The 1,086,633-nt window shown below is 40.8% G+C and overlaps 4 protein-coding genes across 10 annotated transcripts; 1 reads left to right on the top strand and 3 right to left on the bottom strand.

Moving 5' to 3' along the window:
• Positions 1-96,995: 96,995 nt before the first annotated feature.
• gpr63 (G protein-coupled receptor 63) lies at positions 96,996-255,573 on the bottom strand. Of its 6 annotated transcripts, none has more exons than XM_072554947.1 (5): positions 255,370-255,573; positions 252,722-252,790; positions 218,143-218,281; positions 128,938-129,014; positions 96,996-110,094 (listed from the first exon to the last, which is right to left on the bottom strand). In XM_072554947.1, the coding sequence occupies exon 5, from the start codon at positions 109,928-109,930 to the stop codon at positions 108,683-108,685; it is 1,248 nt and encodes a 415-aa protein (XP_072411048.1). In that variant the 5' UTR covers positions 109,931-110,094; positions 128,938-129,014; positions 218,143-218,281; positions 252,722-252,790; positions 255,370-255,573; the 3' UTR covers positions 96,996-108,682. The 6 variants fall into 6 exon arrangements, with proteins under 6 accessions (XP_072411048.1, XP_072411043.1, XP_072411035.1 ...); XM_072554942.1 differs by lacking the exon at positions 252,722-252,790 and adding an exon at positions 216,190-216,230; XM_072554934.1 differs by lacking the exon at positions 252,722-252,790.
• Positions 255,574-281,240: 25,667 nt separating this feature from the next.
• Positions 281,241-291,810, bottom strand: ndufaf4 (NADH:ubiquinone oxidoreductase complex assembly factor 4). The gene is made up of 3 exons (XM_072554921.1): positions 291,542-291,810; positions 284,102-284,196; positions 281,241-282,153 (listed from the first exon to the last, which is right to left on the bottom strand). The coding sequence occupies exons 1-3, from the start codon at positions 291,675-291,677 to the stop codon at positions 281,854-281,856; spliced, it is 531 nt and encodes a 176-aa protein (XP_072411022.1). The 5' UTR covers positions 291,678-291,810; the 3' UTR covers positions 281,241-281,853.
• A 16,738-nt stretch (positions 291,811-308,548) lies between these two features.
• Positions 308,549-616,136, top strand: klhl32 (kelch-like family member 32). Of its 2 annotated transcripts, XM_072554905.1 has the most exons (11): positions 308,549-308,763; positions 352,980-353,116; positions 354,485-354,665; positions 406,435-406,542; positions 438,958-439,056; positions 478,484-478,699; positions 564,474-565,200; positions 584,570-584,628; positions 599,217-599,409; positions 605,605-605,699; positions 606,136-616,136. In XM_072554905.1, the coding sequence occupies exons 1-11, from the start codon at positions 308,725-308,727 to the stop codon at positions 606,295-606,297; spliced, it is 2,016 nt and encodes a 671-aa protein (XP_072411006.1). In that variant the 5' UTR covers positions 308,549-308,724; the 3' UTR covers positions 606,298-616,136. The 2 variants fall into 2 exon arrangements, with proteins under 2 accessions (XP_072411006.1, XP_072411010.1); XM_072554909.1 differs by lacking the exons at positions 308,549-308,763; positions 352,980-353,116; positions 354,485-354,665; ... (1 more) ...; positions 438,958-439,056; positions 478,484-478,699 and adding an exon at positions 543,652-543,704.
• A 16,102-nt stretch (positions 616,137-632,238) lies between these two features.
• Positions 632,239-797,501, bottom strand: mms22l (MMS22-like, DNA repair protein). Its single transcript, XM_072554897.1, has 25 exons — positions 797,406-797,501; positions 791,919-792,098; positions 787,951-788,076; positions 785,557-785,609; positions 782,624-782,711; positions 780,472-780,649; positions 776,128-776,221; positions 770,028-770,158; positions 767,414-767,527; positions 759,378-759,557; positions 748,514-748,576; positions 741,283-741,402; positions 737,745-737,971; positions 733,279-733,788; positions 700,334-700,524; positions 686,632-686,782; positions 681,911-682,053; positions 678,787-678,929; positions 676,507-676,666; positions 662,629-662,798; positions 645,459-645,670; positions 643,530-643,699; positions 638,323-638,419; positions 635,021-635,188; positions 632,239-632,673 (listed from the first exon to the last, which is right to left on the bottom strand). The coding sequence occupies exons 2-25, from the start codon at positions 792,092-792,094 to the stop codon at positions 632,586-632,588; spliced, it is 3,753 nt and encodes a 1,250-aa protein (XP_072410998.1). The 5' UTR covers positions 792,095-792,098; positions 797,406-797,501; the 3' UTR covers positions 632,239-632,585.
• Positions 797,502-1,086,633: the final 289,132 nt, after the last annotated feature.

The following is a 1,086,633-nucleotide window of genomic DNA, read 5'->3' as shown; positions in this document are numbered from 1 at the left end:
ATATGATTGGCTGATAGCTCTACAGTCCACTGCTGGAACAACAACAGTCCCATCAGTCTCAGTCCTGGAGATCCCAGAATCCAATAAGTCTGTGGTTTCATGGAGGGGATGGACAAGAGGTGCTTAGGGTCATTGCGGCAAGGTCAGCTGGGGAAGAATTACCCAGCGGCACAGACCTTGGGGAGGGGGTGGTGATCAAGTTTGGAAAGGAAGCATTCCCTACACTCTACCTTCACCACCCACTGTCCTTCTGAAGGCAATTTAGTTAACACTTGGAGATCTTCCCTCCTTTACTCCTTTAATCATTTCTTCAAAGACCTAAACTTTGTAAATCCATGTCAGCTCTCTCGGATCAACTATAAACTTTCAGCACTTCAGGCACTGCAAGCGAAGAGAGCTGGCCTTCAGATGTTACTGTTCTGCTATTGTAAATGAGCAATTAGCTCAGAAGGGGAAGCTGGCACTCTGTTTTATTGCCATGGACCTGGCGGTGGGGTAACTGAAAGAAGGACGGTATTGTTTCTTCAGACCACCAAAGGAGACTGCCAGCCTGGAGAGACTGAGTGTCCCAGCTCAGCGTGGCCTTCAGGGTCAAGTGCAATGCACAACAGTGCTGAAAGCAGGTCAATGACCTTTGGCATTCTGCATGGGTAAGTGCCACCATCTTCGCTCTGCTACCTCCCCTCGCAAGGTCACCACTCACTCTAACTCTGCCACTGCAAGTTAATCTCATCAAGGCTCATCAACTGCAACTCCCTATTATATACATGACAGCATCTAAATTGTTAATATCTATGGTGAATAACAAAATGGCCGCTCATTGGCTCTCATCTCCCTCATCCTCTCAAACGACTAATCCTTGCTGCCCTCTGTGCTTCTTATTTATTTACCAGGGACACCTCACCAAATTTCTGTCCCTGCATTATGACTAACTCCTCTCCGCCCATTCACGTTCATGACACTCATTTGTTGTTTTAGAAATGCCTCCAGTCGGCCAAGAGAATGAAGACTGGTGGAAGGGTGATGGATGTGAGGATCCTCACCCTATGTCAGGAAGAAGTGCTTCAGTTGGGTGGAGAAGAGGGTGTCCATTCTTATGGTGTGCCCAGACCGCCATGAGCAACCAACCCAGTGAACTTCAATCTGCTGTGCTGCTCTCCCATTAACACCAGTGTTACCTCATTCTTATCCTGAACAAGATTTTACACTTTTCACAACTATCTCCTTCTCTTCCCTTCTGGAGGTACTTGTGCACTTAGTGTCAGTTTAAACTAGTCTGGTGGGGGAAGGGGGACACAGAATATCGAGACATACCATGCTACAGCAAAGGAAGCAAGTCACAGTGGGTTCAGCTATATTCAGTGAGAAGAGAGTAAGGCAAGGCTGAATGGTCTTTACTTTAATGTTGGGAATGTAATAGGTAAGACTGGTGAGTTAATGCCATGGATTGACACATGGAAGTATGGTAATGTTGCCATTATAGATATATGGTTAGGGGAAGGGCTGGACTGGCAACTCAACATTCCTTACTGTCCTGTTTTGACACCATCACCCTGATAATTTGTTATGATCTCTCTAACTTAATTCGCACAGTTTTGGATTACTTATTACTTGGTCAGACCCTCAGCATGAGACCGTTGGACCTATCATGTTATTCCAGTCATTTGTTTTGTCTCTAGCACCACCTTATTTTAATTTTTTTTGTAATTATCTCTCTGCCCTATTTAATCAGATTATAGGTCATCCCTTCAGCTGTTGACACTTTACTCACACCATCTGACACTTTTGATCACCTGCAGAGACTTATTATAAGACACACCGTTCACACTATTTGTATGGTATTTTGATCTCTCTATCCTTGATCTCTCTGCCAATAAATTCTGCATCAGTGTGCTTCTTTCTCACTTCACTTGACAAAGGAGCAACGCTCTAAAACCTTCTGATTTCAAATAAATCTGCTGAACTATAACCTCGTGTCATGTGACTTCTACCTTTGTCTACCCCAGTCCAACACCAGCATCTCCACATTAAAATTATGAGGGGGATAGATTAGGTAGACAGGAAGAAAGTTTTACCTTGATGGAGGGATTAATGACTAGGGCATAGATTTAAGGTAAAGAACTAGAGGGGATGTGAGGAAAATATTTTTCAAACAGAGGATGGTGGAAATTTGGAACTCATTGCCGGTAGGAGTAGTAGAGGAGAAACCTCTACTATTAAGACGTATAAATTTAAGACGTTTTTAGATGCGCATTTACAATGTGAAGGCCATGAGGCAAAAGTGAGGACTGCAGATGCTAGAAATTAGAGCCAAGAGTGTGGTGCTGGAAAAGCCCAGCAGGTCAGGCAGCAGCTGGGGAGCAGGAAACTTGACGTTTCAGGCAAAAGCTCTTCATCGGGAATGAGGAACAAGGATATGAGTAAAGTGGAAAATGAGATTGGAAAGTTAGGTAGTTGCTTTTGACAAGTGCAGACTTGATGGGCTGAAGGGCCTTTTTGTGTGGTTTTAGATCTCTATAACTCTATACTTCTATGGAGTTGGATGAAGGCACTGAGAAGCAATGAGTTTTTGGTGCTCAGAAGCTGCTGTCTCCCATGTCAGGAATTGGCGCCATCTAGTGGCTTTGGGAAGAATGGGAGAGTTGGGAGCCACATGAAAATGGTGAGATGAACTAATAATGAGATGCATATATAGTACATATATAGTATGATTAATCACTTATAATCCCCTAACTTCTCTCCCTTTCTCTCACACCTTTCTTAATTTGCAATGTACATTAACAAATTTCCAATCGAAAGGAAGGATCACAGACTCAAGAAAGTTTGCATAAATCTTATAGTTAGGGCATCTGCATTGTTTTTACTTGTACAGTTTAAAATTCTAGGGTGGGAAAAAGTCTCATCCTCAGAACTTGTATCACTTTAATAAGAGTATTTCATTCATTATTGTTCCATGTGGCTTCTAATTTGTTGACATTTAATTTGCATCAGACTCCACAACTATTTCTCTGATCCAGAATCCCAGGCTGAGGGTTGGAAAAAAAATCTACAAAATATTTGAGGGATGGCCATTTACATTCAATACACAAACAATGCAGGACCAAAATACACAAATCTATTAACATGTCCATCTAACTAGCTGAAACAATGGATTACAGTCAAATAACATTCGCATCGTACAAGAATCCAGCAATGAACAATTCAAAGAGAAGAGGATATAACCATTTGATCTTGCCATTCAGTTTGTCCACTATCTACAAGCCATATGTCAGGAGTATGATGGAATACTCTATACTTGCCTGGGTTGGTGCAGCTCAAACAATGCTCAAGAAACTTGACACTGTCCAGGTTAAAGTATCCTGCTTGACTTATACCACATCCACTTCTCCATCACTGACATAAAGTAGTAGCCATGTGTACTATCTACAAGATGCACTGCAAAAATTCACTAAAAATCCTTAGACAGACCTAAGCTGTTCATCCAGAAAAACAAAAGCAGCAGATATATGGGAACACCATCACATGTAGATTTCCCTCCAAGCTACTCACCATCCTGACTTGGTAATATGTCGCCATTCCTTCACTGTCACTGGGTTAAAATCCTGGAATTCCCTTCCTAATGTCTCACAAGTGAATGAGAGACAAGCTTCACCAACACCCACCTCCATTTCCATCTTGGGTGTTTTGGCAAGTGGCGGTTTCTACCTAATGGTAGTATCCCTGACTGAAAATTAAATGGGAGGGCTCTACCATGGGACAGCCATGGGACAACTTAAACAGAAGAATAGCTGAACATTTTAAAACAATCATTGCACACAATAATTCTCTCCCTTAGCCAGCACAGTAGTTCGAGAGGGATTGAAAAAATTCCCAATCTCAATATCTGTCGCCTGAGAAAAAATATAGCTCTTTGACCCACTTTCTTGCCTCCATCCAGACATGCTGAAACTTGTTCCAATGTACTTTTGGGATCAGAAGCGGCAGTGGTCATATTTTGATGAAGTACTGTGGTGTAAGCACCTAAAACTGCAGACAGAAGTCTCATGATTTCGTTGTTACTAGCCAGTACCTGTAGTACGACACTGACCCCATAATTTAGAAAGTCAATTGCACTTCTGACGGGTCGATTGCTGTTTATTCACATAAAATAGAGTCTAAGTTAAACAAGCCTTGAATGAACGATTGGGCCCCACAAATGCCATTCAGCAGGTCCCTCCATCTCACTGATCTAGGCATACACCATGCTCCCTAAGATGGAACCTGTATAGGGTCAGAACTCTATGACAGCCTGATCTCTCGCTGTACCTTTGGTAGCAGGTCAATGGAATAATCAAAGAAAATGTATATTTGGGTGTTTACACAATATCTTGAGGGTTCACCCCTGTCTTCCAGAGTTACAGCGTAAGATTAGGATAACCTCTTCAGAAATCATTGACTCTTGTTCTCAGTGCTTATGAATTCAGTTGAATGAGCTGATTCTGAAGAAGGGTCACTGGACCCGAAACATTAAGTCTGCTTTTTCTCCACAGATGCTGTCAGACCTGCTGAGTTTTTTTCTGCCACTTTTGTTTTTGCTTCTGATTTGTAGCATCTGCAGGTCTTTAGTTCTTGTTTTGAATAGTCAGCCAGCTTTGGAATATACAGGTTGCTGTGCCGAAAAGCTTTTGTATTAACCTGACCTGTTCTTCCTACTTTCGTTTCTTGCAGCCATGGGACAACTTAAAAAAAAACAGCTGAACATTTTAAAACAATCATTGCACACGATATTTCTCTCCCTTCGCCCTTCTATGTTTTTGGATATTATCTTGCAATAATTATCAGCCCCACTTAAAGGTTATTAAAATTTTCTATAATACTTGTTAAGAATGTTTTATTCATGATGCTCCCTCTGAAAACAAACCACCAGTAGAGGGATCCAATGTTCTCAAAATAAAATACATCTCTTTTATTGTATTATGGCTTACCTCCTGAAGGAATTTTATATGTCAAAAATGAAAAGATGCGTTAAAGTAGGGTACTAAATAGACTTGCTGTCCTCTTAAAGGTTCATTGCACTTAAACATTGCTAACATTTGCCACAACTTGTGAGATGAAATTCTTCTCAAGTCTGCTTTATTTACTCATTTCATTTCATATTTTTCTCTTCTTTTTGCTCTTTCCTGGTGCAGGTGGAACAATCTCCAAGGTTAAAGGATCCTGCAAATAGCACTACAATTTAAAGAGTGTCAGATGATAGTGAATGAAACGACCATTCCAAACCAACAAGTCTCACTCAAGTAAAGGGTCAAAGAATTATATCAGCACAGGAAGTTCTTTCAGATGGAAGATCCTAAGTTGTTCACAGGATCAGGCATTAAACTCAACACTGAACGTACTGTCAAGTTAAGGACAGATGCCAAGCCACTGTCTTTATACTCTAAGGAAGGGTGCACATCCTTTCACAAATGAAATTCAGAAACAACTTCAGGAAAGTCAATATCATTTCTTTGGTGACTGACAAAATCACCATGGTTACTGTACCCAAACCCAATGTGTACCATCAGAAAATGTGTAGATGCAACACAGTCAACACAGTAGAAGCTACAGAAAAGTGTCCCTTGTCTCGTGATTACATGAGCTCAGACAAATTGTCTAAAAGTGGATTTTTTTTAATCCAATTGATTAAACAGTTAATTTTGGCAGGTCCTATTAGATGAATAATTAAGACTGCCTATTGCATTTATCATGTCGATTTGGAGACATTGTTTGAACAGATGGTCGTTTTTAAATTTATTTTTATTCACTTGTGGGATGTGGGCATTGCTGGCTTGCCCTTGAGAATGTAATGGTAAGCTGCATTCTTGAACCACTGCAGTCAATTTGCTGTAAGTAGATCACAATGCCTTTACAGAGGGAATTCCACGATTTTGGCCCAGTGGTAGTGAAGAAACAGTGATGTACTTCCAAGTCAGGATAGTGAGTGTCTTGGAGGGGATCTAGCAAGTAGTGATATTCCCATGTGCCTGCTGCTCTTGTCCTTCTAGATGGAAATGTTTGTGGGTTTGGAAGGTTCTGACTGAGGATCTTTGTTGAATTTCTGCAGATCATCATGTAGATAGTACACACTGAGCGTTGGTGATGGAGGGAGTAGATGTTTGTGAATGTCCTGGATAATGTCAAGCTGCTTGAGTGTTATTGGAGCTGTACTCATCCAGGCAAGCGGGATTATTCCATCCCACTCCAGACCTGTGCCTGTGAGCTGGTGCTTGAGGATCACCTTTGTGCAGAAATCTTCCAGTATACTGTTATATACTATATAACAGTATATTCATTGCACTGTTTTAATTGGGTCATCTGCTGCATGAATACCATATTGTTACACAAGAAGACATTAGAAGAATATGATCAGATAGTTCATGCAGAGTCAAAATGCTGACAGGCTGTAGGGCTCTTTCTCAATGAGAAGTGTGAATATTCCAAGGATTCAACATGCCTTTTGTGAAATTTTATTTTCAAGAAAGAATTTAAGGCTGGATCCACTGAATTTAATGGCTGTTAAAGAGCCAATCAAACTGAGTTCATGACACAATATCCTTGCCCACAATCACACATCCCTTCTAACTATTATAGCTGAGGACCTTTTAGTTCCAGGCATACGAGTAGTGACCTTTCAGAAGAACCAGATGGGGTCAGAAAATGGATTATTATGCTCCTAAGGCAAATATGGAGCCACTGAGTGCCATAATAGAGAAAGAGATCCTCTCAGTCACATGGGCATAACAGAAATTTTCAGACTACATCCTTGGCCTGAAAGTTCTCATTCAAATAGAATATAAACCATTAATCATCCGGTTAGATGAGAAAGAGTTAGCAAGGATCCATTCGCAAAACAAAGGTTGCATATCTGTTTAATGAGATTTGTCTATAAAAACAAATATGTGCAGAGGAAACTGTAAAACAATGTTGGATGTCTTCTCCAGAGCAAATGTCCATAACCTTACAATGTTTGATAAGGAATAAGTTGGTGGACTTGAACCATATATTACAATGATCCAGTGACTGACAACCCAAAATAGAACAAAATCAAAACTGACAGGAACAAAAGAGAGACTGGGAATGTGTTGCCATTTATGGCAATTGGGTCATAGCTGGCCATTCCAATGGCCCAGTTGATCACAAACAATTATTTTAAACAGCACTTCACCATTATACCTGACTTATTGATACTTAATGACAGTCTGTCATTCTAACTCTATTCAAATTGTACCAGTGATTTGAAATTTTGTGGGTGGCACAGTGGTTAACGCTGCTGCCTCACAGCACCAGGGACCCAGGTTTGAGTCCAGCCTTGGGCAACTCTCTGTGTGAAGTTCGCACATTCTCCCCGTGTCTGCGTGAGTTTCCTCACACAGTCCAAAAATGTACAGGTTAGGTGAATTGGCCATGCTAAATTGCCCACACAGGGATGTGTAGGTTAGGTGCATAAGTCAGGGGAAATGTAGAATAATAGGGTAGGGGAATAGCTCCGACTGGAATACTCTTCGGAGCGTTGGTATGGACTTGTTGGGCCAGACAGCCTGTTTCCACACTGTAGGAATTCTACGAATGAATGTCTATGAATTACCAAGTGCAAAGCCAGGTTCAGACAGCTGTGTCATGGGCAGGGGTCCCAAAAGAGATTAAGATTTCCATGGCTGACTGTAAAACTTGTGCTGTTCACAAGTCTGAACACAGAGAACCACTGATTCCCATTACTTTCCCCACCAGACAATAGGAACCAGTAGGAATTGACCAATTTATTGATATTCATAATTTTTCAAGGCGGAATTCAACGTGAATTTCCAAGGATTGAAGAGGTCAAGGAAATGCCTTGAACAATCAAAGTTGATCTGCCTGATATAAATTTATACACAGCTCAGCATTTAACTGTCAGTCATCAACTAACTGCTGCATTTTCCATGAGACTGTCTTCACCAGAGCTCACATAGCAACCAATCAGCACCTCTTCTCTGCATTATAAAATTTTTTCACATTTACTATAGAGTCCTTGTGAATTGTCCCCATGAGTACAAGATAAAAGCTTCACAGAGCAACATAGAAAGAATTTAGCCTTACCAAAATATGCTTAACCAAGTGCCAGCAAAAATAGATTTCCTTCAGTCAATTCATTTCTTGTTTTTGTTTAGAATTAGAATCCCTAGAGTGTGGAAACAGGCCTTTCAGCCCAACAAGTCCACACCGACCTTCTGACATGTAACCCACCAGACCCATTCCCCTGCCCTGTATTTACTCCTGACGAATGCACATAACCTATACATCCCTGGACACTATGGGCTATTTAGCACGGCCAATTCACCTAACCTGCACATCTTTGGACTGTGGGAGGAAACCGGAGCACCCAGAGAGAACACACGCAGACACGGGGAGAATGTGCAAGCTCCACACAGAGAGTCGCTCGAGACTAGAATCAAACCTGGGTCCCTGTCTCTGTGAGGCAGCAGTGCTAACCACTGAGCTACCGTGCCATGCTAAAACAAGATGTATATTTGTTCAGCTAGAGGTACCGAGTGTTTGATGTCATTGTTATGTTTTCTCACAAGACAATAGTCACTGCCTTTCAAAAGTACTTTCAGATTTGTTCATAAAGTAATAATAAACGATATAGAAGAAAGCACTTTGTTCATATTTCACAGATTAAGTACAGAAATACAAAAAAACAGGAATTATTACACACTGTTAACTGGGTCCCACTATCACTGCTGTTCCTTCACTTTTCAAACTGACATTCATTGTTGTTTACAGAGCCATGAATCCACATTAATATTCTTCCTTAGATTCTCTCTCACCTATCCACCCACTGGAGTCTTGCTGTCATCAGTCACTTTGACATCTGCTAGCTCTAATTTGACAGCTAATTAGTACTCACTTTCTTTGTATTTGTCTGACCTACCGTTCACATAACCAAACTTTAGCATGTATTGTGTTGTGGTGAAGGTCACCCATATTGACATACAAGAATGTGTACAAGTTGCAACAGATGGTTTCATTGTTGCAAGCAATCCTTATGGAGCATTGTGTGACATCGGGTAAGGTCAGAAAAATCTACATCAAACCATATTAGTGTGCAAAAATAAATACTTTGATTCCTCATTCATAAGCTTCAAAATGTTGCATGGGAAAATCTAGAAACTGGGAATGGACAAGGACAGCTTTGAAGGGAACGAAAGAGAGAAGTATAAGCAGTTGTACTTTTTTTTCATGTTTCAATCATAAGGCAAACTAGCGAGGCCTCTAACAAGAGATTATTCACCAAAACCTTAATTGACACGAAAGCAGAGACAAGTGAAAATAAATCATTATAAATCCATTGCATCAAATTATAATTTGTTATTGGTGTTCTCAGCAGATTGATCCAAGCCAAGCTTCAAAATGTCCTGATATGTCAAAGCACAGACACAATTCTTGTCTCAATCAATGGTATATATTCACATAAGGCACTTCCTTAGCTTTAGGGACACCTTTGGTCTCACCGTCACAATGACAAAAATAATTATCAAAAGTATCAGATAAAACTTTAAGTGTAGACTCCTCACTCTGCAAGGAACATCCTGGGTTTAGTACCCAGTCTCATATATGGAAATATAACAATAACTAAAATTGGTTGCCACCACCAAGAAAAGTTATCCAGTTCCATTCTTGGGTGTCTCAGCAGTGAAGGAGGTGTATGGACCAGGTAGAAGTCAGGGACAGGGAGTAGAGTCTGCTAATTTAGAGTTGCAGGAGTGATCTAGCCTAGCCAACTTGTAGCCAATCCCATACAATGTGGTCAACTCTTAATGCTCTCAAGTCAGTAAGGAGGGGCCAATAAATACTCAGTTGCCTATATTGAAACACATTCTGAAAGACATAAGAGTTAGCTGAAGTCATAAATGTATCTGAACTAAAACAATTGCTTCATTTGAAGCTATAATATTTGAACATCTTTTCATACTGCAGTACTGTTACAATGAGGTAACTTTTCTTGTTATTATCCCCTGTCCATAAGTAGTATGAAATTTGGCATTCATGATTATTTATAAATATCACCATCATTCTCTTTGTGGTGCTATGGTCCAGATACTCATATTCTGGCATTCCATACTCTTCTATTTTCAGACTCCATGAGCACTGTAGAAATAACAGCATACTTATCTCTAGAGCCCACTTATCTCCATCACTCAAGGGTATTAGTCACAGCAGGATTCAGTGTGGGTGCAAAACATTTTATATTCATGTTGCCATAGCCACCTTGTAGTCTAAGACACCAAGTCAATTTCCAAGTAATATCCAAAGCAAGTACTTCACATAATCAGCCAAATATGCTTCATATATTTTCATTATGATAATTGCCTTGACTTCACCTTCATTCAGGAATAAAGGTCACAGTTCAGATCTCTTTAACGTGCTGCAGAGCCTTCAAAAGTCAGAATCCTAATTACAAACAGTACTAAGCAAGAAATGAAAGAACTTGAAATCAGAATTTGAATTCTGAGGTGACGGATGATTGAGAAACACAGACACAACTGCTTTTAAATTTACATCTTCTTCAGATTTTGGTTGGGATTAGGAGGATGGAAGCCTAATTATCTATGAGGGAACATAACATTCACCATCTTTCAATTCATAAATGATTAAATTTCTAGGCTATTGGATATTTAGAGGATTATAACAGTGAAATGCCCTGAAAATAGTATTGCTGCCTTTTATTATAAACCAAAAGCACAGCAGGGCAGGACAGGGGTTGAGGACACAGTCAAGAGAAAATATTTTCCTTCACAACTGTATTAATTAAAACAGATTAGTTCAACTGTTCTGTGGCCTCAAAATTTAGTTGGTACAGTAGTTATATTCTTTCAGTCCCAGTGGTGCAGTATTTTCTGGTGCTTTTCTCAATTTCACCAATTTATTGACTTGTAGCAGGTGTACACGCATTTTGTCACGGGTTTGTGTTCCTGCATAATAACTCTTCCATCCAATATTGTCTTAATTTTACACAGCTTTTATATTTGTTTCTATGGATGTTTGTATTCAACTATTGGCACTCAATTCATGAGAACAGCATTCCCCTTCAACCTTCTGTCTTTTAGAATTGATGAAAGGCCATCAACCTGATATGTTGGGTGGAATTTTAACCTGGCAAAGGGATGGGAAAGGGGGAGGCCTGTTAATGTATAGGGAAGCCAGACATTTCTGCTGCTTCACAGTAGCTTTTAACTACAATAGCAGTGGATATCCAGGTTTCCCAAGCAATTGGCACGTATGGGCCTGATAATCACCGGATGAGTTTATAACAGTTGGACAACATAAAGGGACACACTGTGACGATCGCTGCTGCAGGATAGTCCAATCGGGTTAAAAAGGAAGAAACCGAGTGATAGATCCCCAACATGGCAAGACTGGACCTTGCTACATAGATATCTTCTTCAGTCTGATGCTGTGGTCTGTATGGGCCCATAAGGAGATTGTCTTCACTGTTGATCATGGAAACCTACAGCGTGGAGGCAGGCCATTCAGCCCATTGAGTCCACACTGACCCTCTGAAGAGGTTCCCACCCACCCACTACCATATCCTTGTAACCCTACATTTCTCATGGTTAATCCACCTAGCCTGCACAACCCTGAGCACCATGGGTAATTTAGCCTGGCCAATCCACCTAACTCACGCATCTTTGGACTGTGGGAGGGAACTGGAGCATCTGGAGGAAACCCATGCAGAGACAGGGAGAATGTGCAAACTTCACACAGACAGTAACCCGGGGGTGGAATCAAACTCAGGTCCCTGGTGTTGTGAGGCAGCACTGCTAACCACTGAGCCACCATGCTACCCTTTTTTCTAGCAACAGGAAATTTTGAAACACTGTGTTGAGTCCAGCTGAGTTTCTAGTAAGTGGTAACCCCAGGATGTTGATAATGGAGAATTCAGTGATGGCAACACCATTGCCTATCTAGGGACAATAGTTAGTTTTTTTTCTTATTGGAGGTAGTCATTGCCTGCTGCAAATGTTACTTACCCACTTTCTAAGCAAAGCCCAGATATTGTCTTGTTACATTTGAACATGAACTGCTTCAGCAGCTAAGGAGCCGTGGACAGTGCTGAACATTGTGCAATCACTGGCCAACATCCTTATAATGGAGGAAGAGTCATTGATGAAGCAGCTGAAGATAGTTGGGCTCAGGACACTACGCTGAGGAACTCTTGCAGAAATGTCCTGCAGCTGAGATGACTGACCTCCAACAACCAGAACCATCTCCTGAAGTGCCAGGCATGACTTTAACCAGCAGAGAGTTTTCCCCTGATTCCCATTCAGTTTTGTTTGTGCTTCTTGATGGCTCACTCAAATATAACCTCGATGTCAAGGGCTGTCTTTCTCCCTCACCTCTGGAATTCAATGCCTTTGTCCATGTTTTAACCAAGCCTGTAGTGAGGTGAAGAGCTGCGTGGCCCTGACAAAACCTAAATTAGGTGTCGGTAAGCAGGTACTTGAAGATAACTTACATCACTTTATTAATGGTTGAGAATAGACTTTGGAGCAGTAATTGGCTGGGTTGGATTTGTCCTGATTTTTGTGTACAGTTCATACCTGAACAATTTTCCACATTGCCAGGTAGATTGTGATATACATCTAACTCTAAATTCCTGGTACCTTGCTTTCTCAAACCTAATTCTGTACATCATCCTCACACCAACTTCCAAAGAACAGTACAACATAGGAAAAGGCCCTTAAGAAAATGATGGATAGTCACTGAAAGCACTACAGTCCATGAATTATAGGTACATTCACAATGATGTTAGAAACAGAGTTCCAGATTTTGATACAGCAAGAATGAAGGAATAACGATACAGTTCCATGTCAGGATAGTGTGCAGCTTTGAGGGGAACTGGCAGGTGCTTCCATGCAGCTGATACCTTTGTCATTCTCAGTCGTAGATATTGTGGATTTGGATGGTGCTGTCATTGGAGCCTTGTTAAGTTGCTGCAGTGCGCCGTGTTGTTAGTAGATAAAGGGAGGAAACATTAAAGGTGGTGGATCAGGTTGCAATCAAGTGGGCAGTTTTGACCTGGACAGTTTTGAGCATTTTCAGTGTTATTGGGGCTGCTAGATTGGGTATATTCCATCACATTCCTGACATGTGTTTTGTATATGTTGTACGTGATCAGCCATGATCCTGTTGAATAGTAGAGCAGGCTCAAGGAGAGAAATTGTCCAATCCTAGTTCTTATGGTCTTAGCTGGATCTGGCCAGGGCCCATTATATTTGTTGTATCCAATGCGGTCAGCATTTTAATGTGGAATTAATTCAATTTGTTAATTTGATGGTGGCGACTTCAGGAGGAGTCCGAGATGAATCTGTCACTTGGTATTTGTGGCTGAAGATTTTGCACATACTTTAGCCTTGCCTTTTATTCTGAAGTTCTGAGCTCACCTATAATTGAGAAATGGGATACTTGTGAAGCATTCTGCTTCTCAATTACCATTCACAATTGGATGTGGCAGGATTGCAAATTGTGGGATTATGTGGTCAAAATTAGGCACAACTGATGCTGTTTAATCATTATTACAATGAGGAGCAAGAATCATCATAGACACTGCTTTGCTGACAGACCTAAGTAATTTATTCTAAAACTATGAACTATTTTCCAAGATTAAAGCTGTGCCCTGCTTTTCTCTTCAACCAATGGTGTGTCAACATTTGCTTATCCTATGTGTCATGCCCGTTCACAGCTTAAGAATGACTGTGTCATAGAGTCTTACAGCACAAAAACAGACTCTTTGGTCCAACTCATCTGTGTCGATCAGAAATCCCATCTAACCTAGATCCATTTGCCAACATTTGGCCTTTATCCCCGTAAACCCTTCCTATTCATACACCCATCCAGATGGCTTTTAAATATTATAATTGTACCCACCTTCACTACTTTCTGTGACAGCCCATTCCAAGCATACACCACCCTCTGCATGAAAAGGATACCCTTCAGATGCTTTTTAAATCTTCATCTCTTCACCTTAAACCTATGTTCACTAATTTTGGACTCCCCCACCCTAGGAAAAAAGACCTTGGCTATTCACCCTATTCATTCCCCTCATGAAACCTCTGTAAGGTCACCACTCTGTTTCCACTGCTCCAGGGAACAAAGCCCCAGACTATTCAGCCTTTCTCTGTAGCTCAACTCTTCAATCCTAGCAACATCCTTGTAATTTTTTTCTGCACCCTCTCAAATTTAACAACATCCTTCCTATAGAATGGTGACCAGAATTGTAGGCAGTCTTCCAAAAGTGGCCAAATCAATGTCCTGTACAGCCACAACATGACAGCCCAACGCCTATACTCAATGCACTGATCAATGAAAGTAAGCATACCAAATGCCTTCTTCACTACCCTGTCTACCTGCAACTCCACTTTCAAGGAACTATGCACTTACTCCCCAGGTGTCCTTGTTCATCAAACTCCACAGGGCACTGCCATTAACTATGTAAATCCTGCCCTGGTTTGCCTTATTGAAACACAATACCTCACATTTATCTAAATTAAAGTCCATTTGCCACTCCTTGGCACATCTGATCAAGATTTTGTTGGACTCTGAGATAATGTTCTTCATTACACCATCTATTTCGGTGTCATCTGCAAATTTATTTACCATACCTCCTATAATCTCATCCAAATTATTTATGTAAATGATGAAAAGCAGCCATTGTTTTCCATATAGCAAATAATTACTTACTCCGTTGTTCAAAAATAGATCCTAGTCAAACATGAAGTTGTGTAGTTACTGTTAACCTTGGAAAAGAAGAAAATTGTTTATTATTCAAGTGGATGTGATTCAGTTCCTTACAATTGGCTCAACTGGTGTTTTGTCTACTGGCAAAAATAGTCTAATGATAAATTCAACCTCTGACATAAAATATAACTTTCCATTTTCAAAATATGGTCTCAATTTTAAGCAAAATGTGACATTTTCCATATGACACCAATCTAGGCCTCCTATGTTGTCAGGTTTCACTTAGCTCTATCTTCCATCAAAGTAGGCAGTGTATTTGACATTTTCATTAGCTCTAACATTATTCTTGCAGCACCCACCACAATCTGAGGAAATAGCACATCATAATGTTAGGAAGTGATTGCAATTACAAGAACAAAAAACTGAGAAGTAGAGGGACATGAAAAAGAAACAGAAGAAAAGGAAGTTAAATGAATAGGGATAATGATTCTTTCCATGCAGTGATCTTATAAGTACTTCTTTTATAATTTGACACGGTGTATACAAATACTTCATCTGCCTTTGTTTGGTAATGATGAATCACAGCTGTGCAACATTAAAGAATGTTCTAGGAGAAAGTGAGGACTGCAGATGCTGAAGATCAGAGCTGAAAAATGTGTTGCTGGAAAAGCGCAGCAGATCAGGCAGCATCCAAGGAGCAGGAGAATCGACGTTTCGGAAAAAGGGCTCATGCCTGAAACGTCGATTCTCCTGCTCCTTGGATGTTGCCTGACCTGCTGCGCTTTTCCAGCAACACATTTTCAACATTAAAGAATGGGCAACATCATAACACTAAACATTGCATCATCATCCAACATTATCATGATTATAATTATATTTAAATATTTCAACCTTTTCTAAATGTGTTTTTACTCTGAAATGGTACAGGATTTAATACAATTAAATATTCAAGTGTGGTGAGAAACAGACTAGAATAATAAGTCAGATTTTAATATCAATTCAGGTGAAAGAGGTCAATATTGATCAGAAGTGTTAACTTTTCTTATCCTTAGCTTCTTCCTTTTCACTAAAGCTAATGAGATATGATAGATATGCCCACATACCTCTGACTCATCACTCACATCACTGTGCTTCACATTAGCCCAGAAAATAGGTTTTACATTGGCTAACTCCCAGAATTGGATGCTGAGATCATAAAGATCAGTTAGTCCCTGCCCCTTTGGTGTAATGCAGGCACGACATCAATTTATGTTACATACTCACTTGAATGAAGCTGCATGCAGTCTGTGATAACTGTGCTGTTCTTACACTTCACATACAATATTAGGAGCTGGTCTAAAATATTAGTTTCTAGCACCACTCATAAGCGGTCTGGTGGGACTGAATGCATGCATTTGTTGGATAAGAAAATCTGAATCATTAGTTTGTACAAAACAATAATTTAGTTTATTTTAGTTTATTGTTGGCATTAAACTTAAGGCTAGAGTCTAAATTCTATTGTTGCTGGCCTGAAGCAGATCCTAAGTGACTTAGGTAGATGCTTTGTGTTGGAAACATATATACATTGCCAACTTGGTGTGATTTAGAGCAAATTATGATAAACTGCTGGAGTTGAGCACCTCAAAGAGTAAAGCAGAGGAATGAAGGAGCTGTTTGGTTATGTTTGCCTAACCAAGCAGCTGATTGGTGAGTAGTATTCTTGAGTATTTCCAGTCTTTAAAGTAAAAGTAAGTAATTTTGTTTATGTTCAGCTGTTTAGTCTTTTTTTCTCTTTCTTTCTTAGAAATAGCTTGTTAAGTAGAAGGTGGTGTAAAAACTAATAACGATGAAGTGTAAAGAACAGGGTGATAAAGAGTAATAAGCGTTACCTGGAGGTTTTGCTCCAGGAAATGGTCACACCCCTGAGATTAAGTCATTTAAATGTAGTCTGTGATTGGGGACCCAAGGTGTAGCTATCAGTAAAGTTTGGAAGACAGGAAAATTGGTCGGAGCGCAGTTGGATGGTTTGTGATACAGAGTGAAGCTATTAGTGTAGATTCTATTCCTGTATTGGCTGAAGTTACCATGAAGGATTCTCCTTCTCAGTTTCTCACCTTGCCTGAGGTGTGATGATCCTCAGATTAAACCATGGCCTATGTCTCTCTCTAATGAGAGAGCAGCCTTATGGTCTGTTACCTTCCGTCTCTGCCATTTTTTTTGGTGTGCATCAGAGCTGCCCGTAGAGTCATCGAGATGTACAGCACAGCCACAGATCTTCCAGTTCAACTCATCTGTGCTGACCAGATATCCTAAATTAATCCAGTCCCATTTGTCAGCATTTAGCCCATAGCCCTCTAAATCCTTCCAATTCATGTACCCATCTAGATGCCTTTTAAATGTTGTAAATTGTACTAGCATCTATGACTTCCTCTGGCAGCTCATTCCATATACCCACCACCCTCTGTGTGAAAAAGTTGACCCTTTGGTCCCTTTTAAATCTTTCCATCTCACCTTAAACCTACGTCCTCTAATTTTGGATTCCTTCACTCTGGGGAAAAAAGATTTTGGCTATTCATCCTATCCATGCCCTACATGATTTTATAAACCTCAGCTTCTGATGCTCTAGGAGAAAATAAGCCCCAGCCTATTCAGCTTTGCTCTATAGCTCAAACAGTCCAACCCCAGTAACATCCTCATAAATGGATGCATCATGGACCTGGCTTTAGCTGCTATCCCAAATGAAGTAACCTCCCCCAACAGTTGCTAAAACAGCACATCTCTGATAGTGAGCAAGATTGACAAAGGGACTTCCAAACTAACTGCCTTCCTCTACTCTGCCTGATGGTCAGCCTGATGGTTTCTGCTTGTTCAGTTTTTACCTGTGAATACCTCACTGAACATGCTGCTCATGATAATCTCAGTATCAAGGGTGGGTCCACAGTGGGTCTTCCTGCTGCTCCAGCTTCACAATGTGATTGCAGTAACTGCAGCTAGTTACACCTGCACACGTGAGTGCCTGGGACATAGACTTTCCACATAGCACAGGAGAAGCACATCACAGCAGTGAGGTCCACTTAGGGACCTCTTGTGATGCAGTGGTAGTATCCTATCCTGGACCAGATGATCTGGTTTCAAGTCCCACCTTCTCCAGAGGTGTGTAATAATAGGTTGATTAGAAAAATAGGTTAATCAAAAAAGAAACACTGCCATGACTTGGCTTAAATTAACCTTGCTAGTTACTCTCTCTAGAGAATATTAATGACGTTAGGCACCTTGTTTTACTCCAAACATTCCTGCTGTACAAATTCCTTGCCTTAACTCTTTGAAGAATTTATTTTAAGTCTGAACTTTACTTGCCTTACCTATATTTACCCATTCTTTTGGCTCAAGCTTTCTCAGTTAACACGAAGTGCAGTTATTATTTTTTTTAAAAATGCTCTAATTTATAGCACTTTTTAGACAATCTCTCCCCAGATAACCTTCTAAAACTTCAATATTTCTACCAACAAACTCATGGATTTTTTTTTGTTTGATGTCACTCTTGTTGTTTTCTCAAGAATAACTGACCACAGGGCACTCTTCCCAGACTGCTTCACTCTGAGGCTAAAAAGTGGAAGGTTGCTTCCCCTTGTGAGATTCCAGCACCAAATGGTATATCTGAGAATAAGGGACCACCCATTTCAGACAGAAAAAAGGAGCAATTTCTTCTCCGAGATGGTAGTAAATCTGTGGAATACTTTACCTCAGAGGGCTGTAGAGGCTGGAATATTAAGCATATTCCAGGCTCAGTTGGATAGATTTGAATCATTGTCAGGATTTATGGAGAAAAGGCAGGAAGGCGGATTTGATTCTCAGAGCAGCCATGATCTCATTGAATAGCAAAGCAAACTTGGGAGGTACAATTGCCCACTTCTACACCTACATGTCTCTGTACTGGATAAAGTTAGCATTAAAGGTGAGATGACTAGAACACATACTGACAGTATTCCAGATACATTGAAGAATTGCAAAACTTGGAAGAAGATGATATCCCAGGGTTTTTTTTTTGCGTCATACACTTCAATTATTTTATTCAGTCGTGGCATGAGAGGATCACCTGCAAGACCAGCAACTTTTGTTCATCCTAATTGCCCTTGGGATGTTGGTAGTGGGTTGCCATCTTGAACCATTATGTGCACGAAAGTTTAGAAGCCTCATAGAAACCTATTATATTCTCACAGGACTAGACAGGCTAAACACAGGAAGGATGTTCCTGATGATCAGAGAGTGCAAGGGTCACAATCTAGGGATATGGGGTTGACCATTTAGGACTGAGATAAGGAGAAATTACTTCACCCAGAGAGTGGTGAGCCTGTCTGCAATAGAAAGCAGTTGAAGCCAAAATGTTGAATTTTTCAAGAAGGAGTTAGATATAGTTCTTCTGACTAAAGGGATCAAAAGGGTATGGGAAGAAAGAAGGAACTAGATTCTGAGTTGGATGACCAGCCATGACACCACATTGAATGGCAGAGTATGCTTGAAGGGTTTAATGTCCAACTCCTGTTCCCATGTTCTAAGTAACTATGCAAATGTACATCTAGAGTAGTGCTGTTAAAAAGGCAAGGTAATTTATAGAGGAGGTGGAAAGCAGGACAGATAACTGATATTCCTTTATCTTTTCTCCAGACAAGCATGTATAAGGCAAGTAGAAAGGTAGAAGCTAGCCATGGAGATCAATTCCAGAAGATAAGTCCCAAGGAGCTGAATGCAATGTTGCAAGTGCCTGACAGAATAATCATTAAGACATAATTTCCATTTGATTACACACTTGCAACCATCAGCAAAGATTTTGGCACTATGCAAATCTTAGTAAATAGATGAGTGGCAACACCTACATTTAGTGTAACACAAGGCATGAGGACAGGATTCAAGAATTGTGCAGGGCTGGTTTGCTAAAAGGAAAGATTGCACATGGATTCTACTGCAGATATCTTGCTTGAGTGCTTTGTTGGGGAAGCCTACACAGGAATGCTTATGATTATTGATAACAAAATGGTTGGTGAGAAACATGCCAGTCAATGGCATGGAGCTATAGTGGTATATAATAAGTTGGTTGGTTGGAGTTTTCACACTTCATGACAATTCATTCTCGGTATGCTCCAAACTCAACGTGCTTTACAACTATGTCACACAGCTACCGTCTCAAATCATTATTACATTAATCCCCATTTTTTTGTGTTAAACAATCCCCTAAGCTTGATTGATGTCTTTATTTTCACTGACAAAAGAAACACAAGGAGAGGAAGAACATAATAGGGGTTTTGAGGTATTAAGCATTAACTTGGTACAAGGTATTACACTGGGCTTGCAGCGTTGCCTCACAACGTGGAAATGTTGACTACTTCTTTTTACAATGAAGACATGATCATGGCATAACATTGAATAGCTGATATCTCAGCTCCCACTATCATTCAACACCCAAGAGTCAGTAATCCAGACATCTGTCCTTCAACTTAAACACAATGATTGTGAAGGGACCACTTGCAGTAGGACCAGTGTGTATATGGAATGTGAAGTCAGTGTCCTCTCTTGAACAGACTGCATCCTCTTTAACACTTTAGGAGAAGGTGGCTTTCTGTTGAGTTCTCCTGCCCTTCTCATACATAGTCAATACCACCCCCTGGTGTCAGCAGATACTGCCTTCAATAATAGAAACTGAGGCTCTGGAGGAGACCAGAAGACTGGACAAGACCTTGATGCTCAGCTAAAGCAGTGCTGAACATTTTGTGGCACACCATTTAAAAACCATTGGCCAAGACACTCAAACCCCTAAAATCAAATCCCATGCTCTCCAGAGGATCACAATGTGGCGATGCTGTGACATTAAGAAGTTATTTTGTCTTGGTTACTTTTGAAGAGAGATTATTAGGCAGAGGTGTCGAACGATATACCAGTAATCACTAGAGTAAACAGCTTGGAAAGCGTTGGGTTTTTTTTATTAAACATTCTGAATAGATGTGGTCAGCTCTAACAGGTCAGAAGTTCTGTTTTTTTTAGGTTTAGCTTTAAGCAGAAGTAATTGTGATCTCAACAGAGTTGAAAGCTTTAGTAAATGCCTCTTGGCTGCTACTCCCTCTGAAATTTCTTTTCATGTCTTTTTGTCCCTCCTGGATGGGAGAATCTGTGTTTGAATTTTCCTTTTTGCCAAGGGGTATGTTTATGGGATGTTACTATATTGCAACAGTTCATTAATAATAATTATTGCATCTATTATTCTGTTAAGTTTTCCAATAGAGTTTGTTATTATAAATTCCTCTTTCTTTGGTTGCATTTTAACCACAGTGTTTAAATAAATTGTATTTTGTCTAATATCGAGTAGTTTGACCAGTCACATCACATCAGGGACACAGCACCTCACATTTACCTTTAAAATAAGGAAACATTAGGGTCGAGGATACCTTCCTAAAATATTTTGAGGGAGTCTGGTCTGGTCCACAACATAATACACATCACAGACTGTTGTCGCTTTGGATCTTGGAAGATTCTGCCTATTATTTACTCACTTGTCTCTGTTTGTAATAACCTGTGGTGCACAAGTTGGTTGTCACATTTGCCTATATTCCAATTTTAAAAAGACTTTAATGGCTCTGAGGTTCTCTGGCATGCCCTGAGATTGTGAAAGGTAATTACTTTATCTATGATATATTGAACCATAATTTGGAAAATGGTACATGCTATTAGTTAGACTCACCCACTTACATTTAATTTTAGTTTTATTTTTTTGTATGACAATTTGCTGAAATTGTGAGCTGATTATGGCCAGAGCCTTCAAAAAGCAGCTATCACCAGCAGAGTGCTGTTTCAGCACCTACAGGACATTTTTCCAGAGTATATTGCTGCAATGATCATCATCCAATCCAAAGATTTATTATCACTGTCTGGGCAAGTAGGCATCTGGGATATGAGTAAACAAGGATAGCAACTGTGTATCTCTTTAATCAACATGATTGAAGGACTGTGAAAATAACAGAGCAAGGACTGAGACAGAAATGCAAATTAGAATAAGCGCAAATCAAATACAAAATACATGTAGAGAAAGAAAAATTATTTAAAAAAATAAAAAAAGGGAAAAATAATAATATTAGGAAATTTAACTTTACATTTTTAAAATGTCCAACACTCCCTCTATACAGAAGTGACATAGACCATGACAATTTTTAGTGATAGCGCAATTGACTAGCAGTAATGGAGATATACATATCTTTAAAGGGATAGCATTACTGAAATGAACAGGATTTAACTTTCTATAGCAAATTTAGAGTCAACATATGTGCAAACAAGATAACTTCTTGACATGGATTGTACTTCAAAGGTGACTTATAGAGTGAGATAATATTTCACATGCATCTGCATGTGTCTAAAAGTTTTGTAGCATTTGCACATAAACAACAGCAATAGTTTTGCCCAGCCAACATTTTGATCACAGGTATAGGCCAATATATTGATAAGACATCATGCTGATCAGGTGAACTTTCATTTCAATAGTTAGATATTTTTTGATGATTTAATTCCCATAAGAACTAATCTCTCCTTAATGACTAGAATTCAATGGTGTTGATTGATTAAATGTAACATAAGATTGCAGAGCAAATTGTTCCCATTGGGAACAAACTCAGTTAACCAAAAATGTAATCATTAGACTGCTTCTGCTCTTAGCAGGCTTGGGAATGACTAATGAGGAATGGGCTGTCCCTTAAGTGACAGAGTTCCAAAAGAGCAAAAATACAGATAAATATACAATTTGCAAAAAATATCTACAGTCTCAGAAACACAATGAACAGTGTAGGATTTAATTTATCCATGAATATGAAAACCTGTCTTTTTCTTTGAAAGTTAAGCATCAAGAAAAATTATCTTTTGTATAAGTAAAGAATTATAATGCTCTCTCCAGGTCAGAAATCAAATACTATTGTACTGTAGAATCATTCAAGTTAAATGTTATTCAATGTTATTCATGTTAATTGGTTAACATTAATAGGATCAGCTTTTCTGCCAAGTATGGTCCTGCAGCAGTCTCAGTGGAGTGCATCAAACTGGATGCTTTTACTTTCTACAAGAATACAACACTTGAGCATGCACTGTATAGGTTCCATTAGAAAAATAAGTCTCGGCTTTGCTTCTGGGCCTTGAGAGGGCAAAACAATTGAACAGTCTCCACAAAGAACTTAAAAAACATTGCATTTGGCAGGTAGTTTAGAAAATAATTTTCTAAAGATTCTGATAAGTTTTGATTTGGAGATGCTGGTTTTGGACTAGGGTGTATAAAGTTAAAAACAATCACATGACACCGGTTTATCGTCCAACAGGTTTATTTGGAAGCACTAGCTTCTGGAGCACTGCTCCTTTATCAATGATGATGGAGAGGCACTCTGTAAGCTAATGCTTTCAAATAAATCTGTAGGGCTATAACCTGGTGTTGTGTGATTTTTAACCTGATAAGTTTTGAAATTTTAAAATTTACTTATACCCATCAGAACCTTCAACAGCGCACATTGACAGACATCAAACTTATTTAAGTGCTACTCCCTTTGAACACGTTTGTGGTTCAATGTCACGTCTATATTGACATCAGTGTCCCAAAAGCAATCTTTATCTCCCTGAAGTCGAGAGAGGACTGGCAAAGGTGCAGCATTGTGATACCAAGCAATAGGTAAAAAAAACAAGGAAAGCACATATAGGTTTGCAAACTGATACAAACATAGCACAAGAATGTTGATCCAACTTTAACTTTTGCCCTTTTATTCCAAGAAGAATTGTATTGTAATGGAGATTAATAATCGTAAGTGGCAGCTGCAGGATTCAAGGGCACTTGTGATTGTTTCTCTTCAGCATAAGTCTTATTGCAAAGGGGATTGGGAGGTGACACAGGAGAAAACCAAAAAGTGAACAGCATTTTACACATTCACATATGCAATCAACAAGCCAACAACAATTCACCCCACTCAACTGCCCTGTAAAGTACATCACATTCCCAACAATTATTAATGATACTGACTTCACTTTGTGCCGTTTCGCCCCTGATATTACCCCAGTGCCAGTACAAGGTATTCGGGTGCTGAGCTACCTGACATTTTTTGCATCTAATTTATATTGCTGTCACTTTATGAAGGAGCAACCACCAGAAAAGCCATCAATCAGTGGCATTGTTATTCATGTGCAGAATGGGGAAACAAGATTTTTACTCAATTTTTCCATTTAAACTTCAATTTTCAGGTGCTCTTTCTGTATTTCACCTTAAAAAATCCACCCAAGCATCTGTCCGTGCAGTGTTTTTCAAGGCTGAAAATTAAAGAATTTCTGTCTGAACTCAATATCAACATCCCACATTATCGCAGATTTTACTTAATCTTCAGTTTAAGCTTTTAATTCATTACTTCCAGTTTATTGCTCAGTTAATTACACAGGAGTCAGTTTTCTTTTATCCATATACGTGAGATCAAAAACTGAATATCACTACGATAAAAGATTGAAATTGTGCATTTCTACCCTGAGAGGAAGCATGAGATAATAAGATGGGAGCTAACTTCAGACAATCTGTGGTACTATTCTACTTTGGATGGTTTAATCAAGTCAAACAAAGCTGAATCAAAGCCTTTTCATACTAATGTCCAAATCTTATGAAATTGCACTTAAAATATTGCTTATTAGACAATATGGAGGTTACATTGAAATCTGTGGCACTGTGAGGACTGATTTTGAAATTCTCCTGCAAAATTATCATAATTAAATCTATTGAAACCAGGCTGTCAGGCTGTAGTAAATTACAGGCCAAAGGTCTGCTACTACAGAATACAACTGAAATATTCCAACATTAGAATGAAGGCGTAATGCTTAGAAGCATCAACATATTGCAGCAAGAAGTGGTAGGCTACAACTTCTCTTAAACAGTCATTCTTCTTGTTATTAAAAGAGAAGGGAGTATAGAACAGAGGTTTGGAATGAAGAAGGACACAAGGATAAGTGAACTCCAGGCCATCTAATAAGCCCTCCTCGGTAGCTGGGTTCAGAGCAGAATGGCTTTAGAACAGGTGTAAAAGAAAAAAAGACAATAATTTTAATAGTCAATTGAGCTTAAAAACTGCACCAGCATTATTTTGCTTTGAGCAAGTGTCATATCTGGATTACTGGGTGATACAGAAAATTTGAGCATTGACCTTTTGATTCTGAGGTCAAGATTGAAATTCAAACCGATCTGAAGGAAAATCTCTTCCCTCATCATCTATCAGACGAGTGATTGTGTATCCAAAGTATAAATTACAAATCGACTCAGAATGAACTGGCACTTAAATTGCCATTCACATTTAAAAGGGCTGTATCTAATACTGATAATTAGAACTAATCCAAAAACCCCAATTGTAAGGTCAGAAAATATGCTCACTACAGTCTCCAGAAGAGTCAGCCTCATTGAAGAACTTCAGAGATTTCTGTGCAAATAACTCTATTCCCTCTCACATAGAGTAGACTATTTTGTTTCTTAATCAGAATTTCAGTGTGGAGCATGTTGTGTGTCAACATCAACATGCTAAATGGGATACACTTCAAACAAATTTAGCAACCCAAGTTTGGGCATCTAAGAGTTGTTGTGGGCAATCAGCTACTGTAGAATTGTACTTGAACACAAAATGTAATCTCATGGCTAGTCATATCCCCCACTGTACCATAATCATCAAATCAGGGGATCAACACTGGTTCAATGAATAGTGCATGAGAGCACACCAGGAGGAGAAGCAAAGTGTAATAAGCTACCATGTGGAATTACTTTAGAGCCAATAGCATAAATAGTAAGTGATAGGCTGAATGAAGCAATTCTTTACAATCTGCTGCATCCAATTGTGAATGGTGGTAGGCAACCAAGCAACTCACTGGAGCAAGAGGCTCCACAAATATCTCCATCCTCAATGATGGAGGAGCTCAGTGTATCAGTACAAAAGATAAGGCCAAAGTATTTGCAACAATCTTCAGCCAGAAGTACTGTGTGGATATCCATTATGGCCTCCTCTATAGGTCTGCAGCATGCCAGTCTTCAAAGAATTTGCGTAACTCACTTGATATCAAGAAACAATTGGAAGTACTAAATATTGCAAAGGCTATGGAGCCCAGTAACATTTCAGAAATGTCCCTGAAGATCTGTGCTACAAAATATGCTCCACTCCTAGTCAAACTGCTCCAATACAGCTACAACACAGGTATCTATGTGACAATGCGGAAAATTGTCCAAATATGTCCAGTACACAAAGCAGGACAAATCCAACCTGGCCAATTATCACCCCATCAGTGTACTCTCAATCATCAATAAAGTGATGTAAGTGTCATCAACAGTGCTATCAAGCAACACGTGCTTAGCAAGAACCTGTTCACTAATGTTCATTTTTGAGTTCTGTCAGGGCCAGTCACCTCCAGTCCTCATTGCAGCTTTAGCTCAAAGATGAACAAAAGAGCTGAATTCTAGAGATGAAGTGAGAATGATTGCCCTTCACATCAAGGATCTCAAGCAAAACTGAGTCAATAGAGTCATAGTATAGCACAGGAACAAACACTTCAGTCCAAGTTGTCCAACACCAGATATCCTAAAAAATCATTTGCCAGCACTTGGCCCATATCCCTCTAATTCCTTCCTAGTGATATACCCATCCAGATGCCTTTTAAATGTTGTAATTGTACCAGCCTCCATCACTTCCTCTGACAGTTGATTCCATGCACACACTACCCTCTGCATGAAAAAGTTGCCCCTTAGGTCCCTTTTAAATCTTTCCTCTCTTACCCTAAACCTATGCCCTGTAGTTCTGAACTCCCCCAACCCTTGTCTATTTACCCTGCCCATGACCCTCATGATTTAATAAACCTCCATAAGGTCACCCCCTCAGCCTCTGACACCCCAGCCTATTCAGCCGCTTCTTATAGCTCAAACCCTCCAACCCTGGCAACATCCTTGTAAATCTTTTCTGAACTCTTTTAAGTTTCACAATGTCCTTCCTATAGGAGAGAGACGAGAATTGCACACAATATTCCAAAAGTGGCCTAGCCAATGTCCTGTATAGCCTCAACATAACCTCCCAACTCCTATACTCAATGCTCTGGCCAATAAAAATCAGGGGAAAACTCTTTACTGGTTGCAGGCATATGAAGAACAAAAGAAGATGACTGTTGAAGATCAGTCATCTCAGCTCCAATGTAGCACTGCAGAAGTTGCTCAGGGTAATGGCTTAGCCCCAATCATCTTCAGCTGCTTTGTTATTGACCTTCCCTCCATTATTAGGACAGAAATGGGAATGTTTGCTAATGATTGCTCAATATTCAGCACTATTTTCAACTTTAAGATACAGAAGCAGTCCATATCCAAATGCAGCAAGACATGGACAATATCCAGATTGAGCTGACAAGTGACAAGTAATATTTGCACTGAGCAAGTGCCAGGCAATGAACATCTCAAACAAGAGAGAATTTAACCATTGCCTCTTGACATTCAATGATGGCATTACCATCATTGAGACTGCACTGTCAACATGCTGAGGATTACCAGTGACCAGAAACAACTGGATGAGCCAAATAGATACAGTGGCTATAAGAACAGTTGGCAGGCTAGGAATACTGCATTGGTAACTCACTTACTGACTTCCCAAAACCTGTCCACTATCTACAAGGCTCAGGAGAGTGATGGAATATTCCCCAATTACTTGGATAACTGCACCTCCAACAGTCAAGAAGTTTTACAGTATCCAGGATGAAATTGCACACTTGTTTGGCAACATATCATTCATATCACAAACATTCACTCCCTCTACCACCAATGCTCAGCAGAAGCAATGCATACCATTTACAAGATGTACTGTAGAAACTCACTGAGGTTCCCTAGACAGCACCTTTTAAACCCTCAACCACTACCATCTAGAAGGACATGGGCAGCAGATACATAGGAAATACCACAATCTGCAAGCTGCTTTCTAAGTTGCTCCTCATCCTGACTTGGAAATATATCATCCATTCAGTGTTGTTGGATCAAAATGCTGAAATTCTTCCCTAATGGCATTGTGGGTCTTCCTAAACCAAATCAAACTGTCGCAGTTCACAAAGACAGCTCACCAACATCTTCTCAAGGACAAGTTGGAATAGGCAATAAATGCTGGCTCACATCCCATAGATAATTTTTTAAAAGGGTTTCAGTCTCAGATGAAGTATAGTAGAACAATGTTATGAAAACTTTAGAAAAATAAAGTTTAATGGTGGTGGAGTATGACACTTTCTCCAGTTAATTGGATAACCTTATGCAAAAACATCAAAGGTTTTCAAGTTCTCAAAGACTGCACCAATTCAGCTGCAATTGGACACAATAATTGTCTTAAGGTCATCGCTAATAAGAACATTTCCATGACACTTGCAATTGCTGGTCTGCTGCTAACTTGTACTGACATCTTGGTTGGAATTAGGCAAGTGGACTTAATTAGCCTGGATCTGAAATTTCAGCTTCCTGATGGCAGGTTACGTTTTGGAGATGACACTAGTGGCATTTCAGTCACGGGTCAGGCCTCACGTCATGTCGGGATGAGTACCTCTTTTCCAAACATTTGCAGACAATGAATTTAACTTTATCAAATGAAGTTCTACAATTAAAATTATGTTAGCAGCAACTGGAAAACTCATGTCGCCTGTTTACAGCTGCTTAAATGTGACATGCACAAGGCTAGGTTGTCCATTTGGATCTGAGGTGAACAATTGTTGGAGAGCAAAGGGGAGAAGATGAGGAGGATGCTCATGGACCGATAGAATTGGTAGCAGCTAGAAGAAAATGGAAGGGAATGGGGATGATGGGGATGTTGTAGTTAGGACTGAGACAGGTAAGCATGCAGCAGTGGGGATTCCAAGGGAAGCAGGTGGGGCCAGATCATTGAACTTCACAACAGGACTGCCATGGCATGTTATGATCATTGGGGTAGATAGTGGGGAAAGTTTCAATGGAACAATCATCCAGTCATTAGAGCAGGGTCCATCTTGTCCATTTTTGGGTCCTGTATGTCTAATTTGTAGCACAAAGGGAAGGAAAAGTCCACATTCAGAGAAAAGCTTACGAAGCTTGTTGAAGGCCACATACAGGTTGAGGAAGGGCAGGTTAGCAATGCGCAACATAAGCAATGCGCAACAAGTGATTCCAAGGACAGATCCAGAATGATGGAGCAAGGTGCCATGATGAAAGGAGATATTTTGAGAGGGAGGGCAGTAAGATCAAGATAGAGAGATGGATGATTATAACAGTCACTGTCACTGTGTCAAGAATTGTGCTAAGAGGTTCCAGGATTGAGGAAAGGCACAGGGAGATAGTAGAAGAGTTAAATGCAATAGGAGAAAGTTCAAAGGTGCAATAACAAGATTGGAAGACAATGGATAGCAACCTTACATCCTTAGATATCCCCTTCAAAAACCAAAACCACTTCCATCTTGAAGGACAAGGCCAGAAGGAAAATGGAACACCAGCCCCTTAGACTGCAGAGTGTCTGCCAGAGTATTGCAATGCCCTCCTCAAAGGATATCCAGATCGTCATCTGCCATGCATCCCACAATGTGACTTTGCAACATGCCAAGGATTGTCTTGTAAAGACATGAAAGAGCTCACTCTAATTCACAGAGGTGAATGGTAGTGAGGATTCTGTGGAAGAGGCCAGGAATTTTGTAGCATCTTTCCAAGGTGTAGGGTTCAGAAAAGGATGCTCAAGGGACAACTTGATTTTAAATAAGTTTGCACAGAAAATGAAGCATCTAATGGCCGGCACCCATCACTTGCAAACTACTGCTCAGGATATTTGCCATCTCTGCAGTCTTGCCATGGAGCAAGCTTAAAACCTACATCCTCTACCAGCTTAAAAAGCAAGGAGTGTGGAGTTATCAGATTGATGACTGTTCCCAAGGGTAACTGCTGTGCACACAGACATATGTTTTGAGATGACTACAGGTGTACTAAAGACTTTTGACCCTGGTGCATTGTGACAGGGCTATGAACATTCATACAGGAGTTCAGTTGCCTCAATTGTAACTAAAACCTCAGTCATTCTCTTTGCCATCAAAGAAGGCTTATTTGAACAATCTTAACCCTGACCATGATCACTCTTGCCACATGCATGAATATCCAAGAAAGACTGATTGCAAACTCATAACAACATTGTTGTCTACACAGGAACAGGGGCATCCTTCAATTTGCAGCAGCCATCTTCAATTCTCTTGACGTGTGACATGATTTACATTGTCCTCTCCGACTGGATATCCTTGTGCATGAATCCTTGTGGGCGGCACGGTGGCACAGTGGCACAGTGGTTAGCACTGCGGCCTCACAGCGCCTGAAACCCGGGTTCAATTCCCACCTCAGGCGACTGACTGTGTGGAGTTTGCACATTCTCCCTGTGTCTGCGTGGGTTTCCTCTGGGTGCTCTGGTTTCCTCCCACAGTCCAAAGATGTGCAGGTCAGGTGAATTGGCCATGCTAAATTGCCCATAGTGTTAGGTAAGGGGTAGATGTAGGGGTATGGGTGGGTTGCGCTTTGGCGGGTCGGTGTGGACTTGTTGGGCTGAAGGGCCTGTTTCCACACTGTAATGTAATGAATCAAAGAAGGTTGGCCTGCAGACGCAACAGGTAATTAAGAGGCAAGTGGAACTTTGCCCTTTACTGCTAAAAGGATTGCGTTTAGAAGCATGGAGGTTATATTGCAACTGTATATGATGCTGGTGAGGTCACACCTGGAGTACTGCATGTGGTTTTGGTCTCCTTACTTGAGAAAGGATGTACTGGCCTTAGAAGCGATGCAGAGGATGTTCATTAGATTGATTCCAGAGTTGAGAGGATTGGCTTATGAGGAGAGACTGAGTAGACTGGAATTATATTCATTGGTGTTTAGAAAAATGAGGGGGGAGTCTTATAGAAACATATAAAATTTTGGAGGGAAAAATAAGATAGAAGCAGGGAGAATGTTTCTACTGGTGAGTGAAACAAAGGCAAGAGGCATAACCTCAAAATTAGGGGGAGCAGATCTAGGACTGAATTGAGAAGGAACGTATTCATCCCAATGGTTGTGAATCTATGAAATTTCCTGCCCAATGAAATAGTTGAGATTTCCTCAGTAAATGCTTTTAAAGCTAAGATAGATAATTTTTTGAACAGTAAAAGAATTCAGGGTTGTAGAGAGAGGGCAGGTAAGTGGAACTGAGGCCACCAAAAGATCAGTCATGATCTTATTGGCCTACTCCTGCACCTAGTTCATATGCTCTTATGTTCTTATGTAAATGACTTCCAATAAGTGACCAGAATATATACGCAAATCAAGTGAATGAATTAAAATGTGAATAAGTATAAAGTGATTGAACACCTGTGTCACAGTTCTATCCTCATAAAGTCTTAAGTTGTCTTTTCCTCCCGTTATATCTCGGCACAGCTCTGACATCAGAATCTATGGTTGAGGCAGGCCTTACCTGGTTTTCTGTGATAACTTTGGCATCTATCCTCTATAATCCGAGACCTTGAGGGCTCCAGCCTACAGTGGGTATTCACCTTCACATGTTCAGGTGACACCCTCTGATGCTTTGTGTGCTGGAAATACTGAGGTAACCAAGGAAGTGGATGAGGAGTGACCACTCACCCTGGAAATTCAACAAGCGGAGACTCTGAAGTAGCTGGCTGGTGCACTGCCATTGTATCAATCCAGATTGACCACTTCCTGTTCCCTGTAAAGGAAGGGGCACGTGAAGGCAAGGCTACAGATCTCACCTCCCTTTCACCTAGCCACTATTCACTGGAGACTGCTGGAATGCAAGTCTGACTGCATATGAGTGATACGCAGTTACCATGTAGTCCTCTGAACGGCTGGGACCTTCATTGTCACAGCAAATGAGAGGATATATGCCTGTGACATGGTCACCAGGATGTAGCCCTAAATTAATAGGCAACCCCTCTGTGACACAAGTAGGTGGCACAGTGGCTCCGTGGTTAGCACTGCTGTCTCACAGGTTCAGAAACCTAAGTTCAATTCAAGCCTTGGGCAACTTTCTGTTGGGGTTTGTGCATTCTCCCTGTGTCTACGTGGGTTTCCATCACGTGCTCCAATTTTCTCCCATTGGCCAAAGATGTACAGGTTAGATGGATTGCCCATGATAAATTGTCCTGTGCTGTCCAGGGGATATGTGGGCTAGATGGATTAGCCATGGTAAATGCGGCAGTACGGTTGGGATCTGGGTGGGATGCTCTACAGAGGGTTAGTGCAGATTTGATGGGTTGAATGGCCTCTTTCTCTATTGTAGAGATTCTATGGTTTTCATAACAAAAATTGAAAGTGCTCAAGAAACTCAGCACGCCTGCACAATCTATGAAACAAAGACTTCTTCAGAACACTCATACAAACATAAATATATCAAAATGATACAAATTACTAGTGCCTCAATTTCTAGCAAGATAACTTGGGATGTCACTATTACCACCTTTCTTGGTTCTTCTCCAATGCTTTTCTGTGCCTTTTCCAGGTTGTCCAAGTTGCTGAAGCATATTGGATTTTGGGGAATCACTGCTGCCTGGTTAGTTATAACCTTAGTCTCAAGTTTAAGACTCTAATCTGCAAATATTCTTTTCATCACTCAGCTAAACACTGAGCTGGCACTTTTGAGGTGATAAAGAATTTTGCACTCAATGTCTCCTGTCATCAAGAGCTTATCTTGCAAGGTATGGAAAATGATTCATCTTGTCCAGGATCTCTCTATTTCTCTTTATTAATAGTGGAAGGTCTTTTGCTCTAAGAGTTGGTTGGAAGAGGACCTTATTTTTCCAGATGTTTAGTGAAAAGCCTATTTTCAGACGTACTTCAGAGGAGTTGATAATGACCTGGAGCTAATTGAGAGCATTATCTGCATAAATTTGAATTTAGAAGCTGGAGTATTGTGGTATGAAATTGAAGATGACGTAAGCGGAACATTTTACTGGCTGATGTGTAGATTATCTCCACACTAGTAGATAATGTCCTGGATGTGAGGTGCAGCAATGCTGTGAAATAAAATGGAGAAGAGCCATGTTTGTGATTACACAGTCTTTTGATGGTTCCGTGAAGATCATGGTGTAGGCAAAGGATATGACAGTTGAGGATATTCATGAGATTGAAAAAGCCGATGTATGATGGTTAAGTTTACACTTTACTTGAAGTAACACTTTACTTGAAGTTATCACAAAGTGAAGATTTACCAGCGGTGTCTCAATGGGAACAAACTCTTTAGCCAAAGGAAATAAACAATTGAGAAGGACCTTTGCAAAACTCTTTACCACACCATACAGGATAATCACTTATTCCCCCACCTTTACTATAGTCACAACCAGAATGTCTCTGATCTCCGCAGTCATGACCCCTTCTGACCCCTTCAGCCACACAAGGATTATATCTCCACTGAGTTTCAGAAACCAGCACCTCATAAAAATCAAATGGGAGTTAGAGGAAGTGGAACAATGCATATTTTTTCATGTTAGTAACTGAGTCAGATGGCAATAAAAGTGCCCACAATGATTTTCACAGCCCACATAACTTCAAAGTATACATCAATCACAAAATTTTAATTCACTGTGTAGGTGGTCTGCAATATATAACAACTGGTTTTACACAGTACCCAATGTCAACACAAGACTTTTTTTCACACATAGTCATCTCTGTACCATTTGCAACAATGAATCATTGCAAAGCTGGGTACATAAACTCTATACAATGACATTGAATTTACAACATATAAAAGGACAATTTCACCCAACTGGCCTATGTCAATGTTGACATTCCTCACAATGCTTCTCCAATTCCTCTTCATCCAAACCCATCAATTGGCATGGGATTGATTAATGAATATTGTCCTAAACCATAACATCATGCCCTTCCTCCACCTCAACCACCACCACTGATCTGTATGACATCTATAGATCAATGTAGACAGATCATCCTAGGGAACAAAATCTGTAATCATTACCCATCCAGGCCTACATGTGACTCCTGGTCCCAAGTAATATGGTTTGATTCTTAACTGCTCTCTGAAATGGCCCACCAAGCCATTCAGTTCAATGGCAATTAAGGATCGGAAAGAAATGTTGGCATCATTAGCAATGTCCACATTCCTATGAATGAATAAAGAAAATTTAAATATAGAACATAGAACAGTACTGCACAGGAACAGGCCTTTGGCCCAAAAGGACAGACTGACTACGGTGCTATTCTAAACTAATCCCATCGGTCTGTACATGGTCCATATCCCATATCCATCTCTGCCTGTTCATATGTCTGTCAAAATGCCTCTTAAACTTTGCTATTGAATCTGCTTCTACCACCTCTCTTGGTAGTGCATTTCAGATACCTACTACCATCTGTGTAAAAAGCTAGCCTCGCATAACTTTTAACCGTTTCCTGCTTACCTGAAGCCTATGCCCCTAGTATTTGACATTCCCACCTTAAGAAAGAGACCCTGAGTATCCACCCTTCCCATGTTCTTCATAATTTTACATACTTCTATCAGGTCATCCCTCAGTCTCCAAGGAGCTAGCGAAAATAAGCCAAGTTTGTCCAACCTTTCCTTGTAGTCAACACAGTCCAATCCAGGAAACATCCTGGTAAATGTGCACCCTCTCCAAAGCCTTCACATCATTCCGATAGTGCAGCAACCAGAACTATGCACAATTCTCCAAATGTCAACTGAAGAATTGACATCAATAATCTTAGTTATTTCCTCAATAAACTCAATCAAGTTTGTGAGACAAGACCTCCCCTGCATAAAGCCATGCTGACTATTCCTACTAAGCCCATTCTTCTCCAAATGCAAACAAATTCTGTCCCTAAAACCTTCTCCAATAATTTTGCTACTACTGATGTCAGGTTCACCAGCCTGTAATTTCCTGGACTATCCTTGTTGCCCTTCTCAAACAATGAAACGACACTGGTTATTCTCCAGTCTTCTGGGACCTCACCTGTGGCAAAAGAGGATGAAAAGAGATCTATCAAGCCTCAGTGACCCCCTCCCTTACCTCCTTCAGTATACAGTACTAGGGGATGGATCCCATCAGGACCTGGGGACTTATCTACCTTAATGTTTTTCAAGAAGCCCAATAGCTCCTTCCTCTTAATATTGACATGCTTTAGAGTATTAACCTTTCTCTAAACTTACCACGTCATTGTCTTTCTCCATGTTGAAGACCAATGCTAAATACTTAATAAAGACCTCACTGACTTCCTTTGGCTTCACACATAAATTCCCCCCCCCCTTATCCTCGAGTGACTATCTTTTTACTGGTTATCCTCTTGCTCCAAATACACATATAAAATCCTTCAGGATTCTCATCATTCCTACCTGTCAAGGACAATTCATGGCCATTTCTGGCCCCTCCTAATTTCTTAAGTTCTTTCTGCTTTTCTTATACTTCTCTAGGGCCTTGTTTCATTTCTGTTTCCTAAACCTTACATACGCTTCCTTTCTCTTTTTAACTAAACTTGCCATAACTCTCATCATTCCAAGATTCCTGAACCTTGCCATCCTTATCATTCATCCTCACAGGAACATGCTGATCCTGAACTTTGATCAATTTGCTTTTAAAAGACTCCAGCATGTCAGAAGTTGATTTACCTTCAAACAGCTGCCTAGTTCCTGCCTAATGCTGTTGTAATTGGTCTTCTGCCAGTTTAGCACTTTCACCCGAGGATCAATCTTATCCTTCTCTATAACTATCTGAGATCTTATGGAATTATGAACACCTGTTCCCAAAATGCACCTCAACTGAAACTTCAATCATCTGGCCAGGCTCATTCTCCAATACAAAGTTTAATATGATCTCTTCCCTAGTTTGATTATCTACATATTGTTTCAATAATCCCTCTGGATGCATCTGAAAAATTCTGTCCCATCTTAGCGCCTGGCACTAAGGAAGTCCTAATAAATATTGTTGAAATTAAAATCACCCACTACAACAACAACCTTGTTGCTTTTATACCTTTTTTAACATCTTTCCATGATTTGTCTACTCATGTTTTCTTCGAACACCCACTGGTTATTGGGGGGCCTATAGTACATCGTGACTGCACCTTGCTTATTCCTGCATTCTACCCATATGGCCAATTGTATGAATCCTTCAAGATGTTCTGTATTAGTACAGCTGTGACATTCTCCTTAATCAGTACTGCTACTCCCATGTCCCTATTACATCCCTCCCTATCACGCCCAAAATTTCTAAACTCTAGAGGATGGAGCTACCAGTCCCACCCTTCTGTCAACCAGGTTTCTATAATGGTTACAAACATCATAGTCTCATGTACTTATCCAGGCTCTAAGCCCATCTGCCTTATTTGTTTTCCTCCTTACATTAAAATAAATACACTCCAGAGTTTCAGTTATGAAGAGAGATGGGAGAGACTGGGACTGTCTTCCTTCAAGCAGAGGAGGTTGACAGGGGACATGATTGAGACACATAAAATTATAACAGCTATAAATAGGAGAGTTGGGATGAAACATTTCCCCCTGGTGGAGGTATCAATGACAAGGGGTATAGATTTAAAGTAAAAAGCAGGAGATTTAGAAAGATGTGAGGAAAAACCTTTTTCACCCAGAGGGTGGTGTGAATCTGAAACGCACTACCTGTAAGGGTGTTGAGGCAAAATCCCTCATAGCATTTAAAAATATTTAGATATACACTTGCAATTGCAAGGCATACAAGGATGAGGGCTTGGTGCTGGAAATTGGGATTAGAATAGGCAGGTAGCTGTTTTTGACTTGATAGGCCCAAGAGCCTATTTCGGTGCTGTAGACATATCCTATGCACTCTCTTCTGGGCAGTCTTGTTATTTGTATTGTCATCTTGCAACACAACACCAGCATTTCATAATAGCAATTCCTGTCTGCTCCTCAACTCTGGTGGTCTTTTTAATGGGTAGGAGGACATCTTTGGACCCAATCAACGAATGGGTTTGGACTGCTCCTCAGAATTGCCCTGAATCACATCCATGTATTCCCCTCTTCATTTGGGCCTGCCTAGTGTGCCTGGTCTAAAGCCAAGTTTTATTTGGACCTCCAAAAATCAAAGTGTTTGTTATTGAGGATGCTAACCATTAGCTTATCTTGAATAAGGTCATCCTTCAATATGCCATAACCTTGGAAAATGTCCAATCTATATAAACCATTAATAAAAGACTCTGCTGGTTCCTCAAAGTTCTGAGACTGCAGGCTGTACTGAGCACTTTCAAAATAACAAGGTTCTTCTTGGAGCTAAAATAGCTGTTGAAAGCTGCTAAAACTGACTGAAAATCAGCTGAGGTCTCGCTGTCTGAAATAGGATCTACTAGATATCAGAATGTACTGCCTGGCTCTGTTGCTACTTTGAATTGGAGGCCTGAGACCTGTGGACGTTTGCCTTTCACGGCCTGATGAAAGATTCTGACTTGAAACGTCGACTCCCCTGCTCCTCTGATGCTGCTTGACCTGCTGTGCTTTTTCCAGCTCCACACTTTTTTGGCTCTTACATGAAGTCCATCCAAGGTCCTGCCTTGGTTCTTTGATGGCAGACAGCGACAGAAGGATCAGCGACTACGTGGTTGATTGGTTTTATTTGTTGATTGGAGTCGCAGGTAGGTAGGATAGTGAAGAAGGCGTTTGGTATGCTTTCCTTCATCAGTCAGAGTATTGAGTACAGGAGTTGGGAGGTCAGGTTGCGGCTGTACAGGACATTGGTTAGACCATTGTTGGAATATAGCATGCAATTCTGGTCTCCTTCCTATTGGAAAAATGTTGTGAAACTTGAAAGGGTTCAGAAAAGATTTACAAGGATGATCCTCAAGGTTTAGAGGATTTGAGCTACAGGGAGAGGCTGAACAGGCTGGGGCTGTTTTCCCTGGAGCGTCAGAGGCTGAGGGGTGAGCTTATAGAGGTTTACAAAATTATGAGGGGCATGGATATGATAAATAGACAAAGTCTTTTCCCTGGGGTTGGGGAGTCCAGAACTAGAGGGCATAGGTTTAGGGTGAGAGGGAAAAGGTATAAAAGACACCTAAGGGGCAACTTTTTCACACAGAGGGTGGTACATGTATGGAATGAACTGCCAGAGGAAGTCGTGGAGGCTGGTACAATTGCAACATTTAAGAGACATTTGGATGGGTATATGAATAGGAAGGGTTTAGAAGGATATGGGCCAAGTGCTGCCAGGTGGGACTAGATGGGGTTGGGATATCTGGTCAGCATGGATGGGTTGGACCGAAGGGTCTATTTCCAAGCTGTACAGCTCTATGACTCTATGACTATGACTGCCATGCAGCTACTATCTCTGTGCAAACAGTTGAAGTCTGTAAAGCAAACCTAGACAGCAACTCATATAATGTTGAGAATATATTTTCCACAAGCATATCTATTCAAGCATTAATTTCTCTTAGAACACAAATTTCACTAATGCGTGTCCCACATAAGGCATCTTTAAATAACAAGACGAATGTTCATCCCCTTACAAATGCAAATCTGTTATTTGTCCATCTAAGTAGGTCATTTTAACGCCTCGTTATTCTCTAATTATTAGTGGAGTAGAAATGTCATATCTATTTGACTATCATCAAATTACACTTAGCTGTACATTACCAGCAGCAGATGTGCGGCAATGTAAATTACAAACAGCCAGTTGCAATATGAGCCAAACCTGCATCAATTCTGTTCAGTCACCAGAAAATATAATGGTATGTGAGACCATCAAGGTTACCAATGACTACACAAAAAAGTGAATTTTGTACTAGCTGGTGTGGAGCAAAATCAAATACAAGATCTTGTAAGCATATTGCAACAGAACTAGGAACAGTGAATTGTAAATGAATGTGCCCTTCATCAACTCATGGAGAAATGTTCATTCCAAAAATACCTTTCAAATTTCTACTTCGCACTCTATCTTGACAGCCTATATTTATCGTCACTTGAGCATTGATACTTCTTATCAAGGAACATTTGCTTCTTCTAACCCTGTATAAAATATATCTAAAAAAAGTAAAGTAAATTAGTGCATTATTATGCATGAGAATTATCTAGAAAAATAACTCTACCTGAAAATGGTGATAAAAAGTAGATTGCAGCTTGTCAAGAGTATTCAATTAAACTAAGTTTCCTTTGACACACTTTAGCACATCACAAAAAAAAGCTAGAAGAATCAAACGCGTGAGACAACAGTCAATGATTATTTTTTTCAGACTGGATAAAGGCCTGTAGCAGAGTTTTCTAGGTATCAGGTTTACGTTTCCAGGTCTTCTTCATATACATCAAACGACTGACACTTTGGTTTCCAGGGCACAGTTTCAAAACTTACAGAGGATACAAAACGTGAAAGCATTGTGAATTGTGACAAGATAATATTGAACTTTAAAAGACATGGAAAAGTTGGTGGAATGGGTGGACAAGAGGCAAATGAAATGCAAAGCAGAAAAATGTGAAATTAACCATTTTGGTAGAAACGACTTCAGAAGATAATAGGAAATAAAGAGTACAATTCTATAGGGAGTACAAGAGCATAAGCCATTGAAAGTGGCAGGAAAGGTTATGAAAGCAGTTAATAAAGCATCGTTTCACAGTCTTTATTAATAGCACACAGTTGGATCTTACAAATTTGGTTGTAGGTGGAGGTGGATGACCTCCTTTGCTCTGCCAGGGTAAGTGCCATTGTTTTCTCTCTGATACCTCGCACTCACAGTAACTCTGCTATTACACACACTTCCCACCAAATGTCATGTTCTACCACCTTCATTACTCCAAATAATATCATTTCCCTCACTCGTTTGACACAACAAAAAACATCAAACATTACTTATCCTGCATGTCCTCTTCACTGCCTGCTCACTCACACAGGACATGTCACCACCTCTCCCCCACTTGTAACATCAGTGTGGTACCACTTCAATGTCACTCAATTCCTTTCTGACCCTCATTGTAGGAGAAAAAGGAGAAAAATACACTTGAAAGGGCCAGGACAAATTGTTGAGTACCCGACATCGGTTTCTCATTTTCTATGAGGAGAGGATCTTGGTTTTGGACAGTAAGGAATGGGACTGACTCCTGTGGGGACACGAAACCTCTACGGCCCAGCAAACCAAGTAAGTTACATAGTTCATTGTTGTGCTGTTCTCCCATTACCCCCATGTGGGATATAGGTAAAGTAGTGTTACTTCTGCAATCATAATTACTTATGCAAGGTAAATGAACTCACACCAGTGTATAATTGTTTCAACGAAGAGCTGAGTCAACAAGAATGAAAACTATGTGAAGGAAATATATAATTGTTTTTGTATGAGCTAAAATGCGCATACAAGAATGAAACGTGCCTGCAAACAATGGTAGATGTTACAGACAAATAGATAAGGTGCTGTGAGGATGTATGTTAAGCCAGATATGCTTGTACAAACAGTAGTTAGAAGCATCTGTTTCCCACTTCTGCAAAAACAAAAAACAAACCCCAATTAAGAGGTGATAAGGTTCAATATGGTTGAGGAGTGGGAGGAAATGTCACAAGTAGGGGAAATAGATGGCAGTGAAGCAGGATATCACCTAACAATGGGCCACAGCAGGATGTGGTGAAATGGCCAAGTAAAACTTACACTTTGTTATGCACAAGGCCGGATAAGGCAGGAGACAAACAATAGTAATGGGCACCGGGTTTGGAGTAGTGAATCCTATATAAGATATGTACTTGCTAAACTCTGCGTGTCTATTTTAGGCACCACGCTCGCAAGCTTATAATAAACATACTGATTGCTTCAGATCTTGTCTCGGACTGAAATTATTAAAGCTTCCTTCCGAAACACCCGACTATTTAACTTTAACATGTCACAACTGCTACTCCTTGGTTCGTTACATTGGTTTTATGTCTCCTCCAAGTACCACGTCCCATAATCTGTAAGACCACGGCTGATCTCCAGCAGGCCTCAGCTTTTCCTTATGTGGCAGTTCCTCAGAGTCCTCAGCTCCTTGGTATTTCTAAAGACTGCCCATGCTGACACCAAGGAACATGTGCATTAGCAGCAATATTTCGTATAAAGATAATTACAAATAGTTACAGATATCTGCAAATAACATTATCTTAATGATCCAGTCTATGAGGTCACTGCAATAAATGGCTAAACAAAGTAGAACTTTCAATTTTCAGAATTATATTAACATTGTGCACATGCGTTTGCACAGATACAGTCAGCAATCATCAGTGGTATGCTAGATACAAGCACCAACAATTTGTAACTTAATAAACCAGTGTATTGTGATGTTGTTTTTTTTGGCAGTGATCACATAAATAATCTGTTAAACATGGTCCAATTTTCTCATCACAACATAGCCTCCCATTTATTTTTGTATCATTAGCCAATGTGGGTACATTACATTCTGCCCTGCCCTCTAAGTCACTAATATATGTAGTAAATAATTGAGGCCTTAAGATTGATCCTTGTGGCACTCCAATAGTTACATCTTTATACTCTGAAAAAATCCATTAATCCCTAACTCTCTTCTGTGAGTTAACCAATCCTCAGTCCATACTAATACATTGTTTCCAAAGCTGCGAGCTCCTATCTTGTACAGTAACTTTATTGAATGCCTTCTGGAAATCCAAAGACGCCAATTTGTACGTGACTCAGGTAGTAAAATAAAGATTACCTTTGTGGTTCTGTTTTATAATTTAGCTGCTTCTAATCCCTCAGGAGAACATTTTCCTAGTCCTTCTAGGCCATTGGTATGTACATGGACCAGAATAACTTGATCCTTCCTCGCTCACTCCAAGAACCCTTCCAGCCCAAAAGCGGTATCATTAACCATTGCACCAGGTAGGCACAGACTTCAGGACACCCTGTCTTTGCTGCAGAGAATAGTATCTATTTCCCTATCTATGCAATTCCCTAACTCTTCTAAGTCTTCTTTTTTCCTCCTCCAATTGAATGGTGCGCTGAACATTTTACTGATCTTCCCAGCTGTCTGCACCCTCATCCATACTGGAAGCAAGAATTTCAAACTAATGGATAAGTCACTGGTTAAGACTCCTACAAAGCTCAATTCTGAATCTCAATATCTTCCTCTCTCACAGTCTCATGATCATTGAACAAATCTGATGCAATTAACATAAGGTGTTGTGATTGCCTCTTGAAAGACAGTGTCCGGGTACTCTCTGCATGTGGTGCCACAATGCCCTCAGTTCTAACTGCAGCTTATCAATTCCGAGTTGATCAATTCTTCAAGCAGCCACACTTACTGCAGACAGTTCATAGTGGATCCCACTGACTGCTTCACATTCCTCAGAGTCTGTTTCACAATGACACTGACTTACTGCACACTCTTCCCAGTCTGCTTCACAGTAACAGTGACTCGCTGCACATTCTGCCCAGTCTCAGCAGTCTACAATGTCCCTTGTCAAGAATCCCACCCCCATGTCACATGCCCTGCTGTATTTGTGAAGACAGCATGCACCCCTCAGAGAAAACATCAGTAAGGCTGTCTCTTGCACACCCCACCAGCTCAGATAATGACACATTGGTGTTTATTTTCTACATTTGAATTGAGACGCCTACTGGTGAACACTACCATATCTCCACAACTGGCTGAGGAAGAAACAGCTCAGGTCTCTGGCAGGTGGCAGAGACGAACTGCTGGAGACCACAAATATACAGCCCAGGAAGGAGAGGACGTTGTGCTGTGGGAATTTGAGACTTCATATACACACTCAAACAGACACTGGAAAAGGCTGGGGAAATGGCCACCACACTGAAACAGCTGCAAGATTTCAGCAAAACAATGGGAGTCCTACTGCCTCAGGTATGTTATCATGTGGCTGACGCAAACAAGTCTTCTAAAGAAAGCAAACACAAAAATTAACCTGCCCTCCACTGCTCTAGTCACCAGGCCCAGAACCAACAGCAAGGCAAAAGGGCCAGGGGATCATAACCTCACTCTAATTGTCCCTACCTCACTAGGACACAGGCTGGTGCCAGGCACCCTGGAAATCTCTTCTGATGACACCCCAGAGGTGACTCAGTCTGCCACCTCTGGCTGCCCTGTGGGAGTTCCACCTGAGAAGGGTATACCTGCCTCTGTGCCCGCTCAACACAGCACACCAGAGTCACCTGACCAAAACTCCCAGACCAACGGGATCCTGGGAATGCCCTGAAATGTAGAGAGAGAGAGAAGTCAAAAGGAAAATCTTTTGATGACAAGCTAGTGGCATGGTTAACATCTGTCTGAAGATAGGTTATCACTTTTGCAAATAAATGCTGGCATTTTCACTATAACCTGTTGGTGGGAGTCTCTGTGCAGCTGAAATGGCAACCATGAAGTGACTGAGCCCATCCTTATCCATTAAGGATGTTCCAGTGGCCAGAGGATGAAATGGGCAGCTACCACACCATGTTCAGGCAATGGGTAAATCTCAGGTGACTGTGAACCTCAGCAACCAGGCTCCATACATCCAAGGGCATAGACATTGTTATTGTATCACAGGCATTAGTTAGGGGTCAGTCATTATCCATTATGAAATGATCAGGGCAGCTTGGAGTAAGCAGTCAGACCACACACAGGGGGTTAATGGCTAAGGTTCACAAAGAAGGGTCAAGAACAAGGGGACATAATTCTAACGTGAAAGGAAGGAGATTTAGAGGGAATTTGAGAAAAATCTTTTTCACGCAGAATGTGATGGAAATCTGGAATGCACTGCCTGGGAGGGTAGTTGACACAGGCGACCTCAGAATCTTTAAGTAGTACTTGGATGAGCACTTCAAATGTGACAACTTTCAAGGCTCTGGGCCAAGTGCTGGAAAGTGGGATGAGTGTAGGTTCTAGGTACAAATTGTTGGTGTGACTGGAAGGGCCAAAGAGCTTCTTCTGCACTGTATGACTCTATGATTCCATGAATGCTGAGCTCAGAGGCATGTTTCACCTTCACTGTATGAGGGGTCTATCCTTTGAAGGGCCCTAAGTAGCTGTTACCTGAAGCTCACTCCCTCACAGAATGAAGCACTTACTCCACCTATTCTAGCTGAGGGTACAGTCATTTTCCTTTCCATTGCATACTTATGATTTACAGGACAATGGAAGGCAACATCAGTCTGTCTTTAGACAGAGATCTAGGCTACACTTCACTGTGCACGTGAAACCCCAAGCAGCAATGTCACTTCCTGGTAGCCCTCCTGGTCAACCTCAGAGGCATCACACTTCCTCAAGTTTCCACTCAACATGCCTGAGTCTGTAACTGCCTACCTATCTCAAGGTGGCTCAGTGGTTAGCACTGCTGCCTCAGGCTCGAAGGGCTGAATGGCCTACTCCTGCATCTATTGTCTATTGTCTATAGTGCTAGGGTCCCAGGTTTGATTCCAGCCTTGGGCGACTGTCTGTGTGGAGTTTGCACATTCTCCCTGTCTGCGTGGACTTCCTCCGGGTTACTCCGGTTTCCTCCCACAATCAAAGATGTGCAGGTGAGGTGAATTGGCCATGCTAAATTGTCCATAGTGTTAGGGGCATTAATCAGAGTGGGGTGGGTTACTCTTCGGAGGGTCAGTGTGGACTTGTTGGGCCGAAGGGCCTGTTTCCACACTGTAGGGAGTCTAATCTAATCTCCCCCAGCCTTACATATACAAGATGAACGTGTTATGCTTCCCCTAGAACTTCAGGTTCTGCTCACCATTATTGACTTCTCCTTCAGAATGAAACTTTATCATCCTTTATTTTATCTTACTCCCTCTACCCTTATATATTGAGACCCAAACCCTTCACTATGATAATCCACTGTGCATCAAAACATTCTGCACCCAATCCCCACCCAGTTTCTCTCCGGCAGCATAGATACCGCCTCACCGCTTGAGGTTTTGTGGATAAATGTCCAGGCACTCTGTGGCCAAGACCTTGAGCAAATTAGCCAGATGGCTCCCAAACAATGAGTGAACAGACCATTGATTGACATTTGTATAGTTCCTCAAATGTGTTCCCACGGCTGCCAAGACTGGGGAGTGCAGAAAAGATTCACGAGGATGGTTCCAGAGGTGAGGAATTTCAGTTGTGCAGATAGATTGGAGAATAAAATGTTGAGAGGAGGTTTGATAGAAGTATTCAAAATCAAGTGGTGTCCAGCAAGAGTAGATAGACTAAAAATCTGTTCCAAATGGTGGACTAATTGTGAACAACAAGGTACAGCTAGAGTTAAGATAATAAGCAAAAAGTTAATGGAGAGATGAGAAAAACAATTTTATACAACAGGTGATTAAGGTCTGGAATAAATTCTTCAGGACTCAACTTTGAGTATTTACAAATTAGAATACTGCAATAAAATTAAACCTGAACCACATTCAAAGCAAGCTCCACATATTAAATAAAAATGTTAAGTAAGGGACCATGGTTTAAAAAAATACAGATCCTTTGTTTTCCTGATGGAAAGTAGTCAAGTTGCAACAAATATTTTATATTATATATATTTATATATATGTAAAAATGCAATATCAGAAACTATATTTGGCACTGCACTGAAAGGAGCAGCTGCAGGAAGTGCTTTGTTCAGGTTAGGATGTGTAATTATTTTGGAAGACAAGAAGTAGGACAATGAATAAATTCTCACAGAAGGAAGCCTCACAAAAATTGAACTGAACTTTTATTAGGTTGTTTCAAATGTACCATCATTTATTTTAGTTGTACCACAGTTGCCACAATCCCGTTAACTCCAACTCTCCAAATACTGCCATGACATTGTGGCACGAAGGTACGTTCAGTCCATATCTATTCCATTTATGGTACATATATGTCACAATCGTGTAGCTAATGTATATTATAAACAAGGCTACAAAAGGCTCCTAGAAGTTATAGGATTGTCCAGCCAGAAAAGCAGGTTATTTCAACACCAGTCACAAAGGGAACTATTTAGAATTTGCTTAAACCTTGGATTATACAATGGAAGGATACCAAGAAGTTACCTTCATTATCAGGATTAATTTCTGTCCACCTATATAGCTCAAGGCTGTATATATGCTGACAGACTTAAAATACACTTGACCTAAAGATTGCAAAATCCACTGAAAAAAATGTGGTTATTAGAGACAAATGAGTAGGTTCAGTAATAGAACTATCATAGACAAATCAGCTAATGAAAACAAGGGAAAGTTCTTTTTAATTATGAAACGCATATTAACATGCAAAAAAAATTTAACATTTCATTTACATGAAGCTCCCCCAGCATAGTTAAACACATTGTTCATCACGACTTACATCAGGCATATTTGCAGTGAACTATGAATTCACACAGCACAGAAGTGAGTAACACAGGTCAATATGCACTTTGGAGTTTCTTGGCTTCCAAAAGAGACACATCATGTGAAAAGTAGGTAAAAATTTGAAGTTTCTTATTCGTTAAAACCAATCCATAACACAGACCACATATACGCCAGATTGTAAGCCTTTACTCAATAGCTTCCTTCAAAAATGTTCTTGTTAACTTTTAACTTCATCAATGAACTGAATTCTGCCAGGAAAGTACACTTTACTTGTACAACCCATCACTATGTAATGGCAAAAATTCACTTCTGTTTAAGGAAGTCCCTATAAATATTAGGATATTCTGGAGGAACGCATTTGTAGATTCAATAAAATCTTTTTTGGAACAGTAAGCATTTACCTTGGAGAGTGTGGTTCAGAATCAAAGACGTGAAGAAAAGGACTTCTTGACTTATATTAAAGTCCATGATCGGGAGAAAATAAAATGTAAAACAAAACACCAGCTGCTTGGTTTTATGCTCTAACATGTAGAAGACCCCAGGGAAATAAAATCCCAGTTATAATTATTCAATTGAGTCCTAGATGTTTGATCCATTTACTGAAATGAAGCTGGGTAACTGTCACTCAATGTGCTCCAAATGCCAACAATTATGAAACACAGTGGCAGAAATAGGATGGATATAATACCAAATTTTCTCTATTTTCATTGAATAATGGTCTGGTTCGAATGTAGTTTGATGTTTTAGATTCTGACAACTACATTTAACAGACATTCACCGAAACGGTTAGCTCCCCTTTTATCTTTCTTTGTTTAAATTTAAAAATAGCCAGTGGAAAAGTCTTAATTTCAAACAAGATCAAAGGTTAGTTATATATTGCTGCAAATTATTTGAAAAACTTTAAACAGTTATTAGATAATATTCAAATGCAAGCTGGTACACTTAAAAGGACAGGTATAAAAGATGAGAAGATCCATTTGTTCTTGTTGTCGGCTTGTTACTTGTTTGAAAAACCCAGTCAGAATTTAACAGTGGTGTTGGATTCTGGATTTGTGTATCTCCCACCGGTGAATTGAACAGAATGGATTCTAAAAGGAAAGGAAAGCTCTTTTAATTTTCTCTTTTATAGTGCTGTAGGCCATAGCTCTTGGTAGTTCAGAGTTAAAGTTAGTCTTTTTGGTCCTTTACTGGATTGTCTTTTTCTCAAGAACCCTCTTTCTAATGGTGTTGTTTGGATACTTCTTGGTATCCTTCCATTGTATAATCCAAGGTTTAAGCAAATTCTAAATAGTTCCCTTTGTGACTGGGGTTGAAATAACCTGCTTCTCTGGCTGGACAATCCTATAACTTCTAGGAGCCTTCTGTAGCCTAGTTTATAATATACATTAGCTGCACGATTGTGACATATATATACCATAAATGGAATAGATATGAACTGTTAGTTTTAAAGTCCAGAAACAAATCTAGAAGCAATGGTTTGTATTTAATGTTGACCTAAGATTATGATATGGTAAGCAAATTTGTATCATTTCATTTTAATGTTTCCAGTTTGTGTGCACTCTGCAGATGGATAAAAAAACTGTGCTCAGTACCATTGTCTGTAGGTCCATTTTCATTATTTGCACTGGAGCTGTTCCTTAATAGTTGTATTTGCGTCCCATTTATTCCCAGCAAACCTTAGCCTGTACAAAATTAGCTGCGATGGGAGATGAAAGAAGTTGGCATTACTTTGCCATTCCTTATGATGATTTAGTTGTTTCTTACCTCTAGGTTGGATTATTCAAGTACACTCTAGCCCATATCTTCCGTAAGTCTTAACGTTATCCAATATTCAGCTCTCTGTGTTGCCACTTTCACCAAGTATTGTTCACCTCTCACTCAGAACTACATATGCATCACCAATTAATTATATGGGCATTCTTGATGTATCATCTGTGTTATGCATGTTCTGGCATTGCGTAAATTGACCTGGGTACGCAGTCTGGTGAGACATTACCATCATGTGGCTGCATTCAGTCAAGGAAGGAGGTCTGGTTGGCCTTTTACAGGAAGGATGTTGTTAAACGTGAGTCCATCTTCTGTAGTTATGCCAGCACCATCCCCCACCTTTTTCTCTGTAACATTGATGACTGTATCGGCGCCAACTCATGCTCTATGAGGAGGTTGAACAGTTCACCAACTTCACGAACATCTTCCATCCTGACTTCAAGTTCACCTGGACCATCTCAGATACCTCCCTCTCCTTCCAGACCTCTCCATCTCCATTTCTGGTAATCGTCTCAAAACAGACATCTACGTCAAACCCACAGACTCCAACTATCTGGAGTACAATTCCTCCCTCTCCTCCCCTCCTGTAAAAATGCTATCCCTTACTCAAAATTCCTCTGCCTCCGCTGTATCTGCTCCCAAGAGGAAACAATTCCACTACAGGACATCCCAGAAGGCCTCCTACTTCAAGGACTGCAATTTCCCCTCCCACGTGGCCAACAATGCCCACCAGCACATCTCCTCTACTTCCCGCACCTTCTCCCTTGAACCCCATCACATCAATCACAACAAGGATAGAATTCCCCCAGTCCTCACCGATCACCTCACCAACCTCCAGATGCAACGTATCATCCTCCACCATTTCCGCCACTTACAGTCAGACCCCACCACCAGAGATATATTTCCCTCCCCTCCCCTTTCAGCATTTTGCATAGACCATTCCATCCACAACTCCTTCACTAGGTCTACGCTCCCCACCAACCCACCCTTCACTCTCGGCACCTTCCATTGCAACCGCAAGAGGTGTAAACCCTGTGCCCACACCTCCCCCCTCACCTCTATCCAAGGCCCCAAAAGATCCTTCCACATCTGGCAGAAATTTTCCTGCACATCCAAACACCTCATCTCCTGCATCCGTTGCTCTCGACGTGGTCCCCTCTACATTGTGGAGACAGGATGCCAACTTGCAGAACATTTCAGAGAACATCTCTGGGACACAAGCACCAAACAACCCCACCGCCCTGTGGCTGACCACTTCAACTCCCCTCCCACTCCACCAAGGGGACATTCAAGTCCTTGGTCTCCGCCACTGCCAAATCCTAGCTACCAACATGTGGAGGAAGAACACCTCATTTTCCACCCTAGGACCCTCCAACCACACAGAATCAATGTCGATTTCACCAGTTTCCTCATCTCTCCTCTCCCCACCTTATCCCAGATCCAATCCTCCAACTTTGCACCGCCCTCTTGAACTGTCCTAGCTGACCATCTTCCTTCCCACCTATCCGCTCCACCCTATACTCCAACCTGTCACCATCATCCCCCACCTTCATCTGCCTATTGCATTCCTATCTACCTTACCCCAGCCCCACACACAGTACCATTTATCTCCCAGCCCCTTGGGCCCTCCCACATTCCTGATGAAGTGCTTATGTCCGAAACATCGACTCTCCTGCTCCTCGATGCTGCCTGACCATCTGTGCGTTTCCAGCACTACACTTTTTGACATATATACCAGAAGGCCTTCTGTGAAATGAACTGCCTGGCAGTTGTTGACCTCCTGGATATCCACATCTCCACCACAGGACACATGGAAATGATATAGGAAGCTGGCAGATGTTGATATAACAACTGGGTAATCATCGTTGATGGTCATGACGCCTGGAGGCCGACCATTTGGAAGACCCTTGGAAGAAGGAATCAGAAACAAAAAGCTGCACTGCCAGAAAACATGGCCTCTATAAAACAGAAGCCAATAAAGCATTAAGGGAAAGCAATGGCGTAGTGGTATTATTGCTGGACTGTTAATCCAGAGACCAGAGAACTCTCTGGAGTACCTAGGTTCAAATCCCATCACAGTAGATGGTGGAAGTTTAATTCAATATTCAAAAAAGTAGAATTAAGAGTCTACTGATGATGAAATTATTGGTGACTGTCAGAAAAAAAACCCCATCTGACTCATTGGTGTCCTTAAGATAGGAAATCGGCCATCCTCACCCTGTCTGGCCTACATGTGACTCCAGAACCATAGATATCTGGTAGACTCTCAACTGTCAACTGAGCAGTTAGGAATGGGCCATAAATGCTGACCTACAGCCCATTAATGAATTAAATTATAACCTTCCCAGCCCAATGTCTTTCTTTGCAAAAGAAAATGAGGCAGAATGGGCCTCCAAAGCCTCACTAGTGCACAGAACTGAACATCACAGCACAAAAGATCATCTCATAGCACTACCATGGCTTGTGATGGAAACTTATCTCCAGGAACGGAAAAGATGTGCAAAAAACAAATTAAGCTAATAACATACCAAATTTCACATTGAAACTGTGGAGAAATGTTGTGGAACTTTAGTCATAAAACCACCCTCCTAAATTATCACACGCACAGATTCGGCCATGGAGAGATCCCAAAACCTTGACTATCTTCAAATTTACAGTAGGCTACGTCCAAAGGCTTGTTACTGCTACTTACTCAACAGCAAGCTGTCAGGTACTTTCATCTAGTCATGCACTAAGGAGAATGAACGTATGTCAGTTCATTAGTAGCACACAAGCTGATGCTAAAATTTTATACTGCAACAGTTTATCTCTTCTTGTCTCCCCAATATGTGCTGTGCAACTTATTGTTGCAGAATTAGCACATTTGATGTACTAGAGGTAAAGAAACAGAATTGAGTATGACTATCATAGTGCACATTCATCACTGGCATTGTGCAAGACATGAATTCTGTCACTTGCTCAATCTTCATCCACATTTTGTCTTATCCCTGACCTTAAGACATCCATAATGCCATGCTTTAAGAAGGTAAGTAGGACTAGTTTCAATGTACTGATCCTTCTGCACTTTTTACAGCATTAAACCTCTATTGTTCAGAATGTAATTTCTGTTATTAATTCTGAACTTTGGATAAAAAGTCTGATAATTCAGCAAGAGCATGAGAACCAAGGGAAAAGATGATTTAGTAGAACTGAGTGGTGTCACCATGTGAAATTAATGCTGTGCTCTCAAGCAATTTTACCACTTGAGAAATAGAAGGGGCCAAAGATACATCCATGTGTGTCACCAGAGATATTGGTGTAGAGACAGAGAGAAAACATTGCAAGTGACATTTTAATCCTAAGTGTCGAAGAGTGTGGTGCTGGAAAAGCTGATGTGGCAGCATCCAAGGACCAGGAGAGTTGATGTTTGGGGCATAATAAGGTAAGAATGGAATCAGGTGAGAACAGACCCAACCAGTTAGATGACAGTGGAAAGGCATTGAAAGAGGATGGTGTGGTCAATAATGTCAAAGGCCGCTGACTGGTTAAGATGAATGAGAAGGGATAGAAACATAATCTACCTTTGTCCCTGTCACATTGCGTGTCATTTGTGACTTTGAAAAGGACAATTTCAATATTGTAGCAGCAATGGAAACTTTAATAGGAGAAAAATATCAGGAGACAAGGATTATATGTAGCATTAATGTTTACAAAGAACAGATAAATACTGCTGTTAGACTAGATATTAAAAAGAAAGGGCAATTTAATCACTAGAGAAATTGTAGTGCATCAAGAGACAGGCATGGGCAATGTAGCAATAACTTATTCTTAGCCAGTATAAGATTGTGCAGTATATATTTTTTTCTTTTTTATGTGTTTTGTTAATATGTAGCCATTCAATTATTGAACAACAAGTGCAATATTAAGATAACCAAGAATAATATAACTGCTTGATGTACAGAATTACATCATTGCTGAAAAGAGATATAAAGCTGAAGATATTCACCTTGTACTTATCAGGACTAAAACGCAAAAAAAAACCAAATTCAGAAAGGGAGCAACAAATTATGCAGCATGCGAAAAGATTGCTGATAGGTTGGACTTTGTGCAGCATGGAGATGCAACAGGAACTGTTAACAGTCAATTTTGGTTCATTAATTAAATTCAAAGTAGGAAGTCAACTTTGATTGGCCAAGGTGTTGCCACGGGGTTGCCAGAGGAATTTTCTGTCTCCATAATCCTATCCTCATTGAAATAAGTACAATATGTAGACATTTTACCTTTCCTACAAAGAACAGGTCTCTTGAATGCATGTAAGTTCTGCCATATGCAAATGGTTCAAACCGCAGGTTCAAATAATAATCCTAAACTGGTTTCCAATACAACTCTTAATGCAGTTATATTTATTTATATACAATTAGGCTACACGTTTCTGGCATTTAAATTTTGTATATCCAGATAGTAATTTTGTTCCATGTTGAAGGTTTTATTTTGCAAATTCACATGAATGACAAGATTACTATTCACAACTCATACTAAATTCCTATTTTAAGAAAAAGAAAAACAAATATGCTTTCAAGCTGAAGTGATGTGCTAATTTGCTCTAACATAATTAAATTCCAAATGCAGTTTTGCAAACAAAAGTGTATTATATTCTATTACTATGATGTTCTATTTATTGTTGTCTGTTTTAATTTAATTGTTGAAGCAAAAGATATAATTTTGCACAGTGACAGCTTTGCTTTGGGCAGCATTCAGATATTTCCAAATGACTGCATACTTAAATATTTTGTATTTTGACTTCACGTTAACCTTTATTACAAGTGGAAGAAACAGCTATATTCATAGAATTCAAATCATTATAAAAGATCACTGTATTGCAGAAACAGATTGGCACACTTCCGATTCAATTTCAGGTGCGTATTATTCAGTCAATCACACTTGAATTAGGCTTCTTGCTCCTGATTAAGAGTGAGTCGGGGACCAAACAGGAAAAAAAATAGCTATGGAATCTGCTTCCAATTCTTCTCCAGTGACCCTAGATGTTGACTGCCAGGAAAACATCTAACATTAGGATCCTTGGCAGAAAATGAGCAATAGCTGAATGGGAAATTTTAGGGAGTAACCTTTATATTTAATTATTTTCAGTAAAACACTCAAACTCTGCATACCCATACACACATTTAAATTAAGCTTTGAGAATTATATGCACAAATATGTAATTTCATGAAAATAAGTTATGCTAGAAACAAGGAGTCTTTTCTTTAAAAGCCCAACTGACAATGATGCTGATTCCGATTTATCATGACATTTACTCAATTTCCTTTCACTTATGGATTCTGTGCTAGTGTTCAATCTCCAGATTGCCAGATATCCATTTGCCCCAACGCTACTTTTCACTTTCATCCTTCCAGTATTCCAAGAAGCTGTGATTTTTTTAATATATTAATAGGCTCCATCATTCTGCTTTATTTATGTCTGGGACAAGTGAATTGGCACAATGTGGCATTGCAAAACAAATCCTGATGAGAGTAAACCGGTTGAAGATGAGAGTAAACTGGTTGATGTGGTGTATATGGATTTCAGCAAGGCGTTTGATAAGGTTCCCCACAGTAGGCTATTATACAAAATGCGGAGGAATGGGATTGTGGGAGACATAGCAGTTTGGATCAGTAATTGGCTTGCTGAAAGAAAACAGAGGGTTGTAGTTGATGGAACATGTTCATCTTGGAGTCCAGTTACTAGCAGCGTACCACAAGATCGGTGTTGAGTCCAATGCTGTTCATCATTTTTATGAATGATCTGGATGAGGGCTTAGAAGGGTGGGTTAGTAAATTTGCAGATGACACTAAGGTTGGTGGAGTTGTGGATAGTGACGAAGGATGTAATAGGTTGCAGAGAGACATAGATAGGATGCAGAGCTGGGCTGAGAGGTGGCAAATGAAGTTTAATGTGGACAAGTGTGAGGTGATACACTTTGGATGGAGTAATCGGAATGCAAAGTATTGGATTAATAGTAAGATTCTTGGGAGCGCAGATGAGCAGAGAGATCTCGGTGTCCATGTACACAGATCCCTGAAAGTTGCCACCCAGATTGACAGGGTTGTTAAGAAGGCATACATTGTTTTGGCCTTTATTAATAGAGGGATTGAGTTCCGGAACCAGGAGGTTATGCTGCAGCTGTACAAAGCTCTGGTACGGCCACACTTGAAGTATTGTGTAAATTCTGGTCACCGCATTATAAGAAGGATGTGGAAGCTTTGGAAAGAGTGCAGAGGAGATTTACTAGGTTGTTGCCTGGTATTGAAGGAATGTCTTATGAAGAAAGGGTGAGGGCCTTGAGGCTGTTCTCGTTAGAGAGAGGAAGGTTGAGAGGTGACTTAATAGAGACATACAAGATAACCAGAGGGTTAGACAGGGTGGATAGGGAGAGCCTTTTTCCAAGTATAGGGATGGCAAACACGAGGGGACACAACTTTAAAGTGAGGGGAGATAGGTATAAGACAGATGTCAGAGGTAGTTTCTTTACTCAGAGAGTAGTAAGGGTATGGAATGCTTTGCCTGCATCGGTAGTAGATTCACCAAGTTTAAGTGCATTTAAGTCGTCATTGGACAGGCAAATGGACGTATATAGAATAGTGTAGGTGGGATGGGCTTCAGATTAGTATGACAACGTGGTGCAACATCGAGGGCCTAAGAGCCTGTACTGCGCTGTAATGTTCTATGTTCTATGTTCTGTAGGTTTCTACAATCAACACATCTTTGTTGCTTGAGCACAGTATGTTTGCAGAAACTGCCCTGGAGGCAGTGGGAAATATCAATTTTCTAAGTTTATGATGATAGTGTGTATAACATACATGCCACCAGAAAAATGAATATCCTGATAAAATATATGATTGCAAGAGTTGTACCTGATGAAATCTTCTTAAAGGAGAGCAAGAATCTCACAAAATAAAACATACTTAACTGGTGCATTCGCATATTTAACTGAGCTTGCAAGCTACACTGAAATGCTTACTTGAAGTGCCAGGTTACCAATTTCAGGTTCATTGTATAAATTTGAAAATATTATGTAAGACCAATATTTACTGCCTAATATTAGCTGCAGTGGTGTAATAATTTGATAATCATACATTGCCAATTTATTTTAGTTTTGATTGTATAATGTTCAAGCACCAAAAACAAGGTAGAAATTGTTTAGCAGGTGGCACCTTCTAAAATGGCAAAGTTGAGCATAAATGCAGGGATGAAGGAAAATGAACAGAGTAAAGCAAAGGAACTATGGAAGAAGCAAGTAATTAACATAAATATAGCAATGCAGTGGTAAACGCAGAAAGCTGAGGAAGTGTGAACATCTCATGTAAATTGCTTGTCATTAATAATAAATAGCAACTTGTCTTTAGCATAAACATCCAAGGGCACTTCACAGGAACATTACTAGATCAAATTTGATAATAAATAAGAGGTCTATTTGGAGATGTGACCAAAACATTCGATCAAAGAGATAGGATTTCAGGAACAACCTAAAGGAGAAGGGAGAGATAGAGAAGATGACCTCGGGTTGAAAAATGTGGTACTGGGAAAACCATTTTTCAACTCTGGTACTCCAGCATCTGCAGTCCTTACTTTCTCCAAGATGACCTCGGGACCTACTGAAGATACAGACTTAGGGGAATTAAAGGCAGAGACACCAATGGACTGATAGAAGCTGGGTTTGTGCAATAGGCCAGATTTAGAAAGGCATAGTGATCTTGACAGGTTTTTGGGCTGAGAAAGGTTACAGGGGAATAGAATCACCAAAAATCAATTTTAAAACAATCTAATTAAGTGATTAAATACTAAATATTGGTGGAAGCAGTATGCCTACATAGGGAAATTAAAAACAGGGACCAAGCAAATTCATTAAAAAAAACTTGTGTTGTTAAAGACTACAGAAAAATTAGAAGGGAAATAAAACAAGATCATCAAAACTGAAGTGGCTTACTCAGACATCAGATCAGAGTTCAGCACAGAGATAGGGTTTGTAACCATTGGGAGAAAATGAGGACTGCAGATGCTGGAGACCAAGGTTGAAGAATGTGGTGCTGGAAAAACACAGCAGGCCAGGCAGCATCCAAGGAGCAGGAGAATCAACATTTCGGGCATTCCTGAAGAAGGGCTTATGCCCAAAACGTCGATTCTCCTGCTCCTCAGATGCTGCCTGGCCTGCTGTGTTTTTGTAGCCATTGGCTATAGATGTTGTAAGATGAATCCTCAATTCACTGCTGATCGTGGTGTAAGAGACTTACTATCCTCCTTTTTACAGGATAAGAATTTAGAGGATCTGCTTGGTCTAGTGCAATGGAGTAAAACCATTGGTGGTCTAATGAGAAGAAACTCGTGTTTTAAACAAGATGCAGATGACTGCATGATAGCAACTATGTACAAGTTACGTTAGTATAACAGCCATTGTTACAGAGACTATGTGGAAAGCACAAAAAATCTCATTCCTTCAAGATCATAAACTATTCTCCCACCAAATTTGTATGCGCCACCATTATAGTGGATGGTATTCAACACCACCATCAGTATTAACACTCCTTACAGAAAAATAGACAGCAAATTTCCTTCTCTGACATTTGTGAAACATGTCGCTTTTTTATGATAGTCCAGTAATTTATGGTCACTGTTATTAATACTAGATTTCTTAATCAAGATCTCATTTAATTTGTTGGTCTCTGCTATGATTGTGGGGTGTGAACTCATGTCTGCAGAACAGAAGGCCTTTAGATTCTAATCCAAGCCATGATAGATGAGTGGGAGTTAGTGCTCTTGTATGTAGCCTAACAATATTGACATGTTACAGAACGTCCACGTTGTGTCTCTTATGGCATCATTATGTTTTAACACCATTAAGTTCTGAGGACCATAAATCTTCCCGAGCATCATGAGGTTCATTTCAATGTTTCTTATTTGTTTACCATACCTAACCAGTTGGCATTATTTTGGGACAGTTTCTCCCTCTTCTGTTCTGTGGCCTTTCCCTGTGCTGCACTATCTGAAGTCTTCACCAGGGTGCCCACATCCTCTGGGCCCCAAACTGCACATAGCAGCTGCTGCTTGATTCTGGACACTCAGTAGCCACCAGCCACTAACACCTCCGCAAGATGCTACATTGGCCACCAGGTGTCTTCATGCCCAAAGACGATGAAGGCACTCTTCCCAGCTCAGTAGGGAGCTGACCAATCGGAATTCAACAGTGCTGACCTTCAGGATGCTGGCCAGTTCTGAGCTCATCACCACCACTTCCCATCCTCCCTCCTATGTCACAAGGTGGCAACCTTAACAGTGGGTCCCCCAAAGCAGTCTGCAGCCTACAGCCAATGGACCAACGCAGAACAGCCGCTGAACTTCTTCTGAAGTACAGAGGAATAATGTTGTTTTCTGCTAAGAAAGACCAAAGGAACTTAGCTTCACTTTTAATATTGTTGCCTATGGAAATCAACGTTTTGGCACTGAAATTTGTGACTTTCAGAAACACAAACCCAATGTTAAGTGAGGGTGCCCTGTATTTTCTTAGCTCAGAATCATAACGGAATATTGTTGGATTTGATGCTAGCAAATGTGGGAAACGAAGTGGGAATACTTCATTACGAGCAATCATCGTGTCATACGGTTTACTTTAGCAGCGAAGAAGTGAAGGAAACAATCTAGAATAGAAGCAAAAACACACACATTGCTGGAAAAGTTCAGTGGGCGGCACGGTGGCACAGTGGTTAGCACTGCTGCCTCACAGCGCCTGAGACCCGGGTTCAATTCCCGCCTCAGGCGACTGACTGTGTGGAGTTTGCACGTTCTCCCCGTGTCTGCGTGGGTTTCCTCCGGGTGCTCCGGTTTCCTCCCACAGTCCAAAGATGTGCAGGCCAGGTGAATTGGCCATGCTAAATTGCCCATAGTGTTAGGTAAGGGGTAAATGAATATGTAGATGTAGGGGTATGGGTGGGTTACGCTTCGGCGGGGCGGTGTGGACTTGTTGGGCCGAAGGGCCTGTTTCCACACTGTAAGTAATCTAATCTAATCTAATCTAATCTAATCTAATCTGGCAGCATTTGAGGAAAGAAATCAGAGTTAATGTTTTGGGTACAGTCCAGAACTGAGGAAGGGTCACTGGACCCGAAACGTTAACTCTGATTTCACTTCACGGATGCTGCCCGACCTGCTGAGCTTTTCCAGCAATTTCTGTTTTTGTTTCTGATTTCCAGTATCTGCAGTTCTTCCAGTTTTTTAAAATCTAAAGTAGAACTTTTAGGCTGTCAAAGTGCTAACTTCAATGAGATGTGAAGGTACCTAACAAGGGTAAAAGGACCCAAAGAATGATAGGTAAAACTGGAAAGGAACAGTGGGTGACTTTTAGATATATTTTAACAAAGGTGGAAGGTAAGAGAGTCAAAGGCAGAGATCTTTGGGCAATGAGGGATGTAGATAGTATGACGAAACAAAAGAAAAGTGAGCATGTGAGGCATGCCAGATGAATTCTTCTCCCAAACTTAAACAAGCAAAGGGAGATTATAATAACCAATTGGCAGTCAATACAATAGAAAATACTAATACGTTGTACTAACATGTCAATAGCAAACAGGTACTGATAACTGACTGAAATACATAATAAATACGTCACAAAAATGTTTACCAAATAAGAGGAATTTGTCAAAATACTGGAGGATGCAGAGTTCTGAGTGGTAATGGATAGTGTGAAAATTGATAGAAAGTTCTTACTGGAAAGGCTGACTATTCTTAGTGTGGGTAAGTCACCTGGTCCAAATGGCTTGCATCCCAGTTTGATAAAGGAAGGAGAAGTGACAATGAAGTTTGGCTAATCATGATATTCCAACTTTCCTTAGATGCAGGGGAGATCGGAGAGAGACAATATGATTTACAAAAAGATGAAAAGGCATTGTTAGTAACCAAAGGCCATCAGTATAACATCAGTTGTGAGTACAGTTTTAGGTGAATAATCAAAGGAAAAATAGTCAGGAAGAGATTTGAGTTAGGTTAGTCAGTATGAATTTCTGAAATGTAGGTTGTGCTTGACTTATCTCATTTTTTTCATGAGATAACATATAAAATTGTTGAAGGGAAAGTGAAGGATGTTGCAAATGTAGATTTTAGGAAGTCTTAAAGTACTACAAAAATACCAGTTACCAAAATTGAATAGAAAGGTCATTTTCACCTAGATAAAATATTAACAGAAGGACACAAAGCAGAAGGGTGTTGAAGAGTGGTATTTGTTAAGGATTTGCTTATTTAGATATTGGAATGTAGAGTAGGACTTCAAAGTTTGCAAGTGATATCTAAACTTGGAAATATGGCAGATAGAAAGGATGAGACCAAGCAATTACAAAGAAGACAGAAAGGCTGGCAAAATATTGACAAGAAACATGAAATCAAATAAAAGGGAGTTGAAACTTTTTTGACAAACGGGACAGGGAGGGGCATTATAAATTACATTCATAACTCTGAACTGCATGCAGGGATAGAGAGATCTGGGATTCGTGTGGAACAAGGCAGAAAACAAGATAGCACTGATAAATCAAACTGCATTTATTTCAATGCAAAAGGCCTATCAGGTAAGACAACTGGACTCAGGACATGGCTAGAAACATAGGACTGGGTTATCTTAGCAATTAGAGACATGGCTCAGGGATGGACAGATCTGGCAACTTCATGTTCCAGAGTATAGATGTTATAGGAAGGACAAAAAGGGTGGCAAGAGAGGAGGGGGGGGGTGTTGTTTTTGATTAGGGACAACATTACAGCTGCACTGAGAGAGGATGTTCCTGGAAATACATCGACCGAAGTTATTTGGGTGGAACTGAGAAATAAGAAAGGGCTGATCATCTTATTGGGATTGTCTTATAAACCACCCCAATAGTCAGCAAGAAATTGAGAAACCAATTTGTAAGGAAATCTCAGTTACCTGTAAGAGAAATAGGGTGGTCATAATAGGAAATTTTAACTTTCCAAACACAGACTGGGACTGCCATTGTGTTAAGGGCTTGGATGGAGAGGAATTTGTTAAGTATGCACAAGAAAATTTTCTGATTCAGTATGTGAGTGTACCACTAGAGAAGGGACAAAACCTGACCTACACTTAGGAAATAAAACAGGGTAGGTGACTGAGGTGTCAGTGGGGGAGCATTTTTGGGGCCAATGACCATAATTCTATTAATTTTAAAATAGTGACTGGATCGAACAGTTAAAGTTCTAAATTGGAGGATGGCCAATTTTGACAATATTATGCAAGAACTTTTGAAAAATTATTGAGGACAGATGTTTGCATGTAAAGAGATGGCTGAAAATGGGAAGCCTTCAAAAATGAAATTTTCAAAGTCCAAAGACTGTATGTTCCTGTTAGGGTGAAGGGCAAGGCTGTTTACTGTGGAGAAGGACATGGAAGATACAGAACATGAGAAAATAAACAATGATATCTTGAAAAATGAAGAAAATGAGGACTGCAGATACTGGAGATCAGAGTCAAGAGTGTGGTGCTGAAAAAGCACAGCAAGCCAGGCAGCATCCAAGGAGCATAAAAATCAACATTTCGGGCATAAACCCTGATGAAGGGCTTATGACTGAAATGTCAATTCTCCTGCTCCTTGGATAATATCTTGAAAAATGTTCATATCACAGAGAAGTGGTGCTGGATGGCTTAAAATGCATATAAGTGGATAAATCCCCAGGACCTGATCAGATGTACCTAGAACTCTGTGGGAAGCCAGGGAAGTGATTGGTGGGCCTCTTGCTGAGATATTGTATCATCAATAGTCACAGGTGAGATGCCAGAAGACTGGAAGTTGGCTAACGTGGTGCCACTGTTTAAGAAGGGTGGTAAGGAAAAGCCAGGGAACTATAGACCAGAGAGCCTGACGCCGGTGGTGGTTATTATTGGAGGGAATCCTGAGGTAGAGGATTTACACGTATTTGGATGGCATTGACTGATTAGGGATAGTCAACATGGCTTTGTGCAAGGAAGTCATGCTTCACTCACTTAATTGAGTTTTTTGAAGAAGTAACAAAGAGGATTGATGAGGGCAGAGCAGTGGACGTGAGCTATATGGACTTCATTGGAAATTACACAACACCAGGTTATAGTCCAACAAGTTTATTTGAAAGCACTAGCTTTCAGAGTGCTGCTCCTTCATCAGGTGGTTATGGAGTACACCACACATACTCCATACAACATACTCCACAACCACCTGATGAAGGAGCAGCGCTCCGAAAGTTAGTACTTCCAAATAAACCTGTTGGACTATAACCTGGTTTTGCGTGATTTTAATTTTGTACACCCCAGTCCAACACCGGCACCTCCATGTCATATACAGATTTCAGTAAGGCATTCAATAAGGTTTATCATTGTAGACTGGTTTGCAAGGTTAGCTCACATGGAATATAGAGAAAGCAAGCTATTTAGATACAGAACTGGCTTGAAGGTAGAAGACAGAGGGTAGTGGTGGAGGATTATTTTCAGAATGGAGGCCTATGACCAGCGGTGTGCCACAAGGTTTGGTGTTGGGTTCACTGCTTTTCATCATTTACATAGATGATTTGGATGCGAACATAAGAGGTATACATACTAAGTTTACAGATGACACCAAAATTCGAGGTGTAGTGATCAGTGAAGAAGGTTACCTCAGAGTACAATGGGATCTTGATCAAAAGGGCCAATGGGCCAAGGAGTGGCAGATAGAGTTTAATTTAGACAAATGTGAGGTGCTGTATTTTGAAAAGGCAGATCAGGGCAGGACTTATACACTTAATGGTAAGGTCCTGGGGAGTGTTGCTGAACAAAGAGACCTTGGAGCGCAGGTTCATAGTTCCTTGAAAATGGAGTCACCAGTAGATAGGATAATAAAGGTAGCATTTTGTTACGCTTGCCTTTATTGATCAGAACATTGAGTAAAGGACTTGGGAGGTCATGTTGCGGCATTGGTTAGGCCACTTTTGGAATACTGCGTGCAATTCTGGTTGCCCTGTACTAGAAAGGATGTTGTGAAACTTGAAAGGGTTCAGAAAAGATTTACAAAGATGTTGCCAGGGTTGGAGGGTTTGAGCTATAGGGTGAGGCTGAATAGGCTGGGGCTACTTTCCCTAGAGCGCTGGAGGCTGAAGGGGTGACCTTATAGAGATTTATAACATCATGAGGGGCATGGATGGGGTAAATAGACAAGATCTTTTCCTGGGGTGAGGGAGTCCAAAACTGGAGGGCATAGGTTTAAGTTTATAAAGGAAGATTTAAAAGGAATCTAAGGGACAACATTTTCATGCAAAATGTGGTGTGTGTATGGGATGGGCTGCCACAGGGAGTGGTGGAGGCTGGTACAATTGCAACATTTAAAAGGCAGCTGGATGGGTATATGACTAAGAAGGTTTTAGAGGGAAATGGGCCAAATGCTGACAAATGGGACTAGATTTATTCAGGATATCTGTCTGGCATGGAAGAGCTGAACTGAAGGATCAGTCTCCATGCTGTACATCTCTATGACTCTATGTGCTTAGAAAGTAGCAAAATATATGACGACAATGATCAGCAAAGAACAAACACAATGAGCAAAATAATCTCTGTCTATCCTTTTCTGACTCTCAGGTCTCTATGAATGCATTTTTATCAAATTCAAAACTGGTGCCTCATTTAGTGCCTCATATCTATAAGTTTCTCAAAAACATTACTGATCTGTAATTGACAAAAGAGGGTGGAAAATTATCCTTAGTCAGCCAGTAGACTTAGCATACACCAGCTATGAGATAATTGGTTCAAACTGATTGCAGAATAATAATTGATCTTTGCACTTTCAGCTACTACTAAACAATTGAATGTAATCTGTGGTTACAACTCTCAGAATTGCTGTATTAAATTATTCTTCTATTTCAAACAAATTTAGTACCCAACACAGTCAAATTTCTGATTTGACTGAAACAGCTGCAAAGCTCATTTACTGTCTATCTCTCCAAGGTACTCACATTTCACAAATGATATATATCTTGGGTATTAATCAGAATATACACAGAACATATGCCTTAATGTTTATTCATCTCAGTACCCAGGGGTTCAGTGACTGACAACTTTAGCACAAACACATTTCTTCAGGGTCAGACTGAAATGAGGCAGCAGACGCTGCTTGTTCACAAATGTCTTAAATAAACTACTTATGCTCCCTGCAATTCAATTGCTTGCTAAGGCTCAGCATCTAAACTAATGCATGAAGAAATTGAATACAAGGCTGTAACCAGTACTCATAAAACTCTACTTAGAAAAAATTCAACACATGCAGCAAACCAAAAGGGCAAACCAATTGTTATCAGCCCTTGGGCTAATGAATAGGATAGGTTCACGATGCATATAAAGCAAAGAAAAAGCTTGTTCAGCCAACGAGTTCATGTTGGTGTTTATATTACACTTGACCTAGTCCCCATTTTCTCCATCTAAATATACCATTGCAATCCCCTATTCTCTTCTTATTCATTTGCTTAAATAAAATCAGAAAATGCTGGACAAACTCAGCAGATAGAGAAAGGAACAGACTAATATGACTCTTCTTTGGATCAGACCTGTTGAGTTTCTCTAGCACCTATTGTTTAAATTTCAGCTCTCTAGCATCTTCGATCCTTTGGTTTGCACTCATGTGCATCACTAGCTTCTTCTTAAATGTACTCAACTACTCACTAAGGAAGTAAGTTGCATATTCTAAATATCCTTCAGGTAAAGAAGGTTATTTTGAATTCTGGATTCGATTTCTAGATGACTATGTTATATTAGTGGTCTTGAGCTATGCTTTTCCCATCACAAGAAACATTTTTTTCTGCATTCACTCCATCAAAACCTTTAGAAATTTAAAAACTTTTAGTAGATCTCTCAGTTTTTTTTCAAGACAAAAAATCCAAATATCTCAGTTACTAGAGGATTCTTAAGGGACTTGACAGGGGAAATACTGTGAAGATGTTGCTCCTCATGGGAAAATCTAGGATCAGTGGTGCCTCAGAATAATGGGGCACCAATTTAAGATGAGATAAAAAGGAAGTTCTTCACTCAGAAGATTGAGAGACTTAAGAACTGCTCGCTGCACAGAGATGTGGCAGCCGAGTCCTTGTGTATATTTAAAGCTGAGATGGATAGTTTTTTTCATAAATTTGGGAATCAAGAGTTTCAGGAAAAATGCAGCAAAGTGGATATGAGGAATGTTGAATCAGCTACGATCCTATTGAATGACAGAGCAGGTTCGAGGGGCCAAACAGCATACTCCTGTACCTATTTCTGGTCTATGAATTTTGGTTTGGAGCTGTGAACTGGGAATTGGGAGCTGAAAATGGCTTGTGGACTTTCTGAAACAGCTTGTGGTAAAAAGAAAGAAGCAGATCAAATAGGCTTCTGTTTGTTTGTGAGGACAGGCCTAGAGGCGAATTACAGGCAGATTCTTGATTAAAATTGCTTCTGTAGCCACAGTGACCCTAGGAAAAGCATTGTAATTCAATATGTAGATGTTGGCTTGGAACAAGGTCAGTACCTGGAAATTGGTTCCAACAATTCTGAGAGAGACCCTATGTTCAAGCAGATGGCAGATCTCGAATGGCAATTGAGACTTTGGGAAAATACCTTCAGTGTATCAGGGCAGAACAGGAACTGGAGTTTGTGTTTTCTGGAACAGAAGAGCTTGACTGCTAACAACACGGCATGAATACTTGACAGCTCCATGTTTGTTAGTCCACACTGTCTTCTGGAAGCACAAAGAGCTGAATTGGAACTAATACTGCCTCTGCCTGGGTGAACTGAGAAGGTAACCCTGATTGGCAGTTCCAAGTGTCCACACCTATGTTTGTGAGACACCACATTGTGAAAGCCATTTATGTAATCTTTATTACTTTCTTGCATTTATCACTTAACTGTGTTTTTCTGTCTTTTGTATGAATGGGGGCTGAAAACAAACGTTTCTGGTTTCAATTATAGACTTTGATCAGATTAGCTTGTTGTTCAATTTTCTTCATTAAAGTTATTGTGTATTTAATAAATTGTTAAATCCTTTGTTTGAGATATAAAACCTATGTCTGGAATTAGTTATTCATACAGTCTGAAATTGGTACTCAAATATCTGGTCAAAAATTATTGGAGTTACATTTGAGGGTCTTCGATGGTTTAATTGTACTGCATTGCAACTACCGAGACAGAAAAGCTGATTTGGTTTGGTTGTCAGTCTCCGTGACATTACTCCTGATAATTTCATATACTAGTTTGTTTTTTGCCTTTTAAATATCTAACTGAATACAATGAAATGGATCATTTTTATATTCGGTGTGCTATAGTATCCTGAGGATGCAACATTAAGATCACTAAGAAGATAATTCCTTGCTTCTTCTCTGCTGTTCCAGTTAGAGTTTGTACTTTGACCATGTAAGATGGTACACTGTACATTTTTAATTATCCTAATTAAACTCCCATTTGTGATTCACACACTAATTTTTATTTTAAATAATTACGTTTCATTTCATTGCTGTTCATTTATTGTGATTTAGTTATTTCTTTTTCTTTGTTTTTCTGTATGGTTTCCATTGTTTCTATCTTGCCTATAGTTCGAATCTTCCCTTACTCTAATAAATTTCTCCTTTGTCATCTCAAATGATCCTTGTTGTACAACACACTGTTTGTTGTACATTGGAAGTCATCCTTGCAGAAAATGTCTGTTCTACATTTTTTAGATTTTATCACGGTTCAATTTTAGTATTTCCTTTTTTGAAAGCAATGCTACAGTATCCTATTATGTAGTTTTGAATTTGACAAATTATTAACACCTTTTAGAATAGATATGACATTAAAAATTCAATGACTTCTTAGGCAGTTTACTTGATCCGTATGCATTCTAAATGTTAATAACATTGGGGTGCCATATCTGCCCTCACTTATGTTCAAGTAACATTATCATCTTCATACAATCTTTCACTGCTACATTTATACTTAATGAAAATATTCATGTTATTCTTCTTAGAATCTTTGCACTATATATGTTTTTTTGTTCTACAGGGATTAGCAATCAGGATCACAAGATAGCTAAGGATGAGGTAAGCCATTCATTCAATCTTAATTCATCTACAACAAATGTCCCTACAATGATGGCTATTGCATTAATTAATTGATTCTTACATAATGTCCAGTTTTCATTCAATGATAATTTTTGCAGGATACTGTGAGAAAACAAGGCATAATTCATTCTTAATGTGAAAAACATTTCCCAATATCACACTTACGTCTTCTCAGAATTTACTTTAATCACATACTTACGCAACTTGAAAGAAATACTGAGAATGGAAAGGGCATAGAATGTACCCTGGGTAGGGACTTCAAAATTCATCACTGCTAATTGAGCTGGTCGAATCTGAAATGATGTAGCTGTTAGTCTAGGTTTGTTGCATGTGGTAAGGGAAACAACAAGAGGGAAATTCTACTTGAACCGTTCCTCACTAATCTCCTTGTGGCTGATGTGTCCTTGCATGGCATTATTGGTAGGAGTGACCACAGTGCAGTCAGCCACAGTGGAGACAAAATCCTGCCTTCCCATTAAGGATATACACCAATATATTGTATGACCATCATGCAAAATGGGACATATTTCAAACTAGACATCCATGAGGCACTGTGGGGTATCATCAGCAACATAAAAATTGTGTGTCCAAAGAACTTGTGTCATCATGGCCGAGCAAATCACCCACTTGGCCATCACCAAACTGTGAGATCAACCCTGATTCAATGAAGAGTATGAGAAGTAGCAGCACCAAGCATATAGAAAAATGAGATGTCAACTTTGTGAAGCTACAAAACATGATACCACATGGCAAACAGCAGAAGTAGATGCAATAGACAGGGATAAGTGATCACACAACTTAGGAACATTAGAACAGAAGTAGGAAATTTGACCTGTCAGGCTGTTCTGAAATTTAATATGATCATGGCTGATTGGACACTTTTATCCACACTAGTCCATAACCTTGTATACTATTGGTTCTCAGTTTTTAATCTCTACTTTAAATATACTTAGTGACTGAGCTTCCACTGTCCTCTGGGGTAGAGACTTCCAAAGATTCACAATCATTATAGTGAAAAAAACCCTCCTTATCATGGTCATAAACCCAAACCAACTCCAATCTGGACAATTAACACACTGTTGGTCTACTCTCGGTAAAGCAATGGAATGTGTTATCAACAGAGCTATTATAGCTGCACTTGCTCAGCAATAATCTGCTCACTGATGATTACTTTTGGTTTTACCAGGGACACTCAGCTCCTGACCTCATTACAGCCTTACCTCAAACATGTACAAAAGAGCTGAATACCAGAGATGAGGTGAAACTGACTGTGCATGATATGCAGGCTGCATTTGACCAATGTGACATCAGGAAATCCTAGTAAACGTGGAATCAATGAGAATCAGGGGGAAAACTCATTGTTGTTTGGAGTCATACCTGGCACATAGGAAAATGGTTGAGTTTGTTGGAGGTCAGTCATCTCCTCTCTAAGACAATTCTATAGGAGTGCCTCAGGGTAGAGTCTGAGTCCAACCCATCTTCAGTTGCTTCATCAATGATCTTCCTTTCATTATAAGATCGGAAGTGGGGATGTTCACTGATGTTACACAATGTTCAGCACCATTCACTTTTCAATACCCAGATACAGAAGCAGTTCATCACCAAGAACTGGATAATAAGCAGGTTTGGGCTGGAAAGTGAAAAGTAATATTCACGCCACACAAATCCTAATCAATGACCATCTTCAACTGATGATAATCTAACCATTGACATCCATTAGTATTACTATCAATGAATCCCACAATCTCAACATCCTGGGGGTTACCGTTGACCAGAAACTGAACTCGGTAAGCCATATAGATACTGTAGTCATAAGAACAGGTCAGAGGCCAAAGATCCTAAAGTGAGTAACTCACCTTCTGGCTCCCCTAGGTCTGTCCACCATCCACAAAGCACAAATCAGGAATTTTGATGGAATATGTTCCACTTGCCTGGATGAGTGCAGTTCCAACAACATGCAAAACGTTTGACACCATCCAGGACATAACAGCCCACCACATCCACAACTATTCACTCCCTCCACCGCTGACACTCAATAGCAGCAATGTGTACCATCTACAAAGTACACTGCAGAAATTAACCAAAGATCTTTTGACAACACCTTCCAAGCCCATGACAACTAACATCTAGAAGGACAGTAGCAGCAGATATATGGCCCACTCCAATCAGCTGGGTGTGTGTGGCAATGTCCATGAAGCCTGCCTGAGATCATGTGCCTATAAGACATAAGAGCAGAAGTGGACCATTCAGCCTAATGAATCTGCTCTGCTATTCAATGAGATCATGGCAGATCTTATAATCTTCAAGTACACTTTCCTGTCTTTTCCCCAATAACCTTTCATTCCCTTACTACCTATTTCAGCCAAGTATATACTTAATGACCCAACCTCAGAAGTAAAGAATTCCACAGATTCACAATCCTCTGAAAGAAGAAGTTCCTCCTGATCTCTGTTTTAATCATGTGACCACTTTTTCTGAGATTATACCCTCTGGTCCTAGACAGTTCCATAAAGGGAATCAACCTTTCTGCATTTACCCTGTCAAGTCCTCTAAGAAGCTTATATGTTTCAACAAGGTTTCCTCTCATTCTACAATTTTCCAATGAGAACAGGTCCAATCTCCTCATAAGACCATACCTCCATACCTGGTAACAGAATAGTAAACCCCCTTTTGATTGCCTCCACTCCCTTCCCTAAGATAAGGGCCAAAAACTGTAGGACAATTGCAGGGGCCCAGGCTCCTCAAGTTTGACTCACTGGGTCCTCATACATGCCTCATCTGCAGTCACACCCTCCTATCCCTGATCATATCCCTAATATGAAGGGTGCGACTGCCCTCTGCAGCAAAGTATGCAGATAAGTTTCCACTTTCTTGATGTGGCACAATATCTGCACCTCAGGATCAATCTCAACTCAGATCCAAACTTACTCAAGTCATAAATATTCACTACAGATGTGTTTGCTCTGAGTCACGTTGGTGTTAAGCATATGCTTACTTTATTGCAAAAATATACTTTATTAATTAAAAATCTTTAGCTACAAATACAGGTACGAAAGCAATACTATCCAGTGTTTGCATATCAAAAGAAAAACAAACATTGGAATTTGATATTTCCAACAGTTGTAAAAACCAAAGTCATTTTCCAACTCATGCAGGACACTATTTGCATACACTTGGGCAAAGAGAGAGTCTGAAAACTGAACAGACTCTCATTATACTTTGGCAGAAAGACCTCAGTCAGTGGACTTTCCCTACTATGACTTGGTGGCAGCTATCCCAAGCTTTAGCCCATAGTCCTGAACCTTAGAATGTACCACTCTGCTACACTCAGAAGTCAACTGTTTACACTGGAGACCAACAAGTTTTGGGCAGATCTAAGAGCATCTTTCACTGCATTAGTGTTCCTCCGATGTTTGTCCCAGTGTGGGTCCCAGAGAACAGATGTTATAGCACCGAAAACTGCATCATGTCGCTGCTCAGGATAAACCTCAACAAAAGCCATTGCATCTTTCTCCTGACTTTCTTTGCAAAGGCACACTCCAGAAGGAGATGTGTCACAGTCCACACACACACTTGACCCTCCCATCACAGCTGCTTCGAGGGCAGCGTGTGGTGGGCAGAGAGACTGGGCGTACATGGAGTGCTCTTTGCACCACCAGCCAAGTGATGAATTGGTGCTTGTTGGAAAGGTCTGGTGATGTAGCATTCTGCCAAATGACTTTGGCAGTCTGCTGAGGGAACCACTTGATAGGGTTCACCCACTCCTTTTCCCAAAGGGTCTCTCGGATGATATGTGCTGACCACTTCCTGATGTAATTATGGTCAAAGGTGTTAGTCTTTATAAATTTTTCCACAAGGGGCTGGTGATACAGATCAGTCCACCTACTTGGAATGCTTCATGGCAACGAAGCCAGTCCGATCCTTCACAACACTGGGGACAGGTAGAATCTCAGTATTTAATTACACTTGGTGTTTGTGTACTGAGGGTCGAAGCACAGCTTGATGCAGTCGTACACAAAGATTGCCATCAGAAATAGGGCAGCACTGGAGATGTTCTTCCCTGTTTATCCAGGTCTTTGTAGTGGTGTCCCTGCAGACAAGGTCCATCTTAGACCTCAAAATGAATTGGAAGATGGCCCGGGTGACTGCAGTGGCACAGTTACAGAGAATGGGCCAGACCTGCACCACATACAATTGAGAGTACTTCACACCTGATGACCAGGTTTTTAACCCACAATGGAGAGGGAGTGGTGCTCCCATCTGCCCAATTTCTGCCTCACTTTGGCAACATGCTCCTCCCAAGTTTCTGCACATACCTCTGCTTCTCTGAACCACATTCCCAGCACTTTCAGGTGATCTAACCTGATGGTGAAGGGGATAAAGGATCTGTTGACCCAGTTCCCAAAGAACATAGCCCCACCCTTGCCTTGATTTACCTTGGCTCCCAAAACTAGGTTGAACTGATCGTAGATGCTCATGAGCCTATGCACTGTCAGTGGATCGGAGCAGAAAATGGTGGCAACATCACATACAGGGAGGCTTTGACCAGCTGGCCTCCACAACTGGGAAGTTACCCCTCTCATTCTGACATCCTTGGTGGGCTTGGCAAAAAGGATCTACACAACAGACACATATGACAGGAGGAAGAGTGGGCAACCCTGCCTGCGTCCAAACTGCTCAGGAAGCTTTCTGATTCCCACCTGTTCATTGAGATTGCAGAGTGATGTTGTTGTAGAGTAGTCAGATCCAATTCTGGATTCCCTCCCCAAAGCCCATTTTGAACAGCATGTTTCACATATGGGTGTGTGATATCCTGTCAAGGGCCTTCTCCTGGCTCAGGCTGACAACACAAGCATCTACACCCCTGTCCTACACATAGGCATTTGTATCTCTGAGGAACAAGAGGGTCTCAGAAATCTTCCTGCTCCATACAGCACAGGTTTGTCCAGGGTAAAGCACTGATCTCAGGGTGGACCCAACCCAGTTGGCAATGACCTTAGACAAGATTTTGTAATTCACATTCAACAGTGAAAATAGTCACCAATTTCTAAATTTCCTCCCTCTCTCCCTTCTGCTTGTACATGAGGGTGATGATACCTTTCCTCATGGATTCACACAAGCTACCTACCAGAAGCATACTGTCATACATCTCCAGCAGGTCCTGGCCAATCATGTCCCACAGAGCCGAATACTAACTCAGCCAGTAAGCTATTTTTTCCTGGAGTTTTATTCTTTTCAAAGGATTTGAAGACCTTGGTTAGCTCATTCAGAGTAACAGCTGGTTCAGCCTCTCCCGTGTGTTGTCGCCTATGACCTCCAGGATAGAGGACAGGACCAACTGGGAGCCTGCACTGTCAGAGATTGGCATAGAAAGTCACATAATACAACTAATTTGATGCATTCCACTCTTTTCTGCTTAGGATCTTATTTCACTGAATGGAGACAAAAACCTTAACATCAAAGTTCTTACAAAGTGCTGCAACCTGATGTTAAAAGAGCTCATCCTCACTGAGTCTGTCTTGTGGTTCATATTCTGCAGTACCATTGAGCAAGGTGATCCACACCATACAATAGCCCAAACTTAGATACAAAGCATTCTGAGAACCAATCTCAGAACCTGTAAATTGGACCTCATTACATGGGAAAGGCAACTCTGACAGACCAAATCTGAGATGTTTCTGACATCTTTCTGACTTAAGAAGAACAAAGTTAGGTCTCCACATTACAGACGAGAATATCACAAAAGCCAGTACCTCCAACAGTGACTTGCAACTGAACCCACAAATCCAGATTTGGTTTCACATCACATATCATGTTATATTAAGGTTGTACAGGATGTTGGTGAGGCCTCTTCTGGGATACCATGTCTCGTTTTGGTCTCCACTGTCATCAGAAGGATACTATTAATCTAGAGAGGGTTCAGAAGAGATTTACCAGGATGCTGCCGGGAATGGAGGGTTTGAGTTATATGGAGAGACTGGATAGGCTGGGACTTTTTTTCATGGGAACATGGGAGATTAAGAGGTGACCTTACAGAGGTTTGTAAAATCCTGAGGGGCATATATAAGGTGAATGGCAGGTGTCCTTTCCCTAGGGTGGGAGATTTCAAGACTAGGAGGCGTCATTTAAGGTGAGAGGAGAAAGATTTTAAAAAGATATGAGGGGCAATTGTTTTTTACACAGTGAAAGGTTTGAGAATTCTGGGTAATCAACAATGCAGGACAGGAAAAAGTGGCTGTAAAAGCTGTTCCTTTTTGAGGTAGTTTCAGTGATGGAGCTGATTTCCTCAAGTTTTAAAAGCAGTAATTACTGTTCTTTAAGCTGTTGCATTATTTTTGAATAAAAAAGACCAAAACAATGGCACTTTAAAAGGAATGAAGAGAGACAAAGGAAGTGACCATGTGGGAAGTGAAACAAATGAAGAAGCAAACCTGCACTGATATCTGACCCAGCAGTGAACCTGCACAGCTGACTACCTATGCTGTTTTGTTCTAAGGTATCCCTGGACATCGGGGTTTGTCTAAGAAAAATAAACAAACAGCAAAGTTCACAGCTCATCTTGGAGAAACCTGTATGTGGGAGCTCACAGCACAGGAGCAACTAAGTGGCTAGTTTTAAAGTATGACCCCTTACTGTTTTTTGTAAATCTACAATTATGCGTAGAGTGGGTTCTTTTTTGATCATATGTTTTCACTGAGATCTGCCTGTTTATTAAACTTTAAAAATATAAAACATCGGTATTAAATTAGCCCAGAGCAGTGTTTTTAGAGCAGTAAGACTGTGCTACTTTTAGGGTCTGTAGATTGTTAAAGTACAAAGATGGCCTTAAGTAGAGTGAGGTGCTCTTCCTGTCAGATATGGGAGATCAGAGAGAATTTCCACGTTACTGATGATTAGGTCTGCAGGAGGTGTGCTTGCTGGCGAATCCCTTCGGATCGCATGGATTGGTTGGAGCTGCAGTTACAGGTAATAAGGAATTTACAGGAGCTAGGGAGTGTGATGGATGGCTGTTATAGGAAGGGAAAAAAAAACTGCAGATACAGTCAGGTGGATGGGTGACCTCCAGGAAAGGTAGGGGAGGGAGACAGGTAGTGTAAGAGTCTCCTGTGGTATCCCCATCTCAAACAAGTATGATGTTTTGGAAAATGTAGGGAGTGATGGATTCACATGGGAATGTAGCACTGACAGCCAGGTTTCTGGTACTGAGACTGGCTCTAATGTAATGAGGAAAACATCAGGTTCCAAGCAATTGATTGTGATTGGAACTTGCTAGTCAGAGGCACAGACAGACGTTTCTGCGGCTGACAGCAAGATATCAGAATGGTGCGTCGCTTCCCTGATATCAGGATCAAGGATATCTTGGATTCTGCTCTGTGGGACTTGATTGGCTAGGACCTGCTGGAGGTGTATGTCAGTATACTTCTGGCAGGTACCATGAGTGAATCCATGAGGAAAGGCATCATGACCCTCATCTGCAAGTGGAAGGGGGAGAGGGAGGAAATCAGAAATTGGAGACTAGTCTCACTATTGAATGCAGATTACAAAATCTTGGCAAAGGTCATCGCCAACTGGGTGAGGTCTGCTCTGGGGTCGGTGATTCACCCTGACCAAACCTGTGCTGTGCCGGGCAGGAAGATCGCTGAGAGTCTCGCATTCCTCAGGGATACGATTGCCCACGTGCAGGACAGAGGGTTGGACACCTGCCTCATCAGCCTGGACCAGGAGAAAGCCTTTGACAGGATATCACATACGTACATGAGAGATGTTCTCTCCAAAATGGGCTTTGGGGAGGGAATCTGCAATTGGATCAGACTGCTCTATACCAACATTGTCAGTGCAGTCTCCATCAATGGGTGGGAATCAGATAGCTTCCCAGTCAGATCTGGAGTCAGGCAGGGCTGCCCTCTGTCTCCTGCCTTGTTTGTGTGCTGCATAGAGTCATTTGCCAAGTCCATCAGGAAGGATGCGAGCCTGAGAGGGGTGACTATTCCTGGCAGTGGGGGCCTGCAGGTTAAGGCCTCCCTGTACATGGATGACGTCGCCGTTTTCTGCTCGGATCCACTGTCCGTGCGCAGACTCATGTGCATATGTGACCAGTTCGAATGGGCCTCGGGGGCCAAGGTAAACCGAGGTAAGAGCGAGGCCATGCTCTTCGGGAACTGGGCCGACCAATCCTTGATCCCCTTCACCGTCAGGGCTGACCACCTGAAGGTGCTCGGTATTTGGTTCGGGGGGGCTGGGGCATGCGTCAAGTCTTGGGAGGCAGAAACTGGGCAGATGGAAGCTATGGTCCCTCTCCATCGTGGGTAAAAACCTGGTCATTAGGTGTGAGGCACTGTCAGTACTGTTATATGTGGCACAGGTCTTGCCTATTCCCAGAACCTGTGCCACTGCAGTCACCCGGGCCATCTTCCAGTTTATATGGAGATCAAAGATGGACTGGGTCCGAAGGGACTCGATGTATAAAGATCTGGACAACGGGGGAAAAAACACACCCAATGCCACCATCACCCTGATGGCCACCTTTGTGTGTGGCTGCATCAAGCTGTGCGTGGATCCCTGGTATGCAAACACCAAGTGTCACTACGTACTGAGGTTCTACCTGTCCCCGGTATTGCGAAGGATGGGCCTGGCCTCGCTGCCGCGGAATGCTCCAAGTAGTTGGACCATTCCGTATCACCTGTCCTTCGTGGAGAAGTTTATGAAGAAAAACACCTTTGACCACAAGTCCATCAGGAAGTGGTCAGCACGTAGTGTCCTTGAGACCCTTCGGGAAAAGGAGAGGGCGGATCCTATCGAGCAGTTCCCTGAGCAGACTGTCAAAGCCATTTGGCAGAATGCCTCATCGCCAGAACTTTCCAACAAGCACCAAGACATGGCTTGGCTGGTGGTGAGAAGGGCTCTGCCTGTGAGATCCTTTATTCACGCCCGGACTCTCAGCTGCACCGCACGCTGCCCTCGAAGCGGCTGCGGGGGGGAACGAGACTGTCACACACCTCCTTCTGGAATGTGCCTACGCTGAAGAAGTCTGGAGAGGAATGCAGTGGTGTTTGTTGAGGTTCGTCCCAAGCAGTGCCGTGATGCGGGACTCCGTGCTCTATGGTCTGTTCCCCGGGATGCACACCGAGATGAACATCAACTGTGCCTGGAGGATCATCAACTCAGTGAAGGACGCTCTCTGGGTGGTCCAAAACCTGTTGATCTTCCAGCTGAAGGAGTTGACCCCAACTGAGTGTTGCAGATTGGCACATTCCAAGGTCCAGGCTGAAGCTTGGGGCAGCTGCCGCCAAGGCGCGGTGGGGAAAGACCACCGTGTAACATCTGCCTGCCTAAGCAGAACAAGGGGCCCACCCACTCATTTGGGCTCTGCTGACGCCTCAGCAGAAAACTGGATAGTAAATGTACAGACTTGTATATAGGAAAAATTAATTTTGATGTCTGTATGTAAAGCAATGTAATGTGTGCACAAGAATGGCATGACCAATTGTATAGAGATCCAAATAATTTTATGAATAAAGTATATTTTTGAAATTTTAAAAAAATCCCAAAGGGGAGAGGGACCAACAGGTTGTTGTACACATTGGAACTAATGACAAAGGAAGAAAAAAAGATGAGATTCTGAGGAGAGAATATAGGAAGCTAGGTGGGAATTTAAAAAGGAGGTCCTCGAGGATAGTAATATTTAGATTATTCTCAGCGCCTTGAGCTGGTGAGGGTAGGAATAGGAGGATAGAGCAGGTGAATGCATGGCTGAGGAGCTGGTGCAGGGGAGAAAGATTCATATTTTTGGATCTTTGGAATCTCTTCTAGGTAAAAGTGACCTGTATAAGAAGGATAGATTGTACCTGAATTGGAAAGGGACTAATATACTGGCAGGGAGACTTGCTAGAGCTGCTTGGGAGGATTTAAACTAGAAATGGAGGGGAAAGCAGGACCCAGGGAGATCGTGAGGAAAGAGATCAGTCCGAGACTGGTGTAGTTGGGAAAAGGCGCAAGTCAAACAGTCAAGGAGGCAGGAACAAAGCAGAGAACAAGTGATAAATTAAACTGCATTTATTTCAATGCAAGAGGCCTAACAGGGAAGGCAAATGAACTCAGGACATGGTTGGGAACATGGCTCAGGGATGGACAGGACTGGCAACTTAATATTGCAGGATATATATGCTATTGGAAGGAGATGGGATGGGGTGGAATAGTGTGAAGAGATGAGTGGGAGTGGCACTATTGATTAGGGAATAACATTACTTAGGGAGGATATTCCTGGAAATATGTCCAGGGAAGTTATTTGGGTAGAACTGAGAAATAAGAAAGTACTGATTACATTATTGGGATTGTACTATGGACCCGCCAATAGTCAGCAGGAAATTGAGAAACAAATTTGTAAGGGGATCTCAGTTATCTGTAAGAATAATAGAGTGGTTATGGTTGGAGATTTTAACTTTCCAGACATTGACTGGGACTGCCATAATGTTAAGGGTTTAGATAGAGAGGAAGTTTTGAAGTGTACACAAGAAAATTTTCTGATTCAGTATTGGGATGTACCTACTAAAGAAGGGGCAAAACTCTTACTCTTTGGAAATAAGGCAGGGCCGGTGACAGGTGTCAGTGGGGGAGCACTTGGGGGACAGTGACCATAATACTATTTGTTTTGATGGAAAAGGATGGACCGGATCAAAAAGTTAAAGTTCTAAATTGAAGTAAAGCCAATTTTGATGGTGTTAGGCAAGAACTTTCAAAAAGTGATCAGGAAGGGGGCAGATGTTCGTAATTAAAGGGACAGCTGGAAAATGGGAAGCCTTCAGAAATGAGATAACAAGAGTCCAGAGACAGTATATTCCTGTCAGGGTGGAGGGCAAGGCTGGTGGGTGTAGAGAATGCTAATGACTAGAGAAATTGAGGTATTGATCAAGAAAAAGAAGGAAGTATATGTCATGTATCAAGGGATCAAGTAAATCTCTAGAAGAATCCCTATAAAGGCAATAAGAGCATACTTAAGAGGGGAATCAGGAGGGCAAAAAGGAGACATGTGATAGCTTTGGCAAATAGGGATAAGGAGAATCCAAAAGGATTCTATAAATGCATTAAGGAAAAAAGAGCAATTTGGGAGAGGTTAGGGCCCCTTAAACAACAGCAAGGCCACTTATGTGGGGAACTGCAGGAACTCGGTTATTTTGCATCAGTGTTCATTGTGGTAAAAGCTATGGAAGCTAGAGAATGTGGGGAAATAAATAGTGACATCTTGAAAAATATCTAAACTATAGAGGAGGTAATTCTGGATGTTTTAAAATGCATAAAGATTGATATATCCCCAGGACATAATCAAGTGTTTCCTATAACTCTATGGGAAGCTAGGGAAGTGATTGCTGGGCCCTTTGCTGAGATATTTGTATCATTGATAGTCACAGGTGAGGAGCCAGAAGACTGGTTGTTGGCTAATGTACTGCCACGCTTTCAGAAAGGTGGTAAGGAAAATCCAGGGAACTATAGACCAGTGAGTCTGACATCGGTGATGGACAAGTTGTTGAAAGGAATCCTGAGGGATAGGATTCACATGCATTGGGAAAGGCAAGGACTGATTAGGAATAGTCAACAGGGCTTTGTGTGTAGGAAGTCATGTCTCACTAACGTATTTGAGTTTTTTGAAGATGTAAAGAGGAGAATTGATGAGGGTAGAGCAGTGGACTTCAGTAGGGCGATCGACAAGTTCCTCATGGGAGACTGGTTAACGAGGTTAGACAACATGGAATATAGGGGAAACAAACCATTTGGATAGAGAATTGGCTCGAAGATAGAAGACAGAGGTGGTGGTGGAAGGATCTTTTCAGACTGGAGGCCAGTGACCAGTCGTGTGCCACAATGTTCAGTGCTGGGTCCACTGCTTTTAATCATTTACATAAGTGATTTGGGTGTGAACATGGGACGTATGGTGAGTACATTTGCAGATGACACCAAAATTGGATGTTTAGTGAATAGTGACAGAGGTTACCTCAGAGTAAAACTGGATGTTGATCAGTTGGGCAAATGGGCCGAGGAGTGATAGATGGAGTTTAGTTTAAATAAATGTGAGATGCTGCATTTTAGAAAGCCAAATTAGGGCAGGACTTGTACACATATGGCAAGGTCTTGGGGAATGTTGCTGAAAAAAAAAGACCTTCAAGTGCACATGCGTAGTTCCTTGAAAGTGAAGTCGCAGGTAGATGGGATAGTGGAAGAAGGTGTTTGATATGCTAACCTTTATTAGTCAGTGCATTGAGAACAGGAGTTGGGAGGTCATGTTGCATCTGTCCAGGACATTGTTTCAGCCACTTTTGGAACACTGCATGTAATTCTGGTCTCCCTGCTATCGGAAGGACTTTGTGAAACTTGAAAAGGTTCAGAAAAGATTTACAAGCATGTTGCCAGGGTTGGAGGGATTGAGCTATTGGGAGATGCTGAAAAGGCTAGGGTTATTTTCCCTGGAGCATCGGAGATTGAGGGGTGACCTTACAGATATTTACAAACTCATGAGGTACATGAATAGGGTAAATAGAAAAGGTTGCTTTCTCCAAGGTGGGAGAATTCAAAACTAGAGGGCAGATACTTAAGGTGAGTGGGGTCACTGGACCCGAAATGTTAACTTTGATTTCTCTTTACAGATGCTGCCAGACCGGCTGAGCTTTTTGAGCAACTGCTGTTTTTGTTTAAGATTTAAAAGGGGCCTAAGGGGCAACCTTTTCATACAGAGACTGGTGCATGTCTGGAATAAGCTACCAGACAAAGTGGTGGAGTCTGGTACAGTTACAACGTTGAAAACATATCTGGATGAATAGGAAGGGTTTAGAGGCCAAATACTAGCAAATGGGATTAGATATATTCAGGATATTTTGTCGCCATTGACAAGTTGGACTGAAGGGTTTGTTTCCATTCTGTACGACTCTATGAATCTGTGTGTGTGGAATGAACCTTCAGAAGAAGTGATGGATGCAAGCACAGTTACAAAGTTTAAATAACATTTGAATAAGTACGTGAATCAGAAATGTTTGGAGTGATATGGGCCAAGTGCAGGCAGGAAAAATGAGCTTAATTTAGGATTATGGTCAGCATGGACTGGTTGAATCGAAGGGTCTGTTTCCATACTGTATAACTGTATGACTCTACAAGATTACACCAATTTTAATAGTGAAATATTTGGTCTCCCTGTTGAATATATAACCCCTCAATGCAATCTGAAAATCAATCAAAGCTATTTATATTCAACTTCTATGTTAACATGTTTCTGACTCCAAGGTGATATGACACTTTATCGTGCAATGATTTCTATACTCCAGGTGTGTTCTGATTTCCTGCATCTTTCTTACTTCATTTACAAATAATGTAGCTGTTTTTATTTCTTTGACTCACTGATTATTTTATTATATCTCTGGTTCTGAAACTGTTGATGTTTCAAGTTAATATCTGATACCTTAATTATCCCATTAAAACAACTTGCCCTTCCCATATAGACTTCTAATCTTTTGTGAGAGTAATCCTTCTTCCTAATATTGAATTGAAAGTCTCCAGTGTACCTCTAATACTAGAATGGAATTAATTTGCATCAGATCATCTACTGAGAGTAATTATTTTCTAGTGTGGAAGATTGAGTGAATCTGAAACAAGGAAGAAGGTGTTATTATATGGTAATATTCTGCCTGACAAGCAAATATAAGGAGCACCAGAATTAAATATAACTAAAACAGCATGAATGCGTCTTTAAAAATACCTCTTATGCACAAAATTTTATTTCCTGTAACTTTTTGATGTTAATATTTATAATGGAAATTGTCCATATAAACATCGAATCTATCATATACAAACAGTGGTCTGCCCTGAATTACTTCAGCCTTTTTTCTCACAGTTACAGATTTGGCTTGGATTAGACACCATTTCATTTTGAATCATTTCCAGCTCTTCCTCGTGTTTTTCTGAAATATATTTTCAATAAACAAATTTTTTAAAAAAATGAAAATTGTGAGAATCATCCCATCTGTCAGCTCTTTTGAAAATATGGCTTTCAGCCCCTGATGTTGAAATATCAATTAAATTTGAGTTGGCTGCTCCACTCTGTCTGTTCTCACATTCCCAGTCTCCACACGTACAGTTCATATTTGGGCCTTGTACCTTCTAGCTTTTATGTTGGACTAACCAGGATATAGGGCGTAGAAATGGGCCAATCAGCTCAATCAATATAGTCTGGAGTTTATGATTAGATGTAAATCAGTTCTCCCATATAAAGAGGTTTGTTCAGAGCAGTTAAGAAAATAAGCTATCTCAGTGAAAAGACTGAGACAAAACTGGTTAAAAACCTGCATTTAAATTTAACACTAGAAAATAATTACTCTCAGTAGATGCTCTGATGCAAATTAATTCCATTCTAGTATTAGAGGTACACTGGAGACTTTCAATTCAGTATTAGGAAGAAGGATTACTCTCACAAGAGATTAGAAGGCTATATGGGAAGGGCAAGTTATTTTAATGGGATAATTAATGTTTCAGATATTAACTGTGTGAGAATGAAGGAAACATCTTCACAGCTAACAGGACAGAATCTGAGAAAAAAAATAGTTACATCAAACTACAGATTGGACAGAGAAAGAAAATCTTTTTTACTTTTGAGCATCTGTAAAGTGATGGTGTGGGGAATAAATAGGATTTTGTTTTTCTAGAGTTTCAAAATATTCCCAACTGTGTTTTATCCAGATATCTTCACTTGTTCGATTTATTTTTCTTCCTTGCGTGTAAAAAATTTTTTTTTGTTGAAACAAACTCTACAGCCTTGTGTGCTCACATTTCAGTGAAAGACGAGATTTTAAATTCGAGAAACTGTGTAAAGCATAAAGCCAGACTTCATTCTCGGATCAAACTTTCCAGTGGGAACTTCAGCTGGAATTACTGATGGGGGAGATGTAAGTACTGGTTCGTGAGACATCAGCATGAGTACTGTGGAAAGTGGATGCTGCCCCATTGGGGCAATTTACACCTTAACCACACTGCGCCCAGTGTTTGTGCGGACTGCATAACAAAGGAGGTAGAGAGGGCTTTTAAATCAGCAGCAATCACTAACTAATGTGTATAATTGTCCACCTAGGAAGTTCCATGTGATTGATCATGGGTTCTTTGGGTCTTTGCTTGGCTAATGAACCTGATCCTAGAGCTACATTTCTGACAACACATTTGGCAGGTGTTCCTGAGAGGTGGAAGTGATCCTTGGTCTTAAGGTCTTTCCCATTTCTTTCACCAGTTCCTTTTCCATATTTTCGCTTGTCAGCAGTTCTCAAAGAATTATGTCTCTTCATACAGGAGTTTCCTCCAAGTATTTTGTTCTTTTCAACGAGGGTCTACTACACATTGACATCTGTATCGCGTTTCTTAAGGGAAGCCTTCAAAGAATCTTTGAAGTGCTTCCTTTGTCTTCCTCTTGTTTGAATGCCTTCCTTGAGCTGGGCAGAGACATTTTGCTTTGGTAGTCAGAACTCAGGCATCATAAGCACATGACCAGCCCAATGGTGTTGGGTTTGGATGGTCATAGCCTAGACACTGCTGCTATTGGCTGCTTCAAAGATGTTGATGTTTGCAAACTTGTCCTCCCAGCTGAAGTAAAGAATCTGTCTCAAATGGTGTTGGCAGGAGCTCAGGTGGTGTCTATACATAGTCCACATTTTGGAGCCAGGCAGAAGAGTAAGAAGGGTGACTGCTTTATATGTAGGATTTTGGTATCAGCACAGATGGCATGGTCATTTAAGATTTTCATCCTTAGGCAGCGCAGATTGAGTGTGATGATGTATCTCCGCATCAATGTCTGCCATAGATGAGAAGTGACTCCCTGGATAAGGAAAATGTTCCATGTTTGGGAAGGTTTTTCCATTGATCTTAATGGAGGGATGGACTAGAATTTGACCCATGACAGGTTTGTAAAGGACCCTTCTTGATGTTGGGGAAAAGGGATCAAAAATAGAGAGATGTAATTAATCAAGGAGTAGAGACAAGGTTATGGAGAAAAGTTGTAATGTGGGAAATAGGGGTCAGAGAATGGCATGGAGACATGGAGAGAGAAAGACAATTAGGAATCAATAAATAATCAAAGCTACATTTCACAAAGATAATAAAAAGGTTGCTAAGGTCTTTGCATCTGAATGTGCTTGGCAATCATAGCAATGTCAACAAATTGATAGTGCCCACTGAAGTAAATAAAATTATCATATTACAGAAATGTGATTGCAGGATGGCAAGGATTGGTCCTAAATATTGAGGGATACCTGACATTCAAAAAGAACAGAAGTCTAAAGGTGGATGAGTGGCACTGTTAACCAAGAATGAAATTTGCAAAATAGTTAAATAAAATTGGGAAGCAGAATCTGTTGCAGTAGTATTGAGGAATAGTAGGGCAAAGAAGTCACTGTCGGGAGTGCTCTGTAGGCCATACTGTAGTACAAAGTGTGCAAGAAGAAATATTTGGTGTTCTTACTAAAGGGATGGCAATAATTATGGGTGACGTTAATCTATACATAAACATGATTTTAAAAATTGGCAGTATTAGCATGGATTAGGAGCTCATAGAATGCTTTTAGATAACTTCTTTGAGCAGCACATTCTGAATTCAACCAGAGAGCAGGTTCTATTGGACTTAGAATTGTAAAATGTGACCGAATTAATTCACAACCTCTGAGTTAAGTGCACCCCAGGTAGCAGAGAGCACAGTAAAATTGAATTTTCCATCAGTTTGAAAGGGAGAAGATTGGACCTAAGGCAAATATTTTAAGCTTAAATAACAGCACTGTGTAGATGTGAAAATTGAACTAGCTGAAGTAACCTGAAAAAATATGTTCAGAAATAGACAATTAGAGAAACAGGGCTGAATCTTATTTTTCATTGACTAAGTCGAGTTATGTGGAGAAAGTGAGGACTGCAGATGCTGGAGATCAGAGCTGAAAATGTGTTCCTGGAAAAGCGCAGCAGGTCAGGCAGCATCCAAGGAACAGGAGAATTGACGTTTCGGGCATAAGCCCTTCTTCAGGAATGAGGAAAGTGTGTCCAGCAGGCTAAGATAAAAGATAGGGAGGAGGGACTTGGGGGAGGGGCGTTAGAAATGCGTTAGGTGGAAGGAGGTCAAGGTGAGGGTGATAGGCCGGAGTGAGGTGGGGGCGGACAGGTCAGGAAGAAGATTGCAGGTTAGGGATTTGACTGAGTTCGAGGGATTTGACTGAGACAAGATGGGGGAGGGGAAATGAGGAAACTGGAGAAATCTGAGTTCATCCCTTTTGGTTAGAGGGTTCCTAGGCGGAAGATGAGGCGCTCTTCCTCCAACCGTCGTGTTGCCATGGTCTGGCGATGGAGGGGTCCAAGGACCTGCATGTCCTTGGTGGAGTGGGAGGGGGAGTTGAAGTGTTGAGCTACGGGGTGGTTGGGTTGGTTGGTCCGGGTGTCCCAGAGGTGTTCTCTCTCAGATTTCTCCAGTTTCCTCATTTCCCCTCCCCCCACCTTGTCTCAGTCAAATCCCTCAAACTCAGCACCGCCTTCCTAGCCTGTAATCTTCTTCCTGACCTCTCCGCCCCCACCCCCACTCTGGCCTATCACCCTCACCTTGACCTCCTTCCACCTATCGCATTTCCAATGCCCGTCCCCCAAGTCCCTCCTCCATACCTTTTATCTTAGCCTGCTGGACACACTTTCCTCATTCCTGAAGAAGGGCTTATGCCCGAAACGTCGATTCTCCTGTTCCTTGGATGCTGCCTGACCTGCTGTGCTTTTCTAACAACACATTTTCAGCTAAGTCGAGTTATGTAGTGGTTTTTGTAGTGATTTACCCCATAGGGCCTCAAGTTCTCTTGCTGTAACTGACAAACTTGTCACATGATTTACCCACCCCCTCCCAACAGTATCTCTGCTGAAAAATTTCTGCCCTACGCACCTTTCCCAGAACAACCTGCCCCCTACTGGATATCCACTGAACCACTGGCATGCATTGTGACTGCGTTACTCATGGAATTATATCCCAGACTCCACTATCACCATCCTTGGATACGTCCTGTCCCACATCCTTTCTGTTGTGTGGTGACCAGACCTGCACAAAATATTCCAAATGTAGCCTATTAAAGTTTGCAATATGACTTGTCGACTTTTATACTCACTGCCCTGATCATTAAAGGTAGGCGTGTCATATACCTTCTTTATGACCTTATCCACTTGAGTTGCCCCTTTCAGGGAGCTATGGACTTGCATCCCAAGACCTCTCTGTATTTCAATGCTCCTAAGGTTCCTACAATTTCTTGTATACTTTTCTCTTGTATTTGACCTCCCAATGGATCATCTCACACTTCTCCATACAACTTTGCACATGATCTATATCCTGCTGTAACCTGATAATCTTTCTCACTATCCACAACTCCACTGATTTTTTTTTGTCACCTGAAAACATACAAATCAGATCACTTATATTTTAATCCAAATCATTTGTACATATATATTAACAAAAGAAGTCCAAGCACTGATCCTTGTGGAACATCACTGGTTACAGACCTCCAGCCAGAAAAACAACTCTCCAAAACCACCCTCTGTTTTCTATGACCAAGCCAATTTTGTACCCAAGTTACCAACAACAATAGTCGAATCTACCTGTTTCACATTGTTACTACACAGTCACAGGACAAGTATTGTTTGCCACCTATAGAAAGTTACGATCAAGTCAAAAAGACGCTATACCTATTACACAGATGAGTATTGTGGTTCAGGAATTTCAATGCCAGTGTGATGTCACATATGTAGTCCGCATGTCCCATGGTGGATTGTATCAAATAGCAAATCCTTTCACCTGTTCATTATACTAAAGTTACTGACCACTTGCAAAATTCGCACCACAGTCCAATCTTCTGTGTGACTCGATAATTAGTCAGCATTTGCTGATTGTCTAAAGACAACACTGGCAATTAGGATTAGGAATTTAAGATCATTATCAGTCAGCCTTGCATCACAGTGTACTTGCCTGTACTGGAAGCTACATATATTAATATATAGGGCTTTTCTTTGTAGACAGACAGAACATGCATACGTACTGTGACTGTTTCCACTCAACAAAATCGTTGACAGCCTTGCACTGGTTTACCTTTGAGAGCAGTGCACTCACCAATCAGAGTCAAACTGTTTGGTTTGAAATCTAAACAGAGCCTAGCAGTTAAAGGTTAATTATCCTTAATTGCTGCTTTCTCCATAGCCATGCTAGATGAAAAATTTCAACAAAATGCATGTTTTTCTCAGTAAGCTCATGTTTTCTGAATTTATTTAATTCTCAATCCTGACTTTTCTGTAGCCACAGCTCAAAAGTCCTCGCTATTTCTGATTTTTCCCAATGCATGAATACTGCCAATGTTCCTGTTCTCTAATGGATCCTGTGTGTATTGCTGATCAAATATGTTAACTCATTTTTAATAGGGTTTCCTCTCATTTTGTGTTTAATGGTTTTTTTAGACTTCAATTCCATAATTCTGCATATTGCCTTGCCATTAGCAACCTCCCTTATTGTTTTGTATGTTCTCTAGGCCTGTTCTTAATGCATAAAAGATTCGTATAAACAGTAAGTTTATAAGGAGATCTATACCCTGACTTGTTAACTAATTTAAACCATTGACCACCTTCCTATTTACCATATCCACCAGGATCCAATGTCATTTTAATTACAGTGGAGTCCACTCCAACAGTCCAGTTGCTGGCTGTCTCAGAAGTTTTCATTCCTTGAAGAGGAATGTCATATTTCCACACCACCCTTTGAGGCAGACATTAATGCTGCATTAATGTTTGCTCACATGTCAATTTGCATGTAGTTTAGGCAATAATCCAGAAACTATTTTAACCTCAAAATCATGTTTTTTTTCCTTGCCCTACCCTATAGTTTTCTGCTGGTGGAATACAGGGGAAAAGGCAAGCCCCTGGTTCAATATCTTTTGCACTCTGTAGTCCTTTGCAAAATATTTTCACTTATTTCAGAAATATTAGCAGTTAAGGCTCAAATTCTTCCAGCAACCCAACAGTAAGTAAAGAAGTAGCCTTTTAAAGTCATGACAAAAATGACAATCAAGCAGGCAATGAAGATATGTGATTTTATAAATAAGATCATTGGGTATTAAAAAGCAAAGATATTACGTAGAACTTATACAACATGTCACTGTGGGCAACCCAGGGAAGGATATCAATGGGGAAAGTTCATTAAATCTAGTATCACAGTAGAAAAGACTTTTTAATTTGACTATCCATTTTGAGTCGACAATATTTTCATAATGAAGATTATGGAGTAGTCATAGAATTCCACTACAGACCTCAGCAAACATTAATGATGGAGTGATTGATATGGAACTGGCATGGACTTGGAAAAATGAATCTGCCAATTGGCATCACCTGACCTTTAGGAGAGAGTGAGGACTGCAGATGCTGGAGATCAGTTGCTGGAAAAGCGCAGCAGGACAGGCAGCATCCAAGGAGCAGGAGAATCAACGTTTCGGACATAAGCCCTTCTTCACTTGACTTTTAGTTGATTAGTCTTTCTGATCAATAGGGAGACATCCTTTTTAAAAGCTCATACTAAAAACCAAATAAATTTTGGCATCTAATATTTTAAGCAGACAGTTATAGCTGATTTGCTCAGTTTACTGTTTAGAAGCTATAAAGTGACAACTACCAGATATAGTTCTTGTTAAAAACCATAGCATCTCTGAGTCACCCAGTATCAGCCTGTAGAGGTCTCTTAGTAACATTGACATACTCCTCCGCAACTTCTTGGCGTGACTTACATTCTTTGCTGGTTTCCCAATTTTGGAACTTACCCAGGACACATTTTGGGTTTATAGAATCACAGAATTGTTACAGCGCAGGAAGAGGTAATTCAATCCCATCATGCCTGCATTGTTTTTATTACCTAGTGCCAATACTTTGCTTTTCCCCGGAAATCTCTGCATACCATTTCTATTCAAATAATCATGCAATCACAAATGCAGAAGTTGAACCTGCCTCCACCAAGACTCCAGAAAGTGCATTCCATACCCTAACAACTCACTCAGTGCTTCATAGGCACATCACATTTAATCTATGCCCTCATTCTTGTTCCTTTTACAAGCAGGAATAGCTTTTCTCTACTTACTCTGTCCAAACTGCTCATGATTTTGAAAACCTCGAGCAAATATCCTCTCAGTTTCTGCTCACTGAGGATCATACTCCCAATTTCTTCACCCTATCCTCATAACTGAAATTTGTCATTCCTGGAACCATTCTTGTGAATTGCTTTGGGATTCTCTCCAATGCATTCACATCCTTCCTGTAATTTGGTGCTAACACCCATTAGCAATTTTCCACCTGAGGTCGAACAAATGTGTTGTACAAGCTCAACATCAGCTTCCTGCTTTGTACTCTGTGCCTCTAAAGCCAAGAACACAATATACTGTATTGATTACTCTCGCCATCTGTTCTGCCATCGTCAATGATCTGTACATATACATATCCAGCACCTGCATCCCCTTTAGAATTGTACTTTCTATTTTAAGTTATATTTCAATGTTAAAACTTCCTCAAGCGCATAATCTCATACCATTGAATTTCATCTTCTGCTTTTGAAGTTCCATGCTCTCTTCCTTGCAGTTTACAATTCTTCCAAGTCTCATGCCGTCTGCAAAATGTGAAGTTGTCCCTGTACCGAGATCTAGATCATTAATATGTAGCAGAAAAAGCAAGGTTCCCAATATTGACTGCTAGGGAACTACAAACATTCCCCCACTCTGGAAATTATGCACTGATCATCACTTTCTGTATTCTATCAGTCAACCCATTTTGTATCTGTGTATCTATTGACCTTTTTCTCCCATGACCTGCAACCTTCCTTACAAGTCTGTTGTATGGCAAAATTCCAGCAAGTTAGTTAAACAGAAATTCTCTGTTAACATCTGTGTTGACTGTCCCTAATCAACCCACCTTTTCCTATGTGGTTATTATCCTAATCCAAATGCTTGTTTTGAGAAGTTTCCTCACCACTGAAGTTGAACTAACTAATCTGTACTTGTTGGGATTGCCTTTACAACCTTTCTTGAACAAGGCTGCACTGTTTGCAAATCTCTCGTCTTCTGGCCCCTCCACAAGTTCAGGTAAGACTTAATTAGTATGGCCAGTGCCTCCACAATTTCTACCCCACTTTGTTCAAAATCCTTGGATGTTTCTCATCAGCCCTGGTGCCTTGTCATCTTTAAGTGTTAACAATCTATCTAAACCATGTTCCTTACTGGTTTTGAACTCTTTTAGTGACAGAGTTTCTTCCTCTGTCAGCATGGCCTGAGCACCATCCTCCTCTTTTGTAAATACAAATGCAAAGTATTCATTTAACACCTCAACGATGCCCCATCTCTACGTGTAAATACCATTTTTTTTGTCTCTGATCACCCTTACAATTACAACATTTGAAAGGTATCCGAATGAGTATATGCATAGGAAGGGTTTAGACAGATGTAGGCCAAATGCTATGTCAGATTAGGGTGTCTGGTCGGTACAAGCGAGTTGGACCGAAGGGTCTGTTTCCATGCCGCATGGCTCTATGAATCTCTATAAGGACCTAACTTCCAATGAGTAGGTTCAATAATGAACCCTTCCTTATTGGAGTGGATACATAGTGTTTTAGGAATCACTCCTGCCCCTCACACTACAAGTTTTTTAAAATAAAATTCATTCATGGGATGAGGGTAACGCTGACTAGGCTAACATCTATTGGCCACTCCTAATTATCCAGAGGGCAGAGAAGAGTCAACCACATTACTATGGTCATGGAGTTGCATGTAGGCCAGACCAAGTAAGTTTGGCAGTTTCCTTCTCTAAAGGACACTAGTGAGCCAGTTGGCCTTTTCTGACAATTGACAATGAATTCATGGTAATCAGTAGGTTCTTAATTCCAGATATTTATTGAATTCAAATTCCAGTATTTGCTATGGCGGGATTCAAACCCAGGTCCCCAGGACATTACCTGAGTCTCTGGATTAACAGTTCAGTGATAATACCACTATATCATTACCTTCCCAAATTTGGCCCAGTATCCCAGTCGATATTTGAGTTATTAAAGTCACTCATTATAACTGCTCCATAATGCTGGCATTTCTGTGAAATTTCCCTGCAGATTTGTTCCTCTATATCCTTTCCACTAATCAGTAGTCTCTAGGTTACACCGAGCAATGTAACTGCATTCTTTTCATTCTGTAGCTCCAACCAAATTGACTTTGCCCTTGAACCCTGAGACATCTTCCTTCTCCAGCAGTGCAATGTTCTTCTTAACCAATACTATGATCTCTTCCACTTTCCTTCCTTTTCAATCTTGCCCGAACAACCAATACCCAGGAATATTGAACACCCAGTCTTGCCCATCCTTGAGCCAGATCTGTTATCACCACAATATCATAATTCCAAACTGCAATCTGCTTTTATTACTAAGAAATGGGATTTATGGCCCATAATTGCTGGAAAGCCTGGCTTTGGAACAGATCTGTATTTCTGACTACCTCATAAACCACGAAAAGCAAATCGGTGATCATGTTCCAAAGACTTCGATCCAGTTTGACTTCAATCCATACTGAAGATCTTTCACTAGTGTATGTCTGTCAGTAAATAGATTTCAACAAAATAATATGGCGGACTGAGAAGGCGTCAAAATCTACCTTTGTTCATCAGCCCTTTGCTAACAAGAGCATTTTTCTTTTCTGTTGTTTTGTTGAAAAATATTCTTCCTGCAGATACTGTTGTAACTTGGGAGATCAAAGTGGAGATAATTCTAATTCCAGTGTTTAGAATTAGGTTTTATTGGCACCGTGTGGGAACATGGTGAAAAGGGTACAAAGTTGTCAGTGCCAGCTTAGTTACAAAAAACAAATTGTGTAAAAAAGACTAGATGCAAAAAATCAAAACAACTACCTAAGATACAAAACCAGAATTTAAAGAAAAGCAGGGATACAAAAAAATTGCATAGCCAAGAAGGGGGAAGTGTCCAAATTTAAAAGTCTGAGCACCAGAAATCAAGTGGGGATCTCCTTCCCCAAAGCCTGGAGTCTCAGTGCTGCCATAGGCCCTCGGAAATTGCTCCTCAAGTCCATTGCAGCCACAGCTGAATCCTGGAAAACGCTGCGCCTGAGTCATAGAGATGTACAGCATGGAAACAGACCCTTCGGTCCAACCCATCCATGCTGACCAGATATCCCAACGCAATCTAGTCCCACCTGCCAGCACCTGGCCCATATCCCTCCAAACCCTTCTTATTCATATACCCATCCAAATGCCTCTTAAATGATACAATTGTACCAACCTCCACCACATCCTCTGGCAGCTCATTCCATACACGTACCACCCTCTGTTTGAAAAAGTTACCCCTTAGGTCTCTTTTATATCTTTCCCCTCTCACCCTAAACCTATGCCCTCTAGTTCTGGACTCCACAACCCCAGGGAAAAGACTTTGCCTATTTATCCTATCCATGCCCCTCATAATTTTGTAAACCTCTATAAGGTCACCCCTCAGCCTCCAACACTTCAGGGAAAACAGCCCCAGCCTGTTCAGCCTCTCCCTGTAGCTCAGATCATCCAATCCTGGCAACATCCTTGTCAATCTTTTCTGAACCCTTTCAAGTTTCACAACATCTTTCCGATAGGAAGGAGACCAGAATTGCACGCAATATTCCAACAGTGGCCTAACCAATGTCCTGTACAGCTGCAACATGACCTCCCAACTCCTGTACTCGATACTCTGATCAATAAAGGAAAGCATACCAAATGCCTTCTTCACTATCCTGTCTACCCGCGACTCCACTTTCAAGGAGCTATGAACCGGCACTCCAAGGTCTCTTTGTTCAGCAACACTCCCTAGGACCTTACCATTAAGTGTATAAGTCCTGCTAAGATTTGCTTTCCCAAAATGCAGCACCTCACATTTATCTGAATTAAACTCCATCTGCCAATTCTCAGCCCATTGGCCCATCTGGTCAAGATCCTGTTGTAATCTGAGGTAACCGTCTTTGCTGTCCACTACACCTCCAATTTTGGTGTCATCTGCAAACTTACTAACTGTACCTCTTATGCTCCATTGCTGTCATGCTGCTCTCACTCTCCCTAATGCCCTGCCAAGGAAGCCACAGAACGCAAAGGGAAAAGAGAAAGAGCAAAAGTAAAAGTAAAAGGAAAAATACATGAAAATTTTGCCACTTGGTTTAAGAATATGTTTTGTGTTATAATAAACTGTTTATTTTGAGTTTATTAAAGAAGCATGGTGAAATTCTCTTCTATTCTTGCTGGCAGTACAAAAAGAGGAGAAATCAGCCATTTTAGTGAATGAACCAACACAGACATGTGTTGATTCATTCACAAATAGTGAGACTGATGGAATAGTGGGAATTAATTATCAGTTTATTCCTCTCTTCAGTCATAACTATTAATTATACTTCACAAATTTGAAGTATACTCTCTCAACATTTTTTCAAATAATCCTCTGACAACATTTGAAAAACATTATTGTGAAGCAGCAAACCCAAATGAGCATCCCCAATCAAGAAAAAACGTTTATTGTACTTTCATGTTGATTGACAGTAGATGGTTATTCTTCGTCAACCTACAGCAAAAACTGATTGCTTTGTTTTCAAGTGTAAAGAGCAGCTCCTTCCAGTCGATGGTATTGTAATTTGTAGTTGTCAAGTGCTAAATTCCACCCAGCTATAAAGATATTCCTAGACGCCCATTCATTTGTTTTCACATAAACTTTGCACTAGCTGTTCCTAAGATAACTCAAATAGTCGACTGAGAAAATGTTAAATTCAGAACATGGAACAAGAATAGATATGAAAAAGTATTTATATAAAAGCACTCAAGATGCTGGAGATCTGAAATAAAATTGGAAATCACTGTAGAATCTCAGTAGGTCCGGCAGCATCTGTGGAGAGACAACTAGAGTTAATGTTTTGAGTCCAATATAACTGTTCTTCAGAACTGGAAGGGGCTGAAACATTATGTCTGCATTGTTGTTGATAAAGGAAAAAAAGGAGCAAGTGGAACAGAAAGTCAGAGCAAAAGGCAAGGGGAATGTTAATGGTAGTAGAGAAGGCAACATCATGATATATATGAATGGTTAATGTTAATAACAACAAATAGATCAACTCAACTGAAAACAGACCCATGCCAACCCATGCCGTGGGGGTGGGGGGGGGGGGGCGTGGAGAAGAGAGACAGTGTGAGAGAGAGAATGAGACAGTGTGTGTGTGTGAGAGAGAGAGTGATTGTGACAGAAAGAGACAGTCGTGGTAGACAGTGCTCATGGTCTAAAGGTGCTGAACTCACTATTGAGCCCTGAAGGCTGTATAGTGCCTAATCGGAAAGTAAAATGCTGTTCCTCCAACTTGTGTTGGCCTTCAATAGAGCAATGTAATAGATCTATGACAGAAATGTCATAATAACGGCAAAATGGGGTGTTGAAATGGCAAGCAACTGCAAAGTTAGTGTCATTCCTATATAGTGGAGGTAGTCCGCAAAGTTGTCACTTAGTCTACGCTTGGTCTTGCCAATAGAGGCGGCCACAATGTAAGAGGTGAGTACAATCAACCAGTTGAAAGAAATACAAGAAAACAGCTGCTTCACCTTGAAGGTGTGTTTGGGTCTTGGATAGTGAGGAGGGAAGAGATAAAAAGACAAGTGTTATACTTCATGTGATTGCATAGGAAGGTACCTTGAGAATTTGAGGAAGGGTTATGAGTGATGGAGGAATGGACTAGGGTGATGAAGAGGGTACAGTCCCTGAAGAATGCTGCCAAGAGAGGAGAGGGAAAGATGTGTTTTATTGTGTCGACCTGCTAGAGATGATGCACTTGGCTGAAGATGATCCTTTGAATGCATAAATTTAGGATGAGGGGAATCTATCATTATTCTGTGATGATTTGGAGATGCCTGTGTTGGACTGGGGTGTACAAGGTTAAAAGTCACACAACACCAGGTTATAGTCCAATAGGTTTAATTGGAAGCACTAGCTTTCAGAGCGCTATTCCTTCATCAGGTGGTTGAAGGAGCAGCGCTTCAAAAACTAGTGCTTCCAATTAACCCTGTTGGACTATAACCTGGTGTTGTGTGATTTTTAACATTGCTTTGTGAGGAAGGGAAGGGTAAATGCAAAACTGTGGTAATTGGTCAGAACTGAGGGCATTGTCAACCACTGTGTGTCTGTGAGAGGTGGTGGGGGTGGGGAGGGATCCTGAACTTAGTCAAAATGAAAACGTGTCAAAATGAAAGTACCCCTATAGAAGTACCCCTACATCAACAGAACACATACAATGGAGAAACTTCAGAATGGAATGATCTCCTTATCAAAAAATAGGGTGTGAGGGTGTATCCTACTAAATATGCGAATCAGTGTGTTTGTTTAGTCTACTGCATTCACTGCTCACAATGCAATCTCCATTAAATTGGCAAGATCAAATACACATTGGTGAGTGCTTTGTGACCAATATCACAAAACAAATCATTTTCAGCCCCCTTTCAGTTCTGAAGATGAGCTTTACTGGATTTGAAACATTAACTCTGTTTGTCTCTCCACAGATGCTGCGAGATTTGCTAAATTTCTCCAGGATGTTTTGTTTTTATTACAAGATTGTATGTATGTATGTACGCTTGTATGTATGTTATATAACTGCAGTAAGTTCCCAAGCATTAAATAACTTGCCTTCCATGCTTTTTTCCCTAAAGGACATTAGTGACAGTGTTAGATATTAAATTATAGTCTGACAGTTTTATGATCACCGGTACTGATACTCTCTCCTAATTCCACCTAATTTCCCAGTTTTTGCAGTAAGATTTGAACTAAAAGTTCTGGAGTAGTGATACAGACCTCTGGATCACAAATCCAGTGATAATACCATAATTTCTCCAGACCCAAATGTACATAAAATGAGGGGACAGTATTTCAACTCTTCCAATATTTTGGATTAGATATTTTAAATTAGCAGCTTGGAAAAGAAAATATCTTGCTCAAATGTAGCGTGCTATTTCAAAAATATTTAATGGCATTGTTTTAAAATGGACTTCAGAATAGTGTGTAATTTGTACTTTTCTGATTTGTATATGCAAAGCTTCACAAATATCTATCACAATTATTACGTATCTGAGGCAAACGTAGAATTAAAATTTTACATTAGTTCAGTGAAGTGAATCAGCTATATAACTAAGAAATATCCAAAGTACGTTGTGCAAATTATGGTCAGAAGCAAATCATCAGTTGAATGAATCTTGTATCCTTTAAGTTAAAAATCACACAACACCAGGTTAGTCCAACAGGTTTAATTGGAAGCACTAGCCTTCAGAGCTTCAATCTCTAGTTTTCATGTACTGTTTTAAGCAAGCAGTAATGAGGTCTTTTAAAAATATATTTATTAATATAAGCAATGGGCATAAGTTTGGCACCAACACAAAAGAGTCAGAGTTTTCAGGTACTGAAGGGGAACCTTTGGTGCATTCTGTCCATGTTGAGACATCCTTACAGTCCTTACTCTGCCTTGTCAGGCAGCCGATTAGGATAATGCCACTGAGAAGATTGTGCTGTTGGGCGCACATCAGTAAGTACAGGCCCCAGGGTCTCATTTGGTTCTGATATCTTTCGCGGTTGTCAACTATAATGTCACCAGTGAGAAGATTCTCTACAACTGGAAAGTGTTATCTTGACAGGATTCAAACAATCTACCACATACACCAAGTCAAAGAAAACGTAAATGACACGAACAAAATCATGCGTTTGCAATAAATGGCATGCCTCCATTATGAACAACAGCTGTTAATGTAAAAGGGTAATTAGTGTATAGAAATTATAAGTGTCAATTTTAAGTGCTGTCATCCAGAATTTATTGTAGCACACAAATATTTCCTCTAATAACAAAGATCAGCTCAAGGTCAAAATTTGGAAGATTTCTAGGTTATACATTCAAATTAACCATGTGATAATTTCTTACATATTGAATAATTTCTTTACAACTGGCAGATGGAGAGTCAGATTAACATAATCCTATAAATTGTTATAAAAAGAGTTAGAAAAGGTAGTTGCAGAGTTCTGCATACAAGATACTAGTTAAACTCAATACAATGGAAAACTAAACAAAATTGACTGAGAAATCATATCAAAGTATTTAGTGGGGATCTTCAAATATCAACATTAAAAATCTTATTGTTTTAAATTTATATGAATGATTTGGATTTAGGAACTTAAAGCAAATGTACAGATCATACCAAATTATTGAATCTGAAAAATAGCTACCTAAGGAGCTAAAAATTATCACAGGAGTAAGACATTTAGCTCATCGAGAATCCATACAGTGTGGAAACAGGCCCTTTGGCCCAACAAGTCCACACCTACCCTCTGAAGACGAACCCACCCAGATCCATTCACCTACCCTTGACCAATGCACCTAACCTACATATCCCTGAATACTATGGGCAATTTAGCATGGCCAATTCACCAGACCTACACATCTCTGGTTTGTGGGAGGAAACCCACACAGATGCAGGGAGAATGTGCAAACTCCACACAGAAAGTCGCCCAAGGCTGGAATCACACCCAGGTCCCTGGCATTGTGAGGCAGCAGTGCTAACCACTGAGCCATTCCGAATATGTTTTTAGCAATGGATAAATATTTAAGTAGCCAGACAACTAGCTAATAAATCTTTATGTATACAAATGCAAAGTCATACACATAAGAATAAAAAAAATGACAAGGTAAGGATGTTGCTAAAGTAACCAAGGAAACTGGTGAAACGCACATGCAGTATAGTAAAAACAAAATTAAAAATTGTTGTGAAGGGTCATTTGACCCAAAATGTTAACTCTGCTTTCTCTCCACAGGCGCTGCCAGACCGGCTGATGTTTTCAGCAATTTCTGTTTTTTTTTCTGATTTCCACCATCTGCAGTACTTTTGGGTTTTTTTTTGTTTAGGGTAGACTCTCATTCTTGAGTGTCTAATTACTGTAGTGTATCAATCAATGTCAGAATGCTTGAGTGTAAAGAAGTGATCCTTCAGCTCCATTGTGCTCAAGTCAGCTCAAACATAGGGCTCAACGTACATCTCCCTTCACTCAGTGTCGAGAGTGTGGTGCATGAAAAGCACTGCAGGTCAGGCAGAATCCAAGAAGCAGGGGAATCAACGTTTTGGGTATAAGCCTTTCATCAGAAGGGCCTCCTGATGAAGGGCTTATGCCCAAAATGTCAACTCTCCTGCTCCTCAGATGCTGCCTGACCTGCTATGCTTTTCCAGCCCTACAGTCTCGACTCTGATCTCTAGCATCTGCAGTCCTCACTTTTTCTTCACCCAAAGGCAAGTATGGAGACAGGGTGGCATTTTCAGGCAGGAGGCCTTACAGTGAATACCCTATTACCCATCTGCTTCTATCTTGGATGGGGAAGTCAGGTGTGGCATCGGGTAGTGATGTCCCTTGTTCAAAAGCACTCAGTGCCTGGTTGAGTGTTATGTCATCAGGACAAGTGAACACTTCAGAACTTGCAAGGGCCTGCTCAGTCATCTCAATGCCCTTTTCTGCATCCCCCTTCAGCCTCTGAATTCAGTGATCCCAGGTACTCCCATCTCACCCTTACAATCCTGTTTCCTGGGTCCTCAGAAATCCTTGGCTCACAGCAAGTGCACTATCTGCAGCTGCCACTGCTCCTGGTTACATTTCCAATAATGTGAGCTGCTGCCCATCTGATTTGCTGGCAATTCTCAGGGGTCAGGATTTCTTCCCTCTACTGCTCCCCTTCCCACTTGCAATTGATCCCTCTGGCCTTTAACAGAGGGACATGGGGCTTTCTTCAATTTTCTAACCACCAAGCCTCAAGGAAGACTTTGAAGACACAAACTATAGTTCAGAAAAGAGAACCAGACCCACCTTAGCATCACAGGACTTAAGGATGAGCTTATAAAGCAGAAGAACTTCAGCTTTACATCTTTGGAATTAATAGATCATACAAAAAAGGATGGTCCACAAAATTATTTCAAATTAAAATAACAAAGTAGAACAAGTAAACAAAGATTCAAATAGGTCAAAGGGAACCATAGAACTGATATCACAGAGGTCATCACAAATGATCAAAACAAAGGGCTTTCTATGAGCTATGGAGGCAAAACGAAGTAGATATGCCAATAGAAATATAACCCCTCTTATCTGTCTCCATTTGTGGTTATATAAATAGTGATTAAGAAATGCAAACAGTAAAATTTGCAGAATATCACATTTGTTTTATTGTAAGTCACAGAAACAAACAATTCATCAAGATGAGGTAACCCATGCAATTTAGTCATTTTTGTTCGTAACATCTAAATGAATTATTGAGTAAACTACAAGATTCTACACTGCACCGATACAATATATTTCAATTCAAAGGAAAGAATGGCATACCTACATCATTTAGTATTCACAATAAAGGTTGGGGTCTCTCAGGGAACTAAGAGATGAAACAAAAATAGTTCGAAGTTTTGAAGCAATCAGCCTTTACATCAAATTGTGACATCTTTCCAAAGTAGTTCTGCAGTAAAAATGTATTTTTTGCACATTCAGCTGCTATTCAACGAATACAAAAAGCACCCTGGTAAGTTCATGTGAATTGCATTCTGACCAAACTTTACTCATTCTTGGGTCTAAAACTAAAAATCTGCACATGATACAGGTACAAAACATTTGAAAATCCAGTACCATTCCCTATGCATTTGATACATCAAATAGAGATATTTCCCAAGAATGGTTTAAAGTGCATGCGTAGTAGCTTCTGCAAGTTAAATAACTTGGCTATTTTGGGATGCAGAGTGCTACCATTCATAGTAATCTTTCTTCATTACATCATCTGTTAAATATAGCCACAATATACCATATTAAACAAAAACATTAAGTGTCATATGAAATGTTTGCTGTATTATTACATCAACATTCACATTATATGATGTCACACTAGAATTGCAAAGTAAATCATGAATGGTCTCTGTTTCCATAGAGCAAACTACCTTAATGCAACAACTTAACTTCTCAGTAGCAAAGCTTAGAGAATTATCTATTTTTTTAGTTAAGGCACATAACTGGTGCAGTGTACAGGCAGATTTACTTGCCATGTGTAATATGTAATGTAAGAACATGAGTAAGACATATTAAATATTGCTGCATCACCAGGTTATACTAGATGAATAAAACAAATGCTCCTGTTTCCTGTCAGGGTTATTGTACTATCTTATGACATAACAAAAGTGAAGTATTTGTGCCCTTGATGGATTTTCTCATTTAGTACTTCCTGTTCAAAGTACACACTCAAAATCAGGTTGAGAAAATTGATCATGATGGGTTATTCATACATTAATACGAGACAGAAGTAAAAGGTCAGATTTTGCTGTCAAGTTATTGGAGAGGCTACTGACTTATCCATAAATAGTACAACTACTTCAGACAAGAGCCAGAGGCAAAGTTAAATGTGAATATCCAGAAGTTGCTGTCTAAATTGCACCATTAACTTTGTGAAACTGTACTTTGTTGATGCCACACTATTAGTATGCTCTGAAGTCATGATGTTGCTGCATTTGCACAGTAGGTACAAAGTAAACACTCACAGATATTTATGCCTAGTAATTACAGGTGTAATTAGTTATTGAGGATAAGCACCGATTTACCATTTAAAATAGTTCTCTTGTACCAAAGAACTTAAATGCCATGCCACACTACTACAGGTTGTTATATATTTCACAAATGTAAAATTAATAATTGTTCAAAAGTTTTCTTTTCTTGATTTTTTTTGTTAAACATCCTTCTTTCCCTCCCTTTCTGTACCTGACTTTTTTAAAAAAAGTTAATTCACGAGAATTGGGTGTCACTAGCCCAGTCAGTATTTATTATCCTGCCTACCTGTCCTTGGGAAAATGGTAGTGAACTGTCTTGACCTGCTGCAAACCATTTAACATTCAATTTGTGTCTCTACTAATTAATATCCCTACTTCAATTTCTCAGTCCTCTTCTGCTCATTTCACAATCTTCAAATGAATTAGTTAAGGAGATACCTTCTTGCTCAAGTTTTAGTAAATAGCAGTAGAGGAAAAGTTATCTGAACAAAATGCACATTTTGCAACATAGTGGGAAGAGTTGTTTTCAACTGAAGGGTAATTTTAATCAACTTGTACAAACATGTTATGACACATACTTGCAGTAAGTGACAATTGAACCTCAACTTTCTGGCTCAAGAGTACAGAGTTAGATTTAACTGACAGCAGACATTGTTGGATAGTTTGCTCAGCAAAACCTGGCAGTGTGTGTAAGTCAGTAAAAATGGATTAGCACATTTCCATCATATAATTCTTATTAACAGTCTGTATTTGTTAAGCATTGTGTTTTCATTTAAGATTTGTAACATTTCAGTTTCTTTTCCTTTTTAATAGGGTAATTGTAGCTTGCTCATGTTATTTATTGGAAACAGCTGCTGTTTTTGCAGATATCTTGGGGAGATTAACCTGTATGACAGTAAGGGGATCAATCCAGTAAATTTAAAAGCAAATAATTTAAAGTACATTTGTTTTGGAGTTCCTACTGACTTTAGGAATAGATTTTTTGACTAACCTTTTACGTGATACATCTAACATATGCCCAATCATTAGTCATGCTGAAGATGATAAATTAATAGGTCAGATGAAGTGATCTGTGGTACAAACAACTACACAATGCTCATTCAGGATTATGGTTCAAGGTTCAGATTTGTGCTGCTACTCAGGAAAAAAAACATTGTTTTTAAATATTCCTAGTTACTGCAAATCCATTTTTGTATTTAAAACCATACAGTTAACTCTGTACTATTCCATAAAACAGATCTAGCCATTTATAGTTCAAATCACAACTTGGTATAGCATTCATTCTTTGAGCTACATTTGTTAAAAAACATCAGTCTGGGTCATGTGGTTTATTCAGTCATATGGAAAAAGACAGACAATAAATGTTGTACAACTGTATAGATATTGTACAGATAAAAGTCACATTCTAATTACAGTGCAAGGATTAATTTACAACAATAAATCTACAAAAATGTCATGTGCAAAAACTCAAAGTTTACCAATGTGCAAAGATGCATAGATATTACATTGTACATGTAGAACTTCAAACTGTGAGGAAGCGAGATTTAGTACAGCCTGGCTATTGACTATGTCCCACTGCATGATGAACCTAACTCCAGCAATTAAGTACGAATGGTGGTTCCTACATGAAACACAGCAGAGATCCATCGTGATATCCAATAGACTGTTCAGTCATCTCCAGATATTGTAGTGGCATCAACATACTATTATACATTCAGGGAAGAAGACGGTGTTTAATTTGAAAAGGACTAAACTAAAATCTTTTTCCAAGTTGTGAAGCAATTTGTTTTTACAACATTATTCATCTTGTGCTCAAAGCCCTATTCAAATCCTCTTTTTGCTACAGTAACAATTTTATGCTACAAATAATACAGATCTATGAATGTATTATAAACTCAAAAAATACATTTTGCAGCAAATATCAATTTTAAAGGTTCACATGGCTTCCTGACAGCCTTGTTTCAGGGTCAACAGTCACTTCTCATTTTATTTCATTTCTATTTTTGTGATGTCTTTTGGATAAAATCAATTGTAAAACCTCCTTCAATTCAGCTTTCGACTGTGATGCAAACTGATTTTCATAAGCCATTACTAATGATCCTGGGCTCAAGCCCATACTGGAAATTTAAGTATATAGATAAAAGATTGACACTTCAGTACATTACTAAGGAAGTTTCTAAGAGAAGAAAGATGAAAATTAGCTCATGAAGGAAAATGGAGGAAATTCTCCCAGAGTCCCCGACAGTATTTATTACTTAACTAATGACCAAAGCAGATAACCTAACGATGTGGTTTATTATTACTTATGGGACCTTACTGTGCACACATTGTCTGGTGTGTTTTTTGCATCACAACAGTAAATAAACTTCAATAGTACTTTATTAGGTATAAAGCACTGTGGATGATCCTGTGATCATGATGGACACTATAACAATGCTGATTCTTTTTTTTAAACAGGTAGCTCGATGCTGTGTATCTCTTGCCTTCGCAGCTAGAATGACAATGGCAAGAGTAGCCAAGGACTCCAAAATTAAAAGAAAGAAAAGGGAATCTGGAAATGAACTGTTTGCATCTGATACACTAGTTTCTTTAAAGAGATTTCAACTTCACAACAGATTTACAATTTTGTCAAATTAATATTGGCAGTCCTCTTCAATTTTTCATAGTTTTGTGGACATTGCTTTTCCAAATATCCCATTGCAATATAACCTAGTTGTTGCAAAAATGAAAACTGGATCAAATACTAAAAGTAATCACTTTTCCATTAGTGAAGTATATTATTTATTTTAGATACTTTTAGACAATGGCTGTGTTGAAACTATTTGTAGACCGAATTTTCATAGCTTATTCTTGTTCACATCTTTCATGAAATGTCTCAATTTCTCAGTGCAATGTACTCATCACTTTGATTACTGCTTGATTATATATTGTTGAGAGACAGGTAAAATGCAGTCATCAACTTTTACAAATTCTTGCAGATTGAATTTATTTACTTTTGCTAGCCTGTTAGTCAGGATACTGGGATGATTTTCCTGTTCCTGATTTCTGATAATGCCACAGGAACCAGGAAGGTGGACAAGACCGCACCAGAGAGATGGAATATTTGGCATTGCAGTACCTCAATTTATGATAACCTAGGTCAGAGCTTGAATGCATGACCTTCAAATTCAGGCAAAGAGGATTACCAGAGAGTTAAAGTAGTACTCCTTATGCCTTGGTCGTACTCCCCTTATGGGTCACTTTTTTTTTAACTTCCTGATTGCATTTCAAACCAAGTGTACATAGTTATACTGACTGAAGTCTACAGTTTAAACCAGAGAAACAACTTGTGATTAAGACCTTGAAATATCCCAAAGCAGTTTGCAGCCAATTAAATACTTATTGTAATATCGAAGTCTTGTTCATGCCTTCAGCTGATTCCTAAAAGCCTTAAAACAAGCTTTTCAAAAACTTAATTGTAAAACCATCAGCCACAATCTTATTGGCTGGAGGAGCAGGCTTCAAGGATCAAATGTTACTGAGGTCAATCATCCTTTCCTTTGCAATAAGCCAAAATATTATTTAAAACTTTGCCCGTTAATATACAGTAGGAAAGTCAATACTGTTTACTCCTTATTCATTTTTTGGACAGTTTGAATCATGTCATAGTTCAGCATTACATCCAGCAATTTTTCTTCTTAGATCCTTCAATGTCCACATTCTTACTTTTTAGGAAGTTGATGGTGAGAATTTGGTTGAATATTTCAGTGGCTATCAATCTTCCAAAGTAGCCAAGAGGGTGTCTCAAGATGGAAGAGTTTGGATTGAATTTACTGCAAGATCCTATTATGGTCAAAGACCTGGAATACTTGCTATGAAGAGCTTTTGAGAAGACAATTACATTGCCTGTTGGTGCTCATTAAAGATGTTGAATGCCATTTTACTGGTAATGCATAATCCCTTTCTCTCTACCTAGAGGTGCTTTCACACACCTCTGAATGATTTCTTTTTTAAAATCCCACCCTAAAATCAGTGGTGTTGAACACATAATAGTAACTAGCTGAAAAGGAGTAAAGCAGTCGTTGCAGAAGATTGCTGTCTTCTGTCATTATGTTTGTGCCTAGGTGTCCTTGCAGAAAGAGCATGTGATGTCCATCAATGCTCTCGAAGCCTTTAGAGAGAGGGAGGAACTACAGGATACAGTGCTTTATTTTCCCCTCCAACTCCATTTTGATTTCATCCCTTCCCCTCACTTTTGATAGTTTGCGCTGCCTTTAATGGGTTTTATATGTAAATATTGAATTAGTGACATGGGTGTTCTTACTAGTGGTGGTTGGTAGTATTCAAAAAGCACAGAAGATTGCTGAAAGCCACTCTTGCCTTTCACTGTTCCCTTACTGATTGGCATTCTCTCATAAGATGTGGGCATCAGAGAGATGGTTAAAAAAGCACCAGCCTTGTCTAATTGCCCTTGAACTGTGTAGCTTTGTAGGGCCATGTAGTTTGGGACCAACCACATTGCTAAAGATCTGGAGTTATGCATAGGCCAAACAAGGTTAAGGATGGCAAATTTCCTTCCCTACATGGCATGAGTGAATCAAATGGATTTTATGACAATCAACAATAGTTTAATGTGCATCATCACCAAAACTAGCTTTATATTGTGCATTTCTTAACTGAAATCAAAGTCCACTAGCTGCTATGGTGGGAAATAATCCCATGCCCCCAGAGCCATAGCCTGGACCTCTAGTTTACTAATCTAGTGACATCACAATTGTATCACCATCTTCTCACCAATTGACTATATTCCATTTCAGATGGGTTTTTTTTGAGACAGACCAAAAGACTTTCTCGGAGACTTTGTCAATACTTCAACCACTATCTATGTTTATCCTAGATATTACGTCAAGATTTCAGCCAAGATGAATGACTGCTGGTCACTACCATACTGGACACCTTATTACTGTCAGCAGGGGAAAAGGACTGTTGAGTCATAAATATCTCCTTGGAACTGCCCACACACTGCATGAGGAGTAGTGGGGGAGTAGATGAAGGAGAATTAGGAAGTCATATTAAAGTTGTTGGTGAGGCCTCTTCGGGAGTACTCTGTCCAGTTCTGGTTGCCCTGTTATAGGAAGGATATTATTAAGCTTGAGAGGGTTCAGAAGAGATTTACCAAGGTTATGCCAGGTATGGAAGCCTTGAGTTATAAAGAAAGGCTAAATAGGCTGGGTTTTTGTTTACTCATGCATACGAGGCTGAGAGGTGACCTTATAGAGGTTTATAAAATCATGAGTGGTATAAATGGGATTAATGGCAGGTGTGTTTTCCCTAGGGTGGGGGATTTCAAGACTAGTGGGCATAATGTTAAGATGAGAGAGATTCAAAAAAGACATGAGGTGCAAATTTGTTTTTACACAGAGGGTGATTCATGCGTGGAATGAACTTGTTCAGAAAGTGGTGGATGTGGGCACAGTTACAAGATTTCAAAGACACATTGTTAAGTATATGAATAGGAAAGATTTGGAGGGATATGGGTCCAGGAGCAAGCAATGGGATTGATATAGCTTGGGATTATGTTCGGCATGGACTGGTTGGACTGAAGGGTCTGTTTCTGTGCTGTATGACACAAAGACCCAGACATTGCAGCACATCCAATACTGCAAAGCCTACTGCAGTCAAGATCACAACAGCACTTAATTTTTGTGTGACTGAAATCACACGGGCTGCCAAACGTCACATATTGCAATCAAATAATGGTGGCATCGACCCAGCAATGTGTAACACTTTCCAGGTATGTCCTATCCAATTCAGTCAATGCCTACTCTCAATCATCAGGAAAGGCATCTTTGACAATGTTATCAAACTGCAATTACTCAGCAACAATCTGTTCAACAAAGCTCTGGTTATTTATTTTTTGCCAGGGCTGTTTTGGCTCCTGACTTTATTAGTGTCTTGGTCCATTTTTTTGATATTAGTTTATAGGATGTTGGTATCTCTGGCAAAGCTCGCATGCTTTCCCCATGCTTAATTACCCTTGAATTGAATGGCTTGCTCAACCATTCTGGAAGGCATTCAAGTTAGCTGTGTGGATCTGGAGTCACATGTAGCTCACAGCTTGCATGGATGGCATATTTCATTGTGTGAAGGACGTTAGTGAACCAGAATTTTTTTTGACTATCAATAGTTGTCATAGTTGCCATTGCTGTATCTAGCTTTATATATCAAATTTATTCAATGATTTTAAATTCCGCAATACGTCTATCGGGGGAATTGAACCCATGCCCCTGTAGCATTATCTTGGATCTCTGGATTATGAGGCCAGTGGCACGACCACTAAAATAGACTACCATCTCCTCCAGAAACATGGTCATAAGAATTGAACTCAAGAGGTAAGTTTGATGTAAATGACTCAAGGCAGCACTTGATTGAGTATGCCATTAAGAAACCCTGGCAAAACTAAATTCAATGACAATAGAATGACAATCACTCCAACTAGAGATTGAGACAAGTTGAACACAAATTTTGGTTGTTGGAAAGTCAACCATCACAGTCCCAGGGCATCATCTGCAGGAATTCCTGAGGGTAGTGACCAAGGCCCAACCATTTTCAGCTAAGCTCCATTGTAAGGTCACCAATGCGGCTATTCACTAACAACCGAACAATGTTCAACTCCAGGTGGGACTCCTCAGATACTGATGCAGTGGATTCTGGATTAGTGGTGCTGGAAGAACACAGCAGTTCAGGCAGCATCCGAGGAGCAGTACTGATGCAGTCCCTATTCAAATGCTGCAAAACCTGGACTGCATTCAAGCTTGGGGGTGATAATTGGCAAGTAACATTCATGCCACAAAAGGCCAGGCAATGACCATTTCCAACAAGAAAGAATCTAATGATTTCTCCTCAAATTTCAATCACATTGCTATTGTTGACTTCCACACCTTGGACATTCTGTGGCTATCAAAGCTGATCAGAGTTTGGAAATGCTGCTCCTGGCACTCCAAAGCATGTCGCAATCTACAAGTCAGGAATGGAATTCTCTCAACGTATCTCGATGTGACTGGTCATAGAGTAATAGAGATGTACAGCATGGAAACAGACCCTTTGGTCCAACCCATTCATGCCGACCAGGCATCCCAACCCAATCTAATCCCACCTGCCAGCATCTGGCCCATATCCCTCCAAACCCTTTCTATTCATATACCCATTCAAATGCCTTTTAAATGTTGCAATTATACCAGCCTCCACCACTTCTTCTAGCAGCTCATTCCATACACTTACCACCCTCAGTGTGAAAATGTTGCCCCGTAGGTCTCTTTTATATCTAGGTGTTCAATGCCATTTAAGCCAAAACCACTGACATGATCTGAACTCTATCCACCAATTTAAACATTCAGTCTCCAACATCAATTCACAGAAGTGGGTACCATCTACAAAATGCACTGCAGCAGTTCACCAAGTACCTTCAACACCACCTACCAAACCCACAAGCTCCATCACCTAGATGGAACAGAGCAACAGATGCATGGGAACACCACTGCCTGCAAGCCCCACTCCAAGTCACACACCATCCTCACTTGGAACAATGTCACTATGCCAATATCCTGGAAGTCTCTCCTTACTAGCACTGTGGAAATATTTTAACTTCACCAACCACAGTCACTCAAGGCGGCAGCTTACTATCACTTTTTCAAAAAGTTACCAGGGATAGGTAACAAACACTGGCCTTGCTCACATCCAATGAAAGAATCAAAATAAAGCTTTTTGTTTAAAATAAGATTTCAAGGTAGTCTTCTGTATGAGGGCATTAACAATTTATTTCCAGGCCCAGCAACTAACGTACCTGGGAGTCTTCAGCCACTTACTGGTTTCTTCAATAGGGTTGAGGATGGGTAGAAGTTAACATCCCACACTGTTCTCCCAGCCATATAAAGAACTACTCAAAAAAACTAGACCCCCAGCTGACTGAGATAACTGGTTCCAGCAAGAGATTAGAAACAAGAGTTTTATGGAAGATGTGTCATAGCAATACCACTATTATTTTCATGACTTTGTGTCTCAATTTACAGCTTCCATAGCATTGGGGATTAATGCAAAGTACTGACTGGGATTCATATAATAACCTCTCTGGAGCAGAATGCTCACAGGTTGATTCTTAGATTTGTCCAATAGCCTAAGGCTTAGCCAGAGTCAAACTTCTAACTTGGTTAATATTCTGACTTTTTTGAACATTCCTTTACAATGCGTGAATAATTAGAATGACTTATATTTGTGACACTTTCCACATTGGTGCAAGTGGCAACTATGGTTCAGTGCTGTATATTCAACTCTGGTCAGACTGTTGTGCATGCAAGTTCCACTCTACAGTGGGGCACAATATTTTGGCTGATATTTTTGTACAGATTGAGGGATTCCTGCATTGTTGGAGACACTATCTTTCTGACAGGAAATAAAACTAAGATTGTGTTTGTTGTCCCATGATCCCATGCTACCATTTACAGAAATGCAGGGCAGTTCTCCCATCAGCCTGGCCCACATGTGCTTCTCAATTAACTTCAATGAAACCGATTCTCTGGTTATTACCACATTGCTGATGTGGGACATTGCTGCGTGTAAATTAGATGCTGAAGTTTCTACAATAATGGCTATATTTAAAAGTACTTAAACAAAAACAGAAATTGCTGGAGAAACTCAACAGAATTTCTGAACTGAATTCTGAAAAACAGTCACAGAACCCAAAACATTGACTCTGCTTTCTCTTCACAGATGCGGTCAGATCTGTTGAGTTTCTCAAGCAATTTCTGTTTTTGTTTCATATAATCTAATTTCCAGCATCCACAGTTTTTCACTTTTTGTTTAACAGTATTTAATTGGTTGTAAATACTTTTGGAGGTCCTGAGGCAATGACAAGTGCCATATGAATGCAATTCTTTATTTTCCTTTCTTTCTTTAATGTCTGCTATTTGTTCAGGAACGTAATATTGCAGAGTTGATTGGTCCCTGCTAAGCAAGTGATCACAGCACAAAGTATCTAGTAAGGACCATCCAGAAATTAGCTTCAAACATTAAGTTTGTATGTGCATGCAATTACAAAACAATTATATAAATCGATCTATTGAAAACTCACAAAGAAATATGGATCACACAGAAATGAAACTAATTAATATTTTAAAAATTGATTACATTCTGTACTTGGAATTTACAAGCAAGGTTACCAAAGTTCTGCCCTCACTTTTAATCAAAAGACAATCATTCCTAACTGTACAGGCCAACTTGTGCTGCTTAAGAGAAAGCACAAATATAACTTGCCATTATTATTAATAACGGTGTTTTCAGCATAATCTTGGAAACCAAATATGTAAATTACTACAGATATTAAAACACTATCCAATACAATATAGACTAAGAAAGCTCTTCTTTGCTCTGAATAAAGAAACATTTTAAACCACAATTCTCTTTTACATATTTCCAGAGTATATGTATCTTTAAGTTATTACTGATATTTACGCAAATATACAGAACCACATGATTTTTAAGCAAAATCAACCCACACCAGAACTGAAAATTGGATAATTCTTCATAATAAATTCATTATTCCCTGAGTGTACTGCATGGACCAAGTTGGCAATAAAACACTCATTCAAGCAGTTCTATGTAAAAATAAAGTTATTCTTATGCGTTACAGTGAAACAAGCTAACTACACGTATTACGTTGTGTTAAATATCAATTCTCAATTGCACAGCAGCAGACCAAATGATCTCTAGTTCTTAAAATAATTTCATAAACCAAGCATTTTTTGTTTCTTCCAGGGAAAATCAGAAATAAAGTAGTTAACATATAGTGCTCATTTTTGTCTTTATATAGCCTGAGAGGTCAATTGTGCTTAATTAATATTAATAATAAAGGTCAGTCCATTTAGTGGTCAGAACACAAGACACTGAATTGCACATTCTCACTAAAGTTAGCAGCATCAAACCAATGAACAACAATTCACAAGCTTTGAAGCAGAGCTTGACTGAATTTTACAAAGTATCCAAAAAGTATACAAATTGCACGGGCATTATTTTCAAATTTACACAGTAAAAACATTCATTCACTATTTTAAAGAAATGTTTGCAACTACAGAGAATGTAGCTCCATCTATATTTAAAATCTTGGGTTTTTAAGAAGGAGGAAATCTTGGGGAAATTAATTGGCAAGTTGTGTGATGGCAGTAAAGAAGATATTTAAAACAAAATATCAGGTCTTCTATCTTAAACCACAGACCGATGCTCTCCACAAACGTAAATGGCACTTGGACGAATTCGCCTTCTAGTACGTCCTGGCAGCTGTGGCAAGAACGTAAAGGTTTTTGGCATCAGCTCTAAGCAAGCATCACGGAATTTTTTAATCCTCCAATAGTAAATTAATGGGTTGAGTGCAGATTTGAGGTAGGTTAACCAAAGGAGCCACGTGCTTATCTCAAAAAAGTTACCTTTATGATAAAAACTACTGCTGAAAGTAGAAACAAGGCTGTATGTGGTGAATGGCGCTGAGCAGAAGGTGAAGACAATGAAGAGGATCAGGATGGTAGTGAAGGCACGTGTTTTGAAGCTCATGTCAATGCTTAGTTGGCAGGGTCTCTGCAGGCTCATGAGTCCAAGCTTACTGGCTTGGCCCAAACAAATGCTATCTGAGCTGCTATGGATCCGAATGGCATTATGCCGGACCGTGTTGAGGATACCCATGAAAGAGTACAACATCAGCATGAATGGGATGAAGAAGAACATAATTATTATTAACAAAACATAAGCCCGATAACCAGAATCTGTAGAATATCCAAATACGCACTGTGGAGCGCGAGGTGGCACTGGCAGATGTGGACTACCAACGGCAAGGGGAAAGGCCATACAAAAAGCCATACCCCATGAGATGGCAATGAGCAGCTTAGCACGATAGGGGTTCAATTTGTCTTGACGTTGAACTATGATGAGAAAGCGATCAATGCTAATTATAAGCAAGATAACAACTCCCTCTATCACAAAAAGCCAAAAAAACATGGCAGACACTCTGCAAAAAATATCACCAAAGACCCAGTGTGTAGTATTAACAGTGATGAGGGCAAAGGGCATATTCATTACAGCAAGCATCATGTCTGCAAAGGCTAAACTTGCCAGAAGGATATTAATAGCTGATCGCATGGCTGCTTTCTGATAGACCATGAGACAGACAATAAAGTTTCCCAGGAAAGAAATTAAAGCTATTACCACTAGAACGGCAGAAAGGAAGATCTGCACAGGAAGGCCTATCCCCCCATAGACTGACTGAGTGGGAATTGCTGTGCTGTTTTCCATGGAATTACTTTCTGCAGTTTTGTAAGTGGCAGATCCTTCAGCAACAGAGAGTTCCATCTCATTGTGAATTACAGCATGTGCTGAAGAGTTGAAATAGGTATGTTCAGAATTGACAACTGTGCTATTTGAGGTCCCTGCATGTGCAGTCAAAAGTGGAGAATAAACCATTATACTAGGACCAATGGCCAAACTGTAAAGACGTCATCTTGCACCACCAATCAAGGACAAATAGTGACTGTTACATGTTGGTCAGAATGGCAGGTTCTTCAAGAAGCTGTACAGTTACCAACTGTCACTGATTAGAGTATTACTGGTTTCCAAAGTTTCAGAATCTGGAAAAGAAAAAGGAAGACACATCAATGCAATGACTAGTATTCTTCTTTCATACTTTGTTACCACATAGCAAACTCACATTCTCAATCAAGTTTAAATCCAAAACATTTGGATAAGTACATAAGTGAAAAAGGTTTAGAGGGCGATGGGCCAAATGCAGGGACGTAAGACTAATTTAGTTTGGGAACATGGTTGGATCAAAGGGTCTGTTTCCATGCTGCATGACTATTTCTTAGCACAAGATGCCATTTTATTACTTGTAACCTGACAAATTCTGAAGCACGAGAACAGCATTGCCATTAGGAGCCTAGACAAGAAACGCTACACTGTAGAAAGATGTATTCCATTCCCTTCCTCAGATGGTGATGAGGGTTAGGCCTATTTACAGGCCAAAATCCATCTTGCATTGGTATACTTAACTATCACCATCAGTTTTACTGAAAGTACTGATTATTGCCATTTTTGAAAAAATAAATCATGCACAGATATAAATCATGTAAACAAAACTGGATAATTGTTACTTTTTCCATTTTCTAGGAAAAAGCAAGTTGGACCAGAAAATCATCGCTAATGTTCTAGGGGGAATCCCCACTCCATAAGAGCCAATCAGAAATTCTACTCATAGATTTCACATTTACTTTGAGACTCATCATACAATGGGTTTCTACACGTTTTAAACCAGCCACATTATTAAAAAAACTTTCAAGAGCCAAAAGAATGGGAATCATCAAGAGTGCATGGAGCATTACTTTAACCTATTATTATAAGTCATTGTACTGAAGCCATTTCAACTTCATGGGAACCCACTTGACTGTTCTCTTTGTTATGATTAGACATTCAACAACTGGACAAACACAGGTACCATTAGTTGGAACTGTACACTATCAATTGTAACAAACATCCTTCTGCAACTGTAAATTTACCAAAACATTGTAAAATTGTGAAAACACAAGTTGAGTGAAAATAAAAGTTGAACCTTTTAAAACATTAGCATTATACTACACTATGCATTAATTAAATACATTTATAATCTGTCTAATGGACAAAGCTTTTGGAGTTTCTTTAATTATTTCTCAACCATTGTTTCAAAACTGGTGTTGGATTTGACAGCACTGAGCCATCTATTGATCTCTGAAAGGAGCAAGTGTAATAAAAGCCTCACTATAAAAACTAAGCTGTTCACTGCAATTACACACAGATTTATAAAACATACCTTTGTTTGCATCATAAAATCTGGTTGTGTATTTGAAGATTGTTAAAATTAACCTCATAGTTTAAGCCTGTACCAAAGTGGTTGAAAGATCACAAGAAAAATAATGGTATTACACAGTATCTTTAATGTAATAAAAAATCACATGGCACTTCATAAGTGTTAACAAATAACATTGAAACTAAACCTCATAAACGATATTACAGCAATTGAGGTAGATTTCAAGAAGCTTCTCAAAAGGAGGAAATAGAGGTGCATTGGGCAGGAAGAGGTTTGCAAAGTTTACATGCACACTGTTAACACTTTACTTCTCACCTGGGAAAAATACTTATTAAAAATCAAAAGGAGGAAGTCAGGCAAAATAAATAAATCTCACAAGGTTTGGGACCACCACATTTGACATCAAATCCAAAATGTTGTCGGACTTCATATAGTAAGTATTTTTATTCCAAGCAAAATTAGAATGAAAACTTTTAGAAAAAATACTATATGCTTAATATTCATTATCAGCACTTAAGAAAAATGTCCTGTAAATTACTTTAATTGCATTCTCAAAATATAACATTAAAAATGGTCATACAATTAGATATTCACTAAAATTAAAGAAGGACTAGCATAACTAATAATTAATTAAACAAACATCTTCAGATCTAAAAATTGAAGTTCTAAATTGGAGAAGGGCCAATTTTGATGGTATTAGGCAAGAACGTTCAAAAGCTGATTGGAGGCAGATGTTGGCAGGTAAAGGAACGGCTGGAAAATGGGAAGCCTTCAGAAATGAGATAACAAGAATCCAGAGAAAATATATTCCTGGCAGGGTGAAAGGGAAGGCTGGTAGGTATAGGGATGGCTGGGATGACTAAAGAAATTGAGGGTTTGGTTCAGAAAAAGAAGGAAGCATACGTCAGGATAGATCGAGTGAATCCTTAGAAGAGTATAAAGAAAGTAGGAGTATACTTAAGAGGGAAATCAGGAGGGCAAAACGGGGACATGAGATAGCTTTGGCAAATAGAATTAAGGAGAATCCAAAGGTTTTTACAAATATATCAAGGACAAAAGGGTAACTAGGGAGAGAATAGGACCCTTCAAAGATCAGCAAGGCAGCTTTTGTATTGAGTCACAGAAAATGGGGGAGATACTAAATGAATATTTTGCATCAGTATTTACTGTGATAAAGGATATGGAAGATATAGACTGTAGGGAAATAGATGGTGACATCTTGCAAAATGTCCAGATTACAGAGGAGGAAGTGCTGGATGTCTTGAAACGGTTAAAGGTAGATAAATCCCCAGGACCTGATCAGGTGTACCCGAGAACTCTGTGGGAAGCTAGGGAAGTGATTGCTGGGCTTCTTGCGGAGATATTTGTATCATTGATAGTCACAGGTGAGGTGCCGGAAGACTGGAGGTTGGCAAACGTGGTGCCACTGTTTAAGAAGGGTGGTAAGGACAAGCCAGGGAACTATAGACCAGTGAGCCTGACCTCGGTGGTGGGCAAGTTGTTGGAGGGAATCCTGAGGGACAGGATGTACATGTATTTGGAAATGCAAGGACTGATTAGCGATAGTCAACATGGCTTTGTGCGTGGGAAATCATGTCTCACAAACTTGATTGAATTTTTTGAAGAAGTAACAAAGAAGATTGATTAGGGCAGAGCAGTAGATGTGATCTATATGGACTTCAGTAAGGCGTTCGACAAAGTTCCCCATGGGAGACTGATTAGTAAGGTTAGATCTCATGGAATATAGGGAGAACTAGCCATTTGGATACAGAACTGGCTCAAAGGTAGAAGACAGAGGATGGTGGTGGAGGGTTGTTTTTCAGACTGGAGGCCTGCGACCAATGGAGTTTCACAAGGATCGGCGCTGGGCCCTCTACTTTTTGTCATTTACATAAATGATTTGGATGCGAGCATAAGAGGTACAGTTAGTAAGTTTGCAGATGACACCAAAATTGGAGGTGTAGTAGACAGCGAAGAGGGTTACCTCAGATTACAACAGGATCTGGACCAGATGGGCCAATGGGCTGAGAAGTGGCAGATGGAGTTTAATTCAGATAAATGCGAGGTGCTGCATTTTGGGAAAGCAAATCTTAGCAGGACTTATACACTTAATGGTAAGGACCTGGGGAGTGTTGCTGAACAAAGAGACCTTGGAGTACAGGTTCATAGCTCCTTAAAAGTGGAGTCTCAGGTAGACAGGATAGTGAAGAAGGCGTTTGGTATGCTTTCCTTTATTGGTCAGAGTATCGAGTACAGGAATTGGGAGGTCATGTAACATCTGTACTGGACATTGGTTAAGCCACTGTTGGAATATTGTGTGCAATTCTGGTCTCCTTCCTATCGGAAAGATGTTGTGAAACTTGAAAGGGTTCAGAAAAGATTTACAAGGATGTGCCAGGGTTGGAGGATCTGAGCCACAGGGAGAGGCTGAACAGGCTGGGGCTGTTTTCCCTGAAGCGTCGGAGGCAGAGGGGTGACCTTATAGAGGTTTATAAAATTATGAGGGGCGTGTATAGGATAAATAGACAAAGTCTTTTCCCTGGGGTCAGGGAGTCCAGAACTAGAGGGCATAGGTTTAGGGCGAGAGGGGAAAGTTATAAAAGAGACCTAAGGGGCAACTTTTTCACGCAGAGGGTGGTACGTATATGGAAGAGCTGCCAGAGGATGTGGAGGAGGCTGGTACAATTCCAACATTTAAGAGGCATTTCAATGGGTATATGAATAGGAAGGGTTTGGAGGGATATGGGCCGGGTGCTGGCAGGTGGGACTAGATTGGATTGGGATATCTGGTTGGCATGGACGGGTTGGACCGAAAAGTCTGTTTCCATGCTGTACATCTCTATGACTATGTATTTACAGGCCTTTTCTTCCCAGTGTTAAGACAGCTATTATTGAAACTAGAGTCCAATGAGCAGTAATACATCACTGCTTTAACTGGTCCGTTGCAGAATCCTTTATTAAAATGAAGGATATATGCTTAAGAAAGTCTGTGTTTGATTAATAGTGGTACCTTCAAGAACCATTAAGTGAAAAGTGAACCTTTCAGACATGTAGCACACACATACACAAACTTTACTGACCGGGACTTTTGGTGAATATATTATGCATTACATAAGGTGCGTAACAGACCTTCAGAATGTCTCTCAAATTTGCTGGATACTTTATCTCTGCCAGATGTGGTTTCGTCAATGTTGCACAATTCTCTTGATTACCTTCTGCAGCAAGTTTTCTCATAGATGCAAAATGAGTAATTTTACAAGTACAATATATTTCTAAGACAGAGAGAAGAAATCAAAGCATGTGATATCATGTCCAGAGATAAAATCAAAATACTGATGCTGAAAATCTGAAACAAACACTGAAAAACTCAGTAGGTCTGGCAGCAACTGTGAAGAGAAAACAGTTAACATTTCAGTAAAAACAATGACTGCAGATGCTGGAAATCAGATTTTGGATTAGTGGTGCTGGAAGAGCACAGCAGTTCAGGCAGCATCCAAGTAGCTTCAAAATCAACGTTTCGGGCAAAAGCCTTTCCTGATGAAGGGCTTTTGCCCGAAACGTCAATTTCGAAGCTACTTGGATGCTGCCTGAACTGCTGTGCTCTTCCAGCACCACTAATCCAGTTAACATTTCAGGTCAAGTGACCCTCCCTCAGAACCGATGGTATCTAGGAAAATATGGTTTTTATGCAGAAAATAGAGTGGGAGGGAGGGTAAAGTATGAATAATAGGTGAGGAAACAGCCCTTAGAGAGACAGAAGAACAGCTGGACAGACAAAGGAGTGGATAGTGTTCAGGCTCGGAGGGTAAATAGCCGTTAATGGAGGCTGTTAGTAGCTGCCGATGGGTTGTATGTAATAGCAGACTCTGTGATCATCAGGCCTAGTGTGTGGGGGATGGGGGGCTGAGACACAGGAAAGTTCAAGCCTGAAAGATATTGAACTTGATATTAAGTCCAGAGGGCTGCAGAACACTCTTCAACACACCACAGTGTTCCCTGGCCAACATCTCGGTCTCACGCTTGCTGCAATGCTCCAGCAAAGCTCAGCATAAGCTTCCACTTGGGGACCCTGCAGATCTCCAGAGTCAATATCGAGTTCAATAACTTGAGGGCTTGAACTCTCCTGTGCCCCACACACCACGCCTTGTGATCACACAGTCTGCTATTACATTGTCAGCCACTAACAGTCTCCATTAACAGCTTTTCACCCTCTTAGCTAGATCGTAATCCATTCTTTTGTCTGTCAAAACTGTTCTTCTCCCTTTTTGGACTCCATCACCACCTCTCATTTGCTCCTTACTCCAAATGCCCACCCTATGTCCTGCATAAAAATCGTCATTTTCCTGGCTACCATCAGTTCTGAGGAAGGGTCACTTGGCTTGAAACGTTAACTGACTCCTCTTCACAGATGTTGCCAGACCTGCTGAGCTTTTCCAGAAATTTCTGTTGTTGTTTCTGAAATGTTAACTCTGTTTCTCTCTTTGAAGATGGTGCTCAAACTGCAGTAAACATAGAACACAGAACATTACACCATAGTACAGGCCTCTCGGCCCTTGATATTGTGCTGATCTGTGAAACCAATCTGAAACCCATCTAACCTAGAGTATTCCATTTTCATCCATATGTCTATCCAATGACCATTTAAATGCTCTTAAAGTTGGAGAGTCTACTACTGTTGCAGGCAGGCCGTTCCACCCCCCCTACTATGCTGAGTAAAGAAACTACCTCTGACATTTGTCCTACATCCATCACCCCTTAATTTAAAGCTATGTCTCCTGGTGCTAGCAATCACCAACTGAGGAAAACGGCTCTCACTGTCCACCTATCTAACCCACTGATTATCTTATGTGTCTCAATTAAACCTTGTCTCGAACGAAAACAGCCTCAAGTCCCTCAACCTTTCCTCGTAAGACCTTCCCTCCATACCAGGCAACATCTTCGTAAGTCTCCTCTGAAACCTTTTCAAAGCTTCCACATCCTTCCAGTAATGCGGTGACCAGAACTGGACACAATACTCCAAGTATGGCTGAACCAGTGTTTTGTACAGCTGCAGCATGAGCTCATGGCTCTGAAACTCAATTCCTCTACTAATAAAAACTAACACATTGTATGCCTTCTTAACAACCTGGGGTGGCAACTTTCAGGGATCTAGGTACAGGGACACCAGAGATCTCTCTGTTCATCTACACTACCAAGAATCTTACCATTAGCCCGGTACTCTGCATTCCTGTTACTCCTTCCAAAGTAAATCCCCTCACACTCTTCCACATTAAACTTCATTTGCCACCTCTCAGCCCAGCTCTGCAGCTTATCTATGCCCCTCTGTAACCTATAACATCCTTCAGCACTATCCAGAACTCTACCGACCTTAATGTCATCCGCAAATTTACTAACCCATCCTTCTACACCCTCATCCAAGTCTTTTATAAAAGTGCAAACAGCAGTGACAGCAAAACAGATCCTTGTAATACTGTACCAGTTACTGAACTCCAGAATGAACATTTCCCAACAACCACCACCCTCTGTCTTCTTTCAGCTAGCCAATTTCGGATCCAAACCACTAAATCACCCTCAATCCCATGCCTATGCATTTTGTGCAATAGCCTACCATGGGGAACCTTATCAAATGCCTTACTGAAATCCATATCCACCACATTAACCAATTTACTCTCATCGACCTGTTTGGTCACCTTTTCAAAGAACTCAATAAGGTTTGTGAGGCACGGCCTACCCTTCACAAAACCATGTTGACTATCCCTAATCAACTTATTCTTTTCTAAATGATTATAAATTCTATCTTTTATAACCTTTTCCAACACTCTACCCACAACAAAAGTAAGGCTCACTTGTTTATAATTACCACGGTTGTCTCTACTCCCCTTCTTGAACAAGGGAACAACATTTGCTATCCTCCAGTCTTCTGACATTATTCATGTAGACAATGACGACAAAGATCAAACCAAATGTTCTGTAATCTCCTCCCTGACTTCTTAGAGAATCCTAGGATAAATCCCATCTAGCCTGGGGGACTTATCTATTTTCATACTTTCCAGGATTGCTAACACCTCCTCGTGAACCTCAATCCCATCTAGTCTAGTAGCCTGTATCTCAGTATTCTCTTCTACAGCATTGTCTTTTTCCAGTGTGAATACTTATGAAAAATATTCATTTAGCGCTTCCCCTATTTCCTCTGACTCCATGCACAACCTCCCCCTACTATCCTTGATTGGCCCCAATCTTACTCTAGTCATTCTATTATTCCTGACATACCTACAGAAAGCCTTCAGAATTTTCTGTGTTGCTTCAGATATCTAACAATAACTTTGGCATTTACAAGTGTTAGAGATCAGTGATGATAACTTTAAGATAGAAGATACAAGATACTTGTGCACAAGATGGAGTCAGCTGGAACCAAGGACCCCAAGTGAAATGACTACCTATTCCTGAAAGGGGTAATTAACTTAACAATCCTAAAGCTAAACCTCCTATTCTAAACTGTCAACCCAACCAAACTGTGCAAAAGGATGTGGCCGCATAAATTCTGGAAACCTTACTGTTAAACTGAGTTAAAACTGGTTACTACTTGATTTCATCCATCTAATTATTGTGGTTCCAGACATTGACCTCCATTGCGATTTGCTAATCCATCATACAGTTGCACATGTACAACAAGGAAAAGGAATACTCCACTCAGCCCTTTGTGCCTTTTTTGCCATTCAATAAGATCATGGCTGATCTGATTTTAATATTGACTCTATGTTCCTGCATACAACAATAATCTTTCAACCCCTTGGTAATCATGAATCTAGCTACCCCTATTTAAAGATTTTGCATCTACGGCCACACACAACCTTCACAGAAATAACGTTTCCTCATCTCCATTTGAAGTCATTGTTTAATTGCCCTTATAATTTCAATTATGAATTAAGTCTTACTGTTATTAAAATTACTTTGCAACTCAATCTGTTACAGTTTATATCCAAAAGTTGTTGTATGATTTGTGTTTAGCTTAAAGAAATGATATTGCAGTTTTGAATTCAGTAAATAGTTTTACTGCACATCATGTTTTCCTACATTGTATGGTATGTTTTGACAACATTATTTAGTTCCCTAGAGATTAGAGGATTATATGGCAAACTTCAAACTGAGTGATGAAAGGTAGTTCAGCAAAGTGGCCTAGCTAATAGCACTATCTCGATGTGAGCTAGACACTCAAGGTGAAGAAGTTGCTTGCTGGAATTGAAGTGAAGGATTAATTATTATCAATCCAACGTTCATGCACAATCTTACTATTATTTCAGAATAACATTATAAAAGACTTTTGGATAACTCTTCTCTCTGGCATGACCGTTGAACTGCTAATGGCCATCTATTAAATGTTCTCCTTCCTCAACGGCCAAGATCAAGGTTGCTGTGGGCTTACAGCTTGCCCTATTGGTGAAAACAGTTCTCCCTCAAGGTTTATTTCTTCCCACTGCATGTCACAAACTATTTTTCACTCCACATTCTGAAAATCATGTTACAGCAAAAAGAAAAGCAATTTCCAATTTAATTTTCCCACCAAAATGGCTTCTCACCATCTCCTATAAATGAACGCAAAAAAATGTTTTCACCATAAATTGAGCTTTAAAAATTCCTATTTCTTTCAGGAACACAATGCAACCTGCAAAATTTTTAAACATCCTAAACATTTCTCAATAAGATCATCTTTCATTCTTCTAATCTCTCATAGATGCCAGTCCAGTGTGCCCAACTTTTCTACACAAGGTAACTGCCAAACCCACGCCCACTACCAGCCTAGCTGTCAGTTGAATAATCTTTCACTGAACTGCTTCTGATGTAGTTATAGTCATTTGGCGGTACAGAACTCGAGTATCACTGAAAATCCACATTTTTTTCATCTTACACTCATCATCAATTCACAAGAAATACCAAAGTAAAAGGGATACAACATATATACACTGTAGTGACAGAATACTAAGTCTTGGGGAACATTGCTGGACAAAAAGATCTTGGAGTGCAGGTTCATTGCTCCTTGACAGTGGAGTTGCAGATAGACAGGATAGTGAAGTAGGCAATTACAATACTTGCCTTTATTGGCCAGAACACTGAGCACAGGAATTGAGCAGCCGTACAGGACATTGGTTAGGCCATTTTTTGAATACTGCATTCAATTTTGGTCTCCCTGCTATATGAAAGACACTGGAAAACTTGAAAGGGTTCAGATAAGATTTGAAGGATGTTGCCAGGATTAGAGGGTTTGAGCTATAGGGAGAGACCGATTAGGCTGGGGCTATTTTCCCTGGAGCACCGAGGGCTGACTTTATAGAGGTTTATAAGATCATGAGGGACATGAATAGGGTGAATAACCAAGGTCTTTTCCCCAGGGTAGGGGAGTTCAAAACTAGAGGACATATGTTTAAGGTGAGAGGGGAAAGATTTAAAAGGGACCCAAGGGGTAACTTTTTCATGCAAAGAGTGGTGCGTGTATGGAATGGGCTGCCAGAGGGAGTGGTGGAGGTTGGTACAATTACAACACTTAAAAGACATCCAGACAGGGGTATGAATAGGAAGAGTTTATGTGCCAAATGCTGACAAATGGGACTCAATTAATTTAGGATATCTGGTCTGCATGGACGAGTTGGACTGAAGGGTCTATTTCTGTGCTGTATGGCTCTATTACTAATTGGTTGGACTCTAGTTGGTTGAGGTATTTCTGTGGAAGATAGACCAGTTAATGATCACTGACAATTCTCCATCAAGCTTTAAATTTTAAAACAACACAGCTTGAATCTGATAGATCAAGGATTGCTCTGAAAGATAAACCAAAGAATGGTTAACACCCTGGTATTCACCCAGGCAGTTAATACAGAGACGTTAAAACGCAATTAATGCCTCATCCCTGACATGACGACCAGTCCCAGGAACAAATTGCCTGGATTGGGAGCAGGCAATGCATGTCAAATCTGTCATATTCTCTTCCCTCTTGCCTTGTTTTATGAATGGTGTGGTGAAGAAACAAAAATACATGAGACCTGAATAGGAATATTGTAGCATCATAAACAAAATTATGTGGTAAAAAATCAGGTTGTTGCATAACTGTGCAGAGAAGTAGTAAAAACTCCCCAGAGAAAAATGAAAAGCTAATGAGCCCCTGGAGAAAGAATAGAAAGAGCAAGTAAACTTAAAGAAAACTCCACTTTATGTTTTCAGTGCAGTCAAAACAAAGATCTACTAATTATTGTAAAATCTATTTGACTCTCAACTATTAAGTTTACAATTACATTTCAAAAAAGAAAAAACCCAAACAATCTAAAAATCATAGAGTTATAATTAAACAGATAAGTAATTAAACTTGTGAATGAGACATTTATAAAATTTGATATATAAAAGTCACAAACACAACTGCAAGATCTTCCAGCTGTCTCGATGCTTTACAGACCTCAAGACTAATCCTTAGTGTCAAAGTTATGAGTAAAAATTGGACCTACTGAGACATTTACCCTCAAAAGATGGGTCTGAAAGATAGTCTTACAAAGAAAACAACAAATTGCATGGAAAGGTAAACTCTCAAAATGACTCTAACCTGAACTGCAACAGTTTTGAGCTGGTAAAAGCCAAAGTTCAGATGAATATTGGAACATATTTATTTTCACAAAGTGCAATTGAAAAAAATAAAGCGGACTTCCACAAAGCAGCAGTAAAAACCTGGGTATAATTTAATAATTACATACTACAACGCTTGAGGAATTAGGCCTATTTTTAGCAACATGGACAGAATGAATTTCCTTTATCATAATAATCTTGCAATCAAACATATGGTTGCAAATTGTGCATAACCCAGCACACAAAGTAAATACATCAGTTTTTCTTGACTTGACATTTCTATTTATAACAAAAGATTTTTGGTTACGGTCTTTCCTGAAAGGCAAGATTTTAGTACTTGCTTTCATACTGAAGAATTTAGCTTTTGAATACATCTTCCATCATAGCTGTGACACTTGGTTGGTGAACAGTTAAAGAATACCATACAAGTAACATTCACAGACTGAAATATGCAATATGATATTTTCAGACTAATTGATTTGTTGCAATGCAGTGTTAATGAATTCATCTGACATTTTAAGTGTGCAACAAGCAGAATGCAATAGAAATGAAATTTCTTACATTTAAAAAATGTCAGAAAAAGTCTGAACTTTGTGCATTACATTTAGTGATATCATCATCATTACAGACGTGGCACCGTGGAGCAGATCCATACCCATTCTAGAATTGATTAAGATAGAAAGCAAGACAGTTTTGACAAATGAATAACTAAAGAACCAAAAGGTCAGAACTGTACTTTTAAAATGCTACTTACACTTTGCACTAAGTAGTTCAGATATGTTTTGATACACTATTACAGAAAATATGCAGAAATAATTGTGAGTTTTTTATTTTATCATAATCCCAACTCCAAAGCTGCAATATACATATTTAATACACACAGCTCATTTCCAAGGGAAAAGCTCTCCACAGACAATTCTTACAGGGCTTCACCTTCTCTCCTTGTGCGCTGATGGCCGGTACTGACAATTCAGGGTTTCTTCTGACCTTATCCTCCTTTTTTGGTCAGCCCAAAAGGATACGACCTATACTTTCAGCATTGTAATATGCCTGCTTATCTGTAAGCCATTCCACCAATGTCTTTGCTGACTCCAGACTACCAGCAGTTCAAACTGAAATGCTGCAATCTGCACAAAGCCCTCTAGATTCAGGGCTTTCTGATATCTTTTTCAAGCTCATCTGCAAAATCATTATTGCAGACTCTGCAATCCTCCATTTCTCATGTTGCAGCCACAGGTAACTCCAATCAATAGTGAGCAGGAGTCATGAGCTGAATCTGGAAGGGATATCTCTTGTTAAGTAATCACCCTGCATCCCGTTGAACTACTGGATTATAACACTAATTAAGGATGGAAACAAGTTTCCCTTTTAGGAAGTTGTACCCTTCTCTACTGAGCAAGAAGACAAGCTTGATGCAATGCTTGTACAGTTAATGAGATTAATAATAAATCCATACATGGCCACATAAATGGAATCTATATACTTTACATTTTGATGATATTCAGTAAAATTGCAGCACAGTGTATCCATGCTCAGCCACATGAGTCATGTTATTGATGCTTTTAGGAGCAACCTCGGTAATCAAAGAGCAAAGATTTAATGGAATGCTGACCTTCCAGGTTATCTGACAAAACATAAATGGTGGTGTTTCTTGTGAAGCATACCCAATTACAACCACAGATTGACTGGACTTAGAAGTGTCTGTATATTCTGGTGACAGGTGCTGGAGGCTGGACTTCAAGCCTGATGACCTTGGCCTTTCTCCAACTCTTCAGGCTAAAAATACACGGATACACTAAGCTGGGGTTTTGGGCTGAGGAAAGAGCAGGCATACCATCCTGTGTGCTTGTTTCCCCACCCCTTTCCCAGTGCTGGCCATTTTTACCAAAAGCAGCCTGTTTTGGCATGTGGGTAGCTAATTAGGCTCATTAAAAGCATTGTCAAGCACACATTGGAAGCCAACTGGAATCTTAAAGTTGGCCTCCAGTTTCCTACTTTTGGGGGAGGGGGGTGTGGGAGGCAATCAGAGGGGAGAGGCTGCTCTGTAGGCCTAAAAAGGCTGCCCTTTGGAGGGATTCTACAGCATACCCACCTTTCTCAGGGTGATCCAGCTTCTAGTTTTTTTTTAAATCAATTTTTTTTACATTGAAGGGACCTCAATGAAACATCCCTTCAGTTACTTATGCTCCATTGCAGCCTGCAGTTCTCACAAGTCAGATCTCAACCTCAAGTTGAGAACCCATCCACACCTCTAATTGGCTAGGCGTCCTGTCTCTAAAACAATTAAGGGAACACCTCTGTGAAAATCCCAGGTCACTAACCATGTACTCATGTGGACAGGTTTGGATTTTGATGCAGTCCCAACTCTGGTTTTCTACCTTGATGTGAAAATCCAATATATTCTCAATGGCAAAAATCTGCAAATCCCCCCCATTCAACCAGAGGTGAAGAAGGAATAGAATCTCCAGAATACAAGGCAAAAAAAATGAAATTTGTTTTTTTAAATGGGTGCGGGAAGATGAGAAGAACAACTAATGCACCTGTTAAGATCAGTGACATAGGATACCTGTGTTATGCTCAAGGCTGGACCTTGTTATTTCTTGATCCAGTTGCAACGTGGGAGATTGATATGAACATTTTGAAGCATCTCACATTTCCAAAGTGGGACACTCAAATATATGTTCCCAGATTTTTGAATCCCTGCCAACTCTCTCTGTCATCAGCTAAATCTTGAGGCCACTGAATCAGCAGCAAACAAAATAAAATATTAAAATGCTTCAGATTTCTAACTTCCTTCTGAAGTCTTCCATTTCGTGTTTGCACCTGCAGTGGTGCCGAAAACATGAAGCCTGTTTTAAATAGACTCAGGGTGGATCCAGCACTCCTGAGGTAGGGAAGATGGACAGTGATTTGTATGATATTACCATACAACTACTCCGTGAAACAGACCTGCCTGTATTTGTGTGGATGCTTCTGAAGTTATGTGACACCCAAGTTTTGTTATTTTTAAAAACTAGTTTGGGTGCATTATCCCTGCTGAAATTTAGAGGCTGTACCTCTCTTAGTTCAAGTAATTTGTTTAATCTCAATGGTTTGGCCCCGTTCCCAAATTTCCACTAACCTACTTAACATCTGACTTCTTCATACACATACTTGGCTATGCCCTCTGATATACATTAACCTCCAAACATTCACATAAAAATCTGTGGCATAGCTCAATAAATTATATAATTAACCTGCATAATCTGAAAATGACTTTCTCTCTACTGGTCACCAATGAACTATCATATTTTTCTCCCTCACTTTAGATGTTGAACCTAATTCTTGGGAATGGAAAAATATCATGCATCTCAAATAGAATCATAGAATCCCTACAGTGTACAAGCAGGCCATCTGGCCCATTGAGTCTGCACCAACTGTCTGAACATTGTCTCCGGAATCAACCTCCCCACCCCTCCACTGTCTCCCTGTAACCTTGCATTTCCCATGGCTAACCCACCTAACCTACACATTCCTGTACAGCATGGCCAGTCAACCCAACCTTCATATCTTTGGACTGTGGGAGAAAACCCACGCAGACACAGAAAGAACGTGTAAACTCCACACAGTCAATCACTTGAGGGTGGAGTTAAATTGGGTCCCTGGCACTGTAAGGCAGCAGTGCTAAACACTGAGCCACCATGCCGCCCATGATCATAATAGCATGATCTCAATAATTTCACAGTCATTGAAGTCAATAACTCTTCTTTCTGCCTTGAATTCCTCAAGCTTCAACTTTAGATAACAATTGTTTATGCCTTCTGGAAGACTATATAAATAAATCCATGCCCAATATATTGGTCACCTCTTCAAAAGGTTTAATCAGGTCTGTTAGTCATCACCATTCCTTTGCATAAATCAATTTCAGACAGACTTGTACAGAAATTTCAAAGCATGTGAATTTTATCTCATGTTCAACAAATGTAATTACCTTAATGGAATGTAATTTGCATCATAAATATTTACATTGAATTTGTTATTGATATCCTTTTATTTTGTGGCCCTCTTAATCATTGCGATGTTATGCCTAAGAGGTCTGCGGCTGCACTGACAACTACAGCAAATACAGAAATAAACAATTGAATTAAACTATCTAGCATTTAAATTTAGCTAAATTATGGTCTTCTAAACACACAGGTATGAATTGATAATCTCTGCAGAAGTCACAAATTACTCATACAATAGTGTACATGCTAAGAAAGTAAATAAGAAAAGCTTTGCTTTTGAAGATAACCATTACGGTCTTTATGAGATGCAGTCCTTTTTGGTCTATTGTACACTCCAGCGGTACCAGCCTTCAAAGTAAGATCCGATAATCTCAACCTCTCATCTGTTGTATATCAGTAAATCATAGCTTCATTTTTTTGCATTTTACCCCTAAACAAGTAAAGAAAGCCAGACAAACAGTATGGGAATAAGCTTTCACAGTTTCTATGACGTTATTGAAAGTCCGTTATTCAAACTGTAAGCGCAGAGATGGAACAGAAAGGAAGGGGAACAAAGAAGTAGGTAAGTAACTGAAAGTGAAGAATGTAATGTTATCTTTGTGCCAGAGAGCAAAGTATACAATATTGACCATTCAGTGCATCCTATGCCTGTTTATGATATTTTAAGATTTAGGAAGAACAAAGCACGATTTGTTGTGTGTCAAATTAACATCATCACAGAGTCAAATTACTTGTTTTAATCTTATGATTCCTATGCAATCTGTATTTTTAAACTGATTGACACAATTATCCAGCTAATCAGTTTAGAAAATGCCTTCAAGACTGACAATATTCAAATCAAAATTTGTTCTGAAATCTGTTTTCTTAACTTGCACATTCAAATGGCATGGAATTGTTTAATCTGCGCGTCTCCCTATCTCTTGAAGTTATAATTTAGCAGAAGTTCAGTTCCTTATGTCAATTGTCATTCAGAACTGTGTCTAAATGTCTTTTTCTTCCCTTGTAATCCAAAATTATCTCAGCAAACTACTCAATTATAGCTAGTAGGATATCTAAGTCCTGGCTTCAATGGATATGCACATACCTCTCAGCAGGGGACACTGGATAGTAAACGTTCCAGAACACAGGAGCACTGAGACAGCCTATTGCACCCAGTGGTTGACACAAACTAGCTAAAGATCAATTCATAAACTTAATGCAGGACTTCTTCTTTCAGCAGTCTAATAATGTACAGTAGTCTAACCGTCAAGCTCTAATTAAAAATCTCAAAACACCAGGTTATAGTCCAACAGGTTTATGTGAAATCACTAGCTTTCAGAGCACTGCTCCTTTATCAGGTGGTTGTGATGAAGACACAACCACCTGATGAAGGAGTGGCACACCGGTAGCTAGTGCTTACAAATAAACCTGTTGGACTATAGTCTGGTTGTGAGATTGTTAACTTTGTCCACCCCAGTCCAACACCGACACCTCCAAGTCATGGCTTCAAATTCTAAATATTGAGAGAGCTGTTAAATATTTATCTGTAAAGAGCCTAATTGAGGTGATAATCTTTACTAACTAGATTCTGATATGCTAATCTAATTTATTACTCCAAGTCATGTAAGACAAAGAACTGCAGAAATTATATTTATGTGACAACTACAGCCAGTTAATATAACAGGCTTTCACGTTCACAAGTCAGATTATCATTTCACAACTACCATATAAAAGATCTTCTTCCTATTACTAACTGTTAATTGGCAGGCACCTAATTCCCTTTATTTAAGTTAACCACTAATTTGGAACATCTATAGAGATGGCAGATTAAATTTGTCCTTTATGTTGGTTACAATAACAGCTTTGCACACAGAGATTGAATGCATAGCAGGATGCAAAATGTTTTTTTAAAGAGCTTCTCAAGATTTCTCAAGGGTTATTTCTTGATTTTTGGGCTTACTTCTAGGTCAGGGGGTCCCTTTTGAAGTCTAAATAGCTCTTCATGAGGTAGTGCATCCATTTTGAAACATACAATTTGTACTTGTATGTTGATATATATTGTCTTTAGATTTACAAAGCAGAATTGGAAGAATTCATCAACATCCTCTACAATTTATCACCACAATTAAACTTGAAGCCACAACAAATAAGGAAACATTAATTTCCCAGGCATGGCAGCACTTAAAATGACATAGGACTGCAGGCACAAGTTAGTAACAAATACATCTGTTTAAAAAGCTGATAAATATTTCTATTTACAAGTCACTCCTTATTAATTTGCTCAGAATTTACTACCTGTTTTCCTATTCCCAGTTCACCGAGTATTCACTTGTTGCAAAGTTTAAGCCTTTTTCTCCCTTTTTCAGCTTCTCTCCCATTTGAAATTCCCTTCACCCTTTGCGGCCTTCTCTCCTCAACCTTGTAGATCCACTCTGCAGACACTCATCTCACCCTCCACTTTGTAGCATTCCTTCTATTTTTAGACACCCTCCATTCCTCTACTTTGCAGTCCTCCCCTCCAATTCGCAGACCTCCCTCCACTTCACAAGCCCTCACCCATCCTTTCCCCCCACCCCACAGCTGCTCTAAGCCCCTACCAGTCAGCAACCTCCTCTTCCCTCCGTTTGTAGACCCTCTCTTCTCCAATTTTGCTGCCTCACTTTGCCTCCAGAACCCCAACCTACCTTCTCTAGGCCCTAGCTCCAAGTCCTGGTTCCACAGGTCATTGGGCCCCACCCGTCCTCCCAAGTTTTGCTCCTCAGCCTGGCAATCTGAGTTCCTGTTCTTTTGTCCCCCGACATCCCAGCCCTTATGCCTGTGTCAGCAGCACCTTTTTGCTCCACCACAGACTGTCTCTCACCCATACTTGCTGCAGACAAGTTGAACCTATCAGCAGGAAGCATGAGACAGAGCCAGCCTGTAATTGGACAAACAGCTGCTCACTAAAAGACGGCACGGTGATTCAGTGGTTAGCACCGCTGCCTCACAGCTCCAGAAACCCAGGTTTGATTCCAGCCGTGGGCGACTGACTGTGTAGAGTTTGCACATTCTCTCAGTGTCTGTGTGGGTTTCCTCCGGGTGCTTCAGTTTCCTTCCACAGTTCAAAGATGTGCAGGTTAGGCGAACTGGCCATGCTGAATTGCCTGTAGTGTTTAGGGATATGGAGGTTAGGTACATTAGTCAGGAGTAAATGTTGAGTAATGGAAATTGGCTTTGAGTGGGATACGCTTTGGAGGGTTGGTGTGGACTTCTTGGGCCAAAGGGCCTGTTTCCACACCAGAGGGATTCTAAGACTATTCCTATCCATTCAATTTACCGGGGCAACCTTTATTTCATTGGTCATGGTTATGATTGAGTTTGATGGGTGGCTTAGGGATTTTGGTGGCAAATAGGAACACCATAACCTGCAAGTTCCCCTCTAAGCTGCTCACCATCCTGACTTGGAAATATATGGCCATTCATTCAATGCTGCTACATCAAAATCCTGGAATTTCTTCTTTAACTGTATTGTAACTTTACCTAAAACACATGAACTGCACCAGATCAAGACGATAACTCACCCATCACATTTCAAAGGCAACTACCAATGGGCAATAAATGACAGCCTAACCAGCGACACACACATTCCACATATGAATAGAGAAAAAAATTCATCCACTGTCCCTGCGCAATTTGAGCTCTGATGTGCAGAGCAATTAATTGTGCGAATTAGTTAATTAAAACATTGCATAATTGGGAATAGTTTTGGTTTAATGTCTATTTTCCAACATTAGACAGGAATTCCAATTTAGCCTTCCTAGGATTTAAAGATCTGTTACGTTCTGTTATTATTAATCACACAATTATGAAGTGGAATCAACATAATAGCAGCAAGTCTTCTAATACAATGCTCAGTGTGTTGTGCAGTACTTTCATTCCATTTTCAGAACACAGAATCCCAGTTTGCAACTACAGCACCTGAATCTTTAAAATTACAGCATCTATTTCTACCAATTGCTGTTTGCAAAACTTCATGGTCAATCTGTGTTTATTTCTTGTGCCTTTTTAAAATCTATGCTTACCCTTGTCCTCCATTTCTCAGGAATGTCTGCATTTCATCGAGCTGCAAAGTTTAATGATGATACAAGAACAATTCCATCTGAAAGAAAAGGGGGATAAATGATAATCAGCAGTGAGTTATGGAATGGATATAGAAAACAAATGCAAATGAAGATTAAATGTCATGAAAAACAATATTTAAGAAGTGAAATCAAATCCTGTGAAGGTATCTTCTTTTCTTACATTTAAACACATCCTGTATTCATGATACAATTTTTTAGTATGGTCCTATATTCGGAAATGGAGACAAACAGTGGCTAACATGGCTACTTCCACAATTTCTGACCAGACTGCCTTAAGTTTCTGGAAAATTCCTAATTAATCTTGCAAACATTTCGTCCCCTGTCTAGGTGACATCCTCAGTTCTTGGGAGCCTCCTGTGAAGTGCTTCTGTGCTGTTTCCTCCGGCATTTATAGTGGCCTGTCTCTGCCGCTTCCGGTTGTCAGTTCGAGCTGTCCGCTGTAGTGGCCGGTATATTGGGTCCAGGTCGATGTGTTTGTTGATAGAGTCTGTGGATGAGTGCCATGCCTCTAGGAATTCCCTGGCTGTTCTCTGTTTGGCTTGCCCTATAATGGTAGTGTTGAAACAGTCGAATTCATGTTGCTTGTCATCTGTGTGTGTGGCTTCTAAGGATAGCTGGTCGTGTCGTTTTGTGGCTAGTTGGTGTTCATGAATACGGATCGTTAGCTGTCTTCCTGTTTGTCCTATGTAGTGTTTTGTGCAGTCCTTGCATGGGATTTTGTACACTACATTGGTTTTGCTCATGCTGGGTATCGGGTCCTTCGTTCGGGTGAGTTGTTGTCTGAGAGTGGCTGTTGGTTTGTGTGCTGTTATGAGTCCTAGTGGTCGCGGTAATCTGGCTATCAGTTTGGAAATGCTCCTGATGTATGGTAGTGTGGCTAGTCCTTTGGGTTGCGGCATGTCCTCGTTCCGTTGTCTTTCCCTTAGGCATCTGTTGATGAAATTGTGAGGGTATCCGTTTTTGGCGAATACCTTGTATAGGTGTTCCTCTTCCTCTTTTTGCAGTTCTGGTGTGATGCAGTGTGTTGTGGCCCTTTTGAATAGTGTCTTGATGCAACTTTGTTTGTGTGTGTTGGGGTGGTTGCTTTCATAGTTTAGGACTTGGTCTGTGTGTGTGGCTTTCCTGTAAAAAGAAAGCCACACACACAGACCAAGTCCTAAACTATGAAAGCAACCACCCCAACACACACAAACAAAGTTGCATCAAGACACTATTCAAAAGGGCCACAACACACTGCAGCACACCAGAACTGCAAAAAGAGGAAGAGGAACACCTATACAAGGTATTCGCCAAAAACGGATACCCTCACAATTTCATCAACAGATGCCTAAGGGAAAGACAACGGAACGAGGACATGCCGCAACCCAAAGGACTAGCCACACTACCATACATCAGGAGCATTTCCAAACTGATAGCCAGATTACCGCGACCACTAGGACTCATAACAGCACACAAACCAACAGCCACTCTCAGACAACAACTCACCCGAACGAAGGACCCGATACCCAGCATGAGCAAAACCAATGTAGTGTACAAAATCACATGCAAGGACTGCACAAAACACTACATAGGACAAACAGGAAGACAGCTAACGATCCGTATGCATGAACACCAACTAGCCACAAAACGACACGACCAGCTATCCTTAGAAGCCACACACACAGATGACAAGCAACATGAATTCGACTGTTTCAACACTACCATTATAGGGCAAGCCAAACAGAGAACAGCCAGGGAATTCCTAGAGGCATGGCACTCATCCACAGACTCTATCAACAAACACATCGACCTGGACCCAATATACCGGCCACTACAGCGGACAGCTCGAACTGACAACCGGAAGCGGCAGAGACAGGCCACTATAAATGCCGGAGGAAACAGCACAGAAGCGCTTCACAGGAGGCTCCCAAGAACTGAGGATGTCACCTAGACAGGGGACGAAACATTTGTAAGACAAATACCCAGCTCGGCGATCAGAACCACAACAATGAGCACCCGAGCTACAAATCTTCTCCCAAACTTTGAATTCCTAATTAAATATCCTTGGGTGGGAGTCTTCCCTCGGATGGGCATGTTGAGACAGAACTATCTGCAGAATTTACACCTGCTATTACTTGTGGTTTAGCCAAAACTCAAATGCAACTGGACTTGCAGAATTTCTGGGTTAAAACTTACATTTCTTTTGGTTCAGTTGAAGTTGTGACAAATTTTCCGAAGGGCTTTTCACTGCAAGATCTCGTGAATTGTCTCACTGCATCAAACCAACTTTTGTTCATTAACTATCTATTCCATATCTACAGCAACTGCTACATCCAATTCTGATCTCATCTTACCACAAAGCATTCCCAGAACAGCTCGTCACTCAGTGGATATCCTGGAATTCACTGCAATCCTTTGCACTGGCGTCATCTTTAAAAACTTACTGCGTACCTGGAGCTGCCCTGCACAGCTCCTGGCTGTTGCTGACAGAGGGAAATTGGTACGTCTCTACAAAATCAGAAACCTGGTGTTCCTGCTGGTTGGGGTGGTGCAAAGGTGGGACACACTCTTTCCCCAGGATCACCAGTATGGTCAAGACACCAGACCATGCCAGCCTGGTCCAAGATTGGCACCTAACTTACTGCAGTCTCAGTTGTCTGAAGGAATGCATAGCACTGTGTGAATAAGGTCAGTAACCTTCACTACTCTGCCAGTGTAAGTGTCATCATCTTCTCTCTGATACCTAATACTCACTCTATCTCTGCTGCTGTACCCACCACCCACCAAGACTCATGTTCTACCACTCTCACTATTGCCTGCAACATCTTCCCTCACTCACTGTCACGTACCTGAACCCCTGGCAGCAATACCCTGCATTGCTTCTGCACTGCCAACACACTTACTTGGGATACCTCCCCACCTGCACCAAAAGTAACAGTAGAGCCACCCACTTTCAAGAGAAGTGGTGGACTGACCAACCTCTTATGTGGAAACCAACCTGACTTTGACTACCCCAAGTGGCTGACTGACCATTTCCTAGCCTCCGACTTATATTGGAGGCTGCCCTTGACTTACTGGGCTGAGGTTCCCAGACTGAAGGCTAACCTCCTTGCCTTGACTGAAATCTGCTGATAACCATGACCAGCTTCCTGGCTCAGTATCAGCAGGAAATGAAAAGGCAAGACAGTGGTTTTGTGAATCTGGTATCTGTGGTTTAGGGTGCAAAGAAAATGGTAAAGCAAGCCATTAAACTCCATCTGCCACTTCTCAGCCCATTGGCCCATCTGATCAAGATCCCACTGAGGTAAGTCTCTTCTCTGTCACTACACCTCCAATTTTGGTGTCATCTGCAAACTTACTAACTACACCTCTCATGCTGACATCCAAATCATTTATATAAATGAAGAAAAGTAGAGGGCCCAGCAGCGATCCTTGTGGCACTCCACTGGTCACAGGCCTCCAGTCTGAAAAACAACCCTCCCCTAAAGGGTGAGCAAATGTCATGACAGGGAACAAATATCCCAGAGACTCAGCCTGGTGTAGTCCATGAGCTGGGTGTGTCCCCCTGAGCACAGTGTCCGTGCTACAGCATTACAATAGTAGCTGCTGGTGCAATCCAAGTTGTAATACTGAAGTGCAGATTCACCCTGTAAGTGGTACACATGGCTGATGGCCATGGAACATGCCTTGAAATATTGTTGTCCATTTTCCAACTTGAAGGTCCTTCGGAGTAAGCGACAAACTGAATTGCCCAGATATCTGCTCTGAGTTCCATCTCATAGTTTCTTGACATCCAGTTTAATTGGTAAACTTGATTAGGCAGAAGACTAAATATTAATAAGATAAGCTCGGCCATTAACAAGGTGTTTAACAAATGATGCCTTTAATTGGAAACTCCCATTGCCTAGTGAAAAACTCACCATGTCACATGTGGAAAGCATAGAAGATGCAGCGAGATGTTCTTTCTGAAATTCTCATCTGATTTTGATGTAAATCTTGCCTTAGCCCAGATTCCTCAGACCCTATCAGATTTGGCCCCATCTCTCTAAGTTTGATACGTAAAAGAAAGCTGAAGAAGTCCCTTTACAAGAAGTGGATGTGAACAGGAGCCCTCCCCCATCCGTTCTCCATTGTGTAGAAAAGGCTTCTAACTTTAAAACCATTCAAGCGGAATAGTAGCTGATCATGTGACACAAAGATTTTACTGAAGTCCATATAGATGTGATCTATATGGACTTCAGTAAGGCGTTCAACAAGGTTCCCCATGGGAGACTGGTGAGCAAGGTTAGATCTCATGGAATATAGGGAGAACTCGCCATTTGGATACAGAACTGGCTCAAAGGTAGAAGACAGAGGGTGGTGGTGGAGGGTTGTTTTTCAGACTGGAGGCCTGTGACCAGTGGAGTGCCACAAGGATCAGTGCTGGGTCCATTACTTTTCATCATTTACATAAATGATTTGGATGTGAGCATAAGAGGTACAGTTAGCAAGTTTGCAGATGACACCAAAATTGGAGGTGAAGTGGACAGCGAAGAGTGTTACCTCAGAGTACAACTAGATCTTGATAAGATGGGCCAATGGTCTGAGAAGTGGCAGATGGAATTTAATTTCGATAAATGCGAGGTGCTGCATTTTGGAAAAGCAAATCTCAGCAGAACTTATACACTTAATGGTAAGGTCCTAGGGAGTGTTGCTGAACAAGTTGACCTTGGAATGCAGGTTCACAGCTCCTTGAAAGTGGAGTTGCAGGTAGATAGGATAGTGAAGAAGGCGTTTGGTATGCTTTCCTTTATTGGTCAGAGTATTGAGTGCAGACGTTGGGAGGTCATGTTGCGGCTGTACAGGACATTGGTTAGGCCACTGTTGAAATTTTGCATGCAATTCTGGTCTCTTTGTGAAACCTGAAAGGGTTCAGGAAAGATTTATAAGGATGTTGCCAGGATTGGAGGATTTGAGTTGTAGGGAGAGGTAGTATAGGCTAGGGCTGTTTTATCTGGAGCATTGGAGGCTGAGGGGTGACCAAATACAGGTTTACAAAATTATGAGGGGCATAAATAGGATAAATAGACAAGTCTTTTCCCTGGGGTGGGGGAGTCCAGAACTAGACACCATAGGTTTAGGGTGAGGGGGAAAAAAGATATAAAAGAGACCTACGAGACAACTTTTTCATGCAGAAGGAGGTACATGTATGGAATGAGCTGCCAGACGAAGTGGTGGAGGCTGGTACAATTGCAACATTTAAATGACATCTGGATGGGTATATGAAAAGGAAGGGTTTGGAGGGATATGGGCCAGGTACCGATAGATGGGACTAAATTGGGTTGGGATATCCTGTCGGCATGGATAGGTTGGACCGAAGGATATGTTTCTGTGCTGTACACCTCTATTACTCTATTTTATGTCCTATTGAAGTTTACTTCTTTCAATAATAATGCTATGACCGCAGTTATTGAAACCATATATAACCACCTTTGAAGATTGGAATCACTTTATTCAAAAGATCGAAAATGACTGTTTTTCTTTCACCAATCCCAAAACAAGAATTATGCAGTATTATTTTCTTTATAGGTTGCACTTTCCTGGTTAACTAATTTTTCAGGTGTCTGCACAAGTGCGTGTGCGCAAGACTGACAAAGCATTCGAAGTTAAGGGTGAAAGTGTGAACAAATAATCCTTTTTTAAACCTATGGGAGTTATTTTCTGGACCTTGTAGCTCAATGGTATTGTCCCTACATCTGAGCAAGGAGGTCTGGGTTCAAGTCCAATCTGCTCCAGAGATGTTAAAAAAAACTGAACAGGTTAATTGGAAAAATATCATGAAAATTACTTGTTAGTTACTCAAAAATTAACGGAGACCGAAACACAAACTGACTTGCTTTTCCAAAAAAACATTGATTATGGACTCTGAGAAAAAGTGTACAAAAGTGTCTATTCTCTCCTGTCACTGTTTCTGACAAATGAGATTAAGATAGACATTTGGAGACAATCTTATTCTGAATAGTGCGGGAAATAGAGCATAACCTTTGTTTGCAGATAGATATATTCCAGCAATCAGAAAGGATGGGAGTGGGAAAGATAGTGAGAAAACAGAGGCAGCCAATCCTGCACCTGGAGCAGAAAAATTGTTGATTCCATTGTTCAGCACGCTGAAACTCAGGCTGGAGAACAGCTTTTGACTGTAAGATACAGAGAATATTATAACTGCTGTTTGGAATTGTCGATCAAGTGAAAAATGGTGAATTATCAGTCACAAAATAATCTAGCATCCTAAATTCAGGAGGTAATAGGGAAAGCAAATGGACTGTTGGCTTTTATTAGGAGAAAGTGAGGACTGCAGATGCTGGAGATCAGAGCTTAAAAATGTGTTGCTGGAAAAGCGCAGCAGGTCAGGCAGCATCAAAGGAACAGGAGAATCGACGTTTCGGGCATAAGCCCTTCCTGATGCTGCCTGACCTGCTGCGCTTTTCCAGCAACACATTTTTAAGCTGTTGGCTTTTTTTTAAACAAGAGAATAAAGTATAAAAATGGAGATGATTTGCTAAAATGATAGAGAAGACACTAGTCAGATCAAAGCTGGAATACTGCGAACTGTTTTGGGACCCTTATCAAAGGAAAGATATCCTGACATTGGAGACTTTCCAGAGAAAGTTCACGAGGTCAGTTCTAGTGGATTAGATTAGATTAGATTACTTAGTGTGGAGTGATTTTCTTATGGGGAAAGAGGCTAAGTACGTTGGGCTTGGACTTGTGGATTTTAGAAGAATGAGAGGAGACCTCGTTGAAATATATAAAGTTGTTTGGGGGCTTGACAGGGGATGTGGAGAAACGTTTCACTTTATGGGGAAGGCTAGGACCAAGGACATGACCTCAGAGTAAGGGGGTCACAAGACACAGGCAAGGAGGACTTCCTTTTCTCAGAGGTTGTGAACTTGTGAAATGCTTTACCACAGAAGGCTGTCGAGGGCTGAATCATTAATTACATTCACACCTGAGATGGACAATTTTTTGATCAGTACAGGAATTAAAGGATATAGGGAAAAGCCAACAAAGTGGAGTTGAGGATTATCAGGCCAACTGTGATCTCCACAGCCAAATGCCTACTTCTGCTCCTACATCTTGGAGTCTTATGCTCTAATCATATGATGAAATATTTCTCCAATTTAGAACACAAATTGCCTAAAACATGAAATTTTGTTGCAAGAGCCTTTTCAGTCAGTCACTAGAATTAAGTGGCTTTTTAAGGTTATTACTTCTTACAGGGATTGTAATATCCTCTAGCCCACAATGGTCCAATATATCTGTGTTTCTCTAATCCCAGTTTCTTATGCAATCCAATTTTAAATTGCTTCCCTGTGTTTCTAGTCAACCAGACCCTAGCTCAAGAATCCCCTCCCTATTTCTCTCCACTCACTCTCCTTCCTTCAGATACTCTTTAAAATAACTTGACTGAAGATCTCTTGCCATGGGGCAATCTCATTCTTTGATTTATGGGGGAAGACAACATTATTAATATACAAGTCATTACGAAACATTAAAATAAGCAAAAATCATTGAAGGAAACAGTAAAGGTGGAGTAAAAGATTAAGAACACATGCAGTATCCTTGGCTTTATTAATAGGGGCATAGAACAAAGCAGTTGTGTTCGTGATTTGGCCTCAGTTGGAGTGATGGATCCAGTTCAGGTACCCACACTTTAAGAATCATATGAAGCTATGAGAAAGGGTGCATAAAAGATTCCTAAAAATGATTCAAGGCATGCAGGATTTCAGTTATGATGACAGATTTGAGAAGTTAGGACTGTTTCCTCAATAAATAAAGGCTACAAGATGATCCAACAGTTATTCAAAATAATGAAGGGTTTGAACAGAATGGATATGGAGAAATTGTCCCCACTCATGAAAACACTAAGAGTAAGGGGGTACAGACTTACAGAACTAGTAAATGCAGCAAAAGTGATCAGGGGGAAAAAAGTCATGAAGCGAGTGGTTAGGATATAGAATGCACTGCCTGAGTGTCTGGTAGAAGCAGAGTATATTGAGACTTTCAAAAAGGGGAACTCAACCACCATCCATAAAAGAATAATATATAGGGAATAAGACAGACTTGGGAGTGGCATTTCCATGAATATTGTTCAGCTAAACAGCAGCTATAGACACAATGGGTTGAATGTCCCCCTTCAGTACTGTAAGGTTTCTGTGGCTTTGCCACTGTATAGTATTCCAAATGCCCAGAAATCATCCAGTTGATGTCTGGACCTAACTATATATTTTTTTTAAATAGAGCAACAAGAACGCATTTAAAAAACAAAACCAAATGCCCCAGACTTCTTGAAGCACCAGTCAGTAAAATCTTAAATAATAGAAAGACTGCAGGCTGATCCATTCTGCTTAAAAATGACAGTCAGGACTTTTTAATGAGTTAGGAGAATAATTTACAACCATTCTTGCTACTTGCATGATTTAAAAATAGAAATGAACAAACTCTTACTGTTTGGCAGAAGCCTCATTAGAAGACATTGAACTGACTGACAATTTGTGATACACAGCAATAGGTAATAACCTGTATTTATAATGTTATATAGGTTAAATGATGGTGTAATCAGCTCATTTATTTAACAAGGTATTTTCTACTAATTAGTATTGTATAAATAACTTGTAAAACTGTCGCCTGGGAGTACATGCTGTAAACAAGCCAGCACCTGTGACCTGATGGAAACTTGAGCATACTCTGTATCATATGATGCTGCTATAACAATTCTATCAAATGCAAGTAACATTATGAGTGAAAATGAACATATTTGAAACATTACTTCACAAAAACTGTCATTATATAGGGTATCGATTTTTTCTCATGAGTTGCACCAAATTCTTTAAAATTAAAGTAAGTGTCTTCCACTGTGATGAAACAAAATTAAAATGCCCAATGCCCTTTTTTTGTTAAAATCAGGTTGGACTTTATTTATTGAAGGAATGTGTTTCAGAATTTCCTGCTGCTTCTCTTGCAATTGAAATGCCTTGTAAAATGGATTCTGCAATGGTTTTCCCAACATCACTCTTCTAGACAAATGGAATGAAAGCTATGTGTTATAAAGTGAATCATTAAAAACAATGTGCCAAGAAAGAAGAGAAAAAACAAAGCATTTTTAGGTGGTGATTTTGACAACGTGGAATTTTTACTTGCTGTCTAATAAGCAGCAACTAAGAGGGACCTTCAAAACCCCAGCATAATTGCTAAGTCTTGAAATGGAACATCAGATCAAACAAACCAAATCTAAGCTTTCAATATTAGTAAGCAAAACTATGTTTCTTAAACAGCGACGTCATCAGTGTGTCAACAAGCCATTTATTTTTCACCAAGTGTTCAAATAATGAAAACTTAAATACCTTGCCAATGCATTAATTAGTTGCACTAATAATGCAAGGAGACATTAGCTTGAGACACCAGGTAAAGCAACCTTCAAGATACTGTTCTGCGAACCTTTACATTCACTGAACAAGGTAGCTTGTATTTTTTTTTAAACATCTCATTTGAAAGCCAGCATCTCCAGCAGTGCAGCACTCTACCAAACCCGAATTGTTTTATTTGATCTCTCAACCATCTGACTCCGAAGCAAAAATGGTGGCAAGTGAGCCACAGTTGACAGCATCATCCTTGAACTAAATTACAGTGCTGATGGTAAATATGGAAAATGAAAACTTTAAAATTAATAAAGGGGGAAGCAGAGGAGATGAGTGAGTTACTGCATTAGTGCACTGCATCTGTTTTCACACAAAACTATGATAACGTTCCAGTGGAAGGAGGAGGGAGTAGAGGCATTTAATAGCATAAAAAACAGAAACAAACAAGATACTAAATAGGTTGACATAATTCAAAGACAATAAACTATCAGATGAATGTAAGGCATCCTAGGTTGCTGAGGGAAACCTTGGATCAAGGTTATTTGTTAAGATTTTGGACTGAAAAAGGTGCACTTCAGCTTGCACTGAGTGACAGTGAACATGAGAAAATACTGAGCACTGAACATTCCAAAACTGAGACACATATAATTCAGGTGAGGTCTTATCTACCTTGGATTCTTGATGGATCACTTTCACACTACTTTGGCTCAATGGTGCACAAAGAGATGGCAAGCTGAATGATACGGTCCCTGACATGACTTTGTCAGCTTCAAACATTTTATTTCATTCTCTTGCACATTGACAGAATAAAACCCTTTTCCATTGATGAACTTAGCTGCAAAATGGTCTGGTCCACTTTCAGCATAATAGCTTCTTGAATTAAAATTCTTCATCTGTTTCCAGGGTAAAGCAAATTAAAACATAATTAGAACTGTCACTCATGTTTTGCTTCAGTGACACTGAAGTAATGCACAGCGAGGGCTTGTGCAACTGTTGCTGTGATGCAATGATGGCTCAGAGAAATGGAGGTGGAGCAGACCTACCAACAAATCCAGGACCAGCAGCAACTTTCTGCAACTGCAGAGCAGCCTTCACATCTGGATTCGAGGAGGCAAAGTGTCTTTCATTTGCAATGCCATTTCCTCCAGATGAGCAAGGTATAATATTGGCGAGACTGAGGATGTCTCAGGGTACTGCCACTGAACTATGCCAGGTGCTCTAGCAGCACTTATGACCTGAAGGAATGGGTGGCTATCCTATCCCAGTGGCCTTCAAGGTAATGGTCACAGTTTTTGCAACTGGCTCCTTCTAAGTAGTGACAAGGACTTTCAATCATTCATCCACAAGTACATCAAGACTATGACGATTTGGGCCAAATCACACCACTTCCTCTATTTCACCGTGACAAGGTCAGTGCTGCAGTTTTAAGTCATAATTAGCTTCTCCCTGGAGCAGAGTGCTACAGCCTGTACACTCATCACATTGAGAGGACCAATTTCATCAATAGAAAAGGGTTCTATTTCATCAATGCACAACTGAGCTGTAACAATTGTTTTTACTGCTTAGGAGTTTGTGCCTGGCATTCTCGAAGCTGCTACAATGCCTAAATATTAGTAAACTCGTGTTCCAGCGATATTTGAGGGTCCAGTTGCCTTACAAAGATGGTCACCTGTAAGGCCATCTGAGTCTGTTATATAATACCTCGACTGAGAGAGAGCATAGAAAATGTAGTCCATTTTTTGATCAAGCCCATGAGGAGCAAACAATAGGCTTGCAGAAGATGAGGTTAAGTCTGGTAGGACCTTGAGGTCCAGGCTAGATGGAGCGTGCCACATAATCCTAGCAAGCTGTGCTCTGCACAACTGGAAACGATGGGATAAATGCTAACAAACCAGAGAGCAGACAGGAGGCTACTTAGAAGGTAAATGAGGATATTGAGCAGAAGGAACATCACCTTCTGAATGATAAAGCACAGCAGTGTTGTTACAGCTACAACTCAGACTGGATTTAATTGACACCTGGTTCCAGCAGATAACAGCCGAGTGCCATGATCATTCATTTACTGTAAAATTGCTGGTGCATGACATGTAAATAACTTATTTCTGTTCAAGAGGCAAATGCTGCTCCTGTTTGTTTTCTTTTCACATTTGGTGTTTGTAAATAAAAGATCACTTTTTTGAGGCAACTAAAGACTTTGCCATATGGGATGGTTGCTCATTGAACAATTATAAGTTGTTGGGTCATAGTTAGAATTGGGGAGAAAGTAGCAGTGACTTAGAGATGGTTATAAAATGGGACTTGGCTTAGTGAAGGAAAGCTGAATGGCCTGATGCTCAAACAGAAAGCAGTGTTAGAATGTACAAGGAAGTGTCAGAACACACAGCTCTGTGCAGTGAGGTGGTTTTGTTTGTGGCTGGTGTACCATTAGATTGACGTGTAGGGCAATTCCAGAATATCAACTCTTCACTGGCTGTACAGCTATGGTTCCAATGATAACAACACCCAGCATGTTGGTATACCCCAGCAGTGGAGAGTTTGTCCAGCAATAGCGAGTAGGCAAATTGGGAATAGCATTGGCTGAGACGAATAGTGTAGTAATGCAGTAGACAGAAAGTGAGTTTGTGACAAGAGCACAAGAAAATTTCATTTACCTTGTGGAGAAAATCCCTCCATGAAGCAATGAAAATTACACCATCAAAATATGGTTATATTTGGTAATCAGGTCAATGACCTTTCATTTGAACAGACAATTGCTAAAGCAACACTTTACCATTAATATGAAAATAGATTAAAAGGCATTCAGCACTTTTGGACACTTTTATATTAAAGATAATATGTGAAGTATAAATCGTCACTTAATATATCAAAATTAGCATCATATGAGCCATAGGTTGACACATCCTGTGTCAACTAGACTTCCTCATAACGCCATTTCTATCCAAACTTCTACCACGATTTCTAGTTTAATTCAGACTCAAAACTGGCAGAAACACCAATTTGATGTGATCAGCTAAATCTTTAAAAATAGCTATAACTGCATGTATGAATAATAAAATGACATGAACTTCACGATTCAACTGAGGCTAAAACTCTATTCATGACAATGCTCATTCACATAAACAGAACACAAAAGAAGTAGAGTACTAACTACAAGAAATGATTAAAAACATTTCAGTAGAGGTATTTACAGAAATGGAAACAATAAGTGTGGGTGAACGCCAGCACATCTGGCAGTATTAGAGGACAGAGAGAAAAAAAAGAGTCAACTTCTAGGTCTTAAGAACGGGACTTGAAAAATTAAATGTTCTCTCTCCACAGTTAATGACTGACTTGATGCGTTTCTCCAGCATTTCCTGTTTTTATTTCAGATCTCCAGCATTCACAGCATTTTATGTTTGTACGGACAGAAGTTTTGAATCTTTTTTTTAAAATGTGGATTGTGCAATAGTGACAAATTAAAATGATTTCAAGAGCGATTTCCACAGTAGGCATGCTCAGTGGCAAAGTTTCCTCATGGGTGCAAAGTGGAGGTAAGGGTACATCATGTTGGAACACTGGAAATTACTTTGGAGGTAGGGTGTAGTAAGCTTTAATAGCTTTAGAATGTAGAAACGTAGGTGGCAGAGGTGGTGACAGGGAGAAAGAAACAGTAGAGATTTCTATCACTATTTAGTATTCAGTATCTTTAGCTGAAAAAGGAGCCAGTGTTGAGTTTAGGTAAAAGCAAGAGCCAGATCATCTGTGATACCTCATGCTGTTGAATTGCCTATTGAGCCCAGCACACACCAAAGCTACAGTCATTGAGAAGGGTACCAGAAGTTGGCTGGCACTAATAGAGGAATATAGAGAGAACTAGCCACTTTGATATAGAACTGGCTCAAAAGGTAGAAGACAGAGGATGGTGGTGGAGGGGTGTTTTCAGGGTGGAGGGGTGTTTTTCAGACTGGAGGCCTGTGACCAGTGGAGTGCCACAAGGATCGGTGTTGGGTCCTCTACTTTTTGTCATTTACATAAATGATTTGGATGTGAGCATAAGAGGTACAGTTAGTAAATTTGCAGATGACACCAAAATTGGAGGTGCAGTGGACAGCGAAGGAGGTTATCACAGATTACAATGAGATCTTGATCAGACGGGCCAATGGGCTGAGAAGTGGCAGATGGAGTTTAATTCAGATAAATGCGAGGTGCTGCATTTTGGGAAAGCAAATCTTAGCAGGACTTTTACACTTAATGGTAAGGTCCTAGGGAGTGTTGCTAAACAAAGAGACCTTGGAGTGCAGATTCATAGCTCCTTGAAAGTGAAGTCTCAGGTAGATAGTATAGTGAAGGCAGCGTTTGGTATGCTTTCCTTTATTGGTCAGAGTATTGAGTACAGGAGTTGGGAGGTCATGTTGCAGCGGTACAGGACATTGGTTAGGCCACTGTTGGAATATTGTGTGCAATTCTGGTCTCCTTCCTATCGGAAAGATGTTGTGAAATTTGAAAGGGTTCAGAAAAGATTGACGAGGATGTGGCCAGGGTTGGATGATTTGAGCTACAGGGAGAGGTTGAACAGGCTGGGGCTGTTTTTCCTGGAGCGTCGGAGGCTGAGGGGTGACCTTATAAAGGTTTCAAAAATTATGAGGGGCATGGATAGGGTAAATAGACAAAGTCTGTTCCCTGGGGTCGGGAGTCCAGAACTAGAGGGTATAGGTTTTGGGTGAGAGGGGAAAGATATAAAAGGGGCAACTTTTTCACCCAGAGGGTGGTACGTGTATGGAATGAGCTGCCAGAGGAAGTGGTGGAGGCTGATACAATTGCAACATTTAAGAGGAATTTGAATGGGTATATGAATAGGTAGGGTTTGGAGGGATATGGGCTAGGTGCTGTCAGGTGGGACTAGATTGGGTTAGGATATCTGGTCAGCATGGATGGGTTGGACCGAAGGGTCTGTTTCCATGTTGTACATCTCTACGACTGGGGTAAGGGAAAGGAAAACATACATTAAAAAACATTAGATCTCTCAAGCTCATAATGAATATGAAGAAATACTGTGTGATACTGCTAAATGTCTTCAAATAGAATATTTAACTTTAATTTAAATAATTTGTGAAGCTAACAGAAATAGCAGCAAAGAGCAGCCATAATTTATTTTTCAGAATGTCACAGAGTGGCTAAAATGCAAATAGATCTTACACAGCAGGAGGGCAGCAAGAAGCTTTGCAAAGGAACTGTGTCCTCATTGATATCATTTAACTATAATTTGTAGCAGGAATCCAATACTATGCTTAGACCATCTGGGTTATCCTAAATCAGTGGAGACTATTCTGAGCAGAAGAACAACTTCCAGAGTAATTAAAGTGGAACTGAAGTAGCTAATATAATTTTTTTTAAATGATTACACTGCTGGGAGTTATAAAGCAGAGCTATATTCACATTTCCTCCTCTGAAGTTCATATATTCTGATTAGCAAAAATATTACATCTCTTGCCCTGGTTATTTCACATGCACAGGCTCACAAATAATTAGCCACAAAATTTGGTTGTATAATGTCTGTATTTCTGATGTTATGGCACTATTTTGGTTCCACGTTCAGCTCATGTACCTTGAGTAGCGTGTGACCACCAAGACCGGGAGCATTGCCTGGAAGTATCTGGAGGGCACTGTACATTGTGAGCTGAATAAGGTGCCAGCTATTGAAAGAACCATCCATTATTTCAAGAGATTATTGTTTACTTTCACCTTAGATGCTAATACTATTTTCTTTCCTGAGTTTTTAGGCAAAACCAAGGGCACCGGAGGAGTGGTGATAGATTAATGTTAATATTCTGAGAGTGGACAACAGGTTGGTGTTCAATAGTGCCCGGTCTCACTGCACTGGCATAGGACAACACTTCAACAAAACTAGCTATCTGTTGGAAGGCTGATTGCTACAAAACCTGTCAGCCCCATCTGAACACTGGTGTCTACAGCCATGACAAAAGCACTAACAGCCCAAGGGCAAAAAAGCTTATGTGACTTCGATCTGAGCTTCCAATACAGCAGCCAAATGTTGTGAGGTTGCTGATGGGGATAAGTAGAAACGGATACCAGCTGCTAGCTGATGCTGCTTCATGAAAAGTTCAAACATTCTCACTGAAAGACTCCAGGCTGTGCTCAAAGCCTGATACCAAGCTAATGCTGGATTCCATGATGTTCAATAGTGCCCGGTCTCACTGCACTGGCATTGATATTGATATTGGCCGCAGATTTTTGGGCTGGCATTTCACCATGGATATTATTAACTGACTTCTGTAGGTAGCCCAGGTGACATCATCAGGAGTCAACTGCAGCAAAACCTTGGTGTGTTACTTCACTCCCTGATAATCTGGTCCCTGTATTACCCACAGCACTAGCCTGGCTACTGTCTGTTCGAGCCAGTGTGTCACCACAGGTAGGTTTTGCCTCTAAGCTGTCTTCCACTTTAACAGTTGGTGTCCAAAAACATGAGACAGAAAAATGGTGTTTCTCCCCTATCACTGTTTTCCTAATGTTCCGATTCGGTTCTGCCGGGTCTTGGCCAGGCCGCAGCTTTTCAGGGATCTGAGGAGTGAGAATATGCTTATACCATCTAAACCTTGCAAATCAAAAAAAAATTTCAGATTGTGGATGAAATGGAATGCCTTGAGGATGGTGACTTGCATGTGTGCTTTGATAGGCTTGACCCTGCTTGTTGGTCTCTTTAATAACTGTGAGCATAGTCTTCTCTACTGGGTGACATGAAGCAATGCCTGGTTAGTCCTCCTCCCCAAGAGTTATGTGAAACCTGTGTCCTGAAGAGAAGCAGAAGAATTAGGAGCATTTGGATGATGTGGCTGCCTTGGCAGTCTGTGTAAGGTGTGAAACGAGGGTGTGAGATTTACAGCAATGCTATATGTGATAGAAGGTCAGATGAAGCATACTCAAGTGTGTTAAGGTCAGAAGAAGCAATGATTTTAAGATGTGTCCGCACTGACACACAATTGTTGGTAGGTGAGATAAGCTCAGCAGTCTGAGCTAGCAGTTCAGTTGATTGGATATGATTTTTAAAGAGCCATCAAAAGACCTTGACTACTCAAAGTCACAAAATTTCTTCCTACACAGCATCTGAGTCTTTGGAACGAGACTGCTGTCATTATCACTTGAAATAACAGACTTTCTGCAGTTAAGCAGACAGCTTAGTAACCTGCTTCAACTGGTACTAATAACCATTCTTAACTTTGTCACTCATCAGGAAAAGCAGTTAAGAGAAAGTGCACATAATGGTGAATCTGTCCCTTCCCTTCTTCTCTTTTGTAAAGTGCCTGCCTTCCTCTCTGCATCTCCCTCTGATTGATTTGAGAAACTGTTAACTTTAAAACCAGACTCTCATCACTAACCTCATGTCATCCCACCTCTTCCCTTCCCAAAAAACTCTCATCATCACTTACGCCAAACCTCAAACAATTAGCAAGCTTCACCTGACCTTGCATATTTAGCTCTGCTGTGAATCTTACACCTACATCTCACAGCCAGTACAAACACAATGAGCCAAGTCACTTCCTTCTGTGCTATTAAAATTCTGTGATTCAATCTGGTAGAATCATGTTACAAATTAAACTGACTCAGTTATTAAACATGACAATTTCTGACAGCCACGTGAAAATATACTTCATTGAAATGAAAATTATGACTTCAAATTTTTAAAACATTCTCTTTATTGAATACAATCTCCATGATTTCATGGTGTTTGAATTGCATGAGTTAGTCTGGCACCATATAATCCAATTCTCTATGAGCTACAGTCTTGTTGTTGTTTATTGGCCAAAATAAAAAAAAATGGAGATAGCTCAAGAGTAAAACAGGTTATTCATATTGTTAAATATATAAGCAAAAGTTGCTGTTTATATAAACACAAAGTATACTTGATAATCTATACTATTGTAGAATATGAGTTAATTGTAGAAATTATCAAGTAAAGAAAGATGCTCAGAGCATTTCCAATGCATTCAAAGCCACTGCACAGTCCTTGTTATATGTTGTTGTCATGACAACAGATCATAGCCCCAAATTAATTAGATGTAATGAACTTTTAAGGTGGGTTTTTTAATTAAATTATTTTAACAATGACACACAAGCCAAAGACGGCACAGAATGTAAATTCTGAGAATGTGTTGAGTCTACTTAGTCCTGAGAATGACCGTGAAATATCACATCTGGAGAGTGTAAAGGAACCTCAAACAGAGACACTTTAAAGGAAAAGATGCAATGCACAAACTGAAACCTACTCTCATGTGGTTCACAGATAACTCAGGCTAATCAATACCTCTGAACCTGCAAATAATATTCCAGTCTGCGTACGTGGTGGAAGATAAAAGAACATACAATGTAGAAAGGTACAGCACAGAACAGGCCCTTCAGCCCACGATGTTGTGCCGAGGATTATTCCTAATCTAAAATAAAATAACCTAACCTACGCCTCAATTCACTGCTGTCCATGTGCATGTCCAGTAGTCGCTTAAATGTCCCTAATGACACTGCTTCCACCACCACCATGACTGACAAAGCATTCCATGCATTCACAACTCTCTGCATAAAGAACCTACCTCTGACATCTCCTCTACAGCTTCCACCTAATATCTTAAAACTGAGACCCCCTCATGCCAGTCAGTCCTGACCTGGGGAAAGGTCTCTGGCTATTGACTCTATCCATGCCTCTCATTACCTTGTATACCTCGATCAAGTCACCTCTCTTCCTCCTTATCTCCAGAGAGAAAATTCCAAGCTTAGTCAACCTCTCCTCATAAGGCAAGCCCTCCAGTCCAGGTAGCATCCTGGTAAACCTTTTTTGCAATCTCTCCAAAGCCTCTGCATCTTTCCTACAATAGGGCAACCAGAACTGGACACAATATTCCAAGTGTGGTCTCACCAGGGACTTGTAGAACTATAGGAAAACCTCGCAGCTCTTAAACTTGATCCCCCTGTTAGTGAAAGCCAAAACACCAAATATTTTCTTAACAACCCTATCCACTTGGGTGGCAACTTTGAGGGATCTATGTACTTGAACACCAACATCCTCCGCACTGCCAAGAATCCTGTCTTTAATCCTATATTCAGCATTCAAGTTTGACCTTCTAAAATACATCACTTCGCATTTATCCAGGTTGAACCCCATCTGCGATTTCTCAGCCCAGCTCTGCATCCTGTGTCTTTGTCGCGCTTCAGCCTGCAATAGCTCTCGATACTATCAACGGCGCCTCCAACCTTTGTGTCATCTGCAGATTTACTAACTCAACACCCAACCTCCTCATCCAAGTCATTTATAAAAACTAAAAAGAGCAGAGGCCCAAGAACAGAGCCCTGCAGGGCACCACTCAACACAGACCTCCAGGTAGAATACTTTCCATGTACAACCACTCTCTGCCTTCTGTCAGCCAACCAATTCTGAATCCAGATAGCCAAATCTCCCTGTATCCCATACCTCCTGACTTTATGAAAGAGCCTACTATGGGGAACCTTATCAAATGCCTTGCTGAAGTCCATATACACCACATCCACTGCTCGACCTTCGTTGACCTGTCTTGTCACCACCTCAAAGAACTCAATAAGATTAGTTATGCATGACCCGCCCCTTACAAAGCCAAGCTGACTGCCTTTAATCATGCTATGCTTTTCCAAATAGTCATAAATCCTATCCCTCAGAATTGTTTCCAAGAATAAAGCAGTTTTGTAGAAAAGACAGGTTTGTGATATCCACAAAAGAAGAGGTATTTAAAAAAAAAATGCAACTTAAAGTGTTAGTGTGCTAGCCTGGTATTCTGGTTGTGTGTGGATGGTGTATATTATGATGGTCACAGATGGAGAACATCCACTGACACATAAATGTAATGTCTCTCTCTCTAACTGATAACTCCTTTCAGCTTACTTGCAATACCAAGAAACTCCAGACCAACAGCTTAATTGCTGAGGTCAGTGCTTCTTGTACCACCTAACTGAATGAATGCAATGTTTTGGAACCTACTCCTCATGGTCAAGCCAAACACTGAATTGTATAACCTTCCCCTTTTCACTCCTAATCTCTTTGTACGTCTGTTGCATTTTATTGTTTTTTCTTGCATTTTAGTGACTAATAAACTCTTTCTTTCCATCACTCAAGGAAACCTGGTTAAATTGGAGATGCTGGTGTTGGACTGGGGTGTACAAAGTTAAAAACCACTCAATGCCAGGTTATAGTCCAACAGGTTTAATTGGAAGCATTAACTTTTGGTGCGCTCCTCCTTCTTCAGGTGGTTGTGGAGTACACAATTGCCAGACACAGAATTTATAGCAAAAGTTTACAGTGTGACGTAACTGAAATTATACATTGAAAAATACCTTGATTGTTTGTTAAGTCTCTTATCTGTTAGAATGACCATGTTAGTTTCACTTCTTTCATATATAAATGAAAACTTTTTTAAAAAAAGATACATTCTCAAGTGAACTTTAACAATTAGTGTTAGCCCAGATAACGTATTGAAGGTGTTAGCCCCTGTGTGCCGCTGTCTGTGCCATAATGTTTAGACTGATTCTAATCTAAAAAAATGAATTATCAGAATCTTACATGGATTCATGCAGTTTTTAAGCAAAGTACAATGTAACTCTGCAAGTACAAATTCACCCCACAAATGTATGTATGCGTGCATGTGGGTTTGGGTTTGGCTTATTTTAAAATATAAGTACAGAAACTGGGAAAAAAGGTATCCACAGGAATGGAATCCCTTGTGTTAAGTTAATCTGATTGCAACCAACTCCAACACGTGAGGCAACTGGCTTGTTTAAGGAAGGGGAACAGATCCTTCTCCCTCACACGGAATATAACCATATGGGGATATCCATCCAGAATAATAAACAATTCACGACCTTGTCAGGTGTCCATTGGTAACACTTTATTCAATAGCATGACTAGATCAGAATTCCTTTCGAGTATAAAGCAGTGAAAATTTGGCAACTCAGTTGGCCAAGACTGATCCAACATGAATCACAGAATAATAGAGCACAGGAGAAAGTTAAATGGTGCATTGAATTTATGCCAACTCTTGAAATTATTCTCACTCCTAGCTCTTTCGCCATGTCCCTGGAACTTTCTCTTGTTCAAGCTGTTGGGTTATGCATGGATTTCCAAAAAGCACTTGATAGCATGCCATATAATGCATCTGCCAGCAAAGTAAATGTGCATAGAATAAAGAGGACAGTAGCACTGTGAAATCTGGCTGAATGACAGAAAACTGTAAAGGTCAACAATTGTTTATCATTCTGCAGGAAGGCACAAAGTTTGGTTACCCAGAGGTTGGAATTAGGATCAATAACCTTCTTGATTTATAGTAATAATCCAAACATTAGAGTAGAGTGCCCAATATCAAAATTTGAAGATTTTATTTCTTATTACTGCATCTCATGTGGTGTTGCTGGTTGGGCCAATGTTTATTGCCCATCGTGACTTTGTCTTGAGAAGGTGGTGGTGAGCAGCTTTCTTGAACAGCTGTAACCTATTTGGTGTAGGTAGACCCACACTGCCATTAGGAGAAAGACCCAGAAATATGACCCAACAATATTGAAGTAATGGCAATATAAGCTAGGATGGTGAGTAGCCTGTTGTGGAACTTGCTTGCTGTGGTTTTACCATGAATTTGCCACCTTCTCCTTCTGGATGGTGGTGGTCACCTGTTTTGTGTAAATATTACTTGCCACTTGTCAGTCCACTTAGATATTGTCCAGGTCACATTGAGGAATCATCAGTGAATATCCTTATTTCTGACCTTATGTGGAGGGAAGGTCATTAATTAAGGAATTTAACATGTTTGAGCTAAGGTCACTACCCTTAAGAACTCTTGCAGCTGAGATGTCTGACCTCCAACAAACACAACCATCTTCCTTCGCATGAGGTATGATTCTAATCAGCAGGTAATTCCTAGTTCCCACTGATTCCAGTTTTGCTAGGGTTCCTTAATTTCACACGTGCTCCAAATGAGGCCTTGATGTCAAGGACTGGCACAACCACTCATTTCTGGAATCCAGTTTTTTTTTGTGTTTGAAGCAATGTTAGAATGAGGTTAGGAGCTGAGTGGCTCTGTCAGAATCCAAAAGGAGTATTAGTAGCAGGTTATTGAGAAGCAAATGCTGCTGGATAGCACTATTGATGACACATTTTATCACTTTTACTGATAATTAAGAATAGATTGATGGGATGGTAATTGGCCAGGTTGGATTTGTTTTGTACAGGACATACTTGGGCAATTTGTGTGCCCTGGAATAGGTCTGCTGGGATATGTCTTTTTAAGGAGATCATATCTTTCACTTTATTTTGGGAATGTTGCCAGGGCTCAAAACCTTTGATGTACATAACCTTTGGCTATTTCTTGATATCATGTATTGAGAAGGTGGAGATGGATCACCCATTTGGGAATTCTGGTTTATGATTGTTGTAAATGCTTCAGCCTTATCTTTTGTACTGATATCTGCCCTCATTGAGGATGGGTATATTTATAGAGCCTCCAATGAGTTGTTTAATTGTCCATCACCATTCACGATTGGATGTGGCAGCACTGCAAAGCTTAGATCTGATTCTTCAGTTGCGGTTTTATTTAGCTTTGCCCACAACTTGCTGCTTGTGCTGTTTGATACACAAGTATTCCTGTTTTGAATCTTCATCAGGTTAACACTTCATCTTTAGGTATGGCTGGAGCTACTCCTAGTATGCTCATCTTAAACGGGGCTGATCGCCTGGCTTGATGATAACAGTAGAGTGGTGGATATGCCGGACCATGAGGTTCCAGGTTTTTGATGAATGCAATTCTGTTGCTGCTAATGGCCCATGGTTTGTCATGTATGCCCAATTTTCAGTTACTGGATACGTACGAAGTCCCATTTAACATGGTGATAGTGCCACACAATATAATGGAGCGCATACTCAACAGGACCTCAGATCCAGGAGAGCAATACAATGGCCATTAGTACCAAAGCTACCATAGAAAGATGCATCTGCAGCAGACAGATTGGTGAGGATGAGGTCAAGTATGTTTCACTTTTTGTTAGTTCCCTCACCACCTGCTACAGACCCAGTCTAGTTGCCAAGTCTTTAGGACACAACCAGCTCGATCAGTAATAGTGTTGCTGAGCCACTTTAGGTGTTTGACTTAGTCCTCCCATTCTGAACATTCTAATCCTTGTCATTCTCAAGGCTTCCTCCAGGCGGTGTTCAACCATGGAGGAGTACTGATACATTGGCTGAGGGGGACTTCTTGAAATTAGCCTGACTGACATTTTCTCCACTCTGTATATTGCCAACTGGAAGGAGGACAGTAATGGACTGGAAAAGGACATGGACAGACTGATTGACCAGACAGACACCTGGCAGATGAAATTTACTGTGTAGAAGTATGAACTAATACATTTTGGACAGAATAATAAGGAGAGATGATACAACACATTGTGTGCAATTCTAAACAGTGCTGGAAAAGGAGTGTACACATGTGCAAGTCACTGAAGGCAGAGGGCACAAAGAGATAGTACTTAAAAACACAATTCTGGGTTTTATAGTTGGAGACACAGAGGACAAAACCAAAGATGTCGTGGAGAACTTTTACAAAACATTGGTGTGATACCATCACAAAACATATTTTCCCGTTCGCTCTACTATCAGCATTTTGCAGGGACCACTCCTTCTGTGACACTCTGCTTCATTCCTCCATCATTGCTAACATTTCCTCACTCCCCCAGGACACCATCCCCTGCAATTGTAGGATGAGTAAGATTTGTCCATTCACCTCCCCTCTCCTCAAATGCACTTTCATGTAACGTCGCAATTTATTCTTACTTCTTTCAAACCAGTCCACTGTATTCATTGCTCACAATGCAGTCTCACTTACATTTGCAAGACCTAACACAGATTGGGTGACCGCTTAGCAGAACACTTCCACTCTGTGCGTAGCAATGACTCCAACTTTCCAGTTACTTGGATTTCAATAAACTTCCTTGCCTTCATGCTAATGTTTCTACCCTTGACCTTCTGCAATATTCTAATGAAGCACAGGCAGATCACCTCACTTTCTGCTTGGGCACGTTATAGTCTCTAGAATTCAATATTGAATTCCACAATCCCACAGACTGGTGGCGCACAAACTGTTCTCCATTTTACGTATATTCCACACCAATCCCCCTGCCCGCACCCTGAACACAAAGCTTTGTCTTGTTTACTTTGCTCTCAGTTGAAAGGACAAATCTTTCCCTTTCACACCTTAACCTTTTCATCTCAATTATTTTGGTGCAGAAGAAGCATCATGCATGCACCAGTTCTGTTACCTCCTGCCAGTCTCCTACCTTTTCCCATATCCCTGCACAACATTACCATTTAAATAAAAAACATCCAGCCCCCTCTAAATTGCTTCAGCTGAACCTGCCTCCACAACATTTCCAGGCAGTGCAGTCTATACCTTAGCTGTGTGAAAGTTTTTTTTCACACATTAACTTTACTTCATTTGCATGTCACTAAGCTTAGCCTTCTCGTTCTTGTTTCTTTTACAGCTTCTCCCGACCTACTCCAGCCTGCTCATGATTTTGAAAAACTCAGATCTCCCCTCTTTTTCCTTCCAGGTAGAATTGTCGCAACATCTTCAATCTCTCCTCATAGTCACCATTCTCATAAATCACTTCTGCATTCTCTCCAACACACTTCGATTTTTTCTATGACAATGGCATCCAGAACAGCACACAATATTCCAGCTGCAGTCAACAAGTGTCATGTTCAAGTTCAACATCACCTCCTTGCTCTTGTATTCTGTGGCCCAAATAAAGATGTGCGCACTGTATGTTTTACTTACTACTCTCTCTCTGTCTGTGTGCCAGCATCAATTATCTGTGCACACATACCTCTAATTTCCATCTACTTTTGCACCCTCTTTAAAATTACACCTTCAACATTATATTGTCATTCAGTATCCTTGTGCATCTTTTCTGCATTAAATTTCACCTGCTATCCATCCACTCATTGGTTCAACTTATCAATATGCTTCTGGAGTTCCACGCCATCCTCCTCACAATTTTACTATTCTTCCAAGTGAGAATGTGTACGGGGTACGAGCAGGTCGGGAAAGAGTTAAATTTTGAGTTTCTGTGAAACAAAAAGGTTCAACAAGCGTGACTCAGATCAGATAAGAACTTGCAGTGAACAATGAGGTGCTGGAGGCAAAGGTAGTGGGTTAACAAGGTGAAAAAGCATTCATTATGTACGGACATTTAACAAGATGAAGAAGCATTCCATACATAAAACCAGTTAATAAGGTGAAAAGTATTCATTTTTGAAGCTAGTTATTCATTGTGTAATGCCAGATAGCTTAATCTCTATTAGTGGTACTCACTGATTGTAACAGGCACCCAATCAATATGTATGATGCCTTATCTGGATGCTCCTCCCTGTAATTGACTACATAATTCATTAAGAAACTGCTGTTCGAAAGAAGACCGAGAACTCATGTCCCTGTGCACATGGGTGATCATTCTCTCTCCCTTCAGGGTTGTTACAATCCATATGTACAACCCCTATGTTCCAGCAGCTGATGTGCTGACCTTCCTGGGAAGGTACGTCCAAGTTGAGGGAGAAGCCACTGATGTGATCGACCCCTTTGGGATCTGGACCAGCAAGCGGCAGGTCAGGGTAACTCTGAGGGCCGATGACAGTGGGAACATCCTCCACCCACCCTCGAGCTTCGCAATCGGAGGGAGCAGAGGCTACCTGACATATGCAGGGCAGCCGAAAGTGTGCTGAACCTGTGGGAAGTCGGGACACGTGGCAGCGGATTGCAAAGTGACCATCTGCAGGAACTGCAAACAGGAGGGTCACTTGACTAAGGACTGCCAGGAAGAAAAGAGCTGCAACCTGTGCGGAGAGGCGGGCCACATGTATAAGACCTGCCCAAGACGTGGGGGCCCCACTTAAGCACAGATGGCTGGAGGTGGCAATGTGAGCCATGGACCCCCAAAGACCAGTAAGGTCCACCCGGACAGCAGGGAAACGGAGTCTGGTGGCACCCAGAAAGAAGAACAGGCTGGAGTGGAGGAGGCGGCAGCCAGCGGAGAGACACAGCAGCTGATCCTAGCTCTAGCCGGGCAGATGGAAGAAATGGAGGAGGAGGAGGTAATCAAGCAGGCAGAGGAGTGGATACCTGTTAAAAACAGGAAGAGGAAATCTTGCCAGGCTCCCAAAGCCCCCCAGCAAAAGGGGAAAAGACAGCTGCACGAGGGAGGGACGGCCAGCTCTTCGGAGGGGGAAGATGGACGCAAAGAAGGCCATCACCACCAGAAGAAGAGACAGAGCGCCGTTGGTAAAGAGGAGGGCATTTCCTCCCAACCAGGAAACAACGGACCCCCCGAAGTCCACCCTCCACCCAGTGAGAACCAAGAGGTACCCACTGGCCCACAACTACAGGCAACCGAGATCTGTGATCCTCTGACAGTCCCACTGTCAGACACAGAACTGGACAGGGAGGACCCTTGCCTTGGCTCAATGACACCAGAGCGGGCAAATGACCCCAGTGAGGAGCTGGATAGCTACCTCAGCCCAGCGAAGGTCCAGCAGTTCGTGCTTACCATGGGGATGTAGACAGCCACCCCAGAGACAGGACAGTCAAATGGACAATGGTAACCCGATAAACTGGGGGTTAAAGAAGTTTAAATTTGCTTTCATATAACAGGGCACCCAATCTTCAGGGTTCCGCTGAAGCCACAGCCAAACACCAAGAGACTGGATAGTTAATAAATGTAACTGTTAATAGGATAACTGTGAATTTGATTAATTCAATTTGTTCTTTGTAATGTTAAGACATGCAATGTATATAACTATGAACAACATGGAAAAATTGTACAAGTACCAGAGATTTATTTATATGAATAAAGTATATTTTGAAATAAAAAAAATCATTCTCTCTCCCTTCAGGGCCCGGAATAAAGATGAAGGAGGTAAAGCCCAAACTGTGTCTCTTAAGCGTTTTGCTTCGACTGAGGCAGGAACGGGACAACAACATTGGCATAATTGGCAAGATCCAAACGGATAGTTACGATTGGACGGTGTCAGCAGCTGCCCAAAGTATTGGTCTCTCGAGATGGATGGGCCTGCAAGGTAAGATTTTAAACCTTGGTCCCTCTCAATATTCCTGTGTGCCGGGGATGGTCCCCTTGCTCAATTGCTGTCTGTTCTACGGATTCCTTGAATGGTAATTAGTTCAGTCGAGAGACATGGTTTCACAAGCGTGTTGACAAACAGAGATTTGGATCCTCTGGGCTGTATTGGGGGAGTTTAATTTGAGGTTTGAGTCCTCTGCGCTATATTGGGAATTAGAGTCCCCTGGGTGGGTTAATTTGAGGGTCGAGTCCTCTGTGCTGTATTGGGGTTTCAGAGCTCCGCACAGTATTGGGGTTCGAGTCTTTGTTTAAGTGGGATTAGAGTTCTCTCTGTTTAATTGAAAATTCGAGTCTTCTGTGTTTAATTCGGTTCAAGCCCCCATGAGGAGTAAAGTAAGGAAGGGGTTAAAGCCCCCTAATGGCAAAATTTTAGGTTTTGAGTGTCTTTGTTCTGGGGAAGAGAGTGGCTTGGATTGTGGGCACCATGTGGTCCATTGTGAGGGATCTGTTGTTATAAGTGTATTTCCAGTGAGAGGATGCAAGAAAACATAAAAGCAAGAAAAGCTGAAATTAACGTTGTACTTTTGTTGAAAAAGAAAAGTTTTAATGTAAATTGCGTTTTGCTGTGAGTGTTCGATGCTTAAAAATGTTGGTTTGTTAAAATACTGGTTTGGAAAATCCTTTTAATAACTGATTTTCCTTGTTTGAATTAGAATCTCAATTCAATGTGTGTTCTAGGTGATGTAATGGGGAAGATTTTGTTTTTACATTGAAATTGTACAACATTATGTCCTTTTTAAAATTATTAAAACTAACTGATTGTGTGCCTAGAGCCCCTGATTTGTTTCAAATTCTACAATGCCTGTTTTAAAAAAAACACAGTTGGGTCAATCGTCATGCTTTAGCCTGATGAAAATCAAACAACACCAGGTTATGGTTCAACAGGTTTAATTGGAAGCACTAGCTTTTGGAGCGCTGCTCAACCACCTGATGAAGGAGTGGCACTCTGAAAATGAGTGCTTCCAATTAAACGTGTTGGACTATAACCTGGTGTTATGTAATTTTTAACTTTGTACACCCCAGTCCAACACCGGCATCTCCAAATCTTAGCCAGATGAAAGTATTGTATTAAAATATCTTTGCTGCTGCTGTGTTTTTAATGCAGAGTGTTCACAAAAAGGAGAGTGCATTTTGAGTTTGATGTTTTGTTAAGATTATAGAGAATATCAGAACTTGAAGCTGAGCTGTTTCAGTTCTGTTAATCATTGTTAAGACTTCATTGGCCTCCTTCATATTACAAATTCAAAGATCTCTACCAAAGTTGCCACTGTATTTCTGACTGTTTTATTTGGAAAGTTTTGTTTGGAGAACATATTTTAATATATTCTGCATTTGTTTCCTGTGAATATTTGAGATTTAAATCTGAACTGAAACTGCTTCTTCAATGGCTAGAGCATAGGAAACATTTTGTTGGTTTCTTGTTGTTCCAGAGTTTTGAAATACTTTTCCTGACTGCTTTCACATTAGCCAAGTATCAATTTGTTAAAGAAAAATAATTTTTGAATAACCTGAATAAGGTCCTCCAAGGGTTTGATTTTAGGACCACTGATTGTCAGTTATAATTAACTGAATTGTTTAGGCAGTACAATTTAGAGGTTTATGGATGGTATAAAAATTGACAATTTCATAAATAGTGAACAGAGTAACAGACTTAAAGAATTGAAAAAATGTTGAAATAGGCAGACAGAATTTAGTGCAGTTAAATATGTGACTGTCTTCATACAGATACCCACCTTGGCAAGGAAGGAATGAGAGAGGAAATGCAAAGATACTTTCAGCAACTAACAGTTCCTCTATTCACAGGTAAAGTATGCCTTTGAACCACCGCCCACCCTCCACAACCTGATCAAACGGAATCAATCAGCTCCTCAGTCATGAGCATGAAAAGTGAAGAAGCTAACAACAGTGTAGAGGAGGTCTGTACACGTTTTGTCAGTGGACTTCCTACAGACATTAAGCCACGTGTGCTTTACCTTGTATTATGATCATTTAAGGGATATGCTGGTTCACTGACCAAGCTAACATCACCACAGCCCGTTGGCTGTTGGCTTTGTTACATTTAACAGCAGAGTGGGAGCAGATGCAGCAACGAATGCTGCATTCACCTAGCCTGCTGCTGCAGCTACAGTTGCAGCATGCTCAGATACACTGGTATCCTCCATCTGAAGCATTTCTGCAAGGGCGAAAGTCTCATCAGTTTTGCAAAATATTTAACTGCCCTTACCCAAGAATTCAGGTTTCTCCGTGGAGTGATACAGAAGGACAGACTGAATTTTGTTTTCAGGTTGGACTTTACTGAAGGAGAGTTTGGAGAACTGGCTCATTTCCACTCGAATTGGAGGGGGTGGAGTGGTCACTAAGGACTGTGGATTTAAGAACTTTACTGGTGAATCTTTTCCACATGGGAGGATTCTTCAAATACTATTTACTGTAACAGACTAGTAATCTTTGTTGTTATAATCATTGTATGCTGTGTATCAATAACTTGCTTAAATACTGGCTGTCAGAGTCTTATGAAAGCTGATAATACCATCTCGGTGGTTATCATGAAATGATAAAAGGAGGGAATGAGAATGTGTACACAGTTTAAGCAGGTAGGGAAAGAGTTAATTTTTGAGTTTTTTGTGAAACAGAAGGTTCAAGTGGCATGACTCAGATCAGATAAGAACTTGCAATGAACAATGAGGTGCTAGAGGCAAAGGTAGTGGGTTAACAAGGTGGAAAAGCAATCATTATGTAGAGATATTTAACAAGATGATGAAGTATTCTATATGTAAAGTCAGTTAACAAGGTGAAAAGTATTCATTTTGTGAAGTATTCATTCTGTGTATAATGCCAGATGGCATAATCTCTACTATTGGTACTCGCTAATTGTAACAGTCACCCAATCAATATGTATGTTGCCTTATCTGGATGCTCCTCCCTATAAGTGACTATATAATTCATTACAAAACTGCTGTTCGAGAGAAGATTGCGAACTCATGTCCCTGTGCATACGGGTGATCGTTTTCTCTCCCTCCAGGGCCCAAAACAAAGATAAAAGCGAATAAAGCCATACTGTGTCTCTGAACGTTTTGCTTCAACTGATATGGGGATAGGGAAACGGGATAACAAGTTTATGGTCATCTCCAAACGTTTGAATTGTCACTGCACACCAACATCCAGAACATTAATGTATACCAGGAAAAGAAAGGTTTCAAATTGCAACTCCGGAGGAACTCCACTATACAACTTTCGCAAGCCTGTAAAATATCCACTGACCATTACTCATATGTTTTCTATCACTCAGCCAATTTTGTATCCATGTTGCCACTGTCCCTTTTATACTATGATCTACAACGTTTGTCACAAGTCTGATGTGAGGCAGTGTATCAAATGCCTTCTGGTAATCCATGCATATCACAACAAACATATTATGCTCATCAACTCTTTCCATGACTTCTTCAAAAAAAGCCTTCATCCAGTTAAGTAACGCTCCCCTTTAGAAATCCATTTTCTAAACAACCCACTTTTTTCCAAAGTGGCTACTGATTCTATTCCAAAATATTTTTGCCTAACAATTTACCCACTATCGAAATGAACCTAACTGTCTGTAACTGGTGCCTTTAAACATGTCTTGTTTTCTCTTTCACCACAATTTACATCCCTTTTGTCTTTTGCACTGGGCCTCTATACCATCTATCATTTCCGTCTGTTTTGGAAAATCTTCAACTCCTTTCAGTTCTGAAGAATCATCTTGGATTCAAAATGTTAACACTGTTTTTCCTTCACAGATGCAGCCAGACCTTTTGGATTTCTCTAGCATTCTCTGGGTTTGTTTCAGATTTCTAGCATCTGCTGTATACTGCTTTTATTTGAATGAAAACCTTCACAACATCATCTAAAAATCAGTCCCTGACATTCACTGGTCTCACAATTACTGAGATCTTATTATCAACATCCTTACAATTAAAACTACCCAGAAAACAAATTGGACTACCCATAGTAATACTGTGGTTACAAGGGAAAATTAGAGGTTAGGAATTCTGCAATGAATAGCTCATCGCCTGACACCCCGAAGCCTGTCTACCATCTACAAGACACATTTCAGGTGTGTGATGGAATACTCCACATTTGCCTGGATGAATGCAGCTCAAGAAAGTTTACACCATCCAGCACAAAGCAGCCTGTTTGATTGGCACTACTTCCATAAACACTCACTTTCTCATCCACTGACACACAGTAACAATAGTATGTACTGTTTTTAAGATGCACTACAGAAATCCATCAATCATTTCTTGGATGCCACTGGCTCAAAGTCCTGAGGTTTGTTAAAAATCACACAACACCAGGTTATAGTCCAGCAGGTTTAATTGGAAGCACACTAGCTTTCGGAAGCTAGTGTGCTTCCAATTAAACCTGTTGGACTATAACCTGGTGTTGTGTGATTTTTAATTTTGTACACCACAGTCCAACACCGGCATCTCCAAATCCTGAACTTTGTCAATAGTTTACAGGCTTTGGGGAATCAAGAGATGAGTTACTCACTGTATCACTCCTAGCCCCTGTCCCAATCTCAAAGCAATAGTATTTAAATGGTTAGTCCAGTGAGCTGCAGACACCCTCCACCATCTGGCTAAAAACGTTGCTCCTCATGTTTCCTCTAATCCTTGTACAAGTCACCCTAAATCTGTGCCCTGTAGCAATCAACCTCTCTCCAGAGGAAACAGGTCTTCCTGTTCACTCTATCCAAGCCCCTCAATTAAGTTATCCCCTCAGCCACCTCTGTTCTAAGGAAAACATTCCTAGCCTTTCTAATGTTTGCTCATAGGTGCAATTTTTAAGCCCTAGCAACATTTTTGTAAATCTATTCGGTCTTATCTAGAGCAATTATGTCCTTCCTGTAACGTAATTACCAGAGCTGTACAAAAAATCAGAGCAGTGGCCTTATTGGTGTCTTATGTAGCTCCAGCTTTACATCCTTGCTTTTCCATTCATAACATTGCCAAACTAAGAAAAAACTCCAATTTTTCTAATTAACTTGTCAATATTTTTGGAGAATATTTGTCAAAGAGGTGGTAGTGTCCCGGAGTGTTCGGAAACATTTATTCAGGGAAAGTGTTACAATTGGAAAGAGTACATTTTCAAAGGCATTGGGTTCCTTTTGGCTTAGAAGAACAATAATTGATTTATTGCTTCGGAAAATCCCATAGACAGCTTTTCAGGCAGTTCACATAAATTTTGACTGCAGTCAGATGTACAAACAATTTCTCCTGGAGCAAGCAGCTAATTCAGAATGCACACAGTGTAAGGTTTTCAGTTTGAAACCTCCACAATAGAAAAGTACAGCTGAGGAACAGGCCCTTTGGCCCATCATATCTGTGCTGACCATGATACCATGTTATACTAATGCTATCTGTAAGAACATCGTCCATATCCCTCCATTCCATGCCCATGTTCCAAGTACGCACCAGTCTGCGTAAATACTTTCCTTGTTCATTTCCTTTAAATATTCCCTTTCTCAGCTTAAACCTAATGTTTCTTAGTATTTCACAGGATCGTGCCTCAGCCTCCAACACACTAACAAAAAATATTCAACTTTGTCCAACCTCTCCTTGAAGCTAATACACTCCAATCCAGGCAATATCCTGGTAAAACTCTTTTTGGATCTTCTCCAAAGCCTCCAATTAAGCTTTGTGAACTGAGACCTCCACAAAGTAATGCTGACTAGCCCGAATCAATCAGACTCTCGCTACAAAAGGGAAATTTCTATTATTTGAGTACTGCAAAATGGTGGTGTTGGGATAGATGGGTTTTTATTCTGCTGCTGTTTCAAAATCCTTCGAACTGTGTCATAGATAAATAACTTCGTTTGTACCTTTTTTTCATTTCTTTTGTGTAATAAGCTGATTTTATTGTTAAATCCAAATCTGAAACATTACATGATGTTTCAGTGCTAGACCAATGTTTTAAATAAAAAAAAACAAAACAATATATGACCTGCCAAGCCAAGCTTCATTCTGGGATTTGAATTGCTCAGCATTAACGTCAGCTGGGATCATAGCACTGTGTAGTTTACTGCTTTGTTTGTCTTCCCAAATGCATAACCTCAATTTTCCAGAATTAATGTTATTTGTCATTTCTCCGCCCACACAACCAATCCATTGACATCATTTTGCAGTTGACTGCCACCCACTTCACTATCAACCACCCAACCAACTTTTGTTGCACCTGCAAATTTCCAAATCATGCCTACTACATTCAAGTCTAAATCATTAACATTTACCACAAAGAGCGAGCGATCCAACATCAAGCCCTAGATTATAGCACACCATGCTATCCATTTGTAAAAATAGCCATCAACCTTGATTTTTTGTTTCCTACACTGAGCTCATTTGTGAACCAACTAACCACATTTCTTTGCATCCCATGGGCTTCATATAGAGTCATGGAGATATATAGCACAGAAATCTTTGGTCCAACTTGTCCATGCCGACCAGATATTCTAACCCAATCTAGTCCCATTTGCCAGCATTTGGTCCATATCCCTCTAAACCCTTCCTACTCATATACCCATCCAGAAGCCTTTTCAATGCTGTAATTATATCAGCCTCCACCACTTCCTCTGGCAGCTCATTCTATACACACATTACCCTCTAACCCTGAACCTATGCCCTCTACTTCTGGTCTTCCCCACCCCAGGGAAAAGACCTTGTCTATTTATCCTATCCATGCCCCTCATGATTTTATAAACCTCTATAAGGTTACCCCTCTTCCTCCGACACTCCAGGGAAAACAGCCCAAGCCTATTTAGCCTCTCCCTATAGCTCAAATCCTCAAAACCTAGCAATAAAGAATAATTTTTTAGCTTTAAAGGCATTAAAAAATTGTGAGCGCTGAACAGGTGTTTAACATTAACTCTTCTAGCATTGTTTTGCTTTAACGACTGTTACAAGAAAGGTCAATAATGATTCATAGTAACATTTGTTTATTGCAGTTCCTTACCTAACCTGCTTGGTACCAATCAGGCATGACCCTTAACTCTCTCCTCATGCCACACTGCTGATTCTGATCTGCACCGAGCCCCTAGACAGCAGAGAGCAGAATACCTGCTGCAGCCACCACCCTCTAACACTCCCCCATTTGCCCTTGGACCTGACCAGACACAATGGAGCCAGCAATCTTGGCCTTCAGGGAACAAAGCACTTCCAAACTCAGCAGCCCAAAGCATCTGCTGAAACAGTGAGGTCCCTCACAGCAGACTGTAACCCACAAACATTGGAACAACTCAGAAAAGCTGCTGAACTCCATCTGGACCAGAACACTATTACCTTTCACCATCAGCCCCACCAACATCCCCCTACCCACCCCCATTCTGGCAATCAAAACGCACAGCTCCCCTGCACTTCCTCAAAAGCCAAGGCTATGATCTACAAAGTCTTGAGTAGGAAACTCCTGGTTGTATGCTGTAAGCAAGATGATGCACTTTTTCCTTTATATGTTTCCAGTCATTTTACTTTAAAGATCAATAATTCACCTGGATCTAACAGGATACATGTTGAGATATTAAAGAAAGTAGCTACAGAGATAGTGGGTGCACTGGCAGTAATCTTCCATTAATCCTTATATTCAAAGTGCAAGAGGATCAGAAAACTGCCAATGTAACACTTTTACTGAGACAGAGAAGGATGTATTTTAAAAAAACACTAACAATAAGCCAGGTAACTTAATGTCTGTTATTGTGAAACTGTTAGAGTATATCATGAAGGATGTGATAACAGAGTATTTACATAATATTATGAAGCAGAGTCAACCATCTCCTGAAGGAGGAATCATGCCTGACATATTTATTAGAAGTCTTTTCAGATAATGAGCAGAATAGACAAAGGGGAACCAGTAGATGTATCATAATAGACAAATAACAGCCAGTGTTAGACAAAGGAGAGCCAGTGGATGCAATCTATTTTAATTTCCAGAAGGGCTTTGACAAGGTGCCACACAGGAGTCTGCTAAATCAGATAAGAACCCATGCTGTTGGGGGCAAGGTACTGGCACAGACACAGGATTGGCTGTCTGGCAGAAGGCAGAGAAGAAGGATAGAGGGGTCTTTTTCAGGATTGTAGCCAGTGACTAGTAGAATTCCACAGGGGTCAGTGTTGGGACCACAACGATTCATGTTATATATTAATATCTGGACAAAGGAAATGAGGACATTGTTGCTAAGTTTGCAGATGACACAAAGATAGGTGGAGGGACAGGAAGTGTTGAGGAAATGGGGAAGCTGCATAAGGACTTGGACAGATTAGGAGAGTGAGCAAAGAAGGGGAAGATAGAATATAATGTGGGAAAGCATGGGTCATGCACATTGGCAGGAAGAATAGACAAAAAGACTATTTTCTGAATGGGAAAGGCTTTGGAAATGTGAAGCACAAAGGGACTTTGGAGTCCTAGTTTAGGATTCTCTTAAGGCTAACTTGCCATGCAACTTCAGTTGGCAGTTAGGAAGGCAAATGCAACATTAGTATTAATTTCAAGAGGGCTAGAATAAAGTTATAGAGATGTACTGCTGAGTCTGCGTAAGGCTCTAGCCAGGCTGCACTTGGAACATTATGAGCACTCTGGGCTCTGGATCTATGGAAGAACATACTAGCATTGTTGATGAGGGGCGTGGGGGCACAGAGGAGGTTTAAAGGAATGGTCACAAGGATGAAGGGCTTGTTATATGAGGAATACTTGAGGTCTCTGGGTCTGTACTTGGAGTTTAAAAGGATGACGGGGAAGTCCGATTGAAACTTACTAAATATTGAGGGTCTTGGACAGAGTAAACATGGAGAATATGGTTCCACTATAGGAGAGACTAGGAACTGAGGGCCCTTACAACCTTAGACAGAACAGAAGATCCTTTAGATCAGAGATGAGGAGGAACCCTTTAGAGAGCAGAATGTAGGCAGCTAGATGGTTCAGTAGTTCGCACTGCTGTCTCACAGCCCCAGGGATACAGGTTTGATCGACTGTCTGGTGTCGAGTTTGCATCTTCTCCCAGTATCTGCACTAGCTTCCTCCGGGTGTTCTGGTTTCTTCCCAACGTCCAAAGATGTGCAGGTTCGGTAGATTGGCCAGTCTAAATTGCCCCATAGTATCCAGGGATATGTAGGCTTAGCAGATTAGCCATGGAAATGCAGAGTTATAGGGGTAGGTCTGGGTAGGATGCTCTTCTGATGGTCAGTGGACACTCATTGGGACGAATGGCCTGCTTCTACACTGTAGGGATTCTATGAGGTGGTTCATCGGTGAAACGCATTGCCACAGTGGCTGTGGAAGCCAAGTCATTAAGTGTATTTAAGACAGATAGAAAAAAAAATCTTGATAAGAAAGCAGGAGAATAGGGTTGAGAAGCATACTGACCACGACCAAGTGGACAAAACTGGATGGGCTGAATGGCATAATTTTGTTTCTCCATGTTATGAAACACTGATTTCCAGACAGTGTCTCACATGGAAGGTACCACATGTTAGGCTATAATTAGAGAAGAGCTCATGGTGTTGGAGGTAATATGTCAGCGTGTGAACAGGACTGGCTAACTAATACACAAGACTGTTGGGAAAAAGTGGGTATTTTCAGGAATGGCAGCCTGTAAATAGTGGAGTGCCACAGGGATCAGTATCGGAGTTACAATTATTTACACTGTATATGGCCTGAATGAGGAAAGTGAATCAACTATTGTAAAGTTTGCAGATGATACAAAAAGAGATGGGAAGGCAGGTGGTGAGGACTCAAGGGTGCCTCGGGGTATATACAGGTCAAATGAGTGGGCAAAAACTTGGCAGATGAAATATAATGTGGGGAAGTCTGCGGTCATGCTCCTTGGCTGGAAGAGAAGAGGAGCTGATTATTATATAAATGGGCAATGACTGCAGAAAGTTACAGAACAAACAGATCTGCATAAATCACTAACAAGCTGGCACATAAGTTCAGTAGCGAATAGGAAAATGGAATGTTGGACTTTATTTCAAAGGGAATGGGACAAAGTAAGGAAGTCTTGCTAAAACTGTACAAGTGTTAGTTAGATCACAGCTGAAAAACTGGACAGTTTTGGTCCCTTTATCTAGGGAAAGGTATATTGGCATGAGAGGCAGATTTTTCAACCCAATCTAGTCCCACCTGCCAGCACCCGGCCCATATCCCTCCAAAACCTTTCTATTTATATACCCATCCAAATGTCTTTTAAATGTTGCAATTGTACCAGCCTCCACCACTTCCTCTGGTAGCTCATTCCATACATACCACCCTCTGCGTGAAAAAGTTGCCCCTTAGGTCTCTTTTATATCTTTCCCCTCTCACCCTAAACCTATGCCCTCTAGTTCTCCCCGACCCCCTATTTACCCTATCCATGCCCCTCATAATTTTGTAAACCTCCATAGGGGTCACCCCTCAGCCTCCGACGCTCCAGGGAAAACAGCCCCAGCCTGTTCAGCCTCTTCCTACAGCGCAAATCCTCCATCCCTGACAACATCCTTGTAAATATTTTCTGAACCCTTTCAAGTTTCACAACATCTTTCCGATAGGAGTAGGTCAAACCTATGCCCTTTGTAGTTTTGAAGAATGAGAGGCGACCTTATTGAAATGTATAAAATTCTTCAGAAACTTGACAAGATAGAAATGGAAAGGTTGTTTGCCTTTATGGGATGGTCTAGAACCAAGTGCATAATCTCAGAATAAGGCTTTGCCCAGTAAAGACAGAAATGAGGAGGAATGATTATGAATCTGTGGAATTGTTTACTTCAGAGGCAGTAGAGAACAGGTTATAAAGGCTGAGATAGATTTTTAATCAGTGGAGAATTAAGGATTATTGGGGGGAAAAAAATGAGGAAATTGGTCTGGAGGATCAACCATGATCTCACTGAATGGTGGTGTAGAGCAATGAATTGAATGCCGTACTTCTGTTGCTAAGTTCTATTGTCTTATGATTTGAAAAGACCACCACTGATGAGCAGATCCAACATTGATCCAGTATAGCAGCTCAACCTTCAACAAATTACACCAGCAATTATTTAACAACAAATAGCTCCGTCAGCCAACACAAGTTCTACTGTACAGAAGAATTGTTGTCTCCACACTCCTGCGCTTCAGAGGCCTAAACTGAATATCAGTATCATGCAAGAGTGCTGGAGAAAGACCATCAGCAAATGCCTCTGCCACATTAAGAAGAATACTAACATTTGCACAAAGACAACTTTTCAAGCATTCAGGCAAACCTTCAGTAAAACTAATCTTCAGATTGCTGAAAAGCATTGCCCTGCCAGGTACTGTGAAAGACAAAGGAAATGTTATAAAGACACTCTGAGGCTTTCCTTGACATGCAACTGTATTGACATTAATGGAAGGAGCTTGCTACAAGTCACTCAAAGGGGAAACAATTTGCTCATTAAAATGTATCAGGTTTTGAGTCAAAATAAAGTCATACAGACACAGAGACACGCAGCATAGAAACAGACCCTTCAGTCCAACTATCCAAATATCTTAAATTAATCGAGTCCCATTTGCCAGCAGTTAGCCCATATCCCTCTAATCCCTTTCTATTCATATACTTTTTAAATCCTGTAATTGTACCAGCCTGCACCACTTCCTCTGGCAGCTCATTCCATACACACATCACCCTCTGCATGAACACGTTGCCCCTTAGGCCCCTTTTAAATCTTCCTAGGATGGAGACCAGAATTGCACACAATATTCCAAAAGTCGCCTAACTAACACTCCCATATGGCCACAACATGACCTCCCAACTTCTATACTCAATGCACTGACCAATAAGCAATGAGGGAGAGTGATAGCAGAGGAGGGATGATAAGGAAGCAAATCCAGCAGGTAAACCCAGATGTTCCACAAGGTTATGGGTTCCTAAAGATCTCTGGAACACAACTGGCCTACTCAGTCACATGAAAATCAATAGCGGGATCTTACAAACCGGTTATCCTCAAATTGAGAAACAGCCAATGATGGAGAAAACAAAAATTGGTAACATATGTACTGTCAGCCTTTTGGTGTTCAAACTGTTCAGCAGAAGACTACTTACATGACAGACAGGGCTAAGCGATCCAACAATCAATGGATCAAATCCCAGCTCTTTAATCATGGCACTTCCAGTTGGGATTAGTGGAACACAATGAAACAACCAATCAGATTTAGAGGCACCATGAGTATCCCCAACCTCAGTGACAAGGGGAGCTGCAGATATCAGTACATAGTACATGGCTGAAACAATGGCATCAATCTGAAGAGCCAAGTGAATGATCCATCTCAACCACAAGGTTCCCATCATCATAGATTTTCAGACAGCTTTCAGAATATTCAATTCACCACACAATACCAAGAATCACCGAACAGCATTGGACACAGTAGAGGTCATGAGCCCTGACAACATTCCAGCAAAAGTACTAAGGCCTATGCTCCAGAACTAGCAATGCCCCTAAGCAAACTGTTTCAACACAACTGTAATACTGGCAACTGCCCAACAATGTGGAAAATTGCCTAGGTATGTCTGTACACAAAAAGTGGAAAAAAAACAACCCTATCAATTATTGTACCATCAGTTCACTCTTGATCATCAGTAAAGTGATTGAAGGATGGTCAACAGAACTAAAACACGGCACTTCCTCAGTAATAAGCTGCTCACTGACGCTTAGTTCATTTTCCACGAGAGTCACTCTGCTCCAGATCTCTTTACAGTCTTGCTTCAAACATCGACAAAAGAAGTGAATTCCAAAGGGGAGGTGAAAGTGACTGCCCTTCATACCAAGCGCCGCATTAAGGAATCAATGTGTATCAGGAACAGGGGAGGAAATACAGCTTTTTGACAAAAATGTGGTTTTGGAGGTCAAAAATCTAAACTCATGGCATCACCACAGATGGAGTTCTATAGCCAACCATGTTTAGTTATTGCATCATTAGTTATTTCCTGCATTAGGTCAGTGGCAGGATGTTTGCTGAGGAGGTTCAGCACCATTCACAACTCCTCAGATAGTGGGGAAGAATCAGTCCTATCTAAATCCAACAAGACCGTAACAAGATCTGAAGTTGAGCAACCAATTTTAGTGTTGCATGTCCCAGGCAATGACCATTTCCAAAAAGAGAGAATCTAATTTTCTCCCCTTGGCATTCAATGGCACTAGATTTAGATTAGATTATTTAGATTAGATTACAGTGTGGAAACAGGCCCTTCGGCCCAACAAGTCCACACCGCCCCGCCGAAGCGCAACCCACCCATACCCCTACATCTACCCCTTACCTAACACTACGGGCGATTTATCATGGCCAATTCACCTGACCTGCACATCTTTGGACTGTGGGAGGAAACCGGAGCACCCGGAGGAAACCCACGCCGACACGGGAGAACGTGCAAACTCCACACAGTCAGTCGCCTGAGGCAGGAATTGAACCCAGGTCTCTGGCGCTGTGAGGCAGCAGTGCTAACCACTGTGCCACCGTGCTGCCCACCACTACCTTCACAAATCTACAAGGCACAAGTCAGGATGTGATTGAACACTCCACTTACCGAGGTGAGTGCAGGTCCAACACTACTCAATAGGCTTTCCACCATTCAGAACCAAACAGCCCACTTGATTGGCACTCAATCCACGACCTTAACCATTCATCCACTCCAACACTGAGGCACAATGACAACAGTTTGTACCATCTACATGATGCACTGCAAAAACTCAACAAGGATCCTTTGATAGCATCTTCTAAACATCACAACAAATAGAATGGAACAATGCCACCAGCATGGTCCTACACACCAACCAGATTTGAAACTTCATCACTGCTCTTTAATGTCATTATAACCAGGTCAAAACCCTAGAGCACCCTTCCTAACATCACTGTGTACCCATGGGCTGCGGTCATTTAAGAAGCCAGCTCCCCTCTACCTATTCATGGCAAGGGTAGGATGAGCAATAAATGTTAGTCTGGTCAGCAATGTGCACATCTCATGAATGAATAAAAACAAAACTGGTATCTGGGCACTGCCTGAATTGGTTGGCCTTTGCGATGTTAAGCTGGCACCAAATCATTGTGTTCATCAGGAGGCACAACTGCATGCACCCATGTCCTCACAGAATGCTGCACAACCATGCAGATAACAACCCCAAACCAGCAGCATTCATTTTAATTTCACACTGTATGTTTTAGCCACATAGCATGGACTACAGTTTAATTCTGACTTGGAAGTGATGAAACTGAAGGCACAGAAACACAATGGTAACAGTCTTTGCAGAGCAATTCTGAGAAATTATCTTAAATTCGTAGCAAGAAATAGTCATTGCAATCACTTTTAACAAAACTATAGCAGTCAATTTGATTTAAGAGATATATACCCAGTACACAACAAAAGATGCTATACAAATTGCCAGGTAAAAACAGAGGGCTGTACCTTTCATGTAACCATAGAAAATAGCTGCCAATGATGCTTAGTTTCCACAAATTTTTAATAATCTTTTACAGAGATGAATAGGAATCAATTTGACGATAAGGAGTTTAAAACTTGAAGCAATAATAGCTTATAGCAGAAGTTTACATCACCACTTATCTTCAGAATTATTTAGAACTGTATTTGAAATGTACACAAAGCACGAGATGTTATTGTAAGTGATCAGTCATAGCTGTAGATTTCTATATTCTGTTATGATCAAGTTACGAGGGTTAAACTCGTAACTATTGTTTGCACTATCTGTAAGAAAGCTTAACTTTAAAAAGCAAGATGATAGTTATTGTATATTGGATCATGTGTGTCTCGGGTATTAGGTACAAGTCGGTTCTGTCCTTTAGGTAACAAGTAAAAAAGTTGTTTGTTGCAGACAAAACACACAGAACCTAAGATCATTAATAAATAAATTCAATTGTGCAAAAGTTTAAAACTACCCTTCGTGAAATATAACCTGAAATACTTCAACACAATTCCAAGGCTGAGGAAAAATAAAGAAAAATCTGAGTGTAATTTTAAAAATACCTTTGCCACATAATAGTTAAATTAAGGAAAACTAATTATTTAGATTGTCCAGATGTTTTCTGTAGCCAAAATCACTTTGCGTATTATCTCCTGATACTGGGGTATCTTCTTGGATCAGTTATGACTGGCTTGGCTTTTCTGGAGACAGTGGTGTAAAACTTAAATTAATTAAGAAGCCTCCACTTACAATTATGATGCCTTCCAATGGGTTATGAACTCTTACACTTTGAGTGAGATTTCAGAGAAAACAGAGAGACTGCAAAGGCTGTTCCTTCAAGCAAGTTGTTTCACTAACAGTCCATGTTCTGATTTGGAGATGCCGGTGTTGGCCTGGGGTGTACAAAGTTAAAAATCACACACAACTCCTGATGAAGGAGCGGCACTCCGAAAGCTAGTGTGCTTCCAATTAAACCTGTTGGACTATAACCTGGTGTTGTGTGATTTTTAAGTCTATGTTCTATTTCAATAGATTTGTTGCAGTCTCAAACTTGACCATGTAACCCATCTCTGCAAGCATTGATTCTAATTAAGCAGATTGTATTCTTTTAAAAGTGAACACTTTTTTTTCCCTACTGCAGTCTTCTTTGTTCTACAAAGCATTATACATAAAATAAGCACAAAGGTTAACCATTTGATTAGATTTCCTACAGAATGGAAACAGGCCCTTCGGCCGAACAAGTCCACACCGACCCCCCAGACCCATTTCCCTCTGACTAATGTACCTAACACTATGGGCAACTTAGCATGGCCAATTCACCTGATCTGGATATCTTTGGACTGTGGGAGGAAACTGGAGCACCCAAAGGAAACCCACGCAGACACCAGGAGAATGTGCAAACTCCACACAAGCAGTCGCCCAAGGCTGGAATCGAACCTGAGACCCTGGTGCTGTGCGGCAGCAGTGCTTACCGCTGACCCACCGTGACACCCCACAAGCCTGGTCTGCTGGTAAATAAGATGACAGATCTGTTTGTGCTTATTCTACAATTTCACATTCCCACATTCTAACGACCCTTGATTCCTTTGCCTAACAAAAATCTACCCACCTCTGTTTTTAAAAAATGACAATGATCCTACTGCCACCATCTTCTGAGACAGAGAATTCGAAAGTTTCACAACCCTCTTAATGCTCTTTGAGAGTAAAGAAACTTCTCCTTGTCCCTGCTCTAAAAGGGTGAACTTTTTTATAAAGAAAAAAAACAGTGCCTCCTAATTCTGGATTGACCCCCCAAAATAGAAAATATCCTATTCACATCCATCTTGTCAAGACCATTCAAGATCTTAATCACGTTATCCTTCATTCATCTGAACCCCTGTGTAATCAAGCTCAGTCTGCCTATTCTTTCATGAGATAACCCACTCTTTCCAGCATTAATGTAATAAATCTCCTCTGAACTGCCTCTGATGGATTTACATCCCTCCTTAAATAAGGAGACAAAAACTGCACACAGTATTTGAGATATGGTCTCACCAATGCCCTATATAACTGAAGTGTACCATTCATTATTTTCATGTTCAATTCCTCTCATAATAAAGGACAGCACCCCATTATATGTCTTGATTACATACTGTAAATGCATATTAACTTCGAAGAGTGTGCTACTCAAAAAGCACAGCAGGTCAGGCAGCATCGGAGGAGCAGGAGAATTGATGTTTTGAGCATAAGACCTTCCCAATGAAGGTCTAATGTGCGAAACATTGATTCTCCTGCTCCTCGGACACTGCCTGACCTGCTGTGCTTTTCCAGCAAAACACTCTTTGACTCTGATCTCCAGCATCAGCAGTCACCACTTTCTCTTATGCATATTAATGTGTCATGACTCATGTATCATCATAGCTAAATCCTGCTGCATCTTGGAATTCTGTAGTCATTCTCTGTTCAAGTAATACTCTGCTTTCTTTAAAGTGAAAGTGAACAACTTCCCATTTTCCTGCACTGCACTCTCCCTTCCAGGTGTTCCTCATTCACTCACTCAATCTATCTAAATTCCTTTGCAACTTCCTTATACCTTCTTCATAATATACTTTCCTACCTGTCTTCGTGTCATTTGCCACCAAGTTTCGGCTCCCATCTAAATCACATACGAATATTCTTTCAAAAAGGTCCAAGATACAGATATATGTCTAGTCAATGATATTCTGGAGAAGTATTTCAGATAACACACCATTCCCTGCAATTTTGTGAAAAACATATTGTTTTGTATATCATGCATTCCTACTATTGTAAATAGATTATGAGCATATCATTTACACATGTTAAAAAAAAGTGCGCTTCACATAATTACAAGCCCGAGATCCTTCAGTGAGCCTTAAAGCCAAAGATGACAAAATTTGTAACCTTGAAAATTCCAGTGGCATAGACATGGTGGGCTGAAAGGCCTGTTTTTATGCTGTAAGATTCTTTATGGCTCAGTTGTTTTATAGACAATACAACGGACAGAAGCTGAGTGGCTTCCTCACAATGAGGGGGCCAAACACTGGATGCCACCATTATTGAGTACTAACATTCACCCAGTTTTGAAAGATTCTGGAAACAAGTGCACAGCTGTATAAACCCACAAAAAAAAACTGAAGAACTACAATGAAAGGAGAAATTGTGTTTTTTTTAAATACATGCACATATTTCCTGTAAACTTCACTGAAGTATTTGTGAAATTCATTCTAAGATAAATATGGACCAGAATTTGCTGAAAATAAACAACAGAATTAACAGTACTCACAGGATGCAAAGTTCTGGAGACATTACTGAGCAACAGTCACATTTGTTAAACAGTCACATCATATCAATGACGCAAATACACATTTTGAAATAAACTATTTCACTGCCTTGAATTTCAATAAACATGGAAAAATTGTTTTTCAGTTTTTTTTTCTCTGCAAAAATACTAATAAAGTAAAGTGAGTGACTCAAAATATTAGGATATGGAACTAAAACAATGATATTTGATGTTTTGGTTCATATCAGTCAGTCCCATTGATATTTAAACAATAACACCTATAATAGTGAAAATGATAAAAAATACATCTTTTATAATCAGTATGATTTCAACTAAAACACAACAGTAATTTTGTCTTTTCCTGCCAAATGATATAAATGGATAAAACATAGACAAAATGGTAGGCTCAAATGCTAACTGATCTCGACTAAATATTTATTTTTGCAATAGTCCAGCATCTACTGTGCCAACAGAGAACTTCCTTCCCTAGATTGAAGCCCACTTTCGATTGGTTCACATTCCTTACCCTGACAGTGTTGACTCTCATGCACAAAGCAAACACTATTGGCTCTGACATCATTCCACCTGTGGTACAAAACTCTTGTGATGTACAAGCAACTGCACTCCTCCAATGAAAGAAAAGTTCATCTCAGCAACAACGAATCCAAAACCATTGTAGATTTTTCTGTAAATCTGGCCTATGCATGACTCCAGATTCACAGCAACGTGGTGGGCCCTTTAATGCCCTCTGAACTTGCCTAGCAAATCTCTCAGATGGACAAAACTGCTCTAAAACCTAAAAAGAGAACTGCACAAACCACCCACCATCGATTCAGACATTGGAAACAACAATGGCAAAGCCAACCCTGTCGACCCTTCAAGGTCATCCTCATCATCATCTGGGGGTTGGTCCTTAAATTGACGGTGCTGACCCACAGACTAGTCAAGAAACAACTGGACAGTCTTAATCACCAAATTCTCCTTCACACAATATCCCAGAACACTCAACATCATTCCTGCACATGTCCTGTCCCATTGACATTACTAATATTATTTGAGTGCCAGGAAATGGGAGCAGCGTGAAACAGGCAGCACTAAGTGATATACAATCAATGGTGAGATCTAATTTCTGCAGTCCTGCTACACAAAATCATGAAGGGTGATGGACAAATAAATAACTCACTGGAGGAGGCGGCTCTAACAATATCCCCATCTTTAATGATAGGGAAGGTCTGCAAACCAATGCCAAAGAAAGGACTGAAGTGTTGCAGCAATGTTCAGCCACATTTATTCTTGACCAGATTATCCATCTTAGTCTCTGCCTGAGATCCCCAGCACCATTGATACCAGTTTTCACTGAATTCAATTCAATCCATATCATAACAAATACCTGAATGCACAGGATACTGCAAAGACTGTTGGCCTTGCCAATGCTCCAGGACTTTGAACCAAATTAAGGTGCTAAGCGACTTGGAGAGAGACTTGTAGGTTGCGTTTGTGTTCCTATTCATCAAGGTGGAAGGGGTTAAGGGTTTGTGAGTTCATGTTGAAGAGCCTTGGGAAATTGCTGCAGTATACTTTGCAGATGGTACAGGCTGCTGCCATTGCTGTGTTCCCACCAAACATGCATTTCAGAACTGGATATGGCCCTAACCAAGTTGTTTCAACACTGGCATCTACCCAACAAATGTGGAGAATTGCCTAAAATGTCCTAAAAAGCAGGACAAATCCAACCCATACTTATCAAACCATTAGTTATCCTCTGAATTATCAAAGTGATGGAAGGATTGTTGACCATGCTATCACATAGCAATTACTCGACAATAATTGATACAAAAATAGAAATTGCTGTTAAAACATAATGGATCTGGTGGCATCTATGGAGAGAGCGCAGAGTTAACACTTCAGTTCGAGTGACACTGCTGCAGAGTTAAACTTTCGGTCTGAAGGGTCTCTGAAGCCAAAAAGTTATGCCTTCTCTCCACAGATGCTGCCAGACCAGTGTTTTCCGAGGAATTTCAGTATTATTTCTGATTTCCAGCATCCGCAGTGCTTTGGGGGTTTTTTTTAACCTGCTCACCAATTCTTAGTTTGTAATTCTGTCAGGGCCACTCAGCCTCATTATAGTTTTGGTCTAAACATTGGGGGGGGTGTGTTAGCTGTGCCATAGTGGTAATGTCACTGAACTAATTATCCAGAACCCCAGGCTAACATTCTCGCGAAAACCCCACCATGGCAGATGATGAACATGGAATAAAAATCCAGAATTTAAAAAAAAACACTCACCTTTGGCAACCATGTCAACTCTCATTAAAAAAAAACGCAGTAATGTCCTTTAGGGAAGGAAACTGCTGTTCTTACCTGGCCTGGCCTACATGTGACACCTGACTCATAACAATGTGGTTGGACTCTTAATTTCCTGCAGGACAATTTAGGATGGGCAAAAAGAGCTGGCCTGTTCAGCAACCAGGCCACAATAATAACAAGAGCTAAAACCAAAAACATGAGGAGAGGCTGACTGCACTTGACTGTTAAGCAGCTTTTGACCAGGTTTAGTGTCAAGAAAATGTGGCAAAAATGAAGTCAATGTGGATTGAGAACAATCTCTGTGCTGGTTTAGTCATACCTCGCACAAAGGAAGGTGGTCGTGGTTATTGAAGGTTAATCATCTCAGTTGCAGGACATTATTGCAGCAGTATCCCAGCTCCATCACCAATGAACTTGCCTCCATCATAAGGTCAGAAGTCAGGATGTTCGGTGACACCTCCTTCAAGTTCACCACCATTCACAACCCCGCAGACACTCAAGCTGTCAATGTCTGGGACAGCATTCAGACTTGGGCGCAGAAGTAATGGGAAATGTCTGTTTCCAAAAAAAGAGACACACAGCAGGGCTATCAGCACTGAAAACATTACTATTACTGTCCACGTGGCCAACATTAACCAGGGTCTTATCTGGATCAGCTGTATAAATACTGTGGTTATAAGATTAAGTCACAGGCTGAGAAATCTGCAATAAGGAACTCATTTCATTAACACACAACTGTTGACTTCCAAATCCTGTTCTCTATCGAAAAGGTGCAGGTCATGAGTGTGGTGGAATACTCTCCATACCTCTGGAGAAGTACAGATTCAACATTTAAGATATTTGATACTATCAAAGAGAATACAGCTTGTTTGGTGGGCACACAGCAATGGCAACAGCCTGTACCATCTGCAAAGTGTACTGCAGCAATTTCCCAAGGCTCTTCAACATGAACTCACAAACCCTTAACCTCTTCCACCTTGATGAATAAGAACACAACGCAACCTGCAAATCTCTCTCCAAGTCGCTTAGCACCTTAATTTGGTTCAAAATCCTGGAATTTCCTTCAAAATTGTACTGTAGGGATACCTGTACCATATTAATTCTAACAGTTTATGAGGTTGGCTCACTACCACTAGGAGTACAACGTAGGAATAGCATTGGTAATCTGCCATCTACCTGGTCTGGCTGAAATTTGACTCCAGCCCCATAGCAATATGATCAAAAGTCAAGTACTGATTAGGGATAGTCAGCATAGCTTTATGCGTGGGAAATCATGTCTCATGAATTTGATTAAGTTTTTTTGAAGAAGTAACAAAGAGGATTGATGAGGGCAGAGTGGTGGACGTGATCTACATGGACTTCAGTAAGGCATTCGACAAGGTTTCCCATGGGAGACTGGTTAGCAAAGTTAGATCTCACGGAATACAGGGAGAACTAGCCATTTGGATACAGAACTGGTTCGAAGTAAGAAGTGATGTGGAAGAGCCGTCGTTGGACTGGAGTCAACAAAATTAAAAGTCACACAACACCAAGTTTGTTTGGAAGCACTAATTTTTGAAGCGCTGCTCTTTCATCAGGTAGTTATGGAGTATAGGATCATTAGACACAGAATTTATAGCAAAAGATGACAATGTCATGCAACTGAAATGATATATTGAACAAACCTGGATTGTTGTTATATCTTTCATCTTTTAAAATGGGTTGCAGGTTTAGGTTCATTAATATGTAAATCCCAGAACTTCTTTTAAGTCACCTTCTCGAGATAACAAGATTTTAAAACAAAAAGTGACATCTCAACTCAGACAATGCATTAAACGTGGGAGGTCAGAGTCTGTCAGTATCCCAATCCTCAGTCAAACTGGTCCTATTTCCAAAGTGCAATTTACAAAATATTCCATGTATTGACTGCCTGTCGATTGTGCATTTTTGGAGCAAAATAGAATGTATCTGCAAATATAATTCTGCAAATACAAATTTACCCATAGACTTGTGCGTGTGCATGCATAAGTCAGAGTCATAGATATGTACAGCACAGAAACAAACTCTTCGGTCCAACACATCCATGGAAATCAGATATCCGAACCCAATCTAGTCCTATCTGCCAGCACTTGGCCCATATCCCCCCAAACCCCTCCTATTCATATACCCATCCAGATGCCTCTTAAACGTTGCAATTGTACGAGCTTCCACCACTTCCTCTGGCAGCTCATTCCATACACGCACCATCTTCTGCGTAAAAAGGTTGCCACTTTTATATCTTTCCACTCTCACCGCAGCCCTATGCCCTCTAGTTCTGGACTCCCACATCCCAGGGAAAAGACTTTTGTCTATTTATCCTATCCATGCCCCTCACAATTTTGTAAACCTCTATATGGTCACCCCTCAGCCTCTGACGCTCCAGGGAAAACAGCCCCAGCCTATTCAACCCCTCCCTAGAGCGCAAATCCTCCAACGCTGGCAACATCCTTGTAAATTTTTTCTCAACTCTTTCAGTGTCACAACACCTTTCCAACAGTAAGGAGACCAGAATTGCACGCAATATTCCAACAGCAGCTTAACCAATGTCCTGTACAGCCACAACATGACCTCCCAACTCCTGTACTCAATACTCTGACCAATAAAGGAAAGCATACCAAACCGTCGCCTTCACTAACCCATCTACCTGCAACTCCACTTTCCGGGAACTATGAACCTGCATTCTAAGGTCTCTTTGTTCAGCAACACTCCCTAGGACCTTGCCATTAAGCGTATCAGTCTTGCTGAGATTTGCTTTTCCAAAATGCAGCACCTCACATTTATCTAAATTCAACTCCATCTGCCACTTCTCAGCCCATTGGCCCATCTGATCAAGATCCCATTGTAATCCAAGGTAACCTTCTTCATTGTCCACTACACCTTCAATTTTGATGTAATCTGCAAACTTACTAACTATACCTCTTATGCTTGCATCCAAATCATTTATATAATTGAAGAAAAGTAGTGGACCCAGCACCGATCCTTGTGGCACGCCACTGGCCACAGGCCTCCATTCTGAAAAACAATCCTCCACCACCACCCTCTGTCTTCTACCTTTGAGCCAGTTCTGTATCTAAATTGCCAGTTCTCCCTGTATTCCATGAGATCTAACTTTGTAACCAGTCCCCCATGGGGAACTTTGTCAAATGTCTTACTGAAATCCATATAGATCACATCTCTCACTCTGCCCTCATCTATCCTCTTTGTTACTTCTTCAAAAAACTCAATCAAGTTTGCCTTTCCAAATACATGTACATCCTGTCCCTCAGGATTCCCTCCAACAACTTGCCCAATACCGATGTCAGGCTCAGGGGTCTACAGTTCCCTGACTTGTCCTTACCACTTTTCTTAAACAGTGGCACAATGTTAGCTAACCTCCAGTCTTCTGGCACATCACCTATGACTATCAATGATGCAAATATCTCAGCAGGAGACCCAGCAATCACTTCTCTAGCTTCCCACAGAGTTCGAGGGTACACCTGATCAGGTCCTGGGGATTTATCCACTTTTGTGCATTTCAAGGCATCCAGCACTTCCTCCTCTGTAATATGGACATTTTTCAAGATGTCACCATCTATTTCCCTACAATCTATATCATCCATGACCTTTTCCACAGTAAAGACTGGTGCAAGTACTCATTTAATATCTCCCCCCCCCTCGCCTTCTACGGTTCCACACAAAGGCCAACTTGCTGATCTTTGAGGGGCCGTATTCTCTCCCGAGTTACCCTTTTGTCCTTAATGTATTTGTAAAAACCCTTTGGATTCTCCTTAACTCTATTTGCCAAAGCAATCTCATGTCCCCTTTTTGCCTTCCTGGGGTGAATTTGTTTTTGCAGATACATTCTATTTTGCTCAAAAAATGCACACAGTCTGCAGGCAGTCAATGCATGGAATATGTTGTAAGTTCCACTTTGGAAATAGAATCAGTCAGACTCAACCTCAGGATACAGACAGACTCTGACGTCAAACCTTTAATGCATTGTCTGAGCTGAGATAGAGTCATAGAATCATAGAGATGTACAGCATGGAAACAGACTCTTCGGTCCAACCTGTCCACACCGACCAGATATCCCAACCCAATCTAGTCCCACCTGCCAACACCCGGCCCATATCCCTCCAAACCTGTCACCTTTTGTTTTAAAACCTTAAGTTATCTTGAGAAGGTGACATAAAAGTAGTTCTGAGATTTACATATTAATGTACTGAAACCTGCAACCCATTCTAAACAATGAAAGACTTAACAACAATCCAGGTTTCTTCAATATATCATTTCATTTGCATGACGTCTTCTATAAACTCTGTCTTATGATCCTATACTCCACAACCACCTGATGAAGGAGCAGTGCTCCCAAATGAACATGTTGGACTATAACCTGTTGTGTGATTCTTACCTTTGTCAAGGGTAGAAGACAGAGGGTGGTGGTGGAGGGTTGCTTTTCAGACTGGAGGATTTTGACCAATGGAGTGCCACAAGGATCTGTGCTGGGTCCACTACTTTTCATCACTTACATAAATTGAGTTGGATCTGAACATAAAAAGTATGGTTAGTAAGTTTGCCGATGACACCAAAATTGGAGGTGTAGTGGACAGCGAAGAGGGTTACCTTGGAATACAACAGGATCTTGATCAGATGGGCCAATGGGCTGAGGAGTGGCAGATGGAGTTGAATTTAGATAAATGCGAGGTGTTGCATTTTGGAAAAGCAAATCTTAGCATGACTTATACACTTAATGGTAAGGTCCTAGAATGTGTTGCTAAACAAAGAGACCTTGGAGTGCAGGTTCATAGCTCCTTAAAAGTGGAGTGGCAGGGAGATAGGATAGTGAAGGCAGCATTTGGTATGCTTTCCTCTATTGGTCAGATCATTGAGCATAGGAGTTGGGATGTCATGTTGTGGCTGTACAGGACATTGGTTAGGCCACTGTTGGAATATTGAGTTCAATTCTGGTCTCCTTCCTATTGGAAGGATATTGTCAAACTTGAAAGGGTTCAGAAAAGATTTACAAGGAGTTGCCAGGGTTGGAGGATTTGAGCTAAAGTGAGCAGCTGAAAAGGCTGGGGCTGTTTTCACTGGAGGGTCCAAGGCTGAGGGGTGATGTTATAGAGATTTATAAAATCATGATGGGCATGGATAGGATAAATAGACAAAGTCTTTTCCCTGGGGTGAGCGAGTCCAGAACTAGAGGGCATAGGTTTAGAGTGAGAGGCGAAAGATATAAAAGGGGCTGAAGGGGCAACTTTTTCATGCAGAGGGTGATATGTGAATGGAATAGGAAAAAGTTAGAGGGATATGGGTCAAGTGCTGGCAAATGGGACTAGGTTAGGTTAGGATATCTGGTTGGCATGGTTGAGTTGGACTGAAGCATCTGTTTCCGTGCGGTACATCTCTATGACTCTTCATTGCTGGTTTAGCCAACAACACTGATATCCCAAGAATGAGTTTTTAAAAAAAGTGATTGACGAATGCTGACCTTGAAAGCCATGCTCACATCCCCCCAAAAAAATGATACTTCTCCTACTTCAATATCATCCTCTCCTCAGGGCAAGACACTCCTATATCCCAAATATTTGCATTTTCCATACAGTTCCATCCTCTTCCACACTTTGCACTGGAGCATCTTCCAAGCAAAGATTTAAACTACTGACACATGCACTCTCCTTTTGATTTGTTCTAATTCCCTCTCCTCATTCATTCTCCAACCTCATACCGCTCCCCCCTGTCTTTTCCATTCTTATGTTTTTCCGAGCTCCCTCATTCCTTACCTTCTCTCCAACTTTCTTCCTTCATCCCTGCCAGTCTGTCACTCATCTCCTCTTCTCTGTTTTCTCCCTTACTGCGTTTCATTCTTTGAGCTTGCAGACAAAGTTAATTTAAATGAAATCAAGAATGTGCACCTCTAGCTCAGGGAAGGCATGAGCGCAACTGGCACAGTATTAATTGGGATTAAATCTTAATGAGCTGCACAACACTCTGGTGTGCCTTTGCTAAATAAACATAATTTATTCCCATTGTTCAGTGAGTTAGTAATCATTGGTCAAAGATCACCCCACCAAAAAGGGAAATATATTCTTTTTAAAAAACTATAGAAAGATGGTCAGCCATGAAACAGACTGCCAAAAAGTATCTATTCCTGTTCTTAAAAAGAAAGTAGACCATTATTTGAAAAGTAAATAATCAAAATCAGCCAGATGAAACAAAGTAAATGCAGAACGTCAATTATCCGAATTTTGAATTATCCAAACAAGATCTCAAGATACCGTAAAAAATGTTATCTGAACAAAATACTCCGCACTCGTCTCATTCAGATAATTGAGGCTGTTCTGTCGTCTGTTCAGCAAACTGATACAGGTGCAATTTCCTGAGTAGCACCCATTGGCACAATGAAATGTGTATATTCTCAACAGACGTTTCTATAAATATTTCAGTATTATAGCAGCATAGCCAAGTTTAAACAATTTCAGATAAATACTTGAGAAAAAACGTTAATACACCAAAGAATAATTTTAACAAATTATCTCAATATGTTCATAGACATATTCTAATCAATGGTGATCAAGCCCCCTGGAACAATACAGTAAAATACTAACCCACCAATGACACTCTTAATAAAGCAAATAGTTTTGGCAACATATGCAATTTCATTTTCTGAAAAAAAAAGATTTCATGGCACTTGCCTGAACCTACGTAAAGTAGAAATGCTGGAGTGAAACAAGGCAAGGTAAAGGCTTATGGGCATTTTACAAAATATTTGGATCAAATTGTAAAATTTCACAGGAATGTTGTGACCATTGAAGAATTTGAACTAAAATCGAGAAGAGATCCCTGAAGCAAGCATCAGTAACTATACCCATCAGTAAATATGTGTTCATTTAAATCAAATTCTGCAACATAATTATAATAATTTCCAATTTTTTATCGTAATCAAAAGAAAATCAATCAGTATAAATCGAGGAAAAACAGTAACTTCATGGGTATTCAGTTCTCAGTCCAGCGTCACCCTAATGATAAAGTAATTTCTCCACGAGATTTCATCTTAATATTTTAAGTTAAATGCAATAGATAATTCAGATCCTTAACCTTACATTCAAAACATTGAATTATCAGGCAAATGTCACTTTCCAGCCTTTAGCATTAACTAATTAGTTCAATTAAGAAACTGCTATTAATAGCATTCTAAGAAATTTCATTATGAAATTCAGGTGCCACAATTTCAGTTGCATGAGTTTTATTGCAGACTTCTTCTAAAAAATGTTATTTTTCTCTAAATCAGTCATAATACAAATTGTTCACATAGTTTTTGTGGTTTCAGCGTTTACTAACAGTGAGGTTGCAAGTTTCAAATGATTACTGTAAAAGGTTTGCATTTGTTTTGCTTAAGTCATCACAGTACTGAACAAAGAAGAAAATGCTGAACATGAGGGAAAATAAACACAAGGATGCAGACGTCACATTATATAGAGGCGAATAGTGACAAAACACTTCGGAGTTGAAAAATAAACAGTTGATTCAGAACCTCAAATATATTGAACTTAAATATCGCCAAAAAGAGACACATGATGGAAAGCTTTCCTTTTCCCCCTTGCGTTAATCAGGACAAATACATGAATGCCAAATTTCAAACGACCACAACATAGGAACAGGAGTAGGCCATTCAAGCCCTCAAACCTTTTCCACCAATGGAATCATGGCTGATCTGTGGTTTAATTCCTAAGACCTTAATACATTTGCTTATCAAAAAATGTATCTGAGAATTAAAATTAATTGATCTAGCATCTGTGGAAGAGTTCCAAATACTCATCAGTGGAGCAAATATTAAAGAGTGAAGATAGGAGTGATATATAACTGGGGTTGTGTCTATAAATGTTATAAACAAACAGAAATGATTTTTCCTTTGATGTTTATGACAAGATCAATATTGAATTTTTCCTGTTTTTATTAACTTATGTCTTTTTGCTAAAGCACATTGGTGGCCAAAAGTGATTATGTTCAGTGACTAACCATCATGGTAAACAAATTGCAAAACTAAAATTTATGTGCTATCAAATTAGGTTTTACGCCAGGATCTTATTCAGTATTACCATCAATTGATATTTTGTACTCAATGATCATGTGTAAAATCTAAGATTCAGATCATTTCTTATGATTTGTGTATTTTAACCCTGTTGTATTTTACCAATACATTGTACATTTGACATATTTTAAAAGCAAGAAATGATGCTAGCTTCCAAAGTGTGCAACAATAAAACATCTCTATGATCACAAAACAGCCACACCCATGTTTATCCCAACCATGACTTCCAGCTGTTTCTATATTGTCTGTTTACTGAATTATTAGACTAACAAAATAGAACAATTTAATACTACGAACCAGTTTTTGTTCCTCCACTCTTTTTCAAGTCTTAATGGTTGGCATAAACAACCTCTAATTGTTTCTTTCAAAAATGAGCTGTCCTTTGTGTACAGAAATGCTTCCTAAGATCTCTCCTGAACAGTCTGGCCCTAATTCTCAGTCTATGCCCTCTACTTCTACAAACTCCAACCAGTGGAAATAGTTTTTCCCTATCTACAAAGTCTTCGCCTGTTAATACCTTGAAGACTGCAATCCGATCTTCCCTTAATCTTCTAAATTTCAGAAAAAAAACAGTCCTAATTTGTACAATCTTGCTTCATAACCCCTGAACAAAATATATTACAGAAAAAAAACAGGCAGATTTGCCAACAAAAGAACTCGTTTGTGAGGTAAAACGCTTCAGTTACATCTCTCCCTCTATCGAAATATTGAATATCTATACTACCTTGCCACTCTTAAAGTAAATTTATAAACATTTAAGCATATTTTCTAATGCACTAAAGTTTTTGTTAAACACAACTCATTCACACGATAATTCTCTTAAGGGGCGGCACGGTGGCACAGTGGTTAGCACTGCTGCCTCACAGCGCCAGAGACCCGGGTTCAATTCCCGCCTCAGGCGACTGACTGTGTGGAGTTTGCACATTCTCCCAGTGTCTGCGTGGGTTTCCTCCGGGTGCTCCGGTTTCCTCCCACAATCCAAAAATGTGCAGGTTAAGTGAATTGACCATGCTAAATTGTCCGTAGTGTTAGGTGAAGGGGTAAATGTAGGAGTCTGGGTCTGAACGGTATACGCTTCGGCGGGCCGGTGTGGACTTGTTGGGCTGAAGGGCCTGTTTCCACACTGTAAGTAATCTAATCTAATCTAATCTAATCTTTTATGAAGTATGGAGTTACAGGCTCGCGAATTGGATACTTTTCTCCAACAGACTATACCATTTGGCCTAGAATCTAAATACTCAATCCAATTGAACAGCATGTTCTGATTTGGAGATAATTAGGTCTCAATTAGAAACAGCTAAAACCTACACATCTAACTATATCAGGCCACTGCAAGGGTCTGGTAATGCAGTGGTAGTGTCCCTACCTCTGAGCCAGGAGGCCTGGGTTCAAGTTCTACCTACTTTCAGGTGTGTCCATAACATCACTGAACAGGTTGATGTAAACAAAAAACTGGCCTCTGCACCCAGAAGTTGGAATCTTACAGGGCTCTGACCAATGGTGAAATGGGTGGTAGAATCAGGTGATCAGTGGGATGAAGCCCCTCTCGCTCCACCTTTTATGCTTTTCACATGTGGTGTGGCAAGATTCTTGCGTCCTGTTAACACCACAACCTGCCACATTAATATTCACACTTTCACCTTATCAAACCTGTCAAAAAAGCCCAATGTTGGGAAAACCCAAGATGGAAACCAGAGCAGGTATGGGGCGGATTCAGCAAGCTGCTTATTCAGAGCAGCCTACATGTTGGAAACTAGCACGAACATCTCAGGGCATGCTCCATACAGACACTGAGGGAGTGGAAAATGACATTAACTTTATTCCTACACTGCTGGACACTCCTGAAGACAGCTGAAACTGCTTTAACCTGAAGCTGTAACCTCAGGATAAGCTGACATGGTCTGGTGTCATGGCCTCCACTGCTGCTCCTGGGGAAGAGGACAGCTCATAACAGAACCACCCTATCCAGCAGGATCTCCATGGCCCTGCTCGAAAAGCAAACATGAAGGATGCTGGTATTTCAACCAATATCTGCTGAGTGGCGAGTTGTCTTGAGAACAGCGGATGGTAAGACCAGGGGAAAAAATTAGATGTGGTGCATAGTTAATGAGGTGAGTTTGGTAAGATAGGGCAAGAAAACACGCGATGGAAAACCCACCAAAAAACCTGGAGTAACTCTGACTCAGCCAAAAAAAAAATCTTAAGACATAGCTCATAAAATCCAGGCCTAGGTATTTTTTGAAAGTGGTGACACTTCACTTATATTGTAGTGAAACACAGTGTATGCTCTCTGGTCAACAAAGAAGCTTGAATAATTTAGCTTATTCCTTTAGATCTCTGCTTAATCAAAAAACTACAAATTGCAGATTTTGCAAATCAAAGAATATGAGGCGTGGACCTTTGAAATGTTAACTGACTGTTCTCTCCACTGATTCTAAATAACATACTGAGTGCTTTTTGTTTTGCTTTCTTAAATATTCCTATTTTGAGTAAAACAAAATATCAGTTTATTTTAAACATAACAAAAGTCTCTCACATGCATCTTCTACTAGGTCTTGGCATCCTTCTTGACTTAAAGCAGGTAAATGTGGACCCAAAATTTTAACAGCAGCATGACTCACATAGACTTGACATTGTCTCACTGCCTTTTCTCATGAAGGCTTACTTGATAGTATTTCGAAAGTTCCCAGAGTTAAATAGGCATTTTGTTTAGCTTCTCTTAAGGGTCAGAAATTCATTTTTTTAAAAGCAGTGGGTCAAAACAGGATTTCCAAGAAATTATGAGAATTGAGCTAAGTGACTAAACAAGCTACCTGGTGAGATAATTGATGAAGTGTTTGCTAATTTAAAATGTACAACCCAGAGGGAAACAGGTGGAGGAGAGTTATAAGCAGGTCGAGTTCAGAAGAAAACATCAATTACAGCCAAAGGAGAGTGTAGTTTCTGCAGTTTCCAGGCTACCACAGCTTGAAAGCAATCTCAAATTGTTTTAATAGTCCAAGTAGACAGAGCTGAAAAAAAATCTGAGCTTTTCTTAAAGATCAGCAAGAAAAGTCATTCATTCAGTGATGGGAGAGATAGACAGAATCACATCAGGTGAATATGTAAAATGTCACTGAAAGGAAATGCTGTGAATTCATCAGTTGAGTAAAAAATCAACGAGTGAAGAAAGGAGTGATACAATGCTAGGATTGTGTAACTGTAGAACATATTATAAAACAAAGAGGTGATTTTTTTAATGTTTATGATCAGATCTGTATTTGATTTTTCATTTTTTTTTAATAAACTCATGCCTTTTTGTTAAGTACATTGGTGGCCTCATGTGAAAATGTTCAGTGACTGAGCACCATGGTAACCAAATTGCAAAAATAAAATGTGTGGACTATCAAATCCGGCTTTAGTCCAGGAAAGGCCATGTTCAGTATTAACATCACCTGAGATCATAACATTTTGTACTCAATGGTCATGTGTAAAATCCAAGACCAGATCATTTCTCATGATTTGTACCAGTGCATTGTACATTTGACAGAACTCAGAAGCAACTCGGAGATGATGCAAGCTTCTAAGTGTGCAACAGGTTTGTTTATAATACATTAAAGCATCTCTACAATCACTAAATATCTTTACCCATGTTTATGCCAATCATGGCTTTCAACGGTTTCTGTAGTATCTGCTTATATTAGCTCTGAATCAACATCTTTACTTAAAGAATCAAGCTAACATAAATCAGTTATTAGACTAACAAAATAGAACTCAGAATAATTTAATGCTACAAACTAGTGTATTTGCTCCACTATTCTTTCTTTAAGACTTAACATTTGGCATAAATAACTTCTAATTCTGTCCTCTAATTTGAGGTGATGCAATTTGTAAAAATATTAACAGCACCGACAGAAGAATTGTGTGTTTTGCAAAATTATAAAGCAAATAAGAATTAACTGTTTCCAACAGGACGTCATGTCGAATTTTTTTTTTAAAAGTTGCAGTTTATGGAGAGACAGGATAGGAAACAGTAAGCAGCAGCAACAGCATAAGAACAGTCATAAAGCAAATGTTTTAGAGGATTTTCAAAGTGGAGAAGGTGACGTTCAGCATAAAGTCACAGAAATGGTAGTAATGAGGTGGTCACATCCAGCATTCTCTATATCCACCAGCCTTTCCTTTCATCCGAACAGGAATATACTGTCTCTGGACTCTCATTATCTCATTTCTGGAAAAGGGGAAGCCTTCAGAAATGAGATAATGAGAGTCCAGAGTCAGTATATTCCCGTTTGAGTGAAAGGAAAGGCTGGTAGGTGCAGAGAATGCTGGATAACTAAACAATTCGAGGGTTTGGTTAAGAAAAAGGATGCATATGTCAGGTATAGACAGGATAGATCAATGAATCCTTAGAAGAGAATGCTCCTACTGCCTTTATACTAAAGAGGGAAATCAGGAAGGTAAAAAGGGGACATGAGATAGCTTTAGCAAATCGAGTTAAGAAGAATTCAAAGGGTTTTTTCAAACACATTATGGACAGAAGGGTAACTAGGGAGACAATAGGGCCCCTCAAAGATCAGGAAGGCAGCTTTTGTATGGAGCCGGAGATGAGGCAGATATTTTGCATCAGTATTTACTGTGGAAAAGGACAAGGAAGATATAGAATGTGGGGAAATAGATGGTGACATCTTGAAAAATGTCCATACTACAGAGGAGGAAGTGCTGCTGGATGTCTTGAAACACATGAAAGTGGATAATCCCCAGGGCCTGATCAGGTGTACCTGAGAACTCTGTGGGAAGCTAGGGATGTGATTGCTGGACCTCTTACTGAGATATTTGTATCATCGATAGTCACACGTGAGGTGTCAGAAGACTGGAGGTTGACTAACGTGGTGCCAGTGTTTAAGAAAGGAGATAAGGACAAGCCAATGAACTATAGACCAGTGAGCCTGATATCGATGGTGGGCAAGTTGTTGGAGGGAATCCTGAGGGGCAGGATGTACATGTATTTGGAAAGGCAAGGACTGATTAGGGATAGTCAACATGGCTTTGTGCATGGGAAATCATGTTTCACTAACTTGATTGAGTTTTTTGAAAAAGTAACAAAGAGGATTGATGAGGGCAGACTGGTAACCGTGATCTATATGGACTTCAGAAAGGCATACGACAAGGTTCCACACGGGAGGCTGGTTAGCAAGGTTAGATCTCATGGAACACAGTGAGAACTAACCAATTGGATACAGAACTGGCTCAAAGGCAGAAGACAGAGGGTGGTGGTGGAGAGTTGTTTTTCAGGCTGGAGGCCTGCAACCAGTGGAGTGCCATAAGGATCGGTGCTGATTCCACTACTTTTTGTCACACACATAAATGAGTTGGATGTGAGCTATATCCATAGGTATCGTAAGTAAGCTTGCAGATAACACCAAAATTGGAGGCGTCATGGATAGCGAAGGAGGTTACCTCGGATTACAATGGGATCTTGATCACATGAGCCAATGGGCTAAGGTGTGGAAGATGGAGTTTAATTGAGATAAATGCAAGGTGCTGCATTTTGGGAAAGCAAATCTTAGCAGAACTTATACACTTTATTGTAAGGTCTTGGGGAGTGTTGCTGAACAACGAGACCTTGGAGTGCAAGTTCATAGCTCCTTGAAAGTGAAGTCGCAGGTAGATGGGGTAATGAAGAAAGAGGAGAAAGTGAGGACTGCAGATGCGGGAGATCAGAGCTGAAAATGTGTTGCTGGAAAAGCGCAGCAGGTTAGGCAGCATCCAAGGAACAGGAGAATCGACGTTTCGGGCATAAGCCCTTCTTCAGGAATGAGGAAAGTGTGTCCAGCAGGCTAAGATAAAAGGTAGGGAGGAGGGACTTGGGGGAGGGACGTTGGGAATGCGATAAGTGGAGGGAGGTCAAGGTGAGGGTGATAGGCTGGAGTGGGGTGGGGGCGGAGAGGTCAGGAAGAAGATTGCAGGTTAGGAAGGCGGTGCTGAGTTCGAGGGATTTGACTGAGACAAGGTGAGGGGGGAGGGGAAAGGAGAAAACTGGAGAAATTGGAGTTCATCCCTTGTGGTTGGAGGGTTCCTAGGCAGAAGATGAGGCGCTCTTCCTCCAACCGTCGTGTTGCCATGGTCTGGCAATGGAGGAGTCCAAGGACCTGCATGTCCTTGGTGGAGTGGGAGGGGGAGTTGAAGTGTTGGGCTACGGGGTGGTTGGTCCAGGTGTCCCAGAGGTGTTCTCTGAAACGTTCCGCAAGTAGGCGGCCTTTCTCCCCAATATCGAGGAGGCCACATCGGGTGCAGCGGATGCAATCGATGATGTGTGTGGAGGTGCAGGTGAATTTGTGGCCGATATGGAAGTGTCCCTTGGGGCCTTGGAGGGAAGTAAAGGGGGAAGTGTGGGCGCAAGTTTTGCATTTCTTGCGGTTGCAGGGGAAGGTGCCGGGAGTGGAGGTTGGGTTGGTGGGGGGTGTGGACCTGACGAGGGAGTCACGGAGGGAGTGGTCTTTTCGGAACGCTGATAGGGGAGGGGAGGGAAATATGTCCCTGGTGGTGGGGTCCGTTTGGAGGTGGCAGAAATGACGGTGGATGATACGCTGGACATGGAGGTTGGTGGGGTGGTGGTGAGGACCAGTGGGGTTCTGTCCTGGTGGCAGTTGGAGGGGCGGGGCTCAATGGCAGAGGAGCGGGAAGTGGAAGAGGGGCGGTGGAGGGTATCGTCGACTACGTCTAGGGGGAAATTGCGGTCCTTGAAGAAGGAGGCCATCTGGGTTGTACGGTTTTGGAACTGGTTCTCCTGGGAGCAGATGCGGCGGAGACGAAGGAATTGGGAATATGGGATGGCGTTTTTACAGGGGGCAGGGCGGGAGGTGGTGTAATCTAGGTAGCTGTGGGAGTCGGTCGGTTTATAGTAAATGTCCGTGTTGATTCGGTCACCCGAGATAGAAATGGAAAGGTCTAGGAAGGGGAGGGAGGAGTCTGAGACGGTCCAGGTGAATTCGAGGTCAGGGTGGAAAGTGTTGGTAAAGTGGGTGATCTGTTCAACCTCCTTGTGGGAACACGAGGCAGCGCCGATACAGTCATCGATGTAGCAGAGGAAAAGGTGGGGGGTGGGGCCAGTGTAGCTGCGGAAGATGGACTGTTCCACATATCCTACGAAGAGGCAGGCATAGCTGGGGCCCATGCAGGTGCCCATGGCTACTCCTTTGGTTTGGAGGAAGTGGGAGGATTGGAAAGAGAAGTTGTTCAGAGTGAGGATCAGTTCAGTCAGTCGAAGGAGGGTGTCGGTGGAAGGGTACTGGTTGGTACGGCGGGAAAGGAAGAAGCGGAGGGCTTGGAGTCCTTCGTGATGGGGGATGGAGGTGTACAGGGACTGGATGTCCATGGTGAAGATAAGGCGTTGGGGACCGGGGAAGCGAAAATCATGGAGGTGGTGGAGGGCGTGGGGGGTGTCCCGAACGTAGGTGGGGAGTTCTTGGACTAAGGGGGACAGGACCATGTCAAGGTATGCAGAGATGAGTTTGGTGGGGCAGGAGCAGGCTGAGACAATGAGTCGGCCGGGGCAGTCAGGTTTGTGGATTTTGGGCAGGAGGTAGAAACGGGTGGTGCGGGGTTGTGGGACTGAGGTTGGAGGCGGTGGATGGGAGATCCCCTGAGGTGATGAGGTTCTAGATGGTCTGGGAGATGATGGTTTGGTGATGGGAGGTGGGGTCATGGTCAAGGGAGCAGTAGGAGGTGGTGTCTGAGAGCTGGCGTTTAGCCTCAGCGGTGTAAAGGTCGGTGCGCCGAACTACTACCGCGCCTCTCGTCTGCTGGTTTGATAGTGAGGTTGGGGTTGGAACGGAGGGAGTGGAGGGCTGCACGTTCTGAGGGTGAGAGGTTGGAGTGGGTGAGAGGGGTGGAGAAGTTGAGGCGGTTAATGTCGCGGCGGCAGTTGGCTATGAAGAGATCGAGGGTGGGTAAGAGGCCAGCACGGGGTGTCCAGGTGGATGGGGTGTGTTGGAGACGGGAGAAAGGGTCGTCAGAGGGTGGGCGAGAACATTGGTTGGAGAAGTAGGCGTGGAGGTGAAGGCGGCGGAAGAATTGTTCGATCTCATGTCGCATGTTGAACTCGTTAATCCGAGAGGGTAGGGGAATGAAGGTGAGGCCTCTGCTGAGGACTGATCTTTCATCCTCAGAGAGGGGCAGGTCTGGAGGGATGGTGAAAACACGGTAGGGCTGGGAGCTAGGACCTGGTGTGGGGCTGGAGCTGGGAGTGGGGGCGGGGTTGGGCGTGGGGTAATGAAGAAAGAGTTTGGTATGCTTTCCTCTATTGGTCAGAGTATTGAGTATAGGAGTTGGGAGGTCATGTTGCAGCTGTACAGGACATTGGTTAGGCCACTTTTGGAATATTGCATGCAATACTGGTCTCCTTCCTAACACAAAGATGTTGTGAAACCCGAAAGGGTCCAGAAAAGATTTACAAGGACATTGCCAGGGTTGGGGGACTTGAGTTATAGGGAGAGGCTGAACAGGCTGAGGCGGTTTTTCCTGGAGCATCAGAGGCTGAGGAGTGACCTTATAGAGGTTTAGAAAATCATGAGAGGCATGGATAGGGCAAATAGGAAAAGTCTTTTCCCTGGGGTCAGGTATCCAGAACTAGAGGGCATAGGTTTTGGGTGAGAGGGGAAAGATATAAAAGAGACCTACGGGGCAACATTTTCACTCAGAGGGTGGTGCGTGTATGGAATGGGCTGCCAGTGAAAGTAGTGGAGGCTGGTACAAATGTAACATTTAAAAGGCATCTGGATGGGTGGCACGGTGGCACAGTGGTTAGCACTGTTGCCTCACAGTGCCAGAGATCCGGGTTCAATTCCCGCCTCAAGCGACTAACTGTGTGGAGTTTGCACGTTCTCCCCGTGTCTGCGTGGGTTTCCTCCGGGTACTCCGGTTTCATCCCACAGTCCAAAGATGTGCAGGTCAGGTGAATTGGCCATGCTAAATTGCCCGTAGTGTTAGGTAAGGGGTAAATGTAGGGGTATGGGTGGGTTGCGCTTCGGCGGGGCGGTGTGGACTTGTTGGGCCGAAGGGCCTGTTTCCACACTGTAAGTAAACTAATCTAAATTAGGAAGGGTTAGAAGGTTAGGCGGGGTCCTGGCAGGTGGGACTAGATTAGGTTGGGATACCTGGTTGACATGGATGAGTTGGACCAAAGGTTCTGTTTCAGAACTGTACATCTCTATGACTCTCTGATCTTATAGCTCAGCTGAAGCCAAATAGAATTTCAAAGTTATTTTCAGTCCTAGGAGAATGTGGCAGAAGAACAACATTCAAACAGAGACAAGGGAACAGGTTTTCGCCAAAAATCACACGACACTGGGTTATCGTAGCTAGTGAGACAGAATACACTGAACAAAGATCAACGGGTCATACAACTGATGCGAATGTATTGAACAAACCGAGATGGCTGTTAAATCTTTAATCGGTTAGAATGGAGATGCAGGTTTCGATTGATTGACATGTAAAGCCCAGAATTTCTTTCACTGCCCCGAGATAACTTAAGGTTTTGTCAATTTGAAAGAGGTGACATCTCAGGCCAGACAATGCATTTTAGGTGTGAGGCCATGTTTCAAATCGGTGTGTTAACCTGGAATTAGACCAGTTTTATTTCCAAAGCAGGAACTTATAAAATGCCACATTTGATTGATTTTCTACAGATTGTGTATTTTTTGATCAATATGGAATATATCTGCAAATACAAATCCCCAACTGCAAATTCACCCCATAGATATATATGTATGTGTGTGAGTGAGTGAGTGAGTGAGTGAGTAAACATTTGTGTGTGTGTCACAGAGCGCGAATGAGTGTGTGTGCATGTGTGCTTGAGTGTGTAAGAGTGTGAGACAATATAAAAGTGTGAGGGAGTATATGCCTGTGATAGTGTGTGCAACTGACAGTGTGTGTGTATGTGTGCGCGTGAGAGAGAGTGTATAGTGTAGTGCAGTCACATGCTGTGTGACATGAACCCAAGATTCCAGTTGAGGCCATCCTCAAGGGTACCGAACGTGGTTATTGGCCTCTGCGTTGTTGTGTATCCTGAAGTCTGTCTTGGAGGACAGTCACCTGGAGATCCAAGGCTGAATCTCCCTGATAGCAGAAACATTCCCCAACTGGGAGGGATTATCCCTCCCAGGCGATTGTTGTGTGGTGACCATTCATCCGTTGTCATAGCATTTGTGTGGTTTTGCCAATATACCATGCCTTGAGGCATTATTGCCTACAGCACACAAGACAATTGAGTATCTGCTGTGCATGCGGTGGTGGTGTCCCCAGGTGTAATGATGATATCCATGTCGATGCTCTGACAAGTCTTGCAGTGGTTGCCATGACAAGGTTGTATGGTATTGTGGTCGATGTTGTCCTGAAGGCTGAGTAGTTTGTTGTGAACAATGGTTGGTGTAAGGTCTGGCAATTGTTGAAGGCGAGAATTGGAAGGGTAGGGAAGGTCTTGGTGAAGTGCTCATAACCCAGTGTCGTCATGTGATTTTTGATTTTGTCCTCCCCAGTCCAAGATCAGAACCTGCACATAACAGATTTTAGGTAGAAGCCAAAGACAATTTCTTTGGTCTTCCTGACAGTGATTGTATCATCTAGCATTGCAAAGCACAATTTGGTCTCTATTAGCTTGAGGAAGATTTGTTCAAAGGTGGGTGTGGCTGAAGCTTTCGGTTTTGCATTTTAACTCTGATGAGTAAAGGTGAAAAGCTACAACTTGATCTCTCTTTTTAGCCATGTTAAAGATTTATTCAAAGTTACACATTTAAAAATTCTAGATATGTAGGTATTGCCAATAAGGCCAGCAATAGTTGCCCAAACTTAGTCACCCTGAAGATATGACAGCGGGTCACCTCTTAAAACATTGGTGCTCTGCACTTGGCTGCTCTGAGAGGAGGAGCATGGGCAATCTGGCAGCATAATAGTGGCCCTTAGGGATCAATGATCTCTGTATATCAAATTTTATTTTGTTAAGTTTCTATTCACCATTTAATTTTCATTATCATCACAGGGGCTGTCTAACTGGTTTAATGTTTATTAAAACGTCGGTAGTGATTTGACTAAACTGTGAAGCTTGCTGTGACACTTCAAAGCATAGGTCAATAGTCAATCATGTTGTGTGGGAGTATAGTGACACATAAGCCTGAAGGGGTAAGAAAGAATTTTACTGAACAATTTGCATTTTCACTGCAGTGTGACAGTCTCGTTTATTTTTAATGATGCCAGTGTTTTTTTTAATTCAAATTTTTAAGCTGCTATCATGGGCTTCAAACACATGGAGCAGAATTAGCGTAGTTGAGGCAAGTTCAGACCAGTGGAAAACAGGTGGAAAAATCTGCTTCATTTCTCCAATTGGATCTGATCTTCTGTAAGTAGTATGAGATATTGAACTATGGTTCTCTTTACTAACTCACTCAAGGGCTATGTTTCCTATACTGCATTTCCATTCACTCATTCATATAAACACATTTTTACAGTACAAGTTACTCTTACAAGTTAAACTAAACTAAACATCACTTTCACCCAATTACACCTTTCAATTCTTGTCAGTGTTTAGATCTGCATGTGTATCGAAGGTTATCCCTGAATAAGTGTTAATACCATAACCTACTCAGAACAATGACTACTCCATTATTGTGTCTGCAAAACTCTTGAAACCATAGGAAGGTTATAATAACTGTCTCTCGGGACCTGGATAGGTTGCAGAACAAATAGTTTCCTCTACTAGTATGTACTTTTTAGATACATATTAAATAGGCTGCTATCCCTTTCAAGAAACTTACTATTAAAACAGCACTTCCATGAAACTGCATGAATGAATGTATAAGAACTGTCAAAACCAACAATAGGAAATGAAATCTCATGACCCTGTGGGAGATCAGTTTAATATCCTCTATACTTTTATATAGTATAATTTTTCACTTATGGAGATCATATAAGTTTGGTATTTTTACTAACTTTAAAGTCAAAAGGACTAACACCTCTTAATTAGATTAGATTACTTACAGTGTGGAAACAGGCCCTTCGGCCCAACAAGTCCACACCGACCAGCTGAAGCGCAACCCACCCAGACCCATTTCCCTACATTTACCCCTTCACCTAACACTACGGGCAATTTTGCATGGCTAATTCACCTAACCTGCACATTTTTGGACTGTGGGAGGAAACAGGAGCACCCGGTGGAAACCCACACAGACACAGGGAGAATGTGCAAACTCCACACAGACAGTCGCCTGAGGCGGGAATTGAACCCGGGTCTCTGGTGCTGTGAGGCAGCAGTGCTAACCACTGTGCCACCGTGCCACCCACAATTATGCGAGCTCAGACCAGATAGACATTCTAATCTCATCAGGACTAACAGCCAGCGTTTAGCAAGTGCTTAAACTATCTCCTGCTTCCCCAGGACAGATGTCACACATTCTTCATAGAATCACAGAACTACTACAGTGTTGAAACAGGCCATTCAGCCCAACAAGTCCACACCAACCTTCTGAGGAGTAATCCACCAAGATCCATCCCCTTACCTTATTAGAGCAGTCTGGACAATTTAGCTTGGCTAATTCACCTAATCTGCACATCTTTGGATTGAGGGAGGAAACCAGAGCATAGTGCTAACCACTGAGCCACCATGCCGCCATGTACAATAAACGCAACTATGTGACACCATAATTCTAAAACTTTAATGTACAGTCTGTTCTGATATAACGCGATAGTTCCATTCCCTTCAATCCCACGTTATTAGAAGATTGCATAATAACAGTACCAGTTAAACCAATTGGACCAGAATTGCATAATAGCCAATACAGAAAGAAGGTTTGAGTTCTACAAATAATGGTCTAAATTGTTCAATTGCATTATAGCTAATTCGTGTTGAAGAAACACGCATTATAGCAGAACCAACTGTATGTACAAACTTTGTAAAAAAAAAAGAGGCTACTGTGAAGCTGTACTTTGGATTCCATCGTTGCTTCGAACTGTGACACTGCAGATGCTCAATAAGTAGGCTATCTTGGTCATTACTGAACACGATCCCACAGTTGTTAGGCACATAAGTGGTCTCCTACAGAACTAAAGACCCCACAGTAAGGTAGAAATCCCATCCGAGATTTGATGGTTAATCAGAGATCAGTAGCCTAGGAGGACACTTCAGGACAATAGCCCAGGAGGAATAAGCTGCTGCCATTTATGCTGTGAAGCCTTCACCAGGAATCATGGCTGGCTCCCTGCACAGCCACAATGTCTTACTCAGTCAAAGCACTGAGTACAGCAAGCGTGCCAAACCCCTTCTTCATTGCCCTATCTAGCTGTAATGCCATTTTCAAGAAACTATGTACCTCCACCCCAAGGTCTCTCCATTTGACATCACTCTAAGTCCGGTCCCAGCTTGTCTTACCAAAATACAATACCTCGCATTAATCTAAATTAAACTCCAATTGCTATTGCTCGGCCCCCTGGCCCTGTTGATTAAGGTCCCATCGTACACTTACATTACCTTCTTCACTGTCCGCTATCCCACCACTTTTGGTGTTACCCACAAACCGACTAACCAGACCTCTTATGTTCTCATCCAAATTGTTTACGTAAATGAAAGTACAGTGATCCAACAATGATCATAGACAACTGCAAGTCTGGGAAAATCTCGGAGTTAAATCTAAGCTGGCTCAGAGATTATAGGCTTCAAATAGATCATTTTTCAGCCTATTTTGCCAAGGTTTGCCTTGTTTCCACTGCTGACTAAATAGAGTATCAGCTTTCCAAGAAGGGAAATGAGCCACACTGCCCTTCCTCTGCTTCTGATAACCTGCCCACCCAGCAGGTTCCATTTAATCTAGCTACATTCACCAGATTAGGTTTGATGCCTGAATGGAACATAGTAACATAACCACTACCACACCACCTTGTTGTTCAGAAAATTTCAGATAACCTAAAAATTAATTTTGTTAATAAGAAAATTTCTCACTCCAGATTGATGGCGATTTATATTTTGTTGGTTTATAGAATCCAATTGAGTTGTTTAGCGTTGCATTCTTGTCAATCACATATGATACAAAAACAGACTTTAAGAATCTTTAAAACTGCTGCACGGTTTGAACTTAATTTAGTAGCAGAACAGTTTCCATGGTGATAGCATGACTCTGATGAGCTCACATCATCACAACACCGGTCTCCTGAACACACTCAAAATGAGGCACTGCTTCTAAGTGAAACAAAGGATTGGAGATTTTGTTTTAAATACCAATCCTATTTTTAATGTTTTCTTTAAAGTCAAATAGAAATATGTTAGACACTAATATTCATTACCATGCTGTGCATTCCTGTTAAAGCAGAGTCTATTTTTCAACATTAAATGGGAATTGGAACATTTGACTGATAGATGTGGCTTGATATCAATTAAGTTTTGGCAACATTCAAGGGTATGTTAAGGTTTTACTGTTCAGAATTGAATTACTTGAGAGGGGCTTGCAAATCTGGTGCAAATTGTACAACATTATCTGTAAACAGTAGATCGTGTACCTCTGGATTCAATGGGAAAACCTTGAAACAAACACCAGTGACCCTCGTGAAACCAGATCTATAGTGTTGATCTTTGATGGACTAACCATTGCCTCTAATCAATTGAAAACTATTTCCCCTGCCAGATGCTGTACTTCCAACCAGTCAGCATTCCAGGGGAAGAGAAAGAAAATACTTCCAAGATGCTCGAGAGCTCTCCTTGATGCAAGCCAAGATAACTTCAGTGACTGGGTACAGCTTGCAAATAGCTCTCACAAAAGGTGACAACCTGTCAATCAAGGGTCCCAGAGGTGACAACCTGTCAATCAAGGATCCCAAAGCCTGAATAATGAAAGAGTAATAAATAGGAACATAGAAGCCAAAATAGGTCCCTCAAGCCTGCTTCACCATTCCGGATGACAGCTAATCATCTACTTCAAAATCATTTTTCCTACACCATCTTTCTGTTTTCATGTCATTGTTATCTAGAAATCTATCAATCTGTATCTTGGATATACTTAATGACTGAGCTTATACCAGAGTCTATGGTAGAGAAATCTAAGCATCCACTACTCTCCAAGTGAAGAAATTTCAATTTTAAATTGAATACTAAATGGCTTGTCCCTTATTCTGAGACTGTCCTCTGTTTCTATTCACACTAGCAAAGAAAAAAAATCCTTTCTGAGCCCACCCTGACCAGCCCTTTAAGAATTTTGTAAGTGTCAATATCTTCTCTACTTTTCTGGAATTTGGTTTCCTCAATCGTTCTTCATAGTTGCTGTCGACAAAGGGGAATGGGAGTGAATTAAAATTATGATTGCTCATCCCTCTTAAGCTTGAGTTAGCAAGGCATCACTCAGTTTATTATTTTTTCCATCTCACTCAGCCTGAGCAAATCTCCTTGAAGCCTCTTTGCAACAGCATTACAACACCCATTCCCACTTTGTTTTTTATAGCATGATCTCACGATCACGTGGGAGGTCCTTTTCCATATGCTCAATGATCTACCAGTCGAGAATTGGCCAGGTCAGCCACATGAAAATTCCCAGCAGAATCTCATGATCCTGAGTAAACATCATTCTCGAATTGAGAGCGCGCCAACAATGACAATTACTTCTGATTAGATAACTTCCATTTTTAACCACACGTCAGATGAGAATGGTGTGATGAATTGATTAAATTCATGATAATCAGGTACTGAGCTTTACACCTCACTCCTGTCTCACACAATCCTAGCAAGCATATTCTGGATATCTATTGTGTTGCAAAACTTGGGATCTAACAACATCAAGCAGACCCAATGTTAGATTAAATGTGCGTGATTTGTATAAATTGCTGAATGACCAAGCAATCTAGTACAGGAAGGCTTGTGGGCAAGGAAAAGGCCTCGATAAATAAGAAAACTGATTACAATTTGCATTTATAAAGTATTCTTTACTTTATAATGTGATAAAACATTCAAAGCTGGTTAACAGGAAAGTCAAAAAAAACCTTAGTGAGACATTTACAGTGGTAATAATTCAGATGACCAGTGGTTTGGAAAAACAGCTATGGTTTAAGGAGTGTCTTATAGCAAGAACGTAGGGAGAGGAGCAGGAGGATTTAGGGTGTGAATTCTCAAACTTTGGCTTCAGTAACTTGTTCAGCAATTAATGCAAGAATGCATCAGAGACCAGAGCTGGAGGAAGGCCAATATCTTGGACCATTGCATGAACACAGCAGAGTTTTGGATGATCTTCAGTTTATGAAGTGAAGGTGCTGGTGTTGGACTGGGGTGGACAAAGTTAAAAATCACACAACGCCAGGTTATAGTTCAACGGATTTATTTGGAAATACTGGCTTTCGGAGCACTGCTCTTTCATCCAACAGCGACATGATGAAGGAGCAGCACTCCGAAAGCTAGTATTTCCAAATAAATCTGTTGGGACCATAAACTGAAAAATCACAAAATGCCAGGTTAAGAAGCGTGAGGCAAGGCAGTCCAAAAAGGAGGGTAAATTAGATGTCAAATTGTTTGAAAGCTTCCTGGTGAGCCAAATGGAGCAAGGATAGTCCTCCTGGTCAAATAGGAAATCCCTCTCCCCTCCCAAGCACCAACTTTTCTCTTCCCCATCCCACAATGTTCAGGTAATTCTGCCAGGATCAGATTGGAATGGGAATAAAGAAATGAAGCCACATGTTAATCCATTGGCCCAATACTGTATGTTTGGACCAAGATTATTAATAACAGGGTTTGAAAAAGAGGAATTTCTTGGTAATTGATCATTCTCACAGCAATATCAATACAGAAGTAAAATCTAACTTGTTGCCTGGGCAACAACAAGCAACATGGATTGTCCTTCAATTATTTGCACAGGAATTGAAATTTAAACAGGTTTTAAAACAGGTGGCTAATCTGCAATGCCCCTTTTAAAACCAGGATCACAAATTTAAAATACGACCCATAAATATTGAAAAGAGCAAAGTTATTCCTTAAAAGCAAGCATGCTTTATGATTGAATGTTTTGAAATTAATGTAGTAATAACAAATTGTCACTATGCATAGTAATAGAAAGTAGAATTACAGTCGTTTTAAGAAAACAGAAGTGGTTCATGAAGTGGCAGATATTGCATCTGGAATAATTGACTATAGTGACCATAAATTAGAATTTAACTGCAGTGTTCCAGTTACTGTTCCATCCCTTTAAACTGGGAAGAAAATGTTTTTAAAGTTGCATCCACAATTTATGCAAAAAAGTGAAGAAATCAGCAGAGGAATATATTCTATTGGCCCAGGTTTAAATCAGGACATTCCAACAATGAACAGACATAATCAGAATTGCAGCAGCGCACACAAATCCTAAGCCAATAAAAGTGACATAACAACCCACACTGTCAAAAGACAATGCAAGACTTAAAACTCTTTCTTCACACTGCAAGTAGTGAGAAATGATGGAATTGGTTTCAACTTGCCTAAAACACAAGTTCATTGTATTCCTGCAACAAAAGTTGGACAACCATATTTTACTAGACTTTATTTCTAGACATTGCATTTCGCCCCAGAATACATTTATACGTAATAAATAAGAACACAACTACTTAACATCAACCATTGCTGGCATGACGCCCAAATGAATATTTAGCACTAACAATTTGTAAAAGAGAAAAAAATGCTGTAAAACTATACAAGATGTAACATGTTTACTGTACAATGATGCTGCTAATAACAGTCCCACTGTGGACAGCTGTTGTGTACAAATTTATGCACTTGAATCAAACTGTGTACTCAATTATTTCTTCAAAAAAAAAAGAAATAAATTGCCCTTGCATTTAAAGAATGTCAAGGTGGTTTCATTTTGGTAGACAGCCAAAAGAGCATGCATGTTTTTACAGAATGACTTCAGAGGTGCAAACTCACATGACTAAAGTCAATTCGCAAAAATTACACCAAGGTAATATAACAATCCACAGTTATCTTAAAAAAAGTGGAAAAATAAATAATGACATAGTGGAAGCTAATGTGTTTCCTGGATTTAAAAAGAACGATAGAATAATTCTAAGGAACCATGAACTCATTCTCTTGATCTTAGTGGGTAAGATAATAAAATCCTTACTTGATGATCATTTCAAATTACAATTACAACTAGAAGCTAAAAATAAAGTAAGGAGTACTGATCATAGTTTCCAAAAGGGGTCATGTTTGACCAAACATCCTCAACTATTTGAAGCAGTGACAGAAAAGACAGGTAAGAGTTAACAATAGAGACAATGACCCAGATTTTGTGGTTACTCTGACAGTTGAAGTGTCACCATTTACTATACGTATTCTGCAAAAGGGATAGCAGCTTTGGGCATACAAACTTATACAGCTAAAGTGGAAACACAAAAGCTGCTGGTACTAAATCCCTACATTTTCGTTTGGGTTCATTCTTCATGGCTTTGCAAATGGAAACCAGAAAAAACAAAAGAAAATGACTGAGCTTTGGTATGATCTTGCACTTGTTGTTATCCTCTATGTGCAAACTCTTAAAAGATGCTGCAAATTATTGAATGAGATGTAACTGGATATTTAAATGGCATGCAAATTCATGATTACTCCTGAAAAACAACTCTCTGGTCCTAAAAACAAATACTATATTTGAGGAATGTCAAAGATTGCCATTCCATGGCAAAAAAAACCAAGGAGCACACCATACAATTTACTTGTACTTAGCTACATTCCATGTAAACATCTTCTCTACGTCACTGCTACTCTGACTCAATGCCCACTGGATACTTTCATCTCGTTACTTTCCAGTAAAGGCAAGCAATTGGACAATTCCAAACCTGACCGTTTAATGACAGCCAACTGAACAAAACTAGTAGAGGCTGCAGTTCACCTCTACAATGCAAAGTAAATGCTGGCATCTTGACCAACTACTATTTTACATTCACAATTGTCTGCTACATCGAGCCTCTATCTATTGGAAGGGGTCAATCTGGTCTGGTCTGGCTTTTAACATCCAATGCAGCTCAGCTCTGTAAATGACAAGAAGAGCTTCCTCCTCCAGAGTCCCTGTCCTCCTCATTGGATGACTACTCACATTCCCGGAGTTCCTCAGCATCTCACTGCCTGCTCCAATTGTGAAGAGCACAGCATGCCAGGATGATGTTGCTCATGCTGTCTGGGCTACACTGTAGGACTCCCCCATGCCCCCCCCCCCCCCCCCCCACCCCCTCCAAAACAGTCCATGTAGTTGACTGCATCAACAGCAGCCCCACGGTCTGCTCCACCGTGGCCCTGGCCTAAACATGGGCAGCACTGTACCAGCGCTCCACATCAGTCAGGGAGTTACACAATGATGTCATCAGTCATGGTCGCAGTGGGTGGGTAGGATTGTAAGGCATGTGATGCTCTCAGATACATGAGAGGGTTCCAAGATGTAGTACTCAGCACAGTTGCCAGGGTCGTGGGCAGACACCACCAAGTAGTAACCGTGAGTAGCTTGACATTAATGGAATTGAACTCTTTCCTAGTGATGAACTCCAGTGTTATAATATGGCTCTGTCAGCACGATGTGTATACAGTTGATGGGTCGACTGTCTGGGCTGCAGGTCTGTCCTCATCATCGGGGAAACAATGAACTGGTGTGAACTTAGACAGAGGTCTTCGGTTATTATCTTGATATACTTGTGGTGCACAACTGAGAGATACTACACAGGTCACCTGTCACTCCCTAGAAGGGGCCACTCACACAGAAGTCCAAAGCAGCTGTCACCTTCACAGTCGCTGAGAAAGGATGATCTCTCAGTCCTGCAATCCTCAGCTCCCACTTTAGCAACATGTATAGCTCTATCACAGAGTCCCAGGGCACAAGGAGCATGCATCAACAGTGTACCTCACTCATATAAGCTGGGGTCAAAACACACCAGTCTTCTTGCAGACTCTAGGTATCTCAAAGTGTGCTGCAGTTGTTTCCCCTTCCTCAGGCTGGGCTCCTCATCCCCTGAGGCATTCTGGTATTGCTCCTTGGTTTGTGAACTGCCCTGGCCCTCCTGCAGCCACCCCTCTCTGCTTAGAAAGACAGCCACAGAGACCAATATCCCACCAGCAGTTAGGTGCAAAACTCTTTGTGGAAATGACTTATGTTGGGAACATAAACAGGAACATTTGATCTTGGGCCTCAGAAGAGTGATTGGTGGCACATTCCTCCACACGTGACATGCAGTACTGCAACAACAAAGGATGCAAATCCATCATTCTTTCAGCTTCAGCCTCAGCTTGTGCAGCAACTGAGTCAACGTATACAACCAGCACATTACATCAAAAGGGAACAGCTTCCCATTCCAGAGCTAGATCAACCAGGAAATATTACTGCATTAAGGATGGATCATCGTTAACCTTGCATGACAGCTGATAAATCAATCCTTTGAGCCTCCCACAGCACTAATTGAAGTTGCACAAGCATAGAGGACATTTACCCAGCACTGGCTTCTTTTTAAGTCATTGCTGCAAACTTCCCCATTATTGAGATGATCATGTTCAATTTGGAAGCACCAATATCATGGTGCAAATCACCTTTGACCAGCATTTAAACCCTAAGCATACACTGCAAATGGATAACTAAATTACTGCAAATGACACCCGGTGTTTGTTCCTTTAATATCCTAATATCTACTTCCACCGTCTTAAAAATCCGTAATGACTTGCCTGCACCGCACTTGAGGAGATAAAGGTTCCAGACATTTATGATCCTCTTGGAGAGAGGGGAAAAAAAGTGCAACTATAGCCTGTACCCCATGTATTGGGCAATAATCAGAAGTGTAGATTAGAGTGGTACTCGAAAAGCACAACAGGTCAGGCAGCATCTGAGGAGCAGGAAAATTGATGTTTCAGGCAAAAGCTCTTCATCAGGAATGAAGGCAGGGAGCCTCCAGGGTGGAGAGATAATTGGGAGTGGGGTGGGGCTGAGGAGAACGTAGCAAAGAGTACAATAGGTGGATGAGGGTGGGGATGAAAGTGATAGGTCAGAGAGGAGGGTGGAGTGGATAGGTGGGAAGGAAGATTGGCAGGTAGGACAGGTCATGAGGATGGTGCTGAGCTGGAAGTTTGTAACTGAGATAAGGGGGGGGGAATGAGGAAACTGGTGAAATTCACATTGATGCCCTGGGGTTGAAGTATTCCGAGGCAGAAGATGAGGCGTTCTTCCTCCAGGCGTCGGGTGGTAAGGGAGTGGCAGTGAAAGAGGCCCAGGACCTGTATGTCCTCGGCAGAGTGGGAGGGGGAGTTGAAATGTTGGGCCACGGGTCGATGGGGTTGATTGGTGCGGGTGTCCCAGGGAGGTTCCCTCAAGTGCTCTGCAAGAAGGCGTCCAGTCTTCCCAATGTAGAGGAGACTGGGAGCAACGGATACAATAAATTACATTGGTGGATGTGCAGGTGAAACCTTGATGAACGTGGAAGGCTCCTTTGGGGCCTTGGATGGAGGTGAGGGCACAGGTTTTGCAATTCTGGTGGTGGCAGGGGAAGGTGCCCGGAGAGGAGGGTGGGTTGTAGGGGGTCGTGGACCTGACCAGGTAGTCATGGAGGGAACGGTCTTTGCAGAAAGCAGAAAAGAGGTGGGGAGGGAAATATATTCCTGGTGGTGGGATCCGTTTGGAGGTGGCGGAAATGTCAACAGATGACGCAGTTTATGCAAAGGTTGCAGGGTGGAAGGTGAGCACCAGGGGGGTTCTGTCCTTGTTACAGTTGGAGGGGTAGGGTTTGAGGGCGTGATGTGGATGAGATGCATTGGAGGGCATCTTCAACCACTTGGAAAGGGAAATTGGAGTCTTTAAAGGAGGAGGCCAACTGATGTGTTCTGTGGTGGAACTGGTCCTCCTGGAAGCACGTACGGCGGAGGCAGAGGAATTGGGAATACAGGATGGCATTTTGCAGGAGCCAGGGTGGGAAGAGGTGTAATCCAGGCAGCTGTGACAGTCGGTGGGTTTGTAAAAAATGTCAGTGTCAAGTCAGTCATCATTGATGGAAATGGAGAGGTCCAGGAAGGGGAGGGAGGCATCAGAATGGTCCAGGTGAATTTAAGGTCGGGGTGGAACGTGTTGGTGAAGGTGATCAGGAGTATGATGGAATATCTTCAATTTCCCTAGATGAGGAAAACTTCAAAAATACAAGGATCTTAAAATCATCCATTTTAAAGCTTGGCACTTGATCTGTTGGTATAATCTGGAAAGGTACAAAAGGATGCATGACACCTAATGTAACTAGGAAGCGTGTCATGGATATGTACCAATTACATTTTAGTTAGGTGAAAACTAGGTGCTTAAATATGTGGGTGGGGGGCAAGTAATCAGCGTTGATGGAGTTTCTGATGAGTGATTTGGAAATAAAACTAACTAGATAATTATCTGACTTGATTCTGCAAATAAACATTTTAAACTTTTGGTGCTTAATACAGACATTTGGGTCCTCCGCCAGAGGTGTACAGTGCAGCAACATGGACCATCTGCAAGGTACATTATAGCAACGGACAGTGATGCTAGCAAAGGTAATAAGTATGATGAAACCAAGTTAATAGGTTGTAGAAAAGTTGAGTTTGAGGGGCTGAGAATAGAACTTCGGTAAGTGACATGATCAAACAATGATTGATGGTAAGAATTTTCATCTGAAAAGAAAGAACAAGATGAATTAAGGATGAATCAGGGAACAATTGAGGGTTAAGAAAGAGGAATACATTAAAAGTACACACAAGATTCGCATATAATAAGTAAGAATACAAAGATTAGAAGAGAAGTAAAAAGATCAGAAAGACAAAGGTGAACAATGAAATGAAATTATCAAAGGACAGAAAACAAAAATACTAAAATCTTTTAGGGTACATTGATAAAAATGGATGTGACGGAAATAAAACCATGAAGGGACAGACAATACCACAGGTAACAATAGAAAGATGGCAAAAATATTTCATAGCATTTTACTTGAGTAATTATAAGGGAATGAAAAAGGTAGACATATAGTTAATGATACAAGCAAAAGATAAGTGATTTACTATTTTAAAAAGGAATGCATTGAACAAACTAAGTAAACTCAGAACAAAGCCGCTTTGGATCACACCCACGTATTTTAAAACAATCAAGGGAAGAGGAAGCAGAGACAATGCTATTCAAATGGAATAATTTGTTATAAAAGGGTATATATCAGAAGGTGGCAGATAGCTACTTGCTATCTTTAGATAGGGGAACATAACATGCCCAGAGAATTCTGGAGAAAAGAAAAATACCTATAATCCAAAAATATTATCATGAGTAGTTAACATGGATTTCAAAAAGGAAAATCTTGCTTGAAATCAGTTAACAGAAAAGGCAATGGTAAGGTAGAGAAAAAAAAAATTACCTGGAGTTTCAAAGGCCCTTGACAAGATGTCCCATAGTAAACAACTGAATACAGGTCAAAGAATGTGTGCCAGGGGACCAGTAGCATCAGGAATTATAAAATGGCTTCAAAGCAGACACACATAGGATGCTTCGAATGTTGTGTTCCACAACTTGCATTAACAAAATGGATTTTGAATACCATTGAAACAAAAAGGCCACAATTTGCTGACGTTTTGGTCTTGCACTTCGTCGTAGAGTCATAGAGATGTACAGCATGGAAAAGACCTTTCGCTCCAATTCGTCCATGCCGACCAGATATCCCAACCCAATCTAGTCCCACCTGCCAGCACCCGGCCCATATCCCTCCAAACCCTTCCTATTCATATACCCATCCAAATGTCTTTTAAATGTTGCAATTGTACCAGCTTCCCTCACTTCCTCTGGCAGCTCATTCTATATATGTAGCATCCTATGCCCGTTAAGTCTCTTTTACATCCTTCCCCTCTCACCCTAAACCTTTGCCTCCAGTTCTTAACTCCACTACCTCAGGGAAAACACTTTGCCGATTTACTCTATCCACGCTGCTCAAAATTTTGTAAACCTCTATAAGGTCACCCCTCAGCCTCTGATGCTCCAGGGAAAACAGCCCTAGCCTGTTCAGCCTCTCTCTATAGCTCAAATCCTCCTTGTGAATCTTTTCCAAACCCTTTCAAGTTTCACAACACCCTTCCGATAGGAAGGCCAGAATTGCATGCAATATTCCAAAAGTGGCCTAACCAATGTCCTGTACAGTCGCAACATGACCTCCCAACTCCTGTACTCAATACTCTGACCAATAAAGGAAAGCATATCAAACACCACCTTCACTATCCTATCTACCTGTGACTCCACTTTCAAGGAGCTATGAACCTGTGCTCCAATATCTCTTTGTTCAGCAACACTCCCTAGGACCTTATCATTAAGTGTATAAGTCCTGCAAAGATATACTTTCCCAAAATTCAGCACCTCGCATTTATCTAAATTAAACTTCATCTGTCACTTCTCAGCCAATTGGCCCATCTGATCAAGATCCTGTTGTACTTTGAGGTAACCTTCTTCGCTGTCCACTACACCTCCAATATTGGTGTCAGTTGCAAACTTACTAACTATATGTCTTATACTCACATCCAAATCATTTATATAAATGACAAAAAGAAGTGGACGCAGCACCTACCCTTGTGGCACTCCACTGATCACAGGCCTCCAGTCTGAAAAACAGCTCTCCACCACCACCATCTGTCTTCTGCCATCGAGCCAGTTCTGTATCCAAATTGCCATTTCTCTCTATATTCCAGGGGATCTTACCTCGCTAACCAGTCTCCCATGGGGAACCTTGTAGAATGCCTGACTGAAGTCCACATAGATCACATCCACCAACCTGCCCTCATCAATTCTCTTTGATACTTCTTCAAAAAAAGCTCAATCAATTTTGTAAGGTATGATTTTCCATGCACAAATCCATGTTGACTATCCCTAATGAACGCTTGCCTTTCCAAATACATGTACATCCTGCTCCTCAGGATTTCCTCCAACAACTTGCCCACCACCGACATCAGGCTCACTGGTCTATAGTTCCCTGGCTTGTCCTTACCACCCTTCTTCAACAGTGGCACCACATTAGCCAATGTCCAGTCTTCCAGCGCCTTACCGGTGACGATCGATGATACAAATATCTCAGCAAGAGGCCCAGCAATCACTTCCCTAGCTTCCCACAGAGTTCTAGGGTACACCTGATCAGGTCCTGAGGATTTATCCACTTTCATGTGTTTCAAGACATCCAGCACTTCCTCCTCTATAATATGGATATTTTTCAAGATGTCACCATCTACTTCCCTACATTCTAGATCTTCCATGTCCTTCTCCATAATAAACACTGATTCAAAATATTCATTTAGTATCTATTCCATCTCCTGCGGCTCCACACAAAGGCTGCCTTGCTGATCTTTGAGGGGCCCTCTTCTCTCCCTAGTTGCCCTTTTGTCCTTAATGTATTTGTAAAAAACCCTTTGAATTCTCCTTAACTCGATTTGCCAAAGCTATCTCGTCCCTTTTTTGCCCTCCTGATTTCCCTCTTAAGTACACTCCTACTGCCTTTATACTCTTCGAAGGATTCACTTGATCTATCCTGTCTATACCTGACGTATGTTTCCTTCTTTTTCTTAACCAAACCTTCAATTTAATTGGCTATCCAGCATTCCCTATACCTACATGCCTTTCCTTTCACCCTAACAGGAATATACTGTCTCTTGGACTCTTGTTATCTCATTTCTGAAGGCTTCCCATTTTCCAGCCATCCCTTTACCTGTGAACATCTGGTCCCAGTCAGCTTTTGAAAGTTCTTGCCTAATACCATCAAAATTAGCCTTTATCCAATTTAGAACTTCAACTTTTAGATCTGGTCTATCCTTTTCCATCACTATTTTAAAACTAATAGAATATGCTCACTGGCCCCAAAGTGCTCCCCCACTGACACCTCAGTCACCTGCCCTGCCTTACTTCCCAAGAGTAGGTCATGTTTTGCACCTTCCCTAGTAGGTACATCCACACATTGAATCAGAAAATTTTCTTGTACACATTTAACAAATTCCCTTTACACTATGGCAGACCCAGTTTATGTTTGGAAAGTTAAAATCCCTTACCATAACCACCCTATTATTCTTACAGATAACTGAGATCTCCTTGTAAATTTGTTTCCCAATTTCCCCCTAACTATTAGGAGGTCTATAATACAATCCCAACAAGGTGAGCATCCCTTTCTTATTTCTCAGTTCAACTTCCCCTGGATGAATTTCCAAGAATATCCTCCCTCAGTACAGCTGTAATGTTACCCCTTATCAAAACACCGCTCCCCCTCCTCTCTTGCCTCCCTTGTAGCATTTGTATCCTCGAACATTAAGCTGCCAGTCCTGTCCATCCCTGAACCACATTTCTGTGATTGCTATGATATCCCAGTCCCATGTTCTTAACTATGCCCTGAGTTCATCTGCCTTCCCTGTTAGGTCCCTTGCATTGAAATAAATGCAGTTTAATTTATTAGTCCTACCCTGTTGTCTGCTTTGCCCCTGCCTGCCCGACTTGCTTCTATTCTCAACTGTATCAGTCTCAGATTGATCTCTTTCCTCACTATCTCTCTGGGTCCCAGCCCCCATGTTAATATTTAAATCCTCCTGAGCGACTCCAGCAAATCTCCCTGCCAATATATTAGCCCCCTTCCAATTTAGGTGCAATCTGTCCTTCTTGTACAGGTCACTTCTACCCTAGAAAAGATTACAATGATCCAAAAATGTGAATCCTTTTCCCATTCACCAGCTCCTCAGCCATGCATTCATCTACTTTGTCCTCCTATTCCTGCCCTCATTAGCTCATAGCATTAGGAGTAATCCAGATACTAATACTCTTGAGGATCTCCTTTTTAAATTCCTGCCTAATTCTATTCTCCCTTTACCATCTCATCCTTTTCCCTTCCTTTGTCATTGGTTCCAATGTCTACCATGACCTCTTGCTGGCCCCTCTCCCCCTTGAGAACATTCTGCACCCTCTCTGATATATCCTTGATCCTGACACCAGGAGGCAACACACCATTCTGATTTTTCGTGGCTGGCCACAGAAATGTCTGTTTGTGCCTTGGACTAGAGTCCCCTAACACTATCAATCTCTTGGCATTCAAGCCAGTCTCGGTACCAGAAACTTGGCTGTTCATGCTACATTCCTCTGAGAATCCATCACCCCCTACATTTTCCAAAACAGCATACTTGTTTGCAATGGGGACAGCCACAGAAGACTCCTGCATCACCTGCCTATGTCTCTTACCTTTCCTAGAGTTAACACATCTACGTGACTGTATCTGCAACTTTACCCCCTTCCTGTAACTGCCATCCATCACACCCCCTTGCTCTTATAAATTCCTCATTGCCTCTAACCGTCTCTCCAGCTGATCCATTCAATCTGATGGGATTTGCAACCAACAGCATTTATTGCAGATATAATCCTCAATAACACGTAAACTCTCCCTAAACTCCCACATCGAACAAGAAGAGCATATCACTCTACTAAAGGCCATTTTTGCTTCTTTCAATCTTAGACCCAGAAAATAGCACTGTCTTATTCCTCTACAAAACACTGCTCCAGGCTAATTTAATACTAATGGCTTATATTTTTAAGTTTAATCATGAGACATAAGTCAATAAAACATAAAATCAAGAAAGAACCAACTCTGCTCACGACTGCAGACTTACTGTAAGGCCACACTTAAAGATATTCAATTTCTGCGCTGTGACCTTGCCCAAATAGGTTCATAGAACATAGAAAAATACAGCGCAGTACAGGCCCTTTGACCCTCGATGTTGCGCCGATCCAAGCCCACCTAACCTACACTAGCCCACTATCCTCCATATGCCTATCCAATGCCCGTTTAAATGCCCATAAAGAGGGAGAGTCCACCACTGCTACTGGCAGGGCATTCCATGAACTCACAACTCGCTGAGTAAAGAATCTACCCCTAGCATCTGTCCTATACCTACCGCCCCTTAAGATCAGTTAAGAATTTCAAAGATTAGTTAAGAATTTCACTGTTAGTTAATTTTCCCAGACACACTCCGATGTCCAGCGATACATGAATTAAAACAGCAAAGGCAGTAACTGCGCAGGTTCACTGCTGTGTCTCTTAGCAGTGTGGGTTTCTATCTCTCTCTCTCTCTCTCTCTCTCTCTCTCTTCCTGCCCCCCCCAAACCTGACACTAACCTCACCACATGCTGTCTTAGTCTGTTTCTCACCTTTTTAAAAGTGCTGTTGTTTTGATTTTTTTCCTTGAAAGTTCCAAAACAATGCAACAGCATATAAACCAGTAATTGCTGCTCCTGGAATTCGAGGGACTCTCCTCCAACACCGAAAATACCTCAAAAGAGGTGCAGCCTGTTACAGCCAGAAATTTTTCCTGTCCTCCATCCTGGATTACCCACAAAAATATCAATTAAAGGGGAAACCAGCATTTTACTGTGAGAGGAGACTACTAAATAGTTGGCGAGTGGACTTTGACTGGTAACAGCATTGCAACACGTAATGATGATTGACAGTTAACAGACAACTATATTACATTTTAAATCAGACAAGTTGATTATGATTGATCAGGATATTGACCTGAGAAATGAACCAATGAATGGCTGTCATTTATTTTGTTGAGTTAAATGCAAGGTAGGTAAATAATTAGGGAAATTAATTTCAACAGAAACAAAGGACAATTTGGTAGGAAGAATAAGGAGGTCACTTGTTCCTTGGAAGGTTCAAGTCTAGGTGGGGTAGAGGAACAAAGGGCTATCAGAGTGCAAATATATCAATCACAAAGTTGAGCCACAGTTCACTGAATCCATAAAAAAAGCAAATCAAGCACAAGGCTTTATTTCTAAAGGGTTGGAATTGAAGAGCACTGCTACATTGTTTTTCAGTGGTTGGTTAAACTATAGAGTACCGTACACAGTTCTACTTGCCATATTTTAAAGAGGATAGAGAGACAACAGCAATAGTACAAACAATATTTATAAGATTGATATTAAAATGTCTTGACATAGATATCAGGAAAGGATCATTAGGATGGGTTCCTTTTCTCTTGCTAAATGGCAGCTAAGGAGTGACTTTGTGGAGGTCTTTAAAATTTTGCAAAGTTTTGATAAATAAAAATCTTTACTTTTAGATAAAGAGCAACCCAGAGACCATCAATAGAAGATACTCACCAATGACTTAAGTTGAGAATTCAGAGGAAATACCTTAACTCAAAAAGAACACTCAGATTATAGAAATCACTGTCATAGGAATTTGTTGAAGCACCTAGTCCAGATCCATTTAAGGAGAAACTGGACAAGCATTTGAGGAAGCAGAGAATAAGGGTTATGGTGGTAAATTCAGATGAGAAAAGATGGGAGGAGACTTAAATGGAACATAAACACAACATGCACTTGTTGGGCCAAATGGCCTCTTTCTGTGCTGTATATTCTGCGTAACCATTTGGAGCTCACCAAGTTTCCTTCGACATCACCTTCCAAACGAGGAAGCTCTACCAAAGTGAAGATCAAGAGTAGCAGATATTTGGTAACTTCACCACTTGCAAAATGCTTTTCAAGTCATACACCATCCTGATTTGAAAATATATCTCCCCACCTCCACTGTCACTGTCAACTTTGTGGAACTTGCACCATTTAAATGGCAGCAGTTCAATAAAGCAGCTGATTATGACCATCTTGATGCCAACAGGGATGAACAGTAAATACAGGCACTGTCAATGATGCTCACATTCCACGAACGAAAAAAGCCCTTGCAAATTATAGTGCACAACATTTGAAGCTAATGTGTTTGACAAAGAAAGCGAGGTTACAGAGCTCTTCAAACTGATAATGGAACAATGCAACAAAACAAGGTCATTCCTTTCTTTCATTCATTAAAAATTCAATTCATGAAATATCAAAGTGTCATCTGAATTCTTCAGGCAAGGACACCCATAGTCCTCTAAATCAAGCTTTCCAAACCCAAGTTGTACTGTTTTTGCTCTCAAAGAGGATAGGAACATTGCAGAGAGATGTAGTCATGGTTTCTCTCATATCACTTAGCAATCACTGACACAGCAGACGGCAAAAGTAAAGGTATAAGTAAATCAGGAAATTGGCAAGAGAAAGTTTAAATAAAATAAATACCCTATAATTCAGAGCATCATGGAAAGATTTCTCCATCAATCCGAAGCAAAAACCTGCTTTTCTTGTCCTTCATTTGTTGTTTGTGGAACTTCACTGTGGTTTCCTACAAAGCTATTTATAACTTAGCTGCTTGCTTGTAAAGGGCTTTAAAGGCATAAGCCATGCCAAGGCATAATGGCCTGTCTCTGTTTAACTCATCAAAAGCTTCTCAAAGCATTTCACAACTGGTGAATTTGGGGAACCTGGGAGTTTTGAAAGCATCATCTATCAAGTGAGAGTTCTTATTTCTGTTTTAGGCGAAGATAGATTCTTCATCTGTCGGGGAATCAAGGATTATGGGCAAAACAAAAGGAAATTAGAGGAAAGGCGTGTCAGACCAGCCATGGCCTTATTGAAGGGCAAAGCAGGCACCACAGGGCATACTCTAGTTTCTATTTCTAATGGTCTTAATTAAATGACTCTCAAAGACCCCAGACACATGCAATCATTAGGTTCTATATGACATTCCTCCCTTTACCAATGCCAACAAAAGCATTATGTGGTCACTTATTTATTGCTCGAGTGGCCTTGTTTATACAAAATGCAAAAAAGGTAACTTCTCTTCAAAAGGTATTTCTTTGGCTGTAAAGCACTCCAGAACTGTTGTGCACATTGGATAAAGTACCTTAAATCAGCAGATTAGATTTCAATCTCAAATCTACTCTTTGGCTTTTTGGTTTGTGCAAACTTGCAGCTGTTGGTGTTTCAACATACCTGTTTCCCTTGTTCTTCAAAGCGCAGGAGGTTGCACTTCGTCATGTCTAAGGAACTCTGAAGAATTGCTGCAGTGTATCCTGCATATGGTAAAGATTAGTGTGCATTGGTGGCAGAGCGAGTGAACATTTATGACAATGAATTGGATTCCAATCAAACATTCTGATTTGTCATGTCTAGTGCAGAGCTGGAGCTACACTCATCCAGGCAAGTAGAGAGTATTCTATTCTATTCTTGACTTGTAAATAGTGGACAGACTTTGAAGAGTCAGGAGACAAGTTACTCAATGAAGATTTCAAAACCTCTGACTTGCTCTTGTAGCCATCATTTTATATACCTAGTCCAATTCAGTTTCTGGTCAATGAAAATCACCAGGATATTGGTAGTTGAAGGCATTAGTAGTGGTCACGCCATGGAATGTCCTGTAGAGATGTGGTTCACTGTTGGACATGATTATCACTTGAGTGACATTCATGCCACACATCAGTCTAAGCCTTAATGGTTTATTTATTTTCAGTTTTAAATTGTTCATTGGATCTGGGCATCACTGGTTAGAGTAGCAATTTTCTCCCCATTGCCAGTTGCCCAGAGGCTGGTTAAGAGTCAACCACATTGCTGTGGGTCTAGATTCACATGCAAGCCCAATCAGGATGGGCTGACAGATTTTGTTCCCTGTTGTTCAGGTCTTGCCATAATTGACTTCTTCTACTGTTCCTTATTAATATCATATTCCTTCACATGCTCTCAATGTCATTTCTATGGTCTCCTATCACATCACTGTCTTGTGATATTCTTAATTCTAATGTAACTGCAGAGCTATAGAGGTGAATAAGCTTGAAATGTGAACAATTACTGCAGAAACTGCCTCAACTTCAACCCACAACTCCTTTGTCAGAGAGAAGGTTGAGAGGTGACTTAACTGAGACATAAAAGATCATCAGAGGGTTAGATAGGGTGGACAGCGAGAGCCTTTTTCCTTGGATGGCAATGGCTAGCACGATTGGACGTAGCTTTAACTTGAGGGTTGATAGATATAGGACAGATGTCAGAGGTAGTTTCTTTACTCAGAGTAGTAGGGGTGTGGAATGCACGGCCTGCAACAATAGTAGACTTGCCAACTTTAAGGGCATTTAAATGGTCATTGGATAGGCATATGGACGAGAATGGAATAGTGTAGGTTAGATGGACTTCAGGTTGGTTCCACAGGTCGGTGGAACATCGAGGGCCGAAGGTCCTGCATTGCACGGTAATGTTCTATGTAACTTCCTCTGACTGACCATGGAGAACGTGTACCTGAGTGGGACAGTGGGAATGCTGGTGATTGAAAGCTCTAGAACCTACAGAGCTATAAGAGGTGAATTAGCTTGAAATGTGAACAATTACTGCAGAAACTGCATCAACTTCAGCCCACAACTCCTTCATGAATGCATTCCTGTGCCCAAATTGCAGAAGAAAGAATCATTTGCACTGAACAGAAAATGTTTTGCATGTATTCTCCCTTCCTTGTGAAGACTTTCCTCACTATGGAGGAAGTGATCCTCTGAAAAATATCAACCAACCCCTTAAATCTGCCCACAATGTCATTCCAGACAAGTGCAGCTACAACAACACTCAAGAAGCTCAAAACTATCCAGGACAAAGCAACTGCTTGATTGATTCACACTCCCGACATCATCAATGGGCAGTGGCAGCAGTGTGAACCAAACACAAAAACAAAAGCAAAACTCACCAAGCCTTGACAACACATTCCAATTTCTCACTTTCTAGCACCTGGAAAGACAAGGGCATCAGATGATTGGTAATATCACTGCTTGCTAGTTTCCCAACAAGCCAGCTTAACATGAAACTATAATTATTGCTCCTTCACAGCTGAGAGATTAGAAGTCTAGAACTCCAATCCCAACAGCAATTTGGATGCATCTACTCCATTATGGACAGAGGAAGTTCAAGAAGGCAGCTAACTGTAACCTTTTCTCGGCAACTGGGGATGAGCAATAGATGCTGTCCTAGCCAGAGACTCGCATATAAGGTGAAGAATTCTTTTTTTAAAGTCACCATTCACCTCAATCTTTACTATTGCCCATCTATCCTTTGTTTTTCCTCTGCACACTTCATCCCTGACTGTTTTTCCCATTTTCCCAATCTTGCATCTTTCTCATGCTTTATCCTTTACACATTCCCCAGCTCACTCCTTACTCTTTCCTCCACTCTATTTTGATTCAGTCCCAATCCTTCCTCACATTCCCTACTCTGTTTCCTTAATCCCACCTCCAACAAAACAGTTCCAGTGCAGGTAAATTCAAATAAAATTAGCATGACTCATCCAGTTACTGAAAATTTTGAATATAAAATGCTCTGTGTGACTGTTCTCAATAAGATCATTATTATATAAAAAAAGCCCTAGGGCACTCCAAAGCTGCTTTCAGGAACATTGGGGATTTTAAATATAGAGCCAAATAATTGATAGTTAGTCATTACCAGAGATAAATAAAATACAAATTAAGGTCAAATGAGGTCAGTTTTTCTACTGAATGTCTCCAAGTTCAAAATGCATACAATTTCAACTGTTAAGTGGTTTTTGCTGTTCTCTTGCCTCACATGTACAATGTGCATGACCAGTTTATCTAAGCAGCAGCTTGTGTAGGAGGAATGTGACAATATCTAAATTTCAACTAGTAACTGAGTCACACAATCTCACTGGCACCAAAAGCCCAAACACATGGAAGTTAAGCTTTTGGAACAGGAGCACAAGAAATATTTTAAGAAATAAACAAATTGTACAATGATTTTTGCAGTTTTACAGATGTGACCTGTAATCTGACTCAAATCAAGCAGTAAACTGCAAACTCACTACATTATAATGCACATAAATGCAATATTCAGCTGCCCTTCTCACTATAATAACTAAGACTCGAAAGGCAGTAAAGTGGTGGCAAAATTCTCCCCCCACTGTTTTTCTTGTTATTTAATATTACTCTCAAAATGTCTTTGCATCACACATTGTTTTGGTACAGGATCAAAATGCTACTCCTTGAGTTAATCACACTAAAATAAAGACAACCCCACTCCATTCCATTCCCTTCCCTTCCCTACTAGACATTGCTCACTTGTCTGGAAGTTTTTTTTACATGCAAGGTCCACCCTAAAGGTTAGAGCCCATAATGTAGCTTTCTTCTCCAGTGTACAGTTAGTGGTGCCACCTTTAGGATGTAAAGGTAAACCAATGCCCCATCATTTCTCTGGTTATACACGATTGAAAGGTTCAATGAGATAGGGAGACAGCCCAATTTTTCTGTTCAAATAGACTTCAATCAGCATCAGTAAAATTAAAAAAAAATATGGTTTCCTACATACATGAACACACAAGAGGCATTGCATGACATCAAATTGGGACCACATTTAATTTTTAATGTACTAATTAATTTGGCTCAACACATTTCTCAAAAGTATCCATCAGAAGTTTTCCCTGCATGTTCAACAATAAACATGGAGGGTGAGGTTCAAAGTTTATTTCTACTTCAAAACACCACCAGCATCCATATCCCCCACCACTCTCACTCCTCTTCCTCCCTGCACCACACCCCATGCCCACCCCGCAAACACATAGAAACAACACCATGATTAGCTTAATCTCTAAACAGGTCAGCGGTTTCAGATTTGGAGTTAAAAACAGAATGACTACCTGTTATCTGATCATCAGGCTGTCCATAGTGTAGTTATGGCACCATAAAATTTTGTTTATCACACCCTGGCCTCCCAGGTCCATGGCACAAATCCGCAATGAATAGCTGTTCCCACGACTGGAAAAGTTACTAGAATACCTGTGAAATATTCAAAGAGAATTGCATCAACAATTCAGTTTCCCTTTGTTTCACTGACAAATTTATTTTGAAACCCCTTCTTGGATTAATTTAAGTGAAGAACAATATAATCACTCTGTTGAAAGCAGCAATCTAACTAGATACTCTTGTTTACAATCCAATTTTGAAGGACTTTGAAGATAGAAGGATGGGTTGTTTCATGAAATCACTGCAAAAGCTTTACAGCGTTTTATAAACTGGGAGATCCTGGAAAATTACTGCAATCTGGAAGCAGGGGATCGAAAAGAAAACATGTTTAAATTAAAAATAACACACACAAGGGGAAATCTGCTAATAATTCAATCTGTTGCTGCATAAAAAATTGGCAAAGAACAATTGAAATTAATTCAATTGTGCCTTGGATTTTCTTTTGAAGATTAACACACAAATGCAATCTCAATGTGCTAGAGCATAGTTTTGGAAATGGGAGGAGACAATTTGTCATGCAGGATTATGAGCTGAAATTTCAAGGTGACAAGATCTGAGGCTGCAGTGGTGGGACCCGCTCCTCCCACTTTCATAGGATGTCCTTCCTACCCACTCTCCATTCTTATTAATGGGTTGTGACAACTTAAAAGCTTTTAAGCAGTCCACAGAAGGGAAGGTTTAGGAAGGACTGAATTAGAGCAATCTGTGTACATAATATTTAGATTTAAGTTTTACCTGTGTCAATTTTGAAAACATTTAAAATTTGCATTATTTTATTCAAAATGTTGGCTTTTGCATCTCACTCAGAAGTTAATTTGGAAGGATTAATAAGTCAATATTAATTTAAGCCAAAGACTGGCTTAAATTTAAATAAAACTTTCATCAAAATGAACAGAAATAACTTATTTTCTGTCTTTTGGTTTGTGTAACAAATATATTTGGTCTATTTTCTACGTGTCTGCTTTTTAGAACTAGCCATGTTGGTCATGTCTTCAATATACATTTATCATTAAAAAGAATTCTGATTTGACATAACAATTCCAATTTAATATAGCAAATCATCCCAAGGCACTACATGTACACAAGAGGACATCAAAAATAATTTCATATCAAGCCACAAAAGGAGATTTTAGAACAGATGGCCAAAGCCTTGACAGAAAATACCTAAAAGTAGGTGGCATGGTAGCTCAGTGGTTAGCACTGCTGCCTCACACCTCCAGGGACCCAGGTTCAATTCCAGCCTTGGTGACTGCCTGGGTGGAGTCGGCACATTCTCCTTGTGTCTGTGTGGGTTTCCTCCGGGTGCTCTGGTTTCCTCCCACAATCCAAAAGTGTGCAGGTTAGGTGAATTGGCCATGCTAAATGTCCGTAGTGTTCAGGGATGTGTAAATTAGGTGCATTAGTCTAAGGTAAAATGTAGAGTAGTCGGGGAAGGGATCGGAGTGGATTACTCTTCGGAGGGTTGGTATGGACCTGCTAGGCTGAAGGGCCTGTTTCTATACAGTAGGGAATCTATGATTCGAGAAAAAGACAGGTGCAAATCATCGGAAGGGGTTTACCGAACTTTGGTGACCAGCCAGATGAAGATACAGGTAACAGTGATTAAGGTTTGGAATATTAATTTCAAAATGTCTGTGCATCACACATTGTTTTGGTACAGCATCAAAAATGGTTTTACTCAAAACATTGACTTTGCCACCTCCTGATGCTGCCTGGCCTGTAGTGTCCTTCTAGCTTCCTGCTTGTTTTCTTCAGATTCCAGTATCTGCAACTATTTTCTCTAAACAATTTTAAAGGCGTCAAATAGAAGTGGAGGAACCTAGATGCATATTTGCATGTTTGGGTGGCAGGTCATGTTGAGAGAGTAGTTAATAGAGTTTATAGTAACCAAGGCTGTACTAGTGGGGCACAGAGTACAGAAACAAGGAAGCTTGTTGAAGCTGTACAAGGACATAAGAAATGGGAGTTGGAATAGGCCAATCAGCCTTTTAAATCTGCTTTGCCATCCAACAAGATCCATAGCTGATCCAACAATGGACTTAACTATATTTTGCTACCTGCCGTTCAGTCACGCTCAGTGCTCGTTAATCAAAAATCTGTCAAACTCAACATTGATTATATTCAATGACCCACTTTCTCTGTGGAATAAAAAACATTGAAGGACTAATTATCTTATTAGAAAAGATTCACTTCATTTACTTTTTGTACTTAAAATACATCAGGTAAGTCCACATTATTTAATGTCAATGCAACCTTTCTATGTCTGCTCTGACTCAATACCCACTGAATACCTTCACCTTGTCACTGTCCAAAGGTGATACATCACACATACATTTTCTTAAATTTTCAGAAATTTTTCATCTTGCCAGATCCTATATGTATTCCCAAATTAAACAGCCTGAGAGGCCTGTCCACACTAATCTATTAAGATTGGACAAATGCAAGGAGGAGAACTACTTATCAACACTAACAAACGCTGGCTAAACAAGTTCTGCTTAGCTATAATTTTGTGCCAGGTTCTTGGCACTGTACTCAAGAAAAGATGCAAAACCATTGCAAAAGCGCAGAAAACATTCACAGGAACAGTACGGAGGTTAAGGAAGTTCAGTTAAGTAGATTGTTTGGAGCAGTTGAAATGGTTATCCTTGGGGCAGAGAAAGAGACAGAAGATCAGCCAGAAGATTCAAAATCATGAAGGGTCTGAACAGAGTACAATGGAAACACTGGTCTTACTCTTCACAAGGATTGACAGTGAGGGCACATTTCAAATTTAAGGCGTCAAAAAGAAAAAAAAAACACAAGCAAAAGTGACATGAGGAAAAACGTTTCTACATTGCAAGTGGGCAGGATAGTTGAGACATTCAAAAGGGAACTGGGTTGTTCTTTTTTTTAAAAAGGAAGAATGTTCATGATTATGGGAGAAAAATAGAGGAATGACACAAGACAAATTGCTCACTTGAAGATTCACTGCAAAATGGCTAACATCATGATTTGGTGGATGGATTTTTTTTTGGGATAGTTTGTTGCTCCAAGACCTTGCAAGACTCTCTTATCAAACTTGCTTCATTAACTACCTAGTCTGCCCCTCTTGCCTGATTCCAGTCCTATCCTATTACTCATCACTATATTTGGAACAACTTGGAACTAGCAACTTTTGATATTCACCAAAAGACCAGCAATCCTTGATGCCCCAATATTGTTTCAAAAACTGCAGTACACTGACAAATGTTCGCAAACCAGCCTAGCCTCTCACCAGCAGGGTGATGACACATCAGTCACAAAGCCATGCTGTGTGTGGCACATTCACTTCCTCACACACACAACCCCTTTCTCTCACCCTCAATGCTGTTTAACTATTACACACAGCGCACACACACACACACACACACACACCTTACTTGTGCATGGTTACATCCATCTAAACAACCTCTCTCTGTCTACTCTGACTCAATGCCCACTGGATACCTTCATCTTGTCACTGTCCAATTGGGGTACATCACACACAGGCAAGCAATTGGACAATTCCAAATATTAACTTTTAATGACAGTCAACTGAACAAAAACAAGAGGTTGTAGTTCACCCCCATAATGCAATAAAGTGCCCTTGCAACAGCTTTCCAAAGACAGTTACCACTGTGATATGCAATGCAGTTCTATGCTTCGAAAGTCAAGAGTGTGTTGCTGGAAAAGCACAGGAGGTCAGGCAGCATCCAAGCAGCAGGAGAATCAACATTTCAGGCATAAGCCCTTCATCAGGATGATGTACACTCTGTCTGAACTGTACTGCAAGGGTGCACACCATCCCCTATACTCACACCCTGGACTGAGTCAAATATTGGGTATCATCATCAGCAGACCAAACGGGTGTTCTACAATGGGCCTGGTTGAAGAATGGGTAGCGTCGAGAGGGTGGAAAGATATAGCTTGTCAGGCGGCGTCCGAGGAGCCGGATAATTGACGTTTCGGGCTTAAGCCTTTCATATCCTCATTCCTGATGAAGGGCTTATGCCAGAGGCGTCGATTCTCCTGCTCCTTGGATGCTACCTGACCTGCTGTGCTTTTCCAGTAACACACACCTGACTCTGATCTCCAGCATCTGCAGTTCTCACTTTCTCCAATGCTTCTAAAGTGTCCAAAAGTGGACTGGAGAGGTGTTGTGAGGATAATAAGGGGTTAGCAATGTCCATAGCAGAGAAGTTTGCATTGTTGGTGCCCATGGATCATGCCCTGAGATCATGTTGCTTGGTGAACAACATGAAGATTCTTTATAGCCAGCAGCAAGCTGAAATTGTCAGGTACCCACTCTAGCTTCCATATCAAGAACTTTCAGTATCCAGTTTACTCTCAGTGGTGGTAGGATTGGAAGCTGCAATATTAATAAGGCAATATTTGCAGTTAATAAGGACATTAACAGGCATTAATCCACCTTTACAGGCAACTCACTTCATCCTATAGAGAATTTCAACTCAACACCCAAAATCTCCTGACATTGCAATAGGCATTAATTCTCACCACAGCCTACGTCATTCAAACCCCTGTAAGATTACACCTTATGATACCAATCTATTTAAACCATTTAATATTAGTTGGCAAGTAGAAAATATATAAATCTTAAAACTCTATTAACCATTTAAAAGAGAAACTTCACACGATCCTCCCAAACATACAATTAACTTACTTATATTTGTAACATTTATGAGGTCAGTGCCTACTCACAAAAAGAAGTATGCTGACTTTAGTAGCTCAGGCACTCTGGTTGTACTTACGGCACAGGGACTGGTTGAAGATGATGGTCCTCCATCTTCTCAAGAATGTAGAATGGACAATAGATGTAGTGTGAGCAAGCAATGTCCATGACTTGTGAAATGATTTGAATAAAACAAAACATTAAGTCAAGATAGGATCAAGTTAGTCTTGTAGCAAGATTCTATACATGCCAGAAATCCAGAAGGAAAGTGATAAAAATAGGATTTCACACTTCACTACTCTATGTGTGCTAGAGATAGAACAAGAGCTATAATGATCAATCTTTGGACAGGATGTCAAATACACTGCAATTCTGGATATACATATCATCCATTTTCCCTGAGGAAATCCAGTGATAGTTAACTGGTTTGGAATATTATCAGAGACCATGAGAGAAGCAATCATGTCAACATGTAATCAGATCTATTATCTAATAATCACAGGTTGATGGACCTTAGAGGTTTGAGTATGAATACAACTACTTTCCAGTCAACAATTATATTATTACGCCTCTCAACAACAAATAAAGTGGGAAGAGAGAATGTAGAAGAACTCTGACTAATACTCCACAGAGAACTGAATAAGATAATGACGAGAGAAAATTTTGAGGTGATAATTGCAGAACTGACTCCAACTACCAGACTCTGCACATACGCAATTAAACATGAAAATCCACAAGTATTTATCCATAATTCTGCACCTCTTTACTGGGTCCCCACAGTCAATTAATTAAAGACATTGCAAATCTGAGAACCTGCCATTTTCTGCCATTGATCTCACTAGAAAACACTCAGAAATGTTACATTAATGATTGAGCTACATCTTGAGTCCTTAAATGATGTATTAGGTTCATATAATAATGAATGAACTACCTCTCCAGCTCGGAAATGCTAATTATCTCTCTGAAATGTTAGGTTTCTCTATAATGGCAATAAATCAGCTAATGCTTTAAGATTCATTTTCTACCATTGTCACATTTGCATTTTCCAGTTTTTATGTGGCTCCTATAAAATGATATAAAGAAAGTACATATTACTTTCTGGTTTGTTGGTTGTGAGAATACTTCAATGTTATAAACCACTTCCTTTATGTGGAGGTTGACACTTTACTCACACCACCTGACACTTCTGATCACCTGCAGAGACTTATTAGTCAACCTGACAACACTCCACTCACACCATTTATATGATCTTTTGATCTCTCTGCTATAAATTCTGTGCCTATGTGCCTCTCTACACTTAACCTAACAAAGGGGTAGTGCTCCAAAAGCTTGTGATTTCAAATAAACATATTGGACTTTGACCTAGTTGTGTGCGACTTCTGACCTTGTCATTTCCTTCATGACACCCCCGTTGTTGGAAACCTGAAAATCTCAACTTGGCAAACATTGAAAAGAGAAACTTCATGCCACAAATATCATGTTGATAGCTTTCTTCGTGGTCGGAGATTGAAGAGATTCATGTTTAATCTGGTTCCGTTAATTGAAAGCCTGCTAAGAACCAGCTGTGTTAAAGGGAAGCCTGCTGAGAACAAATGGAATTGCAGGAAATGTTGTTATGAACAAGGTACCGAGCTGACCTTTCCCAATTCTGAAATGAAAATTTTCACCAGTTCAGGGTGAAACATTTGTCCTTTTGATTGAAAGACCATCTCAAGATCATGTTTCCTGCTCAAGGCTGTGTCTGCAAGACTTCAGAGACAACAATGTTTGATTAATGGCTTGAATGCTTTAGTCAGAGCAATAGGACAACAGACTCAGGTACATTCTTTACTTCATCCATTTGCCTTCAAGAATAATTCATTGCCCAAAATGCAATTTTTTCAGAAAGCTCATCACTTCAGATAATTTATTTTTCTCTTTTCTGAAGACTGTCCCCCGCCTCTTGGGAATATTTATAGGAGTAAATATTTATAAATCTACATTATCAACAGCAAATATTGCAGCTTTATGGAATAAGTTTTGTTTTTATAATAAATCCATAATTTACTACAAAACCTGGTGGAGAAATAGGATTAAAAACATTGAGGGGACTTAATTGGTCAACTTGGTAACTGGAACAATTTTAGACATAAGCCCTTCATCAAGAATGAGGCTTGTGAGGCAGGGGGCTGAGAGATAAATGGGAGGGGGAGATGGGGTTGGGGGGGTACAGGGAAGGTTGCTCAGAATGCGATGAAGGTAGGGGAGAAGGTAATAGGTCAGAGAGGAGGGTGGTGTGGATAGATGGAAGAGATGATGGACAGGTCAAGAGGGCAGTACCGAGTTAGAGGCTTGGAACTGGGATAATGTGGGGGAGGGAGGGGAAATGAGGAAACTGTTGAAATCCACATTGATCCTGTATGGTTGCAGGGTCCCAAGGTGGAATATGAGGTGTACTACTTCCAGGCGTTGGGTGGTAAGGGCTTGCTGGTGGAGGAGGCCTAAGACCGGCATGTCCATTACAGAGTGGGAGAGGAATTTGAAGTGTTCAGCCATGGGGTGGTGGAGCTGGTTGGTGAGGGTGTCCCAGAGATGTTCTCTGAAATGATGAGCAAGTTGGCGTCCTGTCTCCCCGATGTAGAGGAGACCACATTGGGTGCAACGGATGACATTGGTGGGGGCACAGGTAAATTTCTGTTGGATGTATAAAGATCCTTTGGGGCCTTGGATGGATGTGGGGGGGGGGAGGCAGGCGGCGGTGGAGTTTTGTGCTTTCTATGGTAGCAGGGGAAGGTGCCGGGAATGGGGTGTGGGCTGGTGGAGGCAGGGATCTGACAAGGGAATCGCAGAAGGAATGGTTTCTCTGGAACGCTGATAGGGGTGGGGAGGGAAATATTGCCCACACACCAACCCACATACCCCTCCGGGCACCTTCCCCTGCCACCGTAGGAAGCACAAAACCTGCCTCCCTCACCTCTGTCCAAGGCCCCAAAGGATCCTTCCACATTTGACAGAAATTTACCTGTACCTCCACCAGTGTCATCTACTGTACCCGTTGCACCCGATGTGGTCTCCTCTACATTCGGGAGGCAGGATGCCAAGTTGCGGATCATTTCAAAGAGCATCTCTGAGACACCCGCACCAACCAACCTGGCCACCCAGTGGCTGAACACTTCAACTCCCCCTTCCACTCTGCCAAGGACATGCAGATCCTGAGCCTCCTCCATTGCCGAACCCTTGCCACCCAGTGCCTGGCGGAAGAACGCCTCATTTTTGACCTTGGGACCCTTCCAACACACAGGATCAATGCAGATTTCACCGGTTTCTTCAAGTCCACCCCCTCCCCTCACATTATCCAAGTCTCAAGCCTCCAACTCTGTTCCGCCCTCTTGACCTGAACATTGTCTTTCCCATCTATCTGCTCCACCCTCCTCTCTGACCTTCAGCTACCTATCACATTCTGAGCTACCCTACCCTCCCCAAACCCCACCACCCCTCCCATTTATCTCTCAGTCCCCCCAGCCCACAAGCCTCATTCCTGATGAAGGGTTTTATGCCTGAAATGTTGATTCTCCTGCTCCTCGGATGCTGCCAGACCTGCTGTGCTTTTCCAGCACCACACTCTCGACTCTGATCTCCAGCATCTGCAGTCCTCACTTTGTTCTAACTGGAAAAATCTGTTTTATACCACGAACTGCATTGACAAAAGAAACAGTGTTTGCATTCAGCCTCATTCATAAAAATCACAGACCATTTCTGAACAGAAATTAGGGAACAGCAATAAGTGCTGCCATTCCCAGAGATGTCCACATTCAGTGAATGGCTTTTTAAAAATATGAAGTGATGTGCTTAAAGGAGGCAAATCGTGCGAGAGGCAGAGGGAGAAAAGAGCATAAAACCGATACTGTCCCCATGCTGTGTTTTAGTAGAAAATTTTGCAAGCAAGAGAAATGTCTCAAGCCGATTGGTGCTCAGGAGCTAAGCTTTAGTCAAAGCAGTTATTTCAAAACAATCATTGATGACAAGGTCATGAGTCCTAAGGGCTTTCTTCAGAGTGAACACTTATTCTGGATAGAAATGCCAAGGATGGCAATCATTGTTGATCTAATACTAGAGTCCAGGGAGTTAACAGTAGCAGGGATGCAAAAACCAATGCAAAATTATAAGATTTGAAATCAGAACTGAACATTGCATTGCTAATGCCACATTTGAGTGCTATGTACAGCTTCAGCAATGACAGCTTCCAATTTACCAGCGTGATGATCCACATCCAAATAATTTCTGATTCTCTTCAATATCTTTCTCAACTACAGGTATAGATAGGTAGACTGTTCACATGTGTTTGTCGACACAGTATCTAGTGCCTGATGAGTCTATTTTACATCTGTTACTTACAGGGGAAAGAAAGGGAGGCATTTCTTTTCACCTCTACTTTTAGGATCACAGAAGATGATTAAGGGGCTTCAACATAATTCTTCTGACCTTTCGTTTTGTACCTTTGGTACAGCTATCACAGTTTAAGCCAAATAATCTACACTGAACAACATTATACATGCCCCTCTCATTTAAAGCTCTGGAGTAAATCCCTTGACAGTCTTTCTTTCTCCAGTTAAATCATTTCAATGTAAATATTCACATCAGAAACATAACCTCAAGTCCCAGAACATCCATTATGTTCACTGTCAGCTTGGCTTGTTTGGTTGCAATCTCACTCTAAATTAGTAAGATATTAGTCCAAGGACTTGTTTAGGACTTAAGCATACTTCAGTACGGTACTGAAGGTACTGCCAAATTGCCAAAGCACTCTTCACACAAAAAGAAATGCATGTTTGTTGAGTTTTTGCTTAGCAACAATCCTTTTATTTCAGTCATCAGACTATAGCGCTGCACAAACTTCAAACTCCTGTCCTGATAAATCAACGTTTTAAAGACAGTATCTTCGCAGACAGTGGAAAATGAGGGGAACCATGTCACATTAACAAAAACATACAATTTAATTTGTTCATGATTGATAGTAACTTTAAATTTAGGCAGAAAGTTGTTAAATTCCTGTATTGGGAAAATTATTAACATTATCTTAGTCAGTTTAAAGCTTTCAAGAAAATAACTAAAATTGTATCTTATAATAAATTAGTATTTTACTATGAGTTTGTAAACTTTTGCTTGTAAATAACAGAAAAGGTCACTGACTGGACAGAGGCAACTGACCATTTTAATCACGATCATAAAGCTGTTTTACTTACTGATGACCAGTTGACTGCAATGGTTCTAGATTTGAGGAACTTTAGTTACAAGGTTAAATTACAGAAGCTGGAGTTGTTCGCCTTAGAGCACAGGAGATTGAGAAGAAAGTTGATAGATGTACATAGAACATAGAACGTTACAGCGCAGTACAGGCCCTTCAGCCCTCAATGTTGCACCAACGCGTGAAATTAATCTGATTCCCATCTAAACTACACCGTTCCATTATTATCCATATGTCTGTCCAATGCCCATTTAAATGCTCCTAACGTCGGCGAGTCTACTACTGTTGCAGGTAGGTTCTTCCACGTCCTTATTACTCTGAGTAAAGAAACTACCCCGATATCTGTTGTAAATCTACCACCCCTCAATTTAAAGCTATGTCCCCTCATGTTAGCCTTCACCATCCGAGGAAAAAGGCTCTCACTGTCCACCCTATCTAACCCTCTGATTATCTTATACATCTCAATTAAGTCACCCCACAACCCTCTTCTCTCCAATGAAAGCAGCCTCTGTTCCCTCAGCCTTTCCTCATAAGACCTTCTTTCCATACCAGGCAACGTCCTAGTATATCTCCTCTGAACCCTTTCCAAAGCTTTCACATCCTTCCTATAATGTGGTGACCAAAACTATATGCAATACTCCAGGCGCGCCCTTTCCAGTGTCTTGTCCTGCTGAAGTATGACCTCGTGGCTCTGAAACTCAATCCCCCTACCAATAACCGCCAACACACCATATGCTTTCTTAATAACCCTATCAACCTGGGTGGCAACTTGCAGGAATTTATGCACTTGGACACCAACATCTCTCTGTTCATTTACAGTGCCAAGATTTTTACCATTAGGCCAGTACTCCTGTTACTTCTGAAGTGAACTACCTCGCACTTTTCTACATCAAACTCCATTCTCAACCCAGCTCTGCATCTTATCAATGTCTCGCTGTAACCCACAAAGTCCTTCGGCACTAACCACAAATCTGCCTACCTAGTGTCATATGCAAATTTACGAACCCATCCTTCTACACAGAACATAGAAAAGTACAGCACAGAACAGGCCCTTTGGCTCACGACGTTGTGCCAAGGATTAATCCTAATCCAAAATAAAATAAACTAACCTATGCACCCGTCAATTCACTGCTATCCATGTACATGTGCAGCAGTCGTTTAAATGTCCCTAATTACTCTGCTTCCACAACCACCACTGGCAACGCATTCCATGCATTCACAACTCTCTGCGTAAAGAACCTACCTCTGACAACTCTGCTATACCTCCCTCCTAACACCTTAAAAACTATAACCCATTATGGCAGTCAATCCTGTCCTGAGGAAAAGTCTCTGACTATCAACTCTATCCATGCCTCTCCTTACCATGTCCATCGCAATCAGGTCACCTCTCTTCCTCCTTCTCTCCAGAGAGAAAAGTCCAAGCTTAGTCAATTTGTCTTCATAAATCTGTCTTCGTAAGACCAGCCCTCCAGTCCAGGCAGCATCCTGGTAAACCTTCTTTGCACCCTCTCCAAAGCCTCTGCATCTTTCCTATAATAGGGTGACCAGAACTGGACACAATTTTCCAAGTGAGGTCTCACCAGGGTCTTGTAGAGCTGCAGCAAAACCTTGCAGCTCTTAAACTCAATACCCCTGTTAATGAAAGCCAAAACAACATATGGTTTCTTGACTACCCTATCCACTTGGGTGGCAATTTTGAGGGATCTATGCACTTGAACACCAAGATCCTGCTGTTCCTCCACACTGCCAAGAATCCTGTCTTTAATCCTATATTCAGCATTCAAGTTCAACCTTCCAAAATGCATCACTTTGCATTTATCCAGGTTGAACTCCATCTGCCATTTCTCAGCCCAGCTCTGCCTCCTGTCAATGTCACACTGCAGCCTGCAACAGCCCTCCATGCTATCAATGGTACTTCTGACCTTGGTGTCATCGGCAAGTTTACAAACTCATCCCTCAACCTCCTCATCCAAGTCATTGATAAAACCTACAAAGAGCAGAGGCCCAAGAACAGAGTCCTGCTGGATACCATTCACCACTGACATCCAGGCAGAATACTTATGATCTGCAACCACTCTCTGCCTTCTGTCAGCCAACCAATTCTGAATCCAGAAAGCCAAATCTCCCTGTATCCAACACCTCCTGACTTTAATGAATGAGCCTACCATGGGGGATCATTATCAAATGCCTTGCTGAAATCCACTGCTCGACCTTTGTCAACCTGTCTCTTTACCTCCTCAAAGAACTCAATAAGATTTAAGAGACATGACCTGCCTCTCACAAAGCCATGCTGACTGCTTTTAATCACGCTATGCTTTTCCAAGTAGTCATAAAATCCTACCCCTCAATTCTTTCCAAAACCTTGTTGACCACAGATGTAAGACTCACTGGTCTGTAATTGCCAGGGATTTCCCTTCTTGAAAAGAGGAACAACATTTACCACCTCAATCCTCCAGTATGACTCCTGTGGAGAGTGAGGAAGCAAAGATCTTCGTCAAAGATCTACGCCCACATCCAGTTCATTTATAAAAATGACTAACAGCAGTGGCTCCAAAACAGATCCTTGCAACATACCACTAGTAACGGAGCTTCAGGATGATCATTTCCCATCAACCACCACCCTGTCTTCTTTCAGCTAGCCAATGTCTGATCCAATTCATTAAGTCACCTTCAATCCCGAAACTCCGTATTTTGTGCAATAGCCTACGTGTGGAACCTTATCAAATGCCTTGCTGAAGTCCATATACACCATATCAACCACTTTGCCTTCTTCCACCTGTTTTGTCACCTTCTCAAAAGAACTCAATAAGGTTAGTTAGGCTCAACCTACCTTTCACAAAACTGTGTTGCCTGTCTCTAATCAAATTATTCCTTTCCAGATGATTATAAATCCTATCTATTATAGCCCTTTCCAACACATTATCCACAACCAAAGTAAGGCTGACTGGTTTATAATTACCAGGGTAGTCTAAACTCCCCTTCTTAAACAAGGGAACAGCATTTGCTATCCTCCAGTTTTCTGGCACTACTCTTGTCGACAATGACAACAAAGATCGAAGCCAAAGGCTCTGCAATCTCCTCCCTGGCTTCCCAGAGAATCAGAGGATAAATCCCATCCAGTCCAGGGGTCTTATTTATTTTCAGATCTTCCAAAATTGCTAAACCTCCTCGTTATCAACTGCAATCCCATCTAATCTAGTAGTCTGTGTCTCCGTATTCTCACTAACATTGTCCTTTTCCAATGCAAATACTGATGAAAAGTATTAAGCACTTCCCCTATGTCTTCAAATTCCACACACAACTTTCCACTACTATCTTCGATTGGCCTTAAATCTTACTCTAGTCATTTGTTTATTCCAGATATATCTATGAAAGGCCTTAGGGTTTTCCTTGATCCTATCCGCCAACAATTTCTCATGTCCCCTCCTGGCTCTTCTTCGCCCTCTCTTTAGAGTTTCTGGCTAACTTCGAACTCTCAAGCCCCCTAACTAAGCCTTCCCGCCTCATCCTCACATAAGCCTTCTTCTTCCTCTTGACAAGAGCTTCAAATTCTTTGGTAAACCATGGCTCCCTCTCTCGTCAACTACCTCCCTGCCTGATAGGTATAGATTTATCAAGGGCCTGCAGTAGCTGTTCCTTGAATAAGTTCCACATTTCAAGTGCATCAATCCTCTGCAGTTTCCTTCTCCATCCTATGCATCCTAAATCTTACCTCATCGCATCATAATTGACTTTCCCCCAGTTATACCTCTTTCCCTGAGATATATACCTATCCCTGCCCATTGCTAATGTAAACATAACCAAATTATGGTCACTATTGCCAAAGTGCTCACCTACCTCCAAATCTAACAGCTAGCTATGTTCATTCCCCGGTACCAAATACAGTATGGCATCGCCCCTTGTTGGTCTGTGTCAGAAAACCCTCATGCACACAGTGAACAAAAACGGATCCATCTAAACTACTTGAACTATTGTTTTCCCAGTCAATGCTGGGGAAGTTAAAGTCCCCCATAACAACTACCCCATTACTCTCGTTCCTATTGAGAATCATCTTTGCTATCCTTTCTTCTATATCCCTGGAACAATTCGGAGGCAGTAGAAAACTCCCAACAGGGTGACACCTCCTTTCCTGTTTCTAACCTCATCCCATACTACCTCAGTGGATGAGTCCTCAAACGTTATCACAACTGCTGTAATACTATCCCAACTAACAATGTCACACCACCCCGCTCCCCGCTCCCCCCCCCCTCCCCTTTATCATCTTCTCTGTTCTTACTGAAATTATGTACAAAATTATGACTTTTGATAACTGAAATGGAAAACTGTGCCCTTTAGTTGATGCAAGGATTAGGAGACACAAAGTTAAGATTTTGGACGAAGATAAAGAAGGAAAGTGGAGGAGGACCCTTTTGTCTTAAGAACCGCAGCAGGTAGTAACAACTTCAAGCTAGGGTTTGTAGGGATGGAGCTGGTGTATGATTCCAATACTAAATTAAATGTGCCTTGAAATAAACTCACTGGGCTACTGGGATACGATGGTGGAATTTAAATAAATTTAAAGATGATTGGCAAATGAAGTAAGTGCAATTTGGGAAAAATACTTTATCACACATGAACTGTTTTGCGTGTGGAATGCACTGCCTCAGACAGTGGTGGAGGCAGATTCAACAGAGGTATTCAAGGAAACATTTGATGATCATTTAAATCGAAATAACATGCAACATTATGAAGGAAAGGGTGGGGAGAATGGCCACAAGTCACGATGCTCATTCGGAACGCTGACGCTGACATGATTGGCCAAGTAGCCTCCTCTGGCACCATCACAATTCTGTGATCACCTGTTACCAGCAGAAAGTAACAACTACAGCTTCAATCAGTAGCTTACTGCATATCCCTGGGATGCAAGAACACTGGTTAGGCCTCAACTGGAATTTTGTTCAACTCTTAACGGCACACACATCATCAAGGCTGCAGAGAAAATGCTGCAGAAATTCAATGTAATGGTATCGAGAAAGGGATTGAATTATTTATGGTTATCCTCCTTCAAGCAATGAAATTTAAGAGATAATTTGATAGAGGTTTCAAAGTCATGACAAATTTTGATCGAGTAAATGTGGAGTAATGGTTTCCACTGGCAGAAGTTTCAGTAACCAGAGGGCACAGATTGACCACAGAACTAGAAATTACATCAGAAGACATTTTTTATTAACATAGCAACTTGTGCACTGGGATGTATGACAGTGGTGGAAGCAGCTTCAAATAAGTTTAAAATTGAATTGTATCAATATTTGCCAATCTTGTTGGTTGCAGATTCACCTACCACGAGCTGTCCTGTCATGGTGTATCACACTCAGATGTCTTGTGCTACTCTGACACAACTACAGCTACACTTCAAAAGCTTTGTTATATCCATCATCCAACTGTGACTAGGTCAACCTTTCTTTCTGCTGCCTTCTATTTTGGCCATTAAAGCTTTTCAGCTCTGATCAAATGGCCAAACTATTGACACTGCTTTTACTGGATGGCACATTTTAAGAATTATTTTTATTCTTGCAAATTCAAGCACATCTTCATTTGACACATTCATAATTTGGATTTTTAAGCATATATCTTAGCATTCACATTTCAAAGGGCCTCCATTGCCTTCCACAGATATGCACTCATTATCCAGGTTTCTGACACATCCAGAAAAGTACATAGAATGTAACATTTTCTGAGCATTTCTCTCATTCCTGGGCAAAGATTAAGTTTAACCAACTCCAGATTTTGATTTGTTTCTTTATCCTTTTCGGCTTAAAAAGGACAAAGGTATTAAATGACTGGTTTGTCTATAAAATATCGAAGTCAAGGCTTCCACAAATATGGTTATAAAAAACAATTTTGAGACTTATTTTGATTAAAATTAAAGAAATCCAAAACTGATAAAATCGCATGCCCTCCTAAATGACAGCCTTGCCAATACACCTCTACACTATAAGACCATAAGACATAGGAGAAGAAATTAGGCCATTCAGCCCATCAAGTCTGCTCCACCATCCATCATGGCTGATAAGTTTCTCAACCCCATTTTCCCACCTGCTCCCCAATCTTAAATACATTCAAATCACCTGCCTTCTGTGGCAATGAATTCACTATTTTCTGGCTGAATAAGTTTTTCCTCATCGCTGTTCTAAATATACTGAAAATGTTAACATAAATCAATGTCACATTTCATATTTTAATTCTTAAGGGGGCATACAGGCACCAATATACTTGAATACTACACTAAGAGCTAAATTTTCATATCTACATTATTTTTATGAGAAAATTTGAAATTAAAAAGATCAGATTCAAACATTTCCATGCTTAGTTTCCCATTTTAAGAGTTAACCTTTTATGCTACCTTATTTTAGAAAAAAAAAGTACAGAAAAATCATGAAAGACACCATAAGCTTCATCATTCAATTGCATGCAATTGAAATTGGAGAGCAATTTAGTAATAAAAATGTGAAGGTTGAGACTCATTTGCTTTAACATTGGTTTGCTTAATGGCACTGATATAGTCACCCTATTTAAAAGCCAACTGTGCTATTGTTTAATCAACAGGATGTTTAACTTCAGGGTAGTTATTTATTTAATAATAGACTATATTCACTGTTTGACAGTGATTCTCCAATCTCCAAATCAAGCTGTTATACTAATATATTTTAGGGAGTACTGAAGTTTAAAAATAAAGGGCAAGGGAAGGTCACTCTGTTGAGCAAAGCTTGGTGATGACAAGATTTACAGAGGACCACAAGATTTTAATAGCTTAAAGAATGACACATTCTTGCGGCAAAGAAGCTTTATTCCACAAATGGCTTACTTACATTTGTAGACCAGATTATATAGAAAAAATATTTCACTGATTGTGCGCATTAAATTTCCTATAAGTGTTGGTTGGGTTTCTGGTGTACAAACGCAGGCACAATGGATCAAATGGCCTTCTTCACTCCATGACAATACTGTGATAATGTATTATTCTCCACATTCAGTTACTGAACAATAGCAATCAGGTAGAAATTACTCACATAATTCTTGGTGGTAAGCATTAACAGATATTTTGCGATCACACTAAGCCCAATCCTATTCCCATCCATATATCAAGAATTGCAGATAATAAATAGGAGCAGGAATCCTAATGCATTTAATTCTTAAAAACCAGTTATTGGAAACTGTATTTTTTTACATTCCTAATTTTAAATGATTTTCAATGTGATTTATTCTACACTTGATAATTTTGTTCCTGGAACTTTAAAATGCCAAAGGTCATGAATGCATATGCACAATGGATAATGATGCTTAATACAAAGTTAATTGCTTCAGTACTTTTTATGCTACATGCTAAAAATAAATCTCAAGAAGAAAAGTAGATTCACATTCAAAACATTATTCATAATTCAAGAACATACATCCAAAAATACTCTTGATTTGCAAGCAACTCCTCAATTTTGCTGTTTAGTATTTTACACGACTAGATTATCTTAATTCATTTTTAAAAAATCATTCAGTGGATTATGGACTTCATTGGCTGGCCAAAATGTATTGCCCATTTCTAACTGCGCTCTTAAAAGGGGGTGGTGAGCTGCCTTCTTGAACTGCTGCAATGCCTGGGGTGCATGAACACCCACTGTCCTGTTGGGGAGCAAGTTCCCGTATTCTGACCCAGTGACAGTGAAGGAGTCACAATATAATTCAAAATGGTGGAAGAACGTTATTAACATACAGTTGCAGTGCCATGCAGATATACACTTGGAAATCCAGACAATGAAATAATATAAAATAACATAATATAGCTTTCATGAGTTTCCATAGTGTACACATTATGGATGTATTCACTTCAGCCTCTATCAAAATGTGAGATTTACACAAGATAAATAAGTTACAATGAAACTGCTGTATCAGAAATTCCTGTTTCAAAAGTGTTACAAAACCACTTCATATAATTTGTTCAGAGAACTTTACTTTTGGGAAAATATCTGGATAACCAAATATCCACTTTGAACACTGAAGGTATTTTAAATAGACTTCCTAGAAAGCACATGATTGGTGACAACTGCATTGTTTGCTCAAAATCCTCCTGAATTGAAAACAACAACTCGGAGAGGTTCTTGCTTTGTCAAACAGAGTTGAAGTAAAGTCTGCTCAGAACAAGCTGTGTTGGAGAAAAGCTTGCAATAAAGAAATTGCCCAGTTGATAGTTCCCAATTCTGAAAAGAAAACCTACTTCAGCAGTTCAGAGATAACACTATTTGTTCTTTTGAAAGCGTAATTGAAAGAACATCTCACTATTGTATTTCCTGAGCAAGTTCTGTCAGCAAGAATTCAGACATTTGTGAATGGTTACAACTTGACCACTTACACTGGAATATCAAACAAACAGACTCTGAAACATCTTATGCTTTATCCTTTTACCTTCACGAATAACCCATTAGTATTCTGAGGAAAACACTTTGGCCAATCTCTGCAGATAAGTTTTTTTTTCCCATTTCCCTGAAGAATGTGTGTACATATATATGTTTACATGTGTAAATTTGCATTTAAAAAATCAGGGCCATCTAGTCAAAAGAGATTAGGCAACTTAATTGCTTTCAGATGGTCCTAAGTCTTTGAAACTCTCTTCCTGAACAGGTAGTGATAGCAAAATCCTTGAATATTTTTAATGCAAAGGAAGATAAATTCCTGTTAATCAAGAGGTTGACAGGTTATCAGGTAAAGGCAGGAATGTGGATTTGAGGTTAGAATCAGATCAGCTTCAGAGCTATACTTGTTTGATCCTGATTCATATGTTTCTATGTGGGCTTTGGGATAGTTAGAGGGAAAGCATTTATACTTCTCAATTTACTTTGTCGTACTGCAAAAGTAAGACATCTGAAGAATTTAATCTTCAATCAGTCCTTGGGATGATGGTGCTGGGTTTAATACACAGAGTTAGAGGATGGAGTCAGCACAGTACTTGAAACCTACTGCACCTACCCACTCACTCTTGTTTCGTTCCACAATCTCTCTCAACATCTTTCATTCCAAGTGCAACACGGACCTCCAATGGGGCATACTGCTATCTGCAATCACCAAGATGGTTCCCATGCTGAGCCTGGGACTTGGTGGTGACAGAATCTTTGAGGTAACTCGCACACTAACGGGTTGCTTTGTGCAAAACAGGGCTAAATCGGGGTTAGAGTCCCAGGGTTAAGCGAGGCTTAGAGTCCCCAGATGGATAGAGTAAGGAGTTAGAGTCACCGTAAGAAGTAAAGTGAAAAAGGGGTTAAAATCCTCCAGGGAAAAAGGAGTTTAAAGTCCTCTACAGACACAAGGTTTGAGGCTCCAGGAAAAAAAAAGTTAGAATTTGGTATTTCTTGGATTTGTTGACTTTGGCAGCAACAACTCCCCTTAGATGTACTTTTAGGGCAGCATGGCGTCACCGGGAAAAGGGGGAGAAAGTGAACACAGTCTGCTCGGATCCTGACAGTAAAGCGCATTGACTGCTGGGGAAGCTTTGTCTGGGTTTTTGTGCTGTGGACTCGACCCTGTGAGTCCTTCCTCCAGGGGAGGGGGAGCAGCCTAGACTGCGGTGCCATGGGCTCCACTGTGAGGCTTTTCTCTTTGTGGGTGTAATCTTGTCAGGAGGGTACAGCTGGATTTTCTTTCCTTCATGGCCTCGGGTGGCATTCCTTGGTCTGGTTTCCACCGAGGTGAGGATGTTTTAGTGATCTTTTTGTGTGCACGTACCAAGCGCTATGGAGTTCGCGGAATCTTGGACCAATGCTTATGTTTTTATTTTGTGCCATGACGGTTGATTGGGAGTCTGTGAACGTGACTTATTTTTGTCAGACTCTCGTGTGGATCTTTAGGGCTACCTCCTCCATCTTTTGGCTCCTTGTTTTCCATTTTATGGGTCATCACTGGGTGAACTGAAGGGGGGGGGTTCTTGAATGTGTGCGTTTTTCCTCCTTATTAAAATGGGAAGAATTCTGACCAGAGCCTCTTCAAAAGAAAAAATGAGAAATGCTGAAATTAAGGTTGTACTAATACTTGGATCGAGTGGGGAAGTTTCAATGTAAATTGTGCCATGCTGAAAGTGTTTGATTTTTAAATATTTTGGTTTGTTCAAATACAGGTTCAGAAAATCCTTTTAAGTAAATGTTTTGCCTTGTTTGAATCAGGATCTGAATTCAATGTGTTTTAGAACATAGAACAGTGCAGCATAGAACAGGCCCTTCAGCCCATGCTGTTGTGCCGACCATTGATCCTCATGTATGCACCCTCAAATTTCTGTGACCATATGCATGTCCAGCAGTCTCTTAAATGTCCCCAATGACCTTGCTTCCACAACTGCTGCTGGCAATGCATTCCATGCTCTTACAACTCTCTGTGTAAAGAACCCACCTCTGACATCCCCTCTATACTTTCCTCCAACCAGCTTAAAACTATGACCCCTCGTGTTCGTCATTTCTGCCCTGGGAAATAATCTCTGGCTATCGACTCTATCTATGCCTCATTATCTTGTGTCTTGTATTATCTTTTGTGGGCTGTGTAACGGGGGAGATTTTGTTTTTACATTGAAATTGTACAACATTATGACCTTGGTAAAATTATCAAAATTGTAACCTTAAAACAAATTGATTGAGTGCCTTGAGCCCCTGATTTGTTCCAAATTCTACAATGCCTGTTTAAAAATAAACAATTGATCAGTGGTCATACTTTAGCCAGATGAGAGTATTGTATTAAATTATATTTGCTGCTGTGTTTTTAATGCAGAGTTTTCACAAAAAAAAGAGTGCATTTTAAGTTTAATGTTTTGTTAATATTTTAGAGAATATTAGAACTTGAAGCTGAGCTATGCCATTTCTGTTAAATAATGTTAAGACTTAATTGTCCCCCTTCATTTTGTAAATTCAAAGAATGTTGATCTCTACCAAAGTTGCCAATATAATTCTGACTGTTTTATTTGGGAATTTTTGTTTGGAGAACATATTTTAATATATTCTGCATTTGTTTCCTGTGAATATTTGAGATTTAAATCTGAACTGAAACTGCTTCTTCAATGGCTAGAGCATAGGAAACATTTTATTGGTTTCTTGTTGTTCCAGAGTTTTGAAATACTTTTCCTGACAGCTTTCACATTAGCCAAGTATCAATTTGTTAAAGAAAAATAATTTTTGAATAACCTGAATAAGGTCCCCCAAGGGTTTGACTTTAGGACCACTGATTGTTGTTTATAATTGACTGAATTATTTAGGCAGTACAATTTAGAGGTTTATGGATTATATAAAACTTGATAATTTCATAAATAGTGAACAGAGTAACAGACTTCAAGATGATTGAGAATGTTGAAATAGGCAGACAGAATTTAGTGCAGTTAAATATGTGACTGTCTTCATACTGATAACCACCTTAGCAAGGAAGGAATGAGAGAGGAAATGCAAAGATACTTTCAGCAACTAACAGTTTCTCTATTCACAGGTAAAGTATGCCTTTGGACCACCGCCCACCCTCCACAACCTGATCAAACGGAATCAATCAGCTCCTCAGTCATGAGCATGAAAAGTGAAGAATCTAACAACAGTGTAGAGGAGGTCTGTACACGTTTTGTCAGTGGACTTCCTACGGACATTAATCCACGTGTGCTTTACCTTGTATTATGATCATTTAAGGGATATGCTGGTTGACTGACCAAGCTAACATCACCACAGCCCGTTGGCTGTTGGCTTTGTTACATTTAACAGCAGAATGGGAGCAGATGCAAGAACGAATGCTGCATTCACCTAGCCTGCTGCTGCAGCTACAGTTGCAGCATGCTCAGATACATTGGTATCCTCCATCTGAAGCATTTCTGCAAGGGTGAAAGTCTCGTCAGTTTTGCCAAATATTTAACTACCCTTACCCAAGAATTCAGGTTTCTCCGTGGAGTGATGCAGGAGGAGATTGTATTTTGTTTTCAGGTTGGATTTATTGAACTGGCTCATTTCCACTCGACTTGGAGGGGGTGGTGGTCATTAAGGACTGTGGATTTAAGAACTTTACTGATGATTTTTTTTCCACATGGGAGGATTCTTCAAATACTATTTACTGTAACAGACTAGTGGGAAATTCTATTTACTATATGGACTAGTAATTTTTGTTGTTATAAACATTGCAAGTTGTGTATCAATAACTTGCTTAAATACTGGCTGTCAAAGTCTTATGAAAGCTGGTAGTGTCATCTAGGTGGCTATCATGCAATGATAAGGGGAGAACGTCATGTTAAAAGATTAAATAGGAATATCGCTCTGGACATTAATGTAATATTGAAGAGTTAGACTTCAAAGCTGAACATTCTGGAAGTGGGGGGAGTGACATTCTGTCTCACTGATAGCACGCAGGAATGTGGATGACTATCCATTGTAATTCATACTTCATTTAGACAATCATTTGCTCCTACTCCCCAGCTATTTTCAAATTAAACTAATTTTCAATCTATTCCATTCAGTCATCCCCTACAGCTAGGTATGTCGCACCTGCATTGTCTTGGTGAATCACCGAGTCAGGAAATCATTTGCATAACAATTCCCCAGTATTAGGGCATTTATATTATCTCTGAGGATGATTTTCATCCTACCATTGTATCTGGGGTAACATGCGACTGTGAGGGAGTGAGTGGCTTGTCTTGAGTGGTGTGTAACTGTGGGGGAGTGGGCAGAGTATCTGAGTATGACCAACTGACCTGTATAAAGGGAATGTGTTTTCTTTGTTCAGGGCCTCACTTTGACTCGCATTCGCACATCTGCGAAGAGGGTCAAAAGGGGATCACCTAGCTTGTACAAGCTTGAATAAATTTTAATTGTTTGCAGAGGTTTGCGTGCGCGAATTCCATCTCGTGTGTGAAATCTCAGGAGAAGAACTGAATAGATGTTCTCTTTATCCATAACAGAGCTCAGCTGCGTTGGGCACTGCAAGTTGGATAGGAACTGATTGACACCTGGCTCCAGTAAACGGGAGCAGAGTGTAGCAGACCATCAAGGAATATAGTCATTGATGATAATGCCACCATTTGGTTTGTACTGAGAGGGTGAGCTGCAGCTTGTATTAATTTTCTTTGTGTTCTTCTTTCCTAGTTATAAGTAAAAACTCAGGTTTGGAATTATCCTGTAGCAGGCGTTCCCTGACTGGACAATGACAAGGTGTGGGATTCCAGTGGGCACTGGGGACAGAGTAGCAGTGACTTAGAGACGGTGTTTCACTAGATGTAGATAAAGATAGGTAAACCATATGGTCTGTTGGCTAAACGAGGGTCAGGAATAAGAGAATGGAGTTGTATATTCATCAGAGTGTCAGCCATGCTGATGACGTACTGTGATTAGCATAGCTTTGTTATGTTGCCAGTGAGGTGGAACACTGAATTTTGATGCCTGCCTGGTGCACAGTGACCATTTTAATCAAGTGCACGCTCCAAGGATGTCCGTCATTCAGCCGATTTCCTGTGAATTGGGAGTTTTTCAGGGAATGGCGTTGGCATGAAGAAACTAGAATCAAACATGGGGACACCACAGGGGTGGAGAAGTATTTCATGAGCGGAGTTTGGCAACTTACAGTGAGAAATCTCATCAGTTCTCACAACAAGAATCCCTCCAAGAAAAGCTTCATGCAACTTGCACTTCATGTAAAATCTTCAGCTTCAGCCAAGACTGATGTGAACAATTCTGAAAAGTTTTCTTCCATAAATATTTGTATTTGTGTTACCACATCATAAAACTTTTCACTTTTGTGATTTACTGGAGGTGCACTGACTATGTTAGAGACAAACATCAACTGTTTAGCAGTGACTTCATCAGTATGTGGAAAACACAATGATGGTTTTTAAGGGTAAAGAGGTGTTCTCTCAGGAATGTAACAACTTTTGCCATCTAATGAATTTTTTGTACCATTTAAGTACTGTGAGATCTAGGAAATTAATATTTTCCTTGTGTATCGAGGACTTATATTTAACAGGGCAGTTGTGACTATTGAATATATTGATGAACTCTAATTATCCTTCTGAGAGAAGTAGCCCTAGAGAAAATTCAAGAGGAGCCACTGAGAAAGTGAACTGCCCTGAAGAACAGCCGTATTTTTCCAAAACAGGATGCTGTGGGATTTGGATGGGATGTTGCTAGTGACAGTAACCCTAGAGTCTGCTGTCCTTGCTACTACTTTTAAATGGAAGATGTTGTGGGTTTGAAAGATCCTGAAAGAGTTGCTGTGGTGAGTTAGTGAAATACATCTTCCACAGAGTACACATTGCAGCCAGTGTACACGGATGGTAGTAAATGTTAAAAATGGTGAGTGAAGTGTCAATTAGGTGTGCGCTTACCTGAATAGTTTTGAGCTTCTTCAGTCTTATTTGGACCGTACTCATTCTGACAAATGAAGAATACTTCAACACATTCAGCACTGGTGTCTTTCATGGAAGGAAGATTTTGGGGAGTAGAGAGGGAATTACTTGCCATATCTATTGTGGGCGGCACGGTGGCACAGTGGTTAGCACTGCTGCCTCACAGCGCCTGAGACACGGGTTCAATTCCCGCCTCAGGCGACTGACTGTGTGGAGTTTGCACGTTCTCCCCGTGTCTGCGTGGGTTTCCTCCGGGTGCTCCGGTTTCCTCCCACAGTCCAAAGATGTGCAGGCCAGGTGAATTGGCCATGCTAAATTGCCCATAGTGTTAGGTAAGGGGTAAATGTAGATGTAGGGGTATGGGTGGGTTACACTTCGGCGGGGCGGTGTGGACTTGTTGGGCCGAAGGGCCTGTTTCCACACTGTAAGTAATCTAATCTAATCTAACCTTGGACCTGTTCACGGTAGCTACAATACTCATGAGCTGGCCCAGTTGAGTTTCTAACAAAATTAACCAATAGCCCAGTGGCTTTAGTAGAACACAACACAAATACTCAATTATATTTACATAGTGCTATTTGAAAAAAGAAACTTTGCTTACAGAAGAACAACAAAGTGATATGAAACCAAGCCACATATGGAAAAATTAAAACCATAGATAGTATTTGAGTGGCTCAAACGAGGAATGAAAAGAGGCATCAACATGCAAGGAGTAAAGTTTGTTCCTGTCTACTCTATCTATCCCCCTCAGTTTTGTACATCTGACTAATAAAGGCAAGTACACTGTATGCCCATTGTGAATTCTCCATCAAAAGGTGATGACTCTTCTTGAATCACCACAGTCCATATGAAGCAGGTACATCTACAGTACTGCTCAGAAGGATGTTCCAGGGTTTTAACCCAGCAACTGTGGAGGAATGGTTCTTAGTATCCAAGTGAGAATGATGTATGGTTTGGAGGGGAACTTAGTGGTGCTTCCTTGTATCTGATAGATATAACGCATATTCATCCTGTGTGCCAGTGCTGGAGGGAATGTTTCACGGAATGGATGCAATGAATGTTCTCTTTGAGCTGCACAATGGGACACTAATCAAATGTGTTGCCTTATCATGGGTCGTGACCAGCCTCTCAAGCGTTGATGAAGCTGTATCGATCCAGGCAGGTCCCCTGACTTGTGCCCTGTAAATACTGGATACACTCTGGGGAGTCAAGAGGGAAGTTATTTGCTGCAAAATTCCCAGCCTCTGATTTTCTCTTATAGCCACAGCATTTATATAGCTGTTCAGCTAAACTCCAAGCAGTTGTGTACCACAAACGTAAACTGCCATTTATCGACCTGGGAGAAAGGGAGGAATGCAGATGCTGGAGATCAGAGTCAGAACATGTGGTGCTGGAAAAGCACAGCTGGTCAGGCAGCATCCGAGGAGCAGGAATGTCGACGTTTCCTGCGTAAGCTCTTCATCAATATTCTAACATTCCTGATGAACATGAATATTGCTCAGGCCTTGCAGCATGTGGGTAGACACATATTCCTTAGAGATGTCAGTACTACAAAGACATCAGGAAATATTCCCACTTCTGTCATTACATTGGAAGGGAGGTTATTGATGAAGCTGCTTTAGATGGTTGCTTTGGAGTATGTCATCAAGGAACCTCAGATATGATGTCTTGGTATGAAATGAGTGGCTTCCAACAAACCACAAACTTTCTTCCTTTATGCTTGTTAGGACTCATCTAATGTGGTAAGTTAAAGTCACAGAATATTTTATTAATATAGGACAAAGAATTCAAAATTATGTGCTAGGATACTTGGAGCCACAAAAGGATGGCAAGGAGCTGGTCAGCAAGACAGTAGGAAGTAATACATAAGAAGCTATGCATGGCCGAGAAGTGACTTGGGAGCTAAGTGAGGACAGACCAGAGTTGGAAAGATAGCTGGCTTGTTCCACATCACCTTGCAGGTAAGTGGTCAGGAAATGCAAACATTTAAGAATTTAGAGCTCTGGAGGAGAGTATGAAGAAAGATATCAGTTGAATACAGGTGGAAACCAATCATATGGTTACAGAATTATCTTGGCAGCCTTCTCTCTTATGGTATGGTTTGCACTGTGGCAGCCAACACTTAGACTTGGACACTTCCCCTTTCTTCATGGCGCTGTCTTTTCTTTTGTATTTCTGTATTTTATTAAATTCTAGGTTTTACATCTACATGGGTTTTTAAAAAATTTCGGTGCAGGGAGTCCCTGGGTTACAGATGCCTGACTTACAAACCGACTTCTGTAAAGCCTATTATTTAAAACAATTGAGTTACATACAATGGTTTGTACCTAACGAGCGGGCAGACTACTTTGCGTAACGCTCAAAGCACTGTATATTTTCAGCGGTTCGTCAACCCAAGGGAGAACAATGCCATACCATCATATTCAGGCCTTCAAAGCATAAATCTGATGCAAGCGATGGTGATGCATCAAAGAAAAGGAAAAATATCATGATTGAAACAAATTGGAAATAATAAAACAATCAGAGAGAGGTGAAACGCAAACATTGGAAAAGCATTAGGCCAGAGTTAGTCAACCATCGGGACAATTATAAAAGGGGAGTGTAATGGAGCATGTAAAAGGCTCTGTCCCGATGAAAGTGACAATTATCACGAAGCATTTCAGTGGTTTAACTATCAAATGGAAAAGCTATTGGTAATTTGGTTAGAGGATCAAAATTAGCGTAATATTCCTATTAGAGTTGAGAGCGGAGTGCTAGAAAAGCACAGCAGATCAGACAGCATCCGAGGAGCAGGAGGATTAGCATTTCAGGGTAAGCCCTTTTTCTGATGAAGGTCTTATGCCCGAAATGTAGTTTCTCCTGCTTCTCGGATGCTGCCTGACCTGCTGTGCTCTTCCAGCACCACACGCTCGGCTCTGACCTCCAGCATCTGCAGTCCTCACTCTCTCCCAGTAATACTCCCATTAGCCTTGGTTTAGTGCAAGAACAGCCTTGAAGCCTTTGCAATGATTTAAAAGCTGCACATGCAGCAAGTGAAGGTGCTTGTGATGAAGAATTTGTTGCGAGTAGGGGCTTGTTCAACCATTTCAAAGGGAGGGCAAATTTACAATATTAAAGTGCAAAGTGAAGCAGTGAGTTCCAATGTAAGTGCTGCGAGAGTGTTTTCTGAAATGTTGAAAAACTATTATTGAGGAGGTAGTTATGTGCCTGAGCAAATAATTAATGTAGACAAGACTGGCTTTTTTGGGAAGAAAATGTCTGAAAAGACATACACTTCAAAAGAGGAAAGAACTGTTCCAGGACATAAAGCATCCAAAGATAGGCTAACGTTATTGCTTGATGGTAACGCATCCAGGGATTGCAAGCTTAAGCCTATGCTTGTGTATCCTGAATCAGAGGGCAGTTAGCTGAATCATCAAGGCATCTCTTCCTATTAACTGGAAATCAAACACAAAGGCTTGGGTAACAAAAGCTTTCTTCGATGATTGGTTCCTGAACTCTTTTGTTCCTGCTGCTGAATGCTATTGCTTAGCCAAGAAGATTCCTTTCAAAATTCTCCTTGTACTTGACAACACCCTCCCAACATCCAAGCATTTTAAATGACCTTCACAGCAACGTAAAGGTCGTCTTTTTACCACCCAACACCACATCACTATTTCAGACAATGGGTCAGGGAATCATAGCCTCCTTTAAGGGTTACATTTACGCCAGATCTTCTCACAAGTATTCAGGGCTACCCAAAATGATGCAATGACCTTAAAAGGAGTTCTGGAAGATTTACAACATTTACAATGGCAGCAAAAACATTGCAGACTCTTGGGTGGAAGTGAAGAAAACAACATGAAAGGAGTCTGGAAAAAATTATGCCCCCAATTTGCAGATGGTTTTAAAGAGTTTACAGCTGAGGCCAGGCAAGCTGTGGTTGTCATTGGTAATAATCAACTGCAGTTAGACATCAATGAAGATGATGTCTTACCAATGCCAAAGAACTGACCAATGAGGACCTTATGGAGCTGCAACAGCAGATGACAGTACTTGAGGAAAAAACCCCAGTACCCAAGAAGTTTTTGACAAAGGAATTAGCCGAAATGTTTCATCTCATTGAACATAGGTGGCAAAGGTAGAGGAGCAAGATCCTAATGCAGCGAAGGTCACCAAAGTTTACTGGATTGTTACCGATGACCTGCTCCAGCTACAAGGCCATTTATAATGAGAAAAAGAAAAGCTCTGTTCAAGCCGCCATGATGTTTACTTTAAGAAATTGACTTCAGAAGTAAACCCCAGTCTCCAGCAGCAGAATCAGACCCTGAATCTCCAGTAGCAGTATCAATCCTTGACTCTCCAGCACCAGGCCCATCATCCAATTAATAAAGTCATCTTAATTATTAACTAAGGCCCCTTCCGATATGCAAGACATCAACTGGAATCAGAGTAAGTGTTGACCTTTAATCATTATCTTTTCTTTTCTCTCTGAAAAGTTTAAGAAATGTTTCTTTAATGTTTTCTATACCTATACTAAAACAAACATTTGACTAATTGACACTAGTTGTAAACCGTATGTAACCGTTCCAACTTACATACAAATTCTACTTACAAACACACTTAAAAACGGAATTCGTTCATAAGTTGCATTTAAGATGGCTGCGGTGAGTGGCGACTTTGTTCACTTTTCACTGTACAACTGCATTTCTGTACTTGAGTACACATGGCAATAAAACATAACTCCAAACCAAACATCACCTTGTGCACCTCTGGAGCTCCAATCGTTACTGGATTAGTGGTGCTGGAAGAGCACAGCAGTTCAGGCAGCATCCAACGAGCAGCGAAATCAACGTTTCGGGCAAAAGCCCTTATGCAGCTTCCACCGCACTGGCAGATGATTTTGAAGCTAGCAGAATTCACTAGCTTTCGTTTTCTCTGGTTTATAGGCCCATCCTAATTCTTGTGCACACAAGCAAGAAAATTTATATCCCAGTCAGTGCTGTGACTGCTACGTGTGTGGAGAATGCTGTTCAGAGAACCATATCTTATGATGGTTAAATCTAGCTGGTGCTAATGCTCAGATCCTGAATATCTCTAAAACATCTTATTGCACCACTTGGTATGAAAGGTGTCAATTACACAAAGTAGCAGCAAACTTCAAACAGTCTCTGTCCATTCTATTTATCCTTCCCAAGTCACAATGTCCAAGCCAGAACAGCCCAATCCTGTGTACACACCCACGAATAGATTGAAATCCTCCAGTTGATAAAGATATACTGGGCTTGGGAATATTACTGATAACAGTATTGCGCTCCCTGTAAAACTAGTCTTTCAGCCCAGTTTTGGGACATAAATACTCACGAGATTAACTACACTGATTGAAATGAGAGGACGATGGAAAGAACATGCTTTTAGATTAGATTCCCTACAGTGTGGAAACAGGCCCTTCGGCCAACAAGTCCACACCAACCCTCCGAAGAGCAACCCACCCAGACTCATTCCCCTACATTTACCCCTGACTAATGCACCTAACACTACGGGCAATTTAGCTTGGCCAATTCACCTAACCTACACATCTTTGGACTGTGGGAGGAAGCCAGAGCACCTGGAGGAAACCCACACAGATATGGGGAAAGTGTGCAAACTCCACACAGACAGATGCCAGAGGCGGGAACTGAACCCAGGTTCCTGGCGCTGTGAGACAGCAGTGAGCCACTGTGCCACAATTGAGAGAGGCTCAATTATCGAGTGTGGTGAGTTCATTACAGTGAAGCCTACAAAGCAGTCAAGGGCCTCTGCTCCACTCTTCCCCTGCCAGGTAAACACAATGGCTTTGTTTCAGTCATCCACTCTTAATTTCCCAAAAAAAGGTCAGGCTTGTCTATATTTTTCTAAGGACAGGTGGGGGGGGGGGAGCGGTGGATAAGGGGATCTGATTTTCTCTCTGTCTCATTCCTCCACTTGCCACCAGAAAGTGTGAATTTAAAATAGAGGGTGATACTAACATCTTTTCTATATATCAAACTCCATGTAACTCAATGTCAGAAACAAGTTAATCAGATTTTATAATCAAAAAATAAGTTTATTACAAACAAAATTTAATCAAGCAAATGATACAAAAGATTAACAAAAAAGTTTTAAACTGTGCAAATATACACTTCTGGGAAAAAAATAAAAACATTGTTTAGATTGCCTAAATGTTGGTCTGTAGCAGAAGTCATTTTGGACACAACCTGTTGGCACTAGGGTGTCTTCTTGGCTCGGCTATAGGTTTTTCTGGAGACAGTGAGGGTGCATTCTAAATTCTCTGGAACAATGAAAGTTTATCCCTGTCAGAAAACTGTGTCTCAACTGATACGTGCGGTGATGAGAACTTTCTGTTCAGCTTTGCTTCAGGTTTTCAACTCAGCAATATTGACGACAAGGCTTTCAGGACAAAGAAAGAAGGGGGTTTCCAGAGCAAAAGCTATTGCTTGAGGCAGGTTCTCTGTCAGTGCTCTAATCAAATAGCTTTAGGTCAGCCAAAAACTTAGGTCATGTGATCAAAGTATTGCAGACTCAGTAATTCCATTCGAACAGCTTATATTATTTGCAAATAAAACATTTCCCCTTGCTGCAAGCCACTGTCCTTTGTGCTGCAAAGTGCTGTTAGCAAAAAGAGAAAGATATACATCCACTCAATGATATTGTAAGTTAAACCAACCACACATCTCATAAAACAATGCTCAGCCTGTCAACTTCATCATTTGTAACTATCTTACACACATTATTGATCATCTGAAAGTCATCTGTTATAACCATGCACACGGTGCCAATGTTTCAGCTGGCTAATTGAAGAGTTGGTGTCTTTTATTCGTTTTGTTTGTGTTCTTTACCTGCCTGATACAGTGGATACTATCCACTTAAACAGAACATCAAGCACCCAATGAAGTAGACAGATTCTGGTTGGTCAGCAGCTTACTGATTGACCAACTTGAAGCAAGCAATGATTGACCAGTGGGATATAATGGTCCCTCCCACCAAAGGTAGCCTGTAACATTCATGCCGTACCCCAATTTTATCAATCATGGCTGCTACCTCCAGTGCTGTGTTAATATTCTGCAGCAAAATTGGAATGTCCTCTCTAGTCACACACCTGGGCAAATGTTATGGAGACCCTAGGCTGCCTGAAAATCAGGATCTTTGTTTCAACCTCCTGCATTGGAACCCCCAGGAATTCAGATAACTACTTTCAACACTTACTCGGGTTGTAGGTGTTGCCAAAACGTTAACAATTTTAGACATCAATCCACCTTTGACCGTATCTCCTGAGGTATTCAGAAGGCAATGGGACTATTCACCCATAACTGGGAGTTTGGTTATTAAACATCAGCCTTATGCATAGATCAGTCTTGCACATTGTACACCAGGGGTCCAAATCTCCTGATATCCAAAAACCTTAAATTAGGGCCATGAGGAGCCTAGCTCCTGTGTGTAACCACAAGGAGGAATTTCAGAGAACTTATCAGTTGAGAGACAGTTTTCTGACAGGGATAAATTTTCAGTTTGGCCCTCTTCTTTGCATTGTTCCAGCAGTGTAGGCTGAAAAACAAGCAGAAACTACCACACAAGATTGAGACGCGTGGTAATTCTTTTCACCCACACACAAGATGCATCACACCTTGTTAAAGCTGCAATTATAGAATGCATTCTTAAAAATGAAGGAAGAATGTCTGACATGAATAAAAACCTCGAAGTATAGGCTAGTTAGCCTATCAAGCCTGCTCTGCCATTCAATGGTATCATGGCTGATTTCAATGTGGCTTTAACCTCACTTTCCTGTCTGCCCCTCATTACTCTCAACTCCCTTGCAGGTGATAAACATCGACCTCAATCCCCAATACATTCAATAACCTAGCTTCCACGGTTCACTACCTTAGAAAGCTGGACAGTCAAAGAGCTCCTCAGCCCATTCTAAGATGGAAGTACGCTTAAGTAGGTTAAGTTGTGTAAAGGTAGGATTACTAAAATTACCAAGAAAAAGTAGGGAGTCCATTTTTGCACAAGAAGAATTTGGGGTATTGAAACTCACTTTTCCTGTCTTGCTACTTGCAGAGTGGTCAGGTTGGAGACTGCTCACATCAAGCCCAACTTCAAATGTTGTGCAAAAAGGAGGCAATTGTGTGCAGACCCGAAGAGCTGAATAGTGTGCTTTGATTCTATCAAATAGGTTGTGTGTCAGAGCAAGTTTGATTTCAGTAGTGAGCAGGTGGTAGGTAATGGATTTTTGCTGAAAGTGGGGGAAACTTTGATGTGATTGGCCGTTACTGATGTATGAATCTGTTTGCTTCCTCTGGATTCTCTCACAAAAGTAAACAATCTCTCAGCATCTACCCTGTCAAGACCACCAAGAATTCTGTGTGTTTCTACCAGATCATTTCTCATTCTTCAAAACTTCAATTTATACATAAGTCCAACCTGCTCAACCTTTCTTCCCATGCCTGTCTCTCATCCCAGGAATCAACCTAATGAACCTTCTCAAAACTGCCTCCAGTGCAAGTCACTCCCTCCTTAAATAAGGGGATCAAAATCGTATGCAGTATTCCAGATGAAGTTTTATCAATGGCCTGTACAGCTGTAGCAAGACTTCCTTACTTTTATACACCATCCTTCTTGCAAAAAAGAATAGCATTCCTGCCTCATTATCTGCTAAGCCTGCTTGCTATCTTTTTGTGATTCATGTTTGCCAGATGCCTTTATTCTACAGCATTCTGGAAACTTTCTCCATTTAAATAATATTCCACCATTTTTTGCCATTCCTGCAAAATGGATAACCTCACATTTTCCAGCACAGTAGTTCACCTGGCAATTTTTCCAACATAGCACCTTTGTTGACTTATGCCTTTCTCACTACTTACTTTCCTAGCTCACTTCATAACATCGGCAAATCCAGCTGCTGTTTTGGGATATGAGCGTATTTATGAGAGCTCGAGACTTTAGTCCAATGACATTATTACTTTGTCTCCCCCACCTCTGCCATCGATTCATCCTTCTTGTTATGAATGCTGCATGCATTTTTCAAAAAGCCCTAATTCTGCCCTTTTACAAATTTCCCCCACTCAGACACCATTTGCTTGCACATAATACATTTATAGACTCTGTACTTTGCTAACACCCTCTGGTTATCATGAACTGCACAATTGCATAGTCTTTTCCCACTAAATTTCTAACTTTCACATGACATTTCTTCTCCACCAATTAGTTTAAATCCCTCTCTACATCATTTCACTTGCAACTCGCCAAGATTCCATTCCGACATTGCTCAAGTTAAGACCAACCCAAACAAGAACCCCTCCTTCTTTCCCTAGTACTACTGCATGAATTGAACCCCATTGTTTTCTTCTCAGCAATCTTTAAGCTATCATTTGATGTTACTCACTCCAAAACAATTTTGCTCATGGCCTTTATTACCTTTCTGTTTTGATTTTAATTTAACCTCTAAGTGTTCATACACCTTTAGCAGAACTTCATGCCTAGTTCAATTTGTGTTGGTAAAATCATGTACCAGCACAACGGGATTCTTCTCTTCCAACTCCAAGGTGCTCTCCAGATCTGAGGTAATTTCCTTAACCCCAGCATTTGCAGCAGACAAAATGGCCACCAGGATTCATGCTCTCAGCGGCAAACCCTCTTAATAATACTGTCAAGTACTACTACTGCATCATTTTAAGACCATTCCATTTGAATAGCCTCCTCAATACAGTGCCATGATCAGTGTGTTCACTTTCATTGCGGTCTCAGCTCTCGTTCACACAAGTTGCAAGAATCTAGGTCATTTGCAAAATAACTTAATACGATGTATTTGGTGTTTCATATAATGACATATTTTCCACTTTAATCTAAATGCTTCTGAACATTTAATTTTTTCATTACAATCCTGATTATTTCTCCACCTTACCAGATTTTTCTAACCCTTTGCATTCACCAGGTTCTATTTGTTTTGCAGAAGTTAATTAACTTCATAGATCATTTCATTTTGATTGCAGACTAAAGATCTACAAATAACTTAAACATGAGGTTTGAACATAAAAGTTAAAATAAACCAAACACAAGAGGTAAATATATTAAACATAAACTGTTACAAAATTATTTTCCCTCAGAGAATGAAACAGTTGCCCGAGATTGCATAATTCAAAAGTGTAGAGAAATATTTTTGAGCTATTCATAAATTACCTGCTTCTTTGCATGAAATGATTTGCAGTGTGCAAAAACCTTGAATTTTAGTTGAATAATCTTTGGAATCTGTTAAATATATACCAAAATTGAATAAATACTTAACATTAGCCCTTTGTGATGAATAGAAGAGATCAGCAGTTGTACTTTTTATTAAAATTCATTCAGCATCAGCTGTAATTTGTTTCTGCAGTCACAAATTTCCCTACCTCCAGTTCATATCTCAGTTAAATGACTTGTAATATGGATTGTCATATGCAGTGCTATGATTCCCCCCAAAGGAAAGGTACCAATGTTAGCTAAGTAGCAGCTAATTAGCTTTGCTAGCCATTATGTACTGATAGTGGATTGTAAATCTCCAAGTGATTTAAACATGGGTTGTCAACATAGAAGGTGAAACACAAACACAAAAGGTAAAGGGCACAAATCGTCTACAAACCGTCCAGGTGGAATTATTTTCCCAGAATGAAAGACATTACAGTGTACATGATTCATGAATGCTGGGAAACAGACTTAAATTGAAGACTTTTATAGGGACTGGGCGAGTCACCACAAGCAACTCCTCAACAGTAGAGTAACTGACTGACACTTACTCACATGATGAGCAGATAGTGAACTGCAAGAGATCTCCAGTCCCGATTGAATTGTATCTCAATCTGATTCAGGAGAGGACAGAATAATAGAGCCAAATTTATGCCTTGTTAAGGCAAGTATCAGGGAGGGTTGTGACATTGTTGTAATGTCACTAGATTGGTAATCCAGATGCCCAGTCTATTGCCCGAGGCCTACATCTAGATTCAAATCCCAATCGAATTTAAATTCAAATAATTAAATATTTGAAATAAAAGGCTCAGCTCAATAAAAATGATCAGGAAACTATAATTGACTGTTGTAAAAACCCATTTAGTGGTTCAATATCCTTTATGAAGGATATCTGCCATCTTCATCTCATGCCAGACCCAGAAAAAGATGGTTAACTCTTACCTACTCTCAAGGAAAATTAAAATGACAACAAATACTGATCTTACTAGTTCTACCCATATTCACAAACAAACATTTATGCAATCCATGCCCTCCCCTCTGTGAACTAGTCTTGCATAAAATTATCAATATTTAGCTTAAAACCTGGTTCACTACCAGTGATACATTTTTCTTAAATCAAGACAACCCTTCCAGTTCTATACTTTGTAAAAACATGATTTTTACATCCAGGTTTCACCCCAAACTGTTATTTAATCCTTTGGACTCCTTGGGCAGAAAAATCTCAACCCTTTTTTGAGCTCCTTATCAACATCTCCCTTTTTTTCCTCAAACATACTTTGATCCTGTACAAATAAGCTTGTCCCAAGTTTTCTGTCCAGCAGCTTTTCAGCTCCCACCTTTCAAATTCCACAACTGCTTCACTCCTGACATGAATCACAACTAACTGTCATAGAATCGGATAGCTGATAAATGAGCCATGACCTCATCTCAGGTTAAGATTTTGCACATGGCAACAATATCAAATTATTTCACACCCTACAACATCAGAAGGGTCTCTATAGTTGAGCCCCCCTCCCATTACCCTCCAACTCTCCCAAATACAAGCAAATTTGATATTTATTTGATGTACAGCTAAACTTCAAATTCTACATTATATAATTATCAATGCATACTTATACATCAGTCCTGTCTTTCTTTCTCCATCACATTCCAACTCATGACATTTTTATCCATTTCCTAGTCATTTTTAGACTCCATTTTTCCAATACCATCCTGATTTTCACTTCATAACTTCTGACAGGATCAGATCATTATCATCCTTTTGCAATCTTGAGCAAAATGACACTATTCTCACTATTCTTTCTGATTTAAATCAGCCTGATTTAAAACTACAAACCTCAAATCATCCTGATGTTGATTCTTTTAAACCAAAAGTTGTCAGGTCAAAATATTTCTTAGGGACATCAATTGATGAAAATGCTCAAAACATTGAAGTGTTGGGTTAAGAAAGAGTCTTTTTATTTTATTTAACTTATACTGAAACATCTAAGACTTTAAAAATATGCAATTTTCTATAAATGTACCCTTTAAATTCAGAATTTCAGAAATGTATTGAATTCAGCTGCCTTAACACGTTTTCACTAAAATAAAGCATTTCAGTATTTATTATTTGTAAGTATTGACAATGATTTAACAATTTCAATTCAATTAACAATCTGTAGAATTTGATTTACTTATTTTACACAAGCTAAAGTGTTAGAATACTACAATTAGTCGGGATCGATTTCTTTACTGAAAGATGAAATATTAACCTATTTATGATTGCTTTCGTAGTCTAAAAGTTAAAAAGTCACACTCTAAAAAAAGCAGGCTTTCATTTTATTCTTTTTGGTGGGGAGAGTTGCAGAAAATTCAAATCCAACTTCTTGTCACATGCTCACGTCCTCCAACAAAACGAAATGAAAGGGAAACTTACAAACATCCGATTTCTTTGGTATATTTCAACACAGACGTGAGCGAGTCCGAGCGGCTGACAGATACAGCACAGACTAGTGCCTTGTACCGTGAGTGCAACACGAGCATCCACTCACAATGTTCACCGCTGCTGCTATTGCTGAGAAAGACTGCCCCCACTAACCGAAAAGAGTAAATAACTTTCAACTCACCTCTCGCATGGGTTTCGCTTGGCTTTGATTTTAATGTAGCTACTCTTAGTGTACTTCCAGTCAAACTAAAGAGCAGGGAGCAGCTCAGATAAGGAAATCGCATGATTCAGATCCACCTTCCATGCATCCGCACACAGAGCTGAGACCCCGTTCTCCAGTCACTCCCCTGTGCCGCTGATACATTGTATCCCCGGCTTTGCTACACTGTGACCACCGAGAATGCGCGCCCCGTCACGTGTCCCAGCAGCCCCGGCCACTTCCCCGCCGCTGCCACAGGCGGCGCTGTCTCGCAGCGGGTCACGTGGTCAGCCCGCCCCCGTACTGATTGACAGCTGGGTTCCGAACCCTCCCCGGGACTCACCCATTCTGCAAACCTCGGATGCAACATCTTAACTTTCATGTATAGATGCGCGTTGTGCTCTCGATAGCCGTCCTACAGAGAGAGAAGGGGAAAACCAGCCCCGGTACGTTACCTGGGAAATCAACGCAGCATGTGTGCAAAGCCGTAGAAACTGCAAAATGTCCAAATCAAACAACACAGATCGCACCGTGCTCCCTTCACACCCTGCCTCCTATGTCAGATGTAATAATGGAGACCAAAAAATATTATTTGATCTCTCGTGCCAATTATTCTTTCTACCTTGATTTCTCCTTTTATTTTTAAGTATGTATGATACTCCCTTCTAAAGGTTACTACTGAAATGTGGAGAAGACAAGTTCAGTCGAGCCATTTAAGAAGGCATGAGGCAATTATGAAAATCAAACTAATGTGCAGTGTTGCAGAGAAGGGGCGGAAAGATGGCACTAAGTTGTACTCATCAGGAGACCAAGTGCAGACAAGATGGATCACATGGCCTCCTGCACCATAACTATTCTTTAATCCAATCTATGATTAATCCCAACACAAATTCCAAATACAAATGTTTTCACAAACTTTTCAAAACTTGTTAAGCTTTTAATGAGTTAAAAGAAGTAATACCAGTGGCTCTTAGTTAATCAACTTTGAAAGGCAGATTGTGACATTGGTTGGCTCAGCTCAGGTTTCTTGATGGAGGGCATATGCCTGAAATGTCAGCTATCCTCGGATGTTGCCTGACCTGCTGTGCTTTTCCAGCGCAATACTTTTTCACTCTGATCTCCAGTCTTCATTTGCTCTAGGTTTCTTGTTCTTTTGTTAATTGAAGTTCTCCTCTCTGCGGTTGTTGGTTTGCTTACCAAACTGGTAGGTTATCATGCAGATGTTTCATCACCATGCCAGGTAACATAAGTGCGAACCAACAACCGCATCCACAACCCGAGCTACAAATCTTCCTCTTTCTTCAGTCTTCCTACCGGTGGACTAAACCACTGAGAATCACTACTTGCTAACCCTTACTTGCCACAAGCATTTGGACATGATCAGGCATCGTGAACTCTAGTTGACTTGCCAACAAGTGTTTCACCAATCTTAGAACTGGTCGTGTAGTCTATGACTAATTCTTGTACTTTTTCTTCGAAAGCAATGGTTATCGAAGTGACAGGCTTCTGACTGTTTCTTTCAGTCTTTGATATGCCAGTCTCACTTTGTAAGAGTCATGATTAGAGAAGTGCTGAAAAAGCACAATAGGTCAGGCAGCATCCGAGGAGCAGGAAAATCCATGTTTCGGGCAAAAGCCCTTCATCAGGAATGAAGGGCTCATTTTGTCTCACTTTGTAAGACTATCCCTTTTATGACAACCCTCCTCTCTCAGCTTATTAACTCCATAGTTCTTTACCAAGATAAAATAGCACCATTAGAGCAATGTATGTGCCTGCTTAGAATATGTACCATCACCTTTCAGTGGTTTAATATCATTCCAAATGTCTCATCTAATATATATGAATGTTTCCCCAAAACCTATCAATGTCCTTTAACTAAAAGAATTATGAGAGATTCCAATATCTAAAACAAATTAAAATTCAAATAGCCATCTAAAACTAATATGTACTTATATATTTTGAGTTACAAAATTTAATCAGTTTAAAATATACCTGTCTCCTTGATTTAAGTCATTTTACTTCAAAACATTTCATAATTTTTCCTGTAAGTAGCAAATTATAATCTGTGTCTCTTCACGACAATGTTTATGTTAACTTGGACCATCAAACAGCATTAAAACCATGAACTAACGATGTTACATTTGAACTGGTCTATCTAGTTTTCTTCATTAAAAAATGTAATTGAATTCCTCACTTGCTCAATCAGGTCAAAATTCTTAATTGTTGACGAATCACACAATTCATCAACATCGCTTTCTCTACAAAACAATTCTCTTATCCTTGGTAGCACCACTCTGATTACTCTTCTCCTCACTCTCTTTACAGCCTTGGTAGTGAACCCTTCTGTTAATTAAACCAAACACCCAGAAAACCTCACCTCGCCTCATAATCTGTTAAAATATGAGTGACAGAGAACTCCCAAATTCCACTATTTAAAGAAAATAATATCAATGTATTCTTTAACTCTAAAAGTGAACATTAAACAACAATTATTCACAATTGTAAACCCCCCTTTCTCTTAACTGCATATTATCTGTCTCCAACTCTATAACAATATACTGTTCCAATAAAACACAATACAATTAAAACAACATAATTTCAAAACCATAAGCAGCTGTCGTCATCTGTGTCTTTCTTATTCCGGCTGAGGATCTCTCTGTGTCGTCTTCTTTCTTTTACCATGAATATATGTCATATGAAGGGGTACCTTTGATAGAAAGTGTTTTAATGGCACGTGCTCTGTCTGACTTTCAAAATGCTTACTTTTTTTATAGCCCCAATATCTATTGTCTTATTGGCTTGATGTTGGCAAAACAATAAATTCAAATTCGATTTAGTTTTAGTATCCTGAGGCATAATTTTAAATGATTGGTTAAATTAAAATTGTTGTCAAAACAGCAATCAACTCAGGTGTCTATTTCACAGTCAAATGTTAACATTTTTGCAATTTTCCAGTACACTCTGAGACTGCTAGCTAGTCATATGACAGGTGCTTGTAGGCTGTTAGTGCAGAACAGCATTCTCTCTCTCTTAAAGATACAGTTCAACTTCATAAAACCTCCCCCCTTAAGAAAAAAAAGAACAATCATAATGAAAATATTTTCTTTCCTAATTCCTAATCCCATTACAATGAAATACATAGATCATTAATCTAAGTGCATATTAATTTTTGTACACATATATATATAACATTTATATCTGTTCAATCTTATCTATATTTTATCCTTGAAATCCATGATAACGTATCTGTTATCACATTTCTACCACCCACAACATGTACAATTGTAAACTAAAAGTCTGGAACATAAGACTCCAACAAAATAGTCTCATATTTTTGTCTTTAAATTGTTCCATGAATGTAAGAGGTTTGTGATCCATGTACACAACTGTCTCTGATATATTGTTCGTCACATAAACATTAAAATGTTGTAAGGACAGTACCAAACTCAATAATTCCTTTTCAGTGGTAGAGTGTCTTCTCTGATGCGTACTGAGTTTCTTTGAAAAGTAGCCAATTGGCTGTTCAACTCCATCATCATCTTCCTGTAGCAGTACATTTCCAACTCCTATATCACTAGCATCAATTGCAACTTTGAAGGGTTTCAAAAAATTTGCTGTAACTAAAACTGGTGCAGTGGTTAATACTGTTTTTAAATTCTCAAATGCATCCCGGTATTGTTCTGTCCACCAAAAGTTTCTGTTCTTCTTCAGTAAATCTGTTAGCCATGCCACCACATTGCTGAAGTTTGGAACAAACTTCTGGTAGAATCCACTTAGTCCCAAAAATCGAAGCACCTCTTCGTTCGAGGTTGATCGTGGAAATTCCTCGATGGCCTTCTTCTTCACGTTCCTTGGGGTCAACATTCCATGACTAATGTTATGTCCCAAGAATGTCACTTCAGCTTTCACAAATTCTGTTTTCTTTAAGTTTATTACCATTTTGCTTCCCTTTATCTTTCAACAAGCTGTGTCAACTATACCATGTGATCTTTCCATGACTCACCAAAGATCACTACATCATCCAGATAAACTACACAGTTTGTTAACCCAGCCACAACTCTGTTCATAAGTCTATGGAATGTGGCTAGTGCGTTCTTCATTCCAAAAGGCATCACTTTGAATTGATACAGCCATTTGGGGTGACAAATGCAGAAACTTTTTCCGCTTTCACTGATTAAGGTACCTGCCAATAATCACACAATAAGTCCAACTTTGTGATGTAACTGGCTTGACCAACTTCCTCTATGCAGTCCTCCAATTTTGGTGTTGGGTATGACTCCGAATTTGTTATGGCGTTGACCTTCCAATAGTCTACACAAAATCATTGAGTCCCGTCAGGTTTGGGAACTAATACAGTCATGGAACTCCACTCACTCTGACTCGGTTCGATGGTATCTTTGTTGAGCATCACATCCATTTTCATATGGACCTGTGTGGCTTTGAAAGAATCAAATGTGTAGGGGTGTTATTTTATCAGAACAGCATTCCCTACTTTCACCTCATGCACAACAGTATTAATCCTCCCCAACTAATTCCTGCATATGTCCTCATACTGCTGCAACAAACCTTTCAACTGGGTTCTTTGCTCCTGAGACAGGTAGTTCACGAACCTTTCCCACTCCTCAAGGACTTCCTCATTGTTTAATGTATTTTGAAGTACATCACACTCTGTGACATCTGGATTTGATTCCTCACTCCACGGGGCAATAACTAACACCTGTTTCTCCAGTTCCCTGTCTCCGTTATAAGAGGGTTTCACACGTTCACACGACATACCTGATATAGTGTTTTTCTATCCAGCATCTTTACTAGATAGTTTACCGAACTTAATTTTTTTCTCAATATGATGGGGACCTCTAAACCTAGCTTTGAAGGAATCTCCTACCACTGGTAACAATACAAATACATCGTCCCCATGGGAAAATGTCCAAATTTCACTGTTTCTATCTGCCACCCGCTCCATTTTATATGGTGCCCTCTTCAGGTGCCATTTAGCTAACTCAGCTACCTGATTTAATCTCTCCCTGACCTCAGATACATATTCCAAGTGTGAGATCTCTGACTACAGTCCTGTCAATTTCTCCTTAATTAATTTCAAAGACCCTCTAACTTCATGCCTGAATACTAACTCAAAGGGAGTAATCTGAGTAGAATCATGTGGGGCTTCCTGGGATTCAGAATGGCACACACTTGATTTAATGTGTCGTGTGCCTTAGCTATCCATGACGTTCTGAAAAAGCCGAGCAGTAAAATTAGACCATTCATCTGACTAAATCTTTCTGAATAGCCCATACCGCATGAAGAAAGTCACTAACCCCTCTACCACCCTTTTTGCCTTGATACTCCATAATGGAATTGCCTCGAGAAAGACAGACCTCCATATGGTTAGCAAGTATTGGTCTTACTTCTCGTTTTAGGGAGGGGACCCACACTATCATTCAGAACCCATGTGAAAGTTTCTTCAAATGTGGGAATTGGCAACAAAGGTACTGGTTTTATTACTGCCTGTGGCTTAAGTATCATTTGGCATGTGTGACATGTACGGCAAACTTTAACCACATCCTTGTGTAGTTCAGGCCAATGGAAATGCTTTTTAACCTTAGCCTGAGTCTTCCTCACATCTATGTGACCTCCTACTTGTAATTTATGTGCTACCCATAACACTTCCTGTCTATAGGCTACCAGCAACACAACCTGGTGCACTTCTGCCCCTTTCTTCTCTGCATTAACCTGCTGGGGTCTCGATTTTCATCTTAGGATTCTATCTTTAAGATAGAAACCCTCAGGAATACATTCTGATTCCTTTTCTGGGTATTCATCAGTATGTAATATATATTTATATCTATCTTTTATTATCTCATCTTTCTGTTAAGTCCATTAGCCTTTCAGGACGAAACACCTCTGCATGACCCTCTGCCTGTTCGGGTTTATCCTGAACCATTACATCAAGCAGGGTATCTGCTAACTGAACCTTAACTTCTTCGTCTTTCTCTTTAGTTTTTGCTTCCTGCTGTGACTCATGATAGTGGGATCTTGTTACTACACAGTCTGGAAAACTTACAGGGTATTTTTCTTTTAACTCTCCTAGTTCCCTGGTCTTCCTTTGGCTTCTCCACAACAAGGGTGTCACTCCTACCTTGGATCCTGCTAAATCTGTATTCCTGGAACTGACACCCTGCCAATCACTCCCACTGTTACTTCCCCAGTCTTGAGTCAGCACTCCAACCTGATCTTTCCAAATTTCTGTCCATCTATTGCACAAATTACCACTCGCTCGGGCAACAGGTCAGAAAGAGTGCAAATATGTTTGTCGCTTACTATTAGAAATTGATTAGATCCTGTGTCTCTCAAAATTATAACTTCTTTCCCTTCTCCCCCGTTCTTTCTGAGTAAACTTTACCCACAGAGGTGAAGTCTTTATATAGGTCAGACACTAACTCAAAACCAGCCCCTCCCTGGTCTGTGCACTCTACTGCAACTGCTTGACTTTCTTGGGGTTTCCTTTACTACTTTCACCAATGCCACTGGCTTAGCCTCTTTTACCACATCTTTTCCCACAGTGACTTTCTTTAATGACCAGCACTGTAACTTTATGTGTCCCACTTTCCCACAGTGGAAACACAATGCCTTTCACCTCCTTTCCCAACTCTTGGGCTTCTTTTTTCACCTGTGGTGAACTATTACCAGTGTGCTGTAATCTTCGTTTTGTAGTGTAGAATCTCCCTTTATCATAATTTCTATCCCTCACAGGATGAAATTCTTGCCGGAAGCTAAACTTTGCCTTATGCGCTAATGCATATTCATCTGTCATTTCTGCTGCTCTTCTCTCCTCCTGAACTTTCTGTTCATCCACATGAATTCCTATTATCTCTGCAAGTAAGTTTGTAAACTCCTCCAGCAGAATAATCTTTCTCATAGCCTCATAGGTCTTATCTATTTTTAAGGCCCTCACACATCCATCAAACTGACTACATTTAACTCTTTCCAACTCAACATAAGTTTGACCTGGTTTCTTCTTTATGTATCTGAATCACTGTCTATACACTTCTGGCACCGATTCATAAACACTCAGAATAGCCCATTTGACATCTGCATAAACTCTTGACCTCTCACCTGACAGTGCTGCAAATAACTCACGAGCTCTGCCTCTGAAATAGCATTTCCCATGAGTCCTCTGACCACTCCAGCTGCCTAGCTGGTTTTTCAAAAGAAACAAAGAAGGCTTTGACATTTTTCTCATCAAAATGTAGCAATGCTTTAACATACTTGTATACACCACGAGCTTCTGTCTTCATCTCCATCCTGTTAACTTGACTTTTCCGACTAATTCACAACTTCTAACGTTCAAATTCTCTCTCCCTTTCACTTTCTTCTCTCTCTCCTTGCTCAGCTAAGAACCTTCTCTCTCTTTTTCCTCTCTCTCTGTCTTTCTCTTTCTTCTCTCTTTCTTTATCTTATAACTCCATTTGCCTCAATTGCAATTTAAGTTTTTCTAACTATACTGCACTTGCCTGATTCTCTGATGCACCTAAGTGCTTGACTAACTCCATTACAATTTCAACTTTCATTTTATCCCTTGTTAAAACCAATTCTAACCTTTTTGCTAATTCTAAAAGTAAGGCCTTTCCCTGTCTTTTTAAACTTTCCTGGCAAATTTGGGAATCATCTTCAAACCCAGAACCTCTTTTAGCAATCTTAAGAGCCATTTCTCTCACTTCTAATTTAACCAACCAAAATTAAACAAATTGTCTCACAACGTTTTATTTAGAGCTCTAGGACACTAATTGGCAAGTGTTCAAATCTGCTGGGATCTTTTGTACCCTAAATCTGTTCAAATCTGGCCAAATCTCAAACTGGATCTGTCTAAACCTGTCCAAATCACAGACACAAGCCCCCAAAGTGTTACGACACAGCAGTGAACCCTTTGGTTATTAAACCAAACATCCAGAAAAGCTCACCTCACCTCATAATCTGTTAAAATATGATGGATAGAAAATTCTCAAATTTCACTGTTTAAAGAAAATCAATTTATTCTTTAACTGTAAAAGTGAACATTAAAAAAAAACTATTCACAACTCTAAGCTTCCCTTTCTCTTCACTGCTTATTATCTGCCTCCAACTCTATGACAATATATTGTTCCAATAAAACACTTACTAAAATTACATTAACGTAATTTCAAAACCATACTGTGGCTGTCATTGTCGGTGTCTTTCCTGGCTGAAGATCTCCCTGGGTCATCTTCTTTCTTTTACTGTAAATATGTTTCATATGAAAAGGTACCTTTGATAGAGAATGTTTCAATGACAGTTACTCTGTCTGACTTTCAAAATGACTACTTTTTTTTAATGCCCCCAATATCAGATCGTCTCATTGGTTAGATGTTGGCAAAACAATAAATTCAAACCCGATTGGGTTTTACTATCCTGGGTCATAATTTAAACTGATTAGTTAAATTAAAATTGTTGCCAAAACAGCAACCAACTCAGGTATCTATTTCACAGCCATATGTTACATTTTTTTTCAATTTTCCAGTACATGCTGAGACTGCTGGTCATATGACAGGTGCTTGTAAGCTCTCAGTGTAGAACAGCATTCTCTCTCTCTTAAAGGTACAGTCATAACTGTGTTCATTCTAAAGTGTGGTATCCAGCTAATAGTTACCAGGTTTATTGTGACTGAAATGCTTTTGTAGCCCGGGAAAACAAAGTAGGAGTAGGTCATTCAGCTCTTCAAGCCTGCTCTGCCATTTAATATGATCATGTTGATCATCCAATTCAGTACACTGTTCCCATTTTCACTCATACTCTTTGATCCCTTTAGCCCTGAGAACTATATCCAGCCTCTTCTTGAAAAAATTTAATATTTTGGCCCCATACATTTTTTTGTGGCAGAGAATTCCACAGGCTTGATATTATCTGGGTGAAGAAAATTCTCCTCTTCTCAATCCTAAATGGCATATCTTGTATTCTTAGACGGTGACCCATGGTTTCTGACTTCCAGTTATCCAGAATATCCGAGGTAAAAACAATGACTGCAGATGCTGGAAACCAGATTCTGGATTAGTGGTGCTGGAAGAGCACAGCAGTTCAGGCAGCATCTGAGGAGCAGTAAAATCAACGTTTCGGGCAAAAGCCCTTCATCAGGAATACAGGAGGGCTTTTGCCCGAAACGTTGATTTTACTGCTCTGCGGATGCTGCCTGAACTGCTGTGCTCTTCCAGCACCACTAATCCAGAATATCCTGTCTACTCCCATTAGAACTGTATAGGTTTCTATGAGATCTTTCCTCATTCTTCTAAGCTCCAGTGAATGAAGTCAAAATTGATCCAGACTCTCTTATTCGTCAGTCCTGCTATCTCAGGTATCAGTGTGATAAGCCTTTGTTACATTCTTTCCATAACCAGAACAGCCCATAGTGTCAGGGGTGAATTTAGGGTAGGGGAATGGGTCTGGGTGGGTTATTCTTCAGAGGGTTGGTGTGGACTTGTTGGGCTGAAGGGCTGTTTCCATACTGTAGGGAATCTAATCAAAAAAAAAAGGAAACCCAAACCGAGCACAGTACTCCAGGTTTGGTCTCACCAAGGCCCTGTACAATTGCAGCAACATATCCTTGCTCTTATACTCAAATCCTCTCGCTATGAAGGCCAACAAACATTTGCCATCTTTGCCACTTGCTGCTGTACCAGCAAGCAGTGTTCAAGAACATCGAGATTGTATTGCACCTCCCCCTTTCCTAATCTATCGCTACTCTGACAATAATCGACCTTTCTACTTTCGCCACCAAGTGGATAATCTCACATTTAGCTACATTATGCATTATCTGCCATCTACTTGACAACTTACTCAACTTGTCCAAATCACACTGAAGCATTTTTGCATCCTTCTCACAATCTACCCTCCCCCCCAGCTTTGTGCCATGGTTCCCTCCTCCAAATCATTAATGTATTTTGTGAATAACTGGGGTCCAAGCACTGATCTCTTCTTATCCCAGTAGTCACTAACTCCCACTCAGAAGAAGACCAGTTTATTCCTACCCTTTGTTTCTTGCCTGCCAAGCAGTTCTCTATCAATCCTGTGAAGGCCTTTTGTCTGAAACGCTGATTTTCCTGCTCCTCAGATGCTGCCTGACCTGCTGTGCTTTTCCAGCAACACACTCTTGACATTTCTCTATCAATGTCAGTACTACCCTCAATTCCTTGCACTTTAATTTTACATGCTAATCTTTTACAAGGAATATTATCAAAAGCCTTCTGAAAGTCCAAGCAAACCACATCTTCTTGCTCACACCCTTTTCAATTCAACAGGTATATTCTCAAGACATTCCAGTAGATATGTCAAATATGATTTCTCTTTCAGAAGACCATACTGATTCTGTTCAATTCTGTCACTGCTTTCCAAGTATTCTGCTCTTAAATATTTTATAATGGCTGCTTGTAATTTCCCTCCAACCAAACTCAGGCTGACTGGTCTAAAATTTCCTATTTTCTTTCTAGCTGTTTTTTTAAATAATGGGGTCACATTGGCTAACCTCAAATCCAAAAGACCTGGTCCAGAGTCGATAAAATCTTCAAAGATAACCACTAAAACATCCCCTTTTCTAGGGCCACCTCTTGAAATATTCCAGGATATAGATGATCAGGTTCTGAGGATTAACCTTTAATACCATAAATTTCCTTAACACCATTTCACTACTAATACTGATTTCCTTCCCTCTCACTAGACCCATTGTTCCCCAAAACTTTTGGAATGTTATTTGTGACCTCCTATATGAACCAAAATATGTATTTAATTGGTCTGCCATCTCTGTTCTCCATTTAACTTACCCTGTTTCTGACAATAAAATAATTTGTCTTCAATCATATTTTTCTCTTCGCAATCATATGGAAGCTTTTACAATTAGTTTGCATGTTACTCTAAGGTGACTCTTGTGCTCTATTTTTCCCCTCTTAATCAGTCATTTTTTTCTCCTTTGCTAAAATCTAAACTGCGCCCAATCGTCAGTTCTGCTGCTTTTAGCTAATTTCATGACTTTTCTTTGGATCAAACACTGTGTCTAAATTCCTTTGTTACCACGGTTGGATCACCTTTCCTATTTTATTTTTATGCCAGACAGGAATGAATAACTGTTGTATTTTCGTCATGCATTCTTTAAATGTTTGCTATTGCCTGTCCACCATCATCCCTTTCAGTAATATTCTCCAATTTATTATAGCGAGCTCATGCCTCAGGCCATTGTAGTTCCTTTTATTTAGATTCAGGACCATAGTCTCAGATTCAGTAATGTCACTCCCCATCTTAATGAAGAATTCAATCAATCTTATGGTCACTCTTCCCCAAGGGGCCTTGCTCATCTAGATTGTGAAGTATTTCTTTCTCATTACGCAAACAGGATGGCTTGTTCTTTAGTTGGTCCTTCAACATGCTGATCTGGAAAATTGTCTCACATACACTCCAGGAACTCCTTCTCTATGGTATTGTTACTGATTAGATTTGGCCAATCGATATCCAGATTAAAGTCATCCATAATTATAAGTGTCCACCATTATTGCCCGTGTCTCTGATTTCCTGTTTAATGTGCCCCCATTGTAAACCTAAGGATCCCATGTACTTTATAAGCAGTCTTATCAACATCCTGACATCTGAAAAGTTTTTGATTATGTGACTGACTGCTCCTGGCCCTTTCTGTTCCTGTACCTCATTTAAAATTTTACCATTTTTATATTGACTCTACATTCTCCTTCTAAAATGCATTGTTTCACACATTAGTCCCTGTTTGTTTGAAGAAGGATTTCCTGACATCAGATCTAAAATACTGTACGCCTGATGTTCCGTTTACAGTGGTATTTCAGATTGAAGCTTTCCAGTTTTTCATGCTGGAAATCTGAAATAATAACTGTAAATGTTGGTAATACTCAAAAAGGTCAGGCAGATAACTGAGGTATCTCGGTTTCAGGTCACATTTTTGATTAAAGGTCTTTGACTTAAAACATTATCTCTAATTCTGCATCAATTTTTGTCTGATCTGCAAACTGTGTCCATGATCTTCTATTTGCATTTTGGCTTTGCCCATGCTGTTTGTAATCATATATGTACATATCTACAGGATCACCTCTCAGGCACCTCCTTTCCAAACTGAAAATTCCAACTCTTTCTAATCTTTTCTTGGATTCTAGGTGATAGAATTCAGTAGATTCTAGATTCTAGGTGCATTAGGCAACAGTACCCTGATTCACGGTTTGTGGAGAGTCAAATTGTAAGAGAATTCAAGACTGAGGCATTAAAGTCAAGGAGTTAAGCTTCACAGATAAATGAGGGAGAATAAGTGGCATAGGTAGGTAATGCTGTAAAGGTGTTGAAAAAAAGATATAAAATAGTAACTTACCATTGCCTAAATTATATTTTTCTTTCAATGCTAATGCATTAACCTGTTTCAAATTTCAATGCAGCATTAGCTATTGTAAACAAATTTGTTTTCATTGTGCTTGAGGGCTAACACACAGAAATTGTAGGAAATGTGTTTGTTACAATTATACAAAATTGATGTTAGAGTACTGAAATACCATTTACTTCATTAAGTCTGCACTAGAGCCTTTCCCCATGAGCTGCATTATCTAATATCAGATTAAACAACTTCAATGTTCTAACATATGTGCCGGTGAAAATAATGTTTCAAACATAAGCAAAAATGTATTTTTCATAACATGCTTTAACTGTATTTTAAGAACATATACATTGAACATTCAGCCTTCCTGCAAAGTATAGAATTTGAAACCATTACCTTACAATATAAAATGGGTGAAGGTAACAACTTCTAACATTCAACTCTTATTGTACTTAGTTTCCTAGGTTCAATAGCATGACTCATTCCAAATAATCCATGCAGTGCAGCTTGTCGATGAATAATATTCTTACTTTTCTGTAGTGCCCATCACTACCTAAGGATCTTCAAAAGTATCAGATGGCCTATTAAGTTTTCATGATACAACAGTAATTGTTTTGTTCTTCTAAAGGACATAAAGATATAGTAAAAGGTGAACTTTAGAACTTCTTTATGGCAAGTTTGACAGGGAAATTATTTTCAAGTCCCAATTTTTACAGGGAGCAAGGTTTAGATTAGGAATGGAGAAGAGCAAGGAACAGTCTAGAACTTCCAAACTGAAGAGCACAAAGCTCAGTGGGATGAAAGGGGATCAAGCCAGTTTAAAATTTAACTGAAGCTTGACATACAAACCTGAAATGGATAGAAAGAGATATTACTGGTACGGGATAGGTACAATGCAAAGCATCCCAAACGGATGGCATAGAAAAAAAATGGGAGGTGAGTGGAAATATTGGACACTTTGTAATAGCAAAAGGGAACGTCCAATAAGAGGTAACAGCAAGGCTCTTTGGAATGGTGGGCATTTAATATTCACAGATATAAAGCATTCTGAAAAGATGGATGAACAAGGAGTTAAAGAATACAATTAATTAAAAAATAGAGATAATGATAAATATCAATTCTTCAAGCAAGAACCAATCAAGCGATTACATGAGAGATAGCGCTTCCTCCTAATAAATTTAAGGGGTGGGGACATCACCATCCAGACCGACGTTTATTGTCATTCCTAATTGCCCGTGAAAGGCGTTGGTGACCCTTTTTTTCAAATGGCTTTAGACCAATTGGTGTTGAATGTATTGATGCAACTGAATCCAATTTCATCCCACTGAGTAGGAGATAGTTAAGAGCAACCTCATTGCTGTGGGTCTGTAGGCACCTGGCAAGGCTGCAAAGGCTGTAGGCCATTATAATATTCCACCAATAGTACTGAAGATTTATGCACAAGAACTTGCCACTCCCCTAGCTAAGCTATTCCAGGACAGCTACAACACTGGCATCTACGCAACAATGTGGAAAGTTGTCCAACTATATTCTGCACACGAAAAAAACAGGTCAGCACCAACATGGCCAATTACCATCCCTTATCAGTCTCCTCTTGGTCATCAGTGAAGTGATGGAAGGTATCATCAACAGTGCTGTGAGCAGCACAGTCTCAACAATAATCTACTCATTGATGCCATTTGGATCTGACAGGGTCATTCAGCTTCTAACTTCATTACAGCCTTGGTTCAAACAGGGACTAAGGAGTTGATTACCAGAGGTGAGGTGAGCATGACAACCCTTGACATCAAGGAGCCCAAGCAAACCAACACCTTTCATGGGCAATTAGGAATGACAATCAATGAGAATCAGGAGAAAGCTCTCTGTTGGTTGGAGTAGTACCTGGCACAAAGAAAGATGGTGTTGAGAAATCAGTCATCTGTAGAGTTCCAGGACATCTCTACAGGAGTGCCTCATGTTAGTGTCCTTGGCCTGAATATCTTCAGCTCCTTCATCAATGATCTTCCCTCCATTATAAGGTTGGAAGTGGGGATGTTTGTAGATGATTGCACAATGTTCAGCACCATTTGAGAACAGTCCATGTCCAAATACAGCAACATATGAAAGCTTGGACTAAAAAATGGCAAGTAACATTCACCGACAAAAACAACAAGAACTAACATCTCCAACAAAGGCGAATCTAACTATTGTCCCTAGACATTCAATGACATTACCAGCATCTGAATCCCCCACAATCCAAAATCCTGGAGAGTCAACACTGACTTAAAACTGAACTGCACCAGCCATATCAATGATGTTGCTACAAGAGCAAGTCAGATAAGAATACTGTGGCGAGTAACTCACCTCCTGACTTCCCAAAGCCTCTACAAGGCACGAATCAGGACTTTGATATAATACTACCCACTAGATAAGTGCAGCTCCAACAACATTCAAGAAGCTCCACACCATTAAGGACAAAGTAATCCACCTGATTGGCATCCCTTCCACAATCATCCCATCCCTCCACCGCCAACACTCAATAGCAGCAATGTCTGTCACACAGGAGATGCACTGAAGATTCATCAAGGAACCTTAGTTCAAACCCATGACCACTACTATCTAGAAAGACAAGGGCAGCAAATATATAGAATGCCATCACCTACGAGTTCATATTCAAACCACTCACCATCCTGCCTTGGAAATATATCATCGTTCTTTCACAGTCCCTGAGTCAAAGCTTTGGAATCCCTCCCTAATGGCATTATGGGTCTACATGCAGTATATGGACTGCAGTGGTTCAATAAAGCAGTTCGCACTAACTTCTCAAGGGTAACTAGGGATGAGAAAATAAATGCTGACCTAGCCAGTGACTCCCACATCCCATGAATGAATTTAAAAAGTGATCTTTTCTAAGTGGAGCATTCATCAAACAAATAAGTTTTACAGTAATCAATTAAATTTTCACTGTACCATTACTGGAACTAACTTGAACTTCCATATCTATTAATTTAATTTCAACCAGCTGCCATGGGAACTAGTATCACCAGAACATTTATCTGAGCCTGTAGACTGCCAGGCTGGTGATAGTTTTGTTACTGTCCCCTCACAGAGTGAAAAGATTTTTTAAAAAGGCAGAGAGGGTATGGAAATAGAATGTCAGTTAGCGTAAAATCTTTTTACTGGTATGCATATAGTAAATGGTCAGTAAGAAATGGAACTGGACTTACCTGGGACAAAGAGAGTGAGATATGCCTGGAGGTGCAGAACAAGCCCAGAATATTTTAAAAATATTTTGCTCATTTGTTTCCAAAGAGGATGTTGAATGAATAGTCATATTAGACAGCTACGGTAATGGAGTGAAAATTGATAAGATGGACATGCAGAAAAGACTATTATATTTAGAATGGATAAACTGATGCAGATGGTTCACATCCCAGGTTGCAATGGGATATAAAGGTGGAGATAACAATTTAACTATAATCTTTCAAACTTTCCTCGATTTAGAGGATGTGGCCAATATATATGGAATTCAAATTTCACCAGAATATTAACCTCTGTTTCTGTATTATTGGCCCAGTCACATTACCACTACACCATTGCTTAATCTTATTCTTTCTGACCTCACTAACATGTGGTATTGTAGTATGCCAACATCCTGAGATTATTGCCTTTTACATCCTGTTTTCCAAGCTTTTTTTCTAACTCCCCTTCCTCTACTTTTAGAACTTCTAACTATGCACTTGGTACTAATATGAGCCACCAACTTTGGCTTTTCACCCTCCACAAAAGAATATCTTGCCCCAGAAATGCTTGTCTATTCCCTTAATAAATTTCCAACCAACATTGCTCTTTGCAGTCTTCTTAAACCTTGTCCCACCGCCTATGCAGCTGAGCCACTTGTGGTACCATAAATTTAGTTCTTTCCATGTTCCTCGCAGGATTCATCAGTGTCCAAAACAGAGTGATATGCTCAGGGGGCTCCTTTACTTTCTACATGGTGCTCCTAGATTGTTATGTGGTCACCCATTCCCATTGTAGCTTCATGTTTCTAACTACAATGACCCCAAATGTTTTAAAGCCTGAAGTTCAAGTTTCTTCAACTAGTGACACTTTCTGCATGTTTTTGTCTGGACTACATTAAGAGTCTGTGAATCCTGCATTCCATATGTTAGCGCCGTGCTATGCCTTAACCATATTTTTGTACTATTTATCAAAAATTGAAGACTAGGAAAAGGAATTAATCACTTACCCAATTAGCTCGTTCTCCTGAGTCTTTAAGGTAGTTAAGAGTTTTGTTATACCTTTATGGTTTTCTTTAATCCAATTACTTACACATCTTCCCTAAAAGTAGTGAATTAATTTATTTTCACATTGACCATGACAATAGGTATCCATCTAAACCCTTAACACTCTCACAGTTCCAGTCTATGTTTGGAAATTTAAAAATTCCCTACCATAACCACCTTAACTGAGATATCCGTACAAATTTGTTTCATCAATTTCCTGCTGACTATTTCGGAGTCTATAGTATAATCCCAAGAAGGTGATCATCTCTTTCTTATTTCTCAGTTTCACCCAAACAATATCCCTGAATGTAATCCCAGGAATATCCTCCCCAAGTACAGCGGTAATTCTATCCCTTATCAAAAATGGCTCAGGCCCTCTTGTCTTGCACCGCCTCCCATCCTTTTCTATCCTTCCTTTAGCATCTATGCTATGGAACATTAAGCGGCCAGTCCTTTCCATCCCTGAGCCACATCTCTGTATTTGCTATGATATCCCAATCCAATGTTCCAATCATGTCCTCAGTTCATCTGCCTTACCTGTTAGGCCTCTTGCATTGAAATAAATGCAGTTTATCAGTCCTACCTCATTCTCTGCTTTCTTCCTTCTTGCCCTGACTGTCTGAGTTGTTACTTTTTCCAACTGTACCAATTTCAAACTGATCTCTTTTCTCACCACCTCCCTGGTCCCACCGAAACACCCCGCCAAATAGTTTAAATCCTCCTGAACAGCTCTAATAAATCTCCCAACCTGTACATTAGTCCTCTTCCAAAACAGGTGCCATCTACTCTTCTTATACAGGTCACTTCAGAAGAGATACGAATAATGCAAAAACATGAATCCTTCTCCCCCGCACCAGCTCCTCAGCCACGCATTCATCTGTTCTATCCTCCTATGCCTACCCTCACTAGCTCACAGCACCAAAAGTAATCTAGATATTACTATCCTCAAGGACCTCCTTTTTAAATTCCTGCCTAACTTCCTATATTCTCTTCTCAGAATCTCGTCCTTTTCTCTTCCAATGTCATTAGTTCCATTAATGACCTTCTGCTGGTCCCTCTTCCCTTTGAGAACGCTCTGCACTCCCTCCAAAATATCCTTGATCCTGGCACCAGGGAGGGAACACACTATTCTGATTTCTCGCTGTCGGCTGCAGAAATGCCTATCTGTGCCTCTGTTTAGACAGTCCTCCATCACAATCGATTGCTTGGAACCTGACATACCCCTCGTTACATTAGAACCAGTCTTGATGCCAGAAACCTGGCTGTCAGTGCTACATTCCCCTAAGAGTGCATCCCCCCTACATTTTCCAAAACAGCAAACTTGTTTCTGATGGGGACAGTCACAGTTTAGATGGAGAGCAATTTGTTCAGTATGTACAAAAAAGTTTCTATTTCAGTTTGTGAATGTACTTACTAGAGAAGGTCAGGTTTTGCCCCTACTCTTGGGAAATAAGGCAGGGCAAGTGACTGAGGTGTCAGTGGGGGAGCACTCTAGGGTCAGTGACCATAATTAGTTTTAAAATAGTGATGGAAAACCTGTAAAAATACTGCTCCAAGATAATTTCATCCCAGTGTTTTATATTTTTAAAGTTTAATCAAGAGAATGATCTCAACATAAACATATAATCAAAAAAGAACCCACTCTTGGGCCTCTTGCTGAGATATTTGTATCATCGATAGTCACAGGTGAGGTGCTGGAAGACTGGAGGTTGGCAAACGTGGAGCCACTGTTTAAGAAGGGTGGTAAAGACAAGCCAGGGAACTATAGACCAGTGAGCCTGACCTCGGTGGTGGGCAAGTTGTTGGAGGGAATCCTGAGGGACAGGATGTACATGTATTTGGAAAGGCAAGGACTGATTTGGGATAGTCAATATGGCTTTGTGCGTGGGAAATCATGTCTCACAAACTTGATTGAGATTTTTGAAGAAGTAACAAAGCGGATTGATGAGGGCAGAGCAGTAGATGTGATCTATATGGACTTCAGTAAGGCATTCAACAAGGTTCCCCATGGGACACTGGTTAGCAAGGTTAGATCTCATGGAATCCAGGGAGAACTAGCCAGTTGGATACAGAACTGGCTCAAAGGTAGAACACAGAGGATGGTGGTGGAGCGTTGTTTTTTTCAGACTAGAGGCCTGTGACCAGTGGAGTGCCACAAGGATCAGTGCTGGGTCCTCTTCATCATTTATATAAATGATTTGGATGTAAGTATAAGAGGTATGGTTAGTAGGTTTGCAGATGACACCAAAGTTGGAGGTATGGTGGACAGTGAAGAAGGTTATCTCAGATTACAACAGGATCTGGACCAGATGGGCCAATGGGCTGAGAAGTGGCAGATGGAGGTTAATTCAGATAAATGTGAGGTGCTGCATTTTGGGAAAGCAAATCTTAGCAGGACTTATACACTTAATGGTAAGGTCCTAGGGAGTGTTGCTGAACAAAGAGACCTTGGAGTGCAGGTTCATAGCTCCTTAAAAGTGGAGTCACAGGTAGATAGGATAGTGAAGAAGGCATTTGGTATGCTTTCCTTTATAAGTCAGAGTATTGAGTACAGGAGTTGGGAGGTCATGTTGCGGCTGTACAGGTCATTGGTTAGGCCACTGATGGAATATTGCATGCAATTCTAGTCTCCTTCCTATCGGAAAGATTTTGCAAAACTTGAAAGAGTTCAGAAAAGATTAACAGGGATATTTCCAGGGTTGGAGGGTTTGAGCTACAGGGAAAGTCTGAACAGGCTGGGGCTGTTTTCCCTTGAGCGTCGGAGGCTGAAGGGGTGACCTTATAGAGGTTTACAAAATTATGAGGGACATGGATAGGATAAATAGACAAAGTCTTTTCCCTGGGGTCGGGGAGTCCAGAACTAGAGGGCATAGGTTTAAGGTGAGAGGGGAAAAATGTAAAAAAGACCTAAGTGGCAACTTTTTCACACAGAGGTTGGTACGTGTATGGAATGACCTGCCAGAGGAAGTGGTAGAGGCTGGTACAATTGCAACATTTAAAAGGCATTTGGATGGGTATGTGAATAGGAAGGGTTTGGAGGGATATGGGCCGGGTGCTGGCAGGTGGGACTAGATTGGGTTGGGATATCTGGTTGGCATGGACGGGTTGGACTGAAGGGTCTGTTTCCATGCTGTACATCCCTATGACTCTATGACTACTCACTTCTGTAAATTTGCAAAAACAAAGACTAAGTCGGATTTCTTTTTCTCAAAAAGAAGTGAAAATGTGGAATTATTGACCTCAGAGGGCTATCAAGGTTCTCGATATAATGATCAGTACAGCTGCAGCCTATCATATCTGTGTTTATCATGATGCCATCTTCCTCCACATGATCCATATTCCTCTATTCCCTGTTCATGTGTCTGTCTAAATGCCTCCTAACTTTGTTAATATATCTGCTCCACCACTTCCACTCGCAGTGTATTCCAGACACCTCTGATTAAAAAGAACTTTCTTCACACATCTCCTTTAACTTTTCCCTCTCACCTTAAACCTGAGCCCCCTAGTGTTTGGCATTTCAATGCTGGAATAAATGCTGCCTCTCTACCCTATCTATGCCTCTCATCATTTTATGGTCGCCCTTCAGCTTCTGATGCTCCAGCAAAAATAATCCAAGTTTGTCCAGCCTAGGTAACAACCTGGTAAGCCTCTTGCATCCTCTCCAAAGCCTCCACATCCTTCCCATAGTGTGATGATCAGATTTGCACACAATACACTAAATGTAGCCTAACTCAAGTTTTATAGAGCTGCATTATGATTTGCCAATTTTTACACTCATTGCCACAAACAATGAAGGCAATGCGTCATACACCTTCTTTATCACCTTATCCACTTATGTTGTAACTTTCAGGGAGCTGTGGACTTTGTACCCCAAAGTGTCTCCATATATCAACACCCTTAAGATTCCAAACGAAACTCCATGTAGCTCACAACATAGTTTTCTTTCCATAAAAACAATGAAATTTGTTTGCCAAATCAATGTCATTTATACAAATTGGCACTCACGCCTCTGTTGCTTTATCAAATTGCTCCCTCTACTGGAGACTTTGTGTAAAATTCAATACCTCAGCTTCTAGATTGCTATTGCATAACATAAGTATTTCTGTGATTTCAAAGTAAATGCAGTGCAAAATATTAGACATATTAGTCCAAAGATAGTCTATCTGATTCAATCTTTTTCCATGTAAATAACAATACATGGCAATTATTTTGACCCCAGGCTGTCTCTAAGTATTCCTCAATAAATAAATCACTTCAATAAGATTTGAAGGTAGAGAATAAAGGCAACCAATCTGAGTGTACAGGCCTCCAGAAAGCAAGGAAATAAAGGACACAGTCATATTGCTAAGACACAAGCATAGAAAGTAGGTCATTCAGTCAAGTGAGCCTGCTTTGCCATTCAAAATCATCATGGTTGATCATCTAACTCAGTATCCTGTTGCTACCTCCAATCCATAGCAGTTGATGCCTTTAGTCTAAAGAACTATACCTAACTACTTCTTGAAAATGTTCAACTGCTTTCTGTGACAGAGAATTCCACAAGTTCATCACCCTCTCTGAACATTTTCACTTTTGTCCTGTGAGTAGCAAATCATAACGTGCCTTTTCACTACAATGGTTAATGTGGAGGAGCCAGTGTTGGACTGAGGTGGATAAAGTTAAAAATCACAACACCAGGTTATTGTCCAACAGGTTTATTTGGAAGGACAAGCTTTCAGAGCACTAGTCCTTCATCAGGTAGCTAGTGGAGCAGGATCATAGGTCACAGAATTTATAGAAGATCAAACTGTCATACAACTGATGTGATGTATTGAACAAACCTATATTGCTGTTAAGTCTTAATCACTTAGAATGTTTGCCGGTTTTGATTCATTAATATATAAATCCCAAAACTTCTTTCAAGTCATATTCCCAAGATAACTTAAGGTTTTATAAAAAAAGGTGACACCTCAGCTCGGACAACAAATTAAAGTCCAACGTTGTCTATCTCATTCGCTGCAGGCAAGGATGTCCTGAGGTTTGGTACATAGGCAAGACCCAAGCAGCAGCTACAACGGATGAATGGACACCACACAACAATTGCCAGACAGGGATGTTCTCTCCCAGTCAGGGAACACTTCAACAGTCAAGAACATTCTGCCTCGGACCTTCGGGTGACCGTTCTCCAAGACGGACTTCAGGAACATGCAACGGTGCAGAGTCACCAAGCAGAGACTGACAGCCAAGTGTGGTATCCATGAAGATGGCCTCAACAGGGATCTTGACCTCACTACACTATACAGAGGAACCTCGATTATCCAAACGAGATTGGCGGTCACTATTTAGTTCAAATTATTGATTATTCAGTTAATTGATTTTCTCTTGGCTTGGAGTTTTCTGTGAAGTCTGCTCCCCATTCAGGAGACTAGGCAAAAGCACACTGTGCGCGAAACCTCACACCCCGCCCGCTCCCACCCCAACTCCAGCCACTCTCATCCCGCACCCCCTGCCCACCCCCAACCCTATCCACTCCCACCCCAACTCCGTCCAATACTGCCCCCACCTCTGCAGCACCAACCCCGCTTCCCTAACCCTGCACCCCTATCCACTCCACCCACAGTTCGACCCCCATCCGCGCCACCCCCACCTCAGGGCAGCCGGACTGTACACCAACAGTAAGACTGCTGCTGCCTTTGTGGGGTAAGTCTCCAAATAGCACGCGCTCTCACACAACATTTTGACAGGTTCCACCTCTGCCCTTTACTGGACAGTGTTGGAGATTATCTGGGGAAGGGGGGGTTTAGGGTACACCCATGTAGAATTCCAGGGAAGGTGTGGGGCGGGGAGGAGAGAGAGAGGACGGGAGGTCGGTCATTTGGAGACGGTGCCTGGACTCTTCAGGACTGTTCTCAGAAGCATTTCAGTGAGCCGAGTTCATTTTTAATCATTGTACCTGTATACAAAAAAACACAATCAGGGTTGAAACAGTTCTTTGATGTAATATTTCTATCGGGACCTTGAGGTCCCCTTCGGATAATCCAATATTCGGATAATTGATATTCAGATAATCGAGGTTCCTCTGTACACTCCCATAAACACATACACTCACACAGACCCTCTCTAATACATGCTGTCTCTCAGACACAAACACACACATGCATACTCTCTCACAGGCATATACTCCATCACACTCATACACACACACACACGTAAGTCTATGGGGTGAATGTGCATTTGCAGATACATTCTATTTTGTTCAAAAAGCACACAATCTGTAGGCAGTCAGTCCATATGCCATTTTATAAATTCCTACTTTGGAAATGGAACCAGTCTGACTCAAGGTTGAAATACATTCAAACTCTAACTACACACATAGAACATTACAGTACACACAGGCCCTTCAACCCTCGCTGTTGCACCGACCTGTGAAACCAATCTGAAGTTCTATTCCATTTTCATGCATATGTTTATCCAATGCCCACTTAAATGCCCTTAAAAAGCCCTCAAACACCTTGAGTGCGTTGTCTGAGCTGAGACATCACCTTTTTTTTAAAACCTTCTGTTATCTCGGGAATGTGACTTGAAAGAAGTTCTAGGTTTTACATGTTAATGGATTAAAACCTGCAACCATTCTAAGCTATTAAGACTTAACAGCAACATAGGTTTGTTCAATACATCGCATCAGTTGTATGACAGATTGACCTTCTACTATAAATTCTGTGTCCTATGATCCTGCTCCACTAGCTACCTGATGAAGGAGCTCCGAAAGCTTGTACTTCCAAATATTCCTGTTGGACTAAAACCTGGTGTCCCCAGTTGTGTGATTTTTAACTATGTTAATGTGGACCAAAAAACAGCAGCAAAACCATGAATCAATAACCTTACTTTTGAACTGGTCCATATTACTTTCTTCATTATTCAGTTCCTCACTTGCTCAATCAATTTAAAAGCATTAATTATTGACAAACCACTTAATTCATCAGTCTTAATTTCTCTACACAGTAATTCCCTCATACTTGGTGACAGGATTCTAATGAATCTTCTCCTGATTCTCTTCCTAGCCTTAGCATCCATCCTAAAGTGTGGTACCCGGAATCAGGCACAATACTCCAGCTTTTTCCAATAGGTTTATTGTGACTTAATATCTTTTGTACTCTTATGAAACAAAAAATAGCAAGAGGCCATTCAGCCTGCTCTTTCATTCAATATGATCATGACTGATCACCCAACTCAGTAGCCTGTTCTCAATTTTGGCCAATACTCTTTGATCCCTTTACCCCAATGAATTATATCCAATTCCTCTTGAAAACTTCCAATGTCTTGGTCTCGAACCCTTTCTGTGGCAGAGAGTTTGACAGGCTCAACATTCTTGGTGATGAAATATCTCATCTCAGTCCTAAATGGTCTACCATTAGATCATGATCCCTGATTCTAGACTCCAGAGTATTCAGGAACACTCCTCCTGCATATGCACAATCTAGTTATGCTGGAAACCTACAGTTTTCTATGAGATTCCCCCCCATATTATTCTAAACTCCAGTGAATAACTTCCTAACCAATGCAGTCACTTTTCAAACATCACTCCTGCCATCCCAAGAATCAGTCTGGTACTCCATCCATAGCCAAACATCCTTCCTCGAATAAGGAGGCCAAAATAGCACACAATACTCCAAGTGTGGTCTAACCAACTCCCTTTACAATTGCAGCAAATCATCCCTGCTGTACTCAAATCCTCTACGAAGATCAATATTCCATACGGTGGCATGGTGGCTCAGTGGTTAGCACTGCTGCCTCATAGTGCCAGGGACCCAAGGTTGATTCCAGCCTCAGGCAACTGTGAGTGGAGTTTACACATTCTCCTTGTGTCTACGTGAGTTTCCTCCCTCAGTCCAAGGATGTGCAACTTAGGTGGATTGGTGATGCTAAACTGCCCATAGTACCCAAAGATGTGCAAGATAAGTGGATTCACCATAGAGAAGGTAGGATTATAGAGATAGGGTGGGCCTGGTTGGGAGGGACAGTGTGGACTTGATAGGCTAAATGGCCTACTTTCACTGTAGTATTCTTTGCCTTCTTCATCTGCTGGGTTACACGCACCTGTTTACTTTCAGTGACTGGTGTCCAAGGACAGTCGAGTCTCATTGCATGCCCCTCTTTCCTAATCTTTCACTGTTCAGATAATGATTAGATTCTCTACAGTGTGGAAACAGGCCCTTCGGCCCAGCAAGTCCACACTGACCCTCTGAAGAACAACCCACCCAGACCCATTCCCCTACATTCACCCGAGTAATGCACTGAACACTATGGGCAATTTAGCATGGCCTATTCATCTAACCCGCACATCTTTGGACTGTGGGAGGAAAGCGGAGCACCAGGAGGAAACCCTCGCAGACACGGGGAGAACGTGCAAACTCTACACAGTTGCCCGAGGTGGGAATTGAACCCAGGTCCCTGGCACTGTGAGGCAGCATTGCTAACCACTGAGCCACCCACAATAATCATCTGCCTTCCTGTATTTGCTACCAAAACAGGTAGCCTCTATTTATCCACATCATCCTTCATTTATCTAATCAGCCAACTTGTCCAACTTTCACTGAAGCATTTCTGTATGCTTGCACAGTTCACCTTCCAGCCCAACTGTGCATCATCTGCAAACTTGGAGAGATTGGATAATATTCTCTCAACTAAGACATAATAAATAGCTGAGGTCCAAGCTCAGAATTAAAAGACCAGTTTATTCCTACTTTGTTTCCTGTCTGCTAACAGTTCACTATCCACATCAGCATATTAGCCCCATTCCAATGCAATTTCATTTTACACACTAATGTCTTATATGGGACCTTACCAAAAGTCTTCTGAAGGAAAGTCTTACCATAAAGGAAGATTTGTGTATCCTGGCCAAGCTGTTTCTTGGACTGCACCTTGGGATCTTTGCATTTTAACCCAAGAGGGCAAAGACAATCTCAATTTATCATCTCAACTATACAGTAGCACCTGCAGCAATGCAGCACCTCTTTGGTATTGTTCTCAACTGGATTATCTACTCAAGTGGGGCTTGAAATCATAACCATTTGCCTGAAAGAATAGTGCCTTTCTGATTGGATTCAATTTTCTTACGTCTTTCAATTGGAGGAAACAAATATTTTGAAACTTGAGTACTACATAAATTGGAACACCTTAAGAATAAATAGAGGCATCAGCAAATAGAAAGGAGAATGTTATCACAATCACAATGAAATGTTATCTTTAATATTGTTAGTCACAATTTGTACTTCCAAAATTGCATATGAAAAATTGAAACTGTCAGTGCATTCAAGGTTAAAGTACAACAAACATGCATAAACTCATTAAAACGTATTCACTTCTTATATTAACAGGATCAAGATACAATACCAAGGATAAAATAAACACAATACTATATAGCATAGAACCTTTATTGAAAGCAGCGAGTGCAGTTGTCAGTTTAAAGCGTGTCTGAGAGCTCAGTTTCAAAAATCGACTAGAAACTGTAAAATGTAGTTATCTACATCAAGCTGGCCGGAACAGCTGCACGTTTGCAGAATTATGCTTTCTTGACTTTAATTGTCTCATTACAATTTGTCCACTCACTTAACAGTTAACAAGCAAAATACCACAACACCGTGCTGTGAATATTTTAACCGGATAATTCATATCTAGAACATATTTTGTGGTTCTGAGTTCATCCACAGGTCTCAGTATAACTCTAAAACGTCTGAACAAAATATCAATGATGTTCCCATAACCTGAAAACATTGCAAATCTTAAATACAATAAAGTTATCTAACTTACTTATTATTAGTCTGAAAATGTGCATATTTACTAACTAGCAGTTAGAAGTTCCTTATTGATTTGTTTTGGAGGTAGAACTTTTATTTCGAATGGTTTGAAAAATTCCAGCAGTCCTTTAACATCTTTAAGTTCTAGACAGTAATCTTCAGCTATTTTGTCAGCTGTCCATACGTCAGGCTTGAGTTTGTGGTTATTGAGGATGGTAAGAGCCTCCACTATACTCAATTTGCCTTTAGGAACCTTTGTAATGTTGAACAGCTCATAATCCAAGTTAGATTTGAGGAGTCTGTGCTCCTGCAGCTGCTTAGATGTTTCAGAAGTTGCACGTTTCTGGAAACAAAGCACAATAAAACAGTAAAATGTCTGCAACAGCCTAAGACAATAGTAATTACCAGGGAGGAACATGTGCTCAAAAATATATTAAATATTCAGAAGCTTCAATATGTCACAAGAGCCCTCCATGAAACCAAAATAAATGAAATATCAATAAATTAATTATTTCTGATAAACAAGGAGTAGTACAGTGGCTCTGTGGTTAGCACTGGTGCATCAAAGCACCAGGGACCCAGGTCCAGTTTCAGTGTCGATCATTGTTTGTGTGGAGTTTGCTGTATATGTGTGGGTTTCTTCCGGGCTCACCAGTTTCCTCCCACAGTCCAAAGATGTGCAGGTTAGGTGGATTGGCCAAGCTAAAATGTCTCAATGTCCAGGGTGGATGTAGAAATGCAGGCTGATGGGGATACGGTAAGGGGCTGGGGCTTGGTCGGGGTCTGAGTGGGATGCTATTCAGAGAGTCGGTGTGGACACAGGCCAAATGGCCTGCTTCCTTTCACACTGTGGGGATTTTGTGCAAGGCGGTAGATATGGAAGAATAGGGAATGTACAACGTCAACCATCACTGATGGCTTATTACACATTTGGCACAGGGCATTTTTTACAGATAGTCACAAGAATACCTTCAAACCAATTTAAATGGAGAGTGTTTTAATTTCATTTCACTTATGTTGCTACCATGCATTGTTTAATTTAGTAAACTATATAATCAACGTACACAGGGCTGCTTCATTAAGACTTTCAGCACACGTAACAGTATGATTATCCCTGAGCAATCATCTGTAATTTTTATGGGAAGGCCACTGCATTTGCAATGAATATTGGAGCTTCTCCCCATCTGCTGGCTTAAGACAAATCTTCAGGTTCTCTAATGAATTCTGACCACTATCATTCCTGCAAATCATTTCAACCCTGCAGTCAAAAGATTTTCCTATATAAAGCAGCTAACTGCTTTAATATCTCCAAGTATTGAGTGCAAAGCAGCTCGCTGCAACACAATCATGACAAGGACAGACAAGCTTAATATGGAATACTACAATCTGTTTCCAACTTTTTGTTACTTTTTTTCCCTGGACTTCAATGCATAGACTAATGGTGTGGCAGACAGATCTGTGCATTGCATGTTTCCAAGTTCCTTCATGACCTTCCTTCTAGTTACAGAAAATTGCCACAGAAAGCTAAACACTGCACTCCCTTCTGGAAGGCAGTGCAGCCACAGCTCAACAGCTTTTAATTTAATTTCTCTGATATTGAACAAATGATGTAGGAGGCCAATGTGCTTCCAAATCTAATCTACAATGCTTAGTGGTACATGGAATATATAAAAGGTAGTGTTATTGTGAGAAGCTTTCTTTAATATTTTATTGATTTTGGAAACTATCCGTTCATCTCCCTATTCCAAATGACATTTTCATTTACATAAGACTTCGAATTCATTGTTAACATGCTGCAAAGTCAACAACAACAGGAACTAAAATAGGTCGGTCAGACAATGCCAGCATCTGCTACTCATGCCCAGAAATGAAGTCAAAATGTCATTTGGTGTTTAGCCCTTCAAAGTTTGTCTGAAATTGTCAAAGCAAACTGGCAAAGAATTGCGCATGAGGTTTACAAAACTAGTGTCATTTGACACTTCTAATGATCAGGTCGAGTTACAGTGAAGAAAACAAAAAGGAAAAAGGAAGAAATGACATAGTGATGACCACAACCACAGAAATACAGAGCACAACATTTATAATAATTGATCATATTAGAAGAACCTTACACGGTCTAAGACAAAGACATTTAAAATGTAAACATTGATTTTATTTGTAATGTTAAGTCAGCACCTTGTGATAGAAAGGACTATGATACAATGTATTTGCAAAAACACAAGTAAAATTAAAAGTTTTATCCTCATTGTGGATATTTTTACTGCAAAATGCAACTTATTACAAACACTTACCTTTGCAGGAATTTCCTTTGAATCAACATAAATATCTTTGAGTAAATTCAGAAGTTCTTCATTTTTATTATGAACTTCATTTGTTTCCGGGTGATCTATAAAAGAACACCAGAATTTACTGACATGATCCTGAATCAAAAGACATGCCCTGACACCAACCTAGCCCCAGAAAAGACACGAAAGAACAGTTCATTTAACACATGGTCCAGAATTTTTCACAGTCTCTAATTAAAGTTGAAATTCTCATTTATCAAGACAGGAAGAAAACAGTTAGAAAGCAGCCAGCACTCGTTTCAACAGAGGTGATCATGGTTGACAAACTTACTAGAATCTTTGAAGACATACAGATGTAGTTTGAGAGATAAATGCAGTGGATGCAATGTGCATGGACTATTTTCAAGCATGAAATAGGGTACCAGATAGAAGAATAAAATTAAGAAATATAGAATTAGAGATAGGATATCATAACAAACTAAAAATTAATTAGAAAGGATCAAAGAGCAATTTGTAGGTAAGGCTGCTGGCTGACTGTGATCTCCCAATAGATTCTGAAGTATTTCTGTTCATTGTCAATTTTATAATTCATCAGATGACATCAATTCAGGTTCAGGCACTTTCATATGAAAGAACATTGCATGCCCAAGGAACTTTTATCTGGTGAGGCAGAGAGATCCAGAGGACTGGCGGGATGATCAAAGTTCTGCTTCAAGGAAGCTTGTAAGTATGACATGAAGGGTCAAACCATCTGAGTTTTTTTAAGCTCAAAGACACCAGTTGGTGTCAGAAAGAAATGGTGACATCACCTGTCAGCCAGCTAGATGATCAGTGGGTAACTGAGGTGGCTGGGCAACAGACAGTGGTATTGAGGCAGAACCCTGCTCTCTCTCTCTCTCTCTCTCTCTCTCTCTCTCTCACACACACACACACACACGGATTGTTTTCTTCAGCCATCAACAAAGGATGATCATATGAAGAAACGCTATCCCCAACAGATTCGATTAGCTGCAGGTTCGTCATTTTACAAAGATGGAAAGCTGTCAGCAACAGTGGCCTAGGTGAAATTTGTAGACAACACCAAAATGGATGATTTTGAAGATCAAAGACACAGGTACAGAGGTGAGAGAATGACCAAATAAAGTGAACAGCCAAGGTTTTTTTTCTCCAGGGTAGAGGACTCTAAAAATAGACGGCATAGATTTAAGGTGAGAGAGGAAAGATTTTAAAAGGACGTGAGGGGCAATTTCTTTCACACAGAGCATGGTGCGCATACGGAATGAGTTGCCAGAGGAAGTGTACAATTACAACATTTAAAATACATTTGGACAGGTATATGGAGTGGAAAGATCGAGAGGACGTGGACCAAAAACAACCAAATGAGACCAGTTCAGTTTAGGAAACCTGGTCACAGAGTCACAGAGACGTACAACACAGAAACAGACCCTTCGGTCCAATGCGTCTATGCTGATCAGATACCCTAACCCAATCTAGTCCCATTTGCCAACACTTGGCCAATATCCCTCTAAACCCTTCCTATTCATATACACATCCAGATGCCTTTTAAATGTTGCAATTGTACCAGCCTCCACCACTTCCTCTGGCAGCTCATTTAATACACGCACTACCCTCTGTGTGAAAAAGTTGCCCAATAGGTCCCTTTTATACCTTTCCCCTTTCACTCTAAAGCTATGTCCTCAAGTTCTAGACATTCCCACCCCAGGGAAAAGATCTTGTCTATGTATCCTATCCATGCCCCTCAATTTTATAAACCTCTACAAGATCACCCCTCAGCCTCTGACACTCCAGGGAAAAGAGCACCAGCCTGTTCAACCTCTCCCTATAGTTCAAATCCTCCAACCCTAGTAACATCCTTGCAAACCTTTTCTGAACCCTTTCAGGTTTCGCAATATCCTTCCAATAGGAAGGAGACCAGAACTGCATGCAATACTCCAGAAGTCTAACCAATGTCCTGTATCACCGCAACATGACCTCCCAACTCCTATACTCAATGCTTTGACCAATAAAGGAAAGCATACCAAATGCCTTATTCACTACCCTATCTACCTGCAGTTCTACTTTTGGGTAACTATGAACCTGCAGTCCAAAGTCTCTTTGTTCAGCCACACTCACTAGGACCTTACCATTAAGGTGTACAAGGCCTACTCTGATTTGCTTTTCCAAATTGCATTACCTCACATTTATCTAAATTAAATTCCATCTGCTACTCCTCAGCCCATTGGCTCATCTGATCAAGATCCTGTTGTAATCTGAGGTAATCTTCTTCGCTGTCCACTACACCTCCAATTTTGGGGTCATCAGTAAACTTACTAACTGTACCTCTTATGCTCAGATCTAAATCATTTATGTAAATGACGAAAAGTAGAGGACCCAGCACCGATCCTTGTGGCACTCCACTGGTCACAGGCCTCCAGTCTGAAAAACAACCCTCCACCACCACCCTCTGTCTTCTACCTTGAGCCAGTTCTGTGTCCAAATGGCTAATTCTCACTGTATTCCATGAGATCTAATTTTGCTAACCAATCTCCCATGGGGAACCATCTCGAATGCCTTACTGAATTCCATATACATCACATCTACCGCTTTGCCCTCATCAATCCTCTGTTACTTCTTCAAAAAACTCAATCAAGTTTGTGAGACATGTTTTCTCATGCACAAAGCCATGTTGACTATCTCTAATCAGTCCTTGCCTTTCCAAATACATGTACATCCTGTCCCTCAGGATTCCCTCCAACAACTTGCCCACCACCAACGTCAGGCTCACTGGTCTTTAGTTCCCTGGCTTTTCCTTACCACCTTTCTTAAAGAGTGGCACCACGTTAGCCAATCTCCAGTCGTCCAGCACCTCACTTGTGACTATCGATGATACAAATATCTCAACAAGAGGCCCAGCAATCACTTCTCTAGCTTCCCAGAGTTCTAGAGTACACCTGATCAGGTCCTGGGGATTTATCCACTTTATGCGTTTCAGGATATCCAGCATTTCTTCCTCTGTAATATGGACATTTTTCAAAATGTCACCATCTACATTTTATATCTTCCATATCCTTTTCCACAGTAATTACTGATGCAAAATACTCGTTTAGTATCTCCCCCATTTTCTGCAGCTCCACACAAAGCCCGCCTTGCTGATCTTTAAAGGCCCCTATTCTCTCCCAAGTTAACCCTTTTGCCCTTAATGTATTTGCAAAACCCCTTTGGATTCTCCTTAATTCTATTTGCCAAAGCGATCTCGTTATGCCCTCCTGATTTCCCTCAAGTATACTCCCACTGACTTTATACCCTTCTAAGGATTCGCTTGATCTATTTTGTCTATACCTGACATATGCTTCCTTCTTTTTCTTAACCAAACCCTCAATTTCTTTAGTCATCCAGCATTCCCTATACCTACCAGCCTTCCCTTTCACCCTGACAGGAATATACTTGTTCTGGATTCTCGTTATCTCATTTCTGAAGGCTTCCCATTTTCCAGCTGTCGCTTTACCTGTGAACATCTGCCCCCAAGCAGCTTTGAAAGTTCTTGCCTATTTGCCTTTCTCCAATTTAGAACTTCAACTTTTAGATCTGCTCTATCCTTTTCCATTACTATTTAAAATCTAATAGAATTATGGTCGTTGGCCCCAAAGTGCACCCCCACTGACACCTCAGTCACCTGCCCTGCCTTATTTCCCAATAGCAGGTCAGGTTTTGCACCTTCTCTCCGAGGTACATCCACATACTGAATCAGAAAGGATTCTTGTACACACTTAGGAAATTCCTCTCCATCTAAAGCTTTAACACTATGGCAGTCCCAGTCACTGTTTGGAAAGTTAAAATCCCCTACCATAACCACCCTATTAGTCTTACAGATAGCGGAGATCTCCTTATAAATTTGTTTCTCAATTTCCCTCTGACTATTAGGGGGTCTATAATACAATCCCAACAAGTTGATCATCCTGTTCTTATTCCTCAGTTCCACCAAAATAACTCCCCTAGATGTATTTCCGGGAATATCCTCCCTCAGCACAGCTGTAATGCTATCCCTTATCAAAAATGCCACTCCCCCTCCTCTGCTGCCTCCCTTTCTGTCCTTCCTATAGCATTTGTATCCTGGAACATTAAGCTGCCAGTCCGGTCCATCCCTAAACCACATTTCTGTAATTACTATGATATCCCAATCCCATGTTCCTAACAATGCCCGAGTTCATCTGCCTTCCGTGTTCGGCCTTTTGCATTGAAATAAATGCAGTTTAAACTTATCAGTCCTACCTTGTTCTCTGCTTTGTCCCTGCCTGCCCTGGCCGTTTGACATGCTTCTTTTCTCAATTGTACCGTCTCAGATTGACCTCTTTCCTCACTACCTTCCTGGGTCCCAGGCCCCCACCTTACTAGTTTAAATCCTACTGAGCAGCTCCAGCAAATCTCCCTGCCAGTATTTTAATTCCCTTTCAATTCAGGTGCTATCCATCCTTCTTGTACAGGTCACACCTACCCCTGAAGAGATCCCAAGGATCCAAAACTGTGAATCCTTCTCCCATACACCAGCTCCTCAGCCATGCATTCGCCTGTTTTATCCTCCTACCGCCATTAGTTCGCAGCACCATTAGTCGTCTAGGTAATAATACTTTTGAGGATCTCCTTTTTAAATTCCTGCCTCTTTATATTCTCCCTTCAGAATCCCATCCTTTTCCCTTCCTATGTCTTTGGTTCCAATGTGTACCATGATCTCCTGCTGGCCCCTCTCCCCCTTGAGAACATTCTGCACCTTCTCTGAGACAGACTTGATCCTGGCACCAGGGAGGTAACACACCATTCTGATTTTTCGCGGCTGGCCACAGGGACATCTGTCTATGCCTTGGACTCGAAAGTCCCGTAACACTATTGATCTCTTGGAACCCAACGTAACCCTCATTGCATTAAAGCCAGTCTCGATTCCAGAAAATTGGCTGTTCATGCTACATTCCTCTGAGAATCCATCACCCCCTACATTTTCCAAAACAGCATACTTGTTTGAAATGGGCATAGCTACAGAAGACTCCTACTATTTGCCTACCTCTCTTACCTTTCCTGGAGTTAACCCATCTCTGTGACTGTATCTATAACTTCTCTCTCTTCCTATAACTGCCATTCATCACACCCCCTTACTCTTGTAAATTCCTCATTGCCTCCGTCTCTCCAACCGATCCATTCGATCTGATAGGATTCGCAACTAATGGCATGTATTGCAGATATAATCCTCAGTAACACGTAAACTCTCCCTAAACTCCCACATATAATCAAGAAAGAACCCATTCTACTCACTATTGCAGACTTACTGTAAGGCCACAATTAAAATATTTACTTCTGTCTCTGAGCTAAGACCTCTCCCACACAGGTTCCTCCAAGATTAATTGTGAATTTCACTGTTTGTTAGTTTTCCCAGACGCACTTTGATGTTCAGCGATACATGAATTCAAACAGCAAAGGCAGTAACTACACAGGTTCACTGCTGTGTCAGTTAGCATTGTGGGTTTCTATCTCTGTCCGTCTGTGTCTCTCACCTGCACCGACCTCACCATGTGCATCCTTTGTCTGTTCCTCTCCCTTTTAAAAGTACTGTTGTTTTGATTTTTTTCCTCCAAAGTTCCAAAACAACACAACAGCATATAAAACAGTAATTGCTGCTCCTCGAATTGGAGGAAATCACCTCCAACACCTAAATACCTCAAACAAGGAGCAGCCTGTTACAACCAGAAATTTTTCCTGTCCTCCATCTTGGATTACCCAGAATCCAACTGCGCTACAGGAGCTAAGACAGTCCACGACATTCTAAAATAATTAACAACATTTTGAATAAAACAAACACACAATTTTAGAAAGTTAATTCATAAATTTCCAACAAACATTGTAGGATCTGGATCTATACCAAAAGAAAGAAGGATTTTGTCAAGGTTTCAGGTTTTGTTGAAATCTATCTATCTATTAGATGCTGAAGTATGTTGTTTAGAGACAAAGACACAAACAGACTAGTGGGGCTGTAAGCTTTACCCCACCACCACCACCACCACCACCACCACCACACACACACCTTTTGTGGCATATGTAATTCTTATTTCTGGTCTGGTTCAGCAAGACAATAGAAACAATACAATGGGAGTGAAGGTTGTGGTGGGGTCCTGAAAATTACATCTTCTACCATCATCATATAAATTGAGATTTACTTGGCAGTTTATGTTGGACAAGTAACCTGACAGTCAGTCATTCAGATAGCCAAGGGGTGAAGAGTGTGGTGCTGGAAAAGCACAGCCGGTTAGGCAGCATCTGAGGAGCAGCTTATGCTCGAAATGTCAATTCTCCTGGTCCTCGGATGCTGCCTGACTGGCTGTGCTTTTCCTGCACCACACTCTTTGACTCTGATCTCCAGCATCTGCAGTCCTCACTTTCACCTGGACAGTCAAGGGGTCACATACAAAATTAAAACCAGTTTCAGTAATACTCTAAGGTAGACCTTAATACTCTAAGGTACACCTTAATACCGGTAATTCTCTAAGACGAACCTTCCAAAATGGGGGTTGGGACCCCACATTGGATTGTGAGCTTTGACAGAGTTGCTCCAGGTCTAATAGCTCTCTTCTCACAGGCTGCTAACGGTTTCCTGGTTGTTGGAGAACATCACACAAAAAATTCAAGCCTGAACGTGAAGTCACAGCAGAGAAAAACATTGGGAAGCTCTGCAATGCATAATTAAGGAGCTATAGTCCATGAAGGGTTAAGGGCATTTCTATCGAGGGAGGCAATCAGTTTGTACAGTTTGAATGAAACCACTCCACAAACATAGGAGGAGATGAAGAGTTAGGCCTCAATGAAATAGGACAGCCCATTGATAGAGGTCTATTGCTGCACCACACTGTAGTCATTCAGTCAACCAAGCTGAGCCACGATCCCAGCTCTCCCATTCCCACCTCACTCTGATATGGTTACCTTGAAACACACATTATACTGTGTTGTCAGGTGCAATTTTTATTTCATTTTCAGCAAGGTATTTATTTCTAGGAGTAGGTATGGACGGGAAAACATATATTTGGGTTGCTCGATCTGTACAGAAGGGAGGGGGAAAATAAGAGCTCGTTAAATATTATGAGGGTTGCACTTCAATAAAAATAAATCACAGTGACAAGCTTAGTCTCGTCGTTCAGCTAAATAAGTTCCAAAAGACAATTAAAGCGAGGTTAGGCTGCGGTTGGTTAGTTACGCAACCTCAAGATTACCTTGACCTCCCACTTCAGACAAACGGATTAGGTTTGCAAATACACCTCAAAGTTTGAAAACTGCTGCAAAGACAAACAAATCAAAATTCTGGTGGGGGTGGGGGAAGAGTAAGAATTAGATGGGTGCTAATGCCTAAGCCGCACACTCAGTCTTGTCTAGCTGGCGCATTGCCCTGTTAAGAGTGAATGGGGCACTCACTGCTGAGTTGTTGCTCGATCAGTGTCATGCTACTCGGGTGCCTGGGAGCGCTGCTCGGCTTCTGCTTGCCGATCTCCACGTGCGCCCTGTTCTCCAGGTTAAAGTTCCGCATCGCACGTGCCAAACGCGCCCCCATTGTTACATCCTCCTCCTCAAGCTCCGGGTAACGTTCCGAAAAAAATCCCCTGATTTCCTGGGCCAACGTTCCGAAGGGCTTCCCCGTTTCCCAGGCAGTCCGCGCGACGCCAACAACGCTTTATCCCCACCCACCCGGGCCGTCCAAAAGAAGTAACTTTCCGCTTGCAACAGACCAGCAACAGCTACAGGTACCGCCACCTGCCGGACAATGCGACCTATTCAGGAGTGTTTCAAATGATAAGACTGAAAATATTTGGTTGAAATTTTGTCCAGTTTTTACGTGACTTCCCATTCGGTGTAATCCCCGTTTAAAATGTAAAGTAGAAAACATCACAAGGTTGTAGTACACACAGATGATTATGCGCTGAAGTTCTAATTGGCAGCTCTTGGCAGATTTTGAGGGCTGGTACCTCTACAGTTTAACATGAGTTTGTAAATGTTTAGCTCCTCTGTACGTAATAAAAATGAAAGGAATGAATTGATTTTCCTTTTATCATAATTTTTCTTACGCAAAATTATTTGAAACGTGACGGTCAATATTTAATATATTTGAATGTAAAAGGTGAATTTGCTTGCAATTGTAAATTCAAATTAAACAACTTTTTAAAAACAAAAATCTTGTCATACTTGCCTCCCCACGCACACTGTAGCTCCATAGCATCATACAACAAGATAGTCAGGTTCTTCATGAATGCTGACAATACCCAGCACTATCTCAGCTACAACGTTAATAATCCCTCTCCTTTCTCTAAATTCAGTTATTTTCCTATTTGCTCTTGAATGTCAGCATAGTTGTCAGTGAGCATTTAACGCATCAACCAAATCATCCACCGGCATTTCCGCCACCTCCAAAAACACCCCACCACCAGGGACATATTTCCCTCCCCACCCCTTTCCGCCTTCCGCAAAGACCGTTCCCTCCGTGAAAGATGCTCTCCAACGCATCTCGTCCACATCCCGCACCTCCGCCCTCAGACCCCACCCCTCCAACTGTAACAAGGACAGAACGCCCCTGGTGCTCACCTTCCACCCTACAAACCTTCGCATCAACCAAATCATCCACCGACATTTCCGCCACCTCCAAAAAGACCCCACCACCAGGGACATATTTCCCTCCCCACCCCTTTCCACCTTCCGCAAAGACCGTTCCCTCCGTGACTACCTGGTCAGGTCCACACCCCCCTACGACCCACCCTCCCATTCTGGCACTTTCCCCTGTCACCGCAGGAACTGTAAAACCTGTGCCCACACCTCCTCCCTCACCTCTATCCAAGGCCCTAAAGGAGCCTTCCACATCCATCAAAGTTTCACCTGCACATCCACCAATATCATTTATTGTATCCGTTGCTCCCGATGTGGTCTCCTCTACATTGGGGAGACTGGGCGCCTCCTAGTAGAGCGCTTTAGGGAACATCTCCGAGACACCCGCACCAATCAACCAAACCGCCCCGTGGCCCAACATTTCAACTCCCCCTCCCACTCTGCCGAGGACATGGAGGTCCTGGGCCTCCTTCACCGCCGCTCCCTCACCACCAGACGCCTGGAGGAAGAACGCCTCATCTTCCGCCTCGGAACACTTCAACCCCAGGGCATCAATGTGGACTTCAACAGCTTCCTCATTTCCCCTTCCCCCACCTCATCCTAGTTTCAAACTTCCAGCTCAGTTACTGTCTCCTTGACTTGTCCGACCTGCCTGTCTTCTTTTCCACCTAGCCACTCCACCCTCTCCTCCTTGACCTATCACCTTCATCTCCTCCCCACTCACCCATTGTTCTCTATGCTACTCTCTCCCCACCCCCACCCCCAACCTAGCTTATCTCTCCATGCTTCAGGCTCACTGCCTTTATTCCTGATGAAGGGCTTTTGCCCGAAACGTTGATTTCGCTGCTCGTTGGATGCTGCCTGAACTGCTGTGCTCTTCCAGCACCACTAATCCAGTAAGTGAGCATTTAATGCCCATCATCAATTGCCCTCCAGCAGGTGATGGTGAGTCACATCCGTGAACTACTTTGTGACTCAATCCGCAGTGCTGTTAAGAACAGAGTTCCACAATTTTGATCCAATTAAATGAACAAATGGCAATATAATTACCGGTCGGGATGATTGAGACTTGGAGGAGAACTTGTAATTGTGGTGTTCCCATGTGTTTGTTGCCCTTGTTGTTCTAAGTGTTGGAGGTCCCAGATTTGGAAGGTATTGTAGGTGGGTTACTGCAGTACATCATGAAGATGGTACACACTGTGTGTCATTGGTGAAGGGAGTGAATGTTGCAGATGTTATATGAAGTGCCTGTCAAGTCGGCTGTTTTTGTTCTGGATGGTGTCAAGATTCATGAGTGTTGCTTGACTTATAATCATCCAGGCAAATGAAGAATATTCCATCATGCCCATAACTTGTATTTGGTGGACGGACATTGAAGGCGAGTTACTCACCACAGATGTCCTGGCCTCTGACCATCTCTTGTAGCCACAGAGCTTTTTCTGGCTGGTCCAGTTAAGATTTTGGTTAATGCTAAGCCCCAGGTTGTTGGTGGGAATGGACTTAGTGAAAGTTATGCTTATGATTGTCACAAAGAAGTCTTGGAGTAGCTATGTCTTGCTGCAGTTATACAGGGCCTTGGTGAGGCCACACTTTGAATACTGGTCTCCTAGTCTGACAAAGGACATTCTTGCTATTGAGGAAGTCCAGTGAATATTCACCATATTGATACCCAGGACAGCAGGACTTACATGTGAAGAAAGACTGGATCAACTGGGCTTGTACTAACTGGAATTTAGAAGAATGGGGGTGGGGGGGGGGGAAGCGGGAGGTAGAATCTCATAGGAACATACAAACTCACAAACTCCTGATAGAACTGGACAGGCTAGATGTGGGAAGAATGTTCCCAATGTAGGAGAAGTCCAGAACTAGGAGTCACAGTTTAAGAATAAGTGGTAAGTTATTCAGGACTGAGATGAGGAAGAATTTCTTCACTCAGAGTTATGAGCCTGTGGAATTCTCTTCCACTGAAAGCTGTTGAGGTCAGTTTGTTTGATATATTCAAGAGTAGATGTGGCCCTTGTGGCTAATGGGATCAAGGGATATGGAGCGAAAGCAGGAGTGGGATACCGCGATTGCATTATCAGCCATGATTGAAGGACCAAATGGCCTATTCATACATCTACTTTCTATATTTATATGTTTATATGTCATTTGTGGCTTGGGACTTATGGTATCTAATTCACTAATGTTCTTTAGGGAGAGAAACATCCATCCTTACTTGGTCTGGCCTACATGTGACTCCAGACCCATAGCAATACAATTGACTTTTAAGTGCATTCTGGGCAATTAGAGTTGTGCAAAAAATTCTGCCCTAGTCAGTGATGCTCACATTCTGTGAATGAATTGAAGTGGTAAACATAGGTACAATTACAATATTTAAGAGACATTTGGATAGATTCATGAATATGAAAGGTTTAGAAGGCCAAGTGCAGGTAAATAGTTAGCTCAGTTGGCTGGATTACCCTTTTATGATGCAGAGTGGTGCCAACCATACAGGTTCAATTTCTGTATCAGCTGAGGTTACCATAAAGTCTCCCTTGACCTGTTTAGACCCTGACCAGTCATCTGTCTCTCTAATAGCATGGATATAGTCTGGTAAAATCATGGCAACTTTGTAATGTATAGAACCCTCTGAATTATAAATATTTATTTGGTCATGCTGTGGACTTAACCTAGAAGCAGAAACACTATCACTATGCCACGTGAGACATAACCCCTCATTGTATGCTTGCCATTATATGCTAATAGAAAATATCATATTTATTGCAACTTGAATTGAGGCAGTTTAAGATTGCAGCACGCTCAATGAGGTATATTGTAATTATAGCATTTTCTGAAATGTCTAACTTGAAATGTTTGCAATGTAACTTATGAATAAAGTATATTTTTGCACAAAAAACTGCAGAGAATTATTTGGCCAAGTGATCACCTGGTAATGTTATTGCATGTGGGAGCTCACTAAGCAACTGGTTTTGTGAGTACATGCTATTGTCCAGGAAGTTAAGAAAAGGGTTTCCACCTAAAGTGAAAATTGTATCCATTATTTGTATCATGTTTTTAATACTAAAGTATCTGGGAAGGAACTTAGGGAATCCCTATCAAATAGTTTAAAATTCTGTTGGAATGGAATTTTAGAGGGAGTCGAACAACATGGTGAGAAATATGACAGATAAGTGGTAGACATTCAGTGTGGTCTACCCTGCTGTCAGGAGCAACTCACTGCATCTTTATCCAAGATCAAAGCACAGAAGTGAGATTCCTTTTTTTTCTTTTTACAGTGAAAGACACAAAGTGCACGAATCTTTATTCAATTCCCACCACCAGGAAGATATGAAAAACACCCGAGAGGCCAGTGACAAGCACTGCCCTTCACATCAAAGGGCAATGCTGTGTAGTCAAGACAGTGAAGGGGAGGGTAGGGACTAAATCAAAATAGAGTTGGAGGGAGAAATAATGCACTCCACTCCCTGCGGCACCCACCTCTCCCTGAACAACTCCAGGGTGTTGGTGGACACTGCGTGCTCCTTCTCCAAGGACACCCGGGCTCTAACGTAACCCCGGAAGAGGGGCAAGAAGTGAGATTCTTACCTGGAAGTGGTGAGTTGCCTCTTAAGGGGGGATTATCGTATATTAACAACCTTATTATCAGCACATCTCACCTCATTAATATGTAATGAGCTTATTGCTAAAGCTCTTTGTGAGGGTTTAAACTGGATTGGCAGAGGGGTGGGAAACTGAGCTGTGGATCAGATGACAGAGTAGGCAGTGAACTGCCACATACAGAGAGTCTCTGAGGAGGACAGGGCAAGGGTGCAGTCAGCGTGATGGGTTAAAGTGTTTCTATTTTAATGCAAGAGGTATCAGGAATAGGGGTGACTAACTCAAAGAATAGATCAGTACTTGGAACTATGTTGTTGTGGCCATTACAGAGACTTGGGTATCACAGGGGCAGGAATGGTTGTTGGATGTTTCGGTGTTTCGATGTTTCAAAAGGAATGGGGGGAAGATAAAAGTGGTGGAGGAGTGGCATTGCTATTCATTGATAGTATCACAGCTGCAGAAAGGGAGGTTGGTAAGGAGGGTTTGTCTAGAGGCAGTATGGGTGGAAGTCAAAAACAGAAAAGCTGCAGTCAATTTAATGGGAGTTTTCTACAAACTCCCGAATAGTAACAGAGACATGGAGGAACAGATTGGGAAGCAGATTTTGGAAAATTGCAGAATTGCAAGGGTTGTTGTCATGGGTACTTTTAACTTCCTAATATTGATTTGGAACCTCCTTAGTTCAATTAGTTTAGATGGAGCAGTTTTTGTCAGGTGTGTCCAGGAAGGGTTCCAGACTCAATATTGATAGGCAGACTAGGAGGGATGCAATATTGGATTTTGTGCTTGATAATGAATCATGCCAGGTGTCAGATCTCTCGGTGGAGAAGCATTTCAATAATAGTGATCACAAATCCCTGACCTTTATCATATTCGTGGAGAGGGATAGGAGCAGACAGTATAGGAAGCTATTTAATTGGGGGAGGGGGGAATTACAGTGCTATTAGGCAGGAACTGGGACACCTAAATTGGGAACAGATTTTCTCATGGAAATGCACAACAAAAATATGGCGGTTTTTTAGGAAGCACTTGCTGATAATGTTGGACAGTTTAGTCCCACTGAGGGATGGAAGGTTGAAAGAACCTTGGGTGACAAGGGATGTGGAACATCTAGTCAAGAGGAAGAAGGAGGCTTACTTAAGTTTGAGGAGACAAGGATCATACAGGACTTTGAGGGTTACGAGGTAGCCAGGAAGAAACTGAAGAATCCATTTAAGCAGAGCTAGAATGGGAGCATTAAAAACCTTAGCGGGTAGGATTAAGGAAACCCCCAAGGTATTCTATGCTTATGAGGGACAAAAGGATGGCCAGAGTGAGGGTAGGGCCAGTCAGGGAGAATGGAGGTAACTTGCGCCTGGAGTCGGAGGAGATGGGGAGGTCCTAATGAATACTTTGCTTTAGTATTCACTACTGAGAGGGACCTTGACATTTCTGAGGACGGCATGAACCAGACTGATATGCTAGAACAGATTGATGTTTGGAAGGAGGACATGCTGAAATTTTGAAAAACATAAAGATAGATAAATCCCCTGGGCTAGGTGGGATGAAAGTAGAGCAGTAGATGTGGTGTACATGGATTTCAGCAAGGCATTTGATCAGGTTCCCCATGGTAGACTCATTCAGAAAGTAAGAGGCATGGGATACAGGGAAATCTGTCTGTCTGGATACAGAGTTGACTGGCCCATAGAAGACACTGGATGGTGGTGGATGTAAAGCATTGTGCCTGGAGTTCAGTGACCAGTGGTGTTCTGCAGGGATTGGTTCTGGGACCTCTGCTCTTTGTGATTTTTATAAATGATTTGGATGAGGAAGTAGAAGGGTGAATTAGTAAGTTTGCCGATGACCCAAATGTTGGTGGAGTTGTAGATAGTGTAGAGGACTGTTGTAGGTTGCAACAGGACATTGACAGGATGCAGAGCCGGGCTTATAAGTGGCTATTGGGTTCAACCTGGAAAAGTGTGATGTCATTCACTTTGGTAAGTTGAATCTGAATGCAGAATACAGGGTTAAAGACCGGAACCTTGGCAGTGAGGAGGAACAGAAGGATCTTGGGGTTCATGTCCGTAGATCCCTCAACATTGCCACCCGAGTTGATATGGTTATTAAGAAGGCATATGCTGTGTTGGCTTTCATGTGCAGGGGATTGATTTCAAGAGCCATGCGGTTAGGTTGCAGCTCTATAGAGCCCTGGTTAAACCACACTTGGAATAGTGTGTTCAGTTCTGGTCACCTCATTATAGGAAAGATGTGGAAGCTTTAGAGACTGTGCAGAGGAGATTTTCCAGAATGCTGCCTGGAATGGAGGGCATGTCTTATGAAGGTTGAGGGAGCTAGGACTTTTCTCATTGAAGCGAAGAGGGATGAAAGGTGACTTGATAGAGGTGTACAAGATGTTGAGAGGCATAGATAGAGTGAATAGTCAGACTTTTTTCCATGGGAAATGTTTATCACAATTTTAAGGTAATTAGAGGAAGTTTTACTGGAGATGTCAGAGGTAGATTCTTTACACAGAGTGGTGAGTGCATGGAATACACTGCCAGCAGTGGTAGTAGAGCCTGATACATTAGGGATATTTAAGTGACTCTTGGATAGGTGCATTGAAGACAGCACAATGAAGGGTATGTAGTTCAGTCTGATCTTACAGTAGGATAAATGCCAGCACAACATCGAGGGCCAAAAGGCCTCTACTGTGCTGTACTGTTCTACGTTCTATATAACCTCCCATCCCACCACTGGCTGAGAGAAAAATAGATGGTGAGAATTCTTGACATGGAAATTAGAGTGGATACTGGAAAACTTCAGCTCAGTCCTGGGTGTAAAGAGCTTCCTTGTTGGTTACCATGCAACAGTATTCATTGAGTTATTATAGGAATTTCACTTATGCATCCTTTGTCCATGGACATTAGCATGTGATAATATTGAAGCAATTAGGAATTCATAGCACCTCATCAAGCCACTTGTCGGGTATTTAGAAACTGCAGATCAGAATTACAGAGAGCAGTGACACCTACCATTGAAATGTTGCTACAAGGATACTTTGCACAAAGAGACAGGCATCCAGTTCTTGAATTGGACCAGATTACATTTTAGGGCTATTTTCATTCCCTCTTATTGCTTGCTTAATTAGCGCTGACCTGCATGCTTACAACAACCATGATGTGCTTTGCCATACTGTGCCGTGCATGTTAGCACTTTGGTATTTCAGGCAGAGTTTGAACTGCCATATTGACATTTTATTTGTGTAAACACACAGACAGGTTGTTTGTCATGCTCGTCAATAATGATCTATCCAGATATCTTAATGTACAGAACAACAAGACTTAAATCTACCAATTACACCACGTGTCTTTGCGTTTGTGACTGACACACTGGTCACTCATTCAACCAAATGGCCATGGCCTCGGACAACATGGTAGCTCAGTGGTTAGCACTGCTGCCTCTCAGTTCCAGGGACTGTATTTCAATTCCACCCTTGAGTGACTGTCTGTGTGGAGTTTGCACATTCTACCCGCGTCTGTGTGAGTTTCCTCTGGGTACTCTGGTTTCCTCCCACAGTCTGTGCAAGTTAGGTGGATTATCCATGCCATATTGTCCAGGGATGTGTAGGCTGGGTGGATTGGCTGTAAGAATTGCACGGTTACAAGAGGGTAGATGGTTGGGTCTGGCTCTGGGTGGGATGCTCTTTGGCGGGTCGGTGTGGATTCGATGAGCTGAATAGCCTACTTCCACACTATAGGGATTCTATGCCAGAATGTGGGTGGGGGGGCTGGTCCATAGTCCTGTTAAAGAGGAGTCAGCTCTCTGTTAGGTAATCCTGGTACAGTCAGTAATGGGCAGAGTCGACATGCAGCCAAGGAGCTTGTCTGTATTGCTTGTGCTGCTCACAGTCAGGAGATATGTCTAGCAACAGTCTGAGGAGTGGACAATGATCAGACCTGTAGAACCATTGTAAACAGTCAAGGGAATCTTGTACCATGCGTTAGGGATTTACAAAAACAGCAATCAGGGTTCTGAACAGTCATGTCTCGTGGTTGTCCATCAAAATTAATCATAGATCTGGGACTAACACAGTTGTGGAGATGTATGCATTGATCAGTAGGGGGGATGTAAACAGAGCTGTAGGGGCAAAACAGGTTCATTGCCAAAATTGGCAGTCAAGGCTGGGAGGGAAAAGGAAAGGAAAGCATTCTGGTGGATACCAGGAAGGTGATGGGAAGAAAGCCAAGATATACACCAATGTGCTAACATGCATCGCAAATTTTGTCAAGGCAGGGCAAGATCTGGATGTTGTGACTACACAGAACAGGTTTTTAGGGCATGGTAGGCTATGGAGGGGAGATATTGGCTGTAACCACCACTGTGGTCTTAACATTGGCAATGCAGAAGACCAGGGTGAGCATCATTAAGGCATTATGGTGTTGACAGGGGACAGGGAAAAAAGTTGGAAGCAAAGCTCAATATTGCGGGGGGTGGGTGTTACTCCATGTGGGAAATAGTTGATAGAACTATGTTGGAGAGGGACGTGAGGGCTGCAGGACTGGGAGGTAGCATTTCTCTGATGGCTGTTCTATGTAATTGGCAGTTTCCAGGGAGTGATGGCTGACCCTGTGTGAGATGATTCAGTCTTGCATCCACAAATGCGTCAGGAAAATAATCAATGCTGTCTGTGCAAGATCACACCGGTTCATGTTGTTTCCTGATGACGGGTTATGTAAAAGAGCCAGACAATAGGATTTGAGAATGTAGCTTGCTTCCCACAGGTGTAGGGTGCCATCAACTGCACAAACATGGCACTGACAGGGGCGCATCACAACATTGCAGAAATCACCAATACTGAAAATGTGTTGCTGGAAAAGCGCAGTAGGACAGGCAGCATCCAAGAAGCAGGAGAATCGACGTTTCGGGCATGAACCCTTCTTCAGGAATGAGGAAAGTCTGTCCAGCAGGCTAAGATAAAAGGTAGGGAGGAGGGACTTGGGGGAGGGACGTTGGAAATGCGATAGGTGGAAGGAGGTCAAGGTGAGGGTGATAGGCTGGAGTGGGGGTGGGGGCGGAGAGGTCAGGAAGAAGATTGAAGGTTAGGAAGGCGGTGCTGAGTTCGAGGGTTGGGACTGAGACAAGGTGGGGGGAGGGGAAATGAGGAAACTGGAGAAATCTGAGTTCATCCCTTGTGGTTGGAGGGTTCCTAGACAGAAGATGAGGCGCTCTTCCTCCAGCCGTCATGTTGCTATGGTCTGGCGATGGAGGAGTCCAAGGACCTGCATGTCCTTGGTGGAGTGGGAGGGGGAGTTGAAGTCTTGAGCCACGGGGTGGTTGGGTTGGTTGGTCCGGGTGTCCCAGAGGTGTTCTCTGAAACATTCTGCAAATAGGCGGCCTGTCTCCCCAGTATAGAGGAGGTCACATTGGGTGTAGCAGATGCAGTAAATGATGTGTGTGGAGGTGCTTATGAATTTGTGGCAGATATGGAAGGATCCTTGGGACCTTGGAGGGAAGTAAGGGGGGAGGTGTGGGCGCAAGTTTTGCATTTCATGCGGTTGCAGGAGAAGGTGCCGGGAGTGGAGGTTGGGTTGGTGGGGGGTGTGGACCTGACGAGGGAGCCACAGAGGGAGTGGTCTTTTCGGAACACTGATAGGGGAGGGAAGGGAAATATATCCCTGGTGTTGGGGTCCGTTTAGAGGTGGCGGAAATGACGACGGATGATACGATGCATATTCCCAATTCCTTCGTCTCCGCCGCAACTGCTCCCAGGAGGACCAGTTCCAATACCGTACAACCCAGATGGCCTCCTTCTTCAAAGGCCGCAATTCCCCCCCCAGGGGGAATTTCCCTCCTTCTTCCTGACCTCTCCGCCCCCACCCCCACTCCAGCCTATCACCCTCACCTTGACCTCCTTCCACCTATCGCATTTCCAACGTCCCTCCCACAAGTCCCTCCTCCCTACCTTTTATCTTAGCCTGCTGGACAGACTTTCCTCATTCCTGAAGAAGGGCTCATGCCCGAAACGTTGATTCTCCTGCTCCTTGGATGCTGCCTGTCCTGCTGCGCTTTTCCAGCAACACATTTTCAGCTCTGATCTCCAGCATCTGCAGTCCTCACTTTCTCCTTGAAGAAATCACCAATAGGCAGGGGTTCCCTTTCATTCAAGTGCAGGTGATCTGTGATCACTGTTACCAATTCTGGGAGGGATGTGGCCACTACCCTGGCAGCTGCCACATCCTGGATCACTCTGGTATACAAGTAGCAGTTAAGGGTTTGGTGATGAGAGAAGAAGGGCTGCCCACTGCGACGATTGCTCATGACACCATTTTGCTGATTGATACAGAATGCGTGTACAGTACTGCCCTCACTTCAACAAGGGCTGTGGCAGAGCGGACGATCAGGCTGATGTAGCTGTGGTCCGCAGCTCAGAGTGGTTTGGGAAGCAATCTGGGGGAGTGCGAGGGTCTCCACTATAGTGCAGATAGAATTTGGCACATCGTCCTGGCATGATGTTTGCTGAAGAACTGAAATAGATAATGGGATAGTTGCTGAGGAACTGGGGGAACAGGAGCTGGCTTCCAAGGAGGTGGATGGGGATATTGGGGAGGGGGAAAGGTCTCCATGCCATGACAGAGCGCAGCTGAATTGAATGTCACAAGCCAAATAGGACCTGACTCCAGGCTCCAGTAGATAGGAGCTGGATGCAGCAGACAGTTGTGGATTGTGTTCGGGGGAAATTTGGATAATGCATGTGTTACCCTGTAAATCCACATAATGTTCCAGCTGGGATTAGAATAAGATAGAGAGTTTTAGTTAAATTATAAGCAATAATTATATCAATCATTTAAGAATTAATTTCTCATTTATTCATTTTCCAATAAAGTAGTCAGGTTAAAAGAAAAGTTTGTTAAACCACAAAAACATGCACAGAAGCTGATACAGACGAAATTTCGGATAAAATGCAATCAAGCTGAATCAACATTAACCCTGAAGCTTTATTTGGAAGTGGAATGTGGGGACTACCCTGTATCTCACTGGGAAAGAAAAAGCAACAGGTTTTAATCAAGGGTAGTGGGAGATATTGTGTTCTCAGCTGTCTTTATTAACTCACTCTCCAGCTTGCAATATTCATTAATACCGGATTCCCCTTCATTCATTCAATATCTTTTACGAACCCATTATTTGCTACAACACTGTTTCATTTATTCATTCATTAAACCGCAGTTTTGTGTTAACCAAATTTAGAAACAACCCTTTCAAATCTGTCACTGCATTCCCACTTTACAGCCCCTGCTACAAGCAGTGTTTACCTCAGCATATAGAACAATACCATCCCCATAAGTCTCCACAAAACATTATATATCAATCAGCCCTTACCAACCATCTCCTGGACCTGAATAGATTAAAGATCTTTTAACTGGGCTATTATCCCTTTAAGGAACTAACCTACAAAACAGCGCTTGCATGAAATTGCACAAATAAATGAAACTCATACCAACAAATAGCAATAAATCTCATAACCCACTGCAGTAATCAGTTTAATATCATTTATTCCAATTGCTAACCTATTTAGAGCATATAGGCCTAGTATCTTTACTAACATTTATTAATTAAAAAGTCAAAAGGACGAACACTTCCTAATTATGCAAGCAGGCTGGTCAGACATCCCATCAGAAGTAGCAGCCAGCATTTCCTGTCTAGCATAACCCATCTCCTGTCACCCAAGACAGAAACCCTTCAAGCCATTGTGTACAATAAATGAAAATGTAAAACTATATTAATGATATGAAAGAACTGTATATAAAGTGGCTCTTGTAAGAACTGTATTTTGGAATTCTATTGCGGCCTTGAACTTGTGCTGTCATTGCTGAATAAAGAGGTTATTTTCGCCACTCACCGATTTCGCTCATGATTTGAACATGATCCCACACCAAGAATAAAACATAGGCTTTGGGGAAGAGATAAGATAGCACCTGGGAAGATAAGAAGTGGTGAGACCAGGGCTAACAGGTGCTGTGCCACTTTTAGAACGTGTATGAAAGCAAGGTATTTGTCTAAAACAGATTATTTCAGAATTTGGGTAATGTACTGTTTATATCACTAACAATATATCAACATCTGATGAATTCTTGTGGAGTTACAATTACTGATGAAGAAGTAGTGCTCCAAAAGCTAGTACTTCCAAATAAACTTATTGGACTACAACCTGGTGTTGTGTGATTTTTAACTTTGTCCATCTCAATCCAACACCAGCCCCTCCACATCAGAGTTAGAGTGCTATTTTGGAATCCTTTCTGGGGTACTCTCTCCAATGTTAGCTCAACAAATGATCAGGGTTCCTAAGATTATTTTCTTGCATGTGTGTGATGTCCAGGACAATGACAAGATACAGAGTCGAAGAGTTTGGTGCTAGAAAGGCAGCATCTGAGGAGCAGGAGAATCGAAGTTTTGAGCATAAACTCTTCATCAGGAATGAGGAAGTGGCCCAAGGGGGCTGAGAGATAAATGGGAGGGGGGTGGGGCTGGGAGGAAGGTGGCTGGGAATGCAATAGGTTGATGAATTTGGGGGTGAAGGTGATAGGTCAGAGAGGAGGGTGGAGTGGATAGGTGGGAAGGAAGTTAGACAGGTAGGACAGGTCAAGAGGGCAGTGCCGAGTTAGAAGGTTGGATCTGGCATAAGGTGGGGACAGGGGAAGTGAGGAAACTGGTAAAATCCATATTGATTCCATGTGGTTCAAGGGTCCCAAAGTGGAAGGTGAGACATTCTTCTTCCACGCTTTGGGTGGTAAGGGTTTGGCGGTGGAGAAGGCCCAGGACCTGCATGTCCTTGGCAGTGTTGGGGGGAGGGGGAATGGGGGGATTAAAGTGTCTGGCCATGGGACGTTGGGGTTGTTTAGTGCGCATGCCTCGGAGATGTTTTCTGAAGCGTTCCACAAGTAGACAAGATTCAGGCCTCCAGTGGTCATTAGGGACAGAGTAGGGTGATTCAGAAATTGTGTTTAGACAGGATGCATATAAGGACAGAAAAAACTATGTGACATGTTAGTTAATCAATGACTTGGATATGAGAATGGGGTTGAGGGATTGTCAACCATGCTGGCTATGTGCTGTGAGCAGCGTAGCTTTGTGGCTGTAGTTCCATTATTATGCTGAGAGGGGCAATGCTAATTTGACAACATTTTCCAGGTTGCCCACTAGCCTCATGAACATGGTATCAGTGCAAGGGATGCTGGTCTTTTAGAGGATACCCAGTGAGTGGCAAATTGTTCTAAGAAAGAGGCTGATAAGAGGGGGCTTGAATCAAACATGAGCGACACCATCAGACCAAAGAGGCATTTAACAAGGTAGATTTGGTGAGTTCTTGTGAGAAATCTCATTATTCCTCACAGCAAGAATCCCTCCAAAAATACTTGATACAACTTGCATTTAGCAATAAAACGAAAGATTCACTTCAGAGTCAAGTAGATAATCTAGTTCTGAAAGTAGATGTGGGATAGGTAGCTAATGAGGTGATTTTGTTAAAATACAGTGAGAGATCTTGCCAGGCTTCATGAAAAGGCTACTTAATAAGACAAGAGTCCATGGTGTTTGGAGTGGTTTATTAGCATGGATGGAAGTTGACTAACTATTAGAAGACAGAGAGTAGGAATAAAGGGTATTTTTCAGGATGGCTATGTGTAACTAGTGGAGTGCTGCAGTAATCAGTGCCTGTGTTACAATATATATTTATGATTAGATTATGAAAGTGAATGTACAATTACCAAGTTTGCAGAATACACAAAATGATGATTGTTGAGGATGACACAAAGAGCCTCCAGAGGGATATAGATCGGCTAAGTGAATGGGCAAAAACTTAGCAGATGAACTATAATATGGGAAAGTGAAAGATTGTGAACTTTGACAGGAAGAACATAAGTGCTGAATACCGTTAAAGTGGAGAAACACTATAGAAAACTGTATTGCAGAGGAATCTGAGGGTTCATGAGCTTGAACGATAAAAAGCTGGCTTTGAAGTTCAGATAATAAGGAAGGCAAGTGAAATATTGGCTTTTATTTCAAAGGGAAGGAGCATTATGAAGATCTTACTGAAACTAGACAAGGCATTAGTCAGACCACAATTAAAATACTGTCCCTTCAACTAAGGACAGATATATTGGCATTGGAAACAGTCCAGAGAAGGTTCACTAACTTTATTCTGGGGGTGGAAGAATTTTCTTATGAGGTGGGGTAGAGTAGACTCTGTTCTCGAAGGTGTTTAGGTAAATGAAAGATGACCTTATTGAAACATGTAAGATTCTTAGGGGATTTGGTAGATGCTAAGAAGTTGTTTTGTTTTGCAGCAGAATCTAGGGCCTAGTTTAGTCTAGAAGGCATAATCTCAGAGTAATGATTCAGCCAATTAAGGCAAAGATGAGGAGAACTTTTTTTCTCAGAGAATAGTGAATCTGTGAAATTCTTCACCACAAAAAGGTTGAGGCTGGGTCATTAAGTATATTCATTTCTGAGATGGATTCTGTTTATTTCTCTTTTTTCTCTGAAATAATCCCTTGAAAACTCATCTCAGCAAAGTTAGGAAGGTCATGCTTTACCTTGTGTTAAAAGCAATAGAACTTTTCTGACCATGAACTTGGAGTAAAGCATATATCAATTACAGATAGATGCATGCCAACAGCTTTAACTATAGGATATTAGCACAGAACCAGTTCACAGTATACAGTGCAAATGGAGGACTCTTGTAATGCAGTGGTGGTCTCCTGCGCCTGGAATTGTGTAAGAACATTTCTGAACAGACTAATTAAAACAAATGCCTAAAAACTGATTAGGGGCACTTAAGACACTGTAGTGGTGTCCTTACTTCTGTGTTAGAATGCCCAGGTTCCAGTCCCACCTGCTCCAGAGGTATCTAATGACATCTTTGACCAGATTAATCAGAAACTATCCATCCTGGGGATTGTATATACAGTGTTTCCTGCTGTGTCTTCAGCTGCCACAGGAATAGTTTCAGTATCATTAATTGAAGAGGGTACAGACGTTTAATAGAAAATGCTGTTGGATATATTATGTACAAAAATTATTTCGTATAAGTTAAGTTTGTGGTAATTTTAAGTATGTAAGTAGTTCATGTTTTATTATGTCACTCCCCTATTTCTAGTTTCTCAGCTGGCGTTCAAAGTAGCTGCTGAAAGAATTAAAAGTATGTGTTCAGTGGCAATTTTTTTTGTACTTATAACTTTTTAAAAATACACTTTTTTCATTGTTACTTGCTTGTTAGAGTTTAAATGCTTTATAGTTGATTTATGATCTGTTGTTATTGTCAGGAATGCGTAAATATGACCCCGAAAATTTAGATTTTTACAGGCACCTTACTCCAAGTGATAGATAAGATCCAGATTATTATCAATGTTTTCGTAGGCTGCCTCTGGAACAGCACTTTAGGGCTCTGAGTTCGTAAGTGGTTGGGGGCCAAGCATAGAATTGTGGCTGGAGGGTACAAATTCCAGCGAAAAAGGCAAGGCGAAAAATGTCTGCTCATTTTCAGTGGCATTGGGTGAAGTCTAGGAGCAGATGTCCTGCCAGCTCTCTCAAAAGACCCACACCTTTTCAAAATATCATGCAGAAAGGGAGGGCATTCAAAATTATTGATACTGAGAACATAATCTGGCTGCGGGCGATAACGTTATAGTATTTCAGTCCGGGGTTTATGTTCTTTATGTGCGTAATCCTTATTTCGCTAAACCACAGATGGCTCACCTAGATAACGGGAAGAGGTTATATGGGATGAATGCATCCACTGTATACAATAAAGGTTACAATCAAGACCTTGATTTTGTACTACTGTCCAGTAGCAGCAGCAGCCTCAAGAGTGGTTGCACAAAGCATGACAGAGGCTTGTGGGATCTCCAATCCCGCTGATTGGAAGTGACAAAATCCCTCATTTCGGTTCGGAGATATGACCTATTTTAATGCAAGGTTGGCGTACGCGAAACACCACCCTGTCTGCCTTGCTCAGAAGGGACGTGGGATCTGGGTGCGCCTTCAGCCCGCATCAAGTGGTCAGTCCGAAGATTTCTGCCGGTGCAGTTAGCGATGCGGCAACATGAGGGAGATACACACACGGACTCCCGCTTGCAGCCAGCTCAGAGCTGCAGCCTGCCAGCACAACGTTCCATGGCTGGCCACGCGCGTGCCCGGCGCCCCGCGTCACGTGCCAGACACCGTGCGCTCGCGCCCGCTGCTGCTGCTGTTCCAGCGGTGGAGCGGAGCCAGACAGAGATAGACAGGCAGGTCCGTATACACAGCTTACTCTCCCTGCAAAATCCCCGTTCCCTGAGGCACAGCTCTTTAACGGGAAGCCGCGTTTCTCGGGTTCACCCGACACACAAGCAGCTGAAAACATCAAAACCCAGCATAACACTGCTTGTCGGATGAGTGGAAGTTATCGCCTGCATTTTGTGGACACAGAGGTAAAAGCAATTGCCATCGCGGGAACGCTGTGTTCTTTTGCTGGCTTAGACATAGTGCAATTCAGGTGCTGGGTCCGGTTTAGTAGTTTCAGAATATGTAATAACAATAGAAACCAAGACGAGACTGGATCGGTTTACATTACTATGATGCAGGGGATGTTGAAACAATGCGATGAAAACAGCTTATTCTGTCATAAGACTTTAGTTGACTTTAGCTTTACCATGGCAACACAGCTGTAAGACCACACGTTACGTGACCTTGCATCAATGGACAATTTCGATAGGAATTCAATATGATGACCTTATTAAGAGTTGGTGTTGAGTGGAAATAATCAAACGTGAATTTTATTTCTTAGATAATGAACAAAAATGTATTATGTACTAGTTAATGTGTTATAACAATGTGTCTCGCGGATGCTGAATATTTACTTGATTTGCGTTATTGTTCGTAATTACGAAGAGTGCGTAAATTTAATTACAGTTTATGGGCTGTTTGATATATATTAGAATAAAAACAAAATACTACGGATGCTTGAAATTTGAAACCAATACAGAATGCTGAAAAAACCCAGCAGGTCTGGCAGCGTTTGGCGAGGGAGAAACAGTTAACGTTTCGAGTTCGGTATGACTCTTCAGAACGCAACTCAACTAAACCCTGTTTCTCTGTCTCCTCCACATGCTTCCACATCTGCTGGGTTTCTCAGCATTCTTTGTTTAATACATACTAGTTGATCTCCCGTGGTATTGTATATGAGAAGTGTAGTTCTTAAATAAAATAGGGATAGATAATAGGGTAAGTATCTTTCCATTTTAAAGTGGCTTGTTATCTTTTTTATATCTTTATTGCACATCCTTACGTCCATACCTATAGTCGATGCAGCCTAACTTGCAATATTTCCAATACAGGGAAATAAAATATGACAAGCTTCCATTAGCATCAGTGTGGACATAGAAACTGCTAATGGCAAAGTTGATTGGGAGTCTATGCAAAAGAAGACTTAACAAATACTTTAAATTGTTACGCTACATCTCAAAATTTCAGTTACAATTTTAAACATCTGCATATTTTATGGAAGTGATCTATGTGTTGAAACTAAATGATTAAAGTGCCAAACTGTTTAAACTAACAATTTAGGTCTTGCTAATTTTACATCATCTTGCAAGATATGCTTTATGTTTTATTGTCACCTGTGTTAACATGCTCTATTGTCTGGGAGTACATGAAAAGTTATGGACAAATCTACAATTCTACGTATACCTGGTTTGTAGGAAGTTCGTCAAAGAGTCATAGAGATGTACAGCACGGAAACAGACCCTTCAGTCCAACCCGTCCATGCCGACCAGATGTCCCACCTGCCAGCACCCGGCCCATATCCCTCCAAACCCTTCCTATTCATATACCCATCCAAATGTCTTTTAAATGTTGCAATTGTACCAGCCTCCACCCCTTCCTCTGGCAGCTTATTCCAAATGTGTACCACCCTCTGTGTGAAAACATTGTGCAATACACAGAAGATTAACGCTGCCTACCAAAAGGTGACTTGCAAATTTGTGAAGAATCAAAAATGGTCTCTTAGTCAGTATTAGTGTGTTTTTTTTTGGGGGGGGGGGGAGTGTGGGGTGTGGTCACGTGTATGTGTGGCTCTGTTTAAATAAAGATGTAATCCTTGTTTGGGACCATATCTTGCATTTTATTGGACAAATATGATTGTTAATGTAACTGAGGTGTCAGATCTGAACTTGGGTACCCCTCTCAGTCTCAGCACATTACTATGTCGCAATTCTGTGATGTATCTTTATTTATTAATGTGTTTTTGAATTTACAAATAATATTTGAAGTCAGAAAAAGTGTAATGCAGAGTTAGAAGTAGAAGATAAGACTTTAATAAAAATTAAGTTGAAGGAACAGTGTTTATTTGGAGGAAGCACATCATGATAAGTACAGCTTTCAAGAAAAATGGTGTTAGACAATAGGCTAATTTATTCAGAAATGTTATAACAACTCCAGAACAGGTTGAGAAGCAGAGACCCTATCATCAATCAGACTACAGGAACCTATACTAAACCAGTGTGTGCAAGTATAGTTCGGTTCTCAATTTAGAGTCATGCATTTTCCTCATGCTGTATTTCCATTATATATTTCGAAATTTGTATTTTGAATGGAAAGAACTTGCCACTGTATCTCCTCCCATTATTAGTGACACAGCAGACATTAAAGATGATTTGGACTGCTATTGTGAATAGTTTTCACTTTGGAGGATGGTTGTGACTTCTAAGTGGAGTGGCATTTAACCTGCCTTGCTTAAGGCATTTCTTAAGCATGCCTTGTGGGTATAGGATCTCAATATGCCCTGAGGTCAATCTAAGGCTAATTAAGCCAAGTTTATAGAGAGTACACTTGCTAATAAATCCCAGGCTTTAGCCCTTGGTAAGATGCCAGATGAAGCAGAATTGTAATTTTGCTTTCTTTTGACACTTTCAGTATTATGTCTAATTATGTTTTCCATGTGCCAGATGTAAGAATTTTTTTTAATGAACATTGATAAGTGTGAACCTTTTCAAAGGATTTGTGTTTTCATCTAACACTCAGTCTCAAAATTGCAGTGTCATCCTATTACTACCTGAGTTTGGAAAGGCTTTTAATTGCAAAATCTGTGAAAACTGCTTGTTCTTTGAAAGTGTTCTAAAACTTTTGGTCATGCAAACTTTTAAAAAGTGCAATGTATTCCTGCCAGTTAAGAGAAAATTGCACATACCTCAATCAAAAACCTCACATTTGAGAATAGAATTGTTCCTTATTTTTTTAAATTAAATCCATGCTTATCCAAGCTGTTAAATTTTCTTGCAGATTAATTCTAAAGGCTAACATTTCTACCAACTGATCTCCAATTGCTAGGTTTATTTTGTTCCCACATTTTTCCCTTCAATTTACCCAACAACTTTTCAATTTTCTCAATTTCCACAGCTACCTAGGATACATTCACATCAGACCAGGTGATCTCTCCATGCTACCTCGTTATCATTTTGTATCTCAACAATCTCTTTGGTTACTGTAGTTTTGGTAATGTCTACTTCCTTGATGAGCATTGCAAATAACTCATTTAATACCTTGGTCTAGGTACCAAACTAGCAAGTCTGCAAAGTGGATTGACTCCGTTCTTAGCTTCTATCATTCAACATGGAAAAACTTAAGTTATTGCATAGCTGTACATCTTCCTTATCCACCCAAGAGGAAGTTATGAATGAGTCATTAGACAACTAGCAAGCAGCACTCAGTAGGCATACATCAGGCACAGGAGTTCATCCCATGCAGCCTGACAAACATCACAACTCATTACAAAATATAGGTACAATACTACAATGCCCCTGACCACAGCATAAACACACAGCATGCGCTATTGAGCAGCAGCAAATTGGGAACTTCAACAGCTGCTGCTTGACCATGACTAATCATGCACTGTTGCGATTAATGATTAGGAAATAAACCAGTAAGTTTATTAAAGTTCCGTAGGCAGCAGCTAGACTATTGACGGAGTGATGCGGCAGATCAAGGAGTAAATTGGAGAAGTATTGTTGGAGACAGAAGAAATGATGAAGATATCAAATGAGCAATTTGCAGTGTTAAACAGTCTATCATGTGGAACCTTGTCAAATGCCTTACTGAACTCCAAATAGACTGCAAGATATAATTCTATGAGTATGACTCTGACAGACTATTGCTTAATCAGTGGGAAAACCTCTCCCAATTTTGGCACTATTCCAGAGGTAATAGTAAGTAGGATTTTGCAGGGTGACGAGCCTTTTCTGTCATTGTCATTTCTAGTGCCTAGCTTGATACTAGGTGATCCATATGGTTTCATTTCTTTGTTGAGAATTTGTAGTGATTGATACAACTGAGTGACTTGCTAGGCTATTTGAGAAGGCTTTTGAGAGTCAATCACAGTGCTGTGGGTGTGATATTACAGATGTAGGTTTGCTCGCTGAGCTAGGAGGTTCAAGTTCAGACGTTTCATCACCATACTAGGTAACATCTTCAGTGAGCCTCCGGATGAAGCACTGCTGATGATTCCTGCTCTCTATTTATGTGTTTGGGCTTCTTTGGGTTGGTGATGTCATTTCCTGTCATAATATTATTTCCTATGGCGATATGATTTCCTATTCTTTTTCTCAGGGGGTGGTAAATGGAGTCCAAGTCTTTCAATAAGGCATTTGACAAGGCTCCGCATAGCGGACTGCTTAACAAGGTTAGAGCACATAGACTGCAGAGAGAACTGGCCATTTGGATACAAAATTAGCTAGAAGGTAGGAGACAGAGGGTGGTGGTGTAGGGTTACTTTTCAGACTGGAGGCCTGTGATCCCTGGTATTCCATAGGGATCGGTGCTGGATCCACTGCTTTTTTGTCATGTATGTCAATGACTTGGATGTGCTTTTGGAAGGTACGGTTTGTAAATTTGCAAATGATACCAAAATTGGTGTGTAGTGGACAACAAGGAAAGTTACCTCCAAGTACAATGGGACCTTGATCAGATGGGTTGAGGAGTGGCAAATGGATTCCAATTGAGATAAATGTGAGGTGCTACATTTTGATAGAACAAATCAGGATTGGACTTCTACACTTAATGGTAAGGTCCTGGGAGTGTTGCCGAACGAAGGGATCTTGGAGTGCAGGTTCATAGTTCCTTGAAAGTGGAATTACAGGTAGACGTTTGGTACACTTGCCTTTATTTGTCAGTGTGTTGAGTATGGGAATTGGGAGATCATGTTGCAGCTGTACAGGCCACTGGTGAGGTCACGTTCTGATCTCCTTCCTGTCAGAAAGATGTTGCAAAACTCAAAAGGGTTCAGAAAAGATTTACAAAACTGTTGCCAGGGTTGGAAGGTTTGAGCTACAGAAAGAGGCTGAATAGGCTAGAGTTATTTTCTCCCCAGTGTTGGAGGCTGAGGTGTGACTTGTTATACAGGTTTATAAAGCCATGAGGGGCAGACATAGGATGAAAATTCAAGGTCTTTTCCCCAGGGTAGGGAGTCGAGAGCTAGAGGGTATAGATTTAGGGTGAGAGGGAAAAGATTTATAAGGGACCTAAGGAGCAACTTTTTCATGCAGAGGGAGGTGCGCGTATAGAATGAACTGCCACAGCAAGTGGTGAAGGCTGGTACAATTACAACATTTAAAAGTTATCTGGATGTGTATATGAATAGGAAGGGTTTCGAGAGATATGGGCCAAAGGCTGGAAAATGGAGGTAGATTAATTTAGGATATCTGTTTGGCATGGATGAATTTGACCAAAGAGTCGGTTTCCATGCTGTACATCTCTATGGTTCTATGGCAATGTCCCAAACATCACCATCACCATTCTTGGTTATGTCCTGTTCCACAAATAGGACAGACCCAGCGGATGTGGCAGCATAATGGTATACCGTCAGGAATTAGTTGTCCTGGGAGTCCTGAAAATTGTCTCCACATCCCATGAAGTTAAATAGCATCAGGTTAAAGGGCAAGGAAACCTACTGCTGATTCCCAAGTACCATCCTCCCTCAGCTGATGGATCAGTACTCCTTCATGTTGAGGAAAGACTGGGGGTGGCAAGGATGCAAAATATACACTGGGTGGAGATTTCAACATTCATCACCTGTCCACCAGCTACAAGGCACAAGTCAGAAGGGTGATGGAATACTCCCCACTTGCTTGGATGAATGCAGCTCCAATAAGACTTGTGTTTGATATAATTCTGGACAAAACAGCCAGATGGATTGGCAACTATCCATTCCCTCCACCACTGCTCAATAGCAGGGCTATATTCCTTTTTTAACATTTTCTGGGGATGGGATAGATTTGATGCCACTTGCATTGAGGAGGCTGCATTCATAAAACTCACTTGAGCTGAATTTAAACTCAGATTATCTGATTTTATTGGTTGCAATCCACATGCTTCATCTCACTCATCTGAGTCTGAAATGACTCATGTACAGTGTGAAGAAAACGCTGTTCATTCAATGAATGCTGCTGTCTACAAGGTGCACTGACAAAATCCCCCAAAGGTCCTTTGACAACATCTTCCAAAGACATGACCACTTCTATTAAGAAAGGCAGGGCCAGCAAATACATGGGAACACCACCACCTGCAACTTCTCCTTCAAATTGGTCACCATTCTGATTTGGAAAATCTCACCATTCCTTCAATGTCACTTGGTCAAATTCCTGGAGTTCCCTCCCTAATGGCGTTGTGGGTCTCCCCACTGTTATGGACCACACCCCCTCAAAATATTTTAAGAAGGTAGGCTGGACTCTAACTTTATCTTATTTTAAAGGTAGATGTGAAATGCTGTGTTCCAGATGCGATGTGACTGGTTAAACTACTCAACATTAGGCAAAACATAATACATTTAAACACAATAGTTAACACAAAAGGAAAACTTAACTGAATAATTGATACAGTAACTATTGCTAATTAACTGTATCTGTATAGTATAAACACATCCCTTGACAAATAGGCAAACTCAGACAGATTATCACATGCATTTCTTCAAACCATGAGGACAAAAGACATCAAGAGAAAACTGAGAAAATAGCAGCTAGGAGACATTCACTGAAGCTTCCAACAGTTTGGAGATTCCAACTAAACCTAAAAGCTTTTTTACAAAAACTAGAAAACCTGGTCTGAGAGCTGGCCCCACCCAGGCTGCTTCCATTGTTCCAACTTTAAAAACGTACCCAAGACATCACAGACTGTTTGTTTACTTTCTTAGAGACCGCTCTATACCTCTGCCTTACAACCTCTCTTCAAAAGAAAGCCAAAATAACCTCTTAAAATGATAGCATTGTCACACTACAGCTCATGGTCTGCAGCAGTTCAACAATACAGGTCACCACAAACTTCTCAACAGCTACTAGGAATGGGCAATAATTGCTGGCCAGCCTGCAACATTAATGTCTCACAAGTGAATTAAAAACAGGCAAAAACCTTTCTGGAGTAGTTGCCATTGGACCTTCAGGAGGCCCATCTGTGCTCTCAGCTGAAATGCTGATAGCAGATTTAACTTCTTCACCATTTGGAGAATATCTGGATTTCTCTAATTATATGGACTTTAGATCTATTCAAAAGAGAGACTCTCCTTTTGTCTATCTTCTCTGTAGATTGAACACTTTTATTGGGTGTTTACACTACAACTTCAGTATTGGTGTGGCGCTGTCACAACTATACTTTCTAAGTTTGGGGATCACACCTTTTAGTGTGATTCTGGAGAAGAGTTGCACAAGTTTTTCTGGAAAGAATTCACTTGTTTTGATTTGAGACAAGACAGAGTCCCTCATATTATTGACCTATCTGCAAATAATTTAAAGGCTTTGAGATTGCAGAGATTGCTACCCATGTTATACGCATTAAAATTCATTTTTGAGGAGAAAATCCACCTGACTCTGTATTGCTTTCTCGGACGGAAAATTCAGTGTTCCAGATAGATAGATAGACAGTGTAAACACAGTAGGGGCTACATTGGCTAGTCTCTGAAAAGGATTGTGATTTATGATTAACTTATGCCCATTAAAATCATTGTTAGCCAGCAGCAAACATTGTGTTGCCTGCTAATTATTGTAATTTTAGTGTGCTGCCAAAAGGAAGAGAATTGGATGCCTCCCAATGTTTTATTCTTTAAAAAGCAAAGAATGGATAATCCTAGGCCAGTTAGTTTACCTTTTGGTTGTGGGAAAGTTATTGGAATCAATGCTGAGACACACAGTAAACCTGAGGTTAGGAGACTATAAAGTAATCGAAGAAGGCCAACATTTATTTGTTGAGGGAAGTTCATGTCAGATGAACTTGAAGTTTTTTTGTGATAAGTAGCATTGAAATGTAATGGTTTGAGTCAACATGGCAAATTGGATTTAACAAACAACAGCCTCAGAGTTCAAGGGTCAGAACCAAACTGGATCTAAAATTATTTGGGCGATATTGCATAACAGTTAATAACTGAAAGAGTTAACTGATGTTATGAGATAAGCTCCACCTGTCAGAATATGAAGTATTGCTTCTAGGAAGAACCAACCAATGTTGGACCAGCTCTGTTTGTTACAAAATTTGTTTGTGAATGTTTCAATAATTGCATTGTAAACTAACTGTTGAACCTGATGTTTCAAGAGACAATCATGTATCTTAAATATTTTGTAACTAGTTATAAAGTAATATGTAACAAACCAATGTACTATTCAAGAATAATCCTATATCCTGCCAAAGATTTTGTGTGGGATTCTTTCCCCATATGATTTCAGCAACTTGGACTAATATCTGCAGATAGTATTGGTGTAATGGTTCTAGAAGTGGACATCTGTAGATTTAAGTGAGTTATCTATTATAAAACACTGGCAGCAATGGGTATTGCTGTCATTCATTAGTAACAGTGGGTGCAACCTGAAGAAAAATTCAATTCTATAAAGGCCAGAGCCACCCAAGGAGTTGAAAGAAGAAAACAAAAATCAATCAGGAAACTGAGAATGCATCTTTAAATATTCAGCAATCCCCAAGCACACAGAGCCTGTCAGTTTCTCAGACTACAACACCAGCTCTGATTAGCAGTACTAAACCTGCCTGTGAAAACCTATAATAGTAAAAAATAATGGAAAATCTTGAGTAGACCCCAGAAAGGCTTATCAGAGTTAGAAGAAAAAACCCAGTGTAAAGACTTCAGGTCTTCCCCAGAAGATATGAATTAGGCTAATAGTGATGAAAAGGATTGGTGTCAGTGAAGCTACCCAAAGCCCCTCGGCTCCACCATGGTACTAAGTGACAAGAAGCAAAGGTTGATTGATGTTGTTGGGACTGGAAGGTTGTTAGCACTGGGATTCAGCAGGAGTTGATACTCAGTCCCTCTTTGTTTTGGATTTTATGTTAATAACTTAGACTCAAATATAGGGGCATAGTAAAAAGTATACAAATTTGTTCATATGGTTGACAGTGAATGGAGGAAAGATTGAGGCTGCAGGATGGCATAATTGGGAAGATGGGAGGACAAGTGGAAAATGGCATTCAGTTTGAAATCAGAGGTGATGCTTTTTGGGCAAGGCAAAGAAGACAAAGCTAGACGCAATAAATTAGATTAGATTACTTACAGTGTGGAAACAGGCCCTTTGGCCCAACAAGTCCACACCGCCCCACCGAAGCGCAACCCACCCATATCCCTAACCCAACACTACGGGCAATTTAGCATGGCCAATTCACCTGACCTGCACATCTTTGGACTGTGGGAGGAAACCGGAGCACCCGGAGGAAACCCACGCAGACACGGGGAGAACGTGCAAACTCCACACAGCCAGTCGCCTGAGGCTAACCACCGTGCCACCCCAAGGGGCTGTGATCAGTAACTGAGTAGTATGGCTGAACAAGGGGATATTGATGTATTCTAAAAATCTTAAAAGATCTTTAGCAGAAGAGAAGATTTGTACCAGGTAAAAACAATGACTGCAGATGCTGAAAATCAAATACTGGATTAGTGGTGCTGGAAAAGCACAGCAGTTCAGGCAGCATCCATCGAGCAGCGAAATCAACGTTTCGGGCAAAAGCCCTTCATCAGGAATAAAGGCAGTGAGCCTGAAGCATGGAGAGATAAGCTAGAGGAGGGTGGGGGTGGGGAGAGAGTAGCATAGAGTACAATGGGTGAGTGGGGGAGGAGATGAAGGTGATAGGTCAAGGAGGAGAGGGTGGAGTGGATAGGTGGACCTGGGAGTTGCAGTGGGAGAGGGACTCCCTGAGATTCTTGTAGAGAGAGGAGGAAAACTTCTTCAAGGCAGGCATCCTAGCAAGAGGATTCGCAGTAGGGTTAAAATCAACAAGGTAAAAACAATGACTGCAGATGCTGAAAATCAAATACTGGATTAGTGGGATTTGTACCATACCTTTCTTGTGCCAAAGGCACAGAATATAAGCACAGGGAGTTTCTGCAAGAGCTGTATTCAACATTAGCTGGGCCACATGTTGCAAATTGCGTAGATTTCTAGTTACAACATTATAGGAAAGATATGACTACATTGAGAGGAGACACAGAATGTTTCTAGGAATGGAATGCATTAGTTGAGGAGGATGTTTGGATTGGCTGGTCATATTTTCCATGGAACAGAAGAGACCAACTTGTATTATTTAAAGTTGAGACCCATTTCACAGTATTAGTAAAAGGGTTAGCGGGGAAAATAAGTAATATTTCATGCACACGGTGGTATTCACCTAGAACTCACTGTCAACTAAGGTGGTAGAGGCAAAAACATCTTTGACCACTTTTGAAATGTACTTGGAGATCTACTTGAAGAACCGTGACCTTCAGGACTTTGGATTTAATGGAGGAAGCTGGGGTTAGGTTGAACAGCTCTGGTGACCGACATGGACACAAAAGGGATAAAAGGACCAAGAACAGTACAGCACAAGAACAGGCCCTTCGGCCAAACAAGACTGCGCCAACATAAGTCTTTCTAAACTAAAGACCTGCTGCCTCTACACAGTCTATATGCCCCTATTCCCTGCCTATTCATTAAATAACAAAATTGAGTGAGTGGATGAATGACCTCCTGTATCATAAATTTTGCATGATTCCTAACTGTTCGATCGTTGTATGCATGAGAAAGTAACATGCGAGTGAAAATTAACACGCTTGCACCACATCAAGCCAGCTGTACCTTTTTAAAGGGAAAATGTTTCATGGTTGGAGCAGCTGTTGGTATACATGCAGGAAATTAATATGAGCTGGTAACAGCAAAGTAAAGCACTACATGAGTGAGTGAGAGAGAGAGAGTGAGTATAGACTCTTAGAGTTTCACATGTCACAATGGAGGCCTTGGTGGCTGATGTGAAAAGCAGGCGAGAGACTTTGTATTCCCAGGGGACCAAGGAGGCCACTAGATAAATGCTGAAAAAACAATGGGGGAGCTATGCAAGTCCCTGTCCAGGATCATGCAGTACATGGAGTCAAAATCAGAGAATTCACCTTCACCATATTCTAACAACTGTATCAATTGTTCTGAAACTGGATCACTTCCCTATCATTCAACACAAGGATTTCTCTCAATCAGGACTCTTATCAGATATTCAAATATAACACTTCACTTTGAACCTCATTATGCATGCAAACTGTAAGATATGGCTGTCAGCTATTTACCCATGATGGCTGCATCAACCATACAGATTGCACAACACTCACTAACTTCCTCTCACTTACAGCAGAACATGGTAGACAACTGAAGATAGAAGGAGTTAACCAAAGGGGATAGGTGCATCTGCATGTTCTGGCTGCCTCCAAAACCATCCCTTCACATCCCCTCACCCCGCTAAATAGACAATACATTTTTACCATCCTTACCTGGAAATATGTTACAGTTCCTTCTGTATTTCTAGGTTTCAAATCTGGAAATTGCTTTCCTAATGGAAATGTGGGCCTAACTACAGCACATGGACTGCAGTCATTCGAGGTGGGCAATAAATGTTAGCCTAGCCAACGATGCTCACATCACCTGAATGAATTTTTAAAATGATGCTGGTCCATATTTAGATGACTATTACTGAAGTCATTGTGAGTTTGAAACATTGACCATTATAACATCCTCCTGCACAATACTGTTATTAATCACACAAACCAGCAGCCACGTGCTTTGTAAATTGTACATGGTACAAATGTGCATCTCTGACTTCATGTACCTCCTATACTAAATTTTTACCCTTGTGACCCTTTGCTTTTGGATATCCAAGAGGTGCAACCTGGCTAGGTAGTGAAGAAATATGAAGACTGATCATGATGTACAGTCACTTGATTTACCCCTCGTGCACACCAGTTCAGTTATTGTCACTTCATCTATTTTAGAGCAGGGATCTGCACGTGATGAGATACGAGGCCATGAGTAGCTGCAGCCAGGAAAGAGGACTAGGATGTGTGCCAGCTCACCATGCATTCTGCAGTAGAGGACACAAATGAGTACTTGAGTGAAGAAGGCTAATAGTTATGCACAACAAACGTTTGGGAGAATAAGCAGACCTATTAGAAAACTGTGGTCAATCTCAAAGTACAGAGAAAGCCGGCACAAGGCTTTGCTCGGCATTTCATCATAGAGCCTCTACAGTGTGGAAGAAGGACATTCAGCCCATCAAGTCTACACAGACCCTGTGAAAGGCATCCATCCAGACCCACCCCTTACCCCAACCCTGTAACCCTGCATTTCCCATGGCAAATCCAACTAGCCTGCACACCCCTGAACAGTATGGGCAATTTAGCATGGCCAATCCATTTAACATGCACATCTTTGGGCTGTAGGAGGAAACCGGAGCACCCGGAGGAAACCCACACAGACACAGGGTGAATGTTCAACCTCTATACTCAGTCGCCCGAAAGTGGAATTGAACCTGGATTCTGCTCTGAGGCAGAAATGCTAACCATTTGAAACCCATTCTTTGCAATAGGGATATGTGGTCCAACTTTGGTTTACTAATTGTGGTCCCAAGCATTATTAGCTTCTGATAGTGAATGTCACAGCTTCCATTGCAGCACAAGAGGAGCACCACATCCAAGTATTGCCTGGAAGCTCTGACTGCTGTCATGCAAGGTTGGCTTGTTGCCATGCAAGCTCAGACTGAAACTAGGGATTAAAGTGTGCAAAGGAGCTGATGGGATACCACAGCATCTAACAAACTGTCCTCTAGCAGATTACGAGAAATGCTGAGACACTGCTTCAATGGAGTAGTATTGGCTCCAAGGAGCATGAACTCACTGTTCTCTTGCAATATGTAGTATTTATCCTGCTGCTTTACCAGTGCCTTTGTTGTCACCCATGAGCTAGCAACCTCAGCCTGCTGCTCTCCATGTTGAGACAGGGTAGTGCACGGTACAACTGAGCTCTCTAGGATTAGAGCTGCTCAAGGCTATCTACAGTCTTCTCCACTAAAAATCATCATCCACCAAGCTCAAGATTTGTGCTGACATTATGTAGGCGCATCAGTAAGTATAAAGGCATATTGAAGGGTGGTACTGAGAAAATGCATAAGGTTGAATAATTGAGTTTTGTATGCAGTATGGAATGATATTTTTTTCTTAAATTTGGTTTAGAATGTTGATTCAGTGGTAATGTTAATTTTGCATTGAGCTCAAACGGGTGCTGTGATGGCCATTGACAAAGAGAATAGAAGTTGTGGAATTGTTGAATGGGAGATTAGGGATTGAGGTTGGTGGATTTGTGTGCACAGGAGTTCCACAGGCTAGTCTGGTAAGAAAGGGCTGTCTCAATTGCCTGCTGAACCTTATTACTATTCTCAGATCACAGCGATACTAACTGCTTCATTCCTACCAGACAATGATTCACTTTACACATTCCCTCTTCGAATAGAAGGCTGAGGGGACATAAGGCATTACGTAGGAAAGGAGGAAAGACTATTCTAGAAGTGTTCCAAATTTCTGTCCAGTTAAGTATTGTGTTATTTGGTACAATGCTATTGTCATCAGGGCTAATAAGGTTGTCATTACAAACCAGCATATGTTCCAACCTACAGTGAACACCATCACAAGATCTTCTCGGTTTGAATCTAATAATAATTGAAACTAAAGTTAAATGTATTATCTTGCTGGTTCATGTTGCTTAAAATCAACTTTTGCTGATGTTTGCAATCTGTAATTTAAACACATGACTATTTTCTTTAGAACGTAGTTTTCCATTATTGCTGTAAATTTGTTTTTGTCAGTTATATATCTTATTGAAAAATATTCATTTACCAGTTAAAATTTAACTAGCTCCATAAGATTGAAATCAGATGCAGTGTTAGTGTGTACAATGAATTACTCGCAAAGGCCAATTGAAAATGATACAAGATGTGAGAGATTCAAGATTGAAAGAAAATGAGAATAGTATGATATGTCAAGCCTTCGTTGCCATAGCACCCATTAATCTACAGATGTTAACCTGATTCCTCCTTTTACATCGATTTTTATCATTATGTACACTATTAACTTTTATGACCCATGTTACCATTATGTTTAATGTTAATTCATATGTAGTTCATATTTCAATTACATAAGTTATTTTCTTCTCTTTATCATCAATTCTGGCTCAGACCTGATGTCCAACCAATGATTTAGTAACTTCTTTTCATCCTCGGCGAGATTGGCAAGCTTCTCATTCAAGATCTTCTAAATGTAACAAGATGACATACCAATAATCAGCTTAAATTTTTGTTAAACTCTGGTTTGAAGGATTTCTACTGTGAAGGGTGTGATGTTAGCAGTATTTGCTAATTGAATATTGGCAAATCTAAATGAGATTGAATTTAAATTGATTGATTGACAAAGGCTGGCCTAGCTGGTTATGCTAATATCTTGTGACAATTATATATGTTTAAAAATGTTGTACCAGTGGATGGACTCTTGATTCTATTGAATAAGAATCCACAGAACTACCTCATTACATCAAGTCTGCAAAGAAAAACCTGAATTGGTCCAGTACTGGATTTAAGATCAAATTTCATCACTTTGAGCAACTATCTTCTGATGAAGATTGAGGCTGTTACTGAAAAGTGTTTTATATGACATGATAAATATTTCACTGAGAGCTAAGCCTGGAATTGACTTTGTGACGCTGGTAAATAAAATTAACACATTCATTTGTCATTCTTTAGTCTGCTGTTGTAGTGGATGTGTTATCCCATTAATTTTAAACAGTTTTGCACCCCTATTAAAACTAAAGACTAGGAATAGTTTACAGATGGAAGTGCATACCAAATTATCTGTTAATGTTGACAGCTCAAAGCGTGGTTTGGTATAGCAAAAGGAAACTTAAAATGTGTATAATTTTGCAAATAACTTAGCATGCTGTAAATGGCTGCTTTCCTTCCAGCTCAGGGAATATATTATTATGTACACTATGATTTAAAAAAAAATCATTTTGTGGGATGTGGACATGACTGGCTGGCCAGCATTTATTGCGCATCCCTAGTTGCCCTTGAGAAGGTTATGGTGAGCTCCTTTCTTGAACCGCTGCAGTCCACCTGCTGTGGGTTGACCCAAAATGCCATTAGGGAGGAAATCCCTTGATTTCGACCCAGCAACAATGAAGGATTGGCAATATATTTCTAAGTCAGGATGGTGAATGATTTGGATGGAACTTGAAAGTGATGGTGTTTCCTTATATCTGCTACCCTTGTCCTTCTAGATGGAAGATGTGGATTTGGAAGGTGCTGTCTGAGGATCATTGTTGATTTTCTGCATCTTGTAGAGAGTACACACCGCTACTACTGAGCATCAGTGGTGGAGGGAGTGGATGCTTGTGGGTGCAGTGACAATCAAGGGAGTTGCTTTGTCCTGAATGGTATCAAGTTTCTTAAGTGTTGTTTGAGCTGTACCCATGCAGGCAAGTGTAGAGTATGTGATCAGACTCCTGAATTATGCCTTTTAGATGATGGACAGGATTTGGAAAGTCATGATGTGAGTTACTCATCACAGCATTCCTAACCTCTGACTTGCTCTTGTAGCTACTGTGCTTATATGGCAAGTTCAGTTGAATTTCTGGACAATGGTGACCCCAACCCCACCCCCAGCATGTTGATAGTTGGGGATTCAGTGATGGTAACACCATTCAATGTCAATGGATGGTGGTTAGCTTGTCTCTTATTGGTGATGATCGTAACCTGGTATTTGCGTGGTGCAAATGTTAATTGATACTTGTTAGCCCAAGCCTGGATATTGTCCATATCTTGTTGCATTTTAACTTTAGTAACTGTGAAGTTGTGAATACTGCTGAACATTGTGCAATCATTGTTGAACATCCCCTCTTCTGACCTTATGTAGGCAAGGTCATTGCAGAAGCGGAAGATGGTTGGGCCTCGGGCACTACCCTGAGGAACTCCTCCAGAATTCCAGTTATAGAGCAGAGAGGACAGACTTCTAGCAACCAAGACCATCTTCCTAGGTGTCAGATATAATTCTAACTAGTGGAGAGTTTGACCCCTGTTACCCTTTGATATAAGGCACCAGGTACTTGCATGAATTTAAATAAAGATACTTCAGAATGTGAGAAAATGTAAAAATTCTGAAATATGCTTTGACCATTTATAAATCTCTTGGTAATTCCTCAATAGCTATTGGATATCCTTTTCAAGAAATAATAAAAATAGCAGGAACGTAGTCCTTAGTACAAGCTCATTTCATCTTGTCCAGACAATAGATGAATGGCTTCTGAATGGACCTTGTCAGCATTGTTTTTGTCTTCCAAGACTGGCTGGATCGTTTTCAAGATACTACACAAAACTTTGACTGCTGAGCACTCTCCCTGATTGGAAACTAGTTGAATTAGAATATGGAAATATGAGAATAGAGTTGGTGATGATGACCCATTTGTGAACCATTAAAAGGAAAGGGAAGTTAGAACAGAGGTAATAATAAGAAAAAGATTTAAGGTTGAGCTTTTAAAGGGGGATGCTAAAGGTAGTCTTGAGAGGAGAAGAAATGTCTTGAGGGAACAGGAAGATTTATCAAGGCAAGAATTAAGCTGAAAAAAGGTTATTGCATGGTCAGGAGTGTATAAAAAGAACAATTGATGCATCCCATAGAAGAAATGAGACAAAGTTAAAAATCACACAACACTAGGTTATAGTCCAACAGGTTTATTTGGAAGCACTAGCTTTCAGAGTGCTGCTTCATCAGGTGGTTGGGGAGAATCTCACACAACCAGCTGATGAAGGAGCAGCACTCCAAAAGCTAGGGCTTCCAAATAAACCTGTTGGATTATAAGCTGGTGTTGTGATTTTTAACTTTGTACAACCCAGTCCAACACCAGCATCTCCAAATCAAGAAATGAGATGGAAGACAAAAAAAAAGGAATAAAACAGTGGTGGTGTACACCAGTGTAGAGAGGTAGCTGCACAAGGATATAGCTTTAGTTACTGAAGCAAATTCATTCATTCATCACTACGGGTAAAGGATGCACAGGAGGGTATTTGTAGGAGGCAGTTGTGAGGATTTTGAATTTGCCTTTGCCTTCTGGAACAATAGTTAAACATAGAGTACAGCACTACAACAGGCCTCACCATGTCTGTGCCAACAATGATGCCATTCTAAATTAAACCCATCTGTCTGCACATGGTCTGTGTCCCTCTATACTCTGTCTGTTCATTTGTCTGTCTAAGTGCCTCTTAAATGTCGCTACTGTATCTGCTTCTACCACATTCTTTGGGAACAGTACAAGCACGTACTATCTTCTGTGTAAGAAAACACTTCCTTTGCACAGCTACTTTAAACTCTTCCTCTCTCACCAGAAACCTATCACCCTAATATCTGACATTTCCATACTGGGGGAAAGAAAAAGACTTTGACAATCCACCCTATCGTACAGTCATAGAGATGTACAGCACGGAAATAGACCCTTCTGTCCAAATCATTCATGCCGACTGGATACCCTAAATAAGTCTAGTCCATTTGCTGGCATTTGGCCCATATCCCTCCAAACCCTTCCTATTCATGTACCCATCCAGACAGCTCATTCTATATATGTACCACCCTCTGCATGAAAAAGTTGTCGCTTAGGTTGCATTTACATTCTTTCCCTTTCATCTTAAACCTATGCCCTCTGGTTTTAGACTCCCCTCATCTCAGGAAAAAAGACCCTATCTGTACCCCTCATGATTTTATGAACCTCAGTAAGGTCACCTCTTGGCATCTGGCGCTCCAGGGAATATAATCTCTGCCTATTCAGCCTCTCCTGATAGCTCAAACCCTCCGATCCTGGCAACATCTTTGTAAATCTTTTCTGAAGCCTCTAAATTTGATAATATCCAGCAGGGAAATCAAAATTGCACACAGTATTCCAAAAGTGGCCTAGCCAATGTCCTATAGAGCCGCAACATGACTACCCAACATGCGCTAACCAATAAAGGCAAGCGAACCAAACGCCTTGCAAATTTCACAACATCTATCCTACAGCAGGGAGACCAGAATTGAATGCAGTATTCTAAAAGTGTCCTGTATAGCCACAACATGATCTCCCAATTCCTATTCTCAATGCACTGACCAATAAAGGCAAGCATACCAAATGCCTCCTTCATTATTCTGTCAAACTGTGACTCCACTTTCAAGGAACTGTGAACCTGTACTTCAAGGTCTCTTTGTTCAGCAACACTCCTCAGGACCTTACCATTAACTGTATATGTCCTGCCCAGATTTGCCTTTCCAAAATGTAGCACCTCGCATTTATCCAGACTAAACTCCACCTGCCACTCCCCAGCTTATTGGCTCATCTGATCAAGGTCCTGTTTTACTCTGAGGTAATCTTTGCTGTCCACTGCTCCTCCAATTTTGTAGTCACCTGCAAACTTACTAACCATACCTCCCTACCTCCGATGTTCAGATCCAAATCGTTTGTATAAATGACAAAAAGTAGTGAACCCTGCACCGATCCTTGTGGCACACCACTGGTCACAGACCTCTAGTCTGAAAAGCAATCCTCCACCACTACCCTCTGTGTTTTACCTTCGAGCCAGTTCTTTATCCAAATAGGCAGTTCTCCCTGTATTCCATGTGATCTAACCTTGCTAACCAGTCTACCTGGTGGAACCTGACTGAAATCCATATGGATCACGTCCACCACTCTGCCCTCATCAATCCTCTTCATTACTTCTTCAAAAAACTCAATCAAGTTAGTGAGCCATGTTGACTATCCCATATCAGTCCTTTCCTTTCCAAATACATGCAAATCCTGTCCCTCAAGATTCCCTCCAATAACTTGCCTACCACTGATGTCCAGCTCACCAGTCTATAGTTCCCCGGCTTTCTTTACCACCTTTTTAAAATAGTGGCACCTCACCTATGACTATCTAAGATGGAACTATCTCAGCAAGGGGCCCAGCAATCACTTCCCTATCTTCCCACAGAATTTTAGCGTACACTTGATCAGGTCTTGGGGATTTATCCACTGATGCATTTTAAGACATCCATCACCTCCTCTGTAATATGGACGTTTTTCAAGATGTCACTATTTATTTCCCCACATTCTCTCTCTTCCATATCCTTCTCCATGGAAAACACTGATGTAAAATACTTATGTAGTATATACCCCATCTCCACAGTTCCACACATAGGAAGCCTTGATGATCTCTCCCCTGTTATCCTTTTGTCCTTAATGTATTTGCAGAATCCCTTTGGATTCTCCTTAACCCTATTTGCCACAGTTATCTCATGTCCCCTTTCTGCCCTCCTGCTTTCCCTGTTAAGTATACTCCTAATGCCTTTATACCCTTCTAGGAATTCACTTGATCCCTGCTGTCTATACCTGTCATATGCTTCCTTCTTATTCTTGACCTCAAATTCCCAATCATCCAGCATTCTGTACACTTACCAGCCTTGCCCTTCACACTAACAGGAACTAACTATCTCAGGACCATTGTCTCATTTTCGAAGGGTTCCCATTTTCCAGCTTTCCCTTTACCTGCAAATATCTGCCCCCAGTCAACTTTTGAAAATTCTTGCCTAATACCTTCAAAATTGGCTTTCCTCCAATTTAGAAGTTTAACTTTTAGATCTGGTGTATCCTTTTCCATCACTATTTTAAGACCATTAGAATTATGTTCTTCATAATTTTTATATGCTTCTTCCCTTAACCTGTGACACTCCAGCAAAGACAATCCAAATTCATCCAACTTCTCATTATTTTTCATGCATTCCACTCCAGGCAACATCCTGGTAAACCAGTTTTGCACCCTATCCAAAGTCTTCACATCCTTTCTATAATGTGGTGGCCAAACTGGACACAGTGCTCCAAATGTGACCTTGCTAATGTTTTATACAGCTACAACATGACTTTGTAACTCTTTTACTCAATGGCCTGACCAATGAAGGCATACATGCCATATGCTTTCTTTGCCACTGTATCCATTTGTGTTGACATTTTCAGGGAGTTATAGACTTTCACCCCAAGATCCCTCTGTATATTAATGTCCCTAAGGGCTATCTACTGTGTACTCTGCTCTTGCATTTGATCTCTCAAAATACATCTTCTCTCACTTGTCCATGTTAAAGTCCATCTGCCATTTCTCTGCCCAACTTTCCAACTGATCTATGTCTTCCATAGCCTTTGACAATCTTCCTCACTATCCATAATTCCTCCAATTGTCATGTTGCCTGCAAACTTATGAATATGACCACTTATATTTTCATCCTAATCACTTTATATTATACCAACGGAGGTTCCAGCAGATATCCTTGTGGGGTATACCTGGAATCAGATAAGCACTCCTCCACAACTATCCTCTGTCTTCTATGACCAAGCCAGTTTTGTATCCAACTTATCAACTCATCATGGATCCCAAAAGACTTAATCTTGGACCAGCCTGCCATGAGGGGCCTTGTCAAATGCCTTATTAATGCCCATGTAGATAATATTCACCACACTACCCTTAGCAATCATCTTCACTTCCTCAAAAAAAACTCAATCATATTTGTGAGACAAGATCTGTTCCATATAAAGCCATACTTACTATCTTTAATAAATCCATTCTTTTCTAAATGCAAGTAAACCCCATAATTAAGAATATTCTCCATTAATTCTCCAACAAATTGTATGAGGCTCACCGGCCTCTCGGTGCTTGGATTATCTCTGTTGTCCTTCTTCAAACAAAACATAGTCATATTGGGCTTTCTCCAGTTTTATGGGATCTCACCTGTGGCTAAAGAGGAAACAAAGATCTCGGTCAAGGCCCCAGCAATCTCTTCCTTTGCCTCCTTCAGTGTTCTGAGAAGCACATTTATTTCAAAGGAAGATGGGAAAATACAAGTTCCTCAAAAAAAGGCATTTATTTATGGACAGTCACCTCACAATTGTCACATTTCTTCTTTTTTAAATATATTTTTCCACTTCGTCCGCCTCCCTGAGCAGTGCATTTTAAATGTTCTTCAGCACTAAGGTTGTTTAATATAAACTTTGCAACATTCATCTTCTAAGCTTCAGCCAGAGTTTGCAGCAATAACATTGATAGAGTTAATTAAATCTGTACCCTTAAGAAACTTGAGTTCTTGGATGATATCGCTCTTGTACCGTTTCTTTAAAGTAAGCAATCTCAGCCTCTTCAACTTTCATTTTTTGGATTAGTGGTGCTGGAAGAGCACAGCAGTTCAGGCAGCATCCGAGGAGCAGTAAAATCGACGTTTCGGGAAGGGCCTTTGCCCGAAACGTCGATTTTGCTGCTCCTCGGATGCTGCCTGAACTGCTGTGCTCTTCCAGCACCACTAATCCAAAATCTGGTTTCCAGCATCTGCAATCATTATTTTTACCCTCTTCAACTTTCACATTACTCAAGTGCTTTTGGCTAGTTATCAGTTTCATTGTCACATTCTGCATGTCCCTTTAGTGTCATAGAGTCATAGAGATATACAGCATGGAAACAGGCCCTTCGGTCCAACCTGTCCATGCCAACCAGATATCCCAACCCAATCTAGTCCCACCTGCCAGCACCCGGTCCATATCCCTCCAAACCCTTTCTATTCATACGCATCCAAATGCCTCTTAAATGCTGCAATTGTACCAGCCTCCACCACTTCCTCTGGCAGCTCATTCCATACACTTATCACCCTCTGCGTGATAAAGTTGCCCCTTAGGTCTCTTTTATATCTTTCCCCTCTCACTCTAAACCTATGCCCTCTAGTTCTGGACTCCCTGACTCCAGGGAAAAGATTTTGTCTATTTACCCTATCCGTGCCCCTCATAATTTTGTAAACCTCTAAAAGGTCGCCCCTTAGCCTCCGACACTCTAAGGAAAATAGCCCCAACCTTTTCAGCCTCTCCCTGTAGCCGTGGGGAGACTGGAAGAGGTGAATCAAGCAGACCGCATATTTTGTCCAGTCAAGCACCACCACCCCCCTGCTGCGTGTGCGTATAACACACACATACATATGTCCCCCACCCCCACCAAGTGCCACCATGCACACACAGAGACCGATACACGTGCACACACGCACACAATCCGTTTTGTGACAGATTCTGCAACCTGCCCCACAGTCTTCGAGATATCCCCAACTTCCTGACCCCATTTCCCCCTCCCCCACCGCATTCATATCAGATACTGCCCACCTCATGGTTAGCCAGAACCTACTCCCTACCATAGCAGATCTCCTTATATTTCGCTCCAAATGTGATCATTTAAACTGAAAACCTATCATGTTCTAAATAACAGAGTGGAGTTACAAACATGACAGTGTAACAAATGATTGGAAAAAGAGGGAAGTGAAGCTTAGAAATTCAGCCTTAATAAAGGTTTCCATAGTCTGACAAATGGGCAGAAGGTTTTGTAGGAGCAGTTAAACATCACAAATAATGTGCTGTTTCCCAAATACCAGGTTAAGGGAGTGATAGCACGCTGATGATATTACTGGATCAGTGGTCCCTAAAAAGATCCATTTGACCTCTTGCTACCTGCTTACTAAACAAGCTGGTGAATTTTTGGGTGCCCTTTTTTATGTTGACTGCTATTCCATTTCCATTCTCGCTTTGGCAGTTTTATTTTCTTCTTTGCCTCACCTCTCAAGCTATTGCATTTGATCTGTTTTTCATTCTTTTATTTATAATATCCATGTCCCCTGTAATCCAAGTAGGCTCCTGCATTTGTTGCCCTTATTGGAATGTGGCTGGCCTGTATTTGGAGCAACTCTTGCTTTAAGATCACCCAATATTACATTGCATTTTTTCTTGTTTGGTTCCATATTACGCTAGCAAGATCCCTTCTAATTGCATTGAGATTTGACCTTTTTCAATTTAGATGTTCAGCATTAGTTCCTTGCTGTTCTTCATAATTAATCTAAACCTTAGAATGATTACTCTGACTCAAATGTTACCTCACAGACACTTGGTGTATGACCCACATTTCCCAGCACCGGATCCAACACCGCCTTCTTTCTAGTTGGGTTCAGGATGTAGTAACAAGAAGATCGCCATGAACATGGCTCAGCAATTCCTTTTCCACCTAACCCTTTACTCTAACACTATCCCAATTGTTGCTTAACTAAATAAAGTCCCCCAGATTAACTGCTGTGCAGCTCTTGCAAATGTATCTGGTTTTTCTCTCTCTCTCTCTCTCTCTCTCATATCTTATGTAGCATGATCTTACCTTTTTTGCTTCTGAACAGGAGCTGGAAGTACACTTCTCTTCTCCCCTCCAGGAAATTCCAAGTTGACAATGTCTACTCGAATCATTGCTGCCACCCCAGCTCACTCATTTTCTTCTCTAATTTTTGAACACTGTTTTTAATGTCTGCAGATTCAGTCTGCTTTTTTTAAGCATCTGTTATTGCAGTAATATTCCCAAATGCTCCTGCTTGTCAACTCATCACCAACTTTGTTCATTTAAGTGCATACAAAGTAATTCTGTCTTTGCATTTCTTGTCCTTTTCTAAATGCTCCTATGTATTATGGCATACTTCACTTTCCAAAATATGTACATACATCTTGTTCTTCTTTCCTATGTCGCAATATGTCTTTATTTACCTATCCTCTGCTAGTTTTGTTTAAACCTTCGCCAGCCCCACATGTGAACCTTCTACAAGACCACAAAAACAATCCAGAAAAATGTTGCATTATTTAAGAGACGTATGTGGTTGAATTTTCACTGTTGGAAATCTAATGGGATTTTATCAGGGAATACACTAAGTTGACTTGGTCATTACTTTCATGTTAAAACTTCATGGCTGATTGCAGTATTCCATAAAAATCTATAATACTATGGGTTTCTTTTATTAGAGCCAGATGGTAATTATTTATCTTCATCACCTAATAATACGCAGTGCTACATGGTATTTGACTTTGTTAGTTTCTGCACCAGTGACCAGTTCTCTACCGGCTTTGAGGCTTGCTTTTATTTTGGGAACACGTTTTATTTTTGTGTTACTATATGCTAAGTATTTAAGAACATTTTGTGAAAGAATTCCTGGTGCAATATAGATCCACTGGTGAGGAGACTGAGGTTTGAATCCCAGTAATAATAAAATCTGAAGGAAGTTTTGATACCTGAATACTTCAGTTCAGCTTTTAATAAGTAAGAATCTGATCGTTAATTGACTGATGATTTATTTACTGGGATAATGGTGTGGCTGATCAGAAACTTCCCATATGCTCCTAAACAACAAGTTATACTTGCATTGGAGACCTTGCTTTATAGGTGCCAGTTCTGGCTGAAAGCAATTCACATGTGCAAATATTTGTGTGAATAGCTGCATTTGAGATTGAAGAACAATCCGTAATCAGTAGGATGACATGTTTACCATTTCAAGTGCATTGGTACTTTGTAAGTGGTATGATGATCTTCTCAAAGTTATTTGCAGTTTACTGTTTAGTGGGAAGGATTCACAACATGGTAGAGGAGATCTTAATGCTGTGAAGGGAACTAACAATCCTCTCTTCATTGATTACTGGCTACACATGGAAAATTCTTTAAGTAGGGTAAAGCATCACATTCATTGGAAAATATGAGCTTCAAAGTGGTTTTATTTTGGAATACGCTGTGGCGCTAGAATAGATATCTCAATGTTCTATATTGTAAGTGAAGTTAGTACAACTTTGGCTACTGAAAAGAGAGACAGATATTGTAAGTCATAAATGTGATTGTCAATGGATTAACAGTGAATCATTAATTATTAACCATACATTTTCAAAATAAATCTTCAGAAATTGAAACTGTGCCTAGGGACCAAGAGTATCAAATTTTAAAGATATGTTCAAGAAAGGGGAAAGAAATAAACCAGGAGATTATAGACTATAATGTTAAATGTCTGGAACCCATTATATAAGATAAAATAAGTTAATACTTGGGCATGGCCTGAATATCCCCGCTTAGTCTTAATTTTCAAAGGGCAATTTATGCTTGATAACATAACCGATTTTTCTGAGGAAGTAACAATGCGCAGTAAATGGAATGCATTGAATGTTATGTCTGAATTACCAGATTACTTTTTTGTTGGTACTGGTCTTTAAAGTTGAAATGTTTTGTTAGAAGAGACAGCTTTTTGTAGCAAAAAGTAAAACTAGAGTCCATGCATATTAACTCCTGAAGAAGGGCTCATGCCCGAAACGTCGATTCTCCTGCTCCTTGGATGCTGCCTGACCTGCGCTTTTCCAGCAGCACATTTTCAGCTCTATGCATATTAAATAGTCATCAAGAGGGAGTTCAGAAGAACCTTCTTTCCTGAAGGTAAATAGAAAACTTGCAAACAGGAGATTAATTCAGGCAAATAAGGAGAGGCTAGATAAACATTCTGACAAAGTTGCATGAGGAAGGATGGACGAAAGCTTGAGTGAAGCATAAGTACCAGCATAGACTGAATTGTTTGTCTCTTTTATAATCCATGTCTGTACTTGAACATGAAGGCAAGTGCTGTCAGAGTGAATGTAACCATAAAATGGTTCAGTGCTAAAATATGTTGCTAGTCACTTTAACTTCAATTACAAATAGATTGAATTGACAGCCAATATAAAAGATTAATGGTATGGATTAGTTACAAGACCCATTCCAAGTACAAGTACGCATCACTTAAATTGGTATGTTCATCCTAACCAGTACAAGAGTAATGTTACTCAAGAAAATTAGTAGCTTTCAGTTCATCTACTTCAGAATACCTAGCTCTTCTGACTATTTCCTGATTTTTGTCCTTGAAATGTCAGTCACATCCCTTCTGTGTCTGCTTGTTCCTCTTAGGTGACCAACTCCATAAATCTCTCTTCTACCAGTGCCACATTATCTTAATGTGTGTCTGTTTCGAGTATGTAGTGTCACCTCCCAGTGACTAATTATCACTGCCAAATGCCTCAACTGATACAACAAAGTATTCTGGAAAATTTCAAAGGCATTTAATATCCTTTAATTAAAAGAAAAATGTGCAGCTTCACCTGTTAATGCATTAAATGAGGTGACAAAAATTGCTTTAAAAATAGCCATACAGAATTAATATATAGGTCAACTTGCACTTCAAGTTATAAACTAAACCAATTTAAAGCACAGCTGTGTCTTTGAATGAATCCCTTTTACCTGAAAGCATTTTATTTTACGTTTGCATTAGCTTCAGCAATAACACCATAAATCAATAACCTAACTTTTGAGCTTCGTCATTAAAAATATTCTTCTTTTCATTATATTGTTTAACCACCAAACACAATCAAACAGAATATAACTTAATTCCTCACTTCCTAAATCAGGTCAAAATTATTGAAGAATAACTTAGTGATACAGCTTAGAATAAGTCCAATTGGCATACCATGTCTGAGCTGTTTCTTTGAGAAATGCAGTTAGTGCCATTTCAGGTATCCTCCTCCTCTCTGCAACCCCACGTATCCTTCTTTTTCAGATAACATTCCAATTTCCTATTGAATGGCATGAATCCTACCTCCACATCATTTTCAGGTAGTGAATTACAGAGCTTTAACCATGATTTGGAGATGCCGGTGTTGGACTGGGGTGTACAAAGGTTTAAAAATCACACAACACCAGGTTATAGTCCAACAAGTTTAATTGGAAGCACACTAGCTTTCAGAGTGCCGCTCCTTCTTCAGGTAACAGTGGACTATTACCTGATGAAGGAGCGGCGTGCTGAAAGCTAGTGTGCTTCCAATTAAAACTGTTGGACTATAACCTGGTGTTGTGATTTTTAACTTTGTAGATCTTTAACCAGTTGTTTTGTGAAAAATGTTCTTCCCATGTTGCAACTTCTACAACACTGGACTATTTTCCTGAATCTTTGTTTCAATCTCTCCAATAGCTTCACATGCTTACTAAAGTATGTGTCCAGAACCAGTTGGAATACTGCAGTTGAGATCAAACTTGTGTTTTGTACAGTTCTATTATTGCCTGCTTTTCCTTATCCTCTGTGCCTCTGTTTTAGTGAAGCAATGAGTTCTCCATACTTTATTAAGAATGCTGTCAACCTGTCCTGCTTCCTCAATCATAATTATGTGGAACAATATGGTTAGGGGTTGGAAAAACAAGGTTTAGGGGGAAACGTATTTCAGATTGATAGGATGTGGTTTTCTTTTTGGCTAAATAATTTGGATGTAAGAGATATACATATCTGTCCATCTCAAGGAGATATCGTTTGACAGAGTAAGAAGGGAAATCCTCACTATGGATCAAAATGGAGCCGTCAAGTAGAAGATATTGAGGAATAAAGAACAATAAAAAAAAATTAAACACAAACTAAAAATTATTAAGAGTGAGGAAAAGAAAAAAAAACATGGCGTTGGTGTAAAGTGAACCAAAGCTTTTTGAGTAAACAAGGTTGAACCGAAATACTTAGAATAGGATGTTTAATAATATGAGAAGAAGAATTAGGAGGCAGGACAGCAGTGAAGATAAAATTTGAACACTAGTAGTAAAGGACATAAAGGGAAATGAAAGTTCTGAATATTACACAAAGGTGTCGAGAGAAAAGATACCATATTAAATTAATTCAAAACACTAATTAAACTATACTTCACACATTGCATATAATTCTGAGCACTTCTTTCAAGGGAGGATGTTACAGCTGGGGACAAGCTTTGGTGGAGATTCAACAGAGTTATATCAGTAATACAAGATTCTAATTATGAACATATGAAAATACAAATGATGAGTAAGAGTAGGCCATTTAGCCCCTGGAGCCTGCTCCACTGTTCAATCAGATCCTGGTGGGTGTGTTTGTTTTGAATTATACATTCCCATCTATCTTAACTTCAGGTATTTATCCACATCTTCCTTAAAACTACTCAATGACCCCATGTCCACAACATGGTATGGCAGACAGTTCTGATAGGGGTATAGATATTGAGGGACTGTCTTATAAGGAGAGGTTGAGTAGGTTGGGCCTGTACTCATTGAAATTTACAAGAATAAGAGTAGATCTTATTGAAACTTAAAAAGATTATTTAGGGACTTCACAGAGTAGATGTGAAAAAGTTATTTCACTTTGTGGGAGAGTCTAGGACCAGAGGGAATAATCACAGAAGGGGGAGTCATGCATTTAGCACAGAGGTGAGCAGAAACTTCTTGAGGGCTGTGAATCTGTGGATTTATTTGCCACAGAGGGCTGTTGAGGCTAGGCCAGTAAGTATATGCAAGGCTAAGATAGACAGATTTTTAATAAGTAAGGGAATCAGGGGTTATGGAGAAAAGGCAGGAAGTGGAGTTGAAGGTTATTAGCCATGATCTCATCAGGTGGTGGAGCAGACATGATGGACTGAAAGCTGGATTAAAGGTGCTGGAAGAGCACAGCAGTTCAGGCAGCATCCAACGAGCAGCGAAATCGACGTTTCGGGCAAAAGCCCTTCATCAGGAATAAAGGCAGTGAGCCTGAAGCATGGAGAGATAAGCTAGAGGAGGGTGGGGGTGGGGAGAGAGTAGCATAGAGTACAATGGGTGAGTGGGGGAGGAGATGAAGGTGATAGGTCAAGGAGGAGAGGGTGGAGTGGATAGGTGGAAAAGAAGATAGGCAGGTCGGACAAGTCAAGGAGTCAGTAACTGAGCTGGAAGTTTGAAACTAGGATGAGGTGGGGGAAGGGGAAATGAGGAAACTGTTGAAGTCCACATTGATGCCCTGGGGTTGAAGTGTTCCGAGGCGGAAGATGAGGCGTTCTTCCTCCAGGCGTCTGGTGGTGAGGGAGCGGCGGTGAAGGAGGCCCAGGACCTCCATGTCCTCAGCAGAGTGGGAGGGGGAGTTGAAATGTTGGGCCACGGGGCGGTTTGGTTGATTGGTGCGGGTGTCTCGGAGATGTTCCTTAAAGCGCTCTGCTAGGAGGCGCCCAGTCTCCCCAATGTAGAGGAGACCACATCGGGAGCAACGGATACAATAAATGATATTGGTGGATGTGCAGGTGAAACTTTGATGGATGTGGAAGGCTCGTTTAGGGCCTTGGATAGAGGTGAGGGAGGAGGTGTGGGCACAGGTTTTACAGTTCCTGCGGTGGCAGGGGAAACATCTCCATTAGTGACGACCGACTTGACACTGACATTTTTTACAAACCCACTGACTCCCATAGCTACCTGGATTACACCTCTTCCCACCCTATCTCTTGCAAAAATGCCATCCCGTATTCCCAATTTCTCCGCCTCCGCCGTATCTGCTCCCAGGAGGACCAGTTCCACCATAGGACACACCAGATGGCCTCCTTCTTTAGAGACCGCAATTTCCCTTCCCACGTGGTTAAAGATGCCCTCCAACGCATCTCGTCCACATCCCGCACCTCCGCCCTCAGACCCCACCCCTCCAACTGTAACAAGGACAGAACGCCCCTGGTGCTCACCTTCCACCCTACAAACCTTCGCATCAACCAAATCATCCACCGACATTTCCGCCACCACCAAAAAGATCCCACCACCAGGGATATATTTCCCTCCCCACCCCTTTACGCCTCCCGCAAAGACCGTTCCCTCCGTGACTACCTGGTCAGGTCCACACCCCCCCTACGACCCACCCTCCCATTCTGGCACTTTCCCCTGCCACCGCAGGAACTGTAAAACCTGTGCCCACACCTCCTCCCTCACCTCTATCCAAGGGCCTAAAGGAGCCTTCCACATCCATCAAAGCTTTACTTGCATATCCACTAATATCATTTATTGTATCCGTTGCTCCCGATGTGGTCTCCTCTACATTGGGGAGACTGGGCGCCTCCTAGCAGAGCGCTTTAGGGAACATCTCCGGGACACCCACACCAATCAACCACACTACCCCGTGGCCCAACATTTCAACTCCCCCTCCCACTCTGCCGAGGACATGGAGGTCCTGGGCCTCCTTCACCGCCGCTCCCTCACCACCTGACACCTGGAGGAAGAACGCCTCATCTTCCGCCTCGGAACACTTCAACCCCAGGGCATCAATGTGGACTTCAACAGCTTCCTCATTTCCCCTTCCCCCACCTCATCCTAGTTTCAAACTTCCAGCTCAGTTACTGTCTCCTTGACTTGTCCGACCTGCCTATCTTCTTTTCCACCTATCCACTCCACCCTCTCCTCCTTGACCTATCACCTTCATCTCCTCCCCCACTCACCCATTGTACTCTATGCTACTCTCTCCCCACCCCCACCCTCCTCTAGCTTATCTCTCCATGCTTCAGGCTCACTGCCTTTATTCCTGATGAAGGGCTTTTGCCTGAAACGTCGATTTCGCTGCTCGTTGGATGCTGCCTGAACTGCTGTGCTCTTCCAGCACCACTAATCCAGTATTTGGTTTTCAGCATCTACAGTCATTGTTTTTACCATGATGGACTGAAAGGTCTACTTTTGCTCCTCCCTCTTATGGGACCTTTTGAGTACATTTTAAATTCTAGAAATGACAGTGTCGCTGGCTAGGCCAACATTTGTTGCCCATCCCAAGTTGCTCTTGAATGTATTGGTAAGCTGCTCTCTTGAACAACTGCAATTCATTTGCTGTAATTAGACTCAGTTCCAATTAGGGAGTTGCAGGGTTTTAACACAGCAACACTGAAGGAACAGTGATATATTTCCAAGAGAAGCCATGGGGTCTGCATACCTTACTAACATTGCTCTCAACATGTCCTGCTGTCTTCATTTATTATTGTTTGGGATGATATGGTTAGGGGTTGGAAAAACTAGGTCTAGGGGTAAGCATATTTCAGACTGATAGGATGTGGTTTTCCTTTTGGCTAAATGATTTGGGTGTAAGAGATATAGATATCTGTCTATCTCAAGGAGATATAGTTTGACAGAGTAAGTAGGAGAATAGGCAAGAGTGAGGACTGCAGATGTTGGAAACCAGAGCCTAGATTAGAGTGGTGCTGGAAAAGCACAGCAGGTCCAGCAGCATCCGAGGAGCAGTAGGAGAATGCTCACTATGGATCAAAATAGAGCCGTCAAGTGAAACATATTAATGGATGAGAAAAAGAAAGATCATCTGTGAGGTTGGTGTGAAGTGAACCAAAGCTTTTTGGGTAAACACGGTAGAACAGAAATATTAAAACTAGAATGTTTAATGAAGGCAAGGCTGCAGTGGGTGGCACAGAGCAAAGCTTACAGGTAGTGGCTGTCCTTGTCCTTTGAGATGGATGTGGGTTTAGAAGGTGCTATAAGGAGCTGTTTAATTTTCTCAACTGAAATAGTCAGCAGTTCTCTGCTTTTCTGAGGACAAAGTCTTGACTAATCAGATTTAACAAGATAACTTTCAAATGAAAGTAAAGTTTGGCAGTTAACTGTCAATCATAATTAACTGTGGCTGCACCAGACATGGTCCATGTGCTCACCAATCAGTAGTCTCCTCTGAAAGCAAACATGGCTATAATACATTCACTACTTCCATCCAAATCATGAATGTATACAGTCAGTTTTAGAGTCCTAGAGGTGTATAGCACAGAAGCAGACCTTTAGGTCCAACTTGTCTATGCCAACCAGATATCCTAACTGAATCTTGTCCCATTTGCTAGCAGTTGGCCCATATCCCCTGAAATCCTTCCTATTCATATACCCATCCAGATGCCTTTTAAATTGTACCAGCCTCCACCACTTCCTCTAGCAGCTCATTCCATACACTCACCACACACTGAAAAAGTTTCCTCTTAGTTCCCTTTTAAATTTTTCCCTTCTCACCCTATGGCCTCTAGGCTCTGCACTGCTCTAAGATGTGTTTCTTGAACATGGATTGGCTTTAATGCTATTGAAGATTTTAGCCCGTTATTTGAAGAACACAAACTTTTCTTACCTGTATTAGCTATAACATAATTCTGGCCCCATTAGTTTAAATGGGACAGCTATTGCTCGATTCTCATGTAAAGCGAGATGGCATGAGAACAGAACTATCACTTTATATCAGAACCATCTGTATTGTCTATAATTTAGCCCTAGTACTCATTCAGCACACTACTACTAGTTACAGATCATCATCCTGAATATTCCCTTTGCTTATCTCAACTCTGTCGTCTATTAGACGGCCAGTTCTCTATCCATGCTGCTTTACTATCTCCCTCTTCATGGGCTTTCATCGTATTAGGTAGCCTCTTTATGAGGAGCATGGTGGCACAGTGGCTAGCACTGCTGCCTCAGAGTTCCACATACATATCTTCAATTCCAGTTTTCAATGACTGCCTGTAAGGATTTTCTCCCCCTGTCTACATGGATTTCCACTGGGTACTCTGGTTTCCTCCCACAATCAAAAGATGTGCAGGTTAGGTGGATTGTCCATGCTAAATTACTCCCTAGTAACCAGGAATGAGCAGGGTGCTGTATTAGCTATGGTAAACGATGAACTATGGCAGATAGAGCAGACTTGATGGGCAGAATGGCCTCTTTCTGCACTGTAGGTATTTTATGATTCTGTGTGTGCAACCTTATCAAATGCCTTCTGAAAATCCAAACGCATTACATCAAATACTTCTCCGTTATGTATTCTGCTTGTTACTCTTCAAAAAATTCTGGTAAATTTATCAGGTATGATTTCCCCTTCATGGAGCCATGCTGACACTGCTTCGACATAGTACCTATTTCTAAATGCTTTGCTATCACATCCTTTATAAGTAACAAAAAGATGGGGTACTGGGCTAATGGTCGGATACTTGGTAGTGTGGATGAGCAGAGGGATTTTGGTGTCCATGTACACAGATATTTGAAAGTTGCCACCCAGGTAAATAGTGCAGTGAAGAAGGCATATGGTGTACTGGCTTTTATTGGTAGAGGAATTGAGTTCCTGAGGTCATGTTGCAGTTGTATAAGACTCTGGTGCGGCCGCATCTGGAGTATTGTGTGCAGTTTTGGTCGCCATACTATAGGAAGGATGTGGAGGCACTGGAATGGGTGCAGAGGAGGTTTACCAGGATGTTGCCTGGTATGGTAGGAAGATCGTATGAGGAAAGGCTGAGGCACTTGGGGCTGTTTTCATTGGAGAAAAGAAGGTTTAGGGGTGACTTGATAGAGGTGTACAAGATGATTAGGGGTTTAGATAGGGTTGACCATGAGAACCTTTTTCCACGTATGGAGTCAGCTATTACGAGGGGGCATAGCTTTAAATTAAGGGGTGGTTGGTATAGGATGGATGTTAGGGGTAGATTCTTTACTCAGCGAGTCGTGAGTTCATGGAATGCCCTGCCAGTAGCAGTGTGGACGCTCTCTCTTTATGGGCATTTAAACGGGCATTGGATAGGCATATGGAGGATAGTGGGCTAGGATCGGCACAACATCGACGGCCAAAGGGCCTGTACTGCGCTGTATTCTTCTATGTTCTATGTTCTATGTTTATACTAGACTCTAATATTTTATCAATTAACATTAACATAACTGGCCTATCTTGTTTTTGTCTCCTTCCCTTTTTAAATTAAGGTGCGTCATTTTCAGTTTTCCAATCGTTTGGGATTTTTCCAAAATCTAAGTATTTCTTGAAGATTACTACCAGTGCACCCATTATCTCTTTCTGTAGCTACTTCCTTTAATATCTTAGGATGTATCTCATCATGTACAAGGGACTTATTGGTCTTTAGCTTCATAAGATTCCATCACACATTTTCTCTTGTGACCATTATTGTATTAATTTCCTTTTGCTACATGAATATTTAGTTATTTTGGGATGCCATTAGTGTTTGGCTGTAAGTTTGCTCACTGAGCTAGAAGATTTGTTATCAAATGTTTCTTCATCATGCTAGGTAATATCATCAGTGAGCCTCTGTAGAAGTGCTGGTATTCTGTCCAACTTTCTATTTATGTGTCTTGGTCTGTTGTGGTGGGTGATATCACTTTCGGTTCTTTTTCTAAGAGGTTGGTAAATGGGGTCCAAATCAATGTGTTTGTTGACAGGAATCCCTAGAGTCCTGACATTCTGTGTGTCTATGTTTAGCCTGTCCCATGATGGATGTATTGTCCCAGTCGAACTGGTGTCCCATGTTGCCTTTGATAAGGATACTAGTGATAATTAGTTGCGTCTTTTGGGGGCTAGTTGGTGCTCGTGTATCTTGGTGGCTAGTTTCCTGCCCGTCTGTCTGATGTAATGTTTGTTGCAGTCCTTGCATGGTATTTTGTATATGATGTTAGTTCTGCTGGTTGTTGGTACAGGGTCTTTTAGATCCATTAGGAGCTGTTTGTGTGTTGGTAGGTTTGTGGGCTGCCTTGATGTCAAGGGGCCAGAGTCGTCTGGTTGAGATGTCTTTCATGTATGGTAGTGTGGCTAGAGTCTCTGGGCGTGTTGTCGTCTTGTTTAGGTTTGCTGTATAAGAATCTGCGGACTGTGCTTATCAGATACCTGTCATTCTTGAATGCGTTATGCAGGTGTTTTTCTCTGGCATCTCATAGTTCCTGGGTGCTGCATGTGTTATGACTCATTTAAATAATATCCTGATGCAGCTCCGTTTGTGAGTGTTGGGATGATTGCTCCTGTACCTGGTTGAGTTGAGTACCTGGTCTGTGTGTGTCACCTTCCTGGAGACACTGGTCTGCAGCTCTGCAGTGGCTTTTTGTTCATCTGTGACACCAAGGAAGAGAAGTCTGTTGTTGTTCTCTTCCTCTTTGGTGAACTTTATGCCGGTAAGGATGTTGTTTATGTGTTCGTGGGTTTCTTCTAATTTGTTCCATTTCATGTTGACAAAGGTGTCATCCACATAGTGGATCCAAAGTTTGGCCTGGATCGTGGGGAGGGCTGCTCGTTCCAACCTTTGCATCTGCCAAGAATCCTGATATTGGTGATCCCATGGGTGTCCCGTTGATTTGTTTGTAGGTGTAGTCGTTGAAGGTGAAGTGGGTTGTGAGGCACAGGTCTACTAGCTTAAGATTACTGTCCTCACTGATGGAGTTTGAATTGTCTGGTGTTTGTGTCTTTGGTGCCCCTAATAGTGCGGCCAGGGTGATGTCTATTGATGTGAGTAGAGCCGTCACAATGACCTCCTTGGCCTCTACCTTGGTGTTTGTGATGATGCTCAGGAATTCCTGGGCGGAGTGGATGGAGTGGGGTGAGGTTTCTCCGAGGTATTTCAGTTTGTGTTGAATTCTTTGGCTAGTCTGTATGTTGATTTGGTCCTTGGGGGGGGGGGGGGGGGGGATGGGTGGTGGTGGTGTGGGGGGGGGAAGGTTGGGTGGTGGTGGTGTTGGGGGGGGTGGGGGAGGGGAGGGGATGGGTGGTGGTGGTGGTGTGGGGGGAGGGGGCGGGAGTGGGAGGTTGGGTGGTGGTGGATGTGGGCCTAGATTGTGTACCTTTTGGTAATCTGTAGAAACTGGGTGCGTTGGATCATTCAGGTTTCATTCTTTTGGCCATCTGTTTTGTTAGTATCACCTGTCATGTGCAGTTTCTTCAGTGATGTTGTAATATGGTTTTCTAGCTGTGGAGTCAGGTCCATCACCACCTGTTGGTAAGCGTCAGTATCTACAAGTAGTGTTTGATTTTTCAATGCACAAGCATATAAACAACATCCTTATTGACAATATAGACAATAGACAATAGACAATAAGTGCAGGAGTAGGCTATTCTGCCCTTCGAGCCTACACCACCATTCAATATAATCATGGCTGATCATCCTTAATCAATATCCTGTTCCTGCCTTCTCTCCATAACCCTTGATTCCACTGTCCTTGAGAGCTCTATCCAACTCTTTCTTAAATAAATCCAGAGATTGGGCCTCCACTGCCCTCTGGGGCAGAGCATTCCACACAGCTACCGCTCTCTGGGTGAAGAAGTTTCTCCTCATCACTGTCCTAAATGGTCTACCCCATATTTTTAAACTGTGTCCTCTGGTTCGGGAGTCACCCATCAGCGGAAACACATTTCCTGCCTCCAGAGTGTCCAATCCTTTAATAATCTTATATGTCTCAATCAGATCCCCTCTCAGTCTTCTAAACTCAAGGGTATACAAGCCCAGTCGCTCCAGTCTTTCAGCGTAAGGTAGTCGTGCCATTCCAGAAATTGACCTCGTGAACCTATGCTGCACTCCCTCAACAGCCAGAATGTCTTTCCTCAAATTTAGAGACCAGAACTGCATACAATATTCCAGGTGCAGTCTCACCTGGGCCCTGTACAGCTGCAGAAGAACCTCTTTGCTTCTATGCTCAATCCCTCTTGTTATGAAGGCCAGCATGCTATTAGCTGCCTTCACTACCTGCTGTACCTGCATGCTTACCTTCATTGACTGGTGTACAAGAACACCCAGATCTATTTGTACTGCCCCTTTACCTAAATTGATTCCATTTAGGTAGTAATTTGCCTTTCTTTTCTTGCCACCAAAGTGGATAACCATACATTTATCCACATTAAACTGCATCTGCCATGCATCTGACCACTCACCTAACCTGCCTAGGTCACCCTGTAATCTCCTAACATCCTCCTCACATTTCACCCTGCCACCCTGCCACCCAGCTTAGTATCATCAGCAAATTTGCTAATTGAATTACTAATACCATCTTCTATATCATTAATATATATTGTAAAAAGCTGCGGTCCTAGCACGGATCCCTGCGGTACCCCACTGGTCACTGCCTGCCATTCCGAAATGGAGCCGTTTATCACTACTCTTTGTTTCCTGTCAGCCAACCAACTTTCAATCCAAGTTAGTACTTTGCTCCCAATACCATGCACCCTCATTTTGCTGACTAACCTCCTATGTGGGACTTTATCAAAAGCTTTCTGAAAGTCCAGATACACTACATCTACTGGATCTCCCTCATCCATCTTCAGAGTTACATCCTCAAAAGATTCCAGAAGATTAGTAAAGCATGATTTCCCCTTCATAAATCCATGCTGACTCTGACCTATCCTGTTACTACTATCCAGATGTGTTGTAATTTCATCCTTTATAATAGACTCCAGCATCTTTCCCACCACTGAGGTCAAACTAACTGGTCTATAATTTCCTGCTTTCTCTCTCCCACCTTTCTTAAAAAGTGGTACAGCACTAGCCACCCTCCAACCCACAGGAACTGATCCCGAATCTATCGAACTCTGGAAAATAATCACTGATGCATCCACGTTTTCTCGAGCCACCTCCTTCATGATGGTCATGATGTAGACCATCAGGCCCCAGGGACTTATCAACCTTCAGACCTAACAGTCTCTCCAACACCAATTCCTGGCAAATATAAATTCCCTTAAGTTCAGGTCCTTCAGCCAATGTTACCTCAGGGAGATTGCTTGTGTCTTCCCCAGTGAACACAGATCTGAAGTACCAATTCAATTCTTCTGCCACTTCTTTGTTCCCTGTAATATATTCCCCTGTTTCTGTCTTCAAAGGCCCAATTTTAGTCTTAACCATTTTTTTGCCTTTCACATACCTGAAAAAGCTTTTACTATCCTCCCTTTTATATTTTTGGTCAGTTTACCTTTGTACCTTATTTTTTCTCTGTGTATTTCCTTCTTAGTAATCCTCTGCTCTTTAAAAGCTTCCCAGTCCTCCATTTTCCCACTTATCTTTGCTATGTTATACTTTTTCTCTTTTAACTTTATATGTTTCTTAACTTCCCTCATCAGCCATGGCCACCCATGCCGCCTCCTAGGATCTTTCTTCCTTTTTGGAATTAACTGATCCTGCATCTTCTGCATTATACACAGAAATATACACCATTGTTCCTCCACTGTCATCCCTGCTAAGGTATTGCACCATTGAACTTTGGCCAGCTCCTCTCTCGTAGCTCCATAGTTCCCTTTATTCAACAGAAATATTGTCACTTCCGATTGTACCCTCTCCCCCTCAAATTACAGATTGAAGCTTAATGTATTATGGTCACTACTTCCCAATGGCTCCTTCACTTCGAGGTCCCTGATCAATCCTGGTTCGTTGCACAATACCAGATCCAGAATTGCCTTCTCCCTGGTAGGCTCCAGCAACAGCTTTTCTAAGAATCCATCTCGGAGGCACTCCACAAAGTCTCTTTCTTGAGGTCCAATACCATCCTGATTCTCCCAGTCTACTTGCATGTTGAAATCCCCCATAACAACTGTAGTGACATCTTTGCGACAGGCCAATTTCAGCTCCTGATTCAACTTACATCCGACATCCAGACTACTGTTTGGGGGCCTGTAGATAATTCCCAAGATGGTCTTTTTACCCTTAGAATTTCCAGTTCTATCCATACTGACTCTACATCCCCTGATTCTAGGCTCCCCCCACCCCCCCAGTTGCAAGGGAATGAATATCATCCCTTACTAACATGGCCACCCCACCCTGTCTGCCCTTCAGTCTGTCCTTATGACAGCACGTGTAGCCTTGAATATTCATTTTCCAGGCCCTGTCCGCTTGAAGCCACGTCTCAGTTATCCCCACAATATCGTATCTGCCAATTTCCAAAAGAGCCTCAAGCTCATCCATCTTATTTCTAATGCTTCATGCATTCATATATAGTATTTTTAATTTGTTACTGCCCTCACCCTTCCCATCAACTCCTATTTCACTCAACCTTACAGCATGATCCCTTTTTGAGTTTTCTGCCTCATTGATACAGTTGTCTTTCTTGACTTCCCTTGTTCTAACTTTCCCTTCAATTTCCTTCTTAAACATCTAGTTTGTCCCCTCCCCCCCGCTACTTAGTGTAAATGTAGCTGTGTTGCAGTAGCAAACCTGCCTGCCATTATGCTGGTCCCCTACTTATTAAGGTGCAAACCGTCTCTCTTGTATAATTTATGCTTACCACAAAATATACCCCAGTGATCCAAGAATTTAAATCCTTGCTTCCTGCACCAGTTCCCCAGCCACACGTTCAAGTCCATTATCTCCTTGTTTCTGGCCTCACCAGCCCAAGGAACTGGAAGCAAACTGGAGATAACCACCCTGGGTGTCCTGCTTTTCAGCCTTCTTCCTATTTCTCCAAAGTCCCGCTGTAGTATGTTCCTCCTCTTCTTCCCGACATCATTTGCGCTGACATGTGCTACCACCTCTGGCTCTTCACCTTCGTCCTTGAGGATTTCCTGCACTCTGTCTGTGATGTCTTTCACCCTAGCACAACGAAGGCAACACACCATCCTTAAGTCCCGCCTGTTGCCACAAAAATCCCGGTCAGTTCCTCTCACTATGGAGTCCCCTATTACCACGGCTCTGTGCGATGACCGACTCTTCTGCTCTGTCTCCACACCAACGTTTGATTGACAGACCTGGCCGCCTCATGGACTGGCAGTGTCATCTGTCTCTACTGTTTCCAAAAGATTCAACTTGTTCCTGACAGGTACTTCCCCCGGGGTCTCTTGCACCTGTCTCCTCTCTGCCTTCCTCATCCTCTGCTCTCTTCTGGTATGGTTGGTGTAATAACCTCGCTGAAGGTCTTGTCCAGAAAGATCTTGTTCTCTCGGTTGAGCCTAAGGTCTTCGAGTTCTTTCATCAGAGCTGCAATATGTTCTGTCAGTTGGTGAACGTGCACACACTTTCCACACTTCTATGAGCCAGACTCACCAGAGTCGTTGACCTCCCACATCAAGCACGGAGCACACTGAACCAGCTTGGCAGTCATGTCTTCACCCTCTTCAACTGTGGCATAATCACTCAATCTCCTTGTCAAAGACTCCTGAGCTAAAGCGTCACTCTTCAATCTACAGGAACTTCCTTGGACCCTCTTTTTGGGGCAAGTCTATGTACTTTTAATTTAGGTTAGAGGAGGAGGGTGGGAGGGAGGCCTTACTTTGTAGGACCTGGGGACTATAACATACCCACTCAAATAACAATCACGTACCTTCCCAACCAGCTTTGCGCTCCGACTTCACTTGCGCCCAGCTCCCGCCACTCTCTGCTGCAAAAATCTTACCACTAATCTTTGCCATATTGTATGTTTTTTCTTTCAACTTGACTCTATCCTTACCTTCACCTGGTTAACCAGTGGATTATCTTCAAGAATTCTGACTTACTCACTGGAGTATGCCTTTACTGTGAACCTTAAACTATTTTCTTAAATGCCTGCTATTGTTTCTCAACTGTCTTTGCTGCTAAATTCCATTCCCAGCCCATTCTAGCAAGCTCTGCCTTCACTTATTTGTAATTACCCTTATTTTGCCTCAGCACAATTGTTTTGGGCGACACTGTGGCTCAGTAGTTAGCACTGTTGCCTCACAGCGCCAGGGACCTGGGTTAGGTTCCAGCCTTGGGCAACTGTCTGTGGAGTTTGCCCATTCTCCCCGTGTCTGTGTGTGTTTCCTCCAGGTACTCCGGTTTCCTCCCACAATCCAAAGATATGCAGGTCAGGTGGATTGGCCATGCTAAATTGCCCATAAGTGTTAGGTATATTAGTCAGTGGGAAATGGGTCTGGGTAGGTTACTCTTTGGAGGGTCGGTGTGGACTTGTTGGGCCGAAGGACCTGTTTCCATACTGTAGGGAATCTAGTCTAATCTAATCAATTGTTTCTGATCCAAGTTCCTTCCTCTCAAACTGGATGCTAAATTCATGTTATGGTCTCAATTTCTTAATGGATCATTTACTCTGACATAATTTATTAAACCTGCCTTATTGCACACCACCAGATCCAAAATAACATGATGCCTGGTTGGATCCATGATTTGTTATTCTGGGAACCTGTCTTGAATAGAGTCTGTGAATTCTTCCTCAGGGCTTCTCTGCCAATCTGACTCTTCCAAACTGCATGAAGTCTAAAGACACCCATGATAAATGCCCTGCCGTTGTTATGTGCCCTCATTATCTCTTTCTTTTTTGTTATGTCTTCTCTGTTTCGCCGAAGGCATATTGGAGATGGTGATGATTGCCATCCGCACTTCTCCTCTTCTTTCAGAAGAGGCTCCTGAGAAGAAATTAGCAGAATTGTTTTCCAGCAGCATTGTGTTATAACAGGAATCTATCAGCATAGGATCATGGGAGGATGTGTCACTGCTTGTATTCACTGAAGTCAAGACTGATATATAATTTATAGTAAGATGAATATTCTTATTTTAAAAGTGCAAAGATATAAAAAATGGGAAGAGTAATAGATTGTTTAATCAATTTAGAAACATACAGATTAGGAGCAGGAATTGCTGGCTGTGCCATTGGATATGATCATGGCCAACTGATTATGGTTTCAATTCTACTTTCCTTCCCATCTCTGCTACCTGAAATTTGGCCTTGCCTGGGTCGGACAAGTTACTGTCTCATGCCCTGATGATTCTGTCTTTCCAAATCTGAAGAAAAATAATGCTAACTGTTCATATAAATAGAATAAAGAACTGCAGATGTAGGAGATCTGAAAGAAAGAGCTGCTGGTGAAACTCAGCAGGTCTGGTAGCATTTGTGGGAAGAAAAGCATGTTAATATTTCTAGTCTAGTGACTCTTCAACAGCTATTCACCATGAACTAACTGTTCACATCAATGTACAATGTACAATTAATCTTTTGTACAAACCTTGTATTGAAGCAAGGTATGTTCTGGAAGTTACAACCCAATGAAACGTTTCAGCAGCAGGTTGTTTTTTCAAAATAGCATCTGTATTTATATCATGAAAGATGTACTAGAAAATCAGGATCTGTCAATTGACATTTGATGTGTCAGTGTGAGAAATAATCTGGTGCTCCTTTTCCTGAAGTCTTGTCTTTCAAAATAATTTTTGGGAAATGAACTCCGTTGCAGTAGGGTAACAGGTTGCTATAACATACACCAACTGCTATGACTCTTCAATGTTGGCAGCTAAATGGTCTTGTTCAAAGCAGTAACCAGGATGGGATTCATGAAATATTTGCTCATGTTTGTTATATTTGCTGCAAAGTCTGTAAGGTATAAAAAGTAAATTGTTGGTGAGAAACCAGCAATTTTTCCTTTTAAATGTACTTGGTCAAAATAGGTCTGTCTTAGCAAGCAATTCATTACAATAAACAGCATTTTTTTAACCTCCATTAGCATTTAACAAATGGATAATATTGGAACAATTTCCTCAGGAAGCAAATATACAGCTGAAGAGTAATGGTAGCTAATCTTCTGCTGGGACAATTATCTTTGGAGAAAATGTATAATGTTCAATGATACATCAGTGTTTGTTCAAGCAAGGATTTGATTAGTTTGCGTGGCCATTTTAGTATGGTGTAAGTCATGAAATACATTGCATATTTATTTTGGGGTAGTTTGATGTTTATATTTCTTGCAGTAACATGCTTGTGATGAAGTAGTGCTCTATTGTCACCATCTTCTTGAGTGCAACTAGAGATGAGCAGTAAATACTAGCTCATCCAGTGATGGGATGAGGCAAGAGCTCTCAAAAGTTGATTGGAGCAGATATTTGCAGGTAAAAGGATGGCTGGAAAATGGGATGCTTTTAAAAATGAGATAATGAAAGTTCAGAGACTAGATGTTCATTATAGGGTGAACGGCAAGACTGAAAGGTGTACAGAATGCTGGATGACTAGAGAAATTGAGGCACTGGTCAAGAAAAAGGCATATTATCAGGTATAGACAGCAGGGATCAAGTTATTCCTAGAGCAGTATAAAGGCAGTTGGATGATACTTGAGGAAAATCAGGAGGACAAAAAGGGGACAGGAATAGATTTGGCAAATAGGGTTAAGGAGACTCCAAAGGGGTTCTATAAGTGTATTAAGGGCAAAAGAGTAACCGGGGAGAGAAGAGGGACCCTTAATGATCAATGTGGGTGTCTGTATCGAACCAAAGGAGATGGGTGAAATACTGAATGAATACTTTGTCAGTGTTTACAGTGCAGAAGGGCATGGAAGCTAGGGAACTTGGGGAAAATATAGTGATATCTTCAAAAGAGATCATATTACAGAAGAGAAGGCACTAGAAGTCTTTAAAATGCATAAAGGTGGACAAATCCCTGGAACCTGATCAGGTGTTTCCCTGAACTTTGTGGGAAGCTAGGGAAGAGATTGCTGGACCCCTTGCTGAGATATTTGTATCATCAACAGCCATGGGTGAAATGCCAGAAGACTGTAGGTTGGCATTTATTGTGATGCCATTATTTCAGAAAGGCTGTAAGGAAAAGCCAGGGAACTACAGAGCGGTGAGCCTTACATCAGTGGTGAGTAAGTTGTTGGAGGGGATTCTGAGGGACTGGGTTAACATGCATTTAGAAAGGCATGAACTGATTAGAGATAGTCAACAAGGCTTTGTGCATGGGAAATCATGCCTCACTAACTTGATTCAGATTTTTGAAGAGGTGACAAAGAATATTGATGAAGGCAGAGCAGTAGACCTTGTTTATATGGATTTCAGCAAAGCGCTTGACAAGATTATGCATTGTAGACTGGTTAATAAGGTTTGATCACATGGGATCCAGGAGAGCTGGCCAACTGGATATTAAATTGGCTTGAGGTAGGAGACACAGGGTGGTAGTAGAAGGTTGATTTTCAGACTGGTGGCTTGTGACCAGCAGTGTTCCACAAGAATCCATGCTTGGTCCACTGCTTTTTGTCATGTATAAAAATGATTTGGATGTAAACATAGGAGGTATGGTTTGTAGGTTTCCAGATGATGCCGAAATAGATGGTGTAGTGGACAGTGAAGAAAATTATCTCTGAGTACAACAGGACCCTTGATCAGATGGGCCGAGGAGTGGCAGATAGAGTTTAAATTAGATAAATGTGAGCTATGTATTTTGGTAAGACAAGCCTGGCAGGGTTGATGCAGTTACTGGAAAGGCCGAACAAAGAGACCTAGGGGTGGAGGTGCATTGTTCCTTGAAAGTGGAGTCTCAGGTAGACAGGATGGTGAAGTAGGCATTTGGCTTACTTGCCTTCATTGGTCAGAACATTGAGTGCAGGGGTTGAGACATCATGTTGTGTCTGTGCAGGACGTTGGTGAGACCACTTTTAGAAGACTGTACAATTCTGGTCGCCCTTCTGTATGAAAGATGTTGTTAAACTTGAAAGGGCTCAGAAAATATATAGAAGAATGTTGTCACAGTTGGAAGATTTCAGCTGTAGGGAGAGGCTGAGTGGGCTGGGGCTGTTTTCCCTAGAGCGTCAGAGGCTGAGGGATGACCTTATAGAGGTTCATAAAATCTTGAGGAGCATTGATAAGGTGAATAGCCAAGGTTTCTTTCCGAGAGTTGGGGAAGGATCTAAAAAGCGCCTGAGGGCTATTTTTCCCTAGGGTAATGTATGTATGCAAATAAGCTGCCAGAGGAAATGGTGGAGGCAGGTGCAATTACAATATTTAAAAGGCACCTGGATGGGTATATGAACAGGAAGGGATTAGAGCGAAATGGATTGAATGCTGGCAAATGTAACTGGGTCAGATTGGGATGTCTGGTTGGCATGGACGAGTTGGAATGAAGGGTCTGTTTCTGAGTAATTAAACTTTGCAGTCCACAAGGGACAGAGCGTCATGTACACAACAGAATGATAGTTTTCACTTCTTCTTTTGACTTTTTAAAACAGACCATTAATCAAGTTGCTGTGAACAAGGCCACTGAAAATTGTTGGACATCAGTAAACTACCATCTTCAACTCCGCTCACTGGTGACACCATCCATCTCTCTGGCTGAATCTGCTTCTCACAATCTCTCCGTCCCGTGGTATATTTTATTATATCATTAGTACACTTCCAACATCTTCAAACATTCAAATGTTTAATTTTATAAAGAAAGGAAGCTTGCTAGCTAGTCATTTCATGCTGTTTGTTAATAGACTAGAGACTCTAGTAGCTATTAACAAACAGCTGTCATTCCACAAAGAAAATGCTCTCATTGACCTAATTACAACCATTAAGCCTAGTGGTCTTAACACTGGCACATAGATGTAACCTACCTATTGATTAGAAATTCATTGTGTATTACATTGTATAACTCTCCTCTATTTCTAAAAGAACACCCTCCAGTTTAACACTGCCATGGGAGATCTTCTAATATTAGAGATGGGTGTGTAGAAGATTTTGTTTGTTTGTTTATTTTTGTTTTTGTTGCTGATAAAGGATATGACATTTTGAAAATATTCTAGTAATGCTTTGTCAATTAGCCGATTTGTCCATTTTGTAAAATTATTTTGTGTAATACTGAATACAACTGTTATAAACAAAATAGTTTCTTAACTTAAAACCCTATACAAATTGAGAAATGTAAAACCCAAGGCAGAAGCTGCATAATCATTAATCTAAACCATCCTTTCATTTGCTGTTTGTGATAAACCTAATTCAGTGTTGGATGAGCCTTTGGAATCCATGCTTGTACAGTCAACTAGAGCCAAACCTATTCATGCTCACACATTGCTATTCCATTGTTGCACTTTCAGCTGGGCGCTTACACCTTCACCGCCTTTTGTACTGATACCTGCTGGGTCTGGATTGGAATATGCCATCTGAGATGTGCCTCAGGTACTGTGTATCTGACCCACGAGTGTGTGTGATGTAACATTTAACTAGCTGGTATTTAATTTAGTTGAAGCATTTGACCCTTTTGTCAGACTACAAGTCTGCAGCAGTGAAATATTGTCAGTGACTTGTATTCCACAGCTAGGTAGATGTAGGAAATTTAGTGAGTTTCTTTGTTTCCTGTTTTATTTCTAATATACTTGTCTGTGGATTAAGTTGAACTCTTAAAACAGTTTTAATGCACACTCTGTACAAAATAGCCAGCTATTATTGTCTACATTGCTACAGGTTCTGTCCCAGTATTTAATCATGTGTTGAGCAGTCGTGAGATTTTTAAAGCCTTGTTTCTAACCAAGCCTGTGGCTCTCACTAGCTGGATGGTGGTTTCATCATTTTCTAGTTATTGATTAGAAAGAAAGATTTCATTTTATTTCTAAAGGATTGCTGCTTTCATTTATTGAGAACAGTTTAGAATAGGAGATATGTTTCACTCAGTGTAATACATTTTGAATGCAGTGTACTGTTTGATGGGTAGAGCCTTATCTTTCTTGACAAACTACTTTGTTTAATTTTACAGCATTAAAGAGATGCTGACAGGCCACAGGCTCTGCCAATCGAAGTCTCATAAGGATGCCGTTTTAGCAGCTCTGAACCAGCAAAGGAATGATGGGATACTATGCGATGTCATTCTGGTTGCTGAGGAACAAAAATTCCATGCCCACAAAGCCGTGCTGGCAGCATGCAGTGATTATTTCCGAGTAAGTTTTCATATTCGCAGCAGACTGTATTTTTGATGCTTCTAAGAAGTGAATCCCATTTAAAGGTAGTTGGCTACCTAGTTAAATATGCACGTATGAAGTAGAAGTGGAAGCAGTCCATTTTATCTATTAACTGCTCTTCCATCATCTATTCTGCCATGTTTTGAGCTCCACATTCCCAAATATGCCCGATAACCTTTTGATTCCTTTGTCTGACAAGAACTTAATGTGCCTCCACCTTAAGAATATTCAATGATCTGCTCCCACTGCCTTCTTAAACAACATTCCAAAATTACGCAACAAGTAATGACAGTTTAACACTTCAAAATTTTGGCTGTAAAAGAACTTCGAGAGGTCCGGTGGTTGGGACAAGCACTATCAAGATTTAAGAATTCCTTTTTATTATTCTTTTGACAGATGTACATCAGTGGAACCATAGATCTGCTTTGAATATGCAGAATAATTGTGTATTTATTCTGGCATTAATCAATTTAATATTGGAACGATTTTTGTGTTGCATTCAAACCTAGTGTGGAAAAATATAAAAGTCTATGACATATTTATAGTTTATAAACAATTGACACTTTTTAAAGATAATGAGCAGTTGGATGATAGTGAGGAAGCTCATCTTAAAGTTTTGTAGAAATCAAGTGTCACCCCACACCAAGCTCCCAGCCTGCTATATATCTATATGCGCTTTTATATTTGTCTAATGTGTAATTAATTTCTGTACCTATGTGCACCACAGTCTCCCCTTTTAGTCCTTGTCCATGTCCAAGGAAGCCACTATCACTGGTGGCCCAATTGTAGTAGTCAGTTGGTAGGTTAGGTTTTTGAGTTCCAATTAGTTTGTAGAGCTGTACCTCCCTAGAAACCCTATCTGATTGGGAACAATCTGAAGAGATGCAATCTGTTCTTTTTGGCATCTATGCCAGCAGCAAACTCCATGCTCATTAATGAGTCCAACTTGGCATGCAAGTTGCATCCTAATACATGAGAAATAATTATAATCAAGGCATGGACATCCACAGTAATACCCCAGTCCCAAACCGCCTGCTTCTGATGTATCTTCCAATTCACCTTTCACATCCTCTCTGTTATTTGATTACCTGTTGTATTTGCTAATATTGCTTCATTGCTGTCCAATCTTCTCTCTCCTTTTTCAGTAGATATTCTGGGGGTTTTGAGATTGGCTTCCTTTCAGGAGGCAGGAATCTCAGCAAGTCCTATATTAGATGATTGATTTATATTCACCTTGTTCATATGTGGAGGCTGGATGCTAGTTATCACTAGTTGCCTTTGGGCCCTGGGGGTTGAAGCAGAAATTTGAGCAGCTCACTGGCCATTGAATATTACTGAACTGGTGTTGAGGCTCGTGTGTATCACTGTATGTTATGTCTGTCGGTTTGGTGTGGGTGCTGGGTGTTTCAAGAGTATAGCTTAGGGTGATACTAAAACTACACGTGGCTCTTAATCTGTGGGATATGGGACAGGCACTGGAGCAACAAGATCTCACGAGGAGCGGATGCCTCTGAGTCAGGAATTTGAATTTGGGAAAATATTTTGGCCAATTGCTATTTACCCCGGTCCTTGTATTCTTAACTATTTTGCTGTCACAATGGTTTAATTTCAAAGCAAATGTAAAATGAACATTTCTTTGCTCAATATAATTTAGAAGTCAGCACCCTCTAATAATCTAACAACTGTAATTGTATAATAAACTGGCTCTACACTATTATTGTAGCAATGCTAAATTAAAGGTTACAACCAAATTGATGACTCTGACAGCACAGTTCAGCTTCGTCACTAGCCCATGTGCTCATGTACATTTAATGATGTTTAGCAGTTCCTCTCATTCAGGCTACAGACATTGAACAGATACATGTGAACAAAAACCATCAGTAAACAAAGATCAGTCTGAGCTAAAATCATCATTATGAAAGGCACTGAAATTCAGATCTATATCTGGAGTTTGCATATTCTCCCTGTGTCTGCGTGGGTTTCCTCCAGGTGCTTCGGTTTCCTCCCACAGTCCAAAAATATGCAGGTCAGGTGAATTGGCCAGGCTAAATTGCCCGTAGTGTTAGGTGCATTAGTCAGAGGGAAATGGGTCTGAGTGTGTTACTCTTCAGAGGGTCAGTGTGGACTGGTTGGGCCGAAGGGCATGTTTCCACACTGTAGGGAATCTAATCTAATCTAATCTCTTAATTGAATAAAGTGTTTTTGAGTATTGGGAGGTAAGAGATTAGCTGGTTGGCCAGTATGAGATGATTAACTTGTGTATATAGTACAGAAATGAATTAGACAACATGGTAGGTATTTAGAAGGGCATATAGTTATACAATAGGCTAGGAGCTTGATGTAGGGATGCACTTGACATAGGCATTTTAAGGGTTTGGTCGGACAATTTGATATCAAATTACTTGAATAATACGTCATCCAACACAAGTAACTGCATAAAATAAAACAAACACTGTGGATGCTGAACATCTGAAACAAGAACAAAGTACTGGAGAAACTCAGCAGGTCTGGAATCATCTGTGGGAGAAAGAAACAGTTTGTGTGTTGTGGCGCAACGGTAGCGTGTCTGACTCCAGATCAGATGGTTGCATGTTCAAATTATGTCAGGTTTACTGCAGCTCCATTTCTTTGGGCGGCACAGTGGCTCAGTGGTTAGCACTGCTGCCTCACAGCACCAGGTTCAATTCCAACCTCAGGCGACTGTCTGTGTAGAGTTTGCACATTCTCTCCCTGACTGTGTAGGTTTCCTCTGGGTTCTCCGATCTCCTCCCACAGTCCAAAGATGTGCAGGTCAGGCGAATTGGCCATGTGTTTGGTGCATTAGTCAGAGGGTGATGGGTCTGGGTGGGTTACTCTTCAGAGGGTCGGTGTGGACTGGTTGGGCTGAAGGGCCTGTTTCCACACTGTAGGGAATCTAATCTAAAAATAAAGTCCAGTGATACTTCTTCAGAACTGAAAGTAGCTGGGAAGTAGTGGCATTTATGCTATTGATAGGGACCGGAGGAAAGAAGTGATTGAATAGATGAAAATGGCGACCAGAGAGATAGAGGGAGAGAAACAGAAGCAAAGAGAATGCTGATAAGCTGGGAGAGAGAAATGCTGAATGAGTGCTCATGGAAAGTGGGAATAGTTGCAAATGTGCTAGAAATAACCCGGATAATACATAGCAGGACCTGGAAGTACTGAATATGGAGAAAGGTGTTCATTCTTTGAAATTGTCAACGTTGAGTTCTGAGAGCTGTGAGGTATCAAGATGGAAGCTGAGATGTTCTTTTGGATTATGTTGGGCTTCGCTGGAGCACTGCAGGAGGTCTGAGACACACATATTGGCATGGAAACGCGGTAATGTGTTGAAAAGGCAGGCAAGCTTGGGGTTATTTTTACGGATGGAGCAGAGGCGTTCCTCAAAGTGCCACCCAGTTTGTGTTTTTGTCTCCCCAGTGTAGAGGAGACCACATTGTGAGTTGCACATTCAGTAGGCTAGATTGAATTCAGTGCTGGCAAGTCACTGCTTCACATGGAACATCTATCTGGGGCCATTGATAGTGGGAAGGGAGGATGCAAATAGGAAAGTTTTCATACATCGATACAGCTCAAGAGAACTGTTCTGTTAAAATTTCTCTGTATGCTAATATACATGATGGTTATTTGCATTATGCTTCCTTTCCAAAGATGCATCATATTGGACTCCATACTAATTCTGTTTTGTTTTCCTCAGATGCTGCCAGACCTGATACATTTCTCCAGCACTTCCTGCTTTTCCAGATCTCCAGCATGCACTGTACTTTTCTTCTGTTGCAGTTATGCTTATTACTCACTGTACAGTCTGTCACATGACAGTGGACTGGATGAGACAATTATATTGTCAAGATCTGTCTCGTTGGAATCCACAGAATCCCAAAAGTGTGAAAACAGGCCGTTTGGCTCAACAAGTCCACATTGACCCTCTGAAGAACACCGCACCCAGACCCATCACCCTACCCTGTCCCTGTAATCCTGCACTTCCCATGGCCAATGCACCTAACCTACACGTCCTGGAATACTATTGGTAATTCAGCATGGCTAATCCACCCAACTTGCACATCTTTGGACTGTGGGAGGAAACCAGAGCACCCGGTGGAAATCCAAACAGACACAGGGAGAACGTGCAAGCTCTGCACCGAGAGTCACCCCAGGGTAGAATCAAACCCGGGTCCCTAGTACTGTGAGGCATCAGTGCTAACTACTGCCAGACCATTCCCTGCTTGGGATAAACACTTTCCATTCTAAGCCTGTTTGAGCTCCTGCTGTACCCTCATCCAGTCACCTTTTATCTTGACAATTCAAACAGGTTTCCATATGCAACGGTTATCTTTCTAAAGTGTTAAAAGAGGTTCCACTTTGGTAACATTATTCTGGTTATATCTCTTTGAATTGTTTAAAGTACTCTTGTCTCCTTGAGGTTAGAGAAGTCCAATTAATGCTTACATTGAGTACTTTGTTTTAACTCTTAAAATGCCTATGTCAAGTGTATTCCTACATCAAGCTTCGAGCCTACTGTATAGCTATATGCCCTTCTAGATACCTACCCTGTTGTCTAATTAATTTCTGTACTATGTACACCCATAAGTTTAATCATCTCAAACTGGCCAACCAGCTAATCTCTTACCTCCCAATATTCAGAAACACTTTATTCAATCATGAGATACAGATCTGAATTTCAGTGCCTTTCATAATGATGATTTTAGCTCAGACTGATCTTTGTTTACTGATGATTTTAAGAATTTGGCTCAACATAGTCAATGGATCACAGCAGCCATTTCACGAGGATGGGAAAAAATTCTGGCTGTAAGAGCTGCTCCTTTTTTTTTGAGGTATTTTAGGTGTTGGAGGTGATTTCCTCGAATTCCAGGAGCAGCAATTACTGTTTTTTATGCTGTTGCATTAGTTTGGAACTTTGGGAAAAAAAAGTCAAAACAACAGCAGTTTAAAAGGGAGAAGAGCAGACAAAGGAAGCACATGGTGAGAACAGTGCAGCAGAGAGAGAGAGAAAGAAAACCTGCACAGTTACCGCCTTTGCTGTTTGTATTCATGTATCGCTGGACATCGGAATACATCTGGGAAAATTAACGAATAGTGAAATTCACAACTAATCTTGGAGGAACTGTTGGGCGAAGTTCATAGCACAGAATCAGATAAGTTAAATCTTATTTTAAGTCTGTCCAAGAGAAAGGCTGCAGTAGTGGGTACAGTGGATTCTTTCTTGATTATATGTTTTTGGAGATAAGTCTCTTGATTAAACTTAAAATATAAGCCGTAGCTATTAATTTAACCTTGGGCAGTGTTTGTAGAGGAATAAGACGGTGTTATCTTCTGGGTCTGTAGATTGTGAAGGAGAAAAAATGGCCTTTGCAGTGATATGTACTTCTTGTCAGATGTGGGAGTTTAAAGAGAGTTTAAGGGTTACTTTGGATTATATCTGCCATAAATGCTGTTGGATGCGAATCTTATCAGATCGAGTGGATCGGTTGGAGAGACAAATAGAAGCAATGAGGAATTTGCAACAGCAACAGTATGTGATGATTGGCAGTTATAGAAAGGGGGGGGGGAAGTCTCAGATACAGTCACATAGATGGGTTAACGCGAGGAAGGGTGAGAGAGGTAGGCAGCTAGAGCAGGAGTCTTTTGTGGATATACCCATTTCAAACAGGTATGCTGTTTTGGAAAATGTAGGGGTGATGGATTCTCAGTGAAGCGTAGCACAAAGTTTCTGGTATTGAGACTGGCTCTAATGCAACGAAGGGTGTGTCGGCTTCCAAGAGATCAAGTGTATTAGGGGATTCTGTAGTCAGAGGTACAGACAAATGTTTCTGTGGCCAGCAGAGAAAAAGCAGAATGGTGTGTTGTTTCCCTGGTGCCAGGATTAAGGATATCTCAGAGAGGGTGCAGAATGTTCTCACGGGGGAGAGGGGCCAGCAGGAGGTCATTGTCCACACTGGAACCAATGACATTGGAAGGGAATACATTGAGACTCTGAGGGGAGATTACAGAGAGTTAGGTAGAAATTTAAAAAGGAGGTCCTCGAGGGTAGTAATATCTAGATTACTCCCAGTGCTACGAGCTAGTGAGGGCAGGAATAGGAGGATAGAGCAGATGAATGCATGGCTGAGGAGCTGGTGTATGGGAGAAGGATTCACATTTTTGGATCATTGGAATCTCCTTTGGGGTAGAAGTGACCTGTACAAGAAGGATGGATTGCACCTAAATTGGAAGGGAACTAATATACTGACAGGGAAATTTGCTAGAACTGCTTGGGAGGATTTAAACTAGTAAGGTGGGGGGGTGGGACCTAGGGAGATAGTGAGGAAAGAGATCGATCTGAGATGGGTACAGCTGAGAACAGAAGTGAATCAAACAGTCAGGGCAGGCAGCGACAAGGTAGGACTAATAAATTAAACTGCATTCATTTCAATGCAAGGGGCCTAACATGGAAGGCAGACGAATTCAGGGCATGGTTAGGAACATGGGACTGGGATATCATAGCAATTATGGAAACATGGCTCAGGGATGGGCAGGACTGGCAGCTTAATGTTCCAGGATACAAATGCTACAGGAAGGACAGAAAGGGAGGCAAAAGAGGAGGGGGAGTGGCATTTTGATAAGGGATAGCATTACAGCTGTGCTAAGGGAGGATATTCCCGGAAATACATCCAGGGAAGCTACTTGGGTGGAACTGAGAAATAAGAAAGGGATGATCACCTTATTGGGTTTGTATTATAGACCCCACAATAGTCAGAGGGAAATTGAGAAACAAACTTGTAAGGAGATGTCAGCTATCTATAGGAATAATAGGGTAGTTATGGTAGGGGATTTTAACTTTCCAAACATCGACTGGGACTGCCATAGTGTTAAAGGTTCAGATGGAGAGGAATTTGTTAAGTGTGTACAAGACAATTTTCTGATTCAGTATGTGGATGTACCTAGGAGAGAAGGTGCAAAACCTGACCTGCTGTTGGGAAATAAGGCAGGGCAGGTGTCAATGGGGGAGTACTTTGAGGCCAGCGACCATAATTCTATTCGTTTTAAAAGAGTGATGGAAAAGGATAGACCAGATCTAAAAGTTGAAGTTCTAAATTGGAGAAAGGCCAATTTTGACAGTATTAAACAAGAACTTTCAAAAAGGTAAAAACAATGACTGCAGATGCTGAAAACCAAATACTGGATTAGTGGTGCTGGAAGAGCACAGCAGTTCAGGCAGCATCCAACGAGCAGCGAAATCGACGTTTCGGGCAAAAGCCCTTCATCAGGAATAAAGGCAGTGAGCCTGAAGCGTGGAGAGATAAACTAGAGGAGGGTGGGGGTGGGGAGAGAGTAGCATAGAGTACAATAGGTGAGTGGGGGAGGAGATGAAGGTGATAGATCAAGGAGGAGAGGGTGGAGTGGATAGGTGGAAAAGAAGATAGGCAGGTCGTACAAGTCCGGACAAGTCAAGGAGACAGTTACTGAGCTGGAAGTTTGAAACTAGGATGAGGTGGGGGAAGGGGAAATGAGGAAGCTGTTGAAGTCCACATTGATGCCCTGGGGTTGAAGTGTTCTGAGGCGGAAGATGAGGCATTCTTCCTCCAGGCATCTGGTGGTGAGGGAGCAGCGGTGAAGGAGGGCCAGGACCTCCATGTCCTCGGCAGAGTGGGAGGGGGAGTTGAAATGTTGGGCCACGGGGCAGTTTGGTTGATTGGTGCGGGTGTCTCGGAGAATTTCCCTAAAGCGCTCTGCTAGGAGGCGCCCAGTCTCCCCAATGTAGAGGAGACCACATCGGGAGCAACGGATACAATAAATGATATTGGTGGATGTGCAGGTGAAACTTTGGATGTGGAAGGCTCCTTTAGGGCCTTGGATAGAGGTGAGGGAGGAGGTGTGGGCACAGGTTTTACAGTTCCTGCGGTGGCAGGGGAAAGTGCCAGAATGGGAGGGTGGGTCATAGGGGGGTGTGGACCTGACCAGGTAGTCACGGAGGGAACGGTCTTTGCGGAAGGCGGAAAGGGGTGGGGAGGGAAATATATCCCTGGTGGTGGGGTCTTTTTGGAGGTGGCGGAAATGTCGGTGGATGATTTGGTTGATGCGAAGGTTTGTAGGGTGGAAGGTGAGCACCAGGGGCGTTCCCTCCTTGTTACGGTTGGAGGGGTAAGGTCTGAGGGCGGAGGTGCGGGATGTGGACGAGATGCGTTGGAGGGCATCTTTAACCACGTGGGAAGGGAAATTGCGGTCTCTAAAGAAGGAGGCCATCTGGTGTGTCCTATGGTGGAACTGGTCCTCCTGGGAGAAATTGGGAATACGGGATGGCATTTTTGCAAGAGATAGGGTGGGAAGAGGTGTAATCCAGGTAGCTATGGGAGTCGGTGGGTTTGTAAAAAATGTCAGTGTCAAGTCGGTCGTCACTAATGGAGATGGAGAGTTCCAGGAAGGGGAGCGAGGTTTTTTAGATTAGATTAGATTACTTACAGTGTGGAAACAGGCCCTTCGGCCCAACAAGTCCACACCGCCCCGCCGAAGCGCAACCCACCCATACCCCTACATCTACCCCTTACCTAACACTACGGGCAATTTAGCTTGGCCAATTCACCTGACCTGCACATCTTTGGAGTGTGGGAGGAAACCGGAGCACCCGGAGGAAACCCACGCAGACACGGGGAGAATGTGCAAACTCCACACAGAGAGTCGCCTGAGGCGGGAATTGAACCCAGGTCTCTGGTGCTGTGAGGCAGCAGTGCTAACCACTGTGCCACCGTGCCGCCCAAGGTGTCAGAGATAGTCCAGGTAAATTTAAGGTCAGGGTGGAATGTGTTGGTGAAGTTGATGAATTGCTCAACCTCCTCGCGGGAGCACGAGGTGGCGCCAATGAAGTCATCAATGTAGCGGAGGAAGAGGTGGGGAGTGGTGCCGGTGTAATTACGGAAGATCAACTGTTCTACATAGCCAACAAAGAGACAGGCATAGCTGGGGCCCATACGTGTGCCCATGGCTACGCCTTTGGTCTGGAGGAAGTGGGAGGATTCAAAGGAGAAATTGTTAAGGGTGAGGACCAGTTCGGCCAAACGAATGAGAGTGTCAGTGGAAGGGTACTGTTGGGGACGTCTGGAGAGGAAAAAACGGAGGGCTTGGAGGCCCTGGTCATGGCGAATGGAGGTGTAGAGGGATTGGATATCTATGGTGAAGATAAGGCTTTGGGGGCCGGGGAAACAGAAGTCTTGGAGGAGGTGGAGGGCGTGGGTGGTGTCTCGAATGTATGTGGGGAGTTCCTGGACTAGGGGGGATAGGACAGTGTCAAGGTAGGTAGAAATGAGTTCAGAGGGGCAGGAGCATGCTGAGACAATGGGTCGGCTAGGGTGGTCAGGCTTGTGGATCTTGGGAAGGAGGTAGAACCGGGCAGTGCGGTGATCCCGGACTATGAGGTTGGAAGCTGTGGGTGGGAGATCTCCTGAGGTGATGAGGTTCTGTATGGTCTGGGAGATGATGGTTTGGTGATGGGGGGTTGGGTCATGGTTGAGGGAGCAGTAGGAAGAGGTGTCCTCGAGTTGGCATTTGGTTTCAGCGGTGTAGAGGTCAGTGCGCCAGACTTACCACTGCGCCCCCTTTATCCGCTAGCTTAATGCTGAGGTTGGGATTGGAGCAGAGGCATTGGAGGGCTGCGTGTTGTGAGGGTGAGAGGTTGGAGTGGGAGAGGGGGGACGACAGGTTAAGGCGGTTAATGTCCTGGCGGCAGTTGGAAATGAAGAGGTCGAGGGCAGGTAATAGGCCAGCGCGGGGTGTCCAGGCGGATGCAGTGTGTTGGAGGTGGGCGAAGGGGTCCTCGGAAGGTGGGCGGGAGTCTTGATTGTGAAAGTAAGCTCGGAGGCGGAGGCGACGGAAGAATTGTTCGATGTCACGTCGTGTATTAAATTCATTGATGCGTGGACGGAAGGGTATGAAGGTGAGTCCTTTGCTGAGGACTGCTCGTTCGTGGGAGGTCTGGAGGGATGGTGAAAACTCGGCAGGGCCGGGAGCTGGGATCTGGTGTGGGTGTGGAGCTGGGAGTGGGGTCGGAGCCAGTACCTGGAGTGGGTGTGATGGTGGGGGGAATGGGGGTGGAGGCATGAGCTGGGGTAATGTTGCCCTCGGGGTTCTGGGGTGTGGGGATAGTGACAGTGGGGTTTGTGGGGGGCGTGTCAGCAGAATGCAGGTGAGTGGCGCTGGTGGAGGCGGAAGTGGTGGTGATCATGGCAGTAGGGGTGGTGGAAGTCACTGAGCGTGTGGCATCAGTGATGATGTGAGGGCCGGAAGTGGCTGTGGGAGTGGCCATGATGTGGGCGGAAGTGACATCATCACTCAGCGTGGGGGTGGTAGCTGCGTCAGCTGCATGGCTAATGGCGTTTCCGAGGCCAGGGGAATCTTCTGGAATGTTTGAGGAGCGCTGGTTATGGAGGTGGGTGGATAAACGTTTGTTGTACTTACAGTTTTTGATGTTTGAGATGGAATTGAAATACTGTTTGTTGAGAGTATGAATTCTCCTGAGGATGTAGTACAGAGTGGGTCCTTTGCAATTCTGAGAGAGTGTGGCCCTCAGCTGAGGCAGGGATGACTGGAGAGAGGTTAGGTGCCGGCGCATTGCTGCAAGCGTGGAGTGGAGGATCTTGAAGGAGAACCATTGCTGGTGTTTTAAGCTGATTGGAGGCAGATGTTCACAGGTAAAGGGACGGCTGGAAAATGGGAAGCCGTCAGAAATGAGATAACAAAAATCCAGAGAAAGTATATTCCTGTCAAGGTGAAAGGGAAGACTGGTAGGTATAGGGAATGCTGGATGACTAAAGAAATTGAGGATTTGGTTAGGAAAAAGAAAGAAGAATATGTCAGGTACAGACAGGATAGATTGAGTGAATCCTTAGAAGAGTATAAAGAAAGTAGGAGTATACTTAAGAGGGAAATCAGGAGGGCAAAACGGGGACATGAGATTGCTTTGGCAAATAGAATTAAGGAAAATCCAAAGGGGTTTTACAAATATATTAAGGACAAAGGGTAACTAGGGAGAGAATAGGGCCCCTCAAAGATCAGCAAGACTGCCTTTGTGTGGAGCCACAGAAAATGGGGGATATACTAAATGAATATTTTGCATCAGTATTTACTGTGGAAAAGGATATGGAAGATATAGACTGTAGGGAAATGGATGGAGACATCTTACAAAACATCCAGATTACAGAGGAGGAAGTGCTGGATGTCTTGAAATGCATAAAGGTAGATAAATCCCCAGGACATGATCAGGTGTACCCAAGAACTCTGTGGGAAGCTAGAGAAGTGATTGCTGGGCGTCTTGCTGAGATATTTGTATCATCGATAGTCACAGGTGAGGTGCCGGAAGACTGGAACTTGGCAAATGTGGTGCCACTGTTTAAGAAGGGTGGTAAAGACAAGCCAGGGAACTATAGACCAGTGAGCCTGACCTCGGTGGTGGGCAAGTTGTTGGAGGGAATTCCTGAGGAACAGGGTGTATATGTATTTGGAAAGGCAAGGACTGATTTGGGATAGTCAACATGGCTTTGTGCATGGGAAATCATGTCTCACAAACTTGATTGAGTTTTTTGAAGAAGTAACAAAGAAGATTGATGAGGGCAGAGCAGTAGATGTGATCTATGTGGACTTCAGTAAGGCGTTCGACAAGGTTCCCCACGGGAGACTGATTAGCAAGGTTAGACCTCATGGAATACATGGAGAACTAGCCATTTGGATACAGAACTGGCTCAAAGGTAGAAGACAGAGGGTGGTGGTGGAGGGTTGTTTTTCAGACTGTAGGTCTGTGACCAGTGGAGTGCCACAAGGATCGGCGCTGGGCCCTCTACTTTTTGTCATTTACATAAATGATTTGGATGCGTGCATAAGAGGTACAGTTAGTAAGTTTGCAGATGACACCAAAGTTGGAGGTGTAGTCGACAGCGAAGAGGGTTACCTCAGATTACAACAGGATCTGGACCAGATGGGCCAATGGGCTGAGAATTGGCAGATGGAGTTTAATTCAGATAAATGTGAGGTGCTGCAGTTTGGGAAAGCAAATCTTAGCAGGACTTATACACTTAATGGTAAGGTCCTAGGGAGTGTTGCTGAACAAAGAGACCTTGGAGTGCAGGTTCGTAGCTCCTTGAAAGTGGAGTCGCAGGTAGACAGGATAGTGAAGAAGGCGTTTGGTATGCTTTTGTTTATTGGTCAGAGCATTGAGTACAGGAGTTGGGAGGTCATGTTGCAGCTCTACAGGAGATTGGTTAGGCCACTTTTGGAATATTTCGTGCAATTCTGGTCTCCTTCCTATTGGAACGATGTTGTGAAACTTGAAAGGGTTCAGAAAAGATTTACAAGGATGTTGTCAGGGTTGGAGGATTTGGGCTACAGGGAGAGGATGAACAGGCTGGGGTTGTTTTCCCTGGAGTGTCCAGGGCTGAGGGGTGACCTTATCAAGGTTTACAAAATTATGAGGGGTATGGATAGGATAAATAGACAAAGTTTTTTCCCTGGGGTCGGGGATTCCAGAACTAGAGGGCATAGGTTTAGGGTGAGAGGGGAAAGATATAAAGAGACCTAAGGTGCAACTTTTTCATGCAGAGGGTGATATGTGCATGGAATGAGCAACCAGAGGATGTGGTGGAGGCTGGTACAATTGCAACATTTAAGAGGCATTTGGATGGGTATATGAATTGGAAGGGTTTGGAGGGATATGGGCCGGGTGCTGGCAGGTGGGTCTAGATTGGGTTAGGATATCTGGTCGGCATGGACAGGTTGGACCGAAGGGTCTGTTTCCATGCTGCACATCTCTGGGACTCTATGACTTCAGTACTTGTCTTTTTTAAATTTGGTATCGTCCATGAAGATATTAAAATCAGATGTTGGAAGTTGGATATTGATTGTTAATAGAAAACAAAGAAAATTATAGCATAGGAACACTCCCTTCGGCCCTCCGAGCCAGAGTCCCATTCCTGATGAAGAGCTTATGCCCAAAATGTTAACTCTCCTGCTGCTCGGATGCTGCCTGACTGGCTGTACTCTTCCAGCACCACACTCTTTGACTCTGATCTCAGCATTTGCAGTCATCACTTTCTCCCTGTTTATCTTTATACCAATCTGAGCTTATGGGGCTGCTGACCACAGAAAATACTCCTGGATTCTTGTATGCATGAATAGTGTCTTTGAAGGACTTGGTGCAAAAAGTGGAAAGCAGAAAAAAAATCTCCCTGCTCTGCAAGTGCAAAAGCCAGTTGGAGCGGGTTGCCACAGGGACCCATGACAGGAATCTGGTCTCAGATGATATTCAGCGACATTATACACAGGAGTCAAAGTCAGTGAATGCATTTTCAAATGCCATACCCTACTGCCTGCAGGACAAACTCATAAACTGTCCAATACAGCTTATCCATTTCTCTCATTTACTAAACATCTCTAGCAACCAGCATTCAAACCAGTATTCTCCACTTCATTGCCATGCAGTTAAGAACCAGGTAATCAGCTACAGCAGACACGTCATCCAAGCACATTGTACCACACTCACAGACATTCTTTTGTCTCTCTCGCAAAACAAGGTGGTACACAACAGAAGGATATGATACCAGTAATGGTGATAAAACTGTTTGCATATCTTCACATCCTTGGACTGACAGTAATCAGCGAATGCCATCACTGAATCAATCCAGGATGAAGGCATTTTCCTGCTGTGCTTACTATCTGGAATTTCATTTTACCATTGTTTTGCAATCTGTTAGAATATGCAAATTGTAAGCGTTTCTCAAGTCCCCCCTTCCATTTTCCTCAGTTGAACCTCCTGTCACTTTTTTTAATGCATTTTGATGTTAGAAGATCAGATCTCTGAGGAAGAACACCTCACGATCTGAAACTTTGAGGAACCAGTAATGCAGGTCATACTGTGTGAACTTCAGAGGGCAGTTCAACAGCAGGACCTGCAGATGGTGAGTCACTGGGCATGAATGGGCTACAGCCAAAAGCCATGAACAAGGCTGGTTATGGTGCCAGTCCTTCAAAAGGCAAGGTCACAGATGAGTCCTACAAAGATGGAGGTGATGACTTGCATGAGGCAAGTTACTTGAAAAGCCTGAGGAATGCACACAGCCTGATGCATTGGAGGCCTGTCAATGAGAGGAATTGCTGCAATTTTTTTTCCAGTTTGAAAGTGGTGGCTAACTCCAGAAGAACATGGTGGGCCCTGCTAGATTCAGTGTCTGCAAAAGACCCAGCTTCAATTGTTGCACAGTGGTGGGGAAGTGCAATCCAAAGCAAGGCTTTCAAGGTTGCACGTACCTTGAGAGCAGACTAAAATATAATTCTCTATTTAAAATTCAGCAGATTTTCACAGATACACTGTAGCATCAGAACACTTAAGCAGGAAAAGTCACCAAAAAGACAGAAGTTAAGAAAATGCATTAGTGTGAATAGTAAAATTATTGTTGTATAATTAAAAAAACTTAGTTTTAGAGATGTATGGCACAGAAACAGACCATTCAGTTCAACTCGTCCATGCCGACTAGAAATCCTAAATTAATCTAGTCCCATTTGCTAACATTTGGCCTATATCCCTCTAAACCCTTCCTATTCATAGACCCATTCAAATGCCTTATAAATGTTGTAACTGAACCAGCTTCTACCACTTCCTCTGGCAGTTCATTCCATATATGCAGTACCCTCTGTGTGAAAAAGTTGCCCCTTAGGTCCCTTTAAATCTTTCCCTTCTCATCTTAACCTTATGTACTCTAATCTACCCTGGGTAACAAACTTTGACTATTTCCCTTATCGATGCCCCTCATGATTTTATAAACCTCTATAAGGTCATCCCTCAGCCTCCAACGCTCCAGGGAAAATAGCACCAGCTTATTCAGCCTCTCCCTATAGCTCAAACCCTTCAACCCTGGCAACATCCTTGTAAACCTTTTCTGAACCCTTTCAAGTTCCACAATATCTTTGCTATAGCAAGGAGATCAGTATTGATTGCAGTATTCCAAAAGTGGCCTAAGCAATGGCCTATACAGCCGCAACATTACCTCTCAACTCCTTTACTCAAGGCACTGACCAATAAAGGCAAGCATAGCAAATGCCTTCTTCACTAACCTGTCTATCTGTGATTCCACTTTCAAGGAACTACAAACTTACACACCCATGCCACCTAGTTCGGCAACACTCACCAGGAGACCTATTAAGTGTATAAGTCCTGCCATGATTTGCCTTTCCAAAATGTAGCACCTCATATTTATCTAAATTAAACTTCATCTACCACTCCTCATCCATCGGCCCATCTGATCAAGGTCCCTTTGTACTTTGAGGTAACCTCCTTCGCTGTCCACTACACCACCAATTTGGGGTTATTTACAAACTTAATAACCATACCTCCTATGTTTACATCCAAATCATTTATATGAATGACCAAAAGCAGTGGACCCAGCACCAATCCTTGTGGATTCTGCTGGTCACAGGCCTCCAGTCTGAAAAGCAATCCTCCACCACTACCCTCTGTGTCCTAGCTTCTAGCCAATTTTGTATCCAAATGCCTAGTTCTCCCTGTATCCCTTATGATCTACCCTTGTTAACGAATCCACCATGCGGAACCTTGTCCAATGCCTTACTGAAGTCCATATGAACAATGCCCGCAACTCTGCCTTCATCAATCCTCTTCTACATCTACAACTCAATAATTTCCTGTGCACAAAGCCATGTTGACTATTCCGAGTCAGTCCTTGCCTTTACAAATAAATGTAAATCCTGTCCCTCAAAATATGTTCTAATAACTTAATCACCATTGATGTCAAGCTCACCGGTCTATAGTTCCCTGGCCTTTCCTTACACCCTTTCTTCAATAATGGCACCATATTAGCAAACTAACATTAGCAATCACTTCCCTAGCTTCTCTCAAAGTTCTATGGTACACTTGATCAGGTTCCGGGGATTTATCCACCTTTATGCATTTTAAGAAATCCAACACCACCACCTCCATAACATAGACTTTTTTCAAGATGTCGCCATTTATTTCCCCACTTTCTCTCTCCTCCACATCCTTCTCCACAGTAAACACTAATGCAAAATACTTATTTAGTATCTCGCCCAGCTTCTGTGGTTCCACATATAGGCTAACTTGCTGATCTTTAAGGGATCCTATTCTCTCCCTTGTTACTCTTAAAATGGATTCTGAGTAATCTAGATTGGAGGATGGGAGAAAATTGTGGCTGGAAGAGCTGCTCCTTTATTAAGGTTTTTTCAGTGTTGGAGCTGATTTCCTTAAATTTTGTTTGGAGCAGGAGTTACTGCTTTATAAGCTGTTGCATTTTTTCGAACTTTGGAAAAAGAAGATCACTTTAAAACAAGGGGGAGAGCGAAGTTATTGGAAGATGTTTCAGCAAGGCTTTTGCTAGTGGCAAGATTCTAGCCAACAATGCTGCAATGAGTGGCCATAAGTGGATGGACAGTAGAGGAGCAGTGTACGTGTAGAGCTATTATCCTGAGGTAAGGAATCTGAGAGGCACCTATAGCCATGTGGTCTGAAGAAAAGGTGAAGTGACATTTTCAATCCAAAATTGGCTGAGAGCAGGAAGCAGAGGTTATGCTGGAACAGGATAATGATCTGGTTATTGCACAACATTTGTGATTGCATTGGATAGGGTGTAGAACAGACTTAACAGAATGCTGCTTGGACTGGAGAGTCTGAACGAATTGGAACAGTTAGATAGCCTGGTGTTGTTTTTCTTAGAGGTGTATAAGATTAAGTAGATAGGAGGGCACATTTTCTGTTAACTGAGGGATCAATGTTTAGGAAGCATAAATTTGGGGCAAGGTAGAGAGTTGAGAATTTCTTTTCAGTGAGGTGGTGGATATGTAGAACTCTGACTGAAAATATGATTGACTCAGAAATTCTCGTAACGTTAGGCAGTATTTAGACATCCACTTATGTTGTTGTAGCTTCCAAGTCTTGAAGCCAAACATTGGAAAATTAGTATAGTCAAATCATTGTTGATCAGCATGGCGCATGATGGTTGAGAGTGTGGTGCTGGAAAAGCACAGCAGGTCAAGCAGCATCTGAGGAGCAGGAGAATTCGGGCATAAGCCCTCTTGACTCTGATCTCCAGCATCTGCAGTCCTTACATTCGCCAGTGGGGCATGATGGGCCAAATAGCTGCCTCCTCTGTGAACATTAATGAGAGGATGTGCCAGATGTTTCCACCTTACATTCATCCTCATCCTTCTCCCTCCAAGGATCCGCCTCTATGTCAGATGGCAATGGCTGAGTCCCCATCATAACTAGGTTGTGCAGGCTGCAAAAGATAAACAGAGTAACAGTCAATAAGTATTGTGTGGGCTCCCTGATGAATGATCCAGGCAGTGAATCCAATGCGCAAGCATGCAAACAGTTTACTTCATGATGTACCTGGCACAGCACAGATATCATTGCACTCCTAGTGTCCTGTGTCTGTCTCTATGTCTGAGTGAGAGACAATGGCTGCTGTCAGCTACATAATCAGGCTGTCTTCAGGTGGCCAGCCTCCAGCTTTTGGTGTCCTGAAGATAATGGGAATGGCAGAATGCTTTCAGATGTAGTTTTTGTGGGTAGTTGCCAGAATAATGGGGATTTACTGACCTAGTGTTCTGTTTAATTTTATGACCAAGGATGAAGAAGTGTACTGTTACTCTCCTCCCATTATTCTACAGGTCACAACATAAAGTTCAAGAAACTACTTCTAATTACCAAAATGACAAATTAACAATCTTATTAACTTTTAAACAAAAAAGACCAAGTTTCTTAATAAACGCATGGCTTTATTAACAAAGCAGAACTTATTCAATGAAGATGCAATGATTGGTTGCAGTTTATAATATAGAAATATAAATGTTTATCTCTCAAAATATCCACAAAATACAGATGCACTAGCGCGCACACATTCTTTCTCCCTCAAGGCAGAGTTCTCTTCAGTGATTGGCTTTCTGAAGAAAGAAGACTTTGGCCAAGAGGTTATTTTGAAGGCCAGTGGGTAAAGTATATTATCAAAAGTCTGACATCCTGATGTTATGGCATATGTGGTTGAGTACTAATCACATCCTGCTGCCTCGGGAATCTTACAGTTTGCTTGGGAAATTGGGAAATGCAATATTGAGATGTACCTGCAATTAATCTTTCAGAAGCATAAATTGGTTTCATCCTATCCTCGATGATAGGGTTTTCTTTCCAGAAAAGAGAGAATATTTTGGGTATGTCCATCTTTCAGGCTTCTTAACTCTAGCTGAAGACCAGATACTAAAGCATTCTCCACCCAGTCAGTGTTCAAACAGACCTAATAGTGTTTTACTACAAAGCAAACAGTTATCACCAATCATGTGATTCAACAAAGTCTTGCTTTCTAAACAAAATACGCTTACATTGATTTTTTTTTAACAACCACTTTTCAAGGAATCACTCCAGAATTGAATTGAATTGAATTTATTGTCATGTGTACCGAGGTACAGTGGAAAGCTTTGTCTTGTGAGCAATACAGGCAGATCACATAGTTAAGTAGCATAGATAGTAAATAATAGGTAAATAGTGGCAAAAACAAAAACACAGGTACAGGCGAATGTTAAGAGTTTGTGAGTCCATTCAGTATTCTAACAACAGTACGGTAGAAACTGTTGAGAAACTGGCTGGTGCGTGTGTTCAGGCTTCTGTACCTTCTCCCTGATGGTAGAGGTTGTAGATAAACATTGCCAGGGTGGGATGGATCTTTGAGAATGCTGGCGGCCTTTCCTTGACAAAGGGCCTGGTAGGTAGCTTCTGTAGCTGGGAGGTTGGCCTTTGTGGTTGCCCGGGCTGAGTTCACCACTCTCTGAACCATCTCCAATCTTGAATGGTACAGTTGCCATACCAGGTAGTGATACATCCAGACAGAATATCCTCAATGGCACACCTATAAAAGTTGGCAAGGATATTCGCAGTCATGCCACATTTTCTCAGCTGCCTGAGGAAGAAGAGACATTGTTGGGCCTTTGTAACCAGCGTATCTACATGAAAAGTCTAAGAAAGCTTATTGTGGATGACCACTCCCATCAGCTTGACTCTCTCCACTCGTTCCACCACTGTACTGTTAATATCTAGGGGGACATGAATAACACCCCACCGAAAGTCAATAATGAGTACCTTGGTTTTGCTGGCATTGAGAGCTAGATTGTTCTCAGTGCACCATTTTCTAGGTCTTCCACCTCCTGTCTGTAATCTGTTTCATCACCATCTGAGATTCGACCGACTATGATGGTGTCATCACCAAACTTGTAAATGGCATTCATCTGGTATTTGGCGACGCAGTCATGGGTATACAATGAGTACAGTGGTTACGCACCCCTGGAGGCTCCAATGTTGAGTGTTAGTGAGGATGAAATATTGTCTCCAGTCTTCACTGATTGTGGCCTGTGGGTCAGGAAACTGAGGATCCAGTTGCAGTGAATGGGGCTTAGTAATCTTGGACTATGTTTAGTAATCAGTCTCGAGGTGATAATAGTGTTGAAGACTGAATGGTAGTCAATGAGTAGGATTCTTACATATAAGTTCTTGATGTCAAGATGTTCTAGGGAGGAGTGAAGGGCAAGTGATATGGCGTCTGACGTGGATCTGTTGGTCCAAAAGGCAAATTGGAGTGGATCAAGAGTAGTGGGGAGGCTGGACTTAATTAATGCCATGACCTGCCTTTCAAAGCACTTCATTACCACCAAAGTTAGAGCCACTGGGTGGTAGTCATTGAGACATGCTGCATGAGCCCCCTTAGGCACAGAGATGGTGTTGTCCCTCTTGAAACAGTCAGGGCCAGTGGCCTCCTGCAGGGAGAGGTTGAAGATGTCCGGGAAGACCTCTGCCAGTTGAACTGTGCATGGTTTGAGTGCACGGCCTGGTACTCCATCTGGACCCATCGCTCTCTTTGGGTTCACATAAAGGAAAACTGATCTGCCCTCTGCTGCAGTGACTGTTGGGATGGTATTTCCAATTAACTGGGAATAAATCAATTTTTCTACAATCTGTCAAAACTGAAGTCCTTTTGAAAAATATTAACTTTGAAACATACTCAAAACAACTTCACATTCATGATGCGGCATGTTTTTTGGAAGAGTTGTGCAGGGCCATGTGCAGATGATGTCTCCCTATACTGTTGGGAATCCCAGTCCCCGGGAAGAACACTGGCTGCTTATCTACCTCACTCCACTTAGAATACAGAAACATGAGCAGATCATTTGGCCTTTTGAGGCTGCTCTACCATTCTTTGTGATCATGGTTGATCTTGGACTTAAACCATTTTCCTGCCAATTCCACATCTTCCTTGATTACCTGAGAGGCCAAAGTTCTATCTATCTCAACCTTAAATATCTTTGATAATTGGGTATTTATTGTCATGAGTCTCTAGATTATCAGTCCGGTGATAATACCACTAGGTGGTCACCTCCCCATTGACCCTCTTCTGCTCCTAATTCAGATATCTGTAAGGGGTCTTACCTGTTTATAATCAACTTTATGTAGCTTGGATGAAAGGATAAAATATATTGTAGCCAAATTTATTGACATTGCAAAAGACATATGGGTGTATGGTGGCTCACAACATCACTGGCCCAGGTTTGATTCCACCCTTGGGCAACTTTATGGAGTTTGCACATTCTCCCTGTGCCTGCTTGGGTTTCTGCTGGGTGATCTGGTTTCCTTCCACAATCCAAAGATGTGTAGGCTGGGTGGGTTGACCATGGTAAATGCAGGTTTACCAGGATAGGGTAGAGGACTGGTTTTGGGTGGGGTGCTCTTTAGAGAATTTGTGTAGACTTGAAAGGACGAATGGCCATAGGGAATTCCACGCCATAGGGAATCTATGGCATCAGGGTTTGAGGAGGACACAAAGCCTGCAAAGGAGACTATATTTAGCTTAAGTGAATGAGCAAAAAATTTGGAGTATAATTAATGTGAGGTTTTTCACTTTGGTGGAAAAAACAGAAAAGCAATGACCTTATTTAAATAGGGAGAGACTGCAGAATTCTGTAGTACAGATTAGTCTGAATGTCCATGAATCACAAATATGTAGTATGCAGATACAGCAAATTAGAAAGATGTTGAATGGAATATTCACCTTTCTGACATGGGATATGGCATATATTAATAGGGAAGTCTTCCTAAAACTTTCGCAGGACTTTTCTGAGATCACAGCTACAATACTATACAGTTTGGTCTCTGGGAGAAATGTACTTTGATTAGAAGTAGTTCAGAGAGGTTCGCTAGGTTGATGCTTGAAATGCATGTATTATTTTTGAAAGTTAAGCAGGCCTATAATTCTTGGAATTTAGAAGAATGAGAGGTGTCATTGAAATGTAAGATTCGGTGGCGACTTGACAGGATTGATGCTAATACGGTGTTTCTACCTTATGTGAAGATAGGGGCACAGCTTCTAAATAAGGCATCTATCATGATAGATGGAAGTGAAGAGGAATTCCTTAAGAGATTGTTGACCTTGCCAGTTCTCCACCACACAAAGTGGAAACCTGCATACACTCAAGACTCTTAATTCTTTTGTAGATTAAATATAGTCTAAAAGGTGTGGAGGTAGGCTAGAAAATGGGGTTAAAGGACAATCAGATCAGCCATGATCTTATTAAACAGTAGAGCAGGCTCAAGGAGCCAAATGGCCTACACCTGTTCCAGTTTTGTATGTCGGTATGTCACCTGACTTTGCTGCCAGAGTGCAGGAAAGCATGCTCAAAACAAGTGGAAAAAGCCACAATTTTCACTGGACCTGTGCTATAAGTTTGCAGCAAGTGTATCAAACCAGTCTTGGAGAGTGTTTGAATTCATGACCTGTTCAATGCAGCAATTTCAGATGTATATGTGTGACACACCTACAGTCAATCACTCCATTCTCCGGATAGGATACTGCATTGAACATGGCAATAGCCCTGTCTGTGCACACTGTTTTCACACTTCAGCTTCCCATAGTACTGGCCCCACTGAGGATGCGGAATCCAATTGCCAATTGGTTGGCAATTTTGTTTGATTTCCTTGTCCATAAATAAGCATTGAGCATAAACAAATAAGAGCAGATGGAAGCCATTTAAGAAGATGATGACCAATCTGAATTTTCAACATTACTTTCCTGCCTGATTTCCAATTCCCCTATTCATTCCTGATGTTTAATAATATAAATGATGAAAGAATAAATTTAACACTTGTTACTATGGTTGAAATTAAACACTCCTGACCAATTATGTACAATATCATGAGTTTCATAGTGTATGTTATTATTTTTTTCTTTGCCTTACCAAGCTTCAGCATTTAGCTTAGCATTTACAGGAATACATATTTCAAGAACTACAGCAGCTTGTGGTTCAAGATTCAGTCACTATGAAATCTCAATGGATTTTTACTGGCTACGTTTCAGTCAGAAGTCACTTGATGTATTTGCTGTTGGGCAGGGGCACTGAGCATGTCAGGGAACGACAGTGACCTATTTCTGCATGAAGACCATTTTTGTTTATTGATTTTTAAAACAAAACCTTCCTTTTAGCATGCAGTGTGGGGTTCAATGTGCAAACTAAAGCCACTGAATAATTTTTTTTGTAAATATATTTATTAGCAAATTTTTTAAACTTTACAAACACATTGATTGTATTTTTCAATAATTTTATGACACATATCAGTATAATAAAAGAAAAAAAACCCACAAATTACAATGGAGCTATTGTCTACTAACTACTAACCTACCCTATAATGCAAAATAAACCCTAACACTGTGTAAGCAATACCAATAAATATGTAAATAACTAAAAGATCAAAAAAAAGAAAGAAAAGCAAAAAAAAAACCCAAAAACCCCCCACAGAATACAGAACAGCTATGCTCGGTGCAAAGCTCCCAAACAAAGGAGCAGTATCATTGTATATATACCTGTATTAACTCAGAGACCCCCTCTAGGGCCCAGGGCTTGACAAACCTAATCATCCTCGTTAAACAAACACCCCAGTTAAGATAACTGACAAATCTATATTCAAATAACTCAAGTAGGAGTGCCATCTCTTATAAAAATGGTCTGTTGTGTGGTGCACCATGTTTGTAAAAAAAAAATTCCAGAAGAATGTGCTCCATAATTAATTTCTGCCATCCCAGCAAGCCCGGTGAGTTCTCAGACACTCAGTTCATCAGAATATTCTTCCATGCACAGTATGCAAGAATATTAAATAATTTCTTCCCATGCTTGTCTAAAGATGGTAAATTCGGTAGACCTAAGAGGAGAGATATTGGGTCTACTTCGACTTCAGTCCTCAATACCCTCCCCATCTCTCCCGCCACAGCGCTCCAATAAACACGGAGCCTGTGGCATATCCAGAAGCAATGGGTAAGAGTACCTACACTTATTTTACATTTAGGACACACTGAAGATGCCCCTTTTTTTAAACTTCACCAGATGAACCCTGTGCAGAACTTTTAACTGTGTAGGGTGCATGTCCTGTTACAGATTGAGACCTTTTGAACATCTGGGAGAATGCTCTCCTATGTTTCAGAAGAGATCTCACTCCTAGCTTTTGCTCCCAGACCTCTCATAACCCGTTAATATCCTGCCAGGCCCTGCCACCCAGCAGGCGACAGAGGGCACTAACAGAAAGGGTGCTTGTGGAACATAGCAACAACCTCTCTGTATCGGGCTTATAGGCTTAGTGAGAAGCGTAGTCTTCTTCTGGATAAAATACCTAACCTGAAAAAAACGAAAAAGATCTCTGCTGGACACCCCATATTTGCGGCTCAGTTGCTCAAAAGACATCATGACCTCCCCCTCAAACAAGTCTCCCAAACTAGAAACTCCTTTTGCTGCCCATAGTTTGAACCCTGAGTCCATCATCCCTGGTCAGTACCCTGGCATGCCAACTATAGGTGTAAGTGGCGAAGTTTTGGATAAGCAACCCTCACTCTATGCATCGCCCTCCATGCTTTTACTGTATTAATGACAATGGGGTTCCGGCAGTGGTCCATAACGGTCCCCATCTTATCCATGAACAACAGGTTAATAAGAGGGCACTTTGCCCAGGAGGCCTCGATATCCAGCCAAATTGAGTCTGGATTGTTACCTGCCCAACCACAGACAAAGGACAGCAGGGAACTCAACTGATACTTCCTGATGTCTTGGAAATCAACTCCTCCCCCTCTTTGAGGCAACTCCAATTTAGTAAGTTTGATGAGGGGCCGCCTGTGATGCCAGATTAAGGAACCAAACCATCCCATAAGCTTCCACAGCATTGACCTGGGAAACATTATAGGGAGCATAAGCATGGGATAAAGCAAACAAGGAAGAACATTCACCTTAATGAGAGATATTCGGCCCAGCCATGAAATTGGAAGAGCCTCCCATCTCTGGAGATCTCGCCTAATATTGTTGAGCAAGTGAGCAAAGTTAATCCGAAATAACCTATCAAACTTGGGAGTAATAAAAATGCCTAGGTATCGGAACCCTGCCTGTGACCACTTAAAAGGGTATTTAGTGCCACCTTCAACTTCTGGCACATCCTTGAGGTTCCAAAGCCTCTGATTTTGCAAAGTTAATCTTATATCCTGAAATAGCCCCAATTGAATTGATGCATTGTATGAGATGGGGTACAGAGATCATCGGGTTTGATAAAAACAGAAGGACATCAACCGCATACAGTGTAATCTTGTGTGCTCTTGATCCCACTTCCGGAGTGGTTATGTGAATATTCTGATGAATGGCCTCTGCCAGCGGCTCTATCATCAACGTAAACAACAACGGTGAGAGGCGGCAGCCTTGCCGACTACCTCTACCAGTCCTAATTCCCAGACTTCACCCCATGGGTGATGACCGCGGCCAGAGGGTGGCGATATAAAACCTCCACCCACCTAGCAAAGACTCCACCCAACCCAAACTGTTCTAAGACATAAAAAAGATACAGCCATTCCACCCGGTCTGCATCTAAGGAAATCACCAACTGCTGAATCGATGGTTGCTGACAAACTTGGACCAGATTTAGTAACCTACTAATATTATTTGAGGACCTACGGCCCGTTATAAAGCCGGTCTGTTCCTTTTTAACAATACGGGCAATACATTTTGCAATCTCAGCCCCAGGATCTTAGACAGAATATTGAAATCTGAATGGAATAGATGGGCCTGTATGAGGCACAATCCTCAGGAACCTTCCCCTTCTTAAGAATTAAGGAAATATTAGCTTCTCTCAAAGATGGTGGTAGGTATTCATGCATATAGGAGTGATTGTACATCTCCAACATCAGCCCTGACAGAATTCCTATAAACTCCTTATAAAACTCACCCAGGAGACCATCAGGGCCAAGCGCTTTCCCACTCTGAAGTTGCCTACCTGCCTCCTGTATTTCCTGAACTGTTAAAGGAGCATTAAGGAGCGAGGTCTGTTCCAACCTTATCCCTGGGAGGTCCAGGTTCTTAAAAAAGGCTTTCATTTTCACCCTCCTGTCCTCGCAGCCTTCAGACCAATACAATTCAGAGGAAAATCTCCGAAAAGCCTCATTAATCTTTTTAGCATTGTATGTAAGGACTCTGGCACTGTATCTGATTGCAGTAATAGATTGGAGAGCATGCTTTTTCCTCGTCAGGTTCGTTAAATACTTCCCTGGCCTATCCCCATATTCGAACGGCCTTTGTCTAGCAAAAGCAAGTTTTTTCTTTGTGTTTTGTGTCAGTATAGAATTCAAGGCAGCCCAGAGGGCCATGATCCGCTGTAGCTTAGTCACCGAAGGCTGTACAAAATTTGCTGCCTCGGTGGCTTTCAACTGCATCTCAAGTAGACGCTGCTGTCGTTTCCTGCTAGCCGAATAGGAAATAGCTAATCCCCTAGCAAAGGCCTTAGCAGTCTCCCAGAGCATAGACAGTCTACTAGCCGTGCCTGAGTTGATAGTCAAGAATTCCTGAAACTCCTTCAAAAAGTATTCCACAAATTTGGAATCTTCAAGGAAAAAAGGGTCTAAATGCCAGTGCCGCAAACCTAGCCCCTCACTCTTGGCTTTAACTTCCAAATGTACCGCCGCGTGATCAGAGATAGCTATATTCCCAATTTTACAACCCATAATCGAACCCAGAAGGGCCGAGGGAGTCAGAAAGAGATCATTCCTTGTGTGGCATTTTTGGGGGTTTGAAAACAAGGTGAAGTCCCTGTCAGTAGGGTGAAGACACCTCCAAATATCCACCAGCCCCAACTCCTCGCATGAGTCAGCCAACTGCTTGGCCTGCGAATAAATAGTAGGGGGCCCACTAGGCATTCTGTCCACTGTTGGATCCAAAAGACAATTAAAATTCCCCCCCCCCCCCCCATAATAATGTGTTCCAAAGGCACTCAGCTTAGAGAAAGCACTAATCAAAAATTTGAGGGGATTCGCCGGAGGACAGTAGACATTTAAAATGCCATATTCCTCCCCACGTATCAGGGCTTTAAGTATCACAATCCGTACCTGCTCGTCTTTCACCTGCTCTAATAATGTGAATGGAAAATTTTTCTGGATAAGTACTGCCACTCCTCTACTTTTCATAGTAAAGGATGAAAAGAATACCCAATCTTGACCCCCCTGTTGTAACTTCAGGTGTTCTTAATCATCAAGATGGTTTTCCTGCAACAGAGCAATATCAATCCTTTTCCTCTTAAGGCTAGAAAGCACCTTTTTCCTTTTAACAAGAGAATGACTTCCCTTGCTATTCCAGGTGCACCATTTAATAAGACACTTAGTCATATCCCGTTTCAGAGACCCTTGAATCCCTGGGAGGGGGAACCCTGCTTACAAAGTGCCAAGCACAAGTAAATAAAGACTCATAGAGTCAAAGAATTATGTATACAAAAACTACTCTATCATAACTACAAACCACTATTACTAGCAAAAATCTACAAAGAAAATGAACTATAAAACCTTGAATGAAAGAGTATACCCCCTGCCCATAGGGGGCACTCACCCTACCCATCCCCTCCTTCACAACTCTTCAAACCTGGACTGTGCCCCAGCCTTAGGCCAGAAGAAAAAAATGAAGAGATGATCCTTAAATCTACAGAAAAAAAGACTAAGTCAGGATAAGCACTCTACCAATCCCTGGCTTCATGTCACCCCTACTTGTAACTAAAAGAGAAATAGAACAAACAAAAAAAAGAGGGAGACAACAAAGAGCAGACACAAAATTTCCCATTATAAAATCCAGTTATATAACAAAGAAATAGGAACAAATTATTCAAAGTTTTTTTTCCAAAAGAAAGGAATTAAAAAAAGGAAGGGAAAAGATGGGGAAAGAAGGAAAAGAGAATGAACATTAACTGTATTCTTCATTCCAGCGCATCTATTTTAAAATGTCTACAACGTTTTTAGCTTTATCTGCTGAGTCAAATGTATAAACTGAGTCCTTGAGGCTGAAACGAAGCACTGCGAGGAATCTCATGGAGTACTGGTTACCCAGCTTCTTCAGTCTCTTTTTAACTTCATTGAAGGACGTCCTCTTTTGAATTAAAGCTGCCAAGAAATCCTGGAAAAACATGATTTTTGACCCCTTGTACAGCAGTGCTGCAGATCTTTTTCCAGGGATCTGGAAGCTTCTATGACTTTTTGCTTATCCTTATATGAGTGGAAGTGCACGAGGTGGGGGTGCTGCACCAGTCCTGACCTGTGCACTGTAAGCCAATAAGCCCTTTCAATCTGCAGCCTGCTGGACTGCTGGATGTGAAGGCCCAAAAACTTCGGCAGCCAGCTGTCAAAGAAGCCGACTGGCTGATCACCTTCAGGGAGCCTGACAATTCAGAGATTTATCCTCCGACCTTGGTTCTCGAGATTGTCGATATGGTCTCACAAGGCGCGCACTTCTCGCTCCAGCACGTGGATCCGACTGGATGAGGACTCCATCACAGCTTCCGAGGCTTTAGTTTGACCCTCCACCTCCTCCAGCTGCTCCCCGAGGCCCTGGGATCTCCTGCTCATGCTTCTGCAGCATGGATGTGATAGGTTGGACCTGAGCTCCTCAAGCTCAGCCCCAACCTTCAAGGTAAGTCTCTCCACTGCTGCAGCCAATTCCTGTGAGTCTGTCAGGTCCCCGGAGGGAGGTCAGAAGAGGCTGCTGTTGCTGCAGTCTCTGGTCTGCCTGGTGCTGCAGGGGAGTGTCCTCTCTGCTGCTGTTTGCTCACTCCTTTCCCTTTAGCATCCTTCCCACTCCCAAATATTTACAAATATGCGTTCTGTAAGGTTTTAAACTAATAATTCCACCACGTAAATTGGCCAGGCATGGCAAAAAACACCAGTGTGCCTTGGCTGTTAGGCAGAGCTGTCCACAGCAGTTCTACAGAATCACTGCCATCTTGCCGAGTCTGAATCATATTTTGTAAGGATGCATATGACTATCATAAATTAATCTATTATGTTTATATAATTCAGGAAGACAACGTAAAAAACTTAGTCTATTCCCAGAACAATGGTGATTTGCAATTGTTTTTATAATAGTAAATGTGCAGACATGGTAAAATTATTTACTGTCACAGCTATAATCTTGTTTCAGCATGCTGTTGTCTGCTGAATCGTTTTAATTATCATCTGGATTTTTTGGGCCAATGTGAAGATGCTTACTCTACTATTCAAAATTATGATCCGTTCATTTGATTTTGAGCCAGTGTTCCTAATGAATTAGCATCCCATTTCCTCCTGGTGACCTTGCAGAACTCTGATTTGATGTCTACGTTGCATTATGGGAATCATAATTATTGTTCTAACAATTATTTCAAATAATTAGTTTTTCTTACATTTTTCTTGGTCTTCCCATACTATGCTTTGCACTCAGCGAAGGGAATGATTTTGATCCCTGTAAATGTGTTACCAACTGCTAGGTGCACAAGTGCATTCTTAGTTGATGTCTTGAATTCTGTGTCTTGACTATGTGTCAACATTTTCTGATAGAAACCAGCTCTCCTGAAGCTCTCAATTGATCCATCTTCCTAAGTTTCCCAGAGTGTGCTTTCAGTTTCGTTGTTTTGTTTCATTGAGTTGAATGTATGCACAATTTTTATGTACTTGGGTGCCTGAAACTTAAGTTAAAATTTTGTGTGTGAAGTGAGGCTGGACATTTTATGCCTGTATACAGAGGTTAGGTACATGCCACATATATTACTGACTGATTTGTGGCCACCAGACCCCAGCACACACATGAAAGAATTACATTTCTTTGTACTGCTGATCTATTTTGCTTTGCCGTTTCATAAAATTGACATTTACTGCCCTGAATGAGGGGCTGTTTTAAAAAAATTGTTTCAGCTCATTGACACCACTACCATAAATACCTATCTATGCCATTTATTAATTGGTAATCTAAGTGCCTTTTTAGAAAATAAATAGTGGGAATTGATTCATACTGGTCTGTATCTACAACATTAAAGAACACAAGTGTAACAATAAAACCTACTTGTAATAAGATGTCTTCAAAACATCTGCTAACATTTTTAATACTCTCTCTTGCTTTATCCTTTCTCCTCTATGTTCTGTCTCCTTCTAATAGAGTTTTACAGCACGGAAAAAGGCCCTTTGACCTAACCTGTCTATGCCGACCAGGTTTCCTAAACTGAACTAATCCCGTTTCCCTATGTTTAGCCCATATCACTCTGAACCTTTCCTATCGATACACCTTGCCAAGCGACTTTTAAATAGTTGTAATTGTACCCGCCTCTGTCACTACCTCTGGCAACTTGTTCCATATATGCACCATCTTCTGTGTCTAAAGCGTTACCCCTCAGGCCCCCTTTAAATCTTTACTCTCTCATCTTAAACCCATGGCCTCTGTTTTTGAACTCCCCTACTCTGGGTAAAAGACCTTGGCTATTTACCTTATCTTTGCCCCTCATGATTTTATAAACTTCTGTAAGGTCAAACCTCAGCTGCTTAAGCTCCTGGGGAAAGAAGTCCCAGCTATCCAGCCTCTCCTTCTAACTCAGACCTTCTAAGTCTACGTGACATCCTTGTAAATCTTTTTTGCACCCTTTCCAGTTTAATACCATCCTTCCTATAACAGGGCAACCAGAGATGTATGCAGCACTCCAAATGTGGCCTGACCAATGTCTTGTACAGCTGTAAGATAACATCCCAATTCTTGCTCTTCACCAGTATGTCTACCAATGATGCCACTTTCAAGGAACTATGCATCTGCACCTTTGAGTCTCTCTGTTTGACAACATTCCCCGGGCCCTGACCATTAACTGAGTAGGTAAAAATAATGACTGCAGATGCTGGAAACCAGATTCTGGATTAGTGGTGCTGGAGGAGCACAGCAGCTCAGGCAGCATCCGAGGAGCAGTAAAATCGACGTTTCGGGCAAAAGCCCTTCATCAGAAATACAGGCAGAGAGCCCTTCAGGCTGTATTCCTGATGAAGGGCTGTTGCCCGAAACATTGATTTTACTGCTCCTCAGATGCTGCCTGAACTGCTGTGCTCTTCCAGCACCACTAATCCATTAACTAGGTAGGTCACAGCCAGAAAAGAATCCGCAACAATTCAACACACTGCATATAATTTGTTGTCATGTCAATGGCACTTTATTTACAGATTGTCAGCTTTTTTGACACTGTAAATTTCTGTGACTTTTCATAGTTGGCATGTATGAGGTAGCTGACAAAATTCACAACATGTGAGTAAGTTTGAAAGTATTTTGCTTGCTGGAGTTGAAGATTTGAGAAATGATGCCAGAAGTGCCAGCAGGGTCCCTGGTACTTGCTAAAGTATCCAGTGAAGAAGGAGCATTTTACTACTTTAATAAAGATGGCAAACTGTAATGTGGTACCATTTGTTATGGACCAGGCCAGACCCCCTCAAAACACTTCAAGAAGGTAAGCCAGACCCTAACTTTGTGAGTCATTAAAGCAGGTGGAAAGTGGATATTCCAGGAGAGGTGTCGCTGGTCAAACCACTTGGTTTTAAATGAAACTGAATTTATTTATAAGATTACCAAATGAAACACAAACAAAAGAGAACAGAATACAGAATAACTTAACCCAACAGATTATCCCAACTTAATGATGCTGTTCCAAATGCTTGCAACATCCCCATAAACACCCCTTGACACAGAAGGTAAATTCAAACACAGAGTCTAACAGGAGAGAAGTCAGAGGGAGAATACCAGTCTGGACCTCCTTCTTTAGGTCCAGCAGCTTCTTCAACACTACTAACAAACCAAACCAAACCAAACCAGAGGTCGCTGAGCTGGGAGAACTGGACAATCCCCATTCATTGTACAACTTTTTTTTTCACAAACTTGAAAGCTTGTTGCACGAGGCGGTATCTGTTAGCTATGATCAAACCCGGAAGAGAACATTTGGGGACTGTAGTCCTTCATTACCCTTTTGAATGCTTCCCACTGTTCTGCTGTAGAATTATCCTCAAGTAGCTATTCTGAGTCTACCTTGCCCAGATCCTGCCGTATTAATAAAATTTGTCTTCCTCCAATCTAAAATCCTTTTTGCAGACCATTTTTTTCCTTTTCCTTAACCAGCTTAAAATGTTGTCATTGGAATTATTGGTTTGATTACATTTGTTTTGACAGGATATTTTGAGAAGGGGACCAAACAGGTGGATGAGGGTAAAGTGGTTGATGTGGTATATATGGATTTCAATAAGGCATTTGATAAGGTTCCTCACGGTAGGTTATTGCACAAAATACAGAGGCATTCTATTGAGGGTGATTTAGCAATTTGGTTCCGAAATTGGCTAGCTGTAAGAAGACAGAGGGCGGTGGTTATTGGGGAGTGTTCATCCTCGAGTTCAGTTACTAGTGGTATACTGCAAGGATCTGTTTTGGGTCCACTGCTGTTTGTCATTTTTTATAAACTACCTGGATGGTTTAGTAAATTTGCAGATGACACTAAGATCGGTAAAGTTGTGGATAATGCAGAAGCATGTTATAGATTACAAAGGGGCATTGATAAGCTGCAGAATTGGGCTGAGAGGTGGCAAATGAAATATAATATGGAAAAGTGTGAGGGGATTCACTTTCGAAGGAGTATCAGGAATACAGAGTAATGGGCTAATGGTAAGATTCTTGGTAGTGTAGATGAGCAGAGAGATCTCGGTGTCCATGTACATAGATTCCTGAAAATTGCCACCCAGGTTGATAGGGTTGGTAAGAAGGCTTACGATGTGTTTGCTTTTAGTAGTAGAGTTTCTGAACCATGAGGTGATGCTACACTGTACAAATCTCTGGTGCGGTCGCACTTGGAGTATTGCGTACAGTTCTGGTCACCGCATTATAGGAAGGATGTGGAAGCTTTGGAAAGGGATCAGAGGAGATTTACTAGGATGTTGCCTGGTGTGGAGGGAAGGTCTTACAAGGAAAAGCTGAGGGACTTAAGGCTGTTTTCATTAGAGAGAAGAAGGTTGGGAGGCGACTTAATTCATTTCATATAAGATAATCAGACGGTTAGATAGGATGGACAGAGAGAGCTTTTTTCCTCGGATGGTGATTGCTTGCATGAGGGGACATAGCTTTAAATTAAGAGGTGATAGATATAGGACAAATGTTAGTGATAGTTTCTTAACTCAGAGTAATAGGGGCATAGAATGCATTGTCTGCAACAATAGCAGACCTGCCAACTTTAAGGGCAGTTAAATGGTCATTAGGTGGACATATGGATGAAAATGGAATAGTGTAGGTTAGATGGGCTTCAGATTGGTTTCACAGGTTGATGCAACATAGAAGGCTGAAGGGCCTGTACTGCGCTGTAATGTTCTGTGTTCTATCATTTTTTATGCATAGGCAGCAAGAGTTTTGGATGATATCAAGCTTATGGAGGTGGGAGGTGAGATGTCGAAGAGGAAGATATTAGAATAATCAAATCTAGGGACAAGAAAGGCATGGATAAGGGTTTTAGCCACAGACAAGCTTGCCACAGAGGCAAGGGAAGAGGAGTGATTTACAAAGGTGAAGTAGGCAGTCTTAATGGAGTGGGATTTGTGATCTGATCTTTTCTTTCAGGTGGGACACCATTTGGATTAGCCTCAGTTAATGACAGAGGGAGAAACTGAAATAATGGTCTGGATATAAAAATAGTTTATGACACTCCCCTCATGCTGTGAGTAACACTAGATTCAACTGATCTGTAGCTCTCCTTGATGTGAATGTGGGGGTTGGGGAAGGGTTAGCTGACAATACTGTCCCTGTCATCACTGATACACATTCTGGTAGCTGAAGTGAGTTATTGTGTAGTCCAGTCCCTCTTGCCTCTCCTTTTCTCCATTTTCTCATTCTCGTCATTTTTCAGTTGTACCATTCCTTTTCTTACACCCTCTCCAAACTCTGCAATTTTCTACTTTTTATTCATTTCTCTTTGGTAGTTACCATCCAATTTAAAATATGTTAGTTTACTTTGTTTATCTGTCTAATTAGTTGAAACCTGAAAATTTCAAAATGGTGTTGAGGTGGAAGAAATGCCATGATACGGTTGAATGACAGAGCAGGCACAGGGGGCCAAATGGCCTAATCCTCTTTTTATTTCTAATGTTCCTAGCTTTAGCTGTTAAACCACCATTTGGTGTTAAACCACCATTTGGTGGTGACATCTTCCTTTAAGAGAGACTTGTTCTGTGCTGTTTCTCTTGCAAAAAGATGTTGCCAGTGGTGACAGAATGTTTGCTTCAGAAGCAGCAGGTAAACAGCTTTGAGGTCCCTAACTTTTTTAAAGAAATTAGACAAAAATAGTAAGAGTTGGTGGAGACAGGCTCACACGGACCTAAGGTTTTGGTTTTGCTTTCAGTTGAAGTTGGGGTTTGAAGCTGATACATACAATTCTCTCTCTCTCTCTCTCTCTCGACTGCAGCTAAAAGTTTGAGTTCTCTCTCTGCTGCTGAGTATTTCAGCGTTTGTTCTCCTGGACTGGAGCTAGCATGTGAGTTTGAAACTGTTTTATTGAATATGCCTTTGCCAAGTGTATGCTTCTGGGAGTTTGCTGTATTGGAACAGTTGTTGATGATTAGTTAAATAATATATATAATTTTGTTAAGCATTTCAATAGAATTAAAGTTATGCCAATTTTTGTTTGTTCATATTTTAGCTGTGGTGTAAGAATAAAGTGGGTTTTGCCTAAAGCCTCGTATTTTAACCAATCAAATCCCACCTGGAACACAATGCCTCACACTTACCTTTAAGTAAGATAAAAGCTAGGTCTAGGCAATCCCCTTGATATATTTTGAGTATGTTGGATCTGGTCCATAACAAGTTGGTTAGTTTTTGTCCAGCGGAAATACCTTGAATAATGTTTTATGTTTTTTTAAAAACAAAACATTTATATGGATCATAGAATCCCTATAATGTGCAAACAAGCCATTTGTCCCAAGACCACAACAACCCTCCAAAACGTATCCCACCCAGATCCATTCCCCTACACTACTACTCTACATTTCCCCTGATTAACACACCTAACCTGCACATCCCTGAACCCTATGGGCAATTTAGCATGGCTAATTCATCTATCCTGCACATCATTGACATGTGGGAGGAAACTGGTGCGCTCAGAGGAAACCCATGCAGACAGGGGGAAAATGTGTAAACTCCATGCAGACAGTCACCTGGGGCTGGAATCGAACATAAATCCCTGGCACTGTGAGGCAGCAGTGTGAACTGTTGAACTACCATGCCATCCTTAAATGAGCTGTTACATTTCTTGTGGAAACTAGAGGAAACAGCTCTTTGTGCTGAAAGGTTCCTCTTGTAATTGTCTCACTTATTTAGCTCTTTCTGTCTGCTCACTTTTGTTTCTCTATGCTCTTTCCCTTCCATTTCCTTGGTTTGCAGGGTTTCCTCTCTCTTCAGTTTATCTGTCTGTTTTCCATTTTCACATAAAATGTTTTGGTGCTGATTGCAGTGTTGACTCTGGATGCATGGTGACAGATGAGAACTATGTGGTGAGATAAGAATGAAGGTTTGTTTTGTGTGGGAGACAGTATACAAGGGGTGAGATGTTAAGAAGTGAAGGGCACTCAGGTTGGAAAATGAGGGGTGGGAAATATTTGAACTGGCAGATGGAAATGGGAAGCTGCCAAGCATGTTAGAGATATGACTAAGTGTTTATGTGTATGTTGTACTGCTGGTCTCCATTGTTAGGTGGAGAGAATTGTAGGCTACAGACTGTGTGTGTTTTCTGATCAGAAAGGAATGTAGTTGGAGGTGGTATGAAATAGTGTGGAGAAGGGTAATGTACTTAGTGTTTGATGTCATAGGCAATTGAGACCAAGATCGAAAGAGCAAGAAGTATGCCTTTGGCATAGGTTACTGTTAGAGACACTTGACAAGTTGCTGGTGGAGAAAGAATAATAGGCCAATCTGGGTTTAGAGATTTGTATACCAACAGAGTTTTTAACTCCTTTTCATTATAAATATAGGAGCTTCTTTTCCTAACATGGCTGGCAAACCTTAAGCAAATTTTTGTTTTTATTCACTCATGCGACGTGGATGTCACCGGCTGGGCAGCACTTATTGCCCGTTCCTGCTTGGTCTTTAGAAAGTGGTGGAGAGCTGCCTTCTTGAACTGCTGCAGTCCACATGCTGTGGGTTGACCCACAATGTTGTTATGGAGAAAATTCAAGGATTTTAACCCAGCAACAGTGAAACAGCAGCTATATATTTCCAAGTCAGAATGATGAGTGGCTTGGAGAGCAACAGCAGGTGGTGGTTTTCCCAGGAATTTGCTACCATTGTCCTTCTAGATAGAAGTGGTTGTGGATTTGGAATGTGCAGTCTAAGGATCTTTGATGAACTTCTGCAGTGAATCTTGTAGATAGTACACACTGCTGTCACTGAGAATCATTGGTGAAAGGAACCAGTGCTCGTGGATGTAGTGCCAGTCAAGCGGGCTGCTTTGTCCTGGATGGTGTGAAACTTCTTGAATAGTACCCATCTACGCAAGTGGGGAGTATTCTATCACCCTCTTTTTTTGTGCCTTGTAAATGTGGATAGGCTCTGGGGAGTCAGGAGGTGAGTTACGCTCTGCAGTAACCCTAGCGTCTGACCTGCTTTTGTATGCAATTGTGTTTGTGGTGAGTCCAGTTGAGTTCATGGTCAATGGTAAACCCCATGATGTTGGTAGTGAGGGATTCAATGATGGTAACACCATTAAATATCATGAGACACTAGTTAGTTTGTCTCTTATTGGAGATGGTCATTGCCTGGTATTTGTACTATATACCAATTATCATCCCAAGCCTGGATATTTCCAGATCTTGTTGCATTTGAACATGGACTACTTCAGTATCTGAGGAGTTGTGAATGGTGTTGAATGTTGTTCAATCATTGGTGAACATCCCCACTTCTGACCTTATGATGGAAAGAAGGTCATTGATAAAGCAGCTGAAGATGGTAGTTGGGTCTAGGACACTGCCCTGAGGAATGCCTACAGAGATGTCCTGGAGCTGAGATGACTGATCTCCACCACTCACATTGATCTTCCTATGTTCCTGGAATGACTCCAAGTGGAGAGTTTATCCCTGGTTCCCATTAATTGCAGTTTTGCTGTCAGTCTCTCCTCACTTCTCATCTCATAGAGATGTGGACATTGGATCAGGCTGTGCAGATATTGTTCAGCTGTTAATTTCATAAATGTAACTTTTTCTTTCTTGTAGGTCAATAGCAAAGCTATCTTGCCAATTCTCTGGTTGTGTGGAAATAAGTAATGATAGGAGTTCTGCCAGGCTGAAGGACTGGCCAAAGGAAATTTGAGGCGCTACAGCACCCACTATTAATTGGAGGATGTAGTTAAGTTATAACAGGCAGCTCCAATTTAGCTTTTAATTATAAACCCAAGATTTTATAATAGAAAAAGCTAACAGCAAGAAAAGAAGACAACAAGACTTAATTTTAATGTTTAATACATTGACATGAGTTTATAATCTTCTTTAATCACATGAAAATTTGGTAAAAAAGTTGTCTACTGCTATCAGCTGATAATCCATTCATTTCAAACTTGCAATAGATGCTCATTAATTAGGATGCTTCTGTAGAATGTATTTTATAGAGTCAAACAGCATCTAACTCGTCAATGCCGACCAGGTTTTTTGAACTGAACTGATCTCATCTGCCTGTGCTCGGCCCATATCCCTCCAAACCTTTCCTATTCATAGACCTATCTAGATGTAATTGTATTTACCTCTACTACCTCCTCTGTAAGTTCATCACACAGGTCCCTTTTAAATATTTCCCCTCTCACCTTAAACCTATGCCCTCTAGTTTTGAATTCCTCCTACCCTTGTGTAAAGATTTTGGCTATTTACTGTATTTATGCCTCTCGTGATTTTATAAGTCTCTATAAGATTATCTGTCAACCTCCAACACTCCATTGAGAAAAGACTCAAATCCTCTAGTCTAGGTAGCATTGAGGTAAATCTTTTCTGCACCCTTTTCAGTTTAATAACATCGTTTCTAAAGCAAGGCGATTAGAATTGTATGTTGTACTCCAAAAGTGGCTTCACCAATGTCTTGTACAGTCGCAATTTCTATACTCAATGTTCTGACTAATTATGGTAAATCTGCCTTCTTCAACACCCTGTTTACCTGTGACACCACTTTCTAGGGACTATGTACCTGCCTCTTTAGGTTTGCCTGTTTAATAACATTCCCTGGGCCCTATCATTAATTGTGTAATTCCTGCCCTGGTTTATCTTACCAAAATGCAACACCTCACATTTATCTGAATTAAATTCCATCTGGGCACTCCTCGGTCCATTGGCACAGTTGATCAAGAACTCATTGCACTCTGAGATAACCTCCTTTACTGTCCACTCTACCATTAATTTTAGTGTCACCTACAAACTTACTATGAGTCAGGGATTTAAAGGCACAAAGAAAAATGTTTGGCTGCCTCTGCCAACTGTGTGGTGAGTCAAGCACTTGGATTGCAGGGAGGTGCTCAAGAAAAGTAGTGAACTGGTTATTTTCCCTCCAAATGCATCCTGCCAGGAAAATAACAAACTATATACTGTTTTACACATCTGTTACACATTTACTTGCAACTTTGCCATCTGAACCCAAGACCTCAACAGACCTGAGAAAGCTCATCTGACATGCTGTCTGATACCTACTAACCTTGTGAAATTATTACAAGAATCCAAACTTTACTTTGTTCAGCCCACTGAAATCTAGTTAACTCTTGTGCTAATTGAGATGTATTGCTTACTTGTTGATTTATTTCTTTTGTGAACTTGGGAGATTTTTTAATGTTGTTGCTTGATGACTTGATAAATCCTAGGTCAGAACACTCTCAATATATTAGTTTGGAAAACTTTGAAAAGTCATTACCACAAATTTTAACTAATCTGTGGCCCCCTTACCTCCCTCCCCAACACCAAATTCAGTCTGTTATGCAGACAATGAAGACAAACAATTTGCTCAATTCTTATCTGTAGAAATACATTGGGAATCATTTTTCAAAGAGTTGCTTAAACACCTTTTACAGTATAATGTTAGCAGTAATGTACAGTCCTGGAGTTTGATCTTTTCTACAATTAATTTTTAGAATGAGTACACTGTTGGCAAGACCAACAATTATTACATATGCATGGCTGCACTGTTCACCAACAACATTGGTCTTATTGCCACTTAATATCTGTGCTGATAGATGCTAATGGCATCAAAAAGGCAATATCATAGCTCCAAAGTCTTATATATATATATTATATTAAAAATTATTGCCTTTGAAAGATTTAATTTGGGGGAATAATATAATGCAAAATCCAAATATGAACTATGAATGGCATTGACTTTGCTGCAGTTATTTCTTCTGAGTTCCATGATTAAATTACTTCTGTGTTTTTATTACCAGATATCCATCATTTTCTGTTTTCTATCCTTAAACTGTTTTGTAGCAAATGTTTGTTCATCTCCAAGCTACAGCTTATTTTTCAAAATCTACTTTGATATTGTCAAGTATATTGGAAAATTACAAAACTGGTGGAAGTGTCAATTTGCTGGAGGGTTTAATATTCCAATAACTCCATTATTGTAAATTTTCAGAAGACATAAAACCACTACGTATTATGATCGACTTAGAATTTTTCACAAACGCTGGAGATACATATTATATGATTCCACCTAATGAGCAGCACGGTGGCTCAGCAGTTTGCACTACAGCCTCACAACATAAGGGACCTGGGCTTGTTTTCACTCTGGGATGACTGTCTGTCTCTGTGGAATGTCTCTGTATTTCCAGTGTCTGTGTGAGTTTCAACCAGTTTTCTCTCATAGTCCAAAGGTGTGCAAGTTAGGCGGATTAGTCATGGGAAATGCAGTGTAACAGGGATAGGTTTGTGGGGTGGGCCTGGGTGGGATGCTGTTCAGAGGGTCGGTGTGGACTCAATGACCCAAATGGCCTGCTTCCACACTGTAGGGATTCTATGATACGATCTTCGGTGTTATGGATGTTTTCATTTAGGGAGCATCATACTGATAGTTCATTGTTTCAAGAATGATTTTCAACGTGCATGTAAATGAAACTAGAAAATCTTAACTCTTATGTAAAGAGCAGAATTAACTGGTCTTTGCAGATTTGATTATTGATTGAAGTTGTTTACATTTTTTATCTGTTTGCATATGATTGATACCATTGAAGTTGTTCAACTGTGATCACCATTATTGTGTTCTATTTTAGGAGGAAACATTATGTTCCAATGTTCCTGTGCTCAGAGTTTGGAAATGAAAGGAATGTGAGGTTGTGGATAGTTTGCAAGTACAGAGGAATCAAGTTTTTTTTTCTGGAAGAGGAGCATAATAAGTGTAGATTTGTAAGGGAACTGGATTATACCCGAAGATGTCCAAAGTTGTGCAGGTTAGGTAGATTGGCCATGGTAAATTGCCTATACTGTCCAGAGGTGTGCATGCTGGGTGGATTAGCCATGACATATGCAAGGTTCCAATGTGGGTATGAGGTGGATCTGGGTCGGGTGCTCTTTGGAGGGGCAGTGTGGATTTGATGGGCCAAATCACCTGTTTCCACACAGTGGTTATATGATAGGAAAAGGAAATGGTTTACAATGTCACCTGGCATGGTGATAATCAGGGGTTGGGGGTCAACAGCTCAGTGAAAATCGGGTTGAGAGAGAAGGAAGTGAGTTTCATGGATGATATGAGCTGGAGTATGGGTATGTGGAGATGATGGAAGGGAAATTAAGGAACATGCAAGTTCAAACATTAAATGGGCAGAGGTCTGGCTAAAGGGGAAAGCAATCTTGTGACAGACAGATGAACAGATGGTCTCAAACTGTGTACAGTTTTGGTCACCAGATTTTAAGCGCTTGGATTGGAGGTGGTGCAGTGAAGAATTATTCCATTGGTTCCTGGGATGAGAACACAGGGCAGAACTTCAGGACAAAAAATGTTGATCCTTCAGGACTGAGATGAAAATCAATTTCTTCACTCAGAGTTGTGCATCTTTGGAACTATATTTGAATTTCTTCAGTTAAGTGTATTTGAGGCTGAGACCTTTGTTCTTGAAAGGAATCAAGATCAAGTGGGAAGGTGGTGATGAGATAGAAGATCTGCCATGGCCGTGCTCAATGTTGGAAGATACTCCAGGGGATTGATATTTATACCTGCTCCTGTTTCTTCTATCCTTATAATTGAATTTGACAGTGATGATCAGAACCCAGCAGGGCTGGATATGTTCTGGCTAGACTTAGCAATGATTGTCTAAACCACTTATGTGCCATTGGAAATAAAAGAAACAAAAACAAAATCCTAAATATAAGCTTGGCAGTAGCTGTGTAAAGAGAAACAGTCAAGGTCTGTTTGCTGACCCTGGGTTATGATCTTAGATCAGTTTTATTGACATTTGTTCACGATTCTGATTTACCTGTTTACTTAGTCTCTAAACCCATCTTTTGTTTCTTTACTCACCCCTTTACGGTTTCTTTTCACCTGGGGTTCATGACTCCTTTAGTCACTCCATCCCTTCTGCCCTTCCACCTTTTTATGGACCTTCCCTTTAATTTCGCCTTCTCTCCATCATGAGGCATGTAGGAGAGCTTGAGAGCTGGGCCAGGTAAATAAAAAACATCTTCAGAATTCAGGGGATCAAATGTCAAAGGGAAAACCCCTCTGTCGAGGTTGTTGGGGCAATGGGTGCTGCCTCGTGTGGTCAAGACCCCTTCGATGGTCCATGACACCATCTCAATGATCTACATCTGTCAAAGGGAAAATGTTTAAAGCTATATTAAAGATGTTCTAAGAGGGGACTTGGTAACGTTTTTAGTAATGGCAGAGCCAAGACATTTAACAAATATATTGGAGTTCTTTAAAGATGTAATTTGTGCTGTAGATAAAGGGAAACCAGTGGATACATTGCATTTAGATTTCCAGAAGACATTTGATAAAGTACCACATGAAAGATTATTGCAGAAATAAAAGCTCCTGGTGTAAGGAGGAAATGTATTTGATAGTAGATTTGCTCACTAATGGGAAGCAGTGAGTATGAACAGGTGGGTTTTTTCACAAGTAGTCTGTCACAGGAGTTGGCGCTGGAGCCTCAAACTCTTTACAAGTTATGTAAGTGAATCATAGGTATGCTAGATAAATTTACTAATGACACAAAGGCCAGAAAATGAGTTGTGTAATGAACATAATGATTCTTCAAAGCAATATAGACTGTTCAAGTGAGTGGACAAAGCTCTGGACAATGGAATTTAATGTGGAAAATATGAAATTTCCATTTTGGTAGAACACAAAAGAATATATATTTAAATGGTGAGATGTTGCAGATCACTGAGATGTAGAAAGATCTGGGTGTCCTAGAGCATGAATCACAGAAGGTTACTTTGCAGGTGCAGCAGTAGTCAGGAAAGCTATTAGAATGCCATGGCAGATTGTGAGGGGAATTGAAAACAAGAGTGGGGAGGCTGTGTTTCAATAATACAGGGTGTTGGAGGATTGCATTTGTATGTAGTACTAGTGACCATTCTCTCAAAGATGATAATGTATTGGAAGCCGGTTGGAGAAGAGAAACTAGACTAATATCTGGACTGAACTGATTGCCTTATAAGGACAGTTATACAAGTTAGGGCTGTATCATCTGGAGTTTAGAAGAGTCAGAGGTGACTTAATTGAAGCAAATGAATGTACTCTAGCCAGATTTGCAGACATTTCAAAAATAGGTGGAAAGGCAGGTTGAGAGAGGGATACAAAGAGTTTACAGAAAGATATTGATAGATTAAGTGGCAAGAAAGTTGGTAAATGGAGTATAATGTGGGAAAGTGTGAAGTTGTTCAATTTGGAGGGGAAAACTAAAGAACAGAATATTATTTAAATGATGAAAAACTGCAGAAAGCTGCACCACAGAAGGACTTGAGTGCACTCTCTCACACAGAAAATTGGCAAGCACATGCAGAGTTAATGAGGAAGGCTAATGGAATGTTGGCCCTTATTTCAAGGGGATTGGTGTATAGAGTAGAGAAGCCTGACTGCAACTGTGCAAGGTACTGGTGAGACCACATCTGGAGTACTGTGAGCACTTTTGATCTCTTTATTGAAGGAAAGATATCATTTCATTGGTGGCTATTCAAATAAAGTTCACATAGATGATCTGTGCATAGAGGGATTGCCTTATGAGCATAGATTAAACAAGTTGGGACTATACTCACTGGAGTTTGAAGAATTAGAGGTGGTCTCATTGAAACATTTTGGATTCTTAAGGGGCTTAACAGGGTAAATGCTGTGAAAAAGTTTTCCTTCATGGGAGAATCTGGGATCAGAGGGCATAGTCTAAGAATAAAAGGGTGCAATTTAAGACTGAGATTAAAAAGAATTTCTTCTCTCAAAGTTGAGTGTCTTTGGAATTCCTTGTCACAAAGAGCTGTGGGGGAAATGTCCTTGGCTGACATAGATACTTGATCAATAGGGGAATTAATGTGGATCAATACGGGGAAATGGCATATATGTGGACTTGAGGAATATTGGATCAGCTATGATCATATTGAATGGCAGAATAGGCTTGAGAGGCCGAATAGCCTACTCCTGTTCTTATTTCTTATGACTTTCTGGAAACATATAAGATACTGAGGGGACTTGACAGGGTGAATGCTGAAATTATGTTTCCTCTTGTGAGAGAACTAGAACTTAGTCAGAAATCATAGTTTAAAAATAAGGGAGTGTATGTTTAAAATAGAGATTTTTTTTTTCTTTGAGATTTGAGGGTCTTGGAATTCCTTTTCTCAAATGGCAATGGATGCAGAATCTTTAAATATTTTTAAGCAGAGATAGATTGTTGATTATTACCAGGATGAAAGGTTACAGGAGTTACGAAGGAATGTAGAGTGGAGGTTAAAAATCAGGTCAATTTTTTTGAAAAATAATTAAATTTCCATGAGATCATTCATTATTCTGACCATATCTAACATTGTTTTTTTTTCTCCTATTTATTCATGCATGGAATCTGGACAATATTTATTTTCAGGTTTACAAAACCTGAAGACTTTGCTTTTGCACATCATATCTGTATTTGCACTCCTTGGATGTGAAGCTACAAAGGGGAATTCCTATGGTGTGAGTGTAAGGGCTGCATTTTCACTACCAAAATGGGTACTCAAGTCTGGAAGTTTTGCACCTCAGCAACAGTTTTGGTTCTGAGAAGACAAGGGCCAAGACTGGCTAGCTAGAAGACACACATTGGTTCTGTGGGACTCAATTCCAGTTGTAATAAAAGCAATTAAGATCTCTATCTATTTTTCTTTACTACTCGCTAGCATATATTCACTCTCCAGAGTCACTCCATGCCAACTCTTTGACAAATCACCCAGTATTCAGCATTGACAGAATCTTGGAGCCATAAAGAGATGAAATAAATTAAACTTCTACAAATCATGGAGAGCTCTCGCTCTAGACTTGCTGGTGAAAAAGCTCACATTCATGAAACTCATGGAAAGCTTTTAATTCTTAAATGATGAATTTATTATAAAAACAAACAAATCTATTCATATCCCCACATCAGTAATAGCCTAATCTTTTAGATTTATGAAGCTGTTATGTAAGTTGTTTTCAGGGATCATTGACAGTAACAGCCAGACTGGTTCACCAGTTCTGTGAGTAGGCTAGTTAAAAAAATCTTCACATCATGTTAGTTAATCAGATCATATCCACCCTTCAGAATTTTTTTGAATTCATGACTCCCACATTGCAAGTTTACGCTCTTGCAGTAATTAAAACAAAGTCTCTTTGAATTATAGACTCCCAGAGACCACTTGGCCCATCAGTCTTTGCTGGCTAAAAAATGAGTCTCTCAGCCTGATCCCACATTGCAGCTTTTACTCCTTATTCCTATACTATGACACTTAAAGTGTATATCCAGGCATCTTTTTAAAAGAGTTAAGGATTTCTGCCTCGGCTACCATTTTAGATGGTGAATTTCCTCCAAATGAAAGTTTTTCTGCTGATCGCCTCTAAATCTCATATTAGTCACTTTAAATCTATGTCCCCCTAGTCACTGACCTCTTTGCTAAAGTAAATAGTGTATCTCCATCCATTCTATCTAGTCCCCTAGCCACCTTGAACATCTCAACCAGATTTATTTGATTACTGAATTCAATGATCCTGCTGAGATGAGGGTTCTTACATAAATGAATAACACTCCATCCCCTTTAGCCTGTCAGCAAAATATAGATCCCTCAGAGGTGGGCTCTAAGTCCAGTCTGGCATTTTTATAAGTCTGCAGTGTCAGGATGACATCATGAAAGTTCAGCTGTAATAGTGTTACTGGGAACAAGGACATCAAAGATGAAGGAGAGTGAGTTAATAGATAACAACCACAATAATATCAGGACAATGAATAGTCAATAACTAGACAACCGGAGATTTTAAAGTATCAATGACAATGGCTTGGGACTGAGCTTTATCCAGTAGTAATTGCAGAAGAAAATTTGACTCGAGGATAACGGGATGAAACTAGTGAGGAATAGAAGGATTGATCAAAGATGGTGTTTCCTGTATTTGGAGCTGTTGCAATAGTCGCGTCATGTGAGATGGGAAGGTCAAGGTGATGCTGAATATGGATTGGAGAACTTAAATGAAACGGTAGAAAATGGGATATCTGCAGAGTGAATTTAGAAGGAGAGAGAGCAAGATAAAGATGGATGTGGAGGGATTGGCCAGTGCAGATACTAAGAGAGGAAGGGATTGAGAAACTCATGGGTAGATTTTGGGTTGGTACCAAATACATAATCATATTTCAGAATTTGATTTTTCTTAAAAAAAATCAATCTCGTAAAATATTAACAATGTCTAATTAGATTCTCAAGAGCAATTAAAGTATATCCATAGCAACACAACATAAACAGTTAAGTATACAGTCTTGCCTTGTTAATCCTGAGCAAATTTAGAAACAGACAGATGGTCTGAGCTTGGATAGATCACCTTTATCATGTAACAAAAACTCAAGCTCAATTCTTGTTACAGCTCAGTAAATGATTGAAAGGAGGAGAAGAAATTAAATGGAGGAATTAATTGCATTACACCCATGGAAATGAGGTAATCTGGAGTAAAGGGTAGAAGATGCATAATAGGATAAGGAAACTGGATAGGACCACTGACCACCCTGTCTAAGAGGTGTCTGTACTCTTGCTCACCATAAAGTAGGTTTGCTGCCACCATCTTCTTTTAGGGATTCATAGAGCCTGCTTAGATTGACCATATGCTCGTCTGAAAAGTTCTTGTGTTAAACAGGAGAGAGTTTATTTCATGTTTACAATGAAATGCAAGTTACACTGGTACCTTAGACAATGACTGGAGTTTTCTCCAACCTGAACAACATGGACTGAAGTGAAAAAGTTTGGAAAGTCTTGATGTCAAGAAATTTAACTTTATCTAACCGGTCTTTTCCTGTTAATATCTTGAAGACTTCTATCAGATCAGCTCCTTACACTTCCAAATTTTAGAGAAAACAGGCCTAATTTGTACAATTGCTCCTCACAACTAATCCCTCAAGACCAAGTACATATAAACATCTCCCACAAAGGCCAACAGATCCTTCCTGAGGTGTGGTATCCATTGTAGTGTTAAGGAAGTTGAGGGGAGTTTGGGGGGAATTTGGTGTTGTAGATTTGAGGTAACGACCTGAGATACTGAAAATTAAAGGACTTTGAATTGCTTGTAAGTTGCTCAGCAACCACAAACCACGTCCCTCACCACCCGACGCCTGGAGGAAAAACGCCTCATCTTCTGCCTCGGAACACTTCAACCCCATCAATGTGGACTTCACCAGTTTCCTCATTTCCCCTCACCCCACCTTACCTCAGTTTCAATCTTCCAGCTCATCACTGTCCTCATGATCTGTCCTACCTGCCAATCCTCCTTTCCACCTATCCACTCCACCCTCCCCTCTGACCTATCACCTCCATCCCCACCCCCATCCAGCTATTGTACTCTTTGCTACCTTCCCCACCCTCCTCTCTGACCTATCACCTCCATCCCCACCCCCATTCATCTATTGTACTCTTTGCTACCTTCTCCCCAGTCCCCCATTTATCTCTCCACCCTGGAGGCTTCCTGTCACTATTCCTGGTAAAGGGCTTTTGCCCAAAACGTCGATTTTCCTGCTCCTCGGATGCTGCCTGACCTGCTGTGCTTTTCCAGCACCACTCTGATCTAAACCACAAACCAATGCCTCTTGCAGCACATAAGTGGCACAGCTGGCACTTCTGTGCACATTCCACCATCCACCATGTACCAGGCTCAACACAAGCCAGACAGTACCGGGTTCAAGTCCATTAGAATTGGGTGTAGTGGTCATACCTTGATTAAAATTATTGCTGCTACCCATGAAAATACTTCATTTCTGTTCCAAGTGTCACATGCAGATTCTGATTGTTTGGTTTGGGTATTTTTTAGTGTTAGTGAATAAAGTTGAATGTTTTGAATTGTTTGAAGTCATGATGGTGCTATTTTGAACAACAATGAGATGCTAGGCCAGAGTAGGGATTGGGGAAGAGAGCAGCCATTACTTAAAGGGTTGTAAGAGGGAAAGTGGCTAAGGACAAGTAATTTGGGTGGCCTGGTGCCTACACCATGATCAGTGGTGCGATGTGCAGTTGTACGTGCGAGGTAGCCTCAGCTGTGCCACTTAAGTGTTGTGTGAGGAATTTGTTTGTGGATGCTGAGTCACTGGACTGCAAATGCTCGACTGGCTCCTTAACTGGAGCTCAAAAGATTAAGTAGACATCAGATGCCATAAGACCATAAGACATAGGAGTGGAAGTAAGGCCATTCGGCCCATCGAGTCCACTCCGCCATTCAATCATGGCTGATGGGCATTTCAACCCCACTTACCCGCATTCTCCCCGTAGCCCTTAATTCCTCGAGACAACAAGAATCTATCAATCTCTGCCTTGAAGACATTTAGCGTCCCGGCCTCCACTGCACTCTGCGGCAATGAATTCCACAGGCCCACCACTCTCTGGCTGAAGAAATGTCTCCGCATTTCTGTTCTGAATTGACCCCCTCTAATACTAAGGCTGTGTCCACGGGTCCTAGTCTCCTCACCTAACGGAAATAATTTCCTAGCGTCCACCCTTTCCAAGCCATGCCTTATCTTGTACGTCTCTATTAAGTCTCCCCTTAATCTTCTAAACTCCAATGAATACAATCCCAGGATCCTCAGCCGTTCCTCATATGTTAGACCTACCATTCCAGGGATCATCCGTGTGAATCTCTGCTAGACACGTTCCAGTGCCAGTATGTCCTTCCTGAGGTGTGGGGACCAAAACTGGACACAGTACTCCAAATGGGGCCTAACCAGAGCTTTATAAAGTCTCAGTAGCACAAGGGTGCTTTTATATTCCAACCCTCTTGAGATAAGTGACAACATTGCATTCGCTTTCTTAATCATGGACTCAACCTGCATGTTGACCTTTAGAGAATCCTCGACGAGCACTCCCAGATCCCTTTGTACTTTGGCTTTACGAATTTTCTCACCGTTTAGAAAGTAGTCTGTGCTTTTATTCTTTTTGCCAAAGTGCAAGACCTTGCATTTGTTCACATTGAATTCCATCAGCCATTTCCTGGACCACTCTCCCAAACTGTCTAGATCCTTCTGAAGCCTCCTCACTTCCTCAGTACTACCTGCCTGTTCACCTAACTTTGTATCATCTGCAAACTTCACTAGAATGCCCCCAGTCCCTTCATCCAGATCATTAATATATAATGCGAACAGCTGTGGCCCCAACACTGAACCCTGCGGGACACCGCTCATCACCGGCTGCCATTCTGAAAAAGAACCTTTTATCCCAACTCTCTGCCTTCTGTCAGACAGCCAATCCTCAATCCATCCCAGTAGCTCACCTCGAACAACATGGGCCCTCACCTTGCTCAGCAGCCTCCCGTGTGGCACCTTATCAAAGGCCTTTTGGAAGTCTAGATAGACCACATCCACTGGGTTTCCCTGGTCTAACCTACTTGTCACCTCTTCAAAGAATACCAACAGGTTTGTCAGGCATGACCTCCCCTTACTAAATCCATGTTGACTTGTTCTAATCAGACTCTGCTCTAAGAATTTAAAAACCTCATCCTTAATGATGGATTCTAGAATTTTACCAACAACCGAGGTTAGGCTAATTGGCCTATAATTTTCCATCTTTTGTCTTGATCCTTTCTTGAACAATAGGGTTACAACAGCGATCTTCCAATCATTCGGGACTTTCCCTAACTCCAGTGACTCTTGAAAGATCTCAACCAATGCCTCCGGTATTTCCTCAGCCACCTCTCTCAGAACTCTAGGATGTATCCCATCGGGGCCAGGAGATTTATCAATTTTAAGACCTTTTAGCTTTTCTAGCACTATCTCTTTTGTAATGGCAACCATACTCAACTCAGCCCCCTGACTCCCTTTAATTGTTGGGATATTATTCATGCCAGCATATGCTGGAGTGGCAAGTACTTTTAGCAGGTGAAGAGAAGAATCTGGTGAGCACTGGATGAGAGGGGAGCCACAGGTAGGTAGTAAATGATGCAAGTTTGACATGATCATAATGAGAAAACTCGCTATGTCTCATGGAGAGAAACTCTCCAAGAAGCTCGACAAAAAAATGACAGCCAAAATATTTGAAGAACCTGCCCTTAGAAAATCACATTACAATTAGGTGACTCAGCATTGCTTTGTGGAAAAGAAATCATTTGATAAATTTATGAGTATTCTTTGAGAATATAAAAGGTGAATAAGGGGAAATCAATAGAAATGGATGATGAAAGCTGATAGAAAAAAAATAGAAAATACCGAACTGGTCTAGGAAAAATATAAACTTGACAACTTTGGCAGAAGGGATAGAATAGAAAAATATTCAAATAGAGATATGTAGCAGTATTTTGGAATGAGGATGAAACTAGGAATCACAAACAGCATGCATTAACAGCAAGTAATGAAGATTACAAATGAAATGTTGGCCTGTGTTGCAAGAAAAATAGCATTTTCAACTGGGAACTCTTGTTTCAAGCATACATAGTGTTAGAGAGATCTTGACTAGAGTACTGCATACAAGTTTGGCTCTGTACTCCAGGATAGAAAAACTGGAATTGGAGACAATATAAAGATGATTCACTAGGGTGTGCCATGAAGAAAGGTTGTGTGGGTATGGTCTGTACTCATTGGAGTTTAGAAGAAGAGGTGATTTTATTAAATGACTCTAGGGAGCTTGATAGGTTAGATCCTAGGATGGAATTTGTCCAGCCATGGAGGTGGCAAGAAGGGACAATTATTGAGTGAGTTGGTCCTGCTAAGATGCTCACCCCTTTCCACCAGCTCAACAGTTACGTTCTGGGTTAGAAGTCCACAGGAACTTTCTAGACCCACTTCCAATTAAGGCCCTTCGGTGGCCAATTAATTGCCATGGAAGAGCCTCAACTTACCACCTCCCTCATTGCCTGCGGGGAAGGCAGATGAGAAAGGAAGTTAGTTGCCTCCCCAAGAAACCATGGAAACCTAGCTGCTGGTATGAGGGTGTCTCTAATTTATCTGATTTTGTACAATCATGAGCACACTGGCAGGTAACAGGGTGGCCTCTGAAAGTCATGTCACTGTTTCTGCCTCTGACCATCCAACTTCTCTCTCCTTGCAACCGCTCCCATGTGACAAGGTGAAAATAATCAGTAGCATCAGTATCATAATGAGGAAGATTGTCCAGGTATGTTCTGTGCACATAAATGCAGGACACATCCAACATGGCTAATTACCATCCCATCAGTTTACTCCCAATCATTTGGAAAATGATGGAAGGTGCCATGAACAGTGCTATTAAATGGCACTTGCAAAGGAATAATCTGTGTATTCATGTTCAATTTGGGTTCTGCCAAGAGCCGTCTGCTTCTAACCTCATTGCAGTCTTGTTCCAAACATGGACAAAAGAGCTGAACTCCAGAAGAGAGGTGAAAGTGACTGCCCTTGACGTTATGGAAGCATTTGACTAAGTTCAGCATCAAGGAGCCCCAGTAAAACTGAAGTCAGTGGGAATGATTCTCTGCTGGTTGAAGACAAAGTCAGCTCAAAGGAAGATGATTGTGGCTGTTGGAAGTCAATCTTCTCATTTCCAGGATGTCACTGCAGGAGTACTTGCCCAACTATCTTCAACAACTACTTCAATGACTTTCTTTTCATCATTAGGTCAGAAGTGGAGATGTTTGCTGATGATTGAAAAATATATATCCATGTACCTCAGTGGGAGCTTATGCCACCCATACGATGCACTGCAGTAATTCACTACGTCTCCTGTGATAACATCCTCCAAACTGTAATCTCTGCTATCTAGAAGTACTTGAGAACATTATCAGCAGCAAGTTCCACTCAAAGTCATATAGCCATCCTGACCTGGAATTATTTTGCCATTTCTTCATTGTTGCTAGGTCTTAATTCCTGAAATTCCCTACCTAACAGGACTGTGGGTATCTCCACACTGAAGGACTGCAGTAGTTCAAGAAGAAAACTCACCACCACCTTATCTTGGGCAGTTAGGAATTGGTGATAAATGCTAGCAACATATCCAATCCATGAACAACAAAGCCCTTATTTTCCAACTGCTGGATCCACTGAGGAAAAGGTTTTGATTGGTGTTCCGGGCTTCTGGGTTCTATACAGCAATGTAACGGCCTGAAATTGACTGAGAAACTTGTTTGTACTCTACCCATCAGCTCTTAGTGAACTGATTGACATGTGTCAGGTTGTGTTAACTCAGCCGTTGTGTGTTAGTCAGTACCTGATGCACCACCCCACCGTGCTCTCAGACTTGGGGTGAAGTATTTGCATTTTTATTCCCTCGAGAATTTTTTGGGGAAAATCTAGAATCAGGGATTCAATTTAAAAATAAGGATGCTCCCATTTAAGACCAAAGCTAGAAGAAATTTCTTCTGAGGATCATTAGTCCTTAAAGTACACGAGAGAGCAATGGAGGCTGGGACTTTTGAAGACAATGCATTCAATCCTGCGATGGACAGATTTTTGTTCTTCTGTATAAGGGAGTGACAACTGTGCGGGTCAGGGAGAAAATGCATAGTCACATCACCACAGTCTTATTGAATGGCAGGAGTATTTAAGAGGCCAAATGGTCTACTTCACTTATTTCTTAATCTTGTTTTAAATATAGTCTTTAGTTTATCTAAATTACAGTTCTTTGCATCACTTATGTTGCAATATTTTAAGAGTCTAAAATTTGCAAAGTGATGATAGAAGTTAGAATGTATACCTGTACATGCTGTATAATTGACCCTTGAATTTATTTAACTTTATTTTCAGGCCATGTTTAGCCTATGCATGGTGGAAAGTGTGGCTGAGGAGGTGAGCCTACATGGAGTGACCAGTCTGGGTCTGAAACAAGCTCTGGAGTTTGCATACACAGGCCAGGTACAGATTGATTTTAATCTTCCAAAGCAAACAGTTATTCAGTTGAATCCTTGTTGGGAATTAATTAAAAGCTAATAAATACCAAGTCTGTAATAAGGAAACATATGTTTAGCTCAATTGTAACAGCGTTTCACAGGAAATTGTAACTCATGGCTGGGTTATGAGTATTTCTCCGAGCCAATTATGTTCAAATAATGTATCAAAACTCACATTGCAATCTGTGAGGTAATGAGCCAGAACAATTCCAGACTCTGGGTAATCACTAACTTTCCACATCTGTAGTTTGCATTGATGGTTAAAACAAAAGTTCTTTGGATACTGAAAAGCTTTTTTTAAAAAAGTGCTGCAAATACTCAGATCTGGCAGCATCTGTGGAGAGACGGAGTTAATGTCCAATATGGTGAGTGTATGTTCATGACAATATTGCATGAAATGGAACAATCTCTTCAGAATTCCAATATGGAGGTGGAGGGGAAGAGGTGTTTGCTGATGAGATACCAAATGGCAAGGTTGCAATGGCAACAAAGGAACTGGGACAATGTATCTCTGTTGCATTTCTCATCGTACAATTTTCCATCTCTTCCTTTTTGCTAAACAAAAGATTTTCCCTCACTGAAGTTGAGATGGCCCTCAACCATATCCAACTCATTGTTCTGCACATCTGCTGTCTCCCTTCTCTCCAAAAAACAGAGACAGGTTTCCCTTTTTCCTCCCTTTCCATCCCACTGGCCTCTACATTGAGGATCATCCACAGCCATTTCTGCCATTTCCACAATGATGCCAACTCAAAATACCTGAAATCCTCTGCTTTTGGCATTTTAAAGGGTCTGCAACATCCTAACTCACTGCTCAGTCACCCTCAATACTTCATTGTCTTCTCACTTTCTGTGCTATTAGAGAAGGTAAAGCACTTACCTTTTCACCTCCTGTCTCTTCTCTGTTCAAAGATCTAGCACTCCTTTCATGCGAGGGTGTGATTTACTTTTAATTTTTTCAATTTTGTATATTGAATACACTCATAATGTAGTCACCTCTACATTGACATGTCCAATAATGACCTTCATGGAAGGAAATCGGTCATCCTCATCTGGTTTAAATACCAAAATTGGGAGAGCGGTCTCTGAGTAGTCACACAACAGCCTGATGGAGTCATACTCATGGAATCATACTTTACCCTGTCACAGATATTGCCATCACCATCCCTGGATGTGTCCTGTCCCACTGACAGGACAGACCTGGCAGAAGTGTGGCACAGTGGTGCACAGTCAGGAGGGAGTTGTCCTGGGTGACCTCAGTATTGACTTCAGACTTCATCAAGTCTCATGCTATCAGTTTGAATATGGGAAAGGAAACCTCCTGCTGAATACCACAACCATCCTCCCTCAGTCAATGATGAATTAGTCCAAATTGAGCCACGGAGTGTGTCAAGGGCATAAAATGTACTCTGGGTGGAGGATATCAACCAAGAGTAGCTCAGAGGCAGCACTACTGATGGGGCTGGTTGGGTCCTAAAGGTTATAGCTGCTAGACTGAGTCTGCATCAGGTGGTGAGGGAACCAAGAAGAGGAATAAAACGTTCTTGACCTTGTTCTCAATCTGGCTGCTGCAGATGCATCTGTTCATGACCGAATCAGTAAGAGTGACCACCGCAAACTCCCACTCTGCCATCATCATTAAGCCAGGAGAACAGCCCTGGTTCAATGGAGGACATGCCAGGAGTAGCACCAACGTACTTAGATGTTGTGGCCATTTCGGAGACGTGGGTAGAGCAGGGACAGGAATGATACCCTGAGGATACCCTGTCTAATGATGGAGTTGGCTGCCTATCCCTACATGTCAACTGACCTGGAGCAGCATTACAATTAAACATGCCAGTGAACTCCAAGGACAGCTTTGAAGTGGAGAACTGTGGTCTTAGTGAATTGGGGGTATGTCATAATGATGTGGCGAGGCTGGTGTATGTCTGAAAACCATATCTATAGGGGGGTGTGCAGCTAGTTGCTGACCATAGAATGTACACATAGATGTTGGAGACTGCAGTTCACATGGAAGCTTGAGGAATCCATCAGTGACCTGGAGCCACTACATATTGACTCTGACTATCACATCTGGAACTATTGCCTTTTAGTTTCTCTGTGGGAAGTGAGAATAGGAAGTTGCATATAAATGAGGTGGGATGGTGGACTAATGAGATGCACATACATGCTAATAGGCCTCTTACAAGAGAGCTCACAAGCCAGATTCTCATCTTGCAGTTCAAACTTTGGATGAAAAGTCCAACTTTTTTGTTCTCTGTCTGATTTCATTTATCCAAACTTGTACCATTTTCCCCAACTGACTCTCCATTGCTGACATTGTTCAGGGGCTGGGAAAGTTCAGCCTTTTTTTTGCTGTCCTACAACTATTTCTCATTATGCACTTTTTGTTCCATTGCATGTTGTAATTTAATCTCTCCTCCCATCAACCCCCTATCCCAGACCTCCCCTTTCATTGTTCCTCCCCCTCTCTGCTTTCAATGGCATAAAACCCATCGTATTTATACCTTTTCTTAGCTTCCAAGAAGTTGTATTCAATTCGAAATGTTAACTATGCTTCATTCTCCGCAAATGCTACCAGATGTGTTGGATAATACTAGCATTGTCAGTTTTATTGAATTTGGTTGTTCCCATTAAATTTTATGTAGTAGTTGAGAACCATCACAAGCTGCGGTTATTCTGCTAATAATGGTACATTCTATTTTTGAGTCTCAGTGGTAATCTAAAAGGCCTGGACCTCAAAGTCTAATAAGAAACAATTGAAAAAGTTCATTGCAAGCTGACTATTAGTTTAACAAATTGTAATTATGAAAAAAAGCAATTTTGTCAGCAACTGGAATCATGGTGAACTTTTGAATTATTTCTGCATCGTGAAATGAATGAAGCTTGGAATTATGACAATATAGAGTCTGTATTCATAAGAGTTTTTAAAAGGTTTCATTATTGATCCAGTGATGGTTCCAAAAAAAGTCACATCATATGCTTGCTTCTGGTAGGCATTCATATTCAAGTTGAATGTTTTGTTTTGAATGAATCATGGAGCAAACAAGTTATATTTGAAATGGTGAAAGATTCTAATGATATGACCCTATATAATTATTCAAAGTTTTTCATAAGTGATTCAAAACAGAAATTACAAGCTTTAGATGGAGAGCATCTCTCTAGGATCTCAGCACAAAGAGGCAAGAATCATGTACCCATGTACAGGCATAGAATTTTACCTAAACCCTGTGCAGTAAGTTCAGTGTTATAAACGTTTTAGGCATAATCAAAGTAATTTGGTCTGTTTGTTAAAGATTTCTCACCAACCTGCCATTTTGTATTGCCAGGAGTTTAATGTTTTGTAAAATATGATAAAGCACTGACCTTTTGTGTCCAATTCTCAGCAATACACTTTAAGACTTTCTTGTCACTTTAGATTCCCTCTCTTTATTGCCTTCCTGTGGTCTAGAATAAAGGGGAGTAGGGCCATACCACTCAACTATGACCCACCTCCAGGGGGTCTGTCCATCACATGCTGCTCTCAAACAGCAATGGGGGAATCTGGGATATGGCACAGCTTTTCTTCTGTAACTACAAATATGTTGGTCATTCAGTCATTTCTGATAAAAAACCATTTACAGGTGCTGTATTGGAGTGATCCTAGAGGTCTGTAAATAAGACTCGAGTTACAGAATTGAACCCATTGAGGTTTTTGAGGTGCAATGTATGTTTGTAATAGAATTCTACAAATCTATTGGAGATGCTGATATAATTAGGGATTGTGTGCTATGCAATAATTAACAATTGTTAAACATAGGAGGCTACAGTTAGCATTGTTTGCAGTTGGTGCATTAAAAATAAGAATGGAGGAAAGAGATAGTGTATCCCCAGAGGCTAGAGCCCTTCCAAACACTTGCTCGGGCCAGTGACTAGAAAGAGTGGAAGAAGTCAATGGGAGCAGTATAACTTCAAGAATTGATGTTTAGGCATTAGCCCTTCATCAGGAATGATGTGTGATGAAGGGCTTATAGCCAAAAATTGGGGGGGGTGGGGGGGGAGAAAAGTAAATCATGCTGCCAGCTCACTTGACTATGAGGTTGTGTGTCTGTTCTGCTACAATGGACTCAGGTGGTAATATTTTTGCACTCTATTCTATATACATGAGCAATAGAAATGATTTTGGAACTTTAAGCGGTCTCGTAACCTAAAACAAGAAAATGGCAACCAAGTTCGATTTTATATTCTGTAGCTGTAGAGTGAAAGCAGGCCGTTTGGCCCATTGAGTCCATACGAACCCTCTGAAGAGCATCCCACCTAGACCCACCCCCTGTAAACCTGCATTCCCCATGGCTAACCCACCTAGCCTGTACATCATGGGGCAATCTAGCATGGCCAATCCACTTAACCTGCACATCTGTGGATTGTGGGAGGAAACCCACATACACATGGAGAATGTGCAAACTCCACACAGACAAATTGCCAGAGGCTGGAATCAAACCCAGGTCCCTGGCACTGTGAGGCAGTAGTGCTAACCACTGAGCCACTGTGCTGCCATATTAATACTACTTGCCAACAAGGGATTAAATTCACTAACTTGATATTTTTATATGTACACATTTGGAATCTTCTCTTCCACTGCCTCTGCCACCTTAACTCCACAAAAAATAAAAAAAAAGGAGAGTTATACTTTCCAGAATCTCCTTCTCACTGAAGGATCTGAAACTGTTGTAAATGAAAAGACCTGGTGGATGAAATTTAGTTTACTAGTTTGTCACTCCTGCTTTTCTTGAAGAAAAGCTTTGTCATCTTTAATACAGTCATGACCCCTTGTGGCAATTAATTGAACTGCAACCTAAGTATTTCATGTTTTCTTTTAAGAATTCGCTATTGACAGAATGATTGTGGTGATACAGTGTGAACTAACTGTACAGAAATTGATATCCTATCACCAAGTCACCCTTTACTTATATGTGAAGAGTCCTTGAGACTGATTCAGCTCCCTCAGAGCCAGCTCATTTGAACAGAACCTCTGACACTCCTGTTAAGATTTGTCAGCTAGGGCTCCCTAATCGGATAGTTAATCTGATGCAATCAAGGAACTCATTCTGTGAGGTCCACCTGGCTGACATCATTACAGTCACTAAATCTATCCCCAACTGAGTCCAAGGACATGGGCTGGTTTCTTTTTGTAGCTCCTCCTGGGACACCTTAGCACTGGGTCAGGTTCCTTCAACTCTGCCTCTGATACGGGCAGCGCATGATTGTATCGTAACTTGCCTCCTGCATCCAGAGTATCGAGGAAGAAATCCATACTCCTCTTCAGGCAGCAAAGGTGTTGAGATGATGACATCCATCACATTCATCTCAGATTGACAGGCATTTTCAGTCCTTGACGGGGAGAAACTGAGGTTCCAGAATAGTTGGAAAGGTGGTGGAGCAGCTGGGCTTTCATACCGTTGCACTGATCCAAACTTTATATGTCACTGAAATTGACCTTGCGTTGACCATGCCTGTTACCCACACAGGGCCATTCTCGTGGTCCCTACACCAACCTTTGTCTCTTGAAGTAAATGGTCTCTCGGTTACTGGAGTCTTGTGTCCAACATTGGTATAACTGATTCTATCCCCTCCTCGTCCTATCAGGTCTGGCAAGATCATCTGTAAAGGTATTGGTGGAACTTCCTGATTCCAAGTATGCCCACTAAACCTCCTTTCTCTATCTGGGCATATCTACACTCTGCAGTAGCCAGTGTCCTGGATGTATATGCTATCGGGAATACCCCTCCATTTGGCCACCTATGAGCAAATATTACCCTGATGCTATATGGAGAGGCATCTCGTGTTAGTGCTAGATCTTGCTTGGGATCATAATGTGCAAACACCTTCGAGGATAATAGCTGTTTCTTCACTTCCCTGAAGGCTATGGCTTGGCTATGTGAAGCCAATTTAACCAAGCATTAAAAGTCAGCCAAAAATTAAGAGTTGATGCAAAGGTGCCAGGATGGAGGCCAGGCTATATATGAGCTTTCTGTAATAATTCACCAGCCCACAGAAAGACCTCAGCTCCTCAGTACTGACATAGGAGCCAGTTTAACTTTGATTACCATCACTATCTTCCAACAGGTGTAACCCAGTCTTGTCAACTTAGCCCGAGTAAGACACTTGGGGTGCCTGGAATACACATTTTCCCCCTAAGATTTATGCTTATCTAGGAGAAATGTCAAAGGAATCTGTCCAAGTTCTAAGAACAGCTTATTGGTCTCTTTTTTTATTATTAGTATGTCATTCAGGTAAACGATGATCTGGGGTAGGCTTTGTAAAATGTTCTCCGTCGTCTGCTGAAAAATTGTGCAGATTGACAATACTCCAAATGGCAGTATTGTAATTGGTACAAACCCTTATGGGTATATACTTCTGGGAATCCTAATCTAACCTCAAATGCAAGTATACATGGTTCACACCCAGTTTTGTGAAGGACAGACCCCCTGCCAGCTTTGCATACAAATCCTCAACTGCAAGGGTACTTATCCGGCTGTGGAAAGTGGTTTACCATTTGTTTAAAATCCCCACAGAGGCGAACGGGACCCATCAGACTTCACATTTGGTATGACTGGTGCTGCCCATTCTGCCAACTGGACTGATTTAATCACTCCTTCACTTTCCAGCCTTCTGATTTTTGCCTCTACTTTTGCCTGTAAATGGCACTGGGCAGGCCTTGCAGAATTGTGGAATTGCTTCCTGGTCAACATGCAAGGTGGCTTTAGTTCATTTGATAGTCTTTAGGCCTTCCTGAAAAGGAATTCCAGTTATTTAATTAGGGCTTCACTCAGGCAGCCATTTTTAAATCAAAAAATCTAATCTAGTGAACCTCTCTAAACCAATTTAGACCCATCAAGCTTGGTCCCAAGCCTTTTACTACAATCACTGGTATCTGAACCAGCTGCTTCTCATAAGAGACTGGAATTGAAGTTGTACCCTTAACCTGTAAAGGTTCTCAGTATAGCAGAGGTCTTGCGCAAACTTAAGGTTGGACTCTAGAGCAAGTTTTGTTAAAGTCTGATTCTGCAATGATTGAATAGCCATACCAGTATCAACCTCCATTAGAACTGGGTGACCATTTAACCAGATGTTTATTTTGATTGGTTCTGATATGGAGGTTTTTTTTAAAAAGCAATTTAACTGTTCCAAACCAGATGTAGGTGCACTTTCCAGGGTGTGCACTCTACTGGAACACAGCTTATGAGTTCTCTTAATTTAGGTGGAATGGTTTTCGTTTGCCGTCTCGCGTCTTCAGTCCAGCAGCAAGTACAGTGGCTTGCCAGCCTGGATCCTGGAGAAACATTTTAACTGTTTGGCTGAAGCTTGGCTTTGTTTTGGGTGTTTGATGTGGGCTGACCTGGAGTCACCCTGTTCAGGATATGTCCAGGTTGAGGACATATTACCTTTACTCGAGTGGTGTTCCCCAAGCTTCATCGGACACTTCAGTTGGAATACCCTGCAACTCATAAGCTCCACTTGCAGTGTTTTCCAATGATAAAGCCGGTTGTAATGATTGTTTGAAGTCCAGCTGGTCTTCAGCTAGTAGGCACTTGTGCATGGTTAATCATTAATGACACATACCAAATAGTCTCTCAGCATCTCATTCAGGGTTAAACCAAAGTCACATGCCTCTTCCAGTTGACTTAACCCAGTTGAAAATTCTGATTCTAGATTCCTGTGGTTCTTGAATTGATGAGTAAAACCGATAGCACTTCCGAATTACACAGCTTGGGGTCGTAATATTCCCAAACTAAATCAGTCAACTCTTACAAGGTTTTCGTATCTGGTGCCTCAAGGAAAGTTAGGATCCTAATAACCAAAAAATGTTGCAGGGAGAATTACTCATTGCTTTTCACCTGCCCAAATGTCATTCACTCAGAAACATAATGCATTCTTCCCACCTCCTGAGCCATATCTTTGACAGGATCAAAGAAGTCACACTTCCCAAATAATAATAATAATATCCCAGAAAGCCTTATCCTAACTCAGAAATGATGCTGTGAGCAAACTTCTTCCGAAGCATACTTTTCTCTTCTTTCCCCCCCCCCCCAGAGGCCAGTATCCCATCACCAAGTTCCCCTTTATTTACAGGTAGTGAGCCCTTGACACTGATCTACCTCTGAGCAAACAGGATGGCTGACACTTTTATTTTATTAAACAGTACAAAATATAGATAACAGTAAACTGAAAGCAGCAGTTCACAAAAACAAACCACGATATACAGGGGAAAGGGCAGCAAAGCCAAACCCCAAACCCCAAACCCCACCATTCAACCAGTTTTCAGGGAATTGAGGAACTTCCAGTCCCATTTTCAGTCATCACAAAGATGACAGTAACAAACTCAGGCAAGATGGTGCAATCAAATGAGAAAAGATGCATGGAACACAGACACCCATTGACACCACATATTGATCAGACCGTCCTTGGCTAGCCTTCCTGCAGGACAGTCATCAGCCTTCCAGTCTGTAGCCACCCTGCGTACTGACCAACTCTCCCCAGGCCTGCTTTCCTCCAGGCTGGTCATCAACCTCCCAGCTCCCAGTCACCCCACGTACTGACCGGACTACCCCAGGCAGCTTTCCTACAAGCTAGTTGTTGGCATTCCAGTCTCCGGCAGCCCTGTGTACTGACTGACCCTCCCTGGGCCCACTTTCCTCCAGCACAGCCTTCGTCCACCGGCTCCCAGTCACCCCGCGTTCTAACCAATCACCCCTGACCTGCTTTCCTACAGTAAGGCTGTCGGCCTTCCAGCATTCGGCCACCCCACATACTGACTGACCCTTTCTCCTGGCCAGCATTCCTACAGACCAGCCATTGGCTGTCCACCTCCCTGCGTACTGACCGGTCCTCCCCCAGTCAGTCTTCCTACAGGCTGCCATCAGCCACCTGGCTCAGCTTCCCCATGTACTGACCAGCCTGACACTCTTGGTTTTATTTATTTATTTTTTTTTTTTTGACAAGCACTGCCCTTCAAACCACAGGGCAATGCTGTGTGATCAAAACAGTGAAGGGGAGGGTAGGGACTAAATCAAAATAGAGTTGGAGGGAGAAATGATGCACTCCACTCCCTGTGGCGCCCACCTCTCCCTGAACGACTCCAGGGTGTCGGTGGACACCGCGTGCTACACTCTTGTTTTTTTTAATCAATGGGGGGGAAAAACACCCGAGTGACCAGTGACAAGCACTGCCCTTCACATCAAAGGGCAATGCTGTGTGATCAAACAGTGAAGGGGAGGGTAGGGAAACATTCTTGTTTATTCTTTTTTTTATATTTAACCCCCACACTACCGCCTAAGTGCGGTAGTGCTTATTTTTATTCCCCAGCACCCATAGTGTGTGTGTGTGCAGGTGTGAGACACAGTGAAAAGACACAAAGTGCACGAATCTTTATTCAATTTCCACCACCAGGAAGATAGGAAAGACACCCGAGTGGCCAGTGACAAGCACTGCCCTTCAAACCACAGGGCAATGCTGTGTGATCAAAACAGTGAAGGGGAGGGTAGGGACTAAATCAAAATAGAGTTGGAGGGAGAAATGATGCACTCCACTCCCTGTGGCGCCCACCTCTCCCTGAACGACTCCAGGGTGTCGGTGGACACCGCGTGCTACACTCTTGGTTTTTTTTTAATCAATGGGGGGGAAAAACACCCGAGTGACCAGTGACAAGCACTGCCCTTCACATCAAAGGGCAATGCTGTGTGATCAAACAGTGAAGGGGAGGGTAGGGAAACATTCTTGTTTATTCTTTTTTTTATATTTAACCCCCACACTACCGCCTAAGTGCGGTAGTGCTTATTTTTATTCCCCAGCACCCATAGTGTGTGTGTGTGCAGGTGTGAGACACAGTGAAAAGACACAAAGTGCACGAATCTTTATTCAATTTCCACCACCAGGAAGATAGGAAAGACACCCGAGTGGCCAGTGACAAGCACTGCCCTTCAAACCACAGGGCAATGCTGTGTGATCAAAACAGTGAAGGGGAGGGTACGGACTAAATCAAAATAGAGTTGGAGGGAGAAATGATGCACTCCACTCCCTGCGGCGCCCACCTCTCCCTGAACGACTCCAGGGTGTCGGTGGACACCGTGTGCTACACTCTTGGTTTTTTTTTTTAATCGGTGGACACCCAGGCTCTAACGTAACCCCGGGCACTCCTGCTTTTTTTTTTTTTTCTTCTTTTTCTTTTTTTTTTAAATTAACCCCCACACTACCGCCTAAGTGCGGTAGTGCTTATTTTTTTTCCCCAGCACCCATGGTGTGTGTGTGCAGGCGTGAGACACAGTGAAAGACACAAAGTGTACGAATCTTTATTCAATTTCCACCACCAGGAAGATATGAAAAACACCCAAGTGGCCAGTGACAAGCACTGCCCTTCAAACCACAGGGCAATGCTGTGTGAGCAAAACAGTGAAGGGAAGGGTAGGGACTAAATCAAAATAGAGTTGGATGGGGAAATAATACACTCCACTCCCTGCGGCGCCCACCTCTCCCTGAACGACTCCAGGGTGTCGGTGGACACCGCGTGCTACACTCTTGGTTTTTTTTTTTTTCTTTTTCTTTTTTTTTTCTTTCCACACTACCGCCTAAGTGCGGTAGTGCTTATTTTTTTCCCCAGCACCCATGGTGTGTGTGTGCAGGTGTGAGACACAGTGAAAAGACACAAAGTGCACGAATCTTTATTCAATTTCCACCACCAGGAAGATAGGAAAAACACCCAAGTGGCCAGTGACAAGCACTGCCCTTCAAACCACAGGGCAATGCTGTGTGAGCAAAACAGTGAAGGGAAGGGTAGGGACTAAATCAAAATAGAGTTGGATGGGGAAATAATACACTCCACTCCCTGCGGCGCCCACCTCTCCCTGAACGACTCCAGGGTGTCGGTGGACACCGCGTGCTACACTCTTGGTTTTATTTTTTTTTTTTTTTTTTTTTTTTTTTTTTTTTTTCCTCTTTTTTTCTTTTTTTTTTTTTTTTTCTTTTTTTCTTCTTTTTTTTTTTTTTTTTTTTTTTTTTTTTTTTTTTATTTTTATTCCCCAGCACCCATGGTGTGTGTGTGCAGGTGTGAGACACAGTGGAAGGACACAAAGTGCACAAATCTTTATTCAATTTCCACCACCAGGAAGATAGGAAAAACACCCGAGTGGCCAGTGACAAGCACTGCCCTTCAAACCACAGGGCAATGCTGTGTGAGCAAAACAGTGAAGGGAAGGGTAGGGACTAAATCAAAATAGAGTTGGATGGGGAAATAATACACTCCACTCCCTGCGGCGCCCACCTCTCCCTGAACGACTCCAGGGTGTCGGTGGACACCGCGTGCTACACTCTTGGTTTTATCTATCACCTTGGGCTCCCTGATTGGGTCTGTTGAATCTGGTCCAAACAGGTGACTTATATTCTATGAGGTCCATCTAGCTGACCTCATTATACAATACACATACACACCTTCATTTAAAATTGGTTTAAACCAGGTATTGTGACCATGGAGATGCCATTTGGTTGGTTGGACAGGGAAGAGGATGTAGTGGTCCTTTGGTAAAGAAAAGGGTGAGTAATCCTTCAAAGAAAGCTGGAAGCAGTAAGTGAGAAATGAGTTCTTGCTATATGTTAGTTCAGGGAGAAGGTTGAGAGCGAGAGGGGTTCGGAAATCCAACTTTCTTGGTGCAAAGAAAAACCTACTCTCTGACATTTTATTCTGGAAATTAAAATTGAATTTGGCAAAAGATCGAAGTGGCAAAAATAAGCAACAGAAAAAAAGACTCAAGGTGATTAATAAAGTCTCTAATAACAGAAGGTATTATAGCACACCAATGAAATAAACATGCATTCCCTCTAATGGCAGTTTCCAGTATCAAGCTGGAAATTGGACATTTCCAACAAAACAAAATCTCGGCATTTGCAGCCATTTACAGAAATTTGCATTGAAATAGATTGTAATTAACAAGAATAATGTGGCAATTGTATTTTTCTTTCTCAGCCAGCTACCCAACTTGCCTGATTCCCAATCCACAGCTGTCTGACTGGGCCTTTGACAAAATCAACAAAAGACTTGAAGTGCTGTACAGAATGTTCCAGGTCTACAAGGGCTATAATGCCTGCTTTAGTGCATATATTTCAATGCCAAGAATTTGTAGATTTACCTTGTTCTATTATGGTTCAATTAGGGATAGAGCATTCCATATACTTAAAATAAACTCTGCATAATCAGAATTCTTTCTGCATTCATATTTTATATTTTCAGAATGACACATTTATATACTCTGGTCAGGGACTCATCTTTCAGTGGAAATAGTTTTTCAGTATTTAACAGATAGGAACACTTCATAATTGTGAAGGGCCCTTTTGTTCCTCTGAATGGCAAGAACCAATTTGTGTAATCTCTCTGCCTAATTAAATCTGCCTGCCATCCCAATGATCTTCGTTGACCTTAATAACCTTCCAAAATTAGGTCATGACATGAATTTTCCCTTTGCTGATATGGCATGAGCAATGGTGAGAAAGGTAGGAAAATGTGGAAAGAATGGAGGAATTAGAATCTTTGCTGAGAAAATGTTTTCCCCTTCTTAAATTGTAGCCTCAGAGTTTTACCATTGAACAGGAATTGCCTTACATTCACATATTTGCACCTTGTTAAAGCCCCAATATGCTGTCTTTATGTTGAGTCACTGAATCATAGAGATCTACAGGACAGCGAAAAGCCATTCAGCCTGTTGCATCTGCACTGGTCGAAACCAAGTGCCTAACTATTCAAATCACATTTACTAGCTCTTGGCCCATAGCCGTGTATGCCTTGCACATCTATATACTCAAATGTAATAAGGGTTTGTACCTCTACCATCCTCACAGGCAGAGAGTTCCAGATTCCCACTATTCTCTGGGTGAAAACATTTTTCCTCATGCCTCCTCTAAACCTACTGGCCCTTACGTCAAATCCCTTCATCAAAGGAAAAAGTTCCTTCCCGTCTACCCTGTCTCTGCCCCTCATCACTAAATAGATCTTAATCATATCACATGTCTTAACTTCCAGTGTTAAGGGAAACAACTCCAGTCTGTTCAGTCTTTCTTCAAACTGAAATTCTACAGCCTATGGAAAATTCTGGTAAATCTCCTTTGCACCCTTTCTAGTGCAATCACATCCCTTCTATAATGTGGATTTTGGACTCTGCGCAGCACTGTGGCCATGGCCCACTCAACATTTTATAAATTTCCAGCATAACCTCCCTGCTCTTAAACTCTGCTGGACTAACAAAGACAAATGTACCATATTCCTCCTTGATTATTTCATCCACCTGTTCTGACATCTCAAGGGATTGGTGGACATGCACACCAAGGTTCCTCCGATTCCCAATGCTTCCTGGGGTCTGACTGTTCCAAATGCCTTCTTTGTCCTGCCCAAATGCATCACCTCACATTTATCCAGATTGAATTCCATTTTTCACCAACCAACCCATCTATATCCTCTTATTGACTAGAATTATGCTCCAGACTATTTAACATGTCTGTGAATTTACTAATCAATCGTCCTATACACCAGTTGAAATCATTTACATAACCCACAATCAGTAAGGGCTCCAACATTGACCCCTGTGGGAGCCTACTGGACCCAGACTTCCAATCTGAAAAATGTTCTTCAACCATCATCCTCCCCTTCCAGCCACTCAGCCAATTGTGGATCCCACTTGTCAAATCTCCTTGGATTTCATGGGCTCTCACTTTTGCTATCAATCTCCCATGCATGACCTTATCAAAAGCCTTCATAGAATCAGAGAATCCCTACAGTGTGGAAACAGGCCCTTGGGCACAACAAGTTCACATTGACCCTCTAAACAGTAACCCACCCAGACCCATTCCTCTACCCTATTATCCTATATTTACCCCTGACTAATGCACCTAACCTACACATCCCTGAACACTATGGACAATTTAGCATGGCCAACTCACCTAACTCACACATCTTTGGATTGTGGGAGGAAACCCACGCAGACACAGACAGTCACCCGAGGCTGGAATTGAACGTGGGTTGCTGGCACTGTGAGGCAGCAGTGCTAACCACTGACCACCATACTTGCTGAAGTCTAAGTAGATACATGGAATGTATTGTTCTCATCTTCACACCTGGTTACCTTTTTGATAAATTCAATCAAGTTGATCAGGCATGACCTCCCCTTAACAAAACTATGCTGATTGTTCTTGATTAATCCCAGCCTCTCCAAATGCAGATTAATTCTGTTCTACAGAATTGTTCTTCAATAATTTCCCCACCACCAAGGTTAGACCAACCTGCAGTTTTTCTAGTTTATCCTTTGCACCCTTCATGAAAAATGGTATGACATTAACTGTCCTACAACCTGTTGCCAGGGAAGAATGAAAATAATTTGCAAGCACCTCAGCTGTTCTTCCCTTGCCTGAATCACTAGCTGATATGCCACTTCCAATTTTGCCTGAGAAACTGGATGGCAAAAATTCCTGACATGTAAATCAGAGTGAATACCTGGCAGCTGCAGGTGACCCAATGCTTGTCTTGGCATTCAATGTTGTCATTCTTCACGACAATGTCCCAGAATGCTCCATGGTCACTTTCCTCCTCGACCCTTTGTCCATCAAAATCAACTTTGGCAAGCCACTAGCCTCACCCCATCAGCCACCCTTGTTATCCAACCAGCACTCAAATTATTTCAGCTGCTCAGCACTACTCTGTAGATTAGGGATGCTGATGATTTGCATGCTCTGCACCCAGGGCATGCACACATCTTATGCACTTGCATAGGATACATCTCATGTCTCTTGGCTTGCATTCTTAGTATGTACTCACTCACCTTATGCTGCTAGCCTCTGTTTACTTCACATTACTTTCTTGGTGCACTTCCCCGAGTTCAGCGATGACTAATAGGCTGCCAGCCTCTGTTGTTTACATTACTTTTGAGTGCAGAAGGAGAAGCAAGCAGTTTGTCATGGTGGAGAGCATGGAACAGTCAGTGGGCTGGATATGTCGCTGTGCAGCACTATGCTATGTCAGTGTCACAGATTCAACATGTGCTAGCAACTTAATGCAGCAAATGTGCTTCAAGCAAAGGGCCATGTGTGAAAGTTGAACAGGAGAGGCCTGAGTGGGCTCAAGGGGAACCACAAACAGTTGGAGGTACTGCCACAGTCAGTAACCCAATCCTTCCAGGTGAGACAGAGGTTCACTTGTCTCTCCAATCTAGTTTACTGTGTTTGGTGCTCCCAATGTAGTCTTCTCTACACTGGTGATACTAACTGTAAACTAAGGACATGTTTTACCGAGCATCTCAGTCAGGCCCACAGGGGCTGACCTGACCTCCCAGTCACCGTTCATTTTAATTCACCTTCCCACTCTCTGTCCAACGTGACCAGCCACAACAAATCAAGCCGCAAATTAGAAGAACAACACCTCATCTTCTGCCCTTTGCAGCCTACAGTCTGGAGGATTCAACAATGAGTTTTCCAATTTCAAAAAACCTTCCTTCCTATCACCCAACTCCCTTCCCAGCTCAGCCTCCTCCCTTCCATTCCTCTGACCGATCCTTTCTTCTAGCCGCCAACCAGACTCTTACTCCCATTGACCAACCAGGTCATACCCTCTACCTGTCTTCACCTGTTCTCCACCATACCACCTGCCCCCACACCATCTGCAGCTGTCCTTACACTGACCCCCAGTCCTGAAGAAGGGTTACACCCAAAACGCTGAATTCTCCATCTCCTGACGCTGCCTGGCTTGCTGTGTTCCTACAGCCTCCTGCTTGTCGACAGTCAGTAATGATTGTCTGATTGCAGTCCAGGAAGTTGGCTAGTTAGACAGATGCTTGGCCCTAGCAGAGTTCAGGGATTCAGCCATGATCAGACTAGCAGGTGAAATGTATCAATCCCAGTAGGTCAATTGAGGACAGGGTGTTATAGAAACATCAGTGTGGGGACTTGGCCAGTTTTTCCTGCTATGAGACAAAGATCAGGATTAAGTATGATGGAATTAGATGTAGGAGTAGTTAGTTATGATGCATGAGCTGGAAAGGTGGTATGGTGCTCCCAGTATGAGCAGGAAGTTTGAGGATAGATAGATTTGGGAGGATGAAGTAGATGGGGGGGGGGGGGGGGGTTGGGTGGACATTATGCACGAAATAGTTCATGACCCTGGGTGAGAAACACATATAATTAGAAAGGGAAATGCATGTGGTCATCCTGAGATTGTGAAATAACAGAGAGGAGGTGGTGGCACTTACTTTTGAGGATAATAGGAGATCTTTGGCTTTTTTTTCTGCACTGATGGGTGTTTGCTTCACCAGGGGATAGCTCTATCCTAGGCTGCAGTTTGTCCTAAGGTTGGCATAGTCTGTTGTGTGGCCTGTGATGATCTGCAGGAGAAAGGACTGCCCTGCTGTCCCATCTCAGGTTCCCCCCAGAAATGGAACAGCAGCTCTTCTTCTATCTGAGTCAATTCCTTGGTGATAATAGTTGAGCAGCACAGTGTGGGGAGACACTTCCTGGCTTGCAGTGTCCAAAGTGTTGTGCATCTGAGTTTCATGTATGGCATCAGGTGTACACCCACTACAAGCTCCTGACTATGGTGAGCAATTTCACCTCTCCGGCTGTGTGATTCTCTGAGAAGTGCACCAGAATGTTTGGTTTCATAATTAATGAGGTGAAGAGCAGAAGAGTGTGAGAGAATAATTTCCCCAAGCCATTGTGGATTGGGTATCATGAATCTCACTTGACAAAACACTTCAGCTAAAATGGGAAAACTTCACCCCTGGTTTTCTAACCAGTGTACAACCAGGGGTGAAGTTTAGATTTAGGATTATCTCTTTGCTTTTGTACCCAGTATCAGTGCAACACACAATACAAATCAATGCAAATCTTTACAGCTTTATCAGCATTTCTTTTCAACTTTAAGGATTTGTATATTTAAGTTCTTAGGTGACCCTGTTCCTCTGATTCAGCGTTGTAATGTTGACAAATATTATAGCTAGATTGTGTATAGCAAGATCACACTGAGTATTATGATGAAAAGTAGTTAATTTGTTCTGGTGGTATTGGTTGAAGGGATAAGTGCTGTCTTGGAGACTAGGAGATGCCCCTGTTCTTTAATTGATACCAATGGATCATTTCCAGCAAATGACACATGATTGATTTTATATCTCATCAAAAGGCTGTTATGGTGTAGTGGTAATGCCAGGAGTCAGGAGCCAGGAGTCCAAGATTAAAATCACACTGGTTCTAGAGTATGTTGTAACATCTCCGAATGGGTTGTTTAGAAAATCTCACAATGTCTCATCAGGCAGACAGCACTACTGCCGTTAGAAAATTACTCAGTACCATAGAAAAGTGTCAGTTTAGGCAACTTGCTTGAAGTTGGACTTGTATTCAATCTTCAAGTTTCATTGGCATACATGTGCTTAATTTACTAACCCATCCACACCCTTGTGAAGCTTATTCATATGGAGTCATAGAGTCATACAGCACAGCAACAGACCCTTTGGTCCAACCAGTCCACACCAAATATATTCCCAAACTAAATTAGTTCCTCTTGCCTCCATTTGGCCCATATCCCTCCAAATCTTTCCTATTCATGAAATGATCCAAATGTCTTTTAAAAGTTTTAACTGTACCTGCATCCACCATTTTCTCTAGCAATTCATTCCACACACAAACTATTCTGTGCTTTTAAAAAAGGTTGCTCTCATGTCCTTTTTAAATCTTTCTCCTTTTGAACTCCCCCACCTTAGGGAAAAGATTTTTGCTATTTGCCTTATCTATGCCCCTCATGATTGAATAAACCTCAATAAGGTCACTTCTCAACCTCCTTTGATCCAATGAAAAAATATACAACCTATCCAGCCTATCCTTGTAACTTAAACACTCCATTCTTGGCAATATCTAGTAAATCTTTTCGGAACCCTCTCAAGTTTAATAATATCCTTCTAATAACAAGGCGACCAGAATTGCACACCGTATTCTAGAAGCGGTCTCACCAATGTTCTGTACAACCTCAACATGACGTCCCAACTCTTAAACTCAAAGGTCTGAACAATGAAGGCAAGCACACTAAATGCTACTTTATGGTTGATTAAATCATGCATATTCTCAAAGTTGGTCCCTGGGATGATGGGGTTGCTCTATATTGAGAGACTGAGCAAATTTCTTGATTTGAGAAGAATGAGAGATTTTTATTGAAACTTCCAAGAAGTTGTGATGAAGGCTCACTTGAAACATTAACACTTATGCTGTTGTCTCGAAGATTCTTAGATGGTCTAATAGGGTAGACAGTGAGGAATTGTTTTCATTGCTTGGAGAATCTGAAATCGATCTCAAGATAATGGGTCAGGCAGTTGGGACTGAGATGAAAAATTAATTCAGTCAAAACTTTGAGAGTATTTGAATTTTTTTTAAACCAGAGGCTTTGTTGTCTTTCTCAGCCCTAAATATGTCTAGCAGATTTTTGATTTCTCAGGAAGTCACACTGCTGCTAGCCTCAGAATAATTTTCACGATTTGCAAATAAAACCAGCTCTTCAACCATGATCAAACAGATTACCAGACACAGTGTTGCACAACTTCAGTGATCATCAGCAGCTAATGGGCAGAAGGCATCTGAGTGTGTCCTCACTGAGATGGAAGAGGCAGTGTGTGAAGAGTGGGTTGGAGGATAGAGTTGAACTCCAAGATAAGGCATGGCCATGTTGAATGGTACAGCAGACTGAATGGTCTATAATGTCTTCTCCTGCTCTTTCTTGTAGATTTTTTAATGAAACTCTGCCTAGTATTTTGCATTACAGTACAAATAAAGTGTTGTAAAGAAGATCCTTAAAAGCAAAGGAAACGCTAAGTCACTAGTGATTGTACAGTAATACCCAACAGGGAATGGCCAATTCCAGTGGGAAAAAAGACAAAAATATCCCATTTGAATCACGTCTTGAGGCAGGACTGGATCTTCAATAACACTTAATTAACATAACTTGCTTATCCTTTATATTTTTCTCTCTCTCTCTTTATGTATTATGTCTTCAAATGTTTACTAGTTTGGTTAAAGTGTTGTCATTTATTTGTGGGAACCACACAAACTGGCTCATGTCAAAAAACTTTGCAGCACCCTTCAATTCAGTTTGGGGACCAAAATATCTCCCTCTCCCTCTCTTCCCTGAGACATCACCTGTCAGGTACTACATATTGGGCCCACAAATTATCTCATAGAACTGGCTATTTCCACCATGCTGAAAAGATTGGCTCCAAGTTCTGTACATCACGGAGAGGGAGGGTGGTGTATGAACATATCATTGTGGTTTTACTGGTTCCAGCTCCTTACTGGCAATGGCTCCAGTCATAGTCCACATTGCCTCCTCCATCTGAGTGAGGTCACAGAGCTATGCCTGTCTTCTGTCAGCTGCTGATGACTGAAGTTGTGCACCATTGTGTTTTGTAATCTGCTTAATCATGGCTGATGAGCTGGTTTTGTTTACAAATTGTGCTAAATTCCTCTGAGGCTGGCAGCAGTGTGAAGTGACACTATGAATGGGAAGTTTGAGTCAATGTTGATTGGTGAATGAAGAGGGGGTTTTGTGAGACTTGTGCTTCAGTTGTGAAGTTGCTTTGAAGATGCCTTCCTTGACATTGATTAGTCTTGTGAAGTCATTAAATTCATAACAGCGTGGTATCCAAGTACCCAAGGCTGCTGGTATTGACATTGATGGCTATTTGTTTCCAATGCTTACATAGTGTCTGATGGGAGGGTCAATGTTCCTTGTGGATAGAGAACACCCTCTTCCTATCCACTTAATGTACTATGGTCTCTAAACCTGCATAAGAGAAGCTTGCAAATTGTTTTTGGATGTGTGGTCTAATTTTGCGGCCTTGGTATTATGAAAGACCGACAATATCAATCAACATTAGTCTTTGTTGAGAAAATAAACTAATATTCTTGAGTGTCCTATTGCTTCCTTTCAAAATCAAAAACCCACAGAAGCCATATTCACCCTGAACCAACAGACTTGTGAAACTTCAGAGATATTTTTCTTCTCTTTCTTCGTGTGAAACCACTGTGCAAGGTCAATAAATATCTAAACTCTCTTTATTTCTGAAGGTTGCTTAAGCACTACATTGAATCAAACAGCAGGATGTCTGAAGTAGGCTTGTGAGGGCAATTGAACGGTTGGTCGAACAAGGCGGGATTGAAATCAGTTATTTTTGGCGATGAAAGTAATAACTGACAAGTTAAAAGCTGAATAAGAGTAGAAAATAGAAATTGATAGAGATTTGATCTATCTGGTTCATCCTTCAATTAAAAAAAAACCCTGTCTTCTCCACAGGGCATCCATATTCCTATCCGCAAGACTATTCTGGGTATCAATCACTGGTTGTGTGAAGAAATTCTTCCTGACATCAATGAATCTGTGTTTCACCAGTCCTTGCCCAGCAGTCACTTAGAATATAGTTCAGAATTAACTGCTTTTATTCCAGTTGGCACAGGGGTGGCACAGTGGCTCAGTGGTTAGCACTGCTGCCTCACAGCGCCAGGGACCTGGGCTTTGATTCCTGCCTTGGGCGACTGTATGGAGCTTACACATTCTCCCCGTGTCAGTGAGGGTTTCCTCCAGGTACTTCCACAGTTCCAAGATATGCAGGCCAGATGAATTGGCAATGCTAAATTTCCCATTGCGTTCACAGATATGTAGGTTAGGTGCTTTAGTCGGGGTAAACGCAGGGCAATTGGGTAGGGGAATGGGTCTGGGTGGGTTACTCTTTGGAGGGTCAGTATGGACTTGTTAGGCCAAATGGCCTGTTTCCACACAGTAGGGATTCTATGATGATACCTCAGTCCTCTGACATTACAATTCAGTTCAGCATATCTTGTCTATGGTGCTTCAAGGTCTTTGTAGCTCCTTCTATAATATCAATTCCAATTTATAGCCTGACTCATCTCTTTGAAAACAGTGAATAAAATACTGCTGCAGAATTAGCAAGTGACAAAACTTGCAGCATTCCACATGATGCATTATAATCACTGCTTCTCCTTATTGCTTACGGCTTCGCCTCACTAAATCAGCAGATCCTACTCTATGTGATTGTGTTCGTTTAATGTAGCAATGGTCAGTTTGTTTTATTCTTCCAAGTGATGGCAAGGCCAGTATTTTTGTTCAGCCCTAATTGGCTTTTAACTGAGCGGCTTGCTAAAGCCAAATCAGAAAGCAGTCCGGGGTCAACCACAATGTGGTGGCTCTGGAGTCACATATAGGCCACATTAGATAAGGGCAGTGAAGAACAATAGAATAATAGAATCATATGGTATTGAAGAGGCCTTTCAGCCAAATACATGACTGTTTATACTAGTCCCACTTTCCCTCACTAGGTTCATAGCCTGGAATGTTATAATACTTCAAGTGCTTGTCCAAGTTGTTTTTAAAGATTGTGAGGTTTCCTCCCCTATGTTCCCAGGCATTGCATTCCAGATCAGCACCATTCACTGGGTAAAAACGATTTTTTGCAAATCTATTCTAAACTTCCTATGTTTCACTTTAAAATTCTTGTTATTGACCCTTCCACAAAGGGGAATAGCTGCTTCTGTCCACCTGTCCCTGCCCCTCATAGTCTTACATATCTCTATCAGGTCCCTCCTCAATCCTCTCTGCTCGAAAGTAAACAACTCGTGTTTATCCAGCCTCCCTTCATAACTGAAATGTTCCATTCTTGGAAACATCCTGGTGAATCTCCTTTGCTCCCCCTCCTGTGCATCTGTATTCATCCTATACTGTGATGATAAGAACCACACACAGTACTCCAGCAATGGCCTAAAAAAGTTCTGTGTGGCTCCAATATGGCCTCCCTGCTTTTACAATCTATGCCATTACTGATGAAGACAAGCAACTCATATGCCTCTTAACTACACTCTTAATCTGTCCTGCCACCTTCAGGGATCTGTGGACAAGTGATCCCTCTCTTCCTCTGAGGTTTCTTGTATCCTTCCATTCATTGAATAGTCCCTTGTCTTGCTCCTTCTTCCAAGGTATTTCATCTTTCACTTATCAGGGTTAAACCCATCTACATTGACTACCCTACCCTCATCCAACTAATTTGTCAAATCCTCAAACAATTACACCAGATTTGTTCGGCACAACCTCACTTTGACAAAGCCATGAACAAACCTTGCCTCTGAATGAAGAGTAATTGGCAGGACTGGTGATGTGATCGCTTGGTTCTGGGTTCGCTTAGCTCTATCTATCCTATGCTGTTTGGTATGCAGGTAGTCTTGTTTGATAGCTTCACTTAGATTAACACTTCATTTTTAGATATGCCTTGGTGCTGCTCCTGGCATATCCTCCTGCACTCTCCATTGAACCAGGGTTGAATTAGCTTCAATGTCACATGTACTCAAATGAGCCACAGTTAAAAGTTTATAAGTCACCACTTATAGCACCAACGTAGGTACAAAGGTGCCTAGGCACAGTCTCTTCAGTTACTGAATTAGTTACAATGTAACAATGTTACCAACACACTGTGTTATCTTAGGTACAGAGTACCTGGGTACAATCCTTAGTTAGAGAATAGAGAAATTAAGAAAAACAAGTTACATTACAGCTATACACGGTATAACCATTGGTCAGGAAAACAAGAAGCAATGTTAAAAATACAAGTATCACAGTCTCTCTCCAAAGGCTCACCACAGCAGACCAGTGCAGGGAGCCCCCATCTGATTTGTTGCTGGCTGCTGTCATACTCTGCACTGGACCTCTGCCACTGGTCCTGCGCCAGGCTGTTGGTTACTAATGTCCCTGCTTTGGGCCACCAAAGAAAAACCACAGAAGGGACAAAAACAGGGAGGAGAAAATGGAAAGAATGGCTGGAGCGTCTTACTCTGCTGACATCTTAGTAGTGGCTGGTTGATCCTCTCGCCTGATCGTAATAGTCGAGTGTGGGATATGCTGAGCTGTGAGTTTGTAGATTGGGCTGGAGTATAACTTTGCTGCTCTTGATGGCCCACTACACTTCATGCCTGCCCAGTCTTGAGTTGCTGTTTCTATCTGTCTGTCTCATTGAACATGTTGATGGTGCTACACGACATGATGTAGGGTATTCTCAGTGTGAAGCCAGGACTTTGTCTCCGCAAGGATTGTGAGGCAGTTACTCTTTACAAATACCGTGGTGAACAGATGCATCAGAAACCGGCAGACAGGTTAGGATGAGGTCAAGTATGTTTTTTCCTCTTGCTTTCCTCACCACCTGCTGCAGACCCAATCTAAGCAGCGATGTTCTTCAGCACCCGACCAACTCAATCAGTAGTGTTGCTGCCAAGCAACTCTTGTTGGTGGACATTGAAATGCCCCACCCAGAGTAGATTTTGTGCCCTTGACACCGTAAGTGCTTCCTCTAAGTGTTGTTCAACATGGAATACTGATCCATCAGCTGAGTGAGGAGGTAATCAGCAGGAGAGTTCTTCGCCAAGTTAAACCTGAAGTCATGAAGCTCCATGGGGCCCAGAGTCAATGTTGAGGATTGTGGGACAGAACATATCCAGGGATTTTGATGGTGATGTTCGGGACATAATCACAAGCCCCCAGGAGGACTTTGCAGTATTGATAGGGCTGTTTTTGCTGCCATCTTTCCTGATGCCGAGATCAATGCCAGGTAGTTCTCTCTTGGATGGGTTCAGTTCTATTTCACATTCTATCTTGTATCACTTATGCTGGTTGACTGAATAGTCATGAGTCTCAGCTTCTCACCCAAAATTTAATCCTGTTTGCCCAACTTCTTCCTTCCCGATTTTTTAGGTATTTCCTAAACAACCTCTCCAGCAATGTTGTTATGTACCTCTGGAGCCAATGGGACGTGATCCTGGGTCTCCTGGCCCAGAAATAGGGACACTTCCACTCAAGCTAGAAACCTGAAGATATGTTTAACCACCCTGTCTTAGAGATGACCTGAAGAATGAAAAAAAGCTTCTATCTCTCCACACTCATTCTCTAATTTGCTCTCATCAGTTTACCATCATTTACTTTCCTTTTCTCCTGAGTTGACAACATTGTCCTGCAGACATGTTATCCCATTAAGTGACCTAATCTTGGAAATATGAGCCACCTTTTTTTCTGGCGTTGCCCTGGGGCAGCTTAGAGTTCTGTGACATCCCTTACCTAAGCTGCTGTGGAGATTGGAGACCATTTCCTGGTTTTATCTTGATCTGTTCTCAGATTTCATCAGCATACCTTTTCATGAGAGAACCACACTGTATCCAACTAAGATACTCAAGTGCCATCTTGGCCACCACACCATTGGAAGGATGTGATTCCACTGGAGGGAGCACAGAGGAGATTCACCAGGATGTTGGCTGGGATGGAGCATGAAAAGAGTTTGCTTGAGCTCAGGTTGATTTCTTTGGAGCAAAAAAGGATTGGGGGTTTGGGGAACGCCATTGAACTGTATAAAGTCAGGGACAGGGTGAGTATGAAGCAGCTGTTCCCCTTAGTGAGAGGGTCAATAACAAAGGGGCATAATTTAATGTGAAAGGCAGGAGGTTTAAAGGGGATTTGAGGGAAATGTTTTTCACCCAAAAGATGGTGGAGATCTTGAATGCACTTCCTGGGAGGGTAATTGAGGCAGGAAACCTCACAACCTTTGAAAGGTACATGGATGAGCACTTAAAGTGTCACAACATTCAAGGCTGTGGCACATGCACTGGAAAGTGGTATTAGTGCAGGTAGGCTGGTGCAGACTCAGTGGGCCAAAGGACCTCCCCTGTGCTGTGTGACTCTCGAATTTCAATCCTTGACTCTATCATTAGCATCCTCCCTTCCCTCCCACTTCCACCTTCTACAGCACCAAGCTCAAATTTGTTTCAACTTCGTGCATTTAGACATCGAGGCCTCATCCCAGTGACTATATCCTAGGCCTCATATCTTTCTCTATCCTAGGTCTCATCTCTCTCAATACTGAATTCCTGTTTCCACAAATTTTACTGCTGCCTTTGCCTCATTGAAACTTAAAAATCATGGCAACTATGGACCACCTTTGAGGTTGCGATCAGCAAGCAATGATTACTGTCTTTTTTACCCTTTATCCCATCCTCCTCTAGTTATTAATTATTTTGTCAGTTCCTTCTGTAATATTTCTTACAGTTCTGACTTGTTCGAAAGTGGAAACCCGTGGGATTAAAGAGTAGCCGACAGCCTGAATACAAAACTAAAAAAGCAGGTAGTAGTGATGAATGTTGTTGTTCAGATTGAAGGGAATGTTAGAGATATTCCCCAGAGACTCACTGATCATTTTGGTACGTATTAATGATCTAGATTTATGTCAACAGGGCATATTTTCAAAGGTTGCAGACTGCAGGCAACAATTAAATGTAGTAAATGTGAGGAAGGTGGTACTGGAATTCAGGAGGACAAAGATCTCTAGCGAAATAGCAGATATAGGGGGGTTGCAATTCGATATAGAAATTATGCAATTATACCTTTTGTTTGGAAGAACAAAGAGGGTCAATACACTTGAAGTAGTTGAACAATAAAGGCAGCAGAGCAACTCAAGATCCTCAGAATACTGTGCAAAAATCCTTGCAGATAATGGGATAATTTAATAATCAGCTTCTGTGCTTTCTAAATAAAGGCATAGGACACTCAAGCCAGGAGGTTATAACAAACAGCTTTGAAACACTTGTTTAGCTCAAATAGATGACTGTGAACAAATTGTACCACACTTCAGGAAGGATGTGAAGAATTTATGGAAGTACAGAAGGGGATTTACTAGAAAGATTCCAAGGATGAGGAATTGCAGTTACATGGTGAGACTGGAGAAGCTGGGTTTATCCATCTTAGAGCAGAGAAAGTAAAGAAGCAATTTGATAGTGCTGTTGAAAATAATCAAGTACTTAGACAGCTAATAAAGATGAGATCTAGCAGGCTTATTTATGAATAAATGGGGGAAAAATATTTCCACTGCCCAACAATTCAGCAACTAGAAATAGGGTGTAAATGTATAAGTATCATCAGTCCAATGAGAATAAAGGTTGAATGAAATGCTTTGATGCAGAAGGTTGGAATTCTGTACCAGAATTGGTGGTACAAGAAAGATATTTTAACGTGGAACTGAATAAATATAAGATAGCAATTTGAAATGAGCCATAGTGTAGATGGTGAGCCAATAAACTGGCAAAGACATGGTTAACCAAAGTGTGACTACCTATGCTGTGATGTGATGGGCAGAATCGAAAAACCCAAGATAAAGATGTCTTGATGTAGGCCATTGTATAAACTTCGTAGGTCAGCATTTCAACCGATCTGCATAGTGTTTCTGGAACTACTTGGCTGTGGCATGTACCTCCGCTATCCTTGTAGCAGATTGCACAGCTCGTCATTTTATCCTCCAATTGTAAAGTCAATTCATCGTAATCTTGCCAAGTAAGTGAACTAGGGATTGCAGATTTAATAGCATTCTAGTAGGTGGAATTCAATTTTGAGTATTGACTGTTTAACACCCTAACATACTTTTGTTCATGTTGTGCAAATGCAAACAAAAAAATTAGGGCTAGCATAGTTGAGGGTGCATCCAATATTATGGTTAGTTTAGTCAGGCCCCCTAACACTGATGTGATTTACTGCACTCCTGTACAACGCCCTGAGGGAAAAGTGAGTCTGTGTTGAAGAAGAGTCATGTTGGACTCAAAATGTTCACTCTGTTTCTCTCTCTGCACATACTGCCAGACCTGCTGAGCTCCTTCAACACTTTCTATTTTTATTTCAGTTCTCCAGCATCTGCAGTATTTTTTACATAATAATTGACCCAAAGGACTATGTGGGAAAAAAAAGTGCAGTTCAGGCCTGTTGTAATTATGGGATATCAAGCGCTTTTATGAAATAACTTCACATATTCATTGATAAATTGTAATTTCTGTTGGTTGCAATAGTCCCTGACGCTTATCTGTACATGGACCTCTGTAGGAATAAGTTAACTTGTGAAGAAAACTAGCTGCATCAACCACCCATTTTATTATACTGGTCCTTAATGGCATCACAATTTCCTTGATCCCAAGGCTGACTGTTTTTGAGACCAGTCGTACAATGAAAGTTCGGTGGAATTGTTTCTTGCTTTGATGATGTTGTATTAATCCCTGACACTAGATGGTGCTGAAGTGCAATCTGGAGGCAGCAGTGGGCCTGAGTACTTGCGAAGATTCACAAATATGATGAAAGAAATGAAGAATTCAAAATGAAGAGTGCAAAATGGGATTTGAATATTGGAATTTTGACAGCAATCAATTCTGGAAAATTAAATGCCATTCACCTAGTGAAATTTGCACTTTTCTTGGAACCTTTCTCATCAAATCCCAATCACCTCCTTGCTGCAAAAATCCTTTATATTCGTGATTTTGAATGAATTGGATTGTGAAAAATGTTTCTTGACTTCACTCCAACAATAGTTTGTGGTACAGACGTATGTATTGCAACTGTTTTCTGTGTTAAGAAGTCTTTTCTGATTTTCCAGAACCCGGGTTCATTGTCGAAGTATATGAGATTGGTCATTTAGGACTGAGCAGAAGACAGATTTCTTCACCCAGAGAGTGGAGCGCTTGTTGAATTCTCTGCCACAGAAGCTGATAGAGTCCAAAACATTGAATGTTTTCAAGAAGGAGATAGATATAGTTCATCGGACTAAAGAGATCAAAAGATCTGGGGTGAAAGTGGGAACAGGGTGCCGAGTTGGATGACCGTCGATGATCATATTAAATGATGGAGCAGCCTTGAAGGGGCTGAATGGCCTACTCGAGCTCCTACTTTCCATATTTCTATGTTTCCAATTCTTTTCATGATAATCAGATATTATTATTATTTGCAATAATTAATCTGTGCCCTCCTATTGTTATTTTGCTAATCAATAGCAAGGACTCTATGATAATGTACCTTATCTTAACTCGGTCTGAGGGGTTCTTGCAGGTTACCACTAACTTTAACAACAGTTAATATGCCATAACCACTCAAAATCTAAATAACCACATTCGTTGCAGCATTCTAGTGAATGTGCTGTAGATTTTCCTTTACTTTCATATATTTCCTTTAATTTACCCAAAACTATTATCAGCACTGCAACTGTAATGTAATGTTTGTGCACTTGCACACAGTTTTCCTTATGTAGGTTCCTTAGCTTCTTAATTCCATTATGGCAGAAGGACGCAAAACAAAGAGAATACTTTGAATTGTATAACTGGAAGGTTTACTGTAATGATGGAATGAATAAACAGCAACTTATTTTAACTTGATCTGATGCTGACATATTAACTGCTTCAAACTTTAATTTCCTAAAGTTTTAAAACTTCTTCTATTGTTGAGATTCTTACCTTTCAAACTTCGGTCACTTTTCAAGGAAATTACCTGGTTCAATCTTTTCCTATTTAGTAGCACAAGCCTGATGTGAAAGATAAAAATCACACAACACCAGGTTATAGTCCAACAGGTCCAACAGATGTGAAAGATAGGTGTTGTTATTTCATATGTGAAGAAAAAAGGGCTCATTGTCTATAAAATGTTGCTGGCTATGTGTACATCTGAAATATTAAAAACACTAAGTAGAGAAATTGCAAGGTTCTGGTATTGGTCCATCGATTATGAGCACAAGCTGAAGATAGGATTGCAATGCAGCTTTAACATTACAGTATATCCTGCATTCTGTTCTGTTACCCTGATGCACTTCTATAGCATAATCTGCCTGCAAAGCACATAAGACAACACTTATCACTGTAACTCAGTGCACATGACAATAATAAATCAAATCAAATCAAATGGCCCCAAATTTGCTGACCTCCTCATAATAAACTGTAAACATTGTCATCATTATCTCCTCTGAACCTGAGTGCAAATTCAGGATTAATGGAGGATTGTGAAATTGCAGTCTGTTCTCCCCTGCTGTGATACAAGCTGTGCTGTGGACTTCAAAGAAGAGTTATATTGACTAAAAATATTAACTTTATTTCTCTCTTCAAACATACTGCTGAATTTCTCCAGGATTTTGTTTTTATTTCTGATCTCCAGCATCCACAGTGCTTTGATTTCATTTAGTGAAAAAATCAGATTGTTTTCTGTACTAATTAAGTGAAATTATCTTTTGAAACCAATTTACTGGTAGAAATGTTCTTTTGAACAGTATATGGTTATACCTACTCACTGTGGAGAGGCCTGCCACTATCCTACTCTGGGGTGGTATATCCAATTGAGGAGAATTCCATGAGTTTTCTGTGTCATTACATAATATAGTACCTGTCACCCACTACCTACATTGTAGGTGAATGGTTATAAAAATGATAGTCAGGAAAGAACAATTAAGAAGCTAATATTTTGCAACCACACTCCATAATCCTCAACCTTCTCTTTTTCAGCAACACTCATCACCTCAGAGAAACAGAAAGAACTTATCAACTAAGTCAAATTTTTAGGGAAACTTTTGAGAAACTCCTTTCTAACCTGCACGCATGATCAAAATGATATCGCAGTGAAGCTGAAGCTTATAAACCAGTAGTCTACCTGTTTATAAATACTGTGGTGTTGACAATATTCAGGAATCCTCCTGTTTCCTTCAGGATATTTGTAACATATCAATGCTCACTCAGAAGCTGACAGCTTGTCCTAAATGTTCATGAGCATTCTGCTGTCTTGCCTTGTTCTATTCTTGAGTAACTTGTACAAATACCCATACTTTTCCATGTGGAAGAGCAAGTGCAGGTAGGTGGGTTGGCATGAATTGTCTTAAATTTGGAATAAGTTAACACTGGAGTGTATAAGGGACCACAGGAGATGAAGGTGAAGGATGAGGTTGACACAGTGCAGGAGGGTCCTTGGAAGTAGAGGTACGAGTTGGTCTGGAAGGTATAAGGGGTTGTTGAGTGGAGGCATAAGTTGGCAGGGGTAAGCCTGGGTATGTGAGAGATAAAGGCTAGAAGGCCTTAAATAAGAGCAAATACCTGGGAAAAGTTCGAGAGAACTGAGGTGAGCCTTAAATAGCCTGTCTTGGTAGTCGGCAACCCATGTGGTTATCTCCAATCTGTATCAGGTGCGGAGGATCCAAATCCATATCACACATGCTCCCCTTCACACTACTGAAGACCCTGGCATTTCAGTGAGTTTCTCCCAAGGCATGCAGTAAACCAGGAAATTTCCTAGCTACCTTATTCCAAGGTAAAAATCTAGCCTTTTGTATCTTTCCACACAGACTTTAACTTGGAGCACTGTGTTGCATATGTGTGATTGTTATTAGCATGCACACAGAAGTAGATTGATTAATGTTAAGTAATATTTTTCAAAAGTAACTTCATATTCCCATTGCGTGTAGATCTATTTGTATTTATTTTGTTCTTGTCCAAGGTTCTAATATTGCATAAGTCTTTATCAAGTAGGTTCTTAATGATAAATGCAAAGAGGGATTTGCTAAAAGGAATACTTCTGTCGGTTTCCTTTAGTAATTGGCCTCCACATAGAACTGTTACTGTCAGTAGCAGCCTTCTGGCCATGAGAATGGAGTTAATCACTTACGTCACTCTAGATCTGTTGTCCAATTCTTCAAAATTCTGTCTTTTAAAAGAGTTTATTTTATTGCACCTTGTCAAGTGTTTAATGAAAATCCAACCATACAATGTCAGCCACTTATTTTCATTCACTAAATGAATAAGATTTAGATTTAGATTACATTACAGTGTGGAAACAGGCCCTTCAGCCCAACAAGTCCACACCGACCCGCCGAAGCGCAACCCACCCATACCCCTACATCTACCCCTTAGCTAACACTACGGGCAATTTAGGATGGCCAATTCACCTGACCTGCACATCTTTGGACTGTGGGAGGAAACTGGAGCACCCGGAGGAAACCCACGCAGACACAGGGAGAATGTGCAAACTCCACACAGTCAGTCGCCTGAGGCGGGAATTGAACCCGCGTCTCTGGCGCTGTGAGGCAGCAGTGCTAACCACTGTGCCACCGTGCCATCCACTGCCACTGTGCCGCCCACTTTGAATAACTTTGAATAAATATTCAAACAGGTTGTTAAAAACATTACCTTTTCAGAAGACATGGTAAGAATTTTTAACTAATTCTATTCAGGTGGTTATGCAGAACATCTTCAAAGTTGTTTGCTAGCTACTGACATAATTAAAGTCGTGATCAGATGTGAGTTGTCCTAGATTTGAAACATTAACTCATTCCACAGACATGTAGGCTTTTATTGAGTACTAAGTTATATCTACTTCCTAAATATTCTTAGTATGAGGTGAATTGTTTCACTCAAAGTGTGTGTATGTTTGGAATTTTCTACCATAGAGGGTACTGAATGCTGCATAGTTGTATACAATTAAAGTTTTGGGGATAAACTTTTGGTATCGCAAACAGTCAAGGGGTATGGGGGGTAAGCAGGCAAGTCCACGATCAGCTATGATCTTATTAAATAGCAGAGTAGACATGACAGACCAAAGAGTTTACTATTTTTATTTCTTGTATTCTTGTGTTGGTATGTTTTTCTGCCATCCATACCATACTGTTTTGAGACCAGTTACTCCTGTCACATTTAATTTGGCACTTAGAGACAGAGCCAGTGCTATATCACATTAGAGCTTAAAAATGTGTTGCTGGAAAAGCGCAGCAGGTCAGGCAGCATCAACGGAACAGGAGAATCGACATTTCAGGCATAAGCCCTTCTTCAGGAATGTCATTCCTGAAGAAGGGCTTATGCCCGAAACGTCGATTCTTCAATTCCTTTGATGCTGCCTGACCTGCTGCGCTTTTCCAGCAACACATTTTTAAGCTCTGATCTCTAGCATCTGCAGTCCTCACTTTCTCCTATATCACATTATGTAGAGACATAGACAGAGACCATTAGCAAAATACCTCTTCCAAAAGCTGGCATTTATTTCAATCTGTCATGAAGAATCTTTCCACAGACCTAAGGAGTACTTAATGGCCCGTGAACATCTAGCCAAGTTACAAAGCATTTTTGCTATTGCTGCTGTAGTTATCCACTACCTTCCTCTCCTGTGAGCTTTTGATTGCTCTGATAGCAGCTTTTGTTACCTTTGACTGGGTTCAGTTCCTGCCTCTGCTCTCCCGAGAGCTAGCTGTCTTCAGTTTGTATAAATATCTTTTTCTTTAGTCTGATATATCATCGTACATTTAGTCATTTTTGTTTTATTTTGCCTCGTGACCTTTTGACTTTGGGGACATCCAGGACTTGCATTGGGCTGGTTTAAGAAGTAGTCAATATGCTTCCTTTATTGGGAATTTGTGACTGAACAGAGGTGTACCTGTTGTAATTTAGGACATTTGGGAGTGCAGAGAAATATTGTTTTTGACACAATAAATCTCTTGTTTAAACACTGAAACTGTTCATTTTTCAGATCTCACTGGAACCAGGCGTAGTTCAAGATGTGCTTGCAGCAGGAAGTCACCTTCAGTTACTGGAGCTGCTGAAACTGTGTTCCCACTATCTAATCCAGGTAACCCAACACTGAAACTCTTTATTCTTAAATTTTGAAATCGCACAATGCAATGAGATGAGGATCAATGTTCCCTCACTTTTTGTTTTATATTTCCGTCCATGGGAGAAATTAAAAACAAGACACTGTGGATGTTTGAAATCTGCAACAAACACAAGCCATTCTGGAGCAACTTAGCAGATCTGGCAGTAGTTGTGGAGAGAGAAACAAAGTTATTGGTTTGAGTCCGATGTGACTCCTCTTTGGAACTGAAGAGAGGTGGAAAAGTCCTGAATTTAAGGATGTTGGGTTATTGCAGAGTTTGTTAAACAGACAGACAATACACCTTTAAGACAGTTATGTAACATCATATATGAAGTTTCAGTTTAAAGATAAAGGGCTTGCTTTTATTCACACTCTCTCTGTTCAATGAAGTAGTGTAGTATTGATCAAACAGACAACTATGTACAATAACATGAGTAAGCATGAAACCCAACTATGTATACGACTGTGATGTTATAGCAACATAAATAGTAGTATTAATAAGATGTGTCTCAACAAGAACTTAATCTTTGTGATGCACATTATGTGAACTGACAAATGGAGCAGCACTCGGGCAGTGGAGAAACTCCTTTAGGGTGGTAGCAAGCAGCTACCAATATTTGATGATTACATCTAGGTACTGGCTTTCAGCCTGCGAAGGTGATAGCACAGTGACAGTTCGGAAGAGTTTTCTTCTTAAAATCATTCCTCATCCTCTCACTAAGTTCAAAGCTGAGGTTCCGATTACAATCGAGACTAAAGTGTTCGAAACTGAAGTGAAGCAAGAAACATTTGCAAGTACTCACTCTCTTTTAAAAATAAAAGGAAGAGGTCACAGTTCGAAAGTGGTGAAGGATAGCTCCAAACTACCAAAGCACCCAAGAACAAAATACCAGTCAATACATGTTATTATTACATAAAATGTTTTTAAAATTCTTACCTATGTCTAGACATTGGTCTGAGAAATCACACAAAAATACAAAATTCACTTGCATATTGTCACCACTCAATGATGATGCAAGGAGTAATTGCAGACCTCTGACTCTTCATTTTAAATCAATAACAAAAGGAAAGAAATACCAAGAGAAACGGAAAAGGCACTATACTGCAAAACAGATTTTTAGATAATTTTAATCAGTCTGTTCCAACATCTTACGACTTACCCTTGGAACAGTCTGACTTGAACCTAACTCCCAGGTAGAGACACTGCCACTGCACCACAAGAGTCCTCAATGCAGAGTTTTATACCAACACTTTTGATAGCATAGTAAACTTGGAAACAATATCTGAACATAGATTAACATTGCATTGACATTTTGTGAAATTTCAGTTACTTAAAGAAACCATCTTTTTTACTTAAATCAACAAATGAAGAAAAACAGGCAGTTAAATTCTTAATGTTTTTGGAAATGAACGATTAAGAAGAGACACATCATTTGGTATTTCTAATGATGTCTTCAATAATTGTGACATTTTACAAAGTATTAGAAGATCAACTCAACGTCCAAGTCAACTTCAACATACTTAGGCTTGAGTTCATGTCACATTGATAACAGCCATGTGAAACAATCTATCAGTTCGTAGGCAGATGTCAACATAAAGGAAAGCAATGTGATTTCGCTGGAGGTAACTTAGCTGAAAAGCTTATGGAGCTGATCAGTACCTCTACATGCATCAAATCCTTCAGAAAGGTAGTTTAGACAAATCCAAAGTATATACCATTTACACAGTGCTCAGGACAACCCAAATTGAAAGCAATTTCATCAAAAATATTCAAATCTTGTCTGAGATGTTGCTTGTCTCATTCACTGAGACCACGTCCAGCTTTTTATGACATACGTATGTTACATCCTACGAGAGTATATTGGGCTACAATGTACAGGGAAATAACTTGCCTAGGGAAAACCAAAGTACAGCACAATGCTCCACAGTTGCACCTGGAGAAGTGTCAACCAAGGAACAGGATAGCACACAAACATGTCAACAAAGTCCAAAGGATATCTGCAACATTACAGTTTATAGAGCCCTGTCAGAGAGCAGACATGCTCAATTTGATACACCACATAGATTCTGTCAGAAAAGCTGAAGCTGTAATCTTCATCCAAGTCATACACCTCAAAAACAATAGACAACATGTACTAACTACCAAGACTGGTCCTGTTGCAAGTGCAAATATAATCTCTTTATGCATTTTACAAGACCTGTATATGACCCAGTCCACACATAAGCCAACTGGTTTCAAACGAGTTGGACATCCTTTGCATGAGGTTTGTCCATCTCAAATGCAGTTATGGCTTATCAGGATTTTACTTTGTTTACTTTGGTTACTATAGATCTATAAGCTTTCACAGTGGTATAAATGGTTACTTTCCATAAAGGAACAAATCTGTTAACATCTAAGATTCCAAAATATAACATCAAGTCTATTCATAAACCTCAACAATTTTGGGTGGTCTGGCAGGCTTAAAAGTCAGTAAATCTCCAGGCTGGATGAAACGTATCCCATGTTGTTGAGGGAGGAAAGGGGGAAAATAGTAGGGGCATTTAGAAAAATTTCCCATTCCTGTCTGACAAGAGAGGTCCTAAAGACTGGAGGACAGCTAATATAGAATTGTTATTCAAGAGGGGAACAAGGGATAAACCAGGAAACTGCACAACCAATCAGTCATAGAATCATAGAGATGTACAACTTGGAAACCTTTGGTTCAATTCGTCCATGCTGATCAGATATTCTAAATAAACCTAGTCTCAATTGCTAGCACTTTGCCCTTATCCATCACAATCCTTTCTATTCATATACCCATCCAACTCCCTTTTAAATGTTGTATTTGTACCAACCTCCACCACTTCCTCTGGTAGCTCATTCCGTCCATGCACTACCATTTGCATGAAAAAGTTGCCTCTTCGGTTCCTTTTAAATCTTTAGCCTCTCACACTAAACCTATGTCCTATAGTTCTGGACTCTCCCACCCCAGGGAAAAGACCTTGTCTATTTGCCCTAACCACATCCCTCTTGATTTTATAAACCTGTATAAGGTCACCCTTCAGCTTCTGACACTCCATGGAAAACAGCCCCAGCCTATGCAGCCTCTCCCTATAACCCAAACACTCCAACCCTGGCAACATCCTTGTAAATCTTTTCTGCACCTTTTCAAGTCTTACAACATCCTGCCTATAGGTGGGAGACCAGAATTGCACAGTGTCCAGAATTAATCTGCAATTGGAGAGGCAGGGATCAAGAACAGTCAGTATGGTTTTGTTAAAGGGTAGTCATGTCTGACCAACTTGATTGAATGTTCCAAAGAGGTAACCAGGTATGTAGATGAGGGCAATGGTATTGATGTAGTCTACATGGACTTCAGCAAGGCTTTTTATAAGGCCCCACGTGGGACACTGATTGCAAAAGTAAGAATTCAAGGGATCTAAGGAAATTTGGCACATTGGATCCACAATTAGCTGAGTGGCAGGAAGTAGAGGAAGACAGTGGGGAGTTATTTTCTGACTGCAAGTCTGTATTCAACGGGGTCCCCCAGGGGCCAGTGTTGGGGCCACTCCTGGTTGTGGTTTATATAAATGATTTAGACTTAAATACAGTTGCCGCAAGAGGCGGCACAGTAGCTCAGTGGTTAGCACTGTTTCCTCACAGCGGCAGGGACCTGGGTTCAATTCTAGCCTTGGGTGACTTATCTGTTGGGCATTTGCACATTGGGATTCCTCTGGGTGCTACAGGTTTCCTTCCACTGTCCAAAATCGAGCAGGTCAGGTGAATTGGCTATGCTAAATTGCCCATAGCATTAGGCGCATTAGTCAGACGGAAATGGGTCTAGGTGGGTTTCTCTTTGTAGGGTTGGTGTGGAATTGTTGGGCCGAAGGGCCTGTTTCCACACTGTAGGGAATCTAATCAAATCATAGGAGGATCGATTAGTAAATTTGCAAATAGTCCAAAATTTGGTGCACTGCTTAGACTACAAGAAAATGTATAGACGGGCTGAATGGTGGAAAATGAAGTTTAGACTGGATAACTATAAGGTGGACATGACAAACAAAGCAAGGGCCTCCTCCTCCACCACCGAATTCAAGCCACCCAACAACTGGACAATGAAAGCCTCATCTTCTGTCTTGGGACCCTTCAACCACACGGCATCAACATCAACTTCTAGTTCTCAAATCTCCCCTCCACCCACCTCATCCCAAATTCAATCCTCCAACTTTGCACCACCCTCTTGATCTGTCCTACCTGTCCATATTGCTTCCCACCTATCCACTCTACTCTCCCCATCGACCTATCACAATCATCCCTTGGATCTACCTATCGCTTTCCCAGCTACCTTCCTCCACCCCCAACTCCTGTTAATCTCTCAGCCCCATACCACCAGCCCCTTCTCCCACTCCCCAACTCATCCACCATCAATCCTGATAAAGGGCTTATACCCAAAATGTCGACTAACCTGCTCCTTGGGTGTTGTGCTTTTCCAGCACCATACCTTTGACACTAATCTCCAGCATTTGCAGTCCTCACTTTCTCCTAAAGGGAATAAATGAAGAATGGTAGGACCTTGGGAAGCTCCAGTGATCAGATGGATCTTGGTGTGTATGTCCACTGGACCCTGGAGATATCAAGACAGGTGGATAAGATGGGTACGAAGGCAAATGGTATACTTGCCTTTATTAGTTGAGGCATAGATTACAAGAGTGAGGAGGTTGTGTTGGAACTGTTTAAAACTTTGGTTCGGCCACAGCAATAGTATTGTGTGCAGTTGTGGAATCCACCTTATAGGAGGGATTTGATTACACTGAAGACCGGTTAACTTGCTATGCACAGAATGTTGCCTGGCCTGGAGAGTTTCATTTTCAAGAGAATTTCAACACATTAAGGTTATTTTCTTTGGGGTGTAGGAGTTTGAGAGGGTACATGATTGAGATCTATTGAATTATGAGGAGCATTGATAGGATGGGCAGGAGAGAATTTTTTTCCCCTTGATAGAGGAATCAATGACCGGAACATAGATTGAATTGAATTGAAGAGATGTGGGGAAAAATGTTTTACCCAGAGACTGGTGGGAATCTGGAACTGATGGTCTTTAAGGCAGAAACCCTCATTCATTTATAAAGTATTTAGATGTGCACTTATGATGCCAAAGCTTTGAGCCAAGAGCTGGAAAATCAGTTCAGAATAGCTAGGTGCTTGTTTTGAGTGGTGTAGATGCAATGGGTTGAAGGGCCTTTTTGTGTGCTGTAGATTTCTAAGACACTAATTCTCTTGAACTCCTAAGAAATAAACTGTATTTACTTTTGTGCCGAATGTCATGTTGTCCAGTGGCCCAAAACTCCTCCTCCTGACAATTAACTCCTGACAAAATTTCATATTTTACCAACTCTGTCAACTAAGCACCTCCTCCCTGCATTCTGTCTGCAGCTGTCTTCTCCTGAGTCATTGCCTTTCTCAACTCACCTCTTTCCTCTCCAAGCTCCACAAAAAATGCAGCCTCATCCCTAACTTCCTCCTGATTGCTGCCTCTCCCACGTATTGCTTACCTCCTCAAACAACCTACTCATTGTCTCTGCAGTGCCTCTCCTGCTCGTCCCCAGTCTTCCACTTGCCACCCTCATCTTTTGGCTCAACATCTCCCTTTTGCTTGTCATTTCCCTCTCCTAAATGTTGAAAGGACAAGGGCAACAGATGCATGGTAGCTCCACCACCTGAAAGTTCTCCACTTTGCCACACAGCATCCTGACCGACAAGTATATCACCATGTCTTGACAGCCACTGGTTGAAAATCTTGGAATTCCCTTGCCACCAACACTCTGGATGTACCTTCACCAGATGAACAGCAGTGGTTCAGGCATGTGACTCAATCCCATCCTCAAGGGCAGTTCGGGATGGGCTACAAATGCTGGCCCCGTCACTCACATTCACATCTCTGAAATAAATAAAAGCTGTGTCGGTAGGAAATGCCAATTCCAGAGCAGTTTAATTCAATGTGAAATTGATTTGTTGTGCACTTATTTCAGAATTTAATTCAGAATCTAAAAATAAGCATTTAATTATCTCTGTTCCACAATTGCAGAAATATAACCTTCTTTGTATATTTATGTAGGTTTGTATTGTTTACCATTTACTCCTTATACCTATGGTGATTAATTTTGTTTATTGTTAGTAAACATTGAGAAACAAGAAGGCCATCATAAACCTGAACAAAGGGTTTTAATTGAAGATTGTTCAGTTAATTCTTGTGTGCCAATTTTCTTTGAAAGAAATTTGAATATGTCGTTGTTACTGATCTGCTAAAAATTAAGGACAGAATTGCACTTATCCCTAATAAACCTGGCCAGTTTTTGTTTTATTTGAAGTGCTATGTCAGACAACATATCTGTGAATTTGGAATGCAGTAATGCTGATCTAGGTACTGGGTTAGGACTGAAGGGAATGATTCCGCAATCCTGGGGAGAGTGGCTTGGATTGCTGTGCATACAAATGCACTAATACAATTGAAGTGGGGAGATGACCTTTCTGAATCTTGCAAGGTCAACTAATTTTAGTAATTTGTACATGCTCCCTGTGCAGCTGGAGTAATGTGCAGGCATGGAATGACTTGTGACCTGCTGAATCCAATATGAGATGCATTTTGTACTTAAAATAATAGTGCAAAATGTGGATCCATTAACACCTGCTTTTTGGGCAGGTCAAGTGCCCGAAAATATCCGAAATATGGTCAGCAATGCTCAATCAATCTTTTGGTGAGGGTATTAGAATGCTCACTGTAAGTATTTGTCAAAACTATGTGGAGTAGGCAGGTCATTATGTGAATCTATGTGTAAAGCTGACTTGTCTTCTGCTGTACCATTTCCAAGCTCAATGTTCAAGCTGATGCCCTTTACTGGGTTTACACAACTGAACTAATAATCAGCTGAAAATACCCCAAAATTGTACTTTTTGACAGAATCATCAGCTATTTTTGGGTCTGTTGCTCATTGATTACTGCTGGTTATTGCTGTGATTGTTGGCAGCATTTGGTGATTACTAGCATCCTTTACAGTTGTCAATGCCTATAGGAAGTGGAGTAACACGTAATGAAAGGCTGTCCTGTTTCAAGACCTTCTGTAAGTGACTGTGTTGGAGACAAACATGTAACTGTTTAGCTGTATCCTCGTCAGCCCACAAGGTGTGTTTAAGATGGTGCTTTTTTGTGTGCAGAAGTGAATGTCAGTTATAATTTACAAAGGCATTTGTTTTGTTTTGCTTTTGTTGTTGACTTATGCCTGTTACCTTTAAAGTGGAAGTGCCAGTGTTGGACTGGGGTGGACAAAGTCAGAAGTCACACAACACCAGGTTATAGTCCAACAGGTTAATTTGAAATGCCAAGCTTTCAGAGCGCTGCTGCTTTGTCACCTGATGAAGGAGCAGTGCTCCAAAAATTTGTGATCTCAAATAAACCTGTTGGATTATAAACTGGTGTCATGTGACTCTTGACTTTGTTAATTTTAAATACTGTGGTGCCTCAGAAGTGAATGCCTTCTTTGTTGTGGTTTTAGGTTCAATGAAGCTGTGAAACTAACTGAGGAGATTAATGAATTTCTAAATTTGAATTTAAACAGGTCTGACTTTAACAAGTCCACATCCACCAACACAAAGACAAAAGGCAAGTTGATATATGATTGCATCAGTAAATAAAAGAGGTATGAGAAAAGGAGCACCTAGAAGACAAAACAAACATCCTCAAGTAAATCTCTGGAGGAACCCTTGAAAATAAATATCTATATTTAGCTCCCGATTGTACCATTTTAGCAGATTGTGACTAATAGACTACAGTACAGTTGCTGGTAGCAAGTTAATACCGCACTAATGATGTCAAACTGAGAGAGGTGCAGTAGTTGTGTGCTCTATGGAGCCTCTACAAATTACAACAGCTGATGCCTCAGCAATCCTAGGAATCTATCAGAGCTTAGATTGCTGGGCTATTGTGTGCCTTGTGAACCCCATCCTATTTTGGGATCTCAGTCATGCTGGCAGAACCTTATCCAAGAGGATTGCCATGGCTGCAGTACCATTCACATTGTCCTCTCTGAAAAAAGCTCCCCAGAGGCTGGTATCCTGTCAACAAGTCCCTTTTATTTACATATGGATAGTCATTAACACTGATCCAGCTGCTCAGAGCCAGCCCTCAGAGTGAAAAGACCCTCTGACACTCCTGTTTATATCTGTCAGCCAGGGCTCCTTGTTTGGTACAGATTATTAGCCACAATCAGGCTGGCTGACCTGTTACAATCACTACACTCTCAACCTCACAAGTAGACAGTGTCAGAAGAGACATCAGGAAGTCTATTTGCTCCAGGGCCAAGTGAGGTCCTTCACTGGTCAGTTAATGGTATGGAAGGCCTCCATATATTCCTTTCCCTCAACTCCCTGTATCCTCATTGAATCCAGCTCCCAAAATGCCTCACTAAGAGTTTGCCACCTGGCCGTTGTGGTACGTCTGCACTCTGTGGCCCCTCTTCTTTGGGGAGCATGCAGTTCCAGCAGCAGCAATGCAGGTAGCTTGCACCTGACTTTTCCTCCAGTGCTTAAAATTCAGCCCATTATGTGTGGTTGAGTGTGTTTAGGTGAACTTGTGTGTAAGGTGTGAGATATTCTTCTAAAGCTTACATTAATGTGAAGTGTTTAAGGGTGCGCTGAAACAGTTAATCGAGGTTGTTGACAGCTGTTTAGTGGCTAGGTGAATGGAGCAGTGTCTGAGACTAGTAACACAACTAGGATATAGCATTGAAGATACACTGGCTGACCTTGACCACTTGTGTGACGTAAGTGAATTTCCTTTGATCGTCATTCCCAATTTAAAACTAAAATAGAGGTGTTAAACCAGTGAGCCGTGGCAAGGAGAGAAGTATGCTGCAAAATTCTTGCAACATCCGAAGCTATGCCAAATGACTGCGTCGAAGTTTAGCATTACGCATGCAAGGAAGGTAGGAAATCCACTCTCTATGCAGTCAATCTGCACAGGCCCAAATATTCAACTTGAGCGCATGTAATGATTGATGATTGTATCTCCAGAATGAAAAGAAACTTTGCATGTGTGATAAAGAGGCACGAAATTATTGAATGACTTTTGAACTGGTCTGTCTGCCTGCCTAAACATGTTTCCACTTTAACATGGATTTTGAAGGGAATATTTTAGCAAAATTTCTTTTGCCCCCTTACCTGAATGTCTCATCTGCTGAGAGAAGTTACTGAATAGTTGAGTTGAGCAAATTTTGAAAATGTGTCTACTTTGCCATTCATTGAGATCATTGATAATCCTCAACTCCACTATCCTGCCCCTTCCCTCCACCTCTAACTCCCCCTTAACAACTAAACATCTGTCCATCTCAGTCTTGAATATACTTGCTATCCCAGCCTCTACAGGCCTCTGTAGTAAAGAATTCCACAGACTCACTAACCTCGAAGTGAAGAAATTCCTTCTCTGCCTTAAATATGTGACTTCTTATTCTGAGATTATGCCGTCTGGTTTTAGACTTTCCCACTAGGATTAACATGTCAAGTCCCCTCAGAATTTTGTACATTTCAATAAATGCCACTCTGTCTTCTAAACTGCATTGAATACAAGCCCATCAACTACTCATAAGGCAATCCCTTCATATTTGGAATCAGCATTTCTGTTAAAAATCTTTTTTCTGTGTAAACATCTGAGATCTGTGCGCAACAGCGACTTCTGGAACTGGAAGTCAGTGCTGTGAATCTTTGGAGTGGTGACTTTGAATAAATTTGCCCGAAATCAACTTGGACAACCCTCTGTGGACTGCTTCCAATGCCCATATATCTCTACTTCGGTAAGGAAACGAAAACTGTTCACTGTATTCTAGATGAAGTCTAACTAGTGCCTCTTATGGTTTTAGCAAGGCCTTCTTAATTTTATACTCCCATTTCCTTTGAAATAAATCCAGTCAATTCAGCTGTCTTCCCTATTCCCACTAAACCTGGATGTTAGCTTTTTGTGATACATGCATGAGCACCTCCAAATCCCCCTCTAGTGCAGCATTTTACCTATTTTCTCAATTTCAATAATATTCAGTTCTTCTATTCTTCTTGGTAAAATGCTAGTCATGATTTGGAGATGCCGGTATTGGACTGGGATTTACAAAGTTAAAAAATGCACAACACCAGGTGATAGTCCAACAGGTTTATTTGGAAGCACTAGCTTTCGGAGCGTCCCTGCTCCGAAAGCTAGTGCTTCCAAGTAAACCTGTTGGACTATCACCTGGTGTTGTGTGATTTTTAACTTGCTAAAATGCATAACCTTATATTTTCCCACATCATGTTCCATCTGCCAAGTCTTCTTACCAACTCACTTAAACCGTTTATATCCTTCTGTAGAGTCTCAGTTTCATCCAAACCACTTCTCAACTATTTTTGCCATCCACAAACCTGGCAATGATAAATTCATTTCCCTCATCCAAAACTGGCAAATAATTGTGGGCCCAGCACTGATCCCTCTGGCACTCCACCAGTTGTAGGTTTCCATCTTGAAAATGCCTCCTTTATTCCAACTCTCAGCCTTCTATGAGTTAACACATTCTCTATCCATGCTAATATACAATCCGAACACCTTGAGTGTTATTATGTAGCCTTACCTTATCAAACAACCTTTGGAAATCTAGATATATTACATCCACTGGTTCCCCTTTATCAATACTGCTTGTTACCTACTCTAAAATTTGTCAGACATTATTTCCTCTTCATCAAGTTGTGCTGACTGTGCTTGATGAAGTACCTTTCGACATACTTTACATCATTTAGAACAGTCTCTAACATTTTCACAATGACAATGTTAAGCCTATAGTTCTTTAGTTTTGTCTAATTTCCTTTTTGAGTGAAGCATGTTAGCATGTTTCAAATTGTCTGGAACTTTTCTAGGATGTAAGGATTTTTGGAAGATTACTCCATGTGCATCCATCATCTCTGTAACTGTTTCCATTAACATAATCTGATACAAAATCAGGTATTGAGACCTATCGGTCTTTAGATTAGATTAGATTAGATTCCCTACAGTGTGGAAACAGGCCCTTTGGCCCAACCAGTGCACACCGACCCTCCGAAGAGTAACCCACCCAGACCCATTTCCCTCTGACTAATGCATCTAGCACTATGGACACTTTATCATGGCCAATTCACCTGACCTGCACATCTTTGGACTGTGGGAGGAAACTGGAGCACCTGGAGGAAACCCACGCAGACACGAGGAGAATGTGCAAACTCCACACAGACAGTCGCCCAAGGCTGGAATCAAACCTGGGACCCTGGTGAGGCAGCAGTGCTAACCACTGAGCCACCGTGCCACCCGATCATTTCCTTAGGTCTTCTTTCCTCTAAGTGATAACTATTGTATTAATTTACTCCCCTTTTGCTCTTTAGTCATTTACGATTTTTGGAATGTTATTCATGTCTTCTGCAGTGAAGAGTAACACAAAGTATTTAGTCACATTTTCAGCTATTTCCTTGTTGCCCTTTATTATTCTCTCAGCCTCATTCACTGTTCTTACAACTGTTTTGATGACTGCAAAACAAAAGATTTCAACAGCATGTCTTTTGTTCAACAGTACATGTTTTCTAACCAGGAAATGTTGTTTAGCATGTTTTTCTTTTTTGGAACACATTAAGAGTGCTAACTGAGGGATAGATGTATTGTACTATTTGTCTACATAGCTATGTCCTCTCACTGTCTTTGACTATGTGTCTGGAGGGTCTCCTGCTCTCCTGTAGATAGAGGACCTCATGTACAGTATTTAAGCATCCCGGAGCTTCCGCATACAACATGTTGTGTCATTTGTTTTTCACTGTTTCCTGGGTCAGAGTCACTTTGGGAATGACTGCCAACTGCTGCTCCACACACAGTGTTATTTATGAGCTATACAGGGCAGTCAATTTGTGGAAAAAAGACCCAGCATCAGGTCATAGAGTCATAGAGATGTACAGCATGGAAACAGACCCTTTGGTCCAACCCGTCCATGCCGACCAGATATCCCAACCCAATCTATTCCCGCCTGCCAGCACCCGGCCCATATCCCTCCAAATCCTTCCTATTCATATACCCATCCAAATGCCTCTTAAATATTGCAATTGTACAAGCCTCCACCACATCCTCTGGCAGCTCATTCCATACACGTACCACCCTCTGCTCGAAAGAGTTGCCCCTTAGGTCCCTTTTATATCCTTCCCCTCTCACCCTAAACCTATGTCATCTAGTTCTGGACTCCCTGACCCAAGGGAAAAGACTTTGTCTATTTATCCTATCCATGCCCCTCATAATTTTGTAAACCTCTATAAGGTCACCCCTCAGCCTCCGACGCTTCAGTGAAAACAGCCCCAGCCTGATCATCTGCTCCCTATAGCCCAGATCCTCCAACCCTGGCAACATCCTTGTAAATGTTTTCTGAACCCTTTCAAGTTTCACAACATCTTTCCGATAGGAAGGAGACCAGAATTGCATGCAATATCTCAACAGTGGCCTAACCAATGTCCTGTACAGCCGCAACATGACCTCCCAACTCCTGTACTCAATACTTTGACCAATAAAGAAAAGCATACCAAACGCCTTCTTCACTATCCTGTCTACCTGAGACTCCACTTTCAAGGAGCTATGACCCTGCACTCCAAGGTCTCTTTGTTCAGCAACACTCCCTAGGACCTTACCATTAAGTGTATAAGTCCTGCTAAGATTTGCTTTCCCAAAATGCAGCACCTCACATTTATCTGAATTAAACTCCATCTGCCACTTCTCAGCCCATTGGCCCATCTGGTCAAGATCCTGTTGTAATCTGAGGTAACCCTCTTCGATGTTTACTACACCTCCAATTTTGATGTCATCTGCAAACTTACTAACTGTACCTCTTATGCTCGCATCCAAATCATTTATGTAAATGACAAAAAGTAGAGGGCCCAGCACTGATCCTTGTGGCACTCCACTGGTCACAGACCTCCAGTCTGAAAATCAACCCTCCACGACTGCCCTCTGTCTTCTACCTTTGAGCCAGTTCTGTATCCAAATGGTTAGTTCTCCCTGTATTCCATGAGATCTAACCTTGCTAATCAGTCTCCCATGGGGAACCTTGTCAAACGCCTTACTGAAGTCCACATAGATCACATCTACTGCTCTGCCCTCATCAATCTTCTTTGTTACTTCTTCAAAAAAACTCAATTGAGTTTGTGAGACATGATTTCCCACACACAAAGCCATGTTGACTATCCCAAATCAGTCCTTGCCTTTCCAAATACATGTACATCCTGTCCGTCAGGATTCCCTCCAACAACTTGCCCATCACCGAGGTCAGGCTCACCAGTCTATAGTTCCCTAGCTTGTCTTTACCGCCCTTCTTAAACAGTGGCATCATGTTTGCCAACCTCCAGTCTTCCGGCACCTCACCTGTGACTATCAATGATACAAATATCTCAGCAAGACGCCCGGCAATCACTTCTCTAGCTTCCCACGGAGTTCTTGGGTACACCTGATCAGGTCCTGGGGATTAATCCACTTTTAACCGTTTCAAGACATCCAGCACTTCCTCCTCTGTAATCTGGACATTTTGCAAGATGTCACCATCTATTTCCCTATAGTCTATATCTTCCATGTCCTTTTCCACAGTAAATACTTTTGCAAAATACTCCTTTAGTATCTCCCCCATTTTCTACTGCTCTACACAAAGGCCGCCTTGCTGATCTTTGAGGGGCCGTATTCTCTCCCTCATTACCCTTTTATCCTTAATATATTTATAAAAACCTTTTGGATTCTCCTTAATTCTATTTGCCAAAGCTATCTCATGTCCCCTTTTTGCCCTCCTGATTTCCCTCTTAAGTATACTCCTACTTTCTTTATACTCTTCTTAGGATTCACTCGATCTATCCTGTCCATACCTGACATATGCTTCCTTCTTTTTCTTAACCAAACACTCAATTTCTTTAGTCATCCAGCATTCCCTATACCTACCAGCCTTCCCTTTCACCTTGACAGGAATATACTTTCTCTGGATTCTTGTTATCTCATTTTTGAAGGCTTCCCATTTTACAGCCGTCCCTTTACCTGCAAACATCTGCCTCCAATCAGCTTTTGAAAGTTCTTGCCTAATACCGTCAAAATTGGCCTTTCTCCAATTTAGAACTTCAACTTTTAGATCTGGTCTATCCTTTTCCATCACTATTTTAAAACGAATAGAATTATGGTCGCTGGCGCCAAAGTGCTCCCCCACTGACACCTCAGTCACCTGCCCTGCCTTATTTCCCAAGAGTAGGTCAAGTTTTGCACCTTCTCTCCTAGGTACATCCACATACTGAATCAGAAAATTGTCTTGTACACACTTAACAAATTCCTCTCCATCTGAACCTTTAACACTATGGCAGTCCCAGTCGATGTTTGGAAAGTTAAAATCTCCTACCATAACTACCCTATTATTCCTACAGATAGCTGACATCTCCTTACAAGTTTGTTTCTCAATTTCACTCTGACTATTGTGGGGTCTATAATACAATCCCAATAAGGTCATCATCCCTTTAGGTCAATTATGCATTTTTTAAAAATCAGAACACAGTACTTCCGTTCTCAGAGGTACAAGTCATGTTTAGCTTGTGGAAGCCACTACCTATGTTGCCACCCCCTCATCCAACTTAAAGTGCAATGAATGGGAACGAAGGTCATTCAAATGAACAGACAACATGAAGTTGGTAGACTCCCTGAGTCGTAATCAATGGACATTGACATCAATGGATTCCTGGCATAGCTATCACAAACCAAAAATATTGCAGGACAGAAGGTTTTATTTATTTAGGGGATATGAGCACTGATGTTTGGACCGGCATTTATTGTCCATACCTAGTTGCTGTTGAGAAGGTCATGGTGTGCTGCCACCTTGAACTGCTGGTAAACACAGAGAGTAGATTTTAATTTTGAAATAATTTTAAGAACAGTGACTGAAATGGTCTATTGGAAAGGTAACTCCAAATGTTGAAGTTCTAAACTGAAAGAAGAAGCTTAGACAACACTGCAGGTCACTCAGCATGTGCAAGTAGGAAACAACAACAACTTGCATCAGAAAAAGTTACTTCCATTTTGAAAAACAAGTGTCATGACGTTTACAATGTTGCAACTGGAGATTAATGGATTCTCATCCAAAGGAGGAAATACTAGAAGGGGCAATCAAAGGCTTGGTTTCAGTCCAGAGTGTAGATAGGCCTGAAACAGTGTTCCAAATGTGGAAGTGTTTCAAACTTGTGGAGAAAACAATGGCTTAAATTTCGCTGATTTTTACCAGGAACATTTTGTGAAATATTCTCATCAGAATTTCAAACAATCAGCTGAGAACACATGGACAGTGGAATGGGCAAGACTCATTGTCTCGAGTTTTGGATGGTGATAATATCGTGTAGCCATTGTGTACATTGAATATTGCATGTCAAATAGCTATTTTTGCTAAGGAGAAAGCATGTGGATGAGGAAAGTGGGTAAAAGCATGCACAGTATCTTTGGGATACTCCACAGGAATTCAGAAAAATAGTTATGGATGTTTGTAATCAGTGTGTTCAGAAATGCAATAATTCACCTCTGGAGCAGGTGGGACCTGAATCTGCGATTCCTGGTTCAGAGTCAGCACACTACTACTAAGGTTATATCAGGAGAAAGGGTCTTTCTGTTTTGGCCAGAATGGCAATAAAAAATATTCAGGAGCTCCTTGGATGATTTGAAGGAGGAAAGGCAGGATGGAATGGGGAGAGGGGCTTAAGGAGGCAGTTTCCATTTGTGAAATTAAGCCTGATTTATATTTTGCCTCTAGGTGATCTTGCAGGCAAGGGTAGTAGAGCAGACTGAGCCCCAGTAATAATTGATATGGTCCAACCAGATCTGGTGATGGATTGATAATCGAGCTGTTCAGATTGCTGTAGTCTACACTCCTTGGTCTTGACGATGGGAGTGATAACAGAGTGTCAAGTGTGACAGGAAAGAGTTCAAGGTGGTATTACAGATGAAATAATCAACAATTGGCAGGAAGGAGCAATTGAGAAAACTAATTGTTGTAGAAATATTAATTGAACTGGGGGGTGGGGGACAAAAGCCAGGATTTTGATAGCTTTGACACTTGACATTGTGTCTTTAATAGTGACTAGGAGAATATCTTTCTTTAAAGTGATAACTTTGGAATTCTGCCTGATATACAGTATAATAAAATTATTAAGAATTTTTGAACTGAGGTTAATGGCAAAGTTAATGCAGTATAGGAATGGGGGACTCAGTGATTTTTTAAATTGTTTGAGATGCATATCCTTACATTTTCATGTTTCCTTTATCTTTCTCTAAGACACATGTCTAAAATAACACTATTTTTATATTTAGCCAAATTTTTTTTTTAGGAGGGAAAAGTGATCAGACGTGTTATTTTAGCATAACAGTAGTTGTATTATTGTGTTTCAATGCAATATTTTATTTGCTTTGAAATAGAAAACGTCCTGGTCCTGATAGAGTCCTGACCTGAAACATCAACTTTCCTGCTCCTCCAATCTGTCTGACCTGCTATGCTTTTCCAGTTCCACATTTTATCAACATTTTCATCAACGTTGCACCATTTATGGTCTGTTGCCTTTTCCTGTTCTTCTATCAGCAATTAAAGTCAAACACCAGTAGATGGCAGTATGAACTCATGCTATGTAGGAAATCTGGCATTGTCATTTTGATTTTGCAAAATATTTCTTTTGGGGGCTGGAAGGGGTTGTGGTGCATGAACAAGTGACCTTATTTTTGCACATTAAGTTTACTTCTGCCATTGTATACAGTTTGCATTCTAAATGTTAAAAAAGGCTAGTGGCTTGTTTCTATACAGTTAATATATTACCATTTATCAACATAATCGTTTATCATTGTGCATTATAAAACTAGTCATTTGTTATAATTTGAATGTAAATTGCACTTAGGTTTTACAAATAAGGTGACAGACTTGCATAAGAGAAATTGCAGGGTTCATCTCCTTTCTTTCATACTTCATTCATTAGGTTCTGAATTAAATACATCTTATTAAACAAGGAGCATGTCCAATGATGATATTGTAATGGCAAATTACTCTCCCCATTATAAGTATATTTTTAATTCACAGGCATTAATTTGTCATTAAGAACCATTAGTTTAGCACTTTTATGTGGTGAACGTGATCTGTTAGAGTGGCTTGCTGTGATACATGCAATGGCCACTCTTGCTGTATTACCCTGCAGCTGCTTTACATTATTAAAGAAAGATAATGAATACATTGCAAAGTCATTGTGATGATCAGTGGGTTACAGGGATTATCCCATTGGTGAGCAATGACCTGGTGATAAAGAAGCAAGTGGGTTATTAAGTTCTTGCAAGCAGGTTTTCTACTCCAATAATTTTTCTACTGGCCAGTTTCAGTGCATTGAGTAGTCCTAATAAAGTAAGGCAAATTATTAAACTGTAAATTTCAGATGAGAACATTTTGGACTTGTATTTTTTTGTGTTGTACAACTCCAGGCCTAATGGGTTGAGGACAGAGAGGGTGGCTGCATATTCCTGATATGACGTTTGCAATGTGTAAAGGTCAGATTTTATGGTTTACCTGTAAAGGCAAATTCTATATAACATCCTTGTTAAGCAGGCTTATTATTGTCTTCTGATTTTTATCTCTTATGTCAAAGCATTAGTAACAATAGTAAGCCGCTCAGCTCCATGTTTCTACATGCAATTGCCTAACAAAACTGTCTCCCTGACAGATTTGAACATATATACCAACCTAGATTTATAGCCTTTTGGGAAACGAGTTCTGGATTCCCACTCCCCTTTATATGGAAAGAGACCTTTAACCCAGAGAGTGGTGAGTCCGTGGCATTCTCTGCCACAGCTAGTGATTGAGGTCAAAATATTGAAAGTTTTCAAGGAGGCATTAGGCGCAGCTCTTAGGACTATATGGGAGAATGCAGAATAAGATACAGAGTTGGATGATCAGCCATGGTCATATTGAATGGTGGAACATTGCCCAGTACTGCTTCTATTTTCTATGTTTCAGTGAAAAACAAAGCTCCTGATTTTCATACTTGACCGTTATTCTAGAATATTCTTCCTGTTTTTGGATTTTCCCCACCTGAGGCAATAGTCTGCCACATTGGACACCCCAGTTTTGAGTAAATATTCTGGAAATAAACATGACAACAGATTTGAATAATATTTTATAAATGAGGTATAAGAAGCAAAACATAAACAAAGGGACTAGAAATTACGCCTACTAATTATAGAAAGGATGACGATGACAGGAAAAAGAAACAGGGATGAGATAACATGGATATAACTGAATCATACTCAGTGACAAATTATTAACTGAACATCAACTTACAAATGAGATGAAGATACAAAGAGGGGAAAGTATGAAATATTTTGCTGTGCTGCTGTTGAGAGATGTAGCACTCTGGATATTGAATGGTCAAGTTTGAGAGAGTCAGAGCAGAAACAAAACAATTATGAGCTTCCTTAGGTAATCAGTGATTCATTCCTCAGATAAGATAATAAGAGGAGCAAGAATGGGCCATTTGGCCTCTCAATTCTTCATGTGCCATTAAAAAAAGCTTGTGGTTGGTCTGATTATGGCTTCAACTCCACTTTTCAGATAGCCCCCAACTTGAGTTGGAAAGAGTAGTAGCAGTATTGGATATGGTATTTAGCAATCCAATAGGGCGATTAGTGAAGTGAAAGTTGGCAACATCTGGGTTCCCAGAAAACATATGATATTGCATTCTGTTGGTGCCAAATTAAGAACAACATTACAGACCTTTGGCAGTGTGGACTTGCAAGTTTTGAGAAGAATCGTAAGTAAAGTTAATTATGAAACAATATTGCGAGGGAAAGAAAAGAAAAATGAACTAGATCGAAAGAAAGTGATTTCTGCTTTTTACAACACCTGTACAGTTACCGTAACTACCAGAAAGTTAAAGAAGAGGAATACATTTTCTCCCATTATTGTAGATGATCAGAATAGTATGTGATCCCAGCCGAAGGAATGAACTCTGGCTTTATAGACTTTTTAAAAATGCTTTTAAATATGATGGGGTGGTCTTCTAACCAAAATAAATGCATGGGTTTGGTTTTGACAGTTACACAGAAGTTTATTACACTAAAGAAATTAAAAATTTAAAAATGTGGCTCAGTGGTTAGCTGAGCTAACAGCACCAAGGACCTGGTTTGATCCCTCTGGCTACTGTCTGTGTGGCATTTACATATTCTCCTTGTGTTTCCTCTGGGTGCTCCGGTTTCCTCCCACAATCTAAAGGTGTACAGGTTAGGTGGATTGGCCTTGCTAAATTGCCCATTGTCTTCAGGGATGTGTAGGTTAGGTGCATTAGTCAGGGGTAAATATAAAGTAATCCGGTAGGGGAATGCATCTGGGTGGGTTGCTCTTCAGAAGATTCGTATGGACTAGTTGGGCCAAATGGCATATCTCCACACTGTAAGGATTCTGTAAGTAACACATTTTGAAAGATTTGAAAACACAGAAAACAAATTCCTATCTATTTCCAAACACCAGCGCTTACATTTAATTAAAATCCCGAGAAAAAAGATAATTCCTTATCCAATCTGTGGGTTGACTTAATTTCTTCTTCTCAGTTCTTGCCCGGTGAGTCTTGAAGTATTTTCTTTTGAATGCTATCACAACCGAGATAGGCACGGTGGCACAGTGGTTAGCACTGCTGCCTCACAGCGCCAGAGACCTGGGTTCAATTCCTGCCTCAGGCGACTGACTGTGTGCAGTTTGCACATTCTCCCCGTGTCTGCGTGGGTTTCCTCCGGGTGCTCCGGTTTCCTCCCACAGTCCAAAGATGTGCAGGTTAGGTGAATTGGCCATGCTAAATTGCCCGTAGTGTTAGGTAAGGGGTAGATGTAGGGGTATGGGTGGGTTGCGCTTCGGCGGGGCGGTGTGGACTTGTTGGGGCGAAGGGCCTGTTTCCACATTGTAAGTAATCTAATCTAATCTAATCTAGATTTTCTCAGCTCTGAATTAACTCTGGGGTTCTAACCAACACTCCTAATATGGAAATTTTTACAAATAGCAAAACTTCCTTAAGATAATTTATTCTCTTAACTGCTCTGAACAATCTCCTTCTCTGGAAAATACTTACCTGACTCCAGTCAAGTCGTCTTCAAACTGAACCCAAATGCTGTCGAACTGAATTCGTTTTAAACTAGAGTCTGATAGAGCCAATCCCCTGTTGCAAATCTCCACAGTTTAGACAAACCTCCATTAATATTTAAGGGGTCCTTGCAGTTACCTACTTCCTGACATGTATGAGATTAAGACCATAGTTGCTGAAGACTAATCTAAGAATTTTAAAATCTGTTCAAAATAGATGAACACCCATCTGTCTTAATTTGAAATCCAAAGTCTAAAAATTAAAAAAAATAATCCCACCTCTTTCATCACAAGACATATTAAATAGACTATTTTCATTAGTTGCACTGAGGACTATAAAAATTCTGGTGATTGTAAATGAGATTAAGGAATTCATAATGCATACCGATGTTTAATCTGGTAGTCAATCCTTTATCCTAAATTCCGAAAAGCTCCGAAGTTCGAAGTCTTTCTCGTGAAGTTTATTTTCTCCGTAACAAGGTGGTTTGGCAAACAAAAAGTTATCCCACTCCAAACCTACCCAACCCACGTCACTCAGATGTGTCGTGGCAGCATGGCCCAACACTGGCGGGCATCAGTTCTGTGTCAGCGCTCGATTTACTCTCACGGGCATCTGCTGCTCAGTAAGGTATTTTTCGTTTCACTGTGAAAATGTCATTTATTCTGAAATCTGAAAACTTCCAAAATCTGAAAACCAGCTAGCCGCGAGGGTTTCGGATAAAGGAGTGTGTACCTGTATTAAATATTCACATTGGGTGCTGGATCAAATAAAATTTGTCATTGCATCCTTGAGAATTTAAACAAACTTTTTTTGTTTATTAAGGAGATAGAGCATCACTGGCTGGGCTAGCATTTATTGCTAGTCCCTAGTTGCCATTGTGAAAATAAAGGGTCAAAAAGTGTGGGACTGTTAAAGCATAGTCGGTCAGGCAGCATCTAAGGGGTAGGAGTCAATATTTCGAGCATGATGAAGAGCTTATGCTTGAAACGTCAATTCTCCTGCTCCTCAGATGCTGCCTGACCAGCTGTGCTTTTCCAAAACCAGACCTTTTGACTCTGATCTCCAGCATCTGCAGTCCTCTCTTTCTCCCAATTGAGAAAACAGTGGTGAGCTGTCATGTTAAACTGCTGCAGTCTATTTGGTATCGGATCGATCCACAATGCCATTGGGAGGGTGTTTCCTGATCTTGACCCCGTGATTCCAAAGCAATAGTAACATGTTTCCAAGTCAGGGTGGTGAGTGCATTACAGTGCAGCTGGCCATGTTCCCATGCATCTATAGCCCTTGTCTTTCAAGATGGTAGGAACCATGAATTTGGAACTTTGGTGAACTTCTGTGAGTCATCTTGCACATGATGCACACTGCTACTACTGAGCATTGGTGGTGGATGGTGTGAATGTTTACCGATTTGAGTGCTGATCAAGTGGGTTATTTTGTCCTGGATCGTGTCAAGCTTTGAATGTTGTTGGAACTTCACTCATACAGGCAAGTATGGAATCACAGTCCAGAGTTGTGTCTTGTTGATAGTGAACACTTAATCAGGAGTCAGGTGAATTACTTATTACAGGGTTTCTAACCTCTTACTTGCTTTTGTAGTTATTTGGCTTGTACAGTTCAGTTTCTGGTCAGTAGCAACCCACAGGATGTTGATAGTGGGGGAATGCAATAATGGAAATGTCATTGAATGTCAAGTGGCAGTGTTAAATTCTGGCTTTTGCAGATGGTCATTGTCTAGTATTGGTGTGGCATCAATGTCAAACTAATAATATAGTTATTTTTCAGGGTTCAGTAAATACTGGAGTAGTGTCCAGGGAATAGAAGTTAAGAACAGGCAATTAGCAGCACCAATCTTATTGTAGGCATTTTTCCATCCTTATTACTCGATCAATTGAATAGATCAAGACAGTTTTCATCTAATCTGTATATAAAACAATCTTTTTATTAGTATTACATGAGAAACTTTGTCAAACAATTTGAAAAAAAATGAAAGTAGTTCATTATCTCACTAATCACGTCAGTGTGTTCCTAACCCCTCTGTCATTCATATTATTCTCACTAATCACAATCTCGAGGTAACTTTCGGATAGTAAGTTCAAGAACAGGAAATTTCTTCCAACAGTAATAAGCCTCTTTAGACTTTTGAGTGTAGATATGTATTAATTCAACATCATTTTTTTTCCAGATAAAACATAACACTTATCAATATATAACTGTAATATAACTATCATCTTGCATGCATTAACTTAAAGTCTACAAAATAGATTGTTTTCTGAGGTTTGAACTCTTGATTCAGCTGATCAGGGTTGCAGACAAAAGGTGATCACTTTCTTTGCAAAGTAACAGATGAAATTACTGTTTCAAAATGGATAGAATTAGGCAATATTTCAGGGACTAGGAATTGACCATACATGTTCTGAGTATGGGATATAGTTGATATTTCTGAATAATTTCTCTTCATAATCATGAGACTACTTTGATATGATATCTATGTTGAACATTATTTTGTCATAGAACATCAAAAACAAAGTAACGTAGTGATGTTTTTTACTGTTGCCACCAGGGAAGGAGGGTGAATTTGTTCACCCCCTTTTTTAAAATTCCTTCTTGGCCAGTTGCAACAATTTTTGTTTTAAACACATAGCTGTCATTACTACAATTAAAATAGAGCTTGTGGGAAAATGAAGGAGCCAATCACCAAGGTTTCTTTGAGTCAAAGAAAGTAAAATTTTATTATGTATTAAATCCAAGGAAGAAAAACAACATCAAATACAAACAAGCACAAATATGTTTGAAAGGATGCGTATAGATGGGGGAATAAAAGTTACATGATTTAAATATTCTTGAGGTGTTAGATTTTGACCCTTAGAACATAGTTGCAGAATTCTCAACAATAAAGCAGATTGTAAATATCATTGAGCTGAATGATTTCCTCAATTTGCTTTTTCACTGGTTTCTGCAGCCTGAGATTATGAAAGAAACAGGCAGAGGGAGAAAGAGAATCTTCCAGTTCTTCCTTGCAAATCCATTTTCTTTCCTTTCTGCTCTGCTACCTTAAAGCAGTAGAATCATGAGTTTAAAGTGAGGGGGAAATGTTTAGGGGAGATATCTGTGGAAAGGTGAGGGTGGTGGGTGCCGGAAAGCGTTGTCAGCGGAGGTGGTAGGGACGGGGACGATAATGTCGTTTAAGATGTATCTAGACAGATACATGAATGGGCAGGGAGCAAGGGGATACAGACCCTTAGAAAATAGGTGGCAGGTTTAGGTTGAGGATCTGGATCAGCACAGGCTTGGAAGGCCGAAGGGCCTGTTCCTGTGCTATAATTTTTCTTCGTTCTTTGTTCAGTAGTTGAAACATAGTTTAGTGTGTTTTCCTGAGTTTAGCTGCATTCCAAGTGGCAGGGATACTTTCATCTCCAAACATTTAAAATGATCATACAAGTATGAATTAAAACAGGAGGTGCAAATCTATTGACACTGTCTCAGTTGCCAGATTTCAATATTTTAAGGAAAAATAATAGGCATCTCTGTCCAAACAATTCTGTTTATTCCACATGAGCATTTCTTCGTCTGTGGTCAGGTGACCACAACAACAATTTGAAGTCCAAGTTCTTTCCAGTTTAAAAAAAATGAAATGTTTCCAAGTATAACAATCAGATGACGGAAGTTCAAATTTTATTCTATATTTATTAGTATTGTAAAATGGTATAATGGTTGACAAAACATTTTGTGCACTTTTGTCCTGGATTGCCCAAGAAAACTCAGTATAAAGGTGAGAAAAAGGCACAAGTCAGCTCTGCATTAGTAATTTTTTCTTGCAGCTAGGAACTTTGGCATTCATTTCCACACTGGAGCAACAATTGTTCCAGGTCTGGAGAACAGAAGAATTCAAGAGTAGCAGAATCAGCAAATGTCACAGGGATGCAGTTGAATAAAGGTGAAGAAAGGAAATTAAGGACTGGGGGAATGCAGTTTTTGATAAATTAAAGAGTAGGTTATTTCTGATATTTTACAAATCATTTAGTTAATGAGCCACATTTTAATGCTTGTTTATAGGAGACACAAATGAAGTGCGCCTCACACCATAAGTCAATTTATAATGAATGATATAAAATCTGAAAAGGTTACCATTTTTCAATCATTAAATGTGTCGCTAGCTATTGGCATGACATTCTCAAGCAAGTACAATGTTGGGTGAAAGGTAATGAGGAAAAGGCCTCATTCTAGGTTGTCTAGTTTTTGCATATTTTAGTTTGGCCTGTCAGAATAGTACTGTACACAGAAATTCAATTTCTCCAAGAACATTTTGCCCTTCATATGTTTGATAGTGGAAATAGAGTCGATAAAGTGTGGAGCTGAAACAAGTACATCAGGTCAAACAGCATCAGAGGAGCAGTGGAGTCGACATTTCAGATCGGAACCTTTCATCAGTACTGGGGAAGGAGCAGAGGGCTGGGAAATAAATAGAGGGAGGAGGGTGGGGGTGGGAGAAAGCGAGGTGTGATGGCAATAGGTGGAGTTGATAAAGCATGCCCCTGGAAAAACCACAGCAAGTCAGGAAGCATCCAAGAAGCAAGAGAGTCGATGTTTCAGGCAGGACCCTTCTTCATGCGATAATGGAGGCAGGTAGGAAGTGATTGCGATTGGTCAGTGGAAAAGGTGGAGCACATAGGAAGGAAGATGAACAGGTTCGGTCAGGTCAAGGGGGCGGGGTGGAGAGAGTGGGCTGGATCTGGGATGATTCTGGATTAGTGGTGCTGGGTGAGGGGTGGTGGTGGGGTGTGGAGATTTGAAAGCTGGTAAATTCTATGTTAGGGCTTTACAGTTGTAAGCTCCTAAGGCAGAAGATGAGATGTTCTTCCTCTAGTATGCGTGTGGCCTTATTTCGATGATGGAGGCAGCCCAAGATGGGCATGAAGTAGGGGGAGTGGAAGGAGGAGTTGAAATGGCTGGCACCCGGAAGGTGGGATTGATTGGAGCATACGGATCATAGATATTCCCTGAACCCGTCTCTAAGTTTGCGCTCGGTCTCTCCATTGTAGAGGAGACCGCATGGGGAGCAACGGACGCAATAAATCAGGTTAGAGGGAATGCATGTGAATCCCTGCTGGACTTGGAATGATTCTTTGGGGTGTTGGATGGCAGTAAGAGGGGAGCTGTGGGAGCAGATGTTGCATGTCCCACTGCAGGGAAAGGTGCCAGGTGTGGAGGAGAGGTTGGTGGCGAGTGTGGACCGAACAAGTGAGTCACAGAGGGAATGGTCTCTGCAGAAAGCGGATAGGAGTGGAGAGGAAGATATCGTTTTGGTGGTGGGGTCAGACTGCCAGTGGCAGAAATAATGGAGGATGATGCATTTACAGGGGCAATTAGTGACCTGAATTGCAGTTAAGAAAATGACACTAACTGTACATGGATTACTGGGATTTTGCCAACTCCAAGCACTAATATAACTCTTAGATGGTGACCGACAAGAGACCAAGTGCCCAGTATCCCATTTATTAAGATGTTTACCAGATTTTTGTAATTGTTAAGTGGTTGATAGCTCCAGCTGACTTCTTGAGGCCAGTTAAGATGAAGTGTGTTGGAATGTATAATATTTATAGTTGATAATAAGCCCAGTTACTGCCTCTCAAATTTCTGAAGCCCCCTAAAAACTAAAACAAAGCTCCAGTCATTTCTGTTTTAACTTGATGAACCTTGATAAAAGAATCTGCTACTGTGTATTGTTCAATGATTATAGTTGAATATTGTACTTGGGTTTTAAAATGTGATTATCTGAAAGTGGTTCAGACAATCCTAGCGCTACTAAAATGATGTCAAACTCATATGACAAAACCAGGTGATTTGCAATGAAATAATTGGAAGACTGTTTGCAATAATATTATTTCTCTAACTTAAAATCTATAACATATTAAAGACATGCATTGGGTAAGCAATAGTAATCTTGAATCCAGCATTACAATTCCTGAGTCATATTCTTTGATAGGCAAACCTCTATTTCAACAAGTTAAATGATACAATTACAAAATCAAATGCCACCATTGGCTGTAGCATCACAATTATTGGCACCTGTCCCATAGGTGACATTGTGCCTCCCACATCCTTCAGCTAAGTTAGCATCTCAGCACAAACTGTAACGACATACAAACACTCATCTGAGTTTCCATGAATAAAATATGTGACAATCCCATTCATAAGTTTTTACCACTTTTCGTTCCCCCTCCCCCCCCAGTTTAGTTTATCCACCCAGTATAATCCCCATTATACATTCACTATCAACAAAATGCCTTCTGATTTTGAAGGTTGTCCACTCTTAGTTCCTGGAACGAAATTGTTCCTGTCTTTAGATTCCTTTTGAATTTTTCTGCTGCTTTCCTCTCCTTGCATAGCTTAATATGTTGTGCTCATAAAACCATCACCCTCACCACCCTAATGGTATGCTTAAGCTCAAACAGATCTTAGTACACGAAGACAACCAAAGGTTTTGGTATTGTTGGCCGAGAAGACAGGATCTTCCAGTCAGGGACTGGAGTCAGGGATGGTCCCAGAGGACTGGAAAATCGCTAATGTAGCCCCCTTGTTTACAAAGGAAGTAAGGCAAAAGATGGCAAATTGCAGGCTGATTAGCCTGACCTAAGCCATTGGTAAAATTGGAATCCATTGCGAAAGATGAGATTTCTGAATACTTGGAAGTGCATGGTAAATTAGGGCAAAATCAGCATGGTTTCATCAAGGGGAGGACATGCCTGACAAACTTGTTATAATTCTTTGAGTGAATAATAAGCAAGTTAAACCAAGGAGCGCCTATGGATGTTATTTACTTGGACTGACAGAAGGCCTTTGACAAGGTGCTGCACAAGAAGCTGCTGAGTAAGATAAAGGCCCATGGCAGAAGGCAGAGAGTGGGGATAAAAGGGTCCTCCTCAGGCTGGCAGCCAGTGACGAATGGTGTTCCACAAGGCTCAGTTTTGGGACCACAACTTTTCACTTTACTCATTAATGATCTAGATGAAGGGACTCAAGGCATTCTGGCTAAATTTGCAGATGATACAAAGATAGGTGGAGGAGCAGGTGGTATTGAGGAGAGGGGAAGGCTGCAGAAGGATTTAGACAAGAGAGTGGGCAAAGAAGTGGCAAATGGAATACAATGTGGGGAAATCTGAGGTCATGCACTTTGGTCGGAAGAATAGAGACTTAGACTATTTTCTGAATGGGGACAAAATTCTGAAGTCTGAAGTGCACCAGGACTTGGGAGGCCTAGTCTAGGATTCTCTTAAGATAAACTTCTTTTAGTTGGTAGTTGGGAAGGAAAATACAATGTTGGCATTTATTTTGAAAGGACCAGAATATGTAAGCAGAGATATATAAGGCTTTATGCTCTGGTCAGACCACATTTAGAGTAGTGTGATCAGTCTTGGGCCCTGTATCTCCGGAAGGATGTACTAACCTTGGAAGGGTCCAGAGGAGGTTCACAAGAATGATCCCAGGAATGAAAGGTTTAACATATGAGGAACTCTGGGTCTACATTGGTTAGGTCACTTTTGGAATATTGCGTGCAATTCTGGTCTCCTTCCTATCGGAAAGATGTTGTGAAACCTGAAAGGGTTCAGAAAAGATTTACAAGGATGTTGCCAGGCTTGGAGGATTTGAGCTACAGGGAGAGGCTGAACAGGCTGGGGCTGTTTTCCCTGGAGTGTCGGAGGCTGAAGGGTGACCTTATAGAGGTTTACAAAATTATGAGGGGCATGGATAGGATAGGATAAATAGACAAAGTCTTTTCCCTAGGGTCAAGGAGTCCAGAACTAGAGGGCATAGGTTTAGTTTGAGAGGGGAAAGATATGAAAGAGACCTAAGGGACAACTTTTTCACGCAGAAGGTGGTACGTGTATGGAATGAGCTGCCAGAGGAAGTGGTGGAGGCTGGTACAATTGCAATATTTAAGAGGCATTTGGATGGGTATATAAATAGGAAGGGTTTGGAGGGATATGGGCCGGGTGCTGGCAGGTGGGACTAGATTGAGTTGGGATATCTGGTCGGCATGGACAGGTTGGACCGAAGGGTCTGTTTCCATGCTGTACATTTCTATGATTCTATACTCTATGGAGTTTAGAAGGATGGGGAGAGATCTAATTGATACTTACAGAATACTGAATGGCATGTACAGAGTGGACAATGGGAAAATGTTTCCAATAGTAGGAGAAACTAAGACCCGAGGACACAGCTTTGGAGTAAAGGGCAGACCCTTCAGAACAGAGATGAGGAGAAATGTCTTCAGCCAGAGAGTGGTGAATCTATTGAACTGGTTGCCACAGAAAGCTGTGGAGGCCAGGTCATTGAGTATATTTAAGACTGACATGGATAGGTTCTTGGTTGTCAAGGGGACCAAGGGTTATAGGGAGAAAGCTGGAAAATGGGATTGAGAAATTTATCAGCTATGTTTGGATGGCAGAGCAGACTCAATGGGCCAAATGGTCTAATTTCTGCTCCTATGGTCTTATGGTCTTATGAAATGAGTGCACAGATATAAAAAGTAGAACAGTGGAGTTTGGGATAATCAGCAAACATACTAGGAATCTCATGAGAATAGATTACTTAATCGCCTTAAAATGAAAAGAGCAGCAGAGGATGATGTTAGCATGAGACTACATTACGTAAAAGGAATGACAATAGGGAGATGAACCACAACTAATATGGAAGAAAGAAAATGCAAATTAGTAAGATTGCGCATCTGGCAATTGAGACAAATTTCGCCGAACATGTTAATGCATCTCAAAGGTGGTATACTTATCGCTGAAATTCAGCAATCCTCAATACTCTGTTCCGTCTCTCAATACACCACATTCTGCCCAAACTAAAATGAAAAGGCAAAGAAAAAAAGCATAAAGATAGAAACGAGAAAGACAACATAAACGTAAGAGAATTGTAGAAGCATAGATATAGAAGAAGCAATGTAAACACAATAGACTTGCTTAAGAGAGGCATCATAGTGTCAGAAAAACACCAGAGTGTTCACTGATAAAACAACTTAAATCCACAATAAAAATTACATTGTGAACTGAAACAAAATGAAGTTGAATCCATTTTATAATCCTATTTTTGTGATTGTTTTGTAGATGATATGCTCTCCTTCATATTTGACGGAAGAGACTTTAATTTCACAAAATCTTTGCATATGCACACTGTAATAATCTACAGTGAATTGACAGACAATCACAGTCAACTTGTGGCACAAGGTTAAATCTTTAGGTCAGAGCTCAGATTATGTACCTTTGATATTATATAAAATGAGTCATACCTGTTGCTTGAAATTGTGTTATTGAACTTTGAGAATTAGTGGTCTAAACCTCCATGTTTATTTTTATTCTATATTTGCCACATATTGGTAATCTGCCAATAAATAATGATCTGTCTTAAGTAGAACACAAAGGTCAGGCAGAATTCATATCTTCACATTCCATATATCTCTTTATTTTTATGTAGCTTTTTTGCAATTAGTAATTAGGCTTTGATATAATGTGTCTTTCACTATAACTGTTTAAAATATGTTAAATTATCTCTTTTATTTCCAGAATGGTGTTAAGTATACCTTTTAACATGTCCTTCAATATAATCATATCATTGCATATCTTAACATCATGTTGAATATCCCTAAAATCCCAACACTGTCTGAATAACATCCTGAACCTCCATAAAAGCTTAATGAAATGACAAAAGTAATTCTTTAATAGGTTCAAGAACCTAATATGCAAACTCAATTCACTTATCATTGCAACATGAGGAAATGAAAAAGCAATGAGCCAAATGAGAACACTATTCTCCAGGAAAAATTATGTTGGCAATTCTCAACTGCTGCTAAAGAATGTTACACTTAATTTCTTTTCCCAGTGGCTTATTATAGTTAAGAAATTTTTGAACATTGTTTTGACTGATTTTATGTTATGATACTTCATAGTCCCAAGTTAACGAATAAATTGTAGAATAAATTCTGAGCTGCAGTAAGCAAAAGTGATTAGTATCCATGGAGCAGGCAGCACATTCTGTAGTTCAGATAAGTGCCAGAAAACCTATTCAGTAGAAGTACATGTAGAACAAAATCAATCAAACAACCTAACTGTGACAAAGTGGACTAGTTTAGTTAGAAGAATTCGGGTCAGAGCTGTAATTAAAATTTTATGTTGAAAAGTTAAAAATAGTGAAGATAAACTGTGCATAAGTTGTCGCAAATATTACTGCACTGCACTGCTGTAAGGATTTTGTTGTGAAACATGCAAAGGTCATGTTATTAATGAGTAATTGTACAGTACTGAGACCATATTATAATAAATATGTGTTTGTTGTGTTATTATATGTCAAAATACAAATTAGGAGCAGAGGCTAGCAATTGAGCTCTGCAAATCCAAAGATAAAAGATAAAGTCATTACAGTCTTACCAGACCATAGGGTAGCTCTCTCATTAGAGAGAGAGAGAGAGAGAGAGAGAGAGAGAGAGATGACTGGTGGTGGTTGTATCTGAGGATCACCACAACTCATGCAAGGGTAGAAATTGAAAAGGAGAGTCCTTCATGATAACATCAGCTGATATGGTGGGTGGGTGGGTTAGTTCAGTTGACTGGACAGCTAGTTGCCAAGCAGAATGAGTCCTTTGTCTTCTTTTAAAATAGTCAATGACTTTGGCATATAAGCAAAAGAGTTCCAAAATCTTATAACCTTCAAAGAAAAAATAAAGTTTCCTCAAGGATGACTACTAATTTCAAAACAGGTCTGCACTCACCTACTTAAGGAAACCTAATTTTTACATCCACTTTGTCAAGACTACTCAGGGTCTTCTTTACTTTAGTCAAGTCACCCCTCACTCTACTAAACTCCACTAAAATCAATCCCAATCTGTACAACCTTTCCTCATAAAGGAACCTACTCATTCCAGGTATCAATGTAGTAAACCCCCACTGAAACACTTCCAATTTATTTGCATCCATCCTTCAATAAGAAGATTGATACTGCACATAGATTTGAGATTTAGCTTAACTATGTGCTGTGTAAATGAAGCTAAACCTGTCTATTTTTATCTTTAATTCCTCTGTATTAAAGAACGGCTTTAAGGGTTAGCCCTTCATAATTACATGTTGTAGCCCTTCATCCTCACAGTTTTGGAATTATTGTCCATTTAAGTAATATTCTGTTCCTTTTCAATTCTTCCACTCAAAGTGAACAATTTAGCATGTTCCCACATTATATTTCTGATTCACTCACTCTATATTGGTTCATTTCACAACATGCTTCCTTACCTACCTTTGTGTCATCTGCAAATTTAACTACCATACCTTTGCTCTCTTAAGCTAAATAATTGGCATAAATTGTAAAACATTTAGGCCTCAGCACAGATCCCTGTGGGACGCCACCCATCACATCTTGTCAATTAGAAAATGAACTACTTATGCACTCTGATCTCAGCCAATTTTCTTGTCATGCAAATTGGTCCTACACCATAAGCTGCTGCTTTTCACAATAAACTTTTTTGTAGCACTTTGTCAAATTCCTATTGGAAATCTAAGGACAAGACTTCAGGTTACTCTTTATGAATAGAATATGTTATTGTTGTAAAGGACTCCAATAAATTGGTTAATCATGATTTCCCTTTCTCAAAACTATACTGACTTTTCCCAATTACCTTGAGATTTTATAAATATCCAACTATAAACACCTTAATGATATGTTCTAATACCTATCCTATGACAGAGTTCAAACTAATAGGCCTATAGTTTGCTGTCTTCTGCCTCTCTCTCTTCATGAATAGAGGTAATATATTTGCTACCTTCCAGCCTGATAGAACCAAGGGAATTTTGGAAAATTAGCAACAACACATTTCATGGCTCAGTAGCCACCGCTTGCTTTTTAAGGAGCTTCAGATGGAATCCACCAGGACCCAGGGATTTCTCAGCCTGCAGCTCTGTCATTTTACTTAGTGCCGCTTCCCTTATGGTAGTAATTTGGCTAAATTCCTCTCTCCATTTCATCCATTATTGTTCACTAGAGGACCACTCACTTTATTTACTCTTCATTTTCATTGTGAAGTTGATGCAGGAAACCCATTCCAACTATTTTTATGCCTGATAAAAAATCTAACTGAAGAAAATGAATATCAATACCTTTGATAATAGTCATGATTGATGTAGAATTGAATGCAACTTCACACAACTATTGTGCCATTAATCAGAGTACCACTCTCTGTCCTAATCAGATCACTTCTCTTGTAACCAAATGTATGTGTGGCTGGATAGAGATGGAAAACCCAGAAATGACTATGGTTTTGATGAGTTAGAAGAGCTACTTCCAGACCAATTTTCCATCCTCACTCATCAAATATAATTATTAAACAAGTGAAAATGAAACAGGGCATCAGATCCTCCCCTATGTTTTCTCAGCGTATGGATGCAAACAAAAGACAGAATTAGGCTGAGAACCTCAGGAAAAGAACCTCATGAAAATTGACCAGTGTAATGATGTCCCTATAGACACATTATTTTCATGAAGTCACATGTTGTAAACATAAAGCAGAATTCAGCTTCCTTCTTTCAACCTACTCTGTGTACCACCAACACTACAAAACGTGTGCTGCAGCAACTTGATGGAAGCCAGCTTGAGTCAGTGAGATCATGCCATAGCTTAGTAAGTCTCAAGGTCAGTATAGTACACCATTGTGCTCTCATCAGTGCATTTTTGAGCCAGTGCTCTATATGATGTTCTCTTCCAGTACCCACAGCTTTTTTGGTTTTCTATTCAGAGTGACAGCTCCAACTCAAGTTCGTGATTCCAGGTGACTGTCTCTCAATCCATTGCTACTTTTTCTCAGTTTTTAGAAATTTGACATGAATACTATTTACATACCTTTCTCAGGCCCTATACTTGGAAGAGATACTGAACAAGTGCAGAGCTGGCAGATGAATCTTATGAAATGAATTTGGCTACACGGGTTGTGGCAGCCTTCACTTTCTGTACTGTGTGAAAAGTACATAATGCGGTATTGTTTAATAAGTTTAGAAATCTTTGGACATTTTAGGAACAAGATCACATCAGTCAAGATCAAAGCTCCCACAGTGCAATTTGACCTTTTTAACTATTCAGGAGGATCGTTGATGAGTGTTGCATGATTCTTATTAATAAGGACTGGTTCATCTAACCAAGAAGCTGCCAACAGCTGGCTGTCTTTTCTGCTCACTGCATGCTTCAACCTTTGACTGATCCACTAAATACATTTAATTTTATTTAATTCTGGCAAGTTGCGTTATCATCTCATCTTCCTTACAGACAGACAGAGAGAGACAGAAAACTTTGAAGGGTGGTTGCTTGAAGTAATAAGTTACATTCAAGCAGTATCTTGCATCTGGGTTGGGCAGTTATCTGGCCAATTTGGCACATTATAAGAATGTCTTGAGGGATAAAATGCAAGACTTATCCTTTAAGTGCTCAGAGAAAAAAAAACTTCAGTAGTTCAGGAGATTGTTGAGACAGGAATGCTTCAGTTTTTTAGAGAGCTATTAACGTCACTGTCAGTGGGCTAGATTTGTGCTTTTTCTCTTTGTTTGACAAAACTATTTAATGCTAATTTCTTGCAAAATGTCCAGGGTTGTTTTAAAGTTCCCAAAGTGAAAAGCTAGTTCTTTTTCTCAAATTACGTTAAACTCAGTCCTCCTTGAAGGAGGCCCAAGCTTAGATCACCCATCTTGAGGCAAAACCATCAAAAACCTCCCAGCTGTATTTTGAAATATTCTTACACATCATCTTTGTTAATAAAGATTGTTCTACTTTCCCATAAAATGATTATTTACTTGAACTCAATATCAAACTAAAAATGTCAGTAATAGGAACACAAATGTAAACCCCGGATTTACACAGTTTCTTTCGCTTCTGAGTAGATTGCGGGCAGCACATTAATAAACATTAAGATTATAAGGTGGTGATCTTAAAATTGCATTCCCAAAATGGAAAAAATATCATTCCTCCAAGACATCATCCATTCCTCAAAATACTTGATTTACCTCTTAAAAAGCTCCAAATCTAAGTATGCACAGATATTTCAGGTCCCTTAAATGGACCATCGGTCAAGTGATTTTCTGAACTTTGTCCAGGGTCTCAATAACCTTTACCCTGTGAAAGATCAATAACAAACATTGTCAGTGTGGTTGAACCAAAGCCTTTTACTTGGAAATAATTTTTTTTAAAAATTATTCATTCTGGGATAAGGGCATCACTGGCTATGCCAGCATTTATTGCCCATCCCTAGTTGCTCTTGAGAAGGTGGTGGTGAGCTGCCTTCTTGAATTGCTGCAGTCCGCCTGCTGTGGGTTGACCCACAATGCCATTAGGGAGGGAATTCCATGTTTTTGACCCGGCAACAGTGAAGGAACGGCGATATGTTTCCAAGTCAGGATGATGAGTGGCTTGTACGGGAACTTGAATGTGGTGATGTTTCCATGTACATAGTAACCTTATCCTTCTAGGTAGAAGTGGTCATGGGTTTGGATTGTGTTATCTGAGGATCTTTGGTGAATTCCTGCGGTGCATCTTGTAGATTGTACACACTGCTGCTACTGAGTGTCACTGGTGGAGGGAATGGATTGTACGTGTAATTTTGTATTTAATTGTCCTAGCTTTGTTTGCTAATGCCATTGTTGTGTATAATGCTTATTGCCTTTGCTTTAACCTTTAAGGACTTATAAATTGTAACCTTGGATAGTCTGGACATTGTAATCCTGCACGATACATTCATATTTTGATTTCCCCCATCCAATATATTAATTTCACTTGTTTACATTGAGAACATTTGCCAGTCATGAACCCATTTCTCCAAAGCATATATATTTCATGACAGACCAGTTACGTTATCCAAGTTCCTAATTCCTGTTTATATCCTTGTATAATCAAACTTGTCAGCTTCCCTGAAGGACACCACCAAGTTATTAAGGAAGATAATAAAAACCTATGTATCTAAAGATGATCTCTGCAGGTCTTGACTAGTGACTCAATCTCTCCTGCAATCATTAAAGATTACCGAATGTCTACACACATTTGCCATCTGATCCAAGATCCATTTGTCAGTTTCACAAGCATCAATGCTACTCAGCTTCATTTTTGGCACTTTATTTAAAGAAAGTGTTTGAAAACTCAAAACTACAAAATTTACCAGACATTCACCATTCAACAACTTTGTTTTTGAAATTAGATGAGGCTATGGAAACCAAGTTTCTAATTGCAAATGCACAGTATAATTTGCTATTTAAGATAACAGCTGAAATTGTAACAATTATAATGTTGTCTGAAATCAAGTAGTCTTTTTATTTGAAATAAGAAACGTTATTCACAATATATTCACGTGCCAATTGGCATAGGGACAAGAAAATTAGGCAAGTAAACACGTGGCTGAGGGATTGGTGTGGGAAAGAGGGATTCCACTTCATGGGGGCATTGGCATCAGTTTTGGAACAGGGGGGATCTGTACCGTTGGGACGGTCTCCACCTGAACCGATCAGGTACCAATGTTCTGGCGAAGAGGATAAATAGGGTGGTCAGTAGGACTTTAAACTTCTGAGTTGGGGGGAAGGGAAAGTGAAAGCGACAGGGAGTATGGAGGTAAATGGAAAGATAAGCAGCAGGATAGCATGTTTCCAGGCGGATTTAAAATTGAGGCAGACTGAGAATGCAGAAAAAAGCAAGGATAACTTAGGACATATGACTTACAACATCTCTAATAAGGAAGTTAGCATTAAGGCACTTTACCTGAATGCTCGTAGCATTCATAACAAAGCCGATGAATTAATGGCACAGATAATAGTGAATGATTATGATGTAGTAGGCATCACAGAGACTTGGTTACAGGGTGGTCTGGACTGGCAGTTAAACCTCCATGGTTTTTCAACTTATCGAAAAGACAGAGAGGTGGGCAGAGGGGGTGGGGTTGCCTTGTTAGTTAAGAACAAAATTAAATCTATGGTATTGAATGACATAGCGTCGGATGATGTGGAGTCTGTGTGGGTGGAATTGAGGAACCACAAAGGCAAAAAAACCATAATTGGAGTTGTGTACAGACCTCCTAACAGTGGTCAGGACCAGGGACGCAACATGTACCGGGAAATAGAGAAGGCATGTCAGAAAGGCAAGGTTACATTGATCATGGGTGACTTCAATATGCAGGTGGACTGGGTAAATAATGTTGCTAGTGGATCTAAAGAAAGGGAATTCATGGAATGCTTACAGGATGGCTTTTTGGAACAGCTTGTCATGGAGCCCACAAGAGAGCAGGCTATTCTGGACCTAGTGCTTTGCAATGAACCAGACTCTATAAAAGATCTTAAAGTAAGGGAACCCTTAGGAAGTAGCGACCATAATATGGTAGAGTTCAGTCTGTAGTTTGAAAGGGAGAAGACAAAATCTGATGTAATGGTGTTACAGTTGAATAAAGGTAATTATGAGGGCATGAGAGAGGAACTGACTAAAATAGACTGGAAGCAGAGGCTAACCGGGAAGACACTAGAGCAAAAATGGCAGGAGTTTGTAGGTATAATTGAGGACACTGTACAGAGGTTCATTCCCAAGAAAAGAAAGATTAACCGGGGAGGGATTAGACAACCTTGGCTGACAAAGGAAGTCAGGAAATGTATTAAAGAAAAAGAGAGATCCTATAAAGTGGCTAAGAACAGTGGGAAATCAGAAGATTGGGAAGGATACAAAAGCAAACAGAAGATAACAAAGAGTGTAATAAGAAATGAGAGGATCAAATATGAAGGTAGGCTAGCCAGTAATATTAGAAATAATAGTAAAAGTTTCTTTCAGTACATAAGAAACAAACGACAGGCAAAAGTAGACATTGGGCCACTTCAAACTGATGCAGGGAGCCTAGTGATGGGAGATAAGGAAATAGCAGGAGAACTTAACAAGTACTTTGCGTCAGTTTTCACAGTGGAAGACATGAGTAATATCCCAAAAATTAAAGGGTGTCACGGGGCTGAGTTGAGTATGGTTGCCATTACGAAAGAGATAGTGCTAGAAAAGTTAAAAAGTCTTAAAATTGATAAATCTCCTGGCCCTGATGGGATACACCCTAGAGTTCTGAGAGAGGTTGCTGACGAAATAGCAGAGGCATTGGTTGAGATCTTTCAAGAGTCACTGGAGTCAGGAAAGGTCCCGGATGATTGGAAGATGGCTGTAGTAACCCCCTTGTTCAAGAAAGGATCAAGGCAAAAGATGGAAAATTATAGGCCAATCAGCTTAACCTCGGTTGTTGGTAAAATTCTAGAATCCATCATTAAGGATGAGGTTTCTAAATTCTTGGAAGAGCAGAGTCTGATTAGAACAAGTCAACATGGATTTAGTAAAGGGAGGTCATGCCTGACAAACCTGTTGGAATTTTTTGAAGAGGTAACAAGTAGGTTAGACCAGGGGAACCCAGTGGATGTGGTCTATCTGGACTTTCAAAAGGCCTTTGATAAGGTGCCACACGGGAGACTGCTGAGCAAGGTGAGGGCCCATGGTGTTCGAGGTGAGCTGCTGGGATGGATTGAGGATTGGCTATCTAACAGAAGGCAGAGAGTTGGGATAAAAGGTTCTTTTTCAGAATGGCAGCCGGTGACGAGCGGTGTCCCGCAGGGTTCGGTGCTGGGGCCACAGCTGTTCGCATTATATATTAATGATTTGGATGAGGGAACCGGGGGCATTCTAGCGAAGTTTGCCGATGATACAAAGTTAGGTAGACAGGCAGGTAGTACTGAGGAAGTGGGGAGGCTACAGAAGGATCTAGACAGGTTGGGAGAGTGGTCCAGGAAATGGCTGATGGAATTTAACGTGAGCAAGTGCGAGGTCTTGCACTTTGGCAAAAAGAATATAGGAATGGACTACTTTCTAAATGGTGAGAAACTTAATAAAGCCAAAGCACAAAGGGATCTGGGAGTGCTAGTCGAGGATTCTCTAAAGGTAAACATGCAGGTTGAGTCTGTGATTAAGAAAGCGAATGCAATGTTGTCTCTTATCTCAAGAGGGTTGGAATATAAAAGCAGAGATGTACTACTAAGACTTTATAAAGCTCTGGTTAGGCCCCATTTGGAGTACTGTGTCCAGTTTTGGTCCCCACACCTCAGGAAGGACATACTGGCACTGGAACGTGTCCAGCGGAGATTCACACGGATGATCCCTGGAATGACAGGTCTAGCATATGAGGAACGGCTGAGGATACTGGGATTGTATTCGTTGGAGTTTAGAAGATTAAGGGGAGATCTAATAGAGACGTACAAAATAATACATGGCTTTGAAAAGGTGGATGCTAGAAAATTGTTTCCGTTAGGCGAGGAGACTAGGACCCGTGGACACAGCCTTAGAATTAGAGGGGGTCATTTCAGAACGGAAATGCGGAGACATTTCTTCAGCCAGAGAGTGGTGGGCCTGTGGAATTCATTGCCACGGAGTGCAGTGGAAGCCGGGACGCTAAATGTCTTCAAGGCCGAGATTGATAGGTTCTTGTTGTCTAGAGGAATTAAGGGCTACGGGGAGAACGCTGGCAAGTGGAGCTGAAATGCGCATCAGCCATGATTGAATGGCGGAGTGGACTCGATGGGCCGAATGGCCTTACTTCCACTCCTATGTCTTATGGTCTTATATGAACCAGAATTTGCTGTCGCTCATGAGAAAATCTGAATCCTTAACATTAGTTTACAAACATGAACTATTCTAATACCCGATGATTTCCATTTATTTTATTTAATATTTTTTAAGTCTATTACCACTCCAGCAAACAGGTGACTTCCTCTGTGATTCCTTTGACGCTCCTTTGCAGTTGAAGTTAAGCAACCATAGTCTTTAAAAGAACCCTATTTATTTTCAGTGTCTCTAAAGTTTGACTAGGATAGTTGCCTTTTGAAGACTCACCTTTCATGTTGAGATTTTACATGAGTTGTCTGTTCTCAATGTGTGAGTTGCTTCTGTACACCTAGCCTAATATGAAAAAAATAAGAAGATAGACCAGTTTTCTATTTTTGCTATAAAAGATGTGGAAGTATCTTTCTTTTGATTCCATGACAGTCTGCAATATAATAACTGAAAGTTCACTTTATACATCAAGCAAATCTACGTTATGATATTTGCAAAGGCATGAACCATGTGCATTGTTACGACAGTGTGGTCAGATAATAAAATTATATTGATTATAATGGAACAGCTTATATGACAGGAATGACATTTTCAGTGTTCCTTTTGTTGCTTTAGGAACTGACTAGTTTCAATTACCTGGATTTATACAAACTTGCTGACCTATTTAATCTTACCCTGCTGGAGGAAGCAGTGGTTAATTTCCTGGTGAAACACCTGTCTGAACTGCTGAAGAACCACCCTGAGAAGGTCATGGCACTCCCTTACCAGCTCCTGCGAGACGTTCTGAAGAGTGACCGTCTGACATCACTAAGTGAGGAGCAAATATGGCAGGTAACAGAAATGCACAGATGTACTTCACTTCAACTCTCAAGTTTGTTTTTCTCACTTCTCTTCTAAAGGTTCTGATTCCTTGTTGTTCCATATATTTGTCTTCCATTATGGGTTCAAGTGAAAATTGTTCGTGAATGATCGTTGATAGTGAGATATTACTTGATTGTTCAATTGTAGGGACAGTGCATCAAAGCATTGACCTTTTGTTGTTGAGTGTCAATGATGCACATTTTCATGATCAGTCCCTGAGCAGGAACTTAGGGAGCTTCCTTGAAATCTGTGGCCAATTATGCCACCTTTGTTATTTTAAGTGATATCAGTAAGCTAAGTACATATCAAAGATCAAACGTGTGATCTTTCTGGTCTGTACTGTCCCTCTGTATGCGAGCCTGTTAATTTTCAAATTTCCTTCTCACAGAAGTAATTAACATATCAAAATGATGAGAACTTCAGGAACAGCAGTTAAATTTTACAAAGTAGTCTCAAGTAGATTGTTAAACGTTCATATTGAGATTGTACATCAGTTGGCAAAAAAAATGTCTGAGTTGTGTCTCTACATTGAGCTTAATGTGAAATAAGAAGAGGAAAGGCCACTTTTCTTATGCTATAAAAGATGTGGAGGTATCTTTCTTCTTGTTCCACGATGAGGTTTGCAATACAATAACTGAAAGTTCACTTTAAACGTCAAGCAAGTCTGCTTCACTGCTGGCCTCCTGGGACTGTAAAGATCTTTTCAAATAGGATGAGGGCCTTGTACTAATTGCTTATTGACTATTCATTTTAGGCCGATAAGCTTTCTTCAAAGCATTCTGCTTTGGTGATCGTATTATAGAAAGGATTGGAAAAGGGAATGCCTGGATTACAAAGTGAAACAATTCACAGGTACAATTGTGATCACTCAACCTTGCACATGCCAGCATTTTCTGATTTTAATAAAAAGACTGTCATCAAAGTTCTCCGTTTTTGGAGTGTGTGTTGGGGTTGGGAGAAAGAAAAAGTGAGCTCATAATCCTTCACAGTAATGCTGCAAAAAGGTTCTTGTCTGGTGCATAAATTGCAAAACAAGTGTGCTGAATTTAAAATTGCTGTTCTAATTCAGAAATAATAAATATCTTTCTTTCTGTTATTGCTGTGAAATGCAACATATGGTTTAATTTTGTTATTTTCTTTCTAATATGCAGACATTGAAAGAACTATAATTTTCTGTAATTTTTTTCTCTGTATCTGACTGATATATACGTAGAAAAACAGTTATTAGCATGTTTAATTTTACTTAAGAGAAATCAGTCTTGAGTCTTGGTCATTTCTGACTCAAAATTGGTTTATGACAGGATCTTATTAAACTGTAATATTTAGGGGAAACGAGAAACTCAGTGCAGTTTTTTTTCAATACACCTTATTTTGGAGGCAAAAGAAAGTACATTTGCAGCTTAGTGTCAGGACAAGGTATAGTAGATTTGTCAATATATCCAATATGTTACTGGATGGAGAAATGACAGGTTTTTGCTCTGCTTTAATCTTGTGCAATTTAATCTCTCTGTGTGTTATTTTATTTCTGCTGTACTTTTGCACACCGACATTTTACCGGTATTTTAGAATGGGATATATGGTCAGATTGGTGCTTCTAATCTTATGAATGAAGTGAGTCCATGCCACCTAAAGTTCTGATAGACGTATGGGCATGTTCTAATTATTTTATGATAAGCGTAGTTAATAATCTAAATTTATGGTTCAAGGATTATCTGCATAATGTTCCTCTTGAATTGAAATGATAATGGACTGAATATACATTTTTAATGCTTTCTTGGATGAAGGAATATATGTCCAAATAATGTTATTTTTCATTAACCATTTTGAATTTTCAGATTCTATTTGTAGGAAAAATTAACGTGATGAACTTTGAACTGCAAAAAAAAACATTAAACTTAGAGAAAATTTATTACAATCACACACTCAAGGAAACAAATGACAGTCTAAAAAGTATTGATTTATTGGAAAACACCATTATTGTTAGGTGTAAAGCAATTAATTAAGACTCCAGTGTCTTGAAGACACACCAAAGACAATCAGCTGAGTTAATGCAGTGGTGTAAAACCCCATGAATGGGACTTCTGTGTGATCTGTCACTTAGATTAGATTACTTACAGTGTGGAAACAGGCCCTTCGGCCCAACAAGTCCACACCGCCCCGCCGAAGCGTAACCCACCCATGCCCCTACAGCTACATTTACCCCTTACCTAACACTACGGGCGATTTATCATGGCCAATTCACCTGGCCTGCACATCTTTGGACTGTGGGAGGAAACTGGAGCACCCGGAGGAAACCCACGCAGACACGGGGAGAACGTGCAAACTCCACACAGTCAGTCGCCTGAGGCGGGAATTGAACCCGGGTCTCAGGCGCTGTGAGGCAGCAGTGCTAACCACTGTGCCACCGTGCCGCCCTCTGTCATTGTACATAGATGTGTAGCCTCACTGAACATTGGTTTTATTTTAATAACTACGTCGCATTTAATAGTTTTCTTTTAAAAGTTGATTTTGTTTTAAAATAAATTGCATTATGTGTTTATCTTCTAATCTAAATTTTTTTTGTGTTGTTTTGTTGCTCCCATAACAGATGAGGGAATAGTCTAGTGGTATTATCACTGGACTGTTAATGTTCTGGGGACCTGGGTTCAAATCCCACCACAGCAGATGGTGGAATTTGAACATAATATAAATCTGGAATTAAGAATCTAATGATGACCATGAATCGATTGTCCGAAAAAACCCATCTGAGTCACTAATGTCCGTTAGGGAAGGAAATTGCCATCCTCGCCTGGTCTGGACTACATGTGACTCCAGACCCACAGCAACATGGTTGACGCTTAACTGCTCTCTGGGCAATAAATGCTGGCCTGGCCAGTGATGCCCACATCCCATGAATTAAGGTTTTTAAAAATCCATATTGCAGGAAAATTTATAAAGGGTGCCATGAAAAGCATTGACAAGATCAAAATGTCAATAAACATACAAGAGATGACAGACGGTATAGCTTATCCATTAGCCTATATGGTTGAGGCCACAGTAAGGTGGTTATGGTTCCCTTTAAATAAAATCTAAATACTTTTTTGTTTCGAATGCTAGAACCTTATTAATGCTGTGGTAACAGGACAGTTGGAAAATCACAGAATAATTATCAGAGTCAATAAGGCTTTATGGAAGGGAAATTATGTTTGACCAATTTACTTGAGGTTTTTGAGGCTATAAACCAGTAGGGTAGATAAAAGGAAGCCAGCAGATGTTGGAAATTTTTTTAGCAATTTGATCAGGTGCTGCACAAACTGTTGATATACAAGGTTAAGGTTCTTAGGATTGGGGATAATCTGTTATTATGTTTCAGTATTGGTTAAAATACAGGAAAGAGAGCAAGAATGTTAGTAGATTATTTTCAGAATGACAGCATGTAAATTGGAGAGTAATTTAAGGGTCAATGATGAGCCCTCAGTAATTTACAACATGCAATACTAACTTAGATGAGGGAACCAAGTTTTCTGATGATGCAATCTAAGATGGAAAAGTCAGAAATGGAGAGGGCACAAAGAAACTGCAAAGAGATAAAGACTGATTCACTGATTGGACAAGGAAGTGTGATCGGAGTATAGTTGGGCAAAATGGCTTAAATTCTAAACTTTGGTCGGAAAAGTTAAAAACAGAATATTTTATAAATAGTGGGAGACCAATAAATATTAACCATAGGCATTTGTTGTCCTTGTACCTGAAGCTCAAAGCTAATGTGCAGATCTCGCAGCATAAGGAAAGCAGAGTTCTTTTATTGCAAGTGGCTTGTGGTTTAAAGAGCAAGGAAGCTTTGCTCGATTATGTAGTACTTTGATGAGAGTAATCTGGAGTATTGTCGAGCTTTTAGTCATCACTTAAAGAAGAACATACTTGCCTTAGAAGAGATGCAACACAAATTCAATAGATTGAATCCTTGAATTGTGGGACTGAACTATGAAGAGAAATTGAATAAAATGGCTTATATTCTCTGGGCTTTTGGAGAATGAGAAGTAATCTCTTGAACTTTTGTTTCAGTGATTTGATAATAATCAAAAATTTCTGACTATGAGTATTTAACAACATAAGGATAGTGTTCAAAAATTGAGTTAATCATGTAGTAATTAATCCATGATATAATTGAATGGTAGACCATGCTCAATCAATGCAATGGCTTGCACCTGCTCCTCCTCCTGTTTCTTATTATCTTTTGTTCCTGCTTGAAATCACATACCAAGACTTTTGTGTTATCGTACATATTATGAGGTGTAGTCTATGTGGTATAGAATGAGTCATTCAGTCATCGAGTATATAAAAATCATTTAACATGGAGGTATTAATAAATTGTTGGAGCCACAGACTGACATTTGCCCGAGAACTGATGAGCTTCATTCTAGGCTCTTAAAATATGTCGAGAGTGTGGTGCTGAAAAAGCACAGCAGGTCAGGCAGCATCTGAGGAGCAGGAAAATTGGCGTTTCAAGCATAAGCCCTTTATCAGGAAAATATGTGGCTAGTGAGGGAGTTAGTTACTTGATTTTAGCTTTCCAACACTCTCTTGATTCGGGGCTGTCCTATTAGATTGGAAGAAAATCAATGTAACTCCTTTTATACAAAAAGGGTGAGAGAGAGGCAGAAAGCAGGGCTGCAAACCAGTTAGCTTAACATCTATCATAGGGAAGCTGTTAGAAGGTATCATTAAAGAATTTATAGCTGGGAACTTGGATAAGTTAAAGTAATCAGGCAGAGATATCATGGATTTGTGAAAGGGAAATTGTGTTTGACCAATTAATTACAGTTTTTTGAGGAGGTGGTTAAAGGGGAACCAAGAACTGTACATAGATATCCAGAAGACATTTGCCACATCAAATCTTATTGCAGAAAATATAACTCATCGTGTAGGGCATAACATCCTGGCGTGGATGAACAGTGGCTAACTAATCAGAAGTAGGGAGTAGGCATAAATGAGTCTATAGAGTCAAACCTATTACACTTTGTTTTTCAGATCTTCAGAAACTGCAGTACTTTGCTTTTATTTTAAAAGCACTTTAGATTAGATTCCCTACAGTGTGGAAACAGGCCCTTCGGCCCAACCAGTCCACACTGACCCTCCAAAGAGTAACCCACCCAGACCCATTTCCCTTTGACTAATGCACCTAGCACTATGGGCACTTTATCATGGCCAATTCACCTGACCTGCACATCTTTGGACTGTGGGAGGAAACCGGAGCACCCAGAGGAAACTCACGCAGACACAAGAATGTGCAAACTCCACACAGACAGTCGCCCAAGGCTGGAATCGTACTCAGGACCCTGTTGCTATGAGACAGCAATGTTAACCACTAAGGCACCGTGCTGCCCCTTGAAACAGACCCTTCGGTCCAACTCACCCAAACCAACTAGATATCCTAAACTGAAGTGGATCCATTTGCTTGTGTTTGTTCCTTAATAGTCTAAACCTTTCCTATTCATGTTTGCCCAATTTACTGGAGGTTTTTGAGGATGTAAACCAGCAGGATAGATAAAAGGAAGCCAGCAAAAAGGAAGTCAAAAAAACTAGGATAGTTTTTTGATTTTCCTAATCATGTACATATCCAAGTGTCTCTTAAATGTTGTTGAGTGTACTCGCCTCTACCACTTCCTCTGGCAGATCATTCCATACACACGCCACCTGCTTTGTGTGAAAAAGTTGCTCCTCAGGTCCTTTTTAAATCTTTCCCCTCTCACCTTAAACCCAACCCTCGAGTTTAGATTCTCCTATCCTTGGGAAAACACTTTGGCGTGATGATCTAATAAAGCTCTATAAGGTTTAGCCTCTGACACTCCACGTGAGAAAAGGCTCAGCTATCCAGCCTCTCCTTATAACTCCAACACTCAAGCCCTGGCAACACCCTTATAAATGTTTTCTGCATCCTTTCTAGTCTGACAACATCCTTCCTAAAGCAGAGCGATTAGAATTGTACACATCATTCTAAAAGCAGCCTCACCAATACCGGCTCACAACAAAAAATGAGTATTTTTCAGATTGATATGTTTCACAGGATCAGTGCTGGAACCTCCATTGTTTCTAATTTTTATCAATGACTTGGAAAAAGGGATGAAAGGTTTGTTGCCAAATTTACTGATGTTACAAAGATGGGTAGAAAGGTAGATTATGAATGGGACATAAAGCTACAAAAATAGTTTAAGTAAGTGGGCAGAGATGATAAATAAAGAATATTGTGGCAAAATGTGAAATTGTCCATTTATGGCAGGAAGAATAAAAAGGTATACTATCTAGTTGGGAAAAGATTAGAGTTCTGAAGTGCAGAGGGACCTGTGTATTCTTGTGCATAAATCATAAAAAGTTAATTTGCATTTTTTTTATCACGAGCAATTGTTATCAAAAATTGGAAGTCAGTTAAATAGGACATCAGTGCAAATTTTGTGCAGTATTGGTCACCTTATTGAAAGAATGATGTAAATGCATTAGAGACAGTTCAAAGACAGCAATAAGGCTTATTAGACTAATTGATGGAATGGGGAGGGGGTTGGGATGGGTTGGTGGTGTCTTATGCGGACAGGCAAGGCTTGCATTTGCTGCATTTGAAGAGAGTAAGAGGTGACTTATATCCTGAGAGGTTCTTTTTAAAATTCAGGTCACACCTTTAAAACCATAATTAGACACTTTTTTTTCTGAGGGTCATGAATCTTTGGAACATTCTTCCTGAAATGGTGGTGGACGCAGGATCGTTGAATATTCTTAAGACAGAGCTGGATAGATTTTTGTTAATTAAGAATGTAAGTTTATCAGGATGGGTGTAACTGCAGATTTGTCAATATAATTAGATCAGCTTTGATCTAACTGAGTGGCAGAGCAGGGTCAGTGGGCTGAATGGCCTGCTGCTACTAATTCATGTGTTTGTGTGTAAACCTGAAAAGTTCTGCTAATGGATTATTATGTATTATATCTGTGAGCGCTGCAAACTATGAAGCTCCTACGTTTTAACCTTTTTATGCTGGTTTGGCTGATCTCAGGCAATCTGCAGTGGGGCATGTCAATTGGTTTCAGGTTGGGTGGAATTATTGTCAGGGTGGCTCCTGTTAACAAGTGTGCATTTGTGGAAGTTGAATAGGAACAGATCTGAGTTGACTCTTTAGTTGCACATTATCGATTAGTTACCTGACAATTGAAGTCTTTACTCATCCATGAAAAGTATTACTTCAGCTAGATACTGGAGAGCTGCCAGCTGGCTGCCAACGCCCTTGGGACTGCACCGTAACAAAAATCATTGCATTTTTTAGGGAAAGGTGACAATTGGAAACCATGCACAATTGGATGAGCATGTAAATTAGACACATTGATAGATAACCATGCCAATGTTTACCTTTTCTTTTACCTTCCAGCAGAGAGTTTTGAAATCTGTAGATTAGTAATGTGTGTGTAAAAGGAGCAGTGGGGGAAGGTGTGGGGAGGAATCACTGTGTACTATTTCAGTTTTGGTCACTGTAAAGAAATAGGATACTTTCTAGAAGCATGATGTTACTGTTGAGCACAACTTTCATTTGTGCTCAAATGAAACTAGAGGGAATCTAGAAGGTTTGAAATGAGCCACCTCCACCTGTGTGATTCTCCACAGAATCACATAGCACAGAACCAGGCTCTTCAGCCCAACTCATCCATGCCGACCATGTTTCCTAAACTGAGTTACTATCCTATACCTGTGTTTGGCCAACGTTCCTCTCAACCCTTCCTGTCCATCTAAGTGTCCAAATTTCTTTTCAAGACACATTGTTTACTAAATATATCAGTACTTTGGCTTGATATATTATTCAACAAAAACACATTTTGGTTTGAGTGAGCCCTAGCTCACAGAATTAACAGAAACCACACAGACACAATTAACTCACGTGGCTCAATCTGTGATTAAAACATGGAGTTCAAAGGGTAATTAGTAGAGCATGATTAATGAGGGTGTTGGGCAGTTCAGTCAAATTATAATGTCAAATTTAGTACTTATACATGCATCAGTGGAAAAAGACAGCTTTTAGGGATGGTGGACTAAATTGAGTCTGACATTATTTTACAGTGTTATTTAAATGATGAGCAAGAAACAAAAATAATGTTATTAATTAGTTTCTACCAGCTTGATGTAACTAGGGAAACTCATGTGAGAAAGATGAAGAATTTGTCAATATCATGAGTAGCTGCTTCCCTGAGTTGGTATACTAGAAAATCTGTGGGAGGCTGCTATCTCTTCAGGACTTGATTTGGATGAGTGTCTAGATATTAATCAACGATGTACATAGATAAATCTTTAGATAGTAAGTTATAAGTTGGGTAATAATAATTCACCATTCAACATGCAATCTTAAAAAACCCAAATTCTCAAAATAAATCAGAAGAACAATTCAAGTAACAATTCGTCCAAGAATGTATTGATGCCATTCAAAAATGATTGGTCAGAATTTTAATCCATCACATTTCTAAGTCAGTAACAAGTTAAGGCAACTGAATCTGTCAGCCTGTTGGGAAACTGACAGGTACCCATTGATTTTCAGTTTCAATCCAAACAGAATTTGACTTGCACAGGAACCAGTCATGGAACAGGTGGACAGACTATTTAAATAAATGAAATGCTCATCTGCTGTGTTAGCTCAAGGTTTCATGGTTATCACATGCATCCCAAAGAGGATTTCCTGAAACTCACTGGGAAAACCTTGCAGACCAAAATGAATGAGAGCAGAGTGGGCATAAAAGGTGGTGGGGAGAGTGAGAGTTTGCTTGAAGAACAGTAGGATGAAACAAGAGCTGAACAGAACTTAAAAGGGCTTGGAGCAAAAGCAGAGTTTGAAATGTGATTTCATTTTTATGTGAAAAAGTGATGTTTACATTGGAATTTTGAATAGTGAATAGCTAGTGAGAAATGCAACTTTCTACCCTCAATTAATAGTAAATTGTCTGTAAAGTAATGCAAAGAAATGGCAACCGTGTAGAATGCAAACCCTTGAAATATAGGAAGTCGTGGGTGCTAATCTTAGTAATGGAGACCATGACAACTATTACTGATTGTTGTAAAAACCCATTTGGTTCACCGTTGTCCTTCAAAGAAAGAAATCTGCTTCCCTCACTTGGTTTGGCATATATAGTGACTTGAGACCCACAGCAATATGATTGACTCTTAACTATCCTCTGGCATAGCTAAACCCTCAGTTCAAGGTTAATTAGGGATGGAAAACAAATGCTGGTCTTGTCAACAATGGCCACAACCCATGGAATAATAAAGAAAACCAATTGTTTTTCAATTTCAGATATTGATGAGGGAGGAGTACAGCCACTGTCAAGTCTGTGACACTGTAGGAGACCAGGTTACACAAATGATGAAAAAGAAGAATGGAAGAGAAATAGTGAAAAGGAATTCAACAGTTAGGTAATCAGACAGGTGATTCCGCTAACTCAATCGCCCAGTTGCCAGGGTCAAAGAATGTAACAGAGCTGCTATAGAACATTGATATGGGAGGCGGTGAATAGGCGGCAATTGTAGTCCACATCAGTACTAAGTATGTAGGTTCAAAGAAGGATGAGGCCCTGAAGGTGGGTTTTATAGAGCTGGGAAATGGATTAAAAAGCCGTTTTCAAAAACAGTAAACTCAAGGATGTTCGCAGTGCCACTTGCTGATGAGTACAGAAATGGGAAGATTCAGCAAATAAATGTGTGGGTTGAAAGATGTTGCAGGAGGGCGGACTTTAGATCTCTGAGGCATTGGAACAAATCCTAGGGCTGGTGAGACCTATACAGAGAGGATGGATCATACATTAACATTACTGGAACTTCATGGGGCAGATTTTCTAATGCTGTTGAGAGAGTTGAACTGGATTGGCAGGTGAGTGGGACTTGGAAGTGGTTATGATCCCAGCTGATGTTATTACTGGACCAGTCAAATTCCAGACTAAAATTTGGCGTGATAGATTGCATTTTGTTTTGATAGATTGTATTGATAGATTATATTTTGTTTTGCTTTTAGTTAACAAAGTGGCCTTTTGCTGAAACACAAGCACAGAGTGCTACAGATTTAGTTTGAACAATACAACAAAATTTTACTATTTGAAATAAACAAATAGAATCCCCACAGTGAGGAAGCAGGCCATTTGACCCATCAAATCTACACCAAGCCTCCGAAGACCCATATTCCCGTACCTTATTCCTGTAATCCTACATTTCTACGTCCTTGGACGCAATGGGCAATTTAGCGTGGCCAATCCATCTAATCAGCACATCTTTGGACCGTGGGAGGAAACACATGCAGACACGATGAGAATGTGCAAACTTCACACAGAGAGTTGCCCACGAGTGGAATTGAACCCGGGTCCCCTGGCACTGTGAGGCAGTAGTGCTAACCACTGAGCCAAAAAAAAATGAATGAAGATTCTGGATAAACTAAGCTATTTACATGTAGCACCAATCAAAGATTTCAAAGTGTATGATAACTTGCAAACTCATATATTCCGAAACAATCACAATACAGTGCTGAAGCACCAGATACTTGTGTAGATTTCATTTATGTGTTTAACATAACTGTCTTCTTTTCAATTCCCAATACAGTCGGTTTTGCTATAACGTGATAGTTCAGTTGTCATGCAATCTCACCTTGTAAGAATGTCATGCAATAACTGTGCCATTTAAAGTAAGAGTGTTGGAATTGTGTTTATAACCGATATATGCTTAAAAGTTTGAGCTTTAGAAACCCAATTCATCAGTTGTGTTCCAGTGAATTTGCATTAACAAAATGCACGTTATAGCAGAATGATCTGTCCTGAAAGTTTGATAGCATTTCCTTTAAGTATTCACACAACTGTGCTCAGACTTTCTCAGCTGCAAATAATTCCTTCAGAGTTCTAACGAAACACTTCTGGTCTAGAACCTTCAATCTAAAATCCTCAGACTGAGGTAACCTCATTTGTACCTTGTAGAAAGTGGGCAGGACTTTGGGGAGTCAGAAGGTGCATTACTCACTGCAGTTTCTGGTGAATGGTAACACCAAGAATGTTAATAATGGATGATGATAACACTATTTAATATCAAGGGGCAGAGGTTAGATCGTCTCTTATTGGACATTGTTATTGCTTGGCAATTGTGTGGCATGAATGTTACTTGCCACTTGTCGGCCCAAGCCTAGATACTGTCCAGGTCTTGTTGCATTTGAACATGGACTATCTCAGCATCTGAGGAGTCACGAATTGTGTTGGCTATTGTACAATCATCAGTGAACATCCCCACTTCTGATCTATAATGGAGGAAGAGTCATTGATGAATCAGCTGCAGATGGTTGGGACTTGGGCCCAACCCTAAAGAACTCCTGTAGAGATGTCCTGGAGCTGAGATGATTGACCTCTGACAATCACATCATCATTCTTTTTGCTAGGTATGATTCCAGCCAGTGGTGAATTTGCTCCCGATTCCAGTTTTGCAGAGGTTTCTTGATTCCACCCTTTTAAATGCAGCCTCCAGCACCTCAGCTCTGGAATCCAGCTCCTTTACCCATGCCTGAACCAAGGTTGTAATGAGGTCAGGAGCTGAATTGTCCTAAGTAGGGTATCAGTGAGCAGGTGCTACCTGTTAGCACAGTTGATGACACCTTCTATTACTTCACTGATGATCAAGAGTAGACTGATGGAGTGGAATTGGCTGGGTTGGATTTGCCCTGCTTTTTGGATTTAGGACACACCTAGGTAATTTTCCACATTGTTGGGTAGATGCCAGTGCTGTATCCTTACATGAAGAGCTTGGCTAGGGGAGTTACAAGTTCTTGAGCAAAGACTTCAGTACTATTGTTGGAATGTAGCGTTTGCAGTACCCACTGTCTCCAACCATTTCTTAATATCATGTGGAGTGAATTGCATTGGCTGAAGACTGGTATCTGTAATGCTGAGGACCATTAGAATACGTTAGAATACATTTTTCAGGGATTTGGGACATGAGTTTCTCATTGCTAAATTTCTAGCTTCTTACCTGCACCATATGCCTTCTTAACAACCTTATCAACCTGGGTGGCAACTTTCAAGGATCTATGTACCTGGATGCTGAGATCTCTCTGCTCAACTACACTACCAAGAATCTTATCATTAGCCCAGTACTCTGCATTCCTGTTACTCCTTCCAAAGTGAATCACGTCACACTTTGCCACATTAAACTCCCTTTGCCACCTCTCAGCCCACCTCTGCAGCTAATCTATGTCCCTCTGTAACCTAAAATCAGTGTCACTATCCACAACTCTACCAACCTTAGTGTCATCCACAAATTTACTAACTCATCCAGGTCATTTATAAAAATGACAAACAGCAGTGGACCCAAAACAGATCCTTGCAGTATACCCCTAGTAACTGAACTCCAGGATGAATACTTCCCATCAATCACCCCCCTTTGTCTTCTTTCAGCTAGTCAATTTCTCATCCAAATTGCTAAATTAAAACCTCAGTCCCATGCCTCTGGATTTTGTGCAATAGCCCACCATGGGAAACCTTATCAAATGCCTTACTGAAATCCACACACACCACATCAACCGCTTACCCTCATCCATCTGATTGGTCACCTTCTCAAAGAACTCAATAAGGTTTGTGAGGCACGAGCTACCCTTCACAAAACCGTGTTGACTATTCCTAACCAACTTATTCATTTCTAGATGATTATAAGTCCTATCTCTGATAACCCTTTCCAATGCTTTTCCCACAACTGAAGTAAGGCTCACCGGTCTATAATTTCCAGTGTTGTCTCTACTCCCCTTCTTGAACAAGGGGCAACATTTGTTATCCTCCAGTCTTCTGGTACTATTCCTGTAGACAATGACGACATAAAGATCAAAGCCAAAGGCTCAGCAATCTTCTCCCTGGCTTCCCAGAGAATCCAAGGATAAATCCCATCTGGCCCAAGGGGCATATCTATTTTCACACTTTGCAGAATTGCTAACACCCCTCCTTATGCACGTCAATCCCATCTAATCCAGTAGCCTGTATCTCAGTGTTATCCTTGACCACATTATCTTTTTCTCATGTGAATACTGACAAATAGTATTCACTCCCCTATCTTCTCTGACTCTACATACAACTTCTCACTACTATTCTTGATTGGCCCTAACCTTAACCTTATCTCCACGCTTCAGGCTCACTGCCTTTGATCCTGATGAAGGGCTTTTGCCCGAAACGTCGATTTCGCTGCTCGTTGGATGCTGCCTGAACTGCTGTGCTCTTCCAGCACCACTAATCCAGTATTTGGTTTCCAGCATCTGCAGTTATTGTTTTTACCTCATTGATTTTAACCCTACTGCGAACCCTCTTGCAAGGATGCCTGCCTTGAAGAAGTTTTCCTCCTCTCTCTACAAGAATTTCAGGGAGTCCCTCTCCCACTGCAACTCCCAGGTCATTTTCTCTCTATGCTACTCTCTCCCCACCCCCACCCTCCTCTAGCTTATCTCTCCATGCTTCAGGCTCACTGCCTTTATTCCTGATGAAGGGCTTTTGCCCGAAACGTCGATTTCGCTGCTCGTTGGATGCTGCCTGAACTGCTGTGCTCTTCCAGCACCACTAATCCAGTATTTGGTTTCCAGCATGTGCAGTTATTGTTTTTACCTAACCTTATCCAGTCGTTCTTTTATTCCTGATATACCTATAGAAAGCCTGAGGGTTTTCCTTGATCCTATCCGCCAATGACTTCTCATGTCCCCTCCTGGCTCTCCTTAGCGCTCTCTCAGCAGCCAAAGATGGGCTAATGACAAATGTATAAAAAGTGAATGTTTCTCTTTGTTCAGTGGAGAAGCCTCTGGATTGCACAGAAATTTTCTCTGCATCAGTTCAAACAATAAACTCTTCTATACTGGAAGTGAACATGGGTGTCGATTGATTCATTTAGTCATTCCACCCCAACAAATGAATCCATCCTTTTGTACCCTGGGATGTAGATTATCAGGGTCTGAGGAATTATCAGCTTTCTGTCCCCTTAACATTCCAGCACTCTCTTTTTGTTTACTAACATTAATTTCCTTTAGCTCCTGTTTCTTTTAGTTCCTATTCCCTTGCTGTCCTAGCATTTCTGTGAAGTTATTTGTATCTTCTTCTGTGAAGACAGAGCTAAAATATTTGTTTAATTTTTCTGCCATTTCCTTGCTTCTGTTATCAATTTTGCCATTTCAGACCGCATGGGACATACATTTGTCTTCATTAGCTTTTTTCGTTTACATACCTATAAAAGCTCTTAGAATCCTTTTTATATTACATGCAACATGACTACCAAACTCCATTTTTTTCCCTCTTAATAAATTCTCAACCATCAACTAAATATTGCAGGATACTGAGTCTTCAGGTGAGACAGGGCATGTTCGCATACTCAACTAGTCTTGCCTGCATTTGGCCCATATTCCACCAAACCTTTCCTATTCATGTACTTATCCAAATGTCTGTGAAATGTTGTAACTGTACCTGCATCCACCACTTCCTTTGGCAGTTCATTCCACATACAAACCACCCTTTGAGTGAAAAGGTTGCCCCTCAGGTCCCTTATAAATCTTTCTTCTCTCACCTTAAAAGATATGGTCCCTAGATTCAAACTCCTCCACCCCAGGGAAAATACCTTTGCTCTTCACCTTATCTATGCCTCTCATGATTTTATAAATCTCTGTAAGGTCACCCTTCCACTTCCTATGCTCAAGTGAGAAAAGTCCCAGTCTATCCAGCCTATCTTTATAACTCAAACCTTCCATTCCCAGCAACATCCCGGTAAATATTTTATGAACCATCTCCAGTTTAGTAATATCCTTCCTATAACAGGGCGATCAAAACTGCACACAATACTGTAGAAGAGGCCTTGCCAATATTCTCAACATCACATCCTTACTCCTATACTATAAGATCTGAGCGTTGAAAGCGGGTATGCCTTCTTAACCACTCCGTCTACCTGTGACACAAAGTTCAAAGAATTATGGACCTGAACCCCTAGCTCTCTCTGTTCTACAACACTGTCCAGGGCTCTACCATTAACTGTATAATTCCTGGCCTTTGTTTGGTTTACCAAAGTGCAATATCTCACATTTATATCTAAACTCTATCTGCTACTCATCTACCCATTGGGCCAATTGATTAAGACCCCTTTGTAAGTTTAGATAACCTTTTTCACTGTCCAACTTTGGTGTCATCTAAATAATTTATATAAATGAGAAACAAAACTGGACCCCAAGTACTGATGTTTATGGAACACAGCTGGTCACAGGCCTCCAGTCCAAAAACTAACCGTCCACAACCACCCTCTGACTTGAATTGTAAAACCAATTTTGTATCCAATTGACAAGCTCACCCTGAATCCCACTTGATTTAACTTTACTGATTAGTCTACCAAGCAGAACCTTATCAAATGCTTAATGATGCCCATATAAACAATGGCTACTGCTCTGCCCTCATCAGTATTTTTGGTAACTTCCTCAAAAAACTCAATAAAGTTTATGAGACATGATTTCCCTCACACAAAACAATGCTGACTGTCCCTAACAATTCCTTGCCTCCCCGAATGTTTGTAAATCCTATCTTTCAGAATCAACTCCAATAACTTACTCACCACCAATGTTACGCTCCCAGGTCTATAGTCCTCAGGCTTCTCCTTACAACCTTTACTAAATAGATCCAAAACATTAGTCACCCTCCAGTTCTCTGGCATCTCACCTGTGGATATAAATGAGACAAATATTTCTGGTAGGCCCTGCAATTCCTTCCCTAACTTCCCACAATGTGCTGGGAAACATTTGATCAGGTCCTGGAGATCTTTCTAAGATCTCCAGTAATTCCTCTTCTGCATTTTGAACTTTTTTCAAAACATCAGTATTTATTTCCCTGCATTCTCTGGGATCCATTTATTTCTCCACAGTAAAAACTGAAGTGAAATATTCCTTTAATATTTCTCTCATCTCCTGAAGTTCAACACAAAGATGACCTTGATGATCTTTAAGGGGGCCTACTCTCTCTAGTCACTTTCATGCTCTTAATGTACTCGTGGAATCACTTTGGATTATCCTTAACCTGATTTACCAAAGCTATCTCATGTCTTCTCTTTGCCTTCTGATTTCCTTTTGATGAATGCTGTTATACTCTTTATACTCTTGACGAGATTCATTTGATCCCAGATGTCTACATCTAACTTCTTTATGATTAGATTAGATTCCCTACAGTATGGAAACATGCCCTTTGGCCCAATAAGTCCATACTGGCCCTCAGAAGAGCAACCCACCCAGGCCCACTCCTCCAGCCTACATTTACCCCTGACTAATGCAGCCTTCACTATGGGCAATTTGGAATCACCAGTTCACCTAATCTGCACATCTTTGGACCGTGGGAGAAAACTGGAGCACCCGGAGGAAATCCATGCAAGCACAGGAAGAATGTGCAAACTCCACACAGACAGTCACCCAAGGTGGGAATTGAACCCTGGTGCTGTGAGGTAGCAGTGCTAACCACTGAGCCACCGTGCTACCCCCTGAACCACTGAGCCACCGTGCCGTCCCCTAGAAACTCACTATTCTTCACTATTTCACTAGAACCTCAATATTTTTATTGATCCATTATTCCCTAATCTTAGCAACCTTACTTTTCACTCTAACTGGGACATAACATCTTGGAACTCTCATTATCACATTTTTGAAAGCCTCCCACTTACCATTCTTCCCTTTACCTGTAAACAGTCCACTCCAATCAACTTTTGAAAGTTTGTTTTTTACACCATTTAAAATTTGCTTACTCCAATTAATTATCCTTTTCCATAACTATTTTAAACCTAATGGAATTATGATGACGAGTTCCAAAGTATTCCCCTACTAACAGTTCAGTCACATGCCCTGCCTTATTTCCCAAGAAAAGGTTAAGTTTTGCTCCCATTCATACACATACGTATTGATAACAAAGATTTACTTGAACACATCTGACAAAAATCCATCACCATTCAAAGCTTTAGCATGATGGCAACTCCAGTTAATGTTTGGAAACTTAAATCTCCTGCTATTACAGCTCTATTATTTCTTACATATTTCTGACATAACTCTACATAGTTGCTGCTCAATTTCCTTCTGACTATTGCCCCCGAAGGCAGGGATGGGTGGTGGTGGGGAGCTGCTGGTGCTACAGTACAGTCTCATCAACATGATCATCCCTTGCTTACTTCTAATTTCCCAACCACATACTTTCACTGGATGATTCCTCAGAAATATCCCCTCTAATTAGAGTAGTAATGTTTTCCTTAATCAAAACTGCCAGATCCCCCTCCTCTCTTGCCTCCCTTTCTATCCTTCCTACAACACCTAAAACCCGGAACAATGAGCTGCCAGTCCTGTCCTTCCATAAGCCAAGTTTCTGTAATAACCAAGACGCCCCGGTCCTATGTTCCAGTACATGACCTGAGCTTGTCAGTCTTACTTGTAAGACCTTTTGCATTGAAATAAATGCAGTTTAATGACCTTATTCTCTTGTTTGTCTTATCTAATTAACGTTGCCTTTTCTGATTCAGAACTATCCTCATCTGTCTTTCTATCTTCACTGCACCTTAGGAAATCCCCACACTCCCTCTGTAAAAGTTTACAGCTCCAGAAATAGAACTAACAAATCCTCCACCACCCCCCCCCCCCCCCACCCCCCACCAACCCCCCAACCAGGATATTCACACTCAATGCTGCAGTATCTTCTGTTTGTGCCCGTGACAAGAGAGTCCCCTATAACAATTATTCTTTTAAAACTTAAGAAACTCTGCTTAACGTAAGATTAATTCTTAGTGCCTTAAGATCTGCCTGCCCTATCTATTTTTCTCTGACAGACTATCTCTTTCAACAGTACCCAAAACGGAATATCTGTTTGAGAGAGGAATAGCCACAGGGGTCTTCTGGACTACTTTCTTACCTTTCCTGACAGTCACCCATCTATCTGACTGATCCTGTTGTGTAATCACTTCTCTAAATCTACTAGTCGTCATACTGTGTGTCTATTGAATACCTTCAGTGACATTAAGCCGAAAAAGAAGCTCTCAATAGCACCTTGTATATAAAAATATACAACAGTTCCTTACTCACATATTTTAATCCTAATCATGCAAAAAAATTGAAACATATAAATATTGAAAAAAAATCAAGCACTTAGTGAAAACAATAAAAAATAAAACCGCCGCCTCAAGTCCTCTGACAGCTTTCAATCTCCAGATAAAATAAAACTCTCTCCAAGCCATCCATGTGTAGGATTCTCCAACAGCTCCTTATATAAAACAATCTCTCCTCCTCCCTGGTGTAAGTTTTTTACATAAGTAAATTGTTCTTGTTTTTGCTGTAGCACTACACAAAGTATTAATCTGGATAAATATTTTCTACACTTTTAACAATCATGTATAATCTTGGTTCATGACAGTACTTCCAACATCTGTCTTACCCTGAACTAGATGCAGGAGTATAGATGCACAAGAGGGAACATAATAAGGAGATAGGGAGAGGTAAAAAGGGAAAATGAATGAATATTGGAAGATGAAGGAAAGGCTGAAGTTGTTATACAGGTACATGAACATAAAAGAAAAACAAGGGAAAGAATAGGGCTCATTAAGGTCTGTAGTGATAATTTGTGCGTGGAGCCAAAGAAATAGATAAAGCTCCTAAATGAATTCTTTATGCCAGTGTTCAGTGGTGAGAGGGACAATGTAGGTATAGAAAGCAGGGAGGAGATCTGTAATACAATTTTTAAAAAATTAGCATAGATAAGAACAGTCAATATGGTTTGCTAAGGGGAGATCATATTTGCCCAACTTGATTGAATTCTCTGAAGAGGTGATCCGGTGTGTAGATGAGAACAAAACTTTTGATGGAGTCCACTTGGGCTTTTGATGAGGTCCCACATGGGAGACTGATTGAAAAAGTAAGAGCCCTTGGGATCCAAGGAAATTTGTTAAGTTGGATCCACAATTGGTTGAATGGCAAGAAGCAAGTGATGGTTGAGGTGTTTTTACCACTGGAAGTTTGTGTCCAGTGAGGTCCCATGGGGGTCAGTGTCAGGGTTATTACTGTGTGTGGTTTACATGAATGATTTAGGCTGGAATGTAACAGAATTGATCAGTAAGCTTGCAGATGGTACAATAAGTTTTGGAATGGGAAATAGCGAGGAGAATACGTTTAGAATACAGGAGGATATAGACTTATTGGCCAGATGGCCTGATCAGTAGCAAATGGAATCTGGATATTCTGCATAAATGTGAAGTAATGCAGTTGGGCTGGTCAAACAAAGCAAGGAAATACATAATGAACGGTAGGACCCTGGGAAGCACTGAGGATCAGAGGCATGTGTACTGGTACCTTAAAGTAAAAGGATAAGTGGCAAAAGTGGTTATGAAGACAAAAGGTGTACTTGCCTTTAGTAGCTGAAACATATTGTTTAAGAACAGGGAGGTAATGCTGGAACTGTATAAAATGTTGGTTAGACCACATCTATAGTATTGTGGAATCCACCTTATTGGGAAGATGTGATAGCACTGGAGAGAGAGCAGAGGGGATTTACCAGATGTTCGTAGGTTGCAAAACTTCAGTTATGAAGACAGATTGATTAGACTGGGTTGTTTTCCTGAGAACACAGAAGATTGAGAAGGGATATGATTGAGATGTCTAAATTTATAAGGAATATAGACAGGGCATACCTACAGAAAGAAACACATCCCCTTGTTGGATGGATCAATGACTGGGGACACAGATTTCGGGGAAGGGGTAGAAGGTTTAGACAAAATGAGAATCTGGAACTCACTGCCTTTAAGTATGGTAGACACAGAAATTGTCAACATTTATAAAGCATTTAGATGTGCATTTCTTATACTAAAGTAGACAAAGCTATGTGTTATGTGCTAGAAAACTGGTTTAGAGTAGTTGTTTGTGTCCACATGGGCTGAAGAGCCTTTTAGTGTGTTGTAGATCTCTATCACTTTTTGTCTATAACACTTGATCCTCCATTGCTAAATTCTAATCTGCTCCACTCCTCAGTTTTACTCCTTTTTATAGGAACTTTATCCTCTAATACTGTCATCAATTTCTTTTGTTAGGCATGGTTGGATCACTTTTCTGCTATTTTTGTACCACAAAGAAATATATATGTTGCAAGGCATGCATTATCCTCCAAATATTAGTTGTTGCCCATCTACCACAGCACGGTGGCTCAGTTGTTAGCACTGCTGCCTCACAGCACCAGGGACCTGGGTTTGATTCCAGCCTCAGGTGACTGAGTGGAGTTTGCACATTCTCCCCGTGTCAGTGTGGGCTTCCTCCAGGTGCTCCGGTTTCCTCCCACAATCCAAAAATGTGCAGATTAGGTGAATTTGCCATTCTAAATTGCCCATTGTGTTAAAGGATGTGTAGGTTAGGTGCATCAGTCAGCGGTAACCAAAGGATAATATGATGGGGGAATGGGTCTTGATGGGTTACTCTTTGGAGGGTCGGTGTGGACATGTTGGGCTGAAGGGCCTGTTTCTACACTGTAGGAGATTCTATAATACTCTACTGATAAGCCTTTTACTGAAACAAAAATAGACATTTCTGGAAAAGCTCAGCAGGTCTGACAGCATCTCTGGAGAGAAATCAGAGTTAACTTTTTGGGTTGTGTGGCCCTTCCTCACTGTTCTGTGGAAGGGTTACTCGACCTGAAACTTTAACTCTGATTTCTCTCCATAGATACTGTTAGACCTGCTAAGCTTTTCTAGCAATTTCTGTATTTGTTTCTGATTTACAGCATGTACAGTTCTTCTGTTTTTTTTATTTAGCCTTTTATTGAAGTTACTCAATCCATTGCAGCCAGCTCATGCATGTGCCTTCATGGCTTTCCTTGTCTAGATTTGGGGCCCGAGCCTCAGATTAGACTTCTCTTTCCAACTTAGTGAAGAATTCTATCATGTTATGGTCACTCTTCCCTAATGCACCTTGTCAACAAGATTATTGGTTAATTCCTTTTAATAATATAATACCAAATCTAAGGTAACTTGTTGCCTAGTTTCATTTTAATTAGAATTTTCTATACTTCACAATCCAGTCTCTCAGGTCCTCTGTAGCAAAGAATTCTACAAATGTGCAAATTGTGATAATAACAGAACTTCTGCTTCTCTAATCTTGATGCTAATCTAAATATATATTTAAATTTTAAGGAAAACTAATTCTGAATTTTTCCATGATCATAATTTCACTTACATTCTCAAAATTGTTCTCGAGTTTCAGTGATCCAAATTAATGATCCCACAGCATTTCTTTACCCCTTGTGAATTCCATAAATGTCTGATTAAACTTCTTTCCTTTGAGTTCCTAAATTTTAATTGACAAACTTCAGCAACAAGCTCATAAGCCCAGAGTTTCTTTGTCAGCTTTGTACTCTGCAGATCGTTCTTCCAGTAAACTGGCTTTTCCAGTCTTATCTCTACCTTCAAAACCCACTCTCTCTCCTATTTGAAGTCTTTTTATTACTTTTCTTCTTCTAAATACAGTTTTTAATTAATAACCGAACCAATTTCTTGCAATTCCAAATGTGGGATAATCACTTGAATCATTACATTCCCTGTGTGTTCCTTCAGATTGTCTGTTACCTCTCCAGTTTAGCTTTAGTCAAGTTTCCATGTAATAAACCTCAGCCAATACAGGTGTTTTATATTCAGAATCACCAAGTTGCCATTATTTTTTAAAGAAAGACAGAGCTCCCTATTTAAAACAGCAAATGCAAAATTCTACCAAGTGTTCTGATTTTTATAACCCCAGCTGATGTTATTACTGGACAGACTGAAATTTAGCTTGATAGTATTTTTTTGTTGTTTGTTTTTAATGTACTAGTCTTTCTCTGAGATGCAAACATACAATGCTGCACTTTTAGTTGTAATAATAAACAAAGGTGAATGAATACTGTTGGGTTTAATGGGTTTTGTAATTTATTGTGTGTTTTAAAAACTTTAAACTTGTGTTATATGTAAATAGTTAGGTTTTTCTATTTTACTACTTTTCCACAAATGTTTGTCGTGGAAAACAAATAACAACAGAGACAAACCTAATTATTTCCATATAATGCAAGTTCAAAGATTTCAACACATATGATAAATTACAATCTTAGTAAACTCAACAGTAACCCTTCACAAGTCTGAAACACCAGTGAAAGTTCCTTCTATACCACACACTGGATTTGACTTGGCAACGACTTCAATTCCTAGTCTTGGGAATTGGGACTTGGACTTGAGCTTGGACTCTTTCAGCTTCAAATATCCTTTTCATCATTTTAATCAAACATTTCTAGTCTCAAACCTTCAAACTTCTTAAAATGCGAATTGAGGTAACCTATTTCTTATCAGTATGCCTTTAAGAGACACAGTCATAGTATCATTAGTGTATCATAACATGTGACCTAAAAGTACAAGACCTCAATTCTGACTTACCCCATAATTTTAAGCATGGCACTCAACTGGAAGGATGTTCTCTGTTGTAAAAAAAATAGTGTAATATAAGCTCAGATATTTAGGTATGTTAGGAAGTTAATGTTTATATATATGGAAGTTGGAATAAGTTGGATTCTTCAGTCCAAACATTTCTGTGCTCAATTTCATATAGTACTGGAGACTGTGTAATCATTATCATATCAAATAAAAAGCCCTGTTACCGGTAAAATCACATCATGACAGCAGCGCTGATTGTAAAATATCCAGTATCTTTGGAAAACTAATTGAAGACTAAGTGGTCAACAGTTTGGACAATAATCCATACCAGCTTCTGAGACTACAAACCGCTTTGCAGATCTGTAACTGGAGATTTAACCATCAAGAAAGCACAGTAAATTTCTTTTCAATTAGAGTACAAGTTCTTTCAAAGTTCACAATTAACATGTCCAGAACAAATCTGGAAGAATCTTGAAGACCAACTCAAAATAAGAATTCATTTCAGGACTTCAATTGTGAATCAAAGTGCAACTCCAGGAGTTTATTGATGAGTTTGTTGGAAGATGCTGCAGCAATGGTCTTGAGTGTGACTTTACCATAGGGGAGCAGTCAGAGAAACTTATAGAGTTAGTCATTGCCACGGCAAAAATTAAGGCCTTTGGAAAAAAACCTTTTTGACTAAAAAAAAGTCTTTGATGCATTACTTGAGGATGGACAGAAGTATGAAGCCATATGTCCAGGCCCAACAACAATTCCATGCTTTAGGTGCAGTGTACACAATTGCCATGGTCAAAAAAGCACACCAAATGAACATAACCTGTAACTTCTGGAGTTTGTCACACCTACCGGGTTCTGGAGTTTGTCACACCCAGTGGGTTCTGGGGTTTGTCACACCCACTGAAAAGCTTTTCAGCTGTAAAGTATCAGACACTGAAGGACAGTGGGCTGGAAATCTGAATCCAAAGGCAAGCAAGACCCCAAAACAAAACAGTTCACCAACAGGACAGTACAATGTCACAATACTGTCAGCAAGCAAATTGTTAGGTGTATAGACACATATACTGTACATCAGTGAGGGTCAAAGTCAACTGAACGAAAGGGAAATTTTAGAAGATGACCAAGCTTTCCGTAATGTTAACTTCAGACACTGTGTCAAAGATGTCCGGCAATCAGTAGCCTTTGTAACCATTAAGATATGTTCTGAAAAGGCAGGACAGCACAGATTAAAAGTTAAAATCAACTTGGCAGGTAGTGCTAGCATATAACTACCATGCATCCTGAAGATCATATAATTCAGCAAGTGATGCTCTATATCAAGCCTGCACAAGACTATTTCACAGCATATGATTGATGATCAGTTCCATGCATTGGAAGTATCACACTGCAGTGTTGTCACAGAGGCTTATCTTGGCTTCCAGAAATCTTCTACTGGTAGATATCAATGTTCCTGAAGTGGCAGTACAGATCTCAGTATAGTCCCTATTCATGAGATTCAAACCACACCCAGTGTGGTAAAACAGACCACACATGATTTAAATTAAATCAATCAGTGATCTCCAAAGATATTATTTGTAAGTGAGATATAATCCAGATACCAGGATGATTACATCTGAAACACTGAATAGATTACTCAACCCACATAACTGCAAGATATTCGTCTTGATCTTGAAACCCTAGACTTCAAGTTGAAGATATCTTTGAGGTTGATCTATTGCACTTTACCGAGAGTATGTGTGAACAGTTGAAATCAGCAACTGCCAAAGATAATCAGCTAGAAGATTTGGAAATGGTCATTGTCCAGGTAGGCATGTCAGTATCAAAGAAGTATTTGAGGAGATCGTTCATTTTGGCTATACAGAGACAAATTTGGTATGTCACATTTTCAAGACAAATAGTTCTGAATACAAAAAATATTGCTGCAAGATATCATGGCCATATTACATCAGGGATACATGGGTATTGAATGCATAAGAGAGATAGTACTTGAGCTTGAATACTTATAGGACTAAGTTAATATATAAAACAACTAAAGGCATCTGGTTGGGTATATGAATAGGAAGTGAGTTTTGAGAAGATTTGTAGCTCAGATTGAGGTTCTGGATGTAGGTTTGCTCGCTGAGCTGGAAGATTCATTTTCAGACGTTTCGTCACTATACTCAGTAACATCTTCAATAAGCCTCCAGACAAAGCAATGCTAGTGTTTCTTGCTTTCTATTTATATGTTAGGATTTCCTTGAGTTGGTGATGTAATTTACTGTGGTGACATCATTTCCTATGGTGGTGTCATTTCCTGTTCTTTTTCTCAGGAGGTGGTAAACTGGATCCAAGTCAATGTGTTTGTTGATAGAGTTCTGGTTGGAATGCCATGCTTCTAGGAATTCTCATGCGTATCTCTGTTTGGCTTGTCCTAGAATGGATGTGTTGTCCCAGTTGAAGTGGTGTCCTTCTTTATCTGTAAACAAGGATACTAGTGAGAGAAGGTCATGTCGTTTGTGGCTATTGGATGTTCATGTATGCTAGTGGCTAGATTTCTGCCTGATTGCCCAATGTAGTGTTTGTTACAGTCCTTGCACGGTATTTTGTAACTGACATTACTTTTGCTTGTTGGATGCATAGGGTCTTTCAAGTTCATTAGCTACTGTTTTAGTGTGTTGGCGGGTTCGTGGGCTACCATGATGCCAAGGGGTCTGAGTAGTCTGGCAGTCATTTCTGAGATGTCTTTGATGTAGGGGAGAGTGGCTAGGGTTTCTGGACGTGTTTTGTCTGCTTCTTTGGGTTTGTTGCTGAGAAATCAGCAAACTGTGTTCCTTGGGTACCCGTTCTTTTCAAATACACTGTATAGGTGATTTTCCTCTGCTCTGCGTAGTTCCTCTGTGCTGCAGTGTATGGTGGCTCATTGAAATAATATTCTGATGCAGCTAATGAACTCAAAGGGTCTATTTCTGTGCTGTACACATCTATGACTCTACAATTTGTTATTCTATATGAGATATGATAAATGTATCAATCCCAGCAGCAGTGGGAGCCTTTACATCCACACAGCGTTCTTATGTGAAGAGGACACTGAGAAATTATTAATGGGGATAAAAGAAATGATGGAAGAATTGAATATATACTGCCGTCATAACTAAGGGCATAAATAATTTTCCAGAAATATTAGCGAAACAAGAGTCAAAACAGAGAGCAGAATTGAAGGAGGTCTGCATTAATAAGAAAAGGTTGCTCAGAAGGTTAGTGGGTTAAAAATTGTAAAATCACCAGGACCTAATAAGCTACATCCCAAAGTGGTCTGAAGGAAGTGGTCTTGGATATATTAGAAGCATTGATGGTCATCTTCCAAAATTTAAAGGCTTGGGTTGGTTTAACAGATGAAGGGTCATAATTGCAATCTCATTATTTAAAAAGAGAAAGAGAAAACAGAATGACAGACCAGTTAGCCGAACATTAGTAGTGCAGATGTTTTTAGAATCTATTATAAAAGAAATGATAACAGAACATTTGGAAAACATCAACAAGGTTAGACAAAGCCAGATTGGGCTTATGAAAGGTAAATCATTTTTAACAAATCTATTGGAATTTTTTGAGGATGGGAGTAATAGAATAGGTAAGAAAGAGTCAATGGATTTGGTGTATTTGGATTTGCAATAGGCTTTTGATAAAGTCCTATAGAAGGTTAGCAGGTAGAATTAAAGCTTCAAGATATTTTAGACAAATTGAGTGAATGGGATAATACTTGGCAGGTGCAGCACAACGTACTTTGGTGTGAAACACAGAAAAGCTGAGTGTTATTTAATTAGTGAAATTAATCCCTGTCTTTCTTTCTCTCTCTCTCTCTGTCACTCTCTCCCCACTCTTTTTCTGGGAAATGTGGATCTACAAAGGATCTGAGTTAAAGAAAGTAGACAAGCAGATGCAGCAAGCAATAAGGGAGACTTTGAAAATATGTCAGTCTGAGGATGAGAAATGGATACAGCTAAATTGCAACACTGTTCCCAAAGTGGCCCCAGGTAAGGCTGATTTTCAGGCAAATGGCCACTCTCTGGAGACAGAGTTTGACATAGATGCCATTGTATCTATTTTTGGGGAAAAAACCTTTTGGAAACTCTGATGGAGCAAATTGCCTTTCAGCCTGCTAGGCAGCAAGGCTAGATTGGCCACCTGCACTGGGAGCCTTTATTGGGACCACTATAGTTATACAGAGCAGTAGACCATTCCACTCCCTTTACTAGTGATACAAGTGTCAGGTCCCAACCTTGTGCAAAGGGACTGGCTACAGAAAATCCAGCTGGATTGTCAACAGCTCTGTAAAATCAGTACTGGTGACCACATAAGGTCACTAGGAAGGATCCAGAAATGTTTCAAGAGGGTCTTGTGATGACAAAAGGCAGTACAGCCAAGATCTATGTAGTCCCAGAAGCCTGACCTAAATACAGCAAACTTTTTAATAACTAGCACCAGTTAGTGTACCAGCTGATTGAATATTCCAGTTGATCAAGTGGTTTGCAAAATCAATGTAAAAGCACACAAAATAAAAGAAATAAAATGCAGAGGGTATACACATCACTGTTATACTTTATTTACAGCGTAAATCACTTAAATAATAATGCAACTTTGTCTGAAGTAAAACTTAGCGGCAGAGAGCCTTCTCACTTGCACTCGCAACTGACTACTCGGGTATCGCAGAGATCGCACGAACACAGTAAATGTCTGATGTTTCAGGTCTATAATAAAGACAGATTACACCCTGTCAAAGAGAAGGTGGAGGCCATGAAAAGGGCCCTGATTCCAAGGATTACAACAGAATTGAAGACTTTCCTAGGTCTCATAAATTACTATGGGAAATTCATACCCAACCTAGCAACATTGCTGCCACCCCTCCATGTCCTGCTTGGGAAAAAATAGTCAGAAATGGTCATGGCAAATGTCACAAGAGAAAGCTTTTGTGAAGGTTAAACAATTACCATCAACAAATAAATTTCAATCCCCTGAGACATCTCATTCTAATCTGCAATGCCTTCCCCTATGGGACAGGGATGTTATTACAACACTGTTGGGAGCAATTGCATATGCACCTAAACCTTAGCATGGACAGAACAGGTGTATGCCCTGATCGGGAAAGAAGGTTTGGCCATGGTATTCACAGTGACAAAGTTCTACCAGTATGTCTATGGCAGATCAGGCTCAAAGTTGCAAACAGACTCCACTTGCTCCTAGTTTCAATGTTTCTATCCATTCCTTGAAGTGAATAGTAACAGACCTATTCTGTGCACAGGGAATATTATATTCTTCTGACAGTTTATTCCTCTAAATTTCCCAATGTTTGATGACTTAGCAACAATTGTGTTACTAACACATGAGCGCCATTTTCAGTTTATTTGATGATACATCAAACTGTGTCAGACAAGGGCAATTATACTCAACACTACGCTAGCAAACTGTTTCACATCTACTAACTAGAGAGTTACCTGTATCAAATCATCACCCCCATTCCGTGCCTGAACTGTCGAGCAGCATGCAAAGAATATATTATCAAATGAGTGATCATTAAGTGTCAAGCAACAAAGCAAGATTTATGCATTTTCTTGCAATGCCAATGAAAAAGAGATTACCGTCCCCAGAACAAATTACACTCGGAAGGCAGGTGCAAGTGACCTTGCCCAGCAATCAATTGTCCAACCACTCTGAAATACAGGATGTTCTTCCTCAAAAACAAAGGAGGATGGAAGAGATGCACAATAAGTAAGCTGATAGAGAACTACCAAAATTCTGCACTGGGCAGAGTGTGAGAATTAGAAGTCCAGATTCAAATACTTAAATAACAGTAAAGGTTTTTGAAATATGCAACCAGTTCAGATCATATGAAGTATTTACTTATCATGGTGCTTCATAGCAAAGGAACAGAAGCCAGTTCAAACTAATTTATAGTATACCAATTATCCTCACTTTCATTGTGCAAGAATACTCTGATGGTTATTGTGTGGTAATATTGATAATCAAATTGCCAAACGAGTGTAACAGTGAACACTTTGTATCTATGTAGATAAGTATATGATTACCAGATCGGGATGAGTGGTCCAATCTCTAAAATGTTACATTGAAGTTTGAATTTTTGTCTTGCAAATTCGGTTTTACTTATCTGTATAATTATCAAATTAATAAAATGCAACCATGCATATTGATCTGAGGTAAGCCATTATCTTTGAATAAAGGGGGGGATGTTGTGTTATGTCAGCACTCTTGATGGAAGTAGAATTAGTATTCAGTCACTTTATTTTATATGATCTTCCTTGATTTAATTGCTTATTAGAGTGTTATTTGTTTATGAAGAAGGAAAATCCATTTGCATATCAACTTATCACATCAATTCCAAGATGGGCTGAGGTCCTTTATATCTAGTTGATAGTTTAGTAAAACTGGTCAGTCTTATGTAGGTAAAACTGGCATCTAGTTTGCACATAGCAAAGTCCCATGGAGATAAATGTAGAAACATTGAAGATAGGAGGAGGCCATTTGGCTCTTTGAGCCTGCTCCGCCATTCATCACGATCATGGCTGATCATCTAGGTCAATGTCCTAATCCTCCTCTCTCACTATAACCCCTGGTCCTATTTGCCCAAGTGCTATATCTAGCAACCCCTTAAATTCGTTCAATGTTTTGGCTTCAGCTGCTTCCTGTGGCAATGAATTCCACAGGCCCACCACTCTTTGGATGAAGAAATGTCTCCTCAGTTCCATCCTAAATGGTCCACTCGGAATCCTCAGTCTGTGACCCCTCGTTCTAGATGCACCCATCATCGGGAATATACTCCCTGTCTCTACCCTGTCTAGTCCTGTTAGAATTTTATGAATCTCTATGAGATGCCCCCCCCCCCCACTCATCTGAACCCCAGCGGAAACAATCCTAATCTAGTCAATCTCTCAATCCCTCGAGAGCAAGAGCATCCTTCCTCAGAAAAGAATACTAAAACTGCCCACAATATTCTAGGTGTGGCTTCACCAAGTCCCTGTATAACTGCAACAATACATCCTTGCTCCTGTACCTGAAACCTCTTGCAATGAAGGCCAACAAACCTCTTGCCTTCTTTACCACCTGCTGCACCAGCATACCTAACTTCAGCAACTGGTCCACAAGGACACCCAGGTCCAGCTGCGTGCTCCGTTCTCCCAATTTACAGCCATTTAGGTAGTAATCTGCCTCCTAGTTTTTTGCTTCCAAAGTGAATAACCTTGCACTTATCCAAATTATACTGCATCTGCCATAAAAGTATGGTCAGGCATGCATATTTGTTAGTGATGTTAATTGAGTGATGGATCTTCTTGAATTAGTGGCTTGAAATATGGTGGATCATCTTGATGACACATTTGGGTTTCAGACTGATATCTCATTTGAGAAATGGTAGCTTCAACAATACAGTCAATAATATGCAATACTATCAGTACTGCACTGCAGTATCTGCCTAGGTTATGTGCTCAAGTGTCCATACTGGAAATTGAATTCTGAGATGAGAGAACTGCATATATGACATTAAATTATTTCTTGCACTATCATAATATGTTAATGTGTAGCTTAGTTTGTATATTTATTTAATTTTCTGTCTTAAAGATAAATGACTATCCTTGTGTCAGAATAGACTGTTTCTATCATCTGATAGAACACAAAACTGTTCCCTACCTTCCTGCAATAACATAAAATAAATTAAGTTCAAAGCCAGATATATATTAGAACATCAGGATTTGATTGCTTTTCCGAGTTTCTGCAAGATAGGAATTTTAGTGCAGGATAGGGATGTAAAAGCAATGAGTGCCAGAAAAATAGCATTGAAAACCATCATGTTGGTTTCCCAACGGGTTCCCAAACTTTCTAGAAATTATTTTGGAATGCAGATGATGGCCCACGTGGCAGCAGTGAGAAGTCAATTAGTTTTGTAAATTGGTGAACTGAGCTCTGTTTTCCAAGGATATTGCAATTCCAACATCATTGCACAAGCTCCATAATGGAGCCAGGACCTTGGCAACAAGTGAAGTGGTAGCTGCACAGTAAGGCTCAGAATACTAAGGATATCTTTTTTTGGATTGTGAACATTAATGACAAACCTAAGGGTATCTGTGGGATGAGGCCTCCCATTGCAAAGGCAGTCCCTGAAGAATATACTTAAAAACAGTGCTCAAGGGAGCAGAGATGGCTGTAGTTCCATCAGCTTCTCTTACAGTCATCTCCCTCCATCTTCCTTGCTCCTAATTAAATGGTGAACCTTGCAGCAGCTAACTAATTGGTCTCCTCCAGAAGATTAATCCACAACACTTGCTGTTCTCACTGACAGTTTACAGAATTGGATATGGTCCTGATGCCTGATAGTGTTCTAACTCAGTTCAGCCTTAGAATTATAATTACAAAACTTTTATTTGCGTGACTGTAGTTGCTGTCACTGATCGTATACACATTATTTTATACGAAAGGAGTACAATTAGTGTTTAGTTTCTTTATTTTATCTAATTTTACTTGCCTGGACTGGTTCCATTACAGCGTTGTGTGTTCGGGTAGAGAAAAACAACCATTTATCTAGCACCTTGTCGTTTCCAGATTAGCTCAAAGCAGCTTCCAGCCAGTGGATTAATAGTAAATCCACAGATGATCTATTCATTATTCATGTTTGTTTACAATCCTAATCTCCAGCAAGCAGATCCCAAAGCAGTTGTATTTCAGTTTTGCTGAAGGCAGTGCTTCCTTGCTATCCTCCGGGTTACCTGTCACTTCTCTTTAAAAGCAGTTGAACTGTTCAAAGCACATAAGGTTTCCACTCTGGCATTTCAGTGATTGTAGGTTTCAAAACATCTTCTATAAACTGAAAGATTATCTATGGAGACATAAGCAATTTATTATCCTAAAGCAGTAAAGCTTGTCTTGTGCCATAGAGCAATGACTTACCCATGCAGTTTTTTTTAGATTTTTGAACTAAATGAGGTGAATTTATTGAAAATTAAATTCTCTCACATGCATAAAGTTAAACGTTTAAAAAGTTTAAATGTCTTTAGCTGATTCAGTTGAAAAAAAAAAGCTGAAGGATTGAATCTGAAATGTGCATATGTTTCAGGTTCATTCTGCACTGCATTATGTTGTACTTCTCCTATAAGTATTTTGAATCAACCTGGTTGGGTGTGTTGTGAGAAATTTTCACCACAACTGGGAAGAAAGTATTGCAAACTTAAAGGCCATGGTGTAGATACGTTCTATCAATCTGTTCAGACATGTTACAACTCTTAATAAAACCCGAAAGAACTGCAGATGCTGTAAATCAGAAACAAAACTTTGATTTCTCTTCACAGACGTTGCCAGACCTGCTGAGCTTTTCCAGCAACTTCTGTTAATGTTACAATTCTTGTCAGGGGTAGGAAAACAACCAGTGCACCACAAGAACCATCCGTACAACCCTACTGTACACACAATCCTACTGTACACCGAACATGATGAAGTGTCAGAGGCTGGACTGATTACCTGTGAGGAAAGCAGTAATTTTTAGTAAAACAGGAAAGCAGGAAGTCTGGTGCCATTCACAACTAGTGTTGGAATATATCAGAGACATCACTGGACTATCTTTTGGGATTCTGCTGTGTATATTCCTTATTGGACTGAAGGAAGATTGGAAAAAATGATCTCATTAAAACATATCAAATCCTTAGAGATGCTCGGCAGTGTTAATGCTAGGATATTATTTCATCTGGATATACTGTATAGAATTACAAGTTGTAGTACTAAGGGTAAAGATTTGGCATTTGGCACTGAGATAAATTTCTTCCATAAGATGGTAGTGAATTCTCTACCCAGAGAACTCTGAATGTTGAGACAGACAGATGCTTGGGAACTAAGGGTTACGGAGGTAGGCTAAAAGCATGAGATGATGTAAAACTTCACCATGATGAATGTCGGGGAGTAAGCTTGATGGATCATTGACCTGCATCTATTTCATATTTTTTATTTTCTTCTAGTTTTATGTAGAATGCATTTCTGCCAAGCCTCGCATTGTGAAGACCCCTCAAAAAGTCTCTGAGAAGCAGAACAGAACCAGAGCAGTATTTTACATTTTTCAGGCTGTCCAGTCAAAGTGGCCTAATAGTTATTCAAATCTCTCCACCTTACCAGAGTGGTGCCTCAGCACAAATCAGTATTTAAATGGCCCTATTACTGCAATTTAAGTGATATTATCAACAAGGTGCGTTACTGATGATAACTCTTGGACAACATATCTTTGGTGACTGAGTCACCTCCAGGAATGTAAACCCTCATATATTTAAGATGTTAAAACTATTATCTATTGGCTAATGGTGCAGGTTTAAAATAAATAGCTTGATTGTTATCCAAAATTGCTGATACAATTTCCTATTGTTTTATGATTCCTCAATTATTCTTCCTCAAGTTATAATTTGGTCAGTAGTACGAGAGATCAGTTAATTGCCGTGAATGACTGTTAGCCAATTACATGTTTAGTGGTGCAGACAAGCTTGTTTTCAGCATCTAAGTAAATAGGTAATTTTTACAGTAAACTCTATAGTATAAAATAAAATCAACTGAAGCATAATGTCTCAAGTGTAGTTAAGTTTCAGCACTTTTGCTGAGGTTATACTGTTAATGCAATATACTGTGGAAAAATCTAATATACAGCCTTGGGTGTAGATTGGACAGTCTACAGGATTAGTGTCAGCATTCTTTATAGAAGTGAAACTTGATGGACAGGCTGGAGACAGATCTACAAAACCTCATTAAGTTGTTGAATTGTTCATTACCAAGCTCTCTGACTTTAATAAAGTGCTCATTGACTTTCCACCATTCTCAATCCCACGAAAGAGAATAGCAGCTTGGAAGGTTGTTAGCCATGCAAGGAGAACATGAAGTGGGGGGGGTTGGGAGGTGGGGGCACGGGGGAGCGGGGAGGTGTAAGGTAAGAAATGCAGGACAGTCAAATTAAAGGAAGAAAGTTGCAGTTGCAGAGAGAGAGAGAGATTCTGCCACGCATTTCACTTCAATACCAGGGGCATATACAGAAGAATCGGAAAACCCAGTATGTGGTAACATGGCCTAACAGCTCAGAAACTAGCTGCAATCAGATGAAAATGAGACCTGCCACAGTGATGATTACCTGCAGCTCTCTGATTATTTGCCTCTTTTTAGTTAATGAGCAAGATAAGGAACCCATGTCTTCGTTCCAATATGTGGAACTGAATGAGCTGCAGGGCTGAGAATTTAGATAAAAGAGCTCACTTCAGAATTGAATAGAATTTTTATGTTTTTTTTAATTCTCAAAGGAATGATTAAATATTAAAAGCTTGGTCTCCTTTACTATAAACAAGAACATTTTTTTAACAATTCTGAAATTTGTTACTCTAACTTCTGTTTGGAAATTACTGTTATAACATTGTTGCATTTCTTATTTTTTATAAAAATGTAAATTCAAAAATTTAGCAAAATCAAATGAACCACTTCTGTTAAACTGAATTGGTTTAGCTTTTGTTTTTGAAACTTGTTCAGTGGTGTTTTTCCATAACTCTTAAACAGGTAGGATCTGGGTCTGCTGGCTCAGAGGCAGGGAACCTACTTCTGTGTCACAAGAGTCCCTTAGATTTAACTTATAGTTTTGTTTTAAAGTTAACATTTCAAGTCTAACATGAATTTTTATTTAAATAATTCCTTAGTTGCCTACATTTGGTCATGTTTTTTTTAAACTGGACAGCTTTCTCTTCTTTGGCTCAGGAATACTGAGCCCAATCTTTTTAAAACTTAACCTATTTTTCGAATCAACCCCTTCAAAGATGTTATTACACACCTCTAAAGCAGGTGGGACATGAACCCAGGTCTCTCAGTCCAGGGGTGGGGATGCCGCCACTGCACCAGAAGAGAGCCCCTAGATTTAACTTTAATAAAAGTTAAAATGTGTAAATCATCCCAACTTAACGTATTGACAGCTTTCATTGGTACTGGATTAGTGATGCTGGTAGTCAGAGATAAGGTGTACTTTGATTGCATTTTCAGTCACCAATATACTGATATTCCCAAAAAGATAATCAAATCTGCATAGAAGTATAGTTAGTTGAAGGTTGCATAAATGTTGCATACATTATGGATGACTTTGCTGCTCTGAGGAATATTTATTATCCAGTTTCATTGTAGTATTTTGCTGTAGTCACTCCTGCTTAGGGTGTGGAGGAGCCGGTGTTGGACTGGGGTGGACAGTCAAAACTCACACAACACCACGTTATAGTCCAACAGGTTTGTATGGAAGTACAAGCTTTTGAAGTTCTGTTCCTTCCTCAGGTAGCTACCTGGTGTTGTGTGATTTTTAACTCTGATATAGGGCAGTCCACCCTTTTTGGATAAGAACATGGAAAGTGCAAAAATTTATTTTGAGAGTCAGAAGTGCCATAAACAAAAGAAATGGAAGAAAAAGTACAAGATTATGAACTTTGTTGATTGTTTATATCAGAGTTATGAAGGTGCATCTTTCCTTTGATATTTTATAGTTGAATATGTCATGTTCCAATCTCTGTTAAACCAAAACAAAATATTGAAAACTTTGCTGAAGATTAATCCTTGATTTTAAAAAGTACAGCTTGAATCTATCTCATCAAGTTAATACTTATTTATTTTTTTCAGAAAATAGGATTGCAGAATATGATTTGCTGTAGTTTAGATTTTGATGCTAGAATTACTGAAGGCTTAAAAAAGTGGCATCAAAATTACAGAACGCTAATATGAATGTAATGGCCATACTTCCTGTCCCAAACCTGATGTAACCTTCAGATTCCATTTCATTTGTAGAAGACCAATTAAACTGCTCTTTACTCAATCAAGAACTTGCACTGTCTCCAAAACACTTTGTGGTCCATTTTAATGCACTTAACAATATCATGCTTGCATATGCCAACCACTGTCATTGTATACAGAAATCAAAAGTATTTCCTCGTGTATTTGCATCATCTGTGTTTCCTTTTCTCCCAAATGCAAGTGAAGGAACTGCCCTTATTCAAGCTTCTATTAGCACAGCAAAGAATTCATTCTTTCATGAAACTCAATTTTAATGTATACTGATTATGACTGTTTTTCCTGTGCTCATGTATCAAATTGGCTCTGTCTCTGAACCATCTCAGGCTCTTTCCCATTTGGAAATTGGTGACATTTTTAGAAACAGCCTGGGGAGCTTGGGGAATAAATGCTCACTAGCAGCAGTCGCCCTACCATAACAGCCAAAAGAGGACATAGCCTAAAATTCATAAGTTTGACTGGGGAGAAGGAATATTTCAAAATGATTGGTGAGAGTGGGAGATAGAGGAGTAGCTGACAGCAAACTGTGAACAACAAGAACCACTGGAGAGACTTCAGCAACAATGCACCTCTGCAAACTGGTCTCATCAATCACTGCAAGAACATTCGCAAGTCATTTATTTCCCGACCATGTGTTGTACTGGCGTGCTGCTGGATGTCACTTGCAGGACAAAGCTGTGATGCAAAGGCAGACTGGAACAGCCAGTTTGAGGTGACACATGCCAATCAGCTCTGGGAAAAACAGGCTCGTAGTTCTGTGCCAACCTGGTTAGCTTAAATGAAATGTTTCATGCCACTAATCTGAGATAAAGGTACTTGATTTAATAATAATTAAAGAAATGATTTACTTTCAAATCGGCTAGTGGGAAGCTGCTGTTTTCTTTGTGGATTTATTTTCTTAAAAAATTGGACATTTAAAAGGCATCTTGACAGTGATATGAATAGGTAGGGAATAGAGGAGTGCAGACTGCGAAAGGGCAAAAGGTTTTTAGTTTAGAAAGACCTTTTGTGTCATCATAGTCTTGATGGGCCGAAGAGCCTGTTTCTGTTCTATGCCATTCTTTCTTCTTTGTCTTTAAGTTTATGTACCAGTATTCAAGAAGTGGATAGAGTGTTTGGGATCTGTGATGGAATTACAAGTACTTTTTCACTTGGCAAATATAGGAATGGGGGAAGGCTCTTTAGCCCTTCTGACTTCTGTCATCAGAAGGTAAAGCTGATCATGATCCTAGCCCTTCACTCACCTAGGATCCATATCCCTTACTACTTTTTTAATACATTTGTGAGAAAAAAGTATTGATATGAAATTTACAATTATTAGTTTAGTTTTTTTTGTGGGACACAGTTCTACAATTCTACCATCCTATCTTCTCTCTGGAATTTGGTGACACAAAAATCATTCTAAGCTATCATTGTCTTTTTTTTAATTCATTCATGGAATGAGGGCATCACTTGTTAGGCAGCATCTATTGTCCACGGGGGCAGTTAAGAGCCAACCATTTTATTGTGGGTCTGGAGTCACGTATGGGCCAGACTAGGTAAGGATGGCAGTTTCCTTCCCGAAGGTACATTAGGTTTTTCCTGACAATTGATTTATAGACATCATCATTCCAGGTATTTATTGAATTCACATTCCACCACCTGCCATGGTGGGGTTTGAACCCAGATCATTATCTGCGTCTCTGGATTAACAGTTCAGTAATAATACCACCAAGCCATCACGGTATCCATAATTTTAAACTCTTCCCTTAATATTTCCAGGCAGCTTTCTCTAGAGGGTAATTTTCATTTGCTTTTAGTAGCTTGTTTAGGTGGTGATGGTGAAGGAGTCTCTTCCCATACAGTTCAAACATTCAGCTGCTAGGTTGATTAATCAGCAGCATAAATATCACTAATCTCCAGTCCGAGATTAATCACTGATTTTGTGATTAACACTCCACTGAAATAAAGTGTCTGTGAAAACCTTCATTGATTTATGGCTAATTCTGCAGGAGAGTGTTGCCACATTTGACTGTTTCTCAGAAAAGAATTGTGCACTAAAGTTTATCAGATAAAATTGTTTTGCTTATTTCATGATGACTGTGTAAAAAAAATTCAGTTGATATCATTTCAGATTGATTTATGTAGCTAGCATTTATTTATCCAGCTGCAGCAGACAAGGAACATGCTCATCTTCAGGAACCAATAAAACATCCAAACATAAATTACCATGGATACTGAAAAGCTTTCAATGAAGCAGAAAATATTTTAAACACTGAGTGGGCCAGGGCTGCACCTTTGAGAGAAACAGAGTTACTGTTTCAGGTCAGTTTTTGTCAGATCTGGCAAAAGTTTGAAAAGGAACTAGTTTTATGCAAGCACTGAGGCAGAAAAGGACAGGGATTAGGTGGGTGCAGAAGGGATGGACGAGTGAATGGGAGTGTCTGTGAGAGGTTGTAAAGTGGAATGATTGAATCACTGAAGTGATGATCATGCAAGGTAAAAAGTGTGATAAAGAAACAGAAACCAAAAGATGGATCACAAAGGTATGTGAATGGCAGCAGTGTGTCCTCCTTAATGTGTGTTTAATACTGTTGACAATGCTCCAGATGTGATCTGACTAGAGTTTTCTATAACTGTACCATTATTCTAGACTTCTAAATTTTTGTTATATTTTCTGCTTCTGTCCATCAAATATGATTTTAACAATCCATGGATACAGTCTGCTACATACATTTGGACTTTAACTGTTTCTAGCTTTCTACCACAATCTTCTATTGTTTTTAAATCCAAAGTGGAATACCTCACAGTTGCTTTTACTGACATTGATTTGCCTCAGTTTTTGCACATTAACTTAATCTATTAGTTTCTCTTTTAGAATAAGTTTTATATTTCCATCCACACTGAGTATAATGCCACTTTTTTTTGTGGTATCAGCAAACTTACATATATATATAAATTTTCTAGCATTTTATTTCAGCATCTAAGGCACAAATAAATACAGTGGATTAGTTGAGGCACAGAAACAGATGTTTGTGGGACACTAGTGTGCACATCCTGACAATTCGAATATCTGCCCACTACCCTAAATTTCCATCTGAATCTGCATAGCATATTTCTTAACCCACTGAAATAATTTGCTTTTAATTCCATCAGTTTCAATTTTTGCTAATAGTCCCATATGAGGGACGTGATTGACCGCTATCTATAAATCCATGTGAATTGAATCCATAGATACTCCTATGACATGTTTCAAAATATTCAAACAGATTCATATGCACGACCTGTCATTTATAAATCCATGCTGGCTTTCTCCACAAGGAAAATTTTCAAAGTGTTCAGTAACCTTATTCATAATTAACGACTTTAGAAACCTCCCACCATTGGATGTCAGATTAACTGCTCTATGATTCTGTGGTTCTCCGGCTCATCTTTTGTAAATAGTGAAGTAACTTGTGCAATTTTGCAGTCTAAAGGAATGATTTAAAGATGGAGATAGATTAACGAGGAGAAAGTGAGGACTGTAGATGCTGGAGAGTCCGATTCGAAAAGCGTGGCGCTGGAAAAAACACAGCAGGTCAGGCAGCATGCGAGGAGCAGGAGAGTTGACATTTCGGGCATAAGCCCAGGAAGATAGGACACTTGGGCAAGGGAGCATATGTGAAGTGGGACAGGATCTCTGTGGGTACCTTTTTTTAAGCTTGTTCATGTATGGGATGTGGGCTTTGCTGGCCAGACCATGTTCATCATGATTTGCCATTGCTCAAGTGGTGGTGGTGAGCTGGCTTTCTGAACCACTGCAGTTCATGTGCTGTTGGTAGACCCACAGTGCTGTGAGGTTGGGACTTCAGGAAGTTTGACTCAGCAATACTAGAGAAACGATGATATTGTTCCAAGTCAGGGTTATGTGCAGCTTGGAGGAAATTGTATATGGTGGGTAGGGTTATCTGCTGCCGTTTTTCTTCTAGATGGTAAGGTTTAGAAGGAACATGGTGAGTTCCATCATGTAGACCTTACACGTGCCTACTATAGTGCATTAATGGTGGAGGGAATGAATATTGAAAATGGAAGATGTGGTACCAGTCAAGCTGGCTGCTTTATCCTGGTGGTGACAAGCTTCTTGAGTATTGTTAGAGCTGCCATTGTTCAGGCAAGTGAGGAGTTTTCCATCACACCTCTGCAAAGTCCCTGTGGATGATGAGCAGGGTTCATAGCTGGTCCATTTAAGTTACTGATCAATGGTAACTCCCCTGGATGTCAATAGTGGGTGAGTCAAAAATGGTAATATCATTAATGTCAAGGAATGCTGGTTACATTCTCTCTTGTTGGAGACAGATATTGGCTGACTTTGGTGATATTGCCTGACTAAGTATAGATCCTCTCAATTCCACTAAGGATTGCTGCTATAGCCTTTCACACGTGGTCATTTGCTTGAAGCAAACACAATGTGTTTTCCATGCAAGTTGCTGGAACATGCTGCAGGTGTTATGTTGATGTGGCACGGTGCTAAATAGTGACATGTCCACCTTTTTGACTTTTCGGTTTTCCCCACCTTAACAAGCTGCTCATTGTCCCTAAGCAATGCAGGTCACAGTGGTTAGAAGGCTGAGCATTGAAGGTCCTGCACACTACTCGGCAATGTGAGCCCTGTAGAGGCTAGCAGTCTGTAAGTCAGTCAGTTTGCACTAAGAAAGCAATGGAAGTAGGCCACATCTGAGTTAGTGCAAAGTGAGTGAGCACCAAGAAAACAAGGTAAGAGACATAAGATGTAACCTGTGCAGACGCATGTATTCCTGCATGCAGATCAACATGGCACAAGCAATTCATAGGTACCTCTGAGCTCCCAAGTAGAGCATTGAAAACCTAAGTTATGTGTCATGATTTGGAGATGCCGGTGTTGGACTGGGGTGTACAAAGTTAAAAATCGCACAGAACCAGGTTATAGTCCAACAGGTTTAATTGGAAGCACACTAGCTTTCAGAGCGATGCTCCTTCATCAGGTGATTGTGGAGGGCTCGATCGTAACACAGAATTTATAGCAAAAATTTGCAGTGTGATGTAACTGAAATTATCCATTGAAAAATTGATTGTCTGTTAAGCCTTTCATCTATTAGAATACAGTGATAGTTTCACTTCTTTCATGTATAAATCACAAAACCCTTTTTTTTAAAAGTTGCATTCTCGGGTTAGCTGTTAACAATGGTGATAGCTAGACAATATGTTGAAGGTGTTAGCCCCCTGTGTTCTCTGTCTATGCCATGATGTTTAGATTGATTCTAATCTAAAAAGTGAGATAACAGAGTTTTACATAAATTCATGCAGTTTTTGAGCTCAGAGTTCTACCTGAATGCATGCAGTTTTTAAGCAAAGTACAATGTAAACTCTGCAAGTACTCTCACACTCTCAACCCCCACACCAGACAGACAGACACACACAGACAGACAAAGACCCACATGCACACATATATTTTGTGTGGTGAATTTGTACTTGCAGAGTTGCATTGTACTTTGCTCAAAAACTGCATACATTCATGTAGAACTCTGAGCTCAAAAACTGCATGAATTTACGTAAAACTCTGTTATCTCACTTTTTAGATTAGAATCAATCTAACCATCATGGCATACACAGAGAACACAGGGGGCCAACACCTTCAACATATTGTCTAGCTGTCACCATTGTTAACAGCTAACCCGAGAATGCAACTTGAAAAAAAGGTTTTGTGATTTACACATGAAAGAAGTGAAACTATCACTGTATTCCAACAGATGAAAGGCTTAACAGACAATCAATTTTTCAATGCATAATTTCAGTTACTGTAAATTTTTGCTATAAATTCTGTGTTACGATCGAGCCCTCCACTATCACCTGATGAAGGAGCGTCGCTCCGAAAGCTAGTGTGCTTCCAATTAAACCTGTTAGACTACAACCTGGTTTTGTGTGATTTTTAACTAAGTTATGTGTGAGTTTGTTAAACAACAAACTTAATGATGCAGTGAAATGAGTGGTTCGCCAATATCGACTTACACGGCTGAAGAGTCAAGGAGGATGAAGTACCAGGGACATTGTACTGAAGACACAGTTGATGGTGGTTGTGACAGACATTCAGCGAGTTGCAATTAGTAGGTACTTGCTCTGCTTTGCATGTCAGGAGTTTGTTCCTTCTTGCTTTTCTGGAAGAAGATGAGAATTCGCTGTAGTGTATAAATGATATAATATGGAGTATCAATGAGATGCAAACACATGGAAATAAGATATTCACCGCTCAACGGCAAGATTCTGAAATTAAGGCTCAAGGCAAAATCACAGAGCTTTTCCTCGATGATAAGATCCTGATTTTTTTTTATTCTTTCTGTATTTTCACACCTTTCTTGTTATTGCTCATGCCACACCAGGGAGGAGATAATTCCACCCAGGATTTAGTCTGGTTACTTTTAGTTTGGTGGGATCATATGCTCATTGCAATATTAATGACTCCCTGACATGCTCTTTGTTGTAGTGATGCTTGTTTGATGCCCCAGGGGCAGCCTGGTATCATTTTTTTAAAACACGTGCATCACTCACTTTATATAACATTCCTCCACAGTCTTCTACATCCCAGCGTTTTCCTTTTCCTCCTTTGACACAATGCAATCTCCAACTAATCTCCAATGACACGTTCTAATATATTTATACTTTAAAAATAACTCTCAATGATTTAATATGATTAATTATTTCTAACTGCGCACTCCAATCAGTTTTTGCTTGTCTTACTTACATGGAGATAGTACCACTCCCCGCCCCCCCCAACCCCTATACTGAGTACGCTTTGGTGCCCCCAAGTGTATTTAAATTAATGACTGTATACTAATTTGATAGCAGCAGTGTGCACTTGTACTGCTAATTGAAGGATCTCTATTCTGCTTAAAAGTAAGTCGGTGCTGCCAGTGCACCTGAAGTAACTTTCACACCTGAAAGCATGCTTTACAATTCTGGAAGATAACTTTGCCAGTATTCTAGTTATGCTTTTTAAAAAATTATTGGCTCTTTTGTCATTGTTGAATAAAACCAAATGAAAAAGAAAATATTTGACAGTGATTAACAATGAGTAGTACTTATAAAGGAGTAAGATTTTTTTAACTGAAGCATTAGAATCCATAGAATCCTTACAGTGTGGAAACAGGCCATTCAGCCCAATAAGTCCCCACTGTCCCTCTGAAGAGCACCCCACCCAGACCCATCCCCCTACACTATCCCTGTAGCCCTGCATTTCCCATGACTAACACACCTAAATTTCACATCGCTGGACACTATTGGGCAATCCACCCAACCTACACATCTTTGGACCATGGGAGGAAACAGGGGCACCCGGTGGAAACCCATGCAGACACAGGGAGAACATGCACACCCCTTAGATTATGTCTTTTTGTTAATGAACTAGATCTTGTAAGTGCAGTTAAACTTATTAATGGAGAAGAATAACTACCCCTTTGGAGAGATAAGAGCCATCTATGTAGAAAAGTCGAACAGAGCAGGTAAAATAACAGCAATATCACTGGGCCCCTAGTTTATTGCACTGGGAACATGAGTTCAAATTTCCCCACAAGAGAATTTAAATTCAATTAATAAATCAGCAATTTAAAGCTGGTTTTTGTAATGGCAATCATGAAACTATCATTAATTGCTGTGAAAAAAATAATTAATGATAATTGCAGACGGATTCACTCATCTGAATGGAATGGAAGCAAATCTATAATCCTTACCTTGTCTGGCTTCCATGTCACTCCAGATCCACAACAATGTGGTTGACTCTAGATATCCCTCCAATAGGGTTGAACAGTCACTTCAAGGACAATTAGTGATAGGCAATAAATGATAGCAGCAACCACATCTAATGAAAGAACATTGTTAAAAAGGTAAAATATAATTTACAAAGTGACTTTATCACCCCAGTAATGTAACTAGAGATCCAGAGGAAGGGCTACAATTTACAAGAGATCAAAGAAATATCAAGATCATGCTGGCACAGGAAATATAATAAAGTAAGTAGCAATTGGACTAGAATGTAACAGGTCAGGACAGAAAACAATTTAAGCAGCAATTGTCAAACATATCAAAGCATGCTTTTTTTAATAACAGAAATGTTAGCAATAATGTAAAAACAACTTGTTTTATGTAGAACATTTGGCATCATGAAACTTCTCTTGGTGCAACAGCTAATACCTGAATAGTACCTGGTAACAAAGTTAGGCCTTGCAAATGGCTATGAATTCTTAGCTATTTGCGGAACTATAAAGTGCAGATATATTTCACATCTGATAAGCAATACCAAAGTAATATCATGGCGATCCTGGATCTCTGAAACAAAACCAGAAAATGTTCGAAATAATCAGCATGTCAGACAGTATCTGTGGTGAGAGAAAGCTAAAAACGTGTCATCATTAGTTAGAAGTTTTGAAAAAGTTTATTAACCTGAAACATTAACTTTATTTCTGCCTGTACAGATACACCCAGACCTGTTGAATATGTCTAGTTTTGATTTGTACTGTTTTGTTTGATTATCTCAGGTGGGGTAGTGGGAGCAGCAGAAACTAGCTTTAACATCCCATGGTGAGGAGATGGGGTAGATTGTTCAGGTCTCCATTCCTTATTGCTACTCATCAACATTTTTCCAAAGGTATAATGTGAACAATATGTAAGAAAGTGCTCTTTAGAATCATATTGTTTGCCAATATTCATTGTTAAACCTTGATCAGGAATATTACTCACTTGCTGACTTTCGTCATATTGTATACCCATGAAGAAGGTATTAGGATTAGAGAAAGAAGAAAATAGATACAGAATATTATCCTTACACATGCTGTAATAGGAGAGGGAATATCATACAGGAAGTATTTGCCTAAGCCAAATTACTCTCCATTCTATATAAAGGTAAAACAGTATCAGGTTATAGTAGATTAACAGCAATTCTGTATTTTGTTGGCCACTCATCTTTTCTCTATTGTGTTATAACTACTATTTATTTCTAGGCCTAGTTAGAAGTGAAAAATTATTTTATTATCATATTTTACTCTGCTGTGAAAACATTACAAAATTTTGATTTTTCCTCAACTTCAGTTCGAGCCTAAAGCAAAATCCTCACATTTTTGGTTGGATTTACAAACTCGGAATGGTATACAGTTCATAGTGTTCGTCCTTAATAACTGTCAATGTGGATATTAAAAATATAAAGATGACCTTTTTCTCATTTTACATTTGGTTTTTCTTGTTAATTTTATTGAATGTCCTGATCACTCATCAGTGTGGAAACATTTTCCTTCCCAAAAAAAAGTTTAGATCAAGTTCTTGTTAGTATTTTCTTTTGAAATATGTAGCACGTCTTCAACTTTCTTGCTGAGGTTAGCAAACACAGGGATGCTGGGCCTAATGCACCTATTTAAGTAATACTGATGTTATTCTTGGGACTATTGAATTCATCAAAGTTTCGTGTACACATCAACATGCCGCTGAAACAATTTGGTGACATTGCTAAATGTCAATGTAAACGTGCATTTCTTTAGTGTCACATTAATCACATTATTCCGAACTCTCATTTGATTAATAAGTGGGTGTCTTACAGCAGTGCAGCTTTGTTGTGACATTTCTGCTCATCAGAGTGCAGTCACAGCTGATTGGTCTGGTGCAGGATTTCCAATCTGACATCTAAAGGGTAATTTTCAAGCTTCTAAATGGTTGGAAAATCATGTGCAATATATGCTAAAATTTTCAGATTGGCAGAAGTAAGGGAACTCTTGAACAGAAGTAGGAGCGCAACATAGCAGAGGAAATTGGGAATTAGGGCCTTGTAGAAGGATTTCATTCTTTGCAGAAGTAGATGATGGCTATAGAAATTGAAGCTGTAGCGTATATACAATAGAATATTGCTATATAAAATTAACAGCACTTAAAATCAAGGAATTTACATTCACATTTTGAATCAGAGTGTTTTTTTTCTTGCTTTTGATGCCTTCGTCAAAATCTTTACTTGAAAACCACGTCCTAGCTTGAAAGATTGTACTGGATATTTTTGCCAGTGTTCGAATTTATTCTGTGTATCTGTGGTTTCTAAATGCAAGATAAGAATTAAAATAAGGTAGGAAAGGACAGAGTAATGAGTAAGAAAAGGAGCATGTATGATGGATATGGAATTTCAAGGATATAGAAGGCAAAGCAGAGTAGAGACTGGGAGTAATATCAATGGAGTTGAACATGACGTGTTCTGTCTTCCAAAAATTATTGTTTGCAACACAATAGTTGTTGCACTGAGGCCCTGATTTTCCTGTAGCCAGACAGTCCTAATGGCAGTGCAGATAGGAGCTATGCTTATGGACATTACTGAATCTCCTTTGCAGCACACTCTGAAGGAATTGTCTGGGAAATTTAACTATTCGCTGAGCAATTCTTCTACTCCTGGAACCATCCGGAATTTAAATGGTAAACTTTGGAGGGTTCTGGTGAAGTTAAGTAATGTTGTTATTCAGGAAAGGTTTGACAATTAATACAGAGTCTAAGTCCTGAGTAACCATTAAATAGACCCCATACTTAACTGACACATTCTCAACTACACCTCCAACAATCACTTACACCTCTCAGACTCTGACTCAGCAGACGCCTCAAACCCTATTCCCCTGCCCTCAGATCTATTACAACATGTAAAAAGCATCTGGATGGGTACATGAATAGGAAAGGTTGAGAGACATATGGGCCAAATGAGCAGTTCAGGATATCTGGTCAGCACAGATGTGTTGGACTGATGGGTCTGTTTCCGTGCTGTAGGAATCTATGACTCTATGAGTAAAAGGCTTATTCTGTTTGATATGATCTGCTGGTCTTTGGGGCATGTGGTCTCCATACTTGGCCCTCCTGTCAGCACTAAAATTCATATGCCGCATTACACTATTGCGTAATAAGCAGAATTATTTTTGGTTTAATGGCAGCATCATGTTAGGAGTGAACACATTCATGTTACTACTGCGTCATATGGCTACTTCGTCCCTTGCTCAAACAATTGAGATAGCTGGATTAGTGGTGCTGGAAGAGCACAGCAGTTCAGGCAGCATCCGAGGAGCAGTAAAATCGACGTTTCGGGCAAAATCCCTTCATCAGGAATAAAGGCAGAGAGCCTGAAGGGTGGAAAGAACTGCTGTGCTCTTCCAGCATCACTAATCCAGAATCTGGTTTCCAGCATGTGCAGTCATTGTTTTTACCCAATTGAGATATCTTGCCATTCCAGAGTATTTTGAGGTATACTGGGCACTAATCACAAAAATGATGCTCTTAAGCCTGTTTGTGTACTTCTAAGATATAGCAAAACATGATCTTTTCAGGGCAGCTGTTATCCAGCAGGTTATGTTTGATCAGAGTCGAGATTAGAGTGGTGCTGGAAAAGCACAGCAGTTCAGGCAGCATCTGAGGAGCAGTAAAATCGATGTTTCGGGCAAAAGCCCTTAATCAGGAATACAGACAGAGTGCCTGAAGGGTGGAGAGATAAATGAGAGGAGGGTGGGGGTGGGGAGGAAGAAGCATAGAGTACTGTAGGTGAGTGGGGGAGGGGATGAAGGTGATAGGTCAAGGTGGAGTGGATAGGTGGAAAAGAAGATAGGCAGATAGGACAAGTCATGGGGACAGTGCTGAGCTGGAAGTTTGGAACTGGGGTGAGGTGAGGGAAGGGGAAATGAGGAAACTGTTGAAGTCCACATTGATGTCCTGGGGTTGAAGTGTTCCGAGGCGGAAAATGAGGCGTTCTTCCTCCAGGCGTCTGGTGGTGAGGGAGTGGCGGTGAAGGAGGCCCAGGACCTCCATGTCCTCGGCAGAGTGGGAGGGGGAGTTGAAATGTTGGGTCATAGGGCGGTGTGGTTGATTGGTGCGGGTGTCCCAGAGATGTTCCCTAAAGCGCTCTGCTAGGAGGCGTCCAGTCTCCCCAATGTAGAGGAGACCGCATCGGAAACAACGGATACAATAAATGACATTGGTGGATGTGCAGGTAAAGCTTTGGGTATGGAAGGCTCCTTTAGGGCCTTGGATGGAGGTGAGGGAGGAGGTGTGGGCACAGGTTTTGCAATTCCTGTGGTGGCAGGGGAAGGTACCAGGATGGGAGGGTGCGTTGTAGGGGGGGTGTGGACCTGACCAGGTAGTCACGGAGGGAACGGTCTTTGCAGAAGGCGGAAAGGGATGGGGAGGGAAATATATCCCTGGTGGTGGGGTCCGTTTGGAGGTGGCAGAAATGTCGGTGGATGATTTGGTTTATGCAAAGGTTGGTAGGTTGGAAGGTGAGCACCAGGGGCATTCTGTCCTTGTTACAGTTGGAGGGGTGGGGTCTGAGGGCAGACGTGCGGGATGTGGACGAGATGCATTGGAGGGCATCTTTAACCACGTGGGAAGGGAAATTGCGGTCTCTAAAGAAGGAGGCCATCTGGTGTGTTCTGTGGTGGAACTGGTTCTCCTGGGATCAGATACGGCAGAGGCGGAGGAATTGGGAATACGGGATGGCATTTTTGCAGGAGGTAGGGTGGGAAGAGATGTAATCCAGGTAGCTGTGGGAGTCTTGGGTTTGTAAAAAATGTCGGTGTCAAGTCAGTCATCATTAATGGAGATGGAGAGATCCAGGAAGGGGAGGGAGGTGTCAGAGGTGGTCCAGGTAAATTTAAGATCAGGATAAATGTGTTAGTGAAGTTGATGAATTGCTCAACCTCCTCGCGGGAGCACAAGGTGGTGCTAATGCAGTCATCAATGTAGCGGAGGAAGAGGTGGGGAGTGGTGTTGGTGTAACTACGGAAGGTGGACTGTTCTACATAGCCAACAAAGAGACAGGCATAGCTGGGGCCCATACGTGTGCCCATGGCTACCCCTTTGGTCTGGAGGAAATGGGAGGATTCGAAGGAGAAATTGTTAAGGGTGAGGACCAGTTCGGCCAAACGAATGAGAGTGTCGGTGGAAGGGTACTGTTGGGGACGTCGGGAGAGGAAGAAACAGAGAGTTTGGAAGCCCTGGTCATGGTGGATGGAGGTGTAGACAGATTGGATATCTATGGTGAAGATGAGGCATTGGGGGCCGGGGAAAGGGAAGTCTTGGAGGAGGTGGAGGGCGTGTGTGGTGTCTCAAATGTATGTGGGGAGTTCTTGGACTGGGGGGGGATAGGACAGTGTTGAGGTAGGTAGAAATGAGTTTAGTGGGGCAGGAGCATGCTGAGACAATGGGTCGGCCAGGGTGGTCAGGCTTGTAGATCTTGGGAAGGAGGTAGAACTGGGCAGTGCGGGGTTCCCGGACTATGAGTTTGGAAGCTGTGGGTGGGAGATCTCCTGAGGTGATGAGGTTCTGTATGGTCTGGGAGATGATGGTTTGGTGATGGGGGGTGGGGTCATGGTTGAGAGGTCGGTAGGAAGAAGTGTCCTCTAGTTGGCCTTTTGCTTCAGCGGTGTAGAGGTCAGTGCGCCAGACTACCACTGCACCCCCTTTATCTGCTGGCTTGATGGTGAGGTTGGGATTGGAGCAGAGGGATTGGAGGGCTGCACGTTGAGGGTGAGAGGTTGGAGTGGGGAAGAGGGATAGACAGGTTGAGGTGGTTAATGTCCCGGCGACAGTTGGAATTGAAGAGGTCGAGGGCAGGTAATAGGCCAGCACAGGGTGTCCAGGTGGATGCAGTGTGTTGGAGATGGGCAAAGGGGTCCTCGGAAGGTGGGCGGGAGTCCTGATTGTGAAAGTAAGGTTGGAGGCGGAGGCGTCGGAAGAAGTGTTCAACGTCACAAAATGTATTAAATTCATTGATGTATGGGCGGAGGGGGATGAGGACTGATCATTCGTCCTCAGTGAGGGGAAGATCTGGGGGAATGGTGAAAACTCGGCAGGGCTGGGAGCGGGGATCTGCTGGGGGTGTGGAGCTGGGAGTGAGGGCAGAGCTGGTAACTGGAGTGGGTGTGGTGTTGGGGGAATGGGGGTGGAGTCATGAGCAGGGGTGGTGTTCCCCTCAGGGTTCTGGGGGGTGGGGATGGTGACAGTGTGATCTCTGGGGGGGACGTGTCATCAGAATGCAGGTGAGTGGCATTGGTGGGGATGGAAGTGGTGGCAAACATGGCAGTGGGGGGGCGGAAGTCACTGAGCGTGTGACATCAATGATGATGTGAGGGGCGGAAGTGATGTCACGTGTGTGCATGAGGAATTGTGAGGGGCAGAAGTGGCTGTGGAATTGGTCATGATGCGGGCGGAAGTAACATCATCAATCAGTGTGGGGATGGTGGCTGCATGAGCTGCATGGCTAATGGCGTCTGAACAGTTCCAGAGGCCGGGGGAATCTACTGGAATGTTTGAGGAGCGCTGGTTATGGAGGTGGGTAGATAAAATTTTGTTGTACTTACAGCTTTTGATGTTTGAGATGGAGTTGAAATACTGTTTGTTGAGAGTATGAATTCTCCTGAGGATGTAGTACGGAGTGGGTCCTTTGCAATTCTGAGAGAGTGTGGCCCTCAGCTGAGGCAGGGCTGACTGTAGAGAGGTTAGGTGCCGGCACATTGCTGTGAACGTGGAGCAGAGGATCTTGAAGGAGAACCGTTGCTGGTGCTTTTGAATCTGTAGTCTGTACTGTTTGTCCTGTTTGGTTCCAAACTCTGCTGGTTTAAAGGTGGTCTGGAGTCCATGTGGGATGAGTTGGTTACGGAGGCAGGCACTGAGGAAGCAAATATGGCTGTGGTAGCGAGTTTGTTTCAGGACATGGTTGAAGAGCTTCAAGGCAGAGGAAATGACCTGGGAGTTGCAGTGGGAGAGGGACTCCCTGAGGTTGTGTTTGATCACCCTACTTTAGCATTATCTTTACAGTGTGAACAAATAGCCCTAACTCGTGCATTCTCCATGTAGCACCTCTACCAATCAGAGTCCATTTACCAACCATTCAGCACTCTCTAATTCTGCAAAAGTATTGATTTCCCTTTAAGACAATTCACAAGAAACACCAATGTAATGAAATAAGATGAAATTTTTTGACAAATTGTCCTTCTTCAGTAATACACAAACTTGTTTGATTAAAAGCATAATATTATATGATTTTAGAAATTATATTGAAATGGTATCATGCTAAGCAAAAACTGATTTAACTTCTGATGGATTAGCAAAGAAATTGATGATGATAGGAACATTCAGCAGAATGCAAACAATGTCAGACTAGTCATGGAAATCACTAAGAGAGTCAGCTAAGAAAAGCCATGATGTGGAGGTTCCAATGTTGGACTGGGGTGGACAAAGTTAAAAATCTCACAGCACCAGGTTATAGTCCAACAGGTTTATTTGGAAGTGGTTCTGAAAGCTTGTACTTCCAGATGAACCTGTTAGACTGTAACCTGGTGTCATGCAATTTTAACAAAGAAAAGGTTTAACTTTGGGTATAATTGGTAGGCCTTACAGGTGGAGTTCTGAGCAATAGGTTAGTGAGTCTTCAAAGTCTATTTTGGAATATAGCGGACAGCCTTAGAGCCATGACAAATCTTTATGACATCTTGAAACCCTCTTTGTCCTTTCTCTACTTTGCTAAATCAAGCGTAATTGACCACTTTAGTTCCCTTTCATTAACTGAGATCAGCCAACACCACATATTTTAAGTATTTTTTATGAGATCTTGGTTTATGTGGATGTTTAAACATACATTGCTCCTCCTAAGGTGTGCTGAAGATGTGTGTAGAAAATGGAATAATGAAAGAAGGCACTCAAAATACATACCTCTTCCATGTTGTGTTAATTCAACATTATTATAGTTGTGCAGCACTTTGAAACATTTCCCTGCCTCGTTAATGCTCTGTAAGTAAAAAGCAGAGCAAACATATATTTTTATTAAGAAAATCCTTCCATCTTAGCGAGGAGGCTTCAGGCCTTTCCACATGACACAACCTGCTCTGAAACCTCTACTCACAAATCTTGGAAGCTCTGACAAGTTCCATCACAGCAGCTGAGACACACCACAGATTTCTAACTAAAACAACTCAACAATCTTAAAACAAACTCAATTTACATCATCTCTCGATGTGGATGGATCCTTTGAAAAAAATGTCCCTGATCTGGATCCAAATCCTTACCAAAAATTAATCAGTTCTCTCTTTGGCCATGCCCTAACTTTGTTTTGAGATTCATTGAAATCCTATCATTAATTTTTGAGACATAGCCTTTACAGCCAGACTAATAAACAGGACAGAATCGAGCTAAATCTTTTTTTTTTGGCTGTGTCAGTTTCATCAAGTTTTGCTGAGTGTCTCTCTCAGTGAAGCCTAGCATCTAACCAAACTTGCCTCATTTATTACCTACTTTACCCTTTTGGTGCCTCTTTTGCTGGATTCTCACCCCATTCTATCACCCACCATTCCCAGAAGAGCACCCTAATTACCGGATATGTGCCCAAAAACTGGTATTCCGAAGCTAGCCTGCTCATTAAAGACTTGCCATTTCAAAGATGTTGGTGAAGGGCAAGATAGAAGGGCGATTCTCCACGAGGGATCAGGAGGTCCTGGTGATCCAAATGAAGGCTGTATTCTTCCTGCAGGACTGGCAGACAAGCTATGCCACCAGGCCCTGGTCAAAGATCACCATGTGATTAATGCCATTTCTATGTTTTGAACTAATGAGGCCAGTAGCATTGTAAGAAAGTCAATAACCTTCTCTACTCCATCAGGGTAAGTGCCACAGTCTTCACTGAGACCTCATGCATACTCTATCTTTGCCACTGTAACTACCTCCCACCGAGATATTTGCTCTGCCACTCTCACTATTGCATGTAGCACCTTCCATCAGTCACTCTTACTGCCCCCATCCCCACAACCCTATAGACCATTAACCCTTAATGGCCTTTGCACTGTTTACTCATTTACCACCACCACTCCACTACATGAGCACTAACAGTTGTGCATCCCCTTTCAATTAACTCATTCCTTTCCTTTTTCCCATAACAGGTGGAAACAACTCATAACAGGCTGTAAAGAGCTAGGATTGGTGGAGAGGTGTCTGACATTCTGCTCTTCACTAGGAAGAGAAAGGAGAAGACCAGATTTAATAGAGTAAGCCGATGTGCCCTTGTCTTGTCAACTAAGTAGATACCACTCTTCATTCCACTGCAACTGGAATTAATTTACATTAACCCCATTGTCAGTGTAATTCATTGCACGCGACTTCTAACCATTGGCTGCAAAACCTCCTCTCCCTTGTGTCCAGCAGGATGGCTATGTTCCCGCCAGAGAAATAGGCTGCTCCACCAGAAGGCAGCTGCTCCCATCTAGGGAAGCAAGTTCAAGGCCTTGAGAAGTATCGTGAGTCTACCTCCTTCACTTCAGAGACTGACACTCAATGGAAACATCAGGTTTAAATGTTTGGGAGCACAGGCTGCAGTTCACCAAAAAAGAATTACCCTAGGCTTCTAGCACTTGGAAGGCTGCTGGAGGAAACCAAGGCATCTACTCAGCCCGAAGCCGGAGAGGACTTTGTGGTATTGGCAATCAGGGATTTGGTTCACATGTACAGGGAGTAACAGGAGCAGTGGTCAGGGATGTGGGACACAATGGGCCTCAGTGCTTAGAAGTAGTGTTGGTCTGGCTACCATGGACAGGTTGGTGGCTGCTATGGAAGCCATGACCAATACTCTCAGAATCAGCTGATTACATGCACAGACCTGTACTCCCATTGTCCAAGCCATTGTTCCTCATGAGTGCAGGCATGGCAACAGGGGGACACGAAGCTTGGCACTCACTTCAGATACCCCTTCCAACAAGGTATTAGCTCAGTGCCCGGAGACAGCCAACTGGAGGAGGTCTAAGCACAGGCCCCGCAGATGTTTCCTCCCAGGGCACTGCAGAGGTGACTGGGTCTTCAAATTCCACCCTGCCTGCTCCCCTCTGACCTTTGGAAGTTCAATCGAGATGAGTCTGCTTGCTACTGCAGGAAGACGCTCAGCAAGTCTCAGTCATCAAGAAACAAACATTCCTGGTTTCACCCAACCAAAGCTCCAAGGCTAATTGACTCCACTGCTGAGCAGGCACCTTTCACCTTTGCTGTAGAACCTTGGAGAACCTTGAGATAATGGGAAGGAAGCAAAAAAACGAGAACATTTTGAGGGCACATTGGTGGCATGGGTGACACTTGCACAGTGTACCATGCTTGTGTTTCCATAAATGCTAATGGCTTTGGTGTATACCTATTTGTTTGAATCTCTGTCTAGTCCCAAATGTAATTCTGCCAACATGATGCTGAACTTCATGTCCATCAAGAATTAACCATTGTGATGACGCTGTCACTTTAAGAGGCTATTTTGTCCTTTTATATTAAAGAGAGGTTGTAAGGCAGATATAACAAACTAGCTGTGTAAACAGGTTGGAAGGCCTTGGGTGTTTTTTCAAATAGCCTAAATGGAGGTGGCCAGCTGTCACAGATCAGGATTTCTGAGTAACATCAGGAACTATTGGAGTCTCAGAAGAGTTGGAAGCTACAGTGAATGTCTCCTGGTTGTTATACTCTCTGAATGCTCTGTTGATTTTTTTTTCCTCCTGGATTGGAGAACTGCATGTGAGAATCTGTGTCTGAATTTTCCTTTTTGCCTGTGTTTTTATGGACTGTTACTACGTTGGAACAGTTAATTAGTAATAGTTACTGGATCTATTATTTTAAGCTTTTCAAAAGAGTTATGTGATTCTGAAGTCCTCTTTCTTTAATTGTATTTTAACTACAATGTTTAAATAAATTGTGTTTTGCTTAATGTCGAGTAGTTTGACCAGTCGCATTGCAGCTGGAACATGGCACTTCACATTTGCCTTTAAAATAAGAAAACATCAGGGTCTAGACTACTTTCTTAAAATATTTTGAGAGGTCCAATCTGGTCCATGACACCATGGATAGATGCCTATGTTGAAAACTAGCTGTAGCATCTGAAAGCAAAATAAACTATGGCATGTATGAGTTTTGCTGACACAATTACCCCCTTCTTTGTCTAACACCTTCTTTCTATCCATTACCTCTGTGTGCAAATATATTGGTGTTGTGTATGAAATGGTCAGCAATGTCTGAGGTGGGATGTGCACGCAACACAGGGGACCAATGCATTAGGACTGCTAAGGATTTGTGAGCTTGCAAGTCTATGTCCTGTACAGTGCCATGTCTCATGTTCCTGCCCTGTAAAGGACCCTACATTGATGGGTCTTACAGGCCCTATGACACACACCTGACCTAACTATGGGAACCTGCCCTTGACATGCTGTGCTGGGAACTCCTGACTGATGGATGCTTCCATGGACTTCTGCAAGGGTTAGTCCCCTTAGACTTTGAGATATGGCTGGTTGCCTGCTTGTTTCACCTGCAGTGTGTTTGTGGTATAAACAGTTGGTGTGTGATGCAGGTGTTAGGTTGACATAGCACACTTCAGTACATCAACTTCAGTACACGTCCTTCACTGAAGACTGCTGACCAGCAAAGCAAAGTGTCTGATCAGGCTGTGAACCTATGAGCCTGCAGGTAGGCACTGAGTGAGCGTGTGCTCGAGACAAAAGAGAAACCCTGAGATGCCTGCTTCAATCCATCATCTAAGTTTTTGTCCCTGTATGCAAAGTATTCTTGCAGCTGTTTTTAAATGCTAGTTGTCAATACACACTACAATGCAAGCCTGAAATTTGATTAGTTTTCAGTTGTTTACTGATCCTTATTAAAATTTAAAATGTACAGTCAATTCTTCATATATAGTAGCTAATTAGGAATACACAACTCATTCAATTTTCAATAATGTCCTTGTTTTTATATTTCAGTTGTTTGAAATATTATAGCTGTTTTGATATATTCAGTTCCATCAATAAACATTCAGCTTTGTAAAAGAAATAATGCCTTACACAATGAGATTATGCACATTACTAAACACTGGCAAGTGATCCCCAGGTCTATACTGAATAGGACAACGCACTTTGTAAATCTAGGCTATCAACAAGATTTAGTTCTGTAACTTCCTAAGCAAACAATGATTACTGTGAATCTGACATGACAATATTATGCCCTGAACTGTGAATGTGTTATTTGTTTTCTATTTGAACTTCCTAAAGCTCACATGATTTCTGTAGTTGCTAAAAATGACAAGCAAGTACCATTTGCAAAAAGAAAGAAATTGAAAAGAACGAAGGATAGTGCAAAGAATAACAGTAAATTGTCTTTAAACCATACAGAGTTTGATAATAGTAATAACGATTTGTCTGAACATCATGATTGTTGAGTAAATGAGTTTGCGCAGAATACAGACAAGATGGAAATAAATCCAAGGGAAGATTGTCCTTAGTCTATATTAAATTATTTACTGATGGCCTGACCAGGGGTAACGTTGCTAGAAACCGAAGGCTTTCCTGGATATGTGTATGGGATCACAAGTTGTTACACAATATTTTCTGTCAATACTTTTGATTAAACATTTACATATCATTCACACCATTTCCAAGCACAGCAGCTCTGATTATTTTAACAGAGCCTGCTCCATACAAAATCTGAACATGTCCCATTGCCTTGCGTAACCCTATGCCGGCTTAGTGCCAACTCATGCCTCCTATTCACCAGTCTTTGTTCTTCCATGTACCATGCCAACTCGTCCAATATCTATCAAGGGCAGACCACAGGAACCATGCTGAGAATAAAGTTCAAATTTTCTATTGCAGATTTCGTTTTGAAAAAAAAACACTCTTGGTTATCAATGTGTATGCTTTTCATTTAAAGTCCTTCAGCTGCATAATTCCTTTTAGCAATAACCCCTTGCAATAAGATTCATTGTCAAACATTTTAGAGTCTGTAATCACTTGGAGTTGTCATTGTTGCTATCCGGTGGGAACAAATGTGGTGTTTCAGGAGTCAGGTGTTAGAGCACAGTATTTCACAGAATCACTGAAGTGTTACAATGCAGAAGGAGGCCATTTGGCCCATTATGTACTCATAATCTCAAATCAGCATCTTCAACTAGTGCAAATTTCTTTTTTGCTCATACTCTTGCACGTTGTTTTTATCCAAGCAATCATCCATACCCTCTTGAATGCCTCAATTGACCCTGCCTCCATCACATTTCCAGACAGGGTATGGAATACACTGCCAACTACACACTGAAAAAGGTTTCTCTTGTATCTCATTTCTTCCTTTTGCAAATCTCTTTAAGTGTCTGCCCTTTATTTCTTCATCCTTTTATGAGCAAGAATAATTTCTCCCTTTCTATTTCTATTCCATCAAGCCCACTCTTGATTTTGAAAGCTCTATTGGATCTCTTCTTAGCCTTCTTCTCTCAAAGCAGAGCAGTCTCAACTTCTTCAATTGGATCGCATAGCTGAAATTTCGCTTCTCTGGAACCATTCTTCTGAACTCTCTCCAAAGCATTCACATCCCTCCTATAGTGTGGTATCCAGAACTATATACAATACTCTAGCTAAGGTCTCACAAATATCTTATCCAAGTTCGACATCACTTGTTCTTGTACTCTTTGCCCCAACTGATAAAGCTGAGAATACTATATGCACTATTGATTGCTCTCTCTGTATGTGCTGCCACCTTCAATGATTTACACCCACATGCATCCAGATCCCTGTCGCCCTGTACCCCTTTTAGGCTTGTACCTCCTGTTTATATTGTCTTTCAATGCTTTTTGTATCAAAATGCATCATGTCACACTTCTCCCAATGAACCCCAGCAGCCATTTATCCACCCATTCTGCCAACTTGTCTATGACCTTTTGGACTTCTATACTATCCTTCTCACAATTTACAATTCTTCCAAGTTCTGTGTTATTTGCAAATTTTGAAATTTTTCCAGATCATTAATGTATGCCAGGAAAAGCAAGGATCCCAATACCAACTCTTCTGAGGGACTCTACTACAAATCTTCCTCCAGTCTGAAAATGTCTTTACATCCAAGCAGCTCCTGTTCATTTTATTTCAAATCTGTTGTGTGGCACTGGATTAAAAAGCTTCTGTAAGTCCATGTACAGCACAGCAACAGTGTTATCCTCATTGAGCCTTTGTCCAATTACATCTGGTAGAGGTCTTTGAGGCATTGGGAGCTTAAGGAGATGTCCATCACCAACAGGAGGTCCACATTGTTCTGGTGCTCAACTGCATGAACTCTAACCACAAGAGTTTGGAGAGACACATGCTGCAACATGTGGAGTGGATGTGAGAGCAGTGTCTTGACCTGGAAAAGGTGACAGGCCCCCTCAGTACCTTGGACTGGTCCTTAAGACAAGACAGGAGTAGGCCGTTTAGACTCTTGAACTTACTCTGCCATTCAATAGGATTGTGGCTGATTTGACATTTTTCATGTCTACTTTCCGGCCATTTCCCCCTTTCCCACATAGTCCATTATTGCCCTACTAATCAAGGATCAATCCATACCAATCCGCACAGGACTCTGTGGCAATGCATTCCAAAGACACTTGACCCTCAGGGAGAAAACGTTCCTTTACATCTCAGTTTTAAATTGGCACTTCTTTATTCTGAGTGGCACCCCTTTTATTCTGAGTCCACCTGGAGTATAAGTGCGGATATCTACAGAATACATGAAGAGTTGTGTACCCTTAACAAGCCGTTGCTGAAATGGATGACTGCTACACACCTCAGCTGATCTGCTATGAATTGGCCTGAGCTGAAGATTAACCCAGGGCTGTGGAGCTTAATCAGGAGAGTAGAAGATAGAGATTTTCTCAACACCCTCATCTTTCTACACCCTCTCTAACCCCTCTCCCAGGCAGTTGACTGTCATCACATGCTTTCTTAGAATAATTGCACCAAGGTCACTGTTTCAAATCACTTTCTGACCCTTTATTTAAAAACAAATTACTTACACAGAATTGAACCAAATTCATCTGCCTCTATTTTAACATTCAAACCCCAAAATAAAAATATATACATCCTTCACCACAATCACTCTTATAGTTACCCTCACTCTTCACAGAGTGGGTCTGATTTCATTAAGGACACACTGGTGGTAATAGTACCTCATTTACCAATAATGGTGTTCATGTGAGGGAGCCAGGCTATTACAACATTTGTTTTCTATATGAAAAGATTTATATTCATGATGGTGATGATTGTAACCATATGGTTATGACTGGATAAAATTCACTTATGGGAGAAAGTGAGGACTGCAGATGCTGGAGATCAGAGCTGAAAATGTGTTGCTGGAAAAGTGCAGCAGGTCAGGCAGCATCCAAGGAGCGGGTGAATCGATGTTTCGGTCATGAGTCCTTCTTCAGGAATGAGGAAAGTGTGCCAAGCAGGCTAAGATAAAAGGTAGGGAGGAGGGACTTGGGGGAGGGGCGTTGGAAATGCGATCAGTGGAAGGAGGTTAAGGTGAGGGTGATAGGCTGGAGTGGGGGTGGGGGCGGAGAGGTCAGGAAGAAGATTGCAGGTTACGAAGGTGGTGCTAAGTTCGAGGGTTGTGACAGAGACAAGGTGGGTGGAGGGAAAATGAGGAAACTGTAGAAATCGGAGTTCATCCCTTGTAGTTGGAGGGTTCCTAAGCGGAAGATGAGGCGCTCTTCCTTCAGCCATCATGTTGCTATGGTCTGGCGATGGAGGAGTCCAAGGACCTGCATGTCCTTGGTGGAGTGGGAGGGGGAGTTAAAGTATTGAGCCACGGGGTGGTTGGGTTAGTTGGTCCGGGTGTCCCAGAGGTGTTCTCTGAAACGTTCCGCAAGTAGGTGGCCTGTCTCCCCAATAAAGAGGAGGCCACATTGGGTGCAGCGGATGCAGTAAATGATGTGTGTGGAGGTGCAGGTGAATTTGTGGTGGATATGGAAGGATCCCTTGGGGCCTTGGAGGGAAGTAAGGGTGGAGGTGTGGGCGCAAGTTTTGCATTTCTTGCGGTTGCAGGGGAAGGTGCCAGGAGTGGAGGTTGGGTTGGTGGGGGTGTGGACCTGATGAGGGAGTCACGGAGGGAGTGGTCTTTTCGGAATGCTGATAGGGAAGGGGAGGGAAATATATTCCTGGTAGTGGGGTCTGTTTGGAGGTGGCGGAAATACGACGGATGATACGATGTATATGGAAGTTGGTGGGGTGGTAGGTGTGGACCAGTGGGGTTCTGTCCTGGTGGTGATTGGAAGGGCAGGGCTCGGGGCGGCGGAGCGGGAAGTGGAGGAGATGCAGTAGAGAGCATCGTCGATCATGTTTGGGGGGAGATTGCAGTCTTTGAAGAAGGAGGCTATCTGAGTTGTACGGTATTGGAACTGGTCCTCCTGGGAGCAAATGCAGCGGAAACGAAGGAATTGGGAATATGGGATGGCGTTTTTACAGGGGGCAGGGTGGGAGGAGGTGTAGTCTCGGGAGCTGTGGGAGTCGGTCGGTTTATAGTAAATGTCTGTGTTGATTCGGTCGCCCAAGATAAAAATGGAGAAGTCTAGGAAGGGGAGGGAGGAGTCTGAGACGGTCCAGGTAAATCTGAGGTCAGGGTGGAAGGTGTTGGTAAAGTGGATTAACTGTTCAACTTCCTCGTGGGAGCATGAGGCAGCGTCAATCCAGTCATCAATGTAGCGGAGGAAAAGGTGGGGGTGGTGCCAGTGTAGCTGAGGAAGATGGACTGTTCCACATATCCTACGAAGAGGCAGGCATAGCTGGGGCCCATGTGGGTGCCCATGGTTGCTCCTTTGGTTTGGAGGAAGTGGGAGGATTGGAAAGAGAAGTTGTTCAGAGTGAGGATCAGTTCAGTCAGTCGAAGGAGGGTGTCGGTGGAAGGGTACTGGTTGGTACGGCGGGAAAGGAAGAAGCAGAGGGCTTTGAGTCCTTTGTGATGGGGGATGGATGAGTACAGGGACTGGATGTCCATGGTAAGGTAAAGGCGCTAGGGACTGGGGAAGCGAAAATTATGGAGTAGGTGGAGGGCGTGGGTGTTGTCCCGAAAGTAGGTGGGGACTTCTTGGACTAAGGGGAACAGGACCATGTCGAGGTATGCAGTGATGAGTTCGGTGGGGCAGGAACAGGCTGAGACAATGGGTCGGCCGGGGCAGTTAGGTTTGTGGATTTTGGGCAGGAGGTAGAAATGGGCGGTGCGGGGTTGTGGGACTATGAGGTTGGAGGCGGTGGATGGGAGATCCCCTGAGGTGATGAGATTATGGATGGTCTGGGAGATGATGGTTTGGTGGTGGGAGGTGGGGTCATGATCAAGGGGGCAGTAGGAGGAAGTGTCCGCGAGCTGGTGTTTAGCCTCAGCGGTGTAAAGGTCAGTGCGCCAAACTACTACTGCGCCTCCGTTGTCTACTGGTGTGATAGTGAGGTTGGGGTTGGAACGGAGGGAGTGGAGGGCTGCACGTTCCGAGGGTGGGAGGTTGGAGTGGGTGAGAGGGGTGGAGAGGTTGAGGTGGTTAATGTCGCGGTGGCAGTTGGCTATGAAGAGATCGAGGGTAGGTAAGAGGCCAGTACAGGGTGTTTCAGGTGGATGGGGTGTGTTGGAGGGGGGAGAAGGGGTGGGCGAGAATCCTGGTTGAAGAAGTAGGCGCGGAGGTGAAGGCGGCGGAAGAATTGTTCGATGTCTCGCCGCATGTTGAACTCGTTAATCCGAGAGCGTAGGGGAATGAAGGTGAGGCCAGCTATGCCTGCCACTTTGTAGGATATGTGGAACAGTCCATCTTCCACAGCTACACTGGCACCACCCCCCACCTTTTCCTCCGCTACATCGATGACTGTATCGGTGCTACCTCGTGCTCCCACGAGGAGGTTGAACAGTTCATCCACTTTACCAACACCTTCCACCCTGACCTCAAATTTACCTGGACTATCTCAGACTCCTCCCTCCCCTTCCTAGACCTCTCCATTTCTATCTCAGGTGACTGAATCAACATGGACATTTACTATAAACCGACCGACCAAGTCCCTCTTCCCTACCTTTTATCTTAGCCTGCTTGGCACACTTTCCTCATTCCTGAAGAAAGGTTCATGCCCGAAACGTCAATTCTCCTGCTCCTTGGATGCTGTCTGACCTGCTGCGCTTTTCCAGCAACACATTTTCAGCTAAAATTCACTTATGTTCATTCGCTCCCTTGTATGGAATGAGCAGTGATGAGTAATTTTGGTGTCACATATAAAAGCTTTGTTGGGTGGACATTTTTGCAATGGACACATCTAGTTGTGGTCCAGTCCTGGCTACATAGTCATGCCTTGATCATTGGAGGGATCCGCACTGCCATCGGTTTAACAATTATCAGGATGTGTAGGACATCTTCCCTTTCCTCCTCATCTCCCTTTTCCTCAGAATTTACAACTCTGCTAGAAGCCTCACTTTCCTTACTGTCTAGGCTGCTGCCCATTGTTATGCAGCAAGCAGTGTACAATAATTATTTCTGATACCCTCAGTGCTCCCTACACAGGCAAACATGGCTTTAGTCACTGCCTTAATGCAGCTGTGTGCTGTTGACTGGGAATTACCAAATATCTACCAATGATCTATGGAAAGAGCCTGGGGCATAGAAATTGAGTGGAATGGTTACCTTCACAGACATTGACAGAGCATGAAGATTGATGAAGTGTACCTCTATTTGCTCCTGATCCATGCCACATGTATCTGTCACAATCTTACTGTTTAACCTAAGTATTCTTTAGCACTGATTTTTTTTGTCATATTGAAGTATGATGTCCTCAGTCTGTAAATCCTTCCCACCTTGAAAAACCTGAGTGCCTGTCGTCGTCCTCCTCCAGTGGGTGTATGTTGCAGCCTCTTCCTAATTTTGCCATTCCTCTGACCACCAGCTACTCACCATGACTGGCTTCTATGTCACAGAGTGCCATGCCTAACCTCTGTCTTCCTTCACAAGATGTACAGTGAGCACTTCACAAGGTCAGACCTCTTAATGGCATCTGTGTGCAAGTGCCAGTTGGTGCCACAAAGAACTATCCTATCATGCCATCAGCCTCAACACTCCTGTTCCCTCAGGTTAAGGAAAAATTGTCAAAATAAGCTTTGTGCTGCTTCTGCCACAATATGGAAGATACTTTTTTGAGAGGTGGAGTGTAAGATTCGGGGCTAATCCATAATTTTCGCTGTGATATAGATATTCTCTGTCATGCCAAAACACCAGACCTTCGTCTGTTATTTTAAGGCTACTAATGCTTATTTTTGCATCTGGAGACACAATAGGGTAAATATGTCCTGAGTTTTTAACCAGTTTTGACACAGTTTAAGACTAAACACTTTGAAGTTTGGCTTAGATCCACATGGGTACATCCAGGTTAACTTTACCATGCCGTATGATTTTCTAGTGTCATTCTCAGCAGTGCAACTGCTGCACGCTCTTTAGGAGCAAATTATTGCAGATGTTGGAATCGGTACTGAAAATAAGGAATGCTCTGTATCATAGTGAGGGGACGGAGTCAGACGGCATCCATGAAATGAAAGCAAGCTAATGTTTCGAGTCTAAATGACTCTTCATCAGCTCTGAAGAGTCATCTAGACTCAAAACATTAGCTTGCTTTCTCTCCATGGATACCACCTGACCTGCTGTGCTGTCCAACAATTTTTGTTTTCAGTTCTGCTGCACTTTCTGTTTCGGGTTTTCCAACATGATTGTACATTGAACAGAGTAATTTAACGTTGATACGCTGGGTGGGAAAGCTATCCAGATTCTGAATTAGAGCATGGAAGTAACTGTTTGAAGTGAAAAACCACAGCTGGCCTTGACAATAAAGTTTATTTTGTTTTACAATGTTTATTTACATGTTGCTATCTCATGAACTTCTTTCCAGATGTGAATATTTAATTAATTTCTACCTAAATATGCACTCTTGCACAATTGTTCCTGTACGATATAGACAGATTGAAGATATTTATTATCATAAAGCATCTATTGGGCATTATAAAGATGCATAAGGAATCTTAAAATTGCTGATGTGGACAGAGGTTTGTTAACACGGTTGATAAGAAGTGCTGAATACTGCATTTTATGAGAGAAATATTATTACATTAGTGTCCCGTTAAGCCACTTCAGGAGGCAGACATGTAACTATTGGACATGAAAATAATTGAGTGCTTGCCATGGCTCAGTGTTCCAAGTCCAATTCCAGAGGAGATCATCTCAGCTGACAGTTCAGTGCAGTGCTAAATGCTTTATGCATTATCAATTAATTTTCTGAATGAGACATTAAATTGCCACCCCACTTACATTACTAAAACAGTTTGGTTTATCACGTTGCTGTTTGTGGAAGCTTGCTGTGTGCAAATTGGTTGCCATATTTGTACATTACAGTACTGATTGCATTTCAACATTATTTCATTGGCAGTAGGGTGCTTTGGATATCCTGAGGTCAGTAAAGATGCAATATAAGTTAAAATCCTTTCTTTCTTAAAGCTATATTTGAAAATCAGAAATATTTACAATTTACTCCCTCAGTAACAAATTTCACCCTCTGTATCAAAAGAAGTAAATTTAGGTTTCCTTTTGTGTATTTCATTGGCTGGGTTTTTGAGAAACAAAGTATGCTGTAAAATGAATAGTCTATCAGATGATAAGAGGCATTTCATTTTGGTAAACCTAAATTGAGTCTACCTACTATAATTATTTTCGCTTCGATATTTCTGTTCAAGTGTTGCAATGCTCAGAAGATAAGTTGATTCTTATTTTATGTGACCTTGTGGAGTTAAAATATAACTTCTATAGAATTTATGTAAACATTACAGTAGTTGTTGCAAGATCTGATATCCCCCATTCTATGTTTTATAACACTCAGCTGTCATAACTCATAACAAATCAAACAACCCCCTTTAAGATACTCAAAAAAAAACCCCATAGAATTTAAGTGTAATTTCAGATTGTAAATGAAGAGAAGAGCCTTGAATGTTCATTTGCACCAATCATGCCTCCCTTTCATCTGGCCTGATTAGGCCTAGTGCAGTTTCATCAAACTATTCAATCACAGACCTGTCATTCCAGCCGTCTGTTGATTGAAAACAATCATTGCTCTGATGGCACAATTATTCTGACCCTTTAACTAGAGGCTGCTGTGATAATGAAAGGCTGATTATGATAGTTTGTGCCTCTTTCAGTTTCCTGAGAAGGTTAATTTGGGCATCAGACGGATGTTTAATGTGTGCTTGCTAGCTACACTGAGGTAAATGAGAACGTGCTATCTCAGATATTGCATGGATATAGCTCAGCTGTCAATCATTGTCATTTACAGTTCGTGTCTTGAACGCTAGAAATTGCATTTTAGTTTCTTTCCTTGCGATTTATTTATTTCTGCCTTGAGGAGGAAGTTCATTTGCTTGGCTGTGACCTTCACAGCCTTTGAACAGAAGTGCTGTGGAGTTGGCTATGACTTCTGTTTAGCTTTCTCTGTAAAGGGGGTTGTCAGTCATTTCAGGATATGCTAGGAAAATCTTCAGGGTCATTTCAACATATTACTGTTTACCAGCCTAGTCACTGCTGTCAGTTGGTTGGTTTCTTTGGTACAAATATATAAAAAAAGAGTATGAGGGCATGAAAAATTTGCTTTTATGATTCACATCAATCTAAAGAATTTTAACTCCAAGCATTGGAAAGGCAATAACTACTGGAGAAAGTTTTAGAATCGCCTGAATCCATTTGAACATCAGGGGCACACACATAAATAACACTTGAGTACCTTATACCAAAGCAGCTTGGAATTGCCTCAGCTTTGCAGGTGGCGCAGATATTGAGGTGAAACAAGATATAACCATCTCTCTTTTCTGTTTTTCGTTATTTTTCTCCTTCCTTCCTTCTAATAGGTTGCAGGATTTATTGAAGCTATAGAACCTCTGTCTATGGAGATACTTTCCACCCAGGTTTGTCGATTTTGAATTGTTCAATCACATGCTGCATTTCCCCTATATAGTAATGAATATAATCCAGTGTTGTAGTTTCACCAGTTTGGCACCTACTTTTCTGGGGTGTATCAGCATTTTGCATGCTCTCCTACAGTCCTGATTGAACCAATGACAATTGTTTTGCTTATTGGTAATGGTAGCTTGTGGGATATACTGTCCACAAGGTAATAGATTATGGTTGAATACTATTCCACTAATGGGTTTTGAGTTGCTCGAGCTTTTATGAATCTATCCCATTTAGTCCAGTGAGATTGTGCTGTATGGCAGTGTAAACTATGCTCAGTATAAGTGAGTGACCAGTTTCTCAACCTGTCGTCATTAGATATAATCTGATTTGCAATTTCAGCCACATTGCTCAAGTTCAACAACAAAATGCCTTGGACTCAGTCACTGTCAGTCACCTTCAGCAGAACCAAAAGAAAACTATATCAGAAGTGACATTATTAAAAAAGCAGCCATAATTAATAGGTTGGCCCTAGAAAATGCTTAATAATGCACTTATATTTTTAATCTCAGTTTTCTTTGCAAACTTTCATTTTTTTTAAAAAAATGCAGTGTGTCGAACCCTCTTGCTGAGTACTGCCTTTTGCGCTGCCCCAAGTAATGAATCCTTACTCCTCTACATTGAATCCTACCTGAAAGAAGCACTGAAGGTAGCTAGGGGACAGACTACACTCTGGATGGAAGACCTAAATGTCCATCATAAGTAGTGACTCGATAACACCAATATTCATGGAGTTTGTCACGTACAGAAAGCTTTATTTTCCAGACTCCGGTTGTAGCAGGCAGTGAGGAGACCAACAAGAGGAAGAAAACAACGAAATATCAACTTTGCTAACTTCACTATTGTAGGTGCATCTGTTCATGACATCATTGTTGGGGTGATCACCATGCAATCCTTGTTGAGACAAATCCATCTGCTCTAAATCATCAGGAAGTAGTGGAAGATGTTCTTGACCGTGCCATCAAGTGGAACCTGCAGCAACTTGCTCACCAATACATGGTTCAAATTCAATTAAGGTGATTTAGCTGTTGTACTTCTTCCAGACTGAACTATAGAATTCCAGGGGTGAGGTGAGAATCAATGTCCCTGATATGTCTAGACTGCATTTGATTGAATATGGCATCAGGAACACTGTCAAAACTGAATTCACTGGAAGATGATCTGTTGTGCGAAGCCACATTTGCTCAAGGAATGGTGGTTGTGTTCATTGAAAACCAGTAATTTCAGCCCTAGGGCATTACTACAGAAGTTCCTGAGGAACTGGCTTCACTGGAAAATAAGTTCAGAAATGTTGATGATTGTATCTGATTACTTGTAATTCCTCTTATACTGAAGCATACTGTGTCCACATTTAACACAATTTGGAAGGTACTCAGACTTTGAAATTTATGTGTTAATTGATATCTCCAAACAAGAAGAAGAATCTAATTACTTCCTTTTGGCAATGATATTTCCATCACTGAATCCCACAAATCATCATCCTGGACATTACTAATTACCCAGAAATTTAGCTGAACCAGAAAAAAAAATCCATAAGTGCAAATACTGCAGATGGCAGAAATCTGAAATAAAAACAGAAATATCTGGCAGTGTATGTAGAGAAAGAAACAGACTTAATGTTTCAAACCAATATGACTTCTCTTCAGAACTGAATGGCAGTGAAAAATGGTGAGTTTAGGTGGAAGGAAAGGAGGAGTAAATAAAGTAAACTGTGAGGATGCTGAGAGCAAAAGACAAAGGAACTGCTAATAATGATAAAGGGAAAGATAGAGATATAAAATGGATGTAAATGAAGTTGAGAAAATGAGTCCAATCTGTTGAGAGCAAAGCCAACCAGGCATAAGCAAGACACAGTGGAGGGAGGATGGGAAGATGTAAGGAAAAATGGAGGACAGAGGCCATGCACTAAATTGTGTAAATCAATAAAAAACTGAGAGAACTGCAGAAGATGGAAATCAGAAACTAAAACAGAAATTGATGGAAAAACTCAGCAGATCTGGCATCACTTGTGGAAATAAATCAGAGTTAACATTTCTGTTCCAGTGACCTTTCATCAGAACATTTCTGAAGAAGGTCACTGGACCCAAAACATTAACTCTGATTTCTCTGCACAAATGGTGTCAGACTTGCTGTGTTTTTCCAGCAATTTCTGTTTTTGTTGTTGTGTAACTCAATATCGAGTCCAAGAGGCTGTAATGTACCAAAGTGGAAATTACCTGTTATTGCACAAGCTTGTGTTAAGCCTTGTTGGAACACTATAGCAATCCCAGGATAGAAATATTACCATGGAAGTAAGATGCTTTGTTGAAATAGCAAGCAACTGAAAGTAACCCAAAATAATTTTGAAAGCAAGAGCAGGTCCAAAGTTGGGTATTCTGAGGCATCTTAAAATTTCATTCCCTTCACTGCTGCATAGCAGCAATGTGTCCCATTTGTAAGATACACTGCATTAACTTACCAAGGCTTACTGATAGCACCTTCCAAACCTCCAACCTCTACCACTAGAAAGGACAAGGGCAGCAGATGTGTGGTGGATCACTGCTTGCAAGTTACCCGTCAAGCCACACACCATCCTGATAGAGAAATACCTTCAGGTAAAAAAGAAACCTGAACAGGACTTCCTAATTACACCGTGATTATACACTCCCTCTACAATCTTCTCAAAGGCAAACAGGGATGCAAAAGATGCAGGCATTGTCAGCTACGCTTACTGCTGTTAATTAATTAAATAAAAACAATTCTATACCTCAGCCTCTGGGGGGGGGGGGGGTGGAGGTGAATAAAGAAGATTCATGAAAAATTAAACAAAAAGCATATTAAATATGTATGTTAAATGGGTGATCAAAGGAGCAAGAGACCTCGAAAAGGAACTAGAACTGCAAGGCAAAACTTAACACACACAATTCTTCAGTGCTACAATTCTATGTCAGTCAAAGAAGTGGACAAAAATGCAATTTGACTTTGAAGTACACATAAAATAGCAACTATTCTGAATCACTTACTTCCTCAATTCATTAACAGGACAAGATATAAGCAATATATGCTTCTAACAAGGGTAACCATGGCAAAATGCAAGCTTGAGATATGTAAAGATGAAGTGCCCTTATGGGCTGAATTTTTGGAGTTTGCCAGATGAGGTCAGAATAGAGATAAAATATGGCAGTGATGGCCTGAGCTATTTTTGTGAGAAGTTTTGGGGAACTGAGGGTGGGTCAGTGAAATCACCTGCACCAATCATCAGGCCAAATACAGTATTGTAGGAGTTTGTTGCCTTCGGTATCTAATTTTCACTGGGACAGGTAGAGCTTACTTTCACAATCAGGACTCCCGCCCACCTTCCAAGGACCCCTTCGCCCACCTCCAACACACTGCATCCACCTGGACACCCCGCGCTGGCCTATTACCTGCCCTCGACCTCTTCATTTCCAACTGCCGCCGGGACATTAACCGCCTCAACCTGTCGTCCCCCCTCCCCCACTCCAACCTCTCACCCTCACAACGCGCAGCCCTCCAATCCCTCTGCTCCAATCCCAACCTCACCATCAAGCCAGCGGATAAAGGGGGCGCAGTGGTAGTCTGGCGCACTGACCTCTACACCGCTGAAGCCAAACGCCAACTCGAGGACACCTCTTCCTACTGCTCCCTCGACCATGACCCCACCCCCCATCACCAAACCATCATCTCCCAGACCATACAGAACCTCATCACCTCAGGAGATCTCCCACCCACAGCTTCCAACCTCATAGTCCGGGAACCCCGCACTGCCCGGTTCTACCTCCTTCCCAAGATCCACAAGCCTGACCACCCTGGCCGACCCATTGTCTCAGCATGCTCCTGCCCCACTGAACTCATCTCTACCTACCTTGACACTGTCCTATCCCCCCTAGTCCAGGAACTCCCCACATACGTTCGAGACACCACCCACGCCCTCCACCTCCTCCAAGACTTCCGTTTCCCTGGCCCCCAACGCCTTATCTTCACCATAGATATCCAATCCCTCTACACCTCCATTCGCCATGACCAGGGCCTCCAAGCCCTCCGTTTTTTCCTCTCCAGACGTCCCCAACAGTACCCTTCCACTGACACTCTCATTCGTTTGGCCGAACTGGTCCTCACCCTTAACAATTTCTCCTTTGAATCCTCCCACTTCCTCCAGACCAAAGGTGTAGCCATGGGCACACGTATGGGCCCCAGCTATGCCTGTCTCTTTGTTGGCTATGTAGAACAGTTGATCTTCCGTAATTACACCGGCACCACTCCCCACCTCTTCCTCCACTACATTGATGACTGCATTGGCGCCACCTCGTGCTCCCGTGAGGAGGTTGAGCAATTCATCAACTTCACCAACACATTCCACCCTGACCTTAAATTTACCTGGACTATCTCTGACACCTCGCTCCCCTTCCTGGACCTCTCCATCTCCATTAGTGACGACCGACTTGACACTGACATTTTTTACAAACCCACTGACTCCCATAGCTACCTGGATTACACCTCTTCCCACCCTATCTCTTGCAAAAATGCCATCCCGTATTCCCAATTTCTCCGCCTCCGCCGTATCTGCTCCCAGGAGGACAAGTTCCACCATAGGACACACCAGATGGCCTCCTTCTTTAGAGACCGCAATTTCCCTTCCCACGTGGTTAAAGATGCCCTCCAACGCATCTCGTCCACATCCCGCACCTCCGCCCTCAGACCCCACCCCTCCAACCGTAACAAGGACAAAACGCCCCTGGTGCTCACCTTCCACCCTACAAACCTTCGCATCAACCAAATCATCCGCCAACATTTCCGCCACCTCCAAAAAGACCCCACCACCAGGGATATATTTCCCTCCCCACCCCTTTCCGCCTTCTGCAAAGACCGTTCCCTCCGTGACTACCTGGTCAGGTCCACACCCCCCTACGACCCACCCTCCCATTCTGGCACTTTCCCCTGCCACCGCAGGAACTGTAAAACCTGTGCCCACACCTCCTCCCTCACCTCTATCCAAGGCCCTAAAGGAGCCTTCCACATCCATCAAAGTTTCACCTGCACATCCACCAATATCATTTATTGTATCCGTTGCTCCCGATGTGGTCTCCTCTACATTGGGGAGACTGGGCGCCTCCTAGCAGAGCGCTTTAGGGAACATCTCCGAGACACCCGCACCAATCAACCAAACCGCCCCGTGGCCCAACATTTCAACTCCCCCTCCCACTCTGCCGAGGACATGGAGGTCCTGGGCCTCCTTCACCACCGCTCCCTCACCACCCGACGCCTGGAGGAAGAACGCCTCATCTTCCGCCTCGGAACACTTCAACCCCAGGGCATCAATGTGGACTTCAACAGCTTCCTCATTTCCCCTTCCCCCACCTCATCCTAGTTTCAAACTTGCAGCTCAGTTACTGTCTCTTTGACTTGTCCGACCTGCCTATCTTCTTTTCCACCTATTCACTCCACCCTCTCCTCCTTGACCTATCACCTTCATCTCCTCCCCCACTCACCCATTGTACTCTATGCTACTCTCTCCCCACCCCCACCCTCCTCTAGCTTATCTCTCCATGCTTCAGGCTCACTGCCTTTATTCCTGATGAAGGGCTTTTGCCCGAAACGTTGATTTCGCTGCTCGTTGTATGCTGCCTGAACTGCTGCGCTCTTCCAGCACCACTAATCCCGTATTTGATTTTCAGCATCTGCAGTCATTGTTTTTATCCTTTAGTAACTGTCTAGTCCCAGGCCAGCTCAGTGGAAGTGAAGGCAAGGTGGGCTGTGAAGCAGGGCGTTCTTACCCTGAAACAGAAAGAGTTTATTATTTTAAAGGGCGTGTAACCATCTTACCTTGTCCCTAGTTCCAAGCTGCTCTCCAATATTTTGAAATTTTGAGAACTTTTGAAAATGTTTATGTACAGATAGCAGTCACACCAATGGCTGCCAAAGTGAGTCACAATGTGACCTGCATTTCTTCTACTCCAATACTGCAGCTGTAAACTGGCCAGCACAACTCGGCAGACAGGTCTGCTCTGTGAAATTTACCAGTAGTTTTGGCTCCCCATCTGTGGCAGGTTTATGACATGGAAATAAACCTTTTTCTTGATTCATACCTCATCTGGGAAAATCCAGCAGGTTTTGCATTTGAAGCTGATGAAAGTGATATGTGGCAAATTTGGCTGAAGCTGACAATAAAGATAGACTCTATTGTTCAGTGTAAGCAGTATTGAACTGTATGATTGTTCTCAAAGAAATTTGGGTTTGCTCATGTATTGAATTGAGCAGAGAAGGAAATGACAGGTATAAGCAGTGAAGGAATTATTTGATGGAGGAATTTTGTAATACTTGGTGGTTGTTGAATAGTAGATTGCTTTTCTGCTTGAAGTTTGTTCACCATTGGAAAACCATTTGTAATTAATTTAATTTTTAGTAATTTGGATATTTTACAATCTCTTAAATTTATGCTTTGAGGTCTGAAACCTGGATGTTTGACATTCCAGACAGGTGTTACTGGAGGCTGCTATGTTAGTTTTGAAAGGGTATTGCAGCAGTCTTAAACACAAGGTGCAAGCCTTTTTAAGAAATTAACAGATACTGTGGTTGGTGGTAATACTCAGCATGAGTCTATTTTGAAAGGCTGATTTTGTACATCCCAACCCTTCTGAAACCTGGTGCAATTAAAGGGGAAATACATTGTCACTGCCAGGAGTTGGACTCAAAATTTGACTCAAATATATAATTTAATCTATTGAACAGTTCTAAATGGTGAAGTTAGTGGTGTAATTTGATTCTACCATGACATGTGAATCTACATAGTCAACAGGATAGAGAGATTCAGCACGGTACAGTATGAGGTCACAACATGCTGTTATATTATTGCCCAATTTAATAAAATTGAATCAGTGACATTGATAAATTAATTGAAGCCGCTTTTGTGAATATGGGCATGATTCCTTATTATCCACCCACTAATTCTGCAGGAATTCTTTTCCTTGACATATTGTGCAATCAAATGAACAGTGTACTGCATTATTTATGGCTTCCAGATACTGAAGCAGCCCTTGTTATAATGCAACAAGATCTGGACAGTATCCAGGCTTAGGCTGACAAGTAGCATATAGTATTCATGCCACACAAATGCCAGGTAATGACTAACTCCCCACTGCTCCTTAGCATTTTAATATTATTACCATCACTGAATGTCCTACTATCAACATACTATGGGTTACCATTGACCAGGAATTCAACTGAACTCACCACATAAACACAGTGGCTACAAGAGCAGGTCAGAGATTAGGAATACTGCAGCGAGTAACTTACTTCCTGACTCCCAAATGCCTGTCCACTATCCTTAAGATACAAATCAGGAATATGATGGAACGCTCCCCACTTGCCTGAATGGCTGTAACTACAAAACACTCAAAAAGCTTGACACCATCCAAGACAAAGCAGCCCACCTGATTGTCACCACATTCACAAGCACATACTTACTCCATTATCGACACTCAGTTGCAGCAGTGTGTACTATCTACAAGATGCACTGTAAAAATTAACCAAAGATCCTTACACAGCAGCTTTCAAACCCATGACCACTTCCACTGACAAGAACAAGGGCAGCAGATGCATTGAAATACCACCTCCAAGTTTCCTACCAAGCCATTCACGATCCTGACTTGGAAATATGTTACTGTTCCTTCACCGTTGCTGGGTCAAAATCGTGGCATTCCCTCCGTAAGGGCATTGTGGGTCTACCTGCAGCACATGGACTGCATTGGTTCAAGAAGGCAGCTCACCACCATTTTCTCAAGGACAACTATGGATGGGCAATAAATGCTGGCCCAGGCAATGATGTCCATGTACCAAGAATGAATTAATAAAAAGAAAATTGGAAAAGGTAAATCAAGTTAAGCCTTCAACTCATGCACAGAAAGCATTGTAAACAGGAGATTCCAGCTACAAGATGCAAACGGATGGAAAGAAGACAAACATGTAAGATCCAAAATAAAAACAAAAACAGCGAACTGGAAATCTGAAACAGAGAGAGTGACAGAAACTTAGCACATCTGGCAACATCTGTATTGAGAAACAGAATTAGCATCCGAACCAATGAAGAGTCACTGGACTCAAAATGTTAACTCTGTTTTTCTTTGTATAGTTGCTACTAGACCTGCTGAGTGTTTTTTCGCACTTTTTTTGTTTTTGCTTTGATTTTTATGGATGTTCCAAGGTTGCTTTCAAAGGAATACAACCCAAAACAGTACTTTGCATACATAGTGGCCAGATGAAAGGAATTTGACGTTGCCATAGTGTATCGAGTGAATGTTTCTTAAGAGAATTCATGATCATTCTATGAATTAGCTGAGTCACTGAAAAGCAAGCAATTTCCCTTGAAATTGTAAATTTACAGTGTCAAGTGCACATGAAGTTCATCTTAATATTTTAAAGAAGGAAAGAACCCCTTCAGAATAGGGGCTAATTCTCAACTTCCACCCCTTCAGTAGAGCAGAAATTCTATGATCAAAATACCAACTCAAAATCAAACACTTTGGCACTGAGTGTAATTATCATTGTCCATCATTTGCCCCTAAATAAACTCTCCTATCCCCAATGAACAGGATTGTTGCCAACAAACCCCACATGGCTTTCACTTCACTGTGAGCTAATGTATCATGCAGCCCATCCTGTGAAGAAAAGAATATCGCCCTAAGCACAATTAGTACCCCTGTGTCATGAGCAGAGCTGAGGCAAAAGGGACTTCTTCCCCTCAGGCAAGCAACATCCGTACAATACTTAATGTAGGATCCTCTTAAAGATACCTCCCTCCTCAGCACACCAATTAGTCAAAAAAATCCCACTACTCACAGAACACTGATTAAAACTCATCCTCCACATTTAAATATAGGACCCCCCTATATTTGTCAATTGTGGCATAGAGTATAAGGATTGGGGAGGTTATGTTGTAGTCTTAAAATACTATGTTAGGCCACAGGTGGGGTACTGTGTGCAGTTTTGGTTACCTCATTGTAGAAACGACATGATTGCACTTGGGGGTGTAACAGAAGAAATTTACCAGGATGTTGCCTGGATTGGATCATTTTAGCTATGAAGAAAGGCTTGATATGTTCAGGCTGTTGTCTTTAGGTCAGAGAAGGCTGAGTGGGTAGCTGATTGATGTGTATAATATTATGAGGTGCTTGGACAGGATAGATCAGAAGTAGTTGTCCCCTTAGTTGTAACAAGGTCATAATTTTAAGGCACAAGGCAGGAGTTTAAAGGGGATTTAAGAAAAGAATTTCACCCAGAGGTTGGTGGAAACCTGGAATACATTGCCTTGGAAGGCCATAGATGTGGGAACATAATTGTGTTAGTGAGCTCTTGAACTGTTGGTGACAATGTCAAGTTTCTAATTTGAGTTGTACATATTCTTGGATATTTTATCACATGATCTCCTGCATCAAGTCAAACAGCTTTTCTTTGCATATCTCCAATACTTTTGAAACAAAATAATCAAAATGTTTAAAGAAAAATTTTAAAAATACTTTTGAAAGTTCCATGCTTTTACTCAGGATTGCTGTGATGTTGTATTGAAATCTTGAGGACTATGAGACAACGATTTCAGTTCTGGTTGAGGGAGCATGGCCCTGAAACAATTAACCATGAGCAGTGGTGGTAAAAATTAAATTTGAGGTTAGTGTTCACGAGATAGGATGGGAAGTGTGGATGAAGAAACAATGTGTAACAAATGCAGAATTTGCTGGCAAAGCTCAGCAGGTCTGGCAGTATCTTTGGAGAGAAATCAGAGTTAATATTCTGAGGAAGGGACACCCAACCCACAACATTAACTCCGATTTTTCTCTCTAGATGCTGCCAGACCTGCTGATCTTTTCCAGGATTTTCTGTTTTTGTTTCTGATTTACTGCATCCACAGTTCTTTCAGTTTTAATAAGTAACCAATACCTGCTTTTATGAAGATGAATTACAGGAAGGACTAATATAAACATCATTGAGAATTTGCTGATCTAGTTTGGAATCCCAATTTCCGACCCTGATGTTTCTGACCCAGATTATTCGATCCAGCTCAGGTTAACGTTGCCCAGTTATCACTTAAATTTACAGGCGGACGTCTGAGCCAGGACACCACGGTAAAATCCAGAAATCCTTAAAACCAGCAGCAGAGAAGATTGGCACTGAAACCACACACGCCTTTACAAATAGCTACCATGTTATAGTTTAAAGGTACTTAATCTGCATTGACAACTACTGAGAGAAGGTAAATAGGAAAGGGTCATGTAGGTGTGGATGCCAATAATGTGAGGGGGTACAAGTGGCAAATTGGTGAAGGAGTACAGGTGGTGGATGTGTGAGGGTACAGCTGAGTGGGAGATAGGGTTCCAGATGAGTGTTTGGTGCTGGTGCCAAGTGGCGTACGTTAGCAGGTAAATGAGTTAGGGCTGAGAACAGTTGATGCTGTCATGTTGAGGGGCATTGTCAGGGCTGGTCTACTGGTAATGGGGTGGTTGGGGGGAGGGAGTGGTTGTTGCTGGAGGAGCATGGTGTGTCAGACTGGGGATGTGGAGATCCCCCATGGAGCATCAGGGGGAAGTCATGAGTTGGAGTGTCAGATCTGGCTTGGTAGGGAGTGGGTCAATGGTGATGAGCTAAGTCAGCAGGGTTGGAGGTATAAGGTCAGGTTTAATAGATGGACTGGGTGGGGAGGGGGTCATTGGGTGCATTCGGGTATTTCAGTGATAATACCATTTAGGATCGATTTGCACAATATACAAAACAACCTCGATTATCCAAACGAGGCTAAGGGGGAAGTATTTTGTTCGGATAATTGATTGTTTGGACAACTGGGAATGTTTTTACGGGACATTGAGATCTTGTTCGGATAATCCGAAATTTGGATAATTGAAGTTTGGATAACCGAGGTTGTTCTGTATACAGCTACACGAATGCCTCTGAAAAACCTCGTGTACTCAAACCTTAAGGCTCAGAGAGGGCTATGCTCTAATGGTGAATACAGAAATGGTTAATACATAAGGTCTTTTTTTTAATAGATGTTACAGTCTTTATGTTATTTCACACTGTATATAATAGGCAGTAGATATTTCAGTTGTTCAAAGAAAATTGTATTACAAATCTTTTCAGACATGGTCTGAATAGTTTGATTTGTTCACCTTGTTTTACTTGTAAGTTCTTTTGATTGGCTGTTCAAGGTTGGCTGTCTTCATACGTTCTTAATAACCTTTCACATCTGATTTACTGCTGTTTCACTTTGAGTCAACAAAGTTAGACAGGAAAAATGTGATGGTGAAAGTGTGTCATTACAGGCAGCAAATATCAGCATCATGAAATGCATGGTGATTGCAAAACCTTGAACAGAGTTGTGCTGTGTTACCGATGTACCCCCCTTTCATTTTCTACATTTTAAAGCCTAGGGCACAGAAGAAGATGCATCAGTATCAAATAGTACCTGATGTTGAATGGCATTAGTAAGACAATTTTTGGCATTGAATTTAGTAGCAAAGTTTTCTGTACTTTTGGTTTTTGCCTTTTTATGTCTTTTTGACTCTTGTTCGTTCTCTCTTGCACATGCACACATCACTGAATTCTCAGTGGCTGTCAGAACCAAGGTAGGGGGTGCTGTGGCCAACGTCAGGGTTGATCCCACTTGAAATTACAGAATTAGGAAAATTCTAATAGTGAGGGAGAACTAGCAACATTGCACCTACCTCCTAAAAAGACTCGAAGAAGAAAAGGCAACCAGACACACAAAGGGGTCAAGTACAGAACCTATTTGAGTTTGAGCTAAAAACATAGAAACATAAGAACAGGAGTTGGCCATTCAGCCCCTCGAGCCTGTTCCACCATTCAATGGGACCATGGCTGACCTGTGGCCTAACTCCATATATCTACCTTTGGCCTATATCCCTAAATACCTTTACTTGACAAAAGAAAATCTATCTCAGACTTAAAATTAACAACTGACGTAGCATCAACTGCCATTTGTGGAAGAGAATTCCAAACCTCTACCAATATTTGTGTGTGAAAGTGCTTCCAAACATCTCTCCTGTATGGTCTGGTCCTAAATTTTCGATTCGAATAAAGGTATCTTCACTCTTTAAGCCAGAAATTGTTGGGAAATAAATAGTGTAACAAATTTGTAAGGAAGTTAAGGGCAAGTGAAAGAAGTATGAAGTGATTATAATGATGGACTTTATTTATCATACCATTGACTGGGATTGTAGTCATGTAAAGAGCAAAGAGAAAGAAGTGTTTCAAAAGTTGTTCTAAGGATTTTTTTTAGTTCAGCATTATTATTACAGCCTAACAAGGAGGAAGGCATTGCTGGATCTACTTATGGGAAATGAAGAGGTTCAGGAGGATTAAGTGGCAGTGGGAAACATTTAGGGAGACAATGAACGTGAAATCATAAGGAATAAAAAATGAAAAGCACTGGTAAAAAAATTAGTAGGTCAGGCAACAGCTGTCGGGAAAAGCAGTTAACTCACCAAGTCAATGACATTTCAGTGGTTCTTGAAAATCTCAGGTCAGCCAGATTTTTTTTGTGTTTTCGTTTCAAGTTTTCAACATCTGCAGTATTTTGTTTTTGTAAAAGAATCATAAGTTTTAGGTTAGCAATGGTAGAGGATAAGGAGAGATCAAGAATCAAAAATAATTAATTGAAGAAGAGCGCAGTGAAAATGGATCTGGCTCAGATACGTTATCGTTAAAGGTTGACAAGCAAACAAAAGTTGAATGGCATGAAGGGTTGCCTTTGAAGAGGAAATGGTTTGAGTATAGTCATGGTGCATTTTCACAAATGGGAAAGGTGGAACAAACAAAACCAGAACATCTTGGATGATGAAGGAGATACATCATAAAGTGAAACAGCAAAAGCTGCATAAGACTGCTAACATGTTGAAATTACATATGAGAACCAGGTTGAAGATAGGAAGTTCAGGGGAAAAAGCAAAAAGAAATAAAATAATTTAGTAAAGAGTATAAGAAGAGATTCACAGCCAACATAAAAAAGAAATTCAAAAGTTGACTTATGCATAGATATAGTAAAATGAAAGGTAGGCTAATTCGAGGAGGATTAGATGTGGTGGTTGAGGTACAAAATTAATACTTTGCATCTGTCTTTATCAGGAAAAGATGCCATCAAAGTCATATTTAATGATGAAGTATCCAAGGTCCTGAATTGGCAAAAGAAAATCATAGAAAAAGAATAGAAGAAGATAACAGAAAAGCTAGCTGTATTTAAAGTTAATATGTCACTGTGACTTGATTAGACACTTTCAAAGATTCAGAGAAAAATAAGGATAGATGTTGTAGTAGAACTAGTTTAAATCTTCTTTCAAATTGGATGGTGCCACAGGGTGAAGGGATTGTTTATTTTATACCCTTGTTCAAAGATAGTGTTAGAATAAGCCTAGCAACGAAAGACCAGCCAACTTAAATTTGAATCGAAAACTGATGGAAAATGGAAATGATAACCAGAACAACATTAACAGTAATTTGGAAAACTATGGATGAACCAAAGAAAATCAGCATGTGTTCATTAAAGATGAAACATATTTTCTTTTTTGACGCAGTGAACATGGTTGATTTAGTATAATGCAGTCGATGTGTTGTCTCTGAACCTGCTCATCAGCAAAGTCAAGCCCATGGAATAAAAGGGACATTGGCAGCGTTAATACAAGGTTGGTTGAGTGACAGGCAACAGCCGTGGTGAATAATTGTTTTTCAAGCTGGAGGAAGATATACATTATGATCCCCCAGCAGTCAGTACTGGAACCACTCCTTTGATCTGAAATAATAATCCTGACTTCAGTGCACAAAAAAGGCTTATGTCAAGAAACATGGCAGCCTTTAAAGAGGATATCTAATAACTCTTAGGAAAGAGAAATTATACACAATGTGAAAGATAGGCAATTGACCTCGTGTGATAAAATAATAAAGTTAATGATATTATTTTGAAAAAAATACCGTGCATATCTATGATTTGGAGATGCCGGTGTTGGACTGGGGTGTACAAAGTTAAAAATCACACAACACCAGGTTATAGTCCAACAGGTTTAATTGGAAGCACATTAGCTTTCGGAGCGTTGCTCCTTCATCAGGTGATAGTGGAGGGCTCAATCCTAACACACAGAATTTATAGTACACTGTAAATTTTTATAGCACACATCACACTGTAAATTTTTGCTATAAATTCTGTGTGTCAGGACTACAACCTGGTGTTGTGTGATTTTTAACTTTGTGCATATCTACAAAGAATTAGCAGACTTTAAGGTTTGTCAGAGTTTTGAAAAAAACAGTTGAAAGCAAAGTCCAAGTGAAAGGCAGGCTAGTAACAAAAACATTTATTTTTCCAAGTATTTGAATAGGAAAAAGGCAACTAGAGGGCTAGATGTAAGAATAGAAAATCATGATTTGATCCGGCAGAGCCAACATGACTTTCTGAAAGGGTCAGTATGTTTTACTAATCTGTTAGAGACCTTGATGAAGTGATGTCCATGGTGGAGAGCGGAAAACCCATAGATGTGTTTGAAGTTCTGAAAGATACTCTTTAAGGTACCACACCAAAGATTGTTGGAAAAATAAGAGCACACAGTGTAGGGTTAACATTTTAGCTTATATAAAGGATCAAAACAGGAAGGAAAGAGTAGGAATAAATGCCCCTTTCTTGGGTTGGCAAGCTGTTACAACTAGAGTGCTATAGCAATCAAAGCTAGGTTCTCAACTATTTAAAGTATATGTACAGTTTGGATAAGGGGTGCAAATGTGTGGTAGCTAAATTTTCTGATGACACCAAAATAGTAGGAATATCAGTTGACAAGAAGAGGTACAGAATCTGAAAGGAGAGATAGACAAGTCAAATGATTCTGCAAAAAATTTGGCAGATGGAGTAAATGTGGGTAAATGTGCACTTGTTCACTTTGGCAGGATGAAAAGAAAAAAAAAACAGTATCCATTTAAATGGAAAGAAATCACAGAGCCTGATGGTATAGAGAAATCTGGGTATTCTGGTATGTGAGTCACATAAAGTTAATATATACTTGATATAGCAAGTGATTAAGGATGTTAATGGAATGTTCTCATTTGTTGCGAGGAGAATTAAGTATAAAAGTAGGGAAATATTACTGCAGCTGTAAAGGTTATTACTGAGACCATGTTTGGATTATGATATAGTTTTGTTCTCTTTATTTGTAAAAGATGTAATTGCTTTAGAAGCATTCAGAGAAAATTCTCAGAAGCCATTCCTGGAGTGAAAGAGTTATCTCATGAAGAAATGCTAAACAAGTTAGGCCGCTATCCATTGAGTAAGAGAAACGTGAGAGGTGAACATTTGAAACCTATAAACCGATTGTGAAAGGGCTTCAAATCTTGCAATAATGTCACAATGCTTCACATCACAGAGTGTAAATATGTCATGGGCAGATTAAAACAGTCTCTACGGTCCAACTTGTCCATGCCAATATCTGGTTGGCATGGATGAGTTGGACCGAAGGATCTGTTTCTTTGGTGTATATCTCTGACTCTTAAAAACAGAGGCTGTGCTTGCTGAAACCATTATGCTGACTGTATTAAAAGCGATATCTCTGCTAAATATAGGGACAAATGCTAATTGGTGATCCAATTTTAATAAAATAAATTGGGTAAAAGAAATAAAGTGCTAAACAATTAGAATGTTTTTGGTTTTAAAAATATCAGTTTAACATTGTACGCATGCAAGTGTGCATGCACTATCAGTCAAAGTTGGCAGTGAACATGTGCGGTCTACAGTCTTCATTGTGCATTGGGGATTAGCAAACATATTGTAAAATAGACTAAAAGGAACAAGAGAATGACATTCTATGGAAGAAACACAGAGTACATGGACATGAATACACAAAGAAGCTTTAGTTATATGAGGTAATGACTAATCTAAGCTCATATCATGTTTTGCAGTATTTAAAACAGCTTTCAGACCAACAAACAGCCAATAAAGCCACAGATCTATACAGGAGCTGTGAAGAAAACATTACTAAATAGAAACTCTTTCAGATAAACCACCAGAAATCTAAGTCTTAAAAAAGACATTTACAGCCAGCGATTGGAAGAACAAGCAGTGAGAGCAGTAACATCCCACTGGTAGCTAAGAAGAAAAATCCAAACTGAGAAAAAAAACATTAGACACCAAAACAAATTTAATCACTTGATGAAATGGCCATTTTCACTGAAAAACTAGGTTGATGATCACAATCAAGACTTCGAACAATCAGTTAGCAAATATCTGAACTGTTGGCTCCATGACAAAGTTAACAGCTGCAAGGTAGGATGATTCTTAAGGTACAGGCTAAAAGAAAATCAACTTGAGAATGAAAAGACAGAATTGAGAATAAGAATGGTTACTGCAAGTCCTAGTAACAAAGCCCTAGCTCTAAAGTTAGTGAAAGCTTTATGATTTTGATGGTTTGAATAACATGTTTTATTGGCAGGTGAGTAGCCTTAATGATTTACTACATTAAAATATGAAAAATCAGCAGAAGTCTCATCACATGAGGCTGAATTTTACCTCAAATTGATAAAGTTGCATTTCAAGGAGTTTCATGAAGGTTTCTGTCCATGAGACCTGTGAAGTTATCTCACCCAATTTTCTGCTGCTTTTCTTATGTCTGCATCATACACTATGGTATCGCAGCAGGGGAAGTACTAGGCACTACCAGTACCTTCTGCAATACCCACTGCTGGTGCGACAAACAAAGCAAGTATGCAACACCGGGTCAATGTTGTCAGTCACAAATATCACTTCACAGTTGGAATATGAAAAAAATTCCCTGTAGATAACAGACAGAGGCAGGTTTGCATTCCAATTTGTCAACTGACATTGGAAGGTAGGCAGGAGGGTCATCAGGACCGCTAAAGGAAACCAATCATCAGACCCTGCCAGTCTGGTCCAAAATTGCCCTCCAGGTAAGTGAGACATCCACAATCTGGAGGACTACCCATCAGGGCAAGAAGGTTAATGACTTTCAAAGCTCCGCAGTGGTACATGCCATTATCTTCTCTCTGCAGTCATCACACTTACTAACTCTGCCACTACACACCCCTCTCAACAAGCCTCATGGTCTACCATACTCACTGATGTATGCAGCATCTTCCATTAGTGGCTCTCATCCACCCTAACCAACTAACCCTTCCTGTCCTCTAAACTGCCTATATTCAAAACACCTCACCACCTTTCCCCTACCTGCAACACTGTAAGAACAGTACCAGGCACGTTGATCTCACTCAGTCCCTGCTTCTGTCTCATACAAGTTAGATTGAATGCCAAGTGTTTTGCTGCTGCCTCATTACCTGCCTGTGAGTGTATTCTTACCATGCCCCAGTTTCTTACCTCTATTTTACAACTTATTCTATCTCATGATTCCTGCAGAGACCAGTAACATATGCACAGTCTCTGCTTTGAAGTGGCCAGTGCCTCAGAATATCAGCTACTCCTCCACCTGTGAGTATGAAGTCACATATGCCTCAGAGGAAGCACCGGTGAGGCTGTAACCTACACATACCACCAGCTCAGATACAAATGTGTCAGTGGCTACTTCAATTAGATTAGAGTTGGAAGGTGGTTGCTGCCTATGGAGTGTGCCCTTTGGATATTGGGCAGTGCTGGACAAGATGGATGTCCAGAACAGCAAGTGGCAAACTCAAGCTGCTAGGTCCCTGCTCAGACAAGTGGGAGAAAAGCAAACTGCTTATTTGCGAGGTGAAAATAGGTAATAATCTTGAATCCCTGCAGTGTGGAGGAGGCCATTTGGCCCATCAAGTCTGCACCAACCCTCCAAAGACCCTAACCCTCAACCTATCCCCATAACCCCACATTTGCACGGCCAGCCCACCTAACCTGCCTATCTTTGAACTATAGGAGGAAACCAGGGCACCCAATCGAAACTGACACAGACACAGGGAGAATGTGCAAACTCAACACAGTCATTCGTGGCTGGATTTGAACCCAGGTCTGTGGGGCAGCAGTGCTGACCACTGAGCCATGTGTTGGTTAGTTGTCTTTAGCCATGGGCTTCTAAACTGCTTGATTAGAGGACATAATGGCACTTGCTTTGGATAGTGACCTGGGATATCCAACCAACATATCAGCAACTGAGCAAAATAGCCAATGAAAATAGTAAATTCTACCCACAATTTCCTTTCTTTTACTAGCATGTTCGGCAGACTTATACTTCAGGAACATTTAATTCTTTAAACTCTGGGTTCTCTGATACCTTTCTCAATCCTGTGCATTCTCAATCCCCTCCATTCAGATTTGATATATTTTGAGTAAACTAACATCATGATGATTCAGCTGTGATGAGGTACACGCATATTGTTTTGATCAAGTTTGGAATTAATTTCTTCTTTCTTCCCTCTTGAAGTTGGTTATAACATGGCTTGAATTCTTACAAAAAAGACTTGATATCTCAATTCAGTATGTACTTGACCATGTGTAAGGCAATGGGAAAAAAAAATCTGTTGAATAAGCAAGTAGAGAACTTTAGTGTATTAAAGACTCACTCGGTTAAATGCATAAACATTATTAAAAGGTAAAACTGTCCCAAATCTTGTGATGTGCACACTCACTAACATAAAGTCAAGCAATACGACTTATAAGCACAGGGGAGGTGAAACATAATAAAAATTTGGAATCTCTAGGTGCATTCTAGTGTTCCATTCGTTGGTGTTGAGGTTGTAGTGGATTTGCTGACAATGCAAATTGGTGGCTTTTCAGGTGACCAATTTACGCAAACTGAAACCCATCCTTTTATTGAGTGAGTGATATGGTACATGAAGTTTGTTTTTATTTTAAATGTAATATCTCTGAGATATATTTCAAATTGTGACAGAAATAGGCTCTAAGCCTAAAAGAAACTGTGGAGAGAGAATGGCTGTGCTTTTAATGTTACTCTGTAACCAACAGGCAAGTTTATAATCATAATTTTTCACAAGGGTGAAATACAGCTGACCTTTGGCATACAATGGGGACAACCCATGTGAACAAAAGAGTTCCAATCTCCCATTGTCAAAGCAATCAAAATGCCATTGATAAATATCAGAGAGACATCAGCATTTTTACTTTAACAAAATGAATTTAGGGAAGTTGCTTTTTGTCTATGATTATTTCTGCAGATGAGATGTCCATTGCTACTTTTCAGTTTCAATTATCTTAATATAATACAAATCAGTTGTTTAGCTAACAAAAACAGAAATTGCTGGTGAAACTCAGGTATGGGTGCTTTCTCTGATGATGCATCACTGGACTTGAAATGTTAATTCCCCTTTCTTCCCACAGATGCTGTGTTTCGCCAACAGTTCCTGTTTTTGTTTCAGATCTCCTGCATTTGCCATTTTGATTTATTTCAGTTGCTTAGCTATGTTGTTTAGGCTTTCATTTAGTACTTTCATATGAAGCTTGACCAATTTACAGATCCTCTGTATTCTGGAACGATTTTAAAACACATGTCATGGCTCAATGAAAGGTATTTATTTTTAAAAAACCCAAGTACTAAAATCGGTCACTGGGAATTAAAGATTACTGATCCATATATTAAAACTTAATGACATTGAAAGTATTTTAAACATTTTGTATACATTAATATTGTGTATCAATAATTTGGTTATGACCATCAAAGACTGGCCTTTTATACAAAAGCAAACTTGAATGAGATTAAAATGCATGACCCATTAACCTAAAGAATAAGGTGAGTTATGACCTGACATTGAAGTATTTATTATGTTGTCTTTTTCACTAATTTCCTCAGATCCTTACGGCAAGGTACTAATTCTGATTGGGATGTTTTCAGATCTCGGTAGATGGGGTCCCCGTTTCAGTTTTCAATCTGTGCTGAGCTCACTTAAGTCAGCTGAGATAACTTGAAGAGTGGTGTAATTAACCTTTTTTTTCCCTGTGTTAGGAAGGGTACATCTGGCAAGGGTTTAATGCATCCTAATCATAGGCAGCAAGGATAGAATTTGGCTCAATTATGATGCACTCTGTAGTTGAATAACCTAACACTCAAATACATTGTCCGTATTACCGACCAATGGGACCATCTGTGAGCAAGGACTACAGCGTCTTCAGGGAAAGAGTAATAAATAAATGCATATTTGTCAACATCATAGAAGCAACATTTTGCTGCCTTTCCCCATTTAGACTCCTTTTTCACACTCCTGTATAAATGCAACATAATCCATAGCTGCCTATCAAGCAACAGTAATTCATATCTCTTGTTAGTGAGAATATGGTTACAGTAACATCTGAAATAATGTGGGCATTGGAAGTATTTTGATACATTATATGAGTAGGATAAATGTTGTAGGCAGGTACACCCTAGTTAAATAAAGTACAATAGCAGTGAAGGGATCAGTGGCATTTTGGCCACATTATCATTTTTAATTTAATTATCATTGTTGAGTGCAATTATGATTTTAACTTCAGACTGCGAAAACAAAATCTTAATTTGCATTACTTTTGATTTTGATTTAGATTCCAAGCTGTAGTCAGAAATTAAATGGACTTTCAAATTAGCCATTAACCATATTTTGTTTATCAAATCAGAAGATTGTATCTTAGGTTTATGTATGAATGCTAGGATTATTTAATAATTCTAAACTTCAAGTTTCAAGTGTAATAGTGATTGACTTTCCCAAAAAAGGTGTATTTTCATCTTTTATAAAACTAACCAGGCTACTTTGTTTTATTTTGACAGCTGGCAGTCAGGTGGTTGGAAAATGGCTGTCGGTATCAGTATATGGATGAACTCTTACAGTATGTACGCTTCGGTTTGATGGATGTTGACACACTTCATGCCGTAGCCCTATCTCATCCTCTGGTTCAGGCCAGTGAAACTGTCACAGCTTTCATAACTGAATCCTTGGATTACCACCAGAGCATCTATGCACAGCCCATATGGCAAACCATCAGGACACGACCTCGCTTTCAGTCAGAAACACTTTACATTGTAGGTGGTAAGAAACGGGAGATTTGCAAAGTGAAAGACCTGCGTTACTTTAATCCGGTGAACCAGGAGAATGTTCACATAGCAAGGGTTTCAAACTGGAGTGAGCTGTCTCCAATGCCAGTGGGAAGAAGTCATCATTGTGTGGCTGTCATGGGAGACTTCCTTTTTGTAGCAGGCGGAGAGGTGGAGCACGCAACAGGTCGCACCTGTGCAGTGAGGACTGCATGCCGTTATGATCCTCGCAGTAACACTTGGACAGAGATAGCTCCCATGAAAAACTGCCGTGAGCATTTTGTACTTGGCGCTTTGGATGAATATCTGTATGCAGTGGGTGGAAGGAATGAACTACGACAGGTTTTGCCTACTGTTGAGAGATACTGTACGAAGAAGAACAAGTGGTCTTTTGTACAATCCTTTGATAGATCGCTGTCCTGCCATGCAGGTTGTATGGCTGATGGGCTCCTTTGGATATCAGGTAAGGATCAGTAATTCTGTGTTTTAATGCCCTCTATTGAGAATCAGGTATGTGCAAGTCGGTTTTACTTTATTAGGCCACAAATAGGTTAATCAAAAGAAAGGTTTGTTAAAGAGAGAAACTAATCTAATTTTTTTGATATATGTTTTCTAACTGCTTCATAAGTAATTAATCAGAATTGATGTACTGTGATCGATACAGGTTAGAATGTTGAAACATTTATAATTATAACATTTCACCTTTCATAAGAATCCTGAGGCAATCTGTAACTTCTTTCCACTACTATCTTGGTTCAGATTGCTCTCTGCTACTACTTCAAAGGAATAAATAAATGTTCGCAAGCAGCACCTTTTAGAAAACCATATGTTTAGATAAAATCTGATCATAATGTTTCAATCTTCTTCACAAATGAAAATTGAGGTTGGGATCAGAAAATGTGACAACTTGGGGATAAAATTGAAGAGAAAGAAAAAAATATTGTGATTATAAAGTAACTGAAGTCTGACTTCAGTTACTAGAAACCTCAGTTTTGTTTAAAGGCATTGAGAGTTTGACAAATGTAATTGTGTTTTGTGAAGGTGACAGAGAGAATTTTCAGAAAGCATTCAACAAAGCACATTTCCACATTACAGCATCAATAACTTGTATTTTTATAGATCTTATAGCAAATGAAATGATGCAAGCCACTTCAGAAGTTTTATAAAACAAGATTTAACACTGAACCATATAAGATGATTTTGGGTAAACTGACTGAAGTTTGGTCGTGGGTGTTGGTTTTAAGGAGTATCTTAAAGGAGGAAAACCATAGTAGTGAGGCAAGAAGTTTAGGGAAGGAATTCAAGAGATTCTATTTAAGTAACTGAAGGCACAGTAGCATAATTAGGATTAGGAATTCACAAGAGGCCAGATCCGTTGTGCAAAGGTGTTGTGAAGGGTTGTGGAGTTGGAGGAGATTACTAAAACAAGGTGAGGTGAGGCCATGAAGGGATTTGAAAAGCAGGATGAGAATTTTAAAATCAAGGCATTACCTGATTGGGAGCAAAGGTACATCAGTGAGCAGAGGATAAAGACACAGATGGCAGAGTTGTTTGATTGCTTCAAGTTTACCAAAGGCAGAGCGGGAAAATCAGCTAGGGCTAACATTGAAATCTGGTAAAAAGATATGACTGAAGATTAGAGCATCAGATAAGATGAGATTGTGGTACATTCAGGTCAGATCACATCACAATTTGAATGTATATTTCTGGGATTTTGGAACAGTGTGGGAGTTCAGTGCAGAGGGAAAGAGCTGCTTTTTGTTTCCTGTTTTTGGTTCATAGTTTGTAAGGTCTTTTTTAACAGGATCAGTTGAAGCCCGGGATCAGGTGCCCAGCACAAAGCAAAATATGAGATCACAGAAAAATCATAAATTCATTGGGAATACTGACTAATTTGACCGTCTATTATAGGTTACAGTGAGATTAAACATAAATAGGACAAGTATTTTACAGAATTAAAACTAAAAGTAGGAAACTTTAAAATAAACAAATCCAGTGGTAATTAAAATTTAGATGTGGGGCCAGGTGATGTGTTGTACCAGCATGATATGGGCGTTGGTGGTCCCCATTGTGGCTCATACTGACCATATCTGTCGGTTGCTTGAGGAACTCCGACATAGAGTTGGTGAGCTGGAATCCAAGAATCAGACACTGCAAAATATCCAGGGAGGGGAGGGATGCCTTTTTGACTCGCTTCACAACAATTGCTGGTTTGGGCAGAAAGCAGACAAGAGTCAAATCTGCATCAATTAACCACTACCTTTTCATTAGTTCAGTTAAAACAGACAGACAATTCACATCATTTGGTTAGAAGAAGGTTAACAGCAAGCATGCAATTTATCACAACCCACTAAACTTGACATTCCCAGAACAGTCAGCAAAATAAAAGCTAATACCCAAGAATAGAAGATTACACTGGCTGGGCATTTTTCCAGGTCTGGGGTCTCCTGCACATCCAACTGTGGGGTTGCATTTTGCAAAGGTTGCTGTCCAGAACTTTTGCTGATGGTACCCTGAAAATCCTTCATTTTTATCCTTTTTCCTTATCTTCCCAAACTGTGGTGTCTTGTTCTTGTTGGCTCCTCAGCTCATCCGAGTGTGGTGTCTTTCCACTCTAAGCTCACTTCGAGGACACCTTTCGGATTACCTCATTATTCTTCTTCCAAATAAGGATTTCCCTCTTATTCATCCCTCACAACTGAACCAGCTCAAGCCTGCCCAAGCCAGCAGCTAGGGCTCGGGTAACTTCAGTTTACAGCTGCTGTCTTTATGTGTGAGCAGCCTCTGGCCAACAAGAGTTACCTGGGCACTGTGTTTCAGGAGGCAGTCATACCCCTTAGATTCATTACCTCAAATTCGGTCAGGGGTAGGAAAGTGTGACTACCAGTGAGGCACATACAGAGATCCAAGAGATAGTGCTCCAGGAACCTCAGTCCTTCTCAGTCCTTGATCTTGTCCAACAGGTTTGAGATTCTTGCTCCCAGTGTGGACGAGGGTGGGAGCTGTAGGGAGGAGAGTAAACTGACCATGAAACAGGTAGCTATTCAAGAGCAGGGAGTAAAGAGAAATGTCGTTGTGATCAGGGATAGTTTAGTCAGGGGAATAGACACCGTTCTCTGTGGCCAAGATTGAGAGTCACTTGTTTGGCGCCTAGGTTCAGGATATCGCACCTGAACTACAGAGAAATTTGGAGTGGAAGGGAAAGAGACAGTCCACGTAGGTACCAACAATATAGATGCAAAGCAGAAAGAGGTTCTGTAGAGGAAATATGAGCAGCTGGGGGCTAAATTTAAAAAGTAGAATCAAAATGGCAATCTTCAAATTACTACCTGAGTCACGAGCGAATTGGCACAGCGTCAACAAGATTAAAGAGGTAAATGTGTGGTTCAAAGTTGGTTGGTGTAAGAAATGGGTTTGAATTCATGGGACATTAATGCCAATACTGGGGAAGGAAGGACTTTCCCCAGGCTCAACCTGAATCACAATGGGACCAAGTCCTGATGAATCATGTAACTCGGGCCATAGATAGGGCTTTAAACTAAATAGTGGCAGAGTGGGACTTGGGTGTATTCAATTGCATGGAAAATTATAAAATCAAAGATAAAGCAGAAAGTAGGGTTGTGGGTTAGCATTGGGGTTAATTGTTACCAGAAAATAAAAGAAAGGGACAGAATGTGTAATTGTCATATTGTACCAAGGAACCATAAAAGTGTAGGGAAATTTGATAATATAACAATCTTCAAGGTTTTGTATCTCAATGCACAAAACATTGGAATGAATTAGGTGAAGTGATGGCACAAACTGAGCTAAATGAATGTGATTTCATACCATTATGGTAACATGGTTACAAGAAACTCAAAACTGAGAATTTAACATCCAGAGATTTTTGACTTTCCAGAGAAACAGGAGGGTTGGGAAATGTAAGGGGGTCAGTAAGAGATGAAAGGGGTATAGTTGTGAGAGATGATCTAGGCTCTGATGATGCAGATTCTATCTGGGCAGAAATAAAAACAGCAAGGGAAAGAAGATATTGGTAGGAGTAATATACACCTCCTAAACACTAGTCATTCTGCAGGAAAGGCTATAATTCAACAAAGAATAGGAGCATGTAAGAAGAATAGAACAATAATTTATGAATGATTTCGAGCTTCACTTTGATTGGATTGATCCAATTAGAGAAGCTACCTTTGACAATTAATTCAAACATAGGCATAGTTCCTCGGGCAATATCATATGTCGCCAACCAGGAGGCAGGCTACTTTAGATCTTGTAATGTATATGAGGCAGATTTTATAAATAAGCTTCAATTAAAAGATCCCCTAGGAAATAGTGAGCATAACATGATAGAATTTCGTACTAGTGAGAAGTGTGAGTCAGAAGCAACTATTTTTAACTTTAAGGGTTTAGATGGAAAGGAATTTGTTAAGTGTGTACAAGAAAATTTTCTGATTCAGTATGTGGATGTACCTACCAGAGAAGGTGCAAAACTTGACCTACTCTTGGGAAATGAGGCAGGGCAGGTGACTGAGGTGTCAGTGGGGGAGCACTTTGGGGCCAGCGGCCATAATTCTATTAGATTTAAAATAGTGATGGAAAAGGATAGACCAGATCTAAAAGTTGAAGTTCTAAATTGGAGAAAGGCAAATTTTGATGGTATTAGGCAAGAACTTTCAAAAGCTGTTTGGGGACAGATGTTCGCAGGTAAAGGCCAGCTGGAAAATGGGAAGCCTTCAGAAATGAGGTAACAAGAATCCAAAGAAAGTATCTTGCTGTCAGGGTGAAAGGAAAGGTTGGTAGGCATAGGGAATTCTGGATGACTAAAGAAATTGAGGGTTTGGTTAAGAAAAAGATGTAAGCATATGTCAGTTATAGACAGGATAGATCGAGTGAATCCTTAGATGAGTATAAAGGCAGTAGGAGTATACTTAAGAGGGAAATCAGGAGGGCAAAAAGGGGACATGAGATTGCTTTGGCAAACAGAATTAAGGAGAATCCAAAGAGTTTTTATAAATATATAAAGGACAAAAGTGTAACTATGGAGAGAATAGGGCCCCTCAAAGATCAGCAAGATGGCCTTTGTGTGGAGCCGCAGAAAATGGGGGAGATACTAAAGGAGTATTTTGCATCAGTATTTACTGTGGAAAAGGATATGGAAGATATAGAGTGTAGGGAAATAGATGGTGACATCTTGCAAAATGTCTAGATTACAGAAGAGGAAGTGCTAGATGTCTTGAAACGCATAAAGGTGGATAAATCCCCAGGACCTGATCAGGTGTACCCTGGAACTCTATAGAAAGCTAGAGAAGTGATTGCTGGGCCTTTTGTTGAGATATTTGTATTGTCGATAGTCACAGGAGAGGTGCCAGAAGACTGGAGGTTGGCTAATGTGGTGCCACTGTTTAAGAAGGGTGGTAAGGACAGGGAACTATAGACCAGTGAGCCTGACGTCGGTGGTGGGCAAGTTGTTGGAGGGAATCCTGACGGACAGGATGTACATGTATTTGGAAAGGCAAGGACTGATTAGGGATAGTCAACATGGCTTTGTGCGTGGGAAATCATGTCTCACAGACTTGATTGAGTTTTTTTGAAGAAGTAACAAAGAGGATTGATGAAGGCAAAGCAGTAGATGTGATCTATGTCGACTTCAGTAAGTCGTTCGAATAGGAGATTGGTGAGCAACGTTAGATCTCACGGAATACGGGGAGAACTAGCCATTTGGATACAGAACTGGCTCAAAGGTAGAAGATAGAGGGTTGTTTTTCAGACTTGAGGCCTATGATCAGTGGAGTGCCACAAGGATCGGTGCTGGGTCCACTACTTTTTGTCATTTACATGAATGATTTGGATGCGAGCATAAGAGGTACGGTTAGTAAGCTTGCAGATGACACCACAATTGGAAGTGTAGTCGACAGTGAAGAGGGTTATCTCCGATTACAACAGGATCTTGATCAGATAGGGCAATGGGCTGAGAAGTGGCAGATGGAGTTTAATTCAAATAAATGTGAGGTGCTGCATTTTGGGAAAGCAAATCTTAGCAGGACTTATACACTTAATGGTAAGGTCCTAGGCAGTGTTGCTGAACAAAGAGACCTTGGAGTGCAAATTCATAGCTCCTTGAAAGTGGAGTCGTAGGTAAATAGGATAGTGAAGAAGGTGTTAGGTATGCTTTCCTTTATTGGTCAGAGGATTGAGTACAGGAGTTGGGAGGTAATGTTGCGGCTGTACCGGTTATTGGTTAGGCCACTGTTGGAATATTGCGTGCAATTCCGATCTCCTTCCTATCGGAAAGATGTTGTGAAACTTGAAAGGGTTCAGAAAAGATTTACAAGGATGTTGCCAGGGTTGGAGGATTTGAGCTATAGGGAGAGACTGAACAGGGTGGGGCTGTTTCAATCGGAGGCTGAGGGGTGACCTTATAGAGGTTTACAAAATTGAGGGTCATGGATAGGATAAATAGGCAAAGTCTTTTCCATGGTGTGTGGGAGTCCAGAACGAGAGGGCATAGGTTCAGGGTGAGAGGGGAAAGATATAAAAGAGATCTGAGGGGCAACTTTTTCACATGGAGGGTGGTGCATGTATGGAATAAGCTGCCAGAGGATGTGGTGGAGGCTGGTACAATTACAACATTTAAAGGGCATTTGGATTGATATATGAATAGGAAGAGTTTGAAGGGATATGGGCTGGGTGCTGGCAGGTGGGACTAGATTGGGTTGGGATATCTGGTTGGCATGGATGGGTTGACTGAAGGGTCTGTTTCCATGCTGTACATCTCTATGACTCTGTGACTCTATAGCTTAAATTATATTGAAAAGCAGGCAGAGTTAGCTCAAGTAGACAGATTAGCAGGAATGACAGTAAGCGAGCAATGACAGATACTTAGAGGTAGTTCATGATTCTCAGCAAAAATACATCCCAAAAAGGAAGGAAGATTCTGAGAGAGATAAATCCACCATGGCTAACCAAGGAAGTTAAGACTATTAAGTTGGAAAAAAAAGCATGTAAGGAGGCCAAAGTCTGTGATAGCCCCAAACACTGGTGTAAATTCAGAATCCAGAAAGGAAGACTAAAACAATAATAAAGACAGAGAAAATAAATTACAAGGGCAAACCAACAAGGAATGTAGGTTCTGAGAATAAGAACTTCTGCAAAATGAATCTCGGGAGATGGTTATGGGGAACAAAGAAATGACAGAGGAACTAAACAGATTTTTTAATCAGTCTGAATGCTGGAAGATTCTTTGAGCTAAAGAATACAGGAGAGAATGAAGTAAATTCACCATCCATATTAGCCAAACTAATGGGACTAATGGCAGCTAAATCCCTCGCCCAGAGGGCTTGCATCCTATGAACTTAAAAGAGGTAGGTACAAAGATAGCAGATGCACTGATTGTGACTGAGTCAAACAGCAGGTAGCTATGTGCTGATTAGTCTAACATCTGTGGTTAGAAAGTGTTGGAATAGCAGTGCATTTAGAAAATTCTAATCTAATCAAGCGGAGTCAGCATGACTTCATGAAAGGGAAATTGTGTCTGACTAATTTATTAGAGTTTTTTGAGAAAATCTCAAGTGGAGTCGATAGAAGGAACAAGTAGATGTGTTGTATTTGGACTTCTAGTAGGCATTCAACAAGGTACCTCACATAACATTGTCATAATAGGAGCCCACAGTATTGGAGATAGTACATTGACATGGATAGAGAATTGGCTAATGAGCAGGAAAGAGTGAGTGGGGATAAGGGCTCTTTTTCACGTTAGCATCTAGTAACCAATGGAGTTCCATCGGGATCAGTCCTGAGACCACAACTGTTTACAGTATATATTGATGACTTGGAGGAATGAACTGGATATACTGTAACCAAATTTGCAGACTACACAAAATAGGTGGAAAGGTAGTTTGCAAGAGGGATACATAGTTTACAGAGATATATTGATAGATTATATAAGTGGGCAACAAGTTGGCAAGTGGAGTATAATATGGGAAGATGTCAAATTATTCATTTTGGAAGGGAGAACAAAAGAAGAAGGTGTTGTTTAAATGGTGAAAAACTGCAGAAATCTGCAACACAAAAGGGCATGGTACTTATGCATGAAACACAGAAGGCTAGCACACAAGTGCAGGAAGTAATCAAGAAAGCTAATGGAATGTTGGCCTTTATTTCAAGGGGGTTGGAATATTAGCATTGAGAAATCTTACTGAAACTGTACAAGGCGCTGGTGAGATCACATTTGGAATACTGAGTGAGGTTTTGGTTCCCCCTACTTAAGGAAATATTCCATTGGAGGCAGTTCAGAGAAGCTTCACTGGAATGATCCCTTATATTGAGGATTGTCTGTGTAAGCAGAGCTAACAGGTTGGAACACTACTCATTGGAGTTTACAAGAATAAAAGATGACCTTGCAACATTTGCAGACTCACCAACTTTATAGGCATTTAAATGGTCATTGGATAGGCATATGGATGAGAATGGAATAGTGTAGGTTAGATGGACTTCAGATTGGTTTCACAGAGCGGCGCAACATCGAGGGCCGAAGGGCCTGTATTGCACTGTGATGTTCTATCTCATTGAAACATGTAGGATTCTAAATGGACTTGACAGAGTAAATGCTGAGAGGCTGTTTCCCTTCATGTGAGAGTCTAGGACCAGAGTGTATAGTCTCAGAAGAAAGATGTGCTAATTTAAGACTCGGATGTGGTGGAATTTATCCTCACAGGATTGAAACACAGAAGGGCGGCACAGTGGCACAGTGGTTAGCACTGCTGCCTCACAGCACCAGAGACCCGGGTTCAATTCCTGACTCGGGCGATTGACTGTGTGGAGTTTGCACATTCTCCCCGTGTCTGTGTGGGTTTCCTCCGGGTGCTCCGGTTTCCTCCCACAGTCCAAAGATGTGCAGGTCAGGTGAATTGGCCAAGCTAAATTGTCTGTAGTGTTAGGTAAAGGGGTAAATGTAGGGGAATGGGTGGGTTGCGCTTCGGCAGGTCGGTGTGGACTTGTTGGGCCAAAGGGCCTGTTCCACACTGTAAGTAATCTAATCTAGAATCTTTGGAACTCCTTGCTATAGTGGGCTATGGGGCAGAATCCTTGTGTATATTTAAGGCTGAGACAGATAGATTCATAATCAGTTGGGGAATTAAGGGTTGGGGGAAATGCAGGAAAGTGGATAGGAGGAATGTCAGATCAGCCATGATCTTATTAAATGAATAAGCTCAAGGGGCTGATTGGCCTACTGCTGTTCCCATTTCTTATAGTTTCATGTGATGGAAATAAAAATTGGAAATCTTAGTGATGTCTTGAGTTTGTGGTCAGAGGTTCATCACAGGATCAAATATTTCAAACACTTTGATTAAGAGCACACAGCTTTGTTAGGTAAAAGATGGAAGAACAAGTGTACATTGCTACAAAATTTTAAAGCATGAGTTTCACATTATGGCTCCTTACACAATTTTATCTTTAATCCTAGCCATGGTGTCTTCATGATCCAAATAGGGGAGGTGTCAAGAAATTCCACATACAACAATCCTGGAAGGGGAATGCCAAGGATGAATTACTTTTGGCTAATTTCACACACACATCTAAAACCAACTCAAGAGTGGTATTAACAAAAGAATGGGACTGGGTTACTGTTTATACTGTCAATCATTAAATGCTATGCAAGCTGGGCAAAGCCAGAGACAGACAGTAAGAAAATTAAACTAAATTGAAAATAAGGGAAGGAAAAGAAAATCAAAACATGATTTTGCTCATCACTGATTAGAGTATCAGCGTTTTAATAATGGGTTTCTGCTGTAATTTCCAACTTTTCTGTGGTGACAGAAATACATCAGCTATGCCAAAAACATCGTGGTGCATTTTTGATTGTCAGTCACAATTAGTTACAAATACTGCAATTATTGCATCGATGATTAAACACATGGCAGCTGGTAGCACTTGAGAACAAACAGCAAATAACAAATTGCATGCTCCAAAATCAGGATGAATAGAAAAAGAGGTTAGTCAAATTAATTTTAAAAAACTATTATATTTGTAGAATAGAATCTGTCTGTTACACCAGTTTTCTACAAGATCGTACATTTTAAGGGACATGGGCCTCTGGACGTTTTTCAAACAGGTTTATTTTTAGAATGGGACAGAAGAGTCTTAGCAAATACTTACCTTTTTAGGTATGTTTAAACTAGTGCATCTGTCATAATTGTGCTCATTGCTATATATGTATATATAAATTGTGCATGTTTGGTGTGTGCTCTTGAACAACCACAGGAATATAAATAAGCTTTGGTCCCCATATTTTAGAAGCTAGGTAAATCCATATCTGCTCATGACATCATCACTTACATCCTTAGTGTTTTCAGCTTGTATAAATGTGAAATACAAATGAGTGCATCAAGTACCCAGAAGAAATGTTGTTAGTTCTGCAAACTGTTTCAGGAGTTTTTAACATTATTTTGAATTTTCAATTTTCTTTTGTTTTAAAGATATTATTGATTTTTTTTTATTGGTAGTCTTTGTTGAGGTTGTGTCCTCCAGTTGAAAATCTGCTTCAGGTCAGACAAGGAGTCAAAGCAGTCGGGGAACAATCATGGAAGATGGGGAATGACACTTTTTTGTGGATGAGAGATGCACGTCACCAAAAATGAGAGAGGACAGCAGGGATGGAGCAATATTGGGCCTCAGATATGATAAAAACTATTCTGTCCTTCATAACGTGCAACATTTCAATCTCGCTATTACAGGAAGACCCCCATATCTGTGGAATCGTTTTCCACCGTTTCAATTACCCACGGTTTACTGTGGCCAGAGCATATTATAGGGAATGTTCTGGAACCAGGGACCAGGAGGTTGACGGGAAGGTACGTTTCCCATTTAATTGAATGGGTTTGCTCCTATCCGTGGTTTTGGGCTTCCGCGGTAGGTCCTGGAGTGTATCCCCTGCGGTACGGGGAGTCGGGGGTGGGAGAGGTGGAAACAACTGTATATCCAATTACAGATATTTTTAATCAACCTGTTCAGACTGTTATGACACACCTCTGGGGCAGGTAGTCATAGAGTTATACAACACAGAAACAAACCCTTTGGTCCAACTTGTCCGCAATGAGCAAATATCCTAAACTGATCGAGTCCTATTTGTCGGCATTTTGCTCATCCTGATGAAGGGCTTATGCCCAAAACATCGAATCTCCTGCTCCCCGGATGCTGCCTGACCTGCTGTGCTTTCCCAGCAACACACTCTCGACAACTTTTGCCCTTATCCCTCTAAAGCCATCTAGATGCTTTTTAAATGTCGTAACTATACCCACTTATGCCAACTTGTTCCACACACAAACCACCCTCTGGATTAAATATTTGTCCCTCAGGTCCCTTTTAAATCTTTTCCCCCCTCACATAAAACTTCTTCCCTCTAGTTTTGAATTCTCCTACCATGGGGAAAAGACCATGGTTATTCACCCAGTTGATGCCCCTCTTGATTTTATAAACCTCTATAAGTCATCCCTCAGCCTGCAATGCTCCAGGCAAAATAGCCCCAGCCAATTCAGCCTCTCCCCGTAGCTCAAACCCTCCAATCTTGGCAACATCTTTGTAATTCTTTTCTGAACCCTTTCAAGTTTAACAATGTCTTTACTATAGCAGGGAGACCAGAGTTGAATGCAGTATTTTAAAACTCTCAAATTCACCATGTTCTGTACAGCCATAACATGATGTCCCAACTCTTGTACTCAGTACACTGACCAATGAAAGCTTGTGTGCCAAACGTTTCTTTCTCCACCCTGTCTAACTGTGCCTCCACTTTCAAGGAACTTTGCAAGTTTGACATGGCACGTGTGGAGATAGTGAGGACTGCAGATGCTGAAGATCAGTGTCGAGAGTGTGGTGCTGGAAATGCACAGCAGGTCAGGCAGCATCCGTGGAGTAGGAGAATTGACGTTTCAGGCAAGAGCCCTTCCTTCATCAGGAGTAGATGTATGGCCTGTCATATGTAGGAATTCATAGACCCTAAGGGCTCCTGGATGGCCACGTACATAGGAGGTGCTCCTAGCTGCAGAAACCTGAACTCTGGGTTTTCAGGATTGAGGAACAGCTGGAGGCACTATGCCAGAAGCGTTAGGGGTGCGGGGGGGGGTCAGCAGCGGGGGTGGCGGCGGTGATCACTGAGAATTATGTGGTGAGGTAAGAATAATGGCCCTTGACATTGACTGTATGGCATCAAACCACCCCAGCAAAACTGGAATCACTGGGTATTGAAAGCAACCTTTCTGTTCATTGAAGTCCAGCTTGACACACAGGAAGATGGTTGTGGTTGTTGGAGGTCAGACATCTCCGCTCCGCTGTAGTATCCTAGGACCAAACATCTCTAGCTGCTTTATCAATGACCTTCCCTTCGTCATAAAGTCAAAAGTGGGGATATTCACCAATGATTGTGCAATGTTCAACACTGTACAAAAATCCTCAGAAACTGAAGCAGTCCATGTTCAAATGCAACGGGATCTGGACAATATCCAGGCTTGGGCTGACAAGTAGCAATGGACATTTGCATCACGCAAATGCCAGGAAATTACTATCTCCAATAAGAGACAATCTAACCACCACCCATTGACATTCAATACTTTTACCCTCATTGAAACTCTCACTACCAGCATCCTGGGAGGTTACCATTGACCAGAAACTCAACTGGATTTGCCGTGTAAATACAGTGGTCATAAGAGTAGGTCAGAGAACAGGAATGCTGTGACAAGTAACTCACCTCCCGATTATCCAGAGCCTGTCCATCTTCTACAAGGCACAAGTCAGGTATGCACCGGACCGCAGGATGAGTGCAGCACCAACAACACTGAAGAAGGGACAAGATCATCCAGGTCAAAGCAATGCACCCAGCTGGCACCGTACCCACAAAGAATTTGAACCTGGGCCTTCTGGCCCAGAGGTAGGGACACTACCACTTCACCTTAATGTCCTGCAATCTAATTATATACAGATCATCTCCAGCAATGCCTTTACACCCTGGCCTATCTATTATCCATCTTTAATTCCCTTCTGTTTTTCACATAAATGCAAAATATTGGTGACAACATGGGATTGATTTCCTGTTACACTCTCCACCAGTCCTGTCAATGCCTCCACTGCCTCCGTCTTATCAGCATTCTTTGCAGCATCGTGTCAGAATCAGCAAGTTTCCTCCATGTTAAACAGTGGGAATACTGAGGTCGTCAGGTTGAATTTTACCAAAAGTGGATTAAGTATCAATTTGGTGAATTTCAGGGGGTGTATCTCTCCATAAGCGTAATTTCTTACACTCTTCTCCAAAACGTATTACCCATATATCATGCCTCTATGGCGCTACGTTTGTCCTGTCTTCCCTCTTCCCAGAGGTGCGAGTACTTGCCACTAATAGAACCTCACATGATTCCCAGAGCAGGCACCATTTTAAAAACTGAGCTATGCACCTTGCCAAGTGCTGCTAGCAGGAGCTGCCCTTCACCATGCATGCATTGGGAGTGAAACCAGGGAAAAAATGCTGCTCAGGGCACAAAGGTAACAGGACACTTCATTGCAGATTCCAGTGCACATTTATAAACGCATTGCTATTTAAGAACCAAGCTACACTGGTTACCTGCCTAAGGGTGTGTTACTCATTCCCAAAGCTCAGTATAGCCTATTATCTTCTCATTATTCAATAGGGGACTGTCGCATACTGGAAAACCTTCAAATGGCTGAAAACATTGATTCTTATTCGGCAACATCAAAAACAAAGGAAAAGCAAACCGAAGCTGCATTTCCTTCTGGAACAGACAGGGACTGCGTAACTTTAGAGCACCAACAAATTTTACTGTCAATGGGTGATCAGTACATCAAGTTCAATCGATGAAATCCAGGTATCAATTAAATCATACACACAAAGAAAACAAAAAAAGCACTGTTCCAAAGAAAGATCACTGAACCTGAAGTTCTGCATTCTCTCCACAGATGCTCCCAGACCTGCTGAATTTTTCCAGCAATTTATGTTTTTGTCTCAATTAAATCCTGCATGGCACTGGCAAACCCACACTGCACTGATCTATCACACTGAAGGTGATGTTCCTCCTGATCAGTCTCCCTATTGTCTTCCTCTGAAGATTGCTCTCACTCTTTGAGCTCTTAAGAATGCATTACATCACCTATTTGTTGGCTCCTTATGCACAGCACAAATAGCTAGAGTTATGGTGAATCTTGCCTGGACTGTGCTGAAAGGAACCCCTTCCACACTGACCAATCCAAGCTTTGGAATCTTTTCTGCTACAGATTTATAATTATTTTCAAGACTTTTTCCATACCCAGACCCAGTCAGGACTTTTTTTTTGCATTTTTTGATCATGAGATGTCACGTGTATTGTCTATTCCTAATTGTCTGCAGAGTGGCTTGCTCAAGCCACCTTAGAGAGCAGTTGAGAGTAAGCCAACATTGTCATGGGTCTGGAATTACACGTACACCAGACCAGATTTCCTTCCCTAAAGGATATTAGTGAACCAAATTGGTTTTTAATGACAATTGACAATTATTACATGGTTTCCATTAGGCTTGCGTTTTAATTCCAGATTGTTATTAAATTCAGAGTTCACTATCTATATTTTCTCACCATTTAAAACCAGATTGGAGAATTGCATTTTTTTTCGTTCAATATCATTCCATCAATCTCTCTCCAATTTCCCAATTGACTCACCATTGACCAGGGGCTGGAAAAATTCCAACCATCACTTTTAATCCTTGGCACAAATTCCATACCCTTGCCTACAATTCTATTCCTTTGTCAACTATTTTGCAGTGACACAGTTTGTTTACAATGTTAATATCCTATTAGACCTACAGCTGATCATCTGAATCAATGTCCCTGGCATCAGAAAGACCATCTCTTTCGATCTCCATAATATTGGTTGCAGTAGAGTCACAGGCAAACAATCTGATTCTGAGATGGTCAACCATGTCTCTGTCACTTCAAACTTCTCTATTCTATTATTTTGTTGCTGTCCTCCCATTCTTTATTTTCCAAAAAAATTTGACTGAGTATACCTTGATGTACCTTTTGATCTCCCATGTGTTATTGGTTGACAATGTTTTCTAGTATCAATGTCACTGTTGAACATTTGTCTTCTTTGAAGGGTCCTTAGTTTCATTAAATTATGTCAGAGAAGATAGTTATATTTCTGAAATAATTAATCTCCTTTGTTTGACGCTGGAACAAAGTGTGTCCATGTGATTATTCCACCCTGGCTTGCATTCTTTTTGGTAACTTTGTCAGTGTATCATATTCGGGTTCTCCACAGCTGATGCCAGACCTGCTGAGTTTTCCCAGAAATGTTTGTTTCTGATTCTGATTTCCAATATCTGCAATTCTTTTTTTTAAAAATCAGGTTCAATCATTGACACTAAAGCTGATTGTGCTGTTTTGGGAACTCTTTGAAACAGATGAATTTGCTGATTCAAGAATTGAGGTATAAGATCATCTGTGATTAAGCTGAACGATGGGTCAGGCTGGTGAACCTGGGTAGCCCTGCTTGTATTTTCCCTGACTGCATGTTCCTAACTAACTTTAATAAAGTAATTTAGCGTGCACATGAAATTGTCATGCTCATTTCATTAATTTTACCAACAGGCCTTAAGCATGTAGCCAGTTTTAAGTATGAGGCGAGAGTATGAGGTCTGTGTTCTCTGTTCCTAGCCTCCCACATGGCCACTGCACTTGAACTCCCAGCAACATCCCCTGTCTCTTTGCTGTCCTCTTCATCTAACACAAACTGTTGCAATGAAAGCCCAGACTATCATAAAAACTCTCACAGTTTCTGTCTTGACTTCATCCCGATTGTATTAATTTGACCCATGGGTAGAGCCTTTACAGTTGAATTTTTTCACAATTGCTGAGGCACAACCATAACCAAGTTTAAAATCATGCAGCTATGTTTTCAATCCCAAGCAGCTACTTGAAATTTGGAAAAAAAAATGGTGTTTTAGAATGAGAAAGGCAAAGTAATATAGTGAAAATGAATTGTCCAGGTTTAAGGGGAGGAGATGGCCTCGTGGTGTTATCACTAGACTGTTAACCTAGAAACCCTGGTAATGCTCTGGGGAACTTGTTTCAAATCCTGCCATGGTGGGCGGCACGGTGGCACAGTGGTTAGCACTGTTGCCTCACGGTGCCAGAGACCCGGGTTCAATTCCCGCCTCAGGCATCTGTGTGGAGTTTGCACGTTCTCCCCGTGTCTGCGTGGGTTTCCTCCGGGTGCTCTGGTTTCCTCCCACAGTCCAAAGATGTGCAGGTCAGGTGAATTGGCCAAGCTAAATTGTCTGTAGTGTTAGGTATAGGGGTAAATGTAGGGGTATGGGTGGGTTGAGCTTCGGCGGGTTGGTGTGGACTTGTTGGGCCGAAGGGCCTGTTTCCACACTGTAATCTAATCTAATCTAAAATATTGAAAATGAAACACAAGATTCTGAAAATACAAAGCAGGGCCATTAGCATTGAGAAAAGAAAAGAACAATTAATGATTTTGTAGAGACTCTGTCAGGACTAAAATAAAATCCTGTAAAATCATCTTTAACAGCATCAGGCGATTTAATTATGGCTGCAGCATTACCGAAACTGTAGCATGCTGATTAGACCCCTGGGAAGCAGATAGAATGAAGTGTTAATCTATGTGATACACTCAATAGGTGAACCTTAGCATCTGTGGAGGGCTGTGATTACAAGGGATGATGTACCAGCATGTGGTCGCATAACCTAACAGCAGAGAAATCAGCTTGATGACTTTCGAGAATTCCAACAGGAAAATGCACCCCGGTTTTAAGCAAATTAAACAATAAGGACACTCTAATTTAATATCTGTTTTAGTACAATCAAATCTGTATGCAAATCTTCAGAATCCCTTACTGATAGACAAGAATGAACATAAAGTGCATACGTGAAAGGAATTTAATCACAGAAATAAATACAGGTGTGTTCAGCTTTGTATAAGATGGAAAATATAATAATATATTTTATCCTGGACGTGAACGAAGTTTCCTCTAAAGTATAGCTTGCGGTTTAAAAAAAACCTAAGACATGTGTAAACAAAAGAAAAATGAAGTTTTTTGGTCAATTAGGTGATTGAAGTTATCATCATGCTTCAAAAAATCTTCAAACCGAGTTACTGAGAAATCAACACTGTAGGGTTTCTATGTGGGGAATGTATTGGCAGGGGTGGGTGGAAGACTGTTCAGATCCTGGAGGACTTTATAGGCACAAACTTGGTGCTGCCCACTATACGTGGGTGGCACGGTGGCACAGTGGTTAGCACTGCTGCCTCACAGTGCCAGAGACCCGGGTTCAATTCCTGCCTCAAGCGACTGACTGGAGTTTGCACATTCTCCCCATGTCTGCATGGGTTTCCTCCGGGTGCTCCAGTTTCCTCCCACAGTCCAAAAATGTGCAGGTTAGGTGAATTGGCCAGGCTAAATTGTTGGGCTGAAGGGACTGTAAGTAATCTAATCTAATTATATCACCAAAGTACTGTGGTAAGTCTCCATGTACTTATCTAGCTGTCATCCAACTGTGATGCTGAAAACCTGTAGTTCACTACTAACGCTGCAGCTCCAGACAACCGTTGCCAGTACAGCTTCAATATCATAGGATCTGTACAACAATGAGCAAAATTGTTTGGTGCAAAGAAAGTAGGACAAATCCAATCTGACTAAATTGAAAATGTATTTCAGAATGTTATTTAATGTTGGAATGTGTAATTGCAGATAGTTATTGACATTGGAAAGTTCTATTATAAATAGTTGTGAATTTACAAATGTAGGTACAAACACTATTAAAAATTTTTAAAAATAATAAATAAGACAGTGGGTTACATGTAAATAGATGGAAAGGTAGCTGGGTTCCATTTGGCTTATACACATTAAGAAATTAAAAATTTAAGAATAGATCAAAGAAAACCAAAAACATACATCTAGAATTTGGCGTATGAATTCAAAAAGATATTTGAACAGCATGTCTTATTTGGGAAAAGAATGATTGAGTACAATATGATCTGTGCCCTTTAAATACTGAGAGGGTAATTTAAATGTAAGCAAATAACTTCATCTAAACTATTGCCTAAGACACACATTTAAATTTAACAAGCCTGAAGAAATTCTAGAAGAATTTGTGAGGAAACTTCTTTTATGTCACTCGATCAGTGGATATGTGAAAATCATTACCAGAGGGAAGCAAAATGTTTTTTGCCAATTAACATTGGTGATTGGGAATAGAATTGGAGGTTTCACGGGATAGATATCAAACGAGACGAGTGATTACTCACTTCAAGGTAGTGGTGCTGGATTTTCAGTTTCAAGGAATGCCCCAATTTAGTGATGAATATGCATCTCTAATTTTAAGAGTTTTTTTTAATTTTGGGGATTGGGAGTATTTGTTAACACTGAATTGTACTACAGGACATCAAGTAAGAGGGGTAGGATCCATGGTCAAATAGATTGTACATTGTGGGAGCAGCTTGTTTGATGCCTGTTTGACAATTTGTGTTTTGCTTTGCTCTTTTAAGACTGAAGTGTTTGCAATCTCCTTCAGATCATGTTGAATGCCGAAGCAGACTGGAAACAGGCTTCAAAATAAGTTAAATTACATATCACTTCGGTAAAAATTAGATCTACAGTTTAGTGTGGTTGAAAACTTATTCCAATGTATATTTAAATGGCCACTTAACATTATGCAAATAGTGTTTTTTTACTGAACTCAAACTCTTTCAATAGATGAAAAGATTTTTATCATTAAACTAATGCTATATCACTACACTTTGATTTCCAGTAATATTGTATTTCAAAGTAGATTAGCCAATCGTATTATTATGTAAATATTCCTCTCAGAACTTTGTTAGTATGTGGCAACTAAAAATGTATATATAATGACAGTAAGAGGTGAGAAGTAAAATACCAACAATATGTTGGTGTGTGCATTACAGAATCTCAGTTGTTCAAGAGCACAAGGAAACCCCCGTCCCACTGAACATTTCAAATAAGTGTCAACCTTGTAACTTTCCCTCCATCCCTTTGTTTGTATTTGGATAACCATTGACTATGCCCTGGTCCTGTGCTGTGCACAGACCTTCAGCTTCCTACAGGTCAAGGTCCTCAGGTCCCCACAGGTCCACTGGTGCATTGGCCAAAATGGATCAAAGTAAAGCTCCTGATTTGGTTCTTATTCTGTTTACAATGTATCTGATCTCAGAAAAAGGAGTGATGCAAATGTTAGAAATGATCTTGGGTTTGAAGAGCAAAAATCCGTCAAATTTCAAGTTCAGTTGACCTCTGCTGGCCACGGCCCTCTGGCCCTTCTCTGCAGGTCACAGACCCCAGACCCCTGTTATGGACTGTCTTATGGTGTCCTCCTGGTTATGGTCACTTGCTATGCACCATCCCTATTCCCTTGCAGGTCAAGGTCCTATGGTCCCTTGCATGTCACAGTCCCCTACTGTGCACAGTCCCTTGCTGCCTGCGGATCACAGACCCTATGCACCCTATTGAGAAGTGTATGAATATTGAATGAAGTTAAGATTAATCTTATTTCTAATGAGTCTTCTCCATGTTGGAATAGTTTGCTCACCATGGAAGTATAGACTTGCCTGTGAATAATAACTTTGGTGATTTATTAAAGGACAGTCATTATTGAATCTGTAGTAATTGTCTCATTGTACAAAAATCATAAGCTGGCTATGGAACAACAAAGTATGTGGGACATGAACACGAAGTATGAAGAAAGGGATTGAAAATTAACAATGCATTGAAATTTTCTTCAATCATCCATGAGCTCAAATTAATATTATTTTTCTCATGGTAGGTGGAGTGACCAACACTGCTCAGTACCAGAACAGACTTATGGTGTATGATCCAAGTCAGGTAGGCATTAATATTAATCCCTATATTGTGGTGAAATTTCACTGCATTCACCTTAGGCTTGAAGTTTTGTTGAGACTGAGGAAGTCTTCACATTAGCCAAAATGTCACTGGAGCCCGGATTCTGGAAGTCTGGCCACAAAACTCAGGACACACCAGCTTTTCCAGGGAGTCAATTTGCTATTTGCACACATGTGATTTATGGAGGTAACTATCCATATTATAAATGTATCTGCCTTCAATGAAATACAGTTTTCACCAGTGGAATGCCAAAACATGACTTTAGACCTTTCAGAGGAAAGTCTAAGCCTGCCAGAATTCTTTGGAAAGGTGGGGTACCCTATTTAATAGATCCAGGGAACCCTTTGCAAGAGGTAAATTACTTATATGGAAGAGTGTTCTTTGATATTGTTAGATTAGATTAGATTAGATTACTTACAGTGTGGAAACAGGCCCTTCGGCCCAACAAGTCCACACCGACCCGCCACCCACCCATACCCCTACATTTACCTAACACTACGGGCAATTTAGCATGGCCAATTCACCTAACCTGCACATCTTTGGACTGTGGGAGGAAACCGGAGCACCCGGAGGAAACCCACGCAGACACGGGGAGAACGTGCAAACTCCACACAGTCAGTCGCCTGAGGCGGGAATTGAACCCAGGTCTCTGGCGCTGTGAGGCAGCAGTGCTAACCACTGTTCAATAAACACAATTTGGTATATAATATATACAGAGCCATAGAACATGGAAACAGACCCTTCGGTCCAGCTCATCCATGCTGATCAGGTTTCCTAAATTGAACTAGTCCCATTTGCCTGAGTTTGGCTCCTATCCCTCTAACCTTCCCTATTCATGTACATGTCCAAATGCCTTTTGAATGTTGTAACTACTTATCTCTACCATTTATAGTTGATGGAGCTGCCAAACTGTTTGGAATTATCAGACTGTTAAGGGGACAATCTCATAGCATTTAAATGTTTTGGCAAAAAAATCTGCAAGAGTAAATTTTTCAAAAAAATCAGTGTTTGCTATTCTACTTTGTATGTTGACATGAGCCTCAGGGCTATCATTAGAATGCGTGCTGTGTAACTGATTTCATAACATTTTCATTGTCACAGCTGGTAGCAATCAGTTCGAAATATGATCAGCAACTCAGTGTTTTGCATCCGTATTTACTGTCGAAAATGACGTGGAAGATATAGACTGTAGGGAAATAGATGGTGACATCTTGAAAAATGTCCACATTACAGAGGAGGAAATGCTGGATGTCTTGAAAAGCATAAAAGTGGATAAATCCCCAGGACCTGATCAGGTGTACCCAAGAACTCTGTGGGAAGCTAGGGAAGTGATTACAGGGCCTCTTGCTAAGATATTTGTATCATCGATAGTCACAGGTGAGGTGCTGGAAGACTGGAGGGTGGCTAATGTGGTGCCACTGTTTAAGAAAGGTGGTAAGGACAAGCCAGGGAACTATAGACCAGCGAGCCTGACCTCAGTGGTGGGCAAGTTGTTGGAGGCAATCCTGAGGGACAGGATATACATGTATTTGGAAAGGCAAGGACTGATTAGGGAAAGTCAACATGGCTTAATGCGTGGAAATCATGTCTCACAAGCTTGATTGAGTTTTTTGAAGAAGTAACAAAGAGGATTGATGAGGGCAAAGGGGTAGATGCGATCTTTATGGACTTCAGTAAGATGTTCAACAAAGATCTCCATGGGAGATTGGTTAGCAAGGTTAGATCTCATGGACTATAAGGAGAATTAGCTATTTGGATATGGAACTGTCTCAAAGGTAGAAGACAGAGGTGGTAGTGGAGGGTTGATTTTCAGACTGGAGGCCTGTGACCAGCGGACTGTCACAAGTATCGGTGCTGGGTCCACTACTTTTCATTATTCATACAAATGATTTGGATGTGAGCATAAAAGGTATGGTTAGTAAGTTTGCAGATGACGCCAAAATTGGAGGTGTAGTTGACAGTGAAGAAGGTTACCTCAGATTACAATGGGATCTTGATCAGATGGGCCAATGGGCTGAGAAGTGGCAGATGGAGTTTAATTTAGATAAATGTGAGGTGCTGCATTTTGGGAAAGCAAATCTTAGTAGGACTTATACACTTAATGGTAATGTCCTGGGGAGTGTTGCTGAACAAAGAGACCTTGCAGTGCAGGTTCATAACTCCTTGAAAGTGGAGTCGCAGGTAGATAGGATAGTGAAGAAGGCATTTGGTATGCTTTACTGGAAAAGCGCAGCGGGTCAGGCAGCATCCAAGGAGCAGGAGAATCGACGTTTTGGGCATGAGCCCTTCTTCAGGAAAGAAGGGCTCATGCCCAAAACGTCGATTCTCCTGCTCCTTGGATGCTGCCTGACCTGCTGCGCTTTTCCAGCAATACATTTTCAGCTCTGATCTCCAGCATCTGCAGTCCTCACTTTCTCCTATTTGGTATGCTTTCCTTTATTGGTCAGAGTATTGATTACAGAAGTTGGGAGTTCATGTTGTGGCTGTACAGGACATTGGTTAGGCCACTGTTGGAATATTGAATGCAATTCTGGCTTTCCTATCAGAAAAATGTTGTGAAACTTGATAGGGTTGAGAAAAGATTTACAGGAATGTTGCCAAGGTTGGAGGATTTGAGCTATAGGGAGAGGTTGAATAGGCTGAAGCTGTTTTCCCTGGAGTGATGGAGGCTGAGGAGTGATCTTAGAGGTTTATGAAATCATGAGGGGAATAGTAGAATAAATAGGCAAAGCTTTTTCCCTGGGGTGGGGAGTCCAGAACTAGAAGGCATAGGTTTAGAGTGAGAGGGGAAAGATATAAAAGAGATGTAAGGGGCAACTTTTTCACATGGAGGGTGGTACCTGTATAGAATGAGCTGCCAGAGGAAGTGGTGGAGGCTAGTACAATTGCAGCATTTAAAAGGCATCATTTAAAAGGCATCATTTAAAAGGATGGATATATGAATAGGAAGGGTTTAGAGGAATATGGGCCAGGTGCTGGCAGGTGGAACTAGATTGGGTTGGGATATCAGGTCAGCATGGATGAGTTGGACCGAAGGGTCTGTTTCTGTGCTGTACATCTCTATGATTATAACTCTATGTTAGCAAAGTCGTTGAAAGTGGGGTTATGAATCCATATTTGTTTTACTAGAACTGAGTAGTTGAAGTAATTTAATTGATGAATACTTTTGTATTAATGTGTTTTGTTTTAAAAATAATAAATTCCTCAATAGACATTGAAGAGCATTGTTATATTTCATCTGAGCACGAGTCCTGAGGTCTTACCAGGGTAAGTACTAGATGGATTGGATAAAGGATGGAAAGGCAAGGAGTGGTGGTTGGGGGACATGTACGAGCATGAGATGTCATATGAGCTATAAGAGGCTATGGATTATAGGTGGAAGTGGATAGGTTGGCATGGAGGTTTAAGGGGCCACGGTTGAGTAGAGGGACACATGTGGACATGCAAGAAAACATGGCAGTGTAAGTGGGTACATAGGGAGTTTGAGAAGGTATACACGTGAGCATTGGAAAGCAATTTTGTTTGCTGCAATGAAGTTCAAGGTTATCAATGCAGGTATTCTCCTCAGCCCATAGAGTAATACAGCACGGAAACAATCCCTTCAGGCCATGCCAACATGTAATCACATAACCCCAAACTAAAATAGTCCCACCTGTCTGCTCCTGGCCCATATCTATCCAAACATTTCCTATTCATGTACTCATCCAAATATCTTTTTAAACATTGCAATTGTACTCATTCCAGCACTTCCTCAGGAAGTTCAGTCCACACATGAACTGCCCTCTGTTTAAAAAAAAACTCCCCTCATGTCTTTTTTAAATCTCACTCCCCTCACCATTAAAAATATGCCCCCAATCTTGAAATCCCCCATCCTAGGGGGAATTAATCTGATTAAACCCCTAATTATTTTATGAACTTCTATCTCCACACTTTATAGACCTTCTGGGGTGGGTGTGTGTGTGTTAGCTGGGAGAAGGGCATTGGGGGATTTGAGATGTGGGAAGGATCGGCAGCATCCCAACTCCAGTTGTCAGCCATCACTCCCTGTAACAAGAATTGGGTTGTCCAGGGCATTTTTGCCATATCGCTTTGCAGAGCAGGGTGTTTTCCTGACTCTACATTTCTAACTCTGGAGTCGAATTCAGGCCTTGCTGTTTATTCTTACATAAAATTTTTACTTTTTCTACAATGGAAAAGAAGATTTGCTCACAAAATTGAGTTTACTTATGGAGTCTTTTACTGGCCTGGTTAATTGCTCTAAACTCTAATCCTATCACTTAGCCACCACAAGAAGAATACTTCTGAGAGTAATCTTCTGACACAACACTACTCACAACTTGCTGTGAATCATGCCCATCATGTCCACGTTCTTTACCCTCCAAGTGAGCTGTTCTTAAATGAAGTTGTTCTTCCTACACATGCAACACACAGACCACTTGTTTATCCCTGCATCTCACAGTGAAATAAAAGGTGAAAATGAACAACAGCAATAATGACTTAGAGGTTGCCGGTATTGGGTTGGGATGGACAAAGTTTAAAAAAAAACGCACACCACCAGGCTATAGTCCAACAGGTTTATTTGGAAGCACTAGTTTTCGGAGTGCTGCTCCTCCACAACCACCTAATGAAGGAACGGCGCTCCGAAAGCTAGTGCCTCCAATTAAACCTGTCGAACAGCAACAATGTTACGAAATTACATAATTGCTGTATCACTGAAGGAGGCTATTCAGCCCATCATGCCTGCACTGGTTCTGTTACCTAGTGCCAAGCTCCTGCCTTTTCCCTATATCCCTGAACACCATTTCTATCCAAATATTCATCCAATGCCCTCTTGAATGCATCTACTTAACATGCCTCCACCACATTTCCAGTCAATGCATCACCCTTGCTACCTTTGCACATCACTTTATGTCTTTACTCTCTTGTTCTGTTTCCTTTCACATCTTCATCAGATGCAGCATTAATGGGCTCATGAAGTGTGGCTCATTGCACTGGTCTTAGTGCTCCCAGTATGTGAGGAGGAAACATTAATGAATCTGAGAACATCAAGTTGGATGTGCCAGAAATGCAAAATGCACTACTGATGCAATCCCACCTGGAATTTCAGCCTCTTCATCACTAATCTAGCGGCTGCATCAATTTGGAAAATGTAATTCATTAGACATTAGAGACATTTCCCAAACACTCCACATCTAAAAAGAGTCTCACTGGATTGTCAGTTTGAGAATCAAGGTTACAGTCTTGTTACCATTATCCAGGTGGCTCCACATTCCAGCTTTGCTCCAAACCAGGAATGCAGTCTCACTAACCTTGCCCTTAAATTACATCAAATATAGTCAAGAACAAAAACTCATTGCTTCAATACTAAAATAGTCCACTCAAAATTATATATGCATACTAATGTGGGTACGTTTTCAAACAGGAGACCAGGTTGAACAATGAGTAGACTATGACACCTATACAGACCAAGGAAATGATGATAATCCTTTGAGCCTCGATGGATTTTCATGAATTTGTTTTATAAATAAACCTTCAATTTTAAACCTAATTTTGTTCAAAGCTCAAAGAAAACTTGTAGTAAACCGACATAATTGCATTTTATGCTGTTTAATTAAAAGTGCTAATAAATCAGACCACTATTTGCAGATGTGCTTTCTTAAAAAAAATTATTGCACCGTTCAGAGTGCATGTTTTTCTAATAAGGTCTGTTTCAGGTTTACATGCACACCAGCCTTTTAAAATTCATATAGCATTTCATTTGAATACAGTGACTAACAGAAGTCACAGTTGGAAGGGTATGGCATTGAATTACAATAACTTTATCATTTGATATTTCAGTTTGTTTCATTTGCAGGACATTCTCAAGTGCAGTAATAGATGCCATTTGCCAACCGAAGAGCGCACAAATACCCAGCATAGGAAATGACCCCTTCTTCTATTCTGATTATTGATGCCTTGTGAAGTGATTTGGAATAACCACCCCCCACAATTCCATTGAGTCTCAGCTCCTTATGATGATCAGGAGCTCACCTGCCAAACTTTGCTCCTGAAGAAGATCTAATTGAAGAGCAAATTAAATCTTATATAGCAAACAAATGTTGTCTGTAGCTGTTCATAAAGGACTATTCATTGGTTCAAACTCTGATTAAAAAAAAAATGTATTTCATTCAGGACAAGTGGTGGCCCAGAAATTTGATGTTACTGCATCCAGTCCTCAGGTCCATAATCAGAAGCCAGTCGTGCTATCTGGCAGACATGGTTTGGTAGGCATAGTGCACGTGCTTAGTATCTGATAGGCATAGTCCATGTGCCCATTAACTGGTAGGCATGGTGCCCATGCTCACTATCTGGCAGACATAATACACATGCTCACCATCTAGCAGATGTGGTGCACATGCTCACTATGAGCCTGAAATACACCATCTTCCATATTTACTTCTAATATGGTAAGAACAATATAGAAAGGATAAAGGAGAGGCTTTGCAGAGTTAGTATTGGTAGTTAGCTAGGAGATTAAGAAGCAGAATCTCAAAGGTATTAATTTCTGGATGACTTCCAGTGCCAGTCCAATGGTAATCAGAGTAGGAATAAGAAGATAGGGCTGAGGAGATGGTATAGTGGGTAAGGATTCAGATTTTTGGATCATTTGGATTTCCTCTGGAGCAGAAAAGACCTATTCAAAATGGATGGGTTTCACCTGAATTGGAAGGGGGCTAGTATTCTGGCGGTGAGTTTTGCGAGTGCTAATCAGAAGCCTTTAAACTTGTGGCAAGAGTGGGGCAGCAGGGGGTGGGGGGATCCTAAGTTGTTCTGAGAATAGAAAGAAGAATAACGTTCATAATTTTAAAATCAAAGCAAGTTAGTTAGAAAAGGCAGGCAAGAGTAAATCAGAGAATGATGTAACTCTGAAGAAATAAAATCCATTTACTTCAATGCAAGAAGTCTTCCAGGTGAGGCAGATGAATTTGGCATGTATCACAACATGGGACTGGGACATCATAGCTATTACAGAAACATGGCTGAGGGAAGGACAGAACTAGCAGCTCAATGTTATGGGGTTTAGATGCTATAGGAAGGATATAAAGGGAGGCAAGAGTGGAGGAACAGTGGCATTTTTAATTCAGGAAAACATTCCTGCTGTACTTAGGATATCTCTGAGGGATCATCCAGTGACACTGTAGGAATTGAACTCAGAAATAAGAAGACAATGATCACCTTGATGGGATTGTACTATAGGCCCCCAATAGTCAGAGGGAAATTGAGGAGCAAACCTCTAGAGCGATCACAGATATATGTAAGAATAATAGACTTATTATAGTCGGGGATCTTAGCTTTCCAAATGTTGCTGGGACTGTCAGTGTTAAGGGCTTGGATAGTGAGGAATTTGTTAAATGTGTTCAAAACAATTTTCTTTATCAATATGCAGGTGTACCTACTAGAGAGAGAAAGAGAGAGTAAAACTTGACCTTCTCTTGGGAAATAAGGCAGAGTAAGCAACTGAAGTGTTAGCGGAGGAGCACTTCGGGATTATAATTCTATGAGTATTAAAATATCTATGGACAAGGATAGGCCTTGCATAAAAAATAAAGTTCTTAATTAGAATAAGTTTTTTGATGGTACGAAACTGGAACTTTCAAAAATTGATTGGAGTAGATTGTTTGCAGGTAAACAAACAACTGGTGAATGGGAGGGTTTCGAAAGTGAGATTACAAGAGTTCAGAGGCTCTAAAGTGAAGGGTAAGGCTGGTAAGAGTAAGGAACAATGGATGAATAAAGATATTGGAGCTCTGGTCAAGAATAAGAAGGAGTTACATATTAGGTGTGGACCACTGGAATCAAGTGAATTTCTTGAAGAATATTAAGGGTGTGGGGGCATTGTTAAGAGGAAATTCAGGAGGGCAAAAAGAATATTTGAGATACCCTTGGCAAGTAAGGTTAATGATAATCCAAAGAGATTCTACAAGTACATTAAGAGCAAAAGGGCTACTAGGGATAGAACAGGGCCTCTTAACGATCAATGTGGTCATCTATGTGTGAAACCACAGGAGATGGGAGAGAAACTAAATGAATATTTTTTACTGTGGAGGAAGAATTGGAGGCTAGAGAACTCAGGGAAACAAATATTGATCTTTTGAAAACAATCCACATTGTAGATGAGGAAGTGCTGGAGGTCTTAAACATAAATGTGGTTAAATCTCCAGGACCTGATCAAGTCTATCCCAGCATGTTTTCGGACGTTGGGGAGGAAATTACAGGGCCCCTAGCAGAGATATTTGTATCATCTGCAGCAATGGGAGTAATTCTGTGTCTTTATTTCAGAAAGGCTGTAAGGAGAAGCCTAGGAACTATAAACCCATGAGTCTGACATCAGTATGTTGTTGGAAAGGATTCTGAGAGATCAAATTTACAGGCACTTGGAAAGACAAGGACTGATTAGAGACAGTCAACGTGGCTTTGTGCGTGGGAAATCCTCTCTCTCAAACTTGATTGCATCTTCTGAGGATGTAACCAGAAATTGATGAGAGCAAAGCAGTGGACATTGTCCACATGGACTTTACAATAGTCTTTGACAAGGTTCCAGATGATAGACTAATTAGTAAAGTTAGATCAAATGGGATTCAGGGAGAACTTGCCAAGTGATACAAAATTGGCTTGATGGTAGGAAACAGAGGCTGGTGGTAAAAGGTTGCTTGTTGGACTAGAGGCCTGTGACAAGTGGTGTTTCAAACGGTGCGGTGCTGGGTCCACTTTTGTTTTGCCATTTATATAATTGATTTGGATGAGAATTTAGGAAGCATGGTGATTAAGTTCGCAGATGACCAAAAATGGTGGTACAGTTGACAGTGAAGAAAGTTATCTAAGATTATAAAGGGATTTTGATCAATTGGGCCAGTGGTCTGAGGAGTGGCAGATGGAGTTTAATTTGTATAAACGCGAGGTATTGCATTTTGGTAAAAACAAACAAGGGCAGGACTTATACAGTTGATGGTAGGGCCCAAAGTAGCAATGTCAAACAGAAAGTTCTAGGGGTTATAGAACCCCTATAGTTAATTGAAGTTTGCATCACAGGTAGACAACGTGGTTAAGAAGGCATTTAACATACTTTCCTCCTTTACTCACCACTAAGTATAGGAGTTGGGATGTCATATTAAGGTTGTACAGGACATTGGTGAGGCCACTTTTGGAGTACTGTGTACAGCTCCTGTCGTCTGGCTTTAGGAAGGATATTATTACATTGGAGAGGGTTCAGAAAAGATTTACCAGGATGTTGCTGTGACTGGAGCGTTTGAATTATATGGATAGGCTGGGACTTTTTCACTGGACTGTAGGAAGTTGAGGGATGACCTTATAGAGGTTTATAATCTCATGAGAGGCTTAGATAAGATGAATAGCAAAGGTCTTTTGCTCAGAGTGGGGGAGTTCAAAACTAGGGGGCATATTTTAAGGTGAGAGAAGAAAGAGGCCTGAGGGACAAAATTTTGTCATAGAGGGTTGTTCTTTTGTTGAATGAACTGCCAGAGGGATTGGTAGATGCAGGTACAGTTACAACATTTAAAAGACATTTAGACAGATACATGAAGACAATAAGACAAAGGAGCAGAAACTAGACCATTCAGCCCATCGAGTCTGCTCTGCCATTCAATCATGGCTGATACATTTGTCAAGGAGAAAGTGAGGACTGCAGATGCTGGAGATCAGAGCTGAAAATGTGTTGCTGGAAAAGCGCAGCAGGTCAGGCAGCATCCAAGGAGCAGGAGAATTGACGTTTCAGGCATGAGCCCTTCTTCAGGAAACTGTCTTCAGAAACAAGTTCCTGAAGAAGGGCTCATGCCCGAAACGTCGATTCTCCTGCTCCTTGGATGCTGCCTGACCTGCTGCGCTTTTACAGCAACACATTTTCAGCTCTGATACATTTGTCAACCCTATTCTCCTGCTTTCTCCCTGGAATTCTTGATCCCCTCGATACTTAAGAACTATCTACCTCATTCTTAAATACACTCAATGACCTGGCCTCCATAGTCTTCTGTGGCAATGAATTCCATAGATTCACCACTCTCTGGTTGAAAATGTTTCTCCTCCTCTCTGTTGTAAAAGGTCTTCCCTTTACTCTAAGGCTGTGCCTTCTAGTCATCGCCTCTCCTATGAATGGAAACATTTTTCCAACATTTACTCTGTCAGGTCATTCAGTATGTTTCAATTAGATCCCCCTCATCCTTCTAAATGCCATCGAGTATAAACCCAGAGTCCTCAAATGTACCTCATATGTTAAGCTGATCATTTCTGGGACCATTCTCAAGGACCTCGTCTGAACACACTCCAGGGCCAGTACATCCTGAGGTATGGGGCCTTATAGAGACTCAGAAGTACACCCCTGCTTTTATATTCAAGTCCTCTCAAAATAAATGTCAACACTGCATTTTCCTTCCTAACCACTGACTCAACCTGCAAGTTTACCTTTAGAGAATCCTGGACTAGAACTCCATGAATTAGAAAGGTTTAAACCTTTTAGTAGGATATGGGCCAAATATAGACAAATGGAACTAGTTTAGTTTGGGAAACATCGTCAGCACTGACTTGGTGGGTGGAAGTTTCTGTTTTTGTCATTTATGACTTTATGGCTCTAATAATGGTTGCTTTCAAAACAGTTAAATTGCAGTCTAGTTTGGCTGGATGAACTGTCTCTGAAGGAGGAAGAAGAGGAGAATCAACACGTTAGACGGAAGAGAACAGCATAGAAAAGCTCATAAAAATTGGAGTACCTGTAATCTTTGTTGAATGATGTATCGGATGATCTAGGAGTGAGAATAATAACGAGTTAGACTAATGAATAATGTATAATGCCTCCTCACATGATGCTAGTCATTGAAACCATAACTCAGCCCCTGCTAATGATCATCAGCACATTTTCTCCAAGGAGGCATAGTGTGTGTCAGTAAACTGAACATCTGGTGATTATCTTTTGCGTGAAGATGCCTAGTCTCATTCTGCAGAAGAAAAAGATGGAAGAATGTTAATGACATACAGGGTGAACCCCCCCCCCCCACCACCCCTCACCCAAACTGTATTCGCAGTCCAGTTTCTGCTGTTTCAGTTACCTGCAGCGCGAACATATTACAGGAAACGATCCTGAACCAGGGACAAGAGGGCTGATGGGAAGGTACATTTCCCATTTAAATGAATGGGTTTGCACCTATCTGTGGTTTCAGGCATTCATGGTAGATGTTGGGAACGTATCCCCATGGGTACAGGGGGGACTACTGTTTTGTGAATGCGTCTATCATGGTTGAATGACAAGTATGCAGAGTGTTTGATGAGGTGAATGTGAAGCATGGGGTTATAGTTGTGTTACAGTTTGTGAGTTTGGAGAAAAGGACATATAGTGAAGAGATGTTGCAATGATTGTCAGAGGACATAGGGAACCGGGGCTGCAGCATTGGTGACATGTACAGAGTGTAAGAATGGTATTCAAAACTTGACAACTTTGCTGAGGTGATTGAGTTTCTTTCTATATTCCAGCTATTTGTTTTGGAATTAATCTCCTTCATGATTTCTTCCCATTGGTGCAATTTGTTTAAGGACAGTTTTCTCTTCCGTTGGATTAGGATCTCACTCTTCTGTTCACTGCCTGGACTGTGCCCCCCCCCCCCCAAAGAATCACTGAAAACCTTAGTGCTTTGCTGCATCTGTGTTTTAGGAAAGGCTGCCTTTTAGAGTCTCAGTTTTTTACAGAATGGAAAGAGACCCTTCAGGCCATTGTTTTCATGCTAGTCATCAAGCACCTATATATTGTAATCCCAATTTCCAGCATTTGGCTTGTAGTTTTAAATGTTATGGTATTTCAAGTGCTCAACTTTATATTTAAATTTCTTGGAGGAATCCTCTGCCTCAACCACCCTTTTAGGCAGTGAGCTCCAGATACCTACCACCACCTAGGTGAAAAACATTTTTCTCAAATCCTGACTAAGCCTCTGGCTCCTTACCTTAAATCTGTGCCCCTGGTTATTGACCCCTGTACTAAGGGAGCATTTTCTCTACAGATAATCTATTTATGCCCCTTTTAAAATTATGCATAACAATCAAATTTCCCCTCAGCCTTCCATGCTCTAAGGAAAGCAACCCCAACCCCTCTCTTCATAGCAGGAGCACTCCTGCCCAGGCAACTTCCTGGTGAATCTCCTCTGCACCTTCTCCACTGCAATCACATCCATCCAATAGTGCAGTGACCAGAACTACACACACTACTCCTGCTGTGGCCTAACCAAAGTTTCTGCAGCTCTACCTTTTGTTTAAATTCATTCATGAGATGTGAGCATCACTGGCTAGGTAAGCATTTAATGTTCATTCCTAATTGCCAGTGGGCACTTAAGAATCAGCCCACATGCCTTTGGGTCTGGAGTCACATATAGCCAGACTGGGTAAGGATGACCGATTTCCTTCCCTAAAGGGCATTAGTGAACAAGATGTTTTTTCCCCTGGCAATTGCAATGGTTTCATGGTCATCATTAGTCCATTAATTCCAGATCTGTTATTTAATTTGTTTTTGATGCAAATTCCACTATGCGCCATAGCTGGATTTGAATCCTTATCCTTAGAACATTAGCTGGGTCTCTGAATTATTAGCCAATTGATAATATCAACAGGCCATTGTCTACCCTCTCCTTGCTCTTGTATTTGATGTCTCAACTAATAAAGATAAGTATCTCATATATGCTCTTAACATCTTATCTACCTGCTTTCAAGGATGTATGAACATGCACACCACGGTCTGTCTGATCCTGTGTACTTCCCAGCATCTTACCATTCAATGCATACTCTTTCACATCACGCATGCCCTATATCTGGCTTGGGTGCACATACTCAAGCATTTGATACATTATGATAAGGTCTTTGGGCTAATTTGATGTGCTGCCAGAGATAATATTAAATAGACATATATACCAAGCAGCAGTCTGTTCCCAGCATGTTCAGTTTTGAGCACTACTGGATTTCAAGACCATGATGTTTTCAGTAATGAGTCAGTGAGTTATTAAAACATATTTGCACACAATCTGACCCAGTTTGAGTCTTATTATTAATCATTTATTTAATTAATTTACTCTAATCAGCTTGCAAGTGGAGCCCCACAATGCAGTATCGGGCATTAAGATTAAGCCCAGGATGTCTCTATGATTGGATATGAGGGCCTGAGGGCTGTGCAAGCAATAGGAAACAAAAACAGCTCCTGATAGGTTTAGCCCCTACAAAACAGACCTGACCAGGAAACAAATGCAGCTCCCGATAGGTTTAGCCCCTACAAAACACAGGCATGGCCAGGAAGCCTTGTTCTTTTGGCTTTTATTAAAGTTGGATTGCTGTTCGAGCTGCATTGATTCGAGGCTTACTGAATAAATGAAATAATTGAATATTTGGAAAAGGTTTCTTAAGGCTATACTGCACATTTTTCAGCAATAATTTGTAGAGGTGGAGAAAGTTTTAGTATCCAGTTCTGAATCTCTTTACAGTCAACCCTCTGTACTTACAGATTATGGAGGAAGGGAAAATCAGAGGAAGCCTGCAAGATATACATGGTGACTTTGAATATGCTATTTAGAAATGAACCAATGAGGACACATTTGTATTATAGGTTTTAGCCTCTTTCCTACATTTACTGCAGATTTCAATTAAAGATTTCTAAAGATAGATTAGAATCTCTACAGTATGGAAACAGGTCCTTTGGCCCAACAAGTCCATACCGACACTCCGAAGAGTAACCCACCCAGACCCATTCCCCTAGCCTATCTTTACCACTGATTAATGCATCTAACATAATGCATCTAACACAATTTAGCCTGGCCAATTCACCTGATCTGCACATCTTGGACTGTGGGACGAAACTAGAGAAAACCTACACAGACACAGGGAGAATGTGCAAACTCCACACAGACAGTCGCCCAATGCTTGAATCGAACCCAGGTCCCTGGCGCTGTGAGGTAGCAGTGCCAACCACTATGCCACTGTGCTGCCCCATCAATAAACCATCAATAAACATGACACTGTTGTACAATCATTCCCGATGAAGAGCTTATGCCCGAACCATCGACTATCCTGCTCCTCAGATGCTGCCTGACCTGCTGTGCGTTTCCAGCACTACACTTTTTTGACTTTTGTACAAGCAGTTTTGCAAACATGTTCCAGTGGCTGGTTCTTAGAACTTTTTTTTATCTGGCAGCTTCTGTTCAGTTCACACATGAGCTTCAGCATTCTGCCTGCCACTCTATGCCTCCTTTTAGGTTATTCCTTCCCAAGTCATCATGCTAGCATTGACCCTGCCTGGGATCCAGCTGATTTCTCAATTGCAGCGCTACAGCAGAATGTCCATTTAGCAGCTCACCAGCTGCCACATGGATCAGACTGGAACTCAAAAACACCTCATTTTGACAAGAACAGGGCCTACCATGTGCCTATGGTAGTAGTTTGGGCTTCTTAAATGTCCTGTCATCTGGAGAGCAATTGCGTGGAGTGATCTGCAAGTGACTAAAAATAACTTACACTGAACTCTGTGTAATTTTTAATATCTTCCTGACTCTCAGAATAAATGGATCAGCCGCAGCCCAATGTTACAGAGGCGGGTATATCATGTTATGGCAGCTGTCAAGAGAAAACTTTATGTTCTTGGAGGAAATGATTTGGACTACAACAATGATCGGATTTTAGTTCGTCAAATAGACTGTTATAACATAGACACTGACCAGTGGGTACGCTGCCATTTCAATCTACTCACAGGTAGGTGTTTTTAGGTTTCCTTTTTGAGAATTCTCCATTAACTAGGTTTGACCAAGTTTCTTGTCAAGTATGCTGGAGAAATTAAATATAACTCATTAACTACAAACTTATATTATCACTCCTGTAATGATTTTATGCTGATTTATTTGTACCAGTATTTTGATACGTTGATTGCAATTCTTGATAGTGACAGTGTTGTCCATGTGCATCATGGGTAAGGTCGTTCTGTTTGCCAGTGGTGAACTGACAGCACAATTGCTGAGAAAAATGAATTCCTATATGCCACAGCATGAATTGCAGTGAATTGGGAGTAGCCTTGGGAAAATAAAGTTCATTAGCTTTTAGTACTTGCATATTGGAGAACATAGGAGTTTCTCATATTAAATAATATTAATGAATTGGACAAATTTCCGAGAATTGTACTTTTATTCAAATCCCTTTACATTTTTCTTCCAGCTGTAATCAACATTATTGCACTGCCTGAAATACTTGATTTGTAAAACACTCCTCTACCACAGGAACTGCAGAATGCAGTCAGACTAAGGAAGTATCCCAGTTTAATCAGTTTTAATATTCAAGTGTACAGAAGTATTTTACTGTAGGTTATGGATTTACTAATGTTACTTCTGTAAACTCAGCAGACCTCCTGTTCAAGCTGCAGTAGGTTTTTCCAATAATGCAGTGCTCGTTTGCTCATGGTCCCATGGTACAGAAGATCCTGGCAATGATTGGACCCAATAAATAGTCAGCTCACTTTTCGGAACAAGTTTTAGATAGACAATGAGGTCAGCTGTGCAGTCTAACAAGTAGTGAAATAAGTGGTCAAATCAACAGCGTTTTTGAAACGCAACCTGCCTCTACCAAGAAACAACAGAGGTAACAGTGTCCACTTGGACAGAAAGAATGGAAAACAAAATATTTGATGTAGTTGTAGGAATGTTACAAATCATTACACAAAACTTGAAAATATTTCTTTAAAATGGAGAGAAGATAGCTTTGTTAAGAAACATTCACAAGATGAGGGTATTGCTGGCTAGGCCAACACTTATTGGCCATTCCTAATTGTCCTCAAAGATAGTGGTGAGTTGCTCTCTTGGACCACTGCAGTCCTTGAGGTAAACATACACCCAAAGTGGTGCTAGGAAGGAGGTGTCAGCATATCGACTCAGCAGTCGTAAAGGGACAACAATGTAGTTCCAAGTCAGGATGATGTGTGTCTTGGAGGGGTACTTCCAGCTGGTATTTCATGTATCTGTTACCTTTGTCCTTCTAGGAGGGTTTAGAGGGTACTGTTGAAGGAATGTTGAGTTGTCAAAATGCAGATGGTACACATTGAAATTCATGGGCATCAATGGTGGAGAGAATGAATGTTGAAGGGATTAGATGGGATACCTTCCAGGCAAGTTTATTTTTCCTGGATGGTGTCAAGCTTCAAGTGTTGTTGGAGTTTCATTGATTCTCTGTTTTTGGAGATGTTTATTTCCTGGTGTTTGAATGTTGCAAACATCACTTGCCAGCTAACAGCCCAAATCTGTATATTATACACGGCTTGTTGCATTGGACATATACTGTTTCAGTATCTGAGTCACTGAAGATGGTGCTGAACATTGTGCAATCATCAGCACACATCTGCACCTCTGGTAGTATGTTGGAGGGATGATCATTTTTGGTGATGTCCCAGAATTTAGGTGATTGACTTCCAATGACTACAACCAAATTCCTTTATGATTGGCATGACACTACCCAATTAGGAGAGAAATTCGCCTGCCGTACCACCCCAAATTTTCATTGATTTTAGTTTTGCAAGGACATGGCTCTGTGGTTAGCACTACTGCCTCCCAGCGCCAGGGACCAGGTTCGATTCTAGCATCAGGTGACTATTTGTGTGAAGTTTGCCCATACTGCCTGTGTCTGCGTGGGTTCCCTCTGGATGCTCCGGTTTCCTCCCTCAATCCAAAGATGTGCAGGTTAAGTGAATTGGCCATACTAAGTTGCCCATAGTGTTCAGGAATGTGTACGTCAGGTGCATTAGTCAGGGGTAAATGTAGAGTAATAGAATAGGAAGATGGGTTACTCTTCAGAGGGTTGGTGTGGATTGGTTGGGCCGAAGGGCCTGTTTCCACACCGTAGGAATTCTACGACTCCTCGCTGTCACACACTGAAATACTGCCTTGACGTCAGGGCAGTCACGCTCACTTCCGCTTTTGTCCATGTTCAGACCAAGGCTGTAATCAGATTAAGAGCTGAAAAGCCAAGTGGCATCCAAAATTAGTGAAGGTGAGCTTGTGTTTTCTTTACTCATGGGAAATGGGCATTGCTGGCTGGGCCAGGATTTATTGCCTGTCCCTTGTGGTGGAATTCTTCTTGAAGCACTGCAGGCCCATGTGCTATAGGCTGACCCACAATGCCACTAGAAAGGAACTTCCAGGAATTTGACCCAATGAATGTGAAGGAATGTCAATATATTTCCAAGTCAGGATGGTGAGTGACTTGAATTGGAACTGACAAGTGGTGGTGTTTCCATATATTTGCTGCCTATGTCCTTCTAGGGTTTGGAAGGTGCTGTCGAACAATCTTTGGCAAACTCCTGCAGTGCATCTTATAGATAGTACACACTGCTGCTACTGATCGTCAGTATTTCTAGCCCTTGATGCACTGTTGTAGCCACTGTATTTATATAACGAATCCATTTTCTGGTCAATGATAACTCCTAGGATATTGATAGTGGTGGATTCAATGATGGTAATACCATTGAATGTCAAGATACGATAGTTAGATTGTCTCTGATTGGTGATGGTCATGATCTGACATTTGTGTGGCTCAAATGTTATTTGCCACTTATCAGTCCTAGCCTGGATTTTGTTCTGGGCTTGTTGCATTTTGACATAGACTACTTCAATATCTGAGGAGTCATGAATGATGTTGAACATTTGGACAGTTATTGGTGAACATCCCCATTTTGACCTTATGATGGAAGGTAGGATATTAATGAACCTGCTGAAGATGGTTGGGCACTGCCCTGCGGAACTCTTGCAGAGATCTCCTGTAGTTAAGATGACTGACCTCAAACAACCACAAACATAACTATTTCCTGGTTTTGCAGGTGTGACTCCAACAATGTAGAATTTTACTCCAATTTCTATTGACTCCTGCTTTGCTCAGGCTCCTTGATGCCACGCTCTGTCAAACGCAGACTTGATGTCAAGGGCTATCACTCTCACCGCACCTTATTGTTGATCAAGTTCTGTGTAGTAGCTCTATCAATGGCACTTTCCATAGTTTTGCTGATGATTGAAAGTCACCTGATAGGTTGGCAATTAGCCAACATTGCATTTTTCTTGCTTTTCGCAGACAGGACATATTTCCACATTATTGAGTGGCTGCCAATGTTATAACTTTACTGAAGCAGTTTGGATAGAAGGTGCAGCTAGTTGTGGAGCATGGTGATATGCACCCTTCCTTTCTACCCCCACAAACTTTAAAATCCACTTCTCTGTTCATCTCTTCTATCCCTCTGTATATTCCTCCATCATCTCTCCTGCCCTAGTCCGTAATGGCTACCCCCACATGTCCACATGTTTGCTTAGTTATGCATCTTGCAAAAATACTGGCATCACACCAGTTCAAATAGAGACCATCTCAATGGTACAGATCTCACTTTTGCCTGTATTGGTGCCAGCATCTCATGAACCAGAATCTACTTTCCTCATGCCAATGTTTGAGCCATGCATTCACCTCTTTATTATGATTTTCTCCGTGCCAGTTAGCACGTAGCTCAGGTAATAATCTTTGAGGTTTCATTTCTTAATTTGGTGCCTACCTCTCATACTGAGTACATAGAACCATTTTCTTTATCCAGGCTATGTTACTAGTATTTACATGGATCACAACAATTGGATCATCCCCTTCCTACTGCAAGTTCCTCTGCTGCCCTGAGCAGATGTCCTGAACCCTGGCACTGGGCAGACAATACATTAATGTGGCTTCATGCATGTTGCTGCAGAATATGATGTCAATTCCTTTGTACTGTTCCTAATATTCCTTTTTGCTGCCTCCAACTGAGTGGCTTTCTGTACTATCGTGCCAAGGTCAATTTGCTCACTTGTATCCAAACAAACTGAAAGAACCTCAATCCTGTTGGACAAGTACAAAAGTGGATGCTCCTTCTAACTGGGTCCCTTTACCTACTTCACTCATAGTCACATTTTCCTGTCTCTGAACACTGACTAAATCAGAAAACCCCATCCTAAGAGGTCCAACTCTCTCCTGGTACAAAGAATCCAGGTAGATGTCCACATCCTGATGTGTCATTGGGTCTGTAGTTCAGTCTCCAGCTCATAAATTCTGACCCAAAGCGACTTGAACCTCAGATACTTATCTCAGACGTGTTTGCCCAGGATCAAGCTAGCATCCAGGACCTCCCATATGCTTCAGCTATGGCACATCACATGTGTTGTTCTAAGCATTTACCTAATTATTTATTCAACAACATATTTGGATATGTTTTTGTATATTCTATTAATCTTACCACGAAGTACTATATTATGTTGAGCATTAGGAAGAGAATAAACATTTGTCATTTTCCCAGGTATGCACCAAATAGCTGCTTCTCCCATACCAGAGTCATAACCAATTACTGGAGGCTGAAAGACATTCAAGGAAACAAAAATAAAGGAGTATCTCTTTTCGCTTCTTCCCCATCTTCCTTCATCACCAACTCCGAGCACTTGATTGTACATCTCTCTAACTTGATTAGTTTTATATACTTCTTAGACAAAAGACCAGGATGACCTAGCCACAGAGGAACTGGTTTCAGTTGCTTATTTAAGTAACGAAGCCCAACCAATCTTGCAACTTTAGATTTCAACTAAATGCTAACAATAAACATGAATACATTTGTATAAAAAGATTTAGACTTTCTTACCCTATCGACTACCAACATCAGTCCTAGCATTCCTCTTAAAAACTCATTAGGTCAACCAAGCCCAGTATAAAAATTCTCCTTTTTTTTTGAAGGGGATATTGGGATATAGTGCTGAAAAAAAGGAATATTTCAACTATTGCTGATTTTATGATTAATTAGTTTTCTTTTTGTAACAGTGATTGGAACCTTCAAATATTAAATGGCTTCCAGGTGTCAAGGTGTTGGATTTAATGGACTAAATGAAAAGGTTGTAGGATTCTTGTGGCAAAGTTGTACTGTCCCTTCCTCTGAGCCAGAACCTCTGAGCCTGACTCCCACCTGCTCAAGAGGTGTGTTGCAACTCAATGGAATGGAGTGGTTCAAAGTATGTGCAGCAGTGATGACCCTACTTCTGAGGCAGGAGGCCTGGTTTCAAGTCTCACCTGCTCTAGAAGTGTGTCACAACGTCACTGAATAGGTTGATTAAGAAAGTTCTCGATAATAGTTTGGAAGAGTGGTTTTCCCAAGATTGTAGTAGTTTGGTAGCGTTTATCTAAACAAGTCTAGAAACAAAATGGCTGCGTCATTAAATTCCTGATGATTTAATGGAGGATATTTATACACAGATCAGGACTTCTTCTACAACGATGTAGCAGATATTTGTTTTAAACAATGCTAATTTTACAGGGTTAGATATCAAATGACTGGTTAAAAATAAAAGCATTTATATAGAAATCTCTATGACATGTGGATATCCCAAACCCTGTTAAACCCAATTTTCTTGAAATCTAGTCACACTGTAATATACTAGACTGGGAAACTGTAATGGTTATAAATCTACAAAGCAACAATGGAATCTTTTGTTCTCTGTTCTATTAAGTTAACAAATTTATTACTTTATATGTGACAGTAAATACAAAAGAGATACCCCAGAGGTGGTGCAGTAAAGTTAAAGGAAGTATTAAGAACCAATAAGATCATATGCGAATAGAAATTGACGTTGATTATTTAGCACATCAAATCTATTCTGCTATTCATTGCAGTTGACCATTCATCTCAGCTCCACTTTCATGCTCTATTCCCATTTCCTTAATAGTCAGAAATCTATTCATCTCTATTCTAAATAGTCCATTGAAAAATAATTGGCTGAAACTTCACTTTAGTACAGCATCTTACTCGTTGGTCAGGAAAATATCTTTGAATGAAACTTAAACATCGAGGTATTTAAACAAAGTTATAAATAATCACTTGAGTAAGCTATTTAATGAATGCCTTGCATTTTCTCACAAAAGGCCAAAATGAATCTGGTGTAGCTGTGCACAATGGAAGAATTTATCTTGTTGGTGGATACTCCATCTGGACCAATGAGCCATTAGCATGTATCCAGGTGAGTGTCTTGGTTTATCTCTTTCTTCAGGCTTTATTTAAAAGAGTACCTGTTAAGATATGAGGAAGAGAAATTATTAATTTCTTTGTCTATTCTTCAAGATATTACAGACTGCATTAAGTACACATATCAATTAAGAAATGTTCACTACTTTAAATAAGAAATTCAACTATAATTAAGTAAATCTGTAGGTTACTTAGTTGTAGAAGCTGTACCATATAAACTTGACTCAATAATATTACGTGGATATATGTTAAGTTTAGATTTTAGAAAATTCATAATAAATTGCACTTTAATAATAAGTCTAGATTGAATAAATAATAAATAACTGAAGATGGTTAATTACAAGAAGAAAATTTCAAAAGAGATTTGGGATTAAATATGTGTGTTTATAAATATGTGAAACATAAATGTAATTCCTTTTTTTTTGTTTTAGGTTCTGGATGTCAGTACAGAAGGCAAGGAAGAAGTGTTTTATGGTCCAACACTACCATTTGCTTCCAATGGAATAGCAGGGTGCTTTCTCCCTGCCCCTTACTTTACTTGCCCTAATCTTCAGACGCTTCAAGTGCCTCACCACAGGATAGGTGCTGTGTGAGAGCCTCAAACTTATAGGATCTATGTGTAATGTGAATGGAAGTGGTTACAGGTGACAACTACAGTGGTTTTGATATTTTCACCATTTTCCGTGTGTAGTCCAAAACCTATATTTCAGTCAAGATTACACACAGGTAGCCTGCATTTTCATCAATCTATTATAAATAGTTTAAGTTCTCCTTGAGATTGGCTATTCAATATATATAAAGTACAGTGACAACTGCTGCCTCTTCAGAAAACAAACCATGTAAAATTGGGACTGATAGTTTCAGTTATTGATTGTATGGATCAAAAGTGGTTGGTAGCACTGCGCATTTTGTGGGTGAATCATGTCAGGTGCCATATTTGTGAGGGTATTGGTGTGTGCATGATGTACACCCAGCAGAGATGCGCAGGGCAGGTAGCATACAACAGTGTTTTAACATCAAACATACCATTTTGGAGCTCAGCATTCCAGCTAATGCCCTGTCTAAATCTCACAAATTGAGCTCTCATTCAGCAGATGCAAGATATCATTGATTGTTTATGGGCTAGTTGTCAGTTGAGTTATGAATTCTACAAATGCATGGTACTTTCTATAGTTGTTTAAAGTTGCCAAGGTTTAGAAGGAGTAATGTTGCTCACTTCAAAGTTTTTATATGAACCAGTTGCTACTAGACACGGATGCACTAATAGACATTCTCCTTGGAATACAACACAACTGTAAGAATGAACAGAGGTCAAAAGCAGAGCATGAGAAGCTGTAAGAAGCAAGTAGGAGATGAGGAAAGGGCCTCAGCAGGAAGTCTGCCCAGGGACTCTGTAAGCAGTTCTCTTTCCTTCACCCCTCTGGGGAGGAAATTGCACGTTGATTTCCTTTGATTATAGAACTCGTCACTGAAATCTGCGACAACCCAAAATCTGAGAGTAGGAAAAAGATATCATTGTCAATGGCAATAGCTGGAGCTGGAGATATTTGCAGCATCTTGCAGTTTGCCATCCACTGTTGAGGAAGAGGGGCAACAGATACCCTCTCACCAATCTCTCTTGTCAAAGAGAAGCAACTGAAGTGAATACATGCTTTGTTAGGATTCCAGGCTTTTCACTGGTGCATGGCTTTTGAGCATCATGTCTCATTATTGGTACTGAAAGAGATTCTAGCCCCTCAACATCTTGAGGGGCAGTGAATCAAGCAAGTAAATGTGGTGGTGTCCTGGTAGTAATCGTAATGCTTTCATTCTGTGACAATTACTTGTTCCATTGCATTTGAGCTGACATTGTAACACAGAGTATTAACTGACTTGCAACATAACTTAAAACTGTCACAAACCAACCAGATTTAACATAGACAAAAAAAGTTAACAAGCAACTAACAATTTTTTTTAAAGAAGTATTTCTCTATTAACTAACACACTAAAATTCTTTGATGAATTTTAAGTTTATATCATGCTCGTAGCACATACGTAGACTTAAAAATTACGTTTTAAACCCCTCCTAGTTTCATAGTTAATTGCAATCTCCCTGCCAGGATAAATTTTCCATTGTCCTTTGAACTTCATTCCACACAGTCTCCAGAGTATACCTAAAACAAATTCAAGTAGCAAGACCCACCCTTGGTCCTTAAATTTCGAAAAGTTCTGTCTCTTCAACAAGCGCACCACCTATCATGAACAGCCTACTTGGTTGCTAACTGAAATTGAAGCAGTCTGTCCTTCTGCTTTTCAGTGTAGTTAAAGGTTATATCTCTCCTGTTCTTGTCGCTGTTTGGGTTCACATACCAACTGACCATCTTTTCTCAAGGTCTGAAACTTGCCTTTTGATGTTCATTTGTTTTTTTTGGCCCAGACATTATTCTAGATGGCAACAAGATCACATGGGCCTCTCTCCAGGTAGAGGTTTATGAGAAGCTCACCATCTTATTTCATTCCATTTCACTTAAAATTGAAAAAAGATTTCTAAAAACATAACATTATAAAATCCCACATTTGTTATGCGTTTATGATATGCCTGATGTCTATGGTGTGTAACCCATGCATATTGCACAGTATGCATATAATGAAATCTGTGCTGTCAGACAAATTACGATAGAGCTTGGGAGTAGATATAATGGGAATGTCACTGCACTGGCAATCCAGAACCCCAGACTAGTGTTCTCGAGACATAAGTTTAAATATTACCATATCAGATAGTAAAGATCAAAATCATAAAAATCTGGAATTTAAAAAAATTATGGTGGTTATGTAACCACTATCGAAATTCATAAAAATCCATCTGACTCACTAATGTAACTTTAGACAGAGGTTTGCCATCCTTACCTGATTTGGCTTAATCGTGACACAGACACACAGGAATATCGTTCATTTTTAATTGTCTTTTGGGAAACTATGAATTGGCCACCGAGTCTCACATTTCATGAATGAATATTAAAAGAAAAAAGACCTTGGCATGCTGAAACAACACTGGAGAAGCCCTGCAGTTCACAGCAGTGTGGGCTGTTATTATGCATCGTGCTTGTTACAATCATCAAATCACGAGGGAAGCAACGAGTACAGTGAGTAACAGAAATATGAGCAAGACAGAAGGCAACCTGGAAAATCCATTTCAGGACAAGCTGCCCACAAAGAACTCATCTTTGTACAGTACCAGAGCTGGACCTCCCATTCACGAACAATCCTCATGGTTTATCTTCCCTGCAATTGACAAGATCCTGTTTTGCAAAAACAAAAGCCAAAATGAGACAAAATTTCAAATCTAATAGATAAAATCATTCTATACTGCACACACGGTCAAATAAGCAACTGTTTCTTAATGCTTGCCAACTGTGTGCCTTCATATGGGCTGGTGCTCTGACACAGTGCTATTCCAGCCATTGCAGCATGACTGATGGAAGGCTGCTGACTTTGAGGGAAAATTGCCGTGGCTTTGAAGGAAGACCTCAAGCAATTCTAACACTAGAAAACCTTGCTGCCTATGTGCTTACTGGCTATCTGTTGTTGCCTGTTATCACTAGCATAGATCATCGCATCATAACAGTGAAAGGTATCTGCTGGATGGTTTTCCTGCTTTCCTTATATTATGAAATGTAACTGGTTGTACCATAGACCTGACAGTTTGGTTCTCAAAGGACTTAATTCATCAGCATTTGCATACAAGTACTCCCTAGCTCCTTTGAGAGTCCAGGGTAGCCCCACTTTGTCATTCACCAATACAGGAACTTCAGAATCTACAACAGTCATCTCAGTTTATCTATGCAGACACTTTAATTTGATCTTTTTAGAATGTGCCTTTCATACCTAATTACTCTAACATAATTTGTTCCACTCTGAGATAAGAAAATTATTTCTTGCTTTGCCAAAAATTGTTTGGCTTGAATAACCAACTATAATTATTATAAAAATGAAAACATCCCATCAGCAATCCTACTGTTGCATTCCTTTGTAAAATCTCGTGCAAAACATTTGTTAAACCATTCTTTTGTTCTCTTAGCATGTGATGCTTCCTTGTAGTTCCAAATTAGCTCATCCTTTTTTGTCCTACTTTTGTACTAATAAAAGCCTTTGCTATTTCCCTTTCTAATGAACCTGCAAGATTTCCTTCTGTAATACTGCCATCCCCACACACAAGGGATTAAGAGTCACATGATAATTTTTTTTCCTCATCTAACCAGTTCACTTAAACTTGCACCCGCCTATTCTCATCCTTTTACAATAAGAACTTTTTTCCCTATTTACTCTGTCCAGAGCTGTCATGATTTTGAAAATCTCTATCAAATTACCTTTCAATATTCTCCAAGGAAAACGATTACAATTTCTCATATCTATCTTTGTAGCTAAAATCCTTCGTGCCTGGAACTATTTTTGTGGCTTTCTTTCTGTACCATCCAGGTCATGAGTAGAAAAATAAAGTTGATATTCCAGCATAGTGTTGATGGAATGGTCCACTGATAAGGCTGCCACCTTCCCAAATGTCTCATACCTACCCTCTCATTTGTACTTGAGAGATGCCATGGTGATATTTTGAAAAAGAGTAGGGAGTTATCCCCAATGGCTTGACCTATGTTCCTTCCTCAATTAACAGACTATTTGGGGAATACAGTAGAATCCTTGTTCCCGTGGGGTTACATTCCAAGACCTACCATCAAAGCCCAAAACTGCGGATAGTCACGAACCCATTCATTTAAATAGGAAATTTATCTTTCCAGTAGCTCCCAGGTTCTGGAACATTCCCTGTAATATGTTTGGGCCTCAGTAAACAGTGGGTAATTGAAACCACGGAAAGTGGACCCACAGATATGGCAGTTGGCCTGTACCTCATTACTGTTCTGGGGAGATTCAGAGTGTAAAATTGACTGTTGTGTCTCTTACAAAACAACAATGATTACACTTTTTTAAGAAAAAGTATATTAATCAGCTGAATGCTTTATGTGTCCAGGACAGCCCACATCTCATGTTCTATGGTTGTGAAATTTCCCATACAAATAATCCTTTCCTTTCAAATTCTAATTATCAATCCATCTCCTATTTGTGCATGGCTTTGGCCCATTCACTCCTGGTTAGAATAGAGTTTATCTGTACTTTGTCCATTTCACATTTAAATGTCTTGCACTGTTTGATCTGATACTTTTCCAATTATTCTGGACCAGATTATTTGCAAGTATTGTATTCAAATATGCATGCATTCTAAGAATCCCTCTTCTTTTTGACCATAAAATCTTTCTTAACCAATCTAATTTAGAAAAGGTGAAAAAAATGACCCAGAGTTCCATTCCCATTGCTATTCTCAACATTCCCTAAAGATGTCACCCTTGCATTGTTCCTTGCTGTTCAGAAGATCTGTTGCGAGCTCCCAACATCCAAAATTCCTCAATTGCAATTTGGCTAAGCATCAATTTAGATTAGATTAGATTAGATTCCATACAGTATGGAAACAGGCCTTTTGGCCCAACTAGTCCACACCAACACTCTGAAGAGTAACCCACCCAGACCCATTCCCAAGCCTATACTAACTAACACACCTATTTGGCAATTTGGCATGGCCAATTCACCTGACCTGCACATCTTTGGATTGTGGGAGGAAACCGGAGCACCCAGAGGAAACACACGCAGACACAGGGAGAATGTGCAAACTCCATACAGACAGTCGCCCAAGTGGGAATTGAATGCGGGTCCCTGGCACCGGGAGGCATTCTGAAAACCTGATTTTCCTTATGTGTGTTCTTAAAAACTTCTGTACTTGTAAATACGTTTTCACTTTTCAATTTCTCCTAAGGGAAGTATCCCAGTGTCCAGTTTCACCATGACTGAAACCAAGTTCCTGTCTTTGTTGTAATGTCATGGAGGTGAGTTTTCTGAGAAATCTGCCTGGCATTTTCCTTAAACCATGAATGCCCTGGGAAAAAAATATACAAGTGTTACAGTATTATGAACATCAGAACCTCTTTTGAAATTCACCCCTGTAAACCTATGTTCTAAGAATTACTTCTAGTTCATGTGCTGCATTTTCACTGATTCACAAATTCAAATCTAATCACTACGCCAAACAATTGATTCGAATCAATACTATTTTCCTTTGTTTATCCTTCATCTTTCTTCGCTTGAACTTCTCGCAGCCTAAGCATATCTCTCTCGACATCCTTTACGTTAATAGCCCAGATTTTCTAATGACCCAATCACCCTTTCTGAAGCATGGGAGTAGCATACTGGGATATTGAAGATTCTGCTGGGCAATTACCTCTAAACCTACAACGTTTTAAAGGTATCTGGATGGGTATATAGATAGGAAAGGTTTAGAGGGATATGGGCCAAATGGGACTACATTTATATCGGATATCTGGTTGGCATGGACAAGTCAGACCAAAGGGTCAGTTTCTGTGCTGTGGATCTCCTCAACTCTGTGAAAATATCTTTTAAATTGTATCATTTGGAGGGTAGTTCTGGAGCGGAGGAATGAATTACATAGGAAAGTTAACCGATTAAATACCTAGTCTAACACTTCAGTAGCTATTAAACTGACCCTCAAATTACCTCACACACCCTCAACTAGATACCTATACCACGCCAGATCCTTTACACCCTACAGGCACTAACACAACACACCCTCCACCTTTGACACCAGACCAGACACCAACACTCTCTGAGTAGGACCTGACAACACCCTTGGACCTGACAACACCTTTCCCCACTGCCAGACCTAAACTCTTATCCCTACTCCTGATCAGACATCCCTTCCCCCTGTTCTGGATCTGATGCTCCCTTTCCATTTCAGACCCAATACCCACTTCATTTGCTCTGGAATTGAAACCCACCCCTGACCTCTATGACCCAAACAGCCTTTCCTGCTGCAGTCCATACCGCACCTCCCCATTTACTGGGCCACCTCTCTGGATTTGACAACCCCCATCCCCTCTGCTGATCTAGGCCTAACACCTCTGTCTTTAGCACCTTACATTTCTGCTGTCCAGCAGGACAAGGGTAGGAGCTACATAGCCCCACCACCACCCACATGTTCCTCACTAAGTTGCACTCCATCCTAACTTAGAACTGTATTGCTGTTCCTACACAATTCACTCAGTCAAAATCCTGGAAATCCCTCTCTAACAGCATTGTAGGTGTACTTACACCACACGGACTACAGTAGTTGAAGAAGGCAGCTCATCACCACCGTCTCATGGGGAATTAAGGATGGACAATAAATGATTGTAAAGTTTTCTATGTCCAGAACTTGACTAAATGCTTTGGAATGATGAAACTCTTCCTGTTTACAGTGCTTGTCAAAGCAAACATTGATGTGTCTGATCTACTGCTTTCTTAACTGATCAAGTGCATCATCTTATTCTTCAGTATCTAAATCCTCAAACAAGCTCCCGCGTTCTATCAGATTTTCCATTCAAGATAGTCAAAAAATGAATTCTGATTTTATGAACATTGAGAGTGATGCTATATCTTCCTTGCTACAGAACTGTATATTGTCCAGGATGTTCTGTTGGTTGAAATGGAAGTCTTCTAGACACTCACCATAATTCCAGTATCACCTTAATGTTTTCCCTTGGCAGTGAATTTTAATAGTTTCATCAGGAGGCTAGGGAAGGAGGAAAACTGCCAAGAAAATCTTCCACTAGTTTCATTAAGTCTTCTATTCCTGGTTGTCAAGATTATAAAACAATATAAAATGAACAGTACCTTTTCAAAGGCATCTTATTGAAATTATGGTTATAATCTTAATAGTTTTATAAATAATGATTATTTGTTAGACTGAACAGCTTTTTCCAGAAAACTGTCACAGCTTAAATGTTGCATGTCCTGCAATGTTTCTAAAGCATATTAATGTGAATTGCAGTCTTAGCTATGTGTTTTGGATTTCAAAGAGATGAATGTATTTTGTAATAAAACTTCAAAGCCAATACTTACTTATGACCCTCTACAGAAATTCCAAATGATCATTCACAATGTATAACTCTCATTATAATAATAATAATGCTGATTTCACAAAAGTCATTTTATATCATTATGGCGGGCTATTGTTTACAATCTGCAAGGTGCACTGCAGCTTCTAACTTGGGTATCACCATCCACATCTGTGAAGAGTGGGGTCTGACCTGTACTGGGAACTCAGCTTTTTATAATGATACCAATGTTTGATATTTTGTAAGAGAGGGCATCCCAGCTAAACTTGCAGATGATACAAACATAGTAGGAAAGTTTGTTTGGAGAGGACACAAGGAGGACCTATACATAGAGAGCCTTGAGTGAGTGGACAAAAATCTGGCAGATGGAGCAGGATGTGGAAACATTTGAAGTTGTTCACTTTGACAGGACAAATAAGAAAGCAGATTGCGGATGGTTCACTCTTACCTGAAGACAAACAGACTGTTGGCACGAAAAGGGTTAGTCTCATTGAAGTTATTTAGGAAGCATCCTGCTCATTAGTTGAGATATTAGAAACTCTGCCCTGGATCTTCCCCCTATTCTTCCATCTGGAAAAATTGGCTCTTTGAGGACTGCAATATGAGGACCATCAGTTGAGGTCTGCTGCCTAAAAAAATCTGCCTATTGAAGATGACACAATAAGAATTATCCTCTGCCCCTGAGCACTTGCTGATGTACCATATTTCTAGGGGCAGATAGCTTATTCTGTGACAATCAATCATCTGAATCCTTTTGGATTAGTGGTGCTGGAAGAGCACAGCGGTTCAGGTAGCATCCAAGGAGCTTAGAATCCTTTTGGTCAATGGCCATTGGACAGCTACTCATGATGTCAGCTAACTGTTGTACCCTTGCCCACCTCCTTTTGAAGGTTCAATTTCATTCCTTCAAGAACAAAACCTTATTTTTGAAAAATTGCACTGATAATAGGATAATGTGGCACCCATACATTTTTGCGTATGCTCCTGGAAGGCTAGTTATTACTGTAACACAGCTAAATGCTACACAGGAAACACTGAATGTGGAATACTAAATAAACACAGATTTAAAGGGACCCTAAATTTCAACAATCAAGAGGCTAATGAGTAAAATTCGCCAGAAAATGTTTCAGTGCATGTGTGGCATCTTGTTTTCTTCAGTTCAAAAGCAGTGTAATCAAGGATTCTCAACAATTTTTAAAGTGTCTGATAATGCACCATTCAGTGTATAGAAATGGTGTATTTTATTGGAGGAAGGTATAGAGTTTGATCACATCATTACAGCATTGTTTTCAAAAATCTAAATCCTTCACAGCATTTAAAGAATTGGCTGAAATTTAACATTCATTTTAATCGTGCATATAAGGCAGAACCACTTCTTTCAATCTGGTTGCAAAAAAGCTGTAAAACATGGTCTGTAATAGGAATGTGTGGTTAGATATTGGTCCTCACCTTCCAAGTAATGAACTGGTGGGGCAGATTAATTGCCCATGACAAAAAGTCCTGGTTTCATTGGAATGGAAATTGGCCTGATTCTATAATGACTGCAAAATGCTATTCTTTGGTTTCCTGCTTAGGCTGTTCATTGAAATAAACTAGAGTGGGCTTTCATGTGACTAGATATTTATTAAACATTTGGAGAGTCTGGAAGTTGCTTTACCTTTTCACATTGTCTTACTATCACTTTATTGACTGCTGTAAGAATCAAAACAAAATAACAGTATTGCGAACCCCAAATATAGTCTGTATCTTGTGCTTAAGTGTTGAAAGTTAAAATATTACATTTTTATCGCAGAGTTGTTACAATCAAGAATATAAAGATTAAAGCTAGTTAATGGAGTTGAGTATCATTTGTCTAGATTACATGATGTGTTTCAGAACACAATTCAAAGACCACCCATGTAATATATCCCATGTTGCTTCATTGTTAATATACTGTTCAAGTTCCATCTGTTGTACAAAAGGCCATCATGTTTCCCTTGTGTTATGGTATTTGTGACTCATAAGCTTTACATTCATAATAAGACACTCATTAATCTGAAATTCACCAATAGTCTAAACATAGCCTCATTATTTACCATGCATTTTGTAGAATATGTGTTTTATTCTTATTCAACTTCAATGTGTTCATTCCTGGTAATTATAAAGATATAAAACTGTATACTGCAGGTAATAAGAAATATCAGTACTGTAAGGATTAAGTCCAACATTGCATTGAAGCTCAGTTTGAAGTGCACCAATTTGACATTTGACCAATCAGGACTGTACCAGTGCAGTTATATCAGTCTAGTTATTTAAACTGAGTTCTACTATTCAATAAAATTTTCTGGTGGAATAGAAATAACATCAATCAGACCTTCAAGCAAAGCTTTACCTGACATGAAATATTTTTACTGTGGGCTTCCTTAACAAAAAAACATCAGGAGAAAAGCTATCTATAATGCACATTGTTTGGTGCCTGTACAAAGGTTTACATAAATAAATGTAATAAAATAAATTTTAAACATTGCTTCTTAATCCTTCATTGTACAAGCAGCTGATTTCTAATTATAAGGGATTGGTGATTGTCTATTACCCAGGAGCTGAAATCAAAGATTGATTTTTCAAGATTTTTACTATAGAAATTAAGTTCCTGAGTTTTGGATATATTCCCCACCTTGAGACATCTGAATTGAATTTCAGAATATGAACTGGCACAAGTTTGAGTCAAGCATCTGAACCTTTTAAGAGCCATGTCAAATTAAAGTGATCAGCAAGATACATTTGTAAAGCAGTTGTTGAGGTGCAGATGCTTTTAAAATCTTAAGATACAATATCACTGGAATACCTTCAATACAGGAACAGCCAAAAAGTCTAGTTTTATCTTATACTAGTAGCATTCACTTGTCAATTTGAAATCTGCAAAGTTTCTTTGAAAGTACCTTTGAAAGTAGTTCTTGATGACTGTAATTATACTCTCTTGGTAACTATGGATAGATTAAAGGTTATAGCCATCAATTCAGGAGGTAGAGCAGGATTCAGAAACAGACATAGTCAACATTTCCTGTTTTTAAATTAAAAATACTTGTATCATATCAATATACTTTCTCATGATCACAAAAATGGCAAAGCTACAATTTTTCACTTGATGAAAATATTCTTGTCAGTCCCACCTCTTCTATTGATGTCAAGTTGGAAGGGGCTGTTTTGTGATCCTTCAACCTCTTTTCAGAAATTACCTTTTTAGAGGCAGACATCCAAGGAAATAGGATCCCACTCCAAATTTGAGCTTTTGGAAGCATTACCAGGTGAAATTCAGGAATTTGGGGTTTGTGAACTTTATTTGTTTGAGAAATTTGTTAACCTTCTCAGAATATTGCACCAAAGCCAACATTTAGTAAAATTTGTAAGAGTCCTTAATTTCAGAAAATATACTTCCATATAGTCATAGAAACAGACCCTTCGGTCCAACTAGGCCACTGACCATTTTCAGTTCATTAAATCAACAAAAACATGATGTAAATCCCTATAAGATTTAAATGAAACTTACAGTCACTCGTGTACCCTGATTGCTAATCCCTGAGTCTAAAGATAACCAGTCCCTATCCTTTCATCACAGGATAACAATCCTGAATCTTCAATAGTGTCCTTTTTTGTAGTCTCCCAGTCACACTATCTCACACCCAGGCCTTAGAACTATATTCAGTCCACAGTTTGCAGGATCACCTAGTCTTCCATAACCTTTTATCTTGGTCTTTCAATCTCCCAAGCTATGGAACTACAAAGTAAGGGCCAATTCCTGCTGTTATTCATCAGAAAGGTGACATAGCTCCCCTCATGGTGATGGGTGTTTAGCTCACAGTATTGATCATGTATTCATGCATCCTTTCACTCTATCCAGGAATTGATTGAGTTTCATAATTGCAGTTGGTTTATGGAATTGTTCAATTGTTAATGTTCTTCATGAGTCTAGGTTTCAGTTAACAAATTTCTGTGCATCAAGGTTAACAGTTTCAGTGGAAAGAACAAACAATGTGACCTGGTGCATTTGAGCCTCTTTGTCAAAATGAATTTTGTATCAACAACATTTTGTTTTACATTTGTGTGAAATTATCTAATAGAGTTTTAAAAGTATTTTGTTTTTCTTAATTAGAATCATTTCAACATTTTTGCTTTCCTGCCTTTCCTAGCCCATCGCACATACATCACCTCCAGTATATTAATGTTTGGGTCATATGTCACCATTATTAGGAAGAGATTTGAAGCCTCATTAGTGAACACTCTATCGATGAACTTCAAGAAAATAAAATCCACCACTGAAACAAGAAAACAAAATTGGATACAAACAAAACGGATAAGTAGGCTCTTTCCATTCGTCCCATCAACCAAGACCTAACCTGTAAGCTGTAGCCCAAAACTACAAGGAGAAAAGGAACAATGGCCCAAACTCTGAAGAGAATGTAGAAATGTTTGTGACATCAAATGCTTTTTGCCCCATCAAACCTATTCCTTCCATAAACGAGGTACAAATTGTGTCAGATTTGATCCAAACTAGCTTTCTCATCGAATTTATTGCCACAGAATTCCTTTTTGAACTCCTGTGGTTAGTTTGGTAGAACATCAGAATAACTACCATATTTGAAATATTTGCAAATGGCTCTCTGATTTAAATGGCCTCATGTTCCACAAAGGTGCTTGACCTTAGCTGCTACTTTCTATTTATTTTAATGTCTGCTGCTAAACAGATATTTACCTAACGTCAATTAGCAAAGTTACTAACTTTTATCTTTAACTATCTTTGCTAGCATGCAGAATCAAATATCCATTATTCAATAATAGGAGAATAATCTTTTTTTATTCATGCACATTTCAATTGCCACTTTTAGACTTATTTCCTCAAGTTATGCTATCACAGCACAAATACCTACAATGCCTCAATGTTGTGAGACGCTGGTTTCCCTAATGCTCACTTTCACTACTGAATGCATTGACTCATACTGTGGCATCTGCACAAGCTATACTTCAACTTGTATTTATGGTTCATGTAGGAACCCAGATTATAAATATTGGCAGGATATCAACCACAGGGATGTGGAAAAGATGCCCAATTCTTCTCCTATGCAATGTCTACACAGAAACATGTCTATACTAGGAACACTGAATCATATTCAGGAACGAGAATCCTGGATATTTACACCCTGCTGTCTTTCAGTTAACAGTTCAGCAAACTGTTACAGACCCAATCCCCCTTCTATTTAAGATCAACAAACACAACATAGATTGCTGACAGAACTAGATATTTTCCTGAATATTGAATTGTCAGTGTCAAATGTAAACCTATATAGATATCCTGAGACATGACAGACTTTAAAACAGTAAATATAATTTGACATGATTTTTTATGACCGTCTCAGAAGCAGTTGTTGTCCAGGTAGAAAACTAGTGCTCAGCTATCCTTGTCACACATCTTTCACCTGGCAGCTATAACTGGTCTGTCATGTCATTCGATGGGTGCATCTTTTCTGTAATAGATCCCACTCATTATCAATTTTACCTGCATGTGTTGCTCACCCATGTCATATCAAGCAGTGTCGTTCAGTAGCAAAAAACAGTCCTCCGTTTCTAATAAATTGACTGTAGTGGAAACCGTGCCAAGTTTTATTCTCCAAACTGACTGCATGGACACCAAGTTAAATCAGATACCTGCTTCGTAAAGTGGGAAAGATTAGGAACAAGCAAGGATTCCCTCCTTACACATATCACACAAAATAGATAAGCTGATGCAAACTACATTGGGATGTGAAGCCATGAGAAACTTAAGTGGATGGAGAGAATTATGAACGAAGCTACTGTTTTGTTTACCAATTGGACATCTTTGTGGAAATATGATGTCTGACTGCAAACTCATATATTTTACAATAAGTGGGCATTTCTCAGCAATGATAAAACTGGAAATGTTACTCTTTGTAGTTCAAAATAACAATATATATCTCCAAAAGTACATAATTCTAAGTTAATAAGTAAAACTGGAAGTCAATTGAAACAATAGGGCTGTGAAATCCCATGGGTTCTTCAGTCTCAGCATGACTTATGGGGGAGTTCATAGATATAACATGAACATCTTTTCTTTTACCATTTGCAACGTTGTGTATTCTTTATGGTGGTTCCAGGCACCTCCTTAATTCCTGCTTTCTGTAAGAATTCTATTCTCCCAGTTTCTACAGCTCTGTCACGTTTATTCTGATGATATCACCTCTCACGGAGGTGTTTCTGACATGGCTTTCTTTTTCCTCCCCTGAGAACATCCCTGACTGTCGTGGATAGGGTTATCAACTTGTCCAATCCCATTTCTGCCACACTGATTTCACACCTTCTCCTCTCTCCAAGAAACACAATAGGGTTTCTCTTGGCAGCATGTTCCATTATGCTGCATATTCAAAGAATCATCCTTCCCCATTCCATTACCTGTAGCACGTGCCACTATCAAATGCATCTCCCCCTCCCTCCCAGAGTTCTGAAAGTATTGCTCACCTTGTAATACATTGGTTCGCTATTCAATCACCTTCAAGATTTTATGCCCTCCATGGTACCTTCCCATGCAATAGCAGGAGATGCAACACTTGCCCTTTTATCTCCTCACTCCTTGCTGCCCAAGATCCTAAATACAACTTTCAGGTGAGATTGTGATTTACTTATGCTTCTTTCTAATGGTCTCCCGCATTCACTGCTTACAATGTCTCTCCTATACATTAAGAGACCAAACACAGTCTGGGTGACTGTTGGTGGAAACACCTCCAGTCAGTGCTTAATCTCTTTTTTTCTACTTGCCCCTCCTCAGCTTTATCCCCAGTATATAGCTCTATGCTATTTCTACCCATTTCAATTCCAAAGAAGAGTTATACTGTACTTGAAAGGATAACTCGGTTTCCTGCTCCACAGTTGCTTCCAGATCCATTGAGTTTCTCCAGCACTGTTTTTATGTTAGATCTCTGCCATCTGTAGTATTTTATCTGTTCTTAGGGTTTGTTTTAAATGGAAAAATTACATGTAAAAGTTCAAGTATTTTATCAAAACTATGAAGAGATCACTTTCTGAGGATTAATACTTTAATAAGATATCTTATTCAAAGAAATACTTTAATGTTACATAAAAAGATACATTTTGCTTAAAGTTTTTGACTTGTATTCATTAAGACATTTCACAAGAATACCAATTCAAGGAGAAAATAAAAATATAACCTGCACGATGGAGTTTGGTTGGCAAGTGCACTCTGATTAGTAGAGGTATTGTAATTGCAGAGTGCATCTATTAACGTTGATTGACAGCTAACAGCCAGATTTTGCTTAAATTTTATCCAGCAGATTGATTCTGATTGATCAAAGCATTACACTGAAAGATAAATCAGCAAATAGCTGTCACTTACTGTGTTAAATTGAAACAAGATTTTTTTACCTGTGTTCAAGACTGGGACAAATCTGCATGATGGGTTTTGTCACTCACAGAGGATTTGGTTGCAAGTTGTGTGGGCTCCATATTACACAAATATTCCTCCAAAATAATTGGCATGTTTCTTTGCCCAAATGCAAAAACAGCAAACAAAATGTTTACTTCAAAGCCAAGTTTGAGACCGTACAATTGTGTAAAATTATTACCACTGGCAGTAGGGTCAAGGACACAGATTTAGGGCAATTGACAAAAAGAACAGAGGCAAGATGAGGACAATATTTTTCATTCACAAATTGTTGTCAAAATATCATAAGCGATTAAGTTGGTTGAATCTCTTTTAATTAGGTATACCTTAGAGGGGAAACATACACTGTAGGGGGGATTCTTAGAAGGACTGAACTGCTGTTCTAGCATGCAAGGGAATTCTGGATAACCCACAAACCAGGATAAAATGCCTAATTTCACCCCTGTTTTTCATTTGTATACATTATGTACTAGTCTAAAATAAATTCCATTGAACATCAATAATTTTACTGCATCACAAATCTGACTTTTCAGGATTTCTTGCTAGCAAAGTTCAATATTTTATGATTTAATACCAGTTGTATGGTGCGGCTGTTTTGTTTGTTGTATATCTCGAGGCAGTGTGGAAGTGAAGTAATGAAGGAAGAAGCAAAATCTGAATATAATGTGAGAAATACAATCAAGAATATGCACATCTTTTCAAGTAGAGATGCTCAATCCTTACAGAAGACAAAAACAGCGAATTACTAAATATTTAAGGGGCAAAAGCAGAAAAGGAAATAAATACAGTAACAGACATTAGTGAAAAAAACGCGAGGGAAACTAATGGGGCTAAAGACCAATTAGTCTCCTGGACCTAATGGTGTGCATTCTAGGATAGTAAAGGAAGTAGCTACAGAAATACTGATGCACTGGTAATTCTCCATGAAACCTTCGATTCTGGAAAAGACTTAGAAGATTGGAAACCAGCCAATGGAACAACTTCATTTAAAAAGGGAAGGACACCGGCAACTATATAACATCTGTGATTGGAAAACTTGTAGTCTATTGTAAAGAGCATGAGCTTGTAAAAATGCATGTAATCACAGAGCATGTAAAAATGCATAATATGATGAAGTAGAGTCAGCATAACTTCACAAAGGGGAAAACATGCCTGACAAATTTACTTGAATTATTTGAGGAAGTAACAAGTACAATAGATAAAGGAGAGTAGTGGATGTAACATATTTGGATTTCCAGAAGGTATTTAATAAGTATCATACATGAGACTACCTAATAAGATAAGAGCCATTGTGTTGGATGTAGTGTATCAGCATGGATAAAGTATTAGCTGACTAATAGAAGACACAGAGTGGGAATAAGTGGAGGTGGGGTGGGGGTAGGGGTGCAGTTTGGGACTAAGTGTGCCAAAGGGCTTAGTGCTGGGGCCACAATTATTTACAAAATATATTAATGACATGAATGAGAAAAGTGAATGTAATATCTCTAAATGCGCAGATGACAGAATAGGTAGCTGGCAAGTAGTGAGGAAGACACAAAGAGTCTGCAAAATGATATAGACAGGTTAAGTGAGTGAACTTGGCAGATAGAATAAAATGTGAGGTTATGCATTTTGCCAGAAAGAATAGAGGAGCCAAATATTATTTAAATGGAGAAAGACTGCAGAAAGCTACAGAACAGTGGCATTTGGGAGTCTTCGCCCAAAAATCATAAAAATCTAACATCAAAGTTCACTGGCTGATAAGGAAGGCAAGTGGAAAATTGGCCTTTTTTTCAAAGGGAATGGAGTATAAAACTAGTGAGGTTTTGCAAAAATTATACAAGGCACGAGTCAGACCACAGCTGGAATACTGTGAATAGTTTTATATTCCTCATCTAAGCAACGATATACTGGCATTGGAGGCAGTCCAGAGAAGGTTCACCAGGCCAATACCAGGTATGGAGGGACTAACTTATGAGGAGATGTTGAATAGATTAGGCCAGCGTTCAGTGGAATTTAGAAGAATGAAAAATGACCTAATTATACAAGGTTCTTTGAGGACTTGTCAGGTAGATGTGAAAAGGTTGTTTCCCCTTGTGGGAAAGTCTAAAATCAGAGGGTATAATCTCAGAATTATTGAATAAGAGAGATGATGAGCATTTCTTCTCTCAGAGGAATGTGAATCCACAGAGCTCTTTACTGTAGAGAGCTGTTGAGACTGGTCATTAAGTCAATTCAAGACTGAGATAGACAGATTATTACTAAATAAGGGAATCAGGAATTATAGGGAAAAGGCAGGAAAGCAAAATTAAAGATTATCAGATCAGCCATTGAATGGCAGAGCAGCCTTGAACTAGCCACTTCTGCTCCTGGTCTTACCATTTTATATCACGCTCATATCTATTCAGAAAATTCACTGTTCATAAGAAGACCTGCCATTTTTATTCTATGATTCCTCTATGATTTGTGTGGGATTAAAAGGGGTGTTCTTCAAATTAGATTAGATTACTTACAGATTAGATTACTTACAGTGTGAAAACAGGCCCTTCGGCCCAACAAGTCCACACTGACCCACCGAAGCACAAACTACCCATACCCCTACATTTACCCTTTCACCTAACACTGTGGGCAATTTAGCATGGCCAATTCACCTAACCTACACATTTTTGGACTGTGGGAGGAAACCGGAGCACCCAGAGGAAATCCACGCAGACATGGGGAGAATGTGCAAACTCTAGACAGTCAGTCACCTCAGGCGGGAATTGAACCCGGGTCTCTGGCGCTGTGAGGCAGCAGTGCTAGCCACTGTGCCATGTGCCACCCACTGCCACCAGGCCGTTCAATGTGGATCTTCACAGAATTCTTTCTTGGGCAGGTTTCCTAATGTTAATATATCATTAGAGCTTGAAATAGATGATGCCTAAACCTGACACCATATTTCCAAATTTTTAAAAATGTTCACTGTGAAATTTGCATCACATTTTCTGATTTCATTTAAATATTGCCACATTTTCAGCTGAGGAATGCGAATATGGTTTTCATTATTTTGATGACATCTATTCTTGTTTTCTTTTTGTAAATAATTCTGAAATTATATAAAACTTAAAACAGCCCATTAGCTCCAGTCTCCCTCAGTTTAGAATTGAATCCCTACAGTGTGGAAACAGGCCCTTCAGCCCAACAGGTCTACACCGACCCTCTGAAGAGTAACCCACCCAGATATATCCCGCTACCCTATTATCCTGAATTTACACTAAACATACATCCCTGACACTATGGCCAATTCATCCAATTTGCACATCTTTGTGATTGTGGGAAGAAACCGGAGCACCCGGAGGAAACCCACACAGATAAGGGGAGACCGTGCAAACTCCTCACAGACAGTTGCCCAAGGCTGGAATTGAACTTGGGTCTCCTGGCACTGTGAGGCAGCAGTGCTAACCACTGAGCCATCATGCCGCCCCCACAGTGTTAGCCCACAAAAGCTAACATCAACTAACAAACACAAACTCTCCAGAGGTGACTACAGCGCAGACCGTTAAGGCTCAAACACTGACAATCTGAAATGCCTTAGTTCAACAGTCATGGTAGTTGTAAATCAGAGATAAGGTTGAACAAAGCAAGCCGTTCATTTGCTGCAGGTTGGTTGTTGCTGTAAATGATACCTAAAAATCCCCCATAAATACATTGTCACAATAAAATCACAGTCTCTTCACTATTTTATATAATGGTGTCACCTTGCAAACTGCTGGTCTGTATATGCAGATCAACAAAAAGACAATTCTCACCAATCTCTACAGATGTAACTGTTGGAAAATGCAGAATTTACTTGTGGCCTAAATTCAGGATGTGATACCACAGGCATCTGCTCTGCTATCTCTGCTTCATCACAAGCACTCAAATTACCAAGACATCTGAATGAATCAGACTTTATGCATTCAAGCTTTCAGACATAGCCAGTGCTCAGGGGATATATAAAACCTATCCCAGGTGTCTATGCTTTACAAGTAGTTACAGAACAAGTTCATATGTCACGTTCACATTGAAAGAGGATCTTACTGTTCTGGGCCCATAAGTGGTCTACAGAGGCTTTTAGCTACTACATTTCGGTAAGTAATGAAGGTTGATTAAGTGAACTGATAATTTGTTCCTACATTCCTAAGCAGAGCAGAACACACCGATTGTGGTAATTGGTAACAATTAACAAATTGTAACTGACTAAATTACAACTGGTTCACGTGCATTCAGACCTTTCTATTTTTGATAAATAGTAAGCCTGCTTCCATAAACATGCCCAATTATGATACTTTTCAAAATAAATTATGTGTAATTTTCCAAACTTGCTCAATGTCATTTTCACAGACAAGATGTTAAATATGGTCTGTGCAACAGCACATTTTAATGCATGTTTGGACGTATTATTCTAAACTTTGACTATTTGGGTTCTGGGCATGATGCATGAAAGGCTACTTCAGGCTTTTTCAGAATATTTTATTGTATGTTCATATGGAATGTTAGATATAATAGAAAAAAAGTTAATTGCATCATTTTCAGTCAAATCCTTGCTCCTGAAGATTGTTTTTGGATGGTTTAACCATGCACCTTATTTTGGTTCAACAGTTTAACCGGTCAGAAAATGATTTTTTTTTAAAATCCAATCTGACTTTTTTTTATTGCATTTGGAAGCTTATTAAAATTTAAGCCACTAAATTGAATAATTTACACTCGTGCACCCCCTAAGATCAGTTAAAGTTCCCAGAATGCCAATTTGATAACCAGTTTACCAGTTTGGCCAAATTGTAGCACCCTAACTTCATAATTAGTGTTAATATGATCTCATAATCGGTCTTTCCACATTTCACTGAGGAACGCTACTCGTTGAATGAGATATTAAGCCCACCTGTTCAGATAAATGCAAACAGAAATATTTAGAAAAAATACCTGGGATGTTTCTGGTTGTACAGACCAGCATTTATTCCTTAGCTAACTACCAGAAAGAGTTTAACTGATTACTTATCTCATCACCTTTTGTGGGAACTTGCTATGTAGAAATTGTCTGATGCAAGTCAACATAAAAACAGTGGTTACATTCGGAAGTGAACATTTCATTACTGAACTGGCTGTGAAGTGCTTTTGGACAGCTTCAAGATGTGAAAGTTGTGATATGAATGCAATTCATTATTTTAATTTCCTTATTATTTTGAAGTTCATTGACATTGTAATTGAATTTCTACTCCCAAACTGTATTCTAACTTATTTGGACTTCCTTCAAACTAAAGTCTAGAATGAGTCTCCACCCCACCCTTCTATTACTCTGGCCTATTTTTGATTGTTTTGAATCTTTGTTATAATTCAGTCTGACCACAGTACCATACAGAAGTATTTTAGTGTCTTCCTGAAAGACCAACTGCTGGCTTCCATGAAACTTAAATTCAGTATTACATGCCATTTTTCACGTTTGAAGTGAGTGATGATGATTATAGGCAGAAAGATCCCATTATGTTGTTCCTCATGAGCTACTACCACTTGCAGGAGTCTCCTACAGATCCTTTAAGGACCATGGATCAGGCAATATTGGAAGTAAGACAAATGTTAGAAATTGTCTATTAGAAGCCATGCAGCTATTGACTTAAATTTGCATTCGAGTTTTACCACAAATACAGGATCATTTTGATTCTGGGCAGCTGCCTGAAATCCTATGTGATAGCTTATTGATCACTGGGGCAGACCGTTGTTGCTGGGAGTTATATAGCACAGCTACATTTGGTTGTGCCAGACATTTCAGTATTCAAGATGGTGACAGATTAGCAGAGCTGTGTGTGGGCCCTGGAGCCTGGATCTCACCTGCGACCGTCTGCTTTCTTTTTTTTCCTTTATCCTTCTACTTTTTTTAGAGTCATAGACGTGTACATCACAGAAACAGACCCTTCCGTCCAACTCATCCATTCTGACCAAATATCCCAAGCCCAATCTAATCCCAACTGCCAGCACCTGACACATCATGCCGCCCCCAATTCACCTGACCTGCACATCTTTGGAGTGTGGGAGGAAACCGGAGCACCCGGAGGAAACCCACGCAGACACGGGGAGAACGTGCAAACTCCACACAGTCAGTCGCCTGAGGCGGAATTGAACCCGGGTCTCTGGCGCTGTGAGGCAGCAGTGCTAACCACTGTGCCACCGTGCCGCCCACTATATTCTATTAAATCTATGTAAGGAATTCGGATTGATGGGTATGGTAAGGGTCAGAGACAGAAAGACTTATCATTTAGAAGACTTTCTTCTTTTCCAGGATCTTCCACTGCCTTAATTTCCTTGAGAACCGATGTTTCCCAGTTGGTTATTTTGACATTCTCATTTTCTTATGGTGATGAGATCTGCCTTTAAGATGGATTTGTTCTGTCTTATTTCTCTTGAAGAGGGGTCTTGAAACCTGGTGCTGAGCTGTCTGCTCCATGGAAAGCAAAGTAAATAGCTTTGGGTTATTTTTATTTTGATTAAGAAGCAAGAGTGGGTGGAGTCAGGCTCACAAAGACCTTTGTGAAGTTGGGGTTTTTTTTGGAGTTGAAACTGCTAGATGCAGCTCTCTCTACTTCTGCAAAAAAAGGCTTGAGCTCTCTCCACTGCTAGATTCATTCTTTCAGTTTTTTCTTTTCTCATTCACTGAGGGAGGAAGCAAGTGAGTAAATCTGTTTCGCTGAATTTGTCTTTGCCAAGGGAAGCTACGAAATTGGAACAGTTGATGAGCTGTAATTACACTTTTTAAAGTCTTTTAATAGAATTAAGGTTATGCCAATTCTTTTTTTGTTTGTATTTTAAATATAGTGTAAGAATAAAATGTGTTTTGCTGAAAGCCTAGTAGTTTGATCCATTGAATTACATCTGGATCACAGTGTCTTAGATGTGACTTTAAATAAGATACAATGTGGGTCTAGGCTATCTCTCTGATATATATTTGAGGGTGTTAATGCAGACTAAACTACCCTGCTAAGGATCCACTGTTTAAACTGTAATGCGATTTGCACACCTGTTGTCTTTCACGGTGTCTCACACCTACACACACATGGGTGATGGGGAAAACGTATGCACTACCACTGTTAGGCAGTAGTGTGGGGATAAAGGAAAGAAGAGGAAAAAAAAACTGTAATGAAAGCTGACATAGCAGACTCCCTTAAACATTAAAGTGATATCAAAAGAAGCAAACACGATGTGAGAAAAACTTTTCCACACAGTGGGTAGTCAGGGTCAGGCAGGTTCACACAAGGCATTAAGGACGGGATTGGCTAAATAATGTACAAGAGTCTGGGGAATAAAACAGGAGATTGGCATTTAGTAATGATGCTTGTTGGAAGAACCAGCACAACTACGACTGATCAGCCTCAGTCTGTGCTGGACCAAGTCTGTGACTACACTATAACAGTACTACCATATTTTTTCATTACTGGTGCAATAATGTCTCTTACCTTGAAGGCAATCCTAGATTGGTGGGGGTTCTGGGCACTTTACAAAGTGACAGTTATATTTGTTTTATCAATGATTCAATCATTTGTTATTTGTCAGATTCTTGACCTGTCATAACAGCTTTCGTTGCATCCCCCAAATAATATCGCATCTTCCAGGTGATCAGTTTTAAGAATAACTTTGCCTTTGGGCCACTGACATTATTCCAGGAATGATAACAAGGCTTCAATTTATTCAGCAATCTAAAAGTTCTTCTAGATTTCAAATAAAAAATCTTTTTTAGCCTTTAAAATTCGTTTGATAGGTACTTTCATTGTTTAGTTATGTGCTGCTACCAAATGAAAAGGATGACAGGATGTGGACATCATTATGAATGGCCCAAAATCAGCATTTACATAAATGCATCATCAATCAAATCTACAGCGGAAGTACACCAGTAGGGATTTACATTACAAGGAAATGAGGACAGAGTTAGCTGGAATGTATTGGGAAAGGAGTTTAGCAGAAAAACGCTTGAGGAAAAATGACACACATTGAATATAATAGTTCATGGCTTACACCAAAGATATAGCTCACTGAGGAAAAAGATTTTAAGGAAGGAAATAAACCAACCACAGATGACCAAGCAAGTTAAGGATAGCATTAAATTGAAAGGAAAAAAAATGTGGTGAAAATTAGTGGTAAGCCAGAGGACTGGAAAACTTTTAAAAGCCAACAAAGAATGACCCCAAATAAAAGACAGAGAAAGTAACATTTGGGGTAAGCTAGCAAATAAATCAAAACAGACAGGAGGAGCTTCTTTAAATATATAAAAGAGATAGGCTAAAGTGAACAAAATAGAATGAAATAGGGGCATAATAAGGAGCGAAAAAAATGGCACAGGAGTTGCACAAATACTTTGCATCAGATTTCAGATTAGAAGACACCGATACAATAATAGAATCCAATTCAGTGCAGAAACAGGGGCTTTGGCCCTCCAAGCCTCACTGATTCCTATTCCTTATTTAGACCTTCTACTTATTGCCTATATGTGGTTTCTATTCTTCTGTTCACGGGTCTACAAAGATATGCCTTAAACGTTGCTAACGTGTCGGTTTTCACCAACTTCACTGGCAATGTGGTCTAGATACCCACCCCACTTTAAGTGCAAAACATTTTCCCTGCACTTCTCCCTTAAACATTTCCCCTCTCACCTTGAAACAGCGCCCTCTTGTAGTTGTCCTTTCCTCCCGGGAAAAAGCTTCTGATTATCTACCCTATCTATGCCTCCCATAACTTTGTAGACCTCTATCAGGTCACCCCTCAGCTTCTATCTTTCCAGTGAAAACAATCCAAATTTATCCCACCTCTCTTCAAAACTAAAACCCTCCAAACCAGGCAACATCCCAGTCAAATATCTCTGCACCCTCTCCAAAGCATCCATATCCTTAAGGTAAATGTGGTGACCAAAACTGAATGCAATATTCAAAATAGCATTCCAAAAATACCTAACTAATCAAGGGGCAAAAAGGAGAGGAAATAAATACAGTAAGTAAGACAAAGGGCATAATCTGTGAGTAATGGGTCACCCAGTTAGAACAGAAATGAGAAGGAATTTCTTCTTAGACAGTAGTGAATCTGTGAAATTCTTTACCACAGAGGCTGGCAAGACTGCATCATTAAGTAGATTCAAGCCAAAGATAGACAGACTTTTAATCACTAAGAGAATCGGAGTTTTCAGAAAAGGTGAGATATTGGAGTTGAGGATTATCAGATCAGCCATGAATGGCAGAGCAGACTCAATAGTCTAAATGACTCCTATATCTTCTGGATTCAGTAAAGCTTCTTCTCGGAGTTCTTGCACCTTCGAAATGTAGACAGCATAAATAGAATAAGGGGTCCTCTTCTGTGCAGCGGTAGTATCCCTACTACTGGACTGGGACGGTCAGGTTCACATCCTACCCACTCCAACGTGTGTAATAACATTTCTGCACAGGTTGGTTATAAAAGTAGGTTGTGTACAATAACTTCTGTACATTTCTGGAGGTGACTGGCAATGTGACCTTAGAAATTAACTAAATTATTTGAAAGGAAGTTGAGAAAGTATTATGGTCTATTAGGAAGTGGAAGGATATCAAGCACAAGTTTTGTCACAATTGCAGGCTGCCTCCATGCAAATGTGGAATAGGGTGTGATAACAATGGGTTTGCAATTAGACATCACACAAAGTCAGTCTCCAAAATTACAGAAGGCAAGCGGGCACAGCAACTGGCAGCCTGCCTGCCCTTTTGAAATTACTAAGTAATAAGCCATTGAGCTCATTAAAAATCTAATCCTCTGCAACTTTTCATTACTTGCTGCATTTTCTGGGCATCGGACATGAAGAGATTTGGGATCTTCTATAACTGTGCACAAGTGTGGTAAAGAAAGCCAACCACCAGGAACATGTCTGAATGGAAGAGATTCTGCTGGTAAAGGTAGAATGCACAGAACTTGTTTCTTGGCTGTTATAAGTCTAATTAATAACTTCAAAAAAAGTTTTATGAGAACAGGATGCCTTTCAACTTGTAGACATAAAGGACTTCCTGTTCTCTGTACTACCCGTCTATTGCATGAAGTGCTGGCCTAGACTCCCAATTGACCATAGATGCCTTCTTTGTTTGGCCCCCTCACTGGATGGGACAAGTTGAGATGCTGGCCACAGGACTAAATGGACCCCTCAGTTTCCATTTCAGTTCACTCAGTCTGTTGAAAGACATAAAATTCAGCCTAATGATTCATAGAAAATAACCACAAAATGACTTGCCCATTGTTAGATTCCTTAAATGATTACTGGGCCTGGAATTCCAAACACTCATTTAGACAGGTTCTCTGATCTTTAATCTATACTGTTTGTTAATAGAATACAGTAATTTCTTTAGATTAAATTCCCTCCGAAGAGTAAACCATCCAGACCCATTTCCCTCTGACTAATGCACCTAACACTATGGGCAATTTAGCCTGCCCAATTCACCTGACCTGCACATCATTGGCTTGTGGGAGGAAAACGGAGCACCCGGAGGAAACCCACGCACAGGGAGAATGTGCAAACTCCACACAGTCACCTGAGACTGGAATTGAACCCGGGTCTCTGGTGCTGTAAGGCAGCAGTACTAACCACTGAGCCACTGTGCCGTGAAGGTATAGGCAAATTTTGTGTTTCCTGTGAATAATCATCTTGGTTCCATTTTCAACATCCTCTTCTAGAGTTGAGCCCATTCATTGTAATGCCATGTTCTACATCAGCACAGTACAGTAAGTACAAATTTAGTTCAGATCACCTATTGTAGTGATTATACAGAAATTATTTTCCCTGATGCAAGTATGTGCTAGGCTTTATTAACAAAGGCTTCCAATAACACCAGAGATCTATAGTGTCATGTTGGTATACACACAAACCTAAAGTTCACATTTTATTTTTATAAATTTGAAATATAGATGGGACTTGTGACAGGAGCATGACATACTCATAAAGGCTAAGTAATGATGAAACGCCTGATTTTGGAGCATAGTTTTAAGAGACATATACTGCTCGGGGCAAAAAAAACTTGAGTCAAGGGTAGATGAGAATTCTCAAGCTGAAAGCGTTACTTCTGTATTTATTCCTTTTAATTTGTCGAGTTGATTCTGAGCTCAAATTAGGCAAGACAAATCCATTTCCATTGCATGAATTTATGTCCAATATTCATGAATACAATATACAATCAATTTCAATAAAACTCCAAGAAATCTCAACACTGATTCATTCCCACAACTGCTGTATATTTACATTTGTCTGCTTTTGATTTGTAAAGGTGATTGAAATCAACTTTGTTGAGCAGAGTTCTGAAGGCAGCCAAAAGTGGAGTTCAAAAGTTTTGCTTAAAAAACTTTTATCTCAGTTGATACGTCACAAAAAAAAGTATAACACATTTAAGCATCCACACATATTTTAAAATTTTTTACAGATTATTTCAACAATTCTTCGAGTGCACCCAGGAAGCTTTCACAAACCACATCTGTCTTAGGCTTTGTCAGATACTTTTTCCAAGTTGATGATTTCAGCTTGTCCTTCCTCCCCTAGAAGGACCAACAATCTTCTGTAGGCCTCCCTGTAATACATTGAGAGAATATACTTTCAGGATCAGATGATACAACCAAACAGAACATGACTAAACAAAAGCAAAATATTGTCAATGCCAGAGAACAGAAATAAAAGTGCTGAAGAAACTCAGCAGGACTGGCACAATCTGTACAGAGAAAAACAGACTTAATGTGTTCACTTCAATATGATTATTCATGTGTTTTCTCTCCACAGACATTGCCAGATCTGTTGCATTTCTCCAATATTTTGATTTTAGTTCTAGATGTGACTGTCATGGTGCAGATTACTTTCATTCATGGAGGAAAGAATACAGTGAGCTTTTAAACAAATTCTGTGTTTGCGAATCAAAGTGCTATTTCCTTTACACAATTAATAATAGAAAAGACATCAGAGTTTTTTCAATGCAGTCTTTTTTCAATGAACTAACCAATGGTAGATTTGCACGCTTGGTCACTTTTTAAAATGCCACTCATCGTGTTGGAGTACATTTATTCACTTCTGATGAATATAGCTAAAACATTAAGTTGCTTTACAGATGCTGTGAAATCTCTTGGGCATCGTAAACAAGTTGTATTGTTGAACACAAATTTCTTGTACAACAAATTCGTGCCCCTTGTTTACTGAAAGATGCCTGTACTCATTAGGATTCAAGTTTCAGATTAAAAGGTAGCATACTTCTTTAAACCAAATGCTGACACTTTATACTCCAAATAATTTTTTGTCTAATAAATTAAGGAATTTGAACCAAATTTGTAAAATCCTTTTTTTCTCTTCTTGTACCCAGGAGGGACAATTTGTCACCTGCTTGGTACCTCCCTGAAGTGCTCATTCTTTATACAGGACCCTAAGGAATGAGAGTTAGCGGGCTTTTTGACCAGGAGCATCACGACCCAGCATGATTTTCACTGAAATCTACCAGACTGTATGAATCCATTGAGTCCTACACAGTGTGTTTACCAGTTAAAACATCAGAAAAATCCAGGATACCAGCTGCTACTTCAAGATTGATCCTATAGCATTTCTCAGAGAAATGGTGTTGCTGGGAGGAAGTTTTAGTTTTGTGCATTGACTGAGTCAAGAAAGAGAAAATACATGTATTTCCAAGCACAATACTTGAGCAAAGTATTTTGCAAACTTGTGCAAGTGTAATTTCCAAGAGGGGACAATGGATAACATTCAGTGTGAGGAAATCTTGGGAAAGTACGCTCCTCAGCCTGACCAAATATGAATACACAGGAAATGGTATAACAAACTCCAACTGATATGAAGTGATGTACAGGACAATGCATGTAATTACTGATTCAGCAAAGAAGACTGAAGCTTTTAATTTTCAAAGGAATTAAAATTTAAATTGTTCTATATCAAAATACAAGACTACACAATACATTAGGTACATGCACTTTTATTATATAAAGCATTGCTAAACATTTCAAATATCGGGATTTTGCTTTGTGGATGGCCACAGCAAGTTACTCATGTTCAGAAATATTCCCTTTTCACTCTGAAACAATATAGCATGTTCTTAGAACACTTTCAGATCTTGGCGATGAAGATCTGAAGCTTTCGTTGATTCTACTTCCAAGGACTGAGTGCACATAGTTTCTTGGATAAGGAAGTCTAAATATTTATTTTGTACAAATCTAATGTACCTTTTAATTTATGGTTGGCATTAAACTGAACTCTACAGAGTAATTCTGTGGTTGCCATACAAGCATATGAGTCAAGGCTAGAAGTAGGCAATTCAGCCCATCGTCATTCAGTAAGATCATGGTTAATCTGATTGTAACCTCAAAATCTTATTTCTGCTTACCCTTGATAACCTTTTAACTCCTTTCTGAACAAGAATCCATTTATCTCTACCTTAAAAATATTCAAAGACTCTGCTCCTAGGTATGCAGTACATTACCCGTATAACCATTGGAACCACAATATGTTTCCTCGTTCAAGTTTTTTTCCAAAGTAACAGACCAGTTTTAATTGAAGCCATTGATATAACCTTTTTCATTATTCGTTCATAAAATGTGGGCATTTATTGTCCAACCTTAATTGTCTGAGGGCAGTTCAGAGTCAACTACATTGCTGAGGGTCTGGAGTAGCATGTAAGTCAGACCAGGTTAGGATGGCAGCTTCCTTTCCTAAAGGATATTCGCAAACTACATGAGTTTTTCCTCAACAATTGACCAACGATTTCATAGTCATCAATGGACTCTTAATTCCAGATTTTTAAAAAAAATGAATACCATCTGCCAGGGCAGGATTTGAACCCAGGTCTCCAGAACTTTACCTGGGTCTCTGGATGAATAGTCTATTTATGATGAAACTAGGCCTAAGATAGTACTGAGAACTTGGCTTACCTTTGTGAATTGTTCCTGCCCAATCCTCGCTTATGTTCAGTGTCCTTGAGTGTCTGACTTAGTGCGGGAATGAGGTTAATAACCAAACTGCAATTCAAGGCTGTTATCATCTCCATGATGCTGTACACCTGCTGATCATAGATCCCAAAATATTCCTGGATGAACTGTCTGGAGAAGTTTCAACAGTTTCCGTCAATATGTTAGGAACTCAAATGGAATGACAAGAAAATCTATTAAAGTTTTATAGCTAATTGCACTGGTCAGATCATATTGTACACTTTAGGAATTTCGTTTGGTGTTTATGGAATTGACGTGGAAATGAAATAAGGATAAGTGTTGTGTCTTAAAAGCAAATGACTTGGCAAAGGCTTAAAAAGTCATAGTCTTAAATAGTTAAACAACAGCTTTATTTGTTCAAAAGCAAAATACTGAGGATGTTAAGAGATCTGAAATTAAAAGAGAAATTGCTGGAAATACTCAGCAGATCTAGTGGTATTTTTGGAACAAAAACAGGAGTTAATATTTTGGGTCTGTGACCTTCCATCAGAATGCTTACAATGTATTAAAATGCTTACTGTGAACTGCTACATGTAGATGTAGTCAGATGGACATTTCTCTCACCACAGGAAAATAACAAAAGGAATCTATCAGCGGTAGCCAGGTTTAGATTGTGAACCTGAGTCAGAGAAAGCTTGTCAGCCACTGCATCAGAAGGTCAATCAAAAAATGTTGAGCAAATCCAGCATTTTAACCAAGGTAACACAATTCTGTGCAAAAGCAGAAGATTTTCAGGTGAAAAGGTGTAGTAAGTGTGTTTCTTTCAATTTCATACACTGTATTCACTGCTCACAATGTACACTTATCTACAATGGACATCCAAATACAAACTGGATGTGACCACAACACAGAATATCTCCTTTCAGTTCCTAAGCGTGACTCTATGCATCCAATAACTTCTCCATTTTGGTCTTAAGCTGACATCTCTGTCCTCAGTCTGCCAACAAGACTCAACATAAACTCATTGTCAAATGCTTCATGAAAGTGTTCTGAATTCAACATAATACCACAAGAAATAGTAACAGGAGTACGTCAATTGGCCCCTCGAGCCTGTTCTGCCATTCAATAGGATCATGGCTGATCCAACACTCCTCACATCCCCTTTCCTGCATTTTCCCTACAACCTTTGATTTCCCTATTGATCAAGAATTGGTCTATCTCAGCCTTAAATAAAATAAGGACTGTGCCCCCACAGCTCTCTGTGGCAAGGAGCTCCAAAGCTTCACAACCCTCTGAGAGACAAAATTCTTCATCTCAGTCTTAAATTGATACCCCTTTGTTCTGATACCCCTATGGTCTTAAACTCTCTCATGAAGGAAAACAAATCTCTCAGCATTTAGCCTGTCAAGCCCCTTCAATACCCTTTATGTTTCAACAGGATCAACCTTAATTCTTCTAAACTCCAGTGAGTAGAGCAGCATTGTCGGGTGGCACAGTGGCTAGCACTGCTGCTGCACAGTGCCAGGGATCCGGTTTCGATTCCTGCCTCAGGTGACTGCGTGGGTTTGCTCTTGGTGCTCTGGTTTCCTCCCATGATCCAAATGATGTGCAAGTCAGATGAATTGGCCATGCTAAGTTGTTCATAGCATTAGGTGCATTAGTCAGAGGTAAATATAGGGTAGGGGAATGGGTCTGGGTGGGTTACTCTTAAGAGGGTTGGTGTGGACTTGTTGGACCGAAGGGCCTGTTTCCACACTGTAGGGAATCCAACTTAGGGTCCAAACTTGTTTAACCTTATCTTTGCTCATAGGGACAATCCCTCCACATAGAAGAGCATCCTAGAAAACCATCTCCAATAAACCAATAGCTTAAATAAGGAGATCACAACAGCTTTCAGTAGTCCAGATGTGGTCTCACCAGCACCTTGTGCAGTTACAGTTACAACCCCTACTCTTATACTCCAATGTCCTTGAAATACGGGCCAGCATTTCATTAGCATTCCTGATTACTTGCTGCATATGTGCTAGCTTTCTGCATTTCATCCACATATACCCCCATGTTCATTTTGCTGCAGCTTTCTGCAATTTTTTTTCATTTAAATAATACTCCAAAAGGACCAACTTCACATTCACCCACATTATACTTCATTTGCCAACTTTCTGCCCATTTATGTAACCTATTAATATTTCCGTAAACTTCTCACAACTTGTCTTTCTATATTCCTATTGTCTGCAAATTTACCTATACTTCATCTGCTTTCTTCTTCCAAGTCATTAATATATATTATAAACAGCTGCAATCCCAGCACTGATCCCTGTGGAGCCCCAATGGTTATTAGTTGCCAATCTGAAAAAAAAACCCTTTATCTCCACTCACTGTTTCCTGCCCATCAACCACATCTCTCTCCACACTACCATACTAACTCCAACATCATGGTCTCTTGCTTTTTGACTTACCCTTCTGTGCAGTACCTTGTCAAACTTGAGTTTACCAATCCTTTGGTACGGCTCCAGAATCCAAGGATTTTTGAAAAATTACAACCAATGTGTCTACTATCTCTGTAGCTACTTCTTTTAGGAGCCTAGGATGCAAGGCTTCAGGGACAAAGGACCTACCTGTCTTTAGGGTCATTAATTTGCCCAATATTACTTCTTCAGTGGTGGCAATAGTACCTGCACTTAATTCTTTCCCAGAATATAAAATTTGACCTCCATTTTGTTTCCTTTCTGAGCAGTTTGCAGACAGCAGTACCTGTTGCAGGTTCATCCTATGTTTTATTTGTTTCTTTTCTTGTCTTATCACCATTTCCTTTGGTCCTGGATGCCATTCAGTTCCTTCTGTTTCCCACAGATTTTTTTATTCTTGCCTCATCCATTCCTTGCTCAAAACCTATTACATCTCAGGTCATTGACTTGAAGTGCTTACTCTATATCTCTCAGCAGATGCTGCCCAGCCTGTGGAGGGTATTTCCAAGATATCTCTACTGTATCTTTTAATCTTGAAGAGTCTGTAGTTACATGAATTATACTTAAATTACCTTATTGTGGTTAATCTGTGTAGTAAATCCATCCCTCGAATAATCATTTGCTGCTGACTTAAAATACTTCAGAAGGATACATGCAAAAGACATTGAATGTCCAGTACAGATCTCAAATGAACTCTATCACTTCAAATTCAGACTGTGTCACAGAATAACTAAATAATGGACAGTACGCCACACTTCTGACAGAATTAGTTCATCCACTCTTGGTTGTGCACTTTAAAATAATAGATCATATCCAGGAAAGACCCAATATAATACCAACCTTAGCAGAGAGGTCAAGTGAGGGCAAACTTGACATGAAGTTGATGACTGACAATTTTCTATTATACACCGCATGACCTCAGAGGTCAACTTCTTCACTGAAAAGAAAGGGATATGACAAGAATTACGCAATGTGCAAAAGGAAACTTTATTTAAGGTGCAGTTCTTAGATTTACACTTCTGGTGACTGAGGATATTTCTCAGCAGTGCCCAGTTCCCACATTCTGCTACTTCACTAATTAATGCAGAAAAACATAATGGATACATGACTGTCCGGCAAGTTTTAGAGTGCATGTTTACTAAATCTAAGGAAAGTTCAAACTCTGCTGCTAGAACCCATAATCTGAGCTGCAACTTCAATATGAAGGAGTTACAGCATTTACAGAGGTCCCACCTTTTGGATGAGGCAGCCCAAGCTGCCTGTTCAGATACACGTTCAAGATCTTAGAGCCAGAGATGTACAGCACGGAAACAGACCATTCGGTCCAAATCGTCCATGCGGGCCAGATATCCTAACCTAATCTAGTCCCACTTGCCTGCCCCGGCCCATATCCTTCTAAACCCTTCCTATTCATATACCCAACCAGATGCCTTTTAAATGTTGCAATTGCACTAGTCTCCACCACTTCCTCTGGCAGCTCATTCTATACACGTTCCACCCTCTGTGTGGAAAAGTTGCCCCTTGGGTCTCTTTTATATCCTTCCCCTCTCACTCTCAACCTATGCCCTCTAGTTCTGGATTCCCCATCCCAGGGAAGAGACTTGGTCTATTTATCCTATTTTATGGCACAATTTGCAGGAAAACAGTTGCGTTCTCCCAGAGTGTTAGTCAACGCATATCCTTCATGTTATCTTGTCATGTAGGACCTTGCTGTGGAAAGATTAGCTGGCATACCTTCCTGTATTTCACTAACTCTACTTCAAGAGTATTTCAGTGACTCTACTTCAAGACTATTTCGTTTGTTTGGGGTGGTAAGTGACAAGTAATGTTTGACCCACGCAAATGCCAAGCAAAGATCCTCTCCAATGAGTGAGTACCTAGTCACCTCTCCTTGACATTCAATTGCATTACCATCACAAATTCTCCACTATAAAAATCTTGAGGGTTACCAATGACCAGAAACTTAATTAGACAACCCATATGAATACTGTGGCTACTACAGCAGGTCAGAAACTAGGAATCCTGCAGCCAGTATTTCACTCTGCAAAGCCTGTCCACCATCTATAAGTGCTGTCCATCATGGATGGAATACTGATTGCTTCCCTGGATGACTGCAGTTCCAATAAAACTCCAGGAAAACACCATCCAGGAAAAAAGCAGCCCACATCCACAGCCATCCTCTCCCATCACCACTGATGCCCTGTAGCAGCAGTGTGCATCATCTGGAAGATGTATTGCAGAAAATTATAAAGCTCCTCAGAGCAGCATCTACTGAACTCACAACCACATCCATCTCGGCGAACAAGGGCAACAGACTTGTACATCTGGTGACTGAAGATGTTTCCCAACAGCGCCCAGTCCCCACAGACTGCTAATCACTAATTAATGCAAAAAATCACAATGGACGCATGACTGTCCAACGAGTTTTAGAGTGCACATTTGCTTATGCACTCTTGAATCTAAGGAAGGTTTAAACTTCAGCTGCTGGAAGCTGAACACAATCTCAGCTACAACTTCAGTTTGAAGGAATTATTGCATTTGCAGAGGAAAACTGCCAACTGCAAGTTCTCCTCCAAGCTACTCACCATTTTGTCTTGGAAATATATCACCATACCTTTTGTGTCGCGAGGTCAAAATCCTGGAACCATCCCTAACAGCATCGTGGGTGCACCTACACCAAATGAACTGCAGCAGTTCAAGAATGCAGCTCACTACCAACTTCTCCAGGGCAGATAAGAATGAGCAATCAATGCTGGCGCAGACAGCAATCCCATGCCCCACGATTAAATTTCAAAAAAGAAAAATCTGTGAACTGCTTTAGGGTTCTAGACAGTTGCCAATTCTTCCTTTCGTCCACAGTATAACAGAAATCATAGAAATTCATAATAGTGTCTGAAGTCTTTTTGAAGAAATGAAAGACTTAATAGCATCTTTAGCTCTAAATTCAAATGGAAGTTCAGTCACCAGGACACAATCTATAAAAAATGGCAACAACCATGACACATAGATAATCCAAAATCTGTTGCTGGATATTTATTATTCACAACTACTACAGTGACCTCATCAACTCTCTTGCTTATGATTAGGAAAAAAATTTAAATTTTTGCTCCGATGACCTTTGAACCTGAACTGGAGATTAGCATGAAGCCACGATTCAAACATCTTCAACTAAAACAGTCACTTCAAACAGCTGTCATGGTGGTTATTTCTTTAAAAAGAAATAAAGGAAAGGCCTAAGCAAAACAGAAATATGATGCAAGCTTCATTATTTAACTATGTGTTTTTTCTGCTTCAGGAATACGAGACACAGTGTGGTTACTAAACTTGACATACAGGATTTTATATCTAGCCTTATAGAACAGGAGGCACCAAATGCACAGTCTAGTCAAATTAGATTAGGTAGGAAACAAAAACTGTACATTGTGTAAATTGAATGGGCAGATAATCTAGTTCTGTATTTCACTTCAGTGTATTCTAAGAACGGTAGCTTATGTGATTTTCAATGCCGAATATCTAAGATATGCCCCAGCACTTAGCCTAATTTGCAAAGCTTAATTAATCTATGTTGCAATGATCAAAAATATCTGACAGAATTAAAAATACTTGACCAAAATGAATGACTGTAATACAAACTGAATCAGATAAAAAAATTCCCATAAAATCCTCATTATTTATTTTTGCTTTATTTCATTTTAGAACATGTGAGTAGGTTCAGCATTGACTGTTAGTCTGCCTTAGTTCAGATGCTTATGTGGTATGCAATAATGTCATGATGTGACAAAGGAAGTGGCATCATTTTCAAAATTTTAAATAGCTATATGCTACAAACGCTACATTTAAAAACTCGAGTGTTTTTTTCTCTCCTGAGGATACTGTTTAAGTTCTTAAAAAAATCCTTACTGTAACATAATTAGGCCAACACACCCCAAAAACAGGCGACTCCAGCTTTAGATGAGTCTATCATTCTTCATCTACAAGTGTGAAGGCAATAGAAAAAGGTCAGTGATGCACCATTTTCCCTGTTGGAATGTAAACAAAAGAAACACTGATTGCCAACAGGTCTGACTGCCTGCCACACAACTGCAAAGCAGTCATTGCTCAGCTGGGCATGTTAGATACATTATGACAGCACAGCATCTTATCCTGGGAGATGAAAGGACAAAGTAAATCTACTTGACATGAGTTAAGGTTATCCTACAGTTATATGTTTTACATCTTCAGTTTAAGACTCAACTCAACTCTCTAGTTGTGGATCCTTTATTTTTCAATTCTTCGGCTAAAGTCTAGTGATTAAAACTCCACAGTTCAAATGTTACATACAAGTTGCAAACTTCACTTCAGGCGAATGAACTAGACACCAAGCCCAGGAGCTTCCACTTCATTCCTCTGGCTTTTTCAGGGGACCTCCAACTGGAATTGATGAAGCAGGCACTGGAGCTGATGGAGTTTTAAGTTCAAATTATATTATTTAGAAACTTGAGTTTTGTGTTATGTGAATATTTTTTAAATCCTGAATTTTTATAATTTACTAATAAACTCACTAATTTTAAAAAAAACTCATGGTACAGGTCGTTTTGCTAAAATGCGTGTTTCATCAGTGCAAATTGGCTATAATGTGATTGACGAATTGTGGACACTGTTTGGATAACGCGAACTTTCTACGGAACAGGCATATCATTTTCTATTAGCAATCTTCGGCACAGTGATTTTCTCTAGCAGTTTTCCAAAGCGCAAGGTTGCAGAGGAATACAACTGTCACGTTACGGAGGAATGACCTGTGTGTGAAGACTGCTGCAATTATTGCCCATCCCTGACTGGCCTTGAGAATGTAGTGGGAGAGCAATCAACTTGTGCTATTACGGTCCATGAGGGAGTTCTTGGATTTTGACCTCATCGCAGCAAAGGATGGGTGGTGTGAACCAAAATCAGGACAGCTGTGGCTTCAAGGGGAAATTGCAGGTGCCTTCTGGGTGTTAGGGGTTGTGGGTACGGAAGGCAATGCGAAAGAAAACTGGGCGAGTTAGTGCAGTACATCTTGTAGCTGGTTCACACTTCTACAACTGTGCATCAGTGATGGTGGAGTGATTGAAGGATGAAGGTGGTGCATGCAGGTCCCACTGAAGTAAGCTATGTTGTCTTGAATCATACTGAACTTCTTGAGCATTATTGGAGCTGATCCATCCAGGCAGCTGGACAGTCTTTAATCAATTCCTCATTTCTGCTTTGTTAATGGCCGATAGACTTTGGGGAATGGGTAAGTGATTTCCTCAAAGCACAAATCTAGCCTCTGATGTGTTCTTGTAGCTACAATATTTGTTTTTTCCAGTTCTGTCTTTGGTGAATGGTAACCATCAGGATATGGATGTGGAAGATTTAGTGACAGTAATATCATAGAACATTAAGAGATGGTTAGTTGCAGATGTACAGACCCTATTGCGTTAAAGCTGGCCATTGCCTGGCAGTTCTGTGATACAAAAGTTACCTCCAACTATCAGCCACAGTCTGGATGCTGCATATCAACATTGGGCTCCAACCTAACCAGTAAACTGTTTCATGGCTTTTTAAACTTTATTTTCAGTAAATTAAAGTCAGGCTATTCACAGATGGTCATTTGACACTGTGATTCAAAAGGTGAGAGTCCCATTTTCTATTGTACAGGTCAAACTTTACCAAGTTAAATAAAATTAAAAAGAGGAAAATAATTAAGTTAGATCCTTGGAAACACATTTGAGAGAAAAAGAGGGAAAATATTTTTTTCAAAAGAAAACACAATTTTTGGTCCAATTTATAGCAAAATTGTCAACTGTCCCAAAGCAGAAACCGTACATACTTTTCTGTCCTCTATTATTTCCATCTTTTGAGAACTTCAGAGATCAACTGAATGCAACAACATTGGCGTTAGAGAAACATTTGCTATTTAACTGCTGGTTTCCTACACTAAGAAACAGCAATATGGTCTAGCAAATGCATTTGTTTTGTTTGTAGACGAAGGACAGAAACATTAAGACAAAATCAATTGTCGATAGGAGTTTGTGAGAAAAGCATACCTTGTGGTTCGTTCACAAATATTAAACATTTCAGAACAGTAGGCAGGAGTAACTTCGCCTCACTGGCTGCATCACTACTTTGGTTTCTTCTGAACAGTTCATGGATGAATGACAAGACCGCTGCTAACCGAGGAGGAGGAGCGTGAGCTCTGAACTGCATGTAGTTTTCACTGCAGGGAATAAGATATGACAAAAAGTTCAGGAGTTGCAGAAACTGCCCATGCACTCTGCAAGTATCAGTGGCTAGCATTGCTGCCTCACAGCGCCAAGGACCCAGGTTTAATCCCAGCCTCTGGCGACTCTCTGTGTGGAGTTTACACATTCTCCCTGTGTCTGTGTGGGTTTCCTCTGGGTGCTTCAGTTTCCACCCATAATCCAAAGATGTGCAGGTTAGGTGATTTGGTCTTGCTAAATTGTCCATCGTGTTCAGGGATGTGTAGGTTAGGTGCATTAGTAAGGGGTAAATGTAGAATAGTAGGATATCGGTCTGGATGGGTTACTCTTCGGAGAGTTGGTGTGGACTTGTTGGGCCGAAGGGCCTGTTTTCACACTGTAGGGATTCTATTCTATTATGGGTAGCACAGTGGTTAGCACTGCTGCCTCACAGCGCCAGAGATCAGGGTTCAATTCCCGCCTCAGGCAACTGTCTATGTGGAGTTTGCACATTCTCCCCGTGTCTGCGTGGATTTCCTCCGCGTGCGCCGGTTTCCTCCCACAATCCAAAAATGTGCAGGTTAGGTGAATTGGCCATGCTAAATTGCCCGTAGTGTTAGGTGAGGGGGTAAATGTAGGGGAATGGGTCTGGGTGGGTTGCTCTTCAGAGGGTCGATGTGAACTTGTTGGGCCGAAAGGCCTGTTGCCCCACTAAGTAATCTAATCTTAATGTTGAATATCTATGTAAATTACTACAGAGCCATAACATTCTCACTTGTGGTAATCATTTGTTAAAGAGACTGTATCACAAAAAGGATAGCCATTTCCAGAATATGGCTAATGAGTTGTTTGATATTGAAGATATTCAAAAAAGAAGCATTGTGAAATTTATTCCACTGGACAGTGCTTGGCCCAGTATGCCTGGGATGACTGAATGCCTTACAAGCAATTTTATTTTTCAATATTAATGGGTGGGACTATTTCACGTTTGAAGGCAAATTTCATCATTTTTTATGAAAAAGCATGTTAATGGAGCAGATGGCGTGTTGCTTTTGAAAGTATTGAATAACACAATGAGGCTGTGCACATTTTTTTTAATAAACAGCATCGAAAGAATGGACGATTTGTTCTTGAAGGTACCCAATCCAATACCAAAATAACAGAATATCACAATGTTTCATGAAACTAAAATACTCTCTACAACATCTTTAATCCTTGCAAACTCTACAGATGAGTGACAAGTAATCTAAAAGTATGTAACAAAATTCTCATGAATTAAGAAAGTTCATTTTAAAGACATCCAAAATAAATTGTTGAGAATGTATAATTCAAGTTCAATTGTACTTCCTGTGACTTCAGTATAAAGTTCACTTGATCAAAAAGTGGAAGTTATCAGTGAGTATTTCATTTTACGTCTCACTCCATCCATTATCTATATATCATTAGCCATTGCTTTGATTACTCCTTAAATAGACTCCTGCAGCAAGCAGACATTAATGATCAGGTATGACGCTGCTAATAATTATGACAAGATCATTCAGGCCCTTTTTATTGAAGGCTGATGATTGACATAGGACTTCTAGGAGCACAAAAGAATGTTACTAAAACAAAGTTAAATATTTTCTGATTTACTGCCAATATTCACTAAAGCTGGCTGAAAATACATAAACAATAAATTGATGGAAATCAACTTTTCAAGCAATTTACAATTTGACAAATACACTCAGCTGCTGAGATAAGAAAACATTGACTTAAGAGGATTTAAAAATTTCTTACGTTATAACAAGAAGAACTGCCTTCCTCAGAGTCTGACCTTGAGGCATTGCTATGGATTCGCAAAGTGCAAGTAAGATTGGATGATTCACAATGCCCGAACCAGTAGGAGATGATGGAAGAAAGCGACCAAAATATTGCTGAATAATATTTCGCAGCTGTTGTTTAACATATGTAGTCTGAACTGTAGTTTGTCCAATGATAGCTGACAGTCCCTGCAAAGAGAATTTCAGGACACTCAAATGAAATCTAACTTATGATTGGCTTGTCAGGCTATGTTGCTTTCGGTCCAGCTTTAGTAACAGCAGATGCCAAGATGGCTACAGGTTGCTTGCTACAGGTCTGCTCTACATTCTGTCTGACAATGCAGCCAAGACAATGTCGCCAAGATAGAAAGTCTATTGTTCAGAGTCAAGTTAGAAAAACATTTTCAGGTCACAGATGTGGCTCACAGTGAAGGACTTATTACGAAAGAAAAACTGCTTTTGTTTAAAAAGCTGTGAAGAAAAATAATAGTAAACACAACAGAAGCGTAAAAAAATGTTAATTTATGTAAAGCTTATTGTGAAATCAAATCAGCATCAATCATAAAGTTCAGATTAGGCTTGACAGAACTATTCCACTCCAGAGCTCATTACAACCTTGGTTCAAACGTGAACAAAAGAACGAAATACCATGTTATCTTAAAGTAACTAGCCTTAACATCAAGGGAGCATTTGACCAGGTTTGGAATCAAGAAGCCATGGTAAGACTTGAATCAATGTGAATGAGGAGCAAATTGCTCCATTGGTAACGTTTGTTGCACTTGGTCCTTAGCTTTATATGCCTTGGCCTCATGAGGGCACATCAAAATACTTCTTAAATGTTATTGTCTTCCAAATTTTCTACATTACAAAAATCATCTCAACTGCAGAAAATTGTTGGAGAAGTTCCCCAGGGAGGTATCGGAGGTCTAGCTGGTGTGATCTCTAGATCTCATTCTCTGTAAGCTTAAAAGTGAGGAGATTTGCTGAATATTCTACCAAGTTCCATTCCATCGATAACTCCTCAGATAATAAAGCAATCTATGCCAACACACAACAAGCCCAGGCTGGTAAAAGCAGTTAGCTGATGAGGATCAAGTAAAATTTGCACTACACAGGTAGGAAATAATACCATACACAACTAGGTAGAATCTAACCATCTCCCCATAACATCCTCCAATCATCAACACTCCAGATATCATCATTAATGAGAAACTTAAATGGACGAATCAATTAGATACTGTGACTAACACTTTGACCTAATGTAAAGCAGGTCAAAGGCTGAGAATTCTACATTGAAGGACTCAACTTGTGACTCCACACTGTCTGTCTACTATCCATGAGGCAGAAGTAAGGAATGTAATGGAATACTCACCACCTGACAGGATGAGGGCAGCTCCAATAATATTCAAGAAACTTGATACAGTCCAGGAAAAAGCAACTGCTTAATTGGTAACAATCCAGCACCTTAAACATTCACTTTCACCACAGCAACGTTAATGTGTACCATTTACAAGACATAACATGGTAATACTCCGAGGCTTTTCTACAGCACTTCACAAACTCAGATCCTTCACCTCTAAGGATGTATTTCAGTGTCAGCCAAGGCTCAGCAGCACCCAGCCTTCATGTCTCAAAGATTTATATCCAGGTCACACCATTGGACATGAGTTTAAAAAAAAGGTCAAGACTATCACGCCAGTGTCACACCTGAGGGGGTTCCACTCTGTCATCAGTGCTGACTTCAGGATGAGACATTAAACCAAGACCTAGTTATGCTTTCAGGTGGAAGTAAAAGACTTCAGGGCAATGTTTTGACAAAGAACAATGGAACCCTGGTCAATATTTATCACTCAATCAACACCATGAAAACAGATAATGTGATCATTATCACCTTGCTACTTATTGGAGATTGCTACATGCAAATTGTTATTGAGTCATAGTCATAGAAGTTGACAGGACAGAAAAAAGGTTTTTGCCAGTCAAAAGGAAGCAGCCAACTATTCTAATCCCATTTTCCAGCACTTGGCCCGTCGCCTAATATGCCTTGGTATCTCAGGTGCACATACAAATACTTCTGACACGTTATTGTTTTCCCCATTTTCTACATTACAACAGTGATTGCACTTTAGAAATACTTCCTTTCTGTTTAAAATGAGTTGAGACATTCTGAGGTCATTAAAGGCTCTACAGAAATGTAGTTCTTTCTTTCATTCCTTTTCAGATATACAAGGGCAATAGATACTTCAAAGCATCACCAAATACAAATGACCCTGCTAGTCAGGTACACTGAGACAACAGTAAGCCATTCATCAACTCAAGTCTGGTTCACCATTCTAGATCGTGGCTGATCATATATTCAAAGGTATATTACTGTGCTATCTCCATATCCATAATTCAAGGTAATCAGGCACGGTTTTGTGAAAGATAAATTATGTTTAATTGAGGTATTTCAATTATTTCAAGAAATAACATGTACTGTCAATGAAGGGGAACCATTGGGATTTACTGTACTTAGATTTTCAAGACATTTGGTAAGGTGGCTCGTCAAACATTATTGTGGAGCATACATGACATAGTAGTGGGTGATAGGAGTTTGGTTAGCTGACAGCAGTCATAGAGTCAATGGACATGTACAGCATCTCTTTGGTCCAACTCTTCCATGCTGACCAGATATCCTAACTTAATCTAGTCCCATTTGCCAGCACCCGGTCCATATCCCTCCAAACCCTTCCTATTCATATACCCATCCAGATGCCTTTTAAATGTAATTGTACCAGCCTCCACCACTTCCCCTGGCAGCTCATTCCACACACGCACCACCTTCTGCGTGAAAACGTTGCCCCTTAGGTTCCTTTTATATCTTTCCCCTCTCACCCTAAACCTATGCCCTCCAGTTCTGGATTTCCCCACTACAGGGAAAAACTTGGTCTATTTATCCTATCTATATCCCTTATGATGTTATAAACTTCTGTAAGGTCACCCCTCAGCCTCCGACACTCCAGGGAAAACAGCCCCAGCCTATTCAGCCTCTCAAATTCACCAACCCTGGCACATCCTTGTAAATCTTTTCTGAACCCTTTGAAGTTTCACAATATGCTTCTGATAGGAAGGAGACCAGAATTGCACGCAATATTCCAAAAGTGGCCTAACCATCGTCCTGTACAGCTGCAATATGACCTCCCAACTCAATGCTCTGACCAATAAAGGATCAAAACGCCTTCTTCACTATCCTATCTACCTGCGACTCCACTTTCAAGGAACTAAGAACCTGCACACCAAGGTCTCTTTGTTCAGGAACACTCCCTAGGACCTTACCATTAAGTGTATAAGTCCTGCTAAGATTGGCTTTTCCAAAATGCAGCACCTTACATTTATCTGAATTAAACTCCATCTACCACTCCTCAGCCCATTGACATATTTGATCATGATCCTGCTGTAATATGAGATAACCTTCTTCACTGCCTACTACACCTCTAATTTTGGTGTCATCTGCAAACTTACTAACTATACCTCCTATGTTCACATCCAAACCATTTATGTAAATTATGAAAAATAGTGGACCCAGCACCGATCCTGTGGCACTCCATTGGTCACAAGCCTCCAGTCTGAAAAACAACCCTCCACCAACATCCTCTTTCTCCTACCTTCAACCAAATGGCTAGTTCTCCCTGTATTCCATGAGATCTAACCTTACTAGCCAGTCTCCCATGGGGAACCTTGTTGAACACCTTACTGAAGTTCATATAGACAACATCCATTGACCTGCCCTCATCAATCCTCTTTGTTACTTCTTCAAAAGACTCAATCAAGTTCATGAGACATGATTTCCCACGCACAAAGCCATGTTGACTATCCTTAATTGTCCTTGCCTTTCCAAATACATGTAAATCCTGTCCCTCAGGATTCCTTCCAACAACTTGACCACCACCAACATCAGGCTCACTGGTTCTATAGTCCCCTGGCTTTTCCTTACCATCTTCCTTAAACAGTGGCACCATGTTAGCCAATCTCCAGTATTCCGACACCTCACCTGTGACTATCAATGACACAAATATCTCAGCAACGGGTCCAGCAATCACTTCCCTGGCTTCCCACAGAGTTCTGGGGGTGCAGCTGATCAGGTCCTGGGAATTTATCCACTTTTATGTGTTTCAAGACATCCAGCACCTCCTCCTCTGTAATATAGACATTTTTCAAGATGTCACCATCTATTTCCCTACATTGTATACCTTCCATGTCTGTTTTTACAGTAAACACTGACACAAAATACTCGTTTAGTATCTTCCCCATCTCATGTGGCTCCACACATAGGCTGCCTTGCCCTACTGTCTCTTTAGTTACCCTTTTGTCCTTAACGTATTCATGAAAACCCTTTGGATTATCCTTAACCCTATCTGGCAAAGCTATCCCATGTTCCCTTTTTGTCCTCCTGATTTCCCTCTTAAGTATACTTCTACTACCCTTATACTCTAATAATTCACCCATTCTCTCCTGTCCATACCTGACATATGGTTCCTTCTTTTTCTTAATCAAACCCTCAATTTCTCTAGTCATCCAGCATTCCCTATATCTACCAGCCTTTCCTTTCACCCTAACAGAGACATACTGTCTTTGGACTCTTGTTATCTCATTTCTGAAGGCTTCCCATTTTCCAGCTGTCCTTTTACCTGTGAACATCTACCCCCAATTAACTTTTGAAAATTCTTGCCTGATATTGTCAAAATTAGCCTTCCTCCAATTTAGAACTTCAACTTTTGGATCCAGTCAATCTTTTCCATCATTATTTTAAAACTAATAGAATTATGGTCGTTGGCCTCAAAGTGCTCCCCCACTGACACCTCAGTCACCTGCCCTGCCTTGTTTCCCAAGAGTAGGTCAAATTTTGCATCTTCTCGAATAAGTACACCCACATACTAATCAGAAAATTTTCTTGTACACACTTAACAAATTCCTTTCCATCTAAACCCTTAATACTATGGCAGTCCAAGGCTATGTTTGGGAAGTTAAAATCCCCGACCATAACCACCCTATTATTCTTACAGATAGCTGAAATCTCCTGACAAATTTGTTTCTCAATTTCCTGCTGACTATTAGGGGGTCTATAATACTATCCCAATAAGGTGATTCCTGAGATGTATTCCCTAAGTACAGGTGTGATGCTATCAATTATCAAAAATCTACTCCCCCTCCATTTTCTATCCTTCCTCTACCATTTGTATCCTGGAACATTAAGCTGACAGTCCTGTCCATCCCTGAGCCACGTTTCTGTAATTGCTCTGATATCCCAGTCCCATGTTCCTAAACATGCCCTGCGTTCATCTGCCTTCCCTGTTTGGCCTCTTGCATTGAAATAAATGCAGTTTAATTTATCAGTCCTACCTTGTTCTCTGCTTTGTTCCTTCCTGCCCTGACTGTTTGACCGAGTCCCTTTCGCGACTGTATCAGTCTCAGATTGATCTCTTTCCTCACTATCTCCCTGGGTCGCACCCTCCCACCTTACTAGTTTAAATCCTCGCGAGCAGCTCCAGAAAATCTCCCTGCCAGTATATTAGTCCCCTTCTAATTCAGATGCAGTCTGTCCTTCCTGTACAGGTCACTTGTACCCCAGCAGAAATCCCAATGATCTAAAAATGCGAATCCTTCTTCCATGCATTGGCTCCTCAGCCATGCAGTCATCTGCTCTATCCTCCTATTCTAACCCTCACTAGCTCGGAGCACTGGTGTTAATCTGGATATTATGACCCTTGAGGACCTCCTTTTAAAATTCCTGCCTAACTTTCTATATTCTCTCTTCAGAATCTGATCCTTTCCTCTTCCTTTGTTGTTGGTTCCAATGTGTATATTGACCACCTGCTGGTCCCCCTCCCTTTTGAGAATACCCTCTCTGAGATATTCCTGATACTGGCACCAGAGAGGCAACACACTACCCTAATTTTTCGCTGCTGGCCGCACAAACATCTGTCTATGCCTCTGACTAGAGAGTCCCCTATCACAATCGATTGCTTGGAACCCGACATGTCCCTCATTACATTAGAGTCTGTCTTGATACCAGAAACTTGGCTGTTCATGCTACATTCCCCTGAGAATCCATCACCACCTACATTTTCCAAAACAGCATTCTTGTTTGAAATGGGGATAGCCACAGAAGACTCCTGCACTACCTGCCCACCTCTCCTATCTTTCTTGGAGTTAACCCATCTACCTGACTGGCTTTACTCCCTTCCTATAACTGCCATCCATCACAACCCCTTGCTCTTGCAAATTTCTCATTGCCTCCAACTATCGCTCCAACCGATCCATTTGATCTGATAGGATTCACCACCAAAGACATTTCCTGCAGACGTAATCCTCAGTAACATGTAAACTCTCCCTAAACTCCCACATCTGACAAGATGAGCATATCACTCTATGAAAGGCAATCTTGCTCCTTCACAATCTGCACACCCAGAAAATAGCACCGTCTTATTGCTCTAAAAAAAAACTGCTCCAGGCTAACTTAATATTAATGGCTTATTAGACAGAAAGTAGGCATAAGTGGGTCATTTTCTGGTTGGCAAGACATAATTTGTTGTGTGCTACAGGGATCAGTGCTGGCATATCAATTACTTACAACTTATACAAATGTTTTGGATGAAGGGTTGCAAGTTAGTGTTGTCAAATCTACTGATAACACAAGGTTAGGTAGAAAAGTAACTGCTGATCTCATCTTCAGACTAGGCACTTTATAACCTTAACAAACTCCCATTTCTTCCCTTTTTTTTGCATTACTTGTTACATTCTCTGTCATCATGTCCTTTGTCCTCCCTGCTCACACCCGCCCCCCCCCCCCAAAGTCAGACTGTCCTTTCCAGTCTAGTAGTTAGACAAACCGTTGTTCTGCCATCTTCACATTCCAATCAATTAATCTGAACTATCAATATCCTTTCTCCCCCAGCACTCTACACCCCATTACCCCCACAACATACCTCCTCCCCCACTACAGCATAAATGCTGCCCCCTCCACACTTCACTTCAGCTCTGACGAAGAGGCATCTAGACTTGAAATGTTAGCTTGTCTCTCTCCCCAGATGCTGTCTCACCTGCTGAGATCTCCAGCATTTGCTGTTTTCAGTATCGATAACACAAGGTTGGGTAGGAAAGTAAGTTGTGAAGAGGACATAAGAAGGCTAAAAAAATGATCTGGATGGATGAGTGAGCAAAGGTTTGGTAAATCAGGTATAATTTAGGATGAGGAATTGTCAATTTTGACAGGAAGAATGAAAATAACATACAGTCGGTTCTGATATAAAGCGATAGTTCGGTTCTTGTGCGATTTTGTGTCATAAGAAAATCGTGCAATAGCCACACCATTTAAACCAATAGGGCCGGAATCGCATTATAGCTAATACAAGTAAGGAAAGTTCACGTTCTGCAAATAATGTTCTAAATTCGTCAATTGCATTAAAGTCAATTCATGTTGAAGAAACACGTGTTATGATCTCAATGGTGGGATACTGCAGAACTCTGAGATGGACAGAGTGCATGAATCCCAATAGGTTAGTATACAGGTACAGCAAGTCATTAGAAAGCAAATAGAATGTTATTGCTTATTGTGAGTGGAGATGAATACAAAAGTAGGTATGTTATGCCTCATTTATATACCATATTGGGCAAGAACACAACTGGAGTTCTGAGTACAAAATTACTTGCCCTATTTAAAAAAGGATCTGAAAATATTTTAGCAGTTCAGAGGAAGTTTATTAGATTAGCCTGTTATTTCATGAAGAAAGGACAGACAGGCTAGGTTTGTATCTGCTGGAGCTTAGAAGAGTAACTAAAAATTAGAAGCATCTGAGGAAATTTGGCCACATGGCCATGGAAAGCATTTCTCTCTGGTGGATGAATCCATAATGGGAGTCATTGTTTAAAAATAAGTGGTGATCCATATATTTCTGGATTAAGACAGATAAGGAGAGAAGGAGAAATATCTTCCCTCACAGGCTGCTCAGTCTTTGGAATGCTCTTCCTCAAAGGCGTGGATGCAGAACCTTTGGTTCATTTAAGGCAAAGAGAGATATATTCTTGACAATTCAAGGGGTAGAGATAGGCACAAATGTGGAATTAAGGTTAAAATCAGATCAGCCATGATGTTATTGACAAGCAGAGAAGGCTAGAATGGCTGGGTGGTCTACCCACTGCTCCTAATGAATATGTTTGTATCTATGCTTGTATGTTTGTCAAATATGATTTCATCTTCATAAATCCATGTTGACTCTGATTAAACAAACAATTATTTTTCTAGCTATTCTAAATAAACACATCCTCTGAAATAGGCTCTACTATTTTCCCTTCTACTGACATCAGACAACAGGTCTTTAATTCTTTACTTTCTCTCTCCTTCCTTTCTCAAACAGTGCGGCTACATTTGCAACCTTCCACTCTGCAGGCATCACGCTGGATTAATAGAAATTTGAAAGATGATCATCAATAACCCCACCATCTCTGTAGCCATCCCTGTCAACAGTCGAGGGTAAAGTTCACTTGGACGAGGGCTTTGACAACTTTTCATGCGCATTAATTTCTCCAGTACTACTTTTTTAAAAAACTAATACCAGTTCCTTCCACTTTCAGACTCCCAGTAGACCTTTCTGATTTGGAAATATATTATGTTCCCTCAATGCTGCTGGATCAAAGTCTTAGAACAGCCTACCTAACAGCATTTCTATCTACTGTCAGAACTAGAAATGCAAATCTCTAAGGGTCAAACAGATAAGCTCCAGAGTTGATTAAGAGCAGGAGATGCTCATTAGACTTTGCTCATGATACAGTGGCAATGTCCCTACATGAAGAGACATGGCATTCTAGTCCAATCTGCTCCAGTGGTGTGTGATAACACCTCTGAACAGGTTAATTTGAAAATCAAAAGAGCTGAGTTCTGTCCATGGTAGGCAGTGCTTGTTAAGATAACAATTTACAAGTGATTTTGTGGAAGATTTAAAAAGAGAAAGCTGAGTTCTTCATGTATATTTCTCCCTCTGACTCCATTTTGATTTATCCAACTCCTTTTTCCCTTAACCTGCCCTTTTGTTAAGGTTGCAGTGCTGCTGGAGTGATGCACTTGTGATTCTTAAATCGTTTCAGTTGAGATGTGAGTGATTTGGTCGCGGTCTGACACAAAAAAGCTGGGTGGTTGTGGTGGATTCTACAAAATAAAAATGCTGAGCTCAAAGGTTCTTGTGGTGCACTGGTAGTTTCCTTAACGCTGGGCCAGAAGGTCTCAGTTCAAACAAAAACAGAAACTGGAGAAACTCAGCAAGTCTGGCAGCATCTGGGGAAAGAAAGCAGAGTTAATACTTCAAGTCCCGTGACCCTTCTTTAGAATTCAGGTCTCAGATCAAGTCCCAACTGTTTCAGAGATTTGTTATAACATGTCTGCACGAAGAGTTGAGTTCTTGGGACTGGCGGCACAGTGGTAACGTCTCTAAGTCTGGACCAGAAGACCAAGAGTTAAGTCTCTGCACCAGAGGTGAATCAAAGCACTGCGTGTACAGAAAAAGCTGATTCCTTCCCTATTAGGTGTTGGCTTCTGGTCAAAGGGTCCAAAGAGAAAAGTGGGAACAGGCATTTGTTTCAAGTTGTAGATTTTCAATAAGACCATAGTAAATCCCTGAATGTCTTTTGCTGCTCAATCTAAATTATGGATAATGGAGTCATAGAACATAGAAAAGTACAGCACAGAACAGGCCCTTGGCCAAAGATGTTGTGCCGAGACTTAATCCTAACGTAAAATATAGTAACTTAACCTACCCAACCCTCAACTCACTGCTATCCATGTGCATATCCAGCAGTCGCTTAAATGTCCCCCAATGACTTCGCTTCCACCACCTCAACTGGCAACGCATTACAGCATTCACAACTCTCTGTGTAAAGAATCTACCTCTGATGTCTCCTTTATACCTTCCTCCTAATATCTTCAAACTATGACTTCTCATACCAGTCAATCCTGCCATGGGGAAAAGTCTCTGGCTATTGACTCTATCTATTCCTCTCATTATTTTGTACCCCTCTCATGGTGTCATAGAGCTTTACAGCATGGACACAGGCCCTTCAGCCCAACCTGTCCACGCTACTCACTTTTCACAATTAATCTCATACCATTTCCTTGTGTTTGGTCCATATCCCTCCACATCTATCCCATTCATGTTCCTATGCAAATATTTCTTCAATGACACAATTTCACTGAGTATATGTTGTGGCTGTACAGGACATTGTTTGGCCACTTTTGAAATACTGTATTCAATTCTGGTCTCCTTGATATAGGAAGGATGTTGCAAAACTTCAAAGTGTTCAGCAAAGATTTACAAGGATGTTGACAGGGTTGGAAGGTTTGAGCTATAGGGAGAAGCTGTGGCTATTTTCTCCAGAGCGTTGAAGGCTGAGGGATGTCATTATAGAGATTTATATAATCATGAAGGACATCGATAGGGTCTTTTATCCGGGGTGGGGGAGTCCAAAACTAGAGGGCAGTGGTTTAAGTTAAGAGGGAAAAGGTTTAAAAGGGACCTAAGGGGTAACCTTTTCGTGCAGATGATGATGCACATATGGAACAAGCTGCCAGAGGAAGTGGAGGAAGCTGGTACAATTGCAACATTTAAAAGGCATTTGGACAGGTATATGAATAGGAAGAGTTAGAGGGACTTGGGCCAAATACTGACAAATGGGACTAGATTAATTTAGGATAGCTGGTCAGCATGGACGGGTTGGACTGAAGGGTCTGTTTCCATGCTACACATCTCTATGACTGTATGATTAAAGGCAGTGACTCTTCTTCAGAACTCAGGTCTCAGTTAAGTCCCATTTGTTTTAAACATCTCTCTGGAACATGTCTGTTTGAAGCGCTGAGCTTTTAGGTCTAGTGGCACAGTGGACCAGAAGACCAAGATTCAAGTCTCATCTGCTCTGGAGGTATGTCATTGTCTGAACAGGGAGCTGAGTCCTTCCCTATTGGCTTCTTGTGAGCAAAAGGGAAGGTGGGAACTGATATTTGTTCCATGTTATAGATTTTCAATAATACCTTCATGAATCCTAATGTCGTTTGCTGCTTAATCCAAGATATGGATAATGGCGTGTGAAATGCCTGCAATACAGAGTCATGGAGGTTTACAGCATGGAAACAGGCCCTTCGCCTCAACTTGCCTTTGCTGCCCAGTTTTCACAAATTAATCTAGTCCCACTTGCCCGCATATGGTCCATGTCCCTCCATACTTTTCCATCCACGTACCTTGCCAAATGTTTCTTAAATGACAAAATTGTACTCGCCTACACCACTACCTCCGGCAGTCCATTCCAGGCGCCACGTGAAAGAATTGCCTCTCTGGACCCTTTTCTGTCTCTTCCTACTCACCGTAACCCTATACCCTCTAGTTTTAGACTCCCCTACCATAAGGAAAAACTGTTGGCTATCTCCCTTATCTATGCCTCTCATGATTTTATAGACCTCTTATAAAGGTCACTCTCAGTCTCCTACGCTCCAGGGAAAAAGGTACCAGCCTCTCCAGTCTCTCCTTATAACTAAGGTTTCTAGTCCAGGTATCATCCTGATAAATCTTTTCTGCACGACATACACTCCGGTGGTTCAAATAGACTGATCACCATCTCCCTCTCAAGAATAATTTGGGATTGACAATAAATGCTGCCATGGCCAGTGATGCCCACATTCCATGAATGCATGAAAACAGCTCCTCTCCCATAAAGTAAAACAGTCAAGATTTTCACCTCCTGACTCCCCAAGAGCAGCAAATCATTATCAATGTATTGGAATACTCTTCACTTACAGCTCCAATAAAATTTAATAAGCACATCAGCATCCAGTGCAAAACATTCTGCTTGATTAGCATCCCATCTAGCATCTTTGATATTTACTTCCTTCACCTCTAATACACAGTGACAGTTGCATGAACCATCTATAATATGCACTACAGTAGCTCAGCAAGCCTCTTTGAACAGTACCTTTCAAACTCATGACCTCTACCACAGCAGATGCAAAGGGAACCTCCTTCAAGTTTCCTTTCAAGCCACACAGAAGCCTGACTGGGAATTAAATCACATTTCTTCACCATCACTGATGGAACTCCATTCTGAATAGCATTGAGAGAGTGCTGGCACACCAAAGACTCTAGTGGATTACAAATGCAGCTCACCACTTCTTCAGGGCATCTTGGGATTGGTTATAAATACTGACCAAGCCAGCAACAGCCACATCCTTTCAACATTTTTTTTAAAATTGCAGGTTTTTTTTTATTTGCTCCTTTGTTCAGCTCACCCTAGAGGACAAAGATATTCCATCTGTTCTCTCACCAACTTTCCCCATCTTTCATCCCAAGTGTAAACAGTTAACAAATTGTTATTTTAACTATTCAGGCCATTATTGCAGCTACCTCTGCCACCCATCCCCATTATTATTTGGGCTTCTTTTACTTTCCTCCTTCTGGATAATGTTGTTTCCTTCAGTGATTCATACTGTTCTATGTCCTCATTCGATTACTCGTGTTTTCACTTGCCCTGATTACCAGAAACATTCTGTAACAAGCGCAGAGAAACAATTTAATTTTCTTTTTTTTAAATTTGAAATGCACGTTAACTGTTGGGTCTATCGTGAGCCATTGAAAGATCAACTTTATCATTTGAAAGTGGTAGAATAACACCATAAAGGACAATGTTTTATGGCTTAACTATCTAATAAATGTATTAAACAGCAATTGAACAAATAATGGTTCTAAAATAGCACAAAGACATGAACTATAACAAGCTAACTACTGTAAAATTACTTGATATTAGCTACACATTTAATAATTAATTTTTAATATGCAGTTCATTTTCTTTGCTTTATCTTACCAACTACGTAAGTGTCTGGTTTAGAAACACTTCAGAAATTTCAGTCAAATTCATTTTCCAGAAAACAGACAGACAATCTTTTGCCTTTTTGAAAACCCCATAGATATTCAGCAATTTGAAAAAGGGCAAGCTAATAAATTCTTTCAAGTTCTACACCTTTTGTATTATGCAGTTTAATAGCTCCCTTACATTCAAAGAGCTTCAAATCTGCATATTTATGCTTTAATTCACCATCTTGGACAAATAAGTTAGTTTTCCATTAACAGGGTGTGATCATTGCTTGTTCAACATTTATTGCCAACCTAATCATCCTTGAGGTGTTGGTGGATGCCTTCTTGAACCATTGTAGTATATAGGTATAGGCACACGCTCAGTACCATTAGGAATCACATTCTAGGATCTTGACCCAGCAGTAAAGTTATACTGACATAGTTCTGAGTCAGGATAATGTGTAGCTTGGAGGGGAACTTGCAGATGGTGGTATTCCCATGCATCTGCTGTCCTTGTAGGTGGTAGAGTTGATTAATCAAAACAAATTAACTGAGACAACATATATTAAGCTGAGGCATTATCCTTGACATTCTAAATGATGATTACCCCTTATATATTATGACAAAATTAAATGTACAATTTTTTGATCCATTCCCTCAATTTTTCACACATCTCTCCTCCGATTCTGCAAGCTGACTTTTCCATTAAAACACGACTCTTCCCTCTTGCCTAATTCCTGAACCTTCAGTATTCACTGTTCATCAACACTGATCTTCAACTTCTGTTCAGTTCCCTTTTAAAACCATCACTCCTCTACAGGAACTGATTGAGGCTCATCTACACTCACTTACACAATCCCAACTCTGAGCCCTCTTTTCATGCTGAGATTCCTGTGTCTGTAAAAATTTATTTGTATGGGCATTACTACTGGCAGGGTCATTAATTTTCCCTATCTTCAACTGCCCCCTAGAAAGTGGATAGTGAGCTATTTGTACTGCTGTAGTACATGGGGAGTAGGCTTGCCCTCAGTGCTGTTAGGAAGAGAAGGTGAAAGAATAGTCACACACTTTGAAGTCAGAATGATATGTGTCTTACAGAAAAACTTATAGGTGCTGGTATTCCCATTTATCTGCTACCCGGGTCTTTCTAGGTGATGGAGGTTGAGGATTTGCAAGGCGCACTCAAAGGAAGACAAATGAATTTTAGCATTGCACATTGTACGTGGATGGAGTGAATCTTAAGCTGGTGCATGTAACTCCAATGAAGCAAACTACTTTGCTGCGGATGGTGCCAAATGTCTTGAGAACCTGACAAATGAAGAGTCCTGTGACATGCGCTTTGTGGATGGCACAGGCTTTAGGGAGTCGGGAGACCATGTGCTTGCTGCCAAACTTCCCTGATTTGCTCTTGTAGCCACAGTATTCATCTGGCTGATGCAGGCCAGTTTTTGGCCAAACCCGCTCACCCTGCAGCACTACCACCCAGCCCCAGGATGCTCAAAGTGGAGGATTCAACAATGGTAATGCAACCGAATATCAAGGGTGAATGGTTAGATTTTCTCTTGTTGGAGAGGGTCATTGCATGGCACGTGTTTGGCATGAATGCTACTTGCTATATATCAGCCAAAGCCCGAATCTTGTCCATCTGGGCATAACTGTTTTAGTGTCTGAAGAATCATGAATGGTGCTGAAATTTGTGCAGCCATCAGCAACCATCCTCCATTCAGAGTTTTGAGGAGGTGAAGGTCACTGATAAAGAAGCTGAAGATGGTTAGGCCTAGGACACAACCCTTAGGAACTCCTGCAGCAATGCCCTTGACTGAGATGACTTCCAACCACAGCCATCTTCATTTGTGCCAGGTTAAGTATGGCTCAAACTAGTGCAGCACTTTCCCATTGATTTCCATTGACTTCAGTTTGGCTAGGATTTCTTGATGCCACACTGATCAAAAGATTCTTGCAGTCATTGTCACCTCATCTCTTGAGTTCAATTCTTTTTCATGTTTGGTCCAGGTTCTAAAGAGTTCAGAACCTGAAGGCCCTGGTGGAACCCAAACGAAGCATCAGTGAGCAGGTTATTGCTGAGCAATACAACCTTGTATCACTCTGCTGATAATTGAGTTAAGTGATGGAGTGCTAATTAGCCAGGTTGGAGTTGTCCAGCTTTTTCTATCAATATACCTGGCAAATTTTCCACATTCGAGAGTGTGTGGTGCTGGAAAATCACAGCAGGTCAGGCAGCATCCAAGGAGCAGGAGAATTGACGTTTCGGGCGGGAGCCCTTAATCAGAAATGAGGCTGGGAGCCTAGGGGGTGGAGAGATAAATGCTGGGGAGAAGGTAGCTGAGAGGGGATGGAAGTGGGGGTGAAGGTGATAGGTCGGAGAGGAGAGTGGAGTGGATAAGTGGGAAAGAAGATTGTCAGGTAGGACAGGTCATGGGGACGGTGCTGAGCTAGAAGGTTGGAACTGGGGTAAGGTGGGGGGAGGGGAAATGAGGAACTAGTGAAGTCCATACTGACGCCCTGGGGTTGAAGGGTCCCAATGCGGAAGATGAGGTGTTCTTCCTCCAGGCTTCGGTTGGTGAGGGAGTGGCGATGGAGGAGGCCCAGGACCTGCATGTCCTCGGCAGAGTGGGAGGGGGAGTTGAAATGTTCGACCACGGGACAGTGGGGTTGATTGGTGCGGGTGTCCAGGAGATGTTCCCTGAAGTGCTCTGTGAGAAGGCGTCCAGTCTCCCCAGTGTAGAGCAAAGGATACAATAAATGACATTGGTGGAAATGCAGGTAGAGCTCTGATGGATGGACCTGCACCAACCAATCAACCCCACCACCCCATGCATGAAATCGCTGTCCAAACAAATTTTCCACATTGTCAAATAGATGCCAGTGTTGCATTATACTGAAACAGTTTGACTTGGGTGTTGTTAGTTCTGGACCTTATCAGGGTCCACAGCCTTTGCAGTATCCAGTTCCTCCAAGCATTTCTTGCTATCACATGGAGTGAAATAAATTAGCCAAATATTGGCATCTGTGATGTTGGGAACCCCAGGAGGAGACAGACATGGATCATCCACTCAAATGTTTTGCTGAAGATGAGTTGAAAATCTTGTTTCATCACGATATGTTCATTTTTATCCTGATGCTCTATGCATCCAGTTCCATCCAGTTCATTACTAACAAAAGATCTTTCTTCTCATCTTGGCAACATTCATTGGAATAATTCCCTTCCACTTCCTTTCCCATTTTAAAAGTCAATCAGAATTTCAGTCACCTCACTGATTTACCCAAAGAGAAAGGTCTATTGCTTGTAAGAGTCTTGTGGCATTTTCCTAATTAATGGGATTATAATCATTACTCATAGTCACTCTTGTAATCTACTGTACAACTCAACTTTCCAAAACCATCTATCACAGTAACATTCATGCCACAGAAATGTGGTTCTGTCACAGTTTCAAGATCAAAAGATGTACAATGAGTGCTGATATAAGTAATCAAACTTGAGTATTGCTAGAGGATTATGTTATGAAAAACACAAATCACATTGCAATTGAATGCATTCACATGAACTTACAAAAAATAAGTCTTAGATTGCAACCTTTTATCTGCAATATTTAAAAATATATATTCTTGTTCTCCTCAGTTTATGCTTGCTTTCTTTGTATTAACAAGAGTTCTTGCTGATCTGCCAAAATAAATTGTATAAGCCAGAATGGAAAAACAAATCATGGTACTCCATAATGTTAGAGTTCATTGCAATATGATGATTAGCTAGAATATTGGTACTACAAGCTGTTCGAATACTTAGCACCATAGACTTTGGAGCTTTTGTCCTGAAGCTGATTCAGCATCGTATGATAGCCATATCAAACTGTGGCGTCTGGCCTACTACCCAATTTATTGCTTTTCTACAGCACTGTGTGCATTATTTTATTCAAAAGGCTGCAAACACCAATGGAATTGATTCAGGTGGCTTTGAAGAAAGGAATTAAAGTGCATCTTTCACTTCCAACGTCAGAATCCAACAGCATGAAATGGGATAAATAACTTTTCAGTTACTTTCTCACAACAGATTTAACCACTGGATGAAGGATCCATCCAGATCACTCACTGCTAAATAACATAAAGGACATTGAGATTTGAACAAAATAAATAACATTCAGAAACCATACAGGAAATAGAAACAAAAATATTAGATGAACATTTCTAGGGGTGGGGAAGTAGGGGAAGAGAAAAAACCTCAGGATATTCCAAAGCTAACGGCAGTATGACAGTGACAGTGCTCACCTGGAGATACAAAGACAAGTTATCTCGGATGGCAGACAGCATTGCTGTGGGTAATTCTTTGTTCTGTTGGAAGACTGTATGTGGCAACAGCAGACAATCAATGATGCGGAACAAGAGCTGCTGAGCTTTTGAAGTGGACAATATCAATGGCCAATACTTCACAATGCAACCTATGTATAAAGTCAAAATAATACAATTTAGGACATTCTTAGCAGGATTAAAGCATGTTATTTAATTTCTTATAATTCCTAACGATTACATGTTTTAATTCATTGCAAAGCAATACTTTTAAAATGATAATACATGTTTCAATTCCTATAATCTTTTACACAATAGTTTTTTTCAGTTCAGATCTGTTTTATTCAGGAAGATCCAATATTAGGAGTGAACCTTTACTGAGGGTCACAGTTATGATAAACTGCTCTCCAACAGTTGCATCAACATCATTTGCACAGTGAGTAGAGTCTTGTTAAATACACAGAAGTCACAATAAAGAAACAGGCCATTCAGCCCATAGAGCGTATGACAACATTTATCATTTTTCCCTTTGTTTTTATCCCATCTGTAGAAGAACACCAGAAGTAGGAGCAGATCGTATTGATCCTTGAGCCTGCTTTAGCATTCAATATGATCATGGCTGGTCTTCACTTCAACTCAGTTGCCTGCCCACTCCCATTAGCTCTTGGACTGGTATTTACATTTTTTTTAACCAGGATGAAGCAGATGGAACAGAAAAAGAATGCTCCACTCACTCTTACCCAAGACTCTCACGACAGCCTGCTCTGCCATGCAGTAAGATCATAGCTGATCTGATTGTCGCCTCACTGTCACATACCTGTCCACACCCCATAATTCTTGACATCCTTGTCTACCTTAACTTAGTTTTGTGTAAATAATTCAATGACCTAGTCTCTGAAATTTGGTGGAAGAGAATGCCACACATTAAAGCAGAGACCTTCTGAAAGATTTTTTCCTGTCTGTGAACCCAGACTCCTATGCAGACTGATGAAATCTTGAATGCTGACTTGCCCCAGTCTTAACTACCAACCCTAGAAGCAAAGTCCCAAACCTTGCAACTTCTGACATAAATAATTTCTCTTACCCTCTATCCTAAGGAATTTAATTTTGTATCCGTAGCTCACCATTGCAGACTCTTGACACTTGGTAACAGTCTGTTTCTAATTACCCAGGCCCATTGTTTCATAATTCTAGAAAAACTTCCATCATTCAGCCACAAAAGTCACACTACTAATTAAATATTATCATATATCATTATTACATCTTACATTTTATTACTAGGGAGGGGTGCATTGTTGTTTTAAAAACTATAGCCATATCAAGCTGTGGCGCCCGGCCTACTACCCAATTTATTGCTTTTCTACAGCACTGTGTGCATTATTTTATTCAAAAGGCTGCAAACACCAATGGAATTGATTCAGGTGGCTTTGAAGGAAGGAATTAAAGTGTATCGTTCACTTCCAACGTCAGAATCCAACAGCATGAAATGGGTCAAATAACTTTTCAGTTACGAAGGAGGTACATTTGGATTTATGAATTACATGGTCTCATTCATTCAATAAAAATGGTGAAAGCATAGCCAAGGCTTTTTCGGTAGCACACTCACCTTTGAGTCAGGAGATTGTGGGTTCAAGTTACAGAACTTGAGTGCAAAAAGTTAAAAATCACTCCACACCAGGTTATAGTCCAACAGGTTTAATTGGAAGCACTAGCTTTCGGAGCACTGCTCCTTCATCAGGTGGTTGTGGACTACACAATTATAAGACACAGAATTTATAGCAAAAGTCTGCAGTGTGATGTAACTGAAATTATACATTGAAAAATACCTTGCTTGTTTGTTATGTCTCTTATCTGTTAGAATGACCATGTTAGTTTCACTTCTTTCATATGTAAATCACAAAACCTTTTTTAAAAGTTACATTCTCAGGTTAACTTTAACAATTGGCGTCAGCCCAGATAAGATGTTAAGATGTGGAAGGTGTTAGCCCCCTGTGTTCTGTCGTCTGTGCCATAATGTTTAGACTGATTCTAATCTAAAAAGTGAGTTAACAGAGTCTTACATTAATTCATGCAGTTTTTGTACACCCAGCACAACACCGGCATCTCCAAATCATGTGTGCAAAAAAATTATGTTGGCACTTCAGAGCAGTACAATAGGAGGGCTGCACTGTCAGAGGGACCAGAGAGGCTGCATTAAATGAAGACTCCATCTGCTGGGATGTAAAAGATCCCATGCCACTACCTTTAAAGGAGCAGAGGTGATAATCCCAAATCAATATTTATCCATCAACCAATGTCACAAAAACAGATTAACTTCTCATTATCATATCACTGACTGTGGGAGACTGCTGTGCACAAATTGGCTCCATTACAACATTCCAAAAATGCTTTGCTGATTGGAAAACACTTTGGAGCATCTGCTGGTTATGAAAGACACAGTATAACTGCAATCCTTTTCTCCATTTTCTTTCTTTGGCCTTTTTGGTTTGTGTGTTTTCCAGAAAAAACAGATGAACGAAATAGACTGAACAAATAAACGCAAGATTTGCCTGCACGGTGTAGTTGTACACTGCAAGTTGAGATTTGCAAGTTACTTTTAATCATTATTTAAAAGCTTTATGTATTTTGAAGAAGCTCAACATAACACCCCTGGAATGTCTAAGGATTTCAGAGATCCAATTAGCTTCGAGGTTAGTTTTCAAGAATATGTACAATTATTTAACTGTTCCCTCCAAAACTTTATTCTCTTGAGTAGTAGGTCTTTGCACAGCTCCAGGTTTAATGACATAGAGGAGAGTTCTAACTGTTTGATAACTTAGAGTCATAGAGATGTACAGCAAGGAAACAGACCCTTCGGTCCGATCATTCATACGAACCAGATATCCTGAATTAATCTAGTTCCATTTGCCAGCATTTGGCCCATATCCCTCTAAACCCTTCCTATTCGTATACCATCCAGATGCCAAATAAATGTTGTAATTGTACCAGACTCCAATACTTCCTCTGGCAGCTCATTCCATACACACATCACCCTCTGTGTGAAAAATTGCCCCTTAGGTCCCTTTTAAATCTTTCCGTTCTCACCTCTAGTTCTGGACTCCCCGACCCCAGGGAAAAGACCTTGTATATTTACCCTATTCATGCCCCTCATGACTTTATAAATGTTGATAAGGCCTCAGCCTCCAACACTACAGGGGAAACAGCCCCAGCCTATTCAGCCTCTCCCTATAGCTCAAACCCTCCAACCCTGGCAACATCCTTGTAAATCTTTTCTGACCCTTTTCAAGTTTCACAACATCCTTCCTATAGCAGTGAGATCAGAACTGCATGCAGTATTCCAAAAGTGGCCTAACCAATGTCCTGTACAGCCGCAACATGACCTCCCAACTCCTGTACTCAATGCACTGAACATTAAAGAGAAGCATACCAAACACCTACTTCACTATCCTATCCACCTGCAACTCCACTTTCAAGAAACTATGAACCTGCACTTCAAGGTCTCTTTGTTCAGCAACACTCCCCATGAAGTGTGTCCTGATTTGCCTTTCCAAAATCCACATTTATCTAAATTAAACTCCATCTGCCACTCTTTGGCCCATTGGATCAAGAACCCATTGTACTCTGAGGTAACCTTCTTTGCTGTCCATACACCTTCAATGTTGATGTCATCTGCAAACTTCCTAACTATACCTCCTACGTTCACATCCAAATCATAACTGACAAATAAATTTGTTCTGCCTTCTTATCCTATTAGTCTCACGGTTAAGACTACTTATTAAAAGGTAACACTGTGTACCATGAAGACAATCACCTAAGCCTCAGAACATTACTGCTGGAACTCCTTAAGGTATCGTCCTAGACCCTCCAGACTAGAAATGGGGATATTTGCTGATGATTCCAGTGTGTTCAGTGCATTCCCAATTCCTCTGATCGTGACATAGCCTGTGACAGCATCCTATAAATTCACTCTACCTTTTCCAACTTTAAAAACAGAGAGAGACCTACATAGAGATGGTTCATACTAACTGATATCAGAATATCAGAAACAGGAGTATGTCATTTAGTCTGTCCAGCCTACACCACCATTTAATATGATCAAGGCTGATATACTGGATGTGCTGTACTTTTAGAAACTAACTGTATCAAGTTCCACCCTGAAGCAACTGAATGGATGCATATATAAACAACTTTGGGTTTGTGCCCAAAAATACAACTGAAAGTGTCAAATATTGGGACAAAGCAGAGCCACATTCAATCACCACAAACAAACTGGGCTCCCTCCTGCACCTGATTCAGATGGGTCTGAACAACATGTAACAGGACTATAATGTACATGGTTTTGAAAGCCTAATCAGCCTTTTGTACAGCAAATACACAATGTCCAGCACTTCCAGGCCAAGTTTAAGGTACACTGCAAACTGAATGCTGATTGAGCCTTATTTAGAGACAAAAAACTGCAGATGCTGGATTCCAAGGGAGACAAACAGGAGGCTGGAAGAACACAGCAAGCCAGGCAGCATCAGGAGGTGGAGAAGACAACATTTCAGGTGTAACCCTTCCTCAGGACTGGGGGCCGGTGTAAGGGGAGCTGCAGGTAAAGGGGTGGGGGGGGCAGGGTGATGGTGAGGTGGGGATAGGTGAGCAAAGGTAGGGGGCATGGCCTGGTTGGTCAATGGGAGGAATGGAAGGGAGGGGGATGGGCAGAAAAAGGAGACAGGTGATAAGAAGGGAGATTATTTGAAATTGGAAAACTCAATGCCGAGTCCTCCAGGCTGTAGACTGCCCAGGCAGAAGATGATGCAGTGTTCCTCGAATTTGAGGTCTGACTCACTGTGGCAACGGAGGAGGCCAAGGATAGTCATGTCGGAAAGGGAGTGGGAAGAGGAATTAAAATAGGCAGGGACTGGGTGGGTAGGTCAGCCCCTGTGGGCCTGACTGAGATGCTCAGTGCAACTTTCCCTTAGTTTGCGTTTGGTTTCCCCGATGTAGGGAACACCATACCGAGAGCACCTAATACAGTTAAACTATTTTGGAGGAGAGGCAGGTGAACCTCTGTCTCACCTGGAAGGACTGTTTGGGACCCTGGATGGAGATGAGGGGGGTAGTGTGCTTGCAGGTTTTGCATCTTTAATGGTTGCAGGGGAAGGTACCTGGGAGGACGAGTGGCATGAATCGAGGTTTGGCAAAGGGAACGATCCTTGCAGAAGGCAGAGAGGATTGCAGAGGGGAAAGGAAGGTGTTCTTGGTGGTGGGGTCCTCCAATTAGAGCATGATTTGTTGGATGCGGAGACTGGTGGGGTGTTAGGTGAGGGCAAGGGGGATCCTGTCTTTATTGCATTTAGAACAGGGTGTTAAGAGTAGTGGAATGGGCAATGGAGACAGTGCTGTGGAAGGCTGTCCAGATGACAGAGGGGAGAAAAATACGTTGTTCAAATGGTGGACATCTGGGATGCATGGGAGTTGAATGTCTCCTCATTCAAGCAGATGCTGCGGAGGTAGAGGAATTGGGAGAACAGGATGGAGTTCTTGCATTGCCTGAATATATGATGTATTATACAATGAGTAAAGAATAGCAATGTGGTAATAATGCATCAACAGCCATTAGCGCCCAGGTAATTTACATAGCAAAGTGAACAAGCACTGAATGTGAAAACAACCAGAGTCCCTGAGGACCATAGGTCTAAGAGAAAGATGACTGGTAGTTACCACACCTCAGGTGAGGGGCGAGGTTCAGAAAATGGTGCCTTCATGGTGACCATAGCCTGTACATGAACTGAACTCGTCCTTTCATTCTAAATTGACTTGCATGTAACTTAGTATCAGATTCTGAAATGTATGTAATTCTGTTGTACCTACCTGCATTGGCCTACATTTTACAGAAGTTTAACGCTAGTTAAAAAGTCAGCACTTGCTCTCTTCATTCCTCTGAAGCTGACAGCAAGTTCTGGAGTTGCTGCATGTCTGATCATAGAGTCATATGTAGAAATCCAGAAGTTGCAGTTAGCACTTGTTTCTTCTTAACATGCTCCATAGAACACCCCACAGATTTCAATCAAGTAGAAAACAATGAATTGACAAAAGCTTGCATTCTTATATTAACAGTCTCGCTGTAAATAGCTGCTTCAAAAGTGACCCCTTGTTGGATTAAGGCAATCATCATTAGGGACATTACTACTGGAGCTCCTTAAGATTTTGTCCTAGGCCCAACAATCTCCTGTTGACTGCCACCAGCACAAGGCTAGACTGGGGATGTTTGCTGATGTTTCCAAAGTGTATTCAGTGCCATTCACAATGCTTCTGACCACAAACAGTAAAACTTGAACAATATTGGTTGCTTCCAAATCCAAGTCCTCATCTGCTTAGAACAAGAAGTGTCGCAGCTCCATGGCATACCATAACCTGCAAGTTTCCTCCAAGCTACACATGTCATTCCTTCACTATTGCGTTAAAATCCTGCAACTTTCTTCTTAAAAATACTTGAATGTATTAACATCACATGGACTGCCATGCTTCAAGAACCTGGCTAATACCATATTTTCAAAAGCACTAAGCAATGGGTAACTAACGCCCACTTTTCCAATGATCCCCACATCCCGCCCAATCAAATTTTTTTAAAAATTAGGCTTCTAAAAAGTAGAGTCATAATTGATGCTGGAAACTTTATGTGACCATGAAAAATCAGTTTCAAATCTGAGGAATGTCAAATTTCTGATTTAAAAAACTCATCTTCAAAATAATATATACACAATGGATTTTGCTTCTACCTCCATTCCATGCATGTCTAAACATTTATTTTCCTCTCTATAATATTCAAAAAAAGGGAAGGACAATCATTGCCTGTTACCATTGATAGTGGGAACACTTCAAAGTGATTGACTGCTTACCCTATATGATGCCATCATCCTTATTGGACAAGTTGGAACTGCTTTAACTTAGTGCTGAATTCAAACTGACATTGGGGAAGAGAAAATTCTTATCATAGAAATTACTCGACCTTTGTGAGCATCAGTGGTGAGCACTTGTACCTCATCATTTAGTACAAAACTAGGGGTAATGCTGCTAACCGTGCTCAATGCTGATTTTGCGCTGTTAATTACCATATTCAGATGAATGGAACTCTGCTTTTATTGGCTATATATTTTATTATAAATAAGCTACTTAACTTGTAAGCAAATAGGTCCAATTGTTCTAATCTTAGTGGAACTTGTTGTACGTTACTTATGGCCAGTTATACATTAATTATGGCCAGATTCAACCTAGTTTTCCTCAGTGCCATCTGGTTGTGAATGTGCAAAACAATAATATTTCAATTACATCTCTAATTGTATGACAAAGCTAGAAAGGACCAAAAGACATGAGCATTCAAATTCAATCCAGTAAAAGACATTTGACCATTTTATCACACATCAATTAATGCAGCTTGAAGGTTTTCATGTCTTGAAACAAAATATATGTCATGAAAACATATTTTAATAAACAAAGGCAGACCATTATCAATTAAGTAGCTTGAAAATAAGACAGAATACTTAAAGTTATAAATAAACCAATTAAATGTATTTGAGTCATGGCCAGTACAAGGTAAGTGAGGCTTCTTTTTCTTTGAACAAAGGAATGTGTTTTTTGCCACAGCTGATACTTTTACCTCCTTCAGCTTAGCTACTTATTCAGATCTCTATTCTCATTTTGGAGCTAAAAGGTCTCGACCTATAACAAAGCACTTTTAACAACAAATGCATGATCACAGTGGAATGCTGCCAAAGGTGACATTTATTTCATAGACATCATGAACTCGATTAAGCAAAGTCACTTATATTAGTTGACATGATCTATGTGCTACAGACCTTTGTTCTGCTCACGTGATACAATATCCCACAGTACACAGTGTGTAATTGTGGAAAATCTCTTCAAATCATAATAGCCCTTTGTAGGACTGTAGCAGTGGTATTAAGAACACTCCACCCTGTTTTCACTCAGGTAGATAGTCAGTTTCCTGTTAAGTTAACATTCTTTCATAAATTGAAACAATTTATTTAATTCACACAAATGCAATTAAACTATTAAGAAATTTATCAATACCAAGATGCTTTGTGAATTTAAGGATTTCAACCACGTGATACCTCATCAACTGAATTCATGTTCTTAAGACACTGCAGATGTGAATACGTCCTCAACCCAACTTTACTTTAACATCATACTTTGTTTCATAAGGAGGACAGAGAGAGGAAAGGGGGACAGAGCGAGGAAAGGGGGAATAGAGAGAGGAAAGGGAGACAGAGAGAGGAAAGGGGAACAGAGAGAGGAAAGGGGGACAGAGAAAGGAAAGGGGGAATAGAGAGAGGAAAGGGAGACAGAGAGAGGAGAGGGGGACAGAGAAAGAAAAGGGGGATATAGAGCGAGGAAAGGGGGATAGAGAGAGAGGAAAGGGGGATAGAGAGAGAGGAAAGGGGGATACAGTGAGAGGAAAGGGGAATACAGAGAGGAAAGGGGGATACAGAGAGAGGAAAGGGGGATACAGACAGAGGAAAGGGAGACGCAGAGAGGAGAAGGGGACAGAGAGAGGAAAGGGGGATACTGAGAGACGAAAGGGGGATACAGAGAGAGGCAAGGAGAGCAGTGGGAAATGCAGAAAGTGGAAGATGCAAGGCGAAGGGAGAAACAAACCAAGCAGAAGATACCATGCGACTCTTGCAAAGATTTCAGGCTTTTCTCTTGTACTTATTGTGGGACTTCACCATAGTTAAAGGCATGGAGAAGGCTTTTGTTGGTGTTTCAGAATGCAGGCAGCCTGTATTGTGTCTGCAATAGGTCAAGAGATGGTTTTTATTAAAATGTGGGATGCTCTTCCTGTCACACCTGACGACACTCTGCACTGCACAATGGTAGGTGCTTGATTTAGCTGTGCAGGCTAGTGTCATCCTCTGCAAGAGCCCGGGCACATTGGAAGTGCTCTTCCCAGATATTCTTCCCTTTTAATTCTTGAATTCGATCCCCACCTCTGTCAGGTTTTGCCAAGACCTTGGACTGAGCTGGGCTCCAAGTCGTGGTGGGACTGCCTGTCGACTCAGCAAAGGCCACAGCTTTCGTGTGGAATAGAACAGTACAGCACAGTACAGGCCGTGTGGCACACAATGTTGTGCTGAACATTTATCCTAATCTAAGATCAATCTAACCTACACATCCTTCAATTTACTGCTGTCCATGTGCTTGTTCAACAGTCACTTAAACGTCCCTAATGTCACTGGCTCTACTACCACCGCTGGCAGTGCATTCCACACACCCACTACTCTCTGCATAAAGAACCTGCCTCTGACATCTCCCCCAAAACTTCCTCCAATCACCTTAAAATTATGACCCCTCCTGACAGCCATTTCTGCTCTGGGGAAAGGTCTCTGGCTACTTACTCTATCTATGCTTATTACTTTGTACACCTCTATCAAGTCACCTCCCTTCCTTCGTCCCTCCAGTGTAAAATGTCCTAGCTCCCTCAATATCTCTTCATAAGACAAGCCATCCAAGCCAGGCAGTATCCTGGTAAATCTCCTCTGCACCCTCTCTAAAACATCTACATATTTTCTAATAATGAGGCAACCCTATTCCAAGTGTGGTCTCACCCGGGTTTTATAGAGCTGCAGCAAAACTTCGTGGCTCTTAAAGTCAATGCCCCTGTTAATGATAGCTAAAACACCATACGCCTTCTTAACAACCCTACAACTTGGGTGGCAAATTTGAGGGATCTAAGATCCAAGATTCTGCTGTCAAGAGTCCTGTCACCCATCTCCAGGCAGAATGCTTTCCATCCACTACCACTCTCTGTCTTCTTTTAGCCAGTCAATTCTATATCCAGACAGCCACATTTCCCTGGATCCCATATCTCCTAACTTTTTAAGTGAGCCTACCATGGGGAACCTTACAAATGTCTTACTGAAATCCATATACACCACATCCATTGCTTGACCTTCGTCAACTTGTCTCTTCACATCCTCAAAAAACTCTAAGGCTTATGAGGCATGACCTGCCCCTCACAAAGCCATGCTGACTATCTTTAATCAAATTATGTTTTCCAAATAGTCATTAATCCTATCACTCAGAATCCTTTCCAGTACCTAGCTTAGCACAGATGTAAGACTGACTGATCTATAATTCCCAGGGATGTCCTTTTTCCCTTTCTTGAACAGAGGAACAACATTCGCCTCCCTTCAATCAGCCGGTACTACTCCCGTGGAGAGTGAGGATGCAAAGATCATCGCCAGAGGCGCAGATATCTCATTACTCACTTCCTGTAGTAACCTTGGATACATCCGGTGCAGCCCTGGGGACTTATCTATCTTGATGGTTCCCAGAACTTCCAGCACATCCAGTTCCTTAATATCAATCTGTTCAAGCCTATTAATCTGGTCCACAGTGTTCTCACTATCAACAAAGTCCCTCTCTCTAGTGAATACTGAAGCAAAAAACTCACTTAGGGCCTCCCCTACCTCTTCAGGCTCCAGGCACAAGTTCCCTCCACTATCCCTGATCGGCCCTACCCTCTGTCTGATCATTCTCTTATTCTTCATGTAAGTGTAGAACACCTTTGGGATTTCTCTAATCCTTCCCGCCAAAGTTTCTTTGTGCCCCCTCCTAATTCTCCTCAGTCTATCTTTGAGATCTTTCCTAGCTACCCTGTAATCCTCTAAAGCTGCGCCAGATCCTTGTTTCCTCAACCTTAAGTAGATGATTAGATTAGATTCCCTACAGTGTGGGAACAGGCCCTTCGGCCCAACAAGTCCAGACCGACCCTCCAAAGAGTAACCCACCCAGATCCATCTCCCTCTGACTAATGCACCTAACACTACGGGCAATTTAGCTGACCAATTCACCTGACCTGCACATCTTTGGACTGTGGGAGGAAACCGGAGCACCCGGAGGAAACCCACGCAGACACGGGGAGAATATGCAAACTCCACACAGGCAGTCACTCAAGGCTGGAATTAAACCTGGGACCTTGGTGCTGTGAGGCAGCAGTGCTAACCACTGAGCCACCGTGCTGCTCTAAGCTTCCTTCTTCTTCTTGACGAGAAGCTCCTCTTCTCTTGCCATCCAAGGCTCCTACACCTTACTATTCCTTGCCTTTTTCAGAGGGACAAAGTTATCCAACACTCACAACAAGTGCTCCTTAAACAGCCTCCACATTTCAGTTGTGCATTTCCCATAGAATGATTGTTCCCAATTTATATTCCACAGCTCCTGTTTAATAGCAGTATAATTTCTCCTCCCACAATGAAAAGCCTTCACATACTGTTTCTATCCCTCTCCATGGCTATGGTAAAGGTGAGGCAGTTGTGGTCACTGTCACCGAGATGCTCTCCCATCGAGAGATCTGACACCTGGCCAGGCTCGTTGCCTAGCACCAATTTCAATATGGCCTCCCCCTAGTCAGTCAATCTACATATTGAGTCAGGAGTCTTTCCTGGACACACCTGATATAATCAACTCAATCCAGACCATTTGCACAAAGGAGCTTCCAGTCAATGTTGGGGAAGTCGAAGTTACCTATAATAACTCTGTTACAGCTGCACCTTTCCAAGATCAGCTGTCCAATCTGTTATTGCATCTCTCTGCTGCTATTGGGGGGGGGGGGGGGGGGGGTACATTGAACGTTGGGACTATAGAGCTATGGGTCAACCAATTAGCAGCTGCACTATAAATTGGGTCTTTCTCCCAAGAAAGGGGCAGACGTCCCATCCTAAAGTAATTAATGTCAATGGCAGCCATTGGGATTGTAGCTTGTCCCCCCCTTGACCTTATAGCGTGAGGGGGCGAAAGGCACCCTGTAAAATTAAGCTCAGAGTACAGTTTGTTACAAACCAGTGTAAAAGGACTGCCTTGAGCTCATGTGGAGCTATTAGTGTCCAATTCGGAGTCCAAATTCTAAGACAGATATGGAGGCTTTCAAGGAGGATGCAGAAAAGTTTCACCAGAATGGCTTCAGAAATTAGGAACAGTCAGTTCCCTAGATGGATCAGAGAAACATGAACTGCTCTCTTTGGAGAAGAAAGTTAAGAGATTTTACAGAGGGGTTTACAATGATGAGGGATGTAAATAGAGTGGGTAGCGATAAACAGTTCCCATTTAGGGGAAGGCTCAAGAACCAGAGGAAAATAATTTAAGGTATAACCAATTTAAGACAAAGATGCTGGCAGCACGTGGAAAAACACACGAGTAGTGGTGAGGGTGTCCCTCGTTCAAAGGCACTTAGTGCCTGATCAAGGGACCGAACATCAGGAATGGAGGCTCACTTACCCTTTCCAGTGACACAGTACCCCACCCTCACAATCCCCAAATTAAGACCATCATTCTACTCACCACTCACCAGTGGCCACGGTTCCTCAACACCCAAGTGGGTGAATTACTGGCAACTACTCGATGCTACATGTATGGCTACCCATCTCTCTCTGACTGGCAGCTGACAGGGGGCAACATTTCCACCACATACGGTCCTTCCTTGATTCCACAGAAGACCTGCCACTGCCCAATTCCATGCCTGATTGGCTCTTAATTTGTCAGGTTTTATGAAAGGAGTCACTAAGTTCCTCTTGCTGGCTCTCCCAGCTTGCTGGTGAGACTAATGTCAGCCCGGTGTGTGGTTCAAATTCAACTCAAAATATTCAGTAAAGATTCACTACCCTTTTTAATTCTACCCATAGAAAAAAAAGTAACATTAACACAAAACCTTTGAAGTAAAGAATGAGTTGTGACCCATGATTTTCTTTTCCTCCTTAAAGCTGATATGATGCTTATATGTTCCACTAGATTACAAATGACAACACTGTGGTGACAGTACGATTAGATTAGATTCTCTACAGTGTGGAAACAGGCCCTTTGGCCCAACCAGTCCACACCGACCCTCCAAAGAGTAACCCACCCAGACCCATTTCCCTCTGACTAATGAACCTAACACTATGGGCAATTTAGCCTGGCCAATTCACCTGACCTGCACATCTTTGGACTGTGAGAGAAAACCGGAGCACCCGGAGGAAACCCACGCAGACACGAGGAGAATGTGCAAACTCCACACAGACAGTCGCCCAAGGCTGGAATTGAACCTAGGACCCTGGTGCTGTGAGGCAGCAGTGCTAACCAATGAGCCACTATGCCACCCAGAAATATATGAGTTGTCTTACCATCCCAATCATGTCACATTAGTTTTACTTTAAATGGTTTTCTTTTGTCAAAAGAATATATACTTAAATTTGATATTTGACAGATCTAACAGAGAGGAACCACGTTAATTTTCCTTTTCGTTTATGTCATGGTGAGTTGAAAGGTCACTATTAAGTCACTACAGTGTGTTCACTTCATGCTAATGCAGAGGTGATGCTCAGTATTATAGACAACTTTAAAAGAGTAAGTAATTCCCTTTAGACTTAAAACTTGGTTTCCCAACACCTCAGATGTGAATTAAGACTTAGAACAAAAAAAACGCTGAATTTCACAAAGGGTGCTAAAGTTAGAAAACACATTGCTGGAGATAGTAATTGAAGCAGAGATGGCGCCAGGAAAGGTTTGAAAAATATTTGATGGAAAAGGTAAAGTAATAGAAACCGAAATGACTGCGGATGTTGGAAATCAGAGTTAACTTTGAGAGTCCAGTGACCCTTCCTCACATCTAATGATCAGAACAAAACAGAAAAGAACTAATGAACTAGTTAATAAATGGATGTTGGAAGAGGTGGGGCGGCCCATAGCATTGGGACTACTGCTTCTGTGGAGGGAGAATAACAACAGCAAAATGTACTAATTAGCCAAATGATCCAGTTCCACGTTGCAATTTATATATATTTCTGTCACAAACACAGTCTGAAAGGACAAGGCACTTACCAACGGTCCAGTACATCAAATGCAGACCTTCAGGTGGTCCTTTGTTAGCTAAATATGGTTTGGTGTACTTCACTATGTCACCGACATAATCCAGGGCCTTTGAGACCAAGGCCGACTTGTCCCCTAGAGTTTGTAATTTAGAGTAAGCCTTCCCAATGGCCTGCAAAAAAAAAATCAGGAGTCTGTATGTCTTAAAAATATGATTTAATTACAATTATAAAACAATGGCTCTTTATAAAACACAGAAAAATGGGATAAAAGCAATTTGATTTTGTAAATTGACACCGTTCAAGAATTGAGCTGTTGTTATGATATCTATGCAATTTTCTTAAATAAAAGGTTATAGAAATGGTTTTTAGTACAATATACTCATTCTCATTGAACACCATTTGTAAAATAAGCTGCTGAATCTGGAAAAAGTGAAGAAAGGAAACTCCATCACTTAGAACATCTATAAGAACATCGCACATTTTTATGTTATTGTACTTTTATTCACAATATGATTTCCCCAGCACAAAGTTCCAAAATGTGAAGCATCAATCTGCTCTTAGATTTTAATGAAACCACTCTTCAGCAGAAAACAAACAGAGGTGTTAACATATTCACACTTTTCAACAGCCCCTTTTTGATTTCCTGAATAGCTATATCTGAAAAAGAAGAGGGAGATTTAACAAAAAAAAAGATGCATGAGTTGAAAGAAGCTGAGAAGGCCTTTTTTATTATTATTCTCAAACTTGACTGCAACCCACTTCAAGTTGTAATAGAAGTGGTATCAAAGTAGGCAACCAATCTATGGAGAAAGTGAGGACTGCAGATACTGGAGATCAGAGCTGAAAATGTGTTGCTGGAAAAGCGCAGCAGGTCAGGCAGCATCCAAGGAGCAGGAGCCCTTCTTCAGGAACCAATCTATGCTCAACTGCCAGGTCTATCATTGAAATCTTTTAAGGATGCTGCGTATCTCAATTTTAACAAACTTTTAAATTTAATGACATCAAGATTTCTGGACTATCATCACAATAATAGATGTGAGAGACGTGGGAACCACGAGCAAAGTATTTCTAAAGACTAGAGACAGCAGGATATTTTTTATCAGGGTCAACAAGTTTACTTCCTCACAGTCCCACCCACACGATTGGCACACCCATTCTGCCCATGTGATGTTTGTTCACCCCGTTGCTTCCGAGGTGAATGACCAAAATTTTCTTCTCCCCCCCACACCCCATGATGTCAGATTCACCCACCCCCTTGCTATCAGTCAAGGTGCCGGGCGGGTGGAAAGCCAGTCTTAAAAAAAATTCAAAGTCAGCAGGTTGTCTTAGAAACACACATGTCTACGTTTCCTATCTAAAAATCCTTCCTTCACCCATCTTCCTTTTCCATAACTCACTGGATTCCTGGAGGGTTCCAGTGGACTGGAAAAGTGCTAAAGTGACGGCTTGTTCAAGAAGAGATGGAGATGGAAAACAGGAAATTATAGGCTGGTTAACTTAACATCAGCCTTTGGGAAAACGTTAGAATCTATTATTAAAGAAGAACTAGCAGGACATTAAGTAAAGCTGAATAGAATCAAACAGAGTCAACATGCTTTTGTGAAAGGAAATCTTGATAGACAAATCTGCTAGAGTTCTTTGTGGCTATAACAAGCAGAGATGAAGAAGGGGAAATGGTAGGTGTAATGCATTGAGATTTCTGGAAGGCATTTGATAAGGTGCCTCGTAAAAGGTTATTGCACAAGGTAGGAGTTCACAGTAATGGAAAAACGTATAAACACGGATTGAGAATTGGTTAACACACAGATGATTCACAGTCAGGATTAATGGATCATTTTCAGGTAGGAAAGGAATAAATAGTAGAGAGCCACAAAGTTTAATCGTATGGCCTCAATTATTTACCATTGATATTAATGATTTGGAGGAGGGAGTAGAGTGCAATGTATCCAAATCTGCCAAGGATACAAAAGTGGATGGGGTAGCATGTTGTGATGAGGACATAAGGTATCTACATAGGTTTGGTGACTGAGCAAAAACTTGGTAAATGGAATTTAATGGAGTAAAGTGTGAGGTCATACACTATCATAAGCTTTACATGCTAAAATAATTACCTGAGGGCTAGAGCTACAATAAATGCCGAGATTATAACTCCACAGTTTCATTAAAGTGCTGTACAAAGCGAGTATAATTTGTAGCTATTGTGCTTGAAATAAGTTCAGAAGTACTGAGTCAATCTGTATGAGGGTTATTTTATTCCTCACCTATCCATCATTGCCTGAACAGACATTACCTTAATAAACACGAAGACAGCTGTTTTGGGTTCTTCCTTTACTGCTGGCTGATCAAGTTGAGCCTCGATGAGTAGGTTCTCCACTTCTGGGAGTTTGTACACAATCCTGGTTAACCCTGCCAACTGCTCCATGTTTACCCATCCTATTTATGAATGGAAAAGAACAGTCGAGAGTGTAGTGCTGGAAAAACATAGCAGGTCAGGCAGCATCCAAATTTATCATTCCAACATAATATCTAAGAACAGTTTATAAGGAAGTAAATGCTTACGGTAAGTTCAATCATAATTAACAACTTTCACCAATTATTCAATTATTGATATACTTTTAGTAGCTTCATAAAATTCAACCAGCAATACTCAACCTGACACATTCATTAATCCATTACCGGAGCAATGTGTGGTGCGAGTTTAAGTTGATAAAGGGAATGGCTGAGAGATTTGTAAAGTATTAAAAGGAACTACATGGCATAATTACATTCAAAACTTGAGTGATTGTCATTGGTGGTCCTAAGCTTACAGTTTACTAACCTATTTGGAATATTATGACCAGTTTTGGGCCCTGGATCTGAGGAAGGATCCACTGGCATTGGAGTGGGTCAAGAGGACATTTACAAAAACAATCCCAGGGATGAAGGGCTTGTCGTATGAGGAGTGGTTAAGGATTCTGGGTCTGTACTCAATGGAATTTAGAAGCATGAGGGGGCATCTATTTGAAACTTACAGAATACTAAGAGGTCTGGATAGAGTGGACTGGAGAAGATGTTTCCACTAGTATGAGAAACTAGGATCCGAGGGCACAGCCTCAGAGTAAAGAGATGATCCTTTAGAACTGAGGTTAGGAGAAAATTAGTCAGCCGGGTTGGAGGGGAGCTGACTCTGAGGAATTCATTACTGCAGAAGGCAGTGGAGAGCAAGTCACTAAGTGTATTTAAGACAGCAACAGATAGGTCTTGATTAGGAAGGGGATTAGGGATTATGGGGAGAAGGCAGGAGAATGGGATTGAGAAACGTTTCAGACATGAATGAATGGTGGAACAACTGGATGGACCAAATGGCTTTATTCTGCTTCTATATCTTATGGTGAGTACTCCTCTTCCCTTGACAAAAATTAGATTAGATTAGATTAGTTTAGCTTACTTACAGTGTGGAAACAGGCCCTTCGGCCCAACAAGTCCACACCGACCCGCTGTAGCATATACCACCCAGACCCATACTCCTACATTTACACCTTCACCTAACACTACGGGCAATTTAGCATGGCCAATTCACCTAATCTGCACATTTTTGGATTGTGGGAGGAAACCCACGCAGACACGAGGAGAATGTGCAAACTCCACACAGAGAGTCGCCTGAGGCGGGAATTGAACCCGGGTCTCTGGCGCTGTGAGGCAGCAGTGCTAACCATTATGCCACCGTGCTGCCCACAAACCAGTTTTTGATCCAACATTGAATATTGACCTTAAATGTGTGCAGGTTTACATTCATAACTGTAATACCGAGCTTGCAGCAACCTTTAAAATACAAGAATTGTTAATGGAATGTTAGCCATTATTTCAAGAGGGTTGGAGTAGAAGAGTAGGGAAGTATAACAGCAGCTGTATAAGGTGCTGGTAAGACCACATCTGGAGCATTAACAGCAGCTTTGGGCCCTCTAAGGAAAACATTTCACTGAAGGCAGTTCAGAGAAAATTCCAATATGATGATCCCTGCTACGGAGGGATTGTCTTTGAGCAAAGGCTAAACAGGTTGGGAGTCACTGGAATTTACAACAATAAGAGGTGTCCTCATTGAAACAGATTCAGGGGCCTGTCAGGGTTAAATGCTGTGAGGATTCTAAGCACTATGAAGGCCAAGCACTGGGACAGAGATGAGTAGAAATGTACTTATCTGAAGAGTGGTGAGTGTATGGAATTCATTGCCAGAGAAACTAGTTGGATGTTTTTATGAAGGAGTTAAATATAGTCCTTAGGGCTAATGGGATCAAAGGGTATGGGAGAAAGTGAGAACAAAGTTGGATAATCAGTATGATTTTACTGAATGGCTGAGCAGGTTCGAAGGGCTGAATGGCCTATTCCTGCTCCTATTTTCCTTGTTTAGATGAAAAATGTTTCCTGTCATGGAGAGTCTAGGACCAGTGGCATAGCCACTGAATAAAGGAGTGACAACTTAAGGCTGAGATGAGAAGGAATTTCTGCTGAGGGTTGAGAGTCTTTGGAACTGTTTGCCACAGAGAGTTGTGGAAGCACAGTCCTTCTGTACATTTTAGACTGAGATAGATAGTTTCTTGATCTGTAGGGAAAGGGCATGAAAATAGATGTGACAAATGTCAGAGCAGTCATGATCTTATTGAATGGTGGAGGAGGCTCGATGGGCCAAATAGCCTCCTCCTGTTCCCATTTCTTATGGTCTTATCAAAGCCATTTCTTCAACTAAAATTGCCTCAGGTATGAGTACAATAGACAACTTTTTTTCATTAAGTGACTTAGAAATAAGTTTACTTGGAATGGAAGATTAGCGTAGACATTTATAGTTGCAAGTGTTAAGTAACTGAATACTTCCTTGGTGTCAGTATGACCACCAGCATTGAATTTTAGCATCTTATCCCACCAATTTCACTCACTTCATTTCAGTTAAAGGATGGAGCAGTATACCCTTCTGATCGAAATTGCAAAATGGTATTGCTGGGGGATACATGCCAATTCTCACTGCCAGGCAGGAAACTAGTGGAAGCAGATCAGCTGCTATTGACTACCAATAAAATGAAGATTAGGAGATGGCCATGGTCTGCTATTGTCAGATTGCATCAGCTAAAGGGTCGAACTGATTAGTGAAACATCAGCACATTAATATAAGGAAAATACAATCTGGATTTGAGCAAGTTGCATTGTGTTAGTGCTGCTGAGACAAACTGACTAGTCTTTAGCCTGTGAAGTATAGCCAACAGCAATAAAGCTTCCAAATACACTACTTTTCCTTTGGAACTTTACTAGTCAGTGGTAATACATTGGTGCTTTGTAGTAAAGAACTGTACTGAATTCGTGACTCAGATAAGACAACATCGTTTTTCTTCCCAACATTCCCTCATTCTTTGCTCAACTCAAACTGTTCAATGTGTACTGCTTACCAACTGTACGGGTGGAGTCCATTTTTTCTGTAAAGCCAAGGGGTTGATTCATATGCTGCTGCAAAACACAGCGAAACCAAGAGTGGACTGAAAAAGTTTGGTATGAGCTGCATCCCAGGCTGGTCAGAGCATCCACTAAAGAACTGAGGAGGGAACATAAAAACAGAACAATTGGAGAGTTGATATTTATTGACTCCTCCTTGATATTGCAGAAACAGCTTTGGATAGGATTGAACTTCGAATGCGAAAAGCTAAAAACTGAGTTTTATTGCCTAGTCGAGAGGACAGGTTAGAACAAGCACATCTAAATCTTATCAGAGGCATAACATGCAGTTTAAAGCCATCATTTGGTGATTTACAGGTCTCATTTGCTGGATTGAAATACAATCTCATGATAACATTTCAAAGAGTGTAGTTGAACTAAATGTTGTTTAGTTTTACCAAACTCATATCTTAGAGAAACCTGGGGTCTCTTAAAGGGATCAACACAATTATAGGGTTTTGCTGCAGAGTTAGATGTACTATATATCACAAAATTGATCAAATACAACGACTGCAAACTGCGCTGCTAACCTTTCTTTATTAAAGTCTTTGGGTGTGGGCATGGGTGGCAGGGCCAGCATTTAGTGCCCGTTCCCGAGCTGCTGTCGAGAAGGTGGTGGTGGAGTTGCCTTCTTAAACTGATCCAGTCATTTGATGTAAGTAGACCCTCAATACCGTTAGAGAGGGAATTCTAGGGTTTTGATCCAGTGACATTGAAGGAACTGAGACATATTTCCAAGTCAGGTTAGTGAATGGCTTGGAGGGGAATGTCCCTCTGCTCCTGCACTCCCCCAAGTTGTACTTTTGAGCCTGTATTGTGTCTCCATGTTTCCGTGTCACCAAAATGCATTACCTCACATTTTTCTGCATTGAAATTCTTCTGCCAGGTGTCTGCCCATTTGACCAACTTATCAATGTCCCTCTGAAGTCTCTTAGTATCATTCTCACAATTCACCATTTTCCCTAGCTTAGTATCATCTGCCAATTTACAGGTTTTGCCCCCAAACCCCATTTCCAAATAGTTTATATAAATCAGAAAAAGCAAGGATCCTAACACATCCCTGAGTAACTCTACTTTCAACTTGGCTCCAATCTGAGAAATGTCCATCTATACCTACCTTTTGTTTTTTTATCTTTTAACCCACTTTTAATTCATGCTGCCATGGATCTATCAATCCCAAACATTTTTAATTTGCTAACCAACCTGCAATAATATTCCTGATTTCTACTAAGTTCAAAACAGACTATCTAGGATTGTAGCAGTGCAAACATGAAAAACAGCACCCCAGATCCAATAATTAACACTGAAGAGTCTGATGTTGGAAAAGCTCAACCGGTCAGGCAGCATCCAAGGAGCAGGAAAATTGATGTTTCAGACATAAGCCGATTCATCAGGAATGAAGCTTGTGGAGAAAGTGAAGACTGTAGATGCTGAAGATCAGAGTCACAAGTGTGGTGCTGGAAAAGCACAGCTGGTCAGGCAGCATCTGAGGAGCAAGAGGATCGACATTTCGAATATAAGCTCTTCAGCAGGAAGAGTTTATGCTTGAAATGTCGATCCTCTTGCGCCTCAGATGCTGCCTGACCAGCTGTGCTTTTCCATCACCACAATTTCGACAATGAGGCTTGTGAACCAAGGGGGCTGAGAGACAAAATGGGAGCGTGGTGGGGCTGGGGGGGGGGGGGGGGGGGGTGTTGAAGTTGCTGAGAGTGCAATAATGAAGATGGGGATGAAAGAGGTCGGAGAGGAGTGTGGAGCATGTAGGTGAGAAGGAAGATGGACAGGTAGGGCCGTTCAAGAGTGCGGTGCCGAGTTGGAAGGTTGGTACTGGGGTAAGGTAGGGGTAGGGGAAATGGGAAACTTGTAAAATCCACATTGATCCCGTGTGATTGGAGGGTGAGGCATCCTTCCTCCTGGTTAGGGCTTGGCGATGGAGGAGGCCCAGGACCTGCATGTCCTTGATGGAGTGGAAGGAGGAGTTGAAGTGTTCAGCCACAGGGTGGTGGGGTTGGACACTACGGGTGCCCCAGAGATGTTTTCTGAAATGAAACGCAAGTAGGCGTCCTGTCTCCCTGATGAAGAGGATCTTAGATTAGATTACAGTATGGAAACAGGCCCTTCGGCCCAACAAGTCCACACCGACCCGCCGAAATGCAACCCACCCATACCCCTACATTTACCCCTTACCTAACACTACGGGCAATTTAGCATGGCCAATTCACCTGGCCTGCACATCTTTGTGACTGTGGGAGGAAACCGGAGCACCCGGAGGAAACCCACGCAGACACGGGGAGAACGTGCAAACTCCACACGGTCAGTTGCCTGAGGCAGGAATTGAACCCGGGTCTCTGGCGCTGTAAGGCACTGTGCCACCATGCCGCCCTTAAAGGAGACCATGTCAGGTCCAACAGATATAGTAGGTGACATGCGTCCCATTACTGGACTTCTCCATCTCCATTTCCGCCAACTGACTCAACACGGGCATCCACTATAAACCCACCGACTCCCACAGCTACTTGGACCACACCTCCTCCCACCCTGCCTCCTGCAAAAATGCTATCTCCTATTCCCATTCCCTATTCTCTGCCGCATCTGCTCCTAGGAGAACCAACTCCACCACAGAACATCCCAGATGACCTCCTTCTTCAAAGACTGGAATTTCCCCTCCCACGTGGTCAACAATGCCCTCTAGTGCACGTTCTCCACTTCCAGCACCTCCACCCTTGAACCCCACTCCTCCAAGGATAGAATCCCCCTTGTCCTCACCTTCCACCTCACCAACCTCCAGATACAATGCATTATTCTCTGCCATTTCTGCCACCTACAAACAGACCCCACCACCAGAGATATATTTCCCTCTCCACTCCACCTGCATTTCAGAGATCATTCCCTCCATGACTCCCTTGTCAGATCCATGTCCCTCACCAACCCATTCTCCTCTCCTACCCCCTTCCCTTGCCATTGCAAGAAGTGCAAACACTGTGCCATACCTCCCCCCTCACCTCCATCCAAGACCCCAAACGATCCTTCCACATCTGACAGAAATTTACCTGTATTTCTACACACGTCATCTACTACATCTGTTGCACCTGATGTAACCTCCTCTACACTGGGGAGACAGGACGCCAACTTGCGGATCATTTCAGAGAACATCTCTGGACACCTGCACCAACCACCCCCACCGCCCTGTGGCTGAACACTTTAACTCCCTTTCCCACTCCACAAAGGACATGCAGATCCTGGGTCTCCTCCATCCCCAAACCCTAATCACCCGACACTTGGAGGAAGAACGCCTCATCTTCCTCCTTGGGACCCTTCAACCACTGGACTTCACCAGTTTCCCCATTTCCCTCCCCCGCACCTTATCCCAATCTCAACCCTCAACTTGGCACTGCTCTCTTGAACGGTCCTATCTGTCCATCTTCCTTCCCACCTATCCGCTCCATTCTTCTCTCCAAACTAGCACTTTCACCCCCACCTTCATCTACCTGTGGCATTCCCAGCTACCTTCCCCCAGCCCCAACCCCTCCCATTTAGCTCTCAGCCCCTTGCCCACAAGTCTCATTCCTGATGAAGGGTTCCTGCCCGAAATGTCGATTCTCCTGCTCCTCGGATGCTGCCTGACCTGTGCTTTTCCAACACCAAACTCTTTGATTCTGATCTCCAGCATCTGCAGTCCTCACTTTCTTCAATAATTAATTCCCCTGAATATTTAACGATTACTTCAAAATTCTGACCTTAAGTCAATCTTGATATAAATCTAGATAATCTCTCACATTCTGTGTGTGCGGTGTAGAAGGTCTGACTGCAACTATTGATTGGTTATTGATAAAGAAATGTATTCTTGTGGTCCTGAAATTCTGGATTATAAGATTTCCATTGCCACCATTATTTAATGAAAGAAGTATTGAATAATTAGCGTCCTTCATAAAATCAACAATCTTACTTTTAATTTATGATTGCACACAAAATGTTCTTCTAACAACAACTATCACCACTAAAATGGTCATATTCCCATCTAAGTTACATTCTGGTTCACAACTCCCTCGATGGTCTTGCCCCTCTATAATCAAGCAATGTTCTTTCCCTCTAGTAATCCTCAGTTATGTCTGAGTTCATCTAATTCTGTCTTCATTAGTATTCTCAATTATAACTGCACCACGTTTGGTGACCATGCCTACAGCTGTTTATGTTCTAACCTCTGCAATTTCCACTCCAAAACTCTTTGATTCTCTCTCCTTTAAGACAGTCCTCAAAACCTACTTACGTGACAAGCTATCGGCCATCTGCTGCAATATCACCATACATGATTTGGTGTCAAATTTTGCTTTATAGGTACCTGTGAAGCACCTTGGGACATTATTACCAGTACATTAAAGGTGCTATATGGAAAACAAGCTGTTTCTGTTTATACTATTATATCTATAATGAAGAAGAGTGAGATGCAATTTGCACACTAAACAACAAAAGTATAATCTTGGATAAAGCATTCACTGCAAATCCATGACCACTTTACTTCTGTGGTATGCCAGTGCAACATGCAGTTGCAGGCAGCGGATTGTGTCTGGCCCCTGATTTTGAATGTAAGGCATTATCATTGCCATGATGCCATAATTTTGCCAGATACAGGATAATTCCTAAAGCTTGGGTGAGAGAAAAAAAAGTCAAAATGTTTTACCTGTTTTGAATTAGATGAGTGAGGTATCTGCAAACTAGCTGAGGGTGTACCATGTCATCCCAGCCAAATAATTGCACCATGGATATAAGAGGCTGTGGCTGGAGGTCAGAAGGTGCTGTACTTGGCATATCCATTGCCAGTAATGTAAAACCTGCGAGACATAACGTGTGTTATTGTATTAAATGTCTCATCACCAATCCAATGTAAAAAGATGCATCCATGCAGATTTGCTTCAGTTACAGTTCAGCCACAACACCTTTATATTTGAAAGTCTTTGCATCATAGTTCCAGTCATTTGACTACAAAGCAACTTTAGATTCATAAAACAGTGGCTCATCATGACTGAGCAGTTCGGACATCAGCATGTACCAAAGGGGAAAGAAAAGCACCAGTCATGAAATCCAAAACGCTGGTAAGTCAGGAAAAGCTATCATGTGCTTAAAAGCAAATCAGTCTTAAGCAAATCAATTGTCTGACTGAGTGTTTACATTTTTTCAGTCACCCTTTTGTTTTATTTTGCAGAGTTGAGTATTTACTGCTTATAGTGTGATTGCTAACATAGTATTGCAGAGAAATCACATTTTCTCAAAAATGACTAAACTCATCTGTGTTATAGAATTACAGTCCTGGAAATGCATTGTACAATATCTTCAATCCGATTCCCGTGCTTCCATGAGAAGCTTGAGCTTAAAGTTCATGCAGCTTCACAGATGTGTCAATGCAAAATGAAGTTACAAAATCGAGAAATGTTACACATAAAGTCGCAATACTGGAACATTAACAAATATGACATGCCATACCAAAAAGAAACTTAGAATATATCTTACGTATTCAAAGCAGAAAATAATCAATGTTTGTGTTACTGAAAGATCATTGACTCAAAATCTAAGATAAAAAAAAGTTGCAATAGGAGAAACATATAGTCGTCTACAGAACGAGAAGTCTGAAAATGTGCCGTATTGACGGATGAACCCTGCACAAGGAGGTTTCCGATATTATTATTTACCAAAAGGCATCTGGATGGGTAGGAAGGGTTTAGAGGGATCTGAGCCAAGCGCTGGCAAGTGGGACTAGTTTAGAGTAAGATACCTGGTCGGCACGGACAAGTTGGACTAATGGGCCTGTTTCTGTGCTGTACATCTCTATGACTCTAAACCTCTGTCTGAAACACATTGTGAGATTAATCAGTTAAGATGAAAATTAGTTCAGATATCTAGCATACAATTTAGTGCTGATGGGGTTGGTTAGCTCAGTTGGCTGGAGAGCTAGTTTGCAATGTGGAATAGTGCCAACAGCATGGGTTCAATTCCTGCGCTGGCTGATTCACACTCAGACATGGTGATCTTTGCAGCAGACAAATGCACATTTTCAGAGCATTGGTTAGGGTGCTTAGTTTGTGTTGCATCTTACAGCACATTCTGTGGGCAATAGGGTTGCTTGGTATTTCTGATTGAAGTAGTGTTTTTATCTAGAGATTGTTTAATGGACCTTGGGATTTGTACTTGATATGATTTTGGTTTTGAACATGCTGACAATTTCTGCTGGCTTCCAGATGGTATCAATGGGTGTTGTACTCAAACTGCTTGCCAGTGTTCAGGTTGGGTTGTTCATTAGCATGAAGTTTGCTTGTTCCAAACAACGAGATACAGTCAGTTCCAAACATCAGCCTTTGGCTGATGATCTGTGCTGCAGAGTTAGGTGAACATCTTCTAATATTAGCACAGGATTTCAGGGGATAGACCTTGGCTATAAGTGTGGTCTCTCATTTTCAGTTTCACAAACTATACCATGGAGAGTGGCCAGGGACAGGTTCTTCCATACCAGTAGGCCTGTGATTCTGGACCCATCATGTCCACAGTACAAAACATTTGGGGTGACCACAGTGAATTTCTGCAGCAGCAATGTGCAGTACCTCTTGGGATGACTCTGAGTCATTTTTCAAGATTCATTTACAAGATGTGGGTGTTGCTGACTAAACCATGTTTACTAGTTGCCCTGGGGAAGGCTGTAATGAGAAGCCTTCTTAAACTGCTGCAGTATGCAGTGAGGTTAGTGATTGGTTCAATCATTACCGGCCACGTCTGTGAGTACATATACTTCAGTGCTCTAAGTGCACCAGTTTTGCATATAGATTATGTTGATCCTGTCTCTGTGACATGTATTCCAAATGTAGGGAAAGGCTTCTGTTGGTACCACTTTGCCAATACAATTCTTGATGTTCACTAGGCTGTAGTGATTTTGTCTGTTAATGCTCTTTTGTCTGATTTTGTCTGTTAATGCTCTTGCATCCTGATCATCTGACCCCATAGCTTGGCTGAATATTTCATGGATCTTGCCTTTGTGCTGTTGTTTGCTTGGAATGTTGCACCTTTGGATATGGCTTCCTATGATGCCAAAACACTTATTCTGGTCTTTGATCACTGGTGCATCCAGTGTCCTTTGCCACACAACAGTGAAACCTGGGCAATTTCTGACTGCAATGCTTTCTAGGCTGTCTGTATTGGCTATTACTTCAATGGCAGATGAATTACTCACAGCCCATAATATTACTTTGACCATTGCTTTATTTGTTCATAGGATATGAATGTCAGTGGCTTAGTCAGTACTTATTGGCCATCCGTAGCTGCCCTCGAGAAGGTGGTGACAAGTTGCTTCCTTGAACCGCTGCAGTCCCGCTGGCTACATCTGCGGGAAGTGCACCCAACTCCAGCTCCTTGAAAACCGTGTTAGGGAATTGGAGCTGGAGCTGGATGAACTACGGATCATTCTGGAGGCTGACGGGGTAATTGAGAAGAGTTACCGGGAGTTGGTCACTCCTAAGGCTCAGGACAAGGATAGATGGGTCACAGTTAGGGGGAAGAAAGGGGACAGACAGACAGTGCAGAGCTTCCCTGTGGACATTCCCCTCAGCAATAAGTATACCGTTTTGGATACTGCTGGGGGGGGATGACCTACCAGAGGAAAGCCAGAGTAGTCAGTTCTCTGGCACTGAGCCTGACACTGTGGCAAAGAAGGGAAGGGGGCAGACTAGAAAAGTACTCGTGGTAGGGGACTCGATAGTTAGGGGAATCGACAGGAGATTTTGTAGTCAGGATCGGGATTCCCGGAAGGTATGTTGTCTCCCTGGTGCCAGGGTCCGGGACGTCTCCGATCGGGTGTATAAGGTTCTAAAAGGGGAGGGCGAACAGCCAGAAATTGTGTTACATATTGGCACTAATGATAAAGCCAGAAAAAGGATTGAGGATATAAAAAGTGATTTCAGGGAGTTAGGATGGAAGCTGTAAAGCAGGACGAACAGAGTAGTGTTCTCTGGTTGACTACCGGTGCCACGAGATAGCGAGGCGAGGAACAGGGAGTGGGTGCAGCTTAACACGTGGCTGCGCAGCTGGTGTAGGAGGGAGGGCTTCAGATATGTAGATAATTGGGATGCCTTCTGGGGAAGGTGGGACCCATACAAGAAGGACAGGTTGCATCTGAACTGGAAGGGGACCAATGTCCTGGGTGGAAGGTTTGCTCGTGTAGTTCGAGAGGGTTTAAACTAGTATGGCAGGGGGGTGGGAACCTGAGCTGTATACCAGAGGTGAGAGTTGATGCAGATGAGGCAATAGCAAGAGGTAGACCAGCTAGTGGGAAGGGTTTTCCTGGGAAGGAACCAAGGGATCAGTTAAAGTGTGTTTCCTTTAACGCAAGGAGTATCAGGAATAAAAGTGATGAACTTAGAGCATGGATCAGTACCTGGTGCTATGATGTTGTGGCCATAACAGAGACATGGGTTTCTCAGGGGCAGGAATAGATGATGGATGTTCCAGGGTTTAGAGCATTTAAAAAGAATAGGGAGGGGGGAAAAAAAGAGGAGGGGGTGTAGCACTACTAATCAGAGAGGGTACCACAGCCACAGAAGCTTCCATTGTCGAGGAAGATCTGCCTACCGAGTCAGTATGGGTGGAAATTAGGAACAGCAAGGGAGCAGTCACCTCATAGGGGTTTACTACAGGCCCCCCAATAGCAGCAGGAAGATGGAAGAAAGCATAGGTCGGCAGATTTTGGAAAAGTGTGGACGTAGTAGGGTTGTTGTAATGGGTGACTTTAACTTTCCCAATATTGATTGGAACCTCCTTCGAGCAGAAGATTTGAATGGAGCTGTTTTTTAAGGTGTGTCCAGGAGGGTTTCCTAACTCAGTACGTTGACAGGCCGACGAGGGGAGAGGCCATTCTAGACTTAGTGCTCAGAAACGAGCTGGGACAGGTATCAGATCTTGTGGTGGGAGAGCATTTTGGTGATAGTGACCACAACTGCCTCACATTTTACATAGCTATGGAGAAGGAGAGGATTAGGAAAAATGGGAGGATATTTAATTGGGGAAGAGGAAACTATGATGCGATTAGACATGAGTTAGGAAGCATGGACTGGGAGCAATTGTTCCATGGTAAAGGCACTATAGACATGTGGAGACTGTTTAAGGAACAGTTGTTGCAAGTGATAAATAAATATGTCCCTCTGAGACAGGCAAGAAGGGTAAGATAAAGGAACCTTGGATGACGAGAGCGCTGGAGCTTCTCGTCAAAAGGAAGAAGGTAGCTTACATAATAGCTTACAGAAGGTGGAGGAAGCTAGGGTCAAGCTCAGCTCTAGAGGATTACAGGCAGGCGAGGAAGGAACTCAAAAATGGTCTGAGGAGAGCCAGGAGGGGGCACGAGAAAGGCTTGGCAGAACGGATTAGGGAGAACACAAAGGCATTTTACATTTATGTGAGGAATAAGAGAATGGTTAAAGAAAAATTAGGGCCGATCAAGGATAGCATAGGGAACTTGTGTGTGGAGTCTGAGGAGGTAGGGGAAGCCCTAAATGAGTTTTTTGCTTCTGTCTTTACGAAAGAAACAAACTTTGTAGTGAATGAAACTTTTGAAGAGCAGGTGTGCATGCTGGAATGGATAGAGATAGAGGAAGCTGATGTGCTGAAAATTTTGTCAAACATTAAGATTGACCAGTCAACAGAACCGGACCAGATTTGTCTTCGGCTGCTTTGGAAAATGAGAAATGCAATTGCTTCATCACTTGCGAAGATCTTTGCATCCTCGCTCTCCACTGGAGTCGCACCTGAGGACTGGAGAGAGGCAAATGTAATTCCTCTCTTCAAGGAAGGAAATAGGGAAATCCCCGGCAATTACAGACCAGTAAGTCTCACGTCTGTCATCTGCAAGGTGTTAGAAAGGATTCTGAGGAATAGGATTTATGACCATCTGGAAGAGCATGACTTGACTAAATACAGTCAACACGGCTTTGTGAAGGGCAGGTCATGCCTCACAAACCTTATCGAGTTCTTTGAGGATGTGACTAGAAATGTTGATGAGGGTTGAGCTGTGGATGTGGTGTATATGGACTTCAGCAAGGCATTTGATAAGGTTCCCCATGGTAGGCTCATTCAGAAGGTCAGGAGGAATGGGATACAGGGGAACTTAGCTGTCTGGATACAGAATTGGCTGGCCAACTGAAGACAGTGAGTGGTAGTAGAAGGAAAATATTCTGCCTGGAAGTCAGTGGTGAGTGGTGTTCCACAGGGCTCTGTCCTTGGGCCTCTACTGCTTGTAATTTTTATTAATGACTTGGATGAGGGGATTGAAGGATGGGTCAGCAGGTTTGCAGATGACACAAAGGTTGGGGGTGTCGCTGACAGTATAGAGGCTGTTGTAGGCTGCAGTGGGACATTGACAGGATGCAGAGATGGGCTGAGAGGTGGCAGATGGAGTTCAACCTGGATAAATGCGAGGTGATGCATTTTGGAAGGTCAAATTTGAAAGCTGAGTACAGGATTAAGGATAGGATTCTTGGCAGTGTGGAGGAACAGAGGGATCTTTGTGTGCAGGTACATAGATCCCTTAAAATGGCCACCCAAGTGGACAGGGTTGTTAAGAAAGCATATGGTGTTTTGGCTTCCATTAACAGGGGGATTGAGTTTAAGAGTCGTGAGATCTTCTTGCAGCTCTATAAAACTTTGGTTAGACCGCACTTGGAATACTGCATCCACTTCTGGTCGCCCTATTATAGAAAAGATGTGGATGCTTTGGAGAGGGTTCAGAGGAGGTTTACCAGGATGCTGCCTGGACTCGAGGGCATATCTTATGAAGAGAGTTTGACTGAGCTCGGACTTTTTTCATTGGAGAAAAGGAAGAGGAGAGGGGACCTAATTGAGGTATACAAAATAATGAGAGGCATAGATAGAGTCGATAGCCAGAGACTATTTCCCAGGGCAGAAATGGCTAACACGAGGGGTCATAGTTTTAAGTTGGTTGGACGAAAGTACAGAGGGGATGTCAGAGGTGGGTTCTTTACACAGAGTTGTGAGAGCATGGAATGCGTTGCCAGCAGCAGTTGTGGAAGCAAGGTCATTGGGGACATTTAAGAGACTGCTGGACATGCATATGGTCACAGAAATTTGAGGGTGCATACATGAGGATCAATGGTCGGCACAACATCGTGGGCTGAAGGGCCTGTTCTGTGCTGCCCTGTTCTATGTTCTATGTGCTGTAGGGAGACCCACAATTCCATTGGGGGGTGAATTCCATGCTTTTGGCTGACAGACACTGAAGGAACACCAATATATTTCCGAGACAGAATGGTAGCTGGCTTGCAGATGGGACATGGAGGCCTTCTCATTTACCACCTGCCCTTGTCCTTCTAGATAGAAGTGGTTGTGAATTTGGAAAGTGCTGTCTAAGGATCTTCAGTGAATTTCTATCGCGTGTCTTGTCGATGGTACATCTGGCTGCTACTGAGTGGTGGAAGGAGAGAGTGTTTGTGGATGTGGTGCCAGTCAAGCGTGCTAAATCCTGGATGGTGCAAAATTTCTTGACTGTTATTACAGCTGCACTCATCCAGGCATGGCGGAGTACTCCATCACACTCCTGGCTTGGGCCTTGCAGATGGTGGAAATGCACTGGTAGTCAGGTAGTGAGTTATCTGCCACAGGACTCTAAACCCCTGACCTGCTCTCGTAGCCACCATGTCTCTATAGCTATGTGCTCTGTTTCATGGAAATATGGCTCACTCCTGCCTCACCAGCTGAGGGATTCTCCATACACTGCATGCACCACACAGCATCTTTGGGTATGGCATAGGGCTGAGGGGTATGTTTCTTGATCGCCACCTCCTGGTGCTAAGACGTGCCAGCCCTGGCATGCCACTGCTCTCCAGATCTTGAATACTTTACAGTGAAATGCTGTCCCTACTACCTCCGAACAAGTTCACCTCCGCATCCTGACGGCAGTCTACACACCACCCCAGGAGACGTGAAGAATGCCTGGATGAAATTTACACCACCACAAACACTCTGGAGACGAAATGCCCTGAGGCCTTATTCATCATGGCCACTGACCTCAACCAGACCAACCTCAAGAGGGTGCTGCCAAAATACCAGCAACACATCTCCTGCCCCTCAAGAGAGCCGAACATCCTAGGCCACCACGACCCAACCAAAGATGCTTACTGCTCCATCTCCTGCCCACACTTTGGAAAATCTGATCACAGCACTGTGTTCCTCCTCCCAGCTTACAAACAGAAGCTGAAACGGGAGGATCCTTCACAGAAAATAATACTATGCTGGTCTGAGGCAGCGGAACAGCATCTCCAAGACTGCTTGGTATTGGTGGACTAGACCATACTCTGCGGGAAGCCTCGGCAAATACGCCATGATCGTCACTGTTCATTAGCAAGTGTGTGGAGGACTGCCAAAGAAGTCAGTCAATCTGCATGTTCCCCAACCAGAAACCTTGAATGAACCAGGAAATCCAATGCCCAATGAAGGTCAGGGTGCAGCATTCAAGTTAATCGATCCAGACCTATAAAGAAAATCCAGATACAATCTCCACAGAGTCATCAGAGTTACCAAGAGGTAGTACTGGACCAAGTTAAACGCCCAAACCGACCATGCAGATACCTGAAGCCTGTGGAAAAGCTTAAACAGCGTAACAGGATACAAAAAGAAGCAGAACAAGATAGCAGACAAACTATTCCTCCCTGATGCGCTCAATGCTATCTATGCTCGGTTTGGGCAGAATGCCAGCAGCATGGTATCACCTGCTACGACAGCCCCGGATGCACCTGTTCCCTTGGTCACTGCTGCAGACGTCAGACTGGTCTTCCCGGGAGTCAACCCAAGGAAAACAAATGACCTGGACGGAGTCACCGACCATGGACTTTGATACTGTGCGGACTAGCTGGTGGAGGTATTCACTTAAATATTTTAGCCTCTCCCTCCAACAAGCCAAAGTCCCCGCCTGTATCAAGTCTAACACCATTATCTCAGTACCAAAGAAAGTACATGCAACATGCCTTAATGACTAACTGCCCAATGGCTCTGACCTCCATAATCATGAAGTGCTTCGAGAGGCTGGCCAAGGCCCACTTCAACTCTAGTCTGTCAGCCTGCCTCGATCCCCTGCAATTTGCCTGCAGATGTAACAGATCTGCAGCAGGTGCCATTTCTCGAGCCCTGCACTCATCCCTGGAACATCTGGACAACAAGGACACCTACATCAGACCCCTGCTCATCGACTATAGCAACACCTTCAACACATTATCCCTTCCAGACTGATCTCGTCAGCTTCCTGACTCAAAGACCACATCAAACAATGATGAGTCAGAATACAGGAAGGAGATACAGGGCTTGGTGTTGTGGTGCAATAATAACAACCTGAAAAATGTGTTGCTGGAAAAGCGCAGCAGGTCAGGCAACATCAAAGGAGCAGGAGAATCGACGTTTTGGGCCTAAGCCCTTCTTCAAGAATGAGGAGGGTATGCCAAGCAGGCTAAGATAAAAGGTAGGGAGGAGGGACTTGGGGGAGGGGCGTTGGGAATGCGATAGGTGGAAGGAGGTTAAGGTGAGGGTGATAGGCCGGAGTGGGGTGGGTGCGGAGAGGTTGGGAACAAGATTGCAGGTCAAGAAGACGGTGCTGAGTCCAAGGGTTGGGACTGAGATGAGGTGGGGGGAGGGGGTGGGGAATGAGAAAGCTGGAGAAATCTGCATTCATCCCTTGTGGTTGGCCTACTTGCAGAACGTTTCAGGGAACACCTCTGGGACACCCGCACTAACCAACCCAACCGCCCCTTGGCTGAACACTTTAACTTCCCCTCCCACTCCACCAAGGACATGCAGGTCCTTGGCCTCCTCCATCTCCAGACCATGGCAACACGACACCTGGAGGAAGAGCGCCTCATCTTCTGCCTAGGAACCCTCCAACCACAAGGGATGAATGCAGATTTCTCCAGCTTTCTCATTTCTCCCCCTCCCCCCAATTCATCTCAGTCCCAACCCTCGGACTCAGCACCGCCTTCTTGACCTGCAATCTTCTTCCCGACCTCTCTGCCCCCACCCCCTCTCCGGCCTATCACCCTCACCTTAACCTCCTTCCGCCTATTGCATTCCCAACGCCCCTCCCCCAAGTCCCTCCTCCCTACCTTTTATCTTAGCCTGCTTGGCACACCTTCCTCATTCCTGAAGAAGGGCTTATGCCCGAAACGTCGATTGTCCTGCTCCTTCGATGCTGCCTGACCTGCTGCACTTTTCCAGCAACACATTTTTCAGCTCTGATCTCCAGCATCTGCAGTCCTCACTTTCTCCTAATGATAACAACCTCCCTTGCAATGACGGCAAAACTAAAGAACTGATTATTGACTTCATGAAGAAAGGAGGAGAATATACCCCCATCTATATATCTACGGAGCAGAGGTTAAGCTGATTGGGAGTGTCATATTCACTGGAGTGATGATAACCGACAACCTGGCCTGGACTTCCCACATAGATGTGACGATCAAGAATGCACAACAATGCCTCTCCACTCTCAGGTGGCTTTGGAAATGCAGCTTGTTCATAAGAAACCTCAGCAGTTTTCACAGGTGCACCATCGAAAGCACACTGTCTGGGTGGATAACTGCCTGATACGGCAACTGCTTTGCCCAAGGTCCTCAAAAACTACAGAAGGTTGTATGCACAGCCCAGACCATCATGGAAGTAAACCTCCCATCCATGGACTCCATTTACACTTCGCACTGCCACAGTAAGGCTGCCAAGGTCATCAAGGATCCCTCCCCTACAATCTTTTCTGTCAGGCAGAAGATTTAGAAGCTTGAACAGACACACGCACCCCAACAGGTTCAAAAACAGCTTCTTCCCTGCAATTAACAGGCTGATGAATGAGGAATCTCTAACTTCAAATCATGCTGATCTTGTTCATGTTGATGTTGCTTTGCACACCCCCTGTGTAGTGTAACCTATATGCTTCATTCCGTCCAAGCACCCTATGATCTGAACATCCTTGCTTACGACGATCTGCCTGTCCTGCTCACAAACAAAGCTTTTCACTGTACATAGGTACACATGACCACAATAAATCAAATCAAATTAAACCAAATAGCTAGTCTGGTTCAGTTTCTGGTCAGTTGTAAGTGCCCAGGATGTTGACATTGGAGGAGTCAGTGATGGCAATGCCATTGGATGTTGGTTACATTGGATGTTGGTTCATAAGGTATAGCAGCAGTATTAGCCCATTCAGCCCATCAAGTCTGCTCTGCCATTCGATCATGGTTGATATGCTCCTCCCACCCATTTTCCTGCCTTCTCCCCATAACCACTCAACCCATTACCAATTAAAAATCTATCTATTTATCTAACTCCTCCTTACTTTTACTCACTGTTCCAGCATCCACCACACTTTGGGGTAGCGAATTCCACAGATTCACAACTCTTTGGGAGAAATAGTTTCTCCTCAGCTCTGTTTTACATTTGTTCCCTCTTATCCAAAGACTATGACCTCTCGTTCTAGAATACCCCACAAGAGGGAGCATCCGCTCCATGTCTATTTTATCCACCTTTTATTACTTGAATACCTCAATTTGATCTCCCCTCATTCTTCTACATTCCAGAGACTATAGGCCTCAACTGTTCAATCTCTCTTCATACGACAAACCACTCATTCTGGGATTAACCTAGTGAACCTCCTCTGAACTGTCCCCAATGCTACGACATCTATCCTCAAATAAGAGAACCAAAAACTCTGCACAATGCTCCAGGTGTGATCTCACCAATACCTTGCATAGCTGCAACAATACTTCCTTTCCCTTATATTCTATTCCTTTAGCTTTAAAAGGCAACATTCCATTTGCTTTCGTTATTATCTGCTGTACCTGAATGCTTGTTTTCTGTGATTCAAGAATGAAGAGACCAAGATCCTTCTGCACTGGAGCACCACACAGTCGCTCCCCATTAAGATAATAGGGTGCCTTCCCATTGCTTTTGACCAAAATGCATGACCTCACATTCTGCCTTATTGGAGATGATCATGGCCTGGAATTTGTGCAGCACAAATGCTACTTATCACTTCTTTGTTGAGCTGTAAGCTCTGACTACAAGCCAATTGTTTCAGTGAAGAAAAAATGGGTGCAGATATTTAAAGTGAACAGGCTTCATCTGGCTGCAGCAAGGTAGATTCTCCTTCCTAGTCCAGCAGGCAGGATCTGAACTTTCCCGCAACCCCCTGATGTGACAGCAAGCAAGTGTTTATGGAATTCAATTTAAAGTGAGACCAGACCCAGAAATTGCTGTTTAATCTCTGTTTCTGTTTAAACATTGCCATAGTTGGAGTTTTACTGAGGTGCTCCAGGAGTTGGACAATATTACCAAGATGCAATTCCTACTGGCTGGAGTGAGATATAATCCCGGAATAAAATTACAAGGTGTAGAATCCTGACAGAGGTGCAGAATCCTTCCACATGGTGAGACTTAATAGTTGCTTTACTTTCACAACAGTTATTTTCTTCAGTTTGATGTGCAAGGGTCAGGTCTTATATGCTTCTTACTCAGATCTTCCAAGTCATGTTGTCACTCTGTGATGGACAGCATAGTTAAAAATTGAAAATCTTCGTAAACCACAAACTACTGCCTCTTGACGTGATATTATGTTCTCCTCTCAGATATAAATATACCGAATAATCATTTGCATTTTTTATTTAATGATAAAACGATATACAGATACTGTTAGCTGGTGCCAAGTGCATCTGATTTGCATTACTGTTGCTGCTCATTGGCTGCCTAACCAGTTTCGAAGTTAATGCAATATATCGTATGGTGGGATTGATTGAGAGTGGTTTGAGATAACCTCCCTGAGAAACATGTGCACATCGTATCAAATCTACCTCCCATTCCTCTCCACCTCCACAACACCATTGGTCTTTGACATGGAGAAGCCATGGAATGGTCTTCAAAGGACTGTTGCAGGTAAAAACTTTCCAAAAAAAGGCAGCAATTTAATCTTTGTTAAAGAAACATTTGTGTAGGGCTAGACAAGCAAAACAATGTTGTCCCCTGAGCATTCTTCAATGAGTCCACCCCAACACTGCAGTAGAGAATATGTCTGCACAAAGATAGGTGAATTTCCCACTGTCTGCAACTGCTTTAGAGCTTACATTTGCATTCACAGCTTTCCAGTTTCACACCAATGAAGCCCAAATTGTTTCAGATCCCTTGCAGGTATAATTCAACGTGCAATACATTTGTCATTTGACCAAGAGACTGCAGTCATTCTCAAATGTTATTGATTGAAGGCTGCCATTCCAAATCAATCAGCATTCACAGACTGACCCTCAGTTTTAATTATAATTCTATAAAAAATCATAATATGGGAATGTTTAATGTAAAAAGCATTCTTATAATGTTTTTAAAAAAACAAATATTGCTGAAAGACATATCATTTAAGTCATTATACTGCTCTGACTAATCCTCCAATCATGATCCTTGCTGACATGTGACAGCCAGACAACTCTGTTGCAAATATGGAGGCAACAGCCTGCTTCAACCTCCCAGCTCACACTGAGCTGAGCTCTGGTCACCCATGCTGCATCCCAGCACCTCTCTCACTCTTTAAGGCCAATCCTGCACTTTTGTTTTATTCCCTTCTCGAATTGTCCCATGAGTCTACTGATTCTAGTTTCAGAACAGCGATGTTGCACTGAATCACAACCATCCCTCGGGTGTGTTAACTTCCAAAATATGTGAAAGGGCATGTGCACAAGTGGCCAACCTGAATGCCAACCACATTCCTTGACTAATAATGTCAATATTTTCTCACAACATCCAAGCAAAAGGGAATAATAATCAATATCTGGGAGTGATAACTAGGGAGAAATTTGATTAATCTTTCAGATTGTATTAAACCTTCAGTGATAATTGTCAATTGAATTTAGCAACATACTGATTTTAGAACTATTCTCAAACATGAGTAACTACATCATAAAATATTTGAATCTTACGGGAAGAAGATTTAATTTGTTTCTGCAGACAATAAGTTTTTCTATTTATGATAACTTAAGCATCTTTTTGCGCTTCCACAACAGAAAGTTCATGACTGACATTATTTCAAGTCATTTAACCAGTTATTTATAGCAACAGCAAAGTTTTTGTTTCCCTGTTACAGACGTTGCAGCTCCAGGTGTAATACGAATGCACGTGAAACATGGCCAAGTCCCAAATTGGGAGGATATCCTCCAGGAACATCAGCATAATACCTCATTTGGTGTGTGGTCTCCTACAGGTTTCGGGGGAGGACCAGCAATCTTTCTTACTCTTTCATACTGTTTATGGGGGGGGGGGGGGGGGAGATTTTTCAAATGCCAAGTACTGAAAAAGAGCTTTGCAATGAAAGTCAAACTGACCTGCAGCAATGTCAGCTATCTGTGGAGAAGGAGTCTGTGACAGTCTCCGGCTCTTCACGAAAGGGAAAAAATTCCTCCAGAGAACACTGGCGATAGCTAGGTGGCGCTCTTTGGCAACTAATGGTGCGGGAAGGCTGTTTGGTGGCGCATGAGGCTGCAGAAGGAGCTGGCTTGTGCGGTTGTGAATACTCCTAAAGGAGAAGAGATGAACAAAAATCGAAGAAATATTTTGAACCTTATAAAGAGAGTGTTAAGCTTTTACTGAACAAATTTAATTTCATGTTCACAAAATGATGCTGCCCAGGATAAAAAAAAATGCACAGTTTATTTTCCCCTCAGGAATAATTCATTCTGCCATTTTGCCCATTTCTATTTTTCTGCTTTCCCCAATACATCGGTTTGGCTGCCTGGCTATTTTTCTGTTCCCTTGAACATTCATTGTTCCATTTTCCTCTTAGTGCTTTTCTTCCCTCCTCAAATCACAGATGAGCTGCAATCAAGACCTGATCCAGAGAGAAGCAGCTCTTCATGCTGTGAAGCCAAGAGGCAGTAACAATAGACAGTGGAGATGGGTCTAACGATGACACTCAGAAAGTAATCGTCAAACTTACAAGGGTGGAGAATCGAGAATAGAAGAGACTGTAAAACTGAACTCAAAGGAATAAGTGATGACGTTATTTTGAATGCTGTTTGAAACAGTCAATTCTTCTAAGTGAATACGAATTCAAATAAAATAGTTTCTAGTGGCAGCAGCTGAATAAATTTCAGTTAACTGAATGATTCCAAACCAGACTGCACATTCCATAGAGCTTTTCTATAGATAGCATATTTTAAAAAAAGCAAAGCTTTCCTAAAAAAACAAATTAATTAAAATATTTACTAAAATGTAACCAAAACCAAACATGTATCATACAGTAAACCTTTAAACCTCTTGGGAACTGTTTTTAAATGACTGATAATCTCCTCATAAAAATTCAAGTCAAAATCAAAATCACTTATTGCTGGGTGGATTTTTTAAAATGTTTGCATGCATCTTTTCTCTCTGTCCTCAAAACAAGCAATACCAAGTCAGATTTTGTCTCATATCATTCAGATGCTCTTGAATGCACGGCACAGCTGTCTTACTTCAAAATAAACATCATAAAATAAACTACTGAAATAAATTTGTTCAGGCAGTAGATAAATACATCATCACTCATTTTTTATTGTAGACTTGTGTAGATTTGCACCTACTATACAGAACAAATTTATCTAATGTATCAAATACATCGAATTTTTAATATTGATGGAGGAACAACAAGTAAGTCATTATTTATAAAATTCCTATATCTTAAAGTTTTGGAATTTTCATACTATAGAATAGGTGACAACAAATCTGCAATGTAATTAAGGGGTTAAGTTTACCAGCCACTCATGAGTACAGTCTAATTGGAGTTCGCTTGTATGGATTATTGGATAATTTTGTGGTTTTCTCGTGCAAAATTACATTCACGCAATAGCAGACTTGATCATGTCTTCAAAATCCTCAGATTAGAAACATACTGATTCAAGTATATATTTAAATACTGCCATGCATAGTTATATTATTTAGCTATGCTGCATATTTTGTAAAAGAAAATGCAGATTCCCACAATTTAAAAAAGCTCTTCAGTTCTACTAAGTTTGTTTATGCACCCTTCAGGATGGGCTCTATACCAGTGCTCTTGGCCAATGAGCTAACCTTTAGCAAAGATCAGGCAGAAATCAGAGACACCTGGGTGGAACACTTCAACAGCCTGCTGAGCAGACCATCTATAATCAAGGTCACAGTTCTCAACCAGATCCTTCAGCAACTAGCCCTTGATGAACTGACCTTGCGTCCTTCTGTTGTTGATATCAATCGACAGTGGTCACACAGTTGCCCTGAGGCCAGCTTCCGCTAATTCCAGATTTTTGTTTTCAATTTGAATTGAAATTTTACCATCTGCCGTGGCTGAATTCAAACCCATTTCTCCAGAATTTCCTGCAGTGCTAGTCACGTTACCACTGTGCTACAGTATTTCCTAAAAGGTGAAGCATGAAGCAGAAGGAGCTGCTTGGATCAGCCCAAGAAGTTACTCACTGGGGAGCCCTGACCGATGTGGCTTTTGTCAGTTTTGAAAAGGGCTGATTTCAACAAACCCATTGCTGCATACGAACAAAGTCCTAAACTAGCATGTGACCACACTCCAATATCCCAGCTGTTGCTCACTGTGTATCAGATTGGGGCTGCACGGCCATCTCCATGTCCAATATACTGGGTCGGCGTCCCCATCATCATCTTCATACTCAAAAGGACAGTCATCACCATTTTGCAAGGAAACTCACTTAAAATGAACACAAGGAAACTAACAAAATGGCACCCAGGAGTCACCTGGCTACCATTTTTGATTCAGCTGCTACTGAATGGAAGCTGTACAATTTGTCTGAAGACGAAATCACTGAAGCCGTTCTGAAATTCAGTCAACGTTTCAAAAGGTAAACAAACTCCTCAGGACCGGTTCCCTGGAGGCAGGAATAGCTTTCCCTACCTCACCAATAAACCGAACACAGAGCAGACCATTCAGATTGAAGTAAAAATTGTTAAAAAGTTAACTGTTTTGACTAAAAGACAACAAATGGGTTTGTGACCCCGACTTATCAATAGAAGCCTGAACCCTCAGGTTTTTGACAGCATGCATTTTAGGTTTTGATAGGTATGAAGGATGTGATAGGTATGAATATTTTGGTTTTGACAATCTTTTTATGCAGAGACCATGAGAGAAACATTGTGAAGGAGCCACTACTTTGCAAGAGAGGGACTTGAGAGTATCCAGGGCCGCTATACAGAATCAGGTTAGAGAGAGTCACAACCTGCAGTGCTGCAAAAGCAAAACAAAGAAACCTTCACTCATTCCCAGGACCTGTTTTCCCTCAGACCAGCTGTGGAAGCCAGCTCTAACTATTCAACTACAGAAGCCATCACAGCAGGTGAATTCTAACTTCAAGTTTTCAACCCCTTCATGTCAAAAGGAGAACCTTCAAGCAAGCTAGACAATAGTACCAGAACAGTAATCTCACCTATCTTTTTCCAGAACTTTTACCCTCACATATTTGAAAGCTGTGCATCAGAATTTTAGTCAATAGAACTTTTACTTCACCACTTGTGCAATACATTAACCTATTATCTTGTTAAAGCATAAAGCTACATTACAAATTATCTCTAAATTGAAATGCCTTAAAACCAAAAAGGGAGATGAAAATGAGCTTATTCAAATCTAAAATTTACAGACCGCTCTGAGGACATACCCCGCTATTCTCGTGACAATAACAATTGCAAATTTTAAGATGTTATTTTATGCACCTCGCATCTCAATTTTATGCTTAATCTGTACTCTGAGACCACTTGTACATTTGTTACATCCACCTGCTGATATATGCTGTTTTCTTTGAGGTTACTCTTTGATTGCATTGTGCTCTCATGGTATACAGCAGTACATGATCTCCTAACAGTAAAAATATGTTTCAGAGAAAACTCTCCCAGTTATACAGCAAGGCGGTGTTACGAGCAAGTGGACGAAAGCGACAGGTCAATCCTTGGCTTGCATAAAACCGAAAACCAGCAATTTCAAGTAGCTGCCACTATCCCCACTGATGTGAGGTCTCCTGAATAGCAGGGAAAAGGTGTACCAGAAGATAACAGTATATAACACGTTTCACAAAAAAAAACTCCCAGTTTGCAGTTAAAACGTCCAGATAGAAATACTCAAAATAAAAGAATCCCAAATGGCAAAGTGAGGCAATATCTTCATCATAAGCAATATATTAGGAACGACATGTGATTGGAATTTCACCATTGCAACTTGCTATATACTGATTTGGAGAAGCCGGTGTTGGACTGAGGTGGACAAAGTTAAAAATCACACAATACCAGGTTATAGTCCAACAGGTTTAATTGGAAGCACACTAGCTTTCAGAGTGACGCTCCTTCATCAGGTGCTGGTGCCCACAACCAACCGATGGAGCGGTGCTCCGAAAGCTAGTGCTTCCAATTAAACCCGTTGGACTATAACCTGGTGGTGTGTGATTTTTTAACTTTGCTATATACTGGTCTACCCTACGGAGAAATATCCAAGAAATATTTCTGTAAAAGTGTAGTACTCTCATGAAAGAATTGCTGGATTTGACATTTATTCAGTTGAGAACCTGCTATTGACAGTTCTTTGAGAACTGTTACTTCATTTCAGCAGGTTGCAGAGATTCGAACGAACTGAAGTTTTTCTGGATGAATGTTAGGATGCCAGTGAAGTCTTGGGCAAACAAAAATCTTACTGTGTTAACAATTCTTACTGTGTTATGAATCACAGCAATAAGTCAGTATACCTGAGGAGACATGCTCAGAATATCATTACTAGATCATAGCATATGAACTGGGAGCATAATGGTCTCAGAATACATCTTAACTCAGTCCACTTGAAGCATGACACACTGATGGAAGCATGCTACTATTTGTGATCAAATAGCTTAATGTTAGTCCACAAGCCGAAGTACCTGTGAATCAAAATAACAGTGATCTGTTTATAAACATGCAGCTAGTTTGTTCAATACCCATGTCTAGTTCTTAAATTACAGGAGATAACAAACATTACACCATCAGAGACAAGTGACCTGGAGGCAAAATACATATCAATTTTGATCCCTCTTGAACTGTCGGACCCACAACACAGCTAACATCTTGCATTATTTTAATAAAATAAAATAGGGTTTGGAAAGAGGCAAAATTGCAGGCAACCATTATTGCCTGTCTACACACACCTGAAACACAATGAAACACCTCAGTACTACAATCACACATTACTACATCTCATTGTGATGAAAATAATTTTCCACAAAACAATAATGAGGAACATCTAGAAATATTACATTTACAATTTCAGTAGAGAAATGCTATTGTAGTCTAAAGAGAATTAAAATGAACAAAGGTGCACTTCAATATCAATTTAACAACTTTATTTACTCAATGCATGTGACTTGTGTATGTCAGTGTAGCAATAATTAAAACTAATATTTTCTATGTTCATACAAATGTGTACATGAAAAAAAAGCCAGGGAGAAAAATAAAACTTGCTTTTTCCAACTATACTTCAAATATTAAAAAGAATCACAATTTAACATGATGCTCAACTTTTCAAATAAATCTAATACATTTGATTTATCAGGACTTCACTGAAGACTAATGAAACATTTTTTTTACTAAAGCTGAAAGCTAAATATGCAAAATAAACAAAACCTCAGAGTTTTTATTTTTTTGAAAAACATTCAGTGATTAAAATAAGACCGATTCCAATGTTCCACCACGTGGGACTACTCACCAATTAAATTCAACAATCATGAGCTACGTCTGGTTTTGCCTATTATAAGGAAACAGTGCCACTATATGATACTATATCTCATTTTGAGACAATGTGGCATGAATTCAATAACACACTCAATTTTCTTCCATTTCAGAAGTAGTGTTTCTGCTACCTAATCTAATTTTGAAGGTGCAAGTTTCCACAGGTTTAATACAGATATATCTGCAGGGAATCAATGCTTCTGTAGAAAAGGAGACATTAACAAACCTGTTTGGAAGAGTAGGTTAGAACATATTATATCAGCCGGCTGATAAACTAAATAACATGCTTATTAAAAACAACCTGTAGAAATGTGCCACTATTTTCCCTTCCAGTTATCTTCTGGTTGACTCAATTGGGATTCTACATTAATGCTCACACATTATTATTGCATTTGAGTTATTAAATTCCATAACAATGTTGTAGCACCGCAGCTGAAATATATGAATAAAGCATAATATGATTTGCTACCCATCAGGGCAACCTTCAAAACTACTGGGAACCTCTGAAGCTAGACACAGTTAGAAAGAGTGGCTCCCTTGTTCAGAAACTTCAGGCTGCCATTGCATATTACTGAAATCACTCGATTGAAATCAGTCCCAACAATGAAATTATGGGCAGTCTGCCTGCTCCACAGTATGAGCCCCCTAAGTGGGTATATTTTGGCAGCCATGCTTCCAATGTTGTTAAAGAGAGAAAGCTGCCACCCAACACAAACAGACAAATTGACAAACAAGCATTTATAATTACAAATCGATTGTTTGTGGGCTTCTTTTTGCAAACAGTGCATTTCTGATCAATTTTACATAACACCTTACACTTCAGATTCATGATGCTATTTGTTGAATGACTCCTTTGGAAAGAGAAACAACTGTCTTTATCTCGACTCATGAGTGTTATAAATATTGTGCTAACTGCCTTATATTATTTTCTTCATTTTTTTCTGTTACAAATCAAGTATACTCAGCTTTACTGCCTAAACACGTTTTGAGAATTAGTTTCCATTTGTCTTCTTCTCATAATAAATGCTGGGGCACAAAAGTATGGCTATTTGGTGCTATTGGATACTCTCTCAAAAATCAGTTTTCTCTAGGTTATTCCAGATAACTAAAGTTTACAGACCATACAATTTACAGGAAAATAATGCTGAAGTCAAATTCAAAACTATTCGAAGTAATGCACTTTTTAAGCTGTCACATGTTTGTAATCAAGAAAGGGAATCCTAGATGGCTAATCTCTCTTTCCAACACTGATTAATTGAGGATATTACCTACTACACCATTAGACAAGACTCTTTTCTGGTCATGTTCAATTAAGGTGCTCTACATGATGGCATTGGTTGCAATCAGAGAGGCAATGCAACAGACACAAATTTTCATTGGGAACATGGTTAATGTAAAGAGCTGAGCTTGTTCCACTCACTGTTCAACCACGCCTGTCAGGAATTGCACAATAATACCAATTAATCTGTTCTTGGGAGTTCTTCTCACTGGGATAACTTGCATCTTTGCCAAGTGTTGTGAAAAGGCTAATATTTTGAAAAGGCTAATATTTTTGAAATAGTTATTCAAAAAGCTCAAAATAAACTAGTGATTAAAAAGCTTGAAGCCCCTTTAATGTACATCTCGCCCCTTTCTGATGTGTCTTAATTTCAGCTCAGTTCCTAATTTGGATTATTAGGCTGAACTTTCCCCCGAGGTGATGGTGAATTTGGAAGCTGGAGCAACATGCTGGCACAGTGATTAGCATTGCTGCCTTTTAGCATCACGGACCTGGGTTCGATTCCACCCTTGGGTGACTGTCTGTGTCACCAGGCCTCCTTTTGACAGTCGCAGGCTGAAGTTAGGAAGAAGAGTCATTCTGGACTCAAAATATTAAGTTTGTTCTTCTCTCCCCAGATGTTGCTAAACCTGCTAATTTTCTCTGAAACATTTTATTTCAGATCTCCAGTATGCGCAGTACTTTGCTTTAAAGGCACAGCCCTCAGGTTTGGGAGGTGTTGTTAAAGAAACTTCAACAAGTTCCTGCGGTGCATCTTACTAATGATGCTTATTGCAGTTGTAGCACCAGTTGTGAAGAGAGTGACTGTTGAGAGTGGTAGATGGAGTGCTAATCAAGAAGGCGGTTTTGTCTTGGATGGTGTCAAGCTTCTTGTGTGTTGTTGGAGCTGCACTCATTCAGGCAAGTAGGGAGCATTCCATCACAATCCTGAGTTATGTCATGTAGATGCTGGTTGAATTTAGGGACAAACATCCAAAAATCTGGGTATGTTAAAAATCTCTGTTCCACTACCTCCAAGGACAGCTTTCCAATCTCTCTTCATAAATGAAGCTTCTCAACTTTGGTAATATGCCAGTGAATTTCTTCCATATCCTTTCTCAGGCTTTTCCATCTGTCCTGAAACTGTGGTTCAGAGCTGTCCTGAGCATTCCAGCGGAGGTCTAACCAGTGACACATAAAGTTCAAGTTCTCTCCCTTTACTTTTATACTGTGTTTCTTGTAACCTCGATACTTCTTTAAACAGCTCATCAATTTTAAGGATTGTGCATATGGACATCAAGGTTTCTCTGGTCACTGGCACTTTTCAGAATCCTGTCCTTTAGCGTGCACTATCTTTCTTGATTAGTCTTCCAAAATATATGAATTCACACTCCTCTGTATCGAACTCCATCTGCCATATCTGTGTCTATTCAAGCATCCCTTCTGTATCACATCAAATCCTACAACTGTCCTTGTCAAAAGCGATTAATTTGTCAACTTTGATTTAATCCACAAATTTTATAATGCTACTCCCTGTCAAGGTTGTTTTGTGAAAATTGAAACAAGTAATGGATCCAATCCTGACACTTGAGTAATACCATTGCACTCTAGTCATGGTCTCAAAAACTTCCAACCCCTATTGCACTTTGCTTCCTGTCACTAAGCCAACCTTGAAACCATACTACTGCTTTATAACATCTTACAAAAAACCTCAGCAATCATCCACCCCACCCTCTACTAACCCCAGACCCCCATCGTACTGTTGGGGGTAAAAGATACTTGTATGGGCAAAGCAGCTTCTTTTTTCTCCTTTCCTTAATCTATGACTTATATTCTTCTCAAAACAATGGATCAACACATGCTCAATTAGACTCAAACGCTATCCAATTCTGGCTCCAATGATACTCAGAAGCCAATTTTTGAAAAAGAAAAATGATGTGACATGCATTTTAATTAATGCAATTAGTATGACTGCTGAAACATTCAGAACTGAGAAGTTTATTACATCGATAAATTTCCTTTTGAAATACAGTGACTGCTGTTTCCCTACATGACAGCAGTGACTGCACTTCAAAGGTATTTTTACTTTACTGCATTGAGGTTTATAAAGATGGGAAAATACAGTATTACTCTATCATTCTTTTTTCCCATTAGCTCAGTGCCATGGAACAGCAGAGAACATTAGTTCACAATTCAGGCTTATTCCAGTACACGTCACAATAAATAAATCCAATTAAACTGTTACATATTCTGGGCAGTTCATGCAGATTCTATTTGACTAGTTTTGCCATTTTATCAACAAAATATAATCAGAAATCCTGCCTCAGTCATAACTATGGATATCAATGTCAAATAAGTAAGCTCATTGGTAATCAGTGAATGCTGGTTAACTTTTAGCTGCATTCAGACACGTTAATGGTTACGATTATCCATATTTAAAGAATTAAGGTTGCCTATATGTGAAGCGATTAAAATTGCCTATATTGGGGTGACTAAAGTTGGCTGGAATGCACAAATTTCAAGCCACATTACTCTGTGCCAAACCACTGTTTGAACAGGAAAGCGTTAAATTTTCCAATTATCTTGTCTTCCCACATCAAACATACTTGGGTATGAATCAGTGTCAGGTACATCCTACACCCAGGAGGAGAGCACCGTTTGCACTCAGTACTGCTCGCCCAGAAGCTGTTAACTGGATGAGGCTGAAGGAGGGATTAATGTCTGCCACTGTGAAGCAGAATGATGGTACATGATAAAGAGTGTCTGCTGCAAAGCCCCTTGGATGAGCAAAGCCACACTAGTTAGCATTAGACCAGATAAGCTCCTGAACCATCCGTAATCTCATTTAGGCCTGAGCTGATCTCCTGTCCTTTCATTCCTAAGGATCAAAGGAAACCACTGTGGGGGCTGCTGTTTTACAGTACTTCTGCCTGTTGGACACTTCAGTAATTTTCTAACATTAGACTCCTCTGAGCAAGGTTGCACATAATCTATATTGAGCTGGAACTATTGATTATTCCTGAATTCATTAATCTAGGTATTACTGGAGAGTAGAGCTTTCACATTTATCCAGTTGCTATGGTCGTGTTGCATGAGACTTTTATTAAACACAACTCAGAGACACTGAGGAACCAGGCACATAAAACCTTTTTCCACACAAGTGTCAGTACGTAGTGGTAAAATCAGCAAAACTATCTAAGTCTTCCCCCTTAGGAAAATAGCATTTTCCCTCATCAACCTCTACAGTATTCGTTTCTGCTCGTAATCAGTTACAGCAGCCTTTCAAGCACTTTATGAATAAGTGAGTTCACACCCACTGTAAATCCTGCTTAAAGCACAAGCAACAGACTTTTGCAGCTTCCAACAATAAAAGTGCTATTTACATATATATCCTTAATACAATTTCTGTAAAAGATGAAGAGATCCAGCAAGAGTGAGAAAATGCAATGAACCCGAGAAAGCGATGTTGCCAAAATTCAAAGAACAATCTGAATTACTCACACATACCAGTACATCCTTCCATATATAACAGGTAGAGTCTATCACTCTTCTCTCCAATAAAACCGATCGATAAGGCCATAAGAAATAGGGGCAGGAGGCGGCCATACTTCCCCTCAAGTCTGCCCCACCATTCAAAGAGATCGTGCCCAATGGCTCAACACCTCTTTTGAGCCAGCTCCACATCGTCCTGTGTTCCACGATGTTGCGAAAATCTATCAACCTCCTCTTTAAATACCATCAGTGACTCTAGGCTCCGCAACTCTCTGGGGTAGAGAATGCAAGATATTCCCTATCCCCTGGGAGAAGAAATTCCTCTGTATCTCAATTTTAAATGAATGTTCAATCTTCCTGGTTTGGAACACACTTTGGGTCTGCATTGAATATTTCCTTGGTTTGTAAGGGGGGAGCCCAATCAACTTTTAATCCACTTTCAGATGGCAACATCTTCATTGTCATATATGCAGTTAAACCAAGCATGAGTTACAATATATCGCCTCATGAGATACAGTTCATGTGTGCCATCACATACATATTCTACTCTTTCCTGAAGTAGACTGAAAAGCGTGCCAGTAAAACAAAGCTGAATTTGAACCATCAATTTGCTTTAATATATCTATGTTATCATAATGGCAGAGATGGAAGACACTCAACCAATCAATGTATGAATGAACAGAACACAATTTCCAGAAAGTTTCAGCAATCTGCCATTGTTCTATGTAATATGGAACAGAGCATACTTTATAATCAGAATCTGATAAAGTATTGAAGGTAAGTGTGCTTTGTCTGTTGCTTTATATGAAGGACTGATTGTTTTACATGAATGACCAGTTGTCAGTCATGTAACCAAAGTTTCTATGTTTCTCATTCTTTAACATCTGTCCACTAAACTGCTCTGCCACATTAACACCGAAAATCTATAGAGCAAAAGACCTTTGATAAACATTCTTCAAACAAAATGTGTTCTTTCATCACGCTTACATATGGAATATATTGCAGATGATACATTTTATTTAAAATCCAGCATCTTAGCTGAAATACCATTTGAAAATTGAAACAATATAACATTTTAAAATGGGATTTATCCATATAACAAACTTCATAGTCGAAACTTCTCTGTTTATAAAAAAAGTCATGTCTCAATTGATACTTAAAACACTGAAAGCCATCTTGAATTTCATTGGAAAAATCCTATTGTCAAAAAGAAAATGACTTTAGTGGATAGCATTCTCTCCATCCAGTTGTGAAGTAGTGGTAACAGTGGATCACAAGGGGTTTGGGGAGGTCAAAGGAATATGACAGAATTAAAATTGAACAGGGCAATTCATACTTGGGAAAGACATAAATGAGGATGAGGGTTCAACGGCAAGATCATTTGGGTCGGTCAGGATAATGAAATGAGGTCCGTGAACCTGGCACACACTCATGATGATATTAAGTTCATAAAATACTGTATTGTTTCCTGCTTCCTTGGGGTTATGTGATATGTCCTTTTATATTGAAAAGCAGTTATACAGGGACATTATTCTATTCTAATTACTTAATGCAGCTGATGAATCTCAATACCTTAATTCTTCTAATATTTTCAAAAATTAGCTGGTTCAATGACAATAATATTACCATATTTAAATATTCCACATTCAAATTATATTTTAATCATGAAGCAAAAATGCATTAACCAAAAATATTCAAGTTAGAAGGAAAAATTTGAAATAACTTTGGAAAAATTAGTCAGTAATTTAGGTCACCATTGCCACTAAGAACAAGACTGCTTTGGGAATACATCAAGTTAATGGCTATTTATGTGCAAATGAGTACCCTCCAACCCTACAAATTTGCAAAGAACAGGTAATGAGTTGTTTGAGAGTACAGTCCTAAGAAAGAAATTAAACTAATTTTTCCAAATAATTTTAAACAGATTTTTACATTTGAGGAGAATTTTGTACACTACCTAACCCAAGGCTGTCTGCATTCTAAATAAAATCTCTCTTGCACTGAAAACAACACAGAGATACTGCTACAACACATCTGCTTCAATTTGGTGTTAATTGACAAAGTCACAACTGCTTACGGTGCAATGGTAACAAACATTTGCAACTGCAGAGTCTGGAATAGATGCAGAAATGAAAATCCATTATTTTGCAACACAGAAACAAATGTGAACATGCACAAATAATTTAGCTATTTCTCAAAACTTGTGTTGTGTTGAGAAGCACGCTGCAAAAATAACACTTGCCGTGCTAAGTGTCTGCTTGGTTTTGTGACATCCTTCTCGCTTGACTCAGAAAATTGTGGGGTCAAGTTCCATGTCAGGATCTACACACATGCTGCAGAGGCTGATGCTAAAGTGAAATGCCTTGGGAATCTAAACCATATTTTAGGAGCAAATTACTGCAGATGCTGGAATCTGTACTGAAAACAAAAAAATGCTGTAATTCACAGTGGGTCAGGCAGCATCTGTGAAGAGAGCAAGCTAACATTTCAAGTTTAGATGTTTCTTCATCAGAGCTGGCTTCACGTCTCTCTCCACGGATGCTGCCTGACCCACTGTGATTTCCAGCACTTTTTGTTTTCTAAACATATTTTGTTGACTTGTCTGCCTGCTCATCAGGTAGATCGCATGGTGTATATCTGTGAGGGCAAAGAGAAATTCCCTTTTGGGTACTGACCACAACTTACCTCTGAACGAACACCACCAAAACAATATTCATCCATACCTTTGCTGTTGTCAGACCTGTTGTACCCAAATTGCCTGCCACATTTGCCTACATAATAACAATATAAATTAATCCTTTTGAAAAGTAATTAGATGTCTGTAAAGTGATTTGGGATTACCCAGGGTCATAAAAGACATGTTTTTGTACGTTTATTCATATAAAATACAACAGAAGCAAAGCTCGGGTCACCGAAATTAAAGATCAAGAAATCCTGTTGTGATTAAAACTTTCATCGGTCACTGATAGCAGTCCTCCTCACTTTGGATAGCTTGCTCGAAATTGGCAGGGATGTGGCACTTTGGCACTAGTGGGTCAGGCAGCAGTAGGCAGCCAGCTGGCATCTGATCAAGACTTGCTAATGGGAAGGTAAAAGACAGGGAGGGAATTTTGAGAGGGCAGGATCTTACAATTACAAATGGGGGCTCCTCTTCAAAAAGCACTTCTATAACCCTTTCAGACACACATTGCTTTTGAAAAGCACTATACAAACATACAACAGCAATGTTCTTTTACGTCTAACTGATATGAAACAAACGAGTTTTGATGGTAAAACTTCAATGGGGCAAGAAGAGCACAATTCTCGTAACCCATCTGAAATATTTCCTCTGCTCTTAGCTCCCATATTCAGGGCAGGGGCTGCTATCCAGCTTTTCAATAAGCTAGAAATATAGAGGTCCAGAAATTCCCAAAACTAGAAACGTGTTCAGGAGGAGGAAGAATAATTACAAGGAGTGTTAAACTAGCTCAAGGTCATATCCTACCTACTATTTCTTGGTGTGTGTGTGTGTGTGTGTGTGTGTGTGGTGGGGGAAGGGGGGTAGGGAAGATAGAGATAGCTGGAAACGTAAATACAATGTAATAGTTACTCTACAGAAACCTTTGCCATATGAATTGTTGACAAATACAATCCACAGAGAGGTAGTTTTCAAAACATTGAATTTGAAAATTGAGTCCTCCAGGTAAACAGGAACTCATTATAAAAAGGGTACAAAGCAAATCTCTGCTACTTGTAAGTCATTCATTACTCATGCCAATACAGCAATGTTGCCTCATTAAATGATTTTCCAAGAAACAATTATCTGAACGATTGTCAGCACCACTGATGAGATAGCAGATCAAATGAAGGTCAATTTGCTACGACTTACTATTTTGTGCAGTACTAGAAGGACAAAGTGAAACAGAAATTTAGCTGCACTGCATCACAGGAGGTATTGCTAGAAAATACAATGTCTTAGAGATATTTAACTTAATATTTTCACCAACTAGAGCTTTCTTTGATATTTACACAATTACTGACAAACAACCTCTGTAACTTTGGAATAAGCCAGTGATGGAATTTATTGAAGTGGTTGGTTGAAAAGGGAGTAACTTTTGACTTTGTTCAGTGTAAAACGAGTTATAATGAACTGACTGCACTTTTAAAAAAATATATTCAACGGAAATTAAGATCAGAGATGCAAGTTGGGCTGCTGAATGCAATTAAATAGAAATACAATTAGCCCCATATTAAAACTGTCAAATAAGTTGATTTCTGGATGGGGTCCTATATAAATGCATCAGGATCGTATTCCAATTTCTGAAATGTAATGTAAGATACCCAAAGGATAACAGTGCTATCGTTACATAAAATACTGTATATGTATGCAATAGCTGCAGCATATTAGGTTCAAGATGTTTGATTACGAGTCCTGGTTATCTTTGTACAGAATAAACCTTCGTTAATTATCTTTGCCTGTTTGAGTTAGTTTTATTTGTAATAGACTAATTTTTCTCTGTAGGCAAGAGATACTTGGCTGAATTGTTTATAGTAATAAACCAGATACAGTCTAAGACGTTTGGCCTATTCACCAATCTGATTAAATTTATTTTTTGTTAGGCCAGTGAAGGGGTGAGACTCTGAAGGAATTAGCATGTCCTTCAACCTTGTTTTTAACACTCATTCTTAATCTGTCGGCACTCCAGATCTTCGAGACAATTTGAAACCCTCCCATCACCACTTGGAATCTAGCCTGCTGAAGTGGATGAGATGGTGGGTCTGCCCGTGTAATTGTTGTGCACCCCATTCCCATTGGCGGGAAAATGTACCTCCCCATTAATTCACCAGCAGGAATGGTCATCATCCAACACACAGAAAGGGGAATTTTCTGGGCCCACCAAGATTTGGTAATGCCTCTTTGATTCTCCTAAACTGACACAATAATATCTCGTGAAGACCTTGTGCAGTCTTAGCAGTAGCCACTGCTGCCAGTAGCACTGCTTGCACTGGAGGGGGCGCTGGTTCCTCTGATGGGCCAACTGCTCCTCCAATAGCGTGATTTCTGCTGCTGAGTTCCAAAACCCAAGGCAAGATCTGACCTGGTACTGGTCACGTTAGAGCCCAAAAGGCACAAAATTCAATCAGACCTTCCCCACCGAAGTAACACAGACATCCACTGGTTCTCTGACTAGTGGGCAAGACGCACATCTGCTACAGTAAATTCAGTTCCTGGTGTTGACAATCTTGTCAAATTTTATTTGCTTACATTCCTAACCTTCAAAAACTTACTGATTTTATATGTGAAAACACAATCTCGTGTCCGAGCAATATTTTTATACCAATTTTATTATTTCGTTAATAAAAACTCCCCCATTGCAATTTCTGTATTGAAGGTTTTAGCATTCTCTGTTATGGTGAGAGCAGTAGAATGAAGTCAGGCTGTTTTTAATCAGAATTCACACCACTACGTTTCTGTGATAATTAATATTGGCAGGAAGGTCATCATTGGCAGAAATTAGAACTTTATTGCTTCTTAGTTCCGCAGTTTCAATTCAGTTACCCAACATCAGCATCTAACCCTTTCAGATTAAATCCTCTCCTCTTCCCTGACAATATGCCTTCAAACCAACTTTAGAAGACTGCAATCTCCAAAGAAACCTAAGCAGCAATTGCAACTTCACCAATCGAGTCTTCATTATAGACTCCGGGATGGTCTCAGTATTAATTAACCCCAACCGCAAATAGGCTGGAATGTGACCTATTGCATCCACATCAAAAAGTTCCTTCCTCACACCAGGCATTGTTTTGTTTTTCTAGATAATGACGTCAGTTTTGTTCCCTATTATATTAAATTGCAGGCCACCTTTTGCTGTAGGCCACATTGACAAAATTGAGAATTTCTGAACTAATTTCATAAAGAGTCCATGCAACTAATAGACAGGAATCTTTCATATCATTGGTCTGATTTGGATTCATGAACGCTACTACCCCTGCGTCAAAGGACAGCCTATTAAGAAGTGAGGAAATAATTTGCATGCATATGGCATGTCTCCTGTCTTCAGGATGTGCCAGCCAATGTGCCTCAAACCAATCAAGTACTTTTGATATGTAGGCACTTCTGTGCTTCACAACCCAATTTGCATGCTTTTTCATATTCTTTTCAACTTCCACATAAAGATTCAAGATTACCTGATGCAGAAAAAGAGCTGCAGAGCAGACTAAGGTGCAAAATTAGCAACACCTACACATGAAGGTTACAACAGAATTCATTCAGAAACAAGGAGAAAGGCAAGTTGCCTAAACAGGTCACCATTACTTCACAAACACAAGTGCATTTCATTCTCTATCATCTCAAATGGATGTAATTTGGAAAGAAGCATTTTCTTTCAATACCCAGCTGTTAGCTTAAACACCTTTTATAGAACATTATTTGAAATATCAGGATGGGTGAGTATTTTAAGCTATAAATACAAGGACAAGTAAATATTTTAGTTATTTCTCAATAGGACAAAGAAAAAAAACAAAGCTGACAGGACCTCCACTAAATCACTTTTTCTTAGGAGTTTGACAACACACAGCTATCAAGACTATCCTTAGCTTTGCATTATTTTACTGCTACGTATACTCTAAGTTTTTGGAAATATGCCAGAAACTCCTGCTGATTAAATTGTTAGTTCTGTCCTAGAGTTACAGCTAAAGGCCAAAGTTCTGTCTACGAAAAGGTCAGTTCATTTTACCTCATATTACAGAGAACCTGTCTTTCTCTCCAGCCGTTCCTCTCCATATTTCATTTACATGGCATTCAACCTTTGGCTATTGTCCCGCATCTGTCCAATTCAAAGCAATCACAGACTGCAATCTCCAAAGAAACCTAAGTAGTAATTGCAACTGCACTCTTCGAGCCTTTATTTAAGCTCCTGGATGGTCTCGGTATTAATTAACCCCAACTACAGATAAGCTAGAATGATTCATAATTGGGAAGGAAAGAGTAGAGGAGAGAGAAAAAGAAACAGAATAGAACAGAGGGCTCTTTCACTGGAACGCTACAGATAACACAAAGCTGGAAAGTAAAGCTGTAGGCAGGGTTGAGAAAGTGATATAACATAAGAGGCTGTTGTGCATAGTCAATTAAATCGATACCCTGTTCTCTGTTAATCTGTTGTTGCAACAGTTGAAACACAAGTGGCCTAAGAACCATCTAGTTACTACAAATAGAGGACTCCCACAGAGGACAAAGACTCCACATGTTTCACAGGCTGAAAACTATTTCTCAGATTCCAAATTTGTAAAGACGAGCGAACAATTTAATTCTGAAATTGTTAAGAGCTGCTGTAGATTTAAAAAGCACATAATGAGCTAATAGGTATGTTAACAACACTGAAGGGCTCCTTCTTTTAATCAAACATCATCAATGATGGAGCCTTACTCCTAATTGGTATTTGGAAGTTTAGAAATCTGACCTCACTTCAATCCTACTGGGTTTGCAAACCCCCTTCATGCTAAAAATGCAGATCTAGCACACCATGCTACTATTTCATATTCTATTAAAGTTAACTTAGAAGTCATAACCCTCTATTCTCAATTTTATGAGCCATTCAAAAAGGGAATGGCATTCAATTCAAAAGAAATGAATGGGATGATTTAATAATGGATATTTTCACTTTCACCACCGGATTGAAAATAGGTAATGTGTAAAATGGATAACTGTGGCCTGCCACTACCCAGCAATACAAATGAATGCACACCCTCATTTTCAGATTATCTGCTCCCACCTGTTAATGTTTTAGACTGACAAGGGAAAGCCAGCATGGGACACATAACAAGACATTTCTTTGAGATTTATGCCAGTTTATTCAGCAGCAAGTACATTTAAAGCTCTTGCATTGCTAATTTTAAAGAATATCACAAAATGGAGAAAATCACAACTTTTCCTTCTGGCATTCTCTGGCTTGATGTTATGAAAATATTTTGCTGAAGATTAATATCAAAAAGGTTTTGCCTCTTGTACCTGCAAGAGCTGAACTTGGTACTGCCATTTCAGAACATTCAAAGTCTGCAGTTTTGCACCGTTTCCAAAATGTGATTAATTAAAACCCATTTGCTCTGACATAAGTTGCCAAATTGTAAATTCTGTAGTACGACACTAATGTTTCCTCGGCCAAAACAATAAAATGCAAACCGCTGTATTCTAAAGCTTTGTAAACAAGGATTACTTAAGGACTTAGGACCCCACACTATGAAAAATAAAATAAATAGCAACTTGCACAGAACAGAGATTGAGAGGCGTGTTTGTTGAATTAAAGCTATGTTAAGTAATTGCTCCAAAATTTATGTCAGTGGTCAAAACTTGCAAGCAAACGGTGATCTAGAAACAGGTGAATAAAAGAATAACTACTACAACAGTACTTTACAAAACAGTTCGACATACTAATAACATCAGTTCCACAAATTCTCAATACAATTGAAGCACTAACACTGCATTTTCATGGCACTACTTGAAGAACAAGGGAAGTCCTTGCCCATACACTGATTGATATTTATCTCACAATGAGCAGCACTAAAGTAGATCATCGAGTCATCTGTCACATTGTTAGTTCAGAAGTCACATCACACCAGGGTATAGTCCAACAGGTTTATTTGAAATCACAAGCTTCTGGAACGCTGTTTCTTTGTCAGATGAACTTTACCTGACAATGCAGCAGTGCTTTGAACATCTGCAATTGGAAATAAACCTGCTGGACTATAACCTGGTGTTGTGGGACTTCTGACTTTGTCCAGTCCAGTCCAATACTGGCATCTCCACAACACTGCCAGTTACTACAACAATGACTACAACTAGAAATAATACATTTTTAACAATACACATCATCAGTGGCTGCAAACTACTTTAAGAACATACTCAGGTGTTGAAAGGCTCTATGCAAATGCAATTATTAAAAATAAATTACAAATATATGAAACAGGATGAAAAATCAGTTGTTATTTAAAATGCACTTGAAACTATCAGTAATCCTTTAAATATCAACAAATAATTTCATCACTGTGCTAATAAATCTAACCAGCTACAATTTAAATGAGACAGTAACCTTCTTGTTTGCGATGTTAGATTTTTAAACAATTGCTTTTGTGATACCATCAAAGTTGAAACTTCAGAGCTCTTCACTATACGTCTTTGTATGTCAGGTGACCAACAACATTCCACTTAAATAATTTAGAAAAAGTTTTTATATAACTAAATTGCGTTACTACCCCAGAAATTTAATGCAAACACACCATGTATTATACTTGTGAATGCTTTTTGTTTATTTAAGTGAAAAGCTATAGAAAGAGGAGCAAATTACTGCAGATGGTTTGTTTTCAGCTACAGGAAAACCTTGGTAAATTCCTTTCTCCATGTGAAAGACCATTCTGGAATGCAATTTGCCTGTAGGAGGCAGCACAGTCTTCTCATCATGGCTTAACACTTCAAAAGTGGCGAACCACTATTTTAATTGTATATATTCTATGGAGTAAGGATGACAATTGGACTCTAATCCAACCAAAGCTGATAAGTGTCATTATCCCACTAGTTCCCACATTCCAATTTCTATATCAAAGCATCAAGAGATTTTTTTTCCCACATTTACACTTTTGCCAAGAGCATTAAGTCTTTTTTTAAACTTCAAGTACGTTGATACTGCTGTTGCACATTAGGGTTACTCCCACACTGAATAGCAGGTCGTCTGCTGCGTTCATCTGTCGCCCCTGTGCGAAGCAATTTAGATACAATCAGTGCCTACTTAGCTCAAGAGTAATGAGAAATGTGGGGACACAGGCTTAAGTCTGACCAGGAGGACATTGCTCATCAAGCAGTAAAATGTGATCTAAATCATCTTACCTCCTACCCACTGGCAATAAATCATACGTACAATTTATTACTTTTCATAGCAGAGGGGAGGGGGGAGGAGAAAGAGAGAGAGAAAGAGCAAAAACCTGATTTTTTATGATATAAACCATTAATTTGCAGGAATGCAAAACTCCCATCACAGTCTGCTCCAAGGAGGAAGTCACGTCCTTGGAGAGTAAATGGCACAAAGGATGAAATTGCCCTAATTTTCTTAATAATTTCAGATAAATTCAACTCAAACTTTAGCATATTTCATAGATGCTTTGACAGGTCAAGATAATTACAGTAACGCTACTGGAATCGGAACTCACTCTGTGAACTGCACAGATCAGTGTCACTCTGATGAAAGTTTACTAAATTAATTGGATCCTGGGCAGGGCAATGGTTGAATTCAGGTGAAGATTACTTGCAAATTTAAAACCAGAGTGAGTGGCTTTATTTACCACTGATTTGTTGGGAACAAAATAATGGGTGGATTCTTTTGAAAAGTCTCAAAGTTTCTTGTCTATTCCTGGCTCTAAAAATGTGCAAAGACTATGGAAGAAGCATACCAGAAAGAAATATTACCGAGTGCCTATTACCATTATAAGTGAATCCCTTAATGAAATGCATTTTTCATAACAAATCGCTATTGGAAATGCACACTCTTTTAGAAATTTCACAACTTGTAGCAACTAACACTGAAAATAATACTGCTTGTCCACCTAAACATGGCACAAACCTCCTTTATTATTGAAATGGCTTAATGCGAGGAAATAAAAATCTGGAGCTAACTGAGAAATTTGGAGAAGGGTTGAGCAGTCTGCTATTACACTAAGATTTGGATGATGCTACAATATAGATTTAACTGCATAACAGGAGGAATAATTTGAATAGATTTCCCCATGTGCAACCAGAAATACACACACGCTGAAGTGAATCGCAACAGACTGTTTGTATTTATAGAATTCTTTTTAAATGGCGCAAACTTTCCAGAAAGCACTCTCTTTGCACCACATAATACACAACTTAACTGCACATTGTGTCTTTAAAAGAAACCACATCATCATTGTATATTTGCTATTCCAAATTTAGATTGTGTCCAGTTAGCATATTTTGATTCATTTTATACTTGGGTGAGTGCAAGGTATTTCAAAGATGTGTCATTTGAGATCCAGCAGAAATAGTCAATTAAGGTTATTATGCAACATTATCACGTGTTGGCTTAAGTGTGATTATTTCTCTATGTGCAAAGTCTATAGTGTTGGTATTAAGACACTAAGTAACTTAGTGACAACACTGAACATACTCCGTGGGGATTCTCCATGGCTGGCAACTCAAAAGCATGTTTGTTTTACAGTGTGAGAAAATGAAAAACTAACAGGAGCTTTTAACTGTAACTTTCAAATTGACTGAGGGGATGATGTTCCTTCAGTTACATCACATTTACCATTGAATGTCCAATTTCTTTAACACTTTTTACTTGCTCATTTATTTATCTCCTTTTTTGCAAGTTTAGGCTCATTTTTAAATATAAATTCAGCCAGAACGCTGGGATTTTCACCATATTGACTTTAAGAACTCTATACTGGTTTCTAATCAGAAAATAACACATCCATAATGCTGTTGTTACAGACAACAGTTCTTTTTAATATTCTAACATTCATTTACAATCACAAAGACAAGAGATAAAAACAACAGGAGTTGAAACCTTTATTTGCCAAGACCATTGATTCAAAGGTGTTCTTTAGCTCTAGGAGGGAAAAATGTGTTAGACATACACAATTTGAAAAGTCTAAGATTAAAGATTACAGAAGAGATGGAGAAACTCAGCAAATTTCCCATTATCTGCGGAAAGTGAAACACTATAGAAACGGACTAGAGGGAAGAGGTAATGGCTACCAATTTTGGGGGCATCTGGAGGAGAAAAACAAATTGGCCTGATCCTCACCTCCCTGCTGCTTTCTGCACACTTTCTGGGGTTACACCAACACAACGTGGGCTAGTGCTAAATAAATGCAAATTAAGAAGATACAAATGTCACTGTGTTCTTCAATTCCTATTGGAAGAATTTTTATTGCAGTGGGAGGGACCACGTGGGCTGGTCTGATAAAAGTATCTGTGCGTTTTGTATCAAAATCACTAAAAGTGGAAAAAAAAACAATGAAACTAAATGGACCCTCCAGCATCAACCAAGGCAATGGAAATAACACTGATAACACCTTATAAAATTCTCTTTACTAAAGTCTTGTTCCGAATCAAAAGAACTGCTCCACAGACAAATTAAGCATCAGCCTGACATTCAAAATCATAACCTATAATGTCTCAGGCACCATCATCAACAGATCTGGGTATATCCTGCCTCATCAGCAAGACAGAGCCAGCAGCGATGACGGCACAGTTTGCATACGGTTGCAAGGGAATTTAACTGTGAATCTTCAAATTTGGATCTGGACCCCACAAGGTTGCATGATGTTTTCTCTACCCCCACACCCACCTACACCGCCCATCCCCTGGCTTATGAATCAGTACATATCCATTTTTGATACCAACTGGATGAAGCACTGAAGACGACAACAGCACAGACTGTATTCTGAGTGGTTGATTTCAATGTCCATCACTAAGCCAAGAATAGTTTAGTACCACCACACTGACGATATCCTTCAGCAATGTATGAGGCACTACAACTATACTGAATGGGTTGAATTTCAAACCTATCTGGCAACTCAGTGTTATCAGCAGAACTGCATTCAACTACCATCTGTAATCTCATGTCCTGGAATACTCCTCACTGCACCAGTACCACTAAGCAGCTGATCACCGCTGGTTCAACGTAGAGCGAGGGTAGACACGTCAGCAGTAACACCAGGCTTACAAAAAAACAAGGTTCTAACCTGGTGAAGCTACAACACTTGCACACCAAACAGTTGAAGCAGTTTGTGACAGGCAAAGGTAAGTAACCAACCATTAGATTGATGTGATCAGGCCAATGAATCTTAGACTCCTCCAGGGGTCCCCAGCATCACTTCAGCCAATTCAATTCATTCCACATGATATAGCAGGAAACAGCTGAAGACATTAAATACTGCAAAGGCTATGAGTTATGATAATATTCCGGCAACGGTACTGAAGACTTGTGCCCCGACCAAGCTGTTCCATTACAGTTACAACACTGGTATTTTCCCGACAATGTGGAAAGTTGCCTAGGTATGTCCGGCCCAGAAAAAGCAGTCTAAATATCACTGAACAGTCGACTCGCCGATATTATCAGGGTCATGGAGGAGGTCATTGACAGTGTTAACACATGACACTTACACAGTAATAACAAGTTCATTGTTGATTGAATCTGCTGAGACCTGAACCACTCAGTTCCTGACCTCATTACAGCCTTGGTCAAAAAGTGCTGAGTTCCAGAGGTGAGGTGTGAGTGCCTGTCCTGGACATCCAAACTGTATTTGACTGAAAGAAGCATCAAGAAGCCACATCAGAGCTGAAGGGAATAGGAACCTGGGGAAATCTCTGCTGGTTGTAATCAGGCCAGGTATGTATGAAAATGGTGGTGGTTGTTGGAGATCAATGCATCTAGCTCTATGAGTCTACTACAGAATTCCAGGCATGGAGTCTTATGACCAATCATCATCAGCTGCCTCATCAATGCCCTTCCCTCCATCAAAAAGTCAGAAGTAGGGATGTTTGCTGAGGATTGCACAATGTTCAGCACTATCTATGACTCCTCAGATACTGAAACAGCTCGAGTTCACATCTAGCAAGGCTAGGTCGACACTCACGTTTGAGTTAGCAAGTGGCAATTAACATATAGGCCACACAAGTGCCAGGCAATGATGATCCTCACCAAGAGAAAATTCAACCAACCAACCACACCCCCACCCTCTCCCTTGAAATTCAACAGCATTATTATCAGTAAATCCCCACTAACATCCTGCGGGTTTCCTCTGACCAGAAACTCACATGAATATTGTGGCTACAACAGCTAATCAGACATCCCCTGCAGGGAGTTACTTACTTCCTGATTCTACCCAGCAACTACAAGGCGCAAGTCAGGAGTGCTGCTCTAGAAACATTGAAAAAGATCAACATCAGGACAAATAAACCTACTTGATCGACACCCTTTTCACACTTTCAACATTTACTATCTCCGTCACCGATGTACAATGGCAATCATTTGTACTATGTACCAAATATACCGTAGTAACTCATCAAGCCTCCTTCAACAGTATCTTACAAATGAAAAACCATCTAGGAACAACAAGTGCATACGAATACCACCAGCTGCAAGTTCCCGACCAAGCCACACATCATCCTGACTTGGAACTATGTTACTGTTCCTTTCGTTACTGGCTCAAAACCCTGGAACTCTCTCAACATCACTGGGGACCAACGCTCCCTCTAAGCTGAGTGACTGTGCATGTGCACAGCCGTTCCAATATTTGCGCATTTACTTCTAATTCTGAAAATGGCTGCCGAGCACGGGTCTCAGAGACTAATGCAGATCAAAAGAATATATTAGAGGGAATGTTGCTAGGGACACAGCAGTATAGACAGGCTGCAGTGGTTCAAGATGGCAGCTCACCACCATCTTCACAAGGGCAATGAGGAGTGGACAACAAATCCTGGCATAGATATCGATACCTACATCCTGTGAAATAACTTTTTTTTCCAAAATGTATTGCAAGAACATGGTTCTACACAAATTTCGGCAGATAATAAGAAAATGCTGTTTAATCTCTTTGGCAAATTTTATCAGACAGCACAATTTCCTCTTCATTTTACTGCAGCAGCTGTACATTTCTGCTCCCAGACTAATATAATTCCCCAGCAGAGGTGGAAAACTGGCTGCAGTCGTGGGAGGCGGAGGGAACATTTCAAGGGCACACTTCCATCGGTCATAAAACAGCCCCCTCCTCACTTTTACCAGCGTAAGCATCAAGCTGAAAGTACCAACTGATAATCGAGATGAACCGAGGTAACCATGACTTTCACTGTGTCTCTGCAGGTTGACTGTCCAACTTGTCAGAGACTGAGTTTGACAATGACGGAAGTATTCAACAGCAAACACATAAATACAACAAGATCAGCTGAGGAAGATGGAGGCCCAGAACCATATAGAATCCTCATTAGATGGCTGAAGAGCAAATTTGCTGGCATAATTATTTGGCGGTACATTATCACTGTTTACTGAAGGTTCAAGCAGAATGTTCAATCCACTTTGACTCATAACTAAACAAATCCCTTGAATGCAAACAAATGAAAATGTGTTTGTAGCTCAAAAATTAATGACCCAGCATATCTTCAAGTTTTGGGGATGGAATTGGTCTTTCAGTATGCAGAATGGTCTCATGATGAGTCAGGTGAATTAGCCATGCTAAATTGCCCACAGTGTTAGGTGCATTAGTCAGGGGTAAGTATACAGTAAGGGACTGGGTCTGGGTGGGTTACTCTTAGGATGGTCGGTGTGGACTGGTTGAGCCGAAGGCCCTGTTTCCACACTGGAGGGAGTCTAATCTAATCTAATCTAAAAACATTTGATTTTATTTTCTGTTAACTTGGAACATATTGCTAAGATTTTTAATTTCAAGCCAAGTGAAAATGACAGACAGGGTGGCGAGACTATTAAGAATGTGAACGAATTCTCTGTGAACACTGCTGCAAAGAACATTACGTACAACCCATTTCCTCCTACTTTTTTCTTCCCATTTTCTAAAAGCAACAAATCCTGCATAGTTTCACTGGCATCTGCACTAGTTAGTTATCAAGATGAAGGAGGTTCACTGTTGCTCGCCAAATGCTCCCCTAGCTCAGATCATTTAACTTAGAACACAAGAATCCACTGCTGGATCTTCTCGTTCATATGACTCAGAGCAACTCCAACAAAGCTTTAACGTATGATCTGGGGAAACCAGTAAATCAAATACACAGTATAGAACACACAATAACACACCTTGGCAAGCTGATCAAGATCAAGGACCTCAAACAGCAAGTGTTCACCTCCTTAAGAAGGAAATGTCATTGTGATCCTCTGTGCACCCTAGCAGAGAGGGGAGTCTATGGCAGTGATCTGTCATAGAAAAGCACTTCCTTTTACTTTATATGTCAATGTAGAGGGAGAGATTAGACAAACGCATATAAAATTAATAAGTGGTTTATAAAATGACAAAGGTTAAAGATAGGGTTAATGGTAGTTTTTTTTCCCTAGGATTGGGAATTTCTAGACTGGGGTCATATTTTTAAGGTGAGAGGAGAGAGATTTAAAGAGGACAGGAGTACATTTTTTACACAGACGATGGTTTATGTGTGGAATGAACTTTTGAAGGGAGTGGTGGATGCAGGCACAGTTACAACATTTAAAAAAAAACTTCGCTAAGTACATGAACAGGAATGGTTTGGGGGGATATGGGTCAGGAGCAGGCAGATGGAACAAATTTAGTTTGGGATTATGCTCGACATAGACTGTTTGGACCGAAGGATCTATTTCCGTGCTGTATGACTCTATGACTCCACAGTCAGTTCTTGTGCAATCCCACATTATAGAAAAATCCCGCTTTAGAAACAGCACTTAAAAGTGTTGGTGCTGTAAGCACGTTACAGTCAACACACATTTTAAAAGTTCACACTTTAGAAACAGCGTCCCCAATTTGTCAATCACGTACACTGAATCTGCGTTGATGAAATGCCCATTATAACAGAATGGCCCGTATTAGAAATTGGTGAAAAAGGATATATTTTATCAAAGTTTAGCAACCAATCAGCAGTCTCCTCCTGTACAGTATAAACATAGTTTGTTCCTCTTGAATTTGCATCCCTGTGAATTGACTTGAAGCTTGCAAGGTGAAAAGCTTTTACAAAATGCGTCTTTTATCAGCAATACTTGTGTTTTGTACTACCAAAAAGCCATAAGAAAATAAAATGTCCAACAGTAATGCTGGTAACAAACTGAAATGTAAACTTTACCTTATTTTGCTTCCAATCTTAGCCCTCAAACATTTCAGTGAGATACCCTAGACTGTAATGAACACCTATGACCATTCCCTGAACTCCACAGATGTACTTGCAACAAAGGATTACAATTGTTTCCATCAGTAGCTGATAGGTAAGGTTATTTTGTAAGTTTGTTCAGAGACAAGCCAATTCAACCCCTTTTTACTGTTTGCCTGCATAGTATGCATTTCAAGCTGTACAGAAAAAAATACATAACACTGCTATTCATGTTCGCCTTGCTTAACACACAGGAGCACATGTAATTAGTCTCCAGAGATTAAAAACAGAATTCAACAAAGATTTCTCCAGATTATGAGCACTTCAAATGCATATTTTAATGCAAAATATCACAATCTCTTCAGGAAGTCTTTGGAAGTTTGTTTATTCCTATTTCTACAAAAAATGTATGGAAGGTAAAAGACAACATTATCTAAACACTAGCTTAAATCTGATTTCACATATTTTTCACCAATGATAAGTAAGTAAACAAAGCTTGTCTGAGTTAAAATGTACTGGACCAGGGTCGGTAAACATATACTCTCTCCTGGATATTGCATGGGACAAGAATTTGACAATTAAAATATTCACACATTAACAATCACAACCACTACAGGAATGGATCTAGAATTTAAAATGATAATTGTACAAAGAACTGAGGTCTCAAAATGCCTTTCAATACTGGGAGGTGGTCATAATTAGAAAACAGAAATTTAATTTGTGTTAATGCAAAAGAATTTCTTCAAGAAATTGACATTAACTGATTGAGTAAAACGTTTTATTATTTCAATTCCTTATCATGCACAACAAAATATTTTTAAAAACATTTTAATACGTATCATCTTTGAAATGGTCCTTTCACAGCTCATGTCCAGTTATCATGGTGGCAGGAATTGCATCCTTTTCATTATAATTTGATGAGTGATTGAGCAGTCATTAAACAATAAAACACAACTGAAAAGAAGTGGAAATTTTCAACTGTGTGAGATTTTGATTCCAGAAAACATAAGTTAACAGAAGCAAAGAGCTTACTGTTATAGCATTAATATTGCTTCTCATTTCAAACAATGTTTGTTGGCTAAGGCAGCCAGAATGACAAATAATGTCATTAGGTTTCAGTTTTACAGCAGTTCTGGCTGATTCTATGACCTAAGAGATCAAACAATCTTAACTGTACTTATTAACTTTGCAAACGATTTTCAGTCATAGACAACACATATCACAGCAATCAACAAGATGAATTTTACAGCATTGAAAGTACAAGAATCTCCTTCATTATGTCATTTTCATTCATAAAATGAATCGGCTTACTTGCCCATGGTTTGATCTATTCAGCATATCATTCTGTCTTTTTCTGGCTCACATTTTAGCGTAGCTTCCCCCATAAGGTGGCTGAGTGTTGCTTAAGAGCTTGAAACTAAAACTCTTAGTTACAACACACCCTTCAGTAAAAGGACTGACATTAGCTCCTGAATTTTATGGCTTTACTTTTCTCATTCACTAAAATTATGCATTCCACAATAATATCCAAAAAAACCAGTCTCAATTATGACTGTATGGGCATTCAAACTATGTGAATTGTATTGAGTTTGGGCTGAATACATCAATTTAGTTCTATTACCATAAGGATTTTTAAAAATAACAAATACTTTGCTAATGGTCTCACTGCAACCCCACACCTCTTTGTACTAGCATTGACAAATATATTCTCAAAGAAAAGATGTATTACATAATAAGACAGTGCAATTAAACCGAGGTTTTATACTTTTTTAAGGTAGTACTTTAATCTGCATTAAAATGTCATGGGTTCAAGCCCCACTACAGAACTGGAAAACATGAAGCTCTTTAAAGAGGACGCCATTTTGAGTTCGAATTTACAGAGAAATCCTTCTCTGCCAGCTCAAGTGAATATATAAAATCCATGATACTACTCAAAAAGCAAGAAAAATCTACCAGTGTACAGGTCAATATTTCAATCCCTGCTAACAGGACCAAAAGTGATTATTTGGTCATTTATCTGTTATTTATGGGATCTTGCTATACGCAAATTGGCTCCAGTGTATGCGTACATAACAACGACTGCATGTCAGAACTTCTGACTGATGCCTTGTTGTAGCGGGAAGGCGTTCCAGGTCTTACAGCAGCATTGTTATTATGATTGATCAAGCCACATTGTGGCAAGCCCCAGCAGACATCCAAGATGTAGATGAGAGGAACTCAGGATCAATGGTAGAACTGAAAGTCTGGCTAAGGACAATGGAGATTATCTTGTTCGGGGTAATCAATACCTACCATGTATACAATAGAAATACTACCTGTAATGCAGAATCAGGATTTTGTCTTGGTCCTTGATGAAATTATTGACAGCTTATTAACAGAAGACGTGAGCTGAACACCATTGAATGATTATATTGATTGCATTTTGTGCATTTTGATGTTGTGATGTAAACTATGGGATTTATGTATATATATTTTAATATTATTTATTGCAAGTCTGGCATCTTGAATTCTGGGTTTGAGAGAGAAATGGATTTTTCCTCTGGGTCTGAAGTTAATTATTAACTTGTAAGCATCCCTATAGCCTGGTGATTTCTTTCAAAACATTTTTTGAGGGTTAGCTTTAGAATTAATGGATTTGTGTGTGTACTGGGAGAATTTTACCACCAAATAAGATAAACAATCTACAGTTTATGAAAGTCAGGATTTTTTTTCAAAAAAAGCTTAAGACAGACACTCATAGCTGAAAGAGAGAGCAGGAGAGATTTTTAATTTTAGTTTTTGAGTTTGCAGCAATCCTGTGAAGTCTTTGGAATACGATTGCTGTATAGAGCAATGTTCCTGAGAAGGGAAGAATAAAGTGAACTAGGTTATACTTAAATGAAGAATTAGTGCAGTCCCAGACCAGGAAGAATCTATTTGCAGTTCCAGTCTAATAGCTGAAGTCTGGTATGAGTATTGCACCAGTGGTGGTCCGGGGCACTGTATCAGGGATGTGTTTTGCATACTATAAAAAAAGATTTTTTTTTTCCTTTTCATTTTATGAAAGAATGTTTAGGATTAATGGGAATTTATTTTTACTGTATAGTGAAATATCTTGGAATTTGCATTGTAAGTAAATGACTTGTTTATTTTGTCTTCATTGCTTTCAAAATAAGCATCTGCTTTAATATTAAAGCAAAATCTGCAGCATTGCGTGATTATGTTTCAGTGGGTTTCGATTTGATTGTCAAAATCAAAACAAATCAAAATAGGATCTCTTGTACAGGCTCTTGTCTGGGATCTGACTTGCCTGGAAATAACATCAGCTGAAATCATGACAATAATGACGGTAAAGCTATTAATGCGGTTGAAGAAAGGCAGCCAGGGGAGAAAGGTTTCAGGAGATGGTCGGAGTTGGACAGAGTAAGCTGGCCGTCTACACCATGCACCTCCCGAGCAACTGCATGAGGCTGATCTAGACCATCTACAATTTTAATGTTGTATATGACCCTGAGATAAGCTTCCCACCACCTAGTTGCTCCCTCAGTAAGAGTACCTACTTTCACCTCCCCAGCATTGTGGGTCTGCACTTTGGGCGGAATCTCCCAGTCCTGGGGGGGTGGGAAGATCATCAAATTAGGTGAGACAGTTTCACCACACAACTCCACTGCCTTTCCTTCTCCGCCTGAGTTCCATTCTGGTGGGATGCCCAAGCTTGATCCTCCTGCCCTACCTCTAATTGAGGCCCTAAGGTGGTCAACTATGACAAGTGCAGTACCTTTTTCAAAATGTATTCATGGAACATGGGTGTTGTTGGCTGGCCCAGCATTTACAGCGCATTCCTAATTGCTCAGAGGGCAATTAAAGAGTTAACCACATTGCCGTGGGTTAGAGTCACATATAAGCCAGACCAGGTAAAGATGGCAGATTTCTTTCCCTAAAGAGTACTTATGAACCAGATGGGTTTTTTTTCCTGACATTCAACAGTGATTACATGGCCACCATCAGGCTAGTTTGTCAATAGGTTGTACTGAATTAAAATTTCACCATCTGTCCTGGTTGGAATCAAACCCATCTGTCCAAAACACTGGGCTAGGACTCTGTATTACCAGTCCAGTGGCATGACCACGAGGCCATCACTTCATTCCTGGGCACAACTAAAGAAGATAGGCTGCCTGTTATTGTTAGATGATGAAAGAATCATGCACAATCAAGGGATTGGATATAGGGCTACTAAAAACACCACACTCCTGTCTTTGCTCCTATTCCTGTCCCCCTTTCCCCATGATACCTAATCCCAGAAAATGTCCCTCACAAAAAGCCCTTATCCAAGATCTTGACCCTAGGAATGTTGATTGTTCGAACAACTACAGCCTTTGCAGTGGCACTGACGTTTTAGAGTGCTGATGGTCTCTGATTGGCCAGCAGTTCTCGCTGGGTGGGACTTTTGCTTCCAGCGAGTGATTTCAGACAGAGCCCTGGCACTGCCCTCATGGTAGGAGATACAGCCAACCTTGCTGTGAACAGTCAGGGACTGCCTCACCACCTTTTCAGCAAGAGAGATACATGAAGACACCAGAAAATCCCTGCCCTGCCTCAGTTTGACAGCCACTGAAGTTATTTCTAGGCTTGACTGATTGAATACTCTTTTGGCCAACCTCCCATCTGCTGACCATTATAAATCTGAGCTAATCCAAAACTCTGCTACCTTCACCCTAACTCCCATTACTCATGTGTTTCCAGATTCACTTTGGGACCTTATCTCTCAAAAACCTCAATTTTTAATTTCTCTCCTTACTTTCAAATTCTCCATTATTGCTATAAGCTCAAACAGCCTTACAACTCTCTGAGATTGCTGCCTTCCCTAATATGAGCGTCATGCACTTTCCCAGTTCTTGTTCATCAAGAGTGGCACCATGCTTTTATTGTTTACATCCCAAGAATTGGAACTATCCTCCTAAATGACTCATCTCTTTCCTCCTTTGGTCATGCTTTTGGTCTCCAGTCCCAATATCCTCAGTGCAAAATGTGGCTCAGTGCAAAATTATGTTTGATAATGTGCCTTTGAAGCACCTTTTTACTATGTTGAATGCTTTAGGGGAGGCTAGGGCCTAGTGGTATTGTCACTGAACTGATAATCCAGAGATCCAGGTTATGTTCTGGGAACCCGCATTTGAATCCTGCCATGGCACATGGTGGGATTTGAATTCAATAAAAATCTGGAATTCAGAGCCTAATGATGACCACGAATCCATTCTCGATTGGCACAAAACCCATCTGGTTTCCTCATGCCCGGTGACTCCAGACCCACAGTAATGTGGTTGACTCTTAACTGCCCTCTGGGCTATTAGGGACAGATAATAAATGCTGGTCTAGCCAGCGATGCCCTCATCCCGCAAATGAATTAAAAAAATACTTTTGCAACATGTTGTCATTGACAGAAGCTAAGATGAATTGATTTAAGTGATTTAATATTTTAGGTGCACACCATTACAACAGAACAACAGCCAAAAGAATAGTTTATCCTGCATTCCCAACACTGAACCATCCTAACTTGTTACAACTGTCTCTTGATTTCCTCACGGGTTCAATGAATCAACCCACCAAGTGGTGAGGTGCTGAACTTGATACAATGCAAACTTCTCACATTCAAACCACAGTCTGTGCAGAGCTCACTCTGTCAACAGCTGGAACAATGGAATCATCCAAAATACAGACAGGAAATTTTATCTGGATTTTGACACTTACCTGCTAACGAATGAGTCTTATTGGAAAGGTATTTGTGCTTGTGACATCCCAGTTAGATGTATCACATGAATCCTCGCTACATCAGCAACACAACAAAACATCCATTGACTAATATCAGAGTACCTCCGTATTTACTGGGATGCTGGGCAACAATATTTCAGTGATAACTTAATTCACTCGTATATTTAGAGATGATACTGTAAACGTTCAAGGGAACTGCTGAGGGAATATTCACTCACCTCAAACGAGCCAGTACAACCTGCAAAAATGTGAGTGCTGCATTCAGTTCCGATTCCCTACAGGCACGGTACAGCAAGCTGAACCCTTCATTCAACAGCTTCTCTTCGGAAAGGTGTAGGTAGGAGCTGGTCTCGAATACCTCCTGCACAGCTTCAATATATGCTGCAAGCAATGGCCAGAGAGTAACTTTCCGTGTGTGGTCAGTGGTTTTCAGATAGAATTCTTTAGTTACAATCTGAAAGTTTGCTGACAGTTTTGTAGCAAGAAAGCTGATGTCAACATTCTTCTCTTCATACATCAGAAGAAACGCAAAGTATCCCTTCCAAATCAATGCTTGCTGGGCAATAGAGAGCTTGCTAGGTTTTAAAAGGTCCAGAAGATCTGCTACCCGGCTGACAACATCCTCTATCCCAGCCACAGCTGCAAGGACTAGAAAAAGGCTGAAAAAGTTCTGTAGTCCCAACTCAGAAAGTTCTTGCATCTTCCGCTGATGGAACTTGGAATAAATCCTAGAAAATTAACAGGTTGCTCAGTGTCATTCAGTAGGAAGAGAAACTGGTAAAATATTCTAACGAAAATGTCTGGAGAGATTTCAATGCAGCTGTCGAGGTGGGATTATCAGAAAAAACTGATGTAATTTCAGGTTGCATCACATTGCTATCATCACATATTTACCATTCAAAAGGGAGGGAGGCAAAAACAAGCAACTATAGGCCAGTTAGCTTAACCTCTGTCATTGGGAAAATATTATCGTCTATTCCAAAGTATACAACAGTAGATCATTTAGAAATGCATAATATAACCAAGCAGATTCAGCATGGCTTTATGAAGGGGAAACAATGCCTGATAAATTTATTAGAATTTGTTGAGGAGGCAACATGTTGGATAGATACAGGCAAAACAGTGGATGCAATATATTTGGATTGTCAGAAGGTTTGATAAGGTAATATTTGGTAAGTCTATTTGAAATAAGAGCTGATAGTGTTGGAAGTAGCATACTAGCATGGCTAGAGAATTGGCTACTTAATGTGGGATGAAGGGAGTATTTGCAGGAGGGCAACATGCAATGAAAGGAGTTCCACAGGGATCAGTGCTAGGACCGCAATCATTTATAATATAACTTAATGGCTGGAAAAAGAAGTGAATGCACTATCACCAAGTTTGCAGATGACACAAATACAGGAGGGAAGACAAGTAGGGAGGAACACAAAGTGTAAAGGAAAACAGATAGACAAAATCTTGGCAGACTGAATATAATCTGGAAAATCTGAAGTTATGGACTTTGAGAGATACAGAGGAACTAAATGTTATTTAAACAGAGAAAGACTGTAGAAAGCCACAGCACAGAGGGACCTGGGTATCCTTGTGCATGAATCACAGAAAGTTAACATCCAAATTCAGCAGATAATAGGGACGTCAAATGGAATGGGGGCCTTTGTTTCAACAGCAAGAGGGTTGCTTCCCGAGAGGAGACTCTGGAATCTGAATCTCAGAGTAACGTGTCACCCACTTAAAACAGAGAAGAGGATGGCTTTCTTCGCTCAGAGGGTGGTGAATCTGTGGAGTTCTTCATCACAGATAGAAGGTTGAGAGGTGACTTAATTGAGACATACAACATAATCAGAGGGTTAGATAGGGCGGAAAGTGAGAGCCTTTTTCCTCGGATGGTGATGGCTAGCAAGAGGGACATAGCTTTAAATTGAGGGGTGATAGATATAGGACAGATGTCAGAGGTAGGATTTTTACTCAGAGATTGGTAGGGGCACGGTACTGCCTGCCTGCAGCAGTAGTAGATTTGCCAACTTTGAGAGCATTTAAATGGTCATTGAATAGACACACGGATGAAAATGGAATAGTCGAGGTTAAATGGACTTCAGATTGGTCTCACAGGTTGGCGTAACATCGAGGGCTGAAGGGCCTGTACTGCACTGTAATGTTCTATTTATTCTGTTTAGAGTTGAGGCTGGGTCATTAAGAATATTGCAGACTGAGATAGACAGACATTAAATCATTAAGGGAATCAAGAGCTATGGGGAAAAGGCATCCATCTGGAGGTGATCAGCCCTGATCTCATTGAATAATGGAGAAAATTGATGTTTTCCATTCCACCTTCAACATTCACTCCCTCGAGCACCAACACACAGTGTAGCAGTATATATATATATATATACACACCATCTACAGGATGCACTGCAGTAACCCATTGTAGCAATATACAGAGAAACTTTGATTATCAGAACAAGATGGGCAAGCACAATTTCATTCGAATAATTGATTGTTCATTTAATTGATTTAATACCTTTCCTCTGGGGCTCGGGGTTTTCTGTTAAGTCTGCTCCCCACTCAGGATACTAGGCAGCAGCACACTGTGCGCAAGACCCAACCCTGTCCCCCCCCCCGCCTCCCTGCACCCCAATCCAGTCCAATAACCCCCCATCCCCGCCGCCCTGCAACCCTGCCCAACACTGCCTCCGCCCCCCCAACCCATCAAACACTGTTCCCGTGCCCACCCTCCAACCCCATCTAATACTGACCCCTCCCTGCTCCCTGCCTGCCTTCCAACCCCATCAAACACTGCCAGCATGCCTGCCCCCACCCGCGCCCCCAACCCATCCAACACTGTCTCCCTGCCCGCGCCCATTCCCGCTCCCCCGTCTGCCCCCCCAACCCGTCCAGCATTGCCCCCACCCACCCCCAACCCTGTCCAACACCGCTCCCCCCTGCACACCCGCCCCCCCAAACCGGTCTAACACCTCCCCCTTCCCCCCACCCTCAACCCCATCCAACACCGCCCCAATTCCCGCCCCTATCTGTCCCAACCCCACTCCCAACCCCCAACCACATCCAACACTGCCCCCTGCCCCCCATCCACCCCCTGCCCTCTCTCCAATCCGTCCATCACCACTCTCCTCCAACCTGGCTTACTACATCAGGTGCTCCCGATTTGGTTTTCTCTACATCGGGGAGACCAAACGCAAACTAAGGGCACATTTCACTGAGCATCTCAGCCAAGCCCGCAGGGACCAACCTAACCTCCCACTCACTGCTCATTTTAATTCCCCGTCTCACTCTCTTTCCAACATGACTATCCTTGATCTCCTCCACTGCCACAACGAATTAGACCGCAAGTTGGAGGAACAACACCTTATCTTCCACCTGGGCAGCCTACAGCCTGGAGTTCTCCAATTTCAAATAACCTCCCTTCCCATCCCCAGACTCCATTCCCAACCCCTCCCTCTCACTTCAATTCCTCTGATCCATCCTTCCTTCCAGCTACCAACCAGATTCTTTCCTTCCATGACCAACTAGATCGTACCCTCTACCTTCACCTATCCCGATCTCACCATCCTGACCCCTCGCTTATCTACAGCTCCCCTTAAACCCACCCCCTGTCCTAAAAAAGGGTTACACCTGAAACATCGACTTCTCCACCTTCTCCACAGCTGCTTGGCTTGCTGTGTTTTTCAAGCTTCCTGCTGTCTACCTTGGATTCCAGCATCTGCAGTTTTTTTTGGCTCTATGTAAATTATTGACTCTTGTTTCAAACTATTAAGTGTATCTCCCTGATTGATCAGAACTACAGAAAGTTCCAGAAAACCGTCTAAAAGGTATAACAACATACTTCACCTGCAGACTTCACTCTTGGAACCACCCTTAAAATCTCTGGAATCGTCTGAGGTCCTCCGAGGAGACCAGCCTGGCAGAGACAGAGACCAGCTGACCACCCAGAGAGAGACAGGAAGAAAGCAGCTTCACAGACCCAGAGACAGAGCCACAGAGAAAGGGACTGTGTAAATCTTCCGGAGACCCAGGAAGTAGTGTAATCTTAAGGGGCCTTAGTATTAGAGATTAGTTTAGTATTAAAGACTATTGTAACTTTGTTCCTAATAAAGTTGGCACCGTTCTGTATTGGTAAGACCTTGTGTTCGTATTGATTTGACCGCTTTGGTATTGTAGGACACCTGGGTAAATTCATTCATAACATTCTGGCTGGAATTGTCTTGTTTAAAGAGGAAACCAGACAACATCATCCTTGAAGCACCAGTGACCTCTATCACCTAGAAGAATAAAAGCATCAGATGCATTGGAACATTACCACCTGCCAAGTTCCTCACCAAGTCGCGCATCATCCTGACTTTGCAACAACATCGCCATTGTTTCAATATTTGGGGTCAAGACCTAGAAGTCCTTTCCAAGCAGCAGTGTAGGTGTCCCAAAAGGACTGCAAGGGTTCAAGAAGACTGCTCACCCCCACCCTTCCCAGGGCAACCAGGGATGGACAAAAATCAATGACCAAGGCATAACACCCATGTCCCATAAACAGATAAAGACAAAATTTTAATAAACACATCTTGTAATACTGTTCTGCCAAACTGGTGTAGATTAAGTGGGTCAGTCTTGTTAACAAGCTTATAGGTTAGCACATGTTGGGGGAATAAATCTTATTTATAGCATAGTTTATTACCTTCCTTTCAGTTGTTTCCATGGATGCATCCCAGTTGTTTCCACTCCTTTTGAAATCTGCAGAGCCAAAATTCTGAGGAAGAGCTGAAAACTATTCTGAGACTGGTACAAGTTAGAGCTTTGTTCATCACAGCAACAGGCCTTTGTCATTTCAAGCATAGATAAAGGAGATTTGCTCACACTGGCCAGCCCTTTCAAGCCAAGCCAAGGAATGTTGAAGGAACTATTCTGTAATAATGGACAGAGAATACAATGCAGTCAGCAATACTTAGGACATCCAAACAAATAGAAAACTCAAATTCATTACTTCACCTCATGACGTACAACAGACAAATTTAAAATATCCTCATCTTTTCTTTCAAACTTATCCTGCATCTTTAAAATGCATAAAATGGAAACAGAAAACAACTTGGCAGATGCACCATTTTGAAAAACTGAGACTCCCAGGTTAATATTGATGACATGAGCTTCTAAATTCTACACGATATTCAGTCAGGTCCTTTCAAAGCTGAAACCTACAATTACTCACATATCTCATACACACAGTCATAGCAATTGCATTATTCCCCACTACAAACAGAGTGAAGCTCCCTATATTAGGTATGTCAATGGGAAAATCATTGAAAAACGGACATTTATCAGTTGTATTGGTTATGCTTGTAGATGGTCATTTTTGTGCCTGAATTTGACTGAAAAATTGTGACAATGTTAATTGAATGAAGTCAACCTGACAGTGTGGTAATGTAGTGACTCAGAAAAAGAAAGTTAAATTCAGAAGTTAATTCAATAAAATATCATAATTTTGAGCATACAAATAAATATATTGCTGAAACATATTTTCCATTTTACATACAGATTCTCTCACCTCCTGTGGACTTTATTTCATGCAGATTAAGCTCCACAGCTTCTCTTTCTATTTCTCTTTACTCTTATCTATCACCATTCTATATGTTTGAATAGAACACAGCGTTGGGAATGAGACTGTCAGTCAACTAGATAACATCCTTCTCCAAATTCCCATGTCAGGGCACGAAGTATTTTTGAAGGAACATAAATATATAATCATAAGGAGTTCATCTTTCCTTGTCTAGACCAATGTCCTGATTTCAATTGGTTACCATATAATACCAGATCACAAGAAAAACATTTCTCTATAACTGAAAGCAACTACCTTGTGCCTGCCGCAGCCACTGTGGTTCCTGAAAGCCACACTTGACAAAGCTACAGTGGTCTATTCCCAAGTTGCTTCACGAACGCAATTCATGTTCACAGAAATCCAAAACTTGCAATGCAAAGTGGAAAAGCAGTTAACAAAATCGAATGATATGAAGGTACTGGTGTTGGACAGGGGTGGACAAAGTTAGGAAAGACACAACACCAGGTTATAGTCCAACAGGTTCAATTGGATGTATTAGCTTTTGGAGCGCTGCTCCTTCATCAGATAGCTGTGGAGCATGATCATAAGACACGGATCTTTTGCTATAAATTCTGTCTTATGATCCTGTTCTACATCTACGTTATGAAGCAACAGCACTTCAAAAGTTAGTACATCCAAATAAACCTGCTGGGCTATCACCCAGTGTTGTGTGATTTGTGACAAAATGGAAGGCAGCAGAAACAAATGTCAATATCATAAATTAACAATGCAGAATTTTTAAAATTCATTCAAGGGACATGGACATCACTGGCTAGACCAACGTTTATGAACCATCCCTGATTGATCAGACAGCCATTAAGGGTCAACCACATTGCTGTCGGTCTGGAATCACATGTAGGCCAGTCACCCTCCTGAAAGGACATTAGTGAACTTGACAGGCTTTTCTAACAATTGACAACAGTTTCATGATCAACATTAGATTCTTGATTTCAGATTATTATTGAATTCAAGGTCCCCCAACTGCCCCAGCAGGATTCAAACCCAGATCCCAGAATAGTACCTGGGTTTCTAGATTAATATTCTGGCAATAATGCCATTAACCTTTTGCCCTACCCCCCAATAGTTCTCATCTGAGTGCATCTGTAATGAGTTATTAGTTCTTCACACATTTTTGAACAATAACCTCACTCTTTTTATTAGTTCAAAAAATTGGTTAAATTGCTTCGTTTTAGACCATAATTTCAATTGGTTCTGGAAGAAAGATATCCACAAGATATCTTTCTAAATTAACCTTGCTGCAACCAATCCAGGGACTAGGTGAATAAAGGACAGGAATCAATCCATCCCTTTTCACCCAGGCACTTGACAGATTGGGGTACCCCCATTGCAACCAAAACAAAGCTGGAGCACTTCACCTGGGATTTAGTCATAAAAGTTTCATTCATAATTACGCTCTCCATAAAATTTATAATGAGTAAAGGATAATCCTGGTTTGTTGTCTGTTACTAAGAATTCCTTAAAGTGACTGACTATATACCCTGATTGATGATGTAAGTATTGTGAGACACTTGTAAATCCCCTTGAATTGGTGCCATTTCAAATTATTGTAAGGAAAGATGAAATCCACATGCAAGAGATCATTAAAATTTTCTGATCTGGATTTTTACAGAACATCAGCAAGTATCATTGCTTTGCAACTGACCACAAAATATCAGCTTATACTACAAAGGAAGGATAACATACAACAGCATAATTTCCACTAAATATAAATGCACAATGAAACATGGCACTGTTGGGACACTAAGCAAACAGTAATTCTGTAATTATTAGCTTTGCAATATGGTCTACCTTTGATTCAATTAGATGACTCTTTTTAGAACAACAAATGATCAGGTATAGGCTGAAAAACATCAGGTGTAGGCTGCAAAAATGGAACTGCAAATATCTCCCAATTCATTTGTTTATAAGTCTGTTTTAGAACCTCAGTGTTCTCTTGCCAAGCAAAATTATAATGCAAAGTCGACGTCAATCACACTTAGTCTGTGATAGACATAATCTAAATTCTGATGTATATACTTTTACGCCATTCATGTCTCTCAATATCTAACTATATTATTGACAAAAATTGCTCAAATCCAAGTCCTGCAATTTGAATTTGACTTATATTAGGCCCTCTTAATATATCCTGCATTATGTGGCATTACATCCTGATTGTTATGAAGCAGTGACGCTGACTTGGTGAGCCAATGACAGTAAACCCTGAAAGCGATGATAGAGAAGCACATCCTAATATGGGACAGTTTGTAAAGTGGCAGGGACTTACAATACCTCAATTTGGCTTGATTACCCTGCAGATACAGCTACTTTCAATAACATTTTTCAAGGCTCATACCAATATATATTTCAACTCCTAAGTAAAAGTATGGATCTGTTACTGTAATGCAATTAAATATTGTCTAAATCTACACAGAACATACAACTTTAACACGGCAACTGAATTCAATTATGAAATTATGATGTTGAAATTCCACAGGAACTTTGCTTTAAATATTCAAAAGATCACAATTTTTCGATGTCAACAGTTTTCAATAGTTGCAATTATCTTATTTTCCCACCAATGAAATTTTAGGACTATTAACAGTTGTACAAATTTTGTACTCACCAGGTGCTTACTGTAATATTCCCAGAGTACAGAAACAACGTTTAGGTTAGTATCCCAGATATTAGAGAGTGTAAGGCAGCATTGAACATGCATCCGTAAATTTTCTTCCAAAATGCCAGCCTAAAATATTGAAGCCAAAAGTTACAATCAAATAATAACCGTAGACAATGCATTTTATTAAATATTAGATTTTGTGCATCATTTCAATGGTAACAAAAAAATTTCACCAGTGCTCTTCAGACTATTTTGAGATTGAGGATAGCTCTGTAGCTTCTTTTTTCAGGAGCTTACTTCTATTTAGGTTTCCTGAATGACATTTTATATATATTGTCAGTCTGCTCAAAACATTGACAAATAGAAAAGAATGAGGTTTGTCTCCTTCATGTTACAAGGTTTTCAAAAATATAGACCCCGATGGCAATGATACATTTCATATCAATGAGCATGCTTCGGAAGGTATGCAGAAAAATTGGCATTGATTAAATTATGGAAGTATTTTCTTACATATGTGCTGGAATTGGAAAGCACAGAAGGAGCTGGCAAGACATACGTCATTTAATATAAACAAATGCAACAAAAATTATATTGAGGGAGAATAACAATATGCTGATACAAGTTAGATGACATTCTGCAGGACACAACTCAGGCGAGAGACTGAAGGGTTCTGATGAATAGATGGCTGAAACAATCAGAAGTGTGCAACAGCAGTGAAGAATGCAATAGGACTATGAAGCCAGATGCAAAAAGCAGTACACACAGGAAGTGATCTTGAGTTACATATGAACATCCAAATTAGGAGCAGAAGTAGGCCATTGGCCCTTGTGCCAGTTTAGCATTAAACAGAATAAGAGCAAATCTGTTCAGTCTTTGAATTCCACAATCTCATCTCTGACTTGGAAGTGCACAAAGTAATTTTGAAATGGTGGCTCCCAGTTATGGACTCACTGACAAGAGAATCCTTTCAACATACATTTTGTCATGATCATTCAAAATGCTATATACTTCAATCAAGCCAATCTCCATCTTTTTCAACTCCAGTGCAAACTATCCCAATATGTCCAACCTTTCCTCATAAAACAACCTAACATAAAACTCCTGTAGGCTAGAGCACCCCTGAATCACCTTCAATGCATTACCATCCTTCTTTAATTCAGGAGACTAAAATGCGACGAGTGGGAAAGGTGTGGAATCTTGTGACAGATAGTCAGCACCACTGAGAACAGCAGGTAAGGTGAAGTAGAAAGACGAATGGTGGACCTGAGTGGGACTTGGGACATAAACAAGAGTGAGAGCCTTCTAGTCCATACTTAAATGAAGGCAATGGTTAAAAAAAAACACAATCATACTTTCTGTTTACTTGACGTCTGCCTGGGGATCTCAGCCCCGTGATTTGCACATCTGCACTATGTGGGAAAGCCGAGACACACCACGTGGTGTGAATGACCACACATGCAGGAGATGTCTCCAGCTGGAGCAACTTGAGTTCCAGGTTCTGTAACATCTTTAGTTTTATATTTGATTTCCCTTGTAACAAAGGAATGGCATTTCATTAACTTTCTTAATTCCTGATTGCACCAGATTGCTGGTTCAGCATTCCCTAGAATCACTGCATCCCGTATCGGGGCAAAACTGAAAAGGAAAAGCGAAGTCTTGCACTTATACAGTACTTTACAGACCATGACGTAGTTTTGAAGTTGCTGTAATGATGGAACGAATGCAACCCATTTTCCAACAGCAAGTCATTATCAAGAACAAACTGATAGTGACCAGATAATCTGTTTTTGTAATGCTGTCTGTGGGATAAATATTGGTTAGTACACCAGGGATAAAATCCCACGCTTTTCTTTGATACAATGTAATGCAATATTTACATTCACTGAAGAGAACTGGCTAGGCTTTGATGAAACATTGCATCCATAACATGGCATCTTCACCAGCATGAACCTGCTTTGGTATTGCAATAGCATATCCACATACATTTCCAAGCTCAGGTCACAGTATGGGACTTGAAACACAATCTTTTGACTCAGAGGTGAGTGTGCGACCAACTAGTCACAGCTGACAGCTGGGAATTGATTGCTGGGATCGGCTTCTTGAATTATGACAAGAGTCTGAGATTGGGATTGTTTACACAGGAGAACAGAAGGCTGAAGCTAAATGCATAAAAGTATTCAAGATCCAAAACAATATAAACAAGGTTAATGCCAGAAAACAGAAGCCATTGTTTTCAGACTTTATTACAACCTCTATTTCCCAGCTACTAACACATCCACGCTCCCAGGAAATTGTCTGGGTCACAACTCTTCTACTCACGTGTTTAGCCCCAAGATAAGCTCCTGGTCTCATATGCAGTCTATCACTAATTCAACTTGCATAACATTATCTGATTTTGACCTGGTCTCAGTTAATTTGCAAACTGAAATCCTCAGTCACCTCTATTTTACTTTTGTACTTGGCTGTTCCAATGCACTTCAACTCATCTCCCACATAATACGCTCTGCAAACCTGAGGTCACCCAAAACTCTGCTCTGTGTCATTACTCACATCATCCCATTTAGCTCTTAGCCTTGGCATTCCTGCCTGGCACTCACTTTCAGTTCAGTCTGATTTTGAATTGATCATTTCTATCCTTGTTTTCAAATTCCTTCACAACCTTGCTCTTCCCTACCTCTGTAATCTCCCCTGGCCCTTCAACCCTCAAAGACTTAAGGAATCCTCTGGCTCTGACTTCTTAGCCCTGATTTTAACTGATCTACTGCTGGCCACCCTATTGTGAGAGTTTTCTAACTCTGGAATATTCTCCCTATACCTCTCCATTTCTCCACCTCACCTCACTTTACGATACTCCTTAAAGCTGACATTTTTGTCTAATGCTTTGGTCACTTAAATTGACATCACTTTAGATGGCTCAGTGCCATAATTTCTTTCATAATGCTTCTATCAAAAGCCGCTGCGATGTCAATATTTGGTACAGTGTTAATAGACACTTGTTATATATACTTGCAATGCATAAAAGTGGTGTTAATTAATTAGACTTGTTCTCACCCTCACATCAGCATCCAAAGCCTTCAAAATAATGTTTAAATGCGTATCATTCAATGAAAATGCTCAATAAACAGAATAATTGCATTCCCACCACAGCTTATTTCAAATTCACTCCAAGAATATGGATGTCACTTGCTCCACCAGCATTTATTGCTCATCCCTACTTGCCCAGGAGAACATGGTGGTAAGCAGCCACCCACGTCCAACATATTAAAATTACATTAAACATTTAATAGGAAAACCAAACATTATTAAGCAGCTGAACTGAACACAGAGAGTGACTGACTCAGCTTCAGAACGTTTTGAAGCTGCAAACCTAGTATGATTACCAAACAGACAGGAAAATCGCAAACACTGAAAATCTAAACCAAAGTAGGGAAATGCTCGAAATACAAAATGGAACAATTGACCACAAATTTGCAATAAAAAGCTAGCCCACATCAGGGTTACATTCCTGAAAATCATGACTTTCAGTGAAAAGACATTGGAATCAATACATGAAGTTATCTTCCATACAGTCTACATTAGCAGAAAAAAATTAATGAATGTGAATGTGAATAGTTTTATTGTCACGTGTATTCAAATGAGTACAGTGAAAAGTTTACAGTCACCACATTATAGCACCATCTTAGGTACAAAGGCACCTAGATATAGATACTTAAGATCAAATTCTTAGGAAATAAGAAAAACAGAGAAAAGTAAATAAGCAAATATTACAGAAGTAAATTGGAAAAATAAAGTAGTAAAAGTACTGTATATCAGTCTTTCTGACACAGATCAACACAATACCTGGGCTCAAGGAAGATCTCTTCTTCCTCATTGCTGCCTGCACCAGACCCACCCACCAAGGTCACCCCACTTTAGGCATCAGCTCTTAACCAATGGACCCACTTTACTGATGCTGCTGAACCCACACTCGCCCTGAAACCAAGAGTCCCTGGCTCTGCTGCCAGGCCAGGCCAACACCGTGTCATGAATCCCACTTCAGCTGCAGATGTTGCCTTGCCGGTGCCGCCATCTTGAAAGAGTCCACTTCTGTTGGCGCTGCCATCCCTGATCACTGAAGGAGCTGTGCTGCTACCGGCGGTGGCCCCAGAACACCTGCAGAATGACCTTGCTGTCTCTGGCATAGACCTCACCACCGGCTGGCCTCCTATTGTCAGGAAATCGTCCTTGCCACTGCTGTGAACAAGACACATCCTCTCCTCCATGTGGGCCCTCTCACTGCCAGGCAGGTGCTGCTGAAACAGCCCGCCACAGAGAAGAAGCAAACAAAATCAGATGAAAAGAAAATAAAGCAAAAGGAAAGCGCCCAAGCAAAAGCAAAATAAAGAAGGAAAGCAGCTGGGAGCGAATGGGCAAGAATCCACACACAGCTCTGTTACTCTGCCACCATTGCACACCAGATTTAAAACACTATACCTGTAACCTTCAAATCAAAATAACAGACTATTTCTACTTCAATTGTCTAAATTCCTACATTGGTAAGTGAAAACCTATTAATTAAAATAAACTTTAAGATATGAAAGAAAAATGTAATATTACACCCACGATATTTCTGGTAGCGAACTCTCAGTAGATGAGGGGACCACGCCAGAGGTTTACACTGGGAGGCCTTTGCTCATCGAGCTCCGCGTTGTTTGCTGGGGCCATCACTTGTTTCAGGTCGGTGCCTGGAGACACTATTTCTGAGGGTCTGCAGCATCCTGCTCATTGAATGCTACCACCTCCAGGGTCAAGCCAGACAATAGCCTGGTCAGGCGGCTCCTTTTGGCTGGCTGCAGGGTTGTAACAGTGGCCAGGCCAGGCCAGGCCGGTGTGGTGTTGGTCACAGCTGAGCTTCTTGGTATTCCTTCCTCTCTCCCTGCGATAGCAGCCAATGCTGCCGGAGTTCTCTTAGAGGCTCGCACCTGGTAGGGTAACCTTGGCATTGTTGTGGGCTGGCATCTACCATGGCAGCCCCATAGTTGTAATGGCCGCTTTGGAGGGGGAGAGAACTGGGGAGCCAAGGTGAGTCCTGGCCATGCCCTGTGGACAAAAAGAATCAAGGAAATGGAGCAGCTGAGCTCAACTGGATCTGTTCCATCATGGTCCAGTAGGTGTGAAGTTTGTGATGGCCTGTGTTCTTTTGAGGGGTGGGGAGGGGTGAATGCTGTTAGATAGTAGCTGCAGTGTAGACAAGGAGGAGGCTGGAAGAATACAGGAAGCCAGGCAGCATCCATTCCCTCTCCTACATGGCCATCCACAGTCTCCTCCATTGCCATATTGAATCAACGCAAATTGGAAGAACAGCACCTTATCTCCCACCTGGGTAGCCTACAGCCCAGAGGACTCAACATTGAGCTCTCCAATTTCAAATAATCTCCTTTCTCATCCCCTGACACCCTTTCCAGCCCTTCCCCCTCCCTTCCATTCCTCTGACCGACCTTTCCTTCCAGCTACTGACCAGATGATCCCTCCCATTGGCCAACCAGGTCACCTCACCACTCCGCCCCTTTCCCCACCCAAAATCCTCGCCTACTCCCACTTTATCTGCAGCTCCCCTTATCCCCACTCCCACTCCTGAAGAAGGATTATACCCAAAACGTTGACTTCTCCATCTGCCGGTGCTGCGTGGCTTGCTGTGTTTTCCAGCCTCCTGCCTGTCTACCTTAGATTTCAGCATCTGCAGGTTTTTTTTTGTCTCTCACTAAGTAGCTGCAGTGTGGCCAGAGGTGGGAGGTGACTCCAGTGGGCGATCTGGGGACTGGTGCTTGGGGTTTCCTTGTTCAAATCTGCCAGAGAGACAGGTTGCACCAAGTGGCACCATTTGCATTAGGTAAAGTACTGGAATAAACAATCTTATCACAAACCTTGTAACATTCAACAAAACTTCTGGTTCTAATGACTTAGCAGCATTAAAGCAAAACAATGCTAAAAGGGCCAACTTAAACACAGAATCCCTGAACATTTCACTGTGACCAGTTCCAACCAATCTGTACTCTGCTCAAAAGCTCTTTAATCATCTGTCAATTAGTCACTGAATGTTAAAAGCTAAATCTAATTCCAGGTGAAAAGTCAATAAGTTAATTGAGAAAGTCTGCAATAAATAACAAAAAAACTACAGTTAGCAGGACTTCTACAATATTCTGATGTAAATTTTAGCTTGTATACATAGTAACTTCAAACATCAGTGTCTAAAGGGTATTTTTGTGTTATTTAAGCACTTAACTTCCACAGCAAATATCAGTCTAGCATTAGATAACTAATATGCTGGAACTCCCAACAATCAGGTAATAAAGCTTCGGTGCTGAGTGCATACTTTGTAATAGATTCCACTAGTTGTGATGATTAAGGAGGCATTTAACATCCTAAAAGTCTATGTTCTGTTTCTGATGCTATTCCTTCATTCATATGTGTTTTTAATATGTTTGTTACTCAAAACAACGTCAGTTTGAAAACAAGCAGCTTGCCACCAAATGGAATATGGGACTGAAGTAATGATTTCACCGGGATATTGGATAATGCTGAAACCTGCACAGACACAGATACGAACTGCAAATGTGTTGCTGGAAAAAGTACAGCAGGTCAGGCAGCATCCAAGGAGCAGGAGAATCGACGTTTCGGGCATGAGCCCTTCTTCAGGAAATTGTAGCAAAGGGTCACGTATGAGAATCATCTAAAACAAAGTTTAAGTATTGAGAGGAAAAAGCTAAATGAAGCCAAAGTGCAAACCAACATCACTAATGACAGTTTTATTTGCGTAATCTGCTGGCAGTTCAGGGAATCTCGCTTACACATTAGCTTCTGGGTATGCTTACAAGCACTTTAAAAGTAATGCCATTTGAGAAGTGATTTTTGACCGTGTGAAAGAAACAATAATATACAATTATTAATGAAAGCTATTTTGTTTGTACCAAGTGTGACATGTACAAGGAATCATGATATGGAAAATACTTGCATGACTCTGCACACTTCCAAATACATACATGGTAAACAAGGCAGTCATAGCCAGAACTTCCTCCAGGGTTCTCCTGAGTGCCCTTCTCAATTTCATTGGGAAAAAAAAACAGACACACAAAGTAGTTGGAATTTAAACTAATTTCCCTGAAGCCATAGCAACAAATCAAAGAATGCACAAGAAAATTTCTGACAATGATATTTAGATTTTATAAAATAAATATTCGATATAAGCAATTTTACATACCTGGTTATTTGAGGATAGTTTCAAAAGCTCCTCTGTAAAACTCCAATTGTTCTCCATTTGTTTCTATATTGTACAAACGCATTTAAAATATATTAGCAGGATTTTAAAATCAAGGTCCTTTTTAGAATATTAACATGACAGAGCAGTGTGTAAAGGAAACTGTCTTAACAAATCTAAATCATGGTTTTGAATTCAATTTAAGTCTTGACAAATATATTCTCTCTCCTCATTACACTGTGTGAATCAAACTCTTCTTGGTGAATGTCAACCTAGCCCCCAATATGGCAATATGCAAGTTCATAAGGACTGGTGTGGGAAATAGACAAATTTACGTACACATACTAAAAGTATTCTTATAAAGTTGGGCAACTTTAAAAAAAAAATTATGGGACTGCATTAGTTCTCTAGATGTCTTTTAGACAACTTCAGTTCCTGATGCTATGAGGTGATACCGCTGCCATTTCAGAAGCAACACATTCACACTAAACCACTGCACTATTGCTAACCGCAAGGATACAAGTTGAGGGAATTCAGACTTCTTTGCTGGGGAAAACAAAACTTGCCTTTAAATCTGGTGCCACACCCGAAATTGGAAATTCATTATTTAAATAAATCTGCTTTCAACCATGGAATAGTATTCTATTCCCAGGTGAATAATGTGTTTCCTTTTTTATGTTTTGTTGACGGTAACTAATGAACAAAAGTCTTAATGCACCAAAAGGCATTTGCACATCAGCAAATTTGGAACTGAATCCCGTGTATACAGAAATGTGATGCTCCTTGAGATTTCAATATTATGACATAATCTCATAGTAACATGTGCCATTACACACAGGTTTCAATCAAAACATAAAATGAATAAATCTGGCATGAATACTGCATGTAATTGTATGACAGACCAGGCAAAAGTTCATTTGCATTTGTAGTATGTGTTTGAATGCTACTGAAACAATAAAATACAGTGACATTAGACTGATAAATAAATGGAAAATATCTTACTTAGTAAATAATTATTTAACAAAACTCATTTGCTTTACAAGTGGACTGTAGGTAAACTGAAGATGACCACAATGGCATTCATATGGATTAACTGTATGGGATTCAGTATTCCTACCAACTAAAACAAAACAAAATTAGCAACAAATGCTGTCCTTTCCAATAATGATGACATGGAAGAATGGAAGAAAAAGCAAGTTAACATTTCCTCTTTCAGCCATGAAAAGTGTGATCATTTCTTCTGGCAGCTTCAATAATAGGCATGAACACTGTTACAGTAATAATACATTTATCACAATGGCATAACCTGACTTTTTTTGAAGAAAAGTTAAAATGCAAACTGGAAATACTCAGCTCGTCAAGGAAAAAAATCATAGCGTGAGAAACAGAGTTAATGTTTCAGATTTCTGACCCTTTAGTAGAACTGGGGCAAGTTGGAGTTGTAACAGGATTTAAGTAAAGAGGCAGAGATAGTAGATGGGAGATCAAGAAAGGAAAGCGTTGAGACAGAACAAATGGTGGCACTCATGATTAAATGCTGAAAGAGATGCAAATGCAAAAGCAGATGAAAATGCAACACATAAATGACCCAGAATGGGTCTAGAGGAGCAATATATGAACATACAAACTGATTGTAAAAGCTTTGAAGCATATGTGAAGAGCAAAAGGTTAGAGAAGACAAATGTAGGTCTCTTGCTGTCAGAAACAAGAGAAATTATAATGGCGAACAAAGAGATGGAGGATGAATTAAGTTTTATCTTCATAAAGGATCACAAATAATATCTCAAAGATAATGAGGAGCAAATGGTCTAGTGCAAGGAAATCAGTATTATTGGATGCTGGGTAATCCAAGAGACAGGACAGGAAAAATTACTGGGAGTAACAGGCTGCACCTTTGAGATATTTTAGGTGTTGGAGGCGATTTCCTCAAGTTCCAGGAGCAGCAATTATTGTTTTATATGCTGTTGCATTGTTTTGGAATTGAGGGAAAAAAAGTCAAAGCAACAGCAGTTTTTAAAAAGGACAGGAACAGACAAAGGAAGCACATGGTGATGTCAGTGCAGGTGAGAGAGAGAGAGAGAGAAAGAAACCCACACTGCTAAATGACACAGCAGTGAGCCTGCACAATTACTGCCTTTGCTGTTTTAATTCATGTATCGCTGGACATCAGAGTGCATCTGGGAAAATGAACAAACAGTGAAATTCACAACTAATCTTGGAGGAACCTGTGTGGGAGAGGTCACAGCACCGAAACAGATAAGTGAATATTTAAGTATGGCTTTACAGTAAGTCTGCAGTAGTAAGTAGAGTGGGGTCTATCTTGATTATATGTTATACTGAGATATGTCTCTTGATTAAACTTAAAAAATATAAGCCATAAGTATTAAGTTAGCCTGGAGCAGTGTTTCGGAGAGGAATAAGACAGTGCTATTTTCTGCGTCTGTAGATTGAAAGAAGCAAAAATGGCCTTTAGTAGAGCGATATGCTCTTTTTGTCGGATGTGGGAGTTTTGGGAGAGTTTACTTGTCACTGAGGATTATATCTGCAATAAATGCCGTTGGTTGAGAATGGATCGGTTGAAGAGACAGTTAGAGGCAATGAAGAATTTACAAGAGCAAGGGAATGTGATGGGTGACAGTTATAGGAAGGGAGAAAAGTTGCAGATACAGTCACATTGATAGGTTAACTCCAGGAAAGGTAAGAGAGGTAGGCAGGTAGTACAGGAGTCTTCTGTGGCTATCCCCGTTTCAAACAAGTATGCTGCTTTGGAAAATGTAGGAGGTGATGGATTCTCAGCGGAATGTAGCATGAACAACCAAGTTTCTGGTATCAAGACTGGCTCGAACGCAATGAGGGGTACGTCTTGTTCCAAGAGATCAATAGTGTCAGGGGATTCTCTAGACCGAGGTACAGACAGATGTTTCTGTGGCCAACAGCGAAAGATCAGAATGGTGTGTTGTCTCCCTGGTGCCAGGATCAAGGATATCTCAGAGAGGGTGTAGAATGTTCTCAAGGGGAAGAGGGACCAGCAGGAGGTCATTGTCCACATTGGAACCAATGACATAGGATGGGAAAAGGATGGGATTCTGAAGGGAGAATACAGAGAGTTAAGCCGGAATTTAAAAAGGAAGTCTTTGAGATTAATAATATCTGGATTACTCCCAGTGCTGTGAGCTAGTGAGGGTAGGAATAGGAGGATAGAGCAGATGAATGTGTGGCTGAAGAGCTGGTGTATGGGAGAAGGATTCACATTTTTGGATCATTGGAATCTCTTGTGGGGTAGAGGTGACCTGTTCAAGAAGGACGAATTGCACCTGAATTGAAAGGGGACTAATATACTGGCAGGGAGATTTGCTAGAGCTGCTCAGAAGGATTTAAACTGGCAAGGTTGGGGTGGGGAGTAGGACCCAAGGAGATAGTGAGGAAAGAGATCAATCTGAGACTGGTACAGTTGAGAGCAAAAGTGAGTCTAACAGTCAGGGCAGGCAGGGACAAACCAGAAAACAAGGTAGGACTGATAAATTAAACTGCATTTATTTCAATGCAAGAGGCCTAACAGGGAAGGCAAATGAACTCAGGGTATGGTTAGGAACATGAAACTGGCTCAGGGATGGACAGGACTGGCAGATTATTGTTCCAGGATACAAATGCTATAGGAAGGACAGAAAGGGAGGCAAGAGAGGAGGGGGAGTGGCATTTTTGATAAGGGATAGCATTACAGCTGTACTGAGGGAGGAATTTCCTGAAAACACATCCAGGGGAGTTGTTTGGGTTGAACTGAGAAATAAGAAAGGGATGATCACCTTGTTGGGATTGTATTATAGACCCCCCCAGTTGTCAAAGGGAAATTGAGAAACACATTTATCAGGAGATCTCAACTGTCTGTAAGAATAATAGGGTGGTTATGGTAGGAGATTTTAACTTTCCAAACATAGACTGGGACTGCCATAGCGTTAAGGGTTTAATTGGAGAGGACTTTGTTAAGTGTGTACAAGAACGTTTTATGATTCAATATGTATCTACCAGAGAGGGTGCAAAACCTGACCTACTCTTGGGAAATAAGGCAGGGCAGGTGATTGAGGTGTCAGTGGGGAGCACTTTGGGGCCAGTGACCATAATTCTATCAGTTTTCAAATAGTGATGGAAAAGGATAGGCCAGATCTAAAAGTTGGAGTTCTAAATTGGAGAAAGGCCAATTTTGACGCTATTAGGCAAGAACTTTCAAAAGCTGATTGGAGGCAGATGCTCGCAGTTAAAAGGACGGCTGGAAAATAGGAAGCCTTCAGAAATGAGATAACAAGCATCCAGTGAAAGTATATTCCTGTCAGGGTGAAAGAAAAGGTGAGTAGGTGTAGGGAATGCTGGATGACAAAAGAAATTGAGGGTTTGGTTAAGAAAAAGAAGGAAGCATATGTCAGGTATAGGAAAGATAGATTGAATGAATCCTTAGAAGAGTATAAAGGCAGTAGGAGTTAACTTAAGAGGGAAATCAGGAGGGCAAAAAGGGACCATGAGATAGCTTTGGTAAAAAGAGTTAAGGAGAATCCAAAGGGTTTTTACACAAACACATTAAGGACAAAAGAGTAATTAGGGAGAGAACATGGCCCTTCAAACATCAGCAAGGCAGTCTTTGTGTAGAGCCGCAGGAGATGGGGGAGATAATAAACAAGTATTTTGCAACAGTGTTTACTGTGGAAAGGGACATGGAAGATTTGGAATGTAGGAAAATAGATGGTGACATCTTGAAAAATGTCCATACTACAGAGGAAGAAGTGCAGGATGTCTTGAAACGCATGAAAGTGGATAAATCCCCAGGACTCTGTGGGAAGTAAGGGAAGTAATTGCTGGGCCCCTTGCTGAGATATTTATATCATCGATAGTCACAGGTGAGATGCAGGAAGACTGGAGGTTGGTTAACGTGGTGCTACTGTTTAAGAAGGGTAGTAAGGACAAGCCAAGAAACTAAGGACCAGTGAGCCTGACATCAGTGGTGGACAAGTTGTTGGAGAGAATCCTGAGGGACAGGATGTACATGTATTTGGAAAGGCAAGGCCTGATTCGGGATAGTCAACATGGCTTTGTGCATGGGAAATCATGTCTCACAAACTTGACTGAGTTTTTTGAAGAAGTAACAAAGAGGATTGATGAGGGCAGAGTGTTGGGCGTGATCTATATGGACTTCAGTAAGGCGTTCGACAAGATTCCCCATGGGAGACTGATTAGCAAGGTTACATTTCATGGAATACAAGGAGAACTCGCCATTTGGATATAGAACTAGCTCAAAGGTAGAGGGTTGTGGAGGGTTGTGCAGGTGGTGGTGGAGGGTTGTTTTTCAGATTGGAGGCCTGTGACCAGTGGAGTGCCACAAGGAACGGTACTGAGTCCACTACTTTTTGTCATTTATATAAATGATTTGGATGTGAGCATAAGAGGTATAGTTAGTAAGTTTGCAGATGACACCAAAATTGGAGGTGTAGTGGACAGCGAAGGAGGTTACCTCAGATTACAACAGGATCTTGATCAGATGGACCAATGGGCAGAGAAGTGGCAGTTGGAGTTTAATTTGGAGTAACTGCGAGGTGCTGCATTTTGGGAAGCAAAACTTAGCAGGACTTATACACTTAATGGTAAGGTCCTAGGGAGTGTTGCTGGACAACAAAACCATGGAGTGCAGGTTCATAGCTCCTTGAAAGTGGAGTCACAGGTAGATAGGATAGTGAAGGCGGCGTTTGGTATGCTTTCCTTTATTGGTCAGAGTATTGAGTGCAGGAGTTGGAAGGTCATGTTGAAGCTGTACAGGACATTGGTTAGGCCACTTTTGCAATATTACGTGCAGTTCTGGTCTCCTTCCTATCGGAAAGATGTTCTGAAACTTGAAAGGGTTCAAAAAAGATTTACAAGGATGTTGCCAGGGTTGGGGGATTTGAGCTACAGGGAGAGGTTGAATAGGCTGGGGTGGGGTGACCTTATGGAGGTTTATAAAATTATTAGGGGCATGGATAGGATAAATCGACAAAGTATCTTCCCTGGGGTGGGGGAATCCAGAACTATAGGGCATAGGTTTCGGGTGAGAGGGGAAAGATATAAAAGAGACCCGAGGGACAACGTTTTCATGCAGAGGGTGGTACATGTACGGAATGAGCTGCCAGAGGAAGTGATGGAGGCTAGTTCAATGCAACATTTAAAAGGCATGAGGATGGGTATATGAACAGGAAGGCATTGGAGGGATATGGGCTGGGTGCTGGCAGGTGGAACTAGATTGGGTTGGGATATCTAGTTGGCATGGATGAGTTGAACCGAAGTGTCTAGTTCCATGCTGTACATCTCTATGACTCTGGTAGAGAAACGGTATTGGGGAAATTGATGTTATTAAAGGCCAACAAATCCTCAGGGCCCAAAGTACTTAAGGAAATGGTCCTCAAAATAGTGAATGCATTGGTGATCATCTTTCAAGATTGTACAGATTCTGGGTCAGTTCCCTTGGCAGCAAATGTAACCCCATATTTAGAAAAGGTGGTAGAGAGAAAACAGGGAATTACAGACAGGTTGACCTGACATCAGTCGGAGCCAAATACTAAAATCCATTTAAAAAAAGAGCAATTCGAAAACAGTGACAGGATTGGACAAAGCCACTATGAATTTATCAAAGGCAACCATGCTTGACAAATCTACTGGAACTTTGCAAGGGTGTAACTAATAGTTACAAAGGATAGTCAATGAATGCAGTTGACTTGAAACTGCTAAATGAGACTTTATCGAGCACTTTTAAGAGATTAGCATGTCAAATTAAAACACATGGAACTAGGTATAGTGTACTGAGATGGATAGAGAACTGACTGGCAGACAGGAAACAAAAAGTAGGAATAAACTGGTCTTTTTCTGAGAGGTAGACCGTGACTAGTGGGGAACCATAGGGATCTGTGAATGGATCCTAGCTATTCATAATATATATGAAGAATTTAGATGGGGACACAAAATGTAATTTTCAGACCACACAATTCTACGTGGGAGGGTGAATTGTTAAAAGAGATGCAGAGACGATTCAGAAGGATTTGGACAAGTTGAGAGTGTGAGCAAATGAAATTGTCGATGAAAGTATGGAAAAATGTGAGGTCATCCACTTTGGTACCAGTAAGGTTATTATGGGAATGGCGATACATTGGAAAAAGGGGTGATGCAGTAAGACCAATGTGTCCTTGTACACCAGTTACTGACAGTACGCATATAGGTGTAGCTGTTTGGCTGCATCTTAATTCATACCATAAGACCATAAGACAAAGGAGCAGAAGTAAGACCATTCGGCCCATCGAGTCCACTCCGCCATTCAATCATGGCTGATGGGCATTTCAACTCCACTCACCCGCATTCTCCCCATAGCCCTTAATTCCTTGTGACATCAAGAATTTATCAATCTCTGCCTTGAAGACATTTAGCGTCCCAGCCTCCACTGCACTCTGCGGCAATGAATTCCACAGGCCCACCACTCTCTGGCTGAAGAAATGTCTCCGCATTTCTGTTCTGAATTTACCCCCTCTAATTCTAAGGCTGTGTCCACGGGTCCTAGTCTCCTTGCCTAATGGAAACAATTTCCTAGCGTCCACCCTCTCCAAGCCATGTATTATCTTGTAAGTTTCTAATAGATCTCACCTTGATCAGCAGCCTCCCATGTGGCACCTTATCATAGGCCTTTTAGAAGTCTAGATAGACCACATCCACTGGGTTTCCCTAGTCTAACCTACTTGTCACCTCTTCAAAGAATTCCAACAGGTTTGTCAGGCATGACCTCCCCTTACCAAATCCATGTTGACTTGTTCTAATCCGACCCTGCTCTTCCAAGAATTTAGAAACCTCATCCTTAATGATGGATTCTAGAATTTTACCAACAACTGAGGTTAGGCTAATTGGCCTATAATTTTCCATCTTTTGTCTTGATCCTTTCTTGAACAAGGGGGTTACAACAGCGATCTTCCAATCATTCGGGACTTTCCCTGACTCCAGTGACTTTTGAAAGATCTCAACCAATGCCTCTGCTATTTCCTCAGCCACCTCCCTCAGAACTCTAGGATGTAGCCCATCGGGGCCAGGAGATTTATCAATCTTAAGACCTTTTCTTAGCTTTTCTAGCACTTTCTCTTTTGTAATGGCAACCATACTCAACTCAGCCCCCTGACTCCCTTTAATTGTTGGGATATTACTCATGTCTTCCACTGTGAAGACTGATGCAAAGTACTTATTAAGTTCTCCTGCTATTTCCTTATCTCCCATCATTAGGCTTCCAGCATCAGTTTGAAGTAACCCAATGTCTATTTTTGCCTGTACCAGAATGGTTAACAGCTGAGTTTCTACAAGGATGGTGGGAAAAAGTGGGAAAACCAACTGTGCAAGGCAGAACCAAGTGTTATTCGTTATGAGGAATCTGGTGATATGGGCCCCCAAAATAATTGCTTGATCTCCGTGGTTATCAAAGCTAGTGAATTAAAGACAAAAGGGAGGGCAATGATACAGTCTAATCAATATGACCCTTAGATGGATAATCTTACTGTCACAATGGTTCTGGGCAGGAGAATTTCTGCAACTTTTAAGAGAAAACATGTAAAAATAAGTGCTTTGAAGACATCAGCAGCATAACCTAAAAACAACCATCGCAGAAGCAGGACGCTGAGGTCGGAGTTCAGAGAAGACGACATCCAGTTGTCTGACTGAAGCTGGGCTGGCTACCCCTCACCAGTGTATGTTACACTCGAGTCTCATTAATGAGCCTGAGGCAGCTTTGTTCTCAACATGATATGATTTTATCACGTTGAGTTAAACAGAGTGAAAAATAAAAGAGGTGGATTGCAGTAATAGTATAGGCTGTAATCATTGTGTTTGGGGCCAAAATGTTGAATATTTAGAAGAAATAGATATAGTTCTTAGAGTTAAAGGGATAAAAGGATGCAGGAACAGAATACTGAGCTGGATGAGTAGCCATGATCACACCAAACAGTAAACAGATTCAAAGGGCTGAATGGCCTACTCCTGTTCCTGTTTTCATGTTTCTATGACAACAGCAGAAGCATCAGCAGTGCCAAAAACAAAAGTGAGCAATAGTTAAGGCCCAAAAATGTTGAATATAGGTGTTGTCTCCAAAAAGTTATTAAGATGCTTAATCAAAAGACCCTTGAACTTCCATTCAGTTTTATTAGAACAGATAGGAGACCAAGGCCAACAAAAAAAGAGTGGGAATGGGCCAGTAAATTATAATGGCCTGAAACTCAAATTCCTGCTTATAACCTGAGTGGCAATGTTCCACAAAACAACACAAGTTACCATTTATCACCCAATGTAGAGGGGAACTTATCTTGAACACAAATGCATAATACTGTATTGACAGATGCATACGTAAATTCCTGCTTCACCTCAAGGAAATAATTGGACCCTAAAGAATGTGAAGGAAGGTGGTGAAAGGCCAGCTGTTATATCTCGGTGCTTGCAATGGGAAGATGGTGTGGGAACAGACAGTGAGAGTGTGATGGACAGGGTGTTGCAGACAGAATAATTTCCTTTGAATGATGAAAGGTGCAAGAAAATGCTGCTTGGTCATGGAGGGAATAATGACAGAAGATCTGCTCAACGTGGAAGTTGCTGGTGAAGGAGGTAAGGACAAAGGGAACTCTATCATGGGCCTGGAAAAAAGAATAAGAGGTGAGTGTTGAAGTGGATGACAAGGAATAACCATGGGGAAAGGTCAATGAGCACTGCAGAGGGGAATACTTAACTGAGCAAAGGGACACATCAAGAAGTGTTGCATTTGCAGATGAGATTAGATTAGATTAGATTACCTACAGTGTGGAAACAGGCCCTTTGGCCCAACAAGTCCACACCAACCCTCTGAAGAGTAACCCACCCAGTCCCATTTCCCTCTGACTAATGCACCTAACACTACGGCCAATTTAGCATGGCCAATTCACCTGACCTACACATCTTTGGACTGCGCATCAGATGTGATGAAGAATGAGAGCTTGCATAAATATAATACAGTCCTTAAAGGAAGCATGGTGGAATTGGGGAGGAGTGTAGTCAAATTATCTGTGGGAGTAAGGAAGCATATAGTAAATATTGAATATTATGGTAAATATATATATGGACACTGGAATCAGGGAAAGGAAATCTAGATTCAGAGATAAGCTATAAAAGGTGAGTGAGGGTTGGAAATGGGAAGCAAAGCTGCTGAAGACAATGTGAGTACAGGCTGGAAAGGATTAAAGTGGACAATTGTTAATAATCATCTTTAAGTGGGAAGATCATTGGACAGGGAAAGAAGAAAAACTCCAATCAGCAGGAAATGAATCCCATGTGGCAAGGATAGGCTGAAACAATGGATCCAACAGGACTGTCCTGTTCATTGATTTTGGAAAGGTAGCAGAATCAAGTTGTGTGGGATTAAATGATCAAAAGGTTAGAAGCCATGGGAGATGGCTCCTCAGAGATCACTGACAGTTTGGGAAATTCGATGATGGGGTTATGGTTCAAGAAAAGCAAGAGGACCAGTCAGTTAGTTGGTTCTTGAACACTGTGCTATTGCCAGCATTTCTGCTCTCATGCCTCCCCCTTCCCATCCCTACTGGAGTAATAATTGGGATCGTCCTGTCAAAACTCCACTTCCACCAGTCAACTCTCTACAATTTGTTGTATGCAGCAACTAAGGATTGTCTTGCAGAATGCCACTGATGAGAACCATGGCAGCTCCCATCCAACACAGACCAACAGTATACTGTATCCAAAGAAGCCCGAATAAGGATATTCTATGCTTTGTTCAAGAAAAAAAGTTATTTTAAATCTGAAGTCAAAACGCAAAACTCCTGAATTCAAAATCTTCAGACTGTACCTTTTCACGAGGTGCTCCATTTCTATCAAACATGTAGAGCATTGTAAGGTGGGTAACCAGCCACCAACTGAAACCCTGAGGATCCTTACAATGAGTGGCATCAGATAGGCAAGCTCCTTCCACACCAGAAGCCACTTGCAGCAGATTTCTGAGGTGATTGCTACAGCAGCTCCAGAAATTCTATCATAACAAAGAGAAATATTCAATTTTACTGGCTTCCAACACAGTGGCTGCAGAAAGTAAAACTTGACAACATATTAATTTTAACAAAAATAATGAAATTTGCCTTATTTCATGGAAAGAGCTTGAGTATTGCTGAAAGCTTCCTATCTTGCTTTTACAAGGACAATTCACAACCAATGCCCATGCAAAGGGATAACGATGTTTATACAACGTGAGAGGGAAGTGCTATTTGATTGGCAAATAGACGCAAATTGGTAGTGACAGTGTCAATTAAAATTTGCTAATTAATGATGACTGACAGTTAACCGTCAAATTTTATTTATATTTTAAACGAGGCTGGTTGCCTGAACAGTCAAGGCACTACCCTAAGAAATGAGCCAGACAATGGCTGTCACCCATTTTGTTGCATTGAAATGGACATCGAGTGTGCAAACACTTTGAATCTACAGCAGGGCCCTGCGTGTTAATATATGTTATATACAGCTGTCAGTTTTGCACCTGAAGAGTACTCAGTCAATCTTAGAATGCCCTGGAAGGGGAAGGTATCGCAAACATTTGAGCAACAGTTGATGATATCTATCAGTAATACACTACTACCATGTAGTACCGACACAAGTGATGCTTGCCATTGATAGAATGTTGCCATCAAGTCAAAAAGACAGTTTGGCTATCACACAAATGAGTAAAGTTGTATAAAAAAATTCAATGCCACATCATGCTCATTTTCTCAGCCATATGATAACCCATTTGGTTCACTAATGTCCTTCAGGAAATCTGCCATCCTCACCTGGTCTGGCTTACATGTGACTCCAGGCCAACAGCAATGTGGTTGACTCTCAATTGCCCTCTCAAACAGCCAAGCAAGCCATTCAGTTGTACAATTGCTGCAAAGTCTCAAAGAAATGAAACTGGACAGAGCAACTGACATCAAACTAGGCACCGGAAAAGACAACAACAAAAACAGCCCTGTCGACCCCGTAAAGTCCTTCTTACTAACATCTGGGAGCTCCTGCCAAAATTGTGAGAGCTAGCTCACAGAGTAGTCAAGCAACAGCCAAACATAATTAAACTCACGGAATCATACTTTACAGACAATGCCCAAGACACCACAATCACCATCCATGGATATGTCTGCCCAACCAGCAGACAAATCCAGCAGAGCTGGTAGCACAGAGGTATCAAATCGGGAAGGAGTTGCCCTGGGAGTCCTCAACATTGACTCCGGATCACATAAAGTCTCATGGCTTCAGGTTAAATATGGACAAGGAAATCTGCTTATCACCACATCTTGTCCTCCATCAGCTCATAAACCGGTACTCCTCAATGTTAAACAACACTTGGAGGAAGCACCGATGATAGAAAGGACACAAAATGTAATCTGGGAGAGGGAATTTCAGTATCTAACACCAAGTGTGGTTCAATAGCATTATTACTGATTGAGCTGGTCGGGTCCTAAAGGACATAGCTGCTAGACTGGGTCTGCGGTTGGTGGTGAGGGAACCAACAAGAGGGAAAAACTTGACCTCACCCTTCCCAATCTGCCAGCTGCAGATACATCTGTCCATCACAGTATTGGTAAGAGTGACCACCTCACAGCCCTTCTGGAGATTAAGTCCCACCTTCATATTGAGAATAACCTCGATGCTGTGTGGCACTATCACTTTGCTAAATGGGACAGACTTTGAACAATCTAGCAACTCAAGACAGGCATCATGAGGTGCTCTGAGCCATCAACAGCAGCAGAACTATACTCCAGCACAATCTGTAGTCCCATGACCTAGCATATCTCTCACTCAACCATTACCATCAAGCCAGGTGACATTCCTGATGAAGGGCTTATGCCTAAAACCTCGATTCTCCTGCTCCTTGGATGTTGCCTGACCTGCTGTGCTTTTCTAGCACCACACTCTCGAGCTAGGTAATCAACCCCGGTTTAACAGAAGAAAGCCGGAGGCCATGCCAAGAACAGCATCTGGCATACCTGAAGATGAGGCGTCAACCTGGTGAAGCAACCAAATAGGACTACTTGCATGCCAAACAATATAAGCAACAAGTGGTAGACAGAGCTAAGGGATCCCACAACCAACAAATCAGATCCAAGCTCTGCATTTCTTCCATACCAGTTGTGAATCATGGTGGATGATTAAACAACTCACTGGAAGAGGAGGGTCCACAAGTACCCCCATCCTCAATGATGGAAGAGCCCAGCACATCAGTTCAAAAGATAAGGCGGAAGCTTTCGCAGCAATCTTCAGCAAGAAGTGCTGAGTGGATGATCCATTTTGGTTTCCTCAGTGGTCCCAGCAATACAGATGCCAGTCTTCAGCTAATTCAAGTCACACCATGTGATGTCAAGAAACGGTTGGAGACACTAGATACTGCGAAGGCTACAGGCCCTGACAACATTCCAGCAATAGTACGGAAGACCTGTGCTCCAGAACTTGGCACTCTCTAAGCCAAGATATTCCTGTGCAGTTACAATACTGGCATCTACCTGACAATTTGGAAAATTGCCCAAGCATGTTTTGTACAGTAAAAGCAAGACAAATCCATCCTAGCCAATTACCGCCCAATCAGTCGTCTTTCGATCATTAGTAAAGTGATGTAATGTGTGATCAACAGTGCTATCAAGCGGCACCTCCTCAGCACCTGCTCAGTGACACCCAGTTTGGGTTCTGCCAGGACTACTCAGCTCTTGTCCTCATTACAGCCTTGGTTCAAATATAGACAAAACAGCTAGATTCTACAGGGGAGGTGAGAGTGACAGCCCTTGACATCAAGGCCATATTCAACCGAATGTGGCATCAAAGAGCCCTAGCGAAACTGGAATCAATGGGAATCCGGGGGGAAAACTCACCAGTGGTTAGAGTCATACCTGATGCATAGAAAGATGGTTGTGATTGTTGGATGTCTGTCATTTCAGCTCTAGGACATCTCTGCAGAAGCTCTTCAGGGTAATGTCCTAGGCACAAACATCTTCATCTGCTTCACCAATGACCTTCCCCCATCAGAAGGTCAGAAGTGGGGATGCTCATTGACGATTGCACAATGTTCAACACCATTCGCAATTCCACAGATACTGAAGCAGTCCATGTCCAAATGCAAAAACATCTGGACAATATCTAGGCTTGGGCTGACAAATAGCAAGTAACATTGGCACCACAAAAATGACAGGCTATGACTATCACCAATAAAAGACAATATAATCCTCACTCCTTGACACTCAATAGTTTACCGTCATTGAATCCTCCATTGTCAACATCCTGGGGGTTATCATTGACCAGAAACTCAACTGAACGTACCACATAAATACACACTGGCTACAAGAGCAGATTAGAGGCTAGACATACTGTGGCACATAACACAGCTCCTGACTCCTCAAAGCCTATTCACCATCTCAAAGGCGCAAGTCAGGGGTATGATGGAATATTCCCAACTTGCCTGGATAAGTCGGATGCTGAGGAGTGACTTAGAGAGGTTTATAAAATCATGAGGGGAATGGATAGGGTAAATAGACAAGGTCTTTTTCCTGGGTCGGGGAGTCCAGAACTAGAGGGCATAGGTTTTGGGTGAGAGGGGAAAGAGATAAAAGAGACCTAAGGGACAAATCTTTTACGCAGAGGGTGGTGCATGTGTGAAATGGGCTGCCAGAGAATGTGGTGGAGGCTGGTACAATTGCAACATTTAAAAATCATCTGGTTGATAGATGAATAGGAAGGGTTTGGAGGGATATGGGCCGGTTGCTGGCAGGTGGGTCGAGATTGCGTTGTGATATCTTGTCAGCATGGACAGGTTGGACCAAAGGGTCTGTACATCTCTATGACTCTAAGTTCAGCCCCAATAATATTCAAGAAGCTTGACACCATCCAGGACAATGTAGCCTGCTTGACTGGCACTACATCTACACGAATCTACTCCCTCCACCACTGACGCTCATTAGCAGCAGTGTGTACGATTTACAATATGCAAAACTGCAGAAATTCACCAAAGATCCTCAGGCAGCACCTTCCAAACCCATGACAATTTCCATCTAGAAGGATAAGGGCAGCAGATATATGGGAACACCACCATCTTCAAATTCTCCTTCAAGCCATCACCATCCTAACTTGGAAATATATCACCATTCCTTCATTGTCACTGGGTCAAAATCCTAGAATTCCCTCCCTAATGGCATTGTGGGTCCCTCCCTTGTGGCACTGCAATGATTGGTGGACGCAGCAGTTCAAGAAGGCAGATCACCACCACTTTCTCAAGGGCAATTAGGGATGGGCAATAAATGCCAGCCAGCCATCGAGGCCCACATCCCAAAAAAATGAGTTTTAAAAAATCCCAAACATTGAGGAATAGTGTCAATCAGCCCATCCCATTGATTGCTTGCAACAAACAAGGTACTGACCATACCAAATCTGCCCAATTTGCAAAAATCACAACCAAGTGTCCAACAATACAAATGCTTCTGCAATTTCATTCAAAGAATTGCACTAACGTCCAATTTAGGATCATCAGTTCAATTCGTAGCACGCTGCCTACTGGAAGCTACATATGTTAATGAGATGGAGGCTGCATACACAGTGACACATAAGAGGGGGCAAATTACCGTAACTCTTTACACCAGAACGTTGTCACACCTATTAGGATTGGGCTTCTGATTTAATCAAAGTACAGAGACAGAAGACTGTAATTGTGAATGAGGCAGCTAAGGGGACTCAGAGGGTATGAATGCAAGAGGCTCAGCCTTTGCAATCGTCCAACCCCTTCAAGCTTCTTTTAGCTGTCTGGATCAGAGACAGTGAAGGAGAGTAGATGAACGAACTGACCATGATACCATGCTAGAAGGAGCCATTCAGGAGAATGGAGTAACAAGGAATGCAGTCATGATTTGGAGATGCCAGTGTTGGACCGGGGCGTACCAAATTAAAAATCACACAACACCAGGGGTTATAGTCCAACAGGTTTAATTGGAAGCACATTAGCTTTCGGAGCGTCGCTCCTTCATCAAGTGATAGTCCTCTGAAAGCTAGTGTGCTTCCAATTAAACCTGTTGGATTATAACCTGGTGTTGTGTGATTTTTAAGGAATGCAGTGGTAGTGTAGCCAGGGGAACTGACACCATTCTCTGCAGATGGCTAAGGACACATGGTCAGGCTTAGAGAGGAACGTGCAGTGGGAGGGGAGAAACCAGTTCCCATGATCCATGTTGGTACCAACAATATAGGCAGGGTAATGAAGGAGGTTCTACACAATCAGACTGAAGAGGTAGACAGCAAATTAACAAAGGTCACCATTACTGGACTCTTCCCTAAGCCACATGCAAATGGCATAACTAAACAGATTAGACAGGGAAATGTGTGGTTCAAAGACTATTGTAGGAGACATGGGTTCATAGTTGTGGGGCACTGGCATTAGAACTGGGGAAAGTGGGATCTGTACCGGAATGTTTGGTTTCACCTGGACCAGGCTAGGCCAGTGTCCTTACGAGCTGAGTAATGAGAGAATTGACAGAATTTTAAACTAAACAGTCAGGCATGGGAGCAAATTTGGAAATGTGCCAAATCAAAAAGACATAGTACAAAAGAGAAAGTTATTAATATGGGAAATAAAGAATAGACCATGGCAACAGAGATAGAGATTCAGTATCCAAAGTCTTATATAAAAGACTTAACTATTTATTGAGCAAATTTGGGGTATTAACAACTTGTTCAACTTACGGGGAAGATGAGAACAGAACTTATCAATTGCTTTTCTTGAAGAGTATATTGAACACAAGGTTGTGTCAATTTTCATTTCTAAACAGACTGATAATGCTAAACTGAAACGGTTCCATGGGTTATACAAGTGTTCATGCAAGTTAAGATTGAACAGACTGTGAATAGCGATGCAACCATTTCCTGGTTCATTTCTCAAGACAATGTGTTGAAAAATCAAACCCAAAGCGAGCTGCTTAAACTTTAAACAAATCTTGGCAGTTAATGGTGAGTCATCATTACCTGACCCTGAGGCATTTGCCATGGCAACAGTTCCACCAGAGTTTACATGCCAAATGATCAGCACTCTCCTCTTATGCGCTATAACTGTTACTTTCCTATTACATCAGCATTTCTTTCTAATAATTCTATTGAGTGCAAGACAAAAAACTGAGAAGATTTGGGCTTTTTTTCCTTCAGCATTGTGTACCACCAAATGACTGACAATAAGTTCCTGGTGTCCACATGACGGACTTCACCCTAAGTCCTTGAAAGAAGTGGTTTAGAAGCAGTCAGTTTAATTTTCCAAACTCCCTACCTTGGAAAATAAATATTGATGGTGATCAGCATCAAGATAACACAAAGCAAATAAAGAAAGGTAACATATTTCAGGAACTCTATTAAAATAGTCAACAATGAAGTTGAGAGAGAACTTGGAGACCTGGTGGACACAATGCTCATTATGTTTAACCCATGCAAAGCAGAAATGAACGGCAGATCAACTGCATAACTACAACAGACTGCTACTCTAGTCAGGAAACCTCAAACATGGTTTCCGAGTTTGGTTGCTAAAACATAATTCATGTTTTAGAGAGAGTGCGGGGAAGAATTAAAAGGCTGATCTCTTGTGCAACAAATTGAAGAGGGGAGCCATTTGAAATTTTCAGTTTGAAAAAAAAAGAGTCATCTACGGAGAAAATCTGACATATGTACACAAGGTAGACAAAGCTAGTGATAGGTTTCTTTATAATATTGCTTTACGTTGGATTAGCAGGAGGGGGGAGGCACAAATTCAACCTAGCAAGAAGATAAATTTAAGACTGATATCAAGAAGTTCTTCTATATAACAGAGTGATCAATGTGTGAAATGGACTTCCAGATAAAGTAGTGGGAAAAAAGCTCTGCAATAATTAAAGAAACTATTTGATACTGCAATGGGAATAATAAGGCTTTTCAAGATGAAGAAGCTCACAAATGCTGAATGACTGCCTCCTTGGTAATTATCTTGTGATATCATGTATAAGGGTTAAACTCCTTACAGAGAATGGGATTAATCTGTCTAACATACTTTTGTGTGTCTGTGGCAGGTGTCATGGTGTTCTGCAAAGCCATGTGTCAAACTATGATGTGAACTGCAATGATACCTCAACCTAATTTAAATTGAGGTGAATGGAATGGGTATCCCCAAGCAATTCCATGTTCAATACTTTGTTTCCTCATTAAGCCACCTGACTAAACACTTTCAAAATGACCAACAAATGAATTCTGCATTCAAAGTGCCAATATTGTAACATGCTTGACTCCTTATACGATCCTTTCATTCAAGGTCTGTGCATTTCTCTCTGTCTCTTCAATCGCCATTCTAAACCCACCTTTGCTTAAAAAAAAATCAAGTTCATTCATGTGGCAATTAAACTCTGCACTTAGATTAGAGATAGCATTGCTCACAGTGAGTTGAAGAACATACTGCTTTACAATAACAACAGCACATTAATAAATGCAATCAGAAGAGTGTTTGCTGTACAAAGATATTAGTTGATGTAACTATTTTAAAAACAGTAGAGTATCTGTCATCCTTTTGAATTCCACCCTGTCAGATTTCAAATCTCCATTGCATGTTTGTCGTTTTAAATAAATCATTGCAAAAGCATAGTCATTTAGACTACACAAAAGAAGTCTCCAACAAAAATATACTGGAGTCAGAAGAGCTTTTAGTTCCTAATTCTACCTATATTTATCAGTTTTCAGAATTGATAAAGTTAAAGTTCTGACCTGCAAAAAAATATACGCAGGGACATTAAACAAAATCAGAGTTCAACAGAGTTCAAATTTAACCTTTATACATACAGAAATCATTCTGGCTAAAAGAAAATTTCCAATGGATATTACCTCAGTTTGAGAAACTTTATTTCTGTGATCTAATAGATGAATAAGCAGTACCCATAGTTCTTTGATACAGTTGCATTGGTAATGGTACATAGTGAGTACTTCAGATGGTCTAACCTAAAAGGTATGGCAGGAATGAGAAGTTGTTACTTTTCACACAACTTTCACACAACAACACAAACAAAACAAAGTGGAATAAAAGATTATGCTGTTAATACAGTCCCTTTTTACACATATTTAATGTATATTTGAATATATCATAATTAAAAATACACAAAGAAATTGTGCTGAACCTTTGCTTTGGGAGTGATGTCCCTCCTAATTGGCAAGAAAACAGATTTCATATCCAATTTAGGACAGCAGGTTTGCTCTTGACACTGAAGGGCTTTCCAACATGCAGTAACTCTCCAACAGTGTAACACTGCCTCCCCACTTCAATGCCCTCCAAGGGAAGACCTTTATTTCTACACTATGTTTTATAATTTATGTAACGGAAATAGCCTTTGCACGTCATGGGGCAGAGGAGGTGTGGTGATTTCCTTCATTATAACATTCAGTGCAAAGAAGCCACAAGCATCAACAGTTATGTATTCATTGTTATACAAATTCCCAGCTTCATTTTTCTCTCAGTATGGCAAGTCTAAAAGTAATGAATTCATGCTAAAATTAACAATTGCCAAATTACTTTTAAGAAACCTTTTCTACTTAATTCACATAAGGTGAAATTACTGTCATGCCAATAATGAATACTAATTAAGGTCTTTGTCAGAGCTAAGAATTTTAACCTCAAATTTCTGTCGAGAATTTGGAGGAACTTAAGTGTAGCAGTGATACTCTTTTAACCATCACTTTGCTCCACTGTTCATTCAATTACCAACGTGGTGACTGATTAAATATTTGCGATAGGCATCAGTTCTCCAAGTGATACAATGAAGGCACTTGCTGCCATTCAGCAGACAGAACACTTTGCTTATCTGAAGTCCAAATTAGGATAACATCAAGTGCTATTAGGACCTAAAAAGGGTTCCACACAACTCTTGGCATTTGCAGGGCATGTGAAGCTAATCAGGGCAAACTTAGCAGAATTTTGAGACTCGAGCTGTGATCCAAACATATTCTGCAACTTAACAGTGGTGGCCTCAAAAAGAAGGGAACACCAAGTAGATAATTCTCCAGACAAATATCAAATAGCATCAACCTAATGCCAAATTCCTGCCATTTCCAGATTGTAGATTTTCTGCCTAATTGTATTTTTCCTAGGACAACTGATGCTCTCTCTAATATTTGATCCCTCAAAAACAGTTACATAAAACCGTGATCAACACTAGAGCTACTATCCACCAGAACCCAGTCCCAACTACAAACACATTTCTTTTTTGTGCATAGAGGATGGGTGTCATTTAAACTGGTTTACTTTGAGCTATTGTTGCTCCACCTAGGCACAAGATGTGATGTACAATGTAAATTTTTTTTGACTTTCATCATAGATTCCACTGTGAACTTAAACTCCTTCTTTGTATCAGTATATTGCAGTTCCATAAGTCATATGCTCTAGCCACAGAGGCACCTCACAAATACAGCATCAAAGCAGTAGAACAGAGCACAATGTAACAACAACTACAAGGAACACAGAAGGCAGAAATTAATAATGGGCCTAAGACCAGCAGTATAATTACTTTATAACAAGATAAACCATTAATCTGGAAATTTGAGTCAGGATGTGTGCGCAAGACAATCTCCTCCAGCTTTACCTACAAGCAAAGACATAAATTTCTAGTCTTTCAGCTGGGTTTACATCAGCTGAGTTTAAAGCAACATGACATTTGCTATATAAATTCCCAGTTTTATTTGTCTATGATTGTGGGTATGTTCGCCAAGTTGGGAAGTTGATTTGCAGAAATTTCATCTCCTGTCTATGTGACATCTTCAGTGCTTTGGAGCCTCCTGTGAAGTGCTGTTTCCAGAGGACACAGTACAGCAGCATTTCACAGGAGGCTCTAAGGCACTTGAAGAGGTCACCTAGACAGGGGACAAAATGTCTGCAAACCAACTTCCCCACTTGGTGAGCATACCCACAACCATTAGCACTGCTGCCTCACAGACCAGGGACCCGGGTCTAATTCCAACACTGGGCGACTGTCTGTGTGGAGTCTGCATATTCTCCCAGTGTCTGCATGGGTTTCCTCTGGGTGCTCCAGTTACCTCCCACAATCCAAAAATGTACACGTTAGGTGAATTGGCCATGCTAAATTGCCCATAGTGTTTGGGGTTGCATAGGTTAGGTGCATTAGTCAGGAGTAAATACAAGGGAATGGGTCTGGGTGGGTTACTCTTCGGAGGGTCAGTGTGGACTTGTTGCGCTGAAGAGCCTGTTTCCACACTGTAGGGAATCTAAACTAATCTTCAAAAACTGGCACCCGAGCTGCAAATCTTTCCGCACACCTTTATTTTTCTGTCAGTATTGCAAGTCCAAAAGTCATCCATTCATGCCAGTTCAATTTTTACTTTGCTTACTTATTGTTTAGTACTGATATCATTTTATCTGATTACATTCCTTCAAAAACATGACAAAACAGGGTACATTATATATTTAAAGCTGAGAAAATCCATTCTCTACCTTGGTATACTTGTTAATTGCTAAAACAATCAGATCATGTAGAAGGTTGTTACAATGGTCTTCGAACAGGCTGACATTTGTCAAGTTTTTTCCAGTTAAATTCATAAACTGATGTGCATAAATCACCTGACCTAAAACAATAGGAGACAAAAGGTTCAGCAGAACATAGAAGGCAATAACATCAACAGCAGTAAAGTTTACTATTTGCCATATGCAAGTATCATATACATTTACGTATCTTCACAGAGCCCTGAGGGAACATTAATTAAATATGCATTGAGAAAATTTAAGAGGCCGTAAAAATATGTCAAACAAAGCCAATTTTACATCAACTAGTGTTTAAAAAGTAATGAGTGGCAGTATTGACAATTTACTTTTCTTCCCTTGTTGCAGCTCCATGATCTACCTCCAAACAACTAAGAACTGCTAACTGTAACAATTTAACAGACAATATGGCCTGAATAGAGTGGATATTGGGAAGATGTTTCTACTGGCTGGAAAGACTAGGACCTGAGGGCACAGCCTTAGAGTAAAGGGAAGACTTTTTAGAATGGAGATAAGGAGAAACCTCTTCAGTGATGAATCTATGGAACTCACTGCAACAGAAGGCTATGGAGACTAGGTCATTGAAGATATTTAGGTTATTGAGTATCAAGGGGATCAAGGGTAATGGGGAGAAAGCAGTAGAATGGGGTGAGCAGACTCGATGGACTGAATGACCTAATTTCTTCACTTGTGTCTTCTGGTCTTATAATGTAGAAATAGTCTCCAAAATAGAAACTCAAATCAACAATTCTCTTGAATATTTCTCCAACTCCTACCTGATGTTTTCAACACCATTTGCCTTCCTTGGAAGTTTATTCCAGTTAATTTAGTATGTTTTCTAAGCTTCAGTTTGTATCAACTCACTAAAGAATTTACAGTAACCATGAACACATTATTGCGCCCCATTCACCTAATTATTTAAAAATCTTGAATGTTTCAGTAGCATCTCCCCTGATCCTTCAATTCCCCAGAGTTAATAATCTCAAGGCTCTTCAACCTCTTCTTGTGGCTTAATGTAAGTATCAAATTTGTCATTTTTTATACACTTCCTTCATCAACATTTACCAGGTAAATAGTGTGTGAAGCTATTATATAACTGAGTTTTCATTAAAAATATCTATAGCCACAAGATATTCATTCGAATAGTGCACCTACGGGATACCTTACTAATCATCTGACTTATAACTACTCATTGAAGACTCCCAAGGCACTTGTTAGATACCATTTGAACAGTGAACTCAGAATTGACACAGCACAGAAGGAGCCCTCTCTGTCCATCGAGGTTGCACCAGCTCTCCAAATAAGCATTTCACTTAGTGCCATTCTCTCCATTACCTGACATATTGGTCGCTTTCACTAAACACAGTCTCATTCCTTCTTGAATGCCTCAGTTGAACCAGCGTTTAGCTCTCTCTCAGACAGTGCATTCCTCATGGTCCTTTTGCTTCTTTGGCCAGTTTCTTTACATTTGTGCCCTCTTCACCTTCATCCTTTCAAAAGCAGCAATAGTTTCTTCCTAATTATTCCGTCCAGACTACTCAATTTTGAATACCTCTACCTAATATCACCTCAGCCTCGTTTTCTCTAAGAAAAATAGTCTGAGCATCTCCAATCGATCGTCATTACTGAAGTTGTTCATTTCTGGAACCACTCTTTTCTACATTCTCTGCAATGCCGTCACACCGTTCAAAGGTGCAGTGCCCACAAACAGATGCAGTTAAATATAACCTCCTCACTCCTATACTTTGTGCATCTGTTAATCTTGTTAGTCAATGTCATGAGAGCCTGTTGAAGATGCTCAAGGCAGTCAGCCATCTGCAGATTGTATAACGCTGAAGGCGTATACTGTACCTTTAAGAGAAAGTGAATGTTGTTCTTAACTGACAGCTTACAAGCACCTGTGTATATGACTAGATGGCAGTCCCAGAGTGTACTGGAAAACGAAAATGTATAACATTTGGCTGTGATATGGACACCTGAATTCTGGTTGCTGTTTTGACAACAATTTGAATTTAACTGGTTTAAATAATACCCAAGGATACTAAAACCCAATCGAGTTTGAATTTATTGTTTTGCCAACATCGAACCAATGAGATGATCCGATGTTGCATGAAGAGCTAACATCTTGGTCTCCAAGAAATTAGGAAACACACTCTATCAAAAGTACCTTTTAGATTAGATTCCCTCCAGTATGAAAACAGGCAGGAATTGAACCCTGGCGCTATGAGACAGCAGTGCTCGCCACTGAGCCACCATGCCATGTTTCATATGAAACGTACTCGCAGTAAAAAGAAAGCCAATGACCCAGGGAGACCCTCAGCCAGAAGAAGACACAGAAGATGACAGTGACTGAGTGGTTTTGAAATTAAGTTGATGCAATTTTAATCAGTGTCTTCTCGGAACAGCATATGGATATAGAGTTGGAGGCAGATAATAAGCAGTTCAGAGAAAGGGGGGCTTAGAGTCTTGAACAGTTGTTTAATGTTCACTTTTAAAGTTAAAAAAAATGTTATTTTCTTAAATAAAGGAATTTAGGAGTTGTCTGTCACTCATATTTTAACAGATTACAATGTGAGAGAAGCTTTTCTGGGTATTTGGTTTAATTAACAGAGGAGTTCATCTCCGTGTCATAACTAAGATGTACCTTCCTCAGTTTCAGTAGTCTAAGGCAAAAGATTCCCATAAAATATTGGGAATATTGCAACTTCTAAGGAGGCTTTCAGAATGTCCTTGAAGCGTTTTTCTACCCTCCTAATATCTGCTTAGCATGATGGAGTCTTGTGTCAGATGTGCAGTTAAAGTGGCCCACTCAACACAGCTGATGTACCTCAATGATGACTAGTGAAAGGACACTGATAATGGAGACTCTATTCTGCCTTCAGATTCTCAGGACTTTGTGAAAGCATCATTGGTGATATTTCTCTCATGGTTTGAGATGCTTGCTGCGCATTGTCCATGTCTCTGATGCACGTAGAAGGACCGCTAACATTGAACTTAGCGTCAGGTTTGAAATCTTCAACATCAAATACTGTGTCCTTCAAACAGCCAATGAATGTGCTGGCACACTGGATGCGATGGCACATTTCATTATCTCTTCTTATGACATGGGGTAAACCCTCCTGCTTAATTTAAACCAGCAACATGGAAAAGACTTATCCTATGCAGTAATATGTGAAAATTCAAGAGGCCATGAGCTAGTTAAAGTAAAAGTAACAACTTTATTTCTTAAAGTATAGCAGAGATTAATTAACTAACAACTACTTACAGCTCCTTCCTCTAACATATCTTTTATTTTCCCTTCTATAATACTAATCTGATAAAACCCCCAATTAAGATTTACCAAAATTCAACTTTTCAAAACAAACCAGCCAGATGTTGAATCTTATTATGTCTTCCTCTGTCCTCTTTTCTTCTTCTTAGGGATTTCTGCTTTATAGGTTACTGATCGATAAAGGTACCTTTAAAAGAGCTATTCTGCGGGCAGTCTGCAGATGCTGGGGGCTTGGCAGTTCTCCTCCCAACTGTCTTGTACCCCCAAAGCATCGGATTATGTCACTGGCTTTTAATATTTTCAATATGCAAAATTCAAACTTGATTGGAGTTTGGTATTTTTCAGGGTATGATTTAAACTGATTGGCCTAATTCGAATTTGTTTTGTCATGTCCAGGCAATCAGCTAATCGAGTTGTTCGACCAAATGTTACATTATATCTTGTTCAGGACATTTGATGCTGTGTCAGTAGTTCTGCTAGCTTTTAATTCTCTTAAAAGGTACAGTACACCCACATCTTCATAACACTGTCTTCCCTTGCTGAAAGGAGGATCCCAAGATATGAGAATTGATCCATGGTATAGAATGGCTCACTGCATATCTTAAGGGTAAGGGAAGAGAGCGAAACAGCACGAGCAAGCTGAAACAGGAACTTTGCTTTGCAGATGTTTAAGCTAAGGCCAGTTTTCTCAGATGCCTCTGTGAATGAAATGATGATGGTTTGGAGCTCAGCCTCTCAAGTGTATCCAAATGCAAGCATCACCATGATGCTCAATGACACAGGTTGAGGTGACCTTAGTTCTGGAATAGAATGGACACAGTTTGAACAGTTCCTCACTCATCCTGTAGAGAAGCTCCACTCCCTTAGGACACTTCATGGAAACAAGATGGAGTTTTACAGAGAGGAAGCTGGAGAGCAGCATTGGTGCAAAAGCACTGCCTTCCTTGATCCCAGTTTACATACATGTTGTGTCTGTGGTGGAGTCATTGCTGAGGAAACTGGCTTGCATGTTGCATATTGCAGGTGGAGAATGGTAATAAATATTTGTACCTGGCCAAATTGGAGGAACACGTTCATTAATTTCTTCTGGTTATCAGAGATGAAGGCCTTTGTGAGCTCGAAGAAGACGCACGGTGACACAGTGGTTAGCATGAATGCCCCACAGTGCCAGGGTCCTGGGTTCAATTAAGGAGAAAGTGAGGACTGCAGATGCTGGAGATCAGAGCTGAAAATGTGTTGCTGGAAAAGTGCAACAGGTCAGGCAGCATCCAAGGAGCAAGAGAATCGATGTTTTGGGCATGAGCCCGAAGAAGGGCTCCTGAAGAAGGGCTCATGCCCGAAACATCGATTCTCTTGCTCCTTGGATGCTGCCTGACCTGCTGCGCTTTTCCAGCAACAGTCCTGGGTTAAATTCCCACCTTGAGCAACCACCTGTTTGGAGTTTGAATGCTCTGTGTTTCTGCCTGGTGCTTCAGTTTCCTCTCACACTCCAATGAAGTGCAGGTTCGGTGAACTGGCAATGTTAAATTGACCCCTAAGTATCCGCAGGCTAGGTGGATTAGTCCTGGGAAATACAAGGTTACAGGGATAGTACTAGGGAGTGAGTATAGGTGGGATGCTCTTTGGAGGAGCAGTGCAGACCCGATAGAATATTTGCACTTTAGGAATTTTAACATTCTAAGACAATACATAAAATGTTGATAGTGCTCTCTGCACTTTTCTTGCTTTGAAGGTCATGTCCAATGACATCCATATTGTGATCCCGGTTAGAACTCTTCAATCACTGGGAGATGATTACAAATATTCTCCTCAATTACCTTTACTGTGGAGGACAGCAGGAGGACTTCTCTGTAGTTAGTGAAACCAGTCTTATCTGCTTTCTTGAATTTGGTCACAATTGCAATGTCTCAGTGATCCCAAGTATGTTCTTCTCATTCCAGATGCCGCAGACACATACAAGCACATAGAAAATCTCAATGAAACAGGAAAACAAGGAGTAACAGTAGGCCATTCAGCCCATTGAGCCTGTTCCACCATTCAATATCGTTACAGCTAATCCTCTATCTCAATTCTATAACTCCACTCTCTCCCTGTACCTCTTGGTGTCTTTACTGTCTAGAAATCGGTTTCTTTCTTACAATATTGTGGAGCTTAGAATATTCTATTTAATAATTTTATTCTATTTGATGAAGTACTTTGCAATATTTTATTAAATTAAAGGCACTTGAACATACTTTTTTGTTGTTAATAGAAATTTGAGTCTGTAGATGCAGTTGCTTCTTTTTCTCTGACACACTGCCCTGCTTTGTTTAGTATGGTTTGCTTACACCAAAAGACCTTTGTTCTCTCACTCAGATCTTTATATCTTGCGATCTTTGAATATCTTCATAGATGCAACAAGTTAACACTCAGCCAGGCTTGGGGAGATTCCTAGTTAAACAAAACAATATATTTGTGCTGTTATCTGTCCTACAGAGGGACTAGGTTCCCCACAGATCAAAAAGGTGCACCATTGGGTGTGGGGCAGTGGTAGATGTCTTCTGGCTCACTTGGATGTTGCAAACATGTGGGTAAATATTTGGATCCATTCAAAACTGTGGTCAATTCCATAGTTAAACACACGTTCAAATGACATAACACAGAAAGGAACATCTGGAGCAGCTAACCAGTGAAAGCAAATGTCCTCTCAAATTTATGACAATCCTCATATCTGAGTCTGATTTTTTTAAAACAAAATGGTTTACAGGACCATAATCTGTGATTTTTACAGACAAGCATGCTTACCTAACATTTTATCTCCAAGCATATGCAGGATTTCCAGCACTGACCAGTGAATATCCAGATGCAAATGCAGCAAATGCCAGGATGGTGGAAAAACCTAACAGAACAGACAAGCGGATCATCAGCATGTACATTATAAAGTGACACATCACTGACAAATATCTGCAAGTGAAATCATGACTTCGAAATTCGGCAACTTACTATGAAAATAAACATTTACACATGCAAAGATCCCCAAAAAGAACAAAGTAATGTATCAAACTAGGTGGTAACTTCTGAAGCTGTGTGCATCCAAAATGTTATACATATAATGCTTGCAAGGTTGCGATATTCTGCAACTCTCCCTTAAATGGAGGGTAAAATGGAGGACTTGTGACTTGTTCTGAATTATGCTCAACAACATGCCTGGTTGGTAAAGGTAAAAGGAGACTCATGTTGTCTTGCAGGGAAGAAGATGCGAGATATTCGCAACCATAATCATCAATCAGATCAGCTGTGCTGATGACAGATAGACTGTTAACAGTCATAGAGGTCAACAGCATACAAAAAAAAAAGGCCCTTTGGCCCACTGAACCTGCAACAGTCCAAACAGTTCGAATCCATTTTTCTATCACTTGGCCCATAGCCTTGACATAGTAGCCCTGAATACGTGTGCAGTTGATGAACTGCTCCATTATTGCCACAATGGCTTTGAAAGTCTGACCCTGCAAATAGGGTAGGATTTGCAGAGCTCGGACCTATCAACTCTGCGTTCCCGATCCAGGAGCAAAGATTCAGGCCTGGTCTCCAACTCATGAGAGGTTGTTAGGAACATCAGGCTTTGCAAATGGTTATGCCTGATTTCGTCTGTTAAATTTGAAAACAGAATGGCTTCCAGAGGATAGCTAACTCGCAGCTCCATCTGGATACAATGCTCATGTAACTCACATTGCCTGTCAATGTTCACCTGCATGGCAAACCGTCCAAAGCAAGCAATTGTAGACCCTATTGCAAGTTTCGGAGATTTTCTTAAAATATTCTGGAACCTTACAGACAGGCTAGTCTCTAAAAAAGTGAAAGAAAGACAGAGCTGCAAAGTAGAGGCGGTTAGCCCTGTGTCTTAAGCAGGGTAAATATCTGTCAACACTAGAAACATAGGTGAGAGTTCACGCTCAGAGTAATGATACCAAGTTAGACAGTAATTATTGAGATTAGAAAATTTGCCTTGATTGACTATAAGGCTACATGGGTTCTGGCTAATGCATCTAGTTTTCACATCCCTGGACACTATGGGGCAATTTTTTTTAGGACGGTCAAACCACTAAACTCCACATTTTTGAACCATGGGAGGAAACCAGAGCACCCGGAGGAAACTCACATAGACATAGGGAGAATGTGCAAACTTCTCAGACAGTTACTCAAGGCTGGGATTGAATATGGGTCCCTGGCACCATGAGGCAGCTAAACACTGTGCCACCATGCTGCCCTCATTGCTAAAATCAGTTTTGGGATTACGTATTCTGTGGCTAAAAAACAAAAAAAAAAGGAAGCCATCAGGAGCTGGAATCAGCTTTGGATGGGTTCCTGCAGTACAAAATGTACATTAATGTAACTGAGGAAGGGGACTTTCTGATGCTTTAGTAGCTAAATAGGCTACTTGATCTGCAGTTTAGGTCATAAAGGTCGACTGACTAGTGTTTAATCAGTATTGTGTTTATTTAGTTTTTATTAGTGCACAAATCAGCTAACTTGTGTGGAAAGATAAACAATTAGTACCTAGGGTCTGATCTAACTCTTACTCAGAATTGAAAAGCCCTGCAACATGCTGTTTTTAATGTTACAGATTTGGTGGGGGAAAAGGGGGAGTAAGAATAGGGGAACAGACGGTGAGGGAGCCCAAAGTCAAACAGAGAGGCTGCTAACAGTGGTGAAGGACAATTGAAATGTCAAATGGTTATTAATACAGGCGTAAAAGGGAGAGAATGTCCACACTGCTTACAGCGAACTCAACAAGACACAGACATGTGGTTAAATGAAAGAAAACTGGAGAAGGCAAATCAGCACAAGACTTACACAGTTAGTGGGAGGGCCCTAGGATGTGTTATCCAAAAAAGAAACCTAGGCATGAAGTACACAGCTCCTTGAAAGTAGAGTCCCAAGTAGACAAGATAATGAAGGCATTTGGCACACTTCCCTTCACTGGTCAGAGGACTGAATATAGGAGTTAGGGTATTATGTTGTGGCTGTGCAGGACATTGAGGCCAATTTTCAAATAATGTGTTCAATTCTGGTTGCCCTTCTATAGGAAAGATGTTGTTAAACTTAAGATGGTGAAGAAAAGATTTACAAGGATGCTACCAGAACTGGAGGGTTTGAGCTATCGGGAGAGGTTGAATAGGCTTGGGCTTGTTTTGCCTGGAGCATCAGATGCTGATAGGCAAACTTATAGAAGTTTATAAGGTAATGAGGGGCATGGATAGGGTGAATAGCCAAGGTCTTTTGCCCAGAGTAGAGGAGTCCAAAATTAGAGGGAATAAGATTAAGGTGAAAGGGGAAAGATTAAAAAGGGAACTGAGGAGTAACGTTTTCATGCAGAGAGCACTGCATGGATGAAACAAGCTACCAGAGGAAGTGGTACAACTACAACATTTAAAAGGGTAGATGAATTAGAAGGGTTTAGAGGGATATGGGCGAAATGCTGGTAAATGGGACTAGATCAGATTGGGATGTCTGGTCAGCATGGATGAGTTGGACCAATGCTTCTGTTTCCATGCTGTGTGACTCTATGATGACAAATTTTATAACTTGACCTCCTCCCCAGTGAGGCACTAGAAAACAAATACCTTTCTAAATGTTCTTGATTTCTAAAGAGATCCAGGATATTTCTGTAGGAGTTTCTCAAGGTAGCAACCTAGGTCCAACCATCTTCAACTGCTTCAATGATTTTCCCTCCAACACAAGGCTAGAAGTGGGGATGTTCGGCACTGATGGCACAAGGTTCAGCACCATTTGCAACTCCTCTGATAGTGAAGCAGGCCATGACCGAAGTAGGCCATGTCCAAATGCAACAAGACCTGGACAATATCCAGGCTTCAGCTGAAAAGCAGCAAGTAACATTCACAGCACACAAAAGCCAGGCAATGACCATCACCAATAAGAAACAATCTAACCACACTCCTTGACATACAATGGCATTACCAGCATTAAATCCCCAACTATCAGCATCCTTTGGGTCACCACTGAACAGAAACTCAACTGGTCTAGCCATTTAAATGCAGTAGCTACAAAAGCAATCAGTGAAGATAGACACCTGCACCTCCTCCACAACCATCCTCAACACTGGAGGCTCACAAGGATGTGTTCTCAGCTCCCAGTACACCTATGACTGTATAGCTAAATTCTATACGAACACCATCTTCAGGTTTGCTGATGACCATCACTGTGGTAGGGCAGATATCAAACAACAATGAGTTCAAATACAGGACAGAGTGCTTGCTGTCATGGTGCGAGGATAACAATCTCTCCCTCTCAATGTCAGCAAAACAAAAGTACACATCATTGGCTTCACGAAGAAAGGAGGAGGACATGCGCCATCTACACCAATGGAGCTGAGGTGGAGTAGGTTCAGAGCATCCAGCTCATCGGAGTGATGAAAATCAACAATCTGTCCTGGGCTTCCCATGTAGATGAGACGGTCAAGAAGGCACAATGTCTCTCCTTGCTCAGGCAGCTTAGGAATGACCCTCATGTGCATAAAGACCCTCACCAACTTTGATAGATGCGCCAAAGAAAGCATACTACCCACGTGCATGATAGCCTGGTACAATGAATGCTCTGCCCAGGACTATGAGAAACTACAGAAGGTTGTGTGCACAGCCCATACCATTACAGATGCCAACCTCCCACCCTTGGACTCCACTGACACTTCTTGTAGCCATGGAAAGGCTGCCAACATTGCTAAAGATTCTTCTCACCCCAGTAATGTTCTCTTCCAACCTCTTCCATCAGGTAGAAAACACAGAAGCTTGAAAACATGCACCAACAAGTTCAAAAACAGCTTCTCCCTTGCTGTTATTAGACTGTGGTATGGAACTCTCTAACTTTAAATAATGTCATTCTTGCTAATGTTGATTTTGCTTTGCGCACCTCCTGTTCAGCCATAGCCTTGTATGCCTTGATCTAAGCACCAGCTGATCTGTATATCCTTGTTTGCTATAATCTGCCTGTACTGCACACAAAACAAAGCTTTTCACTGTACCTAAGTACATGTGACAACAATAAGTCAAATCAAAGTTTGTCAGAAGTAACTGACCTCCCAACCCCCCAACCCCCCAAAGCCTGTCCACCATCTACAGAATTAGAACAAACCTTGCCCTGGTTCTGTATCGAGAAGTTAGCCAGGGTATTGCTGGAAAGATCACGGAGGTGGCCAATAAACAGTGTAAGTGCATATAATTCTTCCACTAACAACGAGGGCAGCTGGGCTTCTAGCTCATTGTATGGATGAACTTGTTCATCATTTAATCCTCTGGAAGATTCGAGATATCTACACAAGAAAGAAAATATGGTTTTTTAACAAATTACTTGGCCTAAGTTTAGTTTTGCAGTATCACTTAAATTCAGTGATAGGTTTTTAAATCTTCAATGTTTTCTATTTCCTACTCCTAACATCAAAACATCTCTCTGCAGCTGCAGTGCAGTTAGTACAAAATACGTCAGCTGCATCAACACTTCTACTACACCCATTTTCCCTTTCTGAAGGGGGCAGCACGGTGGTTCAGGAGTGGGACGGTGGCTCAGTGATTAGCACTGCTGCCTCACAACTCCAGGGACCCAGGTTCAGTCCCTTCCCTGGGTAACTGTCTGTGTGGAGTTTGTACATACTCCCCGTGTCTGCGTGGGTTTCCTCCACGTGCTCCAGTTTCCTCCCACAGTTCAAAGATGTACAGGTTAGGTGAATTGGTCATGCTAAATTGCCCATAGTCAGGGGTGAATATGGGGAATAGGTCAGGGGAGGTTACTCTTCAGAGGGTCTGTATGGACTTGTTGGGTCGAAGGACCTGTTTCCACACTGTAGGGAATCTAATAATTATATTACCTCTCAGAGTCAAACTGACTCTATCTGCCCTCTTCAAAAAAAATGCAAAAGATTCCATGTGCTTCTTTTGAAGAAGGGCAGGGCAGATATCTTGGCTGCCCAAGCAAACATTGCTGTGTGGCAACTGGCTATCATGTTACCTTCATTCCAAAAGGAATTTCAATGGTCAGGAAAGATGCGGTACAAATGTATGATATCCTTTCTTGCACTACCACCAACCCCCACATCAGAAATACTGCAGCCATGGAAAGTGTATTGTATAAGTAATATTCGACCAAGGTGCAGAGGATGCAGAACAATAACTGTAGAAATATTACTGCATTGAACAGTAAAATTAAGCAGAGTTTTAATTTGAATTATGAAAATTTTGAGAGGGTAAATAGTGAAATAATATTTCCATTCGGTTATGAATCGTAACAAGAAGACTTAATTATAGAGTAGCATTAGAAGCACTGAATGGGATACTGGGAAGGCTTTTTAGCATATGGATTGCGTTATCGTGACCTGATAATGGTCACGATATCGTAACTTGATAATGAGGACAGTATTAAATAAGTGCAAAGATATTAAAGGTACAGGGAAGTGTAATTAGTTTCAGCAGGGAGTCAGAGACCTTGGACAAATTAAAAGACCTGCTGCTGTTGCCAATTCCGAAGATTTTGAGAGAGATGATGGCATAATGGGAATCACACTCAGATTCGCAAGAGCCAGGTTAATCATAACAGACTCAACAGTGTGGAAGCAGGCCATTTGGCCCATCCATTACACACTTGACCTACCAAAGAGCATCCCACCCAGACCCACCACCCTACCCTTCCCTGCATCTCCCACAGTTAAGGCTCGAGGAACATGGGTTCAAATTTCACCATGACAGCTAGTACAATTTAAAATCAATTCATTAAATTGGAATATCAAGCTAGTCTCTTGTAATGAAGAGTCATCTGGTTCACTCATGTCCTTCAGGGAAGGAAATCTGCTCTTCTAACCTGGTCTGGCCTACATGCGCCTCCAGACCCACAGTGACATGTTTGACTCTTAACTGCCCATTGAAGTGGCCAAGAAGCCACTTAGTTCCTGAAGGAAAGTAACGGTAAGCCCTGCAAATAGCACATACTTATCTGACTTAGTTCTTTCAAAGTGGAAGCTTCAGCATGTGCAATACCCAAGTACTACTGAGATTTTTAAACTGTTTTATTCCTCATTAGAAAGGCAACTAAGGACAGGCAACAAGTGCTGGCCTCGTCAGTAACATTAACATTCCATGAAAGAATTACAAAAAAAGATTTTCAAATAGACCAGCTGAATCATTTAAGCTGTAATCCTTTCACAAGCAATACATGGTTTTCAATGGAGTTTGGTGACTCTTCAGTAAAACCTCTGAAATATTCTTAAGTAATGGTGAATGGAGATTGATAAGATTACCTGAAAATAAATACTTTGATGTACTGGAGGAAGTTAACACACTGCTGTCTGATTTCATCTGCTTCAACATACAAGCTATTAGCAAGTCCTGCATAGCATTTAAACATAAAACATCAAAGTGAACAAGCATTTCATCAAACTGCATACAATTTCAAACATTCCTGTGATAAGTGACTTGATTGATATATTGGCCCAGACTCTCTTGTCAAAACACCAGTGAGAATCACAGTACACACCAATATTATGAGTAAATGATACACCAATTTCAGGTGCCTGGCTCACCGCTAAAATGTATTGAACGGCATGCAATTGTAGCATAAGCAATGTAGATATGAAATAAATGAAAATTAAATGCTGTCAATGCCAATTTAGGAAAGTTTTTAAATGGTGTAACGGTGTAAATTACCTGCCAATCCACTTCTCAGACAAAGATGTGGCATCTTACTTCATCAGATTTTAATTGTTGCAAACTTTAAATTTTCAAAGTTAAAACAAAAACATTTGTGGTTACTGTTCCTTAGTCTATTTCTCTTCCAACTGTTTATTTCTTATTTCTCTTGATTTGGTACTGAACTCACCCACTCCAATTGTAATGTTTTCTCAGTTGTACCACCGTAAATTCACAAGCTTTTAATCCCTTCCTAAGGAAAGACACACTTGTTTGTCCTTTCACAGAGATGCCAGGAGTGTGGGGCTGAATTTCTAATTGTCAGGGGTGCTGGCTTGCTATTAAAGTTGTACTGCTGGATGAGTTATCAGTCTTCTGACTTCGCTAGAACATGCAGCAATTTTCAAAACAACAACAGGGGGCAGGTGGGTTCAGGAGATGACAATACATTTACCCCCAATGAACTGCCTGGTAAATTTCTTGGCAAGCTTGCTACTAGCTGTGTACACCTGGCGGGAGTCAGCCAATACATAATGTTGCTGTTGGTTAAATGCCTTGAAAAGAAAGGGAAATTCTAACTGAGGTTGGCATAAAGATTCTATTGATTGAGCACAGCCGATCAAGAATATGACGAACCACTTGAACACTTGCCCATGCAGTGAGGCTGCTGGCCCTCTGCTCTCCTACTTGCTCCATTGGGCAAAACAATTGGAGACTTGGCCCTGGATGTCATCTGTCTTTGTGGTTCATACTTCAATACCAGTTTCTATCTCTTGGCAGCTCTGGCACCACTAATTGTGCGCAGAGCTGCTTCCATCCATGAGTGATGGGGTACAGGCATGGTGTTGGGACTCAGAAATGATCCGAACACCAGATAATAAACCAACCCCTAGTGTCTCTCAATGCAGTGTTATAACTTTGCACTTTTAGCAAATTTCCAAGCAAAAGAATACAGAAACCAAAACATGCAATCTAACTAATGGTTAAATGATTTTGGTTGGCTTGCTGCAAAGGACTACAGCCCAATAATTTTATCTAAATTATAATTAGAAGTTAGGAAGAGGAGAAATTTATCCTCATTTATAATTTGGAACAAAATAAATGAGCGTGTTTGGGGTTGGGAGCGGGGGGTAACCAGACCTCACCTTGCCCATTTGAGTTACCAGGAAATATACCCACTGCCAATATGGAAACAAGTGACTTCCACATTTTCAAGGATCCACTTGAATCAGACACTGGGCCCCTCAATTATACTTACTAGGGTCCTGCAGCCATTTCTTTTGAAGTTTTGCTTTAATCACTTGCTTTTGAGGGAACCTGTAGGCTGACTTAGTATCTGAATCAACAAACCTTCCTGAAGCCCTGAGCTACACCTGGGCTACCCAAAGACATCTGCAGCTGATCAGATCTGCAGGTGGGGCCCCAGGGGCAGTTTCCCACAGGCTTCATCCCAATATAAGAGGACAGGCACTACTTTGAAAACGTTCATGCTGCACTGTGTTCTGTCCGCCTCCAATTTCTCAGGCTTAATTTCCTGACACAACGAGGTCTCCCTTGGAGTTTGAGAATAACTACAGGGAGAATAGCTGGACAGCTTCACTTGACAATCAACCATCTATCTAATCATTTTCATTTAATTTTGTGGGTTGTATTCTGCTGTTTGCAGCTCTATAATCTAACAAGGCTAACAAAACTAAACTGCTCCTTCGGGTAAAACAGCAACTACAGACCAATACAGCATCTGGCTTCAGAAGAGAATAGCTCGAAACTTCCAGATTTACAGTCAGAACTTAAAGGAAAAGAGTAGTATTGGGAGAAATACCTTCAAAGCAAACTGTTTCCCCCATTTATTTTTGCCACTGCTTCCCATTTGAAGCTGTTAAGACAAATTCGTTTCACTTTGAACACTTATGGCCAGCAGAAAAATTATACTTTCTTCCAAGTGCTGCAAGGTAATTTGAACTGAGTTGGAACCCAAAGAGATAGTGCCTACAGTGCTGAACTAGTCCTTGCCACTTTTTTTCCTTCCCTAATGCAGTAAGTGATTAAGATTCAGGGTGACATCGCAAATGAAAGATTAGCAATTGTGGCTGTACAGATTTGTCAAGACAAAACAACTAGTCACAACATATCCCCTCAGATAAATTAGACTTAATTTCTATCAGACCAGGAAAATTCAGATATGTGGCAACTATTAAACAAAAATCAAGCTGCATGTCAGAGACAGGGTGTTATGCAATGAGTAAATCAATGATTAATAATAAGAGAGGCAATGTTAACATTCCAGAGGTAAACTAATATTAATCTGTTAGAAATCTGGCTCATTCTTTCCACTGGGATTTGTTTGTAATAAATTAATGTCACGCTTATAATACGCATTAATACAAGCTTTGTTGTTTCAATAATTGACTCAAACTAGTGAGATTGGTTACTAAACACAAAGAAGAGATCATTTAACTGGGCACTATGGAAAGTATTATTTTAACCAGCATGTTCCAGCAGTCACAAACAGAAAGGAACTCCATGCATTCAGTAGTATACTTGCCAAAATCACGTGAACTAGCCTGTGTTAAGCCTTCTAAACAGCTGATCTTTTGTCTGAAAAAGAACAAATTTAAATTAATTTAAATTAAGGCACCTTCATTTACACATTCAATAAATAATTTCTGATCATTATCCATCGGGCCAGGTACAAAGAAATTAACAGGCACAATTAGGATTACAAAAATATTGGTTTGATTAATTAGTTTTATGCATGAATTTTCAGGCATGGAACATAAGTTGAATATATAGCACAGCATTATATAACCATCTCCATGCACTCTACTTAACACAAAGAAATGACACTGTTCAGACCTCACAATTATAGTATTTTCTATGCTCATGGCCGTTCTTTTCTGAAAGACTCTGATTTGGGGCCAATCCCCATTCTGGGTAGGAAACACAAACTGCCAATGTTGTTGTCATCCTACTCCCAGCCATCAAACTAAAATGTTTTTTTTAAAGAGAAATACAAGGATCCAAAAAATTATCTATATTTTAACATTTAAAGTACATGCTGACACTTGATACTCCTGTTTGGACATGGCGGTCAATGAACAACATGTAGAAGGGTATAGTCAGAAGTCAGTCTGGATATTGCACTGGAACTACTTATTTTTTGAATCAAATTTCACGAACTGTTGCCATGGTTTTTTTTTGACTTTCTTCTCTTTGAAAAATGTAGTAAATTCATTTTTAAAATCGCCACTTGTGACAAGTCTTCATTGAGTTAATATCCTGCTATATTATGAAGGTTCTTTTAGCTTTCCCAGTCTGTTCTTTGAATGGTAACCTTGACATGCCCTTTGTTTATTCATCAATCAGCTAGAACAATCTTTCAACTTTAATCCTCTTAAAACCTTTTACGATTTCCATGACTTCCACTGTTCCAGTAAAATAGCATTACATTTTCAAACCTTCCTTTGTGACCATAATTCTCATTCCTTTGAGCGAATTGATGCTGCACTCATTCCACAGTGCCTTACATTCCATCAAAGGCCAGAGAATCAAGAAATAAGAGCAGAACACAACACATGAAATAGATGCAGGAGGATGCCATGGGATTGTAGAACCGGAGGAAACTAGAGATGGGATGGAGTAAACCATAGAGATTAGAAAAATCAAGAATTTTAAAATCAAGGTGTTGCTTAACCAAGGACCAAGATTGCATAGTATTCTCAGGAATTAAAATTTTCCCAAAGCAAAACAAAGGGTTTAAACTGTGTGCTTAATTCAATTCAACTCCGAATTTGGGGTAATTTCTTAACTTAGCATCCTTTAGTATTGTCATATTTCAAAATATACCGTTATGCGAACACAAGAAACCAAGGCTCAAAATGTATCTTTTGCATTCTGCAGAGAACCTAACTTCAGAACACAACTGGGCTACAATGATGGGGATTAGAAACTGAAAAGCATATTTGATCTCACATGCTTCAGAAATGAAAGTTACTTTGGCGTGACATTGAGTGATCACACCGATTCTGATCAAGGTGAGTTGGTTCATCTGAGCTCAGTGGAAGTTTGTTTCCATAGTTGTCTGGTGAGATTCCACTCCCTGAGTTTAACTTTAACAAAATGAAAGATTTTAAGAATCAGTGAAGCCAGCCGAAGCTTAAAAAGGCTGATATGGGCTTTAAGTTATGAAATAGCTGGTCAGTTTGCCCAAGAGAAGACAATTTGAAGGAGAATAAAGAATATATTCTACTTACCATTCAAGATAACTGGGTATATTATTACAAGTAGACCCTGGTTGAGGCTCCCCAATTCACTATGGCTCCAAATGGGAACATTCTGCCAGTGTCTTCAATTTATGGGCATGAATCCACGGAGTGCACAACATTTCTTATGTCACAACACTGCATTCAAGATTATTCCGAAATAACATTTTAGGATAATGCAAACAAATATCACTGGGAAAACTTAGCAGGTTTGGCAGTATCTGTGGAGGCAAAGCAGAGTTAGCGTTTTGGGTCCACTGACCCTTATTCAGAACTCAAAGCTCTGCTGAGTTTTCCCAGTGATTTCTATTTTTGTTTCTGATTTCCACCATCTGCAGTTTTTTGTGTTTCTATATGTAGGTTTGCTCGCTGAGCTGGAAGGTTTGTTTTCCGATGTTTTGTCACCATACTAGGTAACATCTTCAGTGAGCATCCGAATAAAGCACTGGTGGTGTAACCCACTTTCTATTTATATGTTTGAGTTTCCTAAGATTGTTTATGCCATTTCCTGTGGTGACATCATTTCCTATGGTGATGTCATGTTCTGTTCTTTTTCTCAGCAAGTGGTAAATAGGATCCAAGTAAAGGTGTTCTATTTGTATTTCTATTTTAGATTAGGACAACAGACATACAGAACTGAGTTCACGAGAAGATTTAAAGTCAACAAGCACTTATACCTCAGTAATCCAAAGAGAAGTTTAGGAGATTCAACTAGTGCCATTTCAGTCACCCACTGAAAACCAAAAATATCCACTGTATCAGCTTCATAGCCAGTGGGAGAAGGATCCAATCTTAACAGCAGTCTTGAAAATAGAAAAAAAGTTGGGTGTTAGATCGCATTGACACATCAAAACCTCATTCCTAATGTTCAGGAATTGCAGTTTGTAACTGGCAAGCAGATGGTTAGGTCATGGTAGTGATCTGTATCAAAATTCAGCAAAAATCTGACGATATAAGTTCATATTTTTGCCCAGTATGACCAATCTTTGAGAAAGTTAAATAAGCCTATGAAGACAACCATCAGCTTGAACCCCTGGGCAGTGACCTGTCAGAATGGATCACTTACCCATTGCAGAACTTGCCAGTTATTGTTAATTTCTCATGCATGGGATTTGCATACCACCAGCAAGGCCAACATTTGTTACCCATTCCTAATCACCTTTGAACTGAATGGCTTGTGAGGACGATTTCTGAGAGCATTTAACCACATTGCTGAGAGTCTGGAGTCAGACGTAAGCTAGTCTAGGTAAGGAATGGCAGATTTGCTTCCCTCAAGAAAATTAATTAAATAAATGGATTTTTATGACAATTGATGATAGTTTATTGTCATCATTACTGAGACCAACTTTAAACTCTAGACTTATTAATTGAATTTTAAATTCCACAAACTAGCATGACAGGATTTGAACTCATGTCCCTGGATCATTAGCCTCTGCATCAGGATCACTAAATAGATTTCAACATTGCTTGGGTTTTACATCAGACCCCACCAGATTACCACCCAGGGGATGAAAAAGATTTCATCATGACAAACTCTAACTGAACTGTCTCGTATTTTCTTTTCTAATCGAGGCTCTAGTCAAGAATAAGGATAACTGGGATCAAGTGAATACAAGAATAAGAGGTGTAGGGATATTCTTAAGAAGGAAATCAGGAGAGCTAAAAGGAGATATGAAATAACCTTGATCCAAAGAGATTCTACAAGTACATTAAGAGCAAAACAGCAACCAGGGAGAGAATAGGGCCCCTTAACGGTCAACAAGGACATCTATGTGCAGAACCATATGAGATGGAAGGGATACTAAATGAATATTTTGTTTCATCTTTTACTGTGGAGAAAAACACAAAAGCTAGGGAATGCAGGGAAACTGATCTCTTGAAAACAGTCAACATTAGGGAAAAGGAAGTGCTAGAGGTCTTAAAAATAAACATAAAGGTGGATAAATCTCCGTGACCCGATCAAGTGTATCCCAGCAGGTTGCAGGAATTTAGGAAAGAAATTGTGGGGCCCCGAGCAGAGATATCTGTATCATCTATAGCCACAGGTGAGGTGCTGGAGGACTGGAAGGTGGCTGATACTGTGCCCTTATTTAAGAAAGGAGCAGCCTGGGAACTATAGACCAGTGAATCTGACACCAGTGGAAGGGAATTTGTTTGAAGGGGATTCTGAGAGTTAGGATTTACATGTATTCGGACAGGCAAGGACTGAAGAGGGATACTCAGCATGGTTTGTGCATGGTGAATCATGTCTCACAAACTTGATTGAGTCTTTTGAGGACATAATCAAAAAGATTGATGAGGGCAGAGCAATAGACATTGTTTAAATGGACTTTAATAAAGCCTATGACAAGTTTCAGCGTGGTAAACTGATTAGTAAAATTACATCGCATGGAATTCAGGAATACCAAATTGGCTTGATAGTAGGAGATAGAGGGTTGTGGTGGAGGGTTGTCTTTCAGACTGGAAACCTATGATCAGTGGTGTTCCTCAAGGATTGGTGCTGAGTCCACTGTTGCTTGTCATTTATACAAATAATTTGGATGAGAATTTAGGAGTAATGGTTAATAAGTTTGCAGATGAGACCAAAATTGGTGGTGTAGTCAACAGTGAAGGAAGTTAACTAAGATTACAAAGGGATCTTGATCAATTAGGCCAACGGGCTGAGGAGATGCGGGTGGAGTTTAACTTGGATAAATGCTAGGTATTGTACTTTGGTAAAGTGATCAAAGGCAGAACTTATACAGTTAATGGTAGGGCCCTGGGTCGTGATGTTGAACAGAGAGAGATCTAGTGGTTCAGGTGCATACTTCCTTCAATCTTGAGTCACAGGTAGGCACGCTAATTAAGGAGACATTTAGCATGCTTGCCTTCATTGCCCAGAGCACTGAGTATAGGAGTTGGAATGTTATGTTGAGGTTATACAGGATGTTGGTGAAGTCACTTTTGGAATACTGTGTACAGTTCTGGTCGTCCTGCTTTAGGAAGGACATTATTAAGTTGGAGAGGATTAAGAAAGGGTTTACTAGGATGTTGCTAGGACTACAGGGTTTAGAGTTATAAGGAAAGGCTGGGGCTTTTTCCGCTGGAACATAGGAGGTTAAGGAGTGATCTTATAAACATTAGTAAAATACTGAGGGGCATAGATAAGGGAAACTGCAAAAGTTTTTTCCCTAGGATGGGGGAGTTCAAAACTAGGGCCATATTTTTAAGGTGACAGTAAAAAAATTTAAAAGGGACCTGAGGGACAACTGTTTCACACAGAGATTGGTTCGCATGTGGACTAAACTGCCAGAGGAAATGGTAGATGCAAGTACAGTTATAACTTTTAAAAAACATTTGGACACGTCCACAAACAGGAAAGGTTTAGAGGGATATGGACCAACTGCAGGCAAATGGGACTAGTTTAGTTTGGGAAACTTGATCGGCATGGATGAGATGGACTGAAGGGTCTGTTTTTGTGCTGTGTGCTTCGATTAAATTAATCTCGTCTATAATGCAAATAGATTACTGCAGCAGAAAGTTAAACACTGGAACTCTTTTTGCAAATGTCAATGCTAAATTCTAAGTGTACTGACGAAATGAATTAATCGTTAATTTAAGAGCAAAACAAATTATTTATCAAATTCTGTTGAGGCATTTCATAAATCTTTCTAGTAATGCTAGACTTCAGATTTGATCGATATTGTGAAAAAGAACTTAGTAATTTCACTCATCACTAGTTTTCTTCTAAAGGTTATAGAGTCATAGAGCAACCCAGCATGGAAACAGGCCCTTCGGACCTAACTGGTCCATGCTGACCATGGTGACCACTCAGCTAGCTCCAATTGCCCACATCTGGTCCATATTTCCCTAAACTCTTCCCATCCATATACCTATCCAAATGTTTTTTAAATGTTGCTATTGTACCTACCTCAACTACTTTCTCTGGCAGGCTATTCCATATATGCACCACTTTCTGCATGAAGACGTTGCCCCTCAGGCCGTTCCTAAATCATTCCCCTCTCATTTTAAAGCTATGCCCTCTAGTTTTCAATGCCCCAGCCCTGGGAAAAATAAAATATACATTCATCCTATCTATGCACCTCATGATTTTATACATCTCAATAGTTTATGTATCTTTCTCCATCAAACAAATGGTTTCGTAGTATCTAGCCAATCAAATTGTTTCATGATTTTAAGCCCTTCAATTAGATTAACAGTCAACCTTCTAAATTAGAATACAGGTTTAATACCACCAGAATACTAGCTCGGTTTTGTAAACAGTCTTCATAATTGAACCTTTGATCTCAGATAATTTCAAAGAATTTATATTGCATATGCTCAATGATCTTGGCTGAAATGCATGCCTAACACTGCACCCCAGATAAGGTCTACATTATTTCTGCAAATTAAGCATCATTTCCTTACTTGTATATTAAGCCTTTTTGAGATAAATGTCAACAGTTCATTAGATTCTTCATTACTATTTGCAATAGTGCACTGTCTTTTCAGGAACACTGTAAAGAGACAAGTACGAGATCCTGTGGGCAAACTCCTATGGAATAAGTCAGCTGTCACAACAGAAAGTTAGATTACCCACGTTGAGTCTTTGAGCCTTTACCCAACAGAAAGTAACAGCTGCTATACTAGTTTCTGCATTACATACCGGTTAAGCGATCCACTGATCAGATAGCCATCAGCAGAAAAGGACTTTCCTCCATCTCGTTGAGCCAAGGTGCAGGAGAAAAAAGGTGGTCTGCAGCACTCCATATCCATCTCCATCCTTTCTATCACATACGGAGACACAGGGGGAGTAAGAGATCCCCCAAAGTTATCATCCATTTTCCTAGAAAACAAATAACCATTATGAACCCTTCTAATTAACACACTATCAGCTTTTTGCTAGAAAGCCATGGAATGGTCAATAATGTCACAAAACATAATAGTCCCAGTTAATTAACTGTATAGGGAGGGAATAATACAAAGGGCACCTATAAACAACATCTAATTCTCCAGCTGAGAGAATATACTCATGACATACTTTATAGTTGAAAAGAATTGAGAGAAAACATAATTGCAGACCAGTTTGTGTAATATTCATTAAAGGAAAAATGCTGCATTCTATTACAAAGAATGTAACAATAGCACACAGAAAGTATCAATAGGATGACGCAAAGTCAACATGGATTTATAAGAGTGTAACACAGAAACATAGAAAACAGAAGCAGGATTAGGCATTCCACTAATCACTGCCTTCAAATCAGAAAAAGACCTGTATAATTGTAGCAGGACATCCTTCCCTCTCTACTCAAATTCTCGCACTATGAAGGCCAACATACCATTTGCATTCCTCACCATCTGCTGAACCTGCATACTTACTTCAGAGACTGGTGTACAAGGACACCCACATCTCATTGTATCTCGTCCTTTACAAATTTATTACCATTTAGATTATCGGTCTTCCTGTTTTCACAACCAAAATGGATAGCCTCAAATTTATCCACTTTATACTTCATCTGCCATATATTCGCCCATTCACTCAACTTGTCTAAATCACACTGAAGAACTCATGCAACTTCCTCACAGCTCATCCTGCCACCATTATGTCAGTTGCAAACTTATATTTAGTGCTGACATCTATATCCCAAGCACTGGTCCCAGTACCACTCCACCAGTCACTGTCTACAACTCACAAAAAAGACCGATTGATTTCTATTCTTTGTTTCCTGTCTGCCAAATAGTTCTGTATCCAAATCAGTTCACTACTCCAAATCCCAAGTACTCTAATTTTATGTGGCAATTTCTTATGACAAATCTTATCAAAAGCCTTCTGAAAGACCAAGTAAATTCCAATAGATTTATCAAGCATAATTTCCCCTTCATGAATCCATGCTGACTGTTTTCCAAGTGCTCTGCTATTCAATGAACTCTAATATTTTCCCAACCACTGATGTCAGGCTAACTAGTTCAAATTGTAGAAACTGTTTCAGAGTCTATAAAATCTCAAAGATGGCCATCAATGGATCGACTATTTCTAGTGCCACATCCTTAAGTATTTTAGGATGCAAATTATTTGTCCTTGGGGATTTATTTGCCTTAAATTCCATGATTTTCCAAACTCTATTTCCCTACTAACACTGAATTCCTTCAGCTCCTCCCTCTCACTAGACCCTGTATTCCCAACATTTCTGGGACAGTATTTGTATTCTCCATTATGAAGTCAGAATCAATGTATAGTTAATTGGTCTGCCATCTCTGTTCGCTATTATAATTTCCTGTTTCTGACAGTAAGGGATCAACATTTGTCTCCACTAATCTTTTTTTTCCCCTCACATACCTGTAGAAGCTTATGTAAAACCAGTATGTACATTTTCTGCTAGTCTACCATCACTCCCTATTGTATCCTTCTTAATCAAACTCATTGTCTTCCTTTGCTGAAATCTAAATTGCTCCCAATGCTCAGATCCACTACCTTTTTTGTTCGACAATTTATACACCTCTTCCTTAGATCTAATATTATCCCTAATTTGCCTTAATAATGTCACCTTTCCCATTTTAGTTTTGCGCCAAACAGGAATGAGTGTTTGCAGTTCCTCCACATGTTCTTTAAATGATTGCCATTGCCTATCCACCATCAGCCCGCTAAATACATTCCCCAAATTTATTATAGCTAGCTCATGCCCCATACCACTGTAGTTTTCCTTCTTCAGATTTAGGACCCTGGACTCAGAATCAACTACTATGAAGAGATACTAGATAGGCTGGTGCTGTTTTTCTGGGAGCAGAGAAGGCTTAGGGGGAATCTTTTTGAGGTACACAAAGTTTTAAGTGGCATAGACAGGGTAGATGAAAACATACTTTTCCCCATCAGCAGAGACATTAGTAACGAGGCAGCATAGTTTTAAGTAAGGAGGCTGAAGGTTTAGAGCAGATTTGAGGACAATATTTTGCACCCAGAGGGTTGTAGGTACACAGAACTTGCTGCCTGAAAGTGTGGTAGAGACAAAAAAAACTGCAGCTGCTACAATCCAAGGTAGACAAGTGGGAAGCTGGAGGAACACAGCAAGCATCAGGAGGTGGAGAAGTCAATGTTTCCAGTGTAACCCTTCTTCAGAACTGCAGGCAAGGGGATGGGGATGGGGATGGGGATAGGTGAACACAGGTAGAGGGTACGACCTGGTTGGTCAATGGGAGGTATGAATCCGGTTGGTAGCTAGAAGGAAGAGTTGATCAGAGGAATAGAAGAGAAGGGGAGGGGCTGGGAAGGGAAGTTATTTGAAATTTGAGAACTCAATATTGAGTCCTCAGGGCTGTATGCTGTTGTCCCTCCAATTTGTGGTCTGATTCGTTGTGTCAATGGAGGAGACCAAGGATGGTCAGGTTGGAAAAGGAGTGGGAAGGGGAATGAAAATGGTAGCGTCAGGGAGGTCAGATCGGCCCCTGCGGGCCTGACTGAGATGCTCGGCAAAACATGAGTTTGCATTTCGTCTCCCCAGCGTAGAGAAGACCACATCGGGAGCACCTGATGCAGTAAACTACATTAGAGCAGAGGCAGGTGAACCTCTGCCTCACCTGGAAGGACTATTTGGGGCCCTGGATGGAGGTGAGGAAGATGGTGTGCCGGCAGATTTTGCATGATTTATGGTTGCAGGGGAAGATACCTGGGGATTCATGGGGGATATCGGGGAGACTGGTGGTAACCAAGGTCTGGCGAAGGGAATGGTCCTTGCAGAAGGCAGAGAGAGGTGGAGAGGGGAAGATGTTCTTGGTGGTGGGGTCTAGTTTGAGATGGCAGAAGCATTTGAGAATGATACGTTGGATGTGGAGATTGGTGGAGTTGTGGGTTTGGACAAGGGGAACCCTGTCTTTATTGTGTATTTAAGGGGGACGGGTTTAGAGCAGTGGAGTGGGGAATGGAGGTGGTGCAGAGGAGGTCTGTCTGGATGAGAGGGGAGAAAAGCACGTTGTTCACAATAGGTGGACATCTGGGATGCCTGGGAGTGGAATGTCTCCTTGTCCAAACAGATGCAGCACAGGCAGAGGAATTGGCAGGACGGGATGGAGTTCTTGCAGGATACTGGGTGGGAGGAGGTATAGTCCAGGTCGTTATGTGAGTCTGTGGACTTATAGTAACCATCCATCCGGAGACTGTCACCAGAGATGGAAACGGAGAGGTCAAGAAAGGGGAGGGAGGTGTCAGAAATGGAAAGAGTGGCTGAGGCAGAAACCTGCAAAACATTTAAGCACTATTTAAATGAGCCTTTGAAATACCCTAACAAACAAGGCTACAGACCATGTGCTGGGAAGTTGGATTAGAAAAGATGGATATTTGATTAATGGCACAATCTATAATAACTATCCCCAGTCTGTATGACCTGCTCCTGCCTATAAGGCTTAGCATCAGTCTATAATATCCAGCTGCAGTCTAAACAGGACTTATGCCTGTCAAGTCTCACCATCAGCCTGTAAAAAACAGCCCCAGTCCATATGACTTTGTCCTACCTACAAGTCTCAGTATCAGTCTATGACAACCAGCCTCTGTCCATAGTTACCATTTCTGACCTGCCCGTGCCTACAAGTCTCAGCCCCAGTCTGTATGATCTGCTCCTACCTACAATTCTCAGCCCCGGTCTGTATGATCTGCTCCTACCTACAAGTCTCAGCCCCAGTCTGTATGATCTGCTCCTACCTACAATTCTCAGCCCCGGTCTGTATGATCTGCTCCTATCTACAAGTCTCAGCCCCAGTCTGTATGATCTGCTCCTACCTATAAGTCTCAGCCCAGTCTATATGATCTGCTCCTACCTACAAGTCTCAGCCCCGGTCTATATGATCTGCTCCTACCGACAAGTCTCAGCCCCGATCTATATGATCTGCCCCACCTACAAGTCTCAGCCCCAGTCGATATGATGTCCACCTACCTACAAGTCTCAGCCCCAGTCTATATGATGTCTGCCTATCTACAAGTCTCAGCCCCAGTCTATATGATCTGCTCCTACCTACAAGTCTCAGCCCCAGTCTATATGATCTGGTCCTACCTACAAGTCTCAGGCCCAGTCTATATGATCTGCACCTACCGACAAGTCTCAGCCCCAGTCTGTATGATCTGCTCCTACCGACAAGTCTCAGCTCCAGTCTGATGTCCGCCTACCTACAAGTCTCAGCCCGAGTCTATATGATCTGCTCTACCTACAAGTCTCAGCCCCGGTCTATACGATCTGCTCCTACCTACAAGTCTCAGCCCCGGTCTGTACGATCTGCTCCTACCTACAATTCTCAGCCCCAGTCTATATGATGTCTGCCTACCTACAAGTCTCAGCCCCAGTCTATATGATCTGCTCTACCTACAAGTCTCAGCCCCAGTCTATATGATGTCTGCCTACCTACAAGTCTCAGCCCCAGTCTATATGATCTGCTCCTACCTACAAGTCTCAGCCCCAGTCTATATGATCTGGTCCTACCTACAAGTCTCAGGCCCAGTCTATATGATCTGCTCCTACCGACAAGTCTCAGCCCCGGTCTATATGATCTGGTCCTACCTACAAGTCTCAGGCCCAATCTATATGATCTGCTCCTACCGACAAGTCTCAGCCCCAGTCTGTATGATCTGCTCCTACCGACAAGTCTCAGCTCCAGTCTGATGTCCGCCTACCTACAAGTCTCAGCTCCAGTCTATATGATCTGCTCTACCTACAAGTCTCAGCCCCGGTCTATACGATCTGCTCCTACCTACAAGTCTCAGCCCCGGTCTGTACGATCTGCTCCTACCTACAAGTCTCAGCCACAGTCTATATGATGTCCACCCACCTACAAGTCTCAGCCCCAGTCTATATGATGTCCGCCTACCTACAATTCTCAGCCCCAGTCTATATGATCTGCTCCTACCTACAAGTCTCAGCACAGTCTATACGATCTGCTCCTACCTACAAGTCTCAGCCCCAGTCTATATGATCTGTTCCTACCTACAAGTCTCAGCCCCAGTCTATATGATCTGCTCCTACCTACAAGTCTCAGCCCCAGTCTATATGATCTGCTCCTACCTACAAGTCTCAGCCCCAGTCTATATGATCTGCTCCTACCTACAAGTCTCAGCCCCAGTCTATATGATCTGCTCCTACCTACAAGTCTCAGCCCCAGTCTATATGACTTGTACCTCTGTTTCTGGATTCTTTTTTCTGCTTGTTTCTTTTCCGGCTTCCCGCGTTTAGCGTGACGTTAACTGCGCGCGTGCACACCATCGCCGCTGGTGATTGGTCAGGACCTTTGGTCAGCGCCCTTGTGATTGGTCGAGCTTTTTATGAATCGTCAGAGGCGCCTCCGCCGCTCAGGGAGTGTCTGAAATGACCCAGTCAGTGTCCAGAGGAAAAAAAATCCTTGTCTGTCTTCCCAAAGACCAGGAAGGGTCCTGGGGTTTCAGATATGAATCGTGTGAAAGTTTAAGTGTTTAAATTGTTTCATGTCCGTGCACGGGGAAGGGAAGTTATTCATTGAGATCTTCCAACATTTACTCGTGTCCTTTTGTGACACGATCTCTAAACGGAGAAGGATCAAGAACATCAAACTCACTTCAGTCGCTTTTGATGCATGAAGTGCGATCTAATTATCATTTTTGAATAACTATATAACATGCATTTGTTACAAATACTGTAAGAAAGCATGCATACGACAATCTCAAATAATGTGTGCATCAATTTGCAAAACAAATTGTTCAGCATCAATCAGCTGAAATATAACCAGCAATCTTGCTGGATCTGTATCTGATCAACGCATATAAACAAAAGTCCAGATCTTGTTCCCTTTATAACTTTAAACTATTGATTCAATGATATCATGCACACTTTCTAATCGAATTATCATGTTTAAAATAAAGACTAAAACGTGTTTGGCTTCAAAATATTTTAAATACAATTGAGGTTATCATTGATTAATTCAATATTTCTGTCAATTTGTGAAACCAGACTGCTAAACTTTGACTGTGCACAATTTAATCACTTCTGTTCGCTGTGACGATGATGCTGAATAATGCAGTGCAGTCGTGCTGAATATGAAGACGGTGTTAACTGAATAATTTCCATAATTTATTTTTTAATCTCTTTAAACTGGAGAACAAAATGAATATATTTCATTTAAATAAAGTGTCTTCAGTTTGTGTAACTCCGCGTGAGAAGCTGCCCGTCACTGCTCCTCGCTGGGGTTCTTTCTGTGTGTGTTCTTGTCTAATTAAAAAAACAGTACATCACAGTTAAATAAAATTGCACCCAGGATAACCCATATTTCCATATGCAGATTTATCGGCACTGACAGCCCTCTCTCCCTCTCTCTTATTGTCTGCATTCCCCTCCTTATTAAAAAAAAGACTGAAACAGAGAGAGAAATCTGATGCAGCTTCCCTCCTGCAGAAAAGGAACCCTTCTCTCAAATGTCTACATTTTTGTCTCTCTCTCTCTCTCTCAAGATGTCCTGTCAGCCAGTAATTTGAGGAAATCAGCCGGGACTTTTTCAGATTCGCAATAGGCAACAACATTCAGTGTTTTCTTCGTTCTTGTCGCCGAAGGAAATGGCACAAATATTTGAAACTGAGGGAATGAGAGAGGGAAAGAGAGTTCTCCAGAGGGGGAATATATTTTTGTTTGTATTGGTAATATTTCATCTGACAGCTGGGAGCATTTGGTGGATATGCTGTTATGTGCGGTCAAGTGGACTCTGTCCCTGTCTCTGGGCTTTAGAGAAGATCCGCAGAAATAAATCTCAATATTATGTGGGACTGAGGTAAGAGGTACTGTATGACCAAATATATTTTAAGGCCTTATTTAGATTTGCAATGACTGATTTTTTTTGCAGTATATTTACGAAATGCCTTGGGAGAGGGTCGTTAGGTGATGGCTTTTGCTCACAACTACCTCAGAGAAAACAAACGTGTAATTTCTTCATGACTAACCAAATGTTTGTATTGTTTAAAGGAAAACATTACTGGGCATAATAGCATTTAATTTATTGTCATTGAGTGGTTCTATTTGTACATTATATGAGATAATCTCTGTTTCTTTACTTTGCAGTATAATTTGTAATATTATCATTAACTGATTAATTTTAGCACGCAAAGCAAATTATTTTGATAATCATTACTGACAAAAGTAAAAATTATTTTAAAATTGTAGGTAAGTATGTTAAAATAAAAATGATACCCACAAAGAAAATATAGAAACTGAGTGGACACGCAAAGAAATAAGACAATTATCTTTAATTTTTTCATGCATCCCAACATTGCTCTTTGTATCAACTGAGAAAAAAAAATTGCAGCACCCATTAGAATTTCTAATTTTACAACACAGCACTGACAAGTAAGCTCACTCGGTGAATTATTCACATCTTTAATTTGCTCACTTAATGACAGTGTTCTGTAATCAGAGTGCAGAGGCTGCCTTACATGCATTATGTATGATGTGTGATACTTAATGCAGGACATTATGGAGCTCTTAGTGATTCAGTAATTAGTTTTCCATAAGGCAGTACTTGGATGCTAAACTGCTGGAACACATATTTCAAACACGGTATATGGTGTAACTAATGAAATTGCATCTTCCTGGATAGTCCACTGAGACTTTCAGCCAGCTTGTGCTTTATCAAAAAGCATTATCGGCCTGTGGTTATTTCAACTAAAATCACAGGGACTTTGGGTATCTCACTATGCAATTTAATGCTGCTTTACTAAATAAATTATATGTATCTTGTGAATATGCATCGTCCTAAGGTTCCAACTAGATTGTCCACAGTTAATGTGATTCCAAGTAAATTTGTTCTCCTGCTGTTCTTAATCAATTTTGCATGGCAAGAAAATCAGACTTGTTATTTACCCTTCTTGTAAATGAAGGAATATCATCTTATAAAATTTAATCAACAGCATGACAACAACTGTAAAACATGGTGTACTTGGAAGTACTTCTTTTTCTTTTTAAGAGTTCTGTGTTCCCAGGACTTAAATCTGACTAACTCGTAAATGTCTGCTTTACCTTAAAGCTTGTTTTTAGTCGCTGATTCAAACAAAGTAACATGAACAAAATAGGGTGAATGCTTGTTTTCCACTGACCCATAATCTTATTCATATAATAATAGTCATAGACATTTGCTAGATTACATGGTATGGTTAAGTAAATTTCAGCAAAATTTGATCCAGCTTCTCTGATGTCAACAAGTTTGCTTAGAAATTTACTCACTCCAAAGCTAAAAAGCTATTTTCAATGTATTTGAATTGGTCATTTTTTTCGCATTCTTGTAGGTCTTTCATTACTTTTAATCAAACTTATGAAAGGAGATGAAAGGGAGTACAAAAATACAAACATTTTCCCTACAATTGGCTGTAAAGAATTATATAAAAACATTTGAGAAAGGAACACCAAATTTTTAACATCATAATTTTAATACCTTAATATTGCACCAAATAAAAGCTACTCAAGGCAGAGTACAGTGCTGAAACAAAATTGCCAAGCAGATTAAAGTTTTCCATATCTACTCAGTATTCATTGTACTCTTCAACTTGGTTGACTGCTGAAACTTTTCCTCAAAATTACTTAACCCAGTAAACAGGATTCATTTGAGGTGGCTAAATGCATTTATCTGCTTAGGGGTGTGAATTCAGAAAACAAAGTAACAGGTAACAATTTCAGTTGTTGTCAAGTGTGAGATTCAGAGAACACCAAATTCAGAACTATACAAACTCAAGATCGATTGGACAAAAATAACATACCTAACATGCTGTTTCTTAAATAATGCGACCGTGTTAATGTCGTCGAGATAAGTTTTGTAACATAGAAAATTTTATTATATCATTATCCATTAGCAGTAAGCTAGAAAACAATTCAGAATCATAGAACTGTTACAGTATAGAATTAGGCTGTTCAAACCATTGTGCTTGCATTTGCTATCTGAAGTAGCATCTTGGCTTAGTGCTATTCTCCAGCATTTTCCCTATAACCCTGAATATTTTTTATATTTAATAAATAAGTTAATGTCCTCTTAAATGCCTCAAATGAACCTGCTTCCACCACACTTTCAGGCAATGCATTCCAGACCCAAAGTACTCACTGTGTGAAAAAGTATTTTATTCCCATACTACATTTGCATCTTTTGCAAATTACTTTATATCTATGCCCTCTCAATCCTTTATTGAGTGAGAACAGTTTCTCCCTATCTACTCTGTCCAGCATCCACATGATTTTGAAAACTGCTATCAAATCTCCTGAAAGCCTTCTTCTCTTCAAGGAAGGTAGTCTGAATGTCAGTCATCTATCTTCATAAATGAAGTTGCTCATCCCTGGAACCATTCTTTTAAACCTCCTTGGTATGCTGATCCCATGTGTTTACAGCTTTCCTGTAGTGTGATGTCCAGAACTATACATAATACTCAAGTCAAGTTCTAACTAGTGTCTTATACAAGTTCAGCATAACCTCCTTTTTTCCTGTATTCTATGACTTTCTTAATAAAGCCAAGGATACCTATATTCTTTATTAACTGTTTGTCCTGCCACATTGACTAATTTACATGTGTATACACTTAGGTCTGTCTGCTCATACATAGGGTAGCACCTTTCAGTTCACAATATCACTTCATGCTTTTTCTGCTAAAATGTGCCACTTCAGCACATTCAAATTCATCTGCCAACTACCTACCCACTCCACCAGCCTGTCCTTTTGTAGTTTTAACTGTCCTCCTGACAGTATACAATAGTAGAAATTGGGAATCATAATAACTTTTTTAAAGCACTTGTTCAGCTCCAGCTGAAGTATTGTATCCATTGCTGGATTTCTGATATGGCAGAAGGCTCTGATTAATAGTCAAGAGCTGAAATGTTAACCCTGATTATCTGTCCATAGGTTGCTGCTTGACCAGCTGAATATTTCCACTTTGTCATTTTCTTAAATTACAGATTTGTAATTGACAGTTTACAATGGTTCCAAGTTTTGCACTTTTATTTATTCATTCACAGGATGTGGGCATCACTGGCTAGATCTGTAGCAATTGTGACAAAGTCAGCCAAGTCGACTTCATAGAATATAATTTACTTGATTGAGGCTGTTAATCTGGTTCAAACAGGGAGCCCTAGCTGACAATATAAACAGGAGTATCAAAGGTTCTCTTCACTCTGAGAGCTGGCTCTGAGGGAGCTGAATCAATGTCAAAGTCTTTCCATCTGTAAATAAAGGGTGACTTGGTGGCAGGATACTGGCCTCTGTGGAGTTATTTCAGTGATGATGAGAGTAAACCACACTTTTGAAGAAATCCGCGCGCGACAGTCGTCTTTGAGGTGGGGTAGGCCTTTCTGGCATCATGCCATTATCTGAAAAACTTCACTGATTTGATCCTGCCATTGTAGATTGGGACTGTATGTGGAAAATATGTTTTATTTTTTTTGAGGCAAATGACTCTGGGGCAGATGAAAAGTAATTGGTAATTCTCCTGACAGCTTGTGGACCCCACAGCTTTTTCAGTTATTACGAGTCTAACTTTCCATGAGGCACCAGATACTAAAATCTTTCAAGAGTTGATGGATTTAGTTGAGGAATATTATGACCCCAAGCCGCTTCTAATTCTGAGAGGCTAATTACTTGACAATCTAAGAATCGGGGAATCCATATCAGGATATTTGACTAGGTTAAGATGACTAGCAAAGGCATGTTACTTAATGAGATGCTGAGAGACCGTTTGGTAAGTGGCATTTAAGATGTAACCGTGCAAAAGGGCCTACTTGCTGAAGCTCAACTGGACTTCAAACAGACGCTACAACTGTCTTTGTCACTGGAAAACATGAAAAATGGAGCAAATGAGTTACAGAGTATGCTGATAGAAGTCAACACCCTCCTCAGGCCAACTGAGCTTGGGAAACACCACTTGAGTGAAGGCAATTGTACAGTCTGACTCAGGGTATATCCTAAAAAGAGGGATGCTAGGTCAACCCACAACAAAACCCCAAAACAAAGCCAAGCTTTGGCCAAACGGTTAAAATTGCCTTCAGGATCTGGGCTGGCAAGCTGTTGTAGTTTCTGCCACTATGCAGACTGGAGACAGCAAATGAGTCCCACTAGACTTAAATTGAGTAAAAAAACTCAGTCTAGTATCCAGGAAAGTGCACACCCTGGAATATTCAACTACATCTGTTTTGGAACAGTTAAGTTGCTTAGCAACATCCTAATCAGAACCAGTCAAAATAAACATCTGGTTAAATGGTAATCCAGTTCTAATGGAGATTTATACAGGTGTGGCCATTTCAGTGATTGCAGAACCAGTCTTTCACTCTCGACTCCAAACCTTAAGTTTGCGTAAGACCTCAGCTAGACTGAGAATCTATCCCAGGAACTTTCACAGGCTAAGCGTTCATCTTTGGTTCCAGTCTTTTATGAGAAGCAGCTGGTTCAATTACCAGTGATTATAGCGATTGTAATACAACACTGCTATTTGGGGTATTGTCAGCCACACAATTATTCAGTGCACAATGGAGAATATTTTAAAGGTCTACCTCAGGTTGCCATTTATCTAGATGGAATGTTAATAACAGAGAAGACGAGTAAAGAGAGAACTTGGACATGGTTCTTAGACATTTCTCCCAGGCTTGTATACACCTTACAAGGGGAAAATGTGACCTACTTGGGCTACAGAGTAGACAAGACTGGATTACACCCGTTGGAAGATGAAATGAGGATGATCAAAGATGCCCCGACTCCCATATCTGTACCGGAGCTAAAGTTTTTCCTTGGGCTGATGAATTATTACGGAGAGTTCCTGCATAACCTGGCCTCCATCCGTGTGCATTTGCATCAACTCTAAACAAAAGGGTCAGGCTTGGAAATGGTCACATTGTCAACCTTTAGCTTTCAGGGAAGTGAAGAAACAGCTATCATCCTGTAAGGTGTTGACAAGCTATGACCTCAAGCGAGACGTAGTATTGACATACGATGCCTCCCCTTACAGCAATGGGGTGGTAGTAGCTCAGAGGTGGCCCAATGCAACACCATAACATATGCATCCAGGACTTTGTCTAATGCAGAGTGCAAATAAGCCTAGATAGAGAAGGATGGTTTGGTGATCATGTTTGAAGTCAGGAAGTTCCACCAATACCTTTACGAACTTGAAGGTGTAATAACAATGGACCACAAACCTCTGCTAGATCTAATTAAAGAGAACAAGGCAGCACCGCCCTTAGCTTCAGGATGAATTCAGCACTGGGTTCTAATATTAACTGCGTATAGTTACAAGTTGGAACACCATCCAAGAGGCCAAAACATTGAGTTGCGTCCTGCTGGCAGATACACCTGCAGTGATACCACCACTGGAAGAATCCATATTAGTTTTAAATTTTCTGGACACAATTTCAGTCACAGCTGATGATATCAGAGTTTGGACACAGAAATATCTGGTCCTGGCAAAACTGAAACAAATGGTGGAGATAGGAGCATCTAAAGGGCCATCAGAACCAGAATTAAAATGTTTTTGGACTCAAAGAGACCAGATCACAGTGTAGGATGGCATATCATTATGGGAGCAAGAATGATTGACCCAAGGAAAAGTTGCCGCCAGATAGTGGCAGAACACCACCAGGACCATCCAAAGGTTTACAAAATGAAGATGCTGGCAAGGAGTTTTGTCTGGTGGCCAGGATTGGATGCAGATATAGCTGTGCTGGTGGGGCAGTGCCCTGAGTGCCAACAAGGACAAAAATTACCGTCAGCAGCTCCCCCAGATTTGTGGTACTGGTCGGACTCGATTACACGTTGACAATGTAGGCTCAATGTTCTTAGTTATTGTGGAAGTCCACTCAAAGTGGCTAGACTTGCGTAGAGTCCATTTGTCAAACACAGGTACGACAATAGAAAAACTACTAGCATCCTTTGCAATACGTGGGCTTCCAAAAGTGTCGGTCACAGATAATGGGCTATTGTTTACCAGCAACAAATTTGAATATTTTCTAAAGTTGAGTGGCATTCAACATATCAGGACAGCACCACAGCATCCATCATCCAATGATCTGGCAGAAAGAGCAGTCCAAACTTTGAAGGCAGGCTTAAAGAAACAGCCTACAGCATCACTTGATATCAAATTGTCCCTGTTTCTGATTGATTATAAGACCACCCCTCATGCAATTATAGCAATAGCACCAGCAGAGTTGTAATGGGGAGAAGACTGTGCACCAGGTTAAAGCTGATCTTCACTGACCTGAGTGTGGGTGAAACAGCATCAGGAATACCACTGCCAGACTCTGGTAAGCAAGAGAGGCAGTTTACTGTGGGGAGGCAGTCTGTTGTACCAACCACAAGAATAGCCCTGCATGGTTAAGAGGCATGGTCACAGCAAGATCAGGTACAGTGATGTATAAAGTTTGGGTGGATGTGACAGTCCTGAACAATCAGGTGGACCATATGAAAGCTGCAAACTCACAAACAGGGCAAGAGCAAAAAGTGTCCAACTCCTCAGCACAGTCAGGAAGGCGATCAGAACACATGGGTTCTCCCTCTCCATCAAGTATTGAAGAAACCTCCAGAATCTGAGGTGGACACAGCTGATGTTGTCACCTCAGCACCTTTGCCACCCGAAGGAGAGAATGATTTTTTTCCGAGACACTCCAGGTACAAAAGGCAAACTACTGTGCATTACACACCACCTTATCTGAGTCAGAGTTGGAGAACCTTGACTCAGTGCAAAAACACCCCAGGAGGAGCTACAAAAAAAAACAGTCTACATTCTCAGACTCAAAGAAAGACAGATGTGGTGCTAGCTGGATCTCATAGAATATGAGTTTCCTAATTGGACCTGATTAACAGTCCCAATCAGGGAGCCCTGGCTGAACAGATATAAACAGAAGTGCACACCATGGGTGCTGGGGAAAAAATAAGTGTGGGGGTAAAAAAAACAACAAAAAAAACAAAAATAGAGAAGAAAAAAAAACTTTGGCCCCGCCCTTTGAGGTGAAGGGCAGTGCTTGAAAAAAAAAGAAAAAAATATAAACAGAAGTGTCAGAGGTTTTGTTCACCCTGAGAGCTGGCTCTGAGAGAGACTTGGTGACAGGATACCGGCCTCTGTGAGTTATTTTAAGGCCAGTATTCATTGCCTTTCCCGAATGGCCCAGAGGGCAGTTGAGAATCAACCAAATCGCTGTGGGTCTGGAGTCCATGTAGGTCAGACCAAGTAGGATGACAGTTTCCATCCCTATGAGACATAGTGAACCAGATGGGTTTTCCCCCGACAATTGACAATGGTGTCATGATCATCATGAGACTTTTAATTCCAGATTTTTATTGAGTTCAAATTCCATTGTCTGCGTGGTGGGATTCCAACTCAGATCCCCAGAACTTTTCATTTCTGGATTAATAGTCTGGCGATAGTACCACTCGACCATTGTCTCGGAGTTATGCACACAAGTCAAAACTGCCATCTGCACACCAAAATGTGATGGAATTAGACACACGGCTGTGAAGCCTTTTCCCTAAATATATGGTTGTTCCTAAATTAATAAAAAACAAGATCAGCAGGTAAAATGTCAAAAATCATTATCTGGAATGTTATCAATTTGTGAAACATAATCTAATATGGTGTTCAACATTTCACTAGTGAAATTCTGTTTTCATTTTTGAAAATCCTTAGGGTATACAAATGTCAGAAATAAAGAAAATTAAGTAAATTTTTTTCTTCGTCACCCTTGCCCCAGAATAAACCTGGAAACTAATGACTTTAATTAACCTACATCAAGTAGTCTCCTGCCATAGGTCATCTCTCACCACCCAGAAACAGGGATGGTGTTGGTTGATAGTCTTCTGTCTAATGTTTGAGTAGAACAGCAGAATGCCTTAAGAACTGAAAATAGTATCTGGTATCTGTAAAAAGAAGACACTTCTTTCTGGGTCGTGCTTATTGTTTTCCTGGTCCCCTCAATTGTTTCAAATTGATAATCTGAGAGGAGTTGGATGCAGGACTGAAGGCCCATGTTTTCTCTTTACCCCTCAACATGGTTTTGTACAGTATATTGATGGAGATAAGCAGAAGGGTAATCAAATTCCAAATGCATGACCTCCTGGACCACTGTGAAATCTGTGGGAAATATACAAAGGAAAGCAAACCAGCCTTACAGGTCCCCATTCCTTTTTTCCTCTGCTTTGCTATCATAAAATAAACTGTAGTACACCCACGTTGTTGTTAGCGACAGAGTTTTATGATTCTGGCTGAGCAACAATGCTGGGACAGTGAAATAGCTCTTCGGGATGTTGTGTTACTTTGAGGGCAACATGTAGGCAAAGGTATTCACAAACTTCCACTGTCCTTGTCCTTGGCAGTAGAGATTGAAGGTTTGGAAAGTCTTGTTGAAGGAGCCTTGATGAGTTGCTCCATTGCATCTTTTAGGTGGTAGACACTGCTGTCACTTGTGATGCAGGTAGGCTTTCCAACCTGCTTGCATTGATCTGAAATCACCGGAAGTTGAAGATTAATCAAATCCAACTTTCTTCTGACAAAATACAATTTTTTTTCAACAGAAGCAAAATCTGTAAGGATGATAAATCTCAAATTTGAAAAAAAACATGAAAGGTGGAAATACTAAGCTGGTCAAGCAGCACCAATGGAGAGAAAAACACGATTAACATTTCAGGTCTCACCTTTAATCAGAACTTTCTGCCATACCAGAAACCCAGCAATGGATCCAATACTCCAGCTGGAGCTGGACAAGTACTTTAAAAAGGTTATTATGATTCTCATCTTTTACTTATTGTTGTATATCTGTGAAACACAGTAGGACCTTTTTTCAATGTAAGAGGCAATAAATAAGTATCAGTTGTTCCAATAATATGTAATACAGGTTGTTTCATTGTGATCTGAATTGATTATAGCTTTTCCACTGAGTAAAATAGTAGTTTAAGATGACAAGGCTTTAGAAACCTGTAATTCCATGTTATGTATTGTTGTGTATTACTGATTGAAACATGAACAAAAAATGCATACAAATATGAAAGTGACCCAATTTAAGTTTATGTAAGGTACAATTGAGTTAAAACTTTATCTACACGTAAATGTGCACATCCAGAAGAGAGGGGTGGGATCAAAGCAGGAAGTTAAAAAGCAGAATACGGTGGATACTGATAATTCAAAATAAAAAACAGAGAATGCTGGAAATAATTACCTGGTAAGGAAGTATTAGTGGAGAGAGAAACATGTATTAATGTAAGAGTTAATGTATTTGAACTTTGATCAAACATGGGAATAGTTGGACATTTAATGGATTTTGCGTAAGGGATGGGTTGTGAAAATACAAGAAGGTGGTCTGTCATAGGATTGAAATAGCAGAGAGATTGGCTGGTAGAAGAGTTAGTCCTAGGTGGTGCGTATATGGAATGAGCTGCCAGGGGAAATGTTGCAGGCTGGTAGAATTACAACATTTAAAAGGCATCTGAATGGGTCTGTGAATAGAAAGGGTTTAGAGGGATATGGGCAAATGGGACGAGATTAATTTAGAATATCTGGTTGGCATGGATGAGTTGGACCAAAGGGTATGTTTCCATGCTGTATATCTCTACGACTCTATGACTGTATAGGGTCAAAAGGAATGGTGATGGGGAAAGAAAAGAAGCCAAGACATGCCTGACCACTGATGCTGCTGTCTGAAAAAAAGAGCAAAAGCAAAACAACCAAATGGAAACCAAAAGGGATCAGGCAGTGTTCTTATTATGCGACATGCTGAATCCCAAAGTGTAGGGTGTCAAATCGAAATATCAGGTGCTATCCGCTAAGCTTACATTGAGCTTAATTGAAATACTACAGCAAGTCCAGGACAGAGATGTCAGCGTGAGAGCAGTGTTGAAAATTAAATGACAGGCCACCAGAAGCTCAAGGTCATGCTTATAGACTTAACAACGTTGTTTTATAAAGTGGCCACCCAATCTTTGATAGGCCTCCCCATTGTTGAGGAGCAAGTATGGCATACTACATTAGAAGAAATACACAAATATTGCTGGTTCACATGGAAGGAATGTTTGAGCCCCAGGACAGTGAGGACAGGGGAGAAAAAAAGGGCAGTTGTTTTATCTCCTGCATTTCCAGGGAAAGATGCCAGGAAAAAGGAAATGCTGTTTGGGTAGAAGAGGACTGAGCCAGAGCATCAAAGAAAGACCAGTCCATTCAGAATACTGACAGAGGAAAATGTGTTTAGAACATAGAACATAGAACAATACAGCACAGAACAGGCCCTTCGGCCCACGATGTTGTGCCGAACTTCTATCCTAGATTAAGCACCCATCCATGTACCTATCTAAATGCCGCTTAAAGGTCGCCAATGAATCTGACTCTACCACTCCCACGGGCAGCGCATTCCATGCCCCCACCACTCTCTGGGTGAAGAACCCACCCCTGACATCTCCCCTATACCTTCCACCCTTCACCTTAAATTTATGTCCCCTTGTAACACTCTGTTGTACCCGGGGAAAAAGTTTCTGACTGTCTACTCTATCTATTCCTCTGATCATCTTATAAACCTCTATCAAGTCACCCCTCATCCTTCGCCGTTCCAACGAGAAAAGGCCGAGAACTCTCAACCTATCCTCGTACGACCTACTCTCCATTCCAGGCAACATCCTGGTAAATCTTCTCTGCACCCTCTCCAAAGCTTCCACATCTTTCCTAAAGTGAGGCGACCAGAACTGCACACAGTACTCCAAATGTGGCCTAACCAAAGTCCTGTACAGCTGCAACATCACCTCACGACTCTTGAATTCAATCCCTCTGCTAATGAACGATAATACTCCATAGGCCTTCTTACAAACTCTATCCACCTGAGTGGCAACCTTCAAAGATCTATGTACATAGACCCCAAGATCCCTCTGTTCCTCCACCTGACCAAGAACCCTACCATTAACCCTGTATTCCGCATTCTTATTTGTTCTTCCAAAATGGACAACTTCACACTTGGCAGGGTTGAACTCCATCTGCCACTCCTCAGCCCAGCTCTGCATCATATCTAAGTCCCTCTGCAGCCGACAACAGCCCTCCTCACTGTCCACAACTCCAGCTATCTTTGTATCATCTGCAAATTTACTGACCCACCCTTCGACTCCCTCATCTAAGTCATTAATAAAAATTACAAACAGCAGAGGACCCAGAACTGATCCCTGCGGAACTCCACTTGTAACTGGACTCCATGCTGAATATTTACCATCTACTACCACTCTCTGACTTCGACCGGTTAGCCAGTTTTCTATCCAATTGGCCAAATTTCCCTCTATCCCATGCCTCCTGACTTTCCGCATAAGCCTACCATGGGGAACCTTATCAAATGCCTTACTAAAATCCATGTACACTACATCCACTGCTCTACCCTCATCCACATGCTTGGTCACCTCCTCGAAGAATTCAATAAGACTTGTAAGGCAAGACCTACCCTTCACAAATCCGTGCTGGCTGTCCCTAATCAAGCAGTGCCGTTCCAGATACTCGTAAATCCTATCCCTCAGTACCCTTTCCATTACTTTGCCTACCACAGAAGTAAGACTAACTGGCCTGTAATTCCCGGGGTTATCCCTATTCCCTTTTTTGAACAGGGGCACAACATTCGCTACTCTCCAGTCCCCTGGTACCACCCCCGTTGCCAGTGAAGACGAAAAGATCATTGCCAACGGTACTGCAATTTCCTCTCTTGCTTCCCACATAATCCTAGGATATATCCCGTCAGGCCCGGGGGACTTGTCTATCCTCAAGTTGTTCAAAATGTCCAACACATCTTCCTTCCTAACAGGTATCTCTTCTAGCTTATCAGTCCGTTTCACACTCTCCTCTTCAACAATACAGTCCCTCTCGTTCGTAAATACTGAAGAGAAGTACTTGTTCAAGACCTCTCCTATCTCTTCCGACTCAATACACAGTCTCCCACCACTGTCCTTGATCGGACCTACCCTCGTTCTTGTCATTCTCAGGTTTCTCACATACGCATAGAATGCCTTGGGGTTATCCTTGATCCTATCCGCCAGGGATTTTTCATGCCCTCTCTTAGCTCTCCTAATCCCTTTCTTCAGGTCCCTTCTGGCTATCCTGTATCCCTCCACTGCTCTGTCTGAACCTTGTTTCCTCAACCTTATGTAAGCCTCCTTCTTCCTCTTTACTAGACATTCAACCTCCCTCGTCAACCAAGGCTCCCTCACACGACCATTTCTTTCCTGCCTGATCGGTACATACATATCAAGGACACGTCGTATCTGCTCCTTGAAAAAGTCCCACATTTCCACCACATCCTTCCCTGACAGCCTATGCTCCCAACGTATGCTCCTCAAATCCTGTCTTACAGCATCGTAATTTCCCTTCCCCCAATTGTAGAAACTTCCTTGTTGTGCGCACCTATCTCTCTCCATAACCAAGGTGAAAGTCACAGAATTGTGGTCGCCATCACCAAAATGTTCACCCACTAACAAGCCCACCACTTGTCCCGGTTCGTTACCGAGTACCAAATCCAATATGGCCTCCCCTCTGGTTGGACAATCTACATACTGCGTTAGAAAAGCTTCCTGGACACACTGCACAAACACCGCCCCATCCAATCTACTTGATCTAAAGAGCTTCCAATCAATATTTGGGAAGTTGAAGTCGCCCATGACTACGACCCTGTGGCTTCTGCACCTTTCCAAAATCTGTTTCCCAATCTGTTTCTCCACATCTCTGCTGCTATTGGGGGGCCTATAATAAACACCCAACAAGGTGACTGCACCTTTCCTATTTCTGACTTCAGCCCATACTACCTCCAGAGGCAGATCCCCCTCAAACTTCCTTTCTGCAGCCGTTATACCATTTCTAATTAGTGTTTGCTGGTAGCATCATGCTAGAGGTGATAGGAATCGTGGAACAGTATATATGGAACTCTGTGGATTGTGTGGTGGAAGGTGATGAAAAGGGGAACACCATTGGGAAGAAGGAAACAGATAAGAACAGAAATGTGACAAATGTAGCATACATAATGAGGGTCATGTGAACCAAAATTTATTTTTTGTTAATCTTTCTGTAGATGTGGACATTGTTGTAAAGGAAGTGATAGAATGGCTTGGAGTCCTTCCAGGGTGTAGGATGTGAGGAAGTGTAGGCATGGTATCTGTAGCAGTTAATAGGTTTATCATGAATATTAGTTGACAGTCTATGACCAGAAATAAATATGGAGAATTTAAAGAATGAAAGAAGGTGTTGGAAATGGGCCGCGTGAAAATGAAAGAACAGTATGAATTGAAAGCATGGTTGAAGTTTTCTAATTCACAATGAGAGATACAGTCAGCAATGTATTGGAAAATGAACCTCAGGAAAGGAGAAATGTTCATTCATATCCTACAAAAAAGTAGGCATATCTGGGATACATGCAGGCATCCATAGCAACACCTTTTGTATGTAAAAGGTGAGATGAGTAAAAGGAGAAATGACTCAACTGAAAAACAAGTTCGGCTAGGTGCAAGAAGATGGTGGTTTGTGGAAACTGGTTGAGCCTCTGTTTAAGGAAAAAGCAGGGAGTACTCAGATCATTCTTGAGAGGATGGAAGTATAAAGGAATTGATCATCCATGTTAAAGAGCAGATGGTTAGCGCCAGGAAATTGGAAACTTTAAAGATTAATTTTCCATTTTAATAGATCTTTACATAAATGCAAATTATTTTGTTTCAGCTGCGACCATGAAAGCGATGTTCTTTTAGCTTTTTCCTTTAGGATGTTTTAGAAGTTTGCCTTCCTGTCACATGTCTAATGGGGAGTGCTTGTTGGAACCTTTGGCATGGAGACCCAGTTTTCATTCCCTAAAGCTAAGGGATGAAAAGCTGCATGAACTGTTGACTTTTACATCTGAATCCTTGTCATGTACTCACATCGCTTGAAATTGAGTTTGTGGAGTCAGTTTGTAAAATCTATTTATTTACTTCAAAACTTCAAAGTATAATGTAGTTTAGCTCCTCCTACTACATTTCAGTAATGAGCTCTGAGGAGCTGACTGTTACTTCAGTGTGAAAATTTCAATTTTCCACATAGGAAACAACACAAGTGGATGGGGTGTCTTATGCAAGGTCTTTAAAATCTGTGACATGATCTAAACGAACTCATACAAGACCAATACAGCCAGACCAATACAGCCAGCAACATGTATGTAGAGAACTGCATCTTGTGAGCTTGGCCTACATTTGAACTATTGCTTCACAAACGCTAACATTATGGTTCACCTCAACTCTTTTAACACTTTCATGACACTGCTCAAAGTTTATCACTTTGATGAAGCTTTTCATCACTTTCCCAAGTATCTGTTCTTTGGCTTGTTTTCAATTTCTCCCTGATGATAATCCTGTAAAGTGTGTAGGGATGATATCATTTGTTTAAAGTGCTACATAAAGGCAAGTTGATATTGTTTAAGTTAAATTTTATAATTGTATGTGGAGCAACTAATTTCTATGCATGGAGCAATTTGCTACACATTGTAATTTGTACAATTTTTACATTATATGCAGCAATTAACAATTTTGTTAAATGTTTCTGATAAATTTGATAATGTGTTGAAACAATACACTGTTCATAGCAACTGTACAACAGAATTCTAATCATGATATAATTTGGATCATTATATTAATGTTTTCAGTAGCTGTTAGGTTTCGTGAAGGATAACCATCTAGGTAATTACATTTCTGATGAAAAGATACTGCTAGACTTGTTAATTAAAACCAATGTGTATGTGATTTTTGCTATTTATTCAGGGAATGTGGGCTTCTCGTGTCCATCCCTAATTGTCCTTGAGAAAGTGATACTGAACTTCCTCCTTGGAGTCCTATTTGCATTAGTGAACCCACAATATTGTTAGGGAGAGAGTTCCAGGATATCAACCCAATGACACCCAAGGAACAGCAATATATTTCCAAGTCAGGATGGTGAGTAGCACTTGCCAGTGAGGCTGTTCCCATGTTTCCTTCCAAGCAGTAATGTTTGTAGGTTTGGAAGTTACTAATGAGCCTTGACAAATTTCTCAGTTGATTTTTTTCATGTCTTAGTGCTAAGTTACAATTAATAACAACTCAATCATGGGAGCAGAAGCTTTTGAAAATGGAGAATCAGGAGAACTAAAAAGACTTACCCCAGGAACGTCTCAACAAGCTTCACATGCACTGAATTATTTCAAAGTATGGTGTTTCTTACATGTGTAGCTAGATCTGCAAAGAAGGGCAAGAACCGAATAGGATTCTTGCAAATTAGCATTCGACGGAAATGCACTCTCAAGTTACTCAAACAGTACATTTGCACCAAGGTACACTGATTCTGAACAGCAAGAACTGATGTCATCAGCAATGCTAAAATAAATATTGCGAAAATGGCAAAAGAAATTATGCAAATGAATTGAGTGTGTGCTTCTGATTCGATGTATTTATATTTACTTAGTTGACGGCGATGGAAGAAGGCAGCCAGCAATGGGAATCTAATGTTCATCTTAGAAAGAACAAGAGACCTCTCTTGGGAATCTGATGTGAAGGTGGCTCTCTGTTTTTGCCTATGTTAGTTGCTATGTTGTTTGAAATTATTAGAATCGCATTAGAATAAACACATCTGTCAAATTTCCACAATTTGTGGGATGTACAAATTCACAGAGAAGATAATAATAATTTAAAGCTGGTGAATTATCTTGAATGTACAAATAAGGATGTTGTGTTTTCATAATCAATTAAGTGATACCATGAAGAATCATATCAGGTTGGTGTTGTTAGCAGAAGTCTCATTTATGAGTTAGAAAAGCATGTGTTTAAACATCCAATGGGCTGAAGTTGGAGAAGGTCCTGCCCCATGTTATAAAGGAAGACCAGACAGATTTTGTTAAGGGCCGTAGCTCCTCCAACAATATCAGGAGAGTACTGAACACAGTACAGATATGCCAGCAAACATTGATTCCAGGTTTGGTGGTCTCCCTAGATGCAGAAAGGGTGTTGATTGGATAGAATGGCTGTATCTGTTTGAGGTCCTAGAGCGCTTTGGTTTGGGGGGGATTGTTTCCCAGATGGGTAGCAGTACTGTATAATGATCCCAAGGTGGTAGTCATTACAAATGATATTAAGTCAAATAATTTTAATATTGGAAGAATTAGTCGACAAAGATGTCCTTTATCACTGCTGTTATTTATCTTGGTGATTGAACCATTAGCCAAACCTATCAGGAGGGATCCTGAAATTGGAGGGCCAAAGGTGGGAATGGGGGAGCATAAGATCACCATATATGCTGACAATGTCCTTTTAGTTTTGGCCAATCCAGAGAAGTCTGTTCCTCGACTGATCCAAACAATTAATTCATATGGTGGTTTCTTGGGTTATAGGATCAATTTATGAAATCAGAAGCCAAGTTGGTAGGGGAATTAGTGGACGTGCCTAATCTGAAGGATGGAATGCAACTCCCATTTAGATGGTTGCCAAAAGGTTTGGTTGTATTTGGGAATTTTTATTACCCCTTCCCTCCACCAGCTGTATAAAGCTTACTATGTACAACTACTAGAGAGGATAAAGCAGGATTTGCAGCGGTGGGAGGGATTACCGTTAACATGGTTGGGCTGAATAGCCCTGATTAAGATGAATGTTCTTCCTCGACTGCTGTACCTCATGAGAATCCTCCCATTGTTGTTACCTAGACAAGTGTTATGGAGGCTCAGTGGTTGGTTAGGGTCCTTTATTTGGTGCCACAGGCGCCCTCTAATTAAATTCACTAAATTGCAGCTTTTGCAGGCTGAGGGAGGAGTGGATCTTCCGGATTTGGAGAAATACCAAATAAGTGCTCTGTTAACATATGTTAGTGACTCTGGGTATGGGGGAATTCAGCATCGATTTGGCTTGATATTGAAGCTTCGCAGTCAAGATGTCCTTTAATTAATTTATTATTCATGGACAAGATGAAATCTGTGACCCAGCAGTGTAAAAGTCCAATTATTTTAAATACGGTGAACGCCTAGAGGATAATAAGGCAAGACGAGGGCAATTGGTCTAAGACATCGCCATTTATCCTGTTGGTGGGAGCCCAAGGATTTAAACCTGGGGCAATGGACTCAGGCTTTAAGGCATGGGAGAATAAGGGAATCTCCTGTCTGGGAGACTTATTCGAGGGGGATGTCCTAATGTCATTTAGTCAGTTACGTCAGAACTATGGTTTGTATAATAGGGACCTTTTCTGATGCTTTCAAATAAGGGACTATAGACAGAGGAAGACCACGCTCCTGGCCCAGTGTTATAAATCAGACATGGAGAAAAGAAAACTCCGGTGTATGGGTGTTCTGTCACTCAGTACTTTATATCATTTACAGAAAGGACCTGCCCTGGGGGACATGGAATGACTCTGCAGGATGTGATATCGAGAGTTAGGAGAGGATATTTCATTGGAAGACATCTGGAGGAATTTAAGGAAAATCTCAGTATGTAACAGAACACAGGCCATGCAATTGAAGATCTTACATGGGGCTCATTTGGTGCCAGAGAGGCTAGCTAATTTCAAGAGAGGGGTATCATCAGGGTGTCCCATATGTAACATTAGTATAGGTCCTCTCACACACTGCTATGGTCCTGTTGTAAGATCCAGAGATACGCGAGTGCTATAGTAAAGGAGCTAAAGGACATCCTGGGGATTGAAATTAACGTGGATCTGGTATTTCTTCTTTTGGAGTTGCCAAATTTGCCCTCTCTGGGGGAACACAGAAAGAAATTGTGTAACATTCTTACCCACTGTGCAAGGAAGAAAATTCTAGTGAATTTGGTCATCAGAAAAGCCACCCGGTCTTATGAGGTGGAGTAGGCTGGTGATGGAACATCTCTGCAAAAACAATGACTGCAGATGCTGGAAACCAGATGCTGGATTATTGGTGCTGGAAAAGCACAGCTGTTCAGGCAGCATCCAAGGAGCGGGAAAATTGACATTTTGGGCAAAAGCCCTTCTTCAGGAATACAGGCAGAGTGCCTAAAGGGTGGAGAGATAAATGAGAGGAGGGTGGGGGTGGGGAGAAAGTAGCATAGAGTACAATAGGTTGTGGGGGAGGGAATGAGGGTGATAGGTCAGGGAGGAGGGTGGGGGAAGGTAGCAAAGAGTACAATGGGTGGATGGGGATTGGATGAAGGTGATAGGTCAGAGAGGAGGGTGGAGTGGATAGGTGGGAAAGAAGATAGGCAGGTAGGAGAAGTCATGGGGACAGTGCTGAGCTGGAAGTTTGAAACTGGGGTAAGGTGGGGGAAGGGGAAATCAGGAAACTGGTGAAGTCCACATTGATGCCCTGGGGTTGAAGTGTTCCGAGGCGGAAGATGAGGAGTTCTTCTTCCAGGCGTCGGGTGGTGAGGGAGCGGAGTGAAGGAGGCCCAGGACCTCCATGTCCTCGGCAGAGTGGGAGGGGGAGTTGAAATGTTGGGCTGCAGGGCGGTGTGGTTGATTGGTGTGGGTGTCCCAGAGATGTTCCCTAAAGTGCTCTGCTATAAGGCGTCCAGTCTCCCCAATGTAGAGGAGACCGCATCGGGAGCAATGGATACAATAAATTATATTGGTGGATGTGCAGGTAAAACTTTGATGGATGTGGAAGGCTCCTTTAGGACTTTGGATGGAGTTGAGGGAGGCGGTGTGGGCGCAGGTTTTGCAATTCCTGCGGTGGCAGGGGAAGGTGCCAGGACGGGAGGGTGGGTTGTTGGGGGCCGCGGACCTGACCAGGGAGTCACGGAGGGAACGGTCTTTGTGGAAGGCAGAAAGGGGTGGGGAGGGAAACAATGGTACTGTGTTATGGCTTTTTTGTACTGCCTTTTTTCTGTTTTGATAGTTTTTTTTGTATATAAATGTTTTGTAAAAGATTTAAAAAGGTTTTCAATAAAAATATTTATTAAAAAAATCCAATGGGCATGTATTCCAGGCTGATATATCAGGCCACTGTTAAGGAAGTGTTGCATGAGTTGATAAATAAAGCTGTATCTAGGTAAATAGAAAGGAATGAGTGGTGGAAATTTGACATTTCTCAAAGTATAAAGTAGGTGATAGCAAATTGAGAGAAATGTAAGATGGCCAGATTTGCTGAAGACACAAAGTTAAATGGTTTTGTAGACAATATAGATGACAGCATATAAATACAAAAGGATATTGATAGATTAAGTGAATGGAGAAAACTGGGACAGATGGAGTTCAATGTAAGGACGTGTGAGGTTTTCCAGTTTGTACCAAATAAGATTATCAGTGTATTTTGTATGAAGTTAAATTCAGTGGATGTCGAAAGAGATCTGGGGTTCAGGTGTATAGATCTTTAACATGTCACAAACAGGTACACCTCCTACCTGCATCCACTATTGCAATCCCACCCACCTTTCCCCCAGTTCCCTCCCCTCTGCCTATTTATTTCTCAGCTCCTTTCTCTCTCTCCATTCCTGATGTAAAACCCTGCCCAAAACATCGATTCTCCTGCTCTTCGATGTTGCCTGACCTGCTATGCTTTTTCCAGCGCCACACTTTATTGACTCTGACTCACCAGCAACTGTAGTCCTTACTATCTCCCAGAAAATAGTGAGGAAAGCTAATGGAATAGTCACGTTTATATCTAGAGGACTGGAGTATAAGGATGCAGAAATTAAACTGCAGTTTTACAAAACCCTGGATAGACCCCACTTGGAGCACCTTGAGTAGATCTTGGCATCCTGTCTTTGGAAGGATGTATTAGACTTGGAAGAAAAACAATATAAGTTTACAAGAATGATAATTGGATTTCAGGGCAAGATTATACAAATTAGGCCTGTTTGTCCAAGAATTTAGAAGGTTAACAGGTGATCTGAATGAAGTTTTCTAGATATTGACAGGAAAAGACAGGATAGAGTAAAATGAACAATTTCCACTGATTGGGGATTCTAGAAGTAGGGACAATAATCTGAGAATTAGGGCTAGACCATTTAGGAGAGATGTTAGGAAGCAATTCTACTTAGAAAGCGTGAGAGATGTTTGGAACTGTTCCACAATGGCAGGGGATGCTGGATCACCTGTTGATTTTAAATCTGAGATAGATAAATGTTTGTTAAGCAAAAGAATTTGAGTCAAAGGCATTAGGCCACAGGTCAGCCATGGATGATGAAACTGGTTTGAGAGGCTGAATTGATTACTCCTATTCCTAGGTTCCTATTGCTTTAATACTATTACCTTTTTTATACTGCTGCACAGTCAAAATTGATCCTTGATGAGCTAGGAGAGAAAATGTGGCATTCTCTGATATTCTGACAATAACTGCTTACAAAAGGTTTTACTAATCACTTGTTTATTTGTTGCTTGTGGGAACCTGCTGTGTACAAATTGTACAAATTGCTGGCACCCTGTCTAATCACAGTAATAGTTAGCTACATTTCTGAAAATAATTATTGGCCATGAGACACTGTGGAACAGCCAGTGAGCTCAATCAAATACAATGTAAGCCCAGGGTTCTTTTTATTTCAATGTTTTTCATAAGTCAAAAAAAATGCAGACCAACACTTTGCAATTCTTTAGAATTTATCACAGTGAACAGCCAGTAAGATTTTGAGCCCATGCTAAAGCAGGATATTCCTGCTGGCTCCATGAATCCAGCTTGCCAGAAAACTCCCTGAACACTGGATTCATTATAACTTGTACATCATGTCCACAAATCAGATGACTAAAAGGATATTGCCAGGGTTGGAAGATTTGAGCTACAGGGAGAGACTGAATAGGCTGGGACTATTTTTCCCTAGAGTGTCGGAGGCTGAGGGGTGACCTTATAGTGGTTTATAAAATCATGAGGGGCATGGATAGGATAAATGGACAAGTAGGGGAGTAGGGGAATCCAAAACTAGACAGCATTAATTTAGGGTGAGAGGGGAAAGAAAAAAAGGGACCTAAGGGACAACTTTTTCATGCAGAGGGTAGTGCGTGTATGGAATGTGTTGCTAGAGTAAGTGGTGGAGACTGGTACAATTATAGCATTTAAAAGGCATTAGGATGGGTATATGAATAGGAAGGGTTTAGAGGGATAGGGATATGGGCCAAGTGCTGGCAAATGGGATTAGGTTGGGATATCTGGTCGGCATGGACAAGTTGGTCCGAAGGGCCTGTTTCCATGGTGTATATCTCTATGACTCTCAGAAGGACGAGTTGGCTGCCTAGCCCATCAATGAAAGGTGTGAAACAAAATAAAATGAATAATGTGTTCCATTAGGTTTACTTCCTAATTTAATGATATGCTATACTAGCAGATTTGAATTTGAGCTTGCAACTTAGTCTCAGCAGAACCTTTGTGACAGTTTCAGGAACTTCACATTACATGAAAAATTGGCCAGCCAGCTCGGCTCCTGAAACTATCATTGATATTGTGCTGAGATTTTGTGAAACATGCCAACAGAAGTAGGCCATTCAGCCCATTCAATCAGACCACAGTTCATCTGATAATCCTCACTTTCCTGTATTATGAAATGACGATGACCCCTTTGGTTAATTAAACCAAACAACCAGAAAAGCTCAACTCGCCTCGTAATCTGTTGAAATATGAGTGACGGAGAACTCCCAAGTTCCACTATTTAAAGAAAATTATATCAATTTAGTCTTTAACTCTAAAAGTGAACATTAAACAGCAACAATTCACAACTCTAAGCCCCCCTTTCTCTTAATTGCTTATTATCTGCCTCCAACTCTATAGCAATATACTGTTCCAATAAAACATTTATTAAAAAATTACATCAACTTAATTTCAAAACCATACAGCGGTTGTCATCTTTGGTGTCTTTCTTCCTTCAGTTGGCAATCTCCCTGGGTCATCTTCTTTCTTTTACTGCAAATATGTTTCATATGAAAAGGTTGCTTCGATAGAGAGTGTTTCTATGACAAGTGCTCTCGATGGCAGTTACTGTGTCTGACTTTCAAACTGCCTGCCTTTTTTTTATCCCCAACGTCGAATAGTCTCATTGGTTTGATGTTGGCAAAACAATAAATTCAAACTTGATTGGGTTTTATCATCCTGGAGCATAATTTAAACTGGTTAAATTTGAATTGTTGTCAAAACAGCAACCAACGCAGATATCTATTTCTCAGCCAAAATGTTACATATTGTCAATTTTCCAGTACAGTTTGAGATTGCCATCTAGTCATACCACAAAAGTGCATATGAGCTCAGTGCAAAACAGCATTCACTCTCTCTTAAAGGTACAGTACATGCCTTCAACTTCATATGACTTTCCCTTTAAGACAAAATAATCATAATAAGAAAATGGCTTTATTTCTTTACTAATTGTTAATCCCATTACAATAAAATACATCAGACATTAATCTAAGTTCATATTAATTTTTGCACATAAATATATAAAACATTGGTATCTGTTCAATCTCATCTATACCTTATCTTTAATCCACGATGACAGATCTGCTATCACATTTTTATCACCTGCAACATGTACAAATTGTAAATTAAAAGTCTGTAACATAAGACTCCAGCAAAATAGTCTCACATTCTTGTCTTTAAATCATTCCAAGAATGTAAGAGGATTGTGGTCCACGTACACAACTGTCTCTGACACATTGTTCATTATGTAAACATTAAAATGTTGTAAAGCCAGTACTAAACTCAATAATTCCTTTTCAGTGGTAAGTATTTTCTCTAGTGGGTGTTCAGTTTCGTTGAATTCCGTTCAATTCCAATATCATCTTCCTGTAGCAGTACAGCTCCAACTCCTATATCGTGAGCATCGATTGCAACTTTGAAAGGTTTCAAAACATTTGGTTAACTAAAACTGGTGTGTTGGTTAATACTGTTTTTAAGTTCTCAAATGCCTCTTGGCATTGTTCTGTCCACCAAAAATTTTTGTTCTTTTCAGTAGATCTATTAGCGGTGTCACCATGCTGCTGAAATTTGGAACAAAAATTGAAACGCATCTTTCTTTGAGGTTGGTCATGAAAATTCCTCGATGGCCTTCGTCTTGGCGTTCCTTGGAGTCAACCTTCCTGATGAAGGGCTCCGGCCCGAAACATCGATTTTCCTGCTCCTTGGATGCTGCCTGACCTGCTGTGCTTTTCTGGCAACACATTCTTAATTTTCATGACTGATGTTATGTCCTAACAATGTCACGTCTACCTTCATAAATTCGGTTTTCTTTAAGCTTATTACCAGTTTTTTTTCTTGTAATCATTCAAAGAGCTCTGCTGACTGTACAATATGACCTTTCCATGACTCACTAAAGATCACTACATCGTCCAAATAGACTGCATAGTTTGTTAACCCAGCCACAACTCTGTTCTCTGCTGGTGCATTCTTCATTCCAAACAGCGTCACTTTGAATTGATATAACCCATTTGGGATTACAAACACAGAAACTTCTTCTGCTTTCTCTGATAAATAACCACACAATAAGTCCAACTTTGTGATGTAACTAGCTTGTCCAACTTTCTCTATACAGTCCTCCAATTTTGGTATTGGGTATGAGTCCAAATTTGTTACGGTGTTGACCTTCCAATAGTCCACACAAAATCATTGAGTCCCGTCAGGTTTGGGAACTAACACAATCAGCAAACTCCACTCACTCTGACTCAGTTCGACGATATCTTTGTTGAGCATCGCATCCACTTCTTTCCAAACCTGTGTGGCTTTGAAAGTATTAAGTTTGCAGGGGTGCTATTTTATTGGAACAACATTCCTTAATTCCACCTCATGCACAACAGTATTCATCCTCCCCATCTTATTCTTGCATATGTCCTCATGCCGTTGCAACAAACCTTGCAGCTGGGTTCTTTGCTGCTGAGACAGATACTTCACTAACCTCTCCCACTCCTCAAGGACTTACTCATTGTTTAACGTATTTTGAAGGACATCAAACTCCATGACATCTGGATTTGATTCCTCACTCTGTGGGGCAGTAACTAACACCTGTTTATCCAGTTCCCTCTCTCTATTATAAGAAGGTTTCCACATGGTCACATGACATACCTGATACAGTTTTTTTTCTATCCAGCATCTTTACCAGATAGCTTACCTGACTCAACTTTTTCTCAATTTGATAGGGACCACTAAACCTGGCTTTGAAGGGATCTCCTACCACTGGTAATAATACTAATATGTCATCCCATGGGAAAATGTCCAAATTTCAGCATTTTTTACTGCCCCCCGTTTCACTTTATACTGTGCCCTCTTCGGGTGCTGTTTAGCTAACTCACCTACCCGATTTACACACCTACCCGATTTAATCCCTCCCTCACCTCAGATACATAGTCCAACTGTGAGATCTCCAACCTCAGTCCTGTCAATTTCTCTTGAATTAATTTCAAAGGCCTTCTCACTTCATGCACGAATATTAACTCAAAGGGAGTGAACTGAGTAGAATCATTTGGGGCATCTCTAATGGCAAACAATACGAACAGGATACCTTTATCCCAATCATTTGGGTAATTCTGACAGTATGCTCTTAACATGATTTTCAGGGTCTGATGCCATCTTTCCAAAGTTTCCTGGGATTCAGGATGGTATGCACTTTATTTAAAGTGGGATAGATTGAGGACTGCAGATGCTGGAGATTAGAGTTGAGAGTGTGGTGCTGGAAAAGCACAGCAAGTCAGGCAGCATCCGAGGAGCAGGAGATCTTTTGCCTGAAACATCGACTCTCCTGCTCCTCGGATGCTGCCTGACCTGCTGTGCTTTTCTAGCACCACACCCTCGACTTGATTTAAAGTCCTGCATTCCTACGCTATCCATGACTTCCTTAAACAGCCTAGTAGTAAGATTATACCCTTGGTTTGACTGAATCTCTCTGGGTAGCCCATAATGTGCGAAGAAAGCTACAAACTCCTTGACCACTCTTTTTGCCTTAATACTCCGTAATGGAATTGCCTCTGGAAATCTGGTAGACTTATCCATTATTGTTAGCAAGTACTGTTTCCCATTTCAAGTTTTAGGGAGGGGACCTACACAATCAATCATAACCCACATGCAAGATTCTTTGAATGTGGGAATTGGCAACAAAGCTGCTGGTTTTATTACCGCCTGTGGCCTACCTACCATTTAGCATGTATGACATGTCCAGAAAAGTTTAACCACATCCTTGTGTAATTCAGGCCAATGGAAATGCTTTTTAACCTTAGCCTGAGTCTTCCTCAAACTTTGGTGATCTCTTACTTGTAATTTATGTGCTACCCATAACACTTCCTGTTTGTCTGCTACCGGCAACACAACCTGGTGCATTTCTGCCCATTTCTCCTCTGCACTAATGTGCCGTGGTCTCCATTTTAGTCTTAAGCTTCTATCTTTCAGATAATAACTGTCAGGAATACATTCTGACTCCTTTTTTGACTATGCATCAATATATGTATCTTTTATTATCTCGTCTTTCTATTGTAAGTCCTTTAGCCTTTCAGGACTGAACACTTCTGCCTGACCCTCTGCCTGTTCAGATTTTTTCTGCACCATTACATCAAACAGGGTGAACCTCAATTCCTTCATCTTTCTCTTTAGTTTTTGTTTCCTACTGTGACTTCTGATAGTGGGATCTTGTTACTACACAGTCTGGAAAAATTCCAGGGTATTTTTCTTTTAACTCCTCAGTTCCCTGGTCTTCCTTTGGCTTCTCCACACTCCCACCTTGGATCCTACTAAATTGTTCCTGAGAACAAACTGTACTCCTGGAACTGACACTCTGTCAATCACTCCCACTGTTACTTCCCCAGTCTTGTGTTGGCACTCCAACCTGATCTTCCATATGGGAATGCTAAATTTCTGTCCATCCATCCCACAAATTACCAGTCTCTCGGGTAACAGGTCAGAAAGAGTGCCAATACATTCATCGCTTACTATTAGAGACTGATTAGATTCCGTATCTCTCAAAATTTATAGCTTCTTTCCCTTCTCCCCCTGTTCTTTCTGAGTAAACTTTACCCACAGAGGCAAAGTCCTTGTAGAGATCAGGCACTAACTCAATACCCAGTCCCTGCCTAGAATGTTTATTCTCCTGCAGCTCTTTGAATTTTCTTGGGGTTTCCTTTACTACTTTCACTACACACACTGTTTTCACATCTTTTACTACATCTTATCCCACAATGCCTTTCTTCAATGACTAGCACTGTGATCTTACATGTCCTACCTTCTGGCAGTAAGAACACCTTTTCTCAATGCCCTTCTTAAACCATCGGCTCTGTAACTTTGTATCCCACTCCATTACAATGAAAACACCTGAGGCCTTCCACCTCCTTTCCACTCTCTTAGGCTTCTTTTTTTTTACCTGTGGTGAACTATTACCAGTGTGCTGTAATCTTTGTTTTGTAGTGTAGGACCTCTATCCAGCAAAGGATGAATTCTTTCTGGAAGCTAAACTTTGCCTTATGCGCTAATGCATATTCATCTGCCATCTCTGCCACTCTTCTCACCCCCTGAACTTTATGTTCATCCACATGAATTCTTATCATCTCTGGAAGTGAGTTTTTAAACTCCTTCTTCAAAATAATCTCTTTTAGAGAATCATAGGCCTTATCTATTTTTAAAGCCTGCACCCATATATCAAATGACTGTGTTTAATTCTTTCAAACTCAATATAAGTCTGACCTGGTTCCTTTATGTTTCTGAACCACTATCTATACACTTCTGGTGCCAATTCATAAGTACTCAACATAGCTTGTTTGACATCTGCATAATCTCTTGATCCCTCTCCTGACAGCTCTGCAAATACCTCATGAGCTCTGTTTACCAGCTTTGTCTGAATTAGCATTACCCACAAGTTCTCTGACCACTCCATCTGCCTAGCTAATTTTTCAAATGAAATAAAGAAGGCTTGAACATTGTGCTCATCTAAATGTGGCAATGTTTTAACATATTTTTTGTACATCACTACCTTCTCTCTTCTTTTCCATTCTGTTAACTTGACTTTCCTGAATAATTTGCAACATCTGAAGTTCAAATTCTCTGTCCCATTCTCTCTCGTATCTCTGTCTTTCCTTCTTATTTCTCTCTCTTTCTCTCTCTCATTCTTCTCTCGTGGCTGTTCTTTCCCTTTCTTTATCTTCTAACTCCATTTGCCTCAATTGTAATTTAAGTTTTTCTAACTCTACTGCACTTGTCTGCTTCTCTGACACACCTTAGTGCTTGACTAACTCAATTACAATTTCAGCTTTCCTTTTGTCCCTGGTTAAAACCAATTCTAATCTGTTTGCTAATTCTAAAAGTAAGGCCTTTCTCTGTCTTTTTAACTTTCCTGGCAAATTTAGGAATCATCTTCAAACCTCTTTCGCAATATTAAGAGCCATTTCTCTCCCTTCTAACTTAACCAACCACAAGTAACCAAGATTAAACTAATTGTCTCACAATGTTTTATTTAAAGGTCTAGGACACTAATTGGCAAGTGTTTAAATCTGCTGGGACCTTTCTTACCCCAAACCTGTTTAAATCTGTCCAAATCTCAGACTGGATCTGACTGGAACTGTCTAAATCACAGATCTCAGCCTCCCAACTGTTACAACACGGCAGTGAATCCTTCTGTTAATTAAACCAAACACTCAGAAAAGCTCACCTCACCTCATAATTTGTTAAAATATGAGTGATAGAGAACTCCCAAGTTCCACTACTTAAAGAAACTAATATAAATATGTACTTTAACTCTAAAAGTGAACATTAAGCAACAACTATTCACAACTCTAAACCCGCCTTTGTCTTTACTGTTTATTATCTGACTCCAGCTTTAATACAATACACTGTTCCAATAAAACACTTATTAAAATTACATCAACATAATTTCAAAACCATGCAGTGGCTTTCATCTTTGGTGTCTTTCTTCCTTCAGCTGGCGATCTCCCTGGATCATCTTCTTTCTGCGAATATATTTCATATGAAAAGGTACCTTCAATAGAGAGTGTTTCAATGGCAAGTGCTCTCGATGGCAATTACTCTGACTTTCAAACTGCCTACCTTTTTAAACCCTCAATGTCGGATCGTCTCATTGATTCAATGTTGGCAAAACAATAAATTCAGACTCGATTGAGTTTTATCATCCTGGGGCATAATTTAAACGTGTTAAACTCGAACTGTTGTCAAAACAGCAACCAACTTAGGTACCTATTTCACAGCCAAGTGTTACATATTTTCAATTTTCCAGCACAGTCTGGGACTGCCATTTAGTCATATCACAAAGGTGCTTGTGAGCTCAGTGCAAAACAGCAATCATTCTCTCTTAAAGGTACAGTACATTCCTTCAACTTTATAAGACCTGCCTTTTTCCCAAAACCTTTGATTCCTTCACTGATTAAAAATCTGTCAATTTTTAGCCTTGAACATATTTAATAAAGCAGCCTCAACTGTCCTATGCAGTAAAGAATTTCACAGATTCACAACCCTCTGAGAGAAGATATTCCTCCTTATCTGTGTCTTAAATGTACAGCCCCTTATTCTGAGATTATGACCTCTGATCCTAGACTGTGCTCTTAGTCTACAAGGTCTTCCATTGTGATAAATTCATTGCTTCAAGCAGTTTATCTGGAAACATCTAAGATATAGAGCATGAGGGCACTTTCAGCATGTCTGGGCCTTCAAGCCATGAACACCACTGGGTTCATCAACCGAAATCTGCAAGGCCAGCAGGGTCCATTATAGAGCAGGTTCTTGGGGTTACACCTAGATACAGCGGAAGAAGAAGGGAAAATATAGCTGTGAGTGCACAAGTGCACTTCATTGCAAATATACTACCACATTTGTAAGTGTATATTCACTTTAAATCGTCACATGCCTGATCAACTGTTATTTTAGTTGCAGGACCAGATTACGTGGCTGTCATGTCAGATTTAAGCAAACTCTTCATACATCCCATGGAGGATAGAAGTTATAGTGGCGAAGCATTGCTCATCTCTGGGAGGTATCCTGGATAGCAACAGATTTTAGACATTAGATATTCTTCAATGCTTAAGTTCATGAGTGCAGTCAAGAGAGATCACTTATCCAAAGGTAACGTGAAAACCTTGTTTTAGGTCCTTGACTCCACTCATGTTCAACACTTACAGCCACATCGTGAGTGTGTCCGTGATTATTCATGAGTGCACACTTCTCTGTGACTAAAGGTTCATTTGACCTACATCCTTTATAAAGAAATGCATGCTCACTTTAGGATAAATGACTTCCTATACTCCATTAATATTCAAACTCAAACATCTTTTCCCATCAGAAACTCTGCCTGGAGCACCTTCCAGAGAAGACAGGCTAATTTGTATTAACTTGCTTTGAAATCCAGCTATCATTCTTGTAAACTTACCTTGTTCTCCCTTCAAAGAGCCTCTGTCCCTTTAGGTGTAGGAGTGAAGAGTACTTGAGCATCACATGCTCATTTCGTAGTATATGTGACTTTGCAGATGCTGAAGATTGAATAATGGGTGATGAGAAGGATTTCGTCAGGACAAATTGATAATGGACACAGAGAGCTCAGTACGGATATCTAATCTTGAATTAAGTCCCAGAAGCTAACTTTCCTTCGCACCATTCAATGTTATAATCCTGTCTGAATGTTCTAGTCTTTTCCAATTGCTCATCAGAACATACAATATTCCCATTCTTGAAAGTACAAGCAGCAGATGTTGTGAAGCATTCATGCAGTTATTAATGGTAACTTTTATTGTACAATATGAAAGGTGAATGAACAATATTTTTAAAAGCTGTATTTGTTTTTGTTAACAAACCGGGGCTGCTCACATTTGTGACAAAAATATTTAAAGTCACTGAATGATATCTTCAGTCAGTTCATATATCTCTGTGAAGCAGGTGACAATTAAGTTCTGTGTGGATGGTTGCACCCAACGCTGTATCATTCTGTCATGGTCAAAGTGATGTTTCTCCCTGTCAATATCCCCATTTTCCTCCTTACTCTCCCAGCTCCTCAACATCCATGCTTATTTACCTTATCTAGTTGTGCAGGGCATAGCAAGCCACAATTCTGTGTTATACCCTGTTGAGAGTGTGCTGCAAGGCCCATCCAAAATGATACATCATGAGAAGATCATCTTGAAGACCCCTGTTCCATGCTGCTTCTGTTGGAAGAGTGGGTTGCACACTATCTGTGTTCCATCTCAGTCAATACGTTCACTAAAGGGGTCATTAACTATGGTGGGCGAGGTTAGCCCTCACCTGCAGCAGCCATTCACATATCATGTTTGACCCTTGGAATAATGCAGAGATTTTGGCAGCTTTCAGGGTTTTCGACCACTCCTCTAGGATGTGGTAATGATGATCATACACTGATCAAATGATGTCCTTTCCTGTTAATAAGTTCAGGCACAATATAATATGGGTCTCCCATAAACTCTTAGCATTTGTCTGTACTTGTGTTTTTGTTTTTGCTGCTGTTTACTTATTATTTACTATCTATGCTACTTAACTATGTGAACTGCTTGTATTGCTCGCAAGACAAAGCTTTTCACTGTGCCTAGGTACACATGACAATAAATTCAATTCAATTCAATGTGTATAGTCTTTACTACCCTTTTACCAGGAGATACCAGCAATGTTTGAAAGTCCTGCTGCCTGAGCTTTAGTACTGAGCTCATCACAATGAAGTATGATGAAGAATTGCATTTGTAACATCTTTGATGCATTTACTAGTTGCAAACTGGGAGATTCCACATAGGTCCCCAAATGGATGATTGAAATAAACTAATCACATAAAAATTAAGATGTGAAGATGCCGGTGTTAGACTGGGGTGGACAAAGTTAAAAATCACACAAAACTAGGTTATAGTGCAGCAGGTTTATTTGGAAACACTAGCTTTTGGAGCGCTGCTCCTTCATCAGCTGACTAGTGGGCAGGATCATAAAGCACAGAATTTACAGCAAAAGATCAAAGTGTCATGCAATTAAAATGATATATTGAACTAACTTAGATTGCTGTTAAGTCTCATCTCTTTGAATGGGTTGCAGGTTTCTGTTCATTAATATGTAAATCTCAGAACTTCTTTTTAGTCACATTCTTGAGATAACAAGGTTTTATAAAAAAAAGGTGACAGCTCAGCTCAGGTAATATATTAAATGTGTGAGGTTAGAGTCTATCTGTACCCCAATCTTGAGTCAGACTGGTTCTATTTCCAAAGTAGGAATTTATAAAATGTTATATGGATTGACTGACTGCATTGACTATCTGCAGATTGTGTGATTTTTGAGCAAAGTACAATGTGTTTGCAAATGCAATTCTGCAAATGCAAATTCACCCCATAGACTTTGTGTGTATATATGCGTGTGTGTGCATGTGTATTTGAGTGTGTGCGTGTCTATTTGAGGGTGTGAGTATGTATTTGCGTGTGTGAGCGCTTGGGTGAGTGTGACGGAGTATAAGCCTGTGAGAGGGTATGTGCATGGATGTGAGTGTGGGGTGTGTATGTTATATGTGTCTGGAGACCATGTGTATGAGAGAGGGTCTGTGTGTGTGTGTGTGTGTGTGTGTGTGTGTGTATGTGTGTGTGTGTGTGTGTGTGTATACGCATGTGTGTAGTGGGGTCACCCGTAGTGTGAAATGAACACAAGGTCCCCAGTTGAGGCCATCTTCATGGGTACTAAACTTAGCTATCAGCCTCTGCTCAGCCACTCTGTGTTGTTGCATATCTTGAAGTCCACCTTGGAGGATGGTCACCCAAAGATCCGAGGCTGAATTAAGCACCACAGTCATCTTGGTGGCCGCTCGGTTGGGAAGCCACCCACCCTTCAGAACCGACCTTCTTGTTTCAGCAAGTGATACAGTTCTCTTCCAATATTCTGCAATATCCTCAGGCTGGACGTTCACTCTGCTTGGTCCTCTGGAGGCAATGGAAACGAAGGTGGTAAATTCTGACTCTCCTCAATCTCTTCCGGCATCCTGAAGGGACCTTCTTCTGTAGCGTCTCCCTCTGGAGGTTTGCTGTTTGTCTAGGGGTTGCTAATACCATTGTATGTCCTGAATTATTTTGAAGAGAAAGTGAGGACTGCAGATGCTGGAGATCAGAGCTGAAAATGTGTTGCTGGAAAAGTGCAGCAGGTCAGGCAGCATCCAAGGAACAGGAGAATCAACGTTTTGGGCATGAGCCCTTCTTCAGGAAGAAGGGCTCATGCCCGAAACGTCGATTCTCCTCCTCCTTGGATGCTGCCTGACCTGCTGCACTTTTCCAGCAACACATTTTCAGCTTTGAATTATTTTAAGCTGTCTTTATATGACAGTGAGTTTAGCACAAGCCCTTGCTGGATTCATTGGGATGGCCGCTTTGATCCTATGTGGTGAATATCATAAACAATGTAGCTTCTTGTAATGTAATTCCTGAATTGTCATACAAACAGAAATGCGACTTTATCACAAAACATAGTGCAGTCAGACTTGGAAGCCTATTTGTCTTAAATGGATGATCCCTCATTTTTAAACAGTGACCCTAATTTCGAGATTCCCCAACAAGAATTAGCATCCCTTTCATATCTACCTGATCAAAACCCACTAGGATGTTACTCTACTAACTGAATGCAGACTAAAATTCTCTGGTAAGACAATCCTCTCATTCCATTATGGTAAGTGGACAGTAGAGTCAAATGAACGAAATGCTTTTGAAGCATTTACATACTTCCTTAAATATGGTGATCAATTCAGTACAATACTTCAGATGTGGACTCACTGAGGTGACATATCGGCAAAGCACAACCTTCCTTTTTTTTAAATTCAAATGAATTTAATTCCCCTCAAAATAAATACTCACATTAGCTTAGCTTTCCTAATTTTTTTGCTGCACCTACATACAAAGACCTTTCAAGAATCGTGTGCAAGGGCACCAGTATCCCTTTGCATCTCAGAAATCTGTCATCTCTTCACATCATTCTGCTTTCTTTAGCCCTGCTAAAATGGACAATTTCACAATACTCCTCTTATACACCTTTTGCCAGATCTGTGAACCTTCCTATATCTATCCAGAACCTTGTTATGACCTCTACATAACTTATTTTCATCATCACTTTATGTCATCATCAAATTTAGCAACCATACCTTCAGTCCCTTTCTCCAAATTACTCATATTAATTGTAAACATCTGAAGCCCCAAGACTGATCTTTGTGGCACACCACTCATTACATCTTCCAATCACAGAAAAGACCATTTTGTGCCAATTCTGTTTTCTGTTAGTTGACTAAATTTTACCCTGCACCATAAGTTTCATGGCCTTTTATGTGGCACCTTATCAGATGCCTTCTAGAAATCGGAAGTAAACTGTTGCCCTTTATCCACAGCACATGTTATGTCTTTGGGTAGATGGGGTGTCAAGAACTAACAATCCAGAACCCCAATCAACTTTTCTGGGTTAAAATTTTAAATCCCATTTTGGTGCATGGTGAAGTATGAATTCAATAAAAAAGCTATGATTAAATACCAACTTCAGGGTAACCATGAAAGTCCACTTTTAAAAGTTGTGAAAACTCATCTGATTTACTAATGTCCCTTAAGGAAAGTAATCATTTGCCATACTTACCTGATCAGGCCTATGTATAACTCCAGACCTTTAGAATGTAGTTAGCTCCTAACTGTGGATGACAATAAATGCTGATCTAACCAGTGATTTCTAAATCCCATGAATGATTGAATTTAAAATAATTCTACCACACATGGACTTGAGACATGCGTTAATTTGTATCATCTTATTTATAGAGTCATAGAGATGTATAGCATGGAAACAGACCCTTCGGTCCAACTTGTCCATGCCGACTAGATATCCCAACCTAATCTAGTCCCATTTTCCAGCACATGGTCCATATCCCTTCAAACCCTTCCTATTCATATACCCATCCAGATGCCTTTTAAATGCTGTAATTGTACCAGCCTCCACCACTTCCTGTGGCAGCTCATTCCATACACGCACCACCCTCTGCGTGAAAAAGTTGCCCCTTAGGTCCCTTTTATATCTTTCCACTCTGACCCTAAACTAATACCCTCTAGTTTTGGACTCCCCTACCCCAGGGAAAAAAAAACTTGTCTGTTTATCCTATCCATGCCCCTCATGATTTTATAAATGTCTATAAGCTCAGCCCTCAGCCTCCGATGCTCCAGGGAAAACAGCCCCAGCCTGTTCAGCCTCCTGCTATAGTTCAAATTCTCCAACCCTGGCAACATCCTTGTAAATCTTTACTGAGCCATTTTTAGTTTCACAACATCCTTCCGATAGGAAGGAGACCAGAATTGCATGCAATATTCCAAAACTGGCCGAACCAATATCCTATACAGTCGCAACATGACTTCCCAACTCCTATACTCAATGCTGTCACCAATAAAAAGATTTTTCATGATTCAGATAGTAATCTAAGCATTGTTACTTTTAAGATTATGATCCTTAATTTGATGCTTAACTCTTCAAAACATTGCAAGTTCCTCTCCTGCCTTGAGCAGATGTCGCAAACTCTGCCACTAGGCCTGCAGTTTGCTATAGAGAACCGTGTCAGTTCCACTTACGACATTGCTGCTTGATGTTCCATACAACTGAAGTTTTCTGTACCACAGTGCTATGGTCAGTTAGTTCATCCAATTTACAACTTTTATTCTCATTCAAACAAGCTGAAAGGACATCAACCCTGTTGGACTTTCCCCTGTGTGGGAAAGAGAGATTCCACTTCATGGGGCATTGGCATCAGTTTTGGGACCGGGGGGATCTGTACCGTTGGGACGGTCTCCACCTGAACCGATCAGTTACCAATGTTCTAGCGAAGAGGATAAATAGGGTGGTCGGTAGGACTTTAAACTTCTGAGTTGGGGGGAAGGAAAAGTGAAAGTGACAGGGAGTATGGAGTTAAATGGAAAGGTAAGCAGCAGGATAGCATGCGTGCAGGCAGATTTAAACTTGAGACAGACTGGGAATGCAGTAAAAAGGAAGGATAACTTAGGATCTCTTATGACTTCCAATATTTCTAATGATAAGAAAGTTAATATTAAGGCACTTTACCTGAATGCTCGTAGCATTCGTAACAAAACAGATGAACTAATGACACAGATCACAGTGAATGATTATGATGTGGTAGGCATCACAGAGGCATGGTTGCAGGGGGGTCAGGACTGGCAGTTAAACATCCAAGGATTTTCGACTTATCGAAAAGACAGGGAGGCAGGCAGAGGGGGCGGGGTTGCCTTGTTAGTTAAGAACAAAATTAAATCTATTGCACTGAATGACATAGCGTCGAATGATGTGGAGTCTGTGTGGGTGGAATTGAGGAACGACAAAGGCAAAAAAACCATAATGGGAGTTAGGTACAGACCTCCTAACAGTGGTCAGGACCAGGGACGCAACATGTACCGGGAAATAGAGAAGGCATGTCAGAAACCCAAGGTCACGGTGATCATGGGAGACTTCAATTTGCAGGTGGACTGGGTAAATAATGTTGCCAGTGGATCCAAAGAAAGGGAATTCATGGAATGATTACAGGATGGCTTTTTGGAACAGCTTGTCATGGATCCCACAAGGGAGTAGGCTTTTCTGGACCTAGTGCTATGTAATGAACCAGACTTTATAAAAAATCTTAAAGTAAGGGAACACTTAGGAAGCAGCAATCATAATATGGTAGAGTTCAGTCTGCAGTTTGAAAGAGAGAAGGCAAAATCAGATGTAATGGTGTTACAGTTAAATAAAGGTAATTATGAGGGCATGAGAGAGGAACTGGAAGCAGAGCCTAGCGGAGAAGACAGTAGAGCAAAAATGGCAGGAATTTGTGTGTATAATTGAGGACACTGTACAGAGGTTCATCCCCAAGGAAAGAAAGATTATCTGGGGAGGGACTAGACAGCCATGCTGACAAAGGAAGTCAGGAAAGTATTAAAGAAAAAGAGAGATCCTATAAAGTGGCCAAGAGCACTGGGAAATCAGAAAATTGGGAAGGCTACAAAAACAAACAGAGGATAACAAAGAGAGAAATAAGAAAGGAGAGGATCAAATATGAAGGTAGGCTAACCAGTAATATTAGAAATGATAGTAAAAGTTTCTTTCAATACATAAGAAACAAACGACAGGCAAAAGTAGACATTGGGCCACTTCAAACTGATGCTGGAAGCCTAGGGATGAGATAAGGAAATAGCTGGAGAACTTAATAAGTACTTTGCATCAGTCTTCACAGTGGAAGCCATGAGTAATATCCCAACAATTAAAGGGAGTCAGGGGGCTGAGTTGAATATGGTTACAAAAGAGAAAGTGCTAGAAAAGCTAAAAGGTCTTAAGATTGATAAATCTCCTGGCCCTGATGGGCTACATCCTAGAGTTCTGAGGGAGGTGGCTGAGGAAATAGTGGAGGCGTTGGTTGAGATCTTTCAAAAGTCACTGGAGTCAGGGAAAGTCCCGAATGATTGGAAGATCGCTGTTGTAACCCCCTTGTTCAAAAAAGGATCAAGACAAAAGATGGAAGATTATAGGCCAATTAGCCTAACCTCGGTTGTTGGTAAAATTCTAGAATCCATCATTAAGGATGAGGTTTCTAAATTCTTGGAACAGCAGAGTCGGATTAGAACAAGTCAACTGGATTTAGTAAGGGGAGGTCATGCCTGACAAACCTGTTGGATTTCTTTGAAGAGGTGACAAGTAGGTTAGACTAGGGAAACCCTGTGGATGTGGTCTATCTAGACTTCCAAAAGGTCTTTGATAAGGTGCCACACGGGAGGCTGCTGTGCAAGGTGAGGGCCCATGGTGTTCGAGGTGAGCTACTGGTAAGGATTGAGGATTGGCTGTCTGACAGAAGGCAGAGCATTGGGATAAGAGGTTCTTTTTCAGAATGGCAGCCGGTGACCAGCGGTGTCCCACAGGGTTCAGTGTTGGGGCCGCAGCTGTTCACATTATATATTATGATCTGGATGAAGGGACTGGGGGCATTCTAGCGAAGTTTGCGGATGATACGAAGTTAGGTGGACAGGCAGGTAGTACTGAGGAAGTGGGGAGGCTGCAGAAGGATCTAGACAGTTTGGGAGAGTGGTCCAGGAAATGGCTGATGGAATTCAATGTGAGCAAATGCGAGGTCTTGCACTTTGGAAAAAAAGAACACAAGCATGGACTACTTTCTAAACGGTGAGAAAATTCGTAAAGCCAAAGTACAAAGGGATCTGGGAGTGCTAGTCGAGGATTCTCTAAAGGTAAATATGCAGGTTGAGTCCGTGATTAAGAAAGCGAATGCAATGTTGTCATTTATCTCAAGAGGGTTGGAATATAAAAGCACTGTTGTGCTACTGAGACTTTATAAAGCTCTGGTTAGGCCCCATTTGGAGTTCTGTGTCCAGTTTTGGTCCCCACACCTCAGGAAGGACATACGGGCACTGGAGCGTGTCCAGCGGAGATTCACATGGATGATCCCTGGAATGGTAGGTCTAACATAAGAGGAACAGCTGAGGATCCTGGGATTGTATTCATTGGAGTTTAGAAGATTAAGGGGAGATCTATTAGAAACTTACAAGATAATACATGGCTTGGAAACGGTGGACGCTAAAAAATTGTTTCCATTAGGCGAGGAGACTAGGACCCGTGGACACAACCTTAGAATTAGAGGGGGTAAATTCAGAACAGAAATGTGGAGACATTTCTTCAGCCAGAGAGTCGTGGGCCTGTGGAATTCATTGCCTCAGAGTGCAGTGGAGTCCGGGATGCTAAATGTCTTCAAGGCAGAGATTGATAAATTCTTGATGTCACAAGGAATTAAGGGCTACGGGGAGAAGGCGGGTAAGTGGAGTTGAAATGCCCATCAGCCATGATTGAATGGCGGAGTGGACTCGATGGGCCGAATGGCCTTACTTCCACTCCTATGCCTTATGGTCTTATGGTCTTATGGACTGTTATAGCTGTCATCAGCTTGGCCTCCAGCTCCATGACTATGAAGCCTCTTAAGCTACAAATACTGACTGCTTTTGTGTTTGCCCTGGATCGCATTGGAATCCAGGAGCCCTCACATGTTGCAGCTGTGACACATCAACTATCCCGGAATTCCTGATGTAGTATATTTAGTTACTTAATTATTTTATTCAATTTGTAATTTTCCTCAGTTTTATATATATTATTAACTTTACTGACAGATTCTGTTCAATTTTAAAGCTGAAGAATAGAACAGACCTTAACAACTTACCAGACCTTCTTCCCCAATAGTGGAACAAGAGCAAACTCAAACTGGATGGAAAGGTTAGAAAATACAAAGGAGTATTTCCTTCCCCCCCTTCACCTAACTCCCTTACTCACCCAACTCTTAGCACTCTGTTCAAAGTCACACTCAGTGCTTAATTGGTCTAGGTTACTGACTATTTATTAGTGTGAACTCAGTCTTATAATTGTGTTGAAATGGGTAAAAATAAGCTTGCCAGTGAATGTAACAATTTGTTCTAACTGTCATTTAGAGTCATAGAATCATACAGCGTAGAAACAGGCTCTTTGGCCCACCCTGTCTTTGCTGACCAACAAACACCAAGCTACACTAATCCATTTACCTGGACTTGGTCCATAGCCTTCTCTGTCCAAGTATTTTAAATACTCATCCAGAGGCTTCTTAAATGTTGTGAGAGTACTTGCCTCCACCACCCTATCAGGCACCACGTTCCAATTATGTATCAGCCTCTGTCAAAAAAATTCTCAGATCGCCTCTAAACTATTTACTTGTCACCTTAAACGTATGCCCTGTTCTTAGACACGCATGCTGTGGGGAAGAGATTCCCATGATTTACTCAGTCTTTCCCTCTCATAATTTTGTATTCCTCAATCAGATCCTTTATCAGCCTCCAATGCTCCAAGAAAAACAAACTCAGCCTCTCCAGTCTCTCCTCATAACTGAGACTTTTCACCCCCGGCAACATTCTGGTGATTCTGCTCTGTATCCTCTATAGTGCAATCGCATGTTTTTGATACGGTGGCAACCTTTGTCTTTTTTTTAATTACAGCTACAGATTGTCTTTGGTGATATTTCTGCCTGCATGCAGCTCTGATAAACAGATGAAATTCATTATTTTGTGAGTGCTAGTGGTAATTCATGTGGTAATGCAAAGTGCACTGTTGTGCATCCTTCTGTTTTGTTTCTATGTGGCACTTCAGTTTGTAATATTATTCATCACACTTTGTTTCCAGGCTTTTATTGCATGCATCAATTGCATGTGACATTTAAATGAGGTCAAAGTTACACTTAAATGTAATAAAATTAGCCACATGGGCAACCTTGAGGCTGGGTTTTCAGAATGAGATGCAGACAGGAAGTGGCAGAATCAGGCAGCAGGTCCAGCAGCAGTGTTACTGAGCCTTCCAGCGGAAGAAAATATCACTTTATCTTTCAGATTTCATATGACAGAGGTCTCAAGGGCCAAAGAAAAATTTTTGGCACAGGGAAGCAGTGACTTAAAACAAATGTCTAATTGAAATATCTGCATAGATATAACAGCTTACATATAGACAGGAGTAAGAAAGGAGAAAATTATGCTTTAGAACACTCTGGGATTAACTGAAAAAAGAAATTTGAGAAGAATTGGCCACTATGATTGAGAAACCTTCCTTGAAGAGATGTGACAAGCCATTGGGGATCAAAGTGTAGAAAATCTGAAGCAGTTTAAGACTTAAGAAGATCAGATCATGACCAAAGTGTCCTGTTTTTCAACTTCCAATTCTGCTGTAGAAGAACATTCATCAGCCTATATATAATCGATGGAGCCATCATCAAATATTGAAGATAGTCATATGTTTCACTAATATCATGAAAGCCACCCTCCCGCCCAAATGTTTTCGGGTACTATTCAGCTTTGTAAATGAATGCACGGTACTGCTGTCTATACTTTGGACACTTCGACTGGTTTATATGTTAAAAATACTTTATCCAGGCAATCTTGTAGGTGAGATGAACAAACAGATACAAGATTCAACTTGACTTAATGAACAAAATATTCTTAATTCAAAATGCCATGTGAGCATTTCCCAGATTCCCACAGTATTTACTCTCAGTCTAGCTGTCTCCATCTGAGAAAGGCTATTACTAGCAATGATCCATGTGTTTGAACTGGGCTGTCAGATTCTCCTTCCTTTTTGACATAGATTTGTCTTGCTTCCATGAAGGTGGGTCTTGCAGGTCAGATCGGATCTTCTTGGATTGTTGCACGGTCTTCTGCCATGAGTCTTGCTGCAAGATTTCACTGAAAGGATGGTTTCCGTGTGTGTGTTTTTATCCACTTCACTTCACCCACCTTCCCAAATGTTTTGTGACCTTGGTCAATGGGTTCATGAGCTTGGTTCAAAGCATCATATAGGGTCGTGTCTACACCTTTCTCCTTTGCCATGAAATATACAGAATACTGAATGGCATGGACAGAGGAGATGTTGGAAAAATGTTTCCACTGGTAAGAAAGACTGGGACCTGAGGGCAAAGCCTTAGAGTAAAGGGAAGACCTTTTAGAATGGAGATTTGGAGAAACTTCTTCAGCCATAGAATGAATCTATGGAATACATTGCTACAGAAGGCTGTGGAGGCCAGGTCATTGAGTATATTTAAGACAGAGATAGATAGGTTCTTGAGTATCAACGGGATCAAGAGTTACAGGGAGAAAGCAGGAGAATGGGGTTGAGAAACTTATCAGCCATGATTCAATGGTGGAGCGGACTCAATAGGCTGAATGGCCTAATTTCTGTTCCTGTGTCTTATAGTCTTATGATCTCATGCTGAGGAGGTGTAAAGTTCATGTCCTCAGGCACTGACTGGAAGTCAAGATGTCAGAAAGTCTGATCGATACTTTTCCAACGTACAACCCTTGGAATGGTTGCAACTAGCTCCTCCTGGGCTTTCGTGAACTCTTTGACCTTGGATTTCACCTTTCTCTGTAGCTGATAGCTGCTGGCTGCTGTTTACTTTACTTTGGCCAATTTTCTGACAGGCCTGATTTCTCCTGCTGTGAATCAATTCAGAATATTCCATTTTTGGCCTGTGATCACTTGGCCGCATCATGCAGAGGTTTGTGAATTTTTTGAGCTGTTGATGTTACCATGTCCCTAGAAATCAAAGGATAATGTTTGTGGCTGTTCACAAATAGGTAGCATTGCAAGTAAGTGAAGAACCCTGAAAGTACAGGAATATATTTTATTCTCACTTGAACCTGAGTTGACCATTTGCAGCTTGTTACCGTGAAAAGAAACAAAAAACCAAACTAGAAGAATTACAAACCATAGTAGTCAGTAATGTTGTAAATTCGCTTTATAGTAATATTGTTGGGAGGACTTTTGTTTTGCAGGATTGTAGCCGATTGGCACTTGGTTCAGATGTCAGGATGTCTCCTGGTAACTGCTTGCTTTGCTGCAGTCCTCCACTGGGACAATACTAAATGGAGACTAGCTTAGAGTAGTTCTTGTTTTGTCTGGTTCAGCTGGATAAGCTGAGTTAGAGGAACAGCTGCTAAAAAGAAAATTGGTTGAGTTGGAGAAAAGCTTTCGAAGGGCAAGCCACCAAGCTGGATTTTCTGATTTATAGAGTCATAGAATTTAGCATTGTCATTTGCAAAAGAGTTCCAGTGTATATCTTTCTGCTGCAGTAATCTATTTGAATTACAGAAGTGATTAATTTCATGAAGTTGTATAGCATAAAAATAGTCCCTTTGGTCCAACTTATCTATGCCAATCAAGTTTCTCAAACAAAACTAGTCAAATTTGCCTGCATTTGGCTCATATCCCATTAAACCTTTCCTATTCATGCACCTGTCCAAATTCTGAGAAAGATATTCTCTTGTTGAGTTAAGAATGAAATGTATTTGTTCTTTTTAATCTCTGACTGAGGAAGCATCTCAAAAGTGTACTTCAAAACAAGCTGGCTCTGCAAAATTTCAGAGTTAATGTGCGTGATTAATGATGACACATCAGCAGGAACATCAGTGCAACAGATTTCAGAACAATCTAGTTTTAGACTTTTGGCTTCAAGAATGACCCACCAGCCAATTTTTTTTTCAGAAAACCAAACTCTGCAAAGAAATCTATTTTTTACTGAAGCATGTGTTGAACGAGAGAAAGTGAGTGTACGTTTGCATGTATGTTTTGGAAAAGTCGGAGCAATAAGCACTTGTACCTCTATATTACTGACTATGAATGCTACCGATTTGCTGAATTGTTATTGATACATTTTATTTTGGTAATAAACCAATGATTGAATTTATTAATAAATCTAGGTGAAAGATCTTGTTTCGAACCTGATATGGAAAATGGTACAATATTTATATATTCATCTTGGAATTGGAAAAAGTATTTTTATTTCATGTTGTGACCTGTGAAAATAGTGGGACTACAATGACAGTGCACTCCTCCAGGCCTCATTCACAACACTATAGAGCAATAACACAAAATAATGTTTAAGGATGGACTGTACCTTCAAACTGAAATATTCAAGGTGAAGTTGGCTATTATTTTGTTTCATAAAATGTTTCCACATAAAATGTTATTCTCTGCGCTACTTCTGGCTGATCTGCTGTGTATTTCTGATGATGTTTGATTTCTAGTTTTATTTTTCCATTGTTGGCAATGGATGACTTTTTACAGCTAACATTCTCTAACTAACTCTGAGAAAGCTATGCAAGATTCATGAGCATTTTAAATATTCATTCTAAGTTAATTCAGAGTCAGTACAGTTCATTGAGCCAAAGAACGTTTTACTTTGAATATTGCCACGAGGTGAGTATTTTTTCATTTCTGCTTCTATAGAGCCAGATATGTACACTTTATGCTGATAAGGTTCATGCAGTCAGTGGTGATGAGATCCCAGAGAACTAAGAATGCTTTATTCACTGTTGCCTCACTACAGTCTGCATCTTAATTTGGTAAGTGATAATCATGCAGCGGGCATAACTTGCTGTGAGTGCAAGTATATTTTGTGTTCAGTTGACAATTTCAAGGAATTTCAAGGAATATTTGGACATAAGACAAAGGAAAATCAGTAGAGCAACAAGGAGGATTAAGAATGAACTCTTAAATTTTCAGTGTGCACTTGAGTGCAAGATCTATCTTGGCCTCCTGCAAAGGCCCCTAGCATCATATCTGCAAGTCTTCAGCCAATTCTATTCATTCCATGTGCTATTAAAAAATGGATGAAGGCACTGGAGACTGTGAAAGCTGTGGGCCTGACAATGTTGCAACATTAAAACTAAAGACTTGTGTTTGCCATGTATTTGCCAAGGTGTTCCAGCAAAACTGCAATAATTGCATCTTGCTAGCTATGTGGCAATGTGGAAAATTGCCCAGGTCTGTCGCATACACAAACAGCAGGATAAATCCAAACAAGTCAATAATTACCAGATCAATCTTTTCTCGCGCATCAGTAAAATAATGGAAGATGTCATTAACAGTGCTAACAAGGACACTTGCTTAGCAATAACTGGCTCATTCATGTTATATTTTGGGTTCCACTCAGCTCCTGACTTCATTACAGACTTGGTTCAAACTTGGGCAAAAGCATTGAATTCCAGACGTAAGATGAGAGTGAGAGTCCTTGACATCAAGACTGCATTTGCCTGAGAGTGACCAAAAAGAGCCTGATAAAAGCTAGAGTTATTGGGGATTACAGGGAATGCTCTCTGCTTGTTGGACTCATAAAAATGAAGGTAGTTGTGATTGTTGGAGTTATTTCAACTGAAGGGCATGCCTGTACGAGTTCCTCAGGGCAGTGTCCTCGGCTCAACCATCTTCACCTGCTTCATCAATGATCTGCCCTCTATCATAAGGTCAAAAGTGGCCCATGTTCAGTACATGTCTGACTGCTTATCTACTGAAGCAGTCCATGTCCAAATGCAGCAGGACCTGGATAATAAGGTCTTTTAATGACCATCTCCCATAATAGAGAATCTACCCATTGCCCTTTGACATCCAATGGTACTGTCATCACTGAATCCTGGAGGTTACCTCTGACCAGAAACTGAACTGTTATAGCCATATAGGCAAAAGTGAGGACTGCAGATGCTGGAAATCAGAGTCCAGATTAGAGTGGTGATGGAAAAGCACAGTCTGTCAGCCAGCATCCAAGGAGCAGGAAAATCGATGGTTCGGGCGAAAGCCCTTCATCAGGACTCACCCTATACTTTATCTACAAGGGCAGGTCAGAAGCTAGGAATCTTGCAGCAGTAACCCACCTCCTTACTCCCTGAAGCTTGTCCACCATCTACAAGGGTCAAGTGAGGAGTATAATGGAATACTCCCCTTTTGCCTGGGAGATCCAACATCACTCAAGAGAATTGGCACCATCAAGAACAAAGCCTACTCTACAGGCCCAAGATCTATAAACATTCACGCCCTCCACAGCTAACACTTCACATGAGTAGCATGTATCATCTATCAGGTACACAGCATAAAATTACCAAAGCTCCTTAGATAGCAACTATCAAGCAAGTTCTTAACTGGATCTGCATTCAAGAGAACACATTCCACCACCTGCATTAAAAATAGTGCAAATAAAACAAATGAACAAGGTAAAACATGTACCTCAACCAAGCATTTTTCCTTGCATCGTGCACTGTCCATTTGCAATAACTCTGATGTCCTGCAGGCTGATTGAAATTCAACACTGAACATTGTACCATTTTCTGATCCACTATACCACATAAATATCGCTTAAATGTTTGGAAAGAATTATTTTACAATGTTTTCAAAAAATTAATTCATTAAATTTGGGTGGCAGTGGCTTTTGTTGCTCATTTATAATTGCCCTTTAATTGAATAGCTAGGTTTTGAAAAGGCATTTCAGTCAAGCACACTGCTGTGATTTGGAGTCACACTTATGTCACATCAAGTGAAGATGGCAGATTTCCTTCCCTGAAGATTTTAACTAAACTAAGGCTTGTTGCAACAATCACGATTAGTAAAATTAAATGTGAATTCTACAGTAAAACAAAAACCATCTGCTGCTCTGGTGTGATTTGTTCCATTATCCCCAGGGCATTAAATAGATTCTCTGAATTATTAGCACAGTGACATAACCCCATGGCACAATCTCCCCATTCAAGTATGGCTGACAGCAATGTTTTGATGCATGATATTGACAGAAATCTTTTTCCTCATCTACTTTATTATTCAGATTCTGGTTTGATTGTTAGCCCTCAACCAATATTCCATGTGGTAGCATTTCAATGCACTGAATACCTTTGTGCTTTATAAGATAAAAATTGAAAGAAATGGTTGACCCACAGAAAAGTACACTCACAACATTTCTGAAATTTTATCCTTGAAAAAAAACAGTGAACTGTTACACTTTTAGCCTTGCTGGTTATTAATACACAAATGCACACAAAAAACTCTTAATAGCAAGAAACTGCCTAATCTTGGTGAGGAAATGCACATTGTGAGCTGGAGGTGCAACATGCCAATTCTCGGAGTAGAGATGAGTGATACAATATGTACGTATAACTCTTCCTGGCATCTGGCCAATCAGTGTTGGGTGTTACAGTGAAAATAAACATGTTCATTGATGTGGCAACAGGGTAAGTTAGAACTCAGAAATAAAACAAATGTAAATAATAAGCTGTAATCTTTGAAGGAATTGGTACTTTTCTTAGTTCTCTTAGCCCTCTTCGAGGCAGTGATACATGCTGAGATATATGTTGGTAACCTTGTTGCACATCACCAATGTTAATGTTGTTCATGTGTAAACATGAAAGCTAAATACTGATAGTTTTCCATGCATTTACATCACCATGATTGAGTAATCTTGACATATTAATGCCAGATAATTAATTCTGTGTAGGACATTCGCCTCATTTTAGTAAGTAAGTGAGGCTACCATGCTCAGAAGTGTGCAAGTTGTATACAATATATCATTGTTCTATTTTGTGATTGAACGTGTACATTTTACAGTTATAAACCGGATGAACATGACTGGAGGGCTTCTGTCACAAATTTAGAAGGAGCATTTCAATGAATAAGAATGATCATCTTTCATTCAGATATAGCTAAATTCCCCACAAGAAAGAATGTGAGCTGTAAATGATTGAACACCTCAGAGATGGTACAGGATAGGTAATGTTTGATAATATTTATCTTCAGGACTATGGAAAAGCTATCATCAGGGTCACATGTGTTACTGAGGTTAGAGAGCATAGAATTCTTCAGAAATGAAAAAAACAGAAGTTGCTGGAAAAACTCATCAGGTCTGGTAGTATGTGTGCAGAGAAATCAGAGTTAACGTTTTGGGTATGGTGACCCTTCAGGTTGCTGGAGATAATTTTGATTGGTATAAATAGAGTCATAGAGTCAAACAGCATGGAAACAAAACCTTTGGTCCAACTTGTCCATGCCGACCAATTTACTCAAACTAAACTACTCCCATTTGCCTGTGTTTGGCCCATATCCCTCTAAACCTTTCATATTCATCTACCTGTACAAATGCTTTTAAATGTTCTAACTGTACTTGCATTTATTACTTCCTCTGGCAGCTCTTCATACATACGAACCACCCTTAGTGTGAAAACGTTGCCCCTCAGGTCCTTTATATATCGTTCTCCTCTCGCGATAAAATTATGCCTCTAATTTTGAACTCCCCTATCCAAGGGAAAACAGATCAATCCTGAGAAGTTCTTTGTTATGATCATTGAGATTGGAGAAGGGCAGCCATATTCTATTCTATGATAGAAGGGACTCCATAAACTAAATAACTTACTTCTCTTTGAATGCATCTAAAAAATTTAATAAAGAGGTCAGCTTTGTTTTCTCAAGAGCTAGCTACAATATCACCAGAAGAAGTAAAGGATGAAGAGAAGGAATCACAACAATTATAAGATGTAGCAAGGACCTCAAAAGATTTAGGAACCTCGAAAGGGATGGGAGAGTCAATGCAATTTTCAGCTATGGCTCAAGTTGCTTAAATTGATTAAGGCCCGATGTACCAGAAAATTAAACCAGAAATATCTGACAAAACGGTTTCAGAAGGAGGAATCCCGAACTAATGGATACTTCTATGAAAACAACCATGTTTAAAGAACATTCTGCTCAAATGCAGGCTCTGAGAACAGTCTCTGAGGCAGTGAGACAACTAATCGGCATGACATTTAAACCTTCACCTTTTCCACAAAGTACAACTTTTTTCTCCATGCAATGTTTGACAACGTAATTTGAAGCGGTAGCTGGATTTTGCTCCAGAAGCAGGTGGTTGTCAGAGAAAACATCCACCGTGGTGGAAATACAGACTGTAGTGCCAGGGGTAGTGTATAAAGCAGCTTGCATAGTATTTTTCCACAGAGGTTTACAGGAATGATCCTGGGGATGACGGATTTGTCATATGATGAGCAGTTGAGGTTCTGGGTCTGTACTGGATGGATGAAGGGGGGATTTCATTGAAACTTAGCGAATGCTGGAAGGCCTGGATGGAGAAGATGTTTCCACTAGTAGGGAGTCTAGGACCTGAGGACGTAATCTCAAAGTGAAGGGGCAACCTTTTAGAACTGGTATGAGGAGGAGGAATTTCTTGAGCCAGAGGTTGGTGAATTTGTGGAACTCATTACCTCAGAAGGTTGTGGAGGCCACGTCATTGTATGTCTTTAAGACCTAGGTTCTTGAGTAATAAAGGGATCAAAGGTCACAGGGCAAAGGCAGGAGAATGGGGTTGAGAAATATATCAGCCATGATCAAATGATGAAGCAACATCAATGGGCTAAATGGTCTAATTCAGCTTCAATAACTTATAGCCTTACACAAATGGAATGCAGAAGGCAAGTTCAAACTGTGGTGAAGTTGCATAGGGTGGCTTTATATTGGAATAAGCTGCCATGAAACGATGGGTACTTCAGTCCCATTATCCTCAATTAGCGCCAGTCAGCTATAAAAATGCTGCTCACAACATTGCATTCAGAATAAGCTCTGGAATAGGTACAGAAGGAATATATGTATGCTCAGAGCAATTGGTGTTGTGATGAGAGGCTACAGAGTTGAAATCTTGGTCATAGAGTCATAGAGATGTACAGCATGGAAACAGACCCTTCGGTCAAACCTGTCCATGCCGACTAGATATCCCAACCCAATCTAGTCCCACCTGCCAGCCCCCGGCCCATATCCCTCCAAACCCTTCCTATTCATATATCCATCCAAATGCCTCTTAAATGTTGTAATTGTACCAGCCTCCACCACATCCTCTGGCAGCTCATTCCATATACGTACCACCCTCTGCATAAAAAAGTTGTCCCTTAGGTCTCCTTTATGTCTTTCCCCTCTCACTCTAAACCTATACCCTCTAGTTCTGGACTCCCCGACCCCAGGGAAAAGACTTTGTCTATTTATCCTATCCATGCCCCTCATAATTTTGTAAACCTCTATAAGGTCACCCCTCAGCCTCTGACACTTCAGTGAAAACAGCCCCAGCCTATTCAGCCTCTCCCTGTAGCTCAGATCCTCCAACCCTGGCAACATCCTTGTAAACCTTTTCTGAACCCTTTCACGTCTCACAACATCTTTCCGATAGGAAGGAGACCAGAATTGCACGCAATATTCCAACAGTGGCCTAACGAATGTCCTGTACAGCTGCAATGTGACCTCCCAACTCCTGTACTCAATACTCTGACCAATAAAGGAAAGCATACCAAATGCCTTCTTCACTATCCTATCTACCTGTGACTCCACTTTCAAGGAGCTGAGAACCTGCACTCCAAGGTCTCTTTTTTCAGCAACACTCCCTAGGACCTTACCATTAAGTGTATAAGTCCTGTTAAGATTTGCTTTCCCAAAACACAGCACCTCGCATTTATCTAAATTAAACTCCATCTGCCACTTCTCAGCCCATTGGCCCATATGGTCCAGATCCTGTTGTAATCTGAGGTAACCCTCTTCGCTGTCCACAACACCTCCAATTTTGGTGTCATCTGCAAACTTACTAACTGTACCTCTTATGCTCGCATCCAAATCATTTATGTAAATGACGAAAAGTAGAGGACCTAGCCTTGTGGCATTCCACTGGTCACAGGCCTCCAGTCTGAAAAACAACCCTCCACCACCATCCTCTGTCTTCTACCTTTGAGCCAGTTCTGTATCCAAATGGCTAGTTCTCCCTGTATTCCATGAGATCTAACCTTGCTAATCAGTCTCCCATGAGGAACCTTGTCGAATGCCTTACTGATCATGATCTTTCACATGAAGAGGTTTCCTGACCCACCACCAAAGAAAAAGCCATTGGAAGCTCAACAATGCCAAAGTCGACAGTCTCACAGCCATCTCATGATCAGTTTAGTGTTTATTGATGGGAGACAGGGCTTTCATCCAGAGAGCTTCTGGGAATTCCTGTTCAATTTTGGATTCTGAAGCCACTCATACCTAAGAATCCCAGATGAGTATTAGTAAGTAATTTCAAGATAATTTATTGGATTTATTAAGAAACAACAGTTTAAATATTCTCCATTAACTAAATGGACAAGGAAAGAATGCAGTCTGCATTAGTTGAGAGCAGTTCATTGATCCCAGAAAATAAACAGACAATTGACACATGGTATGTTAATCTCAGCTACTTGAATCTTTTCCTCCTCCCCCCTCCCCTGCCACTCCCGTCTCCCTCTTGTTTCCCTGGTCCATTTTCCACTTGAAAAAGCCAATTCCTGACAAGGACTGACCATCTGTCTCTGAGCACTTGATATACTTTACTCTTATTGGCAGATAGATTGCCCTAAGTCAATCACTTATTTGAATCTTTCGAACCATACACACAATACAAGTAGCCAGGATTTCAGGATGATCTCCACCATTGTCCATCATTTTCACTTAAGGTAATGTTTCAGTCTACCTTCTGCTGAGGGCTAGTTCTTAAGAGACACTTGTATGGATATAGGTACACAAGGCATCATTTAGTCAACTTAGTAATGTCAGCAGGAAGCCTGAACCAAGAGACCTGGATATATCAATGATGTGTTTATGCATATTGCCGTAGAGAGAAAACAGTATCTCTACCAAAGTGGCCTTATGCTTTGCCAGTCAGCTCCATAGAAATGTATAATTATTCTGCAAAGTATAATTTATCAAATGCCCTGTTTATTAAAATCTGATTAGCTGGCAGCTTTGGAGTCTCAGTAGCGCCACAAGGAACAATGTCTCTGGATGAGGAAGGAGGTGGTCCTGCCCCCTATGATATCCAAATGACAGGCTGAAGGAGAGGAAAACCATCAGAGAAAAATACTAGGGGCTGTGGGGTCTGTCTTCCCTGTGGGCAGGCTGCCCTCTTTCCTTAAAGAAATCACTTCACCCCCATCCATCCATGCCCCCACCCTCACCCCAAAGCTGCTATTAGAAGGCCACCTACACTAAGCCAGCAACCTCCCTGCCTGGCAGGGTTTGGTCCACTGTTGGCAAAATGCCAATGACCTGGTAAAATGGCCCTGAATGGACCTTTACATCCATTTCCTTGTGGCAGGAAGCTAGTCCATGTTCTCACCCAGCATTGGCAAAATTCTTGAATGCTGGGACATAGCAGCTAAGCCAATCTGTCATGGTTACCACCAATTTTACCAGACCCATCCTCTTGTTTATGCCTCATGCAGACCTTTGTTCCCAGGGAGAAGCAAAATTCTCCCCATCAATGTTGTTTTTATTTCTCTCCATGGACGCTGTCAGACCAGCTGCATATGTCCAGCATTTTCTGGCTTAACTGGGGGCAGCATAGTGGCTCAGTGGTTAACACTGCTACCTCACAGCACCAGGGACCTGGGTTCAATTCCTGCCTCGGGTGTGGAGTTTGCACATTCTCCCCGTGTCTACATGGGCTTCCTCTGGGTGCTTCGGTTTCCTCCCAGAGTCCAAAGATGTGCCGGTCAGGTGAATTGGCCATGCTAAATTGCCCATAGTGTTAGGTGTATTAGTCAGGGGTAAATACAGGATAGTGGAATGGGTCTGGGTGGGTTAGTCTTCGGAGGGTCGGTGTGGACTTATTGGGCCGAAGGGCCTGCTTCCGTACTGTGGGGATTCTAATCTAATTTCAGAAGCTGAAATGTTTTTTGGTTTTGCAGTTTGGAACAATAATGAACTTTGAACATTATTGCATCAAAGTAGAGTTTACGTTCAGCATGTTTATGCAGGTTACAGTCACATAAAAAGACTAAGTTGACTGATGTTGACTTCTTCACTGATGATGATTATTGACAAGCTCCTACAGGGACAAAGATGTTTTATATATTGTCATTGTATAAGATATTTACTCGGGGGAGAAGGAAGTTTACCAGTGATATTCCACAGCAGGAAGGCTTTAGCAATCAGAATTGCCTTCATGTCCTTTGCAGTTGTAACTGAGAAGTTCTCTGAGTATAGGTCATTGGATGCCCTTCTCTATCAAACAGAATTAGGATCTTTCCATTTGTATTTTGAGATATGAAAAATAAAACACACCAGGTTCCACAGTATGTGATTACAAAATGTTTTCCAAAATGTCTGCAGCCACAACTTCCAGCTCAGTTTAAGTCTTTCTGCCTCTGTAACAACACCCACAAGGATTGAACCATGGGTAACAAGACCGGAAACAGCCAACAGATGTACATATCAACATCAAACAATTGGACACAACACCCCCACCAGCAATGTTGAAGTCCAGCTCTTTTTGAATACTGAAATCATAAGGAGTGCACATCCTGGAGAATAGTGCAGAGCCATTTTGATCTGGCCAGGTTACAGAGTTGTATCTTGAATACTTAAGTGATTCTCTCAAACAGCAAACTTGTTGTAGCAGGTGTTTTGTTGTACTGTCGCTCCATGAATGTTTATTATTATTCATGGAAATCGGATGCCAAACTTTTCACCTGGAAGCCAATCACTGAACAGATTCTTAGCCTTAAAAACGTCCAGGAGGAGTTACATTTCAAAGTATAAATTTGTGGGGCCACTTACAGTATGATCCTCTATGGTCACATATGATCAGTATGCTAAGGGAGCCGAAGCCCATCTTATTAAGTCAGTCGGCAGCTGTCACAACAAATGCTGATGTACATGTCACTGCGTGTTCAAAAGTTGCAGTAAAATGTATAAGAAAAAAATGGAGAAGAAATAAAATGTGATGAAACTACAGTTCTACGAGAAAACAGAAGATAATAACAGAATGATCATTAAGATAGAACTCACTGAGATTTAAAGAAACATGATGGATGTTGCAAGAGTTAGATGAAAGTTAGAAGTGAAAGTAATGAATATGCCAGTCTTGAGTATCTCAGAGACTGTAGTGCATTTTAAGTCTTGAGGCTGTATTTAAATATTGGACGTGATTTGGGTTAAAAAAAAGACTTTCATGGTAAGGGTTGTAGTGTAAGAGGGAGCTGGTAGGTGTTACATGAGAATGGGAAAATAAACTCTGCAAAATTGTTGTAGGATTTTATCCAAGTGCACCTTGGATTATTGAAGTGCAGCTATTAGCCATTTTGTTGCAAGATTTACAGAATGGAAAATCTACTTAGGGCAAGCAAGCATGATCACATAAGATTTGTAATGATTTGACCAATAAAAATGTAACAGATCTGTGTTCAAGTTAAGCATTACTGTACTTCATAGTTTCAGTTACATTCATGTTGCCTCTTATATTGAGTTAGATTCACTTCTTCAGATCATTATACAATGGCTTTGAACTTATGAAGCAGACTCCAGTACAAAATTGGAAAGGTATAGTAATCCATCTAATGCAAGCAGATGCTCAGAATTTAGGGAGATTGCTCACTGGGGACAGCTCTGTCAAGTCACTACCAGATGTTTTATAAAAAGTCTTAAATATTTCACACAATTTCTATTATAATGTTATGACACTCTGTTACAATACAGATTTCTAAGCCTGAGTATTATTCTGGGCATGTTCAATTACCATAGGAATGCCAAGAGATTTGAATGCCAATTGGATAAAATTCTCAGAGGAACTTGTAGCCATATTACAATGATAGTTACAGAAGAGGGCAGTTGCTATATTACAGTTTGGTGCAACAGTATATGTGGAAATTACAATTTTGTGTAGCAGCTACAAGAGGTACAGATAGCTACATGGAAGTATAATGCCATGGCTCTCATGGAGAGTTGGCTCAAAGAAGGGCAGGGCAGTGGATTAAATATCCTGGGTTAAAGGCGTTCAGGAAAGATGAGAAAGTGGAGGTATGATGATATTTGTTTAGGAGAACGTTGCAGATTTCCTCTGCATCACAGGGAATTGAGATGTCACAGAGGCACTGGGGACCCGGTGCTTTGAAGGGAGAAGAGAGAGGTCAGGTTTGGAGGGAGGGGATTTGTACGAGAAATTTGCCTTGTCATACAGCTTGAACACTACTCTGCTCAGCGCCATCCATCTCTAATTCTTCCTCTTACCCCATGTCTCTCCCCCTGTGAGCCCTCCTCTTTTAGGATCTCACTTTCCTTGAGGTCTGCCCCTCTCTGGAGAGCACAGCAGACCACCATAGTGACCAAGACCCTTGCAGGTAATTACGGCAGGTCACCACACAGGTACAGTCATGACAAATGCTATGATGCCCATGTGTGATGCTAGGAGGGACGGACCTCTGAACTGGCAAATCTCTTAAAGCTGGTTCTTCCCATGACTTTTGATGGGCTGTTGCAGCTTTATCTTCTATGGTAAGCACAAATACTTAATATTCTAAACTTTTCAGATTTCCATGACTTTACTGTTTTTATTCAGTCTGGGGTAGACAGTTGCTGAGAGCCCACAGTATTCAGATGAACCTAGAGTGTTTGCAGAGATAGAGTCAGAGATGTACAGCGCCAAAACAGACCCTTCAGTTCAACACGTCCATACCGACCATATATCCTAAATTAATCTTGTCCCATTTGCCAGCATTTTGCCCATATACCTCTAAATCCTTCCTGTTCATATAGCCATCCAGATGCCTTTTATGTTATAATTGTACCAGCCTCCTCCACTTCCTCCGACAGCTCATTCCATACATGCACCACTCTCTGTATGAAAAAATGTTATTCCTTAGGTTCCTTTTAAATCTTGCCCCTCTCATCCTAAACCTGCGCACTCTAGTTTTGGACTGCTGACCCCAGGGAAAAGATCGATTTATCCTTTTTATAAACCTCTACAAGGTCACCCCTCAGCCTCCTATGCTCCAGGGAAAATAGCCCCACCCTACTCAGCCTCACCCTATAGCTCATTCTGCCTCATTGCAAAAACTTCTGTCACCTTATTTCTGTAATCACCTCCAACCTACAACTTTGTACATTATCAGTCCTTATCAATTTCTAGCATTTTGAATGTCACCAATTTTAATTAGGCCACCATTAGTGGCTGTGTCTCATCTGCCACTCTAAGCTCGAAAATATCCCCATTATTCTCCTCGCTTCCCTATCTCAATCTCCTCCCTTAAGATACTTCTTAAAAATGACCTCTTTGACTAGGGTTTATGGTCATCTGATCCACATGACAGCACTGTATGCTCTTTGGAACGTTTCAGGGGTTGAGCCAGTTTCTGGATCCTGACCTTGTGTGGGTCAGAGCTGAACCATATGGCACTAAAATATGAATGACAGCGAATGAAGAAGCTGCCTCTGTGTTTGCCATCTAATGAAGGATCATGGATGATTTGACATGACAGGTCAGAGGAGGCTCGAGCTTTCATTGGCCAACAGTCCCATCAAGAGACCTGGCACTAGATCTGTTAGTAAGGGGATGTCAGATCGCTGATAAGTGGACAGAGTCACTTCAGCCAAGTTAAAAATAAAGACCGACTACAACTGTCAGGCTATCATTAAGGAGATGAACCCCTGCCCCTGCATCTCCTACCCACCCCTCCCTAAAACAGGACAGCTTGTGACAACAGGACAGCTATTGCACACTGATCCTCGGTTCTGTGATGGGAGGTTGAGATAAGGCATTGATACCACCCTGATCTGCTGCTGGGAAGCATTAATTTTTGGTTTTGCTCGTTTTTAACTGCAATTTCTCCAGAGAGAAGGTCACATAATAATTAGTTTAGAGGAAAGGCACATTTGTGACAAACCTACAATTTTTTAAGTCTCTAATTTTGTAGCCAGCTCCCATGTGCTGACTATCCATCTAGGCTTTGCTGTCTCTGCGTGTTGAGAGACACAGTTCCCATGCCGTCATTAATCCTGCGTTAAGCTAGCAACATAACCTGGGTAGTTATAAATACCATTAGGTATTGGATCAGCCACTGCATTAAAGATAGATAGTCTGGAAAAACAATTTTAATGAGTATTTTGCCATTATGTTCAATGCAATTAGTCATAATTGTTTTGAAAAACATAGTGGTATGCATACTCTTCAGATGGAAATCTTTTTTTATTGGAAGCTACCATGCTTTATCCGAAGTTCCTTGATTCAAATAATGTGATTATTCATTTTTCATGCTACTGAATTAAAATAATTTAGGTTGTTTATGAGGATTAAAAACTTTGCATGATCCAGAGTAAACTGGATAGAAGATTTATCTTAAGAAATTTAAGTTGAAGATCTTTAATTCACTGTCGCTGTGCCTGTAAGTTGTAACATTGTACCTTCATCTATTCAGAAATGAATTATATGCAAATTTACAAACAAGGAGCAGGAAGTAAGCATTTGTCCCTTCAAACTGGCTCCACAATTTAATAAGATCGTGGCTGATCTGATTGTGACCTCAGATCCAGATTCCTGCTTATCTCTGATAATACTGCATTCCCTTGCTTACCAAGGATATATCCATATCTGCCTTAGGGATAACTAAAAACTCTGCTTCCATCACCCTTTCAGGAAGATTTATAACATTGTGTGAGAAAATGTTTTTGCCTCATCTTCGTTTGAAATTGGCATCATCTTATTCTTAAACAGCATTTCCCATAAAAGAGAAAAAGAAAATCCTTTTCACATCTAGCCTGTCAAGACCCCTGAAGCTCTGGGATGTTTCTGTCAAGTCATCTCTTACTCTAATATACCCAGCAGGTACATGCTTAGCCTGTTCTACCTTCCTCATAGGACTAGCTTTAAGAATTCTGTGTCTAAGGCCTTCTTCTCTCACTAACACCTGATGAAGGAGCAGTGCTCTGAAAGCTAATGTTTCCAAACAAATCTGTTGGATCATAACCTGGTGACATGTGGTTTTTGACCTTGTCCAATCCAGTCCAACACTGGCACATCCACATCATCCCATAAGATAGCACACACATTTGAGGTATTAGCCCAGTAAGCCTTCTCTGAACTGCTTCCAATGCATTTATAGTTTTTCTTAAATAATGTGATCAATACTCCATACAATACTCTATGTGGAGTCTCCACTACACTGTATAACTGAAACATAACCTCCACACTTTTGTATTTAATTCATAATAAATAAAATGTACCATTCTGTACATTTCTTCATTAATTGCAGTACATGCATACCGACCTTTTACAATTCATGTACGACATCTAAATCCTTTTTCACCTCATGGTTCTTATCATTTAACAATATGTTTCTTTATTGTTCTTCCTGCCAAAATGAACACTTTCATATCTTCACATATAATACTTTTGTTACTTTACCCACTTACTTAACCTTTCTGTCGCACTCTTTCATAGTTTAACTTCCTATCTATCTTTCTGTCATTAGAAAACTTGGCAAACATAACTGCCATCTCCTCATCTGAGTCATTTATACAAATTGTAAACAGTGAAATCCCAGCACTACTCCCTCAGGCTGCCAACCAGACTACATCCCAATAATGCCTACTGTCTGCTTCCTGTTCGCCGACAACCGTGTCAATATGCTACCCATTAAATCATGAGCTTTTACCTTTTGCAATAACTTTTGGTATGGCATTTTATCAAATTTCTTCAACAAATCTAAGTACAGCATATCCACTGATTCCCCTTTAACCACAACATTTTCATCTCTTCAAAGAACTCCAACCGATTGGTTAGATATGATTTCATATTCACAAAACCAAGTTACCTTTATCTGATTACTTTGAATTTAACAAAGTACCATGCTATAATTTCTTTAATTGTAACTTCTAATATTTTCCCTTTGACAGACGTTAAGCTAACTGGTTTGGAGTTGCCTTCTTTCTGTCCTTTTTTGAATATAGTAGTTATGTTGCTATTTTCCAAACTAATGGAACCTTCTCCAAATCTAAGGAAATTGTAAAAATTAAAACCAATTCATCAACAATCTCATGAGCCATTCCTTTTCAGACTCTAGACTAAAGTCCATCAGGACCAACACCTGCCAGCTTTCAGCTCCAACAACTTACCGAGTGGGCGGCACGGTGGCACAGTGGTTAGCACTGCTGCCTCACAGCGCCAGAGACCCGGGTTCAATTCCCGCCTCAGGCGACTGACTGTGTGGAGTTTGCACGTTCTCCCCGTGTCTGCGTGGGTTTCCTCCGGATGCTCCAGTTTCCTCCCACAGTCCAAAGATGTGCAGGTTAGGTGAATTGGCCATGCTAAATTGCCGTAGCGTTAGGTAAGGGGTAAATGTAGGGGTATGGGTGGGTTGCGCTTTGGCAGGGCGGTGTGGACTTGTTGGGCCGAAGGGCCTGTTTCCACATTGTAAGTAATCTAATCTACCACTCTCTGGTGATTGCAATTTTCCAGAGTTCCTCCCTTCCACTACCTGATTTATTGCTACTGCTGAGATGTTACACGTATCTTCTGTAGTGAAACAGGTAACAATTATCTGATCAATTCATCTGCCATTTCCTTTGTTTTCATTATCAATACCATCCATAAGATTAATGCTCACTTTAATAACTTAATTTTAAAATATTTATGGAAACTCTTACTATCTGCCCATAAGTCATTGAAAGCAGCAGGAAGATAGAAAAAGTGGTTAAGAAGACAGATGGTGGCTTTCATTTATTAGTCGAGGCATTGAATATAAGATCAGGAAATGATACATAATGCTAGACCATACATGAAGTACTCTGTGCGATTCTGGTTGTCACATTATAAGAAGCATATGATTGTATCAGAGGGGGTGTAGAAAAGATTAACCTGTTGTGTGGTTGGAGTGACTCAGCAATGAAGAGATACTCGACTAGCTGGGGTTGCTTTTCGTAGAACACAGATGGTGAAGGGGGCATATGATTGAGTTCTGAGGGGCACAGAGAGGTTAGATAGGGAGAAACACTTCCCTTTATTAGAGGGGACAGTAATCAGGGGCACAGACTTCAGGTAAGGTTCAATTCCCACCTCAGGCGACTGACTGTGTGGAGTTTGCACATTCTCCCCGTGTCTGCATGGGTTTCCTCCGGGTGCTCCGGTTTCCTCCCACAGTCCAAAGATGTGCAGGTCAGGTGAATTGGCCATGCTAAGTTGCCCGTAGTGTTAGGTAAGGGGTATGGGTGGGTTGCGCTTCGTCGGGTCGGTGTGGACTTGTTGGGCCGAAGGGCCTGTTTCCACACTGTAAGTAATCTAATCTAATCTAATCGGAGGATTAGAGGTGACCTTATAGAGGACTATAAAATCATGAGGGACATAGATAAGGTAAATAGACAACGTCTTTTCCCTGGGGTCAGGCCATCCAAAACTAGAGGGTATAGGTTTAAGGTAAGAGGGGAAAGATTTAAAAAGGCGTAAGAAGACAGATGGTGGCGTACATTTATTAGTCGAGGCATTGAATATAAGAGAGTGGTGCATGTATGGAATTAGCTGCCAGAGGAAGTGATAGAGGCTGGTACAATTATAGCATTTGAAACACGCCTGGATGGGTTTTAATAAGAAGAGTTTAGAGGGATATGGGCCAAATGCTGGCAAGTGGGATTAGGTTTATTTAGGATATCTGGTCAGCATGGATGAGTTGGACTGAAAGAACTGTTTCCTTGTTTACATCTCTATGACTCTAAATGAACACTTAAACATCATAGAATACAACAATATGAGCCCAAATGCTCAAAAATTGGATTAGAATAGATGAATGTTTGATGACTGGCATGGACATGATAGGTTGAAGGGCATCTTTCCATGTGTAAAACAACTCTATGACTCTAAGATCACTGTATGAATGGCAGTGGAGAAGCAAGGGATACTGTAATTAAGGAAAGGGAAAAGATTTTCAATGATTCTCAAGTTTCTATCCTATCCATTTCATATTTGTCCTCCAAAATGTGAAAAGTCATGCTCTGCACTGTTTAAGTTATAAAGGTAAGTGCCAGCCATAGTGATAGCTGTTGAAGCAAATTAAAACATGGCCTCCACTTCCAGTGCCCCATCTTTGCTCCTGCTCTGAGGTCCATGAGTTGGTCTCGAACACAGTGGACACCTTGCCTTGTAAATTTTCTTTTAGAAGCTGCCAACAATCCTGAAATTAAATGAAACATTTCAAGAAGAAAAACATTTGTATATGCAAACCAACATAATTGATCATTGTGTTACCTCAAACACTATCATAGTTATAGGTTGCAAATGTTTTATAAATGCAGAACTTGTGGCTTGTACAATGTAAACAAGCACTAATTTTCTAATTAGGTAATTATCATATGCAAATTAAGTCTAATTAGTAGAACTAATAACTTGTTTTGTCTGCAGTCAAAGTAATTATATTTTCTGAATCTCAAAATTGGGAATTACAATTTTTGAGTTGTGGGGAAATGTTTATTTTCTAATCAGTTTAATTTACATATGTAAATTTAATTTAATAATTGTAATTCAATGGCATGTTATCCCTAATAGCTGAATTGTTATACCCTTCATGCTTGTTAACATAGGACGTGTTCATTTTGTAATAATTGTAAGAATGCAATTAAAGGATGCTGTGTTCTTTCCCATCTGTCACAAAGAGGAAATATAAAGAGCAGATATAAATGTGGAGATGTTGAATAAAAATGTGATCTGCAACAGTTTTTTAAATGTCACATATAATTTGCAATATGGTTTTCTATGTGATAATTTTTGAAAGAAAGTTAGCAGGAGCTTCAGAAAAAGGAGATTCACATTAATGTGATGCTGCTTGCTACTCACATTAATGAGTGTCCCTTGTTACACACAAAAGCAAAACACAAAGCAATAAACTGCAAATGCTGTCTTGATTTTTAAAATTTAGTCAATGTCTGACATACAAGATGGAATCTTTCAGGTCTCCCAAAGGTTTTAGAAGGGTGGGCAGTGGAACTTCATTGGACACTAATCAGTTTCCTGGCACTAGATTAAAGTTTTCCTATTAAATTTTTAGAACATTTCAGACAGGCTGAGCTTCCCAATTTATGGTTAGATTTGCAAATCAAATATGAATATTCGTTAACAACTAGCCCACCGAAATTATATTCATGGGTATAATTTTGTTTGCTAAAACCAGAAGCATATTTCTTCATATGTACAGTATATGAGGTGTGTATCAGACACTGAAGACATCTTCCTCTATACTCTGGTGAGCATAAACCTCTTCCATTACTTGGCTCTTTTTCAAGCAAGCTATTTATTTGTGTAAATACTTACAGTGTTAGGATGAGCATCTCAATGTTAATCGGTTCATGAGAAGTTTTAGTCATACACAGTCTGACTTGTTAAATGCTTACAGTGGTTAAGGGTGAAGCCTGACTAGGTCAACAAACATGCCCAGGGGAGATAGCCACACTGCTACATGCCAGAAATCCTTGACTATGTCAGGAGAATGGGACTGAATTCAAAAGGGACTCAACTCAAAAGGCCACCTTTTGCAGTTGAGACCTTGTCACATGCAAGCCTTTGGTGACAAGCTATCAGATGTGTACATTCACCTAGTTTAGTCAAGATACCATCCCAACTGCTTATAGCATCCTGGACAAAGCTGACTGCAGAGGTTAGTGCTCATAGGCTGCTCAAGAATAACCTAGCTCTACTGCTGCAAAATGATGAATGGTTGACTTTTTTCATTCATATGTGGAATGTGGACATCACTGGCTGGCCAGCATTTATTGCCTGTCTCTAGTTGCTCTTGAGAAGGTGGTGGTGAGCTGCCTTCTTCAATCACTGCAGTCCACCTGCTGTGGGTTGATCCACAATGCCGTTAGGAAGGGAATTTCATGATTTTGACCCAGTGACAGTGAAGGAATGGCAATATATTTCCAAGTCAGGATGGTGAGGAACTTGATCATGGTGGTGTTCCTATGTATCTGCTGCCCTTGTCCTTCTAGATGGAAGTGGTTGAGGGTTTGGAAGTTGCTGGCTGAAGATCTTTGGTGTAATCTTGCAGTATATCTTATAGATAGTACACACTGTTGCCACTGAGCATTAGTGATGAAGGGAGTGAATGTTAGTGGATGTATTGACAATCAAGATGCACGAGCAAAAGTAGATCCTTCATCCTATTGAGTCAGCTCCACAATTCAATGAGAACATGGCTGATCTGATGATTATTCCCAACTCCACTTTCTTGCCTTTCCCAATAACTCATGACTTTCTTACTGATTAAAAACAAAAATCTCTCTATACTTAACAGTCCTCTGCAGTAAATAAAAATCCACAGACTCACTAGTCTCTGAGAAAAGAAATTCCTCCTCAGCTCTGTCCTAATTGGGTTGCCCCTTACTCTCAGGTTATAGGCTCTAGTCCTAGCCTGCCCCCAAAGTGGAAAATAAAACATTCTGCATCACTCCTGTCATGTCCCTCCCATGAATCTTGTATGTCTCGATGAGGTCACCTCCCATTCTTCTACATTCCAATGATTACAGGCCCAATTTACTCAACTTCTTCTCTTAAGACAGATACTCCATATCGGGATCAGCCTAATGGGCTTTTCCTCTGGACTGCTACCACTAGTGGTATATCTTTCCTTAGACAACAGGTCATGTGTGCAGATAGGGGTAGTGCAGTTGATATAGAACATATGGATTTCAGCAACGCCTTTAATAAAGTCTGCATGAGAGGCTGATTTTTATTTTAAAACGGTAGCAGCACATGGGATCCAGGATAATTTGGCGAGTTGGACCCAAACTTGGCTTAATGGTGGTAGTGGTAAAAATCAGTTTGCGTGACTGGAGGCTGGTGTCCATTGGTGTGGTGCTGGGTTCCTTGTTGTTCATGATATATACAAATGATACAGAAATAATTGTTGGAAGATGGCAAGTAAAATTATGGATGACATAAAGAATGAACAGTTGGTTGATGAAGAAGAAGGTCTGAGGTTAGAGGAGGGTATAGAGAGATTGGTCAGATGGGAAGTTCAGGGGCAGATGGAAGTTAACTCTGACAAGTGTGAGGTTTTGCACTGTAGAAGAAGTAACAATACAAAAGAGTACTCAATGTATGGCAGGACACTAGAAGCTCAGAGGAACAGAGGGATCTTATGGCCCATAATTATAAGGTTAATTGGGTAGTTACTCCACTAGAGAGGGTGCAGAGGAGACTCGCGGAGATGTTGCCTGCAATGGAGCAGTTTAGCTATAAAGATAAGCTCAGGTTGTTTTCTTTAGAGCAGAAACGTTGAGCGGGTCCTGATTGAGATGTATAAGATTATGAGGGTCATGGACAGGGTCGGTAGAAAGCAGCTGTTCTCCCTAATTGAAGGGTCAATAAAAAGGGGTCATAATTTTATGGTGAAAGGTAGAGTTCAGAGGAGATTTAAAGAAACATCTTTTCCCCCCAATTACAGTGGGAATTTGGAATGCACTGCCTGCGAGAACAGTTGAGATGGGAAATCTCACAACCTTCAAAATGTATGTGGATGATCACTTGAAATGAGATAATGTTCAAAGCAATAGGTCAAATGCTGGAAGGTGTGACGAGTGTAAATTTAGAATAGTTTTTTTGTTGGTGCAGGCTCAATAGGTTGAAGTGCCTCTTCTATACTGTATGATGTTATGATGCTATGAACTGTTCCCAGTATTCCAGCTGTGGTCTGACTACTTCCTTGCATACTTTTAGAATGCCTTTTATACCTTTTAGCCCCTGTATTCTTTGAACTAAAGGCGAACATCCCATTTGCCATTCCTATGACCCACGGAACTTCTATTATCGCTTTTTGTGTTTTCTGCATGAGAAATCTGAAATCCCTCTGTGATGGAGCTGTCTGCAGTCTTTCTACAACTAAATAATATTCAGTTCATCTATTCTTTTGGAACTGTTTTTACAATGATGCAGTATATGAATAAAATCTGGATTGAAATGCAGTGAGTATCTTTCGATGTGGCTGCATTTTCCAGCTTCTTGGAGCTTTGTGTTTGTAGTAAAGTGCTTTAGTAAAGTCTATCAACAAAACCAGCTAGAAATTGTCATGGAAATGTCTCGCAATTTCAACGGTTATATTTTCATGCAACATATGGACACAAACACAAGATCACGAGTGATGGATAGAAATAATAATAGAATACTGAATAGCAGAGGCCTGGACCCTGGTTATTGAGTCTTGATGTATTTGTCTATCCCAGGGCCTGCACGGAATTATCATCATCTGCAAGTTTCTTTCTAAGCCACACATCGTCCTGACATATTGTCAGGCTTCATTCTCACTCTGTCAACATGCTGGAATTCCTCCCTACTAGTGCTGGGGGTATTCAACACTATAAAGACTACAGTTGTTCCAGAAGGTGGCTCATTGAAGGGCTGGACAATAAATGCTGCCACTACACGCAAAGCTTTTATTGCAAGAATGAATTTCAAACATGAATAGAAATGTTCATCTTATTTACTGAATGCAGTTTGTGGGATTTCACTTGAACATGGGTGCCATTTTTTTCAATTGCAGTCAGATAATCAACTTCAAAGAGTTGCAACGGGAAATGTAATTTCACGAGAAATGTAATTTTCTGTTCTGCTTTATTTTCTTATAACCCAAACAAACAGCTGCTTTGAAAATTAAGGCACTGGTAAGAAATATGTCTGATGCAATGACATGTTGGTAGCCTACAGCCTTCATAGATAAAATTGACTTTAGGCCACAGATTAGGGTAGATGGGGTGGAAATTGTTCATCGTATTTATTTTCCTTAAGGCTACGATTTCATCATTTATCTAAATCCCAAAATGACAAATTTTAATGTTTTTGGGCTCCAGTTTTGCAGGCATTTTTTTGAAGGTACGTTATTACAAGAAGGTTAGATATTTTGCTTTTTTTTGCATTTCGACCCAATGTTTTTTTAAAGGATCACTGAAAGGATTGTTTGTTTTGTCAGAGAAAAAATACTGTACAGTGTCAGTCAGGCTGTGGAACTGCATGAACTTGTAGTGGTTCTGACACTGTCAGCCTCTTCAAAATGAAGCGAAAAAGAGAAACTTATATTTCCGCAACCTTCAATTTTCTTGAAGTTCTTTTTAACCAATGGAGTGCTTCTTGAAGTAAAGGCACTGATGCAATGTCAATGCAACCCTTGATTTGGACAGAGCCACTATGAATAACAACACTGAGTTGATGGTCAGATAAACATTGACCTGGACACCGTTTCTAATGTTCATTGAAATCGTGCCGCAGTGTCTCTTATGTCCACTTGAGTGGGCTCATATGATCCCAGTTTAACAGTCCCTCCCAAAAATCAAAATCCAGACAGAATATCAACCTTGATTTTTGTGTGGGACAGGGTCCTGGGATTTTGTTCTACTGACTGAATCACAGTTGCTACCATCAAGGTTTCTGTTGTAAAAAGGGAGATGAGGGCCAGGAAGTAAGTTGTAAATTTGCACATCAAGATATTATACTCAAGAGTCTAGAGTGGGATCTGAAGCCACAACCCTCTGATTCAGAGGTAAGACTGCTACCCACAGAGCGATGATTAAAACCTGCTCAATTGTGTCAGAAGAGAATTCTGTCAAACTAATGCAAACTAATTTATATCTGTGGTTTATCATCTTTCCTCCTGCAATTTGAAGATAGCAGAATCAAACTCTGCTCCACAAACATAACCATATAATCCAGGATGATAGTCCAGAGCAGGACTGAACTCAGTACTGTCTTCAAACTGTATTAAACTGAATTTCTCCTTTCAGGTGATGCAAAAAAAAATCCTATTCAAAGGGACTAAGATGGTTCTCCTAATGATCCTTCAACCAACATCATTATATTATATGTTCTTGATTTTAGTTTATTTCTGTTTGTGGGAGAATGTTATGGACAAATTGGCTGCTTCCTTAACTGTAGAAAGTGTTCTTCAAAAGTGCTGCATTGATTATGAAGAATTTGGTTATGACAAACCGCATCAATGTGAAGCTAGGCCTAAAATGGCTGCCTGATTTCAGCCCCTGGAGACACCAGCATTTGATTTCCAGCAAGTATTAATGGAAAAGATTTACCGCAGGCTTTTGTGACCCCCCCCCCACACCCCCCCACCTTTTGAGACTGGGGTTAGAGAGACAGCACTTGCTGACAGCACGCCCAGCACTGCAGTTTTGTGAGGCAACCTCCTAATTGGCTGTCTCCAGGTTGGGTTAGCAGTCGGGGGTGGGGGGTGGGGGGGTGGGGAGGGGGGAGGTGGTGGGGAGGTTGGGTGTGGGCTCCTGGTACTAGTAGCTCAATCAGACAGTCAGCAACTTCACTGTCAGAAGTGGGCACTACGAGGCTCATTAGAATCCACAAGGGTGCCCCGGTATGGTAGCAGCCTTGCAGTGATAAGTTGTACCAAATGGAAAAATCAAAGTCATTAAGTCTCTCCCTCATAATGGCAATGCATCAAGAAGTTATCCTGATGTGCCTTGCCATACCTTTACCATCTCCAGCTTCCTGGTCCAAGGGTTAATTCAGCTTCTATTTCCGATTTCATAGCATGTGAAAGAAAACGTTCTGTTGATCGTTCGAACTATAATGTCATTCATGGTAGTTTATCTCAGTTTGGAAATCTGCGTAGAGCCCATGGATTTCAAAGAAAAACAGAGTGCAGGGAGGCGAGGGTACCAGATAAATGCAGAAAGGTTATGCCCAATACGTCAACTCTCTGGTTCCTCGGATACTGCTTGACCTGCTGTGCTTCTTCCAGTACCATGCTTTATCAACTCTGACCCTCCAGCATCTGCAGTCCTCACTTTCTCCTACAGATAAGTGATGCAGTGTTTATGATCATTCAGAAATCAGGCCATTTGGGAAGCAAAGAGGTTGGGGTTGGGTCCAGCGGTCATTAAGGTGCTGGTGTTGAGTTGGGATAAGGTTCGGGGTCAGGTCCAGCAGGGAGGAGGTTGTGGTTCAGGTCTGGCAGTGGCAGGGCACAAGGTCAGGGTTCAGAAGGGTTGGGGTGAAGAGAGGTGTTTTGGTGGTTTTTGTTGGGTTATGTTCTGGGAGAGATAATCTGGTGAAGTGTATGAGATAAGTATGGGATCTGTTAAAGAGTTAAGCAGAACGTATACAATGTATTTTAGTATCCTAAGTTTTCCTTAATTATTTACTTAATTTCAGTCAAACCCTCCAAGTTCTCTGAAATAAATGGCGACTTTCAGAGGGTTCCAGATGGAGAGGAATTGCCCAGTGAAAAATTCAATTTCCTTCAGACTGTCCCACGGACAACTCCGATCTACGCTGGAATAACAACTGATTGGCCATTGGAAAATTTGGGCATGGAAAAATTAGATTCTGAAAGTCAGAAAAAGAATTTGAATTTCGGTAGGAAAAATCCCTGCTATTCAACAGTGAGGGGCCTATTTGCACCATTAGCATCTCATTATTACCTTATCTTACCTTGTCGATATACAGGTTGCTATTTTCCCATGTAGCAGAGAGAAACTGGATGGTGCCAACTCCTGACTTGAAAATCAAAATATTTGCTGGCAGCTGCAACTCTCTGGCATGTTTACTGGGCAGTGGCTGCCTGTACCTCCCATCCACAGAGATTGGCAGTGGCAAAGCACCAGCCTTACCACATTCTCCTAACATGCTTTGGACTCATGTACAATACAGTTTAGAACTTCATTATTTTAAAGCTCATCAACACCCAACATTACAGTGCTACTGCCAGGCAATATCTCATGCAGCTGAACAAGGTCCATCTCCAAGCATTTAACTTGATTTCTTCATGTTTTTTCATATTGCAATTTGTTGGATGATCACAGCACCTCTTCCTTGCTTTGTCTTGTCTTTGAATGCAAACAAAATGATCAAATGAACTTCCCAGTCATGAACAGTCAAAAGGATGGGCATGTTGGTTATTGTTATTGTGCTATGTCAGTGTCACACCTAAGGCACGTGGAAGTAACTTATGTGACAAAACTCACTATGAAAGGTTCAACCAAATGGCCATGACAAACATTCAAAGGGGAACAGTCATTATTCAAGTCAAGGGGAAATCATGATTAGTCTGATCATGATTGGTCCATTCTCAGTCAGGAAAGTTGATGAGATATCCTGCATAAGTGAGTAGGAAGTACAAAGGGCAGGAAGGCATAGAAGTGGGTGGGTGGGTGGTAGAGAATGAAGGAAGATGCTGCATTCAATATCCATTGTGGCAGACTTGGAGGGAAGTGTATGCAGTGAAAGAGTTAGAGTGAGTGTGAGGTTGCAGAAAGGAGGTAGCGTCACTAACCCTTGAGGCACATGAAATGTCATTAACCTTCTTGTGACATTGCTGCATGTTCCTCTGAACTGTGAACACTGCATTGACCCAGGTGGCTACATTAAACTGGGTTGACAACATTTCAAGTGATACACAACTGGGGTTTGAATATGTTGCTCACTGAGTAACCACCATAAGGTAGTTGTACATGAGAAATGTTGCTTGGGTTTATGAAAAGAAATCATCCATGGAACTTTCCAAACGTAGCCAAATCTTGGGAAGTTTCAACCCTACCTCCTTGACAGAGTTTTTTGGTTGTCAACCTATAATTATGCTATGTTTGTGAAGCACTTGAATCATTTTCCTGAGTTAAATATGGAAACTAGGAGCAAGAGTAGGCCATTCAGCCGACTGTACCATTCAGAAAGATCGTGGCTATTACTTAATCTCGATTCCATATTCCTGCTTTCTCTCCATACCTCCTGGATGTAAAATAGGTAATCAAATCCCTACAGAGTGGAAACAGGCCATTTGGCCCAGCAAGTCCATGACAACCCAAAGAGTAGCCCACCCAGACCCATTCCCCTACGCCAGGCTAATGCAACTAACCTATAAATCCCTGAACACCATGGACAATTTACCATGGCCAACGTACCTTTCCTGTGCATCTTTGGATTGTAGGAGAAAACCAAAACAAACCCACGCAGACATGGCAACAACAAGCAAACTCCAAACAGACACTTGCCCAAACCAGGAATCGAACCCAGGTCCCTGGTGCTGTTAGGCAGCAGTGCTAACCACTGAACCACCACAGATCTGTTTAAAATCTAAAAGGTTATCAGTCTGAAAATCTAAAAAGAAATAATCGATCTGTTAATAGGCTGAATGTAAAAGCTGAAAAGGCTATAACTAGTCAGAGGTAAAGCAGCTTCTGTGGAGAGGGAAACAAAGATAACATTTCAATATGATGATCTTCCATCAGAACTGACCTCAACCTGAAATGTAAATTCTATTTACCTCTCCACAGCTATCACCTCACCTAAGTATTTCCAGTATTTTCTGTTATTTCTTTAGATTTTCAAAGTGCATAATATTTTGTTCTTGACACAGATGTAAATTGCTATATTTTTGTTTTTTGAGATTGGAATCCAACCTAGTCAAGCTGCTGTAGGTGTGTTGGATAACCTGGATATGGGGAGTGATAACTTTCTCCAGTGAGACTAACCTCACAGACTTTTGTGCTATATGAGAAAAATGATAACGGTGAGCACTGACTCTTTAATCATCTGTAGATCTTGTGGTCCCACACCTCTGAATAGGCAAACTCCCAGTAAAATGGAAGTAGAGCTGTAGATTGGTGAGGGCCAGCACATACAGTTTGCACTCCACAATCAAATGGAAAATCCATTCTATATTTTCTTCATTGGAAAACCTAACCTCTGCAAGGAAGAAATATCAATTTTCTTTCAAATATCAATGACGTTGTCTGCATGCACAATGGCCAGATTTGGATAGCCTATTTAGATTTAAATGTACAATTCCACCAGGATGTTCCCTTTTGTAGGGAGACTAGAACTAGGGAATAAAGTTAAAATAATTTGGAGATAAAGAGAAATATTTTTTACTCAGAGGGCTGATAGTCTATGGAATTGTCTTCCCTGGAGAACAGTGTTCATTGCATTTATTCAAGGAGAAGTTAGATAAATCTGTGATGGAGAAGGGAGTTAGAGATTATTTAAGGGGTGGTGGGTACAGACAGAAAAGTAAAATTGAGGCCACGCCCAGATCAACTATGATCTTATTGAATGACAGAGCAGGCTTAAAGGGATGAAAGACCTCGACCTAGTCTTATGTTTGCATGCATTCTTATGTTCCTTCCCAAACATGTTATAAAAACAAACTATTGCATATGGCGGGGGGCGCAGCTGTATGGAGTCATTCAATTTTTAATTATGCACCATAAGCATTCCTGGCTGAGAGGGCAGATAGGTGCAGTCCCTTGGTTCCTGTTAAGTACAGGATTACTTCATGTTGCAATTTTCATTCGCTCATGAGGAAGCACTTCTGAAAAGGTGGCTCACCACAATGCTCTGGCAGCAAGCATGATTCTATCACAGGGGAAATTAATGTGAGGATCTCATAACCTACTGCATTATCACACTACTCTCAGCATCATTGGGGCCAACTGAATGTTTGTGATGAAATTGTAATACATATAAAATGGAAGAAGTAGAACTGCGTTCTTCACTGACTTATCAAACCTTTATTTTTTGACTGTATTGGACATTGCTGACTGAATTATAGTGCTGTAATAAATCCTTGTTTATAGTCCATGCAATACTTACATAGACACTGAGCAGCAGTTTCTGTAAACATCAGTGAAATCACCTCATTTAATACATATTGTATCTTTTTTAGAACCTGTCAGGGTAATTCAGTTCCATTAGGTTGAAGACTGAACATAAAGTGAATAGAAGTGAATTTCACAGACAATGCAAATGCTGAGCATGCTATAAATCTGAATTAAAAGCAGAAAATTTGGCAAATACCAATAGGCCGGGCCATAGCCAACTTTATGCAATCTCATACCCCAGCCTTCCTTCTCCTGCTGATGTATTTGAAATTACAGATGGTGGTCAGTTACAAAGCCAGCCTCGCTGCCCACTCCAATCTGTCTCACGTATTATAAGAGGTGGGTAAGGCTTTAAGTATCTTGACCACCCTTAGGCTCAAAACCTTAATGGACAATTAAGTGCTACATATGGGTCTCTGCATCTTCCTCTTTTTTGATTTTGCTGGGGCAGGTGAAATGAAGGTGAGCAGCTTTGACTAAATGGACTGCAGTTGGACAGGAAGGCATTTTCCTGTGCTTGTTGGATGCACCATTCCCAAGGTTGTATACTTTACATACAAATTCTCTTTTATTTACAGCTCGATCTTCATGTACATTCCCTTCATAGAGTGTTTCCTTCCAGAATTCTTATTATGTGGCTCCGATATCATTATTACCTCAGCATCATCTATGGTTCTGATGTTTACCCCATTATTCAGCAAACCCCATCTTGTTTGTCTTCAGTGAAGGGCAGCAGTGAAATGTAACAACTTCAAAGCAATGTGTATTCTTCCCATGGCACTCTGAACCATGAAGAAACCTGAAAACCTAGAGAAACTGCAGTCTCACTCAACCTACTTCTCTCTGGTAAGACAGATCGGAATGTTATTAATTCTGAATGAATTTTAAGTGTCAATGACCTTTCTTACATGAAAATTTGATTTGATTTATTATTGTCTCATATACCTAGGTACAGCAAAATGTTTTGTTTTGTGTGCAGTACAGGCAGATAATAACAAATGAAGATCATTGGGTAATAAAACAGAGCAAGGAATACAAAGTTACAGCTGCAAAGAAGGTGCACAATTCAACATTAGATTTGAAATTTGAGAGTTCAGGAGTCTAATAACAAAAGGGAAGAAGCTGTTCTTGAACCTGTTGGTACATGTATTTAAGCTTTTGTATCATATGGCTGATGGAAGAGGTTGGTAGAGCTTCTAACTAGGGTGGGAGGGGTCTTTGATGATGTTCATTGCCTTTCCGAGGAATGGAGAAGTGTGGCTGGAGTCACTGGATGAAGGCTGGCTTGCATGATGGATTGGGTTGTGTTCACAACTCTCTATAGTTTCTTATGATCCTGGGCAGAGCAGCCGTGATGCATCCAGATATAAAGTGGGTTGTAATTTTTGACATTCTGTAAGTATTTTCAGCTCCAATAAAAATCACAAGAACTGTAAATGCTGTAAATCAAAAACAAAAGCAGAAATTGCTGCAAAAGATCAACAAGTCCAGCAGCATCTTTGAAGAGAAACATTAATATTTCGGGTCCAGTGACCCTTCCTCAGTAACATTGAAACTAGGAGCAGGAGTTGGCCAGTCAATATGATCATGGCTGATTTTCTTTCTCAACCCTTATATTCCTGCTTTCTATCCATAACTCTTGATGTCTTTAGTATCTAAAAAAAATTCCAACTCTATTTTGAATATACTCAGTCACCCAGCCTCCACAGCCTTCTGTGGTAGTGAATTCCACTGGTTGACCACCCTCTGAGTGAAGAATTCTTTCTTCATCTCAATCCTAAATGGCATACCCTGTATCCTGAGACGGTAACCCCTGGTTTTAGACTCCCCCAGTTAGGGGAAACAACCTCCCTGCATCAAATCTATCTTGCCCTGTTGCAATTTTGCATATTTTTATCAGACCTCCTCTCATTCTTCTAAATTTTAGTAAATACAGGCCTAGTCAAACCAAGCAGTCCTCATGCAACTCCAGCATCTGCAGTCCTCACTTTCTCCTCGGATGCTGCCTGACCAGCTGTGCTTTTCCGGCACCGCACTCTCGACAACAGTCTTTCCATCCCTGGCATCAGCCTGGTGAGCTTTTACTACATTCCCAGTACGGCACGTATACCCCGTGTTGCTAGGGAGATCAAAATTGCACATAACACTCCAGATGCAGTCTTTCAAGTTCATGTATAAAGTCAGCAACACATTCTGACTCCTGAATCCCGATATGCTTGCAATGAAGGCCAACATACCATTTGCCTTCCAAATTGCTTGCTGAACTGCCCATTTATTCCCATTGACCAGTGTACAAGGATACCCAGACTTCTTTTCCCAAAATGTTATGGCGTGGTCACTTTCACAGCCACTGGCAATGCTCAACTACTCCAAGATTTCACCCTATCAATTACACCCTCTGGACATTGACACCTTGAAACAAAAACAGTGAATTGTTACAGTGGAATAGAAGGAGGCTGGTTAGAGACAAAAAGACTGCAGATGATGGAATCCGAGGTAGACAAGCAGGAGGCTGGAAGAACACAGCAAGCCAGGCAGCATCAGGAGGTGGAGAAGTCAACATTTTAGGTGTAACCCTTCCTCAGGACTGCAGGTGGGTATAAGGGGAGCTGCAGATAAAGGGGGTGGAGGGGGGCATGGGAGGTGAGGTCGGGACAGGTGAGCACAGCTGGAAGGTAATCATGTCTGCGCAGGCTTCATAACTCTGGATATTATTCCTTTTCAAATAAGTCTGACTCATTTTTAAAAGTCTCAATTGAACCTGCGTCCGTCAAACATTTCATGAAAGAAAATTTCTCTCTAGTTACACTGTTTGGACCCCTCTTAACATAATAACTATAGAACTCACCAAAAATGTAGAATTGTAGTGACAGTCAGACAAAATTAATCAGCTACTAACCTTTCAGGAGTCAATGATTTCTTTAAGTAGAATTCTGGAGCCAACAGGGTCTTTCATACTGAACATGCTATCAGCCGTGTAATGTTGAGGGGCGTTAACTGGAGATTGAACTCCAGTCTGACGTGAATGCTTTTAAACCAAAACTGAATGCTGATTTATGTTATGGTCTTTCTGCTCTTTATATTTTCTACTGCTATTTACTGCGAGTGTCCTCACCAATATGGTGATTGAAACGACTGGACTGGTAAACGTCTGTGATTGTGCCACAGAGACATTTTTGGACATCAGTGGGTATCTGTAGTGCATACACAGTGGTTGCTACTGATCCAATTTGCCTGCTGGGTTTGCAAATTCTTCAAACAGCATGATTTGCATGAAACACCATTCCTTGCCCTGTTAATTCAGGTTTCAGATATCTAGCAGAGAGTATCTTGCTGTTCCATCTCTCTGATTATCACAAATCATAGCGTAAAAGCCACAGAAACTGTGTGAGCAAATTTCACCACCATTCGCCGAGCTGACCACAAAAATATCAAAAGTGCTTCTCTGTGGCCTTTTGTTTACATAAATCTGAAGCAGCATTAGTATGGATTTGAAATTACAAAGTTTTCATTAAAATATTTGGAAGTTTTGTTTTGTTTGGGGACAGAGAATACAGAAGAACCTTATCAAGATTTAATGTCTTAATTTTATCTTTATGCTATCACATGCAAGTGATTCATTTGATGCAATTTACATCATTGCATTGTAGACTTGTGAAAAAATCTGAACAAACCTGTCAAACACTTTCTCTGAAGAAAACACTTCTGTAAAATTCAGTGTCAAATAACTTCCCAAGTTAGTGTGTAGTGATGGTTACCACCTAAGGTCACTCCACAGAGTCCTTTTGCTGTCCATTTCAATTTCCTAGTCAAAATGTTAGCAAAACATAGAAAGTGACAATGATAGGGCTTCACACTAATATGACTCAGTCTCTCCCAGAGGATAAGAAATGTTTTTGAAGAAAACAAGGGTGAATTACTGTGTTATGGTACAGAATCATTGTGGTCCCTTTACAGCAAATCTGAATTCAATTTGGTTTTGATTTCCTTCATGGCAAAAAGGTGTTCTGACACTGCAATGATTGACTGACAACTAATGAACTCTCCAGAAAGGCCAGCTTTGTTTCAATAGATTGTTCAGGCATTTTGAATGGGGTTTTCAGCTCCAGTTCTTTCTTTACAGTGTTATGCTTCTAATTTTGCTTTAAGCTAGACACAAACCTGAATGATTATGGATGTATCAAACCTAAAGGAAATGTCAACACATTTATTTACACTCAAATGGTTGAAATAGCTGTTAATGATCATTCTTGGTACTACTTCAAAACAACCTCGTTGTTAACCTTTATGTGCACGTCCAGAAACCAAAACCCAATGGTATTTTTGAAAGCAAACCCGAGTGGACCAGTACACCCACCGAGTTTGTGCCCTTTGGAGAAAACTTCACCTGGCCCCAACAGACCTAAAAATACAGTTTTATGTCCAAAGAGCTGGAATTGATCCAAACTGACCTGAACAGACTTAAATCCCCAAATTAATAATATCCTTTATCCAAAAAATAGCTGATCCTGAGGTGACCTGTATCACCAAGTTTGCGACACGGTGGTTCAGTGGTTTGCACTGCTACCTCACAGCGCCAGGCATCTGGGTTCGATTCCAGCCTCGGGTGACAGTGTGGAGTTTGCACATTCTCCCTGTGTCTGCGTAGATTTCCTCCGGGTGCTCCAGTTTACTCCCTCAATTTATAGATGTGCAGGTTAGGTGAATTAACTATGCTAAATTGCCCATAGTGTTCAGGGATGCCTAGGTTAGGTGCATTAGTCAGAGGTAAATGTAGAGTAATAGGGCAGCGGAATGGGTCAAGGTGGGATACTGTTTGGAAGGTCAGTGTGGACTTGTTGGGCCAAAATGGCCTGTTTCCACACTGTCAGGATTCTATACTAAAAATAGGTGGGGATGCAAACGGTGAGGGTGACACAAAGAGTCTGCAGAGGGATAGAGACAGGTTAAGTGATTGAGCAAAAAACTTAGCCGATTGAATATAATGTGGGGAATTGTGAGGTAATGCACTTTGGTGAGAAGAATGAAGAAGCTGAATAATAGCAGCACCGAGGGTAGCAAAATAGGAGTGAATTGGAATCAGGTGGAAAACTCTCCTCTGGTTGGAGTCACATCTGGAAGAAAGGTCGATGGTTGTTGTTAGAGATCAGTCATCTCAGCTCAAGGAGAACACACCCCCACTCTCCATTTACTCGTGACTAATTCACCTAACCTACACATCCCTGAACACTATGGGCAATGTAACTTGGCCAATTTACCTAACTTGCACATCTTTGGACTGTGGGAGGATACAGAGCACCCAGAGGAAACCCATGCAGACATGGGGAGAATGTGCAAATGCCACACAGACAATGGCCCAAGGCTGGAATTGAACCCAGGTCCCCAGCACTATGAGGCAGCAGTGCTAACCACTGAGCCTCTATCCTGGACTTCCCACATTAGATGCATATCCAAGCCTGAGATGAACAGATCTTCAATTAATTAAGTGTTAAGGGATAAAAGCAGGAAAATGGAGTTGAGGACTGATCATCAGATCAGCCATGATCTCATAGACTGGTGGATCAGACACAATGTGCCAAATGGCCTACTTCTACTCCTATGTCTTCTGGAATTATTAGAATTTTAAACATTGAATTAAAGAGACAAATAAAGGCAAATTGTTGCTGGTCCTATTATATCACCCTCCTGGTATGTCTTCAGGCAATTTCATTCATTCACAAACTGGTTGAGTGCAAAAGGAAAACATTTGCAGTAGTCAGGATTTTGTGCTTCAGAACTAATCACATGCTGAACCATGTTGTTCGAGTGCACCTACAACACCAGCACCTGCCCAACAAAAGAACAGGAAAAATCTAATCTGGCCAATTACTGCTCCATCTGTTTATTCTTACTCATCAGCAAAGTGATGGAAGAGGTCATCAACAGTGCTGTCAAGTGTCAATTACTTGGCTAAAATTTGTTTTGTTACGACATGAGGTAAACCCCTCTGCTAATTTAAACCCGACACACAGAGAAGCTCACCTCATGCCGTAATCTGTTAAATCTCGAGAGGCAAAGAACCATCCCAGAGGTCACTATTTAATGTAAAAATTAACAATTTTATTCTTTAAGTTCAACAGAGAATCTTAAAACCAACAACTATTTATAACTCCTTTCTCTTAAACTTATCTTTTACCTCCCACTCTACAATACTGGTCTGATAAGAACCATTGTATTAAGATTTACAAAAAATATTCAAATTTCAAAACCATCCAGCTGTCAAATCTTCTCTTTATATCTTCCTCAATAGATTTTCCTCTGTTGTCTTTTCTTCAATATTATGCTTCATGGGTCTTTGATATGAACAGGTACCTTTTAGAGAGCTATTCGGCTAGCAATTTATACTTGTTGGTTTTCTTGGCAGTTCTCTCCCTAACTGTTCAAAATGTTCTGTTTTATACCCAAATATCAGATTATTTCATTGGTTTGATGTTGTCAAATTACTAAATTCGAAGTCTTCATTTAGTCTTAGTCTAATGATGGGCAAAAGAGCTGAACTCAAGAAGTAAGATGAAAATTAATGCCATTGACTTAAGATTGTATTTAACTGGACTTGGCATCAAAATACATTTGCAACGGTTGAAAGTCTCTGCTCAATGGATATTTTTTGTGATTGTTGGAGATGAATTATGTCAGCTTATGCAATTACTGAGACATTTTTCACATCATGTCTTATGGCCAACTATGTTTAGCTGTTTATTCTATGACAGTTTCTCTGACATTTCCAAAATGGTGTGTTCACTGATGAGTGCACAGTATCTACTACTATTTGCAATGCCTTATGTACTATTTGTGTTTTATTTTTATTTATGTTGATTTATTTTTTGAAAAAAGACAAGAAAGGAGTCTTATTATCTTCCAGTAGGGTCTGGCAGGTGTCTCTGCTTGAGAATATATGGAACTGGGGAGCATGTAGTGCTAACTGAGGGTGATTAGGTGAGAATTGGGTGCATACATAAGGAGAACAAATAATCACTGTGTTTGAAGTCTGTGACATGTCTGTTGTAATAAAACTTTGACGAGAAAAACATACACCTGGACTCTACCTGACCAGTCTTTAACCTCTGGAGTTGAGCATCTTCCACCTAAATCAACAAGGGAAGGTGACAACAAGAACACCATCGTCTGTAATATTCGTCCAAGGCACACACCATCCTGATTTGGATATTTATTGCCATTCCTTTATGGTTGCGAGGTGAATTTTCTGGAACTCTCATCCTAATTGGATGTGAAAATATCTTTATCACATGGACTACAGTACTGCAAGGAAACAGGTAATTCAACACCTTCTTCTAGACATCAAGGATGGGCAATAAAGTTTAGTCATGTCATTGGTACATCCACAAAGAATACAAACAAAATTTGATTGCCTTCATTTGAAAATAGGTTTGTAACAGGAGGTCGCATTGAGAAATAGAATATTTTCTACCTGATTTATAAAATCATAAGGGGCATGGATAGGATAACTGGTCGTTTCCCCAGAGTAGAGAAGTCCAAAACTAGAGTGAATAGGTTTAAGGTGAGACGGGAAAGATTTGAAAGTGACCTAAGGGGCAGCGTTTTCATACAGAGGGTGGTCTGTGTATGGAATGAGCTTCCAGAGGAAGTGGTGGAGGTGAGTACAATTGCAACATTTAAAAAGCAACTGGATAGGTAAATGAATAGGAAGGTTTACAGGGATGTGGGCCAAATGCTGGCTAATGGGGCTAGATTAATTTAGGATAACTGGTTGGCATGGATAAGTTGGCCTGAAGGGCCTGTTTTAGTGCTGTACAGCTCTGTGACTTTATAACTCTACATGGTTGCAATATCAAATACTTCCCCATTGGACATATATTGTGTTTTTAAAAAAAACATCAGTTATGAAAGCAATATTTCGATTCCTTTCATACAAGTTTCCTTTTTGCCATGATTATAACCTGCCTGAGGAAGATGAGTAGTAAATCGTGCATTTATTTAATGCCTTCTTAGATTTCTCTATAGAGTCTCAGTTGGCTAAAATTAGTTTATAAATTATATAAAATTATGTACTTCATGATTATTGATAACTGAAAAAAGGTGTGCTTTTGAACAGCAAAGGGCTAACAACTAGCACATTGTGTCATTTTGGGTTTTCTGAGAAACTCTGGCCAGCCCAGCTCTTTGTCTTCTTAATATTTAATGTCAAGAAGCAGATGTGCCCTTGATTTAAAACCTTAACTGATGATCAGCAAATCTGACAGTGTTTTGCTTAGTTTTGTTTCAATGTTATATGCTGATATCCTGGAGTGAGATCCTAATTCGTAACCATTAAGATTTATTAATTGACATTGTCACCTAAATTTTCCAGGCCATTTTTGTAAGGTAAGTTGCCCACCAATATTGCTTACTGATTGACATGGAGTTACTACATGCAGCTTTGCAGGTATTAATCGGTTTTGCTGTATTTGGCACAGCTCTTTGAAACAAAAGTTTATTATGACATTGTTGGTGAGGGTAATACCTGTGATAATCTGGAAACTGATGCGTAGAAATGTTGGTGACGAGTGTACCTATAGCTGAGGCACTAAATGTGGCAGTAGCAGATGAGTCCCCTGTTACATATTCTGCCTGATTTTCTTTTATAGACATTTGAAAAATCTAAACTGACAGAGTATATGATAGGTGCCTGAACTGTTACCTTCTGTCTTGCATCTCTACTGAAGTTGATTTTAAACTCCTATTGAACTACAGATATGTACAACTGCAGTTAATGGGTTATTTAAGCCCATGAACACAGGGGACAGCAGATTGCTTAATATCTGAGTTTAAGACTAGTCGGTATCATTGGAATGAAAATGTGCTGGACCAGTTTCGTTCATTATGAGAAAAGGAAGTGAAAAGAATCTGTAAATGGTGACAATTTGGAATTAAAGCAGAAAATACAGAAGAGACTCATTGGGTCTTTGGCATCTGTAAAGAGAAAACAAAGTTTCAAAAAGTTAAGAGTTACTTTATGAGGTGGAAAAGGAATAAAAGGAGATTGAAGCGTCTATTGTTTCATTCTCTTTCCTTTGCCCCCAAACTTTTGTAATTTAAAACAATACTAGTTTCAGCTCAGTTCTGATAAGTATGAATCCACTGCAAAATATTGGATGTAGTTTGCCAATAAACTGCATTGGACAGGGATGTCAGACTTGGGAAAAGCCCTGCTAACACTGGATATCAAAAGAGAAACAAATTTTCATATCCAGCATTGAATTATTTCCAATGGAAACAAAAAAATTAAAAACTACTTTAGAAATGAAAGAAATCATATCATAAACCATACAAAATTAATTTACTGTTAGCAATAAGTTTCCAGTTTCCTCATTATGCAAAGTATTTTGCAATTTAATAATGCAAATATTGACATGTTATATTGTTTCATATCGATTTTCCTTTTAACTACTGTCACTGAATAAGTTCCACTCTTGTAAACATCAGACCGGATGAAATTGCTACGTTAAGTTTTTTATTCATGAGGTATTAATCACAGGAATGTGTTTTGATTTTTACTCATTTTTGGAGCAAAATAATTAAGTCTTATAATTGCACTGCACAGAGGGAGGCTACTTGCTGGCACTTTGAAAGCACTTTTCAATTTGTCAGACTCGCCTGCTTTATCCTTGGATTCCTGATTTTTTTTTCCTTTCAAGGAGTGAGCCAATTCTCTTTTGAAATTAACAATTGAAGCTGATGTCACCTTTCACTCAGGTAGTGCATCCCAGATTAAAACAAATCACTGCATAAAGAAGTGTGAGTTTTAATATCCTTGATTCTTTTGCCAATTACCTTAAACCTGTGTCCACTGGTCACCAACACTTCTGTCAATGAAAACTCCCAGAAATCTGGCTGCATACAAACCTGAGTCTCTGCAGTATGTGTTACTTGGGCTAAGACATAGAAAAAATACAATCACATCATGATTTGGAGGTGCTGGTTTTGGACTGGGGTATACGAAGTTAAAAATCACACAACACCACATTATAGTTCAACAGGTTTAATTGGAAGCACAAGCTTTCAGAGCACTGCTCCTTCATCAGGTGGTTGTGGAGAATAAGATCATAAGACACAGAATTTATAACAAAAGTTTACAGTGTGATGCAACTGAAATTATATATTGAAAAAGACCTGGATTGTTTATTAAGTCTCTCATATTTCAGGATGACCATGTTGGTTTCAGTTCTTTCATATGTAAATCACATAATTTTTTTAAAAAGTTACATTCTCAAGTGAATGTTAACAATAGGCACTATATCGGCTCAAATAATGCATTGAAGGTGTGAGGTGCCCTGTGTCAGGCTGTCTGTGCCTCAATGTTCCGGCTGATACTATTTCTAAAAAAAGGGATTTACAGAATCTTACATGGATACATGCAGTTTTTGAGCAAAATAAAATGTAATTCTGCAAGTACAAATTCACCCCACAAGCTTGTGTGTGTGTGTGTGTATAGTGCAGTGGGGTCACCTGTAATGACCCCAAGGCCCCCTTTGAGACTATGTCTGTTGATTGTTTGCTGTGTCCATTTTTCTGTTGCTGTAGCCTCTGCTTGGTCTCATCAATGTACCATTCCTGCAGGGTTTGCGATAGACAATGCTTGCCGAATCACAAACAGATCATTGTTCACAGCAAACTGCCCAGCTTTCATGGCAACACCATACAACCTTGTCACAGCAGATGCTGCAAGACATGTTGGAGTGTCGATATGGATACCACCATTACACGTGGGGACACCACCCACCATGTACGTGGCAGGTACTCATGTGACTCAGCCAACATTGTCTATCTCATATGCTGCAGGCAAAGATGCCCTGAGGCATGGTACATTGGCGAGACCGAGCAGAGACTATGGCAATGGATGAATGGACACCACACAACAATCAACAGACAGGAATGTTCTCTCCCAGTCGGAGAACACTTCAGCGGTCTGAGCTATTCGACCTTGAACCTTTGGGTGACCATCCTCCAAGGTGGACTTCAGGACAGGCAACACGAAAAGTGGCCAAGCAGAGGCTGAGAGCCAAGTTCGGTATCCATGGGAATGGCCTCAACCGAGACCTTGGGTTCATGTCACACTACAGGTGACCACACTGCACTATACACACACACACACACACTCACATACAAGCTCTCTCTCATCCGTTCACAAATGCACACCCATACGCGCACCCTCTGACAAACTTTTACCACTTTACACTCACACACATACACATGCACATGCTTTCTCACAGACACTCACCTCCCCCCACCCTCCCACCCGCCTCCCCACTGTGCACACACACACCGACATGCACGCACACACGCACACATATATATATATGGTTGTGGGTTGAATTTGTACTTGCAGCATTACATTTTATTTTGCTCAAAAACTAAATGAATCCATGTAAGATTCTGTCAATCCCTTTTATAGAAATAGTATCAGTCTGAACAATAAGGCACAGACAGCCTCACACAGGGCACCTCACACCTTCAATGTATTATCTGGGCTGACATGGCACCTATTGTTAAAGTTCACTAGAGAATATGACTTTAAAAAATGGTTCTTGATTTACATATGAAAGAACAGAAACCAACGTGCTAATTCTAAAAGATGAGAGACTTAACAAACAATCCTGGTCTTTTTCAATATATAATGTCAGTTACATCACACTGTAACATTTGCTATAAATTCTGTGTCCTATCATCTTATACTCGTATACCACCTGATGAAGGAACAGCGCTCTGAAAGCTAGTGCTTCCAAATAAACCTGTTGGACTATAACCTGGTGTTGTGTGATTTTTTTTTAACAATCACATCAGAAGGGCTTTACATTTGATGGTGTTACCAGGTCTGCTGTCCTTGTCCATTGAGGCGGTGACAGAGATTGTGATTTTGGAAGATGCTGACAAAGGACTGTTGGCAAGTTGCTGCAGACATCTTGTAGATTAAAACAAGGTTACAAAAGAAAATCCCAAGGTAATCTTAATTTACTATTTGCCATTTTTAAATCATTAGCCACTAATTAGGGCTAACATATGTGACTGATTATTTTTCCCTTCCTTGTAACCTGGACAAATTGTTGATAATTGTAACTACTTTCCCATTCCTGCAGCTGAAACTCAGCTCATACACCAAAATATCAAACATCAGGCCAATAGCCCAACTGGGTACTTAAGTCACAAAATAAAGCTATCTGTTCTTAGCCATTGCATTCCGCAGGACAATTCCAGCAGTGCTGCTGCTGATGCCCCTATTACTGTTCATATCAGCTCACCTCCCTCTCTATTTATGATCAGGACAGTTCTCTTCAAGTATGTATTAGACCTATCAAACATGAATTTACTCAGTCCATTTAACAGCTTCTTCTCCGCTGTTATTAAACTTCTGAACGAACCTCTCAAATTTCAAGTCTAATGCTGAGTTTGCTTTTTCTCCACCCTCTGTCGAGGTGTAGAACTTTGTATTCCTTGCTCTGTTTAATCACCCTGTTATCTTTGTGTCTTTGTATATTATGATCTGCCATACTGCACGCAAAATAAAAACTTTTCACTGTACTTAGGTACATGTGACAACAATAATAAATCAAATCAAATCAACTATGTGTGCATTTTGAATGTTGTTGCAGATCCAAGATAGTGACTTACAGCTTTAGTATTTTTTCTTGACTTCTCTCCTTTTGGGATCCAGTATTGAGCTTGAACATCTGCCTTCTCTGCTGTTTTGCTTTTTAAACCTCATCCTTACCAATCATTAGTTCTCTTCCTTTTTCCATTATAGATTTAATCTCTCATTTAAGTCTACACTATGCTATTAGGATCTGTTGTCCTTTATGCCTTTCTTGAGAGTATAACAAGGGGCTATCAAGGCATTCGCCACTGTCAGCTCAAAAGCAACAACTCAAGCTACTCCATATTCCTCCAACATTCTCATTCACGTGCCAACTCACCTCAATCAGCACTGCTGTCTTGAAATCTTCCAGTTCATTAACAATCAGCATTCCTTATCCTTTCCCTGCAAAATACCTATTCATTTGCAAACAAAACTGTTGACATTTCCCAAACTTGGTGGATAATTGCAGTGATATCATGTCTGTAACACCATGCTCTATTTAAAATCCTGTAAACATGCCTGTATTTTAATCATTTGCCCCATTCCAATCTTCAGTGTGTTATTGTGGCAGTTAACATCTTTGATCATGTCTGTACACCTCTGGCACTTCCTACTTCGGGTATCTCATCTTCCACACCTTCTTCATCTCATTTAAAATTCTCATTGTGAACCTTCTACAATTCAGCTGAAAATGAAGGCATGACAGGCAACAAGGCCAACATTTAGAGCCCTTAATTAAATGCCGTTGAGAAGGTGATAGTAAGGCACCTTTCTGAAATGTCATAGTTCATCTGGTGTAGGTACATCCATAGCACTGTGAGGAAGCTAGTTCCAGGATTTTGGATGTAGTTCGAAGTGAGAATGGTGTGTCACATGGAGGGGAACTTGTTAATGGTGGTGTTCAGACCAGTGCATTGCTCTTGTACTTCTAGACTGCAGGAATGAAAATTGCTGTCTAAGGAGATTTGGTGAGCTGCCATCTTCTGATGGTGCACACTGATGTCACAATGGATGGATTACCAATCATGTGGCCTGTTCTGTCTTGAAAAGTGTTGTTGGAGCTGCACACATCCACCGAAGTGAAAGAATATTCTATCACACCCCTGATTTCTGGCCTCTGCATGCTTTGGGGACAAAGGAGGTGAATCACTGGCTGCAGAATTTGTGGCCGCCAATCTGGTCTTATTGTTGATATGTTTATATGCCTGTCCAGTGACATTTCTGATCAAATTGTTACCCCAGAACATTAACAGTAGGGATTTTGGTGATGGTAGTGCATTGAATATCAAGGAGAGATCATTTGATGCCCTGTTGTAATTTGTCAATGGCTAGAAATTATTTGGCACAATTTTAGTCCAAGTCTGAAAGCTGTCCAGGTCTTTCTGAATATTCAGATGGACTGCTTTACTATCTGAGGAGTTGCAACTCATACTGCATACTCTATAAGTATTCGCAATACATGCACACTTTAAACCCTGTGATCGAGGACATGTCATTGATGTGAAGACTATTGGGCTTAGGATGTTACAGTGGTAATGTTCCTACTCCTGGGCTAGAAGGCCTGGGTTCAATTTCCAACAGCTCCAGAAGTGTACTATAACACATCTGAACAGGTCAATTAAAAATATCTGAAGTGCCATAAGAAACTGTGTTGGTCCTGAGATAAATGGCCTCCAACAAACACCACCATCTTTTTCTGACTCCAATCGGTGGAGATTTTTCATCTTGATCCTGAAATAATTCTGTGGACAGGACATACCTAAGCAATTTACCATGTCGTCAGGCAAATGCTAGTTTTGTAGCTATATTGGAACAATTCAGTTGGAAGAATGGTTATTTTTGAAGCTCAGCACTGTGGTAGAATTTTGTCTGGACTCTAAGCTTTGTTTTATACAATGCATTTGGCTATTTCGATAAAGCATTCAATCCTCTGGAGTGTCCATTGTTTTCTGCAGTGCTTTTCAAGTCAACCAGCTGGATGCATTACTTCGTCATCATTGCTGTTGGCAGCTCCACGCTCTCCAATAGTTTTCTTATCTATTATAGGTGCAAAGCCAGCTTTTCTTAATACGGTTTCTTATCATTGGAGGTTTTGTTGCACTCCAGGCAATATTCAGCACAAACATTGCATCAAGTAGATTAATCTGTTTGGCCTGTTGTAATCCTGTGTGCTGTCTTCTATCATCTATGGCATGCAAAATTTGATCCACCATTCTTGTCATGTATTGCTGCTAAAGATTTTAATTGCTTCGTGCATTATCTGTTATCAAAGATGTGTTTAGCAGTACAAAAATTAGTTTTACATTTGACAAGTCAAAATGAGGAAATGCCGAGCAGTTGCCCAAATGATTGCAATTTTTGACCCACCAGCTTAAACTGGACAACAATTCTTTACAGCCACTCAGCAAATTTGACTGAGATCAACTGAGCTATGGAATTTGCTTCAAATTGCGTTTGGAGCAGATTAAGATAGACTTTTCAGAAACAAAGCAAACCTGGAAATTACTGTAGGTATTAGGTGATACAATTGTTATGAGGGTTATAGCTGTACAACAGAAATGTTATCTAGCTCGCTTACCAAAAGCTGTCCAACTGCTCTTTATAGGAAGTGGCTATAGGTGCTGCTATTTAATTAAACTCGTAATTGTCAACAAAATGGGTAATTCGATGAAAAGTATTGTAAATGTTATTTTCTGCCAGAACTGTTTGAAACAGCTTGAGAGATGTCATCACTAACCTGCTTCCTGCTTTAAGCCAAGCTGCTGATGCCATGTGGGGAAGGATAGCCACATGACACCTTTGGCAGAATCTGGCCTCTGTCTTCATTAAATGGGAAAGGATTCAGACATAAAAACCAATAGAACTGCGGAAGTTCTGAGGAAAGATCACTCCACCTGAAGCCTTAATTCTGATTTCTCTCCACAGATGCTGCCAGATCTGCTGAGCCTTTTCAGCAATTTCTATTTTTGTTTAAGGTTTAATATATGTTTCTCTCTGTCTACTCACATTACATCTAAGATACACGATTATCTCTTGCAAAACACCAGGCTCAAATTAAGAGTTAAAGCATACTTTAGCTCCATGATGGTAGCATTACTATCACCTGGACAACTTGACCAATGAAATCAGTTGTTGTCATTCGCACAACTTTTTCAGAAAGCCAATTCTCATAGAATCCCTATAATGTGGAAGCAGGCTGTGTGACACATCGAGTCCACACCGACGCACCAAAGAGGATCCCCACCCCCCACCTAAAGACATTATCACCTGTAAAGAAAACTGGAATTAATTCAAAAATATATTGAAGATTAAAAAAACGCATGATCAGTGATCAGACTGACATCTGACCAAGCTCAAAGAAAACTCAAACAAAACAATTGTGAAAAATACATCTGAGAAGAATACTGTCAAATGTAAACGATTCATTTGCTATTATATAAGGGGTTAATTCTAATAATATGTCAAAGTGATCGTGTACCATATTATCATAGTGGTATTGTCACGTACTGATGTGGAAACCAACAAGAGGAAAAAATGTATTTGAGCTCGTCCTCACTTATCTATCTGTCACAGGTGCATCTGTCCATGACAATATTGGAGGAGTGACCCCTGCACAGTCTACCTTTGAATTTGTGAATTTTGGGGTGGGACATGTGAAAGTTAACAATTCTCTGATTTGATTAATTAAGATTGATGGAATGTTGTTCCTGATCTATAAATATCTTTGACCATTTTCAGGTAGCTGTGTCTAGGGCAGTAGATGGTGACCATGTAACAATGACCTGACAGAATACCTTGCCTGAATCCTAACAACAAAGTCAGTCATTTCATGCTTTTGCTAGGAACTCTGCCGACGATCCAAACACATTGTGTACAAAACACGTGCAGGCTGCAATTCATATAAATGTATAAACAGGAAAATAGAGTTCAGACTCCGCAAAACATGAGTGCCATCTCAGGTTTAGTAGAACATTGTGCAAGTAAGATGTGAACATGGACGATGGAGGAAATTATTACAAATTTGAGATCTGATGGTCACCTTCAAGAAAATTCTCAGGAAGTTCTCTGTGTAGACCCTAATAACCTAAAAGGATTTTCCATCCATTAAAATGAATGAACCAAATAACTCGGTGATCTACTAACTTTCCCTGTCAAATTTCCAATATATATCTAAATCTCAAAATTCCTGCACTGGAAGGAGGTATTCATAAATTCAACCCTATGGTATGATATCATGTTTGTGGCACTACTATTGTGCTGAAATGGGATAGATTTCAAACAAATCTAGCAAATTAAGACTGGACATTTAGGAGGTGTTGTAAGCCATCAGCAGCAGCCTTACATCAGTGGTAGAGAACTTACTTGCATTTGGAGAATGATGGACTGATTAGGAAAATACAGCACAGCTTAATGCAGGAGAGGTTTTGTCTCACAAATTTGATTGAGTTTATTGAGGGATTTATACAGATGATTGATGAGGATAGGCTGTGGATGTTGTCCACACAGATTTTAGTAAAGCTTTTGACAAGGTCTCTGTTGGTAGGCTGGTGTAGAAGATTAAAATCATATGGAATCCATGATGAGTTGGCAATTGGATACAAAATTGGTTTGGTCATCGAACTTTTGGGATAGTTTTGGAGGGGTGTTTCTGACTGGAGATCTGTGACCTATGGTGCTCTGTCAGGGAGATAGTTGAAGCAGATATGATTACAAAGTTTAAGAGGCATTTAAACAGCCACATGAACAGACAGAGAATAGAGGCATATGGATCGTATGCATGCAGATGGGAGTAATTTAGAATAGGGTCATAGTCAGCACAGACATGGTGGGATGAAGGGCCTGTTCTTGTGCTGTACTATTCTATGCTCTATGTTCTGTGAAGGGAAATACCCTCTCAGCACTTACTCTGTCAAGTCCCTTGAGAATCCTATATGTTTCAATGAGATTGCCTCTCATTCTTCTAAATTCTAAAGAATAGATTTCCAATTTTTGCTCATAAGACAATCCCTCCATACTGGCAAAAATCCTGGTGAATTCCTTCTGAACTGCCTCTAGTGAAATAATACCTTTCCTTAAGGGGGGCAAAAGTGCTGATTGTATTCCAAATTGTAAGTTGAAAAGGGTGGTGCTGGAAAAGCACAGGAAGTTAGGCAGCATCCGAGGAACAGGAAAGTCAACATTTCTGGCATAAACCCTTCATCAGGAATGTGGAGTGGGAAGGGGGATAAAAAGAGGGGTGGGTTTGGGGCTGGGGGGGAAGGTAGATGGGAAGGCAATAGGTGGATGTAGATGGAGGGTATTTGTGATAGGTCGCTGGGGACGGGGTGGGGGGGGGGAAGGAAGATAGACAGGTAGAACAAGTGCCGAGTTGGAGGGTTCAGTCTGGGATGAGGTGGATGGAGGAGAAATTTGCAAACCGGTGAAGTCGATGCTGATGCCTTGTGGTTGAAGGGTCCCAAGGCGGTAGATGAGGCATTCTTCCTCCAGGCGTCGGGTGGCTTTGATTTAGCGGTGGAGGATGCCCATGTGCTTCGGAGAGTGGGAAGGGGGAGTTGAAGTGGTCGGCCAAAGGTGGCATTTTTTTGGTGCATGCATCTCTGAAATGTTCCCTGAGTTCTCAGTGATGTTTCCTGAGTTCTCAGAGATGTTCTGCGAGTTGGCGTCCTGTCTCCCCAAAAGATTTAAAAAGGACCTGAGGGGTAACTTTTTCACACAGGGGGTGATGCATTTATGGAACATGCTGCCAGAGGCAGGTGCAATTACAACATTTAAAAGGCATCTGGATGGATATGTGATTTGGAAGAGTTTAGAGGGATATAGGCCAAATGCTGGCAAATGGGACTAGATTAGATTGGGTTGGCTGTTCAGTGTAGATGAGTTGGACCAAAGGAGCTGTTTCAGTGTAGTATGACTCTATGACTGACCCCAGTAAATCCCCTGTGAATTGCCTCAAATGCATTTTCATAGTGAGACCAAAATGACAGCAGGATGGAGGATAGACTCTTCTCTGCTTCATGGTTCAAGATTTTCAAAATCTCAGTTTCCCCACATGATCTTACTTTTTTTTAATATATGTTTTTAGTCTATTTCTTTTAAAAAGAGAAGGAAAATAAACTGTTGTTCTGTCACTTTGTCATTGAGTGATGGTATATTGCATGTTGTGAGGGTTGTTGGATCTGCCTTCAGTCATTTAAATTTTGGGAGACAAACTTTGGGCAGCACGGTGGCTCAGTGGTTAGCACTGCTGCCTCACAGCACCAGGGACCCAGGTTTGATTCCAGCCTTGGGCTGTGTGTAGTTTGCACATTCTCCCCGTGTCTGCATGGGTTTCCTCCGAGTGCTCTGGTTTCCTCCCACAATCCAAATATGTGCAGGTCAGGTGAATTGGCCATACTAAGTTGCCCATCGTGTTCATGGATGTGTGGGTTAGGTGCATTAATCAGGGATAAACATTCAGTAATGGGTTTGGGTGGGATACTCTTCGGAGGGTTGGTGTGAAGTTGTTGGGCTGAAGGGCCTATTTCCATACTGTAGGAATTTGATGACTTGATGACTGTACTCTCATACTCTAACCCCCTAAAAAAAGGGTCAACGTTCCATTCGCCTTCCTAATTACCTGCTGCACTTGTGGGTGCTAGCTTTCTGTGTTTCACACACAATTTCCCTAAAGTCCCTTTGTACTGCAGCTTTCTGCAGGTTTTCTCCATTTCAATAATAGTGTTCTTTTGTTCTCCCTTCCAAAACTAACAACTTTGCATTTTCCTACATTATACATCATTTCCCAACTTTGTTCCCACTTACTAAATCTATCAATATCTCTGTAAAGTGTTTGTATACCTTTTTCAAACTGCCTTTACACCTTTCTTTGTGTCATCTGCAATTTTGGCCACAGTACATAAACAACCTTCCTCCAAGTCATTAATATCTGTTGTGAACATCTGTGGTCCCAGCACTGATTTCTGTGAAACCTCACTGGTTCCAGGTTGCCAACCTGAAAAAGAACATCTTATCCCACTTGCTGTTTCCTACCCATTAGCCAATTCTCCATCCATGCCAATACACTACCTTCAACATCATGGGTTGTTATCTTCTGACTTAACCTTATCTAAAACCTTATCTAACCTTGTCAAAAGCCTTCTGAAAGTCCAAACACAACATATCTATCTCCTCCCAAAAGAGAAAATGCTGGAAAATCTCAGCAGGTCTGGCAGCATCTGTAAGGAGAGAAAAGAGCTAATGTTTCAAGTCTAACTGACCCTTTGTCATAGCTTTGACTCTTTGCCTTTTTGAAAGGGGTGTTGCATTAGCAGTTTTCCATCCCCTGGTACTTCTCCAGAATCCAAGGAATTTGGAAAGTTACAACCAATGCATCCACTATCTCCCTAGCTACTACTTTTTGGATGCTAGAATGCAAATCATCAGGGCCAGGGGACTTACCTGGCTTTTGCCCCATTATTTTGTCTAATACAACTTCTTGAGTGACGCTGATGGTACTTTATGGCTCCCCTCTTCTTTAGTATCTGAATATCTTGAAGTATCTTCCACTGAAAAGACTGATGCAAAATATTTGGTTAACTCCCCTGCCTTTTCCTTGATCTCCATAGATATCTCCCAGATAAATTTTCCAAGGGTTCCTCAGATATTGAATGAGTTTATGTTCTTACAAAGAAAGACTTGGACAATATCCAATCTTCAGCTGATGTTTGGCAGAAATTTTCATTGCTACTTAAGTGTTAGGCAATGACCATCTTCAAAAAGAGAGAATTTAAACCCTTGATAGTCACTGGCAGCACCATCATTAAATCCCTCACTGTGCAGGCTGTCGAGGTTATCATTTGATCAGAAGATGAACTGGACTCATCATTAAATATTGTGGTTTTAAAAACAGGTTAGATGCTAGCAATTCTGTGGTGAGTAACACACTTCCTGTCACCCAACAACACTCAAGAAATTTTACAACATCCTGGACAAAGATGCCTACTTGACTGGCACTCTCTACCACATTTACTTCCTGCACCACCAATACACAGTGGCAGCCGTGGTGCCATCTACAAATGCATTGCAGTAATTCAGTGAGGCTCCTAACCTACAATCTCAACCATTTAGAAAGACAAAGGGAGCAGAAGCATGGGAACACCACCGCATACAAGCTGTCTTCCAAAGCATACACCATTCTCACTTGGAACTATATTGCTGTTCTTTCACTGTCACTGGATCAACATTCTGGAACTTTGTTATCAGTAGCATTGTTGATGTGGCCTACACCCTAAGGACTGCATCAGTTCAAAAAGGCATTTCACCATCACCCTTTCTGGAGTAATTTCGGAAGAGTAATATATGCCAGCCTAGTCATCAATATTTACTTCCCATTCAGTTCTGGGCATTTCATCTTAGGAAATATTTCCTGGCCTTGAATTGGGTATGTTAGAATGTTCTTGTTATTATGGGGACAAGTTGCATAAACTTGGCTTGTATGCTTTTGCATTTGGGTTTGGCTAGCTCAGTTGGCTCAATAAATAGTTTGTAATACAGAATAATATCAACAATGTGGCTTCAATTCCTGCACTGGCTGTAGTTACCATGAAGGTACCACCTTTTCAATCTCACTGCTCACCTGAGGTGTGGCAACCCTCAGATTAAACCACCACCAGTCATCTCTATCTGATGAGAGATAAATAATCCTAACCCTGTGGTCCAACTTTGCCTTTAGCTTTATTCTGTTGAATATAGAAAACTGAAGGATGTTAGGTTCTGAGGAAGGATCACTTGACCCAGAACTTTAACTCTGATTTCTCTCCACAGATGCTACCAGACCTGCTGAGCTTTTGCAGTAATTTCAGTTTTTGTTTCTGATTTCCAGCATTTGCAGTTCTTTTGATTTTTATCATATTAAAGTGTTTTTTAAATGATAAAAGGATTTGATAGAGTATATACAAAGAGAAAATATTTATTTTGATGGAATCCAGAACAAGGTAACATATTATAAATGTTTAATCTGGTCATTTATAAGTAAAATAAGAAACACTTCTTGAGATATTGAATCGTAGCAAACTAAGTTAATTGAACTAATCATGGCTATTGGGTAAGGGGAATCAAATTACATCGTGGTTCAGTTGTTAGTGTGGTGTTCTCTAAACTAGAAGCTTGTTAGTTCAAGCCCACTGTACGAATTAAGTACACAGTTTAAGGACTCTTTAGATTTAAATTTTATTGTCAAGTGTACTCAAGAGTACAGTGAAAAGTGTTCAATGTTGCCACACACAGCACCACCTTCTGAGAGTATGAGAGTACCTGAGCACAAAAAACTTAGGTACAATGTAGTAAGCGAAACAGAGTTAGAAGGTTAACTATTACCTTCATAGATAAAGTAGAAAAATAAAGAAATAACATTCAAGTTTTTCTTAATTTAAACTGGAAAATTAAAGGAATCAAATTAGAAGTTCATCAGTCTTTGGTGAGTCCTTCACTTTGCTCACTCTCCAGGACTGCTGCCACATGATACCAGGGGATATCTTCCCTCACCATTTGCTCTTCCCACATTGGGCCACAATGTCATCACTGCTGCTGAAGTTTTTGCCTCTTTGATCTCACCCATCCCCCCACCAGTGGCTCAAGAACATACCCAGACAGGACCCACTTTCACACTGAGCTGAGACACCACAACAAGCCACCAAGGGACCAGGCTGAGACACTGTCACGAGCCCGGGAGACCAGGCCGAGAAATTGCCATGAGCCCGGGAGACCAGGCCGAGACACTGCATGAGCCTGAGAGACCAGGCCAAGACACTGCCATGAGCTGCCAAGAGATAGGCTGAGACTCACCTCGCTGGGTCTGCCCTGACGCCGGGTAGAAACGCCAAGAGAAAAAGGAAAAAAAGAGAAAAGGGAGAAGGAAATGAGAAGTAAATGGATGCAGTGGTCGAGATCCAGCTGAAGTGTCCTACTTCACCGTCATCTTGGACCAATGAATCAGTGAATCAGACTTTTGTTGCACGGAGACTATGTTATTACCTCTGAGCCCGAAAGCACAAATTCAAATCCTACTTACTCCAAAAATGTGTCATAAAACATCTGAACAAGTTGATTAAAATATCTATGAAGTCATGTGGTGCATAGATTAGCCACAACATAATTGAAAGGCACAACAGGCACAAGACATTGCATAGCAGGGCTATGCCGACTTTATTGTTTCTTAGAAGTAAGCTTTCGTGGTGTGGTCTATTATATTATAAAGTGTTCCTGTCACTACAAAATTGATGTGATCAGAATTAAGGAATACCAACACAAAAGGGTGGACGCTAGGAAATTGTTTCCGTTAGGCGAGGAGACTAGGACCCGTGGACACAGCCTTAGAATTAGAGGGGGTAAATTCAGAACAGAAATGCGAAGACATTTCTTCAGCCAGAGAGTGTTGGGCCTGTGGAATTCATTGCTGCAGAGTGCAGTGGAGGCCGGGATGCTAAATGTCTTCAAGGCAGAGATTGATAGATTCTTGTTGTCTCGAGGAATTAAGGGCTATGGGGAGAATGCGGGTAAGTGGAGTTGAAATGCCCATCAGCCATGATTGAATGGCGGAGTGGACTTGATGGGCTGAATGGCCTTACTTCCACTCCTATGTCTTATGGTCTTATGGTCTTATAGTCAACACACCCAAAGAGAAAATTCACCAGCAATGCATTCCACAAAGGCACTGTTTTCCAAGAGTATTGCTCAAACTTGGAACCTCCACTTTAAGGTAAACTCCTTTTAATGGTCTGCTGGGTAGGAGTAATACTTGGCAATGACAGAGTACACAGATCAGAAACAGCCAACTCTGCAGCTACCTTTGTTATTCTCAGCTCAGTCGACGATTATATGTTAACATGTGAAAGGAAATGGAAAGTGGTTCGACTTAAGTTAGTGAAATAAAAGAGCAAGAACTTTTGGAGATCTTGCAGAATGAGATTTGTGACACAAAGAGATTAATTCCAAGTCCACACTGATTTGTTTAGTGAGGTTTGGTAACATTAATAGCATAAATGGTATTCGCAATGATATTAACACTGGGAAGAGTAGGAAAACATCTCATAGATTAAAGTGCACAAGAAACAGTTTCAATATCAAAAAATTATAATTCTGCTATAATCTATGATTGAGGAATTCTCCAAAATGATCACAGTATATATTGTACCAGAATTCTAAGTGGCCTTTTTGTCTGGATATTTTGCTTATTTTGTTCATGGGATTTAACCATCCATGGAAAAGTCAGCATTTATAGACAATCTAATATGGTTCTTCTTGAACCATCATATCCATGTGGTGTATGTATCCCTGCAGAGCTATTAAGGAGCTCCAGGACTTTGACCCAGTGAAGTAAAGGAACAATGAAATAGTTAATGAAATTAGGATATTAAGTGATTTGTGGGATAATGCGCAGATAATGGTGTTCCCATATATCCGATTCAGATTCTGGAGAGGCTGTATGATGATTTATCTGGGGCCTTGAGCTGTAAAACCTATTTAACTGCCTTTAGCACAGAATGCCTATTGGTAAAGCATTTGAAGTGTATGCAGCTTCCCAGCCAATCATTGGGGTTCAGATTGACAGGTAAACTGCCTGCTAGAATGTATTATTGAGACTACAGTGCATTTTAACCATAAGCGCTGCATTTAATGAGTCCTCCAAATAGTGACCACCTGAAAAGGATTAAACAGTGGTTGCTAAGGAACACTAGTTTATTATAAGGGTCTTGTGGTGCATCACTCTACCATTGAGCCAGGAGCCCTGCATTCAATCCCACCTACTCCAGAGGCATATAATGATATCTCTGAATAGGTTGATTAGGGATAAACAAAGGAACTAAAAGGCATACTCACTATGAAATTACTGCTGGAGGTTGGAGATGACTTTGGAGATTTGGCAAAACCTTTCTCAGGCACATTGCCAAGAATTCACCCAACACCTTCTCCAGAGATTCTTAGAATATCACCTAAGCAGAATGCATCTGTGGTATTCTACCTTATAGGAGTCCCTGGACAAAACAAATTCATGGTTATGGGCATCTTGCTTAGGCATCCCTTTGCTATGAATGAGGAGTGTCAGGAAGGCATGAAGCTAGGAAAACCGAACTGCTTCAGTCGAGACAGACAGAAGCGTGAGGTGGAGTCCTTCCCTCGGCAGGTATTCAACTGGAATGAGATTTCTGCTTTGCAGTTGGCTTGTAATTGTGAGCGATCTCTTGAAATCCAAAGAGAAACTGAAAAGATTTCTCGAAAGGAGATAATAATTCATTTCTCAGACATAATACCATTTCTGAGGAATTCTGGTTAAGACTGCTGTGGAGGTGAAAGCTGAAGAAAAGCCAATTAAAGCTAATCAGGGTGGTGTTGTGTTTTGTTCTGATGTGGCCAAGAAGTTGCAGGACACAGAATCAATGTGAAGGAAAGTAAACAAATTTTCTCCAAAAAGGCCATTTTCTTTCCGTTTGCCACAAAAAAGGCAAATAGAATTCCAAAGTTCTGAGTGGACTATTAAAAGTAGTGTGAATAGTTCAGCCATGCTAAGGAGCTGAAAGTTTGTCTCAAGAGATGGCCAGACCACAAAGTGCATTGGTTCATCAGTTGAAAAGTAACTATGGAAAGTTACATCATCAGGACTGTCATGACCCAAGGAAGAAAGGATTTATAGATAAATACAGTAAAGAACTGAGGGGGCTGGCAGGCTGAAACAAACAGAAATTTCTGGAGAATCTCAACAGGTTCGGCAGCATCAGGTGAAGAGAGAACAGAATTGATGTTTCAAATCCAATGACCCTCCTTCAGAGTTTTGTTTTTATCAAAATACTTTATGGACATGGACTTGTCTGTAAACCATATTAGACGATGTCAGTATATAGCTATCAGTGAATGCAAGGGTCAAATCAATTAAGTGGGAAAAGTGAGAGATCCTATGTTTTGCAAGCCAAGCATGAGAATTTTCAAACTACACAAAGTACTACAAGTGGGCAGGTAGTACTTGTAGTTTTGAAAGATGGATATTTGTTGCATTGACTATTTAAAGTGAAATTTATTTTAGCACTGGCCAATTAATGCATGCTTCATTTTATGTTGATTGAGGGATTCACTGTGACAGTAAAAGTTTTAAAGAGTGAAATCTTACCATCAATTCCTTTCATTGGGAGTTGGTTGTGATTACTTTTTAAGGTCTCTTTGGGGATCAATACACATCCCCTTGCCTCTCAACATTCTTCATTAGGATCTACACTTCTGCACCTGAGGACCTTGCCCTCTGTGCAAGCTTTAAGCATTCCATAGTGTCAGTAGAATTGGGTGTGTGGAGGTTACACATACAGCTCTGTGAAAATTGCTTTTAATCAGTACTTGAGGGCTAAACCTATTGTTGTCTATACTCCTGCCTGCAGGCAAGTTCAAATCATGATAATGATCAATGAGCCCCTAAAATGCAAACTAAAACTAGACTTTCAAAAAGAGATGCCTCAACAGAATGGCACTCATTTTGTGCCTGCATTTGCCAGTAACATTTCAATAGGTTATGAAAGAGACATAAGGTGCAACTTTTTCACACAGAGGGTGGTACGTGTATGGAATGAACTGCCAGAGGAAATGGTGGAGGCTGGTACAATTGCAACATTTAAAAGACATTTGGATGGGTACATGAATAGGAAGGATTTGGAGGGATATAGGCCGGGTGCTGGCAGGTGGGACGAGATTGGGTTGAGCTATCTGGTCGGCATGGATGGGTTCGACTGAAGGGTTTGTTTCCATGCTGTACATCTCTATGACTCTAGATAAATGGATCAACCAGTGTATGAAAAGAACAAATGCTGGAGATCACAACAGGTCAGAGAGCATCTATGGAGAGAGAGCAAGCTAATGTTTTGAGTTAAGATGACTCTTCATCAGAGCTAAAGTGTGGAGGGGGCAGCATTTATGGTACAGTTGGGGTTGGGTGTGTGTGAACCAACTCCCATTTCTTCCCTTTCTTTTAGCTTTACTTGTTATGTTCTCTGTCACCATGTCCTCTCTCCCCTCCCCCCAGCCCAGTAGGACTGTCTATTCTTTCCAGCCTGGTAGTTAGACACACCATTGTTTTGCCATTCTCACATTCCAATTACTTAAATCTGAACCATCAACATCTTTTCTCATCCAGGACTTTAAACCCAACCACCCCCACATGCTCCTGCGCCCCGCAACTACAACATAAATGTAGCCCCCTCCACATTTCACTTCAGCTCTGATGAAGTTTCATTTAGACTTGAAACTTTAGCTTGCACACTCCCATTGGATGCTACCTGATCCGTTGTGATCTCCAGCATTTGTTGTTTTAAACACAGATTTTGGCATCTGCTGTAATTTGCACCTAATTTGCTGATGAAAAGACTAGATATTGAGATATCTTTTGATATCAGAAAAACACAGCCCTAATATTTACGCCAGAAGGATATTTTTCTTCCCATTGTTTTACTGGTATCTGATAAATGTTTTATGTGAGTCTTCAGTCCAATTCTTTAATTAGAAATAGAAAACAAGTAAAAATATTCTCTACTCAGTATTTTAAAGTTGTCGTTTGTTTCTCCTTCACTCTTAAAAATCAAGATGTTCAAAAATGCAAACTTACTCACGTTCATTTGACAGAAATGCATTCTTCCATCGTGGGAAAAATGAAGGACAGTTCTCCTATCCATTTTCCAACTTCAAAAAGATTTCTCAAATGCGTTAACGTGCATGTTGTGTTTTTTTTAAAAGAAGCCGTGAATTTACTTTCTGATATTTGTGGATGAATGTTTAACACAGTAAAAAAAAACTAAGATCTTAAAATTACTAGTAATATGTTTATTGCCCATTCCTACTTGCCCTAAGTGAATCTTTAATGGGCAATTATCACTGAAATGTGTTATATAACTGTGTCCACTATGTTACTGGATAGATCGAAAAGAAGACACACAGACCAGGTTATCCTGAATACAACAGATTGCCTTCAATGTAGCCGAATTCCAGGAAGGAGACTGAATGCAGAGTTTGGCCCTGAATTTATAATCAAAAGACTCAGTGCCTGACCCATATGTGGACACGAGATGCACAAAATGCCTCCATGAACAATATAGTGATCAGCACACTTGGCTCATACAAATTGACAGATCAGTGATATTAAATGAATTGGAAGTCACTTTATCTCTTAGCATCCTCGAAAGGATCAACAAATTCCTTCAAGTCCATCCAGACATTTTGGCTGAAAATGTGTTGCTGGAAAAGCGCAGCAGGTCAGGCAGCATCCAAGGAGCAGGAGAATCGACGTTTCGGGCATAAGCCCTTCTTCTTCCTGAAATGTCGATTCTCCTCCTTGGATGCTGCCTGACCTGCTGCGCTTTTCCAGCAGCACATTTTCAGCTCTGATCGCCAGCATCTACAGTCCTCACTTTCTCCATCCAGACATTTTGTCTAGTTATGTTGAAAATACACATGACTGCATGTAATTGTGAGCGATCTCTTGAAATCCAAAGAGAAACTGAAAAGATTTCTCGAAAGGAGATAATAATTCATTTCTCAGACATAATACCATTTCTGAGGAATTCTTGTTGAGACTGCTGTGGAGGTGAAAGCTGAAGAAAAGCCAATTAAAGCTAATCGGGGTGGTGTTGTGTTTTGTTCTGATGTGGCCAAGAAGTTGCAGGACACAGAATCAATGTGAAGGAAAGTAAACAAATTTTCTCTAAAAAGGCCATTTTTTTCCATTTGCCTCTTTATCCTCTTTACTGAAGTTGAAGTGTTAAAGTCTTCTTTGAATACTTCACAAAACTTACTATTGAGGATATGGAAGGCTTTCGTCTTTGCTTTGTACTTGTCAATATCCATTACAATTCTCACTTCTTCCCTCACATTTTTCTTGTGGGTCATACCATTGGAAACATTTTTTCTACTGATGTTTTTAACATTTGTAGTTGATTCCAGATTTATCTCCCAGTGCCATTTTCCACTGTGCCATGTGCCCATAGGTTGCTTGTAGCTGGAAGAATTCATTTATCCTTTTTTATTATATGAAACTTATTACTTATGCAGACTGGTCCTTCATGTATTTACCTTAGTTTAGATTACTTACAGTGTGGAAACAGGCTCTTCAGCCCAACAAGTCCTCACCGACCTACAACCCCTACATTTTACCCCTTCACCTAACACTACGGACAATTTAGCATGGCCAGTTCACCTGACCTGCACATTTTTGGACTGTGGGAGGAAACTGGAGCACCCGGAGGAAACGTACACAGACACAGGGAGAATGTGCAAACTCCACACAGACAGTCGTCTGAGGCCGGAATTGAACCCTGGTCTCTGGCGCTGTGAGGCAACAGTACTAACCACTGTGCCACCATGCCGCCCATATAAATACAGCGATACTGCAGCGTCCGAGGTTATCGGCAGAAATGGCAGCGGTGGGATTTTTACATATACTTTTGAAGTTGTTCCATTATCCTGAGCTAAACTCAATCTGCACTTGCTTAAAAAATGGATACCCCAGAATTCACTGGTGTAGTGATTGTAACATCGTGAACTGTGTGGACCTCATAGGATGTGAGTTCCCTGATTGGGGCTGGTCCAATCAGGGAGGCCTGGTTGACAGATAAGAACAGAAATGTCAAACATTCTGTTCAATCTGAGAGCTGGCTCTGAGAGAGCTAGATCTGTGTTAAGAACTCTCCATGTGCAATTAAAGGGTGACTTAGATACCGATCTCTGTGGAGTTGAGATTAGATTAGATTCCCCACAGTATGGAAACAGGCCCTTCTGCCCAACAAGTCCACACCGACCCTTTGAAGAGTAACCCACCCAGACCCATTCCCCTGCCCTATATTTACCCTTGACTAATGCACCTAACACTATGGGCAATTTAGCATGGCCAGTTCATCTGACCTGCCCATCTCTGGATTATGGGAGAAAACCACAGCACCTGCAGGAAACCCACACAGACACTGGGAGAATGTGCAAACTCCACACAGACAGTCGCCCAAGGCTGGAATTGAACCCGGGTCCCTGGTGCTGTGAGGCAGCAGTGCTTACCACTGAGCCAGCGTGCCATCCAGTTATGTCAACTGGTATCACTGCCAGTACCAACTTTAAAACAGAAAATCGGAGTAGGACTAGACCATTCAGTCCATCAAGAGTGAACTTTTGACACAGCAAACAGGCACCACTGGGATATTGAACCCAGGATCTCTCGTTTACTAGGTAGGCACTTTAACCATCTAAGCCATGGCGCCACAGGGTGGGACACCTGCACCAATCAACCACACCGCCCTGTGGTCCAACATTTCAACTCCCACTTCCACTCTGCCGAGGACATGGAGGTCCTGGGCCTCCTTCGCCACCGCTCCCTCACCACCAGACACCTGGAGGAAGAATGCCTCATCTTCCGCCTCGGAACACTTCAACCTCAGGGCATCAATGTGGACTTCAACAGTTTCCTCATTTTCCCTTCCCCCACCTCACTCCAGTTCCAAACTTCCAGCTCAGCACTGTCCCCATGACTTGTCCTACCTGCCTATCTTCTTTTCCACCCATTCACTCCACCCTCCACCCTAACCTATCACCTTCATCCCCTCCCCCACTCTATGCTACTTTCTCCCCACCCTCCTCTAACTTATCTCTCCACCCTTCAGGCTCTCTGCCTGTATTTCTGATGAAGGGCATTTGCTCCTCAGATGCTGCCTGAACTGCTGTGCTTTTCCAGCACCATTCTAATCTCTAGACCCCCATTCAGTCCATCAAGTCTGCTTCACCATTCAATATGATTATGACCATTCATCCAACTCAGTACCACTATCACCCCATGCCTTTTGATCCCTTTAGCCCTAAGAAACATTCGGTGTTTTGTCTTTGACCACTTCATATGGAAGAGGAGATTGCAGGCTCTCTTGGTGAAGGAAACCCATAGTACACCAAGTTGAACATTATCAGTCTGGTTCCTGACATGGCAGACTGGGGTAAGTCAGTGCCCTGCTGTGTCAGCAGAGACCTGCTGGAGAAAGGGGTGCAGGTATAGGACTTCCTCTTTTCCCAGGTCCTGGAATGGAGGCTGTGACACCAGGCCATGCCAGTCTGGTTTGAGATTGTTAGCCAGTTACAGCAGTCTTAGCTGTCCAGAGGAATGCACACAGAATATCAGTGACTATCTCTAATCCACCAGCAGAAATGCTACCATCTTCTCTTCAGTGCTTTATACTCACTCTACCTCTGCTGCTATACCCATATATCTTCAAGGCTCATATTATGCTGCTCTCTTTATTACCTGTACCATCTTCCCTTACTCATTGTCACTCACCCGCACCCCTGACACTACTAAAACTGCATGTCCTCTGTGCTGCTGAATCATTCGCTCAGACACCTCCACACCTGCATCAAAAGTAATAGCTGTGCCACCCACTTTCATCCGCTTTAATATCTGCTGCTGATCGTTCCAGGAGGAAAACAGTTTCCAATTGAGCGGAAAAGCCCAAAATGAATGGCACAGTGGCTCAGTGGTTAGCACTGCTGTCTCACAGTGCCAGGGACCTGGGTTCAATTCCAGCCTTGGGTGAATGTCTGTGTGGAGTTTGCACATTCTCCCTGTGTCTGTGTGGGCTTCCTCCAGATGCTCTGGTTTCTGCCCACAGTCCAAAGATGTGCAGGTTAGGGTGAATTGGCCATGCTAAATTGTGCATAGTGTTAGCTGTATTAGTCAGAGGGGAAATGGGTCTGGGTGGGTTACTTTTTGGAGGACTGGTTTGGATGGGTAGGGCCAAATGGCCTGTTTCCACATTGTAGGGAATCTAAGCTAAAAATGAGTAGTAGGCTGCCTGCCATTTAACTCCTCACGCCTTACATCTAAATTTGACTACTCGGGGCAGCACAGTGGCTCAGTGGTTAGCACTGCTGCCTCACAGCACCAAGATCCCAGGTTCAATTCCAGCCTCGGGCAAATGTCTGTGTAGCGTTTGCACATTCTCCCTGTGTCACCGTGAGTTTCCTCTGAGTACTCTGGTTTCCTTGCACAGTCCAAAGATGTGCAGGTTAGGTGAATTGGCCATGTTAAACTGCCCATAGTGTTAGGTACATTCATCAGATGGCGGATGAGTTGCTCTTCGGAGGGTTGGTGTGGACTTGTTGGGCCGAAGGGTCTGTTTCCACACGAGGGAATCTAATCTACTCCACGCGCTGACTGTTTCCAGCTCCAGGATTGGTGTCAGAAGCTAGGTTTGACTTACTGTGCTGGGGCCTTCTGAGAAAAGGCTATCCTGTTTGATTGGACTGAGGACTGCTGCCAAACGTGATAAACCTTCTTCCTTTGTACTTGCTTTAAACAGCAAGGCAACACATTTGTAAAAGAAGCCTTGTATCTCTCGCTGAGCGGTAAATTACATAAAGACAAGATAATTCAAGGCATTGTGAGCATCCAGGTAAGTTCAGAGTGCATAAGCATGACTTCAGAGAACCAACAGTCCAGAGATGCATATTGGTCCAGTTTAGGAGATGGGTCTATTTCCCCAGGTGCCAAGTGTCTTTGCTGCAACATTGTAATGATACTTGCTGGTGTAGCTGAAGGTTCAGCATTGAGGTACAGAAGTGTCCTGAATGCAGATTGAAGATATGCCATGAGAGTTCTTAGTGACAGGCAAATATCAAATGCCAATGTCCATGGACATGGATATGTGTTCCTGGTGCCCATGGAGTGAGCTCTGACATTTTGGTGTCCAGAGTGCAACATGGAGGTCTTTGGAGGAAGCAATTAGCTGAATTCACCTTATATCTGTTCTAGTTTTCAGGTTGTGTTTTCTTGGTATCTCGCTTGTTTGTTGACACAGAAAGCTGAATGCTAATGAGGTAGGTTGGACCATTAACAAAACCTTAAAGAAACAATAATCCCCCTTAATTGATAACTCACAATTTGGCTTGTGAAAAGCATAAAACATGCACCTGGATGCTCCCACTGTCATTATTAGCCCACCAGATGTTTTATCCAATTTTACCTCACATAGTGCCCTCGCCCACTATGAATCCTGCAGCATTTGACAATCTAAGTCCCAGATTATGTCAGACCCAATTGTTGTTCGTGTCAAAGATGGATTCCACAGTCACCACTTACAACTGCATGGGTCATCTGCTTAATTTAAGATAAATTGAGAGGGCTGTTTATTTTGACTTCACTCATACACTGGGTCATGGGGGACTCATTTTTACTTTATTCATCGCAGAATGTGGATGTTACTGGCCTAGACCAGCACTTACTTCCCATCCCGGGTTGCTGTTAAGAAAGTAGTGGTGAGCTGTCTTCTTGCACCATTTGCTGTAGGAAAGCATTAACACTCAGAGAGGGGGTTGGTGGTGGGAATTGCAGGACTTTCACTAAATTACACTGAAGGAACAGTGAAATATTTCCAAATCGAGAGGAGAGCTTGCAGCTGATGGTGTCCCTGTGTGTTGCTGCCCTTGTCCTTCTAGATGGTAGTGTTTGCATATTTGAAGGTTCTGTCTAAGGAATCTTGTTAAATTTCTGCAGTGCATCTTATAGATAGTACACATTGCTTCTAATGAGCATCACTGGTGGAGGAAGTGAATATTTGTAGAGGTGGTTCTCATCTGTGTGCTTTGTCCTTTATGATGTAAAGCTTCTTGAGTGTTGTTGGAGCTGCACCCACCCATGCAAGTGGGGGAGTATTCCACCCTACTCCTGAGTTGTGCCTTGTAGATGATAGACAGGCAAGCGGGGAGTCAAGTAGAAAGTTACTTACTGCAGGATTCCTAGCCTCTGATCTCTTCTTGTAACCATAACATTTATATGTTTAGTCCAGTTCAGTTGCTGGTCAATGTTAATCCCAGGATGTCGATAGTAGGGAATTAAACAGTAGTAATGCCGTTGAATGTCAATTGGTGATAGTTAGATTCTCTTGATGGAGATAGTCACTGCTGCTTCATGTGTGGCATGAATGCTACCTGCCACTTGCCAGCCCAAACCTTGATATTTTTGAGGTCTTGCCATATTTGGATATATACTGCTTCAGTATCCATTCTTGAATGGTGCTGAACCTGGTACCATCATCAGCAAACATCCCCGTGACTGTCCTTCTGATGGTGGGAAAGTCATTGATGAAACAATTGAAGATGTTTTGGTTTAGGAGATTGCCCTGAAGAACTCCTGCAGAGATGTCCTAGAACTGAGATGACTGAGTGACCAGCCACAGAAATCTTTCTCAGTGCTGGGTATGAGTTAACCAGTGGAGTGCTTTCGGCCGATTACCAGTGACTCCAGTTTTTTGCTGGGCTCCTTATTACCACTCTTAGTCAATTGTAGCCTTGATGTCAAAGGTAAAAACAATAACTGCAGATGCTGAAAACCAAATACTGGATTAGTGGTGCTGGCTTGATTCAAAGGTAGTCAATCTCACTCCACCTTTGGAACTTAGCACTTTTAGCCATGTTTGAATGAAGGCTGCAATGAGGTCAGGAGACAGGTGGTCCTGGTGGAACCTCAACTGGGCATCAATGAGCACGTTATTGCTAAGTAGGTGCAGCTTGATAGCACTGATGATGACACCTTCCAAAACTTTACTGATGATTAAGAGTAGACTAATGCAATAATAATTGGCTGGATTAGATTTGTCTTGCTTTTTGTGAGTTTTCCACATTGTCTGGTATATGCCATTAATGTAACTGTACTGGAACAGCTTGATTAAGACCACAACTAGTTCTGGAGCACAGGTCTTCAGTACAATTGCCGGATTAATATCAGGACAGATAGCTTTTGCAATATCCAGTCTTGGTAGCCTTATTTTTAATGTAATATGGAGTGAACTGAATTGCTTGAAAACTGCCTACAGATGTTGGGAGGAGACGAGATGGACAATCTGCTTGGCACTTCTGGCTGAAAATTATTGCAAATCCTTCAGCCTTATCATTTGCACTGATGTCTGGGATTGCTCATTAATGAGGATGGAGATATTTATGAAGTGTCCTCTGCCCATGTATTGTTTAATAGGCCACCATCATTCACAACTGGATGTGGCAGGACAGCAGCATTTAGAGGAGAAAGTGAGGACTTGCAGATGCTGGAGATCAGAGCTGAAAAATGTGTTGCTGGAAAAGCACAGCAGGTCAGGCAGCATCCAAGGAGCAGGAGAATCGGCTTATGCCCGAAATGTCGATTCTCCTGCTCCTTGGATGCTGCCTGACCTGCTGCGCTTTTCCAGCAACACATTTTTCAGCAGAGTTTAGATCCTACCTGTTGGTTATGGAATCACTTTGTCCTGTCTCTCACTTGCTTGTTATGCTTGTGACGTGCTGCTTTGAACAGGTTGCTCCTGATTTTGAGGATTGTTTGGTGCTGCTCCTGGCATGCCTTCCTGTACACTTCTTTGAACCTAGGTTGACCGCCTGGCTCGATGGTAATGGTTGCATGGGGTGTATGTCAGACCACAAGTTATGTCCAGCTGATGCTTGACTCATCTGTGAAACAACTCCCTTAGGTTTTGTATTAGCTCCCTTATGTTGGTGAGGAGAATGTTTGAGGTTCAATGTGCAGTATAGTTAGAAAGCAAATGTTGTTATTTTTATGCTGAAGACATGTAATGATTTTATTGTCCTTTACATTTCAGGAAATGTATATTTCTGGTGGGGGTCAGAATAAGTTCAGGGAATTATGTTATCATTTCAGCTGATGTTGTTAAATGCAAAATGCTGCATATGCTGGATATCTAAAATATAAAGAAAATGTTGGAGAAACTCAGCAAATAAGGCTCAATAAACTTTTTCAGAGTACAATCATTGCCTTATGTTTATACTGGCTGTCACAGGGAGATTGTAGATATTTCTTAATCAAGCTGCTTGGATGTGATATGACATATCTCTGAAGCACGTGGGACTTAAACCTGAGCTTTTTGGTATTATCAATGTACTGCAAGAGCCCTTTTTGCCAGACTTGCTGAGCTTCTCCAGCCCTCCTGTTTTAGTTTCACCTGATGTTATTATTAGATGAGTCAGATACTAGACTGAAATCTGACTTGATAGATCTTATTTTGTTTAATTTAATTTCACGTGGTCTTTTGAGCAAGGCTGCAGATTTTGTTTTAACAATAAAATAGAAGCTTATTGCGTTAAAAAAAAGAAGAAACAATAGAACAAACCAAGCCATTTACATATAATAAGTTGAAACATTTCAAAACAAACAGTAAAAACTCAAATGCCATCTGTCCCAGCATCATCACTTGAGAGAGTCCCCTTTAGTATCACATCCATAGGCTTGACTTACGGTCATGAGAGTTTAATAGCCTTTTACTTGAGTAGTCACACAACTGAACGTAAATTTTCTTAGCTTCAAATAACGCTCTCAGGATTCTGACCAAAATTCTCTGGTCTGGAGCTTTCAACTAAAACCCAAATATTGAGGTAACCTATTTAATACGTTTTCAGGACGAACTCACTTCTTCAATAGAAACTGTTTCATGCATCTCACTTCAACTAAGACTTCAAACTGAAAACAAACCTTTTCCACCAAGGGATATTTTTTCCCTAAAAAACAATCACGTAATCATCCATCTAACCTTTGGTTAGCATGTTTATTGCAAACAGTTCCCATTGTCATTCAAGGAACCCTCTCTCTTATTTATTAAGTTCATGATTCCAGAAAGACTGACAAGTTAGCTAATTCTGATATAAAAGCAAAATACTGCAGAAGCTAGATATCTGAATTAAAGCAGAAAGTGCTGATGATTCTCAGCAGGTCTGACAGCATTTGTGGAGAGGGAATCAAAGTTAACATTTCAGGCCCTGTATGAATCTCGTTATGGAACAGGTCAGCCCTCCTCAAAACATTTCAAAGAAAGTAGCCTGGACCCTAACGTTGCTAATTGCTTTAAGTTGATGTACTGTGGTTATTCCAGGAGGGATGTAGTACTTAGTTTTAAACAAAACCAAATTTATTTGCAAGATTACTGAATGAAACACAAGTAAAAGAGAACCAAATGTAGAATAACTTAACCTATCCAAAAACCCAACAGATTATCCCAACTTAATGATGCAGTTCCAAATTCCTGCAAGAAATCCCCATAAACACCCCTTGGCAAAGATAGGTAAAATCAAAAAGCAGCGTCCTACAGGAGAGAGAGATGGCAAAGAGATTCAGCATGGAACATTATCTTCCATGTAGCTGTGTCTTTTGGATTCTCAGCTAACAACTGACCCAGCAGCTCTGAACAACCAGACCGCTAAAACCAAACCAAACCAAACAAGAATAAAGCTGAGCTGGGAGAACTGGTCACTTCCCCTTCATTGTCCAAGCTTCTTCAAGTAGATAAACCAAAGACATTTTGGAAGCTATGCATTTACAACCCCTCTGAAAAAAAACTCCAAGGACAACATAATCTTGGTAAAGGGGCAGCACCATCACACTGTTCAGAACTGAAAGGAGCTAGAAACTATTGTCATGCTGTAGACAAAGGGGTTGGAGGAGCAATGGGATAAATTTGTGAGAATGCTGGAAGAAAAGACAAAGTAAGATGGAGGATGTAAGAAAAATGGAGTTAAGAGGTCATTCTTGAAGTTGTGGAACTCAATATGGAGTCCTAGAGGCTGTAAATCACCTAAGCAGGAAGTTAGATGTTGTTGCCTCAGCTTGCCCTGAGCTTCATTGGAATACTGTAACAAAGCAGAGGCACAAATGTTAGCATAAGAGCAAGATGGTTTATTGAATTGGCAAGCAATTGAAAGGTTCAAGTTATTCCTAGGGACAGAGTGGAGATGTTCCACAAAATGATCAACTAGTCTATGTTTGGTCTCACCAATGTAAAGGAGACTGCATTGTGAGCAGTGAATACAGTAGACTGGATTGAAAGAAGCAGTAAAACACTGCTTCATCCAACAGGTGAGTTTGGTACCTTGGACATTGAGGAGGTAGGAAGTAAACAGACAAATATTCCACCTTCTGTAACCACATGGGCACAGGTGGCACGTGAGAGTGAGGAAGTGTTAGGAATGTTGGTTGAGGAAAAGGAAGTCACATTGGAGACAGTGCATTGGAAGATGGCATCAGAAAAATAAATACCACAAAGATGGAGAAATTGCTAAGTTAAAAAAAATCCTTGTGGTAATCAAGATATGAGAAAGTATAGTTGTGGTCAGTATGGAAGTTGGTTGGATTGTAGCAGATATTGGTAGATAACTTATCACCAGAAATGGTAACAGTTAAGTCAAGTAAGGAAAGTGTCAATTGAAGGTGAGAGAAGGATGGAAACAGGAAAAAAAATCAAACTTTCCAATTCTGGATGAGAGCAGGAAGATGCACTGATGGCAGAGCCAGTGTATCAGAGAAAAAGCTGTGGGTGGGGTCCGAAGTAGGACTGAACAAGGAATATTCCATCTATCCCACAAAGCGGCAGGCATAACTGATATCTATGTAAGTTCAATTTCAAATCACTCCATGCACAAAACCCACATGCCACTAGTTCAAAATCCACCTCTAAGCTAAATGATATCAATGTGTATGTAAATCATGTATGTAAATCACACACGTTGTATTGTAATTGGAATGGAGCTCCTTTTTATCCCTTTATCATTGTTATGGACCAGACCAAACCCCCTCAAAATATTCAGAAGATATTCTAGTCCCTAATTCTTTCTTACTTTAAAAGTATTGCATTCCAGCTACAATTCGATTGGTCAAACTACTGGATTTAAAGCAAAATATACTTTATTCATCCATTATCATTAAAATACAACAAAAGAAAGAAGGAATTGGAATAACTTACCTCTGTTAGAAAACTTAACAGAATGAAAGATGCAGTAACTATTACAGCAATATCCCTGGTGGCAAGATGGCTCAGTTGTTAGCCCTGCTGCCTCACAGTGCCAAGGACCTGAGTTTGATTCTAGCCTCGGGCAATTGTCTGTGTAGAGTTTGTCCATTCTCCCTGTGTCTGTGTGGATTTTCTCCCACAGTCCCAAGATTTTATTAATGACTTGGATGAGGGAGTCGAAGGGTGGGTCAGTAAATTCGCAGATGATACGAAGATAGGTGGAGTTGTGGACAGTGAGGAGGGCATTTGTCGTTTGCAAAGGGACTTAGATATGATGCAGAGCTGGGCTGAAGAGTGGCAGATGGAGTTCAACCTTGCCAAGTGTGAGGTTGTCCATTTTGGAAGAGCAAATAAGAATGCAGAATACAGGGTGAATGGTAGGGTTCTTAGTCAGGTGGAGGAACAGAGGGATCTTGGGGTCTACGTACATAGATCTTTGAAAGTTGCCACTCAGGTGGATAGAGTTTGTAAGAAGGCCTATGGTGTATTATCGTTCATTAGCAGAGGGATTGAATTCAAGAGTCGTGAAGTGATGTTGCAGCTGTACAGGACTTTGGTTAGGCCACATTTGGAGTACTGTGTGCAGTTCTGGTCGCCTCACTTTAGGAAAGATATGGAAGCTTTGGAGAGGGTGCAGAGAAGATTTACCAGGATGTTGCCTGGAATGGAGAATAGGTCGTACGAGGATAGGTTGAGAGTTCTCGGCCTTTTCTCGTTGGAACGGCGAAGGATGAGGTGTGACTTGATAGAGGTTTATAAGATGATCAGAGGAATAGATAGAGTAGACAGTCAGAAACTTTTCCCCCGGGTACAGCAGAGTGTTACAAGGGGACATAAATTTAAGGTGAAGGGTGGAAGGTATAGGGGAGATGTCAGGGGTGGGCTCTTTACCCAGAGAGTGGTGGGGGCATGGAATGCGCTGCCCGTGGGAGTGGTAGAGTCAGAATCATTGGCGACCTTTAAGCGGCATTTGGATAGGTACATGGATGGGTGCTTAATCTAGGATAGAAGTTCGGCACAACATCGTGGGCCGAAGGGCCTGTTCTGTGCTGTATTGTTCTATATTCTATGTGCAGGTTAAGTGAATTGGCCATGCTAAATTGCCCATAGTGTTCAGGGATGTGTAGGTTAGGTGGATTAGTCAGGGGTAAATATAGGGTAGGGGAATAGGTCTGGGTGAGTTACTCTTTAGAGGGTCCATGTGGACTCATTGGGCTGAAGGGCCTGTTTCTACACTGTATGATTCCAATCAAAACACACACTTGGCAAAAGACAAATTCAGAAAACAGATTGTCTCATTTGCAACTCCTGTAGCAGGCAGAAACCCCCCAGCTTGAGACTGTAACCAAGAGAGGAAAAAGTAGCTTTCACTTCTTCCAGACCCCAACAGCAACTGCTAAAAGCTAAACTAAAAACTCTGGTTCTGTCGGAGGTCAGGCACACCCATTCAGGCTGCTTCTATTGTTCCAACTTTTAAAAATCCCAAGATCTCACAACTTGCTTTCTTTCTTACAGACTGCTTGTCATCTCTTGTTTAATTTCTCTTTTAAAAAAGCTGGGACAAAATAACCTCTTAAAGCCACGGCATCATCACATCTTCATGTAAGGATTTTTGGTGCATATGTCTGGGAGATAGTAAGGATAAAACTAGCCCTGCCTTTGTACCGAGATGTAGGTGTATTCGAGATGTAAATGAGGAGAAAAGGTCATTAACAGCCTCCCTCTCCTTTTCCTTTACATTAGATACCTAATTGGAGCTGTGCTGAAAGAAATTACATCTGCGGCTTGTAATTATTCTGCGAGGGAGCAGACAGTCAGGAAGAATCAAGTAAGCACTCCACAGTTTCAGTGAAAATAGCACAATGAACTGTGGATGCTAATGGTGTGAAACAAAAACAGAAACTCAGTAAGTCTGGCAGCATCTGTGGAGAGAAAACAGAGTTAATGATTTATGTCCAGTTCTTCAGAACTGAGAGTATCTAAGAAAAGGAGGTGTATATGCTGATGGTAGAGTGGGTGGTGGGGAGAAATGGGAGGGGAGGGATAGGGAAAGGAGTGAGCAGATGGATCAAGACGGAGCTTAGAGAAAGAGAGAGGACAGAAGTTAGGCAGACAAAGGGATTGTTGATAGACAGAGAAGAAAAGCTAGATAGGTGATAATGGGGACGATGAGTGGATGAACCTGAGTTGACAGTGCTGAAAGCTACCCACATCACGACAGGACCCAAAATGTGGGGGCACTGTAAAAGAGGTAATCAGGCTGTAAAATCCTTGAACTCAATATTGAGTCCTGACAGCTTGAAGATCCTGAAATGGAAGATGAGCATCTCATGATCCAGACTCTTCGCTGAGGGGAAACAACCTTTTTGCATCTCCCCAGTCAAATCCCCTCTACGAATTTTGTATGGTTCAATAATGTACATTTCATTCTTCGAAACTCCAACAAGTGTAAGCACAACCTACACAACCTCCCCACATAAGACAGTTCCTTCATAACCTATATCAGCCAAATTAATCTTCTTGGATTTGTCTGGAAGTGCAGAGGATAACTGTTCGTAGTGTTCTAGCTTGGCCTGACTAGTGCCTGATATAGTTTTAGCAAAACTTCTCCTACTTTTACACACCATTTCCTTTGAAATAATGGCAAACATTCAACTTGCCTTCCCTACAGTCTCAGCGCAAAGTTCCAGTCTTAAGGTGAGCCCAGAGCAGACTTCCGCTCTCTGGAATCTTGAGGTGAAACTCGATCTGGAGGCGAGGCCCAGCACAGTCTAGAGGCTAGGTGCTGGCATGGACTGCAGTGGAAAGACTGTTATTGTAAACTTTTATTCCTTTACTTTTCTAATCTATTCCTATGATTTTTTAACTTTTGTACTTGGATGGCGTGCAAGTCTGTAATGCAGAGCTTTTTATTCCTTTATATGTCTATTTTGTTTTCGTAGGAATTTGTATTTAAGAATCTGTACCTCGGTACGTTTGTACCTAAGATGGCACCATATGTGGTGACTTGTAAACTTTTTACTGTACTCATTGTGAGCACGTGTGACAATAAAGCTAATTCTAATTCTAATTGACAGCTGAACTTAGATGCTAGATTTTATGATTCATGGACAATGACTCCCAATATCACTGTTCTATAGCTTTTTGTATTTTTTTCTCCACTTAAATCATATTCAGCTGTTCTATTCTTCTTGTCAAAGTGCATAAGCTCACGTTTTCCTACGTGCTGAGTTTTTTCTCCAATGATTTAACTTGTCTATATTCCTCTGCAGTCACCACTTCTCTTCCAACCTATTTTTGTTTTATTCATAAACATTTGCTTTCTTCATCCAAGTCACTTATATATATATGTATCAAATAATTATCATCTCAGCACTGATCCCTGTGGCACGCCACTTTGTTGTGGTTGTCATCCTGAAAATGCTACCCTTATTCCAACTCTTTGTCTTATGTTAGTGAGCCAATCTTCTATTCAAACTAATATAGTACATCCACTACCATGGGCTCTGCATTATTAAGTGCTAACTTGTCAAATGCCTTTTGACAATCCAAATATGTTACATCCACTGCTTCCCATTTGTCTGTCCTGCTTGTTACCTCCTCAAAGCATTCTGAGAAATAATTTCCTCTTCATGAAGCCATGCTTACTTAGCTTAATCAAATTATGTATTTCTAAATGCTCTATGATTGCATTCTTTATAATAGAATCTAACATTTTTGCAATAACAGACATTAAACTGAGTGGCCTATAGTTACCTGATTCCTGTCTCCATCACTTTTAAAATAAAAGAGTTACTTTGGCAGTTTTCCAGTCTTCCTGAACTTATCCAGAATCTGCATTTTCCTGAAAGATTACTACCAGTGCATCTACTATCTCTGTGGCTACTTATTTTTAATAGATAAGGATGCATCCCGTCAGGTCCAGGGTATTCAGGTCTGATAGACGCTGCCAGACATGCTGAGCTTTGCCATTGTTTCTGATTTACAGCATCTGCAGTTCTTCCAGCCTTTATTTAGGTCTGGGTCTGATTGGTCTTTACCCTGATTAGTTTCCCCAGCACTTTTTCTCTCTGAGAGTTATTGTATTTTTTTCCCCTCTCCTCCTTTTGGCCCTTGAATATTTAATAATTTTGAAATGCTATCAGTGTCTTCTACTCTGAAGACTGATGCAAACTATGTATTCAACTCCTCCGTCGTTTCCTTGTTCCCCCTTTATTATTGAATTGAATTGAATTTATTTTCATGTGTACCAAGGCACAGTGGAAAGCTTTGACTTGCGAGCAATATAGGCAGATCACAGTTAAATAGCATAGATAAGTAACTAATAGGTAAACAGTGGCAAAAACAAAAACACAGGTACAGGCAAAGGTTAAGAGTTTGTGAGTTGTGTATTATTACTCAAGCCTCAATCTCTAAGGGGCTTATGTTCACTGTGCCTTCTGTCTTCCTTTTCATATATTAAATGAAGCTTTCACTGTCTTCATATTACTTACTAGTTTCCTCTCAAAGATTATTTTCTCCTTTTGGTCATCTTTTTACAAGTTTGTTTCTCAATTTCCCTCTGACTATTAGGGGGTCTATAATACAATCCCAATAAGGTGATAATCCCTTTCATATTTCTCAGTTCCACCCAAATAACATCCCTGAATGTATTTCTGGGAAATTCCTCCCTCAGTACCGCTGTAATGCTATCCCTTATCAAAAACATCACTCCCCCTCCTCTCTTGCCTCCCTTTCTGTCCTTCCTGTAGCATTTGTATGCTGGAACATTAAGCTGCCAATCCTGCCCATCCCTGAGCCATGTTTCTGTAAGTGCTATGATATCCTAGTCCCGTGTTCCTAACCATGCCCTCAGTTCATCTGTCTTCCCTGTTAGGCCCCTTGCATTGAAATAAATGCAGTTTAATTTATTAGTCCTTCCTTGTCCCTGCCTGCCCTGACTGTTTGATTCACTTCTGTTCTCAACTGTACCAGTCTCAGATTGATCCCTTTCCTCACTATCTCCCTGGGTCCCACCCCACCCCCCCCCCCCCACTCCCCCCCCCCCCCCCCCCCCCCCACCTTACTAGTTTAAATCCTCCCGAGTAGCTCTAGCAAATCTCCCTGCCAGTATATTAGCTCCCTTCCAATTTAGGTGCAATCCGTACTTCTTGGACAGGTCACTTCTACCCCAAAAGAGATTCCAATGATCCAAAAATGTGAATCATTCTCCCATACACCAGCTCCTCAGCCATGCATTCATCTGCTCTATCCTCCTATTCCTGCCCCCAATAGCTCGTAGCACTGAGAGTAATTCAGATATTATTAATCTCGAAGACCTCCTTTTTAATTCTTGCCTAACTCTCTGCAATCTCCCTTCAGAATCTCAACCTTTTCCCTTCCAATGTTGTTAGTTCCAATGTGGACAATGACCTCCTGCTGGCCCCTCTCCCCCTTGAGAACATTCTGCACCCTCTCTGATATATCCTTGATCCTGGCACCAGGGAGGCAACACACCATTCTGATTTTTCGTGGCTGGCCACAGAAATGTCTGTTTGTGCCTTGGACTACAGAATCCCCTAACTCAATTGCTCTTTTGTAACCCGACGTACCCCTCATTGCATTAGAGCCAGTCTCAATACCAGAACCTTGGCCGTTTGTGCTACATTCCCCTGCGAATCCATCATCCCCTACTTTTTCCAAAACGGCATACCGGTTTGAAATGGGTATAGCCACAGAAGGATCCTGCACTTCTTCTGGGAAATTGTCCCGAATATATTCTATGAATTTTTTCACACAGCTTCCTTTGCCAATGTGACTACCTCAATATCCATGAAGAATAAAGTATTATTAAAATGCAAAATACTTGCAAAAAAATGCATTAATTAGTTAATTAAATAATAGCCAGCATTGGATCTTGCATTAACTGATTTGTAGTATTTATGAGTCTTACCGGTGAAATTATTTTACTCTTTCTAAAATTTGTATTATTGTGGCTGGATCACAGTAATTCTAATGCCTAAAATGATATTTAAAACCATTATTGACTTAAGTTAAAGAACTTCGAAACAATTAGCTAATGTCACAACAGTTTATTTCTGTCCACAATTATTTTATATCACAAATCTGCAGGATTAAAAGAACAGCCTTTGTGAAGGTCACTAGCATCCTGTGGTATTTTAGTTTTGATAGTTTTCTGCACAAGGCATAACAGATGGTTTGAAGTATGTTACAAGACTCTTAAAAAATATATAACATGCTTGAGGGGTTCAGGTGACCTCATAAACCACAAGAGTAAAGCTCAAACAATTTATGAATGCCCAGTGTACTTTACACCTTGAAACATTTTGATTAATTTTCATTCCTTATGTACTCCCTACCCCCAATTCACTATGACAATTTTTTTCTCTTCCGGTCTTCTGGAATTTATACTTTATCATTAATTTTTCAGTCATGTCATCACAAACTATTAAACAAACTAGTTTTAAAATGCAGCTTTTTAATCATATGGTGTGAAAAGTTTTACAAAGTAACCAAACCCGCATTACATGTGCATCGTCCATGTTTCTGTCCTACCGTAAAGAAGATACTGTAGCTATTGCTACCATGCAAAGCCATTTTTTCAGACTAACAATGCTTTCACTCAACCTGATTTGATCTGAACTGCATTTAGTTTGATCTAATTCTATACTCTCATTCAGGTTTGATCAACCAACTCAAATTTAAAAAGATTAAGCAATAGTAAGGAGGAGAGTAGGCAATGCAAGTATATAACTCAGCAACCTTCTGCCTCAAATCAGTCATAACCAAAACTCAGGAACCACAAACATTCCTGACCCTTTTCCCTGTAGTTTTTATATATGTAGCTATCTACACATGACCTAATCTTCTAACAAGACTAAGAAAATCCTTGGCAATTCTAAGTTTTTGTTTGAACTGGCAAGTCTATTGTCTGTTGTGTTCAATTGATCAAGTTAGCAAAAGTAACTGAAAATTGGGGCTAGTTTCCTCTCATTAGTGGTATCCATTTTATTGAATGCATTTGTTTTATTGTTGTTGAGAAATGCAGTTATGGTTTGCCCTACTGATGGTTCATTTGCAGCGATGTCTGTATGTATCCACCAGAGAGCAGGGCAGCACTGGGTCCCATGTCTTTTATGCTTTGGAAATTGAGGTAGACAGCAGTGCAGCAGCATGGAATAGTCTTGATTTGAATGGTCAGTGCATTCTTGTGCTGGTTTTTATCACATTTATCCTTTTCTCTTAGCGTTTTGTTTTCTTTTTGCTTTCAATATAAGGATGGAGCATACCCCAAAGCCAGGCAAATGAAGATAATGCTTCCTATTTTCATTTGTGAACATAAGGCTGTTTAAATTCCAAAGACAGCTTTTAACAGTATTTTGCATCTTTTCAGGAATGAAGTATATATTGTGACTAACCCTTTTCCGTTTAGAAACTGATCACATCCAAGACTAAACTACAGCTAAATACTGACTGGAATACAACATTTTTAAAGCATTTTTTTCCTGATGAGGTTCTTAAATATCTAATTACTGATCTGGAAAGTTTTCTCAAATTTCATACTCTAATTGATCAAAATGTATTGTACCACCAGATGTTGGGGTCATGTGGTCATCACTGCTGAGAAGTACTTGGAAATTGATAATGTTAATTGCTTCCAAATCCAAAAACTCAAGAATAATGAATACATGGAATTGTGCCTTTAACGTAATGGCTCGTGCATCTGTAAAAAACGCTACAAACTATTTTGAATTCCTGTTTGTGGATGTGTAAGTGGATAATTTATAAAGCATTGCAATTTGCCATTTACAAACTGCTAATACAATCATAGTTAAACCAAGTCATAGAACTGTATTTGCGATGTCACAAATACGTGAGATACTTGAAACACCTTTGCATATGTACCACTGCAAAACAAGGCTGGTATATTTGAATTGAAAATGTGTTGCTGGAAAAGCGCAGCAGGTCAGGCAGCATCCAAGGAACAGGAGAATCGACGTTTCGGGCATAAGCCCTTCTTCAGGAATGAGGAAAGTGTGTCCAGCAGGCTAAGATAAAAGGAAGTGAGGAGGGACTTGGGGGAGGGGCGTGGGAAATGCGATAGGTGGAAGGAGGTCAAGGTGAGGGTGAGAGGTCGGAGTGGGGTGGGGGCGAAGAGGTCAGGAAGAAGATTGCAGGTTAGGAAGGCGGTGCTGAGTTTGAGGGATTTGACTGAGACAAGGTGGGGGGAGGGGAAATGAGGAAACTGGAGAAATCTGAGTTCATCCCTTGTGGTTGGAGGGTTCCTAGGCGGAAGATGAGGCGCTCTTCCTCCAACCGTCGTGTTGCTATGGTCTGGCGATGGAGGAGTCCAAGGACCTGCATGTCCTTGGTGGAGTGGGAGGGGGAGTTGAAATGTTGAGCTACGGGGTGGTTGGGTTGGTTGGTCGGGGTGTCCCAGAGGTGTTCTCTGAAACGTTCCGCAAGTTGGCGGCCTGTCTCCCCAATATAGAGGAGGCCACATCGGGTGCAGCGGATGCAATGGATGATGTGTGTGGAGGTGCAGGTGAATTTGTGGTGGATATGGAAGTATCCCTTGGGGCCTTGGAGGGAAGTAAGGGGGGAGGTGTGGGCGCAAGTTTTGCATTTCTTGTGGTTGCAGGGGAAGGTGCCGGGAGTGGAGGTTGGGTTGGTGGGGGGGTGTGAACCTGACAAGGGAGTCACGGAGGGAGTGGTCTTTTCGGAACGCTGATAGGGGAGGGGAGGGAAATATATCCCTGGTGGTGGGGTCCGTTTGGGGGTGGCGGATGATATGCTGTACATGGAGGTTGGTGGGGTGGTAGGTGAGGACCAGTGGGGTTCTGTCCTGGTGGCGGTTGGAGGGGTGGGCCTCAAGGGCGGAGGAGCGGGAAGTGGAAGAGATGCGGTGGAGGGCATCGTCAACCATGTCTGGGGGGAAATTGCGGTCCTTGAAGAAGGAGGCCATCTGGGTTGTACGGTTTTGGAACTGGTCCTCCTGGGACCAGATGCAGTGGAGACAATTTCCCCCCAGACGTGGTCGACGATGCCCTCCACCACATCTCTTCCACTTCCCGCTCCTCCGCCCTTGAGCCCCGCCCCTCCAACTGCCACCAGGACAGAATCCCACTGGTCCTCACCTACCATCCCACCAACCTCCATGTACAGCGTATCATCCGCCGTCATTTCCACCACCTCCAAACGGACCCCACCACCAGGGATGTATTTCCCTTCCCTCCCCTATCAGCGTTCCAAAAAGACCACTCCATCCATGACTCCCTTTTCAGGTCCACACCCCCCACCAATCCAACCTCCTCTCCCGGCACCTTCCCCTGCAACCACAAGAAATGCAAAACTTGCGCCCACACCTCCCCCCTTACTTCTCTCCAAGGCCCCAAGGGATACTTCCATATCCGCCACAAATTCACCTGCACCTCCACACACATCATCTATTGCATCCGCTGCACCCGATGTGGCCTCCTCTATATTGGGGAGACAGGTCGCCAACTTGCGGAACGTTTCAGAGAACCCTCTGGGACACCCGGACCAACCAACCCAACCACCCCGTAGCTCAACACTTCAACTCCCCCTCCCACTCCACCAAGGACATGCAGGTCCTTGGACTCCTCCATCGCCAGACCATAGCAACACGATGGTTGGAGGAAGAGCGCCTCATCTTCCGCCTAGGAACCCTCCAACCACAAGGGATGAACTCAGATTTCTCCAGTTTCCTCATTTCCCCTCCCCCCACCTTGTCTCAGTCAAATCCCTCAAACTCAGCACCGCCTTCCTAACCTGCAATCTTCTTCCTGACCTCTTCGCCCCCACCCCACTCCGACCTCTCACCCTCACCTTGACCTCCTTCCACCTATCGCATTTCCCACGCCCCTCCCCCAAGTCCCTCCTCACTTCCTTTTATCTTAGCCTGTTGGACACACTTTCCTCATTCCTGAAGAAGGGCTTATGCCCGAAACGTCGATTCTCCTGTTCCTTGGATGCTGCCTGACCTGCTGCGCTTCTCCAGCAACACATTTTCAGCTCTGATCTCCAGCATCTGCAGTCCTCACTTTCTCCTGGTGTATTTGAATGATTGTCTTAACAAAGGTAATCTCCTGAACAGTTGGTGTTGCTTGACACTTAGCATGACAAAGGTTGTAATTTTTCTGTCACAAAATGCATGTCAATGTGAGCAAAATTGAATCTCTGGTAGCTTAGTGGTAGCTTTGCACAATATCATGCCATTTCTGAGCTTCGGACTTGAGTCGAGCCCAGACTAATGGGATAAAAGTTTTTGTTGACCATAATGATCTTATCTACAAAACACCTCGTCATATTAGCTGTCATTTTGGTACTACGAGTATAGCTTTGCCTTCTGACGGGAATTGTGGTGGCTGTGCTCACTTCTGATACTAGTTGAGTTGAAAGCCATTTTGTTGAGGGTGTTCGACAGGTGGAGAGACCATCTGCTGGATGTATGCAAAACAGACAGATCGGCATTCAGTGTGTAATGTGGATTTGATGCCAACAGCACCTTTTCAGAATTCAGTGCTCCAGCATTGCTGAATGCATGTTCTTTAGTAGAAATGTACCCCTGTCACCCCCACTTACAGGTTAATTCTTGATTGAATGCTACTAACATCTCTTGGGATTGTGGGAATATATGGTAGTTTCTAGAGTACTTAACAGCTGCTAACAAAAAAGATGCAGTAGAGAGGGGTGTTGATGTGTTGAAACATCTTGACCTGACTTTAAACGTTCTGCACAATTTTGCCCCCAAGAGTTAAGTGCATTTGTTTGCATCCCTGTTGAACCAATGCATGACAGAGAAAATGTAGGGACAAGATATAGATCAGGACAAGCTGCTCGGAGAGAAGGGCAAGGGGAGAAAAGTTCTTAGCAAGTGAGCACGTCTCCCCAAGGTGTGCCTTATTGGACTCAGGTTTCAGACATCTTTTCTGTACTCAAGATAACCCCCCTGGAATGTTCCAATTGCTGCAGCCACAATTATGCCTACAGGTCACAGAGAGGACAGTGCTGCGAGAAGTTATGAATCGCACCTGGCAAATTGAAGAAGCAATATTCACAACATCTTCCAGTTTACTAGCTACTTTTACACAAGTGAAGTGGCTGAGTACATTTCATTCTCTCTTGTCAGAAAGAAGCAAGCAAAGTGGGTTTGTGGTTTTGTGAAGTTTGCCGGCTTGCTTGTGATGTAGGGTATCCAGGCAGCAGAAATTATGCTTTCAATCTGCAGAGGAGCTCTATGCCACCTGCAGGATCAGTGTGTTCACTTGCCAGATTTAATTTTATCTTCTGAAGATGATATCAAATGCAACATAAAACTAAAGTGTTTGGAACTGGTCTGCAAAACTGAAATGCATGTGTGTGTGTACCTGTGTGTCTGCATGTGAATTGGTGGAGTGGGGATGGGGAGGTGGGGGTTGATGGTGTCACATTGGGTAATAATGTGACCCATAGGATTTTCGGAACTGAATATTTTGAAATTTCTCTTAAATATATTAGTTTGTAGTGTCCAGATCTAATTTTAAAGGATATCTTTCACAATTTCTGATCCATTGTCTTGCTGGCATTGCCTGCCACACTAATTGAGTCAGGGTGCTTTGTCATCGATGTGTGTTGAAAGATTAATAACATTCACGTACTGACAGGAAGCTTATCAATAAATAGTTTTTAGCTGACAACTGGGCAATTCCATCAAGAGTTTATATTTTAAAATAAAGATTGCGACTGCATTCCAATACATCCACAGTGACAGTGGGAAAATATGGGGATGAGGAGACAGAAATCTGAGAGGATGGTGGAGAAAAAGATGGGAATCATAATGACCAACTGCCATCATTATTTTCCAGTGAATCTTCAAACTGTTTTAATGCAACAGCAGTGAGGGAAGTTTGGAGCACAGAACACCATTTTCACTATTCATTGGCATGCAGTTAAGCCTGTACTTGCTGACTGCAGTACAGTGTGCAACACAATTCAACAATCTCCAACTGTTGGTGTACTTTCTCATAAAGTAAAAGATAGTGAAGGCATTTTTTCAAACAACTACTCGTGTAACCACCAGATCACCAAACAGGCCGAACATATCCTTGACTTTTAGTAACTTTGTTGTTTTTCTTTTTACTGTGATTATTCATTTGTACCACTAGCAAGAAGCAATGGCTTGGATCTTGAACTTGTTACCTGGGAGGAGAAGCATATTGCAAAACAGCTGTCCATTACAGAGAGGATCTCATCCTTGTTTCATTGTCGAAGTTAAAGTGAAGACAGTTTCTAAAGACGGTCAGTCAGTTGGCACTGGGAGATTTGCTTCCATTCACCTACTTGAAATTTCGCTCCATTGGGGTTCCTTCCTAATGGTACACTGAAGCCAATTTCCGCACTTTATCCGTCCAGAAGGATGTTGTAATATTGCCAAAAATGCAGTGTAGGCCATTTTTTTTTTGTAAGTGAGTGTGATGCAGTTTGAAGTAATTAAAAAGAGGTTAACTCCTTTTCATGAAAAAAATTCTCAAGCAAGCTGTGAATCATGAAACTGATGGAAATGTCTGGGCAGGATTCCATTGTGCAGCACAGTTTGCCTTTTGCTTCACAAGTGTGAAATAATGCACAACTTACAAGTGCTATTGGGTCCAATTTTATTTTGCAGTCACTGTAGCGCTAATTGTAGTTCTCTGCACACATGCAAACTTTGAATTTGAATCTACGAATTTGTTTATGTAAATGACCTGAAAGTTATGTTCTGGAACTGTGGGCTGCATTCCAAGGAAGGTTAGCCAACCATCCTTGAATGAATGACAGTTTGGAGGCAGGATTGACAACCCCCCTATAATAACCAGGGGTCTACCTGATTTGTCATCAATCTCCCAGTGACCATTAGAATTAACAGGGGGTTGGTTAGCTTAGTTTGTGGGATGATTAGTTTGCAATACAGAGTAATTCCAACTGTGTAGGTTCAAATCACACATCAGCTGAGGTTACCATAATGAACTTTCCTTCTCAACCTCTCCCCTCCCCTGAAGTATGGTCACCCTCAGGTTAAACCTCCACCATTCATTTCTCTTTAATGAGAGTGCAGTCCTATATTTCAGTAGGATCATGGTGGCTTTACCTTTATTGAAAGCAATTCCTCTCATCGAATCCCTACAGTATGGAAGCAGGCCATTCGGCCCACTATGTCCACACCAACCTTCTGAAGAGCATTCTACCCAGACCCAACCCCCGACCCTATGTAGCCTGCACATCCTGGGACATCATAGATATTTTAGCATAACCAATCCACCTAACCTGCACATCTTTGGACTGTGGGAGGAAACTGGAGCAGACACCCAGAGGACACCCACGCAGACAAGGGGAGAATATGCAAATTCCACATAGACAGTTTCCCAAGGCTGGAAACAAACCTGGGTCCCTGGCATTATGAGGTAGCAGTGCTAACCACTGACCTACCATGCCTCCCTAACCTGTAACCTGAGAGACTTTAAAATTATAATTCTGTGTTGATTCTATTCTGAAATCTACTTTCTCAGCTGTCTACAGTCCACTTAATGGAATCGTGTTCCCGGGTTGCAGCCCACCATGGGTGCAGAGTGAGGACAGAGCATAAAATATGCGTCGTGCTTGGGAATGTTGCAGCTGCATACTGCTGTTGGTCGTTTCCCTCCTGCTGTGGACACTGTCCCTTGACTTAATTTCAGCCTCAATGAGACCAACAGAATGAAGGAGCCAAGGGAGCGAGTCATTACGGGCAACTGTGACAACTTTCTAGCTGCTGTTGCCAACTTGGAAAATTCAAGTGCCAGCCTGGAACTGAAAGAAATCCCTGAGATTCGGGGTCAGAGGCAATGCTACCTTCTGCCTTCATTACTGCTGTCATAAAAAAATGCATTAAATTGTAAAACTAGAAAGCTTAGTAACTGAGCTTTCTGCAGAGCATCTGAACTCAAGCCTAAACAATCTAGATGTTTCTTCAGCAAAGCATATGATCTCAGCTGATTGTTAGGTTGGTGTGGCTCTGACTTATGACTGAAGTGCCATCTTGTTTGGATATTAGAAGGAGCTTGGAGAATAAAAAACACTTCAATAGAATGAAATCAGATGTGCTTCTGCTTTCTGTTTTCTATATTATCATATATTTTATAATAAAACACATACAAAGTTGAATAGGAACACTCTGTACATACCTCACCTGCACTAAAATGAAAAATTAAGACCTGATTGTGAATAGATTTGTGTCAGGCTCAAGAGTCCAAAGAGTGGACGTCTACTCCTGTTTGTCTGTTCATGTGCATTTTGCTTATAACAAAAAGACTCCAGCAATAAATTCACTTTGACTTGGTAACCTACTACTGGGAGAATAGTCAAATTGTTGCTTTTTTAAAAAAATGGCTAAAGGGTATAGTTGTCTTTAGAATTTCTACTTATTCAGGATGGGAGGCTTTTTTTTCTTCTGTTGAAGCAATTTAGAAACATTTTTAACCTCTCCTAACATGTACAGTTAGGTTAAACAGTTTCAAGTCAACAAAATAGATAGCAGGCATTCTTGATTCATTACAGGCCAATGCCTATATCAGTTAGTCATCTTGTCTGGTTTAAAATTTAAAACTTGGCAGTTAACTGACAATCATAATTAACTGATGCATTCTTCCTGTCAACATCTCTGCCAATCAGATTCCACTTGCCAGCAAATTAGTACTTATAAACTATAAATGCTGATTTCCAAAAGTATTTCTTGTCTTAATGAATGCAAGATGAAAGTCTTCAACAAATTGTTTTTTTGTCAGCAATGCATGCGTTCCATACTGCAAAACAAATTTCTACTAAAATAATACAATATTTGGAACTTCTTGTAGATCGGACGATTCAAGTCAGACGTAATTAATAAGAAGTGCAAACTATTCTTTTTTTATTATCCATATTTTGGAAATGTCAGCCGATTGGTCTTCCAGATGGGCTGTTCAACAGAGGCCATAAGGTGAACATAAAGAAAATCTGTTGTGATTTACATTGAAGAAGAAGGGGTCCACTCTGGTGTCCAGACTGACATTTAATCCTCAACCAACGTAACTAAAATCTAATTAGCTAACCATTGTCATATTGATGGAGGGCGAAGAATAAAGAATGCTGGTATCCTTTGGCAGATCTTATAGCTTGTTGGCGTTTCTGTCACCTTTCTCTTGGTGAAAAATCACACACCACCAGGTTATAGTCCAACAGTTTATCTGGAAGCACTAGCTTTTGGAGTGTTGTTCCTTCATTAGTTGATTGTGGAGTATGAGATCCTAAGACACAGAGTTTATAACAAAAGTTTACAGTGTAATGTAACTGAATATATATATTGAAAAAGACCTGGATTGTTTGGTAAGTCTCTCATCTTTTAGAATGACCATATTAGTTTCAGTTCTTTCATAAGTAAATCCCAGAACTTTTTTAAAGTTACGTTCTCAAGTGAACTTTAACAATAGTGCCATATCGGCCCAGACAATGCATTGAAGATGTGAGGTGCCCTGTGTGAGGCTGTCTGTGCCCTAATATCAGATTGATTCTATTTCTAAAAAAGGAAGTTACAGAATCTTACATGGATTCATGCAGTTTTTGAGCAAAATAGAATATAATTCACTGCATAAGCTTATATGGGTGTGTGTTTGACTGTGAGTGTAAAGGGATATATGTTTGTGAGAGGGTGCATGTGTGGGTGTGAGTGTGGGAGTGTATGTGTGAGTGTATGAGAGAGAGCTAGTGTATGAGAGAGGATCTGTATGAGTGTATGGATCTGTAGGACTGTGTGTGTCTGTAGGAGAATGTGTGTGTATAGTGCCGAGGGATCACATGTAGTGTGACATGAACCCAAGATCCCGGTTGAGGCCATCCCCATGGATTTTGAACTTGGCTATCAGCCTCTGCTCAGCCACTTTTCATTGTCTTGATGAAGGGCTTTTGCCTGAAACGTCGATTTCGAAGCTATTTGGATGCTGCCTGAACTGCTGTGCTCTTCCAGCACCACTAATCCAGAATCTGGTTTCCAGCATCTGCAGTCATTGTTTTTACCACTTTTCATTGTCGTCTGTCCTGAAGTCTGCCTTGGAGGATGGTTACCTGAAGGTCTGAGGTCGAATGTCCCGGACATTCATAATGTAGATTTTGGCAAAAAGTGAGAAGATACAATTGTTCTTTTGTTGGACTTGCCAGAGTTTATATTTATGTACTTGTTGCAGTAAAACATTTTAGTTGGTCGTCCATCAATATTTAGAGTACCATTTACCTTGTTTCCCCAAGTGAAGACTACAGAGTTGACAGGATGCCTCTATCCCAGTAAGAGAGAGAATCATTTTCGCTGTCTTTGCAGTTATATCTTTATCTTCTGAGACACCTACGTGAGTTAAATGTATCTTAAAATCTAATGTATGTTCTCAATATTTATAGTAGTTTTTGAGGCTGCATTACTTATTTCCTTACTGTTCTTTTGTGTTGATTGTATTGAAATTCAGCCTTTTTATATTCCAAATTTAGTTTTGCCCATTGAGGACAGCTTGGTTACAATCTCTTATTTCTAAGAATATTTATACAACAATCAAAATCTACCATAGGGCTCACTGATTTTGGGAAAGTCAAGTGAGTGAGGGCTGCAGTGGTTAATTTCTGTCGTAAGAAGTCTGCGTTTTAAGGTTGTAACACAGCTTGAGGTTTGTATATTGCACTGTCTTTCCTGACACTATTCAACAAAATATGCAGGTTTGCAGTTTTTGGAGGCATGTCTTCCTTATCAGGGATTCTCTTGTTGATGTAAATGGACATCGGCCAGTAAAAACCAGAACATGTAGTTTGGTGTTGTCCATTTTAAAAGAAAAGAACCATTTTTATGTTTTATTAAAGCTCTATTTACAGAATAAGTATTTAACTCTAATAATGGACATATTGCTTCACACAGATTCCTTCAAAGCCCTAAGTATAAAGTTTATTAAAAGATGTAATTATGGCTAACATTTACTGAAGATTTGAGCACACAGCAACATAAAACCATTGGTCTGTTACAGCAGTATGTGATGACGTATCCTGTTGGAGGCCACTGTTGGTTATCAACAGAACTGTGCCTTTGACAATATAGAGAACAAGAAGCTCACAAAATGTCCTGTTGATATTGATGTATGACACATAAATAAATGGAAACTTGCAGTTACAAGTTTAATCACAGAAAATAAAGGATACAGAAGATTTCTAAACTGGTCTAGCATGAGTCCTATCCCCTGAAGGTAGATTTACATCAGATCAATATGGAATGTTTATGTTGTTAGCTGGAAGCCAGGCTTGGGTTTCAATTTGTCCTTCTACTCTTTTAAATGAACATTGATGGTTTAGACAGCCCCTAGGGGTACCGTAACAAAAAAAATCAAAAGGTCAATAGAAAATTATCAAATATCATTACCGGGGTAATGATGTACCCCAGCCTCTGAGGGACCTTTAAATTCCACTATTTGCCGTGGTGGGATTCAGACCCAGTCCCCTGAGGTCTCACTACCTGGAACTTTAGATTAGCACTCGAATGACAATAACACGACACCGTCACCTCCCTGGTCAATTTGTCATACTATCCTGAGCAGTGAGTGGAAGTGGTGCTGTGAAAACTAAGAGAATGCTCAACAGTGTAACATACCAACATAGATAGGAGAGCCAGCACTGCACTTATCCTAAACCAAGTGATCACAAATCTTTATTTAACAGTTGAACATGTTACTGAGCAATGTCCCCAGTGGCAAGTTATGCTTGGATATTTAACAAGCATCAGGAGCATGTCAAATTAACAGAGAGCAGAAAATAACACTTGTTACAAATTGCAAACAGAATATAGAGCACGTGGGATCACTTTATTCGTTTGTTGAAAATGATCAGTAGGTACATGATGTCCTTATACTTGGACACAGTCGGTGAACAATGTGTCGTAGCATTATTATTGGTGTGTAAGTCACATCTTCATGCAGGGTTTAATTTACATTATGTACACGATTTGACAAGTACAGCAGGACAAATTACAGATCCTTTTTATTGAAACAACAAAATACTGACGTAAATCGTTGCAACTAACACTGTAATTCAGACATAAATAATAGCAGAGACATGATTTCCTTACTTTTACTATCACAAAACATCAAAACTTCAACATCAACACAGTTGAGCATATGGTGCAAAGCAGTAAACTATCAAACACCATCCTTCCCCAAGACACATGCAGAGACTGACTCTGCAATATGAATTGGCAGCAGGTTCTCAAGCTTAGAACTTCTGCACAATCCTCAACTAAAGGCATGCTCCATGCATGGAGAGATGCATTTCATGTGCTACAATGTGGTTCTGTCATATCAGCATGCTGACTTGGGTAGACATAAAATTTTAGGGCACAATTTTATCATCCCTAATTGGCAGGATTGCAGGCTGTTTAAGTTCCTCAACCAGTCTCCTTGCTTGCCTGACCTTTATGAAATTTTATAGGGGCATTTTTCACTTAGGGTGGTTTGTCCACTGTCACCTCATTTTAATGATCGACTGATAGAGGGCTGCATTCTGCCCAGCCTCAATTTTGAGTTTGACAGGAGGACTTCAGGGGTGAGGCCTGTGATGCATTCCCATGAATCTTCGATCTGAAAACACACCCTGTTCAAGCAAAAGTATCATTCAGTATTTGTAAATGGTTTCTTCAAGGGCAACTCTCCTTGATTCATTCTCTTGTCCTTTGCCTGTAAGTCTCCAAACACTTTCTCTTCAGATAGTTATCCAATTATCTTTTGGAAGTCACAATTAAATCTGCTTCCATCCTAACCAGCCGTTCTGCTTACATTTTCTTTGTGTTGCTGTTGCTTCTTTCCCTGGGCCTTAAATTGGTGGCATTTGGCTCTCAACTTTTCTGCCAATGGGTGCAATTTCTCTTGATTTATTCTGTCCAGACCCCTTGTGATTTTGAACACCTCTATCAAATCTCATTGAACTCTCTTATTTTATAATTATCTAATTCATTATCCAATCATTGTAAATTATGCAATAGATGTGCATGTCAAAAAGAATTCTGGATTTTTATCTAATAATATGATTTGTTTCTTCATGTAAATTTTAGTCAGTCAGGTTTAACCCCCTAATAAAATTAAATTTTCCACATTTTTCCAGCTGACTCCCTGATTTTTTTCTCAATAGCAGTCAGATAATTAAAGGTGAGTTTTACTTTTGGTTTATCCATGTGCTTTATGATGCAATTCTGTTTCAGATCTTTTAACTTGCTGATGAAGCATGTTCTGCATAATTTTCGGCCGCAGCCTGAAGACACCAACCTTTCAGCTCTCACTACACCTTTGTGACCATTAGCAAGATCTCTTTGAAGATGAATCTGGCTAAATTCAGTTCACTGAAACAGATCACTCTGTTGCACCTTACATTCTTATGAGTTCCCACGACATTTTGAGTGTTATTAATGTCTTTGCCTCTTTTGCCTCACCCAACAGATTATTTTAAACATTGATGAATCACTCTTTGAGTGAAGACATTTTTTCTAATAGCTGTTTAAAATTCACTTCTCACTAATTTAGATTTATATCCCTCGGTACTACTTTCTTGGTTTAATATGAAATAAATGTTCTGTAAGTGTATTACTTAAACAGGACTCAGAAAAGAACGGTTCCAGTTACAGCAGAGGACCAACACATCTTCTTGAGTTAAAAGAAGTGTTAAATGTTTACAGAATAATTTAGTTTGATGTGTCCAGAAGACTGATGCCAGGAAGACAAAAACTGTGTGCAATATCGGAGGAGACAATGAGGCCAGTTCAGAGTTCTTGCCAGAACGTGTGTTGTGCATGCAATTAAGTCCCAAGGTCAAACAATTTACAGACAATTACTTTTCTAACATCTTTAGAAATAGCTGCTTACGCGTCTTTAATTTTAAATGATACTGATATTCGAATTCTCCCCAAAGGTTAATGCTGACTAAATCCAGCTGTGACCTGACACGAAGCGACAGCGTGGGGCTTAATTATCCTCTGGATAGTCATTTACTCAGAACTATTAAAGCATCGCGCTGTGGAGAAGATTTGGGAGGGAAAAAGAGTTGCCACTTTATCTTCAGCTTCTTTAATCTGGTGCCGAGAGAGAAATGGAGGGGAGGCGGTGGAGAAAGAAGTTTTTTTAATAAAAAAAATTGAAATGTTAGCTATCTGGCTTAATGAGAGAAAATTGTTCATCTCACTGTTTTTTTAACAGATTAAATTACAATCTAGTTCATTTTACCCGTTGCCTAGGGGTGACGTTAAATGTCAATGACAAATTTTATACTTGTCAAAAGGATGAATTAATGTATGTATAAAAATGATAGTGCACATTTTAAAGCAAGCGATTGGTTTAAAAATGGTTGCTCTTTTAGAAAGCCATCATTTGGATTAAGGGTCTCCTACTATTGTAGTGCTAGACAGGTAGTAGTTTAAGGTACTTTGGGATCCACCTCCAGAGCTTTGCAAGACAAGTCCTTTACATACTGAGCAGCTTTATCATTTTTATAAAGCTTGATTATTAACTTCAAAAAGTCAGTAACAATAAGGTTGGCATAAAGAGAGCTCTTTCCAGTTCCATTAGTTATAAATACTGCAGTGAAGTCTTATTTTTCAGTTTTAAAAAAAACCTTTCTGTCCCTGTCTTGCCATGCCTGAGGAATTAGATTTCAATTAGATATTAAAAGAAAAGATGTTCAGTCATTTAATTTCACTAATTTCAACAATTAATGCTATTATGTATATTTTAAATTTCAAACAGATTGCAATATATTTTAGAAGATAACCCGTATGATGAAAATAATACTGTTTCTCTAAACTAAAATGATGTCAATTAAAAGATTAATTTGAGGCCTATTTCTGTTTTGATGGGATAATATGTAAAAAATATTAGGAAAATGGCAAATAGGAACAGACAAGTGTTTCAGTAGATGAAGAGACCTCATGCACACTGTGTGTATGTGGTATTAAATGAAATCAAGTGAAATCATGCTGTAAACATTTAAGTGGCACCCTTAAAAGCTTATACTTCCCCCAATCCTGGGACAACACATTTTTTCCCCTTTTGTTTAAAGGCAGATAATTTATTGCCTGAGGAATACATGTTCATTCTGTCCCATGCTGACTCCCTCCATGTACAAAATATGCACAAATGCAGTAATAGTGCTGCATCGTTCTTGCAGTGTAGTGTTATTTTAATATGTAAAGGACAAACTATTCTGCTGTTAGCTAAAATGTGCAGAAGATTCCAGTGTGGTCATTGTAAAATTAAGCCCTGCCAGCAGAGAATGTTTCTTAAAAGGGCTGTCAAGTTGAAAGCCTTTGCAAAGGTGGCCATATTATGGAAACAGGCCTGCACCCTTCTCAGTCAATTAGAATCTGAATGTCCATGTTCACAGTTGACCCTTGACTCTCTCAGAACTGGGACTGATGCTAACAAATTACAATAGACACTGAGACTGAAATCCTGCCAGTCCTCACCAGGGCTGCTTCAAAGACATTGCAAGAGACTCTATTACATTTTTTTTCATGATTGCAAGCTCCCTCCCCTACCCCTGAGCCATTGGGGCGGACAAATTACACACTCTGTTTTTGGCAAGCCAAGAAGTTTATTAATTAGAGCATTTTGTCACGGAAAGAAAAACAAAAGCTGCCTGACAAGTGTAAAACAAGGGCTCCCGAACTCCAAACTCATGAATAATTTGAGAGCCAACCAGTTCCTGTGTATCTTAATGAATTGTATGTAATTGCAACAAATCTTGGGGCAGAATAAATTCTGATTCAATGTCATATTCTCCTGTGTTTGTGGTTTACACAAAACAAAACAGCTTCCAGTGATAAAAATAACAAGACAATACTATCATAGAATGGAGGGAAAAATAAACAGCAGTATAATGTCTGGTACAGCTGTGGATTTAAAAGGCAACGCATACACTTTTTTTGGTATATTGGCAGTTCACAGAATCCTGGGAGTGCAAAGAGTGGCATTTATGATTCCCCTTGCGGGCTCTAATACTCTGCAGAATGTGCTTTGACCATTTATGACAGATTAAACTACATCTCAAGGAAATTATCATGAGCCAGTCATCACCGTGCCTAAATCTTTAATAAATTTCTCAGCGATATTAAATTATAGAGCAGTGTAAGGTATGAAATGCACAGTAATCAGTAAGCAAGGCAGTAGGCCATTCATCATACCATAGCCAGCTTTAATCTGTTCAATCCGAGATTTTTTTTTGTTATGTGTGTGTTTGTTCTGCATGTCACTGAGAAAACTGTTTACCCATGGCTTCCAGTACTGTTAAAGTTCCATTCATCCAGAGTGAATTCCAACGATTCTGAATGTTCAATTTGTTTATCTTGTGGGTCTTTGTTTCTGGGTGGTCTGCTTTTGCACCCCTGATTTGGCTTTCATATTACAGTACAAAGATTTTTTTTGAAAACAAAAAAGGAAAATTAGAAAAGCTGGCAGAAGAAGCAGTGACAGGCATGTTGAATAGTGGCGGTTTGGCCTTGGATGAAGGTATTCTGACTTGTCAGCTGCCAACGATCGACTGCTCAGCTTTAAACTCCCAAAACCTCTGAGCTGTGCTTTAAATTAGCCCATAGGTGGCACTGTCAGGCTAGAGCTCATATTGACAACTTTTTTCTCTTTTAACACTAGCCTAACCATTAGTCTTTAATGTGTACTTTGCTGCATGATTAAACTCTTGCTTTAAAAGAATATGGCATTTTTTCACTGATGCCTTTTAGCATTTCTAAACTCTTGAGTACTTCGGTTTTGCAGGAAGAAAGCTGAATGCACCATTATAAACTGGTGTAATGAGAACGTGAAGGCTAACAGTTGAGAAGACCTGTGAATCACTTGCAGCATCCATATTATCCCCAAATTTGTTTATCAGCTGAGAAGGAGGCATTCATTAGCATTTCACTATGGCATTACTAATTGTCATTGAAAATACTGGAAAAGGCTTTTCTGTTCTCTTCTGCAGACTCGCATTCTAGACATCTCAGAGCTTTTTAACTCTTAGTTCCTGTGAAGGAAGCAGACCATAATATGAATTGGGCAAAAACAATGACTGCAGATGCTGAAAATCAAACACTGGATTAGTGGTGCTGGAAGAGCACAGCAGTTCAGGCAGCATCCAACGAGCGTTGGATTCTGCCTGAACTGCTGTGCTCTTCCAGCACCACTAATCCATAATATGAATTGTACAGGTACCAAAGAAACTGTCAGAAGTGTGAAGAAAGCACATCTGTTCATATAAACTTGAATCCAGGTCTGATTAAAACAACGTAAATCATGATTCCAATCTGCAATCTTTTGATTACTTTCAAATGTATCAACAATAACACACATGTTATTTGAGCTTGTCCCTGCAAATAAAGCCATGGCTCAGCTGTATTGAGTTGTTCAAATTTAATAAAAGCATACATTTTGGGCTCAATTTGGCACTAATCCTTAATCTGCACATAATTTTCTTCTTCCCTCTGCCCTGAGGTAAACTGCTTCACTCTACCAGAAGGCACCCTGCCTAGTGCTCCAGCTGGGAAATGGGCCAAACACATCCATATGTGATTGGAGGATTTAAGTGCTAGACGGTATGGGAATCTCGAAACCACAGGGGTGTGAAGTGAGCACTCTTAACTGCTATCTGTTGGTTTGGACTATCTGGTTTTGCTATATTACCCCATTGTAGATCCACAGAAAACTGTCACCGCATAATTCCCTCAGGTGATCTGCAGATTTACTTCAAACAGTTGGGAACTGATTATATTTTTGAAATCAAATATAAATGATTATCACTCTTATGTTACTTTAACACACTGTTTTCTTATTAACATAAAATGTCTATGTGTTTTAGGTAGGTTCAGTTTGACAACTCGATTCATCACCTTGGCTGCTGGGAAAAAGCTGTATCTGATAGGTTTTGCATACACCAAATTTTTGAGTTTTACTTTTTGATTTTTATTTCAAGGTCACAGTTTGGATTGATTAGTAAACTTGCCTGCACTCAGGTGGATGTGAAAGATCTTGTGTATTCTATTAAGATGAGGAGAATATTTTGAGTGGGCTGACCAGGATTGTTTGCTTGATCTGCAACAGAAAAGCAGATCATTAAGCCATTTGTGGATCCTTGCTGTGCAAAATTGTTGCTTTTGCCGACAAGATGAAAGTGACCACACTTCAAAAGTTTAAATTGGTTGTAAGGGTGCACGTTTAGGCAACCTTGAAATGTAGAAATAGAGGTTCCTTCATTTTATAAAGTTATGTGCTGGGTTTACTTTATTATGTTACAAGGAGAAAGTGAGGACTGCAGATGCTGGAGAGTCAGAGTCGAAAAGTGTGGCGTTGGAAAAAGTACAGCAGGTCAGGCAACATCTGAGGAGCAGGAGAGTCGATGTTTCGGGCAAAAGCTGATGCCCAAATCGTCGACTCTCCTGCTCCTTGAATGCTGCCTGACCTGCTGTGCTTTTCCAGTGCTACACTTTTAGACTTTTACTTTACTATATTGGCGACCAATGCTATTGTTAATTCAACAATGTCAAGGCAACTTCCAAACCCAGAACCTCACCACCTAGAAGGCCAAGGATAGCAGAAAATGGGAAAATCACCGGTTGCAAGTTTCCATCCAAACCACATATCATCATGGAATTGTAAGACCAAAACCTGGAACTTTACTCCTCACAGCATTGTGGCTGTACTACACTTGCTGATTGCAGCAGTTGTAGAAGGCGCAAGTTACCACCTTCTCAAAGGAAATGTGGGATTGGCAAAAATTGCAGGCCTTCCCATACATTACTCACATCCCAGGTACAAATGAAAAGAAAATGCCTAACTGATCATAACATGTTAGGGAATGGGACATGCCATGAGCTGGAGGGTTGCCCAAGAGGGTCAGAGAGTGGGAGAGACTGTGAGATGGAGGGTCAGTGAGTGGGATGGTCAGGGAGCTGAAGAGGCCATTCCACATTGGCACTGATTGCATTATGCCACCCTATATCAGACCTGGCATGAAACAAAATTCCCAGCACCAATTGCGAATATGGGCCCAAGTAAATGACTGGCATTAAAGTGCAACAGCTTAAAATAGGGCTGTTTAAGGTGGGTACAGGTACTGTATTTGTTATGCTGGATATGCAAACCTCAGTGACACAAAGTGAGGAAATAAAGTTGCTAATGCACTTTAAGTGGATTATTGTAGTATTACTGAGCTTGGTCACTCCAATTAAAAGATTAATGAAAGCAGCAATAAAATATTTGGGATGCTATGCCTTGATTCCTTCAATGTGAAAGACTTGAAAGACTGAATAAGTGAAGAGTGTTTCGTGTACTGTACTCTAGATGCAATAATAAAATACTGATAACTGTTTAGTTATTAATAATAGCTTTTCTATTGGGGAAATATGATAGAAACAGGGCAGAGAGATAGTTTATGCACAGATTAGTAGTAAAAGGTTAAACAGGATTGAAGGGCTGAATGGCCTGCATCAGTGTCCTGAACGTGCTTCTTTTTCAGAAATGTGTGATTTTCAAGTGACTTCCACTTTTGAGCAGGATAACAGTGACTATAACTGATTTAAAGACAAAAGACTAATTTGTTACACAACTAGGGTTGGAATTATTTTCATTGCTGTCAGGACCTCAGAATATATGCATGCTGTGTAAAGGGCACCTAGTTATTGTTCTGCAAGGAGCATGCCAAAATAAGACTTGTTCTGGTCCTGGGTAAACATGGAGAGGCAATAATGGGATCGGTGCCTTTCTTTTTCTTTTGCTTTTTTATTTTAAAATCCATACATGATGTTTCTTTGTACAACAATTGATTCAGATGTAAGGAACGAGGAGGTTAGCTGATAGAAAATTTCTGATCACTCATTCTGACCGAAGGGCTGCTGTGACCTCCAGGATAATTAGAGGCAGAAAGAATATGTTTCTTGTCGGGTGGGGGAGGGAGACGATAAGTCTGCAAAAGACACCTGCACCTTGAAACAATGAAGAATGATTTGGCTCGTATCCTTAAATCTGTTTTATTCCTCCTGAAAGCAGCTGCATATGCTCAGTTGAACTGGCAATTGAGAAACAATCGAGAAAAGGGAAGGATATCTTTTGGGCCACATTGACCCTTGGCATGAATGTGAAAGGAAGTCAAAAGGAGCTTAAATCGTAGTAAAAGCCCTGGCTATGTTAGAAGCAGCAGACTCTCTCTGGGGCGTTTGTATGGCATTAGTCCCTGTTAGGTCTGTAAACTGCATCACTTTGTTGTGATCGGATATCCGACCAGTGTCTCAGGGATGTAGCGAGGGACGGATGGTACAATCACTTTATATTGTGCTGATTATTTTTGTGAACCATAATCCTCATATTTCACATAAAGTGATTAATTTATGAATGAGCCCCTAATTTATCTATTAAACATTATTTGCATGCCTTCAGGGTTTTTCTCCCATCTTTTCAGTTAGGATGTATTTCCACCGAAGAGATTATTTAGAATATTGCAGGCAACTCAATGTAACAAATTATCACTGCTGTATTCCATGTGAAACCCACATGAAATCATTTGCATCCACAACTGTGTAAACAGGGAGCATTTACAACTTTCTAGTGGTGTTCAAGCCCTCGTAAAGACCTTAACACTGACCGAAGGTGGGTCAAGACAAAGTTGAATCCTCACTGGAGAACCAAATTCATGATTATATTTGAAATCTTTGGGTTGTAACAGACATGCTTCTCTATTTATCAGTTTATCTGTAATATTTAGGGGGGAAATCAGTGTATTTTTAATGGATGAGGAAGAAATTAAAAAGTTAGGTTCTCACTAAGAGAACATGCATCATAAGGTTATTTGGAATCCCCATGCACGGCATGTGCTCCACACGCAGTCTGTGCCCAAGGTTCTGTCTATTGCTTGTTTCAGAGCTACTTTCCTGTACCTTGAAACAATTTTGAATAAATTTCCAACTGTTTCTCATGATCTGTGATATGTTGCTGTCTCAGATTAATAAGGAATTTAGAAAAAAAATTCCTCCTACACATATTTGCAGAAAATACGATTGGATTTTCAAAATAATTTTCATAAGAAGTAACTGTTGCCTATAGGAATAGGGAACAATTTACACATAATAATCCACGTGATTCATTCATTAATAAACAAATATTAAAACCTTAAGAAATTTTCCAGCAGTTGTAGACCTGAATGGCCTATTTCCTGCCCCTGTTGTGTTCGCATCCCCTTTATGCTGTGAAATGAAGTGATAGGTATGTATATATTTGAGGTTGTAGAACAAAAGTCATCAGCTGACTGTCCAGAACTGGCTCAGCTTGTTTATGAACTAGCCTCAATATATGGCCAACATCGGGCTCTACACGGTCCATAGTATTGCTTAGACCATGCCTCAGCCAAGTTGTATTACTCTGGCGTGATCTTTGTACACTACTCAATGGAAACCTCTGATTGTCTGAATGCGGAATTTTCCAAAATATTCTTTTCTTTCAGCCTGTTGGGACAAGAGGGAAACACAAAGATATCCCTCCCTTGCTACTGGTATCTCTGTGCTCCATTCTCCTCCTCCAAGATTTGTATTCTCCAATCCCATTTGGTAGTATGAGCTGACTGGGGACCTAGCCAATTTCCTGCTGGGAGTGCCTGTTCTGACACTACTGTTTGTCTACCATGTCCCAATGAAGACTGGCCATTAGTATGGTTCAGATTTATTTGTAACTTCCTTGTTCATCCTTCAAGGTGAAGGTGATCGAGTTCATTTTATGGGTGTTTGCTAGGGTTCTAGTGAGTAGAATAGGTAGATCTTTAATCATTAAGGGAATTAGGGGTAGTGGGAAAAGACAGTAAGGTGGAGTTGAGGATTATTAGAGCAGCCATAACCTCATTGAGTAATGGTGCTAATTCCATGAGCTGAATAGCCTGGTTCTGCTCCTTTGTCTTACAGGTACATAGGTAAGACTGACCAAAACATAAAATATTCTGCTGCAAATAGGACAAAATATTACAGATGATTGATGTTTACATGTCTCCACAGATGTCTCCAGACCTGCTGAGCTTTTCCAGCAATTTCTGTTTTTGTTTTTGACGTTTTTGTTAGGTCGCTTTGGGATTTCCTCTCCTTGAGTTTTCTCTCTGTGTCTGATATGCACTGGGCTTTCGAAGGAAGCCACACCATGTTTAATTCAGCTGTGGGAGATGCAGCAATCCTGGGATCAGGATTTCAGATCAATGTTGGAAGCCCCAGGTGAAGCTTCAGATTATCCTTGTAGTGCTTCCTTTGGCCACCTTGAGAGTGCTCTCCAGATTTTAGCTCCTGAAATAGGATTTACTTTGGTAAGTGAGTGTCAGGCATTCTGCTCATGACCAGATTAACTTCATTGTTACTGTCTCAGTATGGTATGAAACTTAGCATGTTAGGTCAGGTAGAGACTGATATTTTGTCTTGCCATCTGGTATTCAGGAACTTCCAAATGCAGCTCCTGAATGTGGTTGAGCTTCTTGACATAAGGTTGGTGCATGGTCCAAGTTTCACATGCTTATAGCAGAGTGTGCAGAACTATTGCTCAATAGGTTTTCAGTTAAAACCGAATTTTTCTTATTGTAAGTTTGGCAAGCAGACTTACTCCTTTTTATTCCCAGCAAAATGTTTAACTTGTGCTGAAGCTACATTTACTTTGGCAATTCTTGCATGTGTCTGATCTTTCACATAGATAGCTTGAGAGAATTCAACTGTACACATCAACACTAGTGGGCAGAACAGATTTATGAAATATAATACTGAAATATAACATACTCATTACAATGAAAATACAGATTATAACAATTGGACCTTATTATTAGCAATTTTCTTTTACAACCAGCAATGAAAATATATCGCAAACTCAAAGATTATCAGGTGGGAGGTATAAAATAATTCCTATTGCATAATATGCCAAAAGCTTGTCACTCAAAAATATATTCTATTGTTATACTGTGGGAGCATTCCTTCCTTGTTAAATACTTTTTTAACATCTTTCTCTGAATATCTATCCTCAGCATTATACGCAGATGACGATTTAACTGGTCAAGACTCATTAGAAAACAACCAGTCGAAACTTACTTATAAGCTTAAGGACATAGGAATTAGGAGGACCTTGCTCTATTATTTTTAAGATTATTTAATTATGGCCCAACTCCACCAATACTTGATGACTCCCTTGTTAGTCAAGAGTCTGTCTACCTCTGCCTTAAAATATATTAAATGACCCTTGTCTCCACCACTGTCTTGTTCCAAAAACTCTTAAACCTCTGAGAGAAGAGGATTTGTGTTTGGGGAGGTGAGATGTTTGTTGTCGGTTAAGGGTGAGAAGAAATCATTTTTTTTGGAAGAAAGACTAGTCCATTTTTATAGTTTGTACAGGCCAATGACATCAATCACTACTTTGAAGAGTGGAAGTGAAAATGGAGCAGCAAAATACTGAAGGGGGAAGGGTAGATTATGCACTCACCTCTGGGGCAGGAGATTGTGAGTATATAGAGATATAGTGACCATATAATCTTGATTAATACTCCGTAGAAACACTGAGGCTGTGTTACATCCTTATATGTACCATCCTATATAGCAAATATCAAGGCTTTCTCTCGTCTTTGGGCATCTGACACGATTGTGTTTCAAAGAAAACAAAAAGCTCCCTACTTACTTCTGATATTCCTGGCCACAATTGTCCCTTAACCAGCATCCCTGACAATAGATTATATGCTCTTCACTGTATTGCTGCGTGTAGTGTCTTGCACTGTACAATGTGACTGCCTCATTATTGTACATGGTAACAATTCAAAAATATTTCATTGGCTTGGAAACATTCTGGACCATTCTGAGGTGCTGTATCTAAGCTATTTCTTTATTCAGGTACAGCTTGTTTTGAAAACTCTACACTGCCAAGTTAGTCACTGCAGCATTGTATGCAACAAGAGATTTTATACCTCTTTGTCATGAAATTTTGAGTATATTTTTAAATTCTATTTCATGTTTTATACTCAAATAGAACAAAGTTCTTGTACTAGACACAATTGGGAATATGCTGGCACAGTTGCTTCACATTTCAAGCTATTGAATAGTCCTTCAGGAGCAATCTTTGTAAAGTAGCTAACCCTTTGTGTAACTCTTTATGAGGTGACTGTGTCTTTTTAAAGTGCTTTGTGTTAGCAACAAAACCAAGCACTTCAGTTATCCATTTGTTCAGAATCTTTCTCAATCAAAAACAGAGATAATTTTAATGATCTAATCACAGCTCAACCTATGACATAACTGAAAGTGGTATACATTGGCTTTTATTTGTTAAATGCAAAACAAACTTCAGATTTCACAAGAGCAAGAGCAACTTTTTTAAAAACGTCAGTGTGAGGATCAGTGTTGTATGGAGGATGAAAAGTTCTTCTAATTTTTCCCAGTGTCCTGAGAGGTGCAATTGGCAGCCTTTTTTTTTAATCTACATATTGCTGCATCAGTCCACTACAGCTGTAAAATGGTCAACTTGAAAATATTTGAGAAATCCCAGGTAATGGTGCTTTTTCGTTAATAATTTGTTGCTTCATTCATAGTGCTAAGAATATACTCAATTATCGACTGACACCAGTAGTTTTCAGATCAGATTCTAATAACAGAGTATATTCTTAGCACTATTTGTACCCTTTGACCTTGTGCAACTCACCTAGAAACAGCTAAACAAGTGCAAACAACTGAGGAAATTCAAGCAGAACTCGAGTCCAGTATAAATTGAGTTCACAGAATTCATTGTAGTAAAAGCAATGTGTTAGAAATTGACGCTGCCTACAAAACAGGCCATAATCTCAAAGTGAAATGATAATTGACAATGGTCAATGTCCATTGGTTGATAGCTATTCAAGGAAACTCTTCAGATTAAGCCAGTTACCTGGTGGATGGTATAAGACTATCAACTCTTTTCCTGCACTGGATTCAAGTTATTTAGAGGACCCCACATTGATTCACCTCCTCCATGATCTCAATCCTGGCCCCTTGGTCAAGTTGGAAAGTCCACTGTTGCCTTCTTTGGAAAAGAAGAACCATCTCCTGAAAGGTGAATCTGCAGGAAGGAATCACTGAACAGGCTGATAGCTTGAGTTCTCCATGGTTCATTTGTCAGGGGATTGAACATGATGGTGGAATAGAGATCCCTGAAACAATATCTAAAGGGGAACTGATCTGGGAGAATTTTGAGGGGGCATGTGGTTAAAGGATGCAACAAAAAATGTAACAAAGTACTAATAGCCTGAAAGTGGACAGAAAACTTATGGCTGTGATGTAGAGTCCCCTGTTTTCCAGCAGGCTCTTTAATAGCCCTTCCAAATGTCCGAGACCACGATCGACCAATGAACACCTGTCCCCACCATGTAATTATATGTGACTGACATGCCTGCCATTAGACCCTTAAATTTTAATTGAATAGCATGTAAGCCAATGACCAACATACAAGCAAAAATGGAGCCCAATTCTGGTTCTGCTGTCAGGATCTTGTGTATACTATCATTCTGTCCTCCATCCAAACTATATTAAATACTGGCTTGTAGGGCGACCATCTTATGCTTCATAATATGTACAGTTTGCAGCTAGGGGCAATGCATTTCAAATTCAATCCCACATGTATAAGATGTAGACCTCTGAATAAGCAACCACTGATATGCGTGTCCTTCATTCAGAAGGCTAACTAATCAAGGCTTGTAAATTGTTTAAAGTGCTTTCCTTCAGGTAATGCAAAAAACAAAATACCATTTGTGGATTACGTTTTTTGTTAACAGGAATTGCCAGTGGATAGTGTGTTCTATAAAACAAAAACAAAAAATAAAGGAGAAGAATGTACCTGACCCATGGAGGATCAGTGTAAAGACTGCCCCTGAAATTATGCTTCTTCAGAATTAATTCTTTCATTCCAGTAATTTTATTGTCAGCAGCATTGAGATAGTGGTGGGAGAGCTTATTTTATATTGAGAATTAATTAGCATGTTCAACTGACAAAGATGCTGGTTGAGGAGTCTTTGGAAACAACAGGAAAATGGTTCCATAAGGCAAAAATCCTCTCAGTCTATCAGCAACTGTTCTGAAGAAGGGTCACTAGACCCGAAAAGTTTACCTTGTTTTCTCTGCCCAGATGCTGCCAGACCTGCAGAGTTTTTCCAGAAATTTCTGTTTTTGACCCTTCTAGTCCATATATATTTAAAATTGAACTTGGTTTTGTCGAAGGGTTAGCAACTTCAGATACAAAATGGGTTTACTAAAATTTTCTCCTATTCTCTGCTAAGAATGCTGATTCCTACTTTGGGTCTTATTTCATACATGCTGGCAGCTCTTCAATACACTGTCACATGACTGTGCGTCAAATGTGGTCTGAGACTCTGTCAGTACAGATAAGAAATGCTACAGGAGTTAATGGAATGTTGGATGAAAAGAAACGTTTTGGCATTCCGTGATCTCAAGGAGCATGATGGTTTATGCCACAAAATTATAGGGTAGGTAGGTTTAACTCACACATTACGCCCGTATATGAGTGAACTACTTGACTGTGGAACATCACGTCATCAAAGTACTGGGGATTTTGAAAATCTGAAAGAAGAACAAAAATGTGGGGAATAGCAGATTTGGCAACATCTGGAGAGAGAGAATCAGAGTTGACCCTTCAGATCTGTGACTTTTTATAAGAACTTGGAAGAGTGTGAAATGTAATAGATTTCGATTAAGGGGGGAGCGCTGGAATAAGAACAAAAGGAAAGGTCTGTGATAGGGTTGACAGCAGGAGAGATTAAATGACATGGTCCAAGGCCAATGACAATAAAAGAATAAAGAAAGAAAGAAATAATGTGGCCAGGTAAGGCAAGACCTTGAACAGCTGTCCTCTGAAAGCAAGTCATCGCAATATGAAGAAAAAAAGTTAAGCAAATTAAAGCAAAGATAAACAAAACAAAAAAGGGGATGGAGGTTATGATCTAAAGTTCTGAAAAATGTAAGTTGAAGCAGAACAATGTATTTCTGTATCTTCCTAGAATGTGGTTCCCCTGTTCAAGAAGTGGAGTAGAGACAATCCTGGTAATTATAGACCAGTGAGCCTTACTTCAGTTGTTGGTAAAGTGTTGGAAAAGATTACAAGAGATAGGATTTATAATCATCTAGAAAAGAATAATTTGATTAGGGATAGTCAGCACGGTTTTGTGAAGGGTAGGTCGTGCCTCACTTATTGAGTTCTTTGAGAAGGTGACCCAACAGGTAGACGAGAGTAAACCGGTTGATGTGGTGTATATGGATTTCAGCAAGGCGTTTGATAAGATTCCCCACAGTAGGCTATTGTACAAAATGCGGAGGAGTGGGATTGTGGGAGATATAGCAGTTTGGATCAGTAATTGGCTTGCTGAAAGAAGACAGAGGGTGGTGGTTGATGAGAAATGTTCATCCTGGAGTCCAGTTACCAGTGGTGTACCATAAGGGTCGGTGTTGGGTCCACTGCTGTTTGTCATTTTTATAAACGACCTGGATGAGGGCGTAAAAGGGTGGGTTAGTAAATTTGCAGACGACACTAAGGTCGGTGGAGTTGTGGATAGTGATGAAGGATGTTGTAGGTTACAGAGAGACGTAGATAGGATGCAGAGCTGGGTTGAGAGGTGACAAATGGAGTTTAATGCAGACAAGTGTGAGGTGATTCACTTTGGTCAGAGTAACCAGAAAGCAAAGTACTGGGCTAATGGTAAGATTCTTGGTAGTGTAGATGAGCAGAGAGATCTCGTTGTTCAGGTACACAGATTCTTGAAAGTTGCCACCCAGGTTGACAGGGTTGTTAAGAAGGCATACAGTGTTTTAGCTTTTATTAATAGAGGGATCAAGTTCCAGAACCATGAGGTTATGCTAAAGCTGTACAAAACTCTAGTGTGGCCGCACTTGGAGTATTGTGTACAGTTCTGGTCACCGCATTATAAGAAGGATGTGGAAGCTTTGGAAAGGGTGCAGAGGAGATTTGCTAGGATGTTGCCTAGTATGGAGGGAAGGTCTTACGAGGAAAGGCTGAGGGACTTGAAGCTGTTTTTGTTAGAGAGAAGAAGGTTGAGAGGTGACTTAATAGAGACATATAAGATAATCAGAGGGTGAGATAGGGTGGACAGGGAGAGCCTTTTTCCAAGAATGGTGACGGCGAGCACGAGGGGGCATAGCTTTAAATTGAGGGGTGATAGATATAGGACAGATGTCAGTGGTAGTTTCTTTACTCAGAGAGTAGTAAAGGTATGGAATGCTTTGTCTGCAACAGTAGTAGATTTGCCAACTTTAAGTACATTTAAGTTGTCATTGGACAAGCATATGGACGTACATGGAATAGTGTAGGTTAGATGGGCTTCAGATTGGTATGACAGGTCAGCACAACATTGAGGGCCGAAGGGCCTGTACTGCGCTGTAATGTTCTATGTTCTATGTTCTATGTTCTATGTAACATCAGCATCAGTGATAATAACAAGAAGCAATCCTCAAGTAGTTCAACTGAGGAAGTGAACATATTGATTTCACCGTAAATGCAATCACTTTAGATTAGATTAGATTAGATTACTTACAGTGTGGAAACAGGCCCTTCGGCCCAACAAGTCCACACTGCACCCGCCGAAGCGCAACCCACCCATACCCCTACATCTACCCCTTACCTAACACTATGGACAATTTAGCATGGCCAATTTACCTGACCTGCACATCTTTGGAGTGTGGGAGGAAACTGGAGCACCCGGAGGAAACCCACGCAGACACAGGGAGAACGTGCAAACTCCACACAGAGTCGCCTGAGGCGGGAACTGAACCCGGATCTCTGGCGCTGTGAGGCAGCAGTGCTAACCACTGTGCCACCGTGCCGCCCCACTTTGGGTGAATGAAAGCTTCCAAACAAACACGTTGAAATAAGGATTCTACACACCTCAATATAGATCTTCTAGGAGATCATTAATAAAAATCTGCTTACACACTTGAGGACAATGTTCTCTTTAAGTTATGTTGTTGTGCAGCTACTCAGTAGATTCTCACATGCTGGAAAAATTGGAGGAAATGTAGGTTGGGAGTGTAATGCATGCAGCTCCATCGAAGCCACCAATGAAATGCAATAATCAATACCCCATGGTCGGGAAGGAATGACCTGGTACTGACATCCCGTAACTGTAAAAAAGAAAATACCTGTTTTAACAGGACAGTCATTCTCGCCAAAGAGAATTAATGAGACTAAATGATGTCCAGATAATTTAATGCCTGTTTCAGAAGAAAGGAAATGCAAAAAAAAATCCTCCATTTAAAGGAATTTGGACACCTCACACTGTCAAGAACAGAATTAAAATCAGCAATTTAATCAGGAGACCCACCATTTTTCCAAGTTGGAAGAGAATGTGTTGGGGAGAATATTGAAACCTCCAGAGTGCCTGAAGTTGTGAATTCAGAATCTTAGGGGAAGAGGAGGTACAGCGATTTAAATCCACCAAGCTACGGTGTTAACAAAAGGGCAAAGACTTGTGCGGAGATATTGTGTAAGACAGGTAAGGAGTAAATCCTGAGGACTGCATTAAGCACTGCCCAATATAATGTCACATGTGCCTGGGAGGAAGCAGAGGGGAACCACTTTTGATCATCAAGGTCTTCTTCATAGTTTTAGTAAACAATGTCAATCACAGCAATGTGTTCCGTACTTTTGCATTGACATGCAATAAGCTATATTTTGCCAAAGATAGAGGCCCTTCTCATTAGATTGCCATATGGTTTTCTTCTTCCTTCCTCATGTGAACAGACTCTGTAGATCCCTACAAGAAAAAAGGATGCTGGCAGCAATTCAACCAGTTGGATCTGGCACCATGATGAGGTTTGAGGTGAGGTGAGGATTCATCTTACCATGATGCTGAGCAGGACTGCGACAAAGAACAGTCCATATACTTCAGAAAAGACAGTCACAGCTAAGACCAATTGGGGCACCCAAAACAACAACTTGTTTTATTTGATAAAAATGAGTGTAGTTACAGGAGAGGTCATACAATGGATGGTGGAGTGGTTTTCAGGAACAATTGGAGAGTTCTCAAACTACCCTGATGGGGGATGGACCTGATCATTTTTGTGCAATAAACAGTAAGTTGGAAGTGAGGTATGACTGGAATCAGTCAATTGTTTCATCCTTGTCCCTATTTGTTCTCGCCAGTCAGATCCTGAGGACAAATATTTTATTTGGTGAGCGAAGATCACACTGCAACCTGAAAATCAAACCTGGGGCATTTAGGTCTTTATGTCTGTCACATTGAACTGCACGTTTGGGGCCATTCAAAAAAATTGATGATACTTCACCACCTCCAAGGTTCAGGAGGTTGGGGTTACTATTCCAGGCAGTAGAGGCCAGCAGGTCAAAGCCTCCCTGTACATGGATGATATCATTGTTTTCTGCTTGGATCTGCTGTCAGTGCACAAGCACATGAGTACCTGCAACCAGTTCAAATTAAAGCTCAGGGCAGCTGCTGCTAAGGTGCAGTGGGGAAAGGCTATTGCTGAGGTCTTTCTGCCAAAGTTAAATGGGTATTCGTTCAGTTATCGGATTCTTTGGATGACTCAAGTATATGCAAACATAGCCTTGTACAAGTAAGAAATGCCTTTCATTTGTTTGGTGGATAGAGTCATACTCCAATGTTTGTTTCTTCATATTCTTCTGTACAGAACCGAACTGCTTCAGTGACTTTGTAAGTATATAAAGATTTTTTTGAGTAAAGTACATATTTGAAATAAAACAAAAGCTCCTATCACACTGCAGATGACTGACTTTTCTCTTTTTAATATGGGAATATTTAACCAATGCTCAATGTGTTCCAGCATCTTTGAGTTCTTATTTTCAAAGTAATTACAATGAAATTTGAACCCTGAGTTGTCTTGAGAAGTGATATCAGCAAATTGTACCCAAAATACGACTGATGTTGCATCCATTTAACTGAGGTAAAATTGCTTGCGAGTTCCTGGGAAAACAAATGAAGGTACGGACATTCAGCCAGCGTAATTGATTTGCAATAGGAATAAAACCAACAAGTCACTCTCCAACTATACTACAGTACCTTCACTGTGACCGGGTCAAAATTTTGGAACTCCCCATTTAACAGCACTGATTCTGTACTCCAAGGACTTAAGTTCAAGAAGGCTACACACCACCACTTCTCCAGGACAATCAGGCAGCAGCAAAAAATGTGGCCAAGCTGGCAATATGTATAGCCCATGAAAAAACATAAAGCTAAAGAAGTCTTGATCAAAACTTAAGATTACAGTGGACTAGTATAAAATATGAGGGAAGCAAAAATGAAACTTCATACTAATGATGGAAACTACTAGTCAAATGTCCAGCAAACTGTTACTGTAATTAAATTAAGTTGTTCAGGACAAGGTCTGAACGTTCCTTTCTGCTTTCTTCTCCCCAAGCATGAATAACCAGAAGGCCATCTGCAGCAGTAAGTCATACAGTGGCTTTATTTCACTGCCAGGAGTCTGCAAGTTTCAGGTTGCATTTGTATAGGCACCAGAGCCAAAGTACCTGGAAATTTGGTTGCATTACAATTAAACCTGGACAATAACATATGCTCCCTCTCACATCCCACTTGTACAAGTATGATTGGTGGAACTGTGCAGCTCTTGGACAAGTGGACAGTTTTGTAGGATGTGTGGAAACAGGCCATTAGGCCCGACAAGTCCACACTGACCGTGTGAAGAGTATCCCACCCAGATCCATTCCCCTGCTCTATTACTTTACATTTCTGCTGACTAATGCATCTAACCTACACATGTCCGAACACTTTGTGCAATTTAGCATGGCCACTTCACCAAACCTGCACATCAATGGATTTTGGCATGAAACCCATGCAGACACCAGGAGAATGCCTGTGTGGAGTTTGCACAATTGCCTGAAGCTGGAATCAAACCCGGGTCCCTTGTGCTGTGAGACAGCAGTGCTAATCACTGAGCTTCCGTGCTGCCCCTTGAACTTCCTTTACCTGCAGGACTATAGACCAGCAGCTAGAAGATGGGATAGACTGGCTATTTATTTTACATCCAGCGTAGTCACAATGAATGAATTAAAAATGCTATAAATATTACCTGCACATTTAAGAAAAAAGCTATTTAACCAGTTAACAAGTCAACAACTACTAACCCCCACCCTGTCTATGCTATTACAATCTTCACATTTTACAAATTGCTCTCCAAGCCACACATCACCTTGACTTGATTGTACGAGCTGAGTTTTCCAATAAGCAGCAAAGCACTAAGTTTGCAGATACTTGAGACTATTATCATGTTACACTACACTTTATTTCTGCTAAACGTCGGTCATCTTTTGTTTGATTTTATTCTGCTCCAGATTAAACCTACTTCCCTCATCAGAGAATCATCTGTTGGGGCTACTCTTCCTGCCCAAAGGTGCCTCCAGGATTTTTTACTGGCTTCTTCCCATGTCTCACCCTCAGTACTTCTTGGTGATATCTTTCAAAAATGCAGGATTGGTATCCATGTGAAAATTGATGACAACACACTGTACCTCACCACCAACCCTTTTGGCTCCTTCACTCCAGCTAAATTTTCAGACTCTTTTTCTGATGTTCAGTATTGGATGAGCAAACATTTCCTCCAAATATATATATTGGGAAGACCAAAACTATTTTGTTCAGTCTATGCTGCAAACTCTGTTTGCTAGCTGCTAAGACCGCCCCGTTGCCCAGCAGCCATCTGAAGCTGAACCAGAAAGTTTACAATACTGGTGCCTTACTTGATCCAGAGATGAACTTCTAACTTCATGTCCAACTCGTGACTAATTTTCCATCTCCACAATATCATCTTACTCTATTCCTGTCTCAATACATCGACTGTCTCATCCATGTCTTTGTTACCTATGTGCTTGATTATCCCAATGCACTCCTACATTCTATGTTCATGCACTCTGTTGCCTGGGTCTGAACTCAGTCCATGAATGATCATTTAATCTATAATGTATTACAAAGTAACGAAACACTCAACACAAATACTATTTCTTGTACAGAGGAAAATTCTCTAATTCTTCTTGTAATCCCTTAGCCTTTACTCAACAAACTCAAGGGTGGCAGGCAAATCCATCCCACTCCATGGTGAAAATTTGCTCTCATAAGTAGAATGAAAAGAAATAGTGAAGAGCTGCTCATTTGCTTACAGGTTAGCACTTACCATAAGTGCTGCTGATAAAAGCAAATTACTGCGGATGCTGGAATCTGAAACCAAAAGAGAAAACGCTGGAAAAAGCTGGCCAGCTTTGACAAAGGGTCAGTTAGACTTGAAATGTCAGCTCTTTTCTCTCCTTACAGATGCTGCCAGACCTGCTGAGATTTTCCAGCATTTTCTCTTTTGGGTGCTGCTGATAAGTTCACTTGTAAACCCGAGTGCTAGCGATGAAGGAGGTGTCAGGGATTGTGTCTGGAATGGTGAGTCAGGTATTACCTTTTGCCATGGTCTGGATTGGGAAGCCCCGGCACCTTTTGCTGAAGCTAAGACAAGGAACCTTTTGCTGGTGCAAACTTTTACCTTGGCCAAATGGGCCTTTCACTGCATCCTTTCATTGCCACATCCAGGGCTGGGACATCTACCCAAGAAAGAGGGTTGCAAGAGTGTTTGGAGAGGTGATAAGCGAGAAAGGGGATTGAAGGATGTAGCAAGAAACGTTGGAAATGGAATGGAGATTGCAAGGGGGATAAGGGGAGAACAAGGCATGCAGAGGGGGAGAAGAGGGCTACAACGGAATGTGGGGAGAAGGAAGCTGTAAGAGAGGTGTGCCACGAAAAGGAATGTTGTAAGACAGGTTCACGAGTTGAAGGAGGCTGCAAGGAAAGTCTGTCTGGTGAAGGCACTTCTGGATAGATCGCTTAGCAAAGGAGCTGTAAGGGAGAAGCAGGTTGGGAGGTATGGGGTGGGTGGATGGACATGGGGAAGAGCAGCTGTAAAGAAAAAAAGACAGTTTTAAATCTGTCAACAATGGAATACTCAGCTAGAAATTCTAAATCACTGGAAAATTAATTCCTTGTAAATGAACATCTGTAATGCAAGGCTGGATAAGTAGGAGTTGAAAAATGTGATGCTGGAAAAACACAGCACGCCAGCTGTGTTTTTCCAGGATCACATTTTTCAACTCTGGTCTCCAGCATCTGCAGTCCTCACTTTCTCCTCGGATAAGTAGGAGTTCCTAGAGAAAAATATTGTGGATCCTCCTGCACTGTGTCAATTGTTACATTTCTGTCTCTGAGTTTGATCTGAGTTAATAAGGTATTAACTGCCTGGTTAAAATATTCCAGCGTTATACCTGTGTGATGGGAGGTAGTGACAAAGTGGTAGTGTCAATGGGCTAATAATCATGAATCCCATCTAATGTTCTGTGGACATGGATTTGAATCCCACCATTCAGTAGAAATCTAAAATTAAAAACGAGCCTAGTAACAGGCATATAACCACTTTTGAGTATTGTAAGGATTCATCTGTTCACTAATGTCTTTAATGAAATCTGTTGGCCTTCTGGTCTGGCTTACATCTGACTCCAGAACCACAGCAATATGGTTGACTTTTAGCTGCTCTCTAAAATGGCGGAGCAATCCACTCAGTTCAGGGCAATTAGGATGAGCAATAAATGCTGGCTGAGCCAGTGATAACCATATCCATGAATGGATGAAGAAAAACATGACTTATGACCCCATCAGTTTCTGGAACTGTTGCATAAGGTGATGGCTAGTTTTCTACAGAAGTGCATGCTAGTTATTTTGAAAACAAAAACATATTAACTTATGCCTGTGATCTTGTATCAATTTGAACACTGTAGTCTCAAGGAAATTAATGCTTTCCTTGCATGTTGTGGCTTTCTGGTTAATAGCAACTTGATAATTATTGAAGATGTTTATTAATTACTCTAATTCTGCTTCTGTGAGTCTAAATATCTGATATGTCAGCATAAATATTTAATTTGCATTACCTAAGAGTGAGAATAAAACAGCAGCCTGCAAAAACTCAAGATGAGACCTTGAAAAATATTTTAATCTCTGCCCTTAGCCATTTCATCTTTTCTTTTCTCTCATTTGCTTATTTAGCAACCCCTTAAATACATCTATATATTTGTTTTTGCTTGTGTTCCCGAATAAAGCAATTCTTGTGGATAGCTTACTGAACTTGGTGCTCTTATTCAAATAATGCCACAGATAGACAGAGCCTCAGTTTGACATCTTCTTTGGAAAGCTGGCATCTTTGGCAATGAAGCATTCCATCGATAGTGCATGGAATTGGGTAGAAGCTTAGATACTGTGCTCAGTTCCCAGTTGTGCTAGATCTGTCACCACAAAAACAGTGAAAGTAAGATCTCATATTTTCAGATCAAAAGATGATCACTGGAAAAGAATGCAGTAAAACAGGAAGAGTAATGTTTCAAATCACCTGCTGGCCATCTGCTGGAGTACAGGAGTGAAAATCCTCCTCCTTATAAATCTGACAGCAACAAAATAAGAGACCATCAGGTACTTTGAAAAAAACATGAAAACAGCTTAAGTGTATTTAAGTTAGCTCGATTGCTAACAGCCTAAGGGTTTCTCGTCATGATGGAATGAAAATGTCATTGAACAAGATGTGATTGAGGCATTTCACCCATACAGTGTTTCCAGTTTCTAATGTAACTGATTGTCTGGTCCTGGCAATATTCAATTTGAGATTTAGCAATGCACTCTCAGTGTATTTTGATAACATCCTGTGCCTATATAAGAGTTTGGCCCCATTTGGAAATATGAAGTGTTGCCCTCTCATAGTGAATGACATACACCGACAGTTTTGTGATAGCCACTGAGAACTTTGGTATAAATGTCTAATTCATACCTTATGAGCTAATTTCAGTATTCCACAATTCATTCGATCATAAATATTATTTTAATTAATTTATTTGGGTACATTTTCTAATTTGTTTCTAAATGATGTGAGTTGCTCTTCATGTCTTTCAAAGATGTCTTTTGAGGGAGGTGTTTAATTACTAACTTTAAGTGAAAACAAACAGAGGTGGATTGGCTGCCCACAGGAGTAACAAACCTTTGAGTTGTCATGTGCAAAGTTAACCCAGTTAATCTGATCACTTAATATTTTCTCATCCCATATAGCTATTGGCTCCATTACGCCTTAGGTTCTTGCACTGGCTGTATCTTTAATGACATCATCAAGCAGCCAGCGGCTGTTTCTGGACCATGCAGACGTCTTTGTGACAACAGTAGTGTTATCTGTCTCTTCTGTTAAACTAATACATTGCTTCTGTGTCAGTTAGAGTCAGTAGTTTCTTTGGATTATATTTTGTTAAGCAATGTAGCAGAAAACCAAATGATGTCATGATTGTCGCCATGGCAACCTTCACAGATATACATTCAAATGGTGCGTGATAAAAGATTCTTGCATGCAGTCTGTTGCTTTGTACCCTTAGATTTGCGTGTTACTTGACAATAACATACTGTTAACAGAGTGCATTTAATACTTCAATACTTATTGTGACAACTGCTTTAGTGCAAATCCAGTCTTTTCAGTGATTTCACCTTCTGCAATAGCTTGTATATCTTTTTCAAAAGTTCTATTACCCTGAAGAGTAGTGCATTACAAGTTTAGATATTTTCTTGCAACCTATTTTTTCTAATTAGTGTTTCTACTAATGTAGAAGATTTTCCTTTACTTCCTTTGAAGTTCTGAGTAATGTTGGAATCTAATTCCACAGTCTGGCTGTTCTCCAGAGCTTCATTTGAATGGCTGGTCTTCACATGTGAGTTTTGACAATGATTGTTTGCAGACTATTTCACATAAAGAGATAGCACAATGAACCTGGATACAATAGCCCCACATGAGCACCTTACAGCAGGTATTGTTGGATATTGATAAAGAGAGCGATCCTTAGTGGAATTTTCCTCTTCCAAAGAAACCATTGTGCGCAAAGACAACACCTTTGTGAAAACTGAAATACTGCTGAGAAACCGAAGTAACATTTCAGCACTTTATTTTTTCCTCTTCTTTTGGATCTCTGAATCTTGCCTCAGAGATCAGCAAACTCAACATCGATCAAGGTTTTGATTGAAATCCCTCTGATTTGTGAAGCTGAGTCCCAATGTTGATGGTGCATGTATTAACTGACCCTTCGAATGCTTGTAAAATTCTAATTTTAATCTTTTGTAAGTAAAACTGATCAAACCAAAGCATGGTTTTTGTTTTGGAATAAAACTGTATTCTTGTCAAATAAAGTCTGCAGTCTGAAGCGATCAGCTTGTAAATGAGGACTCGTCTCTCTGTATCAGCTCATATTACATAATGAGACCCAGAGCTCTGAGTAGTGCTCATCATTAAAAAACAGAACTGTCATAAGTAATACAAGTCCGCAATATAAGTATTTTACTTTTTATAAAAGTCTTAAGTTGAAGAATCTTTTTCCAATTCATTTCACTTTGGTCCAGTGATCTTATGTAGGTTGATGGCTCTTGCATTTGTAGAGAACTGCAATGAGTACATGGTACAGGGATCGCCTGAGTGACACAGCAGGCAATGTATTTTGCCAGCTTATTCTGGCTAATTTCACTCTCTTGCTTCTTGTTATCCTTCTCACATTGCGTTCTGACTTCACTTTCCTGTCATTTTCTTGTCTTTTTTTCCTGATTTCCATCTATGTGATGTGGTTTTTAGTTCTTCATATTACCACGGTTCAACAATAGTTTTGTTTTCCGTTTTGCAACTGACATCTTTCTGCATGCCAAATGTTTTAAACAGTACATTTTGCCATCATTCCCCTTTGAAAATTGAACAATTTCAACAACTGTTCTTTTGCTTGAATAATGACTATGTGTAATATCACAGAGGGATATGGGGGTGGGAAGAAAATTGAGCTCCCCTGTACATGGGTCCCAAATGTCGAAGAATAGCACAAAACTAGAATCAGCAGAAAGAATATTGAGGAAAGATAAATTTGTATCAATTTGTAGCAAAACATTTTAACATATTCTCTGTAATGCAGAAACCTAGGTGCCATCTGATTAAAAAGGTGACTGAATAAGTTTTTAGCTGGGTAAAGCATCACTGAGTGAGAATCTGAGCTGGACGAACTGTAATGCTCTCTTCTGATGTATATACTCAAATTATGTCTAGTCTTACACCAAGGTTCTTCCAATTTTGCCATTTCAATCTTTTCATTATTTTAAAAAATTGTCTTTATTGTCTGTTTTATGCATTCGTGGGTTAGTTATGGAGTTAGTCAAATGCTGTGTAAAGATTCCCAGATTCGATCACAGCAACATTCTCCAGCGTATCAGTTTGGCTTTTTCTTTTCCATTTCCCACACCTACTGCCCTGTGGCCTAACTGAGTGAGAGGGCCAATTAGGAACAGTTTTCTGCTGTAGGCACCATGCCGATTAGAAAGTGGATTGAGACTGCCCAAACTTATTTCACTTAGGAGCTTTACTGTCAGCAGACACACAAGAGAGTTTCATCCTATCAGTCTAGGCTGGATTTGAACCCAGCTCCCAGAGGTGAAAGGCAAATGTATAACTCAGTTCCTATCATAGCTGTATTTTAATTCACCTCAGTTACTCCTCCCAGCTAGAAATTTATTCAAATGAGCTGACCTTATATTATTGGCAAGGTCAGCTCATCTGTGCACTGGTGCACATTGTGCCTGAGTTGATGCAGTACAGGGACTATCTTATCAGTCCCAGAGTTTAAACAAATATATTCAGACAGAACAAGACAACTTTGGTGGATTTCTTTTGTAATTGCTATCAGATTTCCCTTGCTGTTTATACTGATGGAAGCATTATAATATGTATGTTATACATTGGGCTGGCATTTTCCCTGCTGCCCAATAAAAGCCAGAGAGTAAAGGCAAGTAGAACAGGAAGGTTCATCGCTGGATCATCACACCACCAACCTGACGAGAGTACCTCATCCCCCCACCCCAAAAAGAAACTCAGCTGCTTTCCCCTTGGCCAAAAACATCAGAGTTAAAAGATTGTGAAGGTCTGTGGTCCAGGAAACCATCTGATTTATCTGCCTCTTACCTCCAATTATTGCTAACCACTGGGATCATCGAGAGAAAGTGTAAACAGCTAATATTGTTGCTTCAAGAGGGAGAGAACTGAGTGATTGCCATTTATCCTGTTCTTCAGCCCTTTACTTGTAGGTGAAGCCTCTGGCACAGTAAGAACTCCTGGACAACAACCTGTTTTCTGGAACACTACAGTTGATGTTCCCCAGTGATACTAAGTTTTGAAGATAAACAATGATGGTTGGGATTCAGCCTTGACCCTGGATCACAACAGATCATGGATGACTTTTGTGATCTACCCCCAGAGGAAGATCTTGTTTTGGAATTGTATCTGTGTTGCATTCCTTATCACTCTGCTTAATCTCTGTCTCTTCCCTCTTCTTTCCGTTGCTACAATACCGGGCTGGGTCTCTCACTAGCTACCTTACTGTTGCAACCTAGCATTTATTAGCCTTGTAAAGTGGCAGCTCATGTCTGGGCTGGGAATGCTTGCCTAGAAAGAAATGGAATGCTGGACTTGGGGGTTTGGGGAGTGGCAGGGTTACTGCAGTTCGGGGCCTGTGCTTGATGCATAGAACCAAGCAGACAGTGATAATGAGGTTAGCCTGGGAACAGGCTAGAGTTTGGAAGCAGTCAGAGACCTGACAACAAGTAGTGACAGTGAAAGGAGGAGTAACACTGGGAAATCTTCAGCATGCAAACATTATTTTAGCACCTTGTAATATTTAGATCTGAGGAGAATTGAAGGAGTCCAAGAGCATTTAATAAGGTGTTGGATTTGAATGATGTAAGGAAAGGTCTAGGACTATCACATCTTTGTGTAAGGCACATTAGATGATCATACAATAAGTCCATGGGAAAATTCAGTGCAGGAACAACTGAGATGGGACAGAACAGCCAGGACAATGAAGAAATTACCTCTAGACCGCTTGAATGAATGGAAGGTTGCAAAAACATTAGGGTCCAAACAAAGAAATTGTACTTTGCTAGAGACACAATGCTACACACATGCATAGATTTCACAACAGATGACACAAAGGAACAGAGATGTGTGATTATCAAAAATGACCATGAGTAATATCCAATAGAAAACAAAATGGAACAAAGCACTTACCTGGTTTGAAGATCTTGAAAGGGTAACTTATTTGAGGCATTTGAAAGCTACTATGGATAGGTATTCAACTAACGTTAGTATATTTGATTTCCAGAATCGTTTTGTTTTGGGTTTATTATGAGAGAGTTTATTTATTAGGAGAGTATCATGGCAAAGAATGAAGCAATGAACTAGCAAAATGATTTTTAGGACTCTGTGGGAAGTTAGGGGAAGTGATTGCTGATTCCCTTGCTGAGATAGTTGTATCATTGATAGTGTAAAAACAATAACTGCAGATGCTGAAAACCAAATACTGGATTAGTGGTGCTGGAAGAGCACAGCAGTTCAGGCAGCATCCAACGAGCAGCGAAATCGACGTTTCGGGCAAAAGCCCTTCATCCTGATGAAGGGCTTTTGCCCGAAACGTCGATTTCGCTGCTTGTTGGATGCTGCCTGAACTGCTGTGCTCTTCCAGCACCACTAATCCAGTATCATTGATAGTCACAGGTGAGGTGCCGGAAGACTGAAGGTTGGCTAACGCGGTACCACTATTTTAAAAAGGTGGTAAGGAAAAGCCAGAGAACTATACACTGGTGAGCCTGACATCAGTGGTGGGCAAATTGTTGGAGGGAATCCTGAGGGACAGAATTTACATGTATTTGGAAAGACAAGGACTGATTAGAGGTTGTCAAGATGGCCTTGTGCATGGGAAATCATGTCTCACAAACTTGATTGAGGTTTTTGAAGAAGTAACAAAGAGGAATGATGAGGGCAGAGCAGTGGACGTGATCTATATGGACTTCAGTAAAGCATTCGACAAGATTCCCCATGGGAGATGGTTAGCAAGGTTAGATTTCATGGAATACAGGGAGAACTAGCCATTTGGATGCAGAAATGGCTTAATGGTAGAAGACAGAGGGTGATGGTGAAGGATTGCCTTCAGACTGGAGGTCTGTGACCAGTGGAGTGCCACAAGGATCAGTGCTGGGCCCTCTGCTTTTTGTAATTTATGTAAATGATTTGGATGTGAACCTAGGAGGTATGGTTTAGAAGTTTGCAGATGACACCGAAATTGGAAGTGTAGTGGACAGTGAAGAAGGGTACCTCAGAGTGCAATTGGCTCTTGATCAGATCGGCCATTGGGCTGAGGTGTGGCAGATAGAGTTTAATTTAGATAAATGTGAGGTCCAACATTTTGGAAAGGCCAGTCAGAGCAGGACTTATAAACTTAATAATAAGGTCCTGAAGAGTGTTGCTGAACAAAAAGACCTTGGAGTGCAGGTTCATAGCTCCTTGAAAGTGGAGTTGCAGGTAGATAGGATAGTGAAGAAGGTGTTTAGTATGCTTTCCTTTATTGGTCAGAGCATTGAGTATAGGGGCTGGGAGGTCATGTTGCGGATGTCCAGAACATTGGTTAGGCCATTTTTGGAATATTGTGTGCAATTCTGGTCTGCATTCTATCAGAAGGATGTTGTGAAACTTGAAAGGGTTCAGAAAAGATTTACAAGGATGGTGCCAGGGTTGGAAGATTTGAGTTATTGGGAGAGGCTGAACAGGCTGGACCTGTTTTTCCTGGAGCATTGGAGGCTGAAGGGTGACCTTATAGGGGTCTATAAAATCATGAGGAACATGAATAGGGTAAGTCGACAAAGTGTTCAGAACTAGAGGGCATAGGTTTAGAGTGAGAGGGGAAAAATTTAAAAGGGACCTAAGGGACGACCTTTTCACGCAGAGAGTGGTGTGTGTATGGAATAAGTTGCCAGAGAAAGTGGATCAGGCTGGTATAATTGCAACATTCGAAAGGCATCTGGGTGGGTATATGAATAGGAAGGGTTTAGAGGAATATGGGCCAGGTGCTGGCAAATGGGAATGGATTAGGTTAGGATATCTGGTCAGCATGGACACGTTGGACACAAGGGTCTGTTCAAGATCCCATTATACTCCGAGGTAAACTTCTTGGCTGTCCTCTATACCTCCAATTCTGGTGTCATCTGCAAACCTACTAATCATACCTCCTATGTTCACATACAAATCATTTATATAAATGACGTGAGTGGAGCCAATACCAATCCTTATGGCCACTGGTCACAGGCCTCCAGTCTGAAAAGCAACCCTCCACCACCACCATTTGTCTTCTACTTTTGAGCCAGTTCTTAATCCAAATGGCTCATTCTCACTGTATTCCATTTGATCTAACCTTGCTATCCAGTCTCCTATGAGCAACCTTGTTGAATGCTGTACTGAAGTTGACATAGAGCACACCCACTACTCTGCCCTTGTCACTCCTCTTCATTATTTCTTCAAAAACCTCAACCAAGTCAGTGATACATGATTTCCCAGGCACAAAGCTATGTTGATTATCCCTCATTAGTCCTTGCCTTTCCAAATGCATGTAAATCCTGCCCCTCAGGATTTCCTCCAACAACCTGCCCACCACCGATGTCAGTCTCACTGGTCTATAGGTCCCTAGCTTTACCTTACTACCTCCCTTAAATAGTGGCACCACGCTAGCCAACCTCCAGTCTTCTTGCACCTCACTTGCGCCTATCGACGATACAAATGTCTCAGCAAAGGGCCCAGCAATCACTTCCCTAGCTTCCCATAGATACTACTTAAAGTGCCAGCTTTGTTTCTGTCTGCACAGATGCTGTCAGACTTGCTGAGTTTCTCCAGCATTCTCGCTGCTTGTTTAACATATCTTGGCTGTTTGTTTGACCTGCTATTTTTTAGTAAGTGGGACAGATTAGCCTTTCCACCCTTCTGCCCAACTGGCATGTAACAGGAAGAAAATTTCCAATTTTGTAGTTTTAATACTTTGGGAAGAATTTTGATTAAGCCAATATGGTGGTTGTGGATGAAGCACTGCTTCTGATGAAGGAGCAGCGCTTCAAAAACTAGTGCTTCCAATTAGACCTGTTGGACTATAACCTGGTGTTGTATAATTTTTAACTTTGAACACCCCAGTCCAACACCGGCATCTCCAAATCATTTTTTTTCAAAGATGATTTTGTATTATCACAGACTCTCAGGATGGTTATGGTACAGAAGGAGGTCATTCAGCCTATCATACCAGCTCCAGCTCCTCAAGCAAGCATCATTACCAAGTGGCAATCTCCTGCTTTCCCCCAATATCCTTGCACACCATTTATTTCCACATAGTTAAAAATCACACAACACCAGGTTATAGTCCAACAGGTTTAATTGGAAGCACACTAGCTTTCGGAACGACGCTCCTTCATCAGGTGATTGTGGAGGGCTCAATCGTAACACAGAATTTAGAGCAAAAATTTGAAATTCTGTGTTACGATCGAGCCTTCCACAACCACCTGATGAAGGAGCGTCGCTCCGAAAGCTAGTGCTTCCAATTAAACCTATTGGACTATAACCTGGTGTTGTGTGATTTTTAACTTTGTACACCCCAGTCCAACACCGGCATCTCCAAATCATATGTCCACATAATCATCCAATGATTGTTGCATGTCTCAATTGAGCCTGCCTCTGACACACTTCCAAGCAGTGAATTTCAACTCCCAACAGCTCATTGTGTGCAAAAGTATTTTCTCACATCACCTTAGCTTCTTTTGCACATCACCTTAAATCCTCTCATTTTTGTCCCTTTTATGAGCCGTAATTAATACCTTCTAGAAATTACATTTTAGTTCAGTCAAACTGTGGTAGCTTTTGTGCTTCATGAAACATTAGCTTGAATGTTTTGACATTTTCTTTTGGAAGACTCCGAAATCCTGTTTTCAATCCAGCTCCTTCTAATCTCTGCAGGCTATGCATAATATGTAACAAAGAAAGACATCAGGTGATCTGCTTTGTTAGTGGCCCACTTAAACCAGTAGCATATACACAAGAACAATTCATGCCCTTTGCTTTGCTAATTGCTCACTGTTTGTTGAGGTTTTGGCCTCTATTTAACAATGACATTACACTGCAGAATCACAACTAATTCTTTCAATTTACTGATGCTCCTCATCGTGTGCACCACGGCACACGTTCAGCGTAGTACCTAAAGATACGTGGACACATAACTGTGACAAGGAAACAAATTTATTTCTCTCATATGTTAAATATCGCCTGGTTAAATATCGCCTCAAGCCGATAATCGATCTAGTAAAGCAATGTTGTGACAATTTTCTTTAAGTTAAATCATTCTAAATTTCAAAAGTCAAATCAGGTGATTTGTATCCTTCTTCCCACCACTTGCACTTGTATCTGTACACTGTTTAAATAAAACAATACATTGCGGACGAGAGAAGTAAAATGTTAAAAATATTAGAGATAAGGAGAAAAAATATCAGAATGACGTATACTATTTAGTTTCTGCACAAAGTGTGTGGTGAAAATTAGAGAAAAAAATTATATTCAAACATACTCACACCTGAAAGTGGTTTCTTTGCAATGATTGAAGTTGAAAGTTCTGCAAGCACAGTCTTTTCTAAAGTGAACTGCTTCTAGGTCTCACCCAACTCCTTGGTATGTTCCTGCAAACCACATGTTTGGGCAGATATTTTATGTAAATCCATAAGTTTCATTTGTCTATTGATGTTCAATGATATGTTAGTCATTTATTGGTTTTGGCACAGAAGCTGTTAACAATTTGTTTTGAAAAAGACTGGAACATTAAATGCATTAATACTGCCAGCAATGTATAGCGGCACTGGAAACAATTTTTTTTCATCATTTATGAATTTGCCAATATGCAATCTGTTGTTATCTAACCATTAATTGAGTGAAAGTTTATTTTTCAGAATTTTGTCTGCATATTCTCGAATGTAAGTGTATTTGCTTCCCACACAGCTCTTTCTGTCACTCCATGAAATGGCAGCAATTGCACCTACTGTGATTTGTCTGAGTGCACTGGAAGATTGATTAGTCCTCTGTGTTACACAGACTCCCTACATCCTGTGAACTATAATTCTTATAGTGCTTTGTTGAGACTCAGTACCCTGCTGTGGTAGTAGAGACCATATAGCTTTAGCTGCAGGGCTGAGGGCAAGATTCACAGATCAGACCTCTGTCAAGTACATTGGGAATCAAATGTTAAAATCCTGTACAAATAGTGCATGAGGGAAGATTCTAAACATGTGCTATTAGGTGATACTTAAAATCACCCAAAAATCTTTCTTTGTGGGCAGTACAATTTTGAAAATGTATTATAGAAGAATTTCTTGTTTCCTATTCCAGCAAATATAGTTTACAGCACAAACAGTCTGAACGGCTTAGCAACATAATAAATAAATGCTTTATAGCTTATCACTTCTTCTTTCACTGTATTTTTGTAATGGGAAGGTAGGCTTCAGAATTCATCAAAGCACCTGTCAAATAAACACAATGAGTTTCCCTGTTAAGCAGGAAATGAGAATAGATTTTCTTTTGATAGCTGGGACTATGCTTTCTGGGAAGATACAAACTCAGAAAACACTGAAATGCAATGAGTTACATGTATGAATTGAAGAGTGGAAGCTACACTTAACTTTTCTCCTGGGGCTTATCACATCAACTCAATCAAGTGGTCTTGAAAAACTACAAAGTTTCACTGTATTGAAGACTTGTACTGTGACTTCTGTATTTAAAGCTTCTTATTTCCTCTGGAATGTGCAGACCTTTTGAGGCACAGTGACTCGGAAACTTGTTTTTTGAAAAATGTTATGTTCTGTCATTCCTGCTTAGTAACAGTATTGCACAGTTAGAAATTACGTTTATGCTAAAAAGGTCTCTTGCAAGTCTAACAGCATATACAAACATCAAACCAATACTTCTGATATATGCGTGTACTGGTAATTCAGTCACTGATTTTCCATCATTTTAAATAACAACTTGCATTGATGCAACATTCTTCATGATCTCAAGATGTCCTGAAGCACTTTACAGTTACAGTTGTAAGAAAATGTTTGTGTAAAATTTGTGTAAAATAAAATACAACAAATAGCAATGATACAAATGATCTGATCTGATGTAACAATCAGGTTTGAAAGATAAATATTGACCAGGAAACTATGTTTCTTCTCTTTTGAATGGGACCATAAGCTCTTGTGGGCCCATCTGTGAATGCAAACAGGCATCTCATCTGAAATGTGAAGTGCTGAAGTTGATGTATCAGCTTTGATTCTGTGCGAACATTCCTGGAGTAGAACTCAAATGGATAACCTTTTGGGAGATTCCTGTCCTGAAGCCAAAGGTGGCACTAGAGTCATAGAGATGTACAGCATGGAAACAGACCCTTCAGTCCAACCTGTCCATGCCAACCAGATATTCCAACCCAATCTCGTCCCACCTGCCACCACCCGGGCCATATCCTTCCAAACCCTTCCTATTTGTACACCCATTCAGATGCCTTTTAAATGTTGCAATTGTACTTGCTGCTACCACTTCATCTGGTAGCCCATTCCACACATGCACCACCCTCTGCATGAAAAGGTTGCCCCTTAGGTCTCTTTTATACCTTTCCCTTCTCACCCTAAACCTACGCCCTCTAGTTCTGGACTCCCACACCCCAGGGAAAAGACTTTGCTTCTTTATCCTATCCATGCCCCTCATGATTTTATAAACCTCTATCAGGTCACCCCTCAGCCTCTGATGCTCCAGGGAAAGCAGCCCCAGCCTATTCAATCTCTCCCTATATCTCAAATCCTCCAACCCTGGCAAATCTTTTCTGAACTCTTTCAAGTTTCTCAACATCGTTCTGACAGGAAGGAGACCAGACTTGCACACAATATTCCAAACGTGCCCTAACCAATGTCCTGTACAGCCACAACGTGACCTCCCAACTCCTGTACTCAATACTCTGATCAGTAAAGGAAAGCATACCAAACACCTTCCTCACTATCCTATATACCTGTGACTCCACTTTCAAGGAACTATGAAACTGCATTCCAAGGTCTCTTTGTTCAGCAACACTCCCGAGGACCTTACCATTAAGTGCATTGCTAAATGACAGTAAATGGATTTTGCTTGATTGATTGACTTATAGTCAGTGTGCCGAGATAGAGTGTTAAGTGTTGTTTTGTGTGCTATACAGGCAGACCATACCATGCAAAGTGCTTCAGGGTAGCAGAATAGTGTGCAGAATACAGTGTTAATGGTGCAGATAAGGTGCTGAGAGAGAGAGAGCACAATTAAGATTTAAGAGATCTGTTCAAAAGTCTGATAATGCTGGGAAAGATGCTTTTCTTGAATCTATTTGTGTGTGTATTCAAACTTTTATATATTCTGCCTGACAGAAGAGGGTGTGAGAGAGTATAACATGGGTGGGAGGAGTCTTTGATGAACTTGATTGCTTTCCCAAGGCAGCAGCAAGGCAGGGTGGAGTCAATAGATGGAAGGCTGGTTTGCACGAGCTGTGTTCATGACTCTCTGTAGTTTCTTGCAGTCTTGGGAACAGCAGTTGCCATTCTTCACTGTGATTATTCCAGATAGAATGCTTTCTATTGTGCATCGATAGAAATTGGAGTGAGTCTTCATGCCCTGAGGAAGGAGAGATGCTGTTGTGCTTTCTTGACTGTCGTGTCAATGTGGGTGGACCAGGACAGATTGTTGGTGATCATCATTCCCAGGAACTTGATGCTCTCGACTATCTCCACCTCAGCATCACTGAGGCAGAGAGGGGCATTCCCTCCATTCCACTTCCTAAAGTCAATGACCAGCTCCTTCATTCTTCTGACATTGATGGAGAGATTGTTATCTTTACACCCCATGCTGCTAAGCACTCAGTCTCTTCCCTTTATTCTGCTTCGTCGTTGTTTGAGATCCAAACTACAACAGTGGATTTCAGCAAATGTGTAAATGTAGCTGGGGCAGAATTTGGTCCCACAGTCATTCATGTATGAAAGGTATAATAGGAAACTGAGAACACAACCTTGTGGGGCACCAGTGCTGAGGATTATGGCAGAGGTTTTGTCACCTATTCTTACTGATTGTGGTACAAAGGTCAGGAGGCTGAGGATCCAATTACAGAGCAGGAAGCCAAGGCCCAAGTCCCGGAGTTTAGAGCTGAGTTTGTTTGGAATTATGGTGTTGAAGGCGAAACTGTAGTCAATAAGTAGGAACCTGATGTAGGTACCCTTTCTATCCAGATAATCCAGTGATTAGTGTAAGGCAGGGAGATTGCGTCTGCTGTGGACTTGTTGCTCCTGTAGGAGAATTGCAAAGGATTAAGGCAGTTTGGTAGGCTGAAGTTGTTGGGAGCCATGACCAACCTCTTGAAGCACTTCATAATTATGAAGGTCAGAGCCGCTGGGCAGTATTCCACGTGCCCTCAAATAAGCAGATGACTGAATCAAAGATGACTTTAATAAGGGCAGATAGGTTCTTCAGAAGCATTTCAGAATTATAAAATATGCAATGATACAGCAAGTAATTCGTTTTATTCCACTGCTTATAGTTCATGCCTTATTTTCTCCAGAACTCCAGAAATATGTACTCCTTTATGATCTTCCATAACACCCTCTCCTTGATCAAGCTTTTGGTCCCCATTACTCATACCTCCTTTTGATGATAGCTCTGTGAATGGTTAGTGTTTATTGTTCCATACCAGCTGCTGTACTTCAAAGCAGATTGTTGGTATTTTCAGAGAGTGCAAAAAGAGAACATAGCTTATTTAATATGTACATTACAGTTTCAAAAGCATTAAAATTCCTTCAGGTGAATAGCTCTGTTTTCTGCGGATGATGATGTTTGGAGTTTGCAGAGACTTCTGATAAGTTTCAGGTACTTTTTTGTCAAATTTTACTCAAAACCATGAATTATACTTGTAAAAGCTCCCCACACCTGGATGTTTCTGGAAGCTTACCTCTTTCTGATCAGATCAACTTTCACATTTTGAGACGATTGTACAACAGCAGCCACAATTAATAACCCATTAATGAAGGCCAATAGTAGGCTGAATATTTGACATTTTTACCAAGGGCTCCTAAATCAAGATCAGCCATGCTCTATATAACTCAAGGCCAAAAAACTTGAAAGTTTCCAGGGGCAGATATTCTATGTTAAATTTGCGAGTTTGGTTTAGGTGAGATCCATGACCCCCAATTTGCCATGGCATGGAAAAACATTTCTCATGCAATTGGATGCTCTTTACCACTTACATTATGCAACTGGGTTCTTGTTGTTCTTGGGGAATTTTGCAGCTGAAGAGACAGAAGTGTTTATGCTGCCAGGACCTTATGGCATTCATACTTGTGACATTACATTTAAAGCTTAGCTGCACACCGTTTCAGATATTGAAAGCCAGGAACTACCTCACACAATGTGATGCTCATATTGTGGTATTTAACTTTCATATAGAACATAGAACATTACAGCGCAGTAAAGCCCTTCGGCCCTCGATGTTGCGCCGTCCTGTGAAACCAATCTGAAGCCCACCTTACCTACACTATTCCATTATCATCCATATGCCAATGACTATTTAAATGCCCTTAAAGTTGGCACATTTACTACTGTTGCAGGCAGTGCGTTCCATTCCCCTACTACTATCTGAAAAAGGAAATTACCTCTGACATCTGTTCTATATCTATCACCCCTTGTGCTAGCCATCGCCATCTGTGGCAAAAGGCTCTCACTGTCCACCCTATCTAATCCTCTGGTTATCTTATTGTCTCAATTAAGTCACCTCTCAACCTTCTTCCCTCTAACATAAACAGCCTCAAGTCCCTCAGCCTTTCCTCATAAAACCTCCCTCCATACCAGACAACATCCTAGTAAATCTCCTCTGAATCCTTTCCAAGGCTTCCACATCCTTCCCATAATGCAGTAACCAGAACTGTACGCAATACTCCAAATGTGGCCACACAAAAGTTTGCACAGTTGTCGCATTGAATTCTGATGAAAAGTATTAATTAACGCTTCCCCTATCTCTTCTGACTCTCCTCCACATTGTGTAGAGGAAAGGAAAACTCACTCATCACTTCATGGAGAGGAACCCAGGGTATTGGTAGATGAGTGATGGAGAGCAGGGTGACAACTGACTTCCTCAGGAGACCTTGCACCAGATACCCACTGCCTGGACACACATTGCAGCCTGGTTAGTCCTGTGTCCCAGGTGAACAGAAACATCCAGTTGGATACAAAGCTCTGTAAAGATCTCTTGTGACATAGTGTTCGTGTTCCTACTCTGAGTCAGGAAGCCCAAGTTTAAGTCCCACCTGTTCCAGAGGAGTGGCATAATACATCTCTGCACAGGTAGGTTAGAAAATATCTAGAAAGCTTTGCAAAAGGTAAGTGCCTCCAGCATCTCTCTGGTGCCTCACATTTAAAGGGTCTACACTCACTCTAACTCTGCCACTGCAGAGGCATTTCACCAAGGCTCATGGACTACACTTGGTATTGCATGGATCATGTCCTCACCATGGCTGTCACCATCCTTCCAAATCATTGTTTCTTCCCTCTGTAATTCCTACTCATTCACTGGAAATATCTCATCATCTCTCTTCCTCCTGCATCACCATTAACTGTTCTTCCATTCAAAGTCATTGTATCTAGTCCCTCCCTTTGTCTCATTTCAGGAAAGGCTAGTCCACCCACAGACTGATGTCTCCATAGCACCCCAACAGATCTACTTGTAATCCTTGGACTGGTTATATTTTCCCTGTAGGACTGACAATGGCCCAGAGCCCAGGCTGCAAGGATACAAATATCTTTAAGACTTGACATTATAATTTAGTCCATGTAAATTTCAGTTGCTTGGTATAAATGTATATTCTTTCTCTTGCAACATCTCACAGAAACCACCAACACCTCCCCCACCCTTTCCTCTTAGGTATGCTACAGGTTTAGTTTCTTTTTCTGACACGGTGGCCAACAGCACTCAATAGCACTGATTCAGCTACAAAGTCTAATCTGGATCAGAGGGGCAGATTTTCAATAAAACAACAAATGCAAAATAGGGCATGTCCTCCGCAGAGCAATATCTGCATGTCTCATTGTTGTGAACAACATAATACATATACAAATGGGGTGTATGTGTTGGGTATGTTGTAAGTAGAATGTACTAAATAAGACATCTCTATCAGATGCATGCATATTTTAAGTCAGTACTATGTTACAAATGGAAAAGCAAAATTGAAAAAAAACCTGAATTTTTAAAAATACTTAACAACGCTATGGAAAGACAAATAACAGATTTACCAACAAGTTCAATTATCGAAGTGTAAGGAGATGTTATCGTAATGTGAAGAGCAACAGGCCGTATCATAATTGACAGGTGATATCTAATGAGTTGCAGCATCATTGAGGTTTACAGGAGACCATTCAGTAATCAGTCTGTGCTAGCTCCTAATGCAAAAAATAATCCTACTGTTTTGTTCTTTCTCTGTTCCTGTATTTCCCTCTGCTTTAAATATTTAAATCAAATTTACTTCAATAATTTTAATTATGCTGGCCTGAATTGTTCCCTGTGGTAAGGCATCCTATATTTCAAAAAACTTTCTGCATCATTTGATCTTCTTGCTCTCATACTGATGATTTTAAATTAGTGACTCCTTGTCACAAACCCCGACTGGAGAAAATCGTTTTTTTCCGCTCACTATATCAGAAATTAAAAATCACACGACATCAGGTTGTAGTCCAACAGGTTTATTTGGAATGTTCACATTTTAAAAAACTCAATTAAATTTTCATTCTGTTCTATCCCTCAGTGAAAAAAGATTCCTGTATCTCAAGTCCTTCTTCATATTTATAATTGAATCTATTCGATGTGCTGTCTAAATCTGTTCAATAATGTGGTGGCCAGAACAGTTCACAGTACTCTATCTATGGTCTAACCAATAAACATACTTTACTATTTAATTCTGATACCCTGTGCCCATATTTCTAAAATAAAGATACTGCTTTGACACTGTTGAAGCTTTATCTATGTATACTTGGACTGTATTTGAACCTTAAGTCTCTCACATTTACAGTATTCAGGATATTTTCATTGAGTGGGCACTCTCATTCTTTAATTTTCCTCACTTAATTTGCATTAAATTTCAACTGCCTAACTTGATAAACTGAACCGTCTTGAGCCTTTTCCAAAATTCATTAACTGTTGACCATTGCCCATCTCATTCCTGATGACGAGGTTATGCTTGAAATGTCGATTCTCCTGCTCCTCGGATGCTGCCTGACTGGCTGTGCTTTTCACACTCTTCAACTCTGTTGTCTAGCAGCGATTGCCTTGAGAAGGTGGTGGTGAGTTGTCTTCTTGAACCACTGCAGTCCATGTAATGTAGATAGGCCTACAATATTGTTCAGGACGGTGTTTCAGATTTTGACCTAGTTATAATGAAGAGATAGCATAGTCTCAAGTGGATTATGGTGACATGGAAGGGAACTTACAGGTGATAATGTTCCCACGAATTTGATAAGTTTGTCCTTCTAGATGGTACAGGACATTGTTTTCAAAAGTGCTGCTGAAGGACTCTTGGTGAGTTACTGCACTTCACCTTGGAGATGGTGAACAAGCTTTGTGGAGTCAGGGGGTGGTTTACTTTGACAAAGGGTCAGTTAAACTCGAAATGTCAGCTCTTTTCTCTCCTTACACATGCTGCAAGACTTGCTGAGATTTTCCAGCATTTTCTGTTTTTTGGTGGTTAACTCACTGCAGGTTTCCTTGACTCTGACCTGCTCTGGTAGCCACAGTATTTATATAGCTGGTTCGATTCAGTTTCTGATGTTATTAGTGAAACGTTGGTTAGCTAATGGGAGAACAAGACCAAATGATAGACCCTCATTTTGTTTGTCTTTGCTCCCATTGCTTTTAAAAGTTTATAGAGATGCAAAGAAAACCAAACACCTTGCAAAAGATGAAAGATTAAATCAAGTGCTGTAAGACTTGGTCAGCGGTGGAAATACAGCTATCAGTGAGTGGAAGTGCAGAATTCAGAAAAGTGTGAAATCAAATGAACAGAAGGTTTGGGTTGGCATTGTGTAGCTAGAGAAAATAGAGCAGGGAAGTTTAAATGTAATGAAGATTTAAATTTAATGCTGTATAGGCAAATGTAGAGTCATTGACTCCTTAACAATATGGTTGGAGGCTATTCGACTGCAAGAGTCTGTGCTAGTTCTTTGTCCAGCAATCCATTCAACCTATTGGCTTGGTCTACATCTATAGATTTGAAGTTTAGTTCTTTCAAATGCCCATTTAAAATCCCTTTTATAATTGTTGAGCACCCAAGACCGCTTTATCATAAACATTGTACTGAATAATTCCAAGAACTATATATTCCTCTCCCTATCCCTTCAGCCAAATACATTACCTCACAGCTCTTTGAATTAAATTCTGTTTGATAATTGTCTGCCCATCTGCAAGCAAGCCTATTTCCTGTTCCAATCACCTTGTATCATGTTCAATTTGCAACTCCAAGTTTTGCGTTATCAACAAACTTTGAAATTTTGCTCAGTATTCAAATATCAGTCGTTTTGTAGATGAATATATAAGTGAGGCAGTTGACCTCACACTAATCCTCAGGCAGAGGTACAATATTTTGTGACTGACAGTTTATGCAGGTGGCAATGGAAGGAATGGCAGAACAGCAGTAATTGAGTCTGGAGGTGACAACAATGTGGGTTTTCTTTTGATTACAAATAGGTTGAAGTGTTGTCGAAGGAGATTATGGGAGGCAGCTTTTGCATTGATGGGGAACTGAGTGAAATTGGACTAACGTCTGGTTCAAGCTGAGACTGTATCCAGGGAGGGGAAGGGAATCAGTGGCAAGGTTATAACATTTGTGGCATCTGAAGATGATCACTTCTGCCTTCCCAGTATTGTTCTGGAGAAAATTGCAGTTTATTGAAGACTACATGCCAGAGAAGCAGTCTGATAACACAGGCACAGTGGAAGGGTCGAGAAATGTGATAGAAAGGGGGCAACACAGTGTCATTGATTTACAAATGAAAATCAATGCTTCTCCGGCCCCAAGGTAACATGCCTACCTCTGGGCAGATTGTCTGAGTTCAAGTCTTGTTTGTGGTGAAGATGTATCATAACATGTCTGAACAGATTGATTCAGAATACTTACTTACAAATGAAAATTGACCCACTTTTGTGGATTTAGGTGCAAAGGTGAAGCTGGCTAACTGTGGAGTCTGGGGATCTCCTTAAGTGTTGGTGCTTGTGGGGAGGAGAAAGCAGCAGAAAACATCAACAGAGATGCTCTGGGTACAAGTGAAACCAAGCAAAATAACACCTGACCAGAACAATGGATGAGAGAGAGAGAGGGGGGGAGAGAGAGAGAATGAGAAACATAGCAGGAGGAATCATGCCATTACCGGCTAGTAAACTGCAGAGACCGGAGAGACATTGCACCAGAGTCACAGTCAAAGCGAATGCTAATCAAGATGGGTTCAAGTTTCCAGGGGGAGTATGAACATGAATGTTACGATTCAGACTCAGGTGGGATTCAGAGTTCAGTGCCTCACTGCTGCATCTATCAAGCTGCCATTTGTTCACAAGCTATATCCCTTGTAAGGATATAAAATGGATGTACCTAACATTCCATATTTAAGTGTAGATCTGTTAAGCTTCAACCATCCCCTGAAAGAATTGGTAATTTCATTTGGCACAGGCTGATTCATTAACTTATAATCCTGTTTAACTTCATTAGTCATCGTCTGCTTGTTGTGGGGGAGAAGAGAAGTGCGGGAGTAGCTAGCTGTTTGTTTGGTGTTGAAGTCTGGCTAACCCACTGGAAGCATAAGGACCGAAGTCTTCTGTTGCTTTTGCTTGATATTCTTAATCTGCAAGTCCAGGATGGCAACATGACAGTTCAGAAACTGAATTCAGCAATAGGAAGAGAAGATATTGGAAAAGCATAGCTGCTGCTATACAGTTTTTAGAGGTCTAAATAAGAAATGTGGCAATTGAAACTTGGAATATTCACGTTTTATTTTCTTACATCTAAAAACAGGGTTAAACCATCGCTTCAGTTTAAAATACTTTCAGGGCAGTTCCATACTTGCTTATTTATTCCCTATCATTTGGAATGTAATATTCTCTGATTTTGCTGAGGTAAGTCTGTACCATCCTGCTGTAAGGCATTAGGATGTGTGGCCTGAGAGGAATGACCAGCCTAATGTTTAACCCTTGACAACAGTGTGGAGGTTTTAACTGTTGCGGAAGTCACAAACATGAACTGTGCTGTTTCTACCTCCTGCCCATTAACACCATCCCTAACAGTTGAAATTTCCTTTGTTGTACAACTGTAATCATGATATGCATTTAAATCACATTGATCTGATTTAATGCCAAATAAAGCAGTAAGTAGTTTTAAGATGAAGAACCAAGTGTTTTCTTGAGTTTTTCAGGGAAAGTTGTGGATATGTTCTTTTCAGAGTTTTTCAGGGAAAGTTGTGGATATATTCTTTTCAGATTTATTTTAAATAATCACAATGGAAATAAGCTATCTGTAACATTTCACTATTCATTATTGTGTAAAGATACATATGCACATATATGATTACTTGGTGCTCTGGAGTAACCAACATGCAAAGTAACCTGGTGTAGTTAATAAATATTGTGTTAAAACTAAGCAGAATGATAACACTTTAAATTGTATCTCAATCTGCTTTGCAAGACAAAATGGAATTCTTCTGTGTCATGGAGAGCTTAGATGACACTGTGCTAATTACCCTGCTATCACAGGAGTCTGCAAAGTTCTTTGTTTGCTTGTGAGCAATTACTAGTCCTTCCGATTTGTTATTTTATTTATGTTGTTCCTGATGTCCTTCATTAGGTGCTCCCCTGGGCACTGCCTCATAAGCTCTCATTGTTTCCAGAACGCCCGCTGCTCTGCTTGTAAGTGCACTCTGTCCTTTCATGTTTTGTGGTCAGAGCCCCAGGATGTCAGCAGGCTTGCTGCTGTTTTGCTGGGCCACTGGAGCAGTTGGCAGCCACTGGTTCTCTATAGGGAATACTGGACTGGAGAGGGAAGCCAGCCATGCATAGTGCAATTTACATCTGATTGATGAAGGCCTGAACAGTACAGAAACAATTAATTTGTACCATGGTTCCTGTGGACCTCAAACCTGAAGGTTTTTTTTCTCTTTTGTTCCCTCACTTCAGTTTCCTTTTTGATCAAGTTATCAGCCATTATGCAAAGGCTGCCTTACACTCAGAGTAATCAGAATGCACTGGGCAATTGACTTCTGCTTAAGATTTCATTCAAAAACAATATTTTTATTGCTTGATTACTGAGCTGCAGACAATGTAGGCATTCTGGAACCAAGATTATCTTTTCAAATGATGTTCGAGTTCATGAAAATGGTTTTCATTCACATTTGCTTGTGAAATACTGTGTTGACTGTTCAATTTTTATGGATCCGGTGTGAAATAAACACATATTTTTACAAACACTGTTAACCAGAAAACAGTAGAAATGAAAATTTGATGTGCACTTTGTGATTTAGTTTGGTTGCATTTTATGTCGGGTGGTCAAAGTCAAATGCTCCTCCGAATGCTATGTTTCCTCAGTTGATTAGGCTTTCTGAGGGGAAAGATAAGCTTTGACTGCCTGAATAATGTCTGAAGTGCTGAAGCTCAAACCTAACATGTAAGGAAATGTGTGTGTGTGTGCGTGTGCATTTATTTATAAAGTCTTTTGTTGGCCTTCAGGCTGGTGCGAATGTTTGCATCACTGTTGGGAACACCTGGAATAACTGTTGTATCTTTGTTGTACAATGTGCTCAGCAGTGGAAGATATGAGAATGATAATACCCTGCAATAATGCTGTCACATGGGATTGTTTACTCTTTTGTGTTTCCTGTATATAGTGTAAGGCTTTTACCTTTTAAGATCTAGCAGGAGTCTCAAGTGATTTTCACTGAGCTCTCAGAACATAAAGATACAAAAACCTTTCAAACCTGTAATGGTTGTTACTTTGTTTACTGTAGATGGTTAAAACGTGATTAAAATTATTTTTGGAGTGATAGTTTCATTTTCAGGTGATAGAAAAGGTAAGGAGTGCAGGATCGACTTGGTATTTGAAGTCTTTGCTGTTTTTTCACTATGACACCTGCCTTTGTACATGGGTGTCAGTACCCCTGATCTCCAATACCTCATTCATTTCAGATGGAGCACATTTTTTTATGATGAATTCTGCAGCCACTTAGCTCTTTAGAAGAAACTGAGCCTAGGCAGCACCACAGGTATAGAGAGGGGTATGCAAATACTGGGATACAATAGTTAGGGAAGGAGAGAGGCGTTTTTGTGGCCACCGACATTAATCTGGAAAAGTGTGTCATCTTCCTGGTGTCAATGCCAATAGTATGACTGAATGACCAAAGAACACTGAGGGGAAGCCACCAATCATAACCCACATTAGTTTGAATAATGCAGGCAGAAAGAGTGATTGTGGATCTGAAGTCAAAGTTTTGGGAGCTGTTTGGAAGTGGAGAAACAGATCTCAAAAGTAATAATTTTTGGATTACTCCCAATACCATGCACATGTAAGTGTAGAAATGGAAATAAACCAGTTGAATGTATGGCTTGAAACAGGGGGGCAGGAGAAAGGGCGTCTGAATATAATGGCATCAGGATCACTTCTAGAGGGGACCTGTATGGGTTGAGTAGGTTGCAGCTAAATATAAAGCATAAAATAGTGGTTATGAAGGGGTTAATCTGAGATAAACTGAAACTCTGCCGATTCTAGTATGCAACACAGCATCGGGCAGTCTTAGGCAATTTGGGCAGACAGCAGTTAGACTCTGACTCAGTGTCCTCATGGTGAAAGGTGCCATATTTACCTCTTGTTAGTAATAGTTATTATGCTTTGGTGTGACCATAACCTGTGGATAATTACTGATATGAAAACACACATGTTATTACTACAGATATGTGCCTTTTCTGTTGAGACCTATTTGTGGTTCAGCCTTCACGATAAACTACTAGAAAGTCACTAGGCTTGCAATGTGAAATGGATTGCTGGCAGATTCTGCCTACGGTACCCAAGCTTTAATATGGCTATTGGAACAAAATACAGCTGTGATTGAATTCATTGCAGGGCTTTTTGCTAGTGCTATTAAAGATTGTTAAACTAACATGACAGGACTCTGGAAACCAAAAAAAGAGTGTTAGAGAGGGGTATAAAGATGTACTGAATGCTGGGGGAGATAATACTAGAAAGTAGAATAATAATATATAGTTAGTTAAGATCAGACTAATGAAGGAAAAAGTGCGGACTGCAGATGCTGAAGATCAGAGCTGAAAATGTGTTGCTGGAAAAGCGCAGCAGGTCAGGCAGCATCCAAGGAGCAGGAGAATTGACGTTTCAGATCAGACTAATGAAGAAAGTAACAGATTCTATGTCAGAGTTACGCTATGTTGATGCACAGCACCTGCAATGCACTGATTTTTAAGTAGAAATATGATGTTGTGGCTTTATTAAAGATCTGATCCAAAGAAAGGCAGTACTGAATATTAAATATTCTTCAATGCGAGATGTTCAGGAAAAAAAAATGAAATTGAAGAAAATGGAGGCGGTGGGCAGTACTAATTAAGGAGACCATTGCAGTGCTGGTGGAAGAGGATTTCCATGAGAGGTCAGGGACAGAACCTATTTGCCTTAAGCTGTGGAACAAAAAAGATGTATTAAATGGCGAGGCCATTAACTAATGGGAAAAACATAGAGTAACTGTATTTGCAAAGATTTGGAGATGCTGGTGTTGGACTGGCGTGTATAAAGTTAAAAATCACACAACACCAGGTTATAGTCCAACAGGTTTAATTGGAAGCACTAGCTTTCAGAGCACTGCTCTTTTATCAGGTGGTTGTAGAGTATGAGTCTTATGGTCTTATATTCCACAACCACCTGATGAAGGAGCAGCCCTCTGAAAGCTAATGCTTCCAAATAAACCTGTTGGATTATAACCCGGTGTTGTATGATTTTTAATTTTGCATTTGCAAAGAAATTACAGAGAATTGCGAACATTGCAGAGCATAATGGATTACTTCAATCATTTGAAAAGAGACTGGAGAAGTACTCATGTAAAGGGTGGAGAGGCAAGAGTTCTTCACTGTATTCAGAAAACTTTTCAAAAGCACAATGTTTTCAATCCTATCAGAAAACAGGCCCTGCCTGACCTGGTTAGTGAGAATGAGGTAAGACAATTGCATCAATTGGGCACTGAGAGAACAATTAGGGAAAGTGATCATTGTATCATATGTTTTAACAGCATTGTAGAAAAGGAAGAAGAACAATCCAGAATAACTAACTGTGGGAAAGCCAACTTCAGTAGCATATGATTGGATCTTGGTCGAATTAATTGGACTTAAATTTTTCAGGAAAAAGTGATCTATTTTCAAAGTGGAAGTATCCCAGTCACAATCAAGGTATAATCCATCAACAAGGAAAGGAAAAACAAACCAATATAGAACTCTGTGAATGGCAAAAAAAAAGCAGTTAAGATAAAGAAGAAAAGATTGCCCTTTTGACAGATGACTGGTATAAATACAATTGAAAAATAGGCTGAATATTCAGAGAAAAGGTAAGGAAGACAACAAGAGATGAAGAGACAGGGAACCAACATAAAAGGAAGGCCAAAAGCTTTCCATTGGCGTATAAATAGGGGTACTTTTAAGTGTAAGCTTGAAGACAATTCTTGACTTTGCCTACTCTTCAACAGTCTGTCCTGATGAGAAAAAAACATTATTATGTGTATTTTAGCTGTATGTAGTAATCATAGATGTACCAGATAGAGCACTTTTGACATTGCTATCTCATGTTATCTTCATCTTCCTCAGCTTCATGTTTCATGCAATTCAGTGTGAAAGACATAAACAGTATTCCATCTGTTTACATTCTTACAACATGTCCAAAGCATTATAGTCTCCTTATATGAGTATCATTCCTTATCCAAACCTTTTCATGTGTAGTTTTTGATTATTGACATCCTAGAAACTCCCAACACAATTGATTTATTCATTCATGGGATGTAGACTTTACTGGCCAGGCCGCTATTTATTGTCCATCCCTCATTGGTTGAGAGTCAACCACATTGCCATGGGTCTGGAATCACGTACAAGCCAGGTAAGGATGCAGATTTCCTTCTCTGAAGGCCATTAGTGAAATATACCCCTCAATCTCTTTTCTGTTGGATATTTTGTTCATCAACTTTTCCCATACTCAGTTATTTGTATCTGTAAAATGATCTGGGGTTAACGATTGCTTTATAAACTCTTCCCATGTTTATGCTAACGTATCTTCAGCCTGCCCTATTCTTCTGAATATCCAAATGTAGTAAAAACACTTCCGACTATCTAAGTGCACTTTTGGAATCCCTGGTTTATATTTTTTTCCTGTTGAAGATTATGCCTTCACATGGTGAAGTTTTAAAATCTGGAATTCCAACCTGAAATACCCCTGATTCTTAAAAGAGGGAAGAAAGGTATAGAAACTAACAAGTTCCATGAACCTACCTTTTTGACCAGGGTTTTGGGCATCTGCTCTGATATTGCCCTTTGTGACCTTCTGTCAATTTTTGTTTGCTAACACTCCTGTGAAGTATCTTGGAAATTCAATTATGAAAAGCAAAATACTACAAATATTGGAAAATTGAAATAAACACAAATTGTTTAAATATTTAGTTGGTTAGGCTAGAAGGATAATTGATTTGGGATAGTCTTTTAGATAGAGTCTCATTACCCATGATTGTACTGCAAAATAGTACTGAAACCAAAAGCTTCTTTATGAAGAAAATTGTTTGACATAAAAGTAATGGGATTAGAGAAAGGACAAGCAGCAATATACAGAGGATACAGAGGGAAGCCTAGTATCAACTGTCGGTGACAGTTGTGTCACTGTCATGTAAGCTTCCTTATTCCCACATTTGTATTGACAGTCTTATTTACATTACCTCTTTCCTCTATAGACCTGTGACGATACTGTAAATTACCAGACAATAATAACTCAATTGAAACATTGCAAAATACTTTTCACACATGCAGCGATTTTGCTATTTTAATGAAAACCCATATTATTTCAAAGTCTTGCAGTGTCCCATACTGAAATATATCATCACCTCATTCAGCAATTTGTCTACTGCCTAATGTTTTGTACTCTTTTGGTCACCATTCAACAGTCTCCTTTTAAAATTTTTGAGTAGTTGATAATGACCATTCTTTAAAGTTATGATTACACTTCAAGTTTTTTAGGTCTCAAAAACTGGCTCTAAATTGGGCAAGCAGACAATACACAGTGCATTTTAAAGTTAGAAGCTTTCCTTTATCATGAACTTGAACCCAGATATAACTATTGGATTATGCTTTTTATGTCAGTATCTAATGTGAGTCACTTTCCCTCCCACACCCTCCATCCTAAATTTCCAATTGGGTCTCTGGATGATCAGAGAAGGCTTAAGTCACTATTTGTTACTTTATGTGCACTTACAAATGACCAAAGACACTTTACTAGAATTGGCCTCCTTTCACCTTAATTAATGATTCAAAGATGATCATAGCAGAGTGAAAGAACAAGGAGGTGAAAACGCAGAACAACATTGTTATCAAGTGCTAAAGAATTGTTAAATAGTTTTTATGAATTAAGAAACACAATAGAATAATGAAATTAATACTACTATGTAACAATGTGGATAAATATGACCTGATTAATTTTGGTAAGATGAGCATGGAGAGAATATGTAATGTAAAGTGTATATAACAAAAACAGGCGCAGGAGCAGAGGGACCTGGGTGCATATGTATATAGGGCTTTGAAGTTAGCAGGACAGGTTAAGAGAATGTTTAATAAATAATATAATGTCATGACAGCACCAATATGTGACAAAGTACAAGAGCAAGGAGGTTATGTTGAGTTTGTATAAGATATGATCTAGACCTCAGCTTGAGTATTGCATTTAGTTTTGAGCCCTCTCATTTAGGAAGGATATGAAAGCATTGGGTTGAAGCAGAACAGATTCAAGAGAATATTGCATTGATGAGCAACTTCAGTTATGGTGATACATTGAAGACAGTAAGGATATTTCCCTTGGAGGAGAGAGGGATGAAAGAAGATTTGATAAAGGTATTCAAAATTATGAGGAATCTATGCAGAGTATTTGGGAGAAACTGTTCCCATTCCTGAAAGGATCATGAACAAGAGGCTATAGATTTAAAGTGATTGATAAAAGAAGCAAAAGTGACGTGAGGAAAAGCTCGATACAGTGAGTGGCTCAGGTCTGGAATGCACTGCCTAAGAGAAGGTGGAGGCAGGTACAACTGCAGCATTCAAAAGGGCGTCTGACTTCTATCTTTGAAAGAAAAACACGTAAGTTAATAGGGAGAAAGCAGAAGAATGCCACTTACTGATCTGTTCATTTGCTGAGGTAGCACAGACATGATGGGCCAAATGGCTTCTTTCTCTATTATTTGAAGTCTTACTATCTACTTGAGAATTTATGACAAAAAATTATTTTTTTGTTGAGAAGTGCCTTTATTCTGTGGCAAAACAAACAAATGGGGTTGCTGAACTATCATTATGTATTATTTTTTCATTGGTATATATGTCAATTTTCAATGTGCCTCATTGATCTATGTTTCATGTTATATCTTAACTGTTTATAACTATACCACAAAATGAAAATATAAATCGGTATTGAATGAGTTAACTATCTAAAGCTGATCATTTTGTTTGTCACGCCCTCACTGCTCCTAGTTGCTATGCAGCTTTGTGTCATAAGGTTAATGCATAAATAAAGACATGCTCCACTAGTAACTCCACAGCCCAGCAAAAGACTCACTTGGAAATTACTCCTGAGAGGATAAGCATGTGGAGAACCAGGTTACTTGAGGGACCTTCATTTTTAAAGACATTTTTTAAAGTCATTGACGTTATAATTTTTTTAAAAAGTATTGAAGCAACTTAAATTCTGCAATTTCTCATGTTTATCTCTTACACTGAATGAAAAAAATTCCAGGAGCCAAAGGACAAAGGCATTTCGCAATTACAAAAATAAAATGGTTTTCTGGTGATGCCACTTGGTAATCATTTGCAGGAAAGAGACCATCATAAAGATACTTAGGTTATCCACAGCGACATATCTGAAAATATGTTTATCATATACAAAGGTAAGTATTTAATCCAAATAATTAATATTAATTGACAGCAGTTAAGTGCTGGTTTTGTCACTTACTCTTGGGGTGAAGGATCAACAGGGCACAACGAATAAAGGAAAAATAATGGATGGAAAGATTACATGAACCTGTCTATATTAATTGATAGATGGAAAGTTGGGTGAGCTTTATGATGTGCCAGTTGGTTGAATTATTTCTATGCATTGTGCCCACAGGATTCTTTTGATATCCCTCCACTTCACATAGCATTCTCTAAATGAGACAATCAAGAAGTTAGTGGCATTCTTGTGGATGGCTTCTGAGAATTACATACTACAAGACGAATAAATTATATTTATTGTGTGAAAAATGTGACAATGCCAAGAAATTAGTCTCAGGGAATTGACGTTGGGACATTGCATTATTCTATCTTCATGTCTGTTATATTGCTAAACAACTATTTTTCAGTTCCTGTTAATGCCACGTGATAACAGAGATCACACCTCAGCAATATGTAGTTCATGTTGCTTTAGTTCACATAGAGTCAGAGTCATAGAGATGTACAGCATGGAAACAGACTCTTCGGTCCAACTCATCCATGCTGACCAGATATCCCAACCCAATCTAGTCCCACCTGCCATCACCCGGCCCATATCCATCCAAACCTTTCCTATTCATCTACCCATCCAGATGCCTTTTAAATGTTGCAATTGTACCAGCCTGCACCACTTCCTCTGGCAGCACATTCCATATACGTACCACATTCTGCATGAAAATGTTGCTCCTTAGGTCTCTTTTATATCTTTCCCCTCTCACCCTAAACCTATGCCCTCTAGTTCTGGACTCCCCCACCCCAGAGAAAAAAACATTGTCTATTTATCCTATCCATACCCCTCATGATTTTATAAACCTCTATACGATCACCCCTCAGCCTCCGACGCTCCAGGGAAAACAGCTCTACCCTATTCAACCTCTCCCTGTGGCTCAAATCTTCCAACCCTGGCAACACTCTTATAAATCTTTTCTGAACCATTTCAAATTTCACAACATCTTTCCAATAGGAAGGAGACCAGAATTGCAAGCAATATTCCAACAGTGGCCTAACTAATGTCTTGTACAGCCGCAACATGACCTCCCAACTCCTGTACTCAATACTCTGACCAATAGAAGAAAGCATACCAAACGCCTACATCACTGTCCTATCTACCTGCCACTCCACTTTCAAGAAGCTATGAACCTGCACTCCAAGGTCTCTTTGTTCAGCAACACTCCCCAGGACCTTACCATTAAGTGCATAAGTCCTGCCGTGATTTGCTTTCCCAAATTGCAGCACCTCGCATTTATCTGAATTAAACTCCATCTGTCACTTCTCAGCCCATTGGCCCATCTGGTCAAGATCCTGTTGTAACCTGAGGTAACCTTCTTCGCTGTCCACTACACCTTCAGTTTTGGTGTCATCTGCAAACTTACTAACTGTCCCTCTTATGCTCACGTCCAAATCATTTATGTAAATGACAAAAAGTAGTAGACCCAGCACCGATCCTTGTGGCACTCCACTGGTCACAGGTCTCTAATCCAAAAAACAACCCTCCACCACCACCCTCTGTCTTCTACCTTTGAGCCAGTTCTGTATCCAAATGGCTAGTTCTCCCTGTATTCAGTGAGATCTAACCTTGCTAACCAGTCTCCCATGGGGAACCTTGTCGAACGCCTTACTGAAGTCCATGTAGATCACATTTACTGCTCTGCCCTCATCAAGTCTCTTTGTTACTTCTTCAAAAAACTCAATCAAGTTTGTGAGACAGGATTTCCCACTTACAAAGCCATGTTGACTATCCCAAATCAGTCCTTGCCTTTCCAAATACATGTACATCCTGTCCCGCAGGATTCTCTCCAACAACTTGCCCACCACCAACATCAGGCTCACTGGTCTATAGTTCCCTGGCTTGTCCTTACCACCTTTCTTAAACAATGGCACCACATTTGCCACCGTCCAATCTTCTGGCCCCTCACCTCTGACTATCGATGATACAAATACAAGAGGCCCAGCAATCACTTCTTTAGCTTCCCACAGAGTACTAGGGAGTACCTAATCAGGTCCTGAGGATTTATCCACCTTTATGTGTTTCAAAACATCCAGCTCTTCCTCCTCTGTAATCTGGACATTTTGTAAGATGTCACCATCTATTTCCTTACATTCTATATCTTCCATATTCTTTTCTACAGTAAATACTGATGCAAAATACTCATTTAGTATCTCCCCCATTTTGTGCAGCTCCACACAAAAGCTGCCTTGTTGATCTTTGAGGGGCCCTATTCTCTCCCTAATTGCCTTTTTGTCCTTAATGTATTTTGGATTCTCCTTCACTCTATTTGCCAAAGCTATTTCATGTCCCTGTTTTGCCCTCCTGATTTCCCTCATAAGTATACTCCTACTTCCTTTATACTCTTCTAAGGATTCACTTGATCTATCCTGTCTATACCTGACATATGCTTCCTTCTTTTTCCTAACCAAACCCTCAGTTTCTTTAGTCATCCAGCATTCCCTATACCTACCAGCCTTTCCTTTCACACTAACAGGAATATACTTTCTCTGGATTCTCAATATCTCATTCCTGAAGGCTTCCCATTTTCCAGCCATCCCTTTACCTGCGAACATCTGAGCCCAATCAGCTTTTGAATGTTCTTGTCTAATACTGTCAAAATTGGCTTTTCTCCAATTTTGAGCTTTAACTTTTAGATCTGGTCTATTCTTTTCTATTACTATTCTAAATCTAATGGAATTATGGTCGCTGGCCCCAAAGTGCTCCCCCACTGATACCTCAGTCACCAGCTCTGCCTTATTTCCCAAGAGTTGAGTTCACATGCCAATCAATCAGCATTATCCTTTAGTAGTGTGAACGTTTGTTTCCCCCCATATATTGATGTTCTTGCAAATGTCCTGATGAGTATAAATCATAAAACTTTAACAAAATGTGTCTTTTATCAGCATGACTCAAGTGAAAAAAGTTATGCCATAATGACATTATCATTAATTTAATCCATCGACAACATTTTTGCAGAAGTTATACAAATTTATTATTTTGCTCTGAGCTATGAAATTTTATTTATAATATATACTTTCATCTGAAAAATTAAAATCAATGAGTTGTTTATGTGATCCAAGAAAATCCATTGGTGCAGAGATGAAAAGAAATATTGACAGCAATTTTCGACTGCCTCATTTGTGCAATATAATATAAACAATTGGTTCATCAGCATTTTCCCAAATCCTCCTGCTTAAATTGTGTATTGAACTAAATTTTTAAAAATGTCAGTCCCATATTAGATTTCTGCCAATTTAAAATATTCAAATCTGCTATAGCTTAAGAATGTCTCCTAAACACTTGCAGTAAGAGATTTAGATCCTTGTCTATTTGACTGTCACAAAGACAATAAAAACAGATAATGGGAGATCAGTTCATTTCTGATGCTATAATTCTGCCAAGGTATTAAAGGCAGAATTCTAACTGTAACTAAGTTTACAACAAGCAGCACATTTTTTTTCCATTTTCACTTTGGCTCAGTATAAATGTTTTCCTTTTTCATTGCAAATGTGTAATGACAACACCTAACAGCAAATGGGTTTGTGTTTTACCATGGCATTTTCTGAGTGTGCTGGATGCCTTTGTGTATGTTTGCAATAGACCTGAAGGTCCCCAGGTCAACTAGCAACACAAGTGCTTTATTGGATCCATTTAACATTTCTGCAAGCTTCACCAAAGTATCTGCCATCTCATGAGCTTTAGCTGCTCCTTAATAGGTCTGTCTTCTGCATGCAAATAACTGAATAAGAAGAATCTGGATGATGCAAGAAGTCTATTGTGTTTGTAATTCTGTCCGTTGCACAAGTAGCAGTGTCTCAGTTACAGCCAATATTTTGCATGTGTCATATGTAGATTTTCTCTAATTGTTAAATATCTTAGTTGGTTATTTGTTATCTTTTACTGTTAGTTTCAAAACAAACATTTAAGAGACCAGTTGCAGTACTGCTAATTGTTTGTATTATTTTACTGTGCTTATGGTGGCTGAATGCAGTGATGTGATCAGCAACCAAATGAAGTTGTGCTGCTGATTGCATCCGCTACTGCAAATTTTCTATTTTAACACAAAGCTTTTATGAGCAAAGAATATATGAATATATGAAAATAGTCTTGGAAAAAGCTTTTGCAGTAATGGTTGCATTGCCTCATGAAGTGTGAGTTGCATTCAGCAGCATGAACTGTTAGTTCTGACTACAGAAACTATGTGTAAAAGAAAACCTAATGTAGTGATAACAGATTTTCTCCACTGGGGTGCTTTCCACAGTAAAGGTGCAATGCAAATTGTTGTTTTGTTGATTGTCTTTTTAAGGGGTGATCAAATGTTAGAAGTTTGGTCATATTACATTGCATGATACAGTGCTTCTTCGAATGGAATTGGCTGAAATTTGTTCTTCATTTTACTTTTCAGCAGCCCCTTCTTCCTAAATGGCCCCTGTTATTAAAATTCTTCCTTACTAGCAAAATTACCTTGGGCTGTTGTGAATAATTTTCATTGACTGAAAATATGAAGGGACAATAACAAAACAGTACTGAGAGTTTCTTTTGCAATATATGATATATCATCAGCTAATGCCAGTTTGAAATCACCTCCAGTGAGGTGCATGGGACAGGCCCTGAACATAATACTTCTAATTTTACTCCTCCTTCCAGAAGGCAATGCTAGTTATATCTCTGCGCTTCCTACAATAACAAAGAGGAACCTTGATTGTCCGAATATCAATTATCCAAGTATCAGATTATCCGAAGGAGATCTCGAGGTCCCGATAGAAACATTACATCAAAGAGGTGTTTCCGTCGCTGATCGCGTCTTTTGTTGACAGTGATTAAAAGTGAATGTGGCTTACTGAAATGCTGCTGAGAACAGTGCTGGACATCGATGAAAGCCCAGGCATCGTCTCCAAATGACTGACCTCCCGCCCACTCTCTCTCCCCCAACACTTTCCTTGGAGTTCTACACAGGTGTGTACCCTGAACCCCACCTTCCCTGCAATGTTGTGTGGGGTTGGAGGGCGATGGAGGGGCGGTGTTGGATGTGACTGGGGGGGGGAGGAGGTGGATGGTGGGGCGGTGTTGGAGGCTGGACAGGGAGCGGTGTTGGACGGGGTTGGGGTTGGGCAGGGGTGTGATGTTGGACAGGGTTGGGGGTACTATGAATCTTCTTGCAAGGATGCCTGCCTTGAAGGAGTTTTCCTCCTCTCTCTACAAGAATCCTGATGAAGGGCTTTTGCCCGAAATGTCGATTTTACTGCTCCTCAGATGCTGCCTGAACTGCTGTGCTCTTCCAGCACCACTAATCCAGAATCCGGGGTTGGGGGTAGGGCGGGGATGGTGTTGGACGGGGTTGGGGGCGGGAGGAGGGGATGGTGTTGGACGGAGTTGGGGAGGCGGGGGCTCATGCCTGGTGTGCTACTGCCTCGTCTCCTGAACGGGGAGTGGACTTAACAAAAAACTCCGAGCCCCAGAGGAAAGGCATTGAATCAATTAACCGAATAATCAATTATCCGAATGAAATAGGGCCTGCCCATCCCGTTCAGATAATCTAGGTTCCTCTGTAATCAAGATTGAGAGTTTCTTCTGTGATGTAGACCCCACCCTCATCCTCCCACTTTACATGATGGTGCCTTGCCTCAGTCGTATTGTATCACCTGGACAAAGCTGTAGGAAATGTACACCAAACATCTGAATTTCTTAAATTTCCTGACCTATTTTCAGTTATACATTCTTGAGATCCACCGACACTACCAATAATTATGTATATTTTAATTATCCTTCTCCCGGAGATACTTTCTAATTAGCAACAATCAGATTTGCAATTTCGTTTTCCGACCTTAAAACAATCCAATAGCTGAGCTTACAAAAAACTGTTGGCATTTGCTGAATTTGTGTCACTACCTGTGGCTCTAACCACTTGAATTGGAAAGAGGTCTGGCACTGCTCATTGCTGCTGAATATGTCTTAGTGCCAATGGGAACAAGGGGATTGCACAGCTAGGGCTTGGCTTTAGCTCCAATTCATCTTCAGCCTGTTAACAGAGCTTCACATGTTAAGAAACAGCTTCCTGCAATTTGGCAAGGAGAGCTCACATTTCATTCCAGACTTCGAGGATCGTGATGCACATTGATGAACTTTGGATATTGTACATGTATATCCTGAGTCTTTCACAGAAACTTACAATCTTCCCAATTTTGCATTTGACTGTCTCAAGTGATCGTAGAGAGTTTGTGTTCATGGATTTAGCTATAAACCCATTCCAGATATTAATTACTCTTTGTATGAAAATTGCTTCATGATACCATTGTTCTAAATTTGCCTTTTACAAATTTGAGTCAATGCTCCCTGCTCTTTCCGTTTATTCCATTTACTATCTTGAAGTCCCTATACTTAAAGTCCCTCTTCATTTATCCTTTTAAGATGGAATTTTCCATGCCTACCCATGTTGTCCCATAAATTTGTTGGCTGGATGACATCTTTTTGACTTTTCTCTTCACCGTTTAAGAGTTTGATAAGCATTTGTACCTCAGTGACCAGAACTGAATTCAAAATATAAGGTCCAACTTTGACCAGAGGAAAATGCTGCTATAAAATGTTGACCTCAGACATAGAATCATTTGTTTTGGTTACATAGCTCAAAACTCAGATTGTGTTATTAATTGCTGCCCTGTTTTGGCTGCATGTGAACAATGCATCCACAGCTTCCCAGATCTTGAGAAAAACTTTATCTCATCCTGGATCTTATTCATATGCTCCTTCACCATTCGGAAATTGTCCATGAAAATACAAACACAAATGCAAGGGTCAAGCAAATATTAAAATGCAATGAAAGAATAAGACTGCTTACATGTCTCCACTTCTCTGTTCACATTTGATATGAACGAATAAATGGGTTGTTTCTACTGTAGCAACAGGGAATGCCTGCAAAACATGAATATTAAAGATTGGATTGAGATGTAGAATTATAATAAAATGAATTCTTTCAACAGTACCCCAAGAAATGAACAGATATTGCAAGAAAGTGCAGGTAATTCCTTACCCATAGTGGATATGAGTGAGTCAGTCGTGGACTATACTCAAGAATCTCTCAGGACTCTATTTAAAGCAAAAGCAGAGAAGTTGTGGCTGACGCGAGGCTTCTGGTGAGTAGTACAGAAATCAGTGAGCAAGGATCCCCCAAGTGATAACTAAATTGGGGGGATGGGACTGAAGAGTTCAATATGTCAACACCCGCAGTGAAAAATTAGAAGGAGAAAAGGAAATCATGAGACTAATGAATGAGATGGGAGCATAAATAATATATTTACACCTCCACAAGCATTGCTGTTACTCTGTAGCAGGATTCCGAGTCATCAAAAATAAATCTACGGAGCGAATTTGAAATCCAGTGTAGTCTCCCTGCACTTATATAAAATCTGATGTGATGATACGTTACCAACTCACTATTATCACGCCAGTCTCCAATGATGTGGAAGTCGTGCAGTCGCTGAAATCAACAGTCTGCACGCCATTTTTAAAAATGTAATAAAATTTGTAAATCACCCAATCGTCTGCAAGTGAAGTTGTTCGTTGGATCTTTCAGCTATGGAACCTAAACTAAAAGTTTGAGAGACTTTTGCACAGACAATATGAGGTGGTCTTAGAGTGCCTTGCAAACCCTGCCAAGAACTGACAGTGACATTCCAACAGCCCTTGGAAAATGTCAACAAAGAACTCTACTCAGACGTTCCTTTTTTCTAAACCTGCAGCAGGTGGCCTGTCAATCAAAGTAGTCTAGCAGCATTTTATTTACAATTTTCATTTGCAGCTGCAGTCCTTTTTTTTCAAAAGAAATAAAGAGTTTGGGATTTAAAATAAATTAAGTCATGACTTATACAGGTTTTACCTGTCCTTCAAGAACATTCATACCTAATCCATCTGTTTTTGACTTCCACACTGCTGGGTAAGACTGTTACAACAGCCAAAATAGGCTCTGTTTGAACTCAGCACTGATTTTAAATGATCCTGTTTTCCTGCTCATGTGAATCATGCATCTTCCCTTTCCCCTCGCAGCAAAAGGTGCATCCTCATTCATGACTTCTTTAACTTTACTCTTGTTCATCCTGATAGTTTATAGATTTGGGTTCATGTTAAAGCCTCAGCTCAGCTTCAGACTCTAAGTATCAGAGGAATTTGCATTCATTGTTGCGTGAGCTTTAAAGATTCCTTGGATGAAATGTAGAGGCTGATTTGGCAAGGAGGATTGCACATTCATAGAACATAGAAAAATACAGCGCAGTACAGGCCTTTCGGCCCTCGATGTTGCGCCGACTGAAACCTACCTAACCTACACTCGCCCAATAACCTCCATATGCTTGTCCAATGCCCGTTTAAATGCCCATAAAGAGGGAGAGTCCACCACTGCTACTGGCAGGGCATTCCATGAACTCACAACCCGCTGAGTAAAAAATCTACCCCTAACACCTGTCCTATACCTACCACCCCTTAATGGAATCCATCCTATATTCTCCCCGCATTATGTGAGGTGATAATTTACTCCCAAGCATAAAATAAGCAAAACAGTTAACTTCATTTATCGTATTATGATTTATTCATTAGGAGAATCAATTGCAAAAAGCGGTGTAACTCATACTATGGCCCATTGGTTAAAAACAAACATCTGTTATATGTTTGGGGGGGGCTGGGGTAGACTTATATAAAGACTTGTGAATGTTCAGATAAACCTAATATCACATGCTTTAACCTCGATATCATTCCCTGTATTTCCGAAATCCTCCTGGCCATTTGTTACACTCATACACAACACCTTTAATGCTTTTTTCCCAGCCTCATGAACTTAATCCTTCAAAAATTCCAACTTGACCAAAAACGCCCCCATGTTTAACATCCGATCTAAATAAATCTCATTCACTAACTTTCGTTGCCTCACTCCCTTATGAAGAATTTTAAAATATTTATCGTAATTAATGAATCTTTCCATGGCCTTGTTCCACCCCAGTTCATCCATTCCTTCTGCAAAGTGGTTTTGTGCAAGGAAGGTCATGTCTTACTGACTTAATAGAATTCTTTGAGAAAGTGATAAAGTTGATTGATGAGAGAAGGGCTGTAGATGTCATATACTGTCGGAGAATGCAGCAAAATGTAGACAGATTGGAGAGTTGGGCAGCGAAATGACAGATAGAGTTCAATCCGGGCAAATGCAAGATTATGCATTTTGGAAGATCCAACTCAAGAGCGAACTATATGGTAAATGGAAAAGCCCTGGGGAAAATTTATATACATAGAGATCTACATGTCCAGGTCTATTGTACCCTGAAGATGGCAACTCAGATCTATAGAGTGGTCATGAAGGCATACGGCATGCTCTCCTTCATCAGAAGGGATATTGAGTACAAAGGTTGGCAGGTCATGTTACAGTTGTATAGGACTTTGGTTCAGACACATTTGGAATACTGTACAGTTCTGGTCCCCACATTACCAAAAGGATGTGGATGCTTTGGAGACTATGCAGAGGAGGTTCACCAGGATGTTGCCTGGTATGGAGGGTGCTAGCTTTGAAGAGAGGTTGAGTAGATTGATTATTTTCATTAGAAATAAAGAGGTTGAGGGGGGACCTTATTGATGTCTACAAAATCATAAGAGGTATAGTCAGGGTGGATAGCAAGAAGTTTTTTCCCAGAGTGGGGGATTCAATTACTGGGGTCACAAGCTCAAGGTGAGAGGGGAAAGGTTGAAGGGAGATGTGTATGGAAAGTTCTTTATGCAGAGGGTGGTGGGTGCCTGGAACACGTTGCCAGTGGAAGTGTCATTTATGATGTATCTAGACAGATACATGAATGGGCAGGGAGTAGAGGGATACAGATCCTTAGAAAATAGGTGACAGGTTTAGATAGAGGAACTGGATTGATGCAGGCTTGAAGGGCTGAAGAGTCTATTCCTGTGCTGTAATTTTCTTTGTACTCTTTGTTCTTTGCTTTGTCTCACCCATTTTTCAAAAGATGTAAAGATCCACCTCCTGAACCATGGGTTTGGTCTACTTCAGCTCCCTGTGGTTTTGCTTTGTTCATTCTCATTTCTGTAAAGTTTCTTGAGCAATTTTTCATACTTAAAGAAGCTGCATAAGTGAAAATTGTTATAATTTATTCTAGTTTTTGCCATCGATGGAAATGATTCACTGGGTGTTTGTATGATAAGTAGCTAAGCTACTACAGTCTGTTTTTGCCCTTGCAGAAGTTTACACGTACCTCCTAAATCTTGAGTACAGAAATAATTACAGTCTTCAAAACAACTGTGCAGGTGGTGTGTTGAACCAACATTTTTTTTAAATGTTTCTCAGCACACTATGCCTAAAGGATGATGTCAGTTAGCAAAATGAGGTTCTTTTGCCCTTGATATTTTGAAATGACTGGAGTTGTTACGCACAAGTGCCCCTCGTGTCTTTGGAATATAAAGAGTCACATTCTCCTCACAACAGGCAAATTGCATAAATGTCCAAAAGAACATCATCTGAAGCAACTGTTTGCTAAAGTTGCACAAAACATCAAAATTAAAATAATCAACAAATCCTTATCATAAAAGCTATTTTCTGTGCTCCTGTGCATGAAGCATTCTGGTTTGTAAAGCAAGGAACTAAAAACAAATGCATGTTACATGTAAGAGTTAAGTATATTGCACTGATATTTTGTTATATTGTGACTTATTAGTGAGGGAGTCAATTAGGCGCAGCTATACAATTCATGCTGTAGTCCATTGGCAAAGTTAAACATTCATTGTACGCTTGAGTGCTTATAAAAAGACTTGGAACATGATCTCACAGAGGAAAGCTACGAAAGCAAGTTGATCTTGAAAATAAAAGTTTCAGAGGCAGAAAAACATATATTATACTTTGAATACATATATATTTAGTTGCCTTGTGGCCTCTTATGAGAGGGAGAGATTTTGGTTGGTTGACAATATTTCTGGAGTCCAGACTGTACATTGACTGAAATGACAGTGATGCTCGAGGGTCAGTAGACCGAAGACAAAAATCCATTGAGATTGAAGAAAGGGTTAGTCACACCACAAGTGCACTTATTGTTGAATGGATGTTTGTATCATGGCTGACTTGACAAATACTGAAATTCAACACACACCTAATATTTCAGTCAGCGTACTGAAACCTGAGAATCCACTTTCTAAACGCAGTGTTTCCTGAGATCTTATCATCTCCAGATATCAGAATTCAGATGCACCCATTAAGATACATATCTAGACTTAGAATCACAGAATTGTTATGGCATAGAAAGAGGCTATTCAGCCTATCATGCCTGCACTGGTTCTGTTACCTAGTCCCTTTTCCCCATGTCCCTTGACACCATTACTATCCAATACCTTCTTGAAAGCCTCAATTGAACCTGCCTCCACCACATTTCCAGGCAGTGCATTTCTCAACCTGATTACTTGCTGTGTGAAAATGTTTTCCTCACACCATTGTAGTTTTTGTTTGCTCATGATTTGAAAGCGTCTACCAAGTCTCCTCTCAGGTGCTTTCTCTCCAAGGAGACCGGTCCTAACTTCTTCAATCTATCCTCATAACTAACATTTCTCATTCCTGGAACCATTCTAGTAAATTGCATCTGCACACCCTCCAATGCAATAACAGATTTCCTATAATGTGGCACCCACAAGTGTACACAATATTCCAGCTGAGGTCCAACAAGTGTCTTGTACAAGTTCAACATCACCTCCTTGCTCTTGGACTCTATACCCCAATTAATGAAGCCAATAGCACTGTATGCTTTATTAATTGCTCTTTCCACTTATCAGAACTTCCAATATATTAACTGGAAGGGAATTGTAAGGGATGTTTAAACTTCTGATGGGCAATTTCCCAGTTCCTTGGCACCCTGATGGAATGACTATGGCACTGAGTTGGAATCAGAGACTTGGTAGATACCTGAACTAACTTACCAAAAAGCAAAATACTGCAGATGCTGGAAGCTTGAAATAAAAACAAAAAGCCCTGGATAACCTCAGCAGATCTTTGGAGAAGAAATTAAGTTAACATTTCAAGTCCAATATTACTCTACTTTGGAACCAAGGAGATGTCTGACGGTTAAAACCCATTTCTTGGATAATTATACAGCTGACCCCCTGGCTTTCCAAATGAACTCTCCGTCACCACAATTCCCTGATCCAATGTCCTCCTCCAAATCCTCCGATGCTCTGGCCTTCTCACCCAAAGTCAACCTGACTGGACCTCACATAAACTGACCTGACCTCACCACCCTACCCAACAAGCACCCTAACCAGCTGACACCCTACTCACCCTTTATTCCCACCCACACATTCACTAAGGAACTGAAAAGCTAGTGCTGTGCAGTGGGGGTGTGGTTTGTCATTCCACCCGAACATTTCTCCGTCATGAGGAAGGTCTCTGATATCTACAAAAGACGCCAGGTTGGAAAGCCAGAAATGTGGAGGCCAGTTGTAGCATGAAATGAAAATGAGAGAAAGCAGCAATCAGACAGTGGTTGCTGCTCTTGGAAAATTCCACGATATGGTTTTAGGAAATGTTGAAACAGAATACTATAATGATTGATGAAATTTCAAATATATGCTTTGCAAGCTGTAAAAAAAGAAAAAAAGAGAAAAGACATGTACATTTGGCTAAGATATCAGTAAACCAATTTCATTTAGCGCGGCTGATGAATTTTATGCTGCTTTTGAGACTCAAGGGTTTATGCCAGCTGAATGCTCCTCCACTTCTTTGCTCACTCGTTCCACGCTGAGCTGGAGTGACCCCATCACTGCTTCCCTGTGGGCTGAGATGTGATCTGCATAGTGAATCAAGCGGGTGTCAGTCATGTATGAATAGACTGTTACTGGGAAAGATTACCAGCAAGGACTTCCTGTTGAGAGGCACTGTGTCCACCGTTTGAGGAGGAGGCTGAGTCTGGGGAATAGTTAGTGGGAAAATATGCACGACAGGTGATCAGCCTCTTCCACCCTTACATAATATTTTATATTGGTGTAAAAGGGATGGTGTACAATGTCTTCCTTTGTATTTATGACCTTAGTACAACCTATACGTGCCATGTTTTAGTTAATGAAGGAGGTAATCAGTTATTACATTGTAAGGCAACAGCTTTTTCAAATAAACAGAATTGATATCTAACAACCGTGAAGAGTATTGCAGTGAATTTGGGTTTATTCTGCATAACTTGTCACTCCCATGTTTTATTGCTTCAGAACTGGTGTTAAGCTCTGAAACACATCTGTCATCATTTTTCACTCTAATTACTCACCCCAGTCACAAAAGGGGTATTGTCATTCAGTAAAAGGGTTTTGCCAGACACACATTATCAGATTTGCAAACAGGGGAGAACCCAACAATGTGATAGCTAGCGCAGTGACACTGTCACATTACAATGCCAGCTGCTGCAGAGTTTTAAAAAAATTTTCTATTTATATAGAACTGAAGTAAAATTAGATGTGAATACTGCATTGTTTTGGTATTTAAAGTAAATTATCACAGAATTGGACCCAGCTAAAGGATCAGTGCAACAATAACTTCCATTTAACCTATAATGTTTAAATAGTTTTCCTTCCAAAACTTTTTTTAAAAGTATATAGTTTGTTCTGTTTGGTACTTATTAATTAGAATTGGTAAGAATATCAGTAATCTCTGTTTTTTTAAAAAAAGAATGTCTTTTGTTGCAATGCTGCAAATGTTTGTTAAAAAGATGAAAAATTAATGAATCAACAATTAAGTATTCATTTTTATTAAAGATTTCTAACCTTTCTTCATAGCAATAAAATAATAATCAAATAACGATCAATATTTAGACCCAATGACTTAATTTGAAATTGTCTACTCCTAGACTAAACGCCAACAATGATTCAAGTGGTTTGGCAGGGGGATGGGATCCGGACTTGTAGTCCAGCAAGTAAGCTAGCTGTGTGTCAGGATGCCCAAGACTGTAGGGAGGCTGTGGAGAAGGTAGCACTGACAGGGACTACTTGCGGACACAGAGATGGGCTCAAGTGCGTATACTTCAATGCAAGGAGTATCAGAAATAAGGTGGGTGAACTTAAGGCGTGGATCGGTACCTGGGACTACGATGTTGTGGCCATCACGGAAACATGGATAGATGAGGGACAGGAATGGCTGTTGGAGGTTCCTGGTTACAGATGTTTCAGTAAGATTAGGGAGGGTGGTAAAAAAGGAGGGGGGGTGGCATTGCTAATTAGAAATGGTATAACGGCTGCAGAAAGGAAGTTTGATGGGGATCTGCCTCTGGAGGTAGTATGGGCTGAAGTCAGAAATAGGAAAGGTGCAGTCACCTTGTTGGGTGTTTATTATAGGCCCCCCAATAGCAGCAGAGATGTGGAGAAACAGATTGGGAAACAGATTTTGGAAAGGTGCAGAAGCCACAGGGTCGTAGTCATGGGCGACTTCAACTTCCCAAATATTGATTGGAAGCTCTTTCGATCAAGTAGATTGGATGGGGCGGTGTTTGTGCAGTGTGTCCAGGAAGCTTTTCTAACGCAGTATGTAGATTGTCCAACCAGAGGGGAGGCCATATTGGATTTGGTACTCGGTAACGAACCGGGACAAGTGGTGGGCTTGTTGGTGGGTGAACATTTTGGTGATGGCGACCACAATTCTGTGACTTTCACCTTGGTTATGGAGAGAGATAGGTGCGCACAACAAGGTAGATTTTACAATTGGGGGAAGGGAAATTATGATGCTGTAAGACAGGATTTGAGGAGCATACGTTGGGAGCATAGGCTGTTAGGGAAGGATGTGGTGGAAATGTGGGACTTTTTCAAGGAGCAGATACGACGTGTCCTTGATATGTATGTACCGATCAGGCAGGAAAGAAATGGTCGTGTGAGGGAGCCTTGGTTGACGAGGGAGGTTGAATGTCTAGTAAAGAGGAAGAAGGAGGCTTACATAAGGTTGAGGAAACAAGGTTCAGACAGAGCAGTGGAGGGATACAGGATAGCCAGAAGGGACCTGAAGAAAGGGATTAGGAGAGCTAAGAGAGGGCATGAAAAATCCCTGGCGGATAGGATCAAGGATAACCCCAAGGCATTCTATGCATATGTGAGAAACCTGAGAATGACGAGAACGAGGGTAGGTCCGATCAAGGACAGTGGTGGGAGACTGTGTATTGAGTCGGAAGAGATAGGAGAGGTCTTGAACAAGTACTTCTCTTCAGTATTTACGAACGAGAGGGACCGTATTGTTGAAGAGGAGAGTGTGAAACGGACTGATAAGCTAGAAGAGATACCTGTTAGGAAGGAAGATGTGTTGGACATTTTGAACAACTTGAGGATAGACAAGTCCCCCGGGCCTGACGGGATATATCCTAGGATTATGTGGGAAGCAAGAGAGGAAATTGCAGTACCGTTGGCAATGATCTTCTCGTCTTCACTGGCAACTGGGGTGGTACCAGGGGACTGGAGAGTAGCGAATGTTGTGCCCCTGTTCAAAAAAGGGAATAGGGATAACCCCGGGAATTACAGGCCAGTTAGTCTTACTTCTGTGGCAGGCAAAGTAATGGAAAGGGTACTGAGGGATAGGATTTACGAGTATCTGGAAAGACACTGCTTGATTAGGGACAGCCAGCACGGATTTGTGAAGGGTAGGTCTTGCCTTACAAGTCTTATTGAATTCTTCGAGGAGGTGACCAAGCATGTGGATGAGGGTAGAGCAGTGGATGTAGTGTACATGGATTTTAGTAAGGCATTTGATAAGGTTCCCCATGGTAGGCTTATGCGGAAAGTCAGGAGGCATGGGATAGAGGGAAATTTGGCCAATTGGATAGAAAACTGGCTAACCGGTAGAAGTCAGAGAGTGGTGGTAGATGGTAAATATTCAGCATGGAGTCCAGTTACAAGTGGAGTTCCGCAGGGATCAGTTCTGGGTCCTCTGCTGTTTGTAATTTTTATTAATGACTTAGAGGAGGGAGTCGAAGGGTGGGTCAGTAAATTTGCAGATGATACAAAGATAGGTGGAGTTGTGGACAGTGAGGAGGGCTGTTGTCGGCTGCAGAGGGACTTAGATAGGATGCAGAGCTGGGCTGAGGAGTGGCAGATGGAGTTCAACCCTGCCAAGTGTGAGGTTGTCCATTTTGGAAGAACAAATAAGAATGCGGAATACAGGGTTAATGGTAGGGTTCTTGGTCAGGTGGAGGAACAGAGGGATCTTGGGGTCTATGTACATAGATCTTTGAAGGTTGCCACTCAGGTGGATAGAGTTTGTAAGAAGGCCTATGGAGTATTATCGTTCATTAGCAGAGGGATTGAATTCAAGAGTCGTGAGGTGATGTTGCAGCTGTACAGGACTTTGGTTAGGCCACATTTGGAGTACTGTGTGCAGTTCTGGTCGCCTCACTTTAGGAAAGATGTGGAAGCTTTGGAGAGGGTGCAGAGAAGATTTACCAGGATGTTGCCTGGAATGGAGAGTAGGTCGTACGAGGATAGGTTGAGAGTTCTCGGCCTTTTCTCGTTGGAACGGCGAAGGATGAGGGGTGACTTGATAGAGGTTTATAAGATGATCAGCGGAATAGATAGAGTAGACAGTCAGAAACTTTTTCCCCGGGTACAACAGAGTGTTACAAGCGGACATAAATTTAAGGTGAAGGGTGGAAGGTATAGGGGAGATGTCAGGGGTGGGTTCTTTACCCAGAGAGTGGTGGGGGCATGGAATGCGCTGCCCGAGGGAGTGGTAGAGTCAGATTCATTGGCGACCTTTAAGCGGCATTTGGATAGGTACATGGATGGGTGCTTAATCTAGGATAGAAGTTCGGCACAACATCGTGGGCCGAAGGGCCTGTTCTGTGCTGTATTGTTCTATGTTCTATGTTCTATGTTCTATGTTACATTAATGATATTGCAGTGGTGTTGTTCCTTTGCGGCTCCTGTATTCTTTGCATCCTTTCTGCATAATTCCTGATAAAAGGACATTGTCTGAATTAGGACGCGTATGGTGCTTTTAAAAGTAGAGAATGAGCACTCAGCATCTGACATTCTGTTTCTTCATCCATTGCTATTGTTTATCTCCAAGCACATGAATACTTTTTGAAATTGAAAATGCAGGACACTTATTCGAGACTCTGTCATTGATCAGATTATTAAGTTGAGGAGATCAGACTGTAGAATGATGTTTGTGTGAGAAGAACTCCAAAGGCTTGTGTTTAAGGTCTAGGCGTGGCTGGAACAGAAGCCAGGCAGAAGCCAAAAATAGCCTTGTCAGCAGTTATACTTATTCCTTGGCTCCACCCCACTCCCAGGATGTCTTGGCAGAGACAGGTTGGGAGGAACCAGCACATGGCTTGTTAAAAACCACATAAGGTCAACTAAAGGGGGCTGACTGGGATTTTCTAATTGGTTTCCAGGTTACTGCTGGCACAAGGGAGCAGTTCAGGTGCCTGGAAGAAGCCCCCAAGCAGCAGACCAGGGAGACTAGTGCGCCACACAGACCCATTGGTCCTCTTTATTCAGGTGCTGCAAGCACTGCTGACTAGCCCGTAAAGAGGCTACGCCCATCACCACAGTGGCTTAGCTGCAAAATCCATGGTTCAGTTGAACTGTAAGAGAGGTTGAAGAGAACAGCTTCTGCTCACTGACTTAACTGCATGATAGCCTGCTTTGGCCATTAATTCACAATCCATAGGAAAGCCACAAGACTGACGTGCTTAGTGTAAACGTCTGACCTACAGCACTGCCAGACAACAGTGTTTACAACCCCACAGCGGAAATTCCTCCCTAAGATACAGTTCCTTTCCTTTACCTGTCAGTTTTCTACTTTTTCCGATGTACATTATTCCTGTTTAAAGTGGATTGGTTCTATTTGGGTTTGGATTTTGCCAAGCAGTTGGATGAAAGATGAACTTTACCAATAACAGATATGGAAGATAACAAAGAACAGGATGAAATTGCCCCTACTAGTAAACAGTACCACGGGACTATACCACATTAGTAGCAGCATAGAATGAGTTAGCTGGACTTGGATTTTGTAATAAGATGAGTGATGAAGCTATCAGTGTTCCACAAGGTTATGGAATTCAAAAAACATCTGGAGTATGCACATGTCCAGTTAAATGTAGAAATTGCAGTCAAAAAGACAAACTAGTACACCACAAGCTGTCAACAATATCACTGAGGATCTTAGCATTGAAATCCATTTCAGTTTATAATATTGAAGGACTTATTACCAGATATCCATTAAAACCAGGTAAAATTGGAGCTGTTGCATTCAGGTGTAGTTGATTTAATAGTGTGACAAATAATTATTATTATCAAGCAACCTCTATTATTGAAGATGCAATTTTACAAGTATGGAGTTGCATTCATTTAGATCTGAATTGTTGCTAAAGACATTTAAATAATCTTTATTTTATTTCTCCCTTAGTATATATAAACATACCTCCATCACTCCATAAAGTCTTGGCGGATGTGATTTTTGGCCTCAACTCCACAGGTCCACCCTTGACTCCCTGTTTAATCAAGAATTTACCTACTTCTGCTTCAAAAGTATTGAATGAATCTGCTTACACTGCTTTATAGGGAAGAGAGTTCCAAAAACCCCTAACACCTGAGAGAAAAAAATCTTAACTGGAAGGCCTGTGATTTTTGAGCTGTAACTTCCAGTTCTGGTCAGTCTCTCTGGGGGAAACATGAAGCCATTATCCATGCTTCCCGTGCCAATCTGATTGTGCAATCCATATTACAGATAATCACAGAATTATCATGGTGCAGAAGGAGGCCATCCGGCCTATCATACTTGCACAATCTCTCGTATCTGGAGCCATTCTCCTACCTTTACCCATTTCCCTGCACACTACACACAATTGTAATTTGTGCTTCTACTCTGTGTGCCTCAGTGTGTCAGTTTAATTGGTTGAAGCTTCATGTTGCTTGCCCTGCTCATTCATGCCACAGATCCTTTGGGGGTGGGGTGGGGTAGGTGGGTCAAAACAGAGATGGCTGCTTGGCAGCACACAAAGGATATGGGGCATCACTTCAGTGGTGACAACCACTAACTAATGAGTATTATTGTCTGCCTAGGAAATTTTCGGTCTTTGGTCCTGGGTTTGATGGGTCGTTGCCTGGCTGATGAACCTAATTCTAGAGCCACATTTCCAACCACACATTAGGCAGCTGTTTCAGGGTCCTTTATCTTCTCCAGTTCCTTTTCCATATTTCCTCTTGTCAACAGGTATTCTCAAAGAATTGTGACTCTTCATGCACAAGATTCCTTGAATTTAGTTTCTTCTGAAGGAACGTCTCCTATACATCAACATCAATGCTGCATTTCTTGAGGAATCCTTGAAGTGCTTCTTTTGTCTTCCTCTCATTCAAGTGCCTTCTTTGAGCTGGGTAAAGACCATCTTCTTTGGTACTTGGAACTCAGGCATAAAAAGCATGTGGCTGGCACAAAGGAAATGATTTCTGATAAACATAGCCATGATGCTGGTGCTATTGGTTGCTTCAAGGATGCTGATGTTAGTACACCCGTTATCCCAGCTGATGCAGAGAATCCATCTCAAACAATGTTGATGGTATTTCTCCAGGGCGTTGAGATGCTGTCCATGCACAGTCAAGGTTTCAGAGCCATAGAGAAAAGACTGAAATTTGATTACTACATATGCAAGAATCTTGTTGTCGGCTTTCACATCGTGGCTGTCAAAGACTTCACTCTAGATATCTGAGGGTGGCACTTGTAGATTATTGGATAATCACATCGCTGTTAGCCTGAGATGAATGATGACTCCCCAGGTAAGGGAAATATTCCACATTTGGGAGAATTTTTCCATTGATCTTAATGGAGGAATGGACCAGAACCTGCCTAGGATGAATTGAAAAAGGACTTGAGTGTTCTTGAGGGTTAAGGCTGCGACCACTGAAATGTAAATACTTTAAAGCTGACTTCAAAATCCATATGTTACTTTTTAATATATATTTTTGCATGGGATGTGAGCTTTGTTGGCTGGGCCAACTTTTCTTGCCTGACCCTCAGAGCTCTTGAGAAGGTGATGATGACCTGTCTTCTTGAAATCCTGCAGTCCTGTGTTGATGGACACACAATGCTGTTCAGAAGATATTTTGAACAACGACATTGAAGGAACATTGATGTATTTCTAAGTCAGGATAATGGGTAGCTCAGAGGAGAACTCTGTATTGTAATCAATGTTATGTAACAAGTTAGTTTTGTTGTATCATATAAATTTTCTCACAGTTGCTACTGTTCAAGCACTAGAATGACAATGTTAAAGCCATTTTCCTCCATGAACAGTAGCAGCATCTTCCCAGCCTCCAAACAGTAAAGACTCTTGCAAGAGCATTTGGAAAGTGGAATGAGAAGTCCAGTGAGGAACTTCTCAATGTTAAGGCAAAATGTCACATTTTACAGTCAGGAGTTGAATGGCGAGATGAGATCCTCACCAATGAGTAGTGGGAGGCTTATTTGCATGGCATGTATTAACATTTCATTATGATATTATTCCACATTGTGGATAAGTAATTTTCCAATCTCCCGCCTGCAGGTAGAAATGTAATGGTGACAATTGCCAATGTGAACATCAGAGCGCTGACCCTGGTGACTCCAGCTCACCACCTACTCCTTGAGTTTACCATCTCCACATTTCAGGACATGGTCCATGGACAGTAACCACCCTCACCCCATCCATCCAGCAGAGCCTCCAAGTTCCCATTAGTAAAACAGGAAGCCAATTATGTTTTGTTTGGCATGTTGGGGGGAAATAAAATAAACCATAAAGGGCAGCTGCGGTCAGGAGTTCCGTGCACTGTATTAGTTACCTTATTTAGGGAAGGATGTAAGTGTATGAAGGACAGTTCAGAGAAAACTTATTGGAGTAGTAATGTAACATGACTGTAATGAGGTCAGCCAGGTGGACCTCATAGAATGTGAGTTCCCTGATTGGTGCTATTAACCTTGACCAATCAGAGAGCCCTGGCCGACAGATATAAACAGGAGCAAGAGGAAGCAATGGCCTAGTGGTATTGTCGCTAGACTGTTAATCTAGAAATACAGCCAATATTCTGGGGACCCAGGTTCAAAACCCACCGTGACAGAATTTGAATAAAATAAAGAATGTGAACAGGTGTGTCAGAGGTTCTGTTCACTGTAGGAGACAGCTCTGAGCTAGCTGAGTTAGTGTCATGTATATACAGGTATAAATAAAGCGTGTCATGGTGACAGGATACTGACCTCTGTGGAGTTATTTCAACCTGGAATAGATGGATTGCCTTGTGAGGAAAGGTTGGACAGGCTCAATTCATATTTGCAGGAGTTTGGAAAGTGACTTGACTGAAGCACATGAAATTCTGATGAGTTTTGACAGGGCAGATGTGGAGAGGATGTTACTTCTTATGAGAGAATCTAGACGAGGAATCACTGTTTACTTAACCACTTAAAACAAAGTTTACATCAAAGTGGTGCTGGAAAAGCACAGCAGGTCAGGCAGCATCCGAGGAGCAGGAAAATCAACGTTTTGGGCAAAAGCCTTTCATCACCCTCTATTCCTGATTGATTATTTGATTATTTTATATGAAGACCAGTCATGGTCATAGAGTTAGCACAGAAACAGACCCTTCAGTCCAGCTCATCCATGCGGACTAGTTATCCTAAATAAATCTAGTCCCATTTGCCAACACTTGGCCCCAACCTTCTAAACCATTGCTATTTAGGTACCCATGCAAATGCCTTTTAAATATTGTAATTGTACCAGCCTCCACCACTTCCTCTGGCAACTCTTTCCATACACGCACCACTCTTTGTGTGAAAAAGTTGCCCGTTAGGTCTCTTTCCTCTCTCACCTTAAATCTATCCCCTCTAGTTTTAGACTCCCCACCACATGAAAAATAATTTATCTATTGACCCTATCCATGCCCCTTGTTGTTTTATAAACCTTTATAAGGTCCCCCCTCAGTCTCCGATGCTCCAGGGAAAACAATACCAGCGTATTCAGCCTTTCCTGGTAGCTCAAACTCTCCAACCCTGGCAAAATCCTTGTAAATCTTTTCTGAACCCTTTCAAGTTTCACAAATCCTTCCTATAGCAGGGAGACCAGAACTGTACAAAATATTCTAAAAGTGGCCTAACCAATGTTCTGTGCACCTGCAACATGACCTCTCAACTCCTATACTCAATGCTCTGACATATAAAGGTAAGCATACTAAATAGGTCTTCACTATAGTTTCGACCTGTGACTCCATTTTCAAGGAACTATGAACCTGCACTCCAAGGTGTCTTTGCTCAGCAATACTCCCCAGGACCTTAAGATTAAGTATATAAGTCCTGCCCTGATTTGCCTTTCCAAAATGCAGCACGTCACTTTTATCTAAATTAAACTCCATTTGCCACCTCTTGGCCCATTGGCCCATTTGGTCAAGATTCTGTTGTACTCTGAGGTAACCTTCTTTGCTATCCACTATACCAACAATTTTAGTGTCATCTGCAAACCTACTAACCATACCTTTTATGTTTACATCCAAATCATTTGTATAAATGATAAAAAGCAGTGGACTCAGCACCGATACTTGTGGCACACTGCTAGTCACAGGCCTCCAGTCTGAAAATCAACTTCCCACCATCAATATGTCTCCTACCTTCGAGCCAGTTCTGTATCCAAATGGCTGGTTCTCCCTATATTCCATGTGATCTAATCTTGCTAATGAGTCTACCATGAGGAACCTTGTTGAACGCCTTACTGAAGTCAATACAGATCATGTAGTGATTGAAAATCAGATTTAAAGTGAAAAAAAGACCTGGTGTGCAACAGATTTTCTGTGTGTGTGTTTAAACTTACTGGTGAATATGATGAGATGATAAATTCTGAGAGCAAGTTGTCCCTTGCTGTTTGAACAAATCAGCTTGTTAAAAGATTCCAAGTCAGATGGTTAGCCTCCTAAAGTTACTTTCAATTTTATGGTTAATAACACACAATACCGGGTTGTAGTCCAACAGGTTGATTTGAAAGCACTAACTTTCAGAGCACTGCTCCTTCATCAGGTGATCGATGAACCTGACGAACCTAATGATCCACCTGATGAAGGAGCAGTGCTCCGAAAGCTAGTGCTTCCAAGTCAACCTGTTGGAGTAGAATCTGGTTTTGTGTGATTTTTAAACTCTGTACATCCCAGTCCAACACTGGCACCTCCAAATTAAGATTTCAATTTCATGTTGGTTTAAGATGCTTATCTATTATTGTTCAAAGACAGAGTCAAGGGTATAGGAAGAAGAATAGATCATTCTGTCTTGAACATGTCATTTGACTTAGAATCCACTTTGGGGAGAGAGTGCCATAAGGCCACTGGCCTTTTTGTGGATATGTTCTTCCTGATAATCCAAAATTTAGCTCTGGTTTTATGATAGGTTCCTTTTTGTCCTGGATTTCCCAACCAAAGAAATAGTTCATCTAAATCTCCATTATAAATTTTTAATCATTTTATGCATTTCAATTAAATCTGTCCTCAACCTTCTCAACCCAAAGGTATCCAGACCACATTTTTTGTAATCTACTCTTGTAATTTGGCCCTTTAAGCCTTGATATCATTTTTGTGAATCTGCCCATTTCATGGATATTTCCTGAGGTGTACATGGAAAATTGAAGATCCAGTTTCCTGGTCTTGGACTTACTTGTGCAATCCCATAAATGAGCAACAAGGGGAGGTGGTGATGTAGTGGTAATATCACTGGTCTAATTATTCTCAATCCCAAGTTAATGTTTGGGGGACATGAGTTTCAATTGCACCATTATGGATGGTGGAATTTGAATTCAGTAAAGAAAAAAATCTGGAATTATAAGATAGCCTAACGGTGATCACTGATGATTGTTGTAAAAGCCCATCTGGTTCAGTAATGACCTTTAGGGAACATAATCTATTGTCCTTACATGACATGAGACCCACAGCAATGATTGCCTTTAACTGCCTCTGTGCAATTTCAGATGCATAATGAATGGTGGTCTAGCCTGTGATGCCCACATCCCATAGTCAAATAAAATAGACTCTTGAAATTAGTTGCTAAAATGATGTAAGACTTTAATCCTCCCTCTACTCACCTCTTAAAGGCTTGAACTTCCTGAGGCATGGGAGAGTCTTTGGCTGTTTCAGGCAGACGATCATTCTCCTCCCACAGACAATTTACATTCTACTTGGTCATGGGTTGTAACATAATATATTTATTCTCTTGAGGAAGTTGCTGCTTAATATTATGTGAGTTGCTTGGTAATTAAACTCCAACCTCATTGTCAAACTCTTGACTTGCTGACCTTTACGAAGAACCTTACCTACCCCAACGGCACTGAAATCATACCTTGTGTAGTATTTCATACTAATTTTGTAGTTTATTGTATGATCAGCAAATTCAATTCTTGAGAGATTAATTAAAACTACAAGAAGTTTCCTGTTTAGGAATCTTGTCACTATTGTAGCAGTGTTGCAAGTTACAAGAACAAAAAAGCAGCAAATCTTCTGGAGCCCACGAATTGCAAACCAATATTTTATGAAATTTGAAAATTACAACTCAGTTTATAGGCATGGTTAGGAGGGTTATGCAAAGTATTTTTGTAGACTATAGCTGTGAGTACATAGAACGATATACATACCAAGAGATTAGTGCACATTAGTCACATTAACTGATGTATTTACTGCAATGTCAGACTTTTGATAAGAATGTTGTGGAGTACCTTTTTGGTTATCAGCAAGCATGAGGTACATTTACATATCTGTTATGAATGATACAGCAAAAAGACCAGTAATGAAATAGAAATAACTAAGATCAAAGCTCACATCCAATTTCAAGTGACAGAAACTCTTATACTCACAGTCAATGAGATTGGGTTGTTAGACTTGATTTGATTAGCTGGAGAAAGGAATGGGAGTTATGTACCCTTGGGAAAATCAATTGAGATGCAACATTGATATCCTTTCCTAGAAACGCTTTCTGGTCAGAAAATCCTGCTCATCTGATCAACAGGGACAGCAAGAATAAGAACAATCAATGTAAGGAGGAGTAAATTGTAGAACCAATCATCTCAACTTTAATTAAACAACTGAACAGAAATAGGGAAATGTCCCATATCTTGTCTAAGGCTGCAACAATATGAAGAAATTATTTATAATCTGATATAAAATAAGAACTTAATTTGTGTTTTGAAAGAAATACATTTTAACTCTCTTTAAAAAGTCTGTGATTATCTAAAGATTTTTATGTAGATATCATACTGAATGCCGTTGTTGAAAAGCTCCTTCAGTGTGAATATCTTTGGCATGCAAATCATTGTTCTATCATTCTCTAATTCTGCTGACCTGGTAGGAAGAGGGGATGAAATTTTGCTTTTGGAGACTAAGTGTGGCGATAGACCTCAAAGTATGGGGGGTGGTTTGGGATTTCTCACTCACTTATGTTCTTTTCAGCTCATTACATACGCATACACAGGTAAAATGCACAATTTTATTGAAAAGTTGGCAGGAAATTCTGCTCCCTCCAAAACCTCCCAAGCTCCAATTTCCAGTGACATATTTAAAAGGCAGCCAGACAACACTTCATTCCCTACAACCCAGGAGCATCACTCACTTTCTGCTCATCCCTGGAGATGTCAGATGATATACAGGTAAAATGTAGTGCCATGCTTTAGGTTCTCCTGAAGGCTGCTGGAAAGGAAGGGTAATTCTTTTTTAGAGAAGTAAAAATTGCTATAGAAATGCAGCAAGTCTGGCAGCATCTATGGAGAAAGAAAACAGAGTTAACATTTCCCTATTGCTGACAGCAAGAAGATATCCTGATTGAAGACAGCCTTGTCAGAGGTGTCTGCACAGGCCAGCAACTGTGGGTAGTTCAAGAGAGCTTGGCTCCAGTGACACAACATAATGAATGATTTGCCTCATTCTTACCATGGTGTGTGCCAAAGTCTACAAAATTAGTCATGCCTCCATCAGTGTGAGTTCCTCTCACAAGTGCAGCAAAGCAAAATGATGGAAAGTATCATCAAGAGTGCTATCAAACAGCACCTGCTCAGCAATAACCTGCTCAGTGACACACAGTTTGGGTTCTGCCAGGACCACTCAGCTCCTGTCTCCATTACAGCCTTGGTTCAAACATGGACAGAAGAGCTGAATTCCAGAGGTGAGATAGGAGTGACAGCACTTGACATCTAGGTTGCATTTGACCAAGTGTGGCGTCAAGGAACCCTTGCAAAACTGGAATCAGGGGGCAAACTCTCCGTCGTTAGAGTCATAGCTGACACATAGGAAGATGGCTGTGGTTGATGGAGGTCAGTCATTTCAGCTCCAACTTATCTCTGCAGGTGTTCATTCAGGGTGGTGTCCTAGACCTAACCATCTTCATTTGCTTCATCAATGACCATTCCTCCATTATAAGTTCAGAAGTGAGGTTATTCGCCGATGATTGCCCATTGTTCAGCACGACTCCTCAGATACTGAAGCAGTCCATGTTCAAATACAACAAGATCTGGACAATCTGGCTTGGGCTGACAAGTGGAAGTAACATTTGCACCATGCAAATGCTAAGCTATCATCATCACTGATAAGTGACAATCTAACTACCACTCCTTGATATTCAATACTGTTCCAATCACTGAATCCCCTACTATCAACATTCTGGGGGTTTTCATTGACCAGAAACTCAACTGGGCTCACCACATAAACAGAGTGGCTAAAAGACCATGCCAAAGGCTAGGAATACTGTGGTGAGTAACTCACTTCCTGACTCCCAAAGCCTGTTCACAAAGGCACAAGTCAGGAGACTGATGGAATATTCCCCACTTGCCTGGATGAGTGCGGCTCCAACAACACTCCAGAAACTTGACATCATCTATGATAAAGCAGCCCACTTGATTGGCACTGCATCCACAAGCATCCATTCCCTCCAACACTGTTGCTCAGTAGCTTAGTCTGTACTATCTACATGATGCACTGCAGAAATTCAGCAAGAATCCTCAGGCAGTACCTTCCAAACCCATGACCACTTCCATCTAGAAGGACAGAGGCAGCAGATACAAGGGAATACCACCACCTGGAAGTTCCCCTCCAAACCATTCACCATCCTGACTTGGAAATATATTGCAGTTCCTTCACTATTGCTGGGTCAAAGTCCTGGAATTCCCTCCCTAACCGCACTGTGGGTCAACCCATATCACATGGACTGCAGTAGTTTAAGAAGGCAGCTCATCACCATCTTTTCAAGGGCACCTAGGGACGGGTAATAAATACTGACCAGCCAGCGATGCCCATATTGCATAAATGAATATAAAAAAAACCATACTGCTCTGGTTCCAAGACTGTATGAGAGAAAGCGCAAAATCAGCTTCATTAAATCATCTACGCTGACTTTCTTTGTCTAGGCAGTTGTCGATAAGGTGTTTTTCTTCAAAATGTTTGTCCAGTTTGACCTTGAAGCACTCTAAAATACTTATCCAAAAGCCACCTTCAGTTAGCTATTCCAAAGACCAATTATACTTGGTGAAAAATACCAAACTAAAGCACTAGGTTGGTTTGGAGGGATATAGCCAGGAATAGGCAGCTGAGACTAGTTTAGTTTGGAATTATGTTCGGCATGGACCAGTCTGTTTCTGTGCTGTATGACTCTATAACTCTATAATGACATTGTTTTCTTCCAGCTTCTTTTCTGGTTTTTCCAAAAAGAGTAACACACATCAGTGATTTAGAGGAGAAAGAGCCAATCTTCTGTCAGTCCCAATTTCCTGAGCACAGACACAGTTATCTCTCCATAACAGCATAATAAGATCCTGATTTATGACACAAACTTATTGGTCTGAAAACTGCACCTTTTTCATGCCGGGTAATCGAAAATAATAATTTCTAAAGGCTGTACAAGATAATATAAAATAAATAATGAATCATTGAAGTAGTTTAATGAATGTTCACCTGACTGATTCCTGGGATGAAGGGATTAAGGGTAAAAGTTGAACAAGTTGTGCTTGTATCCATTAGAGTTTAGAAGAATGAGAGGCTACCTTTTGAAAAATATAAGATTCTGAGGGAACTTGACAGGGAGAAGACTGACAAGACGTTGTCTTTTAAAGGAGAGCTAAGGAGCATAATTTCATAATATGGGGTTTTCCAAAATGATGAGAATTTTTTTTTCTCTCAGGTAGTCCATAGTCTGTGGATTTCAATTTCCCAGAGACTAGTTGAAGCAGGCATGTTGAATATTTTAAGGCCAAATTAGATTCTTGATTGGCAAAGGGAATTGGTCAAAGGGAAGAGAAAGTAGGCAGGAAAATAGAGTTGAGGCTACAATTGTATGAGCATTGACTTGTCAAATGGCAGAACAGACTTGAGGGACTAAATTAACTCCTTCTGCTCCTAATGTTCATATATAACTGAAAAAAAGACAAATATTGTTCTGGCCTGTGGAATGGCAAAGTGATCTTTCACGAAACATCGGTTCATCTTTCTCCCTTCCTCCAACCAGACCAAACAAGTGATACAATCTGAAACAGGATCCTTGCTATCCCTACACATCACACTTTGAATACAGTTCCATTTATTTGGTTTGCGTTTAATCATTTGTAATATCGCAGTGCTGTAATTTCTCATACAGCTCAGTGCGTTGAGACACTATCACACAAGTGGCTGAGGAGACAGGTTATTATTCTCAGTCTCGCACTGTCTATGTATCAAATGAATCAGAAAGATGTTCAGTCTGGATGCCCTCACATTGTAAAACATCACAGTTTAAAACAGTGTTTGATTAAACCAAATAGTTTTAAATTACCTGTGGCACTTCTTGTTTTGAATTATTTAATTTCTTAACATAAAAATATAGCCATATTTTTGAGTGGTTTTCATACTTTCATAGAATGAACTTGGAGTCAAAACAATGAAATTGAGAATGAAATTCTTTTCTGGAATTTAGTACAATTTTTTAAACTATTGGTCTTTCTATGAATATAAACGTTTTTCCAAAGATATTTCAAATATTGTAAGGCTGTCTTGTTCTTAAAGCTCTTTTCCTGTATTTGGTTCTGCAGTGTGAATGTTTAAGTAGAAGTGATTCCACTAGGCTGCACTAGAGAGCCAGCATTAAAGAGTCATCTATTATAGCCTTCAGGAGAAGAAAGAAACCACTCAGGGTGATGAAAAGTATCTAAATACTGGGTCAAAATATGGCGTGTGTGGTAAATCACTTATCAGTTTGAAATATGTTGTTGCAGCACCTACCCTCTCAGGTACTTAGGTTATCTTTGGCAGCTCTATAAACTGCACCAGGGGAAGCTGGAAAAACTGTGCTACAATTCTCCATCTGTTTAATCATACAGGGATAAGCTGGCAGTGCTAAAGTAATTACTAAATATGACATCTACTTATATGTAGCTGGGGCATTGTGCAGCAGGGAGCCCAAGCCTGCAGAAATTGCAGAATTTTGCCACAGTAAAATTTGTATAACTCATTGGAAAGGACTTGTTGGCATTTAGAAATGATGTGCTAGCCTGCCAGGACTCATTTCTTGAAATTAATCAGGAGAGCTGCATACTGCATGCAAGGAGCTCTAATTTTACAGCAGCACAGCGTGTTAATAGAGTGCCCCACATACGGTGCATGTTTGAATTACATTATCTGTACATACATCTCAAGTGGCACACATTCTATGATATATCAGAATTGTTAAACAAAATACAACTTCCTGCAAGACTGCATAAGAGACTTATTATAAATCGCTTCGATATAATGTCAGCTTCTTTGAACAAGTTCTCTTTGGTTCATTGAATGTGAACTCCAAACAAAGCAATAGAATTAACTCAATGCTAAGATGAAGATACAGGGTAGATATTTTCTTTGGAAGACATTGAGGCATTATTGCTATCAAATTGAAGGAAAGATATATAAGTATATTTACAAATACAATACATATACATGTGTAAATAACCATGATTTGGTAAATATTAGGACACAGCAATTATTCTTCTGAAATAAGCTTATTTGATAGTTTTAGTATTATGTTTAGCTCAAGATTATTGTTTCCATGTCTTCTAAGCATTGGAATCAGTTGCTGTGAATGAATGCAAAGGAAAAGTAACCATGCATTTGACTAGGTGATGGAGATAAACTGAATTGTCTTTTCTGCTCGTTACTTTCATATGCTCTTATGAATTACTATTTGCATTTATTTTGGCATCAAGCTTGTTACAGAAGGCAGATGATGGATTTGATGAAGTTTAATTTATGGAGATGTTCTGAGGTTCTGTAAGATAGAAAACTTTGATACGAGTATACAAGAATAATGAACAACTGGAAGTGAATACAATGGAATAATCAAATCAAGTAGTGCAGATGTCCCCTCAAACAATTTGTATTCTTTGTTCTCTGATATTTCATTACTACATGATACCTCGGTCTGGACTTTCGTCCACCAGTTGACTGCATCAGCTGAATCTCGAAACCTGACTTTTAAAAATATCTGCTGGAAGGTCAGGTTTTCGATTGAGTGCAGGCTATATTAGAATTCACAGCAGGCAATGTTGGAAGGTGTGAGGAGGACGTAGGGTGCAGAAAATTGAGTGGAAAGTTTGCCTCAGAGTTCTGACAGTATGTTATAAATTTAAAAAGAAAGACTGAAACATCTCTCTAGGCCTCACCCCTCACACATTCCCCATGTCCCATCCATGCAAACATAATCTACTACATGTCTAGTACCCAACCCTATTAACTTCTTATATCCTTCGTACTAACGTATACTCACCTCCATGTGAACATATGCCTCGTAACATTTCCCCAGGGCCTCGCTTGCAAGTCACTGCCACTTTACCCAACCCCCCGGCCCTTGACAGCTCCCCTGCCAAACTATACCAATGCATGACAACCTACGTCCCATCCACCATCCTTGGTGTTTCACATACTGTGATAACACACTTAGTACCAAACCCAGGCAGACCTCAGGACCCATGCAGTGATAAGTGTTTATTTGCAGACATTACAAAACAGGAAAAAAAACTTTAATGCCTTAGAACGGCGACCATTTCAGTTAAATGTGTATATCCTCTTTAGAAACAAGCATTGGAATTTATAGTCCCACTGCAAAGAATTTATAAACACTTGGAACTGTCAACTAACCTATGAAATGTTGGGCTGTGATGGCTGTGAAATCAATCATTCGACAACAATCAATTAATGGAAACCCTCAGACTTATGTCAACAGATAGGGTGAAATTGCAAGCAATGTTTTTTCTCTAAGACTCCAAACATTATTTTCAAAGGTTAATGGGCAGGAGTTTTAAAAACCCTGACAGCTTGACAGCTCCGTTTTACATGGCTTTCCTCTTGAGATATTTGGCCGGTCCACTTATTCTCCTGGCAGTTGCTTTTGGCTGTTTTGAGAGTTGATTATGACAGAATAGTTGACATTTCCCAGGAGCTTGACAGTTGTTGAGTTTATGTACCACTTATGCACATCCATGCTTATTTTTAATAATTTCAAAGAACACCCCATTTTTTTCAATGGGCAACCAACCTTCCCCAAAGATGTCCAAAGCCATATTGAAACAGTATCTTACTACTGAAAAGAGCAACTCTGGTTATTCAGAGAACTAAGTTTAGACATACTCTTATGTGGTCTACTCTGTACACCTTGTCTTTAACACTACCAGGCTACCAAAATTAGACTTGAATGGAGGCTGATATTGAATTAACTAACCAGCTGCCTCTGTGAAACCTGTATACATTTAATGTGAACTAGCTTTGTGAAGTGGGAAGTGCTGTGTTCAAGGCCAAGATCTCCAATTTCTTGGCTTGTCTGTCACTCATTCCAGAAAGAGGAGGTTCTTCATTTTTGCAGAAACTTCAGGCTCTACTATTTTTATGGCATATCAATGGATCCATGCTGGAACCAATACAGGTTCTGGTGAAGGATCTGTGGGGGACAGGGGCGAGGGTTGGTGTGTGTGTGTGTGTGTGTGTGTATGCTACCTGAGTTGCAGCAGAGTTCAAGTTTTGTTGTAGATCATATATCTCATTAATACAATTTGATTAGTCAAATCCAATATACAATATAACATGCACAGAGCTTATGGGAGGAAGACATTGACATTTTCAGGTTCTTGGCTTAATTGTACTCATACGAGGAGCAAGACAGATTTGGGAATGGAGCTAGTCTGTCACAAAAACAAAATATCCCAGATGATTGAAATCTGAACCAAACAGCAAATGCTAACAATACTGAACATGTCAAGACAGACAGCAATCTGTGAAGAGAGAAACAAATTTAACATTTCTGGTAAATTATCTTTGTTCTTGGGTTTCATGATGGATTCCTATTGAGTAACATATGCAGTGATAACGTTGGTACCTTGGCAATAGGAGCAACTAAGCTCCACTGTTTCCCAGCTCAGCCAGAATGGGCATTTTTCTGTATATGCTCACTGAAAAGGAGAATGGACATTATGGCTCCTGGTCATTATATTCTTAGAGATGAAGGACTTGTGGCAGATGGGGAAAACGTTATTGACAAATTTCTAATTATTTCATTAAATAAATTATGAGACTGTTATTCTCAAGAATTTAAGTGGGATGGCTTATTAATTGCTATGATGGCTCTATATTGGGCAATTATCTTCACATGAATGCAATTGGGGAAAAATATAAATTGGGGACAAAGCTTTTGCATGTGAAAAATGAATATAAAGAGATGTGATAAAAAATTAGAAAGGTGACAGTTATAGGCTTTGTATTTACATTATATGATTATAGAGCTTAAGTTCTTAATACTTTTATGTTAACTTCCATTTGCTTGCTATTTTAACCAGCTTTATGTAAATGACAAATGTAGCAGCATGATGGTGAAAATCTAAAGAACAGTTAATGTACCAGTATGCAACGGATGCAAGAAATGTTATTTTAAATGTGGTCACAACATAATGTGCAACTAATGTAATCATTTATCCATCTAGTGTAGATACCGACATATTATTGATGTTTGATTATGTTTGAATTAAACAATTAGAAATGGTGATGTCAATACTGCAGACTGAGGACAAAATAACCTGGATCTCATTATCAGGAAATTCTACATTGAATAAATATTGTAAACAATATTGTTAACAGTACTCAGCCTTTAAACAATAATCGGGGTTGAAATATACAGTTCTGCATTTCCCTCTGATGTCGTTTACAATCCTGAAGCCACAAATGTAGCTTGGTATTATATGAACCACACTTTAATCGGCATTGAAACTTTGAAATGTCATTACGCTGGGGAAGACTTTATTACTTTGCCTGTATGTTTGTGACAGGCAGAAGTAATAAGTGAAGTAGCTGATGGCAGAATGGTTAGTGATAAAAAATAGAGAACTTTATGATGTTTGAAAACAAAGAACTTATAATATGTCTCCATGTAGTTTAATGTTTCCCATGATATTATCTTAATTGGAAAGAAACCCAGATTCACTTCTTCTAAAACTGCACGTGGCTATAACTTCAATTAGATATTTAACACCAGAATCAAAATGTTGTAGAGAATCCATGAGGAGCAATATGAATGATTTGCTTTTATTCTACCACCAGTCTGGTAATCTGTCATGTCTGAGCTGTGCTAGTTAAACATTGATGATATAGCTATTAACAGATCACAGGTGATGTTGTTCACAGCATCCATGGCACTAGAGTGGTGCATTAAGATTTGAGTCTTGTATTTGGGTATGACCCAATTAATGATGGGTTTCTGTTTTTACAGTTGCTCTGTAACCAGGCTTGTGGCCTGCCTAAAATGCACATACTGATGTATTTCTATCTATAAGTTGCATTTTTTGTCCATATAATCCCAATTTGGTAGTCGAGAACTTGAACATTACTAGAAAAAAGGCACATTTTGTCTCCATTTTTTGTCCTACACTTATCAAGACAATTCTCAAGAATACCAACATAAAGCAAAAGTAAATTTTGTACTGATGAGATTGTTGATTGGTTGATATGAGCAGAAATAGGGCACAGAAAAAACATCCTGTGGAGTCATGGCTCCAAGAATGGCCATTCAGTTCTCACTGATTATCACACAGGCTCGTGAATGGTCCTATGGATGGCACTTTGGGTCCCAAAAAATGTTCTGCCCACCTCAGATTACCCTGGAAGAATAAGATATCCTTACAGAATGAGCAACAGGTTAAGACAGCTATTTCATGATGTTACTATGCAGTAGTGACACAAATGATGTTCACTATAAATAGGATGCTTCCATAAAGTCAAAAAGTCTGTTATAGAATAGTATTGTGGTATATCAATTATCAGTGCTTGTGTGATGAGGCTAACCCAATGACTGACAGAATGTAACAAATAACATCGCCCTTCAGATGTTCGCAACAAGCAAGGTACAGACAGTACACCACCAGCCTATGGTTGCAAAATTCATAGCACAATGTTCAACATAAGACATAATTCTGTGATTGGTCAATTTGTGCTAAATAATTCTGAATGTGTAAAGGATTCCACTGGCAACCAGTTTAGGATTGCCAGTTGGGCATACAGTATTGGTACACTTGGGAGTACTGGAAGCTACATATATTAAAACAGTTCCCTGATTTTTGTAAACAGAAGGAACATGTAATCTCACTGTATCTATTTCAACTCCTTAAGAATGGTGACAGCTGGTTTCTAGTTCAGTAGAGTTTTTACCAATCAGATCACCATCTGTGGTTTAAATTTTAAATGAAGTTGAGAAGTTATTATAGGGTCATCTGACTGCCCAGAAGAAGGCCAACAGTAAAACTGATGAATGAGGCAGACTGGGCTTACTTCCTTATGTGCTTCAAATCAAAGATCCAGTATGCTCAGTACATTCATTTCCAAGTATTACTGGTTATATTTTTACTGTTTTTTTCCCTTTGGGTAGTGTATTCTCCAATGCAACTATCGATTAATCAATGAGCATTGTCTCCTCGTGGACTAAGTTGAAAATCACATGACACCAGGTTATAGTCCACCAGGTTTATTTGAAAGTACAAGCTTTCGGACCACTGTTCCTTCATCAGGTGTCATGTGATTTTCAACTTTGTTCACCTCAGTCCAATACCAGCATCTCCACATCCTCATAGACTATAAATGTTTTGTTTGGTATTCTTGCAAATTGTCCTTATGACTGCAAGTCAAAGAAATCTCAACAAAATGTGTGCATTTTTAACAATTTCTTGCATTTTTTAACTTAGATTTTATTCAGGCATATCTGAAAACTGGACTCATTACATTATTGGATGCTTTCTTTTGGCCTCCTTTCCTCTGTTCCCTTCTCTATGCCTTTGTCTGCTTCTCTTGTGAAATGGAAAGCATTCTTTAAAAATGCCACAAAGTCTAACGTGAGTCATTTATTATGATTACCTGACAGTTAACTCAGTCTTGCAAGTCCCCTCCTGCTACCTCAGTCTGCTTCTGAAATCTTCTGCCATTTTTGAATTTTGAAAGGCCACATTTACATTTTCAACCTACTTTCTCCCAGCACAGTACGCCCATGAAAATGAGCTGACCCTACAATTTACTGCAGGGTGAGCACTGGAGTCGATGCTTTCAACCTTTTGAAGAGCTCGATTATTTTCTCCGTAAATTTTCCTATGGATAATGACTCACTTGGAGATTCCTAATTTAAAACTTAGTATGTCACTTCAATTTGAGTCACATAGTGCATAAATAATCATATTTTATCATCTTTAATAAGTTTTATTTTGCTTGCATCTCCTGTGGTTCAAATAAAACTAATGACAGCAGCATAATCTAAATGTGAAAGCATGTTACTCTTACATACCATCTCTATGTAGTAACTAATCAATGTATTTAAAAGCAATTGAACTCATGGATAATATATAATCTATATATAGATGTGTATCGAGCTGTAGAATACTTATACATTAAACATTTGTGCATTTGAAATGGATATATAGACAAATTTGGTTAGTTAAATCTTTTTTTAGTTTAACTATTGCATTAAAGTTACTAAAGCATTATATTTTATCTTCAAAATGAAAAGTTTTTGTGAACATGAGTAATGTAGCAAATTATAATTTCATCTGTTTTTCTGGAAATATGTTTTGCCTTTAATACAGACTATGATTCAGCATGTTAATGTTACAAAAATTAATGGGCTTTTAAAAAACCAGCCTCTGCATTCAAAGGATCATCCTCCTCCGTTTCTGACAACTCCAGCAGAACGCCAACACCAAGCACATCTTGTCTTCACTCCCACTGTTGGCATTTCTCAGGGGCTGTTCTTCTGGGACACCCTAGTCCATTCCTCGCTGACTACCAACACCACCCTCCCTTTCTCACGGTACCTTCCCATGTAACCGCAGAAGGTTCAACACCTGCCCCTTCATCTCTACCCTGTTCGTCATTGTAGATCCTAAAGAGTCATTCCAGGTGAAGCAGGATTTCACCTGTACCACCTCCAAGCTCGTCTATTGCATTTGCTGCACCCGATGTCGCCTACTTTACATTGTAGAAACCAAACGCAAACTGGGTCACCACTTTTCAGAACGCCTCTTGTCTGTGGGCAAGTATATCCCCGACCTTCCCGAAGCAGGTCATTTTAATACAGCATCTTGCTCACATGCCCAAATGTCTTTCCTCGATATGCTACAGTGTTCCAACAAATCGCAGGGGAAACTGGCAGAACAACATCACATCTTCAGATGAGGCAACTTAAAACCTTCTGAACTTAATATTGAGTTCAGCACCTTTAGATTGTGAACTCACTCCCATTTCTTCCCTTTCTTTTAGCTTTGCTTATTGCAATCTCTTGTCACCATGTCCTTCCCCTCCTCCCCCCATTCCAGTGGGACCAAATGTTCTTCCCAGTTAGACACACCATTGTTCTGTCATTATCACAGTCCAATCAATTATTCTGAACTATCACCATCCTTTCTCCCCCAGCACTCCACACTCCCCAACTATAGCATAAATAATGTCCCCTCCCCACTTTACGTCAAGTCTGATGAAGAGTCATGTAGACCTGTAACATTAGGTTGCTCTCCCTCCACAGATGCTGCCTGACCCACTGTGGTTTCTAGCACTTTTGTTTTCAATTAAAAAATCCTTTGTCCTGCTCCACCAGTGGAAATGTCAGTTAGCAGGTTGAAGTAGTTTTCCCAATTATAATACTGTGTTGGAACAGATTAACCAATTTATTTGGCTGTTGCAATATGAGTGGTTGTGGGAAGGCACCACTTAATAGGATCAAAAACAGAGTCGGTTAGCCTTGTTATCAGAAATATTGTTTCTGGGCTCTCACCCATGTCCTACTCTGTCCCTTGGAAAGCATATATGTTTGGGCTAACTCTGATGTCCAGGTTTTTGGGCAGTGAGGAGACCAGTGCCAAAGAAAGTGCTTCTCCTTTTAGTCGTTTGCGCTGATGTCCTGGGCCATTTTCATGGTGGGTGGAATCCCTGATTGTTCGGACTTTGTAGTGAAATTCCTGGAATTGCATGAATGTATCATTAGGCATGAGTTTGTTGGAAAGGGGACTTGGCTGGAGGGCCAGTTTGAGAGCATATTGTCTAATTTAGCAAGATAATCCCTGAACACACCGGGCAAGAGACTTGAAAGCCCACTAAATATGATTGCTGAAATATATACTTAGGTTAGGATTTAAATTTTGTTTCAAAAGTACCTTTGTTTTGGATCATGTTTCCGCAGCAGGAGATGACTAGATGCGCAACGATGAAGGGTGAGATGAAATAGAGAACCATGGGATCATTTGGGTTTGATGCATCAGTTGATTGGGACCATCACACAATAATACCTGTGCTGGAAGACTTCATAGATGAAGTGAAATAAATTTGCCATTAAATGCCGGTTAGTTCTTGATGCATTCCTAGCTAACTCTTCAGATTTTCCAACTCTAAACATGATGGTTGTGGGAAATCTGAAATTTAAAAAACATACAAAATGCTAGAAATGCTGAATTGATCAGGTAGCTTCTGTGGGAAGAAAGATACAAATAATATTTCAGGCTACTTCTGCCTGCTACAGTTCATAAATTCTATCTTGATTATCAAAAATGGCTATGACTGCTGACTAGTGCAGAATTTTCCCAGATAGTGGGTTCCGAAGGACCTGCCACTTCCTGCAAGATGTAATTTCGATGGTTGCATACATCTCAGATATTAATGGAATAAATTATTTCCTATTTCGCCAACTAAACATCAGATAGACTGAAGACAAGCAATCTTCCTTGGTCATGTACACTGTCAATCTCCCTTTCCAAATGCAGAGTGAACCTGACCATTCAAACCCTCAACATTCTACTTGACCTCAAAATGAGATTCTGGCTCCATATTTCCTTCTTCACCTTACAGCTGTTTCCTGTCTCTGCTCTTGCCTCAATTCATCTGTTCCTGCAAGCTTCCATCATATTTTTGCCACCTGTAGACTTGATTGTTACAATCCTTTCCGGTCACTCACTCAATTCAGACCCGACATAAATTTGAACACATTCAAATTCTGCTACCTAATATCCTCACTCATCAAACCTTATTCACCTGTTATCCTGTTTTGATATTGTTTTGTAGTGCACATAGTTTACATATTGATTTATATGTAGCTGAATGGTCTTATGGTCTTAATGGTTTGGTTTACTTAATAACAGGTGATCAGGATACTCATTCCTTCTGTTTGGCTGTGGTGAAAACAACACATCACTGCATGGAATTCTATAAGATGGTGGAGGAACTTGCAGGCATTAGAATTTGAAGAGCAAGTATCAGAAACAGTTGGAAGGATTGGAAGCAGTTGTGTGTAATTGAAAAGGTTAGACTTTCAAGGTATTTGAGTGAGGAAGCCTCCAGTTTGGCATCAAAACATGGACTTATAACAATAATGCCTGAAATATTGATGGAAAACAAGATTGCTCATCACCTTGAACTGATTCTTTTGTGTTGTCCATGCAAATCTTTGTTACAAGAGGAAGGGGTAGCCATCTCCCAGCTCCACCTCTGTCTCTGTGGATGAAGAGACACAACACCCAGATGATATACCAACACATAATTTCCCTGCATCTGGCACCAGCACAGAATCATTCATCTGGGTGGGTATAGATTTGAGGCTGGGGTTCACACTCTGATGAGCATATAGATCTATCCAGGCAGTTGATGGTGGAAGTATTTACAGTGTATTTACATTGGTGAGGCCAAGCATAGACTGGGCGGCCACCTTGTAGAAGACCTCTGCTCTGTCCATAGGAACAAACATGACTTTCCAGTTGCTTACCATTTCAATAAGCTTCTTTGCTGCCATGCTAATATTTCTATCCAAGGCCTACTACCAGGGTCCAATGAAATTCAATGCAATCTGGAGGAGCAGAATCTCATTTTCCTGTTAGACATTTTACAGCATCTAGGACTCGATGGTAAGTTCTACAACTTCAGAGTGTGACCTCCGTCCTCCATTTGTCTTACACCCCACCCAGTTGCATCTTATTTGGGTCTCATTGGCCTTGCTCTCAGAAGAATGGCCCCATTTTACTCCTGCTGACAGTTATGATCTCCCCTATCATTGACAAGTACATTGACTATGGAACTGCAGAGAGGGAGCAAACAACTGTGGCACCTGGGATGATGGAAAATCCCCGAGCCATGAGAGCTCCGTGGGAAGCAAGGTCACTCCCAATGGATCTGTTTGCACTGATCACAATCAGCTGCACAGTAAGAGAGTGAAAGTCCTCTTGGGAAATGAGATTCATGTCAATCACAGTGATACAAGTGATGGCATGCTCCTGACATCAGGAAGAGATCAGAGACCTATCCAGAATAAGTCAAGAGAGATGTCTTAGACATTATGCCAGAGAGCTGTACAATACATAGATGTAAATAAAGCAATATTACTGCACATAGAAGGTGGAAGAGGCTTTCTCAATGATAAGATGTAAGCTACTTTTAATCCTAAATGTAACCACCCACAGCTAAGATACAGTTGGCTCTGCTATAATGAATTGGCTTTAACATGATTGAAGAACTTTTTGTAGAAGTTCCTCACCTGTATTGACTATAATGTGATTCCGGCCCCATTAGTTTAAAAGGCATGGCTATTGTGCAATTTTCTTATAACGTGGGATTGGACGAGAATGGAACTATCATGTTACATCAGAACCAACTGTACTCTCGGCTAATATTTCAACAAGCAGCTATCTGGAGTCGCTAAAAGCACAAGAAATCACAAGATGGCTGCAAAGAGATAAAGAGATCTCTAGAGTCTGTATCTGAAGATAAAACAGATACCATGGAGCAAAGTTGATAAAGAAAGACTCCCAACGCCATATAAAACCTTGGAAGATATTAAGAAAAAAAGCACGAGAAATGAAGAGGACTCTAAAGGCAAGGAGGGGATCTGCTGAGCAGGTGCAACTCGATAGTGCTGTTGATGACACCTTTCATCACTTTACTGATGATCGAGAGTAGCCTGATAGAGTAGCATTTAGTTGGGTGCGGTTTGTCTTGCTTTTTGTGTAGAGGACATACATGGACAATTTTTCACATTACTGGCTGGATGCCAGTGTTAAAATGGGATTAATAAAGATTGCAGAAAGATTTCTGGAGGCAAGTGGCAACCAGGTGACAAGTCCTCCACTCCATCCTCAGTCAAACAGAAAGGTGGAAGGTGTAGTCAAGACAATAAAGTCAATGATGCATATGAATCCAGACTGGGAATTAGGACTATTCAGTAACAGAGCAACACCAGTGAATAATGACAGTCAACAGTTGAATTGCTAATGAGCAGAAATTTATAAATGGATGTTTTAAGATTGCAAACAACCTCTATTGAAATATATAACAGTGGGATACTATCGATGTTGGAAATCTGAAATAAAAACAGAAAGTTCCGGAGAAACTCAGCAGATATGGCAGCATCTGCAGAGAGAGTAACTGAGCAAATATTTTGAATCCAGTATGATTCAGAGTTCTGTAAAAGGAAGTGATGGTTTGGCAGAAAAGATGGCAATAATGATAATAATGATTGCAAACGTGAAATAAGTACGTAAAAATAAACGACTGAAATAATGTAGACCAAGGAGAGATAAATCTGTAGATTTGTGGTATCATGGAATTCAGAGAAATCATACTGATGTAATTGATCACAATGGACAACTGAAGGAGAGACAAAACCATTGTAGAATGTCTGTGAAGGAGAGAGATCTTGGACCCGACAGCAGAGAGTTGTGGTTGGTAACTTACTATGGACAGATATAAATAAAGGTGTATTATAATATTTGCGGAGTTGAAGAGCCTTTCTTACTGAAATGGAGTAAGCAAATTCAGGGAAGTAAGCAGCCACACTCCTGGATACTTTACACTGGTTATCTCAGTATGTAAGTAGTAAAGGAAATCGGCCTTCTGTACCTTCTCTGAATTGCTTCCAATACAAATCTATTCCTCCCTAAGTAAGTAACTATCCACTCTGATCCAGGCCTAATCTCACCAATACCCTGTACAGTTGTGGCAAGATTTTCCTGCGTTAATACTCCATCCAGTTGGCACTGAAGACTGACATTTCATCCATCTTGTTAATTACTTAATATGCCTGTATGCTAACCTTTTGCAGAAGGTCATGGTTGGTTAGCTCAATTGACTGGACAGCTGGTTAGTAATTCTGGATTAGTGGTGCTGGAAGAGCACAGCAGTTCAGGCAGCATCCAAGTAGCTTCGAAATGGATGTTTCGGGCAAAAGCCCTTCATCAGCTGGTTAGTAATGATGAGTGATGCAACTGTATGGGTTCAATTCCTGCACTAGTCAAGGTTACCAAGAAGGGCTCCTTTTCTGAACCTCTCCACTTGCCTGAGACAGAGACCTTTAGGTTAAAACCATGACCAATCATCTCTCCCGAATGAGAGAGCAACCCATACTCCAGTAGGACTATGGTATTTTTAAAAAAACTTTCTGTGATAATGCAGTCTTTCGCCATTTAAATAATATTCTGTTTTTCTGTTCTCCCTGTCACAATGAAAAACTTCATGTTTTCCCATATTATGTTCTAATAGCCAAATTATTGTCCACTCACCTAGCCTATATAATCCCTTTAAGTACTCTTTTCCTCCTTGCCCCTCGCTTTCCTATTTATCATTGGCAAATTTGGCATTAATACAAGCAGTCCATTCATCTGAGTCTTCAGATAGACTGTAAATAGAAACACTATAGTTGCAGTTTATCATACGAATAATATCCATTATATCCCAACTGTAACAAAAAAAAATTGTGTTCATCCAGTCTTGGATTTCAGAGAAGCACCTACAGTCAGACCCCACTACCAGAGATATATTTCCCTTCCCTCCCCTTTCAGCATTCTGCAGAGACCATTCCCTCTGCAATGCCTCGTTAGGTCCATGCACTCCCCCCACCCCCCCACGTGCACCAATTAACCCCACCGCCCTGTGGCTGAACACTTCAACACACTCCCCCAACCTGCCAAGGTCATGCAAGTCCTGAGCCTGCTCCACTGCCAAATTCTAGCCACTCAACACCGAAAGGAAGAATGCCTCATCTTCCGTCTTGGGATTCTCCAACCACAAGGGATTTATATCGATTTCACCAGTTTCCTGATCTGCGCTCCCCCCACCTTATCCCAGATCCAACCCTCCAAATTGGCACCACCCTCTTGAACTGTCCCAGCTGTCCATCATCCTTCCTACCTATCCACTCCACCTTCCTCTCTGACCTATCACCATCATCCACCACTTTCATCTGCCTATCCCCAGCCCCACCCTCCTCCCATTTATCTCTCAGCCCCCTTGGCCACTCTTCCCATCCCATTCCTGATAGTGAACTTATGCTCATAATGTTGACTGTCCTGCTCCTTGGATGCCGCTTGACCGGCTGTGCTTTTCCAGCAGATATGTTTTTTGGGTTGACTTTGAGAATTGCATAACAAAGTTAAAGTTACATAGCTTCCATTCAGCTTAGGAGGATCCATAGCCCTGTAAGTTACTCTAAGGTATGTAGTTTTCAGTTTAATTAGTAAAAGAAATGGGAAAACAATAACATTGCAAGGAACCAACGTTGAAGGGTATGTTTGTCATGAATGATGGTGCTTGGCTTAACAAGTACATAACTTGAATGATAGATTAGGCAGCAACATAATTGTATTACTGGCATTTTTAAGTAGAGGAAAATTAAGAAGCATCATAAAAATCCTCAATGTAATGTGTGACAGTTATAAAGTATCCACTCAAAGTTATTTGGAATTCCTGTTTCTCTTGAGGGGAACCTGCTGCAGGTGCATAATGATAGGATTGGTATTTGCTCCTGGCCCAAAGGTAATTGACCTAAAGTCAGAGACACTCTGGAGAAGATGAGCCAGCAATGGAGAATTGAGCTGGAGCTCTTCAAAAGCAGTGGAGTTATGAGGAGCATTTTGCAGCCATCCATCATCCCTTGCGAGGGTACACATGTTATTGAGTTAAATGGAGTGTGCTGTTATCAGGGGAGCAAAGATGTGGTCGGTGGGTGTTGTGAACTTAAAATGTGATAACTGTCAGTTAAAAGAGCCTGCCACCTGAACTGAAGTGAACAGCAAGCTAGTCTATTTTGCCATTTATAATCGGTATGGAAACCTGCTCCAGTGGGCAAACTGATTCAAGTATAAACTGCTGCGAGCATTAAAACAAATATATGCAGTTTATTATACTTTTTGCGACCACTTTGACACTTCCTTATGGTCTTGTTTTTAAAGTAATCTGTTATAATAAAAGTTGTCACCATTTCTGTTGAAATTTGAAGTGCATTTTATCATCATTTTATGCAGGAAGCTATGGTAGAAGAGTAATTCATGGCCATTCTTACGAAGTGGTCAGTTTTGGAATGAAGCCCACAGACTTGTTTAAACACCATATGTCATCTATTGTGTTGCTTCTGAGCACAAAAATAGACTGATAACTTCTGGTGTGTGAAAAACTCTTATTCCTTATGTTAAAGATAGAACTGGATGATTGATCCAGCTGATTTTGTAATCTGCTTTAGGCAGCTTCATTAGATGTGTATGTTTATCATTATAAAGAACATGTTTGAGACTGACTGGTCTCTCTAACTCTCTTTTCCTTTTAAAGACATACTGTTTGTGATAAAAGAAAGGTTTTGGTCACCTCTCCAAAATCCTTCATTAACTTGGTTGAATCTTACATTTTTCTTCATTAAGTATGAGGTACATAGGTTATTTTTGGGGGGATTATTCCTAGTAAGTTTTTTTTTGCCTTATTTTATCAAACTCGCCTCATTAACTACCTCCCCTGTCTGATTCTAGCAACATCTTACCATGCAGCATCCCTGAAACACACACCACTCACTACATATTCCCCAAAGGACTGGCACCCCTTGTCCCTGTGCCAACCTTAGAAAACCCTCATGCACCACGATGAGCACCTTCAGTGCAGTGCTGCTCTGCCTGATCTCTGATGCGTGCTCAGACACGGCAGATAGGGGGTAATTGGCGCTGTGCTTTATGGGCAATGATATGAAGCCCCTTCTGATGGAGTGGCACAGGTGTGCTTTCCCCCAGGACAAGCAGTGGATGTGACAACACTAGACCATGCCACCCCATGCCAGGGTTGCTACCTGGGTCAGCATTTCCATCTGAAGAAATGCCTGCCAATCTAAGAACAGTGTCACTGATCTTCTCCACTCTGCCAGGGTACATGCTGCTATCTTCTCTGATATCTCAGACTGTCTCAATCTCTGTTCCCGTACCCACCTCCCACCAAGGCGCATGGTCTACCATTCTCACTATTTCCAGCAATATCTTCCCCATTCACCCTCAGCCACCTCACCCACTGACACCAGTCACACTGCACATCTTATACTGTGCAGACTCATTTGCTCAGGACATCTACTCCAAAAAGTAACAGCCACGTCATGCACTCTCATCTCCTGTATTAATGAATAAATTAATTCCGTAATAACAGACCCTCTGTCTCACTTGAAGAAGAAAGGTGCCCATAGGAGGACAGAAAGAGTCAGGTTGAGTGGTGAACTGCATAACATTGAGGCCCTCACCCCTTGTTTGGAGCTCATTCTGACTCTGACTGCCCTGAGACAGTTGACAATGTCCAAACCCTTGCAGCATGTGTTGCCCTTGGTTTAGTGAGCCATGACCTCCTGTCTGATGGGTATCTGCCTCAACTTCACCAAGGCCTGCTGACAACAACAATAAACCTTCTGGATTTCTGTCTGTGCTAAACAGCATGGCAAGACAGAAGTGATATGAAAATGATAGCTCTGGCTGATCAAAACTACGGGAAAAGGCAAAACAATGTATGGCAGGGATGCTCTGAGCATCCAAGTAGGCTGAAAGTGAGTGAGCATTATCATAACGAGTGAACAGGCCAGAGATGAAGCCGGGTCCAGCCCATGTGCTGCCTCTGAGTGCACTTTGCTGCAGTGTTGCAATGAGAGAAGCCAGTGCAGCATTGAAGTAAGTCAGTGGACTGAAGATGTGCCACAAGGGTTCTTGGTAGCTGGCACATGTAAATGCCAGTGTCCATGGACATGGGTTGCATTTGGTCCATGAGATGCTGAGCAACATGGAAGCATCTTGCAGACAGCAGTGAGCTGTAAGGTACCAGGACCTCGTTCAGACTTCTATCTCAAGAATTCTCAACACCTATCTTGTTTGGCAGGTTTTGAAAGGTGGGAAGTTGAAAATTAATGAAGTGAGTTGAGGCACCAGTAGTTGTGGCATTTAATAAGCCATGATCATCTCCATTTGGCAAAGATCCAGCAAGATGCTCATAATTTTGAGATAGGTCTTGTCAGCCTTCTCATCCTTTCCTGCCACAAATCTCACCATTGCTCCTGCCACTCAGATCCTTAAGTTTATGTCCATAGTGTTGATTGCTGTCCTCCATGGAGTGTTAATACCTTGTGGTATTCTTGCTGGACTGTTAAACCAGAGACCCAGGTAATATTCTGGGCACCCAAGTTCAAATCCCATCACAGGTGGAATTTGAATTCAATAAACATCTGGGGTTAAATAATCTAATGATTACCATGAATTCATTGTCAACAGTCAGAAAGACCCATCTGGTTCATGAATGTCCTTTAGGGAATTTTACTGCTGTCCTTACCTGGTGTGGTCTACATGTGACTCCAAACCCACACCAACATGGTTGACAAGTGATGGAAGCTGGTAGAATTGCAATATTTAAAAGCCATCTGAATGGGTATATGAATAGGGAAGGTTTAGAGGGATATGGACCAAGTTCTGGAAAATGGGACTTGATTAATTTAGGATATCTGGTCGGCATGGATGAGTTGGATTAAAGGGTCTGTTTCCGTGCTGTACATCTCTATGAATCTATGAATCTTAATTGCTCTCTGGCCAATTAAGGATGAACAATAAATGCTGCACTAGTCAGCCCTCATCCTGTGAATGAATAAAAAAAACTATGTAAAAGGTGCTATACAAATTCAATTTGTTATGTAAGTGGAATTCATTGTATTGAACTTCAGAATTTTTAACTTTTTGTAGAAGAGAACTCTGGGAACTGGTTTCAAACTGGGGTCGGGGAGTCCCGAACTACAGGGCATAGGTTAGGGTGAGAGGGGAAAGATATAAAAGAGACCTACGGGGCAATGTTTTCATGCAGAGGGTGGTAGTTGTATGGAATGAGCTGCGAGAGGAAGTGGTGGAGGCTGGTACAATTGCAACAATTAAGAGGCAATTGGATGGGTATATGAATAGGAAGGGTTTGGAGGGATATGGGCCGGGTGCTGGCAGGTGGGACTAGATTGGGTTGGGATATCTAGTCGGCATGGACGGGTTGGACCGAAGGGTCTGTTCCCATGCTGTACATTTCTATGACTCTATGATAGACTCTGTGAGTAATGCTTTCAGTGTGAAGGGCTAGTCCAGAAGATGTTTTTAAAAATCACATGGTTGCTAGTCAGTATAGCATTATCCTTGGTATAGAATTAAGAAAGTTTGCTGTTATAATGTATTGAAGGAATCCGAGAAGACTTCATTCAGAAGGCTTGAGTTTTTCTCGAGTTGTGTGCTGTTGGATTCTGGTAACACTTGTTTTGTTTCAGTCTCCTGGCTGTGTAAGTGGGCTTCTCAACTGAAGGTCACCCGAAAAGTTGGCAATCAGGCTGCTCCCTGTATTGACATGTGGAATAACAGTGGTGTTTGCCAGGGGCTTCCAATGGGTGGAAGGTGGCTTCAGATAACTGGCTGTATCTTTTCTCCCAGCAACATTGGCATCAGTCAGAAGGCCTGAGAACGCTACTTGCTCAGGAAATCTCTTTATGTTGCTAAAGAAAACATTTTCAGTGAATCATGGTTAGATCTGGAAAATAGCTTGAATCAAGAACTTTGAGCACAGATCCTTTTAGTTCACTCTATCATCTAACACTGTGCTGATCTAACATTTGAAAGGAGCCATGGGATAAAATGTTCATTTTTTTAAACATTTGTGCCATTTTTAAATATACTGTGTGAAAGTATTCCTGGAATGTGATATTTCAGCTAACTGGCAAAAGAAACACAAGTAAAATGAGCTTTTCTTTTCACAAAGCAAATTGCCATAATCTGGAATGAATGCTTGAAAGGGTATTGGAAGGAAGTTCAATAATAACTTTCAAAAGGGATTGGATAAATACTTGACAAAGATTTGCAGGGTTATGGGGAATGAGCAAGGGATGGGGATAGGAGGGTGTGGAACTAATTCAAAAGCCATCTGCCTGTGCTGTAAGATTCTGATAGACCCCTTTCAAAATTATCTCTTTGCAACTCAATTGATTTTGCTCAGTTCGGTTAGCTATCCTTAATTTGGGAAGATAAAAAATTGAGATGTTATAATGAGAAAATAATCTTAGGACTTTGGAATAATTCAATAACTATCAGCTCCAGTTACCAATCAGTAATGAGCCAAAGTTGAAAAATGTGGTGCTGGAAAAACACAGCAGGCCAGGCAGCATCCGAGGAGCAGGAGAATTGACGTTTTGGGCACAAGCCCTTCTTCAGGAATGGCTGAAGAAGGGCTTGGGCCGAAACATCGATTCTCCTGCTCCTCGGATGCTGCCTGGCCTGCTGTGTTTTTCCCGCCCCACATTTTTCAACTCTGGTACTCCAGCATCTGCAGTCCTCACTTTCTCCCAGTAATGAGCCAAAACTGTCATTTCAAGAACAGAAAAGAGAGTAAATTTCTTTCTTTACTTGAATATTTAAGAATAACGTTCACATGTGTATAATAGTGTAGGTGGTACCCAACTTCAGTTCACCTTTATTCGCTGCTGCAGAAATAATGAAGGATCCTTCAAGAATTCTGCACTTAACATTGGCAAGAAGAGCTACTTCAGGAAAGTTGTTCTTCAAACTAACTGAAGACATCTCAATTTTATTTTCCTTAATTACACAAGTTCAAAAGTTCCTCATTATTTTTCATAAATACTTGCACAGAATCACAATCATCATTAGATTGCCGGTCTGCTTAAACTCTAGCCCACCTTCATGACTTTCCATACTTCTCTCTGGGTCCTCTGACACCAGCTTCTTTGGAAATATGGAACACCAAATTCCATAAGGTGCTCCATCGCAGATTCCCAGCAATGGTGAGAGAATGAGCTCCCCTAACACCACCACTATGCACACCATTAGCTGCCCAAAAGTAAGTTTAAATGCCTAAAATGAATATGGGTGGATGGATGAATGTAAGTGGGATGGTGGGTGAGTGGGTGAGTGGAGGTGATTGAGGGGCAGATGGGTGGCTGGGTGGTGAGATGGGTTGATGGATGAGTAAGTATTTGGGTTTGGGGGGTGTCGGGAGGGTGAGTGTTAAGTTGGGGACTAGTTTTGTCAGATTGGGGTATGGTCAGGTGGAGAGAATAATCCTGTTGGACAGGTGGGGCTGGCATGCTAGTCAGGAGGTCAGGATGGGTATTCCAGTAAGGTCAGGGTGTAATGGGTGATGGGAGTAAGTTCAGATTGGTGAGGGGGAGTCTCATGGTGTAAGTGTGAGGTAGGAGGTTACTTATGTTGGATTAGGGATATAGATGGAAGGTTCAGGAATAATCAGCTGATTAGCTGATTTAGAGGGGAGTCACTGGGGTAGTATCTCACAATCAACATCCTAGGCATTATCATTGACCAGAAATTGAATCTGACTCACTATATAAACACAATGGCGACAACAGTAGGTCAGAGGCCAGGAATCCTGAGGCAAACATTTCACTACCTGACGTCCCAAAGCCTGTCCACAATCTGCAAGGCACAAATTAGGAGTGTATAGGAATATTCCCCACTTGCCTGGATGAGTGCAGCTCAAACAACACTCAAGAAGCTTGACAGCATCCAGGAAAAGGTAGCCACTTTATTGACACCATGTACAAATCCAATCAATCGTTCTACCCTGATCCTTAATAGCAACAGTGTGTACCATTTTCAAGATGCATTGCAGAAATTCTCCAAAGCTCCTTAGGCAGCCCCTTCCAAGCCCACAGCCACTTTCACTGACAAGGTCAAGGGCAAAAGATACATGAGAGTTGGAGTTTTTAAATTTGAATTGAACTGCATGCAATATCTTAAATTCAGGATTCTTTTTCAATGGCCCTTTGTGACACAATGTGTAATAAATTTTATTTTCAGGATTGGAAAACAGATCTTATGTGTCTCCTTTGATGAAAATCCCCAATTCTAAGTAACAAAGAACAAAACACTGATTCCTCCAACATCCCATTCAGTTACAGCCTGCCATTCCATGAATGACCTGTTTTCTGCCTATTGATGAATCCTGAATCTATACTGATATATTTCCTCAATTTCTCTTAAATTTTGTGTCAAAACCTTGTGACAAAGCTTCTCCTTTAACTCCATTATACTGTCCTTGGCATTTTTTTTCCAGGGAGGTCCAACAACACAGACTCCGAAATGTCTGGAGGTGAAGGATTTTAGGGTGAATTTGATAATAGCTAACAGAGATTGCCTCAGACAGAAGGCTTTCAAGTTAAAAGAAATCACTTGTACAATGAAAGGAGAGTGACCAGTTCTTCCAGCTCAGCTTTTCTCTGGTTTGTTTTTTTAGCAGAGGGTGAAAAAGGCTGCTGGACCCAAAGGATCTGGTCTAGGCTGGTACTCTTTCTCTGACATCTAACCTGTATGAACTTGTGTTTGATTTTTCCTTTTGTGCCAAGGGCTGTTTATGGAGATTGTTGCAAGTATTTGGAATAGCATCATTAAGTTGGGATGGTCTTTTGGGTTTTCAGAGAGGTTAAGTTATTTGGTATTCTGTTTTCAGTTGTTTCATTCAGTATTCTTGTAAATATGTTCTGTTTTGTTTAAAACTAAGTGGTTTGACCAGCTGATTCTTTCTTGGAATGTCCACCTTATACCTATTTAAAACAACTAGCAATGTTAGAGTCTGAGCTATTTCCTTGAAATGTTTTGAAGGGTCTGGCCTGGTCCGTACCAACCTCTTCTGGCACCTTATTGAAACTTCTTGAAAATTCACCTACCTATACACCCTTTTAACCATCTTAAAAGTAGCATCTCAAAAAATTCTAGTAGATTTGTCAAACACTATTTCTCATTCATAAATTCATGTCAACACCACACAAACTATGCCATTATCACATCCCAAGTAATTGATTGCAGAATGTTCCCTCCTTCTCTGCTACTGAGATAAATTATCCTAGTTTCTGTTTTTTTTAAATCAACTTGCTTGAATTTAGAGTTCTGTTTCTTACCTTCCAATTAATGTAGACTATGTTTAATGCAGGAAGTTTTAGTGGGTTAAAATTAATACATCCATTATCTTCACAACTACTTCTTTTAAAATCCTAGGCCATCTGACCAAAGGGATTTGTTGGGTTTTAATTCCAATTACTTCTCCTGTATTATTTATTTATTAAAAGTAATATCCCTGAGTCCCCCGTTTTCATTAAATTCCGTCTCCCATTGCTTCAGGAATTTTTTTTTGAAGTAAAATGCAAAATATTTGTTTTGAACCTTTGCCATTTCCTAATTCTCCTTTATAATTTCATCCATCTCTGATGCGAAGAGACCCAGGACTATTGTCATAAATCTCTTCCTTTTGGCAACCCTATAGAAGTGGCATGGTGGCACAGTGATGGAGACCTGGGTTCAATTCCTGCCTCAGGCAGCTATCTGTGTGGAGTTTGCATATTCTCCCTGTGGTTGTGCTCCAGTTTCCTCCAACAGTCCAAAAATGTTAGCTTTAGGGGGGTGGGTTGAACTTTGGAGGTTCGGTGTGGACTTGTTGGGCCAAAGGGCCTGTTTCCACACTGTAAGTAATCAAATAAGCCTCCTGTTTCCTTAAATGTCTCTTGATTGTGCATTCACAATTACATTCACCTAATTTCTTATTTATTCCTAACTGGATTTTAAATTTCTCCCAGTTCTCAGGCTTAATGATCTTTATGGCAATGCTTGAAATCTTCTCCTTTGTTTTTACTCTTTCAGAGTAACTGACTAACCCTGATTGCTCTTGAAAAAGTGGTGAGCTTCTTTCTTGAATTGCTGCTTTTAGAGAGGGAGTTTTGGGACTATGGCGGGGGACAGTGAAGGGCCAGTGACTTAGTTCCAACTCAGAATAGTGAGTAGTATGAATGAAAACTTGAAATTGGTGTTGTTACATATATCTGGTGTCCTTGTTCATCTAGATGGTAGTGGTCATGGGTTTGGAAGGTTTGTGGAAGGAATCGTTGATCTAATAGTATTTCCAATTTCTTGAGACCTATAATTGAACTACTCTTCCCCTGGGGCCTATATTTGCCTAACTGTTGCAAAATATTAACTCTTATTTGCAGTTTCCTATTCATCATTATTTTAACGTAAGTTCCCAGTCTATCTTTGCCAGCTTACCACTTATACCTATATGCATGCTTCATTCAGCTGTACTTATGCTTTGTTCTGATTTAAGACTTCCGTTTTGGACCTGAGTAAATCACTCTCAAACTCAATTTAATATTCATATCAGCACTCTTCCCTAGAGGCTTCTTTTACAATAAAGTTATTAATTTACTGTCTTGTTGCTCAAAACTAAATCTTCAGTAGCTTGCAGTCCAGTTAGTTCATTGACAAACTGACCTCAGAAATTACTTTGTATACATTTCATGAACTCATCCTCCACACTATTCGTGCAAATGTGGTTTAACCAGTCCACAGCAAATGAAAGATTGTTAGGAATACTGCATTAATCATGTTATTTGCCCTTCTAATATCCTGCTTCACACTCTGTGACATTACATTTAGAATTAGGGAGTCTATAAATTGCTCCCAGTGTTAATTTCTGCCCTTTGTTTTTTCCCAGCACCACCTGGGTTGATAATACATCTGGATTTTCTGAATTAAAATCTTTTCTCTCTTTTCTTTATCCCACCCTTTTATATCAGGGCAAATCTTAAATGTTCCACTTGGACTACACTGTGTTATGGTCCAGTATCCAGCAACATTCAATTCCCAACCTTGTCCACTTTACAACCACATCTCTGCACTGAATATTGATCAAAACCACTGATACATAGAAGCTACAAGCAGGAGCACACCATTTAATCATGGCTTATCCTCTATCTCAATGCCAGAGTCCCATTATCTCCCCATACCCCTTGATGCCTTTAAAATCTAAAATATCTTCATTGACCAAGCCTCCACAGCCTTCTGTGGTAGAGAATTCCACAGCTTCATTACCCTTTGAATCAAAAGCTTCCTCAACATTTCATTCCTCAAAGGTCTTCACTGTTCCCTGGCACTTTGTCCCTGGTTCTGGGTGTCCCAGGCAGGGAAAACATCCTCCCTGCATCTCGTCTGTCTAGCCCAGTTAGAATTTTATATGTTTCAAATAGATTCCCTCTCATCCTTCTAAATTCTACTGAATGCAAGTACAAAGCCATGCCGACACCTCCCCCCCCCCACTCCATCCAAGGCCCCAAAGGATCCTTCCACATCCAACAGAAATTTACCTGTACTTCCACACACATCATCTATTGTATCCGTTGCACCTGATGTGGTCTCCTCTACAATGGGGAGACAGGATGCCAACTTGCAGATCATTTCAGAGAACATCTCTGGGACACCCACACCAACTATCCCCACCGCCCAGTAGCTGAACACTTTAATTCCCCGTTCCACTCCACCAAGGACATGCAGGTCATGGGCCGCCTCCATTGCCAAATCCTAACCACCCAATGCCTGGAGGAAGAACACCTCATCTTCCATCTTGGGACACTTCAATCACATGGGATCAATGTGGATCTCACCAGTTTCCCCATTTCCCCTCCCCCCACCTTATCCCAATCCCAGCCTCCCAACTCGGCACCATCCTCTCGAACAGTCCTACCTGTCCATCTTCATTCACAACTATTTGCTTCACCCTCCTCTCTGACCTATCATCCCCACCTTCATCTACCTATTGCACTCTCAGCTACCTTCCCCCTAGCCCCACACCTCTCCCATTTATCTCTCAGCCGCCTTGGTCCATAAGCCTCATTCCTGATGAAGGGCTTATGCCCAAATCATCAACTCTCTTGCTCCTTGGATACTGCCTGACCTGCTATGCGTTTCCAGCACCACACTCTTCGACTCCAGCATCTTCACTTTCTCCTCAATACAGGCACGGTCAAATGCTTCTCATACAGCAATCCTGCCACCTCTGCTGTCATTTTAACGAACCTCTACTTTGTTCTGTGGATGGAAAGTACACTCTTTCTTGGGTGGGGAGACCAAAACTACACACAGTACTCCAGGTGTGGTCTCACCATGGCTCTGTCTAATTGTAGTAAGGCATTTCTACATGTGAACTTAAATCCTCTTGAAATGAAAGCCAATATATGATTTGCTTTACTAATTACTCTCTGTGCCTGCTGTTTACTTTCACTGACAGGTGTACAAGGACACCCAGATCCCTTTCTATATCTACACTTCATAGTAGATCAGCATTTAAATAATGACTTCCTTTCTGTTTTTCACACTGAAGTGTATATATTCATATTTCGCCATGTAATATTGCATTTGCCACATGTTTGTGCACTGTCTAAATCAAAGTGAAGCCCCTTTGCATCCTACTGCCAACTCTCAATTTTGTGTCTTCAGTAAACTTGGAAATGTTACACTTGGTTCCCTCGTCCAAGTCATATATATATATATATATATATATACGTATACGTAAACAGCTGAGGTCCAAGCACGGATCCTATGGTACCTGACTAGTCACTGCCTAATTCCTGTCTGCCAACCAATTCTTGGTCCACATTAACTGCCACCATTTCTCATACTTTACCTTTTTCCACTAACTTCCACTAACTAATGTTATGGACTAGGCCAGACCACTCAAAACATTCTTAAGCAGGCAGCCCCAGATCATAATTTTGCAATTTATTTCGGTAAGTGTCCAATGAAAATTATCCAGATTACATTAGCGAGGTTTTAAAACAGACAGAAAGTAATTCACAAAATTACACAATGAAACACAAAGAACAGAATAAAGAACCCCTACAGAACTTAACCGATCCAACTAGACTTAATTATGCTGTTCCAAATATACACAACAGTCCCAATAAGCAAACTCTCTATAAAACCCAGTATAAATGAAACACATGCTTACAGGTTGAAGTTAAAGGGCAGAAAGAGAGAGAGTTTCCACACAGCTCCCTGTTGAACTTCCAACCAGTTCAAGACTGAACTAAAACTGCTCAGCCCAGTTTAAGAGCTGACCTCTCCCCTTTCATTATACAGGTCACTTGTGAAGCATGATCGCTTTATGCTGAAGTCTCATCTGTTTACATGTAAACAAAAGGCCTTTCAAAATCCTTTTCACCTCTGTACCAAACCAGATTGATCGGGGCCTGGCCCAGTTTATTGCCCCTCTGAAAATAATCAAGGACAGAATCTCCTTGAGCCAAGTCACAGCTTTGTGACCCCTCCCCCCTTAAAAAGAAGAACCAAAAGATGGCTTCACTTTTAACCCTTCAAAATCTGGTTAGTAGCCTAAACACACATATACACTATACTAACTATAAACATGCAAACATGCACAACCACATGCAAATTCAGGCCGCGGTACACCCACTAACAAATGCCTCTGTGTCTCATTCGAGTCTCAATAACGCATTGGCAATCACGTTTTCGGGACCTGCCACATACGGAATTGTCAAACTAAATGGCTGCAACAACAAACTCCATCTAAACTGTCTGGCATTTTTCTCCTTAAATTTTTCCACAAATGTCAATGGGTTATGATCAGTGTATACGATTGTCTCAGATGCATTGCTGGTAATATAAACACTGAAATGTTGTAAGGTCAACATCAAGCTTAAAGGCTCTTTCTCTACCATCAAATTTCTGGAGTTGAATATTCAACTTCCTGGAAAAATGACCGATGGGTCTTTCTATTCCCTCGTTGTCCTCCTGCAGGAGCACCGCATCAACACCCACATCACTGGTATCAAGTTAAAAATCACACAACACCAGGTTATAGTCCAACAGGTTTAATTGGAAGCACACTAGCTTTTGGAGCGACGCTCCTTCATCAGGTGATTGTGGAGGGCTCGATTGTAACACAGAATTTATAGAAAAAATTTGCAGTGTGATGTAACTGAAATTATACATTGAAAAATTGATTGTCTGTTAAGCCTTTCATCTGTTTCACTTCTTTCATGTGTAAATCACAAAACCTTTTTTTTAAAGTTGCATTGTCGGGTTAGCTGTTAACAATGGTGATAGCTAGACAGTATGTTGAAGGTGTTAGCCCTCTGTGTTCTCTGTCTATGACCTGATGTTTAGATTGATTCTAATCTAAAAAGTGAGATAACAGAGTTTTACATAAATTCATGCAGTTTTTGAGCTCAGAGTTCTACATGAATGTCTGCAGTTTTTGAGCAAAGTACAATGTAACTCTGCAAGTACAAATTCACCACACAAAATATATGTGCGCATGTGGGTCTTTGTCTGTCTGTGTGTGTGTGTGTCTGTCTGGGATGGGGGTTGTGAGTGTGAGAAAGTGTGGTGTGTGTGTGTTTGTGTGTGTGTGTGTGTGTAGTGAGTGCAGAGTGTCTTAAGTCTGTGAGGGGGTGCATGTGTGGGAGTGTGTGTGTCTATAACGGTGTGTGTGGGTGTCTGTGTGCGCATCTGTATGTACCTGTGTCCAGCTTCCTATGTTTCTATGTACCTATGTACCTGTGACCACCAGTTCCGACGTGCCACAGCTGTATCTCCAGCTTCTGTCGTGATACTATGGATTTCTTACAGAAACTGAGCACCCACGGACCAGTTGAACCGGGAACATTCCTCGTCACAATGGACATTTCCGCACTCTACACCAGCATCCCCCACAAGGATGGCATCGCGGCAACAGCCTCAGTACTCAACACCAACAACTGCCAGTCTCCAAACACCATCCTACAACTCATCCGCTTTATCCTCGATCATAACGTCTTCACCTTTGACAACCAATTCTTCATCCAGACATACGGAACAGCCATGGGGACCAAATTTGCACCCCAATATGCCAACATTTTTATGCACAGGTTCGAACAAGATTTCTTCTCTATGCAGGATCTTCAACCAACATTATACACCAGGTACATTGATGACATTTTCTTCCTCTGGACCCATGGTGAGGAGTCACTGATAAAACTACACAGTGACATCAACAAGTTTCATCCCACCATCAAACTCACCATGGACTACTCTCGACTGTCTGTCTCATTCTTGGACACGTGCATCTCCATCAAGGATGCACACCTCAGCACCACACTCTACCACAAACCTACAGACAACCTCACAATGCTACACTTCTCCAGCTTCCACCCAAAACATATTAAAACAGCCATTCCCTATGGACAAGCCCTACGCATACACCAGATCTGTTCAGATGAGGAGGAACGTAATGGACACCTGAAAGTACTCCCTCACAAGGATGCCCTCACAAGAACGGGGTACGATGCTCAACTCATCAACCGCCAGTTCCGATGTGCCACAGCAAGGAATCGTAATGACTTCCTCAGGAGACAGACACGTGCTGCAACTGACAGGGTACCCTTCGTTGTTCAGTACTTCCCAGGGGCTGAAAAATTACGCCATGTTCTTCGTGACCTGCAACACATTATCAATGAGGATGAGCACCTCACCAAGACCTTCCCCACACCTCCACTACTTGCCTTTAAACAACTGCCCAACCTCAAACAGATCATTGTTCGTAGCAAACTGCCCGGCTCTCAGGACAACTCCATACAACCCTGTCACGGTGGACGCTGCAAGACGTGTCAGATTGTGGACATAGATACCACTATTACGCGTGGGAACACCTCCCACGTTGTACCTGGCAGATACTCATGTGACTCAGCCAACGTTGTCTATCTTATACGTTGCAGGCAAGGATGCCCGGAGGCATGGTACATTGGGGAAACCGAGCAAAGGCTATGACAATGGATGAATGGGCACCACACAACAATCAACAGACAGGACGGTTCCCTCCCAGTTGGGGAACACTTCAGTGGTCCAGGACATTCAGCCTCGCACCTTCGGGTGACCATCCTCCAAGGTGGACTTCAGGACAGGCAGCAGAGGAAAGTGGCCGAGGAGAGGCTGATAGCTAAGTTCGGTACCCATAGGGAGGGCCTCAACTGGGACTTTGGGTTCATGTCACATTACAGGTGATCACCATTGCACTGCACATACACACAGATATTCCTACACACACACACACTGTCACATACACACGGACATAGGTACACACAGACGTGCACACAGACACCCACACACACCCTTATAGACACACACACTCCCACACATGCACCCCCTCACAGACTTAAGACACTCTGCACTCACTACACACACACACACACATACACACATACACACTTTCTCACACTCACAACCCCCATCCCAGACAGACACACACAGACAGACAAAGACCCACATGCACACATATATTTTGTGTGGTGAATTTGTACTTGCAGAGTTACATTGTACTTTGCTCAAAAACTGCATACATTCATGTAGAACTCTGAGCTCAAAAACTGCATGAATTTATGTAAAACTCTGTTATCTCACTTTTTAGATTAGAATCAATCTAAACATCAGGTCATAGACAGAGAACACAGGGGGCTTACACCTTCAACATATTCGAAAATGTGTTGCCGGAAAAGCACAGCAGGACAGGCAGCATCCAAGGAACAGGAGAATCGATGTTTCGGGCATCAGCCCTTCTTCAGGAATGAGGAAAGTGTGTCCAGCAGGCTAAGATAAAAGGTAGGGAGGAGGGACTTGGGGGAGGGGCGTTGGGAATGCGATAGGTGGAGGGAGGTCAAGGTGAGGGTGATAGGCCGGAGTGGGGTGGGGGCGGAGAGGTCAGGAAGAAGATTGCAGGTTAGGTCTTCCTGACCGCCTTCCTAACCTGCAATCTTCTTCCTGACCTCTCCGCCCCCACCCCACTCCGGCCTATCACCCTCACCTTGACCTCCCTCCACCTATCGCATTCCCAACGCCCCTCCCCCAAGTCCCTCCTCCCTACCTTTTATCTTAGCCTGCTGGACACACTTTCCTCATTCCTGAAGAAGGGCTGATGCCCGAAACATCGATTCTCCTGTTCCTTGGAATCTGCCTGACTTGCTGCGCTTTTCCGGCAACACATTTTCAGCTCTGATCTCCAGCATCTGCAGTCCTCACTTTCACCTTCAACATATTGTCTAGCTATCACCATTGTTAACAGCTAACCCGAGAATGCAACTTTAAAAGAAAGGATTTTGTGATTTACACATGAAAGAAGTGAAACTATCACTGTATTCTAACATGAAAGGCTTAACCGACAATCAATTTTTCAATGTATAATTTCAGTTACATCACACTGCAAATTTTTGCTATAAATTCTGTGTTACGATCGAGCCCTCCACAATCACCTGATGAAGGGGCGTCGCTCCGAAAGCTAGTGTGCTTCCAATTAAACATGTTGGACTATAACCTGGTGTTGTGTGATTTTTCACTTTGTACACCCCAGTCCAACACCGGCATCTCCAAATCATCACTGGTATCGATAGCCATCTTGAAAGGCTTTGTGTAATCTGGTGTGGCTAATACTGAGACAGTGGTTAACACAGTTTTTAGGCTGTCAATTGCCTTTTGACAGTCCGCTGTTCGCTGAAATTTCGTGCCCTTTTTTAACAATTCAGTGAGTGGAGCAGCCACACTGCTAAAATCTGGCACAAACATTTGCAAAAATCCATTCAACCCCAGGAACCATAGTACTGCTTTTGTTTTGATGACAGTGTGAGAAATTCCCCAATTACTTTCACTTTTACATCCTGTTTGTCCATGTCCAATAATATGGCCTAGGAAGGTGACTTGAGATTTGGCAAATTCATTTTGCGCTAGGTTTACCGCCAAGTCTGCCTTCTGAAGATGATCGAACAAGTCCAATAAATGCTGTAAATGTTCCTTCCATGAGTGACTAAAAATCTCCAGGTCATCAATATACACCACATGGTTGGGTAATCCAACAATGACTTTATTAGTCAATCTCTGAAATGTGGCTGCAGCATTTTTTATGCCAAATGGCATGACTTTGAATTGATAGTCCATTTGATGTTACAAAAGCCAAAATTGCCTTTGCTGTTTCTGACAGAGGTACTTGCCAGTAGCCTCTGAGCAAGTCCAACTTAGAGTTGTAAGTTGCTTGTCCCACTTTTTTGACACTGTCCTCCAAATGTGGAATTGGATATGCATCAGTCTTTGTAATGGCATAGTCCACACGTAACCGTTGGGTGCCATCTGGCTTTGGCACCATGACTATGGGTGGGCTTCAGCCACTGTAACTCACTTCGATTATGCCATCTCAGAGCATGCGCTCTATCTCTTTCTAAACCTGTGCCAACTTTAGAAGGTTATGCCTTTAAGGATTTGCTTAATCGGAACAGCATCTCCTATATCTACATCATGCACAATTAGGTTTGTACGTCCCAGTTTATTTCTGCATATTTTCCCATGTGATAGAAATAACTCTTTCAGGTCATTTTGATTTTCTTGTGGAAGATAACTCAATAATTTATCTTGATTTTTGACAACATCCTCATTGTCCAACATGACTTGAGGAATGTCCAATTCAGAATCCTCTGAACTTGGTTTTTCCTTCTGTGCTGTAATCATGAACACCTTCTCTTCTTGCTTTCCTTCCCTATCCAAATACCTTGTGAGCATATTCACATGACACACTCTGTGAGATGTCTTCCTGTCTGGAGTCCTTATCAAGTAGTTCACCTCACTGAATTTCCTCTCAATTTGATACGGTCCACTAAACCTTGCTTTTAAAGGCTCACCTATCACTGGAAGTAACAGCAATACCTTATCCCCAATTGCAAAATTGTGAATTTTTGATTTCTTATCCATTTCTTGTTTCATTGTATGCTGTGATTCTTTTAAATGCTGTCTAGCCAACTCTCCAGCTCTATATAATTGTTCTCTAAAATTTGACACATAGTCCAAATGGGTAGTGTCTGAATTCTGACTTATCAATTTCTCCTTAATCAATTTTAATGGTCCTCTTACTTCTTACCCAAAAATTAATTCAAATGGACTGAATTTGGCCAATTCATTCGGGGCATCTCTGACTGCAAAAAGTACAATGGAATTCCCTTATCCCAATATTCTGGATAATCCTGACCGTAAGCCCTCAATATGGTCTTCAGTGTTTGATGCCATCTCTCTAGTGCTCCCTGTGATTCTGGATGGTACGCAGTAGATTTAAATTTCTTTATTCCCAAGTTATCCATAACCTCCTTGAATAGGATGGATGTGAAGTTTGATCCTTGGTCTGACTGGGTCTCTATTGGTAGTCTGTATCTAGTAATAAAATAAAGTAATTCTTCTGTTACCCTTTTAACTGTGACGTTGCATAATGGGATTGCCTCTGGAAATCTAGTCGACATGTCCATTATTGTTAATAAATACTTATTCCCGCTTTTTGTTTGAGGTAGTAAACCTAAACAATCAATCAAAATTCTTGTGAAAGGTTCCTCAAATGCTGGACTAGGTATTAAAGGTGCAGATTTTATTACTGCCCGTGGTTTTCCGATTAGCTGACATGTATGGCACATCTGACAAAATTCAATGACATCCTTGTGTAGTCCAGGCTATTAAAAATGTCTTTGTATTTTAGCCTGTATTTTCTTCACCTCCAAGTGGTAGCTCATGCTCCATTCGCAGCACCTCCTTTCTATACCATATTGGCAAATCAATTTGATGAATCTCTGCCCATTTCTCATCTGCGTGAATGTGTGATGGTCTCCATTCCCTCATGAAGACATTATTTGTTAAGTAATAACCCACAGGGATGTACTCACATTCTTTCTTTGTAAAAACCTTTTGATATAACTGTTTTAACTCCTCACCTTTCTGCTGTTATTTAATCAGCTTAGCAGAGCTAAAAATACTGGCATTTTTACCTATTTGCTCCTTCTCTGTTCCACTTAACTGATCAAAGAAACTTTTGGATAACTCTATGTCAGCTTCCTTATTTGTGCCTTTTGATCTCTGCTGCTTCAGCTTGTGCCTCTGTGATCTTGTGATCACACCATCAGGGAAAATTCCTAGATAAACATTCTCCATGTCTTCAGTTGCCTGCATCTCCACTGGCTTTTCAACTAGGGTAGGCAGCATGCAAGGGCAAATTTTATTCCTGGAGCTGAGAGTTTGTCCAGCACTCCTACCACAAATTCTCCACTCTGCTCTTGACTCTAGCCTCAGTTTACATAATTGAGCACTTTTTGTCACACCATGAATTCCTGTTATCAGTACCTTAACTGGCAATAGACCCTCAGGAGTGCATATCTCCTTATCCTTCAGCATTACAGACTGAGACGATCCTTTGTCCCTTAATATTGTAACCTCTTTACCTACTATTCCTGACCTATGTGAATAAACTTTACCCTTGCAGGTATATTTTTTAAGCAGATCTGGCACTTCCTCCTTAATCAACCTCTGATCATCTTGTACACACTGAGGCAGGGCTTCCTGAAGAAGGGCTAATGCCCGAAACGTCGATTCTCCTGTTCCTTGGGTGCTGCCTGACCTGCTGCGCTTTTCCAGCAACACATTTTCAGCTCTGATCTCCAGCATCTGCAGTCCTCACTTTCTCCACACTGATGCAGTTATCTAACTTGTGTTTTTTGTTACTCGTCCAACAAAATGTCCAGGTTTGTTTGGTTTTCCGATATCTGGCATTCTCCTAGCCCACCAACACTGTGATTTTGTGCGGCCCACTTTATTACAATGAAAACACTGGAGCCTTTTAATTTCTTTGTCCCCCTCACTGAGAGTTACCTTTCCCTTTCTACATGAGGATTTCTCTTTGACCAGTTTCTATCCCTCATGGACTGAAATTGATTCTGGAAGCCAAACCGAGTTTTATGGACCAGCTCATAATCATCAGCCGCTTCAGCTGCTAGCCTTGCTGTTTTAACTCTCTGCTCTTCCACATGAGTTTGCACTACTTCAGGCAGTGAACTTTTGAATTCCTCCAAAATAATTACCTCTCTAAGGGCATCATCGGTTTGCTCGATTTTTAAAGTTCTTATCCATCTATCGAAATTATTCTGTTTGATTCTTGCAAACTCATATAGGTTTGATCAGGGTCCCTCCTAAGATTCCTGAAATGTTATCTATAGGCTTCTGGTACAAGCTAATATGCACTTAAAAAAGCTTTTCTCACCTCCTCATACTCCCCAGATACCTCCTGCGATAGTGATGTGAATACCTCACTAGCCCTACCTACAAGTTTTGTTTGGATCAACAAAACCCACATTGCCACTGGCCACTGCATTTGTTTAGCCACCTTTTCAAATGAGATGAAAAAGGCTTCCACATTCTTCTCATCAAACTTAGGCAATGCTTGAACATACTTAAACAGTTTCTTACTGGGCTTCTGACTACCAGGGGCTTGCTCCTCCTCACTCTCTTCCCCACTAAGCCTACCCTCAGCCTTTATCTTCAGCCTTTTACACTGACTTTCCTTTGAAAGTGGTTGAAGTATTCCGAGGTGGAAGATGAGGCGTTCTTCCTCCAGTCGGGGGTTGAAGTATTCCAAGGCAGAAGATGAGGCGTTCTTCCTCCAGGCGGGGGGAAATGTTCCGAGGCGGAAGATGCGGCATTCTTCCTCCATGGCATCAATGTGGATTTCACCAGTTTCCTCATTTCCCCTTCCCCCACCTCACCCCAGCTCCAACCTTCTAGCTTAGCACCGCCCTCATGACCTGTCCTACCTGCCTATCTTCCTTTCCACCTATCCACTCCACCCTCCTCTCTGACCTACCACCTCCATCCCCACCCCCATTCACCTATTGTACTCTATGCTATTTTCTCCCCACCCCCACCCCCCTCTCATTTATCTCTCCACTCTGCAGGCACCCTGCATCTATTCATGATGTAGGGCTTTTGCCCGAAACGTCGATTTTCCTGCTCCTTGGATGCTGACTGACCTGCTGTGCTTTTCCAGTACCACTCTAATCTGGACTAATGTATAATTTAGGTTTTTTCTCTCTCAGCAATTGAGAACATTCAATTTAGCCTTGATATATTTCTCTCAGCTAGCTGGGGAAACATAGGTGACCACCTTAAAATTTGCAGTTTGCAAATCCAGAAATGATTGTTTGCTCAGCAGATCAAAACTAAGAAATGGACATTTCCTAGAAAAGCACAGGAAAGGCTGAAAAAGGTCAGATCATTTAATATTCTTGAATTAGATTCCAAAGTGGATAAACTTTGAAATGCCTCCCTATATCACTCTTCCTCTGTATCTCATTGTTATTCTTTAAGATTGTCCATTGAATATCTTTTCCGTCAAGGTTTTGTTCATCTGCTATAATATCAATTTATGCGACTGTCATATGGGTTGTGTTGTTGAACGGAGAGACCTAGGTTTTCAGGTACATAATTCTTTGAAATTTGCACCACGGGTAAACAGAGTAGTTTAGAAGGCAGTTAGCACACTTACCTTCATTGCTCAGACTTTTGATTATAGGAGTTGACACATCATGTTGAGGTTGTACAGGATGTCGGTGAAGCTACTTTTGGAGTACCAGTCGTCCGGCTATAGGAATTATTAAGTTGGAGAGGCTTCAGAAAAGGTTTACCAGGATGTTGCCAGGACTGAAGGGTATGAGTTATAAGGAGAGACTGGATAGGCTGGGACGTTTTTCACAGAAGCGTAGGAGGTTGAGGGGTGACTTTATAAAGGTTTATAAAATCCTGAGGGGCATAGATAAGGTGGATAGGTCTTTTCCCTAGGGTGGGGGAGTTCAAAACTAGGCGGTATGTTTTTAAGGAGAGAGAAGAAAATCTTAAAGGAACCTGAGGGGCAACCTTTCACACAGAGAGTAGTTTGTATGTGGAAAGAACTGTCAGAGAAAGTGGGAGATGCAGGTACAGTTACATTTAAAAAAACATTTGTCCAGGTACATGAACAGGAAAGATTCAGAGGAATATGGGCCAAATGCAGGCAAGTGCGATTGGTTTAGTTTGTGAAAATTGCTTGGCATGGATGAGTTAGGCTGAAGGGTCTGTTTCCATGTTATATGACTCTCTGACTTTGGCTCCCTATTTAAAAAAATAGTGGAGTTTATTAGCCCTCTTCAATTTAGGAACTGCTCCAGAATCTTTAGAATTTATGAAGATGATCACCAACGCATTTCATATTTCCAGGATTACTTTCTTTAGTACTCTGGGATGCAGATTATCAGGCTCTGGTAATTAGTCAGCCTTTAACCCAGCATCGTTTCCTTACTAATACTGACTTCGTTTAATCTTGATCTCTCAACAGACTGTTTCCTAACCGCCCTGCTTTGTGAAGACAAAACCAAAGTATATGTTAAATTCTCCTGCCATTTTTTTGTTTCCCATTATACCTTCCCCAGCTTTTGATTGGAAAGGACTTACATTTGTCCTTACTTTACCCCACCCTACATTCCTTGCAATGCCCACTAAAGTCTGATGTGGACTTGAACTTAACTCTGAGGTGATGTCCTTCAAGATGTTGACACTTACAGCAGATATTATTGTCCAGGACTGCAATGCATTCCACAACTGCTATATCATCTGTGCTACCAAACTTTTCTCTTTTTTTAATGATCTGTCTGTCTATCTGATGGTCTGTCTCTTGACCGAACTATCCATTACCTTAAGTTATAGCTTGATCTGGGTTGTTTGGAATATGAGAATGTAAGAATTAGAAGCAGGAATTGGCAATTCAGTTTATGCCATTTTATGCAATCATAGGTAATCTCAACTCTCCTGCGTCTTCTCCCTAACCCTTCAACCAATTATTAATTAAATCTAATACTTTGGTTTAATATTATTTATTGTTTAGCAGCAAAACTTTGAGCACTTTGAGAAGCAGAGAAGAAAGGTTGACTGGGGCACAGAAATTTCTCTGTTGTATCACCTGAGGATCTATATTATTGAGATGATGAGGTGCTAGCTTTGGCTGAAGGATGTTATTACATAACACTGTTTACAAATTATTGTTTTAAATGTAGTTTACATTGTAAATGTGCATCTTAAATTATAATGTAAAATGGTTGCCCAACAAATGATGAAGCAAGGACTTCTTGACAGGAGCAAAAACAAAGTGCTGGAGAAACTCAACAAGTCTGGAAGCATCTTTGGAGAGGAAAGCAGCTAACATTTTAAATCCAGTGACTCTTCATCAGAATTAAAAGCCATTGGGAAATGATGATATTTATGCTGAGATTTTGAAAGCTTTCAAGACACACTTTGAATCATACAGTAATGTACTTACGAAAACTGTAGATCAGAGTGTGCGATCAATGCACCATCTGCTGAGGAGAATTCCAACTGCCCACAACTCCAGTCTGAAGGACAAGATAGAAGAGCTGGAAAAGAAGAGAATTATCAAGATATTTATGTGACCCCAGACTCACCACATTTTTGTTTACTCTTAGCTTGCCTCGAAAAAGGCTGAACAAAGCCATTCAGTTCAAGGAGCAATTAGGGATGAACAACAAATGATGACCTTGACAGAGGCACATACCATGAAATAATAAAGAAATAATATGAAAGATCAAGGCCTGAAACCTGGTCAAGGGCCACCAATGATTGCAATAAACTATTTCTGTTATAAATAGTGGCATTAGCATTTGAAATGGAACACACTGACACAGAAACATCACAATGGGATGCAAGGTAGCACCAATAGAAAGATGCAAAAACTTCATGTTTAGATGACTTTATCATAACTTTTAAGTCTGTCAGGAGATTTCTTTCAGACAATTTGCAAATATTGTTTAGGAATATTAATTTTTCTTGCATTCTCTTTCATAATTAATAGGCCACAAAAATTGATTCTTGGTGCCGGATGGAAACGAAGTTGCATGCTGAAGGGGTTAAAAAGGAATTGGTCTTTCCATGACATACAGTCGATGTGGAACAGATAAGGACAAGTGAAGATTAGTAGTTTCTGAACCCTTTAGCAGTGGAAAATCATAAAGAAAGGGATTACTGAGCTCCTTGTGGTCCCTCTAAGCTACGTATAAGGATTAGAGAAATTGAATCTGTCTGTCACTCAAACGGCTCTTTCTGCAGTGAAGGGATGTTTGATAGATTTTTAGCAGATAACCTTATCGATATCATCAAGACAGTTAACAATTTAATCTGTTTGGTAATGCAGACGGACTTTAGAATAGACCATAATTTTCATGGATTTATTTGTGTCATGGCTATCATGTTGAGGTGTACAACTATATGACAGCATTATTGCCATATATTACCGCGACAAGCTGTTTAATTGTAGCAAAATGCGGATTAGACAATTAAAATGACTTGAATGGAACAAATATTGAGATGGGAAGACAGAAAATAGGAACAAGAGGAAGCCATTCAACCATTTAAGCCTGCTTCGTTATTCAATATGATCGCAGCTGATCATCCAACTCAGTACTTTGTTCTCACTTTCAACTCATGCCCTTTGATCTCTTTAGTCCTATAAATACATATATATCCTTCTGCAAAGCATTCAGTATCTTGGCCTCAACCACCTTCTGTGGGTAAGAATTCTGTGTGGTCAGGTGCAGAAATTTCTCCTCATCTCAGTCCTAAATTGCCTATCCCGTAACCTTAGATTGTGAACCTTGGTTCTGGACTGCCCGCTCATCAGGGACATCCTTTCTACATTACCGTATCTAGTCCTCTTAGAACTTTGTAGGTTTCTGAGATCCCCCTCAATTCTTCTGTACTCCAGTGACTCCAGTTCCAACTGATTCAATCTCTCTTTTTATGTCTGTCCTGCCAATCCAGGAACCAGTCTGGTAATAGCTAAATACAATAGTCTAAAAATTCAATTTTCCTTTCTTCAGATTTTGTATGTATCAAAATTTTTACAATGCTGTATCCTATGCCAGAAGTTCACACAAGTTGGTTCACCAGATTGCTTCAGGTACCTTCTAGCTATCTCTGGTGGCTGTGTTAAATAGACTTTGGACTCATTTAAAGTATACATTGAGGATACCTGCAGGAATTGGTGCCTGCATATTTCTGATCTGATTATTCATAATCATCCCTCGAAAAAGATGATTAGAACACTGTATAAGCAGCAATGTTTTGAGTGATCACCATTTCCATGAAGTAGGATTCTGGCTATTTGCTTTCGGTTGTTGGAAATTTAGGAGCAATCTTTCTTTTAAACTGAGATTAAAAACAATGGACAAAGAGGCTCCCGCAGCCACTGTAGCACTACCTTTTTGGCAACCATAAAAAAAAGGATAATTGTGAAGAGTCAAACAAAAAACTGCAAAAAAGCAGAGGAAATGTATTTTTGAAGAGAATGATATATCAGGTGTGGGAATCCTCAAATATGCCATGGATAGAGTACAACAAAGAAGTATTCTTATGAGAGAATAGGAGAGAGTAGAATATGAGAGATAGGGCAGGGTTGGGTAAAATTAATGGGTAGACTTCCATGGATAAATATAGAGATTAAAACTAAACTTAAATTTATCATAGCCTCCCTTTGAAATTTAAATATAATGTGACAACTGCAAATTGTGGTTGAGAAGTCAAAAGGAAGGTTAAAAGTGATAACAAGAAATATAAAAAGTCTAGCAGATAATATAAATGGAAATATTAAGAGCTTTTATAAGCATATTCAAAATAAAGAATAATCAAAGAGGCAGTTATAGCACTGAATGATGTACAGCGGATCATCTAATTGAAACTGAAGTATAAAGATGTTAAATATTTTACCACAGGTTTTATAAATGATGCTGGAGAGAAACTTTGGTACTAGAGAAGACAATGGACGAGTATCTGGAGATAAATGTATAAAAATAATTTATGCTCCAAAAATAATCAAATTTAGCAAATTTAGAGGTCCTGAGGGTATGCAGCTTCAACTTTAAATTGTTTAAAGAATTTGGAGAGGAGATTTTAGAGGTCTGAACACAAATCTGCTTAAAGAAATGCTTGCACCAAAGACAGGAGGGTACTTAATGTAATACTTCTGTTTGAGTGAAAACAAAGTCTCAAATCTCTTATGAGCTGTAGCTTAAAATACCTGATGTATTCTAAAATTATTAAGCTATTAGTGATTCAAGGCATGAATGAGTACTGAAGAAGCAACAAAGGAAAGAGACAAGGGTAAGTGAGTGGATGTAATTTGGATGCCCCTGAGCTCCAAAGTGAAGTCCTGAAATGCTGATGTGATGTGTGTGATGGTCTGAGAGCAGACATGATGTGGTAAGGCTAGTGGTTTGCTCATGCTCACTTCCTTGATTGAAAGATGGAGGAGGCTATCCATGGAGCATGCTGGGAGATGTTTTGATGACAATGGCCTTAAAGAAGGCTCAGAGAAGCAAGCTGCAAGTTACTGCCACCAGGTAACCATTCTGACATCATGTTGTTTCTCAGGGAGGAGAGGTAAATTGGAAACTGCATGGAGAAAAGGTAACTTGGGCTATAAATGCTTGGAAGTAAGGTAATCACAGCTCATGAACAAAATTACAGGAGTCATCACTTAAACCTTAAGGGCAAAATTGCAAGTGTCTTCTTGACATCAAGATTCAGATTATTTTTCATTTTCTCTGTATTTTTCCACATATCTTGCTATTGCCTATACCGATCTAGCGAGTGGAAAATTCCATCCTTAGATTTAGAAAGTGAGTTTCATAATCATTGGCCAGTTCAGACAGCTTGACAATGAATATCATTCATGTGAAGGTCGTGCTTGGTGAAGTATTGCCATTGTTGTGATGCAAGAAAAGCAGGAGCAAATATGCCCACAACAAACTCCCACAAATATCAATGTGGTAATGACTAGATCATTTGTTTCTGCATGGTTGATTGTGGGTAAATATTGACCAGGAATCCAGGGATGCCTTCTGTCTCTTTAAAATTAGTGCCACAGGAATTTTTACATCAGCCAGAGCTGGGAGATAAGGATTTGGTTTTATTCAGTGTCAGACCAAAGCGTCAGCCTACATATGTGTACTGAAGTACAAGCAAGTCCATACCTTCTGTATTATACTGGACAACTGTAACGTTTATTTGTCTTTCATGGAAACAATGAATCAATAAGGAAACAATTAAAGCAATAGATAGTGGTAGCCATTATCTTGGGTTTGGACTCCAATTTTGCAGTACACAAAGGACCAGGGGAAGACCACCAGCCCAAGATGAGAGTTAAAAAAGAAACTTTCTGATGGGATTTGCATAACAAATCTCTCCACCAAGCTGATTTGCACTAAGGAGAGAGGAGTGTGAATACTAAAGCAACACTTGAAATTATTGATAGTGATATCTGCCAGCCATCTTGATATGACAATATATATTTCTGAAAAGTTGCATGTCAATCACTAATGATGTGAAAATGACCATTCTATATTGGTGCTTTTTTTTGCATGTTTATAATGAAGAAAAGTCTTTGCAATAGAAGCTTAATTAATTGTCTAGATGGGTCAAATGCAAAGGTGAATCTTAATAATTGCTAAAGATGCTCAGCAAATGCCACTGTGAGCAATAAAACAAATAATTGATTCTTTAGCAATAGGAATATTCCTGTCCTGTTCGAATAAATTACAAAATATGAAAAATTTATGAAGTACAATTTTAGTAAGTACTAATTGTTTAATTGAATGTCTAAATTAAGTATATTGCTTATGTTTGAGTCCACATTTATACTGCAGAATAGATTGGGATGGTATGCATTATAAATGTGGACTCAAACATAAGCAATGATGGTACAAACTGATCTCCAGCTGTACAAGGTGTAAGTTACAGATGACAGCAAAACAATTTGCATTTAAATAATGACTTCAATATAGTGAAGCATCTGAAGGGGCTTCATTGGAACATCAAACAAAATTGACATTAAACTGTCATCTGTCTGATCTACTGTCATTGTAATTGCAGCTACAAGATTCAAGCTACACAGACTGCCCATCCTGAGCACAATATCATCATAAAGTCCTGTTTGAGAAAGTGATGCTACTCTTTGCCTAATGCCCAATATTGCAAAACATCTTCACATTCTTCAATGTGAAGTTATCACGTACTGGAAGGCCTTTGAAGGTGCCAACCTTTATTAAAGAATGGTAAAAGCAAAGAGAAAACAAAACCAAAGTTGCATTTGTTCCTCGAATCAGAGAAGGATTCCTGGCCTTTCCAATATCAACAAATCTACAATCAATCACTGCACTCAATTTACACTGTCCGGAAGTGGGTGAGAATTGAGTCCTGCCTGGCTTGTTCTGGTCAAAGTTGCAGTGCTGTATCATTGCTGAAGGTGAGGTTCCTCCTGCTCAATATCCTCATCTTCCTCTTCAAAAGACTGTTGCCACTAGAACTCCAGGAACCATCACATCCCATCTATACCCGCTCCTATTGTGCAGAGCACAGCATCCGAGGATTATGACACACATCAGTCTGGACTGTATGACATGGACCTCCCCAGATCAATTCAAGCATTTGAGTGTCATCTTCAAAAGGCCTATTATCCATATCGCCTTGGCACTGCTCACAAAATGGGCTCCATTGTATCTATGCTTGGCCTCAGTCAGAGGTTGAAAAATGTAGTTGTCAGCTATGGGTCGCAGACAGCAATTCCCTGTCTCCCTGTAGCCATTCTTGTCGGGCATGTCGCTCTTGAAGTGTTGCAGGTACATGAAAGTTCTCCAGGATATAGACATCATGGCGCTTTCCTGCTAACTGGTGCAGTCATCTAGGATGTGTACCGATGATCACAGATGACTGAGACGTTAATGAAATGGAAGCCTTTTCTGTGGATGAAATCTATTGTATTATGATTCAGTGCTTTTAATGAGACATCTGCATAGTCGCTGGAGCCCTGCTCCTCGGGAAAATGGGTTGGGAAAGCCCATTGCCCAGGTTGTAGCATTGACCTTTTCACAGGGAAACTAGATGAAATGGTGTAATGCTGTACAAATTACATTGGTAACAGCCTTGATACATTTCTGGTTGAGATTTGAGAACACACTCTTCAGTCCTTCAAGATCTTAAGCTGTTCTGCCAACAAGTCGGTATGACATAACCTAGGAGGTAATGTTTAGCATTGTTCTGTATTAACCCTTTCTGACTCTTTCAGACCTTTATACAATTACCATAAAACACCTCCAGTAGTAGGATTGCTCACACAGTTGCTTGCAGAATTCTTTTTCCTTTAGTTATTAAACTTGTAGATTAAAACATTTCACATTTATTGACATAATTTCTTAAGTTATGCACTTCAAGTTTAATGTGGATGCTGAATAAAAATGTTCAATTTTATGAAAGGGCAATCATTAACCTCTGAATAAAATGAAAATAGAAAAGATTTTCTAAATAAAATCACTGTTCTCAAAACCTTGGGGTGAATCTGACCAGAAATTAGCTGTGTGTCATTTGTAGCTTGATTAATGAAGGATTTCTCTCTGTGAGACTTAATGAGGTTTCTTGTACTATCATCTCAAACTCACCTCATTACCCATACCTCACCCACCTACAGCACCACCTCGTTGTATTCTCCCACTTACCATTGGTGGAAATACTGGTCACTGCCAGGAGTGCCTGGGATTTTTGGCCCTGGTATTGGCACCATCCTTAAAGGTCGCTATGTACCCAGGCAAGTACCAACAGTCTACAGCTGTACTGCAGTTTCATTTTATTTGCTTCAGCTGTTTCAGACAGAGGGTAGTTGGCACACTGCTTTTGTTAAGGAGGACATAGTGATCACTGCCCATTGAATGTGCCCTGTGATGCTGGTAACTGGTGGAGGTCCAGAAGAGCAAATTGTGAACTGGTAACCACTCTAGTATTCTTGTTAGAAATTATCATGTTGAGTTTCTATTCAATGGGAAACTGCATATCTAGAATGAGAAGTTGTAGTTTCATGAAATTATTTCTCTGATAAAGTCGTGAATCTATGGAATACCCTATCCCAGAGTGCAGTAGATGCTTGGACACTGAGTAAATGTAAAGATGAGATAGACAGACAGATGTTTAGTATTGGGTTAAAGGGTTATGCCAAGTGGGAAAGGATAGTGAAGTTGAGGCTGAGATGAGATCAGCCATGGTTGTATCAAATAGCGGAACAGCTTTGAGAGGCTGAATTCACTCCTCCTGCACCTAGCTCTTGTGTTGTTATGAGATAGGATGACAGGTAGCTCCTCACAGTTGATCTCATGCACCTTTCCCAACTTTCTCACCAATGCCCATGGTGTTCAAAGGCTGGAAGGACACTGCTCATTGTCACAATTTAACTTGGAAGTGATAATCGGGCCCTACAGTTCCAAATACAATCACAAATGATTCATTGCTATTTGAGACAATATCAAATCACATCAAGCTTTGACTGTTACAGAAAATAACTCTCTTTAGTGGAACACACTTAATATTAAGAAGAACAGTGAAAAGAAGAGATTTCTAGTCTATCACTATTTGCCTCAAACCATGCCTTATCAAAACCTCCAAATGCACACACCCTATTACAATATGCCAGACAAAAGACGATTGGTTTTGTTTGACATATATTGTGGAAGGAAAAATTATATAGACAGGGTACACACAATTCTGAAGATCAAGTGTGCAGACCACAAATTGGATCCTTTTGATTTTAGCAATTATGACAGATTGTTGGTTGTAAAGTGAAAATTGTTCATCGATTTGGGTGGTTCATCAGGTGAACCTGGGTCCTCCTTGTTTTGGATTTCTTACTTTTAAGCTTTTTGATTTTTCCTTCTTTTTCCCATACATTCAAAGAGAGGGAATGCTTTCTGTCTGCAGACTCAGGAATTTTCTCCTGTTGCTGTGATACTTATAGCTTTTCACACTCTGCAACTTAACCAACCAAAGGCCTGTAATCAGGCAGCAGTTCTTTAACTCAAAAGATTCTTGGTGCCTTTCAGACCTGAATTGTCTCTTTGACTGTGATTGTATAGAGCATTATTGTATTGCACAGTTCAACAATATGCAGTATTTGCTTTTTTCTTATTTGAAAACTCTTGTGGCTTCACAATTAAAGCAGTCCAAATTCCATTTCAATTTATAGCTGTAAACATAAAACATGATGTAATATAATATAGTTTGAATTTCTTTGCAAAAAAAACGAGCATAAGGCCAAAACTAGCACGTTGAAAGATAGAAGAGCACTATAAAGGAGATGTAGATCTTGGTAGAGTTTTTTTGAAAGCTGAATATCCCAAAGAATAGTTGGTGACCTGCCCCCTCGACCTCCTGTAATGTCTGGTAAGCAGCGAGCTTGGCAATTTTCCAAATTTGCAAGTTTTTTTGTTAATTTTAAAGCATATTAATAAATTAAGTGACCTCTCCAAAAAGTTTAAATCTGATAAATGCTGCCAACAAACTACATAAACTCTTTTACCAAGTACCCACTGTGTCACGAATGCTGGTGACTGACGGTCTGCAGCTCCTAATTTAACGCAAATTGCAGCACTTTATAGTGAAATGAGAGAACGCAAATGAGGGTGCATGAGAGACAGAATACAAGCAGACTGGGAGGTGTAAGAGGACTTGCCTTAGAACAATTTTTCATGCACATCCCTAGAGGTGTACCTGTATCACAGTTTGAGAGATGCTGGAGTAAAGAATACTGAGCAATGGTTGATGCTCGCAAATATATCTGACTAAGTTGATCAACATCTCCTTAAAAAAAAGGAAGAATACTTTTATTTTTAAAACCTTTACTCATGGGTGTTGCTGGCTGATCCAGCATTTATTGTCTATTTCTATTTGCCCAAGAGAAGGTGGTGGTGAGCTGCGTTCTTGAACCACTGCAGTCCATGTGTTAGAGATTGACCCACAATGCCGTTAGGGAAGAAATTTTGATCTAGCAACAGTGAAGGCCTGGCTATGTATTCCCAAGTAAGGATGATGAGAACATTGCAAGTGGTGGTAGTCCCATGTATCTGCTTCCCTTGTCCTTCTAGATGGAAGCGGTTGTGGGTAGGTAAGGTGTGTGAATCATTTGTTGATGTCGCCATCAAGAGAAATTACCTATTGATTTTGTTGTTTTGACTCCCAGTGAGATCTGTTTCCCAGTATTGGAAATAAAATTTACTGCACATTTTGTAACAAAGGACCTTTAAAACAAAATCCCGAATTTGAGATACTTCATGTAATTCAATACAAGTTAAAAAAACATTCTAAATCTGTTCCCTACCATAGTTATTCCACCTTTGACAGGAAGACTAAATCAAGATTTTAGTTCCCAGATTTCATTTACACACACAGCACTTCTCTGGTGAAGATGGGAATTTAATTGGCAGGAGGCAACTCTAACAGGCATATGGTCTCAGTTGACAAGAAAAGTATGTTTGGGCGCTCACCATGAGGTCCTGCAAAATGGATATTGTGAGATGGGGAGAGGTACACATTGAGCCAGGAGTAGCCAAGGAGCCCAAGGAGGCTTCTCCAAGTACACCACAAAATTAGAATAAAAACAAGCAACTTAACTTTGTGGGGCCTCTTCTGTCCTAGCCCAACGCTCTCACCAGGTTTGTCCTGGTGGGTAAGATAGTACTGCTCCCCTGTTGGTATTGTTGCCGCTGTCATGGCTACTTTTATCAGGAGATCTGCTGTCACAGCATGTCACACTTCTTCAGTCTCGGTTTACAATGATCAGTAAAAATGCCTAAAATTGTAGATTGGACCTTGATAACTACACTGTACCCAGAGCTGCATATTTAAAGAGGAGCTTGCCAGCTTGAAAGTGTCCTTGCTACAATTGAGATCAGCTAGACTGGGGCAGGAAGGAAGTGGGTCAGCCCTTTATCTAACTTTAAATGGACCCTTCACTTGGTCTCCACAGTCAAAAATATGGTTGCAAATACGGAATGTCAGATTAAAATATCAATAATTGGCATGGTATGTTTAATCTTCAGGGATCAAACTACATCCAACTACACATTCTGACACGCTTATTTCCTGCTGTCTGTCCTTACGGACATTCTGAATACCACTGTAAAACAAATGTTAAGAATTTCACAAACTGAGGACATGTTTTTATTGTGGAGTTATGCCTATAGGGAACTGATAGAGGCCATCGCGAATTCATTGTGCTTCAAAGGCACTCAACGGTTAGTGAATGGGAAAAGCTCATCCCTTGTGTTGAGTAGGGTTGAACTGCAATCCTTGGGTAAGGAAGGCATATTGCAACAAACTGTGGCATTTAGTCCAACGTGCTGAATGAAATGTGGTCTTTGGGACTTTGGAATGATGTTGTAAGTTATAAACGAATTTACGTCACAGCTGTCAAATTATAAAATAAAATTAATTTAATAATGTCCATTATTAGACAAGAGATTTTTTTTAATGAGTTAATCAATCATAACTCATTGAATAGAACTTTACTTATTTGCTGTTGTGTCTGATTGACTGGAAGGCATTCTCAGTACTTGATTGAGTTACAATCTAATTGAAAACTATAGGCTCTACTTTTAATGTTTATGTTGTGTAACTACTGTGTTCACTCTGGCACTCCAGCTTCTGCTATCCCTGAGCAGGACAGGTGAAGACAAAATATCTGCTTAGTTGACTAGGATGGCTGTTTTATATTTGCAATTGAGGTCTGATGAGCTTTCTTTTAATTCTGTTGTACAAAAGGGTGATGTGTATGCAGAACATCCTCTGCCCATTTGTACTGACCTCAGTCTACCAGCACTGGAAGGGTCTGTGTGGCTGAATCTATTACCTTCATTTGCTGAGCTCAGTTTGATAGAATCAAAGAGTTATAAAATCCCTACAGGGTACTACCAGGCCATTCGGCCTATCAAGTCCAAACTGACCCTCCAAAGAGCATCCCACCCGGACCCATTCACCTATCCCATCCCTGTAACCTTGCATTTCCCATGGCTAACCCACCTACACATCCCTGGACACTAATGGGCAGTTTAGCCTGGCCAGTTCACCTAATCTGCACATCTTTGGACTGTGGGAGGAAACCGGCGCACCCGGAAGAATCCCATTCATACGTGGGGAAAATGTGCAAACTCCACACACACACAGTGGGTGGCACAATGGCACGGTGGTTAGCACTGCTGCCTCACAGCGCCAGAGATCCGGGTTCAATTCCCGCCTCAGGCGACTCTCTGTGTGGAGTTTGCACGTTCTCCCCGTGTCTGCGTGGGTTTCCTCCGGGTGCTCCGGTTTCCTCCCACAGTCACAAAGATGTGCAGGTCAGGTGAATTGGCCATGCTAAATTGCCTGTAGTGTTAGGTAAGGAGTAAATGTAGGGGTATGGGTGGGTTGCGCTTCGGCGGGGCGGTGTGGACTTGTTGGGCCGAAGGGCTTATTTCCACACTGTAAGTAATCTAATCTGATCTGAACTTGGGTGCCTGGCACTGTGAGGCAGCACTGTTAACCACTGAGCTACCATGCTGCCCCTTGTCAACCACATTTGCTGAAATTTTTTGTATTCATTTTTGGGATGTGGGCACCATTGGCTGACCAGCATTTATTACCCATCCCTAGCTCCCCTTGAACTGACTGGCTTAATAAGCCATTTCAGAGGGCAGTTCAGAGTCAACCACTTTGTTGTGGGTTTGGCATCACATGTAGGCCAGACCAGGTGAGAATGCCAGATTTCCTTCCCTGAATACCATTAGTGAGCCAGTTGTATTTTTTTTGACAATTGGCAATGGTTCATGGTTACCCACACATTCTTAATTATAGATTTAAAAAAAAAGTTTAAATTCCACTGTCTGCCATGGCAGGATTTGAATCCATGTTCTCAGAACATTGGCTGAGTTTCTGTATTAATAGTCTCAAGATTATGCCACTCAGCTATTGCCTCCCCAAAAATTGAAAATGTCAGCCCTATGTGTGGATGCATATGATTATACTCAGTTCTTTACTTAATTTGAAGCTCAAGGGCAACCAGAGATAGACAGTAAATGATGGCTCAGCCAACAAAGTCCTCACTCAATGAGTGAATTTTAAAAAGTGATGTATATCTCAACACTGAGGGTTGTATGTTGCTATGAGTAAAAGTTGAGCCTCAAACTGGTCTGCAGAATAGCAGCTGTAGAACACAGTGAGGAATGGTAAATATGGATGGATGCTGTTTAACGTGGCCTGTGACTTAGATATGGGAACATGCGTGTATATTTATTCAAGGCATGAGATTGCAAGGAAGATTTTTAAAGATAGACTTCCATCTAAAATAATTAATTCAATTAAACAAGAACTGGCCAACTTCTGGTAAAGAATGGTATTCAGAGTTGCAATGAGGAGATAGTGGGGGCTGCAGGTGCTGGAGAAGTCAGAGTTGAAGAATCTTGTGTGAATAATCCCTCCCATTATCTCATTACAGAAAAAAAACTGGCCAACCCAAACCCACCCACCTACCACTGCACCCCCCAACCCCCACCCACAGACTGATGTATCTACAGTATTCTGACTGACCTACCTGTAATTTCCAGACCATTTAGATTAGATTTGATTCCCTTTAATATGGAAACAGGCCCTTCAGCCCAACAAGTCCACACCAACCCTCCAAAGAATAACCCACCCAAAACCATTCCCTATAATTACCCCTGACTAATGCACCTAACACTATGGACAATTTAACATGGTCAATCCACCTGACCTGTACATCTTTGGATTGAATTAAATTGAATTTATTGTCATAGTGACAATGGCACAGTGAAAAGCTTTATCTTGCAAGCAATTCAATCAGATCGCATAGTTAAATAGCATAGATAAGCAAATAATAGGTAAACAGCAGCAAAAAACAAAAACACAGGTACAGAAGAATGTTAAGAGTTTGTAAGTCCATTCAGTATTCTAACAACAGTAGGGTAAGAACTGTTCCAAAACCAGCTGGTGCGTGTGTTCAGGCTTCTGTACCTTCTCCCTTATGGTGGAGGTTATAGATAAACATTGCACCAGTGGGATGGATCTTTGAGAATGTTGGTGGCATTTCCTTGACAGTGGGCCTGGTAGATGGATTCCATAGATGGGAAGTTGGCCTTTGTGGTTGTCCAGGCTGAGTTCACCACTCTCTGTAACTGTCTCCGATCTTGAATGGTATAGTTGCCATACCAGGTTATGATACATTCAGACAGAATGCTCTCAATGGCGCACCTATAAAAGTTGGCAAGGGTATTCACCGTCATACCAAATTTCCTCAGCTGCCTGAGGAAGAAGAGACATTGTTGGGCCTTTGTAACCAGTGCGTCAACATGAAGAGTCCAAGAAAGCTTGTTGCAGATGACCACCCCCAGGAGCTTGATACTCTCCACTCGTTCCACCTCTGTGCTGTTAATGTGTAGGGGGCATGAGTAACATCCCGCCAAAAGTCAATAATGGGTTCCTTGGTTTTGCCACCATTGAGAGCTAGGTTGTTCTCAGTGCACCATTTTTCCAAGTCTTCCGTCTCTTGTCTGTAGTCTGCTTCATTGCCATCTGAACCTCGATCGACTATGGTGGTGTCATTAGCGAACTTGTAAATGGCATTAGTCTGGTTTTTGGCAAACAGTCATGGGTATACAGTGAGTACAGTAGTGGGCTGAGTATACACCCCTGGGGACTTCAGTGTTGAGTGTTAGTGAGGATGGCTCTGTGATGGTCATATTTGGATTCAAGATATTTGAGTGGGTTTCCTGATTTAAAGGCCTCACGCCTGGTTTTTAGCAGGTTCTGTATGTCCTGATTCATCCAGGGTTTCCTGTTGGGGAACACTTGGATTGACTTCCTCGGTATGCAGTCCCCCACCCACTTGCTGATAGAGTCTGTGACAGTGATGGCGTACCTGTCTAAGGTACCTGCGGACTGCTTGAACACGGCCCAATCAGCCAATTCCAGACAGCACCAGAGTTGATCCCCTGCCTCCTCCAACCAGCTCTGGACCTGTATTCGCGAGGCGGTCCTGTGCTTGAGCTTTTGTCTGTAAGCTGGGAGAAGAAACACGGCATTGTGGTAGGAGTTCCCAAAATGGGGCGGGGGATAGAGCGGTAGGCATCTTTCAGCAGTGGTGTAGCAGTGGTCTATAAAGTTCGGGCCCCTGGTGGGGCAGGTAATGTTCTGGTGGTATTTGGACAACGCCTTCCTTAGATTGGTTTGATTCAAGTTGCCAGTTACAATAAACAGGGCCTCGGGGTGTTCCATCTCCAGGGTCTTAGTGGTGGAGTACAGCACATCCAGAGCTTCCTCAACCTTTGCTTGTGGTGGTACATACGCAGCAGTTAGTATAGCAGCGGTAAATTCCTCTGATAGATAGAAGGGGTAGCATTTGATGGTGAGTTATGTGAGGTTTGTGGAGCAATGGCTGCCCAGGGTTGCATTGTCCATGCACCACAAGTTGTTGATTGTAAAGCAAACCCCTCCACCCATTGTCTTACCTGAGGATGCTCTACGGTCCATATGATGGATAGAAAAAACCATTAGCCTGAAGTGCGCAGTCAGGAAAGGATGGGTTGAGCCAGGTTTCTGTGAAGCAGAGTGCACAGCAGTCCCACAGTTCACTCTGAAAGCTGAGCCATGATCTGAATTCATCCATCTTGTTCTCCAGAGATTATACATTTGCTAGGAATAAGCTAGGAAGGGGTGGGTGGGTCTTGAAGCTACATAGCCTCTGCCTTACTAGCAGGCTGGCACACTTTCCCCAATTCCTCGCAGGTTTCTTAAATTGAGAGAGCAAACTGGAGCACCGAGAGGAGACCCATGCAGACACCGGAAGAATGTGCAAACTCCACACAGACAGTCACCCGAGATAGGAACCAAACCCGGGTCCCTGGTACCATGAGACAGCTTTGCTAACCACTGAGCCACCGTACCACATCTGCACTTGACCTGTAGGATTCACCATGGCCAACCTCTGCAGTGTCATCAATAAGACCCTTTGACGAACTGTCGTGGTACCTATTGACTGACTCATTTATCTCAATAAGTCATCTTACCCTTAGACTTTGATAAATTGTGTTTGGTGTCGAACCTGAAAGCACATAATGTAGCTCTGACGTTAATATAGCACAATGCCTTCCAGTGAAATATCCTCACATTACCTAACTGTTGGTTTGATCATTCAGGATCTCTTCACTCTCACAGGAGAGGCTGCCTGTCTCTCCTTCTGCACTAAAACACAAACAGGCTAGTAATCTGTAATGCTACGATCAGCAGGTACCACAAAAGCAAAGTGAAGCAGACAGGTGAGTGAGAAGGTGAGTGGTTAAGTGAATAAGAAAACAGGCTAAGATCATGTCAATGCAAGAGCATTCCTGTACAGAAGCATGAGAAATGTGGCTGTTCATAACCTGGCAGACGCAGACAAATGGTAGGTTCCATTAGTGGTGTCTGAGTTGATCCAAGAGCAGGCATGATGGTGTGATGATACTGGTGGTTTGTTAGCTGGAAGAGTTAGGTCAATAAAGGAGGAAGGTGGCCATGAAGCATGGAGGCTTCATGTGCAGACAAAGCAGTGGCATGATGGCCTGGACAGCAGTCAGTAGGCAGCAGCTGCCAGGTCCCCTCTGTGTTTTACCTGTTGGCAATTTGTATCACCTAATTCTTGATGGAGGAGAGAATCGGAAGTGGGATGTAAATGAGGCATGTTGGTGCATTTATGAGATGCAAATATATGGAAATAAGGTTCTGAATTTGCTATTTAAGACATGAGAGAAAAATCGGGAACTTTTTCTCAACATGAGAAAGCTTTTTTTTATTCTCACCCTATTTTGTCACCATACTCACCATTACAGTCTTTTCAGCAGGAAGGGGAAATTTCCCTCCCTCCACATTGAACATCCGTGCAATACGATGGTGGAGCATGAGTTCACATCCAGTGAAAAGAAAAAGCCGGTGAATAGCTTGAACTGGAATATGTCTGTGGATGTCCTAGATTAAGAAGCAGAATACTAATTTAAGAAGAATTTAGATGTGCACTTAAGATGGCAAGGCAGACAAGGCTATGGTTAAGCTCTAGAAAATGAGATTAGAATAGTTTGGTGGTTGTTTTGGACATGATAGGCTGAAGGGCCTTTTTCTGTGCAGCAATCTCTACTACTTTATCATTTTACTTGATACCAGTAGCAGTGTGGGTAAATGTCACCTGGCCACCATCTTGGTTCAATGAATAATGTAAAGAGATGTGAAATAGGAAGAAAAAGCAACTGAAACAATAGTTTAGTGAAAAGAATTGGTATGAACGTAGAAGTCAACATGATCCTTTTTAACGGATGAGAGGAAAGTAATTATGGATTTCTGTTTATCATTGTGTTCCTGAACTGAAGACACTTTGAAGACTGATGAGCTTGATCAAGTTCTTTAAACAACAAACCAGCCAGGTTGACCAAACCTTGGCTGCATTTCCCCAAGTTGTTACAATTCTAGGTTGGACACGTCAAATTGTCAGGCTTCAGGTGAGATGAAATGCACTGATTCCCATTATTTATTCACCCAGCCCTTCAGTTGGTCAGAACAAGGTTAATTTACAACGAATGCCCTCCCAAACCCAAACGATCTTATGTTTTAACAGTAGCCAGTTTAACCAGGCTTTATTGAATTAACGAAATCATGCGTTTGGTAGTTACAAACTGTGAAAGCAAATAATAATGCAGCGCAAATACACATGGATTAGAAATTTGAGTTCAATAAGTTTAAAAGTTATGAGAAGATACATGGATCAGTTTGCAAGTTTCATGAAGAGTTGACGATCAGATTGCAGCCATTATGTTGGGTGATACCGGTAACATGGAGATTTGTGGGTGAGAGTTTATTTTGAGGTATTTGTCTTCATATATGATCGCTTTGTAATCCAGAACTTAAACTTTGCTCAAGGAGGCAAGAAGTAAAAGCTTTTCATTTTGCATCCATCTGGTCAGTTACACAAGAAGCATTGCTCAATTCAGTGAGGCTATGTTTGGGCAATTTTTAAAAAATTGTTAATGAATCCAGGTTTTCATTATCAGTTGGATTGCAAAGATATCTGTCTGTTATTTTGCTACTAACCGGAATGCAGTCGAAAGAGCAAGTTATTCAGTAAATCTGGGGAAGACTCCTGAATACAAAAAAGGATAATCAACTTTGTTTTCTTTTGTAAATTTCTTAGTTCATGCATGTGCTGATAGAACTGGCCTTTAGCAGCATGGCTGCCTCCAGTTGGGGTGATCTGCCTCCTAATTACTCTGGACAGCTTTATTGTCTTTGTCCACTGTTCAGGGGAATGGTTCCTATTCATGAAGCTCAGGTTGTTAAGGGCTCTCTTGTGTTCGCATCTTATTAACTATCTTGGTGGAGCTGGTAAAAGCTCTGGTGAAAATTTTGCGCACAAGATTCTTCGGCCTGAACTGAGCTTTGATATAAAAAAAGACCCCTTTTTTTCTGTCATGTCTAACAACTGACATTTTTTAAAGAGTGAAATGCATGCAACATATAAATTATTTTACATACCTGGGAATAATGATGTTTCTCTGTTTTGGTCACTTTTTCATAAACAGAAACCAGACCTCCATTGAGGGAACTATCAGTCCCGCTCTCTGTTGCCTGACAGCCTCAGGCAATATTTCGTTAACAAGTTCTTTGGAGAGTATGCATTGGAATAAAATATTGTGTTTTTAGTAATGATTTGAGATGAATCTTGTTTGTTAAATTTTTGGTTTCACGTTAATTACTTTAATTTGTTATATGATCTTCAAAACAAATCAAATGAGTCATTGCTTCCTGACACACATCATCTTGAATCCTACTGTTAGAAAACTTGCTGTCATGCTGCACTGTTGTTTAAAAATGTTTTCAATGCTTACAGTATATGGACTAAGTGGAGCTGAGTAGAATTGAGCAAATCATGAATATGTTCTTTTTCTCGATTACCCTTGAACATTACACATCTGTATTTTGCGTAAAATGTTATCGCATTCCAATATTGTCCGAACATGAGGAAACAAACGCAATCAGTCATCATTGTATTTGTGTGTTGTGGAAGGGTGGGAAGGGTTGCGGGTGGGGGTGGGGGGTGGGAGGTTGGAAGTGAGGAAGAGAGATGCTCTGTGTATTAGGATTTTCAATTTCTGGCAGCCTGCCAGCTATTCTCAGAGGAATAGGGCTAATGAAGGGAGAGTGAGAGAGAAAAAAACTGCAGGCTATGGCAGGTAATACAGATTTCACTTAATTGGGAGCAGGTATTTGGTGCATGCTTCATTCTGCTTAATTGGTGAGAAGGTTTGGAAAAAGAAAAAGGAAAAAGAAAACACAAGTTTACATGAAAAAATTTACTCAAAAACCTAAGCTTGCTTGATGCTGTTAGGAAAGGAACTTTAATTTAGTATGATTTGCTGTGCGAGCCAGTTTCTCATCTCCCTGGAGGATAAGAAAGAAAATGAAACCAAAGGGAACTTGATAAAATCACCTAGCTTGTATATAATCTCCAAACAATAGGTTTCACTGCGAAAAGTCAGCCTCAATCAATATGGTTCTTCTTCCATAAGTTATAAATGAAAAGCTATGAGACTACAATAAAAGCTTGATTGCAGCTACACGAGGAAAGTGTTTTGGGAATGGAGGGTGGAAGGGCTAGGTAAAAGAAACCCTGAATTTTGCATTAATCTTTTTCATTGTGAACGCTAATGTTTATTGTAAACACCTTGATTAATTCTGTTTAAGCACAGTGTTTGCTGAAGATTTAGTGATAATTGTGTTGGGGTGGAGGATCATGTTTGACACTCTCCTTTATTAAGGGGGTAGATTGCATCTGGAAACCCAAGGTCACCAAACTTAAGAATGAAATTTATTAACTATTTTGTGCATTGCAAACCACACCAGTATTTATTCTCATCCAGTAATTTTATGTTGTCACGCTGGATTGTAATCGGCAATTTGATAAAATTAGAAATGAACTTCAGCACAGAAATACCTTGATTCTGTTTTTGATTTGCATGAAATATAGAACCACAAATCCTTGAAAGTTGACATATTGGCACTTTGCCTACTCCTCCAAAGTGCAATGATGTTTAATAGCTCTTGGCTATTATTCATTTGTACATTTCTCTCCTTTTTAAATTCTTTATCACAATATCTCACCTCAGTTAGCCATGTGCATATCAATTTATATTTGTTCACATGGGTGCACACTGTAGAGGAAATTTGCTGTAGTAGTAAAAATATATTAAAAACAGTTTTTAAAAATTCAGACAAGGATGGTCTAGTCAATTCAAAATATGCATAACTGATATTCTGGAAGTCATTTGGTGTATGGAAGTAATTCCTGGTATTGCCAAGACATGAGAGGTTTATACAGGCTTAACTGATGCTAAAATATTTGGAAGCCACCCTGTCCATGCCCACAAATCACATTTGTCCCTTCCCCCACTCCCACATTCCCACTCATTTAGTATCCACAGAAGGAGGAGGAGCACCATAATGCATGACTGCAGCATGTCACCTCTTAATCAGGCATGGAGTGGCCCCAAGGGAGTCAGTCTGTAGATTCTTGATGATGAACAAGAGGTCCTTGAAAAAGAACAATTAATAAAAATTGAATCTATAAGGCATAAAAGGATTATGCACCTTTGAATTAATGTATAGTTCAGCTCAGTAGATTTTAAATAGTTATTCTTGGCTGGCACAATGGATGGTTCTCTTGCATACCTGATGACAAAGACCTAACAGTTAATGCACTTGGAGTCAACAAGTAAATAATGTTTCATTGTGCAATGCTCAAAAATCAATTGACTATTCTGCCTGCAAATCATATTGTCGCAAATATGTCTAATTTGGATCTTTTGGCTTCACTCATATGTTTAGTGCATACTAATTTAAAGATGCATCCACTAAGAAGGTTGTGGCAACCAACACAAAAATGATTTGCCCATGCTCAATAACTATAATTGAAGTTTTTATGATGAAATCAAAACCTTGTCATTCTTACCAGGAAACCACAAACACTCTTGCCTCCCATTCTCACCTCAGTCATAACTATGAGTGACACCTTCCTGATGTCCTCTGGCCCCTGTTGAGATAAGGGGTATAGATTTATCTGTATTGTGTCTATAGTTAACAACCTTAGTAGGAGAAAAGTATCACACAGTGAATTGAACGGCATTATATTTTGAATACCAAATTCATTCTCATCTTTGTTCTGTTATTTACTTGGTGAATAGACTGGGTAGAAAACAGTTTTGCCTAACTCCTGCAAGTGTTACTCAGTAACTGCAATGACTGGTGAGAGTTTGCTTCTAACAGGTTTTTTTTACCTGATGCAGCAGGGCGCAAAACATAAGAAACTGGTCATGTGCAGTGTGGTATTGAAGAATCCAACAGGCATTTATTACAAATAACTATTATGTACAAACATTACACAAGTATCTAAGCGTCTGGGCTAACATTCAGCTGCAAATCATATTGTCACAAATATGTCTAATTTGGATCTTTTGGCTTCACTCATATGTTAGTGCATACTAGAACAAAGTTGCATACCACCCGTAGAGTCACGCTACAAGTGATCTGAGGTAAGATAGAAAATTAGACCTTTATAACCTTGGGTTTTATGCTATAATAGATTGCTGATATCATGAGTGCATCTCTTGAAGCTTTTCTGACATACGGATCTAGGATATAGCACAACAATAACAATCTGTTGGAGTTCACTCAACATTGTCTGTTCTTCCCCCTACCCTGAATATAAATGTTAGGTTGGCTTGACACTTTCTAATAACTGTGTTATCAGAAATTAAGTTACAATGTGGTGAATCAAATGGAAATAATATGTTTACATATTGCCTGGACCAGTGCATTGTTGCTTTTGTTTTCTTCTGCCTTTTAAAGATTTATAACCGCACAAGAGCACATGATAGATTATAATTGAATTTGATACTGCATATTTAAGGAAGTACAGTCTTTAGGGCTTCATGGAAAAGAAATGGTGAAGGAACTGTTTTTAATTTGGGGGAGAAGACCTTTATCCCATTTTTTGCCATAATGATAGTGCATTCAATTACAACCATGAACCTGGTATCATTTACAAATTGAGCATATTTAAATAGAGACGTAACACAATTAACAAATTGTGAACAGGAGATTTTGATTTCTGTAGACTTATCTGATTGTTATTTTTCTTTCTGGTATGTCCATTTCCAACACCAATCCACAGTCTGATTGCACTTTCAAGAACCCATCTCCTCTCCTGAGTGACATGCACAGTTGGTAGTAATGCAAAGGGTCAGCTGATTGGGTATATCAGTTTCAATTGGTATTATGATCCTAATGTTTACGTGGAAAGTATGTTTTACTTTTGTTGTGAACTTATTTCTTTCTTTCCCATTGCATTTTTGAAAATAAATGTTAAGTTAATTGAATGTTACTCTACCATGCCTGAGTGCCATCTCTGGAAAGGTTTGTGCTTCAGAACCTACTCCAGTTTCAATGCGGCCTAAAGACCAGACATGTCTGTCCTTGTTTAAAATATTGTTCAGAGATTTTCATTGCCCTATTGTTCATGTTTATGTAATGATTCTCTGATCTTGCAGGCTGGTGGTTTACTTTGCTTGTCTTGTTTTGAGGCCTTTTCTTATCAGCTATTGATAGCTGGCCTCAAATCCCATTGTGCAGTGACTTGTTCCAATCAGTGATCTTTCCCTGTTCCTGGCTGTCATTTATTTACTTGAATTTATTTAACATTTTAGATCTTACCTTAAAGCGCCATAATTATCCATTGAAGAATAAAGGGAAGGTGAACTACAGTCTGCATACATTGTTGTGAAGAACCTATAATTAAAAGTATGAATGTACATACACACAGAGAGCAAAGGTAGGCCATTTGGCCCCTTAAGCCTGATCTGCCATTTAATATGACCATGGCTGATTTGATTGTAGCCTCATGACACCATGCCCATCTATGCCTGACCACTTTTCATCCACTTGCTTACTGAAAATCTACCCTCTCTGCCTGAAAATTATTCAAAGACTCTGCTTCCAACACCTTTTCAAGAAGAGAGTTCCAAAGGACCAAAACCCTCTGTCAGAAATTTGCTTTATCTTAGTTTTAAATGGGTGATTTCTTGTTTTTAATGACTGACCCCTAGTTCTAGATTCTCCCATAAGAGGGAATATTGTCTCCACATTTACTCTGTTAAGCCTCCTGAGGATTTTATATATTTCAAAGTAATAGGCACTCTGTTAGATTATTCTATATGGTCGTGTTCCCAGCAATAGTTTTCAGAATTTAAGAAGTATGTTAATGCTACAGTTCACTCTTTTTCATATTGTTGATACAATATAAAAGCAATTCTTCCTGGCATCCTTTCAGTTCTTCACATGCCCAGCATCCGAGGGTTACCCAGTTGAGTCGGCCAAGTGGTGTTATTGCTGGATTGTTAATCCAGAGACCCTGGTAATGTTCTGGGCACCCAGGTTTGAATCCCACCATACCAGGTGGTGGAATTGAAATTCAATACTGAATCTGGAACTAAGAGTCAAATGATGACTGTGGATCCATTTCTGAAGGTTAGAAAAAAACCCCTCTGGTTCACTAATGCCCTGAAGGAAGGAAGCTGCCATCTTTATCTGAGCTACAAATTACCCCAGACTCACAGCAATGTGGTTGACTCTCAACTGCCCTCTGGGCAATTAGTGATGGACAGTAAATGCTGGCCTAGACAGTGATCCCCACATTCCACAAATATTTTTTTTTTAAAATCAGAACATCGTTTCATGTGGCAAAAGCCTCCTCTAAACAGTTAGGTAGGCGGTGCAGAATTCAATATTTGACTCAAATTCTCCCAGGACTCAAATTCTCTTGAGAATGTGTAAAAAGCATTTCAAATAGGGCTTCCCAAAGTAGAGGCCTGGACCCCAAGTGAGGTCATGAGCTGAAGCTTTGGGGTGTCAAGATCTGAGTAGCAATGACCACCGTGGAACTCTGACCAAGTCACAGCAACTGTGTTCCCACCTTAACTGGCACAGAGGCTAAAAAGATTACATAGCACTGATTTAGAATTACCTTGCCTCCTCTCCCCGCCTCACCTCTCTCACTTTTATTCAATGATCTATTTTTCTCTCTCAAACCACCTACTGACTATTTTCCTCCTTTGTCCTGTCATTTCCACCTTCCTTTTCACCCCCAGCACCTGTCTTTCATTACTCCTCATGTTTTTGTTTTTTCTCTACCCTCTGCCTTTCCCTCCATTGCTTCCCTTGCTGCTACCTTTCCATCTTCTACTTGCTTCACCTTGTACCTTTGTTCCTTCAGCCCTGTCTTTCCTCCTGATTCTGTTCTTTCCCTTCAACTTCTACTTTATCTTATGCTGTCTTAGTCTGTTTTCTCCTTTGACCTCTTCTAGTGATGATCATTGTAGAACTTTTAGTCCAGTATCCCTCCCGTCCTTTAGCTCCAGTGGTTCACTTTGGGGAATGACATTTCTATAGACACCCAACTTGCCAATTTGTAAACTAACCTTCTTGCATTGAGTTCATGAATTATCTAGTACCAACCTGTTTCATTTTTCTTCCAGTTTTGAGTTATGCAGCTCTTCAACCTCTGGCTTAATCAGTATAGAGATAGGTTTTGAGCCCCTATATGTGGCAGGAACCCAATGAAATTCATTCAGAGCCACTCATTTGAAGAAAGCAGATGACAAGTTTTCCATGTTGGGGGTGGCCTCCAGCTTCCAGGACACAAGCCTGGGGCCAGTTTAGCTGATGTGGCCCATCAACAGTAGGTCAGGAATAGGCCAGTGCTCTAGGCAGGGTTAGAGATCTTGCAACAACAGCTGTGGGATGTGTTGGAGAGGTTGTCCTGACACCTCAAACTCTTCCTTTACCGTGCAGGTAATGGTGTAATGGGAATGTCACTGGGCGGGCAATCAAGTGGCCCAGGCTCATGCTCTAGGTCATACGTTCAAATCCCTCCATGGCAGCTGGTGGAATTTAAAAGAGGGAAGGAATAGGGTTGTATGTTATTAGACCAGCAATCCAGTCACTCAGCTAAAGGTTTAAAAAAAAGGCTTCTAGAATGCACCTTATGCTGCAGAGGGCCAAGAGACCAGGGTTCAAGTCCCATCTCTCCAGAGCTAGTTAATAGCATTTCTGAATAGGTTGATTAGAAAATATTTTTATAAATCAAAGAGTGCTCTTCTCACACAGCGATAATGTCTCTACCTCTGGGCTGTGATGGCCTGCTTCCAGGTCTCACCTGATTCAAAGGTGTGTAAGAACATCTCTGGACAAGCTGATTTAATAAAAACAAAGCTGCATGGAAGTATAGGAAATAGGAACAGGAGTAAGCCAGTCAGCTCTTTCAGTCTGCTCCACCATTCATAGCTGATCATTCAGATCATTCAACATTGTACCCTGTTCTTACTTTTTCCTCATTCTCATTGATCCCTTTCCCGCTAAAAACTATATTGAACACCTTCTTGAAAATATTCAGAGGTTTGGCTTCAACTGTTTTCTGTGGCAGAGAATTCCACAGGCTCACCACTCTCTGGCTGAAGAAATTTTAATCTCAGTCTTAAATGGCCTATCTCCTAGTCTTTAGACTGTGACACCTGGTTCTGAGTTCCCCGGTCATCAGGAATATATGTTAAGTTTTGCACCATCAAGATTGTTGTTCTTGATTTCAGTTATAATACCTCCTTAGTTCAGATGGTCTGGATGGAGTTGATTTTTGTCAGGTGTGTCCAGGAAGGATTCCTGATTCAATATGTAGGTAGGCTGACGGGGGGGGAGGCCATATTGGATTTGATGAGCTAGGCCAGGTGTTCGATCTCTCGTTGGCAGTGCATTTCAGTGACATTGACCACAACTGCCTCACCTTTCCCATAGCCATGGAGAGGGATAGGAGCAGACAGTATGGGAAAGGTATTTAATTGGAGGAGGAAAAATTATACTGCTAGTAGACAGGAGCTGTGGAATATAAATTGGGAACAATTGTTCTACAGGAAATGCACAACAGAAATAACAGAGGTTATTTAAGAAGAACTTGTTGCGAGTGTTGGATAACTTTGTCCCATTGAGACAGGCATGAAATGGTAAGATGAAGGAGCCTTGGATGACAAGAGAACAGGAGCTTCTCATCAAGAGGAAGAAGGAAAATTACTTAAGGTTGAGGAAACAAGGATCTGGTACAGCTTTAGAGGAATACAGCCATGAAAGAACTCAAAAATGGACTGAGAAGAGCTAGGAAGGGGCATGAAAAAGCCTTGGCAGGAAGAATTAGGGAAAACCCAAAGGCATTCTACACATACCTGAGGAATAAGAGAATGACCAGAGAGAGGGTAGGGCCGATCAGGGATAGTGGAGGGAATTTGTGCCTGCAGTCTGAAGAGGTGGGGGAGGCACTAAATGAGTTTTTTCCTTCAGTATTCACTAGAGAAAAGAACCTTGTTGATAGTGAGAGCACTGTGGACCAAGTTAATAGGCTTGAACAGATTGATATTGGGAAAGTTGTTGTGCTGGAAATTCTGGGATTCATCAAGATAGATAAGTCCTCTGGATCAGATGTATCCAAAATTACTATGGGAAACAAGGAGTGAGATATTTGCACCTCTGGTGATGATCTTTGCATCCTCACTCTCCACAGTAGTGGTACTGGATGATTGGAATGTTGTTCCTCTGCCCCAGAAAGCGAATAAGGAAATACCTGGGAATTACAGAACAGTCAGACTTATTTCTGTGGTAAGCAAGGTACTGGAAAGGATTCTGAGTGATAGGATTTATGACTATTTGGAAAAACATAGTTTGAATAAAGATAGTCAGCATGTCTTTGCGAGAGGCAGGTCACGTCTCACAAGCCTTATTGAGTTCTTTGTGGATGTGACGAGACAAGTTGACGAAGGTCAAGCAGTGGATATGGTATCTATGGATTTTAGTAAGGCATTTGATAGGTTCCCCATGGTAGGCTCAATCAGAAAGTTAGGAGGGATGGGATACAGGGAAGTTTGGCTGTCTGGATACAGAACTGGCTGGCTGGAAGAAGACAGCGAGTGGTAGTGGAAGGAAAGTATTCTGACTGGAGGTCGGTGACCTGTGGTATCCTGCAGGGATCTGTTCTTGAGCCTCTGCTCTTTATAGTTTTTATAAATGGCTTGGATGAAGAAGTGGAAGGGTGGAGTAGTAAGTTTGCCAATGACACAAACGTTGATGGTGTTGTAGATAGTGTCAAGGGCTGACAGGATGCAGAGCGGGATAAATGCAGAGTCATTCATTTTGGAAGGTTGAATTTGAATGCTGAATACAGGTTTAAAGACCGGATTCTTGCCAATGTGAAGGAACAGCAGGATCTTGAAGCCCATATAGATAGATCCCCCAAAATTGCCACCCAAGTTGAGCGGGTTGTTAAGAAGGTGTATGGTGTTTTGGCTTTCATTAACAGGAGGATTAAGTTTAAGAGCTGCGAGGTTTTGCAGCAGCTCTATAAAACCCTGGTTTGACCACACTTGATATATTGTGTCCAGTTCTGGTCGCCTCATTATAGGAAGGATGTAGTTGCTTTAGAGAGGGTGCAGAGGAAATTTACCAGGATGCTGCCTGGATTAGAGGGCTTGTCTTATGAAGAGAGGTTGAGTAAGCTAGGACTTTTCACACTGGAGAGACGAAGGAAGAAAGGTGACGTTGTAGAGGTGTACAAGGTAATGGGAGGCATTGCTAGAATAGACAGCCAGAAACTTTTACCCTGGGCTGTCATGAGAGGTCATGATTTGGAGGAAGGTATAGGGGAGATGTCAGGGCTAGGTTCTTTATGCAGAGCTTGGTGTGTGCGTGGAATGCACTGCCAGTGGTGATCGTAGAGTCAGAGACATTAGGGACATTTAAGTGACTACTGGATAAGCACATGGACAGTAGTAAATTGAGGGCTGTGTGGGCTAGGTTGATCTTGGATTAAAATAAATGCCCGGCACAACTCTGTGGGCCGAAGGGCCTTTGCTGTACTGTCCGATGTTCTATGTTCTAAGAAAAGCAAAATGAAAGATTTTATCCTTGATTATTTATTCTATTTCTATCTCATTTCCAGGTACTCAGGGCAGCCTCACCTGTTCTTCCCAGTGTTGCTACTGCAGATTCAGTATGTTTTTTTTCCCTCTAGAATACGGATATTATAGCCATATAATGGTTCATTCCTCTTTACATGGCTTTCAGAGCAGTATTAACACAACACTTCTATAGGGAGCTATTATTGAACTGACCTATTTAACACTGGGTGATGAACTAACTAATGTGACAGCATGTGATCAATTTAGAGGGGATTAGCAATAGGAGGTTTTGCAACCTTCAGCTTGAAACTAGATAGATTATACATAAGTTAGCATAGCAAAAAGAGCAACACAGAGGAACATTTTACAATACATGTACTATGGTGCAATAGGTGCAAAGGTGCAAAGCCCAGTGAAAATGAAAGAGAAGAGGAACAAGTGCTGTGGAGAAACCAAACATCATGCTTGAGTGGTAATTCCACCCATTAATACAATCCAGACTATTGGGTTAAGTTCTAACTTAATAAACAGAGGGTTAGGGTCAAACACGGTGTTAAGACTTAAAGAATCACAAACCTAATTAAAATTTGGCCACTTCTGGATTTAATATGGCAACCTCTATTAAATCCAGTACAACCATTTTATATGACTTGCTTTCAACTTCTCATTCTTCCTAGTAACTTGGATTTCTAATTCTGAGATATTTCTTATAACCTCCTCAGCGAAAACAGGCACAAAGTAATTATTTAGATTCTGTCCCATTTCTCTGTTCTCCATTAGAAGCTTTCCTGACTCTGACATTAAGGACCCACATGCACTTTACTCAAAAATTTCCTTTATGCATACCTGTCAAAGCTTTTACAGTCCAGTTTGTTTTTGCTAGATTGCATTCTTGTTCTATCTTTCCTTTTCAGTTTCTTGATCTACCTTTGCAATGTTCTATAAAGTTCCTAATCCTCATATTTATTTCTATTTCCAGCAACTTTGTAAGCCATTCCTTTTAATCATATACAGTTCTTTAATGTCCTTTTACAGCCAGTGTTGACTGACCTTTTTGAGTTTTTGCACCTTGATGGAATGCATCGTTACTGCAAACCATGTAATAAGTTCTTCTAAGATTGTCCTTTATGGATGTACAGCCATATTTGGTATGGCAGTCATAATTTATATGTGGAGTCCACCTGCTTCTGTAAGTAAACATAATGAAGTGTTTCATGACAGCAGCCCTTTTCCTGAAATACCATACTTAATGAATATGCTCTTTAAATTTTGAAAATTGGTGTATTGCCCACCTTTTTCTGTTCACATGTTACATCCTTACACCTCTGCTGCCCTGTATTTTAATGGCAATTGGGAATCCGCGAGGATCTTAAGAAGTACCTATTTACCATGAGAAACTGGACAATAAAAATTAGAACACTGAGAAAAGCACAGCAGTTGAACTGGAGCAAAAATACGAAGACATTTTAGTTTGTCCAATCTTTACTTCAGATGGAATATTATAGAAAAGTTGACAGCTAGGTTGGGATGTGGTTTTCAATCTAGCAGCGAATTTTGAGTGTTGGGTGTTTGTAGGAAGAAACTCCACAAGACACCATTGAAAGGCAGATTAAGGAAGGAACAAGAACTCCCTCTATCATAATTTCCCATGACTTGGGCAATCCCAGCATGTGGTCAATTGACATATGCTTGGAAGTAAAACATCGTAACCTATCCAAACAAAAAGAAGTCCGTGATCAGGATTGACAACATGGATAATGTTTTCCCCTCACTAGCCAAGTGTAATAATTTCTACTTTACCCTACTTTTGATGTTCTACTTACAGCAATCAACTGTTAGAACCATATAATAGTTGTAAAAGCAGCTCATTCTCCTCATTCTGGCTTTTTACGACAGTTTATTTAGTTCCATTCCTCTAACTCAGACTTAACAAAAATAACATTCCCTGAAGGAAAGTGTATTGATTGTTCCACTATCTCAATTAATATTACACAATTCATAAAATGCAGTGCATTACAATAAAATCCTGTTGTTCATGAGAGTTACATTCTTGGAAAACTTTTCAAATAGTGAATGCTCATATGATGAATACATTTTCTAATAGAATTTAGTCGGATAGATTCTGACCACCCTGGGATCGCAATGATTTACAATAACTTGGATGAGGAAAGTAAATGTACTACAGCCAAATTTGTGGATGATACAAAAACGGGTTGGAAGGCAGGTTGTGAGGATGACACAAAGAGGATGCAGAGTAATATAGACAGGTGAAGTGAGTGGGCAAAAACATGGCAGACAGAATGTAATGTGGCACTTCACAGGAAGTGAAGATTAATATTATTTAAATGGAGAAAGACTGCAGAAAGTTAAATCACAGAGGGATTTGGAAGTCATTGTCCATGAATCACAAAAATAAACTTGCATCCAAGTTCAGTGGGTAATAAGAAAGGCAAATGGAATGTTGACCTTTATTTCAAAGGGAGCTGAATATAAAAGTAAGGAGGTTTATACTAAAACTAAACAAGGCACTGGTCAGTCTAGTGGAATACTGTGAATAGCTTTGGTCCCCCTTATGTAAGAAAACATACCCAGGCATTGGAGACAGTGCTCAGAAGGCCCACTAGACTGTTACCAAGTATGGAAGGACTCTGTTAGGATAGGTTGAGTAGATTGAGTTTATATTTGTTGGAATATAGTGGAGGCAGTCTTATTGAAGCATGTAAGATTCTTGGAGACATTGACAAAGTAGATGCAGAAATGTAGCTCCCTTTCTAGGAGTGTCTAGGAACAGAGGGTCGCCCATTTAAGACAGAAATGAGGAGAAATGTTTTCCTCAGAAAGTAGTGAACTTTTGAATTCTTTACCACACAAGTCTGTCAAGCTTGGGTCATTAAGTATGTTCGAGACTACTTTAAATTGATTTTTAATCAATAAGGGAATCAAAGGTTTTGGGAAAAAGGCAGGAAAGTAGAGTTGAGGATGAGCAAATCAGCAATGACCTCACTGAATGGTGGAACAGACATGAAGGTCTGACTGGCCTTTTTCTGCTCTTACGTCTTATGGGGTTATTCTTGTCAAACTAGTTATATTGAAAAAACTTGTTTAAAACAATATTCATGAGTCTAAGAGTCAAAGCATCTGCATAACCCAGAGGTGGTTTGATAATCCATTCAGATTAACTGCTGGTTTTACATCTGGAGATCTGTCCTTCAGCAACCTGGTTGTTTTTGGCTATATGTGTATTGCTCTCTTGCATGTTGTAAATATATGGCTTACTTGTAAATATATGGCTGGCTGCGAGTGTAAATATACTCGGCATTCGGAAGCCTTTGGGGATGCTCCGTTATGCGTGCGCGCAGGAGGAAGTCACGTGGTGCTCCATATCGCGGGCAAAACAGGGTCATGTGGTGCGCTGTTTCGCGCGCGAGGAAGTCACGTGGTACTCCGTTTCGCGGGCAAAACAAGGTCACTTGGGGTCGGACTTCCGGGAACGCAAGGAGGCGGAGAATGGAGTCAGATCAACAGCCAACCAAAAGACAATCCCACCTCAGTGATTGCATGACATTTTTTATTATATAACAAGACTGGGTCAGGGACAGGAAGGTGTGGTACTTTCTGAACTGACACACTATGTAGTTTTTCAGGGACAGAAAGGTCTAGACCCAGAGCTCTGTATGCTTTATCCATTTACACCTAAAATAAATTAAGAGTGTGAGACCGAATATCTTCTCCTATTGCTTCATTTAAAGAACATGCAGGACTGGGCTCACGCATAGAAGAAAGTAAATTGGTAGATTGAGCCAAAGTCCGACAATTTGGTGACCCCGACGTGATGAAGTTGGAGAAGTGACGGAAAAGAGAGAAAAATAGAAACAACGGACAACTGACGTCTGATGACAACAACAAGCGGAGCCGCATAAAAAAAAGTGAGCAGACACCTGTTTATATCGAAGTTCTGCAATTGGAAATGCTAAATTGATTGTTGTCATTATACTGCAAGTGTCCTTGTAATAGTAAGTGGATAAAGTATTGATATAGTACGTACAGGTTTAAAGTCCCATGGGGTTAGAGTCCCCATAAAAGCAACAAGGTACGTACGGGTTTAAAGTCCCGTGGGGTTAGAGTCCCCATAAAAGCAACAAGGTACATAAGTGTGAGGAGGTTTAAAGTCCATTGAGCAGGATCTCATAAAAGCAATGCTCACAAATTGTGGTGTATGATTGTGGTGTATGTTTTAAAACTTATATTGGGGAATGTACGGAGGGTGGCAGAAAAGCCAGTAGTGTCTTGAAGACAGGGACGGTGGTGTCTCAGCGAGAGAGAGTCGGCAGTGGAAACCTAACGGTGAGAACGACGACACTGCTGATAAATCTCACTGAAAGGGTCAGTTGCTCGGGTGTACTCCATACAAACTGACTGGCCACCGGAATTGTCTCTGATTGGGTTAGCTACTCGGTTATATTATATCCAAACCAATTGACTGCTAGACGGGAGGATTAAAACAAAAATACATAAAATGGAAGGGGAATTTGATAAAGAGTGTGAGGAATACGGAGGATGTTCTTTCGACTTAATGTTGCCCGTAAAGCAGCAGTGGGGTAAAGCCAGAAGTCAGTTAGTCAGTGGGCTCGCAAAGAACAAACAAAAAACAATGATGGAGAAATATGATAAGATTTGGGAAGAATTACAACAACAGGGCAAAGTCCCTAAAGATGAGGAGAGGGAGAGGGAGAAATTGTCACCGTTTTTAGGAAAAGCAGAAGAACATTACAAAAGAGGGTGGGTGGTACCTCTACGACAAAACTGGCAAAGGAGACAGAAAAGGCAGGACCATCCGCGCCATTATATCCTAAACTGCCTGGGGTACAACCACCGCCCCCATATCCTCTAACACAAATGCCACACATGTATGTTCAAGAAGGGGTGTTAGATGTGCAAGAAGTAGGCACAAGAGAGTTTAACGAAGCAGTAAAAGAGAGACTGGCGGAAGCAATAGAAGAAAGCATCAGAAAGGTAGAAAACCTAACACTGAAGCTGAACAGAGAGTTAAAGAAGCGGAGGATGCAAGCAGGGTGATAATGACACACAGCAGAAACAAAGAACAGCCAAAACAGGGGAGACATTCATTATTGGAAGAGCCAGATGCTCATTCGACACCGCATAGTACTGAGAATGAAAAGAGGGGAAGTTTACATGACTCAGGTCAGGTACTAGATGAAGGGTTCTTCGACAGAAGAAGGAGAGATTTGAGGGAAGAACGAGATAGAGACAAATTGGATGGGGGGGGGGAGTCTAAAAATAGTACAGATATTGAGGACGAAGAATCCCTGACAGAGGATGACCCACACACCTACCCCATCACTTTGAAAGGCTCACTCACAATGCATACCGAACATGGCCCTCCAATGAAGCCCCTACCTGAACCAAGTTACAACCTGCGTCACAGAGACACATTACGACAATCCATACAGTATCAGCACCACCAAATGCCATTAATTTACAGAGGCTCTTATATGGGGGATGTTTATCAGCCCTTCACATTTACTGACATGAACTGCATCCTGGATAAAATGCCCCCACCCATGGAGGGAGGTGGACCCTGGATGACTAAATTTTGCCAATATACCCTAGGGCACAAGTTAGCTGTGAGTGATTGGAGAGCATTGTTGGGCAAGCGATTGAATATGTGGGAAATACAGCAGATTGAAGCGTCTGCGGGGACCACCTTACTACCTGATTCAGACCCATTTGCGCAGCATGCCACCTATGTGGGAAGGGCAATGAGGGAGAGATTTCTGATTCCACCAGGAGTGATGCACTCACTCACCTTCACAATGAAGGAGGGTGAGGATATGTCTACCTTTTTGGCTAGGTGTAAGGACACGTGGACAGATACTGCGGGGAGCCATCCAGGGTCGGGACAGCTACAAACCACGTTATTTAGGAATGCCGTTATGGCAGGGATGCCTAAGGAAGTAAAAGAGGCAATGGAGAGTAATCCTGATATCCCAGGTTGTTCTACAGAACAGTGGGAGAAACACTTAACGCATCACATGAAGTGTTACAGGACAAAACAGGATGAAGATAAACAGAGCAATGAGTCAGCTCAAGTGCAGTTGCTGAAGTTACAGCTCGATGAGGCTAGAAGGAAGGTTAATGATACAAGGAAGGCCTCCCAAAAGACGACTCGTCAGATGGTTCAGTGGCTGTCGCCACAAAACAACCTGCCGAGTCTAGACCCAACACCTGATTGGATGCCACCCTACCCCCACTATGGGGGCAGGCCTATAGGTGTTTCAGGAGGAATGCATGGTAGAGGAAGGGGCTGCGGAGGACCAACTGTTCAGCCACCCAACACTTGTTTTGAATGTGGCCAACCCGGGCATTGGAGAAGGAATTGTCCCATGCTGTGGGGACCCCAGAGAGACCAGGGATTGTTCCTTAGACAGTATGTCCGCTCAAGTCAGCCTCCTTTTCAACAGGCTGTCCAGCCTTACCAAGCCCCAAATGCAGCTGCAGCCCCAGGGCAAGGACAGTACCCCCAGACTATGCTGGAAGGGCAGGGGTACAAATATTGATGGGGCCCGAGAATCCAGGGGCATGTGGGGTTGGCAGACCCCTATATGCAAATGAGGGTAATGGACAAGACTCTGTCTTTTTTGGTTGACACAGGTGCAAGATTTTCTACCATCACTTGTGACATGCCTCAGTCAAACATGTCATCCTCCAGCGTCCAGTTAGTAGGGTTCTTGGGTAAACCAGAAAATCTGCCTTTAACATCGCCACTGATCACATCAGTGGCCGGACAGACCTTCTGTCACCAGTATATTTCATCACCTGCATGCCCTGTCAATCTGATGGACTGCGACTTGGTGGTGAGATGTGGGGTCTCGGTTCTGTGCGGAGCAGACGGGCTGGTAGTGACCTTTCCAAATGGCTATTCCGTCAACTATGACAATGATTCACTCTGGATCCCAAATGATGCTATCACCGGACACATCACCAATGGCAGAAGGACAGTGGGCAGATATATACTGGGGACTCCTCGAACCCGAAAATGGGCAGAACAACGGCATACAGTCTTTATACAACCAATGGCGACCCTGGGTTCAGATGCTGCATCCCTATGCTCCTCCTGCAGATCCCCTTCATGTTACCCTGTATTATGATAGAGATGATAATGACATCTATCAGCATGCATTCTATCAGCACTTAGAAGGGACTCAATGGGATATTTCCTCCAGTTGTATTCTGATAGGGAAAGAAGGTGTGGCGAGTGTTGTTGAACTGACTGCAGAACAGTTGGAATGGTATGAGATGTCTGAAGAAGCTATACCTCATGTCACATTGGCCGTGCATGCAGAATATCAGGCCAAGGATCTGGGACCTATGTCCAAACGTTTGATGGCGCTAACTGATTGGGTTTGGACTCATTTACCCGGTTTACAATATTCACCATCAGAGGAAGCCTACAGAATTATGTACAGGACAACTGACAAGGTACTGCTGGAACATAGGCAGATTGAAAAGTTTCATGGCAGGGAGAAAACAGACCATCCACAGGCTGCAGCGATGCTTGACACTCTACCAGATACCTTGTGGTCAGCAGGTTCAACGGACGTTGGTCACTGCAAACACGTCACACCAATCACATTCGATTTAATTGACCACACTCCAATTTGGCAGAGACAATATTCACACAAACCAGAGGCTGAAGCCGGCATTACCGACACAATTGAAGGATTGTTAGCAGCAGGGGTGCTAGAACCCACCCGGTCACCCTGGAACACTCCTATCTTACCTGTAGAGAAGCAGAATACAGGTACATATAGGATGGCGCATGATCTTAGACGGATCAATAGTGTTGTCTCTACTCCAACAGTTCCAGTTCCAAACTCCTACACTGCGATGTCTGTGCTGACCCCTGACCATAAGTGGTTCTCGTGCAGTGATCTGGCCAACGCGTTTTTCTGTTTGCCCCTAGCTGATCATTTGAGGGACATTTTTTCATTCACCTATAAAGGCCAACAACTACATTATACAAGGGTCCCTCAAGGGTTCATTTTGTCGCTGGGGGTGTTTAATCAGGTACTGAAACAGCAGCTGAAGGACCTGACGCTCCCAAAGGGGGTGATATTGATCCAGTATGTGGATGACATTCTTTTGGCGGCACCCGACCATGTTTCTTGTCTGGCAGCCACAAAGATGTTGCTGCTTCGCCTGTATGAAGTCGGTTTCAAAGTCTCACAGGCTAAATTACAATGCTGCAGACAAACGGTGTCTTTTCTGGGTAGAGTTATTTCCGCTCAGGGAACAGGTGTGTCTCCGTCCCATTATTCCTCCATTCTGCATCATACCAAACCAGTCACTGTAAAAGACATGCTCTCATTTCTTGGGTTGGCAGGACACAGCAGACAATTTGTTGCATCATATGGGGAGCTCACTTTCCCTCTGAGTGCCATGGTAAATGAGCGAGGCATGAGAAATTTGTCGGCCCATTTGCAGTGGTCCACGGAGGCAGACGAAAGTTTCATATCTCTTAAACAGGCCCTAACGCGGGCTGCTGATTTAGCGGTCCCGGATTACAAAGAGCCATCTTTCCTCGATATTTCTGAAAGATTATGCACAATAAATGGTGTTCTTTTTCAGAAAAAAGGGGGAGGCAGGCAGGTGCTGATGTATGTAAGTGTTACCCTTGACCCAAAAGAGGACAAATACCCGCCATGTACAAGACATGCAGCAGGGGTAGCAAAGATTCTCGAAAAGGTTGCACATATAGTCATGGGCCATTCACTAACAGTACTGACGACACACAGTATAGTGGCCTATGTGAACTCAACAGCCTTCACAATGACGTCACTGCGGCAAACCAGGTTAGAGAAAATCCTTAATGCACCACACATAACTTTTACACACAAAGGAATTAACATGGCTGACAGCATGGGAGAAGGAGAGCCACACATGTGTGAGGAAAGGATACAGAGAGACGTCAAAGTTAGGGCAGACTTACAGGCAATTCCACTAGTAGACCCAGAAGAAGTGCCGTTCACAGATGGTTGTTATTACAGACATCCAACTGAAAGACTTAAAGCAGCCTATGCAGTGGTGCGATGGACAAGTGAGGGATTTGAGGAAGTGTTGACAAGAAAAGTGACAGTCAAAGATTCAGCCCAGTTGGCTGAACTACAGGCAATGATTGCTGCGTTAGAATGGTCAGAGGGAAAAAGAATAAATATCTACACCGACTCTGCATATGTGGTAGGGGCTATACAGGTAGAACTCAGTCAATGGATTAGAGCAGGATTCTTAACAGCAGCAAAAACCCCAATTAAACATGAAAAAGATATGAAAAGATTAGCGGAGGCCCTAATGAAACCTACAGAAGTGGCGGTGGTCAAGTGCAGAGGACATGATAAAGCAGACACAGTAGAAGCGAAGGGCAGTCACGAAGCTGACTCAGCAGCAAAGAAAGCAGCAGGGTATATAGCACAGTACATAATGATGCAAACAGAGAGAGTGCCTGCCTGCGATGCGAATGTGCTAATCAAAGAGCAGCAGAAAGCCTCTCCTCATGAACTGACAGTTTGGAGAGAGAGAGGGGCCACAGAGTCAGAAGGGATTTGGAGGTCACCAGACGGTAGACCAGTGCTACCCCCAGGTTTGATAGCTTCCATGCTCCAGGAAGCTCATGGGTTGACACATTGTGGAAAAACACAGATGCAGAGGTATCTGACACATTGGTGGCATCCGTTCTTGCCAGCAATGATTGAAAATTATATCAGGGAATGTAAAACATGTACAGAATACAATGTGAGACCAACAGTGAAACCACACGAGGGAAAATTCCCTCTTCCAAGAATGCCAAGTCAGGAAATAGTGATCGACTACACTGACATGATAGAGAGAGTAAATGGATACCGGTACCCTTTGGTAGCAGTGGATGCATACACTGGTTGGCCAGAAGCGATACCTGCGAAAAAGGAAGACGCCAAGAAAGTGATCAAATTCTTGATAAACCAATACATCCCAATGAATGGGTTTCCAAAGAGAGTCAGGTCAGATAATGGCACACATTTCAAGAACAAAGACGTGCAAGAAGTTGAAGCAGCTTTCGGACTGAAACATGCGTTTGGAACAGTGTACCATCCTCAGTCACAGGGAAAAGTGGAAAGAATGAATCAGTCCGTAAAAGGAAAAGTAGGAAAAGTGTGTGTACAAACAAAGTAAAGTTGGGTGGAGGCCCTACCCTTAGCTTTACTGTCCATTAGAAGTTCAGTAAACTCCATCACAGGGTTTACCCCGTACGAGCTAACAACATGGCAGCAGTTCCCGGGACCAGGAGCTGGAATACAGATGCTAGAGGGAGGAGGAGCCTCTCTAAGGTACAAACCTTACTATGACCAACTAACAGCTTTGGTGTCAGCTTTCTCCAAACAGGTTGGATCGGCAAAGGGGGACCTACAGAGCCAGTCGCCATCTACCACGGATTGGGTCCTGTTGAAAGTCATCAAATGGAAATGGTCGGAGCCGAGGTGGACAGGACCTTATAAGGTGGTGGAGAGGACATCTCATGCGGTCAGACTACAAGGGAAAGGAGAAAGCTGGTACCATTGGAGTCAGTGTGCAGCCACGGAACCACCAACGAGAACTCTAGAACAAATAAGAACAGAAAAGGAGTAAAAGGGTCTTAAACTTTTAACTTTTGCAGGAAGAGGGTTCTGAAAAGGGGGGAGTGTGCTCTATGTTTGGAGATCAATGTTGTACATTCATCCCCAACAATACGGCACCTGATGGCTCAGTAACCAGAGCCCTGGAAGGACTAAGAATCTTGTCTGAAGAAATGCATGAACATTCAGGTATTGACAACCCTCTAGGAGGCATTTTCGACTCATGGTTTGGGAAATGAAAAGGATTAATTGTGTCTGTGTTTATGTCCCTCGTTGGTATGATCATTGTGTTAGTGTTGTGTGGATGTTGTTGTATCCCCTGCATTAGATCTTTGTTGGACAGGGTAATTATTACAGCAATTGAAGGAAAGGCTCCTCCGCCCTACCAGATGTCACAGATGGAGATGGAAACCATGGCTCTGGCAAGAAGGGAAGCCTATGCATCGGAGAGCGAATGTGATGTATAAAACTGGTTTGTTGGTCACATTTTCATGAGACCAAAAGGGGGACTTGTAAATATATGACTGGCTGCGAGTGTAAATATACTTGGCATTTGGAAGCCTTTGGGGATGCTCCGTTATGCGCACGTGCAGGAGGAAGTCATGTGGTGCTCTGTATCGCGGACAAAACAGGGTCACGTGGTGCGCTGTTTCGCGCGCAAGGATGTCACGTGGTACTCCGTTTCGCGGGCAAAACAAGGTCACGTGGGGTCGGACATCCGGGAACACAAGGAGGCGGAGAATGGAGTCAGATCAACAGCCAACCAGAAAACAATCCCACCTCAGTGATTGCATGACATTTTTTATTATATAAAAAGACTGGGTCAGGGACAGGAAGGTGTGGTACTTTTTGAACTGACACACTATGTAGTTTTTCAGGGACAGAAAGGTCTAGACCCAGAGCTCTGTATGCTTTATCCATTTACTCCTAAAATAAATTAAGAGTGTGAGACCGAATATCTTCTCCTATTGCTTCATTTAAAAAACACGCAGGACTGGGCTCACACATAGAAGAAAGTAAGTTGGTGGATTGAGCCAAAGTCCGACAATGTAGAACAAAGAACAAAAACAGTGCAGCACTGAAACAGGCCCTTTGCCTCACCAAGCCTCCATTGGTCCATGACACCTTTCTAAGCTACAAACCTTTTCCCTCTAATGCATCCTGTATCCCTCCATTCCTTGTGTATTCATGTATCTGTCAAGATGTCTCTTAAATGTTGCTATTGTATCTGCTTCTACTACTTCCTCCGGTTGCACATTCCAGACACATACCACCCTTTGTATAAAAAAACTTGCCTTTCACATCTCCTTTTAATTGTCCCCTTTTACCTTAAACTTATGGCCCCTAGTAATTGACATTTCTACCCTGGGAAAACGACTCCGACTATACATTCTGTCCATGCCTCTCATAATTTTATAAACATCTATCAGCTCACCCCTCAGCCTCTGATGTTCAAGTGAAAACAAATCAAGTTTGTCCAATCTCTCCTCAGAGCTAATATTCTCCTGTTGGTTGTTGTCCTCATGATCTTCCACCTTCATTATCTGAGCATATCGTTGTGTATGTGTTGTAAACAATTGGAGTATTGTACAGTTCTGTGATTTCGCTTTTGTTTTTCCTCAATGTTGTTCAATTAGGTGTAGTGGAGCTGGTACTAGTCCTACCATCTGGGATCTCACTGGTACCTCAGTGAATGACAACTTACATTTAAATAAACTGATATGAGTTAATAATCATATTTTTGTTTTCATTCTCATCATATTTTGCCAACTTTCTTGCCATTGCCAAGTGTTTCAGATGCTGGGAAAGTTATGCATTTCATCTGTACAGATTTTTAAAAATGAAACTGACGAGAGTTAATACATTGTTTCCTTAACAACTGATTATTTTCTTCATGACCATGTAAATTGGACAAGCTCGATAACATGATCCATCTGCACATGATGATGAATGAAGATTTCTTGTGAAGGTCCAGTAATGTAGCTGCCGTGGGTTTTCTTTAGTCTTTAAAAGAAATCTTCCCTGTGCTGGTTTTGTTCATGGCTCAAGCTTTACTGTTTCAAATACTTTTGTCTTTTTGCGTGGGAATGGTACTCAGATTTGTCTTAATAGCCCATAGTTTCTGCACCCAAATTCAGACCTGACATGGTACTTGCATAGATCATTGATTTAGCAAGCACAAAAATCAAGTGTTTATTGTTTAGCCAACTCTGATTATCTAATACTACATTTTTCTGGGTTCCTTGTATGAATGTAACTTCTGTACTGTTCTCAATCTTGTCTGAAGCTTTTTCCTGTTGTTTTCAAGTTCACATTGCTGCTTTTGGTTCTTATTGGAAAAACACCACTAATCATATTATATTCTTGTATTATTTTCCTTAACACAGAGTTGCCACACCCTTACACCCTTAATAACTAGGTCCAATTTGCTTGAAATTCTTAAACAGTTTTACCTAACAAGACAAACTGATAACTTGCAGTTAGAGATCAACTTGTGTATGCAACCTTAACCTCGCATGCTACTGTTTTGACTCTTCATGGATTCTTGCTGTGTGGTCTCTTTCTGGTTCTTGATATATTAGCATGCTCAACTCCAAAATCAGTATTACAACAAAGAAATCATAAATGAAATCAGAATGATGTTTACTGAGTAATTATTTAATCTCAGGAGTCCTGCAGCAAGTGTCCTGTAGTAATTGGCATACTCCACACCATATTTCGTAACAGATGAAGTCAGTCAGATGATTGACACAGGAAGTGCTCAGAGAAGGTGTGATATTTCCAAGCACGTGACTGAATAAATTGGTGAAATATTTTATGTATTATGTACTAAATGAATATTTTGCATCAGTATTTACTGTGGAAAAGGATATGGAAGATATAGACTGTAGGGAAATAGATGGTGACATCTTGCAAAATGTCCAGATTACAGAGGAGGAAGTGTTGGATGTCTTGAAATGGTTAAAGGTGGATAAATCCCCAGGACCTGATCAGGTGTACCCAAGGACTCTGTGGGAAGCTAGAGAAGTGATTGCTGGGCCTCTTGCTGAGATATTTGTATCATCAATAGTCACAGGTGAGGTGCCGGAAGACTGGAGGTTGGCAAACGTGGTGCCACTGTTTAAGAAGGGTGGTAAAGACAAGCCAGGGAACTATAGACCTGTGAGCCTGACCTCGGTGGTGGGCAAGTTGTTGGAGGGAATCCTGAGGGACAGGATATACATGTATTTGGAAAGGCAAGGACTGATTCAGGATAGTCAACATGGCTTTGTGTGTGGGAAATCATGTCTCACAAACTTAATTGAGTTTTTTGAAGAAGTAACAAAGAAGATTGATGAGGGCAGAGCAGTAGATGTGATCTATATGGACTTCAGTAAGGCATTCGACAAGGTTCCCCATGGGAGACTGATTAGCAAGGTTAGATCTCATGGAATACAGGGAGAACTAGCCAGTTGGATACAGAACTGGCTTAAAGGTAGAAGACAGAGGGTGGTGGTGGAGAGTTGTTTTTCAGACTGGAGGCCTGCGACCAGTGGAGAGCCACAAGGATCGGTACTGGGCCCTCTACTTTTTGTCATTTACATAAATGATTTGGAGCATAAGAGGTACAGTTAGCAAGTTTGCAGATGACACCAAAATTGGAGGTGTAGTGGACAGCGAAGAGGGTTACCTCTGATTACAACAGGATCTGGACCAGATGGGCAATGGATTGAGAAGTGGCAGATGGAATTTAATTCAGATAAATGCGAGGTGCTGAATTTTGGGAAAGCAAATCTTCGCAGGACTTATACACTTAATGGTAAGGTCCTAAGGAGTGATGCTGAACAAAGAGACCTTGGAATGCAGGTTCATAGCTCCTTGAAAGTAGAGTCACAGGTAGGTAGGATAGAGAAGAAGGCATTTGGTATGCTTTCCTTTATTGGTCAGAGTATTGAGTACAGGAGTTGGGAGGTCATGTTGCAGCTGTACAGGACATTGGTTAGGCCACTGTTGGAATATTGCGTTCAATTCTGCTCTCCTTCCTATCGGAAAGATGTTGTGAAACGTGAAAGGATTCAGAAAAGATTTACAAGGATATTGCCAGGGTTGGAGGATCTGAGCTACAGGGAGAGGCTGAACAGGCTAGGATTGTTTTCCCTGGAGCATTGGAAGCTGAGGGGTGACCTTGTAGAGGTTTACAAAATTATGAGGGGCATGATTAGGATATTTAGGCAAAGTCTTTTCCCTTGGGTTGGGGAGTCCGGAACTAGAGGGCATAGGTTTAGGGTGAGAGGGGAAAGATGTAAAAGATACCTAAGGGGCAACATTTTGACACAGAGGGTGTTACATGTATGGAATGAGCTGCCAGAGTATGTGGTGGAGGCTGCAACATTTAAGAGGAATTTGGATGGGTATATGAATAGGAAGGGTTTGGAGGGATATGGGGCCGGGTGCTGGCAGGCGGGACTAATATGGGTTGGGATATCTGGTCAGCATGGACGAATTGGACTGAAGGGTCTGTTTCCATGCTGTACATCTCTATGACTCTATGACTCTATTGTCGTTTGGACACGTTGCCTCTGATTTCATTTCAATTGAAAGAATCACTGGCACGGTTTTCCCTGGTTTTCGAGCACAGTGCCTCTATTTAAAAAATCTTAATGTTTGAAATGACATATAATGGCTACCAGGTAATGTATTAAGAACAAGAAAAAGTTTAACTCTTTAAAACTCTGATTTCAACATAATTAAAATGTTTTTAACAAAAACTCGACATCAACATGGATGTTCAGGAACATAACTAGGACCTAGTTTGAAATGCATATTTTTATTTAAATCATAAGCCATTTCAAAAGCCCTCTTTAGGTGAAACACAAGTCCAATCACATTTTCAATAGATCAACTCATCTCTCTCTTTCTCTGAGCAAAGAAATCTAATTGTCTGTTGAACGCTGATTCAGTGGCTATCCTCGCAACTTATTCCACACATCAGGCAAAATATTTTCACCTAAACCTTTGTCTAACTTCTTTTCTTACTCCATTTTAAATATTTATTATCAGAATTTATTGTCCATCCCGGGAGCCCGAGGTCATTGAGTTAACCATGGGCCAGAATCCTTTCCCTGGAGAACATAATGAGATAAGGAATGAGATCGAATTCCAAAATCTGCTCAAATTTAAATGATAATTTTGTTTGCCTGTATGTCCTTAAGGAATAGTAACAAAATTTCTGTGATTAGGTGACCAAAAGTTTACATAGCGTTGCTTGGAGAATGTCATAAGCAACAACCATCAAATGTATCAATATTTTACAATAACCATCTGCAAATGATTTTCCTTTTTTTCATTATAGTTTTGCACTGTGTTGAACAATTCAAAGCTCCATAAAGATTGTTCAAATGAAGCTGTCTCACAAAAATGCAAAATACTTTGTAATGTTTTTTGGTACGCCCAGTTAGACAGCGTTATATGACACCATTGACTGCAAATGCTAAAGAAGTCATAATGGACTCAAAATGTTAACTCTCCTCTCTCCACAGATGCTGCCAGACCTGCTGATTTTCTGCAGCATTCCTTGTGTCTGCATTATCTTATCTTTATTGTATGCAGTATATATGACCAGCAATGTCCTTTATTTTTCATTTTGTCCATTTGCTCCCATTCTAATAATTTCAAATTCATTCTTATTAAATTGTATATGTCACTTGCAGGCAATATTTATTCCCTCTAAGCTGTGCTAACACGTGCAGGCACTCTAATGTTCCGCACATGGCAATGAGGATCAGCGTACCGATGGCAGGGTTTAATGTCGGCTCCAGAAGTCGCTGCTGGGCACAGACCTTGAAGGCCCATGCAGTCGGAAACAAAATTTGATTGAATGTTGCTGACTGGTCCCCCTCATCGACTGGAGCTGAATGTTTCTATATTTTGTTACGTTTTCATAATAATTTTTCCTGTCTTGCATTTTGTTACCATCTGAAAACCCTTATTCAAAAGATCTGACTGCTTATGTCTTCTTTTTGCTTGTGTAGTGTACATTCTCTATTGAAGCCTCTCATATCCAGTTTTCACCATGGGAATACCAATGTTAAAATTGGCTTGTTTGGTTGAATAGTGACTATTACATGTACTGCCACTAGATGGTACTAGAATGGAATGTCAATGTTGACTGATAACAATGATGTGCCACTGTTATCTGTCATGCCAGTAGATGGTGTTGTATTATCTTTTCTCAGTCAGAACAATATCAGAAAAATAATCATTTGTTTTAATCTCAGAACCAAGATCTGTAAATTCTGAAACAGGGTCTCCAAAAATACCCCAAACAGCTATACATTTCACAACAATGTAATTAATATTACATTATGAATTGTCTTTTATGTTCTCACTTGAACGCCTCGGACTGGATTTTGATTTGATATTTTTAATCTCATGAAGATAGGGAGGGCTTTCGATCAAACCTAACCATTCCAAGCATGTGCACTTTGCATCAATGGATATTGAGTGTTAGAAATGTGTGTTTACCCCACCCCCTCAAATTATGAGAGGATTTGAGTTTCTTTGTTTTCCAAAGGATTTGAGAGAAATTGGAATTTGAATTCACAGTGCATTTATTTCAGGAATGTGATGACATTTATAAAGATTATATGCTTTCATGTTGTGCAATTCTCACAGACAGCTCCTATGAAAATCAAAACCTCATATTGTGGATGATTAGAAAAGAAAAATATCTTTTTGTGCCAAATAGATTGTCATTTATTGCTATTGAAAATTCAGTTTAAGAATTGATTATCTTTTAAACCATTTGAAGCATAAAGTTCTCTTGTATATAAAAACTTGAAATAGTGTGAATAATAAATTTTTATGAGGATTTTATGAGGTAATGTTTATTTATTTGTGGAAAGTTTTGGCCATGAATTTATAGTCCCAGTGCTGAAGTAGTAATCCAGTGGAGCAGATCGCCTACACCTTGTAGAATTTTTATTAGATTACTGTCCAGATGATGAGGATGAAACTAAACTCCTATCTATGTTCAAGAGCATATAAATTTGTGAATTCACCCATGTTGCA

The sequence above is a fragment of the Chiloscyllium punctatum genome, chromosome 3 (genome assembly GCF_047496795.1).
Source record: "Chiloscyllium punctatum isolate Juve2018m chromosome 3, sChiPun1.3, whole genome shotgun sequence".
NCBI classification, from domain to species: Eukaryota; Metazoa; Chordata; class Chondrichthyes; order Orectolobiformes; family Hemiscylliidae; genus Chiloscyllium; species Chiloscyllium punctatum.
Note: the sequence above shows the minus strand (reverse complement) of the source record. Positions and strands in the feature narration are given on the sequence as shown.

Excerpts from the sequence above, each read along its gene's own strand:
- mms22l (XM_072554897.1), bottom strand. The coding sequence starts at position 792,094 with ATGGATGATAACTTTGGGGGATCTCTTACTCCCCCTGTGTCTCCGTAT. Across the intron at positions 785,610-787,950 it reads CTTCTCTTTGGATTACTGAG|ACAAAAGATCAGCTGTTTAG; the intron begins GTATAAGTGCTT and ends GTTCTTTTTCAG. Across the intron at positions 643,700-645,458 it reads GCAGTTCTTCTTGTTATAAC|TGAAAACTACATGCAGTTCA; the intron begins GTAAGAAATTTT and ends TATTCCCTGCAG.
- ndufaf4 (XM_072554921.1), bottom strand. The coding sequence starts at position 291,677 with ATGGGGGCGCGTTTGGCACGTGCGATGCGGAACTTTAACCTGGAGAAC. Across the intron at positions 284,197-291,541 it reads GATCGAGCAACAACTCAGCA|ATCACCCGGAAACAAATGAA; the intron begins GTGAGTGCCCCA and ends GTTCTTTTATAG. Across the intron at positions 282,154-284,101 it reads CAAAGGAAATTCCTGCAAAG|AAACGTGCAACTTCTGAAAC; the intron begins GTAAGTGTTTGT and ends CTTTGTTTCCAG.
- gpr63 (XM_072554947.1), bottom strand. The coding sequence starts at position 109,930 with ATGGTTTATTCTCCACTTTTGACTGCACATGCAGGGACCTCAAATAGC.
- klhl32 (XM_072554905.1), top strand. The coding sequence starts at position 308,725 with ATGAGTGGAAGTTATCGCCTGCATTTTGTGGACACAGAG. Across the intron at positions 308,764-352,979 it reads TGCATTTTGTGGACACAGAG|ACCATTAATCAAGTTGCTGT; the intron begins GTAAAAGCAATT and ends TTTTTAAAACAG. Across the intron at positions 406,543-438,957 it reads AGTTTGCATACACAGGCCAG|ATCTCACTGGAACCAGGCGT; the intron begins GTACAGATTGAT and ends TTCATTTTTCAG.